At 45.8% G+C, this 1,104,837-nt stretch overlaps 6 protein-coding genes, 5 long non-coding RNA genes and 1 pseudogene across 22 annotated transcripts; 6 read left to right on the forward strand and 6 right to left on the reverse strand.

The window, feature by feature from the left end:
- Positions 1-419: 419 nt before the first annotated feature.
- PSMB7 (proteasome 20S subunit beta 7) lies at positions 420-58,841 on the forward strand. Its single transcript, XM_045790969.2, has 8 exons — positions 420-560; positions 1,003-1,096; positions 1,911-2,008; positions 3,230-3,370; positions 10,198-10,313; positions 29,893-29,951; positions 55,560-55,711; positions 58,557-58,841. The coding sequence occupies exons 1-8, from the start codon at positions 499-501 to the stop codon at positions 58,666-58,668; spliced, it is 834 nt and encodes a 277-aa protein (XP_045646925.2). The 5' UTR covers positions 420-498; the 3' UTR covers positions 58,669-58,841.
- Positions 29,958-54,402, forward strand: LOC148108555 (uncharacterized). Its single transcript, XR_015727310.1, has 2 exons — positions 29,958-31,202; positions 32,467-54,402. It is a non-coding gene; the product is annotated as an uncharacterized LOC148108555 (long non-coding RNA).
- A 1,033-nt stretch (positions 58,842-59,874) lies between the features above and the next one.
- On the reverse strand, positions 59,875-143,117 carry NEK6 (NIMA related kinase 6). Of its 2 annotated transcripts, none has more exons than XM_045790970.2 (10): positions 142,981-143,117; positions 104,044-104,161; positions 93,679-93,819; positions 92,679-92,741; positions 87,815-87,925; positions 83,498-83,606; positions 83,092-83,199; positions 72,820-72,914; positions 64,625-64,738; positions 59,875-61,493 (listed from the first exon to the last, which is right to left on the reverse strand). In XM_045790970.2, the coding sequence occupies exons 2-10, from the start codon at positions 104,131-104,133 to the stop codon at positions 61,383-61,385; spliced, it is 942 nt and encodes a 313-aa protein (XP_045646926.2). In that variant the 5' UTR covers positions 104,134-104,161; positions 142,981-143,117; the 3' UTR covers positions 59,875-61,382. The 2 variants fall into 2 exon arrangements, with proteins under 2 accessions (XP_045646926.2, XP_045646927.2); XM_045790971.2 differs by lacking the exon at positions 142,981-143,117 and adding an exon at positions 113,231-113,309.
- On the forward strand, positions 96,011-96,755 carry LOC123787985 (uncharacterized). The gene is made up of 3 exons (XR_006778384.2): positions 96,011-96,094; positions 96,405-96,451; positions 96,622-96,755. It is a non-coding gene; the product is annotated as an uncharacterized LOC123787985 (long non-coding RNA).
- Positions 143,118-270,039: 126,922 nt separating the features above from the next.
- On the reverse strand, positions 270,040-274,822 carry LOC148108556 (uncharacterized). The gene is made up of 3 exons (XR_015727544.1): positions 274,570-274,822; positions 273,966-274,048; positions 270,040-270,297 (listed from the first exon to the last, which is right to left on the reverse strand). It is a non-coding gene; the product is annotated as an uncharacterized LOC148108556 (long non-coding RNA).
- A 10,724-nt stretch (positions 274,823-285,546) lies between these two features.
- LHX2 (LIM homeobox 2) lies at positions 285,547-304,843 on the reverse strand. The gene is made up of 5 exons (XM_045791172.2): positions 304,580-304,843; positions 302,878-303,080; positions 301,541-301,944; positions 295,685-295,890; positions 285,547-286,669 (listed from the first exon to the last, which is right to left on the reverse strand). Exons 1-5 carry the CDS (start codon positions 304,697-304,699, stop codon positions 286,382-286,384), a joined length of 1,221 nt encoding a protein of 406 aa, XP_045647128.1. The 5' UTR covers positions 304,700-304,843; the 3' UTR covers positions 285,547-286,381.
- A 65,957-nt stretch (positions 304,844-370,800) lies between these two features.
- Positions 370,801-859,916, forward strand: DENND1A (DENN domain containing 1A). Of its 7 annotated transcripts, XM_045790973.2 has the most exons (24): positions 370,801-371,033; positions 408,018-408,088; positions 491,528-491,571; positions 515,244-515,293; positions 525,912-526,031; positions 596,020-596,089; positions 601,555-601,635; positions 606,196-606,249; positions 621,622-621,732; positions 641,367-641,467; positions 658,037-658,082; positions 681,383-681,484; positions 705,854-705,979; positions 793,995-794,099; positions 794,330-794,417; positions 796,337-796,377; positions 798,508-798,579; positions 799,831-799,887; positions 808,412-808,543; positions 832,637-832,693; positions 839,387-839,475; positions 852,755-852,883; positions 855,536-855,791; positions 856,797-859,916. In XM_045790973.2, exons 1-24 carry the CDS (start codon positions 371,017-371,019, stop codon positions 857,997-857,999), a joined length of 3,222 nt encoding a protein of 1,073 aa, XP_045646929.2. In that variant the 5' UTR covers positions 370,801-371,016; the 3' UTR covers positions 858,000-859,916. The 7 variants fall into 7 exon arrangements, with proteins under 7 accessions (XP_045646929.2, XP_045646934.2, XP_045646932.2 ...); XM_045790978.2 differs by lacking the exon at positions 852,755-852,883 and having other exon boundaries at positions 370,802-371,033; XM_045790976.2 differs by lacking the exon at positions 832,637-832,693 and having other exon boundaries at positions 370,802-371,033.
- On the reverse strand, positions 396,442-396,663 carry LOC123787988 (small ribosomal subunit protein uS14 pseudogene; annotated as a pseudogene).
- A 46-nt stretch (positions 859,917-859,962) lies between the features above and the next one.
- On the reverse strand, positions 859,963-883,724 carry CRB2 (crumbs cell polarity complex component 2). Its single transcript, XM_045790972.2, has 13 exons — positions 883,569-883,724; positions 875,971-876,294; positions 873,370-873,565; positions 873,096-873,235; positions 872,502-872,687; positions 872,180-872,293; positions 868,607-869,482; positions 868,007-868,515; positions 867,290-867,455; positions 865,680-866,466; positions 864,739-864,852; positions 864,034-864,151; positions 859,963-862,375 (listed from the first exon to the last, which is right to left on the reverse strand). The coding sequence occupies exons 1-13, from the start codon at positions 883,663-883,665 to the stop codon at positions 862,151-862,153; spliced, it is 3,852 nt and encodes a 1,283-aa protein (XP_045646928.2). The 5' UTR covers positions 883,666-883,724; the 3' UTR covers positions 859,963-862,150.
- Positions 883,725-1,006,596: 122,872 nt separating this feature from the next.
- On the forward strand, positions 1,006,597-1,101,595 carry STRBP (spermatid perinuclear RNA binding protein). Of its 5 annotated transcripts, none has more exons than XR_015727311.1 (19): positions 1,006,600-1,007,574; positions 1,031,122-1,031,290; positions 1,034,561-1,034,781; positions 1,039,612-1,039,777; positions 1,043,495-1,043,639; positions 1,051,105-1,051,196; positions 1,051,735-1,051,830; positions 1,052,941-1,053,052; positions 1,053,722-1,053,819; positions 1,054,037-1,054,148; positions 1,066,624-1,066,716; positions 1,067,148-1,067,347; positions 1,072,172-1,072,330; positions 1,075,659-1,075,793; positions 1,075,996-1,076,136; positions 1,078,741-1,078,864; positions 1,083,396-1,083,440; positions 1,089,360-1,089,493; positions 1,090,768-1,101,595. XR_015727311.1 is itself a non-coding variant. In XM_087869388.1 (18 exons), exons 2-18 carry the CDS (start codon positions 1,031,288-1,031,290, stop codon positions 1,088,586-1,088,588), a joined length of 2,037 nt encoding a protein of 678 aa, XP_087725514.1. In that variant the 5' UTR covers positions 1,006,597-1,007,574; positions 1,031,122-1,031,287; the 3' UTR covers positions 1,088,589-1,101,595. The 5 variants fall into 5 exon arrangements, 3 of the variants coding, with proteins under 3 accessions (XP_087725514.1, XP_045646952.1, XP_045646948.1); XR_015727312.1 differs by having other exon boundaries at positions 1,090,834-1,101,595; XM_087869388.1 differs by having other exon boundaries at positions 1,006,597-1,007,574; positions 1,088,494-1,101,595.
- LOC148108557 (uncharacterized) lies at positions 1,057,669-1,064,559 on the forward strand. Its single transcript, XR_015727313.1, has 2 exons — positions 1,057,669-1,059,971; positions 1,060,193-1,064,559. It is a non-coding gene; the product is annotated as an uncharacterized LOC148108557 (long non-coding RNA).
- Positions 1,097,204-1,103,316, reverse strand: LOC148108558 (uncharacterized). The gene is made up of 2 exons (XR_015727314.1): positions 1,102,667-1,103,316; positions 1,097,204-1,102,572 (listed from the first exon to the last, which is right to left on the reverse strand). It is a non-coding gene; the product is annotated as an uncharacterized LOC148108558 (long non-coding RNA).
- Between the last annotated feature and the right edge of the window lie 1,521 nt (positions 1,103,317-1,104,837).

Genomic DNA, 1,104,837 nt, shown 5'->3' on the forward strand with positions numbered 1-1,104,837 from the left:
TGCACTTCCCTAAGGACTAATGATGTTGAGCATCTTCTCACGTGCTTCTTGTTCTTTTCTCAGCAGCCTTTTGAGGTAGCTCTTATCTCCATCTGGCAGCAGGGAGGAGAGATTCAGAGTTGAGAGTCCTTGCTCAGTGCAAGGAGGCAGTGGGGCTGTGCCTGGAACTTGGGCGCGTCTGTCTCCTAAGCCCCATGGAGTCTAATTAACAGTAGAAACAGTTCTGGTCTGGTCCACAGGAGTCTGGTCGCCCAGGCGACCAACTTGGATAAGTCCTTTCCCCGGCTCCGGGCGTTAGTTACTCCTCCGCTCCACTTGGGGCGAAATACGCCAAGCACGTGCGGGCTCCTCTAGGAGCTCGTAACTCTAAGATCAATGACTGGCCCTGGCGCGGAGTTTGCCCCGCCCCTCCAGCCCCCGTCGCCGCAGGCGCCGGAAGTGCTCGGCTCTCTTTGCTTGCTTCTGCCGGCGCTCCGGCGGAAATACTTTCTCGGAAAGATGGCGGCTGTGTCAGTCTATGAGCGGCCGGTTGGAGGTTTCTCTTTTGATAACTGTCGCAGGTGCGGCCATGCCCGGGGCCAGGTTCCGGGCGGGAGTGGGAGTGCGGTGCCGGGGTCGGAGCTAGGCCGCGGTCTGATCTGGGAAGTACAAACGAAGGGTGAACGGCGGGGCCTGCGGCCTGTGCTCCGCGGCCCGTGTGACTCAGGGGAATGAGGGCCTGAGAGTGGGTTTCCCTGGAGGCCGAGCGCGCGCCCTTCCTCTTGCCCAGCGCACTCGGCCAGTCTCCGTCTCCGTCTCCTTAGGCGAGATGTGGCCCCTCCGACGCTCTGCACGCCGAAAAATGCGACAGTAGTCCTGATGTTGGGGGGATTCAGTGGATGGATGGGCTTGAAAGCGAATAGTAGCTTTTCTTTTCCTGAGTTCCCTATTAGACACTCTTGGTGCCAGTGCGGCGCGATGTGGTCCTGCCCTTCGACGCTATATTCTCTCCTTTTCTTTCAGAAATGTCGTCTTGGAAGCCGATTTTGCGAAGAAAGGGTACAAGCTTCCAGCGGCCCGGAAAACAGGCACGACCATCGCGGGGGTGGTCTATAAGGTAAGCCGGCACAGGCCAGGAGCAGCAGGGACTGAACCGATTACAGGAACCAGGCCACTTGGCCTCCTTTAACCCCTCCGGGCTCTGTCAGGAAGGGCTCATGTTTCAGAGAACGTCAGGAAAAGGTCCTTCAGGATTTGTCAGGAGGTCTTGTGTGCTTATCAACAGTTTGTATGCTTTCCTCACTTTTTAGAGTTTTTGACAGGAGACCAGTACTTTCCTGTCTTAAAATACTACTTTGGGAAACAGGGTATAGACTGGGAAAACACAAGATTTCGGATCAGACAGGTCTGTCTAGCCATTTAACTTTCATGCTGCTTCCAACTTTGGGCGAGTCACTGTCCTTCTCACAGCCACACTTCACCATCCATCAAATGGACACAATAACTCCTGCCTCAAGTTGTTGAAAGATTCGAAAGAGATAATGGTTACTGTCGTTAAAGATGAGTGATGTACTTTAAAAAGAAATCGACGGAGGTGGCTGTTCTAATGGAAGGATTTCTGCATCTTAATCCGGACTTTAACGCACATTAGGTCTGTGATTTGTAAGGAATTCACTAAATCTGTGAGCCTCATTTGAAAACAGAAATGATAATTCCCACCACCTACTCAGGATTCAGCTGATAACATTAATTAACAAGGCTTTTCTTGAATTCTGAAAGTATAGCACAATATTTTTGGTTGGAGTTTCAGTGGGAGGTGGAGGTTTGGGGAAAACGGGAGGGCCAACATTGTTTTTCCTAAACTAGAGTAGAGAGCTGTGGTTTATATATGTGAGATTGTTTTCAAATGTATGTATGTTTTTTAAAAATAGGATGGCATAGTTCTTGGAGCAGATACGAGGGCAACCGAAGGGATGGTTGTTGCAGACAAGAACTGTTCAAAAATACACTTCATATCTCCTAACATTTAGTAAGTATCCTTTAGTTTGAATAGCTCTTGTATTTTCAAACATGTCAGGGCTAAAATTGAATTTACTTTGTTCCTCACTAAAACCTGTTGTTTAATCTTGTTTTTTCTTTTTTATCTCCCTTAAATGGTATTTTCATCTGCCTGTCACCTAAGCTGGCCATCCGCAAGTTCTCTCTTTGCTTTAGTCTTTCATCCGCTTGGTCCCCAGTTCTGCTTCCTGTGTGCCTCTTGAAACCACTCCCTCCGCTAAGGCCTTAGTTCACATTCTTGTTTCTCATCTGGACTGTTGCAATTGTCATTTAAGTAACCTCTCTGCCTTTGGTCTGTTTATTATCTGCCCTTTTGGCATATTTTGGTAAAACACGGATCTGATTATGTCCCTTTCCTCTTTAAAACTATTTCAAGAGAGTTTTCACGTTTCCACACTGCTTTCAGAATAAAATCAAAACTCTATAGCGTGATATTTAAGATCTTGCCCAGTGTCACAAAAATTTACCTTTTCACCTTATTTAGTTGCCATCACCCTGTGTCCCAGTTACACCCGGACTGTCCCTGTTCCCCTCATCTCCAAGCTCTTTCACCTTTGCTTTGCCAGTCCCTCTGCTTAAAATTGCCCTTTCCTCTTTCTTTATATGGTTTTATTTTACTCTTTCAAATCCAGCTCAGGTGAGACCTCTTCTCAAAGATCAGAATTAATCGCTGTCTCCTCCAGTTTCCCATAGCCTTGTGTGCCTGTGCTACTGTATCGTATTATACGAGGTGGTAGAATTTTTGCCTACTTTTGTCTCCTCCACTCAGCTTTGAAATCACGTGCTAGGATTGTGTCTTATTTTCTTTATTCTCAGCACTTTGTCATGACTGGTACCTGGTAGTAAATACTTGGTAAATGTTAAATTGCAAGTCTTTTAACATGCCTTGTTCTTTGGTACAACTTGGATATATTTTTAGGATTAGTAAAATGCACACGCTGTTACAAGCACAGAAACTAATGATTTGAAATGTTCTTTTGGGCCACAGAAAATATGTTTGCATAGAACTAGATGCATATACTCAGTTTCATGTTTATTTAAGATTGGTTAGACACAGTAGTTACAGTGCAGAATATACTCAAAAACATCTCTCTGTGTATCTGAACTTAGTGGAAGTTATCCAAGAAGCTCCACTTCTAATTGACCCCTTTGATAATAGAATTTCAGCTCAGTTTCTAATTGTATTTTTTAGTTGCTGTGGTGCTGGGACAGCTGCAGACACAGACATGACAACCCAGCTCATTTCTTCCAATTTGGAGCTCCACTCCCTCTCCACTGGCCGCCTTCCCAGGGTTGTGACGGCCAATCGGATGCTGAAGCAGATGCTTTTTCGGTAAGGTTCCAGGATGGGGATTTCTTTCTTTTTGTTTTTTTCCTTCTTAAATTTTATTTAAATTCAATTATCATATAGTGCATTATTAGTTTCAGAGGTAGAGTTCAGTGATTCATCATTTGCATATAACAGTGCTTATTACATCACGTGCCCTCCTTAATGCCCATCACCCAGTTGCTCCATCCCCCTACCCACCCCCATTACAGCAACCCTCAGTTTGTTTCCTAGAGTTAAGAGTCTCTTATGGTTTGTCTCCCTGTCTGATTTTGTCTTACTCTGTTTTTCCCTCCCTTGCCCTATGATCTCTGTTTTGTTTCTTAAATTCCACATGAGTGAAGTCATAATTGTCTTTCTCTGATTGACTTACTTCACTTAGCATAATACCCTCTAGTTCCATCCATGTCATTGCAAATGGTAAGATTTCATTTTTTTTTTTTGATGGCTGAGTAATATACCGTTGTATATATATATACCACATCTTTTTTATCCATTCATCTGCCGATGAACATCTGGGCTCTTTCCATAATTTGGCTATTGTGGACATTGCTGCTCTAAACATTGAGGTGCAGGTGCCCCTTTGGATGACTATGTTTATTCTGCTATGGGGATATCTGTAGCATCTTTTTCTCATATCTTAGATTTTCAGCTGAGGGGATCCTGGAAGCTAGAGAAAAAGTATTCAGAAATACACATTTTATTCTAGGAATCAGTTGTTAGCATTTTAATATCAGTTGTTACCATTTTAGTATCAGAAGACTTTTGATGATGTATTTGAATTTATGGGGTCTGGTTCCCCCCCCCCATGAATAAATCATATGCGACCAGCAGTCATTTCTGGAAGCATAGGGCATTACCGGATTTTTTTAAAAAAATCTTTATTTATATTAAAAAAGGTAAAACTAGAGAGAACCTTTGGTTCGTCTTGTGAACACACAGACAAAAGCAGTTGTTTTCTTTCTCCCTCTTTTAGGAGCAAAATAACAGTGAAATGAAAAATTGTATTTGTAGTTGACTGTGCGTGGGTATACTAACATTAATATTAACGCACATTTATTTTTCTCTTTGTGCCAGACCCTGTGCTTAGTGCTTTGTGCATGATCTCGTTTTACCCTTGGCCTCTGAGATCACTTTACATTTGTGTGGGTCTCTTCTTTTTCATATTCTAAGTCCGTTTTCTCATTTGCTCCTAATAGAAGAGGGGCAGTGTATTAGAGCAGAACTAGGGAATATCGTGGACATTCAGTCCTGGGTTAGAACATCAGTTTCTCCTTTCGGGACCTGCATTACCTTTAACAGATTCTCCCCTTTTCCTTCTTTGTAGATTTGTAGAATGTAGAATCATGGTGCTTTTTTTTTTTTTTTGAAGTTGATCGGAGACCTTTATTATTCTGATCCTCACCATTCATTAAGCAACCTACAGAAAGCATTTTCTTTATCTCTGCCCCGAGCAACAGCAGCTGCATCCAGGCCTGTGAGATTAGAGGGAAGCAGGAATAGAAAGCCAAGATTGTAAACTGGCAGCACACAGGCCATATTCAGCTGTAGAGAAATTGTATTTGGGCTACATAGTGTTTTTTTAAAAAAAATAGTGGCCAATAATTATAAATTGGAAGATTGGAATAAAAAAATCTGGATTTCTGGCTTTAAAATTTTTTTAAAAATTAATTATTTCCTGGCTTCATTTGAAAAAATTCATAAGGAGGGTGGAATAATAGGTGGCAGTAATCTTCTGGAACTGAGTGGCAGTTGTTGCCTTTAGAAGGGGGACCATGTGCTCCGGTCTGTCAGTTCCTGCCTGGTTTGACTGCTGCCTGCCTGGCTCTTGCCTTTCTGTGAACTTGCTGGTCTTCATCTATGTCTAGCATGGCCCTGGGCTCTCAGCAAGTGGATATGAGGCTCAGTGTAGCAAGGCCCGTAGCATAGTTCCCATTTTACAGCTGAGAAGACCAGGACTTAGGAGTCTATGGGCAGGAAGCCTAGTCGTATCTACTAACGTGCGCTCTGGCTGTACTGCGCCCTTATGTGGGTGATTTCCATGTATTTATGTGCATGGTCAGCATCCTAATCCTGGAGAATTATTGCTGTTGAACAAATTCTCCCAGTACAGTGTGAGAACTTATGAGAGCACATCTGTTGTCAAGATTTCTGAAGATATTTGTGAATTTGATTTTAAATTTAAAGCTCCCTCTGGTGGTTTTTGTGGTGCATTACATTTAAAACAATTTTTAAACTTGCAAAATTGCAGTAAATAGCAAATCTTCAAGATTTCTTCCAATGTCATTTAAAGCATCTAGCTAAATCTAGCATCTGTTCCTGTTAATCTCTTCTTTAGAATGTTTTAGGAATTCTAGATTCACTTTTTTCAGTGTTTTATTATTTTTAGTTTAACATACTTTATAAAAATTAAATTTTATCACCGTTTTGAGAGGAACATTTTAAAATTTAACCAGGATGATTGTGGTTCATTATGTGTCTTCTGACATTTTTGTTGAGTTACATAAAATGTAAAAGTGGTATAAGGGAAAAAAGCATAGGATTTCACTTTATTATTTTTTTCTCTTTTTTAAGATTTTATTTATTTATTTGAGAGATGGAGGGAGAGAGTGTGAGCACGAGCACAGTAAGGGGCCAAGGGAGAAACAGACTCTCCGCTGAGCAGGGAGCCTAATGGGGGTTTGATCCCAGGACCCTGGAATCATGACCTGAGCAAAAGGCAGACGCTTACCCAACTGAGCCGCCTGGGCGTCCCAGGGTTTCGCTTTAGAAGTTTAGTTCATGTCTCATCTAAAGCGCTTAGAGTTGTGTGACCTTGGGCAGTTCACCTTACCTTTCTTAGCCTCAGTTTCTTCCTCAATAAGGTGAGGATAATAGTTTCTGACTCTCCGACTTCTGAGGAGGAGATGAATAAAGAAGCAAGGCTTACAACAACGCCCGGTACAGGGCCTCATGCATGGTTAGATCCCCATCAAATTCAGAGGCTGAAAGAGAGAGCAAGATGTCTTCTTGTTGCTGTTATTGTTCCATTTTCCCCGAATAACCCATTTCCGTGTCTGTGAATCAGTAAGTAAAGGGGGTTGGTAATCAGAAGCGGACATCTTTTCCTTTACGTGAGCAGTACTTCTGTTTTACCTGTGTGATGGCTGGATGTGGAAGGCGCTAGGAGTTGCTTGTTCTGAGTGTGAGCCTCCTAGTCTCGTCTAATAGAAAGCTTTGTGGTCTCTTGTTCTGTATTCCAGAAACTCCTTGAATATAGAGAGCCTCTTTTATTTATTATATTAATTGTGCTTTTTTTTTTCCTATGAAAGTAGTATGTATTCATTGTAAAAAATTTGGAAAATACTGAAAAGCCCAAAGAAAAAAATAAAAATTTTATAATTCAGGGAAAATCACGTTTTGGTTGGGTGTATGTACTTCCAGTCTTTTAAGTTGTTTGTTCGCTCATTCGTTGGATCCTTCTTTGCTTCCTTCCTTATTACTGGTACATGTTCTCGGTAAAACCTAAGATAGAAGATAGGGGTAAACTAAAAAGAATACAAAAACTATCTGAGTTCCCACCACCCGTAAGCAGTTGGTGCTAGCAGGTTACTATATGCTTTTCAAGCTTTTTTCCATTTAGTAATATGCAGTTTGTTCTGTAAAAATGGATCATAGTTGTACATTCTGTCCTAGAACACAACCTCATCTTTTCATCTACCTGTGTGTGTTGTATAGTTCCCGTTTGGAGCGTTTCAAAATGAAAATCACCTTTAATTTTTATTATTTTTATTTTTTAAAGATTTTATTTATTTGACAGAGGGAGGCAGCCAGAGAGGGAACACAAGCAGAGGGAGTGGGAGAGGGAGAAGCAGGCTCCCAGCGCAGCAGGGAGCCCAATGCGGGGCTCAATCCCAGAACACCAGAATCATGACCTGAGCCGAAGGCAGACGCTTAACGACTGAGCCACCCAGGTGCCCCTGAAAGTCACCTTTTTTTTTTTTTTTTAAAATAAAGATTTTATTTATTTATTTGACAGAGAGAGACAGCCAGCAAGAGAGGGAACACAAGCAGGGGGAGTGGGAGAGGAAGAAGCAGGCTCCTAGCGGAGGAGCCCAATGTGGGGCTCGATCCCAGACCGCCGGGATCACACCCTGAGCCGAAGGCAGATGCTTAATGACTGCGCCACCCAGGCGCCCCTGAAAATCACCTTTTAAAAAATTATTGTGAAATTAGTGTGTGATCATTAAATTTCCAACACCGTGGGAGTATGAAAAGAAGGAAGTAAATGTCACCTGATGTTTTGTCACTTAGACATGTACATTGTAAATCTTTGAGAACTATTTTTCCAGACCTTTTATACTATGACATTTGCTCATTTATGTATTCACGATAGGGGAATTCTGTGTGTTGTTTTGTAAGTGACGCTGTTCCCACTGTAGCATATCGTGAATGTTGTTCGCATTAGTAGAAGAGCTCAGCATCTAGAGTTTCTACTTTGAGCTCATAGAGGAGTTCTGGAGACCTGTGACCCTCCTGACATAGTAAAAAACCTGTATGTACGCTTGTTATGAATCAGGGTTCCACAGTGTTAATCAGTTTTTTGAAAGGGTCCGTGACCTGTAAAAGTTAAAGAACCACTGATCATCATAAATTTTTGGTGGTATGACAGTCTTCCATTCTCTAGAGGTACCATAATTTAACCAATTTTGAACTTTAACAGTATTGCTAGTTTTAAGGTATCATAAGGTATCCCATGAACCCTTTGGAACATAGAACCTTGAGGTACTTACTTGTGTGATTAATTCCTTAGGCTGTATTCTAAAATGAATTCCTAGAAGTGGAGTTACTGAGTCAAAGGTATGCACATTTAACATTTTGATACATATTTTGAAACTCACCCTTGAGCACAAGGTCGTACTGAGTCGTGCTGCCATCAGTGGTGTATGAGAAAATACCACACGATCTGGGTGATGTGGAGCATAGCTATGTCCGTTTATTTAACTAGTTCTCGGTTTCTACTTTTTTGTTGTCATAAACAGTATTGCAGTAAACATTCTTGTGCGTTCATTTCTGCATATTTGTCTGATTATATCCTTAGAATTTGATTCCTGGAAGTAGAGTTTTGGATCCGTTTTTAAGGAATACAATAAGTTGCCAAAATATCTTAGATTCTTTTAAAGGCATCGAACAGAGGTTATGTTTTAGCTTGGAAGGAAACTAGCTGATTATTAATTGACTTTATTTAAACAGCCTGTCTGGTAGGCAGTTGGTGTAGTGGGTCAGGCACTGGCCTGGGGTGGGAGTGGTGGGTTGGCGAGTCCCAGTCCTCATTCCAGAGCCCTGTGAGCTAGTCTTGACCCCGCTGCTACCTCTCGTGGCTTAGGACCTCTTTCTGGGCCTCTGTTTTCTTTTGAGACTGTTTCTAAAATCCTTTCCTGCTCTTAAATTTTTCACTTATAACTGGGAAATTCTTTCTTTTTTTTTTTTTAAGATTTTATTTTTTTAAAGTAATTTCTGTGCCCAGCGTGGGGCTCAAAGCCACAACCCCGAGATCAAGAGTTGCATGCCCTGCTGACTGAGCCAGCCAGGCACTCTTGGAATATTCTTTGTGAAAGAGCAGTTTGGTGGTCACGGGTGGGGGAAATAATTGGACTTGACTATTCTGGTTACCAAGAGTGCTTCCTGATGAGTAGTTAAATGTCTCAGACAGTCTACAGTTAGGACTTTGATTGGTTCTTGTGTTTATTTTATCAATTTTAATGATTGTATCATTAGGCAAATTTAGTATGTGTTGGTTTCATTTTTCTACCCAAAGAGCTAAAGGCTCGTGGTGGACTTTAAATCCAGCATATTTATTTAGCATAGCAATTCTAATGGTAGGAAGTGGAACCAACTACAGGGAAAGCATCTGTAGAAGCAGAAAACCAACTAGTGGAGGATCCAAAGAACAGAGACACGCACGATTAAACAGAGGTAGGCTGGGGTGGAAAACGTGTTCCCATCCGTGTTCCTGAAGAGGCATGGCCTCACCCTGTGGGCAGTAGCCGTGGGGTATTTCATCATTCACTTCCCTGCGTGATGAAATATTTTTCTTTTACTCAATAAGAACTCACATCAATGATTATAATTTTGTGAATTTATTCAAAAGAGAAGGTGTTTTGACACGAGCCATTTTCTTGTGAGGCTGTGGTGAGGTGAGGTTGAGAATTTGAACAGCTTGAGTTTAGCGGCTCCTCAGGGTTCACGTTGAAAGCGGTTGATTTGCCGATCACTGAGAGGTGTGATCGGAAGGGTGCTGATACATTTTGGAGTAAGCCAAGCTCGGCCGTGAGAGAATCAGGCTGGCACTTAATGTCTTTGGGTTGGTTTTCTCTAAAGTGAGAATCGTCCTCTTTTTTTTTTTTTTTTTAAAGATTTATTTATTTATTTATTTGAGAGAGAGAGAGAGAATTTGAAGCAGATTCTGCACTGAGCATGGAGCCTAATGCGGGATTAGATCTCATGAGCCTGAGATCATAACCTGAACCGAATCCAGGAGTCGGCCATTTAACCGACTGTGCCACCCAGGTGCCCCAAGAACGATCCTCTTTTAAAGGGAGCTGTACGACTGAGGAAATAGGCATGTTGGGGGGCCTCACAGGATCGAGTGTTTGTGGGCTGATAGTGGATGTCCCACCTTAGGTTCCTTCTGGTCCCATTTTGTTTCCATCAAAACAGTAACCACTTCATGAAACAGTAGCAGTGTAAGAAAAGCCTTCTATTTAACTTCTCATACAGCTTTTGGTTAAGTTACAGTGATGCAATGTAGACTCATTTTTTTTTTTTTTTCTTATACATACTCTGATCACCAGGTATCAAGGTTACATTGGTGCAGCCCTAGTTTTGGGGGGAGTAGATGTTACTGGACCTCACCTCTACAGCATCTATCCTCATGGATCAACTGATAAGTTGCCTTATGTCACCATGGGTGAGTGTAAAATTTCCCTGATGTTTCAGAATTCTCTTATTTACCAAGGTGGTCTCTTAAAGAGCTATTTCCTATTAGAGGAGCCAGGGCAGTATAGTGCTTTGATTCATTCTGTGTGTATTTATTGATTTCCTCCTACGGATTAGGCCCTGTTATAGGTGCTTGGGATATAGCAGTGAACAAAATTTAGAGCTTCTTGCCTGCAAGGAGTTTGTATTTTAGTGAGCGTAGACAGATAATAGCAACAACTATTATAAATATATTAATGTTAGAAAGTGATAAATAGTAGGAGAAAAAAGTAATGCAGGTGATACTACAGTTATGCAAGATACTATTTGGGGAAAACTGGGTCATGGGTATACAGAAACTCAGTGTATTATTTCTTGCATCTGCATGTGAATTTACCATTAAAACAAAAAGAAAAATTAATGCAGGGTAAGAGACGTCGGAGTGTTGGGGTGGAAGGCAGATTGATGTGAAGCAGGATGGTCAAGGTGTAGGTCTCAAGGTGAGGAGTCAGTGGAGGGAAACTAGAGTGGAGGCCTCATAGCGGGAATATGCCTAGGGTGTGCATGGAATTTTTTTTTTTTTTAAAGCTAGAGTGACTGGGGCCCCTCTTAATTTCTGAGAGATCAAAGGCATTTAATTCCTTTCTAAACTTTGATTTCCTCCCCTCTGGAATGGTGTCAGTAATATTTACTGTATATGCCAGGTTGTAATGATTAAAAATAATGTATATAAAGAAACTGGCCCTGTGTCTGGCCTCTAATGGTGGCTACTCTTTTCAGACCAGCTTTTTACATTGGTACTTGAGCTCTCAATGCTTGACGAGGATTTTTTTAAAAAATATTTTATTTATTTATTTGAGAGAGAGCTAAAGTGCATGTGAGAGTGCACGAGCAGTGGGTTGGGGGAGAAGCAGGCTCTCCGCTAAGCTGGGAGCCTGACGAGGGCCTCGACAAGGGTCTTTTTTTTTTTTTTTTTAAAAAGATTTTATTTATTTATTCGACAGAGATAGAGACAGCCAGTGAGAGAGGGAACACAAGCAGGGGGAGCGGGAGAGGAAGAAGCAGGCTCGTAGCGGAGGAGCCTGATGTGGGGCTCGATCCCATCACGCCGGGATCACGCCCTGAGCCGAAGGCAGACGCTTAACCGCTGTGCCACCCAGGCGCCCCCTCGACAAGGGTCTTGATCCCAGGACGCTTAATTGACTGAGCCACCCAGGCACCCCAAGAGTACTTTTTTTTTTAAATGACCACCAAAAAAGGAAGTGAGAAAGTGGAGATTTTCAAATTCTAACTTTTATGTTAAATTTCTGAGTCCAATTGTGTAGGTACAGAAATGTGAACAGGTCATGCATGGCTGGTATTTTTCCAGCTGTTGTTTACCTCGTATATTTTTTGTCTTGGTATCCTGGCTCTGAAGAGCTAGGAAACTGCTGCCTTTAGTTTGGAAATTGCCAGTTTGAGACCTTGCTGTTCCGTCATGTCATCTAGCCTCTTAGAAGGTTTTTATACAACAGATGTTCCCTGTTTGTTGGGGAGAATGATTTACCCCCAGATACCATATGGATGAGTCTTTGTAATTATTTTAAAATGAAGATACTTACAGTAATTTTAGAATTGTTCTGAACTGCTTTATTCAAATATATTTGTTATCTCCATCAGAGTACTGTTTTTATTTCTCCCTGTCTGATTGATGCCTTTAAATGGTGAGAAAGGTGAAATAGCTTTTTCTATTTAGTGGTTTTTCTTTCTTTTTTTTTTTTTAACTGAAAAAAATTTTACACTTGCAGAAAAGTAATGGTAATGTGCAATGAACAGTTATATATACTTTTTACTCATGTTTGTCAGTGAACATCTTACCACTCTTGCTCTCGCTTGCTCATACATTATTATTGTTCTTAATCTTAATTTTTTGTGTGGAATCATTTGAGAGTAAGTAGTAAGGAGCAGACACCATTATCCTCTACCTCTAAATCCTTTATGAATTTCTCTTACGTTACCTTGATACAATCATCACATTCAGGAAACAGTGCTGTTACAAAGCAGGTTAATTTTTAAGATGGGAAAATTGGATTGGTTTCTTTTGCTTTTGAACTGCGGTAATATGTCTTCTGAGCACAATTCTGAATTTAGGAAAAGTTGTTGACAGCGAGCCGTCAGGCAACCCCACACTGTGCTCTCTCCTGGCCAACAGCAGTCTTGCCGTTCCAAGTCTAGTGTGAGCCCACGGTGATGGTTCCACAGCCTTGAGTTCATAGCACGCTTGTGTTTAGAAATCCTTGCCCTACACAGTCTGGTTTTGTTATCATAAAAGACCGGATTAAGGAGGAGGTATCCATAACATTTGATTTTAATACACGAGTCAATAATTATTCTGAGCTTTGGTTTGTTCATCTGTTCACTTATTTATCGACTGTTGCATGCCTTCTGTGTCTCGGCACTGTGGCAGGCCCCACAGATAGAGAAGGGTGCGTGGATCCCTGCGCTCCATATCCTCACACTGTAGTGAGGGAGACAGATGTACAGACTGACAAGGGCAGTACGTACAGAGGCCGGTGGAGGCCCAGGGGAAAAAGCATCGCATTGAAATGGGAGGATTTCAGGCAAATCTTCACCTCACATGAACTGAGTCTTAAAAGAAGCATAAGTTACTTCTGTTCATTTATCAGATACTTATTAGTTAGCGTTCACTATGGGCTAGGCACTGTGCTGGGTGCTGGGAACACAGTGGTCAGCACAGCACCTGCCCTCAGAACTTAGAGCCGCATGTGGGAGACAGGAAGTAAAGTAAGTACACATTCATCTGGAAGAATGCAGTGTGCTAAGGGCCCAGGAGAAAAAGAACAGTAATAAGAGAGAGGAACAGGAAGGACTGTGTGGATAATGGCTGTTTGGGACATCCTTACTGAGCAAGTGACATTAAAACATTTTCTAATGAGGGTAATTTATGAACATGACAAAACATTCAAGTGGGAATATTACATGAAAAATAAGTGTGTTTCATATCCCTCCTCCAAAGTAACCACTCTGAAGAGTTTATTGTGTTTTTTCCAGAAAATGTTTTATGAAATACCGTCATAGAGCTCTGGCGGTCTGTGGCTGCTGAAGGTACACAAATGAAGTCATACTGTACACACTTGTCCTTTATTGTTAACTTGTTTTGAAGACGTTCTTTATCAGCGTGTGTGGATCTGTCTTGTAATAACAGTGACATAGAAATGCGTTATATGGCTGTATTGTGATTTACTGACCTATTCTGTTGATGGATATTTTGGTTATCGGATTTTTGCAACGAATGAATCTTGGTTTACTTAGGTAAGTACAGGCTTCAGATAAATTCCTAGTGGAATTTCAGGAGTAGGGTATGTGTGCGTATTGCTCCGAATGCTCTGTTAGAAAGCGGTAGAATTCCTGAATGATTTAAGAAGAGAAGACTGTGTTGTAGCGGATGGTAGGTGGCTCACGGAATAGCCGGGAGGGCAGGCGCTGGCTTTGGGGCCCAGAGCGGTGTCAGAAACCGTGCGCAGAGGAGGCCCCGGCAGGCGAGTGCTGCAGGCTGCACTCCTGCCCCAGCCGGGAGGGCTCACTGCTGGGGTGCTGGGGCCTGGTGCTGGGGCCTGGCTCACTGAGTGCTCAGCCTCCCTGACGGTTTCGGGAATCCATCCTTTTCCTTCAGGAAAGCCATCCCTTTCACCACTGCCAGAGCGTTCCTTATAGGGGAGGGTGATTGGTGAGGCTCAGTCATCCATTCCTAAAGTGCTGGGATTCCCCAGACGTAGGAAGGAGGTCATACTATACATACTGCCGCTGGTCAGCCCAGCACCGTGACGAGGGCCGTATAGTGCATTCTGCTTTTTGAGAGCTGTTGCCAAATTGCCCTCCAAAAAGATTGTACTGGCTTATATTTCTACCAAGAGAATAGGAAAATGCCTTTCTCTTCATGACTTTGCCAACACTGGGTATTTGTGCCAGTCTGATGGGTGAAAGGTGGGAAGAGGGACCACGTAAGCTGAGACCTGAACGGTAGGTAGGAATTAGCCAGGAATTCCGAGGCCCTGCTCCCTGTCCCCAAGGAAAGACTTCAGGCCCTACGTGCATGAGGGTCTGGTGTGGTGGAGGAATTGACGGGCTGGAGTTCGCGGGTTGGGTGCGGCGAGTGCAGCGGGTAGGGGAGTGCTCAGTGCCGGCGGTGCTGCCGAAGCAGAGGCGCTCTGGAGGGTGGAGCAGAGGTGTGACTAGAAAGCAAGGCTGGAGGGGGTTCCACTGATACAGGCCCAGTTTGGATTTTGTCCTTGAGGTTCCCATCTAAAGTTTTCCTGCCAGAGAAGGATGGAATGAGATTTGCTTGTTAGAGAGAGCAGTCTTACGGTTACAGGAAGAAGGATTGGCATGGGGGAGTCTGGAGGCAGAGGGAGATGGCATCTGGCCAGAAATACTGAGGGTGTGGCTGGGTCCGGTGGCAATAGGGATGGCCCTGTCATTATAGAGAGCACTCAGAAATGAGCCAGCCATTAGGCCAGATCCCAGGTGTCTGACTTCCGTCCTCTCCTGACTTCTCAGTATCAGTCCCTTCCTGGGTCTTGACTACAGAGGCACAGTTAACTCCTTCACCTTGGCACTTCCCTTCCAGCTGGGCTCTAGGCCCCTTTCCCTGTTTTGTTTTCTGTTCCTCCCCTAGGCCTTTGTGGCAGCAGAGGCACCCGTACCTCTCCCCCTCCCCTGGGCAGGCTCCTACACCCCACTGTTTCAGGGCCGCCCTCCTTCAGAAAGGCCTTTTCTGCCCCGAGCGTTCCTGCTCCTCAGCTGGGGTCCAGCCCGGGAGCCATTCCCTGATGCCTGTCCCAGGCTGAGTTGGCAAGTTGCTCTCCGGGCATCGGTGTGAAACATGATTCCGGGGGTCCCGCCTTCTCTGTACTCCACTTGCCCCAGCTCTTGTCCCTGCGCACGTGTGAACATTTGCAATCTCGGAGAACAGAATCTGTCTTACCTCCAGTCTCACAGAGTCCTGTGTGACTTGGTGAATATTTGATAGTGAAATAATTTTCTGGTTTGCTAAGTTGCTTGTGTCAAAGAGTATCTGAAACTTAGCGTTAGAGACTTTAGCTACTGGTTATTTTTGGTGACCTAACCGGTGACAGTACCCTTGGAATAGAGTTGGTTTAGATGGTGTTCCGTTTGGGGGGAATAGCACAGAGCGCTGTGTATGCGGTAGGGCTTTCTCTTTTTCTGGAAAGCTAAGTATTGTTTCAGATTGAAAGCATATTATGGAACATCTCTGTGCCGGAGTCTGCTAGTGCTGTGACGTTATTTTCGGTTAAAACTCTTTGTAAGGGATGCGATGGTTGCTATTTTATTGATACGAGAAACCTGAAATTAGAGAAATTTATAGTAACTTGCTCGTTTTTGCTCTGCCTGTAAATGGCAAAGCTGGGATCTGAACTCTTCCAGCTCAGGCGAGCCCCCGTATAACACAGCTGCTTTGATTTCTCGTCTTACAGATGTTACTTCATTAAGCTATTAAGCCTTGCTTCTGAATACTGAAAATATTTATACAAATTCCCAAAGGGCATTTATTTGTTTTGCATATTTTTGACTGCCTATGCGCAGATTTTCTATCCTGCATATTAAAAACAGTATTTACTGAAACAGCTTTGTAGTATCAAAGGAAAAATTTAAAAATTATACAGTTTTACCATCTAAGACAACATGATTTTTACTTTTTGATTTTTTCCAATCCAAGTCCATTGTGCAGAGGAGCACTTCACCAGAGGATGTAAAATATAATGCGGGTTTTATACTGCCCTAGTTCTGTGTGTGTCATTTTTTAAGTTTCTTTTAGTCACTGTTGACTTTTGAGCAGGACTTGCGTGCATCTCTCCCTGGGCAGTGGCTGTGCAGGGCCGCCTTCTTCCTAACCCGGAGGTTCTTCTGGCTTCCCGTTGCTGCTTTCTTCCTTCTTTCTCTCCTGCCTTCCTTCCCTCCCTCCCTTGGTTCCTTTTTTTTTTTTTTTTTTTTTGTGGGAATAGGGAGCTGTATGTCGAGGGAGAACTCCACAATTACCATTTGGTGGATTTTGTTTTAATTCATGTTATAGTTGACCCTTGAATAGCAGGGGCAAGAGGTGGGTTAGGGGTACTGACCCCCTGCGCAGTTGAAAAATTCACATGTAACTTTTGACTCTCCAAAAACTTAAGTATTAATAGCCTACTGGTAACCGGAAGCCTTACTGATAACATGAACATTCCGTTGGCGTGTATTTTATGTGTTCTATGTATTATATACTGTGTTCTTACAATAAAGTAAGCTGGAGAACATTAAGAAAATTGTAAAGAAGAGAAAATACATTTATAGTACTGTGCTGTCTAGAAAAAAATGCATGTATAAGTGGATCTGTGCAGTTCAAACCTGTTGTTATTTTGGGTAAGCTTATAAACCAAACTTAAAACTGCAGCTAGAATAGGAGCCTTTCCTAAACGAAACTTTCCCATGGAGCATTAGCATTCACTGTGGGATTGAGGCTTTCCATAAGTGTAGCTTAAGTGAGAAAATGAATATTTCATGTAAATTCTCATGTTTTAGTTAAAGTACGAGTTTTTTATTACGAGAAATAACAAAACTTTGTAATTAATCTTTTTTTTTTTTCTGAGTGATTTGACAGTGAGAGCTGGAAGCTACAAATTACTCGTAAGACAACGGTGTCTAAATTTTGTCTACCCATGGGCCCATATTGGCGACTAGCCAGGTGCCTGAAGGCTACTCTCAATTTACATTGAATAGAAGACACCTGTCTTGTCTTGTGCATCTTTAACATGCTGGCACAGCTCATTGAGCACAGGGTCCAGGAGCCTCCTCCTCTCTGTGGGCTTGCCTGCCTCAGGATTTACTTGGGCGAAGAATGTATCAAATTCCTTGTGGTGTGGCCTTTGGACACCTTCTGTCCTAATTCCTTTTTTGTGGACATGGTGTTGACCGTAGTGATAGCAACATTCATTCAGCAGCTTTCTATTCTAGCTGCAGTGCCAGCAGCTGTTGTGAGATCCTTTACTGATTTAATCTTTGCAACATTGCGATGTGGGTACTATCATCTCTGTCTTACAGATGTGGAAATTGAGGCTCCGAGAGGTGTGCTGAGGTCGTACAGCCAGGGCATGCGCGAGCTGGTATGGGAACGGCGGCCTCTCTGACTTCCTCCCTCGGCAGTGTTATTGGTGTGAATGGTGTGTGGCATGTGACCAGACCATATACGATTTGGTCCATTCTCAAAAAAGAAGAAAGGGCCCCTTAGGTTTTATTTACGTATTTCTTTTTTAAGAGAGTAATTTGCAAGAGACTGCAGGTGATTGATTAGTGTGATTGTTGAAAGCCGGGCAGGATTCTTTGATTTTTCTTTATTAAGAAAGGGAAAAGGGCTTTGGTTGTATGTTTTATAGACAAAATGTGGGCTCTTTTAATTCTCAGATTAATTAGCTTATTCTTTTAACTTGCCAGCTTTTCTTTATTAGGCAAACTAAAGTAGTGTCAGGAGAAGCTTGGGGACCATCTTTTGCTGTTAGTTTGGCAGTGTTCCTTGTAGCAGCATTGGCAAGGTATATAAAATTTTTATTTTTGCCCACTTATTCACATAAGAATTAATATGAATAAAATTTCAAGCATGACATTCCTGGAAATGAGGCCCTTGGACAATTTAGGAATACCAACTTAAGGAATAAACATTGGTATGCATCATCAGGGAAGACTTGGGGTCACTACCAGGGCCATCCAGGTAAAATTTGATCTCCAAATAAACTGGTTGTACGTTTTCCTAATTACTGGAATATACCTCTTAAGCCCCAGTTTACAGAGCCTCCCAGCAATTAAAAAGATTTGGGACAGAGTAGTAAACATACTGGATGTCTCACCTTGTGGGCAAAAAAAGAGTCTTGAAATTAAGTTGGAACATCGGTAGGGAATTCAGACTTGCCATTTTCTCCATATTTTTACACTAAAGTGCAACCTTTGTGCAGGCATTTTAATATCTCCACATGATTTGATTTTGAAAATTTTCTTGCTCTGGATCAAATCAGTGCACTACAAGATGACAGATGTTTCTTCCACGTTCGTTTTCAACTCTGACATCAGCTGTGAACTCAGCATTACTGTATGTGGTTCATAGGCCTACATAAAAGCCTTCTCGGAGGGCGTGTGGACTTCGTGGCTCTAGCATCGCTGGAAATTCTTTTTCCTGATAGTGTGGGCCGCATGACTGTGCAGGAGTTCCGCAAGCATGGGTCTCTGTCAGTAGTAGAGTGATGCTCAGAGCCTTTTTTCTGTGGGTCAGGGGCTGTGCAATGGAGGATACACTGTTCTGCTGGGGGCTTTGTCCAGACTGCTAGTGACTACTCAGAGTGGGGTCTGTAATCGCCTGAGGCATAACTTAGAATCCTAGAAAAAGATGGAAAGCTCTGGCCCAGTCCTAGTCCTCCTTGACCAGGCCTGGTCACCTACCTAAGCTTTCTGAACCTCAAATCCCTCATTTTGAAAAACAGATTATTACTATTATTATTTTTTTGACTTGGGAAGGTCCCAGAGTTATTGGAGTGCTGCAGTGTGATGTTGTGTGTGAACACACTGTAAAAAACCATGTGCTTTTCCGTGCGTTAGTTGCTCTTGACGTCATTTTTCCAGGTAGTGTGGCATAGTAAAAAGAGCTGGTCTTTGGGGTCCAACTGGGTTCAGATCTGAGTCCAGTATTTATTAGCTTTGATCACAAGCACTGATTTTCATCCGTAGAATGGGGCTTAGAGGAGCTCTTCCATGGGAAACCATACATAAAAAATTCTTTGTAACACAGCAAAGATGTTTAGTGCATGGTATTTTGATCATTTTAGGGCTAGTACCTTTCCTGTGTGCGGTTCTACATACTAAGATTTCCCTGCAATGTGCAATGCATGGGTTTTATATTTTAACATTTACTGTGCTGTGGAATGCCGGGAAATGAAATAACTGGAAACCAAAAATCCATGAAAGTCGGATTATGCATCTTGATTCCTGGTTGCTGTGAAGGTGGTACTAAGCCAATAGATGGTGCCGTTATGTTAGAAAATGAGAAAATATTTACTTATAAAATTCATCATGGTGTTGCAGGGAATGTAATCTAGCCAGCCCTCACCAGTTCTTAATCTGTTCTGATTAGAGTGACTTTGTTCTTGAATTCGTGTAAATAAAATTTAATGGCTCTTGTAGGTAAAATTGAATTAGTGTTTAGGGTGCTATTCTTCCTGTATTTTCTGCTTTGAGATTTTACCATGAAGTCTTTTCTGACTTGAGTTCAGTCCTTAGTCTACAACTAGGTAAAACGCCCTTGCCAGACATAATTTCTAGAACAGTTAAATGCAGTCCTTGCAGTTTTAAGTTCTTTGCTTTAGACCCCACTGCAGAGAGAGGGAGGCTAACTGATTGATCTCTGCCTGCTCTTGTTCTAGAATTGGGCCAGAATTGGCCCTGCTACAGAAAGGTGTCTTCATACTTTTAGAACCTATGTTCGATTTTGACTTGCTTATTAGACGGACTAAGTGGAAAGTCATTTTATGCATCAGAAGACTTTTCACTGTGGAGTTCATAGAGTGAGGGATTTGCTCTCAGCCGTAACTGCCATGACTAACTGTGTGACTCTGGGTAGGTTTCTTCACTTGTCTGAACTTAGTTTTTTTCCATCTATAAAATGAAGATAATACCACCTAGTGAGAAAATCTATATACCAGTGCTTTGCACATTTTTTTCAGTATGTAGGATTTCCTGTCGTTTGCACACAGGTCTATGGACAAGATAAGTCTTACTGGTGATTAAGGCTGGGTGTGTTTTATAAATTATTAAACTCTCTGGTTTGTTCTTGAGGGTTCTGAGAGGCATGAAGCTTGAGAAAGGCCTGCAAAGTGGAATAAACTGCAGTTTGGGAAGTTACTTTGAAATGTGGACCAGAGCAAAGGATGCCTTTGAAAGACCTGTCAGTTCAGACGGCCTTGTGCTCCTGCAGCAGGAGGGAGAAGTGTGTGCAGTGCTGAGTGTTGGGGTCCCAGAGGAGCCTAGTGATGTGGGAGACTGATGAAGAGAGGTCTATTTTAAGGTAATTCTCATCCTCTGTCTTATCCCCTAAGCATAGGGTTAGGTGACTCTTCTGTTGGAAGGAGAATAATTTTCTGTCCTCATACCTTGTGGAGTTTCTTAAAAATTCATTAGTAAAACAAAACTTTCACTTTTAAGGCCTGGATGCGCTGATTGGTTAGTCTTTGCTTAAGAGTAAGTGTTTATAACCTGTCAGGTCAATGAGACATTGCAGTTGCAATTATAAGAAAAACTCCAGGGTGCCTGGGTGGCTCAGTGGGGTAGGTGTTTGAGGTTAGGTCTGACTTAGGCTCAGGTCCTGATCCTCAGGGTTGTGGGATCGAGCCTGCCAGGAGTTTGCGGCTCCCTCTCTTGATGCCCCCCCCCCCATGCTCTCTTTGTCTCTCTCTGAAATAGATAACATCTTTAAAAAAAAAAAAAGAAAAATCCCTGTTTCCTTCAGGTGGTGTTTTAGATTATATTTGAGGAAAATTTAACTCCTTTTTGCCTATATTTAGAAAATGAACTGCATTTTTTTTTTGGAAATTAGTTTTTGAGTGAAAATGTCATTGGATACTTTAAAATCTATTTCTAAGCATATTAAATGAAATAATGTTTTTTTTATTCATTGGGAATAAAAGGTAGACTCTGACATTGAGGTACATTTGCTGATGAAGAGGAAGCATTCTTCCCCCTCGCGAGGGGTTTAAATGTAATACTCAGTGCTTACTCAGGAGTGAAAACATCAAATTAAACTGTTTATGCTGACAAAGGACAAATCTGGATTTCAGCAACCCATGCAAGATTGTCTGATTGCTTGGCCTGCCTCGCCTTGAAGCTTTTGGCCAGGACTTATAATGAAATGCATGCATACAATTAAACCATTTTAAGTCGGTGTCGGAGTCTTCCCCGAGTGGTAAGAGGTGCTCCACTGCTCTCTAGTGGCTGAACGTGGTCCCCTGGCACCCACATTGCTTTGTATTCCTAAAGCAGTTCTTCACACATTGGCAGCGTGGGCCTCCAGAGCAAGCACCAACGCCACGTAGACAGGAACGGAGTGAAAAATGATTCCAACCCATGGGTCTCTGGAAGGCACCAGATTTTACCCAGGATGTGTGGCCGGTTGACTAACAATGAGCAAGTGTGAGTAAGCACTCTGTCAGGGAGAGCTGACACTGATGGATTAGAATGTTCTGGGTGTTACTCTCTTATCGCTGCATACATCTTACACCTTGGCAGGCCACAGTGGCAAACAGGTCCTCGGGTACTTAAAACGGACCGCTCCTTAGCAGAAGGAGCAGCTTTTTTCCTGAAAAGATCTGGTTAAATTGATTGGGGGAAAAGCAATAGAAATGCATTTCCTGCTGCCTGTCAGAACTTCGCGACTTTGAGAAAAGAAATTTTGAAGACCTCCGTGTCCATTAAAACTGCCAGCCGTGGACCTTGTTGAGAATGATCATGTAAAATGTCCTGGAGGACAGGGACTTTGTCTTCGAGTAATTACAGTAGCCAGCTTTTATTCAGCTTTTACTCCGTGCCAGACTCTGCTTTCCGAGCGTCCTGTCCTTCAAGTTGCCCGGCCACCCCGTGAGGAAGGTGCATTCTGTCGTCGTCCCCGTTGTACCAGGGAGGAAGCCGAGGCTAGCGCGTGGGCTGCTGTAGTGCAGCTTCCCGGGGACAGTCGCCTTGCGCTTGAGGTGGCGGTGCCTCCTGGAGCAGTTTGCGGGGCTCGGAGCACCTCTGTGATGCGTGCCCAGAGCCTGCCGCCTGCCGGGCTCCTGGGATGGTTGGGCGGAAGGAATGAGTGGGGAGTTGCCCTTCTAAAGCGTGGGGCGGCAGGATCTCGGTGTGAATCTGGGCTTCGCTTCTTGCTGCCTGTGCCGCGTTTACTAGCTGAGCGCCCGTTTCCTTGTCTGTAAAATGAGGAGATAGCTACATCAGTTGAGTTCAGGGCCTGGGACCCGAAAGGCTCCCAATAAATGCTTTCCCCTTTTCCAGTCTGGGAGTTGGTGAGCATAGACCTTATTGGAAAAAGCAGATTTCTACCTGCTGGCTTTCAGTTCTTTTTAGGTGTTTGACTTAGAGTAGTGGGCTTTAGAAAATTGTTTTAGTCTTTTATTGTTTCTTTAGCATGTGTGAAAACATAGATTCTAGAATTGCTAAGTTTGGTTTAGTACCTGAGTGAACACTATAAAAATAACATGGTTCATGTTTGGTTTTTTATAAAACTCTTCTGCCCTCAAGCTGTATTAATGCAGTTGTTTTTGAATATATGGAACAGGTAAAAATGGTATCTTAGATGGTAAAAATTTCTTGATACATTTCAGATTTTGTCCTGAGTTGGGTTGTTCTCTCCAAAAAAGTTAAGTTCAAACTGAACTACTAGTGCTGAGAAGCTAAGATCAGAAGTACCTTCAGGGGTTTTAGAAAATGGAGACTAATTTCAGCGTTCTTTTTTATCAAAAAAAATTTTTTGAATGGGACTATTTTAAAATAAATACTCAGAACAGATAGTTGAGTGGTAATGCTAAACATTGAATGACATCTGTTTAACCATTTAGAACATTTAACTAAAATCCCAATCTCATTTGAATTTCTGAGCAAAAACAACACAAATTAACCATACCCAGATGCGTGCTAATCATTCTCCTGAAATTTGAAGAAAAAGCAATTTAGAAAGCACGCTTTTTTTCTTTGTGGTGGGGAGCTAAGTAAACATGTTTCCATGTGTACTTGTTAATCTTGATTTCATGCATTTGACCTTGCTTCTTAGGCAACACGGTGGAATGGAAGGAACATTAGGCGCTTTAAATTCAGAATGATCTGGGTTCACAATCTCAGATTTGCTAATCATTGGTTATGTGATCTGGGCAAGTTCCTTACCTCCGAGACTGTCTCCCCTTTTGTAAGAATGGGACTTCTCGGACCTGCCATGTCTGAAGAGCAGACAAAACCAGTGGGACTCTGCCTTGACTTTTCTTGAACGCCATGTGTACTGTGTTCGTGGTGGTCTCTTTAGAAATTTGTGTGCCATGGCGTCGACTTCTGGAGAAGTGGGATCTGGCTTGGGGCTGATCTGCTCAAAGGACTTCATTATTAAGATGCTTTTACCTTTCGGACCGTCCTAAGGAAGCCCTCCTAAGGACAGTGGGAGAGAGACATGGTGTGTGTATTTGTTTGTGATGATTGATTGCTGTCGTTCCTTGGAACTATTGACTCGTGCATGGATTGACCTTCAGGCCCCTGTGTACAAATTTCAGGAATAAGCTGCGTGTTGCTGCCGTTAACAGCACGACTGTGACGGCTGGCAAGGTCTTGGGTCTTTTGCTTTTTCTTTTTAATGTTTTCATCCCTGTACCATGTCAGGTTCTTATTTCCTCCAAGTCTGTGCTTTAAAAAATTGCAGGTAATGCATGGTCTTTTGAAGACAAATAAGAAAATACGAGTAAACAAAATAGTACCACCCAGATAGAAGCATAATATTTTGACTTATGGTTTTTCCAGATTTGTAGAATCTGTATCTTCTATGCTTAGGTGTTAACATTGCTTTGGAACATGCTTTTCCCCTATTGAGTATTTTAACATGAATATCTTCTCATTGCCGAAGAAGTATTGTCATGTTTAATGACCGTATATATAATATTTTGTTGTTTTTTTTTCCCTGTCGTCTGATTGTTGGACCTTTACATTTACATCTAGTTGTTTTCTTCTTTCTTTCTTTCTTTCTTTCTTTCTTTCTTTCTTTCTTTCTTTCTTTCTTTCTTTCTTTCTTTCTTTCTTATCTAAACAGTGATCTTTTTATATACATAATTTGGGTACTTAACCATTTATTTCTTTAAAATGACTCTCTAGCAGTGGAATTGCTGGGGGGGATGTATACTATACCTTTATGCTTTCTGATTGATGTTTCTAAATTGCCCGTTAGAAAAGTTCTATTCATTTTTGCTTCTACAAGTGTGTTAGATTGCCCTTTTCACTATACCTTTGTCAGCCCTGGGTATTATTCTTCTTAATCTTTGTTAATGTAAAAAGCAAAAAAATGGTTATTTAATTTAAATTCATATTTCTTTGATGACTAGTGACCTTGAACAGCATTTCTAAATGTGTACAGGCCGGTGCCTTTTTTCCTTTTTGTCAACTGCTGTGTCCTTTTTTCTGTTGCCAGATTGGCGTATCTGTGACTCTTTTTAGTTATTAATGTCCTACATGCTGCACATATTTTTCTGAGTTTCAGGGCTTATATTTTACATTGTTTACAGGAGTCAGTCTCTCCCCACCCCCCCTTAAGCCAGTGGCCTGCTATTAATAAGAGCAGATACTTCCTTGTAAAAGATTGAGTGGAGCTGTGGCCCCTTGTGGCATTTTTGCCTGGGACCCCCTTCTTCTGGACGGTAGCAGTGTGCACGGCCCCCACTGGCATCTTGAAGTGAGTCAGGCCCTGACAGTCAGAGATGGGGCGCAGACCTGCTTTCTGGGACCCCACAGGGCATGTGTTGTGGGAGGAATTCTTTGAATGACCACCAGACAGGAGCAGCCAGGCCGAGGTGGTGCCCAGCTGGTGGCCCCCTCGGGTGGAAGAGGCCTGAGTTGTGTCTCCTTCCCCCATCCCTGTCTCTGCACAGCCCGGCTGCTGTAGGGTTTGGGAGCCCGGAGTGGCTGTGGGTAGGCGGTGAGCTGGGGAGGGACGGTGGGTGCGGGAGGTGAGCGGGTGGATGGCTACATAGACACCCCTGCGTCACCCGTACCGTCATCTTCCTAAATGCTGGTCACTGATGGCATCTCGTTTTTCTGTTTGAAAGAGCTTTGTTCCGGGGGCGCCTGGGTGGCACAGCGGTTGGGCGTCTGCCTTCGGCTCAGGGCGTGATCCCAGCGTTCTGGGATCGAGCCCCACATCAGGCTCTTCCGCTATGAGCCTGCTTCTTCCTCTCCCACTCCCCCTGCTTGTGTTCCCTCTCTTGCTGGCTGTCTCTCTCTCTGTCGAATAAATAAATAAAATCTTTAAAAAAAAAAAAAAAAGAAAAGAAAAAAGAAAGAGCTTTGTTCCGGAGGCAACACCGGCTACTCAGCAACTGTGAGTGGGCTGGAAAAGGCGGACTTGGTGGAGGTTGCTCAGCAGCTGCATGGGAACTACTGATGAGACGAGGTTGTGGTGGTGAAGTGCGGGACCCACGGAGGGCATTTCCTCCTGTGGTATCACCGAGGTTTGGACCGGACTAGGACACATAACATGACATGGTTTGGGGGGTTTAAAGCCTTTTTTTTCTTTTTGAACATTGAACTTGCTTCATACTTGAGTTTGTCTTATATTCGTTCCAGTACGGTAAATTAGGCAATAAATGTTCTTTTCCACTTTATCAAGGCATTTACCGCTACCATCACTCCTTCAGGGCCAGCTCAGAGTTTTCCCCAGCTCCTTCATTTGGACAGTTGTCCTGAAATCAGTGCAGCTTAATTCAGCAGCTTCTCTTTAGTGCTCGCTGTGTGCCCGAGACTGCAGATACGGAAGGATGGACATGTTGCAGAGAGGAGAGGGATAAACTCGCCATGGGGGTGTTGGTCAGGGAAGGCTTGTGGGAAGAAGTAATCTCTCAGCTGGGGTTTGAAGGGTGGCTAGGAGTCCTGTGGACTGTCAAGGGGGTAAAGGGCATAGCCTGTGCTGAGGTGGGATTGGCTTGAAATGGTGTAATTTAGGAAATTATTGTCAGTTTTATGTTGGTGGGGTGGCAAGTGGGGGGGGGTCGAGGGAGACAGAGACCGGGTCATGGAAGGTCATGCATGTCTGCTCTGAAGTCTTGTGGCAGGAGAGAGTGACTGTCTCCAGTCACACCTGAGTCAGGACTCCTGCCCTGCACTTCTTAGTTCTGTAATGCCAGACAAGAAGCTTTATCTCCTCAGTGGGATGACTAGATGGCCTAACGTGACCTACGGCGCGTAGTGAGTGCTCAGCAGAACGCTCTGGTTTCTTCCTCCTCGACTGCTGTCTCCTCCCTACCATTAGATAAGCTTTTTGAGGGCAGGCCTCACACCCCTTGTTCCTAGAGCCCGTCTTTATTTGTGGAAAGCATATGCCTTCTGCCATCCGTTTCCTTCACCTGACATGCCTGCTGTCTGAGCAGAGGCCCTTGTACACTGGCTCCTGGCTCTGCTGTTCATTTATTCCTTAATGGGAAACCAGGGAGTTCTGATGAATTATCTAAGGTGACTTTGTTTTTGGAATAGAGAATCAGGGTAAATGTTCCTTCAGAAGATTTTTTGCCTTGGTTTTGGGTTCGAGAGTGCTAGGTTGGTTTAAGTCAATGCTGAAATCAGAGAGTGTCTCAGGGCACTATTGTGGCTTAGAAATGGGAGATAATATCGGAATGTTTTGTAGGTCCCCTCTGCTATGCTAGCGTGGCATGAGTCAGCTGGCGTACTGTATACAGTTTTAAATGGCACGGAAACAAAGTCTAGGAAACCTGTGTGAACTGATTAAAGAATACTGGTCTCGTCGAGTTTACCTTCCTTTTTTCTCTCTAACGGCCAGCTCCTTGTTCCTTCCCCCAGTTGCGTTGCCCTGAAATTATGTGAGGATTTGTGTCTTGTTCTTTTGCCACTTTGGGCAATTGCAGTCATATTTGAAATTCTGACTTCAGTGTTGTAAATAGACACACGTTCAGGGTTTCCTGGAAACCTGTTGACAAGTCCGTGCTGCGCCATCTCCTAGCACTTCCACGTATGTCTGAGAAGGGGGCGCCAGAGTCCTCCTTTCCTAAAAAGCTAGGCGCGGGAGCTAATTTGCAAGTGATTTAAAAATTGTTTTTAATGTTGAATGTCCCTTTCTTTTCAAGTTTATTTGGAGTCTGCTTATCTTTGATCTCAGGATCAGGCAGTTTAGCAAGCTTCTGCTTTCCAGAATCAGGCAGTTCAGCAAGCTTCTGCTTTCCAGAAAACTTCTCAACACCGTGCACGTGCTGTATAGGTTGGAGTGTGCGTACTGGGGGCTAGTGGGAAAGGGGAGGCAGAAATACAGTAATAAAGACCCTGGTGTCCTTCTCTGTTTACCTGGCTTGCACCTTCCAGCTCTTAAAAAAAAAAAATCAGTCTCTGATAGTGTGAGAAACATCCCTGCAGAGACCCTTTTTGTCCCAAGAGTTTAGATTTAGTACATAATTTCCACTTACAGAAATTTTGTCTGTAGCATTGTTTCTAAGCAGGAAAAAAAAATTTTTTTTGATAAAGGAGGAATTATTGGGAGGAGAATATTTTTCATTCCTTAAAATATTGGATGAAGCTAAGCAGAAGCAAATATATGTGCCCAGGAAAAATAAGAGTAAAATTAACTTACTTATGGTGAACTGCCAAAGAAAGGATGGCCCCAGAGAAAAGAACAGGGCTGCTAATTTTTAAGGAAAAATGGTAAAGCTTTATGGTAAGCTTGGTTTTCTCTTTTAAAAAAATTCATTACAGTTTTCCACAAAGTTGTTAGCTCTTAGGTTACCCTCCCTCCCGTCTTTTTTAATGTTTATTTCAGGCCTCTGGTACATTTACCCTTGGCTCTTCAGAGGGAGATCCTTGGGCCAGATTGGATAAGGCAAGCCTGCTGTTGGGCTCTCTGCAGGAGCATTTTGTGTCTAGAAGTATTTTTTTCTGAGCTTTGCCTTATTTGCAGTGTTCTTGTTTCTTCATGACAGGTGTCCTTTGTTTTCCACACAAAACCGGCTTGTTTTTTTACTAAGTCCGAGACTACTACTCACCTGTGCCTTAGAACAGAAACTTGGGTTACTTTTTCCTCTTGATCCCTGAATCTCAGAGTAAATGTGTGACTCACAAAATGTTGGTGGACTTTGACTCTATTTTCAGATTTTCAAGGACACATGTGTTAACGAAAATTCAAAGGTTTGGCTTTGGCGAATTTGCTCTTATGTGCTGGTTTTATTTGGGTTCACACTGGTTTTATTATAGCTGTTTAATTTCTATCTTTTTTCCAAAGGGTTTTTAATATCTCTAGATTCCCCCCCCCCTTTTTTAAAGGAGAAAAAATGGTAAGAGGGGAAAATGGGGTTGCCTTTTGCCCCCAAGCCTAAATGAATAGTCATTGCTTGTAATACCGGCCTACACTTGGCGCTTCCCACTGCTTTAGATGGGACGTATCCGGCGCTGTGAGGGTAATGACCCTCAACCACAGCAATATTCCGTAACAGGAGTATCTGTCATATTCATCGGGATTACCATGTTCATTGATTTGTGTCTGTAAATCTGCTGTTTCTACCCTTTAAATTTGATCTATAATTGGGCCTCCTTAAATGGTTCAGATAAGGTAGTCTGTATTTTCTCAATGCAGCGTGGCTGTCAGCTTCTCCTTTTTCATTATACATTCAGCAGACTTGATAAAATCAGCAGGACACCTCATTTGAAACTGTTTAATCGCTGCCTTTTTCCTTTGCTAAAACCATTGAGGTGGTCAAGCGATGTACACAAATCATTTTAAATAGAAAATATGGTTTTCTCTGTGACCCAGCTAAATAGATAGTGTTATGCAAAACAAGTTAAAAAGTAATAAATGCCAAAAAAATCTTCTAATTGGAGTAAAAAATTGTGGGCATCTCTATCCTCTCTCCAAAAGTAGAGTATCCTGAAATATTGCCAGGACCCTGTAAAGACAAGATGATGGTTTTCTAAAGATTCTCTGGTTTCTGAACAAAGCAAGTTTAAATTTTCAAATAGTGCTGAGCTGCCTTTTACATCCATTCAAAGGGAGCCCACACTTATTTGTAACGCCTTTCTATCCTACTTTTGTAGGGAGAAATCTGCTGTCTGTTAATATCTGTGCAGCATAACCTTTCAGCTATTTGCTATTGTGATAATAAATTTTTGTTTCTTTGTCTGTCATTTTGTCTACTCAGCTGTTACTCTTCAGAGTACGAACTAAAAATAATAGCTCCAAATAAATGCCACATAATAAAGTGTTTTACAGTTGAAGCTGGAGTAACCTGGTGGCTGCAGCTCGCGGCCCTATTACTGTCGCCGGTGCTGTAGTTTCTTCCCCGTGTGTCAAGGTGACTCTCCCAGGGCCGGCTCATTAAAACAATCTATTCTTTCTAACTGGCTTGGTATTTAGCGCTATACCCAGCAGCCTGCCAAGGCACAGTTGTGGAGCACAGGACTCACGGCATAGCATGTATGAAATTATGTGGCATTCACTTTTTGAAAAAAATACGAATTCTCCATAACCTCATTTTCCTGCTTCGGCATTTTATTGTGAATAATTTACAATTACCCTTGTCAGTAGTGAAAGTAGGGCCAGTTGCAGGTTTCCCCGAGACAGTGGTAAGTGTGACTTCAGGCTTTTGGGGAGCTTTGTGGACCTGGTTTATATGGCCCCACAGGATTGATATTTACACTGCGCTCGAGTGGGACGCTGGGCGTGTTTTGCCATTTTTGCTGCCCTGAAGTTAACTTGAGAGGGAGAAGCTGGGAGTTGGTAAATACACTAAAAATGCATCTTCTTCTTTCAGGTTCTGGCTCCTTGGCAGCAATGGCCGTGTTTGAAGATAAGTTTAGGCCAGATATGGAGGTATGTAAGTCCCTGCAGTTTTATTCTCTGCCACATGTTTTTCCAGCGGTATGTCGGACATTCACGAAGTGATTGCCGATTCTTCCAAAGCTTGTACAGCACTCTTGTTAGTTGGAATGCTCTTTGGCACAGGTAACCGCGTTTGCTGAGAAGACCGGTTGGTTGGGAAAGCTTCATTTTGGAGTGGGCCCTGCTGTGCCCTCCCCCAGGCTTGGGGAGCCAGCACTGTTCAGCTTTTTGCTCTGGCCCGTGGGCTGTCTGGGAATCTTCTTGGCCATAGATGCTGCTGCAACGTGGAATGTTTTCTTGTGCGCTCAGCTTTCTGTGTCACGGTATCTCAAAATGACGAGTTTTTTTTTCTTCTTCTTCTTACTGAGAGTAGAGAAACTACGAATGTCTTTGCATGTCACACAGACCTGGTCTGAAAATGGGGGCAGCTTAAAAAGCCCCTATAGATTGTTCTGCATCTGAAAGAAGATGGGGACAAGATCTTATGTGTAGTGGACTGTTTTCAGAGGGTGACGGGTCGAGTGTCTCAAATATATTTTTAAGTGATCCTTTATTATATTTTCTTTGGTGGTAGGGGAGGGTGGTACCTTCTGAATGGCATTCCACCTGTCTGCTTTAGTGATCGATGTGCACTCCCCCCCCCCCCCCAATTAAGCAACCTCCCCACCCGCCAGATCTCTAAGAACAAACCCACAGGTCTTCCATTGTCACTTTGGAAGGAGTGCTTAGTATGCTCGGGTACTTCATTTTACCACATTATTCCTCTTCTGTGCTTTATCCCTGCCGCTCAGAGTTTGTGGGCACAGAGGGCCTGAAGTCAGCCTTCATTATCTGCTCTTGGTTTTTTGATAGTTGTTAATTTTGTGATGGTGCGTAGCAACTTGTTTTCAACAATTAGTAGGCTTTTATGAGTGGTTTACCCTATTCTGTAATATGTAGGCATCTGCTGTTTCTGCCTTTGCAGTATTGTTTTGTTTAGATACCAGAGGATGTCTCTGGGAATTAGTTTTTGACAATGCTTTATGCCTAATCATCTTTGGGGGAGATTGCATATTTAAACATTTTTGTTCTTCCACCAGCTCATTGTCTTCGGAGCACCAGCTGCCGTTGGAACTCCGAAGCTCTCTCTGCCCTTTAGGTTTGGGCCAAGTGCCCTGAGAGCCAGAGGATATAGGGTTGTGGATGCTGCCCAACCAGGACAGGGGTCTCCTGCCAGAAACCTCCCTGCCCTTGGTACATGAGGTTAGCACACATAAGTGACTCGGTCACGATGGCTAGATTGCTCTTTCCTTGGACATCTGCCAGAATTAAAACCTATGACTGAAGATAGGAGTTAGCTAGGTGTTTGCAGTAAAAATAATAGTGTCTTGCTCCAATTAAGAATAGTAAACAGGTCCAAGTATCAACTATAAGTGAGATTAGGAGTCTGTTCTCATTTCTCAGTGTGAAAATTTACTCCCATATCAGCATTATTTTCTGTTCGGGGTTCTTAAGTATAGAGAAAAAAAAAGATGTACTAGGTCACTTAAAAAGGAGAAGAAAAAAAGGTCTCCCAGTTTTCAGACTAAAGGGGAGAAGTTCCTGAGGCTTCACGAATCCATTAGAACTAACAAAGGTATGGGGAGAAAGACTCTTGACGATTTTTGTTTAGAAAATCGCCTCAGTAATGTCAAGCCCTCCTTTAAACCACATTAATCTTTTCAAATTTTCTTGAAAGCTTTGTCTATTTCCAATTGATTGGAACCTCCATATGTTAGAGAAAAATGAGAATTGCAGAAAAAGTTGAAAGCATGAGGTATATTAAAAGTGACTTAACACTCTGCTAAAGTAATTTTACATTATTCAGAGTTTGGATTTGAAGTGATTCAAAGGCCATGAATTTAATATTGATGTGATCTGAGGAAGTGAAGGGAAATGTATTCATCCCTTCAATAAAATTTGTGGTATCATCTGTCTGAAGAATGTGTTCCTTAGATCGATTTTATATGCAGCTCAGACCACTTGATGTCCTGTATCAGCTGTGAGACCTTGAAATAGCCTGGCGAAATTCCCATATCAGATTGATTAATTAATTTTACAATGTCACGTGACTGGTTTTGGTCACGGAAGTCGTTGAAACTTGGCGCAGACTGACAGTGAACAAAATCACTTTATTATAAAGAAGGGAGTACTTCTTCGGTGAAGTGACTTTAAATGTAAATAGAAGGCGAATAATAGTATAACAACTGTTGGGAGATAATACTTAAAAAATCTAAAGGGTCGTTAATAGATTCCAAAAGAATTTATTGTAAAGACCACGGAGCTAACCACTGTCCACCTTGTTTTTTTGGGGGGGGGGAGATGAAATGAAGTGCTTTCCGTGGGAGACTGAGACTGGCCAGCAAAGTTGAGACGATGAGTTTGAATGACTTCTTTGTTGTGAAGGAGAATTCGGCTCTGCGTTTGCATCGAACTTGTGGAGACATTTTGGTTTCAGATTTCCCAACTTTATTTTCTTTCTTTCCAGGAAGGCTTTCTGTCTTTCTGTGACGAGAGGCCCTCCATGACTTTTCTTTCTGGCCTCTTTCGAGACTGCAAGGTTGGATGGCTGAATCTGCTTATTCCTTCCAGTATGAGAAATTCTGGACATGTCTCACACAGAAACCCAGGAGGGCATTGCTGCCTCTCACATCTTGTGTGCATCGCCAGGACAGTAGCTCCTGCACACTGCACAGAGGATTGCATGAGGAAGGGGCGGTTTTAGGCTATCATAATTATGTATTCTTTGCCAAACAGTAATTTTTAGGCCAGACTCATTAAACAAACTCTTGGCTTTATTGTTAAAACAAATCAATTAGAGGTAGCTCATAGTACCCCCCCCCCCCCCACAAACCTGTGCCTTGGAAGTACCGGTCCTAGACTGCAGTGTTTATGGAATGAAAGTCCCCGTCTCCTTAAAAACCTTTACTGTGTTTTCATTATCTTTAGCTTCATAGTCCAGTATGGTAGCCAGCAACCACGTGTAGCTATTAAGCATTTGAAATGTGTCTAGTCTGACTTGAGAGTGCTGTAAGTAGAAAACGCACACCACATTTTAAAGACTTAGAACAAAAAAATTTAAAAATATATTTCATTGGGGCACCTGGGTAGCACGGTCGGTTAAATGTCCAACTCTTGATTTCGGCTCGGGTCATGATCTCAGGATTGTGAGATCGAGCCTTGCATTGGGCTCTGTGCTCAGCGGGGTGTCTGCTTGGGATTCTCTCTCCCTCTCCCTCTGCCCCTCCCTTGCATGGGCACACAGTCACCCTCTCTCTAAAATAAATAAATCTTTAGGAAATATGTGTATATTTTCATTAATATATTTATATTATATATATTTTTATTATAAATATATTTATATTAATATATTTCATTAATATATGTATATATTTTCATTAATAATGTATGTATTCATTATATATTGAAACAATACTGCTTTACATGTATTGGGTTAAATAACAAATTATTAAAATTTAATTGCACCTAATGTTTATTTATTTATTTAGCATTCTACTTATTCACTTGTGAGAGAGCATGCATGAGGACAAGTAGGAGGAGGGGCAGAGGGAGAGGAGAGAGAGAATCTCTTGCAGACTCCGCACTGAGTACAGGGCCTGACGTGGGCTTGATCTCACAACCGGAGCTGAAACCAAGAGTCAGACGCTTAACTGAGCCACCCAGGCACCCCTATTTTTACTTTTTCAAATGTAGCTACTAGAAAATTTAAAACTACGTATGTGGTTCACATATTTCTATTGGACAGGGCTAGGATAGCATTGTTTCTTGAACTTGTCATTTGCACATCACATTTAAGGTTTCTGCTGTATCCAGGTGACGCCTGGACTGTTACTTTTCTTGAGAAATTTTTAAAAAATTAATTCACTGTTTTATAAGTTGAGATATCATTTACGTGTAATGAAATGCACAAACTTAACTGTACAGTTAGATAGGTCTTGGCATTTGTAATTCTTTTGTCAGTTCCTTCTCTCTTCTTCCCTACAACCACTTCCGTTCACCTTTTTAAGTTAAATTTAGTTTTTAAATATAGTTTATATCTCTGAAATCCCGGGTTTGATGTGTTGGTTATCTTTTTCCTTGAGACACCTGAAAGTGAGCACACACTATTAGTATAAATAAGAAATGTATTCATGTATCACCCATCTTGTGCAAGCCCAGGGGTATGAGCATTAAACTTTGGGAAACCTAGGGCTACATCCCGCCCCCCACAGCCCTTCTTGCCAGCTTGCTGTTGTTTGGATACAGGGTGTACTTGCTTGTCATTGACTCCTCACTGCTGGTGTCGGCTGGCAGTGCCCTCAGTTGCTTCTTCATTTATCTGTGTCCTTGTCCTCCATTGTACACATGTGTCCCATTGTTTTATGGCTGTTTTGGGGGGCATCTCCCTCACTTGCCCTTGTTAGCGGGAGACCCTTGAGGGCGGAGACCATGAAATCATCTCTGTTCCTCAGCTCATGTTCAGTATGTGTTTGTTGAGACGAGACAGGATAACCCTGCACTAAAGCAAAATCTGAGTCATCAAAAACCACCTGGGAAGTGGAGGGGACTTTCTCTTCTTCCGGTCTGGAAAGTGCTGGATGTTTTTCTGAGACAACAGAGGAAGGTAACTACTACACTTCTCAAGTAATATACAGCGTTGGGGCAGAGTCAACAGAGCCGACACCCCATTAAGGACACAGGCAACACAAAGATGGAGCAAAGGGCAAGTGCTCGTTGGGAAATTATAGGCCAAAAAGCAAAAGAGTGAAACGCAGCTGGGATTCATGAATGGCTAAGACCAGCCTCTGCTGTTTCAGGTTATCCGAGCCAATGACTTGCCTCAGGTCAAAGCTCTGGTTCAGAGTTGCAGAGAAACTGCCAGCTAACCATGTGAGTTTGACACCTTACAGTCTTTACAAATCCTCACCCGGTTGTGACCCTGACAGTGCCTTCAGTGGTCTTGGAATTTTCATTTTGTCGTTTCTCTCCTTACTGTTAGCCTGGAAGTCCTCCGAGGGCCGGAACTGTGCTGCTCCCTTCCTCCTTCCTTACCCCTCGCGTGCTAACTCTGCGCAGGAGACATTCAGCCAGTATTTGTTGAGCGAGTGGATGAAAAGGTGTCAAAAGCAACTTTACTTACTCGTTCAAGATTAACCCTCCTTTGGTGCAATTTGATAGCTTTACCCTTACTGTTGATAATACTCAGGTGTGATAGAAATGAAGGCATAAAAATTTGTATTCTGATAAATCTCCCGCTTTATTTTTATCAGCAAAGGTACTAATTTGTTATGTATTAGCAGAAGAGTGGATTTGGAGATGTGTGAGTTGACCTAATGACAAGGGGTCAGTTATATTAGAGGGTTTTTTCTGGTGATGCTGGATTGCAGGGAGCCATTCCCCCAGATTTTGTTTTCCCCCTGTTGTTAAAGCTGGTATAAGAATTAAGCCCCTGGGGACTCCTGGGTGGCACAGCGGTTAAGCGTCTGCCTTCGGCTCAGGGTGTGATCCCGGCATTCTGGGATCGAGCCCCACATCAGGCTTCTCTGCTAGGAGCCTGCTTCTTCCTCTCCCACTCCCCCTGCTTCTGTTCCCTGTCTTGCTGTCTATCTCTCTCTATGTCAAATAAATAAATAAAATCTTAAAAAGAAAAGAAAAAGAAGCCCCTGATCTTGGTTATTACCCACAGGCTAGCTAGACAGAAAACTAGTGATAACCACACTGTGGCCTTCTGAGTTCATTTTCCAGTTAAGTATAAGGAATTTGACCAAAATACCTGGAAACATGGTGTTAGCTTTGTTGAGGGTATCTCGAAAATTGCTAAAATGACTCACATAAAAACAGATTTGATTTTAGGGCAGGGAGGGAGTTAAGGGACGCCATCAGAGGACTTCAGTTAGTCTTCCTTCCATCCCGTTTCTTTGTAAGAAGGAATGTTTTCATTTGGCCCAGTGAGAAATTTAAACTCTTGAAGATTATAATTCATTAAAACGGGTAGAAGATTAATATTTAGTCTGTCAAGATCAATACTGTCCCCTCTTTGCACTAATTGTCAGAATAGCGTGCGAGGGCCGCTGAAGGGTAGTGGTGTGCGGCAGGACCCTCACATCACAGGGAGACGATTCAAAGGCAAACTGTCCTGCACCCTCTGGTATCGACTTGCAAATTAGCATCTGGAATCTAATTAAACAAGCTTAATGAAAGTAGCAGCTGAATGCTGCTGGAAAAGACAATCAGCTTTTTTCCCCCTCTCTGATACATACTCTGTACTATTGAAGTTGGTCACCAAACACATCGTGTGAGCACAGTTAAAAAAAATTAGCATTTATTTGAAGAATAGAAACTGTTTTTCATTCTGTTATGCATTTGGCATGCTCTGGCGTCCCATGAGAGCCATGCCACAGCAGATAGTGCACAATATTTATAAATCCATGACAGGCAATAATAGCAACTTGAAAAATTCTTTTGCTAGAATCTCAAGTTGAGAGCTGCCAAAAGCGGAGAGGATCAGATCTGCAGTGGCAGCTGCTGTGCCCTACAGTTAGAATTCTAGACTTTGAAGATGCTCAACTTAAAGAAATGAAGACTGCAGGCTTAGCCAATTTTTGCAGGTTTCTAGAGCTCTGGCTCTCTGCCTTTTGAAGATGAGTTGCTGAAGCTTCTACCACTGCCTGAGGCGTGCTAACACCAGCAGGATCTTTTTCCCCCCCTAGTCTTAGTGTGTCTTCAGTTTTAAGTAGCACATGCTTAGTCAGTGCCAACTGCGCTGGTCCTTTCTCTGGTCACAATACCGAGGGACGAGCTCTTACCCTCTACCCTTCAGAGAGAAGCCACGAAGATAGATGGTGACGTATACAAGTGCCACCTCAGCCGTCTGATTTATGGAGTCATATTTCATCGCTCGGCAAGTGCCGGCCTCTAGAGAAGCCCTTATAGATTGCTAAAGATGTGAGCAGCTCTCGCCCTAAAGGCTTGTGGTTACCTCACAGACGTGATGCCAAACACCTAGCTGCCGGAGAAGCAGAATTAATCTGTCATCGCAGGCAGCTATAGATCCACTTTAAATAATGAAAGCGTTCATAGCAATATGGTGTCCTGACAGCAAGTCTTCAAGTAGCTGTACTGGGTTGTTTTTGTTTTTAAAGTCTGGTAGTAGCAAGACACAGAAGTTACAGACTCATTTCTGCCTTGTGAGATGGTCATAGTGTAAGAGGGGTGCATTATTTTGATTAAAAAGAAGACTTTGTTCAGCTTGGCACAGAGACTGGTCCCAAAGGAAAATACAGAGCATGGGTTCGGTGTGTGGTCGGGTGGAAAGGGGAACGGGAGCTCAGGAGCTAGGGGATCGAGCTGTGAGTCTGTTTCCACTGTCCTCGTGGTCTGACTCCGGGCAAGCCACGGCCCAAGACTGTCCGTCCAGAAGATGGGGATCCAGAGACCTGCCTGGAGGTTGCTGTCAGGATTAGATGTGGTCTGTAAAACACCTTGTGTGGTGGCTCACACAAAATTGGCTCTGAAATATGGCAGCTGCTTCTGTTTTTCAGTTATTCAGTAGCAGGATACAAACATCCCGTAGCAACGACTAACACGATCATTCGTACTTGCATCAGGCCTGGAAATGAGAGCATACTATAGATAGATAGGACTCTTCTTTTCCATCTGAAAGCCTAAAATCTGAGACCGACTTATGTAAGAGGTCATAATGACAGGAGAGGAAGCCTGTTTACCACATACCGGAGGCCACGGGAGCATTTGCCTTTTTGCTAGGATGGGGGGTGTTGAAGATACAGTCATCACGGTAGCTGGTGCTGGCTGAGTGCTGGTACACCGCGCCACGCTCTGTTCTGACAGCTTTCTTGGCATTCTCTCCTTTACTCTTCAGTAACTGTGCGGGGTCTGTACTTTGTGAGCCCCATTTTGTGGAGAAGAACAGGAGGCTGTGGGGAGGTCAGATACCTTGCCCCAGGTCACACAGCTGGTCAGCGATAGAGTCACCGTTTGAATCCTGGTCGGTCTGGCTTCAGAGCCCTCCGGTGTGGGCCATCACGGTGCCATGCCGCCTCTTTGCTAGGCCCCCGATTCTCTGACCATGGAGTGGGGAAGACATCTTACTCTGGGTGAGCTGAGGTCTGGGCTGCTTGGGCTGTTCCTTTTCTCTGATGAGGTCTAGTGAAGATGGCAGGAAGCCAGACAACTGTCCGTGGTGGTGCACAGACCTCTGCGGTGAGCCCGGTGATTGGAAGGCGCCCAGGAAGTTAGAAATACAGAGATGTTGGGAGATAGAAAAAAGTCACTTGGCTCTGAAAATTATTTTTTTCTTCTCTTTGAATTCATCAGACTTTTTCCTTTTAACCGTCCCTCACCCCACATACCTTTTGATTGGTTCCCCCCCAAAGTTTCTAGATACTCACAAGAGAGCTGTTTTCTGTCTATAGCTAATGTTCAGATGGCATAGATCTCTTCACATTTAGTAATGAGACCAGGAATTCCTTAAATATTGGTGAATGGCATTTGTCCATTTGAGGCAAATCATGAATAACTTGAACAAAAATAAATAAAAATAAGCAAGACTATCATATTTGAATAATGAGGTGCTTTTTTTTTTCCCAACTGCCAAAACTTTTTAATCTTCGTCAACAATTGTTCTGTCCTCCGTCTTATTTAGGTTGCATCTGTGCGACTCTGAGCTCAGGAGCCCTGACAAGCGGCATATGAATTCTGTATTCATTAGTGATCTTGATCCAAATGCCTCTGTCCCTGCCACGGGGGCTCAGGTGTGGAAGCTGCTGGCTAATCCCACCAGCTGACATTCAGAGGTTTAATGACTCCATAGGAAGGTGACCACTCGCTGGGAGGGTTGCTGGCGGAACCCACACAGCAGACAATGGAGATCAAGGAGGACTATCAGTGTTGAGCCGAAGCACCTTCCTGTGCGACTTGAACCCTGTTGGCATCAAACGGAGTTTTAAGTAAATGCAAAATTAAAAAAAAAAAACAAAACCTGACCTTTGATAGCTCTCATAAACAATGGTTTTTCTGTCTGTATTGATATTGATGGTGTTTAAGACTGTTTTTCTTGTTGCACTTTAATGGGTGTCAGCTTAATGAGCTGAACTTGACGCACTTTTCCAGATTTTTAGATTTTAAGGTTATGTTTGTCTGGTTGCTACATCTGTTTAGGTATCTTACATATGTCTGGGAAAAAATACATAGTTAGAGGCCAGATTCTTTCTTATTAAATGGCTTTGAGGGTCTGTGCTGACGTTTTTGCTTACTGTGATCTCTAGCTTTGAAAAAATACTATTAGAATGTGAGTTCTTTGACTTGTGACATGTCATAGGACGTTTTGACTCCTCTAGTCTAAAAATGTTGGATGCCTTTTTTTAAATAGTAGCTTCATCGAGGTACAATTTATATCCGTACAGCTCAGCTACTCTGAATGTACAGGTCAGTGGTTTTTAGTATATTCTCAGAGGTGCACAACTATCACCACAGTCAATTTTGGAACATTTTCGTTACCCTCAAAAGAAACCCCGTACCTGTTAGCAGTCACTCCCCATCTACCCTCAACCTTCCCAGCCCTTGGCAACAGCTCGTCTCCCTTTGTCTCCATAGACTTGCCTTTTCTGGACATATCATAGAATAGGAATCACAACAATACGTGGTCTTTTGTGATCAGCTCCTTTATTAACGTATAATATTTTCATAATATTTCATCCATGTTGTAGCATGTATTGTTACTTCATTCCTTTTTATGATTTAATAATATTCCATGTGTGGACATACCACATTTTATTTACCCATTCATTAGTTGATGGACCTTTGGATTGTTTTCACTCTGGCTATGATGAATAACGATGCTGTGAACATTTGTGTACAAGTTTTTGTGTGGACATACATTGTCATTTCCCTTGTCAATCCCTTGGAGCGGGATTGCCGGGTCATATGGTAACTCTGTGTTTAACCTTTTGAGGAACCATCAGTCTGGTTTCCAAAGGGCCCGGGTCACTAGATGTGCATTAGATGTAGTAAGTTGTGTCTATATTGTTCAGCCAAAAAATGTATTACCTTTCCTCAATAATTTTCTCTTTGGTTGTATTTAATGTAAAGCAGTAGTGTTTGTTTTTTTTTTTAAGATTTTATTTATTTGTTTATTTATTAGAGAGAGAGACCGTGCATGTGCAGACACGAGCGTGAGCAGGGGGAAGAGCAGAGGGAGGGGGACAAACAGATTCCATGCTCAGTTCGATCCCACAACCCTGAGATCAAGATTCAGCCTGAGCCGAAATCAAGAGTCAGACACTTAACTAACTGAGCCACCCATGTGCCCCAGAGTTAGTTTTTTTTTTTTTTAGAGATGTCAGAACCCGAAAATATAACCCTGGGGGCCCAGTGTAAGATTATTCGTAAGTAGTGATTTCCAGTGGAGTTAAACAGTTAATTTTAGAAATGAACAGATACTGAAGTTGGTGTTATGATTCCGTGGGTGATTCAGAGAATCACTTTTAACCTTTAGAACAGATGGTGATGAGAAGACCCTGTTGATGGGTAGGGCTTCTCACCAGACCCAATATTTTGAGTTGTCCCCCGTTTACAAAGTGAGTTTGTTCTCCTGAGTTGGAGCCCACTAGTGAGCCAACTTTGGGGAGGCAGGAAAGGACTTCTTGAGTTAAGAAGATCTTTTCCTTTTGCGATGTTTTGTAAGGCAGATTGGAAGTTTTCTTTGGTCTTTCTCCTGATGATTCAAGAGCAGGACTTTGCTCCCTCTATACAGAGCTTGGATTTTCCCAAGTATTTGCTTCTCTCCACCTGATTCTGTAGGATTCCTTCATCTTCCTGACTTAGGAATGGCCACTTCAGTGTCCATTTGTCTGCTGAGTCTGTGTGTCTTCCTCATCTCTGTCTTCAGACCACAGTTAGTGGTGTTGGCTGGCTGTCATTTCCACCCTTGCCATTTTATTCTGTCTCTGATACAAGTTGAAGTTCAAAGTGGGGTATTTTGGGGAAGGGGCAAAGGAAATTTTGGAAAGTCTCTTAATTCTTCCCATTTAGTTTCAGGAAATAAAAGGGGATTAGGTGGGAGGAGGCCCAGCAAGAAAGGAAGAGTTGACCAAAATCTCCAGTGAGCTAGGAATGGATTCCTCTGGGGGCCAGGCCTCTAGAATTCAAGAGTCGGCAGATCTGAGGGAAGTGACCCTGTGTAAGATTCGAAGTCCTGTGCCGCCAGGTCTTTGAGGCCTGCCGGAAGTACTTGCAGTAGCAGTGTTAGGCTGCTGTAGTTACTGACTCGGAGAATTCTTTGTTGATCTTTCTGCCAAAAATCTTTCTGTGCGGAATTTTTTTCACACTCTGCTGTGTACACACTGAATTTCATTTTCCTGTAAAGTCAATATGTCATCCATCAGCAGGTACTTATTGGGCACCAGCTGAATGCGAGGCATTACACTATACACGGCACTGCGATCCGCGGTGGTGTTGCAGGCGGCCGTTCTGTGTGACGCTGGAAATTCCTTATACAGCTGTGGGCAAAGGAGACTGAAAAGGAGGGATTATTTTACTCTGTGGTAGATAGGTAATTATTTATGATGCATTTCTTTGGAGCAGGTGTTCCCATTTGAAATGTTTTCACTTTACATATTTCCTATAACTGAGAAAGGCAGGGGGAGATACTCCATATAGGAGAAATATTTCACCAAGTACATTGCTTGCTGCACCTGTGGCAAAGATCCAGCAGGCAGAATGTGACTGCTCTGTGACCAGCAACTCTTTAGTCAGAGGGAGGCAAGAGCTAGAGTCCAGTATTGAAATAAATGTTTGGTGACTTTCAACTGTGTGGGTAGAATTAAAAGGAAGTTAGTTTTGTTAATATAATATTCTACTTCATGATGTCAAACAGAAAATGAACTTCTTTATCCATCTCTTACCACATTGGTCATAGTGGTAAGGGTCTCGGGGACATAATTTAAGACACTAAAAATGTCCCCTTTATCTGGGGTCTTTTTCTGTTGCCCAGGCAAGCCAGGCCAAGACTGGTCTGCCACAGCTCCTTGGGAAAAGAAATAAAAGAAACTCTTTTATTATTCACTGATTTCATTCCATCGTGGAACTCTTATTTGTAAACATTTTGAATTATAACCACTTTTTGAACAGTGGCTTTCAGGAGAATAGGGGAAAAGCCCCCTGGATTCCACTGTCAGAAGTAAGGCTCTGTGTCAGGAATCCAAGAGGTCGTCTGTGGTTAGAGGCTGGCAGCTCTTAAACAATGGATTTCCACTTTTCTCGTATATGGGTTAGCGAAATCGAAGAAATGAAATATAGGACTGAGTGTCATTGGATGGTAGCTTAGAATCTTATAAGTTTTGCCTTGGCAGGTAATTTGGCATAAATTGTTAATGTAAATCTGGGTTAGTGGTGAAGATGTTATTTTAGTAAAAAAGATAAACTGCTGATTAATTCAGCATAGAACTCAATTACAAATTGAAAGTGTCTCTGCGGGACTCCCGGGCCCTAAAGACAGCAGATGTTGAATTGATACTCCGGCATATTTCGCAGTGGTAGGAAATATTAACATGGTTTATTATACTTGTGTGGTGTGTGATATCAGAAAGGGGGAGGTGGTGGGCATGTGGGTGTGCAAAAAGCAGCCACACGTTACACATTTGCTAATACACACTCAAGTGTGATGAAGAATTGTAGGAAAGTTCCTTTTTTAAAAAAGAAATAGCTCTGTGTTAAAACTAAGTGTAAAATAACACTTGAGGCTCAATAGTTAAATGCAGTGCCCGTGTACGTTTATGTTATACCTGTGAATGCACGTAAAATAAAACTGGTGAACTTACATAAGATCTTTAAATGTTAAATGGGACCACTGCTGCAGGAGAAGGGGGAACTCGAGCACTTGATCGGTATTTCAGTAACTGTCAGCTTTCAAGGGCTGGGAAGTTTTCTTGGGCTGCTGTACTATTTTTACCTTCTGATCTAGAACATATGGCAATTTAATAATGCCCCTGTAATTTGCACAGGCAGAGAAGTTTTGTTTCACAGTTTTCATAGATCTGTATCAACTCAAGGGGGGAAAAGTCGGCAAATAAGATGTATCAGAAGATCTGAATAAATGGAACTGCCAATGTTTGAAGGGATTAGCAATTTTTAAGAGGCGTGAGAGTAAAGTTGGCTTCGATGAGATATTTCAAAGCCATTACTACAATTATGACAGGTTTTTTTTTCTTCTTTGCATCACAGTCTAGTCTAGATTTTGCTAGCTGAAGTAAAAACTGTTCCAAAAATAGCCAAATGATTATGGTCAGAACGAACGTAGCCTGGATACCTTCTGCTGTTATAAAGGCCTTAAAAGGGGGCGCCTGGGTGGCTCAGTCGTTAAGTGTCTGCCTTCGGCTCAGGGCGTGATCCTAGCGTTCTGGGATCGAGCCCCACATCGGGCTCCCTGCTCTGCTGGGAGCCTGCTTCTTCCTCTCCCTCTCCCCCTGCTTGTGTTCCCTCTCTCGCTGGTTGTCTCGCTCTGTCTGTCAAATAAATAAATAAAATCTTTAAAATAAATAAATAAATAAATAAATAAATAAATAAATAAATAAATGTTTTAAAAAATGGTGCTTTCTCAAAAACCTCAAAATCGGCAAAGGCAGAAGGGTAGTGGGCGAAGAAACCAGAAGTTTCTTGGTACCTGCATCACCAGAAGAACATCTTTTATATCCCCATTGCGTCTCCATGAGAGCCTTTATAAACTGTTGAGAGGTGGTGATCATTCAGAGACGTGAAGGGTGGCCTTATGTTCCGCTCACCTAAGTTGTACTGATCTCCAGCTGGGTGCCAAGGTCTGTGCCTGGTTATGAGCCATGGTCCCTCCCTTAGTGACATTTACAACTTAGTGGGGTGGGCTGGCCTACAAGCATGTATTGAAAGTGCGGTGTGAAAAGCACAAGAAGGGTCCATCTGGGGCGGGGTGCAGAGGTAACACAGACCGGAATTGGTGGAATCCGTCTGGGGACTTTCGGATGGCCTCAAAGCGCATGTGACTCCTCGCTTGAATTTTTTTTTTTTTTTTTTTTGTATTGGGGTTTGAGGCAGGGGTGGGACAGGGACGCTGCAGAAAAGGAGAGACCCGGGGCCTCACATCATTCATGGTGCAGGGCTGGGGTGGGAGGGAGCTCCTGCTCTTTTTCTCAGTTGTGTAGCCCTGGAAGTTTGGACAGCTGAACGTATTTGGAAATAGGAAAACAAAACTCCAGACAGTGTCCAGAGTCGTCTGGGTGGTCATTTCCTGAGTCGGTGTGGCCTTTTAATTAGCGTCCGCTCGTCAGTGTGGGATAAGGCCGAGCTTAGCATCCCTGTCCCTGCGTGTGAATATTTAGTTTAGAAAGCTGCCACGTTCCATTAGACGTGGTTGTGTCTCGGCACTGGGTGCGGGAGCTGTGTACACTTTTCAAATGTCCTTTGAGATTTCCGTTGCAGTGTAATTGGGAGATGCTGGTACTTACTGTGTTGTGCATGGCGGAATGTGGGCTTACCTGCTGTAATGAGACCCCAGCAGCATACCTCGGGAAGGGAGTTCAAGTTTTAACCTTAACAGATAATGTTACTTGTGGGTTTCTGTGAGGTAATTTGTACTACTCTCCCCTACCCCTGAAATGGTGTAGAAACAAAAATAAGAAAATGATACGAAGTTGTGCTAAATTGACATTTTAAAATTCCACCCAGTAGTGTATAGATTTTGGAAACTGTCTGCAGCGGACAGCGGACAGAGCACAGTCACACCTGGAGTCGTTGTCGCCCTGTTATAATGTCGGAATCTAGTTTTTCTAAACTTGGAACTGTGACGATACCAGGGGGTCGAAAAGATTTAAGGGCACATTAACTTTGATTCCTTGACAAACACATTGGTTTCTTTTAACTCAGATAAATTGAATTGGGGTGCAGAGCAGCAAAACCAGGGCCTGATGGAAAGTGCGTGCGTGGGCTTTGAAGAGGTCTGGGCGTGAAGATTGATTTTTGCCTCTGGGGTAACCCCTGTAGCCCCAGTTTTTAAAACCTAAACCTCATTCGCAACATGGGCTTAAGTCAGTACTTGAGGAGATAATTAGTAAACGGCACTCAGGCCTAACAAAAGTTTGTTCTCTTACTCTGACTACTCCTTGCCCCAAAATGTCAGAAGAAAATTAAAGCGCACTTGCCTTTCTTGGTCATTTTTGGTGAAGATTTACAATTATGGCCTGATGGAAAAATTCAGTGAAGTGTGGTATCTTTTTTATTGATATACAGGGTGGTCGAAAAACGACTGGACGCGTTCTGTTTGCTGAGCGGTTTTAGCCGTGTGTTGTAGGGAAATGCAAGCGTTTGAACGTAGTGCCGCTGCAGTGACTTGATAGGCTCTCGCTTTGGGGTTTGCTGAATGTACACGGTATTAGATTCATCAGGATGTCCTTAGTTTACCAAGTGTTAACACGCATGCTGAATCGGTGGGACGATTGAGTAGCGTTACGTAAGCACTGTATTTGCAACTTGGAAGAATTTTAGAGGTCAGCTCTTTTAGAAAGGTAAACCCGTGAGTGGGTTCATCAGTTACGCCGAAGGACCAGACGAGCATCATTAGCGATTTTGGAGACTAGTTGTATGGAAGTTCTGCTGTCTTGAGTGAAAAAACAAAAAACCACGGGTTTGTGAGTCAGACAAAATTCTGTAGAATCTCAGACTTTCCGGGTGTTGGCCACGTGCCTGTGGGTTAGTCATTTTCCTCTCTGAGCCTTTGTTTCCTGGATTTGTAAAATGGACATACAGGTCGTTCCTACCTTAAAGGGTTATTTGGAGTAGTGAGTGGAAGAAGTGGAAGAATGTGGGCCTGCACACAGTAATGGAAGTTCTTTTTCTGCCTTCTTGTAGGATATCATTTCTAATGAAATATAATAAGTGAAAATGTGCCACTTAGTACCATTCTTACTGGCATGGCAGTGAGTTCTGTATGGAACGTGTGCGTGTGAACACAGGGTTTTATGGCCTCATTTTGAATTTCATTTTTAGGACAGGGGCTACTCTCGTGATTGATTTACTTTGAATTGGGGGTTGAAAAAACAGTACTGAGTTATGACCAGTCGCCCCTTGTGCTGGTAGTTCTGCAAGAGTTAGCCTTTTGGTAACGCTGTTTGTGAGCTGTGAGCATCAGAGAAAGGGGAGAGGATCGGATTCGCACCCATTGTGGATTTCCCGCGTACCCGCGCTGTGCTAGCAGTTTCTGAGGTGCATGGAGTGCTTTGTTTAATCCTCATGGCCACCCCAGTGCTAGATGGTTCCAGGCCTCTTCAGATGAGGAAATTGGGATTTACAGATGTTGACTTTACCACCAGGGTCACAGAGTTACTAAGTAACAGGACTTGGATCTCCTGGGTCTTCATCCTCCCCCCGGCCCCACCACTGCAGTCATATTGTGAATACATCCATCAGCTCCAGAAGTTTCTTTATGCCCCTTTGGGAGGCTCCCCCCTTCTTCCCAAGAACCTTAAGTAACTGAGAGGGCATCTGAAGGCTGTGTGTGTGCCTGGGATCCTGGGAAGAGGTGATCAGCTTGGGGCCTCATGGAGAAGTGGCCGAGTTGGTAGCACCTCACGATCTCCACGCCCCTCTTTGCCCCTCTCCCCTCATCTGCTCTCTGCTTGTCTGCTTTACTAGGTCTGTTCACTTCTGCTTTCTCATAACTTTCCTTTGCACATGGCCAAACCCTCATGACCACGATTTTCCCCTAGAACTTCCTTACATTCTTTTGGCTCTTGCCCCCAGAGTTAACCAACCCCTTAGACTCTTTCTACCATACCACAGAGGCCAGACAGGCTAGGTTGAGAGCCCCTGCCACCAATGAAATGGCATTTACAAGTTGGCGAATGTTCTGGGTTTTTCCGCAACAACAGCTTCCGCTGGCTCTGCCTTTATCTTGTCCCTTTTTGGTGACGCCCGTGAGAGTGCCTCCCGCAGAAGCTTACCAGTGTGTGGGATATATAATTAAGTTAATCATCGTCTCCTATCAGCCTACCAGAAAAACAGCTGCCAAGAAGTTATAAAAGGCCTTTCTGTGATGGCGGAGTTTGTTGAGAGTTGGGTCAGTGCCGGGACTGATGCTGGATGTCCAGGCGGCGCCCTCCGCTTCCTGACCCCTGCACTCGCACCTGACCCTCGCTTCCTTTTTGCTGCAACGGCCTCCCGGTCCTGTTGATGGTCCGCCCTGCCGGCCAACCACCCACCATCTCATTGCGAACGTTGTAATCCCCTGCTCTCCTCTCCTGCCTCCAGGTTGCGGTTTCATGAAGCACAAATCTAACTACATCATTGGCCAGCTTCAGATTCTCCACTTCCTCCCACCGCCTCGCATGCAGGGCCGGCTCCCCGTGTGGCCCATGAGGTTCTCTGGTATTCAGCCACACCTTTCTCTCCCCACGGTTCTACAGCTTCTGTCACTTCGGCCCCTTGGCGTGGCTACCATTTACTTGTACGTCAAGATTCAGCCTCGTCTTCGTTGCCTGTGTCCCATGAGACCCCTGTACCCCTGTAGTTCTACCATCAGGCCTGCCTCGTAAGACCTCTTGCCACATTGTCGTGAGTTCCTCTTCCTCTTTCCTTCTGGGCTCCACTCTCTTCGGGGCAAGGTCTTTGTTCGGACCTTACTCCAGTGCTTAGCACAGTGTCTGCAGAGCACGTAGGATCGGCGCATCAGGACATGTTTGCCGAACTAAGCTGACCGGTACGTTTCTTTCAGGGGTTTTCTGTCATGTGAAACTTGCCTCATGTCTGGTCTTTAAACTTCCTCAGACAAAGGTGCTGTGTGCTTCCAGGGCTCTCCTAGTCCGTTCTGACCCTCGTGGGGCTGTAGAAGCAGGATCGTGCAGTGAAACCTAGTCCCGGCAGTAACCTTCCCCCGCGCGCCCTGCCCTCTGCCCTGCCTTCCGTCCTCCACGTGGGAGTGTGGCTCTTCTTTCTCGTCTCTGTTGTGACCCGGGAGCACATACACTTCACTCCCCCCCCCCCCCCCGTGTTCATCTCCGGAATTTATTGGCAGAGCTCACTGTCCGCCGGAGAGAGAGGATATTACGAAGATCTCACTACTACCTGGGGCAGCTTGGCTTTCAGTTGGAGGATTGTTGAGCATATTTCTTACTTTCTTTAAACCTAGTCTTGTTTTTTTTCTCTGATTATATTTGATTCACTGCAGCCTTGGAAATATATATTTGTATACACATATGCTGCGAACGCTGATTTCTTCTTCTTGTGGAAAGCAATATGTTCCTGTCTCTCTTGGTCCTTTTCCCTCTGGAAGCTTAGGTGTTTTTCCTTCCATTCGATGTCCCAGAATTCAGCAAGACCTCTTGCCCACCAAGAGGTCTTCCTGTGGGGGGGGGGGTACAAAGACGGGCTTCAGCGAGGCGAGGCACTACCCCGGCACTGATCCCCGGCTCCCACTCACACCCAGCCGTGCGCCCTCAGCGCGTCAGCCAGCCGTTCTAGAGCCTGGGCGTCCTCTGCTCACAGGTGGAGAGGAGGGTTAAGTAAGTAACATAAACGTTTGGCACAGACCCAGTGGATGTGGTTGGGTGTCTCCTGTTCTCTCTCACCCTGGTTTCTTTCCTTCTGCCGTAGAACTTGCTCACAATTCTGTTCGTAAAGTCCGTGTGTCAGGGACATTCCCGTCCCCTTATTCCTCCTAACAGCCCCCGGACAGAGGCATTGTCCCTGGTCTTCCAGCGGGCAGCCTGTGGGCCCCGGAGCTCAGCGCTGTGTCCTCAGTGCCCCAGCTGTGCTGCTCTTTTCTTTTTCTGTGGCAGCTGTTTGTGGCCCGTTGTGGCTCTGCAGCCTCAGACGTCTCGTCTCCTGGCCCTGAGTTGTGATCAGCCGTTCGCATCCTTCCGTGATCTGGCACAGGCCAAGTTGGCAGTGGCGTGGTCGGCAGTCCCTTGAACGCGAACACCCTGTCCCATCCCTGCTGAAAACCCCTTAGATCACTCTGACGCACAGCCCGTGTGCCCTTCCGTGTTTGCATCACCCAGATCCTGGGTGGCCGCACCCCCTAGACCTTGAAGACACAGTCACTGCCTCACTCCCCACTCTGGGCGCACTCAGCACCGGCTGCACCCCAGTTACACCCAACAGTCCCAGGTGTTCACACAGGCGGCCGTGTTTACCCGAACAGCTCAAGCCAAAACCAAAACTCAGACACCTTTGCTTTTGTCACATAGCCCAGTCTGAAAAAATACTAAATTAACCTTTTCCACTGTAAAATATGTGGCCACACGTGGGATACATTATGTCTGACAGAGTGCAGGAAGCATTCTGCTTGCGGGGGGACTGTTTTAAACACTTTTTGAGCTCTTTAAATTTTATTCAACCATCAGCCATGAATGACTCCTTCAGGCCGCATCAGTGGCATCGGCAGAACCTCAGCGTGTCCACAGGCCACTACGGGACACTGTGTTTAAACTCTTCCTCGCACGTGTTTACCTGTCTTGGAGCGTTCTTGGTCCCTGGTCCCCAGTTGGGGCTGGGGCGCTTTTGGAACTTCCCCTCGTAACTCATTTCACCTTTACGTTTGGCAAAGCCAAGAATGCATTTGAAGTTGATGTGTCATGTTTTCATTTGTGGACGTGCATGCCAAGCCCCGTGCTAGGCGCCCGGGGTACCGGCGGAGAGACGGGGTGGTTTGGTTCCTCTGGTTAGAGCCCAGACTGTTCGCCACACCCGGGCTTCTGAGCTGCCCCGCTGCCGAACATCAGAGCAGTAGCAGTTTTTGCTATTTTAAATCAAAGTGACAAAAGATATTGCGGGCTTTCCAAGATGAATTTGAACTGCTTCTGTTCTCATTGGCTAAAATTCTTAGTTTTTAGTAAAGGAGCACACTGTTGTGAATTAAATGGTCCTTGCAGATTTCATAGCAACTGGGAAAACTGATGGGAGCTGTGAGAGGGTCCGGCTGTGACGCCCCCATCTCTCTTTCCCTGGAGCAGAGGTAGGAGAGCCACTGCCCCCCGACTCCCGGCGTGACGGTGGGACGGAAGGCAAAGGGGTGCATCTGCAGTGCCCCAGAGGACAGTAGGGCCAGCAGAGCTCTGTCCTTCGTGACAAAGGCTGTTTCTTCTGTCTTCAGTTCCTTTAATGTCAGCACCTCAGCTGCATAAATGGGCTATATTTTCCAGCCAATAACCAGTTTTCTTTCTTTTTAAATTCTTTAAAAATTTTTAGGTACAGGTCGGTTGTTTTAAATCACTTGCCATGCACACGTAGTTTCACATTCCAAAGCTGTATCTAAAATAGTGTGTGAGGTTTTCCATCAAATGCATATTTAATGTTTCGTCTGCCCCTAATGTAAGCAAAACGCTGTACAGAACGCATAACCGACTGGTGGAGCGGAGAGGGCTTATTTGAAGAGTATTGATTTGATGCTGAGCTGTCCGGGGTGCCCGCTGGCTAGGGCACCTGCATTTTACTCTGGTGACACCCCCATCTAGAAATCACTTACGTGAGAAGAGAAATTCGATCGTAGCTGTAGACAAGAACAATGTGGAAAGTTTCTGTGCAGTACTCTTCCGGATCTGCACCATAGTGGGCGCGGGTAATCTATCAGTTGTGAGTGTCTACAAAATGCAACTCTCCAGATAACAGGTTTAAAGTAAAGATTTAATACAGTCTCCATCTCCTATGATGTTGCAGTGACAGTTTAAAACTCATTCTCTAAATCTCAGCAGACTTTATAGCTAGCAGTGGGCCAATATAAAGTTTAATAGCATTGCAGCACATAAATCATCTTTTAAAGATGCTACCAGTAGCTCCAATATTAAATGCAGACAATCGCCTGTGTTATAAATAATTTATCAAACACCACTTCAGATTAGCCTTCCATGCTGAGTTATTTATTTTAGCCTTTTCTGTACGATTCCTAAGGCACTTTTTGAAAGATCCATTACTGGTCAGTTTAATGAACTTGGGGGTCTGTTTTGTCCCCTCAAGCACTCGGGTACAGCTGTGGTGACCATTACATGGCCGACGTGGACCTCTTTGTGCCTTTTACAAGCGCTGCCCATTTGTCATGTAGCGGTAAATGGAGCTGCACATTGGAGTCCAGGGACACATTGCGCGACGCGGTGATGGAGACAAACAGATAGCTCTATAAACTGCTGCCTGTCGCAGCTGACTTGTGCTCCCCTGCATCACTCTTACTGTGATCTCATCTAAGAAGCAGGGGTGGCCCGGGGGACTGATATTCCCAGTTAGTTTGGTCTTTGCAGCCATAAAGCAGGAAGTGCTCCTTTTATATTCTCTGAACTTTTAGGGAGTGTGCTTTTTGCTTGGATTAATTATTACAGGAACTTCTTGTGCAGATTGTTAGCAGGTTTTGTTTGGACCTTCTCCTGGCCTGGGGTTTGGTCCGGGCAGTCACTCCTTCCAGATAAATTTTGTCTCAGTGTTTCCAGAAGCCCTCTGGCTTGTTTTCTTAAGTAAGTTACTTTTTATTAAGCAACAGCTGTGTGCCAGACACCGTAATAGGTGCTTTCTGTACCTTATTTCTAATTCTTGCAGCAGTCCTTTGGTAAAGCCTAATTTATCGTCACTATACGACAAGGGAGGAGAGGTGGAGTGACTTGCCCAAGGTTGCACAGCAGTAAGTAGGACACGGGATTCAGCCCCAGTCTGCCTCTGCATCTGCCAGATGAACCTTTAATCACCAGGTGGTGCTATTGTGGCCCAGTGTCTCACAGTAAAAGGAAGCAGCCATTGGGCCGGAGGGCCGTTTTTCTGGTAGCCAAGATGAGTTCTGCTGGTCCGTGTGCATACTGAATCCAAGTTCCCTTGTGACTCGCAGTGTAAATCCATGAGCAGCTGGCCGGGGGAGGACGCCGGCCTGGCAGTGGGCAACAGCATGGCACCTGGGTCTGCTCAGCTGGGGCCATGGGCTCTGCAGGGCCCTCGTCAGAGCCCCTCGGTAGCAGCTGTCCCCGGGCAGATGCTGCTCAGAACTCGGGTCACCCTGCAGCTTCCAGAAAAGGGAGGTGCAATTTCCCTAGGAAGAAGGAATCCTAAAGGGAGGAACAATGCTTCCTGCATTTATTGTGGGCCAGAGACAGATAAAAATGTGGTGTTTTCCCCACCTCTTGCTTTCAGATGGTGGTTCTTCTCAATGGTTTTCTTGAATATTTGGGAGAACGTGTTAAAGACAAGAGTTGTTTAATTGTGAAACTCCACTATAAAGAAAACACAGTATGAATATGCCCGGTAGCATATTTGCATATGTGTCTAGAATTCTGAGTATGGAGATATGGTGGTAAAAGACAGTGTTTGACATACGAAGCGTTTTCTGGAACATAGTAGGTGTCTCTAAATATTTGTTGAAGACATTAACTGTGTAAGTAAGGGGTAGACAATAGAGCCTTGGTGAATTTTCACCCTGTTTGCCTTTTGAGGGTTTTTGCTCGGGGTGGGGAAATGTGAAATAAGACATGGGTTCTTTTTCTTTTTTAAGATTTATTTATTTATTTGAGAGGGAGAGAGAGAGTGCTAGCGGGGGGAGGAGCAGAGGGAGAGGGAGAGAGAATCTCAGGCAGACGCCCTGCTGAGTGCAGAGCCCGGCGCCGGGTTTGATCTCATGACCTGAACTGACTGAACCACCCAGGTGCCCCAGCACATGGCTTTTGAATATTGATCTCTGTCATATTACATCGTAGAGATGTTTAAGTGCTGTCTGTGGGCAGTTTGGGAAACACACTGCTCCCCCGCCTCTGTTAAAGAAATGACAGTCGGAGGAACTGCCTGTTGGCCCAAAGACGAATTGGCAACCACCGTCTACTTGCCCAGGTTCTGAAGATCCTAGGTGATTGAGGAGTGACATACCCTGAATCAGGGAACTGCTGTCCACTGTCCCCAACTCACAAGGAGCCCCCAGCCGAGACCGGTTATGTGTGAGCTGGTATGGTGCTGTGCATTCTGGCTCTGGAGCCCCGGGGACCTGTTCTGCTGTGTACTAGCTTGGTGTCCCTGGGCAGGTCAGTGACTCTCTCAGCCGGTTTCTGACAGTGCTAACTTCCGGAGATGGGTGAGGGCGGAGGTGGGAATGCTGGTCGTCAGCATGCCCGCCTCGGTACTTGGCACATTGTGGTGGGTGCTCAGTAAGGGTCATTTCATTTCATCGCATTCAGTCCTGCGGATGTGAAATGAGGGTAGGATTGGAAAAAAGATCAGAGACTTGTGAGATTTTCTTCCTTAAGGAAGTGGTGGGGAGGAAAGGAATTTAAAAGGTGTATTTTCCCAATTTCTAAAAGTCTTTTACACTTAAATAACAGCACATAATGATAATTTTATGAATAAGTCAAGCTATATAAAATACTTTTTGCACAGTTTTAATTTTTATAAGTTCATTTATTCACATTACAGAATATTTGCAAAATAGTGGAAGATTGGCCTGTGATCTGTGCACTTTCGGCGTTCTGGTATCTGTGTGCCCAGTTTCAGTGACAGACATTAGATATGCGTGCCTGATATCATGTGTATACCTCCGTTTCCTTGGAGTCTTCCCCCATCCCCATCCCCGAACACACAGTGATTTGGGGAATTGAAATCCGCAGTCCTAAGTGCAGCCAGCAGGTCTGTGACCTCCATGAGGTGCTGTTGGAGGGCTCGGCACCGGCAGCAGTGAGAGAAAGATGGTGATGTCAAAGCAAAGAAAATCATCAGAGAAGAGAAAGGAAGAGGGGATGGTACGTGGGGAGCAGGGGAAGAAGGAAGGTGCCCTACATACACGTATGCACACACGCACGCGCGCAGATCTAGAATCTTTTAATAAGAGAAACAAGTTGGAATGAGGCTGAGTTCGTTAAGGTATTGGTTGGGTTTTGCTGTCTGTATGGTTGCGGCCATCTCCTCTAAGATGGTTTCTTTGCTTCCACCTTCACTGGCTTTTGGCCTCTTGGGAGCGTCAGGGGAGAATTGCTGATTGGAGGAGCCTGTGTGAATGCGTTCTCACGGGGCTGTGTATGCACAAGAGAATAACCAGCTTCGTTGGCCCAATGTAGGTGCCACTCGGGAAGTGAAAAAACCTGGTGGGATAAAGATTAGAATAACCCCCTGGCCCCTACTGCTGGGTTGCTGAGGATCCCACTTCCAGCAGAGCCTTCTCGATCCTTCTCCGAGTCTGTAGAGGGCGCTCCTATCACTGGAATCCCACTCTCTGGCTTAGGGCAGGCAGAGGAGCAGGAACCCTGAGTGGCTTAGCTCTTCTCACAACAGAAAGTCAGCAAATCTGCCCTTGGATGATCTCAGGCTGGACTTTGGGGCAGGGAGTCAGGTTTCTCAGAGTGGTACTTAGATGAGCTCTTTAGTTCAGGGCTGTAAAGCCCTGGCGGATAGGGAAGGGGCGGCACAAGTTAGAGACCCTTCCTTGGGAGAATGGTTCATTTTTTTTCCTTGTTGCCTAAAGAGCCTGTGCTCTGTGTTCCCCAGGTCCGGCATTGCTGCCTCCGCTACCTGCCTGCGGCTTTACTGCCCTGCTTGTGCGTGCCTGGTGCATAGCCTGTCTTGCAGCCCACTCCCTGAAGTGTTGCTGATTCAGCCCGTGTTTCCACAGCTCCTTCTCAGTTATCCGTTAGCCCATATCACACTGCATTGTAGTTACTTGGGTCTGATACCCCTGCCGACTGTAAAACCCTATAGGGGAGAGACCTTGGGGCCTCATCTCTCTCTGTAGCTCTGCCTCCTAGCATAGGACCCGACATATGAGAGACCTTCTTGAATAAGAAATGAATTAATCCACCTTTTCACAAGTAACTTTTGGTGACTTAGACTTGCTTCTAAAAGGAGAAGTAGAAGTGAGAATGATTCAAAGAAAGGAATCACTTTAGGTGAACACGTAGACCCTTTAGTAAAAGGCAAGAGACTCTCTTGGGCAAGAGGTCCCACCCTTGGCTTTGCCACCATTTTGCTAGAACTATAATGTTTTGGTGTTAGTCCCCCCCCCCAAATATTGACTTCTTCATTATGTTACCTGGAAACAGGTTCCAACCATTACTGAACATTTTTGATCAGGGATTAGCAAACTATAACCCACGGGCCAAATCTGGCTCTCCATCTGTTTTTGTTAATAAAGTTTTTTTGGCACACAGCCACACACATTTGTTTATATATTGTCTATGGCTATTTTGTGCTACTGTGACTGAGTTGAGTAGTCATGACAGAGACAGTGTATCTACTAGGCCTAAAATATTTAGTACCTGGCCCTTCCCAAGAAAAGTTTCTGACCCCTGCGTTAGAGGATACATTGCTGTCAGCCCACAGCCCTCAGTCACACAGTAATTATTTGATGGGAAGCAGCATTTTGAAGAAGGGGTGCATGCATAAAGGGTTTAAAAGACCTGGTTCCTGCACTTCCTAGCTGAGGCACCTTCGGCAGGTCGTTCTGGTACTTTGAGACCTTTTCTTCATCTATAAAACGGGCACTAAAAATGTCTACCTCACTGGGGATTCTGCACACGGCTTGTGAGAGCACTTCGTGCATGTCAGAGCGGCCCTCACAGCGACTGTGGACGTGATCGCTGCCATCCTTTTTCCTAGGAGGAGGAAGCCAAGAAGCTGGTGAGTGAAGCCATTGCAGCCGGCATCTTCAACGACCTGGGGTCTGGAAGTAACATTGATCTCTGTGTTATCAGCAAGAGCAAGCTGGACTTCCTCCGCCCGTACTCAGTGCCCAACAAGAAGGGGACTAGGTAGGTGAAGGAGACGGAATTCTGCCTGTGTCCCCCGACTCCCACGGCTGCTCCTGATCTCGCCATGGCATTTGGACAGGGTTTTCTTGGTTATTAACCCCCGTGAAGTAAGTCCAGTGTCCCCAAGCCGGCTTTACGCACAGACCTTTGAGTCCTTATTTGCTTTACGATTTGGATTGCTGTCAGGTGTGGAAGAGGGATTTAATTTGTAAAACGTTGATGGGAGAGGTAGAGCAGGGCACAGTAGGGTCCTAGCCTGGGGGTTGCAGGGAGCGGTTCGAGTATCACCTGCTGCTCTTTCTCTAGTCTCTTAAAGAATCCCCTGAATTCCGAATAAAATTCCACGAGAAGCATTTTTCAGGGCAAACAGCCCGTGGCTTTTCTCAGAGTGGCCTAGGAGTGCGAAGCAGTTACAAACCACGGGTTAGAGTCTTGAAAGTTAGCCTGGGGAGCTCCCTGGTGCCTCCTGCTCTCCCGGAGAGCAGGCCCCTGTGTCTCAGAGGCGTGGCCCGGGCTCGGAGTCGGGGCAGGGTTCTAGCCGGTATGCTGACTAGAACTGGAAGGTTTCCAGCCCTTGTGGCTGGTGCGTGCAGATGAGCTGCTCGTTTGCAGTCTCGCACGGTTGTCCAGCTGTGCGGCCATCCTCTGGCTCCTGACCTCTTCCATGGGCCTGACAGCTCAAGATGGGGCTCCCGAGATCTGCGTCCGGCTGCACTCATGGGACCGCTTGCCACGCAGCCCCATAGCTAGGCCAGAGTGTAGCAAGCACGTCGCCTTCTGGAATGCTTCCTTTAACTCTCACTACACATACCCAAATTCCAACTCAGGAGTAATTCCAAGGGGAGAGTAGAACACTGAGAACCAGCACTGCGCCAGCACAGTGGGAATCCTCTGTGCTCGCAGCAGGTAGCGTGGCTCAGCAGCAGAGAGTTCCAGCTCAGGGCCTGGGGAGAGGTCACTGCCCGGCATGGTGACTTTGGGCCCGTCAGTCTCCCAGCCTTTGAAATGATGGAGCTAGGTAGGTGAACCATCCCTGGAGGACCTGGGCTTTGAGCTGGAAAGGAAACCACCTTCCAGGCCTGGGGCTGTGCTCGGGGAGCAGACTTTGCCGAGCTCCCTGACCTGCGTCCCCCGTTATATGCAAGATGCCGCAGGAGCTGAGAGTTCAGGGAGGGGGACATGGTTACGCTCCATCCAGATAGAACAGTGTCCTGGGTGAGGATTCTGGAGGCCACGTTCGAGCAACTGAAAAGTAGTATTTGTGCAGGACGAGGAACCTGTGCTTAGCAGTGGCACATCTTAATTCTGTGGGACGTCGTCACTCATCTGTAAAGGAGACTAAACCCACAAGAACAGACACAAAACGACCCTGTTGGCTAGTTGTGAAGATTCAGTGAGCTGGTAGGAGAGGGGCTCGGCCCATGGTGGGGGTGCGCCACCTGCCCTCTGGACAGAGCCACGCGCTCCTCGGTGCCTGGGCACGGTGGGCCCCGCGGCCGCACTGTGCACTCTGGAATCCCACCGTCCTCTTTTCTGCCAGTGGCCAACTGGTGGGACGCTGCCGGGGGTGGGGGAACCTTTCCCAGAGTGGGAAGTCCAGGTGGGTCTGCCTGGCCAGGTGCGGACCCAGCTCTGCACCTTCCTCTTGGCTCCCCTGCTGCCAGCCCTCTGCAGCCCTGCTTTGGAGAAGGGCTCCCTGCCTGCCGACACCCCCCAGGATGGTGAGGGGGCTCTTGCCTGTCTGAGCCTCCCACAGACTTGGCGGTTCAGATGAGTCGGGCACACGGGAGCCGCGTGGGGTGCGGCTCCAAGGCGACAAGCTGCCACGGGTCCAGGCCGAGGGAAGGAGCCAGAGCTTCACGCCTGCAGGGGAGGGGCGGGGCACATCTTGAGGAGGTGCTGCTGCCCCCCGATCCTTTGAAGAGAGTGTGGTGGGGACTGATGGCTGAGCAGAAATGAGGCCAGCCGTTGGCTGCATGAGCTCCTGGATTTCTGCAGCGCTCTGCTGTTGCCCTCTTTTTCCTGCTTTCTGCTCCCTGTTTGAGCACCAGTGCCCATTTGAGGGGATGATTTTCAAGGAGCACGTGGTCACGGCATAGCTAGCAGCCTTCTGTGAGTCCAGCCAGATTGACGGAAATAACGTCCCAGCTGGGGAAAGGCCAGAGGAACAGCTGGATTCGTACTGCTGTTTGACGATAGTGTAATTCCGGGCCCCAGTGTGAGAGTTAGCAGCTCAAATGTGGCTCTTACGGACTGCTTGTGCTCGGAGAAACCGCTGTCGAGAGAGTCACTCCGAGAGAAGTTGTGGCGCGTGACGTGGTGACCCGCCATGCCGCCGCAGGGAGCAGCTGACCCTGCTCGAGGCTCGAGAGTGTGGTCTAGAGTGACAAGCCGAGCCCGGGTGCGGGTCATTTTTATGCTGTTTTTCTTCCACATGTTTTTAGTGTTTAAGGTAATAAGTCATCCTTGTTTCTACGCAAGAGAAGGGTGATGACAGCCTAACAAAAGGGTCCACTTCCTGCTGATACTGAAAGGTGCTTTTGGGGGTTGCAGCTCGAAGGCAAATGACCAAGTGCTTTCCAGCATCTTCTGGGGAGGGTGAGGTGGAGAAGGAAATGTGAGGGCCAGTTAAGTGCCAGGTGCTCTATCTGGAGCCCTGGAGCACTGGGGACAGTGAGCCTGGGGGCAGTTGGAACCCTCCAAGGTTACAGAGCTGGGAATCCAGAGAGCCAGGCTCTGAGTCCAGTCCCGCCTGCTGCCTTGCCTGAGTACTTGTCCCTCTCTCCAGCCCTCTCTTGGGCTCCTTGAGGGGATCCTAACTCTGCTTTTGTTTTTCTCCCACTAGGTTTGGGCGGTACCGGTGTGAGAAAGGGACCACTGCTGTCCTCACTGAAAAAGTCACAGCCCTGGAAATCGAGGTGCTGGAAGAAACAGTTCAAACAATGGACACTTCCTGAATGGTGTCCGTGGAGTACCTGGGCTTTGAGCAGGAAAGGAATCACGCTGATGGGGTGATTACTGCTCTACAAGATGGGGGGTGGGGGGCAGTGGAGGCTCCCCTGTAAGACCTTCATTTGGCACAGTGTCTGCTGAATGAGACCCAATAAAAATGAAAACCGGATTGAATGGCTGAGGTCTGGAGGTTTTGTGGTTCTTTGGCCACTAAGGCTCATTGACCTGCTCCCCCCCCCCCCCCCCCCCCCCCGCCCAGGATAGTAATCCCTCCGCCAGCGTCCGTCTGTGTTCACACAGGCTAAGAGTAACGGAACCCTCCTCCTAAAAGCAGGAGAGGCCTTATCTGTCGCTGAAGTCAGATGAACCTTTCTACCCACCACCCCTTGTACTAACTTTTTCTCTTGTTCAGGTGGTCCCAAGTTTTCTTGTTTTGCTTTTTAGAGTGAGGGCGGCGCAGCCTTTTACCTCAGCAGCCAAGTAGGAAAAAAGTAGAGCCATCAGTTCTAGGTACCAAGAAAAAGCAGGTAGGTGGACAGTTGGCTTCGCCGTAGCTGCGTAAAACTGGGTGAACTGCTGTTGCCCAGTTTCACAGAAGTCGGTGGAATGCTTTGGGGCTTACGGTTTGTAATAATTAGGATACCATCATCTCACAAGCACTCAGACCTGGTGAGTGGTTGAGATTTCACACTTCCAGAGGGTCCTGGTGGGCAGGGTTGCTCTCACGGTGTTGAATGCAGATGGCGGGCAGAAAGCAAGTTCATCCGAGTCTGCGGCCGACTCTGCCACGGGTGACGCAGTAGAGGCTCTGGGAGCCGTAAGCAGAGTATGTGCAAAACAGTCTGTGGAATCAGAAGAACTTTTAGTGGCAGGTGCTAGGCAGGAGATAGGGCCTCGACTCTCCCCCAGAGATAGCGTGGCCGGGGTACGCGGGGAAGAGTCCCAGCACCATGGTCTTCCAGAGTGAACCCACTCTTGGGGCAGCCTCCCTTGTTAAAACTGCAAGGAGTGGGGTAGGGAGAACAATGGAATTATTTAGGGCAGCGACTTGGCTGACAATTATCAAAATTATCTGGGGAGTTAAAAAAATTCCAAGATTACTCAGAATGTCTGGGGCCTGAGAAATTCTGTTTTTAAAGGCGGCTGGGAAAATTGTGCTGTAACATGAAGCTGTTTTAAAGTTATCCGTGAATCGTACTCAGTCACAGAAGTGACCCCTGTTACCCCATTTTATTTCAAATGTGGAGAACGAAGTACAAAGCAAAGGCTGCATCTGAAGAAAATGTCTCAAACCCAACAGGGTTACAGTAGAACAGAGTTCACACATGGGAACAGAGCGGTGGCCCAGCCCAAGTCCTTTATCCCCAGGGAGGCCTGGGCCCTGGTCAGCAAGTGCGCTGCAATCAGAGCACCTGACCAGAACGCTGACGGAGCGGGCGGGCATGTCTCTATCTGGAGGGCTGAACGGTCACCACGTCGACGGGTGACAACTTAGACCATTTGAGGATTAACTTGAGTAGAAAAGCAAAATTCAAACTATTTCCTTCAGAGCTTGAGTTTTCCTTAAGTTCACATTTATAAATTAGTCTTCACAGTTAATCCTATCTGGGAACAAGAAATAAATGAACATAGTTCTGGTTTCCTACGCATAATACAGTTGTACGTTAACTCTTGACTTACATGGTCCCTGGACTTCAGGTTTTTGAAGGGGTGGCGGAGTGGCTACCATTTTTGGGTCATCTCCAATGTGCTAGGTAACTTAGGGCCTATTTTATTTCCAATTCTGCCAGCGAGGCTGAAGGTGGATACTATTAGTCCCATTTTACAGAGGAGGAAACTAAGGCTCAGAGAGGCTACGAGGGTTGCTCAGGGGCATGGTAGGCAGTTGCAGAACCAGAACGCGTACAGAGAACAGCCTGAGGGCCTGTTTTCTATTTCTGTTTTTTGTATCCTGTGCTTCCTTCCCACAGAGGGGAACGCTTAACACTGATCGTTAAATGAACTGCCGGCCCTCCGGCGGGAGATGGAGGGAGCGCCTGAGGTGCCTGGCCCGGGGCAGGTGTCAGGAGAGGAGGGCTGAGCCGGCCGCACGGAAGACACACACGGCTCTCAAAATACTGTTTGCCTTCTGAAACTCTGCCAGATGCTGGGTTCTCATCGTCATTCATCAAGTTATAAACGTAGATAGAAATATTAGGAAAATCTCCGCTCTACTTTAAAAAATTATTTCCATTTTATCCTTTACAACAGAGCAAGCACACAGCTTGATTTTTGTTTGAAAAGATTCTAAGAGCTAAACTGAACTTGCTACTAACCATTTTGAAAGGCTCACTACAAATCACACAGTCTCCTGCAATTCTCCTGTTCTTAGAAACCTTGACAGGTCACTGAAGGAATTATCCTAAAGATTCACATTACAATCCAGATACAAGGGGTGCGCCGGTGGCCCGCCGAACCACCCACCCTTGGCAACAACCCAGCTGAGATTGTCCACAAACAGTTTAAAGAAAGGACTTTCGAACGCGACCACCAGCGGACCCGTGAGCAGTGCCCCTCCCCCTGCTGCTCTGCACTCGGCATCCGCCGGGAGGCCCGCGCCCTCCGGGAGCCCGCCGAACCCGCTGGTCTTAGTGGGTCCAGGTACCGGGCGGCCGCTGTGGACAGAAGACTCAGGTGAGGCAGAGTGCCGCGGCTCCGAGAAGGCGCGCTGCGTCCGCGTTCAGGTGCTGGACGTCCACACGTGCATCTGTTTGGCCACCTGGTGCACGTATCCGATGTCGGGCCTCTGGTTGGGGTCGGGGTAGATGCACATGCTGACCAGCTCCCGTAACTGTAGGGGGACAGCGGCAGTTACTTCCGGGAGACAGCCTCGCCCGCGGGAACGCAGCCCTCCCAGCTTCTGGAAGGGCGGGCCTGGCACTCGGGTGAGCGACGGGTGTGCAGCCACAGGCGCCGCGGAGAGCCAGACCTAAGGCCACACTGTGAGACCCCGCGAGTGGCTCTGTCCAAACAATTGTGAACTTCCAACCACCCACACTACTCTGTGTGTGTGTGTGTGTGCGCGCGCGCGCGTGCGCCTGCCTGCTGTCAGTCAAGCAGATACCCAAACCAGAGGACAAAATTCAAGGCAAGGGCTTATTGATCATAATAAAGGCATTAACATGCAGCAGGGCTGCAGTCTGCCCACCCCCTGGCCTCTTTATTGTGCTCATGAAAGACGGAGCTTTTAATTATACAGACACTGAAGGCTGCTCCCGCCTCGGGGTGGGGGAGGGGCGCCTTGAGCCTCTGATCGCCTCCGTTCTTCTGATAGCCAGAGTGCCAATTATTTTAATGGTAATTAAAATAATGACCTTAAAAAGCCTACATCTTAACTTGGATCACTGGGCTCACTGCAATTTTTTCATTTAAAGACCTGGTGCTGGAGGGCCTGGCTGGCCCTGCAGGGTCGGGGGCAGCGGCAGAGAGAGGGCTGGTCCTGAATAAGAGGGCTCGCGTGGACTCGGTGGCCACGCTCGGAGTCTGGGGAGGTTGGAGGGGTCAGGCGGGGGCCCCGGGGCTAGTGTACAGGTTCCATGTTTCAGGATGCAAACGAGCTTTCCCTGGGTCAGGCACTAGGACCTTCGCTCCAACCTGCGTGCCGCCTTTTTGGGATTCCGGGCTTTAGCAACACTGGGAAGCCCCTGGACAGGCAGCTGTGGCTGGGCCGGTGGCCGGCCCGAACACTCCTGAAGTCTGAGGTTGTGCATGATGAGACAATACTTCTAGGAACCTTACAGAACCTTCCAGTATTCAGGGAAAGGCAGCAGTAGTTGGCCTCGGACAAGTTCATGTACCCAAGAAAAACGGATGAAGGTAAAGTCATTGTGACTCCCAATTACTCAGTGGGGAGACTACGAAGTTGGCAGTAAGAGCATGCTGGAAAACTTCAGAAACCAAGAGGAAAACAATGAAGTGTCCTTTATACCCCTTAGAGGTGATGTGAGCTTCAAAAGTGAGGTGTGCTGAGCAGCTTGAGCGCGAGGAAGCGCCTCTCGCTTCCTAGCACACAGCCTAGAAATGCGGGCCGAGACTGGGAGAGCGGATGCTCGGGGGAGTACGACGTCCCGAGCTGCAGTGACTGACTCGGGAGAGACGGGGGCAGGGGGGCTTTGTACAGATTCACTTCGTTTCAGCTTCTCTGTAAGGCAGAGATTACGGTTCCCATTTATAAGTGGGAAATGGGCACAGAGAAGTTTTGATTTGCTCCAAGTTCCAAGTCTAACCTTCTTCAAAACAGTACAGATTTCCACATTTAAAAAGGTGAGAAAAGAAAAACCAAATGCATTAACTTGGTTAAGAAATCTATTAACTCGACCCCTCCTGCCAGCTTCCGCTCCAGAGCCCAAGTACGTCCTTCAAGGAGACGTAGCAGAACTTCGTAAGCCACTGAGGCAAAAGCCATGACAGTGCGTGCACTGCACGAACCCCCTAGGACTGTCCTCCCGACCCTCCCTCGCTGTCCTCTGGGAGTCCGCAAAGCCAGTGAGCATGGCGTGAAGTCTGAAAGCTGCCCAGAGACGGGTGGCCGATGACCCTTTTGGTTGGCCTGCCCGGACACAGCGTGAGGGCACCCTGGGAGACCCAGTGGACAAGGGCTGCCCCTTCCAGAGCCTTCGGGATTGGGGCTGCAGCAAGCTGCACAGGCAGCACCTCAGCCCAGCTAGCCCACTGGCTACGGAAGACGTGTACCATCAGGAAACAGGCCGGCGCAGTGGCTGGATCGCTGGGGTCAAATCCTGCCTTCGCCACTTGGGAGTCACGTGACCTTGGGCAAGTGACGTTAACTGTGTCTCCCTTTCCTCAGTAAAATGGGAGGTGGGGGAGGACTCAATGGTGAGTCATCAATGTGAGCTGTTAATCCTGACACGAGAGCCTGCGGTCCTGCAGGGTGGGCCCAGGGAGGCCGCAGAGTCCCCTTCACGTCCGCTAGTGTGGCCCTTGACAGGCAGAACCACGATAGTTGGCGCAGAGCGTTTACCTGGATCCAGGCCCTTTGTTACAACTGGTGGCTCCTTTTAGTGGCGTTGGGGTCAGTGTCAGCCTGGTGCTAAGCTGAGCACGTCACATGCATGACTTAATCCCTACACTGACCGCGGGAGGCAGCCTCTAGGATTATCCCCATGCTACAGATGAGGAGACTGAGGCTCCGACAAGTTCAGTGACTCGCCCAAGAACAGGAAAGGGAGTACACTAAATCCACACATCTCTCCACGCCCTTAGCCACGCTGTGTTTAAAACCTGCACATTTTATTCACAGAGGTGAAACAGGAGCCCTCTTTTCCAGAAGGTGGCACCGAGGAAGGGATATGCGAACACAGCTAGTAGCTGGCACAGACCCAAAACCAGACCTGTCCGTCTGTGTCCAGAGCCCTTGCACCCAGAGTAGAACCTTGCAAATCAGAGTCCAAGGTGTCACTTAGGTCCGTGACAGCAAGGAGACTGATCTGCTTGCCGTGGTTTCCTGTCATGGGTGTGGAGTGGCCGCCAGCCGGGGGACGGGGCAGGCCAAGGCCCCGCCACCTCCTGCCTCCGCGCCTGGTTCCTGCTGGCTGACACCACGTAGAGCCCGTCTCCGGGACCTGCGGCCAGCCTCACACTCAAGCACCGGCCTGGGAGCCAAACGGGCAGAAGGGTGCCAGCGGGGCCTCACTGGCCATCTCCTGCTGGTTTCTAGGCCGAGGCAGGGGCGTGGACTGCTGTTGGGGGCCCACACTGCTGTCTGTGAAGCCTCTTTAGTACCATTAATCCACTTCCCTCCACCCCCCCTCCTGACCCCGGGTCACTGTCCCAGAAATCTTCCCTTCTCCACCCAGTTTAGCGAACTGAGGTTCAAGGCCACAGCCGTGGCATTTTGAAACGCCTCTCCTCTCAAGCCACTGCTGGCCATTAAGCTCCCAGGTCTGGGGGCAGCAAGCTCACCTTCTCAGAGTAATGCTCTCCAGGGAGAGGCGGGTAGTCACATTGCTCGATCTTCTGGCAGAGCGAGAAGAGGTTCATTTTATCTCCATAGAAGGGGCTCTGGAGAGCTGCCATCTGTGGGGGGGGGGGGGGAGGTGAGAAACATGAGTTTGCAGCCTTGAGGTCCAGGGGCAAAGGGGACCGTTCCAGATTGGGGTGTGGTCCTCCTCTGGTCCTTGTCGAGACAGTCCAGCAGGGTTTCCTCAGAACCTTGAGGGAGCTGGGATGCAGCAAAGTAGCAGTGTTAGCATGACCCTCGTCATACAAGCAAATTAAATGGCAGGAGGTTTCAGTGACAAAACCTGAAAGGCAACAAGGAAGGGGGGGAGCTGAGGATGGACGGCCAGCCGCGTGCAGGCACGCCCGCCTCACACCCCGGCGCTCCGGGACTGAGTCTGGTCGTGTGCACACGGCAGATGGGGAGACAGGCTCTGCTCCCTGGGATTCGTGCCTGGGCCCAGCAGGCTCGCTCTGGTGCATTGTCTTTGATTTCTAAGAAGTGATTCCGAAGACACCCGTGGGAGGATGTCTAAGTAATGCACTGAAGAAATTACTTACCCAAGCTCTAGCATTTTGGGGGCAGTGGGGAGGTGAGGCATTTCATTTTTGGTTTTGGTTTTCATTCTGGCTGTTTTCGCTAGCCCAGCAGAGCTGCTGTCTGAAGGCCTGGAGTCTGGGGCAGTGGCTGGTGCTCTCTAGAAGCCGGACAGCCAGGCATCGGGGAGGGCGGGCGAGAGGAAGACGACCGGCTGGCTGGCTGCCCCGGAGGCGGGAGCCTGGGAGCCTGGGAGCCTGGGACCCTGTGCGTCGCAGAAGCTCCAGGGCGGAGGGGCAGCCATTGCCCAGTTCATCAGCCCGGCCAGCTACCTGAGTCCCAGGTCCGCACGCTCTGGCCGTGTCTGGCCTCAGGTTTCTTGGTGTCTTAGTTCGTGAAACGGAAAAGGGTCCACCTGCAGGGCTCTGGGGAGGCTCGGCCGGCACAGGAGGCGCCACCCCTGATGAGGCCGGTGTGTGATGGAGGCCCAGTGGGGTCTCCCCCAGTCGGGGAACTACCGGCTGCCCCCCTCTGGAGGGCATCCGGACTCCCCGCCCCGTCCTTTGGGGCACTGCCCGGGGTGCACGGGAGCTCCGGGGCGGCTGCGGCAGGCAGCCCAGCGCAGTGCCCGCCGGCCCCATCTGCCAATTAATCCATAATGGGATTCAAGTGCTTCTTGTCACTCCCGCTCACTGCTGCCTGCCGCCCAGAGACGGCCCAACGCCTCCTGCTAATGAAAGTGTCGTCGGGTAATCGTGCCTGCCTGTCCGTTTGGCCTTGGTTTCCCTTCGAGGAGCCAGGCTGCCGAGGCCACTCTGCAGACTCCTTGGCCAGGGGCTCCCGGGCTCTGGCTGTAATGGGGCGTCGGGTTGCCTGAGGAATCCGCACTTGTCCTCGGGCCCCGGAGGGCCGGCCAGGGAGCCCTAACTCAGGGCAGGGAGAAGGCCGTGGGTGTTGGGTTTGCGGGTGCCCACCAGCTTCAGTGTCCCAGTCTGCCCCCGTCCTCTGTTCACCCCTGTGGACAGGTCTGGTGGCCCCGGGAGCAGGGCCTGCCTCCTTCCGGAGGGCCCAGGGAGCTTCTGAGCCCAGGTGGCGTCCTTGGGTTTACAGAAGGACTTTGGGGAGGCAGCACAGTGCGGCCTGGAGACTTTGGGGCTTCCTCTGACCCAGGCCCAGGAGTCGGCCCGGGGAAGCCCCTGTGGGCCCAGGTGCCTGGGCCATGCTGAGTGATTTCAGGTGGGCATTCAGGACCAACCTCACCTCTCCTCCTCTCCTGTCCTCCCGCGACCAGGGGCTCCAACCCCCTGGAGGAGGGCTGCAAAACCCCCCCTTGCAGGAAGGCTACGGCGAGGGGCCCTGGCACTTGGCCGGGAGGGAGGGGTGTGTGGAGGCCCTGCCCACCGCACGAGCCTGCCAGGGAGTCGGCTCTACCACTGAGTGTGCAAAATGGCATCGCTCGGGTGATGCATTTCCAATAGTTAAAATGAGAGCCGCGGGTGCAAAGGGTTAATTGGGCAGTCTCAAAAGGACATCTGTTGCCACGGCAGAGAGCAGCTGAGGCTCCGGGGCGGTCACTCGGGGTGAGCTGGGTGCCCTCCGAGTTGTGGCTGGATGATTAAGATGGATTTTCCTGGAAAGTGTTTCTGTTCAGAGTAGAAAGAACATTTAAAATGTTGGCCCACTAACACAGGCCCTGGCTTTTTATGTGTTGGACCTGGGAGGGAGACTGGCTCATCCTTTCAACAGCCCGATCTGATTTGCGCAAACCTTGCTGTTCAGGATTCTAAAAGGGTCCCCAAAACTGGTGAGGGGCGAGCCCCAAACCAGCATCCACTTTAGAGCATTCCTCCCTCCCGTGCGGGATGCTCCCACACTGTCCTGAGCGGGGCCAGCAGAGGGCTCCCCCGCAGAGGCCGAGACAGTGGCTTTTCCGTCCGCGAAGGCAGATTCTAGTGACAGCAGCATCCCACCTGCTGCCCCTCCAGCTGCCGGCCAGGGGCCTTCCACCCAGATCAGGGCACTGGGCTGTGAAGGAAGCTCTGGGGCTGCTCGAGGGGCTGGGATTAGAACGATTACCCCGAATGAGGAGATCCTGGCACCGGCGACCAGGCGACCGCCCACCCCTGTCCGGTTGACGTGGTGGCAGACCCCGCTGTTTGGGGGGCCGGTCCCGTTGGCCTCGTCAGACCTGCAAGAGCCGTGGCTCTCAGCGCCGCTCCTCAGATGCAGAACTTTTCCTCTCTGGCGTCATCGCGATGACACGCAGCCAGGGGAGCGGGAGAGTGTGGCCGCTCGCCCCCGCCGGGAGGGCTCGGAGGAACTGGTGTGCGATCCGAGATGTCAGAGGGAGAAGGGGCCTCTGACTTCAGAGGTGACAGCAAGTGCCTTTGACTCCTGCCCTGTCAGGGCCTCAGACACCCATCTTGTCACCTAGGATCTCCCAAGCACATCCCGGAGTGAAGGCAGCACCCAGAGGCCAATCGCCAAGTGGTCTGCAGCCCTGCTCCCCCACGAGCCAAAGGGCACCCAGACTCTTCTCTGGGTCCAACCACAATTCCAAACAGGATTCTGTACAAGGGGCAGCCGACCCTTAGTCTGTTTCCCCCCGCTGCTTTCTTGCTGGGTGTCAGTCCCCCGAGGCTGCTGTGAGCAGGTCCCCTGCCGAGGATACTGGGGCTGGCGCCGGACGAGCCAATTCCTTCAGCTCCGTGCTCAGAGCTGAGCTCGCGTGTAAATAAATAAATTCCGCAGAGTCCGTGCTGTCGGCAGGGCGCCTCCACGGGGCGTGTTGGGTAATGAAAACAAAGCCCTGGGCCTTCTCGCACGGCGGCGGAGCGCCAGCATCTCTGCTGGGGGCTCCCGCCACAGAGTGGGGGCCGTTGCAATCGCCTGGGGCTCCTCACAGCCTCGCCTTCCTCTCCCAGGGACTCTGGGCCGAGGCCCACGGTCGCACCCACCCCAGTGTGGACTCGCTGGGGAGAAGCGGATCGGCCCCAGCTCAGGAAGGCCCGAGCGTCCTGCCCTGCTTCTGGCCAGGGCCTGGCTCCTGTCCACAGGGGGGTGGGCTCTGCCAGGCAGCCTGGGGACCAGTGCCCATCTTGGCCACTTCCTTGCCGTGTGACGCTGGGGAGTCTCTCCAGCTCCCTGAGCCCGTTTCCTCCCTTTTAACGAGACTGGGATGGGCCTCGTGATTCTCGTGGTTCACTCGAACGTTCAGGGCTGTGCTGCTCCCAGCTGCCGAGCCGTCTGGCCTGTTTCTCCTCATGCTGACCTCTTCAAGACGGGGCCCAGTTGGCACCCACCCCCGGGGGGCACGAGCCGGGTGAGTGCTTTGGGGCAGCTCCTCACTAGCCATGGTCAACTTCAGGTGAGCTCAGGAGGTCCTCAGGGGTGCCTGGCTGCCCAGGTGAGAGGGACTACGGGGGGCTGAGTAGAGGCCCCCAGAGATGTCTGCGTCTTCATCCTGGACGCCTGTGAATGTGTTACCTTCGATGGCAAAAGGGGTACAGCAGGTGTGATCCATTTAAGGACCCCAGGTGGGAAATGATTCTAGGTGGTCCAGGTGGGTCTTACATGTAATCACAGGCGTCCCTGTAAGCTGGAGGCCAGGGAGACTGACTACGGAGGAGAAGGGGTGCTGTCGGAGTGGCATGAGGACGGGGTCACGAGCCCAGGAATGCAGGTAACCTCTCCATTTTCCACGGAAGAGGCAAGGACGTGGATTCTCCCTAGAACCCACAGAAAGAACCAGCCCCGCCAACGCCTGGTCTTTTGTCTGCTGAAACGGATTTTGGACTTCGGCCCTCAGAACGGTAAGCAAATAATTTTATGTCGTGCGAAGCCATCAGCTTTGTGATAACGGGTCACAGCGGCCAGAGGAAACTAACACGGGGGCTTCTGAGACTTCCCGGCCAGGCAGGGGCTTGGGGAAGGGCAGGCCTCGGCGCCTGGGGCAGGTCTTCTCTGGCTCTGCGCCATCCCCTCCGGCCACCCTGGCTTGGGTGGCTTCCTCCAGGGCGCGCTGAATACGCGGAGGCCGTCTGGAGGGGGTGTGTGGGTGGGGAGCCTCTGTGACAGCTTCTCAGGCTTGCGCTCCTGGAACACATCACAGGCTGTGTAGCGGGAGCGCCAGTCGTGGCTTCGGGATGTTTCCTCCCAATTACCAAGCCCTGGGCCCAGATGAACCTCCCTCCCTGTCTGCTGGGGAAACATCCGCTTCCCGCAGGGCTGGCGGAGCGGGGAGAGGGGTGGTGGCCAGCGGCCGAGCCCCTGCTCCCTGACATCCTCCAAGGGGCTGGCTGGGGTAGCCACGCGCGCTCTCTTCTGTGGGCGGCCCAGGGCCCTCGGGGTTGAGATCCGGGGCCACTGTCCCCGAGGACGACCGTGCCCGAAGGACTTGATGGATTTCAGTGACTTCCCGCTGCCAAGACGTCCCTCCCTGGCTGCGAGCTGCAGGGCCCCACTGCTGCCAACCAATAAATCAGCTCAACTGAGCTAGAGCTTGATGCCGGGGAGCCATGGACACAGACGCTGCTTGGTTAGACACGTGTTCAGGGGCCACAGCAGAGACGCGCAGGACCGCCTCCCAGGCATCCACGAGCCGGGCGCTGCGGGCCTGGGCGGGCATCTGCCTCCGGGACCAGACAAAGGCTGCGGCAGGGAGCAGGGCGGCTCTGTGCCGAAGGCTTGGCACGAGTGCAGGGAGCCAGCTGCCATCCTCCGGCCCCCGGGAGGAGAGCAAGGCCGCCTGGCACACCCAGGTCTCACACCCTGCTCGGCCCGCGAGTCTGTTTGTGTTTGGAGACCCTCCGGGTTCACCGAGGCAGGAAGCGGCTTCCAGAAATCCCCAACCCAGAATGGAAAAATGAGAGGAACCAACCATCTGGCCCGGGGACAACATCCGTGGGGGCAGGAGGACAAAGCCGAGTCCTCCACGGAAACGGAGGCCAAGCTGCACTTCAGTTTCCCGCTGGCCAGAGCAAAAAGGGAAATGTGGCCAGTTGTGGGGTCCTCACTGCCAGAGGCAGGCGGCAGGTGCCAGCCGCCCGGCCTGCCCTGCGTCAGTGGCTCCCAGCAGCGAGGGGGTAGTCGTGGGCGCCTGTGACCTGCCGGCCATCACCCAAGGGCCTTCTCTGAGCCAGGCTCTGCTCGTGCGAACAGGGTGGCGGCGGGGGGGGGGGGGGGGGAGGCAAGGGAAGCTCCCGGAGGCAGAGGCTGACTGGCCCCAGGGCCTTCAGGGCATGAGAGGGGAGCAGAGCTTTGAACTCAGGTCCTTCCAACCAAAGTGGGCCCACACCAGGACCCCGCATTCTCTCACCCGAATTCCCGCAGCCGTGCGAGTCCGCTGCGTGCACACGGGCGCACACACGGTGATTCAAAATCGCACCCCCTGGGCCCCTGCCACGCTGAGGGCATCTGCCTGAGGGCACCTCCCCTGAGCACTGACACCCAGGTGGACAATCCCAGTTATTGGGGGTCGGAATCCCCTCCTCAGACCCCAGGCCTGGACAGGGGGGCAGGGCTGCTGAAGCTGAAGCACGAGCCTGGCAGGGCTGGGTTGGATGTGACCTGCGCTCGGCTTTGTCCCTGACCTCAGCAGCCCCGGTAGCCGTGGTGTTCACCTGTACTTGGAGAGATGGCTGGAGAGACCCCGAAGTCATGATTCATCTGGGGTGACAGACCCCAGTACCAGAGGTTCTATGTGACTCTGGAGGTTTGCCCACCTGGTTTTAATTTCCTCTCGGCAAAACCAAACCAGCCCCCTGGGGCTATTACGAATGTGCAGGCACGTGGGACGCCGACTACAAGCAGGTTTCTTTCCTGTCATCCTGGCTGAGGACCGTGCTGACTTTATCCCTTTTCTCTTGTTGCCAAAGATCCTGATCTCCCTCCAGATTCCCTCCCGCACCCACCGTCCCTCCCCAGCTCCCCGCCTACCCACAGCCACTCCGGGCTCCCAAACCCCACAGCAGCCGGGCTGTGCAGAGGGACAGGGACAGGGGAAGGAGACACAACTCAGCCCTCTTCCATCCGAGGGGGCCACCAGCTGGGCACCACCTCGGCCTGGCCGCTCCTGTCCGGTGGTCATTCAAAGAATTCCTCCCACAACACATGCCCTGTGGGGTCCCAGAAAGCAGGTCTGCGCCCCATCTCTGACCATCAGGGCCTGACTCACTTTAAGATGAGTGTGGGGGACCTCCACACTGCTGGAGAAGGGGGCCCCAGCCACAGATGCCACCTGGCTTCCTCCATAAGCATAGGCCACTTCTTTAAAACGAAATGTCTGCTCTTACAACAGAGATGCTGCGAACTTTAAACCTTGCGAAGGGATCAGTTCTGACCTCAGAGTCTCACTGCCAAAGACCCCGGCCACAGGAGCCACCACAGTCCCTACGTGGATCAGCAGTGGGCAGCTTATTCCTTCAGTTTATACCCAAGCACTGTGAGCTCAATTCCCAGAGTCCACAGTTTCAAGGAAGCAAAGAAGCCAGTCTCTGTGACCCCCAAACGCCCCCGGGGGCCCCTCGGCACCATCTTGAGCGTCGCGCGCCTGGCAGTCACAGGCCACATCAGCTCGATAAGCCTCTTTAGCTTATCCGCTCCAAACCAGACCCCACACACGCTCAAGTCAGCTCCGGGGAAAGCAGAAAAATAATCAAGGTTCCAATTTTCAAAGCAAACCGTGCTTGGTGTCTCATGGCCCTTGGAGAATTTTTCAAAGCCTTTCATGTCTGTTCTTTCATTTATCCAGACGGGGACGGTACGGAATGGGGACTATCCCCATTTTACAGATGGGGAGGCAGGCTCAGCAAGGTGGACAGAATCCCAGAGCTGCCCAGCACTAGGCGGTCCGGGCCAGGGTGCTGGAGGCTGTGGCCACCAGCTCGAAGACCCTGGAGGGCTCGGGCCTCCCTCCCTCCCCTGGCGGCTGCAACAGCTTCTTGGCATAGAAATGGCCTGTGTTCCCAGACCTCCAGGGTGGCCGGTCACAACTTGCTCATGTCATCTCCTGTCTGAGCCTTCCAAGACTCAGAAATATTCCTGTCCCTCCATGCAGACTGGCCACCAGATCTGGAAATGGCCATCTGGTGGCCCCATTTCACTGCTTAGGGAAGGGGACAGTGGTCTTTCGGGAGGTCTGTGTTGCTGAGCCTGGGAGAGCGTGGACACCCTCTGTGAGGAGCACGTCAGAAGCACGGGCCACAGCTGACCCCTTCTGTCCCCAGGGCCCTGCATGAGGCCTGATGCATGGGTAAGGGAGGACAGTGGATGAGTGCACCCTGGTTACCAGGGAAACGGGGGCCGCCAGACCCCCTGCCTATGGCCCCTCCGTCACAGACCCTGTTTCTCACCCGTCTCCCTTTGCAGAGCGGAGCTGCCCAAGGGTGACACGGCACCCAGTCTGCCACTGGCCACGCCTCTAACAAGCTCCTCCAGCCCGACGCTGTGGATCAGGCAGACGAGTGGGGCGAAGGCCAGGACCCAGACGGAGCCGATGCCACAGGTGGATGGACGTCACCTCTCCCTGCGGTCCCACCTGGAGCTGGTGGACTGAGCCGCACCCCGGCTGGACCCAGGCCATGCGTGTCCCACTGAAGCCATGGACCCGCGAGCCACTCACCTCATACAGCAGACAGCCCAGAGACCAGATGTCAGACTTGAAGTTGTAGCCGTTCTCGTGGATCCTCTCCGGTGACATGTAGTAAGGTGTCCCCACTGAAACACAGGACGGGGGTAGGTGGGTGCTTACGCTCTTCTGTGCAGGGAAGGATGTGAGGGGGAGGGGAAGGTGTGGGGGTTGGGGAGACCGGGCCTCGGGCTCCCTCTCCTCCGGTCCCCTGCTCAGTCAGATGGGAGCACTAGGCCAGACTGGAGCTCCCACACTGGGTAGGGCACTAAAAGCCCCTGGGGACAGGGTGCGCCCCCGACCTGAGACTCGGTCTGGGGGCTGGGCAGCTGGGGATACGAGTTTCTGCCAAGTGTCCAGGGGAGTGGGATGCAGGGGCCAGGCTCTGGGCGGTAAGTGATCAACTGTCCTTTCAGGTGATTGCCTGACTCCTAGAAGAGTCCAGAAAAGGGTCTCAACAGTGGAAAAAACTCACCCCCTTTAACACTGACCAAAGCGCATCCCACGTGTTAGCTCATTCGTGTTCCTAACAGTCCCCCAGCGAGCCATACCCACTTTACAGATGGGGAAACAGAGGCCCAGAAAAACGGCAGGACTGAGGTTCAAACCCACATCTTTAGGCTCCAGAGAGTGAGCTCTTAGCCACCCCCCTTGGCTGGCACCGATTGGCATGTCTAGACTTGGAGATGGCCAAGATTTCCTACATCAAACCAAGGACAGAAAAGTAGTAACCATAAACGAAAAGACTGAGAAATTGGGACTTCATTAAAGCTAGGAACTTCAATTCCCCCAAAAGACCTTTCAGAGAGTCGAGAGGCAAGCCACGGGCTGGGAGAAAATAGTCTCCATACGTATACCCAACCATGGCCCCATACGCAGCACATATTTTTAAAAATTTCTGTAAATCATTAAGAAAAGACAAACAACCCCCACCCCCAAATTTGCAAAAGACTCAAGGGCACTTCACAAAGGAGGACATCCACGTGCCAGCAAGCACATGAAACGACGTCATTAGTCGTCAGGGCAACGAAGCTAACAGCACAGGAGTTACCCACCCACCTGAATGGTCAAAGTTGAAAACGCTGATGTAAACCAAGCTTAGCGATGCGTGGAGAGACGGGAACCCTCACGTGTTGCTGATGGGGACCAAAACTGGTACACCCACCTTGGAGAACCGTCTACCACAGCATCTACGACAGCCAAAAACATTGCCGACACCATAACCCGGCAGGTCCGCTCCCAGGGAAATGCCCAAGAAAAACGAGAGCTTCCGTCCGTCAAGAGACACGATCGAGAATGGGCAAAGTGGCTTCACTCATAATAGCCAGAAACTGTTAACAAATGCCCATCAGCAGGAGAATGGATGACTTGCTAACGCGGCCCTAGTCACACGCTGGAATACTACACAGCAGCAAACCGGGACGGGCCTCAGGCGCACGCCGCCACACGGATCGATCGCACAGACACGCTGCTGAGTGACAGCCACGCACAGAAGAGCACACACTACCTGATCCATTTTTATCAAGAACAGGACATGTGTGTATGCCCCAGCTCAGTTACAAAGCAGAGGGGGCACGCTTTTGGTGATCTGGAACTGTACAGAGAGGAGAGGGCTTCCTGACAGGAGGTGAGCTCCCCGTCACCAGAGGCATGCACACTGCAGCAGAGGGGCTGCTTTGGCAGGTGGGGGGGCAGAGTCTGGATCTGTCAACAGATCTACAGTCTGAGACTCAGATCTCAGTCTATTTGGAGGGTGATTGTTCTGATACTAGGACCAGACTCTGAAGGCTGCTACACAGAGCGTTTTCACAGGCCTGCAGGTGCCACACGGATGTCATGGTGGCCGCTGCTGGTCCAAAGTGCACGTCAGGAGCCACAGCCCAGCTTGGCAGAGGCTGAGTCCGAGATGTGGCTTATGACCTAGGACGGAGGGAAGTCCTGCACCGTGAAACACACGGGACCCTGGGGGAGAAGGCCTTTCAATGAGCTGGAAAGCAACAGGCACCCCAAAGCAGGGGTCGGGCTTCAGAAGTTCGTAGGCCAAAGACGTCTCAGGGCAACTTCAGTTCCGCCGAGTAAGGTGTAAGTCCAAACCCCCAACTCCCATTTAATGGTGTCACTATTATTTTTAAAAGACGGTTGAACACCAGAATACGTGGAAAAACTCATAATCTCAAACTCAAGGACAGTCCTTTGCATTGAAAAGTTTAGCTGTTTGAAAATTTGATTACCTTCCCGTGTGTCTCAACTCATCAGAGACGGGTGAGGAGTGGTTACGGCCAACTTGTAGGGGCTGTGAACGGAGGTGGGAAGCCCTGCTCTGGGCTTGAGCTCCCTGGGGCAGGACCTTGTTACCTAAGGGTCCCAGTGCCCTGGCCAGGACCAGGTCACAGGGGGAACCTTCCAAGCACTGAGTCGATGAATCTTCCCGCATCTCATCGCTGTTAACACCACTTCTCGCAGCCTAATGCACCATCTACTCAGTGTACTTCCCCAGACGGACTCCCGGATTGTTGCTCTATGCGGACACCAACCACCCTTTGATGGCAGTAATCCCCAACAAGGACAGCAGCCATCACTTAAATATATGTTGGAAAGATGTGTCATCCTATCAGCGGGCTAACTGCTATTCAGCGGAAAGAGCTGTCAGTCAACATGTGAATCCTTTTGGGATTCTGTGAACAAACTGCACCTTCAAATAGCAACCCTTGTATATTCTGGTCATGAGGGAGCAAAATGAATGGACAAGTACGAAATGGATGACTTGTTACGTGGAAACCACAGGACAGAATCCAAACAGCTCTCAGTCAGCAGCTCTTGACCAAACTGCACGTGACTCTGGCACCCAGGATGCTGTGGCTGGAGGTCAGAGGTCCCATCCTCAGCGAAGGACAGCAGCGTCCACCGCTGGCCACCCTGCACCCCTACCCCTGGCCCAGCCCCTCAGGACTGGGAGCACAGCTGGCCCTGACACCTCTCACCACCCTCAGTCTTGTCCTCTGCTCATTTTAGACCCACCTGGGCCTCCAGAGGAGGAACTTAGGGACAGATGACCTGCGGAGTGGCCAGGCCCACCTGATAGAGAAGATGGCGAGTGCCTGGCCCCTGCTCGAGTCCCTCACACGGCTACCCCGGCCCAACCCCACCTGCTCTTCAGTTCACCTCTGTGTCTTTGCACCTGCTGGTCCCCTTGCCTCCCAGGGGGCTCCTCTGTGGCCCAATTCAGCTGCCCACCCCCGCCCCCCGCCAGCGAGAGCCGGCTGCTCAGTGAGGCCTGGACATTTGGTTTATTCCTCTGTTTTGCCACCACTTTCTCCCTCTGCTAGGGCTCCAGATCCCTCCTCAGGCCTGGGTGTGCTGAAAGCCTTGGGGAACACAGGGTAAGAAGGGTCAGGGAGCCCCCTCTGCTTCTCCTCCATGCTCCCCCCAACCTTCAACTTCTCCATGGCTCTTTCTGCTTTTACCGTTTCCACAGTGCAAGGGAAAGGCAAACACCCAAAGGTGATGTGGAACTTCTCCTAAGATGCCAGCACTGCGGGTGCCATCCATCCATCCCTCTATCCATCCATCCCTCTGTCCATCCATCCATCCCTCTCTCCATCCATCCACCCAAACATCATCACCCCTCTATTGTCTGGTTATCTATCCATCCATCAGTCTGTCCATCCATCCACCTGTCTATCTGTTTATCCGTCCTTCTGCATCCAGTGCTAACTGAGCCTTGATGTTGTGCTGGGCCCTCCCAGGAATGGGCCCGTCAGGAAGGAGTGAGTTGCCAGTCCCCGGAAGCATCCAGAAGGACAGAGAGAGAGGCTGGACTGACCCAGAGCTGCAGCTGAATCACTTGGAGGAGGCTGCTGAGAATCTGGACCCTGGCCCACTCCCAGACCTGTGGGCTCAGCATCTCCAGGGCTGGCATTCAGACACCACCTTTCTCGTGAGCTCCCGGGAGGTGCTGACGCGTGTCACGGTCTGCGGAGCTGGGCAAGGCCCCCCGCCCCCCACATGCTTTCAGACGCTTGGACACCTGTGGAGCAAAGGAACTTACGAAATGTTAACGGAGGGAAATCTGGCCTGTCCCTGCCGGGCACTGGGCCCTCGTGTTCCCACCCTTAGGCAGATTCTCCAGGCCCCTGGACCCCGTCTGCGAGCCTTAAAGTTGGGGTGCTTGGCGTTCGCCAGTTATTCCTGGGAATCAGTCTGTAAAACCCGCTTTCCATCCCGACAACAGGTACTCAAACATTATGAAGCATAATGCACAACTTGCGTGAGTTTTCAAGATAAAATGAGACACTTCAAAGAAATTCCAGGCTTGCAGCAGGCCCCCAAGGATGTATCCCCAAGCCCCCAGGGGAGCAGCGATTCTTGGGAAGAGTGGGAGAAGCTGACAAGAGGAGGGGCCCCACTCCTGCCCCAGGGGCCCCGGGGCGCTGCCCAGCCAAGCAACAGCAGACTCCGGAGATTCTCAGGCGGTCTGAGCCCCTTCTCACAGCCTCCGCACTGGATCCTTGGACCCGCCAGCTCCTGGCCAGCCCCCACCCTCAGTCCCCGCAGCGGAGGATGGAACTGGCATATGAAACAGAAGGCTAACAAACCCCGACCTTCCCCGCGCTTCTTTGCCTAGAACTCCCGGATTTCAAACCGGGCGGATATCAGAGGAGGACGTGGGACCTCAAAGCGGAGGCTGATTAAAGGGGCCGCATCCCGGAGACGCGCCACTCCTGTCAAAACAAACTTTGCTGCGTCTAGAGATGCTCGCCGTGTTTGAAACATGTTCATTAGATATGAAAAAGGCAGAGATTTCGCATGAAGGAGAGGCTGGTGTCTGTCGGCTGCACTTCTTCCCCATTTGGCGGTCTTGGAAATAGCTGGAGGAACGTGGGGACCCCGACCAACACCCCCTACCCCAGGTGTGCCTGGGGGCTGGGACCCGGTGTGCGATCCGAGCGGCACAGGCGGGGCGCGCGGACTGGGGGCTGCACGCACTTCCGCCACTCAGTAGGAGAGCACTGAAATCCTCTCCCAGCCTCGGTTTCCCCATTGGTGCAACAGAGGGGTTGCACTCGAGGGTCCCCAGAGTCCTCCCCTTCACCCTCTGGAGCCTTGGTTTCCCTCCCTGGAAAACGGGGACAGTGCAACTGACCCCACATTGTGCAGGGGGAAGGGCTCTGGGAAGGCCCCGCAGAGCCCCGGAGGGAGAGGTGGGCTGCAGACAGGGGGGCTGAGGTGGCAAAGGGAGCAGGGGGACAATGCTGGAGGGAGAGAAGACCAGATTCTGGAACCTGAGCGGCTGCCTCTGGGCTGGGCCCTGGGATCTGCATTTTTGCCTGTGATCTGTCCTATGAAACTTCCCACCCCCAACATCCAACCAGGCCCGTCATCCTGAGGGTGCTCCCCTCCTCTCTGCCCCCAGCTGCTACCCCCACCTCACTGGCCTGGACCACAGACCAGCTTTGGCCTCCGTGTCCTGCCCTTCCCCCACCCTTCCTCTGGCCCCCACACCAGACTGGCTCATCTCCCAAAAGAGAAAGGTCGGGTCCTCAGCTTGGCATGTGAGGCCTCTCCAGACTGGCCCTGCACCCGCCCCCCCCCCCACTGGCTCTTCGGGCAGACACACATATTAACACCCCCTACCAGGGTCACCTGTGTCACCATGCATGGGCCGCCCCTCCTCAAACCACCAGCCAACCCTATGCTGGGCTACACGCAGCCCTCTAGGAAACTGCGCCCTTGAGAAAACACCGTGCTTTCCTCGGCGGGCACGTGATTTCAGCTTGCTGACGTCGGTACAGTATCTACCTGCGTCTAGTTCCCACGCCGAGGGTCACCAGCGGAGGCGCACATTGGGTCACACAATGCTGCAACTCTGTGCAGGACCTCGTTATCCACGTATCAGGGTCTCTCCCAAGATGGCCCGGGGGGGGGGGTCTCGGAAGGGAAAGTGCGGGGCTCTGGCTGGAGCACCCTGTGGGGCATCGCTCAGCAAAGGTGCCCACCTCGCGGCGCCCGGGGGCCTGCTCCTCTGTGAAGTGACGGGTGAGCCCCACCCCCAGCGCGGCTGCAGCACTAGTCGCCATAGCACCTGCGGCGTGACTCTAAGAATCCTGCTAGGCTGGTGGTGAAGCCTGGAAACGGATTCCCCCCCAGACCGTAAGTTCCAGAGAGCAGGGGCCTTCCTGGGGAGCGGCCTGGGGCCTGGCACGAGCCCCGCTAAGTGGAAGAGTGGACACACGGGTGAGCCGCAGTTTGTTTCCTGGCCAGGATCCATTCTTCATCTGCTGGCCCCAGAGACCCTCTCCTTCCCTCTCTGGTGTCACCTCATCTAGGATCAGTCTGTGCCCTGAAAATGCCCGGGGTGTGGCAGACAAGCCAGGTGCCCCTCGCCAGCCAGGTGCGACCTCCCAGGACCTCTACCAGGTCAGCACTCCTGGATCTATCTGGTCAAGCAGGTTTTCTGTTCTGGGCCGCTGGGATGGGCAGGCGTAGGCTCAGGGAACCCATCTGCATGGAGCTCTGTGCCCCCACTGATGGGATCCCCTGGGGCGTGTGGCTGTGGGGACCGTGTGCCCACTCAGCAAATGTTCCCCAGGGCCCACCCAGTGCCGAGCGTGGGCATGCTCCCAGGAATGCCGCTGTGGCAAGGATGGGAGGCTCCATCCTCCTTCCCTGCTGCCCAGGACAAGCCCCCGAGTCCCAGGTGGCCCCTGGTGGGAGGGTAGATGGGCTCCCCCCAACCCCACTTACTGGCTGGGCCCCCAGCGAGCTCATCAGGATCCAAGCCCACCTCCCAGCACAACGTGGCTGTGCCCGGAGGGGAGCTGACACCCCAAGGGGCTCTTGTCCCTGCTAGCCAGGTGACCACGGGGATGTGGTATCCCTCCCTCTGGGTCTCAGTGTCCTCATCTGTCAAACGGCGATCAGAAACCTTGTTGGGATGACTTTTTAAAAAGCAAAATGTTTTCCCAGCACCTTTTAAGCCTTGTCTTCTTTGCTAAGTCACCTCTTTGGTGAGCTGAGTGACCACAGAAGACCGAACGAAAGGGCAGCCCTGGGAGGGGCAGATGCAGCCCCAGGCCCCCAGCAGGTCCCGGCAGAGCATGGTTTACAGACAGGGAGCCCAGCACCGCGCCTGTGCGTAGCGGGCCCTCGGGAGACGGTTCTGCCCACGCCCTTACTAGGCCACCCTGAGACTGACTGTCCCTGTCCCCTGACCAGTCTGGGGGCCTCCTGAAAGCAGGGAAGGTTGCATAATCTCATCCCTAGTGCCCAGCCCAGGGCCGGGGCGGTCGGCTCGGGGAAAGGAGAAGGAAGGAAGTTATGCCCCGTGGTCAGGCCAGGGGTTGACAGCCTGGGAAAGCCAGCGTGCTCTGACTGCTGTACCCGATGGGGCTGCCCCCAATCAGACCTGTTCCCCAGCCCCCGAGAGGTGGGGTGAGGCCCGGCACTGCCCACCCCTGAGCCCAGCCTGCGGCTGCCCTGTCACTACTCCCGAACAAGCAGGGCCTGCTCCCCCAGCCCTACCATTTGTCTTGCAGCTGCTGCCGTTGCTCGGAGCGAGACACTTGCTTGTAGCTTGTGAGCTGTGTGTAGGCAAATCTTTCATTTTTCTTTCATTACGCCGGCGTGTACTGTCACTTAATTTTTATGTATGCAATCCTTCCTGACAAATATGATCTGCTGCCTGGTAATTCGTCTGACGCTCATTCTGTTCCGCGCTCTAATTACGGCTCCTACTCCTGACACCGAGGCAGCCGCTCTGCCACCGCTGGGTACCGCACCTGTCAGCCCGGCCATGGCATGACTAATGCCCTTTCATGCCAGCCTCGTGTTCGCAAATACAGAGGCGGGGAGGGGGCTGGGGGAGGGAGAGGCAGGAGGCGCTGGGATTTGCATAAGCCTTGCTGGGGGTCAGCGGCCTGGCCTCAGGGGAGGAGGTGGTTGCTGGGGCAACGCGGCTGCCACCCCAGCATCCCCACATAGTAGGTGCACAGACTCAGCGGATGCATAATTCATGCCCACGCGCGGGGTACGACGGAGCCCCGACCCCGAGTCCTTTCTGAGTCACAACGCAATGGCAATTAGTGCAATCTCTTGCCCGACTGAATGTGTGCAGAGGACTTAGCCGGCTGTTTGCAGACCCTCACAGTGGAGAGGGGGCCTTTCTCCTGCGTCTGGGGGACTCGGGTCCTGGGTTTCAGCTCTGTGCTGTGCCCGTGGTGGAACCCGGGCTGCGGTTCCGAGAGCAGGTCCTGGGAGCAGGGCCTCGCCGCGCCCCCCACAGCCGCTCGGCTCGGGGGTGTCTCCTGGACGCGGGCACAAGGCCCCCCAGGAGGGCTCCTTTCATCCATCACTCAGCCCGGCCGCCGCTCAGAGGCCTCAGGAAGAGCCCGGCCTAGTGAGCAGCCTTTTCCCAAGTTCCAGTTCCTTCTCATTAATATAATAAGTGCACCAGTCCGAGTCGATAAACTCAGCTTGTCGGACGAACCCGTATTTCTGCCAATTCCTAATGATGTGATCCTAACCGGCTCTGACCAGCGCCGCAGTCTTCTCGGTGGAGGGACAGAGAAGAGGGGCCTGAGTGACGGGACAGAGCCAGTGGCCCGAACTCTTCTCTTTGACAGTTGCCCTTGAATTTCTGACCTTTCGAAGCTCTTAAACCGGAGAGGTCAACGGGCCCAAACTCACCAAAACACTTTGATTTTCCTAAGGAAGGATCTGAGGGGCCGGGGGAAGCCCAGGCTTCCTCACAGCGTGGCCGGCTCGGGGCTGTGGAGGGACAGCTGGCACTGCCTTCCAGGGCCCAGCCCCAGTCTTCTGGAGGAAGTGTGGGCTCCAGAGGAGAGGCCCGTGTTCGAGTCCTGGCTCTGCCGCTACGTAACTCAGAAGAATCCCTCAAGCTCCCCAGGTTCCAGAGTCCTCGTTCGCACAGAGGATCCGATGGACCCTCGTGGCTACGGGAGGTGTGAGTAAAGTGTCATAAACTCAGGGGATGGCACGTCCTGCACGTCCTTTCAAACCCCACCTCACACACTCGTGTGCACAGACGCCCGCACACTCAGACACACGCACACTCGTGCGCGCGCACACACTCACTCCAGCAAGCGGCTCGGAGCTGTCGATTCCCAGGTAGTGCGTTTCCCCTGATTGTGTGCTTGACCCCGAGAGCCTCTAAGCCATCGGGACCTGTATGAACAGTGACAGATTCCACCAGGAAAGTGTCTTCTGGAAAGCACCTCTGCTCTCACCAGAAGCGGCTGTTTGTACTCACGGCACGCCTCAGGCACTCGGGGACAGCGTGGGGGACACATGGGCCGGGGCCGCGGAGGGCGGCAGAGACCACGGAGGACCGAGTGGTTTCAAGGGAGGCGCTCAGCCTTCGCACGGGCAGGGGAGCCTCAGGAGCACCTGCCCCAGCCCACGCCACCCCCGAGAGCTGAGAGCGCGCGTGGGGGGTGCAGGACGGACGCCCCTGCCGTGAATGAGTCCTTCCCACCAGGCCCTGGTTAAATGCGGATATGCCCCGTTGTCACGCACGGGGGACCCTACTTGCACGTTCCACTGGGGGCTCTGCTGGCTTCTGTGTTCTAATCAAATGCAAACTCCTCATCCTCCACCCTTCCACGAGTCACACCCGGTGATGTCCCGGTGTATGGAGTCTGAACTGGGCATTGCTTCCGTAATCCGAAACCCACACCTGCCCAAGCGTGTTCCCAAGTCCAACCCTCAGGTGCTCCCGAGCCCGGAACGGTGCCAGCCCCCCCCCCACCTGCAGCACCCCTGCACGCCCTGCCCTCCAGCTCACGGGTTCCCCATTCTCTGCCCTACGAGCTCCCCTGCACTCTGTCCCCTCCTACTGGGTGAGAACCTCATCCCTGCAGCTTCAAAACTGCCTGTTTAAAAGCCAAAAACTGGAAATAGCTCCAATGTCCCCCACCAGGAGGAGCGGACTGAGTCCCACGTGGGGGAACACGACACCGCATGAGAAGGATGGCCGCCTTGTACGACAACAGAGCCGCACAAGATGGGCTCCGCCATCCTTTCTGGAAGGGGTGTAGAGCAGTGTGAGGATGCAGGGAAACCCTCTCAGGGCCTCAGTTTACCCCCCCTCTGGGTCACTGTCGTGAAGAGGTAAGTAAGGTCTGGGGTTCAAGAAGGCATTTTCCTGCATTAATGAACCAAAGGCTCTGTGGGGAGAATATTCATGTCTCCCCACGTGGTCCCCGGGACCTCTAGCAGCTGCTGGGACATGTGGACAGGCCTCCTTACCTAGGGAGTGGGCTGCGGTGGTCTCGGAGCTGAAGAAGCGACCCAGGCCGAGGTCACCAAGCTTCACGACACCCGTGGCCGTGATGAACACGTTGGCAGGCTTGATGTCTGCCGAGGAAGGAGACGGCAGTTGGTGTGGGGCTAGGAGGTCAGGATGGGTGGGGCGGGACAGGCGGCATCGAGCGTCATGCCCGTCCTCCGGGAATCCGAGAGTGGGCACGCGTGTGAGGCCCTCAGCTGGGCAAGATGCTCGACACCCACCTGGCTGGGTCACATGACGTGGCTGGACCTCCTCATGGACGTCCCCGGGGCCAGAGAGAGCGGAGGCCACGGGACTTCTGGGCCCCAGGGGCGCCCGGCCTCGCGCTGGCTCTGGGCCCCGCAGCCCGGGAGGCCCGGCACGTACCTCGGTGCATGACGCGGCGGGAGTGCATGTGCTCCACGGCGCTGCACAGCTGGGCGAAGTACTTCCACACCGTCCTCTCGGGGATGAGCCGCTTCTGCTTCTTGAAGTACTGGGGGGGAGACACGCAGGCCTGGGTGATGGGCCACAGGCAGGACCCCTGTCCTGTCCCCAGGGGTAGCCGGCACCCGGCACGGGGTGGGCGGGGAGGCCGCTGAATGAACAGTAAATTTGGAACAAAGGGTGCCGTGTTCCCATCTGTGCTTCAGCCCAAACTGCCCTGCGGGGTCCCCCGTCTGCCCCCCCGCCCCGCGCCGACCTCCCCGAGGGAGGGGCAGGCTGCGCCCAGAGCGTGTGTCCCGGATGGCTCTGCTGAATGGAGGCCTAGACTGCCCCCTGAAGGCTGCTCTCAATCACACGGGCCCAGGCGTTTTCTGGACGCACGCCTGTCTCCTCCCCCCGCCCGATGGGGAGCTCCTTGCAGGAGTGGGCTGGCCCGAGCCCCAGTCTGGCCCAGAAGGCGGGCACCGATGCCTGGTGGTGACGTCACAGCGGCCCCGCCCCTGGGAACCTGCAAATCTCAGGGCACGTGATGGTTCACAAAGACAGCAGGGACCTCAGAGGAATGGCTTGACATTCTTCTATGGACCCCCCAGTTTCCACAGGCATTAATCAGCTTCATTACCCGCAAAAAACGTATTTAATGCTCCAGAAAACAAAACCAAACCCCAAAAACCACCCGAGCTGTGCTGAGTGCGCTGTAAGTACCCAAAGGTCCTGCAAGGAGCAACCACAGAACAGGTCATCGTCCATGTCCCTCCGGGGAGTCTCCGGTGTGCCGGGCCCGAGGGCGGTGGGGACAATGACACGTGCATACCAGGAATGTGAGGACCAGGCTGTTGTCCAGAACAACCACTGTTTCCAAAGCAGCCAGTGGCAAAGCCGTGGGCCCACTGCTCTGGTGCGTGAAAGACGGACTGACCCAGGACACACGCCCAGCCCGGGGAACGGAGGGTGGTGTGGAACACACGATCTGGGGTAACGTCTGCTGAGCACCTGCCTCGTGCAGCCACCTTGCTGGGCCCTCAGCAGGGTGAGGGCACCCATCTTACAAAGGAGGAAACCAAGGGCCACTCAGGAGCTGGTTAGGGCCGTCACAGCCCCAACCCGGGCCTTCTGCCTACAAAGGCCAAGCTCTTAACCCTAATGAACTATGAATGACACCAGTAACCAGATGAGGGACTGAGCTCAGAGAGGTTCAGGAACTTGCCCAAGGTCACCCAGCAGGAGCGCCAGAGCTGGGACTGGATCTGGGCACCTCCAACAACAGGACAGTCCTAGCCGGAAGCCCGTGGCCTGGCGGGAAAGCCCCATGAGGCTCTCCCGAGGCTCCATTCTGGGAGGGGGACCTCACAGGTGAGCTGGCCAGGCTACAGCCCAGGCGGCTAGCACGGGACCCCACTCCCCCCCAAGCCACCCCAGGCCTCCGTGGTGGGCTGGGCTGCAGTGTTATTTACGCTGTGATGTTGGTTAATCCTCATTACAGCTTTTAAGCTCGGCTGTGAATGGTGATTTTCTAAATGTCACGTCCTGTAAGCGCCGTGTGACATTTAGCGGGAAGGCCCAGAGTCTCTGGTGGGTTTTGGGGTGGCGGCGCTCTCAGCTTCACCGTCCATCATAAATAACGCTGGCACCATGGCGGCGGTGGCATCGCTGGGCCTGAGGTTGCAGGCCCTTGGGACGCAGGGTCTACTGGTCAGCAGCCTCCAGGCTAGCCCAGTGGGGCGACCACGGTGCAGCCGCAGCCCGGGACCCTAGCAAGGCCCTCACTTCCCCCTAAAAACCCAGAGGCACCCAGAGAGGTAGAAAGGCCAGGGAAACTGAGCTCCTACCCAGCTCCAGGCATTGTGTAGAGTGTATTACAGAGGGGAAACTGAGGCAGAGGGACCTGCCCAAGGGAGGAGGGTCGAGCAGGTGTGTCTGACTCCAGACCGAGGGTCTCTCTCCTGCCCTGCCCTGCCTCTCCTGCTTGCTGGGGGCAGCACCCAGCCAGGCCCTGCAGGTGAAGGGAAGAGGAAGAGAGGCAGGAGTCAGGAAGGGGCAAGGGCCCCATGACCGTGGGAGAGGAGGCACTGTGCCAGGAGAAGAGCTCCTGACATAGGGCCAGGAAGCCAGGATGCTGCCCCAGAAACCTGATGGGTGAGCAACTGACTTGAACCCTGGGCTGGTGTGGGCCCCAAGGAGGCCAGGGAAGTACAGAGAAGGGGAGGGAAGCTGGGGAGGGGGCACCGCACCCCAGGCCAGGCATAAGGTGCTGGACACCTATGCGTCTCCCTCCTCTCTTTTCCCCGGAAGGAGCCTGCACCCAGCCCTGTAGCTCCCACAGTCCCCAGTGCATCCCCAAGACAGAGATGGAAGCTGAGTTTTGTGGGCAAGGGGTTGATTTGCCCAGTTACCCCTACCCCTCACTGTCTGACCTCAGCCCCACTCTGTGGACTGAGAGGCAACAAGGAGTCTGGGCTCTGGGGGGGCTTTATGGGACAGCACCCTCGCCATGGGCCACACTCCAGGGCCCTTCTGTCTCCCCTCCACCTCCCCTCCACTGCCTCCATTCACACCCCTCCTCTGCTGAGCATCTAGCCTTTCTTCTAGAACACAATGCTGACCGTGTCTACTCCCCACCGTGAGTCCTAGGAAGCTCCTTGCTGACCTTGGGGCAAGGTCTCGAATCCTGGGACTGGACGGTGAGGCCCTGGGTGACCTGACTACCGTGCTTCCACCTCGCCCAGGGCTTTGTGGACCGTGGACTGTTTATCCCACTGGGCTCTTGCACAAGCTGTTCTGCCACTAGACTGCCACTCTCCTTACAGGTGTCAGCTCAGGTGTCACCTCCTCCAGGAAGCCTTCCCAGGCTCCCATAAGGCCCTGAACTTGGCTCGCTCACACTGGCTTGTGACTGTCAGTTTATGCGTTGGCCCTCCTGTTAGAAGGCGAGCTCCCTGCGGGCAGTGCCCACGCCGAGGTCTCAGCACGGGGGCTGGCGCACAGCGCGTGCGGCATGCATGCATGTTCAGCAAGAGAACAACGTGAAGGAGGATGGCGGCGGGGATGGGGGGGAGAAGGAGGAACTGAGACATGATGGAGCACATCTGTTCCCACCAGGGATCTGTGTGGAGATTAACATCCCTGCAAACACATTAATATGTCAGCGAAAATATAAAAGCAGGTGATAACAGCTCAAGTAATGCCGCTTCCCAACGACGCCCCAATTCCTAGGAGCCAAATTTCAGAAGAGCAAGTACAGAGAAATTGCTCAATTCCTAGTGCCCGGTGGGAAAGATGGAGAATCCATGTCTGGCCCCGTCTGCAAGTGTTGCTGGGAGCAAGGTGGGGGCTTGGGCGTAGCTGGCCTCGCTCAGAAGCAGACAGTCCGGCCGGGGAAGGGAGGCAGTGGGGGCCCACAATGGCCAGCATGCAGACTGGTCAAGCCAGCGGGGAGTGGGGTCTTGGGCTTGGGGGGCCCACACGGAGGCTGTGCAGCCTCAGGCAGGTGACTAAACCTCTCTGGGCTTTGCTTTCTGAGGACAGTGTGCACTTAGTGAATGATGTGTGCACATGGCTGTGGCTCACAGCGGGCGCTCCATCAATGCAGCTGTGATGGTTCCTGAGTCCAGACTCACGGTGGGCCTGGTCCTGGGAGGGGCACTGGGGGCAGGGGGGTTGCCATGGGATACAGGGCAAGTACGAGACCTGGCAAGTCCCTCAGCCTCTCCGAGACACTTGGCCTTGGCCATCCCACGGGGATGAAGGTGTCCCTCAGGCACTGGAGGGGCCCCGGGGAGATCATTCGGGTACTGACGTCTGGAGGGTCCCAGGCTGGGAAAAAGAGCTGGCCCACACGGACGTGGCTCTGTCGCCCACGTTGCTGGGCATCCTCGGGTAAGTCTCTTGGCCTTTCTGCGCTCCGTTTTCCCTTTGGGAAGCGGGATGCACAACACATTTTCCCAGATTCTGTGAGCTGGGGTTCCGACCTAACACGGGGCTCCGTCCCCGTTCCTTCCGTGAGGCAGGAGTGATAGCCTGTGCGCAGCTGGGGCAGTGGGGACGCCAGAGGGGTGCTTTCTGTCCATGGCTGGACCTCTCCCAGAGAATGGGGACGGACCTCAAGGGGGCACTCGCCAGGCCATGGCCGAGGCCTGTGGCGCAGCGTGGAGGGAGGCTGAGTGACCCCCCGAGGCCACGGCAGCAAAGAGACCAGGCCGAGGGGCTGCCTGGGTCCTCGCAGCCCCCAGAACCGGCCTGCCTGCCGGGCACGCTCACCTTGATCATCTGTGAGAGGTCCCCCGCGTCGGCCAGCTCCAGTACGATGTTCAGCTCGTTGTCCTCAATAAACGAGTCCAAATACTTGATGATGTTGGGATGGTTCAGTTGCTGTCCAACGAGAAAGAGAGAGGCCGAAGCAGTGAGGGACAGCTCAGCCCTGTGCCTGCCGCGTGCCGGCTCCCAGCTGGACCCCGTTAGCAGAGCCCTGGCTTTGCTGCGTTGGGCAGTGTCACCTGGGAGTCAGGCACACCGGGAAAGCCCTTCCGTATCTCCGAGTCTCAGCGTCCTCATCTGCACAATGGGCGTAATGCTCTACAGGGCCGCAGTGAGGACGAGATGGGCCGAGACCTCTGAAATGTCGAACACGCTGACTGGCCTGAGCTGAGACTCCGGGGACGCTTCTAGAAAGGATCCTGTTCCTCCTGCCCCTCACCAGCCACGACCCTCGACCCTCGAGGGTAGGGCCAGGCCCCCACCGCTCTAGGGCTGTGCGCAGCAGGCCTGCAGCTGGTGCTCCCCAGCGTGTCCTCTCCCTTCTCCCTCCCCACCCTCAATCTGACACACCCTTGTGAAATCTGGAAAAAACCCAACCATTCCTGGCACGAGAGCCGCCCTGAGCGCTCTGCTCCGCGCTGAAGCCCGGCCTCTGGCCCGACCACCCCGGCGCGTGTGTTTGCCAGACGGGACAGCACCCCACCGGCTGGAAGTCAGCCCCCGCCTGGCTGAGAGGGGACGGACCCTGGCAACTGTTTATAACGCAAACTGACGGTTTCCACCAAAATGATTCCAGGGTCTGGGAAAGCAGGGGGGACTCAAACATTCTGCCAGAGCTTGGTCAGCCAAGTCCACAGGGGCGCCCGTCAGCCGACAAGCAGAGGCCACTTCAGTGCACATTTTCTAGAAGGCCTGGAAGTTGCTGTGAGAGGGCCGTGTGTTTATGCTGTGTGCTGACCTACACCTGTCTTTGGATTCTAAAATGAGGGGGGCCCTTGGCAGAGATCACATGACCATCCCATCCCCCGTTTATTCTTTTCCCGAGCCAGCTCTGGATGGCAGGCATCCCTCAGTCAGACCCCCAGGAGCCACAGATGGCCTCAGTCATGGGCCGCGTGTCTCCTTCAGCTCTGCTCTACCTGCCTGAGTCCTCAGGCCCCTGCTCTGGGCCAACCCCTGGCCCCCGTGTGGGTGTGCTGGCGTCCACCCCCGCAGCCAGCACCAGCCCATCTTGAAGGGCTGTCCTGCTGGGCTGCCCAGCAAACATTATAATTCTAGCTTCAGCTTCTACATTTAGGTCTATGATCCATTTCAAATACATTTTTACATACAGTGTGAGGTAGGGGTCAAGGCTCCCTTCCGTCCATTTGGACATCCAGTTTTCCCAGCACCTGGGACTGAAAGTCTTTCTTTCATCCACTGAATTGTTTTGGTGTCTTTGTCAAAAAAATCACCTTACCCAGGTTTTGTTTTGAGGTCTCCCTGGAGCTAACACTGTCCATCACACCAGCTGCCCTCAGCACACATCACATTCCAGATGTATTTTTCATTTACAACAAAATATCGAAGCGAATGGAATGCCCGCACTTCATAAAGTTGAAAATGCTTCACAATCATGAATGCACGTTATGAAGTGCCAGTGTTGTTGCTGTTACACACGAGTCCTCCCCCCACCCCGCCCCCTTGGCAGCTCTTTCTCCCCCTCCTGGACCTCACACCTCATGCAAAGGCTCTCTCGAATACCCTACCCGGCTTGGGTTCAAAGGCCTGTGCCTGGGGCAAAAAGGGACCCCGGAGGTGAGCTGGCGGAAATCCCTGAGGCCTGGAGAGGGAAGGGGTTGACTCTGGGACCAAGCTGGGCCCAGAGCCTGGTCCAGTAACCATGGACTGCTGTCCACCCAGAGTCCCCTTCTCAGCCTGTAGCCTGTTGGTGAACCCAAGTGTGTCTTTTTTTTTTTTTTTTTTTTAAGATTTACTTGTTTGAGCAAGAGAGAGTTGAGAGCGCATGCACAAGCAGGAGGGGCAGGGGAGAGAGAGAATCTCAAGCAGACTCCACGCTAAGCACAGAGCCTGACGCAGGGCTTGATCTCAGGACCCTGAGATCCCGACCTGAGCTGAAATCAAGAGTTGGACGCTTAACCAACTGAGCCACCCAGGCGCCGCTCAGGTGTGTCTTAAAGTGGACGCGCTTGGGCCAAAGTAAGAAGTGCTCCAAAGATGCGAGTGGCTGGCTTCTGTGGCTTGTGAGGGGGGAGGGGTGGTGGCTTTGGCTTCGTGTATCTGGGGTTCAGGTGAGTCAACCTCTGGATTCATCTCCAGTGCAGCTCCTCCTGGCAGCATCGGCCACCCTCTCTCTCTCCTGCGTCCCCACGGTCCACACCCATCCCTCTCTCCCACACCCCCAGCTCCACAGGCTGGGGCTGTCCCTGAAGCCCCGGGCCAGGCCTGGCAGTGGTGGCGGCTGCCGAGGGCTGGACAGTGGCCAGAGGAAAGGAAGGTGGAGGTGATGGTAACGGGCTCAGGTTCCCTCTTCGAATCTCTGTGCCACTTGTGGCCCCTCTGGGACCTGCTACCAGGGTCTGTCTAGGATGTGTCTTCCCTACTGGCTGCATCCTTGCGTCCAGCCCTCGGGGGCTCACAACGGTGCTGTGTGAATACAAGATCTCTGCCTGTCTTCCGACAGGGCCCACCGCCCTGCCCCATGTCTGGTGGCCTCTACACTGGGAGGTTTTGGGGTTCGGGTCCTGGCGTGAATGATGTGAACGATGTCGTCTTGTGGCCCCTCCAAGAACTGTGTTTCCCTTTGTTTTGCAGGAAACAACTCGTGCCCGGGGAACATCCTGTTGACTTCCCGCAGGCAGGCTGGGGAGCTGGGAAAGGGCTGGTGTCGGGCGGCAGACGTTATAACCGTGATGACAAGGGCTGCCTGTGACCGAGCCCTGATCACACGCCAGATGCGACACGGAGCCCTTCCAACCCGACTTCCCACCAATTGCCCCGACAGATGAGGACAGTACGGATATCATCACCCCCTTTTATGGACGAGGAAACTGAGGCCCTGCGTGGTGAACAGCCTGCCCACAGCCACACAGCTAGTGAGTGAGGAGTGCGCCCACCTCTCAAGCCACGGTCAACGACACGTGGCTACATGGCAGCCCGAGGAGGGACAGAGCCCCCCCAGCCCAGCAGGCCCAGGTCACACCAAGCCTGGTGCCCTTCACCAGAGACCAGAGACCCGGAACAAACTGGCTCAGTACGTGCACACACGTAATTCCTTCCTCACTGTGTGTGCTCTTGGCCACAAGAGGGGAGAGAGGGTGGGTGACTGGGACAGCCAGTGTCCAGGGCTGTGTAACCAGTCAGAGTCCTGAGATCACAGCTGGGGCCCAAAGTTGACCATCATGTAAAATTTTAAAAATGTTATTTGAAGGGAATTTTTGGACCTGGTATAGTTGGAGTTGAGGACACCTCCCGATAAGCCTTCCTGCGCCCCTGCATTGCCAGGGTCCCCTCCCGGCAAGTGCTCACAGGTCACATGGGGCCCCATTCCCCTGCTCTCAGCCACTTCAGGGGCTCCCCTGCTGTTCCCACGTTCAAGTCTCACCTCCTGAGTGTGGCGTCTGAGGCAGCCACCACCGGGTCCCCCAGTTCCCCACCGTCAGGATCCCTGCATCCCTGCAGCAGGCTCCTGGCAGCCTTCTGGACTCTGGGATGGGCCCCTGGCCTGTGCAGGGCTTCTCCTGCTCTCCCTGGGCCCGGGCCAACCAGCCTCACTCCCACAGTCACCCAGGCTGGGCTGCCGGCCTGCTCCCCACCGCCTGGGAGTCACTGCGGGCGGGGACCGGGCCTGACAGCCCAGGGCGGACCCGCCAGCGCAAACCGCTAATCTGGAAACCTGCAGCGGGTCATCGGGGCATCGTGTCCTTGCGGCCAGCAGCCCCCCTGTGGAGCCCGCCCTCTACCTCGTGGGAAGGGCGAACACCGAGTGAGTGCCTGCTGGGTCCTCTACTGTCTCGGGCCTTCTTCAGACACTATTTAATCCTCTCTAACGGCCAATTTCCCGTGAGGTAGGTACTCTCACCACTGAGCAGACGGGCAAACGGAGGCTCCGGGAAGCTCAGTCACTTGCTTAATGTCACACAGCTTGTCAATGAAGATGTGAGGATTTGAACTCAGGCTCCTTGGCCTCATACCATTCCTCCTCCTCCATCACCTCTGAGACCCCACGCGGAAGCCTAAGCCTGGGGAACAGGGAGGGCTCTCCAGTAGAGAGCAGCCCTAGGCTGGGGCCATGGCTAGTCCAGAAAGTTCTGTTGTCTCTGACTCTGGGGAGACCAGTGAGAAAGCCAGTGGGGGGGGGGGGAAGGAAAGACCACTGCTCCCCACCCCTAGGTGCCCTGGTATGTTTGTCCTCCATACAACCCACCTCCAGCTGTGTATCCTGCCTCCTCTTTTGGGAGGCTTGGGAAGAGCCCACAGGATGACAACCGGGTCCCTCCGGCACCAGGAACCCTGGGCCACACACCTGGCCGTGCATTCTCTCCCTCGTCCCAGGCTGGCCTTGCTGAGTCACCCAGCGGGGAGCAGTGACTTGGTGCCCTTGGGGGAAGGACTTTGGTGCCAGGCACTGCCATCCACAAGCACAATCAATGTGGGGCAAGGACAGAAAGTCAGGGGGCGCCATGAGGGCTGGACAGGGGTGAGGTGGGGTCCACGCCCACCCAACCTGGAGAAAACAAACTGCCCTCAAAAGGCCGTTATTTCTGAACCTAACAGGCTCCGGGTGTGATGGCCATAAGGGGATCCAGTCTGAGGACCGGGCCGCCTCCAGAAAGCGAGGGGCTCCTGCTCGGTCCGGGGCGCTCACCTTCAAGAGGCCAATCTCCTTGACGCAGTCCTGCCTGGCTTTGGCGTCCATCATCTCAAATATCTTGGGCGAGAGGAAAAAGAGAAAGAGTGGTTAAACCCCAGCTCCCAGAGCCCCCACTGGGAGCCATAAGGACCGGAACCCCCAAAACCCATCATGGCACCAAAATGCAGGACGAAGAGAGCCAGGTGAGCCCCCCCTTAAAGACAAATGGGCCCTCTCCCAGCAGAGGGGCCCGGCTCTCCTCCAATGACTCGGAGCTGCCCGTGCGGTCTGCAGACCAGCAAGGAAACCATCGCACGGGTCCGGGGCCTGGCTCCCCACCCGTGGCTGCGTCTGAGTCACCTTCTCTCTCCCGGGCCTCCTTGGCCCAGGCTGTTCATCTCATTCTTAGAGGACAAATGAGCAAACTGAGGTCTCGGGAAGCTCTGTGGGAGGATTTAAACTACTTCCCGAGGCAAAGCCCTGTTCCAACGGGCCCAGTGGTTCTCGCTGGAACGCATCCTGGCTGGACTCTGCGGCTGGCGACTCACCTGCTTGAGCCCCTTCCTCCACTGAGGAAGAACACAGAGGCCAGGAAAGGGTCTCAAGCCCAGAGGTGACCAGCAAGGGTAGGGCCCAGGGTGAGTCGGTGCGGGTCTAAGTCTGAGCTCCCCCTCAGCTCGCTCTGTGGGCCTGATGAGATAGACACTCACACCCCTGCAGCTTTCCTGGTCTGAAAAATGAAGTGACCGCCCTCGCCCACAGGACCATTCTCAAGGCACGACCCAGTATACAGCGGTGCTCAACACATGCTCATTTTCCTTTTCCCTTATGGCTTGCAATGAGCTTTCATCATCAGGAGCCCACCTAATCCTTCCCATGGCCCAGAGAGTTGGGTCCTGATTGCAGAGGACAGGGAGGAGAAGGAAGGGGCCCGAACTGGCCCAAGGCCACGATGTGTAGACACAGAAGCCAGTTCCTGTGATGCAGCTTTGACCCCATGGGAGAGCTGGCTCACCTGCACCTTCTTCAGAGCCACCGTCTTCCTGTCAAGCAGGCAGGTGGCCTTGTACACCTCGCTGAACTGTCCTCGGCCTATCTTCTTCTCGATCTGGAAGTCGGCCAGCGAGCAGCGAAAAGACAGGGTATTTGGGTGCCTCTGGAGGAGAGGGACAGAGGGCATCAGGGGCCAGCCAGGCTGCAGGGAGGGGCCAGGACCTGGGCAGCCAGAACCCGGCAACCCCAACGGCGCTCCTCCAAGATGAGGGAGGGACTGTGACTGCCAACCTATCAGAGACTCCACTGCCCCCCCGGGCGCTGTCCACATCACAACACCCCACTCTACAGAGGGGAAACTGAGGCTGCAGGTTTCCACCATTCCTCGTTACCTGATCGTTCATTCCTCTGCCTGTTTCTATCTCCTGCTCCCAGAAAGGTGGCTCCCCGGGGCCAGAGCCTTGCCCACCTCGTTCACTCCTGAATCCCTTGAGCCCAGGTCAGAGCCAGGAAGCAGAGCAGGTGCAATTAAGGGGTGGAAGAAGTCACGCAGCGAGGGGGAGGCCCTGCTGGGTCTCCCCAGCCCCATGGCCTTCCCTGTGTAAGCCCCAACCCTCCCCCTGCAAGTCATCGTCAGATGTGGCAACTTCCCCTCCTGGTGTGGCCGCTCTTGTCTCAGACGTGAGAAAACCGAGCTTCCATCTGCAGCCTTACCATTCTGAGGCCTTGCTGGATAAAGAGCCCCCCTCACAGTGACATGAGGAATCCAGACACTTCACACTGACTCTCCAGGGGCCAGCACTGAAACCCACCACGGAGCAGCAGGACCTGCCCCGGAGACAGAGCTGTCCAGTGAGGTACCCCCTTATCATTCCCGCAATACACGTGCAACGTGCTCTGGGGAGAAGGAGAGGGGCCTGGGACGTGGGGGAGGAGGGGAGGGTGCCATGGCTCTGGTCTGCCCCGCGTTAGCCTGGCAAGATGGGCCCTCCTCCAGCTACAGCCCCACTCCCCACTCCGGGGCAGGGATCGCTGCTGCAGGGACCCTCGGGGCTGGGTGCCAGTGCGAGGACAGGGTCTCATATGCGGAAGGGGTACAGAGACAGCTGCAGCGTTCATTTGGGGAAGTGGGGGTGGGACAAGAAACACGGAGGGTCCCACTGAAGCAGGAACAAGTCTGAATTTCCCGACGGGAAAACGCCTCTTCCAGACGTGGGCCAGAAGCGCCCACGGGGTCTGGAAGATCAGGTATTTCATCGGGCTGCGTTCTGGAACTCCCCTTCACCTGAATACCAATCTGTAGACGAAGAAGCCCTGGCGGGAGCCTGGGGAGCCCCATGTGACTGGCATCGTACTCAGGACGTCTGTTCTTAATCAACTTCTGTGTTTCTCTTCTTTGTCTTCACTACGCGAATGTGTTCAGTTTAAACCGTGAAACAGGCGAAGATGAGGGAATTGCACGCCTTCACGGTAAAGGTCAGTCAAGTGAGAAACCCGGTAACTAAAAGTCCTCACCCCACGACCACCCACGAAGCCTTTAAGACCCCATGTGATCCGCCCACCCAGGCTCCTCGCACCCCTGCGATCCTGCTGCGTTATTACCTCCCCCTGCTCACTTTGCTCCTTCCACATTGACCATCCTCTTTTGCTCTCACTGGGCCTTCCGCCTAGAACGTTCCTCGGAAGCCTCACCGTTTCTGTCCCTCCCACACTTCAGCTCGTCTTGCTTCTTCAGTGCTCCCTTCCGGCACTCCAAATACCGCACTCTTGGTACCTTGTCCGTCTCCCGGCCACTGGCCGGTGCGCCCGGAAGCACGGAGCCTCGTATGCGGTAGGCACTCAATGGACATTTGTAGGATGGACAAATATTCACAGACATGGAGGTGGCGTACTTTTTAAACACCCAGAATCGTGCGAACACGTTACTCTAAGACTTGCTTTTCCTTCTCTCAGTAACTGATGGATATCGTCGATTGACAGGGATTTCAGTAACTGTAGACTATATGCCACAGTAAGCTCGTTTCCAATCTGTTGTCACTATACATAGTGTTGCAATAAGCATTCTTCTATGTATCTCCTTATGCGTATTTCCTGGGTCCCTGGCTGGTGGTCTGGGGCAGTCACCCAAGCCCTCTGCCCCAGTTTCCTGTCTGCAAGCAGAGGTGGAGAAGCACGACTGTCTCACAGGGGTCGCTGTGAGGATCGCGTGAGATCGCTGAGCTTCCCCCCCCCAACACACACACAGTAGGTGCTCAGTGGTCCTTATGACTGACAGGCGGGGGGGCGGGGCAGGAGAAAGGGGCCCTGAGCAGCTACTCCTCACTCCCACTCTCGGCCTTTCTGAACCTGCCCAGACCCAGCTCGGTGCCAAAGGAACCGCCCCGCCAGTTGTGAGTGATGAAGTCTGAGCCCCACAGCTGCCTCCTTCCCTCAGCAAGGTAAAGCTTGGGCCAACCTTGACTCTGAAGTCTTGAGGCATAATTACCTCCCCTGCGGAGGGATGTGAAGCCACTCCCTACTGGGGGCTGAGCAGGAGGGAGGGCTGGTGGGGGAGGAAGACCACGTTCTTACCCACCTCGTGCCAGCGTCTGTCAAGCAAGTTCCTTAGTAACAGCAATTAACCTACCGATATACTAAGCACCCATGTAAGAAGAGCGAGCATTTATTGAGCACTTACTGTGTGCTGAGCACCATGCAGAATGCTTCCCATGACCCTGTGAGTAGGGATCACTATTACCCCCATTTCAGGAAACCAAGGCTCCGAGGGGCGGCAGTGACCGGCTCCAGACCACACAGTGAGTAACAGGAGGGATCCGAACCGGGGACTGGGCACTCTGCCGTCTCCACCCGCTGAGCTCTACCAGGTGAGGTGGACTCCCAACTCAGATTCTTCCTCTGCTTTCCCTCAAGACCCCGTGACTAGCCAGGTCCATGCTTCCTGATTCAGCTGCCTTCTTTCTTCCAGGCGCCTGAGCCCCCGTCCCCAGGCATGGGCCTCTCCCGTCCCTGTGCCCTGAGCAGAGGCTCTGACCTGTCCAGGGCAAGAGCTCGGGGCGTGTTTGTCAAATGACGCAAAGGAACGTGCTCCGAACAGCCTGGTGCCCTGTGGCCTTTGGGACGCAGTCGCGGTCACTTCTGAGTGCGGCCGGAAGCCCACGCCCTCAGAAAAAGGCAACTTCCTCCCACCTGCGGGATGGCACGTGCCCGTGAAGCCTACAGCACGTAGGTGTGTTAGGCACCGGCCACGCAGCAGTTACCGTGCTAGCTGCTTACGCAGATTTTGTGACTGAAATCCCCTAACAGACTGGTAAAGCAAGGCTTTTTCACGCCATGTCATAAAGAAGGGAACTGAGGCACACAGCTGGTCCGTGGGGAGCTGCAACCCGAACTCCCTGATGATCTCGAGCCAGCTGCGCTGAGAGAAGGACATGGGCAGGGCCCCTCCCCTCTCTGGGTCTCAGTTTCCCCCCGAGACAGTGAAGCGTTTGGAGGACATGATCTCCTAGGGTCCCTGCTGTGCAGACACTGGGCTTTTCACTGTCACTAGTGGCTGCAGTCCCCAGCACGCTCTTGTCCACCCCAGAGATGTGCCCCCAAAGGCCACGCTGCCCCTGAGGAAACTCCCAGAGGTTGGGGGGGGCGACATCCCAGCTGGCATCCTGAGACTCCAGTTGCACATCTGCATATGCGATGACCCAGATTTGCATTTCCTGTCACAACCCATTCGACCTAATTAGAGGAATGAGCTCCCATGCGGGGGCAGGGGGCAGGTTCCTCAGGCAGCAGCACCACGTGGGAGGGGGACAGTCTGGGCAGGCTCGGGGACACCAGCACCCTCCCAGGGGTCGGGATGGGGTCCTGTCCCCCCAGTGCCCTCTGTTCAGGTGGGGGCAGTGCAGGACACAGGGCACAGTGCCTGAGCCAGTAGGGCCCTGACTCCCACGTAACTCAGGGGCTGTGAGTGGAAGAGGACAAGGTGAACGGAGCTCTTGGTCCGGAAGGCCAGGCCTCTCTCCGCTGCCACATCCAACGGCTTCCTCCCCTCCTGGGCCAGCCCTCAGCGAGCTCCACTCTGGCCCCTGCAGCCCAGTGAGTCTATCCACGACAGGGGGATGTCAGATTTCTCTGAGGATTCCAGGAGCTGATGGTGGTGCCAAGGGTCCAGGGAGCTCTGACTGCCAGGCAAACTCAGGCTGGCCCCGAGCAGCTCCCCTCCACTGGCTCACGGTAGTAATCCTGATGGCCTTTCTGAAAACGGCTCATCTCATAGTCCTCACTGGTCCCTGTTCCGTCTGGAACCCAATGCTGGCTCCTGGGGAAATACACACCAGCCCGGGGGGCACAGGCTGGCGGAAGGGTGACCGCCGCTCTGGCTCCCTCAGCTGACACTGACACTGGGGTGCAGAGGCCTGGGTTTAAATCCCAGATGTGCCACGTCCTGGCTGGGGGCTGTGCACAAGCACTCTGGGCCTCAGTCTCCTCATGTGTACAATGAGGGTGATCACAGTGCCTCCTCCCGAGGGTTGCTGGGGGGCACGTAAGTTTCTAAATGAAGGCACCTCGGAGACGCTATATGGCTGTTACTGTCATAGGGGTATTGGCATGGCTCAGTCTGTGGAACGTGGACCAGGGCTGCACCTGCCTCCCAGGGGGTGGGGACCGGCCGAGGCAGGGAGTTCACAGCGGCTGTACCACCATCCCCACCATCCCCACCCCAACGAGGGTCTGCACTGGGGCTATTTCCAGCTCTGGCTCTTTGGCTTGAAAACTAAAATGAATTCTGAAATCTAAGAATAAGATCAATGACACCCATGATGTCAGACATCATACTGGGGGTTTAAGGTATTCCATCTCACTTAGTCTTGACGGCCCCATTTTACAGATGAGGAAGCAGAGGCTCAGAGAGGTCATTTACCCATCGTCACCTGACTGCAGTAAAGCAGTGAGGCGGACGTGCCCCTGTAGTCTTCTGGCGTCACTGTCCCCTGCACGGGTCCCCTAGAACTGTTTGCCAAGGGACCGTGCGAGGAAACAGGCTTGCCTTGCCTCCCTTTCTAGGGCTATGCTGTGGGCCACTCGCAGGGCAAATGCCGCCAGAAGCCATTTCTGACTCCTCACCCCCTTTCCCAGGGTGGGAGCCCCTCAGGTCTCCCCCAGAGGAGGAGCAGATGGGTGGAGAGGCTGGGAGGAGGCGGCAGGGATGCGGACCACACTCTGTTGCCAGCCACAGTGGGCCGGAAGGAGGGGGTCCGCACCGCCCTGGGGGAAATGCCACCTCAGACAGAGGAGTGGCTCGGGGAGCAACTCCCTGGACAGCAGGAGGCTCAGCAGAACCAGGAGCCAAGGAGAGGGCCACGGTCCCCAGGTCATCTCTAGCCCCAATCCCACCCCACCCCCAAGAAATACTGCCAGTCTTCTCAAGTCAAGGCTAGACATGGGGGTGCTGGTGAACCACCCCAGAACACCCCCACCCCAGAAAGCTCGGAGAAAGCCAGGCTCTCTTCTCCAAGTCAAATCAAATTAGGCCACAAACACCTCCCACCCTGTGCTAATTTGAGTTTAAAATGTTTGAACCACAATAAGCCTCACCATCGACAAATCCCTTTAAAAAAAAAAACAAAACAGGAGCATAAAATTACATGTTAAAAGAATAAAAATGCATTCGCCCAATTAATTTTCTGAAATCTCATTAAAAAATTTAGCCTGACTAAGTCAGACTTCTGACCTGAATTTTAATCATCTTTACACTGAATGGGTCTTTTTCTCCCTGATATTTGCAATGCATCATTAATTTTAAGGCAACTGTTTCTGTGATTTTAAAAAGCATACTTCATCAGAATGACATTTCCTGTAAACGAATTTCACCTTTAAAGACATCTGACACCGCGTGTAGGGGGTTCTAATGGAGTCGGTATATGTGTACACGGCGACGTGTTTTAAATCTGGTTTACACAAAAGAAGGCAGGGTTTACAGGGAGTCCATATTGTCGGGCTCTTTACGAGGCCGACCCCGCGCAGCTCTCCACAATCTGGCTTATTTCAAACCCAAAGCTCATCTTCCTGTTCGCAGACCTGGTGGCAGGAAGGGGTGCCGTGGGGCCACACAACAGCCAGACTCCTGGCTCTGCCCCTCCAGAGCAAACGTCCACGGTATTTATCTCCGTTTCCTCCCCTGCAAAATCGAGTTCTAAATAAAACCTAGTTCCCAGTTGCTAGGAGGACAGGTGAGGTAAGTGCCAGATATCGCACCGTTGGCACGACCACCACCGTGACTGTCCCCACCTGGAAGTCTACACTCAGCTCCCAGGGACATCCTCGCATGGGAATAGTGAGCAAGATACCCAAAACACGGGAGTCACTGGACAAGAAAGCCTAGAATCACCTCCGTAGCCGTGGGTCCCTCAGGACAATTCCCGCTGACTGGGCTCAGAGAGAGCTGAGATTAAACACACATAAGAGAATCTGGAACCAGCTCCAATGACGCGCAGGCCAAGACTTGAAAGGTGAAAGCCGTAAAGAGCATCAGCCATCCCGCCAGAAGTCTGGGTACAGCGTCCACTCGGCTCTCCCTCATCCTGTCAGTTACCAACTGTAGGTGGTTTTCTCCCTGTAAGTCTCTGGAATCTTCTTTCCCCATGTCCAGCTGTTTAAGACGTATCATCATCTCCTATTTTCACCCTACTTGTGCCTTGAGCGCCAGCAACCAGTGATCTCTCTAAAACACAAGCTCCCTTGTCCACCTAAAACAGTGGGCTCGCCCTACACTCGCTATAGACTCGATTCCAGACCAGCCACTCCCCCATCCAAGCGCTGGTGTTTAAACACTTGCCTAACCTGACTGGTCCTGCGCCTTCAGGCCTGGCTCCTTCCTCTTGCTGGGACATCCTCCTCTCCCCGTCCTCCCCCAAATCATCGCCAGCCCACCTGTCATCTCTCCAGAGCTTTCCCTGTCCCGCCCCACCCTCTGGGGCTCCCTCGGCATCCGCCCACCCCTCTGTGGGGCCTTCCACCTCGCGCGCGGTCTGTACTTACTTCCGTGTGGGGCTCCTTAGCAGACCCAAGGCAGAAACGAGACAAGCATTTGCTGAATTTACAACACGTCAGCAAACACTTCTTCAATTTTAATAGCTGTTAATATTTGGTCATTAAATCTTACCTAACTACCAACATTGCTTTGGGAAGATTTTCATAAAGATTTTGGCTTGTGTGATTCAGATCTGGAAGCAGCCGTCCCATCCCCTGAAAAGCGAGGCACATTCCTCTTTCTCTGAATAGGGCCCAATATAACTGAACTTGGCGCATCCCAAGCAGGTTTGCAAAGACTTTCCAGATGGAGGACACATTAACCAGGGCTTTCTCAGACAAGAGCACCTTTCTCCTTCTTGGAAATTCACGTGGTTCTTAGTGGGTCAGCTCTGTTTCATTCCTGCTGAAAACGCTCTGCCAGCGAACTGGTAAAATCACAAAGCATGGGGCATGAGAGCTTCTCTCAATTGCATGCATGCATTCATTCATTCATTCATTGGAAACCTCGATAATTTCACATGGGATTCTTTTTTTTTTTTTTTTTTTAAGATTTTATTTATTTGAGAGAGAGAGAGACAGCCAGCGAGAGAGGGAGCACAAGCAGGGGGAGTGGGAGAGGAAGAAGCAGGCTCATAGCGGAGGAGCCTGATGTGGGGCTCGATCCCATAACGCCGGGATCACGCCCTGAGCCGAAGGCAGATGCTCAATGACTGAGCCACCCAGGCGCCCCTTCACATGGGATTCTACCGGGTTCAGCAAACGTATTTTAATAAGTGGACAGCTCTCACAGCTAGAAGGCTCCCTGAAATGATAAACCACTAGCCTTGGGCACAGAAAGTTAACAGAACCAGTTTGAGTGGTTGCTAAGTTGTTCCCTCTACACTGTGGGCATTTCAGGTCTGGGCTCCTGAGCCATGAACATGAAAATGAAGGTTAAAAGAGAAGAATGGAATAAATCACACATTTCCTTAACACCCACGATGTCAGACGCCACGCTGGGGGTTTAAAGTATTCCGTCTCACTTAGTCTTCGCGGCCCCATTTTACAGATGAGGAGACAGCGGCTCAGCTCATTTACCCACCGTCACCTGGCTGGTGAGGGATGGAGTTGGGATCCGAGCCCCGCCTGGTCTGAACACACTATTCTCGCCATCGCGGGCCCTGGCTCCTTCTTTAAGGATGATTTCAGGGAAACAGCAGGGCCTCCTGCCATCAAGGAAAATGCCTCCGCTGTCAATGTGAGGTGTTTCTATGTCCCGAAACAGGCAAGATTTCGGGCCGAGATGTCTCCCCAGACGGTGTTTAAATACCAGCGCGTCATGAGTGGAGGAGAGAGGAAGCGCCTGCCTGGCCTCATTCCCGCCCCGACCTGCGGTGGTGCTGGTGTCTACGCGGCTGTGCGCCCGGGTTCGGCAACCCCAGCCAGATGCTGGCCGGATGGACGGCCCGTTTGCCGACGGCCGCTGCCCAACAACCAGTAATTGTGTCTAATTCCACTTAACCATGTCATTACCCACTCCAACATGTGCGACCAGACGCCCGGACGCCGCCGCCTCGCCTGTTCGTGAAATAATTACAGGGCTCTCTCCTCTGCCAAATGAGGCTGTAATTAACCCTAATTGCTCAAAATGCAACTGGCTAATTCTGGGAGATTAATCAAGGGGGACTCAATGGTTAGTGAATGACTTAATATGACAAATTGCTACATTATCCGAGGAGGCCCCACTGCCCCCAGCCATCAGGGAGCTGTCCTGGTGGACTCGGCACCAGGAGTGTCCGCGGGCCTGTGGGCTTTCTGGGATCTGCCTCCCCAAACTCCACCTGGGAAATGGGCCCATGTCCCATCCAGTAACGGGACTGGAGAGCGCAAATACCACAGATGCCCTAGGGCACTCTGTGCATGTGTGCGTGTGTGCACGTGCGTGCACGCACACACACACACTCGTAAACACTGTGTCTACTAGTTCACATGTCTCACGTCTGTGTGAATCTATAAAATTGCTCCTTCCCTTGGGCTGATGGAGGCCCACACAGGGAGCGTGGCTTGATGAAAAGTCAGGTGTAGGAGAAGGATCTCAGCCTCATCTGCCTTCTTGGCCAGGCACCTCTGTGCAGTGGACACCTGCACAACTGCACACGGCAGCCCTGGCCAAACGGGTCAAACACTGCCCACCTGATGTCCTCCAATAGGAAGCAGGTACTTAGAGGCTGCAACGAGCCTTCTGGGCTCGAGAAGTTAGCTATCTCCCCCTGACTCGGGTCTTGTAGCTTTGGGGAAAAAGCCAACCCTGGACATGATTTTTCATCATATCAAGCTGTCCACAACGCCTTGCAGGACCTGGCCCTGGCTGACCTGCCCCAGCCTGCGCCCTCCAGGCCTCTGCGTGCCAATTCCTCGAGGAGACCTCTCTGGCCATCTAGGTTGAATCATGTGCCTTCTGGACCTCTATCGGCCCCCGAGTTCCTTCTGCCCTGTTTCTTATCTTTCTCTCCCATGAGGCTGTATGCTTTCTGAGAGCAGACCTGGGTCTATCTCACACACAGCCATGTCGGGGTGCAGTTCACTAACTCAGCCAGCGTTGAGGGGCTCCTCTGGGCCTGGCCTAGGACAATGGGACCGGTAAAGCCCCATTCGCTGATCTTCTGGTTAGGGAGGTAGACTTGGGAACCAGGTTCCCCAGACGGATGCCATGGCCAGAGCCCAGTGCCTGGGCCGCACAGGGGAGGGAGTGGGGTGGGACAGGAAGGCTCCCTAGAAGTGGCAGCATTTGGCCTGGAGGCCTGGAGGAGGAGTGAGAGAGGGCACTCCAGGCCCAGGGAACAGCACATTCAAAAGGCACAGAGTATGCGGGGAGCTGGGAACCCCAGAAGCCACCTTCAGAAAAGCTGCGGGAGGCTGCCTGGCTCTCAGAGGATCTGCATAGAGGGAGGCAGGTGTGAGGAAACCAGTGTTCTGAGGGGCTGCTGGTTCTGGATAAAGAGGCCGAAAGGGCCAGGACACAGCTAAAACCAAAAAGGGAGGCCAACTTTAGCTGAGTGTAAGGAAGTACTTTCTGACCCCACACGCAGGTTGCCCGTTCCCCCAGGGCTCCTCCCTCTCTCCTCTCACGTGGCCTTTCTAACCAGCCCTGATCCCGCTGAGATAAAGCTGTTCCATTCACACAGAAACCCTGGAGTCCAGCACAGAAGGCTTCTCTGGGTGCTGCTGAGTGAAGTCAGGCCTGACCAGGTTGGCAGTGAGCCCCACTCCCATCCCCGGAAGCATTCGAGAAGTGACTCCAGTGGCTGGGATGAGGCAGCCTCAGGGAGCCGGGCTCCTGGCTGGATCCCCAGTGCTCTGCAGACAAAGGCAAAGGGCTCACCTGTGGGTCAGGGGGTTGTGCAGGCCCTGGGGTGTGGCAGAGGCTGTTCGGGCTCCCTCCATGGGGCATGTGGCTGGGCTGTCCGGCCATCCTGCATGCCAGCCTCACGGGGCACGGGCTGCAAAAGAAAACGCGGGCTTTCTTACACACATGCCTGTTCACCTTCTCCCCTTGACGGCACCGGGCTGGGGGACTTCCATTTACACCATCTTAGAGCAGGGGTGTGGAGCGGCCACCCAGCTCAGAGGCCGCAGGGCTAGGACTTGATACCCCACACGGCACACTTCCCCTCCATTACCCTGTCCAACAAGGTTGCTGGGATTACCCCCAGTAGATAGAGGGGGAAACAGGCTCTGTGCAGGGAAAAGTCTAAAGGTGGCCCCCAGCCAGCACAGGAGGTGCCGGATTCGACTCCACAAGTGCTAGGCTCCAAAGTCTTATTCTTTCCACATTATTGTCCTCCATGCCTCCTGGGGACAGTTACAAAGCCCTGTCCCCCATGATCACCCCCACAAAAGCCCAGGTTGACCACCTGGGTGGTCAGGAGAGAGACCTTGAGTCAGACTGCATGCAGCAGCTGCAGGAAGGACCCAACATCTCCATCCTCGCCAGGCCCTGGTGCACCAAACACGGGAAGGCCAAGGCCATGGGTCCCCCTCACAGTGCTGTATAAATCTCCGAGCAGGCACGGAGCCCTCTGCACAAGGGAGCAGTTCCCTGTACCCCCGGGGTTTGGGCTGCCATGTCAGAGGCCCCTAGGAGAGTCAAGGATGCTAGCCACCAGTTGCCACGGTAACCACAGCAGCGGTCCCTGATTAAGCACCCACTATGTGCCCGGGCCTGAGCTAAATGTCATCTGAGAATTACTTCCAATACCACTTCCCCTGGTGTCACAGGCAGCCTCTGCCAGCCTCCCTAGCAGCCGGAGGGGAGAACTGGCGCCTGGCCACCGTGACCCACCCCGACGCAAGAGGAGAAGCCCTCCTCCTTGGGAGGAAAGCCTTTCCTGCAGCCACAAGCATTTCTTCAGCACCTGCTGGGGCCAGGGCCAGGCTGGGGTCCCACAGGGCTGCTGGGAATGAAAGGGACTGATACCCAGGGGGTCCCTGTCATAGTGCAGGCATGAGGTGAGGGCCCCTGAATCGGGCTGCTGCTACTTCTGCCAGACCCTGCCCTGGCTGTCCCACGGACTCGACATACCCCAAACAGAGCCCCTTAGGACTGGCCCAGGCTACTGGAGCAGCTTTGTCTACACCCTCTGGAGAGCCAGAGTCCCTAGGAATTGGTGGTCCCCTGACAACCATTAGTCAATGACCAAGGGGTCCAGTACGGAAGTGCCCTTGCCTGGGCCAGGACACTCGGACTCTGAGGTGTGACTCACGCTCCAGAGCCCTGGGTGGAGCCAGTGGGTTGGGTGAGATCACACCCTGGCTTGTCTGCCTCCCCCACTCCTTTATGGTTTTCTCACTCTCAGGGTCTGCTTCTGGAGAACCGACCTAAGATACCACTTTCTCGCTAGACCAACCCTGCCTCTCTGTCTTTAACCTGGTCGTCTACACCCACCAGCCACACCCCAGACTGAGAGCCCGCCCCCGGCCCAGTGGCTCAGTGAGGCCCACTGCACACACCTCCCAAGTCAACACACTTCCCCGCTAACACAGCGGTGTCCGGGGGATGGGAGAGGGAGGAATCCCTTCCTTTCTCCCCACTGTAGGTTTTCCCAGCTACAGGGGGTGGCATCCAGCCCTCCCAGGCTCAGGGATGTCTGGAATGCCTTTTGATCTATCAAAGGATGTCCACCAAGCCCTCAATGACCCACAGAGCTTGACTCTCCAGTTCTGCCTCCCTAGCTCTGCCCTCGAAGGGACCCCAAGCCTCTCTAGAACCTGCACGCTGGCCTACAGGGGTCCAGCGCCCCTTCTTCCTCTGTGCCCTCAGGACAGGCCCAGCTCCTCCCTCACACGCCCTTCATCTGCTGAGGGGTTAGAGCGGCTCTCCAGCACACAGCAGACCGCAGAAAGTGAGGCCACGGGACTCCGGCCAGCAGGGGAGGCCTTGGCAGCAGGGAGTGTGTGCAGGGCGAGGGCCGGGTCCTGCCAAGCACGGCCCGTGCTGTCCCCTGCCTGTAAAGCTGCCAACACTGAGCCAGGTTCAACCCACAAACATGGCACTTTACGTATAGATTTCTTGCTTTTTTCTCTCATCTTGAATTGGCGGCAGGAGGAGGGCGCTAGGGTATGTGTGTGTGTGTGTCTGTACTTCTGAGGCCTCTCCCCCCTCCACCCCCCTGACTCTGTCCCAGTGTGGGACTCACCTCCCACCTGGGCTCCTGGGTCTTCAGTGACCGTGCCCTCCTCGCCAAGCCCTCCTCCCCGTGGGCCACCGAGGCTTCCTGAAACGCAGATGGGACCACAGCCCCCGCAGCATCTCGCCACCATCTGTGCCTGAGCTCCCACACCAGAGCACACCCCCCCAGGGTGACACAGTGAGGACCGGCAGGAAAAGCCCCAGGATAAACACACAAACAGGAGGAGCGGCTTCCCGAGGCAGCCCTGTTACTCAGGGGGGAGATGTGTGCTCTGATAAACCGGATTCGAGCGAACAGAATGTAAAGTGCACATGCATTGGAAGATAAAGCCAGAGACTCCTGCAGGCTCTGTAGCTGCTGCGGGCTGCACCCCCAGACTCCTCGGGGGGACATGTTCACCGTCCTCAGCCCTTAGGGAGACCTCCAGGGAGAGGCTGGAGAAGAACTGTCTTCAGCAAGAAGGTTCCGTCTTTATCTCTGCAAGTGCCAGAGCGGCCTAGAGGCCAGGCCCACACAGGCACCCGCACACCTGCCCACCTGCCCACAGACTTCATGCAGACTGCTGACCACGCCATGTATGTCTCTAGATCTCCCTCCCTCATCCAACCCCACCTTTTGGGGCCGGTGGGCCTGGGTTTGCATCTTGGCCCTGTCCCTCACCGGCTGGGAGCCTGGGCAAGTCACACTGGGCAGAGGCTTAGCAGGTGTCTGCCAAGGTCGTCCCCACTTGCCCTGTGTGGTATTAGTGGCACCCTCCCAACATCTGCGCCTGGAGGCAGCAGACTGCACACTGAGGAGCCCACCCCAGACCTCACACACGGCTCCAGGAGCACTGCGTGGGGTCCCTGGCCTCATCAGCAGTAGCAGCAATAATAAGTCAACAGTTGAGGGCCCTGTTTCCGCTAGGCCTTGCTCTGTACACTTCACCTCTTAGCCCATCCCACTTAATAGACCCTATCTTTCATGGGATAGGGTCTATTATCGTCCCATTTTACAGAAGAGAAAACTGAGGCGCAAGGAGGGTAAGCGATTGCCCAGATCCGTGGCAGTGGAAGCAGGACTCAAACCCCTGGTGGCATCTTTGCCCGAACCCACCACACTGCACTCCTCACAGGCTCTCAGTGGCGATTCATCATCTTCCTTTCCTTACATACAAGGTGGAGAACTTCCTCCCTTCCTCCCTACACGAACAAGCCCCTCCCCTCAAAAACAGGGCCTGCGCTGAGTGAGCTGAGGTGATCCCAAGGCTGGAGGGCCACGAGTGGCCACTTTCCACTACAGGGGCCCCACGGACAGGAGCCCGCAGAGTCCGTGGCCTTTAGGACAGCGCCCTGGTGATGCAGCCCTGCTGTCCATGGTACCTTTTCCGCCAACGCCCTGGAGATTTGGTAAATTACTGTTCCTAAGGGCTGTTCCAGCCAGAACCTAATGGAAGGGCTACACCATGTCCTTCCCGATGAGGAAGAGGGGTCTTTGTTCCAGGAAAGAAGCAGCCAAGGAGGATTCTGCAAGTCACAGCCTCCTGAGTGTCAGAGAGCGACACTGCAAAGGGGAAGGAGGAAGGAGGGGAATGGGGAGGGGAGAGGAAGGGTGGAGAGAAGGAGGCAGGAGGAGGGAGAGGGTGGAGGGAAGGAGCATGGTGGGAGGGAGGGAGGGAGGCAGAAAGGGAAGGGGGGATGGTTGGGAGGAAGGCAGTGAAGGTTCTCTGAACATTACCAGTGGGCCAGATCTTTCCCATGCATCCTGGGGCTCTTGATAGACCCATTTTATAGATAAGGAAACAGGCTGAGAGAGGGGAAGCTCAAGGTCATGGGGCTAGTAAGCTGTACAGGGGAGACTAGCTCTCACTGACACCAAAGCCCCTCCTGGGTCCAAGATAGCCCCTGCCTCTCGCTCTCCGGGGGTGCTGCATTTTCAGAGACTTTGCATTCTGTCTGTCTAAACCTCAGTGGAAGCCCAACCTGTTTACTGGAGATTCCCGCCCCAAACCGCTTCTTAGGGGGTGTAGATGCAGAAAGACCAAGGCAGAGGTCCAGACTGACAGACATAGAGCGCAGGGAAAGCCTTCAGCACACGTGTGCAAACCCGGGTAGCACAGGGAGCTGGCGGCCTGTGCCTGGCGGCTCCTGCCAAGTCGCAGACAATGAGGCCCAGGCTGCCAAGCCCATGTCAGGGGCCAAAAACGCATGGAATGTGAGACCCGGGCACAGGCCACACTGAGGGCCACCTAGAAGAGGGCCTTTCTTCGGCTGGGAGCAAAAGCCCTGCCTTTCTGAGGCATCGTGGGTACAGAGTGCGGCTCCCAGCCCGGGTTCCCCACACGTGCGTGTCCACCAGGTGCCCAGGGACCAAATCAGGATGTGCCTAAGGGTTCAGCGAGGCCTGCCGGGGAGCCCAGGTGCCTCGGTTCAAATCCTGGCCTGGCTTCCTTTAACCATGCAGTGACTCAGTTTCCTCATCTGGAAAATGGGGCTAACAGTGAGATGTTCCTCTTAGGGTCACTGAGAGGACAATGTGTTTACAGAGGAAAGCTCCTACAGCAGAGCCTGATTCATGTGAAGACCCTCAGAGACTCTGTCGTTAGTGCTAAGCCTCACTGGGCAGTGGACAAGGGGCAGACACGGACACTGGTGCTCAGGGAAGGGTGGGGACTTGCCCAGGTCACATAGCTGGTAAGCGACAGAGCTGGGGCTGTTGGCCCCCAGATCATGCTCTAGCTGCCCCACAGCATGTCCTCTCTGGGACCACTCGGGAACAAATGCCTTCATCGCTATGGGAACTGTGGCTACCTCTGCAAAGCCCCCGACACTCTCCTCCGGGCCTGGCCTTCAGCTCCTGCTCACGCGGGGCTTGGGTTTCATCCGAGCACTCCCTCCAAGGGACTGGCTCCTGGGCTGGGCCGGGCAAGGAGGTTTCTCCAGTGGCCTTTCTGTCCCCTGGACAGACTGTCACCTGGCCCTTGCTTCCCAATTTCTGGAAACTTCCTCTAGAGGAGTCGTGTCCCTCCTTTCCCTACTGCCAAATGACACATCTCGTGGAGGCTGGCAGCCCATGGAGGCCCTGACCCTTCTCCTGAAAGATGACTCAAGACCCCAGGAAGGCTCAGGGCAAGGACCTGGCCTGGGGGCGGGTTTCGGGGGTCTATGCATGTGAGGCTGTGTATGTTGGGGGTCTCATGGTGGTGCATTTGTATACTGTGGGGGGGCAAGCATTTGTTCATGTCTCACTGTGTTCTCAGACCCTGAGGTGGAACCAGCGTGTCCTGCCTGCCCTTTTCTAGATGTGTGCATGCACGCGTGCGTGTGGTCAGGGTTCTCCCGACAGCCACAAAGCTTTGAGCCCAACCACATTCTCGCTCCGTCAACTGAGGCAGCCTTGTCATGGCCCGTGTCTCCATTGGACGCCCCACCCCAGGCCAGTTTCCCTGAGGAAGGCCCCTTCTCCGTCTGTCCAGTGCAGTGAACAGCTTTATGGGTTGTTTGCCCAAAGCAGGAAACTAGCTCGGTGACTTTACACCGCCCCCCCACGGTTCTCTGTCCTCCCTAAGTGACCCCACACTGGCATCGGGTGTGGGCACCAGGGGCTGTTTCCGTTTGTCCAGCAGGCCCCTGGTGGCAGAAGCCTAGGACCGGTGCCTGCTGCCGGAGGAGAGGTGCCACAGGCCAGCCCTGCCCACCCCACCCCTTCAGGCCCCTTCGCATGTGGAGATCTGAGGCCCAGCAAGGAGACGCCGCGGCTCCTGGTGCCCGGCCCCGGTGGGGTCAAGGCTGGACCAGCTTCGGCCTCACACAACATCCACCCCAGGCCTCCCCTGAGCTGAGTGATCGGAGTGTCTCCCAAGCAGTCCAGGAGGTGCCATCACTCCCATTTTGCAGCTGAGGAAAGAGGCTGTGAGGAGAAACGGCATTTGCCAGAGTCCACACATCGGAGAACGCTGCCATTCAAACCCGCTTCCCGGACCAGCAAGGCCGTGCGCAACTGAAGACGCTCCTCCGACTTCGTGTCCTGGTGCCAGGGCCTGGGCCGGAAGGAACGTCCTGCCCCCGCGGCCAGGCTGGTGGGGGGACGTGGTAACAGCCCCCCACTGACGCTGCACGCCGTGTATACAGCAGGTACGAGCCGGGTGCTGGGCATAGCTTCGGACTCCCCCGGCCCACACTGCCTTGGAAGAGTGAATGAATGAACGAATTCTGGCCCGGAGGTTTGGCTCTGGCTGCTGTGTCCTCCCCCCAGCCCGGCCCCACTTCTCTTCTGGTCTCGGGATAAGCAGACGTTACCCATTCATCATTTGACAGGAAGCAGCCAGATCTCAGGCCAGAGTCATGGGGGCCTGGGAGCCATAGGGGATGAGCTGCAGATGGTGTCTGGTTTCCTGACGGGTCCTCCGTGCCCTCACTCCACACCCCAGCGCCACACGTGCTGTTCAGATTCCTCAGCTTCAGGACCCGTCGGAGCCTGTCTTCTCTAAGACACGGGACCACGACCAGCCCCGTCCTTCCAGGGCATCGGGGCCTCTTCACAGGGCGGGCCTGCAGAACCTAGGGGCCGGCAGCTGATCTCCTGCTTGATAACCCAACCTCCAGCCCACGGCAGGAAGTCTCCCCCCCAGCCCCGAACACCCAAATCCCAATCTGCCGCTCCCAGCTCAAGGCGCCCCAGCACGAGGCCCCTGCGTCTACACAAGGCAGTCCAAGTTCCGCCCAGCTGGCAGGGGCCTGCCCTCCTGCATTTCCTGACTCCTCCATCCCACCCCAGGCCCCGGAGCAGAGGGGCCTCCCCTTCCCAACCACACACACCCACGGGGATCCTAGGACTGTCATAAGGACTTCACAGGCAAAGTAACACACATACATCAGGACCAGATCCTGGGTCCTACTCAGGCTCGACGCTTCCTGTGGGGTCCTCAGCAAGTCCCGCCTGGGCCGTCTCCACCCATAAAGAAGAAACAGTCGGACCCCGAAGAGCGGGTGTGCAGGGGCAGTCGGGCAGTACCCAGGGTCCCCTTCCGCATCTGCTGGTGTCCACACAGCGGGGTTCTTCCTGAAGCCCACCATTTGGGCACCCACTGCTTCCTAGGTCACCTTCTCTTCCTCCTGTGTGGGCCTTCTGAGCAGGAGCCCATCTCTGCTGTCATCTCTAAACCGTCGGTGTCTAGCCCGGGGCCTGGCGGGGGGAGCTGGCTGCATAAACTTCTGACCAGTCAGGGGTAGAGGGCCGGTGGTTCCTCGCCTGCGCCTGGAGCCCCCAGCAAGAAACGCACACCCTCACGTGCAGGGTTCCCACGGGCTCAGCTCAGGCAGAAATCACCGAGCCATTCGAAACACACCTCCCCTCCCACTGCACCGCTGCCCAGAGCCTTTATAAAATCGAGAAGGTTCCTAAGCACCTTTCATTTCCTCCTGCTCAGATAATAAAACTCAATTCTGGAAGAAAAAAAATGCAGGAGCTGTAAACCTCTCATCTTTCAGGTAAAGGAGCAACGAGGCCGTTGGTTTCTGTCCAGGAAGGTCTCTGGCTCCGGGACCAGGTGAAGGCCACGCTTCATCCCACCCACTTGGAAGAGGAAGATATCTGGCATCCCCTCTGTGCCAAGGAGTGAAATGCAGCACCTCGGCACACCCCTGCCGGGATGTCTGCAATGACCCCGTTTTACGGAAGAAGAAACCGAGGCACAGATAAGTGACCCACCAAGCCCCTGGCTCTAGTAGACGGCAAGCCCTGTGTTTGAATCCAGATCTAACTCTTTCCAAAGTCTGGGTTTGAATCTCATGTGCATGGGGCAAGCCTTGGAGACTGGAGCCGGAGGAAGCTGGGATCTCACCCCGCTGGGAGCTTCAGACCCTTAGGCAGTCCCACCATGCCGAGGACCCCTACCCCTCAGATAAATGAGCTCATTCTCTCCTCAAGGCCTTAGCAGACTCCACTCCCCTTCCCCGGAATGAAGTGCCTCCAGGCAAACCTGGCTCCTCCTTCAGAGCCCAACCTGGGGTACCTCCTCCAAGCAGTCCTCCTGGATTCCCCCTGTCAGTGACTCCCTGGCATCACGGTATTTGTCCCTGTGTTGTCACTGCCTGCTCATGTTTTTCTCTCCTCAGCTGGAGATTTCCTTGAAGGCAGAGACCAAACCACTCACCTCTGTGGCCCCAGCAGGCCACAAAGGGGGGGCCAGGTAAATGGCTGCTGACCCAGTCTGTAAACACCAGAGGCCAGGAAGAAGAAGCCTGGGGTCCCCAGGCCAGCTCATTCCAGGGGCCACAGGGAATGGACAGTGTTAGGGAGAAATTCCTCTACCCCATATCCTGTCCCAGACCAAGGCCACAGCCCTGATAACAAGTAACAGAGGGAGGAAACCCAGTGGAGCAGCCCCCAGCTTGAGTGTTCATAGAAAGTTTGCCCCAGGCCCCAGGAGAATGACCATAATCCCAGGGATAGCTATTCCTGGTGAGAGAAAATACTGTGCAGAACTCACTGCTCAGACATCAGAAATGAGCCCAGGCAGCCCAACTTCATCCCAGAGGGGGGAAAAGATTGCTTTTTCTGCTTCCCTTCCAACCTCAGGAGTTCTGGCAAAGCCCGTGATCACTCAGTGTGAAACCCGTTGTTGGCAATGGCCCTCACCCCCGACCTGGGTGGCGACAAAGGTCATGCCAGGCTGACGGTGCTGACTCGCTGGCAGCCCCCACCAGGCAGACAATTGAGCGGGCAGCGGTGGCAGACGCACAGGCAGGTCAGGTGCCCCGGGAGCCCAGGCCCCAGACACCTCTCGTGCCGGCCTCCCTGCCACTTGCCGGGCACACCCTTGGGGCAAAGGTGGCGGCCCCAGGCGGCAGGAAAGAGTGAGGGGTTCCCTGCAGCTGGAGGCAGGGCAAAGGCCAGTACCTTGCAAAGTGGCTCCTGAGAGGCTCGGGAGAAGGGCTGCTCAGCTCGGGGTAGAGGGTGGATGTGCGGTGCAGGGGCCTCTGGGGACCTGGGTGGCCTCCCTGTGCCAGGGCGGGTGAAGGAAGAGGGGCCGGCCCTGTCTCGGTATGGGACTTCCCCTGCCCAAGACTCCCATCCCCAGTCGCTGCCAAAAGGAAACTCCCCCACCACGCGCTGCTCCAAAAATAGCTCCACTGCCACCTCCATGGTGACTGGAACTTGTCACAGCCACCAGGGAGCCCTGTGCTCACCAGAGACGGGAATCTGACGGCAGCGGCCACCAGTCTAGGAGAAAACACAGGTGTGCCCCACACCAGCGGGCTTGGAACGCCATCAGAATCCACTCTGGGATGGCCCAGTCCTGCTCCCCCATTCTACCTTCCAGGAAACTGAGGCTGGAGGACCAGAGACTTGCTAGGGCCGTGAGCATAGCCGTGGCAGCATCTGGCCCAGACCCAGCCTCCCTAATGCATCCCATACCCCACGCTGCTCAGGCAAAGGGGTTTGCTGTTCAGGCTCTTTACGAACCCCTCACCCCCAACCCGGAAGCAGGCACCCTGACGGCGGCAGGCAGGATTAAACCAGCCTGGGCTTTGGGAGCGCCAAGGTATCCTCCCTGTGTCCCTTGTGCTCCATCCCCGCCCATCCCTACTGGGGCCCCTGCAAGTGCTAAGAAGTATAAAATTTCTTGCTGTCTCTTTAAAAGCCTAACCCTTTCTAGTCTCTTCCTTTGTAAGCTGAGCCAAAAATACTTGTTGCCTGACCAATGAGAGCTCTGGTAGGTGGCAGCCATGGGTTCGAGTCCTGGCTCTGCCATGTCCCAGCTGCCTGAGCCGCGGTGTTACCACCCTAGACTGCTGGACGGGGCTGTGACATCACATGAATCGAAAGTACAAAACCGTGGGCCTGGCACATAACAGACACCCAACCAGTGGAGTTACTGTTATTCTTACATCCTATTCAGGCCCGACACTCTCCAAATGAGACCACAGATCCAGGAACTAAGACTTGGGGTGTTCCTACCTTCCCTTCCTTCCATAGGGCTTCCCAGCTGCTCTCTGTGCAGGGCCTGGGCTGATGGCCGCTAACCCTGAGATGACTCAGACAAAACCCCCTTGCTCTTCTCGTCTCCACAGGAGAGAACCTCCGAACACAGATTCAGATACAGAAACCAGAAAAGAACGTGAAACGTGCCCGCGGGAAAAGGACTGACGGATTCTCACTTTGGGCCAGGCAAGGTCCCAGCCAGCTTCTTACAACACGTAGAGGCTGAGATGGCCCACGCCGACGGGCAGGTTTAGGAGTAGAGGGGACGGGAACTCTGGCAGGTGACACAGTGGGATCAAAGCCGGGGAGGCCTGCAGACCTGTGCGTACATGGGAGGAAGTCGGGAAGGCTCCAGGCTGGCCCCAGCCCTCGGTCTCTGAAAAACACCCCCGTGGCCAGCACCTGCGTCCTCCTCCAGAACAAGAGCCACCTCTACCCTAGGCAAACCGCCCCCCTCCAATGCCCCGTCTGCAGCCCGAGCCCCAGGACTGACACAGGCATATGGCAGCTGAGGCCCCAGAGGACACACCGAGCCAGATCCTGGCACTGCGGCTCGGCCACCTGCCAGCATACCTTCCCCGCCGGCCGGGCCCAACTGTCGGGCATATGCCAGGTGCTGGCCCCCTGGGTGGCTGCCGCTGGGCCCAGGCCAGCCTTCCCCGGGCCTGCGCGGTGGACTCCCATCCAGGCCCTGGTGCGTGCAGCACGCCTCGAGGACTGTCCTCTGTGACCTGGCTAGGTCGGTGCCATCAGCCTTGACTCACAGAGGAAGCTCCAGATCGGCCGGGTCAGGCCCCCGAGTTGGGCACCTTCTGTCTAAACCTTGTTTTTCTTCTGCTTCTGAGCTCCTGTCTGCTGGAGAGGAATTCTCCCCAGGGCAGAGACCTGCCTCTGGGGGCTCGTGTGCTCCTGTCCCTCAGGACGCAGCACAGCACCCAGGGAAAACAGATTCACACTGGGTGAGCCAACCCTAGGGAGCCTTCCTCTTCCTCCTGGGCCTGGGCGGGAGGAGGGGCAAGAAACTTCCAGAAGTCTAAGTCCACTCTGCTCAGCCTCCACGCCCTCCAGCACTCACGGTCACTGCTGGTCACTGCCCGCCTGTCCACCCTGGATGTGGGCGAGAGGGCAGAGTGGCGCAGAGGGGACAGACAGGCACACCCGCCCCTCCTTCTGCGGCAGGGCTCTCGGGGCCTCCAGAGCCAGCACGCGCCTCCAGCACCATCTCCACGAGGCCGAGCACCACTTCTCCATCCAGTCCTGCCTCCTGGCAGCTTCTGGGGCCACACCATGGCAGTGTTTGTATCTTCCTGCGTTGTGATCCCCCCCCCCCCCAGATCCTCGCTGACCCACGCAGGGCCTGGGAAGTGCAAGGCCATTTGTAACTGCTGCGGGAGATTTCTGCTCTGAGCTGTGGCGTGTGGCGTGGTGGCTTGAAGGGGGGAGGGGGTCTCAGGGCCCTTCAGGGACTCTCACGGGACTGCTCGACCCTGGGGAAATCACAACCTGTGTCTGGGCCTCAGTTTCCCACCTACAGCACAGCAGGTCAGCTCCACAGTCGGGGGGGGGGGGCTTTTTCTGTGCTGACGTTTTGTAGGAGGCTGATGGAGAACTTGCTGGGGCCCGCAGCTGAGCTCAGGCATCCCATATCTAATCACGTGAGCATTCCTGGGAGGAAAACCAGATCTTCTGGGTCTGGAATTGCAGAGGGGACACTGTCTGGCTTTAGCAGACCTTCAGAAGCCCCCTGAACACTGCCTGTGCCATTCACAACAGGCCACAGCATATGGGGGCGTGGCTCAGAGGCCTCCCAGCTTCCAGACCCACAACCACGGAGGCGAGGTATGTATGTGCAGGGTCACACACAGAGTACCCCAAAGTGCCCGGTGCTGGGCCAGATCCCTCGGGAGCGTTGGCAGCTTGTGCGCTCATCAGGCGACCCTGTGAAGCAGACAGTGCCTCCATTTGACAGTTGAGAAGACTGAGGCTCAGAGGCCTGAGACTTGCCGGAGTCCCAGCTGGAGGGGGGCAGACCCTGGATGAAAACGCAGGCCTGAGTTCTCGCTCACCTAGATGTCCTCTGCGGTGCACACACTGGGTTCCTGCCCTCAGGGAAAAAGCAAATGTGGTGGAGATGCGGGGTGGGGGGGGCAGAGCAAATCAAGGGGGCTTCAGAGAGGTGGTGGCACTGGGTCCCCCTGGGACCAGATGGCCAGGCAATAAGGAGGCGGAGAGGCACAGGCTCTGCAGTCAGAGAGCCCAAAGTTCAAATCCTGTACTGCCTCTGCCTGGCCACACGAGCTCAGGCCAGTCCCGAAGTCACCTCTGCTGTTCCCTCTTCTGTAAACAGGGGTCCAGGGAGGACCCACCTCTTAGGGTTGTTAAGCGAGGACTTGCAGGCAAAATACCAGCCTAGGACTATCGGGACCCAGGTACACACAAGAGCTCAATAAATGTGGCCACAGCTACTATGATGATTACCATTATCATCGTAAAAACAGTGCTCATTCAATGGCAAGTATTTCCGGCAGCCCACTCTGCAAACCAACTGTTCACAATAATGCCGGGGGACTCCCGTCTCAGGGCCAACTGGGTCCCTGGGCCTGCGGATGTGGCAGGAGGCTCCCATGGCCTCTGGGGGATCCCCCCTTTCAGAAGGATGGGAGAGGCCACACTGGCTCCTGCAGCACTCTCTAGAAGCTGGGAAGTGATGGCAAAGCATTTCACAAAGTTACTGGGACCATGAACCTGAGCCGTCCCCCTCCCCCAGCTGTTTCAATAAAATAAATCTTGGCCCGCGGCTGGTGAGAGACCCTACATATTTACATGACGATCGTGCCTCATGATCACAAGACTCGTGGTACCGGCAGGCGGCGTGTGGCAGGGACGCCGGTGGTCCTAGGAGACTCACTATTTTCCAGCGACTTTTATTGTCCATTATATCCCGGCGTTTACAGGGCTCTGCTCCGGGCCTGGCAGGAATATCGCACACGGGGGGGCTGGTAGGCCTTAACATTCCAGGCGCCGTACGGCACGTGTCTCCGGGTCCATCCGTCCTGCCCGAGTCTGTGTGTGACACGGAGAACCCAAGGAGCTCCAGGGACACTAGTAGAACAGGGCTGGGGATGTGTTCGGAGGCCCATGTATCCCCACCCAAACCATTTGCTTGGTTCTAGTCTGCTGTCCCGGGCGGGGGCCACTGCTAATGCTGTGGCCTTCCTTGGGCTTGCAAAGGTTTGGGGGGGGAGGGGTGTGCACTGGAGCTGCTACTGGCTCCGGAGAGCTGCTTGCTACATTCGCAGGGATTTTGTGAGACAGTTGGTATCACTTTGGTTGCATGAAATCAAACATGGAATTTGGCAAATACTACAAGTCAGGGCTTTGGACAAGTCCCTCCCTCCACCTTCGCTCAGGGAACCCTTTGTTAAAGACCTAGCAGCATACCCGGGGAGGGGGGGACCCATGAACGTCAGAGCCAGGTGTGAATTCTAACTTTCTCAACCACTGGCCATGTGACCTTAGGTAAGTTATTTCACGTTTTGAGCCTCAGTTTTCTTATCTGTAAAATGGGGACATATCTATATTCCCAGGGCTGCTGTGATGCTCAGAGCACCTTATGGAAAATTCCCTGTGTGGGGCCTGAAATGTATCAGGTGCTTAATAAATAGTAACTTTTGTCACCTATTCATTCAACACTTGCTTGTCCCCCTCCCCCCCCCCCCGGCTCGCATGGGCCAGCACCTACTCTGTATCTGACACTGTCTGAGAGAAAGGGATCTATAAATGCCCCAGTGGGTGACAAATATTAAATTCTTCCCATCTGGATAGTTCTTCAACGTCTGCAGAAGAATTTATACCTGTACCATATCATGAAGCTGCATGACAAATTTCAGAGGTGGGCAGAGCAGCATTTTTGGGGCTCAGGGGTGGACATTACTAGCCCAAGGCCCCTGTTAGGGGGTAGCAAGATGGGGCTCAGCCCTGAATCCCCTACTTCCTGCTCTAGGCCCACTATGGCACCCATCTCTGAATTCCCAGGCCAAGACAGACTGGGCCCCTGAGGGTGCAAGGCTGACCTCAGAGTGGGCCCACACATAGAGGACAGGAGGACTAGGGGGTGAAGCAACACCCCACAGTCTAGCAACCTGGCTGCTCGTCTTGGCTCCACGGCCTCCTTGCTCCAGGCCCTCCCCTTCTGGGCCCCAGGCTCCCCCTCAAAAGGCCGGGAGGGCTGCAGTCAGGATGCTAGACTGCATCTGTCTCCAGGCATCCTAGCTTGGCCAAGTATCCCTCTGCTGTCCACAGCCAGAGAGGACTCAGGCATATCAACACCTCCTGTGCTCCAGCTGGGTTCCAGGTAAGCCAGGGCCTTGTGAGTGGGAAGGAAGAGGGGAATGAGAGGGGGCAGGACCCCAATTCAGCTATACTGGGCTTGCGATCTCATTTCACAGATGAGGAGAGTGAAGTTCAGAGGGCTGACCCTACACTGGTGGCATCCAGGGCCCGTGGCTGGGGTCCCCAGCAGAGCTCAGGAAGCCATCAAGCCCCTCAGTTCTGACACCCTGGAGGCCCAAAGATGGGCTGCTCCTGGCCACCCTGGGCTCAACCCAGAGGGGCTGGGGAGCATTTTGCTGAAACAGGAGAGTGAGAAAAATGCAAGCAACTCTGATGATTCAAGTAACCTTTGAAACTAGGAGGTGGGCGGAAGTGGGAGGCATTTCTGGTGGATTTCACCTCACTTCCTAGAAGGATGCGTCACCAGCATTTGCTTAGTCAGTGCTCACACGACCGACAGCGTGGTGGCACCAGGGTGGCACCTCCTGGCTCGCTTGTCCCTGGAGCCATCACAGGATGGCAGGTGGGGGCCGTCCACCTGTCAGGGGAGGGAACCTTTCCATTTCACAGCGGGGGAAACTGAGGCCCGGGGTGGGTGGGTTGGTTCAGGGACACACAGTAGGGATCTAAGACTTCAAACTCCTTCACCAAAAGCTTAATTTTTCTATTTGGGGAGACAGGAAAGGAGAAACCCTCTGGAGCTTTAAAAGAAAAAAAAAGGGGGGGGGGAGAAAAGAACTCACAGCTGAACAGAATTGCAGCAAGGCTCTCAGCCAGCCCAAAGAGGTTTCCGAAATTCTGTGCAGTCTGAATTTTTGCGGGCTGAAGGGTCACGCGATTTCCTTTGCAAAAGGCAGAGTTGAAAGAGTCTGACTGAGGGTGAAGGGGGAGGAGGGACATGTCCACGAGACTAGAAGTCATGAGCTTCAGCCTGGCTGCCCCAGTGACTTGCTGGGTGACCACAGACTAGTCCTTTGCTCTCTCTGGGCCTCAGTTTACCCTGATTTATTTGTCAAGCCTTGTTCTAATGCACTTAAGTGATGTCAATCTCCTCACCCCTCATAGTACATTATCATCTCTACTTACAGAAGGGGGAAACTGAGGCATAAAAAGATCAGGCCCGCTGTGCTGGTGGAAGAGCTGGGATCTGGGGTTAGGTAGTGTGGTTCCAGAGCCCACACTCCTCACCACATGGCCCTCCCTCTAGCCTGCTGTGTGCTCATCTCCAGCAACCATCCTACTTTGAGGGGCTTTGCTGCCAGCAGGCCTGTTTCTGGAGACACCGGGCCGCCCTCCTCGATCTCGGCTGCCACTCTGAGTGGCTGTCTTTTCTGTGATCTCTGATTTCTTCCATTTGCTCAGCAGCCTCAACAGCCACAGCCTGGGGCCTCAGGAGGCTCCCAGGTCACTGCAGCCATCGACCCACTTCTTTGAGCCTCTCTGGGTGCTGGGAGTCCGAGTAGGAGTGGAAGGCCCCGCTCTGATGTCCATTTTGGAGTTTTCCAAGCAGGTCGGCCTGTGGGACTGCGGGAGGGAGACTGCCATTCAGGCATCCAAGGAAGAGGGAAAAACATCTCTTCATAGCCAGACAGAGCCCGCTCTGTGGAAACGACGCTACCGACGCGACGGGCAGCCCAGCTGTGTAAGAGATTCCCGAAAAGCCTGACCTAGGAACATCCACGTGGAAGGCTCAATGGCTTGGGTGGTCACCAAGCTTATAAAAAATGCCTGCATGCTCAACCGTGAAATTCCTGAGGGAATAAGGTTCTGACCCAAAACCTGTCTTCTAAAACTAAATTCTTCAGACAACAGACATTTTCTGGCTCCAGCAAGCAGGCTGCTGATTGGTTTTGTCCCGATCTCTGGAATGAGGAATACTCACGCCGAGAACAGCCACCGTATCACGTGCTCCCGCCCCAAGCCACACGCGGGGCCACCTATTTGCGTCCGCTTGTTCATTCCCACGAGGGATGACTGTCTGAATTTTGCAGATCAGCAGACTGAGGCTCAGAGAGGCAAGTCTGCACAGCTGGGTGATAACAGGGGTGGAGGTTTGAAATCCGGTGCCAGCCTGGAGGGCAGAAAGCGGGGGACAGACCCCAGCAGAGCCCGCTGTATGCCTCGTCAGGAGGAGCCCGGGCCAGACACGGAAGTGCAGGGACAGAGCTGTGAGTGCAGGGGCAGGTGCACACATCCTTTCCTCCACTGGCCTGGGGACAATTCCCGCAGAGGGACAGGTGGGGAAGGGTTGGCCCGACTGCAGTTAAAATCACTCCATCGAGGCTGCCTCGGTCCTGCCTTTTCAAAGACAGCAGAATCCACTAACTGGGAACGTTGTGCTGAGCACCCGGAACCCCCCCCCCCCACGCTCCATGCACATTTTGCACCGTGCGTAGTGTGGCCATTTGGCACACGTGTGCAGTTGGTGTCGTGTTCCCGTTCTGTTCCTGGGAGCAGGAGGAACTCTGAAGCCACTCATTTAAGGGTGACTGTCTCACCAGAGACCTCAGAAAGGCCCCAGGGAGCCCACCAGTCCACATCCTATATCTTAGAGACAGGAAACCGAGGACGGGAGCAGAGAAGTGGTATGTCAAGGACATTCAATCGTCTGTTCACTCAATTTTCAAACACATACTAGGGCCAGCCTCTGTCCTCAATGGGGCTCCTTGTTTAGACACAGGAGTCTCAAACCAGCACCTACAACCCAGTGCGATCACCACTTTGCACGCCTAGGGTGTGGAAACATAGCGAAAGGGATGTGCAATCCGTCTGTCCTGTCTCAGAACAGGAAGCGGCTCTGAGCAGAGGAGCAGGGGGAGGGCACGCCAGGCAGAGGGTACAGCAGGTGCCCAGGCCGGAGGGCCGGCACAGCCAGCATCGGTTGTGGGACAGAGGCCCAAACGACAGCAGTGGCCCCAGGTCTGCAGCAGACAGGGAGGCTGGGCAGCACTGATGAGGGGCAGTGAGCATCTGCACACGGGGCTGTCAGGGCTGCCGAGCCAGACTCCCCCTCCAGTGCTCTTCTGCACACCGCTCTGCCTCCCATGGTGCCAAGCCCAGGTCTAATTTTGCTAAATGCATCATGGCAGCAATTAGAGCCCCAGATGTAGCATCTTTCCTCCGTCAAAGCTACCTGCACCACACTTGACCTCTCCACGTCTGCCCCAGTCAGCTCAGGTAACTGTGTCAACACTCAGAAGGAAGGAAATGCCTACACAACCTCTACACTGGGACCGTGTCTCAAGAGTGCTCTGAAGTTTACGCTCCAAGCTCCAAGATACTCGCTCTTACCCGGCTTGTATTTATTGAGCACCTACTGTGCGCCAGGCTCCGTGCTAGGCACTGGAACGATTCACAAAAGGGCGTTACAACCTCTAAGCCACACAGCCGTCTGCTCATCTTTCTGGGCTAGAATCACTATTCCGATTTCACAGGAGGGGAGCCGCAGGGCTCAGAGAGGCCCTGGGACTTGCTTGAGCCAAATCACTGGCTAGGAGGTGTCGGAGCTGGGATGCTAACCCAGAAATGTCTGACCACAGAGCCTTCTTGCCAAAATAGATAAGGGTCCCTGGAGGAAGAGAAGAGCCTAGGTCCTTCCTTCCTGCCACACAGGCAGGCAGCCTGTTATCCACAAAGCAGGCGGAGGCTGCGCTGGCGGTACTGCCCAGAACGGCGGGGGCCCTGTCATTACTGGGAGGGGCTACACTCCAGGCCAAAGGAGCGCAGCCAGGGCTGGGGGCTCGTGCAGGACACTGAGGGGCTCTCGGCTCTAAGGAGTCCTAGCCAGTGCCACCAAAAGACTAAATGCTGATGGCCTGTCTTTCAAAAAGGTCAAGTGGGCTGATCCACTCATCTCTGGCACTTGTATTAAAGGATATTAAACAGGTCTAGGACGCCGAGCACAGACTCTGGAGTCAGAGTGAAGGGTGGCAAGGTCGCCTCCCCTGCGTCACATGACCTGGCCCAGGCTCTGGTGACGGCTCTCCCTCCCTGGACCTGGGTCCTTGCATGAATCTGTCTCCTCCAGCAGGAATGTCAGCGGGGACCTTGGGGCCATCTGGGCCCTGCAGTCACAGGCGGCCACAGCAGCCCCTGTTGGGAACCCTATTTTAACTCAGACAGCTGCAGACACTCCAAAGTACTACACTTGGCCATGTCCGAGGCAGACAGGCCTTCCTCCCCCCACCGCTTTCAGGTCCCTGGTCCAGTGTCCCCACAAAACTCATGTCTACCTGGAACCTGGAATTGTGGCCTTATTGGGGACTCGGGTCTCTGCAAATGTAATCAAGTGAAGATGAGACCACGCAGGATTCGGGTGACCCAAATCTTAATGACTGGTGTCTTCATAAGAAGAAAGACACACGGGGAGAAGGTCCTGTGATGACAGAGGCAGAGACTGGAGTCCTGCGTCTGTAACCGAGGAACGCCAAGCCTTGCCGGACGCCAAGCCTTCCAGCTGCCAAGCGAGGAGAGAGACATGAAGCAGCCCCTCCCTCGGAGCCTCCAGAAGGAACGGACCCTGCCGACACCTTGATTTTAGACTTCTGGCTCCAGGACCGTGAGAGAGTGAACCGCTGTCGTAAGTCAGCCGGTTTGTGGGAACGAACACGCTCCCACCCCACCCCACGTGCGGTCAGCACGCACATGCCGCCAGCGTCCCGGGTTCCCCAGGCACGGCGGGCTTCATCGAAGGCTCCAGGCTCAACTTGTGCTTCTCACACTGCAGAGGAAGTAAACCAGAGGTTCCCAGGTCTGGGGATTTCACAGGCCTGTAACGTTTCCCTAAATTCTGAAGATGGACGTAAGGGCGCCAACTTTTTCTGGCATCTACGGTAAAATTTCCATCTATTATCACCATCCTGCATGAAAGAGGACACCTGACGTAAGAAAGTAGTTGATGCCAGGCCTGTCCTTAAATTTTCTCATTTCACCAGGGACGGGTCAGAGTCTCACCTAGCCCTGGGCCTGGCCTGGATCTGGCATGCGGGAACCAGCAAACTCAAGCCACTGCACCCTGCTGGGTGATCTTTTTTTTCCCCCAGTCCTGGCGGAGGAGAAGGGAGGCTGGCCTCCCCCGCGCTATGTGTACGAAAAAGGTTTTCTCCCTCTCAGAAATGTACCCAGTCTATTCTGGTTAACCTGTGCGTAATTCCAGCTAAACCCCTCCGAGGACTGGGTGGGATCTCCCCACCCCAGGGAGGACGCCTTCCAGGCCAGTCAATGAGGGACGGTCACGGAGGGAGGTCACCGGGAAAAGAAAATACAAGCGCAAAGCACGGGAAGGAGAGAGAAGCGCAGACCCTTCTCTTGAAAAGGAAACCAAATCGTGGAATGACTGGATGTACAGACTTCACGGGCCGGGTGACTCCAGCTCTCTTCAAAGACACCTCGTAAACCCACGCCCGGCCTCGGAGGGAGCGGCCAGATGCCAGGCGCTCCAGAGGCGCGTTCGAAACATCTGGCCCTGGCTGCTTGATGACCTACCGGAAGCCCGTCACCCTGGGCTTCGTGAAGCTTGCCCCCACGTTGCCCCCCAGTCTGCCACGTGGTAACCAGTGAGGTGTGCTGAGAGAGCCGTCCAGGGGATAAAACTCTGCCTGAGCGTGAGGAAGGCTTCTTTTCCAGTAAGTCTAGAGCGCCACCCCCCCCCCCCACCAGAGGAAGCCCCAGACACTGGGGAAGCTTTTGCCTGGAGCTCTAGGGTTAATGGTTGTGCCGGGGTGGCCTCGCCGGGACATTCTCGGGCACAGGGCAGCCAGCCTCAGAGGGACGATAAGGTCTGATGCTGTCGCTTTCCGGGCGGGAGTCCATCTCTCCCTCCCTCCCACTCTGTACGCCCAGGCCAGGGGCAGGGTGGGCCCCAGTTCTCAGGAAGCCAGGAAACACACTCTTTTCTGGGCGAAAGGCCCAGATTCCTTGAGCAGTCACAGGACACGCTTTTTCAGAGCTGATCCAAAGCCACAGGCGCAGGCTGGAAGTTTCTTCGGGCAGTGTGAACCTACAGGGACACAGACAGGCACACCTGGAGTTCCGGGCTGAGAGCCGGTCCGTGAGCAAGGCCCCCGCTGGCACCGGATGGGCCAGAGCTCTGCCTGCCACCTCGGTTTCCTCTTCACCCCATCATCATTCATCAAATATTTTTTGAGAGGCTCACAAAGCCCAGCGCTGTCCGAGGCACAAGGCGGAGGAGGTCCTCCCCACCCAGAGGTGTTGAGCGGTCGAGAGGTGGATACAGACATTGGACAGCAATAAGTGCTGGGAGGGACATGCGGCTGAGCAGGCCGTGCAGATAAGCAGATCCGGCTTCCCACGGTCATTGGGACAATTAGCTCAGACTGTGTAGCGAGCTGCTCAGCACATACTCGACACTCGGGGAAGTCAGGTCCTCCTGTCCTCCTGTCCTCCCACTGCCCAGGTGGAGCAACCAAAGCCAGAAAGAGAAGGGCTGGGGTGGCCGTGCAGGGACTGAGTGGGTTTGGGGCCCAATCTAGCCCCATATTTCCTGGGGAACCAAGGTGCTGCCCCCCCCCCCCCCGACAATCCTGGCAGACTCCCTGCCTTTTCCGCGTGGGAAAGCCCTGCCTCCAGCCTCATGCCCCTGATAACGGGTCCCAGCCACCTGCTCTCCGGCCAGCAAGTGACTGGCCTTCCTGAATTTGAATCTGGGCTGCTTCCATTACTTGCTGGGAAACCCTGGCCGAGTTTCACTCATCTCTCTGAGCCTTGCTTTCGTGATCTGAACATGGGGAGAAGACCTACGTAAAGGCTTGCTTGTTCAATGAGGTTGTATAGGCCAAGTGCCCGGCACACAGGAGGCACACCTGCTCCATCTCGGCCCAGCTCTGAGGGGAGCGGGGGCTCTGGAGGAGGGATCAGCCCTGGGGCAGGCGCAGGAGTGCCCACCTGGGCTGGACAGGCCACGTCCAGGCCTGGGGGAGCTTAGCGCCGAGAAGGAAAGGTCAGGCGGAAGGACCAGAGCGCTAATAGGAGTGGAAGGTCACACACTTGTGCAGACCAGCCAAGGCTTCTCTGCTGGGTGTCTTGGCCACAATCCTCACCTCTCTGAATCTCGGGTCTCCCCAGCGGAAATATGGGTTCTGGTGATGATAAAAATGAGACGCCAGATACATGAAGTCACCCAGCCAGTATGGGACTCATTTACCTCCTTACTCTCATCCGTCCATCCAACATAAGAATATCCGGGCTGCAGCCCCAGCAGGTGCTAGGCCCTGTGGTGGGCAGGGGGCTGAGCCCCTTAATGGCGGGCCCCCCATCTGCTTTAGAACCACCTGGCTCTATGGGAGGGTGCACAGCAGTTCCTGGGCCGGCCTGGGCTCACCCTCCTGCAACTCTTGTCTCCATGGAAAAGTTGGGCTGCACAGATCCTGGGAACAGCCGGCTCATCCGCCACATGCACCTTTGGTGCCACATTGCCCCACACCAAACCCGAGGCTTCGAGCCCCCCTCACGGCATGGCTAAGGTCAGCTGCTGGAGGTGCCGACTCCTGCTGGGCGGGGGAAGCTCTGACCCCAGCCCACCCCCCCAACACACGCAACGGGCCACAGACATACATTAGAACTCAGAGTTGGTCGCTTTCACGGCTTTGCCTCTGATTCTGCCAGATCAATCAATCAATCAATTATTCAAGGGAGAATCCGAACTCAATCACAGTGACAACACAATTCAATCCCTGGCAAGTGTGTTAGAACCAGGGCTCCTACAGATTAGTGAAATGGCCTGAAAATTAGGAAATGAAGGTATCTGGCAACAGACACCTTGAACAGGCCAGGCCTTGGCTGATGCACTCCCATTAACTCCGACTTCTCTCACCCCCAGCGATCAAAACAGCTTCTCTGACAGGGAGGAAAGAAATGACAAGCAGAAATCGGATTTAGGGAAAATAACACATCCATGGCACCTTCCCCACCTTCCCAAAGCAGCACTGCAAGCTTTCCATATTTTATCATTTATTCTCACATTGTCCCCAGCAAGTCATAGGCACATGTTGGCCTTGCTTTTCACAAGAAAGCTGTGAGGGAAGCTGGGGTTCAGAGGTGAGGGGCCTCCCGCCAGACGCCCAGCAGGAAGGGCTGGGGTGGGGGTGGGAGAGTTGGGAGGGGGGTGTAGAGCCAAAGGCCCTTTCTGGTGGAATTGCAGCCTCAGGCAGCTGAGAGGCTCCGAGACAGTTCACACTGTGACACGTCCACACTGGCACGTCCCCACCAGCCTCTCTGAACCATCTTCCACACGTGCCACCAGAAACACGGCCCCTCCCATGTCAGCCTTCAAAGCTCCCGGATCAAGTCATCACTCCAGAGCTGAGTATCCAAGGCCTCCTCACCTGCCTGACCCCAATCCCAGGTGACACCTGTCATTCACATCAGCTCCAGAGGGCCTCTTCTGGTGTCCTACAACCCCTGCTTCTCATCTCCAGTGCTCCGCCCAGCACGGCCCCTCCACCTGGCTCTCTCCTGCGGGTCCTTACAGGTACCAGAGCAGGGGCTTCCAAGGGGAGACGGATCTGGGTTCAAATCATGGCTGGGTGACCCTGGATAAGTCACTTTACTTCTCTGAGTCTGGGATTCACGTATAAAATGAAGCTGTTTCAAAGTGAAGACTAGCTGATGCTGGCATATGTAAACCCCTCACCCCTGATGAAAAAGTACTCATAGCAATGAGAGGAGGAGCTGTTTCTAAAAAGATAGTGGATAATTCTATATAAAGAATAACACTGTTAAGAGAACTGGCATTGATGGAGGAGGTGCTGGGCACACGGTGGGGAGCCTCCAGCCCCGGGGCGGTGGACGTCTAGACTCAGGACTTTTCCTTCGGAACCCACCCCAGCGACAGAGCCACTGGGGAGTCAGGGATGCTTCCATATGCTGCAGGAAGTCATTCCTGCTTGTGATTCTTCTCGCTCTCCCTCCTGCCGACCCTCTGGCTTCTGTGGGCCTTGGCCTCACTCCAAAGCCAGGTATCGAGGGCCAACCAAGGACAGAGAGGGCAGAAAGCTCATGGTCCCTCCCTTACTGATGAGGACAGAGAGACTGGGCCCACCCCATGCCACCTCCCAGCTGCCCATCAGGAAGTCACTCCCGACATCCTGACGCAGTTCCAGCCAAAGCAGAAACATCGTAACCCTGCAGCCCCACCTTCTTCGCTCCCTGACACGGGGGTGTCCAGGTAGGATTCCAGATTGCCGGTGCCAGGCCCCACCCCTCGTGTGGTCGGCTCTCCTCTGAGAGGTGTTAGGCACTTCCTGCCTGGGAATGTGAGCAGGAAGCAGGGCGGCACCGCCCTGCGGCCCCTTTCCTCCCAGGCCCAGGCTCTTCAGACCCAAGGAGCCATCCATTTGTGAGAGTTAGTTTTTTTTTCTCTTTTCCTTTCCTTTCCCCTCTAAGCAAAACTGCATGGCGGCTGCTCCTGCCTCTGTCCCCAAGGCAGTTCCAAAGGGCCCATCTTGTCCTTGCAAAAGTGATGGTGGTAATTCTGTTAATGGGAAGCAAGACGGATGGTGCGCGGTGCCCAAAGTGCAGGAGGCAAGCCGAATCAGGCCCCCCCCGGGGGTGGGGTGGGGGGGGAGAGGGAAAGTGTTGCCGGAACACACCCTCCTTTGGGGCCTTATTAGGTCTTGAAAGAGCTGCCGCGCTCGCTAAAACCTGCTTTTGCCAGCAGAAGCCTCATTTTACAAATATACAACAACAAAAAAACCTGTAAATGGGAAGAAAACCCTGAAGATGAGGCTCCCCTGCTACAGCGAAGCGCTGTGCCCGCTCGGAGCTGAAGTCTTTAGCCCGGCCGACTCTGGGTTTAAATAAATAGGTCTGATCGCCAGCTCACCATTTTGTGAACACGGAATACGGTGGTTTCCTTGCTGTTTAAGGACTGTTTGCTAATGGTGGGATGGGACAGCTCTGGAAACATTTTCTTTTATTTATTTATTTTTTTTATTATTATTATTTTTTAAAGATTTTATTTATTTATGTGACAGAGAGACAGCCAGCGAGAGAAGGAACACAGCAGGGGAGTGGGAGAGGAAGAAGCAGGCTCCCAGCGGAGGAGCCCGATGTGGGACTCGATCCCGGAACGCCGGGATCACGCCCTGAGCCGAAGGCAGACGCCCAACGACTGCGCTACCCAGGCGCCCCCTAGAAACATTTTCTTTTAAACGGCTTGTCTGTGCACCTTCCCCCCCGGCCACGTCAGGAAACCCTATCGCCCTGGTGTCAGTCCGGGGAGGAACCCTTGACCTGGCTCCCTTCCCCAGTCCCACACCCACAGGCCCTCACTGCCCACTGTAGTTCCTCTGGTCTTCTGCCCTGAGAATCAGTGGCATCTCAAAAGCAATTTCACCGTGGAAAGGATGTCCATTTCCAAAATTATACAAAGGGCTCACCCCTTTCCAGTTTGGAGTCAAGCCACTGAACTGTTCTTTGGGCTTCGGTTGGTCCAAGTACGAAGTGAGAGTGGAGGGTGAAGCTGGCCCGAGACAGCCATGGTTGATGACAGGCTGTCTGGTGCTGTGTGACCCTGCAAGCTGTGGAACCTCTCTGGGCCTCAGCCCCCTCATCCCTAACATGGAGCCAACCCTACCCCCTCTTCACAGCCCTGGAGGTAAAGAGTAAATGCAATTAGCTCTCAGGCCAATCTGAGCATTCTTCTCCACCACCCCCTCCTGCAGCGCCCAGCACTGTCCAGACACATAGTAGGTGCTTCCTGAGCGGGCTGCTCCTTTGAGCAGAACACGTGGCTTCTGCTGATGCCTGGAAAAACAGAAACATCCGTCCACACTAGGACAGAATGGTTTAGGATGTGCGCTCTGAGAGCCAAAGGCCTGGGTTCGAATCCTGACTCAGCCAAACCCTACTGTGTGCCCTTGGGCCACCAACTCAGCTTCACTCAGCCTCCCTTTCCTTGTCTGTAAAATGGGGCTAAAGAACTGGCTCACAGGGTCACCAGGAGCCGTCAGTGCAAGAATACGTGGCCGGGACCTGCCCAGGTTGGCCCTGGTAACCAGCAGCCCTGAGAACAAGCAGTTCAAAGTCTTGGGAGAGCCTGAGGGAAAATTCCCACATTCCAGCTGGGAAAGCCACTTTCTCAAAGACAGTTGAGGCAAAGCCAGCCCCGTGTTGCCATCCCAGGTCCCCTGGGGGAGCTGGAGTCGAGAACAACAGGCAGTATGTGAAGTCTCAGGAGGCTAGGGGAGCATCACCCCAGGAGGGAGCCCCACACCACAACTCCCCTGCGTCTGTCTCCGACACCCGGACCAGTAACACTGGACATACTTTACTCCTGTCTCGTTTATGCTGGCCTCCCCAACCAGAAGGCCAGCTCCGTTTTGTCTCTCCTGCTCATTATGCCTCTTAGAACCGTGCCTGGCTCTGTGGGGTCCACGAATGACCAAACAAAGCAAGGAAGGGAAGAGTCCCGGGGGCAGCTCTGGGCTGAGTGACTGCGAGTGTCCCAGTGTGGACAGGAGCACCTGAGCGTCACAGGCGCCCCCAAGCTGCAGGCCTCATCCCACACGTGTCATCGTCAGTATGACAGCAATAGGTCACCACCTATTGCTGAATGGCTGCTATGCACGTGCTTACCTCCCCGGGTCACGAAAACTCCCCCAGAGACAGAAACTGAGATTTCCCCTCACTTTGCAAGTGAGAAAACGGAGGCCCCCAGTGGGAAGCAGCAAGCCAAGGAGAGTGGTGAGCAGAAGCTAGAGGCGTGGCCGGCATGCAGGGTGTCCGGGTTAACCCACCACCTCCCCACTCCCCATCTTGGCCTGAGACTGGCCATAGGGCTGGCTGGTCTGGCGGGGGGCGGGGGGGTGCCGGAGCTAGAGCCTCGGGACCTGCTCCCTGCCAAGGAGGGTGTTTGCTCCGAGGCAGGGGTCGACAAGCAGCAGCGGCTGAGGTCTGGCTCCTGTCCCGTCCCCACACACGTGCAACGGATAGTGGAGGCAGCCAGGCACTGGCCCCAGCACTGGCTTTGGGGGTTGGCGAGGCCTGGGTTCAAATCTCAGTTTCCAAACCATGTGGCTTATGGCTTCCATCTCTAAACCTGTTATCCTCATCTGAAAAATGGGGCCAGCCCAAAGTTGTTGTGAGGACTGACTAAGGCCACACAGAGAAAGCACTTGGCCACATCGCTGGCACACAGTAGGTGCTAAGTAAGAAGCACGAGCTAACTTTCCTGAGCCTCCCTCATTCATGTTTTTGAGAGTCGCCAGATGGCCGCATCCTGTGGCTGCCAGGCACCGCCCCCCCCCCCCCCCCCGTTTCAGGGCTAGGAACAGCGTGGGAAGCTGGTGGAATCTGAGCTCCCCGCCCTCTCTGATCCCTAGGGCACCACCTGCTTGGCATTCTTCCCGAGTGAGTGGGGCAGCAGCCTCATCCTTTGATTTCTGACCCTTGTCACCCAAGGACGAGAAGTCGGAAGGGATGGGTTTGTTGATGCAATAACATCGGGCAACTACGTGAGGAATGAAATCAGGGGGGCACTTCCAAGGAGACCCACGTCCACGGTGTGTCCTTGGCACAAGAGGCCCGGGGTGAGAGGGGAGACCAGCTGGCCAGCTGACGGCTCTCACAGCCCAGGCTGGTGATCTGTAGAGAGTGCCTCACGGTGGAACTTTTCCCCCAGTAAGATCTGCCCCAAGCTCTCTGCAATGTGCGCATTGGTGGGAGGAGGCTAGAGCCCTCCCATCAGGGCCAGCTTCACGCGCATGTGACCAGTACAGTTTCGTCCTCGCCCTGCCCTGCCCTCCGGAAGGAGCCCCATGCTTGGGGCTTCATGCTCTGTGTCCACTGTCTTAAAGTCTTCATTTTATCTCTGAATTTGTGCCACCTAAGTGAAGTGAGTGGGACGATGGTGCATGTGCTGGGGGCTTGGAGTCCTGCTCCTGCCCCCCTACCCCAGGGAACTCTGCCACCCTCCACCCTTGGCAGGGGCCTGGGTGCAGTCACGGCGGCAGGTGTGCCACCCACTAACTGTGAGGGTCTGTACTCACCCCGTGAGTGTCCCTGTGCCCAAGAAAGCATGGCATTCAATTGCTAAGAAAAGCCACCATGACAAGTAGAAAGTGATGGTGAAAGAAAAAGCTTTTTTCCTGCTTTTAAAACAAGGGGACCTGCATTTTCACTTTGTGCTGGGCTGTACAAATTGCACAGCTGGCCCTACCTGCCGTTTATATGACCTTCTGACCCCCATCCCCTGGCCTAGAGTCCCCAGGGGACCTCCCTAGGCCTCTGCAGAACTAGAAGGTACCATCGGTCTGAGATGGTCACTGGCCGAAAAACATCTCAGAACTCAGCGCCCCCTTCAACCCCTGTCCATGGAGCTTCTTTTTTGAACCCCTACTGCTGGTCACTTATTGTCGTCTCGTGGACCAGGCCCTGTTTCCGGTGCTGGGGATGTGCTGATCAGCGGGACACTGAGCAGTGATGAAACAGGCAGGACTGACGGCGGCAGCGGTGGCACAGCCAGTGGGGGGAGGCTGACCCAGCAGAGCCTCCGGGAAGGCATGGAAGGAATGGCTCCCCACACGGAAGGAGTGGGCTCTGGGAGTCCGCAGGAGCCCCTCATCTGTAAGGTGGAGACATGGGGGCCTCCTTGCAGGGCTATCAGGGGCTGGGGGGCTACCCCATCTGCGCTCTGTGGGTTCGCACTGCGGGGAGAGAGGAAGGCGCATGCAAAGGTCAGGGCCCTGGGCACTAACTCAGGGACAGTTTGCAGACAGCTCCCAAACGAACACAAAACCAGCAGGGAAAAGAATGGCCGAGGGGTAGAAGTGCCACTTCCAGAGCCCCCACCACGTGGCAGGCATGTGGCGTGGAGGTGCACAGTCGCCCCTCCTGGGTTAGAGATTTGTTCCTATGGTTCCTATGCCTGCCCGACGTTTCACAGACGTCACCTTTCTTTCCGTGATTTAGAAAGTCCAGTTAGTACCAGGTGGCGGCAGCAGGTTTCCGATAGAACTGGTCATGGACTGAGCAGAACACACGATGACTACAAGCTCAGACTGCAGCTGACCTGGTTCTGACCATGGGCCACTCCAGCTGTGCAGTCTGGGGCCGATCTGACCTGCCCTGGGCCTCAGCGTCCCCTCTGTCACTTGGGATATTAGAAGTCGCATCCTCTCGGGGTGGCTATGAGGATTAGACAAAATGACATCGGTGAAGGGCACGGCTCGCAGCAAGCGCTCAACAAATGTTGGCCGTTGCTATCGTCATGAAACTCCAAAACCTCAAATCCAAAACCTGAGCGTCCCATGGCACTTCCCAGGATCGCGTGGGTCTGCTCCCTCCTTTCCAGCATCTGCCCCGACTCTGCTCCAAGTCTCCCCTCTCCCCCCATTGTCATGGCGCATCAGTCCATAAATATTTAAACAACATGTCATCGGATTATTATAACATATGATCTATAGCACTGATGTGCTGCAGTTCTGCGCATTTGGGCTTCGTTTTCAGAATATCGAGACATAAAATATTTATGTATTTAGCCAACCACGAGATCTCACATTCTGTCTCAAAATGCTGGGTGGCGGCGAGATGCGGAGCTGAGACGCAACGTGTGAAGGGGATGCCTTATTCTCACGTCGGTTCCTGGGGCATCTGGATTGTTTCTGGTTCATTCCAGGGCCTGTGAACGGTGGCTGGCGGGGTTTGCCACAGCAAGCAGAGGACCGGGACCAAAAGACGCCATCAAAATGCAGGGAGAGTTCAAACCACAAGGCACTGTGTCATTTTCATTTGGTGTCTCACAGGCCCACACGTAGTAGGTGCTCAGTAAACGTCCACAGGGAAATGAAGTCACCTGTAGCCCACAGCACCACCGGATGGGCTGGCACCCAGCGGGATTCAGTAATATCTGCTCTTCTGTTTCATTCTATCCCCAGTGTCCAGCACCAGCCCAGGCACAGAGTAGGACCCAGCAAATGTTGCCGGTGAACAGCAATGGAAGGAATAAACGCATGACCAGAGAAATCACTTAATTAGCTAATAAATTAATGAGGGATAATGACTCCCTGTCTGCTGGTCCGGATTACACAGTGTGAGACCTTCCTCCTGAGAAATACAGGCTCTCCAGTAACCCGTAGTGGATAGGCAAAGGGGTTTTTCTGGGTAATTAAATATCTCGATTGCTAACATTAGCACATCACAGTGACCATATGTCCCAGAATTTTCAGCACTGTGCAATTTCAAAGATGCCGCCCCGTAAGCCATTCGAGCATCCAGGAACTTCTTACATACTAGCGACCAAACGGCATCTTCCAAACAGCCTCTCCTGTCCCCAAATGTCACTAAAATGCTTTTACAGACCACAGCCCTTTTGAAAGTTTGGAAATTGTGGTCATCACATACCTAACTGATAGATGGGTGATATCTGAAGGCCTGGGATATCATAAAAGCATATGCAAACAAAAGTTGCTAGCTTGGAGTAAAAGTATTTTCTTTGCATAGTTCCCAAATGCCGTGCTGCCACCATCAAGAGTGGGCAGCTCTCACCCCTGTCCCCAGCCTCTGCACAGACAAAAATCCAGTCCTCGTTTCCTCTTGGGTGAGCTGAGAAGGCTGGCATTTAAATCAAACACAAAAGGCCGCTAAAATTCCTGGGGGAGATGAACAAAGGAAATGCACACACACTGACTCAGGCGCACCAAGCCCACACTTGAGATCCTGGTGTAACTAATTCGACTGGACTCGGCAGGACCCGCCAAACGAATGGGTGGGCTCCCTGTCTGTCTGCCATGTGGTCCCCAATGGTCCCGCCATCTGGGCACCCACCCTGGTAGCCCGTCAAGGCCACACCAGCTAGGGATCACTTCCGCTTTCAACCCACAACTCCTCATTTTCTAGGCTGGGTGGATTCTGGGGTCACTTGGGAGAGTTAAACACCTCCTTTTCCCTAAGCAACCCTCAAAAGATACACCCTCTAAAAAAAAAAAAAAGTACGCTTGATAGAAAATGTAACTTGAAGACATGTACCCACCCCTTCCACCCAAAGCCACTCCTATCCAGGCATCAGGAGCCCCCCTCTGCAGGAAAGGAGCAAAGGAAGGGAGCTTGATAACGCTGGGAGGTACAAGCCCTTCTATAAGCCTAGGCTCCTCCCTTAGAATAATTTGAGTCTGTCTCTAAGAAACCTTCTCTGGACAGAGAAAGGGCAGGTGGGCGCAACTCAGCCCTTCACTGCCCACTGGGAGAAGCAATGTTTGCTAACAGATTCAGTAAGTTCACACAGACATTCTTCAAGGATCCTGCCCCTTGCCCACTTGAAACTTTCCGTTCATTCAGTAAATATTAACTGAGCACCTACTATGTGCCAGGCACCGTGCTCGGCACTGAGGACCCAGCGGTGGTCCGCAGACAAGTCTTATCCTCACGGAGCTTAAGTTCTAGTCCGGGAGGGAGATAACAAACATACGGAATCAGGAAGAGGTAAGGGTCCTGAAGAAAAGTAAGGCCAAGGCAGGGAATGGGGAGTGAACGAGTGAGGGACTAATTTCAATAGGATGGCGATAACAGGGCCTCTTTGGAGAAGTGACTTTTGTGGTGTCCTGAATGAAGGCTGGGGGCAAGTCATGGGAACAGTTGGGGGGGGGGATTTCAGGAAGAGGGGACAGAGGGGAGTATATGCTTGACATGTCTGAGGAAAGGTAAGGAGGTCACATGGCTGGAGCGGAGTAAGCAAGAGAAAGACTATTAAGAAGTGAGGTGCGGAGTAGCAGGAGCCCCTCTGTTCTTGCAAGAAAGACCAAATCTCCCCCAGATCCCCGCAGGCCTGGGCAGCCTCTTCTCCCACCATTTGCTCCTTGGTACATGCTGTTCCTTCCAGCTGCCTGGGAGGCCCTCGCCCAGGCCCTGCGCCTGGGCACCAGCTCACAGCCCATACGATAGGCATTTCCAGACAGCAGCCTCTGCCCTCCTACCCTACAGACCAGACCCCGATGTGGCGGCAATTAATTATGCAGCATACATCCTAGATTCTCTGAGTCTGTTTCTTTGTCCATGAAATGGGCATAATGATACCTGCATCAGGGAACTTCTGGGAGGATGAAGGGAGCTAATCCACGTGAGGGGTTAGAACGGAATGTAATACACGTAAGTGCCTGGTACAAAGAATCCACTGAAGGGGTCAAAAGCTGAGGAAGTGGCAGAAGTTCCCGGCTTCACACTGCTGGGGGGCTGCCCACTGCCCAGGACCCCAGTCTTGCTCCCAGCTCCCCATCCCGCAGCCCCACCCACCCACTCACCCGGTGGTCCACTGGCCTTTCACCCCAGCCCTCTCTGACCTCCCGGCCTCCCAACGCCCAGCGTGCTGGGCAAACGTCGTGCTTCCCTCAAGGCCTGCTCAGAGGCCCCTCCCTCCTGGAAAGCTCTCCTGCTCCCCCGGGGAGTGAGTCCCAGGAGACGTCTACTGGAAGCACCCACAGGGGTTTGTGACACAACTCCTGTCCTCACCAAGTGGTGAGAGGCTGTGGGGTGGGGCCCTGAGAGGGTCTCTGGGCCAGCTCCCAGAATAACACCTGACCCACAAGGCTGGGAGGTATTTCTCCAACGAATGAGTGAACGGCTGGCCGCATACCGGCCAGCGCGGGCGTATCTGGTTAACCAAACAGAGTCCACTCCACCCACACAACTGTGAACGGGTCTGTGTTTCTGCATCGGACTGTGCACGCAGCCCAGGCCCGCGCTCCGTGACCAGAGACTTGGCCTGACAGGTGGGAGAGGGTCCTGATCAGCAAGGACCTTGGAAGCTGGTCACAGCCTCCCCAGGCCTCAGTCTCCCCATCTGTAAAGTGAGAGGTTTTCCTGCCTATATTTTTAAGCATCAGAACTTTGTAAAAATTTTTTCCTCATGACGTAAAATTAACCATTTTAGCGTGAGCCATTCGGTGGCGTTTAGCACATTCACAAAATTTTCATCACCTGAAGGGAAACCCCGTACCCATGAAACGGTTGCCCCTCATGCCTCCCTCAGCCCCTGGTAACCACCAGGCTGTTTTCTGTCTCCACAGACTTACAGATGATGGATATTTCATATCAGAACCTTTTCTTAAAATGACTCCCGTGCAAACCCTCCGTCTGTAAAACACGTAACAGGCTTAGTGCTGTGGGAAGACAGGGTTAGGTCCGCCCTGTCCCCAGCTAGCGTCCCTCACTCTTGGTGACCTTCCAGGGAAGGCTTTCATCCCAGGCCCCTTCCTTTTGACAATTCTAGTCCTAAAGTTGGGTTTCTAAGGCAAATCACGCCCCCCCAAACAGTGTCCAAGAATCAAGGGCCTCGAGCCTGGTGCTACTGGCCCGTTTTCCAGGTGAGGGAGTAGAGGGGCTGGATTCCAAGGGGGCTCCAGCGCCCGCTGATGCTCCCCTCTCACCACACACACCACGGTGGGGTCTCAGGCGTGAGGAGCTGGGCAAATGCCCACAGAAGCTGCCTCAGGAAGGGCGGCCACTTCCGTGGGACCTCGCCTCTCCCTCAGGGACAACAAGCCAGCCTGACAGAACCCCACCGGCTTAGGAGGGAGCGCCGACTGGGCAGGGCCGACCCTCCAGAAGGACTCTGCCTGCCTGCTTCTCCCCGAGAACTACCTGCCCCCAGGCCCGGGTCTGTGACAGCCGCTTCTGTCAGCACAGACCTCGGATGGGGCCGAGGCTGTGTAAATAATTAACAAAACATCTGCCTCGCTTAGTAACACACTGTGGCTGACACCGCTCTCGGGGCCTCCCGAGACCCTCCAGCTCCAAGAGGACGCGTCCGAACCTTAGAAGGCTCCCTTTCCGAGCCGCGGGGGGCGCGGGTGGAGTGGAGCACAAAACACTGATTTCTAAATGGTTTCCTGAGCCGCCCAGGGCACCCTGACTTACATCCCGCCTTGTTCTACCAAAAGGCCGTGTCTCTTCCCAGAGCTGTTTTGAGGGTCCCGGTCCCAGGACTGAGCTGTAGTGGCACCTGGAAGAGATCCTAACACTGCTTTCAGCCCGATTTAGGGCCTCAATATGCTGGGGCGCCGAAAATGCTCTCGGCAGGGGAACGACCTTTCGGGCCCGGTAACCCTGGGCAGGTCCTTAATAATCACACAGTTTCTTCACCTCCCATAAAATCCCAGGCAGTGAGCACCAAGCACTTCCGGGGGGCTACCCATGTGCGGAGGGTTTTATACCCATTATTTCCTGTAGTTCTTCCCTCAAACATTTGAGGTCACAATATTGTCTGTTTTCCAGATGGGGAAACTGAGGCTCGGAGAGGTGAATGACTTGCTCTGAGACGCCCACCTCACTCCATCTGGTGCCAAAGCTCAAGTTCTTAATGTGATTGTGGGTTAGCGCCTTCCTCTCCACGGGCCTCAGTTTCCATTCTGTAAACTGGGCGTGTGGCTCTTCTCTGGATGGTGAGCCTACTGGATTTCTCAGGGGCAGCGTGGACTCATCAGAGCTGAAGGTCATTTGCAGGGTAACCTGCTGCAGATCTCCTCCTGACAACTCCCCAGTTTCAAAGACTTTGGGGACAACAAGGAACGAGAGAGGGCCGGCCTTGGGAAGAGGGGTCGTGGACAAATTCCAACTCAGCCACTCACCTGCAGGGAGGGACTCACCCCATTTCCTCAACTACAACTTGGGGACTTTGGGGAGTTCTCTTCTAAGGCGCCAGCTCTGTTAGCCAAGGTCAAGCACTGCCCCTCCCCCAGCCTAATTTTGAAGTGTGAGGCTTAAACAACTCAAGGAAATGCAGCATGGCAGGCTCTCAATGGCAGCTTCCCTCCCCCTTCCCTCGCAGAAATTCCTTCACACTCTATGGAATTCCTACATAAAGCCCCTTTTTCTTTTCTATGAGGTCACCATCACGCAGATGTCGAAGAGAAAGAAAGAAAGGCTCCATGTGGATCAAGGCCCTTGGAACTGAATGCATTTTAGATCCTGGCTGCGTCACCTTTCAATTCTGCAGGCCCCTCACTCGCCTGCCCCCAGAGCCCAGCCAAAGTGCTGGTCGGGTTTGGGGTGCGGCGATCCTGCTGGTGGATGCCAAGAGGCCTGGCCAGAAGACTGGGCCTTTGCCACCAGACCACCCGAGCAGTCGTCTGTGGAAAAATCCAGAATTGGAGACAACACAGCAGAGGCTGTGTATGTGGGTCTGTTTCCACACAAGCAAGTCTGTTAGAGGGACAGATGTCAAAATGCTAGATCACACTCCACGGTCAAGTTCCCAAATTGAACGTCACAGGAAATTACACCACCAACTGATTTGCCCCAATGTCCACTCCTGTCTGGAAGCTGAGTCTGAGAAGGCTGTTGCTTTAGTTCAGTTTGGGGCCAAAGGAAGGGGCTATGAGTATGTCACCCAGCTCAGACAGGAATGGGTGAAGCCACTGACTGACCTGATTTTTTCTTTTTAAAATAAAACATTTTTGGGGCACCTGGCTGGCTCAGTCGGTGGGGCACCTGACTCTTGATCTTGGGGTCATGAGTTCAAGCCCCACAGTGGGCACTGAGGTCACTTAAAATAAAGACATAAATAAAAGGCTAAAAAAATAAGTAAATAAAAAATAAAACGTTTTCCCGGAAGGCCATCTTGTCACTACCCGAGAGTCAGACATAAGATGGCCAATACCAAAAACTCCACCGAGGATCTTCAGCCAATCCTGGTCATCTACCACCCACCCGTTTTGAAGCAATGTCACAGACACCCAGTGGGAGACCACTCCGGATGACCTTCCCACAAATACTCCAGGAGCACCCTTGCTCCCCAAAGCTGCACGTTCCGGTCGCCAGCATTCTGGCAACCATCCGAAGTGATAGTCAAGGCAAGGTCCACGGGTTATGTGCCCACCGCTTCCTAAGAATGACATCAGCAAAAAATAAATAAATAAATAAATAAATAAATAAATAAATAAAGATAAAAATGTAGAAACAAGGACTATTTTTACCTCCCCAAATCACAGGCCAGACGGGAGAGAAATCCATTGATGCCAGAAATGTGGCTGAGCCTTTACACGAGATCTATTATTTCACACCTTAAATTAACGCATCTCGAAGCAATTTGCAAATGTTCATCAATTTGCAGAGCATACTCGGGAGGGAGAGAAATACCTTTTCCTTCCAACATCAAAGGACCCTTGCAGGGGCGCAGCACACCCCCAAACCACACCGGTCCTCACACACAACATTCCTTTCAAGAACCACGTTGTAGAAACCGTGATAAGAATGGAAATGAACGAGTTAGAGAGACAGGCACGGGGCTGAAACGGCAAGTGACAAGAAGCCTATGTAGAGATGATCCTGTTGTCAGATACTCCGAATGGGGAGTCTGGGCCCTGGAGGTAACTCGCCATCACCAGGGGTCGGAACAGGGGCTCTTCGTGAGGGCAGCGCCCCAGAGGGCTTCCTCCTCACACAAGCCTGGAGATGCCAACCCGCATTTAATCTTGGATGACTTACCAGGGTCTTCCACTCTCCCCCCTCTAACTCGCTTGCTTGGTCTGACCCGGGAAGAGGAAGGGGATAGTCTTCTCTTTTTGACAATTGTTTTGACACTTCCCTTCTGAAACCAATCTTTGGCACTTCATGAGGAAAGAAAAAAATGTGAACTGCGAGCCCTTTCTATCTGACCGTCCTGGCCCTGGGCGTGGGTCCTCCACAGCAGAGGGGCAGGAGCGGACAAGGAAGGAGGGCAACCCCTTCAGGAAGGCCTCTGCTGGAAGCCTGCTGAGGAACCCAGCCCCAAAGGACCTGGAATACAGTGACCATGACTTTCCAGGTCCAGTGGGAAGACGGCAGGCTCTGCTCAGACAGGCCTGAGTTGAACCCCAGGGTCAACCGCATAGCAGTCCGTAGTCCTTGGTACATGATTTCATCTCTCCGTGTCTCCAGTCTCCTCACCTATAAAATGGGCGCCATGATAGCTCCCGTCTGCGCGTTGCTGAGTGGACTGAGTGAATGCAGGCACTTAAAAGCTTCTGGTACCACGCCTGGCACGTAGTATACTCTCAATAAATGGTGGCCATTAGTTGTGGCGCTACTTTCATAAAATAATGCCTGGCATTTCATTTCTCTGAGCCTCAGTTATGTCATCTGTAAAATGGAGATGACAACCCCCTACCTCGTGGGGTAGATGAAAGGAGCAGATGTGTGTGACAGCACTGAGCACCCTGTCTGTGCACCTTCAGAAGTGTCACACACACACACACACACACACACACACCCCGCTGCAGAGCACAGGCTTGAAGTCAAGCATGTGACAGGATTCTGCCTCAACCTCCTCACAGCAGTCCCAGGACACAGGCTGGATGTCCCTGTCTCTCAGCACAGGAGGTGCTCCCTAAACATGCCTTCCCTTCCCTTTCCCTGCTCCCTCCTTGCTCAGAGCCACTGGAAATGCCACCTGGCAAAGCCAGGAGCTTCGATTCTTGAAACCTGAACAATCTAAATGGCCCAAAGCCCAGACCAACCTGGGCCATTGCTTCAGTCTGAGACTTTTATTTTCTGAAGACAGAAACTACTTTTTAGTCATTTCCGAAGCAGACGGGACGGCAGAGGCTGACAAACCACAGGGACCATTTTAAATCCTGGGCCTTTTCTTCTGGGAAGTTAGGCAAGAACCTTCCCAAATGTTTGCCCGTGGGGCTCTCTGCCAGGGAGTGACTCATCCACAGCTCCCCACAGGCATATTTTATTTGGGGGTGGGGGATGGAGGGAGGGCCTGGCCTTGAGGGGAGAAGGAGAGGCAGCATTTCCAGCAAACCCAGAAGGTGTTTTTTTTTTTTTCCTTCATTTTTTTAGGACAAAAAAGAAAAAGAATGTGGATCTTTTTTGTTTCCTTCCAGGTTTTGTTTGCTGAAAGAAGACGTCCAAAGTTCACTCGGTAAGCTGCTGCATCGGGAACTGGCGCTTCCAGCCGGCTCCGCATCCCTTTCAATGAAATTCTTCTTCCATTAACACCACGATTTTTAAATGTGCCTCCAAGATTTGCCTGCGCACGACATTTTCCCCTCAGAAAGGCAAGTTGAGTTTTGAAAATTCAGGGGGAACGAGGGAGCTCAGTGTTTCTAAAGTTGGCCTTAAAGCAATTAAGACTTTTGACGGCATAGATTGTCAACATTTATAAAGCCCCCCCCAAAAAACCCTCCATCAAAGCTGCAGGACAGACCTTGGAAACCAGTGTCCCAAGCCTGCTGTGATCAATTTGTTACTGTCTTGGGGGCTCATGCTTGGAGCCCAGGCTCAACAAATGAATAAGCCAGATGAATATCTGTCTACTTAGCAGAGCAGGCAGAGAGAGACCCTCAGATACACAGACAAGTGTCCTGGGACCCCTGGCCTTCCCAGGGTCAGCCTCCCCCTTTCCCCCCTGGCCTGGGGGAAAGGTTATAATCTGCCAGGGCCACACAGGGACAGGAACGAAGCCAAGAGACCCAGAGGGGTATTGACGAAGAACTGAACACGAGTCCTGTACTACCAGGCGAAGGCCCACCAGAGCCGCAGCCCAGCCTGAGCATCCTGGAGCCCCTCAAAGGGTCCTGCCAGCGGGCCCCACCAAGGCCTGGCTCGGAGGCCTCCCCCTCTGCCAGGCCCAGCCTGGCTCTGCGGGGCTGACCTCAGCCCTCAGTCACCACACAAGGTCCAGGACCCACCGGGTGCCCACCCCTGGCCTACTTCTCTCCATGGGCTCCCTGGCATCCGGGCCAGGGGCGGACACATCATACAAGATCCCTGGTGGGTGCAAGGGGGACCCTCCGCCACCGTAATAAACACACTCACGCTCCTGGACACAAAACACTCTTTTGCAGGAGTACAAGTACACTTTTGTCCTCGAAGACTCCGAGATACACAGTTTGTCCTGTGAACACTCACCCACGTGCGCACACATAGTCCCTGAACCCGCACAACTCCTAGAGAAAAATGGGATCCCACGTGAAGCGCTTGGCACACTCCCTGGCAAATAGTAAACAATAAATGGATACAATAAACGGATACACGGGAGCCATGCCCGTGTCCCCCGCACTCACTCACCGCAAACCACACAACCCAGACCCTCCGACGTGCACACGCACCGCGTCCGCCACAGCACGCACACACTCGGGCGCAACCCCGCGGGACACACAGACACACGCCGCCCACGCACGCTCGGACGCACGGCCGCCGACACACGGAGACTCGCTGGTTCACTCGCGCCCCGGCCTCCCGCGTACACCCTCGCCCGCGGTCCCCCGCCGAGTCGCAGACGCGCGCGCGGGCACGCGCACCCCCTCGGCCCGGCTGTGGGTGACGGCCCCGCCGCCCGGCCCCCGCCCCTTCCCCGGCCCGGTCCTGCCAGGCCCCGGCCCCAGGCCACTCACCGGCGCGCGGGCGGCTCGGCTGCCGGCGGGAGGAGCGGCGCGCGGCCCGGCGGGCGGCCGGCCGGAGAGGAGGGTCCCACACGAGTCGGCGGCGCCGCGGCCGCACGCCCGTCCGTTCGGTTCCGCCGCCGCCTGCGCGGGCCCGCGCGCGCTCCCGCCCCTCCCCACCGCGGGGCCGCGCCGCCCCCTGCGCTCGTGCGCGCTGCCGCCACGCTGGCCTGGGGGGCGCCCGGCGGCTACCGCCTGGCGCCCGCACCCCTCCGCGCGCCGGAGCCCCTCAGACCGCGAGTGATCCGCCCAGCCGAGCTCCCCCCCCCCCGATTTCAAAGATGGGGAAACTGAGGCCCAAACTCTCACAGAGAGTGTGGCCCAGCAAACTCCCCCATACCCCTTCTCGGGTTCTAGACACTTAGGATTAGGGTCCGAAGTCAGCGAACTCGTGGACCCCTCCCCCGCATCCTTGGGGACCCATCTACTAACATTGCTCCCTTCACGGCCCCGGTCATACTGGCCAATCAGCGCTTATTGTGTGCCTACTGAATGCAGGCACATATTCAGAAGTAGGCTCCAAGGGTATCTCCATATGGTGAAAGTGCTGCTCCCTGCCCTCAAAGTGCCAGAATCTCCTCATTTGGAGCTCCCCAAATCCTGTGGACCCCAAGATATTAAGAGTCAATGTGCAGAGGTTTCTGGAAGGCTCTACTAATGAATGCTTAATACTCCCTCTAAGGAAAGAGTCTCCATGGGGCCCCAAAGGCTGCAGCTCAGTTCCCTGCCTCACTTCCTAAGGGAACCCGCACCCCCCCCCTCCCAAGAAGGGACGCACTTGGCTCACACAGTTCCTGTTTCCACACTGGCTGCTTCTCCTCCACAGGCAGAACTGTGCCGTGTTCCCCCAGGAAGACTGGACCAGGGACTGACACTGACCACCTGCCAGCTGTCCAGCTTGGTCACAGCACTGTGCTGGGCATAGAGAGGTTACCCCAGCACTCCACCTGGCTGTGATCTATAACGATAATGACACCAATTGAATACCCACTGTGTGCCGGACTCACAACCGCACAGCCATTCTCTGAAGGAGGCATTATGCCACTTCCATGCCCATTTTACAGGTGTGACAAATGAGGCTTAGAACAGAAGCTGAGAGAAAAATTCTCTTGCTCGAAGTCACCCAGATGATAAGTGGTTGAGTAGGTAGCTGGACCACAGACTGTCTAATTCCAGTGCCTGTGTGCCTAATCTAGGCAGCCCTACCTCATGAACGCATAGCTCTGGGCTGCTGCTATAAGAGGGGACAGGTGGGGAAGCAGCTGGCCCTGAGGACCCAGCCCAGTCCCAGCCCTTCCACAAACCAACAGGGATAGAATGGGTCATTCCGCACATCGGTTAGCTGTTCAGTTGGGGACCCACTTACAGTCTCACTTCACGTGAACATGCATCGCAATAAATATCAGATAGATTGAAGAGCTAACTATAAGAAATAAGCATTGCAAAAAGCAATAGAAATAAATAGAAGTTCTGGGACAGTGTGTTGCAGTGTTACTAGCAGATCAGGGATATTGACCATATCAATGCAGCAAACATTAGTTTCTTCATTCAATCACCCGACACACATCTGTGAGCACCTTATATGGGTCACGTACTATTCTAGGCACTGGGATATGGTTGTGAACGAAATAGAGCCCTGACTCTCTTGGGGCTTCAATCTGGGGGTGGGGTGTGTGGGGAAGCAATTGCAAATATCTGGCACGGTTGAGGTTAATAAGTTTGATGCAGAAAATAAAACAAGGAAGGGATAGGAGAGCCCAGGGGTGCTTTTTCATAGAGGGTGCTGGAAGAAGGCCTCTCTGATGAGGTGATATTTGAGCAGAGGAGAAGTGATGAGAGGTCTTCTGTATGTAGGACAGGTCCCAGGTTCCAAGAACAGTCCTGGTAAGCTGCAGAGCAAGAACTTGAAATTCCCCTTTGAAGGAAATTTTAAGAGCAGTGCCAGACCACCAGGAAGACAAGCACTGGGACCACTGCAGTTTGCAAAGCCCTACCCCAGCGTCATGGAACCCCTTTAACATGTACTTCTAATATCCTCATTTTCCAGTGAGGAAACTGAGGCTCAGAGAGGTCAAGCAACTTGCCCCAGGTCACACAGTACACCTCTTTGCAATCAGCAGAGATAGGTCGGACTACAGGCAAGCTGACACTAAGGCTGAGTGTTGGGGAATAAAGAAGGCTCGTGGACCCCTCCTTCCTGCCCTCTTGGACTCTAATTCAGGAGCTGGCAGGGTGGACCATTCACTGCTTTCCTGGCCTTTCTCCTCCTCACCCACTTCCTTCCCTCTGGCCTGGTCCCAGCCCCAGGTGATATGCAGGGGGAAATAAGTCAGGTCAAGCTCAGCCCAGAGACCCTGCAAATTCCCTGCACTACCCCCACTACCCAGGCCAGGGTAGGGGGTAGAGGGAAAAGGGTGCAACCTGAGCCCCATTCAACTTTTGTTTTTAACTCAAAGGATTTTTCAGCGAGTCCCCAAATGAGTCACCATGAAGAGGTGCTTCACGAAATGACTCCCAGAATTAGAATCAACATCTCCCTGAGCACGCGGCCTGACACTTCCTCCCACAGTGGCACTTGTGAATCTAGTCTGGGAGAAAGGCTCTCTCTGTTCACCCCCAAGAGTTTCAGGATTAAGCCCGTGTCGTTTCATTATTTCTCTGCATTAGGGGAAGAGAAGCTACTATTGGCGGCACCTTCCCTGCACCCAGCTCTGCATGAGGCATTTCATTCTCCCAGCATCCCTCGAGATGGGGGTCATGTTTCTGTTTTACAGTTGAAGCAGCTGAGGGTCAGAGTAGTCAAGTAGTTTGAACACAGCTAGGATTTGAACCTGGGTTTGCCGTTGTCGTTGTCATCAGTATTGGGGGAGGGAGCAGTGGGGCACGAGAGGAGGCATGAAAGACTAGAATCAGACCAGGCCCTTTGGACAAAACGTCGTCTTGCCTGCTTCCCGATGATGGGTTTTTTTTTGTGGGGGGATGGTCTCAGTTTTCCCAGGAAGTCTCATTTCTGCTTATTGTCTGGGCGGGTTTGTTATTAACAACATCCCTTTTCAGTCCAAAAGTATCCTGGTCCGGGTGATCAACTTTAGGGTCACCCTGGCTGTGTGCAAAGGTCGCTGTATTAGGGTTTCAATTTTTACATTATATTCAATACAAAATGGGGGCCTCTTGTCTGAGAGGCCTTCTCCACGTCCTGATGGCTGTGTATCCAACTGAGCGTTTATGGAGCTTTCCAAGATCAGCAAACCCAGCTGGCTGGGGAAAGAGTCAGGGCTGTGTGTCAGGACTCCCTCCCTCCCACCCCAGCTCTGCCATGTACTCCCTATGTGACCCTGGGCCAGTTCCCCAGCTGGCAAAGTGAGGATCTCAAAGCCCTGTCAACTTTGACCTTCTAGGGTTTCCCATTGCCCAATGAATGCTGGGAAATCAACTAACCATTTCGGTGAGGACCAGGAATGCAGGGAGCCTCCCTCCCCTCCACTCCATCGTATGGTTCACTTTTTTAAACAGCATACCTCATTTTGAGCTATTTTAACTTTTAAAACATTTATTTATTTTTTGAACAGCTGATACGCACAGCTCAAAATTCAAAAGTTGCCAGAAAGATATGTGGGGAAAAGTTTCCTTTCTTCCTTTCCCCTCCAGCTACCTCCTTCTTTTCCCTTGAGGGAACCAAAATTGCCAAACACACTGTTCCCAGTGTTTTCTATGAGGGTAAATATATATATATGTGTGTGTGTGTGTGTGTGTGTGTTTTCTCATTTTTTTGTACAAATGATGGTAACTGGTCCACACTGCTCTATACCTGGTATTTTCTTCACTGCTTGGCCTCCACCTCCTACCACTTCATTAAGAGCTGCTTCCTTTTTTATGACTGCATAGTATTCTAAAATATTTGCATTTAATCCCCATTAAGTGGCACTTGCTCTGTGTACCAATCTAAACACTGTGGGAAATAACAGAAGTTTCAGCCATGGCTCCGGCTCTCAGGAACTTACAGTCTGGTTGAGAGACAAGCAAAACAGAAAATACTGGAGGTACAAAGAAGAACAATTTCTCTACTGGCCCCCAAGTTCATTTGTGAGGTGTGCCTTTGGGGCTAATTTTTTTCCAGCTCCAGGTATCTTTAGGGGCTGTTGAAGGAACCCAGGCATGGGTTCTTTTGAGACTTGAAAACTCAGCAGTGCAAGTTCAGGCTATCTACTTCTTCCTTCTGGGCCTCAGTTTGCTCACCTGTAAAATGCAGGCAGTCGACCTCTGCAGGATTGTGGTAGTCACAGGAGATCGTGTTTCTGAGAAGGCTTGGTGAAGAGTAAAACGCCATGCTTTGGGGCCAGAAGGTCTGGGGAGGCTAAGATGTCGCTGTAAGGAACCATATACTAGGTGCAGGGTATCATGGCTCTTTCTGCCCAGAGAGAAGCATCTTGTAAGCCTTTTGTGCTTTGCTGACCCCTGATAGGAGCGGTTACATAGTTATCTCCTTCCATCTTTGGCAGTGACAGTCACCAACTCTGGGTGTGCTGTGGGCTTGTCATGGTGGACCCCTCACCCAGAAGAGGCCTCGGAATGTGCAAACAGCGTAAGCTAACCATCTGAAATGAAGGCGCAGAGGGCCATTGGGGATTTTCAGTCCTACTTTCCATTACAGGTGGAACTGGTTCACAGCCAGCCCAGCCAGAGGCAGCGAGGCACGCAGTGATGTTGCCCCACCCCTGCACCTCCCTGGGTTCCCTCCACCACCCTCCGGTACTTGCCGTTTCCACGAACAAATTCAAGCGCCACTGACTCCTGATGAGTGCCAGGCATCCCAGCATCATTAATAACAGTGTCCCCTTTTGGTTCTCCAAAGTGACTTAGATCGGACAATCGATGATAAGGCCACCCCGTTAGTCATGTCAAATGGAAGAGTTATGGTCCGGGTGAAGAAGTCGATCATCGCCTCTGCCGGGGACTGGGTCGGGACCTTGTGTAATCCACGCAGCCGCTCTGTGACGTAGGCACCTCTGTCCCCGATGAGCACGCTTACAGATGAGGAAACGGATGCAGGTGGAAGTTAACCAGTTTGTCTAAAACAAAATTTAAGGAACCATCTGATGGGTCCACAGTCTGTGTTCCAGCTCACCGTGCTCAGAACTCAGTCGGCTGGGTCCTAGGCTGGCCATATTGCTCCCCCAGGCAGCCAGGCGTCCACTTGGCTTTGGGGGCCAAGGGAGGGGCCCCAACTGCCCTTCTGAAACTCCTAGAGCATGTGGCTAAGGTGAGCCACCTCTGGGCCTGAGCCCCCCCCCCCCCGCCCCCGCACGTCTGGCGGTGCTGGCCGCTCTCAGAGCAGAGGGAGGCAAGGGGCCCTCTGGATTTAGGGCCCATGACACCCTCCATCCGTCAAGACGTGAAAGGAGTGCTCCAAAGGAGGAGATGGGTATTTGGTTGTCGCATTTCTCAGCCCTGCCCCCGGTTTTCTGGGAACAGGTGTAATTTTTCCAGGCATCAGGACATGCCAGGCTGGTCTTGGGGACAAGAAGAGGAGGAACCAGATGGAGCCTGGAGACTGGCAAACGAGAATGGGAGCAAGGAGGAAGAGGGCAGGGGCAGGGAGCCAGAAAAGGGTTGATTATGTTTATTTGAGAAGATGCTTGCCAGGGTCCAGGCACAGCTACTCCCTCCCCCCTCCTCAAACCAGCCCTCTGTAGCAGGGATGGGAGCAGCAAGGGGCCAACCCATCACTGGGAAAGAAAATCCATTTTCCCTCATTGATAATATTCTGAGGGACCTGGTTCCAGGGTGGCCATTGCTGTTTTGGGGTGATTCCCTGAGGCAGGATGCACGGGGCGGGGGAGGAGCATGCCAGAGGAGAGGCAGTGAGTCTGGGAATTCCAACCCCCCCCCCCCAAGAAAGAGGCATGTGTGGGCACTGCTTGGCTCAAAACTGCAGGCTTTGGGCTTGGAGTTGAGTTGCTTTCATAGACCCCTGGGATAGGCCACCATGTTGACCCCATGCCTTCTGCCCAAAGCCAGTTGCCGAATACACAACCTGTCCCCCACACTCAGCCCCCCAGAGCTGGACTGGGGCCAAGGGGCTTGGCAGAAACCCAGCCTTGGAGCCAATCAGACCAGGGTTCAAAGCCTGGCTTGCCACCTACTAGCCATATGGCCATGAACCAGGGTCCCCGTTTCCTCAGTGGGCAATTGCAAGTGATGACATCTTTCTCACCGGCTCATGATTAGGTGAGGAGCCCAAGTCATCACCTGGCTGAAAATAATAGTCATATCAATTGTTAATCAGACTCAAAACCTAGCGCTTTACCTTTTGCATGTGTTGTTTCATTTCAGGATCCCAGCAAGCCCATGGAGCGGGTGCTGGTGTTATCCCCTTTCACAGATACCGATGCAGCTGACTATTTACTCAGTTTCTATACCTGACCGAAAAAGGCTCAGAGAAGTGAAGTGACTGGCCCAAGGTCACGCAGCTGGGGAGGGGGGGGATAGTGAAGCTGCAATTTATAATAGATATATGCAGATATATTGAGCGGGCACTGCTAGCCCCAGACTCTCATCGATACAATGAGCATATGATATCATGAGTCAGTTCCCACTTCTGGCAAATCCCATACGATATGCTTTTACCTAGAAAACAAAACAAAACAAAACCCCGATTTGTAGTGTTTGCCAATTTCCATGGTGTAAAGTACTCCCACCATGGCTGATATAAAACTACCGACAACAGTCTTCGCAATTCCCAAATATTTAACAACAAGCTCTTAAGAATCAGCTAGCGCCAGCCAGTGCGAACCTGGCTAGCACATCGCTGGCTCAATCCATCCCCCTCCCCAGGTTCTATAAAGGGGGGCTCTAGTCTCAGTGCCTTAAGACTCAATTTTCCTTTGCTAGGGAAGAAGGAAGGCAGCCAGTCTGCACTGAGTGCCTACTGTGTGCTAGGAACTATGCCACTGCACCCAAACCCAGGACCTCCTTTCGTCTTTCCAGCAACCCCTCAATGAAGGTATCAGGATCCCCGTTTAATAGGCGAGAAGAGTGAGGTCCCCCCAAAAGTAACATCCACTGGTCAAGGTCACCCAGAAAATAGATGGCAGAATCAAGATTCAAGCCTAGTCAGATCCTCCCTCCCTCCTTCCCTTCCCTTCCCTTCCCTTCCCTTCCCTTCCCTTCCTCTTTCCTTCCTTCCTTCCTTCCTTCCTTCCTTCCTTCCTTCCTTCCTTCCTTCCCTCCCTCCCTCCCCCCTTTCTTTCTTCCTCCCTTCCTTCCTTCCTCTCTCCCTCCCTTCTTCCCCTTCCTTCCCTCCTTTCTCTCTTTCTTTCTTGTCTCTTTCTTTCTTTCTTTTTTTCTTTCTTTCTTTCTTTCTCTCATTCTTTCCAAATTCTTTCCACTGAAGCAGGCTGTATCCAAGGAGGTCTGGGTCTGACATGAGCAAGTCCTGGTCCTTTTCTGAGTCTTCCTTATTCCATCCATAAGGAGAAGGAATTGGACAAATCAATATCTAATAATTGTTTCAGGCTTAAATGAATCACAATTTTAAGATTCCAAGTGGGTTCTTAGTGCAGATGGGGTGGGAGCTCACATGGATGGAATGAATGTGCCCCTGAAAGAAAGAACGGCCTGTGTTGACCAGGGACAGAGGCGGCAGGAAGGCCGTGCTGCCAGTCGTACCTGGGACACATGTACTCGCAGTCAGTGTGGTTGTGCATCCAACTTGGATTTGAACCCCAACCCCTCCACTTCCTGGGCTCACAGCTTCACCTCTGGTTGTTTTGGGTCCTGCTAGTAGTCTGCCCTGTTGTTCTGGAAGCCTAAAGGGGCAACAGAGGGTCCCCAGTGTGGAAACCTTTGCAGCAGGTAGAAGTGGCAAACTACCTCTTTCTTTACAAACTACCATGGCTCCTTTTCTCTAGCCCGCATCTCCCCAAGTGGATTTTAGCAAAAGCCAGAGCTCTTTGCTCCCTGGCCTGGAAACCCAGAGCAGCTGAAAGTGGAGGGGAAGGCCTGAGGTTTCTGTTTCCAGTGCAGGCCGAGCCAAGTCCCTCCTCCTCCCCAACCCCGCCCGTCTGGGCCCACCTCCCTCCGGCCCTCACCGGCTGGCGGGTCTTCTCAGGTTTCTGAAAGCCTGTGTTCCCAGAGGAGGCATTAAGGATGGAGGAATGCAGACCCGGGTGTGACGGTTGAGGGGCTGTGCAGAGAAGCAGTCTGGGGAGAGCCCCCCCACTCGGCCAGCTGCGCCCCAGCCCAGCCCCCACCGGGGAGGAGGAGAAAGGAAGCGGACAGGAAGCCTATCCTGCAGGCTCTCCGAGGAGTTCCTGTGCTCTGAGTTAAGAATTCTGGTGTGGGGAGGGGGTGGGGGGACTCCGGGAGGGCTCAGACCACTTGCAGGGAATGAAGGAACTGGTTAGTCTGGGGGCTCAAGACAACCGAGAACAGAGTCCTGGTCAAAGGTGCTTGTTGGCGACCGTGAGAGGGAATGCATGTTTACTGAGCAGCTATTGCTTTCCAGGCAGAGGACAGGCCTCTTCTTCACCCGCAGTGCCCAGCCCAGGACCCATCTCAGGGAGTCACATCCAAGGGAAAAACGAAGCAAGCAACCAGCCAGCAAATGCATGGGATTAAAAAAAGATGATCCGACCCAAACCCAGCTCCCAAACGGCTGCAAGGCAAAGCAGCTCTTGACCGAGCCCTTCCGGAACACCGGATATGGAGACGACCCTCAGCCAGTCCTGCAGGAAAACTTCCTGAAGCCAGCTCCAGAGGAGGCGGCAAGCCCCTTCTCCAAAGGTTGCTTCCCAGAGCTCCGTGGGGGGCCTCTCTCTTCACCTCTGTCTCTCCTTGATTTCTGCGTGGCCTCTAGTAACCAGGGGGTCATGGATTCTGCTTGCCTCGGGTCGCCCTGGTTTCCCGTGCATATCACTAACAGCGCCCCCTTGCATGCTCAAGAGGGTCCAGGGAGGCCAGTAAATAATAAGGCTTTCCTCCACACTCTTTGCTGACCTCCAGCTTCAGCCAAGGCCCTGTGGCCGGCCGAGCAGACTTGCAAGCACAGGACACCCTTGGAAGGCGAGGAAGGGAGCACTTTTATTGTCTTGTGCACCACAGAGTCTTCTCGTTTGTTCCATACAGTATTGACCTCACGGATCAGTCTACTTTCTCTCGATGAGAAAATGAAGGCCCAGAGCTTAATACTTGCTCAAGGTCAAACACCCAGTATATCCCAAAGTGGAGACTCAAACTCAGCTCTGCCTGAGTTCAAACCCTATATGTTTCCCACGACACTGAATAGAGTGACCAGCAGGAGAGGATCAGCTTGGCACACCCTTAATTTCCAACAGAGGAATGAAGAAGCTCCCTCATGCTACATACAGAGACTCAAAGGCCCAGAGAGTGTTGGGGCCTTCCTCAAGATCACCCAGCGCATAAGCAGCAGAGCTTGGGCTAGAACTAGGCCTCTTAATCCCAAAACATCCCCGAGATCTTCCTGAGCCGACAAGAAGGCTTGGTGCTACTCTGGGAGAAAGCCTGGGTCACCAGTGTTTCCACCTCTTCCTGTGTTGGTCCCACCCGTACCACTAAGTGTCTGTCTTAGTTTCCTTGTCCAACAGACTCTAGAGGCCCCGAGGGAGCTCTTCTCCTGGCCTGCCCTTGCTGGCCCCTCTCCCAGAGAAAGGAGCGTGCATCCAGACCTCAAGCAACCCCACGGCCCCAAGGAGGTGTCATAGGCCTGAAGTGGGAGTAGTATTCAGACCCTGGGAGCTCTCGCTGCAGTGCCCACATGTCAGAGTCTCCAGTGTGGAATGCCATATCAGAGGTGTTCTGACCATGTCACCCAAACTTAGTTTGGTATTTAAGACCCTCTCTTTTCCATCCTCTCCCCCGTACGTATCCCATGTTCTAGCCATCCGGTTCTAAGCGTACCCTGCTTTTTCTAGTCATCAGGCCTTCACACATGCTGTTCCCTCTGCCTGGAGTGCCCTTTCTCCACCTGGCTGAAGAACTCTTATTCATCTGTCAGGATCCACATCAAATGCCCCTTCCCAGGGCATTAATAATCACACTGATGGGTCCTATGGATTACTTACAACAAGTGTCCCTTCTGATTGGCCAGTGACAAGCAGGTTTTTAAAGATTTAGATTCTCCCCCAGCCTATCCCTCTGTAAAGTCTTCCCTGGCCCTAAACAGGGTCATCCTTCTGTCTCCCAGGGTCCCTGTACGTCCCTCTGCTGCAGCCCTTCTCCCACTGGCCTGCATGGTTCTGCGTCCTCCCTAGATGGCAAGTTCCTGGAGGGCAGGACCCCTGACTGGTCTTCGTGGCATCCCCAGAGCTACACCAGGGCCCAAGTGGCCATGCTCGCACTTCGGGTACAAGTGTTGATCCTTGGTGGTGACTGCTGGGAGCTGGAGGTACACCAGGACACCTCGAATAGCCCCTATTTCTGATAGGAGGTGAATCCTATGAGCTCTCACATCCGGTGTGCTCTCACAGCAGCTCACCCCTTCTAGCTGACAAGTATTGGTCCCACTTTACAGATGGAGAAACCAAAGAATTTCAAGCCTCCTTGCATGCTGTTGAGCATGCAAGGGGGCTTACTTACTAAGCCCCCTTGTAAGTAAGTGATGAGTAAGTTAAGTGATGAGCCTGAGATTTTTACCTTGGTCTCAGCCAAAGCGCTGCTCTTGCCCTGCAGTCTCTGAATCCCAAGCAACCTTGCTTGGGCGAGAGCAGTCTCAGCCTTGGGGATTCTCCCCAGCCTGCCAGACCCACGTGCAGAATAGCAGGGAGCTGATGAGCACAGACTCGCTCACCCCACCTGCAGTGGCCCCAGGCTAGGGGGGCCACATAAGTGGGACAGACCCTTTGCCCTGAGCCCCCCTTTACAAGCCTCTAGGTCAAGCCTGGCCTTTGGCTGCCCTTGGCATAAAGTCCAGATAAGGATTCTAGGAAGCAGTTCTACAAAAGATGCGGGGCTTTCCAGGATGAACCAAAGAGACAAGACACAAATGACCCTCCCTCAGGGTCACATTTGCACTGACTACTTAGAAAATCCTTTCTGTCCCAGATGCCACCCACATGTCCAACTCTCTCTGTTGCTCTCAAGCGGACTTCAAGGTGGCTTGGTGGAACCAGCCCCAAGCCTTGAGCCATGAGATCTGGCTTCAAATCCTGACCCCAGTGTTTAACTTGCCCTATGACCTTGGCAAGCCACTTTAGCTTTCTGACCCTTGCTGGCTTTAAAAGTCAAAGGGTTGTTGGGAAAACTAAATGGGGTAATTAGTACCGAGTGCCTGGCATGGGGCTGAAGTTTCCTCTACAAATGGGGATTGACTAGGAGCGGCAAATATCCCTGTCCTTCCAGAGAAAGTCCCTGGTCTCCTTCCCTGCCAGTCTCAGTAATCTACAAATTCCCCAGGTAAGATCACCACGCCCCCTTCCTTAACATAACCTGGTTTGACCTTCAGGCTCGTGGGTGGGGAAAGCACAGTCTATTCTTTCTTCCTCTGTCCAGAACTCTCTCTTTTGAGGCCCACGTGGGAGGCCCTGGGTCTCTTTTAGTTGAGATTTTGCTTGGGAGAAAGTCCCTGTACTCCGAGAAACAGAAAGCAGAGTCCTGCCACCTCCATGTGATTTGGACAAACTTTTCAGAATTTGGCTGAGCTGCAAACCCGGTATATGAAAATTCCAATTTATTGAACACAAGAGTCACACCTGGGGATCCACTGCTGGGTTCATACAAGTAGCCTGCCCCCCATTTATATTGTAAATGGGTCTCCCTTGATAGAATTTCAAAGCACACACAACTTCTCAGATGCCTCCGTAGAGTCAAACAGTCGTCCTCCTGAAGTTCTACCATGTTCTGGAAGCTACCGGAGATGGCATTTCAAGCGGAAGTTTCTACCCTGAGCTTCACAGATCACAAAGCCTGCTCACACCCAGCATCTCACCTAGAACTCACAGGAGAAGCGTGTTATGCCCATTTTCCACTCTGAGAAACTGAAGCTCACACAGTGGGAGTATCTCCCCTCGACTCCCACACGGAGCTGGGACAAAACAGGACTAGAGTGACCTCACCCCTTTCCCTGTGAACTCGTATCTTAAGGCAGAGTTTGCAACCTTTCCTTCAGCTCACATAGAGTTCCCCCAGTGGTTTCTTTTCTCTGTGGTCCCTGCAACCAACAGTGTGAAGTCCCAGCTCCTGAGAATGACCACCTGGTGTCTCTGACATCTACCGACTTCTCCAGCCCCATGGCTGCTGGCATTCCCCGTGTGCCCCAGCTTCACAGGACATCCTTCCCGGCCCCCAAGTGTGACTTAGAATTGTTACCCATGTCAACCCCTCTGCTTCAAACCTGCTAATGTGGATGGGGACAGTAGTGACGTGGGGATGAAAGTCATAGACGGGTGAGTGTGCACCCGGGCTAGACTAGGATAAAGCAATGTAGACGCCCACGGTGCAAAGAGTAAGGAAATGGTTTGTCGATAAGTTAAACATAAAGTTAGCATTTGACCCAACAATTCCACTCCTAGGTATATACTCCAAAGAACTGAAAACCAGTGTCCACAGCAGCTCTGGTCACAATAGCCAAAAGGTGGTAATAGTTTAAAAGTCCATCAACAGATGAGTGGATAAAACACAATGTGGTGCAGCCATCCAACGGAATATTCTATGGCCATAAAAAGGAAGGAAGTACTGACCCCTGCTACAAGATGGTCAAACCTTGAAAACATTCTGTTAAATGAAAAAAGCAGTCACAAATGACCACACACTGTCTGATGTCCAGAAGAGGCAAATCCGTAGAGACAAAAAGCAAATGAATGGTTGCCAGGGGCCATGGCAGGGGGAGATGGGGGCTTCCCTTTGGAATGATGAAAACGTTCTGGAACTAGATAGTGGTGATTGTTCTACACCTTGTGAATGTAGTAAAAAGCACTGCATTGTAGACTTTAAAATAGATTCAGTAGCAAATTTTATGTTGTATGTATTTCACTGCAAAAAAAAAGAAAAATGGAAGGAAGCAGTCACTCTTGGGTGCCGACCTGTGCTTGGGCACCCTGACCCTACGTGCCTACTCCCACTTTGTGCCCTGGGTGCCTCAGCCACCCACCCTCACCCTGGCCCTGGTGTCCACAGCCTCCTCCATGGAAGAGAGAATTCTGCATTTGCTCTGTCGCTTCTGTGCCCACCACCGCCCTGGAGAATCCTTCCTTGGGCCGTCCAGCTCACGGGCTGACATGAATATAAAAACATTTAGTAAAAAAGAGGAAGAGATAGGGAATTAGAATCAGGAGTTGCTTGGGAACAGCCAAGAAATACTTATTGAAGAGAAGACAATCTATGCAGAGAGAACACGGAAAGGGTGGGGAAAGAGAGAATTGCCAGGCTCAGTTCTTAAAACAGCTTTATTGAGATCTAATTCACCTACCATACAACTCACCCAAAGTGTACCCTCAATAGTTTTGAGTATACAAAGGGCACACACTGCCAGTTATAAGCTGAGTAAGTTCTGGGGATCTAAACTGCAGCCTGGTGACTATAATTGATAAGACTCTATTGTGTACTTGAAAGTCACTGAGAGAGTAGATCTTAAAAGTTTGTACTGAGTGTGCACATGTGTGCGCGCGTGCACACACACACACACACACACACACACGGTAGCCGGGTGAGGTGATGGATGTCCTAACTCGAACTGTCGTCCTCATTTTGCAATACATGCTTCCATCCAATCTTCACCTTGTACCTTAAACTTACACAATGTCGTGCGTCAATTGTATGTCAAGACAGCTGGAAACAAAACAAATTTTAATACGGTTCTTAGTACAGTCACAGTGATGGGCACTATCACCAGTCAATTTGGGGATATTTTTATGACCGAAAGAGAAACCATCCTCCTCCCCTCCTTCAGCCCTTGGACGTTGCTTCAGAGAGTCAGGGTCAATGTCTGTGCCTTTGGGGATGGGGAATCTCTGGAAGGAGGGGCTGAGGCCAGAACCAGGATGGAGGGTGGCAGCAAAAGGTCCTGAGCAGTCACGAGGTAGACGGGTGTTTGGTTCCACCACTGAGGGGAGCCACCTTACGATCGCTAGCAAAGGCGAAGATTCAAATGCTGAAAGACCCAGCCATTCCGCTCCTGGTTTAAGCCCTTGCGAGACTTTTGCCTTCGTGCAAGAGAACAAAGTAAGGGTGCTGGTTGTAACAGTCTGTGATGGGGAAGAAAAGGAAACAACCAAAGTGTCTGTCCTTCAGCAGGGAAAACAACCCGTATGTTGTGGAACGTGCACACGGGGGGCTGTTGAATGACAGAGAAAATGAATGATTCCCCGTGCATGTACCAACAGGGGCGCCTTTCAAAAACATGGTGTCCTGTGGAAAAAATCAAGTTCTGGAAGCCTTATGTAGTCTAATACCACACGGCAACATTTTATCATATGTAAGTAACCACATATAATTTTTAACTTTTTATTTTGAAACAATTTCAGACTTAGAGAAAAGTTGCGAAATAGAACAAAAAATGTCTCCATACTTTCAGATTCCCCAAGTTTTTTCAAAGATGTTTATTTATTTATTTGAGAGAGAGACAGAGAGAGAGAGAGAGAGAAAGCACAAGCAGGGTGGAGGGGTAGAGGACGAGGGAGAAGCCGACTCCCTGCTGAGCAGAGAGCCTGATGTGGGGCTGGTTCCCAGGACCCTGAGATCATGACCTGAACAGAAGGCAGACGCTTAACTGACTGAGCCACCCAGGCGCCCCAAGATTCTCCAAATGTTAACATTTTGCCATGTTTGCTTTATCAATGTCTTCTCCTATATGTAAACACATGTATGTGCTTCCTCATTCTTGCCTGTCTAATCTCTATAGATGTATAGATGCAAATACAAATATAGATAATCTGACACATACGTACATATAAACATGTGCATTGGGAGGCACGTTTGGGTGTGCACAAATATACATATATATGTATTCTTTTTCTCTGAATTATTTATGCTTTTTTTTGTTTTTTAAAGATTTTATTTTGGGGGCACCTGGATGGCTCAGTTGGTTAAGCGTCTGACTCTTGATTTCAGCTCAGGTCATGATCTTAGGGTCATGAGCTCCAGCCCCACATTGGCTCCACTCTGAGCATAGCTCCTGCTTAAGATTCTCTCCCTCCCTCTCTGCCCCTTCCTACCCCCTCACATGCACTCTCTCTCTAAAAAATAAAGAAAGAGGGGCATCTGGGTGCCTCAGTTGGTTAAGTGGCTGCCCTCGGCTCAGGTCCTGATCTCAGGGTTCTGGGATAAAGCCCCGCTTCAGGCTCCCTGCTCAGCAGCGAGTCTGCTTCTCCCTCTCCCTCTGTGATCTCTCTCGCTCTCACTCTCTCTCAAATAAATAAAGTCTTTTTAAAAATGTTTTAAAAAATTAAAAAAAGGAAAGAAAGATTTTATTTTTTTAGGATTTTTATTTATTTGAGAGAGAGAGAGAGGGTGTGGGTGGATAGAGGGGTAGAGGGAGAAGGAAAGGGAGAGAGAGAATCCCAAGCAGACTCCCCACTGAGTATAGAGCCTGACAAAGGACTCAATCCCACCACCCTGAGATCATGACCTGCACCGAAACCAAGGGTCGGATGCTTAACCAACTGAGTCACCCAGGTGCCTCTAAAGATTTTATTTTTTTAAGTAATCTTTACACTTGAATTTACAACCCCAAGATCAAGAGTCACAACCTCTACTGACTGAGCCAGCCACACACCCCTTCTCTGAGCTATTTGAATGTCAGGTTTATTGACACATAATTTACATTTGATAAACGTGTCCCTTCTAAGGGTAGGGTTTGATAAGTCTTGAAAATAGAGCAGGAGGGAGGGAGAGAGAAAACATTGCGCAGACTCTGTGCTGAGCACAGAGCTGTATGTGGGGTTTGATCTCACGACCCTGAGGTTATGACCTGAGTCAAAACCAAGAGTCTGACACTTACTTGACTGAGCCACCCAGGCGCCCCTGTCTGGCTAGAGGTTTATCAATTTTCTTGACATTTTCAAAGAGCCAGTTTATGGTTTCATTTATTTTCTCTATTGTTATTCTGCTTTCTATTCCCTGATTTCTACTCTTAGCTTTACTATTTCCTTCTTTTTGCTTGCTTTGATTTTAATTTGCTCTGCTCTGTGTGGTTTCTTAAGATCAAAGCTTAGATCATTGATTTTGGAACTTTCATCTTTTCGACTATATTCATTATTAATACTATAACTTTCCCTCTATTATGCTGCTTTAGCTGCATTCCACAGACTTTGATGTGTTGTGTTTCAGCTGTTGTTCAGTTCACAATATTTTCTAATTTCCTTTGTGATTTCTTTCCACTTATTATTTGCGGATGCATACAGGTATATTAAAAGTTAAAACAAAATCCGGAGATGAAAATGATACCTAACAACCTCCAGATGGGGCTTATCCCTGGGAGTGAGGGACAGATGGAAACGGGATGGACAGAGTGGTAGATATTAACAATGCTCACCGACATTTCCGTTCTCTTCATCTTCTGAGCTTGGGAGATGATCACTGACCCTTTGAAGTTGTACAGGCACATACGACTTGCTCTAGGCAATGAAACGTGAGCAGAAGTGACATATGCCACTTCCAAATGGAAACATCTAAGAGCGGATGTGTGAATCATCGTGCTCCCTTCCCTGCATGGTTAGCCCTGAAGTCTCGTGTTGAGATCACAGCATCACAAAATGAGGGAGCAGCCATCAGCCTGGGGTCCTGGGAGACTACAATAAATACAGCTCTCTCTAGTCAATCCTCATCGGATATAGAGAATGAGAGAAAAACAGACCTTTGTTATTTAAAGCTACTGAGGTTTGGGGATTGTTTGCATAACCTAGCTTTTCCTGACTAATAAAGGAGCTTTGACTGGGTAGTTGGGACAGGAGTGTTTGTCATATAATTTTCTATGATTTCTGTACATTTTAAATATTTAGTTTTTTCAAGGAAAGCAATATTAGAGGAGGAGAGGAGGCAGAAGAGGAAGGAGGAGGAGGCGACTGGGGTGTTGGGCTCCTTTGTTCTACCACACAAGGTGTTTCTCCATCTAGCCTTTAGGTTTGGGCAAGTCAGGGGAGAGGGGCTTGACTTTCTCCAGCCAGATCATCACCTGGGGACAGGTGCTCCCCCTCCCCCTACGTCTTCAGACTTGTCACCTTCTGATACATTCTATATTTGTTTGCATGTTTATTGTCTCTTACCTCGTGGAAAGTGTAGTCCTCAAGACCAGGGACTTTATTTATAATGCCAGTGCCTAGAACAGTGTCTGGCACACAGAAACAACTCAGTATTTGTTTATTAAATGAACAAATGCAGAAGGTTACTTCCACCAGTCGTCTCTGCCCAGAGAGGAGAGGGACTCCATCTTCTCCCTGCTCCACATTCCTTCTCCTTTGCCTGTCCCCCAAAGCAAACACACAATGGAGTTGATGAAAACATAAGCAGCTCTCTATCAAGGGCTCGGATATAAATTCCAAAGCCATGGTTCCATGGAGCGTGTGTCTCTGTGCCTGCATTTGTCTGTCTGCTTGGGGATGGGATGAAGGCATTGGGGGCTGTGTTCCTCCTGTAGACATCTTTTTTTTTTTTTTAAGATTTTTATTCATTTATTTGAGAGAGAGAGAGAGAGAGCAGGAGCAGTGGAGAGGGGCAGAGGGAGAGGGAGATGCAGGCTCCCCGCTGAGCAGGGAGCCTGATGTAGGACCAGACGCCAAGACCCTGGGATTATGACCTGAGCCGAAGGCAGACACCTAACCGACTGAACCACCCCCGTGCCCTGTAGACTTCTTCTGCTCCATTCCTGCCCAGGTGGGAGTCTGGTGGAGAAGGTCCAGAGAGGCATAGACAGATAGCATCTCCACACCAGAGCCTTCCCCACAGCCTCAGGTAGGAGCCTGGAGCTTGGCTTTCTCCAGCAGATGCAGGGAACATGGGCCTTGCTACCAAGGCTGTTGAGGGGGCCTTTGGCCACCCCTGCCTCACGACTCAGCTGAAGAAGTTACCCGGCCACTTGGGCATGGAGACGCTCTGGCTCCACCAGCCCACGCAGAAGCCTGAACTCGTGTAATTAGATGTAATGACACATGGCGGGAGCTTCCAGCATCTCAGGCTCTAATGACACATTCGCCTCCCAGCCCATTTCAGGGGCCAGAGAGGCTCTAATTAGGTCTGGCGTCAGCAGGTGGGAGAGCCAAGGGACGAAGGAGCAGGGACAGAAACTTGGCCTTGGAGTTCATCAACCAGTGTGCCAAGTCCAGTTTGGTTAGTTTTTGACTATGAGACTCTGGGCAAAGCCAGTTCATTTTCCCAAGCTTTCATGTTCTCATCTGTAAAATGGGGCTATAAATTTACACCACACAGGGCTGTTGTGAGGAGTGTGAGTCCTCTCCAGGGATGCTGTTGGTGGGACTGGGGCTGGACTGGGGCTGGAGTGGGGTGGGAATGACCTGCTTCTTGGGGAGGGTCTAGGTGCAAAGGAAACCACCAAACCTCCAAAGGCCAACTTGACCAAAGCGAAGGGTCATAAGACATGTACTCTTCTAGTGCATTTATTCTTCTTTTCAAATAATATCCTAGAATATTTTTTTCATTGTATCGCATGGGAAATTTTCATTTTAGACTGATTTTTTACAAATCCCTGAAAAAGTCCTTTTCTGTCTTCTCAGCACTTCAGTATTTGGGGGATTCTTTTGCAGATTTTGCTAAATAGGCAACTCCACAAATTGTCCAAATTTGTTGCTTTCCTCAAGATGCATTTCTTTTAATTATATTTTCGGTTTTGATTTGAATTTTTATTAAAATTCTACATGCATTCCGTTCTGCAAGACTTACAATGTAGCGTCCTATCTAATCTCTTTGCCCTCAATTCCCAGCCGCCAGAGACAACTGCTTTCAACAAGACACAGCAGTTTCTTTGTCATTTACTTTTGTGCTCCCAAATAACATGCTCATACTGTTTTTTTTAAATTTTATTTAAATTCCTTGTTTATTGTTGAAAAACTCTTTCTTGAATAAAATGTATAAAATATCAATGTATATACAAAGAGATTTATTATATAATATATACAATCATCTTTAAGAAGGCAGGATGCAAATCATAATAATGAGTTCTTTCCATCCCCTGTTATTTCTTTTTTTTAATACTTTGTTTGTTTGTTTAAGAAAACTCTACGCCCAAAGTGGGGCTCGAACTCGCGCCTCCGAGATCAAGAGTTGCACGCTTTGCTGACTGAGCCAGCCAGCCGCCTCTGTCTCCTTTTATTTCTCGATTTTCACTTTTAGATTTAATCTGCTGCCTTCCTACTTCGGAAAAGAAGAGTTTCCTTCCCGTACAATCCCCCCTCCTTGCCTCTCCTGGTAACATCTTCCTTAGACGATCACATCCTAATTTTGGGTTAGATAAATAGTGAGGGTTTATTCTGTGACCACATAAATGTTACTGACAGGCCAGATACATGGAGTACTATGATTACATTTGCTTTCTTTTTTTATATTTGTATTTTTTAAGGTTTTATTTATGTATTTGAGAGAGAGGGAGAGAGAGAGAGATAGCGAGAGAGAGCATGAGCAGGGAGGAGAGGGAGCTCTCCTCGGGGCTCGATCCCAGGCCCCTGAGATCATGACCTGAGCCACAGACAGATGCTTAACCGACTGAGCCACCCAGGTGCGCCTGCATTTACTTTCTTGTATGGGTTTCTCTACTTCCTGGAATTATTTATCTTCCTTTTTTTTTTTGCTCACTTATATTTGGTGCCACCTGATTAACCCCAAAACCTATACCAGGAGATGAGGTCATCAGGCAACCCTCGGCTTCCTCTTTTTCTTAGAGATAAACAACAGCAGTCTCCTTTAACATCTTTACAAAATTGTGCTGCATGGGATTAAAAAATGATTTTAAGATACTTCAAATTGAAGGAAATACCCAAGAATGGTGTGAAGAGCTCCATTTGCCCTGCATCCAGACACCCCATCCACGTTTCACCTGCTGCTGCCATGATGTCACCAACAGAAAGTGACCCAGCTCAGTACCCTGCGTCCTTCCTCTCCAGTTGCTCCGTCCTGCCTTGAGTGTCACAAATTTGATATTTTAAAGAGAGCGGGGCAGTCATTTTGCAAAACTTTGCTTGTTTTGGGTTTATCTGTGTTTCCTGGTAATTATGCCTGGATCATGAGTTTTGAGGGCAGGGACATCACAGCAGAGACACTGTCCTCTCTCTCTGCCCCTCTCAGGTCCCACTCAACGTCAGCTTGTTGACACGGGTGGTGTTAACTTCGATCCATTCACCCGGTTTCTCCACCGTCAAGGTCTTGCGTTACTATTGTACGAACGAGTTTCCAGGTGGAGATATTTTAACACTATGTAAAAATTCCATTCCTTATTTCACTTAGGCCCCTAGTTTTAGCATTCCTCGATGTCGCCTACCTGAAATCATTCTCATCGTCGCGGTTGCCAAGAGGTGATTTTCTTCTTCCCTATTATTTGGCATTCTGCTGTAAGGAAAAGCATTCTCTTCGTTTGTTCACAGCGGTGTGGACCCGTGGATCCCTATTTTATCTGATGGGCTATGATCCACTCGTTTGGGCTCATTTATTTTGACATTTAAATTACACCAGGTTTGGCCAGAAGAAGCCCCTGCCGGCTTCACCCTGTGACACCAGGCTCATCTTGTACTTTCTCTGGCCCCGCCTGGGAGCCAGCCATTCCTCCAAAGAGCTTGGTATCTGTCTAGGGGGAGGACGATATCTTGAAAATAAGATCTCGGTGTTAGGTGTGCTTGTTGCTACTGGTGTGTTGCAGTTCCCAGAACTTCCTGGTGAGCAGAGCTGGAGAAAACACACACACACACACACACACACACACACACACACACACACACACTTTAAACCACACATTCTCGCTGACAGCTCCAATTTCAGCCCAGCACCACGGGGTTCTTCAGCGTCCTCCTTTCAGTATTAGTGCCTCCTTTGTCAGAGAGAAATCTGCCTCCTTTCATCCACTGTGGATGATGCAACTTCTCCACCCCTGCACACATCCGTCCTCTAACCCCCCAGGCTGCGTCCCACCCAACTTTAACTCTGGCCTCACAAGGGCCATCACATGGCCCGCCCGGCACCTGCCCGGTGACCTTCAGCTGCACGAACCGAACCGAGAAAGGAAGGCAGGCAGAGGGAAGAAAGGAAAGAGGGGAACGTGGGGGATGGGAAGATGAAGGGAAAGCAAGAGAAAATAGGCCGATAGGCATGGGATGGTTTTTATAGCTTTAGAAGATTTCTGGGATTTTCAGGAATGCTCCCGTTGTCTCTATCCCACCTCCCTGATGTAGCCGCTGGAGGGAACTGGAACGAAGACTCCAGGGAGAATGGGCTGCACCCCAGTCTGAGCTGCAGATCCCAGAGGTGGAGGGGTCGGAGGCCCCCTCCGACCCTGGCTTCCCTTGGTCCTATGAGGGCCTTGTCGATTCATCTCCTGCATATTGTTAAAGACTTTACAGATTTAAAGAAATTTGTTTAAGTCAGGGTGAAAGTGGTTAGCTCTGTGAGTTGGTGATTGGGCAAACTGGTTCTCTGCTCAACTAAGTCATGGCGAGGGCTGGGGGGGGAGGTGGGCACGACTCACAGATGCTCGGGTCCCCTCCCCCTCCCCCTGAGTATGTCTGCTCATCTGTGAACTACTGGGCCTCACCGTGATCTTCTTGGGTTTAGAAAGAAACTGGAGCCTGGCTACAAGCCCCGCTGGGCCTCCGGCTTGCTGGGTGACCCTGGGCAGGCCCCCCGTGCCTTCCCTGGGCTTCAGCTTCCCCTTGGAGAAAGGCGAGGTTGGCTTCTAATTCTGTGCACCTCGACCTTACGCGGTGGCACCCACAGCGGGGGACCGGTGGAGTCCTCTTTGGCCACCAGTTCCCAAGGCAAGGGACAGAGGAGCCAAGCTTCCCTTCCTCCGCCAGAGGAGTAGATCGGCTGGCTGGGCCTGGGCCTGCAGCCAAGGGGAAACACTGACAATACGCTGGAGTCGCCCTGACCGCCTGGGACAGGTTGTGCAACTTCCGCCCCCGGGGCCTGCAAATAAGACAGTGGCCCCTGGACTTTGAGCTCTGGGCAGCCCTCTCGCCTCCCCCAGGGCCCAGGCCCTCCCGCTTAGGGGACAAGGTGGGGGGCAGTGGACAGGGTCCTTTCTTAGTCCCAAGGGCAGCCAGGTGGCTCTGGGTTCTGTGAGGAGGGTCTCACAAAGAGGGGTCAGAACCTATGCCGTGGGAGCCGGCAGCAGAGGCTGGCCAAGGGGAGGCTCCGTGTGAAGGTGTGTGTGCCCGTGTCTGCGCGGAGGCAGCAGCACGAGTGAGCTGGGTGGGAGGCTGTGCCTGTGGCACGGCCATCCCCACGGTCACGGTCGGCAGGAGAGTGATACCGGAGGGTTGTCTGGACGCTGCTCTGAGCCCGTGGAGGCCCATGGGAGCGAACGCACCCGTCTGCCTGGGAAGTCAGTCCAGGTGTTCAAGGGCGCAGGGTGAGCAGCTGTGCGTGTTAGCCGTTCGCCTGCAGCCCATTGTGGGACATGGTGCGGATTGCATATATGGGAGATCGTGGCCATGGGTGCATTTCATGGAGCCACGTGTGGCTTGTGTGGCTCTGAGCGTGTCCTGATGAATGCACATGGGAGTATATGTGTGCGCATTGGGGGTGCTTGTGTCTGCCCACTGTGGGTACAAATGGGTGCATGTGCTTATGCCTGTGTGAGCCCCTGGTTGCTGAGCCTGTGGTCTCCGTGGGGGTGTGATGGTTCGTAGACACATGTGGCCTCTGGTACAGGTGAGTGCACACAAAGTGTGGATGCTGGTGCAAGTGCTGGTGTAGGACATGTGTCCTTGGGGACTTGGTCCAGCTCATCACATGCTTCACCCCATCGCTCCCCACAAACCTGCCAAGGATTCTGCATGCTTCCAGTAAGTCTGCATTCTGAGCCGCAGTTTCCCCACCTCTACCGTGGAGGGTGAGGTTGGACAGGAGGAGTTATCAGCCTCCTCTGACCTTGGTGGGGACTCATGTAAGTATGTGTAATATGAGGCAATTGAGAGCCCAGACATCCTAGCATCTATCTTGGCCCCTGGGTGAGGGGCAGGAGGCTTTCAAGTAAGAGGGGAAGCCAGGAACCCAGAGCCTGGGATGGGCTACACCCAGAAAGGGCCTGAGGAACCTGCTGGAGCCTCTCATCTGACCAGGCCCTACTGTGGCCTAGAGGAAGGGGGCTTCCTGGAGTGACCGCTACCCAGGGCTCTGGAAAGGGAGAAGGGGGGGGTCACAGCCAGGGGACCTCTGTGAGCAGCCACCAACAAGAGTCTCAGAAGCACTGGTTGGGAGGCAGGCCAACACCTCTCTACTCACTCAAAGGATTCGGTCCTGGCTTCTTTACTCCTTAACCAGTGGGGCCTTGGGTGGCTGTCCTATCATGGAGGAGCCTTCATTCCCCTCAGGGCTGGTTTGAAAATTCCAAGGCTCTGGCCTGAGTCCCAGCGATGATCCTGAAGCTGGAGGAAAAGATACACTTGCTGAATGCCTGCTCTGCTCAGGCCCTCTGCAGCATGGGGGGGCAGGACGGGGTGCTCTTTGCCACCTTCGCCGCCTTCTTCTCTACCCCAACGCCGAGCAGATCCTCCCAGCCGCGGTGCAGTGTGGAAGCAAGACAACATGGAAGCACCACATACATTCCATCGTGTCTGCAAAGGGCAGTGTTAACACTAGAAAGTTCTGTTTGCCAGGAGCGGGTTCACTGCAAAGAGCTTGAAGGAGCTAGAGCCCTTTTGGCCCTGGTGTGATGTGCCCACGGGGCTTGGGTTGTGACCCCAAACACCAGGGCAAGGACTCTGGGCTTAGAGAAGAGGGAGGAGATTCCAGGGGAAGGAAAGTCCTAGGTGTCTCCTGCAAAAGTCAGGGCCAGCGTGAGCCAGAGACCTAGGTATTTCGAACAGACGACGTTTAATATTGGGGATCGGTTACGTGGGAGAGGAAATGGCCGAAAAGCCAAAGAGCAGATGGTAAGACAGTCTAGCTAGGGAGAAGCTACTGCCACTCCAGGCGGGGGCAGCCCACAGGGGTGGTGATGATCCTGCCTGGTGGTGGCTGAATCATGGCCGGGGCCACTGCGGGGCTGAACCACCGAGGAGTGGGTGGCTCTGTAGGAGCCAAAGACAAGAAGACAGTAGTCAGTGCTGGAAAAAGGACACCCTGCCCCCACTAAGCAGAGGGACAGGGGGAGAAATACCCTGGTTTCTCCCATCCCCCAGCCCCCTTCCAGCACTTCCCATCGGCCCGCCCAGTGAGAAGCCAGTTGGCAAAGGAGCCTGGGAAGAGCAGTTTGCAGGAGCTGGGCAGCCACATGTGAAAGCAAGTGGGCAATGCCCCGCACTTCCCCATGTCGCATTCTGCAGGCGCTGAGAACTCGGGAAAAGCAAAGAAAGACTTGGCACCATCCCCGGGACTGTGGATATGACGAAGTTTTGATAAGAGTTGAATGGGCTGCACATACACACCTTTCCTGGTTCCGCATGCTCCCTGAGTCCCCACCACAGCCCAGGGAACTCAGGACAAGGCCCTTGTGCCGTAGTCGAGGAAACGGAGGCTTTCGGAAGGGAAGTGGCTTCTCTCAGGCCCCACAGCTGGAAAACGGCAGAGCCAGGGCTCACAGCCACCTCAGTGTGACTCCAGGGACCCTGGGCCTGGGAGACAAGCAGAAAGTCGGCTGTCAGGTCCTACTGTTGGAGCAGCTGCTGATTATCAATCTGGGTTGGAGGCGCTGGGTAAAATGGTCCGAAGAAGAGAGGCCTTGGACGGGGTGAGGCCGGCTGGGGAGAGAGCCGCAGATGGCAGATTGGGGAGCAGAGTGTAGGGTAAAGAGCAGGACTTGGGGGCCCCACAGCCTGGGTCAAATCTGCTCTGCCACATACCAGTGGTGCAACTGGATCTCTGTGCCTCAATTTCTTATCTGTGAAATGGGCATACTAGTGAGACTAGTCCCTGCTTCACAGGGCTGTGTGAGAACTGAAAGTTGGGTACGTGTTTGCCGCTATTACGTGTTATTCTTATTTCTGTTTTATAGGTGCGGAATTGAAGCTCTGAGAGGTAGAGCAGATAAAGGAAGACGCACCACTCGGAAGCAGATGATTGAGTCTGTGCCGACCCTGTGGCGCTCCCTCCCACCCTTTCCTTCTCTATCTGGTCCCCCAGACTCCTTCTTTACCTCTGTGGCCCACGCAACCCATCCCCGCTGTGATGTGTCGTTGCCCTTCTCATTGCATCTCCCCTCTGATAAGTCACCTCCTCCTGTCAGCCTCCAGGCTTGGGGATGCCACCAGCTTCCCCCACTGGGTTTCTCAGCTCTTCTAATCCCTCCAGCCGGCCCTGTATTTACTCCCCTCTCTTGGAAACCTAGTGTTTCAGTGCTCCTGCTGAGACCCCACCTGGTACAATAGTCACCATTGATTCTGGGATTCCTTGGACCAGGAACTCTGCCCTGTGCCTCTCCTGTTAAGTTAATGTACAGGTTAGGAACCCTCATGCCACTTGGCAGAAGCGGAAGTAGGGCATCTGGAGAGGAGAAGCCATTCAGTCACACAGCTCGCGAGGGGCAGGGCTGGGGCTCCGAGTCTGGAGGTGGAAATCCAGAGCCCGCGCCCTGCCCACCGCCTCACCTGCCATTGGTCATCCTAACTGCCAGGTGACCACCTAGGCGCCAGAGCCCTGCCCCGATGGTGGCCTCCGTGACTTCTCCGTCCGGCCGCTCTGCCCCACGACAGCCCTCAGGGACACGACTGTGCAAGGCATCTCTGCACGTTCTCTCCAGCTGAAGACCCCCGTGTCTGCCGAGGGGCCAGCACGTTCTGTGGTCCAGCTGAAGACCCCGGCGTCTGCCGAGGAGCCAGCACGTTCCGTGGCCTCCCAGCTCTTCCCCCTCGCTCCCGCTTCTCTTCCTGCCAGCCTCTTCCCCCCCTCCCCTCCCCTGCTGGCATGCCACTCCATGCCAGGACCTTCGATGACTCACCCACACAGAGCTTTCACTTCCTGCTTCTCGTCAGAGGCGCTTGACCTGCTGCAGCTGCGGAAACGAGGTGCCTCCTCGGGAGCTCAAAGGCAGGGGCGGCAGCAGGGGCCCACACCTGAAGGGCTGGAGTGCTGTCCCTGCGGAGCGCAGGGCGGCAGGAGGGCTCCTGGGATCCCCGCCAGATGCGGGCCTGGGCTGAACTCTCTCCAAATGGCCACTCGTCTCCACAGGCTGGCATACCGGGAGCTCGGCCTAGAAATTTCAAGCTGGAATTGTGCCTGGCATTGGAGGGACCCATCTTCCTTCATTAACTCATTCATTCATTCATTCATTCATTCATTCACTCTTTCATTCATTTGTTTGTTCGTATATTCTATCATGGATGCATTCATGCCTCCCTCCCTTCATTCCCTCATTGAACAAATCTGTCCTGGCCTCCTTTGTACCAAGTAGTTCCCAGTGGACCAAGAAACCAGGTTCATTCTCTGCCCATGAGGAGCTCCCAGTGGAGGGGCTGGAAAGTGGGGTTGAGGGACAGATCTGTAAACAGAAAGCCCAAGTAGGATTAAAGAAAACCCAACACAGTAGAGAAGCCTTGGAGATACTTCTGAGATCTCTTTACGCGGTTTACTGCTCTGTGTACACAGAAATGCTTCCTCATTACAACCTGGTTTCTCTCCCTTTAGAGCACTCCATAGCTCCCAGCTGCTCCAGGGAGCGGGCAAGTCTTCACTAAGCCTCCTCCGTGCAGGTGTGTCATACAACTTCCTAGTCTAAGAGGATGGCACCTGGTTAAATGACCCTGCTGTGGAGTCAGACCTGGGTTCCACTGCCGATCGTTTTTTGACCACGTGACCTTAAGGAAGTTGGTCATCTCTGAGCCTTGGTTTACTCATCTGTAAAATGAAGCTATTGATAACCTCAGTGTCGTGTTTTGCAAGAATTGAATGAGCTCCTCCATGCAGAGTGCTCTGTAAAAACTGAAACGCTCAGTAAACGCCAGCTGTCACAGTGAATACTACTGTTTACTGTGAGGCCCTATGGGTTCCTGATCCTGCCCGTGTGTATGTGTGTGTGTATGTGTCTGTCTAGGGGCGGTCAGGGAAGGCTTCCCAGAAGAGGTGACTTTTTTTTTTTTTAAGATTTATTTATTTATTTATTTGACAGAGACAGCCACCGAGAGGGAACACAAGCAGGGGGAGTGGGAGAGGAAGAAGCAGGATCCTAGCAGAGGAGCCTGACGTGGGACTCGATCCCAGAACGCCAGGATCACGCCCTGAGCCGAAGGCAGACGCTTAACGACTGCGCCACCCAGGCGCCCCCCCAGAAGAGGTATCTTAAAGGAGAAAGTGGGGAGAAAGCATTCCAGGTAAAGGGAAAGGCCAGATGCGGTCAGGGCGTGGGGAGGGCTTTGGGGCAGACGAAGGGACCGGGCCAAGAGTGGCCTGGAGGAGTGTGCCGGGGCTCCTCAGGCCTCAACGCTGCAGCCGGGCTGTTGGATCTGGGTGGGCGGGGGCTGCCCCAGCTTGGTATCTGAGATGCTGGCAGCTCTCACCCCCTCTGCCCCCTCCCGTTTCTGAGCCTCCACTTCCTTCCCCTGCACAGACCACAGAGGCGTTTCAGAGGAAGCTGCTTCTTATTTTAGCAGTGATCCCTGGACACCCCCACCCACAGCTGCCCCTGCCCCTCTGGGCCCCCGAAATGGCACCAGGCCATTCTTCTGAGTCACAGCCCAAAGCACTTATGGGTGAGGGCCCGATCCTTCCCTGCAGCAAACCAAGCCCAGTCTCAACACTGGAAAACACGGGTTCAAGCCCAGCGCTGGTGCTAAGTTACTGGACGACATCCCAGTCCCTTCACCTTCCAAGCCCTGGGTCTCCGCTGGGGCTCTGGGACCTGCTGCTGGGCAGGCCCTGACCTCTGGGCAGAAAGTGCCGTGGGGGTGGGTATGTTGCCACACTCCCCTGTTGTCTGGTTGGAAGAACAAGAGACAGAGTCTCGGGCAGATTGGGTTGGGGGTGGGGGGCCGAAGCTCACACTTGGGAGGTCTGTCTTTAGGAAAGACAGAATCACCAGTACAGATTTACTTATGAAAGTAAATTTCTATTTAGAAGGGACCTGTGCAAATGAGGAGCCCTGGAACTTTTTTTCCCTGGCATCCTACAAATCTGCTTTTGGAGAGCGTCCCCCAAATCCTCAGGAGAAAGTGGGGAAACTGAGGCAAAGAGCAAGGATGTCACTGGCTCTACAAGGTCACACAGCTGGGGACTGGAAGGCTAGGGTTTGAAGCCAGATTTGTCAGAAATCAATCCCCACATTTTATCCCCTACCCTCGCTAGCCCCTCATAGCCCCTCATAGCCCCTCATAGCCCCACTGGGGTGAGGAGGGCATGAGGGAGGAAGGGAGGGAGACTGAGAGCCAGGGTAGCGTAGTGCTGGTGAGAGCACAGGACTGTGGCCAAACAGACTCACCCGAGTCCCAGCTCTGCCCTCTTCTAGCTGAGTGACCGCTCTGGAGCCTCAGGGGCCTCATCTGTAAAATGGGGTGATGGAGAGCAGTTGTGGGCTCTCTGTACCAGCCAGGAGGCATGTGGCAGTTCTCTTTCTGCCTGCACCCGGATCTTCTAGGCTCCCCCTGACCCACGATGATAAGGCTGACCTTTGTCTAGCGCGTTCATGGTGACAGGCATGGCTCTAAGGACAGCTACAGAAACATTCAACTTCTAATCCTCACAATAGCGTGATGGGATAGGGGCTCCCACGTTCCAGACCAGGAAGGGGAGGCGCTGCACCCACGCCAGGCTCTGGGCTGACACAGGAGAGGCAGTTGTGACAGGGCGATGGTCTTTGGTCCTGCGGATCCCAAAGCTGGTGGGGACAGAGGAGTCAGCACCCTCACTATTAGAACCCCAGAAGGATGCCCTGAAGTGTAATACTTAGGGTCTGAGGGAAGTCTCAAGGGAACAGAAGGGAAGGAGCCATTCCTTCTGACCAGAGGCTTCGTGCAGGATGTGGCATTTGGAGCAGAGCCCTATGGACTCCTAAAGGAATTTTCCAAGTTGATCAGAGTGGAAGGGTATTCCAGGCAGAGGGAACAGCACATGCAAAGTCAAGAGGCAGAGGATGCTTGTGCGGAAGGGGAAGGAACCAGGAGTTAGTGGATTTGGGGGAGTCTGTGGGCCTGGAGTAGTACAGAGAAGGCTGAATATTTGCTCCCTGGTCTCTGTTTTCCTTCTTGGGTTGCAAGCCCCAAGCAGCGGCTTCAGTCCTGCGGGAGAAGTGTCTGTGAGGGACAGGTCTGCTTGCGTGCAGGCAAGTGTAGCACGCAGAACCTCAGTCAGAGGCAGTCCTGACTTCAGTCCTAAGTTGGGAAGCCTGTGGGAAGGTCCCAGCAGACCCTTTGCTGCCTCCCCTCCTGCTTTCCTAGCTTTGACGGTTCAGAAGCCTTCCCCAGTGAGGTGAAGCAGGGGAAGATGCGGGCCGTAGGGTCACCTACTGACCAGCTTCTCGCTCCTCAACTGACCGACCCCCTGTCCACCCTTCTGTCCATCCACAAGTCGATACATGCAATGCTTACCCGGAGCAGAACTGTTCATGCGTTGCCCATATCCCCTCAGTCCACCCCTGAGGTCCCCTGCTCTGCAGGAGGGGACACCCCCTATCTCACACTCAGCCCCCATGTCTCCACATCCCCACCTGGAACTTTCTCTGGTACCACAGAAGCCAACTTCCCACAGGGCACCCCAAAATGCTAGGGCTGGAATGTCCACAAGGGCCACCCTCACCCACTGATGGATTGTGGATGGTGACCAAACACCCCAGCTTGCCAGTGGCTGTGGAGGGCGACTCTAGGCACATTGTGCACTGTCGCTCTGTGGACCCCCAGTGGGATGGAGGCCCAGTGTCCAGAGAGTAACCTCTCATGGGTACCCCTTATTGGATTTTCTCCCTTCCCTGTCATACCTTCCCACTCCCTCACCCCTATTTCCCTAGCTTATCGCCTCCCAGAGAAGCCACCTGCTCCCATCGTCCTCCCCATATCCCCTCCCATTCACCTCTTCATGAGTGTGTTCAGACGGCAAATATTCATGGTACCCATTCTACTGGCCCCTTGCGGATGAGGGGGGCACAGCCTTGCCCTCAAGAGCCCATTAACTTGTGTAGGTGGACGTGGGCTCCTGGGGGACACTATTGAGCCCTCAGCCTCCGCCAGGGGGGCTGGGGCAAGAGGAGGTAAGTGTTGGGTTAAGCCACTTCCTCATCCAGTCATGGTTCCCCACCCTTGGCTCTCTCCTGTGTGTAACTTTCCAAGGAAGCTTCTAGCAGCCTGTGTTGTGTCTGGCAGGAAGGAAAGAAGAACAATAGTTAACACCTGTGCTCACTTCACTGGCGCTGCTTTACACATATTAAGCCCATTCATCTTCCCAGCAGCCCTAGGAGGGAGGGCTGCTCTTAATATGAACTCCATTTTACAGATGGGGAAAGTGAGGTACCAAGAATCTTGCCCGAGGTGGTATAAGCAATAAGAAGCAGAGCTGAGATGTGGTTTAGCTTCTGTGCTTTGCAGTTTGCAGAAGGAGGGAAGGCGGGAGGGGAGTTGGCTTGATGCAGAAGAAAGGATTCAAATGCATGGGAGGGTCTGGGCAGAGAAGACAGATCCCCACCAAAAAAAAAAAGAGAGAGAGAAAGCCTGGAAACATACTTCCACACTAGTGTGATCTAGCACGCACGAATCCACGAACGCCGTGTGCACACGAAGGCAAGCTTACACAAAAATGTGTTTGGCTAAATGCATATGTATCCATGTAGGTGTGCAAATACATGCATGCCCCACACGCTCAGAGATCTGCACGCATCTGGACATCCAAAGGCCGGCACACACACACACACGTTTGCACACGTAAGCAGGCATTGCCACGCATGCATAGTCACAGATGCACACACACATGCACATTACATGTTTATTTGCACCCATGCGCGTGCCTCACACACATGGGCACACACCAATACAAATTGGTGGTTGGTTCGAATTCTTTGCTTAAAGAAAACTTGTGACTGTATTAAAAATGTAGGACACATTGGCCAAATAATTAAAGTGAGGAGCGAGGCAGTGGGACTTCTCGCCGCTCTCTCGGGGCCGCCTATGCTGGGCTGTGCTCAGCGTGGCCGCGTCCTATATATTTGAGGAAGAGGCACTTTATTACAGTAATTTATCACCCCCATAAATGTGGCTCCTCTGTAACGCGGAATAATTTGGGAAGAAATATGTTTTAAAAATTAAAAATGCAGTCGGCATGCGCCCCGGTGGGTCTGCAGGGAGACATCGCCGCACCTCCAATAACTGCCCGTGTAGCTCTAATACCTACAACTTCCATTATTTAAAGTGTGATTATATTTTTCCTGCTTGGAGCTTTGTCAGCTATAAATAAAAGATAAGGGTGAATAGTTGCGGGGCCTAGTAAGCACTTCCATTATTGGTACTTAAGGGGGCTTGGGGATGGAGGCAACGGGCAGGGGGTGGGGAAGGAAGGGAGGCCATCCGGGGGGTACGGACTGGGCCCGGAAGCCAAGCTGTGGGCATGGGTGGGCCCGGTCCTTTCCCTGCTGGAGTTTTCACCTGGATCCAGGGCGACATGACCCCACGAACCTGGGTTTTATTGTCCACCACCGACCACAGTGAAAGCCACGCACAGAGGTTGCTCTCTGCCCTGGCTCCCTCCATGACGACCCTCTCCCGCTCTCCCCAGGGATGCTGCAATCATGGAACACCAGGGGAAAGGGGGCCTATAAGAGAAAGGGATTCACCCACTTGAAGATGTTTGGTTTTTCATAACCAAGAGTTGTTGCTTTGAAGCGAGTCCAGACTGTGGCTGCCTGAGAAAGGATTCACAAGGGAGTGTGTGTGTGTGTTGGGGGGAGAGAAGTGCTTTTATGAGCCAAGGCAGGTCCTTAGCTTCTGAGCCAGAGAGTGATTCTAATTAAACAGAGAGTAACTGGAAGGAAGGATCCCCCTCTCACAATGACCAGATCGGAAAACAAACGCATTTGCTTTGTCACAAGGAGGAAAGGAGAGAAGCAAAGCTGAATGGAAAAGAAAACTAGAAAATCATTGGGGCGCCTGGGTGGCACAGCGGTTAAGCGTCTGCCTTGGCTCAGGGCGTGATCCCGGCGTTGTGGGATCGAGCCCCACATCAGGCTCCTCCGCTATGAGCCTGCTTCTTCTTCTCCCACTTCCCCTGCTTGTATTCCCTCTCTCGCTGGCTGTCTCTATCTCTGTCAAATAAATAAATAAATAATCTTAAAAAAAAAAAATAGAAAATCGTCTCTTTGCCCAGTCTCCCCACGTCTGGCGTGTTTCTCTAAAGTTTTTTTTCGCGTCCTTGAGCCTCAGCTTGCTCGTCTGTAAATCAGGGGTGAGAGCGCCCATTTCCAGAGTTATCAGAGCAATTAAATAAGATAACATCTGAACAGCACTGGGACTGGCTGTCGCCATACCCCATACCCCAGGTACTTGATAACGTTGCTGAAACCAAGCCAGGCAGAGATTCAGCAATCACGCTCCTTGCTCTTTACCCAGACGCACTGAACACTTAGGTGCACACAAAAGTTTATAGCAGCTTTGCTCATGATTGCCCAAACTTGGAAGCAACCAAGATGTCCTTCGGTAGGGGAATGGATGCACAAACCATGGTGTAACTAGACAGTGCACTATTATTCAGTGATAAAAAGAAATGAGCTAGAGGAATGGGGAGTTATTGTTTAATGGGTGCAGAGTTTCAGTTTGGGGAAGTCCAACAGTTCTGGAGACGGGCAGCGATGTTGCCTGCCCAACAGCGTAAATGTACTAAATGACCACCGCAGTGGATGCTTCACCCTGCTTAAAATGGAAACTTTTTATGTTATTTATATTTTACCACCAACAAAAAAAAAAAAAAAAAAAGGAAAAAAAAGAAATGAGCTATCAGGCTATGAAAAGACAAGGAGGAATCTTAAATGCATGTTACTACATGAAAAGAAGCCAGGCTGAGAAGGCTACATACGGTACGATTCCAGCTGTAGAATGTTCTGGAAAAGGCAAAATGGCGGAGACAGTAAAAAGATCAGTGGTTCCCCGGGGTTTGGGGTGGGGAGGAGAGGGAGGGATGAACAGACTCAACTCAGAGGATTTTAGGGCAGTGAGGCCGTCCTGCATGATTCTGTAATGGTGGATACGTGCCATTACACATTTGCCAAAACCCACAGCATGCACATCACAAAGAATGAGTCCTAACGTGACGAACTCTGGACTTCGGTCGGTAATAATAGTGCATCGATACAGGCTCCTCAGGCGTAAGCACATGTACCAAGTGGCAAGATGTTAATAATAGGGAAATGAGTGGGGGATTCAATGAGAACTCTGTACTTTCTGCTTTTTAAACCCACAACTGTTCTGAAAATCAACATCTAAAAATTTCAAATTCAAATGAAAAAGAAAAACTTAGGATTAAAATTAAAGCTCTAAAATTTAATTTAAAATGGGGCACCTGGGTGGCTCAGTCGTTAAGCATTTGCCTTTGGCTCAGGGCGTGATCCCAGCGTTCTGGGATCCAGCCCTGCATCGGGCTCCCTGCTCCGCTGGGAGCCTGCTTCTTCCTCTCCCACTCCCCCTGCTTGTGTTCCCTCTCTCGCTGGCTGTCTCTCTCTCTCTGTCAAATACATAAATAAAATCTTTAAAAAAATTTTTAATTTAAAAAATTGGACAGAAGTCAACACTGGCCTTTCCTTAGTACTTGTTATCACAGAGAGCAGGCAATCATTCCACCCAGTGATTTCCAAATGCTTTGTTTCTTTTTCCAAGCAAAAATGTATGGGCTCCCCCAATACACTTTCAAAGCTCATACTATGACCAGAGCAAACCGGATGGGACCAGCAAACAGGTTTGGACTGGCTCAGGCTACATCCTGCCCGCGGGGGCTCTCTGACCGTACCTGTCCACCACTCCCCGGCTTGGCCTGCGTTAGCCAGGCTGGATCAGCAGAATTTGTCTGAGCTTCATAAACTGAAGCAGCTGATTCAGACCTTTTGGAGCTGGTCCTGGCTGGTTGCATTTGTCCGGAACCCAGCTCAGACCACCTGCAGTTGGCTGAAATTAGCCCCAATCCTAGAGTCAAGGGGTACGCCCCCACATGGAGCCCCAAAAGGCAGAGAAGCTGAGATTCCACTTGGGGTGATCAGACAGGGAGTCGGGGCACAGCTCAAGTTGGATCAGACCCATTGGGACTGATGAGCACGTTGCTGCCGAGGTTGGAGGGAGAGGCTCGGACAGGCACACACCTCCTCGCCTCCTGCCTCTAGGCCTGAAGCACCTCCCTGGGTGACTGGCTCAGAGGAACAGAAGCCATTTGGGTTGGGCTGGGGAGAGGCTCAGGCAGGTGAGAGGAAGAGACTCTTCTGAGAAGTTGGGGGGAGATGGGGTATGGTGAGGCCCAAGGGAGGGTTTTGTAAACAAGCAAGACCCTGGAGCTCATCTGCAAGCTGATGGGCAAGGACCTGAAGGGAGGGAGGGGAAAGGGACAGAATGAGGAGTTCAAGTCCTTGAAAAGGTAAGAAACAACAGGACCCAGGGCACAAGAGGCAAGATCAGCCTCTGAGAGGAGAAGGGTCGCGGCCTTTGGGTATCAGGAGAGAGGCAGCGAAGACCGAAGCAGATACCATAGGTCCACAGGGTTGGGGGAGACTAGGTAAGCAGTCACATCTCTTGAAGCCTGTTCTTCTAATGACATTTAGGGCAAGGTCAGCTACTGAGAGCAAGGCAGGTGGCAAGGGGGTGGCGAGTTTGAAAAGAGAGAAGATAGGGCATGGACCTTTCATTCCCAAAGCCGGAGGGCAGGCTGCGCCGAACATGAGACCCAAATCTGATTGAAAGAGTAGAGAAGGAGCATAGGAGGCTAAATTCTCAGCCTCAGCGAGCCTTCTGTGTTGAAGCCGGAGAGCTGGTAGAGAAACGCCAGGGCTCTGGGACCTGGAATATTTGTGCAGATGTGCTTGATAAACCGAAGCCTCTGGACTGGTAGGAGTGGGCCCTCCTCCTTGCTAGAGCTTCCCCTGGGTGGGAGACCATGCAGAGGCCTCATCCGAGCCGGATGCCTCTCAAGATGATGGACTTCTCCACCACACCCCCTGCTTCTCCTACTTGCCATCCAGACCGACAGCTAAAGTCAGGTGTCAACGTGGTCTGAGAGGGTTAGTATTGCTTCTTTAGTAGGAGGAAATGGATTCTCTACCAAAAAGAGGGGCAGGGCCTGGCTGTGTCCTGGCCGGAAGTAGGAGAACACTGCCTGGGAGTGGGTCTTGAAGGTCCTGTATCAGGGCAGGGAGGATAGAAGGCTGAATGGGGAAATTATTGATCTGGGGAGCGCTCTGCTGTGACTCAGAGCATGAGCTCATCTCCCAGTGCTGTTGGAATGGCTTCCAAAGGCTTCGATATGAAGTCAATGTAGAGTAAGTGTGGGGCAGATCACAAAACTGCCTTGGCAGAGCACGGAGGGAGGGACCTAAGGCTCAGAGAGGTGGACTGGTTCCAACGGACATATTATGGAAGACCAGAGAACTCACCAACGTGCTATACTTGGGGTACACAGGCAAAAAACGGAGCGCTGGCGGAAGTACATCTCGGGGGGGGGGGGGGCGTCTGGGATCCGCAGACCCACCCGTGGTCATTCCTCCAGCCCCGAGTGGGTAATTGGGATGGACATGCTCCGCAGCGGGCAGAACCCCCCATTTGGTTCCTTACGCGGTGGTGTAGAGGCCTCCTCAGAGGGAAGGGGGAGCGGAGGCCCCTAAAACTGCCCCCACCCCGGGCGAGATAGTAGATCAGAGCCACGGCACAGGCTGGGAGGCTAGCGGAGATTCGAGCCCCTCTCAAGGACGTGAAGAATGCAGGAGCGCTGGTTCCTATCAGATCCTCATCTGGTTCAGCAGCGGAGTCCCTGTAAAACCGGAAAGGTCATCGCAGACGGTGGTGAATTAGCACAATCTCCACGAAGTGGGAGCTTCAGTCTCACTGCTGGGCCTGGTCACCGTAGCCTCTGGCGCTTAGTATGTGCCTACGGAATTGCACAATGTTATCTTCCATTCCCCACCCCCAGAAGGAGGGGCAGAAGGACGTCATATTCACCCGGAGCAGAGCGCACTGTCCCTTCCCTGTCTTAGCCCTGCTCTCCCTGTCACCGAGCTCATGTTAACTCTCCTGCTCTATCACAATGTAATCTGAAGCGATCTTGATCCTCTGAACTGGGCTGGCTTTGCACCAGGTTAACCTAACTAAGGAGAAACTACATTTCCCAGAATTCCCTTTCCCGCTCAGCTCCGGGGTAGCGTAGGGCGCAGGACACGTTGAGGGAGACTTAGTAAGATGGCACTGAAGCCGCAGACGTGTTCGTTTTACACCGGGAAGGTGGGTGCACGGCGCGAGGCGCCGTGGCAGCCCTGGCCTGTGGTTACTTTAATGGGGGGCAGCCGCAGTGTCGCTAGCGTGTCCACCTGCGGCCGCTACGCGTGCCACGCACTGTTCCAGGGGCTGAGGCTGGGGCCAGAAGGGACACGTTCCTGCTCTCCCCGAGCTTATATTCTCCTGGAGGTCAGTGAGGGGGAGAGAAAGTGCTTCAAAAACCGGTTCTCCGAGCAAGCCTGGGCTCTCAGCCCTCCCGGGTCCTAAACCACGTCCCGGGACAGTACGATCCCACTGCCGTGGTGACGATGACCAATGACCGATGCCGTCCCGGCCTTTCCCTCCCTCTATTTCTATCTTTCTCTGCCTTCTGGGGATGCATCTTTGAAGACAAGAGTACGCGAAGACGCGCTCTGAACCATCAGCCGTGGTTAGCTCTGAGAAGTGAAATTGGGAAGGAGGGTTTTCCTGCTTCTTTCACACACAACTGAGGCAACGAGAGATTACATCATGTGCCCACGATCACGTAGCCGGTAATGCCGTCGCAGAGCGGAGGCTTGTCCCCCTGCCTGCTTCCTACATCCCGTTTCCTCCCATGACGAGGACCAGCCCCTGCCCCTCTCATACCTTTCACGACCCAGCCTCCAGAATTCCAACTCAGACTTTCCCCTGAAATCCCCTGGTGCCCTCACTGCCTTCGCCACAGCTCTGTGGTAGAAGGACGGCATCAGAACTTGCCTCTGGTGGGAGGCGGTGGCAATGGCTGCAGAGGAGAAGTGACTTTCAATTTCTAGGAATTGACTTTGACAATCAGATCAGGCGAGGGGCTGAGTCACTGGCAGGCCCCTCTGGCTGGGTTTTAATCAGGTCAGATGGTGCAGCGTGTGGGGGCGGGTGGGGGTGCGGAGGGCTCGGTTCCACTTCCTCCCGTGGAGGCCCAGGCCCTTCAATGCAGTTTCTGTCTCATTGATGGGGAGGATGCACCCAGCAGGTGTCAATTCAGGCCACCTGGGTGGGCTAAATTTAGGTCTTAAGATGTCAAAGCTGCAAAGACCCAGTATATTGTTTCGCAGAGGAGCAAAGTGAGATGGAGAGCGTTCAAGAGACTTGCCCGGGTCACAGAGCTGGGGTCACAGCTGGGACTCAAACCCAGGCCTCTCCAAAAATCACCACACTAACTCCAGAACAGGTGCTCTTTCCAAACAACCCCACCTCCCCCCGCCAACTCGGGCCACCTTCCTGAGGTCTGCCCCCTGCCCCCTGTGGTTGAGGGTAGGGAATGGGACTCTGCTCTGTGTCTAATACCAAACATTGGTTTTGGAGGCAGACATCTAGCTTCTAGTTCTGACCCCACAACTTACTGTATGACCTTAGGCGATGACTTCATTTCTCTTTAAAGTGGGCCTAAAGGATGTCGTTGGATTCAGGACACAAATGTAACACAATTACTTAGGACTTAGGAGATAGTCAATAAATGTGAGTTCTTTTTTCTTTATATAATGATTTCCTAACTGACTTTGGTGGAACCCTGTGCTCATTGACCATATCTCAGGAGTCTTGGGTGGGTGGGAGTGAAGAAGACCAAAAAAAGGGACTTGGAGCTCCTCACCATCTTTCTTCCCCACTCCCACTGCCACGCATACATATCTCCCATAAACCAGAGTATATCTCTCTTTACCTGACTTATAGTTTGAGTTCTGCCTGAATTTTTTTTTTTACCGGGCCTGCTACTAAAAATCTGGCATCCACCACTGCCTAACGTTTGCAAACTCAGAGAGGACCTCCTGGAATCACAGAGAAATAAGAATCACAGTGCTATTTTAACATTTCTGCCTTTGATACCTGCACTAGGAAATATTACATTAGATTGTTGGTTTCCTGGGGCAACAGGAGTCTGTGGCCGCCTTGTGGGTTCCCACTCAAGTGCTATGGCCCACTTCCTTTGATGCAGATAGAACCCACATTTCAGTTGACCACTGGGTGCCCCTATGATTCATGGAACCCCTTCCCCACCGCAAGGAGGGAGGAAACATTCACTAATGTGAACAAATCACAGTGGTTCCATCCTTCTTGCCGGTGATCAATTAGGGCACGGGTGACAGGCCTGTGACAAGACTCTGCCCATGAGACTGGAGGAGATGTTTATGGGGGAGGAGGCTTCTGGAAAAGTATGTCCCTTTTGATTAAAAACAAAAAGCTACATGGAGGAAAGCTGTCCCCTTCGCCTGCCTGTCCATATGGCTGCCACCTTGCAGCACCCGTCTAAGACCTGGGGACAAAGTGAGCCCCGAGAGCACCTGCACTAATCAGCTATTGCTATAATAGTGTCATGACACAACCACTCCCCAAACTCAGTGACGGACAACAGGCATGTCTTCGCGTGCGCTCACGTCACGGGTCAGCAGGTTGACCGTGGTTCAGCTAATTTAGGCTGAGCTGGGCTGGGCCACTCTGCTTCAGGCTGTGGGTTGGGTTCCAGTCTGTTCCACATGTGTTTATTCTGGGGCTCAGGCCGAAGGGGCCTCCTGGCAACCAGGGAGAGGTCTTCCCCTGGCAGATCACAGGAGCTCAAGGTCTAACCAACTGTCACAAGCACGTTGAAGGCCTTGGCTCAAGTCATGCCTGCGACATTCCGATGGCTAAAGAAAGCCACAGGCTGGGCCCAACATAGCAGGCTGAGATGTACGTTCGGCCCAGGAGAGAGAAGGCCGGTAAACATCCGCTGACCGATTCTACTGCTCCGGCCTATCACGGGGGCATGAACCCGAAGATGGCCCTGCCTACCGCCGCGGCCTCATGCGTGACACAGGCAATTCTGCCCGGTGTTCTGTTACCTGCCACCGAGAACGGCCCATGGAAGCCCAGGTGCAGGGACGGACTGCATGGGCTCCTAGGGAGAATTAATTGTCAGAAAATGTGGATTCGGAGTAGGCCGCAGGGCCTGAGCACAAAGGAGAGTCCCACATGCCAGGCAGTGGCTGGAAACCGAAAGTCCCCTAACGCCACTGTCCTTGTGAGGTACGTGCCACATCCAAGGGAGAAAGCCATAATGTGGTTTTGAACCAAAAGAATAACATCATTGGGTCACCTCGCTGGTTTAGTCGGTAGAACGTGTGACTCTTGATCTTGGGGGTGGCGAGTTCAAGCCCCATGCTGGGGGTGCAGCTGACTTAAAAAAAAAAAAAAAAGATCATCTCACTCTCCAGAAAAGACCAGCTTCTTCAACTTAGGCCTCACATGAGGGCGTAAGCACCTCCCCTGCCGGGACTTCCCTGCAGACTGCAGACTGACCCTAGCGCGCTTTGTCACAGACCCAGGAGCTGCCTGGGCCTCGGGCACTGGAGCCCCCAGTAAGGGTCTGAGGCCCGGCTGAGGCTGAGGCAGCATCTGGGTGGAGAGAGGACAGCCACGGTGCCCAGCAGGTCCCGAGAGGGCCACCGCACAAGCCGAGGGGCAGAGGCCAGCAGAAGCAGCCCAGTCACACTCACGTGCCCACGGGAGGCCCCGTTCGAGGACAACCGAAACTATCTTGCGGAGGCGGAAGGGGGGAGTTTGTGGTGGACTGAGGTTCTGGGCAAGGAGCTGGGCCTGGGGTGCTGGGTGTGATCTCTTTGCACCCGTAGGCTGGCGAGATCCGGACAGCCTCAGGTCATGCGCTGAGGTTCCCAAGGGCAGGACCCACGTCTGCTGTGTCTCTAAAGCCGGGCGCCCAGCCCCCCCCCCCCGTCAGAAGAGAATAGGGGGTGCGGATGTTTGCTCGGTGGACGGGCAAATGAGAACACTAACAACAAGAAACATAACAACAACAGCTGCTTCTGTCCACAGGATGTAGATGCTGTCCCAGGAGACCCTAAAAGATACCTGGAGCAGTTGATGTCTGACAGGCCACGGTGAGGCCCTGCCTCTCTCCCGGTGCGGCCTGGTGTGCCCCAGCTGATGTCAGGCGGGGCGCTGGGGGAGTGGCTGGGCCACAGGCAGCTCAGCCAGGCTGACCAGGAGCCTCAGTGACCGAGAGAGTGGTCAAGTTCGTGGTTCCAACGGCCGATCACAGGCACTTGGGTGCGTGTCCCATATTAGTGAGATGTGTGTGGCAGTGTGATGGGGGGGGTCTCACTGAGTGTGACCACAGGCACCCAGGGGCCACCTGGGCAGTGGGGAAGTATGGCGGTGATAAGACAAGAGGGGAGGAGGGTGGTGGCCGGTGAGGAGCAGGGGAACTTCGGGGACTTTAGGGAAGTCAGATGTGTCATGGTGACACAATAGGTGACCAGCTGGGCCTTGGGCACTCTGCCCACGTGATCTCATGGAGGATCTTACAGCAGCCCTGCTTTGCAGGTTGCCAATGTTTCACGGACGAGGAAGCTGAGACTCCCAGGAGAGAAGCGGCATGGGCTAGAGTGCAGAGTAGAGATCAGCCAGGCATGCAAATGATCATGGCCATAGGGACAGGGGTCCAAGCTGATCTCTGAGAGGGTCCCGCTGCGCAGGCAGGTCTGCTGGGCCCCCTCTGTAGTCCTCCAGCCTCTGGCTCTTTTTCTGAGACCTGCCCCTCCCCCCAGGGTGGGGACCCACAGGCCCTATGGGTACCCCAGCTCTCTGCCACCCTGACAACACGAGGGGTGGGCCAATCAGCTTCTCTCTCGTGACTTAGCACTGAGGGTCAGTGATGCTGGGCTGCCTTTTTGGCTGGTTTTTTTAAATGAAACGTAAAGCGGGGTCAACTAGCTGTATTTGGGCCGCATGTTCGTAAAATGGCAGAGAAAAGACACGATCATAGAGAATCTGAAATGTGCTTAGGGGAGAGAAGGGAGGTGGGTGGGGGTACCCAAAAGAAAGGAGCCAGGCAAGCTGGGACCAGCGTCCGGATGGAGCTGCCGTAAGCCTAGAATCCAGAGGGGTGCTGGAAACCAGCCCTTTCTTGACAACAGCCCAAAGCCCTAATCTGTAGCATTTGCCAATGTCCATGGTGTAAATATTCCCACCATGGCTGATTTCAAGGTACCAACAGATGTCCCTGGGAAGAGACCGAGCTGGGAAGAGAGCCAACTCCCTCCAGCACAGCCAACCGGGAGACAGGGATGAGGAGTAGCAGATGGAGGCCTTGACAGGTGGTCTGGAGAGACCTTGGGGGCAGAGGGGTCAAGGCAATACCCCCGAAGTATCACTAGAGGGACATGGCATGGGTGGGCAGCTCCCTTTAAAGGAGCCAGGAGAGACAAGTCTCTGGTCTGCTCTGGGCCTGTGTTTGTGCCCCCAGGGGCACATATTAGTGACCATATTAGTGAGGCTTCCATCTGGGAAACAAGGGAATAGCCCATTTCTCAGAATTCTGGCCTGAGGGGCGCCTGGGTGGCTCAGTCTTTAGGTGTCTGCCTTCAGCTCAGGGCATAATCCCGCGGTCCTGGGATTGAGCCCCGCATTGGGCTCCTCCGCTGGGAGCCTGCTTCTTCCTCTCCCACTCCCCCTGCTTGTGTTCCCTCTCTTGCTGGCTGTCTCTCTGTCAAATAAATAAATAAAATCTTAAAAAAAAAAAAAAAAGAACTCTGGCCTGAGAGCAGGGCTAGACAAGCAGCAAAGGTGGGGGAGGTTTTATTCATTCCTTCATTCACTCATTCAACAAGCAGTTAATGAGCTTGATGTGCCAGGCACTGACGTTGCAACAGAGAGCAAGACAAACCATGCTTTTCCCTTCCCTCTGGGAAACTGGAGTCAGATAGAGGATGTGGACATAGACACAGGCAGAGAAGGGCTGAATGGTGTGGGTGGGGTGCACAGGGACCTGGGGAGCTCAAAGAAGGACCATCTAACCCCCCATTGAGGAGGTAGCATCAAGGAAGACTGCCCAGGGGAAGGGTCTGTAAGCTGAGGGCTGCAGGAAGCATGGAGGAAGGGGCGTGGGGTGGGGGTAGGGAGAAGGGTCTAGGTGCCAAGACCCCAGAGGTGGAGGACTGAGGGTCCTTCAGTCTGGTGGGAGGGTGGGAAGAAAATGAGAGAGTCGACAGGGGAGTAGTAATTGGAAGCCATCAGAGGCTTTCAAGCTGAGGGACGCTGTGATCAGATTACCCACCCACCCCAGAGATCATTCTGGCTGCTCTGGAGATGAAAGAGGGTCAGGAGACCAGTTACAAATGTCCCAGCAAGAGTCAAGTGGGGCTTGAGCTGAAGAGAAGGGAGACTGATTCGAAACGTATTTCAGAGGTGGATGGATAAATGTAGGGGATGAGAAACAAGGATCAGGGACCATCAAGGATCATGGCAAGATGGTTGGTCTGAAAAACGGATGGTGGCTCCATTTACCGAGGTGGGGGCGGGGCTTGGGAGAGGAACGAGTTGGGGTGAGGGAAGCTTATTGTGGGGGCTGCTTTACCATTTTTTTTAAAAAAGATTATTTATTTATTTATTCTACAGAGATAGAGACAGCCACCGAGAGAGGGAACACAAGCAGGGGGAGTGGGAGAGGAAGAAGCAGGCTCATAGCAGAGGAGCCTGATGTGGGGCTCGATCCCATAACGCCAGGATTACGCCCTGAGCCGAAGGCAGACGCTTAACCGCTGTGCCACCCAGGCGCCCCTGCTTTACCATTTTTGACCCTAAGCTTTTTTGTTCCTTTGGGGAGCTGCCCACCTCGAGAGTCTTGGTAGGAATAGAGGGCAAAGCCCACTGCAAAATGCAAATGCAGAGCCCCTTGCTCAAAAATTATTATGAATTTCAAGACGTGAGAACAGAGCATTAAACCAAGCACAGAGCTGTCTAGGCCACATGTCCTTGGAATTGAGCTGATAGAGGCACGGATTTTCCCAGCACCACTTGCAGCTCAGGAACCATACGGATGAAATTTCAATAGGTGGTTTTAGATAAACCATGGAATCAGGTGAGGACACCTAGGGATAGAAGGCAACAGAGGACCCAACACAGCCCTGGGCATTCAAACCTTCAGAGGTCAATGGAGAAGGATCCAGGAAAAAGTTAGAAGGAAATATAGAACAGAAGAACATGGTATGATGGAAGGCAATGGAGGAGAGCGTTTTTCAAGCCCGAACTGTTCAACAGTGTTGAGTGGTGCTGAGAGGTGGAGGGGTGCAACCATTGGGCAAGTGGTGAGCTGGGGCAAAGAGGATGAGGTTCTTGGGGGCACTGTATCAGATTTTAATGTGCATAAACTCACCTACGGGTCTTGTCAAAATGTAAATTCTGAAACCTCAGGTCCAGGGTGGGACCCAAGGAGATTCCACATTTCTAACAGGCTCGCAGGGGCTGCTGCTGCTGGTCCGTGGACCACACTTTGAGTAGCAAGTCATTAGGGTAGCAGTTTGGCAATGGTAGCAATAGTAGCATTACCTAAGGAGCTTGACCAGCTTGGAGGACACCCTAGACTAAGTGAATCCAAATCTCCAGGGGTGGGGCCAAGGCACTAGGAATCCCTAAAGTCCCACAGATGATTCTAATGTGTAGCTGGAGTTAAGGACTCATACTAAGGAGTTCAGAGCATATGGCAGCATTTGTGGCTGTAGATAGCCATTCTTATTGAATCCTTCCAAGTATATTATTATATATTTATATTATGTATCTGATTATTATCATTATTATAATTTAATACTACTGTTCTTAAAATTACCATTTGCAACTCATTGAGCTGGGCACTTTGCATTCAGTATCAACATCATCATTATTGCTGTTATTTTAAAAATAAGAAGAGCTAATGTTTATTGAAGGCCTGTACTAGACCAGACACTGTGCTAAGTGATTTGCATACATTATCTTATTTCACAAATAAAGAAACTGAAGTTCAGAGCAGTTAAAAAACTTTCCTATGGGGCGCCTGGGTGGCACAGCGGTTAAGCGTCTGCCTTCAGCTCCGGGCGTGATCCCGGCATTATGGGATCGAGCCCATCAGGCTCCTCCGCTATGAGCCTGCTTCTTCCTCTCCCACTCCCCCTGTTTGTGTTCCCTCTCTCGCTGGCTATCTCTATCTCTGTCAAATAAATAAATAAAATCTTAAAAAAAAAAACTTTCCTATGATTATACAGCTCATACATGGTAGAGAGAATTCATAATCTCAGCTCTGTCTGAATCAAGCCTATGATATTATCCATTATTTTATAAAACTATTTCTCAAATATTCCTAATAATAAAGATGATCATCTGACATTTGTTAAAAAATAGAGATTTCCAGGACCCTCCCTTAGAGAACCTGGTTCAGTAGCTCTGAATTAGGATTCAGGTCTCTATATTTTGATCCTGGAAGATTTTATTGTCAGGCAGGCTTGGGAAGCACTGCTATAATACCTAGTGATAGGATTGTGGTGAATTCTTTTGTTATTGACAATTATTCGCTCCCTTCCTTGTAAGAGGATCATACAGCCACACCATTGCCCTACGTCCTGGCAGGCAGGGGTATAGTTCTCAGCACCGCCGCCAGGCCTAGCAGCGTGAATCTCTCTGACTGTTGGAAAGTGAGTGACGTGACAATCCAAATGTCCAGCACAAGCTTTGAACACAGGGCCATAGTTCAGCTTGCTCTCTTACACTCCTGCCCTCTGCCATGAAGACAACATGTCCCAGAGAAGGGGCTGTTTCTTCAGCCTTGGTTCCAGAACAAGAAGTCATGTGAGGCAGTGCTAACTTGCAGTCCTTGTGAGAAATAAAGATTCCCTGTTGTAAGCCTGTGAGATTTGGAGAAGCGGTTTGTTACACAGCACAGCTGACAACAATATTTGTTTATAATAGTATATAATAACAGTGACATCTATTGAGGACTTTTTATGTGTGAAGCATTTTATTTATTTATTTTCTAAAGATTTATTTATTTGACAGAGAGAGAGAGAGAGACAGCCAGCGAGACAGGGAACACAAGCAGGGGGAGTGGGAGAGGAAGAAGCAGGCTTCCAGCAGAGGAGCCTGACGTGGGGCTCGATTCCAGAACGCCAGGATCACGCCCTGAGCCAAAGGCAGACGCTTAACGACTGTGCCACCCAGGCGCCCCGTGAAGCATTTTATTTATATATTTTGTCTCTAATCATAGCGAAAATAAATTGGAAGCTAAGAATTATTATCTCCATTTTAGACACCAGGAAACTAAAGCTCAAAGAGGTGAAGGTAACTTGTTTAAAGTCACATTTCCAGGAGCAGCAGAGCCACTGTCTGCTTCCAAAGATCTTCACCCAGGAGTGAACCTTCTTGCCCCCTCCCCCCCCTCCTCTTTCCCACCTCTCCCCTCTGCTTTCTGCTACCATCAGTGTCAAATGCGACCTGTTGGCAGAAACAGACGTATGCAATATTTAATTCACTTTAATTAAAATATATTTTAGTGGATTTTTTTTTCTGGAACATAACTCATTTTGATGGGAACCCATTGGATTTAATGGGAAACCTATTAGAGGAACATATTGTGATCTTTAATGAAGCTGAGCTGTGTGGAGAACCACCTACAGGTAATTAGAAACCCATCAGGCCCTTGGGGAATAAGGTGAGATGAACTTCGGTTTGTTTAAGACAATTAATGCAGACAATGATCTAGGAACGAATTAAATGGTCCTTGATTAGGAGCAGCTGTGCAGGTGGCGTCCTCAGGAAAATGGGACATGCAAGTGGGACTTTTAAGAAAGAGTGATTATTAATGCTTATCTGTTTATATTGGCAGCCAGCACTTCACCAGGCTGTCGGTTTGATCAAGTGGCTCCTTTTCCCCACCCCAGCTCTTCTTGCTACCTTTCCTCATTGATAACTTCTGGATCTGCCAGGTGTCTCAAGGGATCTGCTTGCCTCTGATAGCGGATGGGTGCCTCCACGTTGGCAGGCTGGGAGCCCTCCCCCCCACTCCCACCAGTAGATGCTTCCAGTTTGATGGGCACTTCTGCACTGGTGGGATTGGGAACCTCTGTATTCTCAAATATGGCTGTTCCTACAGTAGTTCGAATGGGAACGTCTATGCTTTTTCACATGCATGCTCTGTATTTACAGCTCTAAGAGCCATTCTACTCCTAAAAGGAGGCATCACCCCTAGTCTGGGATGGGCTTATCCCCGCTGGAATACTGAGGAAATCCACATTGAAAGAAATAATAAACAGTGCACTGACCATAAGTACACTTGTACCACAGAGATGAGCATATTTCTGCTTTGCCTTGATTGAGGGCCTCTGCACATGCAGGGGGGATGCATCTTCACTAGAAAAATGGGAGGGCTGCCTGGAAGAAGAGACATCTAAATTGGGTCCTGGTGGGAGTTAGCAAGAGGTCACTTCTATATTGACGGGAATGGCGCTCACAGCTGTGGGTGCTTCTACATCTATTAGAACGAAAGCATCTGCAGTGGTTGGGCTGGGAATGTCCCCAGGGACAGGAATGGGTGTGATTATCTTGAAAGAAAGAAATGATGAGTCTATATGGCAGGGAAGGTGCTTCATGCAGGTAAAGATGGGGCGCTTCTACACTCACATGAATCGGGATCCTTGCATTTGCTAGAATAAGCGCTCTATAGATGGGCATGTCTACATTAGCAAGGATGGGCACTTCTATGCTGGCAGGGTTAATTCCTAGAAGAGAATGGAGCTTTTGCACTGAAAGAAATGGTTGTCTCTTCATTGGTGAAGGTGGGCACTTCTACACTGATCTCTGACATTTCCTGAGTCCTGACCAGTAAAACCAGAGTGATTCCACTGACTTTTCCAAAATCCCAGACCATTCCCTCAACTCATAGCCTAGGGCTACTTTGTCCAGGGGTGGGGGAGGCAGTCACACTGTGGGTGGCATGGGGCAGGGAGAGACAATGGAGAAAGGAAGCAGGACCACTGGTTACCTACCTGCCCAGGAGTGGATTAGGAAGGAAAGAGCCCAGAGTATGTTCCAAGCAACTTTCTGGTACTCAGAACCAGTGAGGCTGGGGAGGGTGGCAGCCAGGACCCCCCACCAACACCAGGCAGCCCTGAGCCCCTTCCCCAGTCCCCTCACAGCTCAAGCTTCTGGCAGGGGCTGCTGTGAGATTCCCCATGCAACCCTGACACGGGGCTGTAGCTAAAACATTGGTCTGGCAGTTTTCCCTCTTTAAGTTGAAGTGTGATGTTGGCAGGCAGTGAGCTGTGGTGGCAGGCTGCCAGAGGGAGCATGTGTTGGAAATCCTTGTTCCACGTTGCAGCAATCTGGGGCTCCCCCACCCACAAACTGCTCCAGAGCCAGCCAGCCTTGGGGGCCAGAGCCTCCCACTGATGGGGAGCAGCCATCCAGAATGGGGAATGATGAGGAACAGAGGCTTAGAGAAACCAGGGATAGAGGAAAACATGAACAGAAATGGAGCCACAGAGAGACATAGACGCAGAACCAGAGCCAGAGACACAGAGAGACCCATGGAGACCCAAGGTCAGAGAGATCCAAGGAAGATGGAATTGAAAGAAATTAAGAAGCATGGGAGATTGGATAAAAATGACAGACTGGGCCTAGTCCTCTCTTCCCAAATCTCCAGTTATAACAGAAAAAAAATATATTGATCTAAGTGTATATACTATTTTAACAGTTGTACAAAACAAGAAAGTTCTCAGTGGATCAGAAACTTTGTGGAATTCCTGAAAGATGGAAAGTAGACAGGTCTGACTTGACAGAGGAGCCCATAGCCCAAAATATACAAGGAGAACATCGCTGTGCAAGATGGGGCTGGTTCCAGGAATGCTCTAAGCTCAGAGTCAACAGGACCACAGGATACCCAGAGCAGCAGGGGGACCAGTGCAATCATGAGAGTGAGCAATTGAGACGCTGCATTTGGAGCAGCCAGGCTGGCCTATTCCTGACCAACTGCCCCCCCTCACCCCCCACCCCCCCATTGCTCATGCTGAGCAGCTGACAGCAGGGGAGTTTACCCATAAGCCAGAGCACTGAGTGGACATATTTAGGTCTGAGAGTCAGGGACATGCCCTGGGGAATCTAGTGACACACTGGGAAGTGGAAGAAGACCAGCTTCCATCACATACCACTGACAACACTACTCCACAGCGATGACCAGAGACAAGCTCTTGTGATCAAAACCATCCTTCAGAGACAGGCGGATAGAGCAAATCACCATAGAAAACCAAGAATGCCGAAGCATTTCAGGAAAATCAACACTGTGAAAGAGAGGAATCGACTTAACATACAGAAGACCTAGGACTCAAGGGAATAAATGTAAGGGGGCAAACACAAACCAAAAGAAGACTTTAAAGTAGTATAATTACCATCCCTAGGGAGATTGGAGAAGATTTCATATCCATAAATTGAGAACAGGCTGTTACTAAAACGAATCACTAAGAGATCTTGAAAATTTAAAATAATTGTTCAAATTTAAAACTCAGTAGGTTGGCTGAAGAGTACAAAATATAGCTAAAGGGAAAGTTGGAATAAATTTAAAGATATGCAGCCCCTATGCCACGTCTAGGTGTAAGCTTAGAGAAACTTTTACATGTGTGTAAGGAATTATGCGACCGTTCGCTGCAAAATTGTTTGTATTAGCAAAAAACTGGAAACAACCCATAAGCTAACAGAGAATGGATTTTAAAAAATAGTGGTTTGGTCACATTACAAAATCCTACGCAACAGGTAAAATAAATTACCTACAGCTACATGTATCCACAGGGATCGATTTCAAAAATATAATGCTGAGTGAATAAAAGGCAATTGCAGAATAATAGGTTGGTACAATATCTATTATATAAAGTTAAAACATGGAAACAATAGTATATAACTTTACTATGCATTCAGTATAACATTGATGGTTATATTTCAAGAAAATTTACATTAAAATTGGAAAAAGGGTATCTAAAATATATAAAAAACTGTTGCAATGTGATAATAAGGCAAACAATCCAATAATAATGGGGAAAAGATTTGAACAAAATTCCACAAAGGAAGATATATGAATGCAATAATCCCATTAAAAATCCCCAGCTTTATTAGTCACTAGAGAAATACAAAGGAAAATAATAATGACGTACCACCATACACTAAAGTTAAAAAGACTGGCAATACCAAGTGTTGGCAAGGATATGGAGAAACTGGAACTCTCATAGGTTGCTGGTGGGAGTGAAAAATAGCACAGCTAATTTGGAAAACAGTATGTTAACATCTTATGAAGTTAAGAACACACTTACCCTATAATGTAGCAATTTTACTTTCACGTATTTACCCAAGAGAAATTAAAGCATATGTCCACGCAAAGATCTGAATACAAATGTTCATAGTTGCATTATTCAGAATAGCCCCAAACTGGAAGTAACTTGAATGTTCATCAACTGGTGAATGGATAAATGAATTGTTGTATATCCATTCCTGGGAGTACTACTCGGGAATAAAAAGTAATTAAACATCGATAATGCATGCAAAAACATGGCTGAATCTCAAGAATATTATGCTAAGTGAAATAAACCAAACATAAAAGAATATGCACGATCTGATCCCATATATGAAATTCTAAAAAAGGCAAAGTTATAGGACAGAAAGTGGTTGTTGTCTAGGGACAGGGTAGAAGCAGGTGATCAACTACCAAGGGGCACATGAAAACTTTTTTGGGTGATGGAATTCTTTTATATCTTGACTGTGATGGTGGTTACACAATTTCATACAAATATCAAAATTCATCAAATGGCACACTTAAAAATAAGTGAATTATATAGTATACAAATAGTACCTTAATAAAAAGGTAATTTAAAAATCATAAAGACCAGGGGCGCCTGGGTGGCTCAGTCGTTAAGCGTCTGCCTTTGGCTCAGGTCATGATCCCAGGGTCCTGGGATCGAGCCCCGCATTGGGCTCCCTGCTTGGCGGGAAGCCTGCTTCTCCCTCTCCCACTCCCCCTGCTTGTGTTCCCTCTCTTGCTGTGTCTCTTTCTGCCAATAAATAAAATATTTAAAAAAAATAATAAAAATCATAAAGACCAAATTCAACATAGTTTTTACCTATGGACAGAAAAGAAGGGGAATGGAGCTGGGAAGAGAACACAAAGAGCTTCAACTTCATTGACAATATTTATTTGCTTAAATATAGAAATATAAAGCAAATATGGCAAAATGTTAAAGTTGGGTAGTGTGTACTAGCGTGCTTGTTATATTATTTATTCTATATACTTTTTTATATATTTTATGTTGAAATGTTTCTAAATTGTTTTTGAAATAATGAATTAGTGAATTAAAAATAAGCTAAGGGATGGGGCGCCTGGGTGGCTCAGTCGTTAAGCGTCTGCCTTCGGCTCAGGGCGTGATCCCAGAACGCTGGGATCGAGCCCCACATCAGGCTCCTCGCTGGCAGCCTGCTTTTCCCTCTCCCACTCCCCCTGCTTGTCTTTCCTCTCTCGCTGGCTGTCTCTCTCTCTGTCAGATAAATAAATAAAATCTTTAAAAAAAAATAAGCTGAGGGATGGGGCAGTTGGCTGGATGGCTCTGTTGGGTGGCTCAGTTGATTAAGTGTCTGATTCTTGGCTTCGGCTCATGTAGTGATCTCATGGGTCATGAGATCAAGTCCTGTGGTGAGCTCTGTGCTCTGCAGGTGGGCTCTGCAGGAAATCTTCTTGAGGATTGTTTCCCTCTGCCCCTCCCCCCACTCGTGAGCATGATCTCTCTCTCTCCCTCTCTCTCCAAAATAAACAAATAAATCTTTAAAAAAAAATAAGGTGAGGGATTCTCTTAGACTGTGGTGTAAAATGACTGAGAGATATGGAGAATGAAAAAACAGTTAAATGATATAGAAACTAGATACAGAAATTTCAACATTTTTCTAGTCCTTAGTAAGAGTTTCATAAGCAGAAGATGAGGGGAGAAAGAATCAATCAATCAATAGGAGAACATTTCCCCAAACTGAAGACAGGCAAGAGTCTTAAAGTTGAGAGGCTCAATCAAAAGCTAAGCAACATAAATGGAGGGAGAAAGATTCATTCCTGACACACAGTGGTAAAATTTCAGAAGGAAAGCTCTCAAAAGGCAGAGAGGGGGTGGCGCTGCTTATTCTCAGAGGAATAAGATTCAGATTGGCAAATGATTTCTATTTGGCAACACTGGAAAACAATGGAAAAAAGAGCTTCCAATTTCTGGGGAAAAAATTGTTTTGATCCTAAGATCCTGTGCATAACTCAACTAGCCTTCAGGAGTGAGTGGGGGGATCAAAGATATTTTGGACAGAATCTCTCTGAACGAATATATTATTCACAGACTCTCTAAAAGAATGACTTGAGAATGTACTGCCATAAAAGAAAAAGAAAATGAATACAAGACCGAAAAAGACATGGGGGTATGGGAAATAGTGATTAAAAAAACAAACAGTAAAACTTTGTTGTTAGTCTAATTTTGAATGCATCATCCAGCAGCAGCAGCAGCAACAGCAATGACAACAGTAACAACCCAGGAACTCACACCCCAGGTCATCTCAATGCGGAATGTATTCAGGAGTGGGGATGGGGAGTGAGAGTGTTTTTAACTTGTTCAAGGAGAGGATATAGATCCTAAGGAACTCTAGACATATAAAGTGCAAGTTTAAATATGTGTTAAAAGAAGGAGATTTTCTCTTTCTGAGTAGGATATAGTGGCTATGGCAGGCAAGCATCTTACTACATTAACTAGGGAAAAAAAGAGATAAATTATAAAATCATATTATTAAAAACTCCTCATGAGGAGTAGATGAGCTAAAATCCAGAGCAGGAGGAGCCCTTCCTAGAGGGTTTGGTGATCGGTCTTGGGAGCATTTCCCAATTCTAGGCTTGGCCTGAGGATCTTGTTTGGTTCAAGCTGACAGTCACTACCAAAGCATAGAGAACACAGCAAAGCTTTTGCTGGTCTTGTAGGACCAGTGTGATGGGTGGAAACTGTAGAAGTTCACAATGCAATGTCCCCACAGAAGAGTTTTTGAGGTGTGGGCTGTGTGGGAGGCTGACTGGCTGAACCAGAAACTTCTAAAAAATTATGTGAAATCTGTGGTTTCACAGTACTTGGTCCCACTAGAGTGAGGAGATGACCTCAAACACTGGAGATTTCTCCATCAAGAGGTCAAACCTCCAAAGAGAGGAATGGGATCTCTCAGTCACTTAGGGATAAGGAGACAGAGACCTTCCAGTCTCTCAATCAAAAGCCTAGAAGGGCCTTATCCAAAAAACATGAATAAATCAGAGATAGGCTGAGACTTACTAAAACTGCAACTCAGCCCTCATCCAACTCAAGTCCTCACTGTATTGAACTGATCAGCTTCCATCTTATTTGTCTAACAGAGGAGTGGGTAAACCTTCATCTGGAGTATCGATGATTCTTTTATACATAGCGTGTGTCATAACATTTTTAAAAAATTGCTAAACATGTTTAGGGGCAGGGAAATCTGGCCAATAATCAATAGGAAAAAATAAACAATAGAAGAAAAACCACAGATTGATAAAATACTGGGATTATAAGACAAGGAATTATTAACTATGATTAATGTTTTAAATTAAATAATTGAAAAAAAGGACAAGATGAATGAAAAGATAAAGAATTTCAAGATATTTGAAATTTATAAAAATAATCAAATGAACATTCTAAAATAAAAGTATGGGGACACCTAGATGGCAGTGTCGGTTGAGCATCTGATTCTTGATTTGGGCTCAGGTCGTGATCTCGGGGTCATGAGATCAAGCCCCACATGCTTGGTATAGAGTCAGCTTGTCCCTCTCCCTCTGCTCCTCCCCTTGCTCACACACACTCTCTCTCTTTATTTTGAGAGATAAAATAAATAAATAAATAAATAAATAAATAAATAAATAAATAAAATAAAAATATGAAAACTGAAATTTAAAACTCATTAAATGGGCTTAGTAGAAGTTTAGACACATTCAAAGAGTTAATTAGTGAAGCAGAAAATAGGTCAGAAGAAAATATTCAAATAGAAGCATGGAGAGAGGGAAAGAATGCAACACACAGAAAAGAGACAAAGACATCTGAGATACAATAGAAACAGGGAGTCTCTCTCCCTTTTCTCTATTATAATTGTGTAATTATAGTTCAAGAAGGAGAGAAAAGAGGAAATGAGGCAGAAAAGATATTCGGAGAAATGATGCCTGAGAACTTTTCAAAAATGGAAAGGCAGTAACCCCTGAATACAGGAAGTTCAGCACACTACAAGGAGATTAAAACAAGGAAAACCATGTCTAAGGGCATAGCGATCATCTTAAAAAGGAAAGAGACACAGAAGGGGAAGAGACACATTACCACATTTCCATCAAAGAATTATAGTAAGACAGCTGACTTTTCAATGGAAACCACAGAAGCCAGAGGACAATGGAAAAAAATCTTTAAAGCATAGAAGGGAAAAAAAACCTGCCAATATAGAATGCTATACACAACAAGAATAGCCTTTAGAACTGACATTTAAAACAAATAAAAGTTGAAAAATTCATTGCCAGAACATTTGCACTATAAGAACCACTAAAGAAAAATCTTCAGTCTAAGGAAAGCTTTCTCAGATCAGAAAAATGAGCCCAGATGGGTCCATGGAACTGCAGGAAAACAATGAAGAATGAAGAAAATAGATAAGCATAGGGCTAAAAACTGCTTGTAACAACCATAAGGGAAATATGTTGTGAGTTTATAAACTATGTAAAAGTAAAATATATGACAACAATACCAAAAAGATCATAAAGTGGTAAATGGTGTTAAACTGCTATAATATTCTTACATCTTTCAGAAAGTGGCAAAAGGACTAACTTAAGACCTGAAACTGAGGGACACTATCAAATGGTCTAATACATATATAACTGGAATTCCAGAAGTAAAAGAGAGAGGAAACCAGGTCAGAAGAAATATTTGAAATGATAACAACTGAGAATTTCCCAAAATTAATAAAACACACCAAACCACAGATCCAAGAAGCTCAGAACACACCAAGGAGGATAACATTTTACATTTTTTTAAAGTGAAAGTTACATAATATTCAAATTGATGAAAATTAAAGATGAATAGAAAAACCTTAAATCTTATAGGCAGCCAGAGAAACACGACACATTACATTACAAAAGAACAAATATGGGAATATAGCAGACTTCTCCTCAAAACTACATAAGCCAGTCATCATTCAAGTTTTGAAAGAAAAATAACTATCAAGTTGGAATTATCTACCTAGTGAAAATATCTTTCAAATATTCAGGAGAAATTAAAACTATCTCTCTTTCGATGTGCCTGGGTGGTGCAGTAAGTTAAGCACCTGACTCTTGGTTTCAGCTCAGGTCATGATCTCAGGGTCATGAGATCAAATCCCACGTCAGGTTCTGTACTCAGTACAGAGTCAGCTTAAGATTCTCTCCCTCTCCCTCTGCCCCTCCCAAATAAAGAAATAAATCTTAAAAAAAAAAAAAAAAACTAAACCTCTTTGAAGATAATAAAAGTAGAAAATCCAAGAGGAATACTATGAAAAACTATTATAAACTAATAAGAGAATTTAGTAAAGAGGCAGTTATAAGAACAACATACAAAAATCAATAGCTTTCTGAGCCATTGGTACCAACCAATTACAAAATTTCAGAGGGAAAATCCTACTCATGATAGTATCAAAAAGTAAAAGCGCCCAGGAATAAATTTAACAAGAAATGTGTTTGCATCTATGAAGAAAAGTACACAATTTTATTGATGTAAATAAAGGAAGACTTAAAGAAAGATACACAGCATTCCAAAAGGGGAAGACATTATATCACACACACAAAAAATGCATTTTCCCCAAATCAGTTTATAAATTCAATGCAATCCCAATTAAAATTCTAACGGAATTTTGGGGTGCCTTGATGGCTCAGTCAGTTTAGCGTCTGATTCTGGATTTTATCTCAGGTCATTATCTCAGGGTTGTGAGATTGAGCCCCCCATTTGCCTCCACGCTGGGCATGGAGCCTGCTTAAGATTCTCTTTTTCCCTCTCCCTCTGCCCCTCCCCCACCTCTCCCTCTTTTAAAAAATTCTTTTTTTAAAAAAATATTTTATTTATTTGACAGAGTGAGAGAGAGCACAAGCAGGGGGAGCAGCAGGCAGAGAGAGAGAGGGAGCAGCAGGCTCCCCACTGAGCAAGGAGCCCAATGTGGGGCTTAATCCCAGGACTCTGGCCTGATGACCTGAGCCAAAGGCAGACACTTAACCAACTGAGCCCTCCAGATGCTCCTAAAAAAAAATGCTAATGGAATTTTTCCAGCTGATTCTAAAGTTTCTTGGAGGAGGAAACATGTACAAGGATAGCCAAGAAACTATAAAGAGAACAATGGAGATTTTAACTATAAGCTATCCAAATACAAAGTTATAGTTATTAAAACATTATGGTATTGATGAGGAAAGATATGTATGGACCAATGAAACACATAGGATTTTGAAAATAATTAGAAGTTTTAGAAGAAAAAGTAAAAGAATATTTTCATAATCTCATGGCAGGAAAGCCTTCATTAAAAAAACAAATAACGCTCCCCCCAAAACAACAAAGAGTAAACCTAAAAGGAAAAGACAGATATAGAAAAACATATATAAAATTTCTGTATGTATCCTAAAGGCTAGACTGGCTGGAATTGGCAAATAGCAAACATCTTATGCTTACTGATTTTCTACCTGTGGCAGACATCATTAATCAATCTCGGAACAATTTCCTGCTGAACCTATACAAGTTTTCACAGTTCTCTCCAATAGGGTACTTTGGACAGCCACAACCAGTTCATTATATGCTTAACATAAAAAAAAATGAAACCTTCTGACACCCCAGGGATATACAATTCTTCCCTGTGGCTATGACCTTAGGGGTATTCAAGAACTTCTCAGGGTAAAAGGTTTTTGTCGGCACATCCTCCTGGAGTACAGCTTCCTCAGAGCTCTCCTTGGTGCTGAAAATTAGTCTGCATTTCCCTGTAGGTCCCTGGATCTTGCCACTTCCCACCCTGCCACCATTGTTCACATGAACCAAATTTCCCTTAGCTGCCAGAGATGCACCTTGTAAATAAACAGGACCCAGGCTATGCTAAGGATGAGAAAAGAACAGTTTGGAAGTAACTAAATCTGAAAGGGAAGTGTTAGAATTTGTTATGAGGTATGATCTAACAAAGCAAGAACCCAGGTAATTGTGGGAGTCAGAATCAGAGAAGATGTGGTGAACATTAGAGCATCTTGCAAACCATGAGTGAAGGTGTGGCGGTGGGAAGTTAGAATTTAATGTTTTCAACCTGAAGCACACCTGAGACAGAGTGAAGATGAAGCAGATCTCAGAGACAGGAAATCACAACCAAATTCAGGCACTGGAAAGAATGAGTGACAAAGAATTATATGGACCTCCATTAAATTCAATTGAAAAGATCCTTGCCAGCTAATGGATAATTCTTTGTCATGTGGCCCAAAGCCCCAACCCTCTGATCATATGGCTTGACTTTCTGGAATGGTCAGTCTCCATCCCGAGTCATCTCATTAGCATAAACTTTCTTGGGGTCTACCACAAGTCACCTAATTAGCATAAACCATCAAGTGTGGTCTGAGAGGCCTATCATGAATAACAAAGACACTCCTATTACCCAGAAAATTCCAAGGATTTGGTGGTCACCTCCCAGGAAGCAGGGACAAAGGCCAGCCAAACTCTTTATTGCACTTGGTCGGTACCTTTGTAATTGTCCTTATATTTAGCTCTCCTTAATTTACCCAATTTGAGGGTGCTATCTCTTCTCCACTGTGACCCTGGTACCCTGACTAGTACAACAAATGAAACTAAAATTAAACACATCCTTTCTAGCACTTCCATTGGCAAGAACTTAGAGACATGGCCATACCTGGCTGCAAAGGAGCCTGGGAAATGTAGTCCATAGCTGTGTGTCCATGTGCCCACTTAAAACTCTGCTACAATGGCAGAAAGAAAGGATGTGTTTGAGGGACTAAATAGTAGTCTGTCACACTGCCTAGGCATTTTTTTTAATTTATTATTTTTTAAGAAGATGTTATTTATTTATTTATTTGAGAGAGAGCATGAGTGTGGGTAGGGACAGAGGGAGAGGGAGAGAGAAATTCTCAGGCAGACTCCACGCTGAGCATGAGGCCTGATGTGGGGCTCTATCCCATGACCCTGAGATCATGACCTGAGTCAAAATTGAGAGTCAGTTGCTCAACAAACTGAGCTACCCAGGTGTCCCTAGGCATTTCAAACATCTTAAAATCTTTGCCAGCTTGAGAGGCAAAAGGTAGTACTTTGTCATTTTAATTTGCATTTTTTGTTTACTAGAAAGGAAGAACAGGTTTTCATTTCCTGTTTACCATTTGTTTTTATTGTACTGTGATTTGTTTTTCAGGTCTTTGGTCCATTTTTCCATTGATTTTTTAGAGAGTTTTATTGATCAAATGAGTTCTTTTAGGCTTGAAGATAACTTTTTTTTTGTCAAAGAACTTAAAAAATAAAACCCTTGTTCAAAACTGAAATGAAGAAAGTAATAGAAAAATCACAAAAAAGACAAACTTCACTGAGCCTCACTCATGTAAGGTAACTCTTCACTGGTGACTTATTCCTGGTGGATTCACAGGCACTTTGCCCTGGTCTCTTTCTGCTAGTTCGGGTCTCTGCATGGCCATTCTATGTGCCATCACCTGGGAGCAGGCAAATTATTTTTTTTTAAAGATTTTATTTATTTATTTATTTGACAGAGACAGCCAGCGAGAGAGGGAACACAAGCAGGGGGAGTGGGAGAGGAAGGAGCAGGCTCCTAGCAGAGGAGCCCGATGTGGGACTCGATCCCAGAATGCTGGGATCACGCCCTGAGCCGAAGGCAGAGGCTTAACGACTGCACCAACCAGGCGACCCAGAGGGAGCATGCAAATTAAACATAGTGTTATGTTTTCTTCTTTCCAGAAGGTTCAAATCTGTTCAGGTTGGAAGAAGTTGGACACCTAATTTGTAGTCTGTTTCCCAAGCACAGGAGGTCATCTTCACTCTAGAGGTCCAGTGAGCATTGGCTCTTTTGGTGGGGTTTCTCAAGCTGACCACTTCTGGAGAATTCTTGTTAGCCCAGTCACCAGACTGTGACTTCACAAAATATGATTCTAATGTCTTAGTTTGTGTCCCCTCCAAAATAGAGCCCAAGTCGAGGACTTGGAGATGAGTTTCATGGTGAGGTAATACCACAAAACTGGAGCAAGGGAGAAGGGGGAAAGAGACGGGGGGAGGAAATGCCAGGGAAGGGTGTGTATTGGACTGGGCAAGCGGCAGGCAGTCTGCTGGGAAATCTCTAAGGAAATGTATGGAATACACCTGAAACTTGTCTCTCTAAAGGACAGTAGACAAAGATATTTGTCCCCTGGCTCCCCTCCCTCTATTGGCAGAAGCTGACCACAGGACTGTTAACTCCCCTAGACCTCCCAGCTGCTTTGGAAAATCCCTAAGTGGCCAGCATAGCTGCAGGTGAACTTAGAGGTGGGTCGAGCGGATATGGTGTGAGCCACAAATAGCATGGCTATGTTGCATTTTTTCAATATGTAAATACCTCAACCACATACTAAGAAAAATACACATGTTGTATTTTGGGTAGGCCCATTCCAAAAGCTGCTGGGACTTGAGCAATATGGGCTGGTGGGGAAAGGCTAACAGCTTGACCACATGGAAAGGGTCTCCAGGTGGCACAGAGTGGATCAAACTCAGATGGGGAGTAGGACACGGGGTATGAGGACATGGAGCTCCAGGCTCCAGGTTTGACAGGTTGCAGCCCTGCCTACAGGTGGACTGAGGCTGCTGATACAGCACTCAAGGGCTGCACAGGCTGACCCCAAGGTGAGACCACTGTTTCCAGCCATGCCCCATCAGAACAAAGTATCCACAAGCAGGCAAAGGGGTAGATGCGAGGATGTTCATCTTAGCGGTGTTTGTTATAGCAATTTGAAAAAAACAAGTTGGGCAATCAGAAGGCATCGGTTACAAATTATAATACAACCATTAAAAGCAAAGCCAATTTGCATGAATTGCAGAACACAAAGGACAAATTGAACTGCACTGGACAAAATCCAGACTGTGGGAAACTCTACAGGCCAAATACCCAGCATTCCTCAAAAGACAGATTTTAAGGAAAAGAACAGGGAGGAGGGGAATCTGTAGATGAAAAGCATTTATTTTTTTCAAAGATTTATTTATTTATTTTAGAGAGAGCATACTTGGGTGGGGGGTGTTGTGGGGGAAGGGGCAGAAAGAATTGGAAAGAGAATCTCAAGCAGACTCCCTGCTGAGCGTGTAGCGTGATGTCAGGGCTCAAACTCAAGACCCTGAGATCATGACCTGAGCTGAAATAAAAAGTGAGACACTTAACTGACTGAGCCATCCAGGTGTCCTGATTAAAAGCTCTTAAATGACATATGAAATTTTTAAAAAATAGCCAACTGAACTATAATGTCTAAGTATTTCCACTGGAGTGACAAAACCACGGAGAAATGCAAAGGAGTGATTGACATAAAAATAAGGATAGTGGTTATTTTGGGGTGTAAGGCAGCAGTTGTGGCCCGGTGGCGTGCAGGGAGGCATTAGGGAGGCTGGCCAAGCTCTGCCTTGAGCCAGGTGGTGGTCACAATGATGCTTATTATAATTCATTAAGCTATACATTTGTCTTGCTGTGGCTTCTGTCTCTGTGTTTTATTTTATAATAAAAAGGTGGGCTTTTTCTGAACTTTGTTTCCTTTTACCTTTCTGTATTGTCTGAATCTTACACAGTGAATCTTTTTGTTTCCAATGAATCATTTCAATAACTAGTACTTTTAATTCTTTAAAGGCAATTTTACTTTGGGGGAGAAAAAAGAATAAAGCACATACAGTCACCATGCCAACCCCATACCACCTGTCCCCAAGTCCCAACCAGCCCTGCCCTCCTGCCCTCGTCTCAGCTGTGTGGTTCTGACGGGCACATCCTCACCCCCAGTACTTCATAGTGGCCCATGTTCATGGAACACTCACTCAGGGCCTCCCCCTCTGGCACTGGCTTCTCTGCTCTTCAAGTCTACACTGACAGGAGCTTCAGGGCGTTGGGAGGGTGGCATGTCTAGAGCATGGAAGCCATGTGCCACCTCCATCCCATACCTGCGAACACCAGCAAAGTATTTTCCTGGCAGGGGTTATAGGCACACTCAGTATGGATTTCGTCCAGGAGTCCAGCCGTGACCAGGAGAGTCTCTGAGGCTGGACCAAGGACTCTGGATCCAGTGGGGGCAATAGCCTCTGGCCGGCCTTGGTGAGAGCCGGCTAGCTCCCTAGATTCTGTCAGGCATGCGGAGCTCTCCCTGGAGACTCAGCTCAGAGTAAGCCTTTATCTGAGTGAGGGTCAAGGCCGGGAGGAAGCCCCTGGGTCTCCTCCCAGGCTGCAGAGGCCCCTGGGGCTTGGAGGCTGGAGTTGGGGCCGAGGGGCTCTCACAGGAGCCTCAGACTCATTATCCTCCCCAAACCTGCTCAGCCTCCAGGTTCCCCAAATGAGTGGGCAGAATTGCCACCCTCCCAGGCTCTGCCCCCACCAGGACAGAGTAAGGACACATCTTTGACTCTTCCTTCCCCATCCACCCCCTCCCAGGTACCACCCATTCCACCACCTAAATCTCCCAAGTTCCCCATGTCTCTCCACCCCTGAGCCGCTTCCTCTGCTCAGCCCATGGTTCACTGCTATGACTCCACGATGGCTGGCACGTGTTCTGCCCCTACACTGACACAGTGAGAGTGCGTGGCCTGCGGGCGCCTTGCCAAACACTTCGTTCTCACACCCCCATGAGGTGGATGCTATTCTTAACCCCACTTTGCAGATGAGGACACTGAGGCCCAGACCTCTCACGTCAGTTGCCACATTAAGGCAGCGGTCACATGCTGCGGTGAGGATGGGGTTCGAACCCAGGCAGCCTGGATCCAGACGTGGTTGGCATCTCCCAGATTCTTACCTAGAATCTTCCAGCTAAGCTGGAATCTTATCCAGGAGCTTGCAGGCTGTGTGACCTGAGGAAATTCACATGTCTCCCGAGTCCTAGTTTTTCCATCTGTAAAATGGAGATGCGGACCTTCCCTCGGGTTGTGCAGAAGGTAGGGTGAAGTAATGCACTTAAAGTTTAATGGAGGGTAGCCACTATCTCATTGCCTTCAACACTTCCTGCTTCCAATCTTTCCTCCCCAATCCCACCCACCACCCAGCAGGCTGAGTAATTTTTCTTTAAAAAAAAAATCAGTTCTTTGGGGGAAAAAATGCCATCTTGATCCCATTATTCCCTGGCTAAAATATTCCACATGGCTCCAAGTCTCCTCGTTGCTACAGGATAAATCCTCTGTCTTTACCCCAGAATTCAAGGCCTCCCTGATATGGCCTCTCATGTTCTGTCCCCCCCCCCCCCCCCCGCCATCTCCTCTGCCTCTCCTGCCCTGGATTCTCCCTCTCACGTCCCACACTTCATTCCCTGGCCTTTTCCCTTACCTCCCAGGCTCCTCACACACCCTGTCCTCTGCGCACGCACTTCCTGCCTCCTGGACCACAGCTCTCCCACTGGTCCGCTTGGCACTCTCCTCCAGCTCTGACCTTAAGACTCAAGCTGAATGTCGCCACCTGTGTGGCTCCCCTTCTCTGCTAAGGTGAATTAGAGGTGATTAGCCTACACTCTCCCCTCCACCCTTGCCTTGCAATGCCTTTATTGTTATTCTTACAATGCAACGTGGAGTTATGGCTTCGGTCTCCTCGACTAGAATATGAGCTCTTTGAGGCAGAGACCTACGTAAATGAGCCACCCCCAGTTTGAGGGTGGGAGTCCCAAGTGACCCTGAGATCTTCAGCCTTTTCATCTGCCTCCCTAGAGGACAGAGAAGCACCTGCCGAGGGAGGAAGCCCTGGCACAAAAGGTCAGGAGTGCCCCTCGTTGGAACGTGGCTTTTGGAGGGATCTGCCCAGGTCACAATGGCTCTTTTCTCCAGACTGCTCTCCTGTCCAGTGGAGGACCAGCTTCCTTGGACACAGCCGATCGGACTATAGGTGGTAGCCCCAAATGGTCCAGTCTCAGTGCAGAATCAGATTCAAAGACACAAAATACAGCCATCAAATAGGGAATTAAAAAGAACTCCAAGGGCACCTGGCTGGCTCAGGCAGAAGAGCATGTGACCCTTGACCTCAGGGTCGTGAGTTTAAGTCCCACATTTGGTGTAGAGATTACTTAATTAATAAACTTAAAAAAAAATTCCAGCCTTTACCTGAATTTTAAGAACAATGAAGGAATCCAGGCTAGAGTTCACAGCAGCACTCCTTGCCTGTCCTTCTCTCCTCCCCACCCCCACTGGTAGCTTCTCCACCTGACCTTTCACACACCAAATCCCTTTTTCTCTCCTCCCTTCCTCCCAGTTCTTTATCATGTAGATTCTCTTCACCTCTCACCTTTCCTTCTCTCTGCTCCCATCCCCTATACCCATTCTTCTGATTCTTCAAACTTGGATCACTTGGAACCAGGTTGGCAAATGGCAGTTGGAGAGCAGGAGCAGGGGTGGGGAATGTACCTGACATTAGCACATCAATAAATACTAGCCCCAACATGTGCACAGCGGACCTGGTACTTTCTTCTGTCATTCTTTTCTTCCGGACACAGGTCTCAGGCACAATTTGCATATCATGACCACATTTACCCTCAGGTGTTGCAGCAGTGCTGTCACACCTGTCTTTTCCCCTGCCTGGCCCGCCTTTTACAGTTCACAAAACCCTTCTATATTCCCTGTCTCACTGGAACTTCATGATAACCCTGGGAAGGTGGAGAATAGTATCGTCCCCACTTTACAGGTAGAAAAACTGAAAGAAGCTAAATCACTTGCCCAAGGCGTCCCAGGCAGGATTTGAATCCAGATCTTCCTGAGTCTACGAACAGCTCTTAAACACTACTCTCCTTGTCTGAAACTAAAGCTTCCTTCGGCTGATGCCGAGGCCACCATGTTCATATTAAGATACACACATATACGCACACACAATCGCACCCATCCACATAGAAACATACCTAGATTCATACACATCTATACACTCCCAACATGCAGGATTACCTGTGGACACCAACGGTGCGTGCTTACCCAGGGGCAAGCACAACACCCGGGCACACGTGTCCACACACGGAAACAGAGTCTCCAGCAACACGTGCGTGTGTGTGCACCACTAGAAAATTAATATGGACAAGAGTGAGGCTAACCCCACTGCTCCGCCTGTGGTCCTCCATGGCCCTGAACTCCCCCCAGACCCCCCAGTCACCATGGCCTGTCCCTGCCTGAGCCCCTCCACCCCCTTTTCCTCCTGCACATTTTTTCATTGTGCCCTTTCCTGAACTCAGCTCTGCCACCAGGCTCTGCTGGGACCTCGTTATTTTTACAGCTGCAGGGAGCAAACTCTCAGAGAGAAGAAGGCTTTGCTAAGAGGGTGGATGCCTAATGTTCAGAGTCACTGCCAGCCCAGCCTAGAGGGGCAAAGTTTCCCCTGTCCAGCTGAGATGATGGCTGTGGTCAGCCTGGACCAGCTCCGAGGCCTGCCGGAGGGATCTTCCCTGGCAAGCTGGCCCAGCACCGCTGCCAACTCTCCCCTCAGGGCTGGGGACACTGGGTTGGCTCTGGGCTTTGCGCCCAGTAAGGTCTCTAGCCCATAGCCAGGAGAAGGGGATTGCGCATCAGTGAGGATGTGGGCAGAGCCCTGGAATTCTCCCTGTTTCACTTCCCCTTACAGGGCAGGGAGCTCCAGGGCTCAGTTCGTCTGTGCGGGTCAGAGGACCTGTAGGATGGTTCGCAGCACTGGGAGACAGGAGGGAGGGCTAGTTTGGGGAATCTTTACATGAGGGAAGAAGTGTGTTGGGGGAGAGAGGAAGGGAGAGGCTTAGGGACCCAAGGAGGGAAGCAGAGAGCATCTTACTATGGGTAGAGTCTTCTGTTGAATATACAGCCAAGGGAAGACCATCTACTGAAGACCCTTTCATCTTGCCATCTTGCTCCCATCTCCATAAACCTGCCAAGACAGCAGAAGGACTCCGGATTCCTGCTGCTAACTTCCATCCCAGGCGCTGCAATCAGCTGAACTAGAGTGACATCTCTCCTGCCTCACATCTGGCTGTAAAGACCCAGCGTGACATTAGATGTTCTCCTTCTGAGGTCCCCCTCTTGCTGCCCTGCCTCTCAGATCCACACCCAGCCTCCTAGGCCCCAGGGCCTCTACCAAGAGTTGTCCACCAGACTGGACACCTCTGAGTCCCTGGCTCTGCAAGGAGTGGCCCCTGGGATAGCCTGAAGGCACTGTTGTGGCATAGGGTCAGGGAGAGGTCTCTGGGGGGCTCCCCCAGCACATCCACCCTCTCTCTGTGCAGAGCAAGGGCATTGTTGATTTTAGCAAAGTTTAGCAAAGAACTCATTATTTCGTTTTCCAGCCCAGAATGCCCCACTTGTGGAGTTAATTCCCCATCCTGACATAGGGCTAGTGCCAGCCAGAATCAAGTCTTGCTGAATACCCACTGGACACCACTGTTTCCATCACAGGGTTAATTAGTCCCCACGAGCCTCGGCCAAGGGAGGCTGCTGGGGCTGGGAGTCCAGAGACCTGGATGTCGATTCTGCAACTGCCAATGACTGTCTAGGTGAGCTCTATTAGACAAGGCCCTTTCCCTCTCTGGGCCTCAGTTTTCCTATCTGCAAAATGAGCAGCTGAACCCGGACAATTCCCAAAGTCCTTTCCAGCTGGCTCAAACTCTCCATGACATTCTGTGATGCGAACATTTCTATAGCAGCCAACCAGGGTTGAGAATGACGTTCTAAGTCATTCCATGACATTTACAGCCATCTACAGCATTCTGTGATGACATGGAAGGTTGGTCCTTGACATTCGATGACTTAACAACCATCTACAGCATTCTATGACATCTCTTGACATTTACAACAATCTATGACATTTACAAGAATTCACGATAGCCTGTGACATTGACATACCAGAGCATTTTACGACATTCCTTGACATTCAACAGCACTCTATGGCATTCTAGCCATGATATTCTGTGGCATTCTGTGACATTCTTGATTTATACCATGTCCGTTTGTCTCTCTTCGGAGGGTTCTCCCTGACGTAGCCAGAGAAGCCATATCCCCCCTCAAGATCCTCCCCCAAATCTCATCTTACCCAAGGTGCATGACCCCTCTGTGGCCAGAGGTCATTGAACTTGGGCCTCTAGAGCCATCTGGCCATAATTTTGACATGGGCTTTGGAGATGGGGGCGGGGGGCCAATCTCTTCAGCAACAGTCGTCTCCTCGGGAGATTTTGCTCCCAAAGAGATCCTCCTCTCACCCCACCACCAGGATGTTCCAATTAATGGCTCCTTCCTTCAGGATAAGGGAATCTCCTTGGCATAACATTAAGCTTAAGCATACCAGATATTTGAAAAACTTTGACCTATGGGAATGGCAATTTTATATGGTTCAACCTAATGCAACAGAAAGAATGTGGTTTTGGGAATCAGTCCTGGGACAAACACCCGGGCTGCTGCTGTTGCTTAGCTGTGAAACCCAGGCAACCTTATCAGGCCTCACTTTCCTCATCCATAAATACAAATAAGCACTTTTTATTCAAGGGGTTGGTGGAGGATTCAATGGAATAATGCAGGTATAGAGTAAGGCCAAGAGCTAGAGCAGAACAGGAAGCCCTCAGAGATCATCTTCCTTCTCCTTTGTCTCCTTCTCCTGAAACAATAGGAAAAGAATTCATGCGTGAGGTGGCACAAGTCGAAAAAAAAGACCTATTTTTTGGTCTTGACCCAGCTACCTCCTCACTGTGTACCCTTGCGACAGTGATTCTGTTCTGTGGACCTCAGCTTTCCCATCTGTAAAATGGGGTGGGAAACAGATCAACTTGAAGACCTTCTGGCTCTGATGGCCTGGGCTTCTCTGGCTGAGGAGGGGAGGGTGATAGGCCAAGGAATGCTGAAGTCTGGTGGGACAAGCATTGGGGAGGGGTCACCATAGTCTATGAGGACAGGACCCTGGCAAATGGGAGGAGCGAGGCAGACCCGAAGGAAGAAATGTTTCTAAGCATTGTGAGATGACAGGCTTGGTCGTAATGCTGTTTCTCCAGTGTTTTAGGAGAATGGTCCCACAATCTCCACCTGAGGGAGAGGACAGGTACCCCACTTAGCGGGTGGTAACTTCTCCAGCCCTGCAGGCCCCCCCGAGTGGCAGGAAGGACTGAGGGCTGTTGTTGAAACCTTAAGAGACTGTGCCCCCTGGTGGCCAGACTTTGTCATTGCAGCACAGGGCTCCAGGTCCCGGAGGCTGACTCCCCCGCTGACCAGTGGCTTGATCCTAGGAGGGCAAATTTCTTTTTGAGAGGACGTTGGGAGAGGGGCTTGGAAAGAGGTGACTCAAGTTGGGGCAAGCCTATAGGGCGGAAGACTGGTAAAGACCCTTAGTAACCTTTTCAACAAAGTTTAGTGAGCACCTACTGTGTGCCAGGCAGAGTGTTGGGCTCTCCGGCTTAGTGCTGAACAAGACAAGACCCTTCCTCTATGAAGAGCTTACACAGTCCAGGGCTCCTGGGCTGATTGAGGACCTACTCTGAACCCAGTTCTTATCTCTGGACTCTTCCCAGTAATCCTGGGAGGTGAGAATTAATCGTGCCCATTTTACAGGTAAGGAAACTGAGGCCGGAGGCCACATAGCTGTAGGGGGCAGAGCTGGGATTCATTCTTAGATCTAGATGATTCCAAAGCTTCCCACCACATGAGGTTTGTGTAGTAGGAAGAGCCCATCCCAGGCAAGCCTCTCATCCTAGGTAGCCTTCTTTGGGAAACAGGGCCTGGGAGGTGCCAGTGGGTTCGGCAGGGGAGGAAGTGTCCGGACGCCCATTCCCTGCGTCCAATGGGACTGCCTTCCAGAGTGGGGGCTGCTCCAGGGAAGCGGGCGTCCGGGAGCCTGGGCATTGTTCTCATTGTCTTGGCCTTCTCTTTGTCTGAAGACCATCCAGGGCTCGCTCCTCCCCTGGCGGAGATGGGGGCCAGCTGCCCGGAGAGTCTGCCACGGCTCATTAGAGCCCTCACAAACGCCTCTCTCACGGGACTCCCCACCCCAGGGTCTGAGGGAGAGTTTGACACGAATCTAAAAATAGCTGCTGTTTTGTTCCTTTGTTGGAGGGGAGGGGCTGGCAGAGGGGCTCCGGCTCCCCTTAATGACCTGCCCACAAAGAACAAAGCCTTTTCTCTGGATTTGCTCTGCTTCCGCAGCGACCCGGCCTCCCCAGCTCCTGGAGTTGGGCGGTGAATGGTGGTCCTGCTGGCAGAGGCAGGGCCAGGGCCCAGGCCGCTGAGCCAGACAACTGAGGCCCCGAAAGCACACAATGTGCAGGGAGACCTGTGGGCAGGGCTTGGTGGGGGGGAGGGGTCTGCACGTGTCATGTGACATCGTGCATGACGTCACACCCCATGGCACAGCTGATAGAGGATGGGACAACAAATCACTGTGTGTGGTTTATTGTAGGCAGGTGACTCTGTGGGATTGTGTGTGACTGAGCCGGAGACTGTGGCAGGTGGCAGGTGATGACTCTGAAGGTGACACGTTGTGTGACTCTGTGACTGCCTTGGTGACACTGGGAGGTGGGGCGAACTGTGCAGGTGACATTGACTAACCCAATGTCAGGAAGCCATAGCAGCCCGTATAGCCCATTGCAAGCCTGGCCCAGCTTCTAACTCCCTGTCTCTGTGGGCAGCTCGTGGGGCCTCCTTCTTTGGGTTTCTCTTGCCCATGCTTCCTGTTCTCTTCCTCTTACCTCCTGCTGCCTTGCTCCCCAGGCATCTCTGCATCCTTGCCTGCGGTGGCATGCTGGACTCTTGGGGTTTCCACAGATGTGGTCGCCCACCACCCAACGCTGGGAGAAAAGCTGGACCAAAAGTAAGCACACCACACTCCTGCTGAGTCCCGCCTGGGGAAAGGAGGCAGACGTGGGACTTGGGGACCAGCCAGGGGGCTCTCAGCTTCACCTTCAATGTTTGGGTTCACTTCTCAAAGGGAGAACACATGCATATATTTAATAGCAGAGTTTTAAAAAGAATTGAAGCAGACATGACCTAAAAGTTACTTGTTGATCTAGCTGGTGTGATTTTGAGTGATTATTATGCTATTCTTTTGACTTCTCCGAATTTTCAATCCCTCAAAATAATTAAACAAAAGCAATACATGCACGTAATAGAGTTTGTTACACACAAAGGTTAACATTGACATCAGTCATTGCGCTGAGTGCTTTCTGCGGATTATCTTGCTGAATGTTTCCCACAATCCTAGGAAGGGGTTATTATTAGTATCCCCCATTTTATAGATGGGGAAACTGAGGCTCAGAGGCCCTGTGGCAGGTCTGCTGGCTTTTAGCCCAAATTCCACACTGCCTGGGAGCTCAGGAAAGCCTTGAGTTTCCCCTTTGCTGGATCACAAGGCACTGAGGGGCTGAGGCCTGTGTCCTTTGTATTAGTTATCTATTCTGTGCAATAAATCATCCCCAGATACAATGCTTTAAGGTGACAGTAATCATTTAATATCTCTTACTGTTTCTCTGAGTCAGGAATCTAGGGGCAAGCAGGGCTGGGCAGTCCTGCTTAGTGATTCGGAGTTTTCAGTAAGATGTTGAGGGGCTGCACTCATCTGAAGGTTGGACCGGGACAGGAGGGTCCACTTGCAAGTTGGCTAACTCACATTCTGACAAGCTGGTGAGACCTGTCAGTCCATCTTTATGCGGGCCTCTCCTCAAGGCATCTGGAGCTTCTTCACAGCATGGGGACTAGGACCCAAGAGTGAGGACCCCAGGAGAACCAGGCAGAAGCTATATTGTCTTTTATGACTTGGTCTTGAACTTCCATAACATCACTTCCACAGTATTCTACTGGCCAAAAGGGTCAGCTCTGATTCAGTGTAGGGAAGGACTGTCAAGAATTGTGCAGGGTCTGAGATTTTACCCTAACTGCATGCTAAGAAGTTGGCCTGCCTCTGCTTCTTGGATGTTGGCAGAAGACATGAGACAGACCAGAGGATGTTTGTTACTCACAGCCATAGCAGTAGCCAGAATTATAATAGCAGAGCCCCGGTTGCCACCGATCGGCATGAAGAGGGTTAGAAATCACCTGCACACGGTCTGGGTTGTGTTATAGGAGAGCCACTCTGATTAGGGGACCCAAATCTCTTATCAGGGGCAGTAGCATGCCTACTCTTCGCCCTGGAGGGGGGACACTATGTCTGTCTTCCAGGGGGTTTGCCACACAAACACCCATGACAAGGGAGCCCAGAACAAAGGACAGTCAATGCCTTGCTCACGAATCATGGCAAAATGTGAGAGCTCTGTCTTAGTCAGCTGTGGCCTCCATCACACAATACCATAGACTGGCTGGCTTAAATAACAGAACTTGATTTCTCACAGTTTCAGAGACTGGAAAGTCCAAGATCAAGGTGTTGGCCAATTTGGTTCCTGGTGAGAGTTCTCCCATTGGCTTGAAGATGGCCACTTTCCACTGGGTCCTCACAGCAGAGAGAGAGAGAGGAGGAGAGAGGGAAATCTCTTACAAGGCCATTGGTCCTACAGCATTAGGGCCCCACCCTTATGACCTCCTTTAACCCAGATTAACTCCCCAAAGCCCTATCTCCAAATATAGTCATATTGGAAGTTGGGGCTCTAATATACAAATTTTGGAGGCACGCAATTCAGTCCACAACTAGCTCCAGGAGAACTGTCTCCCAAAAGGGACTACCCAAGAAGGAGAACGGCCCTCTTGGAGGCTGACTACCGCAGCTCAAGTTTTGTAGTGGCATCCTCAAGTGATCTCTTCCTGAGGCAAAAAATGGGGAGTGGAGAGGCTACCCTCTTTGTGATTAGTGATAACATCCTTTAACAAACACCCTTAACTAACTGACACCCCTCCTCCAAACCAGGTCCCAAAAGATAGGAACTGGGACCCTCATCTCTCACTGTCTCTCTGCTTTCCCTGCCTTTCTCTCCCACCTCCATCTCTGGGGCAAGCCTTCCCTAATGTCACATCACTCCTCCCTGATCTAGCCATGTGCCTATATCTTTAATGGATAAATAGGAATGACAGGAAGTTGACTATTGTGTGGCTGTGAAATCCTATTTTTGAAAGTCTGAAGCTGAATTTGTCTTTCTCTTTTTATTTCTTCTGGAACATTCCTAATTCCCCCAACGCAGATGGATGTTCCCTGACCAACCATTGCCAAGATCAGAAAATTTTTAAAAAGTGGGCGCCTGGGTGGTGCAGTTGGTTAAGCGTCTGACTGTTGGTTTCGTCCCAGATCCCGATCTTAGGATCGTGAGACTGAGCTCCTACTTGAGCCCCATGTCTGGCTCCATGCTCAGTGCCAAGTCTGCTTGGGATTCTCTCTCCCTCTCCTTCTCCCTCTGTCCCTCCCCCATCCACCCACCCTGTGCTCTTGCTCACTCTCTTTCTCAAATAAATAAATCTTAAAAAAAGAAATTTTTTAAACAGCACATTGATAATTTTCAAACCACTAAGCCAGTTTATACACAGAATTGTTCAAAAACACAAGTGGGATTATCTAATACATATTGTTTTAAATTTTGCTTTTGATATTAGAGAATATATTATAGATTCTGTATTAGTAATACAGATCTACTTTCTCTCTCTCTCTCTTTTTTTTCATTCAATTTTTTTTCAGAATTTTTTTTTTATGTTCAGTTAGCCAGATCTACTTTTTCAACAGTGTTACGGTATTCCTGAGTATAGATATACCACAACTTATTCAAGCATAATTCTTCTGATGACATTTAAGTTGTTTTTAAATATTTCTGTATGACTGTAGTGCTTTGGGGAATAACCTTACAAATATATTTTTGCATGTATGTGCTAGTAATTTTGCAGGATGGATTTTTACAAGTGGAATTTCTGGGATGTAGAATTCACACACTTCATAGTTTCATAGATACGTGAATGTGGTCATTTCCCCACACCCACTGCATCATTGAATAGCATCTGCTTTTTAGTTTGGTAAATCTGTTGGGCAAAAAGTGGTTTCCTCACATGTTTTAATTTTCATTGCTTTTAGTGCGCTTAAGCTTTCTTCATCATTTACTGGCCATTTGTACTACTTCTTTCTGAAATACTTGACCATGTATCTAGCCCATTTTACTACCAGATTGTTTTTTTTCTTATTGGTTTGCAGCAACTCTTTATATGTCATAGACATTACTCTTTGTCTACAATACAAATTTTAGATACTGATTTCCAGTCCACTTGTTGGTCTTTTAAATTTCTTTGATCCCTTTCATTGCACAAAAATTTTTTATTTTTATAGAGTGGGATCTGTTTATCATTTGCTTTATAACTTCTGGGTTTCATGCTTTTCTTGCACAAAGCCTTTATGGGATGAGGATATTCGCCCTTTCAGTAAGCCTGGGTCTTGCTGTCTGAACATTGTCTGAGGCTACATGTGACCTGAGGTACTAAGGCTGCAGCCAAAAGAGGTCACCTCCCCCCTCCCACCAGCCTGACACCAGAGGGTCATGATGGAGGCAGCGAGGGCCCTCCAGTGATATTTGTTAAACAAAACAAGCTGAACTCCCAGGAGCAGGTCTCTTTGGAAGGGCGAAGGTTCTTAAGAGGCCCCAGGGGGAGCCTGGGAGGAGCCACTCTGGATCATTGGCTGCCGGGAGCCTGCACCTGCAGCTATCAGGCCTTCTCTCTGTTGTGTCTCTGCCAGCACACACTCATAGACACAGTCAGTGCCACCCCAAACCTCCAAACACACCCATGGACATGCAGAAACGATAAAAACTACACGTGTGTGCCTACCTCCATGGACATACCTGCCCTGTGTCCCCGTTCGTAAATGGTACCGTGCGCACACATAAGGATGCCTACATGTACAGAGCACAGGTCCATGTGTGCACAAATACATAGAAATGTGCACGCGGGTCCTTCCAGGTACAGCTCTACCAAGAGACGCAGTACGCGCATGCGCACACATACCCACACGTATGCACCTGCCGTCTCAGTCAGAATCCCAGCAAGAAGCAGCTGGCACACTCAAACAAGACGAGCAAAATGTAATAAAGGGGCCATTCACAAAGGCGAGGGTAGGGTAAAGGGAAACCCAAGTAATAGTGATGCACGTGGGGGCTAGCAATAGCAGGGAGCCAGGTTGCCAACCCTGGGCCTGAAGAGTCGGGGGACAGGGCCCTGTGAGAGTTGGTGAGAGCCGTAGCTTTGCAGAGGTTTGCCCAAAAGAAATTGCGGCGGTCAGATCATCCGACCACAGCGACGACTGAGCCGCAGCCTAGTGGGGAAGGAGCCAAGCTGTCCAGCCCCCTGCCCTCTCATGTGCTGGCCAAGCTTCCCATTGGCGGAACCCATGTCTGGCTGATGTGCTCCCAGGGTCAGGGTTCTTGGGGGGCATGAAGCAGGGTGGGGAGCAAATCCAGAGGGACAGAGTATGTCTAACATCTGTGCCCACACGCAGGGCACGCACACACAAAGATCCGCAATGCACACGTGTTCACATGTACACTTAACCGCCCTGTGCACAGAAGCCCAAACAGCCACAGACCCACACAGGCCTGAGAAGAAGGCTGAAAGCAACATCCTGGGCCCGGCCTAGGCCCGAAGCGAGCTCCTCCCCGTTCCTCTCCCCCTCCCCCTCCTTCTCTACCCCTCACTCCAAGCCCAGAGCCAGCTCTTTGCTGAGCTCTTTGTTACTCTTGGCAAAGACCGAATCCCAGTGGGACAATGGGCCAGCCCGGCCTGCACAAATCACCAGCTCTTTGGGGGCCTTTCAAGGCCTGGCCTGCCTGAGTGACAGCTGAATTGGGTCCAGCTTGGGCAGGGGGGAGGCACTCCTGGAGGCAGGCCCTACAGCCAATGAGCAGGGCGGTCTCCAGGCCCCCGCCTGACTCCCAACCCCCCCGGTTGGCTCCCCCTTTCTACCACTGACTCCTGTACAGGGGCATCTGGCCCAAGCCAGGGAAACTAGGGCCCCTCACTTCTCTCAAAGCCTTACTCTCCACCCACATCTAGCCCACCCCCAAATCCTACCCATTTTACCTCCTAAGCCCCACCATTGCTAACACCCCAGTCCTAGTCCTAGTCTCCTCATCCTTGGCCTGGATGCCTGCCCAGGAGCTCCCTGCCTCCAGGGAGCTGCTACTCCCAGCCAGAGGAACTTTTTTGAAATGTAAATCAAATAGTTTCCCTCTCTTGCTTAAGATCCTTCAATGGCTCTCATACCCCTCCCCCCCCCAGATAAAGTGCCAGCTCTGCCTCCTCATCTTACGCCATCTGGTCCCTGACCCCATTCCCAGCCTCATGGCTCACTATCCGCCCCCTCCCCAACCCCATGCGCCCAGTTCTCTGGGTGTGCTGAGCCCTCTTCTTCCCCTGGGCCTTTGCACATGCTGTCCTCTCTGCCAGGAAGCCTTTACCCCAAGCACTTCATTGCCTGAACCCTCCCAGAGGAAAGCTCCTCAAACTAACCATGGGATAGGATCAAGTTGGGGTTTTTCCCCTTCAGCCCATCATGGAGAGATGCATTTGTAAAATACAAGAAATATGAGCCATCACAAAAGACAAAATTAGAAAACAAAGTGAGGAATAACCAACTTGGGAAATAATAGTTTCTTGTGAAGTTAAATATGCACTTACCATGGGACCCAGCAATCCCCACTCCCCACTATGCACCCAAGAGAAATGAAAACAGATGTCCACACAAAACCTGTATGAGAGTATTTATGGTGTTTTATTTACAATCACGCCAAACTGGAAACAACTCCAATGCCCCTCAATGGTGACTGGATAAGTCAACTGTGGTACGTCTACGCACTGGAATACTAGTCTGCAACTAACAGAGAAAAACCACTGATACCCACAGCATGGATGAATTTCAGATGCATTATGCGAAGTGAAAGAAACCAAGCTCAAAAGACCGTATTCTGTACGATCCCATCTATATGACATTCTGGAAAAAACAAACTGTAGTGATGGAAAACTCATCAGTGGCTGCCAGGGCTGGGTTTTGGGGAGGTGGGCACTGATGACAAAGAAGCATGAAGGAAAGTTGGGGGATGAAGGAAATGTCCTGTATCTTGATTGTGGTGGTAGTTTCAGGATGATACCTATTTGTCAAAATTCACAGAACAATGCAGTCGAAAGGGTAGGTTTCACCGTTTGTACATGAACTCCAATAGATCTGACTTTTAAAAAATGCAAACTCAAACTCCATTTTTCTTATTGTGGTAAAATCTACATAATGTAAAATTGACCACTTTAACCCTTTTTGAGTATACAGTGGTGCTCGAGTTCATTCACACGTACGACCGTGTCACACAACCATCACCACCTTCTATCTCTAGAACTTTTCTCATCTTGCAAAACTGAACTCTGTCCCCATGAAACAACAACTCCCCATTCCCTCTCCCTCAGTCCCTGGAAACCACCATTCTGTTTCTGTCTCTACGAATCTAGCTATTCTAGGTGCTTCACATAAGTGGAAGCCTACAGTATTTTTCCTCTTACATCTGGCCTATTCTACTCGGCACAATGTCCTCAAGGTACATCCATGCTATGGCAGGTGTCAGAATTTCTTTCCTTTTTAAGGCTGTATAATATTCCATTGTGTGTATACACCACATTTTGTGTGTCCATTCACCCATCAATGGACATTTGGATTGTTTCCACCCTTTGGCTATTGTGAATAATGCTATTATGAACATTGGTGTACAAATACAAGGCTTATTCAAAAAATTATTAGATTCAACAGACATAAAACTACTTTGTCCATTTGCTAAGTACTTACTCTCGATTTTGTTATCCATCTCCCTAGTCTGTCTCGTGAGTAGCAAAGTAGGCCTGGTCCCTGGGCAGGCTGGACTCTACTCTCCCTGAGCCTCCAGTGATCCCCCATAACTCCCTGGCTGTGTCACACACACTGGGGTGGCCTATTTGAGATGTGGGGCTTCCTGAGGTAGGACTAGGTAGGAGTCTTTTTTTTTTTTAAGATTATTTATTTATTTATTTGAGAGAGAGAGAGAGCACGAGCAGGGGGAAGGCAGAGGGACAAGCAGACTCCCCGTAAGGCTTGCTCCCGGGACCCTGAGATCATGACCTGAACTGAAGGCAGATGCTTAACCCACTGAGCCACCCAGGTACCCCGGTTTGAGTCTTGTGATTGCAGCCTCTAACTACCCCCGAACTGGGGTTGGGGTCAGGTCCAGGAAAGGGACTCAGAGAAACTATGGCCAAGTGCAATCCTGTCTGGGGGCCACTGGGGGAGCAGGGGCTTGAGCCCACATCTGTCTGGCTCCAGGTTTGTGTTCTCTGCTGTAAGGTACACAGAGTGACAACAGCCCTGAGTTAGAGGCGGAACTCAAGGAATGCCGCTCTCTAGCTGTCACGCTCAGGATTTTTTGGCTTGAGGAGACTTCCACTCATTTCCAAGGTCAAGATGGGGTCATTCAGTCAAGAAATACTAAGTTGTCGCTTTGCATAGGTGTTACCCGGAGCTGGGTTCTCCTGGTGGGTGTTGAGCCAAAAGACACAACCAAACCAAAGAACAGGAAAAGGAAGCATTTTACTTGCAACAAGTAAAGGAGAACACTAGGGATATTTCCCAAACAGGGAATTCTGCAGGGAACTGGGGCAAAAGTCATCTGAAGGTGACAGAGTCCGGGTCAGTTCTCTGGCTTTAGTTGGTCCGGCACCTGAGTGCTCTGAGGGTTTAGATCCTGCAAAGATAAGTCAAGAATGTGCGCCAGGTCAATCCTTACTTTTGAACCAGCACTGGGCGCTTTACCACTGGTTTATTGTCCCTGATATGACGAGGTTATCTCCTGGCCTGATGGTGTGGCTGTTTGTTCTTACATTCTTCTGTTCCTTTAAAATCATTATCTACTGAGGTCTATTCTTCTGCAATTTCAGCATATCCCGGGACGTTCTGCAAGAAATGTGCTTTGGGCTAGTAGTGCTGGTCAGGCAGAGATACCAAGATGGCCAGGGGTCCCACATGACTTTTCTTATGTCACATCCTTCTTTTTCTGGGGATCACTAACTTTTTCTGCTTACCTTGGCTCCTGGGCTACGGGCTGGGATATACAGGTAAGCCGTGGACGATCATGGATGCTAATACGTGTTTGTGCACAGATGCGCACATAAACCCGGAGACAACCACATACCCATAGGGACACACATAAAACAAATAGTAATTGCCAGTATTCATTAAGTGTTTCCTATAATCCAGGCGTGGTGCTAAGCACTTTACATTCACAGCTTTACCTAATCCCTTTGTAAAAATCAACCAATATGGGCATTATAATGTTCATCCCCATTTTACAGATGAGGAAAATAAAGCTCAGAAAAATGAAGTGAGTCTCACTTCACTTCCTAAGGTCACAGAGCTAGGAAGTGGCTGAGTCACTGAGTCAGTGAGTGAAAGTCTGAAACCAGAGTGCATAATCATTAGACTATTTGCGAACACAACCGCATACATCACATATTCATGAATTCACACAGATCACATGTACTGACACCTTGATTCACACCTGTGGGCACACATATGCACAGGGACCCCCACATATGGCATACTTGTGCCCAGAGACACACATACACATACAAGCATAGAGTCAGATACCAGCAGACTCACAGCCACATATTTTTTGAAGATTTTATTTATTTATTTATTTATTTATTTATTTATTTATTTATTTATTTCAGAGAGAGAGAGAGCACGTGTGCATGAGAGAGCACAAGGAGGGGGTCGGAGAGGCAGAGAGAGAGGGAGAAGCAGTCTCCCCGCTAAACAGGGAGCCCCTACACGGGGCTTGATTCCAGTACCCTGAGATCATGACCTGAGCCGAAGGCAGACGCTTAAACCACTGAGCCACCCAGGCATCCCAGCCACATACGCTAGTGTAGACTGCCTGTAGTCACATACACCGAGCTTACTGACGTGCGTTTGCACAGAGCTAAGTCTAAGACTTAGATCTAGGTTCTGGCATAGACTTCCCACCCCTCCTTGCCTGCCCCACCCCCTCTTCACAGATAAGTGCTTGGGGGTTGGGCAGTGCTGCATGGAGCCCTGCCAATTGGTGGCTCAGATCCTCTGGGGACAGGCTCCTGCCTCCTGCCTCCTGCTCCCATCTACCGGGTAAGCAGAGCCACCCTTGGGGCCAGCATCACAAAGCACACACCTGGGCCCCACCCAGGAGAGGCTGAACTCAGGGAACCTTCCAGGTGGCCGCCACAGTGGCGCTCCCCAGCCCCAGCCCGCAGCTCCCACTGCTTCCAACTCCCTCTCCAGCTACAGGTGTGGATTATGGAGGCAATGACCCCCATCTCTCCTGACTCACCTTCCATTCATGCCCCCAAGACACTGCACAGCCCAATGCACGTGGGGTCTCTGGGAACACAGAGCAGCAATACCTACCCAGGCTGGACATCAAGGAAAGCTCCTTAAAGGAAGAGGTATCTAAGCTGAGTTCTTAACCTGAAGGGGAATGGGAATTAATGGGTGAGTCAGAGCAGGGGAGAGCTTCAGCCAGAGGGCTGCAAAGTCCCAGAAGTGAGAGAAAATAACACCTTCAGGGACTTGCAATTGATTCATCACGACTGAAGGGGAATGAAAAGGATTGCAGAGTGATCAAAAGCCTTGGTGAGAGGATGTTTTGTGCACTGGGAGGCTGAGACTCCCTTGGGGAGGGGGCAGAGGTGAGCTCAGGACTACAAAGGCCTTGGGCATCTGCTAGAGTGGCCACTAATTCAGGCCTCCCTTCCGTGGCTACCAGACCATGGAGTGTAGCCATGAATGCTTTTGGGCCCAGAGCACTGGCTCACAGTCCTAGGGCCACCTGGTAGCCCAGGACTTGCTCAGATCATTTAATGGCCACGTCTCACACTCATGAGCCAAGCTAGTGACACTTCTGGGTGGGTATTACTAGTCGCATTTTACAAGTGAGGAAACAGTCTTTGCAGAGGTGACTTTGTAAAGCAAGAGAATGATCTGTCCAGAGCTAGCCACAAGGAGAAAGATCCCTCTGGGCATAGTTGGGAAAGCAGTCGGGGAGGCCTATGCTGTTATCTGGGTGGGGTGAGGGTGAGGGGGATGGGTAAGAGAGAGTTAGTGGGGCTGAGGGGCCTAGGGAAAGGGGCTTCAGAGACCGAGTTTGGGTGGGACTTTCTGGGTGGGAGTGGGTCTTCCGTCTTTGGAGTGACCTCAAAGCCACTTCTTTGCTTTGCTTCGTGCCACACCCAGCTTCAGCCCACTCTCTGAGAGTCCAGAGACTCCCCACCTACAAAGTCCATGTAGACAGTCTTAAATAAGTCTTTCTAAGAATCCTAGAAAATTCCATTAATTTGTATGTCCCAAGTAATTTCCCTGTAAGTGGGATTTATGGCTGTAACTGTGGTGATTACACTCCTAATGAGACAGACCCTGCCCAGCCTCCAGCTCAGCCTTCACCTGAGCCAGGCCCTTGGCCCACAGGGGGTCAATGACCCCTGGCCAAGAGATGGTGAGTGTAGGACTAGGAGCTACACAGATCAGAGTTTTCATCCTGGTTCTTCCCCAGAACCATCTCTGTGACCTCAGACAAGTCCCTTCCCCTCTCTGGGCCTTTAGTTTCATTACCTGTAGGAACGAGGATGATTGTAACTATCTCAAGGTAGTTCTTTACAAGATTGTAGTGAAGATTTAATGAGAAAATGTATGGAAATGGCCAAGCATCATGCCTGGCTCTTCGTAGTCTCTAAAAATGGATGGTGTTTTTTTAGGGGGCTCCATATTTTCCAGGGGAAACAATCTAAATTCTGTTGGTCATAATTCAAAACTCTTCTAGAGCAGACCTCAGCCCAGTTCTTCAGCCTTATCTTTCCCACAGGACATGGCAGGGCTCAGCAGTGGGGCTTAGGGAGCAGGAGGTGCTAGACACCAATGGGGCAGCATCCACTGGGGGAGGGTGCTAATGCAGTTGCAACCTCTATTAGTCTGAAAGGGCTCTGGGATGGGAGAGCTGAGCCTGGGTGGAGATCTGTGTGCCTTCTTCTTAGGGGACCTGCATAACACCTCACCCCTTTATCGATTAGAGCTACCCCCATCTCCCCCGACCAAAACCTTGACTCTGATTGAAAGACAGGGGTGACTGGGAGTGAATAGAACACTCCATTTCCCAGATGCCCTGCTCCCAGCACAAAAAGACTCACAAATCAGCCCCTTACCAGCCTAGGCCCAAGGTCACCTGTGTTTGATGATTTCCCTAGAGAGATTCAGGATGGACTCCCCACCCTGTGAGAATGGGGAATCGGAGGTCTCTGAGATCTGTGGAAGCAGCATGAAAGAGGGACTGCATCACTAGGCAGATCATTGTAGATTCAAATCCCAGTTCTATTCCTTGCTGTGTACATGAGGACAAGATACTCTTCATCACTGATCTTCAGTCTTTGTACCTGCAAAATGGGGGAAATGACATCTATATCTCAAGTCCATTGGGAATACTAAATGAGATGACATATGTGCAGCATTGGAATGGTGCCTGGCACGTAGTGGACTTGATAAATGTCCTCTTCTCCCAGTTGTTAGCACTAGTACCCAGGACAGCTCCCCACCCTTGCCTGCTTGGCTGCTGTCCACGGTTCTGATAAAAAATTATACTCTGCTATTCTTTCCTCCTTGAGCCACATCATTGACCTCTCTAACATTCTCAGAGGTCTTGCAGATCAACACTTGAAAAATTATTGCCTCCTCTTCTTCTTTTCCAGTCCTGATAATCTGTAGGGAAAAGTACCTGGGCTCCTGAATCTCTCAGTTCCTACCCATTACGGCAGCCAGTGATGTAGTCAAAGCCTTGATTCTCAGCACATTGTCCAGCAAGATGAGTCAAGTGCACACACAGCAGGAAAAGAGGATAAGATCTGGACTCAGCCAGACCTGGGTTTGAGTCCTAGCTCTGTCACTCACTAGCTCTATGACTTTGGCAACTTCTCTGACCCACAGTTCTCTCATCTATAAAATGAAGTGAGTAACTGCACCTCCTCCATAGGGCTATTGGGAAGACCAAAGGAGATGTTGTTTCTAAAATGATTAGTAATGTCTCAATAAATGTTCCATTAATTGGTTGCTATCACTACTTCAGACATCTGACTCTGAGTCTCTCAAAGGGGCAACACCAGTCACCATGTGTCCTTTCCAGTAAAGTGAGATGCAGATTCCTTAATGTTGGGAGCTGTCATGGAGGCCAGGCTTTCCTCCTACTCCCATGGGCTGTTGTACCTCCCAGGACACCAGTTCCTTTCTCTTTCTTTTTCTCTTCAGTATAACACCTGTCCACCACCCCCTACTCCATGTGCTTATCAATTTGTGTTTGGTTCAAGTCCACCTCTTCTGAATCCCATACAGAGTTTGGTTAATATCTATTTGAGCAGACAGGCAACCCTGGGTTTGAATCCTGGCTCAGCACCTGCTAGCTGTGGCACTTCAGGAAGATCACTTGGGCTCCCTAGCCTCAGCTTCCCCATCTGTAAAATGGTGATGGTAATATTCCCTTCCTCACGAGATTGTTGCAAGGAGCAAAGGGAAAAAATGCATTAAGCTCTTAGCACAGATGCACATGGCAAATGCACAATACCTATTAGTCCTCACAGTTGTTCTTGACTTTCTGATTTTTGTGTCCACCACTCTTTTCCAGGGATGCTCTGCCTCCTCTCTGACAAGCTGGAGAGTAGAGAATCATATCTCAAGCTGCTTTCTTCTTTTCAGAAGCAGAGTGATCACCTGTATTTGGATCTCATCTAGTGTACTCTCATCTCTGGGAGAGAGACATGCATGGAGCACACCCTCAGTCCTCTGGGACCCTTTATCTCTTACCTAGGGTTGGGATCCTAAGGGGAATGTTCAGCCTTTGCGATTGTCTTTGTTTTGGGGTGTGTGTGCGCAAAGACACACACACATAAGATTATGTGTATGTATATCTGAGTGTAGGGATGGGTGTGTCATGTGATTGTGGGTGACTTTTATGGAAGTACACATGTGATTGGGGATGTAAGAACATGTGCAAATGAGAAATGGTAGTGTGTATGAGGTTGTGTATATGTGTGTGGTGGGAGTGCAGCTGTTGGACAGAATGCCAGCTCTTTAGCCATCTGCTGGCTTGAGGGATCCTGGGCAATTCACGAGGTTGATGGTTGCCGGCGCCTGCCACTCTGAGCAGCATTCCCAGCCTGTCGTTTTGGGAACAGCCATGTTTCACTGACTCACAATCCTGCTTACTCAGAATTTTTCATAATCTGACCCAGGCAAGGGATTATGGAAAGATTTGCCGAGCACACAAGTGGTACTGGAAAGATGGTTAGCTTTTTAAAGAAAAAGTTCCCCAGTACATCTAAAACCACTCAGGTTGAAACCCCTTGTTTACAGTGAGTGCTTAATTACCCGTGATTCTTATCTGTTCATTAAAGCAACTCTCCTAAGGGACCTTTTCTTGACAATACAGGGTTAGTCATTCATTCGCATTAATTTAAAAGTAATAAAAATTTTGCAAAGCTCCATAATTCAGACTTATCACTAATTCACCAGCACCCTCCCTCCAATTATCCCAAATCAGGAAAGTTCTATTATTTAACAGCAATATATCCGATACTCAAGGGAAATAATTTCTATGTCACCACCTAGACTCCAACAGCAATAACGTAACTATATAATCCCTTCATCTGGACAGGGCTGAAATTTTTCAAAACACTTAACCACCCATTATTTTCTCTGATTCGCATAACATGTCAGGAGGTATGATGCCTGTTTATCAGGGAACTGAGCTCACAGTGGGTGAAGTGAGCTGCAACCCAGGCTCATAAAACCGGTTAGTGCAGCAGTCAGAACTGGATCCAAGGGATCTCAGTGACTCCAGGTTCCTAAACCACAGTTGCCCCTAAAGAAGGGCAGATGGAACTCTCCCCCTTGGCCGTGTCTCAGGTAAGACGTAGTCTTTGGCACTTTGTCACTTCATCTGCTCCAGGGTATTGTTTCAGGAGATAGTAAGAAGCAGAGAGATTTTAGCAACAGGAAGAAATTCCTCAAAAACCTGTTTTTTCCCTCCCTTCCTCCCTCCACTTCAGGCTGAGACGCATCCAAAATACCCACCGTGCACTAGAGCCAAAGACTGCCTTCTTCGTGGGCCTATTAGCTGAACCCCAGGAACCCGAGGTCTGAAAAGGGGAGATGGAAATAGAAAAACTATTTCAGCCCAGCATGACCTGCGGGGGCAGGGTGGGCAGTGCAAGGGACCGTGGGAGTGCACAGAAGGGTGGTCAATGCACCCTGTGGGGTGGGGAGTCAGGGAAGGGGAGTAACCTAGAGTTGAGTCAGCCAGGCAAGGTATTAGGGGCTCAGTGGGGTCCACCAGGAATTCATATTAAGGTCCTCACCCCCAGCAGCTCAGAATGTGACTGTATTTGGAGGTAGGGTCTTCGAGTAGGTAATTAAGGTAAAATGAGGTCCTATGAGCAGACCTTAATCCAATATGACTGGTGTCCTTATAAAGAGGAAATTAGGACACAGCCACTTATAGAGGGAAGATGATGTGAAGACAGAGGGAGAAGATGGCCATTTACCCGCCAGGGAAAGAGAACATATCCTTCAACATTGCTAACACCATGATCCTGGACTTCTAGCCGCCTGAACTGTAAGAAACTAAATCTCTGTGACTAAGCCGTCCAGTCTGAGGTATTATGTAACCGCAGCCCGAGGCACATGTGGGGAGTTGCAAGTGCTTGGCAGCTGTGGGCTACCCTGGTGGGGGTAGGGGCAAGACCAGAGAGGGAACCAGCATCAGAAGATGGGGGGCTGGGCATCCCAGCTCAAGGTTTTGGATTTTTCCTAAAGGCCATGCAGTGCCATGGAAATTTATAAGGGAGAGAGAAACAGGTCTCTAACTACAGGTACCCAAAAGGAAAGTGGAAAAAAAAACCTAACAAGACCATGACAGAACAAACAAATCTTAGAAGTGGCCCCCTGAGGCCTCTGGCTCATGGAAACAGGCCATGCGGCAGACCATGCGGCAGAGAAAGGCACACACGCTTTGAAGTCAAACAGATCTGGGTTTGAATTTTAGCTCCGCTGTTTTGCTCATGCCTTCATCAATCCACTCGGCTAGCAAATATTTCCTGAGCACCTACTATGTGTTTTAGGCACTGGGAATACATCCGTGACCCAAATATGAAGCCTATCTTCTCCCAGGGCTGCCATTCTGCCATATACAATAAACACATACATCACTAAATGTGAACAGGTGGTGATAAGAGTTGTGGACAGAAGTAAAGCAGGGAAAAGGACACAGATGGAGAAAGGGACACTTTTTTAGATCAGGTGGTTAGGTAAATGACATTGAAGCAGACACCTGGAGGAAGGAGGGGATTGAGTCAAGCAAAAATCTGGGCAAGTGCACTGTAAGTGGGGGGGGATGCAGAGGCAAAGGCTCAGCAGGTGTGGCAGATAGACTTAGAGAGCTGCTTCCCGAGCCCTTCCAGAGGGCGGACGCCACAGATCCAGCAGCCACAGTTCCTGGACTTTGGTTTCTTGACCCGAGTGTCCTCAGAAGTGGTAGGGATGAAGGTCTGACCCGGTTGGCTGAGGAGTGGATGGGAGAGGAAATGGGGAGCACAGCTCCAGCAGCTCTTGCAAGAATTTTTCTCCCAAGGAGATCAGATGAATCGGGTGGAGGGAATGTAGAGTCACAGGAAGGTTCCTTCTGGGAATATCAAACGTGTGATAATGTGATGGAGTGAGTGGAGGGGGATATTGATGGTGCAGGAAGGGGAGGTAGTAACTGCAGAGGTCAGATCCTTGCTGGTGAGAGGGGAGGGTTCTGGGGCTGTCCCGGCCTCACCAAGGGGCAAGGAAGGTGGAGAACAAGTGAATACACTGGCGAATACAGGGCGGGGGGCCTGCGGCGTGTCCATCCAGGCCCGTGGAGCGCTGGTGCCGACTCAGGAGAGCAGATGGTTAAATCTAAGGCATTTTGCGTGTGTGTGTGAGCTGGTTATTAAATCATCAGCCGCTTGAAATAGGCTATAGTGGGAATATTTACACCACTTTGAAATTGGCAAGTGCTACAAATCAGGGCCTTCTTATCCAAACAGCCGGTTGCTGACCATTTCCCAACACATCCAATCCAAAGAGGCAGTAGTTTTCTGATTGTCTCATGCTCTCAGTGAAACAAGAAGGTGAGGTGGTGGAAAAGGAGCAGGAGGAGGGGTAAAGGGAGCTAGATATCTGAGGAGAAAGATAAAGATAGGCAACAGTCATCTTGGAGTCATAAAATGGTCATCTCACCCAGGAACCTTCCCGGACTGCGCAGCAGTGCTGAGAGCCCCTTCCTGGCCATGCGCCCCTGGGCACTTGGCTTGGCCACTTCGAGCCTCATTTTGCACATCTGTAAATGTGAAGTCTCCATTCCAAGGTTATTGGGAGCATGAAGTGGGGTAAGGCACATAACGCATTTGCCCGGGAGAAGGGGACAGTTGGCCAGCTGAATGGCCCATGATCTGGGTCTTGGGTTTGCAGAGGAAGGATAAGTTCTTGCTTTTGGCTACCCCAGGAGGAGGCTGACATCCCCTGCCCACCCCTAGCCAACCTCCTCTGTGGACTGGGATGGATGGAGTCCAGTTTCAGGCTTGGAACATATTACCCCAACTTCCCCTGATCTACATATTTATCACAATACAGCAACTGCATAATTTAAAGTGGGTGTTAAAAAATATTCCAATGTGTTATGTGATTTTGCATTCCTGGGTGAAGAAAAATTGCTGTAAGAAGGTGGTTAATTATTTCAAAAGACAAATTCCATGCAACAAAATAAAAATAGACTCCCTGTCCAGAGGGAAAGTGAGAAAAAAAAGGGGGAGACATGAGGAATGGTCCTCTCTAAATAGAATGTGGATGTTTCCTCAAGTAGTGAGTGAGTACATGGGACAGAGGCGGGCTCTGGGCACCTGTCACGGGGCCAGGAGAGGCGAGGACAAAGGGCAGTGGAGAGACCAATGAGGAGGCTCTGATTGCTCGGGATGTGGGGGCGCCCTAGACAAGGGGCGGGGTTGATGGTGATGGACCAAAGTGGTAAGGTCTGAGAGAAAGTGTTGACAGGTGTTGGTTAAATATGGGGCACGGAGGTGAGGACTTTTTATTTAAGCAAAGGGTGGATGGTGGTGCCTCTTGCTGGAGTTCTTGATGAAGTCCGATAAAGAGTCACTCTCTTCTCCATCGGAGTCCTGACCAATTGAAGAAATAGGGCCAAGGCTGATGAAGGCCAAATGTCACCTTAGCTCCTGATGAAGGCCAGGTGAGGGGGCATAGCTTTGGGTGGGAGCCAAATAGGCCTGTAAGCTGAACCCCAAAATAAGGCCCCTTGGGAAGTGCTGAACTGGGGAGTCTGCCCAGAAGGTGCTGGTGCCCTAGAGGAGCAGAGCAGAATCCCCGCTCCCTATGGGCAGCTCGCTCCCAGGGATTAAAGGCAAGCACCAAGCCCAGTTCATTCTACCTACAGGAATCAATCAGAACAGTCGCCTCCTCTGTGACAGAAGAGGGGAGGGAGGCAGAGAGCCTGGAGTTCCTCCCACTAAGCCATGTGAAAGGTGGCATCAGGCATTACCCTGAAACCCCTGCCCAGAAATGGGGCAGCAGAGGACAATCAGGCTTCGGGGAGAGTGATGGCCTCAGGGACCCCAAGACATTGGTGTCCAGGGTAGTGAGTTTCCCCTCACTGGTCTTCTCATGTGATTTCTTAGCAGGAGAGGAAAAAGGGGCTTTAGGACAAGTGCCAGGAACTTTGTAGAAATCCTGCTTGCTCAGTCTGCACACGTCTGTGAAGCCTGCTGGGTCCCCGCAGCTGTCTCCTCCATGCCTCGTGGCCCTGAGTTTGGCTGTGCGCTGCTGGCCCACCAGCTCCAGGCTTCTGGCTCTTCTCTGGCCCCCTCTCTCGGCACAGAGGACTCTCTGAGGCTGTGCTGAATGCAGGAAGTGAGTGGACTGTCAGCGGAGAGGGAGAGGTGAGCCCTTCTCTCTAGGGCGGCATGAATTTTCCTTCCTTGTAGGTCGGGGTGTGGGTTCATGCCCATTTCTTCTCGAGCTCCTGACATAGCCTCAGTCAGGTGAGGTGTGGCCTCAGCCAGGTGGCTTCGCTCCGCATTTCTTCACGGCATGAGGGTTGTGTGGCGTGTGGCAAGTCGTGTGTGCTGATTTAATGAGTCCGGAGAAACTGTTTTTATGAGAGATGGTAGTAGCTGTGAGCCAGCTGGCCTGGGAGGGTGCGGAGCCCTTCGTGGGGAGCGCGGCTCCCTTATTAAGGAAAACACCCTCGCAGGCCCGTGTGGTCAGGTAGGGAAGAGTCAGTGGCTCTGCCCATCAGGAGGGAGTTCCTGACTGCCCGTGGGCACTGAGAGGGAGGGAGGGGTCCTGGAAGAGAAGAGTCCAGAGAGGGGACGGTGGTGACCCAGGAGGCTGGAGAGAGCGTAGTTGTGAGCAATCGCCCCACGGTGGGAGGGTCTGATGCCTGCCGGCAGGGCCCGTCCCTGACTTCCATGCAGAGCTGCTTGCTGTTGTGTGGGTAGTTCTTTGGGGGATGAGAAGGGGAGACGGCAGTACCAGGGTGCCGTGCTGTGCCCACAGCCTAGAGAGTGGTGGCCTGAGTGGGAGCTGGGCGTCAGAGGAATAGGCTGTGGTGTGGCCTTGAGACAACCCCTTCCCGCAAATAAAGAAAGTGACAAGGTAACCTTTAGGGACAGGGCTAATGTGGCAGCATGGCAAGAAGGGGACTAGGTCCTGCTATTCATGGGATGAGGGTGGTCATTCTGTTTCAAGACTGAGGTCAAGGGCGACCCAGGGTTGGGAGGCCTTGGAGGTCCAGGGGCAGCACTAACAGTGAGTTACACACTTGACGGTGTAGGGCCATCTCCATGATGGTATCACTCCTGCTCTCTGGCCTTCTGTTGGATTTTTTTTTTTTATTTGACAGAGATACAGCCAGCGAGAGAGGGAACACAGGCAGGGGGAGTAGGAGAGGAAGAAGCAGGCTCCCAGCCGAGGAGCCTGATGTGGGGCTCGATCTCAGAACACCGGGATCACACCCTGAGCCAAAGGCAGACGCTTAACGACTACGCTACCCAGGCCCCTCTGTTGGATTTCTTGAGTGGGAGAGAAAGGGTGGGCGTTTCAGCCCGTGCCTGCACGTGCGGGGGAGTGGGCGAGTGACTCCCATGAATGTCACATGTCACATTTGTGACATTGGAAAAGACGTCCTATCTCGCTGGCACGGGTATAGATACAGGGCTGGGTGGATACAACGGGCAGGGTCAGCCGTCTCTGGGGCCGAGTGGCACTGCCTTCTCCAGCCCCTGTAGACCGGCCACTGTGAGAGCCACAAAAGCTCACTTGGCCCCACCGTGGGCCTCTGCGGGCTGCACACCATGGGCCCACGAAGAAGCAAACACAGCCTCTGCCCTCAGCAAGTGGGTCGACGGGGTGCGGATCCGTGGGGAATTTGCATGGTCTGTATTAAGAATGGTACGATGTCAGCCGGTGGGGAGTTGGGAGCTCGCGATCACGTATGGACACACACAGTTCATCACGCCGGGGCTTAGCTCGAGCAGCGGGGTATCTGCTGTGAGGGGGGTTGTGGTGTATTTGTGTTTGAAGGTGAGTGGGTGTAGGTGGCGGATACCCCTCTGTGCTTGAAGGTATACCTTTGCCTGTGTACTCGTGTGTGCGTGTGCGTGAGCGGCTGTCAGTGCACGTGAGCGCCAATGGGGGGGGCAAATGTGCATGAGTATCTGCAAGTGTGAGCACGTGGAGTGTAAGGAGCATGCAGACATATGCACGTGTGTGTGTGTGTGTGTGTGCGTGCGTGCATGCTCAAGTCCCTGGTGACCGTGCATTACTCACCATGAGACCTCGGGCAAGTTCCTTAACCCCTCGGTGCCTTAGTTTCCTCACGGGTAAAATGGGGATCCTTCGTACCCACTTCACAGGTTGTGGTGAGGATCCCACGAGGTCACTGATACATGCCTAGGAGAGAGCCTGGCACGTGCTAAGTGATCTGTGTTCGCTATTGTTATTCCTAAAGTGTGAGTGTTCATATGTGAGTGTGTGTGTCACACCCTTGTGCAGGGGTGGGAGGCCCAGGTCTCAGGTAGGTGATTCCTGGCACAAGGAAATCGGAGACAGATGGACGGGAGGCCCGAGGCCTGCGGAAGGGCATGAAGCCAAAACCCGAGGCTAGACCCAGGCCCGGCTCCTCCCCCAAAAGCACCGAGCCTCTTCCCTCTGTCTCCTGGGAAGATCGAGGATCCGAGCCAGACCGGGGTTCACAGGGCCCTCCTGCCCTCCTGCCCCTGTTGCCGGCCCGAAGAGCTGACAGAAGGCGGGGGCTGGGGACAGACCAGCTGAGGGACCGATCCCTCCCTCTCTGCAACCTGACAGCTGTGGCCCAATTAAAATCAACAGTTCACAGGTGTTCCTGGTAATGACTCACGCACAGAAAGCTCCGCTCCCTTTAGGGCTCTTCTAAAAAAATTTAGAGCTCTTTAAATTTTATTCACCCACAACATCAAACCCGGGGAGGAAGTAATAAAAGAGGATGGGGGAGGGGGCACTGCACACACGTGTGCACACGCACACGCTTACTCACAGAGACATACACGACCTAGCACACGCAGGCAGACCCCTTTGGCGTGTCCACACGTACCCTCACACACACACCCGAACAGCCACGCTCCCAGACACGTGCTCACACACACACACACTTGAAGACATGCCATCCAAGTCCACACCCCGAGTGACCCGCAGCTGACGCACACAGATGCCCCAGCGGCGTTGGTGCTCTCTGACCACAAACAGTGGCGTAAAGCAACACATACTTACTACGTCGCAGTTTCCCTGGGTCAGGAGTCTGGCATGGCCTGGCTGGGTCCTCTGCTCCGGGTCTCACCTGCTGCCGTCAAGGCGGCTGCCAGGCTGCATTCTTACCTGGAGCTCAACGGGGGGAACATCCCCTTCCACACTCATTCAGGTTGTCGGCAGAATGAATTTTTGGCCTAGGACTGAGGGCCTGGCTGTTTGCTGGCTGCTGGCTGAAGGCTGCCTGCGGCCCTTGTCCTGTCGTCATCCTCAGCATGGCCAGTTACTTCATCCAGCCAGCGAGGAGAATTTCTCTAACCTGTGCTGGCCAGCCAAGGCCGTGAGTGCGTGTGCGGTGCGTGTATGGTCCCTAATCCCAGGCGCGATATTGCGTCACCTTTGCCATGTTCTGTTGGTTAGAGGGAAGTCAGAAGTGCCAGCACACTCAATGGGAGGGGATCGTACCGATGTGAATGTTGGCCACCCTCGGGTCTCTCCACACCTGCTCTCGTGCTTTTAACCACCCCTGGATGCACACATTCACAGATTACACACCATGTGAGTCCGTTCACCAACCCTTTGGCCGATCCTTGTACACAGACTCCAATGTCTTCAGGCCACCTGGAAGGTTCTGCAGAGCCTGGTCAGATAGGTGAGCACTGGAACTAAAATCACTCTGGTAGCCAGACACCCTCAGAGACTGGAAGCGAACTCATAGCGAGTTCGCACTTGTCCCCAGTGTCTGCCTCTTGTGGCCTTTCCTGATTTCCCAGCACTGGGCCCCACTCGGTCCTACCTCTCCTCCTCATGTCCATATTCCCAGCATCAACGGGCTTGGTCCCTGGACTCCACCCTCGGATCCTGGCTGGGGTTGAACATCTGCCACACCTTCCCCAGCCTTGATCTTGCCATAGCCTGGACCCCACCTGCTGTGACTGGCAACTCCTTTTAAAGTGAAACCCATGGGGGCGCCTGGGTGGCACAGCGGTTAAGCGTCTGCCTTCGGCTCAGGGTGTGATCCCAGCGTTATGGGATCGAGCCCCACATCAGGCTCCTCCGCTATGAGCCTGCTTCTTCATCTCCCACTCCCCCTGCTGTGTTCCCTCTCTCGCTGGCTGTCTCTATCTCTGTTGAATAAATAAATAAAATCTTTTAAAAAAAAATAAAGTGAAACCCATGACACTTTTTAAAGTCCCAGCACTCACACCCTCCCAGCTTCAAGTCAGCGCAGATTGGTTTTTTGGGTGTCTTTGACCAGTTTATTCAATTGTCTGAAAATGTAGATTAACAATGCAGAGCCCTATGGCACAGCACTGGAGACCTCTCCGAAGGCTGGTACTGTGCGAGGACATGGCGGAGGTTTCGGGGCCCAGGAGCCAGGGCAGATCGCTTCTTCTCTGAGTCTCCATCGTCTTGTTTATAAAATGTGAATGAGAATTTTTCCTAATCAGGATCAACTAGAGCTAAACCTATGCCTGTCCTATGACCAATAACTCTACTCCTAAGTATACACCACAGAAATGCGTAAGCACGTCCATCAAAGCACAATTATAGAATGTTCATTGCAGAGCTATTCATAACAGCCCCAAAATGGAAACTACACAAATGTTCATCAGAATAGAATGGATTCTCTCTGTCTCTCTCTCCTCTTTCTTCTCTCTCTCTCAATGTATGTACACACATACACACACACACATTTTTGTTTAATGCAAGGACATTCTCTTACATACTTTCTTCCTACTCAAGAAATCTAACCCTGATTGAACGTGGACTGTAGCGTAGAGGGGGGGGGAAAAGGAAGAAAAGAATAGAGCGGATACACACATTGTATGTACGCGAAACTGCAATGAAAACGAACAGACCACAGCCGCATGCACCAGCACGCGCGAATCTCACAATACCGAGCAGAGGAAGCCGGACACAAAGGGGAGCATACTTTGTGATCCCACTTGTAGGAAGTTCAACAAGGAGCCAAACCAATGTGCGGTGTTAGAAGTCAGGCCAGTGGCTGCCCCTGGAGGGAGCTGGTATCTGGCAAGGGGACACGAGAGGTGCAGGTTATGTGGGTGAAAAGCCGCTGAGCGGTACACTTCTTATTCTGTGTGTGTTTTCTCAAGAAAAAACCGTAAAATAACAGAAGACTGCCTAATGCCTGATTTGCACCTGGTACGTAATAGCCACTCTATGAAGACTAGTTCTTCCTTCTCCTTTCTGAAGAGTGTTCTCCTTCCTTGGGGGGGAGGGGGCAGAAAGAAAACCAGAACGTTCTGTCTTCGATTAGCATTACATTCATACCAAGCAGCGAGTCTCCATCTTGGGTCTCTTGCCCCAGATACACCCCTGAAGCACCTTCGGTGTGTTAAACATGTTTCACGAGCTTTGACTTTTCCCCAGCCTTCAAACCTTCAAACCCTCATTCCTACCCTCTCGCGCTCCTCTGGATCCTTCTTAATTGCACTCCTCCTTCCGTCCCGGCTGAGCTAGGTAGTGCACCCGGGGTGTTCGCACTGATGTCTCCTGCTGTGCCTCCCTCCCTGGTGGGCCCCTCACGGTTGGATTGTCAGAATTTCCTCTCTGCTCTCTCATTCTGCAACTTAATAACCAGCCTCAGCCTTCCCGCGAATTGCTTGACATCCCCTCTCCAAAGGAAGTGGAAGCCCACGGAGCAGTCTGATCCAGGTGCTGCCAGGATGCTGGGACAGCGGGAACACCTGAGCACCCCATTTGCATCAGGACTCACCAGGCCTCCAGGGATCGCACCTGGTTAATGACTTTGGAACTGACAGGTGGGCCCAGGTAAATCAGGACTCACACTTTTGAATTTAAAACGGAGATTTTAATCTGTTAATCTCAGAGGCTGTCCGAGTCCCCCTCTGGAAGAGGAGATTGGTCCCTGATTTCTGGGGCTTGGTGACAATGGGAGTGTAAAGAAGCTAGGGTCAACTTGATGTGGGACAGGAGCCAGAAAACTTTCTCTACAGAAAGGGGATCCCTCCTACATTGTTGGTGGGAATGCAAGTTGGTACAGCCACTCTGGAAAACCGTGTGGAGGTCCCTTAAAAAGTTAAAAATTGAGCTACCCTATGATCCAGCCATTGCACTACTGGGTGTTTACCCCAAAGATACAGACATAGTGAAGAGAAGGGCCATATGCAGCCCAATGTTCATAGCAGCAATGTCCACAATAGCTAAATCGTGGAAGGAGCCGAGATGCCCTGCAACAGATGACTGGATTAAGAAGTTGTGGTCCATATATACAATGGAATACTACTCAGCAATCAGAAAGAATGAGTTCTCAACATTTGCTACAACATGGACGGCACTGGAGGAGATAATGCTTAGTGAAATAAGTCAAGCAGAGAAAGACAACTATCATATGATTTCTCTCATCTATGGAACATAAGAACTAGAATGATCAGTAGGGGAAGAAAGGGATAAAGAAAGGGAGGGTAATCAGAAGGGGGAATGAAACATGAGAGACTATGGACTATGAGAAACAAACTGAGGGCTACAGAGGGGAGGGGGGTGGGGGAATGGGATAGACCGGTGATGGGTAGTAAGGAGGGCACATATTGCATGGTGCACTGGGTGTTATACACAACTAATGAATCATCGAGCCTTACATCGAAAACCGGGGATGTACTGTATGGTGACTAACATAATATAATAAAAAATCATTATTAAAAAAAAAAAAAAAGAAAACTTTCTCTACAGAGGGCAAAATGGTCAATATTTTAGGCTTTGCAGGCAAAACAATACATGAACGAGCGGGTTGTGTTCAAATAAACTATATTTACAAGACAGGCATACTTTGCAGGCCCCTGATATAGAAAGAAGATTGTCTACCCTTTGAGAAGTTCCTTGAGCCTCTTGGCAAAGGTAGCTGTGCAAACATCAGGCTCGGGGTCCCTTTGAGAGATTAACAGAATCATACCAACTGCTCTGAAATGAGAATTGATCGCAGGCCCTCTCCTCTCTTCAGCCAGGGACTCAGGTGAATTCCAAGTGTGAAGACTTCATTCCCATCACCCTCCACAGTGATGAATGGGCCCCACACCGCCAGGACCACAGACCGGATTTGTCCCAACAGCTTTCTGTCACTCATTCCGCACTGTGTGTCCTCATCCCGCACCTCTTCTGCCTGCTTTGTTACCCTGAATGCCGGTCCCCATCCCGTCCCTCCTGGAAAACTGTGGTGATCTCCACTGGTCTCCCTGTCTCCTCCTTTCTTCCTCCACATCACTAGGAGAATAGTCTCTCCGAACTCTGATATGCTGAGCCTCCAAAACCTTCCATGGCCTCCCATGGCCTGTTTACAAAGCCCACATTCCTTAACGTAGTGTAGTGGACACTTACTATTTGGCCGCCAAGCCTCTTCCCATTTCTGGGGCTCCTGTCCTTTTTCTGGAAAGTTCTTAATCCCCCATCCCCAACACGCATGTGCATGCGCTCCGTCCACAGGATTCCGGCATGAGCAGCCATATTAGTCAACACAACCCTTCCCTGAGCCGCAATCGATTGGACAAGTGACTCAAGTTGGATCAATCAGAGGCCTTGCCTGGGATTTTGGACCTGGAGCTGAAATGGAGGGTCAGGCTCTTTGGATGTAAGCCTAAGAGCCTTGTGGGCCGTGCCCTGCCATGACCCAGGAGAAGAAAAGGCCAGGCGTCAGAGGGAAGAAAGCAGACAGAAACATAGAGGGAAGTGGGGCCTGAGACAAAGAGCATTTCTTGGGCTGGCTATCGGAGATGTCAGGCACCCAACCTTTGCCCGCAGGGAGCCAGCTGGGCCCTACAACTCTCCCTCTCTTGGTTCTGAGTCTCCTAGAGGTGGCCTCTGCTACTGGCAGCCAAGAGTGAGCTTCCAAATATCACAACGGGGCCCTGTGACCTTGACTATCAGGGGCATTGGCCCTGGAGCACATTTCCCAAGGTCTTCTAGGATTCAGGACATTCACCTTGCAATTGCTTGAGAATGGAGAGATCCAGCAGTTCCAGGGAAGAGCCAGGGTGGCCTGGTATCAGGGCAGGGGGCGGGGTAGGGGCTGCTGTGCAGGGATTTGGACCAGCAGCTATTTACTAACCAAAGACAAGTGTTATAATAGCTAAGGAAGACACCTGTTGAAAATAAACCATGGCTGCCTTCAGGCCTGACTCTTCACACTCAGACTCCACCCGTCTTGGCCAGCTCAGGTGGCCACCCAGAAATGTCTTTTCTTGTGGTTTTGGAGTCTGGGATCAAGGTGCCAGTTGATTCAGTCCCTGGCGAGAGTTCTTTTCCTGGCTTATAGTTGGCTTCCTCCTGTGTCCTCGCATGTTTGGGGAGAGAAAGAGACTGCAAGCTCGTTGGGGGTCTCCTTATAAGGGCACGGATCCCATCATGAGGGCCTTACCCTCAAGACCTCCTATAATCCTAATCATCTCCCAAAGCCCCACCTCCAAATACCACACTGGGGCTTAGGGGTCCAACATGTGGATGTTGAGAGGACATGAACATTCAGTCCATAGCACCACCTTACCATCAACAGTCACTCGACAAACATTTATGGAATATGCCAGCTCTCTGCCAGGTGCTGGGGATCAGTAGTGTTGAAGACAGTGCTGGGTCGGCCCTCTTACTCCCTAAGAGGTTATGCTAGTCTAGGAGGTGCTGTTCTCCCAGGGTACCTTTTGTCATTCCTTCTGGAATCCCCGCGCCCTTCCTCTGTGACCTCATACTAGCCCCCAACCATCCTCTTCTTCATAGAAGCCCTCTCAAAACCTCCAGTCTACATGGGCTCCCTTCCTCTGACCCCTTTTTCTGAGCTCTCTTCGTGCTGCTCTCCTGAATCTCTTGGAATCCACCCCATGTTCCTATTCTTTCTGTCGATCTCCCACCAGCCCACACCCCCAAACACACAATGGTCGAGGGCTTTCAGAGGACAGGAACCAGGTCAGAGTTATCACACGTTGCCCAGCAGCAGCTAACCCTGAGCTCTGCACATAGTAGGGGCTTTAACTGCCCTTCTCACTGATTGCTGATAATCCGGTTTTCTTCTGCAGGTAGGCTCTGCTGATGGAGCCTGGTGAGAAGGAGTGAATGGAATGCCAAGAATTCCCCAAGGCAACATGGATTACACCTCTCTCCCCTCTCTGAGCTTTTCAGCACTTTCCCCCATCCACTTCCTTTTGGACAAAGGTCAAGCCCCTTAACATGAGGGCTGGTAACTTTCTACCTGCTCTGGGCCCTGCTTACAGCTCCAGCTCACCGAACTCAATGACCCCAAACCACTAGCCCTTGCTCTCCTCTCTTGCTCCTGGGCTTTTGCACATGCTATTCTGTCTGCGTATATCCATACCCCCAGTACCCCTCCCCTTTCTCTTGGCTAACACTTAGCTTGCTCCAGGAAGTCATTCCTGATCCCTCCACCCCGACTCCCAGAGCCTGGTCCAATGGTCCCCGACACACTCTCATTGGACCCTGTCCTTTCCTTGTCGTAACATTCATCATTGTCATTACCTGTTAAATGGTTTGTACCCCTCGTGAGCTCTATGTGGGCAGTAACTACCCCTGCCCAGCCTAACTGAGAGCCAAGGACCTAACAGAGTGCCTAGAACCTTGCTTTTCAAAGTGTGGTTCTCAGATCAACAGCATCACATGACATCACCATCACCCAGGCGCTTGTTAGAAATGCAGCTCCAGCGGCTCCTGGGTGGTTCAGTTGGTTAAGTGTCCATCTCTTGATTTCAGCTCAGGGATATGATCTCAGGGTCATGAGATCGAGCCCCGAGTCTGGCTGTACGTTGAGTGTAGAGTCCGCTTAAGATTCTCTCTCTCCCTCTCCTTATGTGGGTGCTCTCTTTCTCTCTCTCTCTCTCTCTAGGAAAGAAAGAAAGAAAGAAAGAAAGAAAGAAAGAAAGAAAGAAAGAAAGAAAGAAAGAAAGAAAGAAAGAAAAGAAAGAAAGAAAGAAAGAAAGAAAGAAAGAAAGAAAGAAAGAAAGAAAGAAAGAAAGAAATGCAATTCTAGCACCCCTGCCCCACCCCCTGACCTCGCCAACCATGCTCTGTATTTTAACAAACCCTAGGGAACTCGTGTGCACATACAAGTCTGGGAAGCACTTATCAGGTCAGCAGTTCTCAAACACTGGTAACTCCTGGGGGATTGTTTAAACCACTGAGGCCTGCTCCCTCTCACCCTGAGAGTCAGAGATACGGGCTCTGAGGTGCAGCGTGCACACCTGGAGGGGCTAAAGGCTCCCCGAGATCCTGATATACAGCAGAGCTTGAGAAGCCCTGGTCTGCTCGGTGAATACCACCTGAACGAATGAACCAACATCTACTGAGCATTTCATACAATCCTCACAACACCCCTGTGAGGTAGGAAATAATACTATCCCCATTTCACAGATGAGGAAGGTGAGGCTCCAGCAGGAGAAGAATGACCAAAAGTAGTGGCGGATTCCAAAGCCCCCGATCTTTGCCCTGCTCCAAGCGATCTCGGGGGACAAGGACAAGGACAGTCCTCCGGCATGAAACTTGGCTCCATCCCCGCTCTTCCTCCATGAGCAGGCAGCAGCCCCTGTAGGCACATGGGAAAACAAGCCCCTTGGGGCACAAGGAGGCAAAAACACACATAAATAAAACTTGAACCCCAGTGCCCGCTGCGAAGATTAGGCATATATTTATAAAAATCACCAGAGCCACTGTTCCTCGGTTTCGTGTTTCATTTACGGCGAACACAAATAGCTTCAGCACGAATATCTGGGATCAAAACAGAGCCGCACGTTCCGGAGCATCTGCCATAGGAGGTGCTGTGTGCACTGAGATAATTTTAGCCAAATGTGTTATAAACAAGATCTGCAGAACGGCGCGGCGGGCTGAGTTTTGAAAACTTAGGATTCTAAATGTATAAATTGTTTGGAACATTTAACATCTAGTCATTAAGCAGTCACCCCCTTGCCCTCCGTTTTCAGCGAGAAACTTGCGGCAGGGCAAGCAGCCTCCAGCTGACACCCCCTTCCTGAGTATTAAATAGGGACCACTAGGCTGTGAGGCACACACACACACACACACACACATGCACAGACACGCGCACGCAGGCACACGCGCGCACACACACCAGCTGGTCCAGACCGTTCCTTGGAAGGCAGAAGCAGCACCGAGGCAAAAACATCCATTCACCGCTGTGCTGCAAAGACCGTTTCTCAGACACGGAGGCCTTTTTTTTTTTTTCTGTTGAATTTTTAAAACCAGTCTTACACCTCGGGTTCCAAGCAGCCCCCCAGGAGAGGGGGAGGGAGGCAGAGAGGCAGGGAGGGAAGAAGGAAGGCGCTGGGATGTTTACCCCTCCTCCTGTAGTCTGTACTGCTTTGACCAGGGAAGGATATTGTCCCCTCTTTACAAGGGACAAAACTGAGGCTGAGAGAAGGGACATGCCCCAGTCAGAGAGCTGTCGGGAAGCAAAGCTGGCATTTCAACAGAAGGGGAAATTGTCTGAATGGCAGCCATATGGCAGACAGGGAGTCTTGATACCCACTTGAGTTGTTTCCTTTAGAATACCTGAAATCCTTCTTTCCCCTATTAAACAATCCCTTTTGAATCATGGCACGATGTGTATATAGCAACAAATTGAATGGTACAGAAAAGGTTGGGTTCAAAAGCAAGTCTTCCACTCCTTCCTACCCTCACCCCCATCTATTCTAACCCACCTGGAAAACACAATTAAAAAATAGAGTTTGTCTTTCTAACTCTCTCATGAGTAACTCTGAATCTCTAGCTAGTTTGTTTTTCTTTCTATTTCTTGGTTTATCATCTTTGTACAATAGCAACTCCATGAACTGAAAGATGGGAATTTAGCTCATGGAGTCTACCTCTTTTCTTCTTCTTCTCCCAACATGTGACGCTTAAAAAATTATTTTTAAATATCCTATTTGTTTCCTTTGAAACTTTAAATGGTATGTGAATAATTTACTTAAATCCATTGTTTCTTTTTCACAACTCTTAAATTACTTTTTAAAAAAATATTTCTTGACCCCTCACTCCGAAAGTGAGGATTTCGCACTCCTACCCTTTGGTTCTCCTTTCTGCCAGCTACAATTTTATTTTCCCATTGTCACTAGCTATTTTCACTAGCATTTATCAACCACAACAAATGCCTCTGTGCTTGTTCCACAGTTTGACTTTGAGTTGAAAGCAAGAAATGGCATTTACTTTATTAAGACTGTGTGAGTATTACTTATTAATGAGTCAAGTAATAACTTAGGATTTCACTTCTCTTAAAATCAAATATCAGGACCCTTGGGTCACTTAGTAGGAGACTTTTCCTAACATCACAGTCAAATTGATTCTCTTTTCTTATGATCTATCAAACACTAAAAACATTGCCACATATTAGTTTACTCTGTATTTGGACCAGGACTTTCTTACAAATGTTTGCTTTTCCTGGAGTTTCTAATTGCCTTTCTTTTCTTTTTTACACCTTCAATTTTTTTTTTCAAATTTTCTATTACTCCACTAGTCTGTTGAATGCCCACTTCCTCAAAAACTTCTCTTTCTAACCCACCCATTCTCTTCCTCCCTTCTGGACAGGTTGCTTTCTAAACCTACAGCCTCACTATCATCCTTCTCTTTTGGGATTGGACTCACTGTTCCTAAATCTCATGCCTTTTTCTTTCTGGGCTTATTTCCCTGTTATTACTAGAATACATCTTCAAATAACCTCCTAAAAGGGAGTGTATGGAAAGTAAATTTTATGAATCATTGCATCTCTAAAAATATTCTCTCCCTCACATTTGACTGATAATAAAGATGGGCATTACATCTAAGTTGAAAATCATTTTCTTTCAGAATGTTAAAAATATTTCTTTTTTATCTTTTAGGACCCAGTGTTGCTGATGGGAGGGATAGTGGTAGTCTGATTCTATTCTTTTGTTGGTGGACTGCTTCTCATCTCTGAAAATTTTTAGGATTTCTTCTTTACCTTAATATTTCACAAAGATGTGCCTAGGTGTGGGTGTTTTATCCATTGTGCTGGGTATGTAGTGGGTCCTTTCAATGTAAAGATTGTGAAATTCTCTGCTGCTATTTCTTTGGCTATTTCCAACCCCCTCTCTGCTTTCTGTTCACTCTTTAAAAGGCTCAAAATGGTCCATATAGAACTCGTCCTTATAATACGTACGTACCTATGTGTTCCAGGGTCTCTGGTGAAATTTTTATTATAATTTTAATCCTTCAGAGTTATTTTTTATCCTCTGATTGTTCATTTTTCTCATGACAACGTGTCTTGGTTTTAAGGCTATTATACTTTATACCCTGAGTATATTAATTAGAGGATATTTAAAAATTCTCTTCTGTTTTCTGAATTAGTTCTATTTCCTCTCAGGTCAATTTTTCTGTTTAGCTTGAAATTTTTAGAAAATTTCATGATGCTGGTTCTCTTCATATGCTTGCTGTTCCTTGGGTGTCTGTTAATATTTTTAAAAGGACTGTGGGTTTCCTCTGCTGTTTTGTAAGAAGAGTAGTTTTCTACTAGGCCTCCTGCCAGCTGAAGATTTTGTGTGCTCCACATAGGATAGAAGGGAGCATGCAACTGGCAAGGCTTTGTTTTAAGGCAAGTATGCCAAGAGTCAGCCCCTAAATGTTAGAATGAAGAAACCTTCACTCTAGGTCACTGAAATGCACACTAGGAGCCTTAGATTTCCCAGACACTTTCTTAGTTTCTTTATAAAAGAGTCTTCTGGGTGTTGGCCTGGGGTAAATGCTGCAGCCTGCTTTCTACACAAGGTAAAAGACAGGGCTGGAGAGACAAACATGTAATCCCACGTGCAGACCTGCAGGTAATGTGTTGCCCTCAGCCCCCTCTTCTCTTTTACCCTCCACGAAAGCTGCTGACTCTAGGACAGAATATTACAATGTGGACCTTCTCTGTGACTCTCTAGGAGTGTATTGTAGGCTGGGCCCACTCCATCCATCAACCCTCTCCTATCTGTTTTCTTTCTTTTACACATTTGCTGAATCTGTTGTTCTAAGAGAAAGTTGTTGGTGAACCTCCCCAACCCCAACATTGGCTATTGTGGACTTACTCTTTCTTTAACTTAACTTTTCTTCTTTTATTTTGGTGGTGGGTCAGCATAGGAGATAGAGACAAAAGGGTGGGGCCAGCAGTACGTCTTGAACTGGAAGTGCTGAATGCCTAGATTCTGCTAGGAATGACCAATGGGTACCACATTTTATAGGTTCTAAACAGTAACGGTAATGACTCTGCATTAAATAAAGTAATTTTGTGTAATAATACAATTTAATATTATACCATTTACATTAAGTAAACAACTGTCAACCAAATGATAATGCTTTTTCAAATGTGAAGTAAATTTAAAGTGGATTCTGATTGCAATGGCTCTTGGGGCTACATTTACGAGAGGGCTTTCATTTCCTCACCATGTCCATTTCTCTCAATGACCCAGTGAAATAGACATTGCCCACCCTTTGCGGGTACAGAAACTGAATCTCAGAGAGGTGGAGTTGCTTGCTCAAGGTTACAGAGTCAAAAAGGAGCATGTCCCATGTAAGTTTCTGGGACTTAGTAGAGCTGAGATCAGAGTGGAATCTGGAAGAAGAGACTCCAGCTTAAGACAGAAGGAACTCATAAATGGGAGGAAATATTTGCAAATCATATATCTGATAAAGGATTCGTATCCAGAAGATACAAAGAATGCTTACAACTCAACAATAAATAGACAAATAACCCAATTACAATTTGGGCAAAGGATCTGAATAGACCTTCTTCAAAGAATTTATACAATGGCCTAGGTGTGAATTTTATCTCAATAGAGTTGTTTAAAAAAGGAAGGAGAAGACAGATGGGAAATAAAGGAGGAATGAAACTGTAATATCATCTTTTCATTCACGGTAGGGTGACAGGATGGAGCAGGGAGGACCCAGGCTGAAGTAGGGGTGGGGAACAAGTCGGACCTTATCAATAATACAGAGGTGGGTGGCACAAGCAGGAGACTAGCCAAAAAGAGCATGTCAGTAAGATCTTTTAACAGTTACCCCTAACTCTTTGGGTGGCTGCACCTGTCTTAAAGTGACACTTGCGTTATAATGACACTCCCAACTCCCTCAGCTGGAGCAGGGTGTGGTCCTCTCATGGAAAAGCTCCTCCTACCCTCACCCGTTTCCACCCCACCCCTGCCTTCCAAGAACAGGCTTCACTTATAATAATAGCTACATTAGTGGCAGACAATTAGGATAAACTCTTTAAAAACATTTTTTTTTACTACAGAAGTTTTCAAACAAGTACAAAAATAGGATGGTATAATGAACCCCCACGTACACATGCCTTAGTTTCAACGGCTATTGATGTTTTGTTAATCTTGTTTCATTTATGCACCCCACCACCACCATATGCTAAACTCTATGCTTACACATATATTATCTTGTTGAATCCTCTCAACAAGCCCATGAGGTAGGTCCTCTGATTATCGTCATTTTTCAAACTAAGGGCCAGAGAGGTGACGTTATTCGCCCAAGGAAGTGGCAATGCTGGAATTCGAACCCAGGACCATTGGATTTCAGGCCCTGTGTCTTTATGCTATCCCTAGCTGTGTGCAACAGAGGGCTAGAGAAGGATATTCCCATCCCCCCACCGGCAACCCTCAATCTCAACACCTGCCATCTTGGACCCACCTTGCAATAAGCGTTGACCCAGGGAGGCTGAGTGCTGTCCATGCCAGGGGGAAGTAGAAGAGTCAGAAGCAAGAGCTCTGCCACAGCTGATCCTATGACCTTGGGTAAGTCACTGTCTCTCTCTTAACTTCAGGTTCCTCATGTGTCCAATAGGAATAAGACTCCCTACTTAACAGAACAGTTGTCAGGTTTTAAAGACACAAACAGGGGCACCTGGGTGGCACAGTCAATTAAGAGAATCACTCTTGGTTTCAGCTCAGGTCATGATCTCAGGGTCGGGAGACTGAGACCTGGGTCAGGCTCCATGCCCAGTGTGGAGTCTGCTTGGGATTCTCTCTCCTTCTCCCTGTGCTCCTCCCTTCCAGGCTTGCTCTTTCTCTCTCTTTCTCTCAAATAAATAAATAAATCTTAAAAAAAAAAAGACACAAACGATCAAAGCGCCTAGCACATAGTAAGCACTCTACACATGCAGTGGTATCTATGGGCTAATCTAAGATGGGGAGCTGGGATGGGGCAGGTAGAGGAGAAAGGGACAAACCCATCTTGGGGGACCCCGTTTGATTGGAGTGGAGCCTCTTTGTCTCTCTAGTGCCTCAGTGGTATAAAATCCTAATACTAGGAGTTCAGGGTGGGCCTGTTCCAGACTCCATTCAGGTCCTGACACTGGAATAGTAAGGACTTTAAACAATGACTGCCATCACTAGGCCTCACCATGTGCCTGATGCCTATATGAGGACACTGAGGCTCAGAGAGTGGAAGGGATGTGCTTCCCCTCCCCCTTTCCACTTGAACAATAAGCCAGAAGCTTGCACAGGTAGACATCAGGATTATACCTGGTTCTCAAATCCTTAATGACACCGTTCCTCGGCAGTCAAAGTTAAGCTCCCTGTGAGAGGAATGTGAAAACTGTGGCAGATCTCAAAGGAAAGACATTCACATTGGGTGGGGGCATTAAACACTTGGCATATGCTCGCTCCATCTTGAGAGGGAAGTGGTTATCCTTTTTTTTTTTAAGATTTTTTATTTATTCATTTGAGAGAGAGAGAGACAGCCAGAGAGAGAGGGAACACAAGCAGGGGAGTGGGAGAGGAAGAAGCAGGCTCCCCGCAGAGGAGCCTGATGTGGGGCTCGATCCCAGAACTCCAGGATCACGCCCTGAGCTGAAGGCAGACGCTTAACGACTGAGCCACCCTGGCGCCCCGGGAAGTGGTTATCTTTATGACATAGATTGTGTCTCCAAAGGGGGCCACAATGATATCTTCCATCCCCACACTCTTGAAATGTTACCTCGTCACTCACTCATCAAGAGGTCTATTTCCCTCCCCTTGACTCTGACCTGGCCCTGTGACTTCCTTGGACTAACAGAGTGCAGCAGAAGTGACACTGTGATTTCCTAGGCTAAGCTTTAAGAGGTCTGCAGCTTCCACCTTCCCCCTCTTGACATGCTCCTTTTTGGAACCCGGCCACCATGCTGTGAGAGAACCCAAGCAGCCACAGGAAGAGGGCCTGGTGGAGGAAGACAGAGCTCCCTGAGCGACAGCCTGGGTGGAGTTTCCAGTCAGCATTCACTGCCGGCTCTGTGAGGGAGGCAATGTCGGATCTTCCATGCCTTCCAGAGCTTCAGTTTACACGTGTGGGGCAGAATTACTGCCTGGTCAACACATAGTGTTATGAGAATAATAAGTAGCTGCTGTTGCAACTGCACTCCTAAGGATTTACCCCAAAGATACAAATGCAGTGATCCGAAGGGGCACCTGCACCCCCGTGTTTAGAGCAGCCGTGTTCACAATAGCCAAGCTATGGAAAGAGCCCAGATGTCCATCGACAGATGAATGGATAAAGAAGAGGTGGTATATGTATACAAGGGAATATTATGCAGCCATCAAAAATGAAATCTTGCCATTGGCAATGACCTGGATGGACTTAGAGGTTATTACGCTGAGCAAAATAAGTCAATCAGAGAAAGACAATTATATGGTTTCACTCATATGTGGAATTTAAGAAATGAGACAGGAGCATAGGGAAAGGGAGGGAAAATAAAACAAGATGAAACCAGAGAGGGAGACAAACCATAAGATACTCTTAACCATAGGAAACAAACTGAGGGTTTACTGGATGGGAGAGGGGTAGTGTGATGGGGTAACTGGGTGATGGGCGTTAAGGAGGGCATGTAATGTAATGAGCACTGGGTATTACATAAGACTGATGAATCACTGGCCTCTACCTCTGAAACTAATAATAAGCTATATGGTAACTAATTGAATTCAAATTAAATTTAATTTAATTTAAAAAACTTATAAGAACAAAAATAGCTGCTGTTGTAAGCCATAAACTTTTGGGAGTGGTTGTTACGCAGGAATGGGCATCAAAAAAATCTCATTTTTTTCCAGTTTTATCGAGATATAACAGACAAATAACATTGTGTAAGTTTCAGGTGTACAACACGATGATTCCATAGACGTATACATGGTTAAGTTTGTGATTGTGTGTGGTGAGAACTTTTAAGATCTACTCCCTTAGCAACTTTCAAGTGTACAATACAGTCTTATTAACTATAGTCACCATACTGTACATTAGATTCCCAGAATTTTTGATTTTATAACTGGAAGTATGTACTCTTTGACCACTTTCATTCATTTCTCCCAAACCCCTACCCCTGGCAACCACCCATCTACTTCTGTTTCTATGAGTTCAGGCTTTTAGGTTCCACATGTAAGCGAGATGATACAGTATTTGTCCTTCTCTATCTGACTTATTTCACTGAGCATAATATACTCAAGTTTCAACCACATTGTTGCAAATAGTAAGATTTTTCTTTTTTATGGCTAACTAATACTCCATCATATATGTAATGTATGTATATACGCATATATACCACATTTTCTTATATTTTATATATATATTTATATATAAATAAATATATATAATATAATAAATAAATAAATATATAAATATATATATATAAAATAAATATATATATTTATCACATATTGTCTTTATTGGCTCATCCCCCAATGGACACTGACGTTGTTTCCACGTCTTGGCTGTTGTAAATAATGCTGCAATGGACATGGGGATGCAGATATCTCTTAGAGATAGTAATTTCATTTCTTTTGGGTCTATGCATAGAAGTTGGATTGTGGGATCATGTGGTAGTTTTATTTTTAATTTTTTGAGGACTCGCCATACTGTTTTCCACAGTAGCTGCACCAATTTACTCTCCCACCAAGAGTGCCCAAAGGTTTCCTTTTCTCCACATCCTCACCAACACTTGTTATCTTTTATCTTTTTATGATAGCCATGCTAACAGGTGTGAGGTGATTTCTCATTGTGGTTCGGTTTGCGTTTCCCTGATGATTAATGATGGTGAGCACCTTTCAGTGTTCCTCTTGGTCATTTGTATGTCTTCTTCAGAAAAATGACTGTTTAGGTCCTTTGCCCAAATTGAAATTGGATTATTTGTTTTATTGCTGTTGAGTTGTATATTTTGGACATTAACATCTTATCAGATATATGGTTTGCAAATACTTTCTGTCATTCCATAGGTTGCCCTTTCATTCTGTTGATTGTTTCTTTTGCAGTGCAAAGCCTTTTAGACTTGATGTTGACCCACTTGCTTATTTTTGCTTTTGTTGCTGGTGTTTTTCATGTCATATCCAAAAGGTCACTGCCAAGACCAACGTCAAGGAGGTTTCCCCTATTTTTTTCTAGCAGTTTTGTGGTTCCAGGTCTTTAATGTATTTCAAGTTAATTTTTGGGATTGGTATAAGGTGGGAGTCCAGTTTCATTCTTTTGCGTGTGAACATCCATTTTTCCCAACACCATTTATGGAAGAGACTATCCTTTCCCCATTGAGTACTCCTGGCTCCCTTGTCAAATATTAGCTGACCATATATTGATGGGTTTATCTCTGGGCTCTCAACTCTGTTCCATTCGTCTGTCTACTTCTATGCCAGCACCATATTGTTTTGATGATTGCTTTGTAGCACAGTTTGAAATCAGGCAGTGTGAGGCCTCCAGCTTTGCTCTTCTTTCTCAAGATTGCTTTTGGGTATTCAGGGTCTTTCGCAGTTCCACATGAATATTAGGATTATTTTTTCTATTTCTGTAAAAAATGCTGTTAGAATCTTATTAGGGACTGCATTGTATCTATAGAGTGCTTTGGGTAGTATAGACATTTTAATAATATTAATTCTTCCATTTCATGAACACGGGATATCTTTCCATTTATTTGTGTCTTCTTTGATTTCTTTCACCAATGTCTTACAGTTTTTATTGTACAGATCTTTCATCTCCTTGGTTAAATTTATTCTCAGTGTTTTATTGTTTTTAATGTTATTATGAGTGGGATTATTTCCTTTCTTTCTTTTTCAGATAGTTCGTTGTAGTGTATAGAAAGGCAACTGATGTTTGTGTGTCGTTTTTGTATCCAACAACTTTACTGGACTTGTTCATTCTAACAGGTTTTTTGTGTTGTTTTTTGTTTGTTTGTTTGCTGGAGACTTTATGGCTTTCGGGGCATCCCATTTTCTAAAACATCCCGTGTTAACGATGCAGAGACTGAGACTCCGAGTAGTTAAATAACACACCCAGGGTCGCAGTTAAAATTCACAGTCTGGACTCCATGCAAAGTCTGCCTTCCTCACCCAAGATACTCCTTGTGCTGTTAAGCCCTTGAAACAACCCTAAGCGCTGGAGGGTACAACACCTCTTAGAGAAGAAACAGAGAAGAAAAAGAAAGATCTGGGTATGCACTTCGGCGCCTGTAGCTTCTTCTCCACTTTGACTGCTAAGCCCCTACCTGAGCGTAGTGGGACGTGCGGCTGTGTGTAGAGAGGCTGGAGTCGTCGCGAGCATCTGCACGTGCCTCTGGGTGTTGGTGTATCTGTGAACACGTGGTGCCTGTGTGTATGTTGTCATCGTGGCATGTGTTGATATGTTTGCCCGACATGTGTGTGGGTGGGGGAGTGCGTGTCGTGTGTGGCATGTGGGGGGGGTGTTCGTGAGGGGGTGTGGTGTACATGGAGATCTGTTTGCGCGGGGTGGGGTGGGTTTGCGGGGCATGGCGTGTGCTGTGTGTCTGTGGAAGGGCGGAAGGGGGGTGCGTGGAGTGTGGCGTGGCATGTGTTCCGGGAGAGGAGATCCAGGGACTGGTCTCGGGTGTGTTTTCCCTCCTCGAGCATCCCAGCATTTGCTGACACTGATCTGGGTCTGAGAACGTCTTTCCTGAATAAACATGATGTCATTTCCATTCCATTCAGCCTGCGCCGGGACAGCTGCTGTCAGCATCACTGAGGGAAATGCCACCTCGGCCCTGACAGCTGCCACTTGGCACACTTTGTAGAGAGCTTCTCCGGGAAGAAAAAACCCAGCCAGTCATGCAGATGCTATTTAAAGTATGTTGCATCTTGATGAGAAATGTAGAGGAAGCTAAAGTGTGCTGGAGGGATGGCTCAGGACCCTGGGCTGGGGGGAGGGGGAGACTCGGGTGTCTGTCGCGCGGGCTCCATGTATCTTGAGCTAAGTCTAGTCTTACCTCCCATTTTACAGATGCTGAAACTGAGGTCGAGAAAGGGGAAGGGGCTTGTCTGAGATCGAAGAGCAAGTCAGGGTCACAGAACATGAGAGCCAGGAGCCACAGTCAAAATTTTTCAAATCTAACCCCTACAATGTACCAGTGGGGAAACGCTGGCCCAGAAAAGAAGCAATTTGCCCCAGTTCATGCAGCAAATCAGTGGCAGAGCTGAGACTCGAGCCCCAGTCTCAGGCGTGCGTATTTGACCTTTGGCTTGAACTCACTGAGTGAGCGTCTCTGTCTTGCATACAGTAGGAGCTAAAAAATATTTGTTAAATGAGACTTGCTTTGCTTTGGATGACTTGGAAATGCATTGAATTGTCCTTATCCCATCCCTGCCTTTCACAGTCAGGAATACCATGTGCCCGCCCCGTCCAGCTGCCTCTGGAGCTTCCAACGTCCTGGAATTTATTCTCCTCCAGCAGGGAAGATGTGCGATGTGCCTGGTCAGGGTGGGGAACTTCTTGCTCTTAACTTGATGCAATGCAAACCCTGGCTTGAGTTTGACCCCACCTGGCTGACTTCTCCTGTTCCAATTCCTTACAAGGGCATTCAAGGTTTTTCATTACCTGGTCTATTTCCACGTTCATCTTCACCTCTTCCCATTAACCAAAGATCCTATCATTTCTCGTTCTCCCAGCGTAAACTGTGTTCTTTCACATTTCCATATGCATTTGCGTATGCTTTTGCCTAAGAAGGACCTTTCTCTGCCTGTCAAACTCCTACTCATCCTTCAAGAGCCCACTCTAATATCATGGAACGGGTAGAGTATCTGTGCTTGGGCTCATCGCCTCATGGACATCCCTTGGTCATAAACCTTGCCACAATAAGTTAAATTTTATGATGTGACTCCCCCAAAAGATCAAGAGCCATCGGGCTGACACAGAAGCTGAGCAGTGTCCGTATCCCCAGCACCCAACTCAGAGCCCGAAGTGGGAAGTTCCTGAAGAAACGTTTATTGAATGAACGTCCTGCATGATGAATTACTGATGGGCCGTGGCAGAAACTCTGGCCCTGGAGAAGTGAAAGGAAAGAATGGTACCAACATGGCATTGAATTCCAGGTCAATAAGAGGCCAACCGCTAGCAATTCATTCAGCCAACTGTGTCTTTAAGATCTTACTGCTTCCCTTTCTGGGTCCCTGACTGACAACTTCGTTCTCATACTCATCTTGCCACCTGACTGATACCTAAAGCATTCACTAGGCTAATTGTCTCTCGATGGCCCAAGGCTCTAAAGAGACTTCTCATTTCTCCCTTAACTTCCAGAAAAATTCCATTACTCTCATTGAGATGGATTGTCTTGGATGTTGGGAAAGCAATCCGATTTATAATTCAAATATAACACAATAGAAATAGAGTACAATAAAAACTTGAGCAATCAAGTGAAAACTGAGTTTGACAGCTTCCTTTTACGTAAAGACTAATGAGATGTGGTCAAGCATAATTTTCTGATATTGTATATTAGGGTGTGTCAACATCTGGAAGGTCTGCACAATACAGTCAACCAATATTTTCTAAAAGACAATACACTATATTATAAAAGCATGCAAAAGATCCATTCAAAGTGTAAGATATCAACTATACTCAAATTTTTTAAATTAAAATTAAAAGAAATGTATTTTATTTTAAAAATGCCAAAAGATCAATGAATTTTTATGAAATAGAATATGAAAAGGTCACTGCTATGATTCAGAGTGCAAATTGCAACTAGCCTCTTAAAAACTACTACTTCTCAAGTTTTAGTACAGTATCAAAGAATAATATCCATAATTATCTGAAAAAAAGTATTAAAATTCTCCTCCTTTTTCCAACTACATATTTGAATGAGATCCGATTTTTTCATATACTTCAACCAAAACATATCACAACAGATTGAATGCCAAAACAAATGTAAGCATCCAGTGTTCTTCTATTAAGCCAAACATTTAAGAGATTTGCAAAATGTAAAAGAATGCCATGCTCCTCTCTAAACTTTTGTTTTGGAAAATACAACTATTTTTCATAAAAACCATGGTATTGATGTTAACAGGTAATGGGTTTATTATTGTTCTTTTTCAGTTACTTACTTACTTAATTAATATTTTTACAATTTTATTTTTAATGTTAGTATGGTAAATGTCAGTAAATATAAATAACAAATAAAAACTCTAATCTTCAATAATTTTTAAGAGTATAAGAGAGTCCAGGGGCACCTGGCTGGCTCAGTTGTTAGAACATGTGACTCTTAATCTCAGGGTTGTGAATTTGAGCCCCGTATTGGGCATAGAGATTACGTAATAAAAAAAATTTTTTTTTAAGTATAAGGGAGTCCAGAGACCAAAATGTCTCCAATGCCTAGAGTCATTAACTCCACTACAGGAGAGGAAACTGAGGGCCGGAAAGGCAAAGGGACTTCTCATCAGTCCTCCAACCACTAGGTGATAAACCCAGACTTGAGCTCATCTGTTTTGATTCCAAAGCCCGCAGTCCTCACCACTGCTCTCTGCTTCATCACCTTGACATTCAACAATCATTGCAACACGTACAGGAATTTCGCTTTGCTGCTTTCAAAGAGCTTTTACTTCCATTATCTGCTCTTATTATCCAACAGTTCGGGAAGGTTGGGATTATTTACATTTTATCTGAACAGATAGGGATACTGAGTCTCAGATGTAGTGTCTTTGCCCAAGGCCCCAGCTGGAAGGTGCAGAGCTGGGATTTGAGCCAGGCTTATCCAGCTGTAGAATTTGCCTTCTTTCTACCCCTCCCCGGTGAGCCAGTGTATGTGTCCATGCACACGGATCCTCATACAATCACTTGTTGGAATTGCTTTATTTGTTTCAAGTCTCCCTGAGATATTTACTTGAAACGCACTTTATAATCTGGAGTGAGGCTTGTTTAGATTTCTTAGATACAGAATAATTCTAGTGCATTTAGAGTGTGGGGAAATTATAAATGCCAGGATAAAGTACCATAACTGTTTTTGTTCCCTAGAACAATGGACTGATTTGTAAGTACTTAAATAAATTAGCTTTCTTACATCGAGTGATTCATTTGCTGAAAAACGAAATTTTCGCATCACTTATCTTAGTTTGGATTTGGGTGCAAATAGTTTATTTGGGAGATGGTCCCGGAAAACATGGTGAAGGAGCAGGGAGGTGGGTCAGGGAAAGGAACAAAGCCGATAGAGGCGCATTACTGCAGCGGTGACCATGTGGGCAGCCAGGGCTTAGACCCACCGGGGATCTTCAAGCAACTGCATGGAACGTGCCTCAAAGTGTCAGCTGAGGGGCAAGGAGCTGGCGTATTTCCTAGTTCCCTCCCCTCGTTGCTGAGGATTGCTGCTAGGGCAGATACTCTCCAGCACTTCCCACTGCCCACGGGCGGGCTGAGCACAACCAGAGAACACCCTTAGGTGGAGAAAGACAGCAGGCTTCCAGTTTGTAGGGAATTGTCTGCCTGTGACTTTGGGATAACCTGAAGGGACATGGGTAGGGTGCTGACACCCTGTGCCCAGCGGCCACACCTTTCATTCCTCTATTCAACAAATCCTTACAAGAGCCTCCTGTGTTCCGGGCCCTGTGTTGGGCCCTGGAGCTGCAGAGACGAACAACCCAGACAAGCCCTGCGCTCAAGAAGTTACCCATGGGCTGGCCTTCACAACCGCACTTGGCTGATGCAGAAGACAAGATCATGAAGCTTTCACAGTAGCAACAGATACAGGGTCAATGGGTAGACAACAAGCCTTCAGAAGCAGAAAGACTCTTGCTTGCTTTCTTGCTTTCTTCCGATGCCTCCATGAGTCTCTGCCTGGCATATGAAAGACACTTGCCAAGAATTAAAGTTTTGGGGCCCCTGGGTGGCTCAACGCCTGACTCTTGATTTCGGCTCAGGTCATGATCTCAGGGTTGTGAGATCAAGCCCTGCTTGGGCTCCTCGCTGGGCAGGGAGCCTGCTTGAGATTCTCTCTCTCTCCCTCCCCCCTGCCCCTCTCCCCACCCCATTCGTATGTGCACACATGCTCACGTGCTCGTTCATTCCCCCTCTCTCTCTCTAAAAAAAAAAAAAAAAACGAAAGAAAGAAAAAAAATTAAAGGTTCAATTGAAAAAGAAGAAGAAGAAAGTCTCCAGGGGAAGGGTAGAAGGATTGCATAGAGCATGTCATGATATGAATAACAGCTCTTTTTTTTTTTTGATAGTCACTGCAATATTTTTTATAAATGTAAGAAAAGCTGATGATCCCGGCGATGGGTATTAAGGAGGGCACATATTGCATGGAGCTCTGGGTGTTACACGCAAACAATGAATCATGGAACACTACATCAAAAACTAAGGATGTACTGTATGGTGACTAACCTAACATAATAAAAAATTATTTAAAAAAATACTACATAAAAAAAAGAAAAGCTGATGATGGCAATAGTATGGATAAAAGCAATGACTACCGTTTTTGCTGTCCCTGTAAATGGGACACTTTGCCCATATTCTGTCATTTAATTCACACAACAACCCTGATGGTTAGGAACTATGAACTCCGTTTTACAGATGGGAAACTGAGGCTCAGAGAGATACAGTGACTTTATCAACGATATGGCAGCTTAAAACCAAGTCAATATAAATCCAAAATCCTGGCTCTTTCCTCCAGCCATGTGGTGGAAGGGAAGAGAGAAGCGGGAAAAAGTGGGCAGGAGTTGGGGGGGCGGTGAGGAATGGGAGGAAAGCAAGAAGAAGGAAAGGAGAAACATGGGCAGGAGAGTGAGAGCCTGTGGAGACAGAGCTACCTGCCTCTTAACAGATGTCCTCGTTCAAACCAGGGAAAGGCACCCCCTGAGCCATCACAGCCCTACAAGCTTGGCTGCAAGGAACACATTGTGTGGAAAGAAAAAGATGTCCCTTCCTACTGATGGATGATGACGCTTACCGGGCATGTGGTTTGGCGAGCAGAATGGGGGCTGGATTCAGGTCTTCTTTCTCCTGCGCTTGGTCACACTGAGCAGGAAGGTGAATCAGAAGAGAAAAAAGTCCAGTTTACACTGGTTCAAGAGAAGTAGGAGAGCTCCCAACAGGGGTTCTCTCTGGAGGTCCCACAAGCAGAATTGTGAAGGCACTGGGTGTCTAGAGGTGACAGGAGAGCATCTGACAGAGAGAAACCTGACTTCCTCCTACCGTTCAGACTTCCGTCTTTCCGGCCTTTGTCCAGCTCATCTACCCGGCCGTCCACCATCTACCACTCCTTCACACCTCTACCTCCTTCCAACCGTCCGCACGTCCATCCACTCGTTGGTTCAGTCACTCCAAAAACCCTTTGAACCCACTCGGTACAAAAGTCTCTGTTGCATTCTGGGCCCCCAGAGGTGACTAGTCAAGATAGACTTGACTACCTCAGACAGGGCGGTGGGGGAGGAAGAGGGAGAGGAGGGAGAAAGGGAAAGAGGGAAAGGGAAAGAGGGACAGGTCACAGTCTAAGAGGAATTGTGTGGAGACAGGAAGACAGGGGGAAACTACGTGGGGGAGGTAAGTGGTCTGGGCTTTGGAGACCGGGTAGGATTCAAGAGGGAAATGCAAATAATCAAAACCACAACGAGATACCACCTCACACCCATCCCACTGTGATAGCTACTATGAACAGAAAGGAAAAAAAAAGAAGAGAAAAGAAAAGAACAGAACAAGTGTTGGAGATGATGTGAAGAAATTGGAACCCTCTGGCACTGTTTGCAGGAATGTAAAATGGTACAGTTGCAATGGAAAACAGTATGGAGGGTCCTCAAAAAATTAAAAATGAAATTACCATATGATCCAGCAATCCCACTTCTGGATATGTACTGCCAAATAATTGAAAGCAGGGTCTCAAAAAGAGAGTTTTACACTCATGCTCATAGCAGCGTTACTGACAAGAGCCAAAAGGTAGAAGCAACCCGAGTGTCCGCCGATGGATGAAGAGATGAAGAAAATGTGTCTTGTACCTAGAGCGAAATATGACGCAGCTTCAGGAAGGAAGGAAACTGACACCTGCTACGACATGGGTGAAGCTTAAGGACATTATGCTAAGTGAGATAATCCAATCACAGAAACAGATACTGGGTGATTACTTAATCTATTGTACCTGCAGCAAATTCTTAGAGACACGAAGTGGAGTGGTGGTTGCCAGGGGCTGTGGGGGAGAGAGGAATGATGAGTTATTGTTTAATGAGTGGAGGGCTGGGGATGAACAAGATGAAAAGAGTTCTGGAGCTTGGCGGCACAGCGACAAGAACGGATTTGACCCCGCTGAATTGTACACGTAACAATGGCTGAGACAGGAGCTAAGGGAGCGGGAAGGGCACCGGCAGCACAGGACGGCTGCTCCTCCCTCGAGGGGCTGACAAATGACCATGTGGCACCTGGAACTGAAGGATGTGTTCCCCGCACTTGCCAGTCCTCCCATCCCTGGGGACAAACCAAACGAGTGGAGAGGCCGATGGCACGGCTGAAGTCTTGCAAGCGACTAGGCAGAGACTAGGACCAGATGGAGCTTGGGGACGAACGTCAATGAGGTGGCCTTTGTATGTATAGACTAGTGAAGTCCGAGGTGGCCAGGCTGTCGCTAGAGTTCTACTCCAAATATAACTATTAAAATAAAAAATTCCTAGGTTCTCTGACCCAGCAGTGCCACTTTTAGATATTAACCTGCAGAAATACAACAGAGACCAAACCTACGTGCTTATAAGGATGTTCATTGCAGTGTTGCTTATAGCTTGGCAAGATTAGAAACAATTTAAACGCCCCTCAGTAGGGGGTTAAATTTATTCTGAGACATCGGTACTGTGGAATACCGTGCAGCAATTTTGCTTAAATGAGGTTGTTACTGATACGGTACAATGATCATGGCATATCTTTACATGAAAACAAGAAAGTTGCACAGTAGTGTGCGTAGCATGGTGATGCCATTTTTGAAGAAGTTGTTACTACCGCAGATCTTAATTATGCATAGGAAAAAATGTCTGGAAGTTCAGACAGCAAAATATTCTCAGAGATTCTCTTGCAGGGCAAAACCATGGGGAAACATTCGCTTACTCTATCAGTGTCCGTAGGCAGTCTATACAGTCGGTAAGAGAAGCAGCACTCCAGTCCCACTGCCCAGGTTGGGATGGTGCCCATTTAGTGCCACCAACAAGCAGAGTGACCTCCCTAAACCATTTGCCATTCATCTGCCTCCATCCCCTCCTCTGTAAAAGGGAAGTGATGGTCCTTATCTTAGTGAAGGGCAAGGATTACATGAGCTGAAGTTCAACATTGAAGGACTGGGCCAGGCAGACCCAATAGGTTGGGCCCCCTGTTCCACCACTCGGCAGCCTTGGGCAAGTCACTTAACCTCTGTCCCTTGGCTTTCTCATCCATCAAATAAGAATTAATTACCTTAGTATCACTGCCTATTAATACAACGACCTTATAAATTACGGTGCCTGGCATAGAGTAAGTACCCAACATACGTTGGTTGGTATATGGTCTGTGATATTTGCATTTTTATTATGAACATGTATTTTACTTTTTTTAAATGGTCCCCACACTGGGCATGGAGCCCAATGTGGGGCTTGAACTCACGACACTGAGATCAAGACCTGAGCTGAGCTCAAGAGTCGGATGCCCAACCAACTGGGCCACCTAGGCGCCCCCGCATTTTATCTTTTTAAACACCTTTATTGAGATGTATTTCACATATAATAAAACCCACACATTTCAAGTATATAATTCAATAATTTTTAGCAACTATACCAATCTGTGCAAACATCACCATAAATCGGTTTTCAGACAATTTCATTCTCCATGACGTCCTTCCCGTCTAATTACTGCCGATCCCCATTCTCAGCCTTCCCAGCCACAGACATCCACTAATTTTTCTGTCTCTATATTTTTGCCCTTTCTGGACGTTTCATACAAATGGAATCATACAATACATGGTCTCTTGTATCTGGTGTCTTTCACTTAGCACCATGTTTTCAAGGTTTGTCCATAATACAGTATGTGTCCATCAATTAATGTCTCCTGTAACTGATGAGTAATACCCCACTGTAAGGATAGACCACATTTTGTCTGTCCATTTACCAGTTGATGAGCATTTAGACTGGCTACAATTTGTAACTATTGTGAATAATGCTGCTATGAACATTCATGTACAAGTCTTTCCATGGACATCACACGTTTTCACTTACCTCGGACAGAAGATGCCTGGGTGTGGATTTGCTGGATCTTATGGTAGGTGCACGTTTAACTTTTTGAGAAGCTGCCGAACTATTTTCCAAAGTGGCTGCCCCACTTTACATTCCCACCAGCAGGGTATGAGGGTTCCTGCTGCTCCACGTCCTCACCGACACTGGCGACGATCTGTTTTGTTTATTCTAGCCATTCTAGTAGGTGAGAAGTGGCATCTCATCATGGTTTTAATTGGCATTTCCCTAATGACTAACGGTATTGTGCATGTTTTAATGTAATTATCAACTGCATTTTACTTTTGTAATCAGAAAAAAAGGGTTCAGATGAGTGACCATTCCTCTGTGGCGAGTGAAGGCTCTACTGCCCTTTCCCTGCCTCTCCCATCCCTGTCCCACCTCAACAAGGGCAAACACCCCCATCTACCTGGGGGAGGAGGCCAGAGAGGACCAAAGATATCAGCACCTGTTCTCCGATGGAGGAACCCTGGCAGCTAGGCTGCTGAGTATAATGGGACCCTCTGTCCTACCCCGGACTATCTCCTCCCACTGGGTACCTACCTAGGCTGACCCAGTTGGGAGCCTAGGACGTGCCATCTTAGAAGGCCACTGGAAAGGCAGGAATTGCTGGGACTACCCTGGGTGCCCAGATGAAGGGTTTGGCCTACCTGCCTCCTTCCCTTCACTCAGAGCCAGGAGCATAGCTCTAGACGTTCTGTTCAGCCCACCGCCACCTGGGCTCAGCCTGGGCTGCAGGACCCTTCGCAGGGCACTCACAAGGGACCTGGAAACTGAGTGTTAAAGGCAGGGTCCTTAGGGCGCCTGCGTGGCTCAGTCAAGCGTCTGCATTTGGCTCAGGTCATGATCCCAGGGTCCTGGGATGGAGTCTCCCCTGCTTAGCGGGGAGCCTGCTTCTCCCTTTCCTTCTGCCCCTCTCCCTGCATGTCTTCTCTCTCTAGTGCTCTCTCTCAAATAAATGGATAAAATCTTAAAAAAAAAAAAAAAGGCAGGGTCCTTCCCTGATTTCCAGCAGGATGCCTGCGTGGGGCAGTGCCGCTGTGTCTTAGCACAGAGGCGCGTGTGCAGTGTACCGTTCAGTGGGAAAGGGCACAGGCTTTGAAACCAGACACCGTATCAAACCCCGGCTCTGAGGAGACAGAGAAGAAGGAGATCCTGCCTTCAAGAAGCCCCCACAGTGAAAGGAGTCAGTCACTGACTCTCCAAGCCCGGGTGACAAGTGATAGGATGTGCCAGGGGTCTTGGGGGTGCAGGGCAGCAGCCGGGACAACAGTTCACTGAGGGCCCCCATGTGCTGGGCAGATGCCTGCACGATCTGCCCCGCAGCCAGGCGACGTGCGCCAGGAAGAAGGTAGTGAACCTGATCCGCATTGAACCGATTTGCTGAACTCACGGCTACCCTCCCGTCCACGGTTCAAACGTCCTGACACTGTCCACCCAGGCTCACGGCTCCCACCTCTGCAGCCTCCCTCGCCCTGCCCGAGCTCGGCTCCCATCAGCGGAGCTGTGAGCGGCCAGAATCAGGAGCGTGTGTCCCCAAAAAGCTTTGGCCGGTTTGTGTGGATTGTTATAATTATGTAATTGAGCTAAATAAAACAAAGAGTGAAATCTGATTGCGTGTGTGAGAGAGAGAGGAAGTAATGTTTTGAGAAAAATGAAGTCCGATGCTTTGGAAATATGCAATAAAGACAAATTGCTAAAAATAGATCTGTTGCCGTAGTTTTGGGGAAGATTTGGGGTGGGAGGGGATAGTAACAATGCAGAATTCCAAATTCAGATCGCCTCACAAGAGTTCCAACGATCCATTTAAAAAGAAAAAGGAACTGGAAATTTTAGCAAAGCTCTGTGGGTGCAGGCGAACAAAGTGGAACTCCAACCAGAGAACCTGAACTTGAAGTAGAAATGTTGGCCCACAATGATGATCTTCAGGGAGAATAAAGTGTTTAAAGTATTTATGAATCCTTTCTCACGACTGTCTTCCTCAGCCGACAGTTTTTGTAAATTTAAATTCAGTTAATTAACATATAATGTATTTTTAGTTTCAGAGATAGAGGTCGGTGGTTCATCAGTCTTATATAACACCCAGTGCTCGTTACATCCCGTGCCCTCCTTAATGCCCGTCACCCAGTTACCCATCCCCCCACCTCCCTCCCCTGCAGCAACCCTCGGTTTGTTTCCTGTGATTAAGAGTCTCTTATGGTTTGTCTGCCTCTCTGATATCGTCTTGTATTATTTTTTCCCCTCTTCCCCCATGATCCTCTGTTTTGTTTCTTAAATTCTACATATGAGTGAGATCATATAATTGTCTTTCTCTGATTGACTTATTTCATTTAGCATATAATACCCTCTAGTTCCATCCACGATGTTGCAAATGGCAAGATTTCATTTTTTTTGATGGCTGAGTGATATTCCATTATATAACACACACACACACACACACACACACACACACACACACACACACACACACTACCTCTTCTTTATCCATTCATCTGTCAATGGACATCTGGGCTCTTTCCATAGCTTGGTTATTGTGGACATTGCTGCTCTAAACATTGAGGTGCAGGTGCCCCTTCAGATCACTACATTTGTATTTTGGGGGTAAATACCCAGTAGTGCAATTGCTGGGTCATAGGGTAGCTCTATTTTCAACTTTTTGAGGAACCTCCATGCTGTTTTCCAGAGTGGCTGCTGCAGTCTGCAGTCCCACCAACAGTGTAAGAGGGTTCCCCTTTCTCCGACTCCTCGCCAACATGTGTCGTTTCCTGAGTGGTTAATTTTAGCCGTTCTGACTGGTGTGAGGTGGTTATCTCATTGTGGTATTGATTTGTGTTTCCCTGATGCCAGGTGATATGTAGCATTTTTTCATGTGTCTGTTGGCCACCTGGATGTCTTCTTTGGAGAAATGTCTGTTCATGTCTTCTGCCCATTTCTTGATTGGATTATTTGTTCTTTGGGTGCTGAGGTTGATAAGTTCTTTATAGATTTTAGATACTAGCCCTTTATCTGATAAGACATTGGCAAAGATCTTCTCCCATTCTGTCGGTTGTCTTTTGGTTTTATTGACTGTTTCCTTTGCTGTGCAGAAGCTTTTTATCTTGACGAAGTCCCAATAGTTCATTTTTGCCCTTGCTTCCCTTGCCTTTGGAGACGTGTCTAGCAAGAAGTTGCTGCAGCCGAGGTCACAGAGGCTGCTGCCTGTGTTCTCCTCTAGGATTTTGAAGGATTCCTGTCTCACACTGAGGTCTTTCATCCATGTTGAGTCTATTTCTGTGTGTGGTATAAGGAAATGGCCCAGCTTCATTCTTCTGCATGTGGCTCCCAGCCAGCCTTTTGATTACCTGATCAACTACTTGGACCAAACAGGTTAGCTGAGAGGTTTCTAGTGGATTATTATGCCCATTTCACATATGAGGAGAATAAAGTAGGAGAGGCAAAGTACCTTGTTCAAGGTCACACAGCCAAGAAGTTCTGGTAGACGAAACTGGGTGTTAGCGGCTCCTGAGCCAAGATCCTGCCCCACGCAGGCCTCCCGTGGGTGGGTATAGTGAGTGTGAGCTGGAGACTATGTCAGAGTGTGGGTGTGAGAATGAGTGTGTGGAGGGTGGTGTGGTGAGAGTGTCTGTGGGTGATGGTGTCAGAGCGTAAGTCCTGGGCGGATGTGGATGTGTATATGAGTGTGTGTGTGCATGCGTGTGTGTGTGTGTGTGTGTGCGTGCACGCATGCATACATGTTCCTGAGATGGTCCTGGTGCTAGCCTGGCCCAGCTCCTCAAGTTTCCTCTGATAACTGCGCTCAGAAGCCAGTCCCGGTCCCAGCAGTGTGGCCTCCATAGGGGCACCCACTCCATGCAGACACGTCTACATAACCCTGGCCTGGGGACCCTCAGGGATCTGGGACCCAAGGAGGAGGCTTGTACAGAAGCCATCAGGGCACACCCCAGAAATGGCGCCACTCATCTGCCTTCCTGGCCCGACAGGTCAGAAGGTGGGCAGCCCTGCCAACTCCTACACCCCAAGGAGCGCCCAGCTACAGTGGCGATCTCAAGCCCTGCCCCTCCTCAGCCCCAAAGAGACCTCCTGCATGGGCCCACCAGGGACCTCCACCCTTCCCGGTGGCGTCCTCACCTTTTCCCAGGGAGCAGTGGGTCTGGCTTCCGTGTGGGATACCTGCAGGCTCAAAGGACTGCAATTCAGAGGCCCTGCACTCTGCTATTTTTCCTGAGGGCCTGCAGGTTCCAGAGCAAATCAGGATGGTGCAGGAGCAAAGCCAGGCAGGCTGGGTCGAAATCTCAGCTGCTCACTCGGAGGCCTGGGCAACGAGAGCCCCTCCTCTCCGCAGCTCGTTCGCCTCATCTGTTAAATGGGGGTGGTGGCATCCACCTTACAGAAGGCAGGAAGGGCTCACACTCAGGACTGCAGAGCTCTGAGCTCTTGCTCTGACGCTTGCTAGGGCAAATGTCTTGACTACCCTGTGCTTCGGTTTTTCTCATGTATAACATGGGGACCATAATAGTACTGGGTAGTTATGAAGGTAAAATGAATTAATATATGTAAAAACTTAGAATAAGCTTGTGAGACACAGAAAGCTATCACCGTTCGCTATTACATTTATCACTACAATAATTATTTTTAACACTACAGGGTTTAGGTGAGCATGAAATTAAACGCACGCAGCACAGCGCCCATAGGCGTCCAGGACAGCTTGGCTGCCCCTCCCAGCCTGGGGAGAAGGTGGGGAAAGACACATGAGGAGAGACCTGGGACCAGGCCCCATACCAGCCTCCCCTGTACTTTCTAGGGCATGAACGTCCTTCCCGCGTGCTCAGTACTGTCTGCAATGAGCATATCTCAGATCTCCTACCTCGTTTAGGCTCCTAGCAGACAGACCCCAGTGGGGTCCTCGGCCCCATTTGCCAGATGAGGTAACTGAGAAAGTTTCCGGGGTGTTTTACTGCCACCCAGAGGTTGGAATCCCAGAACAGTCAAGTCAGAAAGACCCTCAGGGCTCCCTGACCCCAGGAGTGGTCTCATCTCGCATGCAGCTGGGGCCGACTGGTCCTGGAGACTGACTGGTCCTGGAGGCCTGCTTGAGAAGGATTTTGAGGCGACATGGGACCTCGGACAGAAAACATGCTGTGATTGATCAACAATGTCTTCCATGAATGCAGATGTATCATGTGGTGACATGTGTCACTGGTCATCCTGTTCTCACCCACCCCCCTTACTTAGTCTTCGAGATGGGAGTCACTTGCCCACGGTCTCAAAGGAGATGGTGCATGGTGGAGACAGACACTGCCCAGGCCAGTCTCCTCCCCCACCTGGCGCTGGATCATTTCTGATTTTTGGGGGACAAATTCACTTGGTGCTTCTACCATCTGTAGTCCTGGCTTCTAGGAATCAAGCTATTCAGAGTGGACTGAGGAGCTTGTGGAAAGCAGCCCCTGCCTCTGCCCCGGGTCCCACCAGGTCCAGATGAACCTCATGCCCCTGTCGCCTACCACCCTGGGGCTGTTGGTTACCCGGAATACTCAGGAGCTGCCCCCCAAGGAGAGGCGCGAAGGCATGATCTGATACATCATCAAGCTGTACTCCTCACCCAGGGTCCCTGGGGTGGAGCCCAGCAAGGCTGTTCCCACCGTGCACAGGAATGTGTACAGCAGGAGATGCCAGCGAGGCAGCCAGCGCAGCTAGGAACACTCCCTTAAGCAAAGATTTGAAATTCACATATGTACCTGATACATACATGGTCACAGCTACACGCTCAGTTATAACAGAGAACCCAGAGAACAGAGCGGAACAAACACCCACACACGCCTACGACCTCGAGTTAACACATGTATGCAGTTAATCATCTTTGCTTTAGACATTTTTTATGAAAGAAACAAGATGTTGAAGATTTTTAAATTGAAGTCCTTTTCATACCCCTCCCCAGTTCCACTTCCCTTCCTCACGCAGAGACAACTACCATCAGGAATCTGGCGTGTATCGGGGCGCCTGGGGGGCTCAGTCAGTTGAGCATCCAACTCCTGAATTTTGGTTCAGGCCGTGATCTCACGGTTGCAGGACTGAGCCCCGCGTCTGGCTCCATGCTCAGCGCAGAGCCTGCTTGAGATGCCCTCTCCTCTCCCTCTTGCCATCCCCCTGCTCATTCTCTCTTAAATTAATAAATAATAAATAAATAAAATCTTTTTTGAAAATTAAAAAAAAATTTGGTATGTATCCTCCCAGTCCATTTTTTAAAATCCACAAACAATACATAGTATTGTTGTGTGTGTTTTAAAATTTTACATAAAAAAAAAATTTTTACACTTAGCATTTTTCAACTTATCTTATGTATTCGTTTCCTTGGGTTGCGATACACAAAGAACCACAAACGAGGTGTCTTAAAACAATGGAAATTTTTTCTCTCATGGTTTTAGAGGCTAGAAGCCTGAGATCAAGGTTTTGGCAGGGCCGTGCTCCATCTGAGGTTATGGCCTCTTCTGACTCCCAGTGGCGGCTGTCAGTCCTTGGCGTTCCTGGCTTACAGCTGCTGTGCTCCAACCTTGCTTTTGTCGTTACATGGTCTTCTCCCTCTGTGTCTCTACCTTCACCTGACATTCTTCTTTCTGAGCATGTCTGTGTTCAAATATCCCTCTTCTTATAAGGACACCAGTCAGGGGCGCCTGGGTGGCTCAGTCGGTTAAGTGTCTGCCTTCAGCTCATGCCATCATCCCAAGGGCCTGGGATCGAGCCCCCCACTGTGCCCCCCATTGTGCTCCCCATCTAGTCCTGCCCCATGCGCCCACATCCTGAACCATTCTTGAGTAACGTGATGGACATCAAGTGCTATAGACTGGATGTGTCCTGCCCCAAAAATACATATGTTGAAATCCTAACCCCCAGTGTGATGATGGTATTTGAAAATGGGGCCTAACATCATGAATATTAGTGCCCTTATAAAAGAGATCCCAGGGGGCGCCTGGGTAGTGCAGTCATTAGGCGTCTGCCTTCGGCTCAGGGCGTGATCCTGGCGTTCTGGGATCAAGTCCCACATCGGGCTCCTCTGCTGGGAGCCTGCTTCTTCCTCTCCCACTCCCCCTGCTTGTGTTCCCTCTCTCGCTGGCTGTCTCTCTCTGTCAAATAAATAAATAAAAATTCTTAAAAAAAAAAAAGAGATCCCAGAGAGCTCCCTCACCCCTTCCTCCGTGTGAGGACACAGCAAGAAGTTGGCTGTCTATGACCTGGGAAGATGTCCTCATCAGACACGCAATCTTCCAGCTCTTTGATCTTGGACTTCTGGGTCTCCGGAACTATAAGAAATAAATTTCTGTTGTGTATTAGCTCCCCAACCTATGGTATTTTTGTTATAGCAGCCTGAACAAAGTAAGACACTGAGCCAGACCATCCCAAATATACCTTCCAAATAATTCATGTGGCTACTTCTTCATAATGTGGAAAGACATAAACGGGCAGACAGAGTAATAACAATTATACTGATATTAGTAGAAGAATCACTACAATTCCGCATACACTATCATGCGCTGTGTACGCAGGGCTCAAATCCAACAGCTCTGAAGTCAGAGCCCAGAAAAAAACTGGACAGTGGCAGTTGTTGATAAAGGAGGAATGGCTCTGGGTATGACTCAGGACTTCCTAAACCACAGTCAAAGGAGAACCAGAAAGTACACCCAAAAAGGACCCTGAACGGTCACATAATGTTTCAAGCTGTGGGTAACACTCAGGTGTCTTGTTCAAAGGAGCCATCCCTGACCAAGACTCCACCTCTAGGACTGCCCCCCCCCCCAGAGGGCTATGGGAAATGCAACAGTAGGATCTGGTGCATAGAGTAGGCCCTCCGTAAACATTGCTGATGACACCGTGTGCGTCAAGCCTAAGAGAAACACTTCATAGAATACGATTTCACGTAATTCTCCCCACAAACCACAAAGGGAGCGAATATCCCCCCAGAGGAAGTAGAGCTCAGGAAGGAGCAGGGCCAGGAGGTGAACGCAGAGCCCTTCTGAGGGTTTTAGTTTAGTTTTTGTTGCTCTCCCAGTGGGCGAGCGCCTGTGGACTGCTAGGTACTACTCCAGGTTTAGCGAGTGTCCTCAGCCGCCCTGTGAGCAGTGTCCCTGGGCTATGGGGTCGGTTCAATGCGCTGCGGAGTATTTTCGCCCGGCCGAGGAGTACACGATTGCACTGGTAAGGACTTCACTCAGCTGCCGCGTATGGGTGCAAGTCCTAAGTTCATCTGAAGGTGACCTGACCGCCCGGCCATGGCCAGGGCCCTGGCTCTAGCACCTCCCTCAGGGCCCCCCCTGGCAGATCAACAACTTCCCAAACTGCACAGCAGCTGCTCGACTTCATGGAAATGGCTGAGGCTGGCCCACCTCACCCCTTCTCCCCCTGAGTTCCCAGGGAGCCCAAGGCACAGCTGGGGCCAGGTTGGGGGGAGGAGGAAGCCTCCGGGGCTCTGATCACAGGGTTCACCGTGGCAGAAGCTTGAGGGCCCAGGGACATTCCCCCAGCCCTGAAAACCTGCTGGAGTCAGCACTGCCACAGATAGCAGCCAAGGGGGGCAGAGGGAGGGGCTAAAAGAGAAGACTCCCAGGCAGATGCCCAAAGACCTAAAAGCATCAGAAGTCACTGAGTGCACCACTTCCCAGCCCACTGCGCAGGTGGGGAGAGTGAGGCCCCAAATCAGACTCTACAGGAATGCCTATGAGGTCTGCCCTTGGAGACAACGTATAGGCAGACCCTGTCCTGCCGTCCTCTCCCTGCCCACCCTCCATGCCTGCACTTGACTTTTCCTCTGGAATCCAAGCCACATACCCAGAAGCTGGAACTGGGGCCCCAGAAAGCTCTGGGCTCACCTCCCATATGACACTCCCTCTGTGCTCCTTCTAAAGTGATATTAAATCGCTTGTCGGCTTTTCCAAATTTCTCTTATAACAAAGGTAGTACGTACTTTGCTAAATAAATACACACCCACCCTATGACCCAGCAATTCCACTCCTAGGTATATACCCAGACGTGAGCGCATATGGCCACTGAAAGACCGGACCCATGTGTTCCCTGCAGCCTTGTTCACAATGGCTCCAAACCGGAAACCACTGAATGCCATCAACGGAGACTGGATGAATGAGCTGGGTATTTCTACGATGGGGTACTACACAGCAGTAAGAAGGTGATGAACCACCAGGACGTGCGGCCTCATGGATGAATCACACCTTTATTACATTGAACCAAGGAAGCCAGACACAAAAGACCACTTACTGTACTATGCCATGTGTACGAAGTTCAAGAACAGGCAGAACTATTCAAGACAATAGAAGACAGGATAGCGCTTACCTCTGGGGGCAGATGCAGACTGGGTAGGTGCACTTTCTGGGGTGCTAGAGATGCCTACCCTTGACCTGGGTGGTTACGTGGGTATACACACATACGTAAAAAATTACCAAACCATACGCTTATACACACATTTTACTGCATGTTATGATGCCACATTAAAAAATAACAATGCTTGAAGCTTATGTGAGCTAAAAAACAAATTACATGGGGGCGCCTGGCTGGCTCAGTCAGGAGAGCATGTGACTCTTGATCTCAGGATTGTGAATTCGAGGCCCATGTTGAGTGTAGAGATGATTTAAAGAAAAAAAAAGTACATGGTCATTGATAGGAGTTGACAAATGCAGAAGTCTTTAAAGGAAGTCTAGCTCTCCTGCCTCCAACACCAACCACTTTTCCCTGCTGCGTCTGAGATTCATTCTGAGTCCTGGAGACCCTCTGGAGGAACATTCCCGAGACAGGGAGGGGAGCCAAGTGGACTTCCCTGCTCCCAGAAACTCACCATTCTTCTGATGGAGGCAGGAGACAGAAGTTCCAGTCCACCTCCTTACCCCCAGTTTTCTCGGATTTCTGTCCGCTATCCTGGGGCCCTTTTTCCAGGTGGGCTGTTAGGAAGAAGGGCCGCTGGGATTGGCAGGAGCGCCATTAGCCACATGACACATAGGTCAAGTGTGCCCACCAACGCTCTTTCTAAGCCATCCAGAGGAGCATTCAGCTACCAAGCAGTTAGCAACTGAGCCTTTACCCTGTTTCTGTCCTCTCCACGGACCCTGGAGCTTGGAACAAAGCAGGACCCCACCCCCACCCCAAGATAAGATCACTGAAGAATCCCAAAGAGCTAGGGGGAGAGATGGGAAAGTAAAGGAGTCTCCTCCTGCTTTCACATCTCCAATGATGGGGAGCTTACTACCTCCCAAGGCTGCCTCTCCTCTCCCTAGCGGGTCCTAACAAAACAAGTCCTTGCTCTCTTATGGCTCCATCACTAGGGTGACCAACTTGCCCCAGTTTGGCCTGGATTTCCCCAATTTGGGTGCTGCAAATCCAGTATCCCACAAAACCCCTCAATCCAGAACAAACCAGGAGGTTAGTCACCCGTTCCTAGCTCCACCCTCTGGGCCAGTTAGGAGACATTCTCAGGGCTCCTCTCCCTGGGTACCATATCCACTCCCAGCCACCCCCACAGGCCTGGTAGTGTAGTATTTTTTCATTCCTACATTTACTTATAGCCTTCCAGAATGGTCTAAAGACTTAGGGCCTGGGCACTGCATCTGAACAAACCTGGGTTCACGTTCTGCCTGTGTGACTTTGCACTTGTTACTTAACCTCTCTGAGCTTCTATTTGATCTTTTCAAAGTGGAGCTAATAGGCATCTATGTCACAGGATTTTTGTACATATTAAATGAGATCATGAATGTGAAATATTTAGCATAAGGCCTGGCACCTAGTAACTACTCACACATTGTTAGCTTTTATTCTAGTATTCATGCATCCAAAAACCACTTACTGTGTATTTAGTCTGTTTGGGTCCTAGTTTAGACACTAAAGTCACACAAATAAATCAGACATGCTACCCTACACACACCAAGCTGCTTACAGGCTAGTATGGAAAGCAGAGGAGGACACAGGCAGCGATAGTCCACCAGGAAACAGGCTGGAAGGAGACAAGACAGAGGGAAAGAACTGGGAAGGTTTCCAGAGGTGATGACTTTGTTCTGGGCCTTGTCCCAGAGAAGCCAGGGGGAAGGGCATTTTATGAAGAGGGACTGGTTTGGGGCAAGGGCTAGAAAGCACGAAACAACAGAGTTGCTCAAGGAATAACAAGTCATTCTGTACTGCAGATTTTAGGCTGTATGTGGAGGGAGCCAGAGAAGGAGGCAGTCTAGAAAGAATTTGTTTTTCTTGATAAAATAGGAAAATACTTAAGTTCAATAGAGTATATTTATTTTAACCCAAAAGCCAGTATCATGCTTTAAGGGAAATTCTTAAAAGCATTTCCATTTTGATGAAAAATAGGAAAAATGTGTCTATATTCAACACCATTATTTAAAATAGTTCTGGAGGTGGGATGCCTGGGTGGCTCAGTCAGTTAGGTGTCTGCCTTCAGCTCAGGTCATGATCGCAGTGTTCTGGGGTCGAGCCCGCATCAGGCTCCTTGCTCAGCAGGCAGCCTGCTTCTCCTTCTTCCTGCCACTCCTCTTTCTTGTGCACATGCTCTCTCTCTGACAAGGAAATAAATAAAATCTTTTAAAAAAATAAATAACAAATAAGTAAATAAAATAATTATGGAGGTACTAGCCCTCATGATCAGACAAGAAAAAGAAATTAGAAGTATAAAAATCAGAAAGGAGGAAAATCGATCATTCCATACAGAATCATCTGAAAAAACATTATAAATAATAGGGGAACTCAGCAAGGTGTCTGGGGGCAAAATTAATATACTGAATTAATAGTCTTCATAAATATAAAATACCCAGTTAGAAGAGATAATGAAAGAGAAGTCCCTGTTTATGATAGAATATTTAGAAACAAATTTAACAAAAATAAAATATAAAGATTATTAGAAATGTACTTTACACCTGAAACTAATATAACATTGCATATTAACTTTACTGGAACTAAAATTAAAGAACCTGAATCACTGGATTCCACTCCTGAAACCAATATTGTACTGTATAGTAATTAACTAGAATTTAAATAAAAATTTGAAAAAAATAAAAATAAAAATAAACCTATTAAAAAGAAAAAAAGAGGGGTACCTGGGTGGTGCAGTTGGTTAAGCATCCGACTCTTGGTTTTGGCTCAGGTTGTGATCTCAAGGTCGTGAGATCAAGTCCCAGGTCAGGTTCTATGCTCAGCACAGAGTCTGCTGGAGATTCTCTCTCCCTCTCCCTCTGCCCCTCCCCCTGACACATGGGCACACTCTCTCTCTCAAATAAATAAATAAATAAATAAATAAATAAATAAATAAATAATTTTTTAAAAAGATTTTATTTATTTATTTGACAGAGATAGAGACAGCCAGCGAGAGAGGGAACGCAAGCAGGGGGAGTGGGAGAGGAAGAAGCAGGCTCCCAGCGGAGGAGTCTGATGTGGGGCTCGATCCCAGAACGCCGGGACCACGCCCCAAGCCGAAGGCAGATGCTCAACGACTGAGCCACCTGGGTGCCCCTAAATAAATAAATCTTTTAAAAAACAAAAAAGACGTGAGCTTTAACAAACAGCTGAGGGGCATAAAAGGAGGCCTGAACATGTAGAATGGTTTTAGATCAGATGACTCAACATTATAAATACACCAAATCTCTCCTAGTTTACATATTATATATTTATACATAATATATATATGTGTATATATATATTCTGAATATATGTGTTATGTTCTGAATATATATAACATGTATATTCTGGTAAAATACCAATAGGAAGCTGATTCTAAAGTCCTTATGGCAATGTATTAAAAGGAATTTTCTTTTCTTTTCTTTTTATTTAAAAATTTTATTTATTTATTTAACAGAGAGAGAGACAGCCAGTGAGAGAGGGAACACAAGCAGGAGGGGTGGGAGAGGAAGAAGCAGGCTCCCAGCAGAGCAGGGAGCCCAATGTGGGGCTCGATCCCAGGACTCTGGGATCACACCCTGAGCCAAAGTCAGATGCTTAACAACTGAGCCACCCAGGTGCCCCAGTAAAAGGAATTTCTAAAAAATTCTGAAAAGAAAGAATAAGGAGTGAAGACCAGTCTTAGATATTAGAACATAGTTTAAAACTACAATATTTTAAACAGGGTGCTAATCTTCAATAGATGGATCAGTAAAGCAGAATAGAAAATTTGAAAGCATACCTGTAGTGGATAAAATGTGTCCCCCAAAAAGATACGATCAAGTCTTAACCTAGTGAATATAACCTCCTTGGGAATGGCATCTTTGCAGATGTAATCAAGTTAAGATGAGGCCATACTGAATTCAAGTCATATTGGATTAGACCCTAATCTAATGGCTAGTGTCCTTGGAAGAAGAGGGAAATTTGGAACTGACATAAACTCTGAGAGGAGAGGCCATGTGTAAGACCAAGGCAGAGAATGGAGTTATAATGCCACAACCCAAGCAATGGTTCTTGGAAGCCACCAGAAACTAGAACAGTCCAATTGCATGGTTTGACCCACCAGAGTTACCAGAGGGAGCCTGGCCCTGCTGACATCTTGATTTCAGACTTCTAGCCTCCAGAACTTTGAGAGAATACATGTCTGTTGTCACAAGCTACCCGGTTTGTGCTAATTTCTTACAACAACCCTGGAAAATTAATATGGTAGCTAAATACCTATAGGAATTTAGTATAGAACAAAAGTAACACTGCTAATCAATATCAAAAAGATGGATTATTCAATAAATACGTTGCGACAACTAGCTAGCCAACCAAAGAAACAGCTGAACCCCTACCTCACACCTTACACCAAAACAAATTCTAGAGTGAATAAAACTTGGCAGTAATTTCAAAAAAGTATTCTTAGACTAAGGAAGGCCTTATTAAATTAAAAATTTTTTAATGAATCCATAAATGAAAAGATTGATAAATTTGTCTACACGAAATTATTTTTAATTCTTTATGAAAAAATAATATAAACAAAGTCAAAAGGCACATATTATAGACATAGCACATATTACCAGCAAAGGGCTGTTATCCTTGCTATTTTAAGAGCTCCTACATAATCAGGAAGAAAAAAAAACAACCTAATTAAAAGATAGGCAAAGGATATAAACAAACAGTTCTCAGGAAAGGAAATGTAAATGATTCTTAGTCATATGAATACATGGTCAACCTCCCTTGTAGCAGGAGAAATGAAATTACGGCTACGAGATATCATTTTATATCTAACAGATTGACAAAGATCAAAAAGTTTGATAACATGCTGTGTTGGCAAGGCTGTGGGAAACAGGCTCTGTCATTCATTGCAAGTGGGAGGGTAAATTGGTACAACCTCCCTGAAGTGTGATTTGGCAATATCTAAGCAAATTAAAAATCCACATACCCTTTAGCCCAGCAATTCCATTTCTAGGAATTTACCATACAGAATACACGCACATGGCAAGTTGACTATGGATGTAGATATTTACTGAAGCTTGGAATAACAGTAGATTGGAAATAGCCTAACTTCCCATCAGTAGGGGACTGGTGAAATTAATTATAGAACATTCATTCTGTGGAATACTGTGGAATGTTTTCAAAAGAATGGAGCAGTTTTATATTTCCAAAGTGGAAACAAAATCTCTGATATGTAGTTAAAAGCAGGGGGGAAGCAAAGCTCAGAACATGGACAGTACAGTACCATTTGCGTAAAAACGATTTTATCGAGGGGCACCAGGTGGCTCAGTCGGTTGAGTGGCTGACTCTTGATTTCCACCTGGCCCTTGATCTCAGGGTTGTGGGTTTGAGGCCCGTGCTGAACAAGGAGCCTGCTTAAATTAAAAAACAAAACCAAAAACTATTTTATGGATATGTTTTCATAGGTATAGAATGTGTCTGCAAAGGTACACAAGAAAGGAGTAACAGAGACCGCCTTTAATTGCTGGAGTAAGGTAACTGCATATTTAGCACCTTCATATATTATGTGCGGGTACTCATCATTCAAAAAGAAATCAAATATATTAAATTTTAAAAAAAGAAAGAAAGCCAAAAAGTAAAAGTTTTCATCTGAGATCTGAGTTTAAATGTTAGCTCTGCCACTTTCTTGGACACGTTTTTTCTGCTCTCAAACCTTAGTTTCCCCATCTGTAAAGTGGGAATAATATTACCCACCTCAAGGCAGGGGGGGCGGGGGGGGATGGCACGGAAGTGGCAAAGGTTAACTGGTCAATATAGGAAGGCTCTACAAGAGTTCATTGCATTATTGTCTTACCGCCTTTTCTGTAATTCTGAAATTTTTTCCAAGTAAAGTTTTGTTTTGTTTTTCAATTGTTGAGTCCTGTGTCCCCGCCAGACCTGTTAAGTCAGAACCTCTGGAGGTGAGGCTGGCAAACCAACTTTTTCTCCCAAGCACCACTGGACCAGCACAAAGCTGGGGTGAGGAGCCAAGTGACTGAGCCTGGGGACTGGCCCACCCCAGCTTGTCACTGCAGGCCGCTTCCCTCCCTCCGTGGGGCGCAGGCAGGCACCTGCAGGACAGAGAACTGGGAACAGGGGTACGGGGACAGAGACTGGCTGTCGTGGGGGGAAAGGGACCCTGCACTTTCTGCCCCGGGATTGGAAGAGAGAAGCAGAGCCCGGAGCGCCAAACCCCGCCCCCCACCCACCGCCAGGGCTCCCTTCGCGGGGCCTGTGCTGGGACACGCAGGGAACCCCGGCCCTGGCCGAGCCCCCATCAGATAAGGCCGCCTCCCCCGCGCTGGCAGCCCTCGGAGCCGGCGAGGAGTTTACGTAAGCCTGTTGTTGATGGAAAAACAAATGCACCAGCAGGCGTTTCCTGGCCTGCTTGGAGCCGCGGGCCCCAGACGCTGGCTCACCCCAGAGAGGCTCCGTCCCGACAGCTCCCCGGGGGGCTCGGGCGAAACTCTGGGGGTCCCATGTGCTGGAAGACTGGCTCTCAGGGGGACGCCCAGAGCCCCACCCCTAAGCCCAGGCCACCCTGCACTTGAGCCCGGCATGCAGGAGGCGGTTAATCGGTGTTGGTCTTAACCCCTTTCCCGCCGGCCCCGCGCACCAGCCTGGGCCTCCCGGGGAGCCCGCGCTGGCCCCATCCCGCCCCAGCCTGGAGCCCAGGAGGGGCCGCTCCGGGCTTCCGTCAGCACGGCTTCACCGAGCGCTCGCTGCGTGCCCGGCCCTGCTCCGGCGGCGCGGGTGCTGGAGGGATGGGAACCAGGAAAGAACTGAGGATGGGCCTGGGCTAGGAGGAAATCGGCCGCGAATCTCCGCTGCCCACGGTGCCTTCTGTCTTGCTTTTAAAACTGAAGGAGAGCTGAGGCAGACCTTCACCGAGCTGTTGAGGGCAGAAAGGAGCCGCCGAGGGGCATGTGACCCCTCCCCAGCCCATACCCGCTCCTTACCAGGAGGCAGGCAGAGGACCAGGGATCAGATCCCAGATCTGCCAGCTGCCCGACCTCCTCAGCTTATGCCCAAGTCTCTTTATCTATAAAACGAAGCTAATTCTTGTACCACCCTCAAGTTTCGAGAAGACAATGAGCCAATTTGAGGATTAAATGTGATACTGAATATAAAACCCTTAAAGCACACCTATCATCAGGTCTGGCATAAAATGGCACCCAGGAACATGTCACCATCAGTGTAAATACATTGAACCCACCTGCCTTTCCATCCTAGCGCAGACATCTGCCTTTTAGGGTGGCCTTTTCTGACCCTGGGCCATAGGTCAGGTGCCCCAGTTACATTCGTTCCCAAGTCTCCCTCCACTACTCCCTGCAGCGCTCCTCACCCATGTAACCACTCCAGACCATGTGTCTTCTCCATCAGACTGTGCACTCGCTGTGTGCCAGGCTTCATGCTGGCCCCGGGCACACAGGTATAAATCACATTCTGGCCCTGTGCTCTGGGGGGTCCTAGCCTGGTGGGGTAGACATAGATGTGTCTACAGAGCAAGGGACAATGAAGAAAACCAATGGATTTGGAAATCACTCAGGATGTTATAGGAATTACAAAGGATCACATGGCCACAATGCTGGCAGGCAGCCGGACACACAGTAGGTACACCCCAAAACCTTAATTACATAACATGATGCTATTTAATTGTGGAAAGACCTGGAATCCAATGGTGGCTGTGCCACTTACTTGCTGTGTAAGCTTCAGCAAAGCACTCTTTCTCGGGGCCTCAATTTCTCCAATTATCAAGGGAGATGCTATTATTAAAGACCCATCGTAAGGCTCTGGCGAGATTCAAACAAGTCGATGCCTTGTGGAAGCACTTTCTAGAGTCTCAGAGGGTTAATCCTATCAGCTACAAACTATCCCATCAATGCCAGTGGGAGGAATAGGGCCTTGGACAAAGCTTTGGTATCAGGCCGGGTCTCAGGACCCCGCCTGGGCACCGTTCTGTTTTGTGACCTCTGGCTAATGGTTCAGCCTCAGTTTCCTCATCTGTAAAGTGGGGGTAAAAATACCTACCTCCTAGGGTAGTGTGAAGAGCCAAGAAAGTCCCGGTAAGAGTTAGCACTTATTGCACATTTGTTCAATGCCAGACGGGGTTTTTAAGTGATTTTTACATATTAATTCATCCACTGTTATTTTACAGCTGGGGAAACTGAGGCAAAGAGATTTTAAGCAACTTCCCCAAGGTCACACATCAGGGAAGTGTTGCCAGGAAGTAATCCTGGGGGTCTGACTGGCACTGGAGTCCAAGGTCCTGACCCCCCTGCATTGCTACCTCCCCAAAACCTGCAGAAAGCACTTAGAAATGGCAGAGTCCAGCCTCAGCAAACAGGAGCCGTTATTATGATACTTATTAATTTATGTGTTGATATCATCGTGATCTTAATTACTCATCAATCCCTTCTCAGAGCAGGGCAAGCTCAAGCTCTTCGGCCCTGGGCGGCTGCCAGCTGGGAGCGGGTGCCAGGAGCCCAAAATGTGGGCAAAGTTTCATTTCCTGGTCACACCCAATGAGAGTCAGCCCATGGGATGGTGGGCCTAGTGGGTCCAACGCTGGGCTGGCCCCCAAGTGAGCGTGGATGTCACAAGCGGCCATCTTCACCCAGTCTGTCACTGGACACCCACCTGGCTCCTGAAGCAGGGCAGGGCCAGGAAGGGGAGGCAGGGGCAGACACTGGGCCTTTTGTGTCCTGCTCCCCACGCGGCCCAGCCCCGAAACCCATCCCCACCCCCGCCCCAGGCTGGGCCAAGGGTGTGCAGTGCCCTCCTGGGAGAGGACAAAATTCAGGCTGCCGTCAGGAGTCGGACCAGTGCCCTGGCTCCACGGCTTTCTGGTGGAGCGTCCGGGCACCTGGTTTCCTCATCTCTAAGATGAGGCGTAGAGAGCTGGACTCAGGCACAGGTGGGGGCTAGGGAAGGCAGACCAAAGAAAATAGTAGTCCCGAGGGGCCCAGTAAAGGGACAGGGCAGGGGCCTGGCCGGCCCTCTGCTGGGTGGAAACGTGGTTGGGCTTTCTTACTGCCTCCATGGACAGGCCCAGATCACCCTTCAGCCCCAACGCACACTCAGCCTGCAGCACACAGACACCAGCTTGAACACCTGAGTACACCCGAACACACCGATGCACACACACGCACACCCCTGAACACAGACACACATCTGATCTCACACACACACACCTGAACACAGACACACACCTGATCTCACTCACACACATGCACCTGAACACAGACACACACCTGATCTCACACACACACACAGCTGAACACAGAAACACACCTGATCTCACTCACACACACGCACCTGAACACAGACACACACCTGATCTCACACACACACAGACACACACCTGAACAGACACACACCTGATCTCTCACACACACACACCTGAACACAGACACACACCTGATCTCACACACACACACACAGCTGAACACACACACCTGATCTTGCACACACACCTGAACACAGACACACACCTGATCTCGCGCACACACACACCTGAACAGACACACACCTGATCTCACACACAGACACACCTGAACAGACACACACCTGATCTCACACACACAAACACACACACACCTGAACAGACACACACCTGATCTCACTCACACACGCACACCCGATCTCACACACACGCACACACGCACCTGAACACAGACACACACCTGATCTCACACACACAAGCACACGCACCTGAACACAGACACACACCTGATCTCACACACACAAGCACACACACCTGAACACAGACACACACCTGATTTCACACACACACCCTTGATCACAGACACACATAGGCACATATGGACACACACTCCCAGTCGTAGACACACATGGACCCATCCCTAAATACCGACACACACAAACACACATAACCGATCACAGACACACACATCTCAACAAATACATAGACACCCGGAAATGAACATCCACACCAGGCCACACACATAGCTATACCGACACCAGAACGCACCCCCCCTTACATCCATCGCACCTCAGTGCCACTACAGCTCCCCCCACCCCATCACATACCACTCAAGCTCCAATGCTCACGGAGGCCACTGGGGGGCAGAGCGAGCCCCTCGGGGAGCCCAGGATGAGAGCCTGGAACTGCACCACCCCATACCTTCCCATGCTTGGGGAGCCCCTCAGGCTTGAGCCCAACACCGCTGCCCATAGGACAGCAGGAATAAGCCCAAAAGAGGGCATTTGGCGGGGGGGAGACCTACTGTGTGCCAGTCTCTGTGCTGTGTGCTGCCGTGCTGTCCCAGCTCCTAGACCTGACATACGTTAGGAACTCAAATTATCCCTTCCGTTTTGAAACTGAGGAAAGTGTCCAGAGCCTGGAATAGATCTCGGGTCTCTGACTCCTTTCCCCGAAGTTTCTTTAGTTTCTTTAGCCCCCCAACGTGGGCCAGGAAGAAGGGTGGGAAACTATGCCACGGTGCACCGCTAGGGGGCGCCCTCCGCCCGGGCCCTACGGGGGCTCCGTCGCCTTGCGCTCGGCGTCCCTCTTGTCGCGGGACCGGGGCCTCTCCCCTGGGAGCTTCCCTAGGTCCCGGCGGGCGCCCCCGCAGGATGTCTCGGCTCCCCACCCCGCCGGATCCGACCTCGGCTCCGGCTTCCGCCCCCTCCCCGGTCCCCAGGGACCATCTCCGACAGCTCCAGGCCCGCAGCCACCCCCTCTGCCCGGAACCGCCCCAAGCCACCCCCAGCCCAGGCTCTGAGAACCCCGGAGGCCATCCCCAGGGGAGCCGCCTGCCTCGCCTCTTCTCCTGGCGCAGAGACTCTAGGTGCCTGCAGTGAGAGCCGGCACTGACTAACAGCCAAGGCTCGCACCAACAGGGCATCCCTCCCTGCCGGCCCCTCCGCTCAGCGCTGGGGCTGCGTGAGTTCTGCCACTCAGGCTTCACGAAACTCCGTGAAGCGGGTGTTCCCATTACCCCCATTTTACAGATTCAAAATGCTAGAAGCTCCGAGGGTAAGTCCTTTGCCCAGGATCTTAGGATCATTAAATGGCAGAACAGGGGTCTAGGGCCAAAGCGCTAAGGATTAGACCCTCAACCACAGTGATTGCCTATACTGACATTCGCTCCAGGATTTAGAAAATATTTGTTAAGGACCCACCGCCTACCTGCCAGGCATTGTCTGGGTGTACCCTGAAGACAGAGACACTGAGTCACGGAGCTTACAGTAGCAGGAAAAACAGTAAAATCGTCCCAGAATATGCACGGACGGTTCATCACGAATTGGCTCGCTTAGTACAGATGTGTGACGAGGACATCTGTGCTGGTCCTTGGCAGGAACAAGACAGCCCAGTGGCCCTGCTGCCGGGTGGAGGTGAGGGCACTTGTGGGGATGCAGGGACCATTCCAGACCTGGGTGGTGAGAGGGGTAGAGTTCCAGCAGCGGCAGGAAGGGAGAAGGCTCACTCAGGGAAGTCTCCAGAAAGGATGGGCATTTGAGCAGGAGTTTTTGAGGGGTTGGACCCCCAGGCAGAGAGGGGCCCACCCAGCGTGTAAAGCTTAGATGAGTTTGGGGCACTTGACTGGCTTTAAGCCCAGAGATAGGTGGGTAGGGACAAGCTTGGGACCCAGTCTCAAACACCAGCTTAAGGACCAACTTGCTCAGGAGGGATGGGAGACTCAAAGAAGAGAAGCAATGGGTTAATGCCCCAGGGCCTGTTCATGCCTGTCTCCTGTGGCTTGGAGCCCCCAAAGGGAAGAACCGGCCAGACTTTGATGTCTTCAGTCATCAAAAATTCAACAAGCTCCAACCCCAAATCCCTAATCATTTCCCCCCATCCTCTTCCCGGTGACTTTTCCCATTACGGTGAAGGGCCCCACCGTCTACCCAGTTGTGACTCTGCCTCTGCTTCCCACCCCCCATAGCCAGTCTGCCTCCTTTGCCTGTACCCTGTCAGGTGCCCCAACATCTGACTGACCTCAAGAGCCCCCTCTCATCCATAGTTGTCCCCTTCTGCCTGGATTCATCATTCCCAGCTCCCTGGTGCTCTTGGAGTGAATACCCAAGCCCACTGCCCGGAAAACCCGTGGCTGTGTCTTCAGCCCTGCCTCCCACCATTCTGGCCCTTGCTCTGAGAGTCCCAGCCACACTGGAGGGGCAGACCTTTTAATGCCTTGGACCAACTTGGCTCAGGGCCTTTGCACACACTGTTACTCCTTTTTCTCCACCTTCCCATCCCACTTGCTGAGTTAATTGCCACTCACTTCCCTGATTTCTCAGTGATACCTTTCTCCAGGAAGCTGTCCTTTCCCTTACCCGTGTATGTGCTGACATGGTCCCACATATGCCTTCTCACAGACATCATTAGGAAGTTACTTTTGAGGCTGTTTGATATTTGTATCCCCCACTAGTCTCTGAGTTCCGGGGGGGCAGGGACCGTCTTACTCACTGGCATCCCCAGTGACCAACACAGGGCCTGGCACTCAGTAAGGGTCCTTATGCAGGATAAACCCAGCTCTGCTGCTTCCTGGCTGGGTACCCTTGGCCAAGTCCCTTCCCCTCTGTGAGCTTACCCTGCTCTTCCCTAAAATGAAGGGGTCAGATGGGCAGTCCCCGACTCAGGCTGCCTATCGGAATCCCTAAGGAACTTTTCCAAACCCCACAGGTGACCCTCCTCCTCCTCATCACTGGATTGGGAGTGGCCAGCAGGTGGAGGTACAGATGTAATAAGAATCAGTGAATGTTGATAATGATAGAAAGTGGACAATGAGGACACAGGGTTCGTTAGACTCTTCTGTTTATTTTGAGTATGTTTGAAATTTTTCATAATAAAAAGCTGTTTATAAGATAGATACACCAGCCAGGGCTCCTCCCCAGTGAGTGGTGGAGAGCCAGGAAGGGTATTTGGGGAAAGCCGCTGGAGTGGGTCTAAAGCACAGCTCTGGCTAGAGGCTCTCTGAGGCTGCTTCCATCTCTCAAAGTTGGCAGCGATTCTCTCCTGCCCACGTGAGTGATGTTCGCTGGTGGAAAAATACCACACCCTGAGCTGTACTTCTGTCCTCTCCCGTAATCCCCCTGTGGCCCCGAACACCCCCAGGTCAGTTGCCCGATTTTCCAACTCACAAAGTCCCCCAAACCTCAATCTCTTCTAGTAGCCTCTTCTGGGCTCCCTCTGCATCTCGAACCCCCAGTCCCAGCTACTCTCCTAGCTGGTCTGCTTCTGCAAGACCCTAGGATGACCGGAATTGTCCAGGTGTCCCCAGCCACAGTGCCTGGCATGGCAGAGGAATTGATGTGTGCCAACTGGATTGGTTGAATTGCAATGAAGGTATCTCTGTGGCCCCCAAACTCTGTGATCCTGAGCAAAACACTTCTCCTTGGCTTCTTTCTCAGTGAAATGGAATGATAATCCTTGCCTCATAATGCTGTGGGAAGGACTCAGTGAGATCATGACTATAAAGGTTTGGCAAGTTGGGTGGGACATTCACCCCCTGCAGAGACAGCCTCTCCCTCCAGGGGCGGCGGGGGGGGGGGGGGCTCCCGTAAGCCCCTGGGATTCCCTCATGTTGGGCAGTGGCTGGCTCTTGGCACATCTGTCTCCCAGACAGCCCCGGGGGCCAGAGGGAGGGGCTGTTGGCCAAATCATCTCCATGCTCCCATTGCCCAGCACTGAGCCAAAGAGAAAGGGAGGGGCAGAGCCAGGGAAAGATGGAAACGAAGGTAGGAAGGGCTTGCTGGCACTCCTAGAGTCCCCAGGAGCCAGAGGGTCCAGGGCAGCCCTCCCCGGGGCCTCAGCTGACAGATGAAGCCTGGTGGGGTCCACTCTTGCAGCAGGACCCACCCGTCACAATGGCAAACACTTCCTCTCCAGAAAGGAGGTTCTGCCAGGACTACAACCTGAGTGCAGGTGGGAAAGGGGCTGCTTCATCCTGCAGCCTAAGAAAGAAGGGGGATGTCAGAGGCAGCTCACCCACAACCCCCAGGATGAAGTTCCAGTTGGTGTTCGAGGCTGTCTGTGAGCTGCACTTCCCCCACCTGTCCAGGGGCAGCCCCACCATGAAATTACTCTCCACTCCCAGATGTGCCGTGTGCCCTCTTGCCTGGGTCCTGGCTGTTTCCTCAGCCGGGGATGCTCCCCTGCTCCCCTCTTCCACCCAGTCACCTTTGGTTTATCGGAGATCCCAGCTCAAATATGTCTCCTCCTTGGAGTCCCTCCCCACTTCTCAGGACACTTCCTCACATCACTGTGGCTCCCCTCGTATTTGGTCGAACCATGAATACAGCATTGCACACTCTCTCAGGGGTCCTGATGGTACCCCCTGTAAGCTGGATACCGTTGGCCCCATTTTACAGATGAAAACACTGGGGTTCAGAGCAGCTAAGTACCTTGCCAAAATTCTTTCAAGGCAGAGAAGACAGTGGAAGATCTACCCCAGACCTTCCCACTCGGGGGAAAAGGAGACTTGGTGGGGTGGGACCGGATGGGGGGAAAGTCATGGCCGAGACTTCAGTTCCTGCAGATTGCCTAGTGCCAGGCCTGGGTGTGGGGGTCCAAGAACCAGGAGACTCCCCACATTCACAGCATGTCGGAGCAGAGGGTCTCCGAGCTGGCGCCTTGGTCTCCTCTGCAGCAGCACGCAGGGAGGGGGGCACAATGCCCCGCAGCCAGAGGCAGCAGTGGTGAGAACACCTACTCCCTCGGTCCCGTCACAGGTGGACCGAGCTGGGCTGGCAGCCTCAGCCCCTTCCCCACCAAGCACGTACCTTCCTTTGCCCGCCTCTCCCTCAGCCTGAGACTCTATTTCTGTCTCCCTTCTCGGTCTCTGAGAGTCTCCCTTTATCAGCCTCAAAGTGCCCATCGCTCTTTTCTCCAGCTCTGGCTCTCTGCCTGGACCTCTCTCGGCCTCTGAATCTGTCGCAGGGTCTCCCTTGATCTCTGAGGCCTCTCTTCTCAATCTCTGTCCGTCTTTGTCTTGTCATCTCTCCCCTGTGCTTGGACACCCTTAAGCTTGGCCCCCACCTTTGTCTGTCTCTCCACTTCTTCACTACTCTGTTGCTGTCTCTTTTTAAAAGTCTGTCTGTTGGGGCACCTGGGTGGCTCAGTCATTAAGCATCTGCCTTCGGCTCAGGGCGTGATCCTGGCGTTCTGGGATCGAGCCCCACATCGGGCTTCTCTGCTGGGAGCCTGCTTCTTCCTCTCCCACTCCCCCTGCTTGTGTTCCCTCTCTCACTGGCTGTCTCTCTCTCTGTCAAATAAATAAATAAAATCTTTAAAAAAAAAAAGTCTGTCTGTTTTGATCCGTTTGTCTCTCTGCCTCCTGCCCCCTGCATCTTTGTCCCTGTCCCTTTCTGTCTCTGTGTCCCACTCTCTCTCTGTCTCCCAGACCTGGTACTATCTCTGCCACGCTCCCTGTCTCCCTGCCTCTATCACTATCTTTCTGAGTCTCTCACTCAGCGTGTGTGTCTCTCTCTGTCTCTGACTCTGGGGCAAGCCATGTCTCTTCCACAGTGCCCCCATCCCCAGCCTAACAGCAGGCCCTGCTTCTAAAGTGTAGGGGGTGGGGGACCCCCGGGCATCATTCCAGGGTCTGCTCCGTCTGGGTGGCAGTGCTGACAGGCGAGATAGGGATCGGACTTGGCTCTGTCCGGGCCTGAGCAAGGGGGCGCAACCAGGCTATGCGGGGGCGTCTGGGTGCCTGCAAATGTTTGCATGTGTGCACGTCTGGGTGTGTGTGCGGGTCTCCCTGTGTGGGGTGGTCTGGGTGTCTGTCTAGATGTACTTGTGAGTGTCTGGGCCTGTTTATGTCTGTCTGCGAGTATTTGTGTGTGTGTGTCTTTGTGTGGGGCTGTCTGGGTGGAAGCACCTTAGCCTGTGGGTCTCTCTATCCAATGGTGTCTTGACAGTGTACGTGTGTGTCTGTGGGCACGTATGTAAGTCCCTGGGAGTACCTGGCGTTGACTTTGTGTGCTTATCCCCGGGCCAGGCCCTCTGTTCCCATTCCCTCCTGCAGCCATTGGTGAGGTACGGATCCTATTACGCTAGCTGACAGGACTCGGGGTCTGGAGACAGACCTGGTTCAGTGCTGGCTTCCTCACCACTAAGCTGCCTGACCTCAGGCAAGTTGGCTAATCTTGAGCAATCCTGAGTTCATTCAGCAGAAATGTATGGATCGAAAACAGATAAAACTAATCCACGGCGCTAGAAGTCAGCACTGGAGCCACCCTGGGAGGGGCTGATGGGGGGAAGCCCAAGGGAGCCTTTTGGGCGCTGTCAGTGTCCTATTATCTTGATTTGGGTGGTGTTTACATGGTTGTTGTTCATTTCAGATGTGTGCACTTTACACACCTTAGAGAAAAATAGAGAAGTTTACAAAAACTTTATTGAGCTCCTACCATTTTCCAGGCATTAAATAACAGTAACAATAGTAGTGGTTGTGAGTGTGTGTTTTTAACATTTCGTCCAGGCTTTAAGCACTCCCAGCTCATTCCTCCCCAACCCTATCCCAACCATGATGGCACAGGGAGGCGGGGAAAAAGACCGCAGTCCTAGGCTGGATTGTTCCCCCGCCCAATCTCTCCTGGCTGTTTTCTCATCAAGGAAACTATGATTTTCCCTCCGGATTTTCAGATTGGCCGGCCACTGAGGGACATTTTGCTAGGTAACTGCTGGCATTCAATGAAGCCGGTAACACAGTGCTCTACAGCAGGATTCAGAGAAAGAAATCAGGGGTATGGGCTGCCCAGGGGACAACCACACCTGCTTGATGCATTCAGCATCCGGGCGATGCCTGGATACACGCATTCCTGCTCTCCACCTGCAATGCCCTTATGAGTCATCTGTCTGTGACTCAGTTAGACATGGTGAGCCTCCACTATGTGCCAGGCCTTCCAGTAGGCCCTTCAACACACCTTGCCTCATCCTCACTAGAACTGTCTGTAAAGGCCATTATCTTCATCTTCCAGTTCAGGAAACGGAGGCTCACAGAAAGAAAATGTCTTCCCTCAGTTCACACTGCAACAGTAGAGATTCCGACCTCATTCTGCCGGCCTCTGATCCTCTGTCCTCCCTGGATGGGTCCTTTCTGTGGGTTTCTGAAATTGCCTGAAGTCATAGTAAAGAAGCCAAATTTAGTTGCTTTTGCCCTCTTGGGAGATTATTTTTTTTTAATGCATTAGGAAAATTGGAGTTTAAGCTGCCCTTTGGTGACAGCATTCATTCCTTATAGGAGTAGGCTTTCCTCATTGCCTGACACACCCTTCCAGCCCCAGAAGAGCAGAAAATGCAGGTGTGATAAGCTTTTACCTCTATCACAAGTATTCAGCAGGACATACTTAATTTAATATTTGAAAGAACAAATGAATGAATGAATGAATGAATGAATGGTACTATGTTGACATACTCTCCACTTGGCACATGTCACACCATGTTAAGATTATCTCTTCTGTCCCTGCCTCCTGGATGGCAAGGAATCTCTGGATTTCGACAAGCAGCCCAAAGCCTGGCACAGAAGGGAGGGGGGCCACACATATTATAAATAAATATTACAGATAAATAAGAGAAGACCCTGGAATTTATGTCTGGGCTTCAGTAAGACCCTTAAGTCCTGTGAATTTCACACCCCACTAAACACCAGCAGCACCCACTAGTTTCAATAAGTGGTTTTATTACTGGTTAGATTTTACAAATTCTGATATTCGAACAGACTTCCACCTTAAAATTCTAAAACAACAAAGCGACCGTTGGAGGGGGTTTGATTTTTCTTTTTTTTTTTTTTTTTCTTTTTTCTTTTTAGGACTATTCAAAGTAACAAACTTTTTTTTTTTTTTTTTTTTTTTTTTTTTACATTTTTGCTCTGGTCATAAATATACAGAGAGAAAAAGGGGGAGAGAAAAATGAACAAGTCATCCAAAGTATGGAGATAAAACAGTATTCCTAAGGCACGTGGCAGTCTTTGAAAATACAGAAGCTCTAGCCAACTTAAATTATTTGTTGTTTTTCCTCGCTCAGTCCACAAAACTGTACAGTGACACAAATGTTGTGTTGCAGATAGATTTTCCAAGTAATTCCTCAGTCCACACCGCTGCATTAGCCGGACGCGCAATTATTTTCTTCCTCTGTTTCCAGGCGAGATCCTAAAATGTGGTTAGTTAGTTGCTCAAAGCCTCTATTTTAAAATACACTTGGAATTCAACTAAAGATAATTTCTTTTTTAAAGAAATTGTGGGGGGGGAGGGCGTGAGTCACTAGAAAAGGTTGGTGAGAGTCGTTTGTGAGGGGCTGTGAGGCTCGTGGCCCTCCAGGTTGCCAGGCACAGAAGTTAAGACGGACGTCACAGTTGGCAGAGCGGGGCTGGTCAAGTCTGTGAGGGTGGTGGGCGTGCTGGAGGGGCTGAGCGAGGCGTTGGAGAGCTCCGACGCCGGTCCCGACGGCGTCCCCGTCTGCAACGCGGCCTCTGTGGACTTGTCCACACCCGTGTTTTCCTGCCGTAAGAGGTTGCGCCTGAACTTGGCCCTAGCGTTCTGAAACCAGACCTGCGTGGGGCAAGAGAGAGAGAGAAGGGCTGGTTAGGAGAAGGGAGGCAGGATGTGGAAGCAGCAGAACATTTCCCCCCAGAGATGCTAATCTGGGTTTGGCGGAGAGGGGGATTAAAACGTTGGGCTGGCAATTTTTGCTCTTCATAAAATAAAAATTTCCTTTTGTCTAGTGGCTGGTACTGGGTTTCCCTTTCTGTTAGAAGGTTCCAGAGCTGAGCAGCACTCTCCAGTATGGTAGCCACTAGCCATACTGGCTACTGAGCACTTGAAATGGGACCAGCCACAAAGTGGCTCCTTTGTAGGGGAAAACACAGAAATAGATTTGAAGACTCGGTATGAAAAAAAGGTAGGATATCTCAATACTAATGTTTATGCTGGTTCCATGTTGAAAAGATAATATTTTAGACATACTGGGCTAAACAAAACAGAGCCTTAAAATGAATTCTACTGGTTTCTTTTTGTGTTTTGAATGTGGCTGCTAAAGTATTTAAAATGGAAAACCACACATGTGGCGCACGTTTCATGCACGTTTCATTTCTACTGGACAGCGCTGTTCTAGAAGATGGGCACACACCCATCATTTTTCACAACGGTTAAGAGATTCTTCTTGTCCCCTGCTCCTTGGCAGTTGCCTTTAAGCAGGCAATAGATCCCACAAGTGCTCGTTGGTACAATTTTTAAAGTGATTCCTGGTCCGTAAGTGGGAAATACCAGAGTGGTGTAAAGAACACAAAGGAAGCCGTCAATAAAGAGTTACTGTGAGGAAGAAAAAGCCAGCAGTCCTACTCCCCACCGCCATCAGGTGCAGAAGCTACTGGCTCTCCCGGACCCCCGGTGTTTTAGGGGTCAGGGTGGGGTGGGCAGAGCTGCTGGATTAAAGCCAGTCCAGGGAGGTGGTGACCTGCGGATTCCTCCACCGAATCCACCACGCCCCCGTGTCACTGGTGAGGGAGGTGGGGTGCGTTGTGCAGTGAGACCTGAGCTTGGTATGCAAAGAACACCAAAGAGAGAGAGGAAGCGTTTACTTTCATTTTTCCTTGGGCACAGACACGCACATCCATCGACGCCCACACCTTTGCACGCAAGGCGTACGCACTCGGGAAGACATGCGCAGAAACTCATCTTCAGAGCACAACCCCCCCAACTATTGACCGCCGGTCTAACTGCACAGAGAGATCTGGCTGTGCGCAGAGGTCCTCAAAGTACTTTGAGGGAGGCCTAGGAAATCCGGTGGGTGGGTGTGGGGCAGGGGCGGGGAGGGAGTTATATCTCCCCAAGAAAAAAAAGCCTGAAAGGCAGGGCCCCTTCACTTCCCTTTGCATGAGAAAAACACCCGCCAGAAGCCTCCCCATAAAACAAAGGGCCTTAGAGAATTCTACAGATTCTAGGGTGTCCAGTTGCATATTTCCAGATGTGCCTGCATCTGCCTGTCTTCCCAGTGTCTCAGGCATGGGTGGGAAGGGCTAACTCCTGGCCCCACCCTCCCCTGGGGACCACCCCCCCTACGGGGGCCTGTGGCATCAAACAAGCCTGATAAGATTTGGGCTCAATTAAAAAGCACATCCGCAAGAATCCTGGGGTAAGGAGAGACTCAGACCCCGTGAAGTCAGGAAACAAAGCTGTTTCCCCGGCTCGCTGGGTCTTCCAGGAAGAAAGCGCATTTTCCCTGGCCTGCTGCCCGAAGCAAGCCCATCACCTCTTCTTGGAGGCTTGCAGATAAGTGCAGGGCTTCTCAGACCACCGTCAACGTGCTCTTCTTAGGGAAGGGAGTCCTTCCCTGCCTGGCCTGCAGAAATATCTGCAGGGGTGAGGCTCTGTCCATCTGGCCCAGGGAGTGGCTGATGGCAAAAATCGATAGGGAACGTCTCCAGGGGCCCTCCGAGAGAGGAGGCGGCTTCCCCAAAGTCTCACGTCGGGTCTGACACGGAAGGCCGGAGCCTCGGTGTCACCCTTTGCTGCTGTCCTGGCCTGTGTGTGTCTCTCCAAGCAGTAGCTGGAGCAGGGAGCCCCGGGGGTGGCGCGCGGCTCCTAGGTCCAGGGCTCCAAGCCCTCGGGAAGGGCTGGAACCAGTTAGCTGCCAGCTGTTTGCTATTTCTCCTGCCGTTGCCCCTAACAGTGATTTGTAAACAATGACACCATCTTCCACAATCTGAGGCACTGGGAATCTGGGGGATGAAGATCAACAACTCAACCAAAAGCCGGGCTGCTGTGGGGTTTCGTGTTGGGTTGGTTTTCACCTTCCGCAGGGCTTCACCTGAGTTCTCTCCCAAAAGTCCCCACCCAAGGGGCTGTTGGGGCAGGGCCCCCGTCTAAGTCATCGTCATGTCCCTGGGACATGGTACAGGGACTGGCAAAGGTGAAGAATGAGTAAGGTGTGTTGACTTTGTAGTAGTAACGATAGATGCCACTTATGGACTGTCTGCGCCAGGCGCCACCACATAACATGCGGTGTCACCGATCAGCTCCAGGAGAAGCCAAGTAGGGGCTTCTATCGTTGTCCCCACTTTATATAGATTTAAAACCAGAGAGGCTCAGCGAGGTGAAGTCACTTGCCCAAGGTCACACAGGGGCCGAGCTGAGACCGGAATCCAGGAACACCTGCCATTAAAAGTCCATGCTGTCCCCACCACATGATCCTGACTGCGGCAGCGAAGAAATGAATGAATGAGTGAATAAACACAACAGTGACTAGGGTGCACTGGAAAAAGCACCCGATACAGCTTCCAGTTCTAGTTCTGCTACTGACCAGCCCAGGGACCTTGTACTGGTCCCTCCCCTCCGGGTCTGCCTCAGTTTCCCTACCCGCACACCAAGAGGGTCGGACACAGCACACCATCTCTGTGGCCTCTCGGGGTTCTGACAGGTTGAGATTCTAGGGCAGGTGCAAGAAGATGATATGCTCCACCCACCCATCTTCTTCAACTGACAGCCCCCTTTCTTCATCTGTGGGGAGAGCCGTAGCCTGGTACCCAGGGGATCCCCAGTAAGCCCTGGGTGGATGAAGAAGCCCACACTACCTCCGACACCACCTGGCCCTGAGGCTGTGTTTTGCCTCACAAATTCCCTTCCCTAGGATTCTTTCATCAAGGGGACCCAGAGGGCCAGTGGGAAACCCACCTTGCCTCACAAATCCCCTCCCGGGTCACTAAGGAAATCAGCCCAAACATAAAAGCTTTGTACCCAAAGATGTCTGTTCTGGCATTCTTTAAAAAGATGTATTTTGGGAGGTGCCTGGGTGGCTCAGTCGGTTGAGCATCCGACTCTTGGTTTCAGCTCAGATCATGATCTCAGGGTCTTGGGATCGAGCCTCGTGGGGGGTGCTCTGCACTCAGCAGGGAGTCTGCTGGAGATTCTCTTCCTCTCCTTCTCCTCCCCCCCCCCACGTGTGCACGCACACTCTCTCTCTCTAAAATAAAGAAATACATCTTTTTTAAAAATAAAAATAAAAAGATTTTATTTTTAAGTAGTCTCTACACCCAACATGGGGCTCAAACCTACAACCCTGAGATCAAGAGTCACGTGCTCTACTGACTGAGCCAGCCAGCATGCACCCCTTCCTTTTTTTTTTTTTTAAGATTTCATTTTTACATTGTGGCATTTTTAATAACATCAAACTGATGGCTGCATGCAAAGTGTCCAACCCGACAGGGCAGGTGGAAGTCACGACACAGACACTCCAGGCATTGTGAGGCTAATGTCCGGTGATGAATGTGATGTGAGGAAAAGAGAATAAAAAGAACATGTCCTGGGGCACCCGGCTGGCTCAGTCGGTGGAGTGCGTGCCTCTTGATCTCGGGGCTGTGGATTGAAGCCCCACGTTGGGTGTAGAGATCACTTAAAAATAAAATCTTAAAAAAAAAAAAAAAAAGAATATGTCCTCTGGTACAGCAACTTCATAAAGTCGTAACAACCAAATATTATTCACTAAGTTCCAGGCATGGTCTGAGGAAGGTTCTAAGCATCTTGTACACAGTAACTCATTAGCGCCTTACAAGGTAAGCACTAACGTTATTGCCATTTGTAACTATTTGTTGCACATCTGTCTTCCTTCTGGATCCTAGCTCCAGCGGGTCCCACTCACTGTCTGGGTCACGCCCCACCAGAATAAGGCAGAAGATGAGTGTATCTGTTGAATAAATGAGTGAACAGAGGAAAGCTAGCATTCTCAGTTCCTGTGTGCTCACACAAGTTAGTGATAACTAACCAGTTATCTGGAGAATGTTTGTAAACTGCTGGTGGTTAAAATGTATTTTCTTTCCAAGTCACACCAGGAAACCCTAAGGAGACTTTCACCCTTCCAGATCAATCAGCTCCCCCACCCTGTCCCCAAGCCCAGGGCCTGTTCTGCCTTCCTGACCCTTCTCCAGGAAGGAAGAGAGGCACCTCGGAGGGGCATCTATGTGCCGAGGAATGGTCTCCAAGCATCTGCAAAGCCTAACGTCTTCACAGACCTCTGTTGAAGGGGCCATTCTCTCTCCCAGTCACCCTGCCCATGGGTAGAAAGTGAGCACTGTAGTGGCCATGCTGTTGCTGCTGATAATTTTGAGGACTTTTTTTTTTTTTTAAAGATTTTATTTATTTATTTGACAGAGAGAGACAGCCAGCGAGAGAGGGAACACAAGCAGGGGGAGCGGGAGAGGAAGAAGCAGGCTCATAGCAGAGGAGCCTGACGTGGGGCTCGATCCAACAACGCCGGGATCACGCCCTGAGCCGAAGGCAGACGCTCAACCACTGTGCCACCCAGGCGCCCCAATTTTGAGGACTTTTTATGCGCTTATGGCTCTACAACTGGATTCCTGCTCTGCTCCCGTGGCATCTATGACCCACTCCTTCTTTTCTCTCCATCTGTACTGCTGCTTTCTATAGCTGGACCCAAGGCAGGAGGGTCCCAGTCCCTACACTGTGCTATACGGGAAAGAGCTGTGGAAGCAGACAGATCTGGGCTTGATTCCTGGCTTCATCATTTACTAGCCGTGGGACTGAGGGCAAGGGTCCTAGTCTCCCTGAACCTCAGTTTCTTCATCTGTAAAATAAAGATAATTAAATTTTTTTAATGAGTGCAAGAGAGGTCGGTTGACTGAACCCTACTGTGTAAATGTGTGTGAAGTTCATGTGCATTGAGCCCCGAATCTATACTTTATAAATTACACTTGAAGTCATCTCCTTGCAAACACCTAATGAATATTATGATCGTCCCCATGTTACAGTTGAGGCCCCTGGGGCTCAGAGAGGTTAAGTCACTTGCTCACTATTGCTCAGAGAGTAAGTGGGAGAGCTGAGCGTGGACCTCACATCAGCTGACTCCAAATTCCGGCAGGGTTACTGCAGCACAGGCCTACCATATTGGTCCGTACTTATGCATAGCAGATTCAGGAACAGCCCAGAACGCCCTCCCTGCACTGCCCCCACCCCCATCACCTTTGGGATCACAGCCTCAACCTCAACCGGCCCCTGCATATAGACCCTCTCTGAAGGGTTGAGTGGACCACAACCTGCAGGGGGCACCCAAGGCCTAGTGCCACTGAGCTGGTGTAGACAAGTGATGGGGAACCATTTCCTGGGTACCTACTGTATACCAGGCAGGACTGTGCTGGAGGCTTCCTCCAGTCATTGTCTCAATGCTCAGGAATTCTCAAAATGCAAACTAGCATTATGTTTGTTCCACAGATAAGGAATAAGGCTCAAAGAGATGGTAAGTGCCCAAATCGCACTACTGGTAAGTCCAAAGGACCTGAACCAGTCTGTTACCTTCCAAAGCCCCACCACCACCTGCCTGGCCCCAAACGACTCCCATCCCACCTCCCCGAGCTGGTCCATCAGTGGTCAGAACCCCTGGGAGAGAGTCCCACCCCCCCAGTGCCTGGCTCCTGTAACCTCCAGAAAATCACTTCATCTTACTAATTCTTAAGTTTCTCATCTGTAAAATGGGCAGGAAAATATTAAGGTAAGGCAGGTGAGTGGCTGGAAAAATAATGCTTTGCAAACTGCTGTATAATCATGAGCGGTTGTGCTGTTAGGGGATATTAAGAAGCAGTGCGTGAGATTTGGAGGTCTGAGAAGAGGGAGAACAGTGGTTCTGTGTGCCTTATGGGTATGACCACCGCCACCCCCAACAACATACAGGCTCTCCACGATACACTCGGAGGCAGTCACTGCTGGGGTGGCTTAGTGGAGAAAGAGCCACGTCCATTGACCAGAGACAGGCTTGGGTTTGGATCCAGCTCTGCTACTTACTAGCAAAGTGTGACTTGGGACGAGGGGAAATCATTTGGGCCTCAATGTTCTCATCCGTACAGCACGGGGGAGGTTATCATGATGCCTGACAGTGAGAACTCAGTGAGCAAACATGTTTCACAGGCCTTTCAAAGTGCCTGGCACACAGTAGTGCACCCCAACATTTACTGATTAGGAGACACTATAACTGTCAGGGCTTTTCTGCCTCAACTAGTTCCTTGCCTCTGGCTTTTCTGAGTCCCCATGGTGGAGGGGGCACACAGGCGTGAGCAGGCCTGGCTCAGGATTCTAGGGGAGGAAGGCGCAGGGCAAGCATTCACCCAGGTCCCTCAGGTGAACCTTTCCTTACACGAAGAACAGTCAGTTCTTCTTCTGGTCTCCCACAGAAGCCCCCTCTCCCAACTGATCACACTACAGGGAAACTGAATGTAGGTCTGTTTCTACAGTTAAGAGGGTGAATTTCTTCAGAGCTAGGACTGTGGTTCATTCATCTCTGTGTCCCCAGGGCCTGGTGCCAATAGATATTTGGTCAGATGAAAGAATGAGAGACAACTAAACTGGAAACCTGATTTGTTCCTAAATCAGAGAACCAAGCCTCCTGCCTCCAAGGCCAACAGTGAGGCTCTCATCCAGATTGGGACTCAGCTACGAGGCTTTACTTGTTATCATTTAACCGCGTAACAGGGACCGGTAAATAATGGTGCCCATTTTACAGGTGAGAAAGCTGTGGCTCAGAGAGGATAACTGATCTGTTCAGGAGCCACAGCCTGGGAGTAGAGGGACAGAACCGAACCCAGGTCCTCCTGAGCTGAGCTCTGCTTCACTCCAAATCCCTGCTCCTGCCCTGGCCTGCTCCCAGGGGTTGGTTCACTGAATGGCCCTCACCAGCTTGCCCTAAGGGGTTCTAAATACGGGAAGGGACAAAGTATCCTACTACCCAGAGAAGAGGCGGATGACCAAATTCGCTCAGAGCGGAGGAACAGCAGGGGTGCCAAGGAGGGTCCCGAGACCTAACCTAAGAAGGTAAAGTCCGAGGGAAACGGACAAAGGGGATCCGTGACCCCGTTGGGCGCAGCAGTGTCCTCCCCCCCCCCTTCTCAAGCCCAGGACAAAGGGACCCGCAGGCCAAAGGGACCCAAACGGGAGGGGCGGGGCCCACGCGGAGCAGGGGGCGGGCCCAGAGCGGCGCATCGGGGTCCCATTGGCCAGCCCTCGCCTCCTCCGGCTATGTCACTGAGCCCGCCCGAGACCAAGCTGCCCCAGAACCCTACGCGTTGTGCAGGGGTGCAGGCAGCAGGGCCAACCCGGCTTCGGGCCAGGAACTCCCGGATCCCCGGGGACCTACCGATCAGCGCCGGAGTCACAGTCCCATCCCGCCACCGCCATCACACCCAAAATGCTCTCCCCCCCACACACACTCGCAGGAAATCTAGGGCGGTTGCGCAGGTCTTGGTATGCGTCATCGTCACCCTCACCCCCTCATTGTCCCGGTCCCCCAGCCCTCAATCCCCAGTGACCTGGGGCTGGAGGGTAAATCAGACCGGCCTGGACTCGAATCCCAGCACCTCCCCTCCTGCCGTGTGACCTCGTTCAGATCTTCGTCTCTTGATTTTCTTACCCCAAAATGTGCTTTGCTATCCCTATGACCACATGTTCTAAGGAATAAACTGGTTAAACTGTTCTATAGAAGAAGATATTCTCCCCCCACCTTATGGCTGTACAGATAGGATAACTGAAGTCCAGTGACCAGAATAATCATTCATACTAGTTAACACCAGTTCGTTTATTAATCTGGTTAATGTTATTCTTAGCTACCATCCACTGCACAGTTAAGGGTCAGCTACTGTGGTGGACCCTTATATTATCCCAATGGCTCCTCCAATAAGCCTGCAGTGTAATCTCTGGTGTCTCTTTTACATATGGGCAAACTGGGACTCAGAGGAGTGAAATGACTTGCCCAGGACCACGAAATGAGTAAGAGGAGGACCTGAAGATCTGAAAAGTGGTGGCCCAAATCTCTGCCACGAATTCGGGTCATGCAGGAGCCTGGGACTCCCCAAACTGGGTTTCTTAACATCTTTGGGGTATGGACAGACCCTTCAAAAATCTGGCGAAAGCTCTGGAGCCTCTCTGTGCAGAAAGCACCCTAACCAGTGCAGTTCTGCTGGGTTTCAGAGGTGCCCATCTGCTTCCAGCTCCCCGCAGGCAGATGAGCCTCAGGGGATCAGCCCACATCCCCCCTCCAAAAACTTGCTTCTGGGAGAGTCTAAGAAATAACAAAGAGACAGAAGAAAAATCTAGAGAGAGAAAGAGGAACTAGAGAGGACGAGTGAGGAGCAAGAAGCAAAAGGAGCAAACAGCTCATGCAAATGTCCTGGCCCGGGCATCCTGAGATGTTCTGGATTTATCCAAAATGCTTGAAACTTTCACTACACGAACACTTTGAGTGTCACGTGAGTAATAAAGAGCAACGAGGAGCTGTTTATAAAACAGAAAAGAGGCTAGGAGTGGAGACAAAGAGGGCAGAGGGACACACATACACAAAATAGAAAAGTTGAGAGACAAACATTGAGAGAAGCGGTAAAGTGAGGAGGGGACCCACAACGCTGAAACGCAGCTAGAGACTGAAAAGATGGAGAAAGAGCACAGAATGACAAAGAGAAGGGCAGACAGGGGGTGGAAGGTCCTTCCGAGGTCCACGGCAGTTGTGGGGTTCCGCTCCAGGCCCTGGAGGCCCCCGGTGCCCCCCCCCTCAGCCCCTGCCCCGGCCCAGCTGACCTGGAGGACCCGCTTGGTGAGGCCCGTCTTTTGCGCGAGCTGCTTCAAGTCCTTGGCGTCGGGGTTGTGGTTAATGGCAAAGTAAGACTTCATGGTCCGAAGCTGGTGGTGCTTGAAGGAGGTGCGCATGCGCTTTGTTTTCTGGCTGCTCGGGTAGGGCTGGTCGCGGTCCAGGTGCTCCGCGTCGTTCTCGTTGCAGCTCAGCGCTGGGGAGGGGACACGCAGAGGCGGCAGGTGAACCTCCTGACCTGCCCCCCTACACTGCCTAGTCCACCCCTGCCCTACCTGCCACCAAAAGTTTCTAGCTTCAGGACCAAGCCACATGCTTGGTCTCACCACGCTGAGATGAAAATATTATCCCCATTTTGTAGATTTATAGGAGAATTTGAGGCTCACAGAGAGCCACGTGCCCAGGGTCTCTCGGCTAGTAAATGCCGGATTCAAACCCAGCTCTAAGAGAGTCCAAAAACCATTCTGAGCCATCCTGTTAGAGTAAGAACAACCACAGCTACAACTTGTTGATGGCTTAAGGACTCCAGGCGATGAGCTTAAAGGCCTTACATACTTTCATTGAGTCCTTAAAACAACCCTATGAGTCTGGCATCTCCTCCTTTTTACAGATGTTGAAACTGAGGCTCAGAAAGGGAAGTCACTTGACTGAGGACGGAGCAGTGCACAGGGCTCCAGGGCCCACGCTCCTCCTGTTTCCCCTTGCACTCCCTAAGGAGGGAGGCTGTCCCCAGTCTCTCCCCCCACCCAAGCCTGGGGCGGGCACCTGAAAGTTGATGACTGACCTCTCTCCACTCACTTTGCTTTCACCTTCATCGGCTCCCCAGCCCCAAAGTTCTGGCTGACCCTGGGCCAAGGGCAGTGGGCCAAGGTGGGAAACTGTATTTTGTAGTTTATTTTCTCCCCCTGCCCCGGGAAGCCCTTGCTTCCCAGTTATACAGACTGGCTGAAGGAGACAGAGAGGCGAAGCGATCTCTAGAAATCTCACAGAGTGGCAGAATTCTAGCCGAAAGAGAAGGAAGTTGGAGGAAGAAATTAACATGTATCTGACACCCAGGGTATGCTTTTGGCTTTACACGCATCATGGGGCCTTCACTGCTGCTCCAAGAGGTGGCTACTGCTACTCATCTCATTTGTGAGATGAGGAAACGAATGCTAAGGGAAATGAGGCCATGTGTACGTAGCCTCACCACTGGTAAGGGCTGAGCCTGGATTCAGCACTGCAGTCCTTGCCGGGTTCCTTCCACTACGCCACAAAAGCAGGTAAAGATGAGCATGACTCTTTGGGGAGCCAGTCCCCATCCAGAAGGGGCCTAGCTGGGGCCTGGCTGCCAATGCCTGGAAGGCAATGGGGGTGAGGAACAGGGGCGGAAACCTAAGGTCTCAGAAAGTTAGTTGGCAACCTGGTGCCTGGTGGGGACAGGAACAACTCCTCTCCAAGATTCCTTCATCACATCCCGAGCCATCCTACATGTAAGGTCTTACTTTGGGGGAAACCTCATAGGAGATTAATTCAGTCCCTCTAAAGCGGACAACTGGGAACGTGTCTTGTGCCCCATCATATGCCCATAATAAAACTGCCAAGTTTAGCAAATAAAAATGCAGGTTGTCCAGTTAAATCTGAATTTCAGATGAACAACGAAAAATTTCTTAGTATAAGTATGCCTCTAATTTTGCATGGGACATACCTATGCTGAAAACTGATTTGTTGTTTACCTAAGATTCAAATATTGCGGTGGATATGCTTACACTAAAAAATTATTTGTTGTTTATTTAAAATTCAAATATTGCATTGGGTACACTTACGCTAAATATTTATTTGTTGTTTACTTGTAATTCAAATTTAACTGGGCATCCTGCATTTTATCTGGCAAAACCACTTCAGAAGTACTCCTGATTTCCTGGTGACCTACTCCACCCACTGCTTAGGTGGGAAGCAGTCCCTTACAGAAAGAATTTGCAAGATGCTGGTCTTGTCACTAACCTCGAAACTGTCAGCAAGCGGCTGCTAAGGGTCCCTTTGCACATGCACCCAGGCACCCAAGTCCCCCACCAGGGCTGTACTCCCACAGAAAGCACTCAGAGTGAAGAACGGGGTCCAGCAATGTAAAAGGGATCAGAAAATGACTCCAAACGGAATCCATGGAAACTGCCCTGCCCCCACTGCAGGGAGCGACCCTCATCTTGCCCCCGTCCCCAGCTCCACGGGGGTGGGGCAGGCCTCCCCACAGGGGATCTCTGGGCCCATCCCTCTGCCCAGTCCCTGCCTGGGCCTTGCTACTGTTAATGAGCTCCGTGGGGACCCCGGCGCCCCACGCACCCAAGGGACGTGCCCCAAGTGCGGCCTAGATCTAGGGGGGAGGTGGTTTGGGGGAGGGAGAGAGAAAGGGCACAGAAAGGGGAGAAAGAGATGGAGGTAGAAAGAGAGAAGGGAGAGAGGGTAAAGAAGAGGGGGTAGGGAGGCAAGATGGACAGAGCCAGGAAAAAAGAGGGGCGAGACAGAGGAAAGGGAAGCAGTGGAGATGTGGAGAACGGGTGAGAGAGAGCTACAAAGACAGAAAGAAATCAGGAGAGACACAGAGAGAGCCTGAGGGGACAGCGAGGCCTGGAAAAAGAGGGGACTGTATGGTGGGGGGTCCAGGTTAAGGAACTGAATCCCGGGTCTCCTGCGGGAAAGCCTATTCCGAAGCCGTTACTGGCTGGGGAGTGGCGAAACGGGGAGAGAGGGGAAAGGAAGGGCGGACTCAAAAGGAGCTGGCCCAAGATTGGGAGGCCGAGTAGGCCAGCGGCCGGGGCGGGGGGCTGCGCCGGGGAAGTGAGGGCGGCCTGGAAGCGGCCGTTGGGCCCAGATTTGTCCGGTACCCCAGGCGCCCTCACTCCCGCCCCCCACGCCCCGGCCGGGTCGAGATTCCCCAAGATCGGATCCGGGGAGGAGCGAGGGGCCGAGGGGAGGGGGAGGACCGGGCTTTCTCTCTCCCTTTTTTTTTTTTTTTCCTCTCAATTAGGCCGATTCAATGGAGCTAAAGAGCTCGTAAAATCATGAATAATTTACTCGTGATCTGTTATTAACCCATCGGGTTTCGAGCTCTTGTCGCTGGGACTGAACCTGTAATCAAATCTGACTTCGCCTCATTTTACTAAAGACGAGATTGTAGGTTCAATTGTCTAAATAATGGATTGGAATCAAATCAGTAATTACGCCGCCAGGCACACACACAAAAAGCTGGGGCTGGGGGAGGCCCGGGCGTCCGGCTGGTCCGCGCGGGACTCCCGCGGCCGTGGCGTACAAACCCCGGTGCAAAGTGCGCGGCCCGGGCCCCTCGCGGGCTCCGAGCGCCTCGTCTGCGCCCCAGGCCGGCGGGCGGCCCCGCTCCGGGGTGGGGGAAGCTTTCAGTTCTGCGTCTGGGACCGGGGCTGCGCTCTCGCCCCGGAGGGGCAGCCTGAGGAGGGCTGCCGTGGCCACCGCCCCGGAAGGACTTTCCGACCCTGCGGCCCCGCCGCTCCGGCTGCCCTGCTCTCAGCGGCGGGCTGCGCGCACCGACGGCGCCCCAGCCCATTCTGCCCGAGCCCACCGCCCTGGGAGAAGGTGCCGCCGCCCGCCACCGGACTGGCCCACCGAGCCCGGGGGTTTCGCAAGGAGGGGCCGGGCCGGGCTGGCTGGGCCCCTGGGCGTGGGACACTCACACCCACCAGCTCTTGTGCTCACACTCAGAACCACGCACACACGCACACAGACTCTTGCTTAGACACACCACCGGCGGTCGCACCCTCCACGGCCCCCTTTCCAGTCCTGGCGGCCCCACGGCCCACACTGAGGCCATTTCTCTCCTGCCAGGGCCGGGAGGGAAGGGAGGAGAACCGGAGCCAGATCTGGGGAGGCCTGGCCGGGCCCGGCGCGGCCAGGAAGGCGACCCGTTTCCCCAGCCTGGTCCCGGGAGCCCCGAATAAGCGAGCGGCACGGCCACCGCCGGCGCGCCGTGCGTGGTTTCCACCGCCAGAGCCAAGGCTGGAGACGCGCAAGCCGGCAGAGAAAAAAAGACCCGAACAGAGAAACCGAGACACGAACACACAGAAGGACAGAGAGAGACAGAGAGAAAGGGGGATCGAGAGAGTCGAAAGGAAAAAAAGGGAGAGGGACGCAGAAAAAAACGAGGAGCTGGCGTGGGAGGGGGGTGTCTTGTAGAGGTGCCAGCTCCCTTGAAACTCAGCCTCCAGCCACATCTTCCTGCTCGGTGCCGCCGGACCTCGCCAGGGAAGGCGGCAAAGCAACAAAAAACACAGATATATTTCTGCACTCTTCTACCTTTCTATTCCCAACCCGGTTGCTAACCTGCCTACCAGAAAAGCAGGATCCCACTCACCATGCGCCCCGTGGCGGAGGCCGCCTGCTGCTAGCTACTGGGGGCCGGCCCCATTTGATAAATAGACACGGCTTTGTTTTGGGGGACCTGGCCCGGACTCGGCTTAGTCTATTTTCAGGGTGGTGAGAGATGAGGGGTAGAAGTTTTAGAGAGCTGGCATCTCCGGTAAAACCTTCAACAAATCTTTAATCTGCTGCCACGGACCTGCCTGCCGCCACGGCACCACCTACCAGACTGGGGGCTGCATTTTCCTCCCAGCTCCACATACCGAGACACCTATGTCCATCCATCTTCCAACAAGCAACTTCGTTGGAGCGAACAGGGGACCCCCCCACACCCGCTGAATTTTCTTCCCCCAGCCAGCTCCGATTTTTAAAGATCAAAATAACCCTGACTTCTTCCCCGCGGCTGCCCTCTCCCCACAGTCCTGGGGTTTTGTTTTGTTTTGTTTTCCACTTGTGCATTAGACTAAGGGGAAAAGGAGGAAGAAAACAAATATCTCCGAATCCAATTCTGCCGCAAACGAAAGAAAGAAAATAATTGCAAATAAACTCTATCTAGTTCAGAAGCCCGGGGAGTCATAAACCTTTCCCGGCCTTGCAGACGTCGGGCAGATGTTGATGGTTCAATTTGCCGGGCCCCAGAACCTCCGCAGCTGTCCTGAGCCGGAGGGGCGCAGGAGGGGGCAGAGCCTCTCCTGGAACTGCCCGGGGTTCAAAGATGCCGGAAATGCGAAACAAGCCCTCCACCCTACTGGGCGCGTGAGGCTAGGCCTACTCCGGTCTCATCCCCAGGCGCCGGCTTCCGAGGGCTGCGAATCTCAAACCAGCGCCCGGAACTTGGAGGCAGGAGCCCGGGGAAAACCGAGACCTGGCGGAGCAAGGGGATCGGGCCGGGCTCAGCGAGCCGCTCTCGTTCATAAGGGTCCGGGCCCCAGTTTCCCGAGCCTGCTGCCCTCAGGACATTTCATAGGACCGGGCCAAATGCCAGGCCGAGCTCGCGGCCCCCTCCCCCGGCCACCGCCAGTCCTTTCTCTTGGGACCCTCGCTTCCCTGCCTCGTCCTTCATCCATCGCCCCAGCTCCCATCCTCAGCCGCGCCAACCCAGAGCCAGTTTGGTGTCGGCTCTACCTTGCTTTCTCTGTCCTTGTACTTTCCCACCAGCAAAGCAGAGGGGGAAAGGCCCAAACCAAAAAGCTGCCTCTGAAAAATTTCTCAGAGACGGGGCTCTGCACCGGGGTCAGCGAGACTCAAATGCACCTTCTCCTCCCACTCCCTCCGAGCGCGCTTGGGCTGGAGCTGAGGAGCCTAATGTCCCTTCTGCCAGGTGGTCCGGTGCTTAGGGACTGGGGAATCTAAGGACTAGAGTATGCAGAGTAATCAAGATGTATATCCATGTCACACTGAGATTCACTCCATCTCCACACAGGCGACGCCACGCACTTTCCCCCAACCCGACGGGGGCGCTCCGTGCGCCTCGCACTCACCAGCGTTGTAGGCCGCCAGATCCGCCCCGGGGCCGGGGCTCTTGCGCTTCCTCGGCCGCCCCTTCTGCACCGTGCCCACGCCATTGTAGTAGGGAAGACCCAGCGGGTTGGCCCCGGCCGCGCCCAGCCCGGCGCTCTTGGCCGCGGCTGCTGCAGCTGCCGCCGCCGCCACGTCGGCGTGGTTGAAGTGCGCGGGGTACTCGCCCTGCAGCAGCGCCTCGAAGTGCAAGCGGCAGTAGACCAGGCTGTCCTTCATGCCGAAGTGGTCACCCGTGGTCAGCATCTTGTTACACGTGGTGCATGTGAAACAGTTGAGGTGATAAACCAAGTCCCGAGCACGCATCACCATCTCCGAGGCTGAGATGCCCAGGTGGCAGCGGGCACAGCGCTGCACAGAGAACCGCCTGTAGGGACCATGGAGGGAGGGACTGTGGGGACACACGGTTGGTACCCCCCGTATCCCTCCTCCAGGTGCCGCTGCTGCCACTGGGGGAAATCTCTCCGGTAAGATGGGAACCAGTCTTAAGCTGGAGGATGGGGGAAGAGGGAACTAGATTTTGGCCCAGGTCTTGTCCTACCCTAAAATATAGTTTCCCTTAACCATACTCCTGTCCACAAGGCTTCTACTTTACCCAGAGCCTGGGCAACCCCCAGGAAAGCCTTTGCTTGGGAACCAGGGAGGGAGGGCTGCCCACTTACCCTTTCTCATCCTTTACCCCTGCCCTCCACACCAGCGCCTGAGAATCCTACAGAGCTTTGTAATTTGGAAGAAACACAGAGATGGGGAAAGAGAGAGGGAGGGAGGGAGAGAGAGAGAAAGGGAATATAAACAGACCCTAACCCTAAACCAAAGAGGAGAAACAAGAAACTTGGAGCCTGTTCGTGACTCTGGCTCTTTAACCCTACAGGCGGCTTTCAATCCCAGATCCACGAAAGACCCAGGAATGCACCCAACTGATCCTCCAGCTCTCTCTCCAACTTTGTCCCACACCAGCCCAGGCTGCCTAGGTTTGGGGGGGGGGGGTAATGCCTATTTCTTTTCCATCTGCTTGACTCCAGAAACGTCAAAGGGAGAGGGGTGCAAGGATCCTGCACCCAAGCTTATTTCTGTGTCTGAGCTCAGAAGAGGCTCCTTTTCTCTGGGTCCCTATACTTCTCGGACCTTTCCAAGAGTTCCCTCAAATTGCTGCTTAGAAAGGTTGTCACCCAATTTGTACTGGCTTGGAGAAGAGGGGGGCTAGGTAGGGAACTCCCCCTTGGGACTGGAGGGAAGGGAGCCGGGAGCAGATCGTGTGTGAGGGTCCTGAGGGGCAGGAGGTCCCCAGGTGGGGGGCTACCTGTAGTAGTCTTCCTTGCAGTAGATGCTTCCGTCCTTGCTGAAACAGGTGAGCTCCGACTCCAGGTTGAGCTTGCACTCGCAACACTTGAGGCAGCGCATGTGCCACTGCTTGTCCACCGCCAGCAGGTAGTAGCGGTCGGAGATCTTGCCCCCGCAGCCGGCGCACAGCGCAGCGCGGTCACTGCTGATGGACGGCATGGTCTGCGGAGGGAGGGAGGCGGGAGACCGAGGCGCCTGCGTCAGCCTGCGACTTCGCCACCACCGCCGCTGCCGCGGGGAAACGGGCACCCGCAGCTCCCTCCGATGCTCCGGCCAGCCCTAAACGCAAAGAGGGCCGCCAGGGTGTGCGGCGTGCCTCCTCCACTCCAAAAGGCCCATATTCAGGAGGCTCAGAACCGAGGCCCGCCCACACAGCCCAAGCCGGCCACAGGCCCAGGCCTGGCTGCTGGCCTGGCTGGATCTCCCTCCTTAGTTCTCCCCCTTCCTGCCCCCTCTGCCCTTTTCCCAGAAAGGCTTGGGCTGTTTTGAGGGCTGGGGCAGCAGAGGCTACTCCAGTCAAGCCCTCCAAAAGCTCCCTTAAAACTGTTTCCTAAAAGAGCCACTCTGCTGGGCCCCAGGAAAAGGGGTAAGATGACCATTAAAAGTCACCCTCTACACAGACTCCTCTGGGGAGACGCACAGAGTTCCTGGCCCCGAGCCCCAGTGATCTCTGGATCCTTACGCCAAAGGTTTAAGCCAGGACAGGTCGCAGCCACCCCTGCCCCTCCACCACCTTGGCCACACTGGCTGGGGCCCTCTTGGGTCCTGGGAGATGGTGAGCTGAGTGCAGAAGCACCCTCAAAGTCTCTGAGTGCAGGACAGGCTGAGAGTTCAATCCGGAAAGAAGAGCTCAGAAGCCGGGGCACTGGGGCTGCTGCTCTTGCCTTCCAAGTGGAGAAGCTTCGCCTGGGCTCCCTACCTCCTCAGCCTCTAAAGGTCACTTCTGGGCCCAGCTTGGATAAGCGACTGCGCGCCTGGCCCCCTGGGAGGTCTGAGGTGAGGAACTGGCTATTTGGGGCTGGGCTGGCAAAGCCAGGTGTGGAGATTCAGAAGAACTCTCCTTCCGCAAGAGCCAGGCCAGAGCCTGAACTGCGAGCCCTGGCCTGGCCAGGTCGGATGGCCAGGAGGCCAGGGACGTGATCAACGAAAAGCACCGGACCAGAAGACCTGGACCCCTGAAATTGTGCTGGAGAGAGAACGTGGATTGCCAGGAGGCGGGACGGGAGCGGCCCACGCCGGCTGAAGCCCTAGTGCTCCCATTTGGTTCGCCTTTCCCCGCGCCGCAGGCGGCGCCGCCAGCAGCTACAGCCGAGTGGTGGAGGGGAACGCGGAGCTGGCGACCAGAGGGCCCGGTGTAGTGAGAAGAGAGCCATTCCGGGACGCGGGTAGGACTTCGCTCCCACTTCGGGAGAAATGCTCTCTTGCACCCTTGGGGTCTGAAATTTCGGTTTAAACCTTGTTTCCCTCCTCCTCCCCAACAGCCGGGTTTCCCCCGAGCCGGGAGCTGCGGGCCTTGCATCCTGTCCGCGGATCCCCTGCGCCCAGTCCCGTGCGGCACGAAGGACGCTCCCCAAAGTGCCCCCAAACTTCGGAGAGCAGAAGCGCGGACCGACCCGGCCCCGTCCCAGCTTTCAGCCCCGACCCCGCAGCCGTGCGCCTACCGTCTCCGTGTCGCCGCGGTCGATGGCGGAGCTGATGGCGGGAGCCTCGCTCTTGGCCCTGCGGTCCATCTCGTCGATGACCCCGTGCACCTCGGGGCCCGACAGACTGTGGAACAGCATCGCGGCGGGACCGGCGGGGCCGGGGGCGCGGCTCCTCCGCGGGAGGGCTTGCCCCCCGCCTCAGCTGCCTGGCGCTCCCGGCGCTAACGGGCCCGGTGCATCGCCACCGCGGCCCCGGCCCCGCCCGAGCTCGGCTGCGCCCCCAGGCCGGGCTCCGGGCCCCGGGCGCCCGCGGGCCAGGACGCCTCCCGCCGAGGCTCAGGGGCAGCTACATCGCGGGGCGCCTGGGCGGCGGCGCCAAAGCCAGGGTCACAAGGGCACGGGGCGGGGGGGGGGGGACGGGAAGGGGGAAGACGAGGGCAGAGGTCGGCGCCCGCCGCGGGCGCTTTCACGCCGCGGGCATCGCCCGCCCGGCTTCAGCGCCCCGGGCGCAAAGCAGGAGCGCAAACTCTGCCCGAGGCGGCGACGGCTGCGGTCGGGGCTCACTCGGGAACGGCTAGGTGCCCGCGGCGGCCCAGCTGCTTGGACCTCTCCCCTCCCTGGGGTGCGCCCCCAGCCCTAGGCGACCCGCTTGGGCGCTGGGTCGGCGACTGTAGTACGGGTTTCTCCGAAGCCAGCGAGCCGAGCCGAGACACCGAGAGAATTGAAGAGGAGGAGGAGGAAGAGGAGGAGGAGGAGGAGGTGGAGGAGGAGGAGGTGGAGGAGGAGGAGGAGGAGGAGGTGGAGGAGGAGGAGAAAAAGGAGGAGGAGCAGAGTGGGAGGAGGAGCCGCCGGCCGCGGGCCCAGCCGCGCGCAATGCTCTCCAAGAGCGCGCCGAGCCCAGCCCCGGCTCTGCAGTCCGCGCCAGCCAAGCGTCCGCGCCTTTTCTACAGCCGCGCCTTACATCACGTCCTGCCGCCGCGCCATTGGCCGCCCAGCACCCCGGGCCCTGGCAGCGCGTGCTCCGGGAAGGCGGGAGACCCGAGAGGGAGGGGAGAAGCAGGAGGAGGAGAAGAGCGACGAGATGGTGGGAGCTGGTGGGCAAGGCTGGAGGGAGGGGGCGGGAGGAAAGGAAGGAGGAGGGAGAGCGCGGGGTTTGGAGTTTTTAAGCTACGAACAGTTTCCTGCGATTTCTTTGGGATGGAAAATCAAACCCTCTCTCCCCGCCGTCTCCATCCTAAGAAGGCGCAGCCAGAGGATGCTTGAGGAGCTCTCACTCCAGTTTCCCCTCGGCCCAGAGCTGCCGCCTCGGGCACCGGCTGGGGAGGCCTGGGAAGGCAGGCCTGGGGCAGAGCTGCGAGAGCCGTCAGCTGCTTCCCGCGGAGCTCGGCCTTCGGCCCAGGCTCCGTTCTGTGGGCTGCGGGCGGCCGCCTAGGCCTCCTGAGGACCCGGCTGAGCCAGAGAGGCTAGAGCCGGCGGGAGCTGTAAGACTCCGGGGGCGGAGGGGGGGGGGGGAGAGGGCCAACCAGCCTAGCCACGCTCCAAGCAACCTAGGGCCCACTTTATGGGAGGGTGCAGCTCCTTCTTGCCCTTCTTGGTCCCTCTACAGCCCGGAGGAGTGGATGTGAGCATGGCTTTGGGCACTAGGAAAGAAGAGGTTCGAATCCCAGTTCTGCCATTTACATGCAATGTAACCTCAGGCAAGTGACTGAACTCCCTTTAGACTGTTTTTGATCTTTTCACCAAGGGGCGAGAAGGGCCCCTCCACACATGTAATGAACAGAAGAGATCATGGACGTTAAAGTACCTGGAACATAGTAGGCACTAACCAAATTCTTTCATCACTCCCTCTTTTCCCTCTCCATCTCCTATTAAAACTTTCCCACTCCGACATACATTGGGCATCACGAGGTCCTTAAAGACCACAGGCCCATCCTCTGCTGTCTGCATCATGCCACAGACCCAGCTGTTGACAGACGTCCCCCCCTGCCGCCTGGCTGCACCACTTCTCCAAGGATCAACAACCTGGCCTGTGGGTAAATCCCAACTGCCACCCCAGCTCCCAGACTTCAGGCTTAACCTAGAGTCTCTTGGGGACACAAGCATGATACCTAGGTGTGTGGCAAAGCTGGATTTAGGAAATAAAAAGTGACTGTGGAGAAAAACTGATTGAGCCAAGTCAGGAACAGAGTCCCATTTCCTGGGTTTGCTTTGGAGGTGGCTCAGTCTGAAGTGACTGGCTTGCCAAAAGGAGGCAAGGGGCTAGCCAGGATCTGTGCAAGTTATCTTACAGGGCAGAGTTGAGGCGGCACCAAATAACCCCTTCTACATACTGTGCATAACTTTCAAACATAAACATATGTATGTTTGTAATGCCCAAGCAGATGCATTCGTGTTCATGTGTGCAAACGCACATGTTCATCCCTGTTGGCAAAAACACGGCCAGCAGGAGTGTAGGACTAGGATCTACACAGGCACATCAGGAATAAGTGTCCCGTGCCAGGCAGGAGGATGCATTTGTAAAGGGGTAAATTGCATGTTGTACGTACAATTGCATGTTCAGACAATACTACCTAAATCCCTGCGTGCGCGTCTCCGAGGCCATGTTTTGCGTATTTGAAAAACTCTTGAAGTTACAAGTACACACTGCACAGGCACGCGAGGGAAGGACCATCAACCCAAAGACGCGCGCGTGCGCGTGTGTGCACACAGACGTGTGCTTTGGCGCCTGCACACGGCCCGCGCCCAGGCACGCAGACGCCTACACGTATACACAGGCGTGTTTTACTGACGCATCTGGGGCACTTTCTTTCAAAGAAAGTAAGGAATGAAAATCTAATCTGGGAGTCACCGGGGTTCATCTGGAGGTCGCCCAAAGGGTAGAAAAAAATTGTAACAACGCTGGAGAGTTTGTCCTTGGTGCAGCTCCGCGCCTAGGCTAGATGAATACAGTACGTTTTCGGGAACTCGAGGGCCTGCTTTAGGAGGTGGGGGCAGGTGGGGGAGGGGGAGCCCACGGCAACTCGTGCCGCGGGTTTCTCAAGAAACACGGAAACACACCCTGCGGCTCTCCACTCCCCCCACATATGTAAGTACACGATTTCGTCGCCACTCTGACCTGTAGTCCACGCCCATCACTGACCGACCCCAAATTCCCTGGCAGGCACGATTCCCGCCGGGTGCGCCCGCCTATGTAGCCCTCGGTGTCAGGCTGGGACGCGCCCGGGTCTACAAGACGCTGCAACGCGTCTCCCGCCGCGGGGCGGGATCTGGGTGCCCTGGCCCTGGGCTCGGAGGCGGATAACTTTGCTAATCTTCCCCAGAGGCGGGGGGACGTCGCACAACCGCTGAGCCCTGTCCGCGAAGACTAAACAAGGAAAGGAACAGGCTGTAAACACACATCCTGACGCGTGAGTGACATTTACACGGTGCGAGAAGCCGCAGCCGAGGGGAAGGCAGGGGGTTGGGGGAGCAGACACCCGCAGGTAAAAGTAATATTCCGAGGCGTCGGAAACGGCTGCCCCTCGACGCCCCTCCCCCAGATAAGGAAAAAGAATCCCGAAGTCCCTAGAACCTGCCTTTTGTGGGAGGTGACAGGTGAACGGAATTCAGGTCTGGCTACTCTCGCCGCTGCCTACCTCCCCACCATCTGCTTCCTCGCAGACAAGCAGACCCGGCGCATAATGAGGTAGCAGCCTCCAGCCGGCCACCGTGACTAACTCAGAACAAAAGCGCTCCCTCCACGCCTCTTCCAACAAAGGGGCCACCAGCCCCGGCGCTCCCCGAAGGCTGCGGGGCTCCCGGCTGCCGGCTGCGGAGCTGCCGCGCGCAAACTTCCCGGGGCTCCCGGGGCTGCCGGCGCCACGGAGCCTGGGCCGCGGAGGGAGGAAGCACATGCGGCCCCGAGAAAGTGAGGCCGGGTGGGGCGGGGGACGAGGGGGCGGGAGCCGGGGAGCCGCGGAAGGAGGGTGATTGATCAGTGCGCCGTTCCCGGCGCTCTGTCCCGTTATTAGAGGCGGCCAAAGCAGGGCCACGCAATAACCTCCGAATCGCCAACTAATTGACGCTGCAGGCAACTACTTCATTGTGCGCGCTGGTTTTATGTCTTCATAGCCGGTGATTGACAAGGTGTAATTAGTCATCTCACTCGGTGATAAACATGGGCACCCTCCTCCCGCGGCATCAGGCCGTGTGTACCAGCAGAGGAAGCGATAGTTGACGCTGATATACCATTAAATCAAAATGAAGACGTTCAGAAGTGTGTGTTTGCTGTGACGCTCTGATGGTTTATTTCTCAAATACGGCACCAACAGATTTACTTGATTTGCAAGTTAACTACAACATTAACTGGTTTTATTTATTTTGCCTCTTCCTTCCTCTTCCTAGGCAGGGATGTTGCTCTTGGAGAATGTGAAGACAGTTTGCTTCTTGACAAGCGAGCGAGCGGGCGCCCAGATTTTTGCAGCCTCTCCGAGTCTCCCCCGAGGGAAAGGCGGGCAGAGAAAACGCCGGATTTGGGAGTCACTAGGGAAGGATTCCGCGCAGAGGGAGCCGCCCTCTTTGGCCCCGGACCGGCCGCCTAGGGCCCCCGCTTTGGGCACTGCCACTGGATGACCTGAAACTCTGAGGATGATGTTGGGGATTGGGGTCGGGGAAGCCTCTCGGATAATAACTGCAAATAAAAAAAGAGGCAAAAACAATTTCTTCTCTGCCTTGAAGCAGAAAGGACTGCGTTCTCGAAGCTGCTGGTTGCAGTCACAGGGCCAGTTGCCTGCCTCCGTTGCCTGTGTAAAGTGTAACGTTGCCCTGTTCTTCCAGTAGCACCACGCAGCATTATATTCCTTGCTCCCCAAAGTGGGTCCTGCTTAGGGAAGTGTGTATGCATGTGTGTGTGTGTGTGTGTGTGTCCCTCCACAGTGAGACTGCTACTAGAAGTACTGGCCACTCCTTCCAGAAAGCTGAAGGTTTAGATTTTAAAAGGAGAGGGAGCATTGCTGGTTGGGCTCCCTGGGATTGCTACAGTGTGTCTTGACCCTAATTCTGGTGAGAGAATGGCAGGGACTGAACAAAGCCACCAACATCTGAAAGTCCACTTCGAGGATCTCACACTGGCCCCCGGGAGCCCCCCAGTGGGGTAGGCTTCCTGCACTTTTCCCTTCTCTCTAACCTCTGCCTCTTGTTGGTATGGCAAAGGAATGGTGATTCCTTGCTACTGCGCAGGAATGTGGGTTGTAGACATCTTCAATTAAAAATGGGGTGAGGCCAAGCCGCAGGGATGGCAGAAAAGCCTCCGTATCTTCAACAAGGATCCCCCCCCTTCCCAGGCCCGTGGGCCTCCTTCAGCAAACAGGGGGAGTGTTTTAAATTGATGTGAGAGGCTGTCAGTCAGCAGCAAATCAGCTCAGGCATGGCTACCTCTTTATGAAATCAGCTCATTGCCTTGGTCACACCTTACAGAAAATCTGGTGGTCGCCACTATCGATAATAAAAATTAGTGGGGCCTTAGCTGTTTCCAAGAAGAAGCCCATGGCTGTGGATAGATAAATGCCCGTCTCAGGCAGAGCAAAGCCCAATTCCTCCTCCCCTTCTCCCTGCAGCGATCTGAACAATTCCGAAACCGCCTCCCTGGGCGTCAGCGGAGCTGGTTGGGGAACTAACCAGGGCCCTCTCTCTAGGGCCCTGTTAAATGCACAGAACTTAAAATGAAACACGAAGTGTGAATTTCAGGTTTGAACATGATGCATCAGGAACCGTGGAGGTTGGCAGCCCTTTTCCTCCCTCCTGCATTTCGGTAGGCAGGTATTAATATTGTATTAAATGTTATGAGGAAGTAAGGGCTGCGGAGAGAAATATGCTCAGATGCAATTTTGTCAAGGTTTTTATCTGTGATTATGATTCCAGATGTAGAAACTCCCAGAGGAGGGAAATGAGGGGCTGCTGGCGTGTGACATGTGTTTTAAGGTGTTTGGCAGTGTTTCTCAAAGTGGTGACAAAATGTTCAATTTTATTGCAGCGAATCGGTAAAAGAAATATGAATACTAGGTCAGAGATTGTTCACCTCAGCAAAAGGATTTACCATTAGTGATTTGGGTGGGGAAAGTTTGTATCTGGGTCCTACTTAAATCACATCGTCAAGAATGCAAATCTGTCATATCAGACTATTCTTAAAGAACAATTGTAACAAAATACACAATAGCTGATTGTATCTCCCCCACCTACTAATTTCCATGCAAAGATGTAAATTGCCTTGGAAGCACGGGCGTGTGTGCCCGCACATGCGCGCGTGCACACGTGCGCGTGAGCGCGCGCGCGTGCACACACACACACACACACACACACACATACAGACACGGTAAATATTGCAACAAGATGGTCAATTTTTTTTTCCAGCCGGTATAACTACAGCCATTCCTTGAGGGTAATTTCTTTTTAATCTAACCCAGAATACTACCCGGTCCTACAAGGGCCATTTTGCTAATCTCGCTGCCTTTTAGGTTGAAGCACAAATAACAGCGATAAATTTCTTCACACAGGGAAACCACATTTTGCTGAAAGGAAAATCAAGATGATTTTGTGTGAAAAAAGGGGGGATGGGGGAGAAAGCAGCTGAACTCTTGACTAGCTGACAACTCCTGGGTCTACGTGCTCTGGAGACTGGAAATATTTCCTACCACAATTTTTCTGTATTTAGAGGCATCCCTGCCACCCTTCTCTGACAGCAGGACACCCCTCCACTCTTTCTAAGCAAAGGTTTCCTCATAAACCTTTACGAGCTTCACACACACTAACCCACATGAGTGCCCAGCCCGCGCTGACCATACTGGGACGGGTTTGGTAAACATTTCCACAGAACAAAAAGGGGGGGCAGTTTGGGCTAAAGATGCTGGACTTGGCTTGTCCTTGAGTCCCCAGTCATAGGATGAGAGTCTCTACACACTCTCTGTAGGCATTGCTGTATAGATCACCCCATATCTAGCCGACCGGGTACATTTCTCAGCCCAGTTCATGAAGAAACTCACACATATTCAGCCCCCAGCCTTTCCTTAATTCAGGCTAAAGAATGCTGATTTTGGTTTTCCAGCCACTGGCACTACTTTACCATCACAGAACATACTAGGCTCCTAGCACAAAATGCACCTTTCTTGGAAGTAAGAAGGTTCCTCTCCTATGATATGATGTAGGACATGACACATTTCTGAGGGGAACAGTGAGGTTGCAGGGAAGGGAAAATGCTCATCGTGGCCACCTCCAGCAGGACCCTTCCCCTACCCTAGCCCAACTTTCCATTGGCCCCATTAGCAAATCTCTTGCTATTTGGGAAGCTGGCATTGTCTCTTTAGGTGAGGAACAGTCATTTCCCACATATGTTTCAGCTGAAGTCCAACCCCTCATGCCCCCCCATTTTTTCTTCTTCCATTAATTAAAATAACTAATGTCCCATCGATTATCTTTGCATGAATGAAAATCATTATGGGCCCTTGCAGGTATATGGGAAATTCTGTTTGCTTAAGTATTCACACTTTGATTTCCAATAGACTCATTTTTCAGGCATAAAGAAATTCAAACAAAACAAAATAAAACAAAAACAAAAACAAAATCTCCTGACACTTTGCAATAAAGCACGAAGACTGGTAGTAATGAGCTTGTGCCGATCTCTCGCAAGAAGTGTTCAGATGGCCCTGTTTTAGAGCTGAATTATACTATCTGGTAAAGAATTCTAGACTGTTAAGACAAACATTGATAGGTCACCAGACCCAGGTTTTGAATTTATGCTTGCGTCGAGTTAGATGAGCTCACCCAAATTTACTTTTAACACTACCCGTGTCAGTCTTCGAAAGTAAAAAAGGCAGGGGACAATCAGCTCTATTTGGAATTTCCCAGCTAGTTGGCCATTTCAGCTTGCATCTCCATTTCTGGGGGCTGCCATAATTAGAGCAATCTATTTTGCATTTACTTCTCTTTGCAAGCACTACATTATTCACTCTTTCCTGTGCTTATTAAACAGTGCCACCTGCACCAAATTCAACAAAGCTCTTCCATCAGTCAACCCAGCTAAGGATCCCGGACCATATATTATCATTAATTGAAGCTCAATTGAATAGTTGACGATAGAGGCATGAGAAAAAGCAACACATTTTCTAGGACCTGTTTATAAAAATGTTTTAAGCAACCCCTCCCCAACCCCCCCAAAAAACGCTCACACATTTATTCCCCAAATTGTCATCTTTTACAAACTCATTTCATTCTCTCTGTACAGTAATTCAAGTAGCAATTAGCAAGTCTTTTAATTAATGAACTATTCCCTGTAAGTCACCAAGGTGCCTCCAGTACAAATGTCTTCCTTCATAAGGTACTAGCAAATGCAGTCAATATTTTGTCACCCAAAGCCTTCGAAGCTGACCACCTCGATTGTCCTAATGCTATAAAAAGGATCCGAAGAGCCAGAGACCAGGCTGGGAAGCAGAAGACAATTTTCAGTAAACTAGCCATGGATAGATAGTCTGAATCCAGAGAGAGGGAGTGGCAGAAGGAAGGGGACCATCAGAGAGAGGAGAGGCAGAAAATGAATGTAGGTAGGTATCAGTGGTTAAAGAAAAGCACAGAAAGTTTCTAGCAAAGAGAGGACCACCTTGGCTCCAGCTATGTTATAACAAACTCTCCATCTAAATGCTGATGATTTACACATTTTTAAGAGCCTCAAACCTCACTGGGTCTTGTTCTTTAAAAAGCTTCCTGCTTTGTTCAAAATACTGCTTATCTTTGGCATTGTCAACAGCTCTGCATCTGGGAGAGATTAATTAAGTGATAGGTCAGACACAATGAGGTGAAAGGGCATGTCCACCCAATCAGGACTGATTCATCCATTTCTTGGTGGATCAACTTTTTTTGAGGGATGCCAATTTCAGTTCTATTTCTAGAGAGAATTTATCAATAGGAATGCCTGAGCTCCCCCACTGAGGGGCTCTTAACTAGAAAAGATTTTTCTGCAGATAGAAAAATCTAAAATCTACACTCTGTCTTTTTAAGATGTGAAACCAAAACATAACTATAAATTGTATGCTTAAGTTTCACCGATCTGGGTGAAGGCTGATTTTCTTGAACATGATCCTTCTATAAAATAGCTAATTGGATGATTACAAATAAGATTGCCAAGCAACTCAATAAAAAAAAAAATTAAAGTCTACTCCCTCTCCTCCCCCTTTCCCAACTATTTCTTATTACCCTTTTCTTCCAAAGTCCACTTTTAATTTCTAGGAGGCAAAATGAGAGAAAGAGATGTGAAAAACAGTAGGAGAGGAGGAGAAGGAGGGGAGGGAAAGAATGAAAGAAAAAGAGGTTTTCTAGGTGTCGACTGAATTTTTCCAGGCCAATTAGAGGTTATCTTTAAATCTCCACCCCCCCCACACACACACTCCCTCCACACCTTTCTAAATAGATCTTTAGATTAGCGAGAAATTAGTTAATTGGGAAAGGCCTTGTGGTCAGTTCACCCAGTTCCTAACCAGAAAGGTTTTAAGGACCTTAAACTCCACTCCCAGAAATGACATTCTCCCCATCTCTTTAGTAGCACATCAGTCTGGGGCAAAATTGTGGCTGCCTCTGTGTGTGTGTGTGTGTGTGTGTGTGTGTGTGTGTGTGTGACAGAGAGAGAGAGACAGACAGAGAGACAGAGAGAGACAGAGACAGAGAGGGAAGTAAACTCCCAGTCTGTGAATAAGGCTCAAATAAAGTGACTGTTTTGGGCAGACCCCAAAGAAAACACTTGGAATGTTTTTACCTTATTTGTGAACACACTTCCAAATGAAGTTCACATTTTCCAAGGTATTGGGGAGGGGAGAATAAACAATGGTTTGTGTTTTTTGTAACTGACTACCTATTTCTCTTTCTCCAAAGAAACGTAGAATGCCAGTTTCTTAACTATCCAATTCTTTAAATCATCTGGGATCCATCTATATTTATAAAACTGAGCAGAAATACTTAACAGCCTGATCAATAGCCATTGACCGTCAGTGCACCTCACATCCTAACATGCACAGCTTGATCATGTATATTTGATCATCAAAAAATTCAAAGCATCTTGCAGCAGTGTATCAAGCTTCCCATAAAATAGCCTGCCTTTTTCTGTGCTCTTGAAAAGAGTGTGAGCTTCTCTCTCTTCTGCATTTATCTATCCATCCATCTATTTACACACACACACACACACACACACTCACTCACACACACCTCCCTTCTGGAGAATTTATTGCTCATATATTTGATGAAGAACAAGGTAATTAACTGCAAGGCTGTACATCTGGGCAGCACTTCATATCCATTGCAATAATAAAACACTTTTTTCCCATTTTAGCAGAAGAAAGGCTAGTCCTGCCCACAGATTCAGAGGACCCCAGAGTCTCTGTCTGCAAAGCCTCCTTGTTATAAATCCTGCCTCGCTCTTAAGTGATGGCACGCACAATTGCACCAAGGGGCACTAAGTTTATCTGTGCAAAAGCCTCATTGGAAAAGCTTGCCCCTTCTCAAAGCTTCAGCATCAGCTTGTCAGGATTTGAAATAGACATGGCTGGCTCCTCTGTCCTCAGTCTGCTTGGCAGCAAACAGGGACAAAAGTCCAAAGGGGTTGTCCTGCGAAGGGCCACAAGTAGAGAAGGTGTATTTTGGGATCTCAAGGGCTGAGGTCCTGAGCATGTGCCACTAAGCACCAGTACCCCCCAAAAGACCTGGTTCTGCAGACTTTTCTGATATTCAGAAGGCTGGTTCAAGTTTCTCCATAAGGTATGCCAGATCTGTCCAAACTGCTCCAAGGGTCCAGTCAAGGAATACCAGCTGGCAAGCCTGCTCCAAGCCCCAGCACAGTCATTCTAACCCCAAACTCCACAGATCACCCTCACCTGCCCCCCAACCAGTGAAACAAATTACCTGCAGAACCTCCCATTTCGGGAGTCCCCTGCTCTGTATTCCGAACAGTGCCCAGGACCAATTTCTCGGGGCCCTTCCTTCTAAAAGCAGCAGCATCTGGGCTGAGGCTCCCTCCTTTATATGGGGGGGGGAGACTTCATATGATAATACGTGTAATATGATATGGAATGACAGAATGCATGACAGTTGCCCATAATACGGAGAAGTCAGTCAAAGGACAGAGGGGACATTTGGATAATTACCATCCATTGGCTAGTCAATCACGCGAACAGAGAGAAACTGCACAAAACCCACAATGGAGTTGGGAAACAAAAGAGACCCGAGCCAGACTCAGGATTAACCGGTCTAAAGCGATCTAAATGCTTTTGTATCTGAAGAACTGAGGCTCCCCAGTTGCCCCCCCCTTCCCAATCCCAGGGAACTAATTGCGGGGATCAGAGTTAAAGCTCTCTCTCTCCTTTCCCCATTCTCTTTGTAGACTGCTCACCACGCAGAAAAAAAAATGATTTCTCTCTCTGTGTTCATTAAACTATTTTAAAGTTAAAGCGATGGGGGAGGGAGGCTCAGTGTGGCCCCTCAGCCCAAAAGCTGGGATTCTTCAGCCTTCGAAGGGGCTGGGACAGTCTCCTTTCCCTTCAATTCTTTGTTCTGGGGTAAAGTCTTCCCTCCTTGCCCCTGGAAACAAATGCCCCATCCACCTGGAAAGCTGCCCTTTGCCTGGAGGCTAAGATGGATTGCTGGTACCCCGCTTTGGGTGATGAGTCTCCATAAATGGCCCCTGCATCAGGAAAAACACAAGGTCCACTCCCTCCTTGGAACCTCAAATTGAGTCTGCACACTCAATTAAGTGGGGTAAAGAGGTGACAGAGAAGGGGGTCTAGCCTCCAAAATGGGAGAGTGAGACAGACGATGGTTGTAAATTGTGAGAAGAGAGAACTTCCTTCTACACTGGGGAGGGAGAAAGAGGAAGAAAATCCTTCTAAATTGGACCAGGGAAAGAATACGCTTAATTGGGGCAAGAGATGAGAAGAGGCTCTTTCTGCCCGAGAGGCAGAGAGTTGAGTTCTCAAAAGAGACACAGGAAAATGGTCCCATAAATTTCTGGGAGACTCAGAGATGAAGGCGAGAGAGGAAGGGAATTCCTTAAAAGATGAACGACAAGGACAGAAATCTACGTCCCTGAGAGCAAGACCCCCTGGTCCCAGGACCGACAGACGGGTAACTACCTCACCCACTTTCCACCAGGTCCTCCCTAGGCAATGCTAACTCTCCCCAAACCCTCCCGGCCCCGGCGGGGCTCTCTCGCGTCTCCGGCTCGGTGGCAGCGGCGGTTCCCGGTCCGAGTCCGCGGGTGCCCAGCGGGCCCCTGCGCGCGCGCCCCCCGCGCAGCCCCCAGGCCCCTCGGGCGAGCCTCGGCGCCTCCTTACCTTTCCGAGTCCTCCGCAGCGGGTGTGGCCGGCTCTGCGGGCGGCCCCGAGCCGGGGCCGGGGGGCGGGGGGCGGGAGCGTCGGGCTAGGGGGGAGCGGCAGGGTGAGGGCTGGGGGGGCTGGCACGGTGCCCGGGGGGGCTCGGGGGCAGTTGGCAGCCCCGGGGCCTGGGGACGAGCCCGGCCCAGCCGGAGGAGGTGCGAGATGGGAGGGGGGAGCCCGGGGAGGGGCGCCGGGGCCCGGGCCGGGGGGCGGGGGGCTCCCTCCTCGGGCCGGCGGGGCGCTCCAGCCTGTGGGACCGGCCTGGGAGCCGGCCGAGGTGCCGGGAGGGAGGCCCGGCGCCCGGGCAGCCGAGGACCGGGCGCGCGGATCAGAGGGTCTGTTTTGTCGCCTCGGCTGACAAATCAATCAGGGCCCGCCGAGCCGGGGGGGACTGCCACCGTCTCTGCGGCGCTCGCGGCTCCCCGGCCGGCCCCGCGCCGCCAGCTGCCGGCCGCCTCGAGTCGGCGCGGGCCGCGCGTCTCCGGCTGGGTTGCGGTCATTAGGCTGCGGGCGCGTGCGGCCGAGGGCGGGGGCGGCGGCGCCTGGAGGAGGCGGCCCCGCGGCGCACCTCCCGGGCCTCCCCCACCCCCGCCCGCCGCCGTCCCGCGCCCGCTCCGCGCGCCCTTCGCCCCCCGCGCCCGGTCACTGTCACTAGCTCTGGCTGTCGGATCCGTCCGTCTCTGCCGGTCTCCCTCTGTCTCTCTTCATCTCCCGGTCTCTGCCGCGTTTCTCTGTCTGCTCTCCTCTCTCGGGCTTTCACTGGGTCCCCGGCTCTCTTGCTCACTGCGCCTCTTTTTCTCTTTGGATCCTGGTGGTGCCTGTCTTTCTTACCCCTCTCTCCTCGGTCGCTCTCACCATCTTCTCCCTCTCTTATTTCTTCCTATCTCCCCTCACTCTCCACCCCTTTCTCCCTTTGCTAAGGAGGACTCGCTGTCCCTCCCTCTATCCCTTCTTGGAAGGGCAGCCCGGGAATGGAGCTTAAGTCATTTCTCCGCTGAGACCTCGGACAAGTCACTTCCTCCCTGCTGGCGTTTCCTTATCTCTAAAACGCGTTAAGCGGCTCTTGGTGGAGAGGTTGGGAGGGGCACTGGTGGGGGGCACGCAGGAGGTGCTCAATGACTCTGGTTTCCCTTCTTGGAGTTCATACTTACTCGAAGGCAGCAGCCACTGTGGTAGCTGCTTGGAACCAGGGCTCCCTGGGTGTGTGACGCCGTAAAACCCTTGTCGCCAGCCTTGGGGGCCAAGACAAGTACCAGAAAGCCAGTTCAGCGGGGAAAGTCAAGGGCTGTCTGGGGTCCCCAAAACCCCTTCTGAGAAGCGTCTGTGCCACCTCCCTGGACCTCCCCAGAGCTGGATCCGACATCTCAGGAATCTGCTTGTTCCTCCCTCACTGACATCAAGCAGAGGGACAGCGAGCGTTCTCCCCTGTCCTTAGACCTAAGCAGGAGAAAGCCTATTCCTGCCCCCTTCACACACACACACACACACACACACACACACACACACACACACACACGAATGGCTTATATGCTTCAAAGATGCTTCCTGGATGGAGTGTGGCTTCAGGGTCAGACAGATGCGGGTCAAGACCACTTACCTAGTGCATGGCCTTGGGCTAGCCAGCACCTATCTAAGCTTCAGTGTCCTCATATGTAAATGGGAACAATAACCACCTCCTTTTTAGGATTATTTTAGGATTATCCATGGTATGCACGAAGTGCCCAGCCTATAGAAGGTTATGCATTCTGTTCAGCTTTTATTCAACAAATACTTATTAAGTGTTTTTGCTTGGCACTGAGAATACAGCAATTCACAAGGCAGGCGTGGTCTCTGCCTTCATGCAATTTGCAGTCTAGCTGGGGAGACAGACTGTGAACAGCAATTCCATAATTATTTCATGACAGCTGTACAAGTGCCATGGGAGAATAGAGAGTGCAGTGAGACCTAAGATCCAGGGAAACTGGCCTGGGCTGGGGGTTCAGGAAGGGCTTTCTCAAGGTGACATAGAAGCTGAGACCTGGGGGCGCCTGGGTGGCTCAGTCCTTAAGTGTCTGCCTTGGGCTCAGGGCGTGATCCTGGAGTCCTGGGATTGAGCCCCACATCAGGTTCTTCTGCTGGGAGCCTGCTTCTTCCTCTCCCACTCCCTCTGTCTGTGTTCCCTCTCTCGCTGGCTGTCTCTCTCTCTGTCAAATAAATAAAATCTTAAAAAAAAAAAAAAAAAGAAGAAGAAGAAGAAGCTGAGGCCTGAAGTTAGGGGTAGGGTCAGGGTTGCAGTTGGCCGGAAGTGGGAAGGAGCTGCGAAAGGGAGACTGTTCTTGGCAGAGTGACCAACATGTACTGGGGCTGGGAGGCAGCAGGGAGCCTGGCCAGTAGGAAGGCCAGCGTGGGTGGACCAGGAAGAAGGGGGGGATGGGGCTGGCAGAGTGGGCAGGGCCAGGCATGGCGGGTGAGGGGTTTGTGGACTGAGGAGGGGTCTGGACCTCAGTATATGGAAACCCCATGAGTCCTGATTTCTCCTTTGCTTAAGTAGAAGGAAAATTGAAGCTAGATTCAGCTCCCATGTAAGTCCTTTGCCTTTGGTCCTTTTTGGGGGTTGTCACCTCTTGTTGCCTCCTCTGCTCTGTCCCAGCACTGTCCATTCCACAGTGTCATTGCCTGCTTTGGCATCTGTGTCCCTGCCTGAACTGAGAGCACGCACCCAGGCTTGGTTCCTCTCTGGGCCCTTACAGTCAGCCCCACAGGAGGGGTCCACGGGCCCGCATTTGGTGTGCAATTGAACAATCAGTAGCCATTGAGGGCCTGATGTGTACCAGGCAGGTTCTGTGCTGGGTGTTGCCCCTGCCATCACAAAGGGCTCATTCTGTGGGGAGGACACTTTGGGACCCGCAGGCCTGGGATGACCATTAGGAAGGAGTCCCACAGGGACTCGGGGCGTGGGATTGGAGGCTCTTTGAGGGCAGGCCCATCCCTGGATTACTCAGATCTGGGATCGTCTAAAGGTGGGGCACAGGTGGGTACTCGGTGACATGGGTGGAGAGGATGAAAAGGAAGAGTAAAGTTGGAATGCAGAAGGATGAAGGACAAGCTGAAGTTAAGCGAGCCAAGTGAGGATGACGAGACTTGCCCATGAAGGTCTAGTTAGTAGCAATACAGACAGAACGAGCCAGGAGGGTGTGTAGGCAAAGACGGAGATAATGCTTCCTGAGCGCCTTCCCTGGGCCAGGCCGGTTCTGGGCACTTTTGTGTGGTTACTTTGGCTAACCTTCACAGCACCCATGCCTCATCAGCCCTACTGCCCTTGCTTTTCTGAGTAAGTGCTGAGGCCCAGAGGGGTTAAGTCACTGGCCTGAGGTCACACAGCCAGTAAGAGTAGTAAGAGACTGCATATGCATTTGAACCCAGGTCTCCCTGCTCTTCTTCACTAAAGAAGGAGAAACAGCGGAGGAAAAAGCAGAGGAAAGAGACAATTGAGAACAAAAGAAGAGCGGTGGCAAAGGAGTGAGCTCCACGAGTAATTTTTCCTCTTAAAAACAATTCCCATTTCCCAGCCCTGCAGAGGCTGGCGCAGCGGATCTGAGGCGAGGCCGGCCCTCTGACTCGCAGGAGCCTGCCAAGGGGCCCGGCATGAGCTTCAAAGCCAGCGTCCTCAGCACAAGCGCTTTTAAACTTCACACGGGAAACTTTCCAGGGCTGACTTTTTGCACTTTGTTTCCAAATCAAGAGATGGGGAAGTCCCTCTCAGCCCAGTGGGGAGGAGATCGCACTGAGAGACTTGCCCTGGGGGTCTGGGCTTGGCACCGGGCTCCCCCCACCTCCCAAAGCAACCTCGGTGTGGGGGGGGAGCATACCCCCTGCCCTAAGTGAGTTCCCAGGGAGAATTCAGGGTGTGGGCTTGGCAGTTCCTCCTGGAAGGATAAGGCCTCTCTTCCTGTGTCCTCCCAAGCCTGGTTTCTACCTGGGTTCCTGGTGGCATCCGCTGACAAGGTGCGACTGTCTCCCAAGGCTCGTAATATGTACCTTGCTCTTCTCTGCACAGGGCTTCAAAAGCAAACCATACTGTCTGTCATCTCGTGATCACCATTTCGAGTGGCGGCGAGGGTCTTCCTAACCCTCAGCTCCCTCTGATTTTTGGAATTCAGAGTTGGATTTTGGATGCACATCAAGAGGCTGCCTCCATGCATTTTAATTAAGCTGTCTTTTTTCATTTATTACTAATACACTCCTCTTAACTATGATTTATTTGTTAAACAAAGCACCATAAGCCGTCACTTATTCATCTTAATTTCAACAAAATTAAAGTAGTCGCTGTTAGATTGCACCTAATTGCTCTTGCAATGAAAAGAACGGAGATGTTAATCAAAATAAATTGAAGATAAACAATAAAATCATTACATCTTTGCGGCGGTAAGTGTAACTAATCAGTTTTGACTCGAAGCGACCAAACAGGAATAATGAATGTGTCACTGAAGGCGTGCTCATTAAGGGAAGCCGCTGCGACCTGGGTCCTCAGGGCAGCAGACGGCCACCCTGCCCATGTGGCCTGGAGGGTTCCTGCCTCTTGGGTTGGGCAGAGGGGCCTAGAGGAACGGAGAGCACGGGGAGGAGGCTCATAGAATGGGAGAGAGTCCTGAATGAGGGACCCTGAGGCTGCCCTGCTACAGAGGGGGGGTCTCTCACTCTGATGAGAAAGCAAGAAGTCCCAGGCCTGTTTCTGGACATCCCAACTAGCCAAGGGGTGGGGAGAGAGAGGCCAGGGGGGAAACAGGCAGATATCCAGGGGACACAGAGAGCCAGAAACACACTGGGGGACACAGTATAGAAGATTCCAACAGAAAGAGACAAGGAGAAAGAGACACAGACAGGCAGAAAGAGACCGGGACAAGAGACAAAGGAAAAAGGACAGAGCATGGACAGGGATGGAGGGTCACACAGGACAGACAGCCTGTGAGGAGGGTGGTGGAGGAGGCCTGGAGAATGAGCCCAGTAGGGAGAGGGAGACTAAAGAGAGAGAAGCAGGTGGGTGCACAGAGGTGGAGGCTTGCTGGTCTTGATTAAAGAATCTCTCCCGTGAGGACACATTTTCATTTCGAGCCAGTTAAACCTCAGGAGGTTTCAGGTTAGGATTCTGGAGACAAAAGTCATCCTCACGAGTCTGTTGAGGTAAGTGACCATCAGGGTGGGGACCCCAGGACGGTGCTCTTGGAACACAGAGGGGTAAGGGGCACTGAAGTGGGGGAGGCAGAAGACTCTCCCCTCCCCGGGGGTCTCCTGGGCTCATTCTCTAATTACAGGGATTTCATGGGCCTAAAGGAGCCAGGCTGGGGTCCCTTCCACATATCACAGGCTTCGGTGGCAGCCCTTGGGTCGCTAGCCTGGACACTGGATGCGGAACCACACGGATGCCAGCTCAGGCCGCTCGGGCGGAGGCTGCCTCAGCAACGCCCCTTGCCAGGCTGGGAAGACGGAGAGTGTGGGCAACTTGGGGAAATGGGAAAATCTGAGGATGTGGCCATCGTGGTAAGATTCATTAGCAGTCAAGTTCACTCCAGGGGGGCAAGGGTCAGTACAGATGCACTTCAGAATGCTTTGGGGGTCCAGAGTGGAGCGGTTGAGCAGCCCTGAAAGAGGAGTAGGAATTAGAAGAGTGTGGAGAAGGGGAAAAGAGTCTTCTGCATAAAGGGGACCATGTGAACAACAGCGTGTCGGCAAGACATGGCAGGATTCACCTGGGGACATCGAGTGGCTTGGAGCTGAGGTTAGGCTGCATACCAGGGACTCAGATCTCCATGTGTCTTGGCAGGAACCACTGAAGAGCACCTGGGTGGACATTTAACTGTTTGTTTCTTTGTTTTAGCTGCTCATCATGCATTTGCTATCCTTGGAGTGGGATTTTTCTTTTGGGATTGTGTTTCCCTGCCTTTTTTCCCTTTTTCCTTTCCAGTGCACCTGGTTCTGGTAAGAGGTAACTCCCCACCAGGACGCCTGCGGAGGGGGCATGTGACCTAGACCTAAGCCAATCAGCGCATTCCATTCCTGTGGCCACAGTGATTGGTTGAGGGACGGACAATCAAGCCCAATGGGAGCCGCCCCAGGGTTCTGCCTGGAGGACTTGGGGGAGGTCTTTGACTCTTTCTGCTGGTCTCTAATCTAACAGGATGTAGGGGCTGGGGCTGCTGCCACCATCTCACTGCCACGCAGAGCCTGACACCAAAGCCAACAGAGCAGAAGGCGGCAGGGCACAGCAAAACGAGTTCCAGTGACATTGTTTGGCCCTCAAATCCAGCCGAGATGAAGCTAGCCCTAGCCCCTGGTCTCTGGTTTCAGGAGCCAATAAATTCCTTTTTGTGTAAGCCAGTTTGGGTTGGGTTTTCTGTCACTTGGAACAGATCATTCTAGCTGATAAGCTTTAAACAGGAATGCGACGCCGCTGTGTATTTTAGTAACATCACACTGGCAGTCACCGTGTAGCGGAGGGCTGAAGGGGGTGAGCTTGGAGGCAAGGAGGCCAGAGGGGAAGCTAATGTGGGCATCCCAAAGACAGCTTATGATGAAGAGCAGGCAAAGCCAGGGGCTTTGGTCTCCACCAGTGCATTAATTTCTCACTGCTGTTGTAACAGATCACCACCAGCTGGGATGGCTTAAAACAAGGAAGATGTATTCTCTCACTGTTCTGGAGGCGGGAAGTCTGAAATTCAGGTGTTGGCAGGGTCGAACTCCCTCTGAAGGCTGTAGGGGAGAATTCTTTTCCTCTTCCGGCTTTGGCTGGCTCCTGATGTTCCTTGGTTGGTGGCTGCATATTTCCCATGTCTAATTCTCTCTTCTGTCTCCTAGAAGGACACCTGTCATTGGATTTAGCGCGCACCTGTGTAATACAAGATGATCTCATCCCAAGACCCCTAACTTAATTACGACTCAAAAGACGCCCTTTTCCAAATACGTTCACATTCATAGGTTCCAGGAAATGGACATATCTTTTTGGAGGTCATCAGCCAACCCACTACAACCAGCAAGGAAAATGAACACCAGACCCAAAAAGACCTGAATGAATATTGCTGAATGGAAACAGGAGGCCAGGAGAGATGAGGCAGTGGGGACAGGGCACAGGGCACGGGGGACGGGGTGCACAGAAGTTAAAATCTCAAAGCCAGGAGGAGTTCATTCCAGGGCAAGAAGAGAATTTGCACACAGGATTGCCGAGCCACTGTCCTAGTTTCCCAGGGAATCCTTGCTATCCTTGAAACATACCCTAAGTATCCTTGAAAGAACCTAAGAAATGGACAAGGGTGGTTTGCATTTTCAAAATCTGGAAGCCAAGAGATTCCACAAACACAGTGGTGGTGAGCTTAACGTCAGTCTGAGCAGTATTCCAGAAAACCCGGGGCTTGTGAGAGCACCTAAAAGAGAAAGCAGTGATTCTCAGGACTGATTCCCTAACAATGAGTCATGCCAGATCAGCCCCATTTCTTTCTTTGTCAGGGTCACTGGGTGGGTAGATCTGGAGGGGTGTGATGGACAGAGTGAGCCCAGCCTCTGAGAAATGTACGATGGATTCAAAGACGATTAGGAAGTTGACTACCTATAATGAAAGGATTATGACAGATCTCTGTTTCATGGAAAAAGACCTCTAGGGGAGTATCCTAGCTCCTCTATACCGGTTCCTGTTCTGTCCATCCAAGTCACACGTGATGATGCCAAACATTGGACAGCCGGCTTGTCCCACTGGCAGATGGTTCGAGAAAGGAAGAACCAGAGACTGTGTTGAATGATAAAACTCTTTTTTTTTTTTTTTTTTTTTTGCGGGGGAGAAGGGGGTGCCTACTGTGCCAGGAACTGAACTAGGCTCTGGCAGAACAATGGAGAATCAGACAGAGACAGACAGGTACCTGTCCTCCGAGAGCTTATTGTTCAGTGGAGGAATCAGACAAGCACATTTAGTGTAATAAGCATCCAAAATGATCTCAGCAGGATGGGGTTTACAAGATGAGAGGAGGAAACGATAAACTCGTGTCCCTGGTTCAGCTCAGCAGGGAGACGTGGCCAACGGCAGCCCAAGTGAAGCAGAGAGGGCAGTGATGTGGGAGGGGGACCTATGGCCCCGCCACGTTTGGAGGGCTGACCTGCTCTCTAACTTCATGTGGAGCCTTTCTGCTTATATGAAGTAGCATAGAAGAGGGTTTGAAAGTGGGGACAAGCTGTGGTAAAGACTCTAAGGACAATTGGAGGCAAGAATAGGAAGTTTCAGAATCATTCTGTTTATCATCGTGGAAACCGGAAAGCTGCAGGTTGGAGCAGGGAGAGCTGGGAGGGAGGCACCCCAGGTCAAGATGCAGCTGACTGCGACTTAGGAGCTCTAGGAGCCACCCCAGAGCAGCCTGTGGGGGCAAGGAGAGGGGGAGGTGCAGAGCCCCTGACTCTTTTGGGAAACTTTTCTACTCCTAGGCCAAGGACAGAAGAAATCCTACAACATGGGAGGGAGGGAGAAGCTGCTCCCAAGTGTCCTCAACTGAGACCCCGAGGACCCTGCTCAGAAGTGCCTCACTGTCCCAGCTCCCCTCCATCTGGAAGCCCCTCCTCCTTCAGTCTAATGCCTGACCAGGGGATGACCCTGGTCACGAAAGTTCCATTTAGGGTACCAGGCAGAGGGCTCAAGGATTTCAATGCAGTAGCTCAATTTCTGTATTAACAGAGTCTATTACTGTCCCCTTTTAGAGATGAGGAAACTGAGTCCCAGAGGGAGAAGTGACTTTCTCAAGGTCACACGGCCAGCAGCTGCCAGAACTATGTGTCCAGCCCAAATTTGTCCGGTCCCAAAGCCCATGATCATAACTAGGACACTGACCTGCGTGGGTGCAAACTCTGGAGGGCCAGCGGGGCTGGGAAGACAAGGAGGCCCTGGGCGTGGAGTCCCCTGGGGTGCAAGCGGGAGGAGGTAATCCTCCCAGTTGGTGGTGCTTTAAGGCAGTGGGGCAGCGTGGTGGCTATGCTTCAGCTTCATCTATGGTTTCCATGAAACCAGGAGGTGGCTCCTAACTTCCTCCCTGAAGTGAGAGCAAGAGGCCGGAGCTACCCGACAAGGGCTGGTGCTGTGTGACAGTGGAGGGCCAGGAACATCCCAGCTACACCGTCACCGTGGAGGTCGGCATGGCCCACAGGAACCTGGGGTTGGGTGCTAAAGCCTGGTGCTGGGCAGAGCCTGTATTCACTCTGTGTTGGGCACGGAGAGGGTAGAGAAGGAGCTCCCATTTGGCCATGAAGTCCCTGTTGACACAAGAAATGGAGACTTGAAAACACACAACATAAAAATGAGACATAGAATCACCATGTGAGCCAGCAATTCCACTGCTAGGCTCACGCCCAAAAGAATTGAAAGCAGAGGCTCAGACAGTTAACTGTACCCCCATGTTCATAGCAGCATTATTGACAATAGCCAAATGATAAAAGCAACTCAAGTGTCCATTGACAAGTGAAAGGATAAGCAAAATGTGGTCTTTACATGCAGAGAAATACTATTCAGCCTTAAAAAGGAGGGATCTTCTGACACCTGCTGCGACATGGATGAGCCTTAAGGACACTGTGCTGAGTGACGCAAGCCATCACACGAAAGGACAAATACTGTATGATTCCACTTACAGAAGGTACCTCGAATGGGCAGATTCCTAGAGATGAAAAACAGAATGGTGGTCACCAAGGATTGGGGGGCTGGGAAATGGGGAGTTACTGCCTCACGTGAACAGAGCTTAAGATTGGGAAGATGAAAAAGTGAACACGGTTGGTGGTGAGGGTTGCACAACAGTATGAATGTGCTTGATATCGCTGAACTGTACACTTAAAATGGTTAAAATAATACATTTTACATTATGCATGTTTTAGCCCCATTAAAAAAACCCAAAGCTGATGTTACTCCTATCTTTTTAAAAAAGATTTTACTTACTTATATATTTTAAGATTTGTTTATTTATTTGAGAGAGAGAGAAAGAGAGAAAGATTTTTTAAAAAATAGTTTATTTATTTATTTGACGGAGAGAGAGACCTCCAGCGAGAGAGGGAACACAAACAGGGGGAGAGGGAGAGGAAGGACCAGACTCCCAGCAGAGCAGGGAGCCCAATGTGGGACTCTGGGATCACGCCCTGAGCCGAAGGCAGACGCTTAACGACTGAGCCACCCAGGCGCCCACACCCCCCCATTTCTAATCGAAAGTCTCCCTAGACAAAAAGGCAAAGGCGGAAAAGCAAAAACAACGTGCCCCGTAACCTTCCTCGAGTGCTCGCCATGTGCTGGGTGCTATGCTAACTGCACTCCATCCATCATCTACTTAATCCTTTGCAACCAACACAGTGGTAATTATTTCTCCCATTTTTCACGTGAAGAAACTGAGTCTCACAGAGACACACCCCAGGCCTCACAGTTAGGAAGTGGCTTGCGCCCACGCTCCTCACTGCTGTGCACACGCAAGTGTCTTGCCCTGCAGAGCAGCCTAAGTGGCAGAGTACCCCTTGTCAGACTCCTTTTGGTGCAGAGCCAGAGTGAAAATGCCAAAGCCCTTGGCAGACCTGACCTCTGGGCAGGGTGGAGAGGCAGCCCAGAGGCTGGCAGAGAGAGTCTAAGAGGCCGGTAGGGAGCCCATCCTTCTGGCGGACACCCTTTTATCTTAGAAAGTCCCTGGGACAGCTTCTCCTCCCTGTGTTTTACTGCCTGCTGGGAGTTGCGAGGAATCAGAGCATGTCCAATAAATGTTTTATTCTATCCTGAGCTGGCCCTCTTGGGCAAAATAACCTCCTTTCTCCAGGAGGAAATAAAGGGGCAAGCATTTCTAGGGCACCTACATGGGGATTTGTCTATTTCACATGGAATAACTTTTGGCTCAAAGAGGTAAAGCAGCTTGCCTAGACCCCACAGCAGATCCTTTCCCAAGGTCCAAACCCAACTTCTGGCTTCTGGCCTAAGACCCAGCATACACTCCCCTCTGCTTTGGAGCTTTCTGAGAGCTGGGGCTGCTTCCCTCCCAGCCTCTGCATGCCCCCTCTTTGGTCTTCCAGTAAAGGAACACGCAGCAGGGCTGTAGGCACAGGAAATCCTTTTGGCATTGAACCGGCGGAAATCCTCTGCCCTGCTCTGTAGGGCACTGAACTGATTAAGTTAGTAAAAACCTATGAAGATGACTTTTCTTGGGATGGTCCTCCATGCTCAGACCCCTGCCTCCTTCTGCAGCCTCATGTCTCAGCAGCCTCTACCCTCTTTCTTCCCCCATTCCCCCAAGTCACTGTGCTCTTTCTCTCCCCAGGGCTTCACCTCTCCTGCTCCCCTCCCAGAGATGCCTCCAGGCCCTATCTTTGCTGACCAAATCGCTACTTATTCCTAGGTCTCAGCTTACACATCACTTCTTCCAGGAAGCCCTCCCTGATTCTCGCCCTGGGCACCACCTGCAACCTGCACCACACATACACTCCTCGATACTCATACATATATACTCATTCTTACACACACATTCACACACTCATACACACACTCACAGTCACACAGACCTTATCTAGTGTTTGTGGTTGTGTCCCCAGTGCCTCAAACAACCCTTGGCCCAGAGCAGGCCCTCAGTGAATTTTGAATGACTGAATAAATATTGAAAGGAATACCTTCAGACTTAGTTAACAATCTGGGATTTGCCACTAAGCAGCGGGAGAGGCCTTAGGCGAGATGCTCAAGCTGTCCGGGACTCAGTTTTCTCATGGGTAAAATGGGCATAATAAAAAGCTCTTCCTCACAAGGTGTGTGGAATCAATGACAGACTCTACGGAAAGGGATTGGCACAGCACCTGGGTCCTAGAGGGGCCTTAGTAGGTGCCGTGCTCCTGGGTAAATGTGGCCTCACCATAGCCCCCAAGCCTCCTTTGTTGAGGGGTAAAATGATATGTGCAGAGATGAATGTCTGCTTAAGAAATCTGTGAGCTCTTGGGGCGCCTGGGTAGCGCAGTCGTTAAGCGTCTGCCTTCGGCTCAGGGCATGATCCCGGCGTTCCGGGATCGAGTCCCACATCGGGCTCCTCTGCTGGGAGCCTGCTTCTTCCTCTCCCACTCCCCTGCTGTGTTCCCTCTCTCGCTGGCTGTCTCTCTGTCACATAAATAAATAAAATCTTTAAAAAAAAAAAATCTGTGAGCTCTGGAACCAGAAGTTTGAGGCCTTGAAAGACTTTATGGCCCCATGGGGGAGAAAAGCCCCTAATAGACAATGACAGACCTGGGGTTGGGGGGTCCTGGTGGAGGCCCCAAGGATGGCTTCCCAGACAAGGTGATGCTGGAGCTTCACCAGGAGAGAAAAGGTGGAGATGTAGGTGGAGGGACGTGCCTCAGGCAGAGGGAGAAGCAGGGGCAAAGGCATGGGGGCCCCGCTGAGGAATGGTGAATCCCTCGGAAGGACTGGGCACCGCTGGGGGCTGGAGGAGGCCGGGGGAGGGTGGGCGCTGGCCAGCAAAGGGTGTGGGGAGCCAGCATCCTAAGGAAGCTTTGAGCTGTAGGCCAAGGGGGCCATGGCAAGGTTCTCAGCAGACGGAAGGTGAGGACGAGAAGGTGACGTTACTCTCTGGGAAGAGCATGGATGGGACTGACCTTGACAGAGGAGATCCCCCAGAAGTCATGTAAGACATGATCCCCCTAAGTTCCTAGAAATGTCACTGGGTTTGGGGTCAGGTTGGCCTTGCCCCCCCTCTAGCTCTTCTCCTTGGAGCTGTGTGACAGGTGGCTGACCCTTTCTGAGCCTTGAGTTCTCACTATAAGTCAGGGACAAGGAGACTGACCTGCAAGGATGCTGAGGGGCTTGGGTGAGATTCTGGGTGTGGAAGCACCCACACATGGTAGGCACGCACCAAGGCCAGCTCCTTCCTCTTTGGGCCTTAGGGAAAAATGTATCCCAATTAGCCAAAGGACTTGGGTGTGACCAAAGCTCCAAGTCTGTTTTGTGCTCACATTAACCAGTCTCATTCCAGAAGCAGCCTTCAGGACTTTCTGGAACATACCCAGCATCTCCCACACCGCTTATTAAAGACATCCTCCAGCACGGGTGGGGTGTCATCACTTACGCACTCCTGGCCATCTCAGGGAGGGGCAGGTGGACCTTTGTAGCTGCACATCAGAGCTGCGCATCCCCGGTCCCAGAGTTTATAGCCAGAGTGACACAGACACAAGATCTTGTGCTCAGGGAGATGTCCCTGATGCAGACCTTCCATCCACATCACTAGTCTGCACATCGCTACACCAGTCCCAAAAGTTTACAAAATAGCCAGGAATATGTAACATTCCCTCCCTCTCAGCTCTGCACACACATTAAATATCACTCTTGTCCCCCACGGTGTCACGCTTTGTTAATAAGAATCACATCTACCATGTGTTGACCCTTACTGTATGCCAGGCAACTTGCTAAGTTCTTTCCTTGGACTATTTGTCTTTACAGCACCAAGAGATAGATACAGTTGTCAGTCCCGCATCACAGATGAAGACATTGAGGCTCATAGAGGTTACTTCACTTGCCAAAGTCATCTAGCTGGAAACTGGTCGACTAGGGCTTGAATCTGGGTCTGTGGGCTCTAGAGCCTTTATTCACAGCTGTCAAGATTTTCTGTTGGTTTAAAAAGCCCCTGTCTAGATAAGGGGAGGGGAGCAAAGATCCTATCAGCTGGGCAAAGGCTGGGCTTTGTTGTAATCTGAAAGGCAGGTAGTGGGGTCTGCAGGAGGTCACTGAGTCTCTTGCAGGAGAGACTGGAGACACTGCAGGGACTGGTCTCTTTGGGGCTGCACTGCCAGAGACCAAGGTGGAAAGAGGAGGCTGGGGGACCCCCAGCAGGTACTTCTCACAGCCACGCTCAGCTCCCACCCGGTCCCTTGGCCCAAAGACCTTTGCTGGCTCCCCACTGATGCTAGCATAAAGTCCAAATCCTTGCCTGGCATGCAAGGCTTTTCCCAAGCTCTCCATGCTTCACCCTCCACCCCCCATTCCCACCCCCTGCCACCCAGCCCCACTGGAGAGCCTCACTGCTCTTCCATAGCCCTGCGCCATTGCGTGCATGCTGATCCAGCTGCCTGAGATACCCTTCCTGCTTTTTTCCTATTTGGTGAACTCTGACCCATTCTTCAGTACTTAGTTTAGATCATCAGGGAAGCCAATTCAATCTCTCCTGCTGGAACACCTTCTCTCTCTCTCTCTCTCCTCCTGCCTCTATCTCTCATCTCTACCTGTATCTCTACTACATCTTTATCTCTCTGTCCCTAGCACAGGGTCTAGTACAGACTAGGTCACAAGAAACGCTTGGAAAAGAACAAATGACCCAAAAGGATGGGCAAAGGCCACAAATGTGGTCATGGAAGGCTCAATATGTCCTGGGAAAGAAGAGAAGCAAAAGGCTGCGGGAGAGGGCAGCATGGCCAGAGGGAGATTCCAGTTCCCTCTGATTGGCTAAATTAAGAGCGAGGCCCCAAGATTCTTTTTCAAGAAATATTTTTTTTTAAAGATTTTATTTATTTATTTGACAGAGACAGCCAGCGAGAGAGGGAACACAAGCAGGGGGAGTGGGAGAGGAAGAAGCAGGCTCCCAGCAGAGGAGCCCGATGTGGGGCTCGATCCCAGAACGCCGGGATCATGCCCTGAGCCGAAGGCAGACGCTTAACGACTGCGCCACCCAGGCGCCCCTCAAGAAATATTTTTAATGGGCTTCAGGACGAGTCATTCTTTGACAGCTTCATCCCACTCATAACTTCTGAAGGGACCTCGTGCCCCTGTCTGAACTCAGAAACCTTCCCTTAGCTCCGCTCCACTTCCTTATTGATTCCAGAAGTCAGGAGAGTATGGGTTCTGCTGCGATAACAACCACTCCTGATTTTCAGTGACTCCTGTGTGCCCACTGCAGGATGGCTGGGGACCTCTTCTCGACATTGTTCTCCCTCAGGGAACCAAGCTGAGGAAGGCTCCTTCTCTGTGCTTCTATGATTGCTGAGGCAGAGAAAAGCCAACACCGCAAATTGCTCGCTAGCTCTTAAAGCTTCTGTTCAGAGGTGACTCACATCATTTCTGCTCATATTTCAGGGGCCAAGACAAGTCACATAACCATACCTAATTTTACATATTGGCAAGGAAGGGTGATCCTAGCATGTGCCTTGAAGGCTGAGAGAGGGAAATATTTAGCAAGTAGCATTAAATACCACCACACCCATCAACATTTACTGTGCACCTACTATGTGGCATGCATGGTAGGAGTTCCAGAACAGGGGGTGGGAAGTGCTCTGCCCCCAGGTTACCTCTGAGGTGTCCCTGGGGACTCCTAGCAGGCTCAATTCCTCCTTCTTCACACTGTTATGTTGCCAAAAGTCTGCACACACAGTTCCTTCTGCCCTTTCTCTCTTTAGCACTTGGCAAATTCCTATCCTTCCTTCTTCCCTCTCTTCCTCCCTCCCTTTCCTTCTTTCATTTCCTAAATGTATACTGAGCACCTCCATGTGCCAGCATAGTGCTTGGTGTTTCAAGATTCAGCTCAAATATATCATGTGTTCTTGGAGATTTTCCCTGATCCCCCCACTTCAAAGATAAATGCTCCCTGCTCCGGGTTCCCAGCACCTTGAATATTCCTCTGCTTATCCTTTTGGCCTGTAAGTACCTGTGTCCACACTGTATTCGCCCACTAGGCCATAAGCTTTGCAAGGGCTAGGACTGTCTCTCATTCATCTCTATATCCTCATTCCCTGTGCTTGTCTTCAGAAAAGGATCGTTAACTGACTGGCCAACTGACTAATTGAATGAATGAGTAAAGGAGTCAATGTCTAATAATAAGTTGCATACAGGGTAGGAAATGACTTCCCACCGCATTTAAAATAAAATAAAATCCAAGGGTGCCTGGCTGGCTCAGTCAGTAGAGCACACAACTCTTGATCTCGGGGTCACAACCCCGACAGTTCAAGCCCCACCTTGGGTGTAGAGATTACTTAACAATAAAATCTTTAAAAAAATAAAAGAAAATCCAAACCCCTTTCCCCAGCCTACCAGGCCCTGCCTGATCTGACCCTGACCCACCATGTCCGGTTCTGTTCATCTTTCAGACAACCAAAGCAGCAAGTTCACTGGGCTTTGGCACCTGTCATGCCCTCCTTCTGGAGCACTGTATTTCCAGTTCATCCCTGGGCTGGTTCCCTCTCCTCATTCTAGCCCCAGCTCAAATGCTACCTCTTCCAGGAAGACTTCCCTGACCACCTAGTCCAAAGGAACTCTCCACTGCTCTCTTTAGAGCACTCTGTGTTTTATTCTGTTTAAACCCTTTGCATCTGATATTATTTAGCTCATTGATTTGTTGATGCTCCTATGGTCTGCTCCTTCCTTCTAAAATACAGAGTTCACAAGAGCAGGGGCCTTATCTGGCCTAATCCTGAGTGCTGTTACCGGAGCCCTGAATCGTGCCTGGTACATAATAGGTGCTCAATTCATATCTGCCGAATGAACGAGGGAAGGGTAAAATGTGACACCTTATCTAAGACTGGTGCAGCCTGAAGGAGGAGGGCATTCGGCTGCTTCCTGCCTGCCATCCAAGCCGCGGGCCTTGACCCTCCTTAGAGGTTGGGGGTGTGTGCTGGGCAGAGCAGGCCATGAGATGTCTGCACACCTGGGACGATGATATTCTCAACACGCACGCTCACAAAACCCCACGGAGCCATCCCTGAGGTCAGAAGAAAGTCTGGCACTGAGCAGTGAAGTCCAGCGGGCCGTGTCCTGACTCACCTCACCCCTGGCTCCAGGCTGTGCTGCTGCTGGAGCTCCCAGCCCCGTGCAGCTGTGGCATAATCCCCAGTATTAAAGCAAGACTGGGTGTTGCCCCTGTTGTTCCTCTGAGGAGAGGGCGCGGGGCAGCCGTACCAAAGCTGGCAGGATGGTCACAGAACTTCAAAGGCCACTTCTTTCACTGTTGGCTGCCAGGCAGCTGGAGGCCAAGGGGCTGCTGGCAGGGTGGTGAGCGGGGCTGCACGTGCGGGGGTCCGGGAGGGGGATGACTCCCTGACGGGGGCCGAGAAGCTTCATACTTGCTTTCTTCTCTCAGGTGAGAGCTGCACAAGGGTAGCATGGGGAAGATTCGTCCCTGGCTTCCCCATACCCTGAATGCGACTAAGTGGAACAGACTAGACTCCCATATCCCCCCAAAAGTGTCTTCCTTGCGTTGTGGAACGAACTCTCTCGTTCCCTCGCATTGGTTCAGTTTTTCCAGAGGAAAACTTTGCAGCCTATAAACATGCTTTGAAAGTGCATATCCTGTGACCTTAGGAGTGTGGCCGGCAGAAGCCAACGCAAGTGTGCATTGATCCAAACAGGAAGTCGCTCCTTTGCTTGTTTCTACCGCATGAACTATTGAGGTCCTACTATGGGCAAGGCACGGAACTAGGCGCTGAGGATATTTTCATGAACACACAGTCATGATCCCTTAGGATGCCTTAAAAGTCTCAGAGCTTAGTTGGGGAGAGAAATGTTGAATAGCCATTCACAGAAATCCTTAGTTGAGAGGATACCAAGTACCTTCCGTGAGCAGCGCAAGGCACGGCGGGTCAAGGTGCAAGCAACGATTTTGTGAACGAAGAAAGGCAGCCGTCCAAATCTCTGTCCACAGGGTCGTGGGAGGGGAACTCTGCTCCATCTGTGCTTTGGATTCTCGTGCACCCATGTCTTAGTCCGTTAGGGCTGCTGTAACAAAAATACCACAGACTGAGTGACTTATAAACAACAGACATTTCTTTCTCACAGTTCTGGGCGCTGGTACATTTGGTGTCTGGTGAAGGCCCACTTTCAGGTTCGCAGAGGACTGTCTTCTTGCTGTGTCTGGACATGGCAGAGAGGGTGAGGGAGCTCTCTGGGGTCCCTTTTATAGGGGCACGAGTCCCATTTATTAGAGCCCCAACCTCATGCCTTCATTACCTCTCAAAGGTTCACCTCACAACGGGGATTAGGCTTCCACCCTATGAATTTGGGGGGGGGCACAAACATAGAGTCCACAGCAATCTAGTAAAAAGAATGAGGCATATTAAGTGAGCCGACAGTGAAAGGTGTCCTCGGTATGGTGTTAAATTTTTTTAAAAGGTGTATGCTATACTTAATTTCTGTAATACTAACAATTATTATGTTATTTGTGTGTGTTATTAATATTTGCAAGGGGAAGAGACTGGGAGAATATGTTCCATATTGTTAACAGCTGTTATTTGGGGGGAGGGGAATACCTGTGACTTTCACTTTTTAAACATTCCGATAATGTTTGAATTGTTAAAAATAGACACGCATTACCTTGGTAAAAAGCAAAAATAAAGAATTGGGCGGGGGGAATCTGATGCTGGTCATTCTTGAGACTCCCCAGCCATCCAGAATCAAGGCTTATTCAGAGAGTGGAATCTTTCTTCTGGAAGGCACAATTTCCTTCTCCCTGAGCCTAGCAGCACAGTAATTAGGGAGAGGAGAGGTCCATGAAGTTCAGTATGGTACAGTGAATGGAATGTGAACTTCAACATTGGGGAGAAGTGGGTTCTAATCCTGCCTCTGCTATTCTGTAGCCGGAGGCCTGCGTGGATCATTGGGTCTCAGTTTCCTCTTCTGTGGGAAGGATATAATCATCTCTCCCTCACAGGGTCGTTTGCAGATTAGGTGAAATGCTACATTAGAATTTTCTTGGAAAGCTCTACTTGGTGGTTCTAAATAGGGGGAATGCTTTTGCCAGACCTGGAAGCCTCATATGGAATTGTTGGAAGAGGAGACACAGCTTTGCTCTTGGCTCTTCTCACCAGGAAGTGGAGTTTGCTTACACCATCCACCTAGGAAAATCCGATAACATGTCTGTGTGTTGATAAGCAGCGGTAATTTCCGTGTGCTTCCCTCGGCATCTGCCTCCACCCCAGAGAAAGTATCGAGTTTGCTGATTGAATAAATGAGTGACCTACTCCAACCTAGAAGTGACTCATGGCTGTCACCCAGTGTGAAAATCAGCTGAACAATTCACCGAACAAAATCCCCATCTCACTCCCCAGATAGTCTTGATTGTGAAACGTCGTAGGCGTAATCCCGCCAGGCACGCTTCCATATCCATACTTTGTTGGAGTATATGGAGGCCAAGGGCTGCTTGCACTCAAACTGGGTCTCAGGGCACTATTCAACGGGTTTTGGTTTCCGTAGCCAGCTTCAAACCAGACGACAAATACAATTCGTGTGAGAAACGCTCAAGTAGGAAGATAATATTGTGAGTTTATTATATACCAGGCACTATTGTAAGCCCTTCGCCTGGGTTAACTCGTAAGCCCCTACAATACATAATATCACTACCCAGGTCCTTCTGTGGTCTGAATCCAGACGTTGAGGTGTTCCCTCCAAGCTGACTCTCAGCCAGCAGGTGGGTGGGTAAGAGGGGAGCCGAGGGGGCACCTGGGGCCTCAGAGCTTCCCCCAGGTGCATGGGTATCAGAGGGGCCAGACTGCTCCTGGGCCCCACCTGCCCAAGGGGCAGGGCTGCTGTGCCCCTCCCCCACCGCCCACGCTGGTCAAGACAAGTCCGGAAGCCTAGTGGGTTGTGGGCTGGGCCTTGAAGGCCAATGAGCTTGTCTCTGGCACACAAGCCTGAGGTAGAAGCAGAGGCTGATGGAGGGGGGCCCACGGTCCCCACTGGAGGGCCAGGGGCACCAGAGAGAGGCAGAAGCTCCCCCTCTCTGCTCCCCCTGCTTCCCCTTTCCCTCCCATTCCTCCTGTCCCCTGAAGCCATGGGGATCTTTTGAAACACAGACCTGACTCTACCACTCTCTCTTAATGGCCTTTGGAATAAAGTCGTGGCTGTTTAGCCTGGCATTCCAGGTCCTCTGACCTGGCCCTTGCCTTCCTGTCCAGACTCATTTCCTACCATATCCTCCACCCCCACTCCAAACACACACACACACACACACACACACACACACACACACACACCCCACTGCCATTCTGAACAGTTTCCTGGAAGCTCTCTTAAGCTTCTATGACTTTCCATCTGCTGTTTCTTTTGCCTAGAATGTTCTGTCTCCCTTCCTCACCCAGCTAGCTGCTACTTCTCCTTCACATTGACCTCCACATCTCAGCTCTGGCAACATCTCCTCCAGCAAGGCTCACTGACCCAGAAACTGGGTCAGGTGCCCCCCTTGGTGTCTAGTGCCTCCTCCTTCCTCCATTGCCGTGTGTATCAGGCTGGATTTGAACTCTTTTTCTGTGTGTCTCCCTCCTTAGCCTATGAGCTGCTCTCAGGCTGGGCTGAGCCTGTTTCACCTCTGCCTCCCCTGAGCCCAGCCAGGCCCTGCGGAAGGCAGGGGAGGGTTTGGTCAGTGGTTGCTGAGTGAATGAGTGGATAAATAAATGGGGGGGCCCCTCAAAGGCTCTCCCATACTCTCCTCCCTTCTGTCTCTTTTTCTCCAAGACTGTGCGACTGGCAGCAAGAGGGTTAAAGCATGGAGATGCTCCAACATGTTAGCAGCGTGAGGACCAGGTGAAAACAAATGGTTACCAGGCTGCCACGCCACATCCGCCAGGCTCTACTTGTTCCTGGCACCACATATGGTCTGCACGCCTGCCCGCCTGCCCGGGAGAAGGGCTGAGCCGGGAGGGCTCTGGGGGCCGCAGGGCTCAATGCGCGCGTGTGTGAGTGTGTGTGTCTGGTGGGGGGAGGAGGAGGAGAGCAGAGGAGAAGCAGGACAGATAAATGAGGAGGGAAAGAAAGGAGAAGAGAGAGAGAGTGATGGAGAATAAAAGAAGAAAAAGAAGGTGGGATGGAGAGAAGGGGAAGGGAGGGAAGTAGGCAACATTTACCCCAAGGAGAAACAGAAATAAGGCCATGACTTCTTAGGAGCTAGAAAGCAAGGAGCCCAAGAATTCAGCTGGACAATGGGACTTTCGGGTGACACAGAATCCAGGGGAAAGTAAGCAGGAGAGAGAAACTGAACTGTGAAGCTTTGATCAGCAAAAGCCTACTGGGGTACCCTGATCGCCCTCTGGTGTGATGGTACCCAGAACTGTCCCTGGACTCTCCTCTGTGGCTGTCCTCAGCAGGTCCCCATGCTTTGGAATGCCTTGACATTTTCTAAGCCCCCTTCTGGTGGCTGACACTGGCTAGATTGGCTGTGTCATCTGCCTGGGATACCCTGAGCTCAGGCTAGAATCTGTGGACCATGGAATCCATTTCTCCCCCTTAATCAGAGGCCTGAAGAGATCTGGGACTTGTGCCTACGTGGGCTGGACAGACTGCGGTTCCAGGAAGGCGGCCTAGCAAGCAAATGATTCCTGGTGGCTAATGTGAAATTTTGCAGAGTCTTGAGATTAGGCTGCCAAAATGATGCTGATTTGATGATTTATTGATTTTGAGTGACTCAAACTGTTTATATAGCACCTGCAAAAAATATGTGCCCAGTGCTCTGCACACCGTAGGGGGATCCACTGGGTTGGAGTGGGAAAGGAGCATCTCTTTGAGAAAGAGCAGCCTTGGTTTCCCCGCTGAGAAGTTCGTAGCCTAAAATGGGCTGCAGACACAGCGGGTACAGCTATAGTGGTCACCAGCCCAGCCAGCAGCTCCCTCCCCACTTTGTTCAGAAGCCTGGGTCCTGAGTTTCTTTGCTGACCTGAAGAGGAGGACATCCTCTCTTTCCTCCTCCATCACCCAGGACAGGGAAAGGACGGGGGGGGGGGTGATGGAGCATACTGAGGGGAAAGTGAGGGAAGCTGGGCACAGAAATGCCAGAAAATTCACAGAGGAAAGGAGCTTTTATTCAGATCTAAATGTGAAAGATAAAACACTGAAGCTTCTACAAGAAAACAAAGGAGACTATCTCCATGACCTTGGGTTAGCAAAGATTTTTTAAAGAGGACGCAAAAACTTTCACCATACAGAAAAATATTGATAAATTGAATGTCACTAAAATGCGGAACTTCTGTTCATCAAAACACATCACAAAGAAAGTAAAAGGCAAGCCACAAACTGAGAGTACTTGTAATGCATTTATCTAATGAAGAACTTCTATCTAGTATATATAAAGAGCTCTACAAATCAATATGAAAAAGACAGATAATCCAATAGAAAATTGGGCCAAAACCTTAACAGGACACTTAACAAAAGTAGAAATCCAAATGGCCAATAAACGTATGACAAGGTACTCAGCATCATTAAAAATCACCGGGGGGGGGGGGCACCTGACCGGCTCAGTCGGTGAAGCATGCAACTCTTGATCTTGGGGTTGTGAGTTTGAGCCCCACATTAGGCATAGAGATTAGTTAAAAATTTTTTAAAAAAATCTTAAAACAAAAAAAGAAATCATGGAGGTGGAAATCACCATCATAGCGAGATGCCATCCCACACCCATCTGAATGGCTAAGATTTAAAAATCTAGGGGCGCCTGGGTAGCACAGTCGTTAAGCATCTCAGGGTGTGATCCCGGCATTCTGGGATCGAGCCCCACATCAGGCTTCTCTGCTGGAAGCCTGCTTCTTCCTCTCCCACTCCCCCTGCTTGTGTTCCCTCTCTCGCTGGCTGTCTCTCTGTCAAATAAATAAATAAAATCTTTAAAAAATAAACAAATAAAATAAAATAAAAATCTAACACTGTTGGGGCACCAGGTGGCTCAGTCAGTTAAGCATCTGACTCTTGATTTTGGCTGGGGTCATGATCTCAGGGTCCTGGAATCGAGCCCTGTGTTGGGCTCTGGGCTCAGTGTGGAGTCTGCTTGAGATTCTCTCCTTCTATCCCTCCTTCCCCACAACAGGTGCATTGTCTCTCTCCTCTAAAATAAATAAATAAATATATTTTTAAAAAGATTTTATTTATTTATTTGAGAGAGAGAGTGCATGAGTGGCAGAGAGAGGCAGAGGGAGAGGGAGACGCAGACTCCCCAATGAGCAGGAAGCCCGATGTGGGGCTTGATCCCAGGACCCTGAAATCATGACCTGAGCCAAAGGCAGACACTTAACCGACTGAGCCACCCAGGCGCCCCAGTATATCAATCTGTTTAAAAAGATCTGACACTGTCAAGTCTTGGTGAGGATGTGGAGCAATGAGCTCTCGTATTCTGCCGGTGGGAGTATAAGTTGGCACAACCATTTTGGAAAACTATTTGGCATTATCTTCGAAAGCTGATCACATGTACACTTAACATAGCCATTATTAAGTATTTAGTAATAGAAAGGTGGGCACATATGCACCAAAATATATGTACAAGAATGTTAGACTCAGAGACATGAAGTAGAATAATGATTACAGGAGACTGGGAAGGTGAGAGTGAGGAGTTATTATTTAATGGGCACAGAGTTTCAGTTTGGGAAGAAAAAAAATTCTGGAAATGAATAATATGATGGTTGTGCAACTATGCGAATGTACTTAATGACCCAAACTGTAGGCTTAAACGTGGCAAAAATGGTAAATATGTCCATTATGCCACCATAAAAGAAAAGTCATAGCAACTTTTTTCGTATTTGACCAACTAGAAATGACCCAAATATCCGTTAAGAATTGAATGGGTAAGTAGATTGTGAAAGCTCTGTATAAGGAACTACTATAGACCAACAAGAAAGAATACATCGTTGCTTCAAGCAAAACATGAATAAATCTTACAAACAGAATGTTGAGTGAAGGAAGCCAGATTCCATCTGTGTCAAGTTCGAAAACAAGCGAAATGAATCTATAGTGTTAGAGGTCAGGAAAATGGTTGTCTTGGGGGGGCAGGTAGGGAGTCAGCCAAAGCTGGTTCGGATCGGCAGAACTGCTCAGCTGACCCATAGACTCAAGAGCTAAAGAAATTGTTTTAGTCACTAAGGTTTGGGATAGTTTGTTAGGCAAAAGTAGCTAATGGATACATCCGTGAGGCCCTCTGGGATCCCCAGTGGGATTGGCTCTCCACCCTTGAGTTCCCAATGGGATGTTTTTCTTACCTTAATCTCATGTTACAGGGGCACAGAGATGTGTCCTGTCTCTCCTCTTAGACTGTGAACACCCTGACGGCAGAGTCCGGACTCCAGCTTGACTTTGTCTGACTCCAGGGCCCTGAGCAGTCAGGTGTGCAAACATGGTTGGTGCATGCATTTCTCATTCACACGCGACACAGCCAGCCAAGGGAGTCCTAGCAAGCTCCCCGCATTTCACCATCCTGTGCATAGGAATTGCATTCATTCATTCATTCACAGCAGAGAGGGATCAGCTCCAGTCCCCTCACTTGAGGAACTCCCAGCCAAGTTGGAGAGAGAAACCCATAAAGAATGAACTGCAGCAAAAGGAGATAAAAGTACCCTGAAAGGGCAGCAACGAACTGCAGTTCTAGGTGGGGCTGAGAGTGTGTGCTGTGGCATCAGAAAGTCTGCGAGTTCAAGTCCAGCCCTTCCACTTACTAGGGCGGGTTGGGCAGCCTCTCCCATACTCATGGTGGCAGAAGGATGAGATCACTTGTGTCAGTTGTTTTGCATAATTCTTAGTGAATATCAAGTGCTTGTATTAGTCCTAAAGATCGTTGTTTTTACATCAGGGGAACAAGAGATGGAACCATCATCACTCTCATCGTCATCATCATCATTATCCGGGCCCACGATTCCAAAATCCTAAATGCCCCGAAAATCAACAGCAACAGGCCAGCATTTTCTTCCAGAAGTTTAGTGGCAAAACCTTACCTCACCTGACATGAAGCTATTTATAGTTCTTCATTTAGTGTGTGACTATTCATGCAGTTCCTGCAGAAACATGAATGAGTTTTGTTGTGGGGACCTGCTCCGTACTCTGCTCAAGCTCTTCTATAAACTATGGTGTCTGAGCTTTATATATATTTTACAAAATCTGAAAAATTCTGAATTTCAGGGCACATCCAGCCCAAATGCTTACTGTGCTAAGCATTTCATATGAAGTAACTGATTGAGTTGAGGTGTCAATTCTTGATTGGGTGGAGCAGGAGAAGGGGAGAGGTCTGGGAAGAAAATGTTGTGGGGAAGCAGCACTTCCGCTGAGCCAGAAGCAGAGGGTAGGTGACCCATGGGAACAAGGCAGGGAAGGGCAGCGTCCCGTTCCCAGGGCGAGGGGGGTGGGGCAGTGGTGGCCTGGGTGAGATCCTGGAGGAAGGGGAGTGAGGAGGCACTGTGGAACTGCAATGCATCAGTACGGTTGGGAAAGAGAGGGCCGGGGAGAACACCAGGCTAGGAGGCTGCCAAGTGTGGTAGAGACCAGATCATCGAAGGCCTAACATGCACAGCTGAGGAGTTCCCAATCTGTCCAATGGGCAATGTGGAGTTGTAGGTTCTGGCGGAGGAGGGCCAGGTCAGACTTGTGTTTTAGGGAGGTCCAGGTAGGCGAGACAGTCGTCCAAGAGGCTTGCTGGGATCCGGAAGCACTCTGCCTACAGCCTCCCCCAATCCACCCCGACCACACATTGAAATGAGGCTGCTTTGGCATGGTTTGCCTGGCACAACTCAACTTCTAGAAAACATATCTGTAAGAATCGATCATGTCGTGGCAGGAACCCAACAAGGAAGCAGGCAAGTGTGGCTTTGAGAAGTCGATAAGCAAGGTTCTGTGGGCACCCTCCAACCACGATTTCCCCCTGCTGCCCCCTGGCTTCGGTGGCATCGTGGCTGACCTGGCCCGCGGGATGGGCCCAGCCGCAGAAGGGCTCACAGCTCAGCTGCTACTGGTCTCTGCTCCATGACGGCTGTCACACACACCCGACAGCACCCACTTGCAGCCCAAACAGACACTGTTCACTTCTTGAGTTGGTTTTAAATTTTGCTCTTTTTGTTCCTGTTTTTCATTTAGATTTTTGGCTGGTTCAAGTTCGACAGGCAATTGCAACACTGAGATTGAGGGGAGAGAATATAGCCTGTAAAAGAGCAGACAGTGTGTGTATCTTGTGATGTTATTGGTTTTCGAGAGACCCTAAAAGGGTACATACGGGAATTGAGTCTGTTCCGTCAGGTGCTTTGATTTATGGCAGCCCACTGTCTTTGTCTAGGATGACTCCCACCGCTACCCTTCATTCATGACCCTGCCCCTCTCCCCGAGGCACCCACCTTTGTGTATCTGGCCTGTGTTCTTTCAGGCCGTCTTCTGTATCTTTATTCACATGTATGTAAATATATAGTGTTGCTCTGAGTGTGCTTCTAAAATTCTATGGAAGTGATATCATTGTACATCTAATCCTGCTTCTTACTTTCTTCTTTTGACATTATCCGTAAGGAGATGGAAGTCATTCCCTTTGGTGTAATATTTTCATCTCAAGCATTTCCCACAATTTACGTATCCATTTTCCTTACCGATGGACATACAGATTGTTCCCAGTTCTTTGCCATTTGAAGCCATACTGTGATGAGCATCTTTGTACTTGGTTAGAACAGAAGCAACGCAGTCAATCGAACCTGTACTGAGTTCAACTTCTACCACCCACTCAGTGTATGAACTTAAGCCTTAGTTTTATCATCTGTTAAAAAGAAAGAGGGGTAGGAGAAATAACAGCAACCCTCCCTTGTAGGGCTGCTTGTACTCCTGCACACCCAATGGGGGCAGGCCTCCCTACTCCATCCCCAGGCCTCTCAGAGCCTGGCACAAAGTAGGTACTCAATAAATGTGTGTTCACTGAAATGACTGTTGTAAGGATCACTCGGGATACTGCACATGAAAGGCCCTTGGAAATGCTGAATATACATATACAAATAGGAGTTACTATTACCCATGGTTATTTAAATGAAATTAACCAGCAGTGTATTATCCCAATAAAAAGAAACATATTTAAATGACAACAACACCAGGGCTTACATTCTGCATGTGTCCCTCTTCTTCCTACCCACCTTTCTTCACATCAGGAAACATTTTCTGAAGATTAATCAAGTGGGCCTGGTTTGGGATTGGGAAATCTGAGGCTGGCCTGCCAGACCATCCAAAGGCCTCCCCTGGGCCACCTTGGCCTATAAAACCCGGGTAATGCCATGCACCCACCTCACTAAGGTGTTGTGAAGATTAATTATGGCTTGTAAAGGGCTTTGAAGATGAAACGTGCTTGTTATGGAAATAAATGGCTTGAGACGCAAAGCTTTCTTCAAGTCTTCCTTCGTGCCCTTCTCTCTTGCTGTTCTTGCCTTTAAAGAGCCCCGGATGAGTTCAGAGGTGAGGGTGACCTCCCCACGACTCCTGTGGGAAGCCAGGGTTGAAAGCAGACTTCCATGAACAACATATAGATGTGACCCTTCGTTGCTACTTTCAAATTTAAACCCCTGCTCCATTTCCTTACCAGCCGAGCTAAGCTGGTTCAAAATACATTAAACAGATTCAGCAATGGGGTGGTGAAATGTATTTCCGATACTGAGCTTTCTGCTGCCAAATTTAATTATTCAAATCGGTAATAAAAAAAAATGGCTTTCTTCCCCCACCCTCACCCCCCCACCCCCGTGTCTCCCCAGATTTAGAGGTATTAGAAGTGGGGGAAATGTGAGCCAAATGTCTTCCAGTGGTGAAGTGGAGAAAGCATGTGTGTTAGCGTCTGATAGACCTGAGTTCAGATCCCAGCTCAGCTCCTCACCTGCTACGACCAAGTGATGTAACTAACCTCTTTGAACTTCAGTTTCCTAATGTGTCAAATGGGGATGATAACAAACATAATAGAGTTATTGTCAGTGTTAATTGAGTGGATGCAGGAAATGTACATAAAGGGTCCTCAATAGATGTTAGCCATTCATAATAATACAACCAAACCTGGTGGGAAAGATGGTACCATTCCCACTTCGCAAATAAGGAATCTGAGCTCAGGGGGTGATGTGTCTTGCCATCATCTTGCAGAGGGAAAGTGGGGTGCCAGAATTCAAACCTTGATCTTCCTGACTCCAAAACCCTGGGGTCACCCACACGCGACCTCAACTCTGCATGGAAGCTTGTTTTCTAGAGCTGGAACCTGCAGTAACCGCCAATACAAGCAGAGAGAGAAAGAGGGAGCCCAACAGAGTGTTGGAGCCTGGAGGGTGGCTGTTCCCGTGCCACTGAGTTGTTTAATCCCACGTTTCTGTATTACATTGGCATTCCATATGTTCACTTCTCATTTCTCACTTCTCATGTTAACCCTTACTTACCCAAGAAGGGAGTGCTGGCTAGAAGCATGTTTTCTTATGCACCATGGTGGGGCCAAGAATGTCCTGTGGCTTTGAGGGCTTCTGATCCCTGAGGGGTGCTTCTGCAGTGAAGATTCTAGAGCTGCTCAGCCTTTTTCTGGGTCTCAGCCCATGGGCTTCATCTTAGCTCCTGTGGAATTCAGCTTGGCCAGATCCCTCGTGGAAGCCAGGACCTTTGCTCACATTCATTCGAGTGCATGCGATGCTCTTTGTTCTATTTCTCAACAGACATTAACAGAACTTCTACTGTTTCTGAACACTACTTAATTACCATGGTCCTATTTAATATTTCCCATCTGTCAGGCCCTGCACTTTCTAGGCATCATCTCGTGTAAACCTTACAAGAGTGCTTTGAGGTAAATATTGATATCTTCATCATTTTGCAATTGAAGACAAAAAACTCAGGGCACAAATGAATGCCAGAATAAGGGACAGACCCAGGTGTTTCTGACTCTACTGTTTGTGCTCTTAGCCACGACAACATACTTCCTCCTTGAGGGCATGATGGCATCTCATTCATTTCTTCTCTCCAGCTCCCCAGCACCATTTACAGTAGGTGCTCAATAAATGTTTGCTGTTGAGTAAATAAGTAAAGTGCTGGGTAATCACTAACATGTGTGCAGTGCTCTATAGGGTTTGCAGAATGCTTTTCACAGATGCCTGTCTTTTGCGTTAGACAGAGGAGGTAGGTTTCATGATCCTACGTCACAGATGAAGTTCGCAAGGTAAATAACTTGATCGGGGCTGTGGAAAGAATAAGAAGCTGGAGCTTGGGTGAGACTCTAAAAATAAACTCACAGTGAAGATACAACATCCAGTGGAGCTGCAGAGCAGAGAAGTAACTGTCTGGTTGAAAAATATGGATGTTACTAAGCACTAGAACTTAAGCCAGAATCATATGCCCAGCACATGTTTTCTGAAAATATTCGCATCATTTACATGGTTGGTGTGAGGTTTCAGATATTAAAATTATGAAAGAGCAAAGCAAGATGTGAAAGGCCGAGATGGAAAGAGAACAAAGTAAAATTCAGCCTTGTCACCACCTTCCAGAAATTTCTCAAGGATCCAAGTTTCGACCCAAATTCACCTTGAATGATATAGCTTGTGGATAGGAACCAGGCTATAAATAGACAGATTTGAAGATTTGAAGCCAGGTTCAAGTCCAGACTCAGCTACTTTCCAGCTGTGTGACCTTGGACAAGTGTCCTTGACCTCCATGTCTGAGTCTGTAAAATGGAGATAAATCCCAGCTTGTTAGGATAATGACATGTTTTGTAAATTACTATGAATGCTCTTTTTTTTACTTCCCTTTTAGAATTGTAGGAAGTAAAAATTATAATAGTAATTTAATATAATAGCTATACAGGTCAGAATAAGCTAGGGTTTGCTACGACAATAAGGAACCCTAAAACTCAGTGGCTTTAACACAACAAATGTTTATTTCTCACTCATGCTCCATGTTCCTCATGGGCAACATGAGGATGCTGTTCACTGTGGCCACAAAGGGACTCAGGATAAGGCAGCAGGCGCCATCTTGTTTATAATTATTGTGTCCAAGGGGAAAAAGGGATTTGGAGGGTCTCCTAGGGTTAATTAACTGTTCCGGTCTGGAAGTGACACATGCCACTTTTTATTCACAATTCATTGGCCAGAACATGTCACATGGCCCACCTAATCACCAGGGGGCCAAGGTGAGCCTATTGTGTGCCTGTAAGGGGAGAGAATCAGGAATATTTGTCAAATGGCATCTACCATTTATTGAGCACCTATCACGTGCCCAGCATTATGCCGAGGGTTTTTCAGATATATCCCCTAATGCACTCAACAATCCTCAGAAGCAGGGATGGTTGTCTTCAGTTAATACTTGAGCAACCTGACGCTCAGAGAGATATGAAAGTAGCTCGTTCCACGCTGCACAGTGAGTAAGGAGCCGAGTCAGAGTTGACAGCCAGGTAAGAGCCCCTGTTCCTTCCCCTGATGTGCTCCTACAGCGAGGCAGTCGTCTGAGGCAGGTGGTCAAGTATTTTCTTGTTCCAAGAGCTGATATTAACAGAGCTCCTCCTATGTATTAGTCCCTGTAGGACCCTCTCAGTTAGACCTGAGAGTTTCATTGCCATGTTAAGGAGAAAGGATCGGAGGCTCAGAGAGACAAAACGGCTTGCCTAGGTGAGGTAGCTCTTGAACTTCAGGCTTTCTGGGTCTAAAATCTGTGCTTGTTTTACACCCGCTCTTCCCCGCTCATTAGTATTTATCATCGCTTACTGCAGTGATGACGGCCCGGTGGAGCGGGAGGCAGAGAGGGTAAGAGCATGGGTGGGAGAGCTACACTGTGGCTGCGCTTACATTTGGGCTCTGCCACTTCCTGGCTGTGTGACCTTGGGTAAGGATCTCATCTCTCTGGGTTTCCAAGTCCACAACGTGGGCTGATGATCATCGTACCTGCCTCACAGGGCTGCCGTGAGGAATAAGTGAGACGGTCATCATGGGGATGGTAACAACTCATACTTTTCAAGAACGTACTGGGTCCAGGTGCTGTGCTCAGGGCTTTATCTGCAACGCTTTTTAACTTTTCATTTGCTTTTAAACAATTTTGGATTGACAGAAAAGTTGCGAGGACAGTACCAAGCGCTCCCGCGTTGCCTTCGTTCGGCTTTCTCCTCATGTTCACATCTTACATAACTAAAGCACATTTGTCAAAATAAGCTAATATTGGCATGACACTGTTAAGTAACCTACAGGTTTTATTCAGATTTCATCAGTTGTCCTACGAATGTCACAGTTTGATCTGGGACACGACATCACACTTAGTCGTGTCGCCTTAGTCTCGCGTGCTTTTATTCTCGTTTTCTGTTGAGGAAACGGAGGGTCTGGTAATGGAGTCAGCGGCCAAGGTCACAGAGCGGTAGGGGGTGGAGTTAGAATTCCACCCCGTGTCCGTCTCACGCAAAGCCCTGTCTTTACCATTTATAAAGAAATTATTGGAAAGAAATCCAATGTTGCGAATCAGATCAGCACACAGAGAAGAAGCTCAGAGGGAGAAGAAAGACGAAAGCATAGAGAACTGGCTTTACAGCTTTAGAAAACTAACTCAGCACGATCTACTCAAAACACAGCCCAAGTCCAGGTAATCTGCTCCGTGAGGAAGAGACTCAAGCTGGTGAGTGTGCACCTTGGGAGTCATGAGAAGGCATCAAGCTAAGCTCTGGCTCAGCCACTAGCAGAGGGGGTTCTCCAAAGGGCCAGGCGGCTCACTTCCTGTCAGCAAAGCCTGTTCCAGAGCACCCTGGTAGAGGCAGGACGTCAGCAGGTTGAGGCCCAAAGACAGGACCACAGAGTTCATTTAATAGGCGTTCCCAGTGGCTCCTCCTGCCGCCCAGAGCACACGACGGAGTGACGGCAACCAAAGCGCGTCCCGCAAATCTGGCCTGATTCATTGCTACTATAAATCATCTCTGCTTGCCTGGCATTCCGGGGGAGGGGGGGGAGACAAGAAGAGGGTCCTGGCATTCTGTTTCTTCAAGGAAAGAGAAGGGATCTGGTGGATCAGCCAGTCAGTGCATGGGAAGCCAAGGGAGGGCCCCCAATTCTTCCTGGACCCCTAAACCCTTGATGTTGAGCCCAGGTGTGTCTGCTCTAGCACAGAGCTGGGCAAAGAGCAGGTACCAGTGACTCCCTCTTGAGTGTGTGAGCAAGTGAATTAATGAATTTCCATGTACTCCAGCACCAGGCACAAAGCATGGCGCCTACTAGGAACTCAAGAAAAGAGGAAATAAATCAACTAAACTATTTAGATCTCTGCCGACACGCAGGGCCCTGGCTGGCACTTAGGAAGGCTTTAAATATTTGTTGACCCAGTTGGTGGGCCGTGGCTAGGGTCTCCAGGGAGGGACAGTTCTAGTCTGCGGATTGTAATCCATTAGCACAGAGACACAGTATGCCAGAGTGGCTGAGAATCTGGGGCAGGGCTCCTTAGGTTGGAGTCTTAGGTCTGCTACCTACTGATTGTCTGACCTTGGACAGGTCACTTAACCTTATCTGTACAGTGGGGCTGAAGACGGTGCTGATATGATCTACTTCAGAGAGCTGATGTGAGGATAGTTAAAACACACACATACACATAAACATGAATATATGTATACGTGTGTTTTAATCTGTTCATGTGTAATTTAGCTCAATTTTAGTACCTGCCCCGTAGTAAGCACCCCCCCAGGGTTAGGTATTAGAAGAAAACTTCCCAGCCTCTCTCTCCTGCAGCCCCGATTCTGATTTAAACTCTTAAGTCTGACTGACATGTAATCTATTACAGAATCTATTGAAATTATCTAATATTGTGCAATCAGTATTTTTTAATGCCAAATAAAACAGAAGTTATCGCGTACCACACAGAACAGGGAAAAGCCCTGTTTCGTGTTTCTATTATAATACATGTGCATGCGTGTGCTCAGGGTCGCAATGTTAAAGAAATTTCTTCCAGTGGGTCGCAGTAAAAAGCCAGTGCTTCCAGAGGGAAACGCTGAATGGCTATCCTCAGCAGAGGGAAGGGCAGGCTAGCCCCCAAATGAGCTTTGCTGCCTAGCTCGTCTTCTGGCCTCTGTTGCCAAATGACCTCTGGAAAGACACCCCACCTGTGCTCGCACAGGCCTGTATAGTTCTCTGGTTTCTACAGAGAACTTGCTGAGCATTGCACGGGGCCTTTCACACACCTTAGCTCACAGAATCGGCCCCATCAGGCCATGAAAGTGGCTCTCCAAGTGTGGTCTCCTAAGAGCATCAGAACTCCCTGTGAGCTCATTAGAAATGCAAATTCAGAGCCCTTGGGTGCCTCCGTGGGCTGAGCGGCAGACTCTTGGTTTTGGCTCAGGTCATGATCTCAGGATCCTGGGATTGAGCCCCATTTCTGGCTCTGCACTCAGCAGGGAGTCTACTTGGGATTCTTGCCCTCTCCCTCCACCCCTCCCCATGCTCGCACTCTTGCACCCTCTCTCTCTCTCTCAAATAAATAAATCTTTTAATAATGATTTTTTTATTATATTATGTTAGTCACCATACAGTACATCCCCGGTTTTCGATGTAAGGCTCGATGATTCATTAGTTGTGTATAACACCCAGTGCACCATGCAATATGTGCCCTCCTTACTACCCATCACCGGTCTATCCCATTCCCCCACCCCCCTCCCCTCTGTAGCCCTCAGTTTGTTTCTCATAGTCCATAGTCTCTCATGTTTCATTCCCCCTTCTGATTACCCCCCCTTTCTTTATCCCTTTCTTCCCCTACTGATCATTCTAGTTCTTATGTTCCATAGATGAGTCTCTCTCAAATAAATAAATCTTAAAAAAAAAAAAAAAGCAAATTCAAGCCTCAGCCCAGATCTACTGAATCAGAAACTCCCAGGGCTTAGCAACCTGTGCTTTACCTCCAAGTGATTCCAATGTAATCTAAGGTTGGCAAGCCACTGCCCTTTGAGGAAACTGTTTTCTTTTGGGGAAACTGAGGCTCAGAAAGAGGAAGCGACATCCCCAAGACTGGTTAGGGAGGAAACAACAGAGCCAGGATTCTAACGCAGTTATCACACAGTAGTGCAATTGCTTGAGTGCCTATCCCTCCACTGGAGAGTAGGTCCTTCCCAGCAGAGACCAATGCTGATGTGTTTCTATTTTCCAGTCTTTATATATGAATGAGTCTGATATACTAGTGCTCTACGGCCTCTGATGGCTGGGTAAAAAACCACACACATCCTATAAAAGTCAGCTGGGGTGAAGGCTCTCATTGCACTCAAAAGGGCATAACCACCCCAGATTAGAAAAGAAGATACACGTGGGATGAGGAGCTCTCAATTAGCAAAGTTCCCGAGAGCCCCTCATGCAAGTCAAGGCCCGGAGCCAAGTCATGCTCAACGTTGACTCCACTCTCGAAAGGGTATCAGTTCCAAGTGGAGGTGTGTGTCAGGAGGAAGTGATGGGAGCCAGAAAATGATTAACAGTTTGATGAAGTTTTAAAAAAAAAAGATCCTCTACTGGTTGTGAGACTTTCCAATAATGAGAAGTCAACACAATTAGACAAGGCACTAAATTTTTGTGCAGAATGCCAGCTGTCACTCTTCTTGACTAGCTTAGATCAAAGAAACGCATTTTGTCTCCTAAGTTATTAGACATGATGGGGCCATTAAGTGGAGATACTGTCATAAGAAATGTAAGAACATAAGAAATATGTTGCTTGCTTTGAAAATAAACATCTCACCTTTGCTTCTTTTTCCCTGTGAAAAGCTGAGAGCCATCAAGCTATTAACTTGGGCCTTTCCAGCAAGCTTGCATCCTGCCATCTTTTCCAGCAACCAGATTTGGGGTTTCAGTCCTCCCTCTCCTTCCCTCACGTCTGTGTATTGAAACTATGGCACTGAGAAGGCCGCAGAGGTGCCTGTTAGATAAAGTCCACCCCACTTCCACCAGTCATAACAAAGCCTACTGCTGTTCCAGAGCTCTGCTTGCTTTGGAAGGAGCTCATCCTTAGATGTCTTTCCAAGTATCTATCCTTAGCCTTTCTTCATCTCTAACTTGGACCTGAAAGAGCTCACTCTTCATTTCTATAAGCAACACGGCCACTTGTCTGGGCCAAGAATGGGCCTGGAGTTGGTGCTGTTGTTTACTTACATTCCCTGATTGCATGGGAGATGAGGGGCTCCAGGGTAAAGACTCTGTATCACTCAGGGGCAGGGATGGAGAGAGGGGACACGTTCCAGAGGGAATGCTTTGAAAGAGTTCAGTGTGAAGGGACTATTTCCAAGGGTGGGCAGGGTTAAGTGATGGTGACGCACATCAGGATTACCCACACCAGGGAGTCATTACTATCCTTTGTGTGAAGAGGTGAGGAGAAGGGACATTACTGGAATTTGATGAGAGTCATAGCTGAGGACAGATGTCACCAATAGGACCCGTGGCCATGGAGACAAGAGGCAGCGTCTGCCAAACCACAGTGCAGAAGGGAGTCATGCCCCATCCCCCTCCCCTCCTGCCCTCCAGTCTTCTGCTGGTCTTCTACATTCCTGGACCTGACTGGAAGCCCGAGGGTAAGGGAGCCCGATGGACATCATCTATATGCTCAGCCTCCTGGGCATAGAAGAGAGTGGCAGAGTGGAGAGTGGATCTGGGGAGTAGATGGAAAACACCCAGCATGCACTGAACCCCACACACCCCAGAGATTTGGACATACAGGGCTGGGTGCTGGAGATCCTGCAAAAGCTACCCTGAAGGGTGAGAGCCCGAGAGAATTTAACATCCAGTTGTTTGGCATAATGAGTGAGACTTTACAAGGAAGGTGAACCCGGGCACTAATGAAACTCATCCCATTGTGTGCCCCAGGGAGCAAAGGGCTTTGTTCCTGAAGTGAAAGAACTTAAATACCTCATTGGCTTCTGTGACACTCAGGGCTCAAACAGCCTTTGTCTGGGGACCCACCCTCACCCACTGAGCACACAGGGGGAATGTGCTCCTTGCCTCACAAGGGTGATAAGGGGGGCTTCCAGCTTTCCAGCCCCCTGGTCCCAAGATGGTAGCTTAAGCGTAGGCCCAGAGGCACCTGAAGTGCCCCGCTGTGCAGGTGTGGGTCCCTGCTCGTCCTAGTCCGTCTAGGTGATATGGTGAGCAACCTCCAGGTCTGTAATGTGGACACATGTAGCCATGCTGGGAATCCCAGAACTTCGTTGCAACTGTGAAAGACAAAACTTGAGTGTACTAATACGTTGTCCTCAAGGCCAGCGAAGCCTAGGGCCTTTTCCCGTCCTTGTGGCTGATCTTCAAGGTAGGAATTCTGGTCCCATTTTTAGAAATGAGGATTCAGGGGCATCTGGGTGTCTCAGTCGGTTAAGCATCCGACTCTTGATTTCAGCTCAGGTCATTACCTCAGGGTCGTAGGATCCAGTCCTCCGTGGGGCTCTGCACTCAGTATGGTGTCTGCTGGAGATTCTCTCTCTCATTCTCCCTCTGCCCCTTCCCCTGCTCCCATGTGCACACATGTGTGCGGCACCCCGCCCAAATAAATAAATAAATAAATAAATAAATAAAATCTTTAGTAGGAAAAAAAAAGAAAGAAATGAGGATTTGGTCTAGAGAAGACAGCCCAGGCAGGCCTGCTCCTTCTGTTTCCACCGCAGTAGTCTCCTTGCTTGGCTAGGACTTTACAAGCTCATCCTAGTTCTGGCACATTTGTCCCTGCCCTTCCCCCTGCCTGGAAACTTCTTCACCCCAGATATCCACATCCTCCACTCCTTCATTTAAATCTTTGTTAAATGTCACCTCTTCAGAAAGCCTGAGCATGTGACCTAAAGTACCCCCTTCCCATCCGGGTTTTTCTGTCTCCTTACCCTGCTCTAGTGTTATCACACATCGCCATCCTCTTGTTTTTGTTTTGTTTTGTTTACTTATTTGCTGACAGCCTGCCCCAGGCTCCAGGGAGGCCGAGATTTGTCTCATTCTTAGAACAAGCGCCTAAATGCCTAAACCCCTAAAAATCACATAAGGATTTTATTTTTTGAGGTGAAATTCACATGACATAAAATTAACCATTTTAAAATGTACCATCCAGTGGCATTCAGTGCATTCGCAGTGTTATGCAACCTTCACCTTTATCCAGTTCCAAGACATTTTTTTATCACCCCAAAAGGGAACCCCATACCCACTAAGTAGTTGCTCCCCATTCCCTCCTCCCTTCAGCCCCTGGCAACCACCAGTCTATTTTCTGTCTCCATGGATTTGCCTATTCTAGACATTTCATAAGAGATGTGGCCTTTGATGACTGGTTTCTCTCAGTTAGTATAATGTTTTCAAGGTTCTTCATGTTGTAGCAGGTGTCGATTCTTCACACCTGTATATGGCAGAGAAATACTCCATTGTACGGATACACCACAATACATCTATCCATTTGCCCTATGACGGATATTTTCGTTGCTTCCACCTTTTGGCTATTATGAATAATGCTGTAAGAACATGCACAGCTATTTGCTCAAATACCTGTTTTCAATTAGTTTAGTTACGTACTGGGGGTAGAATTGCTCGGTCGAATGGTGATTCTATGTCTACATACAGGGGTTTTTCATAAATATGTGTGGAATGAATAAATAAACAAGTGATTGGAAGAAAGAAAGAATGAATAAAAAAAATCCAGGTTTTTGCAAAATTCCCAGGCTCCCTCTAATCTCCCACATCACCTTCCCGAGGAAGGAAGGGGACTGAATGACCCTGGGTATCCCAAGGTCTAATTGACCTTAGGACAGTGTCATGCACTGATTGGCATAGAGTAGGTGCTCAATAAAAAATTGAGACATAAAATAAGAAATGCTCCAGTGACCAGTTCTGTGCATTTATTTGGTCTATAGCTTTGATCGTGAATGTCAGATAGATTCTGAGAGGGAAAATCACTGTATCAAAGAACATTAACTTTCAAACATCTTTTTTTTTTTTTAAGATTTTATTTATTTATTTATTTGACACAGAGAGACAGCTAGCGAGAGAGGGAACACAAGCAGGGGGAAGGAATGGGAGAGGAAGAAGCAGGCTCCCAGTGGAGGAGCCTGATGTGGGGCTCGATCCCAGAATGCCGGGATCACACCCTGAGCCGAAGGCAGACGTTTAACGACTGCGCCACCCAGGCGCCCCGCCCCTCAAACAACTTTTGACACATACTCCAAACTGCTTTCTGAAAAGGCTGAAAACTTTTCATTGCCAGTCTTAAGAATGTTTAGGCTCATTGAGATTGCTCTACCTGGTGGCTGATTGCCTCCCGTTGGAGAAGACTTTTCTGGAACTGTCTCTACCATCCTCTCCAGCTAGGTAAACAGTGGCTAGGCTGATTGTTACTGTTGCTTTGTTTTTCCATACAGTTTTCCCACCTGTATGATGCACTCGAGCCATTGTCTACTTCTTGGAATTGATGGTCTTCTTCTCTTGAACACTGGCCTCACTTGAGCCCAGGATACACCCAGCCAGTTGGAATTTCTGTACTTAGAAACCTCAGGAATGCAGCCTGCTGGAAATGAGGCTAAATTAGTTCTTCCAAAGAAAATGCCCATTTGGAAAATGACTTCCCATGTCTGTGCAGCCATGGGCTTGCCCTTCCAGGGAGACATGTCAGAATGCGTTGTGCTTGGGGGTAAATGAAAGCTGAGTGGTTTATTACCACTATTAGTGATTATTTGTATGGGGCTGTAGGCGTACACAGCACCTTACAATGCCCAGAGGAAACGGGCACAGAGGGCAATGTTTCTGCCCTCAGGGGACATCCTGCCTTGGCTGATGGTGAGAAAGGGTGCCCATAGGAACTGGATGGACTGGCACAAACAAGGACTGTCTGAATGACTGGGAAGAACAAGCTGGGAGAAGGAGCAAAGAAGGATTTCTCAAACGCCTCTGTGTGCCCAGTATTTAAGAGACATGATCTCGTTTAATCTGCTAAATGATCCTAGGATTTAGGGATTTTTATTTCCATTTTCAAGTGAAGGGATTGAAGTTGAGGCTGGATGCTCTTTCTCCCACATTTTCTTTCTTTCTTTCTTTCTTTCTTTCTTTCTTTCTTTCTTTCTTTCTTTCTTTCTTTCTTTCTTTCTTTCAAGATTTTATTTATTTATTTGACAGAGAGAGAGACAGCCAGTGAGAGATGGAACACAAACAGAGGGAGTGGGAGAGGAAGAAGCAGGCTCCCAGCAGAGCAGGGAGCCCGATGCAGGACTCGATCCCAGGACCCTGGGATCACGCCCTGGGCCGAAGGGCTTAACGACTGAGCCACCCAGGCGCCCCGTCTCCCACATTTTCTTAGCATTTCCCAACTGTGTGAAGGGTGAAGATACCACTGTGGGTACATTACCTGGGTGAGAATTGCAGGAGACAGTAGAATGGGCAAAAGTGGGGGGGGGCTAGAAAGAAGGGACTGAGATGTTTTTTATGGATTCTGTGCTCTTTGCACTAGAATCCTGCCTGACTTGGGAGTTGGGGCGAGCACCTGTGGTTTGGAATTCAGCAGACCTGCGTTCAGGATCTTCTCTAACCCGGGAGCCTGGGATGAGTCATTTTTCTTTCCCTCTGCACATGCGGGAAAGATCCACTGCCCACTTGGTGGTTCATGTGGGGATTAAAGGAGACAACACACGTGCATCGGCTGGTGCACAGGTGTTGATAATTGTTGACCCCCCACCAGAAACAGTTGAGCAGGAATATGGGGTGGGGGAGGTATGATGGGGGCTATCATCCATAAGGAGGATTAAAACAGTTAATACAAGTAACACACTTAGAACAGTGCATGCTGCAGGGTAAGCTCTCCATACATCTCTGCTGTTTATTATCTTCTTCCTCTTGACTTTAGGTTGGAGCAGGAGACCATATAAAATGAATCAGTCATTTGTTAGGAGGGTAGGGAAAGTCAAGGTCACAATGAGGAATGCTTGATCCCTTAGCAAGGAGGGGAAAGACCCAGTGTTTTCTGTTCTACCTCTGGGCACAGGGGTCTGGTCGGATGACTGGCCTTGCCCGTTCTTGAGATAAGAGCTGTGTTAAGAACCTGGTCTGCCAAGGTGGGGAGTGGGCATGAGTGACTTGTGACTTATCATCATGGAAGAATGGAAGAACCCTGAATTTAGGGTTTCCCTAGCTGTGACGATGGTACCTTAACCTCACTGAGATGTTGTGAGGTTGAACTCTGATTTTATATATATATATATATATGTATATATATATATATATATGAATATATATATATGAATATATATATATACACATATATATGAAGGTACATGTTAAATAGTATTATTTATTGGCTTATTATTAACATTCACAGCAGAGACGAGGGGTGGGCACATATTGAGCCTTTGTATATGCTGTTTCGCTGCATAGAATCCCCAAACCCCACCCCAGCCCCTGCTATTTTCTTTTTCAGTTAACAAATATGTATGTATGTGTACTATACGCCAGAGACCATGGTGTTGACTGGATCCTTGCCTCCTAGAGTTTACCTCAAATAGTAAGGCGGGTACCATCTACTTCCCAGGTTCTGTGTAAGCTTTCCCTTAGACAGGAGAGGAACCCAAAGACTTTCTTTGGGGTCTTGATGAAATCTGAAACCGAACACATAGGTCCATTGCCCCTTGCCAGTCCTTGGCTAGATAACTTCTCCTATTAACTGGAGTGTCAGCTTAAAGCTCACTTTTTCAGGAAGATGCCATTGATGGTCTCTGCCAGAGGTCAGGTCCCCTGTTTCCTTAACATCCTGGACTTCTCCCTCTTCCAACTCATTGTAATTTGCAATTATTTGTCATGTAATTTAATATCACTCCCTCCACTAAATTGCCAAGTCCGAGAGGGCAGGAGCTGTGTCTTTTCTGACTTCCATATCCCTTGGGAACAATTGCATAGCAATCAGTGAGGCCTCAATAGAACCTGATTGAATGAGGAAATGAACAGAAAAGAAAGCATTCTGAGGGCAATCATTTGAAATAAATGAACACACACATTAAAAACCTCGTCTTTCTTCCTGCTTGAGCGCTCGACTCGAGAAAGTAGTGCTTTGGCAAACCAGGTTGAACTCAGCCTTTTGGGGCCAAACCAAGAAGAGGGATAATTATTTTTTATTTTTCTCATCCGCTTCTTGTTGCTGGAGGTCCAAAGGCAGCCGAACTGTGGGCTTTGCTGAGTCCACAAGGGAAGCCCCTGAGGGTCTCTCGGCTGGAGGCCCGGCCTCCCCCCTGCCAGATCTGTACCTTTGCCTGGGGTTTTATCCACTCTTTCATGTCTGGCTCCTCCCCCTGACTTGAAAAATCTCTCTCTCCTTGTTTTCTGGAAAGTGCCTGGTTTCTCCCAGGAGGCCCAGAGCTGTCCTCTCTCAGGGGCTGGAGACCTTGGGCTGGACTTGCCAGCGGGCCCCAGCCAGGCCCCCTGCCCCCCTTCACCCCAGACCCCAGCCAGGCCCCCTGCCCCCCTCACCCCAGACCCCAGCATGGCCTCGATTTCTTTCCTCAGAAGCTGCGCTGGCTGGGCTGGGTGGGATCCGGCGACGGTTCCCACCAAACTCCCAAGCTGACTGCAGACATTTGTGCTGTCAACAGAATTGCAAAAAATGCAATTCGTGTTGTTAATGAGCAGCTTGTTTGGGTAAACAAACCAGGTGAGGTGAAAAAAGCGATGCTCTCCAGTAGGAAACACAAGTGAACATTAGCCAGATGGAGAGCCGTGCTTCCACACGCTTCCTTTTCGGTAAGGCTCTGGGCGGCTGGAAGGGACGCTGCCTGCGCTGCATGGTAGCTGGGGCTCTGCATGGCTCCTGCCTGGCCTGGATTTCCTTCCGAGGGAGAAGAGCCACCTTGTCCCCAGCTCTACCCCGAGCCTGGCATCGTACCTCATGCCAGGCCTTTATCTGCTTCATTATTCGTTCTCAAGCACCATGGAAGATGGCTGTTATGAAACCCATTTCACAACTGGGGAAACTGAGGCTCCAACATGAGGAAGAGACTTGCCCAAAGTCAGGGTGGCAGATTTGAACCCAGGTCACCCTGACTCTTCAAATCTCTGATCTCCCCACTCTCTCACATACTTCTCCTTGCCCTCATCCCTGCCCGCCCAGCCCTTCAGTCTAATGGAGGTGTCCGTGGCTCCTCCCTTAGACTGTGAAGCTAAAGAAAGTTTTAACTTCCCACAGTGAGGGGCCCCCATCTGTCTAGTCAGGATGGCATTGCTTTCTGAAATTTGTGCAGGTGAATCTTGGACCAGCTTTCCCATGACAACAAAGTATGTGTGTGTGTGTGTGTGTGTGTGTGTGTGTGTGTGTGTAGGAATGTGTACATTTACCCATCCATTCCAAGAGGAACTGGCTTGCCCTTGGAAAAATCAATAACTGAGGGGCATTCACAGTGTTGTCTTTATAAACTGACTGCATATTCTATTTTGTTAGCTTCAGATCATTCAGGAAAACACACACACACACACACACACACACACACACACACACACACACAGATATGGCTGTATTTTACAAATACGAATGATCTGGGTGATAGCAATGGCTAAATCTTTCCCCCGTGTAGACAGGGCCAGGAAGAGGGAGGTTCAGGGTACAGACTCAAGTCCACATATGTTTCTGAATTTCTCTCTACATTGCTCAAGAAAAAAAAACCCCATATTACATTCATATGTTATAATGCCATGAGTTATTTTCTCCTTAGCATTCAAGGGTAAAGAGTCCATTAAGCTGTCATCGGCCACATTACCAGCAGGAGAAGTCGGGGCAGACAGTTTGGCTTTAGCTGCCCGGAGCACACGTGCTCCGCCCCAGGATGAACACTCTGTGGTGTCCGTGTGTGCGTTGCCCTAGAAGCAGAAATCAATTACTTCCACTGCTATTAGAGAGATGATCTGGTTGGGGAGGCTTGCTGTGAATGCAGCCACTGTTCATTATTGAGCTCTTTATATGTATTATATCTTTTTTACTCCAGGACAACCAAGGCTTGGGGAGAGAAAGAAACTGTCAGAGAACCAGAGCGTGGTACATGCTGGGGTCTGATCCATCACCCGCCTGGCTGTAAAACCGATGCACTTAATCACTAGGCTATCCTGCCTCTCCTGCCAATGTTGGTGATTTACTCCATACATACAGCCTATGTCATGGAAGCTCCCAGCTTTTGAGGGGCCACATATTACATGCCAGGCTGCATGGGTTATCTCATTTAATCTTCACCAGAACTCTGTAAGGCAAGCGCTTCTGTGAGCTCAGTGTAACAGCCCAGGAGACTGGCTCTCGGGAAATGGGAAGGGACTTGCCCAAAGTCACCTAGCTCAAATGTGGCAGGAGTATGTGGATGAAGGGAGTTTGTTTTCTGCTCTGTTGTGCTGCCATCCAACAGGGACACAAGCCTGGAAGCAGAGCGGTTACAACAGCTCCCTTTTCTGAATTCAGATGAGTTTTCACCGAAGGAAAGGAGCAGCTCAGCTCTTTCCTTCATGTAGGTGGGAGCCTTTTCTTTGAATGAACTGATTACGTTCAAAAAAGCAAAAAAAAGGGGTGCCTGGGTGGCTCAGTCATTAAGTGTCTGCCTTCAGCTCAGGGCGTGATCCCGGCGTTATGGGATCGAGCCCCACATCAGGCTCCACTGCTGGGAGCCTGCTTCTTCCTCTCCCACTCCCCCTGCTTGTGTTCCCTCTCTTGCTGGCTGTCTCTCTCTCTGTCGAATAAATAAATAAAACCTTTTTTTAAAAAAAGCAAAAAAAATGTATGCATATTAGCTGATGAGGATGCCGTTCTGGGTATTTTTAGCGGAGCTGAGAGAGAGAGAGAGGAGGAGAAAATGGAGCGTTGTAGATGTTGTCTTGGAAGAAGAGGCAGTTTGGGAATCAGATGGCCATTTAGCTCCACTATCAGATCTCATTGCTTTTGGCTGGGAGACTGTGGGCAAATCACCTTCCCTCTTAGAAAATGTGTATTCATAGTACCAACCTTTCTGGGGTGTTATAAAGATTGGGGATAACGTGGTCAGTGGTCACCAACTGTCCCTATGATAATTATTCATTTATCAAATGGTTATTGTCACTGGGTCCTGAATGTTTACGGATGTAATAAGGTTATCCTCATCACCATATCATGAAGCAAGTACTAACAGTATTTTCACTCTCCAGATGAGGAAACTAAGTGAAGGTTACGTAATTTGTGCTAACAGGGCCAGGATGTAACCCCTGGCGACGTGTGCCCTAACCACCACATGATGTCTCCTCTATCGTTTCTTTTCTTTCTTTCTTTCTTTCTTTCTTTCTTTCTTTCTTTCTTTCTTTCTTTCTTTCTTTTTTTATTTGACACAGACAGAGAGAACACAAGCAGTGGAAGTGGCAGGCAGAGGGAGAGGGAGAAGCAGGCTCCCTGCTGAGGCAGGAGCCCAATGTGGGGCTTGATCCCAGGACCCTGGGATCATGACCTGAGCCGAAGGTAGATGCTTTGCCGACTGAGCCACCCAGGCACCCCTCCCTCTATCATTCCTAAAGAGACTGGACTTTCACTCCTGGAAGCAGAGATCACAGGAGGGTCATTGTTTTTAGGAGGTAGAATCTTCTTTGAGGCCCTCAGAAAGCTATCTACAAATTAAAATCAACACCGTTATTGAACTGGGTCAAAGGATCTCCTCTTCAATGTCATGGCCGCTCTGACCAGCGAAAACTCTGCTCAGGCCAAGAGGTTAGAAAACTGTTTTTTTTTTTTTTGGTAAAGATTTTATTTATTCACTTGACAGGGAGAGAGCAGGAGAGCACAGGCAGGGGGAGCAGTAGAGGGAGAGGGAGAAGCAAGCTCCCCACTGAGCAGGGAGCCTGATACAGGACTAGATCCCAGGCCTCTGGAGAAGGCAGTTCACCCAACCAACTGAACCACCCAGACACCCAGAAAATGGGATCTTAATTTCCACTCAGATGCTAGGCAGGTCATCACTATCACTCATTTTGTGTGTCCTGATCTGGGGAATGGGAGGTATGCTGGGGTTGAAGCTTAAGAATTCAACTGATTTTCTGGGGCGCCTGGGTGGCACAGCGGTTAGGCATCTGCCTTCAGCTCAGGGCGTGATCCCGGCGTTATGGGATCGAGCCCAGCATCAGGCTCCTCCGCTGGGAGCCTGCTTCTTCCTCTCCCACTCCCCCTGCTTGTGTTCCCTCTCTTGCTGGCTGTCTCTATCTCTGTCGAATGAATAAATAAATAAAATCTTAAAAAAAAAAAAAGAATTCAACTGATTTTCTGCTCACAACCAAAACACTAAAATGGTTAGGCGAGGTATTAGTTTAGGAGAAAGGGTAGTTGAAATAAATAGGGAAAAATACTATATAATACATATAGTAATAATATATGTAAATGCACAGGGGAAAAAAGTGTAAAATAAAGGAAAATGATAAGAGAGTCCAAGAGTACAATGGGGCAGAGTCCTGCAAACTCTCCGGCTCACTTTGGAAAGGGGAGGTACATAATTACCATCTTCAACATGGGAGAGAGGCACAGGGCTGCGCCTTTGCAGTTTAGGCCTGAGTCTTGCCTAGAAGACTGGGTCAATCAGGTGGAAACTGGAGCAGCCCTAGGACAAGGGGTCCTAGAAGTCCTGACAAGTAGGATTAACACCCAAGCTGACTTGAGGAGCACCAAGGTCAGGGCCGGGAAGACAACATATGTATCAGATCCTCAAGTTGTAGAGAGGAGGGGTGTAGAAGAACACATTGCAAGGTAGTGAGCTAGAGAGCCGAGAGATCAGAGGACCAGGGGCAAGGCAAGGGTCTTAGAAGCAAGTTCAAGATCACAGAGGTGCTTTTGCGGGTGTCCAGCATGAGACTTCAGGAGTAGGCAGGTGGCTGAGGGGACCACACCAGGCTGGACTCTGTACTGTGTCTAATCTACTGTCTCATTTATAGCTGTATCCTTAGCACAGGCATGGGGGCCAAGAGCACAGTAAGCTCACTAGGAATGTTTGCTGAATGCTACACCACAGGGGTGGAGGAGAGGGATGGGTCTCAGCTGGGCGCAAGAAGCAGTCCTCAGCACAGGACCTGGCACGTAGGAGGAATTTGGTACATGAGCGAATGGTTTGTTGATGACACTTCCCTTGGGTCTCCAAGGACTAACAAAGCTCTGCCAAACGCACTGACTGTCTCAGGAAGCCAGCAGGTGGAATGCAGGATCCAGAGCTGGAGGCTGGTGAATCTTGGGAGAGGAGCAGGTGGCCTGCTGAGGCTCTGTCGGTATTAATGGGAATTCAATTCTTATTGGCATTTGGGTGAGGCTGAAATCAGTAGTTCCCTACCTGGTTGTGGGTCTGCATCACTTGTGGAACTTGTTAAAACACAGAGCATCTGATCTTGCTTCTGAATGAGAATTTCCTGGACCAGAACTCTGGACTCTGTATCACAAACAAGCATCACAGGTGGTGCTGATGCACGTAACTAATTACAGGAACCAAAGCCTTAAGTCATCAATTCTCATTGGCCGTTCTTAGAATTTGTCTTTTATTGGTGATTTGTTGTTAAGAAGACAACTATATAACAGCACACACTGAGCCATTACTAAATGCAAGGCTCATCTATGTACTTCACATGTATTAACACATTCAGTTCTCACAATGACCCTAGGAGGAAGGTACCGTTATCCCATTTTACAGATGAGGAAACTGAGTCTGAGAGAGGTTAGTGACTTGACAGTGACTAGCTCCAGAGCCTATGTTCTTAGCTTTGACAAGAAAAGACTTAAGTACATCATTTCAAATCCACGTAGAGCTAGGAAAGGCCTAGAAAGGGATTATGTGTGCTATTTATTCTTGTTCTTTTTTTAAACTCTAAACAATGTCAAGTTATTAATATCACTAAGAAAAATAATATTTGATGAATTAATGAATGAATCAATGAAGGCAAACCATGACAAGATAAAACACTGTATCTTAGGGAACAGATACACCCACAAGTGGGAGCTAGGGCAACTGGGCTGAGTCCTGGCTCCCCTTTCTAGCTGTTTGATCTCAGGGAAGTCACTTACGGCAGCTGTGTATCAGCAAGCAAGGACAACGGTTCTCCCTGATTACTGAGCAGTTGGGAAAATACTAACTATTAAGTATTTACAAAGTTGTATTATTAAACAATATAATCAGAGAGCAGGTGAGCATTCTGGCTGGGGTTACTAATATGGAAAGGGCTCAGGCAATTTTAGCCCTCAAAAGAAGATAAAGACCGTAGGACACCTGGGTGGCTCAGGGGGTTAACCATCCGACTCTTGATCTTGACGCAGGTCATGATCTTAGGATTGTGAGATCGAGCCCTCTGTCAGGCTCCATGCTTAAGATTCTCTTTCTCCCTCTCCCTCTGTCCCCCCACTGCTCATATGGGTGCTTGCTCTGTCTCTCTCTCTCAAAAAATAAGATAAATTTTCTAAAAAAAAAAAAAAGGTAAAGAACTTTACCTTACATCATATACAAAAATTAACTCAAAATGGATCAAAGACCTAGATGTTAAGAACTGAAACTATAAAACTCATAGAAAAAAGCATAAGAGAAAACTTTGTGACATTGGCTTTGGCAAATAAGTTCTCAGATATGACACCAAAGCCACATGCAACAAAAGGAAAAATAGATAAATTGGACTACATCAAATTTAAAACTTTTCTGCATCAAAAGACGCTATCAACAGAGTGAAAAGGCAATTCACAGAATGGGAGAATATATTTGTAAGTCATATATCTGACAAGAGGTTAAAATCCATAATATATAAATAACTCCTGTAACTCAACAATAGCAACGCAACAAACAGCTGATTAAAAAGATAAGCAAAGACTTGAATCAACATTTCTCCAAAGAAGACACACACATGGCCAGTGCATAAAAAAATGTTCAGCATCGCTATCTTTAAGAAAATTATGCAAATTAAAACCATAATGAAGGGCGCCTGGGAAAGCGTCTGCCTTCAGCTCAGGTCATGATCCCAGGGTCCTGGGATTGAGTCCTGGAGGGGCTCCCTGCTCAGCGGGGAGCTTGCTTCTCCCTCTCCCCTTGCTCCTCCCTCTCCCCTTGCTCCTCCCCCTGCTCATGCTCTCCCTGTCAACTAAATAAACAAAATCTTAAAAAAAAAACAACATAATGAGATACCACCTCACACTCATTAGGATGGCTACTATGGAGAAATAGAAACAGCAGGTGTTGGTGAGGATGTGGAGAAATTGGAACTCTCCTGCCTTGCTGGTGGAAGGTAAAACAGCACAGCCCCAGTGGAAAACAATATGGCGTTTCCTCAGAAAATTAAAAATAGAACTACCCTATGACCTGGCGATTCTACTTCTGGGTATATACCCCAAAGAACCGAAAGCGGGGACTCAAGAGATATTTATATATCTATGTTCATAGCAGCATTATTCACAATAGCCAAAAAGGTGGAAGCAACGCACTGTGGACAGATGAACACATAAACAAAATGTAGTGCATACATACAGTGGAAAGGAAGGAAGTTCGGACACATACTTCAACACCTGGCTGGCTCAGTCAGTAGAGCGTGGATTCTTGATCTCAGGGTCCTGAGTTCAAGCCCTACGTTAGGCATGGAACCTACTTAAACAAAAGAAAAATAAATAAAACATGGACGGACCTTGAGGGCATTATGCCAGACAAAGTAAACCAGTAAAAAAGGGTAAATACTGTATGATTCCACTTACACGAGGTTCCTTAAGTAGTCAGATTCATAGAGACAGAAAGTCTCTGGTGGTTGCCAAGGACTGGCAGAGGGAGGCATGGGGAGTTACTGCTTAATGGGTACAGAGTTTCAGTTTGGGGAGATTTTTTTTTTTCCCAAAGATTTTATTTATTTATTTGACAGAGAGAGAGACAGCCAGCCAGCGAGACGGGGCACAGGCAGGGGGAGTGGGAGAGGAAGAAGCAGGCTCCCATCGGAGGAGCCTGATGTGGGGCTCGATCCCAGGACCCCGGGATCATGCCCCGAGCCGAAGGCAGACGCCCAACGACTGAGCCACCCAGGCGCCCCTCAGTTTGGGGAGATTTTGAAAAAAGTTCTGGAGATGGAGGGTGGTGATGGTAGAAAAATATTCTGAATATATTTCATGCCATTGAATGTGTATTTAAACATGGCAAAAGGGGTAAATTTTACGTTATGTGTGTTTTATCACAATTTGAAAAAGAAAATATAAAAACTAGAAGGTAAAGACATGTATGAATTTAAAACACTAAGTTCAAATTTAAGGAAGAAAGCATTTCCCAAACCTCGTTCTGTGGCTTATTTCTTTTCTTAAAGATTTTATTTGTTCTTTTTAAATATTTTTATTTTTAAGTAATCTCTACACCCAACGTGGGGCTCAAACTCACAACTCTGAGATCGAGTTGCAGGCTCCACCGACTGAGCCAGCCAGGCACCCCATGTTCTGTGGCTTATTATTTCCAAGAGAGGAGCCTCAAAATGAGGGTTTTGAGGTCATTTATTTATGTATTCAATAAATGTTTATTGGTCACTGCATGCATGCCAGGCTCTGTACTAGATGTTGAGGTCTAGGGATGGACAAGTCTGATGTAGTTTCTGTCTTTATCAATCTTACAGTTTAGCACAATAATGTTTCCATTTATTGAATACCAAGTGTATATAGCAAGAATCCTACATTCTTTATTTCATTTCATCTTCTTGAGGTGGGTATTATCATCCCCTTATTAAAAGTGAGAAAACTGAGGCTCAGAGAGTTTAAGTAACTTTCTCCAAATTCACTCAAGGAGCACCTTGGATCTGCTTTATTCCAGTGTGTATTCTTTTACTACTAGGAAGGCCTGTGTTCCCCTCTAAGGAGATTCACAGTGCACTTTGCTACATGAATGTCCATGAGATGTTCAGGAAAAAAAAAAACACACTTATTTAACTTGATATGATTTTGCATATCCCAAACTTATCTCATTACATAAGTCCTCCTTTTTTGGGGTGAGGGGAGCAGCACCCCTATTACTGAGCTGTGGATTCTTTCCAAAGAATATAACCACAACACCCAAGAGAATTATAAACGTACGTCCGCACACAAACTTGTACGTGAATATTCATCATTGCCAAAAAGTGGAAACAACCAAAATGTCCATCAACAACAAAACATGGTCCAACCATACAATCGAATATTATATGGCAATCAAAAAGAATGATGTACTGACAGGCGGTACGGCATGGATAAACTTTGAAAACATTATGGTAAGTGAAAGAAACCAGGCAGAATGGCCACATTATTATGTGATTCCTTTTATATGAAATATCTAGAATAGACAATTGCATAGGGACAGAAAGATTCATGGTTGCCAGGGGCCAGGGGGTGGGCAGGAAAGGTGAGTGAGCACTAGTGGATGCAGGGTTTCTTTTTGGGATGATAAAATGTGACAAAGTTAGGCAGTGGTGATAGTTGTCCAACTTTGTGACTATACTAACAAGCATTGACTTGTACATGTTATAATGGTGAATTTTATGGCATGTGAATTTTATCCCAATTTTAAAAATATATGTATAATCACGACTAAGTGGACTGAAAACAACGTACCACTGGCCCTTTGGTCCTGCTGTTCCATACTGTATCGTTAATAAGGTATTAGAGATCTTTGGGGTTGCTATCCTTCCCTCAATAGATACAGCTCTCAAAATCCTAACAGAAAAACCCAAACAGGAACAGAGAGTGAGGACAAGCTTGGAAACAGGAGCATCAAAGTGTCTGCGCGGGTGGTATCACACGCATTGTTGGACTATTTATCTGCTAAGTATGCTTAGCCTATTTTGACAACAGGCCTGAAGGCAAAGTTCCTAAACCCCTTCTCATCACCGGAAGGTTTCAATTCCAACAATTGATTATGCATGTACTTGGCAGGGAAGCCTCCTTTTATTTGAATAACATCAGATTCACCTAGGTTTGTAAAACTGAATTATACGATTTTAGAACTGAAAAGGGCTTTTTAAAAAAAGATTGTATTTATTTATTTGAGAGAGAGAGAGAGCAAGAGGGAGGGGAGAGGCAGAAGCAGATTCCCCACTGAGTAGGGAGCCCGATGCAGGCTCGATCCTAGGACCCTGGGATCATGACCTGAGCCAAAGGGAGATGCTTAACCTACTGAGCCACCCAGGTGCCCCTGAAAAGGGATTTGAAGAGAGATCATCTGGCCTAATTCTCTTACTTTGGGTATAGGGAAACTGAGGCCCAGAGAAATACAGTGACTTGCCCAATGTCATATAGCCAAGCATGGCTTGGCTGAGACTGCCAGTTGTCTTGCAATATCTTTTCTCCCTTTCTTCCCTGGAAATGAACCCCTTCAGCTGTGACATGATTTTCTGAAAAAAGGGCTATATTTGCTAATGAGATGTGGTTGTCTAACTAAGTTTCGGCCAAGGCCAATAGAATGTAAATGGAAGTGGTGTGAGGAACTCCAGGGAAGTGTATTTAAAGATTAGGGGTTAGAATTGGGCATGACCTTCTTTCCTTCTGCTGGCTGGGTTGCAGATTAGATGGCTTGAGTTCAAGCAGCTCTTCTGGATCACAGGGTGGAAGCTCATTGGGAGAACAGGGGCACAATAAGATAGAATTCTGGGCCACCAACCTCAAAGAGTCTGACAGAAACAGAAGACAGGTATACAGGCGAATGCAGAATAAACACCACCACAAGGCCAAATCAGCTGCCCTGTCTTGTTTCTATGCCTTCAATCTCAGAGAATGCTTTATAGAACTGCCATACCAGCTCTGGAATGTTCATCCCCAGACCTTATGTGAAAGAGAAACTCTTTTTTTCCCCGGTTACTGTTATTTCAGTCTTCTATCATTTACAGCTGAACTAAATTCTGACTTGGAATGTAAACAATTACATTCTGGGTTGGAAACTCAGGTCTCCTGAATCCAAGTACAGGACTATTTACTATGAAGATTATTCCTATTAATAATAAAAGCAAAACTGTGCTGAGTTGTGCATATAATAGTTGCTGATAATTTTTGTATGCTTTTTATAAACTGGTCACTGTTTAAATACTGTATAAGTATCACATACTCATTTAATTCTCATGTCAACTCGGTAAGATCTACGACCATAATTTCCATTTTACAGACAGAGAAAATGAGGCACAGAGAGGGTGAATAACTTACCCAAGGGCACACATTTAGTAAGAGGTAGAGTTGAGATTTGAACCCACAAAGTATGGCTCCAGATCCGGGGCTCTTAGCTCCTACACTATACTCTCTCTTACGATGTGAGCTCCTCCTCATCTCTCTAGCCATTTTACTGAGGAGGAAACTGAAGCAGGCAATTTTCTAGTCATTTGCTTTAAATTGCTCTGCTAGACAGTGGTGCAGCTAGCGTTAGAAGCCAGAATCCTAACTCCCAGTTCAACACTCTCTCCCCAGACCACCCTGCAGTCTCAGAGGCCACCTGGACAGATACATAACCCCCTAAGCCCACCTCCAGTCTCCCACTCCAACACACACACACACACACACACACACACACACACACACGCACCACCCAGCAGGCACCCAGACATTTTTGTGGCCAGGATGGCTACAACCTCCTTTGAAAAGGAGCCAGCTTTGCCCTCCACCAAATATCTTTGTTTTATTTATAGTCTCCTGCTCAGAGCTTTTGAACTGGCTGCTCATTCCGGGGAAGATCTTGATAACAACTGTTCTTTGGAGAGGGTTCATAGGAAACAAGGTGAATAAACACCACAGAGGCCCTGCCTGTCTAGCAGAGCTTTGCTCCTAGGGGTGTTTATAACTCAGTGTTGGTGTCTGGGTGCAAAAGACTTTGAATTCAAAATGGCGGTTTGGATTTTCAGTTTTTTTGCTTTAATTCAAAAAAGTTCATTCTTTGCTTTCAACAATCTCAAGGCATAGGCAAAAGAGAGAAATTACCTTTATACAGAATATAACTGTGAAAGAGGTAGTTCTTGTTTTCTTTGCTCCCTGCTTGGCTGGGACCTAGGACCAGCTACTGTAGTGATTGAGGGGTGGGGAGACGTCTAAGGAATTTACAAAAGCTAAAATGGCAGAAGGAATGAATGGCATTTTAGAGCAGAAAATTGTAAAAGAAGAAGAGGAGGAAGAAGGAGAAGAAAAGATTAATTTCAGAAGTGAACAATGAACCTACTATGTCTTCTGACTTGTGGCCAAAGGTGCCATCCTAAAGCATAACCATGTCACATGTGTTTGGAATTATTCAGCCTGGATGCTAATCTCCGCTCCACCAGTTGCAAGTTATGTAACCTTTCCTCTTTGTGAAATGGATGTGTGTGTGTGTGTGTGGGGGGGGGGGTAAACTCACAAGATTATTGTGAGGATTGGTGCTAACCATGTAGGGGAGATAGTAGAGAACCAGTAGTGCCTTGTTCAGGGAGAACACTCACTCACCCACTCAGTGAACGGTGGGTACTAAGGGCAGCTGTCTTTATTGCTTCCTTTGTGATCTCCCCAGCCTTAGAGGCAATGATATTGAGGTGTTCATGAAAGTGAGCCCCAAGGAGGAGAGGAGGCAGTAACGCGTTGGTGTTTGACTCAAATACGTTCATTTGTATTGATTTACTATTCTCTATCAGGGACTATTACGGTGACATGACCTGTCTGTATTGGAGCCCCCAAAATGGCTTATAAAGGGAGGCAGAAGTTCTCAGGGGCAGGGCAGAGCAGAGCCACTAAATGGGTAGTACGAAGCCCCCGGTAGTGTTCTTGTGGGTATGATAGGTCTCCTTAAAGATCTAAGGGGTCCATCAATGACCACGTTGGGGAAGTGGATAGCGTGATAGAGAAGAGGGTCTGTGGCCCCCTTACGTAACTTACTGGAAAGTATGGCATTTAAAAAAGGGAAAACTTGTGTTTTCCCGGAGACCTGAGTGGGAGACATTATCTCAACGCCAAAGCTACTGGCGGAAGAACTCATAATATTGGAATGGGCGAAGGTTTCTTCAGGTGAGCTCGGGGGTCTCTATAGGATTAGGGTATATTCAGGGGACTGTAGGTGGAGGTTTCAATGGGAACATGGTGGGTGGAAGCCTTTGGGGGGCCTCGGGGAAACCGCGCGCCCGGCTCCGCAAGTGCCGCGGGCTGATGAGCAGCTCCCGCCTCCCCCAGCCCTCAGGCGGCCCCGCCTCCCGCGAGCGGACTACACTTCCCGGCAGCCCCCGCGGGTGGCGGCGGCGGCGGCGGCGGCGGCGCGGACAGGAGGAGGTGGCTGTGTGAGAAGCGGAGGGGGCGGTGCGCGCCGGGTACGCGCGCCGGCGACCATGGCGTTCGCCGGGCTGGAGCGAGTACATTAACCCCGGGAGGCGGCGGCGGCGACGAGGGAGCGAGCTTCGAGCGGGCGGGCCCAGCCTGAGGGAAGGGAGGAAGGGGCGGGGAGAGCGCCGGAGGGAGGCCGGTCGGCCGCGGGCGGGCGGGCAGCGCAGCGCCGAGCGGGGCCCGTGGGCCCATGAGGAGGCCCGGGGACCATGGGCTCCAGGATCAAGTGAGTGCCGGGCCGGGCGTGGGGCGGCGAGGCCGGGAGAGGGCTGCAGGCCGCGGGCGGCGCGGGGGACTTGTTGCCGGGGCCTGAGGGGCGCCCCGCGTGCCGGCGTCACGCGGGGAGGGGGACGGTTGCCATGGCGATCCTGGGAGGCGCGGGGGCGGGGTGCGTGCGGGGTGGAACGGCTCCGGTGGTCAGGTGTCCCCTCCTCACCTGAGGGCGGGAGTCGCAGAGATTACAAGGTGGCCCCCTCCCCGGGGTAATAGAACCTCTGAAAATGCTCATAAAACTGTTGGGGGGAGGGCGAGAAATCTCCGGAAGCAACTCCCCTAATGGGTGAGTTTGGGGCGCCCCTGAGAGTTGGGCAGGTCCTGAGAGATCTGCTTATGGCCTGCGATCCCCACAAAAAGTCGCCTAAGGTGCTCCTAGGGACCACTCATGGACTTAAGGTCTGGGTGGCCTGAGGAGGAAGGCCCTTTTCCCTTTCCTCCTTTACCTCTCTTATCTGTGTTAAGTCTCCACACAGCAAGGGCCAAAGGCTATGAAGGAAGATGCCTCTGTGTCGTAATTGAGTATCTGATCTTGAATACTGGTTGGAAAGGCTTTGTAATCCACTGTGGCAAATTCCCTCATTCATTCACCTGGGGTCCTCGGTGGGGGATTAGTTTTCTGGGGATATTGTTGATAACATCAAACTTCAGAACCCATTGAAACATTGTTGCCTTGCTTCTAGACCTAGAAGTTGACTTTGGAAAGTGCAACTTTTATGCAGTCCAATTTGGGTGTGTTGCTTTAGACTCTATCTCCTCTCCCCGTCAGGTCCTTTTTCGGCCTCTCCCTTCCTCAACTCCAGAACTTGAGATGCCTTATCTCTAATCACTAACAAATGTTCATTTTTCTCTATGAGTAATAGAATTGTTTAAGGGTGCTTAAAAACAAAGTTGACAGCATAGGCTTTTCCTTAAACGGCTTTCATAGGACACTTTAAACCTGCTTACAAGAAAGTCTGAGGAATGTGTTTATTTCAGCACTTTGAGAATAATGCTTGGGAAGTTTGAAAAGGGAAGGGCCTTGAGGACGAACTCTAATAATTATTCAAATGTTGTCTCTCATGTCCAGTTGATGTCCATGCAGTGTGACCCTTGCCCATCCTCGTAGTCCCTTGACTGGCTTAGGCTTCCCATTCGCTAAATGCCTCATACGTGCTGCAGCAGTCCTGAGACATCTGCTAAATGAAGCTAGAAAAGTTTTCTTATGATAATGAAAATGGAACAGGCGGATGGATGAGCACACTGTTCATTCTTGATTTTGTGGAAACAAGGGGAGAAAGCTAGAAGTTTGCTCCAAACAACAGCTTAAGAGGTTTGGGAGGTAAAAAGACGTGGTTTGTAAAGCACTGGGATTAAGGAGGTACTCCAGGTTTAGCTCCTGCCTCTAAGAAAGAGTTGTAAACTTGAATTTCAATAGCACTTGGCAACTGTAAGGTGGCTTTTGGAAAGTGTTTCTGAGTACACTTGTGAGGATGCTTCCCTTTGTTATGGAGAGGTTCAGAAACTTGCCTGACATGAGGCTGTCAGTGTCAGAACCAGCATGAAAATCCAACCAGTGGAAGGTCAGATGACTAGACTTCAAATCTCTGTCTTGCTCTTGAAGGTTGCAGGTTAACATACATTTCTCAAGTGTGTTTTGTGGAACCCGTTACTGTTATATCTAAGCCCTTGAGTGAGGGAACTTACTAAGGTGTGAAATTAGTGTAAAGAATAGCTTTTTTGATCTTGAAACTAGACTGCTCTGGGGTAAAAGCTTAGGCTTGGGAAATATGTTTGCTTTACTTGTGGTGAGACTGAAAGAATATGAAGAGAAGTTATGAAAAATAGTTTGATTTATGGTGACTATTGACTAAGCAACTTCTGTCTGCAGCTAGGAATGGGGATGGACAGGTGGCTAGGGACCGTCTATGTAGATGCTGCCCTAGTCTTTGGAGGAAACAGAGCTTTGGTCACTAACTGTTCTACCTTGGAATTAGCTCAAGGTGTTGAGCTGCCTGAGTTGACATCTAAGTGTGCAGGCTCTGTTGTGTAGGGACAGTTGTGTGTGTGTGTGTGTGTGTGTGTGTGTGTATGTGTATGTGTGTTGGGGTGGGGGTGGAACACAGCACTCTGGGGCCCCTCAACACAGCACTATGGCCGCCAGTGTTTCCTCTTATCTCTGATGCTATGTGGCTCAGTCAGGCTGATGATGTGGAATCAGATCTGGTTCAAATTCCAGCTCTTTTGTCTAACTGACTATGAAACTTCGCACAAGCTACCTCTTTCACCCTCAGTTTCCCTGAGGGTGTAATGGGGAATACTATATGTTGCAGAGTCATAATGAGCAATAAATGCTTTATGAACATGATTGCTGGGCCTGTATTAAAAATTCAGCAGTTCTCTTTTATACCTTCTTTATCAAAAAACTAAGAAAAACCATATATTTTATGCCAGAAATGTCAGAAATGAAATGAAGAAAGTTTTGATCAAGGAATTAGACTGTTAATGTGAAGAACAGGACTTAACGTTCTCTTATTAAAAAATAAAAGTTGATTAAAAACAATATTGTGTAATTGTACAGCTGGTGTCTGTTGTATGATTAGTAGTAAAGCAGGTGTGTTGCTAGGCACAGGTGTTGAGATTTAGTGCTTGATCAGACTTCAAGCTAAGGCTGGTTGAGCACAATCTCTGTGTCAGGCATGGTGGTATTGCTTTATGTGAACCATTTCATCAAGTTCCCACAACTGTCCAATGATGTAGGTACTACTAACCACATTTTCATATGAGAGAATGGGAGTTTATTTGCCGAAGATTAGATGCTATCCCCAGGGAAGCCTGCCCTGATACCGGTTCTGCACCCTCAGCCCCCTCCCAGCCTTGGCCAGCTGCCCTCATCTGTGCAACCACTCCCTAGCCTAGGCCAGGTGCCTCTCATCTGTGCATCTTCTCTTCAGCCTAGGACAGGTGACCCTTATCTGTGCACTCCTTCCCCAGCCTAGTCCAGGTACCCCTTGTGTGTTTCTGTGGCCCCTTGTGTTTATCACTGTTCTAGCACCAAATTCAGTTCCTTGACTGTCTTCCGCATTAAACTAGAGATAAACTTCTTGAAAGCAGGACTGTCTTATTTGTCTTTGAGTTCCCTGTGTCAGACCCGGTACCTGACATAGAAAGTTGTTTAGGAAGAGTTTATGGAATGATATAAGAAGTACGGTAGGATCTGAATTAAGATCCTGACTAAGGCTCCAGGTTGAGTGTACATAGAGTTAAAAGAACAATTTGCTACCTGAACTCTTGAGGACAAAGAGTTTTTGTTTTTAAGTTAATTGCCCTGGTCTATGCAGAGAATTACTTACTTTTTTCTAAAGAGTGTTTTTTTAGTTCATGTTCATCTAAATGAACATTGTCTAGCTTCAAACCAAACATCTACTTGGCCAGGGAAAGAAAAGGTCACCAGTATGCAGGTAGCACCCTGGAAAGTTCCTGAACTTTAAACCTGAGCAGACCTTTATCTAGAGGGATGAAAGGAGCAGTGGAAACTGGCAATCTTCGACAGGTAGGTTTAAATCTTATTTAGTGTTTGAGTGATCCCAGTGGACTAGAATGTGGTTAATATGAAGCAATTTAACTGATAATGCAGACATACAGCAGGAAACTTTTGGCAGTTTAATATTGCTTGTGGTGACATCCTAGAAATTGTTTCCAGGCACCACGGGCAGGAAGTGGATTGTAAGTAATCGAAGGAAGTATTCTAAGTGAGTTTGAGGAAACCTGACATTTATGGATGCAGAGAAAAGCATACTCTGATTTGAAGGCATAAGGACAGAACAGGGCAGCTCATTTGGCCTTGTGGTGGTATTTATTCTGCATTAGCCAGCATACCTGTCTTCTGTCCCTGTCAGACTGTGACCTCAAAGGTTTGTGACCAAAAAGAGTATCCATTTATTCATTCACTCACTCACTATAGAACTAAGGGTGTGAAGCACATATTGAGCACTGAAAAAATGTTAGTCATTGTTGGTATTGACATGATTAGTAGTACTATATCATGTGCCTGGTAGTGGGCTAAGTGCTAGGGACACAACAATGAAAAGGTTTTTCTTCACTTTAAGGTTTTCCAAGGTAGTAGTGAGGCAGAAATGCAAAACAAAACAAACTTCCTCCAGGCCCCCTCCCCCCCGAACCCCCCCCTCCCCACTATGATACATTCCGATCAATGCTATGGTGGAGACGCAGCCAGTCCTGAATAGGTAAGAAAATGGAGAGACTGTTTTCCCAGGACAGCTCAAGGAAGGAAAGCAGGCTTCATCAAGAAGGTGTTTTAGCTGAGACAGGAAAGATAGTAAAGGTGTGAAAAGGGCAAGAGTGGTAGCACAGGGGAGTGGTGATGATGGTGGCAGTAGTCTCAATAGAGGGAGCAACAGTATGTGTGAAGACGTGGCATATTAGAAAAAAAAAAGTTAATTACCATTTTTAGGCACATGCCAGGAATTGTGTTAGACATTGAGAATTATGCTGAATAATACATATTCTATTCCTGCTCTCATGGAGCTTAGAGTCTGGGGGACCCAACAGGTTAAAAATAACAGATCAATTCTCATAAAGCCATGTGGATGTGCTAGAAAGGGAATGAGCTGCTGAGGGAGACTGCAGGGGCGGCTGTCCTGTTTTAGAGCAGTGAGGGAAGGTTTACTCTAGGGCTGACATTTGGGCTGAGACTTTAAGCATGAGAAATCATTAGTCCTGAAAGTGACTGGGCAAGACTTTTCATTCCAGGTGGAGTTGAGCGTATACAAAGGCCTCGAGGCAAGAAAACCCTAGACCCATTTCAGGAACTGTTAGAAGGCCAGAGGTTTGGGTAGTGACTAATGGGACAGAACCTTGCGGTAAGGTCAGAGATTCAGACTTGGGGCTGAGTAGGGGCTTGTAGGCCATGGCAGTTAGAAAACAACTTAAGACGTAATAAACACACTATAAGATTTATTTTTTAAATGTGTAATCAAATGATTTTTAGCATACTCACAAAAGTGTGGTCAATCACTACTATACAATTTAAGAACGTTTCATCATCACAGAAAGTAACCTTGTGCCTATTAGCTTTCACTTCCCATTCCCCCAAACCCTCTGAGCCCTGAGCAATCACTAATCTACTTGTAGTTGCTGTAGATTTATTCTGGGCATTTCATATAAATGGAATCATACAATATATAATCCTTTGTCTTTCACTTAATATTATGGTCCCAAAGTTTATTTCATTATAGCATATAGATATTTCATTACTTCTTAATTGTTGAATAATATTTCATTGTATAGGTAAACCACATTTTATTCATCTGTTCATCAGTTGTTAGGTATTTGGGTTGTTTCCACTTTTTCACTGTTATGAATAATGTTGCTGTGAACATTTTGTGTGGACATATGTTTTCCATTTCTCTTGGGTATATACCTAGGAGTGGAATTGCTGGATCATATGGTAACTCTGCTTAAGAAACCGTTAAACTGTTTTCCAAAGCAATTGTACCACTTTGTGTAAAGTGGTATCTCATCGTGGTTTTGATTTGGCCCAAATGAGTCGTGTAGAAAACAAAAAATCGGAGTAGACAGAAGAGGTTGAAACTTGAACTGAAAGAAAGGTGAGACTTGATTAAGGGAGGAGGCATTTCCAGAGGGAGAACGGTGGAAGTTTTATGACTTGGGAGTGGGATAACCCCTTCTAATTGTTTTTTGGTACAGTGAACAGCTTTGGCTTCTTAGGATAGCTCTGTTTCACTCTTGATTTTGGACTGCTTATCATAGGATCCCATTACCAAAATGCACAACAGACTTGCTTCTGTTGTGAGGCCTGTTGTGTAGCAGAGCTGACCTGTTTTCCCTACTGTGGGATGAGACCAGAAGTTGAAATGTGATGTCCTTCATATTTCTGGCTCTTCTCTAAGACCTACTGCCTCTTCTCTAGGACTTGGGGTGGTGGAATGAGAGTCTTGCAGGAGACTGAACTCCCCATTATTAGTGCCCAAAGTCAGTCACTTGAATTTTCATGACTTTTCTGGACAGTGTATTGGTGCAACTCCATCATTCTAATCTTAGCCTTTGCAGTCAATGTGGAGGGCTTTGCACAGCAGCTAGGAAGTTGAAACAGGGAAGGTAAAACCTGGAGTGTTGTAGAAAAATGTGTGTCAGGCTGTTACCTCTGTGTGTAAGCTCCTAGCTAGAATTCTCACTGTGGGTTGCAAAGGTTCAGCCTTTTTCCTGGCCCTGGGGGAACTAATCTCTGGATTTACAACATCCTTTTTGCTTAAAAGGATTTTGTTGGGAAATGGAAAGATAAACAAGGAAGAAAAATAAACCAAAGAAAGCAAAAACGAAGTTGGTCTCCTTGACTTTTATTGGAATCCATACCCATTCTTTCCAAGTATTTAGGACTTGAAAAGGAGCCATATAAAGGATGTAACAAAAGGTATGGTCAAAATATTTAACTTCCTATAAAAAAGATAGGTTATATTCCCAAAGTTAATTTGTAAATTGGTTACAGTATTTAGAATGTATTTTTTTCTTAGAGATACTGTTAACGTATAAATCCGCGGCTGTCAAAGATAAAGACTTTGTAGGCAGAGGGAACTGTGTAAAAGACAGGTATGGCAGAAATACAGGACGTGTGAATAAGGGCTAGAGGAGATGGAGTTGAAGATGTAAGCGGATGCCCCTGGAACATGATGCCACCGAAAGATTTGAGTTGGGAATGTAATATGATCAGATTTGGGTTTTTAGGAAGATGACTCTGGCAGCAGCAGTATAGAACTGTGATATCTCTGGCCTGTACAGGATGATCCACTGGGGTGTGAAAAAAATGTTAGAACTTACGTTCGTTTTTATATCAGTCTTCAAAATTTCTGTTTTTGTGTGTTCGAATCTATATATTTGTATAGTAAGACATTCTCATAATTTATAAATATATGTGTATCAGATGTATGCTCAAATTTTTTGACAGGAAGGAGTCCACGGAAAAAAATCGGAGACCATTGGTTTATGGAACTATGTTTATGCTGTAGAAGATCAAGGCCTGAAGTGAGGTTTTGGTTGTTCAAAGAAAAAGGACAGATGTGAGAAAGATTTTAGGTAGAATTGACAGGACTTGGTGACAAATTACATGTAAGGGGCAAGAGGAGAATCAAAGATGACTTGCCAAGGTTAGCAAGTTACATTATAAATGAGCGTTTGGAAGGTGAGGGCCAGTTATGTAACGTGTTTGCTTTTCTGAGGAGAAGTGGAGAGTTATAATTGGGAGAAGGCGTTGTAGTCTGCAGTGAGAAAGGAGATCTTTAAGAGCTCCATAGTGAATGTGTGTACTTCATTCGATGAGTAAGACTTGAAGTGGGCTGAGCCAAGTTGCTGAAGGGAAATCCATCCATGGTAGATTTAGAGAGAGAAAAAATAAACTTTCGAACTCATTTGAGCCTCAGAAAAGGTTTCAGGGATGTTTTATTGACCTAGCCTAGTCTGTTTGAATAAATAGGAGGAAGGAAACCAATCTAGAGAAAGATGCTGTTTGACTCCAAGCAAACAGTTCTTGTGCTCCAGGGTGTGAGAGGAGCTGGGGGATGTGGGCCTCAGAGACATATGCAGTCCCCATCCGAGTCCCAAGTTTCTCAGCCTCAGTTTTTTTTTTTTTTTTTTTAATTTGTAGAAGGAAGCTAATAAATTTACCTGTAGGATGGTTGTGAGGATTAGAAGCGATCTTGTATCTCACCTTCAGCAGAGAAACGATTGTTGAGTAAATGGCAGCTATCATTAATATTGCTTGGAGAGGATGGGCACACTTATCTGAACCCCCTGGAGTTAACGTCAAAGCAAGTGTTCCATTTAATATATATATATATATTTTTGTTAAGCCACAGACAAAGTATTTGCTTCCTCTCTGTGAGTATGTTAGGAATGATGTGTTGTATATTTTACTGAATATGTTTGGAGGACTGTGAGCCTCAAATATGCAAAGCACTATTGCTTTTACTGGCTGGGAGGAAAGCAGCTTAAAGTCCACTTAGATAAGATAAACATGTGAATAATTAGAACAATAGTATTTAACATTTTATGCCTCTCCTCTCAAATGATATTTGAAAATTTTATTCAGTTCTACATAAGATTTACACCATTTATATTTATCTTTGTTTAGCTGGTAGTACTGTTCACTTCTAATTTTTTTTTAAAAGATTTTATTAGAGAGAGAGGGAATCTGAAGCAGACTCCCACACTGAGCACTGAGCCCGACGTGGGGCTCGATCCCACAACCCTGAGATCATGACCTGGGCTGAAACCAAGAGCCAGATACTCAACTGACTGAGCCACCCAGGCATCCCCATTTCTAGTCTTTTAAATCTAACTTCTCCTTTCTTTTTCCTGGGTGCTTAAAATTACTGTTCTTAAAATTTTTTAAGGGAAATTTTAAACATTTACGAAAATAGAATAGTACAATGAACCCTCAAATGGCCATCACTGTTAAAACACTTAACTAATATATGGCTTATTTAGTTCCATTTATAGATAATGGACTATAACTTCTCCTGTCCTCTAGACCTGGATATTTTGAAGCAAATCCCGACTGTCCTATCTCATTCTTTTTTTGTTTCTGTTTTTAGAGAGAAGAAGAGGGAGAATCTTAAGCAGTGCAGAGCCCGATGTGGGGCTCCTTCTCATTATCCTGAGATCAGTGACCTGAGCTGAAACCAAGAGTTGGTTGCTCAGTGGACTGCACCACCCAGGCGTCCCTGTCCTATCTTATTAAATATTTCTGTATGCGTCTCTAAAAGATAGACCTTCTTTTTTAAAAAACATAACAATGACATCACACCTAAAAAAAATTCCTTTGTATCATCAAATATCTAGTCAGAGTTGAAGTTTTCTAGTTATATATATTTTTAGTGTTGATTTGTTTAAATCAAGTAAGATCATACTTTGCAGTTGGTTGATGAGTATCTTGTCTTTTTCCCCCTTGCAGTTTACTTATTGAGGAAGTGTGTTGTTTGACCTATGTAGTTTACATTGCATCCTGTTTAATATGTCCTGTCCCCTTTATTTCCTACAAATTGGTAGTTAGATTTAGTTACTTGATCAGATTCAAGTTCATTTTCTTGGCAAGAATACTTAAAATGTGGTGATAGGTGCTTCCATCAGGAGGCACATTATGTCTGATTATCTTTCTTTTTGGTCTACGTATCAAGGGCTGTAAAATGGTGATATTTTGCATCTATCATTTCTTCATATTACCTACAATACTTCTATATAGAAAAACTTACCCATATCCACTATTTGGTTACCCTGAGTTCATCTAGGAAAAGCAGGATAAATATTTGATTCCCTTCATTTTTCAAACTGAGTTTGCTGGTGTTTTCCAAAGGTGACTCTTTTTTTTCTCCCAAATGTTACTAACACACATAGATTTAAACCTGTTTACTATATTTGAATCTGCTGTAGTTCTCCTCACTGATGTTTAATTTGTCCTATCTTTGGTGACAGCTTCTTCATGTTAGCTTCTAGAATCCTTTTGACAGTATTGTGGTAGTTTTTAATAGCTCCCTTGCCTTTTGGTAGGACAAGATGTTCTGAGCTTATCTTCTATTTTTCCTACTCCAGACCTGTATTCTTCTGTTTCTCTAAGGAATCTTGCTTCCTTTTGGTGAGAAATGGTATTAGAGATTATAGTTTGGGTTTCGGGACTCTTTTTGTTTTGTTTTTTTGCTACTAGGTCAGCCGTTATTCTAGCTTTTCTAGGGGTCAGCACTAGGAAGTAAGTGCGTGTGTGTGTGTGTGTGTGTGTGTGTGTTAAAGGTAAACTGTTCATATTGATATTTCCAATTCAAGGCTATAGCATTTTTATTTAACCTCGTCACCCTTGTATCTGAATCTCTTATCTCTCATACCAAAAATGCTGATATCCAGTGACACCAACATAAGTACTTTTGCTTTATCCACAACACCCACACAACTCAGCAGCAATAGGATGGCTGAAAACAGGTTGGTTTTGTTTGTTTTTTTAATTTGGCAGGTTTTGGTTGTTTTTTGTTTTTGTCTTTAGATTATATCCCACTAAGAAGGTATAGTCAAGTTACTGTTTTAAAACCATTAGAAATAGTTTTTTTCTGTGGTTGTGTCACCAACTTACTATGTAGTTTTTTTTTCTTTTAATCTTTTGGGAGTGCGTTTTAAAAATAATTTTTGTTTTGTAATCACATAAAATACTTATGGTTTCAAAGCCAAATCTACAATAGAGGTATGTAATATGCAAAAGAGGTATAGTCAGAGAAGTTTAACTTCTGTTCCTCTCTCGTCACTCTGTTCTTTTCCTCCTTCATAGGTAATTTTTAAAAATGTGCATTTGTCATTTCATTAGAAAAATAAAGGTAAATACATATGTGTATTCACATTTTCTCCCACCAGCTCCTCAGGTAAATGGTAGCATTCTTTTTTTAAAAGATTTTATTTATTTATTTGACAGAGAGAGACAGCGAGAGAGGGAGCACAAGCAAGGGGAGTATGGAGGGAGAAGCTGACTTCCCGCCGAACAGGGAGCCCGATGCGGGGCTTGATCCCAGGACCCTGGGATCATGACCTGAGCTGAAGGCAGATGCTTAACAGCTGAGCCACCCAGGTGTCCCAAATGGTAGCATTCTGAATGCACTTTTCTCTCCTTTTTTCTCATTTTGTACCTTGTAAAGAGATCACTTCTAGCAGTGTCTGGGATCATCCTCATTTCTCTATAGGAACAGCATAGTTAGTACTCCATTGGATGGATGGATTATGGATTATTCAACTGATCTTATACTGATGGCCACTTAGATTGCTTCCAGTGTTGCTATTACAAATGGTGTTGTAATGAATATTCTTATGCATGTGCCTTTCTGTATTTTTACCATTATACCATTGGGATAGATTTTTAGAAGTGGAATTGCTGGGTCAGAGAGTAAATTTAGATGTAATTTTGTTAAATGGTGTCCGATTCCCCTCCACAGGGGTTGTGCCAGTTCACATTCCCGCATGTGAGAGTGCCTGTTACCTTACACCTTCACCAATGGAATGTGTTTGTCAAACTTTAAAAATTATTTTAATCGAAGTTATAATGCACATCGTAAAATAGTTTGTAAGCACTCGTGATGGAGAGCATTGATTCTGTACTCTATCCCCCCAAGAACCTGTATTAACAATTTTACTTCCAGTTCTTCTGATGGTTAACCCATAATCCCTAGGTAAATCTTCACTTAATTTAATCTTAGGCAGTATTTGTTGACTCCCTGAAGTGAAAGATGAGTACCTTTATAGTAATTCTCTCTTCCTCTTCCAGTATTTTATGTGTTTATATTATTTCTAATTTTTTAAAAAGATTTTATTTATTTGAGAGAGGGAGAACACAATCAGGGAGGAGGGGCAGAGGGTGAGGGAGAAGCAGGCTCCCCACTGAGCAGGGAGCCTGATTCGGGGCACGATCCCAGGACCCTGGGATCATGAGCTGAGCCGAAGACAGATGCTTAACCAACTAAGCCACCCAGGCACCCCTATTATTTCTAATTCTTATAGTGGTTTTATTTTGATATTGCTACTTAACCCTTCTTATTCCATTAACTTTCAACAGTGTCTCTTTCATAGTTCTCCACTCTCTAGGAAGGATACCTCTTGTTTCTAGTTTCTCTAAGCTGTACTTTTACTTTTATGTGGTTATTTTAGTTCTGATCCATGGCCAGAACCAAGTCTTTTATTATTTATCCTTAAGTCTGAAAATTAAATATTATGAGTGTTTAAATAAAAATGTTATTACGAGTATTTAAATACTATTCAACATAGGCCAGGTAGGGTGCTGGAAATCCTTTTCTTTTTGGTGCATTGCCATCGCATTTGAAGGAGAATGTTTTTAACATCAGGGTTATATAAATGTTTTTTTCTTACAATCCATCCAGACTTAAAAGTTATACTCTATATGCTAATACATAGATTAGTTTTCCATTTATTTGCACAAAAAGCACAGGGGGACACCCACCCTGTATAGATAGCAGTCCAGGGTGTCACATGGATCCTTCCATCCTCATGTTGGCAGACAGAAGCCTCTACTTTGCAGTCTTTGTGGGGGTGGGGTACTTTTGTGAGCATGAGACTCGGCTTTGACTTTTACCTTGTTGGTAGCCTCAGAGCAGCAGGGCAGTGTGGTAATAAGCATGTCTCTCCAAAAAAAAGGGGGGGGGCATGTCTCTCAAACTTGCGACTGATGCCTTTCAGGACCTTGAATTTGCCAAAAGCCTCAATGGTTTCATTTTATTGGTCTACATCTTCTTTAAATCTTTCCTGTGTTTCTTGACAAAAGTTTAAAGTTCTTACGAACTTAGGTTAAGGAGGTAGAATCTATCTTTATGATTAGGGCTTACTGATACCATTCTGTGCCATTTTGGAACTGTGTGGACTTGCAGTCTTAAGGTTTTCTTTCTTTTTTTTTTTCTTCTTGATGGTTTCTTCCTACTTTCCTGTTCTGATCTGTGCAAAGTTAGCTACATTGTTGTAATCCTGGAATGTCCCTTCACCATGTTGCTATTTCATTGTTTCCTGGCCCCTGTGTTCTTTTGTTTCATTTGCCAGAGTACATATTCAAGTTCTTATAGGAGACAGCGACAGCAGTGGACTTGCAGAAAGGGTGCATTTGAGTTTTTGCATGTCTGAAAAATGTCTACTTTCTCACACCTGATTGATAATTTGTATGGTGCTAGAGTTCTAGGCTAAAAAAATTGCCCCCAGAACTTTGAAGAAAATTTCCTCCTGTTTTTAGCTGGCTTCCTCTGACATTGCTTCAGTAGGGGAAGGGAGCACCTTGCCTTCTTATTGCCAATTGTGGTATATATGTAGGGTCCCTGTTCAGGCTTCCTTAACACCAGGGTGGGAAGTTCCCTTTTACTAGGTGGTAGGTGGGAGTTCTGATTCTCTAAGAGGCCTCCACTGATACCTCTCTAGCTGGGTAGAGTAGTGGCTTTTTTTTTTTAATTGATTTATTTTAGAGCACATGTGTGCATGCACATGGGTGGAGGGAAGGGGCAGGGAGAGAGGGAGAGAGGGAATCCTCAAGCAGACTCACCTCTGAGCACAGAGCCCAGTGCGGGGCTCGATCCAATACCCTGAGATCATGACCTGAGCTGAAATCAAGAGTCAGCTGCTTGACTGACTGAGCCACGGAGGCACCCCTAGAGTAGTGCATTTTTGCTGCTCTCACCACAGTTTCAGTTACTGCCACAGGAGAGTGGAAGTCCGCATTATCCACATTCTCCACTGAAACCACATTGAGGGGGTCCTCGTTACTGCTGGGGATGATGGAAGTCCCACCCCCTACTTGACTTTGTTGGCAGTGGTGGGTGGATGGGATTCTTCGTTACAGCCTGGCCAAGGTAGAAATTTGGTTTCCTCCCTGCTTGTCCTTTGCTGGCTTGAGTGGAGGTGAAACCACACAGGTTTTTCTGTGGTGTTTGGCTGATGCTTGGTGTTTTTTTTCCCTGTTTCTGACTTGTCAGGCTGTCCCTTTTCTGGCCCTTTGGCTGACTTTTGTTAGAGGTTTTTTAGGTCTGCATCAATTGGTATTTATGGGTTGCCAGTTTTAGTCATGAATGGTGGTTGAATTTTATCAAATACTTTTTCTACATCTATTGAGATGATATGATTTTTCCCATTAATGTAAGTGACATTTATTTTCAAGCGTTAAACTAACTTTGCATCCCTGGAATAAACCCATTTGGTCATGATATATGATCCTTTTTATACATATTGATGGATTCAGTTTCCTGATATTTATTTTATGGTCACATCTATATTCATAGGAGATTTTTGGCTGTAATTTTCTTTTCTTGTAATGTTCTTGATTTTGGTGTCAAGGTCATGCTGGCCTCATAAAAAGGAAAGAGGATTGTATTTTAAAAAAATAGAAGTGGTGTGGTTTTTAGTATAAAAAGTTATCAGTGACTGCAGCTTTTTGGATGAGCATTGAATTTAGGAAAATTAAGTATTACTCATAAGCAATGGGAATAGGGAAATGCTTATCTGTGTTTCCCTATAATAAGGAATAGGTAATCTCTCTCTACCCCCCTCCCCCCATTATATACACATATTTATTTTATTTTGGCTGAATAATCCCATGTCAAGTTAAGGCCATCATGGTATTTTATTTGCATTATTTCCTAAGAACAACTGTATTCTTATATATATATATATATATATAAAATGAGGATACTTTCATCATCATCAAGAAATTTCATGTTCATACAACATTATCTAATAAACAATCCATATTTAAATTTCCCCAGTTCCAATAATGTCCTTTGTAGCTGTTTGCTTTTGAGCCTGGGTCCAATTAGGGATCATATGTCACATTTAGTTGTCATGTCTCTTGTTCCCTTTTATCTAGAACAGTTCTTCTGCCCCCCGCATTTTGGTTCTGACATTGACTTATTAAAGTATCCAAACCAGTTGTTTTATAGAATGTCCCACATTTAGAATTTGTTTCATTGTTCCCTCATGCTGAAGTTCATGTTTAAAACATTTTGGCAACAATACCATAGGTAATGTGTCTAATGCCATGCATTTTTATTCTCCTTGGAGTTACTCTTTTTTTCTTCCATCCTTTTTTAAAAGGCTTTTATTTGTTGTCTTTCTTATCCTCTTGTAGCTTTCTGTTCCTGTTTTGTAAAAGTCATGTTTTTTTTGTTCTATTTAAGGATACCAGTTTCCTGAAACATATTTCTTAATCGTTTTCAGAGATACATTCTTCTAAGAGATGATGTTCTCTTTCCTCCATTTGCAGTATTTTTAAAAGGTCTTTTATTTTCTGTAGGCCCTTGAGCAAGGTGAGCTCTATCGAGATTTGTTGTTTGCCATAGGGGGGGTGAGTGGATTACCATGGGCACTGTTCTTTGTGCCCTAGGTGGCTGTCAGGTCCCCTTCTCAGATCTTGTATCTGAAGAACTGGTTCATATTCACTGTTCCAGTTGAATTCCTAGTGACTAGCAGGTATTTGTGCTACTGAGGTAAAATTTTATTCCCTCACTGCCTGATACTCTCCTATTCTGAACTAAAGACCTATAGAAAAAACTAAAACTCTGAGTATACTCTATTAGAGTTGTTCTTATCTTTGTTCTCAGTGTCCTTTTTGTGTGTAATTATTTTAACCAATAGAACTCATTTTAAAAGTAACTCGAGATTAAGTGGCTCCCCTACCTATTAAAAGTGTGAGTGTCTGATCCACGAGTGTAACCAGGATTGAAGGGCACAGTGACTGAAGGTGGGGAGACCACTTAACCTATTATAATAGAAGAGGGGTAATGAGGATTGCTATTTGGATATTTCCTTTTGGTTTGCATCACAGTATCTTTTAAGAGTCCAGTTATCAGTGATAGTTGTTAAGAAGTGTAGGTATCAGAAGATTAGAAAGTCTTCACAACCAGATAGATGATGACTGTAGGGTTTGTAGCCTGGGTGACAGAAAAAGGTGGCAGAGCTAGCATTAAAAAGAAGGAAATTGAGATTTTCTGGGTTTGATTTTTTTTTTTCATTGCTTTGATTTGGGTTCTGTTGAGTGTGAGTTTTACCATCCATGGGGTGTTCTCCAGCGACAGTTGAAATTTTGGACCTGAAGGTCATTGGAGAGGTGGGAGCTAAAGATAGAGTTTGGTAGTCAATTACAGAGTGGTGAGTAGTGAGAACTAAACACATCTCATGAATCCTAAGTAGGCAGGTGGAAGGCAGGAGGGAGGGAAAGATCAGTAAGTTGTTGGAGACCTCTCACCTCCGAAATCCAAACATCAAGTCCTGTTGATTCATGTACTTGCCTCCTCCTCCACTGCTGTCCTCTTGGTCCAGGCCACCATACTTTCAGCATAATGGCTGTAATTCCTTCCGACTGGGTTCTTTACCACTCTTGCTTCTCTCCAGTCCTATCTCTACAGTATCCAGAGTGAGCCTTCCAAAGGAAAAATCTGATCAGGTCGGGTCACTGTTACTGTTCTTGTTTTTCCCATGGTCTATAAACTTCATGAAGTCAGGTACTATAAAAGCCTTGTTCACTATTAAACCTTGAGTGACTTGCACAGAATGAGGCATGTAGTAGGTACTCAGTTAATACATACTGAATAATTAAATGAATGTTTAATACAGTGTAGAAGTTTGGTGTTGGTTGGGTTTCATCTTAAAAGAGTATATTTAACTCACTATTTGTGATTGTTCCAAATAACTGATGATCCCCAAATCATGTGGTTTTGACAGATCCCTTTGGGATTATAAATATTTATATTTATTTTTCTGAGGCTAATGTTATGCTTTATTCCTGGAGTAAATACTGATAATCAGCAGAGAAAGTCCAGAATGTGTTGATTTAAGTGGAGGATGCAGCCTGGATGTGCCTCACTTGTGGTGACTACAATATAAAGTCATTTATCCTTATACTGATCACTGAAAGTTGTTTCTCCTCTACCTATGAGATAGTTATTCTCTTTGGTGCCAGAGGATGGGTAGTCACAGCCTGGAATTAAAAAGGAAGAAATTTATAGTGTTCTGATGGCCTACTTCTTAACGTTTTCTCTGGCAAATTGGCCTCACCTTTCCTACCTTGGTCTGACTTCCTCATTGGAAAAGTTTCATATTGCGTAGGAAAGAACAATTTAGCAGGAATATGAGTTGCACATTATTAGCTCAGTGCTGCTCAAACATGTTCAGGTGATGGAGTACCTAAAAGTCATGGTATTGTGTGGAATACTCTGAAATATTTATACATTAAATGTCAAACTACATTTTCCCCCCAAATCAGATATTTTATATTATATTTTAGAATAGACAGAATAGGAGTGAGAAGGGCTTAAGAAAAATTTATGGTAGGAAAACTTAAAGTAGATTATGTTATTTTTTCATGCAAATTGGGAAGTAGCCATTTTTGGCCCTTCAGTCTAGTTCCTAAACCTGCAGTGATTTAAGTAGCATAACTGGAGAACTGTTAAATTAATTGAATATGGGGGAGAGAAGAGGAACTAAAGTAAAAGGTGACGATATCAAGGTTTTCAATTTGGGAGCATCAAAACCTCATGGACAGAAACTGGTGAGTCAGGAGGGGGAACTGGCAGGGAGGTCAAGAAGAATGACTTTGTTTGACTGTAAACTAATGATAGGGCTGAGGAGAAGAACACAACAGGCAGTTAGAAGGTGGGCTTAGTGCCTGTCATATAGTAAGGCCGTGAGTAAATATTGGATGCCACTGTTATTAGGAAGAGAGCATAGAGATTTGGAAATCATTGGCACGGAGGAAGAAAATGAAGCTATGAGAGTTGTTTTCAGGCTGAGTATAGCAAAGCACAGTTCAAGGTTTGAACCTAGGGGGAAAGAAGAGACTTAGATAAGCAGTGGAGAATGCTGTGGGGCTGTCAGTAGAAATGGGAATCCAGAGGAGACAATGTGGTTTAACAGTGAGTTGTGGATGTCCTTTGAGAAAATGGTTTTGGTATGATATGCATTAATTCATTCATGCAAGGCAGGAATCTAGGTGTTCTCTTCAATATCTGCCATATTACTTGTCCCTTCAGTATTATGATAAAGTGCTGTCAAATTTACCTTCCTAAGTAGGACACAAAAGTGAAACTATACAAGAGTAATTGATACATTAGACTATCAAAATGAAAATCTTTTGCTCATCCAAAGAGACACTCTTTAGGGAAATGACAAGTCACTGAGTTCTAAAAACTCAATTTATAAACTCTTACAACTCAGTAAGACAAACAGTCCGATAAAGAAAAATGGGCAAAAGATTTGAACACTTTATCAAAGAAGATCTACAGATGGCAAATAAGCTTATGAAAAGATGCTTAACATCATTAGTCATTGGGAAAATGCAAATTAAAACTACCTTGAGAAAGCTCTGACACATCCAGTAGAATGGCTAAAATTAAAGAGACTTACATTATGAAGTGTTAGTAAAAATGTGGAGCACCTGGCACCCTCATGCTTTCCTGATAGACTCAGAGATGGGCCTTGGTGTTCAAAACCAACTTTATGGGGTCATCTTCCTGAGCTTCCCTCCTGTTATCTCCCTAGTTCCCTGGGGCTCCCCGTTAGTTCTGTTGGCCAGAAAACGGGGGCTTTATTTATCCTGTTCTGCTGTGCACTTCCCACGGCTACATCTGTAGTTCAGACCTGGCAGTGGGAGGACACAGAGGAAAGGAAAGTAATTGGGATTTGCCCCATTCTCTTAGGGTTAAATTACTGTTTGGAAAGGAAGGTTTTTTTTTTTTTTTTTTTTTTTTTTGAGGAAGGTTCTTCACTTACTGCTTTAGGTTTCCGTATGTTCTCCTGCTTTCCCATTCCTTGAGCCTGAACTAGAATGCTTTTCCTGGAACTCTGTCTATGCTGTTGTCAACTTCCAGTTTTTGTGCTGCCTTATGTCCATGCTGAGTGATACCAGACGAAAGAAAATGGTAAACGTATGGTTTATCACTGATTTGGTGAGATTTTGAATTCTAGTCTTTTTTTTTTTTTTTAAAGATTTTATTTATTTATTCGACAGAGATAGAGACAGCCAGCGAGAGAGGGAACACAAGCAGGGGGAGTGGGAGAGGAAGAAGCAAGCTCCCAGCGGAGGAGCCTGATGTGGGGCTCGATCCCATAACGCCGGGATCACGCCCTGAGCCGAAGGCAGATGCTTAACCGCCGTGTCACCCAGGTGCCCCTTGAATTCTAGTCTTCTATCCCAATCCGTCTACTATTGTTTACCTTTTTTGGTTCCTCACATAGGTGCTCCGTGAGTTCTACCCTGGTTGTATAGATGTATTTTATAGCTGTGAGAGACAAGGTGGAGTGTGCCTACTATATTTTACTTGGAAGCAGAACTTCCAGATTTCTTTTTATTTATCCTGCTCTGCATTCATTGGACTCCTTGAATGTGTGAATATGTAACCATTGTCAGTTTTGGAAAATTTTCAGTTCTTTTCATACCAAGAACTAAGTGAAGATGGGAATCCAAAAAGGTAAATAGAGCCTTAAAACCAGCTTGGGTTGTGCCCCATTCTCTTTACCTCTTCTGGAATATTGACTAGTCTTAGAATTTCTGGATCTTTGTCTTTTGCTTTTTTATAATTTCTGTCTCTAAACACTGTTCTGTATAATTTCTGTAAATTCACTAATTCACTTTGGTTGTGTCTCTAATTAACGTTGGTTGTGACATTTCTGCTCTTAGCCAACCATTGAGTTATTTTTTTCTTATTTTGATATATACTTTGTTCTTTTTCAATTTTGCTTGATCATGTTGTAGTTTTACTCTTTACTCATTTTCAATCCTTTTATTTCCTTAAGCTTATTGAACATTCCATGTCCTGTCTCTCATAATTCCAATATCTGAAGTCTTCAAAAGTCTGATTCTGCCATCTTTTATTTCTGAATTTCTTATTTATGGGCTTTGTTTCCCGGAGGGTTCTAATTTTTGCCCACAAACTATTTCTTGAAACTGTGTGTGTGTATGTGTGTGTGTATGTATGTATGTATGTTTAGGCCAAGGTTGAAGTGAATTTTTCCAGAGAAGGTTTACATATTTTTTTGCTAGTGTTCTGTGGCCACTTTCAGTTTGTGACCACTTCAACTTGCATTCCTGGGTTGAGGTTTTTGGCCATTCGGTAGCAGTCCCTTGTGAGGGCCAGCTTGTGGTTGAACTTGCAGGAAGATTGCCAAGGTTTGAGAGTAATTGTTTTCATTATAGTTCCTGAGAGGTGTATGTGTGTGGATGGGTTTCTATCTTGATCACCTTTGTAGTCCCAGTTTAAATGATGAAGGAGGAGCATATATTATACTTTCTCCCTCAGGCTGGATGTTACTTTTGCCTTGTATTCCTTGAGCGCCATTTAATCGGAAGAGTGAATCTTGCATTGGGCAATGTAAATGCCTTCAAGGGGAAAGCTAGTTTTTGTGTTTCGCTTTTTACCGTGTTGGGTTCTTAACTTCATTAAGTTCTTCATCTGAATCTTCCTTATTTCCTTCCAAGCTCGTCAGTGTATGTATTTGAGAAGATAAAAACATCCGTTATTTACAATTGTTTTTAGTAGAGGATCAGAAGTGTACTTAGCTTGTCATATTGCCAGAAGTGGAATTCACGGCTACAGTTTTTCCAAGTTTCAACCTGATTTAGTTACTCTTCTTCAGACTTTACACGAACACTTACACCTCTGTATTTTTATCAGGCCATTTCCCCTGCTTGAAATCTCCTGCCCCCCCCCCCCCTCCCCCGCCAAATCCTGTTCACTCTGCAGTGTTCACTTCACGTTCTCCCTGTTCAAGAGAAGCATCACAGAGTGTCCTAGCTCGGTAGTTCCCAAATGTTCGGAATGTTTGCATCAATAAAATCTTAAAAACAAGTTTTGTGGAACCAGAAAGAAGTGATTATCTCCCATCATCATTATTTTTGAAAAGAAATTATATTTTTATAGCAAAGAGCAGGAAGAACATGTCAGATTAAGGACGGTTTTAAAAACTGAATTAAATACTTTTGTGTGGGAAACACACTGTACTGCCCCTTGCTCTCCTCCTCATTTCGGTGTTGTCTGTAAAGAGCCTCATTGTAGACTGTCCACAGGTAGTCAGACCCATGGCCTTCGGCCAGGATGAGGGGTGCAAGTTGCAAGCCCACAGCGTTTTGTTTTACCAATTATGTGGCACCTAGTCATGTATTTCCTCATGGCAGCTCATGTTTGACTGTTTACCTTTGCATTTTATTATGTTTTATCTCCTTGACTAGGTTGTAAGCTCCTTAAGAGCCATTATATGTATGTATTTAGATTACTCATAAATATGTGTTGAATGAGTTAAATTTAGATGCCTCTGATGATAGTCGAAACCTAAAAATATTTATAGAGCACACATTTGAGTATATCACAGCTTTGAATGTTGTTTATTTCTTGAGGAAAAAGAAGTTTTAATATGAATCATGAGTCTCTTATTCATCTCACTTCTCCTCAGGGAAATTCATTCAATTAACAAACTTACTGACTGCTTGTTAAAAGCCAGGTCTTTTGTTAGAGGCTGAGAATACAAAGTTGAAGTGAAACAAGGTTCCAGTCCAGTGGGTAATGTGTACGTATAAGTAGAAAGCATGGAATACCTCCTGGGAAACCTTATAGGAGAGCTTTGAAACAAGTCTTGTGACAGCGTAGAGAGAGCCGCTGAGTTTCGTAAGGAAGTCAGAGAGGCCTCGAGAGGAGGAGGCATTTGTTCATTTATTCATTGATTTCAGCAAATATCTCCAGTGCCTCCTGTTTGCTAAGCACTGTTGTAGATACATCTTAAGTGAGTATGTTTGGTGAGAGAGCACATTTTAGGAAGGAAATCGTGATGAAGAACGTAACCTTTTGAAGTCACAACAGACCTGGGTTTGAGTTCATACACAGCTACTTACTAGATAATTGTCCTTGGAGCAAGCTATTTAAGTTCTCCACGACTATTTTGTAAAGTCCGCAAACACTCCCTTACCTCACAGGATTGTCATGTAGATAAAATGAGGTGTGGTATATAAAATGCTCAGCACAGTTCCCAGCCCTTCCGAATTAGCTCAGTAAATGGTAAATATACATAAAAGGCGCAGGTGATTGAGGCCTGACGAGGTCAGTGTGACTGCAGTGCGGGAGGTACCGTGTTGTGTGTTGGTAGCTGGTGGTGGCAGAAGCTGACTGAAGGGTCTAGCTGAGGCTCAGTTGCAAACAACCTTGCTTGTCATGCTAATTAGTATCTTTATTTCCCAGTGCATTTGGGAGTCTTGGAGATTCGTGTTATATTTTTGTCTCTCTTTTCTGAACCGTGTTGCGGCATGTAGAACGTTAGCGTAGTAGTTAGGAGCATGGACTTTGGAACCAAAATGCCTGGGTTCTGGTCCCAGCTTCCTCATTTCCTGAGTGTGTGAGCTCAGACAAGTACTTCAACTGTCTGTACCTTAGTTTCTTCACTGGTGAACTGGATAATAAACATACCTATCGTATATGTTTGTTTTGTTTGCATATATGCTTTTTGAACTCTTTTTTTTTTTTTTGGTTAAGGTGTGGAACCCTGTGTCAGAGGAGCCTTCTTTAAAATTTAGACATAAAACAGTAAAAGTACAGGTGCCTGGGTGGCTCAGTAGGTTGAGCGTCCGAGTCTCGGTTTCGGCTCAGGTCATGATCTCACGTTTGCTGGATCAAGCCCAGAGTGGGGCTCTGCTGAGCGAGGAGTGTGCTTCTCTCCCTCTGCTCCTTCCCCTGCTCACATGCGTGTGCATGCATGCTCTCTCAAATAAATAAATAAGTAAATAAATCTTTAAAAAAAACCAGTGAAAGTAGATCGATGTGATGGGTCTCTTTCATTCCCCTTCCCTTTCCGCTAAGGCCTCCGATACACCTCGGCTCTACACTGAAAACCACTACCCTAGAAAAGTGAATGTTGGGGCGCCTGGGTGGCTCAGTCAGTTAAGCATCCAACTCTTGATTTCCGATCAGGTCATGATCTCAGGGTTGTAACATCCAGCCCCACATCAGGCTTCCTGCTCAGCAGGGAGTCTGCTTCTCTCCCTCTCCTTCTACCCCTTCCCCCCAAAATAAATAAATAAATCTTTAAAAAAAAGTGAGTGTCTTTCACTTAAGTATTTGTTGAATTGATATTCAGGACAAAGAACTTTTACAAGTTGTAAGCTAGCATTTGTATTAGTCTAAATCAATGTGTATATATATATGTTTAAAGGTTTACTTATTTTAGAGTGTGTGCCTGTAGGGGGAGGGGCAGAGGAAGAGAATCCTTCAAGCAGACTCCCTGCTGAGGTACGAGCGATGTGGGGCTCAATCCCGCGACCCAAGACCCATGAGATCTGGACCCGAGCCAAAACCAAGAGTCAGAGGCTCAACCGACTGAGCCAGCCAGGCACTCCTAAATCAATATTTTGATATAAAAATCATGAGCCTTCATATTAACAACTATAATATAACTTTGTGTTTTGCAAAAAAAAGATTTTTGCAAATATTTTTGATTTAAAATGCTAGAGCTACAAGGTGTCAGAACTGGAAGAGATCTTTTAGTGATCTGTTCATAGATGGGGAAATTGGATCCTACAGAGGGAGGTCTTTGAAGCTGTGCTACAGCCAGTCCCCACGTGCTCTTGTTTTAGACCTCCTGGCTCTCATTTCTTGCTCCAAGCTGCACAGCTAGTTCATTGCCAGAACCAGGGCAAGCAAGTAGTTTTCACCATTCTAGGACTCCTGCTTTTTATACCTCTTGCTGTTTTACAGTATGCATTCTTGGTGTTAATGTTGACTTTGCCCTGAGGTGTTACTTGGTGAGTCTATGGATTGTTTTGTTCCTCCATTTGTCATTGGAATTCTCAGAGAGTAACTAAGGGCCTGGACTTGGCTCATTAGGTATTCCAAGATGCCTTTCCTTATATTGATAAGTTTTAATGTCTGATTAATTACCATCTATCTGTAAGTCTAGAGAATAGGTAAACTATGAAAAATATGTCCTAAATTAAAAATGAATATTATTTACCTGGGTGAGTAAGCAGACACACCATGGCTGAAAATCATTAGGAAAATTAAAGTTGCTTTCCTCTCTGTTAATGCTCTTTATATTAAGGAGATGGCAGACATTTGAACGGGTGTCCATGGCTGGTCACACAGACCCTGCCCATTCCTGAACACTCACTCAGCTAATAAAGTACCATAATTAGGCCCTTAAAGCACTCCCGCAACCTTTAGGCTCTTCTAGTCTGTCAGGGACCCTACAGACTCTTGCACTGGATTTTCTGTCTCCCTCCTTTCAATTTTAAGCGCTGTTATTTAAGTGGGTCCTAAACCTGGCTGGCTATGCACCAGAATCACCTGGGGAACTTAAAAAATTTTTTTGGGACCCCACTCTAGACCCTCTGAACCAGAACCTCTGGGACCTGGGAATCTGTGTTTTCAAAAAGGTTCTTCAGGTGATTTTGTTGAAACAGGGAACGGACCTAAGTTCCAGAGCAAGTTGTATAAATGATGCCAGCTCTGAGAGTCAATTCTGGATTCTTAGGAGAGAGAATCTGACTCAGCTTGTTTTTAACCCTGGTCCCTTTATGTTCTAAGGGAATATTCCTCTGTTTTGCCTCTTCGTGATGGATGAATTTATAGCAGTTTTCAAGCCATGTTCCCATAGAACTTTGGTGTTACATGAGTTGCTGTTAAAATGGAATGATGCTGGATATTTTCCCGTAGGTCTCTCTCTCTCTCTCTCTCTCTCTCTCTCTCACACACACACACACACACACGTAAATGGACAAAATATTTCCATTTTAAGTAAAAATTTCCTTTTTTGAACAGAAATTCTTAATTTTCATGTAATCAAACCCATCAGTTTTTCACATTATGGTTTGTGCTTTTTAAAAGTTTATTATTTTTAGTAATCTCTACATCCCACGTGGGCTCAAACTCAAAAGCCCGAGTTCAAGAGTCACATGCTTTTCCAACTGAGCCAGCCAGATGCCCCTGGTTTGTGCTTTTGAAGTCTCATATCTGTAGCTATCCAAATCTATGGTTTTGCTTTTGAACACTATCAGAGAAGGAGTGCACAGAAAAAAGTCCTGAAAGGAGATTAGATGAAAATGGAAGAATTGTGGATAGAAGAGAATGAACTTATCTCAATTTCAATTCCAAATTTTTTTCTACATAGATGGTCATGTTGTCTGCAAATGGGAAAAAATTGATTTCTTCCTTTTCAGTCTGTATGCCTTTTATTTTTCTTGCCTTATTGCCCTGACTTAACTATTTAATGTAATGACAAGGTGGTGAGGGTGGATGGCCTTGCTTTATTTCTAATCTTAGAGGGAAGGTATTCAGCCTTTCACCATTAAGTATAATGTTAACTATAAGTTTTTCATAGAGGTCCTTTATTAGCTTGAGGAAGATCCCCTGTATCCCTAGTTTTCTGAATTTTTATTATGAATGTGTGTTGAATTTTATGAAGTGCTTTTTCTGCATCAATTGATATTATAATTTTGATTTTTCTTTTTTAGCCTATTAAGATGGCATAGACTGTATTGATTGATTTTCAGTATTAAGTCAGCCTTGCTTCCCTGGAATAAATTCACTTGTCATGGCGTATCTTGTTGAATTCTGTTTACTAATATTTTTGTAAGGATTTTTGTGGCTAAAAGGATATCGATCTATAGTGTGTGTGGTGTGTGTCTAGAATTTATATTTTTGGTACTGTCTTTGCCTGGTTTTGGTATTAGAGTAATACTGGCCTTGTAAAATGAATTGAAGTGTTTCATCTTGTTTTCTGGAAGATACTGTATAGAATTGGTATTTTTTTTTAATTGAAATATTTTTATTTTATGTGCAGTGAGTTAACATTAGGGTAGGTATCTTGGGTATCTGCAGTAGGTAGGTCTCTTGGATGACCCATTCAAGGAAGTTCATTTAATCCAACTTAATGAAGCCTGTATCCCTTGAGTACTGACAGAAACCCTGGGGGCACATATTGAGGCCGTATATCAGGATCAGACCATGCAAGTTTGAACAGATGCAACAAGAACGCTGGCCAGATTTCCTCAGATGGCTCCAGTAGAACTGCTGGTGACCCATCTTTCCCTCTTAGATGCAACAAGGCAGAAGGTAGAATTGGTATTAATTCTTTAAGTGTTTAGTAGAATTCTCCAGTGAAACCATCTTCATCTGTTGAGATGATCATTTGACTTATTTAGTTCATGTAGTTACCATATCTGATGCTCTTTATTTCTTGGTATAGGTCCATATTTCCATCTGGCATCATTTCTTTTTGTCTGAAGGATTTCTAACATTTCTTGTAGTACAGGTCTGCTGCTGATGAATTCTTTCAGCATTTGTAATGTCTGAAAAATCTTTATTTTGTCTTCACTTTTGAAATATTCTCTGGGAATAGAATTCAAGGTTGTCAGTTTCTTTTAGTACTTAAAAGATGCTGCTCCACTGTTCACTCATTTGCCTAGTTTCTGACAAGAAATCTGTCATTCTAATCTTTCTTCCTGTGAATGTAACCTGTGTTTCTTGTTCTGCTTTTAAGATTTTCTCTTTAATACTGATTTTGAGCAATTTGATTATTATGTGCCTTAGATTTCTTCCTGTTTCTTGTGCTTGGGGTTTGTTGAGATTTCTGCATTTGTGCATTGTTTTAATCAGATTTAGAAAGTTTTTGATCATTAGTTTTTCTGCCTCCTGCCCCCCTTTGGGGATTCCAATTACTTATGTATTTAGGCTGTGTGAAGTTGTTCCGTAGGTCAGTGATGCTTTGAATTTGTTTGAATTTTTCCCCTTTGTGTGTTTCATCTTGGATAATTTCTAGAACAATGTCTTCAAGTTCACTAATCTTTTCTTCAGTGTTTAGTCTGCAGTTAATCCTATTTGGTGGATTTTTCATTGTTTTTATCTCTAGAAATTCAGTTGGGTCTTTTTTGAATCTCCTATGTCTCTTAATTTTGTGAACACTTGGAATACAGTTAGAACAACTGTTTGAATAACCTGTCTTCTAATTCTAACATCTATGTAAGTTCTAGGTTGGCTTTTCTTGTTATGGGTTGTATTTTCCTAATTCTTTGCGTGCCTGGTAATCTTTTTATTGACTGCCAGACACTGTGTATTTAATTTTGTTGGGTGTGGGGTATTTTTGTGTTCTTATGAATATTCTTGGACTTATGGCAGTGATCTGAGGCAATCGAATGTTTTCCATCTCTGAAGAGATTGCTGTGCTTTGCTGCCTGATATTTTGAAAACCATTGTTTCATATATTTCATAAGTTGAGTATGAAAGAGTTTGATCCTCTGGGTTTTAATTTTAAGATTTGTTAGGTGGGATTGAAGCAGTACTCAGCCTAGAACTAATTATTCCCCATTACTAAGGTAATAAATACCCTATTCTATCCAATGCACTGTGAATAATATAAAGAACTTAACAAAACAATTTCAAGGGAGGTGCTGATCTGATGCTTCATCACCCCTGAATACTTCAGTGGGCTTTTCCTACAAACAAGGACATTCTCCTATAAAACCACAATCTAACCATCAAAATCAGGAAATTAACATTGATGCATTACTACATTTAATCCTTAGACCCATTCAAATTTCAGTGGTTTCAGTAATATTTATTTATTTATTTATTTATTTATTTATTTATTTATTTATTTATTAATTATAGCAGAAAGATCCAGTTCAGAATCATACATTGTGTACAGTTGTCATGTCTCTTTGGTTTCCTTCATCTGGAAGAGCTCTTTAGTCTTTCCTTGATTTCTGTGACCTGACACTTTTAAAGTTTACAGACCAGATATTTTTTAGAAGACCCATCAATTTGAATTTATCTGATAGTCTGATGTTTCTTAAGATTAGATTCTGGTGAAGCATCCTTGACAGGAATGTCATGGAAATGATGCTGTTTTCCCACTGCATTCTAACAGTTTGTCTCATTACTTATGTTGATCACTTTAATGAGTTGATTAAGGTAGTTTTTGCTAAACTTCTACACTAAAAAGTTACTCTTCTCCCTCTTGCAATTAGTAGGTGGGAAGTTACTTTGAAACTGTAAATGGTCCATTTCTCATTCAGTTTTCAATTCACTTATTTATATCAATGTGGACTTATGGTTTCCTGTTTTATTTGGTGGGTTAATAATCTGTTAATGTCATTGTTGAATTTGACGCTGAAATTACCCCAGATCTGGCCAGTGGGAGCCTTTTCAAGCTGGTCTTTTGATAGTTGCCATCATTCTTTGAGGACTTCTTTGCTTTCTGACACAATAAGATGTTCCAGCTCATTTTGTACTTTCTCTGCCCCAGCCCTGGAATCAGCTATTTCCCCAAGGAGTTCTGGTTCCTGTTAGAGAAGAGTTGTATTTAGAACTCAACGTCTGGGTACTAGATATACTCATTGCTATTGGGGTGTTGCTGCTGTGAGCCCTTGTCAGTGGACAGAGCCGGGAAATATATGAGAGTTTAAAAGTCAGGTTACATTTACACTTTATTTCCTGATCTATATATTTATTGAACACCTTGAGTTCACACTAATACCTCCAATTCAAATCCAACTCTATAGAATTCATTCTAGTTTCTTGTTAACTTCATTTGTGAGAAAGCAGGCCCTTCTTACTGCTCTTGGGCCCCTTCATCTCTACCCCATATGGATGTTCTCCTCTTTCACCTTGCTTTCCTAGGATTATTGTACCTACTCCGGTGGTTTGATGTGCCCCTGCCCTCCCCACTGCCCTGTGGGTACCTTGCTTGGACTCTGACTCCCCATCATGCTGATCAAGCCTGCCCCAAACCCACATGGCCAAACTCTTCATACCTACCCAGGCTTCCACACCCCACTGTAGGGTGTGCCCTTGTGCTTGGACGTGCTCCTCACCCCCTTGGGCTCTCACACCCTTGTACCTCTGTGGGGCACATTCCTCACTCCACTTATGTTTCAGGCCTGGCCATCCCTGTGTTTGAACACATTTCTCACTCTATACGAGTTCTGGCTCCCCATACCAGGCTGCTCCCCCTGAGCGAATGCCTTCCTTTCTACTTGGATTTGGCATTGTATTGCCAGGCCACCCCTTAGCATGGATAGCCTCCTACCCGGCTCATGTTCTGACATCCCTTGTCAGGGTCCTTGAGGGACATTTTCCTCACCCTGCTCAGGCTCTGACACCCCACACTGGGCCATTGCCCACATGGACATCTACCTTGCTTTGCCTATGTAATAACTTTAGGACTAAATTGTTCAGGAAGAACAGAGGAAAAGTTAGGGAAAGGAAGGCTTTTAAATATTTTTTAAGGACAAAAATGTTAACGCAATCGATACATCTTCGCAAATGTTATTAATATGATTGAAAAGTCTATATTTTACACTGCTTAGCACGGTGGAGAATTTCTTATAACAGTACGGAGAATTGGGGCACTCGGGTAGCTCAGTTGGTTGGGCGTTGGACTCTTGATTGTGCTGAGGTTATGATCTCAGGGTCTTGCCCTCTGTCAGGCTCTGTGCTCAGAGGGAAGTCTCAGAGTCTCTCTCCCTCTCCCATCGCCCCTCCCCCTGCTCTCACAGCACACATTCTCTCTCTAAAATAAATAAATACATCTTTAAAAAAATGTATGGAGTATTGCACATTGCTGAGTGTGCAGACACTGTTTCTCTTCTTGGAACTCAACTAAATTTCTTCCATTACCTTGCTTTGTGCAGGGTGGCACGAGAATCTTTCCATAGGCGTATATGGAAAGGTGAAATGTTGCAACTCCTCGCAGAGCAGGATCTGTGTATCTTTATTAATCTGATCCTGAGAGCATTATTAGAAATGAAAAGTTAAGTGTAAAATCTTGAAACGACTTGTTTGTATAATTACTCAACTAAGTTAATCATTTTCTAACAAGTCTCAACAATGACTGCATTCTTCTATGGAGGTGTTAACTTGTTACGGGTTAGAAAGCACCCTTTGATACAGCATTTTCAGCCTGGAAAAACGGCTTTAATTTCAGAGTTCACTGAAACAAATGGAGACTTGTTGGAAATATTAACACTACCCTTTTGCTTGTTTGTCTGGCTTAAAGGAATCAATGTTTAGTAGGTGATGTTTGCTAGCATGTTCTGAAGTGTTGTCAACTTTAAGACGGTTCAACTGGTATGAAGTTTGAAATTTACCTCAGCTCCCTTAGCATCTAAGTTTGTAACTAAAGAAACAGTGTGGTGAAGTCAGATCATTATAGAGAATAGGTTGCTATTTTGCTTGATAGATATTAGCTGGTTTGAAGATTTGATGGCTGTGAAATGAGTAAGGGGTCCTAACACTGTGTGTGTTTCAATTTGTAGCTCTAAATAGCACTTAAAGGGATGAGGGCCTACATTACAACGTGGTTACCATATGCAGCAAAGATTCATTTTTATGAGGAGTTAGTGTTATATTTTTCTCCTAATCTCATAATATGTTGTAATTGAAGAAAAGTAGATCCTAATTGAAAGCTGATGATCCAGCAGAGTGATCAATAGCATGATACTCTAAAACAACAACAACAACAAAAAAACCCATTAAGCTTTCCTGCTGCCTGAATATTGTCAAAGCCTTTGTCTGTTTCATGACTTCAAGCTGAGTGTACTTAATCATTTTGAGAACATGGCCCTGAGCACTGAGCATGGCCCTTCCAGTGAATCACTGAGAATTGTGTTCAGAAGAGTGGTATTGAATAGAAATGCTCTTTTGGCTTACTTTCAGGCTTCATTCTCCCAGAAGCAAGAACTGAACAGACCTCCGTTCTTTCAAGCACATTTTAGCTGTTCGTGTGTCATTTTTCTGTATTTAAGAGCCAAGGCTGTTGTCAGCAGGTGTAACTTATTGATACCTTTGACTCTAAAGGAAAGTATCTTTGAAGAGTAACAGTCATGTGTAAGCAGTGTGTATCCAGTAAATTACCTCTTGTCAGAGAGAGAGAAGCAGTTACTGGGAGCTGGAAACCACACGTCAGGTGTTGGAGGAAGACTCATTCATCAAACACTTAACTATGCCAGGTGTCAGACCAGGGTTATGAGAAGACAGTCGGTGCCCTCAAGAAGCTGCCAGTCTAGAGGGGGAAGGTGGATATTTAATCAGAGGTATATGGGTGGTTCTCCACTGGCTGCACATTGGAATAAGTTAGGGGAGCTTTAAACAAATACTGGTGCCTGGAGATTCTGATTTAATTGTTCTGGGGTGTGGCCTGGGCATTAGGACTTTTAAAAGCCCCCCGGGTAATTGTAATTGCGTCAGGGTTGAATGTGGTAAGAGCAGCAAGAGTGGGGGAAGCACAGGGTGCACTGGGAATGTAGAGGAGGGGCACTTAACCCCGTCTGTGCTTTGGGTATGTGGGATTGAGAAAGGCTTCCCAGAAAGGAGGAAATGCCTGAGCTGAGGCTTGATGAATGAATTTGTCAAGTGCAAAAGACTGGAAAGACTGTTCCTTGTAGAAGCGCATCTGAATAATGTCAATAATGTCAAATGGTAAAGTGGTTAGGGTTTTTGGATGATTCATGTTGATTCTGCTACTCCTTTGCTTTGACTTTGGCTAGTTTATCCTGAATTTCAGTGTCGTCCTCTTTTTTTTTTTTTTTTTAAGTTATAGCCTTTTTAAAAAAGATTTTATTTATTTATTTGTCAGAGCACAAGCAGGGGGAGCTGCAGGCAGAGGGAGAAGCAGGCTCCCTGCTGAGGGAGGAGCCTGATTCAGGCCTTCATCCCAGGACCCTGGGATCATGACCTGAGTTGAAGGCAGACGCTTAACTGAGCCACTCGGGTGTCCCAGTGTCCTCTTTAAATTGGGCAAACACATATAGGGTAGTTGAAGATTAACTGAGATAATGCATGTAAGGTGCTTCGCATCATGCCTGGCACATAGAAACAGTCAGTAGTGGAAGTAGTACAGTTAGTGGTGCTCCTAGTGAACCAGAGATGGTTTGTGGAGCGGGCTACAAGTAGTTCTGTACAGCTGGATGCTGGGGTATAGGACTGCAGGAGGTGAAGGTGGGTGGCAAAAAAAAGTTGCTTGGCAGGTAGGCAGGGTTCCAGATCATTGAGGTATAGAAATGTAAGGCAATTAATAGTGGGATATCATGGCAGAACCAGGACATTTCCATGGTAATATGTTAAGCTATATCATAAAGTGTTCTGGGAAAACTTGGGTCCATATTGGAAAATTGGCTCTGAATATGGTATTCTCAGCATCATTACATGTACTGAATTAGCAGTGAGTGTTAATAGGACAGAAATAGGTTTTTCGGTTCCTTTAGCCAAGTAGTTAAAAATATTGAGCATCTTGAAGAGTAATGGAGGAAATAAGCAGTTTCAAGGTAGTCTCAGAGACTCTCTGGAAATTGTTAGTCTTAGTTGTTTATAGACTTAATGAAAATATTAAGAGTCTCTTGGCCATTTGCATTTAGAAGAGACACTTTTAAATTTATTTTTTGATTTGCAGAGAAATAGAAAATGCTTCCATCTGCATTGGCTTCACTGGCCCTTAAAATAACTTATGTATATTTGTTGGTATGTTATATAACTTGTCACAACATTAGTCACCACTTCTTCCATAAGGCAACATGTAAGTGATCATGGATAAGCATGACTATAACTTATAATTATAGTCCAATTTGTTCTTACTGTTTTAGTTAGCTTTTGCCTTTTTTTTTTTTTTTTTAAAGAAACTGTCATAATCTTTGGCTCCATGTAATAGAACTCTGGCAACTATTTGAACTGAGTGAAAAACTTAGGTAGTTTTATTATTACTCATTAGGATGAGGCAGTAACTATGGATAGCAACAGAAGAGGAGTAAGCTTCAGTGCTTCTACAAATGCTATTTTTCTCTGAAATCTGTTTTATTGCAAAAGCACTGTTGATTATTAAGGTATACCTTAAGTTTATTTTGTTTTATGTACTAAATTATTTGGAAGAAGAATTCCATTTAACTTGATCAGTGGTTCATTCTTAAAGTGTGATCGCTAGTCCAACAGCATCAGTATTACCTGTTAGTAAACAAGTATTTGGCTACTTATTAGAAATGCTGATTCTTGGGCTTCCCCGCCCCTGCCAGACTCTGGATTAGCTCTGGAAAACTCTCTTTTCACATGCTGAAGGTTGAGAATCACGGAAGCATATAATCACTCCTATCATTTGTTGAAGTCTTTCAGACCCTAGGAAAGGCTGGTCTGTACTTCCTGTCTTCCTTCTACTCAGTGGCTATGTCCCAGGCACTGTTTAGGTACCTGGGAAACACTAGTGGGTATGATTGACAAAATCCTTCACTTGCAGTTTACATTCATAGGAGAGAAACTGACAATGACCAAGACTGTAATAGGTATGCTGTGGAAAATTAAAATTAGATGGTAGAGAGTGTATTGGGGAAGGCCTTTCTGAGGAGGTGAAATAGAAGCTGAGTTTTGAATGACAGGAAGGGCTACCTAAATGAAGATCAATGCAAAGGGCCGTTAGATAGGAATGAGTTTGGTGTGTTTGAGGAGCTGAAGGAAGGACAGTGTGCCTGGAGTGCTGTGAGCAGGGGGAAAAAGGTATGAAATGAAGTTGGAGAGAGAGGAAGAGGCCAGATCATGTAGACCCTATAAGGACTTCTGCCCCCTCAGTTTTTGTTTTTCTTTTTGTTTTTTTAATTATAAAATACGTGTGAAATTTACCATCTTAGCCATATTTGTAGTGTTCAGTTCAGTGGTATTAAAGGTGTGCATACTGTCATGCAACCATCCCCATCATCCATCTCTAGAATTAAGACTTTGACTCGGAGTAATAGGGGGTACTTTAGGGAGGTTTTAGGCAGAGGACTGACCTAAACTGACCTTTACAATAAAAGGATTACTGACGACTAAGTTGAAATCTGATCAAAGGAGGGCAAGAGAGGAAGCAGCAAGATCAGTTAGAGTGTTGCAGTCATCGAGGTGAGATGGTGATCTGGCAAGGGTAGTAGGGTTGGGGATGCTGAGAAGCATTCGGATTCTGGATATATGTTGATGATCAAATCAATAGAATTTGCTGATTGTGACATGTAAATGATTGTGGCATATATATAAAAGAGGAGTCAAAGATGATACCAAGTATTTTTTTGGTCTGAATAATTGGTGGAATTCAAGCGACACAGGTTTGAGGAAGAAAAGCACCATTCGTTAAATTAGAAATGCTTCTTGAATACCCAAGTGGGGATGTTGAGTAGGCAGTGGATAAGGGAATCTGGAGACGGGGAAGAAGTCAGGTTGGAGACATGATTTTGGGGCTTGTCAGCATTTGCGTGGTAATTAAAGCCATGAGGCTGAATGAGATCATCTAAGTAATGAGTAGAGAGAGGGAGAGGTCCAGGACTAAATTCAAGGGTAGGAGAGTTACATGAGGAGGATTTAACAAAGGAGCAGCCAGTAAGGTAGGACAGCCAATAAAGAGTGATATCCTGGAAGGCAAGAGAAGAAAGTGTCTCAAGGCGGGAAAATCTATCAACTGTCAAATGCTGATGTCTTACGTCGAGTAAGACAAACCCTGAGAATTGGCCATTTTAGCACATTTTGGCAATGTGGCCATTGGTAATCGTGACAAGTTGTTTTGGTGCTGTGGTGGGTTCAGAAGCCTGGTTGAAGTGTGTTAGAGAAAGGGAGATGAAGCAGAGGCAGTGAGTATAGACAATGTCAGGCCAGTCTTCACTTAGAGACATAGCAGGTCTGTACAAAATGCCTTAACCTAATGGCACAGGTTAATGTATCAGAGCTCCAGTGTTAAAAAATTTATGTAACATCTTTATATGGGCGTGTTTGTTACTTCAATTTTCCAAATGAAATTTTGAGGTGAAATTCAGCCAGTTGCAAAATCAGCTTAAGAAAGCTGTTTATTGAAAAAGTTTTTTTTTTTTTAATTTTTAAAAATTTTATTTACTTGTCAGAGAGAGAGAGAGAGAACAAACAGGGGGTGTGGCAGGCAGAGGGAGAAGCAGGCTCCCAGCTAAGCAAGGAGCCTGACGTGGGACTCGATTCCAAGACCCTGGGATCATGACCTGAGCTGAAGGCAGATGCTTAACCAACTAAGCCACCCAGGTGTCCCAAAGTTTTTTTCTTTTAAAGATTGCTTTATTTTAGAGTGTACAAGTGCAATTTTGGGGGAAGGGGCAGAGGGAGAAAGAGTCCTAAGCAGACTGTGCTCAGCTCAGAGCCCAACGTGGGGCTCGATCCCACAACCCTGAAATTACAACCTGAGCTGAAACCAAGAGTTGGGCACGCTGACTAAACCGACTGTGCCACCCAGGCACCGCAAGAAGGCTATGTTTAGGTTTTAGGACTCTTCCTGATGCTCTTTAAACAGCCTTAGAACATTCCTTTCTTTAGTCAAGCACTCTACTTTGAGATCATTTGAATGAAAGGGATATTTCCATAAGACATTTTCCACAGTGTTTGGTGGCCAAACGATGCTGACTTGGTAGACCTTTTTGTATCCTTCCACAGGGAAAACACACAAAAATTGTAAGGCTCTCTTAAAACTTCAGTTTACTTTGTTTTATTTAGACTATTAAGTAAAATACTCTGCTTTACTGTCTGATTTTTAAGATTATACATGACAAGGTATATTTAAATACCTTGAACTTTAGAGCAGCCAACTCTTTTTCGCTGTAGGTACTTGTTTAAAGCAAAAGCTTAAGTTTCTCTTCATTGAAGGAATGGTGATCCTTCACAAGAGAAATAGATTCCTGATTGACAAAACACACTTTTCTACTTCTAAGGAAGTAGAGAGAATTTTTTTTTTTTTTAAAGATTTTATTTATTTGACAGAGACAGCCAGCGAAAGAGGGAACACAAGCAGGGGGAGTGGGAGAGGAAGAAGCAGCCTCATAGCAGAGGAGCCTGATGTGGGGCTCGATCCCAGAACGCCAGGATCACACCCTGAGCCGAAGGCAGACGCCCAACGGCTGCACCACCCAGGCACCCCGGAAGTAGAGGGAATATTAACATATTTTATTGAATCTAAGAGCCATTATTTGTAAAATGCACCATTATATGTATTACTAAGAAAGAAAAAAAAATACTGCATCTAGCATTGTAAGATGCAATAGGTTGTAAGAGATGTGGGAATGTGGGGGAAAAAGTTCATCTTAGAATCAATGAAGCACAGAATTTGAGCTCCAGGAGGGTGAATTCTGGTTCTGGCTGTGTTTCTAACTAGCTGTGGGATCATCGACAAGTTACATAGAATCTCTTTGCCTCAGGTTCCTCACCTGTATGGTGAGAATAATAACTGATCCACCTGTCCTCATAGGATTGTAATGAGGTGGAAATGAATGAATGAGAGTTATTTTGAGAAGTGGAATCTACTGGGCAGATTCAAGGTATTTATTTGATTGAAATTCACCGTTAGATCTGATCAGGTGACTCAAAAGTTTCTGAGCCTTCTTGTTAGGTTTAAAATAGAATTCAGTTATAAACATTTGGAAGTATAACATTTTCTTCTAAACCATTTTCAGTCAATCTGGAAATATCTTTTTTATTGTAGTTTCAGAATCAAAGAGAAAACTCAAAGCTAATATAACCCGATGTTCTTATCATTCAGAATTAACAACTGTTAATATTCTGTTAGTGCTGTGATCTTTTTCAGGCTTATTATGAAATATTTATAACCTAAAGAGGTAAAAGGATATAATAATGAACATTCATATACTTGCTGTTGCCAATAGGTGAAGCCCCCTGTGTGGAAACAGTATCTTATATTTAGATTAGAATCCTGTCTTTGTAATAGTCTAGTGATTTAGGATACTGTTTCTCATTTCAGTCTTTAACACCTATAAATAAGCAAGTTAACTGCATCATATGTGTTTTATCCTGGAATAGGTGGGAGAAGGTACTTTGTGCTAGTGTTGCCTTGGTTTCAGTTTCCTCAAAATTCTACCTATGGCTTTGGAGATACAGCTGTGTAAATTCAAAATATGACACCTGTGAAATCGTAATCACAGCTAGCCTATTATTTGTCAGGCATTGTACCTAGACACTTCCTGTGTGTGTTCTTTAGTTTCACAATAATTCTTCTGGTTAGGTGTTTTCATTATTTTTTTTAAAGATTTTTATTTATTTGAGAGAAGAGAGAGAGCACAAGTGGCAGGGGTGGGGTGGGGTGTACAGGCAGTGGGAGAGGGAGAAGAAGACTCCCCACTGAGCAGGGAGCCAGACTTGGGGCTCCATCCCAGGACCCTGAGATCATGACCTGAGCTGAAGACAGATGCTTAACCGACTGAGCCACCCAGGCGCCCCAGGTGTTTTCATTTTCTAGGTTAGGAAGGTATGGCTCAGAAGCTGAGTAACTTGGCCAAAGCTCCACAGCTATTAAGTTGTGGAGCTAATGATTTTAAGTAAGGTCTGCCTTGATACCACAGCCCACATGTTCTATACCATGCTGCCTTAATTCTTGTCAGTAATCATAATCTGTTCTTTTGTAGGCAGAACCCAGAGACCACGTTTGAAGTCTATGTTGAAGTGGCCTATCCTAGGACGGGTAGCACTCTTTCAGGTATTTGCATGTTTGATTATGATACGTGTTTATTGTATGAAATAGCTGTGCAGGACATCACTTCTCGGCCTTTTGGCTGAGATCAGGTGGAGATAGCTGTGCACGTGGGATATGTGAATATTCTGAACTGTGATTTATCTTTAAATATATTTAATTGTCTTTCCCTTTTATTCCACATCATCCTAAGGAATGGAGCATAAGCACAGTGTCACTGCTATAACAGGCTTGAAGTATGGTTTTATTCATTGTAATCATTGGGTTTTGGTTTGTATCTTTCACAGATGCCTGGAAGTCAGCTGCTTAGTATGAAATATTGTCATCTTGCTAATGAGGAAGGCTTAGAATTAGGTTACAAAATAATATAATGGGAAATCTCTGCCACTGAACGGGAAGGAGATGTTTGAAATGGATTTAGTGTAGTAAATTTTATGTCTGCTGGTAAAAGTTGGAAATTAGTTGAAGGAAACATCTCCTTTGGCTTTAGCTTTTGGACTAATTTGGACGTGTATTCCTGGACAACAGGGTCTTAGATAAGTTTAGAGTATCTTGCAAAGACTGAGTATATTCTCAACTAAAATCCTTCTTGGTTAATGAGAAAAAAAATAACCCTGTAACCTAGTGTTCTTTTTCTTAGTAACTAAGAGAGTGATGAATTTGCCAGAGGTATGTCAGGGAGTAGCTCTTGGTCCACACACACAAACAGTTGTGTGTATTACTTGGTGTTTAGGGACAGTGAATTGACTTGGATTCAAAACTTGGAGAAATCAAGATTCCACTTAATTGACTATGCAATATTTTCTATTTCATTTTGTTAGACTGTAATACTTATAAATTAGCTGCCTTTTATTGAGTATCTGTTCTGTTGTCCTATGTGCTTGACATTTTATCCTTACAATACAACCCTTTAAAGATAGTTGGGTGGCATTGCATTATACCTATGAGAAAATAGAATCTCCGGTCAAATAATTTGCCAAGATCACACAGGTACTGTGTGGAATAACCAGGATTTTTGATTCAAGTCTTCTTTATTCTGCTAAGTTGCCTTCTTGAGGGCCGTAACAGTGTTGGGCACATCTCCCCATGTCCTCTGCAGGGCTTTGCATAATGTCGCTGATATTTGTTAAGATGAATGAATTTCTCTTAATAGCCGAAGTGAGATAACTGTGTGTTCCACTTTCTGGATTATCTAATGAAGGTTACAAATTCTAAAAGTAGAATGTTAGCATCCATGTTAAGTTATCCCTCTTATTCTGCAAACCATTGCATTGGGAAGCATCTGTTATTAGGTACATATCTGCAGCAGCACCTCTGTGGGCCTACTTTGCAGAGTAACCATTTGATGATGGCTATGATTTGACAGATAAACCTGGGGACAGAATGTTTCTTATTTTACAGTTGCTAATGTTTCCTCTTTCAGTGTTCTATGATTTTTTTCCTCCCAAAGTTAAAGTGAATTTTTTGGGAAAAAGAACAAGATCAGAAAAGTGCAAATAAGATGGAGGAATGAACAAAATGCCAGGTCTTTCTCTTATCGCAGTCATCTAATTCCTCTGCCCCATAGACAACTTCTTTGTTTAACCCTTCTAGTATATTTTAAAAACTTTTTTATTTTGAAAATATTTTCAAAGATGAACGTTATAAGAATGGTTGAGTGCATATGCCCTTTCCTTAGGCTCATCAGTTATTACCCATTTTTGCCATACTTGCTTTATCCCTCTATATGTATATGTAATTTTTGCTGAGCCGTCTGAGAATAAGTTGCAGACATAGTGACCCTTTACCCCTACATTCTTCAGAATATATCTCCTAAGAATTTTCTTACATAATTCTAGTACAGTTATTGAAATAAGAAAATTTAATGTTGATATAATGTGGAGTTATTGAACAGTTATTGAAATAAGAAAATTTAATGTTGATATAATGTCAGTTGTCCATGTTTAAATTTAATCAGTTGTGCCAATAGTATCCTTTAGAGTATTTTCCTTTCTGATCCAGAATCTAATTATTCAGGATCATGCAGTCCATTCAGCTTCATATGTATTTAGCTTCTTTCAGTAAGGAATAGTTTTGCAGCCTTTCTTTACCTTTTATCACAGACACGTTTTGAAGAATTTAGGTCTGTTGTTTTGCAGAAGGTCTCTAGATTTGAATCTGATCATATCCTCATGATTAGATTCGGGTTATGAATTTTTGGCAGGGGTCACTGTGTGTTAACTGCATATCATATCAGCCAGCATGTGATGTCTGTTCTTTATTTGTGGGGAAAAAAGTACATGGAACTTACATGTACACTTTAGCAAATAATTATCAAGTGCCCATGTTACTGCTCTCCAGGCTAAGAAATGTAATGTTGCCTGGGTATAAGGAAATACTGTTACTGCAGGAGGGCTGCCAGCCCCGGCCCTGTGCTTTAGTGGGCCCTGCTTTGGCCCTCTTCCATGGGACAGAGTCTGTAGGGCCTGTGGGACATGCCTGCTTAGAACCTGAACCTTTCCATGGTAGACCATACGTTAAGGACCTAGGAACTCAGAACTTCTTGCCCAAATGGCCCAGAGCCTGTGTGAGTCCCTTTCCTAGGATCCATGCTTCTGAGGGTGGGCTGGGCTGCTGATGTATACAAGGGATGGTCTAAGTGTGGCTGTGGGTGGAGAGTAGGGTAGGGGATGGAGCTTGGAGTTGTGAGTGGAGGTGACTGCATGCTTGTGTGCGAGGTCCTTGGCTGTGTGGGATGGAGAAGAGGTCAATGGGTGGCGGACCAGTGGCCAGTTCTCCTTGGACCATCATGTTTCCTCATGGAAACCTGGGGAATCCCAAAATTCTCTGTATGAATCTGGCTTTCCAGGCAGTTATGAAGGTATATTTGTCATGCTAGGAGGTTAGAACATATTTTATTTAATATTTTGTAAGCTTGTTTCATATCTGTTAAATATTAACACATATGGTATGAGGGCCTCCATTTGTACTCTTGCCGAGGCCCTGTAAGTGTTGGAGGTGGGTTTGGTTGGCACCCCAGAGGTCCCTCCTTTCCTTTCTCCAGAGGTAACTACTTTCTTGACTTTTATGATAATCATTTGTTTTTCTTTATAGTTTTATGGCCTAAGTATACCTCCTTGAAAAATATAATGTAGTGCTTGCTTCTGAATTTTATAGAAACAGAATTATTCTTTGTGTAGTTTTGCTGCTTTTTTTTTTGCTCAACATTATGTTAGTAAGGGTTCTTCATGTTGTGTGTAGCTACAGTCATTCATTTTCATTGCTGTGTAATACACTGTAGGATTATATAACAATTTATCCATTCTGTTGAAAACACTTGAAGTTGTTTGCAGTTTTGGGCTATTACAAGCAATGTTGCTGTACTCTTTCTGTATACATGAATCCTGGCGCACTTAAAAGTACATTTCCTTAGGATAGATACTATACTTGATTACTGGATCATGCTAACCTGTTTTTCGAAATTGACCGTACTAGTCTGCACTCCCTCCAGCAGTGTTTGATAGTCCTTATTGCTCTACAACTTCATCAGTCCTTGGCACAATTAGATGTGTTGATTTTTGGCAACCTGATGGTTTTACAGCAGTATCTCCTTGTTGTTTTTACTTGCATTTTCCTGATGACTACCTTCTGCTTATCGGCCTCTTGAATAGCTTGTTTTTTAGAGTGCCTGTTCAAGTCTCTTGCTAATTTTTCTTATTTTCTACCTTTTCCTCATTGATTTATAAGATTATCTTTATGTTATGGATACTAATTATCTTGTTGAATGTATTACAAATATCTTCTTCCACTCTATGGTTTGTCTTTCACTCTCTTTATGTTAACTTTGATCATAACTTCTTGATTTTAATGTAGTACAATTGACCAATATTTTCCTACCCCACAGTTATGAAGATATTTTCCTGTAAGAAATTTATGGTTTTGCCTTTTGCATTTAGGTCTTTAATCTACTAAGGATTTTAGTTTTCTATTAGATGATTAGCTAATTTAAAAATTGGGAAACTAATTAGGGGCTCCTGACTGGCTCAGTCAGTAGAGCATGCAACTCTCGATGTCAGGGTTGTGAGTTCAAGCCCTACATTGAGTGTGGCGCCTACTTGAAAAAACCAAAACCCAAACCAAAAAAATATTGGGAAACTAAATCTGAATTACTGGGATCTGCTGTTCCTTTACTTAAAACATTTTTATAAAATGATCAGGTACTTCTAGGGGCACCTGGCTGGGTCAGTTGGTAGAGTGTGTGACTCCTCATCTCGGGGTTGTAAGTTCAAGCCCCATATTGGGTGTAGAGGTTACTTAAAAAATAAAGTCTTAAAAAAAAAATCAGGTACTTCTAAATCATACCCGCCCCCCCCCCAAGAAAACACCTCACAAAAAGATGACAGATGTGAGAAAGGCCAGTAAGAAATATTACTAGACTTTAGGGGCGCCAGGGTGGCTCTGTTGGTTAAGGGTCTGCCTTCAGCTTGGGTCATGATCTCTGGGTCCTGGGATCGAGCCCCCGCATCTGGCTCCCTGCTCAGTGGGGAGCCTGCTTCTCCCTCTCCCTCTGTTCCTACCCCTGCTTGTGCTGTCTAGTTCTCTCTCAAATAAATAAAAATCTTAAAAAAATACTACTAGGCTTTAGAAACAGTTCTTTTTTCCTCAGTTACTTTCAATGTTGCCATTCCTGAAGACATGTGTTGTCAGTACTCTGTACTGTACTCTGAAGAGCCTTCCATGACCACCACGGAAGGGACATGTGATCTGTCAGCTCCGCTTAGTGCATCAAGACCTTGTACACTGCATGGGACACTTTGGAAACATCGTGCCAGTAAGATTTGGGTACGCACGCTAAACTGGTGCCTCTTGCTTGCTTTGGGAGTTTGTGAGAATTCCTAGTTGCTATTACCAGGGAATAAGCTGTCACTTAGTATTTGATTTTAGGTACCTTTTGTCTACTTCTACAACTTTCTTGTTTTTAATAAAATTTATTGTATTTGCCTTTTTTGATATTATTGAATGCATTATTTTTGTCTTTTTAAATGATTGCAAGGAATCTGCCGTAAGATTAGTCTTTGTTCCTTGGATCTGCATCTCTGATCTCTGCCAAAGTATCTGAGCAAACTTAGGTATAAACCTTACACTATACAGTACTAGTGTCTGGGCATAATCTTCTCTTTGAAGTTTGTTTGCATCCCCCCGAGGGATTAATTCCCTGCTGTGAGAAGGTGGGTTAGAAAGCACTGAAACTACTTTACGGGTCTTTAATTGGAGGATTTAGTATACATTTTGTTCTATAAACTTCTGTGGGAGTTTCATTCTTACAGTTTTTCTTATACTGTGGTATGTTATATCTCATTGTAAATTAAAAACAACTAAAAATTTTCTCAAGTTATTTGAGTACATATTGACAGATTATCCTGGTTTGTGTTTTTTTTTTCCTGTTTAAATTTTTAGTTGCTTGTTTTCGAATTAGTTTTTGAGTATGTATACAATTTAAAAATTTTCTAAAAATTACGAAGAGAAAAAGCATCACTCGGTGATAAACACGATTAATGTTTTGGTATATTTATTTCCTTGTAGTCTTTTGCGTGTGAATGTGTGGAAATAAAGCATATATATAAATATATTTATTTGTAAATATAAACATACATATAAACTTTTTCCCTGAACTTCTGCTATATGTGTGTATTCCTTGCTCATCTCCTCCAAATCATTAAGCTTTTCCTAAAATTATTATTATTTTTTTTTAATGATTTTTTATTATATTATGTTAGTCACCATACAGTACATCCCCGGTTTCCGATGTAAGGCTCGATGATTCATTAGTTGTGTATAACACCCAGTGCACCATGCAATACGTGCCCTCCTTACTACCCATCACCGGTCTATCCCATTCTCCCACCCCCCTCCCCTCTGAGGTCCTCAGTTTGTTTCTCATAGTCCATAGTCTCTCATGTTTCATTCCCCCTTCTGATTACCCCCCCTTTCTTTATCCCTTTCTTCCCCTACCGATCATCCTAGTTCTTATGTTCCTAAAATTATTAATATAGCTTTGTGAAAGTAATTTCATTTGCTATGAATTACTATATTACATCATGTTTATGAGTAATATTTACTTAGAATTAGATCTTTAGATAGTTTTCAGAGTTCTCCTATTGTAAATAATGCCGGCAAACATCTCTGTGTATGGTGCTTGTTACTTAGGTATGTGATTTTTAAAAAAAGTTGGAACATTTCGAGTAGATATTTGACCTACTTTGTTCTTAACTGCTTTTTTGGTCACATTCCATTTTGTGTACTCTGATTTATGTATTTGTTCAAGAACCCACCTTTACTTGGGGCTCTCAGAAAACCAATAGTCTCAAGTTGTGAAAGCTCCCAGAGCTGAGTTTAGCCTGTCTGCCTGAAGGTCTCGGAAGAGGGTGCTCTTGTAAGAGGGATGAGCCTGCCAGTCCCATGATCAGATGGTACTGGCCATGCTGAAACTCTGGAGTGCATTTCCAACACAAGTGTCTCATTACAGCGGGCGTCTTGGAGCCTGCCGCGGGCACCCTGCTTGGGTAGCTGCGTCGCACTGGGAGAGTGGCAGCAACATCAGGTTCTCGAGGCTGTTCTGCTCACCCGCTGCCTCCAGTGTCAGCTCCCCGCCCAGTGTTTTACTGCAGTAACCCAGTGGCCACTTGGTAGCAAAAAGTGGATAGTCCAGTGAAGAAACTGTTGCGAGAGCTCTGGAAGGAATGCTTATGACGTGATGCTTTGGTTAGCTGAGGTTTTCAGCTGTAATCCGTAACTTAAGCTAACACGCAAACACCCTGGCTTTCAAATCTCTCTTAAATAGCTGTTCACATTTCTGGTTCAGGAGTATCATGAAGAAAACCGAGTCTTAGCCAATGGACGAATTGAGAGCCAGATTTGTTATATTCTGAATTTGAGCTTTCACTTTGCAGGACTCTAATTCTACGAACTTTGCTCAGATCTGTGACCACAGTGGATGCTCAACATGACTAAATATTTTTTTATTAGATATTTTTAAAAAATTGATATAAGTAAAAACAGGGCACCTGTGTGGTTCAGTCAGTTAAGTGGCTGCCTTTGGCTCAGGTCATGATCTCAGTCCCTGCTCAGTGGGGAGTCTGCTTCTCCCTCTGCCCTTCCCCCCTGCTTGTGCTCCCTCAAACTCTCTCTCTCTCTCAAATAAAATCTTAAAAAAAAAAAATTTTATGCTGTTTCTTTAGAGGTGGGATGAAGGGGAAAAAAGCCCTTTGAGAGTTGTTTTACTTCAGATTAAAATATTAGAGATATTAACTAAATTTATTATCTTCTTTTCAATAAGATAATGAATCACAGCAAACTTTTGAAGAATGGTGATAAATGGTGATAAAGAATTGACTTTTATTGAGTCCTTATTATGTCTCAGTCACTTTTCTTAATATTGTGATATTTTTCTTAATATTCTGATATTGTTAATATACCCCTTTAAGATGGGTCATATTTTTGAGGAAACTGAGGCTCAAAAAGGTTAATTTGTTTGCCCAGATGGGACAGCCATCGAGATGTAGATTCAAGATTTTAACTTCATTCCTGTGGCATTGTCCCAAAAAGTACTGGCTAATATTACCTGCACATGTAGTAGTTAGAAAAATCAGATATTGTGAGGGAAGAAAAGTCAGGCTTATATAGAAAATCAGGGGAGAGGCAGTTTTCGGTCATGAACTGCACAAGGATTTCTTATAGTTTTTTTTTTTCTTTCTTTTAAATGAGTCAGCATGATTACTTTAGCTTTTCTCTTGAATTTTTCAGTGAAAGTGAATCCGCTTTATGGAGTATTAAGATATGAACCACAATTTGTAGTAATGTAGGGACAAGTTACTACTCACTCAAAAGACATGGATTACTTAAAAAATTTTATGATTTTTCCTGCACTAAGTACTTGACATGCCCATTTGAAAATAACTTATTTGGAATAGAGGCGTGGAACCTCATCCCACTGTACTTGTTTTTTTTTTTTTATTTTTAAAGATTTTATTTATTTGAGAAAGAGTGCACATGAGCAGGGCCAGGGGGAAGGGCAGAGGGAGAAGGGCAAGCAGACTCCCTGCTGAACGTGGAGCCTGACAAGGGGCTTGATCCCAGGACCCCGAGATCATGACCTGAGCTGAAGTTAGATGCTTAATGACTGAGCCACCCAGGCCCCCCTCACTGTACATTTTAAGCTGATTTTGAAAAGGGGTGTTTTTTTTAGGATTTTGAAAAGGGGTGCCTGTTTTAGGATTGTTAGAGTATTTCTTTAAAGTGTAGTTGAGCCTAGGGGAAGCTCATTGTAATAAAGCTTTTGCCCACCACCTTATGAAGTAAGAAGTATCAGCTCAGTTATATAGGTAACGAAAATAGGGTTCCATGAGGACAGAAATGACCTCTTTCTTGTACCTGAAATTCCAACAGCTAGAACAGTACCTGGCATATTGCAGGCCTGTCAGTAAGTATTGAGTGATCAAAGCTTAGAGATAGGGAGCAACTTGTCCAAAGGATAGAGTTGGGACTTGAAGTCTGCTCTGTATTCTTTAAACCAGTTTATGAAAACTGTAACACAAATTATATGTATATGCACAGCTTAAAGAATAAACAAAAATGCATGTACCTACCACTCAACTTAGGAAATAGAACATTTTATAACTTTGAAGTCCCTCTGTATTCCTACTGAGATCACATTTTGATTTTTACCAAAATTGTGTATCCTTGCTGGAAGCTTGTGCTTTTTATTACACTATGCTGATGCTCTAAATTGGTTATGTAGAATGACTTTGACTTGCTGTTCTTAAAAAGTAACAGAAAGTGAGCCATATATTTTCTTAATTTTTAGTTATTTGAAACTGATTCCAGATTTCTTCCTAAAGTGTGCAATTTAGGGGCCATCTGGGTATAAATTACAATATAGCAGAATCTCATGATTTTTGGTAATTCATGGCAGTGTTGTGGTTCTTGCTGTATTTGTGGTTCACAGTGTAAGGCCCTGAGCCCTCTATGTGGACCAGCAATTCACTGATATAACCCTTAAAATCCACGTGAGCAGTAAATTTGTTGATCTCTATTTTAGTTCCCTCAAAATGACAGTTTGAATCTCGTTTTGTCAACTATAAAATGGAGGCCGTAATAATACCTGCTTCATTGAGTTGAAAGATTAAATGGTAATGCAGAGTGCATGGGAAATGGAAAGTTCTTAAATGGGAGCTGTTACTTGTCATTTGTTTTAAAAGATACTATTTTAGAGAAGGTTTAGGTTTACAGCAAAGTAGAGAGGAAGATACAGAGATTTCCCGTATACCCCTGCCCCAGGCATGTACAGCCTCACCCAGTGTCAGCACGCCCCACCAGAGCGGCACATTTGTTACCATCGGTGACCCTGTGCTGACACATCATAACCCCACAAAGTCCATTGTTTACGTCAGGGTGTTGTGTATTCTTTGGTTTTAGACAAATGTGTGATAGCATGTATCCATTTATAGTATCATACAGAATATTTTTAGTGCTCTAAAGATCCTCTGTCTTCTGCCTGTTTATTCCTTCATGCACCCTGACCCCTAGCAACCACTGTTCTTTTTATTGTCTCCATGATTTTGCCTTTTCTAGAATGTCATGTAGCTGATATCATACAGTATGTAGCCTTCTCAGATGGGCTTTTTTCTCTCAGTAGTATGTATTTATGGGTGCCTGTGTGTGTGTGTGTGTGTGTGTGTGTGTGTGTGTGTGTATGGTTATTCCTTGTCTTTTCATGGCTTCATGGCTCATTTCTTTCTGGTGTTTAATCATATTGCATTATCTGGATGTGCTACAGTTTATCCATTCATCTACTGAAAGACTTGGTTCCTTCCAGGGTTTGGTAATTATGAATAAAGCTGCTCTAAACATCCATGTGCAGGTGTTTGTGTGGACATAAATTTTCAACTCCTTTGGGTAAACACCAAGGTGATTGCTGGATGGCAAGAGTATGTTTAGTTTTTTGAGAAACGGCCAGCTGTCTTCCAAAGTAGCTCTCCCATTTCATATTCCTGCCAGCAGTGAACGAGAGTTCCTACTGCCCCATATCCTCACCAGCATTTGGTGTTATCAGCGTTTCGGATTTCGGTCATTCTAATATATGTGTAGTGGTGTCTCGTTTTAATTTGCGTCTTCCTGTGACATATGTGGAACATTTTTTTCATACTCTGATTTGCCATCTGTATATCTTGTTTGGGGAGGTGTCTATTAAGGTCTTTGGCCCATTTTTAAAAATTGGGTGGTTTTCTTACTGAGCTTTAAGAGTTTTTTGTATATTTTGGATAATAGTCCTTTATCAAATGTGTCTTTTGCAAATATTTGCTCCCAGTTTGTGGCCTGTCCTCTCATTCTCCTGGCATTGTCTTTGGTAGAACAGAAGTTTGTTTTTATTTATTTACTTATTTATTTTTTAAAGATTTTATTTATTTATTTGACCGAGTAGAGTGTGTGAGCACAAGCAGGGGGAACAGCAGACTCCTCGTTGAGCAAGGAGCCTGATGCGGGGTTTGATCCCAGAACCCTGGGATCAAGACCTGAGCTGAAGGCAGATGCTTAACTGACTGAGCCACCCAGGTGCCCCACTTTGGAAGTTTTTATTTTATTTTTTAATTTTTTTTAATTTTTAAAAATTTTCAATTTTTTTAAAAAAAGATTTTATTTATTTGACAGAGAAAGAGACAGCCAGCGAGAGAGGGAACACAAGCAGGGGTAGTGGGAGAGGAAGAATCAGGCTCTCATTGTGGAGCATGGAGCCCGACACGGGGCTCGATCCCAGGACCCTGGGATCACGCCCTGAGCTGAAGGCAGATGCTTAACGACAGAGCCACCCAGGCACCCCTGCAAGTTTTTATTTATTTATTTATTTTATTTTTATTTTTTTAAAAAGATTTTATTTATTTATTTGACAGAGATAGAGACAGCCAGCAAGAGAGGGAACACAAGCAGGGGGAGTGGGAGAGGAAGAAGCAGGCTCCCAGCAGAGGAGCCTGATGTGGGGCCCGATCCCATAACGCCAGGATCACGCCCTGAGCCGAAGGCAGACGCTTAACCGCTGTGCCACCCAGGCGCCCCGGAAGTTTTTATTTTTAATAGAAGTCCAAATTATCAATTATTTCTTTCATGGATCATGTGTTTCGTGGTATATCTAAAGGCATTGCCACACCCAGGGTCATCTAGGTTTTCTCCTATGTTATCGCTTAGAGTTTTATACTTTTGTGTTTTATATTTTGATCTATGACCCATTTTGAGTTTTGTGAAGGGTGTAAGGAAGGTCTGTGCGTAGATTCACTTGATTGCATGTGGATGTTCAGTTCTAGCATCATTGTTGCATAGACTATCTTGCTCCTTGGGCAGAGATCAGTTACTATGTAGGGCTCTATTTCTGAGTTCTCTTTTGATCTGTCTTTTCTTTCACCAGTACCATCCCGTGTTGGTTACTGTAGCTTTATACTAAGTCTCAAAGTCAGTTAGTGTCAGTCTTCCAAAATTTGTTGTTCTTCCTAGTATTGTGTTCACTCTTCTAGGTCTTTTGCCTTTCCATATACTTTAGAATCAGTTTGTCAATATCCACAAAATAACTTGCTGATATTTTGATTGTGATTGAATTGTACCTATAGATCCAATTACAAAGAACTGTCATCTTGACATTATTGAGTGTTCTTATTCATGAACATTACTATTTCTCCATTTTTTTTTAAGATTATTATTTTAGAGACAGAGCGAGTGAGAACATGAGCATGATGGGTAGAGGGAGAGGGAGAGAGTATCTCAAGCAGACTTCATACTGAGCACGGAGCCTGATGTGGAGCTCGATTTCATGACCCTGAGATCACAATCTGAGATGAAACCAAGAGTTGGACGCTCAACCGACTGTGCCACCCAATGCCTCTATATTTCTCCCTTTATTTAGTTCTTTGTGGGTTTTTTTTGTTTGTTTGTTTGTTTTAAGATTTATTTATTTGAGAGAGAGAGTGAGAGAGAGAGAGTACGAATGGAGTGAGGGGCAGAGGGAGAAGCAGACTCCCTGCTCAGCAGGGAGGCTGATGCAGAGCTCGATCCCGTGGGTCCTGGATCATGACCTGAGCCGAAGGGAGACGCTCAACTGACTGAGCCACCCAGGTGCCCCTTATTTAGTTCTTTGACTTCATTTATCAGAGTTTTGTAACTTTCCTCATGTAGTTCTTGTACATTTTTTTGGTTAGATTTGTACCTAAGTAGCTGTTATTTAAAATTATTATATTATTTTTGTTTAAGTCAAGAGTTCATGTCTGTATAGAACTCTGCTATTCAGCAATTGTTACCGTGCTAACACAGCTGAAAAATGGGAAGTAAAAGTAGCCAAAGTAGATTTCTCAGAATCCATGCATTTAAACTTACATCTTTCATTCATGGGAAAGCCCTTTGCTTATGCCCTACATGCTTTGGTTTACTCTGAGGATTTTTTTGTATTACATTGCTCTGCACAGTTAGCGATCATGTTGGTGACATTATTGTATTAGTCAGGATTCTTTTTGTCCTAAGTGGCAGAAACCCAGTGAAACATGGCTTGAGCAAAAGAGGGGATTTATTGCTTCTCGATACTGAGAAGTATAGTGGTAAAACTGGCTTTTGGTTTTGCTGGATCTAGGTGTTCTACTTACGTTTTCAGAGATTTGTCATCTCATTATCTCTTGGTTTTCTGTCTCCTGTGTTGGGTTCATTTCTGGGCAACTTGCTTCCTATACGATGGCAACAGTGGCTACTGGCAAATCCAAGTTTATAGTCTACCAATTTAGTCACCCAAAGGGAAAAAGACACCCAAAAAATTATTTTGAGTCGTAGTCTCAGGGCTGATTGCACTAGGCCCAGTTTGGGTCATAGGCTGATCTATGAACCTATCACCAAGATTTTTGGAGGGAGGGGTTACCCTGAGATGTTGATTGGGTGATGAAGGAGTATGAATGTGTGTGCGGGCCTGTTCAGTGCCACCTGGATTCTATAGCCTGGGAGTGGGGCAGGGTAGTTTTGCAGAGAAAATCTGGTGCTGTTAGCAGAAGAAGGGAGAATGGATGCTAGGCAGCCAAAACAGATGTCCATTGCAGTCATCAAGATAATGTTTTATTCAAAATATTCTTTTCAAAAAAGCAGTGAGATGTATAATCTAGCTTGGAAAGATTTACAACCAAAATGTTTCAGTGCTTAAAAGTATAGGTCTTCAGCTTCCTCAAAAATTGCCATATAAGCCTGATTTCCCCAGGAGTCTGTGACTGAGATCTTATTATCATACATCTAATTTTTAGACTTCCTTAATCACTTATTCTTTGAGCATTTGCATTAGGTTCAACACTGTGCTAGACTCTCTGGAAAGTGGAGTGTAAGCTCTGTAAAACGGGAACAAGACCTCCTATTTTAAATGCTTAGGAGACTTTTTTTTTTTTTTAACCTTTAGGAAATTGTATTCTAGCTTTTGAACTTCTTTTGGTATTATTTCACAACACATTTTGCATTTCCTTCTTTATGTTACATTGAAAGCATGCAGTGTGCTCAGAGGCTTTCATTAGAAAAAGAAAGCTTTACTGAAGATTTCACTATGAGCTTGCTTTGCCCAGCAGGAAACTGTAATAACTTGCTTGATTTAAAGACAGTTTTCTTACCTTTAATGTGTTCATAGGCATTAGAATTTTATGCTATCACAAAGCCTTATTTGAAGAGAAAATAGATGCAGATGAGTTGCTGTCTAGATTATAACAATGTCATTAAGTATCTTCATGGATAATTTGTAATAAAAACAACCTAATGGAAAGACTGTAGGCTTTGAAATCAGATTTCTTCTGCCACTCACTAATTGTTTGACCTTGGGGAAGTTATTAAACTGAATTCTAACTTGGCCATTGTTTAAATGGGACTTATATCTATTTGGCCGGTTGTTTTGTAAATGAGAGACAGTATGTATTTACATGCCTAACACAGAAACTGGTACAAATTAGACTTTCTTGTGGTGACTTAATTCAACATTATCCTTAAGTGGAAAACAAAAATTCAAACTCCAAAACAAAACCTAACAACAAAACTTCTTGCAATTGTGATTTTGTTAAGAGATTAAATCTTCCTTCTGATAGAATTAAATTCCTTTTTGAAAGGGTCCAAATACTAGAATTATAGTGGAATGAAGATTGAAACTTGATGAAAAGAAGACTGTCTGAACGATCAATTTTCTCTTCTAGAAACTGTAGTATTAGTTCTGTGTTTCCAGAAAAGCATACTTTGGATACATGGATAATTTCAAATGATCAACTTATATATATGTTTTTCTTCCACTTACATGTTACAGTTAAACTTTAACAAAAACAAGGATCAATCCTCAGTTACCAGAGTTTTTTATTTAAACTGTCTTCTTGTGAGAAGAGCCAGATGCCAAGAAAATAAACTGGTATCAGGGACTTATTAAAGCAGCCCATTTCTGAAATATGGTGTATAGTTAGTGTATATGTAACACAGTTCTCTGTCCTCAGCAGTAATCATCACTGATACTCAGAATGATGGAATTGGTTTCTAAAACATGAAAGAGTTTTATTAGTTTGTTAGATTGTATTTATATGAAAGGAAAATTGACAAAAGTATTTGGGAAAGATTTTCTACAAAGACTGAAATGAAAAATCTTTTCATCATGGCTGACAATGAAATAGAAAATCAGCTAAGCAAAACATTTAACTTATTCTCTCTTCGTACTAAATATTTTGGTTAATTGAAGTTCCTCCCCCGTCTCCCCCACCAAATTTCAAGCATATAATTAGCAAAATCTAGCTTAGAGTTGTGGTTTCTAGAATCAGATCTTCTGGATTTACATTTCATCTCTACCACTTATGACTTCTATCCCTGTGTGATTTGGGGCAAATTACTTAAACTCTCTCTTGTTTTAGTTTCTTTTAAACCATAAAATGGGGTGACGATAATAGTATCTCAATGTTATTGTACAGATTAAATGAGAAAAAAGAAATAAATTCAACATGGGACATGGCAGAGTACCTTTCAGTTTGAACTTTCATTAAAGAAAAATAAGTTGAATTTGTTTTGATTCTTCACACTAGAAGTTGAGCATCACTGGGAGTCTGAACTGGGGTAATGTCACCTGTTCCTGTTGTAGGTTCTTTGTTCTGTGTGCTTAATAGCAGGGCATTAGGACAAGGTTTAAGGTAGTCCTAGGCCCAGGGCCTTTGGGAGGCTTGAGGTTTGGGAGGTTTCTTTCTTGCCTCAAGCAGCCCTGGCAAGTCTGGTGTAGGTTTTTAAAAAGTTTTTAATCCCTGGGGTGGACCCTGGAACAAGCTGACCTAATTTCTCTTGTGTTTGTGAAATGGAGATTGAGTTGACTCAGGTTTTATTTGGGCTTCTCTGGATCTGATGCAGCATAAAAGCTCGGGTCTAGACCAATTTAAATTGAGATTTTAGGGCAGACCACTGCTATGTTTCCTCCTTTTTGTTTAGGGAGATATTTTTATATCACCCTTCATCCCTCTGGCAATATTTATTATAAGCCTGCTGTGTGATAGGTGCTTGGGGGGAGCGGGGAGGGGATTCCAGACAGAAGGCAAAGCATTTGCAAAGCTTTGGAGGAATACCCTTTTTTTTTTTAATAAAAAATATGATTTTTAGTCAGATTATGATCAGTTTGAGGGGATCCTGTACAATCATGCTCAGCCTGACAGTTCTGCAAGGGCAGAGGTCTTTGTTTACTTGGTTCACGGATCTGTCCCTAGCACCTAAAACAGCGAGTGGTGCATGGTAGTAAATATATTTGTTGGACATATTTGTTGGACAAATGAATTGACACAATTCTAATTGATTGCAATGAACCTTGATATCTTGATTAGTCTCTGCAGTTCTTGTAGACTAATAGCTCACTTCCAGTAGGTTAATGGCTGTTCATTTCACTATATTCTGTTTTTAAATGGAAATTCTTGGATAGAAGTGGGGGGGGGGAGCGTTTATGTTAGAAGCCAGAAGTATCTTACGGTTTCCTCCAGCAATTTTTCTGGAAGAGCTTTCTCTGCCTTTCTGTGAGCAGATGTGCTCAGGATGAAAAGTTTAAAGGAGGGCTCACTCACATTTGGCTCACTAGGCGAGGAATGCCTTTTCCTCTTCATTTAGTAAGTGTCCATCAGACTTCCCAGAGTACAATGAGGCATTTACCCAAGGCCTCAGCAGCAGCCCATACTTTTTGCATTTTAGGCTTTTTCTGCCACCCCTGGGAAACTGCCTGGTGGTCTGGCATCATGGGAATTTGTGTCACTAAAAGCTCTTTCCCCACCCTTTCCTTCTGGAGAAGCAGTGGGTCTAGTGGCAGGAGCTCTGGTCTTGGTGTCTGAATTTTGGCCACAACTAATAGCAATCTGGCCTTCGGGAAGTTCTTCATCCTTTTTGCTGAGTTTTCTCAGTTGCAAATCTGAGTTTGATAATGTGTAGGGTTGCTGTGAAGACTAAATAAAATACTAGCAACAAAATCATTAACAGTGCCTTGTTAGTTTTCTTTCTTCTGTCACATCAGATCATTGTTTTCCATTCTTAGCCTCCCGACACAAAAGGACACGCATGTTATTTTTCATAGCTCTGAGAACTATAGAGTCTTTGGTAATGGTTTTCTGTGTGTGTGTGTGTGTGTGTGTGTGTGTGTGTGTGTGTTTATTTGTATTTTTAAAAACATGGAAAAGCTACATTAAAAAAAAAAAAAACAAAAAACCCAGACAACTCAAACTTAATTTAAAAGTTTTCCAGAATATGACCTTTAAGGTAAGGATCTTCCAAGACTGTTCCTGTGCCCATACTCTGCTTCCCATAGAGGGCATAGCATGTTTTTGTGTTTACATGTTGGTGAGTGAGTGAGTGAGCGTGTGTATGTAAAAGAGAAAGAAAGAATGAAAATATGTGTGGTGGAAGAGATATTTTAGCCTGCTTTTGTAACTTTAGCTTTCTGTGCAATGTGCCAAAAGTTATTTCTCCCTAGGGAGTGTCTCTTTCAACAGTTTTTGAAGGCAGCATAAATTCTCACTTGGTGTTCAAGGAAGATGGTAATACAATTTAGTACAGCCAGAGTATTTTCTTTAACTTGTTAGAAACCAAAATGTGATTGCAGTGGCAAAGTTGTCAGCGCACTCAAGTTTAACAAGTGTTCGAAGGATTAGTAAAGGAAATGTAGTTTACTCTGCAGCTTTTATGACAAAGAATTTAAAAGGTTTTGCTTTAAGCCTCTCCATGTGTTTCTTCCTTTTCTCCAAAACATACCTCTAAATTGAAAAGAGAGATGAATCTCTTAGGGAGAAACTATTAACTCTGAGGGAGTTTATCATTGTTTGAGAGGAAGCAGAACATTTACATTTGAATCAGCTCTGAGTGTAGCTTGTGCCCTAATCTCGTTCCTCCTAGAAGTTGGTGAAGAGTTTAAGTACTTCCTACTTTGTGTTCTGGTCCTTGTAGTGCCATCCTAATTTTCTCCGGGATCATAAATTTCCTAATTCAAAGTAAGCAAACTCCTGAGACAATGTGCGTTGGCTTTGCTTGGAAATGCTTTGTGCAGTTGTCACCGTCCTCTGAGCAGGGCCACTGGCCAGAATTGTCTCGTTTTCACAGCACTGATTACCGTACAAAAAAATAGTTTAAAAAAGAAAATAGAAAGTGTGAAATAGAGCAGGTAAAATCACCTCTGTCACAATCCCACTTTAAAGTTTTGAATATTCCCATTTGGTATAGTTGTGATTGGTGTGTAGTTTTGAATGAGAAAGTAACACCATGTTTGCCATAAACGTTTCGATCAGTTTTTGAAGTCTCTATCAAAGTCTTACAGTTTGATTAACCCATTCCCTATTGTTATACATACAAATTCAGCCTCTTTTAAAATAAGACCATAGTCCTCTCAAGTCTATGAACTACTTTTGTGACCAAATCTTTGGTATTGCCTTCTTCTTCTTCTTCTTCTTTTTTTTTTCTTTTTCTTTTTTGGGCTGTGGGGAACAGGAAGGGTTGAGGAGTGGAGAGGCAGGTAGAGGAACAGAGAAGGCTGGGCAAGGCTAAAATAAACTGTTACAGATGGAAATGTTTTTCTAAGTCTACGTTTTTTAAAAAAAGATTTTACCCATTTCTATTATTTGAGAGAGAGAGAGAGCGAGCAAGAGACAGCACGAGTGGGGTGAAGGGCAGAGGGAGAAGCAGCCTCCCCGGTGAGCAGGGAGCCGGATGCAGGACTCGATCCACTGGACTCAGGGATCATGACCCAGCGGAAGGCAGATGCTCAACCGACTGAGCTACCCAGGTGCCCTTAAGTCTACAGTTTGTAAGAAGCCTTAAATTGAGCCATTTTCTGAGATTACAAAAAAGTGTTGTTAGTGTTTTGCTCTATCATGAATTAAAATATGATGTCTTTAAAAAAATTAGATTTTAGGGATTCTTGGGTTGTTCTTAATGTGTGCTTCTGTCATTGATTTTACTTTCTTATCTTGAGAGCCATTGATGGATTTAGGTCATTTTAGCTTAAAGAGAAACCATCTACCCAAAAGACTGGTTGGTGGGAGAAATTCTTTGTATTTTGCTTTTCTGTGTTGCTAAGACAGCTGTGTCCTGGACTGGAGTTAGCTTTTGTAGCAGCTGTGAAGTCCTCACCTTACAGAAAATGTTCCCAATGAATGTTTCTGTGACTTGGGACTGTCATTCAAACCCACGCCAAAGAAACAGTATGTACAGTACTTCATGGGTGTCAGATGAAGAAATCTTGATGAAACTATGGTTTAATCAAACCCGATAGCTTATTTTATTTTATTTATTTATTTTCTTAAAGGAATTAGTAAGTTAGGATTTGGGGAGGTGTAGCCTGTGTTCATTCCTTAGAGATTGGGACAAGAATTTTGCCTTTGCAGAAAGAGCTTGTGTAGTTAGGGACTTGCCTGAAAATGCTTTGCCTGGCATTTGCACTGGGCATATTTGGAAGGGAAAGCCTCTTTGCATTGTGCATTTAGAAAAGTGTCTGTAAGCGTGCTTAGAAAATGGCAGCTTTTGCTGCTCTGGGCTGTCAATGCCTTGCTGCTACTGACTGTGTTTAACCAGAAAGGGAAACTCAGAGTAGAAAAAGTCTCACTCCCAAGACTTTACAAGAAAACCCCTCTTTGTTGATTTATATATATATATTTTAAAGGAGCTTGACATCTTCATCAAGTTCACAGTGGGCTTGCTTTGTTTGCTTTCTCTTGAATGCTTGATAAGATTTTTCTTCTATTGTTTTGTGCAGCAAGAACAGATCTTTCCATGGCTGGGGTGGGTTTTTTGTAAATCCACAATATGGTCATTGTCTGGTGGTGAATAATTGTGGCTGCTTTTTGTACAACCAGAACTAAGGCTTTGGCTGTGAACAGATTCCTTCTTAGCGTGAAAAGGGACTAATCCATGTAAATACAGCCCCAAAATAAAGCTTTACAGAAAAAGGGGAAGGCCGCTAAGCAGGAGGGCACAGGTCAGCAATTTAACCTTTAACCTAACAAATAAGAAGCATGAAAGTTCCAGAATTGGTTTACAAAAGAAAGCTCCTGTGATCTGTCAGTTTTTCTTTTCAGGAGGGAGCTGGGTGAGAGATCTGACTGACAGCTAGTGCCTTTTAACTGCAGACTGAAATTAACTGCCAAATCGAAACTTGAATATGTGAAGGAGATTTTTTTTCTTAAATAAATTGAGGTGGCAGAATAGGCTACGTCAGCATTGGTCAGGCAGGGTCTTGCATGAGGTTTCTACCCTTGAAGCGGGGGCATAGGCATTTGACTGGACTACCTTTTAAGATCCCTTCCAAGTTTAAAAAAGAGTCTGGGGCCTGACTGTTACCAAAGTAGACATGAACTTAGTAGTTTAAGGCCAGATGAAACTCCTTCCTCCTTTGTTACTATCACTGATACCCTTTGTAGACTTTTCATGGTTCCATAAATTAATTGCAGCCTTTACTAAAGATTCGTTAAGAGCTTTCTGTAAATATAATTAATGCGTTTGCCACAAAATAGGCATCTAGCGATTTCATAATATGTACAACTTTTATGACCTGATGCACTATTAGAAACTCTGTTGTGCCACGTGAGCACTGTAAAGCAGAGGACACAGGCTTTCTTTCATGTGCTGCTGCTTTGTTCAACATGCTTAGGCATTATTAGTAGATACAATTGAGAAAGTTAAAGCTGCAGAGAGTGAAATAGAGGTGTTTATTAGGCAATGCAGTAGGGGAAATGGGAAGCTGTGAAAAATGAGGGATTGCCCTGTTTCCTACATGTGCTTGAAGAGTTAACAAAATAAGGTCTGTGCTAAGTGGGAAGTTTTACTTTTATGCTGTTGTACTCATTTACAAACTTTGTAAACAGTTTGTATTTATTTAATCACAACAGGTAATCTTGTTAATGAGTGTTAGTTTTTGCTTAAAGCATAATACATCTGAAGTCAGCTGTTCTATTTCACTATAGAGAATTCTGTAACTGATAAAAACTTTAATTAATGAGAATCATTCAGATTAAAAAGAAACAATGAACTAATGACTTTAAAGTAGGCTCCCTGTAGATTAATAAGAATAGTAATTATACTGCGTAACTCCATTGTGGAAACCAAGTCCCAGGGACGATTGTTTTAGTTTTTCAGGTGTCCATAGTATGATTGTATAAGTTGTTTAAAACTTACTCTTTCTAAGGGCCTAGCGGCCTGCCTCAGTTTCCCCAAGGGCTTTAGAGACCAGAGATAAAGTAATGCTTCAGACTAAAATTAGCATAAAGTTAAGTGGACACCTTCAGTTGTTAGCTTAGGCATCTGTTCCCTTTTCCTAGCTGATGACAGTAGCCTCCTCGCTGAGTTTATGCTTTCTCTCATGTTTAGTGCTGTGATCTGAGGGGTCTTTCAGAAGTGCAGCTGAGACCACAGAACTCCCCTTCGTACACCTTTCTGTGTCCTCTTACCCCCACCCCCAAGCTAAGTCAGGCTCATTAGCAGGGCCGACGAGGTTTTCTGTGATCTGTCCCCTGCCTATCCCAGCATCATCATAGCCAGCTCAGTCCCTCCTAAGTATGCATTTTCCAGTATGTCCCAACTGAAGTGCATGCATGTTGTCTATTTCCATATCCTATCTGGCTTCCCGGAAATGTAAGAGAAGGCTGGTATCTTTAAAAGGGGGATCTAACACTGATGTTTTGAAAAAAGCTAACGTGTGTATAGGCTTCACACTGTAAACGGTTCCGTGCTCTTCTATTTGATCTTCACAGCACCAGTACAGAACGGGCCATGTTTTCTGAGAGGTACTTAGTATTTGAATGGATGGATGAAGAAATGAATGAGTGAACTGTGGAGTCAGAAAACAGGAGTTACAGTCTAAATTCTTCTAGTTATTAGGCATGTAATTTTAGATAAGTAACTTAACCTCTCAACCTACTTGCTAACCCGTAAAATTAGGTCTGCACTAGCCTTGCTTGTCACGTTAGATGGTGTGAAGACTGAGTGAAGTAATGTACAGTAAATAAAAATGCTTTTCAAACTGTAAACCCCCATGCAAATGTTGGTTTCTGCTGTGAATATTCTTAATGTATTCCAGGTCCTATAAATGAAGAGAAAGCATTCATGGATATAGATAGATTTGTGTTTTAATGACTGAAAGAACATCAGAACTGTTTTATTCATATCATGTTAAAATATAAGCCCATTTTGATAGCAAACAGAAAATAGTATACCCTTGTTTTCTTTCATAAAGAAAATGTCAGGTTTATACTGTTAGTAAATGCTAACATAGGAGGCACATACTGTATGGTAAATGGGTGTTCAGATGCAGTGTTTAGAGGGTTGTCTTTGCTGTGCATTCTCCTTAGGTTGCCTCTCAAGAACGTAGAGCCATATTTGCCTGCTAGCTCTGTGAACTATATACAACTTTTTCAGTAAGCTATTATTTTTGTATGGATTTTTTTGGTATTCATTTTTGTATGCTATTATTATCTCTGGCTTTATTTGTCCTCCTTTTATTTTCCTTTTATTCTCCTTATACTCAGTTTACATGTGTATTTTTTATCCTTTGAACTATATATGTTTCTGTAAGACATCTCAAACTGTTACTGGAATGTGGTAGAGTGTGAACTCTTCCAGTGTGATCTTAGCCGTACCATGGTTTCTCCTATTACCTACAGACTGATAGTTCCTCAGTCTGTATCTTTGGCTCAGACAGACTCCCGAGTGCCAGGCTTGGATCCCCTGCCAGTGCTGCTTCTGGATGTGCCACAGTTCCCCAAATTGAATTTAACACCCCCCGTAACACAGACACATCTGTTTCTCCAGTCTCCACCCCATGTCCCCCATTGCTGGCAACCCAGCAAAACAAAACTGAGAAGAACCAGTCCTAAACTATTCCTTCTATTCCAGGGTACTGTTGAATAGCCTTAGTACCCATTCACTTGCTCGTGCCAGAAACCTGAAAGTAAGTCATCCTGGATTCACCCCACCTCCAATTAAACTTCATTATTTCTTTCCATGTTTTTAAAAAGCTTTAAAAAATATTTTAAACCGTCTCAGAGTTACAGAACAGTTGTAATTACACTGCAAGGAATTTGTTTTCCCCTGCACCATTTGTGAATAAGTTGCAGACTTCCCCTTCAAGTAATTGAGTATTTGCTGCAAACAAGGAGATTCTCCTGCATTACCACAATACACCCATCAAAATGAGGAAATTAATATTGATACAGTACTGACATCTAATTCTCAGTTTCGCCAGTTGTCCCAGTGACGTTCTGTAAAGCAGAAGGACTCTGTTCAGGACCACATACTGCATTTAGTTTTATGTCTCTTTAGTCTGCCTCAGTCTTCTGAGGCACACTTCTCAGGCTTTCTTTGACTTTCACAACCTTGACATCTGAAGATTGCAGGCCTCCATTTTTGTTGGTCTGATGTTTCCTTGTGGTTAGACATAGGTTAAGCATCTTCGGCAGGAAAATCATAGAAGTGATGCTCTGCTGTTCTCATTATATCCTATCAGATAATGCACAATTTCAACTTGTCCCTTTCCTGATTATGATCACATGATCACCTGATTAAGATAGTATTTGCCAGGCTTCTTTGTTGAAGAATTACTCTTTACCACTTTTTTTTTTTTTGAAGATTTTATTTATTTGAGAGAGAGCGAGCACCCGCGCACGCAGGGGGCAAGGAGAGGGAGAAGCAGGCTCCCCACTGAGCAGGGAGCCTGATGCGGGGCTTGATCCCAGAACCCTGGGATCATGACCTGAGCCGAAGGCAGATGCTTAACCAACTGAGCCACCAGGCATCCCACCACTTTGTAATTAACAAATGTTTTGGGAGAGTACTTTGAAATTATACAAATATTCCATTACACTTTCAATTTGTTTATTTGGCTTTGGACTCACCATTTCCTTTTTCATTGAAGGCTATTATTGAATTACTCAGATTATTATGTGACTAAATTGCATTATTCAGTCTGTTCCAGCTTTGATCAGTAGGAGCCAGCTTGAAGGAGCTCTTATGCTCTTTTGACATGTCCTCCTCACTCTCTGAGGTCTTCTTTGCTTTCTGGCTCAATATGTTCCATGCTCATCTTTTACTTTTCTTTGGCCTAACAGCTGCCATTTCTCCATGAGTCCTGGTTCCTCCTAGTGGAGAGTGCTATTTAAAATCTGGATGGTGGGTGTGCTCATTGCTGTTTGGTTGTTGCTGTCTCTAGGCCTTCCTAGCGGACAGAGCTTGAGAGTATGTGCTATGCGTGTGCACACACATTTACATCTGTATGTATTTCTGCATGCATCTGTATATATTGAAAAGCGAGAGTTCACGCCAGTATTTCCAGTTTCAGTCTAACACCACAGGAGTCATTCTAGTTTTCTCCCTTGCATATTTGTAACTTCCTTTTTTGGCAGCAAGCAGCCGGGTTCCCATTACACTTAATACATCTACTTATTAATCTCTGGTATATGACCATTCTCTCATCATGGCTGCCACTGCTACCTTCCTAGCATGGATGCCCTTCCCCACTAGGGTTCTGACACCATATGCCACTCTGCCTCGGCTACTTGGATGCCCGCCTCATGCAGCTTGGGATTTGACAACCCATGACAGGCTGGTCCTTCATTATGCATGCTTTCTTCTTCTTGGGTTTTGACACCCCTGCATGACTGCCACTTCCCTCCATGTTGTCCTCATCCTGCTTGGGATTTGACACCCTGTATTAAGTGGCCTGTGCATGGATATCCCTTTAGTCTCTCAGGTGTTCTGACCTCTCACATCAGGCAGCTGCTCCCTGTGGATGCTCTCTTCTCCCTGCTTGTGCTCTGACTTCTAACACTGGACAGCTCCCCCTGTGTGGACACCCTCGTTACTCTTCTTGGATTCTGACACCCTATGCTGGATTGCCCCTTACAGCATGGAAAGCCTCTTCATATTGCTTGGACTCTGTCTTTCCATGTTGGGCGACTTCCTTTGCAGGTACCATCCTTTACCTGTTCTAGACCACCGTGCCTACTTCTTGCTAAGTGTGAACATGTTCCTTGGCGTTAAAATTAAATTGTTAACTAGGAAGAGGAGAAGAGAAAGAGGAAGTTAATTTAATTTAATTTAATTAATTTATTTTTAAAAATATTTTATTTATTTATTTGACAGAAAGACAGCCAGCGAGAGAGGGAACACAAGCAGGGGGGAGGAGTGGGAGAGGAAGAAGCAGGCTCCCAGTGGAGGAGCCTGATGTGGGGCTTGATCCCTTAACGCTGGGATCACGCCCTGAGCCAAAGGCAGACGCTTAAGGACTGAGCCACCCAGGCACCCCAAGAGAAAGAGGAAGTTTAATTTCTTGATCTCTTTCCTATCTTCTTTTTTTCGTTATCCAATTCCATTGTCTGTCTTAGTTCAGGCCCTCCTTATTCTTCCTTGGATTATTGCCACTTAGTTGGTTTTCTTGGCTGGAGTCTTTCCCCTTCCTATCTATTTTCCATCCTGCTGTCAGTGAGATATGTGTATTAAATAGATGTATGTGATCATGCCTGTCCCTTGCTTAAACTCTGTAATGCCTTTCCATTACCTATAGGGTAATACTCAAATCCTGGGCATGACTTGATTGACCTCTCTTCCCTCATCTCTTACCAACCCCTGTCATTGACCTTGTGCTCTAGCTAAATCACTTTAATCTCTTCTGCTTCCATGCCTTAGCACTTGGTCTTTCTCCTTTCTGTACCATCCTCTTTCTCCTTATTTTCCTGGTATACTTGCATTGTCCTTTAGGACTCAATTCTGGTACCCCCTCTTCTAGAAAGCTGCCTTTAATCTTCCCTTTTCTCTGTCCACTGTTACTTCCCCCTCTCCCTTACGCCATGCAGACTTGGTAAGATGACTTTCCTCTTGGTACCCTGTATATTGTATTGTAACGGTCTTTTCCTATTATACTTGAGGGCAGGAACCGTGTTGCCTACATTTTTTGCCAAAGGATTACCCTATTCAGTAGGTAGCTTGCTAAATGAAGAGACATTTAAAAATATTTCTATTTTTAGGGGTGCCTGGGTGGCTCAGTCGTTAAGTGTCTGCCTTCGGCTCAGGTCATGATCCCGGGGTCCTGGGATCGAGCCCCTCATTGGGCTCCCTGCTCAGTGGGAAGCCTGCTTCTCCCTCTCCCACTACCCCTGTTTGTGTTTCCTCTCTCGCTACCTCTCTCTCTGTCAAATAAATAAATAAAATCTTCAGAAAAAAAATATTTCTGTTTTAGAGTATTTCTCAGTTAGTGGGATTTGTTTTGTCCAGATAAGCAAGGCTTTATTAGTATTAGTTGTTTGTGAGGCTTTTGAAATAGCCCCATTTACATAGGACTGGACGTTATAATTATATATTTTTTTAGACTGGGATTTTACCTATAGTTATATTTACTTCTAGAATATCTCCAGGGATTTATCCTTGTTTCTCCTTGCAGGGTGAAAAAGAGATTTAGAGTGTATCAAGGATTGGTTCATTATCTTCTCTTTCATGTACTGCACCTGTTACCGCTATGCCTGCAGTAGGCTACTATCTCGGTAGCTGATAAAGATACGCTTGACGGAGAGACACGAGATGGGAGACAGACTTCACATGGATTGTTAACCATTTGCCTAATTGATGCAATCACTCAATTCATTTGTTATTTTGGTTCACTTTTCTTTCTGGATCAGTTGGAATTGAATTTTTTGATCAGAGGCAAAGTTGAGCCTCAAGGGTCCTATAACATGCAGTTGTTCTTTAGAAAGGTTGTGATCGAGGTCAAGAAATAGTCTCAGGTTCCTGAACAGGGGAGCCAGCCCAGGGCTGGAATGAAGGTTCGCTACTTACCATTTTTTGTTAAGAGAGACCGGGAGGCCTGATTACAGAGGGAAAGTACTGAGCATGATCAGGCTTAAAATGAGATAATGTAACAAATTCAAAACTGATTTGTAAATACTTCCATCTTGCCCCAGCTGTTGCTGCCCGATACTTGTGTTACCCAGGGTTTCCCTTTTCCTGCAAACTGTATGCTCAGATAGTACAGTGAAGGTAAAGATATATACTTTTATTTTGGAAGTAGGTCATTTAGGTGTATTGTAATAAAGTATCTAAAAGAGGCGCTTCTTAATCTGAGAAATTTTCCAGCCCAGTGAGAGGAACAGTAGCCTTGTGGAGAAGCAGAAAGCTGTCTCTGAGGGCTGCCCTGGAGTGATACTGAGTGGTCTCTTTACTCTGTCATTGAGCCCTTCTTGTGTCAAAAAAGGAATCTCTTAGAAACCCTTACAGAAGGATTTGTTCCCCAAAACCTGAATGTTAGCAGAGTAAACTAGCTAAAACTCATAATTTCAGTGTCTTCCATTCAGAGCCTTTTACGAAGGTGTTGTTTTAAATGAAATATTTTCTCCTTCCACCCCTCTCTCCTCTTCTTTTACACAACAGCTGGGGAGCCAACTCTATCCTGCCCCTGTGCATGACCTATCACTGGTTATTTACAGTCAAATTTAAAATGAAGAAAATCATCTTTGGGAGGTTTTTTTTCCTTAACCAGTTGTACTCTGATTAGACAATGCTTTTGAGTATGTTAGGCTATTAAAGTACGGTTTATAGGGCAATGTTTTGGGGATGTTCTCAAGATTCAGTCCTACTTTTCAATATTCCATATGCTGTTGTTGTCCATAAAGTGACCATTCTTGTTTGTTTTGTTTGTTTTAGAGAGAGAGAGAGAGAGTGAGCCGGGGAAGGAAGGGGAGAGGCAGAGGGGGAGAGGATCCCAAGCGGGTTCCACACCCAGCGCAGAGCCTGATACAGGGCTCAATCTCATGACCCTGAGATCATGACCTGAGCCAAAATCAAGAGTTGGATGCTCAATCGACTGAGCCACCCAGGCACTCCTGACTATTCTTGCTTTGAATTGCTTAGTGAACCTACGTGTTTCGGTGGGGACTCACAAGTGCACCCGCAGTGTGGTGTCATCAGCATGGATCTGCATGGTCGGACTCCCTGACAGCCTGGGCTTTCTTCACATACTGACTCATGAATTCAAACAGGCATTCGAGGGACCAATAAGTGCAGAGGATATAAATAAAACACTTTGTTTTTAAGGAGTTTAAATCTGATGAGGAAAATAAACACTAAACTAGTAACACTAGTTAATAAATAAACACTAAACTAGTATAGATATGTGGGATAAGTATATTTGAAATAGGCCGGAGTGCTGTGGGAGCTCAGTAGAGGGAGCAGGGAACAGTTAGTTGTGTACACAGTTGCGATGGAATTATATGTATGCCCAGTCTCTCCCAAGCTCCACCCCTCAAAGTTTCATCCCATTATAGCATCAGCTCAGACCCCATTATCATCCCCTGAACTGTATCAGGTCTAGGTGGGGATGAGGCACCTTAGATATAGTTCCTTAAGTACAGCTTCTGAAGCCCAGGCCCTTCTAATTTGTAAACTAAGAGAAGTTACCTGTCCCCCCACCCCCACCACATATAATGGCTGGATAGTCTTAAGACGACTGCTGTAGACACCTTTCTTCTAAAAGGAGGAAAGCACATAGGAGCACACAGAAGGCCCTGCTCCACAGCAGTTCTGAAATAAGGCTGGGCAAATGTCAGAAGTTTCTTGATGGACTCAGTCCTACTCCTGAGAATGATTCTCCATGGCTCTTAGTTCCACCTTCTAGGCTTTTGGATTCTGAGTTCTCTTTTTATTTTATTTTTTAAAAATAAAAGGTAATGTTTTTTTTAACTTAGTAGTTTTTGCAGCCTGCTTCTGGCCTGTAGAGTTTGGTGTTTCCATGCCTGTTTTTTGTTTTTTAATTTTGTTTGTTCTTCGTTTTGTCTCTGTCATTTTTAGCTGCTAGTGTTTTTCCCAGCACCGGTCTGTAAAGTCCTTGCTTCTCCTGTGGATCTTTTGGAATTTGCTCCTTCACATTATATTGATATCCACAAATGTCTTTGAGATTAGCCCCTTTCTACTTTGGGTTTCTGATGAGGCCACTGAGGGAATTATACTCAAGCTTATTAAAAGCCCTGTTGTTTGAATGGTTCTCCAAAATACCACCTTGGATCTTTTACTGGTCTTACAAAGACTTTTAAAATTATACTTTCAGCTTCATCTTTAGACAGTGTTATCCTAGGAATGGTCTGGATTTGATCTTTACCCAGAGGCCATTTCTTAATTTTAACGTCATTTGACATCTGGAGAGGCTAGAAATGGATAAAGAAATCCAGGTACATGCATATGATAGAATACTAGTAAGCAATAAAAAGGAACAAAGTATTGATACACTTATCAAGATGGTTGGATCTCAACATGGTAATGCTGAGTGCAAGAAGCCAGACCAAAAAAAAAAAAAAAAGAGTACATACTGCCTGATTGCATTTATATAACCTTGTAGAAAGTGCAAACGAACCTATAGTGATGGAAACCACATCAGTGGTCTCCTAGGGATGGATGGTGGGGAGTGGAAGGGAGGGGTAGATTACAAAGGAGCAGGAGGAAATTTTGGGGAGGGAGTGATTATGGCCATGGTTTCATCAGTGAAAAAATAGGTAAAAACTCATCAAATTGTACAGTTCCATCCTTTTATTTTCCTTTTTTTTTTCCATCTTAGGTTGAAATGTGTCCCTTATAAGTTACATTTAGCTGGATCTTCTAAAATCCAGTCTGAATATCTGTATCTTTCCCTGGGATTGCTTTTTATGTGCTTTTTCATATTTTCTTCCTTTTTGCTTTCTTTTGGATTAATCAGGCATTTTTATTGTTTCATTTATTTTCTCTTATAATTTGAACTTAAGTAGTATTTCTATATTTTTTAATAGTTACACTAAAAATAATAGTGGCTATGACTTAATGTAGGGTTTGTTATGTACTGGTTACTGTTCTACATGCTTTACATATAGCTCATTTAATCCTCCCCAAAACCCTGTGAGATAGATGCTATTATTGTCTCAGTTTGACAGGTGGGGAAACAGGTGGCATGGAGAGGTTATGTAATCTGCACAGTGCCACACAGCTATCAAGTAGTAGATCTGCTCTAGTCCTACATTACCCACGTGGTGCGCCTTTAGAATCCATGATGTTAACTAGAACAAATATGTAGTCTCTGAGAACCTGCTTATGTAACTTAGCAAGTTAACTGGCCTAATTACCGTCCTGAAAAGTATAAGGACCTTATGTTGTTTAAACTTTGACCACTCCTCTCCCAGCTTGTATCCTTTTATTGTTGTGTGTTTTACTTTAAACCTATATGATATTAATTTTTAGATAGCCAGTTATTTAGATTAACCTACCTATTTTCTGTTTTCTTTTTTCTTCATGCCTTCTTGCATCTCAAGACTTCTCCTGCCTGGGATAATTTTATTATATCCCTTTGTTGCTGGCCAATCTCTTCTGATTTTGTTTGTCTGAAAAGTTTGTTGTGTTTTTCTTTCCCTCCTGGATTGATAGTTACTTTCTTTAAGCACATGGAGCTATCTTTAAGTGTCTCTGGCTTCTTTTGGTGCTGTTGAAGTCACCTTGCATCCTAGGTATCATTTTTATGTGGAAAATCTGTCTTGTTCTCCGGTTTAGCAATCACATATGTTTAGCAGTGGTTTTTTCCTGTGTATCATGATTAAGATTCAGCTCTGTGAATGTGAGGATTGGGATCTTTCTTCTTTATATCTCTAATTCTCATTTCTTCCCCCAACTCTCTCCTTCTCACTTTTTCCTTCACAATTTTAAACCATATTATTTTGTGTTTTCAATCTGTTTCTCTTGCTGCATTTCAATCACTTCAAGTCTTTTTTTCCAGTTTCCTAGTTCTCTTTGCAGCTGTGTCTGATTGCTGTTAAGGCCATCAATTTTGTGATTGATTGATTAATTGATTGATTTAAGTAGTCTCAGTGCCTCACAGATCCCAATCTGGGGCTTGACTCATGACCCTGAGATCAAGACCTGAGCTGAAATCAAAAGTTGGACGTTTAACTGACTGAGCCACTCAGGTGCCCCTAATTTTAATTATTTTTTAACAGCTTTATTTGGACATATAATTCACATACTATTCAGTTCTCCCATTTAGAGAGTACAGTTCGATATTTGGTTTATTACATTAATTTATTTAAATTGTGGCAATATGTACATATTATAAAATTTGTCATGTCAACCATCTTAAGGGTACAATTGAGTGGCATTAATTGCATTCACATTACTGTGCAACCATCTCCAGAATCTATTACAAAATCACACCAAACAGAGACTCTGTAACCATTCAGCAATAACTCCCCATTTTCCCTCTGAGCAGCCCCTGGTAACCTCTGATCTACTTCCTGTCTCTGAATTTGCTTATTTCAGGTTATTCATGTGAGGGGACTCACACAGTATTTATCCTTTGTGGCTGGCTTATTTCACTTTTGAGTTTTCAAGTTTTTTCTGTGTTGTAGCAGGTATTGGATCTTCAATTTTTTATGGCTGAGTAATATTCCATTGTATATATGGACCACATGTTGTTTATCCATTCATTTGTTGATGGACACGTGGGTTGTTTCTACCTTTTGGCAGTTGTGAGTCATGCAGCAGTGAACAATGACATATAGGTATTTGTTTGAGTTCCTGCTTTCAATTCCTTTGAGTACATACCTAGAAGTGGAATTGCTGGTTTATATGGTAATTCTATTCTTCACCTTTTGAGGAACTGCAACCCTTTTTTCAAAAGCAGACGCACCATTTTGCATTCTGTGAAATAATAAGAAATAATGTATATTGGTTTTGCCTCTGGTACCTGACATGGGGCTCCTAAAATCTTTGTAAGTAGAGGTGCTAGGAGAATCTTTTGTTCTAACATTTAGTCTTTTTTTTTTTTTTTTTAAGATTTTATTTATCTGAGAGAGGAGAGAGCGAGCGTGCGCGTGCGCATGAATGGGATAGAGGGGCAGAAGGAGAGGGAGAAGCAGACTGCCTCCCCGCTGAGCAGGAGCCCAGTGCAGGCTCAATCCCAGGACCGTGAGATCATCTAACACTTAGTCTTTGACCACAGTTCTCAGCACAGACCTCCTACAACCTTTCTAATTTCCTAAGTCATAAGAGCACTAGGAGCATTTTTGTTCTAATATTTGGATTTGATCGTAGTTCCTGACACTGGGCTTTTAAAATCCCTTGGAATTTCCTAGGGGGTAGGAGTGTCTTTTATTTTAATGAGGTGACTCTGAGTGGGCTCCTCGATGGCTCCTGGATGGGGGCTGGTCTCCAGAAAGACTGAGCCATTATTAGAAGCTTAGAATTTTCAGTCCCAGCCTCCATTCTCTAGAGAGGAGAAAGAGGCTGGAAATGGAGTTAATAATTGATTAAGCCGACATGGTGAAACCTCTGTAAAAATAGTATGGGAGCCTCCAAGTTTATGAAGACATCCATGTACTGGCCTGTTACATACCCTGACTCCATGGGGATAGAAGGTCCTGTGCTTGGGACTCCCTCAGACCTTGCCCTGTGTTATCTTTTTGTTTTGCTGTTCATCTGTATCCTTTATCATCTCTCTCTCTCTCTCTCTCTTTTTTAAGATTTTATTTATTTGTCACAGAGAGAGACAGAGGCAGGCAGAGGGAGAAGCAAGCTCCCTGCCGAGCAAGGAGCCCTATGCAGGACTCAATCCCAGGTGTCTGGGATCATGACCTGAATTGAAGGCAAATGCTTAACAGACTGAGCCACCCAGGTGTCCACTTTATCATATCTTTTATCATATAATAAATTGGTAAACGTAAGTGTTTTCCTGAGTTCTGTGAGCTGTTCTAGCAGATAAACTAGTCCAAGGGGGAAGAGGTCAAGGGAACCTCTGCTTTGTTTTTGTTTTTGTGTTTTTGTTTTTGTTTTTGAACCTCTGCTTTGTAGCCAAACCAGACAGAAGTTATGGGTAACCTGGGAACTACTTTTTTCCCCCCATCCCCCATCTACCTCCTGTCTGGTAACCATTAGTTTGTTCTCCATAGAGAAGAGTCTGTCTCTTGGCTTGTCTCTCTCTCTCTTTTTCCCTTTTGTTTGTTAAGTTTTGTTTCTTAAAGTTCACATATGAGTGAAATCATATGGTATTTGTCTATATCTGACTTATTTCATTTAGTATTATACTCTCTAGCTCCATCCATGTTGTTGCAAATGACAAGGTTTCATTCTTTATGACTGAGTAAATTCCTCTGTGTGTGCGTGTGTGAGTGTGTGTGTGTGTGTACACGTATATACATACATATATATGCCCATATATATATATACACATACACACACACACATATATATACACACACACACACACACACATATATCTTTCTGGATATATATATATATATATATATATATATATATATACACATACATATATATATATATGTATCTCACATGTTCTTTATCCATTCATCTATTGAAGTACTTGGGCTGTTTTCATAATTTGGCTATTGCAAATCATGCTGCAGTAAACCAACAGAGGGTGCATATATCCTTTCAAATTAGTGTTTTTGTGCTCTTTGGGTAAATACCCAGGAGTGTGATTACTGGATCATAGAGTAGTTCTACTTTTAATTTTTTGAGGAACTTCCATATTGTTTTCCAGAGTGGCTGCACCAGTTTGCATTCCCACCAGCAGTGCAAGAGGGTTCCCTTTCTCTGCATCCTTGCCAACACCTATTGTTTCTTCTGTTTTTGATACTAGCCATTCTGATAGGTGTGAGGTGATATCTCATTGTGGTTTTGATTTGTGTTTCTGTGATGATGAGTGATGTTGAGTATCTTTTCATGTGTCTGTTGGCCATCTGTATGTCATCTTTGGAGAAATGCCTGTTCATGTCTTCTGCCCATTTTTAATTGGATTATTTGTTTTTTGGAATTTGAGTTGTATATCTTCTTTATATATTTTGGATACTAACCCTTTATCACATATGTCACTTGCCAAGAAGTTGCAGGTAACCTGGGGACTACTACTTTTTTTTTTTTTTTTTTTTTTTAAAGATTTTATTTATTTATTTGACAGAGAGAGAGACAGCCAGCGAGAGAGGGAACACAAGCAGGGGGAGTGGGAGAGGAAGAAGCAGGCTCATAGCAGAAGAGCCTGATGTGGGGCTCGATCCCAGATCACCGGGATCACGCCCTGAGCCAAAGGCAGACGCTTAACCGCTGTGCCACCCAGGCGCCCCTGGGGACTACTACTTTTGATTGGCATCTGAAGTGGGGGCAATCTTGTGGGACTGAGCCCTTAAGCTGTCAGATCTGACACTGTCTCCAGGTAGGTAGGAGGAGACCCAGCTGAAAAAACCCTTACACATCTGGTTGAGAAGTATTGTGAGTATGGTAGTAGTGTGAGAGTAAAGGATAGACACATAGGAAGAGTGGGTTGTTACTAAACATATTCCCACAGCAATGTACAAGAGTTTCAATTTCTTTATATTCTTGTCAACACTTGTGTTTGTTCATCATCTTTTTATAACCATCCTAGTGTGTGTGAAGTAGTATCTTATTGTGGTTTTGCTTTGTGTTTGTCTAATGACTGATGATGAACATCTTTTTATTTGCTTATTGGGCATTTGTATATCTTCTTTAGAGATAGATATTCAGGTCCTTTGTCTGTTTATTAATTGGGTTATTTATCCTTTTAGTATTGAGTTGTAAGAGTTCTTTATATATTCTAGATACAAGTCCCTTATCAGATGTATGATTTGCAAGTACTGTCTTTCATTTTGGAGATTTAACTTTCCCTTTCTTGATAGTGTCCTTGGAAGCACCAAAGTTTTGAATTTTCGTGAAGTCTTATTTATTTATTTTTTATTTTATTGTTTGTGCTTTGGTGTTGTATCTAGGAAATCATTTTCCATCTTAAGGTTACAAAGATTTATTCCAATGTTTTCTTCTATAATTTTTATAGTTACATTTCTTGTATTTGAGTCTGTAATCCATTTCGAGTTGATTTTTGTATATGGTGTAAGGAGCAAGTCTAACTTCATTCTTTTGCATGTGGATATGCAGTTGTCCCAGAGCTATTTGTTGAAAAGACTGTTATTTCCTCTATTAAATTGTCTTGGCTCCTTTGTTAAAAATTGACAATTGTAAATATTTATTTTTAGACTTTTCACGTCCTTATGCAAATATCACACTATCTTGATATCCCTATCTTTGGAGTAAATTTTGAAATTGAGAAGTGTGAATCTTCCAAGTTTGTTCTTTTCCAAGTTTGTTTTGGCTATTCTGGGTTCTCTGCATTTCCATGTGCATTTTAGGGTCAGTTTATCAATTTCTGCAAAACAAACAAACAAACAAACAAAAAAGAACCCAAAAAAACCTAGCTGAGTTTTTGATAGGGATTAAGTTGAATCTGTAGATCCATTTGGTGAGCATCACCATCTCAACCTCAAGTCTTTCAATCCATGAACATGGAATGTCTTTCAGTTTATTTTGGTAATCTTGCTGCAGTTTTGCTGAACTAGTCTACTAGTTCTAATAGTTTTTGTTGGATTTCTTAGGATTTTCTTTATATAAGATCCTGTTATCTGCAAATAGAGATGATTTTACTTTTTGCTTTCCAATCTTGATGGCGTCTATTTCTTTTTCTTCCCTAATTGCCCTGGCTAAAACCTCTAATACAGTGTTGAATAGAAGTTGCAGGATTGAATATCCTTGTCTTTTTTTTTTTTTTAATTTTTTTTTTTTTAATCTTAAAGGGAAACATTCAGTCTTTCACCCTAAAGTATGATATTAACTGTAGGTTTTTTGGGAGATGCCCTTTATCAGGTTAACCCCAATGAAGATCTGGCCCCCTTCTAGTGAGCAACAGTTTTTTTTTTTTTTTTTAATCCAGTTATACAGGCTGGAAACCTACTAGCTTTGTCTTCATCGCTTACCTTCTCACTTACCCTCCATATTCAATATATCAGAAAAATTTGATTGATTTACCTAAATGTCTTTAAAAACTAGGTATTTCTATCTCAACTATCATTATCTTGAAATTCTTACCTTTTTTTTTTTTCTCTCACGAGGTAACTCCCATTCCCTTAGATCATACTTCATACATTATATCTTAAGAGAAACCTTTACAGATCACCAAAGTAAACTTGTTCCTTACACTGTATGCTCTTGTAGCACTTACCATAGCTTGCAATTAAGTTAGCTACAAGTCTGTGAGGGTAGGATTACCTGCTGTTTTCTTTACTGCTGTATGGCCAGTGCTCAGTACTAAAAAAATTTAATAAATATTTATGGAATGAATGAGCCAGTGAAAATGGGATAATTTATGTGGAAATGCTTTTAAAATGAAAATTGCTAGAGAAACATTATTTTGATGATCTCAACATTTAGAATAACTGTGATTAGTTTATTGCATTTACAATTTCTTTGCTTGGGTGTAGAAAAATTCTAAGTTCTGGTGGTATTTAAGGGTGGATCATCTTGCATAGACTCACTTATTACTGATTAGGTTTTGTTTACTTGGATTATGGAATTAGTATAACAATAACAAAGTGTATGGTAAGATCGCTCTAGAAAGCACTGTGATCCTTCCTAAGTGACACCTTCTTGGTAATTATCACATTTGGTTTAAGATTTCACTTAGCACAAAACCGGCTGCAGAAAGCCAAACCCTCGTATATATTCAAGTAAAGGTGATGACTTTCTTCACAATAGAGCAGAGATGAAATAGCTCCCACATTTGTTATTCTGAATGGAGCCTTGGGATGAAATTCCAAGCAGCAGAATGCCACTTAACATTCTGCATGCTAGTTTGCTCTTTAGTAGTATAATTGTAAAATGAGGCAATAAAACCAGAGAGGATATAATATTTATACCTGTGCAGGCACTTCACATGATAAAATGTCACACGGGACTGTTTACTCCATGCTGGTTATTTGGATAATGCCCCACCTGCCTAGTGACAGGAGGTGCTGAGTCTTGCATAAATCTTGAAAAGAAGGTTAGGGTTAATATAGTGAATTTTTCAGCAGGAAAAAAGAATATATCATGTGGGATAATAGTAATGGCTACTCTTTGAGCACTGTTTTTGTGTCAGCACTGTACTGGGTCCTTGGGGACAAGAGAGGGACAAAAGAGGAGAGAATTAATAACAGTGAGTACCTTCCATGTGTCAGTTACTCTGCTACACACTGTACTTATATATCTAAACCTTATAACAACTCTGCCAGGTAGGTGGTGTTATCCCCATGTGTATGTGACGCACTCTTGTTTATCTCATAAAAAAATATTCTAATGATCTCATTGGAGTTCTGTTATAATTATCATGTTTAAACTTTGTGTGTGTATAAATTTTTTTTTTAGTTTAAATAGCCTTTTTTTTTGAGACAAAAAAAATTAATGAGAAGAGACAAAGAAACATCAAAGAGCTTTTTCCTCTGATTGCTGTGTTAGAACTTTTGCCTGAAAATAGGTTACATTCCTTCTGTTTTCAGCTGAATCCTCATTAACTTTACATTTTAATGATGTCCAGGGCAAATTACACCATTTATGGTCAGTGCCTTAAAGGGATGCTTAAAGGGGACTTAAATTTTTTTTCTTAAAATGGTGGACGCATTTCCCCCAGAAATATAAATTGATGTGGAATTCTTTAAAAAATAAATAACAAAAAACTCTTGAAACGTGGGGTTGGATTTCCATTTCCAGCTATTATAACAACTTAATTCAGAGGAAATTATTTTCAGCTTAAAGTAAATCATTGAAGAGAGTTTTTATAATATTTGGAAGTATGTAACTGAAACCAACGTCCTACATTTATGTTTGAAAATAGTTTCAGTTTCTCATTTACTTGGATTTAAATTCAATTTTACTGCTTAGCTTTAGAAATAATTCATAGGTAGTAGATGCTCAATAGGAATAAATGAAGACAGCTTCTCCCAGTTATGAAAAAAGCAAGGGTGATTGAAATGCTAATATGTTGATAGACAGATTGTATTTGCACAAGAATGAGGGAATATGCTGTAAGGTGGAACTCTTCACAGGATTCCAAATTATTCAATTTAAAAGAACAATATGAACTACAGAGCTGTGCTTTCATTGTAAGCTTTGAATGCTTAATTATTATTAGATGATAAATTAGAATAAAGTGTCATGTTGTGTCAAATACTGTTTATTTCCTTCACAATTATTTGGTAAGTGGATTAAGGGAAATTGGCCTATCCGTTGAGAGAACTGTAATTATAGGAATGCCCATCGAACATCAGGTATTTTGTAAGGTTTGTGCTCCTGTTTTTAAAATGTGTTTAATTGAATCCCTTCTGTGTGCTAGGCAATGGGCTAATGTCCTTGTTAAGGCTTTTTTGAATGCAAGGAGAGGAATTTCACCAGAACTAGCTCATGAAGGGCAGGGATGGAAGTGGAGAGATCTGTTGTGGAGGGAAGAACAGGAAGCAGAATGCAACTGGGTTTCCTGAGGACAAACTAGAAATGAAAAGTCATGGATCCTGTGACTCTGTCTCTTTCATCGTGGCTTTGCTCATCCCCCCGCCCCCTCCCGGCGCACCCGCGCTTCCTTGGTTCACTACTTATCTTGATACGTTTCAAATTGATGTATTCAGCCTATATGATCTTTCAAACCTGGATTCCCCTGGCTAACAGACATTTTTGTGTTTGTTAACAGTATAAAGCATTGGCTCAGCCCAGGCCTTGGATGATCCCTGCGGTCACCCAGGTGTTAGGTTGCACTGCCTTTTCTGGGCACCGAGGGTGAGTGGAGAGTGGAATGTAACCAGATGGATAAGACATGGCCTTTGCCTGTGTGTAGCCTTTTGTGAAGATAATGCACATTAAAAACGACAATTTCTACTTCATGTGCGGAGGACTTCCCCGTAAATAAAAATGTCGGAACTATCTTAGTCATCCGGAGTGTTTGGAAACTGAGGAAATGGAGAGAGGGTTTGGGGAATACCATTGAGGACAGAAGTCATGATTTTCTTTTGGAGTGATATTTCTGAGGTAGGACTCCCCAGGGGTCCAAATCATTAGTTGGGTCCTGCTTGCAAATATGCAAGGAAACCGGGTTTACAAAGAAAAATAAAACCTCTTAGTGTGCAGCATTGAATGATCGGCAGAAATATTTAATATAGTTTAAGGAAGTTTTGCAATGTTTGAGTTTGGTTCATTGTGGCTAATGACCCTTGCTTGTCAACATTTCAATTTTCTAGTGACCTCATTGAAATACTAGTGTATTCTGCATTTGCCCCTCAACTCTATCATCATCATCATCATCTTGCTGCTTTTATAAGTGAGCACCGAAATGGAGCAAACTCCAGGGGTAGATAAGAGTGTGGATAGGACATCTGTTGAGTTTCTGCTTGCTTTATATATACACACACATACATATGTATGCATGTGTGTGTGTATTTTATTCTTCCTAGAGCCCATAAGATATGAATTATCGTCTCCCTTTTACAGCTGTTGCAACCCAAGGCACAGAGAGATGAAGTGACTTGCCCTAAGGTGATAGAGCTACTAAGTAGTGGATCAGTGATTCGATTCTGGCCTATTTCTTACCACTGTACCATGCTACCTCCAAGTATACACCTATGTTTGTGCTGACTCTGTTCAAGGATCATGGTTCACTTGTGTTCTGGAATGTTCATCTTCTCTGATAGAGCAAGGTTTTGTTTCAGTATGGTTATAAAAGCGTAAGTGTAGTTCAGGTATATCCATTTATAAGCTGTATGGTGATAGGCTGTGTGAATTAGCTCTTTATTTTTTAATTCATAAAATGAGATTATTAATGGGGCTTATCCTAGTGGCTTGGAATGAAGAATAAAGAAGCTAGTACAGTTTTTGTCACGTGTGTTTCTGTAATGCAAATTCACTCCTAGCCAATTGGTAATGAGAAGAATGGTGTCAAATAATGTAGAAGTTGCATTGGTTTGTATATTTTATACCCCTAAGTTACATTAGGTGAATTCAAAGTAGATTAGGACTGTTTTTCTTGGTACCTTTGAATAGATTTTCAGCTTTAAGTTCTGCCTTTTTTGGGGAGGTCCTTAGGAAGAGAGGTTTTGATCTTGAGGTTTGGGTTGAGATTGGCATTGATAGGGTAAGGACTCCTGAATTCTTGTAGCCTTTTGTTTAGAAATTACATATTTTGAAAAATAATTTAAAACTAGTGTAGTATTTCAATTTTCAGAAAAGCTATATATATATATATATATATATATATATATATATGTATGTATGTATGTATGTTTTTCTCCATATTTTAACCCCTAGATAGGAGAAGCTTCTGGGTTGTGGTGATCCAAAAAGACTATTTTGAAGTTGTGTTTTCTCCTCCTTTAACTTGACCTGGGTTTGTTGAAAAATGCTCAGTCCTTTTAGAAGCAAGGGAGGGGGCCTAGTTGTGGAATATCTTTGTTGAGTGATGAGACACTGGTGTCTGAATGCATTGGGGTAGTGTATCACTTTGATTATTTGAATTACAGAAAATGTAGTAATATGGGGAGAAAACAGCATGCATAATATAAGAACTACATGCTCTATACTCAGTTTGGAGTTAAATCCTGGCCCTTCAATGGCCAGTAAACGGACTTGAGGAAGGAGGTAATCTTTTTGGATCTCTGTTTTCTCACCAATAATGCAGAATTATCCCCCATCTGCCTCACAGGGTTCTTTTGAGAATTTGATGGCATTAGAAATTTAATGATATGAAGTATTCAGAGTGCCTCACTCGGTAGGTTTTTAATAAATGTTTACTAAGGGAGCTGGAGAAGATCACAGAAATGCAGTTGTAACCCGTTTTGTGCAGCTTTCCAAATAATTTTATATTGTTACTATTTTTTAAAAGATAGATTTATTTATCTTAGAGCGCGAGCAGAAGGGGCAGAGGGAGAGGGTGAGAGAATCCCAAGCAGACTCCATGCTGTGCCACCCAGGTGCCCTTTATATTGGTACTGTTTTTGTAATAAGTCACTGTCAAACGAAACAGAAATGCAACTTCTTCTAAAAAAAGTCTGGTGGATTTTGTAATGTGAATAACTACTTGTAAGACAGCATTAAAAATTATTTTTAAAAAAGCAGTGTACACCTGTATAAAAATTTGTTATAATGCAGTAGTATTTTAATATTTTCTCAAATTTGAAATGAATACCCTGTTAATATTAAGTCAGTTCAAAAAAATCCTATAATATGAAATACTTAAACTTAGACCAAAAGTATAATATATTTTACCTGCCTACTTAGCTTTTGGGCCACTTTTCTTTGGAAATTGTATTTGATATCCTCTCCTTTTAATTGAAAAAAAAACCTATTAGCTTTTTTTTTAAAACTGTATTTTTCCTCTTTATAATTTTATTTGAAAAAATAAATTTGGTTACTTTTTTTTTTCTTCTCCTCTCACAGGCGGCCAGGACGAGGGAGTAAAACACCCATAGTCAGCTAATTTGCATGAGCTTGGTTACACTGTTAACTCCCGGATTTCCTTCAGTCCTGTTAATTCATATGTGAACCCAGGGGTATTATTGCCCATTAGCCTTTCCTCACAGTTATTTTGTGAAAGTCAGAATTGATGTGGGAGTGTTGTGCACTCTTTGGAGACACAGAGCCTTGGACATACTGGGGTAAATTTTGTTCACAATTGGCATGTAACAAAGTACCATAATCTGCCAGTGCCTTATTTATGTAATTGTCAGTAAAATTTCTGGTTCAGCAAATACTTTTTTATTATCCTTGAAACTTAACCTACAATGTGCCAAGAGTCGGGAAGAAATAATAGTAAATGCTACACACCTACTGTGTGTCAGACACACTGCTGGATACTTTATAAATAGGATCTGTAATCCTCATAACTCTGCAAAATGGAGCATATTAGTCATTTGATGAAGGCTAAGAAAACTGCCCCAATCACACTGCTTTTGCCAGGCTTCATAGCTGGAGCTCTCCCCACTTTTATAGTCTATATTCATAGTGACCCCAGTGGATCTACTGGAAATCGGAATGTATTTTGATAGAAAGTTAGTGATTCCCTTCCCTTTTTCCCCCCCACTGAAATAAATGAAGTGTGTTGTGGAGGATCGGCAGAAAGATGCTTAGATTTAATGTTTTATGGCAATTAAGAGGAAAATTCAGACCTATCCATGACAAAGAGTGAGGGTAGTTAATAGTGTGTGGGCAGAGTTTAGGCTAACCAGATTTCTGGAAGGACCACTGGATTTTTGAGTTTATTATTGTGATTGGATATTTGTGTGTGGTGTGGGTGGGGGAGTGGTGATGTGTGTGCTAGGCCCTCATAAAACTAGAGGGACAACAGATTTTCCCCCCTCCATGACTGTATAGTTGAAAGCTTTCTTTTATCATTTTGCTGCCATATGTGTTTGTGAAAATCAGTAGCGTTGTAAAAATTCTTACTTCCTGGAAACCAGAAACCCATTCAGTAAGTGTCCCTGCCTTGACCACTTCCTCTTCGTTATTTCTAAATGATAGTGCTGCTCTTGTAGCATTCCAGACGTTCATCTAGCTAGGATTCCTTTTTCACATTTGCTCTTTGGTGCATTTTCTCCTGTTTTATTTTGTTTCTTTGTCCTGATTAGTTCACCAAGTATAATAGAGGAGACATTTGCTTTGTTTTTTTTTCTCTCCAAAGCAAGTTATTTTAGAGGGAGAGTTTACTAGTGATAAGAGCTGTTTATGTCCTGAGCGATTGATTTGTAATTAATGTTGCCTGGGCTCTCACATGTTGGCAGAATTGGTAACAGCTTGCAGAATTTTTTTAATTCACTTTTCTTTTTGGTATTTTGACAATGTCATTCATATCTCATGAAAAAGTACCTCAGACAGGTTAAATGTGTTAAAACATGGAATGAAAAGGATGGAAGGAGACCCAGTGCTGCCTAGAAACCTTGATCTTTTGCCAAAGTATTTAAACAATTTAGTGTTTTGGTTTCCTAGCTCCAAGCTGCTTCTCAAATCCCTTGCTAATTAATCCAGTTAATGCTTTGTAGACTTACTATATGCAGTGCTTTGGCTTGCTCGTCTATCATTGAGAAGTCCGTTTTGTTTCTTGGGGCAAACCTAAGCTCTGTTCGGGTGCAGCGATACACAGGGGACTTGCCGACGTAAGTATACTTTTTCATCTTTAAAACACATTGTTTGTGTGACTGTATGTACATATATGTGCAGGTTCCCTGCTCTACATAGTACTTAGGCTTAAAATTTCAAGATAAAAAACTGACACAAAATAGAAAACATAAATAGAAAACAACGTTTATACCAAACTAAAGAACTGATTGTGTGATTGATGCAAATTATCCAACTTCTATAAGACTCAGTTTTCTCATCTGTAAAATGGGGAAAATAATCTTTCTTGCAGTATTGTTGTTACCATAAAACAAATACCTTAAATGCTTAGCAAGTGCCCAGCACTTGGTAAAACTCAGGAAATGATGACTTGCTTTTTTGTGTTATGACGTTGAATAAATTCTTTGGGTGCTTGCTAAAATTTGGAGGAGGTAGATTCCTTTCATCAGTTTTGCTTTTGGCAAAGGAATTTCTAACGTCTTAATTTCTGTCCAGGATATCAAAGTCAAGCACTCATTCTTTTAACAGGAATAGTAAGAAACACACAACTGTATTCTGCTTCAGACTGTGGTTCTAAGACCCATTGATGTGAGTTTTCAATAGAGGTTATGTTTTTTTTAAAAAGGTGAAAGGTAAATGTCTCTCATTTGCTCACTTGAAAGCTTAGGTACCAAAAAAAAAAAAAAAGGGCTATCCACCTGGCCCTCTCCACCCCGCCCTGCCAGTTAAATCAAACATGGATGCAAATTCAGGAAATCGTCACTCCTGGTGAAACTGATGTTGACTTTTTTGCTACTCCATTTCTGAAATCATATATTACACCTTTTAACCTCTGAGTGTGTCCTAGTGATTCAGAATTAATAGGGTCCTCATTTGATCATTAGTGGAAATATCACCACCCCCCCCCCCCCGGCCCAAGGATTTCCGAGAAGAAAATTCGGAGAAGAAAATTGGCATGTTACATTCTAATTTTTCCCCCTATATACGTTAACAACTTGATGAACTATCACAGAATTAAAACATCCATGTAACTCCCACCCACGTCAAGAAATGGAACATTACTAGTATCTTATAAACCGTTCTTACGTGTCTTTCCAATGATCATCTCCTCCATTTTCCCTAAAGAGAACCATTATCTTCTAACAGTATCGATCATTTTTGCCCATTTTTTGAAACACATATAAGCAGAATCATATAAATTTAGTCATGAGTGTGTTTTGGTTTCTTTTGCTAAACATTAAATTTATGAGGTTATCTTTTCTGTGTGGTCCTGTGATTTGCTTGTTTCATTCATTGTTATATGGTGTTCCATTACCCGAATATGACATAATTGATCTAATGTCAGTAGACATTAATGTTTCCCCCTTGTTTGGGCTATTTCAAGTGATGCAGCCATATGTCATTATTGTGACTCTATCTGGTGCTTATGTATTCACATTTCTGTTCTGTTAATATAATTAGGAGTGAAATTGCTAGGTCACAGTGTATGTTTAATGTTAGCATAGGATGCCAAGCAGTTTTCCGGTGTGGTTGAACCATCACTGTGTGAGAGATTCTGTTGTTCCATGTCTTCACCAGCACTTAATATAAAATGTCTTCGATTTCAGCCTTTCTGGGTGATTGGATAGAATATTTCATTTGGGTTGTAACTTGTGTTTTCCTGATTACTAATGAAGTTGAACATCTTTTAATATATTTATTGGTTATTTGGTTATCTTGGGTTTTGTTTTGTTTTTTGTTTTTAGTTTGTGTATTTAAAGCCCTTTGGTGGTCACAGTTAATCTTCTATCTTCTCTTCAGTGGTTTATCTTTCCACTTTGATGGAGTCTTCTGCTGAACAGAAATTTTTACTTTTCGTGTAGTCCAATTTATTAATAATTTTCTTTATGCTTAGTGCTTTTTGTGTCCTATTTTTTTAAAAAAAGATTTTCTGTTTATTTATTTGACAGAGAGAGAGACAGCCAGCGAGAGAGGGAACACAAGCAGAGGGAGTGGGAGAGGAAGAAGCAGGCTCCTAGTGGAGGAGCCTGATGTGGGGCTCGATCCCAGAACGCTGGGATCACGCCCTCAGCTGAAGGCAGACGCTTAACCACTGCGCCACCCAGGCGCCCCTGTCCTATTTTAAAACTCTTTCCCTATTCCAGGGATTTAAAAGATTTTTTCTCCTAAATTCTAGAGGTTTTAACATTTAATTTTGCCTTTTACATATAGTGCAATTCACCTGGAATTGATTTTTTTTTTTTTTTTTTTTTGGCTATGCTGTGAGGTGTAGGGTGGCAGTGGCAAAGAAAAATGTTGCTAACTCCCTGCTGTATATGATTTTAATTCTATGAAATTTGTTGGGACTTGGTTTTCAGCCCAGAATTTGGTCAATTTTTGTAAATGTTCCACGTGTACTTTAAAATAAGTATATTGTGTGGTTGTGGTTACAGTGTTCTATGTCAGGTTGATTTTTTTTTTTTTCCCATTCATCTATGCCCTTACCATATTTTTGGTCTTATTCTTTCACTTGCAGAAGAAATGTATATTAAAATCTCATTCTATGATTGTGGTTGTTTTTTCATTTATCCTTGTAGTTCTGTCAACTTTTGTTTTTTATATTTTATGTGGCTTTATTATGGTCACATACTAATTTAGAATGATTTTTTCCTAGTAAATTGAACCTTTTATTGTGAAATGACTTTTTATATTTAGTAATGATTTTTGTCTTAAAGCTTGCCTCCTCTGATATTTTAAAAATTTGAGATATAATTTATATACCATTAAATTCACCATTTTAAAGTGTGCTAGTCAGTGGTTTTGTAGTATATTCACATAGTTGTACAGTCACCACCACTACCTAATTCTAGAACATTTTTATCCATAAAAAGAAATCCCATGCCCATTAGCTGTTTCTACCCTTTCTCTTTCTCTTCATCCCTTGGCAACCATTAATCTACTTTGTCTTTATAGATTTGCCTATTCTGGACATTTCATATGAATGGAATCATATAATATGTGGCCTTTTATGTTTGTCTACTTTCATGTAGCATAATGTTTTTGAGGTTCATCCATGTTATAGCATGTATTACTACTGCATTCCTTCTTATGGCTGAATAATATTTCATATGGCCCACCCTAATCTCAACTCCTTTCTTTCTTAAAAGAATCAGTATCCTAACTTTATAGTGATCACTTTTTATGTTTCTTTATCATTTATTACTCAGATGTGCCTCCTAGGCAGCATAGTTTAGTCTTGCCCATTTAAAGATTTTTAATGTGTCACTTTAAATTATTTATTTTCAAGATTTTATTTTATTTTTAGAGAGAGAGCATGAGCAGGGAGAGGGGCAGAGGGGGAGGGAGAGAATCTCAGGCAGACTCCACTGAGTGCAAAGCCCAAAGCCGGGGTTGATCCTGCTATCCTGAGATTATGACCTGAACCAAAACCAAGAGCTGGACGCTTAACCAACAGCCACCCAGGTGCCCCTAAATTTCTTTTAAATTAGAAGCTTACCTTCCATCACTTTCTTTTCATTGAAATTTATCTGTTGAAGAACACCAGGCATGTGACTTGTAGAGGTTCCCATAGTCCATATTTTGCTGATTGGGTACTCAGGGTGCACTTTAACATGTCCCTCTCTCCTTTGTATTTTCCACAAATTGGCTGTTGGGTCCAAAGGCTTGATTGGAATCATGTTTGATCTCTTTGTCAGGACATAGGTGGTGGTATGTTTTTTCATGTGGAGACATCTAATGTCTAGTTACCTCTGTTTTTATGTTAAAGCTCTTGTTGCTCACTGTCTAGATCTGTTTATTAGTAGGACTACTTTTACAAGGAGACACTATCCCTTGTTTACTATTTGGTAAATGTGTTACTGGTCTAGGATAAAGGCAGGATAAATGGTTGTTTCTTTCCCTTTATTTACCAGTTTTCAGGATAATGAATTAGTTTGTATTTTTTTGCTTCTTTGCATGCCTGGTAATCTTTAATTGGATGCCAGAAATAGTGAATTTACCTTGTTGGGTGCTGGATATTTTTGTATTCCTATAAATATTAGTGAGCTTTGTTCTGGGACACAGTTAATTTACTTGGAAACAATTTATCCTTTTGGGTTGTGCTTTTAAGATTTGTTAGGGCCAAGGCAGCATTTAATCTGGGACTAATTATTCCCTACTACTGAGGCCAGACCCTTCTTTGTACTCTACCTGGTGCCCAGTGAATCATGAGTGTTTTTCCAGTCTAGCTGGAAGGAACAGTCACTATTCTTGGCCATATATGAGTGTGGGCACTGTTCCCTCCAATTCTCTTGGATGTTTCTTTCCTCATCCTTGGGTAGTTTCCTCACATGCACGTGCAGATCAGCACTGTCCTGAATCAGTTCGAGGGAGCCTCTGAAGATTTCCAGAGTTCTCTGTGCAGCTGTTTCCTTTTTGGTATTCTTCCCTGCTAACTCCCTTTACCCCCTTAGCTGTGTCTCTTCAATTCAGCGAGTCTGATGGGATCCTCCTGGCTTCACCCTCCTGTGCTTTGGCCTGGAGACTTGCTGTAGGCAGTAAGCTGGTGCAGTTGTAGGCTTACTTCATTTGTTTCCCATTCTCAGGGACCACTATTGTTCATTTCCTGATGTCCAGTGTCTTGAAAACTCTTTGTTTCATATTTTTGTTTTTCTGTTGTTGTTCAGGTCGGAGGTAAATCCTATCTCTGTTATTATTCCATTTTGACCCAAAGCCAGGTAATTTTACTAGACTATGTGATGGTTGGATATTCTAGGTCAGTATTCTCAGGTGCTAGGTGTACTTTTTTTAGTATGTGATTTGAAGTCTTTTTTTTTTTTAATTTTGAAAGTTTTCTTGAATTATTTTAGTATTTCCTTGCCTTTGTTTTTTTCTCTTTGTCTTTTCTTATGCATCTGTTTGATTTTCTTTGCCTTTCTTCAATATTTGCTACTTTACTTAGATATATTTTTATCTATTTCCTCACTTCTTTTGGAAATGACTCCCTCCCCCTTTCTGTTTCTCTTCAGGCATTATCTGTTGTGTTTGGTTTTTGTGTTTTCTCTAATGAGTTTTCATATCCTTTTTTTCCTCTTAATTCAGATTCTTCCCTGAGTTCTTTACCTCATTTGTACATTTTTATAAATCTGTCTTCTGTTCTTTCATGTCTATACAATTTTCTTAATGTATTTTAACTATTTTGAAATAGAAAGTTATAGTTTTTATTATGTGGTCCTGTCTTTCTGGCTGTAGGGATATTAGTCTGAATCTTATTCTGATTTGTCTTATTGTAACTTCCTATGGGATTTTCTTTTTTTTTTTTAAATTATATTTATTTAGAGAGGAAGAAAGAGAGGGAGGGGGCAGAGGGAGGGCAAGAGAGAATCTTTTTTTAAGAAGATACATATTTTTTTTTTCTGAGAGAGCTCATGCGAGCAGGAGGAAGAGTAGAGGTGGGGAGGGTGGGGAAGCAGGGAAGAATCTCAAGCAGATTCAACACTGAGCACAGAGCCTGATTCGGGGCTCAATCTCATGACCCTGAGATCATGACCTGAGCCAAAACCAAGAGTCGAATGCTTAACCACCCAGCCACCCAGGCATCCTGGCACCTCACATCCTGGCACCCCAAGGAGAGAGAATCTTAAGCAGGCTCCATGTCTAGTGCAGGGCTCAGTCTCATAGCCCTGATATCATGACCTGAGCCGAACCTGTGGGATTTTCTCTTAACACGTTTTTGTTGCTCATTTATATGTGAAATTAATTTTCCTGTAATGTTAGGAGGAGGAGCAGTGAGGTGGTTTTATAACTTCACTGGACTGTCTTCTGTTATTTCATGTGGTGGTTAAAAGTATATAATGGTTTGCTGTGTAATTTCCCTGGCTCTGTCTTCTTCTCCTGCTTGAATCTGAAACTTCTCTTTGCTTCATCTCTATTTTCTCTGTTCAGTTTTGGTTCTACTCCCAGCAGTTTTTTAGTGGAGGCCCTTATCCCTTACATGAGGATTTGGAGTTGTAAAAACTGTGCTGCTGTCTACCAGCTTCCTCCCCAGGATATCCTCTTCATCTTTGATATTTTCATTGGGTATAAAAATCTAGTTATCTGCAGTTATTTTTCCCCCCAGATCTTAAAACTATTATCTCATTGTCTTCTAGCTTTGGAAAGTCAGCCATAAGTCTTATTGTTACTCCTTCATTGGTAATTTTCTTTCTTTTTTTCTGTGTGCTTTGAAGGTGTTCCTCTTCATCTTTTGTTTTCAACAGTTGTACTATGTTGTGTTGCTTTGTATTTGTCCTGCTTAAGTCTGGAGTACTTCTTGAATCTAGGATTTGATTTTTATCATTAATTTTGGATAATTTACCATTATTTACCTAACTATTGCTTGTAATCCTAGTCCTCCCCACCCTTAAGCAATGTTATTTTAGTGTCTGTGTCTTTTAACACTATTACTTGACCCTCTTCTGGGTCTGTTTTTCTTGCCTGTGGGACCCTCTAGTTTTCAGTAACTTTACTTTTGTTCTTGTTTTCTTGGTGGGTTTTCTTTCTTTCTTTCTTTCTTTCTTTCTTTCTTTCTTTCTTTCTTTCTCTCTCTCTCTCTCTCTCTCTCTCTCTCTCTCTCTCTCTCTTCCTTCCTTCCTTCCTTCCTTTCTCTTTCTTTCTTTCTTTCTTTCTTTCTTTCTTTCTTTCTTTCTTTCTTTCTTTCTTTCTTTCTTTCTTTCTTTCCTTCCTTCCTTCCTTCCTTCCTTCCTTCCTTCCTTCCTTCCTTCCTTCCTTTTTGAGTGCCAGTTATATATTCAAAACTGTAGATTTATTTTAAGGCCTAGAGTAAGAATTTACACTTATTTTTGGCATTTGGGCTAGGAGCACTAGCAGTCTCCCATCCTGTTACCCCATCCTTCCTTCTCTCCCAGTCAAGGATTTAGATGATTTGAAGATGTGCTTCAGTCTCTGTGAGGATTCATCTATTTCCTTTTCATTTTTCTCGTGAGTAGTTCTAATTATCTGGGGTCCCAACCGAAAGTCCGAGGTGCTTCCTGGTACCTCCTCCCTTTTATAGGCTCTGAATTCCAGGTTTGTCCTCTTAACCTGTTGGTGATTTGAAAACTCTGATCAGCTTTTAGCCTCTTTCTTGCTTCTCCTGGAATCAGTCCATGTCTTTAGGAGAAATGTGGCCTCAAATGCTAGAATAATTTTTTTTTGAAGATTTTTTCTCCTGGATCTTGGCTCAGTGTAATTTGATACTTTTTTGGTAATTCTTTGATGCCTTTGAACAGTTGCTCTTTTTTATATTTTATTCATCTGTTCTATTTTTTCTGAATAGGAACATTGATCTAAATCCTAATTCACCTTAACTGGAGTGGAAATCCAGCTAGCTTTTTAAAAAAGAGCCCTTTATTCAGGCAGTGGTTTAAATTTGTTATAGTGTATCCTAATCCTAATATTTGTTCTTTGAGGCAGGTGGTATCATCCCCATTTTCCTTATGAAGAAACTGATGCCTAACTAGGTTAATGAAGTTGTTAAGGTCACAACAAAATCTTTACCTTAAGACACTAAAGAATTCCGTTCTAGGTGACCTTCTCTTTTAGACTTTGGACTTGAGGATAGCAAGTACCTTGATATTGTAGGTACACAGGAAATCTAAGTGATAGAGAAACGAGTCCAAAGAGGATGAGTGTTATGTGGGTGTATATATATGGAATGTAGACTGTAGAAAAACCTATAATTATTTTTGTGTGCATGAATAATTGGGTGTGAATCCTCCCACACAATCAGTTAAGTTGTATTTAGCTATTTTTCAATGTAAAAATCATCTTCCAAGTATTTGTCATACATTACAAGCTTTGATTTCTTGTTGAATCTCTGTCTATGTATAATTTTCCATCCATATTGTGTGATTAATCATGGGTTTGTTAGAATTACAGAAATTATTTTCCAGCTTTAAGTTGCATTTAAATTATTTCTAGAGTTGTACTTTATACTTTGTGCTCTGTTTCCATACTGCTTGGGATCATATTCAGTTTGAGAGAGGAGTTTTGTAAAGTACTTTATGGAAGATCTCCAACTAAGAGAATCTAGTTGTTGTTTGAACCTTAGGTCTGATGCAAAGTCACCTGTGTTCATATTTCTTTGGCCACTACTTCCATGGAGAGGGCCATTGCAAGCCATGTGGCAATAGGCAGGGATGTAGAATTCTTTTCAGAGGGAGTAGTAAAAAATTGGGTACAAAATTACAATCAACCACATCTTCCTTTCCAGATGAGACTTGCATGTGATAAGTGTATATAATCTTGTAGAATTTGAGCTAGTTTACCTTATCGATTCTAGGACATATTTTCTCCCACATTTTAATGTCTGAAGTCATGATGCATCTACAATAGATGGGATCTTATAATCACTGCAAGCCATGCAGCTGTTGTGATGTCATTGCCTAGGCATGGAAGAACTTGGCTGGGAGTCCTGGTGGTATGATGGGACACCTGCAACTATTGACATTTCAGGATCATTTGAGAAAGTAATATGAGGCATGATTTTAATCTGAAAACTTTCTGTCGACCTCTTCTTGCAAGATCGGCATCTATTATAGAATGGGTGTCAGCAGCTTGAGAAGAAGTCTCAGAGGCAGTAGCAAAACATTTAATTTTGTTTTGGAAAAGCTGCATTATTAAGTGCTCCTCCTAGCACAGTGGGTGATATTGTGTGGAAAACCTGGATTGAGGACTTTGAGCTGAAAAGTAATACAGAAGAGTTGCTTTCTGATGTGAAAAAGTTTTAGGAATACTTTGACTAATTTATTGTGCTTGTATTTTATGTTTTATGTATGCACAGTGGTGTCAGATTAAAAAAAAATAAGTTAATTTTATATAAGAGACCATTGTACCATAATTTAATTTTCTCTCCTTTTTTGGGGATAGTAATAGACTGGTGCATCTTACTCTTAGTGGTTTCTTAGATTCTATGAAGTACAATAACTTGCTTCTTGCATACTTAAAAGATGTTCAGTATTTTTTGGGTAAACGGAGCCACGGTTTCTTAGAAGGCCTTCTTACAGTGCACGCCTTGAGATTAATTTTGAACTAAGTTTGTGCATTCTAGTTTTAAATAAGATTTCTAAAAGATGGGTTAGTAATACTAGTGTTCTTGAACTGAAATTTCATGCCATTGTTTGGTACCACACAGTGAGGTTCACCTTTTTCTCTCAAAGGGTAATCTTTTGTTAAGGAGATGAGTTTTGTTTTGTTTTCTTAGTTTAATTTTATATTGGAGTAGACGGCTAAAACCTTCTCTTTTGAAACAGCAACAGTTTACAATAGTAGATTGGGAGGTATGCTGGTGTCAGAGAACAGCGGAATGATATATGTAAGAACACATCTGGAAGAATATTTTTGACATCTTTTTTTTTTTTTAAGATTTTGTTTATTTATTTGAGAGAGAGAGAGGGAGAGCACAGAGAGAGAAGCAGACTCCCCGTTGAACAAGGAGCCTGATGTGGTACTCAGTCCCAGAACCCTGAGACCATGACCTGGGCCAAAGGCAGATACTTAACCGACTGAGCCACCCAGGCACCCTTGACATCTTTTTTTCTTTCACTTTGTGGCCCTCTCAGTTTTGAAGTTATTTATGTGATTTTTTTTTTTTTTTAAAGATTTTATTTACCTATTTGAGAGAGCAAAAGAGAGAGCACTGGAGAGAGAGAGCATGACCCGGGGTTGGGGCAGAGGGAGAGGAACAAGCAGACTCCTTGCTGAACAGGGAGCCTGATGTGGGGCTTGATCCCAGGACCCTGAGATCATAAGCTGAGCTGAAGGCAAATGCTTAACCGACTAAGCCAAACAGGTGCCCTGAAGTTACCAATGTGTTTTGAATTTAAATTATATTTATTATAAAAAAAAAGTTAATGATATGCAGTCTATAGGTGATTTTCCAAATCTTTTTTTTTTTTTTTAAAGATTTTATTTATTTATTTGACAGAGAGAGACAGCCAGCGAGAGAGGGAACACAAGCAGGGGGAGTGGGAGAGGAAGAAGCAGGCTCCTAGCAGAGGAGCCTGATGTGGGGCTTGATCCCAGACCGCCGGGATCACACCCTGAGCCGAAGGCAGACGCTTAACCGCTGTGCCACCCAGGCGCCCCTGATTTTCCAAATCTAAACCTTGTTAATAGCAAATTGAGAACATGCCTTCTTCACATTAATGATGCATTGTGGTAGAATTTACAGAGAGGAGTTGAACACTGCTCTGCCTTCAGAGAACTTTAAATCTCTTGTTGGCAGGTGGTTGGGAATTAAAGGTATTGGTATCCCCACTCTGGATTTAAGTGGCATTGTGGTTTAGAGCTCAATAGCGTAACTTTTGGAGTGTGTCTAGATCTGAGTTTGAATGCTGATGTTCTCCTTTGTCAACTTCTGCAAAGGTACTTTCCCTCTCCAAGTGCAGCTTCTTCAGGAAGGTGGTGGTTGTGAGCACCTAGCCCATTGTAGAAGTTCAGTAACTGTTAGTTGATGCTGTATCGTATTCCTCATTCTCACCATCATAACTCTAATCTGCAGTTCAGTGTCGTGAAAGAACTTTGATGTCAAATAGACCTGGCAGGATTCCAGTCTTTCTCTGACATTTATTAGGTGTGTGGTATCACACTGTCTACTTGAAGGCTCCTCTCAAATTTCTCCTTGTGGATATCGTAGACTGAACTTAGGCTCTTGCCCTCAAACTTGGCTCCTTCTACAGCTTTCCCATCTTAGAGTTGTTTGTATCAGAAACCTGGGAGTCATTCACTGTCTTCGTTTCTCCTCTCACTCATTCATCTTTCATGTCCAGTTCTGTCTCTTGTCTCAAGTCTGCTAACTTCTCTTCCGTTGCCATCACCTGCAACGAAGCCTGTATCATTTCTCACTCAGACTGTTGCTGGGGCTGCCTAACTAAACTTACATTCAGCTTTGCCTAATTACAGTCCATTCTCCGCGGAACAGCTTGAGTAATCTTTGGAAAACGTATCTGATCCTCTTCCCTCCCTCCCACTCCTTCTTGTTCAGAACTTTTCAGTGGCTTCCTTTTACACCTGAATGAAGTCCAAAGTCCTTCATGTGCCCCGTGAGACCCGACATGGCTTGGCACCAGAGTCTTCTGGCTTTATTTCCCTTGTGTTCAGTGATTGTTACACTGGCCTGCTTTTATTTCTTCTTTTGACCCAAATTCCTTCCTGTCTCAAGCGTGCTTCTAGTCAATGCTGTTCTTGCTCTCCACCCATACCACTTTTCCCTACTTTTGTCTAATTCCTTTGCATCCTTGAAGTCTGTGCTCATGTGATACTTCTTTTGGAAACCTTTAAAAATCTCTCAAAGTTGGATCTCTCTGTTATGTGCTGTCATAGCATGCCGTGCTTTTTCTCTGTAGCACTTACCTCCCATTTAAGATCTTCTTTCCATGGAATCTAGTTTTTTGAGGACATAGAGTGTATGGGTTTTGTTCACTGCTCAGTTATTCCCAGAGTTTTAGCACTGGTACCTAACACATAATAAGCACTCAGTCAACATTTGCTGCAAGGATGGTATTTTTATTGAAATAAATGAACGTTACCTGCCTAATAGGGTTGGTGTAAGAATGAGGACACAAATGGTATCTCATTGCATGTTATGTGGCACATAGTGGGTCTGTGATATTATTCTTTTTTCCCTTCAGCCTAAGGATTAAGAAAGGCCTACTGGTTTTCAAACGATATGTTGTGTCCCCCTTGTGGGTAATGAAATCAATTCAGTGGGTCTTAAAGTGAATTAAAAAAATAAATGGAATAGCAATTATTAGAGAAAATAATATATAGTAAGAAAAAGTATTGTTTCCTGCAACTTTTGTTCTGTGGGTGTAATGTATGTACCAGTGAAGATAGAACCTATTTCTTAATGCGGGTAATTAATGGGTAAAAGAAATTTGAAAGCCACTATTGTAGCTATAACACAGTATATAGTATAGTACAACACAGTATTGTTGCTTCTAAGCAACGAGGTGTTTAAGTTAGGGCAGCTAAATGCGGATATATCCAGTTCTTAAATGTAATTCCATATACCCTCACTGACTTATTATATTATTCTAAGACCCTAGAATCTTTTTTAGGCATCAATGTCATCACCAAAACTTGTGAATCACTAGTTTTCTCTTTTAAATAGAGCCTGTAACTATCCATTTCTAACCTGTGTATTTTTTGAAAGTAACTTTTACCTCTGTACAGTGTGTACCATGGTCTTTTCTAGGGTATTGAAAAGATAGCTCCAATATTGTTAGTATTTATTATGGTGACATCTGTCTTGTATAAACTATATAGTGATGATGTTAACATTATGTTATAATGGCATTCTCTAATAGCTCAAAGTACTGCTCTTATTAAATTTTATTGCCCTGGTGACTTTATAGGCTAGTATTATTAGTTTGATAAAATCAAGTGCTACACAGATATATAAAAACTCAGATTATATGTATGTAGGGTCATAGAAAGACCCAGACAAAAGGAAACCAAAGCATTTAAGGATTAAGACCATGATAGTTATGATTGTGGTGGCTTGGTAAGTGATTTCATTTTTCAATGAATTTTTAAAATACAGGTTTGATAAGCATTTGTGTAACTGAACTATGATTTTCTTCTTTAAGGCCAGTGGTCACTTCCAAACCTTTGATGCTGTTGACTTCCTCAGCATTAATCATTGTTTTATACTCCAGTCTCCAAGGATGCATAAATTATGGTAATGGAAGCAAGAGGAGGGCTGGAGCTTGTGGTTGCTGCTGCATTATTGTGTCCACTGGGATGGTATTTTGTGTGCTTGTCCTCTGCAAATTGTTGGGCTGAGAACTGGATCCCGTTCCCTGCAAAGCTAGAGACAGCAATGAATTTTAAAAGGCATGAGAGCAGTCCTGTTAAGTGGTCTGATTGGAACTGTTACAGATTTGATGGAACAAAATTATTCTGGGGATCTTATGAAATCTCATGCAAGCATAGATCATCTTCTTCATAGTCAGTCTGTTTTGTGGGTATTAGTGGCAAATGCTCAAATAATTCAAATTGTTACCTCCAACCCACCATAAGCAAAGATTGCGGTCAAGTCACAGAGTTTAGTTTTCAGGTTTTCTCATGACTGATTTCTGTCAGCCATTGCAGACTGGTGAGCTAGATGCTGTCTCATTCTTAGAGCAGGAGCTAAACAATGGTTCCTTGTTTATTCTTTACATTCTTTTTCATTTTAGAAGTGCGACACTTATTGTGGAAAATTCGGGAAATAAAATGTTTAAAATGCAATATAAAAATTGCCCAACACTCAGGTAAATTCCTGTTATTTTATTATGTATACTTTTCAGTCTATTGTCTGTTTACATATAATACTGAGTATATTTTTTTTCTGATGAATTTGAGAGGAAATGAATATTTTTAGGGAAAATACATTACTAAAGTAGATGAAGAAGAGGTAGAACACTCACCTGGAATGATGTTCATAGAGGAATTTGATAAAGTTGTCAAAACACTACTCATAAAAAGTTGCTAGTTCCAGATGGTTTAGCTAGTCAGTATTCACATCTTTGTAGACGATGCCTGTGCTACTTAAACTGTTCCAGAATACGTTTTTCAATGTCACGCTTCTTCATTTTGCTAAGTTGTTGTAACCCAAATACACAAGTGCTGGACAAAAAGATACGGTTGGTCTGTGCTTTTCTTTTTTGTCTTATTTATGACAAGGAAACTGACGTTGGATAATCAGCGATCGTGCTGTTTCTCGAGCCATTTTTTTGAAATCCTATAAGAAAGTAAGGTGTATGTATTGAATATAAAATGCTATTACATTATTCACTTTAGATATAAAAATTTAAAATTAAAACTTTGATCCTACAAAAGATTTATCATATAGAAGATATTGAAAATAGCAATAAAAATTTATTTTCAGTTCTCTATCACTGCCTATAAAAATCACCTCAGAACTTAAGGCAGTACTGATTTATTATTTCTCATGCTTCTGTGGATTAGCTGGGCTCACCTTGGCGGTTCTGCTCCTAGTTGTTGTCTGAGCCATTCGTTCAGCTTGGATCTCAAATGTCCGAGATGGCTTCACTCATGTGTTCCACGTTTCACCTGGGTGGCTGGAACAGCTGGGTCCTGCCTGGGTCTTTCTCTGTCTCTGTGGCCCCTCTTCATTCAGAAGTTCAACCTGAGATACATGGCAGCCAGATCCCAAAAGGATGAAAGCAGAGCTGCCAGGCTTCCAAAGGCCTAGGTCCAGAAGCGGCTCAGTGTACTCTGTGCTGCATTCTGTGGTTCAAAGCAAGTCACTAAGTCAGCCTGATTGAAGAAGGGGAAACAGAACCCGCGGCTTGGTGAGAGAAGTGGCATGTGCCAGAGGCGCTGTCTTTGAAGACAGTCTCCCGTATAAACAGAACATTGCTAAGGCCTTAGAGCCCTCTGTGTGCCCTACTTCTGTCCCTTACACCCATTCCCGGATAACCACTGCCCCTTCCCCCATTTTTTTTTTTTTAATTTTCTTTATTTTTCATGATCATTTTACCATATATGTAGGTATCTCTAAATAATGTATTATTTAGTTTGCATGATATGTATTTATTTCTTAAAATATTATCTCTTAAATTTCAATTTAGGATACTACCTGAAAATTATTTACAAAATTCAGAAATGCAAAAAGAAAAAAAAGAACTAAAATAGCTACTCTCCTAATAATTAGGTAAAATCATTGGTAACATTCTGGTGTATGTTAACACATGTGCACATTCCCCAGTTTATATTCACTATCTCTTATTCTCAGAATCTGTTTCTTGAGTTTGAGTGGTAAGGGCTCCGCTTTATCTGATTCTGTAATAATTGGTTCCTGAATTTTGGATGACAAATGGCAAGAACTTGGATTTGTAAGATTAATTTAAACATTATTTGACTCTGTTAGGATGGTTAGAGTTTGCATACTGAAGGATAGATACGTGTGTGTGTGTGTGTGTGTGTGTGTGTACACATATGTATACTAAGTGATAATTCTGTTGGCCCAGGGACCAAACTTTGAGAACTTCTGTTCTATAATGTGATTTTTAATGGATATATTAGAGCTCATCACATAAATGGTCAATCCCTTATAAGTCAGGTTGTCTAGCGTTGTTATTATAAGCAATATGATAATGATTGTCATGTACATTTATTAGCATTTTCTTTTAATATATTTCTAGAAGTTGAATTATCTGGTCAAAAGGTTGGCACATTCTTAAGGCCTTTAGTATGTGATGCCTAATCACATTCCAGAAGACTGTATTCATTATATTCCCAACTAGGAAAATATGAGAAAGTTAAATGAACATTCCAAAGTCTCTGAGGGAAGTTTCCAAAGGGGACTCTCAAAATAATTTAACATTGAAATAAGTGTATTGCCTCTGTAAGGTTATTATTTTGTGAGGGTGATACTCCTTCGGATGTAGAAATTCTGATATATTAAAAAAATCGATCAGTTTATATGACTGTTATACCTTGCACATGGGTGATTAGCATTTTTAAGTGTATGTCTTCAGATAAAGGGGTCTCTTCTTCCTCAAACCTCCCAACATGTGGACCAACATGCTGTTTATTGTTTATAATCTCCTACAATGAAATCTCTGTAATTTTGTATTTCCTATTGTAATTTGGCATAAAGATGAGTTATCTTTCAAAACACTTCTAGGGAAGGTAATAATTTTTAATATCTTGAAGGCCAGAGATTGGGTCTGAATCTTGTGTCTGCCACTTACTTTGTGACCTCATTAATAATCTAAGCTCTAATTGTCATTTCTGAAATGATAGTAACACCTGGACTTGTTTATGTAGAGAGATTGGGTATTTCTGGAGACAGGGCAGTATTCTCTTGCTCTAGCCCATGGAGTTCTGCCCAGAGTGACCTCCTTGCTTGAGCCTTGGGGGATGGTCACAAGTGAGAGACCAGTTCTAGTGGACTACTGCACTTTCCATCCTGGTGGCCGTGTTTTTGCCTTGAGAAGGTGTGGGGTTAGAGTTAGCTAAGGACTGATGAGTACTCTCGTCTGTGTTTAGAATACCTCTGTTTATTTTCCTCTTTAAGTACCCACTATATTCTTTAACTTTTTCACTGGATTGTTTTGATGATTTTATGGATGCTAAAGCATGTGAAAGCTCTTTGAAACTGCATAGTCTTTTTTGAACTCAAAGTAACATGATGTTTGGCTCTATTCAGAGACTACTGAAATGAATCACTCAGTGGCCCTCAAGGGTAGTTAGTATTTATATTCCTCTAAATTGTTTTCTGATATTTGTCATAGATTTTTGTTACAGGTATTTGTCATGGATTTTTGGTGTATCAAATACTCCCAATTTAAGAGGGGTTCATTTAAATAAGTTTGTATAATACTTATTTGGAATTATAGATCTCCTTAGGCACAACTTCATCTATAGCATTTTTCTCAGGCTAGTCTATAAATTGTGTTTCATCCTCCTTTGTGTGTGTGTGTGTGCGTGTGTGTGTGTGTGTGTGTGTGTGTGTGTGTAGAACTTGGTGTAGATGATTGTTTGGACTTTGGAGTCTTACAGACTTTAGGCTAAATCTTAGCGTTGTCCCTTAGTAGCTTCGTCACCTTGGGGAGATCAGTTAATGTCTTTGAGATTTGCATTCTTCTGTAAAGGATAATTGTGCTTATTTCATAGGATGGCTGTGAAGATTAAAAAAGAAAATGTGAAGTCAGTTTGAGGCCCATTGGCAAACAGGTCCTCAGTAATTGTTTCCTTTCTCCTTACCTTCTGAGTATATTGCTGTAGGTTTCCCTATTCTTTTGAGTTACTCCACTAGTTTTGTTTTGTTTTTGTACAGATTGCTAGATTGTCCTGAAAGACTAAATTATAGATATGTTTTTGCCTCTTTGTATTGTTAGATGTTATGTCATAAAGGAGAATAATAAAGTCAGTGTGGAAAATCAAATAGGTCATAATAATGTGTATCTTTAGGAATTCTCTTAGAAAACACGCTTTTAATAAAGTAATACAATTCCCCCATTTTAGGTATTAGAAGTTATTCCTGATCTGCAGCACAGTGGCTGTTTGCAGTAATTGACTTTTTGATGCTTTTTGAATTAGATTTGTTCAATATGTGCAGTTGTTTATAGCGTGAATTTATTGAAGCAGTTCTGTGGTTAAATGTGTATTGGGGGGGTGTCAGACTTTACACATTTGCTGATTATCTAGTTAGGAATACTGCTTATGCTGGTCAGTGGTTCCTGCTGATTTAAAAACAGAAGGTGCATCTGTAGACAGTGCTTAGATTGTATAAAATTGGTTGCATTAGCATCTGACACTGCAGGAGAGCAAATTATATCTTGAACGAATAATTTTAAAGAATACAGCTGTTTTTGATATCTTTGTAATGAAGGTACCATTTTATCTCCATCATCTTAATTTCGATACGATCTAATTTCCTACCTAACCACATCTCTTCTTTTCTAGTGGGATTTAGTCTTTATAGGTTGAATCGTTTTTAGTTTTATATTTTTAATGAAGAAGATTGTCAGCATTAGGATTTCCTGTAAGGAATTTTAATTCATTTGTTTTCAGCCGAAGTTGGAATCATTGCTAAACTCAGGAAAATATCATTCAGTGAATAAGATCTTAATTGATCAGTTGTAAAAGTATTGTATAAGTATTAATATTATTCCAGTTATTGCAGCTTCAGATTTTCTTGTTTAAATATTTTTTAGGTAGCATCACTTGGGCACAGGAAACTAATGTGCATTGTTCTATTAATAAAGAAGTGGTTGTTCTCTGATTTGATTGTTTGAATTGTGTGAATTGGAGAGTAATGTTTTTTTAGCATGACACTTTGGGAACTGCTACTTGGTTAGGATACTTTTGTTCCAAGGTCTCTTTGAGTCAGTTCCTATTAAAAGTGAAATGTGACAACCTGTATAACAATGAGAATATTTGAACAATACAAACTTGTATTATTATTGTATGGCTCTGAGGAAAACCTCATACTGTGTCTAATTGAATTTATTATGCTTAATGAATATTTAACCAAAGAGTGCCTTTTTTGTTTCCTTGACCACAGAGTTTACATTTTTAAGTATATGTAAAATATACTATAAAGTACGTAGAATGCTGAAAATTTGCAGCCTAAGAGATAATTATATAGCAGTTGCATTATAACATTTCCAAAGAAATAGTGTTAAAAAAATTGTATTCTCAATAAGTTCTAATAGATGGCAGAAGAAGGAGGGGTAAAAAATATTAAATTAACATTTGCTCTCATTAATAGTTCCTGTGAATTTTTATAAAGGAATTGATCACAGTGAATTTATTTGGTAAATTATCAATCTCCATATTACATACCTTCTTAAGAATGCCTTGGAGTATCATATTCAGAAACATATCATTAACTTAAAATGGTGTTCTTTCCCTTTTTCAAGAGAACAAGGAATTCACATTTAACTGCTTGATACTAGCTATATTATGTAAATTATTATGGTAAGTGTAATATTATGTAAAAACCTCCCAAGTAGTTACGAAGTAGTAGTAGTTATATGAGGATTTATATCCGGTGAAATAATTTTTGTTAGTTTATTCAAGAATATCACTATGAATGAAGTTTAGTGATGATTACAGCAGTATCAAGTATGGCATTTCTCTTAACATTGTAAATATTAAGATACATTACCTTAGCGACCATTTTCTAAATTTAAACTTTGGAAAGGAGAGAGAAGGCGTGAGAGTGTGGATTTTGAAGGCTACATAAAAGTTTGGATTTGTGTCCCCATGAAACTCTTAAAACATTTTGTGACTTTAAAAGAACGCTGGTAGGAATGCCTGACCACTTTGCTATTGCCCAGTATTTTCACTTGCTAGAGGTTTAGTATCTGTTTGGATTCATTATGCTTTTGTTGGATAAAACTGGGTGGGTCTTTTTCCTTGAGTCTAAGAAAAATTGACCCAGTATATTCTGGTTTATTCTGTCCTACCAGATAGCATTAGCTATGACTTGTTATATTTAAGGGATATTAGGAAATATCAAATCCTTTCCTTAAAGATTTTTTTGGATGAGGAAGACTTTGCCCGCTGCCCTTAGGAGTTAGGAGTCAATGGCTGTGTCAGGCAGTTCTGCTATTTTGACAGACAGTTGACTGTCCTCTTAAACAGTTGCCTGCTCACAGCATTCATAAAAATAAATTTCAGCTGGATTGAAGACCTACATTAAAAAGTAAAAGTTCATAATATTTGAAGAAAATGTGAGAATATTTTTAGAGTTCTAGATAGGAAAGAATTTCTTGAATAAGCTATGAGAAAGCACAAACCCTGATGGAAAGGACTTGATTTAACTACACTAAAATTTAAAATTTTGGTATGGCAAAAGAAACTATAAACAAAATAAAATTTTCAGATTGAAGGGCAGTTTTTGCAAGCTTGGGATCCAAATACATAAGGAACATGAAAGAAAGAAACAGGAAAACAGACAAAAAAGTATTAAACAGGCAGGTCACAAAAGACGAGATTCAAAGGGTTGATAATCATATAAAAATTACATCATTAAAAATCAAGGAAATGCAAATCAAAGCTATGAGATACTACTTACATGAGAGTGGTAGAAAATTTTAGAAGTTGAATAATATGAAGTATTGGTGAAATTGTGAGGCCACAAAAACTCAACTCTTTTGGCAATACCTAGTAAAGAGGAAGGTGATCATACCCTGGGAACCAACAGTTTCACTTTTAGGTAAATGATGTAGAGAAATTCTCACATGTGCACAAGGAGGTATAATCAAGAATGTTCATAGCATCATTTTTTTTGTAATAGAGAAATATTGAAAACTTAAATGACATCAGTAAAGGAAATGGATACATTAGGGCTTATTTATAATTGGAGAATTTTATAGCAATTGAAAGGAATGAATCCAATCTACTTAAAACTAATTGGGCAAATCTCAAAAATAGAATTGTGAGTAAAAAAAGCATGTTGAAAAAGCAATATACAGATATGTAAATGTTAAAATTACAAAACTTTTATCATGTGTGCCTTCATATGTATTAACAGTATAAAAACATGAAGGGGAAGGCTGCACACTAACCTCAAGACAATGGTGATTTTCTGGAAGGAGGAGAAGAATGAGATGAGGGTAGGAGGTGGTGCTTTAGCTATATTTGTAAATAGAAATGTTGCAGAAGTTAATATTTCTGCCCATCAATTGGTGAATTAATAGACGAAATGTGGTAGATCCATATAATGGAAAACTATTCAGCTATAAAAAGAAACTACTGATATATGCCATGATGTGGATGCACTTCAAAAACATTACGCTAAGTGAAAGAAGCAAGACACAGACACCACATATTGTATGATCACACTTATTGAATGGCCAGGAAAAGCAAATCTAGAGGGATAGAGTAGATTAATGGTTGCTTGGAACCGGGGTAGGAAAATAGATTAACAGGAAAGGGGCATGAGGAATTTCACTGGGATGATGAGAATGTTCTAAAACTGATTTATGGGGATGGTTGCACAAGTCGGTAAATTTACTAATAATCATTGAAGTATACAGTTGAAATGGGTGAATTATGCAATATGTAAAATGTACCAAAATGAAGTTGTAAAAATTAATATTAGTTAGGGGCGCCTGGGTGGCACAGCGGTTAAGCGTCTGCCTTCGGCTCAGGGCATGATCCCGGCGTTCTGGGATCGAGCCCCACATCAGGCTCCTCTGCTTTGAGCCTGCTTCTTCCTCTCCCACTCCCCCTGCTTGTGTTCCCTCTCTCACTGGGTGTCTCTGTCAAATAAATAAATAAAATCTTTAAAAAAATATTAATATTAGTTAAATCTGTATGGCAGTCAATATAAAAGTATTTCAGGGGTCCAGTTAAAAATTATTAAAGAGGATGCCTTTTCTTGTCATTTATGGTTCCAAATCCCCTTATTATTTTTAACAATGTATCGAGGGGTGCCTGGGTGGTGCAGTTGTTAAGCGTCTGCCTTCGGCTCAGGGCGTGATCCCGGTGTTCTGGGATCGAGCCCCACATCAGGCTCTTCCGCTGGGAGCCTGCTTCTTCCTCTCCCACTCCCCCTGCTTGTGTTCCCTCTCTCGCTGGCTGTCTCTCTCTGTCAAATAAATAAATAAAAATCTTAAAAATAAATAAATAAAATAAAAATGTATTGAGATTTAGAAAGAGATAAATCCACAAAGTGTGTAGCTTCACGAATGTATGTAGTTGTGTAACCCTTACCCAGATCAAGATCATTTGATTATAGTTGATCTTGTGATTATAGTTAACAATGCTGAATTGTATACTTGAAATTTGCCAAGAGGGTACATCTTAAATAAGTGTTCTCACCACACAGGAACAAGGTAACTGTGTGACATGATGGGTGTATTATGTAGCTGGCTTGTGGTGACTATTTAACAGTGTATATCAAAACATCAAGTTGTACACCTTAAATTACACCTAAATAAAGCTGGGGTGAAACATCCTATGTGGCACCCCAGAAGGCTCTGCTGTGTTTCCTTAGCATCCTCCCTTCTCCTGCCTCCAAAGGCAACTACTGCTCTTTTATCATTATGTATTAGTCTTGTTTTTGAACTTCATAGAAGTGGGATTGTCTAGCTTCTTTTGTTCAAAAATATGTCTGAGATTTATCCATGTTGTTGCATATAGTTCATTCTTTCTTAAAGTTTATTTATTTTAGAGAGCAAGTATGTGAGTGGGGGGAGAGGCAGAGGGAGAGAATCTCAAGCCGACTCCCAGCTGAGCATGGAGCCTGACACGGGGCTTGATCTCACGACTCTGAGATCATGACCTGAGCCAGAATCACCAGTCGGATACTTAACCGACTGAGCCACCTAGGTGCCCCTAGTTCATTCTTTCTAATCGCTGTACAGTCTTCCACTGTAAATATACCACAATTTGTTCATCCTTCCATTGATCGACACTTTTGTTTTACTATTAGCAATAAAGCTACAATGAATATTCTTGTACATTTGGTAAACATATACACTTGTTTCTTTTGGGTATCTATCAAAGAGTAGAATTACTGGGTTATGAGTTGGGTGTATGTTGAGTTTCGCTAAATATTGTCAAATTTCTAAAGTAGTTGTGTCAATTTATTCTCCCTCTAGCAGTATATGAGAGTTCCAGTTGCTCCACAACCGCCTAAATGGCTCTATGGCATGGGATTACTATACTTTATTTACCCATTGCCCTCTTGATTGATATTTAGGTGGTTTCATATTTTCAGTACTTTTAATAAAACTCTCATGAACTTTTTTGTAGAAGGCAGTGCTTCAGTGAGTTCTATAAATGCTTTCCTAGAAATAAAATCGGTTATTTAAAAAGCATGGACATTTAAAATTGATTCTATTTGTGTTGCTGAAAAGTTATACTAAATTGCTTTCCATCCAACCACATTCTCAATTACCAAGTGTATGAGGGTGCTTGTTTCTCCAGATGCTTCAGTCTGCAGATGTTTCGCATACTTTTAACCTTTGCCAAACTGATGAGGGGAAGAAAACGACAGGATTTAGGGGACCATAAAACTTCAGTACCACTTTGCAACCCTTTTCTGGCATCTTTCAGGGTGGTAAGGAATGGGGTTTGGTGTCCCATCTCCTTTGGAAATGCTTTCAATTTTGAAGGCTACGAGGGGAAGGAGAGGCCAGGTTGGTTACTTAATGGCATCTAGTCAAGGCTTCATGCAAGAAGGATGAAAGAATTCAAGCTCAAATCAAAACGTTGGCTACCCTAGGTAACTCCCAGACTACATTGGTAAGTGATAGAGGAGAAGATACAATTCTTTGGCAGAAGCTACTGCCTTTTTTTTACCTCATTTGATTAGGTATGAGAGTCCTTAATTTACATGTTCACCATTCCTTTCAAAACTGTCCTAATTTCTGTTGTACCTGAACAACTTCAGGAGAGTATTCATTACCTCTTATGAGGGAGAGACCACAGATCATGTCTCCTGATGCCCACTTCGTGCCTAACATGCTACTAGTAGTGGGCATGTAAATTCAGTGCATGACCCACTGTTCACTGGACTCCTTCCCCCCGCCCCCTTCACTTTGGAAGGGAAATGTCAGAATAGTATGACAATGTCCTGTTACTGCTCGTCAAGACTGGACCTTCCCGGAGAGGGCCATGGAGAGGAACTAAGGATAAGGACTGTCTAGGATCCCAGCATGAGTTAGTAAGGGCTCCTCTCTTGCCTAACCAGGATAACAGGACAAATGTGAAAGATCAAGGGTCTCATGGGGCAAGGGAGGAGAGCAACAGGACAGCAGCACTTACGAGGAAAGGCCAGGATCTTTAAGTCCAGCTCAGAAATAGAGCTGTGGTGAGGACTCCGATTATACGTTAGCAAAGGCTCACAGAGAGGAACAGAAGCACTGGTTACTGCGTGTTTTCCTATGCCTTCTACATAATGGTGGCTTTGGGAGGAAACAGAGTGTTAAGCATTTGCTGGGTGCCAGCTACCTTTCAAAGTGCTTCACTTCCATTATTTACTTAATGCTGAAAATTCTGTGAGGCAGACATTATTATGCCCGATTTACAGATCAGGGCACAGGGCCTCAGGAAAACTGATTTGTCCAGGATCACACAGCTGATAAGTAGTTGAATTGAGATTCTAATTTAGGAATGACTTCAGTGCTGGGGCGCCTTGGGGGGCTTGGTTGTGTGGCTGCCTTTGGCTCAGGTCCCAGGGTCCTGGGATTGAGCCCTGCATTGGGCTTCCCGCTCAGCGGGAGCTTGCTTCTCCCTCTCCCACTGCAGCTCCCCTTCTTGTACTCTTTTACTCGCTTTCTCTCAAATAAGTACATAAAATCTTTAAAAGAGAAAAAAGGAATGACTTCAGTGCTCATTCTCTTCACTTGCCACATTATTATGAAAAATAATATTAAAAGTGATAGTAATGTCTAAAATATGCTGATAGCTTACCATACGCCAGTCATTAATTCAACTGCTTTAAGTGCATTATTTCATTTCATACTCTATACTATAGATGCTATCTTAATCCCCACTTTACAGATGAGGAAACTAAGGAGAGAAAGGTTTAATAACCATCACTAGGTCACACAGCTTATTACTAGAAGAGTCCATATTGAAATCTAGTCCACACCAGCTTCTCTGAAGTGATCTTGCCCAAATGGTTTCTAAGCAACTTCATTAGCCTTGAGAATCTTCAGCTTTCTCCTCTCAGGCACAGGGATCACCTTACTGTTTACTGTTTGTATAATCCTGCAGGTGCCAGAGAGTTCCAGAAGGCATATAACTAGATTTGGCTGTGTGTGTTAAGCTACTGTGGCAGCATATGGTTTGTCTACCATCAGGTGAGATACTGGGGGTAGCAGTGCTACTTGGATTACATAGTCCTAGGGTAGGGCCAGGGTCCCATGCAGCGGGGTCCAGAGTAGGTTTGTCCTGACAAGGATGCATAGAGGGAAGGGCCTGATCAGTGTCCTGAGACAGCACTCCATAATCTGAGTTTGCTGCATCCTGTGAATTCAGTTGCCCATCCCTGCCCCCAGTTGCAGCTGGGAAGAACCAACCCAGACAAAGTCCCATTCGTATTCTCAGGGATGAGTTGCTCATTTATTCAAAGATAATCTATGTGAGGGACTGTGTGAGCAAGTCTGAGAGGAACCATAAGAAGACCATCTTTGCCAAACCTTTATCTCAGTGCTCCCTGAGCACAGACTAATTCTCTGAGAATCCTAGTTTATTCTGTCTTGAAGGGCTTGAAGTTGTTGGAAGTTTGACAGTGGTCAGCTTTAGAGGCACTGTAGGGTTTGGATTGTTTTTCTTTGTGTGTCTTGTGTACCAGCTTTCTGCTATCCTCTTAACTGGTCCCCTCTATGCCCCCAACAGCCCGCATTTCCTGTGTGTCCTGTTTCTCAAGCCCTGGCTCCTCACCTGGGTCCATGGAACCTGCCCTCACTTGTCCGTTGGCATGGATGCAGAGTCCAGAGGCTGGGGAAACCTTGCTGATTTTCACCCAGGGGAGAGTTGTGTTTTTAAGACTGTTGAAGAAACGCAAATTGAGGAGGAGAGCTCTCATAGCATTATTCCAAGCTAAAAATCCTTCTGTTATTTCCTATAAATAAGGTTTTATTGGTTGAAATGGAGGCTGGGCCTTTATGGAATGCAGGTTTTATCGTAATGGCAGGAGGGAGGAAACCCCTCCAGATAATGAAGCGAACCCATGGAAGTAAAGTCATGGAGCCAAGCGGAGAGGACAGAGGACGAAAGGAGGCTTTAAACTTCTCATTGTTATGTCAAGTGTATCGGTCTAGTTTAGGACAATTACTGAGTTAATTGCTTCTTAATGGAAAATACATATTTCAGTGTTCAGACTTCCTATATCCTTAATTAAAAAAAGGCATATATAGAATGGTATTTAAGTATTGGCCACTGCTACTTAGACTTAGAATTTTACTTTGTTGAAAGGACTTTGTTTTGTTTTCTTTTAGGAGAGTCTTAACTCTGTAGGATGGTTGGCCACAGGGAAAACCTGAAAGAAGTGCTTTCCTCAGGGCTATTTTCCTTTAAAGGATACTTGTAGACATGGACATTTTACCAAAGCTGTGAGCTGTCTGAGGATTTTTAGATCATAGAATGACAGAATTTTAGAATCCGAAAAATTCTTTTAGTCAACACTTTCAGTTTATATTTGAGAGAATTCATATTCAAAGACTTACTTATGATCACATAGTGGCAGAATCTAGGCCTGCTGATTCCCAGTCTGACACTTTAATATTCATGCTAAATCTTTCTCATGTTATAGTGGTTATTGTGATTGTCCGAAAGCTTACTGAAGATGATTGTGTGTTAAGAGTCAGATATTGTTCAGGTGTAGGAGACACAAAGATAAATAAAAGGCTAGGGCTAGGTAGGGAAGGTCAGCAAGCAGATGGAAGATAGTCCAGTGTGACAAGTATAGGAAAGATGTATGCACAAGGTGTGTATCAGTCAAGGTCTAGTTGAAGATAAGAGAGACCACTCCATCAAAATAGGAGTAATTACAGAGAATTCAGTCTTACAGCATCATTGCAAAGAGTAGAGGAATATGCTTTAGGCTCAATCTCCAGGAATGACTTTCAGAGGCACACTGCAGAAGTAGCACACCAAAAGAATGACTACTCCTGCCATGTCAGGAAGCCTGGGGATTCTGGAAGCTACTACCCCAGATGTCAGTCCCAGGGTATTCCCACCTTTTTCCACTTGGGCTTAGGAAGTCTCCATCAAATTTGTTGCCTCCAGAGCCATCATGCCATTCCTGCTAGTTCCGCATCAGAAAATATGCTCTTCATGTTACCTCCTGGCTCTCTTCTTGCCTGTGCTCTGATTTCAGGTCTCACCAAGTGGATCTGATTGGCAGAACCAAAATCATACCTGGTATCCTAGTTGCAGGGGTCTTTGAGAGATAGTTTTCGTCTTTCCAGCCTTTATAATACTAGAGGACCCACAGAAGATTATAATAGGCGTCTTAATATAATAGTAGTGTTAATAGTAGTATATATACATATAATAATGTAGAACATGTGATTTATATAATACATTACACACAAATGTAATAGTAACACAATGCTCAAAGGAGTGAGCCAGTCTAGAATCTTTGGGATCAGTGCATAAGAGGGGCAGTCGACCTGCTGGTGGTGGGGAGGAAAGGTCAGAGAATTTAAACTGAAGAGTGGTTCCTGAGCTGAGACTCAAAGATGAAATTGCAGATGTCACAGCTTTTCTAAGGAACTTGAACCTATTGCTGTTTTTTGTCAAGTCTGTAAAATAGTTATTCACAAAGTATAGTCCTCAGATGAGTAACATCAGTATGACCTTGGAACTTGTTAGAAATGGAAATTTTGTGTGCCACCCAGACCTACTGAGACAGAAACTGAATGAAGCCCTTCAGGTGATTTTGATGCGTGCCAAAGTTTGATAAACTCTGCTTTGTAAGCATAATGACTAAGACCTATCTATCGTCAGGTGTAGATTCCTGGGAGAGGCTGATGGAGACATAGTAAGCTATATAAGCACAATGATTAAAACCAGTAGTTTCTTGAGTTAAACCTCTGAGTTCGAATTTTGGCTTTTACATTTACTCATCTGTGTGATGATGAGCTGGTGGTATTGGCTCTTCTGGTCTTCTGGGGTAACAGTACTTCCCTTATAGAATTGTCAAGCTTAAGTGACATGACAGGAAATATGCCTCTCACAGTATGTGACACAGTATAGACATTTTGTAAAGTCTTTTGGAGGAGACTTGACTAGAAGCACCCCTAAATTAATCTTTCTTGGAAAATGTTACAAAGGCATTTCAGAGTAGAGTTCAATTCAGAAAGCATTTACGGAAGGCAGTCTGCTCTGTGCTTAGCACTGTGCTTGAATGCTGCGGTGCCTTGATTCTTGGGAAGAGTACAGATGGTAGGGAGATATGGGTCCTGGCCTTGGGAGCTGCTTGTTTTATTTATTATTCGTACTGTACTTCGGGAAGTAACAGTCTAAGATAGTAAATGATTAGGTGTACAATCAGGTGTTAATAATTTGATGCTACCAAAACAGTAAATATTACAGAAGCTCAGAGGAAATCAGTCAATGTGGGCTAAAGTAGTCAGGGGTAGGTTCCTGGAAGAGGTAGATGGGGACATTATATGCTGTTGTGGGCCATTTAAATCAAATTTCTCAGCATATTTCTTTATTTGCAAAAGTTTTTTTGTTTGTTTTAGTTTTTAATTATGAACCTTGTTTAAAGACGTGGAAAATTAAGGAAATAAGGGGGAAAAACCCTATAATTTCACAACTCAGGCACTCATAACTAGACATAGAGTTTTGGTGGGTTTCTGTTTAGTGTCTTTTGAAAAACTTTTTAAAAAATAGTAATTGCTGTTACAGTGTGATAAACCTTTGTATGCTGAGTTAATTCTTCATAATGCAGTGATGTTAGCATTTCCTCATGTTATTACAGATATAACCTAATTTTAACGGTGGCATAGGTGTTGGGTCACTTGAGCTTATTAATACTCCCAATTTTTGAAATGATGTTTGAAACAAACATAAAAGCAATTACTTATATTTCCAATTATTTCCTTGGGATAGATTCTGAGAAAGTGGTATTAGGGTATGGATGGTGGACACTCTTAGTGCTTTGGAAACATATTGCCAAATTATTTGCTGGAAGGAGTGGTTGAATTTATGCTCCCTTTCTTCCTTCATTCTTTTTGACTCATTCAGTATTTATGTGCTAGGCCCTATTCCAGGTTCTGGGGATATAGTAGTGAACAAAACAGGCAAAAATCCCTGCCATCGAAAAGCCATATATGCTTGTAGGGGAAAACAGATAATAAGAAAGAATGTGTAGTATGTTGGATGATAAAATGTGCTAAGGAGAAACACAGGAAAAGAGAATAAGGAATGGTGGGGGTAGGGAAATTATAATTTTAAATAAGGTGATTGGGGAAGGCAGCACTAGGAAAGTAACGTTCGAAGGAAGACAGACAGCACATGCCTCATTCCTTCATATTTATCCCACGGAATGAACAGCAAGGGAAAGGGCCATGAAGTGGAAGCATGGCTTGCATGTTTGAGGAATAGCAAGTAGACCTGTGTGGCTGGAACAGAGAGTCAGGGGAGCAGAGTAATAGGAAGTGAGGTCAGAGAGTTGCTGGTAAAGGAGGACCTGACTTAAGTAACGGGATTGCTCTGGCTGCTGTTTTGAGAACAGTCTGTAGGGAATCAGAGGCAGGAGCATAGACACCTGTTAAGTGACTGTTATAGTGGAAATGATGGTGACTTAGACCAGGGTGGTGGTGTGGAGATGGAGAGAAATGGTCAGAACTTGAATTTATTTTGAAGATTTAGTTGACAGGATTGGCTGACAGATTGGATCTGAAATGTGGGAAAAGGATCAGGAGTTCAGTTTTGGACATGTTAAATATGAGATGTCTGCTAGGCATCCAAGTGGAGATGTTGAGTAGACAGTTAGATAAATGAGTCTGGAGTTGGAAGAAATAAATGTAAATTTGACAGTGCATATTTGTATTTGAAGTGATGAGACTGAAAGAGACCAGCAAATGAGGATATCAAGAAAGAAAAATTAGTCCAAGGACTGAGGTCTGGGGCTCTTCCATGGGAAGAGGTCTGCAAGGAGCTTAAGGAGAATCAGTGAGGCAGGGGAGTGGGACACTGTGGAAGCCACATAAACAGGGAAAGTGGAACCCATCAAGGATGTCAAATGGTGTTTATAGGTAAGTAAGATGAGGACTGAGGATTGATAATGGTTGTTAGGAGTAAGAAGTGAGTTGGTGTGGTCATTGGTACGTGAGCAGTTTCACAGCAGTGGTGGGGTAGAAGCTTGATTGGCATGGGTTCAAGAAAGTGAGAAGAGAGGACCAGGTATGGTGGGTACAGACATTCTTTTGAAGTACATAGCTTTAAAGACTGTGAAAGAAATGGGGTGGTAGCTGTGGGGGGCTTGACCTTTTAAAAAAGATTTGCAGAAATAACGGTATGTTTGCATGCTGATGGGAAGGCTCCAGTAGAGACGTAAAATTAACATGGGAAAATAGGTAGAGCAATGTCTGAGTTGGTGAGAGGGGATGGGATCCTAGTTCACAAGTGGAGGAAGGGCCTTTGCAAGGGGGCACGGACAGTTCTTCATGGTAGTAGGATGAAGGCAGCATCTGTGGGTCAGTGATAATAAATGGTAGAAGTAGTGGTAGAGGCTTGTGGGAGTTCTCTTCTGATTGATTTTCTCAGGGAAGGGGCAATTGAGGTAATTAGCATTTGAGGGTGGAGAAGGTTTGAAGGGAGAGAAGAAAGTATGAAATAGTCATGGAGGAGAGTGAGAGAATAAATGAATTAAGGAAAATGTGGTATAATTACTCAAGCTCACTTACAGTAAATAATCCAAATTTAAAGCTAGTTATTTTAAGCATTGTAGGGTGCTTTTCTCCAGCTGGTACAGGATTGCAGGTGGATCACTGGATTTAACAAGGATCGATGGATTTGCCAGGTGACGTTGACAAACTTAGAGAGACACAAAGATGTCGAAGATATATGGAAAGGAATGGTTATAAATAGAATTTAAGCTGGGTGAGGAGGAGGATAGTGTGGACCTGAGGTGGATCAAGGGCACTAAAAATGTTGGTGGAGTGTCCCTGTGGGATTGAAGAATGAAGACAGAATACTATAGGGACTGAACTAGAAGGGCAGGAGTTAGGTCATGGTTGGAGGCTGAGGTGCTTGAAACTGATTGTTGAGGGAGTTTCAGTTATTGGTAACTGTAGAGTTTGGGTATGAGTAGCTGAGATTGGGTAGAAAACCTTGGCAGGGAGGAGGCCAAGGAATCAAGAATTCCGGGATTTGAAAGGATTGGCCGTGTGCATACTGAAATCGCTAAGACTGTGGTAGGAGTGCTGGTAGAGTGAGGGGCAGTGCACCAGGATCCATGTGACTCAGGAATGAGGAGTAACCCTAGGATTAGTAGATGACGGCAGGGCAGGATGGGAGTGGGGAGTGTAGTCTGGCGAGCTCAGGTTAAAATCTGAGATTTTGGAAAATGAGGGAGAAAGGTCTAGAAGTGGAAACGAGGAACAGAGGCTGCCTGCCCTGTCTCCAGGCCAGTGGAGGGATGGAGAGGAAACACTGACCAGTTGAGAGGGCTACAGAGGAAGCCAGCATGAGGTCAGAGGAAGAATGTGAGAATGGGAAGGGAGCTTAGCGTGAAGAGATTGAGAATTGTGCTGATCGGTGACCAGGAGTGCCAGAAGGAGTTTCAGCGTGTGCCAGTTTTGTTGTTCCTTTGCCAGCTACACTTAAAATTCACTGTACTTGTGATGGACAACATCGTTCTTTGTCTTTTTAATTTTTTAAAGTGCTAGTGTAATTGAATGTTAATTCATATAGGAATAGACAATTGGCCACGTTTATAAATTGTGATGCCTAAGAGCATGTTTTGGAAGGGTCCAATTCGGATGTGGGAAGAGGAGAAAGATGAGCAAAGCATGTCAAGTTTTGTGGGAAAGTGGATTGATCAGCCTGGCTAGATTTAGGGATTCATTTTTAAGAAATAGATGAAATTGGGTGGTTTAGCCCTTTTTCTTTTTTCTTTTCTTTTTTTTAAGATTCATTAGAGAGAGCATGCACGCGTGCATGGTGGGGAGGGGCAGAGAGAGAAACTTTATCAGACTTCTACACTGAACGTGAGCCAGATGCGGGGTTCGATCCCAGGACCCCAAGATCACAATCTGAGCTGAAACCAAGAATTGGGTGCTTAACTGACTGCACCACCCAGGCACCCCAGGTGTTTGGTCTTGATGGCCAGGCTAAGGATTCTAGGCGGTTCTACCTTTATAACATAAAGGTCTTGAAACATGTTAAAAGTAGTAGAGTCCTCAAAAAAATTAAACGTAGTATTGCCATATGATCCAGCAATTCCAATTCTGGACATATGTCCCGAAGAGGTGAAAACAGGATATTTTGCACAAATATTTGTGTACTCATGTTCATAGCAGTATTTTTTTTTTAAGATTTTATTTATTTGAGATAGAGAGCGAACAAGGGAGCAGGAGCAGGGGGGCAAAGGGAGAGGAAGAAGCAGGTCCCTGCTGAGTAGGGAGCCTGACATGGGCTTCAATCCCAGGACCCCAGGATCATGACCTGAGCCAAAGGCAGACACTTAGCTGACTGAGCCACCTAGGCAGCCCTAATAGCAGCATTATGTGTGATATCCACAGATAGAAGAAACTCAGGTGTCCATAGACAGATGAATGGATAAATAAAATGTGGTATTATCACAGTGGAGTATTATTCAGCTTTAAAAAGGAGGGACGTTCTGACACAGTTTACAACATGGATGAGCCTTGAAGACATTGTGCTAAGTGAAATAAGCCAGGCATACAAGGACAGATACTGCATGATTCCATTTATATGAGGTACCTAGAGTAGTTAAATTCATAGAGACAGAAGGTAGGATGGTGGTTGCCAGGGGCTGTGGGGGGAGGGAAAACTGGGAGTTATTTAATGGGTTCAGAGTTTTAGTTGGAGAAGTTTTGGAGATGATAGTGATGGTTGTACAATAATGTGCATGGACTTAGTGCTACTGAATTGTATACTTAAAAATGTTAAAATGGCAAATTTTATGTATATTTTACTCCCTGCCCCCCTCCCCACCCCCCACCCCCAAAGTAGTATTGGATACATTGGTACCAGATAGGATATATGGTATAGATAAGAACTAGGCAGCAATGGCTTGTTTCCAGGGGAAGAGAGGCAGAATTTGGTTGACAAGAAAGTCTTCTGGTTGACAGACATAGTATCTTTCCTTTGCTGGGGTGTCAGCTTTATGTATACCGTGTGCGGTAGTTCGGCCTCAGCATTGGGGTTCTCAGTATGGTTTAGGGGTACTTGGGAAACACATCTTCCAAGTAGGAGAACATTTCTCTACATTCTTATTCATTCTGTTTAGCAAATAATATTTTTTTCATAGATTAGCCAAGGATACCCTCTAGTCTTCAAAATTTTCTAAGTTGTGAACAGGAATTCATCTTTTCATTGTCATGGTTCCTAGTTGAATTGAGCGCTAGTTACTTCGCAGTCATTTTATTTATATCCTGAACTTGGCAAAGGAGTTTAAAGAGAGAAATTGGAAAGCTCTCATTCATAATCTGCTGAGGCCTATTTCATGACAACATGTTTTGGTTATTTGTCCAGATGTATTCTTATTGTTGAGTCACAATAATAACTAGAAAAGACAGATCCACAGGCGGACATACATAAATAAAGCCAAAAAAGAAAGCCACTGTTGGATTCTTGGGAGTCTGATGCATCCAGGCTGAATCCCAGCTCTGTTGCTTGACTGAATTTGTTCTTAGTGAGCCTCACTCTTATTTATAAAACAGGGACACATCTACTTACCTGGCAGCGTTGTTGTTATGATTAAGATAATAAAATAAACCACCTATGGCAACTACCGGTACACACAGGCATTCAGTAAACGGTAGCTGGTAGTATTCTAATTATTACTGCAAAAATGTTTAATGGAACTCTGTTTCTGAAACCCAGAATGCAAACTTAGAAAGCAAAGAAATTAGCAGAAAGGTCCTTCAATTTATACAGAGATTCACCTCAGGGTTTCTGTAAATCTGGGAGAGTCCCTGGTGCATTTGATGTTTACAGATCATTAGCAAACAGATGCCAGGAGGCAAATAAACTGTAGCTTAAGGATTTTCGAACCACTGACGATGAAGAGAAAATCAGTTTCTGATAAAGTTATAACATTTCTAAGTAAGTAATGGCAGGCAATGGGAAAATTTTAATTGGGTTTATTAAAGTTTATTTCAGGAACACATGTATTTCCAATTCGAGGCATACCTATACCTCTGTAGCCGTCTAATTTATAGTCCTTGCTTATTTCTCCACTGGGGTTAATAATAAAACAACAACTAATATTTATTGTGTGCTTACTTATATGCCAGTGTGTCTTTAGGAAAGAAGCCCATAGCATTCAGAGGCTTGTTTTCAATTGGATGTTTTGAAATTGGCCTTTTATCCATTTAGAGAGAGAGGGTATTTAATGAGTTTATTCTGTTTATTCTGTTAGGCCAAAATATTTGTTAAGCATTTGTAACAGAGAAGACCTTCTGAAGGAGACAAAACTTAGTAGAACATGGGCACTGCCCTCAACAAATACTGACTCACTCTCCCCTAGACTGTTCAGCAGGGGGCTGTGGTAGCATAAGATGAACCACGGTCTAGTCCTAGATTCCACATTTGGCCACTTCTTCCCTGAAGCTTTTTCTGTCCTGATCAGAAGGAGGTTTGATGCCCTTTTGCTAATCCTAGCACAGCACTTTGTCAGACTCTGGTTAATTAATTCTGTGGATTCTCCATTAGGGTTACACCGTAAACTCCTTGAGAGCAAGGACTGGCTTTTTCATCACCTGGGCCAGTCACATTGGCGTATTTGTGCCATGAATAAACACTCATTTTCTAATTTTGGACAAGTGGTAGCCTATTGCTTTCTTTAATGATGTTGTACTTATGATAGTCCCAATATCACAGCTTTGTCATGAAGATTAAATTAGAAATTATATATAAAATGCCTGTCCCGGTGCCTGACACATAGTGGGTATGCAATCAGTAGTTGTATTTGAGTAAATAATGAAGTTATCTCTTGCCACCAGATTTGACAGATGTGATATATCTATTTATGAAGACCGTATGCAGTGATGTCACGTCTGTAGTACATAAAGGGCACAGCTGTCATTTAGGTTAGTCTGAAGTAATTATTCACATTGGGATAAAAATTGGACACTTATGGTGCTCATTCAAAAAGAAGGGCTAAAACGAATCTTAACTCAGGGAAATTAAATGGAAACCTGTGATTATAACCATTAAAAAAGGGGGGGTCTTCATCAATATTTATCAATTTGATAGATTTTAGGAATTAGTTCCAAACTTTGAACTAATTTTTAAAAACCTAAATATTTAAATAATAATGAAAGTTGAAAACTAGGATATTCAGCAGGCAAAAAGGGAAGTATAAGTGAACATATTCTCTGGACTTTTTTCTTCTCTCCAGCACACACTCTCTTTCCATTTTAAAGCTCCCTTTGGAATTTGACTTATGTTTGATTTTTGGGTTTACGTGGCATACGTTTGGTTGAGAATCAGATTTATATACCTTTTGTAGATAGAATTAGTTATGAAAAATATCTCAAATTACTGGTAAGTAGTGGCATTTGCTGGTCAAAGTCTATCACCATTCTCTAGAAAGAGAGATGAAACTCCCAAGATTTTACTGCATAATGTCAGTGGACTCATTATTTGTAGAACAGCTGATGCATTTAGGACTTGTTGATTCACTTAATTGGTAACTGTACTACATTCATAACTCCAACAACTGAAAACAATAGGTCAGTGTCTGCTGTTTATGCATAAATAGTCACATCAGAGCAGGATATGTCTGAAAGGCAGAATCTGTTAGTTTGAGGAGGAATCTGGCACGTGAATGGTTCCATTGCTTGCCATACTGAGGTGGGTTGTGCTCTCCTTCCCTGAATAATGCTGTTTGGGTTTTTATTATAGGTATAGATGGTGAACTGGTCCTGTGTTATCAGGCCGGCTGCTGTGAAGTATAATATTTGAATGTGTTTTAAATGCCAGTGTTGAAGGAAAAGGCTAGAATAGAAACATAGTTTTGAAATGATGACTAAAGTTTTTATGTCTTATGGTGTTCATGTTTTAGAGCAAAAAGTTAATACCTGGAATAATTTTTAAGAAATTCCAGTTGTACATGGAAACCAAATGTTCATTTAAAAGTACTTTGAAATGACTTTTTTTTTTTTAATTAGTGAAGTATACTCTTATAATTTCAGGATGAAATCTGCATTGTGAAATGAGCAATTTTTGTCTGAAGCAAGTAAATTTTAATTTAAATACATTTTTAAAGGAAAGACAACATAAACTATTGTTTCATTGTTAAGGAAAAGGAAATCGTGTTGATGTTTTTTTTTTTCCTATGTAAAACATTCGAAACATTCCCTTCAAAAATATATTTTTAATTAAATTTTAACTATCATGAATGGAATAGTTTACTAGAATAATTGTATTTAGTTAAAATGCTAAACTAATGATTCAGGTATTTTATAATATAAAGTGAGTGAAGCTGACTATAGCAGCAATGAGTTTAATAGGGAGTGTCCTTAAAGCTCCTTTTTTGTGGAGTCCAACTTGTAATCATAGTGTCAAGAAACTTTTAAATTCTACATTATAGAAAAAAATGAACTTTTTTTCTTGAAGATGAAAAAAAAAAGCTTATTTCTGACTGTGTTTTAGGGAAGATTGAGCTCGTCCTCAAAATGTATAACTTCTCAGACTACTTTCTGAGCATGACCATTTTCAGTGTATAAAATTTGAACATGTCATTAGGGAAAGAGCAGTGTAATGGACTATCCCCTATTTGCAGCATATTCCCATCTTCTCATCTGGAAAATTAAATCTGATTACAGCTTGGATTAACATTTATGGTTGTGGGGGAGAGGAAGATACTATCTTAAACTACATGAAATTGAACAATGAGATTATATCGTTCACGGCTAATGTTTAAGTCTTGTTTTTAAAGGGAAGATTTTTATAATTGTAAGCTTTAAATATGTTCAATATTTTGTTTCTTACTGACTGAAATATCCTAGGGATAATGACTGGATAAATTTTAGTGGGCATTAAATGTAATTTTTTCTGCCTTGATACCTGCCCTGTTAAAAGTGAAAGCAGTGTAGATTCCCGTATTAGCGGCTACATTTGCTTGCAGTCTCTCTTAAATTTCCTAAAAGAGCTCTAGTTATGGAAGGATTGTAACATTTGGTTCGTGTGCAGTTGTCACACATTTCATAAAAATGAAGTCAGTGTATTTTTCAATAATCAGTTAAAGCATCATGCCTTGACCCTTCAAATGGAGTCATTGGTGTGACAGAGAAAAACAGGAAAATAATTTGGTAAGGTGTGTGTGTGTGTGTGTGTGTGTGTGTGTGTGTACACATACTAGTTACTGATCTACAAATGAGCCCTCATACATAACCACAGTACTTTTATGAATTATTTTGCATTTCTGTTGTAAAAGATCTGTCTACCACGTTTTCTAGGAACTTTAAGCCTAAGGCAGAACTCAAGGTTTTGGAGCCTGTGTAAAATAATTTATAGCACCGTTCCAGCAAGTCTTGCCCAAACTCTAATTCTATTAATTAAACATCCTGTGGCAATCTGGTATATCTTAAAGATTTAAAGTATGTTACGCTAGAAGATTAGAAAACACGAACAATTGAGGTCAAAGAAAATTAACCTTTCTTAAAAAAAAAAAAAAAAATCGAGACGTAGTTGTTATGAGACTTTTTTCCTCCCCTGTGAGGACCTAGCCTCTTAAGCATGGTCATGTTCTGTGCCTGAATCAGATTGTGCTGTTGGGAGTCTATGCTGTGAAATGTCTGTGTTAAGTATAGAAATGCTTCTAGTGGCCTCCAGGGGAAGTGGTGGTGCACATGTGTCTTTGTGGAGACCTCCTCTTTGCGTGGCCTTGGTGCTGGAAGAAGGTAGTGGCCTATCATGTTGATACGATGCAAAGCCGTGTTCCAGACCCAACTACCTCTTTTAGGCTTACATGGTTAAGAGGTATATGGACTCTACCATACCATACCTCTTGTGGCAAGATATTTTAAGTATGGTATTTTAGGTTGAAAAGTATTTTCCTTGGAGATGATGAGATTTTTAATTTTAAGAATCTACTACTTAAATCTGGAGAAAGTTGCTGAGAGAGAAGGAAAAGGAATGTTCTTAATTTTCTGTCAGAGGGACAATTCTTCGAGAAAAAGCTTGACATATGCCCATGACTCTGTTCTTACTGCCAATTGCCTAAGCAAATTGTTGCTTTTTTCCTTGGTAGTTCTCTGATCTGCAGATTTTTGTGTTGAAAGTTAGCTGTTTGGTGACACTGCATTTGGCGGTGAGGGTATGAATGTGAGAAGGTGTTTTGGAACATTAGCAATTATAGTATTGGATGGTGGATAAAGAAATAGATACATAAATATTAGACCGATGCACACTTTTCCAGTGTATGTTATTTTCCATATAAAGATATAGAACATTTCATAAAATATTCCCAGACCATTTAAAACTCAAAGAAATGCAGCTGATGCAATGAAATACATAGAGTACTTGTAAAAACATACAGACACGCAAGTGGATTGCTGCCAGACAGAAAATTTAAAGGCGGTTTGCTTAACTGCAGGGTGCTAGGTTTTGTACATGTGCCATGCTGAAACTGTTAGTAAGGCGGGTGTTGTGTTGCTTGAGAAAAGCAGATTGTATTTGGACCTTTTAAACTCAGATGTTTCCAATGTCGATATTTTGGTGACATTATGGCATTGTGATCGACTCAAAGTGAAAAAAGATGATTTCAACCCACTGTGCAAAATAGACATTTTAAGAAAACTCAAATTATTTTCATTTTTTTTGTTAGTTTTTACAAAATGGCTTTCATAGTTATAAACTATCAGATTGGATCTTTGAGCTAGTGAGTGGAACTTTGTAGGTTGGGATTTGGTTTTTAAAAAGCATTGCCCTCCCCCCTTTAAAAAAAAATTGCCTTAGAGAGTGTTAAGAACCCATGAAGTTTGCTTTTGTAAACCTCAGGGCCTTTTTAAAGGAAATCACAAGGGGCGCCTGGGTGGCACAGCGGTTAAGCGTCTGCCTTCGGCTCAGGGCGTGATCTCGGCGTTATGGGATCGAGCCCCACATCAGGCTTCTCTGCTATGAGCCTGCTTCTTCCTCTCCCACTCCCCCTGCTTGTGTTCCCTCTCTCGCTGGCTGTCTCTATCTCTGTCGAATAAATAAATAAAAATCTTAAAAAAAAAAATAAAGGAAATCACAAGCTTTATGCTTGAATCATAGTAAATAATAATCCACGTATTATCTTAGAACATGATTCTGTAAAAGTCTGGGAATCTCACTCTGGGCCAAGTCTTGGGACAGTTGAACGAATTTGGTTGATGATGTTTGTTGAGCCTGCCACTGAGGTAGTGTTTAGGGTAGTATGATTTGCATGACTCCCATCTTGGCATTCCATGGTCATCTTTACCGTCGGTATATTAAAATAAGTGGATTTTTTCCATCCATATTTCCTTTTCTTTTTAAAATTCTGCTATGTTGTATATATGAATAAAATACATTTAAAAAATAAGTTAATAATTAATATAGTTTCTTATTAACATAGTTGACTAAAGATGTAAAAACCTTCCTTCTCCCACAAGGGAGTTCTCCCACAAAAGTTCCATAAACAAGGAACTTTTTTAAATTGAAGAATATATCGTAAATTTTGGTTTCTGACATTCATCTCCTCACAAAACGGTGATAAAAAAATTAGCCTTTGGTTTTATTCCATCTTGATTTCCATCAGTATTTGTGGTTCCTGAGAAGCACAAACTGCTGCAAGAAGACATGATATTAAAGATTTATATGTGAGTCATTTTTACATGAAGTTTTCTGGTTGAAGAGTAGGTGTTAACCACGTGACAGTTGGAAGAAAAAGAATAAGCCTTATTTTGTGGCTTTCCCAGCTTCTGTTTTACTGTGTCCCTCAGTGACTTACAAGTGCATTTTTTTCTTTTTCAGTCTTGGGACCAAATCTTAAATCCTAAAATACCAGTTTTTTCTGTACCAGCATGATTTACCTATGTTTTAGGAATTATAACCGCTGCCCTCTTACTTAGGTTCCCCCCATCTCCAACCCAACAGCAAGCACACTTTAGAGGTGTGTTAGGCATCTTGTTGTCCCTGTGTATCCTGCTAATTCTTCCCTGTAGTCCTAGTGCTTTTCAGGCCACGCCATTAGCGCCCTCTGGCCTCCTGTCTCAAGTGGGCCAAGTCCTTGTGTGATTTCAGCCCTTCCAGCCAGAGAGAAGCAACAGCTTCTTCTTCGGGCACACTGAGGCAGCCCTGCACAGAGGGAATCACTCCGGCATTCTGCTGGTCACCGGCTAGACATGTCCTTTGTCCCATCGAGTGTTTGCAGATGAGGGTCAGGAAAGAAATTGAGCCCCAGTTTTTAAGTTGACCAGAAGATACTCAAGAGCTGAAATGGTCTACAGATAGTTTCCCCTTTTTTGCACCACCCATTTTTGGAAGCTCTGAGTTTTTGGTATGACCTTTTAAATGCTCCTGCTTTTGTTATTAGCCTTGGGTTTTGAAAAAGAACATCCATTGACTTTAATGACTTGAAAACTGGTATTTCTAGGATTTAAATGTAGTATGTGAATAGGCCCTTAGTTTTTTCCCTTTTTGATTATTCACTGCAGAAAGATTAACTGTATTTTTGTGTTGTGATTTGGAGGGTTTTAACTTTTCTGTGGATTCACTTTCACAGAGAAGTAAATTGATATTTTAAAAGATAGCTAAGAGAACTGAGTAGTATATTTGGTGATCAGTGTGTGAGGGAACCCTCAAATACTGTGCTTTTCCATAAGCCTTTTGCATTGAAACGTGATTTCTCAAATACATATTATTTTTATCACTCCCCATAATGTGTCTCTGAGGAACCAAATCTCTTTCTCTTTTTAGAAAAGATTGAATGTTTTCCTAATCAATAGCAAATGGAGTGCTAATAGCATTTAATTAGTACACTTCTGTATTGACTTACAGACGATGGCATTGGATTATCTTGCAATTATGATTGAAGAATCAAGTGACCCCTTTAGTAGTTCCATTTTAAACAGATGGTCATCAAAGGTGTTTTCACCTATGTATTTTTATAGTTACTGAGCAAGTCTAATTATGTTAGGTAGAACATAATATCTCATTTCATGACACTTTGTACTGACAAGCCGAAAGTGTATCGTTTGGTTCTGTTTTGGAGAAAACTTCATCTGGTTTTATCTGTATTTTCAGGAGTTCATAAGTATTTTGGTAAGGATACATTTTATTTTTAAAAGCAAAGAGTTTTGTATTTGTTCCTTGACAGAACTCTTCTCTCACTCCCTGCCACCTTGCCAGCACACGCGCGCGCGCGCACACACACACACACACACACACACACACACACACAATCTGAAACTGGTGTTTAAGGTGGTTTATCAAGCCCACATCTGTAACTATGAAAAGGAGGCTTCTGATTAGAGAAAAAAAAAGTCAAGCCAGGTTTAGGACTCATTTTCTCTGGAAAAATATATTGAGGGCAATTTGCAGCTGGCAAGATTTTTGCATTAGGTAATAGTCTAAAGTTAACAGTAGCATCAGGTCTTCAAAATTTTTCTTTTTTATATTTCTGGAGGAGGGTAATGGGAGTGCCTTGCCGAGTCCTTCCTTGTGCTCATCAACATAGCAGCCTCAGCTGCCCCCCTTGGATCCCCTGCCAGGGCTGCTATCATCTTCTGATCAAATATTAATGTGTGATCCTCTGCTTGCTCACTAATCCAAAGCCAATTAATATTATCTGTCAATTATTTACAGATCCTGAGGTGCAGAGGCAATTCCCGGAGGACTACAGTGACCAGGTTCGGAATGCGTAATTAATTTTTTACATGACAAAATTTATTTCAGAGTTGTTCAACATATTATTACTGTTCTTTTTACTGAAAGAGATAAATGAATTTTTAGGGGGAAGAGAAATAGCAATTAGGAACCCAAGACAAAAAATAAAAACATATTGAGGTCGGATTGAAAATATTGTGCTAGATTTGGGGTGTTACCTTCAGGGGAAAAATGCACAGAAAGTAAGGAAGAAAATCTATCACACATTCTACTTTTTATTTTGAGGTATTCTATAGTCTGCAATTCTTTAGGAAATCCTTTATGGATTGCCTGTGAGTTTTCTTTTTCTTTTTTTAAATGCCATTTAAGCAGTCAAGAACCAGTGTAACAAAAAAGAAAGAGGAGAGAAGTTTATAACATTTCCTGGAATTTGAAATAGATTATGAAATTGTGTGTTATGGTAGTATTTCAAGGAGAAGATTCCCATTCAGGAATGGTCTTCTGGGTGAGGTTCTAATGATGGTAGCGAAAGTTGAGGTTGGCTGGTTGGCCCTGCCATCTCGAATTTCCTGTATCCTACAAGCATGGAATGGAGTGGAAGGAACTATTTTAATCACAAAATAGTGCTGAAGTTCTGATGATGTTCTTGAAAATTAGATTCAGGTTATACATTCTGGATTCCAGTGTCTATCTTAAGAAATATTAGAGATGTTTTATAGCTTTTTGGGGGACATCTTACATTTTTAGTTCAAATATGCAATTTGCTATGCTTTTTAAAAGCAGTTTCAAGATAAAAGTATCCTTGATTACACTGAATAAAACAACTTTATAAAGCCATCTATCGAATTTTGTCTGTTAAAAAAATATGCTTGAATGGAATAGAAATATCCAATACAATAGTAGTTACACCTTTGCAATGTGGCCTGTTGTATGAGGGCAGGGTATCTGAGACATCTTTATGAATACAGGGGACATAATGTGACCAGGAATATAACTGGATAATCAGTATAATGAGATGCTTTGTAATGAGATTTTATTGTACAAGAACCCAAGAGAACTGGTATGGTTTGCTTTGTGTGTGATCTCAAGACTTTTAAATGAGATTTAAAAAATACTAATCTTCTCTAACCCTTACTTCATCTTCCAACAGGAGAGTTAAATTTTTATCTTGCCTTAAATTGCTGTGTGATTGAGCCCATTGGATTTAAACTACACAATGCAAAGATTTAGGACCTCTTTATTAATAATCTTTTTTCTCATTAAACAGTGTCTAGAGGGTGGAAATTTTAAAGTGTTGTTTTGAATAGACTTGAGGCCATAGCTCTTAGGAAAATCATTATTCTAAAGTTTTATGGCTAGATAAATAATCCTTCTGGTCCCAGATTCTGAATCACCCAACAAGAGAAAATTTGGTAGGACAAAACTGAAAATAACATGGTTAACATCTGGATCTATTCCTACAAATATAGTTTCTGACTATATCAGAACCTTTTTGATCAACATGATTTTTTTGTGTAAATTACACAGTAATCACATGGGTAATATGTTCATGACAAAATATTTGGAAATATAGATAAATCAGAAATAAATTTAAAAAACAATGCAAATAAAGAAAATACAAATCATCTATAATTTTATTACTCAGAGATAACCACTATGACAGTTTGGTGTTTATCTTTTAATGTTTATTTTATGTGAATATGTTTGTGTTTGGGGGGGAATATGTGTGTATTTATATATGGGTACTATGCATACATATGTATATATAGTATGTGTGTATATATATGTAGAGAGAAATAGACTATTATCCATTCTGATGTTTCGTATGGAACCCTGTTTACAGATTAAATATTATGTTATGAACTTAGCCCTCTTTACTTGCGTTAATGGATGATATTATAACTATTTCACATGTTGAAGTTGGAATAATTTAAAATTACAGTAAGAACCTAAAAAATGATGTCTTCCAGCTACTTTAAAGTGCTCACAGGATGGTTACTTGTTTTCTTTATTTAGATCAGTGACATAGTTTTAAAATTTGGAGGATGATACCCATGGCTAGAGGGGGACTTTGAGAGTCTTATTTAGCATCTCTTCTCACTTGGCGAAGGTAGTTTCCCTTCCTTATCACATGTAGCTTAAGAATGATGGATGAATGAAAGGTCTCCTTTGTTTTTGGAGAAGTTACCTCCAGAGTCCCAGAAATTGATTTGACATTTGATCTGTTGGTAAAGGGAATGAGACCTGCGTATTTTTTATTTACCTTTTTACCATTTGGGTTCTGATCTTAGGGTTTTTTTCCTCTTCTCAGCATTTGTTGGTTTAAACCAAATTACTTTTCCCCTCGGTTGTACTATTTTAAGGAATTCTTAGAAATATTTCTATTATGTGCAAACTGCAAATGTTGAATATGTGCTTAATCTAGACAACATTTCTAGTATTAAAACATTTATGATGTAATCCATAAGGAATATTTGAGCTAATTCACCACAAAGTATAGCACTTGTTACTACACACACACACATATTCCCCCCTCCAGTTTTCCTCCTCATTCGCCTAAACTACCAGTGCTTGTTTTTACATATAGTGTATTTCCCATGTACCAGCACACTTGATCAGAGACACTTGCTGCTGCTAGATGTTTTATTCTGTGTGTTCTTTGTACCTTACAGTAAAAGAATCTGTCACAAATTATTGTGGCTCACTGCTTTAGAAACTGAGAAAAAAGGGAGGTTAGATTGACATCTGTGACTGAATAATGATGACCAGCCTTTTGGCTCTCCTTGAGCCACAAAGCTAGCACTGCCTTTAGAGTGGAAAAAGAAGTAAGAAGAAAGGGGAGGGATAAAAGAGAGTTACAAATCTGTGGTCCCGGAGATGTATTACTGTTGGGCCAGTTGTCTGCGTGGTATGATAATCCATTTTGATCTTCTCTGTCTTAATTGTCTGCTAAAGACAAATGGGCAGTAAAAGTTCATCAGTTTCATCTTTTTGCTTCTCGTTTAGAAGCAGAATAAATGATCCATCACTACAGAAGTAGCCTTTCTTTCTGATACGGAAGTAATGCAGACCCAACACGTTTTATTAAAATGTTTTCCCCTCATTATTTCGCTCCTCTCAGCTCTGATAGATCTTACTGTTTCATAAAAAATGTAATCTGAAATGTAAATAAGGGTCTTGATTCAGAAGGAAGAAGTAATGAGCAGCCTGAGCCACATCTTAGGACTCTTGATTGTAATTACTGACAAAGTGATTTCTCTGTGCCCCGTTTTTTTTTCTTCCTTAAGTTGTCTGTGACACCCTCAGACCGCAACGACATCTATGGTTTAAAACCATTAAATCACTGTAGCACTCAATATTTCATGTAAAATCTGGTAAGCCTGCTATCTTTAAACCTGCAAGTATAGGCTTTGTTAATTCCTGAAAGACATGCAATGCCTGTATTTTTGAAAACAGAGAAACAAACCAAAAAGGCAGTAGCAAGGGCTTTTCAGAGTTCACATTATTTATTCATCTCCTTTTTGTTTAATGCTTAGCTAGTTTAAATACTAAAACATCAACATTCATAGGGTCCTGACTTGAATCCTGCATTTAAAAAAAATCTTCTAACAACTTACATAAGAAATTTAAAAAAATTGTGTGTCCACTAGGCATAATAGGAAGTCTAAAAAAAATTTTTTTTTGGGAGGGTTTGAAAATTCAAAATTATAGATACAATTTTTGAGTTACTTTGGTTTTGGTAGCGTAAGCCAGGTTCTTTTCAAAATCTCGCTACAAGTTTAGAGAATGGATTTCTTACTAAAGCCTGTACAATAGAAAATTTTTGTTAAAAAGCAGAATCACAACAAGGTTTTTTTTTTTTTTTTCATTTCTAGAAATGGTTCTCAAAGATATCAGCATGTCAATCTGGCATTAAAAATAAAATATAAAACATGAATATCTTTTTCTGCTGGAAATAGCCTGTAGTTAATTAAGTAGATTTATAATTATTCTGTTTACTGTATTCATTCATAATTATGGAAATAATTGGTAAAACTTTACTCATTGTGATTAGTGCAGTTTTAATGAATGCTAATTGAATTAAGGGAGAAAAGGATAGTTAAATTAACATGTTAGCAAATTATGGTCACCATTCTCATCAAAATCCCATCTTTGGTTTCAAAACATTATATGATTTTTCAGATTAAAAAGAGCCGTTAGTAATTATAACGTACTGTGGGATAATTTGGAATAAAGCTATGGTAACCTATCAGAGAGAAGATTTCCGTAAATAGCCTGTAATATGTCAAGTATAATAGGCATTACACATACCATTTTAAAACATATTAGTTATAATACGATTACCTCTTGTACTAAAACATGTAGAATTAATAATTTGTTCTCACAATTGCACTTTTTATAGCCTGTTTGTTCCAGGAGTGGTGCTTAGGGGTGAGTGTCCTAGAAGTTACTTCTCCAGAGTGCTCATGTATATTTTGGTGAAATATAGCCAGTGTCTTAGAGCTTTTTGAATAGAGGTCTGAGCACACTTACTTACCCTGTATATGTAGTTCGCTGTTTAGAGTTGCAGGTAATTTTTCTTTCCACTGGCACTGAAACAGAGGTTATAATGAAACCAACAATCTTTATGCATTTATAGAAACTATAAAATTTTATGGAAATCTTTATATAGAAACTAACAGTGTTGCTTGTACAAGCTCTATAAGCAATGTAGAAACATGGTACATTGGGAAAAATAAAAAGGTACCCTTTCTTTTATGGTTTTATATGGTCTGTGTGATTTTAAAATTTCACTATAGGCAGTTAAGCAAATTATAAAAACATACATCACCTATATACTAAAAAGGAACAAAAATATGTTGCATAACTTAGGCTAATTGTGATGGAAATTGGCATTTGTGAGTTGCGTGTAATTGCTTAAATATGGAGTTTTCATCTGTTCATACTTCAGGTATGCTCTAAAGAAAACATTTCTTAAGCTCACAATTATTCATAGTTTAACCTATGTAAATGAATTGGAAGATTCTGATTAGAAAGACAACAGAGATCGTATTTAATCAAGACTTGCTACTTGTATGTTGGTGATTGCCTCGTTCTTTTGGTGAGCTCTTGTGTTTGAAAACTTTCACGGTATTTTCTTCTAAATCTTGATAAGCCGGAGACTAAACATTTCTATTCAAAACTTGTTCATGCCCTGATTCATTGAAAGGAAACTAATAAGAAAATAACAGATAAAATCCATAGCTCCTAAAATTTCTGTTATTGTGAAAGGAAGTCTCATACTGACATTGTATAATTTGACATACATGTGTAATATTCACGCAGAATTTAAAACAAATGATAAAATTTGATTTTTCTCATTGTTATTAGACAGAGAACCAGCAGTGTACCTGGTTTGTATAAAATGTGACATTGATTCCAGAAAAATTCTGCTAGTCTTTCTATAGTGACTTGTTTAAGCTGTAGAATCTTCAAGTTGGAATTGAGACTTTGGGTTTGTGGTCCTTTGGGCTTTGCATTCTCAAAGCTCACAAAGGATGGAATCAGACCTGGGTGTATCCCATTTCTCTTAGGAACACTTGAACTTTCTTTTTTTCCATCATTCTTCTCCGAAGTGTGGATGCTGTCATGCTTCCAATCTGCTCATACAAACTGCTCAGATTTGATCCACTTTAAATGGTGAGGTCAAGTTTAGTCCTGGAAACTTTTTATGACACCATATACATGGAACAGAATTTATCGATTCATTTCAATCTCATTGAGAGATTCATGAGAGGATTCACTTATAAAAGGATCAAGTGGATCACACTTTAAAATGGTTTTACAACCTGACCTTAAAAAGACTAACTTGTAAGTGGCTGCATTTTCTGATTTTTTTCCCCCTTTGTGTCTGTTTTTGGTGGGAGACTAGATTTGATTTTATGCATTAAATGAATGAGAGACTGATGAGTGTAGTGTCTGCAGAATGTGAGCCAGGCACCATACTAGGCAAGGAGGAGGAGAGAAGAAGTGGATTCTACCCTTCCGCTAAAGGACCTTACTGTCTAGTAGGCTACAAGGGTAATGCACATTCAGATCATTTTGTTGGTTTGTAGAACAGTGGCATGACCAGAAATTGGGGATGTCTCTGAAAACTAAGACCTTTGGGTAGTGATGCCACCATGTAATCACATTCCTACAATTTCTTGTCCTTTGTATTATGAAGCCATAGAAGATAGTAGAGTTAACAAGAGTGGTATAGAGCGACTCAAGCGGGAAGGTTGTGAAGCTGCTCTTAAAGAAGATCATTTTTTAAGTTTGTTTTAGATGTGGGTTTTTTTTAAGAGTCACCGTTGATTTTTGGATTTTTCCACCTCTTGCTCAAAAAGGTCAATTTCCATGTTTCTTAGTAACTTGGCAGTCTGGGATTAAAGATAGAAACATAATTTTCTCATCCACGGATGCAAACTCTCAATCTCTTCAGACCCTAGGAGCTGATTGTTTGGCATAATAGCAACAAAACACCCTGCTGAAGCACCTTTCTTCAAGACATGTGTCAGTATCCACAAATGCCATGAAATGTAGCCACTTTGATGGACCACATTATAGATTTCGAAAAGACTCATTGATAGAATGCAGATGTATAAATGCATCCCAGATTAAACATCTGCTTCCTTGTATATGTTTAAAAGTGTCCTGTTCTTGGTGATTGGCTTGGTTTTAATGTTTTTTCAAGTATAGGTTCATGGATGGTTGAACAGTAATCCTAAAAAATCTGTCACGTGTTGCTTCTTATTTCTCCCTGTGTCGTTACAAGTCAAATTTATCACCTTGGACAAATGTCAAAATTCATGCTTTTTAAAGTGTTTGCTGAAGAAAATCCACCTTGTATATAAGGGCTGCTATTCTGCCATATCTGTATCATGAGTCTCCCCCACCCCCATTTCCAGAAAAGGGTGAATTTAAGAATGGGATAGGGTTGGACTGGCTTCTTAATGAAAACTATATTTCAAAACCTTAAACATTTAGCTAAACTCAATTGAAAAATTGATACATTTTCTGACTTAAGCCTTTTCTTTTAAGTTGAAGATTTCTTCCCAATTTGGTCACTCCCCAGCTGTTACAGTTATATAGAAAGAACTCATTAAAAAGACAAATTCTTTTTGAGCTATTCTTTCTGAAAGCACGCCAAGCTATGCAGCTACGTTGTACTACTACTTACTTGAATCTAACGCCAGGAAATGGTAATTATGCAATCCTTACTTACACATTCTTATTAGAAGTGTTCTCCTGGTTTTATTCTGGCTCCAAAAAACCTCCACTAGATTTTAGACATCTGTGAATACTATTGGATGGTCTTGTTTCTTGTGAGTTACTCAGTGGTTATAACTAAGTGGAGTGTGGCTGTTTTTGAGCACTGTAGCCTGAGTCTTAACTTTAGTCTCACGTAACCATTGTCTGTTGTTCATTGGGCAAGTGTGTAGTCATTAAGTGTTGTTTGTTATCCCTCCTAAGTTGCTCCCCAGTCTGCTCTTTCCCTCTGCATTCAACTCTTAGTTTCTCTCCTGTGGACTCTTCCTAATGGCCTACAACTCAGTGACCTTTTAATCACTTCTCTCTACAAGATGGCCAGAGATAGCTTTCTAAAACCTATTTCAAATTACACCATTTCTCTTTAGTCATAACTCTCGTTTGTTCCCTGGTGCCTTCAAGATTGACTCCAAATTTCTTAAAACTTGGATTTTAGACCCTTCACAGTCTGACCTTGACTCAACCTCCAGCCTGGTTTCCTACCACTTTTTGCTTTTAACCAGACACAGAACACCTCACCATTTCCGAGCATGGTTTGCTTTCTCCCACCTTTGTTTTTTCCCAAGCTGTTTTTTTTTTTTTTTAAAGATTTTATTTATTTATTCGACAGAGATAGAGACAGCCAGCGAGAGAGGGAACACAAGCAGGGGGAGTGGGAGAGGAAGAAGCAGGCTCACAGCAGAAGAGCCCGATGTGGGGCTTGATCCCAGATCGCCAGGATCATGCCCTGAGCCGAAGGCAGACGCTTAACCGCTGTGCCACCCAGGCGCCCCCCCCAAGCTGTTTTTATGGTTGAGATCCTTCCTCAAGCTCCCTCCTGCTCCCCAGGTGTACTTCTGTTCAGCATTAATTGCCTTGCTTGTATCACTTCCTCTGTGAAACTGGCCCTGACTGAATTAGTCACTCTATCTCAGCACTTGGAACATTGACTCCTTACGTTGTATTATTTGTCTGTCAGTCTGAACTCTTCAAGTATAGGAATGACTGTAGTCAGTGTTAGAAGCTCTTCTCAGCAGCTAGGATAAATTATGGGCTAGTGAATAATTGTGAATATGAAAGTACGTAATACACAGACATAATTGTTAAGGAGTTCAGATTCCAGAAAGCAGAGTACAGACGCATGAATGACAGTGGTGATGAAGAGCATGAACTTTGGAGCCAGACTGCTTGGGTGTGGATCCCGGCTCTGTCATTTACTGGACGTACCTCTTTGGGATTTCCTTTCTGCATTTATAAACTAGAGATAATCATAGTAAAGACTTCCTAGGGCCTTTGTGGGGGTTAAGTGATGTGAAATGTGTAAGAGTGCTCAGAATCATACCTGGCATCTAATAACTAATAATTATATAGTGCCTCCCCTGTCTAGGGACAGATTTAAGGTAGCAGGGTAACCTGGTTTGGGTGCTTTTGTTTTGTTGGGTATTAGGGTTATGTGTGATAACCTTTGCCTCCAGAATTTGACAGATCCTAAGAATCCTGGAAAACCTTTCCTTTCTAAGCCCATGCTGTTCCAGAACAAAATTTAGAGAAGTCACAAAAGGAAGAGAGAGTATTTTGTCAAGTAAAGATGAAGAGATACAATCAGAAATAGTTCCTGAGTATGTTCGAAAATGTACTGAAAATATGGAAACTCTTTAAATGGTGATGAAGGGGTTTCAGATAACCAATTATTTTTTATTTATTTCAGTTATGAAATATGTATATTGAGACTTTGCATGTTTTAAAACCTCAGAAATTTAGTAATGTGTCCCACTGTCCTTGTAAATTAGCCCTTTTGGTCGCATATAGTGCTTTGTACTATTGTGTTAGCTTTTGTTTTTTTTGAACACTTAAACGCAGTGGAGTTAAGAGTCCTATGGCTACCGTAATTGCGAACTGTCTAATTTTGGTCAATTTCAGATTTCAAATGTGAACTAGGATGAAACCCAGACTGTGGACTGGTCCGTATGGTGTGTACGTGTGTATATAGCAGGTGGGGGTTGGTGGATAGAAGTGAACAGGTATTTATGAAAGAATTAAGATGGTCTTTTAAAGAACGTTGAGCTTAACAAAGCTCATTTACTTATATATCAACCTTGTGACATATGTGATATAATACTGTTTCATGTTGCTTTTATTCCTAGAATATTCTTATCCAGCAATTTGTCTAGTAAATACTCATCTCTCAAAAGTCAGGTCACATGTCACCACCTCTGAGGGGTCTTTCACATCCCCTTGGTAGAACTGACATTACCTTCCTTTTTCCTTGACCATTCTTTTGTCAGAAAACCTAAAACACTTTATCGCATGTGGTTGTTTATGTATCCTCCCCCTCCCCTAGGCAGGAGGTCAGGGATTCTTTCTGGCTTCATGTCCGTATCTCTAGCACCTGGTACTATGCATGGATATTAGTAGGCCATATGTTTGATATGTAATAACAAATGATTATTTGAATAGCATTCACACTGTCATCTCTGGGCTCAGAATTTGAATGAGGTAGGACAAACCAAGACGTACATTTACTAAATCCTATCTTACCTACCAGAGGCTTTTAAAATTCTTGCTTTTGAATGTATTTCAAACATGATGCCTCTTTGGTAACATCTGATTTTAGAAGTGTAAACTCTAAATTGTTGAGAACATTATTTTTATCAGAGTACTCTTCCAACCTTCCAGATACTTATCATTTCTAGAGATCTAAACTGCTGGTAAGTTGAGAAGTATTTCTGAATTTCTAAAATATATCTGTTATAATAAACAGATTTAATGGCAGCTAAAATCTTTGCATTATTCATGTCTTACTTGTTTCTTAACAGTTATCATCCCCCCTACAAATTTTAAGTGATTTTCTTTCTTCTTCTTCTTCTTTGTATGTTTGGCCTAAAGAAAAATAGAAGGTAAGTATCCCCATGTTATAGGAGATCTGGCTTTGGAAAGGTCCCTTTGGGCAAAGGCTTTACTTTCTCAGCCTCATTTTTTTAAATCTGTAAAACAGGAAGTAATACTAATTTTGTAGAACTGGCAAGAGAAGTGGGTGTGATATATACACAATACCCAAGTTAGTCTAGTTCGATAAATGTTTTCTGATGTACCATGAAGAAAATGAAGCAAAGAGAAGATTTTGCTGTTCCCATGTAATTCATGATGTGTCTGGTATTGCATTAAGTCCTAGAATGCAGGTAAGTCTTCAATGTGGATAAAGAGCCTGAATTCATGTGATAAAAGCTATTCTAACATCACTCTCCAATTTCCCATCACAAGGCAGATAGAACAGCTATATGTTCTTTCAGAACCCTTCAGACAAGCCATGGGTTTCCCTCTAAGATTCTGAGGACCATAGCATTCAATCTAGGACACTTTGGAGAGTGAAATGGGTACCATGGTTGCACAGAAACAGTGAGCAAACCAGAATGTCCTGGGCAGGCGGGCACATTAGGCCCCCTAATCTAAGATCCGGTGACACAACACCACAAATCTTGCACTCCACTGCTGCAACTGGAAAGTGAGGTAGGAGAGAGGTGTTAGCTTTCTTCAGCATGGAGGGCTACCACTGCAAAGTTGTAGCTGTATGAATGTTTGTAACTGTGGAGACAGAATCCTAATCAAGTAGGAACCAAGAATGAGACTCTCATTTGTAGTCAACAAAGCAGCAAGCTGAGGATTGTGGGAAGAGCTTAAGCTCCAGGGACAGATGAACTTGGGTTTGAATGTTAGCTTTTCCATTCACTGTCTACTTCCAGTTAGGCAAGTTACTTCACTGCTCTACCTGAAACTAGGCTTACTCCACTTTTAAGGTTCAGTTCACGCATGAGAGGTTGATAATCTTTACAATAATAAGATTACTGGAAGGATCATTGAGCATATGTAGAACTTCTAGCACAGGACATGATGTGTATTAGCTGCTTTCAGTCTCCTTCTGCTTGTCACTGTACCCTCCTCCAGAGAGCGGATGACCATTGGTATATGAGGAACATAATAAAGGCTGAATCAGAAGAAGCTTATGTAGGTCAATTAGATACTTTAAATTATATACATAATTCTTATGCTAAAGGCATAAATAGTAAATTTTTGACAGAAATGACTGATACCGCATTTATACAGACTTTAATAGTTTCTTCCATTCCTTTCATTTTCTGTATCAAAAATAAATATTGGGGCACCCTGGCTGGCTCATTTGGGAAAGATGTGATTTCTTGGTTGTGAGTTCAAGCCCCACGTTGGGTGTGGAGCCTACTTAGAAGAAAAAAAAAAAAAAAAGAAGTAGTATTAATTCTTGGAAAAATTCAGGTCTTCTTTGGCCTATGTGGTCTCACTGTTTCCTATGAAGATTAAACAAGAAGACCTGTGGACTGTTAGCATGGTGCTTGGCAATAGTAAGTGCTCCTTTTTTTTTTTTTTTTTTGCTTCTCAATCTCCAGATTATCATCCGGCCATTTTTCATTCACTGGATGTTTCCTCTGTGCTGGGTACTCCACCGGACACCGGCAGTGGATATAATTCCCACCATTCTTAACTCAGTCAAGTGGGAAAGACAGATCTGTAAATAAATATATTCCATCAGTTTTTCACATTTTAACATCTCTGAAATTGGGATGCATCTTACAGTCGATGGTATATCATTTGTAGCATTTCCCCCCCTAGTAGTACTGAAAAATAATAGTCTTACAACCAGTGCCGCCTTAAATGGAATGATACATAACAGATTACCGCAGTAAAAAGTCATGCTTTCTTTGTATACAGGAAAATGGACTTTAGATCTCAGAAGAAATAACAGATTATTAGGAGCATGTTCTGAAGAGAGATTTAAGCCACTCCTGTTCAAATTTGTTACACTTCCTTTGTTGTTCTCTTCAACCATAATCCCTTTCCATGCTGCTGGGTTATTACTAAGGTCCCTGTGTGAGGTTCCTCTTCCTTCTCAGAAGAATCGGAGGCCTGATAGGGACCCAGATGTGTGTCTTTACTCTCCTGTGGTCCTGAGATCATGGTCGGTTTAATATTAGGAATGATAGCAGCAGGATTGGGGTGGAAGCCCAGGTGAAGAGCTCACCGAGAATAGCCTCTGAATCCCTTGCAGTCTGGAAGTCTTGGGGGTTATGGCAAAGTTAGAAAGTGAGATGCAAATGTGATGTAAAGGACTCAAACCTTGCTAGAGACATCAGTGTGCTAGAATAAAGTCCTGGCTCCTTAACATGCCCTGTAAGGCCCCTTATGATTTGGCCCCTGCCACGCTATCTAACCTCATCTTTAAAACACACACACACCCACCCCCACACACACAAAACCCAAAATGTTTATTTATTTATTTATTTATTTATTTATTTATTTATTTATTTATTTATTTATTTAACAGAGTGAACGAGAGAGCACAAGCAGGGGGAGCAGCAGAGGGAGAGGGTGAAGCACGCTCCCTGCTGACTAGGGAGCCCCATGCAAGACTTGATCCTAGGACCCTGGGATCATGACCTCAGCCGAAGGCAGACGCTTAACTGACTGAGCCACCCAGGCGCCCCCCAGTCTCATCTTCTTGCACTCCTCTGCTTCAGCATGCCAGGCTGATTTCAGTTCTTTGAATGTACCAAGGGTTCTTCTTCAGTGGCTCTTGCTCCTGCTCTTACTTTTTTTTTTTTTTGCCTTTCTCTCCTTATTCCTCTTCCAGTCTTTGGTGAACCCTTACTCATTCCCAAAGTCTCAGCTCAAGATGCCACTTCCTGAGATGTCTAATTTTAGGCCCCCATCATTTTGTCAGAGCATTCTCTTCTTTCACAGCTCCTGTCTTGTCGAATTCTACATTCATGAATTCACTTGCAAAGCACCCGTCTTTCCAACTAGATCAGAAGTTCCATGCAGACAGGGTCCTTTGCACGTTGGTTCTAAAATGTTATCTCAGGGAAATATATCCATTTCCTTTTTTATTTTATTTTATTTTTTTTACTTAAAGATTTTATTTATTTATTAGAGAGACAGCCAGCCAGCAAGAGAGGGAACACAAGCAGGGGGAGTGGGAGAGGAAGAAGCAGGCTCCCAGTGGAGGGGCCTGATGTGGGGCTCGATCCCAGAACGCCAGGATCACGCCCTGAGCTGAAGGCAGACGCTTAACGACTGAGCCACCCAGGCGCCCCTCCATTTCCTTTTTTAAGATGACTGAAATACGCTTCATTCCAGGGGCTCCCTTCTGTGTGCTTTCTTGTTTTATTAACTTTTGGGAAGCTTTTAAGGAATCAGAAGCTTTTCTTCACAGAGTTATTTTAAAATTCAACAGCCAATTGGCAAATACCTGAATCTAAGTTGACAAATGGATCGTCTCTCCCCCAGCAAGTAATAGTGGTTGTCTGAGCTCCTTTCTTGATGGGGTGAAAGAGCATAACGAGCAACAGTGTTCTAGGAACCTAGATGATGCATCTGGATTTTCAACATGCTAAGCTTGAAGTACTTATGGGACACAAGGCAGAAATGTCCAAAAGGCAGTTGGAATAGAGCCTGGTGTTAGACATACTCTAGAAGCGAAGATTTGCATTTGAGACTTTTACATAATGATAATTAAAGTGTAAATAGACTATTATCAGAAGAAAATGCGGAGTGGGAAAAAGGAAGGTAAAATCCTAGGAAACACACTTTAGGGGAAGAGGTTGAAAGAAGGGCCAGAAAATGAATAGTGAGAAAGCCCTTCTATGTTCTACATCTAACAGAACGTTGGGTACGTAATGTCTGTTGTTTGTGTGAGTGGTGAGTAAAGCACTAGAAAAGGCTTTCTTCTTTAATACTTTTTATGATATTATGAACAAAATAACTCCCTATTGAAGAGCTGTCAATGATCCGAAGAGCATCAATCTATTTATCTGTTAAGAAAACCCCTGAACCTTACCTGTGGTAGTAGTGAACTGTTAAGAAGGATTGTTTCTCTGAAGAGTTTATGCTACAAAACAGTTGTGAATTTTGAGTGGTAGAAATATGTTTGATTTGTAATTCTTTGTTTTTGTTTTTTTTTTTTGTATTTTAAATAATTTTCCAAAAAGAGAACATGTTTGTATGCAGTAAGACAATTAGCCATTTAGCGATAACCATGTGTGAATTGTTGGATCACCATAGAGCCAATGTGATTGGCATGGTCATTTTACCTTTCAGAAATTTCTGAATTTGAGTCTTGGTGAGTTTGGGTTATGTTGTATGACGAGGCTCTTGACACTGTAGATCAGGGGCTGTCAAATTATAGTCAGCTGGCCAAGTACTGCCCAGTGGTGGTTTATGTGTGACCTTTGAGTTAAGGTGGTTTTTACCTTTACGAAGAGTTATTTGAAAAAAACCAACCCAGAAGAATCTGTGACAGAGTTCATAAGTGTCCTGCAAAGTCTAAAATATTTACTATCTGGTCCTTTAGAGAAAAAGTTTGCTGACTCCTTTAGTTTGTAAGTTGTAAGTGAAATGAACCAACAATTCCATAGGAAAACCTCAAATTGATGACTGCCATTCCAGAATGTCTTGCATGTCATTAAGCTTTTCTTTTAAATAGTGACTTAGCTGTTCAATTATGAGAACATTTTCGTTGGTGATCAACTCTTGATTGATTGATAACTGCCTTGTGTGACTTGATAGTGTGGTCAGAGGGTAGAAGGCTTTCAGGACTGTTTGGTATCTCATAGAATAGTTCTGGAAAGTGTTGCCATCTATTCTGATACTACTGTTGTATTTATAGTTTATCCCAGCCTCAGGTAAACATTGGCATGTACCCATTAGAGCAACGTATGTAAAGTACAATAGAAACATACATGTGGAATTGAATTATTTTCTTTGTTTACAGTTTGCTGGCCCTCTGAAGAGACATTTTCTAGTTGCAAAAGAGTGAAATCCTTGAGTATTAGATTTTGGAAAACTATTTGCATTGTATAATTTTTAAAATATCAATACTGTTTCGTATCACCTGCCTTCTGTCTTTATAATGAGATGTCATTGATCTGTTCTGAGTATAAATTTCCTCAGTTCTTGAGTCCTCCTGATATCGTTTTATTAGAATCTGCAAGTTGTGGGGAAATAAAAGTTGATTTGAAACAGTTCTGTAATTGGAGATGACTGTTCAGTGGGGCCCTGTCTAATCAATTGCTAAAGAATTCTCTCTCAAAAGCAGATTTGATATTTACATTTTGATCTTCATAGTCAGTTCCCAGTGTTTGTTGATGGTGTCTGACATCTCCTGCCACTGGATAAATAAAGCCTATTATTTCCTTTTCAACATTTTAAGTGATTGCTCTCATACAAGAGCTGAGAAGCAGAAGGTTAGACATATTATCAAACTATGATCCTGTCTATCCGAAGAAGCTGGGAACCTTGATTAATATGCCTTGTTAACTGATGATTTCAGTTCCATACTGGTAGTGCTAGAATAATTTGTATAAACCAAGCAGTACAGATTCCTTATTTTAGCACTAAGACTTACAAAGGCTTCTTTTAGCAGCCTTTAATTTTGTACTTATGTATGTGACATAGCCTGTGGCTGTGATAGCTACTGTGAATCTCCAGTTGTTTGGGGATGAAAGGAGGAGGCAGCTGGAAACTCGGTAGCTACATCTAGCTGTCTACCTAGAGAAGGCCTTGATTTCAAGTTTATCTAAACAAGCTCGACTAATCCCAACTATCTAGGGGGATCCACTGTCAAAACAAGCAGCGTGGCCCTGAGGCAAACACAGCTATACAGAAATGAAGGCTGGGGCTTCCAATACTCCGATGACTGCATACTGGAGGCTTTTTTTCCCCCCTGAAAGAGGGTAAGAGAGGTAGAATTTGCATAATGCCTTTTCATTGGAAACTTTTGGAAAGCTGACAGACCTCCAGCTTATAGATCTGTAGCCACAATACAGAGTCTATAGGAGAATCCTTGAATGACCTAACCATATTGAAAGAAAATATAAAAGCGTCCAAGTATAGCCAAGTGAGAGAGGGAAAGAGGCTGATGCATTGTCTAACATCTGCTGTACTTCTCGTTAGTTTTGTTCTTTGCTATTCTGTGTGGACTTTGGAGAAGCCTAAGACAGCCTAACATGAATCCTATAATCTTCCTTCTGAATATTTATGTAGTGTGCCAGCTTCTAAGCTGTCCTTTGCGTTTTCCTACTTCCCCCTCATTTTCATGCTCTCAAATGAGGCCAACATTTCAAAAGCTAAATAAATGTTTGTGAATGTTTATAAAAGATTTGCATAAATTTGTCCTTGTCTGACAAAGATCACTTTTTTCTTATGCCAGTTCTGAAAAAAATTTTTTTAAGGTTTTGGTGCTTGTCTTGACAACAAAGTCCTGCATCCCAGAACAATGATTGCTGATTAAGTGGGTATGCAATTGTGACTGAATAGGCTTTCAAGATACTGGGTAAAAAGGCCTATCATCTGAAGGCTGAATTATAGAATTTAGAAAATGTTATCAGAAGTACACATTTAAATCTATTTTTTGGTACCATATCATTAGGTGAGACAAAGAGTTCTTACAAGTTAAAAGTATAACCACCCACGGTTTTAAAAATTCTTCTGTATAAATTTTAATAATTAGAATGTTTCAGTAACTCAGAATATCACTTTTCTTTCCTGTGATTGAACATATTTAAAAATAATTTTTAGACCTGTAGGCACTCTTTGGAAACTCTAAGTCTACCAGTTGTGCGTATTAATATGGTTACTGGGGTAGTGATCAGAGGGAATAAACCAGGCACTCCTTCAGGACCTCGAATGCACAATCATACCTTGAGAAAATCTACACGAAATGTGTGTTAGGACTTAATTATAGGACACACACACACACACATACACACATACAGCCCAGACACTTGTGCCACCGATGTGTTTGCTGAATTCATTTATCTTTTAAAATTAGAATGGATTTTGTGGGGTGGCAGGGGATGTTGTGGGTAGAGGTGCTAATTCAGTTCAGAGATATTCAAAGATTGGCAGGAGAGAGAGGTAACAGCCAGTTCTGTTAGTCCTTTGGTTGTATTGGTTTAGAGGCTTAAGTTGTCATTAAGGCACAAACTAGAGCCACTTCTCTGACACAGTTTTTATCACATCTGCTAGGCTTGTGTCCCAAGAGGAGACGTGGAGAGCAGTGAATTCAGCATGGGCCCATTATCGACTGCTTTTTCGTGTGTTGTAAAAGGAGTGAGACCTCAGGGAGGCTTGGAGCCTCCTCCCGTGTAATGTCCAAGTCAGATTTGAAGGACTGGTGGCAGGAAAGCTTTGGCCTTTGGGTGTGAATTCTAAGAAATAGAGGCACAATTAAGTTTAAAAAATTCAAGGACTTTGAGCTTGATAATGAAAGATTTTTTTCCTAGACTAATGTGAGCAGAAAAGTTGCCCATCTGTGCACATTTTTGTGTGCATTTAAAATATTTAAAAGCTGACAGCTTTTAATATGCTTACAAAATACGATTTCTATCAGTGCTCTTTTTTTTTTTTTTTTTTTAAATAGTATCTTCCTGAGGGCAAGTTGCTTCTTCAGTGAAATCATGTTTGCAGTTTTACTGTTGGGACCCTGTTCCTTTGGTATGTGCTGACTTGTGTTTCCCCCTCCCCCATTTTCCCCAATCTTTCTTCCTTTTAGGTTATATTGGTAATATAAATGTTCAGATAACAGGACTTAAAATGTTTAAGGAAATGAACAAGGCAAAGTATTTTACAGTAATAATATTAAGTCCAAGGAATTCTATTACTGATGCCACCAAATGCTAGTTGTAAGAGAATCTAACCAAATCATTTGTTCATTTTGTAAGTATTTGAAACAAGTGTCAACAAGTTTATTGACCTTAAAAATATAGCTCTCTCATTTTCACCTCTTTGCTATAAGCTTTCAAGTTAATAAAATGAAATCTCAGAATAGAGGATGTGATAGTACTGTAATTTGGGAATGACTTTGTTTTGAGTGATTTTTTGAAGATACAGAGGGATACAAAAGGAAAAAGTGATTTTAAATTTTTTTCTACAAGATCCAGTATTTTCACTTTGGACTTCAAAGGTCATCAAGATCTATACTTAAAAGTAGTTTTAGAGGTGGCTCTTCAGCTGTTGTAAGCATTCCACAAAGGTACTTAATTTAGATATAAAATTTATATGATACATGATATAGAATATGATGAATTTCTATAGTTTTTTGTAATTTTATCTTTGAATTACAGCATTGAATGTGTATATTAGGCATTATACAAATTAGTATAATGATAACATATATATGACTCAAAATTAACATTTGTAAGGGGAAAAAAAAGTAAACTGGGAGTAAATATTGAAATATTACCAAAGAAAGGAATCAGATTCTGTAGCATTTGAGCAGCATTGTTAGAAATCTGACCCGGGTTTTATGCTTAGGTGTTGAAAGGCCTTTCTGTAAAATCTTATTCAAAGATTTTTCTCACTGGAATTTTTTTTTTTTTAAAGTTTGGCTGTAACTATAGTATGGATCTTGAATTTAATTTGACATTTATAGAGAAAGAGAAAAAATTGTGTTTCCTATTTTCATATTTAGAAATTTCTGATCAACATTCTTGAACTTGGTGCTAATTAAGCTTCTAAAAACTTCTTACAATTCTGTTTTACCCTTCTTAATCATAAGCATTAAAACCTCTGGTAGCTTTCACTTGGGGTCTCTGGTTTTAACTTGAAATGGCTTAGAGTAGAAATTTTGTTAGCTTTTTGTGTGTTTGGATTTTGTGTATGTTCTGTTTTTAACTTTCAACTTGAGTTTTAAGATCATCAATCAAAGGCTTTTCTTTCATGTCAGTGGCACTGATCTCAATTGCAGGACTTAGACGGTCAGCATTTCCCTCATTCTATTAAAAAAAAAATTTAAGCATTGAAATAGAGTATTTTAGGAATTTGTGCTCCACTGATCTTTTAATCACACATCTACATTTTGAAATGAACAAATAAATTAGATATAAAAAAACTCAGGAAATGTTCTCCCACTGTTTCCCCGTCTCTCCCTCCTTCACTCTTTTTGGACAAAGGTAAATTATCGACTGCTGTACTAGCTTTCAACAAGCTACAAAGAGGCTGATTATAGCTCTATGTATTTTAAAATACATTCATTTACCCAGGCTATCTCTTTCCTTTATTTAAATGTTTTCCTGCAAACATTTTCTTTTTGCTTTTGAACTATTGAAAATGGGTCTCATCTCCCAACATTCTATAACCCCAGTGGACATTATAATCAACCTGTGCTTTTGTCTTTCAGATAGCATTTATTTGTGGGGTGTGTATGTCGGTGTCTGACTGTCGGTTGTTTTCATCTGCTGAATGCAACTAATTTTTGTTTATGGGTTTCAGTGAAGCAATGAAAACAAAGTATTGACATCCAAACTGATGGCTGTTGCAGGATCTTGTACACCTCCCTACCCGCACCCCAAATTTAGAGCAACTTGGTTTAGCCTTGTTATTAATAATCTGCTGACTGCATCAAATTGAGTCTTCGAAGTTTTGCTTCCAGATAGGATTCTATGATGGATCATGTAAATTTAAAACTTTACCAGGTTTTTAAGAGAACGCTTCAGCAGGACAAAATCCACTTTCTCCAGATTGGAGCAAGTCCCCTTGATGGACCTTCTGACCAGAGGAGAATTCACATTGGATGAAATGAATGTTGAGTTCATTTCTCATTTTCATTTGCAAGTGAATCCCGTGTTAGGTGTGTGGATTTCATGTTTGGTTCGAACTCGGAGGCTTGGTATCTCCTTGTGGGCAGAGCTTTGTAGACGTTGTTGCTTTTCTACTACACTGTGCAATCTGCTGTTTGATATATGCATGAGTGAAAGGTTTGTGCAACTGCCTATCCTCCACGCATCCTCCCACCCCCTCTGCTCTTATTTCTTCCCACATGAAGTATCGTTGATTTTGTTAGGAAGAAAAGCCCTTTTAGAAATTGCCTATTTCATAAATTGTCTAGTGACACAAGGGGTTGAATGCTGAATTCTTGTCTCATTTATTTTGAAAACTTTGCTACTGAACTCACCTTAATCAATGAGCTCAGTGCTGTCTCCAATAAGTTATGTGTTGGATATATTGATTGGGAAGGATTTTAGAAAACCCGTCTGGGGTTTATAATGTCAGCAGTGTTTTGATTATGAAAAGAGTTGGAACCTGGGGACATGGAACCAGGTGGCGAATGTCCTAAAGCCAGTGGTGACATGGTGGACTGGTTCCCTCCTGGGATCTAGTTCATGCCCTGCACTTTAACTGTGGTGACTGGCTACTATAGATTCACTTTTTGCTCATTAAAATGTTAAAAAATCAAACTGTACATAAAAAGATTTGTGAAAATATAAACTTGGGAATTGATCTGGAGAGCTGGCACAATTTTCCCCACCCCCTGCCTTAGCAATGAGGTCATTTACATTTCATCAGCCGTACTGCATCTTGAAGATCTGATTTATGTGGCAGTAGTTGAGGTTGTACTGAGGCTGGTTGTCTGAAAGAGCTTGTGTAGGCAAGAGGAAGAGGGGAGAAAACAGGAAAATTACCATTTACAAAGAAGATTCCCTAGCCAAAGACACAGATCCTAGAGAGAAAAAAGGGGTTGCTAACTGCTTAGTGACTTTTTCCAGTAAAGTTAATATTGAAAGACACTCTGCCGTAAATATAATGCTCAAATTATATTGAAATCAGTGTTTTGAAGTCCCTTCTCTTGGGGAGTGGTACTTTTCATATTCAGGTAATTGTATTTTTCTTTGGAAATAGAGGAAAAGGTAGTTAAATGTGTATATATAGGCAAAAATCAGTATTAAGAAAATTGTTTTGTCTCAGCAGTTTTTATTTAGAAGAAACATTGCTTGTTGTTTTTTCCCTGTCTTCTGCTTATCAAACTAAGAAGATTTTTCAGTTCTGATTGAGATAATGTGTGAATATGCCTAACACAGAGTAGATGTTCATTTCTGTTTTCTCCTCTGACAGCACACCACTGGCTTGTTTGACTTAAATTGGAATATCAAGCTCTTGTAATATCACAAACATGAAGAAACATATTGTGAGGCACAAACATGTGCCTACATTTGCCTATATTCCCTTCCCTCCTCCCCTCCTCCTGCCCCATTGCTTAATTAGACTTATCACTGCTTTCTTGGGTAAAAGGAAAGCTCTTGGGAGGTGGGCTATACCCAGCCTACATTGGGTATTTTGATATTTGTTCTAATATTATCTGACAGACAAGTTCACGGTTGGTTATTACTCTTGACATTAGAAAGTGGTAAGTAGTTTCTATATTGTAGTGAGTAGTAAGTTGGGCATATTGGATTCCTTTGACTCTGCTGTAGAGCACAATGCTTCCTTGGAGCCATGGGGGTCCTTTCTTTCAAAAATCTTGAGGCCTTTTGGCAGCTCCACTCCAGCATAGAGTAGAGAAGCACTTCTGCACCTGTCACTTCTGAGGGTAAAGGATAACTGTCTTTGTAGCTGATGTTGGCAGTGAGTGAGCACTGGGTACTGAGTTTTAAACGGTGCTCAGTACATACACTGAAGTCGGGAGATGCTTTGTGGTATCTGAAACTTGATGTGAAAGGAAATTTGTAAGGATTTTTTTTTTTTTTGCATGTAAATCATAAGAGTTTGGTATATGTGGGTTAGACTGTTTTAGACTGCAGGCATTAAAATGATTTCTATTACCTTTCCCCTAATATTTGCCTGATACTAACATTATGCACTGAGAAATGGCTCATTTTTCTGATTCTAAATTAGCTTTGGCAATTTATTTAAACATAATTAGTTTTAAAACAATATATACAAACTTCTGGATGCCACATTATGGAATTAACTGATGTATCAATAATGCCTCATAGAATGTGCTGAAGTATTTTTACCCACTCTTTTTCATTTTTTAGTTTCCTTTGCCTTTACTTTTTCATGACATTCCTTAACAGTGCTGTGATATACATAGTACCAGTCCAAGATGATATTAAAAAATAGGATATGCTCAATTGAATTATGTAGGCGGAACATGCTCTGGCAGAGCAAGTCAATGTGCTTTCTGCTTCATTGAGTGGGTTATTAGATTGATGTGGTTTATTTCTTGAATGATAGAACTGGTTTTAAAAATAAATGAAGCGAGAAGCATCAATTCAGTTAGCATTGATAATTCATTATTATTGGTTAGAAAAGTGCTACATTTGTAAACTGATCTATAATTTATCACTTGGATTAGGATTTGCAATGGGCAGGTTTGTTTTAATTTGAACCAGCTTCTCAATGACTGAACAATGTGTTCTTCATTTTGTCTTGAAGTTGGGATTTTAAATAGTTAAAAAGGAAATCAAATGCATGAAAGGAATACTTTTTCAAAATTTATAACGTTGGTCTGTGAACTTACGATAAGCACCAACTGTGGGCTGTCCAAATTTGCAGTTAAATTAAGTCAAGCTAGAGAAAATTTTATGAAGGAAGTAAAAATTAATTACTTGTATGTGTGTTTAGCTACATGTATACATGCCGTATACGTGGAAATGTGTCTCTTGGGAAAAGTGTCTCACACACACACACACACACACACACACACATACATGCACGCACACACACACAGGCACACGCATGCATGCACACACGCACGTACCCACTGTGTATTGTGTCTCATACAGTCGTATTCTTAATGCAAGAAGCTTCTCTTTCATGAATAAGTCTTTGAAATGTTGCTCTGCTTTTTGTTTCCTTTTTGTACGCTTCCCCTGAATAATGCATTTAGTCTTATTACCTACATATTTGTAAAAAGATATTTAATCTGATAGTTCGCTTCGGATTTTCACAAATTACAAGCAGGTAAGTGTGCCCACTTACAATGACATTTACTGAAAATAGTGCATACTTAAAATTATTATTGTTTGATTATGAAATAAATTTATGCCAGAGATGGCAACTTCTTTATAAAGTAAGGAAATGAAGTTTTCAACTCTAAAAAATGTAGTTGACAACATTCAGGGACAATTATCTTCAAGTTGGCTTTCTATTCTGCTTGTGATTTGGCCTATTGATGTAGGGAAGCGTTGTCTAATCCCGGCCCCCTCTGTTCCTAGGTAACAGGCAAAAACGGTGCCAGCAACAGCGGCCCTGCCAGGCCAAACCCATGTGGCTCGGTGTTATTCACTCTGATCCATATGGTCAGGCTGGAGATGGTCCCTGGAGGGGTGTTAACACTCAGCAACCCAACCGCCTCCCTCCCTTCAGAGCTTTCCTGCGTGGCTCCTGCTGCTTGCCCATGTGTGATTCTTGATTAATTTTTCATTTTTAATGAAGTTTGATCATGTTTATTATTTCTCATGATTGACTGCCTGTACTCCTCCCATGTAATTGATAAAGCCCATATTTCTTCATCTGTCTCCTCTTTCTTTAGGGTAAAGTTGCTAGATTGTGTGCCGTGGTTAATGTTAGATTTATTGGTCCCATTAGATGTATAAATTATCTCTCTTTCTCTCCACAGGAAGTTCTACAGACTTTGACCAAGTTTTGTTTCCCCTTCTATGTGGACAGGTAGTGTCAGATTTTCAAACTTTACTAGAAAAAAAGTGTCAATAAACCTGCTATGGAAAATAAAAACCATACCATTCTTAATCCGTCTGTTTAACCAAGATTTAAAACGTCTATGTTTGAAGGGGAGTTGTAGTATTCTCCTTTCCTGGGGATTTTATTGACACTATCCAAAAGTTTAAAGCTTAGAGCTTTGCGTTGGTTGGTCTGTGAGGTGTATTTCGCATGACATTAAATTTTTGATTTTGGTTATCAGACTTGAACCGTGATTAAGAATGGTTGGTATTTATTCCAATGCTATTTCGTTTCTATTTACATATGAACATATTTAACTTAAGTAATGTTGCATTATTCCATGGCCTTATGAGTATTATATGGACTTCGTTTTTCTTTAATTCAACCTAAAATTTAAATTACCACAGGCTTATCTTGTTTAAAGGAGTTCAGCTATTTAAAACGCATGTTGCTTAATAGTGTCTTGCATTTTAGGTGGCTAAGAATGGTATCTCTGGGGAAACTAAGCATTTTCTTCAGGTTCTATACAAAAATATAAAATCATCTGAACATTTCCTTAGATTTTGCATTATGGTAAGCTCTTGGAAAGGTATCAATATAAAAACTCCAAGATAGTTAAAATACTCTGGCGGATTAAAAAAAAAAAAAGGCACTGGTTAATGGTAACAGTTTTGGAAGAGCTTTTTTTCTTTTTAAACTGTAGAAAACTATAATTTGCTAACAATATTAAGAAAATGTCAAAACAGTCCTCTAAGTCTTATTTTCAAGAAATGTGGAGTCTACTGTGTGTTTCATTACATTTTAAGCATTATTTTAAAAGCCATTTGTCCACTTGTTTACACTTTTTAATTTTCTCTTAGAGCATTGAACTTGAACTGTGCCTACATTATGTCTTAAAAAGTCCACTTTTAGTGACAGAAGTTTTAGAAAATATCATAAGTAATAACTGCCGTAATATGTTCTAAGAAAGCTATAAAATGGCCCATCTTCAGGAAGATTTTATGTTGTATTTTAGTGTACCCAAACCTGGCAGGCCTGAAGGATTTTAGTGGTTTCAAGTGCACGTGGGTAGTGTGCTGCTTCGTCTTTTCTGCACTTTTGTAGGAGTGGTGTCCTGCTTTGTTTGGCAGAAACCTAAAAATGGTGTGAGATGAGAATTGGTAGCCAAAGGAGTTTAAAAGAGTACTAAAAAGCAAAAAGAGTACTGAAAAGCAGCACTGGAATGTTGCCAGCCACTTATAATCACTGTTTTCCCTGGTTCTAACATGTTATTTTTAAGCCAATCAGCCATTGTAGTATTTCCAGACTTGGGCCTTTTTAAATCCTGGTACCAGGCTTGTTTTAGTAGTTAGTGGGTTGATGCTCAAAACAGAATAGTCTTAATTTTAAGAGGGTCAGTCTTTGTAATGAGAGTACTCTTATCTCTTCTTTATCCTATTCCTTCTAAAAATAGCAAGGACGTAGGGTTTTGTTTAGAGAGGTTTAATGCAAACTTCACATTTATATGTATGAATTAGCGATGCATGAAATTTCCTCCAGTCACTTATAAAATGTATTACAAATTATGGCAAGGGCATATCTATATAAATTAATAAAGCTGAAATGTTTTTAAAATGTGATCAGGTATCTAACAATGAAAAATTAAAATACATTTTTACATGACTTCTTGTAAGAGTGGTGATCTGTTTTGGGTAGGTATTCCTTAATTAACTTTGTAAACTAATATTGAAAGAAATGCACAATGAGATTAAATCCACCCCAACACACACACACACCCCTCTCTTCCTCTCACACCAACCACACTGCTCTACTTCCCTACCTGTCTTGGTGATTACATTCTTAAATGGAAAAAAAGTAGAGTCCCTAAATAATTCTAAAATCTTTTTTGTCAGCAATGTCCTGATGCATTTTCATTGTTGTTAGAAGAACATTTTTCTTCTAAAAACGCTTCTCTCTAGATCACCCTCCCCTAATCATGTTTCTCATATTTTTTCACAAAACGATTTGGGACAGAAATGTCCCTTTATGGACCTATTTTAATCCTTGCCTTGTACAGTGGTTCTTTCTTACATTTCATTATGTTCTACACCCTATAGGTGTCGATAACTTTTATTGATACAAAAAGACTCCACTTTATTTGAGAGCTGTATTTTTTTCTTCTCTTTCTCCACTTCTAACCTTTGCAGACTTTCATGTAGAAGAGAGAATAATAATGACATTTACTTACAATAAACTAAAGTCTTAATGTTACTATTTTTTTTTTTTATTATTACTTTGCAGTTAGCACTGTCAAATGGCTATGCCCAGATTCTGGGGCCCACAGAGCCCCCCCCAGATGTATTTTTGATATTGTCTGCCTTAAAAAATATGTCAGCATGGGAGATGAGTAATGCCCTAGGTGATTACGTTCAAAAAAGAAAGCTTCCTAATCTTTTCAGTATCTGTGCTTTTCTACCCCAAGGAACAGTAATACAACTTTCTGACATTTCTAGTCTATATCAAGAGTGGGATTTTCACAGTCATCATCAAATCACCCGTTAACATTGACATCTTACTGTCTCTTGTGTTGTTTTAAGATTTTTCTTTCTGAAACTAGGACTTATGAAAAATAATAATGCCAGTAGCTCTTCAAAAGAAAGTGCTTTCTCATGTATCACCTCCCTTTATCCTCCTATCCTAAGAGATGAGAACAGGTGCTGTTATCTTCATTTGAAAAAAGTCTAAGCTGCGGAGAAATTAGAATTGCCCTAGGTCCCCTTAGGCTGCTAGCACAACGTAGATGTCCATCTCCCAAATGAATACATTTTTCCGTAGAACATGTGGTGGGAAGATCAGTCACCAAATAGAGCAGAAAGAAAGGAAATTTATATTTGAGTTCCTAATTGATTCTAGTCTGCGTGCTGGCCATTTTCACATTAGTACTTCCATTTGTTTTTCCCTGCAACTCTCAAAGATAGATGATGGTGGTAGCTCTTTTACAAAAGAGCAAAGGAAGGTTCCAAATGTGTAGCATTATGTTGGGTGATATGGAAATGGTATTAGACTTGGAGTTCTGCCCTCCATGTGTTTCTCAGTCTAGTTCAGGAAGTATTATAAATACACATTACACAGTATCTCTCCAAAAGGATAGTGAGGTTAGGGAAGACTGAAATGGTCAGAGAAAACTTCTCACAGTGGGGGAGACTTGTGTTGAGTCTGCAAGGACTGTGAGAAGAGGGTAAGTGGAAGGGAGAGCCTAACACCCCATCTGCGCTGAAGAGCAAAGCAGAGGAGAAACCATGAGTGAGCCTAGAGGTTGTTCCGCCAGAGCAGATGGAGCCTGCTGGGGAGAGGGTGACGTGTGCCGTGCTAGCTTTCGCTCCGGCTACAGGAGGCCTTGAAAATGCGTGCGAGTGAGATGAAATTCATCTGGTTCAAACGTCCCATTTTACAGAAGGGAAACCAAGGTTTGTAGAGGTGAAATGATCTGCTTGTGGTCACAACTAAGTAATAACAGAGCTGGTAAAGAAACACCTGCCCTTATTCCCAGTGCAGAGTTACTTCTACCTTGTGCTGTCCTTGAGGCTCTTGGTGGAGAGGACTCTTGAAATAACAGTGCTGAGAGATCCCTGTTATCACTCTCAAAAACTTATCCTTATTGACGAAAGCTGTTTCTTTAAAAAAAAAAAGAAAGAAAGAAAGAAAAGGAAAAGAAAGGAAGAAAAAGAGATTTGTGTACCATTTCGTACTGTGGTCTACTTGCCTGCACTTGGTAGCTGGCAGCCTGCTTCAGTCAGAGCACTCGAGACTCACTGGAGGACGGCAAAGCTCTTCCTTTCCAGGTTTGTGCTTACCCTCTTTCGGAACCCAGCGAGTTAGCTACCATTCAGTGCCTCTGTACATCATCCTGTATTCCAGTACACACAAATGACACGAGCACAAAATGAAATGACATCATCTTTTAAGGGTCAAAGGAAGGCATAGTTTAGTGATTTAGGATGTAACCACAGATGCAAACGTGATTCACACGCTATTTACCATTTTATTATGTCTGTTATGTGCCAGGCATTGTGCTGTGTTCTCCTCTTGCACTAAAAATTTACACACTAGCAAGCTTACCATTACCATAATGCCATATATGGGGAAACAGACTCAGAGGTTCAATAACTTGCCCAAGGCCCCACTCCTAGTAAGTGGTAGAGCTGCTTTTGGAACCCCCATTTATCTGACTTCCAGTTCCATCTTCCTTTTTCTACTTTATCATACTGCCTCCATTATATCCATTAGACCATAACTAAAGTAACCAAAAGAACTTTCAGTTTCTCTTTTTTAATAAGATTTTATTAATTTGAGAGAGCAAGAGAGCGCACGAGTGAGGGGGAGGAGCAGAGGGAGAGAGAGAAGCCGACTCCCCGCTGACCTGGGGCTCCATCCCAGGGCCCTGAGGTCATAACCTGAGCCAAAGGCAGTTGCCTAACCAACTGAGCCACCCGGCGCCCCTCGAAATTTTTTTCAAAAGCAATGTATATTTATTGCAGAAAAGTAGCAAATTCTGATAACTGAGGAGGAAACCTACACAGAAAATGAAAGTCATGTACGTGATTAGTGTGCTAGTCTGTATCTGCTCAGACCTTTGCTCTTGTTCCACGTCTACATGTTCATCCTCTCTGCTTTGCAAAACTGAATTCCTTTGGCCCACTTTCATCCCTTGTGTTTCATCCTTCATTTAGTCCCTTGGTTTGGTCCCATGTGCCCTGTGATCATTTTCTACAACATTTGATAACAACGAAGTACATGGGCCTCAGTGGACGGAACTTTGGGAGTAGCAGCCTGGAGGACCAGGTTTTCGTTTTTGTTCTGCCACTGACTTGCTCTGTGCTGTGAAGCAAGTGATATCTCCTCTAAGGGCCTTAGTTTCTTCATGGGTTAAATGAGGGGATCGGATTAGCTCTCTGCTGTTCCTTCTGGTTTTGCTACTTCTTGGTTTCCTAGTTATGATTCATTTTTGCTTTGTCAGGCTCATGTAGACGAGGGAATGGAGAGATCTCTCCGAATTCTCTGGTGAGTTTCTCAAGCAGATAGGTGTTGCCCTGTAGCTGGCAGTGTATGACCTACTCTTGGTCCCCAGACATTTTGGGTCAATGTCATTCTTGCCACTTGGATCTTTGAGCTTGGAATGTGAGAAACTTGAGTCTTGGGCAGATGAAAGGGTTATGAAAGGAAGCTTTGAGGCTCATGTAACTTAAGGTTGAGATGTGGTAGTTTGATAAAACTTGAGTCCTGCCTGATGTCCTGTATGCACAGATGGAAAGGAAAAGCAGCTCTTAGGGGTGCCCTGCAGTAGTGCTCAACAGGTAATGGTTAGTAAGCTATACTAAATCAAGGATGACAGGATGTTTGAGTTCCATCTCTCAAATTTTATAATTTCAGAACAGTAATTTTCACCTTGTATCCATTATATGCTTCTTTGTGTACGTTATTTATAATTCTCAAAACTGCCCTGCAAAGTATTATTTTCATTTTGTAGGTGAGGCTCAGAGAAGCACAAAATAGCTTGCTGGTGCTCACATAGCTGACGAGTGGCATATCTGGGATTCGAATTTGAATCTAAAGACCTTACTGTTTCTTCTCTCTCCTGCATCCTGAATCTCTGCCTTTGTGGAATCCATCTCCAGCAGCCTGAAAACTCTCTCCTTTTCATTCCCATTCAATGACTGCCTCATCGTCTCTTCTTGGAAGAGTTTAGCTGCACACTTCAGTTTATCCCTCAGCCCTCTCCAGTCTGTCTTCTGCTTCTGCCATTCAACTAGAGCTTTTCTTATCGAGGTCATCTGCAACCTCGATATTGCTCAGTTCACTGCACATTTTTTTCTCTCTCATCGTGACTCGTGGGTACAGTTGACCAGTCCCTCCTCCTTGTTCTCCATTTTTCTTTGATGGTCTTTTTTCCCTGCATTCTCTAGTTCTGTAGGATCTCATCTTAGATCCTCTTTTGTTTTTCTGAATGCTCCTCCTAAGGGATCTTGTTCTTCACCATGGTGTTAAAATATGTCTGTGTGTAGATGACTTCAATTTATAGCTCCAGCCCAAACTTTTCCTCTGATTTCCTAAGTAGTATGTTCAACCATGTACTTGACATTTCTATTTTAAGGTTTCTCAGACTTAACATATCCCAAATGGAACTCTTAGATCTCCCCCCAAACTTGTCTTTTCTATCATAAAATGGTAATTTGCTGTCTTTTTACTCTCAGACATCTGCAAGCCTGTCATTTATACCAGCTAGCTATAACTTGGAACTGTCCACCCAGATCCGTTTTCACTTTCCCTACATGACTTGGGCCTCCATCTAGTCTCACCTGGACTTGTACACTAGCCTCCTGATTACTTTCTCTGCTTCTATTTCTTCCTTCTTCCAAACCGTTCTCCATAGAACAGCTACCATTGTACACTAGGCTGTTTTTCTCTTGATGAAAACCATTCAGTGGCTTTCCATCACCTTTACAAAAACATCCTAAATCTTTGCCATGATTTCTTTATAATCTTTGAGGCTTTCTTTATAATCTGGCGCTTGCTTTATCTAGCAACTTCATATCGTGCCACTTTCCATTTAGCTCCTGCATGATAGCTGTGCTCATGTCCTTTGAGTTCCTTGAACATGCCTAGCTCTTTCCTCTGCCTGAAACACCCAGGCCCTGCTTCTGAAGGGGTTGCTGCAACTCATCCTTCGGGGTTGGGATCGTTGTCACGTTTGAGAAGCTGTCTCTAATCTCCTTCTCTGAGTAGGGCCTTGCCTTCTCTTCCATTTGCTTCTATCTTTGTTCTTGCTTTCGTTTCATAAACCACTGGTACATGCAGCTGTGAGCTGTGTGGTACGCTTGTTTATTATTCCTCTCCAGCTGGTGGGAAGTCTCCAAAGCAGGACGGATGGCGGGCACTTGTTATGGTGCCCAGTGGAGCAGTTGCTCAGTTTACAAGATGGACAACTAAACTAAAAGGCTAATATGGAAAATCCCATCTCTCACTGGAAAGATTGGAATTACAGTGTCTGTTGACATGCTTCATGCCATTTATACACTCAATCTGTAAATAACTCAAGATTAAGCAAAATGCTGCTGGAGGAGCCTTGAATGGCTCACCGGCATTTAAAAGTCAGCATGAATGTTAAAGTCTGGTTTGAATATTTGTTGCTTTTCTCCCTTGTTTTCTATATTCATCTAGGCCTGGAAAGCACAGCTAAAGGATGGTCTGGGCCCTGGCCTCCTGGGCATATTTCTGGAAATACTCAAATTTGGTTTCTCTTGCTTGGTGGGAAGTGGTGTGTTTGATAAGACAATTATCTGGATTCCTCACATGCTTGAGTTCCTTTAACAGAGTTGCAAACTGCAGGTGAGGAAGGGTTTCCTTGTGCCGAGTATAGCCTGGCAGAATGGAGAGGACGTTGAACCGGAATTGGGCTTGGGATTTTGTTTTAGTCCTGATACTTTGGAAAAAACAAACAAAATCAAAAAACCAACCCTGTGCCTCACTTTTCCTTTCTTAAAGTGAGAGGCTTTCTGCAGTTCCTCCCAATTTTAATCATCATGAAATCTCTGATTCCTATTAAAAAGTTATGGATTCTAATACTGGAGGTGAACACGAAGCCTGCAGCCTTTAACGAAAGCAGACCCTTTCCAAAGTCATTTTTATGGAGAAAGCGCGAACACTGTCCCAGAGCACGGCAGCAAGCAGAGAGGGAATGACAGATTTCTTGGAGGCTCAGAAGCCTTCAAGTTAACCTCTCACCGCCCTTGCCTGACTTGTAGTTGATTGGAAATTGTCCAAGGAGAAAAGATTTTGGAGTTTGATGGTTTGGGGCCTCCTTTGTTTATTTGTTTGTTTAAATGGCTTGTGCTTCACCCCGTTAGGAATTAAAAAGGTGAATCAACTGAGAATAATAAGTACTCTCTCGTAAGCTATGACCCCCCCGCCCCCCAAAAAATCTTGTTCACTTTACTGAGAGCATGAACAGCTCACTTGGTCACTCAGAGGACTGTCCTTTACTGAAAAGATGCAACAGAGAAGAGAGAAAGGCAAACTTCCTTTCTCCACTCATATAAGGATTACAAAAATGAGCCAGTGGGGAAGATTCTGAGTAAATGTATGATTTTAATATGAATTTTTGTTTTCCTTTAGATGGTAACTTAACAACTTGCATCTCTTTTATTAATTGTGTTTATTATGGACTGGCCTTTATGGTAAATGCTTATCTCACTTATTCCCAAAACCTCCTTTGGGTTGGGTGGTAGTTTCTCATTGTTACGCCAGGTAAAGAGACTGAGGTGCTTAGAGGTTGAGTAACTTGCTAAATGAAGGCCCAGTTAGCAAGTGATTGAGTTGGGATTTGAACCAAGTAAATGAGTAATGAATCTTTCTTTGAGCCTAGGATGTCGCTAAAAGCATTTTCAGCATTTTTAATGGTAGTGAAAAGATAATGGGGAAATTAATGACACTCAATTCACAAACGAGTTGTGTTCATTCCGTGTCCTTTTCCTAGAGGTCCTGGGTGTTTTCTTTTCATTCAGTCCTATCAATACCCTTTCCTTCAAGGATGTTTCATTTTAAACATTGTAGAAGGGAAATCACACTCTGAGTTAAAATAATGAACAGTCATATTTTGTATGATCACATAATAGTATTTCACAAAAGCATGACCTTATTTGTAACTTAGAATCATCGTGACCTGTTGCTTTAAATATTTTAATAATTCAGGTTTTTCTCCTCCCCCGGTGAGGCCCACTTTTCTCCCCAATCACTTTAATTATGTGAGCTAGAATCCTGTTTCTCACACATCTTCAGTTCTCAACCTTGTTAAAATTAATCATATAATCCCCCTTTAAAACATAGTATTAAATCACCATAGTAACACAGTATCCAAGCTTTATTGATAAAACATAACAGCCATAAGAAGGTAGAGTTTGGTGTCCCCTGGACAGCTCTATAACTTTTATAGAAATGTGTTCCTTCTTCTGGCTTGTGTAAGGTGGAGGGATAGCATTACTTACACCTGTTTTATTACCACACTGCTTTTAAATTGCCACCTTGTTTTCGCTCACCTTCCTAGTTAAAAAAGGAGAGTGGAACACTTTCTTTTCTTTCCAAATTATTTTCTTGTACTCTTTAACCACTCTCTAGGGGATGGAATTGTTTCCTTAACATGACCAGGTAGGGTTCATTGACCTTTTTTGTACTGGGATACTTTGAACGTCTCTTAATTTTCATTTGCTTATGTGGTTTGTATTAAGGGAATTTTAGAAAGGAAGGCTATCCATATTTGAAAAACTAATTCGTATCCTATCCAAAGACTCAATAAGTCTGCCTTTGGAAAAGGCCTGGTGAATGATTTTCATTTCTGCTGGCAGCTTATAAAGTAAATTATAGGTGAGAACACTGATTTAAATATTTTGTCAATTTGAGTGTATTTTGTAAAATACAATGTATGTAAAATACAATATAGATTAATGAGTTCCTTTGAATAATTCAACGTCAAATTCCAAAATATTATGTTAGCATAAATTTATGTATTAGGATTTGGAATATTTAAGTTTTTAAAAAGGAATCCAAGCTAAGTGGTAAACTGATTTTTGGGTTTTTTTTGTAAACTGATTTTAGAAAGTGGTCTTTAAAACATTTGCAACAGCAAAAAAAGTTTCTAGATTAATCTGATTAGTAATATGCTTTTTAATTGTTTGAAAGGTATTATTTTATGTCACTTTTATGTGTGGTTTACTGAATTTTGCGTTGATGTGGGAATTTTTAGCTTTTTTCCCCTTTATTCTTTCTTTAAAGCCTGTTTCCGTTTCTTAGCACCTCGCATTGTTAAGGCATTGGATATTTCTGTCCTGTAAAATATATGTTCCTCATAAACTCAAACTTCTGAAAGATGCAGGAATGTAGTAGCTAACCTTGCTCTCTTGAATTCAGCAACTCCCCTTCGAGGCTCCCTGGACATGATTCAGTTACCTACCTGTTCAGTCCTTCCGTTCCCTTTCTGTAAAATGGGAACATCGTCTAAATTCCAGGGTTGGTATGAGTAAGTGAGATGCTGTATATCAAGTGTCTGACTTGATGCCTGGCACAGAGTGGCACTGAAATTCTGTTGCCTTTACCATTTTCCCAACTAGGGGAACAGTCAGGTGTGCGTTGTTAACAGCAAGCTGGCAGAGTAGGCTTTGGCGTCATAAAGGCCTGGGTTTAAAACCCAGCTTTTTGCAGCGTACCTGCTGGCACCTTAGGCAATGCTGCTCTAGGCTGTTTCCTCATCTATAAAATGAGGTTAATCGAATGCTCCTTTCAGGATTTGGTGGGATGATTAACAGGGCTACCTGCCTGAACTCAGTAAGTGGAAGGTTTGGTAGCTACTTTGGCAGTGAGGTGGTCACTAGAATGGGCTGCTTGCTGTCTTTTTTTTTTTTTTTTTTTACTAGCTCACAGTCTGTTCCCTTGACGTGTGTAAATTTTGAGTTCATTTATAAAGCGTTCCACTGAGAAAGGAAATGTTACAGGTTCAACGACTTGTCATGATTAGATACTTTATCAAGAAACTTACTGCACATTCATTTTTTCCCCCTTTGTTCTGTCTTTGCTGCAGCCTCACAGTTAGCCAAGTTGGCCAGAACTTCACGTTCGTGCTCACTGACATTGACAGCAAACAGAGATTCGGGTTCTGCCGCTTATCTTCAGGAGCGAAGAGCTGCTTCTGTATCTTAAGGTAAGGGAGAGTGGCTTTGGCTCTTGGCTAGTTCTGCGAAACAATGTCAGCCTTTGCGTTGTTCCTCTGTAATTAAATTTTCCAGCTGTTCTTTTTATTTTCCTATCTGTTTCCCACAAGTCACTGCACTTGGGGAGAAGGACTTCACAGTGTTGTTCTTGCACTTTAAGTTCTGCAGATAATTGTATTTATTTATTTGCATCACATCCCTTGGGTGGGAAAGGGATCCTTGCTTCTGTGCAGTGTGGGGAAGCTGGGGAGTCAGCATGGCTTCAGTTCCTCCTGCTGTTATCTGGAGCTGTCAGAAATTAGCCTGTTAGGCTTTCTCTTGGACATTTTGTGTATGTAAGATTATTAATAAAGTCTGTGTCTGTGGCTCAGGACGTCTTGCAGACACTGATTGCGTCCTCCTCAAAGTAACACCCTTGCCCTCTTTGGGTCAGGAGGGAGGAACTGGTTCCCAACTTGGCTACTTCTCTAGAGGGTTGGAAAAAGTGCAGAATCCTGGAAGAAGGCTCCTTTAGGTCTTCTAAAGCCCCTTCATATACCAGAGCCACACTTGCTTAATGCTCTGTTTCCTCCTGCCAGAGGGGCAAGGTGTGTTCTGGGGTGGGAGGATGTGTGGAAATCCGATTTCGGAGCTGCTGGCTCTGTGGGCTCCTGCTGGGCGCCTCCTAAGGGAGAAGTAAAGGCATCCCACACACTCTCCTCTCCATCTGCCTCGGTTAAGTAGGTGTCAGAGGGGCCTGCCTCCTGTCTCTCTCTGCTCATGTGGAGCAGCCCAGGGCAGGACAGCGGGGAGGCGCCCCTGACAAAACCCGGGTCCCCAGTCTTGGGCTTGCGCCCAGGGATAAAAGGCCAGACTCTCTGAATTCCAGAAAGAGTGGTTCTCTGGTACATTAGTTTTTGCACTTTCTTCTTCTCCTCACCAAGAAAAGACCCTCCACCCCAGCCCCCCAAATACACACCCTCATACCACGGGAGAAGGAGGGGCTGACTTTTGAAGTGCCTTTGCTCAATAACTGTCAGTCTGGACCACTATGTATGCATTTCTCTACACAAATATTATCGTTAATCAGCAAAGTCACCTCTCTTCTTCACCAAGCTTGACATCTGTAATTCGGGCACTAGAGGGCAACTGCTGGAAAGACCACAGGAAGGAGGTACAACCCAGATGCTCTGTGAGATTAAATGTGTACCGCTGCTCTCAAGCTTGCCTCCGTAGCCCCGGCCCAAGGGTTACCTGCCTAGGGCTACCTGCCTAGGGTATTAGAGTCTGATGTAAATGATTATTTACTTTTTGATTCAACAATGTTGGTTTTTTTTTTTTTTTCTTTTTAAACAAAATTTTCTCTTCCATTTTGCCTAATGTTCTGTTTCAGCCTTGGCCAGGGCACTGTGTTTATTTATATAGTCATTTAGAGGAGATGAGGGTTTAAGACAAGTTCTTAAAGTTTTGCAGAAAGGTTTTTGTTTGTTTGTTTTTGTTTTTTTGAATATTTTGGTTTATAGTGTTTCTTCCTTTCAAAGCTGGGATGTACATGTTTGGGGGGCGGGGTGGGCCTCTGAACTGACACTATCACATTCACTCAGCAAATTTTTGAGACTGGAAAACTGTTTACTTAAAAATTGAAATTTAAAAATTGCTCTCCTCTGATTCTAGTATTTGACTTTGTGTGTCTGTAGGTAGGGTCACGGATGTCATGCTTACAGAAAGCTAGTTGATTAGCCTTCGTGTTGCCATCATTTAGAATGAAAAATAGCAGCAATTGGTGTGTTTTCTATCCATTATGCTAGCTTGGAACTGTGGGGAAAAATGGGTGGGTTAATTCATTCATTTGTTTGTCAGCCCTTAATTGAGTGCCCACTATTAGCTAGTCCCTGCCCTTGAGGAGTTCCCAAGACTAATGGGGGAGATGGATGATCGTGCTGCAGAATGCTATATATAAGGCATAGGACAATTCCATGGCATGGTGTCTTCTAACTATTGATATTCTAGTGCCAGAGGATAGTGACTGTGGTTAAAGATAGAGTCTAGATGAATTCTGGGCCATGGGTTTCATGGGTATTCAACACGGGGGGGGGGCGGGGAACTCACTTTATCTCATCCAGCTTGTGTGTTGGTGGAAGGCACACACAGTGGCACTTCCCCTGTGGCTTGGTTTGGAGACATTGCTGAATTGAGACTGGCAAATGAATGGAAGGGTCTGCTGTTAACCTTGGGTGACTAGTTGGCAGCATGTTCACTGGAGAGGTCTGCCGGGAGAACGCAGGTGCAGTTTGGGTCTGGGTACTATTAGCACTGTTGGTCTCCTTGCCTTTTGGAGATGCTTGGTCTCTTTGCTTTTTTTTTCAGATGCTTTCCCATTAGTTAACCAGTGCCTTGAGGTCCAGTCACTATTCTTAGTGTGCCCAGTACTCCAGCTTGTCTATTCATAAGCCACCTCTACTTTTGCTTTCCATTTCTTCCCATGAGAGGCGTAACTTCCGGTGATGATGTCTGTGCAGACGTAGCCTCCCCTGTTCCAGGATTTAGCTTTTTAGGATCACTTCCTCTCTGACTGCTCCCCTAGGCTCCTATGCTTCCTGGCCCATATGAGTTGCTAGACTTTTCTGCCTTCATACATTTATCCATCCACCCAGAGCAGCGTTCTTCAGGCAGAGGAAATCATCCTCTCCTCTGGGTGTACCCAGCATGCTATGCATACGTCAGTTACACACTCATAAACCTTGAGCTTCCTTTTACCTCTTCCTCCTGTTACTCTGAAATTAACTCTTTAAGGGTAAAGATTGTGTCTTACACAACTTTGTATCTCCAGCACTTAGTGCAGCGCTTGGCCAAGATATTGTGTGCATGGCTTTCAGAGACAGGTGTATTCTGTTTGAATGGAAGAACAGGACACTGTGTTCTGAGTGAGAAGATGGACCTCGTGGGACACCAGTTCAAGAGAAAATGTGAAATACAGTTATTTGTAGAGAGATGTGGTTCATATTCCTAAACTTATTTCTGTTAGTTGTAAGAGGTGTACCTTTGAATCTCACCAGGGACATCTAGTTGTTGAGTGACAGACATTGTGTCCAGAAAGGACTAGGCCATCAGTATTAGAAAATTTAAACTTCATTTCACAATGAAAGGTTCTTAGACATCCTTTATACAGTATAAGTTATTGGGTTCATTGTTATAAGCATTGTCTGTTCCTCCCCCTAGAATGTAAGTTCCATGAAGCCTGGGAAGTTTTATCTGTTTTGTCCACAAATATACTCAAAGTATATTGAGGAATGGCTATGCCTTGTAAGCTCTTAGTAATACTTGTTTTATGAAGGAAAGAATTCCTGATCAGTAAGCCCTGTGTTTATTTTGAAACATTTTTTAAAAATTGGTTTAAGTTCTATCTCCAGCTAACTTTGACAGAAATGTAGTTGTGCTAGAGTATAAACAATTCTCATTAACACAGATACCATGGTATGTAAAGTCAAATGCATTATTTCTTCCCACAGTTGACTAGTTCTTTCTCTTAAAGCATTTTACTTTTCCTTGAGATTTGCCATAATATTATTCAACTCTTTGCTGGATGGTAGTCAATACTGGATTAAAAGCACAGCTAGGAGAACAATAGTTATTGGTAAGTCCTTCCTCATAAACCCAGGAATGTGAGAGTGTGTGGTAGCATTTTCCAGTAGCACCAGCTGAGTCTGGTGTGTGGTTTAAGCATTTACCTCTGAAATCTTTCAAATAGCATAAAGTGACCTAGAACCATAATTTTTTTACAGCTTCTGATTTGTCTGAATGACACATGTTCCATCAAGGCTAAAACTGTAATATGTTACTTATAGCCAACTTATGGTTTTGGAGGAACAGAAAGAGCCTAAGAGTTCAAAGCCATAACTGTGTTGTTTGTGGGGGTGGCCTATGGGAGAGATGTCACACAATAATTAAATTTCTTTACTCTTTATAAAGGAACTTTAAAAAGAATAATGTTCTACAATTTTCTCCTTTATGTATAGGAATCTTATTTAAGTCTTGAGAAAGTTTGAGTAACTGTCTTTATATCCATATAAAACTGTTCAGAACCTATTATATATTTTGAGAAGGAATAACTTGTTTCATCAAGACAGTATCTAAGATTTTTTTAGTTTAACGTTTAAATTGTTATTCAATTAGTAGGTATCTTAGTACATAGTATATACCAGGAGTGAGCAGTGTGTAGCATTTGGTCTTTGGCTTTTATTTACCCGAAAACAGGCAAAAAGATCTCCCCCCAGCGTCCCCTATGAGAACCTTTCAGATACCCTGATCATTCAAGATTTTGATGAGCTGAACTTTTTAAACTTCGTCTTACACACTGAAAGCATTGCGTACTTTTGGTCCTTTACCAAATTTAAAATTTAATGTGCTTCTGGGTGCACTGTTCCCGGGCCACCTCTGATTTTGATACCCATCTCCTGTTTCACTTTGGCTATCCTTACTGTCTCAGGAGCCACTCAATCTTTCGGAAGGGACTATGTAAACAAGTAAAATATACTGTGATAAGTGCTATTTAAAAAAAATATGTATGTGTAAGTTTCTTTGGGGTCACTGATTAGGCAGTGCCCATCTCTGGCTTGAAGAATCAGGGAAAGTGTTGCTGATGGTTTCCAGTTAAACTGGGTCTTAAAGAATCACTGAGGGCTTGCCTGGAGGAGAATTGGAGAACTTTGTAGGCAGTGAGAACCGGCATGTTATGGCCCAGAGAAATGAAAGGTACAGCAAGATGGAGCACTGCTATGACAATGGTGGTGGCAGGAGATGATGCCATAAATGTCTTGGAGCCAGGTTGGGAAAGCCCTTGTGGGACATGCTCAAGAATCTGGATTTACCCCGTAGCAAATGGAGCATCATCAGATGATAGGGCAGGCATTAGGAACATTGATGTTTGTAGACTAAAGGGAAAATGGCTTTTTGTACCTGAAATTGCTATTTGCACATGCTTGGGATTTTCTGGCTATTGTTAGAGGGATGCTGACCTCACTTTGGGGTAGCACTCTGACTTAGATTGGAATTTTCAAGCCTCAACTTTAGGTTTGTTTGTTGTCATTGTCGTTTTAACTATAACAATGAAATATGTTCTTGGGACCTTGTTGGGGAATTCTCGTCCTCCTTTCCATGCAAGTTGGCATATGGGCTTGTGTTTAGACATTAATTGTGTTAAGTGATAACCATCTTCCTTCTGGAACACTTTCTGACTTAATGGCAGACACAACTATTGCGTCCTTTTTCATCCGCTTGGTACTCATTTCTACTATAAACACAGAAATCTCAGTTTTCACAGAGAAAAAAAGAAGCTAGAAGTAATAATAAAAGAGTCTGGTTTTAAGAACTTTGCTTTCTCTAACTGTTTCAGTGTTTTTAAAACAACACGTACAGTTCAGGAGAAAAATCAAAGGGCTCTTTCCTTAGGCAGGTGCGGTGGCAGAAGCCCTTTTGGATGGATTGTGTGTTAGCTGCTTTGGTTTAAAATAAGTGTATGGGGGATGGGGAAGGGAGTTGGGAAGGAAGGCTGTGGGGACAGCTCCCAGATTTTTACCTTGAAAGCAGGTGCTGCTGAAATATTCCAGAAACAGATGGAATCTCCTATTCTTGTTTTAAGCTATTTATGGTTGTCTCGCCTGAGGGTACCCTGCCATACAAAACTGCACAGCCTGATGTTTGAGGGCAGTTTGGGCATCAAAGCTGGGGCCCCTCTGGGAGAAATCAGCTTTTCTTCCCCAATGCCTTAAATACCATTTGGAAAACCTGGATCTTTCATATTATTTAATGGAAGACTTTCCTCTGCTTTTTGAGTATTTCCATCTCTCTGGAGCTGTTTGATTTCTTCTTAATTCCTCCCTGTAAAAGTATGGTGGGTACAGTGTCATCTTCTGAATGGTCAGCTGGGAGAAGGCCCAGTTGCTATGATGGATTATAATTCTACCCATCGTGGATCTGTCCGCAGCTGAACCCCTGGCACGGGTCCTGTGGAGGCTCTGGCTTAGTAGCCCTCGGACCCTTCCTGAGATCTTCAGTGTTTTGAAAGGCTTGCATGGCAAATGTGCTCATCACATCACTTTGTGGGAGGTGATAACTTTTTTTTTCTTAATTAAAAAAAATGTACTGGTTGGGGAATGTTGCATGTTTTATTGCCACACAGATGCCTTCATGCTTAGAAACGTCTAATCCTCTGGGGAGCCACAACTCACCAATAGTAACAAGCTGTACAGTTTTTTTAAAAAAATCACCTTTGAAGAGAAGAAAGGGAAATAAATGAAACTGCCCTCGCTCTCCTCGTGGCCTGCTGTTTGAGGACTGGGAGGCTGGACAGTTGGAAAGACAGGTGTGGCTTCTGTAGCCGCAGCCAGCCTCAGGGCTGTCTGCTGGGGGAGGAAGCTGCTTTTCTCCTCCTGGTCCTTTTCAAAGGACACCAGCCCCTAGCTCAGCCTTTCCTCAAGCCACCTGAGCCCAGCATTATGGGTAATTGAAACTTCAAGACTTCAGCTAAAAGAAATTTTTCATTTTGAGACCGAATGAGTTGGAGATTACAAGAGACCGTGATATTTTCTCGATCTGTTTTGAAAGCAGAGCATTTCCTTGTTTTAATGCTCGTGAAGCTCACTACAGAGCAACAAGTGAAACCTCCCTAGGAACTCCAGGAGTGCACTTTGGTTCTTGTAGTGTCTGTTGTCCCCCCACCATATACCACTCATCTTGCTACCTCTAGCAACTCCTGCTGATGCTTAATGTCGTTAGACCATTTTGTAGATGGGTAGACTAAGTCAGGACAGCTCACTACAGAGGATTTGGAAAGGAGGGGTAATGATCATTTGTTAGTCTTTATTTGACATACCATGGCTTACATAATTCTCATTTATTCTTATTGCAACCTTATGAAATTATCTCCATTATAGAGAAGTAGGAGTTGAGACTGAGGGAGATACAGTGACTTGCCTAAGATCTCACCAGGAGTAAGAGGAAATTTGGTTTGGAACCCCAAATCCAAGCCAAAGCTCATGCTTTCAGTGGCTTTGGGCATATTTCTAGTAACTTACTTTTGGCCCTGATTCAGAACTCAAATTTTATTTTCTTGCCAACAAAGCAGCCATTATGAGATTCAAAAGTTTTTTCATCTCTCTGCTTGTATTTAGTTAAAGGAGCCTTGATGGGTAGTTTGCCACTGCACAATCATTTCAGAGGTGAGCTGTCAAAAAGAGTTCTTAGAAATAATATGCTACAGCCCACCCTCATTTTATAAATCATGAAATTGAGACCTGAAAAGAGATTTTTGTCCCATATTCTTTAGCTGGCTAATAGCAGTCTTTTTGACCCCCCAGTCCAGAGTTTGTCCAGGGTATGGCAATGATTCTTCCAGCTCCGGAGAATAAGGCCAAGGCCACCGGGATCTAAGGCTTTTCTAGACTCAGTGACCTCCAATTAGCATCAAGGCCAGCATCATTGCAGTCTGTGGGAACTATCCAACCGTATGATTATAAAGAAAATGATCAGTTCTGTTTAAATCTGAAGCAAAGTATGTTTGAATGAAAAACCAGTAAAACCGAGCCTGCCTTCTGAAAGAGTCTTAAGAATTCCACACGAGGAACCCTTTTTTGGGAGACGGAAAACATTCTACAGGAGAAGCCAGTCGATGCTTTTTAGTGGAGTTTGAGTGTCAGCAAATTTTTTTGGACCCCCCCCCCCCCTTACCCCAAGCCAACCACTTTCCTATAACAGCAACAACAAGCAGAAGGCATTTATTTGAGCCTTATCTTTCCTTTTCACTGGGCAGGAGGTAGAAAGGAAAATAACTCAGTATGCTTCACACCTAAAATTGCCCTTTGGATCTAAGCTGCACTCTTATTTTAAGAGCAAGTTAGATTTGTGAATACAAAGAGGAGTCTGAATTTAGGTTGTCTGGCCCTTCCAGTGATCAGTTTAGAAGCAGTGGGAAGCCTAGCATTTGTCCCTCATGGAGAAGCTCCAGGAGACTGAGGTAATTGTGTACCTCTTTACATCATGTCAAACAGAAAAATCATTATGCCATCTAACGTTTGAAGATCCTAGAATTCTCATAATCAATTATGAGCCACTTATTTTTAGGATGTCATTTTAAGAGATTATGAAGATATACTTTCTCGTTAGAAGAATTTAGAAAACTTAAGAGAAGCGATCTAACATCCCACGACTCTCATAGTGACTTGAGGAGTTTTCTTCGTTGAATGGGATCATGCTGTAGGTAGAGTTTTGTATCTAGCCTTTTCACTTAGTATAGTGTAAGCATCTTTGCATATCATTAATATTCTTTCCTGAGAATGTTTTTGACTATGTACTTTGTGTGAGATTGATTTAAAAGGGAAGAAAGCTCTTAGGAAAATCTGAGAAAGTATTTTTTGCTGAGACTTAGCTTCTTTTAAAAAATGCATTTGCTGGAGTGACTTTGTCATTTGGCTAATTACTTTCGTAATTTTGTTAAAAAAACAAACAAACCCACAAAAAACCGAAACCCCTCAACTACTTTTTATCTTAACGTGTGAGCTATTACTAGATTCTTGACAAGGAGGAATAGTTATTAACTTCTGAAAACAATGAACATAAAATATGGAAATAGTATCCAAAGTCTTCATTAAATCAAGTGGTAAATAAAGTACTTAGTTTACTTTTCCTCTCCATATTTCACTTTGTACATTTACATCTTTAATCCTTTTCATCAAAATGAGTTGTATTGTGAATGGCAAAAACAGTAATGTAGCATAGAGGGAATACTTTAAAAGTTAGGTAGCAATATAAATTTTGAATTTTGATTAATTGCATTCTGAATGAGAACAGATTACACATATCTTAAAACTTTATGTAGAAATGTACAGAATTTTTAAACATTGTAGGTAAAATTCTGTCTTACAGTATGCAGTGGAAATTGAGTAGGTTTTTATTTCTTATTCATGGGACAGGAAACTACCAGTAATCTTCAACACAACCAAGGGCAGTTGCCCTTTAACTCAGTTCACAGGTGTTAGGCTGCCACTGTGGAGATTTTTAAATCCCTTATCTATAACACAAAGCAACATTTATTATAAAATTAATTCTGAGAGGCATCATTTATGGTTTCTAATCCATTCTATTTCAAATGCCTTTGAAGTAAAGTGGGTGGAGCTTTGTATGTGGGGTTAATTGTCTCATTGTTCATTTATTCAGTCTGGTATTTTAACTAGCTCTTTATGTGTAGTAATGAGCCCAAAATGCAGCAAAAAATCCTTGGCTCTAAAAAACTTAACATTAAGGAAGAAAACTTATTTTAAACTGTGGTGGAAAACGAAGTTGGGTGAAATCTAGTGCCCTGTACTTTTTTTTGCCTGAGCTCTTAATGACTGGTTTCCTTTTTTTTTTTTTATTTTTTATTTTAGTCCCATAGGAAAGTAAGAAGTTTTGGGGGGACTAAAAAACAAAAAGCCACTGCAAACAAAAACAATTCCAAGCCAAAAGACTTAAGGAGGTATATTTGCTAGGGTTTAGTTTTCTGCTCAGTTAGAATTTTTATGGTCACCTCTGTTAAAAAAAAAAAAAACAATTCTAATTTTGGATACCAATTTTAGAGAAATTTTTAGTTTGTACTTTTTCCTTTTTTATTAGTATATGAAAGTATACTAAATGTTGCTCATCCTTGTTAAAAGATAACCAATGTTTCCTGACCACTGGAGACAATAACTTGTTTTTATATCTTTTCTTTTTTCTTTTTCTTCTTCTTCTTCTTTTTTTTTTTTTTTTTTACTTTTCATTAAAATTCCCCAGAGATTGTAATTCTAGATCTTTTTATTTGAAGAGATAGTTAACTTTCGTATAGTGGAGCTCCTCCCTGAACTCGTCCTTTCCTCACATTCAGTACTTGTCTTGTAATAGAAAGAACACTTGTGCTATATTTGATTTTTTTAAAAAATCTTAAAAATTGCCTTTATAATAAAAATGTTTTCCCTTACCCATCATTTGTCTTTGTCTCAGTTACTTCAGCGGTGGATTGATGATGATACTAATTCAGAATATTGTGGTGAAGATTAAATAAAACAGTGGAGACTTGATAAAGTTCTTTGATTATTCTATCTGCTATGTAAATGTTTAATTACAACCCTGTGCCTGCTTTTTGCAAATTGTGAGATAAAATCTGCAAATAGAAAAGTGCATGGAGTTTAACCACACACACACGTAAGTATACATAAGTATATAAATATTTATCTATATGTACACACATAAGCAAACCTAAGTACACACTAATAATTATAAAGCAAATACCTGTGTAATCACCACCTAAGAAATCTCCTGCTCCGCAGAATAATTTTTGTCACCTATATATGCATCCCTAAATAATGTGGTATAGTTTTCTCTGGTTTTGAACTCTGTATGAACTGAATTATACAATTTGGAATTGTTAAGTCTTATTTCTTTTGCCGAACGCCTGAGATTCAACCATGCTGTTGCTTATAGTTGTAGTTTGTTTTCGTTGCTCTGTAACATTCCACATTGTATGACTATACTATAATTTGTTGAAGCCTTTGACTGTAGGTGGCTGTTGGGCTGTTCCTAGTTCCTGGCTTTTATGAACATTTTCGAACAGATAGCCTGGTTTTTTGGTGTATAAACCTAGGAGATGAACAGCTATGTCATAGGATTCATTTCTCTTCAATTTTATTGCATAATGCCAAATTGCTGTCTAATGTGGCAGTGGCATTTTATGGTTCTGCCACCTGTGTGCAAGCATTGCCATAGTCACATGCTGCTACTTCTTACTCCTTGCTTAAAGAAGACAGGCAACCTGCTTTTCTTTCTCAAAGCCCATGAGATGTGGGTATTGTCCTTCACTGGCCTTATTAACTAAAGAGGCATTGCTAGGGAAAGTGGCAGCCCATGGGGAGGTGGGAGGAAAGCCGATCATCCCTGAAAGGTGAAATGAACTATGAGGTGGCATGGCCTGGGGAGCATGGTCAGGAGTGCACGCAGGGCTTGACTCCTAGTGCTGCCAGTGTGGACATGTGCTTTTGGGTGCTTCATTTATTCTTTTTGAGCCTTAATTTTCTCATATCTACTTTTTTGGTGAGGATTAGAGATAATGTAAGCAAAGATCCTGGCAGGGTAGTCGTTGGCACCTTACAACATTACACAGTGCTAGAGTTACTACTAGAAGGACAGACCAATTGGTAACATCACGTCCTTGTCAGAGGTATGATTTGTGTGGGCATGTACATAACCAAGTCTTCATGAACCTGGTCATGTCAACTTCAAAGGTGACTCTTGGTGGCCACAAGGTGGGCATTTACACACTGTTGGTAAGGGAGGGTATAAAATGGTCCAACGTTCCTAGAAAACAATTGGCAATATATATTAAAAACCCTTAAATTATTCCCACTTTTAGGAATCTGTTCTAAGGAAAACTTAGGAATATATGTACAGTACATGTATGAAGATGTTTATTGTAGCATATGGAATGAAAAATTAGAAGCCATTCATGGAGGGGGAGAGCTAAACTCTGATACAGCATTGCCATTAAAATGATGTTTTTGGTGATCCTTCAACGATACTGAACATTTAGGACATAATGTTATGCAGAAGAAGCAAGAGATGAATTATGATATGATCTGTATTTTGTAAGAAATTCATAGAAAAATGGTGGGTTGATTGGATAACAAAGTATTAACAATAAGAATAATTAGGTAATGGAATTACGGGTGTTTCTAATTTTCTTCTTTTTATGTCTATAATAAGTAGTTCTGGCAGTTTTATCTTGTCATGAACAACCCAAATATTCATTGCACCACAGTTTATGTATTTTTTAATTTGGAAAAATGATATCTACCTTCATATAGCACATGATTCCAAATATATAGAAGTTATAAACAACATGCTTTAACTACCAAAGTGATGACTGATGCTCTAGCGGGTTTGTGTCGTTCCTCCCCCACTCCCACCCCCCGCCCAATTTGTGGTATAGATTTGAGCTCTGGGAAGATCTGTGTTTTGAGCCCTGGGAAGATCTGCGTTCAAATTTTGATTCTACCACTTACTAGCTGTAGGAATGTAAGCAAGTCATATCACCCTTCTGAGCCTGTTTCCTCATCCATAAAACAGAAGATATTTCCCATGGTAGCCAGGAGGACTAAGTGAGGTTCTTGATGCTCAGCTCAAAGTCATTATTTCCGTGTGGCCTTGCAAGATTTAAAGTAACACCATCAGTCGTGAAATGCACCATTGATGTGAAAATGGCTTTTCAGGGGGGAAAAAGAGGGCTGTATTAAGGTTTCAGATTGATTTCAAGAAGCGTCTTGATTTTGAAAATGTTAAAAGTGAGTTAGAGTTCATCTTAATTGAGAAATGATCGTATTAATTTCACAGTGGGCTATTTAGCATCTGTCCTGTAGATTATAGCTGTTCTCCACTCACCTAGGTGACCTTTTAATTTCTTCAGAAATTTCTATCTTATTTGTGTAAGGGGACTAGGAACCTATTCCCAATGCGTGCCTCAAACCTGCTTTTTATGGCCTCAGGATCTCTGTCATAACCCGTTTTATTCTTTCACAAACTGAGCCCCTGGGGAGCTGTCTGCACTTTTCAGTGTGATCCAGCTGAATTCCTTCCCTTCCCCACTCGAGCCCTTTGATTTGCCAGGTTTTTGTTCATCTACCCTAAGGATGGACTGAGATCGCGGAGCTCGGCCTCTCTTGTGGTGCAAAGTGAGAATTGTTTTTAATTGGGCAGAAACATGTGGAAGGATCAGGAATATCTCAAGGGATTACAGAGAAATTCCAAATTTGTACTACTTACAGCTTGTGTTTAGAACAGGGTCTGCTGGGAATAAATGTTAGTTAGTGTGGCCTGTGACCTTAAAAACTGTTGACATGGACTTCAGCCAGAAACTAGCCACAGACCTCCTTTGTTAAACTCATTCATAGCTCCTTGAAAACTCTAGTCAGTGAAAGTTGCCAGCTCCAATCTAAGCAGAGCGCTTTTTTTTTTTTTCCCATGCTTTGGAAACAGAGGACGCCCCTTAACCAGCAAGGCTTCTTTAATAGGACTACATGGCCTTAAACGCAATTGGAATTGACAACTTCCTGGCTTGGGTTTGCCAACTGGCAGGGCTCTGAGGCCGAGGGGACAAACAGCGTTGGGGCGCTGTGTGCTTGTGTTTGTGTATGTGCGGGGGGGAGTGAACTCCAGAGCATTGCGATACCCCTTCACTTCAAAAGCCACACTCTGGCCTGAATTGGACATGTCTTCCTAGTGTTCTGGCTGGGACAATTCAGAATTATCTCTTAATATAAGGTTGGGGGGGGGGGGAAGCTGCCCTTTCTTTTCAGTGGTGTTGAGCCTAGCCTTTCCCTTCTCGCCTCAAAACCCTTGATTTAATCTTTTCATTGGTGTTGTGTTGGCTCAAATATAGAGTAAGAACTTGCAACTGAGATTGGGGAATTGTTGGTTTTGAATGGTACTCGGCACCCACCCACTCAGGAGCTTTATGCAACAAGGTTTAGTTTCTGTCAAGCTGAAGGGGCAGCCAGGATAGCTCTTCATTTTACTTATCGAGGAAACTGAGGCATGATGAAGTGAAGCAGTTTCTTATCCCCTCTTATCAAAAAGAATCCTAAGAAAAGGCCTTGCATGATTTGCTGCCTCTGTAAACCAGCATCTTAACTGAGATAAGAAACTAATATTTTCCCTCATTCTTGTCTTTAATCCAAAGACTACATTATCTGAATTTAAAGTCAGGGAGACAAATAGAATATTTTGAAAAATGAATAAGTTAATCATACTAAAAAGAGGAAGCAGCTATTCTGCTTACAGAATTTATTTATTTTAATACTATAACATGTTGATGGTGGGTAGGGAATCTATCTTAGTTATCAGCTGTCATCCCGAGATACGGTCATATCTGTCCATCTCCCTCTACTTAACCATTTGTTAAATTTTTGTTGTTGGAAAATAATATTTATTTCCAGTTATGCTGTTGAAGTTATTATTTTTATCATAAATACTCTAGTAAAGCCATCACTTCTAAAAGCTGCTGAGGGTTGGCGTGATTTCATCCAGGCATGTGTGAGGGGAAAAAAAGGAATGTCACATTGGCCTAGGAATCAATGGCACATAGGCCTTAGGAACATGGAAACTCTGGAAAGAGAAATTATATAATCTCCTAGAGGCTTTACAAGAATTTAGATGTAATTAAGAGAGAAAACCTATGAGTACCTGATCTGTGGGTGCTCCGTAAGTATTTGTTGAATGAATAAAATTGGTGAAGTAGCTTCTTTCCGAGTCCCAATTTGCCTTCCTCGGCACCCTTACCTTAGAGCATTTATTCCTCTCACAGAAGGTAGATGATGCCCTCATGCTGAGTCACCTAAAGTTCTAAAGTAAATCTTTTAGATTTAGTCAGAACTAGATTCAAGTTCTGACTTATTAGCCATGGGACAAATCAAAACACTTAGACTTTTCTGATCCTCATTTCCCACATCTATGAAATAATGAGACCTACTTTGTGAAGTTGTTAATATACAGGTAAAAATGTTATATAAAACATCTAATTTGGGACTTAGTAACAGAATTTTTTTTTTCCAGAAAGGAACTTATATTTTTCCTCATATACTTCTCTTTTCCTTCTATCAAAGGGAATCATATGAAAAGGTCTCAAATGCTTTGCTGCCTGTATGACTCTCCCTGCTCATTCAGGGAATGTAGTTACTCTGCAGACCAGCTAAGAGGGATTGAAAATGTCCCAGACTCTACATAGAAAATCTATATAGAGCCCCTTTTCACTACCAATTGAATCTTTGTCTGTGTTTAATACTTTGTACTGGAAATTTTAAATGCTGCAGATTTGTGTAGATTTTAATGCCAAAGACAGAAGTAAACATTTTTCCCCATAGACTTTCTTTTTTTTTTTTTTTTTTTTAAAGATTTTATTTATTTGATAGAGACAGCCAGCAAGAGAGGGAACAGAAGCAGGGGGAGTGGGAGAGGAAGAAGCAGGCTCCCAGCAGAGGAGCCTGATGTGGGGCTCGATCCCAGGACTCCGGGATCACGCCCTGAGCCGAAGGCAGACGCTTAACGACTGAGCCACCCAGGCGCCCCTCCCCATAGACTTTCTTGCCTTATATAGCCGTTGTGTAATATGGTGAATTAGAGTGGTATTTCACTTTGTGATATTTTATAAATATGTCAATATGGTTAATAGTTACTATTTGCACTAAATTAAAAAAAAAACTTTAGTGGACTATGGAAATTGTTTAATGGTTTTCTGTACACTGTACTAAGAACAGATTGTTAGAAAATATATTTAGGTAGATTAAATAGGTGATTAAGAAAGCCAGATTCTCCTTTTGCTTGCTTTTTGACAAAAAGGAAATGCTTGTAATCTCCGAACATTAAGCAGTACAGAGAATTATGTAGAATTCTTCGAACTTGTGTTAAGAGTTCCCCTTTGTACAGGATTTCACGATAAGTTCTCTCCTTCTTAAACACACTTAAAGGTGGTTTTTATAAGAATTAATTCTAAAACTCCTCCATAGGAGCTGATGAATCGTTGGGCTGATGAGCTGTTGGGTTTTGTAACCTTTGTATTTATTGTGTGTCTCACCCTTGGTGTTTAGTGCGAATAGCAAATTATAGGAAGCCCATTTTCTGTCTCCTACATACCTGGGGATTAAGAACGTGCTCTGGGGGCTCCTGGGTAGCGCAGTCGTTAAAGTGTCTGCCTTCAGCTCAGGGCGTGATCCCGGCGTTCCGGGATCGAGTCCCACATCGGGCTCCTCTGCTGGGAGCCTGCTTCTTCCTCTCCCACTCCCCCTGCTTGTGTTCCCTCTCTCGCTGGCTGTCTCTGTCAAATAAATAAATAAAATCTTTAAAAAAAAAAAAAAAAAGAACGTGCTCTGGACAAGGTGAAGGAGGGTGAAGAATTCTGGTGTGTAGAGAAGGGAAGATTATTTGTCAGATTTCATTTTACTGGACTGTTTTCCCCTCAGAGTTCACAAGATGAGAGCATGTCATCTTTTTTCCTAAAGATCTCCCCCTCTAATGATACCTCGTTTTCTAAACTTTCATTAATAGCTCTTTGCAGCTGAAGCAAATATTTTAGATCTTTCTTGTACTCTCCTCCAGCTGGGGTGTCTTTCACACATCAAAGGCAGATATGAGCCTCTCATTAAAAATGATAGTATGAGTTCATCATCTCAGAAGAGTAGGACCTGAAAACTTGAGCTGACTTTCAGCTACAAGTCAGATCTAAGCCGGACTGAGATTTTTCTGTGGGTTACCACATTTCTTTTCTCAATTTGTCACTCCAGATGCTGTAAAGTCTGCCTTTTCCCCTTAGTTTTATTATATCTGAAGATTATAGTTATTTGGAATAGGAAGTTAGTTGTAGAGCTTAGAAGAGATAAATGCTTGAAAATGCATTCTTAATAAGAAAATAAGGAATGCTGAAGCCTAGGAAGAAAGCCCAGGGTGTGTTTGTTCTTGTCCCTCCCTCCTCTCCTATACACGTTCTCTACTAGGCCTTCTTACTCCCTAACTGCACTGCCTGGTCTAGTATCTATAAGATATTTATTTAAAACTTCTGAAGTCAGCTCTGAAAATTCACAAATTCCTTTTTTTCCTACCTTTTGCTAATGGAAAGCAACACTGAAATTGGAGTAGTTGAACAGATTTTTTGAGAGTATGGGAGGACAACTGGTTATGTTCTTCAGATTTTATTTTTGAAAACAGTTGTAGATTGGGGTGAAGGCTGGATTGTTATATTCTAGCTGAAAGCCACATTAAATATCTTTAGCTGCTTTTATATGTGCGTGTGCGCATGCAGGTGCGCGTGCGCACACACACACACGAATGTGTTATGACAAAGTATTATGGGTTCCATCATTTGAGTAATAGCTACAGCAAATCCACATTAACTCTTTTCCGTAGTATTTACTGTCCTTACTTTGGTCAATTTCAAGCTCTGTGTTAGTATTTTCTAGCCAAAGGTGAAGGTTGTCCCCAGATAAATATTAGGATGGCTTGCCAGCCAAATCCCAGGCAACCCACTGAATTGCTCTCTTTGATGGTAGAAGGGTCCGGTTCAAGTTGCTCTGAATGGCATTTAACTATAAAACAATAGCCTTAACAAAAGTTACTGGTGTTCTTCAAATGGTTTCTGTACTAGTAGCCAGTTCTTTTGGCATTTTAGCATATGAGGCTTGTTCCATAATAATTTAGAGTGCAAGTTCAGAGCATTACGTAGCCAATGAATGGGGGCAGGGTGGGGGTGTGAGGGAGAGAAAAGTACATAGACGTATTACAAATGCATGAAGTAAAAAATGAAAAGCCAGCGAACAAAAACATCACCCCCCCAACACACACACACGCACACGCAAACCCAGAAGCTGTTGACTCGGCAGTTTTTCATTCTTTATGGCTCTAGGGACAGGTTTAAATTGAGAAAAAATTTTTTATTCTCTTGCGCTGTGTTGAACAGAAATGCAGTGTTTGATGTAATCTGGCCCAGATGTCAGCAGTGTGCAGCTTTGTGATGATTATTTATCTTCAGGTTTTTACTTTGTAAAAGGAGAATCAGCAAACAGTTGTTTAGGGTTGTAAGTTATATTTAGTGACTATTTTTGAGATCCTGTGTGTGTAACAAACATACATATAGATTAGTTTATATATGTATTAAATTTCATTTCATTTTAGCTATTAATCTTAAAATCCTCTTTAACAAATGCTGTTACGAGTCCCCTGATAAATGTTAATATGTTCAGCGCCTTTCATTCTGGGTATTGTTCCTCTTATTTCCATTTTTCATTCTTATAGGAAGTTTTCTCAGCTAAGATCATTAAACTAGTGGGCCCTTTTATATGGTCTTCGAAAGAATTTTCTCATGTAAATTTCCCGGAAGGATATTTGTGTTTTTTGGTTACAGTAATAATAGCTTAGAATGTAAATGGCAGATTTCAATAACAGTTGCCAAATGGCAGTCCATTTACGTACTTGTAATTGAGGTGTATTTGTTTTAAGAGTATTGTTTTCAAAGTATTTTCAGAGAATGGGAGTTGTTCATAATTTACACCAATCCATTGTTTGTCCCCTTTGAACTGCCCTGGATGGCTGCTAAGTCCCCCAAAGAGAATGGAGTTAGAAATTTCTTTTCAGAGGTGGGAGAGGGGGTGTCCTGTTGTCATGTAATCCTATTTTAGAGATCAAGGGATGCACACAAAAATCTTTGCTTCTGTTAACGTTTCTTCCAGACACAACTAGATTTTCTTAGTAAATTTAATTCAGACTGCTCAGTTATATGGTGAGCTGCCCTGTCAGGACCAAGTTCAATTCAAAGTTAAATTTAAAAATGTTTGAGTGTTTTCCATATTATATGCCAACAGTGATTCTAACCTAATATAATTATAATCCTAACTCAGGTAGTATTAACTACTATACTCCTTTAGCTCACCTCATTGGATTTAATGAAATTGTCCTAAAAATGATGAATAAATTGCATTGACATTCTGTAGCTTTAAGTGTCAATGTGAGGTTACTGATCTTAATCAATTAAGGCAGTCTTCATTGGCAGCAATGTAGTATATATAGAAAAGATTAGTTTTAGGATCCAGGTTCAAGTTTCATACATGTACCCCTAATAGGCCAGGTGACATCGGACCAGGTGCCTGACATGGATCATCCTCAGCTGTAAAATGAGGGAATTGAACTAGATAGTTGTCGTCATCCCTTAAAGCTCAAATATCCTGTGATTTTTTTAAAAATCATACCATCTTATTAAGTTCCAGTGAGCTCAGTAGGGCTTTATTGCTATGATTCATGTTTCCTGGATGATTTTTTCCCTTATTCCCGTGAATGTGTTTGAGATGCGTGATCAGAGGGATTATAGAAGTTTTAGTACAGTCTTGTGAATGCATGGCAGTATTTAAACATTTTTTAAAAATTGCATTTGGTTATTAGCATTTTTGTCACTTTTAGATGGAAAACAGTAAATATGCGACCTCATCCATTTTTTTGAAGTAGGTAGGGACAGTGACTCTACGCGGTTGTCATCTTTTTCCCCTGACAGCTCTGCCTGGGGAAACAAAGACAGACAGCAAGGGACTTTTTCCTTGCAACATGATAACATGACCTAGCCTGGAACCCTGATGTAGTAAGAGAAGAACCTTTGGATTAGGACAGCAAAGACCTTTGATCTTGACTCTGCTTAGACTTATGGGCTGTATGACTTTGGGTAAGATGCTGGCTTTTTTCTTCCCTCTGTAAAATGGAAATGATCGTATTAGCTCTTCCAAACTCAGAGTGTGTCTCTTGTAGGTCATCTGTTCGCAAACACTTCTGAAGACCTTTTTTTTTTTTCATTTGTTTGTGCTTTTAGCCTCAATTAAGACAAAATTGCTATTAGTGTGTATAATTATTGTGAGGAATTTTGCTTCTCATCAGAAGTGCATTTCTAGATAGTACCTATAGAGAAGGTGCAGTCTAACTGTCTTCAGTAATTTTTCTAAAAAGGTAGATGGTGCTTTGGCAATTCTGAATTCTTGGTTAATAATAAAAACTTCCTAAAAGGAAATACATCTCAACACGTACTATTTTGAAAGGATAATTTCTAGATGTTCAGGTGAATACTGAGCGCTATGTATGTAGTGAGGGTAATATGAGGAAATCATGAAGCTGGCTTCTTTGGAAATTTAAAAATCCTAGGAGCATCATAAAGCTTCTGGAAGTGAGCACTGTGGTATAGTGGGAAGAGCAGGAGCTTTGGGATAAGACAGGTTTGGGTTCAGCTCCCCACTTGCCAGCTTATGATCTTTGTTATCTAAATTGAAACGATTTTTCCCCCATGTCTGAAATTCAGACATAAGGATTTGCCTCAAGGTGGTGGTGTTTGAGACAGTATTTGCAAATCAGCAGGGTGCCTGGTAAATAGTAGGGACTCTGAAGGGTCATTATGCACTCCTCTTCGGATGGACAGGTTTAGAGCATTTAGAAGTGATCATAGTAGAAAATGGAGTATTTTGATGTTCATCAACTGGTTAATACTCAGGAGGTCACTGAGCCTTTAGATGTCTGTGTCCTTTGATTTGTTCCTTGATCCTCTTGGGGTGGGGGGAGCCCAGAATATAAACTCAGAAGGTTCAAGTCCCAGCTTTTTTGATTTGTTTTGTTTTGTTTGGTTTTGTTTTTTGTTTTTTTGTTTTTAAATCTACATCTCCATAAGCATGTCTTCACTCTTCTGGGCTTCTTTTCCCCATCTATATAATGAGGACAGTCATAAGTCCTTCAAAGGATTGTTATGAGTATCAAAAAATAACATGATGCTACTTGGTAGTATTGATCCCTGTACAAGTTTTACCGGGTGACCAACTGGAACTCTAATATGGCTTTTAATTTTTATTATTTTTGAAATTTTCCGCTCTTGGGAAATGTGTTAATATGGAGAACGAGACAGGAATTTGCCATGGTAGAAGCCATTTGTTCAGGGAGCTGAGTGTCGGTACATTCACATACATTATCCCATTCAGTCTTCACAACAGTCCGGCCAGGGAGACGTTGTTTTCATTTTATGGAAAAAGAAAAGGAGCCTTGGACATTAGTTATTAGCTAATAAGTTAATATTAGTTATTAACTAATATTGTCATCTGATTCTAAAACCCATATGCTTTCCACTCTTTTCTGCTGCCCCTCCCATACTTTCTGCCTTGTCTAACTTAGCTTAAGGAGACAATTACTGGGTGTCTATAGTTCTGGATATTCCACTGTAGGCACTGGGGATGCAGCAATAGAAGACGTACATATTCCCCATCTTCACATGACCCACGAGTCTAAAGGCAGATGAATAACTAAACAATCAGTTGTAATATTGAACCCTTCTAAGAAGAGCACAGGATATTAGCTAACTGTGTAAATGGTTAGTCATCTGTATATTTTAAACAATTTCCCCTGAAGAGTTGACTTCTGTTGATTTCAGGTATCACATTATAATCTTATATTACAGTCTTGAAGTAGTTCTGGTTTTTGAGTGAATGTAATGTCCTTTATTTCCATAACTTAAAAAAACTTGCTAAAATATGCATAAAAATTCAATAACAGCTCATATTTATTAAATACTTACTATTTGCTGAATGCTTTCCATGTGCTTTCCATTTCTCATTTAATCCTCACAATGACCTTAGGAGAGGGCACTGTGGTCCCCATTGTATAGATGAAGAAACTGAGGATTGGAGAGATGAAGTGGCTTGCCTAAAGTGATACAACTAAAAAATGACAGGATTCTTCTGATTCCAGAGCCTGCATTTCTAAACAGATTCGATCAAGTAAGTGCATTAGAGAAGTAAAATTTATTCCTTTTTTCAAAATTAAGAGATACTATGACTTTTTAATTATTTTTCAATTTTCAGTTTGCATACAATAAAATTCAGTTTTGTAATGTTCAGTTTTGAATTTTGATAGAAGCGTGGTCCTATATCTACTACTGCAACCAAGATAAGGACAGTTCCATAACTCTCCCCAAATTTCCTTGTGCTGCTGGTTGTAGCCAAACCCTCCTCCTGTTGCTAACTAGCCCCTGACAATGACTGGTCTGTTCTCCATCCCGAGTTTTGCCTTTTCTGAAGTGCCATTATAATGTAATCATATCTGTTTCTTTGGGGGACTGGTTTCTTTCACACAGCAAAATGCTTTTGAGATCCATCTGTGTTGTATGTATCAATGACTCATTCCTTTATATTGTGGAGTAGGTATTCTGTCGTATACATGCAACCACAGCTTGTTTATCCCTTCATTATTGTAGGACATTTGGGTTGTTTCTAGTTTTTGTGATTATGAGTAAGACTGTTGTAAACATTTGCATACAGATTTTTGTGTAAACACAAGTTTTTGTCTCTGGTAAATATCTGGGAGTGGGATCTCTGGGTCATATGCTGGGTATACATTCAATTTGGCAGGAAACTGCCAAACTGTTTCCCAAAATGGCTGTATCATTTTGCATTTCTGTCAGCAATGTATGAGAGTTCTAGTTGCTCCACGTCTTCACCAGCATTTGGTAATGTCACCATTTTCATAGTTTTTATTCTGTTAGATGTTAGTGGGATCTGATGTTTCAACTCAGGAAACTTCATTTCCTTAATGACTAGTGATTTTTAGCATCAGTTCATGGCCTATCTGCCATCTGTGTTTCATCTTTGGTAGTGTCTATTCAGATCTTTTACCCATTCAAAAAAATTGGTTTGTTCATTTATTGTTGAGTTTTAAGAGTTTTTTTTTAAAGATTTGTTTACTTATTTGAGAGCGAGCATGAGCCGGGGGTGGGGGCAGAAGGGAAAGAAGCAGACTCTCTGCTGAGCATGGAGCCCCACACTGGGCATGATCTGATGATCCTGAGATCATGATCTGAGCTGAAATCCAGAGCTGGACACTCAACCAACTGAGCCACCCAGGCACACCAAGTTTTAAGAGTTTTTGAAGTATTCGTGATACAAATCCTTTGTCAGTTATGCTTTGCAGATATTTTCTCCCTGTCTATGGCTTGTCTATTCATTCTGTTAGCAGTGTTTTTTCACAAAGCAAAAGGTTATAATTTTGATAAAGTTTAATATGTTATTTATGGATCATGCTTTTAGGGTTATATCTAAGAACTGTTTACCTAACTCCAAGGCCACAACATTTTCTCCTATGTTTTCTTTTGGAAGTTTCATATTTTATATTTAGGTCTGTGATCCATTTTGAGTTAAATTTTTTTTAAGGTACGAGGTTGAAAGTTATTTTTTTCTTTGCATGTCGATGTCTAGTTGTTCCAGCACCATTTGTTGAAAAGGCCCATCTTTTCTCTATTGGTTACCTTTGCACCTTTTCCAAAAATTGATTGTATTTGGTTGGGTCTGTTTTTGGACTCCATTCTGTTTCGCTGGTCTGTGTGTCTATCAATACCATACTGTCTTGATTACTGTAGCTTTACAGTAAGTCTTGAAATCAGATAGCGTGATTCTTCTAGCTGTGTTCTTTTCAAAATTGTGCTTGCTATTCTAGTTCCTTTGCCTTACTGCATAAAATCTACTGGGATTTGGATTGAGTTGAATATATAAATCAGGTGGAGAAGTTGACATTTTAACAATTTTGAATCTTCCAATCCATGAACACGGTATATCTCTCCCATCTATTTAGGACTTCCCTAATTTCTTTGTTTGGTGTTTTGAGGTTTTCAGCATCCAACTCTTATACTTACTTTCTTAGATTTAGACCTAAATGTATCTTTCCTGTTTTTGTTGTTGTCGTTGGATTTTTTGAGGGAGGAGGTGCTAATGGTACAGTTAGAAAAATTAAATGCTAATTTTTCATTAATTTCACTCTAACTTATAACCTTTGTTTTCTGAAGGTATTTACCTATCATTTAAGGTCTTTAGCAAGTAAAAGATTGTTTCTTGGTGTTTGTTCTTTGAGTCTTCATCTGTTTGTGATCTCGTGGCCCTTATACCATTTTGTAATTATGATGTCAAAACAGATAGCCTCAAAAGATACATCTGGGAGGATCTGCAAGGGTTCTTCATACAGGTGGATAAGTTTTGAGACAGAATCCATGTTTTCTTCTTTCAGTTGGTGTCATGGGCATTTTTGAATTTCTTTTGTTTTGCTGTGCATATGAGAATACAGTTCAATTTCTTTTACCTCAAAATCTAGTCTAAAGTATGAATATTAACTCTTAGCTTGATTTAAAAGAGACTTTGTAGTATATACTCTGGAAAAAAAGAGGATGTTTTCTGGGTTTTTACTCTTTTTTTTTTTTTTAAAGATTTTATTTATTTATTTGACAGAGATAGAGACAGCCAGTGAGAGAGGGAACACAAGCAGGGGGAGTGGGAGAGGAAGAAGCAGGCTCATAGCAGAGGAGCCTGATGTGGGGCTCAATCCCGGAACTCCAGGATCACGCCCTGAGCCGAAGGCAGACACTTTAACTGCTGTGCCACCCAGGCGCCCCTGGGTTTTTACTCTTAATTGACTAAATGAGAAAAGTTTCAGGGAAAATCACAGCAGCTGTCACCTTCATTATATTTCCTTCAGTGGTTCTATACCATCTCCTGTTCATGGTTTATTGTTGTATACTATACACACTTGGCGTGCAGCTGGTAGAGAGAGGGTATCATGCCTTAATACCCCCCCCCATTTTTTAAGATTTATTTATTTGTTTGAGAGAGAGAGAGAGAATCTGAAGCAGATTCTGCATTGAGCACAAAACCTGACACGGGGCTTGATCTCACAACCCTGAGATCTAGGCCTGAGCCGAAATCAAGAGTTGGATGCTTATCTGACCGAGCCACCCAGGTGCCACCATGCCTTAATACTTTTAACATTCACCATCCAATTTAGTTCTTGGGACAATGATGTAAATTATAGATGATAGCACTGTCTTTCAGAGTGATAGTGACCTGACCAATGTTGAGTGGCTGCTCGGAGAGTATGACTCAAATACAGGCCCCCCCGACCACCAGAATCCCTGGTCTTTCCCACTCTGCTCTCCCATATAGTCTTCTTCAATTTTAATACTTCATGGAGCTGACCTTTTGGGTTATGGGAATCTTTTGAAAATCTGTTGAAAGCTCCAGGAACTATCTCCAGAAAAGTGTTTTTGGATGTTCTTCTAAAGTTTTCCAGGTTTTCTCAGACCCCCTTCTATGCTCTCTGGATCCTAGGATAAAAATCCACATTCAAGATTTCTTCTTTATGCACTGATTTATTTTTTCCAGTTATCAAGAACTACCCAACTGCTATATTCTCTCCGATGACACTTGGATGCTAATTCAGTGCTGCCTATCATGGGTGCTTGCATACGGGTAAGGGGGGGAAAGCCTGAGGCTCTACTTTCAACTCTCTCCACTTCTTTCTACTCTCTCCATTCATTTTTTTTTTTTTTCATTCGTTCATGCTCTGCGCTGGGTCCTGGGGATTTAGCTGTGAATAAAACTCTATCCCTGTCCTCAAGGGCTTCATGGTCTAGTGCACTTCGGAAATAGTCATGGTTGGAATAACTAAAGTTTGTTCAAATGATGTGGAGAGGCAGCATGGAGGAGTGGAAGAATCCTTTTGTAGTTAGCCCTGGATTAAGTTTTAGGCAAGTTATTATTAAATATTCTAGGCCGTTGTGTAAAGGGAATATTGATGATGTCACTTACCTTATATCATTTCTAAATGAGAGCTTTTTTGGTTAAAAAAAAAAAAGACTTTTTCCAAAAATTTAATACACCTAAGTCTTCAGAAGAATGCCTGTTGGAAACTAAGCCTTTAATAATGTTCAACCATTATTAGCAATTAAAACTTTTTATTCAAAATATATTTGGGGTGAGTCAATACTGTGAATTAGGACCTGTTACTAGAGATGAGTGTATGAAGAGATGTCCTAGTGCAACACAAATTTAATATTTAAGATCTGTATTTGCTAATATCCAGCAAGGTTTTACTGAAAATAGGTTTAAGTAGTGAGTAGAAGTTATATTTGGCTGTGCAGTTTTTCTTACTGGCTAAAAGCTGCATTTGGTTTTTCTTTTGTCGTTTGCTGTTTACCTGTGAGAATCCAGTTTTTAAGTGACCACATAGGTATTTCCTCAGGAGGAAAACGGTCTCAAGATTTCCATGGCATAATTTGTGACAGGATTAAGTTATGCTACCTTTGAAGTCAGTCACAGCCTGAGAGCACAAGAAGTTGTTTACAAAGGAACCCATCGATTCTCCCTCTTTCTCTGGAAGCATCCGAGCAGTGAGACTCGCACAGTCTGTTTGGCACAGTGGCCGCTCTCAGCTGGCCTGGGGCCCTCCTGCTGCTGGGCGGAGAGGGGATGCGCCAGAGTTATGCGTGTAGCTGAGCAGAGCCCGCCTGCAGGTCTGCTCTCCGCTTAACTGGGGCCTTGCAACTGTGGACTACGGCCTGCTGCTTTCGTTGCAGTATCTTTTCCTTAATATTTTCCATCTGGCCAACAATGACTTATAAAGACAGACACAAACCAGGATTTGAATTATGGGGAGTGTGATGCGAAAATGCTTCCAAATCACACTCTAGAACCTATAGTCATGGGCGGCTGCCTTTGCATACTGGAGAGAAGGAAACTTTCCTCAAGTTGGTTTGCAAAGCATTCAGTCACATCAAAGACCTGAGCCATTCAGCTTTTAAGTGTCTTAAAAGGCTTTGTAAAATCTGTCTCTGAATGTCACTGGATTTTAGCATGTAACTCACAATTACGCACTGATATTGAAACTTTCTGAGCAAAAATATAATGAGGGTCATGAGTGAGTTTCATATGCAGCTTCTAAATTTCTAGCTATATCCATCCAAAGCTTTAACAATTAGTGAGGCTTGGGACAGAATTGGTATCATTGCACCCTGAATGGCATTACAATTGCAGGGATGGTGTGCTATAAACTTAGAACTCATTGAAAATGAGATTTCAGAAATGAATAAGAGTTGCCTTTGAGTGTCGTTTTGCTAAGAAATTTCCCGAAGATGCATTTGTTAATGGCTTTTGAGCCGGATTGAAATAGTCAACAATAAAGCCAGTTTCATGTTTTTGAGCCATTAGAAACCAAATTAGAATATTAGTCTAAATTAAAACACAAGTTCACAATTTTTCACAATTTTGTATCTACTGTCCAAACACTTAAGGATAATTTGTGTATACAGCTTGATTCTTTTAGCAATTGCCAGTCGTCTTAGTCGTTTTATTCTTAGACCATCCTGTAGACTAACAAAGGTGAGCTGCTCGTCCTGTGGTCAGAAAGGGTATGGTCCGGCCTCTGTGGCCAAGCCTGGAAGGAAAGGCCGAGGAGGCCCGGCCAGGCATTTCGATGCTCAGCCCTCAAGTCCATGCTGCCACCTCCTGTCTGCATCCTAGTGTTCATTTTAAATCAACCCGGCTTTTCTTCTGAAGTTTACTCGATGAATATTTTTGCCATTTTGTGCTCCTCTGTCTTCTCTTCACTTTCTCTCTTCTTCTCCCCTCTCCTCCCCCTCACTCCAGGTGGTTAACTCTCAGTGCCAAAGTTGAAGACAGATTTGGCCTGGAGCCAGCATTGAGAATGCAGTGTTTATTTTTCAGTACCACTAAAGGATGAAATTCATACTAAAGTCTTAGGAGGAAAGTTTAGGTATGTGTGGTTTTAGAAGTTAGATACTCCACATGTGTGACCTGGACCCTCGCTCTCTTCAGTCTCCTCTGATGAGTGGTGCTTGTTTTATAGTGTGGCGCTCAGTTTCCAACTCTAAGGTTTGGGATGAGAAATGCAGGTTAATTGGAGCAGCTCAATTGACTTTAAAAATGGGAGTGAGCACTAACTGCTGAGACTACAAAGGTTAGACTAGTTCAGTGCCTTTGAGAAGAAGAAGGAAGGAAGGCAGATTTGGAATTTGCTTTTTTAACAATCAGGGCAGCAAGCAAAGACTGTACCAGAATATGGTTAGTGTTAGGTATAGTCCATTCCTTCATTCAGTAGACATTTACTGTGTTCTACACAAGGCAGCAATGCACAGGTGAGGTGTTCTTATGGGAGAATGTAGGCAAGCCAACAGTTTCAACGTGGTTAAGTGTGTGAAGAAGGAGAGCCGGGGGGGGGGGGGGCGGGGGGAGGTAGGAAGTAAAATGAGACTGACCGGGCAAGTGAGAGTGTTAACCCAGGGAGCTGGGGAGCTGGGGTGTAGGAATGGGGAATAGAAAGAGCATTACAGGCAGGTTGAATCACACAGGCAGAGGCCCAACAGCAAGGCATCACGGTTCTTCTGCCTAGTGGCAAGGCCTTTACTGTGCCCAGAGCAGAGTGCCTCCGGTGGGGAGAGCCTGAGAGCAAGGACCTCACATGCCATGTTGTGGCTTTTGGACTTAACGTAAAGTCCAAGAAGAGTGACCTGGAGAATCTTAAGGAAGGGAGTGACATAATCAGATTTGTGTGTGAGCATATCATTTTCGCTCCATTGTGGAGGAGCTGCTGTGGGTCCCAAGCCTCTCCTGACCAGTGTTAGGGCAGAAGAGTAGAGGAGGAGTTGAGGTGGGTGGGTAGTGAACAAGCGAGGAATCTTGCCATGTAAGGCAAGAGACAGGCCCTCACTTACGTACTTGGAAGGAATATCATTTGTGATCCAGAAGTCTTATAATTGAAAAGTCCTGGTTTTTATACTTGAATTTCTAGCATCTTGTCTTTTAAATGCTTATGGGATGTTTGTTGAATGAGTGAATGCCAGGTAGAGGTGGCTGATTTAGTCTTCTCATTCCATTTTGCTTAAACTCTCATTTTTTTGTGTATCCCACATGTACGCTCACAAACCACACATAAACTGGGTCGCAGCAGGAAGCCCGTCTTGGATTTTGAAACTTGCCAGTGATAAGAGCCAGTTGTAAATACTCATGGACCAAGCCATAAGAAAATGATCAAGTTAATTCTGCTAAGATGAGTCTGAAAATAGTTTGAATGTATTTTGAATAGCCCTGATAGTCAGGTGAACATTTGTACTTAGTTGCTGGGCCTAGTAAAAAGACTGTATTTTGCTGAATGAAACGATCGGAGGGGATGATTCTTCTGATCTTTTGCTAGACTGTGCTGGGTCCTCTACTTTGATGACATTTGAAGTTGCAGGCCCATTAATGAGAACACTTTAGCTGGTCTCAGACCAATCTTTCTTCCTCTTCTCTTTACCTTTGTTCATTTGCACCCCCCCCCCCCCTTAGCCCGTCAGCATGGACAGACCTTCTTCCATTAAAGAATAAGAGCAGTTCCCCTTGGAACTCAGGCCATCTGAGACAGCTGCCTCCTCTCTCCCCCAGCCCCTCTTGTTTTCTGTTTTCTTTAAGACTTAGCTGAGGGTTGGGGTGAAGAAAACCTTTTTTTCCTCTTTTGCCAATCCATTATACTGCTCTTGGGGACCTTCCCCTATTTGAATACATGGTGACTTTGAGCTACATTTTGATGTAGAAGGTCCAGTCTGTAAAGAAAAGTTCACATATTTAATTGATGATCATGGTGTGAGGGAACAGAGTAATTGAGTATATTGTTCATTTTCAGGATGGAAATTAACTTAGAGCCAGCCTTTAATTAAGAGTGACTGAGGCAGGGCAGCACAGTGAAAAGGGGGAAGGCTTTGAATCCACAGACTTGAGTTCAAGTGTTGGTTTCCTCATTGACCAGATTTGTCACTTTGGGCAAATACTTAACTGGGCTTCATTTTCCTTCTCTTTAAAATGGGATTTAATAACACCAGCGAAATCTCTGTTGTTAAAAGGATGAAGGTGAAATAAAATAATAAATATTGAGTACCAGCTCTGTTTTTGCTCTCTGGAGGGCAGTTGTCATCATGATTGTCATTCACAGCAGTGGCAGAACGGTGCCTTGTAGAGAGAATGGACCTGGGAGTCGGGACAGGGTGTCCGCCCTAACCCAGAAGCCACGTTCTAGCAGTACGTGTGATGCCAGGCAGGGTACTTGGCCTCTCAGAGTTTTAGCTTGTGCAGTGAGGGCGGTGATTCCTACCTTATAGGGCTGTGGAGACTGAGATGGTGAATGCAAAGCACTGGTACAGACCTTGGCAAGTCATGGGTACCCCAAACGTCGGCCTTCGTTGATGTCATCTGGGCTCTCCTTCGAAAACAATTTTTTTCAAAGCCCCTAGTTCCAGTTCAGTTTTGGCCTCAAATTTTGATTGCTCTTAATGTTGCTGCAACAAAAGAATGCCCAGAAAATAATCATTCCAGTGTTCCTCTGGACCTGGAATGTATGAGGAATCGAATGCAAACATATAATCCTCGATGTGAATCTTTGTAGGAGACTCTTGTTTCAACTGCCTTGAGAAATTGCACTGAGTATGGAAAGGATGTCAGAACTTTAGCCAGAGCTGCAACTATAATCACATTATTTTGCCGCTGCTCAGTGGAGCTAAGAAAGCTTAAGAGTATTACCATCTGGGCAAAGCCAACCAATGGTGAACTGTGAACTGCTTACCAACTTAACAGAAACTCTTGCTACCTCATTCATTAATTAGGCCTTTATGGCACACCTTCTCTTGGTTGCCTGGCAACCATAATAGCAGTCATTAAATTCTGTCATTTTGTATTAACCCTTTGGCCCTGGGTGGATTGGGAGCCCCCACCTTAACACTAATGCATTTTACATTAGTACATCTACCTGGGAAATCCCATTCCCTTGACACATAAGCTATAAAGAGCAAATAGCCAGAGTCCAAAAACAGAAAAATTTCCTTTTTTCCTTCACATTAGTGTATGTGCTTTTAAGGCTTTACAAAATGTATCTGTCAGGATGGAGGCCATTTCCCAATTTGCTGACAGACAGACATAACATACACCCAGCAAGATGAAAAGACTGCTAGTTTCCCAGAAAACAGGAGCTGACGGTGACTTCTGTGGGCTTATGGAGGAAGGAGCCCGTGTGAAAACCAGATGGGAGAGCTGTTAAGAGTTGTATGTTTCCAAAATTGCCTTTGTAGCTGCTTTACAAAAATTTGGACCGTGCATGCTGGAGGGATAGGGGCCATTCCAACAACACACTGCTTGGCATCTCAGAAATGGATTAGAATGGCAGGGAATAAACTATGTACTCTGGCAAAAGCTGTGAGGAAAAGGAGTAGCTAACAGGCAACCTCTAGGAGCCCATCAAGGGCTCCTGCAATGCTCCGTCCACTATTACTCGAAATTCCATACATGGAAACAAGCTGTGAAAGCCCTAAATTAAAATAGGTTTTGGAATTAAAAATGCTATATTCTCTTTTCTTGAATGGACTAAAATGATTTGGGACATGTGCGGTGTACATAAAATAATTCAGTTTCAAAGAAATATTTATTTTTCTCTTAGCAAAATGGGTTAGGTTTTGGTGTTAGGCAAACCTAGGTTCAAATCCCCGCTCCACCCAGTAGCTGTGTGATCTTGTACAGCTGGCTTGCTTTCTTCTTGAACTCGCTTTCCCTGTCTGAAGTGGGGAAAATCCTTTCTCTCACAGGACTTTTGCAGGGGTTAAATAAATTACACTGTATATATCTCTGGTCAGAACTTGGCCCATGATATGTACCCCATGCATTTTTTCAACAAACAAGTATTGGGACTACAATGGTGAGCATGACACTCTGCATTTCTGAGGAAATTTACAGCCACATTTGGTATCTGATCCCCTTTGTTCCTCAGTTTACCAGGAAGGCCCAGAGGAGGGGTTAGCTGCCAAGATTATTTGGCCAGATTTGAGAGTAGTATCTGGATCACCCGCCTAATCCAGTGGCTTCTCAATTAATTTTGTAAAAAGTAAAAAGTAGCCGCATTCATTCACTCACCAACTCAAAGTTCTTTTATCAGACTTAAAAACTAGATCACGCATTTGCATTTGTGGTTCATATGATGACAGTAAGGTGGCCCTGGCTTAAAATCATTGGTGGTGTTTATTGAGAAGTTTACCTAAAAATGTATTCCTCATGCCTCCATCCCACCAAGAATGTTCCCGATACCAAGAGCATCTGGGATTCTAAGTGGCTACTGTTTGTTAACAAAGCAGTAACTTCCCTGAAGGAGTTTTGCGAGTTGGGAGAACTCACAAAGGCAATTAATTTTGTTCTTCGGAGCAGTGCCTCCACTGCATTCGCTAGCACTTCATGCAAGCTTAAATTATAACCCAGGAGCCAGTCGTACCATGATCCAATTTGATATTTAGTTTTGATTTTATTAGTAGTTGTCTTTAATAGATGTCTTGTCATGTAGGTTTCCTGATTATTAGTAATTTAAATTGACTCTGAGAATGAAAGGAAACCGCAGGCAAGAAACTGATGGGCTGTGACCACAGCAGTCCTCCAGCTCTCACGGCAGCTGTGACGCCTCGACAACCCCTCCCCCCCACACCCCCTTTAAGGCTTTGAACAGTCTTTCGGCTAATGCTGAAAATGAGAGCTTAATACCGTTACTGTATGGGAACCTGTAAAAGCAAATGGGCATCGTAAATGTTCTTTTCCTCTTTGAAGGTAAGTGTTGTCCATGGGTCCCCTCTCTACTTGATCAGATCTAATTTGACCCAGGAGTAGCGATCTGGGAGGATGCTAACTGAAAAACAATGATTGCAGGAGAGGTAATTTCCCTTGTTCTTATGCAGTGCCTTTCCACCGTGCTCTGGAATTGCTCACAGTGTCTTTGTGAAGGGAGTGGATGAACATTTGCTGTTCTCGGCTGTGCTTTAGGTAGTGGCCAAATTCACATATATCCTCAAAGAGGCTATTCCCTGGAGTGGTCCAGGGCAGTGCAAGTCATGCTGTTCAGGGGCGTTTCTCGTGCTTCGGCACTGATTGCCCTGAGCCCCGGTCCTGCAGTTGATGACCCTGGAACCTGGTACCTTAGGTTATATTTAGCTTAATTTCAATGCAGAGATTTGAAAACCAACTCTAGGTCATTTGCTAAATAATTCTTACTCATTAACCAAGTGTGTATTAAGTACCTACTTATTCAGGCATTTACATGAAGGAAGGAGGGAAGGAAGTTCTTTGGATGGGTGAATGAATGAATGAGTTGTACTTTCTGTCTTCAGGTAGCTCCCAGTCCTTTAGAGGATGGTCTGACCAAGGCAGTTTTTATACGAGTTTTAGAACCTCATGCTGATGGGATATGCTCCCAACCCAGGGTCTGTAAGCCACAGTTACTTTTTGCGACAATTTTGTATTCTCATTTCTCTGGCTAATCCAGAAAAGTTAAATTGTGAACAAAATATATTTTAGATGTGAGTGAAAAAAGAATTTTTAGGAAGTCAGTAAAATCTGTTGCTGAGAAATGTTTGTTCCTGGCAACCAACCTGAAGACTTTTATTATGGAGAGAGAGCCTAGGAGGGAATCCATTATTGATTTATCTGTCGTTCCCCACCCCCCAGCCCAGTTCTCACCATTTTTATAGTTGTGGTAACGTATAGGCAAAGTGGCAGTATATGAGATCGTGTTGCTTTTCTCATGCCACAGCACTCATGGCTCTCTCTCTCCAAGAAGGGCTGGCTCTGAGAGGTTTTGTCCTCCCAACCTGGTGGTAGCCAAGGTAGCCTGGGGGCGGCATCTGCACAGCCTCCTACACTACTGGGCCTCATGTCTGTGACTGAAGCAGGCTCAGCCAAAATTTAAGAGGCCAACCCAGGCCCATCCCACCAGGATGACTTTTTTGGAGTGTTCGAGGGTGAGCACTGGTTACTACCACCCAGGCTGATCCAGCTGGCTGTACCTTCTCCAGCAGGTCATAATGCCGCTACTTTGTCTTTTCTCCACTTGATCAATTCTAACATGCCCGCTAGGCAAGACTGCTTCTAATTATATACACTAGTTTTAAAGTAATTTCAGAAGTGAATTCCAGGTAGGTAGCTTTTGTGTGTAAGCCATTGGTGTAGCTTTAAAGAGGGACATCATTTTAGGATTTATTTTTAACCTCCTCTGCCTGTATGAAAACATAGAATGGCAAAGTCCTGTCTTAGAGTCAAATCTCAGCTAATCTTTTATGAAATGTATGTCCCTGGGCAAAATAGTTCACTTCCAAACTTCAGTTTAGAGATAATAACATTAATCAATCAATCAATCACCAAATTACTATCCTCTCGTTATTGCTAGAATTAAATATAATATATATAGGAATTATTGGCAGATTGTAATGCTTTAGGATAGGCTTTTCATGTTTTCACTCTTTCTCTTTAGCTTAAATTTTAAAATTTATCCATTGTATTTACTGCGATTTGCGAGAAAACTGTATAGTTTGAAATGCCATAATAAGGAGTTTGTGCAAAGCTATGATGAAAAGCCCGAAGTCCCATTGCCCTACTCCTATGAACAGTTGCTGTGAAGAAATGGAAATGTTATTCTGAATTGACCTAAACCAGTGGTCCTGCGCTCTAATCTCTGATTCCCAGATGATAACAGATGTCTCTTAAGTGATTCCAGGTGTTCTGAACATAGTGAAATCTCTTATCTGCCACCTCCACAGTTACTCCTTAAAGTTCTTTTATATTGCCTCTTTAATAGTATTTGAAGGATCGGGGTTCCTTGACAGCTGTTGGAACTCTAACTCCCTACTTGAAGGGACGCTGCTTTTAGTCCTCAGGTGATCTCCAGACTTTCATGCTGTACTGTTTGATTCAAGCCCACATGCCAAATAGTTTTAATATGTTCTCCTTTTTTATTAAACAGATTTTGTCATGTCCAGGAGATTTCCTGCTGGTAGCAGCTCTAACTTTTTCTCACCATCAAGGCTTTCCCTGCCCCTTGTTAACTCTCGGCCAGGGATTTTCTGCATACTTCTGTTCACAGTGTTCCCGTTGGCATCCTATAGGCTAGGAAACCTTCCCTGACCACCTTCAGAATTCAGTACTCCCTCTTCCATAATTTAGAGTGTTTTATGCATACTTGTAGGTTCAGGCCTTTCAAAGCCCACATTTAACTTTGGGGGAAGTTCTCACATGTCAAATCTGAGCTTCACTTCTGTAGCAGAAGTTGAGGTTTTTCAGTAGAACATTCTGTCAAATACGATGGAAATTCGGAAGGCAGAATGATGTAGTTACAGAGCTGGACTTGATGTCTAAGTTCAGCTCTGCATTTTAACAGCTTTTTGACCTTGGGCTCATACTTTGCCTTTCGAGTCTTCTTACATTAGGCTGTATTGGTTTTGTTTTTATTCTCTCTTTAACCCAGTTAAAAGAAGGAAAGTGGAAGTATTGGCTTGAGATGAAGGAGATATAGACATTTCCTATGTTTCAGTAGAAGGGGAGGAGGAAGAGATGGGCATACATTTTTGTGTACATCCAGTGTCTGGTCATGTAGTCATGGTGGTAGTAATGGCTGGTATTTATGGCATGCTTACTCTGTGCCATGCACCATTCTAAATACTCCATATATTTTATTTAACTTTCATACAATCCTGTGAGGTTGGTGCCACTCTTATCCCTAATTTAGAAATGAATAAATAGAAGCACAAAGAGGTTAAGTAACTCACTCAAAGGACAAAGTGAGAATAAGGACATAAGCGATCTGGTTCCAGAGCCCAGCCATCCAGTGGTGTTTAATTTTTATTGAATGAATGTGTTTTTGGAAAGTTGAGGCAATTCCTGTCTGTTAGCTTCTATTTTCTTGATGAAGTAGGTGGTGAGATCAGACACTGAGAAGGAAGAAGAGCATGTGTGGAGATGAGATGTTTGAGTGGAGAATGGAGAAGATGTAAAATAGTTATGTAGGCTGACTAGTGAAAACAGAATTGCTGGATGGTGTTGAAGGCTTAGTTGATGCTGTAGATTCTATAAATGTAGAATTTTTAGAGATACAATATGTTTGGGGGGAATTCTTTTCCCAGCCATGCTTATCAGCCTAAATGTAGGCACAAAGAAGGTAAATAGTTGTATGCATTCAGGGATTAGGTGTTTTCCATGCATATGTGTTGAAAGGGAAAGAAACATCGGCCTTTCATCATGGACCACAGAACTAAGCTAGATAAGGCAGCAGTGAAGAATGAAGGGTCTAAAAAAACGGGGAGGTATGGTAGGAGTTGTGAGATGAGCAACACCAAGTATAGGAAACTAGTTTCAAAAGTGGGGATTCTGAATTATGATTTCGGAGGCAGAGCAGGTTTGGCAGTGGTAAGGCCAAGGAGAGACTAAATAAAGCCAAACTTATATGATGCTGAATTTTTTTTTTTTTTTTTTTTTTTTTTTTTTTTTTTTTTTTGGATAAGCCACCTTTAGATGATTCAACAGCACAGCTGCACTTTCAGGGTATCTCTGGCTGGTGAGTGACCAGAAAGGATTCCTTGGAGTGATAGTATTGTTGAAATCAGGCTTGCAAATTTGGCATTCAAACTCTGATAGTGACTTTCCAGTTGTTGCCTGTAACTGAACAAAAGACCCTCAAAACTCATAATGCATGTGCCTTGTTACAGAATTTGGTTGGTGCTATAAAAAAATAGAATAAAACAAGCCAAAATCTCTTGCATCAAAATGGTCTGTAATTACTTTATCTTAGTCTTTATAAGTTTAAATGCATGCTTTTTAATTAGCAAAGATAAATGTTTATGACTCTGAGTATTATTTACATAGGTAAGGAACTGGGAAGTGCTTTGGTATCTCATAAATATGTAAGTTTGGCTGTCAGCATGGTTTGATGAAAAAAGCATTAATCTGAAATCAGAAAGACCTGAGTTCAAAACTTGTTCTACCAAGTGCTCCCAATTCTCCATCTGTAGCAGTAATTTTTTTTTTTTTTTTGAGAGCACATGAGCAGAGTGGGGGAGCAACAGGGGGAAAGGGAGAGAGAGAATCTTAAGCAGTCTCCACACCCCGTGTGGAGCCTGACGCAGAACTTGATCTCAACACGAGATCATGACCGGAGCCAAAATCAAGAGTCGGTCCCTTAACTGACTGAGCCACCCAGGTGCCCTCCTGTAGTGGTAATTCTTAATTCATTGAGTTGTGGCAAGGATTAAATAGCTTGTTAGGTAAATGTCTGGCACATAGTAGCTGCTGAACAAATGTTAATTTTCCCTTTCTAAGATCCCATTTCCCACCACTCCAGTTAATTTTAGATCATTGGCTTGAGGAAACCTTGGTTTTTCAAGTTCATTAGAAATTCTAAGTGGAAAGTTTGTCATACATTTTCCAGCTTTCATCAGTGTGGCCAAAGTTTAGGAGAGGTAGGTACTATCGGAAATATAGTTCATAATGTAGATATATTTGCCAGTATTGGCCCCTACGGAGGTTGGCATATATGGGTGGATAGTAGCCATTGTTGAGCAGGCCATGCACCAAGGAGGTAGTAAGCCTTGATGCTAGGGGAAGGTGGGTATTTGCAGAATACTTAATAACAGGATATGGGGAAGTGCCCAGGGGGGTGCAGGGAGTAAGACACCTCCGATATTTGTTCTCTGAGGTCAAGTTCAGAAGTAGCAAAGCAGAATCAGTGCCAGGCCAAGCATAGAGAACCAAGGGAAATCACTTTGGGGAGAATAAGACAGGGAAGGCTTTAGAGCAGAGTTGATCCCAATGTGAGTCAGTTCTTGATCATTACAATTCCATCCAAAAGGCATGAGAACAAAGAACATACCTTCTCACCTGGAAACTGGGGCACTGGTGCTCAGAGAGGGGCCAGAGGCGGGGACAGGGTTGGGAAAGAGAAGTCCTTGGAATTAAGGAGACCTCATACAGAGGGGCCGCTGAGCTGACAGGAGACTTGTCTACTTCACTTAGGCCTCCTCTCTGATAGGGTTGCATAATGCTTGGCATCTCCACTTTTAGACAGAGAACAGACCTGACCATTTTCCATCCTGCTGTGTTGTGGAGCGACAGCTCTTGATATGCTGACCAGCTGCCTCAAGGTTGATTCCAGAGGAACAGTAGGAAACTCACTGATAGCCAAAAGGGGCTGAGGCAGAAGTAGTTATCCCAAAACTGTAAATGAAATTCAAGTCATGTGTTTAACCCAGGGTCACCTATTTATTATGTAATACCTGAAAATAAAGTGTCAACACCAATGACATCACAAAGAAATCAAGTGATCATTTATTAAGAGATTAGAATCCAGTTAAAAACAAAATTCAGTTTTGGGAATGTTAAAAGAGGTGGAAAGCCAAAAGCTCTAGGAGTTTCGTTTTTATTTTACTCCCAATTATATAATCAATACATGCTCATTGCTCATCCTACTCCCCTACCAAACTGAAGGTGATGTAAGAAGATAGGAGAAGGGGCACCTGGGCGGCGTAGTCGGTTGAGTGTCTAACTCGGTTTTGGCTCAGGTCGTGGTCTCCGGGTCGTGGGACTGAGCCCCGTGGGGGTGGGGTTCAGCGCTGAGAGTAGAGTCTGCTTTGGGATTCTCTCTCTCCTTCTCCTTCTGCTCCTCCCCCTGCTGCGTGTTCTCTCTCTCTCTCTTAAATAAATATTTTTAAAAAAAAAAGGAAATAGAAGAAGAAAGAAACCCATACAACCCTACCATCTGCGTGCAACAGTTATGACATATTCTTCTAGTGTTTTTCATATACTTAAAATATTTTATATATAGTTATTTAAAATTTACTTAGTCATGAATATATTTAGGCTCTATCGTAAATGTACAGCACATCAGAATTGAAGAAAATGACCCATAATGCCATCTACCCTGAGAACTTAGGTGTCTAAAATACTATGCAAGTGGTGCACTGGGTGTTATACGCAACTAATGAATCATCGAGCCTTACATCGGAAACCGGGGATGTACTGTATGGTGACTGACATAATATAATAAAAAATCATTAAAAAAAAAAATACTATGCAAGCACTGTATCAACATTTTCTTTGTAAATAGTTAATATATAAATATGTAATTATTATAGATATAATGTAAGGGTACAATTCACCATCCTTCAATTCCAGTTCTCTATCCATGTTATCACTTTTATGCATAAATAGTTATTACCTATGTTATCTGATGCATATGAAGTAACATATGTAAAGGTCTGATAAAATGAATATTTGAGAATCAACTGCCCTACGAAAGAACATGACCAAGGACATTAAAACTATTCCTGTTGGATACATGGACTGTTTCTAGTTGTATTTCATTTTTTCTTTGTTGTTTTGCTGTAACAAACACCACTATTAATGAACAACCAGAAGTGAAATTTTGTAAGCTGCTACTACCACATCCTCTGACCCACCTGCAAGTTCGTCCATATATTCTACTTTTTCTCCTGTTGGTTGTCATAGATGTACTGTCCAGATTCTTAGCAAGAGAAAAACCCTTCATCTGTGCACTAGATTCCATCCTCTCTCACGGACTCAAGATGTGATTCCAGCAACTCTCCCCTTTCTATTCAGGATTATCATTTCCCTGTCTCTCTCTTTCTCTCTTTCCCCTCATTGTACAGGCATGTAGCTATTTTTCCTATCTTAGACCCCTATTTTCCTGTTTTCTTGCTACCTCCCAGGCTTTTCTGTCTCCTTTGCTGATTCTTGTATGGCCCCCCCAAATCTTTTAACAATTATGTGCCCCAGGACTCAGTCCTTCGACAGACTGACTTTTCTCCTTTAAATATATTTAATCCCTTGATTACATTTAGCATCATGTGATGGCTATAAGTACCATGTGACAGCTCTTAAAATTAAACATCCATCTCAACCCTGGACTTTGCTGTGAACTCCAGCTGTCTACAGCTTTGCTTGGCTGTCTAATAGGCAGTTTTATATAACATATTCAAAATGCAGCTTCTGATTTTCTCAGTCTTCCCCATTTCAGTTAATAGTAATACCATCTTTCCGTGTGATCATGCCAGACACCTTGGAGGTGTCCTTGACTTCTCTCTTCGGCTCACACATTCCATATCTAATCCACTGGCAAATTTGGCTTTAGCTTTGGGATTCAAGTATATCTAGGATGTGAGCACTTCTCTCCATCTTACTTTGAAAGCCACCACCATTTCTTTCTGGATTACTATAACTGGTTTCCTGGTTTTCAGTCTTAACCTCTGAGATGCAGCTTTTCTCAAACAGCATTCCTCATCTGATCCCCGAATGCAGAAAAGGGTTTAAATGACTATTTTTTCTGTTCTCTCAGTGAGGGAACATAAATAGTATCATTCTTGATAGACAGAAGAGTAGTTAACCCATTACCTACAAAGGAATACCGAAGGCATTAAGTACTGTCTACTCTCCCTCCCCCCAGGTTTATTGAGATATAATTGGCATACGACATTGTATTAAGGTATACAGTGTAATGATTTGATACATGCACATATTGTAAAATGATTAACAAAATTCATTAAGGCTTAAGTCTTTCCTTAGAACTTTGAGAAGAGAATGACACTGTTTATAATTAGCACAACTCCTAGAGGGATTTTTTTTTTTTTTTAAATTGTCAGATCAGACCACTCCTTGGCCCCAAGTTCTCCAATAGTTTCCTTTTGGAGGAAAAGTCTTTACAGTACAAGGCTCAAGGTGATGTGGCCCCCTATTTACCTCTCCTTATTTCATTTCCATTACTTTTCCTCTCACTCCCTCTGCTCCAACCATACTGGCACCTGTGTTGTTTCATCTGGTCGATGTTCTTCCAGATAATGACATGATTTTCTCTCACCTCTTCTTCACTTCTTTATTCAAGTGTCACCTTCTTAGGCCTTCTCTGACCCCTCTATTTAAAATCACCCTCACATCCCCCTTCCTTGATTTATTTGTTTCATGCTATTCCAGTTCTTTTTCTCATCCTTCCATTTGCTCTCATTATCCTAGGAAATTTGATTTCCGTGTTATCACTTCCCTCTTCATTTTGTGCTTTTTTCTTCAATATTTAACATTCATATATTCATCACCTAGATTTTAAAATTAACATTTTACTATACTTGCTCTACCACATGTCTATCTATCCATCAATACATCTTTTTTATGGATTTCAAAGTAAGTTGCAGACATTAGTACACTTCACCTCTAAACACTTCTGCTTATGTATTATTAACTAGCATTCAGTATTTATCATTCTTGCCCCCCCTTCCTAGAGAAAAGTTATGTACAATGAAATGTATAAATCTTAGGTAAACTATTTGGTGAGTTTAGACAAATGCGTACACCTGTGTGGTCCAAGCATTGATCAAAATGTGGAACATTACCATCACTCCAGAAAGTTCCCTCGTAGTTTTTCACAGTCAGATCCTGTGCCTGTCCCTCAAAGGAAGCTACTTTTAATATTTTCTTCCATAGGAGAGTTTTCCCTGTTCTAGAACTTCATATAAGTGAAATCATATATGCTCTTCTGTGTAAGGGCTTCTTTCACTCAGCGTGATGTTTTTGATATTCATGGGTGGGGTTGCTTTATCGGGAGTTCTTTGCTTTCTGTTGCTGAATATTTGTCCGTTGTATATTTATATTACAGTTTGTTCTTTCTCCTGTTGATGGACAGCTGGGCCATTCCGGTGTTTGGCTATTACAAACAAAATTGCTGTGAACATTCTTAAGTCTTTCTATGATCACATATTTTCATGTCCCTTGGGAAATACAGATGTAAAAGTGTTGGGTCATAGGATAGTTGTATATTTAGTTTCATAAGAAATCACCAGCCCTTTTCTCAAAGCGGTTGTACCATTTTGCATTGCCACCAACAAAGTATGAGAGTTCCAGTTCTGCATCTGTACCAGTATTTTGTGTTGTCAGTCTCTATTTTTAGTCATTCTGGTGGGTGTATCTCATTGTGGTTTTAATTTGCATTTCCCTGGTGACTAATATGCACTTAATATGTTTATTGGCACATGAAGAAAATAGTTAAATATTTGACTTTTTCTTTACTGAGTTGTAGGAATTCTTTATATATTTTAATACCAATCCTTTGTCAGATACATGTATTGTGCAGATATTTTCTCCCATTCTAGAGCTTGCCTGTGCATTTTTTTAATAGTCTCTTTTGACAAGCAGGTTTTTTATGTTGATGAAGTTTATTCCCTTTATGATTTATGTTTTCTCTGCTCTAAGAAACTTCTGCTTACCCCCGAGACATGCTGTTATGTTTTCTTTTATGTTCTCATCTAGAAACTTTATAATTTTAACTTTTGCGTTTAAATCCATCATCCGTCTTAAATTGATTTTTCTACCTGGAATGAGGTAGGGGTTCAGTGTTCATTGTTTTTTCTTCCCATCTGTTTATCCGGTCTTTCAACATTGTTTGTCGTGAAGACTATTTTCCCTGTTGGATTACTTTGGTGCCTTTGCAGTGATTGTGTAAGTGTGAGTCTCTTCTGTGCCATTGTATTTATTTATCTTTATGCCATACTGTCTTGACTACTGTAGCTTTGGAGTGAATATTGAAGATTGGTAGTATATATGCTCTAACTGTGATCTTTTTCTAGATTGCTTTATGTTTGCATTTCTGTGTATATTTTAGAATCAGCTTGCCAGTTTCTACAAAAACATCTGATTGGAATTGTATTGAATTGATAGCTCAATTTAGAGAGAAGATAACATAACAATATTGAATCTTTTAATCCATGAATATGGCATATTTCTCCATTTATATGTCTTTAATTTCTCTCAGCACTATTTTTACTTTTCAGTTTAGAGGTCTTACGTGTCTTTTGCTACATTTATTCCTAGGTATATATATTTTTTTCTTCTTTTTTTTTTTTTACAATGCTATAAACAGAATTGGTTGTTTATTTATTGTATTTGCCAATTGTTTGCTATATAAATATATATACACAATTGATTTTTTTTATGTTGACACTGTATCCTGTGACCTTGTTAATTTCAGTTATTAGCTGTAAGAGTACTTTATTAGATTCTCTAGGTAATATAAACAATCATGTCCTCTGCATATAGACAGTTTTACTTCTTCCTTTTGGATTTTTATGGCTTTCATTTCTCTTTCCTTCCACATGGCACTGGGTGGGACCTCCAGTGCCATGTAGAATGTTGAACACAAGAGTTGAGAGCGAATATATCTGTCTTGTTTTCAGTGTTTTACTGTAAAGCATAATAAGAACTGTAGATTCTTTAGAGATGCCCTTAAAGTGAGGAAGTTTCCTTCTATTCTTAGTTAACTGAGAGGTGGTTTTTTTTTTTTTATCATGGATGGGTGTTGAATTTTGTTGTTTATTTTGCATCTATTGCTATGAACATCTGGCTTTCTCCTATATTCTTTCAAAATGATAAATTATAATCAGTTTATTTTAACTGTTCTACCAACCCACTTGGTAATGATATTTTATCCTTTTTATATTTTATTGGACTTTGTTGGATATTTAGTGTAGAATTTTTGTCTGTGTCCCTGAGTGATATTAGGTTATATGTATTATTATGTCTTCAGTATTGTTATTGGGTTATTTTTCTTCTAGATGTTTGAAGTTTCTGCCTTTCACATTTACATTTTTAATCTACCTGAAATTGTTCTTCATGGATATTATACAGTTAGGTTCCAATTTTATTTTATTCCCTCCATTTGGAAATCCAGTTGCCCCTTTAACATGTTTTGAATATCCATTCTTCCCTGTAGGGATTTGCAGTGCTGACCCTGTCATATATCAAGTTTTCCTATATCTTCAGGTCTTATTTCTGGCTTTTCATTCTCTTCTATTAGCTAATTTGTATATCTCTATGCTAATGTTTTGTTGCATTGATTACGATAGTCTTAATATCTGTCAGTAAAGTTTCCTTACCTTCTCTTCTTAAAAAATGTCTTAACTTTTCTTGGTTCTCTATCCTTCCAAATAAATTTTAGACTTGTATTATAAAGTTTCATCAAAACCACGTTGAGCCTTTGATTAGATTTCATTGAATATATGGACAGGTCTGTGGTGAATTGTCATCTTTATGTTAACAAGTCTTTACAACTTTGAACATGATGTCAGTTTATTTCGGTCTTACTTTAATATCTTTTAATAACATTTTTAAATATCTTCCATAATGGTCCTGTGCATCTTTGGATCATTTTTTTCCCTAAGAACTTATTTTTTTGTGGGTTTATAAAAGGTATGTATCTTTAATTTTCTGTTCTGTTGTTTAGCAGTTCATTTATTAAAATATTGAACTTTTGCCCATGTATCTAATTAATTCCAGTAATTTATTATATGTTCTTTTGTGTTTCAGATACAAGATCATGTAATTTATAAAAGACTGTTTTGTCTTTTTTCCCTTTTCTTTATATCCTTTATTTCCTTTCCTTGTCCAGTTGTGCTGCCCTATATCTCCAGTACAATGTTGAGTAGAATTAAAGATAATGAATTTTTTTTATTGTGTCTGATTTTAAAGAGTATTTTAACAGTCCTCCTATAAGATAGGTCTCAATTAGTTATTATCTATCAAAGAGGTTCTTTTGTGTTTCTAATTTGCTTTTACTTGTTTATTTACTTGCCACAAATGAGTGTGTCTAATTGTTGCTCTTAAATGAATTCACTTATCTGTCTTCCTGTTTTGTCTTTGGAGTTGTGCAATTTCACAATGCTTTGTCTCTGATATAGATTTCTTATATTTATCTTGCTTGGAATTTCTGGATCAGCAATTCTGGAATGTTATTAGCCATTATTTCTTTGTTGACTCTTCTCAATTCTTTTTTTTTTTTTTAATTTTTAAAAAAGATTTTATTTATTTATTTGACAGTACAAACCAGGGGAGCGGCAGGCAGAGGGAGAGGGAGAAGCAGGCTCCCCGCTGAGTACCCTGGGATCATGACCTGAGCTGAGGGCAGACACTTAGCCACCCAGGACCCCTCCATTCTTTCTATTACATTCTTTCAGAAATCTGATTAGAATGTGTTAGACTTTTTCACTGTCTCTTTTATGTTGCTTATCTTTTTCCAATTAGAAGAGGGGTGGTATGACTGTAGACTGTCTTCTTTTTCATATGTATTTTTTCTATTTAGACCAAAGTATGGATAGATAATGTATCTGGGTTTACTTTTCAGTTCACTAATTTTACTTTTATATGTGTCTAATCTTTTCATTTTGTGACGTTCCATTTAATTCTTTTATGGATCTGCTTGGTTACTTATAGACTTTTGTTTTCTGCTCATTTTTAATCTATATTTTTTAAACATATTGAATAGTCTTTTATTTTCCATTTCTGATTAGTTTTCTATAAAGCTGTATTTGTAGGAAATTTTTGAGGCCTTGGTTACATTTTAAGTCCCTCTACATAAGATCTGTATTTCATTTATGCTTCTGGCTATCACTAGAGGTATTGATAATTATGCTGTTCTGTAAACTATCGGTTTGCCATTTTATCAGACCATAGTAGGTAAATTTGGATTACAAATCTATGCGAGAGCATACTTTTAGTTAGAAATCGTCAGTGGAGATGTTTGTTTCCACCCTGCAGTAGCATCCAGAATAGAACATTTCTGCTGGCAGAATTTATGCAGATTTAAAATTTTTTACACTAAAGATGTAGTCCTGAAGCACCTAAATTTAGGTTGTAGTATACTTAGGAGGTTTCTAGGCTTTACCTCCTTTCACTTCTGCCTTCTATCTCCACCATTTGGGAATTCAAAGAGCCTGTAGTTTGGCAAAGAGCTTCAGGGTAAAAGCTAGCTTTATTGCTAATTTACCTTTCTGAGTTCCAGTTTCCATTTCATCTTCTGCTTTCTGAAGTATTTACTTTTTGCCGAATGAGCAATATGTTTTTCAAAGTATCTAATCGTCCGGTATCCCAGAATGGCAGATCTAGTGATACACACACACACAAACACACACACTCACCAATTTTAAGTGTACAAGTTAGCAAATTTGACAAATGTATACAGATGGGTAACTACCATAGTCAAGATGTACAACACTTCTGTTACCCCTAAAAGTTCCTTGCTTCTCTTCTCGGTCACCCCTTGGCAGCCTTGGCCCTAGGCAACTGCGGATCTGTTTTCCTTCACTACAGATTAGCTTTGTCTTTCCTAGGATTTCGCATAAATGGAATCATCTTTATGTACTCTTTTATGTCTGTCTTCTTTTGTTCAGCGTAACGTTTTTATGGTTCATCCATGTTGTTATGTGTACGAATAGTTCCTTTTTATTGCTGAGTAGTATTCTGTTGTATGGGTGTATCCCAGTTTATTCCCTTGTTGATGGACATCTGGGTTATTTCTAGGTTTTGGTTACCGTAAATAAAACGGTATGAACATTCATGTTTAAACTTTTGTATGGACCTGTGATTGCTGGGTCTTGTGCTATAATTACTTTATAGGAAACTGCAGAGTTTTCCACAAGATATGATCCAGCTGCTCTTCATCTTCACCAACTGCTGATTGTGTCTTCTTCATTTTAGTCATTCTGTGAAAATCGTGGTAATGTCTCATTGTAGTTTTAACTTGCATTTTCCTAATGACTTAAAATGTTGAAAATCTTTTCATGTGCTCATTTATTAGAAGAAACGGTATTACATATCTCCTTTGGTGAAATGTCTATTCAGATCTATTGACCATTTATTAATTGGGTTCTTTGTCTTATTATTACTAAATTGTAGGGGTTCTTTATATATTTCAGATACAAATCTTTTATTAGATATGTGCTTTGCAAATATTTTGTCCCCATCTGTGGCTTGACTTCTCATTTTCTTAACAGTGTCTTTGCATATCATGATGTTTTTACTTCAGAGTCCAGTTTTTCAATTTTTTCTTTAAATGGGTCATGTTTTTTGTGTTTCATGAAATCTTTGCATAACCCAAGAGCACAAAGATTTTTCTCCTATATTGTAGACATTTCATAGATTTTTTTTCTTATATTTAGGGATCCATTTCGATTACTTTTATATATGATGTGAGTAAGGAAATTGAGAGTAAAATAATAAATTGAAATTAATGAAACAGTTTTATAATAGCATTAAAATATGAAATACTTACACCTAAAACTAATATTCTCTGTCAACTGCACTTCAGTTTAATAAAATGAAATACTTAGAGATAAATTGATCAAAATATTTTATTACCTAGACACTGAAAAGTGTAAAACATTTCTGAGAAATGTTAAAAGAAGATCTAAGTGAAATAAGCCATGCTCATGGATTCAAGAACTCAATGATATAAGGATGTTTTGATGGTTAATTGTACGTGTCAATGGGGCTATGCTGTGGTGCCCAGTTGTTGGGTCAAACATTAGTCTAGGTTCTGCTGTGATTAACATTTATAATCCATTCACTTGAAATAAAGGAGATAACCCTCCAGTGCATGGTTGGGCTTCATCCAGTTAAAGTCCTTAAGAGCAAAAACCGAGCTTTCTATGAGAAGGAAGAATTTTGCCTCAGGACTCTAACATAGAAATCCTGTCTGAGTTTCCAGCCTGCTGGCCTACCCTACGGATTTTGGGCTCAAGAATGCAATATCACCTCTTCCCTGAGTTTCCAGCCTGCTGCCTGCCCTATAGATTTTGTACTTGCTCAAACCAATTCCTTAGAATAAATCTCTCCCTCAGTGTGTCTGTTTGTGTACGTACATATCCCCTACTGTTTTACTGACAAAGATGTCAGTTTTCCCAGACTGACCTATGGAGTACAATGCAATACCACTAGGCTTTTTTCTAGAATTCAGTAAGCTGATTTTAAAATTTGTATAGAGGGCCACCTGGATGGCTCAGTCGTTAAGTATCTGCCTTCGGCTCAGGGCATGATCCCGGCGTTCTGGGATCGAGCCCCGCATCAGGCTTCTCCGCTGGGAGCCTGCTTCTTCCTCTCCCACTGCCCCTGCTTGTGTTCCCTCTCTCGCTGGCTGTCTCTCTCTGTCAAATAAATAAAATCTTAAAAAAAAATAAAAATAAAAAAATAAAATAAAATTTGTATAGAGATTTATATGGCAGAGGACTTAGCTAAAATAACTTTGAAAAAGAAGAATGAGGTTGGAGGAAACACATTACCTGCTTTTAGGTCTTAATGTAAAGATATAGTAATCAAGACATTGTGGTATTGGCACAAGGATGGACATATGGATCAGTGAAACAGAATCAATCAGGTTTTTTTGACAAAGGTGCCAGGGTTGTTCATGGCGGGGGAGGGGAATGGATAGTCTATTAAAAAAATGTTGATGAAACATGGATATCCACAGAGAAAAAAATGAAACGGACTTTTGAATGAATATATATTTTTTAATACAGAAGAAAAAATAATTATCTTTAACACCATCCCAAACCAGAAATTGTAGTGTATGGCCTTTATTCCTTTGCTAATACTATATGTAATATACATATAGTACATATGCACATATTTTACAGTTCACATACTTAAGATCACGTACCTTTTTTAACTGAATCACTGTCTTTTTGCATATTTTTATAACATTAAAATGTCCTTCAGAGAACCACAAAATGTTAAATCATGAAGGTGTTCCATACCTTGCCTAATGATCCTTTACTGTTGGAATTAATAATAGTAATAGTAGCTGCCATTTATTCATTACTTTCTACCTAGGAACTATTGAGCACGTTACGTGAATTATGCTATTGAATCCTTAACAACAACTTTGAGATGTTTAGCTACGTTTTAAAGAAAAGGAAACCAAGGGTTAAAGAACTTGCCTATCTCTAATGTGTGAAGCTTGGGTTTATAATCAAATGTCTTTTATTCTAGTCCCTGAGAAAAATAGACTGCCAATTTTTAGCCTCTTTACCGTTTTTTGCTATCATAAGAAGCTCTGAGCTGGATACATTTGCGTATAAATCGTTGTCTACATTTCAGACATCTGAACTTCTTTTCCTCGGCTAGTCCTTCATGTATTTTATCCATCCTCGTCTAAAGAAATCTTTTCAGAGCCAGCGTGGTTCTCCAGCATAGCGTGGAGGGCAAAGCAGTGCACAAACTGCGGAGCTGCCCCTCTTGGTTCAGGAAAGCCTGGGCCAAATAAGTAGCAGCCAGGGCAGGCGTTTCTGTAGGAGTCCAGGTCTGCAGAGGAACCAATCTAAGGGAATTCTATGGAGCTAACTATTCAGTGATGACTCATAATCTTAGTAGTCTGTCCCCTCGGACATTGGGTCCCACTTTTCTGTATTATTAAGGTTTTAATTTTAATCCCAGTGTAGTTAACATACAGTGTTGCGTTAGTTTCAGGTGTGCAACATGGTGACCCAGCAGTACTGTACATTACTCAGTGCTCATCGTGATAAGTGTACCATTGAGTCCTGCTTTTAAAATGGAATTATGTAATGTTGGTCAGGTCATTTAACTCTTCTCTGCCTTGTTTTCTTCATCTAGGGAAGGTCACTAAGTTAGAGCCTTATGGCCAAGTGAAATGTCTTAAGAAGGCAGTGTTTCCCAGTGAGCAGAATCTTATCTATTCATGATTTGGAAGACACTAGGGAGGCAACATGGTGTGTGGCTTCGGATCCAGAGAGACCTGGGTTCAAATATAGCTCTAACATTTATCAGGTGATCTCACACACATTTCCCGAGGCTTTTTGAGCCCCTTTTCTAATTTCTAAGAATGTAGAACAAACACACACTGATCTTTTAAGCAAAAGGATCTCAAGAGTCCTTGGTTTGTTTTCCAGTATGCACACTGCTGCCCCCCCTGCCCCCCCCCCCCATTAGGGTATAAGAAGCAGGGTAATCCACCCACTTTCATTCATGTGACCCAAGTCTTCCTTCCTCTAAGGAGTTCCTCAGTTCAGTCTCTTCTGTAATGACGTGGTAATAGTAGAGTTAAATCTTCTTGGTCCTTGACTTCTATTATCTGCAGTTCTGCCTATCCTTTGCATTCTCTTAACCTGTTGTTTGAGAGCACAGATGACCTAAGTGAGATATGAGGTCATGTCTAAGTTTGTGGAAAAATTGTTTTTAAGCAGCCTAAAGATTGTGTTTACATTTAGAACATCCTTTTCTTTCTGTTTCCAAGTTTAAGCCTTAAGTACGCTTGGTGTTAGGGGAAGAAAGATAAGACAGCTTTAACAGTCTCTCCATTACACCCAATGTCAGTTTATAACTCCTTCCAGGGTTCCTGCTTTTTGCACTGAGGCTCCAGGAATCCTGGTAACCCACCACAGAAGAGGAGGAGGAGGAGAAAGACTGATAAAAGTTGAAGAAAGCTAGCTAGTGGGTAGAATAATGCCCGTTCACTTGTACTCACCTCTACTGATGGTATTGAGAGAGACAGTGATTTCTGCTTAGAGAAACCTTTGTTAAAAATGATTGTTTTTAAGTATAAGAAAAAGAGGAATATGGAACTTAGGTGAAGACAAAATAAATATGCATGTGTGCATCTTTATAAATATGCCTACTTTTTCCCTTTTCTCAAAATGGCAAGAGGAATATCTGGGGAGCAGAATGTACTCTACAAGCAGATCTTCACCTTGTTGGAATTTGGGGATTCCTCTTAATGCAAAAGGCATGCCTCTTTCATTGTTTGTATAGCTCTGATTTAAATTTAACAGGGATTAGTTAAGTTGGGGTAGTGGCAGGTATTGGTGAGACATAGCTGTTACATATCATCTTCAAAAGTGTTGAGAGTGAGCCACAGAGGGTCCTAGTGAGCTTTGTGTTTCTTATTTCTTGTTTTTATATGCCTTAAGTAACCTAAAGAGGACATGATATGGATAAAATAGCCATCATAATTTAGAAAGGAACATGCTCGATCCCTGTCTCTTCTCTGTCTAATGAGTTCATGTAAAAAATATATCAAAAGAAATACTCATAGCAGAATCCTCACATTTCAAAGGGGAGTATATTTATTATAAGAACTGCTGATTCATTAGGAATGCTTCCTAATTCGAACAGCAACAGCTGCTTCTGGTTAGGATAAACTCTGTCTCTTTTGTGCCGTGTCTCTCCAAGGGGATGTGAAATTTTGGGTTAAGATTTTTCTCCTGCTTCAGCTTTTTCTCTCGCCCTTCCTCGCTCTTTCCTCAATTAGGACACTTTAGTGCTCACACGATTTGGACAACCCACCGTACTCACCCCCACCTTTAGAAATGACTTTGTTAAGCTTACAAATGCTAACGAAACTCCTGGTAATGTGTTTTGTTTGCCTTCACAGTGGCAGGGGAGTGTATTGTGCAGCAGTTAAGAAAAAAGTTGAGACACGTTGTAGTCATGAATTCTAAGTGCAATAATTTAAAATACAGGGAGCATTTGAGAAACCGCCATTGTCCATTAAATGAAACCACTGTATTAACGTATCATAGCATGCTGTTCTAATCACTTTTCTCCAAATACCAGCTTTTGAAAGAAACATGGCTGTATTTTTTATACAAAATCTGAAATCGTGTAATTGAATGGCTTGGCAGAATAGGTAAATGAATGTAGCAACATGCATTCAAATATGTCTCTTTGGTTTGTAATGAGCTGATTGAAGTTCACTGTTGTAAGACTTGCCATTTTATTTCCTGATTTTACATTCTGGACCCAGACAAAGGTGCCAGTTTTTTGTATTAACAGAAAAAGGAAGAAGAAGAAAATTGTTCATAAGAATCAAGTAAGCTCTTTTTGGGAATCGCTATTGGATTCTGTGCTCCAGGAGCTTTTACTCAACTGTCCTTCTGTAAAATAAAGAATCTTCTAATGTGACCATTTCTATTTAATTTTAGAATTATTAACAACCCCTTTTAGGGCATAAAGAAATTCTGTCACATCTGATGGAGTTGGTCGCCTGCCACGTGTGTGCATGCTCGTGTGAGAGAGATAATTGGTGCCTGTGCATACTTCTCTCATAGCGCTTATCTTAGTAATTACACTTGTTGATTTATGCATCTGATTCCCCCTCTGGACACTGAGCTCCTTAAAATTAGAGACTGTGCCTGATTCACCTGTTAGCCCCGGGACCCAGCAAAGAGCCTCCTAGTCAGTAAATGTCTGACCAAATGAACCACAGAATACTAAAGCCAAATGGGTGTCAGAGTAGATATCAAAATACACAGGAAGATCATCAAGTTTGGAGCTACACGGACATTATATTAAATCCTGGTTGGTAAGGGACTATGGTAATTCCATGTGGAATCCAGTTACAATTTTGATGTTTCAGGACAATTTCGAGTATTGAAGACCACAACTATTCTACGTTCTCTCAGGCAAGAGAATCCATGTTTTTTTGCACCCTACTTGGTAGGAGGCACAGCAGAAAAAGAGAGTAATACTGAGGGATTGCAGAGCCATTGATGGGACAGATACCTACTTCTGGGTTTGTCAGGATGTCCTTTTGGCTGTGCAAATGCATGGCTCTGCGTCAGTTTCTTCCACTGTTTCCACTCCCATGCCTTCTACAAAAGAAGAGGGTTGAACAGTTTAGAGCAGCTGGCTGCTCTTACACCTCCTTTGGCTCACCTGGGTGGGCCAGGTGGCAGAGAACTTGGGTTCTGCTTTTTCTGGTCATGGAGCAACCTCTTGCCACTGCCCATAGTTATGGTCAAACCTCTGGGCTGGGCATAGTTTCTTAACTAGGAGAAAGCATGCTATAATACAGAGGTATAATACACTACAACCCCGTGTAGACAGACTGGTTTATCTCGTTCACCTGTAAGGTGCATCTCAAGTACTCTGTTAATGTTAAATTACATAGCTAATGAAGCTATGTGAAGGATACACTATTTAAGTATGTTAGGTGGACTGAAGATATTCCTTTAATATTCCCTCACTTGGGATAGAGTGACAACTAGCACCATGGAATTGTGATACATGGGACTGCCCACAGGGATATGTTGCTATTAAAATGTGTCCTTCACTGGTCAGCATTGGGGAAAAGGCTAAAATACATGGTATGGCTTACGAGGTCATATATAGAATCATAGAATGGTCTACCCAGGTGAATTTTAATTGATATTAAAAAGATGTGAATTTTAAAAAGGTAGATGATGGGAAGAACAGGTGGTAAACAGATTATTTTAACACAGTGTGGTAGGAACTAGGATACATTAATAGACACCTCATAAGGGGTGAGGGAAATTGACTTAGGGCACAAGGGAGCATTTGGGGGTCCTGAAAATGTTATATGTATTGATTGTGGTGGTGGTTACACAGCTCTCTGCAGTTATCAGAACCCCTCTAAGGGCACACATGGAATGATGGGTTTTATTGTATGTATACCATAATTCAAAGTTGATTTATTAAAAAAGGATCATGAGCTCTGGAACAAGAAGACCTTCAAATCCTGATTGCCACTTCACTAGCTTGGTGATGGCCACACATTTTTGAACCTCCATTTCTTCATCTGTCAGTTATAGCTGAAGATAACCCATGTCATGTAGCTGAGGTGAGGAGAAATAATGGCCTTGAACTGCTTGGTCCGATGCCTAACATAGCTGAGGTGTACTAGATATTTTCATTCCCATCCCACTAATGGCTCAGTGTGCCGAACTGGTCTTTAGCTGAAGCTGCTCTATTTTAGACCCATAAAAGTTAAGTTCAAACATTTGTGAAAGGTAAAAATGTTAGCATCCGTATGTTTGTTTAATGATAGCTGTTAGAGCCTTATTACGGTTGCTATCTTTTATATCACTATAGCACATTAAATCTTCTAGAGTTAGATCTTATTTAATTAGTTAAGAACAATATAGGAAAGCACAAGGAATTATTTGCAGTGTTATTTTGAAAAAAGTCATTCTTGAAGAATGTTTGAAAAAAAAATACTGGTGGTACATTTATGATTCCTATTTTTTTTTCCTTTGCTTTCATTCTGTCTTTGAAATGAAATCTTTATCTTGTGTCAAGTGGAGAAATAGTAATAAAATCCCTATTCACCCTAGCCCACTCTTTTGTGACAAATACAATCTTAAAAGTAACTGTAAGGGATATACATATGCTTGCGGCTTTTAGCATTTTTAGAGACACTTAAAATAATCCAGAATATGGCATAGAACCACTCTGTCGCCTGAGAGATCAAGTAGACCTTTTCTAACAATTGTAAGAGCGGCTGTTTTTGAGTACTTGATATAATCTGTGAGCTGTAGCGGCCACTTGGTATTATTTGCATTAAACTATTACTGAATTGCTTAATTTGTTCTGGACCATGGTCTTATTGGGTCAATAGGAAGTGGTGTCCTTTTGCAGAGAAAGTAGACTTGGAGTGGTGAAGCAGTAGCTCAGGAGGAGCCCTTTGGTAAGGTGGGATAGATCACACCTGTTGCTCCTGGCTGTCCAACTCAACCTTCTCTCCCACCGTGTCACACAGCGATGCTGCTTCTGAAGGGAGCTCACTCTTCAGACCATCCTTTGCCTAATAAGAGCTCATTTTTTTTAAGCTCTTCTCTTTTTAATTGCATTCAGTATTTTAAGTAATTACAGGGGCACTGACAAAAGCCTTCACTTTTAGAATCTCCTTCCTTGAGGACTTAGGCCAGCTATATGGGTCTTAAGACCTTTGAATTTATCTGCTTCCTTCTTCCTCTTTCAATTCATCTTCCACTCTGTTAAAGTGAGTGGTATTCTAAAAAGGTAAGTCTGATTAAATCCCTCCTCTGCTTAAAACTCTGCTTTCAGGAGAAGAGCTAAACTCCTAGTCTTGTACATAAAACTCACAGGCTGGTCACTTTGGACTTTTCTGGACCATCTTCTGCCAGGATTTCCCTTCCCCTGTCTTCCTCTCCACAAAACATTACATAGAGAAACATCTTGCCCCACCTTTAGGTGGGATCCAACCATCTCAAGCCATTATTGTTCCTTGTCTCTCTGGCTCTGGAAAATTTTGTTGTCTCCAGATGGAAGTGCTCTTTTATTTCATCTAACTTCTCTTCCTCATTTAGCTGACACCCTGGTCTAGTCAAGATCCTCTCTCCTTCCGTGTTCCCATAGTGCTTGGTGCCCGCCCTTATCACAGCATCCTCCTGTTGCACTGTGAAGAGCTGTTTATGTGTCTTCTTCCCCCAAGAGATCTAGGTTCCTTGAGCTCAGGCAGCACAGTGTCTTGTTCATGTGTTTATCCCGGCTGTCAAGCACAGGGCTGGTGTGTGTTGGTGCTTACTATATGTTTGTGTAAATGACCCAGGCTTAACTATTTGGCCTCAAAACCTAACAAGAAAAAAGAGATTGACTCTTTCTTTCCTCTCTCAACTTAGGGTGGCTTTGGATTAGTGAGGGTGTCTCATTTTCTGAGGCCCACTAGAGCTTATTGAGGCTGACTGTTTCCACGTTAAGGAAGGTCACTGAAAACCTTATTAGCCAACCACCCTTGCCCTTGAATTGAGATCCATGATAAGCATGGTATAACAGAAAGAGCATGAGACTCTGGCATGACCAGTTTGTTAAAGAGTGCTAACTTCCATTTCATCCAGAGACCCTGTTGGGGAACTGGGTCACACAGTTATTAAGCACACTTAAGGAAACAAGAAGGTAGGCTTTAGATTCCATTCTCCCTGATCATGAATCCTCCCTGCCACCAAGCAAGATGACTTGGAAGTTGGTAGGCAGGGAGGAATTACACGTGTGGCTATTTTGAGTTTATAAGTTAAAGTATATGTATTGATTGTAGAAAGTTTGGAGAATATAGGAAAACACAATGAAAATTATTTGTACATATTATAGAGCCTGCTTTATTTTTTTTAAAGATGTATTTATTTGAGAGAGAGAGAGGGCTCATACATGTGGGGAGAGGGTGGGAAGAGGCAGTAAGAGAGGGAGAGAATCTCAAGCAGGCTTTACACTGAGCGAGGGGCCTGACGTGAGGCTCCATCTCACAACCCTGAGGTCACGACCTGAGCCAAAATTAAGAGTTGGACACTTAATGGACTGAGACACCCAGGCGCCCCTAGAGCCTGCCTTTTTTTTTTTTTTTTTTTAAGATTTTATTTATTTGAGAGAGGGGGAGAGAGCATGAACATGAGTGGGGGGAGGGGCAGAGGGAGAGGGAGAAGCAGACTCCCTGCTGAGCTTGAGGCCCCACTCAGGGCTTGATCCCAGAACCCCAAGATCATGACCTGAGCTGAAGTCTGACACTTAACTCACTGAACCACCTAGGCACTTCCCCAGAGCCTGCTTTTATATCTAAATATATTATAAGTATTTTTCTATGTTAAAATATTTTTCCATAGTCTGATTTTGATGAATATATAATACTCCATCATTCTGGTAGTTCTTAATTTATTGTGAACTATTGTACATTTAGCTTGCTTCCAAGTATTTGCACTTAATGAACAACACAGAGTACTTAAAAGACAGAAAAACTTTTTCGAATTTTTAAGACACTTCATGCTCAGTACATAAGCCATAGAAAATGCAGAAAAGAATGTAAAAGGAAACAAAGATTATCTACAAAACCCATAACCTAGAAATAACCACTATTAATTTTTTATCTTCTAGTCTTCTTATGAGTGTATATGATTGCCTATGATACATAGCTGTGAACATTGCTTCTTTTCAATTTATATCCTTTCATGGACATTTTCCTATATCATTAAAAATATTTTAAAACCTAAGTTTCTATTTCCCGGAGTTATCATAATTTATTTAACCATTCTCTTAGCACATGTTTAGGTGTGTGTATGTATGTTTTGCTATTATACATAATAAAGAACTACCATTTAAATTATATTCCCCCCCAAAATAGTCACAGCATTTAATGCTGGTGAAAACATAGTAAAAATAATTAATGCATATGTTTTCTGACCTTCATTTTAATGTTCTGCTTTTAGTAGTTACTCATTGGAAGACAACTTTCCTGCTGTCTGTCATACTATGTAAATTTAAGAATTTATACCAGAGACACCTATTTCTGCCAGGTTTGCTGTTTGAGTCTCCTTTCTCTAAAGATTAGTTTTTAGGGTTTCTTTTGAGGGAAACACACAAGTGGTAACGTCACTGGGGATTTAAGACTAATGGTTTATTTAATCAAATACTTCACCTTCCTCTAAACTACCGTATTTTGAGGGAGTTTAGTAACGCCAGTTTTGGGCTTTTGTAACAGTGTAGACTGCTTTTTTAGGTTTATAATAAAGCAATAAGCTGTAAGTACAAATATTATTTAAAAAATAAGGAGTGACTGAGAGGTGTAGTGGTTTGGTTTTGTGTTGTTTTGTTTTAAATCAGGGCAGCAAAACAGGGAGTGACTCATGACAAGCTGTTTCAGCTTGATCTCCCTGTTAGTGGATCCCCAGCTCCTCCATTGCTCAGGATTGGGCCCGCCCTTCCTGTTAAAGGGCTCACTTGAGGAAACCGTTTCATCCTGTGGCTGTGTTATGTGGTTACGGTACAGAGGGAATGCAGACCTTGCCTCCTCTCCGGAGGCCCAGCTGCTCCTTCTCATATTTTTCAAGTTGTGTTTTTATTGCCTCTATCGGATCATTCCTAATGCCATAGTGGTTTCACATACAAATCTAAACCAGGGACCTACTTTTGTGGAAGGTATGCCTTATTCACCTCTACCCAGTGCTTGGCTTACATCGGGCCATGAATGCATGAGAGCTAGCTACAAAACAAATGAGTTTAATGGTGGTTCTGTTTTGACAATTTGGAAACACTGAATCAAATGTAAAGTGTGTGTGCTAACTAATGTGCACTTCATTGATACCATTCCTTGAGATGTTTTTCAGAGAAGAGTCTATCGGTGTAGTTAGTCACATAGACCTGAAATTAACCCTGGGCTACTTTGTGGCTGTGTGACTCTGAGCAAGTGACTTACCCTGTCTGTGCTTCAGTTTCCCCATTTGTTATCTGGGGATACGATGGTACCTATTTAACAGAATTATGATGAGGGGTGAATAAACAAATGCATATAAAGTTCCTGACATGTGGTAATTCCAGAATAGATGGTGGTCTCTACTGTTGTTAGGTTCATGTTTGGTGCATGATGAGCAGCACAGCGGTAAAGGAACTTGGATCTAGGTGGGTCTTGCAGTTGGACAGATTATACTGTCCTGTTCAGCAGGGTGGCTGTGTCTGTGTGATTAATTTTGTACAAAGAAATCTGCTTCCCTCAGCCTGGCCCAGGTGTGCTGCAAAATGAGATAGCAGTAGAGGTATTCTCCAGGGTGGGAGAATCTGGTGGGCAAGACAGATGCCTGTGGCAGAATGAAGCAGGGGAGGGGCTGCTGGACTTGTGCAAATTCCTGTTTTTCCTTCCCTCAGAACCTTCAGTCTCCTTTCCAAGAGCATTTTGGGAGAAACCTCTTGGTGAGAGAGTTGCTCTGTCACAAAAGGTAACTTGAGAGCGGTTTCCTGTCTGTCCTTATTGCCAGCTCTTAGTAAGGTCCTGCTTTGTACCCAGAGGAGGCTTTGAACATCAGCTGTCTCGAACAATCTCTAGTCTTATCACTTATTTTAATGTTCCTTGCACAGGTCACTCTTGGATGTGGTGCTCTGGGCAATCTCACACCAGAATGCTTCCCTTCCTTTATTTAACCTCTGACCTGTGAAAACAAGAGTTAATCAAGAGTTCTAAGGTAGCTAAGAGGAAGGGGAAGTGTTTGGTTACAAATTAAATATGAACAAGTCATAAGTCATAAATCCCCAGTAGTGCTACCAGTTGTGTGTCTCGAGTTGCATATGGTACAGGGTGTTTGGGTTATAAATTCAAGTTCAGGGCTCTGTGATTGCTTGGAGTTAGGTGCTAGGTTAGTTTTCTTTTGGTCTAAAAACTCTTTGCCTTTTAAAACATTACTTTTATTGGACCAGCTACCTTCATATCCTACTTTCTCTCTTTGTGCCTGTCTGTCCTTCTTCCCTGCTTTACCTGCCTGCCTGCTTGTGGTGATTGGTGTGCTGTTCTGTGAATTGAGACAGAACTGCTTCCCTGAAAGAAGTTAAGCATATGGAAAAAGTTGCCAAGGAAAGGCATTGAAGCATAGAGCGTAAATGGGTTTAAGAGACAGCCAGACACTTTTATAGAGAGATTTGCGATTGAATGATATAGCATTCGAGCAGAGATCTGGGGTGGAAATGAACTTAAATGAGTGCTATTCGTGGAAAACTGATGCCCTGTCTAATCTAGCATTTCCTTAATTGTCACCATAAGCATACATTTAAAGCTTTATATTTTAAATTCAAGAAGGCAGCATAGTCTGTTTAAGAATCTCCGACACAGGCTATGATTTTTCTAGATAAGTTCTTAAAAATACACATCTAATGTAGCAGAGGCATTGGGTCTTGATATGAAGCACTGGAAACTTAAAAACTTAAAAAACATCAAACATTTTAAATCAAGCTATTTATATCTGCGTTTCTGAATCGAACATGTACGCTAATACCTAGAGCAATAAAGAGTGGACACATGACTCGTGTCCCTGGGGCTGGCAAAGTAAGAAAACACGCCGAATGGTTGGGAGGCAGCCAGAGCTGGATTGCTCCGAACGCTTGGAGCAGAGGGACTTTTGGAGGCAAGCTTTCATTTATCAGGGCATTACGGTGAGAACCACAAGGTAAGAATTTCAAATCCTAATTTCAGGATTGATCATTACACTTGATCGTGTTGTGCAACTAGTGTGTTGCAGGGAGCGAGGAGGATAGAAATGGTACAGGACTAGTTTTGTGTCTGAGCTGTGCTTTTGGTAGTTGTGTTGGCCCAGGTACATCACTTTACTTCTCCAAGACTCGGTTTTCTCACCTATAAAATGGGATGATGATTCATCTTCTAGAGTTGTAAAGAATAATATTTCAGAGCACCGGAAACTTGGTAAATGTTTTTCCCCTTCCTCCATTAGCTTTCATTTCTTAGCTCTAAAATGAGAATAGCATCAAATGGTGTCTCAGTGGGTTCATTAATTTTGTTGTTTACTCCTGAAAGTAGGACAGGATTTCTTGTGTAGCCGTTTCTTCCCCTTGTTGTGGTTTTTTCAACAGAGACAATGTATTTCTCTTTTAGTCTATGAAAGATTCTGTAAGGTGGGCCTTAGTTAGAACCTCACTAACCCATTATATTATATTACAGTAGTAATTTAAACCATAGAATAAGATGCTCTGAATGGGGAGAAAACTTGCAGGTGTGTGAATACAGGAGTGGGCAGCATCATAAACTCTCTTAGGAAAATGTTGAAAGGCCTTATGTGCTCACCCTCTCTGGGCTCAATGGAAAATATCTGAGAATTACACTCAATTGTCAGTGCAGGTGTCATTACTCCAAAGATCTTCTGTTACCAACACTTCACCGGTGATAACAGAAAAGTGCCTCTGTGCTTTCCTCCTGAGCAATCTCCCTCAATCACAGTAACGCTGTCATAGAAAAGAAGACGGCAGATCTGCTCTCTAAAAGCAACAATTATTGAATACCCATCAAGAGAGAAAAGAGCCTTGTTACCAAAATCAAATCCAAGTGTGTGTTTGGGTAGATTTATATAAGCACAGATGTTTTATGGGAACTTTCTGTGTTTTTTTCCTAATGCAAATTAATATTTCTACTCATTCAGTACATGCAATACATTTTCCTGCATAGATGTAATAGGTATCACAATGGGATGCTAATTATGGACATAAATCAGAGATTTTTGAGCTTAACTGGCTACCATAATAAATTTACAAGTTGAGATCAGCAGCTGTGAGCAAAGCAGAATGCTCAGATTGAGTGAGACTGACTTTGGTCTCCCAAAGGGGGTTGTTTGTTCTCCTACTTAGGCTCCTCTGACTTTTGCTCTGACTAGCACCAAGAGTGTGATCTTACCAGGCAAAAACCATGTTTACTCTGTTCCAGGCACAGTGGTTGGTGCACTCACATAGGGCACCTTCACAATTGTGTGAGAGGGGGTAGTGTATCCCCATTTCATGCACGGAGGAGGGCTCAGGCCACAGGTTGGGATAGAACTGATACTCCAACCAGGTGGGTCTTCTGACTGCACTCTGTGTAAGGTTGATCAATACAGTGCCATTTATTTTTATTTTTATTTTTTTATTTTATTTTATTTATTTGACAGAGAGGGAGACAGCCAGTGAGAGAGGGAACACAGGCAGGGGGAGTGGGAGAGGAAGAAGCAGGCTCCCAGCGGAGGAGCCTGATGTGGGGCTCGATCCTAGAACACCAGGATCACTCCCTGAGCCGAAGGCAGACGCTTAACGACTGAGCCACCCAGGCGCCCCAACACAGTGCCATTTTTGTGGGAAGACTTTCAGAACCTCTCTGTTCCTTTTATGCACCTCTATTATAACAGAGACCCTGTGTTGCAGACATTGTCTGCCCGTGTGTCTGCTTCCCTCGTTAGACTATGAGCTCCCCAAATACTAGGACCCTGGTCTCATTCCCCACGTACCTCACACAATGCCAGGCATATACTGGATGGGTCTTAATAAGTGTGGAGAAATATGTGGTTTGATGAATGATTGACTGCAACATTTGTGGAACGAATGATCTAGAAACGTGTGATGTTTGGACTGTAAACGTCACTTCAATTTTAAGTTCCGGAAAGCGTTTATTGAAGCTTAATGTGGTTAGCTCAGGAGGATGTGGTGTGCTTTTCTTACAAGGAGGAACGTGTATACCTTGGTGCTAAGGCTGTAGTTTGAAAACTGTGGACCAGCCCACATGGGTGGTTTTGTTGTGCTTACAGACGGGAGTGCTCATTGGCTGAGGATAATAGGGGAGAAGATATGTCTTATAGAAGGCAGTGTGGTTGGGATCTAGGGTCTTCTCTACTTCCCACCACCAGTTAGGAGGGAAGGGGGAAGGCATGAGAAGTCTAGGACTGGAAGAGAGGAAAACGCATGGTAGAACTTTTCTCTTCTGGAAGTTTGGAGACAAGAATATCTTCTGAAGAGCAGGAGAATTAGGTTGCAGATGGGAGAAGAAGAAAAAGTTTGGAGCAGACTCTCTGGGGAACTTGGCCTGATGCACTAACAGAGGATTCTTGAGCAATTTTAAAGACTCACCTGTGCTTGAAAAATTAAGTTGCCAAATTAAAATAATCAGCTTGGTTTTGTGACATTTTTCCATAGTACTTGAAATAAGAATACGAAAAGTAGGGGCGCCTGGGTGGCACAGCGGTTAAGCGTCTGCCTTCGGCTCAGGGCGTGATCCTGGCGTTCTGGGATCGAGTCCCACATCAGGCTCTTCTGCTATGAGCCTGCTTCTTCCTCTCCCACTCCCCCTGCTTGTGTTCCCTCTCTCGCTGGCTGTCTCTATCTCTGCCGAATAAATAAATAAAATCTTTAAAAAAAAAAAAAAGAATACGAAAAGTAGATAGTGATGTTTACTTGTATTGGAGGGATAGGCCAGGGGCAAGAAACCTTAACTTTGTGCGTCCTTCATGATCGACCTTGACTGTTTACGCACTCTATTCTAATAATTTGTCACAGACTCCAGCAGTCCCTTGGCAGGGGTCATTTTTGGTTCTGGATCATTTTCCTACCAAAATGCCCTGCCTTCCAATAAGATTAGTTGACTGTTACTCCAGTGGCAGTGGACTTAGTAGAAACTACAGGCATGAGTTACAACTGTCAAGGGAACTTACTGAATGTCTAACTTGTGCCAGGCACACATTAGAGACTAAACAGTCAGCCATGATCCCTGCTCTCATGGTGTTGACACTACTGGAGAAGACAAAGAAAAGAATCTTGCATTATAAACTATGGTGAGTCTGCATGGAGGGTCAGCCCAGAAGGGCCTCACATTCTGGGAGTAAAATGTGTCTATTGAAATGGGGACCAAATTTTTATAGTAAAAATGAGGGGAAACTTTATTTAGGATTTTTATCTAGAAAAAGAAATGAAACTCAAATTTTAAAAATAAATTGGTTTCAACAAAAAACTAGCTTTTATTCCAATAATGCATTCCTTCTGGGATAGAATAAATCATGAGACAATAATGATTTTTTAGGGGAGAGGTTATGGTTTTTCTGACATAGTAACACTTTATGTTTGACTTTCTCAGCATAATCATTAAAAGAGTAATTATTCCAAAAGTATTTGAGGACTTCATCAATTTCTCTCAGGCCTCTCTGAATCCTTTGATATTGAATTCATTTTCTTTTGTGACTGTTGTGCCAGTGTCCTTGTTTGTTTTTTGAGTTTTCTCTTTGTCCCTTGTTACCTGGTCTGATGCTGCCAGGTCTTCGTTTGTTGGCCAGTTTGCCGCAAACCTGAGCGGGTGTCCATCATCTCAAACAAGGGCTTCATGAAATCCTGCATCCTTTGCAATGGTTGTAGTTTTATTTCCTTTTGTTGTAGACGTTTGACCAACAAGACACTGACAGAGGAGCAGGGAGAGATACTAGGTCAAACCAGAAGGGCTGAGTGGGAACTTACTGGTTTAAGTGGACACAGCATTCGTGAGTATTTTCCTCTTGTAAGGGCTGATGCTTTCCTATTCACTCTGGTGACTGCAGGGCATGAGGACTTCCTGGACCGAGTTCTAAAGACACGTCTGACCCAGACAGAACCAAAAAGAGCTTCCCAAAGCTGAGATCGGCCGGAATGTTAGGCAGAGAGGGGCGGGAAGAGTATCCCAGGCACCAGCCTGGGTGTGTCTGCATACCTCACTTACATTAGTTAGGTGGTGAATCTCTTTCAGAAGAGGAAGCCCCGTCTTAGAGAGATTGTGTTCCTGAGGTGTCACAGCTAGAGAGTATCAGAACTGAGATTCCCCCAGGGTTCTTTGACGCAAATCTGTGTTGTCTCCAGCATATGCCATGCTGCTTTGCCTTTTTTTTTTTTTTTTTTTAATTGGGGGGAGGATTGTTTTTTGAAAACTTTAAATACTGAATGCCAAATAGCCTTAACCAGGGGATGCTTTGTCATCCGATGAATCTCAGCAAAATCTGACAGGAAATGAGAAGAGAAAGGATACCTCTCTTGGAGTACCCAAGGTGGAGTTTTAAGAGCTCCTCAGGGAGTGGAAATCACTGAGAAAAATTGAAAGACCTTTTTCTATGTCACTCTTCTTAGCTTTAAACTCATTCCAGACCTAAGTTAAAAGCAGCTCTACGGTACCCAGGGAGGTACCACTTCATTATATCGCTAATAGTATGGTGTCTGAGTGTTTAAATGTTAAAATTTTATTATGAAGTACTTTTCTTTTTATTATTTATATTAGAACCAGAACTTACATTGATCTTTTTAAAAATTATGTATAAACTAGATTATCTAAGATTTTCTTTTTAGGGTAACAAAGTGGACATGTTCTGGTAAGGCTGAGATCTGCTGGACTGTGCCGAGGGGGGAATAATCACTTTTTACCTAGTTCTAAATACTCATCCTCAGAATGTTACTTCTCTTTAACCAGCCCTTTGGTCCCCCGGTAATTACAGAATAAAGGGGAGGCCCATCAGTTTGGCATATGACAGGCCCCTGGAATCTGGCTTTTTTGACCCCTACCTTGCCGTCTGTCCTGAAGCCTGCCTACCCTTCTCTCTGGCTATTACAGCTGTTCACAGTTCTTGAGTCAGGCCCAGTGGGTCAAACCTGCAAGTCATTGCTCATGAGATTTTTTTTTTCTATCTTTAATGCACTCTATCCCCACCCCTTCCAGCCTTCCTCCCATACACTGAGAACAACCTCTTTGAAGACTTCACTGATGCTCAGTCTTCTCTGTGCATGGGGTATTGACTCCCACAGTTGCAACCAGACATTCTCTCTCTTACCTGCCTCTCCCTTTAGCCATGGTTTAAAATTTAAAATTTTATTTTCCCAGCTCATATTATTCTCTATACTCTAATTGGTCTACTTATGCTATTTTTTTTTATTATGTTATGTTAGTCACCATACAGTACATCATTAGTTTTTGAGTAGTGTTCCATGATTCATTGTTTGTGTATAACACCCAGTGCTCCATGCAATACGTGCCCTCCTTAATACCCATCACCGGGCCAGCCCATCCCCCAACCCCCTCCCCTCTGAAGCCCTCTGTTTCCCGTAGTCCATAGTTTCTCATGGTTCGTCTCCCCCTTGGATTTCCCCCCCTTCATTTTTCCCTTCCTTCTCCTAATGTCTTCCATGATGTTCCTTATGTTCCACATATAAGTGAATATTTTTGATAAAATGAAAGATCCTTTAGATTCTCCCTCTCCCATTTTATTTCAGTTTTGAAACAATAACGAACATATAAAAGGGGCGTCTGAGTGGCTCAGTTGGTTAAGCGTCTACCTTCAGCTCAGGTCATGATCCCGGGGTCCTGGGATCAAGCCCCGCATCAGTCCTGGGATCAAGCAGCGGGGAGTCTGCTTCTTCTCCCTCCGCCCGTCCCCCTGCTCATGCTCTCTTTTTCTCAAATAAATAAAATTTTTAAAAAAATATAGAGAGAAGATTTGTGAGTACAATACAAATGCCCATTTGGGAGATGTTGCCAAAATAATACCCACTAACCCCCAAATACTTTAGTGTGTATTTTTTTTTTTTTTTTAAAGGAAGCATTGTTGGGGCACCTGCCTGGCTCAGTTGGGAGAGCAGGTGACTCTCAATCTTAGAGTCTTGAGCTGAAACCACCATGTTGAGCATGGAGCCTACTTTAAAAAAAACAAAATACCTTTTTTTTCATAGCTACATTACAATAATCAAAATCAGAAAATTAGTTTTGACACAGTACTACCATATAATACTTGGACCCCCTATGTATGAGGGGCAAGCTGTAGTTTAGAATCACATGTTGCATTTAGTTGTCTTGTCTCTTTTGTCATCTTATTCTGGAATAGATCCTCAACATTTCCTACACTTCTATGAACTTGACATTGGCTGTTAATTTGTAGAAAGTCCCTCATCCTCAGAATTGGGTTCTGCTAGAATATGATGGAAGTCTTCGGTATTGTTTCACTGCATTCTGTCAGTTGGCACACTTCCAGTTTGTCGCAGTGCTTAAGGTTGTGTCTCCCAGGCTTCTCCCTTCTTTTTCCCTTACAATTAAAAAGTGTATTCTGAATATCCTCATCTTATCCTCGTCAGACTTCCGATCATTTATATTAGTACAGACTCATGATTTTCTATTTTATTTATTATTACATAATCTCTTTTTATCATTATTTGGTTTGATGCTCAGATTGTCATAGATTTTGTCGGTAGGAGCCCCTCCACACTGGCTTTTGTGTCCTGTTGGCATGTCCTGATCTTATGTGTTGAACACTGCCTTTTCTCTAGCACAACAAGATATTTCCCAGCCTCCGCTCTGGAATCAGACATTTCTTCAAGGAGCTCTGGTTCCTTTTAGTGAAGAAGGGTCCTTAGAAATCAGGATCTGGACACTAAGCATGCTCATTATAATTGGGGTGTCTTTGCTTCCAGGGCCCCTCAGTGGCTATAGCTAGAGAATCTATGTATGTATAATGTACATATACACATATGTATGCACATACATACATTTGTGTTTCTGTTTCTTTTATTTGTCTCCATGATTTCACACAGTTACATCCAATTCCAATACGACACCATAGATTCATTCCTGTTCTCTCCTGGTCCGTATTTGTAACTCTCTTCTCTGATAGTAGTAATGGTTGTCATTACATATTTACATGCTTGATCAGTCTCGATCAGACTCTCACTGCTGTAGCTACTTTCCTCCATGGCTGCCCTTCTCACCACACTTGGACTCTGACCTCTTAGGCACTGCAGCCTCCTCCTACCCTCTCAACTGCTTGGGCTCTGCCTCACCACCCTTCCTGGAAGCCCTCCTACCCATTTAGGCTTTGATATCCCACACTGAGCTGCCTTCCAGATGCTCTTTTTATTCCTCTTAGGTTCCAAAACCGGTCTAGTCAGCCTCTTTCTCCTGACATAGATGCTTTCTTACCCAGTGCCAGGCCTTTCCCCTACTTAAACACTGCTTCCCCCCCTCTTGAGTTCTGATGTTCCAAGCCACGCCTCCTTCTGGGTTTCTACTCTCATGACCTTGCTGGAGCCCTGACTTTCCCTCACGAGGAAATCCTCCTCACCCCCCTCAGACTGTAGCACTCTGGGCCTGGTGGCCCCTAGAGGAGGATTTTCTCCTCCCCGTGCTTGAACTCTGACACCCTGCTCACAGCTGCTATTCTCTCAAGTGACCACCTTCCTCGGGTTGGTCAGTGTCTGCCTCCATTGCTCCCCATCACACACACCCCTGCTTTGCTTGGGCTCATCTGATGGCTTTGAACTCAACTATTAGCAAGAGATGTGGGAGAGCTTTTTAACTTTTGTAATGGTTTTCTATCTAAATACTTATGACACTGGAGTGGGATCCCATCATACATACACTTATACAAGGTCACTTAGACACATGCGTATATACACAAAACAGTGGGAATGATTATCCTGACAGTCCATTCAGTGGAGCAAGATTAGAAATGTAAGTCATCTGTCCTCAGTCGGACTCAGTTCCTGAGTTCAGCTGGAGGGTAAGCAGCTCACCAAGCTGACAGATTGGAACATAGACAGTTTTCATTCAGTATGTCCTCCCAAGCTCAGGCCAGCTACTTTGTGTCTACAAAACCATGTCTGCTCTATGTTGGGGACAACTTAAAGGCCTTTTACAGGTGATTTTTACCATGGGCCATTTGACTCTAAGCACTATCTCTCGAACCTGCCCCTGCACATCTCACAAAGACCTGTGATAGCCCACGTCAGTGAAGCCATGTGTGTAGGAATACTTGGATGCTGCCTGAGTTCTTCTCAAGTTTATGACTTCGTATTGCCTCACACAAAACAAAACCCCTCCATTTGACTGTTAGGCCAGGGAGCGATGGCAGAGCCTGGGACAAAGTTCCCAAGCCACGGATCGTGGCCAGTGCCTGGGAAGCAGGCTTGTCCATTTTGGCTTTTCCCCATCAAGGAAGGCTCTTTTGATTGGCCATGATCATTTTATAACTTGATCCAAAGTCTGAGCTAAATAAAGCCCTTGGAAAAGAGTTCCAGCTTCCCTCACACAAACTGTTTTGTTGTATATGTCTCTTTTCCCCACTAGGACCGTGGCCTTCCTGAATGCAGGGACTGTTTGTTGTTTGTCTTTTGGGCCCTAGCCTTGGACTGAGCGCACTACACGATGGTGCTCTGCATTGCGGGCTCCAGTGGTTGCATAGAGGTGGCAAGTGGAGCAGGCCCAGAGGTGTTTGGAACTCCTTTAGATGTCCAGGGACGAGCAGTGTAATGGAGTGTTTGTTTCCTGTCTCTGGATGGGGAAGTAGTGTTTACTCCATGATGACAGACACGCACAAAATGGAGCGGAGGGTCTCCATATCCTCACCTGCAACCTCGCAGGCAGGGCAGAGCTGTCGTGCCAGCGCTAATGAAGCAGTACAGGAAACGCCACTGGATAAGGTTCAGCTGTGAACCCTGGCCTCCCAACAGGGGAAAAGAGGGATCCTTTGAAGAAGAAGACAGCTGGGTTTTGGTTTCAAGACCTTAACACTGCCATCACTGGATATTCATCTGTCAGTGCACAGGGGACAACATGTGGGGAACAGTTGCGTCCGGTCAGGCCACAGGGAGAAAGAAATGGCCGATCTCCAGGGTAACCACGAAACGTCCCATGGCTGAGGGTTCTGCTTAGTATAGGCAAAAAGAATTGATTTGGTGAGGTTGAGGCTGTGTGTGAGAAGCTGGGCACTCTGGTGTGGGCCGGGCGGCCCTACCACGTCACCCTCCCTCAGTCCCCTAGCAGCTTGTGGGCCAGTTGAACCTCGTGGCAACAACCACTTTCGTGTGTACCACAGTCCTGAATTATCAGAGACCCCAGCCTGCCCCACGTCACTTCATCAAGAATTCCTAAAATGACTTCGGCTTTTTTCTCATTTTTTTGAGGCCATGATTTCCTTGCAAGAAAATATTTTCTCTTCTTCCTCCCCTCGCCCCCTTCCTGACTTTGAGTTGCTGGATTTAACTAGTGGTATTTTCTCTTTCAGGGGGGATAAATTTGTAATCCTTGGTTGAATTTGTTTACTAAGAGTCCTCTAATCTGGGCAAGAGTTTTCGTCTGAGGGGATTTATTGTTCCCACTATAATGGCTTTTAACTCAGCCGAGGTTTATTTAACAGAATAGGAAGGGAGAAACTTATCTCCTCCCTAATCCCTCTCGAATGTTTACATTGCTCTGCCAAAGTAAATGCTGTGGAAAGTGGCAGCACTCATTTGCTGTGTAATAGTCAATATGCAGCTGCCAGAGCTGATTGAAACATATTAACATAAGTGATAATACTGTCATAGAAGTGAAAAGTTAAGTTGCTTATCAGTATATTTTGATAAGCTACTTAAATTTTACAGTAGCATGTGCTGGCTTCAGACAGACGTTAATGATGGAGAACTGTGCACTTTATCTGTCCTCTGGATTGCCTCTCACTTCATCTATTACCCTCGCCAGTACAGCTGGTAATCTGTACGGGGTGCTGAGTTCCCTGCGCCTGGTGGGATCCGCGCTCCGCTGCGCGTCCAGCTCTATCAGAAAGGGACCCCGTGCGCTCAGCAGGGCAGACGCGAGCAGGACTGCAGGAGCTTGGTACGACACCCTCCTCGCTTGACTATATGTCACTTTGGAAAAGTTTCTTAATGGAGAATAAAGCCATTTAAATTAAGTGACGAAACTTCTGGGCGGCGGGGGTGGGGGTGGGAGATGGTTCACCAACAATTCTATAACATTAACATGCCTTTGCTCTCAGTCTTTGTTTAGTTGTGTTTGGTCAGTCAACACTGAGCACTGATGGTATGCCAGGCTCCATGCCTGGCCCCAGGAAGACAAAGTGAAGAAAGATGAGATCCTTCCTTCTCTGTGCACAGTCTGTTAGCAAAACAGACACACCATTGAGTGCCGCATGGTGTATGGAATGTTCTAACGGGAGTATGCATGTCACCAGGGCAGCGCAGAGAAGAGGGAATTAGGGCGTGAGGGGCGGGGATGGGGAGCGTGTGGAGGACCGTTAGGAGGGTGAGTGGAAATCAGCTAGCCTAGACCATGAAGGTCAGAGGGAGAAAGGGGCCAAGTGTATGCACGCTTGTGCAGGCTTGAGGCTGTCTGGCCATTCTGGGATGGAGGCTGCAGTGAGAGAGGAATGCATGTGGGGAAGTCGAGCGGGCAGCCAGTCAGGGACCTGACAACGGAGAGCCTCCAATGCCATCCTAAGAAGTCCAGTAGTGAGGGGGCACCACTGAGGAACGGGATCTGTGGGCCACTTAGATGTGCATTTTAGAAAGATTATTCTTGAAGCCCCACAGAGGATAGAGTGAAGTCAGGACCAGACTGTCCTCGGAGTGAAGGGGCACCGTGGTCAGGACCCAGTAGAGGGCAGTGGGGACAGAGTGTTAGAGCTCGTCCTGCAGTAAGTCTGGAAGGGGTACGGTACAGGTAGGATGTTTGATGCTACAGTATGACTGGTTTCAGGCTCGTGGGGCCTTTGGGACACCTTGCAGACAGCAGCAGGGGGAGTGCTGTATGTATGTGTGGTGTGTGTGTCCAATCATGCGAAACTTGCACAGAAGCTTCCTGGAAAGGGTGGGTGTGGTGGGAGAGGCCTGGGGGGCTATTCAGAGATGGTTCCTGATTGCAGAGTCTGCTTTGAATTTCTTCCCTGTGAACCTGTTCTAGCTCTGAGGCGTGGGAATAATTTATAATGGACATTCAGTCCTCCACCTTACAACAGGCAGTTTTTTTAAATCCCAGAAATAATTAGCAGTCTACCAGTCTGGGTTTTCAGCAGCCTATAACGGGAAGACTCTTCAGGTTGTAGAGGAAAAACTGAAATGTACCAGTCTCGAATTAGCTCCTGGTTGAAGTTTTTGACCTGCATACTAATATTTCATGCTTCTCCTCTTCTTTCCCCAGCTATCTTCCCTGGTTCGAAGTATTTTATAAGCTGCTTAACATCTTGGCGGATTACACGACAAAGGGCCAGGTATTTATCTTGTATTTGATTCTTTTTAGCAAGTAACTTCAACTTTTTTGATTATTAAAGTAATACATGCCTTGTATTTCACCAAAATGTTTACCAAAAAAGTAATGCATGTCTTATAGAAAGTTTGGGAATTTTGGAAATAGGAAGGAAGAGAAAAATCACTCCTGATATGTTTCCCCTTCCCCCTTCCCAAAAATAACAATCACTAGTATTTCGGGATGTTTCCTTCCTTTACTTTTTGAGTTAAAGGAATAATAATAATAATAAATAGACCCTTAGCATTCAGAGTTAATATTCTGATATCGGATAGCTGATATTCCCAAGCAGCCCTGGAAGTTCATGACATCTGTTAAATTATAATTTTGCTGAGGCACAAATTTGAATTGCTCGTGTCATGCTGCAAAGCTCAATTTGTGAGTAAAACACTTAACTGACAAGTGACCTAGCCACATGTCTCAAGTTCACCTTCCAGTAAGGCTTTGTTGTGCTCTTTCAGTAAGTTTTTTAAGGGTCTGAAAAATTACTTAAAAAGTTAGCTCTACTTTACTGTACTTTTGGAAGAAATGATTTGCTGAAGTGTCTTCCATGGATGTCAAAGGCCAACTGGGCCTATATTTAGACTTTCATAGCTCATATTTTTCAGGTGCTATAGTTACAGAAGCATTTCTCCAGGCTAGTAAAAACACATTTTTCATGGGTGCATAGCATTTTATTATGGACCTTGGAAACATTTCCCTATTGTTGGAAGTTGTTTTTTGTTTTTTAAGATTTATTTATTTTAGAGAGCGTGTGCACAGGCATGCACACACAAAGTGGGGGAGGGGCAGAGGGAAAGAGAGAGAGGGAGAGAAGCAGACTCCCCGCCAAGCGTGGAGCTTGACATAAGGCTCAATCTCATGGCCCTGAGACCATGACCTGAGCCGAAATCAAGAGTTGGACACTTAACTGACAGTGCCACCAAGGCGCCCCGATTGGGAGTTTTTATTATTTGGGATTTTTTTTTTCCACTGTAAGTATAGCTCTTAGCATCTTTGAACATAAAGCGTTTTCTTCATTTTGGATTATTCCCTTAAGAGGAGACTCTCGGAGGGGCCATTTATAGGGCAGTGAACATAAACATTTAAAAAAAAATTTGCAAAACTGTTTCCCAAAAGAATTGTACTGTTTTCTTAAAAGATGCCCTTTACTAGGAATGTATGGAGTGCCTGGCTCACCATACTCTCGCATATCATTTGTTGAATTTGTTATTTATTTGACAAATGAACAGTCTCATTGTTTTAATTGCATTTTTTTTATTATTAGTGAGTTGAATATTTGTCCATATATCTAACTTCTTAAATTTTCCTTTTTGTAAATGGCCTAAGATTTTTAATTGGTGATACATTATTATTAAATGTTACAGAAATTTTTTTCTCCTCATACTTTCTACAGAACATTAGATCCATTTACAAAAAAAAAAAAGGTGCCCTGGTTCAGTAATACTGGGGTTGGATAGAGGGAAAGCTGTGTTTCATTTTTGTGTCTTTAAGATTCATGCCCTGGTGGCTCTGAGAAGGTCCTGCTGTGGAGAAACGTGTGTTACTCAGTACTTCCCATCTTGTTTGGTCCCAGACCCTTTTTATTCCATGAAAAATATTAATATTCTGAGATATTGATGTTTCCTAGAACATACTTGAGGAAATGCTGCTTTGGAGAAAAAGTGGAAAATGTGTGTATAATGGAGAAATCTTTCCTTCAAGTAAGATTTACTCACCAGCAGTGTATTCCAGAGGCCACAGTAAAGGGAAGGAATAACTAATAGAAATGGCTTCCTAGGTCACTACACTCACCCTGAAAGGATGGTTATGTATCAGGAAATTTTGTCATGAGGGAAGTGATTTATTCTTTGAAGTGATTTATTCTTTGATGAATGAATTCAGAGGCTACCTTGGGCCTGTTCATCGATTTATGTTCACAATTCACTTCAGTCAAACATTGAGGTTTTCACTCAAATTTGAGAGATATCATTAGTAAATAGAATTGTATCACATGTAGGCTCTTAACAGTCTTAGAATTGGAGATTGACTCACATATTTTTTTTCTTCCATATTTATGCTTCAGTCAAAAGACAGTAGACTTTTAAAAACATGTCCTGTGGTACAGAAAAAGTTGGGTTTGGGGGCGCCTGGGTGACTCAGTTGTTAAGCGTCTGCCTTCGGCTCAGGGCGTGATCCCAGGGTCCTGGGATCAAGCCCCACATCAGGCTCCTCCGCTGGGAGCCTGCTTCTTCCTCTCCCACTCCCCCTGCTTGTGTTCCCTCTCTCGCTGGCTGTCTCTCTCTCTGTCAAATAAATAAATAAAGTCTTAAAAAAAAATAAGTGTTTACATCCTCTCTCCTGTTATACATGTGACTTGCTTCCATTAGCCTCCATCAGCAGCCATTCAATGTCCCTGGTATCCAAAGATGGGTTTCCTTTCATTGCAATAATAATTAAAAGAAAAGAAAAGGTTGGGTTTGTACAACCTGTGCATAGGGGAGATAGGATTATTACCCCGTAGAATTAATGCACCAGTTCTCTGGGCCGTTGCCCCAGGAAGGACCCTGCCTCTTGGAGAGTTGAGTTGTGATCAGTGATGTGTTTTAGTGGAGTCTGTTTCCCCCGTACCCAGTACTCTATTAATTTTTTTTCTGGTTAAAGGAATTATGACACAGATGATAGGAAATCTGTCTACAACTGGCTTGTTGGCAAGATGTGGGTCATCGGATTAAAACAGGAGAAAAGAGCTTTTATTAAAAAAACAGAATCGCCTCCCCAAGTCCAAAAGTCTTTGGGCATGGTAGGCTTCAACTGGGGGGTGTGGGGGTGGGTAGTGACCATGACGGCTCAGAGCGGAGTGTTGGAGCCTAAGATATATGGTGAAGGTATCTGTCTGGGTCATTGATCCACCATGGTTATCAGACCCTGGATGGGGCATTGAAGGCATCCCTGTGGAAGAATTGGCAGGGGCTGAAGAGGGTATCTGAGCTGGAGAGCAGCCTGGCTAAGAGTGTTGAGAGTCTGAAGGATGAAGCGGTTGTTTATGCGTGTGCAATAGTAGTGGCAGTGGCTTGGCACCAGGTATCAGAACTCTAGGAGGATCTAGAAGGATCCACAAGGGAAAGGGGGCAGCAGTGGTCCAGCACTGGGATGTTGGAGCCTAGGGTGGGGAGGGCATTCTTGTTGGGGAGGAGTGGACAGTAGCAGCCTAGCATTGGATGTCTCTATTCAGGCAGGGCAAGGAGGGCCTCTGGGTGGATAGGGTCAGTCATAAAAGATTGGTTACATACAAATAAGTAAATATATTAAGAAAATAGGATTGATTCTTCATTTCTATAGAATTCAGTTACAAATATGAAAAGGAAGGAAACCAGAAGGATTCCTATGTAGGATTGGAATTAGAGCCGTTAGTGTGAACTGATGGCTTTCAATATATGTGATATAGAAATCAATAAAGATGCATATATTGTGGGTCTCTGTGTGCATAGTATATTTTCTGGTTCTAACCACTAAAAGAGTCTGGGGATAGCAACACCCAGGTAGCAATGAGTACACCTAGTATGCAAATCGTTTTTTCTAAATAACATTTTCCACTAAAAGGAGCCAGGGCTCTCTGAGGAAATGTCTAATTCTAGAGCCAGAGCAGGGAAAGTAAAAAATGAGCCTGGAATATCTTTTTGTGCCAAAAAGTGCTCAAAGGAATTGTTCAAAGCATGATGCGGACATGTCAGAAAGACACAGAAGTGAGCTTGAAATGAATAAGGGGTTCCCACTAGTCCAGTCTGGGACAATTTGAGCATTAAAACAAATAACAATAGAAAAGAGTTGTAGCCATTGAATAAAACAGGAAACCACGTATGCTTACAAAATAAATAAGTAAATAGATAAGTTAAAGTTTGCCGAGGAAGGGGATGTTTACATAAAGTATCACTCCACAGAATGCTTGCTAAGCACAAAGGGAGAATGAGTGCCTTCACAGTGGAGACTTCAGAGAATTAATCAAGTGATCAAAGTGAACATCATGAGTAGTGGAATGAATTGAAGTCTGAATCAGTAGGAAACATCAGGTAATTGAGAATTATTCCACAAAATGGCTGGTCTCACTGTCAAGTGCCTGCAAATCTAGGAAAGACGCAGGACCTGTTCCAGACTGATGAAGACCAGAGAATCATAACTAAAGGCAACATGTGATTCTGAGCTGGATTATTTTGCTATCCAAGGACATTATGGGCACAGTTGATAAAACTTGAAGGGAATCTGAGGATTTGATGGTAATGTTCTATCCATGTTAATTTCCTGATTTTGACGATTAGTTGTGGTTGTACCAGAGAATTTCCTGTGTATTTGTAGGTGATGAAACATAATGTCAGCAACTCACTTTCAAGTAGTTCAGGAAATAAAAAATTGCTGTCCTATAATTGTGTAAATTCGAGGTTGTTTCAGAGCAAAATTAAACATGTGTGCATGTGTACACACATTCATTTCTCTGTGAGACACTTGAATGATCAGAGTTCAGATTGAAGCAGCTTTTTAATCTGGGCTCATCCTCTTTTTCCCTCTCCTTAAAATTCACTACCCAAGACTGCTGTGAAGCAGTGGAGAGGTCTCTGGGCTCGAACACAGTAGCTCCTGGTCGTGCAACTTACTAACTGGCTGATCTGAGCCACGTTGTTTCACCTTTCAGAGCCTCAGTTTTCAATCTGTGAAGTGGGGTAGTTGTGAGGATCAAACAGATAACAAATGGAAACACACGTAAGCTTAATACTATTGTATTAGAACAGACAATTCCACAGGGTGGGAGAAATGGCTTTTGCATAATTCTGTAAGCAGCGTTCTTTTGAGCATTTAGAAGTGAATCTGTTTTCAATCGAATAATTTGTACTGCTTTGTATTTCATTCTGTGGCTCAATTTCACTAATTAAAATGCACAGCCACCATACTATATTGCATGCTGTTGTATGTAGTTCATTTTAACTTTCCATAATTGGATGCTGCTGTGTGTATCCAGTGAACACTCAATAAAATTAATTGAGGGTAATGATGATGAAGACAAGATCTATAGTGTCATCGTTATTTCTCCCAACCACCCCCGCCCTGTACGCTAAGGTTGTTTGCATTTAAAAGTTGTTGCTATGGAGTTGAGAGGATAGGTTTGCTGAGAGCTTATGGTATATGATCCATAAAAGGCGGTCATGGTAGGTGTCTCACTCAGTAGAAAATGTCAAACTTGGTGTGGGAGGATCTATTTGGCTCTTATATTGAGCTATAAGCAGTGTCTTTTGTCCAACCCTACTTGAATATCAAGCCTATTTCTGTCCTGGGGCCAGCACCTCCCCAGCCCCCTCAGTCATGAGGGCCTCCAGCTCACTATGTGCCCAGACCTCCCTGCAGGCCTCTGACTAAGGGCTCAGCCTTGCTTTTGTCACTTAGGCCTTTTCTTTCTTTCAGGAGAATCAGTGGAATGAGCTTCTTGAAACTCTGCACAAACTTCCTATTCCTGACCCAGGAGTGTCTGTTCATCTCAGCGTGGTAAGTGGGGGCAGAAAATTAGCCATCACTGAGAAACCATTTCATTATTAATAGTGAGGTGGAGTTAGCTGAACAAGATCGTCTTTTGTTGTCTGCACCTTCCCCAGCCCTACCTCCAAATACTCTGAAACCTCTGGACTCAAGACAGGCCAAGGAGCTCAGTTATCTTCCTTTCTCTGGGATTCTATAAGGAATGGGTCGCAATTGTCCCCAGGCTTCTCTCCTCCCGGTTGTCATCCCATCACTAGCATCTCCTAGATGGTAGGTGCTGGGCTTGGAATGGCCCCTACCTGCCTCCTCAGCCCCCATCGTGGGGCTCCCTGCCTCATGCTTTGCCTTGCAGCACTGCTGTGCATGCCTCTTTGCCCATCCTGTCACCCCTGAACCTTCAATACCGCATCTCTCCTCTTTACCAAGCTGGCCTACATTCATCCTTCAAAACTCACCTTGGATATTATTTCCAGAGAAATCCTCTCCTTAACTCCCGTCCCCAAGGTTTAGTCAAGGTTTTCTTCTTTGCCTCAAGCATCTTGTACACTTTGCAGTGCTTAGTCATACCACATCTGTTCTCCTATCTTGGCCACTGGGCTGTATACCCCTCAAGGACAGGAATGGAGATAGCCTAGCATAGTTCTGGCCTACAGTAATAATTGTTTCTTTAAACTCTTTTAAATACATGCTACGTGATATGTAGTACGCTGGGTGGAAAACCCTCTGAACTGGGAAGTTGCAGTCCTAGCTGGAGTTTTGCCAGTGACCTGAGTGATCTTAATTAAAACCTTTAACCTTGTGGACCTTGAGTTCCTCATTGATTGGATAAGGCATCAAAAGAGGTGTAGGGGATCTTTTTCATATTTCAGTTACTGGAATTCTCTAATTCTCTAGGTCAAGCCCTTGTCACCACCTTCATCAGAATTCTCAGATGGACACCCTTAGGCCAGCTCTTGATTAACCAGGGGCTATTTTCCCTATGTTGTGGGATCTGAATGTTTAAAAAAGTTTTTTTGTTTTTTTAAAGATTTATTTCTTTTGAGAGAGAGAGAGAGAGAGAGACTCTGTGAGCACAGGGTGGCAGGTGAAGGGCAGAGGGAGAGGGAGAGAGAGAGAGAATCTCAAGCAGACTCCATGCTGAGCATGGAGCCCAGTAGGGCTTGATCTCAAGACCCTGCGATCGTGACCTGAGCCAAGATCAAGAGTCGGACGCTTAACTGACTAAGCCACCCAGGCTCCCTTGAATGTTTAAAAAGTTTTATTGGATGTGAGGGCGATCTGGCTATGACATCTGTCACCCCCTTAATCTAGCTGATCTGGCTACCTAGACAGGTGTCCCCTTCCTCCCTCACCACTCCACATGCATCCCTCCTGAATTTGTGTGCTTGGTCAAAGAGGACAACCATCTCCGATAAAGGAGGACCGTTCTTCAGTCAAGGGTATATGAGTAGCTGCTCTCCCCTCCTAGAACTACTCGAGGTCTAGTTGTAGGAGAATGTAGGGTACAAGCTTCCAAAACTCTAGACACATCCAAATGAGGTGTTGGCATGTGGCAGTCTGCCTTTCAATAGAAAGATTGATTGATTGATTGATTTTTAAAATAATAGAAACTTTTGTCTTTCATCTTCACTAGAACCAGGTACAATGTTGCTATTTAGTGGTTAGTATCTTGGTATTTGCCCTCATAAAGAAAATGATCATATCTTACAGGTTTTTTTTTTATGATGAGCAAGTTGAAAGCAGTATTACTACCAATAACTAATAATAGATCTTCTGTTTTTAAAGTTCTTAATTTCTGCCAAGTGTGCATCCCTAATGCTCAAAACAACTCTACAAAACAGAAAGTAGTGTTCTCATCTTACAGATGAGGCTTAGAGAGGAAAAAGGTACTTGCTCACCCAATGCTGTGTGGTTAATAAGTGAGAAGTTTGGGGTTCTCAAACCGAGGGCTAACTTCTAAGCCTATGTTCCTTCCACTAGGCCATGGGTGTTGAAAGAAAGGGAGCAAGGAAGGACGTGGTAGAGGTGTTTGCTCATTTTAATAGGGCATAGGAGAAGGAAAAGAATCTTGTTAGAGAAATTCTCGTAGGGAGGACTGCTAGAAGAGATGAAGAAACGAGCTTTAAACCTGCCCAGGTCATTGCCAGATAGCTAAACAACCTTGCCTTTGTCTCTGTCCCTTTTCCTAAACCAGCTTGATCTCTCTGCTTCAGTCTGTAATGACATCCGACAGGTAGCTGTGGAGTAGCCTGGCTGGGTCACCAGCTGCTGGGGAGGAAGGGCCACTCCTTCCCCTGAGTGGCTGCCAGGCCTCAAGGACAAGCCATCCCAGGGGCAGGAGAAGAAACTGTTGGGGGGAGGAGGTGCAGCTGTTTCGTGCCAGTGGTTCCTAGGAATGTTTCTGACCTCCTCTGGTCCCAGCATTTCATGGGTGATGGAGCAAGACAGAATCTCAAAGGACAGCCTGGGGACGACTTGGTTTTGGAATTGCGATGCCTCACTATTTACAACCCATTGCATCTGTAAAGGCAGATATTTGTTTCTTTCCTGTTCATGAGGAATTCTTCTCTCCATGTTGCGTTTCTGATTTTGAAGGGTGAGTCTCATCTAGTTTATAAAGCCTGAAATGTGGAAAAATGGCCGTCCTTGCCTTTGTGTCTTCAGAACAGAATACTTGTGTGTGTCTGATATAGGTGATTGAGAAAAACAGAAATGTAAACATGCAGTAATAACTTTCTATTAAAATATGCATGGAATGCTAGGCACTTCACATATGTTAACATTTATTCTTCGTAACAGTTTTAAAGTAAATATTTATGATTCCCATTTACAGGTTCAAAAACTGAGGTTCTGAGCTGTTTAATGAGGTTGCCTGAGATCACCTAGCTAAGACGTGGTGACTCTGTGGTCTTTGTGTTTTCTCCCTCACTCTGCCGGCCGTTATGTTGTCACTGCATCACCCACGCATGTCCATTACCGAACATTTCCTGGGACTCCCTTCTAACCATTTCATATAGAAGTTGGCTTCTCATGGCATCACATTTAATCTTGTATTTTACTTTTGCTATTTTAATCCTCACTGTTAAATTGAATCAATTGTTAACTACTTTTCATGCTACATAATCTCTACTGTAGTACTTGATGGGTAATATTTTGGCACAGACGTGCAGCTTTTAGAATGATGCTTTGCAGAGTTTTTTTTTAAAGTGGTCTTTTCATAATTTTTTTTAAATTTTTACTTTTTAGTTTATTTCAGTTCAAGTGGCTTTGGCTATAATTTGTTCATAAAAAGCATAGGTATCCCAACTTATTACAGTGGGAAGAGCATAGCTGTAGTGCTATAGGCCTGGTTTCAGTTCCTGTCACCTGCTAGCTGTGTGAACTTACTACCCTAAGCCTTAATTTACCCATTTGTAATATGGAGATAATATGTATCTTAAAATTTGTTAGGGAAATTATTTGTAATATTGATACAAATACCTGGCATAAAGCCTTCCATGTAGCGGGTCGATAACTGTTGAATATTAGGCAAGTAGCTCATGCTATTATTGTTGTTGTTGTCATTACTGCAGTTGTCCCTCGGCCTTTCATTTCAGAAGTCTATACAACTCATTCTTCTTGAGACCTACTTATTTTGCAATTATCTAAGAATGGAGGGGAGGGACTTCCTGAAATGTCACTTGGGGGTCCAGGTTTGAACTTAGGCCCTGGCTAAGCTGACCTTCTCTCTGCGACCTTTCCTGCCCATTGTACAATCCCATCTTTAATTGGCCAGCACCAGACTCTCCTTTCCTGCTTGCCATTGTCCTCCCAGTCTTTAGTAGCTCAGAGGAGGTGTCATCAGTCCAGCCTGTTGTCATTTAACTCAGGGACATATGCTTGTTACATACATGGGGATGCCTCCTTGAAAGTTCTTTGAATAGGTCAGGTTTTCAGCTCCATTGAGTCTCCCGCTCACTTCACTTGAGATTACACTGGAAGTCAGGAGGCTTCTTTGCAGAGCATGCTTAGGGGACAGAATTCTCCACACTTAGCCATCTGTAATGGTCTCAGTGCAGCAGTCCTTCAGCTGGAGCTGTCCTTAACATCATTTGGGCCTTTGGGGCAGATTTTGCCCACAGCTTGTATATGGATATAATCTCAGATGCTAAAATGAAATGGCAGGTTTGGTTGGTAAGACCATTGCTGAGTGAACCTAGTGATACTTGGTCCCTTGAGTCCACTTGCCTCATTGAACAATAAATTATGAAGCCTGCAGCTTTCATGTGTTCAGAAATGTGCAAACATTGTAGGGAAATTTAGCCTTTAACCTCTTTGAGCTGTTCATTTTTATTTCCCAAAGAAGTTCATCTCTCGTAGAAAAGAATTCCATCTACCAAACTGGTGATTTAATGTGTGTGGCTATAACCCGGCATTATCCAAAGAAAATACTCTGTAGTCATTTCCTGTGAGTAAAACTGTTTCCTCACCTGAGTGAGGAACTACCTTCAGATCATTTACCTGATTTCTGAGTAATGGGCTTATTGCTTATTGTTGCAAAAGTAAATAGCATTTGCTTTTCTTTTCCAGCATTCTTATTTTACTGTGCCTGATACTAGAGAACTTCCCAGCATACCTGAGAATGTGAGTACTTGCTGGGGGGAGAATTAAATTTTTATTTTTCTTTGTCTTTTATTTACTTTTAAAAGAAAATAAAAGGATATATTTTCCCGTTATAAAAATAATGCGTTACAAAAGCAAAAACAAATAGAGAATATTTGAAAAGTAGAGACAGTATAAAGATAAAGAGGGATCATTACTCATACTTCTCAAAGGTAATCACCTATTAACGTGTTGATGTCTCATTTTAGTCTTTTTAGGATGTATTTTTTACATATTTAAAATCACTGATTGCATATGCATTTTTCCATCTCATTCATAGAATCCTACTTGTTGGCTGTGTAATATTCCATTTACTATGTAGTTTACTTAGCTCTCCCTTCACTACTGTGCATTTAGGTGGTTTTTAGTTTTTGCTGTTGTAAATAAAATGTTTCTATATAAAGAACTTTCCTATAAAGATTTCTTTATTAGGATAGATTTACTCAAGTAGAATTGTATTACATTTCTGTATCCACTTTTAAGAGAGTAAAAGAAAGTATTTGTGGGTGTAAGTGTGAGTACACCCGCCCACACACACACTTCTTAAAGATTTAGGAGAGGTGAACGTGAGTCTGGGGAGCAGAGGTATTTAATAATGTTTGCCCTCTGAACAAGCTGAATTATGTGTCTAGCCGTAAGACATATTTTCAGAATGTTTTACTCCAATTATAAGTAGTACTATGTAGAATTAATATAGATTCACCACCATGTAGGCACTTGATTACTTTTTAAAAATTGTGGCAAAATATATATAACATCGAATTTACCATTTTAACCATCTTTAAATGTACATTTTGTTGGTGTAAATATATTCACATTGTTGTGCAGTCATCAGCAACATTCATCTGCAGGACTTTTTCATCTTTCCCAACTGAAACTCTGTCCCCATTAAAAAACAACTCCCCATTTTCCCCCTCCTCTCATCCCCTGGCAACCACTATTCTTTCAGAGTCTGTCTTTATGAATTTGTTTCGGTACCTAATATAAGTAGAACCACACGATATTTATCCTGTGTGTCCTGCTTATTTAATTTAGCATCATGCCTTTGTCGTTCCTCCATGTTATAGCATGCGTCAGAATTTCCTTCCTTTTTAAGACGTAATAATATTCCATTGTATGTATATAGCATACTCCATTTTGTTTATCCACTGACACGTGAGTTGTTTCTACATTTTGGCCGTCGTGAATAACGCTGCTATGAACATTGGTGTACAAACATCTGTTCAAGTCCTTGCTTTTAATTCTTTTGGGTATATACCTGATTATTTTTTTAAAGTACTGGAGTAAGTGGTATATTTCTTTGTAACCATTACAGACTCACAGAAAGGAAATTCTTTTATGTGTTGTGTATAGAGCAGACAGATTTTAAATGTCACGTAATCATGTGTTATTAATGAAGTTAGACGATAGAGTTGTTAGATAACTATCTTAGTTGGGATTGTCAAATATATCCATAATGTTTAAGATCAGGCTCTGGTGGAAACACTGCTTCCTTTTTGTTTACATTAAGTAATAAAAACTTTGGAGCATAGTTCCCATTTCAGCAACAATACCTAATGTTACTATGTACTACTGCTTGTCAGATGATGGATTCAGTGAGTACCTGCATTTTCTCACTTAGCTCTTTTAACAAGCTTAGGTGGCAACTATTGTAATTATTATTTTATATCTAGAAACAGAGGCCCTAAGAATTTAAGTAGCATATTCAAGGTCCTATAGCAAAGAAGTGGTAGAATTAGAATTCAGACATTGGTCTTTCTGATTTTAGAGACTGAGCTCTCACGTAACTATGCTATACTTCGAGCCCATTATTTTGCCCTTCATCTCCAAAAAATTCCATGGACATGACAAAAGAACTATAAAATTAGGGAGAAGAATGTCCATGTAATTCCAAAAGGAGCTGCCATGAGCCAGAAAATTTGAGGAGTTTCCACAACATAAAGGAGATGATTACCGGGGCGCCTGGGTAGCGCAGTCGTTAAGTGTCTTCCTTCGGCTCAGGGCGTGATCCCGGTGTTCCGGGATCGAGTCCCACATCGGGCTCCTCCGCTGGGAGCCTGCTTCTTCCTCTCCCTCTCCCCTGCTGTGTTCCCTCTCTCGCTGGTTGTCTCTCTGTCACATAAATAAATAAAATCTTTAAAAAAAAAAAAAGGAGACGATTACCAATACTTAGCAATCAATAAGGAGTAGATAATGGAGGAACCCAAAAAGAATTAGAAAAATTCTGTGAGATGGGGCACCTGAGTGGCTCAGTCGTTAAGCATCTGCCTTCGGCTCAGGGCGTGATCCCGGAGTTCTGGGATCGAGCCTCACATCGGGCTCTTCCGCTGGGAGCCTGCTTCTTCCTCTCCCACTCCCCCTGCTTGTGTACCCTCTCTCGCTGGCTGTCTCTCTGTCAAATAAATAAATAAAATCTTAAAAAAAAAAAAAAGAAAAGAAAAAGAAAAATCCTGTGAGAGAGCAGAAGTAGGGGCATATCACGGACAAACAGCAAAAGGCTATTTGCTAAAGGATTATTTTCAAATGCCCTGGAACAATTATAAAAATTGGCTATGTACCAGATCACACTGAAAATTTTAAAATAGAAAAACTCCAGGTCTTACAGGTCAGTCTCTTCATGACAACGAAATAAGACTAGAAATTAATGATAAAGATTTTAAAAATATTCATCTACTTGAAATAGTGCTTGGGTCAAAGGGGATTAAACATTGAAATTGTGTATTGTTTAGATATTAATGACAAGAACACTAAACAACAAAAACCTGAGGGATGCGGCCAAAAGTACCCTCGGGGAAACTGATAGCTTCTAATGCATTTATTATAAATAAGAAACTGAGAAGATAATGAACTTGACTTTCAGTTCAAGAAGCTGGAAAATGAGGGGTGCCTGGGTGGCTCAGTTGGTGAAACATCTGACTCTTGATTTCAGCTCACGTCATGATCTCAGGATCGTGGGTTTGAGCCCCGTGTCAGGCTTCAAGCTCAGTGTGGGGTCTGCTTGGGATTCTCTCTCCCTCTCCTTCTGCCCCTTCCCCAACTCATATGCTCTCTGTCTCTAAATAAATAAATAAAATCTTAAAAAAAAAAAACTTGGGGGGCGCCTGGGTGGCTCAGTCCTTAAGCGTCTGCCTTCAGCTCAGGGCGTGATCCCGGCGTTCTGGAATTGAGCCCCACATCAGGCTCCTCTGCTGGAAGCCTGCTTCTTCCTCTCCCACTCCCCCTGCTTGTGTTCTCTCTCGCTGGCTGTCTATCTCTGTCAAATAAATAAATAAAATCTTTAAAAAAAAAACACTGAATTTTTGAAAATAATAAAATAATCTTAAAATTATGCAGTATATTTGATAGAGATAAGATAAAATTTTCCAGAAAAATATAAATGGTTCAAGTCAACCTAAGAAATAGGAAATATAAATATAGAAGCATAACTTGAAAAGATTAATGAAGCTTTTTTGGCCATCTCTACACCTTGTTGCTACTAGTATGTGAGGTTTTAGGTGATTATATAGGCATATAAAGGAACAGATTATTATGTAAACTGTTCCAAATTATAGAAAAGGTATGTGTGTATATGTATTAAAAGCAAGAGAAAAGTCCCTTGTTATCCCATATCTCAGAGAAAGTCACACTCCAAGCTTTTCTTTCCCCTTTATGATAGTAGTAGTTTCTACACTATGCTGCCTGAAGCCCTGAGGTTGCTGTAGGACCCTGGGCAGCCTGGGGGAAATGGCTGGCTGGCTGACAAGAGCACTGGGTCTCTGCTCCTGCTTTATTCATTGCAGGTTCATTCCTGCCGCTTAAATTGGGAATTAGGTAATATTTTATTTGAGATAAAGGAGTCCGTTTGATTAAAATAAAAACAATTTTAGAAGCTACATTTTAAAAAACAATGGAGATCATACGAAATACATACTTTTCTATCTCAGTGCTTTTTTTATGACAACATATTGTGGATGTTTACCTGTGTCATTAAAATTCATGACAAGATATCTTTGTTGTAAAAAACATTAAATAAGAAGTACATATAGAAAAAAGTGAATTACCGTCGTCCCTCCCCAACCCCAGTCCCATTCCCCCTCCTGTTTGCGTGTCCTTCCAGACCTTTCAGACCTTTCTCTATGTATTTATAATGTTATATGTGTGAGTACCTGTGTATGTTGTAGACATTTCTGAAACATAAATGTGATACTATTCATATTGTTTTGCAACTCACTTTTTAACATGTGTGCTAAAACCTGTTCATGTTGGTTTGCTTTATCCTTTTTTAATGATTTTTTAATGGTATTACTATTCTTATGAAAGTGAGACATATTAATGGCTTATAAAATCATATAGTACCACATAATTGTTGATGAAAATTTCAGATTCTCCTTACTTTCCACTTCCCAGAGACAGCTACTTTCAAGATTTTAGCAGTTGTAGTATTTCTGTCCATGTTTTAAACTAATTAGGCACATATTGCTGTGTCTTAATTTTTCTTTTTCAGATATCACATTGATTTTCCTGTGGAAGTTGAGAGTTTAGATCTTTTACCACCTCTGAACCTCTCTTCCCACAAAAGATAACTTCTTCTCACTCACATGTTTTCCTTCCCCCATTTTCCCTCTATCTTCAGAAAAAATTTTAACTCCATAATGTCTACAATTCAGTGAACATGCAGAATGAGACAATCAATTATGATTGCATTTTCTTTCTTGTACAACTTTTTGTCAAATAGGAGTTCCTGTATTTCACATCTTCTTGTTTATTCCCTTATTCTGGTGAAAATTCTCCAGTAGTTTCCTGAGAAAGTATAGTGTTGGAGGTAACATGGTCAGACCTTGCATCACTGAAAATGACTATTCTACTCTGGATAGGATTAGAAATTGCCTTAGGAAATTTGAAGACATAGCTCTGTTGACTTCTAATTTTCCTGTTGCAGCTTGGACGTTGTAAGCCATTCTGATTCCTGACTGATTTTTTTAGGATCCTTTATTTGTCTCTGGTGTTCTGAAATTGTTCTTTTCATCTGCTGTGCTGGGCACTTGGTAGCTCATTCAGTCTAGAAACTCATGTCCTTTAGAGCTGGGAAATGGTGTCACATTATTTCTTTGAAAAGATTCTTCTTTATTTTTCTCCTTTCTCTGGGGCCTCAATAGTAGGATGTTATACTTCCTGTGTTGATCCAATAACTTTCTTTTCTATTTTCCGTCTCTCTCTTTCAGCCTTCTTACTACTTTCCTCACAAATCATTCCACCCTTTTGAATTTCTTCTATCATTGTTTATATCTAAGAGCTTTTTGGTGTTGTTCAAGAAATTATTCATTGTTTAATGGCATCTTGTTTCATGAGTGCAATATTTTTCTCTTCGAGACTCATTCATAGGTCTAAAAAATTGTTCTTTCTGCATGTTTTCTTCCTTAATGTTTTGTCTCTTTTTTGTTTCACTCTGTATCTTTGATTGTAGAGGCTTTCCTCAAGCGCTTGTCCGGCCCTATTTAAGATGGAGGCACTAAAAAGCTAGTGGAAGCTCTGTGTTCGTGAATGGGGCTTGTTACTTGGTGGCCTTTATTGTAGTTGATGGATCAGAGGCCTGGTTACTTAGGGGGTGTGTGTGGGGGGGACTCTCAGATGTCAGTATCAGAATCTTGTTTTTGGAGCTAGTCAGTTTGTGTGCGTGTGTGTGTGTCTTATTTTTTGTTTTGTTTTTGCCAGTAAGCATAAGCTTCAATTACTATCATGCTGGCAGCTAAATGGGGATGGTGAGTTATGGGATATCAACATTTAGCATGTATTCTTTAAGCCCCCTCCCATTTTTTACGTAATGCTTTATCCCCTATCCTTAGCTATACCTGGTGTCCCCACGCCTTTCTGGTTCAGTTCCTCTAGAAAGTAAACACTTCTTTTGCTGGAGGAGTATCGGAAGGCCAGTTGACTAGTGAGCTGGGAGAGAAGAATCTTATTTTTATTGGCACCCTTTCTGCAGCCTTCAAAGGTTCTGGGTGTCTCCACTTTCTGAACCTTTTTGGAGTTGTGTGGTATGAGTTGGGCTCGAGCCTGTGTGCTATCCCTTTGTCCTTAGTGTTCAGCCCTTTGTGGGGTGCCAAGTCATCCTCCTTTAGTTTCTCAACCTCAGTTGGCACTGCTGACATGTTGGGCCAGATCATTCTTTGTTGTGTGGGACTGTCTTGTACGTTGTGGGATGTTAGCAGCATTCCTGAGATCCACTCACTACATGATGGTAGCATTATCGCCTTCCAGCTGTGACAACCCAAAATGTCTCCAGACCTTGCCACATGTCCCCTGGGGGTGAATGGCCCAGGTTGAGAACCATTTCTTTAGTAACTTCTGCTTTCTGGCTTCTAAAAATTTGAATGTCTTTTCGTACCAATAATGTCTTTTCTCCTGTTCTTTGGGGTTTATGTCTTTTAAAATTCTTTCACTGTGACTTTCCCTGGGGGGTTGTTGGGGAGGGACGGTATCAGAGAGAAAAGACAAATATGTGTGTTTAATCTACCATATTTTACTAGAAATCCCTACAGTGTTTTAACTGTGTATCGGAAGATTATTTCTAATGTTTTGCTATTATAAATAATGTCATAACAACTATTGCCTAGGTTAGGTTCACGATTTTAATTTTTTCTAATTTGAAGGACCGAGAATTCCTTAAGAACTTAAAATGAGGTACCTGAAAGTTCTGATACTTTCTTAATTTTCAACACTGCCATAATGGAGGTTAGAAATAATTTGGGAGGGAAAAAAACAAAACAAAACTGTCTTCTTCATAACCCCAGCTCCAGTTCCTGTCTGCACTGCCCCCACCATTTAAAAAAAAAAAAATTTGCATTCCCTCTGCTGGTTTTGCCACTAATGAACCAATTCCCTGTGTATGACCCATTGTCCCCTAAATCCTCCTTTGCAAATCGGTAAAAGGCTGGCCTTGTTTGTTTCTAAGCGGGAATAATAAAAACAATCTGCCAGACTCCTAACATACATGGTTCCATTTAAATCCTTACAGCTCCTCTGTGAGAGGTAGACGTGAGCCCCATTTTATATATGGGGACCCAGGGCTCACAGACCTGAGGTTACCAGCCCAAAGTCTACACCTAAGTGGGGTGTAGTGACTCAGGTTGGTAAGGAACCAAAGCATTTTGTTTTCATTATACCCGCCTGCCTCCCTGCAGTTGACTTTTGATATTCATGAGGAAAGAGGAAAAAATTGTTTTTCATATCTCAAATATGAAGTGAAGCAGGAAAGCTTTTCCTCTAAGGAGAATCTGAACTTTTGTAGGACCAATTTGTGTGATTTTTGACATAGAATCAGTATTGAGCTCTAGCCATGTTGAAATTTGCATTTTAATCTCTTGGTGATTTTTCAAGGATTAATTTAAAATGACTAAATTGCTGCATTGCAAATTGAAACAAGCAATAACCATGGGGTTGTTAATATGATAGAGTCTGCTGTAGTGGAAAGAACATGAGTTTTGGAGACAGCCAGACACTGGGCTCTACCACTCGGGGACCTTGGATTCTCTGAGCCTCAGTGTCCTTATGTAATAAAGAGAAATATGGGAAACAAATGAAGAATTAAATGTAAAGTTCCAAGTTCAGTGCTTGGTACAAGAGAGATGCTGCTATGGTGGTCCTTTTCTTTACCTTCTTCTCTTGTCTTTCCTGCAAGTCTAGTCTTAACCTCTTTTGAGGTCTGAGTTGTGACTCAGGGCTAGGGTACGTTACTTCTTGGAACTTGTCTTTCCTGGGTTTTTGCTAACATTCTTGGTTGTGAAGATGTATTTGTCCTTTCAGGGAGTGTATGTTTGACCCCACAAGCCTCTTAGCAGGTGCCATCGACACCAGAATTTCCGAAGCTTAGAAATGGTGCAGGGAACGGAGTCCAGGACTCCGGTGCCTGTCATATGGGAGGTTCTGTAAACATTTATTGATGATCTTCTCTAAGGTACATGTTAAGAGAATGAGCAAAGAAAAGGGTAAAAGGACTTTGGTACATGGAACTTCATTCTGGCACCAGAGAGTCAGATGGTTCTGTACAGCTTCGGAGAATGGTTGACAGAGGAAAAAGAGAAAGGAGCTAGTATAGACTCAGCACCTACCATGAATCAGATCAAGCACGATTTGTTACATCATAGGATCTTCACAGCAGCCTTACGGTGTGGTTGTGATCCCTGCTCTGAAGAGGAAACGAAACCCAGAGACCTGAAGTAACTTGCCCCGAGCCAGCTAGCTAGCAAGTAAACGCGAAAACCAGGAGTCACGCTCAGGTCAGTCTGATCCCAGCACCGAGATGCTGCTGGGTCCTGGGCCTCAGGCTCCATGGCTCCCCACACCCTTCTAAGAAATTGCTCATCGTCGATTTAAGTTCTATAATTAATTTTGTGAATGTGTTTAATGTCATTTCTCCTTCTATAATGAGAGGGATTAGTATTTTTTCATCACTGCATCTCTGTAATTAGCATTATACCCAGAACATAGTAGATTGTCAATATATATTTATGGAGTGACTGAATGATTGGGTGAATGAATGACTGAGCAATGCAGTCACCCCCAGGAAAAGGGAAAATAACAATTCTTTTCAGTTGGCTTTCGAGCCAGTGTGTCTGCAAGACATTAATGAAAAGCAAATGTAGAAAATTCTTTCCACTTTCAGATGGCTGTTGAAGTTAATTCTCATTATTTTTACAATTTTTGTGTAGAAATATTTTCTTCCTTTTCACTGAAAAACTATCACTATGTAATTGTTCATCAGGGTTTTCTCTCTCTATCAAGATAACACATGTAGGAGTGAATTTTATATGGGCAATAGTTAAATGAGCATAAATCTTTATAAATTTTAAACAGTTGACCTGCATTAAAAAGAAATCACAGACCAAGAACAGATATGTAGTAGTAATTACATTGTAAACTGGTTGTAGAAGGGGTTCTTTTTTTTTAACAGCCAGGTTTTGAGGTTTACTTTTGATTAATGGATAATCATATAGACCTTCATTTGGAATATTAAACAAACCTGTCTTAATTATCTGGTCAGTGTCATACCAAGTGGTTAATGATGCACGGAAAGCATTTAGAATGGACAGTTACATACAACATTGCCCAGACTCCACTTTGTCAAAAGATGTACCATGATATAGAAAAGATTTATGAACTCATCGTGACTTTCAAAAATAAACAAAGTTGAGGTGGTAGTAGAAGACCTATTATCAAGTACTGAGATTGTAGAGAATTCCATTGTTGCTCTTAAGAGTTGTCAGGTAATTGTTTATTCTAATGGTTTTTCCATTCACACGGAGGGATAAAAGTTGACCTCTGGGTAAACCCTGCCTTCTTTCCTATAATATACTTCTCTGATGTGATTGCTTAAGTGAGTTTGTGGAATTCTTTTCTCAGATTATTTTAGAATGCAAATTTATAATTCCCTTTTAAGAATCCCACACAACTAAAGTAACCTAAATTCTTTAAAAAAAAATCAATTGACGATTTTAAAGGTTTACATTATGGTAAAATAATCTAAGCAGGAGTGATTTCAGGAAACAAGACCCATTGGCAAAACCAAGCCTCCTGCCTTAGAAGCCTCCTCCAGACACAGTACAGTAAGGCTTTATCATCTGTACTGTGTATGAAGCTGAAAGTCACAAAGACTAATAAAATGACAGACCGTGGGGCGGACTAGCATCTGTTTCGAAGGCTCCAAGGAGTACCCAGCTTAGAGTCGGTTCTTTGGTTTGGGGATTATCTCATTTCCCTAAGGTATTGAACCTAAGACGCTTTTTCTCTAAGCCCCACTATATCCCCTCCCATCCTTGGCCCATCCCCCCCAACCCCCACCTGCTTCCTTACCCCGGGCGTCGATCACAGTGAGCCCGAAGTCCCCAGCCACCTGGATCGGCACAGGAGCCCGCAGGGACAGCTAGAAGCGAGCAGCCATCATGGGGCTTCTCCTGGGGGAAATGAGGCTTGCCAGGTGCCTTCCCTTCCTCTTTGTCTGGATTTAGAACCACAGAGGGTCAGAGCTGGATGGGACCTTCACCGTCATTTCTTTGTAGAGATGAGAAATGGGAGCCTAGAGGGGCTAGGGAGCTTGTGTAGCACATGCCTCGTCCAAAACTCAAACTTCCAGGCTGTCCCGACCCCGTTAACTAGAGTCCTTCCTTGGACCTGAGCCCTTTCCAGCCTGAGTAGTGGTCAGCTTCATATCCCTGCTACCCAGCCCTACAGAGTGAGCCCGTAATGAATACTAGGCAAATAGGAGAATGCTCACGGGCACATAATTGATATGTAACTGAAAGAATGCTTGAGCTCTATGAATAGAAATGGAATGTCCTTAAGCCTAAAAACGTGCTGGCACTGAGAAAACTGAACCCTTTTGAGCATGGACACTGGAAATAGTCTCTCTAAGCAAGATATTCCTTCCCAGTAGGTGAGTCACACAGAGAAGTAATTGTCAGGGAACGAAGGGGATGGTGATTTAGACTTAGCCGTGGTGGCCTTATAATCCAGGACACTAGGCCGAAGACTAGGTGAGCAGCGACGCCATGCTTGACAGGATTGATGGTTCTTTAGAAGGAGGACTGATTCCCTCATGAAATGAGTAGACTTCATTTAGAAAAACCTGGGCAAGTGGACAGGTGTGGTGCCCAGTAGTAACTGGAAGTCCGGGTGTTGTCTGAGATTCTTCTTCCCTTCATTCATTATCAGATCCTGTGATTTCACTTTACAGAGATCTGTCCCACCCTTATTCAAAGCTTCCATCTCCGTAGTTTATTCGTTGTAATCACTCTATCCCAGAATATGGCAGTAGCCCATTGACTGATTGCCCTACGTCCTGCTTGCCCTCTCCTGGGCATCCTCCTTAGGACCTCTAGGAAGATCTTTGTGAAACACACATGTGACTGTATCATGATCCTTCAGCAGCTCCCTCTTACCCACGGGGAAAGTTTAAGCTCCCACAGATTCTGAACCTAGCTCCCCTGCCCCAGCATGTCCCCCGCCCTGCACCCTCCTCTTCACTGTACGGACCCGCTGGAGCTCCTCTCTCCTCCCTGCTTCTCCCTCTGTCCATTGAGTGAAGCCCTGTTGGGAGGCCCAGACCGGCTGTCTTCTCCTCTGTCAAGCCTTCCCCAGCCTTGCCCCCATATCCATCCAGCAAAGTTGAATCTGCCCATCTCGGGCAGCCCTGGAGTGTGTGTAGCCTGGACCATGGTACTTTGTACACTATACTGATGCCAGTCCCATCCCCAGGCTACGGTCCTGGAAAATGGGATCATCTTTACTTAATCTGTGCAGGCCTAGCTCCCAGGATGTTACTAAACACATAGTAGGAGTTAAATAAGTGTTTGTTGATTGGCTGTTTACAGGAGACAGAAATGGGAGGTTGAAGACTTAGTCCCACTGAAGCGAAGTGCTAGGAGAGTGGTATACCTTGTGTCTCTTAGATATATAAGCTTATAGTATGTTCTGGCTGCAATCTTGATCTAGGACAACGTGCCATGGAGCCCCTCTCTGCTCCTTATTCCCAAATTTCCTATACTCTTGTCTTATCCATAGGACCTATGATGACCTGACTTGTGAAATGAATATCTGCTTCTGTATGCAGCCCCCTCCCGATTACCTGATGAACAAACCACCTATTTCTTTATACTTTTATTTTTTTAGAGAGAGCTCAGGCCTTGGGCGGGGAGGGGAGGGGCGGAGGCAGAGGGAGAGGTCGAGGGGGAGGGAGAGGCAGAAGCGGGGAGGGGGAGGGAAAACCCCAAGCAGGCTGTGTGCCCAGCGCGGAGACCGACACAGGGCTTGATCCCATGCCCCTGAGATCATGACCTGAGCCGAAATCAAAAGTCGGATGCCCAACTGACTGAGCCAGCTGGGTGCCCCTTCTTTACACTTTTAATAAATGTGCCACAAATACCTTAAACAGCAGTCCCCTCCCCAACCCCCAGCTATTTTACCTGACATTGTGAGTTGCCAGTGTCAGTTCTTTTTCCATGAGCCGTTCACCATTACTAAGTAATCGATCACTTCACCCAGGTTTTCTGATGTCAGATGCTGTGTTCTTCCTAATACACTACGTTGTGTTTCAAGCTGGTGTATTTCTCTTAGGCTATGCTGCTCAAACTCCAGCTAAGGAGCTGAGGTCTTCAGTCATTGCTTTCTTAACTTATTGATTCATTCCTTTATCAAACTGCTAGATGATGGGATATGTCATTGTATCCAGAGGGACCTCAGTCTAGTGACAAAAAACATACTTGTAACCTAGTGGTTATAAGATAGAGATAAAACAGCATGCCAGCACAAAGTGTAGGAGCTTGACAAATGCGGAATCGAAGAAGCCTTCCAGGAGGAGGTGACATTTCACCTGGGTCTTGAAAAGTGAGTGAGTGTCCTCAAGGAAGAGAAGAGCGTTCTAGGAGGAGGGAACAACAGAAGTAAAGGCCTGAGGGTATGAAAAGGTATGGCAGGTTTGAGAAATTGAGGGTTGGTGTAGCTTAAGCCACTGGATGCTTTAAAGAACAGAGGAGGAGATCCCTCTCTCCAAGGGGTTTTCTTCAGAGATGAATCTTGGTGGAAACTGTAATTGCTCCCTACAGCTGCTCCCGAGGACCCCCTCTGCCCCACAGGTGCTCCCACGGCTGAGTGAAGTTCCCAGGGCTGTCGCCACTCCCACCCACTCCCACCCGCCTAGGCGGGTGGCATCCCAGAAGGAAAGAGGCAGGGGAGGAAGCAGATAAGAAAGACAGCTTCTGTTTAGACACAAATATCTTGGTAATCAGCACAGATGGGATGAGAAATACCAAAAAAAGTACATGACAGTTTAGAGAGAATTTGGCTAAATGTTACATATTTTTAACATACCTGTATAGAGTTTTTGGAACAAGCACCTGAATCTCTCAGAACCTGATTGGGCCTGGGGGTTATGCCTCAACCAAGTGGTGTGTTGATTTCAGGAATGTTTCCTTCCCCATCCACAAAAGTATCCTTACGATTTTTTTTTTTTCTCCCACCAAAATAAGGTGCAGGATTTGTCTCTGACGCTGTGTCTCCTTATTTGGACGGCAAGCTGTGTAACATATTTCTACCCAGCGTGAAGCTTCTTGGCAGACTCTTGAGGCCACGTTTTGGTGGCTTCAGAGTTATCTTTGGATCTGTCAAAAGTGCTAATGGGCTTTCTGGCCTTCTTTAAGCTCCTCATTTCTATTTTCTTTTTACTTCCATCCTCTCCTAAAAGAAAAATTTATGTAATTCATCAGCAGTTAAGCATTTTACTGAAATGCTCAGCTGAGGGCCTTGTATTTTTGTTTGCGAGAATAGCTCTGCCATGTCACGGTCTTCAGAATGAACCGCACCCTGACATCATTAGCTCAGCACTCCTCAGTCCACTGGGCAAGAGATCCACTTGTTGACTAATTCAGACGGCCTTGCTTGTTTGTTTTGTTTTGTTTTTCAAGTTTGTTAGGAGGCAAGTTGGTGTGGGGGTTAGAGCAAGGGCTCCAGATTCAGGAGACCTGGTTTTGAAACTGGGCTCTGCCCTTTCTAGCTGGGTGACCTTTGGAGCCTACTTACCCTTCTTGGGCCTCAGTTTCTTCATCCATGAGAGGGAAATGATAAGGCCTTTTTCAGGGTTGTTGAGAAGATTGGAGAGAACACAGGTAAAGTACCTATTGTCTAGCACAGAAGGATTACTCGATAAATGGGATAACAATTCTTAACAACACTTTTTCTCTTTCAGTAGGCGTACTTTGATCCTGCTTTGTTCCAACGCTATGCTTTCTTTCCTGAATACAGCTTCGACCTACTAGTTGTACTGATACAAAGAGCACAGGTTTAGAGACAAACTCAGCCAAGACTGAAGATCCACATAGTGTATAACCCTGGTCTTATTACTTCATTTTCTCTGTTGCCTCTGTTTTCCTATCTGTAGAGATGATAATATGTGTTCAAGGAGTGGTTTCAGGATGAAATGAAATAATGTATGTAAAGCTTTGGATATTGTAGATGTTTAAAAATACTTAAGTGGGACAATGTAATGTAAGGGGAAGTGTATGGGCTCTGGAGTTGGATCTGAGTCCAAATTCTGACTCTACCAGTTACTGACTCTCTCCCAGACTGACTTTATCTGGATACTGGGGGGGAAATGCCTCCTTGGAGTTTCGTGAGAACTGCATAAGATTACACATACGAAGTACCTGATATGGTACCTGGCACTTGGTAGGTAGTCAGTATATGGAGCTGTTAATTCACTCACTATTTATAAAGGTCGATGGTTAACCTGGTATTCTAGTCTAATAACAATAAATCATAAGATAAGTGCCCATTCTTATTCCCAACCCATAATATTGTTGAAAAGCACTTATGCTATTTTGCATGTAAAATCCACCTGGTTTACTTGAATTTATGGGTTTATAGCTCTTTCATCATTATAAACCGCAACCCCTGGCAAGTAGTGTTCCTTTCCTCCCTGACCCCCTTCATTTTCAGAGGATTATATTGTGTGGCATTGAAAACCTGTAACATTGAAGAAATTAACATATTCATGTGTATTATTAAAGTCAGGTGGGTATAGAAAGGGTTGCAGAAATGAAACACATTATGTTTTTTCTGAAAACCGAAGAGTACCAATCTATAGTACTAATTAAAGAAATGAAGCCCTGGCTACAGACAAAAGCTAGTTAAAACACTGCTTTGTCACCACTTCCTGCTGCTTGTCTGCAGTTTTTTTCCCCCTTTTGAGTAAAATACCTGGAAATTGTAAATCTTCAAAATTGCTCTAATTCCAGCCGAGTCCTTTTAGAGAATGTCAGCGATGGAGGAGGGGGACACCGGCAGTGATGACAAGAGAGGAGCTTGCCCAGCCTTCGTGGGTGGGATCTGTTGGACAGAAACAGCCTCTGTGCCAAAAACATTTTGGTCGCTGGGTCCTTTCTCTTGCCTAGACTATGGTACGGCACATTGGGAAAGTACCAGGGTCCGGGGTCAGAAGATCTGAGCTTCAGTCCTGTCTTTATTGCTTATGAGACTTTTTGGCCTTGGCATCCCTCTCTGAGGCTTGGTTTCCTCATTTGTAAGATTGCAGACTTCCTGTCCTGCTCACCTTTTGGAACTGATAGGCCCAGCAGTGTGTTGCTGCCCGTGACGTCATGTAAACTGTAATCACCACACAGAAGTGCTTCATCTCTGAGGTCTTTTCCAACTTCGCATTTCGTGATTTTACACAAGAGCAGAATTCAGTCTCCCAGGTGGAAAGAATAGGACAGGGGAAGAGGAGAGCATGCTTTCTGGTTATCTTCTGTTTCTCATATTTTTTTAGATATCGCTTGTAATAAGAACAAATGAAATAAGCCACAAATCCCCCCTTCTTGTTTCTCCTAGAGAAATCTGACAGAATATTTTGTGGCCGTGGATGTAAACAACATGTTACATCTGTATGCCAGTATGCTGTATGAACGCCGGATTCTCATCGTCTGCAGCAAACTCAGCACTGTGAGTAGACAGTCTTGAGATGGGCTTTTTAATTATTTTATTTTAATTGAAAGATGTATCAGGAAGATGAAAGACAATTTTAGAAAAAGAAATCAGCCACAATCCCCTCAACATGTCATTTTCATTAATTATTCATGTTTCTTTACAGTGCCAGTGCACGTTTCATTGATTCTTATCGCTTCACAATCAATTATAAATAGTTTTCCATTTGGTCTTGTTATGAACACTTTGCATATTTTCACATACTCTTCCATCATTGTCATTTTTTACATGTCTGTATCATGACAGTACATTCCATTGTACTGATACGTCATTATTTACTAAACCTTTTCTTCTCTTGATGGCCATTTCGGTTGTTCGTAGTTTCATCCTTTGGTAGATAATACTGCAGTGAACATCTTTTGGCTGCTTTTGATGGATGTGGCTCGTAGTCTAACGAGTAGGACCATCAGGTCAAAGGACTTGCTGAGCACTGTGACTTAGGGACTGCCAGACTGCTTCCCAGACACACTGTGCTTGTTTATAGCGAATGCTGCCAGCCATATATGAGTTTCCATTTTTACTGCAGCCTTGCCAGAATTGTGTGTGTATTCAGGCATATGTGTTTTAATTTCGCTAATAAAATAGGCATAAAATGGTATGGCAGGTTTGCTTTATTTTTCTTTGGTTAGAGGTTACTGAATATTTTCCGTGGGTTTATTTCCCATTTATATTTTGTTAATGTCTTTTCCCATTTATCTTATGGGACTCTGGTTTTTTTGTTTGCTCTTTGATAAATTGGAATGAGGTCTTTTATATTGTAATAACTATTGCTATATGGATAATATAAATATTTTTCATATTCTTTTTATTTTAGTTTTTTTTAACTTGCCAGGTATACAAGTTTATATCTTTCCCTATATTCTATTATGAAAATTCTGAAACACAGAAAGTTGAAATCATTTTACAGTAAACACCCATATAACACGATCTAGATTTTGCCATGAATACTTGACTGCTTTTCCCACATGCTATCCATCAATCCATCGTATTTTTTGATGTATTTTAAAGTAAATCACAGACATCAGTATATTTCCCCCTAAATAATTGGTGTATGCATATTATTAACTGAAATTCAGTATCTGCTTATAGTATTATTTTTCTTTTGAGGTTAACCTTGCATACAGAAATTGACTGGGAGTGGAGTGCCTAACAGGTACCTCTCTGTTAGAGAAGGTAGAAAGACCTTCTTATAGTGAGAATTTCCCTAATGAAGGGTCTATGGATAAAATCAGTTGTGCGTTTACCCACGAATACAGGTGCCTAATAATGAAAACTTTGTGAGGCTGATAGTTTTTCTTTATGGTTTTCACCATAACTTCATTATTTTATTATTTCTTTGGTATTGTTTGCTTGTCAAGAACTCACAGTTTTTGATTGTGCCAGGCTCATACACATAATAGGTGATAAAAGCATGGCCCTTGCCCTCGAGCGGAAAACATCCCAGAGTAGACTTCTTGCTTTGTTTTGTCATTTTATTTTAAACTAGAAGTATAGTTCATAATCTCAGGGCTTGAACACCCAGAGAGTTTGAGAATGAGAAGATTGCCATCTAGATTTATTGCTGCATCTTTATGAGGCCAGTTAGAATAAAAGTACAGTTGAGGAGCACCTGGCTGGCTCAGTCAGAGGGGCATGTGACTTCTGCTCTCAGGATTTTGAGTTCGAGCCCCATATTCAGTGTAGAGATTACCTAAATAAATAAAACTTTAAAAAATAAAAGTCCAGTTGAAGGAGTCTAGTCTACAACCAGTTACTGTTGCATTGGAGTATTAAACTTCAGTAGAACAAAAAAAGGACATCATATTAGTGTAATTTAAATGCCCTATAATATAATCATGGTATTTTTGAGCTCTTAATATGTGCTGGGCATTGTGCTAAGCACTTGGCATCTATTAACTCATTTAACCTTCACTGTATCAGTGTGTAATAGGTTCTGTTATTACCTCCTTCTTATAGATACGGAGGAATGTACCTTCTGTGTAATTTTTTGTTTAGATATAGTGGATTAAACACACGAAGTTATTTCTGCTCTTTCCCCAAACTAAAATGAACTAAAGAATAAATCAACAAGCACAAAGAGCAGTTGCAGCAGAGATTTTTTTTTTTTTGCAGCAGAGATTTTTAAAAATAGTAAGAAAAATACTATTATCAATGTTATGCCAGTATTTAAAAACTTAGATGAAATGGACAGTAAAATATAACTTACCAAAATTGAATCAAAAGGAGAAAAATCAAATAGGTCATTTAATTTATAGAAATTAAATCAATACATAAAGTTTTTTCCCCAAAAGACTCAGCTCAGATGGTTTTACAGGTATGTTTTATCAAAGGATCTCAAGGAACAGATCATTTCAATCTTAGACAAACTTCTTCTTGAGAGTCTAGGAAGAAAAGGGAATACACTCCAGCTTTTCTTGTGATAATTGTATAATCTTGACATTCAACCACACAAGAAGGAGACATTACAAGAAAGTTTCTCAGCCAATCTTGCTCATAAGCATTGATGTAAAAGTTTTAAACAAAATAGTAGCAAACGTATTAAAAAATATGATTCATAACCACTAAGTTGGATTTATTCCAGAAATGTATGGTTGCTAATACTAGAAAAATCTATTAATATAACTTACCACATTAACATATTAAAAGGGAAAATTCATGAGACACCTGGATGACTTGGTCACTTGAATGTCTGATTCTTGGTTTCAGCTCAGGTGGTGATCTCAGGGTCCCGAGATTGAGCCTGGTTTTGGGCTCTGTGCTCAGTGGGGAGTCTGCTTGAGATTCTCTCTCTCCCTCTGTCCCTCCCCCTGCTTGCTCTTGCACGCTCTCTCTTTCTCTCTCTTCCTCTAAAATAAATAAATAGGGGTGCCTGGGTGGTGCAGTCGTTAAGCGTCTGCCTTCTGTTCAGGGCGTGATCCCAGCGTTCTGGGATCGAGCCCCACATTAGGCTCCTCCTCTGAGAGCCTGCTTCTTCCTCTCCCATTCCCCCTGCTTGTGTTCCCTCTCTCACTGGCTGTCTCTCTTTGTCAAATAAATAAATAAAATCTTTAAAAAATAAAATAAATAAATAAATAAATAAATCTTTAAAAATAAATAAATAAAAGGGAAAATTTATATGGTTACCAGTAGATGGAGAAAAAGCATGACTATGTTCATGAACAGGAAGACTCAATGTATTGAAGATGTTCTTTCACTCTAAAATGATCTATAGATTGCATGCAATTCCATTCAAAATCCCATTAGGATTTTACACAGTACTTGGCAAACTGATTCTAAAATTAATGCAGAAAAGTCCAAGGAAGAGCCAAGACATACTTGAAGAAAAAGAATGGGTTGTGGAAGCTTGCTTTACCAGAATCAAAACTTTTTATAGAGCTGTAGTAATTAAAATGCTAGTAATGGCACAGGAATACACAAATAGTCTTGATAGAACAGGACAGACATTGCAGAAACAGGCCGCGTGGGAGGCTCTTTATATACAACAGAGGTGGCATTGTAAAATCTGGGAGAATGGATGGATTTTTCAATAATTGATTATCTACATGGGGAAGAAAAGGGAGGCAATTTCTATCTTACACCATATGAAAACTGAATTCCAAATGGATCAAGGACGTAAATGTGAAAGCCAAAATTTTAAAACTTTGGGAAAACAAAATAGAATACTCTCTGTAATCTCAGAGTAGGGAAGGATTTAATCAAATAATCCGAAATATACATTGTATATAGGAAAAGATTAAAATTGCAAACATTTGTTCATTAAAAAATACCATTCAGAGAATGAAAAGACATGTCCCAAGCTGGAGTTGAGATATTTGTCATATGTAAAACCAACAGAGGATTAATATCTGAAATATATGAAGAACTACTGCAGTTAAAAAGGAGAAGACAAATCTATCAATAGAAACATTGGCCAAAAGCACAAATAGGCATTTGACAGAAAACACAAATGGCTAATAAATATGTGGAAAGATGCTCAACTACATTAATAATCCTAGACAAACAAATTAAAACTACAATGATTAAAACTCTAGGTTTGCAAAAATTTGATATCTAATAAATTCAAGTGTTATATTGAATTGTACTGGAGAATTCATGTACTACGCTGAAAAGTATGTGGTACAAAACTATTTGTACACACTCAAACCTCAGCAATCCCATCCCTGGATAGAATTGTGTGTGCACGCCTGCTTGTGTGCACACATACACATACCTACACACAGTCATTGGTCATTTGTAGTGGGATATATGTACAAGCATGTTCATAACAACATTGGTTTTTTTGCTTTTGTTTTTTAAACCTGGACAGAGCCTGCATGTCTACCAACAGAGAACCCCTAAATTATGGTATAGTCATCCAATGGAATACTATATCAGTAAAAAAGAACTAACCCACCAACATGATTAGGGCTCTAGTGAAAGAAGCTATAGAAGACTGTACAGTATGATTTCATTCACATAACATTCAAGTAAGAAAAATTAAATGGAATATTATTTAGGGATACATAGAAACTGCAAGGGGGATGAAAAGAAATGATTAACATTGGGGCACCTGGGTGGCTCAGTCGTTAAGCCTTTGCCTTCGGCTCAGGGCGTGATCCCAGCGTTCTGGGATCAAGCCCCACATTGGGCTACTCCACTAGGAGCCTGCTTCTTCCTCTCCCACTCCCCCTGCTTGTGTTCCCTCTCTTGCTGGCTGTCTCTCTCTCTGTCAAATAAATAAATAAATCTTTAAAAAAAAATGATTAACATAAAATTCAGGTAGTAGGTTCCTCAAAGGGAGTGAAAACAGTATAGTTGGGAAGAGGCATATAGGGGACATCAAAAATACTGTTTTCTGTCTTGAGGTTGGTAGGGAATCAGCAAACTACTCTGTAAAGGGTCCAGTAGTAAATATGGCTTCATAAGCCATATAGTCTTGTAATTACTGGACTGCAACTTGTAGTTTACGATCCATAAACTAGTGGGTGTGGCTGTGTTCCAACAAAACTCTATTTACAAAAATAGGCAGGCCAGACTTGGCCTTCGGGCTGTAGTTTGCCAACCATGAAGTTAGGGTGCTGGGCTTGGGATTCTTGAGGTTTTTTTCTTTTAAAGGTTGATTATATAATATACATACTTTCATGTGTATATATATTTCAAAATTTTTAAAAAGTTAAAAAAGAAGATACCAAGCCCCTTCATGGTGATATTTTACAACACAGGGATAGAGACAAAGCAGTTCTTGTACAAAGGTTAAGAATTGAAATTGCACGAGATTTGGCAATGGCAGTTCTTGAAACCAGAAGACGGTGAAACAACATCTTGAACTTCTAGGGGAAAATGATATTTTTCACCTGAAATTCCGTACATATCTAGTGGAAGCCCTTACCATACCTGTCAGCCTCCTGAGGTCTCTATTCTTCTACTCGGCTTCTCTATTGTGGATACACTGTCCGTCCTCTCGAGGGCCAACCACTCTGCTTATCCACCTGACTTCTTTCAACCAGTACTTGTCATGGCACTATCTTAGGTACTGGGGATACAACAGTGAACAAAATAGGCAAAAATCCCTGTTCTCCCAAAGCTTACATTCTAATTCTAGTAGGTAGACCTTCAGTAAACTAGATAAGTTAAATACATAGCACAGTAGCTAATGATGAGTACTAAGGAGTGTTAATAGAAGAAAGAAGCGGGGGCGCCTGGGTAGCGCAGTCGTTAAGCGTCTGCCTTTGGCTCAGGGTGTCATCCCGGCGTTCTGGGATCGAGCCCCACATCGGGCTCCTCTGCTGGGAGCCTGCTTCTTCCTCTCCCACTCCCCCTGCTGTGTTCCCTTTCTCAAAAAAAAAAAAAAAATAGAAGAAAGAAGGAGGCTGGGGAGGGCGAGGTGGCAGGCATTGCGGTTTTAGATAGATGGTCAAGGAATGCCTTACTGAGAAGGTGACACTTAAGTTTCCTTCTTGCTACCATCAGGGAGTTCCTCCAGCACTGAGCTCCTCTCTGCTTCATCAGTGTTTTCTTCTCTACTGGCCCTTCTTAAGAGTTTGCTTACATGGTATAGTATCTCCCAGACTTAAAAACAAAACTTCCCCTTTATCCCATTTTTATTCTCCCTTTTAGAACAAAATGTCTTGAGAGTTATTTCTATTTACTGTCTAATTCCTCTCCCCAGTCTTCTGTCCAGATTTAGCCCCGTCCTCTCCACTGAAACAGCTTTTGTTCAAGTCACCGATGACCTCATATCAAGTAAAATTAAAATGAGTTAGTACTTACAAAACTCTTAGAACAGAGTCTGGCATAGTGTGTGTGTGTGTGTGTGTGTGTGTGTGTGTGTGTGTGTGTGTGTGTGGTAAGTTACTCACATCTATAATGGGAAGTCAAATATTTTTTACTATTTAAAATCAAGAAATTGTTATTTAGAAATAAGGAGATAAGTACTGTGTTGAATGTGATTACTATGAATTAAGGTTAAGGACTGCTGCTTTTCAGTATAAGCCTTTTGTACTTTTGTCTTATTTTTAAGGCTATACACATGTATCACTTTGACTTTTTTTAACAAACAGTTGATTTTTAACTGTGTTCTAAAATTTACTGATTGTTGGTAGAACCTTTATGGGGGAGGGGATCACCTTATATCTCACATGTGATCAGCATCCCGATGTGTAATTTCTCTGGGGATTAAGTAGCTGAGCAGACATCAGTTTTATCCAAGCCTCTGGACCTCTCCAATTTCAGAATTGAAAGTTTTCTAATTGTTGCCTTTTATTTCCTCAATAGTGGCTTTTTATTATCTTTTCAATGAGCGGGGGGAACGCAAAGGTTATTTTAATAGTCTGAGCTTTCTGATGAACCTCTCTTAACGAACCCAGATGTGGCCTGTCATACTTTGGCAAACCCCATTTTTCTCAATTTTCTTTGATAAGATGTAAGCTTGACGCTCCTCAGGACCATCAGGCATCTGCAAGATAAAAGCTGTCAAACACTCCAGAGTGCCATTTTCTATAAAGATGGCTATGTCAATAGAGACAAGCCCAGCAACATTTAGTTCAGAGTCAGGTAATATTCATTTCAGGCTTTCTTGGTCAATAATATGATACTCTGTGTAAGAAAAATGTGAGTTTTTGTTCTCTTTGCTCAGTTAATGTATATTGATTGTTTTTCCTTTGTAAATGATAAATAGGGAAGGCTTAACTAAATCTTGTTCTCTAATGTAAATACTTCACTGTGATCTCTTCTAGCACAAAAGCCGCATTTTTCTTCCAGATTTTTATATCTGAGTTTAACTCGTGTTGCTTTTTGGTAACTCTTATGGATAGCAGGGGGGTCTAAAAATAAGACCTTTATGGAGATGATATCATATAATTCTAACAGCAGCCCTAGAAGAGCAGTATTATTCCCATTTTGCAGAATGGCTCATCCACTTGGAGAGATGGAGTAAGCTGACCAAGGTCATGTCCTAGGTGGGAGAGACAGACACACGGATGGGTCATTGTGATGCAATGTGGGTTCAGGAAGAAATAACTGGGAGAATTACACATACAGATGAAGCATCGCCCCTTCAAAGTGCTTGCCTTGAGGATCAGGTTCTGTGTATTGGGTGTCACCTCCAACTCTTGTCAGAACCCTTGCGTGGGAACTGACAGAGGCAGGAGCCAGAGGCACATTGTTAAGAATATCCATCCCACTGAGGGAATTTGAGAAGTCTCCTAGAGAGCCAAAAAGAGTGTCTGAGCTAAGTCTGGAGGATAAGGTGGCTGATGGAGCTGAGTGATACTGGTGTGGGTAAAAACAATCAGTCCTGATTGTATAGTAATTAGAGGAGCTTCTTGTGTAGCTTGTAAATAGTTCCAAGACTTGCCAAAGAGGCATGTTGACTGCATCTGTGGACAAAGTATGTGGAACACCCTTGTTTCGATTCATAGCCTGTATTTTATGCAGGATGTCCCGAGTTCTCCCTCACACCCTGTTAAAATTCTTTTAAGTTAACCTTTTTGAACTACCTACTCTGTGCCCGACATTGTGCTAATCATGTGTGTAGGTGTTCATTAGTGCTTGCGGCAACCCTGGGAGCTACTAGTTGGTTTTATTCTCCTTTTGTAGAGGAGACTATTTGGCCCTGGGAGAGTTGAAGTGCCTTGTCTAAGATGGGATTTAAACCCATTGCCTTTGAATGCACATTCAAAGCTTTTTTATTTTGGATTTTGTGAGCACGTACTCTGTGCCTGGCACTACTCGGCACAGGGAAACAGAAGGCTGATATGTGAATTTCTCACTGACACACTCACCCTATTAGGCAAAGCCCCGTTTCCATGAACACTGCTCAGATTCAGCGCACTCTGTCTGCGGGTGGTTAGGTTCGCTCCTCCACCAGCCTCACCCCTGCCATTCCCCTGCCATGAGCACAGCCTTAGTGGGTCCCTGGGGCTTATCTTCCCCAACTCATTGTGGCTTCAGGGCTCATGTACTGCAGTTCCTTCCAGCCCTTGGAACATCTTGGCCCTAATCGCTCCTTCTCTAATTTAGGGGTAGCGTAAGAAGCTTTGTAAACTGAGAATATTCAGTAAATGATGACAAAGGCATATTTACTTTCCAGAGGAATGTATATTTGTTTTATTCAGCAGATGCTTTTTAAAAAAAAACATGTTCTGAGGAAGGAAGCACAGTTTAGTGGCAAGACCACTACCTAATTAATTGAGCTTCCAAACCTAATTATTGATGTAGTACCCATAACTATGACAAGAACTGTGACTTTTCTGATAGTACCTCATTTAGGGAAGAAAAAAACCCAACTAATACCTTCTCCCTGTCAGTTTCTTCCTAGGTATTAGTCCCAGAGAACATGGGTGATACTTAGTGTAGGTGTGAAGGAGGGGGATGGGTACCCTCCCAACCTTGCCCCAGTCCTGTCCCACCCACTCCCACTAAGAGCCTCCATTATCTCAGCACCACCTGGTCTTGTCACCTAAGACGGGCCAGGTTGTGCACTATGTGGGTTTTCAGATTTGGCTTCATTTTCACTTTTTTCCTGATGAACTCCACCTGTTCATGCCTATGCCAGCCTGTGTCATGGGATGTGCACCCGAAAGACGTGTGTCAAGCTTTCCTAGCTCTTCTGGACTAGAAATAACTAATCCCGTGTGCTTATCTGCTACTCTTAAAGCAGAGATGAGAGTGGCAGTTTAAGAAGGTTGGAAATACTGGACCAGAGCCAGGGCCTCTTTGCCTGCACACTCCACTCTGCATGTTCCAGCCGTAGGAACAAACTGCATTATTTTGTTTCAAACTGTGCTCAAGGGAAGCCAAGACCTTGTAACTGGAAACTTACCAAACAGAGAATTCTAAGACTAAATTTAGTGTTCTATTTAAAAAATAAAATAAATCGAACATTTTGTTTGTTCATCTTTTATATGTTAAAAAAGAGAGATTAACCTAGTTCACACTAACAACCTAAGAAGAGTATTCAAAGAAGTGAGAAGAAAACTAATCCTCTTGGTGAAGAGGGAAATCCTCAACGAAATGTAATGAAGGGGCGTGAAATACAGACTCTGCAGCCAAACTTTCAAATAGTGCAGCCTCTCTAATCTTCATCACATAAAATTTTATTGTGGCTCAGAGAATATTAAAAACTTATAAAGAAATGAAAGGAACTTCCATTGGGAGGAAGTAGGAGAAAAGGTAGGTTTTATTTATGTGGTTTTTCTCTGGTTTTGAAATGTAAATACAATTAACTGACTTTTGAACAATGTTCTTCATTTAATTACATGTGAGTTTGTTTTCTCTTGTTCATGTTGAACTGTATGTAGAATGAAGAACCTCAAGATGTTATAGAGACTCTGTAATATAGAGAGGATCAACAGGTTAATTTGCGATACTTTAAAAATGGCTGTGATTTCAACCAGTCAAGGTATCCCTAACTAGTTCCTGCTCTTCCTCTCCTGTTTCTTCTCCCATTGCTTCAGTAAGCATTAAGCACCTGCTTGGGACTAGACATAGGATTCAGATTGCTAGTGATCCCCAAATGCCAATAACCCCAAATGGGTTATTTGTCTCAGAATGACCCAGAGAACATGTTAAAAATCCCGGTTGGGGGGGCACCACCTCTGGACATTCTGGTTCAAAAGGTCTAGCATGAAACCACAAAAAGTCTATTTTTTTTTAAGGTTCCTTAAATGATTGATACACAGCCAGATTCAGAAACAGTAAATAGACCATTCTCTAAGACAAAAACAATATTTATTCTTTGATTACTGTTATTTTGCATCATTAGACTAATTTTCATTTTGAGACTACATAATGGAGCCTGATTAAGTTTGTTTAGAAGACGTGAGTACAGACTAGCACTAAAAAATTCTTTGTTTCCATGTTTCTCTTTAGGAGAGCTTTGATTTTGGCACTGGCTAGTCTAGGATCGGACAGAGCTAAGTATAATCTATGTAAGCTGTCAATAGTGTTGGTTGCCGATGCAGTCCACCATTGTAATTTGGGGTGCATGTGTATAAAGAGATAGAGGTGAGAGTTCTTTTAGCCAGTGCATTGAGAACATGGCCAAGAATCTTATTTATTATTTTAGTGGTGTGGTCAATTTGTGAAATAGTATATTCTTTAGGTTATAGAACTGATTATAGCTTATTTTTTATATGACTCTTATGAATCAGATCTCTACCAAAAAGCACTAATGGGTAATATTCAAGTCACCGATATCTTAATATGCTTGAGAAACCCTAAATGGCACCCATGTTGGCAGATGTCATGCGGACTTTATTAAAGAAACTTGAGCACCTACTAGGTGCTAAGTCAGCAAGAATAAGAACTCATGATTTCCTGTGGTTTCTGTAGGCTGAAAGTGTGGTCACTTTGGCGAGCCATAGTGTGATGTGAGATTAGACTGTGCTCTTAGGTTGGTACAGATCTTATGAAAACTCACATTTTTGTCTCTTTTGCTATCTTGATAGCTATGTAGTCTGCCAGCTAGATGATTCAGCCAGCCATGCTGGTGATCTTTTCCCAAGAAAAAGGACGACAAGGCTGCATAAGGAGTACCAGACTTCAAGTCAGGATGCTTTTGTTTAATTCCTACCTGTGTACTTAATCCTCCCTAACCGTATGGCTCTAGGCAACTTACTTGATTTTTCTGAATCTTTTTGTCCTTCTGTGTAAAAATGGGGATAGTATTAATACCCACTTTAGGGGTGTTGAAAGAATTAAATGGTTGTAGATGTGAAAGGACGTGGCGCAGTGCTGGCCACATACTGCTCAGTCAGCAGAGGTTAGTTGACTCTAAAGGGCAGTCAACCCTGATTTGACCTTCAGAAGCAAAGAGGGCTGTAGAGATCCTGGAAGTGTTGTGAAGTTTTAATTAGTATAACTGGTGATAGTAGATGGTGAATGAATCCAAGCAACAAAGAATAGTCATGGCAACTCATATGAGGTTTACCACATCCACCCACTTCTCATTAGTCACTTAGTCATTGACTAAATTGTCATTTCTTGTTCAAATCTCCACAGTCATGACTGCATAGAGGTTGAGTGGCCTAAGAGGTTGCTGTGTGTACTTGACCCAGGGTTACCACCTGACCACGCTCCCAGAGAGGAAGACTAGCAGCTTCCTGTCTTCATCCTTCCAGACTCTGATCTGATGTCTGTCTTGCTCGCTCTAGGAAGCAGGCCTGATTCTTGCCCCAGGCAGAATTAATGATTCCTTCTTTATGTGCTAACACACTTGAACCTCTTTTATGCCACCTCTTGTATAATGCCTTTGTGTTGAAGTTGATTGTTTGCATTTTGATCTTTCTCTCGCTATTTTAAATTGCTTGAGGGCATGGCTTGTACACGTAGTGGATTCTCAGTAATAGTCGGATTAATACAGATCCTAGCACAGAGGCAGTTTCCTGTGAGCTAAGAGCACAGACTCCAGAGCTAGACTCCCTACGTTCATCTCCTAGCTCTGCCACTAGCTCTGTGACCTTGCACAAGGTCCTTAAATATGTAGTCACCTTGGTTTCCTCATCTGTGGAGTGGGGACAGTAGTGTCACCTACCTTACAGGGCTGTTAAAAAGATGAGATTAGTAAACACATAGAAGCACTTGGAATGGTGCTTGCAGTAGTAAATGCAGAGGAAGTGAAGTGGTCATGGTGGTAGCTATATTACAGCTTCAATCTTCCTGAGTTTACTAGTATTTTCTAAGGTCGGATTTGCCTGAAAAAATGCTATAGGGAAGATATTTTCCCCCCATGCCTTCAAATCTAGTGACTCCTACTGCCTGAGGTTTCCTGCTTCTTCATGTATGGATACCTGATAGGTAGGTACTCATGATTCCATGTTCGGTTACACTACTTTTTTTTTTAAGATTTTTTTTTTTAGAGAGAATGTGCACGTGGGGTTGGGGGGCGAGGCAGAAGAGAGAGAGAATCTTAAGCAGACTCCATGCTGAGCGAAGAGCCCAGCACGGGGCTCAATTTCATGACCTCATGACCTGAGCTAATGCTGAGAGTCGGGTACTTAACCGACTGCGCCACCCAGGTGCCCCTGTGTTTTCTTTCTTTTTAAAAAATGTGATTCTTTATTAAAGCAGCAGTGTAAATTAGGTAAACATAAATTATGATCTTAGAAATATTTTCCGAGAACCATTAATATTCACTTATACGAAACTTGAGGTGGCTGATAGATTCCTTTTGACTGCCAACTTGGATCCATTGACAATGGTTATGTGTTTGGAGGAATCTTCAGGCCATGTCCTAACTCCACAGTTAGTAATGTCTGTCACAGGCACAGAATGGAGGAGGGACAGCACCTTGCTGTCCCTGTATTAAAATGAATTATCAATCTCAATGTAACTTTGCCTTTTTCTCTTTCATCTTAAAGAAACGGCTTCACTCCCCTCACTCTTGGTGCTATGGGCTTGTTTACATTATAGTGGGCCATACCATTGTTTCTGCCTCTGCTTTGGAAGCTAAAGCTTTTCTCTGGCAATTCTAGTTGCTTTCGTATTTTGCAGGGTCCGATCTTGGCACAAAAGCTTATTGCCCTGGCTAATAACTTATTCTAATTACTTTACCTAGTAGATCCCTTTTTAAAAAAGGAAAGAGAGAAGTGATTAAGCAGGCGACTGGATGACTGGATGATCTCGCTCTTAGAGGAAGGCCCTCCCCTCGACTCTGTGTTGGTGTGTTGGATTTTTTTTTCCCCCTTCTCTTTCCCCAGAAGATAGTGGAGAAGCAAGAGGTAGGATGTATTCCATCCAACTAAGTGAAACTACTGGAAAAAAGATTGCCCCCACCCCCTGCAAAAAAAAAAAAAAAAATTAAGGAAGCATTACATTTTGGCTTCTAAGAAAAGCAGGACATTCTTTGCTCTTTTCCTTCTTTCCACGCACGTGTCTGGCATCTGTCTAGACCAGCTGAAGGTCTTTGATTTCTAAGGCTTTATAAATTGTCTTTCTGTTAAAGCATCTTTGATAGTTTCTTAAAAGCCAACTCTTCCCTCACTAAATATAGTAAACACAATTTGATCATAGCTGAACCGTTTATAATGAAAGGTTTTCCTCATACCCTTGGAAGGGTTGAGTAGATTAACTTTCATAGTCCCTACAAAAAAACTTTTTGTTGATATCATAATGGGTTTTCTATTTGAGAATAAATAAAAATCAAAAACAAAATCAGCAACACTGTTTGAATCATGGTACCGTTTATTTCTTGATGACTACAAAGATGGCTTATAATTAAATAAAGGAATCTGGTTCTCAAACTGAGGGAGCTAACAATTTCTACGAGACACATAACGTTTTCTGCAACTGTTTTACTTAAGATGATTCGTAGTTGAAATGAGTAGACTTAAAAATGACCTATCTTTAAAGCTAGCTTTCTGGTATTCTTTCTGTACTCTTTGTTTTTATCAATTTCCTGGTGTTTGGCTTCAGAGGGAAATCGAAATTCTGCCTCCAACTAACCCTGTGATGAAGCAGGTGTCAGTTTGATCTTTTCAGCTTCCTGAGTTCTAGGATGTGAAGAATGACTGTGACCATCTGATTTTTTCCTCTGTCTGCCTTTAGAACTTGGAATCTCAATACCTTTTAGAAATGTGCAGCTTCTAATTGTGATCTCTTTTTTTTTTTTATTTTTTGATGTAAAGTTCGATGATTCATTGGTTGCATATAACACCCAGTGCACCATGCAATACGTGCCCTCCTTACTACCCATTGTGATCTCTTAAGCAGTTACAATTTGTTAAATGTCTGGTAATCTTGCCTACCATTCCTCATGGTGTTAAGCTGGAGGCATCCTTACATTCCCCAACAACTGCCCAGCACCTGCTCTGTGTCAAGCATAGTGAGATAGGGAGGGGAAATCAAATGGTCTCCGTCCTTGAGGAGCTCACATCTTTAGTTTCATGCCCCCTGGTCTTCTAAGATCATCTGAGATACCCAGAGTGTCGGGGGCCAAGCACAGGGGAAGGCTGTGCCCTCCACAGCCACGTTTTAGGGCTGCAGTGGCTGAAAGGTGGTAGTTCCAAGATAGCACAGGAATTCTAGGTGGGCCCCTGTTTTACTTATACTTCGTATAGCTGAAGAAGGTGAGCTGGGGCAGAGGAGGCACATTCTTCAGGTCAAAGGATGGTAATTCCTCTAGATTGGAAATTGTCAAAGCTGGAAGAGGGCACAGAGATGATGGAGTCCAACTTCTCGTTTTCCCTATAGGTGAAATTGAGACCCAGGAGTGGAAGCGGCTTGCTCAGATCAAAAAGAGAGTTAATGGCAGCTCCATGCAAGTATATGAAAGGAAACATGACAGAAAACCAGACTTTGAAATAGGTGTGCCAGATTGGGGTGTAAGCCTATCCGTTTGACCAACAATCATTATGCCATTGTCTAGAATTTCCAGTGGATAAAAGACAATACAACACTCTAGTTAAGTGTAACTAATCCTAGGAAATTATCAGATCTGTGTCTGTTTTAAAAATGATTATTTTCTGTTAATTGGTATTTTACCCCAGATATTTGGTCATCTAACAGCAAGGCAAACGTATTTCTACATAATTTGGCCATGCCGATAGGAGTGGTGTCTCACCTAGTTCAGGCTCCTCAGCACGGTGTGTAGGCACAGGGTAGGCAATCAAAAATCTTTTTAGTTAATTTATGCATTGTGGAAACACAGTGGCCGTTACAGTCTGACAGACCTGGATGTGAGTCCCGGTTCTGTCACTTACGAGCTGTGTGGCTTTGGGCAAGTTATTTCACCTCTGAAGCTGTTTCTGCATCTGTGAAATATGGTGATGAGCGTATATGTATGTAAACATGCACGCTTCTAAAACAATACTCTTCGGTATCCTAAACCCCTAACCTGGTGGCTGGCACATATACTGTGGGGATTCCTTGGCTGTTTGTTTGTTTGTTTGTTTGTTTGTTTGTTTGTTTTTAAGGGGAGAGTCTTACTTTTGTTTCATGTTAAACTGCACAGCTACCATTAGGAATCAGCCAAGGAACTAAAATCTAAGACTGTGGCTACCTGGGCATTATATCTGAGAAATACCTTAAACTAAGGGGGAAAAAATTATATATATACATATATATCTCCAATAGATATATATATCCACACACACCCACACATATACATAATGTCTTCCTGATTTTTCCAGCTCTATCATTGATCACTCTCCCTGTCCTATCCCTGTTGCCTTCTTTCTTTCTCTCCCTTTGCCTCAAAGGAAACTAATGGAGCCATACAGAAAGCTCCAAGATAGAACTGACCTTGTGCACCTTTAATTGAGGACAGAATTTGCTAAAAGTGCGTCTAGAAACCCACCAGTGGTTTACTTTACAATCTGTGTCCTGGCTAGACTGGCTGTTGGCTGTATAATTTGTCTAGTTTTGTCTGGAGTCTTAGACTATTCAGCTGCTTCAGGGCAAAATCTTTTGGGGTGTCATTAAATGGGATTGATAATTGGCTTCTGATGAATATTCATTGTGACTAATGACTTTGGGCAAATTTTACACATACTATCTTTCTATTCTCCCACTGAGTGAGATTTTGATAGGATCATTTTCTTCAACTTGGACTTCAATTTAATATTCACAATACCCCTTTTTGACTATAATCCAAATTGTGTACTTTCATTACCTTAAAATTTTGTGTTCTGTAAGGAATGAGCATAGGCCTTTAGCAGCCTTATTTTTGCAAATGGAGTTGGCCTTAGAGTTGTTTTTAAAATAAGTGGCTAATGGTAATTTATGGGATATAATATTATTTCTGATTAAGCACAGATAAATCATAACACTTTTCTTGTGGTTGACTCACCACTATTCCTAAGTAACAATGTACATTATTTTGCCACTTTGCATTTTGGAAAAGAGCCAAACACTCCTCTTTTTTTGTTTGTTTGTTTGTTTTCTTAACCAAATGGGTAAATACATTTTACTCCAATTACAGAGATTTGGCTTCTAGAAAACCCCCAATGAGGATGATGATCAAGGACCTTTAAAGTTCGATTTTTATGAGGGATAGGTAATTTTGAAATCTTGACATTTAGCTTCTAGGTCTTCTTGAGGGAAAGGAGACATGAAAAAGAACATTGTCTGAAGATAAGATCTCTGCCACTTTATTGCTTGAAATAGGATTTTGACTCAAACCAATTCAAGCTAAAAAGAGGGAAGTAATCAAGTTCTATCTCAACCAGGAATATTCTATTGAATGACTTTCCCAAAGAGAATTACAAATGAATTCATGTGATGAGAACGTCTTATATTTGTACAGCACCTTAGAGATTTTAAAGTGCTTTTACTTATTTATTTGATGTGTTGTAGAGTTGTAGAGTAAGCATATTATTAAAAGAATGAATGAATGAATGAATCCATTGACACGATTTCCCGAAAGTGGCATATTTGTGTGTCTAAGCTTGCCATTTCTGTTTTGGAATTTGAGTCATATACCCCACTCTGTGAGATTCAGGAAAATGTTGGTCCAATAGTTAAAAGCCAGGCCACTAACTGTCTTTATATTGTGAATATATTTTAAGTAGGAATTGTTTTCTATTTATGGAGGAAACATTGCCTTGACTTGCACTTACATAGACGCTGTGCCACTGAGAACATGGAAAGGAAGAGAGGCAGGGTCTTTCTGTACTTCCCACTGAGAGGACAAACGTGCAGACAGGTATAGTCCCATTAATAATGGGGGCTTATGGCCAGAAGAGCCATGCGAGGAAAGTAGTGCTTTCGCAGAGACCCAGAGGAGGAGGTGTTTGTGAGGGGCACAGTTCCGGGAAAGCAGTACATAGCTACTCCTAAGTCTGAAATGATTTATTCAAAGGAGAAACTTGGAGAAGGCAGTCGAGACTGTGGCTGGAGAAGCTGCTCTACAGGTAGACCGGAAGCTGGTGGAGACACGCCTGCCCCAGACGTGCCCCCAAAGCCTTCTGAGGAGGATGTGACATGACTGGACCTGCACTTTAGTCTGAGTCCTTTGGCAGCTGGTTAAAGGATGGGCAGGAGGAACTGGGGCCCAAAGCCAGGGTAACCCTCCAGCCTGACTTCAGGGTGCAGTTGGAGTGAAGTTTGTTCATTTTCTCCTCGTTCAACACCAGCAAAGATTTTTTCATGTCTTCTAACCCTGAAGAGATGAGTCATGTAAAATATGACAGCCTTCTTTATATGGACTCCTACTGAAATGGGTTGAGAAGGGATGGGTTAAACCTACAGGCCTTGGCAGAGTAGCTGGGAACAACTCTTGTGAGCTTGCTGGATCAGCTCCTGTTCATGACATGTACCTGATTTAAAGAACAGGGTCTGGAGGGAGCAGGAGGGGGAAGAAAGTAGCAGCGGTGGATTTAATACACAGCCCTCACAACTGGGAAACATCAGCAGAATATCCAATTTAAAGCTGTTCATGTTACACTAACCTCTGGGATTCTTTTAACTGGGCCTTGGCACGTCACTCTTTCGCCACGTAAATGTCCTTCTGTCAGCAAAGGCCAGTTAACAGCTTCCAAAAGAAGCAAAGTCCTCATGGGAACAGGCTTCCCAGAAACCAAAGAAACATTAAAGAAAAAAGGCAGAAAGAAACATGTGTTGTTGGCTTTTGTCACTTCATAGCCATATCTCCAAAGGTGTTGGGTTTTTTCCCTTCTTTCACTATATTGAATTTTGTAGCAATTTTATTCCATTATATCTCTGTCCCTAATTTTTTAATTATATCAAATCCTGATATGGTGTGTCTAGCTCTTAAGAAAAAGAAGGAATATGAAATAGCGGCAGGTCAAAAGAAGAGGGAGAGGAAGGATTAGTCAATAAACAGTGCTGGGGCAATTGATTAACTATGTGGAAAAAATAAATTCTCACCTCTGTCCTTAAACCTAAATTAATTCCAGATGGATTAAAGAGTTAAATGCTGGGGAAGAATTTGGGAGGACTTTCGTAGTACAACAGCAGTAGAAACCATCATGAAGGAAAAAATTTGTCTGTGAAATTATTTAAACCTTCTCCCCCACCCCCGCCAAATTCAAAGTAAATTATAGAAGGATAAATTATTTTCAGAAACATTATAAGGCATTAGTATCCTTTGTATATCCAGTGTTCACTTATAAATCACTTTTAAAAAATACTAATACTTATTAGTGACTAAGAATATGAACAGACCTTTTTTTTTTTTAAGATTTTATTTATGTATTCGACAGAGATAGAGACAGCCAGCGAGAGAGGGAACACAAGCAGGGGGAGTGGGAGAGGAAGAAGCAGGCTCATAGCGGAAGAGCCTGATGTGGGGCTCGATCCCATAACGCCAGGATCACGCCCTGAGCCGAAGGCAGACGCTTAACCACTGTGCCACCCAGGCACCCCATGAACAGACCTTTTACCTATGAAATATAACCAAGAAATATGACAAGACATTAAGCCTTAGATATGATCAGAGGAATAAAAATAAAATCCAGATAGATACACTTTCAAAGCTGCTAACTTGACTACCTTTCTTAGCACTGGTGAGGTATGGAGAGGACATTCTAATGCATGGCTTGCAGGAGTGTAAAGAGCCTCCATCCTTTATTTATTATATTAATACATTTATTATATTTAAACTATAGTTAGTGTCTCTGAATCTTACATCTAGGAACCATGTGAAAAAATTATTGACATGATCTGATTATATAACGTAATGGCAGGAAAGTGGTTATAGTGTGGGAAATTCATTGAGTGTCATTAAAAGATATGTTTTCTAGGAATATTTAAGGATGTGAGAAAATGCAAGCAAATAAACATAAACTTTAAAAGAAGGCAACTGAGCACTGTGTTTACAGGAACCCTAATTTTATTAGAATGGGGAGTAAAAGTGCTTTGTTTGTAATACCCCAAGTTATTTGCAGATGGTGAAAGACTTTTATTTTCTTTTGCCCCTTTTTCCATTTTCTAAAATTGTTACTGTCGTTATGCGTTAGCTTCATGATCAGGGTGGGGAGGAAGATATCTTATGAAAAGCAAGCTCTCACTACATTTGAATTCAAGTGGTTGAGTTAACTTACAATTTTAAGTATGTCGAGAAGTAGGCATTGAATTGCATCGCTCACCTCCAGCGACAGCGTCTCCTCACGCGGATTTCTTAGCTCTGAGGCTCTGATGTGCTTGTGTTGCAGCTGACTGCCTGCATCCACGGGTCCGCCGCCATGCTGTACCCCATGTTCTGGCAGCACGTGTACATCCCCGTCCTGCCTCCGCATCTCCTGGACTACTGCTGGTAAGGCCGCTGCTCACCCCGTCCCCTGCTTTTCCTCCTCCAGCACCTGACCGGGATGTTAGGGCTGTCACTTGTAATGCCGCTGGTGACTAAACTAAAACTACGAACTTCAAAACGATGTGAATTTTAGGCCAGGTGATAGCTTGGCCCTTTTGTTTCCAAACAGCTTTCAGCTGTGCCGTGGCGTTCTTCCGAGTTCAAGGCAGTGGGTCTTTCCCCATTTCTCATTTGGAGAGACCAAAGCACCAAGTAGTGGTGTGATATTTTTTTTTTCTTTTTCCCCCAAGATGGATTGGAGACTGGTGAGAGGAACAGTTGGGGTCCCCAGGGTCTTCAAGTTTCAGCCATACCCTGGCACGTTCTGTGGGACTCATTTGCAGCTGTGGTTTGGGTGCACAAGCCAGACTTCAAAACCCTCTGCAGTTTTTTGATGGGAGTTTGACTGTTCAGGGAAATGTGTTTTAGTGGAAGGAAGGGAGGCTTTAGAGTCAGTCAGCTCTACCATCTTGGGCAAGTCACTTGGCTTAAGACTTTGTTTCCTCATCTGTAAAATGAAGTTATTCCATATGTAATATATAAAGATAAATGATCCAGCAGATGAAGGGACACAATGTAGAAAAGCTGGCTAATGGTGGGGGCTCAGTAAACGTTTCCGCAGATATATTGTCACTGTCTGCCCTCGACAGATTACCGAGAAAGACTGTGTAACAGATTTGGATCTCTTTTCCTTCTGAATAATTTCTTTCTCCAGCATAATGTGATTAAAGACATTGTCTCCTGGGGCGCCTGGGTGGCACAGCGGTTAAGCGTCTGCCTTCAGCTCAGGGCGTGATCCCGGCGGTATGGATCGAGCCCCACATCAGGCTCCTCCACTATGAGCCTGCTTCTTCCTCTCCCACTCCCCCTGCTTGTGTTCCCTCTCTCGCTGGCTGTCTCTATCTCTGTCAAATAAATAAATAAAATCTTTTAAATAAATAAATAAAGACATTGTCTCCAGACAGCTCAAGTCAGCAGACGTTGATAAGGGAGCACTGTATGTATGTAGGAAAAGGTACTGCCTGCCAGAAATTAAGAGCTTCAGGAGAAAGTGACCCATTGAGGGGTCACAGCCCCATCACTTAAAAACAGATGATTTTAGGACATATACCATCAGGTCAGTCATAATTTTTGCTGGGTTCTTCCAGCCCATTTTGCAGTCCTGTCACTGAAAGGGTTCACTGAAGTAGCCAGATTGTCCTGGGAGTATTCTACAGGACTTCTAATTTGAATGTGTTGGGCTCACTCTCATCCCAAGAAGCCATGTGTACAACCAAGATGTAGCACAGGGCCATCAGTGGCCCTCTCCAGTGCATAGCACTAGGTGAATCGGCTCATTTCTCTCTCAGTTATATATCTTTCTTATCAAGGTAGCTGTTTTTATCTGTGCCTTTCTCCCACTTCTTATGAAATTAAGGGACTGTTTCTCTGCTTAGACTTGTTGCTTCCTTTTGAGGTCCTAAACCAACTGTCTTGGTTTTTTCCATACTGCCATGTGTCTCAAAGGAGAGGACCATGTTTGCTATCCAGTAGTGTTTGTTGTTTGAATGAAAGACTGGGGGGCTGGGCGGAAGAGGACACTGACATTCAGACAGGAAGAAAGATATAGGGGAATGAGAGGGGGAAAGAGGACAAAGGTGGAGTAGGATAGTGAGAGGAATAGATGGGAAATGTAGAAAGGGGGCATAATGTTCCTAAGATAGACTCACACAGTCCCCTTAGCACATGGAAGCCTTCTGCCACCCCCCCCCAATGTAGAAGACTCTCATAGGCACCTACCGCCACCCAGACACGTGGCCCCCATACTCACACACACATACACACACACACACACACACACACACACACACACACACACACACTGACACAGGTCCCTTCCCTGCACACATGTCTCTGATCCCCCCACAGAGATCACCCCAGACATGTGCTGTAAGAGGAAAGAGTTCTCCCTGGAGGAGACTCACCTATGTGTCTTGATGCTGAGCTTCAGATGGCAGCACAAATGGGCTTCTGTGTGCAGGTATTGGTAGGACCTGGCAGAGGCATTGTATTTCCTCTGCCTCCCAAATAGTACAACTTTATTTTACTATTATTTCGAAAGCTTTGGTTGCTAAATTGCTAAATTGCTAAAAAGCCGGCTTAGAACTAGCAGCTTACATTCCTAGAACTGTGCAGAGAAAAAGTCTTTGTCAGTTACAGTGGTAACAGTAGCTGCCAGTGTTGAACATCTCCTATGCCCCAGTCTGTGATCTCACTTAATTCTTCTAGCAACCCTGCGAGGCGGGTATTATTAGCTCCATTTCACAGCTTGGGAAACCAAGGCCCCAAGAGGTTTAGTAACTTGTTCCAGTATAGATGCCATGTACTGTATGATTCCGTTTTTACAAAAACAAACATTTCATGTGTCTATGAAACACAAAAATGTGTGTGAAGATGTGTGTATACATATGTAGATGTATCTGTATGTATATATGTAGACACACACACAGGCAGAGATCTAAGAGGAAACACACCACGGTGTCAGCAGGGATTTGTGATGGGGAGGAGGGAGAGGAACTCGGTGTGATTTTTGTTTTGTGTTGTGTTATTCTGTTTCTACAATGAAAAGGTATGGTTTCTATACTTGAAAAGTTTCACTTTAAAAAAAAATCAGTATTTCTTCTAGCCAGTTGTTCTTTGCAGCCCTCCTTTCTTGTTTGCTTAAAGGATTTATTGGCTGTGTTGCTCTTTCCTGTGGAAGGTGATCCGAGATCCTCTTTCTAACTTCCTTTCTAATGCCAGCCCTCTTGTGAACTGTGTCACCAGCTTGGCTGAGAGTGATGATGCTGGCGGGTAGACTTAGAAGGGAAGACTTGACAATGAAGGCTACTAAGCCCTTGTCAACCCCAACTTCCACTCCAAAAAAATCAGAGCTAAGACTTGTATTTTTCAGAGCCTGAGTGGGTTTTGTGATTAGGCTCCGTCTTGGAGGTTCCTGTGTATATGATAGCAGTCCCTCTCCTGGTCTCTTGTTTTCACGAAAGAACTTTTTTGACATTTGACCAAAGGATGATTACAGGCCAGCAGGGATTGGTATCTGTTTATTAACTACGAGATATTAAGAACGTGGTAATAAAAGGCCCCAAGAGAAAAAACAGATCTTCCATTCAAGGCTTGATTTGATCACCTTTAGCCTGCTACCAACTGCTTTGGTCAGAAACTACAAATGTCATGAAATTTGAGTCAATGCTAATAACTTTATTCTATTGTGCTCGGTGACTTTCACCACTGTTGAGTTTAATCCTTGGTGGTAAGAGCCAGCAGGGATAACTAGCATTTTAAGTAAAGTGCTAGGAGCTTGAAACATGTAAATTTGAAGGAGGTTTGTTCCTCTGCAGATGATTTAAATGTTAAGTACGTCCCCATGCAGGGGATACACGAAATGGAATCTGAAAACTATTATCTCCTGTAGAAATGAACTCTCAATTTACTCACTGCACAGGAAGGGCAGATTCTAGTCATTTTCACTGCCAGCAGGTGCCCTTTCTATGCATAATAGACTTCGAAAGTGTAATTAACACATGAGGACCACTGCTGCCAGTTTTTCTTCAGGTACATGCTGCTAGGGGTTTTCAGGACAACAGTGTAGGCTGTGAGAGCTTTTTACATTGCACTTGAAGATGAGGTGTTCATTGACTTCTGGACAAAGACATGTTAAATGGGGCTGAGTCCAGATCCTGCTGTTGGTATCACAAGTCATGGTCCTTGGGCCCAGAGACGCCAAGAGCTATAATGCAGCCTTGGGTAGAACAGAGGCCAGTAGAGCAAAGCTCTGGGATGCGGTGAATAAATGGAAAGTATGATGCCGAAAACCCCACAATTATGTGGAAGACTCTAATTGCACATTCACAAATACAGCAACCAATTATCTGAGTTAACTTTAATTAGAGGTATAATCACAGATTTTAATTATCTGAATAAATCAGTTTAGTACAAATGGTCTGCCTTAAATATTTCCCAAATTAAAATTTTCAAATCCCTTCCCATTTTTGGAGAGAGTGGTAGAGAAAGTGCCTCGGCTTTGGATTCAGACAGACCTGGATTCAAATCTCAATTTCACCTCTTATTAGCTGTGTCACCATTAAAAATCTATTTTGTCTCTTTGCCTTGCAGTATCTTTTTCTGTAAAGTGGGTTTAATTTACCTACTTTGAAGAGTGGCTTTAGAATTAGAGATACTGGTCATCAGGTAGCACAGAGGGGCCATGTAGGAAATGGTGGTTGCTCTTATCATGGTTATTATAAACATGGGACATGGATTTTGGTTTCCAGAAGGTTTAACTCACATCAAGCATTCTTACTTCTGCTGCTCTGTGAGCTCAGGGGAAAACTTTATAATTCATCTTTTCTTTTTACCCCTCAGATTGTTTTTATTTTGATTTTTTTTTTTTATTTAACTTGAGTTATTGTATGGTTGTTTTCATTTGCAGCTGTGGCATAAGAATGAAAAGAAAAGAAACAAAAGCAGATGGCAGAGAAAACGAAAGGAGTAAGACATTTCCAGCCCTTATGAATATTTAAAAACATGTGTTGCTGGTTCCTTTCTACTTTAGATATGTACCATTTTCTTGACTTTGAAAGTGAAAATGAGAATGTTCCCTACCTTGGCTGACGGCAGCCCTGACCTTGGCCAGTGTTGGGAGGGCCTTCCTATTTCTGGGACAAAGGGATTAACTTGCTGCATTTCCCTTCATTGTAATAATCACCATCTATTGAGTAGTGTGTGTGTCACACTCTTTATAAACATTATTGCAGATCTTCAAATCAAGCCATAAATAATAATTCATAATTAGCTCCATTGTATGGATTAGGAAATCGAAGCTCAGGGAGGTTTAGTGACTTAAACCACTGTCACACAGCTAAGAAATGGTAGAGCCTGCACTTGAAATGTAAGGCCATCGGATATTACAGCTTTCCTTACTAATGTCCTCCAGAGTTTTAGAGAATAAGTTGTACCCATCACCAAGATTTTGTGAAAAAATTTTTCATGTAGGCTTCTTGGTGACTTGCTAATTATAGTCTTATGTTTTTCATTCAGAAAATATTTGTAGAGCACTTACTATGTACCGGGCACTATGATAATTAAATGTTGCTAATAAAAGGTCCCAGCAGAAACCATATGGTATTTCCCATGTAAATTCCTTTTTCTGCCTTACTCTTTCAGAAGTAGTCCTAAATAAGGACTACAAGTCAGCTCCCAAATTGAATTGTATATTTGGGTTATTCTGGACACTTGTTAACATGCCTTTGTGACAAAATATTTTCCAGAGCAGATCAGGGCAAGTTCATGTTGTCCCCCAGAGGCCAGCCAGATCAAGAGCCGAGTCAGTAGCTAACTCCTGGTGCTCTTGAGGACATGGTTGAACCAAAAATTATATTCTGTGTGAACAATTAAGGTTTGAATTTTGCAGGTGTCTTTGTAAAATGCATTGTATCTCCTGACTCTGGAAACCATTCTTCCACCAGAGTGGACATGCTCAGATTCTGTGTGAGAGATACTAGTTCTAGATTCTTTATCCATGCTGCCTGTTGGGTTCTGAATCAGTTCCCACATGCTGCATCATGTATTCCATGGAGAATTTTTAGCAAGCAGGCTGAAATGTGCCTGATCATGTGGTGAAGGGGCATCAGTCTGAACACAGCTATGAAGTGACTTCTGGATGACTGGAGCTGGGTCCAGTCCAATCTGTCTTTTCATCGATGCCATGAGATTTTGCATAGGGAAACAGTTGATGCTAAAATTAGTGAGATTGTTGATATTCTTAGTGACAGAAATAGAAATCAATGAAGTGTGGTGTGGTGGAAACAGAAAAACCTGGCTTTGGTTCTGGCTTCCCCATTTACTAGCTTTGAGGTCAATGAACCTCTCTGAGCCTCCTTTCTCTTCTGTCAGACATGAATAGTAATTACTACTGACACAAAACAGGTGTTCCATAAATAGTAGGTGCTATTTTTATAATTAATAACTACATATATATGTGTTTATAGTCTGTTAATGCAAATATATATAAATGACCCAGCAAAATCCAGTTGAAATACACAACACCCAGGTAAAATGGAAGTAGATTAGGTAGACGGGTGTGGCTAAAATTCTCCTGTATATACTGAAGTCTGGGCTATGTAGGTGTTGTTAAAGATTGGATTCCAAGTGAGCAAAAGCTGTCATTTCCATTTTGTAGCAAGTATTTATGAGTGCCTCCTATATCCCTGGCATTGGGCACAGGAAGGTAGGAGCTTATTTATAGATGGTTCTGGAACTGATAAAACACTCCTTCACAAGAGAATTCAGGTGTCCAAGCGAGAGTAGGAGGACAGTTTTTTTTCAGCTAAGAAGCAGCAAGGGACCAGGTCCAATGCTCGGGGTGGAACCACAGCGACAGGAGCTCCTTTGGGAGCAGTAGGAGAGGATAAGGACCAGGATTTCAGTTTCCAACAGAAAAAAGAGGGAAGTTGGGTCTGCAGTGGGCCTGATAGGCAGGAAGTGTATGATGTATGTTGGTTGAACAAAGGGAAATTCTAGATTTCCAGGTAAATCCCTCAATAAGATTTGGCTAAACATGACCCCGAGGTTTAAACAAAGAAGCTGAGTAGTAGACGAGTTAAGTTTCGGGTCCAAATCCTGGCTCTGGTCTCACTGAATACATGTCTTTGGGTGAATCACATCACCTCTCCCAGCCTCCCGTTTCCTCATCCAGAAGAGTGTAGCTAAAAATATGTTTTCCATGAAAAGCCTGGCAATCTAAAAACTTGTTTGGTGTTGACAGTCACTACATTTAAATGCCCTCCATTTCCTTCAGCAGCACCCAAGACTGAGAATGCCAAGAGCCTTTGAAGGAAGTTTTGGACAATTTATGACTAAACTGTCTTCCTGGTGGAAAAATGGCAGAGAGAAGAGACTGGGAGCTCTTTGCATTATCTGTGCTGTAGAGTCTATAGGAATCTATATTGATACTGTACATTCTATAGGTTCCAGTTTTCCATTTTTTTTTATTCAAATGTAATTCATATATTGCAACACTTAACGACCTTTTTAAAAGTGTACAATTCTGTGGGTTTTTTGTATATTCACCAGGTTGTGCAACCATCACCACTAATTCCAGATCCATTAGATTTTTAATACAATCTTTATTGTTAGTAAGGTAATTCATCCTTATTTAAAAATAGACATTTTTTAACCTTCCAAAAGCATATATAGCAGAAAGCAAATGTTCTGTGAAAATGAGTAGCCCGTGTAGGTGGTTGGTCCCTCCAAGGTGCCCCTGATGGCACAGATGCTAGGTGTGCAGTGAGACAGCTGTCGTCCAGCCTCAGCATCGCATGCCCACAGTGGTGCAGAGACTTGCAGGGTTAGAGAAGACACAGTGCCCCTCTGCCACGGGAATGGCCCTTCCCCGGTTGGGAATGGTGGTTGTCGGCTCACCGACCCGCCCTTTGGGGGCTCTCCTGGTGGCAGCTTACCCACCCTGTGGGCCCACCACCTCCTCTCCTGCTGCATCTACATCTGAGCATCGGAACCTGCCCTGCCGGTCCCTCCTTGCCAGGCCCAGTCCTGCTGTCTGACGGAGCAAGGGGCAGCGCAGCTCGCCTCCCTTGTCTCGTCTCTGACCAGCCTGCGTGGGGTATAGCTGGCCCTGACCTCTGCTTACACAACCAAGCCTTGGCCTGGCTTTCCATTTCTTGAGATACATTCAGTATGTAATTCCTCATTCCTCCCTGACCTGGAGCCTGTTGGACCCAATACTTAGAAAACCGTGGAATTTCTCCAGCACAGTATGGTGGTCTCTATGGCAAAAACATTCTAGATGCGCTCCTCGTCACCCATAGAGCAGGAGCCACAGACCATGTATTGCCATCATGCAGTTGACGGGCCTCGCCGCATGGTAGGACTTTTGGGGTAAGCATCCCTGCCTCTCAGTTGTTGGGCCAAGGGAGAGTTCATGAAGCCACCAGCACAGCGCTAGGCTCAGAGCGATCTCGCAACAAAATGGGTTTGTTCTTACCCTTAAACATTTGAAAGACTGAGAGGCTAGGCTAAGAAGTAATTAGATGCTCTGCACTTGGCATGTGACATATCTTAGTCCTAGAAAAACAAAAGAACTCCTTCCCTCTTTTGACATTTTTACATTTGCAGGGGTTTACTTTCTTTTGATTTATCCATAAATCTCTTTTTTTTTTCTCTCTCTCCCTCTCCTCATTTCTTTTACCCCTTATTCATTCCTGCATTTCTGTGAGAGTCTCCTGGGCGGCTTGTGGCTCACAACTCGAGACTTCCCTTTGCAGCTGGCTTTGGCCGTTATGGTTCTCATTGAACTCTCTGGGGCAATAGAGAGCCCTGTCTCCTGACCTTTTCTCTGTGATTAACTTCTCCTGCTACAGTGGTCTTAGCCACGGAGCCCTTCCTGATGTTTTCCAAGTATGTCTCCTTCCGGTAGACTGAGGAGGCACAAAAGGGCGGACCACTTAAGGCTTTGATGTTGACCTTTCCAGGTTTTCATCCAGGCCTTATCTTTGTAGCTCATGTGTTCATTTAGGTTGGGTTTGGGGGCTTGGGGCTCTGGAAGGCATCTCCCCCCAAGATCCAGGGTTACCCCAGGAAGCCACAGGGCCCACACTGAGAAGGGCACTGTCCCCTGTTCCCCCCCTCCCCCTTCACACTTCAGCTGTAGTGATAGACATGCGTTGCATTAGCAAACCATCTCCAGTGCCCGACCCCGTGTACTTCCCACTGGCCCACAGTTGCGAGCTCTATATGCTGGCTCTCGACGGCACACATGGAAGCTGGGCGATCTATGCCTCCTCCCCCAACTAGAATTGCTCTTGTCCTCTTATGGGTCCTCATCCCAGGCTATTGCTCATAAATCAGGGAGGGCTGGGTAGAAACCAGGCGCAAAGTTAAATACCTTTTCCCCTAAGAAAATTGTAAGTAACTCACGGCATTTGTACCCCTTCTGCTTTTCAAGCCGTATTTTCTGCCTCTCACCAGCTGTGACCTTTGTCGAGTCACTTAACCTGTTTGAGCCATAGATGCCTCTGTAAATTATGGAGCTCGGCCTTTCAAGACTGCTGCCACGATGGAATGAGGTCACCTCAGGTCCGCCCCACAGCACCTTGTATGTTTCCTTTGCTTCTGTTCACACACATACACTAAGACGCTTATTTCGCGTCTGCTGTTAGCTGTAAGCTCCGAACAGGCAGGGACCGGAATTGTTTTCTCTGTCCTGTATCCCCAGCCCAACGTGTTGCCTGACACACAGTCATATTTGCTGGTTGCCCCACCAGCATATGGAAGACACGGAGCACATAATAAATATACCGTAAGATGTTCGTTTTCTCATTCCCCTCCCCAGTTGCCTTTTTCAAATTCAGGCTCCTGAATAGTTTATTTCTCTATGGACACCATGAAGCCTGTTATAATCCTGTTTCCCTCTTTGGGTGTTGGCAGCTGGAGCGCTCAGAGCCAAATTTGTGGCCCTCCCAGAAGGTGTGCAAAAAAACCTCACAGCACACAACCGGGGCACCAATTCACCCCGGCTTGCGTTTTTTTCCCTTTGCCCCTATTTCTTTTCCTGCTTTTATTGCTGTATTAAATTGCTTTAAATCTTATTTAGAACAAAAAAATACCAATTCATTTAAGCTAGTAAGGCAAACAGTTTTCTATGAAGTATCAACTTGCTGTTTTCTTTTTCAGTTACAGTTGTCAAATAACTGGGTTTTTTTTTTTTCTTAAGTTAACATAATGGTTAAGAGAATATTAAGCAAGAGTAGTATAAGAGACTTTGAAGTAGAAGGATTTGAGCTCGAATCACCATTAACTGTGACCATGGGCAGGTTTCTGGGAATCCTTTTTTTAATCTATAAAATGGATGGTATAAATAGGATTATTTGGGGATTAAATGAGATAAGGTGGCTAAAGCCTGCTGCACGGCCCTTGGTGTCTGGTGCACACTCTGTGTAGCAGCTCCGCTGTCGCTGTTCTTCCGTGCTAGGCACGTGGTAGACTCTGCAAACAGGAAACCGTTCAGTTCTCCTGTGACTGACAATCTAGAATAACCGTGCAAATGAACATGTGCTTTATGCCAAATGGGCAACCCACACAAAAGCCTCTAAAAAGGGAAGTGTTCACAACCACTGGGGTTCCGTGAGAAGTGGTGCTCGGATGGGCAACAGAGATTCAATAGGACTTGAAGGAGGAGGGGTTGGGGCCCAGGGACACTGTCTGAGGAAGGGCTCAGAGACAAATTTAGGACAAGAGGATTCCTATGGCGAGGGGAGGCGGGGAGCTGGGTGCTTGGACATGATGTGACGGGGCCTGTGACTTGGCACAGCTGCTGGCCGGCCCTCAGAAAGCAGATTAGGGACGACCTCATCTCCTTTCCCTCCTCCTTCCGCCAGCTGGGCTTCTGGGAAACAGTCTGCTCGTTTTGGCTCAGCAGAATGGACTTGGGTTCTAGTCTGTTCTGCCATTGACGAGTTGTATGACCTGCATGACCTTCATTTCTTCATCTGTACAGTGCTGGTAGCAATAGTGCCTACCTCATGCTGTTGTCGTGAGGGTCCACTGAGAAAATGCCTGTTGAGCCCTTAGCCCAGGGCTGTCCCTTGTCCGGTGTGCAGTAGACAGTGGCTGCTGGGACCGACTCCCTGTGCACAGCAGCCAGGATATTGGCCTGTACGCCACCCATCTGGTCACCCTCGGTGAGACCAGAACCATGATTATGAGTGCTTTCTGACAAGATGTGCTGTGAGGTCTTTGTTGGTGCTCTTTCTCCCACCTCCTGTCCTTTAACCTCTACCCATGCCAAGCCTCCTTATTTCAGAGCAGAATCTGAAAGTGTAGGACAAGCTGTGTTTATACTTTTGTTTCTTTTCCCAAAAAAAGAAAGAAAAGCTCAAATGAAGAAGACTTCTTTCAGAGTTTCCTTTCCTTTAAAAGTAGTGAACTGAGGAAACTTAGGGGCTCCCCTTTGCCAGTCGGGATATGTGATTAAGGAGGTGTGTGCCTCTGAGAGGTGGAGTGGGTCCTGCAATGTGTGAACTGTAATGCTGACTGTGCATTTTTATGGGGGAAAGAAAAGCAACACAGTGGACCTTCCAAGTCCCTGGGCAGCTCTTAGCTAATTCCTTTCTGGGGTCAAAGAGGTGTTGCTCACCTGGGGGTGGGGGCCCTCCCACCTCTCCGCAGGTCCTCCCCCGCTCCTCCCCCTTTGTCCTGGGAAGCTGTGTTTTATGTATTTGAGCAGCCTGTGTTCTTTTATTTCACCTGACTCTTTTCCAATTAGTAGCCACTCACCTCAGGGGAACATAATTAAGAGGGCTCTAGTTGTCTGGGGAAAGGAATTAAACAAATTGTGAATGTGCAGTAATAATGAACGGGGCTGCAAGACCATTAATAAGTCTGCGGGAGCCACATTCATGAGGGGAATGAGCTCGTGTGTAGAACTTACCTGTAAGAAAGTTCTCTACGTCGCGGGCCTGAGTTCGTAGGAGGAGTGGGTGAGTAGCCCCCTTGGTGTACCAGCATGTCTTTTGGCTTAAGTACCGAGCGTGTGCCATGGGCACAGCCTTCTGACAGCCCTGGGTTTGAATTACAGCGTCCCTATTTACTAGCTGTGTGACCTTGGGCAAGTTACTTCACCTTTCTGAGCCTGTTTCCTAGTCTGAAAATGTGGATAATAGCCCTACCTTGCAGAGTTGTCTTGAGAATTATGTGTAAATAACGTATAAAAGCAGCTGGGTTATAGTAGCTCGATAAATATTATAATGCTTCTTTCCCCTTAATAGGATTCAAATTAAACATACCTTTCAGGTAAAGGTCATTATGTTGTCACTACCTTGACAACAGCAACAGACCCTCTTTCCTTCACAGGGAGGAAGGAAGGAAGAACAGTTTTTACTCTTCCAGAATATAACTGATGAAGTCAGATAGTGCAATAATTCCCCGAGAACAAGGGCCTAATAGGGATATGCTCTATTCTGCTCCTCAGAGATGCACAGTGGCATCCCATAGTTGCTGTCGGCCACAGGGCAGTTGTGACACAGTTGTCGTGGCCCGCCTATATATGAACTTGGTCATAGCTGTTAATATGACCACCGCTTTAATTATGTGCACTATTGGTGCCACACGTGTCCAATTGCCATTTAAAATGTCTCCAAAAGCTCACTGCGAATCAGCATTGAAATGTAAAGTCACTGTGAATGCTGAAAGGCCCCCAGAGCAGAGAAGCATGGTGTTCGTTTGCTATTAGTTAAACAGATATTTGCGTTGCTGTGTACTTGAGAAGCAACAAACAGGTTCTTTGGGGGACCTAATAAAGGACAGTAGCGTCTAGAGGAAGTTGGATTATGTCTTGTTACTGAGATACCCTTGGAAAAATACGCACATTGATGACTGAATCACAAAATGATGCAGAGTGATCGAACTCCGAATGTTGAAGGAGTGTTTTAGGAATAGTTTAAACAAACGTATTTTGCTGTATTTTCCTTTTAAGGTATGCTCAAGAGTGATAAGTGGTTTTTAAATTTTGTCATTCTAAGTGGTGAGGAAGTAACAAATTACAGTTTACTTGTGGACTTTACATTCTTGGTGGTATATAAAACCAAGAGTAAAGTTGCCTTCCAAAGAAAGTGTTAAGCAACCTACTGAACTCAGCGAGTAGAACAGTGACAAAAGTGTGCTTGGTGTCAGCGGCCCACGTGGCGGACGGTGCATAGCAAGCCCCTCACACTCATAATGGAGTCTCGACTATCCTCACCAGGGCTTTGCCAGGTGTCCTTCCGAACCAGGGCAGGAATAAGAAACCATCCTTTGGGTGCTAAGAGAATGCGTCCAGTGGGACCAGCCATGTCAGGGCCTTGGAGGGAACTCATCTGGACATGGTGAGTTACTGAGCCTACCGTGTGCTGTTCCTGTAACAGGCACTTCGTGGGTTATCTCCAACCCTTGCAACAGTCCTGAAAGATTTCCAGTGGGACAGGTCCTGCCCTTTTAGAAAGCACCTTGCCAAAAAATAACTAAAGATGTAGAAGGGAGGGAGGAAGGGAGGGAGGGAGGAAGGAAGAAAGGAAAGGAAAGGAAAGGAAAGGAAAGGAAAGGAAAGGAAAGGAAAGGAAAGGAAAGGAAAGAAAAACCCAAAAGAACAACAACCCAGCCCTCTTGATTTAGTAATTCCATGATTGGGAATTCATGCCCATGAAGTTGTTCATTTTCATTATTGCATGACTTACAGTGAAAAGTTAGAAGCGACTTAATGTCTAACTCTGGAAATAGGGTGCAATAAATTAAGGCACATCCATACCTGCTGGAATATTGCACAGTCTTTAATCACAAAAATTGTAGTCTAATATGAGAGATGCTAATGTGGCCAATGAGCAAACAGTAAAATATGTATGCAGTATCTAATTTCAAAGATACAAATATGTTTGTTAACGTGGGCCAATATTGGATGAGAAAAGTGTGAAAATAAAAGTAGCGTTAAGGTGATGTGATCCCCCCTCCTGCAAATTTCTCTTTACAACAAAGAGCCAAAGAAAAGAGGTTTCCAGAGAAAACAAGTCAGTAGCTGCAATAACTATTGAGGTTTACTGAGAATAGAAATTTTCAGAACACACCTAGAATTACCCAGTTACATATTTGCTACATTGAGATGTAAAGGAGACTCTGGGTTTCCTTTTTTCCCCCATTTTCCTCTCCCCACTTGGAATTTGTAATTAGTGTCTTTGCAGAGCAAAAATGCAGTCAATTCAGGGAGGTATTTGAGGCTTTGTAAGCAAATGATGACAGTGTAAAAGGTATTTGTCTAAATTTGCATTTATACAAAACATGGAGCTGCTGTGATTTCAGAGTAAATGTGCTTTCAATATTTTCTAAATACAGAGCTGTTGCAGCCCTAACAATACTTGGCTACGAAATTGCACTTCTGTGATAGGCCATAATTACTCTTTGGGAAATTATTGGGCTTTAAAAAAATGCCTACCTAATGATACCTGAAGGGTGAGGCCCACTTTGTCCCATTTTGCATCTGTAGTCACTTCTGCAAGACTCCTTTTCCTCTCTTTTCAGAGTATCATTGATTTTTATTGCAGGACAAAAGGCATGGCATTAAAACCTACATATTTAAAATTCTAGAAAACATTTCTTTTTCAGGTAAGAGCCTTTAGTTATACAGAGACTTTTGCAGTATTTATTTTCACCTTTTTCTCACAGTTGTTTGAATGGTCTTTTTCTGTACATTAACTCATTTGCTGGAATTTCAGTTCTGAAATTCTAATTAAAACATAGCGCCCTTTGTCATTTGCATGATTAAACGTAGGAGCTGGAAAAGTTGATAAGATTTGGTTAAATATTATGGATTGGAGTTTTTCTCCCTTCGATGTGTTAGGCTGTGCTTCTGGACAAATTAATAAGTGGCCATTTTTCTGGAATTCTGCACTCTTCCTGCTTCCTTTCATTACATTAGGCAAGGTTCCACTAGATGAGACATTTGCAGTCTTAAGACTTCCTGCCAGGGTTCAGACTTTGTATTTTTGACATTGAAGCTGTCGTGTTCCTGAAGCTACTTAATTAGAAACACATTCATTTCAGTGTACACTGGAAAAAGCTTGGACAGAAGAGCCCAGCACACTGGGAAGTTTGCGCATTCGTGTAGCTGGCAGCTAAACTAATGGTTTACAGTTTAAGCAAAAAAAATATCAGAGGGCATTTCCTTGCCCCTAGAAGCGAAGAGAAGCTGAATGTGCACAGCAGATACCTTTTTTAAAAAGGGAGAGAGGAAGAAGAAGAAAGCAAAGACAAGACAACTCCACTTTCACTGCAGTTGTGTGTATAATTCTTTCTTTGGCTATTATCAAATACAAAAGTCTTCTAGAAGAATAGTTCCCAAACTGTGCTGCTAATATTCAAGTGTGTTTTACAGGCTCCCAAGATATATCACTGCTGAGCTCTGTAGTAAGGAGGACATTTTATATTCTGGGGAAGGATTTTTGCTTGAAGAATTTTATTTGTTGAATGGTGATGAGGGAATTGTGCCCTCTCTTATTTTTAAATGTTTGAGCAATTTTAAAATGCACATTTGATGTTTAAAAAACCTTCATTCCCTATCCAGTGCTTTCAGGATAAAGCCTAAACTCCTTAGTATTCAAGTGAAAGCACATCTCTGCGTTCTCCCTTCTTACCTCTCTGGTTTCCCCAACCCTGTTCCCAAGAAAAGCCACCTTTGTAGATCCACTCGCAGTCTCCTGGCTGCCCCAGAGGAAAGGTGCCTGGTCACCTTGATCAGAGCCAGGTATCTCTGCTCTAGGCTCACAAAATACTCTTGCACCTTTCATAGGATGTGTTACATATTGGAGAGACATGGGGAAAAGCTGCCCATTCGATCTCTTCCTCCTGCTTCTTGACCTCTCTGTCCTACCGTCCCCAAGAAACACACTGATGGGAGGTGAGCCCAGGGATTTTAGGTTCAGTGTTATGAAGTCAGCGTGGCCCAGAAGAAGAAACCCCAGAGTCCTCCCAGGTTGGTTGTTTCCTTTGTTTTATGGCATTAGAGAAGGGACTTAAGCTCTTTGGGGCTATTCTCTCCTCTGTAAAATGGGGATAATGCCTGCCTTGTGCCATTGTTGTGTGGATTAGGAAAGATGAATTTGAAGTTCCCCGTATAATGCTTAGCCCATTTATTATTGGTAAGTAGCATCATAAATGATAATTTGTGTAAACACGTTTGCGCGTGCGCGCGCGCTCTCTCTCTCCCTCCCCCTCCCCTGAAACCAAAGGAAATCAGTCCATAATGCCCAGGTTTTAAGAGCTTTGGAGTTGGGTTCTCTGCTCCTGCTCAGTCACTGACTTAGGGAACCAATTCCTCCCTGTGAATGAAGCAGTTGAAAGGAGCTTTGTGAATTGTGGTGTCATTGGATGGCATGTGTGCGGTTGGCGGGGGAAAGCTTGCTCAAAGTTCCCCGTGTGCTTAGGTCAGTCAGAATGGATGGTTAGATCACATCTCTGGATGGCAGAAGGAAACAGCAAATAAAAAGAAAAATCATTCTTCGCTGAAACACATCATGCCTTCCACTCAACCTTGTTAACTGCTTTTTCTGTTGTAATTGTGGCGATAATAGTTTCCATTTGTGCCAGAAACTATACTAATCACTTGATGTGTGTTCTCTCTCGTTCTGATCACGAGCTGCCAGTTTGATTCCAGTATCCCATTTTAAAGATAAGGCAACTGAGGCTGTGTAGTCACAGAGCTGCTACTGAGGGATTAACGCCAAGGTCGGTGCTCTTCCCTCCACCCAAGCTGCTTCTCATGCTGCCCACATTTTGAAATTCTTCAGAAGTTTCTAGGCTTGGGAACAAAATGTCACATTAGGATTTTTGTTGTGAAAGGAAATGTAACTGTGCATACGTTTATTAAAACAGTTTTTCTCCAAATAGTGAACCATCTGTAATTTTCTGTCGGAAGCAACAGACATTAAAGCAGCTGTGTGTCTCTGTTTCTCTTCACAGTGCTCCCATGCCCTACCTCATAGGAATCCATTTAAGTTTAATGGAGGTAAGTTGGCGCCTTTCCTCCCCAGATCTCTCTACTTGCGGCTTTGTTTTGCTCTGTGGCAGTGGAAAAGACACAGTCTCTGGATTCACAGCTCTGCACATGGGAGCATGTCGAAGCAACACTTCACGCACAGCCCCCTCCCAGGTGCACAGAGCTGAGCATTCAGCGGAGACCCTTTCCACTGGGCTCTGGTTTCCAGTGTTTTTCCACTTTGCTTGGAGATTGTCAATTTTCATGGGTGAGGGAGTGAGGTTCAAAGAGGCAGGAGGAAGGGGTTCTTCAAGGGTTCGAACGAGGGAAGGGAACTTGCTTGCTTTTCAAAATGATATTTATTCTAAATCACTATAACAGTATTACGTTTTTCGTTGTAGAGAATGTGGTATAAGGAAGTATAAAGAAGAAAGTTAAAATTATCCCCAGTACCATTATTCCAGATTGAACTACTGTTAGCATTTCATTATTCTTCCTCCTAGTCTATATTCTATGAATATATGTTTTGTATGAATGTGCATAACTGATGTGTGTGTGTATATAATTTTACGTCTGTTTCACTTAACATTATGGCATGGGATTTCTACACGTTTTTAATCCACTCTCAGTAATAATAATTTTTAATTTGTTGCCTGTCATTCCAGTGTTTGGATATACCACAACTTAACCATTTTCCTATTATTGTTGGGCACTTAGGTTGTTTATCATTCTTCACCATCATAAATAGCATTTCAGTGAACATCTTTATGCATATGGCTTTCTCTGCGTTTTGACTTATTTCCTTAGCACAGAACCCCCAAAGTAGAAATGCTTGGTCAAAGCTCTGAATCTGATGCCAGATTGCTTTCTGCGTGGCTGTACCAATTAGATAGCAGTTCTTTTAAAGGACTTTTCTGTGCTTTTGTAAGTGCCATTGGTTCGTAGACATGAACCTTAAGCTTTTCCCTCCTCAAGAGAGAGCTTAAATTTGTACTAGAGCAAAACGGGGTGGGAGGTGGGGGGCTTGCCTGTTTTGCACAGGAGATACGCTCTCAGAGGGAAAATCTAGAGCCATGTCCGTCTGTGATGATGCTTTGCATGTCTTAAAGGAAGTGCTACTTCTCTTCTTCTGTTCCCTTCACTTCACGTCGACGAGGACCACCTGCTTCTTCACTAACTGTTGCACACTGTGCTATTGTGCTTACGAAAATGAAACAAGTTGGTTATCGAAAAACCTGTTTGTTTGACATTGAGAATCTTGATCAAAATAGACCACAGAAATCTGCTCAAATTTCTAATTTGACAGGACGGCCATGTGGCTCCTACATTCTGTTAACAGTTCCTCCTTGTCATCACCCAGCCCTGAGCACATACAGTACACAGTTTATGGACTATCTTGGATGGTGTATTTAGATCAGATTGAAGAGATTTCTTCTGTGTTTTACCTTTGTTTGTCAAGTTTAGGGGTGTATTCAAAGCTCCTGTGTGAGAAATTAAAAGTGAATCCTTTCTCATCGACCTTTCATGCCAGTTGTTGCAGAGTTTGAAACACGAATCTAAAGACCATTTGGTCTGTCAGAGTCCACAGCTCTTTCCTGCCCCTCCTCCTGCCTTCCAGACTGTTCCAGCACAGGCTTTTTCAGACTCCTTTTCATGTGCCTTTACCTTCAGCATTGTCCACGTTTCTAGTCTCAGCTCGCTTTTCTTCTCCACATGCCCTCTAGTCATCTCGCGTAAGGCCTTTTGCTTCAGCTACCACGGTAATGGCAGTGACTCTCGGCTGTGATTCTAACACTGGCGTCCCTTTCTGTGAACTTCAGATGCAAAGTTTCAAGTGCCAGTTGACTGTCACCTAATGTACTACAGATGGCTCCAACTCAGACTTCCCCAAACAATGCATTATCTACACACACACACACACACACACACACACACACAGCCTTCCCGTGTTCCGGATCCCTGTGAGTGGCACCACTGCCTGCAAAGGCACCGAAAAAAAAAAGCTGAGTGCTCCTCTTCCTCATTCTTTCTCTCTAAGTAGTCACCACATCTCTGACCCATCTTTCACCCTGTTCCTTCCTCACTGCCTTCATTGACCTTTTTCTTTGCTCTCTTGGATTCTTGTGAAGCCTTACTCATTCATTTGATAAGCAAAATGAAGGCCTCTGTGCTCTAATAAACCTTTGCCAGCCTGTGGAGGGATAAGATGGAGATAAAATTCATGGCATAGTCCCGACATTTGGTGGAGTACCTTCTGCTTGGTCCCATACCTCTGCGGCCCACCTCTCTCTGCCCTCACCATGTTCTGCTCGGTCTCCACCGCTGTCACGCCTCGTGTCCTCTCACTATCCTGCGCTCTCAGTGATTTCTAAACACACCTACTGCCCACCGCGGCTAAGCCTGCCCTTCTCTAGCTCTTCCCAGAAGTCCCCCGGTTGTCATCTTTCACTTCCTGTCCCTCTTGCTCTGGATGATAGTTGTCTGCTTCTCTGTCCTCTCTGTCACCTCTAGGAGTATGAGTTCTTAGAGAACAAACATTGTGCTTCATTCGTGGGTGTTCTCAGCACCTAGCAGGACGCCGAACAGGTGCTTTCTGAAAAGAAGGATTGAAAATCCTTCCAAAGGATTGGTACACTGGAATTCGTAACACATTTAGGGCCTCCAGTAGGCATCACTGTTTCCAGGGAACCCAGCACTATAATTTTACTTAAAGATAGAGTAATTTTTTTTTTTTTACTTTTTATATGATTAGAAGGAATTTTTGAAAAGGTCTTTGGTAGTAAAACATTCAGTGCAAAATATACCTAAATTTTGGAGCTAAAATCCGAGACAGTTGCATTTAGGTGAATGGGTGCAAGTCTACTCTCCTCAGCCTCTGAAGGGTTTTAAGTGAGAAGGTTCAGGAAGCACCAGGCAAGATAAATCTTAGACCTGTTTGAAGTTGGGGAGAGGTTTGCCATGCTGAGCTCCAGTGTGGTCAGCACTAAAAGAAAAACAGAAATAGTCGTCGCCCCGTTCTTGAGGCCAGCTAAGCCGCTTTCCAGACAAAGTCATGTTTCCTGGGTGTGTTGGGCAGCCACAAACTACCCAATCACGGAATTAAGTCTGTCTCCTTGAGTGAATTTCAGCTCAGCCTCCATGTGCTCTCGTCATTCCTTTTGATTGGGTTTATCTGGTTCTATTATACCCTTCGAGGCAGAGAAATGGTTTCCTGAGATTTCTTCCAGGAACTATGGGCTGTAATGCTTGGGGAGGAGCTCCTATACCTGGGGCCAAAGGAAAGCTCTTTAAGGAAGGGGCTCGGGAAGGCCCATCCCCTCTCGCACACTAGTTTTCTTACTGGCAATTCAGCAAAAGGCTTATTTTTGACTGTCTTGTTATTTTTTCTTGAAAGCTATAGGCACCTTATTATGCCTTTGCATATGTGCCAGAATTTTTTAAACTTCAAATGAATGTGGCAGATGTTCATAAAAGTTTAGAAAAAGCTACCATAGGAAGACTTTTTAACCATTTTTATGACACTCAAATTTGTTGCACAAAAGGAAATATAAATTATAACCTAGTGTTCTCATTTGAAAAAAGGTTATTTTGGGGAAAGACCTCATTCTGGTCTTCTCCTCTACCAGGGTGCCCTTGCTGTGTGTTAAATGGTAACCTCGTCTCCTTAAAGAGTCTGCCTTCCTTCTAAAGTGACAAGTTTATAGTTGATCGTGATTACCCCTCCTTCTGCCTTTTTATATTCTTTCTCTCATTTAAGCAAACATTAATTTGAGGCTAGTGGTAAGTTAGCAGGATAGCCAAGGCTATTGGCATAGACCTAGTTTCTTCTTGGAGAGAATGATCTTGTTAGCTGGCAGCTAGGAAGTACCGAAACGTGGCCAGATTACACAGTGGCTGTTCCCTTTCATTCTCTCAACCTCAGTTCAGTTCAGGAGACGTTCCTGCTGCCCCTCTTCTGTGCCATGTCTGGCAGCAGGTGCCAGGTCACATCTGGTCGATGGTGCTTCTCCTATTTGATAAATGAAGACTTTCCTTTCCAAGCCTCACAAACAATGCTTTGTGCCTGGGCCACAGAGCGACATGAGGGATGAATGCGGGATATCATGTATGTATTGTTCCTGGTGGCAGAATGCTCAGGAAGGAGGAAGGAAAGGCGATAGCCCTGGCGCAGTTCCAGACAGAGGCTCAGGTTAGCCCGTAGATGCTGCTCCAGCAGTACACGGAGGCAGTGAAGTATAATGGTTAGAATGTGGGCTCTGGATGCTGGCTCCCCTACTTCCTGCTTATGCCATCTTGGGAACGGTAATTGACCTCTTAACCTCTGTCATCTTATGTATCAAGTGAGGGCAATGGCAGTATCTCCCTCAGAGGACTGGTGGAGGATCCAGTAAGATAATGCTAATTGGGTGCCTCGCACAGTGCCTGGCACACAGAGTTCAACAGAGATCAACAACCATTGCTGTTTTTATTTCCTCAATACCCTTAAAGCCATTTACATTGTTAAGTTGATGGCTTTGAATTCTCTTTCAGAGACACTTAAGTTACCAGGCTCCTCATCCTCATCACCTGGGGAAGGAAAGTGTCAACAAAACTGGTTTGTGCTCGCCCTGTTGCCTCCTGGTTTGCAGTGCTAGAGAGACTATGTCAGGGACAAGAGCAGCACTTCTGTAGAATTTGAATGCACTGTCAGTCCCTTGCTGGACCACTCCCCTGCTGTAGGAATTGCAGGCATGACACTTTGTCTCTCTGTATCTTACTTTCTTCATCTGTAATAGGGGTTAGTACCCATCTTTTAGGATTGTGGTAAGGATTAAATAAGGGAGTCCTGTATGTGTCCAGCATGTCCCAGGGCCTGGCCTGTGGTAAGCATGCAGTCTACATCCCCTTCTACAAGAGTGTTTCGAGAGCCTTCTGCGTACCCAGGCACTGCATCATGTGAGGAGTTCTGTATGAAATGGCGAATGTCACATAATCCTTGCCTTTACACGGTTTTGTCTGGAGCAGATGCAGACAAATGGAAAGTAATTGCAGTGAATTTGGGATGCCATGGGTCTGGTAGGGCAGACACCACATCTAGCCTTGAGGGCTGTGCTTCTGAGAGGAAGGGACCACCTAAACTGAAACCAGGAAAACCGGGAACGGCATCAACAAAGACTTAAAATGAACACTATGGAGTTTTCCAGAAAGTATGAGTAGTTCAGTATCTGACAGGAGCACAGAGCTGAAGGGAGAGAGGAGAGCTGAGGTAGGCAGGCAAGGGCCAGGCCATCCAGGGCCTTGTAAGCCTTGTTAAAGAGTTTGAACTTTATAGGGCAATGGAGAGCCATTGAAGTGTGTAAATAGGGGAGGGACATGGTTAGGCCTTCTCCTTCTGGGCCATTAGAAACACAGTCCTTGCATATAAAATGCTTGGAAACTGCTTAACCATGTTAATAAAGTAAATTGATATTTATAAAGATCAAGGTAATTCTTAAGTAAATTACACACCACGACCATATATATATAATTCAGATGTGTTAGCATCCCAAGCCCAAGCTTCTGAATGGCTGCCTTGCTACCGTGCCGTGGCAGAGGTGTTTGTGGTGATGACTTTCTTCAAGGGTTTAAGCACCGCTTTTACTAGATTTTGTCTTTTCCTCCCTGTTTCCAAGTACTTTTTATGAATTAGATATTCTTTCTGCAGCCCAGTTGAGGAATATAAATTTAAATTGTGTACTAAGTGATAGTTCAGGTGGTAAGAACAGGGGGAGCGAGACCCAGAAACCAGACTCACAGGCCCCTCGCCACCTCTCCCAGCACTGCAATGTCAAGAGGCATGTGTTAGGTACATGAGGGCGAGCGGCCAAGTTCACAGCATCCCTTTCTCTTTCGCACCGACCTTTACCTGGGGAGGCTCGTCGGGAGCTCCTTGGAGCCTGGTTTTGCAGATGCACCAGGTGCTTGGCGCAGCACTGGCCACCACATCCAGGGACCCAGTCAGACTCCTTTTGGTCTGTGGGAGCCAGAGGCAGCATTTGTGTCTGCAGTGGGGCTCCTGGTGTAACTGGCGGGTTTTCACACAAAATCACAGGATTTACTTATTTACAGAAAAGAAAAATAACCCTTTTTCCTTTGCATCTCAAAGAACCTGAATTTCTGTCAAATGAGTTGGCACAATTTTAACTCGTTTTTTCTTTTCACTTTTCCCTCGGCATAGAAAGTCTTTAATCCTTTGTTCGCTTTTTTATATATATATATGAATTTATTTTTACACCATTTCATAGTGGAGAAGAGTGTTTCCTGTTTACCGTTGTGCCATTCTGCTTCTTCGCAGGACTCCGCAGGTAGATGGTAATAAGATGTAGTTCACACTTGTTGATGCTGAGATTGATGCAAAACTCTGAGCCGTAATTATATTCAGATGTAAGTGGTGACTTGTATATGTATCCTCACAGGAATTGAGAAATTCCACGTGAGATTTATTTGTTAGTGCTAAGTAATCCCGTTCTTGCTTTATAAGAAGGTGATACTTTCATGAAAAATTCCACCTGGTAGTTTTAGTCACAGGCTCCCGGGGAGAGCTTTGGCAAGAAGGGGAGAGGGTTGGGACACCTTCTGAATCCTTACACAGTACCAGACGCTGTGCCAGGTACTTTACCCATTTTCATCTTCCAGCATTCCTCTGAATCTCCCTGCCAGGTCAGGGGGGTATCCATATTTGCAAATTGGGGAAGCTGAGGCTCAGGTAAAGTAAGTTCTGTCAAGTCCCTCTGCTGCGACGGGTTTGTGAGCACCCAGCGCCTCTGCTCTGTGCACCGTCTCATCAGGCCTCGCCCTGTCCCTGTGCTGGGCAGAGGCCCCAGCTTTGCCTGAGCTTTTCCTTCTCAGGGCAGCCCCCACACCACGCACTGGGGATTGTGGTGAGGGGATCGGGGAGGCGCGTGTGGCAGCCTCACGTGCCTCCAGAGAAGAGATCTGAGGACACTTGTATCTAGGGCTGGGTTACTTAGCCTCTCCACGACTTCATTCTCTCCTCAGTAAAATTAAGATTATATTATCTATCTCAAGGAGTGGTGAGGTTTTAGTGATACAATGATGTGAAGAGCTTTTTAAAAACACCATACCAGACATTATTCTTTGCAGTGAGGAGCAAAGTTTAGATCACTTGCTGGCGCTTGCTTTATCATATAAAGAAGAAAGGAGTTGGACAGTAGCTTGGTTTTGCTGGAATTTCCTTAGCATACTATTCGTTATCACGCAGAGTATCACATGTGAGTCTCTGTCACATGCACAGCGTTCAGAGTGACAGTTCAGCAGCTCTGTTCAACTTAGGGCCTGAAGGAGCTCCTGCATTTCGCCTGTTGGGTTTCCCCTGGAAGCGCTCTCCTCCTCGCATGGCATCTACTTTTAAAATGAGTGTGATTCTTAAATGTCACTTATCCTAATGTTGGAATTAGTTAATATAAAACAATTTAAAGCTCTAGTAGTAATTTATGTAATCAAAGGAAACAAGTACTTCTGGCTGATTTAAGTATCTCTTGCAGTCAGTACATTTTCAGTCTAATTTGTTGTGACTGGAATGTTCTCTTGTGAGATGAGATAAGCCTCTGTTATAGATTAGAAAAACTGAGTAATTTATGAGGGAGAATCCCAGTAGAAAATGTGAAACCATCATTGATGCTCTTGTTTGCCAATTTTCCTATCATCACTTAGCCAGTCATTATATGTAAGCTCCGCTTAGCAATGTGAAAACTGACTTCAAAGAAAATTTAGTTTATAAACTGTTACTAAGAGAAGCTTGAACTAATCAAAATCCTGTCAGATTAAGAAAAGGAGCAGCACGCGGGGAGGCTGTGTAGCAGAGTGGAAAGAACTCTTGGGCTCTTGAGTTAGGTGGCCTTGGATTCAAATTCTAGCCCGAGTTAATGTCTAGTTAAAGTCAAGGTGACTTAAAACAAGCTCCTTTGTTGAACCAAGAGGTCAGTTTGGCAAGGGGGGTGTGGGGGTATTATTGCTTCACATAGTTAGACTACTCTGTACAAAAGGATTCTTGTGTTATCTTCCTAAGAGATGCCTATTCAAGGGGTCCTGGGTGGCTCAGTCGGTTAAGCGTCTGACTCTTGATTTTGGTTTTATGGTCTCAGGATCCTGAGATCGAGCTTGCACTCAGCGGGGAGTCTGCTTAAGGATTCTCTCTCTCTCTCTCCCTCTGCCCCTCCCTGCCCCTTGCTCTCGTGCTCTCACTCTCTCTCTAAAATAAATAAATAAATCTTTTTTAAAAAAGAGAGAGAGATGCCTATTGGAAATACTTTATGATATCAACCATGGAACGAGGGTCTACCAGTATACATGGCACTTGAGCCATACCATTTCTCATTGTCACCCTGTGAGGGGAGTGTAGATTTTGCAGAGGGGATGTTATGGTTTCTCTTTGAGCCTCAGACACCCCGCTTTTACATGGGTAGATTCCCCACTTCATAGGAGTTTTTAATGAGGAATAAATGAGGGAATTGGTACCTGACACATGGTAGGCGCCAAATAAATGGAAGTGACTGTACATATATCAATATTATATAGTTAAAAGACATCTACCTGAGATTGACTTTCCCCTCTTTCTCAGCCTCCTTCTGTATTTTTTAGTGAGTGACTTTTTCTAAATTGACATTAACTCAAAGGAACTTTTAACTGAGCACAGCCGCATGGGACTGGTGACTTCTTTTCATAAAGTCCTTGCAAGTGATTAGGGGCGGGGTCATTGTGGGAGCCCAGAGACCAGCAGTGTGATGATTGAAGAGCCATACCCTTGGCCTAGGCAGATCCCACTTGGAATCCGGGCGCATGTGGTTTTGTTTAACACCATGCTCCGCAGACTCATGGTCCGGGTTTGTGACCATCAGGCATTTGTTGTTGATAGGTGAGGTCACCACAGTAGGGGTGTTTGTCAACCAAATTAAACTTCCTCTTAATGACCTAAAAGAATTGATTCGGAAGGCCTTTAAATGGGCCATGGCAATGTGTAAGCAGGCTGAAGTCGGGTATTTTCTGCACAGATTATCGCATGTTATTGTTTTGTTTCTTGGGGGAAGATATGGATGGACCATGGGCTTTTCGGGCAGGCGGTGAGTCGAAGTTTGAATCCCAGCTCCAACATTTGTCTGTGTGGGGTGCAGGTGAGTCCCTGAACTCCTGTGCGTGTGTGCCTTACCATCTGTGAAATGGGGCACCTGCCTTCAAGTGATGACGGTTAGAAATAATGTGACTAGAATTCCATGTGCATTAGTTGACCTTCACTCAATGGTAGAGATTATTGTTAATAAAGTATTTCCACTAGGCATCTCTGAAGAAGATAGCTTAGTAATAATTCTGTACAAAATGGTCAAACTCTGATGTAGTAACCGTACCTTTTTTTTTCCCCTGCTAAACTGATTTCTCCATAAACTGCTTTCTGTACTAAACTTAAACACCCATAGAGAAAAGTATGACTAAAATTGGAGTCTGTAAACCTCTCTTTACATATTGTTTGATTCTCAGCTGATTTCAAAATGAATTTAAAGTTGAGTATTTAAGATCTATGCCATATAGGCTACAAGAGGAGTGAGTTTTTCCTTAGCCTTTGGATTCAGACATTAATGACCTGAGCCCTGGCCTTTGCAGGTAGAGTGGGGCCACCATTGTTATGTTTGTTAGAAATAAAGGCATTGAATCAGGGCTTTTCCTAAGGTTGATCAACAGTGGCACTAAAGTTTGCTTTTGTGTTTGGAAGTTATCAGTATCCCACAGAGTGGTTTATGTGTCCTGCCTAAAATCGTTTCCTCCATAAACCCAAATATCTGACAAAAACTAAGAGCTGCAGGCTGGGGCTGCCTAGGGTTCTGGACATGTCTTTAACCAAATATAATATCTGTTAAACCTTGGCATCAATTGCTTTTTAATGATTTACTGGTAATAAATTTATATCCTGCCTCTTCAGCTTTTTATTGCAAATATTTTGTACTGACCGAATGGGTTAAATTATGAAGCTTGATAAGTACATATGCACATTACCCATCCCTAGCTTTAAAAGAAAAAAAAGGAAGAAAAAGATAGCTATGAGTTTGGAAGTCATCCCAATTTTTAAAAATAAGAGAATTTGGACATTTTGGCATATGGGGCTTTTTAAATGAAATTTCATGGAACTGAAAACAGTCAATTTTAGGTTTCCAAAAATTGTTTTGATTTTCATTGGTATAAATTTGCTGCACATGGTTTTAGGGAAGTTCTGAGAGATGCATTTGGGACTTCGGGGTTGATTTTTTTTTTTTTTTTTGAGATTTGTGATTTATTTTTAAAAGGTGATTTTTTCCCCCCCAGCTCAAAGTATAAATCGGAGGAGACAGAGTTCCATTTCTAGGACAGCTTTTTTGTAATGACATCGTTAAGCATTGCCAAACAACTGGACTTGGGGCTGAATTATTGAGCATCATTTCAGCACCGTTTGGACACTGCACGGCAGACTCCTCTTCTCCCATCTCGGAGTTAGAATCTTGAGGCCAAGTGATTTGGGCCATTCCATTAGCAGCAGCTGCTGGTGATAAGCACCGCAAGAGTCACCTGTGTAGGGTCAGGCTTATTGCACATCAAGGTTCGGCAGTGTCGGAAGAGAGGGAAGATGCCCAGGAGGGGGCTCCAGGCCACCTGCTGTGTGAGGATCAAAGGGTTGAAAGGTCAGAGGGCGCAGCTCCCTTAACCATATCTGTCTGTGCAATAGCTATTTCAGATTGTAAATCTTGGCGATTTCATTAAGTCCTCCTGGCTGCTACTGGGGCATTGAAATAATAAAATTTTATATCTGTTGCCTTTCCTGCCTCTGGCAGCCAGGCTGATACATTCTCTGCAAAATGGGGCGTCTTTATGAAAACCTTTCCTGGAATGATCAGAGCAGCCCTAATGAAGCTTCAGGTTGGGAAGTTGGGGTTCACAGAACCTCATCCTCTGGAATAGTTAAAAAAAAATGCACACAAACCATTTAGCAGCCTTTGTGATTTATGTAACACCTCTTTTCTGAAAAGCAGGTCACCAAAATATTACGTATTGCTAAATGCTTAATCTTACACATAGGAGGAAAGGTGTGCTTTCTCGGTGCTGCTGCTTTATTAAATAGCCCGTTCTGATGACGCCAGGGTCCATCTTGGGCCGCCCCAAGTCACTCTACAGATATTACTTCCCACTCGGCAGACCTTTTGGGTGTTTTTAGAGACATGTCTCCTGAATATGATTTTCCAAACACTTTTCCTAGATCTTAAAGTTGTTATGGACCTTTAGGGCTCCTTGGCTCTTGGGCAAGACAAATCACAGTAATGGCTGCCCCTTTACTGCCCATATGTTTAAGACCCCCTGTAGTTTGTTTGAAAAGTTAAGAGATTTTCACAGTGAAGGTGCCATTTCTGAAATTTAAAGTGTTCCTTTTCACCCGGAGATAAGTTCACTCTGATTAAGTCCGTAATTCTCACTAAGCCATGTTTATGGGGGCAATAAACAATGTTTCAGCGTGCTTGTTAAATTGGGTTTCCAACCTCTCCACTCTTTAAAAATTGACATTTCAAATAAAAGGCAGGTGGAGATGGGAGTTCGGGGTTTCTGTGCTTAGTGATGAATGAATGATGGCAAGTGGCAGTTGTGTGGGAGGAATGAGGCCCTATTTTATGGAGGGTGACCCCAAACCATTTTGGGACTAGGGAATCGACATCCCCTTATACCCCCAGTGCAACTCTTAAATTCAAGTTTCACCGTTTCAAATTGGATGGATACTGTTTCTGAAATCCTGCCAGCCACATTACACACATTATTTAATTTTCACAACAAGCCTGTGCCCCGGTAGTGGTGGCCCTGTTTTACAGATGATGAAAATTGGGCACAGGGAGGTTAAGTAACTTGTCCAAAATCATATAGCTAATAATTACAGGACCAGAATTGAAACCGAGTCATTTCATTGTGTGAAGTATTTCGTTAGTGTATACAAAAGAAAAATATGGTACTGGTCCAGGTTTAGGGTCTGTTTGTTGTTCTGTGTCTAGCCTCTGGTAAGTCTATCCAGAGGTTACAAAATAAATCTGTGATCTAGTCACTGTCCTTAATATTTGCTAAGCTGGAAAAGTAGAGGGGCTACACAGGAGAAGGAGACCACCAGTTTTCAGGGTCGGGCAGTCCCAAACTCGGGTCCTAGCTCTGTTGTTACATGGGGACCTGGTGCAAGCGCTTCAGTCTTCTCTTCTGTAAAATGGGAATAATAATGCCTGTTGTGTGAGGTTGCTTTGAGGATCAGATGAAATAATGTATTTTAAAATAATAGCATTTAAAAACCCTGCAGTACTTTATAGATGACATTAGTGTTATTGCAATATCTGTGAAGATGGTAAGATTAAAATGGTTATTTTAAAGGAAAAGTGACAGAGATACATGAAACAGTTGGAAACATCACTAAATAGGTGGGGGTTTTTTTGTTTTTTGGGGTTTTTTTTGAGGGCCCAATCCTATATGGTCCGCTGTGCTTGGCACTTAGGACTTCGAGAAGGCAACTTGCCGTGGGGCAGGAGTAATTAGTAAGGTTTTACAGAAGAGCATGTCTGGGTGGGGTGGAGGTAATCACGGTGACCTAGGTCTGGGCCATCTTCACATCTCCCCAAGAGCTCCGCCGCTTCATCTCTCACTTGTGCTTTACAACAGACCTTCCTCAACTTCTTGTTGGTCGCACGTGAGGAAGCTGAGTCTCCAGCATGGGGAAGGTGCTTCAGTTTGAGGCAAAACACCACCACCACAGGGGTGGACCTGGATGGTGAGCGGCCAGGAGAGCTGGCAGAACCGGGCTCTCGCGGAGGCCGTTGGCACTGACTGATGTGCCGTGTAGCTGGCCCGCTCGGAAACACAGACCCTACTTAAGCTTTCATCTTCTCAACAGTCCTGCAGGTAAGGACGGTGGCTCCCATCTCATAGAGAAGGCAGCTGATGCCTGAGAAGGTAAAGCTCCTTGCGTGAAACTACCTGGCTAGTGAGTGAAAGAGCCAGGACACCAGCCTTGGGATTTTCTGACCTTGGGCCCTGGATCATCCAGCAGAGGGAATCAAGCAAGTTCCGTGTGAATGGAGATGTTCTCGTCCACCGTACATTCCTGTGCCTTTTCTTCGGCCAGTTGGTTATAGTTGACCCCACCGCTCCCTCTCTGTGCCCTCCCCATAAGGAGGCTGAGCGAGGACTTCTTCAGTTCAGAGATCACATTTTATTATCTGGCTGGCTGTCCTTAAAACCTAGACACAAGACTGACTGAGTGGGTGAATGAATGAATGAATGTCCCATAGATGGACGGTCAGGAAAGGAAAAATAGCCCATCGGAGAAATAACTCCATGCTGACCTGCGTTGAAAATCCCTGGACTTGTTAATGAGAGTCAGTGCTTATTACCTTGTGAGGAGTGGATTTGGCCTGACCTGTGAGGGGCTTGCACCACTTCCCTCCCTTGTCAAGCTTCTGTTTCTGTTTAAAGCACACTGGGAAATTCCAGCGGTGTTTTCAGGGGTCCTCTGAACTGTCGGGCTTAGATTTTTAATTTTGCGGAGCAGGAAGGAGCAAATCAGTGACTTCTGGCTCCAAAGAAAAACCACTACGTTTATCAACTGCTTGGCAGCTCGGTGACCTTTGGGGCCTGAGGAAGGGAAGGAAAATGTCACTCTTCCCTCTGCGTGTATCCAAGATTTCAGGAGGGAATACAGAGTTTAGAATACCTGAAGATTTGCCTTTCCTCTTCTTGTCCTTTCCACTTTTCCTCTTATTTCTCTTTCCTTTCTTCCCAGGAGGCCACCGGCTCCCATGCTGTTCTTTGTCATGTGCTCATATATATGCGCATGCATTTGAGCACATTTTAGATGTGCCGTATAGTGGAGAGAACATTGGCACGTGGAGCCCAGATTCAAATCCTTTCTCTGACAATACCGATTATAAGAGCACGGGCAGACTATTTAATCTCTTTAGCCTCAGTTTCTTCATCCATCAAATGGGTATGATATTCTGTAGAAAACCCTCTCCCCTGGGAATTTTAATGGGATCTGGGCCAACCATCAAGCTACTGCAGGGCTTGATTCTTTCAGTATGTGTTTAACAAACATCTGTTAAATTACAGTTGCTCAGTATGTTTGTTGATTGAAACAACGTGTCAGAACTATTAATAAGATGCATTGGGTAATTGGGTGTTGGTGTTCAACTGCGTGTAGCTTGTAGCTCCACTGCTTCTAAGCCAGAGGACTTTGGACAAGCTGTTTTACCTCCATGAGCCTCAATTTCGTTCTCTCCACGGGAGTGTCGTGGGGATTACATTATGGGGTACTCATAAAGAGTTGGGTGTGGGAAGAACACGCGAGCTAGTAGCTATCACGTTGTTGTTGTAAGAGTCTGTAAGATGATGGATTGAGAGCATGTACCCCAGTCCCTGGCCCATGCAGGCCCCCTGTCCACCTTATGGTGGCTTGGCCCATCAGGAGCAGAATTAGCCTAAGAGGGGACTGCATCAGCAGTCATTTAGCATAAAATTTGAATTAACACACTATTAAGATGTAAGAGCCATATTCTCCATCTTTCAAAATTAAAACAGCTGCTAAAAAGTCAGACTTAAGGGAGACCTAATGTCAGGAGCCATATCACTTTGCCTCTTTCACAGAGGAACAGAGACTAGATTTTCTTTGAGCCACAGCAAAGCATTTTGTGGGTGTGATAATGCTCTGATTCGGGAACATGCTGTGTCCTCTTGAAACAAGGCGTCTTTGCCGGAAGTTGGTCTGGACCTGTCCCTGCCCCCTTTCCTTGGTGGTCTAGTTGCTGGTCTCAGAGGTGCTGCCTCAGCCAGGGAGGGGAGACTAGGCTTGCAGGTCTCAGGGGTCACTCCAGAAGGAAGAAGGCCTGCCTGTGGTCAAGGCCAGTGCTCTGGGCAGATGGGAGGGAACATGGCCACATAGATGCCAAGTAAATATTTCTGTTTGGTTTTTTTTCTCATTACTTAATCTTCTCATAACACTATGTAGTATGTGGTGATGGCCCCATTATATAGACGAAGAAACTGAGGTTCAGCTAGATTTAATAACCTGCCCTGGGTCCTATGAGTAAGAATTAAAGAAGATAAAACCCAAAGCCCAGTCCATCTGACTTAACGCTCCTTCTACACACTCCTGCTGCTCCCCCAAACCCAGCTGATACTGCAAGGGTCTCTCAGAAGGTACCCAGATAATGTTGCTATTTGGATCTTCACTGGAGAGGCAAAAGGCCAGGTTGAAGAAATAACATGTGCCCTGGAGGTGTCTACCTTTGCAGATAGATTTTTCTGACATGAAATACATTCTAGAGTGAAACCTTTTTATCAAAATAATTATCCTTACATTGTTTTTCATAATAATAATGAATACCCAGTGTTTATAGCAAACATTATCCTAAGTACTTATAGATATTTTAATTCATTTAATCACCATAACAATCCAGTGCAGTCCATGCTCTTTACTGTTCGTATACCTACTATTGAAGGATGAGATTTCTAGGGCGAAGTGCACTCATCCTAAATGCACGGCAGGATTAGTCACCCATGTGACCACCACCAGATCGAGAAACGAAATATTACCAGTCCCCGCAAGCGCCTCTTGTATCCTCTTGTAGTTATTCGCCCTCTGGCCCAAAGGTAACCATTATCCTAGGGGTCAGTACTATTTTAATCTCATCCAACAGATGAGGAAACTGAGGCACAGGGAGGTTAAAGGGTTTGCACAAAGCAGCACAGTTGTAAGTGGCAGAGTTGGGAATTCAGACTTGTGCAGTCTGGTTCCACAGAATGTGCTCATGTCCCTGAGACATAGCTAGGGAAAGAACACTGGATTGGTGGTGGTTTCAGTTTTAATAGCACAAAATCATCATAGTGGAGTCTTCATAGCTTCTACGTTTAGTCTGAAAATCAGTTTAAATTCTTACAGTCTTGGAACTATAATCCATTTTAGTGGCATCACTTTCAAATTGCAAGGATAGAAACTCACTTTCTATAGGCTTCCTCCCCCCCCCCATTTATTGCTCACTTACTGCAATCAGGTACTGTATTAAATTCTGTCCACGCGTTCTGTCACGTAATGCTCACAACACAGCTGTGCAGTAGGTAGTATTATCCCCATTTTATAGATAAGAAAACTGAGGCTCAGAAGTAAAGAGCTTGCTGGAGGTTACACAGTCACAGAGGCAAGGCTTGAATCTGGCTGTCTCATCCCAGAGCTCACAGTTTTAACTACCATGTTAACTCCTATCTTATTTTCCTTGTCAACTGTGAATTAATTCTACACTAATTAATCATGATGATTTCACATGATTATTAAAATATCATTGCCATCATTATTCTTATTCCCATTGCACATCCTTGAGCAAACTCCATTTTGCTTACTTTGGGCTTCCGTTGTCCATTTGGGCTTACACTGACATCTGCTTCCAGGCCTGCCTCCCAGCAGAGTAGATCCAGCCACAATCTTCCATTCATTGTCTAGTTCATAAGCGTTTGCTCCGTGTCAGGCGCCGTGCTGGGCACTGGAGAGGCAGAGACAAACATGCCCCAGCCCTGCCCTGATGATCGTCTTACTGGAAGGACAAGAGAAAAGATGCGCTGCATGCCGCTCGTTTACTCCGTGCGTGCTGCCCCACTGACCCCCATCCTAGATAGGGAGCCCGACGCTTAGCTGAGGAAGCCACGTGGAACTAGGCCCCTGCTCCGCAAGGTCTAGGACCAGCTCTCCTCTGCCTCTAAGCTCCCAGCTTCCTCAGCCAGGGGAGCATCACATGCTTCTTTTTTTTTTTTTTTTAAGATTTTATTTATTTATTTGACAGAGATAGAGACAGCCAGCAAGAGAGGGAACACAAGCAGGGGGAGTGGGAGAGGAAGAAGCAGGCTCATAGCGGAGGAGCCTGATGTGGGGCTCGATCCCATAACGCCAGGATCACGCCCTGAGCCGAAGGCAGACACTTAACCGCTGTGCCACCCAGGCGCCCCGCATCACATGCTTCTGACTGCTCTTTGAATCCCCTAGATTACACTGCCAGTGCAAACCCTTGCTCTTCATCTTATGGGCTGGTTCTGAGTCCTACTAGCTGCCCAGTCCCCTCCCTGGACAGGCAGGATCACTTCCATCTGTTGGGGGGGTTGTAATTGGTGTGGTTTGAACTAGTGTCACTATTTTATATGGTAGGGAAGGAAATCCATTGTTTTCATATGACCAGTTTTAGAAAGTAAGGCTCAATAAAGTCTTGGTTACAGGGGAAACACCAAAGGTAGAGTGATTCTCAAACAGACTCCACTTTTGTGTAGGGAAGTGTATCAGCATCTCTCATCGGATTTTTATGTTTATCCTAAGAGGGCATGAGCAGAAAAGCAAAGTTAAAAAAAAATCCTGGGCTAAATAAAAGAAAGGAAAGAAGCAGGGAGCCAAACTCAGTTACAAGTCTAATGTACCAGGAACAAATTACCTTGTCATGTGGCATTCATTCACCATTCATGTGTGGTTAATTTTTTACCATCTATTGTGATTCCATGTTCTGGACGTAGTACTAATGTGTTTATCAACTTCTTTGGGATACAATTTATGTACAAACCATCCGTTTAAAGCATACAATTTAATGAATCATGATAGTTTCATACATTCATGAAACCACCGCCACCACAATGTATAGAATATTCCCACCACCCTCAAAAGATTGTTCTTTTTTAATTTAACAAAATCTCACTTATCTTGAGCTTCTCATGTGCCGGGCACCACTGTACTACTTTAAAAATGTTAACCCATTTAATCCTCATCACAAGCCTGTGAAGGAGGCACGTTGTCATCCCCACTATATAAAGGACAACACTGGGCCACAGAGAGGTTGAGTGAAATGCCCAAGTTTGACAGCTGGCGAGTGTTAGAACTCACAGACTGGCTTCCAGATCCTGTGCTCTTCACCTCTCAGCTCTACTGTCATTCATTCATTCATTCATTCATTCAGAAATTGCCTACTGTGGGCCAAGTGTTGGGGTAGGAGCTGACAGTACAGAGATAGGTCTTATTACCCCCAAGAAGCCCACAGACTAGGGGAGGAATCAAATACCTCTATAAATAACTCTAGGTTGGCGTGTTATCTGGTTGTGGGAATGACCTCAGGGGAACACAGGGAAAGGCAGGCTTACTGCTACCTGAGGCCCTCTGAAGTGAGATTGGCCAGGCTTGGCCGAGTTCTCAGGAACTATCGAAGGAAAGGGGACAGACGGACAGGAGAGCCACTGTTGGTTGAATGCCTGGTAGGGTGTCCTGGGAATCAGGCTGACTCCTTTACATACACTTATCTAACCCTCACAGCAACTCTGTGTCTTGATCCCCATTTCATAGATGAAAACCTGGAGGATTTAGGGGGTTGAGTGAATTGCCTTAAGGCAGTCCTCAAGGTAGAGGTGTGATCCTTACGTGAAGCCTGTGTTTGAGCCCATAACCTCTCAGCTGCCCTGACCACCTCCTGTACGATGATGTTTCCTTCCCTGTCCTGAAAGGCTGGGGTCAGGCTAAGTCTGTCTGTGACAAAGCATAAAGAGAAAGACATTTTTGATTAACAATATTTATGGGAAGATGCCATTTTTGTGTGTTTCTCTGTGCAAGAAATGCCATTTGGAAAGTCGGTGTGCATGTCAGTATTTTTTTTTTCATTCTGAGAAAAAGCCTATAGAGTCTGGTGGGGGGAGGGTTTGCAGCTGGCAGGAGCTTTGGCATATGTTGTAACTAAAAAGAGAGGGAATGTGTTGGTGGGACAAGCTACCGGAGAGCTGTCTCGGTGCGCTGCGGTACTAGTAAGTGTTTTAATTGGGTAGGGTTTTTGGAGGACTATTTTGACATCTGCTCGTGTCTTTGCTGATTTTTCTTCACTTAGAGTAGGAAACACAAGCTGTGGATAAAATGACTTTAAAATAATTGGAAGTAAAGATATCTCCCTCAAAGTCGAATTTGAGAGGGACACTTTTTAAGAAGTGGAAAGTAAATTCCACTTCTAGGAATCCATCCTAAAGCACAAGGCTTTATGCCTACAAATTTCACGACAATATCATATAAAAAATTTCTGAAAAACTGGAAATAACAGCGAACAGGAGAGGCTTGGTTGAGTTTGTTTCCATGAAGTGGAACATTTTTGGCAATTAGTAATGATCTTTACAAAGTTTTAAATGAAATGGAGCATTTGTGTAATTGTAATAAATGAAAAAATCAGAAAGAAATATTAAGAATTATTTTAACTGTATTTTTTAAAGTAGGGATTGGGTTGAAGGGTTATGGAAAGAGGCATCAAAACATTATCTCCAAACAGAGGAACGAGGGTAACTTCTTTGACTTTTTTGTCCATCCCTTTTTTATTTTTAACAGGCATATGTGATTTTTATGGTACAAAATGCAAATGTTATTTTGTGTCCGAGAAAGCTGGCCCCCGAGAGTGTTCCTATAACTTCATGCCCTACAGGTACTTGTTCTGAGGTCTGAGCAACTGGATTTGGGATGTCTTCAGAGATAGTTAGGCTTTTGAGTCGGAGTGGGTTCAAAAGTCAGCTCTGCCACGCACTAGTGGTGTGATTTGGGGCAGTTTATTTGACATCTCCAAGCCTCATTTTCCCATCCCTACCATGGAGATGGTCCTGTCTCCCTCATAACATGGTTGGGATTAAATGAGCTGGCACCCAGGCATGGTCTGGCTTCCTCCTCCACCAGCACTTCCCACTGCCACCCCCAGTTTTTGAAGGTTTTTGTGGGGTTGGGTTTTTGTTTGGTGTGGGGGGGAGCGGTTGGCCTTTCTTCATTGCTCTTGTTTCCTTGAGCCTTTCAGGGATAAGGCACCATCCGGCCGAGCTGGCCTCAGATTCTCTCCTTGGGAACACTGAGCTTCAGGAAGGCCTTGAGTCTCCGCCAGCTCCTTTGGAAGAGGCCTTGCTGCCGGGAGGGCAGCATTGTCCTGTAAGAGGAAACTGTGCCGACCCAGCTCCTGCCTGGAGCCTGGTGCTTGGGCATTTTGGTTACTAAGGGGACCCTGGCCTGCTAAGTCAGAAAAAGGGGCCAGGTTTTTTCCTCTTCTTCAGCCTGCTGCCATTGTTGAAAAAGTAAACACTCCACACAGCATAACCGGCAAGCCCTCCAGCCAGGAGTGGGAAGAAATCAAAAGCCTGTTCCAACCCAGGCCATGAAGAGCCCACAAGGGCTGGTCTGTGCTGCTGGGGCCTTGCTGGGAACACAGAAACAACACCCGATTCTGGTCCAGAATCAACATCCCTCTTGCTGGGCCTTTCAGCCTCTGAGGCTTCTCTCCAGTGGCCAAGCCCCCTGCCCCCTTCTGTTTGGGGGCTATTTAGAAGGTCAGATGAAGCAGAATAGGCAACTCTGGGGTGCAGTGGCCGTCCAGGCCTGGAGTCCCCTGCTGAGTTACAGAGTTCCTTGTGGCCCCTTCTCCAATTCCGTTTCTGGTGTCTCAGCTTTTGCGGTGACAGCCCATTAGCTACTGAGAAGGGGCCAGCAGGTTTTCGTCCTTAGGCCGTTGGCACTACAGCTTTCAGACTTGCCAGGGCTGGTGTGTGAATTTCAAGAGTAATAATCATAGGGGGTGCCTGGGTGGCACAGCAGTTGAGCGTCTGCCTTCGGCTCAGGGCGTGATCCCGGCGTTGTGGGATCGAGCCCCACATCAGGCTCCTCCGCTATGAGCCTGCTTCTTCCTCTCCCACTCCCCCTGCTTGTGTACCCTCTCTCGCTGGCTGTCTCTCTCTCTGTCGAATAAATAAATAAAATCTTAAAAAAAAAAAAGTAATAATCATAGCTGCTGTTTATCAATCCTGTGTGCCTAACACTGTGTGGATATTGCCTCTCATCCTCACAGCAGCCCAGGGGGAAGGAGGTGTGGACAGTGGTCACAGTTATCTTACCAATTTTATAGACAAAGTAGCCAAATAGTAGCCACATAACCTGGGGCAAGGCCCTTCATCTCTCTGAGCCTCTTTCTTTGTCTCCCGCTAAGTTGTCACATCTGAAAGGATCTGTGTGAGCTCTGACAGGTGATAGGAGTGAAAAGGATAGTTGTGGAGGCTGTTTGTGTAACTTCCTGCCAGCACACTGCTAGGTGTTTAACCTACTGGACTGAAAAATGAGGCCGCCACGGGGCCCTGGACAGCTTACCGCGAGTCTTAATGTTCATCTGAAAAGTAGGGATAGCTTTTTACCCTGTAAGCAAAGCAGTCAACTAATGTGAGTGTTGATGTTTGGAGGGCAGAATAAACTTGTAAGGAGGCAATCTCGTCCCTTCTCTGTGGTTCTCAGCCCATAGTGAGCACTTACGAAATGTTGGTGAGTAGATTGAGAGGTTTGTGGGCTAGCCCCTGGTGGCTTGGAAAACTCAATAGCAAAAGGAGTTTGAGGCTTCTAGGTATGTTCAGTGGGGGGGACCCAGGATGCTGCCACCTGAGACCATTTTCAACCGTTGGAGTCTTCTAACCAGCTCAACTCCTCCCTCCTGCTGGGAGGAATCTTAAAACGTTTACTAAAGTACCAGATTCTGTCCTAGAGACTGCTGTTTGAGAGAACAAGCATCAACTAGTATTACTAAGCGCTTACCAGGTGCCAATCATTTTGTTGGGTGCTGGTCATCATGCGGTGGTGAGCCAAATGGATGAGCCCCTGAAGGGGCCTGCACCCCAGTAGAGGAAGGCAGGCAGGCAGAGGGGTGCTGGGGCTCCGTGACAAGGGCTCTGTGGAGGTCTCACCGAGGGTGTCTGATGACAAGGAGGCTGACAGTGTAGTGCCATGGGAACATGGCTGTGGACACGGCCAGTGCTGTTCCCTCTGCCCCTTACCTCACCTCTCTGAGCCTCTTTTTCTCCAGGTACATTAAATGAGGGTAATAACATGCACTTTGCAGAGTTTGGTAAGAGTTAAATGAGATAAAGTATAAAACACCAGTAGGCTTCTGGTTTATATTCTATTATTATATATTCTATATTATAATTGTCCATTTCTAAGATGTTAGTAGACTCTGGCTTTAGCAGCCATCGGGATGGTCCAGCCCCAACACTAGGCTATGCAGTTCTCTTGGATGAATTAGGAAAAGGCATCTCCTTCCTCCCACCGCCACCACCTCTGACCCAGGCATGTGGCTTAACAGATTTGAGCCCCAGCTGGCTGGCTGGGTGTCCTTGGGCAGTGCACATCTGCACGATCATATGCAGTGCCTCAGAGGGCAGCTAATAAGTTGATCCCTTATATATGTCTTTTGCCCTGGAATAATATGTTGTCCTTCACCCCATAAGTATTCCAGTTTTGACCACAAATTGTAAGGTCTTTCTAATTAACCGAGGCCAGGTGCGATAAAGACAACAGTTCTGAGGTTCTAGACTCTAAGGGGATGAGCTTTGATATTTGAGAGGAGAAGAGGGTTGAATAAGATTGGGAGTGGTGGGTGAGCAGGAGAAAAATGGAGGGGGATTCCAGTAATGGGTAAATAACATGATTAAAAATTAAAAACTCAGGCTACACATAATCTCATACTTCTACAGTCTTTGGAGAGTTGCTCCCAGATGGTGGACTTTTCCTTTCTCTATATTTACCTATCCCTTCTTCCCCATACAGACATGCGCACCCAGTTAAGCACGCCCCCCTTACCCTCTCCATTACTGTGCTAGTGGAATAATGATGTATGGCCAGAGTCTCTGAGCCTTGACTCACTAACTGGGTTTCTATGGGAAATGGGACCCAACCAAAAGTGTGACCTTTCTACTTAATATTTAAGGGAAATGTTCACATGTTAACACTTGGCCATACACCATATTCCATACCCAAGAATGACAAGGTCCAAAAGAGAGATGGGCAAGTAGCTTTTGGAAAATGAAAGGGGATGGATTGAATATGAGTGTCGTAAGGGCCTAGCTGTACATTAGAGTACCTGGGGGCCAGAGCTTTAGACTGCAGCTTCTACTGTTTAAAAAAAGAAAAGAAAAGAAAATATAAGAAAAAAAAATAATGTTGGAGTGTAAAGATCTCTCTTCCTAGCTATGTGACCTGAGCGTGTTAACTTATAGCTTCATCTCTGTGAAACCCTTCCACTCCTGGGACTTGGGGATGACTGTAAAGCTCATAGAGTTTTTGTGACAGTTAAAAGGCCTCAGAAATGTGAACCACCTAGCACTGGGCCTGCCACAAAATGAGCCTTTGTCAAAGCCTTTGTCACTGTTCTTCCTCATGCCCCTTCCCCAGACAGGGCCAGTGGAAGTCTCTGTGTCCTCGTGGTGCTTCAATGATTTTTTTTCTCTTGGAATTTTTTTATTTGCAGAAAGTCAGAAACATGGCCCTAGATGATGTCGTGATCCTCAATGTGGACACCAACACCCTGGAAACTCCTTTTGATGACCTCCAGAGCCTCCCGAATGATGTGGTGGGTAATGAACTCTTGAGGTCCGACTCCTGCGAGTTGGGGGAGGGGATGTGGATGTGACTTTAGAGAAAGGAAAGAAGGGGAGACCACTGTGGTTGTCCTGTGGCCTAAGAACTGCGGTTTGTATTTCTGCTGTCTCTGCCACCTTTGTCTCAGTGGAGAAAGTTGGAGGATAGTTCATTTCTTTAGTCTTGCTTTGCTCTCATAACTTGCATCTGGAGGGCTGTGAAGTGATCCGTGGGTCTAGTCAGCTCCTCTTTCTGTGGGAGTCTGGGGGTCTTGCCATCCCTCTCCAGCACATTGCCATGTCCAGAGAATCAGACAGCTTCCCCTGGACAACCCCACTGAAGGGGGTCCAGAGGGCTTTCCATGTGAGCGATATGGGGCACTTCAAGTCTGTATTTCTCTCCTGGACCATCATCAAGCAGCCGTTTTCCCATGTAGAAGGTATCTGCTGACAGTGCTCTGAATGTGGCTCCATGTCCCATAAATCTTTGTTACCTTTGGTCTAGACAGATAGCGAGCTCACTTTAGCAAAAACAACTGGCTGTCACATTTGCCACGCTAACACCAGACCACACACCAGTCTCACTGTTGCTACTCGGGCTGCCTCATGGGCAGCTGTTGGAAGTAGTAGACCCAGTCTCCCCCTTGTCCATATGAATGAAGAGGATTGGGGCTCCCTGGGAAATATGGTTTTGATGTTTCTGGTTTGACCTCTGTGGCTCTGTCTGCTAGAAGATCTATAAAGTTATTCTGGCTTCCAGACTGAAAGGAGTAGATGTTCCTGGCCACGTGTGCTGATGTGGAATTGGGTTTGTGTTGCTGGGTTTATGTCATGACAGGTGGAACTCCATTATTGCCAGGAGTCCCAATGGCACTTTGGGGTTAGCTTTCTGGAAGAGATTGCTGTTTGTTGATGAATGGCTTGCAACATGGTTTCCAATTCCTCCACTCTTAACTCAGTGTAACTTTTGGGGGAGTCATTTGTGCTATATAAAGATGTTCCATTTGTAGCCTAATTAAACAATGGCTGCCATTAACTGACTTCCTCTGAGCTGAGCACTGTGCTAAGAGCTCATTATTGGCCTCTCATTTCCCTTTCACACTGCTCTGAGGAAGGTATTTGCCTTATTCCCACTTTACTCACAGAGCTAGAAAGAGGAGGAGCCAGGAGGCCAACCCAACTCCATCGCTCCTGAGAGCCACTGGGCCCCCACTGCCTCTCTTAGGGGCCTGCTGCATTCAGGATCGCATTCAGTTAGCATCAGAGCCCAATGGAGGAGGTGTTCTCTCTCCTTTTCACAGGGGAAAAGAGCTTCAGAGAGCACATGCCTTGCCTGAGGTCATCCGGCTGGCTGGGGCAGAGCTGAGATTCAGCAACACCAAAGCCCACGCTGCCTCCTCTCCTTGTACACTGCCACCCTTCTGCAGCAGAGAGATGGCAAAAGCAGGAAAAAATGAAAGCATCAGACACTGTGAAGTTTGCTATTCATGTCAGGATAGGGTATGTGCTTGGGATCTTAGGGTCTCCTGACCGTAGTTGGAGTTCTGTTGGTCCAGAGAATATGTGGTTTCCACCCTGATCCCTTTCAGTGGAAGAGCTTTTCTTTTTTTTTTTTTTTTTGAAAATATTTTTTTAAATTTTTTAATTTTTTAATTTTATTTATTTATTTATTTATTTATTTATTTATTTATTTATTTATTTATATTATGTTAGTCACCATACAGTACATCCCTAGTTTTGGGTGCCAGAGGTATGGACCTTGCAGCTCCTGAGTGAATATGGTAAGTGAGCCCAGGAATGACCAGGAGCCCAGGGACAGCCCAGAATCAGTGACTGGTGGTTAAGAAACCATGCAGTAGATGGACTGGTCCCATCTGCAGTGCTCTGACCCAGTGCTGGGCATTAAGCAGCAAAGATAAAACAGATCTAGTCCTTTCTTTCAAAGAGGAAAGTAGGGAAAAACAAATATGTAAATTACATCTGTATCACGATATAGCATAATAGGGGCCACAAGGGAAATAGGAAATCAGGCACAGAAGGGCCCTGGGGATGACAAAATTTGGGAGACAGGTAATAGAGGCTTCCTAAAGGTGGCACATTTCACCTGCTTTGTTTGTTTGTTTGTTTGTTTAGAGAGAGAGAGCATTCATCTAAGCACGTGTGTGCTAGAGCATACGCAAGTGGGGGGGGGGGAGAAAGAATCTTAAGCTGGCTGCATGCCCGGCATGGAGCCTGATGTGGGGCTCAATCTCACGACCCTGAGATCCTGACCTGAGCCCAGATCAAGTGTGAAACACTGAACTGACTGAGCCACCCAAGTGTCCCCCTCAAGATGCTTTTTAAATGATCAGTGAAGTGATCTCAGGGACCAAAGGAATGTGAGCAAGTTATTTTTTGTCTCTGAGCTTAGTCTCCCATCTTGGAAAGAGGAGTGTGAACCCTGTAGTTAGGATTGCTGTAACAAATAAACGAGATGGTTATGTTCCTCAGATGTTTAGGACAGTGCTCACACATTGTCAGTGTTCAATAAAAGGGACCTGCATTTGTTTTTCATAAAATTGTTGTTAGTAGTTACAGCCAGAGTTAGAGGACAGTTAGTTCCATAACAGTCCGCAGCCTACATGAAAAGGGCCTCTTCATTTGCAGGTTGGTTTTTGGCAGGGTGGGGAATGATCTACAATGTTCCAGCACAGGGCTCTAGACCCATTAAAGACTCTAAAGATAAGGTAATGCGGAGGGCATGTGGTCTGTAAGGTATTTGTGCTTCAGGGCAGTGCGCAGGTGTGATCCTATAAGGGTTTGTGAGCTATCAAATCCTGGAGAGGAGAAATTTCATCCTGTGCATCTGTGTGTCCCCTGCATTGAGCACAGGGCCGGGTACTTTTAGGGTATGCATCTGACACATTCTGCTTCTTAAACTATTTGTCAGATCCTCTTCTCTGGCTCTCCCTACAGCACGTAATCCAAGTCCCAATCTTAATTTCTCTCCTGCGCTATCATCGGCAGCCTCCGAACTTGGTCTTCAGACTGCAGCCCTTCCTCCTCTTGCACCAGAGCGACCTTTCCAAAAATTAATCTAACTATATTTCCCCCTTAAACCTCTCCATCAATGAACATAATTAAAAAACTTAAAAAAAAAAAAAACTTTGAAAGACAAAATATCCTCCCCGAACTTCCCAGTGCCTATAGCTTAGAGGCAAATTCCTTGTGTTGGCTTTGAAATCAGACAGATTGTATGTTTAAATCCTGGCTTCTTCGCTTATTAGCCATGTGATTTCAGTCAAAATTCCTTAAGCTCTCTGAGCCTTAGTTTCCTCATAGGTTGTTGTGGGAATTGAATGTAATGTATATAATATGTGTAAAACATATATCCTACGAGTACGATAGATGGTAGTTAGTGGTAATGATTTATGGATGTAAATGATGATGAACATGGCATTCAGGGTCCTCCTTCAGGTTCTGACCCTCCTGTTTTTTTCCATAGCTTTAGCTCACTCCCCTCCCTGCTCCAAACCCTATATTATTGGTATTTGGAACTGATACTAGTTCTCCAAGTTATTTTATAACTTCAAACTTTGCATACAGAAGTTTCTTTTTCCCAAATGTCCTATGCCACCTGTCAATCTCTTACTCATTCTTCAAGACTTACTCTAAATGTGAGGCTATAGAAACCTTCCCCAGGCACCTGGCTGGCTCAGTCAGTAGAGCATGTGACTCTTAATCTCAGCGTCGTGAGTTCAAGCCCCATGTTGGGTGTGAAGCCTACTTTAAAAATAAATAAAGATAGATAGATAGGTAGAAAAAAAAACCTTCCCTGACCTCTCCAAGTAATTTGTACCTTTCTCTGTGTCGTCAGAGCTCCTTGTATTGATTGTGTAATTATACTTGTCACCCAGCAATATAATTTATTATACATTTCTGGCTTTCCCTTTTAATTGTCAGGTCTGTGAGGGCAGGGATTAAGTTTTATTCATCTTTGTTTCGCAGAGATGTAGCAGACACTGAATAGATAGATGGAAGGGTGGAAGGGACATATGGATTAGGTTATTTTGGTAGATGAAATCTTGCAAAACATGGCACCCATGCTGGAAATTTTATTAAAAGAGGCCTTTGTTCTGCTTCTAGCCATGATGGAATAATTGGAACTGGCTTTATCCTCCCACCATTAACAACTAGAACTCTGGACAAATATAAAAACAACAGTTTTCACATGTTAGACAACAGGCAGTTCAGGACTTTGATTCCTGAGAGAAAGGAAGCAAGTGAGGGGAGGCCTACCATCTCCCCTGGCTTTTCTCAAGGCATTTCTGAACCATGGTGCCAGGAGGGGGGTCCCCAGCAAAGCACAACAGTCTTGCTGAGTTAATAGGTCAGAGATCTGAGGGAGAGGTGGTTTACATTTGTGGGTCAGAGTACCAGCCTGGAAGCCACTCATCAAAAGAGCTCCAGAAATCGGAATCAGGTCCTCTGGACTAATGTGCTGAAGACTGGCCTGCCCATGTGTAGGGTGGAGCTCACACAGACTAGGAGACATTGAAATTCTGACTAGCCAGAGTAAAGACATCTTCTTGATCACTCAGGGCAATTGTTAGAGACTGCAGGAGGCCATGCCTTTATACTCTAAATTAGCTCTAGAGTAAAGATTATTTTAGCCTTGCCCTAACAAAGCTTAAAAGCAAGCTTTGAGGAGCTCAAGAGAGGGCTTCAGGGATGCTGGCAATATGCTGGGGTTTTGTTGTTGTTGTTGTTTTTTAATCTGAGTACCAGTTACTGGTATTAGGCAATAATTCATAAAGCTGAACACCAATGTTATGTGTACTTTATGTTTTTAAACTTCAATAAAAGTTTTAAGCAAAACTATTTCTTTAAAAAGAAAAGGCCTGATATGCAAGAAATTTAACTTTCTGTCAAAATAAACTTCAACCCTCTTTAAAAGAAGACAAATAGAGGTGCCTGGCTGACTCACTCAGTGGAGCATGTGACTCTTAATCTCGGGGTTGTGAGTTTGAGCCCCACATTGGGTGCAGAGATCACTTAAAAAAATTAAAAATCTTAAAAAAAAAAAATCCACACCCAACAGTGTAACATTCGCAGTATCTGCCATCCTATTGTAAAAGTATGAGAAACGTTGAGAATTAGAAAAATGTAACCCATAACCAAGAGAAAAACTAGTTAATACAAACAAGCTTGGAAATGACAGATATGGTGGAATTAGCAGACAAAGATCTTAAGATACAAAGATTATAAATATGCTCATGAATTTAGAGGAAGACCCAAACTAAATGAGAAGAAAAATAGGAAATACAAAAAGACTGAAAAGGAACCTGTAAAGGTGGAAAATATCATACCTGAAATGAATATTTCACTGAGGTTTAAGAGGATATTAGACACCACCACATAAAAGATCAGTGAACTTGAAAACATAGCAATGAAAATCAGCCAGTATGAACAGAAAGGGAAAAGACAGGAAAAGGTTAATGGAACCTCAAGGACCCATAGCACAATCTCAAGAGGACTAAAACACTTATCATCCTAGAAGGAAAAGAAAGTAGGGAAAGACAGAAAAAAATGTTTTAAAGATTATAGCTTTTTTTTTTTTTTTTTTTACTTATGATGAAAATTGTAAACTCAGGGTTCAAAGAAGCTCAACAAACAGCAAGCATAGTAGATCCAAACAAAACCACACAGAAGCCTCGAATGATAATTACTCAAGACCAGTAATAAATAAGAAAGGCTTGAAATAAGCTGGAGAAAAAAGACACGTTATATAAAAGAAAGAAGTAATGACTGAAGGCTTCTTATAAGAAGCCACATAAGCCAGGAGATAATGGAATGACATTTTAAGAGTAATGAAGGAAAATTTTTGTCAACCTGTAAATCTATATCGTTCAACAGGATGAAAATATCCTTTAAGAAAAAGGCAAAATTAAGACCTGTTCAGACAAAAAAAAAGTGAGAGAAAATCATTGTCAGCAGACACTATAATAAATGTTAAAGACGTTCTTCAGATAGAAGAAAAATGAAACCATAGAGAAACTCGAACAGTAAGGGAGGGAAGAGTGCCAGAAATAGTTAGTACGTAGGTAAATATAATAGACTTCTTTTCTCATTTTTAGTTTCTCTAAAAGGCAACTGAGTATTTAAAGTAAAAATAGTACCAGTGTATTGTGTGTTGTAACATGGGTAGAAGTAAAATGTATGTCAACGGTAGCACAGAGGACAGGGTGGGGATGGAGAAAGGAAGTATACTGTCTTAAGGTTCTTAAATTCTTTGAAAACTGATATAACATTATTTGAAGCTAGATTATTAAGTTAAAGCTGTATATTGTAACTCTTACAGGAGTCACTAAGGGAAAAAAACATGCAGCTAGTAAGCCAATATTAAAGATCCAAAACATCTGTGGGAGGGGAAAGGATAAAGGAACCAAACACAGATGGAGTAGAAAAGTTAGCAAGATGATAGATTTACCCAACTATATATTGATTATTACATTAAACATATGTTGTATAAATACTCTAATTAAAGGAGAGTAATAAATTACATAAATAATCAGGACCCAATTGTATGCTGTCCACAAGAATTTCATTTTAAAGAGTCAGATAGATGAAAAGTAAAAGGATGGAGAAGATCCACTGTGCATACACCAATCAAAAGAGAATGGATGGAGGACAAGAGGCAAATCTTCCTTATAAAGGAATTCCAAGTAATATCTGTAGATACCCTCCTCTCTAGGAGAAGGAGCTTAATCCCCCTCATCCCACCCCCTGCAACACACACACACACTCGAGCATGGGCTGGACTTTAGTGACTCACTTCCAAGAAATGGAGCCGGGAAAGGGAAAAAGTGTAACTTGAGTGGACAAATGTCAAACGCTACTTCAACATAGCGATCAAGTTTAACGTCACCGGTGATGTCGTGTGGCTATCATGTAACCTTGATACAGTGAGGATACATGACCTCTCTGATATTCTTTCCAAAAACCCAATCAAATAATGACAAAAACTTCAGTTAAACTCAAATTGAGGGACATTCTATAACATACCTGCTGATTCTTTTTCAAAACTGTCAAGGTCCTAAGAAAAAACATAGGAAAGACTAAGGTACTGTCACAGGCCAGAGGAGACTAAAGAGAAATGACAAGCTGAACACAAGGTGGAACTCTGGATTAGATACTGGGATAGGAAAAGGACATTAATGGAAAAATCGGTGAAATCACGATAAAGTTTGGAGGTGAGTTAATAATGTGCCAGTGTTGGCTTCTTAGTTTTGACAAATGTGCTGCGGTAGCATAAGACCTATCAGGTTAAACTGAAACTGAGTGTGGAGTATATGGGCACTGTCTGTAGTATCTTTGCAACTTTTCTGGAAGTCTAAAAATATTCCAAAATAAATAGGATATTTTTTAAAAGGAAAGAGAAAAGCAAATAAGAGAATAATTATAAAGAACTTGGTGCCTATAATTTTGGTAAATTAGGTAAAATAAACAAACTCTTTGAAATATACAAATTACGAAAGTTACAGAAAAAGAAAATAGAAAAATAGCACTATTTCTATTAAGTAAATTTGAATTTGTAATTAAAAGTCCTACAGAAGAAATTCCAGTTCCAGATAGTTTAATTAATTCTATCATGCACTGAAGGAAGAACAGATACCATCTTACACTAACTTTTTGAAAAAATAAAGGGGAAAAAAGACAAAACAAAGGGGAAAAGAACACTTCCCACCTTACTTTATGAAGTTAGCATTACCCTGACATGAAAACCAAATGAAGAATTTACAAGAAAACAAAACTTACTGGCCAATATACCTCATAAATATAAATGTAAAAATCTTTAATAAAGGGGCGCCTGGGTGGCACAGCGGTTAAGCGTCTGCCTTCAGCTCAGGGCGTGATCCTGGCGTTATGGGATCGAGCCCCACAACAGGCTCCTCCACTATGAGCCTGCTTCTTCCTCTCCCCACTCCCCCTGCTTGTGTTCCCTCTCTCACTGGCTGTCTCTATCTCTGTCAAAAAAAAAAAAAGCTTAAAAAAAATCTTTAATAAAATATTAACAAATTGAATCCAGTATATAAAGAGGCTAATATATCGTGACCAAATGAATACAGATTGGCTAAATATTTGAAAATCAACCTGGTTGACCATATCAAAAGACTAAAAAAGAAAAACAATTATCGAAACATACAAATTATTTTAGGAAAAACTCAGCACCTATCATGATTAAGAGATCTTCACAAACTAGGTATCCTCATTGTGATCAAGAGCATCTAGAAGAAACCTACAGCTAGCGTCTTACTTAACGGTGAAAGAATAGAGTGCTTTTCCTCTCAGAATGAGAACCAAAAAAGGGATGTCTGCTCTTCCCATTTCTATCTGGCTTGTACGGGCAGTTCTAACCAGTTCGCTGAGACAAGGAAAAGAAAAACCCTAAATATTAGAAAGGAGGAAGTAAAATCGTCTTCATTCAGACATGATCATGTATATGGAAAATCCTAAGGAGTGTCATAAATGAGTTTAGCAAGCATGCAGGATAAGGTCAGTATATAAGTCAAATATATTTCTATATACCAGTAATAAGCAGTTGGAAAATGAAAAATTTAAAGTGCCAGTTAAAATAGCATATAAAACACAAAATATTTAGGAATACATGTAACAAAATATATGTAAGGTTTGTATACCAAAAGCTATAAAATATTTCTAAGAAAAAATTTAAAAGACCTAAACAAATGGAGAGATATTCCATGTTTTGGATTGGAAGACTCAACATTTTAAAGATGTTAATTTTCCCTGAATTGATCTATAGATTCAATATATTCCCAACCCAAATTCCAGATGGCTTACAAAAAAAAAACTTGACAAGCTAATTCTGAAATGTATATGAATATGCGAAAGATCTGGAATAGCCAAAACAATGTTGAAAAGGAACAAAGTTGTAGGACTTGTATTACCTACTTTCAAGACTTACTATGAAGTTATAATAAATGTACATAGTATAGATATATAGTTCAATAGAACAGAACAAATATTTCAGAATTAGGCCTACACATAAATGGCTAATTGATCTCCAACAAATATGCCAAAGTGATTCAGTGGAGAAATGATAGGTTTTTTTTTTTTCAATAAATGCTACTGGAACAACTGGATGTCCATATAAAAAACAAAATGAATCTCGACTTTTACCTCATGTAAATATTAGCTCAAAACAGATTATGGACCAAAACCTAGAAGCAGAAACTATAAAATAAGTAAAAGAAAATAGAGAAGAAAATCTTCATGAACTTGGGGTAGGTGAAGATTTCTTAGGTTAGACACAAAAGACACACATCATAAAAGAAAAAGTGATCAGTTAAACCTCATAAAAATAAAAGCTTGTCTTCTTCAAAAGACACCATTGAAAAAATGAAGAAGCAGGCCATAGACTGAGATATTCTCCATATGTATATATGAAAAAGGGTTTTCTTCCAGAATATACAAAGAACCCTTAAACTCAGTAATGAGACACACCAATTAAAAAGTACTGAGAGATTGAAGACACACCTAACAGCTTAAGATACTCAACTGGCCAGTGAACACATGAAAGCATGGTCCTTGAAGGAGCAGATCAGTAACACCGTGAGCGTACAGCCGTATACGTACTGGTATGACTAAAATAAAATGACTGCATTTCTTTTTTTTTTTAATGTTTTTTTATTATATTATGTTAGTCACCATACAATTCATCCCCGGTTTCCGATGTAAAGTTCGATGATTCATTAGTTGCGTATAACACCCAGTGCACCATGCAATACGTGCCCTCCTTACTACCCATCACCAGTCTATCCCATTCCCCCACCCCCCTCCCCTCTGAGGCCCTCAGTTTGTTTCTCATAGTCCATAGTCTCTCATGCTGCATTCCCCCTTCTGATTACCCCCCTTTCTTTATCCCTTTCTTCCCCTACCAATCTTCCTAGTTCTTATGTTCCATAGATGAGAGAAACCATATGATAATTGTCTTTCTCTGCTTGACTTATTTCACTTAGCATTATCTCCTCCAGTGCCGTCCATGTTGCAGCAAATGTTGAGAACTCGTTCTTTCTGATGGCTGAGTAATATTCCATTGTATATAAGGACCACAACTTCTTAATCCAGTCATCTGTTGAAGGGCATCTCGGATCCTTCCACGATTTGGCTATTGTGGACAATGCTGCTATGAACATTGGGGTGCATATGGCCCTTCTCTTCACTACGAAAATGACTGCATTTCTTATAAATGTATATCTTAAACATATGTTTACTCTTTGACAAAAGTATTTCGCTCCTGGGTATCCACCCAAGAAAATTAAAACTTACGTGCACACAAATACATGTATGTAAATGTTTTTAGCAGGTTTTTTCATAATCACCAAAAGCTGGAAGCAACCCAAGTGTCCTTCAGCTGGTGAATGTATAAACAAAGGAATACTACTCAGCAACAGAAAGAAACAACTGACCTGTCCAACAGCATGGGTGAATCTGAAATACCTTACACTGAGCAAAAGAAGCCAGACATAAGAGAATGTACTGTAAGACTTTATTTATGTAAAATTCTAGAAGAGAGAAAGCTGGTCTTTGGTGGATGAAAGCAGATCCGTGGTTGCCTTGGGCTGGGATGGGGAAGACAGGGAATGACTGACAAGGGTGACAAGGGCAGCAAGGAACATTTTGGGGTGAAGGAAGCATTCTGTTTCTTGATTGTGGCAGTGGTTACACAGGTGCCATACATTTGTCAGAACTCCTCAAACTGTGTTTTGTAACCATTCTATCATATATCAGTTATGACTCAAGTCAATTTTTAAGAAGAAGAGGACTTGGAAATGAATCTTAAAAGGAGGCTCCAATATTGAGTAACTTTCAGAATAGCGCTGTTGATTTTCATGTGATTTATGAACATGGGTAAAGGGGTGACTTTGGACATAGGTGGTCTGGCTTTCTACTAGATACCTAAACAGTTTGGTTTCAACTTCTGTAATCTTAATCTCAGTCATCTTTTTCTACCTTAAAAAAACAAAACAAAGCAGATGGACAAGGTTAATACTGTTGTATTTTGTTGGGTTCCATGAGACTTGCAGATGTAACATTTTTTACTGACAATATTGTTCCTCGGCTGTGGATTTTGGAGGAGGAATGTTGCAAGAATAGTCCATCTCTGATTGATCTCTATGCCTGTGAATAGACTTCATGTTTATCTTAAGGCCACGTGGATGCAGAGAACAACAACATAACGTCCCCTCCCTCCACAGCCCTTTAACTAAGCATTCTTCACCGGTTTCTCTCCTAAGTTTTAAATAACATCTCTTATTCCTTCAAGAGTATTAGGTGTAGGGGCACCTGGGTGGCTCAGTCAATTAAGCGTCCTACTCTTGATTTCAGCTCAGGTCATGATCTCAGGGTCGTGAGATCAAACATGCTTCAGGTGCTTAAGATTCTCTTTCTCCCTCTCTCTCTGCTCCTACTCGCCCCCTTATAATAATAATAATAATAATAATAATAATAATAATAATAATATAATAAATTCTTATTTAAAAAGGAGTATTAAGTGTAAGCTGCTTGGCCAGTACACAGATTGTAGGGCTTTTAAAAAGCTCGATAAAAGGAAGCTCAAACTCTTACAGGCTTCCAGTGATGTGGACATACCACATGTTATTACTGGGGAACAAGATTTCCCATGGCTCAGTTAGGGTCCTTTTTAATATTCGTTGGCCTGGAATTGGTAGGCTTTTGTGTATGCACGTATATGTGGAAGCCTTTACTGTCTGCTTACTCTTTGCTTTTCTTACTTCATGCTTTCTATAGGCTGCGTGGTGCTCTTTTATAACACACTTTCTTATGTGAGGATATATGTAATGGGACTTTCAGTTTATTCTTTTTTGGCCCAATAATTTGACTTCTAAGATTTTTTTTTCTGGCAAATGCTTCTAGATGGAGAAAGCCACCTAACCAGATAGCATTGTTTATGTTACGTTAACAGAGATCGGAAGCAGCCTTAATATCTAAAATTAAGGGGAGTAGTTAAGGTAATCTAACTTATTGCTATTCAGTGTACCCTACAGTCATTAAAAATGATGGTTATGAAGATTATGGGCAACACAGGAAATGCCAAAGATACAATTTAGTGAGGAAAGCAGAATATTAAGTGATACATCCACTATGAGAATAATGAAGAAAAACAGCCAGATACACAGAAGTAAAAGATTTTTAAAATACCTTCCAAATTGCTAGCAGTAGTGTATTAAGATAGTAAGGTTATGGGTTAGCATTTTTTCTCATATTTTCCAAATTTTCTATAATATGACTATTACCAGTTTTGTGATGGAAAAATCATCTTTCCTCCTGTCATCTGAACCACTGGAATGCTTTGGCTTTGGGCTTCGTGGTTTGTATGTCTTCAGGTGTCTACCTGTCACCAGTCATTTATTCCTCATACTTTGAAGTAATTGTAGGTCTCTGTTCTGTGTTAGCCACTCTCCCTGACAGTGTCCACTCCGTAACTTGTACATTTCATGCAGAGAGAGAAGGAGCATCGTGATCCAGTGGGCCTTGCCCCGAGTGTGTGTATATGATTTGTCAACAATCAAGTATTTTATGGGAGTTTATGGGACTTCATTAAAGATGCTGGAGCAGGAGCACTGTGGGACATCAGAAGAGACCTCAGCAATAAACCGCAACTCCAAGCTTTGGAATGCAGTAAATGTTTAAGAGACTTCCTTCCTTTCATTACTGAATTTTACTTTACTTTTATACCAGTAAAGAGTTGTGTTTTATTGGTTGAAATTTCTTGATTCCGTTTCCCCAGGTCTGTTTAAAAGCTACATTTTATCTTTGAGGATGTTTGGCTCGTGGTAGAGGAAGTGCTGCCAGCGAATTCAATTAACTGGCAGAGCTCACAGATATTGTACACGGATTTCTTTTTTTCTTCTTTTTCACAACTGCTACATAAACACAGCTGGGTTTAATATTTGTCGTAACAAAGATTTAACTTGAATCATTTTACTCCGGGTAATTAATGCTTGGAATCTCGGCTACTTTTTCGTCCGTCCGCTTGTAATCCTCTGCATTTCTTTACTCTGGCTATCTAGATAATGAAGTGTGCTCCTCTAGGTCTTTGCCCTGCCTTAAAACTGCTTAATATTTGGCCGTTCCCACTAGAGAGCAGATGCTTTTCTTTGCAAGAATTGAATTTCTGTCAGCTCTTTTATGCATCATGTGTTTGGAACTGTAAGTGGATCAAGTTGTTCATCACAGCAGGGACACTGTGAAACACATCTATTATACACACTTCCCACCCCCCCTTCCTGTTTTTTTCTCCCCCGAGGAGGTGGAGATGCCCAGATCCCGTTGGGAGATATCTCACTCTGTGTAGCTGTATCCATGTGATCCTCCGTGGATCCGGCCTGGCTGCATCCCTAAGCATGGAAATCTATATCCATTCAGCCCAGGATTGTTGCTGAGACAAATCCCGCTTTTATCTTTGTAAACACCACGCACTTCATTAACTCCCAAATACACACCGAGTTTGGGTGACTAAATAAACCCACCAGGCTTAGCATAATGAGTGACATTTCAGTAATTGATGCCCTAGAAAATGTTAATTGTGAGTCCATTATTCTTTTTTATGCTACAATAATGGCTAGGGTAGTTTTGGCTTTGGACTTGAGTTGTGTGGAAGAATAGTCACCATCTATTAGGCTCCTACTATGTGCCAGGCACTGTGCTAGAGGCTTTGAAAATCTTGACATTTAATCTACATAACAATTCTGAAACAAATGTCTTGAGGGGTTGGTACCTTACCCCATTTTTTTATAGATGAAGAGAAGAGGTTAAGTAACTTGCCTAAATGCCTCCAGCAAATAGGCAGCCTCTGAGGCAGAATTTGAACCCAGACTAAATCAACACACTTCTGGGTATTGTACCTTCATGTCCAGGGTTTGCTAGACATACGTTCATTCGTTGGTCAGTCAATACACTGATTCATTCCACATGTATGTTACATGCTGCCATCGCTCCATTTGAGGTGAAGTCCCAGGCCATTTGGCTTTTTCCAGCACCTCTGTATCCATCTAAATCTAAACTGCTGGTGATATTTGGACTTGTTTATTTAGTTTTGTTCTTTCTATCAGAGCTCAGTGTGAATATAATCCAACTTCCCCGAGCAACCTACCGTGTTCTTACAGTTTTCATTTTGCGAGTTTCAGTCCCTAGATTTAGCTTTGAGCTGATGGCTAAAAATTCCAAATCTGAGTAGTTTAGTTTGTCAACATCGCTTTGAAAAGCTGGAGTCTTGATGATGTTCCTGCTGTGACACGCTCGTCTTTTAGGTCTCAGTTAGTGGTGCTGAGGGCAAAAGTGCATTTTGGTGCATTTTTAATAGATATCATTCAGTTTGCAGGAGTCATTCTGGGACATTCACATTCTGACTGAAATAACCGCTGATCTATAGAATTAATTATAGTTAAATAGATAGATGGCTTTTGCCCATAAAGAACGTCATTAATCTCTTGATAAACATTTTTAGTTACGATTAACTTTAGTCTTTCTGTAAATACTTTTCATTAAAACCAGGCATTAGTGTCCTGGTTCATTAGAAATAGACCAACCCCTTTTATTTTTGATTGGTAGTCCATTTTGTTGAAAGAGGTTGGCATTAAAAAAAAAAATTGGCGGAGGATATATTGTAAAAAAACAACAACAAAACATGTATAACTTCCCTCTTGCAAGTGCGTATCTGTTTTTTCAAAGGTAACTTACATTTGTATTTTGTGCCTTGTGTTTGCAAGAGAATGGTTCTTGGTTTATTCATGTTGACAACTGAAAAGCCTTAGACCTAATTAAAAGAATTTCCACGAGCACCTTTACTGAACCATTTCATTACGCGGCACTGCACAGATTGCATTGTGAAACATGGTGATAGTTTAAATCTGACCTTTAAACCTAAACTGCCAGAAGTATGGGGGAGAAAACCCTTCTTTGAAAATACTCCCGAGATATATATGTATATATATATAGGCATACATGTATGCACATATTTGGTTAGAAATAATCCTTTTATTGAATGACCACCTGATAATATAAATACACATTTATTCTGAGCTCGGATCTTGCTTGTAGCCTCCTTGAGCTTGGGCAGGATTTTCAGCTGCATTAATCGTGTGTGTGTGTGTGTGTGTGTGTGTGTGTGTGTGTGTGTGTTGTGTAGTGTTAAAGCTAAATTGTTTTCTAGGGAAAACAAAGAAAATTTCACTTCTTCTGGGCAAAAAAAAAAAAAAACGCTTGGAGGAAGAAGAGTATTACAAATAGGTAGAAAGATACAAAAGTTGTTGCTTCTGTGTTTCAGTTTCAAATGCCGAGATGCTTGGATTGAACACGCGGGGAGGGGCTGGAGTGCTTTAGTGAGTGCAAGACTCCTCCTGAGCTTTGTTTGGCAGAGAGTGGAAATGGGCCTTTTTGTTTTAAAATTGTACTTTTTTACTCGAAGAATGTCATCCTAAGGACTTGATAGTTTGTTCTTAAGATGCTCAACAAAGCCATTATGGCATATAGTGAAGTAGCCATTCACATAATGAAAATTGATCCTTTTGTCTAACAAAAACTGCTTGGATTGTAAGGCTTGCCTCTAACTTTCTGACTTAATGCTCAACCAGTGAGATGTCAGGAGAGACAGAGGGAGCAGAAACCTGGGCCCCTAGGGTCATAGCCAGCTCCAGCTTGGAGCTCCACATAACTAGCACAGTCCCCACTCCCCCATGGAGAACCAGGATCTTTGAGGGGAAAATGGGATGCAGAAGAAGCAATTAAAGCCAACTGAGGTCAAGGTACAACCATGTTCTCAAGAAAGAAACAGAAAAGCAAGAAATGAAAGGAAGCAATAATGGAGATATATTAAGTTGGGGAAGAAATAAACCAGTATCAAGGACAGATCTAATTTGCTGGTTTTAAGAAATCCTGGCAACAGTGAGAATCGATGAAATAGCACAGACTTTGGAGTAAGACAGACTTGGGCTTGACTTTGGCCTCTGCCCTTTGCTGTACTAGCTGTGTGACATGGGGCTGAGGCTCACTTTCCTTACCTGTATAGTGGGGATAATCATGCCTGTCTAGCCCAGTTCTGAATTTTAATACAACTGGGTATGAAAACACCTCCCATGACATTTGGTATCTAGTAGGGGGGTTGATAAGTACCAGTTCCTCCTCCTTTCTCCTAACGAATTCCTGGTTTTCCCAGAAACTGTTACTGTGAAAGACAGGGGGGTGGGATTGCCTTCACACATCAAGACTTTTTGCTTCAAACGGGAGGCAAGAACTAAGGGATTGGTAGATACACTGCCGTTTTTCACTGCCCTGTGAAGGTAGCAGAGGGAACCAATGTATACGTGTCCCTGGAAATGGGAAAACAAGGCAATAGTTTGTTCTCCGCTCTCCAGACCCAGACGTTCCCCAGGAGATCTTATAACAAAGCCTTGATATCTAGTTTATTCAGGAAAGGAAGAAGCACTTTGCCTTAGTCGTTACAGGCCATTTTTAAAGGGGGAAAGAAAGTATGATTCTCTTGCCTCCTCCCAGCTGCTGCTGGGTGACCGATTGGTCAAAAAAAATCTTTTAACTTCATTCCTGACACTGACCAGTTAATGCAAAAAGTGGGGTCCCCTGCACAGTCTAACTTGAATCAGACTTTTAAAAGAACTCTCTACTTGAGGTGTTTTGCCAGCGCTGAGGATGGTCATGGTTCCTGCCTTCCTAGAACATACAGTGTAATAGAAAAGAGATGTTTATGGGATTGTTGCCACACACGCCATCACACATTGCTGTGTGTCTCTGAAGGAGAGGTACCAGGAGAGTATACAACAGGGAACCTTGGTCTATTCTGAGGGGTCAGAGCCAGGAAGTGATTGTATTTGAGCCAAGACCTGGAGAGTGAGTAGTCGTTGTCCAGTATGGTAGCCACTATTCACATATGGCTATTTAAATTTTAATTGATTAAAATGGAATAAAATTAAACATTCAGTTCCTCGGTCACACTAGGTACATTTCCAGCGCTCACATGCAGCTGCCACAGCAGACAACACAGGTGATTAAATTATTGGCAGGAAGGCCTGTTGGACAGCACTGGGTTGCAGGCAAGGGGGTGATGGTGCTGGGAATGCTCCAGAGGAGTAGGCCTACCAGAGGTCTCAGGGTGCGAGGGAGGCCAGTGTGACGGGAGCCCAGATAGCGTGGCTAATGCCGTGGAGGGGATACAGAGCCTCAAATCTGAAAGAACCCAAGGCTGATCATTCGGGGCCTTGCAGGCCAGGCTGGGACTTTAGTCTCTTTCGTCCCAGCAGTGGGGAGGCTGCACAAAGATCCTAACAATCAGAAGGGCACAGAACAGAAAGTGAAAGCATCCCTGCAGGGCCCGTGCTTTTCATGCTTGATCCATGGCATTTTAGATTTTTAGTGCACGTATAAACTTATAAGATAGATGAGTTTTTTAGTGATTCATGTGGTTTGTATTGCTCAGCAGCTAGCATTTTTGCCCCGGTCTGGCAATACTTTGTGGACATCTTTTCCTGTCAGAGGTGGATAGGTGAATAGCGGGCCGTCTTTCTCTCCACCTTCCCCCCACCCGCCACAAGTTGCAACCAAGTAATAAAGAAAGAAACCTCTATTGAGCACCAATAGTTGATCTTCATGCTTGTGGGGAGGAAGATACGTAAATACTGGTTATACAAAAAGCTAAATAGTAGGATGGTGATATATACCACTTGAGAGCCCCTTCTGAAGTAGTAACTATCTACCTTGTGGCTGGTCTGGGGGAGCCTAGTTGCAAGCTCTCCTGTGCTGGGTCCTGGTCATCCGCGGCTGTTCCCAACACGTTTCCAGCATGGGGCCGGCAAAGATTAGGCATCAACGGAAGGAATAAGCTAACGTGCCCTGAGAAAGAGCTATTTGTTCTGACAGAGGGCATCACAGAAAGAGGCTTTTGGCTTGCTTTTTTTTTTTTTTTTTTTTTTGGATAGAAGGATTTTGTTCAAGAGGGGGTAGTAAACAACATTTCAGGCTTTTAGGGATGGTTTGGAGGCCTCTGAAACTCAGAGGACAACATTGGAAATGGCGCTTGAACCGGGCCTCGAATGTTGTGCTAAGGAATTTGGACTTTATCATGTTAGCACTGCGGAGCCCCTGAAAATCTGGGGGGGCTGGAGTGATAGGATGCAGCCTCTTGTTTTAGAAAGACAAGTTCATGCAAAAGACAGATTAGACCAGGATGAAAATAGAAGAGCCGCCAGTTGAAAGATGGTTGCAGTAGTCTAGGGATAAGAGGAAACGTGAACGTCAAAGAACCAGGCAGCCCACTGCCTCCACTGTCCAGTTTACATCCATTGTATTTAATCCTCACAACGAACGGATGTTGCAGATACCAGAAGCTCAGGAAGGTTAAGAAAGTAGGTGGGCCAGGTTTCCGATCCTAGACTTAGGTGATTCAGTCTCTACCCTCCGCCACCTGCGGAGCGCATGGGGACAGGGAAGCGGGTGAAGTCAAGAGACTTTCAGTGAGCAGGTAAAACAGGAATGTGGGGCGGGGAATACTGCTTTTTTCGTTGCACCTGTTATGTTTGCACTTTTAACATGGGGCTAGTTGTCCGCTTTCACTGAGAGGTTTGTTTTCCTTGCAACTTTGGTTGCATCTAAGTGGTGGCTTTTTGCAGAAGGGGAACGGATGAGTATCAGTTTCTCTCCCCCACCCCCCATCCTTCCCAGCGGAGACCAGATTCTTCTAATGATCAGTCACGAAAGAACGTGATTCTAGACTTTCCTCCAAGCCGACAGGCTCAGCCGCTGGAAATGGCTCTCAGGATATCAGAACGTTCACTTGCCCATTCTTTCGTTTAGCAGCAAGTGCTGAATGGTTACACCAGCCAAGCCCTGTTGGCCCTTCTTGGAGCTCAGTCTAGCAGGAGAGGTGACAGCTGTAGCAGCTCACCAAAGACTCACCTAAATAGGCCACCGGGCCCCAACAGGGTGTCATTAACCCTGCCTTAGGGGTCGGGAAGCCTTGGTAGATGAGGGGACATCTGGATTCCCTCTCTCTCTTAACCCAAGGTAATCTTTAATTTGACTATTAAGGAAAAATACCTCGTTTAAATTCTTTATTATAAAAGGAACATGTGCATTTTAGTAAAGGATAATCAAAACAATCAAAAGTGCATAAAATAGAAAGTGAAAGCATCCCTGCATGGTAAAACTTTGATCCATGACATTTTAGATTTTTACTACATATATAAACACATATATATACACACACACACACACATGTACATATAAATTTTTAAATGATTCATGCTGTATAGCTCTGTAACTTGCATTTTTCCTCCCATTTGGCATTATTTTGTGGACATCTTTTCATGTCAGTTCAAGTACTGTCAGATACTTTTTCGCAGCTATGCAATATTTCATTGTGAGGGTGTAGTATAATTTACTTAATTGGCCCCCATTGATGGACACTTGGATGGTCTTTTGAAGGGTGAATAGATCTTCCACAAATAGAACAGGAAGGGACAAGAGATAAGGCTTTGCGAGTTGTTGGCCTGTGTATGGCTGGAGAGTAGTGTATGCTTCTAAATAGTAATTCACTGTCAGTCCAACATACGTTAAGTGGGGCTGAGGGAAGTGAGGCCAGTTGAGCAGAGCATCACCAGCTGCTCTGAGAGGTTGGGATGTTTTTCTGCAGGTGGTGATGGCTAAGGGTGGGGGCATTTATATGGTGGAGGGATTGAAATGACCAGATTCATATGTTTCTGAGATTACTGGGACAGTTATGAGTGGGTGGCATTGAGGGAACACTTAAGACAGCCTGTCTAGGAAGCTACTCCACCAATCTGGGCTAGAGAGGAGGGATGTAGCTGCATGGCACAGTGCCAAGGTCATGGGCACTGAGAGGGGAGGGTGGATTTGGGGCGGTGCTGATAAGATGTGGAGAATGGTGGTGGGTAGGGAAAGAGGATTATGGAACCTGACCTCCGAATCTGGCCTAGGAGATGAGCTGGGTGATGCTGCAGTGGCCAAGATGGGACACAGAAGAGGAGGCGGGGAGGATTCGAGAGAGGCTGGTGCATTCGGTACAGCATCCTTTTCCCTTTGTTTTCTGTCTTCCTCCTGATACCTCATTAAAGGAGGAAGCCATCTTCATCAGCATTTCTGTCGCCCCCAGATTATGCCTGATGAACCCCAATGTTAATGATTTGACCAGAAGCCCCACGAGTACTCCTGGCAAGTTCAGTTTTTAGATGTATGACTGTGGGTTATTTTAAGCCTCCGATTTTCATCCCTCACTTTTATTTAAAGGACAAAATGCTATCACCAGTTATCAGATGCGCATACTGGAAGTTTCAAAGTTTGAAGTGCTGACAAAAGCTTCTCCATGTTGCAGGGTGAGGAGAGGTCTTCAGAAGTCTTGGCCTAAGTGGTCACAGGGGCGCCAAGAGCCCAGGATCACTTGGCTGGTTTCAGACCAGCTGGGGCGGGCAGGAAGGCACACACTCCTATTTGCTCAGTTACAATCAGCAACGACTTCTTTGTGTAAAATGATAATGAGGCCATTAGGAGAGGCTCACCTGAAGTGCAGCGTTGTGAATCCAAGGTAATTAAACACCTCCCGAATGAAAGGGAAAGGCCAGGGAAGGTTAAGTGAGGAATAATCTGCAGCACAGGTGGCCCAAGGCCTTTGAGGAGCTAGAAGAGTGACAGTGGCTTGCACCATTTCTAAGGATGGAAATGTCACCCTAGTCCCTGGGAGAGGCAGGACTTCTATTATTGGGAGGGTGGGAAGTGGGCAATATTTTTAACATTTTAATAAAGCATGTTTTGTGTTGTTTTTTTCACATTGCTATTCCAAGTTGAAAGCCCATGGCAGAGTCTGCCTGGGTGCTGAGTGGCCTGCACTGCTCTTCATGGGTTCTCACCACTGTGGCCCTGGGGCTCCTGTGTCCCAGAACGGGGAAGTCACAATCAACGGGATACTGACACCCAGGTGTTGAGATATAGACAAAACTGCTTCTAGAGGACGGTGGTTTTCCTTGGCCCACCTCCGAGCACAGATAGGGTAGCCACCCCCTCCGTGCATATTCCCATCACTTGGGACTTGCCAGAGAAGGACATCAGCCTGGCCCTACCTTCGCGCAGTTCACTGTTGACGCACATAGCACACCCCCTTAGCAAAAGCACAGAAGTGTTCCCTCTGCTCGGTAAAGGCTTCATAGTGACTTACTAGGTGCCCAGCGCTGTGCCCCACAACTTCATGTGTCCTTTCGGCTTATCTTTATAAGCTCTGGCAACAGGATTTTCACCATTCAGTTTCTGGCCTCAAAATCTCTGCTGTCTCGGGGCGCCTGGGTGGCGCAGTTGTTAAGCGTCTGCCTTCGGCTCAGGGCGTGATCCCTGCATTCTGGGATCGAGCCCCACATCAGGCTCCTCCGCTGGGAGCCTGCTTCTTCCTCTCTCACTCCCCCTGCTTGTGTTCCCTCTCTCACTGGCTGTCTCTATCTCTGTCAAATAAATAAGTAAAATCTTTTAAAAAAAAAAAAAATCTCTGCTGTCTCCACATAAAAGTTCCTACATGAATGTTCATAGCAACGTTGTTCATAATAGCCAAAATGTGGAAACAGCCCAGACACCCGCCAACTAGATAAATACGTAGGGTAAATAAAATGTGGAATAAGCCATACAATGGAATGTTATTCAGCTTGTGAAAAAGAGTGAAGTACTGATAAGCACCACAACATGGAGTAACCTTGTTCATAATGAGCATGATGCTAAGGGGAAGAAGCCAGTCACAAAAGACCTCTTATTGTATGATTCCATTTATATGAAATGTCCAAAATAGGTAAATCCATAGAGACAGAAGGTGGATTAGTGGTTACCTAGGACAGGGTGCAGGAGGAGGGGAGGAAGATTGATGGGGAATGAGAAGTAACTGACAATAAGATGGGCTTTTTGGGGTGATACAAGTATTTGGGGATTAGATAATAGTGATCTACAACCTTATTATACTAAAAACCACTAAACTATATACTTCAAATGAGTGAATTTTATGGTATATAAAATATATCTTAATAAGCTATTTAAAAATCCCCGGGGTACCCGGATGGCTCAGTCAGTTAAGCGTCTGCCTTTGGCTTACGTCCTGATCCCGGGGTCCTGGAATCAAGCCCTGCGTAGGGCTCCCTGCTCAGCGGGGAGTCTGCTTCTCCCTCTCCCTCCTCCCCTCCTTCCTGCTTGTGCTCTCTCTCTCAAATAAGTAAAATTTTTTAAATAAGAAATAAAAATCTCTTATCAGAAGCTTGTTAATAAGAAATAATGTCCATGGAGCATTTCTCTCTCTTTTTTTTTTTTTTTTTTAAGATTTATTTATTTATTTATTTGAGAAAGCATGTGCAAGCAGGGGGTGGGCGGTAGCGCAGAGCGAGAGACTAAGCAGAGCCTGATGCAGGGCTCGATCTCATGACCCGTGAGATCACGACCTGAGCTGAAACCGAGTCAGACATTCAATCAGCTGAGCCACCCAGGTGCCCCCAAGGAGCATTTTTAAAGTTTATGTAATCTATCCCAGACCAGCGATCCTTAATATTTTTAGGTTCACGGGTACGTTTAGGGATCTGAGGAAAACTGTGGAGCGTATACCCAGAAAAATGATCATCACTCATTCATATTAAAAGCTTGTAGGTGATTCATGGACTGCCTGAATCTTATTTTTCTATTTTATCCTTAAATAATGTCAGGCCATCAGATAATCTTACATTGAAGCCCATACAGATTCCTGAAATGTGCTCTTGATACGTCACCTGCATGCTTGAAAACGGTCGTTAGGTTTACATTTCCCTCAAGACGAAGGGAAAAAAACTCCTTACCATACTCGCAGCCCTTACGACCCATGCCTTTTCCTCTAGCCTCATTTCAGGCCATGTTCTCCATCATCCTTTCTATTCTCCGAACTCCTTCTCACCACAGGCTTTTTTCCCTGTGCCTGGGACACTGTTCCTTCCCCTCTTTGCCAGGGTCTACTTCGGCTCATCCTCCAGATATCCATTCAAGCCTGATTGCCTTCAGGAAGCCTTGTTGACTTCCTCAGTGAGCTCTAGCATAGGCTCATCACAGCAACGTCTCATGGATTTGGTATTTTCCTCACCGTAATGTAAGCTTCACATGGGTAGGGCCCATGTCTGGTTTTCCTCACTGTTGGATCACCGTTGACTCAAGGCTACCACATGGCCAAGTTCCAGGGGTACTTTTCACGTGGAACAAACACAGAAGTTGTGCAGTGTAGCATCCTGAGATGGACGAAAAGCATGTTAGAAGCAGACCAGGAAACTTGATGTTCTCTCTTGATGTGGAGGGCAAGAGCCATCATGTCACATGTGAGGATTTCCTACGCTGAGGATTCATAGGAGAGATCTCTTTAAGTTCTCACTCTCAGGAAAATTTGTTTTCATTTGTGCAAGTGGTTGGTTTGTATGACATGGACCCAAAGAATCTCACGACTTGAGTTTCTCATTTTGCTTTGACCACTAGGAGGCCCCTAGGTCAAATCTGCAGGCCAGTTCTAGCTGCCATGTAAGACCTTACAGCTTACATTTATATACTAAATATTTCTGGCTTCTTTTCCCAGTGCCATGGCTTTCTTGCCTATTTTTCTCAATCTCCTGAGTACATATCTATAAGCTGCCACAATTCCTTTAGAGTATGAAAGATATAAGAATATGTATTATACATCTATTTACTTGATATGTAATAAACATATATATAATTTATAATATATTCAATCTATATCACATGCATTTACTTTATATGATTAACATATGTCTATGATATGAGGTGTGAGGTATATAATATATGTTATAATTAAGCCATTCATTTCTAATATTTGTAAATAATTTGAAGAGGGGGTAGAATTAGAACTAAAACAATTTGTGTCATTTGGGCTCAGATTATAAGACTTCTTGGCCACTTCTCGCATTTGTCCCTAGGCATGTAATCTAACCTCTCTGCAACTGTTTCACCCTTGTAAGACAGGAACACTGATCCCTTCCTTGCAAGATTGTGGAAAGAATTAAATTAGAAAATGTACGTGAACGCACATACCTGGCACACTGAAACTCTTAAAAAGTCGCTTTGTTTTTGTTCTTATTCGACACGCTCTATTCAGTTTCAGAAACCTGCCCTAATACTGAATGCAGTTTAGTTCTCCAGCAGCTGAGGTATTAAATCCATGCCCCTCCCAGGGAATTTCTAGAGCTCTGTATGTATGTGTCAGGCTTAGCCAACCATCCTCCCACCCTGCCCTCAACCCGTGTCTCCTTTTTGTCTGTCACCAGATCTCTTCACTGAAAAACCGGCTGAAGAAGGTCTCCACAACTACTGGCGATGGTGTGGCCAGGGCCTTCCTCAAGGCGCAGGCTGCTTTCTTCGGCAGCTACCGAAATGCTCTGAAAATTGAGCCGGTGAGTAGCTTCTTGGCATTTACAAATCTGTGTTTGGTCAGGGCTGAGAAATGTATCTCAGTGGTTACAGGAAATCAACTCTTTATCTGGTTGTTGAATTCACCCAGAAGGGGTTGTGCATCTGTGTTGTGAGGGGCCAGGGGCGTGCCCTCCCCTTGACCTTCCTCTTAGCACGAGGAAGCCATGCTGCTATGTGTGCGCTCACTGCTCCTGTGAATGTTAAAACCCATCCCTTCCCTGGACACTAGCACCAGCTGCGTGTTAAGACAGTTGCCCAGATCTCTGACACACCTGCTTTGTGAGAATCCTTTCCACTTGACAAATGGGGAAACTGAGGCTCAGAAGAGACATGACTTGCTAACCAGTGGAAGAGCTGAGTAGTCCCAAAGGCGATGCTTTCCCTCTGTGTCTCAATGTCCTTTTCCTGTACAGGGTCCTCTCTTCTCCAAACCTGAGAAAGCAAGGTGTCCTGGGGATTCACTTCTTAGGTGCTCCCAAAGTGCTCTTGGTGTATTGACTACACAGCGTGCTGCGAACTGGGGAATAATGTTATCCCCTCCGTGGCCTTTCAGCCTTCCTAAGCCTCAGTAGCCTCATCCATTCCCCTGCCTGCCCTGTGAGGTGGGAAGTTACTGTGAAGATACGAAGGTATTGGGTCAACCCTAAAACCAAAGAAAGTACTAACTGTCCCGGCTTCCATGAGAAGCTTTCACTCGATAACTGCCTGCTCCACGTACTCCTGGCCTCTTGGCCACAGAGAATGGAGAACTTAGCCTGGGGGCCTGGGTCACTGTATGTAGGAGGGAACACTGGACGGCGACCTTGCCAACAGCCCTTTTCTCTCAGGAGCACAGAGCTCCCTTCATCCTGAGCCGGCGGGTGATGGCCGCCGCATCCCGCCTGGTCGGAGTGGGTATAAGGAACCAGCATAGGTCGCACTGCCTATAGGCCACGGCTGTTTGTTTCTGTCTTGGTTTTAACCCATAGCATTTTATTATATTAAATGACAAGAGGTGAGCTGTATGTCAGGCAGCGCATTTTATGTGCAGACTCTGACAGTGAATCTTGGTTATGTTTCCCCATGAGCCACAGTTATACATTGTTAAGATTTTTTTTTTTTTTTACCACTATGACTCCGTCATGTGTCTGAGTGAGACCTAGAGTACTAGTAAACACCTTGTTTTCCCTTCACCCAGGGCATACTCTCTGCCAAGTGGGGAGCTCAGGAAGCAGCAGCCTAATGCCACCATCCTCCTTGTTTCTTGTCTCCCGTCCAGCACTTAGGCCTGACTTTCTAAGCTGCCTCAGCTTCAGGCAATGTCACGGTCACATAACAGAAGGGTTACGCTTCCTTAGAACTACTTCCCTGAGGTCCTCTAAAGCCCTTCGTTAAAGCAAGTTCCCCATGTCCTGCTTGTCTCCAAGTGAGGCAGCCCTGATTCTTTGTCCTGACCTTGGGCCCAGCCAAACCAGTCAGGTCTAGTGCTAATTTGAGAGCTAGTATAATTCAAGAAAAATACTGATGTCTTTCCATCTCTAAAAGGAGAATGGGATAAGTGGCCCAGTCCTTCCCTTGCGTTGCTGGGAGCTGACAGACATGAGGTATTTCCACTCTTAAGATGATCTCATTATTATTGTATATGTGTCTAGAATCCAGAGATTGTTGCATCTTGGTAGGGATTGCTGGATATGTGATCTGGGTGCAAGTTGCGTCTCAGAAGAAGTTACGGTTGTACTTGCACTTGGCTCTAAAAGGCACTGGGTTTAAGGACGGAAGCCCTGGAGTTCAAAGCCAGGCGCTGCACTTCTAAGCTATACGACCTTGAACAAGCCACTTAATCTCTTTAAGCTTCAGTTTCTTCACCTGTGAAATGAGCCTAAGAATACCTATCATTCTGCATCTCCAGATGGTTATAAGTGTCAAATGAGCCATAAAACATTTCCTAGGGAAGGTGAAACTTGACCTGGGTCTGATGGCTTAGGTTTGGAAAAAGAAAGAGCATCCCTTCGTGTGGTGAGTGTGGAATTAACTGAGTGAGCAAAGGCTTGGAGGCAGTACCCCTCATGGCCACTTTGTCTGGAGTCATGGGTTTGGGTAGGGAGAGGTGGCTGCAGGAGAGTTTGGAGCCAAATCTGACAGAGCCTGGGATGCTAGGCTAGAAGTGTGAACTTCACCCTGTAGGGAATGTCCATTTTTGAGCAGAGATGTGGTGAGACTGAAGTCATGTTTGACCAGTAGTACAGCGGTAGTCTGATAGGGGAGTTGGAAGCAGAGGCCAGGGAACTCAGAAGAGAGCCCTCTGGTGGTGACACCAGGAAGAGGTACCATGAAGAAGGAATGACTAGATGAGTCTGCAAAGATGTAAAGTATGGGACACAAGGGACAAGAGATGTCAAAATGTCTCCCAAGATTTGGACCTAGGAGAAAGTGATGATGCCCATAAGTAGAAAAAGTGAAAACTTAATGCAAAGGTGTTGTCAGTGGCAGTATTGATAATGGTAAAAGCATGGAACAGACTTAAGTGTCCATAATAGGCAACTGGTTGAAGAAATTTAAATATATCCATATGGTAGAATATTATGTAGTCATTAAAAGTAGCATTTTGAGGATAGGATGATGAGTTTGGTTGTAAACATGATACATTTCATTAAGTCTAAGCTATCATTCAGTCATAAGGTATACCATTACTCTAGGTACCATTACAAATCAGGAAAGGGTGCTGCCAATCACAGCTGGATGCCATCAGTTGTAAGACACATCCAGATTTCAGAGATGTTATAGTGTGAAGAAATCTGCATCTTAGAATCAATGAAATATGGCAGATTTGTCATGCTTTCAGTCCCATTCATCTCCCAAATAGCTTTTTTTCTGGAAGGCCAGGAGGGAAGCCAGAGGGCCTGAAATTTTCTGGCCAAGCATCATCACCATGTTACCTTGATGGTTTTTAAACCATAATTTCAATTCTAGGCATTTGTCCTTATCCGAAAGATGAGCTAACCATACTTCCCATGCAAGATTGTTTGGGGAATTAATTAAAATAATTGACTGCAAAGTAGATGTGAACTCCAGAAGGGATGAGGGTTGGTGGGCACTGGCCACATGGGGGTAGCATAGGTAATAGTACCTTGGGTGAGCTTGTTTGGGTGGCAGTAAGCACAGTGCTGAGAGGTTAGGGTGCCCTCCCCAGGGCCACTTGTCTTTTAGTAGTTTTTCTGGTTATAAAAATAGCACCTGCTCTTGGTTAAAAAAAAAAAAAAATATATATATATATATATATATATATATATATATATATATATATATATATATATATATATATATATATATATAAAGTAACAGAGGACTAGAAATGAGAAAATACCCATAATCCTATCATCTAGAGTTAAGACAACATGTTAGCATGTTTCTGCCTAGGGTTTTGGAGTTGTTTTTGTTTCATTTCGGTTTCAGTTTTTGGTTTTTGGTTTTTGTCTTAAAGACAGTTGAGATATTCCTGGCAAAGCAATCCAGTTCCCAGTTATTTGGTTTTGCCTTTTAGTATGTTGTAAGCATTTTTTCACCTTATATACAAACTCTCCTTAAACATCATTTATGATGGCAGCACATATGCCATCAAGTGACCCCAGTGGTTCTCAGCCCTGGTGTGGATCAGAATCACTGGTGGGGCTCTCAAAACGGCAAGTGTCTGAGATTTTTATCAAGTTCCCACCACATTATCCTAACGCTGGTTCTCTTGATTGTCGGCAACCTCTCACCATTTTAAATCACACTGTGATGAACATCTTTATAGAAATCTTCATGCGTGGTCTGAATTATTTCCTCGGGTGGAATCCCGGACGTGGATTTCCTCAGTCAAAGGATCCGAGGACAAGGGAGCCTTTGCTCTAGAAGGTGAGGGAGGAAGCTGGTGGCCAGAAGCAGGTGGTAGCCTGGAGGGGAGGCAGATCGCAGGGCAGTGCCCAAGCAGCAGCCTTGCGTGTGGCGAACGGTCCGCGGCTGATGGCAGAGGGAACCTGCAGGGTGGAGGGCCCGGCGACGCGTGCGTGGGTGTGGAGGGCCCTGCAGACACGGAGAGCTCCCGGGGTTCGTCCGCTCCGGCCGCTCTGTCGCATGCCACAGCGTTCGCCACGCTGCTGCGCTGTGGCGGCTTCCCACCCTGGGCCAGCGGGTGCAGTCCTGGGACTCAGGTCACTGCGAAGTCACAGAGTTTGGATTTTTTACAACATGAAACGTGACAGACTAGACAGTGCCCTTTTCTACTCGGCTTGGCGGCCAGCTCCTGCTGTGCCCCTCAGTGCCCCGCCCGGCTCTGGAAGGGGGGGAGCCCCAGCCGGAGGGGGCAGGATGCATGCGCCGCTCCTCCTCCGCGGCCCAGGGCTCACTGGAGACTTTTAACTCTTTGGCCTTTTTTTTTCCTCCCCTTTCCTACTGGAAAAATTTCAAAATGCAGCTGGCTGGGGAATCTGGAGCTTCATTTTCTTTCCCCTGCCTGGGAGGGAAGGGGAAGGCAGCCCCCTGCTGAGGCCGGCCACATACCAGAACTGCCCTGCTCCCTGTCCCTGCCTTGTTCCATGCCTGTGCCAGGGCAGAAGGGCCTGCGTTGGCTGGCTGGCAGTGTCTCTTCAGGGCCTGGTGAATTATTTCTCCCAAGGGCCAGAGAGTGGGATACAGGGGTGTCCAGTTACAGCCCAGTCTACCTGCTTGGGGGCCTCCCACAAGCCTGGATGGAGCTCAGTCCATCTTCCGAGCGGCTCCGCGTCCGTGATCTCAATCCCCTGCGACTGCCCGCTTCCTATCCACGTTCCAGGTGGGGAATAAAGGCTGAGATTGCTGGTGACTTCCTGGTGAGTGGGAGAGCCAGGAGGCAGACTCAGGTCGGCCTGACTCCAAAACTCAGGTTCCTTCCACCACACCCTCTTGCCTGTCTTTGTTCTGGTTTCCTCAAGCTCCATGTTAACAACTCTGTCTGCATTTCCAGCGCCAGGCCCGGGTCATGGCAGGGTCCAGGCGTCAGTGAGTAAATTTTGCACCAGCAGGTGGAAGGATGGGTAAGAGAAAGTAAGGAACAGAAAAGTGCGTGAGGCCGGGGTTGTGTTCAGTGTGTTCAACGCAAACACATTGCATCCTGCCTTGTCTTTAGGCTTCGGAGATTGGTGCTACCTGGCAGAGGGGAGAGTGTCTGCAAATCACAAGGGCATGTGACCCATTTTTCAGTCACCCAGAGAATATAAGGTGCAAAGCCCAAGATATTTAACAATATCGGCCACACCAAATTGTTCTTCTCCACTTAAATAACAAAACCACAAGCAGCCAGGCAGCCCCATTCGGAAAAACCCCCTTTATCCATGTCAAGCAGCAGCCCAGGCTCCAGCTCATTTATTTAGGCCTTTCTTGCTCTCTGACACGCCTCCTAGCAGTTGCCAGGCAACTCTGGGAGTAGCAGTGTGTGTTAGGGATTAACTAGTTAGGGCTGGGGTCCTTTTTGGCAAGAAGGGGATAAAAGACAAATGATTTTAATTGCTAGGCCAAGGATCCTTTCTGTGCTTGGTGGAGGATTGCAACTTTTGGAGGATATGTATAGCAGTGTGGTTCTTGAATTTGCCTTGAATGTTCCCCTTTCTCCCTCTCAGGGAGAACGAATGGATTTTTTAAAGAATCTTACTTTTACCACACTCCTTTGTTTAAAATTATATCATCGTGAAATCTGAATAAGACTAACCTACCACCCTCTTTTTGGAAGACAGCACCGTGGCCTCAGTTTTAAAGAACTTTCAAAAATAGAATCGTGTGCTTTAATTTCATGCCTTTTTCTGTTCATAGTTTCTCATAAGCTCATACGTGGAATCATCTCAAGACAGTACATTTGAAGGTACTTGTTCCCATGTCTGGCCCACTGCAGATCTTGGTAAATGTTAAATCAAAGAGCAAAACTGATGGATATTGGTGCTTTAGGACTCATCCTGTTCTGTGCCAGGATCTGCGGAAAGGCCAGGATAGATGGAGTACCGTGAGAGTTGTTGATTCAACAAGCCAGTGTGGCTGTCTCTGGGCCAGCCTGCTAGCTGGGCCTCCCCAGGAGGAATGGAGCACAGCCCCTGGCCTCAGGGAGCTAGTGCTGGGGTGCGGGCAGTGAACAGACAGTCGCTATCGTGTGCTCCGAAGTAGGCCGTGCAGGCAGCATCTAGCTCTGTAGTCCTACTCGCTTAGTCGATCCCAAGAGGCCCGGCTTCCAGATTCAGCTGTGGGTACGCTGGCATCATCCACCTTACAGCCCCTGATTTTGCACATGATTCTGCTGAGTCATATTTATCCACCTAAAAAACCCCTTAAAGACAGAGAAGTTAAGATAAAAGCAAATTGATAGCCTGGCTTTCAAGCATGAACGGACGAGGCTGTGTTGGAACAGGTCGGAAAAACACCACATATGTCTGTTTCCTGGTTGAGTAACGCCATTGATCTCATGGCTTCAAAAGACACAACTATATTTATATGCGTTTTTAGTGTAACAGAACAGAAGAATATTTAGAAACTAGAAACATTAAAACATCACAAAAGTCCCACTGAACTAACACAGCTACCTTAACTACCTTTTGTATACTGTCTTTAATAATTTTTCATTTTGCCAAGTGTTTCCGTAGCTGCTATCAAATCTAAGTTAAAAGTTTGTTTCTCTTCTATTTAATGTTACATCATAACGCGTTTTTGTATAGCTGCCGAACATTCCATCAAGTACAGCTACCATAATTTCTGTAACTACTCACAGTGGACCTTGAGATCGTTTCCAGTCTTTTAATAGTATAATTAATACCGCACCAAACACCTTTGTGAGTGACACTCCGAAACGCTGTATTCTGAAGGCTTCGGAATAGAAGAAATACGAGTCAGGATGCAGGAGCCTGACTTGGGGTGCCAACTTGTCACAGCGTGGTAAGGAGCAGATTTGTGTGGACTCGGTCTAACCACAGCTCAAAATGGAAAGCATGAAGAACCCTTCATGGTGTGTGCTCCCTGCTCTCTACACAGGCAGGCAGAGGAAAGCCCAGAACGTATATAAGGGATGTCCCTAATTTGTGCCTCTGTCTTGTGCAAAAGAAAAGGTTGAGGAAGCTTAAAACAATGTGTACAGGAAGACAAGAGATAGGAGGTAAGGGAAGCAGGGGAAAGGAGAAAGCCTGGAAGAGGCCTGCGTGTGCACCTCTGTGCTGGCTCTGAGATTCTCTGCACTGCTTGGGAGCACAGAGCTGGAAATCAAACCCACGTGTGTCTTCTGAGCCCATGCTTTTTTTCTTTTCTCCTCCCCCTTTTTTTTATGGTAAAACATATATAACATAACTTTTCCATTTTAACCATCGCTCAGTATAAAATTCAGTGGCATTAATTACAGTCACAATACCATACGGCCACCATCACTGTATTTTCAAAATTTTCATTATCCCAAACAGAAACTCTGAGCCCATTAACCAATAACTCCCCACTCCCCCATCCCACCAGTGCTTGGTAACCTCTAATCTATTCTCTATTAATGTCCCTATTCTAGATATTTCGTCTAAGAGAACTTATTATTTGTCCTCCTGAGTATGGCTACTTTCACTGAGCATAACATTTTCAGGCTCATCCACACTGAATGCAGCCAGTGTCAGCACTTCATCCCTTTTTAAGGCTGAGTAATATTCCACTGTATGTATGTATCTACCACTTTTTTTTTTTTTTATTCGACAGAGATAGAGACAGCCAGCGAGAGAGGGAACACAAGCAGGGGGAGTGGGAGAGGAAGAAGCAGGCTCATAGCGGAGGAGCCTGATGTGGGGCTCGATCCCACAATGCCGGGATTACGCCCTGAGCCGAAGGCAGGCGCTTAACCGCTGTGCCACCCAGGCGCCCCCACTTTTTGCTAATCCATTCTTCTCTTGATGGACACTTGGGCTCCCACCTTTCGGCTATGATGAATACTGCTGTGAACTTCCTGTGCACCTATCTGTTAGAGTCCCTGTTTTCGGTTCTTTTGTGTATACCTAGGAATGGAATTATTGGGATATGTTCCCGTGAATATTCTGTAGGAAAAGTTGGTGAAAGATTTTCTTATTTTTCCAGTTTATTTTAGGCAAGCAGATAGGGAATTATAGCCAAAACCTACAGTCCTCATCTAAACAGATGCATTGACAGCAGGAGTCTATACTAGACTGGAGAAGGGGCTAGTAACTTACTGGTTGCCATTTTTCTCCTATTAGTGTTCATCCCAAATCAAGATCATAGCCCTGCGGATGAAGCAGGGGTAAGGGGAGGTACCACCACTGTACCTCTGTGGCTCTAAACATCCAAGGAGGCAGAGTGGGATTGGAAAGAGTAGATTTGGAGTCACTTGGGTTTTTGTCCTGGTTCTGGAAGTCACTTAACTTCTCTGAGCATCAGTTTTCTCATCTACAAAATGCAAATAATGCCTACCTTATAAGACTACTGATAAAAATAGCAATAATGTATGTAAAACACCAGCACAGTATTTTTGCTGACAGTAGATATTAACTAAATGATAGTAACCGTTCTTGGGTCAAGAAAGTAAAGGAGAAAGTGGGGAATGAGACTGCCACATTCTAGAACAATGGTGGCCAAATATTCTTGTTCAAGTGTCAGATTACCTGAAACCATTCACAACACAAATGAGGTTTTGGCCTATTTATTCCTATCTCATGAAGTAATTGAGGGTTTGGCTTTTATTTCAAGTGATACGTAAAGGATTTGTAAGAAAACACATAATATCAAATAAATATTGATAGAAATAATTATTCGTTCATGTTACTGCTCACCAGCACTTACAGACAAATATGAGAGTGGCAGGTACCAAGGGTTTAAAATTAAGAAATGCATTAGAGTCAATTTTTTATAATGCACAAGGGGAAATATAATTAAGAATATTTTGTTCTAGTTCATCAAAATATTTTGTGCCTCTTGGGAGAAGATGACCATCGTTCGATATTGACCCCAAACCTCTATAGTCTTCCACCCAGGGTGGGACACTGATGTTGCTCATGAACATAGTTTGGGAGTCCTGGCATCTTGGAGCCACACCATAAATGCTTCCTGAACTGAGAACCATTGTTCTAGAAGTAGACTGCCCAAGTAAAAAGCAGATCCTTGAGTGAGCGAAGATGAGAACTGGCAGGAGATGCACTCAAACATGATGTTCAGGCTTACCTGAATGATTTCAAAGAGCATCGCTGAGTATGACCAAAATGAAGTTCCCGTATGTTCTAAAATACTTGAAAAATAAACCATAGCTAGTGGTATCTTAGACTATCCAGGGAGGGAATTGTATACTTTCACCTGATCTCTGTCATAATCCTGCCTCCTTTCATCATCACTTTTGTTCCTATAGGACGGGACCACATTTTGTATTCCTTGGTGTTTCTCACATACTCTGATATTTAGTAGGTGCTCATTAAATATTTGTTGAATTTGTGGATGAACAAATGAATGCATGATACCTGTTTTCCCATGCTATGCATCAGAAAGACTAGTGGCCATATTTCAGTGTTGCACAATGCAGAAACTTAGTTTAAGAAGAAGAAAAGAAAGAACACAACAACCACCCAGCTCCATTAGAGTGAGAAGACATACAATGTATACAAGTAAAACAAAGACACAACCCAGCAGCTACCTGGTAGCTAACCAGAGGCAGTTGGAGCAGATCACCCTCTGTGGGATCACCATGTGCAATAAATACTCAGGTCTAGTTAGGAAGGCCCAATAGATGAGTATATTAACAGAGCAAACTCACTTTTACATACTGTATCTTTGTGGAAGCAATGGCAAAGAGAAATGGTTGCTATTATTGGAGTTTTAAGTCAAATGATCTCACTTTGGGGTCTTTTACTTTTTCATGAAGACTCTGAAAAAGAGACCTTTCTGATCCACTTTCAAGCAGTGATAACATTTGACAATTTCAAGCCTAAAACAGTGATCTATGACTCCATGTACTAGCTAGACTGTGAACTTAAGAACAGGATTCTGTCTTATTCTTTCTTCTACCCCCAGCACATACATAGTAGCAGCTCAGTAACCTGAAACGGTATGATGGTGGATTTGTTCTGTGGAGGACATTATGGTATGCGTAGTGATTAGAGGATAAAATTGTAGATTTCTTTCCCTCTGCCCACCCTCCCAGACATGAATCCACACTGATTTTCTATGGGATGTGGATACAGTCTCAGAAATACACAACTGCATCACATTCAGTCTTGTGCTACCCTTTCAAAAAGAAATGGAAACCCACTCTGGAAGGTGGTGGAGTGTCATGATGACTCATGTATCCCTGGCACAGAGCCTGATACTTAGAAGGGGCTCAATAATTATCTGGGGAATGAATGAAATTATAATAGTTCTTACCTATAATATCCTTAGTTGTTTGGGAGCTGAACATAGTTTTGTTAAATGAATCATTAAGACTTGAATCTTAAGGAAAAGAAAATAATAATATGAAGCATTTGTTATATGCTAGATTCTGCATATAGTCCATTACTTGATTTTTACAGTCCTCTTATGGAGAAAGTAGTGTATCCCCATTTTACTGATGAGAAACCAAGGCTAAGAAAGGTTATGTTACTTTTTAAAGAAGTGGCAGAGCCAGGATTCGGACCCTCCATCTGCCTGAATCTAGCAACCACGCTCTTTCCTCTGACCGCTCGCCACAATGGTGATTACCATATGGTCCATGTTACATACAATTTGAGGGCATATCAGAAGCAAACTGAGCTGGTTTCCTCTTAGGAGTCAATGTCTCCAATCTGTGCAAATGTTTCTCGAAAAATGCAGGTTAAACTAACACCATTTATAAACTATTTTGCAAAGGGGAAATGTCAAAATTTTAGATATCTTTTAAAAAACATTCGTTTAATAGATAATTTTAATTGCCTAATATTTTGTTGTTTAAATATTTGATATTTATGGTGATAATTGGATGGAAAAAAGTAAACCACTTGCAAGGGCAGCCCTCGTCTTTTCCTGGGCTGACACCTAGTGGCAAGTTTTGTCATGGCACTGTTAATCTGGGTGTTAAACTTTCTTGATGGTAGTTGTTTGTCAATTGATTTTAGGATTTTTTTAAAAATCAGTTATTTTCATCTTAATAAAAATAGCTGCATTCATATAAGGTTCACTTATTAGGGCTCATCATAACAATGGAACTTTGATTTAACATGAAATATAAATTATAATCAAGCCTTGCTAATAGAAAATGATGTATTTAAAATCTTGGAGTACTTGGAGTGTCTGGCTGGCTCGGTCAGTAGAGCATGTGACTCTGGATCTCAGGTTCATTAGTTTGAGCCCTGCATTGGGCATAGCGATCATTTAAATTTTTTTAAAAAAGGAAATATAAAATCTTGGGGTGCTTGTTATATTCCCCCCCCCCCGAACCTGACTGGTAACCGTGGTAACCACCCAGCCCTGGGCACTGGCTCGCACACACTGACAACTAAGACTCGATCGCGGCACTTAAAGATAGTGCAGGGCAGAGACAGAGTTGCCCTGAGGTAGGGTAACTGCTGTAGTAGAATGTTGTACAAGGTAGCAGACATCCAAATGCAGGACGAGTCGCTGCACCTGGGTGCCAAGAGGAAGTTTCCCAGGGACAGATGCACATGGGTGGCATCTTACAGGAGGAATAGCCATTCCCCAGGAGCAGGGGCAGAGAGTAGCTCACACAAAGGCAAGGGGCGTCGGAACTACACGGCATGATCGGTCCCGGTGGTGGTCGCCTGGCTGGAGCATGGACAGGAGAGTAACCAAGGGTAAAGTGGGAAGGGCCCAGCTCCAGGCCATGAAAGACCCAGATGGCCACAAAAGGGTTTCAGCACCAATACCATAAACCAGCGTTTCTAGAACAGTGTTCCTGGAATTATTAGATCCACAAGATGTTATGTTTTCTGATCACATAAGATTTGGGATTGTCGCACATTGCAACTTTTTTTTTTTTAAGATATTTACTGTGCATGTTACTAAAACCTGGCCATAAAGAAATCTGATTAACTTTGTTTAACCTAGCATTTTTCCAAAAACCCTTTCCCCCACAAAATACCTATTAACATTCCATGCATCTACTACTCCTCACCACAGTTGGGGAAACACTTCTGTAGCTAATGATTGATGATGAATTTTCCTCACTCTAAGGCCATGGAATTAGGATACCAACTGGGGTCATTTTACCCCCCTTCTCATTGCTATGAACCTCAGAAAGAGAAAAGCATGTGCCTTTTCCAAAGGCTTTCTCGTCTGGCCAGACAGAGGTTTGTGGCCAACCTGTGGTCTTGAGAGACAGAACCCGAGCCGTCACTCGACTCTCAGTTCAGGATCACAAGCTGCCACTTGGTTCCCTCGGTCTAGCAACTTGATCAACATCTCAGTTAGGATCTAACTAGGACAACAAAAACCCCTTCAAGTGTTTATAAGAGGAAAAGTTGATCAAGGAAATGGGTATCCCAACTGAGAGAGACGCTGAGACTCAAAAGGGGGCAGAGAGGTAATCCAGAGATCAGTAACAGCTGGGGTGGTGTACCCAAGGCCAGGGCCAGGGTCAGGGTCACCTGACTAAAGCTGGATCCTGTGGGTCTGTGCGGTGGGCGCCTGAGTCAGGAGGCGAACCACCACTGGATGAGCCACCCAGGCAGAGAGAGAGGAGAAAACCTCAGCTTCTTCCTCCCGTTATCATCATCCTCTTCCCTCACTAGTCCCTCACGTGGGCCCAACCAGGCAGGTGGCCAGCTGACCTGGGAGCCCAGGGGATTCAGCCTGCCTTCTACACAGAATAGAGCAGAAGAGTCTCCACTCTTCTGTGGTAGATTCCAAATATTAAGCTATTTAGTGATGTACCCCCCCCACACCCCAGGCAAATAATAAACAACATGGTGAATTTAAAAGCCCCCTAATTTCTAGTTAGACATAGAGCCAACCTAGACTCTGCCTCTTCTCCACTGTGTGACCCTAGGCAAGTTACTATACCTTTCTGAACCTTAGTTCCTCAATTGTGAAATAGGAAAAAGTCTCTACTTAAATGATACCTTTATAGGGCCTCCTTGACATATTCGTGGCTGGTTCCTGTTTTATAATGAAACAAGAACAAGGTATTTACAACTTTTTGAGCTTAGGGTAGAGCTAATAGCGTTAGCACCCCGTGTGTGTTGGTCAACCACTCTAAACTTCAGTGAATTGGCTGAAGTTTTGTTAACTAGCAATCATCATCTAGGAGATGTCTAATTTCTTAATATATTCCTATCCTGGGGACTTTGGAGTGGGAGAAAGCTTGTAAAATGGGCAATGGAATGTTCAGTGTTGGAGAGCTTCTCTGTGTGTGTTATTGTTACCAGTTCAGTACAAGGTAAAGAAAATTGAGATTCCAAGAGAGCTGCCGCTTAAGAGATGTTAAACCTTGGGAATGACTTCCTCCTGGAACCACAGGTTTTTCTTATTTTATGGGGAGAAAATGCTATCCTCATAAAATTATTTTAAGAATTAAAGGAGGTGGCAGGTGTAACGTACTTGCTGTCCACTCGTCTTCTCTGCCCTCCACAACAAACTGGAAGCAGCTTCCCTTTACTCTGTGAATGCCCAGCTCACCAGCAGCCACATTCCATGCTGGTGTGGCAGGATTTTTGGAAAGCCTTAACGGGAGATTATTTATGTTTGGTTTGCTGGTCCCTGTTAGTGATGTGACCTGGCAGGCCTCCACTCACCCTGTTCTCGTCAGTCACAGCTCACTGGCATTATTCATAAGCCATTTGCTTGAGACTTTCTTTGCCCATATTCCCACTGTGATGCATTTTTAGTCTCCTCTTCACAACATGAAAAATGGTCTGTAGGTTTTGAGGGTATCCTGAGCAAGTCAGTTGTCAGCTTAAAAGGTCATTATCCTTTGAAGGGGAACTTTTATCCTGAGTTCATTAGTTTTATCCTCGTTTGATGAGTGTTAGGCAAAAAAGGGGGGGAGGGGAGCCCATCTGTTGAACACATACTTCTTGCCCTTCATTTCTGTTTTCTTGGTTAAATGCGCATGGTATTATGCCCAATTGATAGGTAAGGGACTTAAAGCAAAGAGACTTGAAATAATTTAAATCAGCAACTTGGAACAGACGTTTCCCAAGACCTACTTTGCCTGACATGGTTCTAGATGCTTAGAGATAAGGCAGTGAACAAAATAAAGTCCCAGCCCTTGAATCCCTTCTGTTGCAGGCAGACGCAGGAAACAAAGATGAAAGTCAGTATGTAATGTGTCAGGTGGTGATAAGTGTGCATAAAAAGAAAGCTGAGGAAGGGGATAGAGATGAGATAGGTGTTGGTAAGAGATGAAGCTGGATAGGAGGCCAGGTCTGTCTGCCTGTAGAATTCATGTTTGTCCCCACTTGTCCCAGTCTGCTTCTGGTCCTCTTTTGGTGATGGTTTCCAGGAACTAGTGAAGCAACATGAACTTTGACATTTTATTTCTTACTCTGGAGGTGACAGTTCAGTGTGTCAGGGTGGTGACATTGCATTCCTAGCGTCCAGAAGACATTTTTGCTGCACTCCCTGCTGTCAGCAGCACGTAGCTGTTTGCTTCGTCTCTCTGGTTTCCCAAACACATTTAATCTTGATGCAGAAAGCATCTTGCCAGCTTGGACTCAAGCCCTAGCACTGAGGAGGCCAGACTGTCCTAGAGGAGGGTCCCTGTGACTGTTGGCTCGAAGGAACTCAGTGCCTCTGTTCTCTCTGCTTCCAAAAAGTGATGTCATGGGTAGTAGCTTAGGTAGTCTTAATTTCTATTTCCTGATCTTTAGTATTCAGTAAGGCAATTTGATCCCAGGAGTATTGGGCACGAAGAAATGGATCAAATATGGAACCTGCCCACAGGAGTCAGCTGGACCTGGGTTCCGTTTTTCCACTGAAGTAATTTTGAGCAAGTTAGTTCAGCCCTTTGTGCTTCAGTCTCCTCCTCTGTAAAAGGGGAGAATAAGTGTAATCTGCCTATAGGATTATGGTGAAGATCAAATGAAATATAGAGCATGGTCCCTGGCATATGGAAGGAACTTAATATTAGGTAGGCTTTTTTTAAAAAAAATAAACTTTATATTTTAGAGCAGTTCTGAGTTCACAGAAAAATTAAGTGGAAGGTACAGAGATTTCCCATAGACCTCCTGTTCCCACTCATGCCTATAGCTTCCTCTATTAATAATGTTCATTTTTAAATATATAAAAATAACTTTATAGCTGAACTTTCTCTACACCCTATCCTATGAGGAAACAGTGGAGTAGAAATGAAGTTTTCTTTTCCATAGTGAAGACAATATATGCATTTTAATGAAAACGATAGGGAGAATTCTCATCCTGATAATATGTTGATATTCGATCTTTACAATACTTCCCACTGGATAGATATTGTTATATGTTTAAAAATATTTTTATCGTAAAGTAACTTGTAAAGTAGATCAAGAAAACTGCCTTAATCACATGAACAGCTTAACCAGTTGTTATAAGACCAACACTGCCTGGGACAAGAAAAAAGGCTTTACTCTACCCATCACAGAAACCGCCTTCCATGAAAACCCTTTCCCTTTTGCCCAAAGTAACCACCATCCTAACTTTTCTATTTAAAAAAAATAGTTTTATTACCCAAATGTGTATTCTTAGATGCTGTAGTTTAGTATTGGCTGTTTAAAAAAATTGATAATGGTTTTCAATTCTCTTCTATATGTTTCCCTCCACCCCTTTCGTTTCATTACAATTTATCTGTTGAAGAACCCAGACCTAAAGTTTTCCACAGTGTGGATTTTGCTGATTGCACAATCATGGTGCTGTTCACCGTGTTCCTCTGTCTTCTGTATGTCCTCCTAATTGGCAGCTGGATCCTAAGATGGGATAGACTGTGGCTCAATCCCTTTGGCAAGATGATAGGAGGCATGTCAAGGCTGGTTGTGTCTCTTCTGGTGATTTTTAGTAGCCAGTAATGCTTAGTTTCTATATCTGTGTATTCACTGGGAGTTGCAAAATGGTGATTGATGTTCTAAGTTTATCATTTATTTTTCATTTGTTGGCTGGAACATTTTTATGAAGAGATACTTTCCCTCAATTACTATTTCATTACCCAGTGACACAGTTCATATGGCAAAGATAAGATAAATGCTTGGTTCTTTCCCTTTATTTGCCAGTTTTTAATATAATGAATTAGTTCCCTAACATCCTCAAAATGTGACACTTCTTTTGTATATGTAGATTATGGCCCAGTGGATTTAAACATTTGATAGTTTGGTTCTCTTGCAATTATTATTGTTAACGAAATTCAAACTGTTCCAACTTCTTCACTTTGGTGCCTGAGTACTTTTTCTTTAAACACAATGCTAGTAGTCTTGGATAGCTCCCTTGTTATCTGATATTGCAAGATACTCCAGGTTCATCTTAGACATTTCCTACCCCCAAACCTGGAATCACACATTTCTTCAGGCAGCACTGTTTTTTGTTGTTGTTGTTGTTTTGGGGGTTTTTTTAGTGAGGAAAAAATATCTCAAGACTAAAACCTGGGTGCTAAGTATACTCACTGCTCCTGGTCAGTTTCCAGGCCTTTTCAGTGGACAGAGCTAGAATACACACACACACACACACACACACACACACACACACACACACGTACATGTGTATATACATATCGATGCTTCCAGTTCAAATTCAAGACTAGAGCTTTTGCCTAACCTCTTCTCTGTTACATTTGTATTTGCTTCCTTCCATACTGAGAATTCTGGTTCTCAAAAGGGCACAGGGGATAATAGAATTAGAATATCCCATAATTACTCATTTGTTTTCACACACAGCAGCCTCAGTGAACAATACTAACACTAGCACTAGCATGATTACAGAAAACCTTTTAACCCTTGTTTGCATATTCTCTCCCTATTCTCCCCAGCTTTTGTTTAGTCTCACTGCTTCCACTGCTGGAACATTCAGCTTTTACCCACCTGCTCTCTCCCTCTCTGCCCTCCTGGTCTTAGTCTTCGGGTCACAGTAACGAGTTCGAATGGTGATGTCTCTTCAGTCACTTTTGGTTGTCTGAGGCTTGCTCTCTGGTACATTTCTCAGGAGGGGCTCATAGGAACAATACTCCCTCTTGTTATTAAAGGTTGATCATTTTCCTGTGCCCTTTCGACATGAGTCAGTTTGGCTGGATATAAAATCCTTGGCTCATACCTTCTTGCCTCGAGTATCTTAAATCTGTTACTCCATTTTCTTCTGGCAGAAAGCATTGCTGTCAAAGTCTGATGGTAATCTTAATTTTCTTTAATAAGTCACATGTTCTCTTTTACTAGATGCCAGGGATATTTTTTTTCTCTTTTAAAAGTCCAGTAATTTTATTGCACTGTTGTGGATGGTCATTCTGGGTCTGTAGTCCCAGGTATATAATGTGGTCTCACAATGTATGTGATGCATACAGTTTCGAGTCTTTTTTTTTTTTCTTTTTAATTTCAAGAAAATGTTCTCAGTGGGTTTCAGCTTCAGTTCTGTTGCTTTATTTTTCTTCTTCAGGGGCTCTAATTGTTCTTCTATTTGATCTTATTTTTCATTTTCTTCAAAATCTTTCTCTCTTTTTTTTAACTTATTACTGAGATAGAATTCCTCTTTGATTTTTAACATTTTTTCTATTTCTTTTGTTAAAGCATCATCTTTCTGGTTGATTTGCTTTTACATCCCCTCTAGTTTGTTTCTAATTCTTGCCGGCGTTCTATCCCCTCATTTCTAAGTTTTTATAACTCAGATATGTGTTGTCCTTTCATGCTTTGTATATTTTCTTGATGTCTTTAGCACATTTGACACCATAGATTTCAGTTTTAATCTGCTTTGTAGACATACACTCAGGATGTATTTTTGTGGACATTTCTTTCCTTTTTTTCTTATAACTTTGCATAGGATTTGACCTCAGTGCCATATTAATTTTTATGTGAACTTAGTTACCTGACTTGGGAATGAAATGGAGTTCAGGAAAGAGTTCCTCACTTCATAGAGCTCCCTCTTCTGTCGTCTTTGGTAGTGTTCAAAAATTCCACAGCTGCTTTCCGAACTTCTGTAGCTGTGTTCTCTTCTCCTACTTTGATGGAGATCTTCTTTTCCCTTCCTCTCTCATGTGTCTGTCCTGCTCAGTCTTGCTCATTCTTGATTCCACTCCCAGAGGCTTCTTCTCATTGTGGATCCCTTTCTCGAAAGGGGGTCCTGACACATTCTGTCAAGAGTCCATAGGGGGCTCCTAGGGCTTGTCAGGGCAGACCCTTCCAGCCCCTCGGTCCTTCTTCCTGTTGGCCCCTTGTGCTTACTGCTGTTGCAGAGGTCAGAACCAGTTTCACCTGCTTTTCTTAAATAGGCCCACCCAGCTTTCTGCAGGACCCTGTCCGCTGTGTCGAGATTCACTCTTCTCACATCCGTCTGTGAGCGCAGATGCCGGCACCAAGCTGGTCTGTTGGTGATTTGCAGTGTTGGAGGTTTGCACTCAGCTGCTTGCATTTGGGGGTCCATTGTTCATCTAGTTTTGTTGTCAGTGATGCACATTTGAGGTTTTGCTACCTGGTTGTTCTACCTTTTTTATGTGAGGATTTGAAGATATAACCTTCACCAAATTTCCCGAATTCCCCTTTCCTGTTTCCCATTTCTTCCTGAGAAATCCAGGAAGAGGTAACCTGTCTCCCACAAGCATGGGATGTGCCCTTGTGGAACTTACATCATCCTGGAGGAAGACCAGTAGTGAAAATGAACCAAATATGGAAGCAGGTGGTCTCAGACAGCGGCAAGTGCTATGACGAAAAGAAAACACAGTAAGCAGTAGTGAGTGATAAGTTTGAGGGAAGTGGGGGAAGTACTTTGCATTTTGGTGCTCTTTTCCAAGGAGCTGGCATCTGAGCTAGAACGTGAATGATGAGAAGTAACGGGTGTACAGGTACCCGGGATGAGAGCATTCTAGGCAGAATGGACAGCAAGGTATGAATGGGTTTGAGGCTCAGAATGCAAGGTTCGTTTGAGGCTCAGAATGCAAGGCAGTGTGGCTGACACAGGGCAAACACAGGCAGAGTCATGGAGACAAAGTCTGAGAGGTAGGCAGGGTGGATGGTGAAGGACCTTGCGGGCCCAGAAAAGAATTTGGATTTTAATCTAGGTACAGTGGAAGCCAGTTGAGGGACTTTAAGCAGAAATGAAGCATGAGCAGTTCAAGTTCCCAGAAGCTTGTTTTGGCTGCTGTGGGGGCTGCAGAGAACTCAGGGAACGGTGGAGGGGATGGGGGAGAAACCTGTGGCCAAGTAGAGATGGAGAAAAGTGGTCAGATTTTGGGTATAATCTGGTGACTGGACTTGTGTTGATGAGGGTAAGAGGAAAATCGAGGATTCTTCTGGGTTCTTGGTCTACCTCCAGTTTTTTGTTTTTGTTTTTGTTTTTGTCTTTTTGAAGCTTATTTCTCAGAGAAGGTCAGACAGAACTTTGCTCCTGAACAAACAAATAGGTAATACTATAAAGCCAGTGAAAAATAACAGGCCACAGACTGAAGGAAGATATTTGCAATGGAACAGAGTCTTGGTTTCTACAGTCTATAAAGAATGTCTGTGAACCAGTAAGAATTAAAACAGGGAAAAGATGTGAGCAGATATTACACTGGAGAGGTAACATCAGTGGTTCCTAAACTTACAGAAAATACACTCAACTTCACTAATAAATTAAAGAAACTGAAATTAAGACCAAGGCATCATTACTTTTTGCACCTATCAAATTGGCAAAAATTAGGAAATACGTGACTACGTGGAGAACAGGAGGGTTTATTTTGCTGGTTAAAGCATGAAATTGGTACCTCCGTTGTACAAAACAGTTTTGTCATTTTATAAAATTGAAACTCTAGCCCATTTAGGCTAGGAGACATGCACAAAAATTGTCACAGCAACAACAACAACAACAACAAACTAGGAACAATTCAAATACCATTGAAGGGTAATAGATTAATTATAGTATATTTCTATGACGCGGTATTATACCGCCATGAAAATCAGTGAATTAGTGAAGCAACAACGTGGATGAATCTTAGCAACATACAGTGTGATATCAATTTTTAAGGCTCAATAGTAAGTAAAACTAAATATTATTTAGGCCATATAATGTGTGCAAAAAAATTTTTTTTGAATGGGAATGAGAAACATAGACTTGAAGATAGGTATTAGTGGGGCCTGGGGAAAGGGACAGGAGGAGGCAGTAGAGGGAATACCAAGACAATGCAGTGATATCTGTTTTCTTAAGTTCGGGGGTAGGTTTACAGTTGTTCATTTCATTTTTATGCTACACAACTCAATACAGGTTGCATATAGTCTTTTTTGTATAAATATAAATTATATGATCAATAAAATGCAATGGAATTACAAAATAGGTAGAGTATTAATAATTTCCAAATCCCATAATTTTATAACAGTATGTTTAAAATCCAGCTCAGAGTCTGCAAGGTCTGGGCCCTTCTAGTGTAACATATTTCAAACCTCCTAAGGATCTTGAAATGTGGCTTGACCCAGTATTTCGAGGTTCTGGATTCCCTTAGTGGCTGTGAAAGAGAGGGGGTGGCTCAACTTGAATGTAAGTCAACATTCTTTCACAGGTTTTTGGTAACTAAACACAGAAAAGCCAAAAGGAAGAAAGAACCCAGAAACTCTTTTGGACAAATAAATTGCTCCCTGCAGCTTTGAACAGAGAGTCTCAGAATATCTGATGGGTCCCTCTCAGTAGTGGCCGCATCGGGTACCCTATTCTAAAACCTACCTGACTCGTTGAGGACTCTTCTCCTCCAGTTTCCAATGCTTCAGACACCCCACAGGATGGGTACATGCAAATCACAGTTACGAGCCCCAAAACAAGAAATTTGTCACTCTGAACCCCATTTCTAGCACAGAGTATGGCAAGTCAGCTTTGGAATCTGAGAAAGTCAGACACCAGTGTGTTCCCATTTCTTGCTCTATTAGTTAGAGAAATTATGAGGAATTCTCTCTCATTTAGAGTAGTAATGGTATTATTATCCCATTTCTCTATATCTCTTATTTAAAACCGTCCTCTTCTAAATCCCAGCATGCCACAGGATAGATTGTTCTTAGCCTTGTTCTTGGAGCGCTAAGGAGAGTGAATGAATTAGTGAATGGACAGATGGGTGGATGAATTTATGCCATTTTCTTTTTAGTCAAGATAAGAATCCAATTGGGGGAAACCCCACCACTAAAATGAGTAAAAATGTTTTTTACAACATATTTTGAGCACCTACTATGTGCTTGACGCAGAGCTCAGGACTCTACAACCCCATGGCAAATGAGTGGTAGATTTATGATCCAGCTACAGGGCTTGGTGCTATAGAAAGTGTGTTTTTCCTTTTGCAGAAGAAATCTTTCAAGAGCAGAAACTGAGGAAGCCAAAATGAGATAATGCATCCAAATGGGAACTTGTAACCCTGCAGTTTGTACATAAAATGTCCTAGAGCTGCTCGTGTGGGGGACTGTTGTTTGTGAGCTCTAACTCCGGGTGAAGCCGCTCTCCACTTATTTATCCGTATCTGACGTGTGGCTTCTTTGATTCATGCTCCGCCCTGGACTGCAGCCTTATTGGGTCCTTTTTTGTTGATTCATACGCACAAGAACCCTTGCAATTCTTAGAAGATACGGTGAGAAAGACTAAGATTTGGAGCAAGGCAGGCAGGAGTTCATACCCCGGCTCAGTTTCCTTATCTATAAAATTTAGAACTTTAACAGTAATTTCAGAAGCTGCTATGAGGATGAAGCACATGTTACCACAGTAGGTCTGATCACCGCATTGCAGATGCTCAGGAAATGTTACTTCCCAGTCTTCCTCCCCCAGTCGCCACAGCCTTCCTGTGATATTAATCTGACTGTCAGACTTTGGAAAATGGCCAGTGAGTGGCATGGACTTCCTACATTTTGGGTGATGGTCATCCAGTTACTTTCCATTGTGGACAGGTTTTCTGTGTGTCTTACAGTTTTTAATTCACTTAGAAGAAAGGACTTTTATTTTAAGGGCAGTTATTTTATTTTAGCTGCTATCTTGTAGGTTTTCAGTGCAGATTTCACTTGAGTTTTCAAAGGGAGCTAGGATAGAAGCTACACACCCTACACACACACACCCCCCCCCTGCATTTGAATTACATTCAGAAGATTTCAGGCTTTAATAGTACTTTAGCCAACAGTAATAGTTTGAGGTAAGAGTAGAGGGTTTGACCTGAATTAAGGAACGTTCTACAAAGTAGCTGGCCTGTACTCTTCAAAAATGTTAATGTCTTGTGACAAAGAAAGACCCAGAATTATTCTAGATTAAAGGGAACTAAGAGGACAGCTGCTTGCAATATATGATCCAGGATTTTCTTTTGCTATAAAAAGACATTATTGGAGCAATTGGTGACTTCCGCATGAAGTCTGTAGGTGAAATTTTTATTTTATCAATGCTAATTTCCTGATTTTGATCATTATACTGTGGTTATGTTCTTAATTTTAGAAAATACAGTCATTTCCTATAATGCCTGTTTTAACAACACAAGATTGTTCTAACGCAACTGAGAGATTTGGGAGCAATTTCAGTGTAATGCGAAGTTCATGTTTGACTATGCATGATATCATCTGTGAGAAATACTAGGTGAATATAGAAAACTGCACCCAGATTAGCCAAGATATGTAGGGATACACAGAATGCACACATGCATGTAGCCCTCACATCTGCCACCTACCTCAGTTCACTGCATGTGTTACAAGCCACACGTCCTGTCCATAACAGTGTTACAACGCTCCATCCTTCTGCCACCACATCACAGTCTGGCCATATGCTGCAGTCTTCCTGACGCACACTTCCACAGCAAACTTCAGGCCTTTTTCAAGGTAAAATGACATATTTATTGTTGTATTTATTTCTTACCCATCAAACATGTATAAAACAGTGCTACTGTTTTTATTAGGTTTTTATCTTATTTCTAACGTGTCACTGATGAAGTTTGTGAGCATTAGGCCCCTAAGCATGGTGATTTTCAGAAGCATATATGTCACATTATTGCATAACTGACTATACTTAAGAATGCAGGGGGTAAAAGGACATGAGGTCTTAAATTTATTCTCAAATGGTTCAGAAAAACACTTTATACAGATAAAGCATTTATAATATATAATGTGTATATGTTTGCGCACATACATGTGCAAAGGGAAAGAGAAGGGATAAAGCCATTGTGGAAAGACGTTAACATTTGGAGAATCTGGGTGAAAGGTAAGTGAGAATTCTTTGTACTATTCTTACAACTTCTCTGTAAATCTGAAATTGTGTCAAAATAGAAGGTTAAAGGGGGAAAAAGAGTGGAGTATTGGGGAACTTTTTTTTTTTTTATTGAAGTTCAGATGTGAAAAGGAAGGAAATTAAAAGGGAAGGGAAAATGACTCATCTGGGAAAAAGAGCAAAGCAGATGGGGGGAGAGGATCCTAAACACACCTTCCACAGAGTAGATTAAAACATGAGCTGAGTTTGAGGCAAGCATTTATAAAATATTATAGGAAGAGTACATCTACAAAATGGAAAAGAGAGACATTTTGCTTTTCCAGGAAATTTCTTTTTGGGAGTCTAGCCCAGAATACTGAAAAACAGAATAAACTTACATATATGGAAATCACATAAATTAACAATTCTAAATTAGTATCTTTATTCTCTTCCTAAATAATACAAGGGTTTTAATATACTTATTGGACACCCCCATGTACAAATCTTATCATTATTAGAATATTAGTTTCACTTTTTAAAAGAGCACTAACAGTAAAACTGTAATTAGTTTTACAGTGTATCAATGTGTGTGTCCTACTGTTTCTGTGTGGGGTCACTTTTGTCTTTGTATGTCTGGAAGTATCTTTATTTTCCTATGACTTTTGAAGGATAGTTTATCTGGGTATGAAACTGTATATTGACATTTTTCCTTCTGCCCTTTGAAGATTTATCTTTTCTCACCTGTTTTTACTGGTAAAAAATCTGCTATCCAACTGTTTTTTGTTTTTTGTTTTTTTAATAAAAACCCATCTTGGGGTGCCCAGGTGGCTCAGTTGGTTGAGCATCCGATTCTTGGACTTTTGGTTTCAGCTCAGGGCCTGGTCTCATAGGTCATGAGATCAAACACCGCATCCAGCTCCGTGCTCAGTGGGAGTCTTCTTGGATATTCTCTTCCTTTGCCCCTTCCCCTGCTGTGCATGCTGTCTCTCAAATAAATAAATCTTTTAAAAAAACAAACAAACAAACATCTTTTCTCTCTAGGAACTTTTCACCTTCTGTTCTGCAATTTTGCTATAATGTATCTAGGAATGGGTTTATTTTTTTTTTAAGATTTTATTTATTTATTCGACAGAGATAGAGACAGCCAGCGAAAGAGGGAACACAGGCAGGGGGAGTGGGAGAGGAAGAAGCAGGCTCACAGCAGAGGAGCCTGATGTGGGGCTTGATCCCATAACGCCGGGATCACGCCCTGAGCCGAAGGCAGACGCTCAACCGCTGTGCCACCCAGGCGCCCCAGGAATGGGTTTATTTTTATTCTCCTTGGGTACTAATAGTGTCTTTTCAATATGAGATATTTATTTTCTCAGTTCTGGAATAATCTTTGCCATTATCTCTTCAAATATTACTTCTCTTCCAAAGCTTAGGGTTTCTTTGTTTTTGTGTTTTATTCTGAACACTCCTATATAAATAGTTCAAACTTCCCAACCTATTAGCCACGCCCTCACACGTTCTCCTTTTACCCTTGATCTCTCTCTGCTTTGTTCTGCTGAACTCTTCAGTATAATCTTCCAGAATAGGTGATAATTTTCAAATTTTATGGCTTAAAAAAAGAACTGAGATTATATTTTACCCAAAGTGAAATTGCTAGTAAGATAGCCTGGGTTTGACCCCAGATCTGCTTAACTTCTGACCTGGGTTCTATCATTTGTGAATTAATAAGTTCATCCCCAAAGTTAAAACCCCAGAACAGTGAAATAGCTTCAGATCACTGCATTATCCTGTCATGTGGGTGGATGTAATTGGGAGGATGAATGTGACTTCAGCCCAGACTGAGCAAGATGCCATGTGCTGGAAGACCTGAGAGGTGTCAAGAGTTATATTTGGCCTCTTTTCCATTTTCACCCTGAGTTGTTTCTGAGAACGAGAACTTTAGTTCCTTTTTGTCTTTAATGGTGCACAAAATTTCCATCTTTCCCATTCTTTTGGCTGTCTAAATAAACTGTTTACCAAGGTTTGTTTGTATACCACTTGTCTCTTCTCAGTAGCAGAATTTTGGTTTTGTTTTATTGGGCAGATGTTGTTAAACTTAGAATTTTTCAACCACAGGGAAGTGATGAAATGTTTACAATGTTATTCTATAAATATAAAAGAGTCTATTGTTGTTATTATTCAACATTTGTTAATCACCCACAGAGTGCTGGGTGTTGAATATCACTATGGGGGGGGAGGAAGGGTCCAAGCTCACAAATTTTTTTCTATGTAAATCACGTCCCTTATAATTTCTTTGTAATATTATATCTATTGTTTATCTCAAGTAGTTCAGTAACATTTTGTGGGAGCTCACACCACCCAGCTTGGGCATTACAGCCAGAGATGAGATGAGGGTGACACATATATTATTTTGTCACTCATTCATTTAAAATATATTGATCATCTGTTACTTGACAGGGGAACTCACGGACACATAAGGAAAACAAACACAAAAAGCTGTTGCAATGCAGTGTGATGAAGGAGAGTGCTAGAGAAGAGCGACGTGAAAGAGGGTGTGGTGAGCTCTGCTGGGGTAGGTTAGGGGCGCTTCCCAAAGGAGGAGATACTCACTTGAAATGGGTCTTGAAGGAGTTTTCCAGAAAGCAGGATCTTACTTTAAATAAGGGAACAGCAAAGCTAACCCTTTAAAAAACTCAAGTTGTTCTGTGTGGCTGGATTATAAGGGTCTCTTTGAAGGGCATCGTCGAGAAGAAGGGGCCGGTTTGTGGAATTCTTTGCTTCACAAGAAGTTTGTGTACCCTTCTGTCATCAGGGGAGGATTTTAAGCAGGGAGTGTTCACATTTCTGGATGCATGGAGGAAGCTGGTTGGAAGGAGGTGAGACCCCAGCAGAGACCAGTGGGAAGGTTGTTGTAATAGTTCTGGAAAGACAAACCAAACCCAGAACGCTAAAGCTGTGGAAATGGAGCAAAGAGAACACATCTGAGGAGAGAGAGCAGAGATGAAGTCAATCGGTCAAAAATGGGGGACTGGCTAGAAAGGGAGTGGGCTAGGATGACTTCAAGGATTCCGGCTTGGGGGCCCACGGTGGAGACATTTTCACACCATTAGGCTCCAGCAGTAAATATGGCAAATATTTCTTTGCAGTCTTGGTTCCTGTCAAGTGACCCCTTGGTCCTGGAGGAAACCAACAATACTGCTTTCCTGCAAGGACAGTGTACTAGAGAAACGGCCCAAGGAAAAAATGGCCTCGCTTTCTCAGCTGCTTGCGAGGAAAGTAATGAGAACAACGTGTGGAAACTTAGTTCTTGTGATTTAACGTCTTTGGAGGAATCCTCTCCTTTACACAGAATAGCTTTGATATTGAGTTCGTGACTCCTGCCTTTAGCTTGCTTTCATCATTGCAGATGGAGCGCCGGTCATGTGTCTTACCAGCCAGCTCTATTCTCATGTGCCTCAAAATGTTCTTTTTGAATAATTAGACTTTTTCACTTAATTTTTTTAAAAAAACATTTCTGATGCCTGTTATGCACCGTGCGTGGTGGCAGGAGCTTTCACGTGGCATCTCATTTAATACTCACAGCGACCTGAGACATAAGCAGTGCACCAGTGTTACAGATGAGGAACTGAGATGCCAGGACATTAAACAATCAATCCCAGGTCACAAAGTCAATCAGTTGCAGAGTCAAGGACAGAAGCTGATTCATACCACAAATCTGGTGTTTTTTTCTCCCATTGTATGGCTGTCCACTCATGCAGCTTGAACTTTTTTTCTTTAACAAATGCATCTTTCTTTGAGATTTCTCTCACTCATCCATTCATTGTTGCAAGCCCAAATGGCCCCTCTTACGTGTCAGTAAGCAGATTGGGTGCTGGGTTGGCCACAAGGAGGGAGACAGACCGGTGGAGAGAAAGACAAGCAAATAGGCCATTATAATCCAGTTTAATGAGGGCTCGAGAGGGGAAGTAGGGGAGGAGATGGGAGACCTTCGGAGGGGCGCCTGATCACAAGCTGGGGCTCAGGGAAGGTGCCCCAGAGAAAGTGATACCCAGGCTGAGATTTGAGGCGTAAGAGGTAGCCAGGAGAAGAGGGAGGAGAGCAGGCCCCAGGCACAGGGAGGGCATGGCCAGGGATGAAATTTAAAGGTAGATTTGGGTCAGGTCAGGGAGGACCATATAAGCCAAATTGGGAAGCTTAAAATGAACTCCGATGTCAGTGGGGGCGGCTCTGGGCGAGTTTGTAAGCAGGAAAGTTACACGAGCACGCAGGCATTTTCGGAGGTGGCTGTGGTAGTCGTGTGCGAAGACGAATGATTCACGGGAAGACAAGCACGGAGGCAGAGGCCACCCGCAGGCAGCTACCGTGAGGGGAGAGCGGAGGGTGACGTGGCCTGCGGAAGCGACCACAGGCATGGCGAGAAGTGGGTGGGCTTCAGAGATGTGAGGGTGGAATCCATAGGTCTCGGTGACTAAAGGAAGGAGAAGAAGAGAGAAAAGTAAAGCAAGACTGACCCTTGTGACTAGGGGGAGCCGTTCACTGGGATGAAGAAGGAAGAAGTGGTTTGGGAAGGAAAATGAGTTCAGTTTTATTCAGGTTGAGTGTGTCCGTGGACATCCGACCAAGAAACGCCCAGTTAGGCAGCTTTGAATATGAATCCGTGAGGTCAGGAGAGGGGGGTGGGATGGAGACATAGATTTGAGAGATGTCAGTATATGGATGATAAGTAATTAACCAGGGAAAGTATATCAAGTAGGAAGTAAAGAGAGCGTAAGCCAGAGAACATCTGTATTTACCAAAGAAAGAGGAACCAGTGAAGGAGCCCGAGAAGGTGCATCCAGTGAGAGGGGTTAAAACCAGGATAACACACTGAAGCCAGGGATGAGAGTGCTTCCGCGTGTCTAGCCGCTGAAGAGAGGTTAATTAGATAAAGACAGAGAATCTCCTGTGGGCTTTAGCTGCAAGAAGGTCTTGGGAACCTTGGGTGGAATTGGGCCGCTCCTCTGGGCAGCTTGACTGGTAGGAGGCAGAGAGAAAGAAGGATGACAGCCACATGGTTTCACAGGGATAAGGAAAATAGGGGGGTTATAGTGTGTGCTGTTTTAACATTGTAAGAAACTCAAGCACATTGAAACGCTGATGAGAAAGAACCAAAGGCCCTGAGATGGAAGGGTTTGGGCAAAGCAGGGTGAGTGGGTTGGCCTTGGAGCAGGGGACAGGCCCTGTGCCCTTCTGCCTGAGTATCACTGGGGAAGGAAGCCTGAGGGGTGGCGTTGCAGGGAGGGTGTGTGTGTGTGTGTGTGTGTGTGTGTGTGTCGGGCAGTGGTTAGGGACTAAGAGGATGGGTCAGCAGCTCCCAACTCCCAGCAGATGGGAGAATGGAGGTTTGAATAGAGAATGGTGGAGAGTGCTAACTGAGTGAACCTGGAAGGTTTATGATTTTCTTTGACCTAATGCTGGGGGATTTACCCAATTGTGAAGAGAAAGTGGACTTTCCATGGTCTGCCTTCTTTGGTGCTGTTTGCAGTGTGTTCTTAAATTTTTTTCCCCTGTGGCTCCTGTTGAGAAAGGTCATAATGCCAGATGATCATTGTTCAGTGAGTTATCGATCAGAGAGGGAAGGATCCAGTTAAAGCAGTCTTCTCTCTGCCCTCTGGCGTGTGGCATTTGCCTGCCACCTACGTTAGTACACAAGTGATTGAGGCGAACTCCCACATAGTGTCTTCTCTCTTGGATTTTAGGTGGTTAGGACATGTATCAGGGATGCCCTTGAAACGGGAGGCCAGGATTCTTGCTCTGCTCCTTCCTTCAGTTATCTTCCCACTCCCTGCAGCAAGGGTCAGTTTCACCCAGCAGGCCAGGTTGTACCTAATGGCAGGTCCTGAGAGTGGGGGCAAGAGCCCTTTCCACAAGAGAACTCTCTATGAAGAGGGCTGCTTTGCGGGTCTGGGTTCCTGCACCAACATCCCCAGCCTCCCCATAGAAATAAAAGGCATGTTTAGAAGGAAGCCTTGCCTAATTTCAGATCCTGGCTCTGCTGCTCATTCACAGTGTGACCTTGAACGTGTCTCCCCCTTTCCTGAGTCTCAGTATTATCATCTTTAAAATGGAGCAATGATAACTACTTTTCAGAGCGCTTTAGAGGTGTTCCTGACTCCTCCCTGTCCTTTCCCCACTTTGGCTTTCCAGGGCTGGGCCCCCATCCATGGCCAGTCTGAGACATTAATTGCAGAGGCATTTTTGATGGTAAGACTGGTGTCGTCCATCCGTTCCTCTCTCAGAAGTCAGAACTGGCTCTCCCCGGTGGGCCAGATTCAACAAACCCAGCCCTTATATGTGATAGTTTGTCAAGGGGTGTTTTAACCTTTTTTTGGTGGAGGGGGATTGCTTTCAAATACTGGAAGACATGGAGACAGGGCGTGCCTGCTGTTTACACTGCTTGCGGTTGTCTTACACCTGCTCTGTCACTCATCTCATTTATATTCCTATGGATCCGTGAGGGCATTGGAGTTTGCAGCCTTTATTTCTAGATCCACTCTAGCCTTGAGTCCTGAAGTAAGCCTGACCATTAACCCCACAGATATCACTGAAAGAGTTTGGAGAATCCACTTACTGTTTTTGCGGAAGCACATCGTTGAGGATGTTGTTCGCTTATTTGTTCAAAGTCCATTTATTGAATGCCTACTTATGTGCCAAATATTGTATGTGCCCTATTGTCAGTATCTCTGTGCCTTCTGTTGGAAACCCCCCAGAAGTGGCCGCTATCAGGTATCAGCAAGCAGCAATGTTTCCCCCTTGGGTAATTACAGAAAAGACACCATTCATTGCCAAGTCAACTCTGCCATTTACATACATTTTCATCCCCAAGATGCCACTGGATCCTTCTCTCTTTTTCATTCAGAGTCAATGCTCAGATGACCCTTTCTATCACCATGCTCTTTCTGCAAGGTACGAAGGGCCTACTCTGTTGTTTCTTTAGTTTTTAGGGAGTCTCAGGCCCCTGCTTTTATCACCTCTTAAAGACTCCAGCTTCTGGCCCCAAATTCTAACGGCAAGGTTGATTCGAAAGAGAAGACCCAGACAGTTCTTCGTGTATCCCATACACTGAAGTACTTCCAGGTAAATTCATTCTAAAATCTGACCCTGGAATCAAGTTCTCCTTCCCAAGACAAGGCAGGCTGAGGAGCAGAGCCCTTTGTGCCGAGCCGCCGAGCACCTCTGGCATGAGAGCTCTTCCTCTGGGTCATTAGTTGCCACTCTTTTTTTTTCTTCCCCCACTTAACTAGTCCTCCTTTTCATTAGAAGTAGGTTAATTTAACGGTATGAGGTGTCTTTCAGTTTCACCTCAACTATTCCAAGAACAAGCTGTGAACTTTTCTACAAGTTGACATCCCCATCTGAATCTATTCAGCACACCAGATAAACACGACGAGTGTTTTCCCAGGATGGCTTGGGTTCACATCTGTGACTCTGTACCTTATTAGCTGTACAATCCTAAAAGCAGGCCATACCCTCCTTGAGCTTTGGTTCCACATCCTATCATACACATGGAATACGAACTACCACTTCCCGAGGTTCTTGTGAGGAAGGCCTCGGCAGGGTGAGGATGAGCAGACCATGTGGCACGCAGTTGGGGATTAGCCTACTGTTGCTGTAACAAGTAAGGGCGTTATAGTGTGGTCCTGGAATCTGTTTTGTTTTGTCAACGAAATACCGATGTGGTCTCCTAACTGCACATGTTAGCAATTAGATGTGACCTCACATTGATGCTTTACCTCCATGTTTCTTCCCCTCCCCGCCCCCCCCCCCACGTTATACTGTGAGCTTTTTGAAGGAAAAGAAAGTTTCTTTTCTTTTTTTTTTTTTTTAATTTTACTTATTTATTTGACAGAAAAAAGAGACAGCCAGCGAGAGAGGGAACACAAGCAGGGGGAGTGGGAGAGGAAGAAGCAGGCCACCAGCAGAGGAGCCTGGTATGGGGCTCAATCCCAGAACGCGGGGATCATGCCCTGAGCTGAAGGCAGACGCTTAACGACTGAGCCACCCAGGCGCCCCGGTAAAGGAAGTTTCTTAGTCGTCTCAGTGGGTGCCCACTGAACGTTCACTCAAGACCTGGCTCAGGTGCTGCCCCTTGCCATAAGCAGATTTGTTTATGACTCCCTCTCACTAGACTTCAGGCTTCTTGCAGGTGGGGACAGTGTCCCAGCACGTCTCATGTCCCCAGGGCAGATACAGTTGGCACTCAGTAGATGCCAGCTGATGGAAGGAAGGGAAGTTTTCATCAGTCCAAGGCCCAGGCCATAGTAGGAGCTCATTAAAAGGTAGCTGCTGTTATCATTATCAGGACCAAAAAAAAAAAAAAAAAAAGAGGGAGGAAAGAAGAAGGAGGAAAAGAAGATAGGCATCTAGTCACCCACTTTGGCATGAAGTGTGGACATTGATTGCAAGACTATTTTAGAGAAACAAAATGGCCCTTTATTCGCTTTGGGGAGGGGAGGAGGGTTAACAAGAGAGTCTTTTTCAAGTGTTTGCTCCATCTTGCTGCCACTTTACTATGTGTGGCTGCTGTTGCTATGGCAATTCTTTAAGCAATTGAATAGAACAGCACTGAGTTGTTGCAAACCGGCTCTAATTGCTCCCATGCACCAGGCCTGCCCACACGACCACTCTCTGCACAGCAATCCCTTTTTCAGATGCATATTTTCATAAATCTCTGGGCATTGTGCAGCTCCCTTGCTCTTGTGACATTGCCATCCTCGGGCAGAGGGCACAAGAAGCAGCTCTGAGTGGGGGAGAGGGGTCTGCCAATTTTCTCTGTGTGAGTGAGCCGTGCAGACCCCCATGTTCAAGGGGGTTGCGGGATGCAGGCACAGCAGGGCCTTAAAACCAAATAAAACATTTGTGGGTTAGGTTTATTATATGTATTTGCCATTGTTGAGCAATTTAGTCATCTTTTTAAAGGCAGCTGTACCATTCCTGTGCCCTCCTGCCAGGGGACCCAGTTCATTGTGTAGTGAGAACTTCTGGTTTTAACCTGAACGTGATTGGGAAGAAGTGAGAAAGGGAGTTGGCACGGACTGTGGCCCTCCTGTGTGCCAGGCACTGTCCCAGACACGCTCCGTGTACTCTGTTACTCAGTCCACAGAAACATTGGGCTGGGGGTGGGGGTAGCATGATCCCTGTTGCAGACAAAAAAACCGAAGAGCAGAGATTTAGTGTCAAACCCCAGGTCACAGCCATCGAGTGCAAGCTGTGATTAGACCCCAACTCTGACTGATTCCGAGGCCTGTGCCCTTCTCACTGGGCCACACTGGCTCCCAGGAAGGAGGCCAGCTTTTGGCAGCACTGGGAATCCAGATCTCCCCTGACCTGTGGCACATGACATTTTGCTAACTCCCATGTCCTTCAGCATGTGAGGCCCTTCTTTAAAGAATCATGACATTTTTAGGAATTACTGTAGGAACAACTTCACCATAATTATAGCTTTTTTTTGAGGATTAACAATATACCAAGCTCAGTACCATATGACCACCACAGCTGATGGTACTACTACCCAAAAAGTCTATGAACTTGATATTGTTACCCTTTTATAGATGCACAAGCCGAGGCTCAGGGAAGGGAAGTGACTTACCCAGAGTCACAGCAGCTAGGGGTGACAGAGCCAGGATTCAAATCCAGCTCAGACTGCAAAGCCTTTTAACCACTAGGCTGCCTCCCTTGGGGCCTATTTGGAAATGGGTGCTCCATATACACTTAAAACTTGTCCTGTGAATATTCCGGGAAGCTCGATCACCAATGGGAAATTTTTCCTCCTATTCCTGAGCTGTTTGTAAAGCTACTTTAAACTTACACTGCATTAGTACCATAAAGCCACAGCATCGCTTTGGAGAGCAGGGGGACTTGCTGAGGCACTTGGGAAACTGCATTTCTGTCAGCTGCCTCAGTGCATCGGGTCTGTGTTTACAGTAAGAACCTTCACTTTAACAGCTCAGTTTTGCACTACATCAGAATGGTGGAATTGTGTCTAAAATTTTTTTCTTTTTTTTTTTTTCCTTTTTTCTTTTAGTGTAGTTTGTGTAACAAAAAGGAGGGGACAAAAACTGTGAATACTTTTCTCCTAGAAATGGTACGACTCCTACTTTTAGCAGCAAGATTTTTTTTTTTTCTTAATACTTTACAACGAACACTCTGATTCATTCATTCAGATAAGTTTTATTGAGCCTACTATGTGTAAGACACTGTCCCGGATGGGAGGAACAGAATAGTGTACCAGGAAGCTTTCAGCTGCAGGTGACAGCAGTCTGGCTAAAATAATACAGACTTTATTATCGATTGAAGGAGGGTCAGAGAGTGGCTAATTTAGCAATTGGCTGATAATATCAAGAACCCCATTCTTCTATTCTTGAGTCTGTTAACCTCAGCCTGTCAGCTATGCCATCAGGCGGGCTTCCTTCTTGGTCTCAAGATGACTATGTCACTTCCATGCATTACATCCTCACAACAATCTTTCAAGTCAGGAAAGGGACCTTCCCTTCCTGGTGACTTCTCATGCGTCATTGACCAGAATTGAGTCACATGCCCATGCCCTAACCAATCACTGGTAAGGAAATGGGATTGGCTCAGATGTGAGGACCCACACCCTGCCTCTGGGATGGGACCTGAATCACTTGTCCTCACAGAGGAGGTTGGGGGCATGAACAAGTTGGGGTTGTATTGGGAAAGAGAAAGGAGAGAATGAGGGTTGAGTAGGCAGCCAACAGTAGGGACTAGAAACATTACATTCCAGTAAAATAGGCATAGAAAACAAGGAGACAGACCTTTTATTTGAAATGTGTCGTCTGAGTTATCCTGCCATGCTTCTACTTCAGATGGAGTGGTCAAGGAAGCTCTTCTTGGAGCTAACATTTCACCTGAGAAGCGAAGGATGAGAATTCATCCAGCCAGACTGGGTGAGGGGACAAAATGTTCCAGGCAGAGGGAAGGAGGTAACACAGCATCTTAGAAGAAACAAAGGGAACTGGGGAGCCCAGGATGTAGTGAGCAAGGAAGCAAGTGGCATGCGTTGAAGTTAGAGAGTTCGGCGGGGCTGGATGACACCAGGTCATTCAGGCCACAGGAAGTTTGGATTTTATTCTAAGTCAGTGGAAAGCCATGAGGGTTTTTCAAACAGGTGTAACACAATCAATTTTATGTTTTTTGTTTGTGTTTTGTTTGTTTTAATCACGCTGGCTGCTAGGAGGCAGGGGCCTTCATGGAAGCACAGAGAGCAATTATCCAGGCAGGAGATGAGGGTACCTGGACTGTCATGGCAAGAGTGGGAACAGAGGGGAAAGTTCTTTGGGAGATGGGGTTGATAGGACTTGGCAGGGGCTATGCCTCTCTTGTCCAGTCTTCTCTCTGCTCTTAGACAGAATTTTCTTTTTGTAAAGTAAATTATCATGCCCACTTTACAAATAAGAAAGTTCCAAGAAGTGGCCTGCACTGGGTCGTGGCATTCAGACCAAGCCAGAAGAGAGGAGCTGGATTCCAGGAGAGGTAGGCAGGACCACTCAATCAGTATTGCACTGGGGTTGTTTTCCTAGGCGAAGCTTTTGTTTTCAAGGGAGTTATTTTGAGAACTACTGTCTCCGTGGGAATATCTCCGTTGTGTACAGCAGAGCCATCTCTGCGTCTACGTTTTCTTGTTTAGCACATGGCTGTCTTTATAATGAATGCCTTCTTTTATGGGGTTATCAGAGTAACTCTGAATCTATTTTACAACTAAATTAATGATATCCAGGAAACATTTATTTGGCTCCTTTTCTATTTATAATATTGTTACCAACTAATTGCCTTTGAATGTTCCTGCTTACAGGGTCCTTTGTGCTAGTTAAAATCCATCCCACATAGGTGAATCCCTAATGCCACTCAGGGCTACCCAGTCACTTGTGAAGTTTACCTTCTTGTTGTAATAACAGGAGCAATCATAAAAATTTACACCAAGGCAAAGGTCCAGGTTGGGACAACATCTGAAAAATAATAATGTGTATTGTTTTTTCGGATTATTAAAGTATATGTTTTCATTGTAGAAATTTTAAAAAGACGGAGAAGCATATGAGAAAAGGTCACTTACGTTCCCACTACCCTGGGGCAACCAGCATTAAATTTTGGTGCATCTTTTCAAATGTTTTTGTGTCTTTTTACAAAATTGGGCTTATAGAGGCAATACTATTTGTTGCTTCTCTTTTCATGTGACCTTCATCATACAGATTTTCCTCACACCATGACAATAGTGTCTTTATAAATAGTTCTGTAATTCCTTTGATTAGTGTTGCCACAGTTTACCTAATTGTGCCCCTCCTGAGGAAAATTTAAGGTTTTGTTGTTGTTTCTGACGTGAACAGTTTTATACATAGATACTCATTGGCATTTGAGTTTTTTTCCTTAAGCTAAATTCCCAGGAATTCCAATATTAGACTAAAAGATGGACATATTTTTTTTTAAGATTTTATCTGTTTATTTGAGAGAGAGAGAACACAAAAGAGCAGGAGCAGGGGGAGAGGCAGAGGGAGAAGCAGACTCCCTGCTGAGCAGGGAGCCCCACACAGAGTTCCATCCCGGAACCCCAGGATCATGACTTGAGCCGAAGGCAGACGCTTAACCGAATAAACCACCCAGGTGCCCCAAGATATGCATATTTTTAAGGTTCTTGGTGTACTTACCAAATGACTTTTCATAAATGTTGTACTGTTGTCCATTCTTATCTACATTCCATTTACTGTCACCCTGGGCTATAACTAGGAGTCTTTATTTTTTTTTAAGATTTATTTATTTATTAGACAGAGAGAGACAGCCAGTGAGAGAGGGAACACAAGCAGGGGGAGTGGGAGAGGAAGAAGCAGGCTCCTAGTGGAGGAGCCTGATGTGGGGCTCGATCCCGGAACGCCAGGATCACGCCCTGAGCCGAAGGCAGACACTTAACGACTGAGCCACCCAGGCGCCCCAGGAGTCTTTATTTTTTATCTTTGTTCATTTAATATGTGAAAAAAATTCTGTCTTAATTTTCGTTTCTTTGATTACCAGTGACATTGAACTTTTCATGTTTATGAGCCAGGTATTTATTTTTGTGTTGTGTCTTTTGCCCATTTACCTTCTGGGCTCTCTGTGTTTTTTGTTTTTAGTTACATGAGCTCTTTATATGTTTTGGATAATAAAAGGCTTACACATTCATAGCAAATAACTTTTTCTGAACCAGGACTTTATTTTATTCTTTTTATTACAAGGATTTCCAAATATACACAAAAGTGCAGAGTACAGATCCCCTACCTCTCCATCACACAGCTTCTACCGTCAACATTCTTTATTTCTTATCCCACCCTCTCCATATTTTTTTTCCTGAAGTCTTTTAAGGCAAATCCAAGTATTTCATTTTACCCTTAAGCTAGTAAGCATCTTTTAAAAATAAGAATTTAACATTTTCTTTTTTGTTCAACTTTTTTATTTAAAAAAATTCAAACCTATGGAAAAGTTGCAAGAACAATACAATGAGCACCCATTCACCTAAGTTCATTGACAATTAATGTTCTATACATTTGCATTGTCTCTCTAAATATGTATACACACTGCATTTGTTCTGTTTGCTGAACCAACTTGAAAGTTGCAGGTATCATGACCCTTCGTTCCTAAATATTGTAGCCTCAGTCTCCTAAGAATCGGAGCATTCTCTACCATAACCAAAAAAGCCACCATCACTCTCAAGAAGTTTGACATTGATACAATAATATTGTCTAACTTACCATGTATATTCAGTTTTCAAGTTCGTTCCAATCTTTTTTTTTTTAATTTATTTACTAAAAGAGAGCACATGCAAGCAGGGGAAGGGGCAGAGGAGGAAGAGAGAGAATATCAAGCAGACTCCCCGAGGAGTGTGGAGCCCTACTCCAGGCTTGATCTCACATCTCACGACCCTGAGATCATAACCTGAACTGAAACCAAGAGTTAGACGCTCAACCCACTGAGCCACACAGGTGCCCTGGTTCCAAAATCGTTATAATTGCCTTTTTCAAAATACCTGACCTCAGATCAAGGATGACACATTGCATTTGGTTGTTATTATCTCTTAAATAACCTTTAATCTAGAACAACCCCCTTGCTTCTTGTTTTGGTTTGGTCTTTCATGACACTGACATTTTTTAAGAGTTCAGGCCAGTTGTCTTATAGAATGTCCCGCAATGTAGATTATCTGATCGTTAACTCATATATTCCAGAATGACAAGAGGCTTCCAGTTCATTTTGTACATTTCCTACCCCAGATCTGGAATCAGCCTTTCAACGAGCCCTGGTTCCTTTCAGTAAGAAATGGTCTTTAGAGACCATTTTCTGAATACAGGCAGTGGTCATTGCTACTGGTCTCTTATTACTTATAGAGATTTTCAGTGGACAGAATTCAAATGTCTTTTTTTAAAAAAAGAAAAAGAACAATAATGAATTAATTCATATTGCTATTTTCTCTTCAAATTTAAAATTTCAGAATTTATACTTTCTTGATTTTATACTTCTGCATTTATTCTATCTTGAAATTCTTGGTTCCTAAAAATGTTAATGGATATAATTATTTTATCATACAATATATACATAATCTTTTTTTTAAAGATTTTATTTATTTGATAGAAAGAGAGAGACAGCGAGAGAGGGAACACAAACAGGGGGAGTGGGAGAGGGAGAAGCAGGTTTCCCGCTGAGCAGGGAGCCTGATGCGGGGCTCTATCCTAGGACCCCCTGGGATCATGACCTGAGCTGAAGGCAGATGCTTAACGACTGAGCCACCCAGGCGCCCCTGTTTTTAAATTTAAAAATCAACTTTATTGCTGCCAGTAATTCTCAAATTATGTTTATTTTTTTTATTTTTTTTTAAGATTTTATTTATTTATTTGACAGAGAGAGAGACAGCCAGCGAGAGAGGGAACACAAGCAGGGGGAGTGGGAGAGGAAGAAGCAGGCTCATAGCGGAGGAGCCTGATGTGGGGCTCGATCCCATAACGCTGGGATCACGCCCTGAGCCGAAGGCAGACGCTTAACCGCTGTGCCAACCAGGCGCCCCAGTGTTGTTTTTTTTTTTTTTTTAAGATTTTTGTTTATTTGAAAGAGAATGAGTGAGAGAGAGAGAAGAGCGGGGGGGGGGCGCAGAGGGAGAGGGAGAAGCAGACTCTCTTCTGAGCAGGGAGCCCTACATGGGCCCCAGGATCATGACCTGAGCCACCCAGCCACCCCTTTATTGTTGTTCTTATTGTCCTTAAAGAATACCCCTGAGCATAAATAGTTAGAATACTGTCTTTAGGGTTTATTGCAAAAATTCTTTTCTTCAAGTGGATATGTCACCAATGAAATATATAATTAGGTTCATCTGTTTCAGTATCTTCTCAATTTTTAGGAATTATTTAAAATTTAATTTTTTTTTGATCTTGTGAACTCTTTACATGCATGATTTTAAATATAATATAGCAAGGTTCATTTGGAGAAACCCTCTACCTCAGTTCTTACCTCCCTCCTAATGCCTCTCCATTACTTTAAAAAAAAAAGAAAGAAAGAAAAAGGAAGGTAACTGCTACATTCATTGTTGTATATCTTACTTTTTTTCACTTAATCTATCCTGGAAATCAGTCTAGAACAGTGTAGAGAAATCTTTATCATTTTTCACAGCTGCGCATTACAGCATAGTATGGATGTCACAGTTTTTGCAACCAGTACTATGTTGATTTTTTTTTTTTTTTTAAGATTTTATCTACTCATTTGACAGAGAGAGACAGGGAAAAAGGCAACACAAGCAGGAGTGGGAGAGGGAGAAGCAGGCTCCCCGCCGAGCAGGGAGCCCAACGCAGGGCTCGATCCCAGGACCCTGAGATCATGACCTCAGCCAAAGGCAGATGCCTAACAACTGAGCCACCCAGGCGCCCCTATGTTGATGTTCTTAGACTTTTGCTATTAGAAGTAATGTCATGACAAATAACTTTAATCATATAATCATTTTCTGTTTTCCTAAGTATATCTTTGGGATAGGTCTTGTAGGTCAGATTGCTGGGTCATGAAATGTTGCTGGACGTTGCCAAATTCCCCTCCATAGGAGTTGTATCATTTTTCATTCCTGTCCTGTTATCCCATGGCTTTATCAATAGAGTGTGTTGCTAAATTTATGGGTTATTTCCAATCTGATGGGTGAGAAGGGATATCTCAGTGAAATTTTATAAAAATCTCTATTACTGCAAGTTAGATTAAATATCTTTTCTTACATGTAAGGGTAATTTGTGGCTCTTGTTATGTAAACTATATGATTCCCTTGTCCATTTTTCTATTGGGTATTCTTTTTCTTGATTTTTAGGATTTTTTTTATGTTTCAGGTTAATACCCCCTTTGTTTATGATATAGATTACAAATATTTTTTTCAGACTGAGAATTCTCAAAACGATTGTTGATATTTAGTTCCTTGAGTACTATGTATATAGCTTCTATTTGTCCCCAGCTGTTTCCTTCCTATCTTTTCCATGCTAGAGAATAGAGGCTTTGGGGATAAGTATTGGGCAAGGCTGCAGTGAGGAAGTGAGGAAGGTTTTGAGTTCTCATCTAAGATACATGTCAAGCAGACACCCTAGTGGGCAGTGCAGGAAATCATTAGCAGGGCTGTGTGTCACTATTCTTTTTTTTTTTTTTTTTTAAGATTTATTTATTTCTTTATTTTGACAGAGAGAGACAGCCAGCGAGAGAGGGAACACAAGCAGGGGGAGTGGGAGAGGAAGAAGCAGGCTCCCAGCGGAGGAGCCCGATGTGGGACTTGATCCTGGAACGCCAGGATCACGCCCTGAGCCGAAGGCAGCCGCCTAACGACTGCGCTACCCAGGCGCCCCTGTGTGTCACTATTCTGCACAGTCATTTGCCTTCCAGGCTGCAGTAAGCCCAGCTGTATGGACCAGCCCTTCCTGTCCATGAAGCAGCCAGCTAGCCCCTTCTTACCAGTGGTCAAGGGCAAGTCTCTGTATGTTGACTTTAGAGGCAGATCAGGGCAGCACCAACCCCAAGCAGTACTTCCAGTTCCTTGTATAACCTGGGGGCAAATTGCCTAACCCTTTTGGGCTTCAGTTTCTCCAACAGTAAAAGGAAGAGATGGGCTCAATGAAATCCAGAGACTCTTCCAGCTCTGATATCCTTAGACCTGGGCCTTAGTTGGCTTCCTAGCAACCAAGGAAAGAGGTAGAGATCTTGACTGAGAAAATGACAGTGTAGCACTGGGGTCTGTAGAGAATCTTCTAGTTGTATCAGTTTTGTTGGATCTCACCTGTCCATTGGGATGCATCCTAAGAAAAAACGTATTTCCTGCTTGAAATTTCTGGTACCGCCTGCAAACAATTTGTACAGAGAAACTGCTTTTACCACATCAAGCAAGTAGTAGCTTTGGACTTCTAACCAGAGTTGCTGACCACAAAGCCTGAGCTCCTTCCCCTGTGCCAGGCTGACTGTCATTGTGGCTGTGGGGTCAACAAGGAGGCCTGGGCTGCACTGAGAATCGGAGTCAACAGAGAAACTTGCCCTGAGCTCTTCCACCCGGAATTCAGTCCAGGGCCGACTCACAGGGTGCTGGAAAAGAACGGCCAAAAGGTAAACAGACCTCAGAATGACATTTCAATAGTAATAAACTTGAACGATCCAAGTTCCTGCAGCCCATTCAGACAAGAGCCACAGGTTATGTAGCTCATTCTCTAGTTTCCAGAAATACCAGAGATGTTTTAAAATATGGCAGCATGACTTCTTCAGATTCTCTCAATTGCACAGCCGTGAGGCAGACCCACTGCCAGGCATCTTCCCATCTCATTTAACTTAACCCTCACAGCACCCCTTACGGTGTGTGTTTTCCAGTTTAGGAAGCTGAGACTCGGAGAGATGAGGTAATTTGGCCAAGATCACATAACCATTAATGGCAAGACTGGTACTAGAACCAACATCCGCTGGCTCCAAACTGACTCCTCCTTACGCTGTTCCAGGCTGCCCACAGTTCTTTATTGTTGCCAACCCAATTTATAGACACCCTTTCTGGGGCCACCCTGCAGATTTGGGAGCCTTCCAGTTGCATCACTTCTGGTAAGTTTCTGGCTCCTGCTTTGTTGAGCTCTGTGGCACTCTGTCATCGCCGGCTGCTGGAACAGCCAGGGGGCCCATTGCAGCAAGGAAGGACACAGAAAAGAAGAGCGAAGGAACTCTAGTCCCCGTGATGCTGAGAAGGACACTCACCTTTCCTCATTTGAATCTGTAAGTCCACGTCCCAGGATGCTGTTCTTGCCCGAGATCTGTGTCTATAGAGGCCTCTGAGCTTTCAAGTGAAGTGAGCCAAGTGCCAGCCCATTCACTCGCACCCCACTCCCGTGGCCAGGGGCCACGCTCCCCCCCGAAGCCAGCACAAGGCGAGGTCCTCCTGGGGCCTGGCCCTCGGTGTTCACAGAGGAAAAATGAAAGTTGCTTTATTCCCCGGCCTCTTCATAGCTCCCATTATGACGAGAGGGCTCCACAGTGAGGAGCCAGGGCTGTGATATTTCTGCTTCAGCATGAGAGATTCATATGTTTGACTAATCAATTCTTTGGCACTGACTTCCCGGCCTGCATTTTGTTCTCCTGCTTTTGATCGTCTGTTTGCCTTTTTGCCATTCTGCTGGTTCTTGTTTGGAGCTTTTATTTTCCAGGAACACTTTGACCTACTCGATCCTCTATACTCTTCTCTCTCTCTCCCTTTGTCATTTTCCTCTCTGATTTTGGTTTCCCGTGTGATTGACCGCACACAGCTTCCACATACAAGCGAAGTGGAGACCCTCAAGTCACGAGGCGCTGATAACTGCAGGGTTTTGTTTTGAGAGCCCAGGGACCCTGGACTGCAGCCAGCCCCCGGCCTCCCAGCCAGGCTGGGCGGTAGCTCTTCCGTCCCCTTCCCAGCCTCGCCCTGCAACACGCAGTCGCTGATGTCGCTCGGCGCTCTGGGGTTCACAAAGGCCCCTAGAGCACACACAGCAAACTGTGAGGGAGGAGGTGCAAACAACTCATTTTGGGTCCCATTTCTCAGTGGAAGGAACGGGGCGTTGGAACTAGGAGGTGACTTTCCCAATGTCCCGAGCTAGTGAGCGGCCAGTCGAGCACCAGCCCTGGGGCTGCTTCTGTTCTCGGCCGGCACTGGCCTCGCAGCTGTTTTGTCCTCAGCCCGGGCTTGTCCGGTGACACTGGCGATGGCGGTGCAGCTGCCGCTTCCTGAGCACTTGCTCTGGCCCGGGCACAGTGCCGAGTTCTTGGCCTGTGTTAGTGCTGGGACCCTCGCGGGAACCTGGGCTCGGAGCCCTGAAGGCACTCTGCTGAGGTCACCCTTCCAATGCCATGGCTAGAACTGCGGCCAGCCCTGACTGCCTCGGACATCTGCACTCTGAGCTGAAGAGGCATGTACACTGCGCTTTGGAAGCAGAGCAGAGGGATCCTTACCTCATGAGGGAGTCTGGGAAGGCTTTCTGGAGGCAGGAGTATGGGAACGGGGCCTCTGGGATGAGTGTCAGAGGAGGGCTGTCGCAGGCCTTCTTTGCAGCCTGCTTCCTGACCCGTGCTGGGTGCACATTGTTTTCCAAATCTGTATTTTCCATCTGAGGATCTCAAGGCCAGAAGGATTTGTGGTTTCATCACCTGTTCCATGCTTGAGTCTCTTTCCCAGCATTCCCCCACCCCCACCCCACCGTGAGGCTTTCTAGCCTCTGCTGCACACCTCCAGTGCCAGGGAACGTGCTTTCTTCTGAAGCAACCTATTCCATCTTTCAAATGCTCCTATGGTGGGGCTCCTGGTCAGTTAAGCAGCCGGCTCGTGATTTTGGCTCAGGGCATGATTTCAGGGTCCTGGGATTGAGCCCCGCATCGGGCTCCCTGCTCAGCATGGAGTCTGCTTGAGATTCTCTCCCCATCTGCCCCTCCCCTTGCTTGCGCACGCTCTTTCATTCTCTCACTCTCTCTCTCTCAAATAAACGGGGGGGGCAGGGTTGGGAAAGAGCAGAGGGAGAGAGACAAGCAGACTCTTTGCTGGGTGCAGAGGCCAATTCGGGGCTTGATCTCATGACCCTGAGATCATGACCTGAGCCAAATCAAGAGTTGGATGCCTAACTAACTGAGCCACCCAGGCACCCTGGGAATCTTTTCTTATTTTAGTGAAAAGTTCCCCTCTGTGCCCACCACCCCTCCAGGTTGGGGAATGCCACAGGGCCACAACACTCGTCCTTGGGAGCAGTTGATAGCAGTGGCTGGAATGTGAGCCAGAAGTGAGGTTTCTGCACGGCTGTTTGCGGAGAGGGGCTTGGTATGTGGAAAGGCCAGTGGTGTGGAGTCCAGAAGCCCTTGGTTACATCTCACTCGACCAGTTTTGCTCTGTGATCTCATATGAGTTACTCTCCTCCCCTTAACTTCCTCATCTGTGAAATGGGAATAGCAGTCCCCACTCTACCCATCTCAAGTGGCTGCTGTCCACAAAACATCACAGGCGCGCTCATATGCGCTCGTACTGAATAGCCGCAGAAACCTCGCCGTCCGTCTATACTCCATTGCGATGGTGCACGTTTGGAGTTTGTCCGTGTGAGCTCGCTCCGGTTATTTCATGCAGTGTTCTTTATCAGTTTAGTGTACAGGTGTGCGTGATGCGTACAAAGTTGTGATCCACAGACTTCACCCACGTTCCTGGGTAGCCGTTATTGTCCTGGGTCTGGAGTAGATGCAGGGAACAGGAAGGTTCCTAAGACACAGCCTCTGCCTTTGAGGGGCTCTCAGGGTGGCAGGAGAGACAAGAGTGAAACCCTGAGAGGCTCAGGGCCTCGGGCAGTGCTGCCGGGGCTGTGGGGAAGACGGCAGCAGTGGGCACCTTTATCTGGACTTGTGAGCTGTCTTTGAAGAGGGCAACTCTGCTGACCCAGGAAGGGAAGGAAAAGGAGGGAGGAGGCAGGGACAGCCGGCTATAGGCACTTTACAGGTGGTTTCATCTGAAGTAGGTGGCTTCTCAGAAGCGGAGGAGGAGGAGGAGAGACGGAGCAGTTGGAGACGGAGCAGTTGAGCGCAGAACCCGACGAGTGAGTGAGTGGAGGTTTCTTGGCCGAGGTCCGAAATGCCGCAGGCTGATGGCAGGGCAGAGACTTCAGAGTTGAGGTGTCGGGTTTGAGATCCACGTGGGTCATCCTAGGGGAGGCTGCCAGTGTGTTGTTGGAGAGACAGGTCTTGGAGTTTCGGTGGAAAGTCTGGCCTGGAGATGGAGAATTGGAAGGCTTTCCTCTCTTGTCAGTTCATCTAAAATTGTAGAGGCCTGTTTGGTGCCACCCAAGAGTATGGAAGACACCCTCGTGCACTCACTGGGCGTGTGCCGTCCATTGCCGCCTGGAGCAAAGGCTGAAAAGAAGGTCATGAAGGTGGGACAGTCACTGCTAGGTCCCTTTGTTGAGCACCACCTGGGTATTAACACGCTGGCTGCAGTGTCCCTAATCCTCCCACCAGCCCTCCCAGTGAGTATTGGTATCCTCACTTTAATGAGAAGGAAACTGAGGTTCACACGAGTTTAAGTAGGTGACTGGCGCCAGTGGAGAAGACACACCCCCCTGACTCCCAGCCCCCTGGTGTGGTTGTATACTTTCCCATGTGCTGTCTAGTGGTGAGCACCTTCAACAGACTGAAGCTTCGGCTAGTGGCCTGGCTGCTTTGCCCTCCAAGCCAAGCCCATTCGTGATTAGATGTGTATATTCATTATCCATCAGGCATCTGATTTTTGCAAATTATCTACATGTGCTGGTGTGTGTTTGAGTGTGATGAGCAGGGGACGAACCGTCCCCTGCTCACCTTTGAAACAGTGTCCCTACGACCCCGTCCAACAGATGCAAAAGAGTCTTGTCTCATCTCTTTCCTTCATTCCTAGTTTCCTGTCCAGTTCCTTCACTGTGCCTTTTGGGGGCTAATGGTATATCGTGATGTGAATATGCATTATGTAAGTCGTAATTTTACTTTATGTTTAAATAAACTATGTGCACGCAGAGTGTAAGATGTATGCAGGACACAGCCGGGGGTACTCTGCTCTGAATTCCTCTGGCTTCTATGTTTTTTTTCAAGTTTGAAAATGTGTTAGGAAGAAGGTAACATTATGATAATTGGAAGTTCAGTATATCTGTCTTTTTCCTCTATTCTTTTATACTTTTTTAGATACAATTAACACTTCACACTTCACTGGTCCCTCCTCGGTTACCTTTGACACTTCCTTGATATTTATTTAGATGTTCATGGCACCTTCGCTTTGAACTCTGGTTAAGAAAATCAATAACTTTAACATAAGCATTTTTTCCTCACTGAAGATATGCAATTAGTGAATTACATACATGTGGACATCCACTTACCTTTTTTTTTTTAACGTGTCAAAAGATCATGACACAATTATGTGAAAATAATAAAGAAAAGTGATTTACTATCAAATCTGTGTACCTGCTGTGAAGTTGCAGAAACAGCTCATTTTATTACATTTTCCAGAACAGAGCATTTCACAGAAGATGGGAAAACGTATAGGGAGAACTTCATGGGTGTCGTCTCGGAATTTACGAACCATGCATGACGCATTTATTTTGAAATGGCTGTGTTTTCCGTAAGCATTTGTCTGAATGCAAATTTCAAGGCGCACTAGAATTTGACTCCCTTCTATCAGGTGCAGACAACACGATCTATTGTCCTCACCGAGAACGAAAGTAAAAAATGTGCCTTTTGCCAAAACTTTTGCTACTTTCCCAGTTTCACTTTAGGAGTCTTGTCTTGTGTAACATTGGTTCTGGACTTGCCAAGTGTAGCTGAGGCAATATTTCCTTGATTAGTTCCATCCCTCTTTGCCTATGCTGTTTGGGAGCTGTCAGATAATGTCATCATTAACCCATTGCCGACGTGCTTGAAAAAGAATCCTGAAACTCTAGATGGATTATGATGCTAGAACTTGAAAGATAAAAAGAAAGTTGTTTTCTGAGTGAATACATTTTAAGGGCAACTGAACAAGGCTGAATGAAATTTCACAGTAGAAATGGAAAACTATCTTTTGAGTCTCTGAACACTAGTTATTTTAAGACCAAAAAAAAAATTGTTTTTCTGTGTTAATATTTCCCTGGCTTTCATCCATTTGGGAGAGAAAAGTCCTAATCTCACATATCCACTTGAATGGCTCTCAGCCTAGAGCCTTGCCCATAAACGCACAATGAATGAGTTAACCCTCTTAATCGTAACTCTTGTGATCCTCAGTTATAATAAAGATGCCAGTTTTTGTGTTTGGATCATTTGCTACATCAGATGACTTAGGTCATCTTTTTGTAGATAATAAAATCTATTGGAATTTCCTTTTGGACAGAAGTTGTGGGTCTCGTAAGAGAAAATGGTGGTGATTACACTTAATTTTCCTCCCACTTACCCAGACAAAAATATAAGTTTTTTTTTTTTTTTTCAGCGTATGTGGAAATTTTGAGCCATGGTTGGGTTCTGAAGTTTAAATAAGTGTTGATTCTGTTTTATCCTGGAAGCAACATCTCTTAGTGAAGAGAGCCTGAACTTAAGACAAACCTGGGCTGAAAGGACCACATGACCCGGAACAAATAACGCCCCCTCTCGGAGCCTGTTTTCTCATTTGTGAAAGGGCCTTACTTACCCTTACCTCAGTAAACTGTTGTAAGGACAAATGTGGAAATATTTATTAATAATAATAATAATAATAGCGCTGACTCGGTGACAGGTACTCTTTAAAGCACTTGACACATTACGCATTTATCTTCACACCAACGCTGTGGATACTGTTCTCTTTCCTATTGTGTAGATGAGAGAACTAAAGCACAGAAAGTTAAGTGACTTGCCCAAGGTCACACAGATAGTAAGCATTAGGGTTGTGACTCTAATGCAGAGGGTCTAGCTCCAGAGTCCCTGCTCTGAATCACCATCCTGTGTTGTCCTTCAGAGCGTGGCATGTAGGAGGTGTTTGATAAATGCTTGTCATATCTGGAACCTTTCAGCTCAGGTGGATGAAGGGGGCAGACTCATGCCCGCTGAGGAGCAGTGGCACCATAGATGGCATTCCTAGCCTCCTCTTCTTGATCACAAGGTTCTTGTCTAAGGGAAGCCGCGTTGCTGGATAGAAGAAAGAGCACCTCTGACCCAAGGCTACCTGGGATCATCATGTCACTGAGGAATCTTTAAATATGCTATTTCTAAATTTCAAAGCTAGTTTGAGCTATATTTACAGCATTTAGCATATGAAAAATCGTTAGGAAAGTGGGCTTTTAAGTGGAACGGTTGTGTAATGGAATATTTCACGTTCCGGTTCAGCCATAAAGCTCAGGGCTGATAAACAAAGCATCTGAAGCCAAATGGCTCCTCATCTGACCCCAATTAAAATAAAGATTTCATTCCATTCTGTCCTGACAGAGAGGAACATATTGTTGCCTTTAAGGGAGTTTGGTTTAGTTAATGAAAGAATTTTATTTCGTTTTTCCCCCCAAATACAATATCTAATTAAATAAGATTCAATTTGTTAGGACTTCTGGTAGGGATATGTTAACTCTTTTAAGGCTGTGTTGCCTACGTGCCTTAAGATGGAGAGGGCACTTGTAAGTCCCTCTTCACACTCTATTGTTTAAAGAAGAAATAAGCTCAAGTCATCTTAAAGACAAACATCTTCTTCAAGGCGTCTCTGTTGATACAGCCATTACAGCAACCTGTGTATGTAGGTAGCGTGATTCTGTATAAAATATCACATATTTACATAATGCCCTGTTTCCTAGAAGCATTTGTACTTGTACATATTGTAATTTACCAATCACCATAGATCTGTCCGTATAGAATATCTCACACAGGGAGCTGTAGCTGCTAAAATATGTTAGGTAACATAAGTTGGATATTGATGCCAAATTATCACGGAGTTCCTTCGGAGTTATCTTGAAGAAATATGTGACTGTCTAAAGAATTCATCATTTAACATTAAGAGTGAACACCAGCCAACTCTTATGAGAGGTGGGGGGGGGGGTTCTGGTGTCATGCTGTCACTGCTTTCTTGTAGCCTTTTCTGTACGTGCCATGGCTCATCATGACTGCTGAGTTCATAATTACCAAGCAGAACATTTTGGTGTCATTGTGGAGAAGTTCTCTTCCACCCAGCGAGGCATGAGGAGGTGGCTGGCTTGCAGGACCCTGGTCGGTCACCTCCACGCCTCTGAGGACTTGCCATTGTAGTCCGTGAAGCTGCAGGGAAAGAAGGTGGCCTGGGCATCAGGGCACCTGCCTCCAGGCAAGCCCCTCCCTTCTCTGGGCTTCAGTTTCTTTGTCTTTAAAATGACTGAGCAGGGTCAGTGGCTCTCCGAAATCCCCTTGGCTCTGCGCCGCTCAGATTCTGCATTCAGTAGAGCAGAAAGTACATGATGCTTTTAAATCCACTAAGAATTTATAGTCAGATGCTGAGGATTTATGTTCTAAGAAATAAAAAGTCTTTAAGACTATAAAACCTAAGGCATTTAAACCACATTAAAAAAAATTCTGTGAGTTTGCGTGCAGTGGCTCCTTCTGACATTCAGGGAGCGCTGACTCAGCATAATGAGCACCTATTCTATGCAGGCCCAGTGCCAGGTGTACAGAGACATAGTATTCATGGCCCTGCCTTCCAGGAACTTATCTCCTGGGCCGAGGGCAGGTAGTCAAAAAGCAAGTAAAGAGGCCAGCCCTTTATTAAAACTGTACTCTGGGGCAGGGGGAGAGATGGGATGAGGGGCACGGGTCACAGAGGAGAGCATGTTTTGGCTGGACTTTGAAAGGCGAGCGCATTCACCAGTTGGAGAAGGGGAACTAGGCAGAGACACACGGGAATGAGGGGGGCAAAGCAATGAGTTCTGCACTGTTGGAACCTGGGGTGGGCTGAGGGAGGAATGAAACTAGAAAAGAAGGCTTGTGAAAAAATCTTAGACCCTTATAAGTTCTAGGGTAAGGTGTGTGCCCCATGTTTTTCCGAATGGTAGGAGTGGGTATTCTTTGAATATATAGGGTTCTGTAGCCAAGAGATTCTGGGAATACAGGTGAATCGGTTCCCCTCTTAGAAGTACACAGTGTCTAAAAAATGCTCTATGTACACCTCAGCAATTATCTGTACTGAACTTGATTGAACCCAGTGTTTCTCAAACTTCTGACCGTTGAACCTCTCTGAGACAGAAGACTTATTTGATACCGTGGGACCAACTAGGACAGAGAGCTTGAGATGGGGAGTTCCACTGGAGAGCTATGGTCTGTGGAAATACAAGATCCAATCCGCATTTTAGAAAGATCATTCTGTCCTGGGAGGAACAGGAGCTGGGGGAGGCAGGGAGAACGTCACCAGCATCAGAAAGGTAATTAGACACCTGGTTACACTTGGAGCTGTTTGAGGTGCATTTCCAGGAGAACCCCATCCCCCCGCCCGCCACCTACAATCCATGCCTTTACGCGCTTATGTGAGCCTTGAGAGAGCCCTACAAACGGGCTCTCCAGATGCTGACATTGAAAGTCATCTGCCTGGCAGCCTTTCAAGAGCTCACAGATAACATTGGTGGTTGACCGAGGAATGAACTTGGTGTTAGGAGGTTGGGAGCCGGAGATGAAGACTGATGCTGAGGGCCTCCTGTGGGTGGGGACTGTGCTAGGCACTTTTACATTCGCTCCCAGCTATTCCTTGAAATCTCCTCAAGGCATTGCTGTTGTGCCACTTTGAAATGTAAGGAGAAAGAGGCGTAGAGAGGGTAGGTGACTCTCCCAGTGTTCCATGGCTGGTAGGCCTCACACCCATCTGACTCCTCAGCCCACGGCCGTACCACTGACCTGTCTGGCCTGCCCCAGAGAGCCTCCCTTTAAAAGCACTGACCATCTGCCAGGCCTTGTGCGAAACACGTGCATTCTTGAACGTACTCTGCCCAGCAGCCCTATAAGATAAGTGGTTTATCCCTGCCTAACCCGTGGGCAAACTAAGGCTTTGTTAAGTAGCCAAGGTCACAGCTGGACATTGTAAAGCCGGGAATTGAACTTCAGTCTGGCTGCACACTACTCCCCCTAAATAATTCTGAGGAGGTTGTTCAAGAAATTGCTCAGAAATGTTTTTCTATAGAAATGCTAGGAAATTAGTGGGCTTTATTTTTGATGCAATAATACTCCAGCTCTGGGCTAAGAGTTGAGCCCAGTGGTTCGATCCTTGCCTTGATGTTGGCCATGCAAAACTCGGATTTGAGTGAAGAGGTTATTGCAATAAATTCGTCATGTGTCCTCAGGCCCCTACTCTAGTCCTTTCCCTGGGCTCAGAGCTTGAGCAGAACACTGTCTTTGCTCTCACTATCGAGTAGGGTACCCGTTTAGAGAGCTCGCAATGCAGCGTGTTAAGTATGATTACCGAAGCCTGTTGAGGGGCGCCTGGGTGGCTCAGTCATTGAGCGTCTGCCTTCGTCTCAGGGCGTGATCCCGGAGTCCTGGGATAGAGCCCCACATCAGGCTCCCTGCTCCGCTGGGAGCCTGCTTCTTCCTCTCCCACTCCCCCTGCTTGTGTTCCCTCTCTCACTGTGTCTCTCTCTGTCAAATAAATAAATAAAATCTTTAAAAAAAAAAAAAAAGCCTGTTGAAGTAACCCAGAAGAAGGGGAGATTAACTGTATTTGAGAAACTAGTGCAGGCTTCCCAGGACGTGGTCTGCAGTGGGTTTTAAAGGATAAATAGGAGTTTGCCAAACAGTGAAGGCAAAAATGTCTGAGCTTATTTTTCTCTCTTGGATTGAATGTTGATGATCCACTAAGAACAGTAACGGAATTCATGTAGAGCTTGAATTTGTGCCCTTGTTGCCTTGGTTTGCTTTTAAGAAAAATCTAATCCCACCCTGTCTGCCAAGCTGACATGATTGGAATCCTGAGATGTGGTGACCCATGGAGGCCTTTTACGTCTGTCTTCTCTGAGCAGCATTAAAAATGTTTGTTTACTTAGAGACCATGATGTATCCAGGTGACATGCTTCATTTAAAATCATTCAAATGATGAAACCTGGGGAAAAATAAGCAAATGATTAGACTTGGGCTTTGTAATTAAACCCACCCGCCCTCCTCACCCTGTGTAGGCTGACTGGCTGGAATGAGCCCAGTTGTGAAGGAATCGAACGCTTCCTTGTTCACCAATTCATTTGTCAGTGGCAGGGTACTTGCTGTGTGCTGGGCGCTGAGGGTTCGAAGAGGAAGGACACGGGTGCTGTTTGCCAAGTGCTCACAGATGAGTAGAGGAGTCAGAGGTGTTTGATGTGGGCAAGGAGTGCCCTGGGAGCAGCCAGCAGAGCCAGAGAGAGGAGAGATTGCTTTAGCAGCACTTTCCCGAAGAGGTGCTGAGCCGAGCCTTGAAGGATGGATTACCACCATCGCCATGAACTTGTAAGCAGGAAGAGGCGGTGGGGAAGCATGTGGGCTCTAGACGCCAACTGCAGGGTCCCCACACCTGTTCCAAGTGTCCTGGGCAAGTCCTTAATTTCTCTGTGCATTGTCTCCTCATCTATAAGATGTGAATCATTAATAGGCTTCCCATCTTGGGGTTGTTGTGACCATTAATTGAGTCATTTGCAAAGAGATTAGAACGCTGCCTGGTGCATTTGTGAGGGCAGTAAACGTCCATTACCTTGTACCAGACACTGGATTATAATACTTCAGCTCCTCCCCACAAGACTTTACGGTATGTGATTTTATGCCCATAATTCAGATGAGGAAACGAAGTGTTGAAAGTGCCTAGTGATTTACCTAAAGCCACGAGTCTAGTACGTGACTGAGCCACGAGCTGGACGCCAACCTCCCGGGCTCCAAAGCCCCAGCCGCCCTCTATTACACCCATGCTCACAGCTTTACTGTGCACCTTCTTCCAAGCCCTGGGATTTTTTGAATAGTGTTTTTGCTTTAATGGTAGCTAAAGCTTTTTTCATAAGAGAAAAATTTTTAACCTATGTAAAGTATGGTATACGGGTAAAGGATGGGCTGAATTTCAAATCCCAGCTCCACTTCTGCCCAGCACACTGGTGATCTCGGGCAAGCTCCGCTCTTGACCTGTGCACTGGTGACCTGACATCAGTTACCTTCCTTCCTGAGCCCCCTCAGTAAGACAGGGATACTAATTCCCACCTCCCAGAAATGGTCGTGGAGACGGAGGAGAGGTGTGTGTAAAGCTAGTACGTGCCAAGTGCACAGAGTAAGGAAACTGCAAAGTCAAGTGTCCCTTCGTTTGTCCCCACCCTTCCGTGATGTACCAAATCTCTTCTTCAGAATTCCCCAGCCGTTCTTTCAGCCAAGGCTTTACGTATTTAGACCATCTCTTAGTTGTCAGCTTGTAAATTCCTCTACTGGAAGTGTCTTTCTGACACGGACCCTAGAATTGCGCACATCTTTTTTAGAGCCTGTACGTACGTGCCCACGTCCACTCTTCGGGCTCCTTCGCACAGTGATTACGAACTTTTCCCTCTCCTCACGTGGGGTCTGGCTTGAGGAGGCAACTGCCACTTTTGTGGTTCTGCTTGTAAAATCAGTGTCCCGTTTCCCAAGGTTTGGGACGTAACTTGAGGAGTGGAGTTGGGTTTTTTGGGGTTTTTTTGTTTTTTGGGGGTTTTTTTAGATGGCAGGGAGATGGGTCTGTGGAAATGTCACAACAGCCAGTATTTCTATGGCTAGCCATAGAAGCTGGATTCAGCACGCTCAATTTGGACCGTGGGAGTAATACCCCAGGCCCTCTTCTAGAGGAGCAAGGTAGCAGTTCACATCAAGAGCTTCAAGAACGTTCATGCTCTGTCAGATTCAGCAAGCTTCTCTTGAGTCACTGCCACATGCCAGGCCCAGCGTTAGGCAGTTGTTCCTCGGCTCTGGCTGCGCACAGTTGAGGAAAGGAAGTCAGCAAGTCAGCCGTGGGAACAGAAGCTTCCAAAGCAGTATGGGTAGGTGCTGTGATAAAGGGAAGCACCAGAGCCATGAGTCCCACAGAAAGCCTGCCGAACCCAGCCCGAGAAAGGCATGAGGCGGCTCAGTGTTGAATGTTGTCACCCCAGGAAAATCTGTAAGGGGACCTGTCATGGAGGAGCGCTGTCCTGGTAGCCACGTAGCTAGAACGTACCAGAAGGGGTGGGGGAGTGGTGGGAGACTGCACAGGACAAGCAAACAGGGTCCAGATCCCGGGAAACCAAGGAACACACATTCTGGTCCTCTACCCAAAAGGAGTTTGATTTCAGCACAGTGTGAGCAGCCCCCCCAAAACGGTTCCCACCAGAGGCACCAGCAATACGTACGCTGAAGTTTTATCTCGATGTGCCCCTGCAGAGGAATAGCAGTGTTCTAATAGCAGCTTCTAATTAAATCTTGTCCTGGTCCTGAGAGCACCACTGACCTGCGCACTCTTCCAAGTGGGTCTGATTCATAGGACGTTTGTCCCGTTCTGCAGTTTTGAGGAGGAATGTGTTCTCATTTTTTTGCCTCCGCAGTCCGGCAGAAGTTCTAATTTGTGGAAGGCAGTTTGGGTAATTAACGAAGTGTGTTCTGTGGAATGAGGCAGGAAAACTCAGAACTGGGCCGTCTTGCTCTGTGTGTTTATGTGCTTAGTTGTAAATACCAGTGAAATCCTTAAAATGAAGACCTGTTTGTGTTAAAAATAAAAAAGAACCCACGCCAAACATGTCCTGTTCAAAATCACTTGATGAAGCTGAGTTTTTTGAACTCTGACTAGTACTTAATTTTAGCTACTTTTTTGTTTAAAAGCACCAGGGAAAGCAGTGAGGCTTTCAGATCTTTGAATTTCCTTTTTTGGGAGAGATGACAGTGCTCCTCTAAAGTTTGCTTCTTACCTTTCCACCTTTGAACAATTGATTTTGATTAGAAACATTACACCCAGCATTTACTTTGACATCCCTGAGTACAAACAGTCATTTTAATGGTTTTTTTAAAAACAAAATCATGACGGGGACATCAATCCTTTGCCTGGTGTATGAAGGCCTGGTATATTAATTGGCTGTCAGATTCTGAAGAAATAATGGATTAATGTGCTTGATCGTAACGCTGTGTTCAGAGACTGAAGTTTGATCCTGATGTCCCCAGTCTCTCTGCTTAATGCAATTACAGATATGCATTCAGGACATTTGAGTGGATTGCATTTCATTAATATGATTTGAGCGGACAACATTAGGCTGCTGTCGGGTCCTCTCTGACAGCTAATTACTAGAATGAAGCGTGTATACCGCTAAGGAACAATGGTGCCCTTATTGGGGCCATTAAAACAATAGAAAAATAGTGCTTTAAAACACTCAGAGTTACTTTCCATACTTGTCATGGGCCATGAAGGTCGCTCAGAGGGGAAAGTTAGGAAGAAAGAGATGGACAAACACTGGCGGAGTCTCTAAGAACAGGACTCTTTCTTATCTTTGAAAGAATCCAAAATTCGAACCAATAGGTGAGGTCCTTCTGAAGGAATTGGGCATCACTTGCTCAGTATTGATCTGGGGGTTCTTTCAGGAAGTATGATCTCGGACCATACAGCCCTGACATTTTGCCTCCTCCCCACCTACCCCACCCCGAAGAGGTCTTTCATACTGGAGAAGGTGTCCATTTGGAACATCCATGGTTTATTACATTTTTCCTTTGAGGAGAAAAAGTGTCCTTTGTCTGGTGGTGTTATAACTGGGCCATATGGGCCACTCGAGTGTCTACCTATGGAGGGAAGAGGTGTGGGGGATTCGTGAAAGTTCATCGTCCTGGGGGTGTTTCTAGCTCCCAGAACCACCTCCCACCAAGTCTTAGGAAAACCATGCATTCAAGAAGCATTCATCTGACTCCCACTGTGTATCTAGCACTGCTGGTAACGTGATAAAAAGATGAATAAGGTGGGGCACCTGGATGGCTTAGTCAGTTGAGCGTCCGACTCTTGATTTCAGCTCAGGTCATGATCTCACGATCGTGGGGTCGAGCCCCATGTCAGGTTCATGCTCAGCAGGGAGTCTGCTTGAGATTCTCTCTCTCCCTCTGCCTCTTCCCTAACTCATGCATGCACACTATCCCTCTCTCTCAAATAAGTAAATAAATCCTTTAAAAAAAAAAAAAGATATGAATAAGATGCAACCCCTTGTTCCAGAGCTCCTCAAGTCCCGTGAGGGACAGACATTTAACAAAACAAAACAAAACAAAACAAAAAAAGCATTTGCAACCATGTGGCTGGAGCTAGAGTGTATTATGCTAAGTAAAATAACCAGAGAAAGACAATTATATGATTTCACTCATGTGTGGAATTTAAGAAACAAAACAGAGGATCATAGGGGAAGGGAGGGAAAAATAAGATAAGAAATCAGAGAGGGAGACAAACCATAAGAGACTCTTAACTATAGGAAACAAACCGAGGGTTGCTGGAGGAGAGGTGGGTGTGGGGATGGGGTAACTGGGTGACGGGCATTAAGGAGGGCACGTGATGTAATGAGCAGTGGGTGTTATATACAACTGATGAATCACTGAACTCTACCTCTGAAACTAATAATATACTATGTGTTAATTAATTGAATTTAAATTAAATTTAAAAAAATGAACGAGACAATGCTGGATTAGAACAGATGGATATATAAGAGAAGTATAGAGAAGGGAGAAGCCTGAAGCCTTCTCAGAAGAGAAGGTAACATATGAGGCTGATCTTAAAAGATGAGTAGGAGTTGGCTGCAAAGTTAGGAGGTGAGCTGGGCCTATGTGCAGAGGCTGGGAAATGGGGCGGTCGGACTGTGTGTCCTTAACAGGGAGCAGCTGGCTTAGTGATCCATCTAGGACTAAACTAGAATATTCTTAGCTGCACTCGTGAGGGTGTGTTCTGCAGCCTTGAGCCACCGTTGGCCAATGCTCCCCAGAGGCTATGGAAAAATCTTGAACTCCGTGTCAGGGTTTCTGGATTCTAGCCCTAGATTTACTCCCTAAAAGCCATGTAAATCCCCCCAAAGTCATCTGGCCTGTTTTCCCATCTACGAAATGGAGGTAGCACCCACTCTGCCAGCCTCACGATGGAGCAGGTTTGACTTAAGAGGATGCAATTGTTATGTGTGCCCCGGATCCCCTGGCAGCTGCTGAGTGCCAGAATCCAGAGTTAAACTCAAGTTAGGCCCACTTCAGGGCCTATACGCCACCTTGCTCTAGGTTCCTGTGGAGAGCCAGTGTAAAAAGTTGGGATTATTAGCTAAGTGGTAGGCTCGTCTTCAGAACCTCCTTTAGCAACACAAGGTGACATGAAAATTCCTGCCACTGAAGCAGCCATCAGTTGACAGACACGCAGATGCGCCCCACCCCTCTACCAGGAAATGTGAGGAGCCTCTGGCCACCTGCCCATTCTGTGTCCCCAGGATGTCACAGCCCCGGTGGAGGGCATTTCCCCAGAAACCAGGGCAGTCTGTTCTTCGAGTCCTAGACAGGTCATCACCCCCCACTTCCCCCTAAGATGTCTGCTTTTTATCCAAACTGCCATCAGGAGACAGAACCACAAGCTGTTGGTGAAGAATGGTGGTACAAGGCGTCACCCTCTGTCTCCTGCATCGTTCATACCCTGTCCACTCTCACCTGTAACTCAGCTCCTCATCCCCTGGCAGCACTTCTCAGATGCCCCATAGGCAGAGTGTCTAACTTTGACCCCCAGGAATCAGTTCCGTGGCCAAGCTCAATTTCTTTAAACGTGCATACCCCAGTTAGAAACGCCAGACCAGACGGTACCTTTTAGGGCTGTGATTACTCATCTCTGTTCTCTAGCTCCTGGCCTAGGAGGGGCACCCCAGGAAACTCTTGGATGAGGGGGTGTCTGGAGCCTGAGAGAGTTGCTGGTGTGGCGGCACCCCTCCCTGGGTAACCCCCGTTTGCCATAATGGCATTTCCTAGCCCTCGGTTTTCATTTCGACTAGTGAGTCACCTCTCTGCTTCCACTCTCAAAATCCTGAATGATTGCTAGGACAAGAGGAACCTGGTTTAAGTGGAGTAGGAGGGAATGGATGCGGGGATGATGAGGCCTGCCCGGCCTCCCTCGAGGCTCGAGTTCCACCACCTCAGGGAGTGTGAGCTTCGGGAGTCGGCACACGTGTCGGGCGCATCACCCGGTGCCGGGAGGGTGGTCCAGGGGTGCAGGGCCAGCTCTGGGTATCACGGCCCAGCCTGGGAAGGACGCCATGCTCGCCCAAAGCCTGTCACAGAATGTTGGACGCGTGTGCTGCCTCATCCGGGGTTCCTCACGTGGGAGCCACGGGTGCCATTATTCCCCGGGAGCCTCACCGGGTGAGCTCAGAAGCCCCTGCTTTCTTCTCTGAATTGTATTTGCTAATTTCTCCACGGGCAACACAGCCCTGCCAAGACCTGTTTCCCTCCTATTACCTGGCTGGCATTTTTCTAATGGTTTCCTTCCTAATGATCCTCCAACAAAGAGACGATGGCGGAGGGTAATGCATCACTCCTGCCTCTCACTCCCTGGTCATTCTTGCTAACAGGCTTAGCCGCGCTTCACAGTCATTATCACATGTCGCACTGTCTTTGGGATGCAGAGATGATTTGCCAGCTCCATAATGCTTCATTTTTACTAAAATGAAGGCAGGACCAAAAAAAAAAAAAAAAAGATTCTTATAATAAAAAAGTGTGTACTCACTCCTGACAGATCTGATCTCAAAACCCTCCTGTGTCCCCTAGTCCATGCAGGATAGTGTCTCCACTCCTTGGCCGGGCATCCAAGATCTTCACGATCTGGTCAGGGATCTCTTTTCACTTCACCGACTCTTCTCGTCACCCTGAGTCCCCTTGTGGAGACGCTTGTTCCCACGGGCCCCAGCTACTCCGCTCTCTGTTCCTGCTCATCTCTCTGCCCGAGACGCCCTCCGGGGTCCCCGAATGAGGCTTCCAAAGCTCAGTACATGCGCCACCACCCTGTGTTCCTCTGTGACACTCTTCCTGGTAGCCCAGGCAGGGTCAGCCCCTCCTTCTCAGCCTCCTTGATACTGAGGCAAGCCTCTACCTACCACCCAAGCCCTTCCGTGCCCTTATTCACGTGCCAGGCTCTCCTGGGAGGCCGCCAGTTCCTCAGTCACAGGAGCTCCATCTGAGTCCTTGGTGGCCTCTGGGGCCCAGCACAGAGCCTGGCACACAGGAAACCCTATGAACGTCTGGCAAAGGAAAGGAAGTCCTCCCCCAAGAGGCCTTCCAGGCTTCCCCAAGTGAGATTTGTCTCTGTCTTCCTCTGCTACTCCAAAGGAGCTCCTTGAAAGCCCTCTACTTTTGCCATTTTTCTTTTTATTATTTTCATGTACCTCTCCCACTAGGTTGTGAGATCCAGTACCCAGGTCAGAGAGAGCCACCTGGCTCAATAGTGAACTCCCCCAAATCTGGGGTCACAGAGGAACAGGGTGATGGATGGAGTAGGGGATAAGGAGCTGAGTCTGGAACATATAACTGTTGAGGTGTTCATGGCACATTCAGGCAGAGATGACGGATGGGTAGTGAGACATTCAAAGCAGAGCCTTGAGCTTCCCAGGATCTTTCATGGGCCTGAGGCCCCACTAGCCTTGAAATTCATTTTAGGGCACCTGGGTGGGCTCAGTTGGTTAAGCGTCTGCCTTCAGCTCAGGTCATGATCCCGGAGTCCTGGGATCGAGCCCCACATCAGGCTGCCTGCTCAGTGGGGAGTCTGCTTCTCCCTCCGCCCCTCCCCCCACTCTCTCTCTCTCAAATAAATAAAATCTTTTTAAAAAATTCATTTTAAATGATGTGTCTCTTGGAAGAGCTGTTATTTTTTTTTTAAGATTTTTTAAATTATTATTCATTTATTTGACAGAAAGAGAGAGCACAAACAGGCAGAACGTCAGGCGGAGGGAGAGGGAAAAGCAGACTCCCCACTAAGCAGAAAGCCCAACATGGGGCTCAGTCCCAGGACCCTGAGATCATGACCTGAGCCGAAGGCAGACGCTTAACCAACTGAGCCACCCAGGTGCCCCTAAAGATTTCTTTATTTATTTTAGAGCAAGAGACAGAGCAGCAGGAAGAGGCAGAGGAGAAAGCATCTTAAGCAGACTCCACGCTGAGCGCAGAGTCCAGCTTAGGGCTCAGTCTCACAACCGTGAGATCGTGACCTGAGCTGAAACCAAGAGTCGGATGCTGAAGCGACTGAGCCACCCAGGCGCCCCCAGCCTTGAAATCAATCCATGAGGGCAAGTGGAAGCGTTCCTTTTCTATGAGAGGGCAAGAGGAGCACTCACACACAGTCTTAAGAGGGGAGGCCTCAAAGACCTTTCTGATAGTACTTCCTGCCACTCTAGTCAGCCAAGAGCCAGCAAGTTGACAACATTACTCGAGGAATGTTCACTGCAGACACTCACCAACTTGTTGAGCGCTGGAACTGTACAAAGCCAGACCCTACAATCCCTGTTTCTCACAACCAGAATGACACAAGCAGCCTGTGAGGGTTGGCCAGAATACGCCTGTTCCCTCCCAAGAAGACTACTTGAAGGAGAAACATCTCTGTGTGTGTACATTCCGGTTTGTCCGGTAGTCCTTTTACTTCATGGTCCTTTTTAGTGTCTCCAAGCCTTGAATCGCAGAGTTGATAGGGAACTCAATGCATATATCCTCTTTTGCAGGCCAGCTGGCTTCTGCTTACACACCTCCAATGTCAGGGAAATTTACTCTTTAAGAGCCAAAACCTTACTGCAGTTTTCATCCTCTAGCCCTTAGCTTTATGCTTGGTAGTCCCATAATGCTAGTATCATTTATGACTTTTCTACCTGTACTAGAAGAACGCGGTCCTCTCACCCTGAGCCTTCTCATCCCAGTCTTTCAGCCAGCCTTTGGAGGGCTACAGTTTGTCACCGTCCATCCTCAGATGTCCAAAACACCTGATATTCTGGATGTGGTCTGATGAGAACAGAACTTAGTGGGCCTGCCCTCCCCCTTCCGTTAGCCATACAGTGTCCAATACAGAGGCCGCTGGCTGTGTGTGGCCTCTGAGCCCTTGAAATGTGGCTCATCCAAGTGGAGAGGTGCTGTGAGGGTAAAACATACACTGGATTTCTAAGGCTTAGCGGAGTCAAAGAATGTAAAACTCACTACTAATTTCCTGTATAGATTACGGGTTAAAATTGCAATTTTTGTATATACTGGGTAAAATATAATCCATTAGAATTTCCCATGTTTCTTGTTTCTTTTCAAATGTGCTACTAGTAAACTTAAAATTACATATGGGACTCGCGTAATTGTTCCATTTTAGACTGCTGCACTTGAATGCAGCTTGAGATCTTCTACTTATGTGAGTATAGCGGGTGGCAGTATTCTTTTTTTGAACTGTATCACACTGTCGGCCATTGCTGAACTTGTACCGAACATAAAATTTTGCCTGTTTTACACCTGCCATATAAATTGCTTTTAAAACAGGTCAGCCTTGACTAGTACATCTAGAGTTGATTTTTTTGAACCTAAGTGTAAGAATTTACATTTGTCCCAAATACATCTCAACTTGTTAGTTTCAGCCCATTGTTCCAGTCGCCTGAGAATTTTTTTTTAATCCTTGCTGTCACCAGCTCCTTTACAGATCTGATCAGCATTTTCCCATGTTTCTATCTGAGTCACTGTCGATGTTGGTTGAGCTCAGAACAAAGTAGAGAGTCTGCGCACCAAGCACATTGGCCAGCAGTTTTAACAACAGCTACAAACCCATTATTCAGCTGTGGCTGTTCAGCCCATGTTTTACCATTTTGCCCACATGGAGACTGAGTTTTTCCAGATGTCTCGCTAACACCAGCCTATGTTATGTCTAAAGCAGCCTTCTCTTCTCCTATCCAGTCTCACCCCAAGCTGACTTACCACCCAAACAAACAAGAAATATGGTGTGACTTCTGGTTTTAGACACCAAATGGATGGACTCATTTTCACTAAAGTGTTAATGACTGGTAAGGTCTGAACTTCACCTTAGTATTAAAAAAAACAAAAATACTGAGGCTTTCAGTACCACAGACAGATGGAGAACTTTATTTGGAGTTCATGCCACTAAGGCAGAATCGAAGGGAAGAAGTCGTCTTGGGACTTAGTTGAGGAGGGATAAAGGGCCTTGTGCAGCCCCCTCAAGTCTTTCCTATAGTTGGTGATGAAGACCCAGTCAGCATGATCTAGCAGGTGCCAGGATTCGTACATGGAAGCATCTCCTTTGTATACCTACTGCTGTTCTGGTTGTGCACTTCTGCCCACACTCTCTCTTAACCTCCTTTAGTCCTTGTAATTTCTGGAACTAGGAACTGAACCTCTGACTTTAGATCACGTGCTTTTGGCATGACCTTCATCTGTGGCCTCAAACCCAGTCCCCTCCTTTTGAGCTAGGTGTGTAGTTTTGGTTCTCTTCTGCAGCTCTGTGGGGGGTGTGTGTGTGTGTGTGTGTGTGTGTGTGTGTGTGTGGTGGAGGGAACAGAAAGATATTCTCTCAGCTGGCATAGGGCAGAGGGAAAATCTTTTTCCCCTTTTTACCTTTGAAGCCTTCACTATAGGAAATGTTTCGAGTGTGGGAGGGCAGAGGGGAGCATTTGCAGACCTCCTGCCTGGCCGAATTGTAAGCATGAGCTGTTTTTCCTGGGTGGCTCAGCAGGCCCTTTCTCCCTTTCTTTGGGGCTGATAGAAGGCGGCAGACACCACACGAAGGTGCCTGTTTTCAAGTGCACTGCGTGAGGGATGCTCACTTTATTTCTAGTTTATGAAGCACCCCCTCCCCCGCCCAAGAGGCCAGAGCTCACTTTGTGTAATGTTAGCATCTTGCTGTAGTACTGACTCTTTAGGAGCACCGCGTCCTCTGCTTTACAGATTTGGAGGTTCCTGCCAAGAGGGTCACTGGCCCAGCACCATCGGGTGGCAAGGCCTCTCAGGGACCACAGGGAGTGTCTCTTACAGAACTGAAGCTGCAGCGGGGTGGGGATGATCCCTTGGCCACAGATTTAGTAGGGGATGGAGCGCCTTATGGATATCTTGCCCATCAAGAAGAGAATGATTTCTTGAGTCGAACCAAACAATTCTGGTCCACTCTTCAAACTGCTGCAGACCAGACTCCTTGCTTGGGGCCTGCCTCTCACAGGATGTGGTGTCCTTTGCATTTAGAATTAACTGGATGTAATGAATTCTGGGTTTTACATATTTATTACCATTGTCCGTGCTCCCTCTGGTCTTGTAACCACTTCTGCTACCCAGCCTGACTCCCTCCAGGGAGAACAAGAGGGAGGCTCAGAGGTGCTGGCAGTCACGGAAGCAGCTGGGGGAGAGGAAGCTCTAGCCGGCTTACAGTTGAACACACAGGGCTCATCACGACTCCATCATCCGTTTTTCTCCTCCAGCAAACATTCACTGCAGCCCTGCCCTGGGCCAAGCCCTGTGCTGCTGGATAGAATGTGGAGAGGAATGAAAACCAGTCTCTGCCTTGAGATGCTGTCTAATGGTAGAGGCCCACCTGTAGCCCGCAGGAGGGTTAGCCTGTGGTAATTGCCAGATGGAGGCTTTAGTTCACATGGGAGAAAATACTTGAGCTAGGCCTTGAGGGGGGAGGAGGAGGCATTTGCCAAGCAGTGTGATAAAAAGTAGCTTGTTTAGGGATGCCTGGGTGCCTCAGTCGGTTGAGCATCTGACTCTTGGTTTTGGCTCAGGTCATGATCTCAGGGTCCTGGGATCAAGCCCCACATGGGGCTCCACACTTGGCATGCCCCTTCCCCCCGCTCTATGCGTGCATGCTCTCTCTCTCAAATAAATAAAATCTTTAAAAAAAAAAAAAAGGAACTTCTTTAACCCTCTTTGAGTCTCTGTAAAAAGGGGGTTGGAATCCATCCAGTAAAGCTTAAAGCCTACGGACATATCAGCATCCCCTTTCAGAGTGCTTCATACTGTTCACTGGGGCGGGTCTTTGGTTCCCCTTCCCCCCCTTTACCCCAATTATTTTAAAGCTTTTGATTTTATAGGACATTGTATATATTTATGTTTTTGCGATTTTTGTTGTTCAGACCAAGAAAATGGTGGAAAACATTCTAAGTGATCTCAGAAAAAAAAAAAAAAACCTTTGAGAAATTAACAGGGGCCTTTATAAGGAGGATGTGGGGCCAGAAAGAGTCCACAGGACAAGTGCATCCAGGGGAGTCATTTGGGGGCCACAGGCATTGATCTGAAAGCAGCCTTGGGTCCTGCCATGTCTTTGTTCGCCTCATATCAAGAACTATGACTTTGGCTCATAACTAAAAGACAGGAGGGGGAGAAATGAGTATGGAGACTGTTCTAGTTTGGATGGTAACAGCAGTAATATTGGGGAGGAAAAAAAAAACAGACCTGCGGCCTGACTGAAATGGCCCTAGACTTGGTTAAACGCTGGCTTGGTCTCTCTCAGTTGTAGATGGTAGAAGCTCAGCTAACTTGGGCAGAAAAGGTAGGAGGGAGAATTTCTTGGCTCATATAACTGAGAAATCCAAGGCTTCTCTTGCTCCAGGCAGGACTGGACTCAGGAGCTCAAGTGATGTTGGCTAGTCTCTCACTGACCACTGTTTGGCTTTTCTTTTCTTTGCCTGTCAGTTATTACTTTCAGACATTCTCTTGCTTTGTGATAGAGGCATAAGGGTCTGTGTGGTCCTTAGAGCTTGAGGTGAGGCATGCACATTCACAGGAGGCTGCTTGGCCTAGCTTGGCCACATCTGGGCTCCCCTGAACCAATCACTGTGACCAAAGGATGGGGTCCTCCGGTTGGTCAGGCCAGAGTCACATGCACACGCATTGCCTGGGTGCAGGTTAGCAAGATCAGCCCCAGTGGGAAAAGGGAATTTTGCTACTTTACATTCACATTGAAATGGAAGAGACAAACATAGGAACAAATAATCCCGATAGTGGGTCAGTGGTGGGGTGGGGGGACTACAGAATATTGGGGGATGAAGGGGGGTTATCACGGAGGGCTTCACCACAGTGCTCATGTTGGAGCTGAGCCTCAGGGTTGGTTAGCTGGACACTTGTGGCTCAGCTGTAGTAACTTTCTGAGAACTCCTGTTGGCCGTGGCTGCAGGTATAGAAAATCAGAGGGGTGTGCTCTCTGAAGTGGGTCTCATGGGGGAGACAAGTTGCCAAGCTTCTTCCTTCCCTGCCTCCCAGAAGTCTCTGAGGGCATGTTGCTGAGATGGAAAGCCTCGTGGGCGGGCTGGTAAAGCCACAGTGAGTGAGCTCTGTAAACAGTGCAGACTTTCCCCGGCACCAGCATCCGAGAGCCCCGTTTTCCAGGTGCAAGTCTCTCTGCTCCCATGGCCTTGCCCAGGGAGGCCTTGCCCTTTGGCTAACTCAAGCCCTGGGTGGGGGCTTATCCTGCAATTATTTTTCCCCCTTCTCTGATGATCCACCCCTCTCTCCTTTTACTGAAATGTTAAAAACAAGATAATTATAAGTGAACTACTTTTATAAATGTGGTTGTTTTGTTTTTTTGTTTTTTTTAATGCTCTTGAGCCCATGATTTTATTCTCCTTTTACAGATGAGGAAATTAGGGCTCGGCTGTGACTTGACCAAAGCCACAGAGCTGAGAAAAGTGGCAGGGCCCAAATCCATCCATCTCTTCTCTCCCCATCACCCTCCACGCATCCGGTGTATGGATGAAACCTTGGGATGCCTGTCATGGAAGATCCCGGGGGAGTCATTCCCCTGTCCACAGGTCACTGAGCTCACAGACCAAGGAGAAGATGGATCCAGAAAGAGAAATGTGCCCAGTGCTAGCTAAAGATTAGTGGTGTTTAGAAAATCTGGAAATGTAGGCATGAGAGTTTTATCTTCCACATGTGGAGGCCAGAAGGAGATTCTTTGATCCATTCCTTATGCCCAGGAAAGCTTGTTGTAAAACCCATTGCACAGCTTCGCAGTACATGCTCCTCCAAGTTGAGTGAACACTGAGAGGAAAGCATCTTCTTGGATGGCCTGGCTCCTTTCCCTGGAAGCTGACCCCGTGCTGTGTGTGTGTGTGTGGTGTCTCCTGGCGGAACGTGGCAGGGGGAGAGGTAAGGCCCTTCAGCCTCTCCAAAGCCTGTGGTCAGGTACTCAGGTGTGGGAGCCCTGCTCACAGCCCCTGAGCCTGATCTGCTTGTGTTCAGTGGAGATTACAGAGCTTAATGATTAGCTCCTCCACGCTGCAGCTGATGCCAGCCTCTACCCCCTTTACACCTAATTAGTCTCATTAATGAGCTCCTCTGCTCTCCATAGAGAGAGTTTCCTCTTTGGAATAAGAGGCAAAAATACCTTGCCCAGGTAGATTGCTGAAGCCTTTAATTATTGCCCACACCTGCTAAGCCTTGTGACTCACACCCAGTGATAGTGCTGAGCTGAAATGGGGCTTGTTTATAAGCAGGAGCAGATTTTAACTCTTTCAACACCAAAAAGGCTTTTGATTTAAAGAGACATATTTCCCCAAGACTTCACACCTGCTCATTTCAAGCACACCGGGCTCCACGGCTCATGTGGGTCATCCTGCGGTGGCAGAGGCACAGCTGTTGCCCTCAGGGAGCTCAGAGTCTAGTTAGAGTGATGGGCAAGAAACTACATAGACAATTGTAATGGCTGCCATTTACCACATCCCTACCGTGAGTGTCCTGTAATCTCCAAAGTAAGACTTTGAGGCAGACGTTAGTACCTCTGTGTTATAGAGAGGACACTGGGCACAGAGAGGTGATGTCACCTGCCCCAGGTGCCGCAGGTGGGAAGAGTATGGAACTGAGTGGAACCAGGTATTCTGGCCTCCATAACCAGTGTATTCCCCACTCTTGCCCAGGGCCTCCCTTTCATGCCATACCGCACAGTGAGGACCGTGGTGGAGGTGAGCTCATGCTGTGAGGCCGGGAGTGAGCAGCAGTCACAGGCAGGCAGAGGGATGACATGAACAAGGACCATCCAAGCAGAAAGAACCTGAGCAAGACTCAGAAGAGTACGTGCCCTGTGCATTCACAGACCTGCATGTCCTTACTATGGCTTGAGTCCGGGAGGGGGGTGGCTAAGGGGCAGTGGAGCAGGAAGGGTAGACAGGGACCAGAGCAGGAGGCCCTGAAATGCCGGGTGAAGATTTTGGACTTCCTCCCCAGTACCTTGTCCCAACCCCGCTTTGTACCCTCTGTACCCTCCCCAGTACCTAGCATAGCTTTTAAGGTAGGTTTTTGGTCAGTGTCGGTGAGTGTTTGGGACAGTACCACAGGGCAGACTCTACACCTTCGCCATGTGTGCTGCTAGAGGGAGGCTCCCTGACTGGCTGGGAGCAGAGGGAGTCTCCTGGCGTGGGCTCCTTGGCTCCTGAGTACGACACTTCGGGATAGGCACACAGGCTTCCCAGAAACCAGAGCAGCCAACTCAACAGAACCGAGTCACTCTGACCAATTTAGACGAACTTTAAAATGAGTAAATGTAACACCTAGCAGCTTACATTCAATGACCACATTTACTAGGAGTCACTAACCAGTTTGCTACGTAGTCCTAGAAGAGAGAGGATGCATTAGGGGGGGAAAAAAGCCCTGTCTCAAGGACAGTAGTAATAGCTCCCGACCACAGCCTTACATGCCTGGCCCTGAGTCGCACTTTATATAAAATCTGTCCCTCATGACAGCTCTGTGAGGTAGGTTGTATTATTCCCATTTGACAAATGACGGAGTCTGGGGAAGCTAAAAACTCCCATACTCACGTGGAGAGTTGAATGACAGACGTTCTCAGCCCAGCCTGTCCCACTCCAGAGCCCGAGCCACCCCAGAACACACTCAGCCATCCAGAATGTGACACCTGTCAACACAGGGCATTTCCTTCATGAGAGATGGAATGCAGGACAGACTGGCAAACTGAGTGTGTGAGTGTTGGGTCAGCCAGGAGCTGGGGAACCCAGCAGCACCCCCAAGCCTGGGCTGAGAATCCTGTGCTTTTCAGACAGAGATGGTCTGCACACAGAGGCAAGCATCCAAGGCACATGCTCTGCTCTGCTTGGACTTGTTTCCGGGGTTCTTGGAGGCTGCCCTGGGGGGGTCATCAGGCGGCCAGGTGGAAGAGCTGAGCTGGTAGCCTCGGCGTGGCTCCCTAGGCCCTGGTCCATATACTCACCAATGTCTGGAGCACTTTCTGTGTGCCAGGCCCTGTTCTCAGGGTTGGGGATTTCTTGGTGGGCAAGATGCAGTCCCTAGTCAGGGCCTCTGCTGGACTCGTAGGAAGGAAGGGCACTGGGGAGTCCCAACTGGTCCTACCTGCCTCTCCAGGGCGCTCCGCTTGGTAGGGGGATGGTCAGTCTGCCAGATCTAGGCCATGGCAGTCTTACCTCCAAAAATAGCTCTTGAATCCCTCCCTTTACATTCCTGCCCCCTCACTTCCGTCATCTCTCACCTGCATTCCCCTGGCAGCACCTCGGTGGGATTCCTGCTTCCACTGTGCCTCTTAGGCAGACATATTCTGGAGGCCAGAGTGATCCAAAGCACAAATACCTCCCTTCCCCCCCCCCCCCCAAGCTTCAGGGCTTCCCTGTTGCTTTAAAACATCTTGGTCTACAAGGGCCTGCAAGATCTGGGCCCAGCCTTCTCCCCACCCTTGACTCACGCCCTTGCCCCATCACTCTCCGTAACCCAGCCAGTTTGGCCTTCTCTGGGTTCCTTTGCGCTCCCCCATCCCCTCCCACCCCCACCCCAAGGCCGGGAGAGCTCCTGCTTCCCTTTCTCTTTCAGCATACCTGTTACTTCCCCGGAGTACTTTCTGCTGCCTCCCGGCCAGACCAGACCTTAGCACCCTGCTAGATGCTCTGCCAGCAGCAGGACCTTCTCTAAAGCCATGCTCCCAGGTGGGATACAATGTGAGGTTGCTCGACTCCCCCCTGGTAGCTGCCATGATAGCCCCGCAGGATCCCAGCCATTACGGGCTGAATTGAAGAATGAAAGGCAGGGACCAGCCCTCCTTGCAAACTTGGGCAAGGCTTCTTGAAGGCAGAGTCCTTTGAGTTGGGGCCTGAAGGAGGAGTACATATTTGCCAGACCAAGGGAATGATCTACAATGTGAATAATGCATTAAAAGAGAAAACGTACAGACTGAGTTCCTACCGCACGCCAGTGCTTTCGGTCCCCGCAGTAACCCCCGTGAGGTTGGCCGCAAAGGCTCCGGTTTCTCGGGGAGGTGGCTAGGCTCAGCCCGGCCAAACTCGTGTGGCTCCTAGGCGCAAGAACCAGGATGCAGCGTGCCTCCTGCTCTGGCTCCGCAGGGACCCAGAATCTGTCACGAGGACAGGTGTGCAAAACCTCATGACCCCAGGGTGGGGGTCTGCTCACGAGGCTTTGCTGAGGTCAGTTCTTTTCTGACCGGGGACAAAGACGCATAATCAGATTCCATTCAAGTGGTCCTCCTCCAGGAGGCCTTCTTGATCACCCCACATATGGCAAATAGCAGGGACCATGATGCCTACTGCAAACCCTGTCTTCGTCACTCGCTGCTGGCAGCATGGCTGATAGAACCTGACCTGACCTACCATTTCCTTATTCGGGTTTCTTCATCTCTCAGACCTGCAGCGTCTCCACCTGTACAATCGGGATAGAGGAATCTCCTGGGCAAAGGCTGAATGAGTGAAGCCATCTCGCACAGTACCTGGCACAGATGGGCGCCTGCCTCCTGTTGCTTGGACTTTTCCCCAGCGTTTCATTGCCCCACTCCATTCTTCCCTGTTGCCACTTTGTTTCTGCGCATCCTCAGTGCTCCCCTGGCTTTCTAGGTAGCTGCCCTCCGCCTTCTCCATCTCTACCAACTACTAGCTGCTCTTTAGCTCGCCCGTGCATATTTTACCCTCATAACTTCTTCTCCTGAATCAGCCTCTGCAGATTCTAATCACCTCGCTTTCTCTTCCCTGAATTCCCTCCAATTTGGAGATTCAAAAGAGGCGCTTCTCTGCATGAACATGCTGTGATTCAATTTGAAAATAAATTTCTCCTGGCAGCAGCCATCTCTCTGAAAAGTGACATTTAAGACTGACAGTGGACAAGATTGTAAACAGGTTTCCAATAAGAAAAAAAGTCAGTGTTAAGTGCATTCTATGAATTTTTTTAAACAATGTGTGCGTGTGTGTGCACACGTCTATAATTGCAGCCTTGCTGTGACACCGTCTGCTTCAGGAAGAATTCTGGGATAGTGCAGGTCTGTTTCGAACTATCTTGGTATTCTTTTACTTCTCAGAAATCAACTTCATTTCATGGGACTCACTCCCACGCAGGATTGTAGATGCTTAGTTCATTCAGTCATTCGACCCACAGGTGTTCAGTGCCACTGTGGATGAGGCCGTGTGCTCAGTAAGGGTACCGCGACCTGATGAGACCATTCATTCTCTATCTGTGAAGAGCTCCCGTCCTCAAGAGGGAGGCTGGTGGGTAAGCCCACTGGTACCTATATGTAATATGGCGTAGAGGTATGCTTGGGTTTCATGAGAGCCCAGAGGACGTTCCACAGAGGGGAGGCCATGGGAACAGGGATGGCTTCCTGGAGGCCATGACACCTGAGCTTTTGCCTGGTAAGATGAGTGGGGGCTAGCCTGCTGACGGGAGGAAGGGGCATTCCAGGCAAAAGGAGAAGCAGGGAGGTCTGAAACAGTGTTCCGTACGGGAAGCAGTAGGCAGTGTGCAGTGACTGAGACTTCAGCGTGCAGGGGAAGGTGTCAGGAAGCATGGCTGGAGAGGGGGGCTTTGCGGGGCTCACAGGCCAACCGAGAGTCTTGGAGCCACTGCAAAGGCAGCAAGGAGTAGTACGGCGCTTTAAACATGAGCGATGGGATCAGATGGTCAGAGGGGCCCTTTGGGAAGATCCCTCGGGGGCAATGTTGCAGCAACATTGGGTAGAGAAAGCCTAGAAGCAGAGCCCAGGGGAGGTGAGGAGACCCCGAAGCAACCAGGGCAGCCTAACAGGGTCAGAGGGAGGGCTCAGGGGATGAGGCATTTAGAAGGTAAACAAGGTAGTTCTATAGCAGAAAATCTCTTATGTTGCATTTCTCTTAAAACAACTTTGTTCCTAATACCAAAGTTACCAGCTGGTTTTTCGTGTTGTGTTGTGTTATGTTGTGTTGGTCTGCCCTGACACAGGGAATGAATTGCTAGTAAAAGGAATTCAGTTGACGCTTGCCTTCACCATTCATTATTACTAAATGAATCTCTTTCCAAGGCTTCTTGGAATGTCTTTTGACAGTCCCCCTGGCCAGACCACAGATTACCCTGCAGTTACTTTCCAAAGGAAGCAAGAAGTGGGAGGCTTCCAATGTACCAGCAGAGCAAGAGGGAGAATTATTTGGTCCCTGTAGAAAGGTTATTGGCAAGAGGCCTTTGGGGTCCTGGTGGGGCAGACAGACCCAGTGGGCACTGAAGGGCCTGGAACTGTCGGTCAGACTGTCATCCAGATGCTGTCTGGGCAGCTTCTCTTTTCTTCCTGCCAGCCCCCATGGGCTCTGGAGCCCTGGGGCAGAGGGAAGTGGAGGCCTGAGCAGGCAGTCTGTAACGGGTCAAACGGGCTGTGAACTCCAGGAATTCCAGAGTCATCTCTCAGGGTCATGTGAGGATTAAATGAGGTAATGATTGGGAAGCCACCTTAAAAACTCAAGGTTTCCCAAGTGAAAAGAATTGAAACTTTTGGTTGCTGGTGTGCTGGGACTCAGTCTGATGAGGGGCAAGGTGGAAAAGAAGGACTAGAATGAAACTTGGAAGCGACCTGGGGATGTCACTTTTTCGTGTAGCTCCTGTCATCAGGAGCAGATGAGATCTGATGACGGTAGTGACCTTTTGAAAGGTGGCAGGCAACAGAGTGAAGAATGCAGACCTTGGACTCAAGACATGCCTAGATGTGAACCCCCACCCGCCACCTACTCGTTACGTGGTCGTGGGCAAGTCACTTGACCTTTCAGGGCTTTGTTTCCGGATCTGTAAAAAGAGGGTAGATGTCTTCATATGCTTGTCACATATATATTTGTGTGTGCATGCACACCTGAGAGAGAGAGAGAGAGAATACCTCCCCACCTCTTTTAGGAGAGGGTCCCTGACTGGTTTAGCAATTACTATCCCGGTGCTTAAACAGTGCCTGGCTCATAGTAGATGTACAATAAATCGTTTGTTTTTCATTTATAACTCACCTTTAATAGCTCCCTGTCACTAGATCAGCAGTAAATTGGATAACAATCCCCTTAAGACTAGCTGATTGCAGAACAGCACATCCTACACCGTCCTGTCCCTCCAAAGTCTGGTATTGCCTGTCCCCTTGTGAGAATTTGACACTGAACACTCTCATACCTACCACCTAGCTTGTAGTACCATTAACATTTTACTATGCTTACTTTGTCACACATCTATCCTATCCATTGATCACTGCCTCTTGCTTTTAATGCATTTTAAAGTAAGTTCAGACATCAGCACTTTCCCCTAAACAATTCAACACATATATCTCTACCTATAATAAATACTTTTTGTGAATAGCAGGCACTCAGTAAGTGCTCGCTGCTATCATCATCTTCACCATCACCATTAAGGAGAGGAGGACAGTCATCACCATGATATTCCAAAAGATAAGTCACCTGCATGCCTTGGTGTTAGGAGGAGCCTGCCATTTCCTGGGAACCAAACTGTCCTTACTTCGTGGACTAGCCTCAGGCAGGGGAATGGCTGGGAGTCACGACTACTGTGGTGCCCCCAGGCACAGACTTCAGCCCGTCCCCTGGACACTCATCCCCTTGACAACCTCCCGAAGCCTTTGGAAGACTTAATAATGCCACTGTAAAATGAAGGTTGGGATTTTCACAATGGATTTCTGCAGAATGAGGTTGGGTTTGGTTATCTGGTCTTAGTCTCTCTCAAGTCTTGCTGGGTTAGAGACAGTCCCACCCTCCTCTCTCGACACCATCTATCACAGAAGAGACTTGGGGCACAGAGATCAGGAGCTGAAAGGTCATGAATCCAGGTCCTAGAAAGTCAGAATCTGGGGCCCTGACCAGTGGCCTTGTCCTCACCTAGGACTGTTACTGTCCACATGTCCTAGTGAAAGAGCCCAGGGTATGAAAGACTCCTCTGAGAACCTCCTCTTTTCCAAGAACCGTGTGGGGTCATAATTGCAATTGGTATGTTTACATTCAGTCAACAAATGTTCATTGAGCCCCTCATCTCTGAAGATAACCACCTTGGGAGAAACTGAGGCAGTCAGTCAGAAGGGTTTAATAAGCAATTTCGTTTATAAAAACATCTTACATCCATTTAATCCTTACTTCCATCTCCTGGAACCAGGAATTTGCTCTCATGTCCCACTAGGCTGTGGTAGGAGATGAAGGAGTGAGCCAGGCTTGGCCTCAAACCCCGGTCTCGTCCTCACTGGGAAATGGCCTGAAGTGGTTCAGTGTACTGTCCAGCCCTCGAGTCCATCTGAAAATGGATCCCAGCTTCCTTGGGATAGTGTGTGATACAGCCTGTGTAAAAGTGTATAAGTGTTTAATGAACATGTCCATCACCTACTCCAGAAGCTTCTGCCCTGGGCTTGGGGATATGGTGATGAAAAAGAGAAGCAGAGCCACTGTCTTCTTGGCACCACAGTCTGTCAGACCAGAGCCAGATCACCTGGGTCAAATCCTGCTTGTGTGAGCTCAGGGAAGTTGCCTTACTGTTTGTGTGCCTCAGTTTCCCATTTGTAACGTGGGACAGCAGCAGTATCTAGTTCATGGAGTTGTTGTGAAGATTAAGTGAGTGGGTATATGTAAAACCCTTAGGTACCTCGCACAGGGAAAGCACATGGGTTTGTTACTCTTGTTACTACTATACTACCACCCCCACAACCCCTGTCTCCACCCCAGCCAACCTCCAGGTTCCCAAAGGCATTAGAATCATCTAAGCAGTTGTGCAAAGGTCTGAGCCATGGCCCAGGAATCCGCATTAAAACCCTCCCTAGGTGAGTCTCCTTGGGATACCAGTTGTAGGAACCACTGATCAAAGTTGGCTTCCCGTACAGGTGCAGACACTGAGACTCAGGGAGGGAAGCAGCACGCCCAAGGGGACACGGCTAGCCAGCGCTAGACCCAGAACACCATCTCAGACTGCTGACCCCACATCTGGGCCCTCGGGCAGATGCTTGCCCAAGATCAGCCAGCCAGTACGCTGGGCCTTGAACCAAATCTGGGCTCTCCATACTGTTGAGTGCCCTTTACTCATGTAAAGGGTCCTGCAGAACTGAGTCAGCTATTTGGTCTGGAGAAGCTCATCTCTCAAATAAGGAAATCCCTCTATCATGTGTATCAAGACACTGCCCAGATAGTTTAACCAGGAATTCCCCAAATATTGAGAGTCCACAGCCAGGAAATAACTCCCTGGAAGAGGTGTGTATAAGAAGTTGTCTCCCCAAATGGTCTCTTCATCTACATATGTAGATGTGGGAATAGTTACGCCACTCCAGCGCTCTATCTGGGTGACTCTTATAATTAATATTTACTTAAAACAATCATTAGTCTCTGCTGGGCGACATTAAACCCACGTTAGCAGTATTTTTAGCTGGGCCTTCCCCACACCTGTGATGGCAGGCGAGCGTGCGGCAGCGGGAAGTCCTGCGTGCTTTATAAATAAGCCTCCTTGCACCTGGACGAGCCTGCTGCATTGCCACTCAGGCAGCAGGCCAGGGGTCCTGGGCGGACAGCTGTCCGGATGTGTGCCTGGAGCCGCCCCCAGCTTGGGGTCCTCACTTCGCATTACTTGCCCAACATCAAGAATGAAATTCATGTCTCTTGAGACAGTGTGGCCTCTGTGCCCCGGGCTGGACCCACAGAGAAGTCATGATTTTTCCCAAAACAGTTGAGGATTTCTCCAGTAAGGGTAAGGAGGACCCTAGTAATAACCATTTATTGGATGCTAATGGCTTTTTGTTCATTGTTCCCTTTAAACCACACCACAACATGACAAGGTAGGTCGTATTCCCCTCCTCTTCTGGAAGAGGACACAGATGCTCGGAAAAGAGGAGTGCTTCCCCAAGGCCACACAGCCAGTAGGTGGGATCCCAACATGCTCTGACCAAGCCCATGCTGTCCTATACTTTCTCAAGCTGTCTTACCTGATTCTGTTAAACCAGTAGGAAAAAGAGTAGCGGAACGTCATTTATTGAGTACCTACTATGTGCTAGGCAGTTTGCATATATTGTCTTAATTAATTCTCACAAGAGGAATTTGTTTACAGGAGATAAGAAGTATTATTCCCATTTTACAGATGAAGAAACTGAGGCTCTGGAGAGTTTTAAGCTACATGCTCAAGATCACATGGCTAAGCAAGCATCAGAGCCAGAACTCAAGCCCAACTCGATTCTCCAACACTAGATGTTTTCCCACCTCACCAAAGGCCTTAAAGAGAGACATTTGCCATTCATGTGGGGAAAGAAGAATAGTTTCCTACAGAGCCTAAGATTCTGTCGTTTTTCTTCTATTCTGCTTACATCTTTCTACTTAAAATTGTTAGGTTTCTAAAGAACCTGTATCCCAGTACAAAATTTATGTAGAGTTTTATAATTTTCAGGGATCTTCTATAATAATTTAATCCTTATAATAAGCTTGTGGAAGTAGGTGTTACAAAGCCCATTTTACAGAGAAGTAAATTGAGTTCAGAGGGACCGAGTAGATGCCCAAGGCGGGTCCCCTGGCCTGCAGGTGCTCAGCCTCAGAGCCTGTATTTTCCCCACACGCACACAGCGTTGCTCCCAGTCCTGGATCTGTTCAGTAAGGCCCAAGGAGTGAGGAATTCAAACGCTATTCACCGAGAAAGAGATGGGGGTGGGGGGGGGGCCTGCAGCCGTGGAGCCCAGCCTTCGAGGACCCCTTCATTGAAGGTGGTGACATTCCCTCACCCGAAGGAGCAGGCCGGAAGTTGTGATGGTCAGGGAACTACAAAAATAGCAGCTTTCACACTGATTCCTACATGGGAGGAACTGGTGGTTCCAGGGCAGATAAGAATGACTTTACAAGATGAAAATGATCAGTGAGGGCACGCAGGTCTGGAGGGGAGCGGAGTTGGCATTTTTTGGCCCTGCAAATAGCTGCCCATCTGCTCTCTGTCAGAATATGTTAGGAGTGCATCTGGATTGCTGCCCCTGAGTCTCAGCTCCAGGCTGGTCATGTGGTTGTCTCCACGACAACTCCAGGAGCGGTGTAAACTGCTGTGCTTTGAGCCAGATGCTGCTCTGCACATGTGGTCTAATTAGACGGCGTTCCGGCCTCCCGCCTCCCTCCTCGGCCCCTCCAAGCACACATACCACGTTCTCTTTTTCCTTCCTCCCTTCCGCTCACCCTCCTCTTCACGTCCTCAGTCTGTCTGTCTTGCTCTCCACCATGTTGGCCTCTTTCGCAGAAATGTTCCTGTTGCCTTGTCTGCAGTGAATAATTCATTCGACAAGCATGGGGGTGTCTGCACTGACCTAGGTCCTGTGCTAGCAACTGGAGACGCAGAGACAAATACGACGCTGCCCATACCCTCGAGCCATCTAGCGAGGGGACCCAAGGGCAGCCGGGCTGTGCAGAAATGGCAGCCAGCGCTGTGGTGGATGGGAGCACAGGGGCAGAGCAGGGACACCTAACCCCACCCAAGGCAGGAAGGAGGTGCGGGGAAGCCTTCCAGGGGAGCTGTCCCCATGTTAATTCTTAAAGGCGCGGGGGGACTTCTGTAGCCTGAGAAAGCAGGAGTGGACCTCCTGGCAGAGGGTACAGCTCCTGCAAAGGCAGGAGCCTGCGGACCAGTCTGGAGAACTGTGGCCGGCTGTGTGTCATGGGAACACGGGGTGTTTGGGGAAGCAGGGAGTTGTGGTTGGCAAGATGCATGGGGTCACACCTTGGAGGGCTTTTCGCCAGCTCCGCTCTCCACTTGGATCTGCAGGCTCTGGGAGCTGGGGAAGGGGAGTGACACTCGCTGTTAGGACAGCCCGGCCTATAGGGGGTGGTTTCAGGGGTGAGGCTCTGAGTATACGAAGCCCTTTCGGTATTTGTCCCTGTGGATAAAGTCTGCTTCTTGGACCCAGGAGGCTCTGCTCAGGGCTAGGTGGGTTGCTCTGGAGCAAGCAATCGTGTGTTCCAGGGCCCGGCGTCCACTGCTTCTCAGAGCGCTCGCTCTCAGGGAGATTGCCCCCAAGTAAAGAAGGAGAGCATCAGCATCTCACCCCACCCGTGACATGCCCCTGGAGCCCGAGGGACACCAGCTCCTCACTGCACCATGTCAGCAGGGCCTTGTCAGAGCTCCGCTCCTCTGCTCATGCTGTCCTCTGCTTTTCCATCTAGTGAGTCCCTGCTTCTTGGTTTTTATAGCACCTCTTCCCCCTCTCGGCCTTTCTTGGGCCCCAGCCACCTCAACAAAGTCACCTGGCAGTGCTCCCAGTCACAGGTTCTCACACAAAATATAACACCCAGCTCTCAAAGGGCATCTGAAAGAGCTGTTAGGACTTTAAACCTCCATTGAGCCCCTCTGTGTGCTACTCAGTATTGGCACCTTGACAAATCGTGTATCATTTTAGACCTCTCAGTATGAAGTAAGTAACATCCCCAGTTTACAGATGAGGAAACTGAGGCTCACAGAGGCTCATTTGCTTCCCCATTCATGGAGCTCTGGGCTGTACTAAGCCTCTTTTGAGTCCCCAGGTGATACATAATCCCCACCTAGAGACTCTGGACCCCTCTGACTGGGGCTGTGGTGTGTGGAAAAGGACAGTTTTGTGTGGGAAATCATCTGTAGCTTGAAATCCCCAGAAGCCCAGAGGGGGGAAAAATGTGTGTGGGCAGCTCACATGCTCAGAGTGCCTTGGGATGTTGTGGGAAGAGCGTGCCTGGGCTTTGGGGTCAGACAGAATTGACTTCAAGTGCAGCTCTGGCTTTTCCCAGCTCTGTGGCCTTGGGCAAGTCACGTCCCCTCTCTCTCTGTGTAAGATGAGGATAAAAGAGCCTCTCCTAATAGGGTTATTATGCAGGTCCATGCCTCAACCACAGTTAGCGTGTGTCTGCTGTGCTCAGTCCATGGCAGAAGGCAGCTTCGGTGCCTTCTTTTTTGGGGCAGAAGACTGGTCAGTGTTGAGCCCCTCTAGAGGTCAAGCCCTGATCTAAGCACTTTATATGAATCACCTGCTGATCCCATGAAGCCCTGTGAGGAAGTACTCCTCCATGTTATGAATGAGAAAATGGGACTCAGAGGGTTCAGGCCACACACCACATTCCATATGCAGTAACTAGCAGAGCTGTCCTCCCTCAAGTGTGTCCTCTGTTCCCAACTCTGCACCAGGAGCTGTGCATCATGACCTGACCCGTTTCTCTGTGCGGGATGGTGGGTGACCTCATAGAGAAAGGCCCTTTCCATGTCTTCCAGCATTGCACCTTCCCATTTTACAGATAAAGAAACCGAGGCCTGTACAAGGAAAAGGAGTCAAGACCTGAATTGGGTGTTTTGACTCTTCCTGTGCTCTTTCCCCTTCACAATGCCGCCGTCTGTTCCTGACTAAAAGCTTGCTGCCGAGGCCTCGTGGGCACAAGCCCCCACCAAGCACCAGAGATGGGCCCTGAACAAGTGATGTCCGGGAGAGGGGTGATCGTAAGCAAGTGAGCCAGCGAGGGAGCCCGATAACTCAGTGTGTGGACAGTGCTGCGGAGGACCACGCTGAGGGCTATGTCATCAAGCCTGGCAGGCAGCGCTGAATTCAGTCAGAGGGGTGGGATTTTTCCTTCCTACAGACTGATCTGTGCCTCCAGTTTTAGCTCTGTGTCCTTTAGCCTTCTGACCCATGAGTCCCATATTCCTATGGCTACGACTAATGTTCATTTTCCTGTCTGTCACTCTCAGGCTCATTGACTTCTCTCCCAGGGGCCCACCAGGCCCTCCAAGCCACCCTCTGTTCAGCACATTCCCTGACGCCGTCTTCTCCTCACTCTCAGGAAACTGAAGGCCTCTTCTCGAATCCATTTAGGACCTCCTTTCTTGGGACTTAGGGATACAGCAGTCATTGTGTTAAACCCAGAATCTGGCTCTCGGTGACAGGCAAGCTCTGGTGTGGCCAAGATGGCGGAGCCAGCAGGAGTTTGACATTGAGATCTCAGTGTGTCCTGCCTGGTATCTTTTTTTTTTTTTTTTTAATAATAATTTTTTATTATGTTAGTCACCATACAGTATATCCCTAGTTTTTGATGTAAAGTCCGCCTGGTTTCTGTACTGAGGAGGGGAGCTGTCCCTCTTCTGCTGCGTGGGGGTGGTCACCAGCTTTCTCTCACCTCCAGCCAGGCACTGTTGCTTGGAGCTACCGACATCATGGTACTGGACAGTTAGAGCACGTGGTAGGTGTTATTGCCAGGATATCAGGAAGCAGACGGAGGCTCCAAGTAACGAGATGGCTCCTGTAAGCACACAGTGCCTTTCCCAAGTCTCCTCTGCTCATCACTGCCTTCTAATCCATCTCTGTGAACTGCTGGAGCAGCCCTGGGCAGCTGATAGGTCAGATACCATCGCGTGTTGCATGAGCCCAGGACCAGACTTCGCCTCTCTGAGCCTCAGTATCCTTATCTGTAAAATGGATATCATAACACCGCCTACCTCACAGGGTGGTGGGGCAGAGTAAGTGAGGTAATGCATGGAAAACCACCTAGCACAGGGCCGGTGCTCAGTAAGCGGGAGCTGTTTTAATCACTGCACCTGCTTTCCTAGTAGAGCCAATTCCCATCTGCATTTCTTATGGAAAGAAAATCTTGAGCTAGTATGCATGAAGACCCTCTTCATTGTGTCTCCTCAGCTTCCACAGGCCTCCCCGCTCATCTGCCGTTCCTGCGCTAATCAGAATTTCCTGACTTCTCCCTGTTTGTCTCGGTTAATGCAGAAGGAAGGGGCTGCTGGCACAGAGGAGCCAGGCGTGGGCCGACGCGCCTGTGATTTGAATGTCTTTACTGTAATCTAGCGAGTATGTGTGGGGGCTTCTGTCAATACTGGAGCGGCTGGCCAGAACGGGCAGATACTGTCTTCCCAGCAGCCCCGGCCCGTGAAAATTATCAGAGTAGCTCTTGTTGGACACCCACCTTCCCCTTGACTTAAATCATCCGAACAGTGAGCCGGCTTCCCAATGGCACATCGATTCTTTGTTTAGGGCTTGTTACGGTGATGGGGGCCCAGGCTGGGAGGCTGCCCCCGGCGTGCCTGGGCTACCCTACAAATGGTTCAGAAAGCTGTCTTGGGCCAGCCCAGCCCAGCCCGAGCCTTCCGACTGCAGCCATGCGACACCCGCCTTCCCAGGTCCACCTTGGTGAGGGGAGAATGTCTGTGGACCTGGGAGTCATTCAGACCCTCCAGCTCTGGGACCTTAGGCAGAAACACTTGACCTGCATGGATGTCCTTTCCGCATCTGTAAAATGGGAGTTATTTATGAACATTTCTGAGCTCTGGTGAGGATTCAGTGAGGGGAAGGGTCAGGCTGGGCCATAGCAAGTGCTCAGCTGACATTGGCTCCCTTCTCCCTCGACTCATGCCTGCTGTGGCTAACCTGAAATTCCTGTAATCTAACCCAGCTGTCCCACTCCCTCCCTCCCTCCTCTGCCTCCAGTAAGGATTTTGCATTCTCTACGCCAGACACCGTGCTAAACCTTTTCTGTGTTGGCTGGGCGTTCACCCTGCTTCCTTGGCAGCCACCACAGCCGATCCTGTGAGGAGCAGCCCCTGGGCAGGGGGCTCAGCATGGGGTTTCCGCATGGGCTGTGGGGCAGAATTAGCTAGTCGGCAGGGGCTAGAGAAGCCCCCTTCAGACTTCAGAACAGGGCTCCTGGCTGTGCTGCACTTTAGCCAGTGACTGGGTATTTTATTAGGAATTTGGAGATATTTAGGGGCGCCTGGGTGGCCCAGTCGTTAAGCGTCTGCCTTCAGCTCAGGACATGGTCCTGGAGTCCTGGGTCCTGGGATCAAGCCCCACGTCGGGCTCCTCTGCTGGGAGCCTGCTTCTTCCTCTCCCACTCTCCCTGCTTGTGTTCCCTCTCTCGCTGGCTGTCTCTCTCTGTCAAATAAATAAATAAAATCTTTAATAAAAAAAAAAAGGAATTTGGAGGTATTTAAACAAAATGCAACCAGGTTGGGACTGCTGGTGATAAATAGGGCCAGATTTTCCAACTCTCTTCATTCTTAAATGTAAAAAATGAATGTTGATTAGTAGAGGTGCTGTGCCAGTCTCTTGTACCTACACCAGAGATTATCAGCTTTGGGTATACTGGAATCCTGGGGAGTTTTAGAAACTGTGGCCCTGGCATTGGGGATTTGAAAAGTACCCCTGGTGATGCTAATGCGTGGAAGGTTGAGCACTACTGACCACTCCAGCGAGTCCTTCCCAGGGTAACCCCCTGCAGTCCTTTGAGGCAGGTGGGAGAACGAGGACCTGAGAGGTGCTGTCATTTGTACACACAGGCAGAGCTGGGACCGGAACCCAGCTCCATATTGCACTCCCCCGCCTGCCTCTTCCTGCAGTGGGCTGGGGGCACTGGCTGGGCACAGGTGGTGGTGGTGTGGAGTCATCGAGGTGGAACTGGGGGCTTCTCTTCACCTGAAGTCATCAGATGAGGTTCTCAGAGGAGGTAACTTGAAGAAGGAAGCCAAAGGGAAGCGTATGCCAGGAGAGGTTGGCTGTGGTGGACAGCCCAGAGTCTCTGGAGCAGGAGATGAGTGTGTGGCTGAGGTAGATGGGATGTCGTAGCAGGAAAATTCAGCTGGGGAAGGTCACAAGTAGCCTTGAGTGTCCTGCTCAGGAGTTTAGACACCGCACTTACCTGGACCCACAACCTTGCTTGTGCTACCGCCACTAAGTTAGATGGCAAACAGAGTCAACCTCCAGAGCCCCTACTGACTATCCCACAAGGGGAGAGGGGGCAGGGAGGGTGTGGGGCCTGTTGCCTGGTTCAGTGCTCCACTGCCACATCTTGAAATTCCTCATCATTTCCCCTTGAAAAGCAGTTTTGCGGGACCATGGAGCATGTGCGTGTGCAGAGGGGGTCTACACCGATGTCCTCCCTGGAGTCTTGCCCTCCCAGCCCCCATAGAACTTCTCGGTGCTCCATGCACAGAGTTGCAGTGGACCCACAGTGCATGGGGTTCAGCAAGACTCAAAGCGCTTACAAGGTAAAGCTGTAAGGTTCACCGCTGAGGCTGTGGGGCACCGACAGCCCCAAGAGGCCACTCTTTGTGTTAGAACTAGAACTTGCTTCGGTGCGGACAGAAGGCAGTGCTGTTCTAAGACCACGTAAATGATGACATTTCTCTTTCACGTTACTTCCCCGTATTAGCCTGCTACTACCTGTTGTGACAGTGATGACCTAGAAGGAGAGGAAAAGGTGGAGCAGCTTTAGTTCATTTTCCGTTCTCATCAGTAAGCCGAAGGCAGAGAGTGTTAGTAGAATGTGTGTATATCAAGAATTGAAATAAAAACAGTTGAGTTTTGTGCAGCATTTCCACTGTCTGATAAGAACAAAATACAAATGTGTTTGTGAGTTACGAAATACGATTCCACATATGTTAGCATTTAAAACTGGCATTGCACGGTATAAAGTTGAGCAATAAGATTCATGCTAATAATTTAAATTTTTATTTTTTCTTTACATAGAATGACATTAAATAGTAAATTTGAAAAGCACCATTATAGGCCTAGAAAGAAACCATGAAAGAAAGAAAAAGCTTTCTATTTTAGCATGGCACTTAGAGACTTAACAGCACTTCCTTTCCCGCACATCCATTTTGCCCTGTGTTGCACAAATTATGTCACCCACTCTGGAAAAACCCAATCTCTGCCCTCAAGAAAATGGTTATTTGTGAAAAATCTACTTGCTGTACTTCGCCATAATCTTCCAAGCAACGCTGTGAAATGGACCGGCCTTGAATAAGTGTCGTAGGTGAGGAATGACAAGTCACCTGAGAGCACACAGCTAGTGTGGTCACAGTTCAAGACCAGGTCTTTCTGACTCCAAGACATATTCTTTCTCCACCGTGTTGTGTTACCTTAACTGAATCCATTTTTTTTTTTTTAATTTTAAGGGTTTTTTGGGGGGCACCTGGGTGGCTCAGTCGTTGAGCGTCTGCCTTTGGCTCAGGGCGTGGCCCCAGCGTTCTGGGATGGAGCCCCACATCAGGATCCTCTGCTAGGAGCCTGCTTCTTCCTCTCCCACTCCCCCTGCTTGTGTTCACTCTCTCACTGGCTGTCTTTCTCTCTGTCAAATAAATAAATAAAATTAAAAAAATTTTTTTTAAGGTTTTTTTTTTTTAAAGGTGCCTTTACCCCAAAAAAATTTAAGAATAAAAATAACCAGCCCCCTGGTGTGCCAGTTTTCACACTGTATTGTGGTTATTTGTTCCCTGAACTAGACAGGATTCCTTGATAATAGGAGCTTTTCTTTTAGACTTTCTATTATGGAAAATTTCAAATGAAATTTGAAATGAAGTAAATGAGCTCCCACATACCCATTGCCCAGCTTCCACAATTATAAACATTCTGTCATTTTTTTAGATTCAAAAAAATTTTTAAATTATAGTAAAATACACATAACATCAAGTTTACCCCTATAGCCATTTTTAAGTGTTCAGTGGCATTAAGTACATTCACATTGTTGCACAACCATCACCACCACCCGTTTCTAGAACTTTTTTCATCCTTCAAAATGGAAAGTCTGTACCCACTGAACAACTCCCCATCCCTCCCCATCCAGCCTCTGGCAACCACCATGCTACTTTTTGTCCCTAAGAAGTTGACTCCTCTAGATATAAGTGGAATCAGGCAGTATTTGTCCTTTTGTTAATGGCTTATCACTTAACATGATGTCTTCAAGTTTCATCCATGTTGTAGCATGTGCCAGAAATTCTCTCCCTTTTAAAGCTGAATAATATTTCATTGTATGTATATTTTGTTGATCCATTCATCTGTAGACACTTGGATTGCTTCCATCTTTTGGCTGCTGTGAGGAATGCTGCTATAAACGTAACATCTTGCCATTCTTGTATCTATACCTTGGTCTACTCCCCACCCTCAATTGAGTATTAGTATTACCTAGAGGAACTGTATTTTATTCATCTTTGTATTCCCCTAATGCAGAATCTGGCACATAGTAGGTGATTTTAAAATGTGTGAATGGATGAAGCTTCCAAAATTATTGTTTTTAAAATTTTAAGTGAGGGCCATAAAGAATGAACGCCTTTTTTTCTTAGAATTGCAGAGTAAATGTGCACATAACATTTTGATAAATTTGTGAAGGAAAATAAGAGTTTTGTACTGTTAGTATGGATCAGCAGAACAAGGAAAGTTGTCCCTTCAGAAGACTCTGAGAGGAGATTTTATTTTTATGCCAGTATCCACAGTGCCATGGATAAAAGCCATTTATTTCTGGAAGTATCAAAAACGTTTGGAGTCACCAACTTCACCTGTTAACAAAAATGGATTCATTAGTAATGGAATTTTCAACTGATTCCATATGTCAAGAAGATAATCCGAGACTAAAACTTGTCTGTGTAACAAAATCCTTGATAGGGTTAAGCAGCAGTGTTTAACTGTCCTCCGGGTCATAGAAGGAAAACTCTACTAATGTGATCCAAGCTTGAACGCTCACGGCCTGGCTTGCCTGCGTTCACGGAACTGTCAGCCAGTAGTCCCATTGCTGAGTGTCGCCTAAGAAGACAAAAGATTTAATCACCTTAACAGCAGAACTAAATCAGCAATTCTTACAAAGGAGGGGTGAACGAAACACCTGGCCTCGCTCCTCTCCACTGCAGAGAGTGGAACGGGGTGGCCATTTCAACTACAGGAGGCGGAACAGAGTAGCTGGGGCAAATGGCTCAGCATCTTTGATATGGACGGGCCTGTGGCAGAAGGAGCTTTCGCAATGGCTTGCTTACTGCCAGGAGTGTTCACCTCTGAGGCGCTGGTGCTTTAAGTATCCATCTTCCAGGAGAACCTGAAGGGTCCCAGCCTGTAAGAACTCACCTGCTCTCTTGCAGGTGTTCACGGACACCTCAGTTAGAACTGAGGCCTCAAGAGAAGCCCTGGGCTGGGGGTGGACCACGTTTATGACCGCTGCGCTTGGGAGGCCAGGGCATATAAAATCCTGACTCTGCCATTTATGGGTCTCGGGAGCTTGGGCAAGTGACCCTACCTGTTATTCTGCAAAGATTAGGTGAACTGTGGTTGTTGTCATTTCCTCAGAAAGTGAGTAGCTCCAGGGGAATGAGCCCTCCTCGCCTGTGGCCAGTCAGGCCTTTATCCATGACAATGGGTGGCAATGTTGCTGTTTTTCACTAGGATTAGGATAACACAGTCGCTCTGAACTGATGGGATTTGCTTACCTAACTCCTATTCCCCCTTTTAGACCCCTCCTGAATGTGCCTGCTTCCTCTCACGATTCCTGACCTGCTGCCCCGGGCGGGTTAGCCTTTTCCTGTCCTGTGGACACTTCGCCACCCACCCCACTCCAGCAGCGCTACACTCTGTGGTGGTACCCATTCCCGTGTCTGACGGACACTGCTGATGTTGTTCTTGAAGCTTTTTGCAGAAAAAGCCCCCACTGTCACATTTGCCCTTCATCTTTTCCATCCATGCCTGTGTCCTTTTGTCCATTTTATGGCACAGACATCTGATCCAGGGGGGATGTCACCTCCAGTAAGTAGACAGCAGGCCCAAAATGTTCATGTCTCCCCAAAGCTGAGATTCTTTCTGCTCTCCTACAGCTAAATCCTGCCTCAGGCTACCCTTACATACAAATCTGGTTGCAAACTCTCTCGAATTTATTGGTCCCTGAGCAGACCACTTCCTGGCAATGCTGGGCCACAGCTCTAGGAGTGAATGCTAACAACTCCAATGAGCATTTCCTCCAAGGAACTCTAAACTCCCTGGACACAAGTGTCACTCACCTGGCATCGTGCTCGGAGACTTCTTTACTGTCAGGCCAAGTGGTATCTCAGCCACAGCGAGACTCCTGGGCTCCTGGGGCAGGAACCGGGGTCAAGCTCATCCTGTGGTTCTTTAGCCAACATCCCTGAGCTTCTAACTCGGGGGGGTGGGCTCTGCATTATCCCTGGGCAATGTAGCGAGGAGTCTGTCAGGGCCTCTGCCTGCCCTCTTGAGCTCCTGGTCACAGGGGACACAAGTAAAGATTATCAGCACCCGGGGTTACGCCAGGCAGAGTGGGAGCTCTGACCAAGAATGAGTGACTACCATACAGAGGCCTGTATTTAAGAGTAGAATAGTCTAGGGGCGCCTGGGTGGCTTAGTTGGTTAAGCGTCTGCCTTTGGCTCAAGTCATGATCTCACGGTCCTGGGATCGAGTCCCGCATCAGGCTCTGCACTCAGCAGGGAGTTGGCTTGAGATTCTCTCTCTCCCCATCTCTCTGCCCCTCCTCCCCCTTGTGTGCTTGTGAGTGCTCTCTATCTCTCTCAAATAAATACATAAAATCTTTAGAAAAGGGAGGGAGCGAAGGAAGGAAGACAGGAAGGAGGGAGGATAGTCCAGGTGTAAGGAACAGCACTGGAAAAAGTGGGAAAGCAAGTGGTAAAGGACATGGCATATGATCAGGAGATGCATTTGGAGCAGAAGGTACCTGGAGGAGCAGAGGAAAAGGGACACAAAAGGACTCTGGAAGAGAAAGCTGGGCTCAGCTCAGGAAGGGTTCGTTTGCCCAACTAGGGAGCTAGGACTTTTTCCTCTCCTCTCCCACACAGGACCCTGTGTACGTGATACACATTGCTGCGTGTATGGTGTTGAGGGAAGCAGGTGCCATTCCTGCTCACATGAAGCTTACAGTCAGTAGAAGAAGTGAACATAAATCAAATAATCACCCAGCATAATGCCTCTGCAGTCAAGGTTCCTTGGTAGGATAGTAGCGTGATCCAATGTGCATTTTAGAAATCTTGAAGAATTGGAGTAGACGGAGGGAGGCAACTGGAAGGGACATAGAATTGAATCTCCACCATGGCGGGCAGTGGGTGTTGATCAGGGACAAACTTGATTCCTTTCACTGGCAAAGCAAGGAGGACTTGGACAGTGTGATAAGTCCATGGGGAGCTATGATAATGCCAACTTAAGAAAGAAACAGATGTGGGGTACAGTCCAGGGGGACTAATAATTGGGAGTGTGGGCCATTTTGGGTTTGAGGTGCGAATGGGCCATCCAGAAAGGGATTGAGACATATGGTTTGGGAGCGAAGGAGGTCTGAGCTACGATTTTATCACAGGTCATCAGTGTAGAGGTGACACCACTCATGGATGAGATGGCCTGGAGAGGGACATAATTGCCCTGCTGTGCTTCCCAGGATGGAAACAGAATTGCAGGCCACATGGATAGGACATAGGTAGGCTAGCCCATCTCCCAGCTGTTCAGCAAGAAAGATGTAAATCCATGCCAAAATAGTCAATGTCATGGAAAGTTCTTTTTCCTGAGGAGCCAGTTATGCTTCTTGTCCTCACAGACAACATAAAGTTTGCATGTTTCCCTTCTTGCTTTTGCAGCCAGGAGGCTCAGAGCTAATTTTGAAACTTTGTTTTAGAAACCACATAGGACCTGCATATCCAGATACTGTTTTCCCAAGTAAACACATTTCATATATTTATGTATTCTTAAACTCTGATTTTTTTTTCTTTCTTTTGGGTGCTTGGGTAGGCTATCTCAGATCCTTTGTAAAATTAGGTGGGGCTTTACCTGTATAAAAACAAGCCCTCCCCCGACCCTAATTTTTTTGCACCTTTTGTGTAATGTCTGCCCCATTGCTGAGCTAACATTGGCCAGATTTAAGCAGGAGGAACCCTTGGAATTCACAGCAGCCAGACAGTAAATTTAACACTCACGTAACTCATTAAAACAGGATAAAAGTACAGCTTCAAACAGCTCTGTGTTTGCCACCAAGTCTGTGAAGGGAGGGGTACCTTTAATTCAGTTCAAGGTGTAAAAGGCTGATCTTTCAGAATTGAGGATACACCACCGAAATTAAAGACTTGTCTGAGGAGATGAGCGCTCCAGATCCCTTCAAAGAAGGATGGAGGTGTTGACTATGAGGATGGGATGTGTCTTCAGCTTAGGCTGTTATTTTCTTCACTCACAAAGCGTAGTTTGGTAAAAGCACGCTTCCTCATCAAACAGCATAAGGACGCAGTTGACTGGATGGTAAATCTTATTTTTGGTTAGCCCTGCTTTTTAATATAAATAGTCATTTTAATTGTAATTAATTATAATTTGCTGTTGGCCGAGATCACTGTATAAATGGTTTTCAGACTGTGTTCCATGGCCGGTACCTCAGGGACTGCAAAGGTGCTGGGGTGAGGGAGGAGGCTGCCCAGCCACCAACCCTGCCCCCCCACACCCCCCCACCCCCACTTCCCGAGGAGCAGCCAGGCAGTTTTATGTAGCAGGGCTCCTTCTGCATAAGGTGCTTCTTGGATTCCCTTCAAAGTGAAAAGAAAAGTCTGGAAGTGATCACATTGGAAGGCACATCCCACTAACTTGCAGTTGGGATATGACTGCCTCCTACGGAAGGGGCCAGGGGTGGGGTTCAGAATCTCGGCCTCCTACCAGCCCTGGGACTTCGGGGGATGACTTTTCCCCTCCGAAACCACCTCCTCTTCCACAGAACAGAATGTCTTTGATGACAGTAGCCACTTCAAGTAAATGAGGATTGAATAAAGTAGATGTAGAAGTGCCATCTAACCGAATTTAAGAACTGACCGCCCTCACGCTGCTCCTCCAACCCTCTTCTTCCATCTCTGTTTCCCAGGAGGAGCCAATCACCTTCTGTGAAGAGGCCTTCGTGTCCCACTATCGCTCGGGAGCCATGAGGCAGTTCCTGCAGAACGCCACCCAGCTGCAGCTCTTCAAACAGGTACCCAGCCCTCCCCGTGGAGGGGGGCCTGTCTGGACCCCCGATGGGGATTTCTGCAGCAGTCTTACTGTAAGCCCTGAGGCTGCGGGCATGCTGGGACCCAGGCCCAAACAGAAGGGGCTCAGGGTCTGGGGAGGGGGATGGGTGCAGAGGGTGGTCAGCCATTCAGTGGTACAAGTTACTGTAAATGCGCAGCCAGTGTTTTAAAAACTTGTTCTTTCTTTATATAGTTTATAGATGGTAGACTGGACCTTCTCAATTCTGGCGAAGGTTTCAGTGACGTTTTTGAAGAGGAGATCAGCATGGGCGAGTATGCTGGTGAGATACAGTCCATTTTCCCTTCTGTGCTGTGGGCTGTCATGTGGGACTAGGGTGTGCGTGGCAGGGAGTGGCAGTGGCTTCTTTTTTCCTTCAGTGGGGGGTTGGAGAGAGACTCACTTCACCCTTGGCCTTGAAACATGTGAGGAATCCCTCTTCATTTTCTGATGAAACAGGTGCATGTTGGCCTGTCTGAGATCCTCTGTCCTGGGGTCAGTCGCTTCCCCTGGGTGGCCAAAGTCTAGTGGAACGTAGTGAGCAGCATGCTGACGCACAAAGCACTCGAGGCGCTGAGGTAGGAGAGCTGGCTTCACATCAGGGCCCCACCTCCAGTAAGGCCATGAGAACTTGCTCAGGCCATGTCACCTCTTCAGCTGAAGTGTCCCATCTCTGCACTGAGGAGATCGGCACCCACGTCACAGGCATCCTGTGGAGACTGACTCAGAGTCCATGAGGACAGATGCTGGCACAGGATCGCTGCTAAGTGAGTGTTTCTTTAAAAGGTGAAAATCATCAGTGCCCAGTCTCCACAGACCATTAGACCTGGAGGGGTCATCCTCTCATTATTCAGAGGAGGCTTCTGAGGCCCTGAGAGGTGTTCGTGGTGGACTCTGCCTCCTGAATCCCAATCTGGCCTTCTTTCCAGGTCCCGAAGCCTTAAGCTGTGGCAGCAAAGTCAAAACCAAATGCAAAGTAATAATAATCATGCTGTGGGCCCCCTCTTACTGCTGGGCACGTGCCTGGTCTGGACTAAGCTCCTATGACACAACTGGTGGTCCATAAATTCATAAAGTCAGGCCTAATCTCATCTGCAAAAGCCCGTTCACAGGCCTGACCAGCCTGGGCTACACAGAGCGCTCACGTGACCAATGAAACCAGTCTGTGGACAATGACAGTGAGTCAGTGATAGGTGTTTCCCAAACTCCTGCCACGTCCAGAGCCCCATAGAGCAAGAAACAGAGGATGGGGTTTTGCCCTCAAGGAGCTTTTTTACTAGTAGGAGAAAGAGATGCATAAGTAAAGGCAAATACAGATTAAACCAGTGCAGGAAAAGGAGCAGAAATAGGCTTTTATGCAGTTAGAATAGGACTCCACCAGTCCTCCCTCTGTAATGCGAGAGCCTCACAAAGGAGGCAGCTCCTCTCAGAGTCAAATATGAGTTCTGAGGAGAAGACGAGCTTTATGTGTTGTTAAACTAACTCAAGTCATTCGGAGCTTCTAGAAAAGCTGTCCAATGGTAAGAGCTTCTTATCCCACCAGATAAAATGAACAAGTTCCCCAGCAACGTCTCCTTTTTCTTTCGCTATCACTCCTCAAGTGTCTTGGGGCTGAGTGTGTGTCCGGCAGTGTGGGGATGCGCAGCCCTGTGGTTCCTTCCCTGGGGTGGCTCACAGAACTTCAGAGAATGTGGACTTTTGAGTGGGAGTTACCTGTTTTCAAGGACTGTTTGGAGGAAGGGGTGGGAGAAACTTACAGAGGAAATGACGCCTGAGCCGTTGCTTGAGTGTCCTCAGCGGAGAGAGTAGGGAATGGTGGCCGGCAAGGGGAACAGCGTTTGTGAGGGAATGGAGGGTGGCGGGGATGGACGTACAGGATGGAAAGGCCGAGGGTGGGTGGGACCAAGACAAGACTGGAGAAGCGAGTCTGGAGTGGTAAGGAGTCCGACCCGACCTCTCTCCAGTAGGCAATGAGGAAGGAGGATTTGGGTGGTACTCACGGCACTGATAGGATCGGAAATCTGTTTGAGGAGGAAAACTTGTGGCAACAACTCACTGCTGCCTCCTGCGGGGAGCGGAGCATCGGCGCCTCCATGTGATTCTCCAGATTTTTTAAACTTTCCAAATCCTGCTTGCTCAGCAACTCAAGGAACTCCTGAGAGCACAGAATTTTAACCGCTTCTCTGACTCCTCTTTCCCCAGGCAGCGATAAACTTTACCATCAGTGGCTCTCCACAGTCCGGGTAAGTGTGCACCCCCACAGAGCCCCTGGGCCCCCCTTGCAGCTCAAGATGGTTCTGCTTGTAAAGCCAGGCCATCTAGTGCCCTCTGGAGGCTTGCGAGATGAGACTGTCTAAAGCCTCCCTCGGTGAGGGCAGGGAGAGCCAGGAGAAGCATCCCCATCTCAGGAAGCTGGCCAAGGCATGTTGAGTGGATGTTGTTATCCTAGAGCATGTCTGGGGGTCTCCTTCTAGACCAGTGCAATTGGGAGATTTTTATAGGAAAACCAAAAATGTGTCCCTCTTGCTGCTCTGCAATGTTTGTTACAGCAAAGGCTCCTAGGAAGATGGAGAACACATGACTGAGTTTTTCCCCCCGTCGCTGTTGTTATGAACAACGTCTTGTGTTGGAAGCTAGGTCTTCAGAAGCCCCTAAAGCCTCCGCATGGGTTTGTCAGTGTGTGTGGCCTCCTATGGACTGGGCACCATACTGGGGATACAGTAGGGAGCAAGAGGACACAGTCCCTGCCCTGGGGCAGCTCCCTGTCTTCTTGGGGTTGCCCACGTAAACAGGCAACTCCAGCATAATGTGATAAGTGTTCTCTTCTGCTTGTGGGCCGAGTGCACTGCTGGCAAGGCAGGTCCCTTGGAAGTGGCTGCAGTTGGCCGAGAGTAAGCAATTCCTCAATGAAAGACCTCTTTTGTTCTTCTTGTATGGCCAAACACTGCGCTTGGCAAATCATAGACAAGCAATAAGGACTTGTTGATTGATTGATAAAAGGAGTGTTAATACTCCAAAGGGCCATTGAAATAGGATACTGAGTAATTTTGGAAAGCAGTATGGAATAAATGAGTGGGTAAAAATTTCATATTGTCCTACAACATAGAATACTTTCTAGGTCAAACTGCAATGTTTTTAATTAAAGCTCAAAATTTCTAATGTGGGCTGTTACCAAAAATTGTACTAAGAGTTAATCCCCGTAATTACATTACTGTATTTTATTCTTTTCTATACCCACTTGATCCCATCTCTTTGTTCAAATCAGAATTATCTTTCCAAACCACCACAAATCTGATTTTTGATGCATCTGATTAAAAATCCTCTGGAGTATAGACTCCATATCCTGGCCCCTCATGAGCTGGCCCCATCTGGCCTCAGCCCCACGTGCCACTCCTCCCGTGATATGCTGACCACTTGCTAGGAACACACCAGGGCTTTCCAGTGTCTGCACTGTTTTAATGTGCAATTCTCTATCCCTAGAATGTCCTTACCCTTCCTGTCCCCCACATGAACTCTTCATCCTTCCCGTTTCGTCCTCTGACGCTTTCTCTGACCATGCGAAGTGTGAGCTGTGTCCACACACCTTGTGCACACAGCCAGTGCAGCTGTCCCGACCTTCAGCTGCAGCTGTTTACCCTGGGGCGCCCCCCAGACTGGAGGCCCTTGAGAGCGAAGGCCAGCCTCCCTGGGACTTAGTACCCTCCCAGGCTAACACAGGGTGTCTCTGCAGTGAACCCTCACAAAATGTCTAGAGCCTGTGCTCTTCACATCCATTCGTTGCCTCCTTTGTGTACTGGGGAAGCCACCCCTCCTCCTCCTCTCCCCTGTTCTCCCAAAGAAACTGCACCAAGAAATTGGTATGTTGGATTTGTACGAAAGCCATGATTCACGTTGATGGCTACTCATTCTTTCCTTCCCTCAAGATATCGATGTTAAGGAAGGCAGCCTACCAGAGTGATTAAAAATAACAACACAGAAACCCAAGGTGAGGAAAGGAAGGCACGTGACCGACGGTAGCCAAATAAACTAGAATTTCTTGAGAAGCCACAGATTACTATGGGGAAGCCTTGCCTCAGAGAGCCTGCGAAGAGCTTTTCTTCCAGCCAGCAGACAGGTGCCAAGCAAAACACTGAGTCCCCCTGCAGCTAGTTATCCCTATCCTCGTCCTCACCCCGCTTTCCCAGTACCCACCCATAGCGATGCTGCCACGGCCATAACTAATTGCCCAGGACCGGTTACCACCTAGGCCTGTTTCTCTAATTAAATTACACCCTCTTGGAATGTTGCTTAACTTGTTTAAAGAGAAGAGGTTTTTGTTGGTGTTGGCCCACTCTGCCTTGAGTCCCAACAGCTAATTGACGTTTCTATTACAGAAAGGAAGCGGAGCAATTCTGAATACTGTAAAAACGAAAGCGAACCCGGCTATGAAGACTGTCTATAAATTTGTGAGTACTGGTCTTGATCTCAGGACCCGAGCAGATCTGTCCCTCAGCCTGATGAAACTCTTCAACCTACCTGACCCTATACTGCAGAGAGGATTCAGGGGCTGCTGTGCTGTTTCCTAAAGCTTCCCAGGCTCTTAGAATTACTTAGTGTTGATTATTTGGTGACCAGGTCAGTGATGTTTTTCATGTTAAACTGTTTCTGCTCACAGCTGCTGCAGTCAAGAAATGGGAAGCCACTGGTTTTAGCTTTTAATAAAATGCAGACCAGGAGGCTGAAATGCTGGCTGCTCCGCGCCTCTGTCCCTGAGACCCAGAGACGTGGTCTACCGGGTGTTCTGGTAAAACCTTTGCTACGGGGATCCCCATTATCGTGTCGAAATGAAGCAGCCCCTTTGCTGGTTACTGAAGAGTGTTCATGGTGGGACGCACTCCCCAATTGTGGTCCCAAATTCTTCATCGTCTCTCTCGCCACTGCCCTATAGGACGTGCATTGTTTGTGAGACTTATGCCCACAGCAGAGAGAAAATAGGAGAACACGTCAGCTCCCGATCCGATGTTCCATCTCTTACAAGCCTCAAGTATTTTTTTTTCTCATGGTTTCTCTTGCTTGCTAATTTGACTGTGAGCCACTTAACTGGGGTGGTTTTGTTTTATTTCCATTTTTAATTTTGTTAGTCCTTTCTGTGCTTAAATTGTAGTTATTTTAGCTGGGCGGGTGGCTGCCAGCAGAACCACACAGGTCTGAAATGACAGAAAATAAAAGCCAGGGCGTGTGCCGAAATGAGATTTAAGAAATGGCACCAGGGGAACCCAGCGATGTGTCTGCTCAGGCCAGTCAGCCCAGGCAGAAAATTGGTCCTGAGGCCCTGCCCCGGTCAAATGTACTAGATATTCGGATTCTTGCAGCCGCAAAAGCTGCTGCTTCATCCACACGTCCTGGTAGCTGTCACCAGGCTGCTGATGATAAATAATTATAGAGAGCAGAAGAAGGCCTTCGGAAGGGGGGAGAAAAAAAAATACTCAGTGCCATCAAAATGCAGAAAATAAAATCTCTGTCACCTCTTTAAGGGATTTTTTTAACCTCTTAACATTGTATTTGTTTTCATAGCCATTATGTTTTCGACTTGATGATCCCATTTTTCCTTCTTTTTTCTAGTAATCAGAGAAGGTGATTCGCGATGGATTGAAATCAAGCATAGTCCCTGCTGGAAACAGAGAGGGAATCTTAACTTAAATTAATTTTTCATGCAGGCAAAAGATCATGCAAAAATGGGAATAAAAGAGGTGAAAAACCGCTTGAAGCAAAAGGTACTTGAAGTTCTTATTCAAAATGTATAAGCACCATGTATGAAATGCGTGGCCACAAAAAAGTACGATGTGATCAATAGAGGGCTGTTTGATACAGTGTTGTTAGCACACTTCAAAATGCATTACCAGCTGTCCGGGAGTTTTCACACTGTTATAAATATTCACAGACAAAAAACTGTCTTCAAATAACATTAAGACTGGCTTAAACCCACAAAGGCAAGCAAGTTCAGAGTTACCACTGTCGGTCTGCCCCTTGCCCACCCCACCGGGCCTGGGGTTCATGGGGCTGTGTAGAAACTGGCTTGGCCTCCCCATCTGGGCACCTCTTCATCCCACAGCTGACCTCTGCCCTGGGGCTGCCGGTAACCAAAACCAAGAAGCATCTCCAGGGAAATGACATTTGTGGTTTGGGCATGCATGTGGCCACCACACAGACACAGGGCGCACAAAGGGTGGGTTTCAGGAGGACGCTGTGGGCTCTCCTCACAGTGCTGGCCAGACCAAGAGGAGCCCAGCAGTTCCTGTTGGAGCCTCTTGAGCAACAGGGAGAAGACTCTGATGGTCTTCATGGACCATCAGTAAAATGGTATGAAATCCTACAGGCTCCATGCTGACCAAGAGTCCCCTGCCTGATTCTCTAGCCTTGTACAGGGAGGTTAATACAGCAGAGGGCATTTTTATGTGATAACGAATGTCATCATTTTCACAGTTGCCGCCCTTCGATAACCACTTACTGAGGATGGTCCAGGCTGGGAGCTTTCACAGTTAAGCCTTAGAACAACCCTGGGGGGTATGATTCCCGTTTCCTGTGTAGAGTGCCTAGACTATGGTTCAAAGGTGAAGGAATTTGTGCAAGGTCACTGTTGGAATCTAGGGAGCCCTGATCAGGTTCCAGACCCATCCATTTCCAGTGTCCGTGCTCTTACCACGACAGCGTTTCATACTACCCTCCTGAAACAAGTGTTTGCTTTCCAAAAAATGTTTGGGAGCACTTCTTTCATTATCCCACACCCCCAAATGTGCAACTCTAACAAGGGCCTTTGTCTATCTCGGCAGTTTTTTAAAAATTGAAAGCAGTTTTAATTTTATGAAGTCAGAAAGGACCTCTAATTAACTTGAAATGGTCCAAGGAATTGATTCCTTTCTTTTAATTGCAAAATAATTTGTTCCAACTAAGTATTTAAATTCCTAGTTTCAGCTGAGAGGGAATTTTCTTTTTTTTTTTTTTTTAAGATTTTATTTATTTATTCGACAGACATAGAGACAGCCAGCGAGAGAGGGAACACAAGCAGGGGGAGTGGGAGAGGAAGAAACAGGCTCATAGCAGAGGAGCCTGATGTGGGGCTCGATCCCATAATGCCGGGATCACGCCCTGAGCCGGAGGCAGACGCTTAACCGCTGTGCCACCCAGGCGCCCCTGAGAGGGAATTTTTAACACCTGAGATTCGAGTCCCAAAATAAAGATCCTGTCCTGTAAATCCAGGCAGACCCTAACCGTGGTCTGTTGTGCCCTGCCAGAGGCTGGCAGGTGGAATTCTTTCCTTGGATGTTAAGTCCGATCTATACTTTTTGTTATCTCCTATCTCAGTCGCATGGAACTGAGTTGGATAAAATATAGAGTGGCAGGGAGGGGGTATTTCTCTCACCAAATTTTCCCTCCTTGATGACCTGATCGTAGGCTCAGCTGGTGTTAGAATACTCCTTGAAATAAGTAAAGAAAGGGGGTCCCTCCTCAGGCAGAGGACAGATATTCCTCATTGGTCAGATCTGCTCTCTGCCGGCCTTCGCCTCCCTACCAGTACGCGGAAGCCTTGGGCCTGACGAAAATCCCCTTTTTCTGATACGTAACATTTCTGCAAATAACCAGTTAAGCCCCAGTTTTTTGATGTTGTTGTTCAAAGCTTCACTTAAACAATCTAGATCACCCTCCTTCCACGCCACCTCCCCTTCCTTTCCTTGATAGTATCTAAAGCAGATTTTTTTTCCCTCCCCTTCTCCTCTTCCCCCTGCCAGTCTTTTCAAGAATAGCTTCAGGAGATAATGTTCTATAGAAAGTGTCAGTACATTTCAGGTGACACAAATGGTGAAGGCATTTTATAGAAATGTGGCTTGTCACCATCGGACTGTTGACAGATCTATTAGTGCACCTTTTTCAATTTTCACTTTTCCCCCCTTCGGTCTTACAGATTTCTACAGACTTGATATTTTGCAGTTGTTCTTGGAAGAGCTATTTTGTAATTGAAACTCTAGCATTGTTCAGTGCAGACAGGACTTGGGCTTCAGCGGTGCTCTCCTGTTCCCTTTCTTGAGCTAATTTAGGATTTGGCTCCATCTGACCTCTCTCACTGCAGTAGAAAATATTTCCTTGGCTTTTTTGTTTCCCTCCCCTCTGCCCCCTCCCCTTCACATGGCAACATATCTGTGTGGCTCCCCAGATGTGTCTAATACAGACATCTCAAGTTTGGTTTCTGCTATGAAATTGAGGCAGTTCCCAACAAAGATCCAATTTTCAAATGTACTGGGTTGCCACCTGGCCTCCTCTAACTCTGCATAGTGATGGTGACCTCGCAGATATAATCAAGAACCCAGTCTTGCCCTCTGCGCTCTCGCCTTGGGTTTGAATTGCAAATAGAAAATGTGGGGCCGACCTGCGGAGAGGTCACCATGGTGTGTGGAGGGTCCATCTCTAATATGACTGAGCGGGGCCCCTTTTCCATCCCTTGTTCATTTGTGCTGCGGATTTTCAAAGCATCTGAAAGAGGAGCTTTCAGGGTATCCGTGTGACCATTGGCAAATAATTGTTAATAGATACTATAGTGTGGCTTTATTCCGTACCTGCTCTGCTTCAGCCCAACAACAAAAAAAGAAGGATGGATAACATATTTCTCTGGATAAATGCAGCAAGGTGGTCAAGTTCTTCTGTAGCTTGGCCTCCTTTGAAGTCTGACTTGCTCAAAATTAGGAAGAAGAAGAAATGGCCAAGATGCTACCCGGCTGCCGCTTTCTAAAGGGAGGATGTGGTGCTCTCCTCCAGAGCGTCTCCCCGCCAGGCCTGACGTGCAGGAGAACGCCGCATGGCTGGGCTCCTGCCTGTCAACACACTGGATTCTCTGGCGGCACCACGCAAGGCTGGCATCAGAGGGCCCTGTCTGAAAGATGATGGCCACACACGTGCTCCTTCTCGCCCGCAGGGAACGTGAAGATACTCACATGAGGATGTTATTTTTTTTGTACATTGGGAAACCCCTGAAAAATGATCTTTTTTTCCTCTGTATCAGAATAATTGAGTCAAATGGGCCCATTTCACAGCCCTTTTGAAAGTTTCTACATCTTTGATCTTGGAAAGATAAATCGAGCTTGTCGGTGTAAGAGTTTGTGACGGAGAGGAGCGAATTCACAGTTAGGTCAGCGAAGCCTTGAGTCTGGCCAAATATTTCCTAGTGTATTGAAGGGAGGAAGCATGTGTGGGGCAGGAAGATCTAGGTAGACTCTCGTAGAACAGACATTTTCACACCTTATCACACAACTGTCAGCTCCCTGTCTCCAACACATTAAAATACGCTGCAGCCTCAATCATAGAAATTCCAACTTTGGATATTGTTTTGATATCAATATTCATATTTTAATTTGCATTCGCTGTGGTGTGAAGTAGACTGCAAGAGAAGGGCACTGCACAAATCTGAAAATGGAGACCAGCAATCTGAGTCAGAGATGTGAAGGGCTCTGCCTCACGCCCACCAGGGCCTTTGAACCCCTGACGCCACCGCCACCGTGTGGTGTTTGGGCTTCTGAGGTAGATAAGCTGGGTTTAGTGCTGGTTGTGTAGGATATTAACTGTGTGACCTTGAGTAACTTAGTAGACCTCTCTGAACCTGTTTTTTTTCTCATGTAACTAGGGGAAGGATCAATTTTCACTGGATTGTTGTAAGGATTAGAAGAGGTAATGGCTTTCAACAGCAACAGCTAGGAGCCACTCATTAGATGGGAATTTCCATCCTGTTTATTTCCTCATGTCTCACATCCAGAGCAGCTGATCTGTCCAGAAACCCATGTGTACATACCCTGAGAGCATGGCTGGCATGGGATCACCTCCCTTTTGGTCATCCACATGGCCACCAGAGCAATTTTTCTAGAACGCAGCCCTGACTGAGTCACTCTCTTGATTAAAACCTTTCACACCTTTCAAACCTTCCTCCACCCCAGCCTGGGGGGCTCTTAGAATGCCCCAGCTGCTGAGCCGCTTGCCCTTCCTTAACCAGGCAGTGCTGTCTGCGTACCCCCGGCCAGGAAGGCTCTACCTGCATCTCTGCCTCAGGAAGTCATATCCTCGGCTCCATCCTGGTCCAGCCCCCTCCCCAGCTCCTACCCAAGGCCACTCAGACCCCTTCTTGCCCTGGGTTTCTGCCTCCTAACTTCTCAGAGGTCCTCTGTCCAGCGACGTCCTGCACACTGTCCCTCCCTCCTCCACAGACAGGTGGACGGTAGACCCCAGTCAGGATTTTTGATTCCAGAAAACTCTTAGGAAAGTGACGGGAACTGAATTATTTTCTGACTCCTTTACTTTACCGAGAGGTGTGAACTGGTTGGGGCTCAGGGCTCCTGGTAAGAGATTTGTCACCCTGTGGTGACCTCTGACCTGCAGCTCTGTCTAGTGCCTTCCTCCTATGTGACCCTTTGGGAAGGAACAGATTTACCCCTCCTGTCAGCTTCTTGGTTTTGCACTTCCAAAATGACATTTCAACAGTTTTTTTTTTGTTGTTTCTGTTTACAAACAAAAAACGTGTTTATTGGAGACAATTCAACAAATCAGATGAGCAAAAAGAAAATGATCTTGTTTTATAACCTGCATTTTCATTTACTGTATTCTGAGCATTTCCCAGACCACTAAATGTTTCTTCTGCATGTCATTGTTTTAAGTGGCTACAGAAAATTTTATCTGATGGGCATATATACATTAATCGGCCCTTTTGTGGATACTTAAGTTAGGTCCAGTTTTTTTTCTAGGCCAGGTATTCTCGTAGGTAAAACATTGTGGAAATTCTTAATTATTTCATTAGGATAAATTTCTAGGAATATAATTAATGGGCCAAAGGGCATGCACCTCTTTTAGGGTTTGATATAAATTGCCAATTTGTATTCCCTCCAGAAGGGCATGAAAGTGCCTATTTTCCCAAACCCTTTGCCGACAGACAGCTCCTCAGCTCATTCTGAGACCACAGGTTCTTTAATCACAGGATCTCGACTGTGTATGAGATCTCTGCTAGTAGATACAGTAGAAGATATGAGTTGGCCATCTTTCTTTCTTGACTAGGGCTCCTCCCACTCTGCTGTCTATGAGAGGAAGCCATTGTCCTTCTCCAGCTATAGGAAATAGGGAAGAAGTGAATAAATTGGCAGGGTGAGCCCCACAGAACTTTGTAAGAAGTCTTTTGCACTTTGGGATCTTCTAACTGAAGAAAATTAATGTGCAGCACTGTTTTTTGATGCACAAGCACATTTGTATATCGGACACATTTGCCTTCCAAATGTTCAACTCAATTTACAAAGATTTGTCGGAGAGCGTGTGCTATATATTCAAGGCTCTGGGGCAGAGAACCCAAACCCCAAGGAATTGACCGTCTTTAGGGATAAGAAGTTAGTGCAAAGAGAGCATAAGGGGTGGCAGCAGAGGGTCAGTGTAACAGAAGGGGAGATCACACCTGATGGTCCGTTGAGCACCTCCTCAACTCAGAATACCTTCACGTATGCTGCTGTTACGGGTCGATATCGGTACAAATGCCAGAAATCACATAGCTCTTGGTTCCTCCACTTTCTAGCTGTGTGGCTTTGGGTGAGTTGCCCTCTTTGAGCCTTGTTTCCTCACCTACAAAAGAGCGATAATCCTGTTTACCTTGTGGTTGCTGTGGAAACTAAGTGTGCTAGTGAAGGTCAAGGGTCTGGAGAAGTGCCTGCCAGTAGTAGGCGCTCAGCACGGCCAAGGGAAGCTCTTTGTCGCTGGTGCTCTTTCCATTTTGCAGGGGATACGGAGCTAACGTTTAGTTTGCACAGGACTGGAACATTTTTCAGGTTCCCTCACATTTCATCTCCTTTAATTCATTCTCCCCGTAGCTTTGAAGTTCACCAAGCAGGTGGTGGTCTCCCTGTTGTAAAAATAAATAGGTGCAAAAAGGTCAAAAAGATGAGCTAGTCAATGGTAAAAACAAATCTAGAAGACAGTGTTTACTTATAAGTTTAAACTAAGACACCTTTCCCAAAACTACCACATACATTTTTTTAAATATCTATCATCTTATAGTTTTTATTACTATCAATATTTTCTTACCATGTAACCTTACTGCGCCATTTATTTTTTTTTCAGCCAGTCACTCACAAACACTTGCAGTATTTTTCCTGAACTAAAAATGGATTATTTTTCTTTTTTTTCTTTTTCTTTTCTTTCTTCTTTTTCTTTTTTCCTTTTCTTTTTCTTTTCTTTCTTTTCTTTTTTTTTTTTTTTTACTGTTTGGCTTTACTCAACCTTTGTGTCTGTCTTCTCAGTAACCCCACCTGGATCCAGAATGCCCCTTTTGCCCTTTGTTACTTTCTGGCGCAGATGGAGCCCCTCCCCTTCTTTGTTCCACTTGACCTGAGCACCTTAGGGCAGCCCCTTTTCTAAAAGAGCCATTTCTAATTGGCTGTCGGCAGCCTCTCATCACACAGCCTCAGCCAGGCTAAGACTTGGGGGCCACTTACTGCACACCCTCCCTGCAAAACCAAGAGGCCATCACCTCCCTGTGTTGTTACCAAGCAGGGCTAGAGGCTGCAGCTGGGTGTATGGGTTTGAAGGTAGCAAGATCCCTACAGTTTATTATAATAAAGTCTATACCTTATTAGTAGGTATTCCGTTACTATGAAGTGCTATACATAGTACATTATCAAATCATAATGTTCTAGACACATTTATGTCACTTTATTTCCTTTACTCCTCACAGCTACCATATCCCCATTTTACAGATGAGGAGACAGATTCACAAATGTTCTCATGTGTTTCTTCCTTAATGCATTATTATCCAATAAGGGACCAATTTCCTCCATTTGCCACCATTCTCTTTATTTGGCTAAGTTAAAAGCAACCCGTTGTCAAGTCTTGTGTGTGCAGAATTTAATGAGTACTAAAGGTGTGTGTCTTGTTGACCAAAATATGTCTTTGTTTTTGCAATGAAAAGAATTGGGATTTTTCTTTATTACTTCATTCTGACTGGGAGTATTTTTACTTGGTTAAAAAAAATCATTATTTAGATGTTTTTTATTTGAACATTTATTCTCTGCCTTACTCCAATGAAGATCTAAGTAACTTTCACAACTTGGGTAAAACGTGTGGTCCGTACAACACAAGTGGGCACCATGGCCCCCCCCCCCCCCGCCCGCAAAGAACCAAAGGAAGCATTACCTGCCTTTTGCACATTGGGGTTTTTCTTTTCTTTATACTTTGACTTCATTCAACAGAAGCCCAGATTAAATGTAAATTTCTGAATTTCAGAGTATTACTTTGGTTCTCTAAATGTTCTCCACATCATAAAATCCGAACTCAGACTTGGGTCTCCGCGTTCTCTGCCAGAAAGACTAAGTAAGGCGAGGAAAGGGGGGAGGCCAAACACCTCGTTTCCACAGACAGTAACGTCATCAGTAAGCAAGCATGGAGAAAGTGTCCACACTCACAAATAACAAAGTATGCAAATTAAAACAACAATGAGGTCTAATTTTGCACCTCTTAAATTAGCAATACATTTTTAAAATGATAAGGCTAACAAGTACTATGAAACTGATAACTCATCCATTGTCAGTGGTTGGTGTAAATTGGAAAGCAGTTTGGTAGAATGAATAAAAAGGCTTAAAGTGTTTACATCTTTTGACCTAGTAATTTCATTCCTAGGTATTTCTGTAAGAGAAATAATCCAAAAGAAAGAAAACTTCACTGTTTATCACTATGGTGTTTAGGAAGAAAAAACAAAAAAAAAAAGAAGAAGAAAAAAGGAATAACCTAAATGCTCAATAATAGTAGAGTGGTTTATTAAATTATTACATAGCCACTCAGTGAAATATTATGTATCTATTAAAATTATCATTAAAATGGCTGTAGCACCATGGAGATGCTTATAATATAGTAGGAAAAAATAGAATGTAAAATTATGCATGAGCTGTGATTGCAAGTAATTTTTAAATGTCTGCATGTGGACAAAGTGAATATGTAAAAATGGAAATAGCTGTGTAAGGTAGTAGGACAAAAAGATTCTCCCCCCCCGCTATTATGAATTATTATATTGTCTTTGTAACTTAACGTGTATGATTTTGATTTCTCCTGTCCTTAAAAGTCAAAGAGCCAAGTTACCCTTCTGCTCCCTCCATCTCCAGCAGGAGGAGAGGCTCTGAACATCCCAGAGGGAGTGTTCTGTGGCAAGCCCCTGAGCTGGGGGGTTGGAGGGGGCACCTGCTTGTGGCAGGTGCCGTGACCCCAACACCAACCCCGCCTGGCTTCTCCCCGCAGGACATCACCGAGAATGGCTGCGCCCCCACCATGGAAGACCAGCTGCCAAAGACGGTGCCATCCCCGCTGGTGGAGGTCAAGGACCCGAAGCTCCGAGAAGACCGGAGGCCAATCACAGTCCACTTCGGACAGGTATGTACCCTGGCCCTTGGACTGGTCTTGTTTTGTTTTTTTTAGCAGAAGCTAGAACACTGCAGCAGACAGGCTTTCCATTTCCGCTCTCTTTGGCAAAACCACTCCATGGAGCTGTGCACATCTTTGAATGTTTATTTGGTACAAACGTGGTTTGAAGGGGAATTTTTCAAAAATTTTGAGGAGACAGCATGGCTCTGGTCATAAATGAGCTCAACTCTTGAATGAAGTCATTAAATGCGGCTGCCACCTCCCCCACTCCAAGGCACTCTGTTGAAGTCGCCTCCGTTAGCTAAGCATCTCATTAGAACACTTTAGCATCCCAGGCCCTTCTTTGCACCTTCAAATAAAAGGCAACAAGCGAAGTCTTAAAAAAAAAAAAAAATCAATTAGGAGTTCTTTATTAATGTACTTCCTGAAAATCAATACCGGGAGTCGTGCTTCTCGGAGTAAACACCCACGCTACTATTCTAGAGATCTGATTCTCTCACCAACAATTTTTGATGACCTGAGCATTTGAAAAATTGTCTATTTGTTTGATTCCCCCCTTAAGTAAAACATCGTATTCCTTATAGAAACTGAATTTTTAAATCTATGTCCAAGCAGTGGTTATATTTTTAGCTGAAAAGGATTGTGCACTCTCCCCTTTCTCTTGAACTGACTCTCTTGATGAGCAAAAGTCATAATTATTTGGTTTGTGAAACATGGCCGTCAGCAAGATGAGACTATGACAAGAATTTGCACGGTTACTTACTTTTAAATCACTTGATTCTTGAGCCATTTATTAGATGGAGCATGATTAAAATCGTCTTTATGATTTTATCTTAAATATGATTGCTTTTTTTTATCACATAATGGATCTAGAAACATACCTTTTAAACACTCTGTTTTTGACACTTATCAAGTACCTACTGTGTACCGGCATTAAGCTATTTAGAAATGAAGAGAATTAATGAAATGGTTGCTCTGGGTTATTATGGTTAGGGGTGAGTTTGTTGACACGTAAGAATCTTCCTCTGTAATCAGTATTTTCAGATAATACATTCGTACAATTTAAAACTTGGGGAGGTTCATCCCTTTTTCGGATTTTACACTTAAAAAGGACGTTATAAAAATTAAAATGTAGTGCAAGAAAGGAGCATTCCCGGGGCAGTGCTCACTTGGTTAATGCTTCTCTTCAGATGGTGGTGTGTTTCCACCCCTGAAGAGTGGCCTCTTCGGGGCTCAGGCCCTGTTGGAGAAATCTGCACCCCAGTTTCCTGGCGGAGTTTGCTAAAAGCACAGCCCCCGTTGTAACCAGCATGGCATTCCAGAGCCAGCTTCCTGCTTTCCTTTGTCCTCATTCCTGCACACACTAACCTTCCCATGAAAAGAGCCCCTCGCTGGAGTTTGAAGCCCATTACAGAGAAAGAGGGGGCGGGGAAGAGGGATTTCATGGTGTTAAACATTCCATTTTCGAAACACAAAAAAGGAGGCCCTATTTGAAATGGAGAAAAACCTTCTTTCCATTTCAGCAAGAAGTAGAGATGCTTTAATGTCATTCCCAGCTAAATGCAGCATAAGAGTGTGTGTGTGCGCGCGGGTGGGGGATAAACAATTAAAAAAGCCACCCCAAACTCTGTTGAAATAAGAGCTGTCTGTGCCTTCACAGGTCTGTAAACTGGAGAGGATGAAAGTGGCTTTTTCTCCCCATTTGTCACTTCCCTCACGTGGCTGCCAGCATTATGCAAGTGTACAGGAAGGCAGGATTTTTTTTTAATGCATGCATGCGGATTAAGGTCAAGCCCCAAGTATCAGCCATGCAGCGGGCTCTCCCTCACAGCTGCAGCCGCAGAGCCTACCCACAGCCGCGAGATGCCTTAATTGAGACGTGCTGTCAAAGTGACAAACACATTTGCATACAGTCTACACTCTATTTATTTTCTCTGGAAAGGTCTACAGTCTGCTGTTGGTTGAACATTCTTAATCAGTTTGCTGTAAGTGAACTGCCAGCTAGCTCACTTGTGCCGGCCGCTTCTTCATTAGGTGACAGATTAGCTGCAGGGGGGATGGGCCAGGGAAACTGCAGACCCCTTTCTTTTAACCCTTTCTGGCTTCGCCCCTGGGCTAGGTTGTCCTTCCGTGCTTTTTCCTCCAGCGCCGGCGCCCGGTTTGATGGGCCTGTGACCGGAACCAGCAGTGTTTCTAGAGCACCTACTACTGGCAAGGATGAGTTTTAGGGACTTTCTCTTCTCCTCAAAGAACAGTCTTTTGAGTTCCATTTCAAAAAATTTTTGCCACACCCTCCTACCATCTGTGCTATTCTTTTCCTTGCTGTTTTTCTTTAAATAGACCCAGACCTGACATCCGTACCAGCTTTAGCCTCATCTTAAGTAATGACGTTGACAAAATCACAGGTCTGACGTCCTAGTCCAGTTTTTTTCTAAGGCATATCAAAAAAATCTTTTAAGTGTCAGTCCATGTATCGCCTGCACCACTCATGTGGCCCCAGCAGTGTGCCTTCTGTTTGGGGGAAGCCTGTCATCTCTGCCCCAACCCTTTGAGGAAGGGACTATTAGCCACATATGCGGGACCCAGAGGTAGAGCCCAGGGACCTGAAGGGACCCAGCCAGGGCCACAGTGCTAGCACAAAAACCTAGGACAGCCCACCCGCAGAGCCCCCTCCAGCTCCCTCACCAAGCAGGCATTTCAGCTCTTTGATGTCTGGTAAAGCCAACGCGTCCCAGCAAAATAATTTAAACTAGCCAGACGGTGACGCTAACCTCAGAAAGATTTTGCCTTGGGTTTGCATTTCTGTGGATCTCATTCTTGAAGAACGCTTAGCTTTCCAGCGGGGACAGAGACTGTTGAGCTGGTTACTACATCCGGTAGCACTCGCGTAGCCAGCCAGGGGACCTTCGTGGGGATGCGGGGCGCGGTGGCAGGGAGGGGCAGCGGCCTTCGTGGAGCCCTCAGGCGCAGCTGTGCGGGCGCTGGCCAGCGCTGCCTCTGCCAGGGGAGGGAAGGTGCTCTCCTGCCTCTCTGCCTCACTGCAGCTTCCTCCTTTGAGGCTAGGACCATCCCTCCGTTTAATTATGCATCTGTTCATCCATGTATTGAGACCTACCATGTGTTAAATAAAAAAAAAGTCCTTGTGGGGCATAATGAGGGAGACAGACTAGCAAATGGACAGTCCAACCCAGAGTGATGAGAACAGAAGTGAGGTGAGCTCGGGGCACTCAGGGCCCCCAGAGGCCACCTCTTTACCCCCAGGACCGCTCTCCGGAGTCCCAGGTTGAGCCCTCTAATTAAAAAATATTTTGTCAACAAACTGAACTCACGAACAACTCGTTTGTTTTCTAAAGCAGGCACAAGTATCCCCACTCAGCGCTCGAGATGAGCCCTGTTGATGGTTCCAGACAAGAGCGAAGTAAATGGACTTTTAGTGAGCCTCTGCGTCCTTAGCCTGTACGGTTTCTTTAAAGCGTTCAAAAATCTCAGAATACACAACTAATGAATCATCGAGCCTTACATCGAAAACCGGGGATGTACTGTATGGTGACTAACATAATATAATAAAAAATCATTATTAATGAAAAAAAAAAAAAATCTCAGATACCTTGAGAATGCCTGTTCCTACCTCGGAAAGTATTTAGGTTTAGAGAGCCTTTAAATAACTCTTTTTTTCCCCTCCCAAGTTCGGAATAGTTGAGAAATAAGGCCCGGGAGATAGTCAAATGAAATAAAAATGCCAGCTTTTTTACTGATAAGGCTGAAAGGAGAATACTGTTTTAGACCTGAGGCCAGATGGGCTTGCTAAAACTTCACTTCAGAATTAAAAAGACTGCGCTCCTGCACACAGGAGAAGGGGACAATGGCAGGCAGCACCCAGCAGTGCCTGTGGACTGACTGCTCCACAGAGGGAGCCGCAAGGGTGCGCGGAGCCCGGAGCATGCTCAGTTCTTCTCCCAAACCCCAAGGGAAGCACGCCTCTTCTCCCTGGCAGGAGTGAGCAAGAGGGTGCAGAGAGAAGCTAAGCATCCCCCCGTGGTTTTCTCTCCTGGGAAGGGGAGTGGACATTCCCTCGTCTCTGTAGGTGTGGAGAGGTGAAGAAGCAGGGTCCTCCACTCACCCCTCAGCCAGGACATCTTGCCTTGACCCCTTCTTCAGGAAAATCAGCAGAGGTAGCACCTCCATGGAAACTGCTTTGCTCCCTGCGTCTAATAAGGTGGACAGGCCACTAGGTGCTTTCACATCTGTGCTCATTTCGCTGAGTCTTTACCAGCTGATAAGGAAGAAAGCACAATACCCGTTGTACAAACAAGGAAACAGGCGTGGAAGACGTGTGCTTGAACTAGTAGCTAATTGACACTGCACAGCCAGCAGCACCTCTGCTTCTCGGCCCTCCACCCTGGCCAGGGGCACCCGACTAACCGTGGGAGCCTCATGGCCCAGTGACTGAGCTCTGGTCCTGCCTACATGCTGGCAGTGCTGTGTGCCTGGCCAGGGGCCAGGCCTTCTCGGTAAGTGGGAGGACAGGGCTCCCCCGAGAACATCAGGCATCAGGGTAAATCCACAGGGCCCCCTTCATGTGTTCCCTCCAAATGATTGATCCTGCAAATGAAATAATTGGCTGCCTTCCAATCTGGTAGCTTCCAAAAAGTACATTCTCCCAATTGAGCCAAGGTTTCTAAGTCTCTTTAACAGGAAGTTTGAAAAGCCAGTTAAACTGAAGCCCAAACTAAGCACTGTCATGTCTTCCAGAGATCTGGGACAGAGGGGTTTGGATACACCCCCAGGAACAGCTCTTGGAATATGGTTGCCTGCTTGTCTGTGCATATGGAGAGCTCTGGCTTGACAAAGCACGAGCTGGGTCATTTTGTGCCAATCTCGCACTAGGCTGGAAAAGCTGCCCAGCCAGTGAACGCCTTCTCAGCACCCTTGGCTCCGAGTGCCCTGAGAAACCCCTTCTGCCCCGTTGAGCTTGGAAGTCACACACGATTCCCTTCAATTTAGCCATTGCATCCCAAACATCTCCAACAGATGTTCTGGTGTTCCCCAGACACCTCAAGCCACAAGCCTCCAGTCCGAACATACACTCCCCGACAGACTCTCTCCTCATCCGCCATCTCCACCTCAGTGAATGGCACCACTGTCTCTCCAGAAGCCTGAGTACACTCACTGTCGCCTCATGGCCTCTCCCTTCCGCCTCCTGGGCACTGCTCAGTTCCTCTCCTCCCCACGGCCTCCCTCACAGCTTTGGTTCAAGCTGTGTTGTCACTCAGCTGGGCGGTTCCACAGTCTCCTAACTGGCCTCTGGCCTTCAGACTTACCCCCACTACACACCCCACATGGCCTTGCAGGGTCCACTTGAGGCATCCACAAGTGGCCTTGTCACCTCCCTCTCCTTCCCACCCCCAAACATTCCCTCTTCATCTTTGGCTTGGCACATGAGGCCCTCCGTGGTCTACCTGTCTGCCCTCAGAGCAGGTCCCTTTTGTAAATCCCCCGACTCCCCTGGGAAGAGTTAGCTGCTCCCGTCTTTATGCTGCCCTTAGAACTTGGCACATGCAGAGCGTCTCGCACAGCCTCGTAATTATTTCTTTAATGCTTGTCCTCCCCTGTGAGAATATGAGCCTCTGGAAAGTCTACCACAAGCCCTGGCGCTGAACTGGCAGGCAGTAAACGTCTTAAGGTTTTATTATTGATGTGGATTTTTAAGTTGATTAATAATTGATTGATTATTGTTTAAGTACTTGCTGTTTGTCCGGCCAGTTATTTGGTTTTATTTCAGTTGCTATGCTTATAATTCTGTTCATGTGAAGAAGAAAAATGAATATTCCATTAGTGGCCAAAAACTACTTCCAAATCACTTTCCATAAATAAGGGTTTTATTTCCAAGTAGAAACAGCTTTGTATTATAGAAATTTAGATCCTCTTAGTTCGTGTTTTTATGAACTCCCAAGGTCTAGTCCTGTATGCCTCAGGAAAGAGGGGTAAAAAGCAGAGTACTGGAATCCCCACCCCCACCCCCGTCCCCAGGATGGGTTGACCTAGGGAGCAGGGGAGCAAGGGAGAGAGCCGGCAAGGGAAGGAAAAGCCTGGTGTCCCTTGAATTATATCATATAAAGCAAAGATTTTGTCTATAAGAGACGAAGCTGCATGACCAAATGCAAAGTATGAATTTAACTTGGGTTATGGTGGGTATTTTTTTTTTAAGCTTTAAAGACATTCCCAGGGAAGTTGGCAGATTTGAAGATGGACTAGGATGTTAGTCGATACGATGGAATTATTGTTAATAATCATGGTTGGGGGGGTTCTTCCTAGGAAATGCACACTGAATCATTTAGGGGCAAAGTACCAGGAAGTCTGAAACTTGCTCTCGAGTGGTGTAGTCAAAATATTATGCGGGTGCGCACACACGTACATACCACCTGTTCACGGAAACAGAAAATGCAAATACAGCCCCCATCCCCCACAAAAACGTAACTACTGAAAAGGCAGATGCTGATCGGTTGCTGGGGGACAACGTGGGAGAGAGGACAAAGCACAAAGCATCAGGCAGCTGTGGAATTAAATTTCGGCTCTGTTACTATCTAGCTGTTACTAACCTCAGTGAAATCAGTTTCCCCATCTTGGGAGTGGGGATAATAGTCCCCATGTCATAAGTTGTTGTAATGATTCAGTGAGTCTCTTCAACTAAGTGCTGCACTTAGGCCCTCAGTAAATATGTGTATTTCTCCGGGGTGGGGGGGTTGCGGAGAAGGGCCAGCTGTCAGTCACCCCCTGACTCAGCGGCAGCCTGCCTGCCTGTACACCCTGGTGACTGACCTGTGTCCCCACCGCTCTGGTGGGAAAACCAGCACCTCAACGGAAGAGGGCTTGCATCATGGAGCAGAGGGTGAGGGGCTCACAGGATGGCCAGGAGATGGCGCTGGCGGGAGCAGATCCCGAGCTTCTGGCTGGCTAGGAGAGTGAGCACAAGAGGCCATGGGGCACGTTGGGGCACCAGATGTGAGGAGCTGGCAAGCATCGTGGTCCGTGGTCCAAAGTCATTTTCTTGGCCTAACTCATCAGCCATGCTTTCGCAGTCCACAAAGCAGAGTCCCGGCCTGCTGGTCTTTAAACCCTGTTCCTTCCAAATCCTAGTTCCCCTTTTCTGTCACCCCCTTCCTGCTGTCTCAGCCGTGTGTGCACATGACGGCAGGTGCTACCGTAGTGGTCCCCCAGTCCAGCCCCTCTGGCTCCAGTCCAGCTTTTGTGCCAACTGCAGCGAGACTGCAGACCATCCTGCCTCCAGTCCTAGTGGGGTGGCTATCCCAAGTTGTTTTGACTCATTCACTGCCGTTCCAAAAGCAGCAAGGGCCCTAACTGCTGGTGGGTTTTTTAAGGTTTAAAAAGGTTTAAGGTTAAAAAAGACCCTTGTCAGGTCTGCCCGGGGAGGGTGACCCTAGGCCTCTCTTTCCATGTGGACTCACTTTTTCAGAGCCCAGGCTACCCCAGAGACAGCTTTCCATTGGAAGGTTAACAAGGCCAGGGTTTGCTCCTCTGAGCACACATGTTCGATTTGGGAGGGAACACTTGCCAATCAAAGAGAGAGCTCAGATTCTGGAAATTCATAACAAGTGGAAAATTCTAGAGAATTCTGGTTAAGCCTTCTCAGAAACTATTCCTGTCATCCCTGGGAGCTTGAGAAGGCCGGAGAGTTCAGCACGGGGGGGGGGGGGGGGAGTGGATTTCCTGACGCACGGTGGAAGGGCTGGGAGGTGTCAGCGGCCAGGAAAAAATCCAGGTTCACGAGCAATGTGCTGCCTGAGCTACAGCCCCCGGGCCCCATTCAGCACAGGTGAGGATGGCTGCAGACCAGGGGCCGGGGTCAGCTCCCTCCCTGACCGCCCCTGCCCCAGGACTTCTGAGCACTTTAACAACAGTCTGAGCACCTATTCTATGCAAGGCATTGGACGGTCTGAGGGCCCTCGTGGGAGGAGTGTGAGCAGGACTTGTTCACTGCGTGCCAGGCACTACCCCGAGACCCAGAGAAACGTATTCCAGCTCCGGGTGTCGTGCTAGGCAGTTCCCACAGGTTAGCCCACTTAGTCCTTTCAGCCCCCCAAGGGATCCTCAGGTAGCGTCTCCCCTTGCAGAGGGGGAGACAGGCCAGAGACAGGGACGATGGAGACTTGCTACAGCTTAGAAGCAACGGTCAGGATTCAAAGCCATGTTGCTTATGACTGGAGCTCAGGCTTGTACCCCAGCTCTGTGCTGAGAGCACGGCACCTTTGTTCTGGTGGCCCCAGTATCCGCTTCTAACTCATTCCTGTTTCATGAGCTTCTCTCACTGCCGTGTCTTAGTCTGTCGTTGACCTCCCCCAGAGGTGCCCCACCCCACTTCTGCCAGGACGTCAGTCCACTGCACCCCTACATCTCTCTCTTTCCAGGGTCACATGTTGCTCTCCTCAACTGGTCTGTGAGGCACAGGGGTCTCAGAAAACATCAGCGAGCACTGAGATAGGCCAGCTCTTTGGTCCTGCCAAGTGTGCGACTGTCCCCAGGATTCTCTCCCCTATCACAGATTCGCCTGGTGGTCAGAGAACTTACCCAAATATTAGGGCCCTGCCAGAGTCACCCCCACCCAAGACCCCCTACCCACACCCAAGACCCCCTACCCACACCCCTTTTGGGCTGGAGGCACTTGCCATCCTCCAAGGCCAGTGCTTGTCACCTTGCAAGACCCTGCTAAGTGCCCCCCCACCCCCCGGACAGAGTCCCATCCTTTTGTCCTCAACACACAATTTGTACTCATTCATTGCACTGCTCTTCGTGGGTATCTGCTCCAGGCCAGACCGCATGCTGGGCGCTGGGGACTGTGGGGCAGGGGTGGGGGGGCTCCATTAATCAACTCCTACCCTATCCGCTGCCAGGAATATCCTTCCTCTTCTGTTCCTCCTGACAAAAGCCCATCAACCTGTCAGGCCACCTCAAGAGCCCCTTCCCGCAGAAGCCCTCCCTGCCGCCTCCGAGCAGAGCTGTCCCCTCCCTGCCCTGGGTCAGCACCATCCCCTTGCATTGGCACCCTGTCCCGAGACAGGGACCGTATCAGCCTCAGCTCCGTGACCTTGGCAGCCTCACAGGGCCTGGTGCAGATGACTTGCCCAGGGAGAGTTTGGGGAATGACCAAGTGGTGAGTGAGTGAATACATGAAAGGTGGCGAGTCACAGGAAGAGGTGGGGGAAGTTCGTGCACTCCTTGAGCCCTTGAGCAGCCAGTCAGTTCAGCAGAGAGGGAGGAACCAAAAGCAGGGGTGGCTGGTGTTCCGCAGTGCTTGTGTTCCCTTTACAGCCCCACGTGTGGTGCCGCACCTGAGCGACAGGCCTCCTGCGTTCCCTGAGTCTGTACACGCTCAGCAGCGTGACAGCGGGGCCTCTTTGCCAGAGGACTGACCAGAGCCTAAAAACAGCATTTCTTTTAAGGTCTGTGCTGGAGCAGCTCCGAATCCAGCTCCCTGCCAGGGAGATATTGAGCCCAGCAGGACAAGAGCAGGAAACCTGATTCAGCGAGACCAGAGGAGGCATTTTCTCAGATTAGAATTCTCTGTGCCAAAGGTGGGGAGTTTATCACAGTAGGGAAGGGGAAATAAAACATAAAATATTGAAAATAAATTATATCCCACAAGCAAGATCCTCTGAGAGAATCGACTCGGTGTCAGGGGCCGTGCAGGGAGTCCCCACCCCATGGCTACAGGAGTGCTGTGCCAGGAGCTGCCTGTCCCGTTTGGCCCCCATCGGTTCCTAAGCACATGTGTGAACTAGGTAAATTATTAACCTGGCCGTGCCCAGAGGGAAAGGATGACGGGGACTAACGGAGCGGTGGCACTGGAAGGAGGGGTCAGATGGATTGGGTTGGTTTTCATTATAACGTGGACGGACGGTGTGGGACTCAGGCCTCTGACAGGCATCACCTCACTTAACCTTCTCAACAATCCTTTAAGATTGTGCAGTTGCTATTATCTCCGGAAAGCCAATGCTCAGAGAAGTTAAGCAACTTTCCCAAGGTCACACAGTAAGTGGCAGAGCAAAAATTCCAAACCAGGTCTATCTGATGCTGGAGACTGGGCTCTCCCTCAGTCTGCCCCTCTCGTCAGACCCTCATCATCATTTACACCTGGTTCCTGAGGCATCTGGTGGTAGCTGCCGGTGGTTTGGGACTTGCTTAGACTCCAGCAGTGTGGCATAGGATGGCCGTGGAGATCACTGTCACTTTGTTCTGGCTCTCCCTCACTCCTGGCTAAAGCTCACGGCCACTGCCTGGATTTGGGACTTGGCTTTCTCCCCGAAATAAACCTACAGAGTCCCAGATTCCTTAACACCATTAAGGGGCAGTGGGGGGGGGGGTTGCAAAAGCAGCAGCAATGCTGCCCTCCTGGTGTCTGCCAGGTGTTGGGCAGGGTGCCCAGTAGGTGTTTGCATTGTTTCACAAGGTCTTACCCAGACTGGGGCACTAAGGTCTAGAGTGCGCCGCTTTTCAGGAGGGGCAAGGGCCTCACTCTAATCCCCTGGCCGGTTGGCTGGATTCGGATTCAAAGCCCTGGCTTCTCCTACCTGACCTCCAGCCCCCCTGACCGGGAGGCAGCTTGGCAGCAAAAGCTGCACGCCAGCCTCCTGCACACTCGATCTGAGATCGTGCTGAACGTGTCCCTGATTTAGGTTATTGTTTTGCCCGCGTTAGTTTTATTGTCAGTCGGCTTCGTTCCATATCTTCTGGAATATTGTATCACATTTGTTTGTTTATACTGCAGAGAATTTTAAAATGTAATAAAAGTACGAAAACAGAATATATAAAAGGGACTTCTCCCAGGGGATTGTTGATTATATCCCACTTGAAATGCAAAGTGTGGTAGGGGATTAACATTGCCTGGAAGCAGTTGAAACTGAATTTCTGAGAATTTGCTGCGCATCAGCCATATGGTTCCATGGTTACAGCTACCTCCTTGGCCCTCCCTGGCGTGCCCCAGTCCCAAACTCCTTCTAGGTGGATCCCTGTTTGCACTTTCCAGAGAAGTAGACAATAAAATGTTTGCAGAGGGACAGTGGGTTGGATCTTGGCAAAACGGTGCCTTGAGAGGCCAGGTGGGATAAAGTAGTCAGCAGAAGCCAGGAGATGGGGACTAACCAGGGGATGGTTCTCTCCACAGATTGGAGGGTGGAGGTGGGGAAGGGGCAAGAGGGAAGCTTCTGCCCCAGGGCTGTCTTCCAACACTTTTATTTGCCCAAACCATGATGACCAGCTAAGAATTCTTCCCCTGCTGCCCTCCTGTCTTTGTGACTAAAATTCCTGAAGTTTTTTGCCAGGCAGAACTCTGAGTTATTCTTTTATGCCCTCTTTAATTCCTTCCTTCACTTATTCAACATATAATGAGCAGCATGCGGCTGCCAAGCCCTGCCCAAGGCCTCCGGGTCACAGAGGAATAAGAAGTTGTCCTGCCTTCATGGCACTCGTTGTCTGGGAGAGACAGCAAACCATACGGAAAGAGCAACGCTAATGGACATAAGGGTACTGGCGGGAGAGGGGCCCTAAGATGTCTGGGGGAACCAGGGCAGACTTCTCAGAGGAGGTGACATTGCTGCTGGATATTAGGTGGAGCCAGAGGAGGAGGGCATTCCAGGTAAAGAGAGTGACATACGTAAAGGACAGGAGAAGCTGGCTCTTCAGAGAAGAGGGGGGCTAATGTGGGGAAGCAAGAGGCCAGGAGGCAACCGGCAAGGGCTGGGAGCCAAACTGCAGAGGTGGGCAGTGCCCGGGTCTTGGGGGAGTTTGAAATGTATCTTGTGGGTGTCCAGGAGCCAGTGAGGGTTGTATCTGAGGGAATGGCATCTGGGAAGATTTACGCTGGGCCGCCATGGGAACGGGGGAAGTAGGGAAACTGCTAATGAGGCTGCTAACTCACAGTCAAGAGCTAGTGGGAGTCTGACCCGGGACCCCATTACGGGTGTGAAGAGGAGGGAAAGATTTGAGAGAGACCTGGGAGACAGACAGAACTTGGTGATCTGCAGGATGCTGTCCGTGGGAGCTGTTGGCGCTCTCCCTTAGAATGATACAAGGCTGGACGCAGGCTGCATTTCTCTTCCTCCAGCCAACACGCTCTAATGAGATCTGAGGCACGGCCCATGACAACAGGAACGTCTGTTGGGGTGTGCAGGGCCAGTGGCCATCCGCCTCTGTAGCCCGGGGTTCTGCTGAGGGACAGGATGGGCAGCTTGGAGGAAGTAGGATACAGTGACCTCTACCCTCTCTGTCCCGCTTTTGCCCCAAGGCCATCTACCAACCCCCTTCCTTTTTCTACTCTCTCGGGGACCTGGAACCAGGGTACCCATAGCTTCTTCCAGCCTTCCAGCCTCTCTCCCATCCCAGGGTGTGGAGTGTTATGGCTCCTGCTCTCTGGGTTGCCAGCTCTCCGGTGTCCCGGGTCATCTCCGCCAAGGATGATGTACAGTATTATGCTAAACCCACTTTATGGGCAGCCCCTTAAAATGCAGCCTCTGCCCGTGATGGATGGAGAGCATCCGGTTGTTTAGCCAGCCACTTACGGTTTGTCGCAAACCTGCAAGAACCACACTCAGGCGTCTTGTTAGGCCTGTTGCGACAAGGACCCCATAAATAAATAGCAGAGCGTGTCTTGGTGCATCAGGGCTGGGGTATGGAAATAGAGGCACTGTATAAATAATACATATTTACAAAATAAATATATCAGTACGTTAGCGTATGCAGCCATAACCAAATCACCCAGCGTAACAACCCGAAAGGCTCCGAGGGTCGGCCACGTGATTGGCTCCCATCCATCAGTGTGCATCAGCATTAGAAATGACCGCCGAAGGGAGGGGGTCCTCCTCCTGCCTGCTGACCTCGAGGCCTTTGAATTGAGACAAGTGGTGCGGTTGCAGGTGGGCATCCTGACACACAGCTTTCCTGCCAGGGTTTGAAGCCTACCGCGGCCGTGTGTTCCTACAGATGTCTTAAGGTCTGCCGCCAAACAGAAGGCTGATTAGCACCAAGTTGCAGGATGTAATGGGGTGCACCTCCAGGAAGATGGCTAGCTGGCGGCGGGGGGGGGGGGGGGGGGCGGAACGGATTTTCAAATCGTGCAGATTTGCTTTAGCTTACGAGGAGAACCCGTGGCTTGACTTTCCTGGTGACTCTTACCAGAGGCCTGTAACTTTCAGCCTTTCACCCTGAAGGTAGCGCTGCGTTTTCAGAAAGGCGGTTCCCTGTCTCTGCCGCCCCTTTCTGAGCCGTGAGCCCCACTGGACATCTGGCTCTAGCATCTGGAGTTCCGAAGCAGCAGCTGACAGAATGGCCACTGGAGTGGGCGCCCCTCCCCTTGCTCGTAATGGCACAATGCTGGATTTCAGTATTTTAAATGAAAAATATATGCAGTTAGCTGTGCGCTGACAATGTCCTTGAGGATTTGACAGTGAGATTTTCCAGCAGTTGGTCTTCGTTAGGATCCTGGCGGTGTTTAATAAGGCAGTCGAACTGCTGGCACCTTGGGTTCCTGTTTGTTCTCCGAGGGCTCTGGGGCTGCTGCGGTAAGCACATCGACCAGAGCTGATCATTACAAGGGCGTACGCCACCATGAATAAAAATGTCACACGTTTTCCCATCTCACAGCGGTACAAAATGTCAGTCCTGTCAAACACACATTGCGGGGAGCTGTGTGCAGTCCGTACAAATTGGAGAGCTGCATATTCCCCCAGCCTTCTGATATTCTTCATTTGAAGCTGAAGAAAAACAGTTGTTAACCTATTAGCTAGGATTTTAAACTCTGCTGAGGCGGTGGAGGGGTAGACTTTGACACAGATAGAAATGTATTCCAGGGTCCAGGAATTTTAAAACCCGGTTCTCCATCCATTTGTTACAAGGGAAGAAAAAAACCCCTCTGTCGAGTGAACCTGACTGTCTTTCTTTAACAGACACACTGGGGAAATTTGGGGATGTTTCACATCTAAGCTTCCTAGTGCTTCCCGCTTTTGCATTCCACTCAAAAAGTCTCCTGCTTTTTGGGATGGCCCTGGGGCGCAACCTGTTGGACCAGGATACCTCTAGGTTGGGAGTTTTTCCTCATCAAAAGCCTGCCAGAAATGTTGCCAGCCTTGCAGACTGAGTGACTGGAGTCCAGGGACAATGACTGGTTGGTCCGGGTCCGTCGAATGCTGGGCGATGGCCTGCCTGATCATTTCGTAGCCAGTCCCACGGTCTTGGGCAAGCGTGTACTTTGCACGTAACCATGTGCGGGCCTTGTGCCCGGAGCCAGGGGTCCAGGTGTGAACTAGACACAGCACCACCTTTGAGGGGCCCGCTGTCATCAGGGGAGGGACAGAAGAAAGAAACCCGACTCTGTCAAGCCAGGAAGAGAGAGGTGGCTTCCAGGGAAGGGAGAGACCTGAGGGATGAGCAGGACCCATCAGGAAGGCGAGCACGAGAAGGGCACAGGACAAGCACGTGATCACAAAGAGCGGGAGCATGTGAGGGACAGGGCCGGGTCTGTATCGGGCTAGCCGGAAGGGGCCGCTTGTGGTAGGGTGCGTCATGGGGCGGGTGGGGGCAGGGCTGGCCTGCCAAGGACAGTGTGTGGGGCTGTGACCAGCTTCCCGGGCTGCAGGTGGATGGGAGGATGGGGGAGAACAGCAGGGAGAGCAGTGTGGAGGCCGTTGTGACATCAGACTCTCTGTCCAGAGGCTGCAGTGCAGTCCTATCTGTACCACTGCAAAATCAGGCGAAGATTTTTATTTTAATTTGCTGGTGGTGTACTGCTTGGGGTGGACATCATTCTGGAGATGATAAATTAGCCTCGGTTTTGCTGAGCTGGCCCCGGCCCTTAAATGCACTGAGCAAACCCTCACTGAGTCAGGACACAGGCCTGGTGAAATGCAGGTGGTGGCAAAGATGGACCCTTCTGTGTGGTCAGAACAGACAGAGCAGGACAAAAAGCTCAAAGGATATTGGAGGAGAACTCCCAGGGAAAGGGGAGCACCCTCAGTCTTGAGGGGATACATTTCAGCACCTTCCTTCTGCTGTGTATATCGGGTGTGATGGAAGGAGTGTGGGCTCCTTTGGGGCCAGACATAGCTGGGCTTGGATCCTGGCTCTGCCACCTGTTAGCTGTGAGGCCTAGCCTGGACAGGTCACTGAGCCATGTAGCCTGTTTCTTCATCTGCCAAATGGGGATTTTACCTTCTCTGCAGGGTTGTTGAGGTCATTAGAGACCTTACGTGTCGAGCTCCTAGCACAGGACCTGGTATGTAGCAAGTGCCAAAACACAGTAGCCTGTGCTGGTACCTGGGGGCTTTTCTCTCCCAACATCTGGAAGCCCCTCCTCCTATCCCCCCACCTCCTGGGAATGTCACCCAGGCACCCACCTCCAGCTTCTTTCTGGGCAGAGAATGGCACGTATCAGCAGAGCTCCCTGCCCAGCCCCGGCCGCATCTGGTGCCCGACCTCCAGCCTCCAATGGGATGCCCCCTATTCAATGGCTAGCAGCTGCACCTGACTAAAAACAAAAGGCTCCCCTCCCCCGCCCCACTTCTGGCCCTCCTCCCTACCTCCCCGCCTCTGTCCCCCAAGCGGCTGGGGTCACCCGGCCCCCTCACAGCCTTCCTCACAGCTGCCTTGCCGCTTTTGTTCAGCATGTGAACTTCCCCATCAGCCAAGCTCCTTGCACGGGAAGTAATCAGGGATCTTGACAAGGCTTCAAACCACAAATGCCACTACAAATTAACCAGCACCACTACAAAATACTACTCCTGTCAACATCAGGGAGGAACGCAGTGCTCTTCAGGACCAGGCTGAGATGTCTTTCAGCTCCGCACTCACTCACTGTGGAGAAAGTGCCTAGGACCAGCCTGAGAGAATGGCCTCGCCAGGTGACTTGTTGCGGGGACTGAACCCTAAGCACACCCTCTCCAGAGACGATGGCTGACAGACCCAGTGGCAGGTGCTGTGGCTTTTCTCGAAGGGCCACTGTCAGTCCCGAATGTCCCCTCACAGATGGTGCCTCTGGATGGCGAGTCACAGGGCATATTGAGACCTTCCTCTGGAGCCCAACAGCCACAGACTGAAGACCAGCGCCACCAGCTCCCTAACTATGTCGTGTGAAGTTCAGCAAGAGGCTTCTGTTTCCCCATCTAGAGAATGGGGATCATGATAGAGCCTCTATCCAGAGTTTTAGAACTGACTGGGATATTCAGAGTAACACTGGCCCATCCAGGGTGCTCCAGGATGAAACACCACTACCCCCCCCCCGCCCCCGCCGCCCCAGTCCCCTTTCATATGAAGAAGCACCTCCTTGTCACCTGGTATGGGCCGGTTGAAAACTTCTTCCTCAGCCATGATAGAAAAGTCCACCCTGGGCCACATCTTTTAAGAGATTATAGCCTGGAGCTTAGAGTTACCTCTGCAGGTGCTCAGGGCCCGAAGATGCCAGGACCCCATCGAGGGGCCCCAGGCCCTGCCCCACGCTGCTGGCACAGAGCGAGTGCCACAGGACACCAGCGCCCAGCCTCTCCAGCCATCCTCGCTGAAACTCTGAAGACGAGGCAGGCATTTGATCCTCGCACCAAGCAGGACCAGCTCTCTCAAGGGTGGACGAGAGGACCGCAGGTAATGACAGGAGCTGGGGGACAGGTAGGAGCTGTGCCTAAGAGAGCTGGTTGGGCATTTCAAAGGAGACACTCCACACAAATATAGCTTTAATACACTCCTTTTTGGAGGCATATCAAAAGGAGCCCTCTTTTATTTCCATATCTTGCATAATAGCGACTTTCCAGTCCCAAGGAGTAGAGGAGCCCTGCTCTCAGCCCAGAGGCCCTTTGTAAAGCCACGGAAAGCTTTGTCTTCCTCTCCCTACCGGGGCCGTTTCATGCATAGGTCAGAGCATTGATGTGGCTACTAGCCAGGAAAATTAACCAGGTGAACTCTCTCCTCGTTAAGCAGTGACAGAGTTTAATTGTGAATTTTCTCTTTCTCCTTCTCTCTTCCTGGGAGCGTTATCGGGTTGGGTCATGTCCCTAGGACAGAGAAATCCCAGGCATCTGTCCAGCCTCCCCTTTGGGGACACCAGGGCCTCCTCCTTGTGGACTAGACAGTCTAATGGGGAAGAGACAACTCACCACCATACAGACACAGGACCTGAGACCCCCTTTTGGGCCTGGGAGGCCAGCTCTCAACCTGCAGCTGCCATCAGGCACCTTCTCCAGCCCTTGAAAAGAGGAAGTGTGGGGGCCCTGGCTGGCTCCCTAAGCAGGTTGCCTCCCTACCCCCAGCTTTGCATGCACAGCCTTCTGCCTTCAGCAAAGCTGGTTGGTCCCTATGGCCTCAGGCATCTGTGTTCTACTTCCTTCCCCATGCCACCAGGCTTTGGTTGGCATCTGGCCTGTCTCCCCACCGACTTTGACATTTCACCTTCTGTGTGGCCTTAGGTAGCACCTGTTCCTCTACCCCCTCCCTGCACCTGGTTTCACAGAAGCCAAATGGGGATGCTGATGGTGACGTTGAAGGGATGATCGGATGATCCAAGGTGTGTCCTCCATGGGGACTGAGTAAATCCATGCTTCGCTTCCTAAACAGTCAGCCCCTCCCACGTACATCACAGGACCCCTGCCCCAGCCCACAGTTAACTTGAGATGAGCTCTTTGACCCTCTTCTGGAGGCCTGTCATCCACTGCTCTATGTGACCCTGGGAAAGTCCTTGCCTCCCCCTCATCTGTGAAATGGGGTGATGACCCTCATTCCTGTCCAGAGGATTCCCCTGGCTAGTGAGTGAGCTGGTTAGTGGTTAGGCACTGTGCAGGCTGACCCTCCCCCCCCCAAAAAACACACACACTGCACTCTCTGCCCCAGGTCCGTGCTGCCAGTCAAGCATTCTCCACCTCGTAGCCCTGTGCAGGGCACCCGCTCATCCATGCTGCCCGGGTAATTAAGTTGATATTCCAACACTGCTTCCCCTCCTGACCTTTTGGAAACAATGTGTTCTGCTGCATCAACAAATTAACTGCAAATCAGATGCTGTCTTCATAAATGTGGGTTTCATATCCAATGAGCATACTCACCTGGCCCACACGGCTGACTGATGCAAATGCCAAGGGCCGGGCAGAGGCCAAAAGTTCCTCTTCTCTTTGGGACTTCGGTGTCAATCATACTTCCGAGCTTACCCTCTCACGTTTACATCTTGCCGTAGTTGGGTGGCCAGGGCTGGTGAGTTCACAACACGGAGGCCTAGGCAGGACCCTGTGGCTGGGGGGGAAGGTCTGTCCTTAGAAGCCCACCCATCCTCCTCCCATCCATCTTCTACACCAGGGACACCAGGGCCTCTGATATGTCCCTCCCTGCCTAAATCCCTCCCATCTGCTCTCAAAAGAAAAGTCACATTTCTTAGCCTGATATTCAAGGCCCTATTATGTGACACCACCCGCCCCCCCACCGGCCCATCCAAGGTCCTGGCCTGCCTTGTCCTCATATTCATCCTTGCTCTATTCGTGTTGGGCCACTGTGGTTCCCCATACCATGCAATTGAACTCCCTACCACGCCCATCCAGGAAGAAGCTCTTCCTCTGTACCTCCACAGACTTCTGCAACTCTCTGTCCCTGCTGTGTTGTAACCCCTTCGATCAGAGAGGGAGCCTTAGAGGACAGGACCATATCCTGCTCACTGAGGTGCAGCATATACACCACTGTTTGTTAAATGAATGAACAAATGAATCATGTGCCTCCTTTGGAATGCCCTGGAAAGAACTGCTCGAATAAAGAAGGAAGGGGAAGATGTGAGTCACTCTCACGAGCCTCTTCTCTTAGACACAGATCTCTAACAACAGATTCTAACTTCAAATGGATCAGAAAAACCATATCAGAAAGGATTCCAGATGACTTTAGAAATTTGGGTTGACAAGGGTAGTACAGTATACTAAGAATACCTGCTTGTCTTAGTTCCTGCCACTAGCTATGTGACCTCCTGCTAGTCCCTTAACCTCTCTGGGCCTCCTGTTTCCTGCCACTATCGCAGGGAAATAATCCTTCTCTAACTTACCTCACCAGGGGATGTGAGGCTCAAAGGAAGGAAGAGAAGCAGAAACCCGTTGAAAGGAAAACACATCATATAAATAAGAGAGATTATTATTAAAATCCAGTACCTTCAACAGTGCCTTGCTGACAACACACTTCCTTGGAAAACCAAGGTCTTCCCATCCACAGGACTTTTCTGGGAAGACTTGTGAATCCAGCGGGGGAACAGAGGATCGGCTGGTACCGCGCATCGCCGGGGGCTGGGCCAGAGCCCCACAGCCATGATTGCGCCCCAGCAACATCCTCACATGGGTGCCTGCGACTCAGGCGTTACTTCAGACAAGTGAACTGGGACTTAGGTTTATAAACTCACCCAAGCGGCCGAGCTGGTATTGAACTCAACTAGAAAACGACGGAGTCAAGACATGAGCCCACATCTTTCTAAGCCAAAGTATATTTCTGGGGGTTTTAGCCCAAATACTCTTTGTACTGTAAGAAAGATTTTTTCCGTGATGTAGGTCAGATGCCACCAGACCATACATTTCTTAAGGACAAGAACTTTATCTTTTTTCTGAATCTGTGGGCCCTGGCTCCAAGCAGTTGTTCCATAAACACACATAGGAGGAATCTTTCCACTCTGTGGGAATGAATCTGCTTCCGCAATTGGACATGACCTTCGGGAAAACAGGTGCATGTGTTCATTATCAAAACCTCCAGCCCCACTATCCTCCCCCACTCCCCGCCGCCCCAGCCCAGCTCAGGAAGTGCCAGATGAACTGTTGAATGGAACTCTTCTAGCAGAAGATTGCCAAAGGCCCAGGCTTTTGAATTCACTCAAGAAACAGCAGTCAGTGTAGCCACGTTTTGATCTAGTCAGGGAATCGGGGATCTCATACAACGTGATTTCTGTGCAAAGGTTCCTGGCCCTGGCCCTCTCAGTTCTCTGCTCCTTCTGATTTAAGGGGCTCCGGGGTTTGCCTCCACCTACTCCAGAGGCGGGAAGAGCCCTGGAAGCACAGTTGAGGCCTGAGACCCACTTGCAGCAACACTCCCCGTTACCAGCTGGGGGCCGTGAGTGGTCACTTTCCCTCTCTGCGGTCTGTTTCTTTGCCCACAGATGACGTGCTCCTTGCTGCTAGGGCCATGGGAAGACATGAGCAAGCTGCTCCCAGCCCTGGACTGCGGGCTGAGGTTCAGAGAAGAGTGAGAATAGATCTGCACCCTCAGGGAGTAGGGGGGCGTGGGGGGTGCTCCTGGCTCACCTGAAAGACTTTTTTTTTTTTTAAGATTTTATTTATTTATTTGACAGAGAGAGACAGCCAGTGAGAGAGGGAACACAAGCAGGGGGAGTGGGAGAGGAAGAAGCAGGCTCCTAGCAGAGGAACCTGATGTGGGGCTCGATCCCAGAACGCCGGGATCACTCCCTGAGCCGAAGGCAGACGCCCAACGACTGCGCCACCCAGGCACCCCACGCCTGAAAGACTTTCAGTGTGTCCTGGCCAGATCCACAGCCTCCCCTGGCCCCGCTCACACCGTCGTAGCCCCCACTTTCACTTAGTCCCCGATTCAGCTTCCAAGCTCTGGGGCCATGATCTGGAAAATGATGTGTCGAGTTGATCCTTCCCTGGCTTCTTTCTTCACTCTCTCTTCCCACCCAGATCACTACCAGTCACCCCTGTGGCCTCTTCTAATTGTCCCCAGAGTCCTCGGCTCTCTCCAGCCTGCGTCCCCAGCTGTCATCCCACCCCAGCAGGCTTGGGAAACTCTCCGAGTGTTGTGTTCACTGGCACCTGGCCCTGTTTACCCCGGCAGTGGGGCCCTCACAGACATACCGCATTACCCTTTCATAGTGTCTTTAAATCCCCTTGACTTACTCTGCTCGCTTCTAGATCGGGTGTGACCAAGAGTCTGCCTTCTTCCCACCATTTATAAATTCAGTTGCAGAATAACCAGCACTTCCTGGTGACAAAGGAAAAGAAGTTAATTTTGAAATCTGGAGAACTAACTTTTTTTGACTCTGTACGTGTGCCAGGAAGTTAAAGCCAAAAATCATTTGCTGAGCACCTATTATGTACCAGTCCTATGCTGGCCCCCAGGATAAACAGATGAGACGACGAGGCTAGGAACGACAGCCTGTGTGCTGTGAATACACATTGGCAGGGGAGGGTAGGGAGGGCCTCTTGGGGGAGGTGGTGCTTGAGCCCGACACCCAAAGGACAAATAAGAGGCACCCAGGGTGAGACAAAAGGAAATGGAAGGGTATTGCAGGCAAAGGGGCCAGCATGGAAGCACAAGAACATGTGAAGCACTGGGGGGGGAGCTGGAGGGAGAGCTGGGTCGGATGGCGGTGGTGTGGGGCCCAGGGGAGATGGGGGGAAGCACCAGAGATGAGACAGCAGAGGTCTGTGGGTGGGGCCCAGCGTCTGGAGGGCTTTGAACACTTCGGGTGGCATTTTCCAGGGGCTATTAACGCCTAGTATAGGGAAAGGGAGTCTGGGTTCAAATAAATTGGAGAAATAGGACGTAAAAGAAGAAAAGTTAATAGGGTTTTGCCTGTTTAAGGTGGGTTTTTTATTGCAAGACTTGGCAGCCTTTGCTGTGCTAACTGGCATTGTGAATCTCCAAAAGGAGCAAGGCAGTAGACAGCATTTCCCAGACTCATCTGGCTGGGGAACCCCCTTTTCTTCCTTCGTACAATGCATCTCCCGGGATGCACTGGGAGACGCTGGCCTTCCACTGAGATGATTTAAGCTAGCGAGCGACACGACTGGGCGTGTATTTTTTTTAAGTCCCCTCTGGAGCAAGCATGGAGATGGATGGGGAGGGGAGAGGCTGGAGGGGGGGATCCTGCTAACAGTTAATAGTTGCTAACGTGTACTGACGGCCCTGTGGGAAGATCGTGGCCAACATGGTCTCTCTGAGTCTTCCGGACAGCCCCCTCAGGTGGGTGGGGCAGTTACCTGCATTTGCAGGTGAGGAACGGAAGGCTTAGTTGGTTAAATCATGGGCCTGTAGAAATCCAAAGGGTAGAAGGGTGCTAGGGTTCAGTCCAAGACTGTCTGACCCCAGGGCCGCCCCAGGAGCGCTCTGCCACCCCCACCAGCAGGGGTGGAAATAGCTCGGTCAGAGGCAATGAGCCCTGAGGACTGGGCTGGAGAATGGATCACCCAGCGGCAGGCAGAGTGGCCAAAAACAAGTGGCCAGTGGCGGGGAGGTGGGGAGGGTTGCGGGGAGTCGTGTGACGGGTATGGACAAGGCAGCAGCCTATGCCTATGGGACTGTGCAGGCGGCTCCCTCTCCCTGTCCTTTTACTTTCCGCTGCGGAGCAGTGGGAGCTGAGGGGCTCCATTCCCTTGTGCCCCAGACTTTTCCTGTAAACATGAAAGAGAAGAAATAGGGCTTAGTGGGTTGCCATGCTCATCTCACTGGGTGGCGTCCCCACCCCCCAGGTGGCCTCCAGCTGAAGACAGGTCTGTGAGCATAGTGTGGCCCACACTGCCAGCTAACAGCACAGGACCTGGGAAGCCACAGTGTACCTCCCTCCAGACGTGCTCTGAATGTGCTGTGAGGGACCCCAATCTGGTACCGAGTCCCTCTGCCAGCTCTCCCACAGGCCCTGTCCTGGGCAGCAGGGACCCAGGGACGCCTGAGACATGGCCCCTACTCTCCAGGAGTTGGGTACAGAGAGTGAGTCCCAAGGCAGGTCTGGTATCTGAAGAATCACTCCAACCCAGTGAGGCTCTAAAGCGCTGTCCAAGAGAAACGTAGCAGGAGCCTCGATGCAAGTCACATGGGGAATTCAAAATGTTTTGGTAGCCACATTAAAACCTAAAAAGAAATATGAAATTAACAATATTTAACCAAATGGCCAAAATAGTTTTTATTCCAACATGTAATCAATATAAAAAAATATTGAGATGTTTTACATACTTGTTTCAGACTAAGTCTTTGAAATCCAGTGTGTATTTTATGCTTAGAGCGCATCTTAATTCAGACTCATCATATGTGGCCACTGGCTGCTGAAGTGGGCAGTACAGGGCTTGACTTGGTCAAATAATGACATACCTTTGTGAACGGAGTGGCTGAATGGGAGGAACCAACTGGAAGCCTCGCGGGGTTTGCAGAGGGTCCGTGGTCTTGGTCTGTCGCGGGTACTTACTTTCCTTTCTCTGCCTGTCCATCTTCCACACCTGTTCAGGGCATCAACATGGGCAGGCGGTTGAAAGGACAAAGCTTGACTTTCAAAATAAAGGGTTGGTGAATACAGCCAAGAAGCCTGTGCTCTCTTGGTTTTTATTCAAATCCTGATTTCAAAAGCCAAGTGTTTTGTACAATTTTATTTGTTCATCAGACATTTATTTTGCAGATATTTTTTCCCAAGGAATAAGGATGAGTCCCTCAAGGAAATGAACATTTGAAAGATAGTGCAGGGTGCTGGTGGGAGGGAGCCACTGGGCGATAAGTCCCACACAGCAGGGGACATGGGGCAATGGGAGCATTGAAGACTTCATCGGACCCACTATCCTGAATAACAAGTAGACATTTACCAGGCAGATTGGGATGGGATAGGTCATTCCACCCTGAGGGGCAGGCAGAAAACAAGGCACGAGAGCCAAGGACCAGTTGAGGGCCTGCCCAAGGATGAAGGTTAGGAGGGGTCTGTGTGGGGAACGATAGAGCCCAGGTCTCGGAAGACTTGGAATGCCAGCCCAGAGCCTTGTTGCACTGTCACCCAAGGAGGCAGGGAGGACAGCAGAGGTCTCGAGGCTGGGGTGCAACAGGGTCACGTTGCATTTTAGAAGCTTCCCCTGGCCTGTGTGGAGAATGGCTGGAGGAGATCCAGACGGGAACCCTGCTGAGAAATGATTACAGAGATCCAGGCCTCAGAAATGCACGTGCAGGACCCGGTGACCAGTTGACACGGGGGTGAGAGAGCGGGAGGCATCGAGGACGTTCCTCGGGGTCTGGCTTGGGTAACTGGATGCTTCCTCTCATGTGCCATGTGTGCAAATGCATCCCGCCATCTCCACGTGTACTGATGTTTTAAGTTTCGCTTTAATGCAGCCACAAAGACTCCGTCCCACTCGCCCGCCGCCTCCCAAGATACAGCGCTCGAGGCCCGTGAGTAGCCGGTGGTTCTGCCCTCCCACCTAACACTGCCTGAGCCGTTCTCCCCGCCTGACTAAACCTCGGGAGTTTGAACTCAGCTGCCTTGCAAAACCGAACCGGGAATTGGGTTTTTCAGCTTCCCTTTCTGCGTGGCATGAACCCGAACTTGCATTTTTCTGGGCTTGTCTCTCCTTTTTCCTGAGCCAGTTTGGCGGCTTGCAGGTCGGAGCTGTAGGTAGCCGCGAGCCACGTGTGGTGTGTCTGCCGTGTGTACGTCGTTTGAGCACGTCTCCTAGGTTGAGTCCTGTTCTAGCCAACGAGCTTTAAAGTGTAGCTCCAACTGCCTCTTCCTCAGCAAAGGAAGCAGAAGTCTGGCAGCAGGGGTCTCGTTCCTGCCAGAGCTGGGTTTGGAAATGCATTTGATGTCCGTTCTGCGAGGGCAGAGGCTACGCCCAGAGAATCTCGAGCTGCCCCAGGCGGAGATCGGCCTCACATAGAGCCCCACCTTCCCCAGTGAAGTGCCAAGCCGGGGGGGGGGGGGGCAGGACGACATGGGACAAACCCCCCAACACCTGGGAACGGGGTAGGCAAGGCAGCAAGACCCATCTGAGGTTTTTCAAGATAAATGCCGTGGAAAAATATGGGGTATGGGGCCCCCTTTTCCTTGGAAGCTCAGACTTCGGCCATGCCAAGGCATAACCACTGTAACAGGATCCCTTAAAGTAGAAAACTTGCCGGGACCATTTGACAAGGGCTGTTTACCAGGAGAAGAGTCGCTCGGTCTCATTCAAAGCAGCCACCACTCCCGCAGCCGGGCAAAAGGGGTCAGGTTCCCGGCCAGCTGTGACCAGAGGTCCCGCAAACCCATGTCCCAACCCCCGCCCTCCTCCTTACAAGCGCACATGTCCACCTCCATCCTGTGACACGTGGCAGCCAAGGAGTGCAGGTGGCCTGGCCCAACGGTGTCTGTTTTTAATCCTCCGTGCACACGCCCGGCATCACTTGGGTGGCTGCTATCTGCATGGATGTTGGAAAATTCTGTGGCGCTGTTTTCCTTCCCTTCCCTTCCCTACCATGTGTGGGAGTTAGAGGGCAGGGGTGGAGGTTGGCGGGGATTTAGATCCTTTACCTGCAGCAGTCATGAGTCTGCAGTCCCAGCCACATGTGACGGATCCCTCCTCGACCCAGTCAAACCATGATTAGCCCAAACCCGGTCCACACGGCTCTGGAGGGGCCGGCTGGAATGTTTCTGCTCACTGTCATTGGAAGGAAGGCACAAACAGCAAGAAGAATCTGCTTTGTGGAAGTCTCTTGTGGGCTCAAACTCATGTGGCTCAGTGAGAGCTTCAGGACAAGCATTAGTGTGATGGTTTGGGGGGTAGGCAGAGCTGAGCTCGGGGACCCAGGCTCTGTGACCTGTGGACAGTACTGAAGCTCTGAGGCTCACCTCTCTCTCCCTTGAACACACGTCCTCTGTCTCTCACGTGCCCTCATCCTTAGAGGCTTTGCCAGAGTGAGCGGAGATGGCCCTTGTACAGCACGGTGCCTGGCACACAGCAGTGGTCCTTACTCTTCTAAACGGGTTTGTAAACCTTACAACTTCTGAGGAATGACTCGGTTTCTTAGTGAGTATCGTTTGCCTAGGACTTTTTAAAGTCAGCAAGTCATCCCCAGCTGGGCCTCACAGTAACCCTATGAAGTACGCATCATCTCCGCCCATCTTAGAGATGAGAAAACTGATGCTTGGGAACTTAACCCAAGTCCCTCAAGTGCAGACAGGGGGTCACCAGACTCGAGAACCCACAGTCTTTCCGGCATACCCATCTCCTGGGACCCTCCGTCTACATTTCCATGGAGTCCGTCATAGTATAAAATACTGGGGCAGGAGGGCACCTGGGTGGCTCAGTCAGTTAAATGTCCGACTCTTGATTTTGGCTCTGGTCATCACCTCGGGGTTGTGAAATTGAGCCCTACGTAGGGCTCTGTGCTGGGCATGGAGCCCGCTTTCGATTCTCTCTCTCTCCCTCTGCTCCTCCCCCTTCCCTCCCTTCCTCCCCTCTCCCTCTCTCTCTCTAAAAAAGAAAAAAATAATTTCTCTCTCTCTCAAAATAAATAAATTTTTTAGAAGGCGGGGACGCCTGGGGGGCTCATTCGGTTAAGCGTCCAACTCTTGATTTCAGCTCAGGTCATGATCTCAGGGTTCTGAGATTTAGCCCCGCATCTGGCTCCACACTCCATGGGGAGTCTGCTTGAGATTCTCTCTCCTTCTGCCCCTCCACCACGCATGCATGCGTGCGTGCGCACTCTCTCTTTCCAAAATAAATAAAATTTTTAAAAATAATAATAAATGTTTTAAAACTTTGGCTTTTTAAAAAATAATAAAAATAATAATGAGCCGCAGCCAGCTGGGCTTCTTATGGAATCTCTAGGGTAGTGTTGGGGCTTGGCAAGGGTACAGAGGTTTATTTACTGGGCACCTTTTCTGCACCTAGGACTGTGCCGGGCACTTGTACAATTATGGTCTCAGTTGTCCCTCCAGCCGGAGGAGGCAGAGGCTATCTCCCCAGCTTGCAGCCAAGACCACAGAGATAAGAGGCTAGGCTGGCCTTGGAACCCAGGCCTGCCTCTCCTTAACCCAGCCATCCAGAGGGTTGCTCTCAGAATTTCTTGTAGGGACCTAGGACCCAAGGCAGGCAGGGACTCTCTTGCAAAGCATGACCTGGGGCAGGAGAGGTATTGGAGACCACTCCCGTAGACTCCATGCTGTCTTACCCGTGGGGGGACTTGTGCAGCCTGGGGGAGGCCCAGCCATACCCACTGGCAGCTCAGTACTTGGGAAGACACACGTAACCCTGAGAACAGCCCAGGTAGCTTTCGCCTCAGCCACTGCACTGGTGCAGGAGGCAACTAGCCTGGTACTTGGTGCTGTACCGGCCCTGGGTTATGGTACGCTAACGAGGCAGGGTGCCTAGCGGAACCAGTTCTCCTGGGCTTGGAAGTCAGAGATGCCTGCCCTGATTTGAATCACAGGTTGGCAATTCCTGGCTGTATGACTTTGGGCAAGGCATTTAATTTCTCTGAATCTTAGTTTCATCATCTGTAAAATGGGTTTAGCAGCACCTGCCTGGTGAGAGTAGTGAAGTCACGTGTGTACAGTGCCTAGCACAGTCCCTGGCATGAAGTGGACCCCACGTATACCCCACTGTGTCACCCCAGGTACCTTCCGCCAAACAGGGTCACTGTGGAACTAAGCTGGGAGTCCTGGAATTTTGTGCTTTCTGGGCCCAGCAGTACCCTGTGCCCCAGAGTCTGTTCACTCTGTGTGCACTCACGTAAGCCTCTCTAGTGGGCACCACTGTCCACTAGGGGTGAACCAGGGAGACATGGGGTGTGGAACCCCTCAAGGGCCTTGAAAAGAATGGCCTGACCAGCGCTCATGTCAGGAGCTTCTGGCCCCCAGCTGGGCTTTATCGGGTACTTATCCGCAAATGTCTGGGCAGGAGTGGGGCCATTGGCCCAGGGTGGCAGGAACATGGGGGCTAGCCATTCAGCCTTTCTGGAAGGAGCTTTGTAGCCTGGCACCTGTGGCTGGAGTTCAGATGTTACCACAGGATTTAGATTTTCTTTTTTAAAAAGAAGAAAAAGGAAAGAGCAGAAGAAAGCTTTGCCAGCGTCTGGTGGGCTAAAGGGAGTGGGTTGGGGCGTGCAGGGGAGAGGCAGGCCGTGGTCGGCCGCATGTGAAGCGCTTTATAAGCTCTGTATTTATTATTTCTTGCTCACCATTAAAATCAAATGTACTCGGTGCTTTTGTATTCAATACACATTTAACCCTGCCGACTTAGATTTCTCAAGTTTTAAATCCAGTGGGGAATTGGCTGGTTTCCCAACTTTCCCCACAAGTCCCCCTTGAACAGAGCTCAAAATCCCTGTTTAGCATTTTCTCCCCTGGCGCTGCTGGGATCCCAGCACCAGCAGGGCCAGTCACCGTTGTGTGTGTTGTGTGTGCATGCGGTTTCTTCCCCCCTCCCAAGCCCCCAGCCCTCCTCAGCACCCCCGAAAGACGGATGTGCTCGCTGAAATATGACGGGCCAGTCGTCGGCACTGTCTTGTGATTTGGGCTTCATTAAGCCATTTTGTCTGTGTGTGTCAGTGCCTGGTTGTGGCTGTGTGTGTGTGTGTGTGTGTGTGTGTGTGTGTGTGTGTGATTCGTGCACGTACCTTCGACTCCTGTGCGTGCCTCTGTGAATGTGTAGTTGTGAGACTGTGAATGTCGGCGCCTCGAGGCCTCTGTGCATGTCTCTGGATGGCTGGCTGTGAGTATAATTTTGTGTCTGGCTTTGTCCACACCAGTCAGGTGTGTGTGACTCTGGGTGTGTCTGTAGCTGTGCAGGTGACCGTCTCCAGGTCTGTTGTGCCTTCCTCTCTCCCCCGCCTCACTGCCTCCCTGCTCCCCTCCCCCACCCCCTTCTCCCTGCTCTGTCTGTTTTATCATCCCTAATGAAGCAGTCTTCTCCATCGATCCTGCTGATTGCCAACCCATTCCTTTTGTTTGTTGGCGCTGAGCCATTCGGCGGCACTCTGACAGCTCAGCTCGTCTAATTAGCTCTGTTGTTCTTTTTCCCCATGTTTCACCACGTTGCAAGTTCAGTTGAAGTTGCCACAAACTTAATCCCCCCATTTCAAGCCACAAGTTCACATTCCTCACCCGCCTTTATTGTAGCGAGGAGCGGCCATGTGCAAGGACAGGGTAACAGGCCTTCATATCTGACCTTTCCTGAAACCCCCACCCCAGGACCTCCAGGGCAGGGCAGAACGGCTCCGCCACCCCACACTGCACATCCGCCTCTGTGAGGAAAAGTCTGGGGGAGCATTCCAACCCGGTGAGCCTGTTGAGCAGCAGCGAGAGGGAGAGGAGTCTGGCTGTGGTCAGGGAAACCGGTTCAGGGTTTGAATGGGTGGGGGATCTAGCCATCCATTTGTTCAGCAGTGGTGACTGGATGTCTGCGTTGTAGCAGGCCATGCTCTAATACGCTGATAATAACAGCAACGTTCTTGTGCACTTCTTAGATTCCAAGCAGCCATGTCCATTTGTTCCTGAAAGTCTTGCTGGGTGACCGCCGTAACACCAGGCACTGAGCAGGAAGCTAGGGAAGGGTCAGGTCATCTCAGATGGCATCTTCTAAATTCAGAAATGCCCTATCCCCATCTCCTTTGTGTGGTTGATAAGGTCACAGAGAAGCCACCGTGTGTGCCAGACTCCTAGCTGGCGCTTTCCCTGCACCATCTCATTGGATCTTCATTCAGAGGAACCCTGTGGAAGAAGACAAGTTTGGTGGAATGCATTTGGCGGTTACCGCATCTCTGATTTGCCAAACAAGGCTGAGATCAGGCTGGCCACTCCGCAGGAAAAACTTTGGTTAGATCAGACATGCGGAGACCCGAAAGCTTGATGAGACTCTGCAAAGACTTGTCTTTCGTGCAGCCAACTTCTGTAATCTGTGTTCTCCAGCCGTTATGCTGTGTCGCCCATAAATTGCTGGGGGGGGGGGGCGGGGACAGGGCCTCAGGTAAGAGGGCAGGCAGTAAATGGTGTGCGTGTGTACTCTCCTTCCCTGTCTTGTCTGAGAACCTCAGCGGTTGTGGCATTTCATCTACCTTGTTCCCTCATCTGCAGAGAGAGAGCAAACCCCCTGCACTGGGGTGTCCACGCATTTTTATTGGCAACAAAAGTCACAGACAGACTTTCTTGGTTTAGCTGTCTCCAGTCCCTCTCTGGCATTGGAAATGCTCCGAGATGATGGTGCCAAATTTAAAGCCATGTAATGCTGATCGGCCCAGATGAGGATCCTTCTAAGGGCACCTACAAATTCTTAGCCTAACTCCCAGCACAGACCCTGGCGGGGGAGGAGGTGTCTTTTTCTGTGGGCCCCCATCTTGGCTTTCAGAGGCAGCAGATCAGGAAAAACAAAAAACCAAAAACAAAACATCTTGTTGCAACAGGCCAGCTATGGATTAGGAAGCCGTGTACTTCACTGTGAAATACACCCACCACTGCCGAGCCTCAAGCCGGGTCCACGTGAATGCAGGAGCTCCGTGGGGCGTGCGCTGTGCAGGCTGAGCCCTGCTCAGGAGGACTGCCCAGAGATGGCCTGGGGAACAGAAAGATGATTTTTATTGACACTTTGTAATGCTATCATCTGCTTTATTCCCCCCTCCTACTCAGAGGGGCAAATAAGCATCCTATGATTCAGTTGTAAAAAGAATGAAATAAGTACGTGTACCCTAGACATAAAGCCCAAGTGAAACCTTTTTGTTCTACTGAACCAGTTTCAGGGTTCTGGAAAAAGGTGAGCGGGGACTTATCGTTAAGTGAGGGCCTCCGTGTTTTGGGTCCTGTATGGGCACTGTCTCGTTGAACTCCCACGGCAGCCCTGCAAGGAGGCAGGTGGCGCTGTCCCCTACTTGCAGATGAGAAGACCAGGCTCTTCAGAAGACCCTTTCCCACTTGAGTAGGCCATGGAATTCTAGTTCTTACGTCTGCTGCAAATTCAGTGGCAATGTTCTTGCAATAAGCAGAGCTTTTGTAGCCTGTACCATGCAGATGCCTCAACGTTTATTTGGGGGCTGCTTATCTAGATCTGCAGAATGTTCCTGTATGGCTTTTCCAACTCACTCCTTGGGGCCTTTCCCCTGTGCCCGTTCTAGGTGCGCCCTCCCCGCCCACATGTCGTGAAGAGACCGAAGAGCAACATCACAGTGGAAGGCCGGAGGACTTCTATCTCAAGTCCTGAGCAGTGAGTACCCCGTTTCTCCCCTCCCCTCTGTCTGCCAGAGCCCAGGGGGCCAGGCCTTTGTGGGGTCCGTTGCTGCAGCTCTGGCCTTTGAAAGACTCCCTGGAGCCCTGAGCAGGTATTTCAACAAAGAGGTCAGTCGGGGAGCTGGGCTTGATCTTCCATGTCGGCTTTTGCTAGCAGTTGTCATATCTACAGGAGGCCCCAGAGGCCAGGGAGGCAGGCCTCTAGGCTGGGTTTTGAGTGGTGACACCCAAAGTGTACTCAAACAGGCTCAGAAGAAGGTTCCAGGCCCAGGTCAGCAGGGGAGAGCTAGGAACCTGGTCGAGGAGGCAATCTATTTAACAAGGACCATCACTCTCCTAAGCCTGGGGTGCTCAAGGGCTCTAGAGCTTGGATTTATACCCAGAGCTGTCCTTATCTACCGCCCCACCCTCACCAGTACCTTTGCTCCCCTGTGCCATGGCAATCATTTTATTAGGGCCTGGCTTTTCCACCTCCCCTCAGGCCCAGGGCTCTGTGGGCAGGCACTGGGTGTTCTGCCCAGAAGCTAGCACAGGGCCTGGCTCGGAGTCACATGCAGGATGGATGCCGGATAGAGGAGGTTAATAACGAGGCGGGTGGACAAGCGATGCCTGGAGATGGAGCTGCCCACGTGGCAGAAGACTTAGAGCTGCACACAGCCCCAAGTCCAGAACCGTCTGGAGTGCTGCCCTTTGTCCCTGAGGCCCACAGCCCTGGGGCTCTGCCCAGACAACTCAGCAGCTACACACTGGCTTCCTGTGATGCTTTGAAAAAGTACACGAAACCATCTCAGTCTGGGGTTTGTTAAGGGAACCAAAACAGTTGCCCCAGGGACCCTGAAGTCCCTTGGGCGAAGAGAGGAATTCTCCTCCTGTCTGCTCTACTTTCAGAAAAGTTGTCAGGGAAAGGAGCTAAGGGAAATGGCAGGCCCTAGCCAGGAAAGGAGCCAGAAGGAAGAAACAATTCTGAAATGTCAAGCCGTGTCCTAATACAGGTTGCAATATCCTTCAGCTCTTCTAGGGTTCTCTGGTTTACAGTCTGGTGTTGCTTGAGATCACTGTGTTGTTACAGAACCAGCCTACCGAGGCCTGCTTACACCTTGCCCAGAGAGCTATGGGAGACTCTGTGTGTGTGTGTGTGTGTGTGTGTGTGTGTGTGTGTGTGTGTGTACGCGTGCGCACTAGCAAAATCAAGATGCTTGATTATGCAAAATTTAGAAGAGAGGACTCCAGAAGTTGGTGTAGGCATAACTTCTCTGCACAATAGGACGGTGGGAGTAAGGAATAGTTCCCTGGCCGCCACTGTCATGGATTATCATTGCCCCCTTGTGGAGAAAGTGCCACATAGCTTCAGAGTTCCTCAGACCCTAAAGATTTCTCCTTAGGGAGGGATGAAATTAGTTACTTTTCTTTAAAACCATGTCTTTAAAACTGGGCTAAATCTTTTAGACACTGTGCAGCGATACAGAGTCTTGGGGCTGGGGATATTGAAATGCAAACCCAGAGTGTCCTTGCATTGCCCAAGAGCACGCCAGACCAGCAACGCTCCACATTTTACTGAAAAGCATTTCCCATGCTGTGTCCGGGTCACTGATTAGAGGTCGGAATTCCTAATTATGTTTATTTATGCCGTTGCTCTCCCAGCCCCGTGATAGGGGATGCCTCTTCAGTACGTGCCAAAGAGCCAGTGTCCAGTAATCCCATCCTCCTGGGTGTTAGCAGAACTGTGCCCTTATCACTTTTTATTTCTTTTTGCAATATGCCTTGTTTTAGATGTCTATTCAGGAAACATTTGGGGTTGAAGTGAACCAGTGGGAACATGGGAGCTAGTTCAGTTGGTTGGCAAACTGGCAGCGATCGAAAACAAATGAGAGCTTCTCTGTGGCCAGAGCTCACAGCAGCTCCAGCCCTCCAGGTGATCAGGATGCACATCTGGGGATATTATTCCAAGAGTTTCTGTTCACATTTTTTAAGGGGGGGAGGCATGCTGCTCTCCCATAATACCGGTGACATTTATGGTGCAACTGGGGTATTTTCCTGCATCTCTTCCCATGCTGCCTCCCCACCCCCACCCCCCCGTCGTGCTCCTCCATCTCCAAATGCCATGTCACAACAGCACTTGGATGTGTTTTTCTCAACTGTCATCAGCTCCAGCTGGCAAGACCAAGTTCTTGAAACACAGGAAGCATCCAGCGGAAAATATTTTAATAAAACAGACTCCTCATAAAATATTGTTCTGGGGGGGAAAGAAACCAGCTCCACCAATCTGTCAGCATTGTGCTGGGAGACACGAGAAGACAAGCCGGCAGGCAGGAGCCAGATCCTAATGGGCCTTTGTTGCGGGTGGTTCCGTGTGGGGCACATGGACTCCGTGCCTGGCCCTTTAATCTGGCCTGGATTTTCTGGACTCACGGATCATTGTCTGTCCCGGGAATATCGCAGTACATCGCCAACTTGAGGGTTTGGCCGGCAGAGAGATACACAAGATCTTTGAAGTGGAGGGAGAGGTTCGGTCCTCCCGACTTCTCGCCCCAACTCTCACTTCCAAATAGCACATTAAATAATTAACTTCGTGGACAGCAAGATGGAGCTGATTAACAATAAGACGGTCTCCACGGCCTCCCGCAGCAGCTCAGCGTCTGGAATTCATCAAGGCCCAGTAGCGTCGGCTGCCAGCTCTGTGGCCACAGATCCCGTTCTTCCTTTCCAGATGATGTCCATCTGTCCATTCATGTATCCATTCATTCAGCAGATAGTTTCAAAAACCTACCAGGTGTGAGCGATTTGGGATTTTTAAGAGGGGGCCTTTAAAGAGAATCCCCATGCTGACTCTTTTGTGACTTGCATTTTCCCGAAACGAAATTTCTCGTATGTCAAATGTCTTTTCCGAATCAAAGGTGGGTGTCCTCACCCCTTAAAGCCATCCAATGACAACTGGAAGAACACTTCAGAAAGATTTCTGAGGAAAACATTCCCTCTGTTTTTCAGCTAACACTAGCTGATTAATATTCAGTGACTATTTCTCCTCAAGAAGTACTAGCTACTCGCATTATTATTCAGAACAGGCTGATGGGATGCCCTGAGGATTCCCTAGGGTGAGAGCTAGGGCTCGGAGGGGTCAGGCAGCGCGGGCTGTGGGTCAGGGGCCACCCGACAGCAAGTACAATCGAGCACCTCTTGTGTTCTAGGCCCTCTTCGGCTGGTGTTTGTTTCTTCTTCCACCGAATGGGAACTCAGGCTCAGAAAATATGTGACCAGTGTTCCTGGGTCACGCGGTTAGAAGGTGGAAGGGCCAGGACTCCAGATGCTGCTTGATTTCATTCTCTCCGATACACTCTGCTACCCGCAGGGGTCCCTTGTCAGTTGGCTTTGCCTAGAGAGACGGTTCTGGGTCCTGTGTCCTAAGATGACTTGTCCCACATGCCGCCCTTCTTCTCTGGTTCCTGGAAGTCAGGAACTGGAGCTGTTCAGTCCTCTTCCTGGCACAGAAACAGTGTCCCCCTGGTGCCTGAGTGTTTCTACCTGGGGAAGGAAAGACAAGCAACAGGATGTTTTTGTGAAGGGTAGGTGGTGTCTTTCCCATCTAACAGGGAAACTGAGGCTCAAAGGGAGACTTTCTAATGGAACTAGCCCAGGGTCTGAGGGCTAGAAACTGGTAGGATCAGCTGTCTGCTGACACAGCCCTCACCCCTTCTTCTGCACCATCCGGCCTTTTCGTTGAGAACCTAAGTATGACCCTGAGCTACTCGGAGTGATGGGGACAGTGGTGGCTGCAGGGGGCATGGTGAGGTTCACATCTCCCACCTGTTAATTGTCATTTCAGCCGCAGTGTGTGGCTGTCCGGCCCCACCTTCCGTTCCCCTCATCCTGCCAGGTGTAAGAGAATTTCCCATTGAACGTGATGCTTAGAAGGAGCCGACAGCAAACTCTAGAAGGCAGCACTGTGCTCAGTACTCCCCACCCTTCAGGACCACGCCCAGCATGCAGACAGAGGCCAAGGCAGGGAGTCCCCTGCTGGTCCTCAGGCTGCCTGTCCTTTGTTCCCCACAACAGGGGGCCGGGCAGTAGCCCTCTCAGGGTTGTGGAGGGTACTGACTGCCATGGTCAGACAGCCTCCACCTTGTTTAACCTTAACAGCCCTGAAGGGTGGGGCTGTCTTCTGAGTCTTAGTGGCCAAGAGGCTGGCAGTCAGTAGAGCTCAGAGACGCACCCAGGGCTGACCAGCTGCACAGCCTGAACTTTGACTGCACACCTCCGTCTCCCTCCAGCGGGTGAGCCCCACAACCCCCTCTCGGGAGTCCTGACTGGCTGCAGGCTGGTACTTTGAAGGTTCATTGTACTAAGTAGGAGTGGTCCGGATTCAGGCACCAGGAGCCCACAGGCCATTTCCCTGCTCACCTGGCTGGCCAGATTTGTACCAAATCTGCTCTTTTCAAACAGTTTCGTTTGTCTGTAAAAATGACCCCAGAACCTTATAATCCGGAGGTTTGGGGAAAGAGACAAGTTCATTCTGAACCTCCGTCCTTAGTGTTTCTGCGGCCTCTCCTCCAGGGCTCATCCTAAATATAGTTTGCAGCGCTGCATCCTCCTTGCAATAGTCCGTCCTCCGGACTTGCCCCGTGTCCTTGCAACCCCTGCTGCTCACAGCTGTGGCGGCGTCCCGCTTCGTGAGCATGCGTGGTCTGCCTCGCCATACCCCTCCTACTGGATTTGTAGATTGTTCCAGGTGTTCACTAACATGAAATGCCAGAAGAAATGCCCTTGTTCTTAAAGCTTTTCTCATCTGATATCATCCTAAGGAATGGAATGATGAACAGCTACCATTAGCCAAGAACGGCCTGCTAAGCACTTTGCATACACCATTTCATTTAATCCTCACAAGAAATCTGGGGGAGTAGGTATCATGAGCTCGATTTTGTAGACGTAATTGAGACCCTGAGAGGTTGTCCCTGACCCGTACCCCCAGTCCTAGAGGCAGATTTCTGTTCCATGTTGCTAAACAGCTTGCTAAAAGAATTGTACCACTTTATGCTCCAACCAAAACTCTGGACTCCCTGTGAATCTGGGTCTGGGGGACCCAGAGGAACATGTGTTAGAAATCCTTCTGACCAAGGAGAAATCCTGCGGGTTGCACTTGGCTAGACAGGCAGTCTGTGCACCAAACTGCCGGCCCACGCCGCTTAGGGATGGCAGAGTCTCACCATCCAGCTTGCACCACGTGACCCCAGCACCCAAAGCCCCAGAAGATTAAAATAAGATCAGAAGAAGCTGCCAGAAGCATTTAGTGAGAGCTCTGCGCAAAGACGAGGTCTCGGGACATTGCAGCTGTATCTCTTCGAGCCAGTTGCACACGTGCTCAGGCAAAAGATGATGTGCCGCTCCCCGCCGTCTGCTCAAGACCTGGACTCAGCGCGGACTCAGTGGTGCTGGTCGTGGATCACAACAGGGGTAGAGCTCCTCTCTCTCCTCCCCAGGCCCAGAGCTGCCCCAGCGGCATGGTTGGTGAACTGCTGCCACGATGGGGAGTTGGTGCATGGACAGGGCTCTGGGACCCCACAGACCTGGGTCAGCCTCCTGCCCGTCAGCTGCCAGCCAGAGACGCTGGGCGAGACTCTGCCCTCTTTTTTCTCAACACAGTGTCTGTTCACATCCCGAAGAGCACGATTTGGGAAGCTGCCCGTAGGAGCCGCACTAGCATCCTGAGGTGGCAGGGTGCACTAGTCTCCCCCCACCTGCAGCAACACTGCTGTCAGTGGTCTAATGCTCACTCTGTTGCCTCCCCATGAGTTGCACCCTCCCCTCCCCATGCCCACAGTCCCCTGACTTCCCCTGATACAGTGCTGACCTTCCATATTGTAGTATTCTCTTTACATCATGCACACGCATACACACACACACACACACACACACACACACACACACACACACACACCGGGAGCCTGGGAGCTCCTCCAAGGCAGGGTGACCATGTGCCCTTCAGCTTCGACTCCTCAACTCCTGGACCAGAGCCCAGCCCAGACCTCTGCTCAGGGATGTGTACTGAATGAAAGAACAAGGGAATCAGCGAAGGCAGCCCGAATCTTATAGCCCAGTACTCTGGAGATGGGGAAGGGATGAGTGTTAACCATAAATGTGTGAAGAGCACCTACTGCGTGCCAGGTGGGATTGGGATGGGACTATGAGGCTGCCAGCACCTCTCCTGCCCGGGGCCATCTAAGAGCCAGAAACTGCCATCAGCCCCAGGAGCAAGTGTCCAAGATGCCAGCTGGCCCTGGGCCCCAGGGGTGGGGACAGCTATCTAGGTCCTACTCACTGGCAGCCTGCCAGGATCCACTCCCTGAGCAGCCAGGAGTCCAAACACCAGAGCAGAAGGTCCCAGACCCAATTAGGAATGTGAGAGGCCCCTGACCCAACTCGGTCCCCCCATCCCCTCTCCAACAGTGGGTTTTGAGCCCTGGAGACAAAGCCACGCCAGGAGCCAGACGTGAAGTCTGAACCCAGACTGGAAAAGCAGGAACTGCCAAGGAGTCCCCAGGAATGTGCAGCAGCCCAGGAAAATCCAGGTCTCCCTGTCCCCAGCCCCTTTTGCCTGACGCTCGAAGGGAAGGACCTCTCCCAGGAGCAGTCACAACAGGAGGCGTTAGTGCCAGCTGAGACACCAAGCCTTCAGCATGCCCTGAGAGAGGGTGCCCCACCCTCCAGACTTGCTGGTTTCAGCCTCCCCTGAAAGCTTGGCCACCTCACCTGAGTCCCTCCCTCTTCCAGGCGTCATGCCACCATTTCTCATGCCTGTTTCAGGCCCGGCACTTCACGGGTCACCTTGGTTCACTTCCCCAACGCCCCGAAAGTCTTCACGGTGCAGGTGTCTTAGCCTGTTCAGCCATGAAGGAACCAAGGCTCTAGCAGGTGGAATGACCTGCCTTGGACCCAGAATGTGCACCCACACCCACGTCCACTGCTTTCTCACCAGACACCCTGCCCTCCACCACTGCTCCCATGGTGCCCGCAGAAGACTCGGGCTCGTGGCAGGCAAAGGCCATCTTCGGGGAGAGGGACAGTTCTTCACAATCTACACAATTTCTCTTCCGGAGAGAAAAAGCATGGACAGTGTCCCCAGGTGTCCCTATCCCCCATCTTCCCTCTACCAATGAGCCTGAAGAGTGGCACAGTGGAGTGAAGCCCCTGTCCCGTGTTTGGGCCTCTCTGCCTAGGAGAGTGTCCCCCCAGTGGCCTGGGAAGGACTTCTCAGGGTGTCTGGGGCATGGGTGTGGACATGTGAAATTGACACTAGTGATTTTTTGAAAGAAGGAGTGAATGAATGAGCCTACAGGTTGATAAATAGTCAAACAGATGGACTAATGAAGATCGTAAATGCAAAGGGCATTACCAATCAGAGAGAGAGAGAGATGGGGCCAAGCCAAGAAGGCCCCCTGCTGCCTCCCAGCCATCCCATCACCCCCTAACCTCTCATGTCACCTCAGTCCTCGTGCAGGTTCAAGACCCCCCACCACCTGGTCCCTGCCAACCCTGTCAGCCTCTTTTCTTGAAACTCCCACCCTGACCTCAAGCCCCTTGTGCCCACTCCTTCCTGGGACACCTCCAGGCCATCCTGCAGCCTCCTCCATATTCATGATTGAAAGCCCAGCTCCTACCTCACCTCCCAAGTGGAGCCTCATCCAAGAGCCCCTGAGCCAGGTATACCCCCACCACTGCCCTCTGGCAGAGCAAGTCCCCATGGGGTGAGATGAACCTGATGTCACACCCACCCGTCCCCATAAGAGCAGGTCCCCTGACAGGAGGAACACTCTCACTGGTGACCATGACTCATGACAGCAGTGATTCTCTCTTATTGTTTTAGAGACTCACATACAACAGAGTGGAAAGATCCAGTGTCCAGCAGGTTCCGTGTCTGTCTCCTCTTCCTCCCTGAGAATGATCTTACCCGTTAGCCTGGGTCACACAGAGGATAGCCCCGGTGAAGCTCCAGTTTCCCCCTGTGGGTCTTGCGGCTGGTTTCCCCCAGAGACCAGCCTGACTTGCTTCAGAGCCCTGTTCTGTTGTTTTCACCTGGTGCATGCTCAGGCATGGTCTGGAGTCCTGGCCCTGTTACGGTGATGGAGAGATGGTATAGCCAGATCCCCGGACGGGTTCTCTCGGTGGTTCTGATGTGCTAGGATAGGCCCAGCTGGGGACCACTAACCTTGACCTGGAAGGGCTTTGAAGGCAGGACCCACCTTATATTCATCCTTGAACACCTAGGGAAGACCCTGCACGGGATGAAAATGCCCAGAATCTATTTGTTGGCAGGCGAACGTGGTGTGTGGGTAGTAATTGAATATGTACTGCGTGCTGGGCATTAGGCAGAGCCCTTTCTGAATAATTTCACTCAACTTTGTGATAACACTGTCAAGAGGGCTGTAGAAGCCCCATCTTAGAGCTAAGAAATTGAGGTGCAGAAAGGTATAAAATGACTTTCCCGAGGTCATCTGGCTGGGAAGTGGGGGATGGTTGGAAAGCTGGATGGACTGGCGTCCACTGGGCCAGCAGGACTGGCCTTGTCCTGGGGCCTGTCCCCACTCATCAGCCCAACGGGAGCCTCATCTTTAAAGGATGCCAGAGCAGCCAAGACATTTACCAAGTAAAGATCCTTTGTGCTGGAGTGAAATGATCCTTTAAAAATGATCACCAGCTCCCCTCGTTACCTCCGGAGACCAAGTCCTTGCTGATATTTCCCTTCTTTATCTCAAGTACATTTAAATGTCAATTAAATTTGAAATATCTACATTTGTCAGCATTTCATTTTGGGCCAGCGTGATGTGCTGCTGATTTGTCCACGCGATGTGACACATGAAAAAAACTCTCGAGATGCAGATCTTCCTCATTAAAAAATAAGCCCATGCGATCCCGGCACGGCGGAGAGCCACAGAGCACGTCCCTGCTTCCTGACGCCGTGTCTCTGACATGGTATTTAAAAAGGAACAGCCGCGCCTGTCACCACTGTCACATGCGCGCGCTAACCGGCGACACGTTAAACCAAACATTAGAAAGGGTTCGGGAAGTCATCTGCATGGGAACTCCGAGCCGAGATGAGGTGGGCAGAGGCGGGAGCAGCCGTGGGAGACGATGGGGTCTGAATGGTGATGGACAGCGGGCCTTTCTTCCTCGCCAAGACTCTGGCAGCCCTCGCTGGGTAGCCAGGTTCACCACGACCTGCCTTTTCACAGACAGCTCTTTGTGTGTAAGAAAATCCAGGCGAGTGGTGGGTGGCAGACTGCAGGGTAGTAGCTGAATTGGGTTAATGAGGGAAGAGGTACACTTTTTTTTTTTCCCTCATATTCTGCCTTAAGCTAATAAAAAATTTAAACCTGGACATTTTCAACGATTCATCCTTTATCTCTGACAAATATCTGACTGTATGTTTCATAGGAGGACATGAGCAGCTGAATTTAAATAAGCTTATTTTGAAATCTCACTTTTTATTAAAAGTAGAAGGGGGAACACCCTACCCCTTATTTCATTGTTTCGGATCCACAGAACTGAAGAGGCAGGACCACAAAGTGGTTTCAAGTCAGGCAGATCCAGGTTCCTGGCCCTGCCGATGCCTTCTGTGTGACACTGGGCGACTGACTACCCCTCTCGGAGCCTTGGCTTCTCTATCTGCAAAGGGAGGACGGGATAAGGAATTAATGAGAAACGGTACAGGTCGCACTTAGCCGAACACTTGTAAGTACTGCTGGTATCATCATCGTCGTCCATGTGACCCAATGCCTGAAAAACCGCTGAGCTGACCAGACCACCCGGCAAGGTTCACTGTCATTCTCAAGAGACCCCGGGCTTCTTGAAGCCACCGCCCAACCCGCCTGGCCTGGCCAGGAGAGCTGACCCGAGAGAGAGAGTGGTTTGTGAGCTCTTAGGTGAGGTTCCCTCCTCCCCCTCTCGCCCCCCAGGCCGTCACACCAGCGTGGTCAGGCACTGGATTTGACAGGGCTGCAGACCACAGCAGCCTGGTTTGAGGAAGCCAAGGTCCAGTCCAGCACAAAGGCTCTTTGCTCTTGCGTGAATCCAGACATTCCCAGCAGGTTTAGTGGCGTTCAGCTGCTGTGCCGAGCTGTGATCTCTGCTTCCTCGTCAAAGCCAGAGGAGGAGAGCATGCTGCTTGCAGGGGTGTCGGAAGGGCGTTCAAGATGGATTCAAGGGACACCAAAGAGCTTCATGGAGTTTGACTCAAGCAGGGGTGCGCATCCCCCTCGTGCACGTCTACCACCAGCCCGGCTAACAGGAAAGCGAGGGCCCTGGCCTGGAATCCCTGCTTGTCGCTTCCTGGCCAGGGCATATGGTCACATCTCTCTCCCTCACGGTGATTCCCGGGGCTCGGCCAGCACTGGTCTGCTCCCAACAAGCACCTCTCGCTCGGGAGTGTGGATGGATGGACAGATGGATGGATGGACTAATGACAGGCTCATTCTCTGTGAAGTCAGTGCAGGGAAGCCTTCAGCTGGGCTGTTGGGAGGGGTGGAAGTCACCTGTGTGAAGCCCCTGGCACAGCGGATGTTACTTCAAACGTTTTCCCCGAGACTCCTGCCTGTTCCTCTACACCTAACACCCTCACCCCCAGATGTGGTCCTGTTCTACGGTCTCAGCACCTCGGAGGACACTTTCGTACTGCAGCCAGAAGCTGACGGAAGGGACAGGTGCCGTGCTGGGGCTCCAGAAAGATGGGTGCGACGGGTGGGGCTTGCCCCGTCTCCCCCACACACTGGCTTCCCTTCCCGTGACTGCAAACCCCCATTGCACTAATGTTGTGCCACAGGTGGGGATAAAGAGAAGGATGAGCCAGGCCCCTGCCCTCGAGGAGCTGCACTCAGAACTGCAAGAGGTAAATGATATCGATGAAGTGCTACAACACGCAGCCCAAGGGGAAGCGGACTCCCTCTAGGGGGAGCACTCCCGCCGGGAATTCCAGGAAGGCTTTCTAGAGCGCCAAGTGAGCCAGTCTTCAGACCGGAGAGCAGTCAGTGCCTGAGGCGGAGACGACCGGAGGTCTGTAGGGTGTGTCGGGGAGGGCAGGAGGAGGCTACAGAGGTGGACAGCGCTAGGCGTACAGCACGGTGTCTACCCTGCATGGAGCTTGGACCTGGCACTGCCTCTCCGCAGCCTTCACCCCTGCCCACCCAGCATATTCCACAAGCTCCCCAGAGGGGAGTCTGAGGCCAGGGTACCTGTCCACTCCTCCACCCCTCCTCACCTCCTCACCTGCCCAGGAGAGCCGTCCAGTGCTCGAAGTGAGTGCATCCCCCTAACTTTTAAGCAGTTGAGTAAATCATTCTGTGAATGTCTGAACATTATTGTTCCTAACACTTAATGGGTACTCACCACACAGCCAACTCCGTCGACATCGCTATTTGGAGCCGTGGATGTGCAGGGAGAGTGACAAGGTTGGGTCTGTGATTCTCAGCAGGGTTCCAGTGGCTGTGCAGAGGGGCCCTTCGGCTGCGCCGTGTTTTCTGTCCCAGGGGGTGTGGCAGGAGCCTGGCGGCCCTGTTCTGTGAGTCATGTTTTCCTGCCCTCTCTCCTGAGTCCGGAGGAGACCACTCCACCTAAGCCGATGCTCTCTGTGGTCCAGGAAGAGCCCAGGCCCTACCATCAAGGTAGGCGGCCTGGGCAAGGAGAGGAGCCCAGTGACCTGCCTCCTCCCTATGCCTGTGTGCGACCCTGGCCAAGTGGCTTCCCACTCTGAGCCTCGGTCTCCACTTCAGTATTATGAGGACAAAGCTCTTAGCCTGCCTACCTTCCAGGGATGACACAGGAATGAAGGGTCTAGGCTGGCATGTGCCAGGGAGCTCCGCAGCGCTGGGAGCCAGCCCTGGTTCTACTTATAAAAGACTAGCATATTCCTGGCGACAGCTGGCTTAGCACCCGTGATGGCAGATGACAGCACAGCCCACTCTCCTGGTCCCTCACCACCCTCCAGTGTGGTTGCCATTCACTCTTTCAGACATGGTGGCCTTTCATGACATGAAACCTGGATGGAATCGCGTCGGAAAGCAGAGAAAGGAGCCCGCTCTGCCTGGGGGTGGTGAGAGAGGAGACTGCCCCCCACTTGGGCACCCCTACACTTCCTGCCCCATCCTCTCACGAACTTCACCACTGCCCCCGGCGGATCCTTGGGGCCTGCCCAGCCCGGTGTGCGGGCCCAAACAGTGGGGGGCCAGATGTGACCCGAGCTTGCCGGTCCGGCGCCCCTCTCCCAAGCCCGCGCCGCTCAGGGGCCCTGGCCGGTGTATAATTCATGGCGGCCGCGCGGACTTTCTCGGGGCTGCGCGGTGTTTGTTTATAGAGGTAGAGCTCACAGGTGGCTGACAAGGGAGATGTATTTTTTATAACAATGAATATTTAATTTCCACATCACAGATGAAAAAGACTCTCTGAAGAGGCGTGTGAGAGAGACTCCAGAGAGCAGCCGCTAATCAGAAGAGGGCCTTCTAGCCAGAGCCCCTCCACGGGGCTCACTTTCTTCTTTAACTTTCTATTTTTATGTTTTCCTGATTATTGAAGTCCATATGCACATTGTAGAAAGTGTAGAAGACACAGAAAAATGAGAAGGGGCAGAGTGGGGGGAAGTCACCCCTAAGCCCGCTAGCTTTTGTCGACATGTATGTACAGCCCTTTCCAGTCTTTTTTCTCTGCTTTTTCCCACAAGTAGGGGAGAGAGAATGGAGTATAATTACAGTTCTGCGTCCTGGTGTTGAGATTTTTCTCTTTTATAAACGTCGTAGTTAATGGGCGGCTACTTCAGTCAAGTGAACTGTCATTCACCAGCCTCCTAGTGCTGGAAATGTAGCATGTGCCATGTTTTCATATTATAAACATAGCAGCGATGAACATCTTCGTGCATCATTCTTTGCTGTGTTTAGGGTTATCTAAAGGGAAGTGGAAGGTAGGAGGTCATAGGTGACTGGATCACACGTTATCTAAAGGGAAGTGGAAGGTAGGAGGTCATAGGTGACTGGATCACACGTTTAAGGCTCTCGACACCTACGGCACTCTCGGTTTCTTTCCTGTTTGGGACCAGCTGCCTCACCTCGGGGCCCGTCAGGCCTCGCAGGCCCTCTGGCCTTCTCCAGGGAGCCTATACCTCAGGGTGGCCGAGGGAGGCCAGGGCCAGGTGCTGAGCCCAGAGGCCCCCCTCCCACCCCGTCACGTGGAGTTCCGAGGGTGCCTCCTAACTGCCTCTTCTCTCTTGTCTTCCTCTGCCCCAGCCTAGTAAAGCCCTTGCGACACTATGCGGTCTTCCTGTCCGAAGACTCCTCTGACGATGAATGCCAGCGGGAAGAGGGCCCGAGCTCTGGCTTCACCGAAAGCTTTTTCTTCTCCGCCCCCTTTGAATGGTCTCTCCTTCCTTCTTCCATTTCTCTGAGCTCAGCTTGGTGATTCTCCTGGGCCGCGTGGGGGAGGGGGGCCGTTGCTGCTTGCCCTTGTGCGTGGGGAGGGCTGTCTGGAGCTGCTGCCTTCCGGTGCCCCATGCCAGCTCTTGGGGTGAGTGCCCAGGACGTTCATTCTGCCAGGCCCCGCAGGCTCTGTGGTGAGGAGTAAAGGGACGGGAGTGGCAGGGCCTACAGGTGTGAGATGGGAGTGTGCATCCCTGTCCCTTACCCAGGAGAGTGCACCTGACTGTTAAAGGAAGTGGTTGTTGATGCCCGAGTCCTCTTATTTCAGCACATCTCCAAAAACTATGGAGATGGAGGGTCAGATTTTAAGCTTTAAAAAAAAAAAAAGTATTGATATGGAACGTGTCTATTATTGCTGACAGATCCAGGTGTTTTCCTTATCTGCCTGACCGTAAGGTAATTTTTATTATTGTTTAGAGCCTGAGCCTCATACTAATTAAAAAGAAGGTTCATCCACAACCCAGTACCCCCCCCCCCCCAGTGTTAAGCTTTATCAGTTTCCCTTCCTTCACCAGTTCTCGCCCCTCCACCCACAAGTTTTTCGGGGCTGGGGTTGAGTGAAGGGACCACTTTTGTCCGTGGTTATTAACAAAGCTGAAGTGTCTCTGATGGGAGCCTTTGAGGGAAGAGCGCTGCCCTTTGCTGAACACCCACGGGGCCCACAACCACCATCTCCTAGAAGAGGGGCTTCTTCCCTCCATCCCCCTCCCAGTTCCCCTCCCTTGGCCTGGGCCTCTGGGTTCCTCAGGGCACCTGATAACCCGCCCCCCAGCTCTGCTCCTGCCATTGCCCCCCAGGGGTAGGAGGGTTCTGGCCCTTTCTGCCACCAGCTCACCTAAGAGCCCAGGCGTCAGCCCTCTCCTGATCTCCTCACTTAGAAAGTGGTGGCCTAAGTCAGTGGTGCCCGAGTTCACATGCCACCTTCTCTGTACATTGAATCTTCCTTTAAAATTTTTCTGTTAAAACTTCAATAAGTTAACTTTGTCCTAAGTAATAATATCTCGATATTATTGGCCTAATGTATCAATTATCATTTCTACTATTAGTTAAAATAAAGGTAGAATCATTGGAATAAGAAATGTTCATCCATGTGTCAACTCAAAATCACCTTGTGGGTAAAAACGCTCTGCCCCGGTGACATCCAAGGACTCCCCATCAGAGTCCAGGGGGTCTCCTCACTCTTTTTTTTAATTCATTGAGGCCTTAATTATTTAAATAGTGAATAACGCTCACTCCCTTAGCCAGGCCCTATGAAAAGTATAGGCTTTTGTGTGCGTGTGATTAAAAAGGAAGTGGCCCATATGTTAACTATACTAGAGTCAAATAAAAACAAATTACACAGGAAAAGCAAAAAAAAAAAAAAAAAACCAAAAAAAAAAAACCCCACCCATCTTAAGTCAAAATAAAATGGTTTCTTTTTAAAGAATACATTTCCTTCCTTAAGTGTAAGGAGCACACTGACTTTTCTTTATCCCCTTCATTGTGTTCATACTTGGTTCAAAGGTCTTTAATTCCTTGGTCAGATGGCTTAGAGGAAGTGGGGACTTTTGAAGTCTCTCATACTTGGTGTCCATGGCTACCTTTTGCTGTGTGGCATAGGGTGAGTTACTTAGCCTCTCTGAACTTGAGTGAGATAATGAAGGCTGATGGAGTCCTTACCAAGGTCCGGTCTGGGTCTGTTCGCTGCGCCCTCCACTCTGTTGGGTGTTCCCTGTCCTGGTTCCTGCACGTGGGCCTTTGGGACCAGCAGGGGGCGCCCTTCCCCCACTTTACCAGAGGCATGGTCAGTCTGCTGGGACATGGGCTGAGCCAACCCCAACCTTTACTAGAGTCAGGGTTGATCCAGGCACCATTCTCCACGTACCCAGTGGTGCCCTGGGGCTCAGGCTTGTGAGAAAGGAGAGTAAGAGAAACCTTTTATCACCCATGCCTGGGTCAAAGGTACAGAATGCTGTTGACAGCTTCTGTTAGTCGGGTCACATAATTACCACCCCCACCTGCAAGGGAGGTGCACTCTGGAATGGCGGAGAGGCTGAGGTTCAGAGAGGTTAAGAGACTTTCCCAAGTCCCATAGCAAGAGATGGTAAGACCAGAGCTAGAACAGGTGAGCGCAGGCTGAGACCCTCACAGTTCCCACTGGGGGTCCTGAGCCACCCGGGGCAGTTGCCCTGGCGAGACTTTCCCCAGCTCAGTTCCCTATGAGCCACAGGATGGTGGGAGTACAGAACGGGCTCCAGAATGAGCTGCCTCCTCCCTTTTCAGTCATGTCCTGTTCCTCATGCCTTGTCTGGATGGCCTGCAAGTCCACTAGCCAGTTATATGGTGTGTCCTGTGGTTTTTGGGGGAACTAAGTGGATCCCCCAGTGCAAATCAGTCCCACAGTGAGCAGTAGAACCCACATTCAGCCTCAGGTCTGGCAGAGTGCCACTGCCCAGACTCCAGCACTCGCAGGGACCCCAGGACACTGTCCTATCCCCAAGGCTCGTAGGCGTACTCCTCAAGGCCTGGAAGTTCCGGGGGTGGGGGTTGCTTGCGCGTCCTGTGGAGGCTCCGGGTGGGAGAATCAGCCTGCTCTGCCCCTCCCCGCCCCAGGCCTCAGCCGTACCGGACACTCAAGGAGTCAGACAGCGCAGGCGACGAGGCAGAGAGTCCAGAACAGCGAGTGCGGGAGCCCACGGGCCCTGCCCCCGCTCCGCCTGACCGGGCTGCCAGCATCGATCTTCTGGAAGACGTCTTCAGCAACCTGGACATGGAGGTCCCACTGCAACCACTGGGCCAGGCCAAGAGCCTGGAGGACCTTCGGACCCCCAAAGACCTGAGGGAGCAACCGGGAACCTTCGACTATCAGGTATGATGCCAGCAGGGGCGGGTACCTGCCAGGGCTGCTACTGTCCACACGAGGCAGGTACCCCCATGTGACAGTGAAGGAGACCGGGGGAGAAGCAGCGACTTTCCCAGGGTCTTCAGCCCATGCTCGGGGTCGTTCTGCCTGTAAACCCACCGGGCAGGCCAGCGCCAGTGATCACTTAGGAATGTTACACCTGGCGGAAATCGGCCCCTCACTTCCGTGTGCGTGTCAGACAGAGGCGTGCTGCTGCTCCGCCCCCCCCCCCCCAGGACCAAGTCTCCTCGGACAGCCTCGGCCTCAAAATTCCTGGGTTCTGGATTATTTGCGTGGGACCACTGATCCGTTGCGACTTGCAATCTGTCACATTCCTTCTCTGTGCCTGTTTCCCCACTTGCAAGTGGAGGCTGCTGACGGAGTCGCGGGGTCTGTGGGATTCCCAAAGCTCCCGTGGGCACCGTGATTCATGTGATTCTTGCGCGCCCTCCCGCTGGGAGTTAGCGTTCCCTGCTGCTGACGCCCAGGTTGCGTCGCTTGTGAGTGGCAGAGCCGGACAGGAACCCAGTCCTGTTTCCCTGCCAGGGGAACCCATGCCTCACTCGTCCTTGAGCTCACAGGTGATTAAAAGTGCCCACATGCTTTGAAGAGTGAAAAAGGCCTGGCCAATAGATGGTCAATAATGGAGGCATTTTCCTAAAACTGCTTGGCAACACCGACGTAAAAGGACAAGGGCTTTTTCTGGAATCCCTCTGCACAGTGAGAAAAAAGCCCGGCATGGAGTCTGGAAAGTGAGGAAAATAGTGAAGAGAGCCTGGGCTTGGCATCTGGACAGACCCGGGCTCTCTGCCGGTGACCTGGGCCCAGCCCCCAGCTGCCCTGAGTCCCAGGGAACCGATCAGCCACACGCCCGGAGTCCAGCAACGGGAGGGGCCTGGGGCCGGGGACTTGCTGCCTTCGAGTCTGTGCGGGTCAGTCTCTGGTCACTGCCTCCCTCGTTCTCTCCCACAGAGGCTGGACCTGAGCAGGAGCGACAGGAGCCGCGGGATGCCGGTGGCCTTGAAGCTCACCCACCCTTACAACAAGCTCTGGAGCCTGGGCCAGGACGACATGGCCATCCCCAGCAAGCCCCTGGCCGCCTCCCCCGAGAAGCCCTCAGCCCTGCTTGGGAACTCCTTGGCTCTGCCCCGCATGCTGCCAACCCAGGACAGCATCCTGAACCCCAGTGACAAGGAGGAGGCGCCTACCCCCACTCCAGGGAGCATCACCATTCCCCGGCCCCAGGGCAGGAAGACCCCAGAGCTGGGCATCGTGCCTCCGCCCCCCACCGCCCGCCCGGCCAAACTTCAGGCTGCCAATGCTGCGGCCCTCGGGGACTTCTCAGAGCAGCTACAGGCTGAGCGGGAAAGGCGAGCTCCCCTGAGCCCAGCCCCGTTCCCTGGGCTCCTCCCCAGTGCTGCCCCCCAAGGACCCACCGAACTGCTCCAGCCGCTCAGCCTGGCCCCCGGGGCCACAAGCACAGGCAGTGATGCCCTACTAGCCCTCCTGGACCCACTTAACACAGCCTGGTCAGGCAGCGCTCTTCCACCGGGCCCTTCAGCCCCAAATGTAGCCGCTTCATTCACTCCCCAGTTCAGCTTCCCCCCAGCAGGGACCTCCACCCCATTTCCACAGCCATCACTCAATCCCTTCATCTCATCTGTGCCCGCAGCACTGCCTGCCATGCCCCTGGTCTCCGCACCAGCCGGGCCTTTTGGGGCCCCTCCTGCTTCCCTGGGGCCAGCTTTTGCCCCCAGCCTCCTGCTGTCCAATTCTGGCTTCTGTGTCCCACACAGATCTCAGCCCAACCTGTCTGCCCTCTCCATGCCTAACCTCTTTGGCCAGATGCCCATGGGGGCCCACACGAGTCCCTTGCAGCCCCTGGGCCCCCCAATGGTCGCCCCTTCAAGGATCCGAACGTTGCCCCTGGCCCGCTCAAGTGCCAGGGCTGCTGAGGCCAAGCAGGGGCTGGCCCTGAGGCCCGGAGACCCCCCGCTCCTTCCTCCCAGACCCCCACAGGGCCTGGAGCCCGCGCTGCAGCCCTCTGCTCCTCGAGAGGCCAGAGACCCCTTTGAGGATTTGTTACGGAAAACCAAGCAAGATGTGAGCCCGGCCCCGGCCCCAGCCCCAGGCTCAGTAGAGCAGCTCAGGAAGCAGTGGGAGACCTTTGAGTGAGCCAGGCGCTGAGAGCGAGGGTGAGCGGGGCCAAGCGCTGCGCCTCCAGCCACTGTGCTCCCAGGCTAGCCGGCCCTGCTTCCCCTGCTGCTGTTTCTGCCCAGGTTCTGCTGGTGGGAAGGGATGGGACCCCTGTCTGCCGCCCCTCCTCCCCTACACACCACCCATCTCTGAGGTCTGGCTGCTAGAGAATGGTGCCAATTCTGGCCTGGGAATGGTCCCAGCCCCTGGGCACCCACCCCACCCTGCCACCACCCCCCTCCCCTGCACCCCTCATTAGGTTTTGCACTAAAGAGGTCAGCTGGGCGAATGATTGCCCCAGACCCAGCCCTATCCGCCTTCCCCCTGGAAACCTCCCACCAGGAGCCCCGAGGCTCCACAAGGCCTCTCCTCCCTAGCCCTGTTCTCTTGGCCCAACTGCAAGGTGGCCCTGCGCACCCCACCGGGACCAGCACAGGCATCCGTGGTAGCCTTGGCGTGAGCGCATCTGCACCAGACCCATGTGTGGAGGAGTTCAGAGTAAGGAGAACCTACCTGGCGGGGCATTTCCAACCCCTCTCTAGCAATACACACACTCGTTCTTTCTTTCGTCAGGCTTCACCCCAGCCCTCAACCTTCAGTTGTTTCTGGCTTGGTAGGGATTTGGGGCTGGGAAGTCCTTGGGAACCCTCTGATAGGCAAACACAGCCCCAGTCAGCCCTGTGTGGGGGCTGGGAGCACCAGCACTCTTGATTTGTAAAAGAAGAACAGCAACAGGTAAATCGAGTGCACTAGGAGGAGTCAAGCCAGCGTCCTGTGCTCTCCCTCTGGTCGCCGGGTTTCTCCAGGTCTCCAGTGTTACTCAGATGGGGCTCAGCCTCTTGTCGCCTGGGACTTGCAGGGGCAGAGCTGAGAAGCAGGCACCCAGATTTCCAACTGGGAAGACAAGCTAAATGCCACAGGCTGATACAGGAGGCCCAGCTGCCCAGGCTCCCTGGGTCAGGAGCGGGCAGGGGCGCTGAGCCCTTCTCCAGGTCTTGGCGGAGTGGACAAACTTGGCTTCTCGCAGCTTGGAGAGGGGAGAAGGGCCAGTAGCCACCCCCTCCCCTGCCCACGTAGCATAGAAATTCCTGAGGCCAACGTCACCAAAGCTCAGTTGAAATGTTTTGTTATTGTTTCTTTTATCTATCTTTTCCTTTTTACTTTATTGATTTGATGAATCTTAAAATTGACTAGTTTCAATAAACCGAGTTAAAATATGGCCCATTTAAGAAAACAACCCTCTGAGACATGCAGGAAATTGTGAGCATTTTGACCTGATTTCTCATTTCCTATTTGTGAGTGGTCAGACACACAGTCTCAGAGGTGTCTGACAGGGCAAGGGGGCTCCCGGAGGCCCCTCGAACCCCAGGGAGCTTTGTCCCTGTCTGAGGGACCTGTGTGGGTCTGTGAGGCCTGGAGGGCGGGCCCTGAGGTTCTCCGATGAGGGGTGTGAAGAGCTGCTGACCCAGCACAGCGCCCCTTCCCAAGTCAGTCACGGCCCCTTGGGCAAGTGGCTCGCAATCTTCAGAGTGCTCTCTGGCTGCTGGAGGGGAGGGGGGAACCACGTGATGTCTGGGCACATGGGCACCCCCAGGCCTCTCAGGGGTTTCCATACTGGTTCCAGATCCACCCACCCATCCTGGGCAGACCCCTAAGCCCCGTCGGGAAAGGGCAACCTCCCCTCCCCACCCCCGTAGGCAGGGTATGAGATGAGAGGTACGGGTGGGGCCCCGGGGAAGCAGAGCCCACCCCGTGGTCTGTCTCCCCGGCTGGGCTGGGGCTGGTGGCGAGCCCTCCATGTTCCCAGGAGCATTGTTGTCTCTTCACTTGCTGGACTGAATTTGCACCCAAGGATGAATGTTGCGTGTGCATTCAATAAAATCTTCTTGGGGAGAAGGTCGGTATCCCTGTGTCCTGAGGAAGCTCTGGGGGAAGGGGAGGGCTCAGAGCAGTCAGGGAAGGATTTGACCCCCAGCCCACACCCCAGCTCCTTCCTTTTGAGCCTCTGAGCCCAGGCCCTTCCCCGTCCCAAGCAGGGCGGGGGAGGCGGGAGCTGGTTGCAGGCATGCACAGGCTTGGCCGGTCCGTGCAGCAGGGCTGCCGGTCACCAGTGGTGTTGAGTGTGCCCAGACTCCAGGGAACAGTTCAAGAGAACAGCAGGAAATTCAGCGCCATAGATCTCTCATTAGCAAGGGCAGAGCCTCAGAACCAGCAGCTCTGTTGGGTGTTCGCGTTGGGATATCTGGACCAAGCACCCAGAGGTGGTGGTAAACACACCTGGTTGCCCATCATCTGGTCATGCCCCCCCTCCCCTGAAAAAGGACAGGCGCCAGAGCCCTTAGGAGCAAGAGAGGACAACGTAGGGCTCCCCCCAAAAAGTGGCACTGTTTTTATTTATTGGGGTTTCATGTGTCTTAGAAGAGTCTGCAAGAATACAGGTTTGCCAAATCCCTGATTTAATGAAATAACCAAGGTACTAGCTGTGGTTAAGTCGCTGGTACCAGATGTCCCCTCCCCCACTTTCCCAGGAGTCATGATGGAGAAAGTTGGGGGAAAAGTACCATCTTCTACAGGTTAAGAACGAAGAAAGCCCCTTACCCTAGTCCTGTCCCAGCCTTGGCTGAACCCCTCGGTCTCAGCCACCCACCTGCTCCCTTATCACATGGTTCTACTTCAGATTTGACGCCTGTGCCTCTGGAAGCTGGTGAGACCCTGAGGGGAGCCGGGTAAAGTCAACCACCAAGCTCAAAGTGGAAAGGGGTCTCCTGGTCTTGGCACAGGAGGCACTGGCCTAGGAAATGGGAAGGACGGAAGGGCATGTCTCCAGATCCGGGACAAAGGGACTTCATGAAACTAGGAGGAGGCCAGGCACTCGGGGGGTGGGGGGGGTGGGGAGGTGCCCCTCTAGGATTGGTGTGTTGGCATTGCCAGGGAAGGGACTGGAAGCAAAGCAAATTCCTCCTTGGCATCTGTGTGTGTCTGCAGGACCAGCCCCGACACAAAGGGGCAGTGCCAACATTTGCTGAGTTCAGCAAACAACTCTGAGGGCTTCCTGCGAGTCCTGAATCCTACCTCCCACCCCAACACATCACACAGCCATTTAGAGAGGTGACCCGTCTGTGGGTGAAGGAGTGGCTTCCCCAGGCAGCTGTGACAGGAGTGCAGGTGCTGGGGAAGGAGGTGGTCAGCAGCGCGCTGGGGGCACTGGGAGCGGGGCAGAAGGTTTGCTCCTTCATCCTCTGGCCTTCTTGCCACCCCCGGGAAAGCCCCTTCCCCCACTTTCTCTCAGCCCCAGGCTGACAACCCTTCCTGAAACCTACAAGGGTGACCCAGAGAGCTCAGCAGCAGTTAAGGCCCAGAGCTCTCTCCCCGTGGTCGTTGCCGATGTCCCCACAAGAGCCCTGGGAGGTGGGGAGAGGCTGCTTCCCCTGGCAAGATGCTCTGCTCCCGCAGCTCTGCCCTGGGCGCGGCGTGTTCCCAAGCGTCCTGTCTCTGGCACAGGGCAGACACCTCTGCCTGCAGGGGCATTTGTTCTGGGAGCCGGGGGCCGCGGGCTCATGGCGCCCCCCCACCCCACAGTTTCCCGCAGCCTCCAGAGCTGGAGAAGATGCCAGAGCTCGGGGGCCTCGGTCCTGGGGCTGGCCCCAGCCCGGCCACCTGGAGGACAGGTACTGCCCCATGCCCCCCAGCCCAGCCACCCCTCCGGAGGATCGCCTGCACCCACGACCCTGTCACGTGCACACACAGCAGAGGCACGGACATGCCCCCGAGCCCCACGCAGAACACCACACACTGGTCTCTGCAGGTCAGCAGCCCCCCAGGGACGCGCTCACACATGCTCCTGAACATGCTATGTGTGCCCACGTGCGCTTCTCCCCGGCTCAGCTGCGTGCTTGCCGAGGCAAGAGCCGGCAGGCCCGGGGGCCAAGTCCACGGCCTTGCCAGGCCCCGGTCTGCTTCCCTGAGTGCTCCCCTCTCCTGTCCGCAGCGGGGCAGAGGCGGGGGTGGCCAGTAGGTATCCTGGGCCCCGCGGCTGCGGGAAGAGGCCGGCCACTGGTCGCGGCCTCCTGGGGTCCTCAGGTAGAAATCACGTGGGACCTCGTCGGTGCTGGAGCCGGCAGCCGGCAGGCCTAGATGAGTCTCTCCTCCGGCGGCACCTTGAGGACACTGTCCATCTCCAGCCGGGCTCCGGCCACCTCCTGCTGGCTGGGGCTGTAGGTGCCCTCTGATTGGCGGCGCTTCCTGGCTGCCAGGATCCCTGAGAGAAGGCCCAGGAGGAGGACGAGGAGGCAGGCGCAGGCCGCGGGCACGGCCACCTCCAGCAGCGGGAAGGGCAGGGGCAGCGGCAGGCCCTTCTGCAAGAGATGCGGTAATGAGGGCTGGGGGCGCGGGCTCCGTGCCTGTGCAGGGTGGGGGGGGAGGTACCTAAACTTCACAATGGTCTAATGAAGGGGGTGGGGATACTCCCTCACTCCTGGGAGGACAGGAATCTGTGCTTTATTTTGTTTACCAGTGAATTCCAAGTGCCCAGAACAGGGCCTGCCTGGTAGCACTGGGTAAGCAGTAAAGGAGAAAACAGAGGCTTTGCCCAGATTCCCCAGACACGTGAACAGCAAGCCAGGACTGGCAGTCAACTCCGTCTGCCCCCAGGGTCCATGCCATGCCCACACCACCATCCTTCAGCCTTGAATTCCAGCTGCAGGCCCTTCCTTTCCTGGCCAAAGTGGGCCCTGCCACCCAGCCTCCCCACTCGGCTTCCCCTCCCTGCAGTAAACTCATCCAGTCTGCGGCGCTGGGGACTCGAATCCGCCCCATCCCAAAGGGTGGTCTGGTTTTTTAGTGTCTGTGGAGACCATGCTTATCCCAAGTGGGAGACCTCTCAGGCAGGAGTAGGAGAGGCTCCCTGGCCAGGTGGCCCGTGCAGGGCAGGAGCGGAGGCAGGCCCGCCTAGCTGACAGTGAGCTCAGCATCCGCCAGGGTCTGCCCGGCCAGGGAGACTGAGACCAGGCTTCAGGGAGCCCAGGAAACCTCTCCAGCTCCCGTCACAGAACCAGGATGCCCCCATTGAAGATTCTATAGGCCTGGAACTGCGAAGCCCCCACATCACAGAATTCCTAGATTCCAGAGCCCAAGGGTCTCAGATTCACCCGCCCGCCCTCTGTTCTGTGAAGCCTCTCAGGCCACTGGGACCGGGGTCCCAAGTGCCGGTACCCAGCCCTGAATGAGGAAAGGTACCCAGGGCTGGAGAGAGACATTCATACCAGCCCGGAATGGGCCATCCCCAGCCTCCACCCCTGGGTACTTCTGGGAGAGCTGTAAAGCCATTTCCTCCCTTGGCCCTGCGAGGAGGGCAGGTAGGGGAGCCAGAGGCTGTAAAGTTCAACTTGAAAGGAAACATTCCCCAGAACCAGAGGGGATTTGCGGGTTTATGACGGGGGCTGCCAGCAGCCTGCGGAGATCAAGGCTCCTCTCCAGGCTTCCCTGCCTACATCTCTCCCAGCAGCACCCACTGTGGGCTCGCTGCTCACTGGGCCTGTGGCGCTGGTTCCGCCCCTTGGTGGGAAGGGGGCTTGGGGGAGGTTCCCGCTCAAGCTACCTGCTGGCCCCCACCTACTGGGCCCCTCCTCAGCTGAGCCTCCCTGGCTGCTCTGGCTCAGATCCTGGGCTCTCCAAATCTTCCTACTCTAGAATCCTGGCACACAGACCACTGGAGATTACAGGCTCTTGTATCCACCAACCGAAATCCCAGAATTCCAAGATCCCGTGGGTCCTGAATCCTGGTCCCAGAGAGGAATTGCCAGAGCCCAACTGTTTCGCTGCCAGTCCCCAGAGGGATGGTGGGGCCTCCAAGGCTCTCCCTGAGTCTCCTTCCCTACTACTCCCCGCCCCACCACAGGCCTGGTTCAGGAACAGCGCCACGACCGGGTAGGTGCCCGCCCCCCCCCCCCCCCGCCAAATCATCTCACTAAAGTCCAAAACAGGGCTCTCGCCAAGCCCCTGTGGCATCACTCACCACCACTTCACAGAACTGGCCCGAGAACCTCGCACTGCAGATACATTCGTACAGCCCTCCAGCCGCCCGGCAGGTGCCCCCGTTCAAGCAGGGGTTGGCCTCACAGGGGAGCTGACACCTGGGAAGCAGAGAAGGCGAGGCTCTGAAAGCTGCTCCCTCCTGTGCGGCCTCTCGTTCCCTGATCTGCTTCAGCTTCTCGAGCCCCCTCCCCCAATACGCAGGTGTCCATCCACTGTTGCCATGCAGTCCCCGCCTGGCAGGGCCCTGCCGAGTGACAGAGGCCGACTGTGACCTCCACAACCACCCCCCTTGGCCCCAGCATTCACGACAGAGCATGACCCGCCTGGTCAGAAGCGCCAGGGAGCCTGTGGGAGGGCAGCTCCCGAGGGATGCGGGCGCCTTCTCTCTGCAGTGGGCCCAGAACCTGCGCGGTCACGGTCTCCCCCGGGCAGTCCTGACGCAGTGGGCTGAGGAGGAGGCCCTGAGAACCACCACCAGGCCGCTACATCCCCAGGGGACGGCATAACACAGGATGGCCTCGGGAACCCCAGGAGGAAAGAACTCAAGTGACAGAGGCGGGCCGTCTGGCCCGGTGGTCACTGTGAGGGTTGAGAAGGTGAGCAAGGATCCACGCCCCATTCTGCCGGCCCTGACTGGAAGGGATCCCAGGCCCCACCCTGCCCGGCCCCCAGCACCCAGGCCCACCTCTGGCCAGCAAAGCCCTCCTGGCAGCTGCAGTTGGCCCCCGGGAGCCCCCCCTCACAGGGGCCGCTGAGGCAGGTGAGGTTCAGCCCACATTCCTCTGGCAGGACGGGCCACCTGGGGAGAAGCACAGAGGCTGCACTGGGGGCAGCTCGCTGGGGCCCCGGCCCAGCCCCCAGCCCCTGAGGTCACCACAGGCCACCACAGGCCCCCTGAGCCTCTGCGTCCTGAGCTGTGGCATTCAGGGCCCAACTGCTATAGACCCTGATATCGATCGTGGAAGTGGCACCTGAGGGGGAAGGGATGGGGCACCGGGCTGTCTTCCTGCGGCTCCAGCCCCACCCCCAACAAGGTGTGCAACCTCCAGACCCTGGATGGGAACGTCCCTCCCCCCGGTTCGTTCGGAGTCCTTGGAGAAGCTGATGAATGTCAGGGCTCTCCTTGGAACAAAAGCACGTTGCTAAACGTAAACCTTGGGCCTGACATTCCCTCTGGCGGAGGGGGAAGTCACGCCTCTGCCTGACAACCTCCATAAGCTTGGCTCCAAAGGGGGGGGGGGTCAAACCCAGACAGAAGAGGGGAAGCATCGAAGCCTCCAGCCGCCTCACTCTGCTCCTGCCATCCTCGCAGGGCTAATGGGGATGAAGGTCCGTCGATGGTGGGTGGCCAAGCAGAGAGGCTCCAAGCTGTCTTCCCAAATCTAGCTCTGGGTTCCCCCATCCCCGACCCCCCACCCCCCGACAAGAACGTCATTTGTCTCAAATTCAAACTTATCTGGGTTCCATCTGGCAATGCTAGGGACTGCCGTTCCCATCGCACAGACCAGGGCACGGGTGCTCAGAGAAGGGAAGGGGCTGGTCCACAGAACCAGAGCCGCGGCTGCGGCGCCCGCGGGCTTCGGTGCCCCGCCCCCACCCCGCCCAGGGAACCCCCGCCGTCCGCACCTGCAGCGCGGGCCCACGAAGCCAGGCGGGCAGCGGCACTCGAAGCGGCCGTCCGGGCGCGAGTGGCAGCGGCCGCGAACGCAGGGTGCCGAGCGACACGGGTCGGCGCGGGCCTCGCAGCGCGGGCCCTCCCAGCCCGGGCCGCAGGCGCAGGCGAAGGCGTCGAAGAGGTCGCGGCAGCCGCCGCCGTGCAGGCAGGGAGAGGGGACGCACACGCGCGCGCCGTGGCAGCCGAGGCGTGGGGCCGGTGCCCCGGGCCAGGCCGAGAAGTGCTCCCGGGAGCCGTTGGCTGCGCCGGGTCGCGGGCGCGCCAGGGGCAGCGGGAGGCCGCCGACGGCCACGCGACCCAGGCAGCCCGTGAAGTTCTCGGCCAGCAGCAGGCGGGCGGCGCCGGGGCCGCGGAGGAAGCCCAGGTCGCCGGCCAGGCCGCGCAGCGCCACGGGCACCGACGCCCCGTCCAGCCACAGCAGCCACCGCGACGCGCCGGCCACTGGGCGCTCCATGGCCAGGCGCACGCGGTGCCAGGCGCCGTCGGCCACACGCGGACCGGACGCCGGCAGCACCGCCCCGGGCAGGCCAGGGCCGCTGCGCACGCCGGCCGCCAGCGAGCCGTTGCGCACGGCCAGCCAGATGGCTTCCTGGCTGCCCGCGGAGGCGCGCAGCAGCCCGGCCTCGAAGTCGCGCGTGCGGAAGGCCAGCGACAGGCCACTGAGCGACAGCCCCGACGATGCGTTCTGCCCGCTGAAGGCAGCCACGGGGCCCTCGCGGAACGTGGCTTCGGCCACACCTGCAAGGAGAGGGAGCGTCGGGGAAGGGCCCACGTGCAGCCATCTCCGGCCCAAGCCCGAGGGTGACACACCTGCCGCCCCCACGGCCCCCCGCCCATCTCGAGGGGGGCACACCCACCCACCATCCAATCCTGGGAACCATCGCCCCCACCACTGTGGCTTCCACCCCTCCGAATTCCCTACCTCGGAGAACCAGCTTCAGGCCGTGCTGGGGAGACTGACCCTACCCAGCGGTGCCTCCCCTCCCCTCCAGGTCACAGACCAGGCAATGATGCCTCTGCCCCCTTCCGTCTTCAGCAGAGTTGCTCAGTCTCATCACTGAGGCTCACTATTCACTGCAGTCATCTTTTTTAAATGCAGATTTTTAAAATGCCAATCATGCATTTTAATAAAAATGCAGCCATCTTTCTAAAATGCTGACCATGTCCCTCTCCTGCCTAAAAGCATCCTGTGGCTTCCCACTGCCCTTGGGAGAAAGTTCTGAGCTGCCGGGCCTAGCTTTCAAGGCTCCCCCCGCAACATCTCCACCCCAACACCTGTAACTGTGTTTTAGTTGTTCTTATAAACCCCAGGGCCTTTGCACATGTTGTTGCCCCTCTCTAAAATGTCCTCCCCTATGCCCAGAGTCTTACTTGCCCTTGGAAACCTGGTGAATGCTGTCTTCCTCCAGAAAACCTGTCCCTATGGATGCAGTGGCCTAACCACACTGGGGGCTGTTGGCATCCTGGTCCACTGCCTATGAGCCCTCAGGGTAAGGGTGGGCTCTAACCCAGCCTGGGTGTCCAGAACCCAGCACGGGGGCTGCCCAGAGCACATACTCACAGACAAAGCCATCAGGGACCTCCTCACAGGTGGCAGGCGGGAGGCAGGGCTGGCCAGGACACCACAGCTGCTGGGCACATGTTGGCCCCGTGAAGTTAACAGGGCAGGTGCAGTGGAAGTCATTCCAGGTGATGAGACAAATTCCACCATTGAGACAGGGGTCGGGCTGCAGAAAAATCAGGGCAGGGATTGGCTCAGGCCGGGCGAGCATCATCCCACCAAAACCATCACTGCAGTGGCTCTTCCTTGAGCGGCTATTGTAAAACCCAGAGAGGAAGTCACTATTGTCCCCATTTTGCAGATAAAGAAACTGAGACTCAGAAAGGAGAAGCCACCTGCCTGGCTCATCCAGGCAGTACATAGAGGAGCTAGAGTTCACACTCAGGCCATTCCAATGCCAAGGCCGGTGCTTTGTCCATGGACCCAAGGACGTCCCTGTCCCCAGGCAGCTCCTACAGAAAGGCTCAGGCAGCCCTCTGCCTGGGTCAGGGTGTCTGTCTCCCACCAAGACTGGGGAGGGAGGTATGGGGCCCACCAGAGGGCAAGAGCAGCTCGGCCAGAGAGACTACTGTGAACCCTGCACTGCTGCTCTCTAGCAGTGGGAACTTGGGCAGTGCTGCACCTCCCACCATTGTCCTTGCCAGAAAGATGTGCTAACCCCCCGAGATGCAGGACAGACCTGAGAAAGGGACCCAGCCCTCTTCCCGGGGAACTTACACTGCATGTGTCCTCGGAGACGCAGCCCAGGGTGAGGTTCCAGGACTGCCTGCTGCCCAGCTCGCCGGGCTGGCTTGAGTTCCCCAGCAGCAGCGGAAAGAACGGGAGGTGGAGGTCATTGAGTCTCAGGTCCTGGAGGCAGCCTCGGAAGGGCCCACCCCAGGGCTGGGCGTCAGCAGGGAGGAGCCTCCCACCCACGTGCACCTGCTGCCCCAAGCCCTGCAGCTGGTCGGGCCCGAAGCTGAGCGTCACCAGGTGGCGGAGCCCATCGTCCCAGCGCCCAGGAAGCACCAGCGTAGGATGGCCCAGCACCTCAGCCTGGACCTGGCCGTTGCTCAGGAAGACCGTTAGCCCAGCTGCTGAGTCGTTGGCAAGCTGGAGCAGCAGGCCAGAAGGTTCCCGAGTACGGAGGAGAAAGGACACGGTGAGGTTGGGGCCTGGCAGCTGGTGGAGCAAGAAGGAGGCAGAGCTCAGAGTGCCCCCCAAGCCAAAGGTGGCCGCAGGAACCTCTGCAGGGAGAGAGGGTGTGGGGGGTGAGGCCTGTGGGCCAGGGGCAGGCACACTCTCTGCCCCGGGGGGCCCACCTGCCTTGCTCCTCACCATCAGCACAGGTAGGACCGCTATAGGGCCGGATGCATCTGCAGTGGAAGTGAGTCCACATGTCCACGCAGGCCCCTCCGTGGGCACAGGGTGGAGGCTGACACTGCTCTCGGCGCTCGCAGCCCAAGAGGACATTCTCGCCGAGGTCTTCGGGCAACACGAGGTGCCCGTCCACGTGCACATCCTGCAGGCAGCCTTCAAAGGCTCTGCCACCCAGCTGAACGGAGCAGAATCCGGCAGGCGTCGGTGCTTCGGAAGCCACAGGAGCTGGGGCCACAGGACCGGAGGCCACACAGAGCCCATTAGGACAGTCCTCGTGCCAGAGCCGCAGCTCCAGGACTGCCAGGTGCAGCGAAACCTCCACTTCGTGCCAGCGGCCATCATTTAAAGCCAGGTCCGACAGCTTCAGGGTAAGCACAGTGATGTTGCCATGGCCCCAGAGGGTTGCCTGAAGTGTGCCCCCCGCCAGTGCCAGCTCCAAGCTGTCCTGGGTGTCAGTGCGAGCGGCCAAGGCACCAGCAGGCAGTGTGGTGCGAAACCTCAGTGCCAGACCCCGGGCGCCGCCAGCCGGCACGGATGTCTGCACAGGGCTCCCGGCCACCACAGAGAAGGTGGTATTCTGGCCACAGAAAGGTCCACGGCTACCGGGTGGGCAGCGGCAGGCGTAACTGTGGATGCCGGCCTTGAAGATGGGGATGCAGGTGGCAGCCCGTGGGCAGGCGTGGCCCTGGCAGCCGGTGAGCCTCACGGAACAGTCATGTCCACCCCAGGCCTCCGGGCACCGGCAAACGTAGCCCGCCACGGTGTCGTCACACGTCCCACCGTGGAGGCAGGGCTCTGACAGGCATTCATCCACATCTTCCTGACATGCCAGGCCTTCGGGAGAGACCAGGCCAAGGCTCAGCACTCAAGGCAAGAACCAAGCACTCAAAGCAGAGCTTACATGCCTTTTGGGATGGGGATCTCTGCACCTAGCAACCGAACCAATTCCTAATCCCCAAAGGCTTGCTCATGGTCCCCTAAAGTCTCTGGAGGCTGGAATCCAAGATACCCCTTCCTTTCCCACGTCTGGCAGGTCTCCGGGCCCTGTGAGTTCTATCCCCTAAACACTCGCCAGTCTCCCCATTTCTCCCAGACCACCTCCCTGCCTCACCAGCTCGCAGGGCCATGGTCTAGTGCCCTCTACTTTGCCTGCCTTCAACCCCCTCTACCGTCCATCTCCCCAAGGAGCCAAAGGCCTATTTCTAAAGCATTGCCTGGCCAGAGTTCCCTGCTGCTTAAGGTCCCATCACTCACCCGGACACTCAACCCCCCTCAGGGGCTGGGCCCTACCCGGCCCTCAAGTCTCAACCCTGCTCCCTCCAAACCTTGAACTGCCCGTTCCTCCATGCATTTCCTGGAAAACATTTCCCTGGGGGCTTTGCTCATACTGTTTCCTCCGCTTGGAATGCCTTCTCCTCACTTATCCTGCTGGTCAAACTCCTACTCATCCTGCAAAGCCCAAATTCAAAGGGCCAGGCCCCCAGGAGGCTTTTTGTCTGATTCCCAGCCCCAAGCTTTTGCGTCACTCCCAACTCCCTGCCCACTCCCAGACACAGCTCCCCAGAACCCTGTACTGAGAGTATCTGTTTACTCAGCTGAGACCTCCTTTGGAGGCCTGAATGTGTCCTTGGTGCCCAGCTAAGGGCCTGGCATGGCTTTTGTGGACAGAGTGCCAGAATGGAGGTGGGAGTGGGGTGGATGTGTGCATCTAGGCTCCATCCCCCTAGCCCTCTGCCCCAGGACCCCATGCTGACTATGGAGGGGCCACCTCACCCTCCCCTCCAGGAGCGCCCACACCAGGTGCTCTGGCCCCAGCTTGCGTCAAGAGGCCACAGCCCAACCCCAGCTCAGCCAGAGCCTCCAGAAAACAACCAAGGCCAGCCCTTCCCACCATCCCCCAGCTGGAGGAGCCCAGGCCCAGAGAAGCCACCAGGATTTGAATCCTGGCCCCAGTCAGCCCCCAAACCCCACAGCCTCCTTTTGGGAACCGCCAGCCACACCTCATCCTGCCTAAGGCCCCAGCCCTGCATACCTGCCAGGAGCCACAGGCCGCCCAGGAAAGTCCACAGAGCCCGCGGCCCCATCGCGTTTCCCCATGGATGGCCAAGAGTGGCGGGCGGGTCGTGGGCCGGGGGAGCAGAGCTCCCTGCCTGACCAGCAGCCTCCTTCAGAGCTGACTCGGGTATGCCAGGCACCGGCCTCCCCCAGGCCAGCACGACCCAAAGGGAGGATGGGGGTGGACAGCGGTAAGGAGCCCAACCCTACGGTCGGGGCTCCCCCTCCCAGGCCCTGACCTCAGATCTGACCTCCCTGTCACCCGTCAGCTGAGCTCAGCTTGGGGAGGAGCTGGGCTCTGGCTGACACTGGTGAACCGCAGGAATGACACCCCCTCTCTCAAGCCTCCGTTACTTCATCTGTAAGAACCCTACCTCGTGGGGGTGTGATGAGGAGGGAACGAAATGCACAGAAATGCTCTTCAGGGGCAGTGCACGCCGTGGGGGGCCCGCCTGGTGCCTGCAAGGCCACTGCTCCCAGGCAGGACTCAGGGAGTCTCTGCCCACAGGGGCAGACGATGTGCTTCCAGGGCGGCCACCCAGGGGTGGGGGACACTGAGCCCAGGATCTTTGGGCAGCTGAGGTAGGAAGGAGGGCGGTGATCACCGCCTCCTTCCCCTGGGCGGGGGAGCCAGTGCCCAGGAAACCTGCCAGGGAGAGGAGGCCGTGTGCCCAAGCAGGAATGCAGGCGGGCGCGGGGGAAGTGTCGCAGGCATTCCAGAGGGGGCAGGGAGGAGTTCTCTGGGTTCACCAGCGTCCACGGAAGGGTATCTGCATGTCTACGCATCTGCTGTACCCAAGGCAGGGAGAGGCTTTCTGCACCCCAACTCCTGCCCAGTAGGCCCCAGCTTCCCAGAGGTCAGGCTCACCCTTCTATCTGTGATGCCCCCTTGACCTCTTCTGTCCTCTCCCTTAGGCCCCTCGGCCTCTGCCCGGCCCCTGGATGTCAGGTGCTTAGGGTTCTCTTTGCCCATCACTCCCCACGTTCTCCTGGACAGTCTTGGCCACCTGTGGCCCCCACTGCCAGGACTATACTCCTGAACCCCGGTGTCTGGTTTTTCCTGGGCCCCAGGCCCTGGGCCACCAGCCCCCACCCTGGCGCCTCCCTCTGGGTGCTCCGCAGACACTCAGACTCAGTATGGACAAGCAAGGACACCCGGTGTCACCCAGAGCAAAAGCAGCTGGCATCTCTGACACTCCCACTCATACCTGGACTAACCCCCAGGGCCTCCAGAGTGTCCCCCCTAAATAGTTCTCAACCCACTTAGTTCCCTCCATTTTCGTCTCCAAAGCCTGGGTCCCCACTCAGCCCCTCTTAGCTGTCACCTGGACCAGCACACACATGTCCTTTCTCCTCTCCTTGTCCCCGTCAATACAGCCTCCATGCATCAGCCAGAGGAAGCGTCTCACCCCAGGCCGTGACTCCACCCTGGCCCTGCTCCGCCCCCCCCCCCCCGTGTCCATCCGCCCCCGGCACCTGTGTAGCCATCCGGACAGTGGCACTGGAAGCCGTTGGGCAGGTCCTGGCAGCGGCCTCCATTGAGGCACGGCCGTGAGGCACACTCGTCCACATCCACGCCACATTCGTCCCCTGCAAGAAGGCCAGCGCCCTCAGAACCAGACTGGAGCTGGAAGGACCCGTTTTAGAGCTATGGAGACCGAGGCCCAGGGAGAAGGGCTGACTCAGGCAGACGGCACATACGGGGCAGGGCCAGGCCTCGAGCGGAACCCTGGCATCCCTCCCCCCGCATCCACACACGGGCGGACCTGCTCCCCCGGAAGGGTGGAAGGGGACTCACCCTCAAAGCCCGGAGCGCAGCGGCACAGGAAGCCGGCAGCGTGGCGGAAGCTGAAGGCGCCGGGGAAGGTGGCCTGGACGCCTCCGTAGAGCGCCGGGTCTGAGCGCTGCAGGCACTGCCCCCCGTGCTGGCAGGGGCCCGACTCGCACTCGTCCTCATCCACCTCGCACCGCGGGCCGCTGTAGCCTGGGGACACACGCGCGTGGGCCGGTCACACGGGGTCACCGGGCAGCACCCCTCCACGGCTCACGACCGCTCAGAATATGCTCGCCACCATGGGGAGGGAAGGACGCGGTGAGCACGGTGGGAATGACCATGGCAGCCTTCATCAGTGCCCTGTTACTGTTCTCTCTAGTACTGTACTGGGCACTTTGCACGATGCCAGGGCTTCACGGCCATCACACCTTTACCCGCCTCGCAACGATGCCAGGAGCAGGGGCTACATTAGCCCTATTTGGCAGATGCCCGCAAAAGTGAAGTTCAGAGAAGCGGCCGTCACATGCCCACACGCCGAGGGCAGGTGAGCGCAGGCGCACACCTCCCGGCCGCCCCAGGGCGGCGCACGCGCACGCGCACGCGCACGCACACACACACCTGGCCAGCAGAGGCAGCGGAAGCTCCCGAGGCCCTCGACGCAGGACGCGTTGTTCGCGCAGGGCGCCGACGCGCACTCCAGCACCTCCTGCTCGCAGCGTGCGCCCTCGTAGCCCGTGTCCGCGCAGTCGCACTGGAACCTGAAGCGGGGCGCGGGCCGGCTGAGCACGCCCCAGCCTCCGGCCCACCGGCCTCCACCTGGCCCTCCTCCCGCGTGCAGCCCCCCCCCCCCCCGCCGCCCTCGGGGCGCCGGCCGCCCGCTCACCCTGCTCACCCGTTGACCAGGTCGCGGCACAGGCCCCCGTGTGCGCACGGCTGGCTGTGGCACTCGTCCAGGTCCAGCTGGCAGCTGGCGCCCCCATAGCCCGGCGCGCACACGCAGCGGTAGGAGCCCACGCCGTCCAGGCACGAGCCCCCGTGCAGACAGGGCGCCGAGGCACACTCGTCTACCTCCGCCTCGCATGTCACCCCTGGACAGGACCGGAGACACAGAGACAGATGGACACCCAGAGGGAAGTCGCAAGAGGCCCAGGCGGGCCGACCTGAAACCAGCTTCAGACAGTTACAAGGAGCGGAAACCTGAGGATCCAGGGAGAATCCGCTGGTCCATTCGCCCAGAGCAGGTATTTCTTGAAACGGCAGTGGCAATGGGGTCGAAACAAGACAGCCGTCCCTGCCTCCCTGAGCTCCCAGCAGTGTAGCCGGGGAAACGGGGATTAGGTCAATATTACTTAGATGTGGGCGGATTTTTAATTGTGGTAAGCTCAGCAATGAGAGCTCCTGGATCCCCTAAAAGCAAGACCCAGGGTTCTGGCCTGGGGAATTAGAGTCAGGGAAGGCTTCTTGGAAGAAGAGCCTTTTGAAAGATGAGTAAGCATTCACTGGATTGGGACGGCGCTTTGCCAGCATTTGGATTCCAGGCTCGGGGACTGGTCCAGAGCAGCTGGGGGCAGGAGCATGATGCCCTCAGAAAGGGGAGCATGGAGGGTCAGGAGCAAAGGAGAGAGCAGAGGAGGTGAGGCAGGGCTAGGGGCTGTGGTGGCCTCGGGGGTCCCAATCTGGGCTCATTCTAAAAGCTGCTGAGTTACATGATTCTGTCTACACCGTGGAGGGCTCACTCTGCCGGCTTTCAAGGGAGTGTAGAGAGGGACTCCATGGGAGAGGGACAGGCCTCAGCGAGAAATGCTGGGGTGACCAGCTCATCCTGGTTTCCCCCACACCTTCTTGCTTCTAAAACCTCAAGTCTGGGGAAGCCTCTCAGCCCTGGGCACAACTGAGACAGTTGGGCGGCCGTCAGGGGAGGAGATGTGCGGAGACGAAGGGAGACAGAGAATCTCAGCGTTTGGGGATGTACGGCTGAGTTCACCTCAGGGCTCACATGTCACGATGGACTCCAGAGGCCCTGCCCCTGCGTGGGGTTGGTCCTGGGGGGCCAGGGACCCAGCCCGCTCCAGCTGGAACCTTCCCCCTTCCCAGCTCAGTGAGCACAAAACACAGCCCCTCCCTCCTATGACCCCTCACTCCTCCCACCCCAGTCCCACTCCCACCCTTTGTGCCAGGGGGAGCCAGGCCCTGGCTGCTGGAATCCCAACCTCCCCCGCCTGGCTCTGAATGGAAGGAGGAGGAGAGAAATGAGTCATGGCAGACTCTGCCCCCGCTCACATCCGCAACTCACCCAGAAAGTGTTACCCAGAGCACCCAGGGACATCTGGTGCACACACCTGCTGGCACTCACTCACCTCCGTCCCCATGGGTGCACACAGGGAGCCCAGACACCCACAGATAACAGACACACACTTCGCATGACCTCCCTCACACATACACAACTAACACTCCAGACACCGAGACTCTCACATGGTGAGAAGGATACGTGGGACCCGTTTCCGAGTCCATTTCAAAGTGCCAAGAGCCATCTCTGCACTATAACCTCCCTCCCTGGGACCCAGCCCCCCCTCAGTGTGCACCCCTTGCTTTGAGGTGACCTCAAACTGCCTTCTGCCTTCAGAGCAGAGTTGTCTGAATTCAGGGTTGAAATAGAACCAGGAGTGTCTATACTGCAGGCTCCCCACTGCCCTGGACATAGCCTGTCCCAGACCTGTGCCCAGCTGCCCCCTCCTTCCTGGCTTCTAGACGGTCACTCCGGAATGCTCCTGCTCACAGCGTGGAAGGGACTGGGGCAGGGCCATACCCTGGAGGCGAGGACCCACGTGTATGCATGCCAGTCCGTGTTCTGAGCCCTTGAGAGCCTCGTATATACATTACCCGCCCGCTTGAGACAGCGGGGACCCCCGGGGCTCACTCACATTACATTACACTCACTCACATTAGTTTGAACAAGACCACCAGTCTCCCTGAACAAGCTTCAGGGGCTACCCAGAGGGGAAGAGGGTCCACATTACAACCTGAACCATACCAGGAGTCTCCATACTCTAGAACCATCAGATGAGCCAGATGGTGTCTACACTACAGTCTGACACAGGTCTGAAGTGAGTAGATGCTAGAAAGACTCTCTAGACTTGTCCTCATTAAAGCCAAACCAGCCATACCTGCCCTCTGGTCCCACCAGAGATGCCTGGGGGTGTCTCCACCCCCAGCACCAAACTGAACTCCAGAAGGGACTGAAATAACCTTTGTCCAGTGTCTGTGAAGTGTCAGGCACCAGGCGCACTCACACGTTCCTACTGCCATCCAGAGCTGCCAGGTTAGCTCGAGAAGCATCCGTTCCATAGCAAGACCCAGAGCAGAAGGCCCTGGAGCGCCCACGATGCCTGGGGGTGTCTCTGCACTAAAGTCGAAGCTGAACGTGTGATTTTCCATCCCGAGCCACTGACGGGATGGACATTGCGGACCTCCTCCCAGGATGTGAGCCCATTACCTTCGTAGCCAAGGGGACAGCGGCACTCATAGCGATCAGCCAGGTTGTGGCAGGTGGCCCCGTGGTGGCAGGGCCGGGACGCACACTCGTCGATGTCCAGCTCACAGCGCGGGCCCTGGAACCCGGGCACGCAGTAGCAGCGGAAGCCGTCGGGGTCTGGACCCTGGGGCACGCACAGAGCGCCGTGGTGGCACGGCTGGGTGGCACAGCCACGGGGCTCCATGGGCGCACAGGAGTAGCTACCATTCTCCGTATCCTGGCACTCGGTCCCTGGAGCGCACGGGGCTGAGGCACAGACACTTGGGGGCTCGGAAGCCACCATTCCTGTAAAGAGAGAAAATGGGCTGGGTGGGGTGGACCAGGGCGTTCCCCTCCCCACGCTCGGGCCCAGCCCGGACCCCAGAGCCAGAAAGCTTGGGACCGTCTGTATTCAGGAGGCTAGAGGGAGGGCCAGGGGTTCTAGAAGCCATATCCCCACAGCCCATGCACAACTACGGGCAGAGCTGAGACTGGCTCAGGAGGGTCTCCATGAAGAGAAATGGGACCCGGATGTTTGCCCCCACCTCAGCCCCAGCGGGATTAGAGGGCAGACACTCTCTGACCCTGGGAGCTTTGTGCTCTGCTGTCTCACCCTCCCTGCAGCACCCCTTTGGGGCAGGCACCGTCGTGCCCATTTTACAAGAGAGCAAATTGAGACTCAGTGAGAAGGTGAAGACTCTTTTTTTTTTAAAGATTTATTTATTTATTTGACAGTGAGAGAGAGAGCGCATAAGCAGGGGGAGTGGGAGAGGGAGAAGCAGGCTTCCCACTGAACAGAGACTCCATGCGGGGCTCAATCCCAGGACCCTGAGATCATGACCTGAGCGGAAGGCAGACGCTTAACTCACTGAGCCACCCAGGGGCCCCGAAAGTGAAGACTCTTGCCTGAGGTCTCTCAGCAAGTTAGCACTGGGACAACCTTCAAGCCTATCACGTGTTTCAGCCCCCCCCCCCCACCCGCCCAGAGTGGGGTCTCCTCTGGGTCTCCCCTTCTGCAACTCTGTCTCCTCCCCGGGGGGGTGCTCCTCCCACCGTCCCCCCCACCTCTTCTGGCAGCTACATCCCCAGGGGGAAATGGGAGATGGAGGACTTCAAAGGCAGGGACTGTGAGCTGGGCCCCCCTCCTTGTCCCTCCTTCCAGCTCACTGCTCGGGCCTAGAAACCTCTCCTGGGATCCCTGGCCCTCACTGGATCCCCCACCTCAGCAAATGGCTGACCAGCTGGCCTGGCCAAGGTCACAGGGTACAGGGCAGGGGTTGAGACCTGCTGACTGACAGCTGGCTCAGGCCACTGCTGCCTCCACCACGCTAGAGGGTCACCTGCTAGTCTGGAAGCCAAGCCACTGGCAGGACCAGCCCCCTACCCTCCTGAGAGCCTGTGGCTCTGGTTAAGAACTAGGCTTTGAGGTAGAACTGCCCTGGGCCCAGATCCCAGCTCAGTTACGAGCTCTGAGACCTTGAGCAGGTCCTTTCTGCTCCCGAGCCTGACTCACACTGGAAGGGGGATGAAAACAGGGCATGCCTCACAGCACGTGGTGGGAGGATTCAAAGCCTCAGGTACTGCCGTGGGCCACGTGCAGGACCTCAGTAAGGGGTGGGGGAGGGGAACCACCCACAGGCACCCCCAAGCCGGGACTCTGCGAGCCACCCCTCCCCTGCCCAGGTTGTCATCCAGACACTAACCAGGCCTGGAACCGCTTCAGGCCCTGCACCTCCCTTCCCCCACCTTGGTGAAGACCCCCCAGATAAGGCTCAGCGTCATCCACATTCCACCAGGCAGGGCCGTCCACTGGCCGACCCCCACCCTCCCCAGCCGGGGCCCAGCAGGTCAGGGGACAGGGATATGGAGACACAGACCCCAGCACCCGGGAGAGAAGCTGGCTGTCACCGCCGAGTGTCCAGAGCACCTGGTACAGCTCAGCACACGCTCACTCCCTCCCCGACCGGGACCCCAGCACCCACCCGGGGCGAGACACATTGCAAGGGGACAGAGGGTCTGCAACACTGTCAGGCCAAGATGACCCTGTAGGGCTCTAGTGTCCACACCGCTCTCTGACCACAGTTCCCTCCCCAGCCCCCTCTCCCAAGCCTGGCCACGTAGGCGAGGGCCGGGGTGTCTGGGCCTCTCTCGGAGGGGCTTCTGGGCAGCTCATCTTTCTTTCCCACCCCAGCCACTGTGGCTCATCCATTTAGAGCCATGTCCTTTAGGGCTAGATGGCCAGATGAGGGTGGGAAGATAGTCTGATGGGGGTGGAGTGGATAGAGCTCCCTTAGGAAAGGACAGAGGTTTGGGCATCAGGCAAGCCTGACTTCTGGGGTTCAAATAGTGCCACCTCATGGGGTGCTGTGAGGAGCCACTGAGGGGACAGGAGTGAAGGCCTGGTACCCAGTGAACCTTCATGAAGGGCTGTGGCCATTTTGATCAGGGCTCCTCAACCCAGCACAGCTCAGGACCAGGAGACAGTGACCATAGCCCCCCGCTCTGGGGGGGCCCGGCTGCTGGGTCCTGCAGCAGCAGCCCTTCATTCAATGCCAACGGGGCGCTGCTCCTCACCTGTGTGGCCTGAGACCCCCACCCAAATCTGGAGCTTTGCCCCCAGTTCAGAGCCTTCCATTTCTTCCCACCCAGGTGGGACCAGGCTGGGGAGACAGGGCGTGGGGGAAATGCGCCAGGCACTACATGGCCATGGGAGCGGGTGGCCCGTGACCCTATATGACGGCGCCCCACGGAGTCCAGGCACAGGGGAGGAAGGAGCTCCTCCAGCCAGAGCCAGGAGGAGAGGGAGGGAGCTGCCTATCCCACAAGGCATGCTTAGCCCCAAAAGCCTGGATGGGAGACACAACCCTCTTTCTTGTGTACTGCCAGTTATCTTCATGTTTACCTTAGGAGACAGATAGTGCTATTATTCCTGCTCTAAGCTGAAGGAAGCGAGGCTCAGAGAGGAAGGGACTTCACTGTCCCACAGCCTGTGAGGGGCTGGAACCCAAACCCAGGTCTCACTACTCCAGAGCCTTCATCCCTGGGGTTCCTGAACCCCCGGCCTGTATTAAGAATACAGATTTCTGGGACACCTGGGGGGCACAGCTGGTTGAGGGTCCAAATCTTGGTTTCAGCTCAGGTCATGATCTTAGGGTCGTGAGATCGAGCCCCACGTTGTCGGGCTCTGTGCTCAGGGGGAGTCTGCTTAAGATTCCTCCTCCTCTCTAAAATAAATAAATAAATCTTAAAAAAAAAGAGAGAGAGGGGCGCCTGGGTGGCTCAGTCGTTAAGCGTGATCCTGGCATTCTGGGATCGAGCCCCACATCAGGCTCCTCTTCTGGGAGCCTGCTTCTTCCTCTCCCACTCCCCCTGCTTGTGTTCCCTCTCTCACTGGCTGTCTCTCTCTCTGTCAAATAAATAAAATAAAATCTTTAAAAAAAAAAAAAAAAGAGTGAGAAAGGAAGATAGATAGATACAGATTTCTGGCCCCCCAACTCCAGACCTAGAGATTCAGAGCTGTTGGGCCTGGGCACTGCAGTGTGGTCCCTGGGGAATCCTTTGCACACTGAGACACGAGAAGCGCTGGCCTCCGCTCTCTGTGTCGCAGGAGTGAGACCAGAAGGCCAGGCTAGCCCTGGGCTGAGAGGCAGAAAGGTGAGGGCAGCGGGGCAGAGGGGGGCCGGCCCTGGGCCAGGCTGGGGGCGTGGCCTGTTGCCAGGGCGACGAGGGGCCTGTGCTTATCTTTACAAATCCCTCCTGACCTCTCAGGCAGCCTGGGAAGACCTGGCAGGGGAGGGATTAATTGACACACGCCCCTCCCCTTCGACCTGCTGCCCTGTGCCCCGGAAGGCCCAGATCCCACCGCCAGGAAGGGAATTCTCTCCCCAGAGGGGACGATTGTACTGTGATAACGGCAACCGTTTACTGAGTGCCTACTATGGGCTCCAGGCCGTGCTACACGTCTTGCATCTACAATTGCGTGATTACATTTGATTCAAACCAGGAAAGGTGGGTGCTGTTAAGAAAACTTCGATTTTCTAACTCAGTGAGGCTACAAACTTGCCCCAAGTCAACCCTCAAAAAATGAAGAAGCAGATTATCTCCAGACTTCTGAAAGGCTCACATCTCCCAAAGCATGTGAAATTCCCACTTTGCAAACTCTAGTCCCCACCATGCATTGTCACCGTAGTGTATTCCCGCCCAGCCTTCCCCAGGCACTGGGGAAAGTCTCTAGAGGTTGGCACAAGCGTGGGGGTTCCAGGACGGGCCTGGGGGGTGGTCAGTCTTCCCTCTTTAACCACACCGGGGCTGTTGGCAGTCGCACTGGGCTTCGGGCCTCACTCAGTGCCTAGTAACTCCTATGTTATGTGCACTTAGAACAGGCGTCATGATAACTGCTAACAACGGATGGGCAGTGTCCACTGAGGGTGAACAAGAAGCTTCTTGTCTTGACATGGCGAGAAAGAGGATATTTCCAAGAAGTGGCCCGAGATCTCGTAAGATGTGGAAGCTTCTGACATGGGCAAATGCCATTCAGCTCACTGGGCCCCAAGGACAGGAGAGAATACCCCCTGCCTCAGAGCCACCAGGAAGGGGCTAAGTTACTCTAACAAGACGGGAAAGTTTGGGATACTCTTTCACAAAAATGTTTATGCCCCCCCAAAGCTAAAAGGGGGGCGACAATATTTATAATTTTGGTAACAGTAGCGGTGACAACGGCTGTCACGATTCACCGCCCACCTGTGCCTGGCACTGGCATATCCCAGTGTTTGCAGGCTTCAGTCTCAGAGCCCAAGACCGTGGAGACGCTTCCCCGTGTGAGGGCAAGGCAGACCTGGCAAGACTATGCCACCCAAACAGGCCACTTTTATTCGTGGTCTCCTGTCTAAAATGTCCTTGGAAACTGCAGCTTCCAGGCCAAGCCCGAGTTGGAGAAGCCCCGTGTTTTTCCATCAAGTTCTCGGGCCGGCCCGCAGTTAGCTGCTTGGTGCCCTAAAGGGGCACAGGCACAGAGAAGGGACGTGGCTTTACTGGGCTGGTACTGAACACACCAGCTCTGCGGCTCTGGGCAAGTTCCTGACCCTCTCTGGGCCTCGTTTCCTCCTCTGTAAACTGGGGGTGTTAAAGCCGACCTCACAGGGCTGTGGGGAGATTCACAGTCCGTCACGTGGGGCGCCTGGCAGGCTCAGTGGTAGAGCCTGTGACTTTTGATCTCGGAGTTGCAAGTTCAAGCACTGTGTCGGGTGTAGAGATTACTTAAAAATGATAAATAAATTTTAAAAATCTTTAAAAAAAATTTTTTTTAAAGATTTTATTTATTTATTAGCCAGCGAGAGAGGGAACACAAGCAGGGGGAGTGGGAGAGGAAGAAGCAGGCTCCCAGTGGAGGAGCCCGATGCGGGGCTCGATCCCATAACGCCAGGATCACACCCTGAGCCAAAGGCAGATGCCCAATGACTGAGCCACCCAAGCGCCCCTAAAAATCTTTAATTAAAACAACAACAACAGCAAAAACTAAAGTCCATCACATTAGTTCGTTAGCATAGAATCTTCCGGGGGGTGGCTGGTGGTGCTATCTCTTCATTGGCCAACAAACGTTTACTTGGAGCAGACGCCGTCTAGCTAACCAGTCCTGATGCTGGTTCACATGTGTGTGGCTCCGCGCTCCGTCCCTGCCTCCCTGCCTCCCTGCTTCCATCCCACAGCCTCCCCCCCCCCCCAAGCGCTGGTGGGAGGAGGGGCCAGACATGGGGACTGGACTGCTGCCCTTTGTCGGCCAGGCTCCCGGGGTGTGCAGGCGGTGGGGTGGGCTGTGAGAGCCCGGCAAGCCCCATTGTACTCCAAGATGCTTGGTCCTCTCCACAGCAACCAGCCAGGCTTTTGTGGCAGAGTGGGCCCAGGATGGAGGGGCTCAGCTCAGGGCCTGGCAGGCCTGAGCAGCAGAGCCAGGGGCCCAAGGCTTCCAGAAACCGCATCCCCTCGGGGAGGGAAATTACTTTTCAAGGGACACCGTCCCCAGCCCCTCTCCTCCTGGCAGCCAGGCCACGGGTGCTGGTATCCAGAAGTGCTCGTGCCCACGGTGCTCTCACCCCAGCTTTTGAGGATCCCCAGGGAGGGGGCTCCCTGCACAGAAATCATAGTGAGAAAGGCTGCCCCTGGGCACCCAGTGGGGTTGGACGGGGGTGAGCATGTCCCTCAGCGGCCACGTTTTCTGTGGCCTCCATCTCCTTTGTGTTCACTCTGCCTCACAGTTCACGGTTCACGTACATGCACGCTGGTGTGCAGGCACCCGTCACGTACCTGCTGGGGCGCGTGTGTATGCGTGTGAGGGCACGTGTCTGTGGACAACTCATGTGGTGGTGGGCTGTGCCCTTGCGCGTGCCACACTGGAGTGCAGGTGTGTGTGTCTGCAGGTGTGAGGAGGGCAGGGGGCAGACAGCAGGTCCACACCCCAGAATTTCACGCCCCTCGTGTGCAGAGAGCAAAGAGCAGGCCCTCGGTTCCTCTCCTGAGCTCCAGATCTGCGTCAGGAGCCCAGCTCCTGAGCCCCCATCCCTGCCTGAGCCTTAGGTCCTCCACTACAAAATGGGGTCCTCTTCCTCCCTGGGGGCCCTACAGAGAGGAGATGAAGGCAAGCAGCATTGTGAGCCATGAATGGGGAGGAGGGCCCCAGGTAGGGGCCTGAGAGTCTTGACCTACCCCCCTGGGAGTCTGAGGGGTGGGGCTCCCCCTGGCCGGCTGTGAAGTCCAGGACCCCCTCCCTGGCTGGCTCCCTCCTCCAGCAGCGGAGGCGGGGTCAGGGGACTTCCCAGGCCTGGCCCCGTAGCTATAGTGACCAAGACAAAGCGTCCCCCAGACCCCCCAGGAAGAAGTCCAGGCTCGGGCGCACACGTGAATCCTCTGGGACAAAAGCAAAGCCGTTTGGCGAATGGGGTCTGGCTTCAGGAAGCCCTTTCAGCTGGGTCTGGGAGTGCCGGGGAGGGGGCAGCGGCGGACACACGTGCTCCCGAGTGCCTGGCCACCCCCAGGGGCCCCAGAGCACCCCCAGCCCCCAGGGCAGGCAGGTAACACACCCGTGAAGGAGATGCAGGTAGACCCCAGCTCCCCGGCCTCCTTCTCCCTCCCCACCACCATCCCCTGAGCTGGGGTCTGCTGCCCCCACCCCGGGTCCCCCTGCGCAGCGCTAAGACACAGTTCAACCCACTTGACAACTTATATCCCACAACTTGTGCTAGGACGCAGCCCACCACTCCCAGAAAGCCTCAGACGACGACCCGCGGCTCAGCCGGGTCAGCTCACAACTTTCACACACCCACAGTCAGCACCCCACAGCCCCACGCACACTCACAACAGACCCAGGCCCCTCTGCCACACAGCAACGCCCCAAGGCCCGACACGCTCCCCTCCACACAAGGTGGCCTGCAGAGCGCACCCCTCTGAACCCACATCTTGGCCTGTGCCCAGCCCCACAGCCGGGCCTGGCACCCACACAGACAGCCCCGGGGCCAGGGTATCTGCTTCGGGAGACAGACCCTGCCCCAGTCCCCCACCCCCACCCCAAGGCTCGTGTCCCAACTCACCACCCAGCAGGGAGAGGACAGGAGCCAAGAGCAGAAGCCGCAGCAGGAGGGAGGCCAGGGGCCTGGAGGCCGGGGTCCCAGGCCCGGCCAGCGCCATGGCAGCGCGCTCAGCTCCCGGCTGTGGGAACAGGCGGCCTGGCTGGCTCCGCACCCCCCTCTCCCTCCAACCAGCACTAATGCCATGGACAGAGGCCCGGCCCCTCCCTCCCCCCCCTCCCGCCTCCTCCCCCGCCCCAGGCCCGCCCAGGCTGCTCCACCGGGAACAGATTCTAGAGGAGGGGTCTGACCGACCCCATCTCCCCAAGCCCCAGGGCTCCAGACAGGCCTCGGGGGCCCCTGCGGGTCTGACCTGATCATCGTGCACCCCCCGCTCCGACCTCTCAGGTCCTGCTGCCTCAGCCTCCTGGCTGAGGAGGATTTCTATTCTTTTTCCCCTGATGATGCCAGCTACTCCCAAGTCCTGGGTTATCCCACCCTGCTGGACACGCCCCCATCTCTTCTCAGCCTGGACCCCCCTCCCCAGCCCAGGCCTGAGCAGCCAGCAGCCTCGAGACCTCCTCTCTGCTCAGAAGCCCCAGCCCTTCCCACCCAGCTTGTTCCCTCACGGTGCTCCCCACCTGAACAAGGTATCCCCACCCTGCAGCCAAAGCCCCCTTCCCCTCCCCACACTCAGCCCACCAGCTCCTGGTGGCTCTTCCTTCTCACTGTCTCTTAATTCCATCCCTCCCCTGGACCTATGCTAACAAACGGCCTCTCCCACCGTGACCCTCAGGATAAGGCCCCTGGCTCCCTCCACCCTCACCACTACTTTACCAGCCAAACTGAACTTTTTCCATTTCTCCCCTTTGGCCTAAATCTTTGCCTCTGCCATTTGCAACTCTGGAAAGCTCCCTGCAACCCAAGGCAGCCCATTCTATGGAATGGCAGTTCCAACTAAGCAAATTTTCTCGCTCCCCTGCTGGGAAGTCCTTCTTGTTGTCTAACCTTACAGTCTCCTGCTGCATTTGATGTCTGCTTGCGGCAGGCTGGAAAAGGAATGTTGTTTGCATGGTTTGGGGGGAACCTGGACCCAGGAATCCAAGCCATCTCAAAGGCACTACAACATCAAAAAGCAGCCCATTTTCTCCTCCCCTGTGCTCAGCTCCAGGGGAGGAAGAAACTCTTGCTGAAAGGACTAGCCACTGGCCTCTGCCAGTGCACCCCATTTGGTTCCATTCAGTGACCACAGACTCGGGTCAGCCGGAACCTGTGCTGGGCTCTGGGATGTGCCCTGACACCCGGAGGGCACAGTCTGGAGAGACAGACCCGAGCCACGAGTGAGGGAGCTCAGGCTGTGCTGGCAGCTGGGAGACAGAAGAGCAGGGAGAAGGGCAGTGGGTATCACACAGCGCATGGGTGGCCCATAGCCACGCTGGTCCTTCAACCCTGGCGAAGTGCCCAGAAAGGGAGCCAAAGCCCTGGGGGGACCCCTCATCCACATCCCACGCCGTCCCCACCTGGAGTCTGTTTCCTCTGGGGCGGGAGGTGCTCCTCAGTTTCTGGGACCTTCCTCACTCCCAAACCACCTTTAATTCCCTGCCTCTCAGGTACCAGGATCTCCCCCCTTCCCCCCCCCCCCCCCGCCCACCAAGCCCGTCTCCACGCTATGAGAAAAGCACAGACCCCACAGCTAAACAGATCCCAGTTTGAGCATAGCTCTACCACTGATTGTCCCAGCCCTCTCAGCGCGTGACTTCCTTCCCTGGGCCTCAGTTTCCTCATCTGTATAATGGAAATAACAGTTCCCATCTTGTAAAGCGTTAATGAGCTGAAGAGGCAGTGCAACTTCCGTCTGTTCTGCGTCTCAGAGGTTCCCGAGAGGTCCAAGCTGCCGGGGAGCGGCGGACAGGAGGACGGGGCCTCAGGACACAGACACAGACATGGGCACTTTTACACTGAGCCCTGAGGTCAGAAGGACGCCAGTGCGAACTCCCGCCCGCACCCCTCCCCTGTCCTGCCGCCGCTGGGCGCCACCTTGTGGCCAGACCCGGGACTGTCCTGCGAGGTCTGGGGGGCACTGGACGGGCAGAGGCCGACACGGAGGGAAGGACGTAGAAACTCCACCGCGCGGGCAGGGGTGCCCACGTGAGCGAGAAGGAAGAGGCCGAGGTCAGATGGAGCAGGCCGTCCTGACACACGCCCTGTGCGGGTCTGGACAAGAGACAGGGAGAGTGGGCCAGCCCCGGTGCGGAGATGGTCCCTTAGGAAAGTCTGAGTGCCCGTTTCCCCATCCTCCCCACTTGGGGGGCAGGGGTGAGGAAGGGGAAAGGGGACCTTTTGTTACCCCGTCAGCAACACTGCAAGGTCAGCGTTGTCCCCATTTTACAGATGGGGAAACGGAGGCTGGGGGAGGTGGGATTGGCGGCTGGGCTCCCACAGCTGGGCAGTGCAGGGGCGCGGTCTAACACCAGCCCTTTCCGCTCCTTGAATCTTTGACTCCAGGTTGAGTAGGTGCGCTCCACTCTGCTCAGGAGCTGTTTGCCGACCTCTCCCTGGTCGAGGGCACCCAGCACCCCTGGAGCCGAGGGAGATGTGACAGGAAAGCTGAGTGGCCCCTGCTTTGGCATCAGCCTCACTTCGTAGAATCGGGATTCTGCTCTCTGCCCTTAGGCAAGCTTTGTCGGTGTTTTACGTCTCTGGACCCTCGTTTCTCCATGTGTAAGTTGGGAAAACAGCATCCACGTCACCGTACTCTGAGGAGTGGCTGCTGCCACCAGGCACTGGTTGGGGGGAGGGGAAGGCGGCCTGGGGTTGCTCCCCACTGAGATCTCCAGGAGGGATGCCTCTGGACCCTTCCAAGCGATGCCTGCCCTGGATCCCCCGACCAGGGGCCTGCACCTCCCCCTCTCCACACGGACCCCTCCCGCCTCTCCCTCCCTCCCACTGATCCCCAAGGACATCCTTCCCTCCGGAAGTGGCCTGTGGAGGCACAGCAGGAGAGGTGAGGGAAGGAGAAGGGGGAGGCCGGGGTCTTTCCTCCCCCTCTGGCTCCCTGCGCCTGGCCTGAGCACTGCTGACTACAGCTCCAACCAGAGGCCCCTCTGTTGCTTCAGTTCTCACCAGCTCAGGTAACTCCGTTCCCTTTGTGGCCAAGTGGGGCCACCTTCAGCCCTGACCTCCCCGATGTCTCAGAGGCCTTCCCCACTGTCACCCACTCCCTCCTTGGAACCTGTTCTCCTGGCTTCCCTCCTACCTTCCTGGCTGTCCCTTGCTCTCTTTCCTCCCCAAGTGTTGGGGTGCATGGGGGTCTGCTCCCATCCCCCTTTTCATATCATACCTCCCTCCCTGGGTGAGCCCTTTGATGCCTGTGAGCTCTTCTTAACCATTTCAGTTCCCCCTTGACAGATATCTTGTATCACCCTTTATTCCCCTGAAATGAAAGGGCATATACGTATGCATGTAATTCCCAGAGAGAACCATCCAAGCGTCCTCACTGAGATACCAGAATGAGCCATTATAGGCTAATGGTGAAGTGCACGAACACTGGTTCAAATCCTGGCTTCTGCACTTTCCAGCTGTGTGACCTTGGCTTAGTCCCTTAACCTCTCTGTGCCTCAGCTCTCCGGTAAAAAGAGAGATTTTTTTCCCCTCTATGTAGCACTTTGCCGCATAGAGTTGTTACGAGGATGAAGTGAGTAATTATTCACGAAACATTTAGAACAGTGCCTGGCACATGCTAAGAGCTAAGCGAGTTCTGATTAAACTAATAAGGAAAGTAATTTAAGAGGTTGTGTATTTCAAGCTGTAAATACTTTTATTTAAAAGATTTTATTTATTTGAGAGAGAGACAGAGATAGCGAGAGAGAACACGAGTGGGGAGGAGAGGGAGAAGCAGGGAGCCCAACATGGGCCTGGATCCCAGGACCCTGGGATCATGACCAACCGAGCCACCCAGGTGTCCCTCAAGTTGTAAATGCTTTTACCAACTATGCTAGAAGACATGGTAAAACAACAAGACACTTGTGCCTGTACATACAGGACCCTGAACATGACAGCCCCAAATGTGGACGGGTGGCAGGATTGTCACATTGGTGTCTCAGGTACCACAAGTAGTGTTTGACATTAAGTATGTACTTTTCCAAAATGGTGACAACTCTGGGTAAGGTTCTGAACAAGATAAAAAGCAGTCTTCCTTCAATTTACATGGAAGCTGTATTTCTGGCAATTTCCTTGTATGTCAAAATTCAGAGCATTCATACAAAAATGCTCTGTATTTATGTGCAAGACTTGGGCTCTTGCTCAGACAGAAACAGGTGTTTTTTCCTCTACTTTGATGTCTGGTAGAACATTCCAAGTCAGACGGCATATGGGACATTCTTTGTGGTTTGGGCTGTTCTGCACATCGCAGGGTGTCCAGAACCCCAGGCCCCACCACTAAATGCCAGCCATGGCCCCCAGTCATCGTGAAAATAGATAGCACCCCCTAAAATTCCCCCCAAGAAGCATCCAGAAGGCCCCTGCGTTCTATACCCACTCCAGACTTTTCTGAATCCCGAATTGTGTCTCCTGCTTGTTGACTTCCAGTTAGCCTCAGGCCAAGTTCAAGTTCCTGAGCCTGATGCCCAAAGTCCTCATAATTCAGCTCCCTGGTTACCTTCCCACAGGTGCAGATGCTGCTCCGCGTCTGCCCCCGCCCCACTCCCAACTAAAACACACACACACACACACACACACACACACACACACACACACACCAGGTTGTTTTTTGCTTCCCTCCCGGGTCTACTCCCTGGAAAGCCCACCGCTCCTCCCTCCACCTGTCTGAATGCTGTGAAGATAACCTCGCCAATCCTTTAAGACCTGATTCTGGCATTCCCCCCCCCCCAGGCTTGGCTGGGGCCTCCCCTGTGCCCCCCAGACCTGTGGGCTTCCCTGAATGACCTCAGCACTGAGCGTGCCCCGTTGCGGTTGCCAGTCTCCGTCTTAGGGCGTCGGCACCATCCTAAGGCAGAACACGTAGCAGGTGAGAGCCGTTCAGCCCTTGGCCTTCGGAAGCTCCCATCTAGCGGAAAGACAGACACATGGACAATGCTGGGAGACGCTTGCTCAGAGCCTGGCGGGAGCCCCAAGGACAGAGAGACCAGTCGCCAGAGGGCAATTTCCCGGAGGAGGTGGACCCTTGGAGTGCGAATAGTTTTCCAGGGAGAGAGAGAGGAGGCAGAAGGCTTCCCTGGCTGAAGACTCAGCGTGGGCAAAGGTCAGTTGTCTGCAGGCTGGTGAGTGTGGCCTGCGGTCAGGATGTGGAGGGGCCGCGATCTGAGGTGAGGCTGGTGCTTCCGCAGAGAAGAGCTCATGCAGAAGGTGCCAAGGAGGTGGGGCTTTGTCCTGGGGGCACTGGGGAGCCATGGGAGGGACTGAATCACCGAAGCAACGGGAATGATACTTTCGGCTTGCATGTGGGGAGTGCCCTCTGGGAGGAGTGTGGAAGATGCGCTGTAGGAGGGCAGGAGTAGAAATAATCCAGGGAAAGGTCACGAAGCCTATTTAGGACAGGGATGAGGGTAGAGAGAAGGGTGGGCATTTGTGTGGCTGAAACAACAGAGCTTGATGTCTGCCGGGGCTGAGAAAGAGGGCGAAGGCCAGTGTGCTGCTCTGGTGAGGCATCCCAGCTTGGTGAACCCCCCCAGTGATGAGGGTGGACACAGGAGCAGTCAGGGTGGCTTGGGGTGGGGTGGTCCCCACAAACCCCGTCCTCCCCAGTCCACAGGACAGGCTGCAGGCCCCTCTTGAGTCACTAGGGGGAGCTCCAGGATAGGCCAGGCTCCCTTCTCCCACCGGCGGCGCCTCCACCCCCTCCCTGAGGGGATAGGACCCACCACTGCTCAGATGTGGGCTTTGGGGGTCCTGCCAGGACCTGGCCCTAGTGCAGCTGCTCACAGACTTGGGCCACCTCGTCCCCCAGCCACTGGGCTTGCTGGGGGCGGGGGGCATCTCTTGAGCTGACAGCAGGTGGGGGCAGGGGTTGGGGACCGCCGCAAGCAGCGCAGACAGCCTGTTCTGTCTTACCTTGCACCTCACCCTCTGCTCCCACCAGGAGAGGGGGAGCAATCCGCTCAAGGTCACCTCACTGTCAGAGGCGACACCAGAGCCAGCCAGAACTGCTGTCCCCAGCTGGGGATGGAAATGGACCAGCGCTCCCAAGTCAGAGCAGCTCTTGAACCAGAACAGTGCAAGCAGCCTTGGCAAGACCCCCTGAACTGTCCTACAAAAACCTGGGGTGGGGGCACATTTCCTTGAGCCACCTCCCTGCGTCCCCCAGACTTGGGGGAGATAGCTTTCCAGGCAGAGGGGTCACCGGTCCCTAGGCAAAGGCCTGGAGGCAGGGAGAGGCAGGCAGTTTCAAGGAATGGGGCAGAGGGCAGGTTGGCCAGAGTGCTGACAGCTGCTGGGGGGGGGGGGGGCGCATTAGGGAGTCTGGGGGCCCCCTGAGAGCAGGGGGGCTTCCGCAGGCCTCCTCCGTAGGAGGAAATGCCGGGAGAGCCCAACGCCAGGACAGCCTGGCCGCTGCAAAGGATCCCTCCAGCTGCAGACTGGGGAGGGGCAGGATTAGAATTTTTGGAAAAGTGATTGGCCTCTCTACTTGAGTCTAAATGGCACAGTCTTTTAAATTTTAATGAAAAAAAAAAATGAATAACGAATGGAGACCCAGAAAGAGGAAATCCATTTCCTTTTGAGTCTGATAGAGCAAATCCAATCCCCAAATAATGCTGGGAGGATTGTATCTTGGTAACAAAAGGTGTGATCCCCGCAGAGCTCACTGCAAGCTGCCTCAGCCGAGTCTGAAGTCGCTTTCAGCTACTGGGCTCTGGCTGCCCCCGCCTGAGGTTGAGGTGGGGGCAGGGACTAACCCAAGGTCATAAGGCAAAGTTGGAACTGGAACGAAGGCTCCTCGCTCTCAAGCTTGGGTCTCCTCTCTGTACACGCCTGCTTGTCTGCACACACTGCAAACACACACACACACACACACACACACACACCCCACACAGGAAATGCTTTCCCAACTCAGATATGCAAATACCTGCATCACACTCACATTTGCTCACCTAGCCACACATATACTTGCCTGGCTGGGGGTGGGTGGACGTCCACGTGGTACCCCCGGACCCCCAAATACATAGACAAACGTGCTTGCGTTCACACACACGGGGGCTCATACACACAGATACCGGATCCGGCCAAATCTAAATAGTCCGGTACACGCAGATACCGACACAGGGCACACGCGTGCGAGTATCTACACACGAGAGTCAAACACATCCCTCGGTTCGCATCTACGAACACCCCACTCTCACAGCAGCCGCACAGACTCCTGAGCGTTCACGGGCACGCTCCTGCGAACAGCACACACACACACACACACACACACACACACACACCCCGGCCAACACTCGGGCTAAACAGCCATGTCCTCTGGCTCACCCCCAGGCCGTGCTTGCACTGAGGTCAGCGGGGAGTGTCCCCGAGACCTTGCCACGCCTCTGTAAGGGCCTGGGGATCTCAGATGGCAAGTGCTGCCTCCTGCGGGAGCCCAAGGACACCACCACGCCCGGGGCAAAGAGCACGTGCCCAGGCAGCTGGGGCGGAAGCCGCCCCCAGACCCAGCCTAGCTCAGCCCCACGCTCCCCCCCAACCGTAGGAGTGTGAGAGTGGGTGGGTTCCAGTGTGTGTCCTATTATGGGGGGGCAGGGGCAAAGTCAAGATGGAGGAGTTCAGCTACTACCTGGCTTTAGGATTCCTTCTTTCATTCATTCCTCTGATACTTAATAACATTTTGTGAATCAGGCAAAACAAAGACAAACAGAGGCTAGGAGTGCAGTCTGGGAGGCAAGCAGGCATGCCCAGAGCCCGGCTCTTGTATTACACATTGTGACAATTACACAGAACCCAGGAGGCCTCAGAGAGACCTGAGCTGCAGCTGGGCTGTGGGACTGAGCAATTCACATTCTTCTCTGAGCCTCAGTTTCCTTCATCTGAGAAGTAGGGACCACGATCTCCCTGACCACCTGTTGGGTTTGTTGTTAGAATCAAATCTGATGACGGATGGGACAGTGCTTGTGTGGGGGGGGGTAGTTTTAGTAAAATAAGAGTCAGACATTTATTAGGCACCAGCTGTGTGCCAGATCCATGGTATGGGAATGTGGATAGGTTCATGGGCCGTGGAGTCAGAAGCCTGGCTGGGTTCTAATCCCTGCTTTGCCAAGACTAGCTGTGTGAGCTTGAGCAAGTTACTTAACCTCTCTGAGCTTCTACTTTCTCACCTGGAATAGGGGTGTAATCCTCACTGTATATGAGTGCTGTGGGGGAGTGCACCGCAGGGCCTGCCGCAGAGCAGGTGTGCAAGTCAGTTCCCATTATTATGTATAAGCTTTCGTGTATTCATTCAGCAAACAGTTGCTGAGCAGCTACGAGGAACCAGCCATGATTCTAAGGGCTCTCCAAATTCCGACTCATTTAATCCTTTAATAACGCTATCGTGGTTTACACTGAGGAAACTGAGGCACAGAGAGGTCCCATCACTTACTCGAGGTCATGCAGCTGCTAGAAAGCAGAGCAGGAATTGGAAGCCAGGTCTGTCAGCCTCTCTAAACCCATAGAGAAGACATGTGTTTCCCTCTTAGGGTTCAAAGTCCTCCCCTCTCCCCAGGAGCGGCCCCTGTTAAATAAATCATCCAGTAACGGTTTCTAATTCCCAGACTTGGTTGCAAATGAATTATTCACATTGTAGGGCCTGCGAACGGCTGGCTGGGCCTCATTACCCGAGAAGGGCTGCCCGCCCGCAAGATGCCACTCCCTCCCCTGGGCATGGGTCCTGGTGGGCCAGCCAGAGGCTGCCAGAGTTGGCGGGTGCCAGGCTGCTCCCGGAACTGGGAGGAGGGGCTTTCCTCCTCCCATTCCCAGCCTTTGCTTTCTAATAAGCTCATAGCCTGGCGTTGTCAAGACAGCATAAGCTCTGGATCCAGGCAGTCCTGGGTTCCAATCCTGGCTCTGCCCTGAGCAGCTGTGTGACCTCAGGTAGGTGGCCTACCCTCTCTGAGTCTCTGGGGAGGCTGACTGGCCCAGCCTACTTCACACTCTCTTCTTGCTCCATTTGTGGGCTGAGGCTTATGCCGCCCAGCCAGGCCCTGTGCTGGAAGCTGGGGACAAAGATCCTGTCCTGGGGGGACATTCAATCTCAGGGTCTCATCTTCTACTTCCAGCTTCTGGCTGAAACCCATTGTCTGAGCCAGAGCCCTGGGGCTGGTTGTAGGAGATACCGGCTGCTCCAGAGCCCCCACCCAGGGCCAGTTACCAACCCCCGCTGATTGCTCACGAGGTCATGCCCGCTGCCAGGGGCAGCAGGGGCCAGTGCCTGACCCATGCAGCGCTACAAAGGTCCAGCCCCCTTGCCTCAACTGGGACAACCCTGAAGGGCTGTCACAGCCCCAGGGGCCTCTGCAGGGGCCTCAGCTGCAGCCTCATTGGGGGTCAGCTTCTCTATCTGCCCAGTCCTGCCTTCCTGCCTCCTTCCAGGTGTACCTTCCGAGGGCATGCCTCAACCAATCTGCGTGTAATCCTTCAGCTCAGGGTGTCTCCAGGAACCCATCTATGTGCTTGTCACAGACAAGGCCCGATCTCAGCAGTAAAGGGCACCCAGTGCAGGTCAGCAGTACTGAATACTGCTTTTCTGTATTCATTGTAGGCTCAGCCTACCTTCTGCCCTAGTCCAAGCCCTGCTCCTTCCTCCCAGGCTGAGCCCAGTTATCCCATGGGAGGCAGAACTAGGGGACAATCAGTGGGAGGTAGAAGGGGATTGGAGTCTGGCTTAGACGGAGAACAGGACCAAAGCCAACCTCATTGGAGAAGATGAACTGATGACCCAGGGCAGCCAGGAGGTCAAGGTCACGGACTCTCACTTCACAGGGAGGTCTTTTTCAAAAACAACTAAACAGGATCTTCTTCATGGAAAAACCAAATCTGAACCAAGAATGATAAGATTACTCATAACAGTTGCCATTTCTGGAGTGAGGAGTACGTCCTGGGCACCGTGCCTCATGCCCCTACCGTCTCCTCAGAACAACCTCATGGGCTTATCTTCTCACCCATTTTACAGATGAGGAAGCCAAGGCTGGGAGGGCTGCAATGACTTGTGCCTCAGCCGTGGCAGAACCAGCATTCAAATCCCGGACCATTCTGTGCTTCTGTGGGATCTAGGCTCAAGCAGAGACCGGCGTCCCGAAGAAAGTCCCCTAAGGGAAAGCCCCGTGGGTCATCCAGACTAGCTGTTCCCCGAGTGCCTGTGACTGCCCAGGGCAGCAGGGGAGTCAGGAAAAGAGTGGTGGGCAGTCCGTGAGTCTGTGTCCCTGTGACACAGTCCTAGTCTCAGGGGGGCCACTGTTCCTCTCAGGACTCTCCAGTTCATATATTTGATGCCAACACCCATCTGCATGGCACAGAAGAGGAAACTGAGGCCCAGAGAGAAGACACTGCTTGCCCAGGCTTGCAGAGCTGGGACTCAAGAATTCCTGACACTTGATCTCCTGTCCTCTGTTCAACATATGGAAGAACCAAGACCACTGCTAACCGACCGAGTGTTTGCGGCCCTCCAAGATTCAGATGCTGAAACCTAGCCGCCAGTGTGATGGGTATTTGGAGGTGAGGCCTTTGGGAGGTGATTAGGTCATAAGAGTGGAGCCCTCGTGAATGGAACTAATGCCCTTTATGAAAGAGGCCCCAGAGGGATCCCTGGCCCCTTCTGCCCTGTGAAGTTAGAGCAGAAAGACATCTGTCTGTGAAGCAGGAAGCGGGCTCTCACCAGACACTGAATCAGCCGTTACCTTGATCTTGGACTTTCCAGCCTCCGGAACTGTGAGAAATAAATTTCTGTTGTTTATACCCAGTCTATGGTATTTCGTGATAGCAGCCCAAATGGACTAAAGCAGCCACTTTCCCCATCTGTTCCACACTGTTGATTCTTCCTCCCATGCGTCCATGCAAACCTCCATCCGCGCACGCATCCCTGCGTGCATGCCTCCCCGTGTTCACCCACCCGTGCCTCCATGCATTTAGCCAGCCACAGCTGTGCGCCCAGCGGCCTCTGTGCACAGGTCCGGGCTGGGTGTTAGGGCCAGAGCCGGCAGAGCCTCCCCTCGTGGAGTGCACAGGCCGGCAGAGGAGCCGCGTCTTAAACAGCCCACAAAGCCCAAGTGCATCACCATTGTGCTCAGTGCTGGGGCGGGGCAGCGCAGGGTGGTGTGAGTGGGTGTAACAAGGACCGGCTCTCTCCGGAGTGTTCTCTGTGCCCCAGGGAGCTGGTGGGCAAGAAACCTGCTGAGACAGCCCCATGGGCTTGGCCTCAGGGGACAGAAGCTATGAGAAAACCGTGAATAATGTCCTAGTGGAGCCAACTGGCTTGGCGAGGCCGCAGCCAGCCCACCTGGCCCTTGCCGCCCGTGGGCTTCTGTGGCTGCAGCTGGAGGTAAGTCAGGAGGTAAGTGGGGGAGGGGGTCTTTTGAAAATCTCCCTCCAGATTTGCTTTGTGAGCCATCCCAGCTGGAGCCTGAAGCCTCTGAGAACTGGATCAGAGCTTTAGGAAACACAAGAGAAGTTATTTCAGGAGAAGGGAACAGCATGAGCATACGTGTGGAGGTGGGGATAGTAGACAGACCCGGGAAGGTGGAGCGAGGAGAGAAAAGGGAGGAGAAACTGAGTCCTGGTCCCCAGGGACTTCACCAGCAGTCGGGGGGCTCAGCTCCCGCCACACGCCAGTAGCAAGAATTCCCGTGAAAAGCTGAACTATGTGCCCAAAGAGGGCCAGGCGCAATCCCCAGTTCATCCTGCCTGGATCCAGTAAGAGCGTTACTGCTGGATCCCATTTTACAGACACAAAAACCAAAGTCGGGGGAGGTTGAATGTGTCACCCGTGAGCACAGAGTTAGCAAGTGAAGGGTCCGGGTACAACCCCAGCCCAAGTTCTTAACACTCCCCTGGTGTGCTCAGCAAACGGGGAGGAAATCTGAACACGTGAGGGGCACTTGCTGGCTCCATCGTGGTCTCCTCGGTCCCTCCCACCACACTGAGAGTTTATTTACCTCTGTCACCACATGACACTAGGTACAGAGCTGGTGCTTAGAAAATCGGTGAATAAATAGCCATCCTAAGAGCAGACACTCAGAAAGTGTTCACCGTGGGCTCTGCCACCACAGCCCCATGAGGGCATAACGTTATTTCTCCCATTTCACAGGGCTAATAAGTGGAAAGGCCCCGATCCACTAGGCAGCAAGCTAATAACTAAGTCAGCAAACTCTAAGCATGAGTAATGACCAGTGAATGCATGAGACCAAAGGTGAGTCAATAAAAGGTGCGGAGTTGAAGGAAGGACAGAGGGAGCCAAGGTGAGATGTGGGGCTCAGCAGAGTGCGGGGAGAGGGGAAGGCCGCTGCACTTGTCCCGCCTCCGGTTCCCAGGAAAAGGGCCTTTTCTCGTCCAGGGGTGGCTGGAGTGCTTGCCAGGCTGTTGCCTAGCAACAGGGCCCTCACCCTGGCCCCGCCCCCTGAAGCCGGCCAGAGCGGGGCACGTGCAGCCAGCCCCAAGCTCCCCGCCCCCTCCCCCCGGAGGGACCCTGGGCTCTCAGGCTGGGGGGAAGAAGGCCCGGGCCAGAGAGGTGGGCCTGGCTGGGCTCCCCCGCTGAGAGAAGAGCCCTAAGACCTGCGTGGGGGAAGGGCCGCTTGGACCAGCCATCTATTCTGAAGGCTGTCTGCCTGGCACAGGGGAGAGGAGGAGCTCGCAACTGCCCAGAGCAGTGACCACGGAGCGCCCTGGGTTGGGGAAGATCTTAGATAACTCACTTCCCTTCCTGAATGCATTTCATCATGGGTAGAATGGGGCCACGTGCCCCCTCGCCAGCGGGTCCGTGTGGGGATAGAGCGGGGCCAGGGGCGGCTTTACTCTGGGAGAGTGCAGAGGAGAAAGACCTGGGGCAAAGGCCTCTCAGTCCCCTCCAAGGGAGGACGGAGTGCCCTGTGTGGAAGCACGGGGCCTAGGGGCTTCCCGAGGAGGTGAGCTGGTGGGACTTCCCTCCGCGGGGTGGCTGGGGAGTAGAAGAACTGGCAGAGGAAGCAAACGTCCTTTCGAAGGCCCGGAGGCCTGAGACGGGTGCCCACTCAGCAACAGCGGCTCTGCTCCCGCCCGCCTTTTGCATTTAGTCCTGAGTGCATCTCTGGAGGGAGCTGGGAAGCCGAGATCCGGCGCACAGGAAACGAAACATGGGCTCAGAAAGGTAAAGACACTTGATCAGGTCACACAGCTTGCGAGGGGCAGAGCTACGTCTAGCCCCCTTCCCCTGCACAGACGGCTGGAGCCAAGAGGAAAGGGCATTTTTGCCGCTGTGGAGTGTGCAGGCGCCCCTCCAGGCACCTCCAGGGGGTCTGGACTTGGTGCGGAGGGCAGTGGGGAGCCACGGATGGTTTCTGAGCTGGGGGAGAAACGCCCTAGGCTGGGCCCTCAGGTCCTTAGGTGCTGTCCCGGGCCATCTGTCTCCGCCTCCCACACCTGCCACCCTCTGAATCCAGCCACCCCCGCCGCTTTTCAACCACACCCGAGAAACCATGTGTGACGGAGGAGAATGTAAAAATATATATATGTAACTGAAAAACAACGTGCTGACAGAACACAGCTATAAATACTCTGACGGGTGCAGAACCATTCCTCGGATCCTGCTTCCTGCTGCCTGAGGAGCGGGGGCACGGGGTTTGACAGGTGGGGTGGGAACTCGGGAGGGAAAGGAAAGGGGGCAACCACTTGTAGACCTACTTTGTGCCAAAAGCTTTACAAGCAGTATGTCTCGGAGTCTTCCCAAATCCCTCTTGGAGAATCACTACTGTCTCATCTCCAGTTCACAGATGAGAAAACTCAAATTCAGAGAGGTAGGTCATCTGGTCAAGGTCACACAGCGAGGAGGCAGCGGAGCTGGGATTCCAGCAAGCCCTGTCATGGGCCAGCTGTCCAAAGAACAGCCAGTGGGCTTCAGGCTTTTCTTCCCTCACTCCTTGTCCAGGGCCAGAGAGAGCTTCAGGCTTCCAGGTGTTCCCCTGCTTCCATGCCTTCCATGGCTCCCTAGTGCCCTCCAGATAAAGACCAAACTCAGTGAGGCCCTTAAGGCCCTGTGCTCTGGCCTCCGGCCACCGCCTGAGCCCACCTCCTACCATGTCCTGATCTCTGAGACACAGAGACCTTCTGCGAGGTCCTCTTCAGGACCAAGTGCTCTTGGCCTCCGTACCTACTGTTCCCTTTGCCAGGCATGCTGTTCCTCTCTCCTTACATCCATCTACATTGGGGCCTCAGCTTAAGTGCCACCTCTTCCCAGGCCTCCACCCCTGCTCAGAGCCTCCTCTGCTTTCCCGACACACCCTGAAGCGCAGCTGTAGCCCGTGGGTCATCACGGTGATGGGCCGCAGCTGGTGAGCACAGACCCAGGGCCGCTGCCTGCCGCATGGCCACACAGTGGGCGCCCCCGAGTGCTTGGCTGTTCAGGACGTGCCATGTCACGTGAATGCCCCTCTCGATGCATGGCGGTGGGGGGGGAGCAGGCGATGACCGCACAGGGTAAAGCGGCCTTCAGGCTGTCAGACACCCCGGGGTGGTGTGACACAGAGCTGGAGCTGGCTTCAGGGCTCCGGGGGAGAAGGAAGGAAAAGGAAGAGAAAGAGAGGCCAAGGGGGCTCCCGGGGCCCCCGCAAAGGGCACTGGATACCCATGGAGAAGACCCGGGAATAAGCTGGCCCCATCTCGCGGACCCTCGCTGGATCGGCACGAGCCTCCCGCACGGGGTCTGGCCGGGAGCGGCGCACAGGTAAGACTTCGAGCGTCACGTGTCCGTCCTCTGCCCTTCCCGCTCCCCTCCTCCCCCCCCCCCCCCCCGCAGGCCAGCGCTGCCCCCTGCAAGCGTGAGCCCCCTAGGGCATCTTTACTTTTCATTTTCTGTTAGCTACTTTTTTTTAAAAAAATAAGAAGCCGCTGATGTTAATTTTAATGTTTTGTTTAACCCAGTATACTCCCGTAACATATCATGTAATCCAGATGAAAAAAATCATTGAGTTTTTTTAAACATTTTTTTCTTACGAAGTTCAAAATCCAGTGTGTCTTATATACATACAAAACATCTCGGTTTGGACTAGACACATTTCGGGGGCTCACCAGCCACACTCGGCTACTATATTGGGCAGCAGTGCTCTAGACTGTGCCTTGATGAGAACCAGGCCCATGCTTGGATCCACAACTATCTCCATGGTCTGGCGTGTGATGGAGACTCAGGGGATGTTTGTTGAATGACTGGCTGACTGACTGGATGAATGCATGAATGAACAAACGATCTGAGACCTTGTTAGATCAAAAGCCAGATTCCCAGCGCGGGCCATGGGAAGAGCCTAGAAATAAATTCTCATCCCACTTCTGCTTCCAAGCCTTCGCAGCCTTTGCATGACCAGAAGTGAATCCGTCTCCTCTCTGGGCCTCGGTTTCCCCATCTGTACAATGGGTTGGACTGCATGATGTTTTTCTGGGCTCTCACTAGAGGTTCTCAAGGGACGCCTGCCCTCCTCTCTGCAGCTCCCTTCCCTAAGTCAGGCCGCCCAGGGAAGTCCCCCACACCCCCGGCCACCCCACTCCCTCCTGTCCTGTGTGTGAGACAGGAGGTCTCAGGAGAGACCTCCAGGCGACCTTCTGTGCAGAGCAGAGCCAGGCCCCAGACGACTCCTCCACACAGTAGCCGCGGTGCAGGAAACGAGGCCAAAGCGTGTCCTCGGGCTTGGCCCTCCTCCTTGGTCACCTCCGTATCTCACATCTGTTCCGAACTAAGAAGACAGCAGGGCAGAGCTTGTCCCTTTGATTCTGTAGAGGAGGAAAAGGGAGGGCCGAGAGATGTGCCAAGGCCAGTCTGAGGCTGCACAGTGAACATGGCAGAACCAGGCCTCTGCTTTCCTCACCTGAAAAATGGGCACAAAACCTGCCTCCCTCCCATTGAACATCAGCGCCTCAAATCCGGGCTCTGCTGCTTCCAGCCCTGTGATCTCGGGCAAGAGGCTGTACCTCACTGAGCCCCTGGAAGTGCTGATTTTTCTAAGTGGGGATGGTAAAAATACCAACCTCATCACTTGCTGAGCCAGTGAAATGTGTTAACATACGTAAGGCGCTTATACGAGTGATATTATTATTAGCCTTCACTAGGGAGCTATTCTGCAGTTCAGATGAGGCAAGGGGTGTGACTGGGGTTTACACACCGTAAAGTCCTCTCTTGAGAGGCGAGCGTTTTTTGGCCTCAAAGGAGTTGCAAACTGTAATCCGCATTGTGACTTGCAAACTGTTTTGTAAACGTTGCCGCATGAAGGAGGTTATTGTAGATTAGCTTTTTATATCGGAAAGGCACTTCAAAATCATAAATCACTTTGGAGACCGTAGAGCTCTTTGTAAGGGCTTTCTAGACTGTCGAGTGCTGTGCAAGTCTGAAACAAGTGGCCTTTCACAGCCGTGGGCCAGAAGCAGGGTGGGAGTGGGCAGAGAACCAGAGGATCGAAGCAGCGGCCCGTTTGCCCTCTGATCACGGCCCCGTCGCTGCGCGTGCCAGCCAGTGCGGAGAAATTCCAGCGTAGCTGCAGATCCCTGCGATTCTGCTCTGAGGCCAGGCCGGCCTGGCTGCATCGCTGACTCAGCCAAACGGGATGAGTTCAGCAGGAATCCGCCCCATCTTCCTCGCACTTGTGCCTGTCTTTTTTTTTTTTTTCTACCACAAAGGCAATAAACCTGACACCATTTAAAGATTTCTCTGTGGGCTGGGGAGGTGGCGAGCTCCTGGGCTGCCCAATGACCTTGCTCTGCCTGCTACTTTCTTACCTATGACCTTGGGCAAGTTCCCTTACGCCAAGTCGGGAGTCCCTCCGCTCTAACAGACTGGTAATGCGCGTTTGGGTGTAGGCATTGGGTGGCCTGGTGTGCCTGCAAATTCTGTCCCTTCTGCTCTCCGTAGACCCGGGAGCCTTCCAGTCAGGGAGAGACAGAAGGTGGGGCAGCTTCTAGAGCTTTGGGGTTATGAGCATGGGATTTCAAGTCATAGACACCTGGATTCAAATCTTGGCTCTGCGCCATACAACTGTGTGTCTTTAGGCAAGTCACATCACTTCTCTGAGCCTTCATTTCCTCAGCTATAAAATGGGCATAATAATGTCGCTACCCTGTAAAAAGTTGGTGAGGATTTGGAGATGTGTATATGGCACGTGTGGCATCTAGTGATTACACTCCGCCAAGCCCCGAGCCATTCTGGGAGCCCTGACATGCTCCCTAAGGCCATGCAATTCCCCTTCCTGTGCCTTCTCACATTGGCGATTACTTGATCAAAAGCCTGCCTTACCATGTGACCCAGATGACTGCCGGACCCTGGGCCCTCTGGATCCAGCTTGAGCCGCCCACCCCTGGAGTTTCTGCAGAAACCTTTTTTTCCAGCCCCATCTCCTCGTGGTCCCTGGGCTGCTTGATGTTGACCCCCAAGCAGAAACTTCTCTGAACTCCTTACACAAACTGTGTGTGAGCAATGCACCCTTCGCTGTAGATGTCTCAGGCAAAGGAGGGTCTGCTGATACCTACTTCAGAGCCCTCTTCCTGCCCTTGGAGCTCATCCCAGGCTTTCCCTGCCTGCTGGCATCTGTCTCTCTCCCTCCTGCCCTGCCTTCCTCTCTCCCTCTCCTACCTTTTCAGAAGCAAGGCATCGCATTTTTCCTCTTGCCTCCTGCAGCGTACCTCATTTTTCTGAGCAAAGCCAGACTCTTCCTAGGGTTGTGATGAATGCAAGTTTTCTTCATCTGGTTGCATCCGCGGGTGTGACCTTTCAGGGCCAGGACTGTGTTCCTGTTCGCTGCCATATGCTGCCCCCCTGCCAGCCCAGCATTCGGCCCCCCAGCAGGCAGCTGGGAAATACGTGGTGAGTGAAGGAATAAATGAGTAGGACAGGGGCTACTGGGGCAGGGGGACCAGAGAAGCTGCCCTCTGTGGTTGTCTAGGACCCTCTGCTCTTTGAGGTCAGTTTCGTGGCAAAGGGACTAATTCAGGAAGAGGCTGAAGCTAATACGTGTCTGTCTCAGGCCCCAGACACAACCGAGTACTAATGCATTCTTGGCTCCTTCGAGGGCCATGTAAACATTAGCACTTGGGGGTCCTTCTTTAGGGTCTGACCTTTCCCCATCAGCGACTGCCTCCCCGGAGGGCTACTAAGGGTGGCAGAGAAACAGGGCAGTGGTTCTCAGGTGGGCTGCACCTCTGACTCCCCTGGAAAGTATTGAACCACCAGAGCCCCATGGGCCTCACACCTCCTCCCCCCTCCTCCCCCAGGATCCGATTCAAATGTCTGATGTGGGGCCTGATGACTGATCCGTTAAAAATCCTGTTGATTCCAATATACACCCCTGAATCAGAGAATGGGGCTGGTGTTTTGTTTTTTGGGTTTTTTTTTTAAACTAATGTGTCTGTGATGCCTGCGGGGTTTCCACACGAGGCCCTCTGAGGCAGTCTGAAGGCTGGTGGTCCAGGCTGGGGGCCTGGCCAGACGGTAGAGGGGAAGGTATGTGGGCTTGGCAGGCATTGGAGACCTGGGTTTGAATCCCTGTCTTACGATATCCAGCTCTGTGGCCTTGGGCAAGTCACTTCACCTGTCTGCACGTCAGTCTCCTCTCCTGTGAGTGGGCAATCAGGATTCCTACTGCACAGGTCGGCTGGGATCCATCACCAGGCACGGGGTCCAGCCTAGAGTCGGTGCTCCAGAAAGTACAGTTCTGCTGCCTTCCTGAACAAGCTTCAGGGTGGGAGCGGAGGTCAAGTGTGGCCTCAACCCTGGCTCAGTACCTGACGGGAAGAACGCTGGCCCATCGTGATATGCGACCTTGGCCAAGCCACTCCCATCTCTGGACCTCAGTGTCCCCTTTCAGCTCCAACCTGGGCGACAGTTAAGGGCTGCCATTTAAGGGGGTAGACAGACCAGTTTCAGCCAGTTCTCTGGGGCAAGTCACTCAGCCTCTCTGAGCCTCAGTTTCCTTATCTGTAAATAGAGATCCAGCGGTGTGCACATCTCATCAGAACCCTGTGTTTAGTGATGTCGTGTCACTAGCTTGAAATGGGCCATAGCAGCAGTTCAACACCAAACGAATTGGCAAACGTTACAAATTAGGATTCCCCCCTTCTTCCCCTTCCATGCCCCCTCCCCCTCCCGACATCAGTTTACCAGCATGCCAGCCACTGGGACTCAGGTAAGAAAACTTTCACAGTGGTTGTTGGGAGATTCAGAGAACTATTGGCTGTTAAGCATTTAGCACAGCACCTGGGACTTAGCACAGCACCTGAGACTTAGCACAGCACCTAGACACTAATATGTGTTAGTTAAACACACTTAACATTTATCAGCCATCACTTTGTCTCTAGCCTGGTGTACAGTGATCACATCCGTCATCTCCTATAGCTTTAAGAACCCTGGGAAACTTCTAGAAAAGGAAATTCAGGCTCACACAGGCTCGCTGACTTCAAATGCAATTACACTTCACAGGCCTACTATGTGCCGAGTTTATTTTTATATACCCATCTCCGGTCAACCACACAACCCCCTTTTTCTCACTACAGTTGAGGAACCAAAGGCCCTGAGTGGGCAAGTGACCCGCCCCAGCTCCCACATTGAGCGTGGGGCCCTGTATCTATCTTGAACCTGCGTGTGCGCTGGCCTCCTCTTCCGTCAGACTCCCTCCCCGCCACATCCAGCTGCATCCTCTCCTAGATCGGGGCAGGCTTTGCTGATCTGATCTCTCTGGCCCTCTCCAGCTCTGACACCCTCAGTATTTAAATCAGCACATGAATATTTCACAAGCATCCCCGGCGAAAATAACCCCCCGCCTGGTTATGTCAGGCTGAGGCCCCAGTCGCTGCCGGGGGATCGGGCTGTTTGCGAGGCCTGCAATTCCACGAGGCCTCCCGGCGGCAGCCGAGGAATCGATAGCCTTTAAATAAGTAATTAGAGGAGCTGAAGACGTCGGCACAGCCAGGAGTGAGCAGGGGAATATAAACTCATAACTCTCCCAGGCTCGCTGTGCAGGGCCGCGTTGTTTCTCGGTCAGGAGATGTGGCAGGGCCTGGGGTAGGGCGAGAGGGGGGGAGTGTGAGGAAGCGGAAGAGGAACACAACCCTACTTGGCGTTTGCTGAGCCCTCTCCGTGTGCCAGGCTTTCTCTCATCGTTGCCATACCTAATGTTCTAAGGACATTGAGGCTCAGAGAGGGGAAGGCAGTTGCCCAGGGCCACACAGCCAGGAAGTGGCAGGGGCTGCAGGCCTGACTTCAGTACACGGTTTCTCGGCTTGGGTGCCATTGACATCTTGTTGGCCGGGTAATTCTTTGTTTTTGGGGTGGGGGGCTGTCCTGGGCCATTGTAGGATGTTTTTGCCCTGGCCTCGACCCTCTAGATGCTGGTGGGGCATCCTCCCCACTTGACGACCAAAAGTGCCTCTGGGCATTGTCAGATGTCCCCTGGGGGGGAGGCAAATCACCCCAGGAGAGACCCGCTGCTCTAGAGTCTGTGTTTATTTGGCTATTCCTTTTCTCTGCTGCTGGTGGCTTTTAGGATAAGGATCGAAATCTTTCTCCCGACCTAGAGAAAGAGCTCTAGAACCAAAGCTGGCCAGGTGAGAATACACCGGCTGTGTGACCTTGGGCAAGTTCTCAACCTCTCTGTGCCCCAGTTTCCCTATCTATAAAATAAGCGCCTCCCCCCACCCCCCAAAAAAAGGTTATCATGAGGTTGAAATGAGTTAGCATATGCAAAGCATTTAGAGCAGCGCCTGGCACATGCAGTCCAAGGGCCTGTGAGACCACGTCCCGGCCCAAGACTGCAGCCTCACTGGTACTGTTCCTTCCCTAAGAAAGGGGAGAAGGGCCCTAGGAGGAGCTGGGAAGAAATCATCTCTGACAACTTCTGCTGTTTCCACCCTCTTCGCGCTGCACTCCCCCTCCTGCCAGCCCTGGGTGAGCTGGAGAAACAGCAGCAAGGACGGCCACATAGTCCCACAGGACCACAAGGTACTAAGAACAGAAGCTGCCACTTCTCCCCTGCAGTGCTGGCTGCACACAGAGAGGAATGTGGAGGGGCTGCGCCCGGATTTACAAGAGCATCCGATTAGAATACAATTCCTTTTATTATCCAGGAAGCCATAAAAATACATATAAACAAACACGTTTTATCACTGGAGTTGGTCATCCCATTTTACTGGTCGATGGCGTGTGTGTTTTTGTTATGCTGATGTCTGTTAGAAACAAGTTTCCAGAATGCTGTCCTCATTTGGGTGCTTGGGAGAAATAGTATCCAGGAAGGCACTGCAGGGCATCCTTGCAGAAACAGCCCCCACTGTAGGAACACACACGCTTGCCGTGTAAATCTTCCCTTTTCCCACAGAGGGATGGGTCCCTAGGGGTCACCTGGTCCAGCCTCCTCCCAGTGCGGGAGTCTGAGGCCCAGGACACACCGTGCTTTGTCCGGGAGCACAGAACAACTTGGCTCAGCAACTGTTTCCTGAGTGTATTAGGGAACCCCAGGTGCTGTGATAGATAGGCCCCTGATCTCAGGGCACAATGGAGTTTTGTCTTTCTCACTCACGTGGCAGGTGTTCTGGATGGAGGGCGAGCCTTCCCCAGGGTGACTCGTGGACCCAGGCTTCTTCCTTGTGGCTGCGCCCTCCCCTAGGGCCTCAGAATCCTCTGCTTTCCGCTGGGTGGGGAAGGAATTCAGAGGATTGCAGGGTTTTGTGGATTTTTACAGAGGTTTTTTTTAGGTCAGGCTGGGGAGTGGCCCATGTTGCTTCTATGCACGTTCCATTGGCCCATTCCTACGTCACATTCCACACGGAGCTACACAGGGCGTTGGGAGATGTAACCTGGCCGTGTGCTCAGGAGGCAGAAGAGACAGGTTGCTGAACAGCGAGCTGACCGGGTCTCAGGGTCTGGCTCGGGGCTGGAAGCGGCCTGGGCAGGGATGACTAAGAAGGCCGACCTGCCCTCTTGAAGCTCCTGACTCGTGGGGGAGGGGAAGCTGCAGCAGGTGCGGGCAGCGGATGTTCCCAGCTTGAAGTTCAGAATGAGGACTTGTCTTTTTGAGCCCCACCCCCCATTGATCACTGGAAGTCCATTTACTTCTCTCCAGAGAGACCCTCCCCACCCCGATCCCACCTTAAATCCAAGACTCCCAGTGTCCTTGCCAATTCAGCCCAAAAGGAGTCAGCAATCCTTGTTTCTAAAAGGTTGCAGATGGGGCCCCTGGGTGGCTCAGTCGGTTGAGCATCTGAGTCTTGATCTGAGGATCATGAGTTTAAGCCCTGTGTTGGGCTCCACGTGGGGTGTGGAGCCTATTAAAAATTAAAAAAAAAAAAAAAAAAAAGAAAGAAAAGTTTGCAGAGAAGACACTGGAAGGCCTGGTTCACTTCATGAAAGGCCCTATTCTCTGTAGTATTTCCTTTTCCGGGGAGAAAGAGGGAGCCTTTCTGCCCAGGGTTACCTGTCGCTTCACACTGTCACCAGCCAGGGCCTGGACTCTCAACAGAACAGTTCTGGAAAGATGGCCTGGCTCTTCAGTTTACCTGCACCTGGGTGCACGCACGCGCGTGGACCCACACACCCCTCAGAACCAGCCATTGCAGACATTGGCCACTTGGGTTAACTAGTATCTATTTGGGGGATCCCAAGGTGGTGAGAGGACCTCCCAATACAGAAGCTGACTGGGGCAGATATTCTGCACCCCAGCACCTAGAATTCAGACATGCGGCCCAAAGTGTGGCCCATGGGACACGCCCTCCCAGGACTTTGAATCTTAAGAGTGACCCAGGCACAGGGCCAGTAGGACTGTAAAGACCACTGTAGCAGAATGGATCCAGTGACGTGTGATGCGTCATCTCTGTGGCCCATGGTGCCAGCAGGAGGCACGGTGACCGCTGGCAGGTGGCCCCTTGGCTGGGCCTGAACTCCGGGTTCCTGTTAAGCCTGTTTCTTCAGTCCCCTGTCCATTGTATTCGCCACTTGACGCTCTTCCAGAAAACTCCTTTAGGTTAACCAGAGCCAGTCTTTACTAACGACAGCCAGGAACCCTCCTTCTGTAGCCTGGGTGGCAGGCTACACCACATTCCCGCCAGGATTTCCTTGGCTGCCAGCTCCACCCAGGCCTTCCCAGACACTCCCCCCCACCCCTGCAGGTCTAACAGCTTCCGCCCTCAAGGGAGACACCGAGGCTCCCGTCTCTTTTCCTCCAGGAGATTCTGAGCAAATCTCTAATTAACCTGTCTGTTCACACTCCTTCTACATTCAAAGTCCTCGAGAGGGCCGGCCGTGGGCAGAACCAACATAACTGGTTTTCTTTGTGATCCTATGTATTTTATGCATTTCAAGCCGCTATTCTGAGAAGAGGTCCGCTGTCTTCACTTGATGCCAAGGGGGTCCGGGGCACCAAAAAGGTGAGGATCCCTCTGGACCGTAGCCTCGGGACTGCTTGTAACAGGATTCCCTCCTCCATGACACATGAGGCCCCTTTGCCTTATGAGACCTCTACTGGTTGGAGGACCACCCCATCCTCCTGGCACCATTACTTCTGGAAAGAGATCCCTCTTTCCTTCTGCGGCCAGCTCCTCTCCCTGCTCTAGATAGAAGGAGGTGGTCCCAGCAGAGGTTGCCATGTTGTCACATGACCTCACTCTCCAGCTCCAGCTGACTGGTTAGGGAGGGGCGGGCTCCTGACGCCAGCCAGGCCCACCGGTCCTTCTCTGCAGCTGCTTTTCTGAACGGGAACTGGGGGGTACCAGTTCTTCTCTTCCCTGGTGGGGACTCGGAGCTAAGAGCAGCCAAGGTTCCTCCAAAGTAGGGGAAGCCAATTTGAGTAGTTCAGGGAAGCCGAAGGGAGAGAGACTGAGACAGAGATAGAGAGATGGAGAGAGGAGAAGAGAGGAAGAAAGAGAAGGGGGTGAGGGGCAGAAAGGGGAGAGGGAAGGGGGAGGGGAGGGAGCTGGCCGCATCCTGGCCTACTTCTAGCTGTGACCTGCTGGTTTGCTGTTCTTTTTGCTTTGGTTACTCATTGCTTCCTTCAGTTCCCCACTTTCAGCCTCAGCTCCTTAGAAATGGAGTTTGTCACTGTCTGACTTATTCCCACCGAATCCCCAGGGTCTGCTCAGAGCCCAGCCCAAAGGAGGTGTGCACTCGACATCTGTGAATGAACAAATGAAAGAATGAACAAGGTACAGAGAGAGTGATTGCACGGGGAGAGGTCAGGAACCGCCTGGGGCGGGGGTGATATTCAAAGTGGGATTTAAAGGGAGAGTAAGAGTTTTCCGGATGACGGTTGTGGGAGAAGAGTCTAGAAAAGACGGGAGGGACTAGGTTGAAAAAGGCTTAACTATCAGACTAAAAATTAGGATTTTTACAAGTCGTGGCTGATCTAGGTGTAAATTCCTGCAGGTGCCCCAGCTCCATCCGTGTAAGTGAGTGTGCGGGGGCCCTTGAGCTCCCCTCACATCCCTGCTTCCAGAGACCCTGCTAAAAGGAAAATCGGGTTCTCCTCCCACCCCACCCAACACCCCTCCCCAAACTGCCCCCACAGGGGTCCCCGCTAGGCCTTATTGGGTCTCCATCCAGCAGGTCCTGAACCTCCCCAAACTCGGGCAGCCTTCCCCATTCGGACTTTGACCCACACCGCCTCTCCCCAACGGCGCCCTCTCTGTGCCTCTTGGGCTCTCCTCTTTCCGGGCCCACAGCCATTCCTTCAATATCCGTGGCCTTCAGGGCCTGTGCTCGTTCTTCCCTTCGCTCTGCACCCACCCTGCCCTGCCCCTTCCTCTCCCGTGGCTGGCTTCGGGAACCACTCGGAGTGGCGCATTCCCAGCAGCAAGGGACCCGACTATCCAGAGGCTGGCCCCTCTCCTCCAGGCTATGCTGTGGGCCCTTTGGACTCAAAGGCATCCCAAATCAGACATCATCTTCCCCTCCTGCCTGCTGTTTGCACCCTCCTTCTGATGTACGTAATGCCTTCTGTTCTCCCAGCCTGGGAGCAGAGGGAAGGAAACAGGCTTGGAGGAGGGCAGGGTTCTGCCTGACTCCAGTCACACTGCCTGATGAGGACTCTGGATGGGGCGCTGTTTCTCACCTCTGACCCCCAGGCCTCCCGGGGCCAGGCCAGAACATGTTGACCAGATTGATTTCCACCGTGTTGGGAAGTCAGCGGTCAGCTGCTGACCACACTGTCAATTATTCAAGCTCCCTGGGCTTCCACCAAGAGCAAGGGTTTAACTAAAGCATGGCTCCATTGTCCTCACACCCCCACCTTTCCTCCAGAGGCCTGGGCAGGGAAGGCCACCTCCCCATGCGGCCAAGCGGGCATCTGGCCCAGCCCCCACTCCCACCCCCCAACCCGTACATCCGTCCAGGACCCGAGAGCCTCTTCGTCCTCAGGTCTCTTGGAGGTGCTCCTGGGCTGAGGGGGGCTGAGGACTTGAAGGCAGAGCTGCGGCCAGGGGCCGGAAGTGACCTGAGGCTCGCTGTTATGGCAGCTCCCAGGCTCAGCAGGTAGGAGCCAGATGGCAGCAGACTACCACCCAGGGGGAGAGCTACTTCAGGGAGATGCGGCTGTCAAGGACAGATAACGATCATTTGAAGTGTCATCTAAATTTGCAAACTCTTTGTGACGTTCCTACGTCATCATGTGGCCTCAAGTCTTTTTTTGGAACCAGGTGATACATAAATAAAAACACATTCATTTGCTAGCTGTTTATTGAGCAAGCCAAGCACTTTGCTAAGGTGCTAGGGGATGAGCTAAGAGCATCAGTGTGGCCGAGCCCTTGGGGAATACTAGTCCTAACGCTAATAATAAGGGGCATTACGACGTGTCAGGGAAGGTTCTAAACACTCGACCCACTTCAAGGCCCTCTACCCTCGTAATGACCCAGTGAGGCGGCAGCTGGAACTGTCTCCATTTTATAGGCGAGGCAAGATTTTGTAGGTGAGGCACAGAGAGGTACAAAACGTGCCCAAGGTCACACAGCCTGTGTAAACGATGGAGCTGGAATTTGAACCCAGGTGCTTGATGTCTAGTCCCTGCTCTCAGCCTCTCTGATCCCAGTTGTGTGAGGGGGTTTGGTTGAGGTCAGATAGGCGATCACCTAAGTAGTGATCTAGCAACAGAGCTGTGCAGGAGAGATCAGAACTAATCCATCCAGGTGGGGGGAGGGGGTGCCAAATCAGAGAACTTTCTAGAAGTGTCCTTTAAGCCGAGAACTTCTGGAAGAGGTGTGTGTGGGGGGGAAGGGTCCAGGGAAGGAGGAGCATTGGGAGCGGGTGGCGGCCAACTAGACAGCCCTGCAGCCCCCAGGCTCTCGGAGGAACCCCTCCGGGCCCGGGGAGAGAGGAGCCTGCAGGCAGGCCGGTGGCCGCGCCTCAGCCTCCCCCTCGCTGTGCCCACTTCCTCTCTGTCTGCCGGCTGTATTTTTAGATCTCTTACTTTCCGATGACTGGTGGGCTGGCAGTATCTGGGCCTTCCTCGGGACTTTTATAGTCTCCTACCACGGGTGTCTCCGTCACAGCCCTCCCCTTGGAGACCTGAGCTGCAGGGCTGTTTGGAAGCACCCCCAAAGCCCTGGCTGCTTCCCATATGCCCTCGGGCCAAGGGGCCCACACTTGATTGCCAGCTGACACCGGCCACCTCTCTCCCTTCTGTCTGCTTTCTCTCTTTCTTCCTCCGGATTCAATCTGCTCTGCCCCATGGTCCCGATCTGCGCCGGACACTGCGCTGGACACGGACAGATAAACTGACCACGGACCTGAGTGCCCTTAGCAGCGCACGTGCTGGAGGCTGGGTGGGCGTATACGATTCGTATCCCAAACTGGGACGTGTGTGAAAGCCAAGGGGTGCTGTTAGCAATTCTGCTGGGAGCACAGTGTCAATCCAAGCAAGCTGAGATACAAGTTCAAGTTCACCCCAGTTCAACAGACGGATGGACAAGTGAGGAGAGACTTGACAGGGGGAGGACAGGTAGAAGGGAGTGTCGGGGAGGGTAATGGCATGTGCAAGGATGTGGCAAGTTTGGGGTAAGTGGAGAGTTTATGGTGGCAATAACCTGGTACCTGGACCATGGAGAAGGGGTGGAAGGAGAGCCCAGGGTGGACTCCGGGTGGAAAAAGATGGACAGTTTGGTACAAGTAGAATAGAGTGTCAAAAACTTGTGGCTCTGCCTCCCCTGGGCCCATAGCAGGCATCACTAATCGATCACAGCACTCTCCTTCCCATGAATTCAACTTGCCGGCCCTCAACTCAATGCTGGGGCCAGTCACTTCCAGTTGTCAGGCTATGCCCTGGAGGAAACCTATTTGCCACCAGGGACTCAGCAATGGCTATAGGGAGTACTTAGCTGGAGAGGAGGCGGGAGTTCAAATTGAGAGAGACCCAGAATGCGGAACTATGGAGCTGGAATCTTCTCCGGGTGTTAGGGAGCCATCAGAGAATGTTGGGGGGAGGGACATACCGAAGACTAACATTTCAGGAGTTTTAGGAAGACAGGGAAACCAGTGAGGGGGTGCCGATGTCCAGGTGAGAGAGGAAGGCCCCGCTCCACTGAACTGGGAGCACAGAAGGGAGCCTGATGACCGAGCAGATGCTGTGGGGCAGGAAAAGAAGAGGAAGGCGTTGAGGAGGACTCCCAGGCTTCTGGGTGCCTGACCCGGAGTCTGGGAGCACGCTGTCTGCCAGGCAGACGTGCCCACACGGTGGGAGGTCCTGATGGGAATCTTTGCTCCAGAGGTCACCGAACAATGCAAGATCACCAAGGAGAGGGCCACCCTGGGACTCCGTGCAACCCCCCGGGGGTGGGGGTGGAGCAAACTGGTTTGGCAGGTGTTAGAGCCTGGAGAAATAAGCCTTTTGAGGGAAATGAACAATCACAAAGATCTCATCCCTGCCCCTCGGACTACAGAGAAAAAGAGGGGCCTGCGGTGGTTCCTGTCCCTTCTCTGAGAAATGGGAGCCCCAGGGAGCTGCTTGCAAAGTTTGGGGGTGACTGTGGCAAGGGGGAACGGACACGTCATTCCCTGGTTGGATATCTGCTTAGTCATGGGCTGCTACCTGCCTCTGGGCCACCAGCGTGGGACATGGAGGCCCAGGGCCAGGGGAAGGCCCTTTGGGGTCTGGTTTCTGAGAGGCCAGGGACTGAGCTAGGAGAGTCTGTGGAGGGCCAAGGGGAGTGGAGGCTGCAGGCAAGCTGGCCCCCTCTCAGCACCGGGGCATGTGGCTGAGGTGTCAGCTGAAGGTTACCTGGGAGGCGCAGTTTTGTCCGGAGAGGGACCGCTAGTGCCTGGGGGAGGGTCCAGGAATTCGGTCCCTGGTCAGTGGGATCTTCGGGGGCCCCCCACCCATTATCACCAGAAGCGTAGGCTTTGAGCTAAGTCCACTGCAGCCCTGACTCACAAGGGCTCCACTGCCCGGCCACGTGTCGCTAGAGGGGCGGCTGCTTCCCTCTTCATTCTCCCCCAAACCCAACCCTAGGGGTGAGCCCAGAGAAGGGGCTTGTGCGTGCGTGTGTGTGTGTATGTGTGTGACAGAGACCACGCTGCCCTTCCCAGCACTCCCCAAAGTGCATGCACTCATGTACGCGTGCACACACACACACACACACGCACACACACCTCGAGCCTCACCTTGTGGAGGAAGAAGCAAGTTTGGGGTCAAATCTGAGCCTGAAGTTTTAAAATGACCAGGTCTTAGGCAGAATGAAACTGCTTTTATAACCAAAAGTGTCTACAAGTCAGAAACTGGACCAAAGTGCTGTGGAAAGTGCGTGTCTGCCAACTGCTAGGAGGGTTCACGGGGCCCTGCGGTTCGTCATTGTTAGAAAAATAATTGTAACTGTAACCTAAGGAGCTGAAAGTCTTTAATAAGCTGTTGACAAAGGGAACCCAAAAAGGGGATCGGATTTGAAAGGACGAAGAGGGTTAGACATAAGGACGGACTGAGGTGTTGTTGAATGAACTAGGCAGGGGACCAGGAAGGTCTCACACCTGCCTCTGCACTCACGCCCCCACAAGGTCTGGGGGGAGCCGTATGTACAGGAAACATGGCTGGGCTTCTGCCCCAACCTTACTCCGAGCCCTCCCCAGGTTGGCTTCCTCCAAAGTCAGACCCGAATCTCGGGATCCCTTCACACTAAGTGGGCCAGGTGGGCCAGGTCGGAGGCGGCGGGGGTCATGCAAATGACCTTCCAGCTGGGAGCGCGTCTCTGGCCCTCAGCCCACTACTGCTACAGCATGGCTGGGGAGGTCTCAGAGGCCGCGCACGGGGCGATGCAGAAGGAGGGGGAGAACCCCAGTACAAGGCACGGAGACCTCGGGTTCCTCCTGGCACCCACCCGCTGGCTCAGGAAGCTCGTGAAGGGTAAGAGGTCAGGGGCTCTCAGGAGAGAACGAGGGTAGAAGACAGGAATCCCGGAGTCATCGGGGAGGGGGGATGCCACAGGCCTCGGTGTAAAAAGGAGAGCAGGAGAAGAGGCATCCAGGAGAAGGGAGCCTTGGAGAAGCCAGCTTTTGAAAACGGGAGGAAGGAAGGGCCGCAGGAACTCGCAGAAGAGCCGCCTGGCCACCCTCCGGGCCAGACCCTCTCTGGCAGCCGCCAAGGTGCATCTCTGCGGCTCTGGGAAACCGAATGGCCTGCGTCTGCCCAGGTGGGCAGCGGGACAAGTTCACCCCCCCCCTACTTCCTGCCCTCCCCCCTTCCAGCCTGGGCTACTGCTCTGGGCGGCTGCTGAGGCAGCAACCCCAGGCCAGCCAGCCCTGCCCTCCCCCTGGGGCCCAGCGTTCCAGACTTTCTCCTCATCAGTTTACCAGCCTGGTCTCATTCCCTCTCCCGATCCTCTCGCCAAGTTCTGCCTGGCTCCCTGCCCCTGTCTTCTCCTCTCCTTAGAGCAGGAGCCAGTTGGGGCCCGTCTGCAGATGCAGCCGCGTGCCAGGCCTGGGGACCCCTCCCGCCCCAGGCAGCAGAGCTCAAGCTCTCACCCTTTCAGGCTCGTCTGTGTCTGTCCTCACGCCCCATTCTGGCAAGGGGGTTTAGGCTCCACGTCTGAGACCGAGCCCCAAGGACCGGTGGGTCACATATGCCCACCCCGGGCACTGCAAACTGGCCTCAGGATCTTCCCACCCCAGCCTGCCTGCAGCCAAGGGGGTACAGCCGGGAGCTGCTACTCTCAGGGTCCGCGGCCTCCCTTAGCCTCCATCGCTGGCCATCTGTAGGCGACCCATTTGTCAGCTGGGGCCGCCAGCCCCGGACGGTTTCAAAAATATCAGTTCAAATCCATATTCCACAGCCTGTGGAAATGCAAAAATATCCTTAATATCCTTTGGAGGGTTCTGGAATGGTTTGCTTTTTCACACTCCCCTCTGCATCAGAGCTGTGGCTTCTGCTCAATGCGTTTAGTGTCTGGATTGGGCCGCTGCCCCAGGCCTGCTGTTTCGTTTTCACACAGCTCTGGCGGAGATGGGGAGTGCAGCGGGCACCTTCCGCTCTGTCCACCAGACACCCACCAAGGAAGGCATTTATGTGTGTGTGGAACGCAGGCAGGCCGAGGGAGATTTAGGGAAGTTGGGGGGATGGTTTCAAGTGCTACAATTTAATCAACTTCAAACAGAACATTGGACATCCTGTTCTTAAAAGTTCTTGGGTCATCCCACCGCTGGGAAGTTTCATGGGCCCTTTGACCTCACTCAGTTCCCCAGCCTTGTCCTGGCTCTCTGTGTTCCTTATTTGCTTCTCTCTTCCCTGAAAAGCAAAATAGTACAAGGGCCTGGCTCTGTGAGCTTGGCTCTGCATCTTATCAGCTGTGTGATCAAAGGAGAATTACCTAACCTCTCTGAACCTCAAGCTTATCTTTTATGAGGATTATACAAGTTGAAGATAATACGATTTATGGTGAGTATTTCATAAAGCAATCCATGGGAAGCACTTAGCATAGTGTTGGCTCAAGGATGTTTTTACTATTATTACTATTAACCCCTCCAAACTCTCTTCTTATTCTCCTACTCAGAACAATTCAACCTTCTCGGCGTTATCTCAAATACCGCACATCTTTACATATTTAAGCACAGAAAGTCTTGTTCTTTGAACAGGATTGACCCTCCTTTGAAAGGGGTCAGCTGAAGCTGTGAGTGGGCCTAACAGTGACCTCACATTGGTAAATACTAAACAAATGTATGCCCTCCCTTCCTCTTTCTCTCTCCCCGTACCTGGCTCCGCCATCGGGCTGAAAGTATACAGCTGTGACCAGCAGTGGCCGATCTTGGCCTCTCAGGAATCAGCTCGACTTCACTGAGTTATTGAGAAAGAGGTGCCCTTTTTCAGGGGTTCGTACACAGCCTGGAGTTGCTGCAACCATTTTTCCTAACTCCTGGGAAAACCTAAGAATGAAGCCAACATAAACAAAAAGACAGCTTCTCCGTGATGTCATTTGAGCTCCTATTATCCTACCACACGTGGATTCAGTCTGAGTTTTCCCATCACGAGCCCAGAAATCCCCCTTTTCTTGTTTAAGCCGGTTTGATTTGAGCTTCTGTCATGTAAAATCAAATGAACCTTGACGAAAGATTCTTGAATCTCGAATGTCAACTACAAATGGGGTATATTACAAAACAAGGGCGCATATCACAGAATCCCCTGCAGGAAGTATAACCAGAAATCAGGGGAATGGAAAGGCTGCCTCTGACTCCATTTCTCTGTCTCTCAGGCCACACAGTCTCCCGTTTCTGCTTTCTGTCTGCAGATCTGTTTTTTGTTTTTTAGCTTTGCTAACCGGCGTTTTTGCTGGCTCTTCTAGGATAAGGTCCCAGGGCTGACGTTCATTGGCTCAGATCAGGTCACATGACCACCCCGAACCATTCGTTGTGATTGGCCAAACAGTGAGCCCATTACCTCTGGATCTGAGGATTATGGTTGGTCCCACCTCAACCAAATAGACTGAGAGGTGATGAATGGTTAAAAAAAAAAAAATGCAAAATATTCTTTTCAGACCAATGGGGAATGAATGCCAAATACACACACGCACAGGCACGCACGCGCGCACACACACACACGCACGCACGTGCACACATACACCCTGCCTCTCTAACATGGAGTTAAGTGCATTTCTGTTTTACAAACCAGTCAAGCCCTGAATAAGCTCAGGGCCAGCCTCTTGTCCCAGAGGAGCATCTCTGATGGAAACTTCCAAACTTCCACCTGTGACAGCAGCTTCCAGAAATCTGGTGTTGCTTGGGCTTTCCTTAATCTCTTTTCAGATCACACCACATGCCAGAGGGGAGCTGGTTCTGGCTCTGCCCCCACCCCCATGAGGCCCGTGTATGGCACCATTTGAATTATAAATGTCCCATTCCATGGAATCATGATGGGGACGTGGGGAGCTCCAAGAAGAGAAGCCAGGGAGTAAGGAAGGGAGCACTGAAGAGGGAGCCTCTGAGTGAGGACTTCAAGGATGGGCAGTAAGAACTCAGGGCTATAATCAAGAAGACAAATGATCACAAGTCTGAGTGAAGGCGTAGAGAACTTGGAGCCCTCACACTCTACTGATGGGAATGCAAAACGGCACTGCCGCTTTGGAAAACGGTCTGGCAGGTCCTCAAAAAGTTGAACCCAGAGCTACTGTATGACCCAGCAATTCCACTCTTGGCTATAAACCCAGGAGAAATGAAGACACATGTCCACACAAAAACTTGTACATCAATCTTCATAGCGGCATTAGTCATAATTGCCCCAAAGTAGGAAAAACCCAAACGTCCATCAACTGATGAATGGATAAGTAAAATGTGGTACATCCGTGCCTCAGAACATGGCTCCACCTCGAGAGAGAATGAGGTCCTGGTGCCTGTCGTCACAGGGCTGGACTCGAGAATCTGTTTCCTGCCCTCCTTTTTTCTTCCTTCTTCCTCTTCCTTCCTTCCTTCCTCTTTCTTCCTTCCTTCCTTTCTTTCTTTTTCTTTCTTTCTTTCTTTCTTTCTTTCTTTCTTTCTTTCTTTCTTTCTTTCTTTCTTTCTTTCTTTCTCTCTCTCTCTCTCTCCCTCTCTCTCTCTCTCTTTCTTTCTTTCTTTCTCTCTCAGATCATCAAACCTTTTATATTTTAAAGCCAGAAGGACTCAGGGATTGGCAAACTATGGCCCACAGGTCAAACTGGCTTGCTTCCTGTTTTAGTAAATTTAGTTTTTTTAAAAACTGATTTGTTTTTTACATTCCAGTGTAATTAATGTATAGGGTTACATTAGTTTCAGGTGTGCTCTTAATCCTCTTCACCTGTCTCACCCGTCCCCCACCCACCTCCCCTCTGGTAACCATCAGTTTGTTCTCTATAGTTAAAAATCTGTGGTTTCTCATTGTTTGTCTTTTTTTCCTTTTGTTTTGTTTCTTAAATTCCACATATGAGTGAGATCATATGGTATTTGTCTTTCTCTGGCTGACTTCACTTATTTCACCTTCTAGATCCATCCATGTTGCTGCAAATGGCAAGATTTCATTTTTTATGGCTGAGCAATATTCCAGTGTGTGTGTGTGTGTGTGTGTGTGTGTGTGTGTGTACACATACATACATGTACATACACACCACGTCTTTATCCATCCGTTATCAGTGCACACTTGGGTTGCTTCCACAGTGTGTCTATTGTAAATATGCTGGAATAAACATAGGGGTGCATATATCTTTTCAAATTAGCATTTTCATATTCTTTGGGTAAATTTCCCTCTAGTGGAATTACTGGATCATATGGTAGTTCTATTTTTAATTTTTTGAGGGCCCTCCATATTGTCTTCCACGATGGCTGCCCCAGTTTACAACCCCGCCAGCAGTGCACAAGGATTCCTTTTTCTCCACATCCTCGCCACCACTTGTTGTTTCTTGTGGTTTTGATTTTAGCCATTCGGACAGGTGCGAGGTGATAACTTATGGCATTTCCCTGATGATGAGCGATGTTGAACATTTCTCCATCTGTCTGTTGGCCAGGACCTTGAAAATCTTAAGTGAAAGAAGTCAATCATAAAACATCACGTGTTATGTGATTCCACTTGAATGAAATGTCCAGCAGAGGCAGATGTATAGAGACAGAACGTACAGGAGGGTCGCCTACAGCTGGGGGGAGGTATTAAGGGGAAAAAGCAATGGCGCTAATGGGGACTGGGCGGGCGGGTGTTGAAAACTGATTGTTGGGAACACACAAAAAACATTGAATTGTATTGTGTGGTATGTGAATTATATCTCAGTAAAGCTATTACCAAAGAAGGGAAGTAGGAGAAGAGGGGCCTAAGCTGCATCTCAGCCTGGGAACGCAGGGACACTAGGGCCAACTGTCTGATAAGCTACCCCCTCCCCACCCTTCATTCCTCAGATTCCGCAGTAAGTGAAGGGAATTTTGGGCCTGAGAGTCCAGCCCTGCGGCATAAAGGAAAAATTCTCAAATTAAAAAGGGAGAGAGAGGAGGGGCGCCTGGGTGGCTCAGTTAGTTAAGCGTCTACCTTCAGCTCAGGTCATGATCCCAGGGTCCTGGGATTGAGCCCCACATGGGGCTCCGTGCTCGGTGGGAAGCCGGCTTCTCCCTCTCCTCTGCCCCTCGTCCTGGCTCATTCTCTCTCTCTCTCAAAAAAATAAATCAAATCTTTAAAAAAGATAAATCTCAGGGTCCTGCGATCAAGCCTCACATCAGGCTCTCTGCTCAGCAGGGAGTCTGCTTCTCCCTCTGCCCATCCCCCCCATGCTCTCTCTCACTTTCTCTCTCCAATAAAAATAAAATTTTTTTTAAAAAGATAAATTATAAATAAAAGGAATGAATAAATAAGTGAAAAGGGGAGAGAGGAAAGACTGCCTCTGAGGACCAGAGGTGGGCAGGAAGCCCCACAGGGAAGCAGGGTATCAAGTGAATTGACTCCAGCGTGGGTCGCTGGTCCAAATGCTGGGGGCCATCTGGTGGCACAGCACAGCCTCTGATGCATGCAGTTGCCTTGGTGTGGAGGACCCGTAGTTGGTACCATTAGTGGTGTCTGCTTGGCTCTCAACAACCTGCTCGGCCGTTGCCCGCTCTCTGGCCATAGAGGTGTGTTTGTACCACGTGGCCCTTGGCTCTAGCAGATGGTCCGACATGGACCTCTGACCCAAGCTGAATCAGTCCAGGTCCCTTCTCTGGAATTCAGGATCTTGACGGAGGCAGAGGCCTTCTCTCCAAAGGGCTAGAATATGTGAACTAGGGGGCTTTAAGACAGCCACACCACCTCCCCACCAAGTCCCTGTGGGCAGGGCTGAAAAGACTAGGAAGCTGATTCCCCAGCCAGCTGGAACGTTCGAAGTCTTCAGTGGAAGTAGCTCTAAAGTGAAAGCACCTGGGGACCCATTGGGAGCCTGAAGGAGGTCTGTGAGCCCTGAGTGGCCAGAGCAGCAGCAGGGAAGCAGGAGGCGGGTAAGGAGGATTCTAGATGAAGCAGCACTAATGGGAGAAGGCGGGAAGGGGCTGGGTGTCCCAGCAACTTCCCCAGAGAGGGTTTGGGAATCAAGGACCATGGCCATTGGTAACCACGGCCCTTGGCCAACAAGTTCCAGGGAAGCAAAACTTCTGCAAATAGCGACCTAATGGCCTTGTTAATGTCATCAATAATTAATATTTTGTGCCAGTACAGCCCATTATGCTTTTCAAAAGCGTATCCCCTCCACAATCTTGTTTGCTCCTTCTCCATCTAACCTGGAGAGAGATGTATTATGCTCTGAGAGTTTCCGTGCCCACCGTCCCTTCTAGAATAAAGCTACCTGTGTGACCCACCCCTTGCATACTGGATTAAGGTTTGCACCTGACGTAAATGTAGCTGCTCCCATCCCCCCCACGCCAGGCCAGGGCTTTGGAGGCGGGAGGCAGGAGACCAGTCTGAGGCACAGAGAACAGTGACCGATGGAGCCAACATAGTCTCTCTCTCTCTCTGTCTCTCAGGGCTTGAGAGTGGGCAGGGCTCTGTTTTTGCAAGGGCAGAAGCCAAGAGACACAGAGAAGGAGCCAAGAATCAGGAAGAAGTGGCAGTGGCAGCCAGAAGATGAGATGAAGGTATGGAGAGACGTTTGTGGGAGGGGGAAGGCACGGGATGGCTGAGGAGCCAATGGAGGGGCCCTAGGACAGAGAACAGCTTTGGCAGATGGTACCCCAAAGTCTGGACACTGGAACAGCACATGACCCTGAAGTGTGTTCCTCTCCACAGAACGTGGTCAGGTGGCTTAGATTCCTGGCTTCCTTATCCTCACAGGTATCCTTAATGGGAGGCCTAAACAGGAATCAGTTATCTCTATTCCTTAAAGCAGCCACACACCCCCTTTAATCCCCGGCCCCCCAGGAGGAAGTGATTTCTGACCAGTGTCAGCACATCTCAGCAGGGGCCTTCCTCTTGCCTGCTTTTGAACCCTCTCTTCCCCAGAGGGGTCCCTGTCAGGGGCAGAGTACAGGAAGGACCCTGCTGTGACGTGGTAACATCAGTCAGGATGTCACCTGCCTTCAGCCTGGACAGTTCAGGGATATATCTCATCAGAGGTGACCAAGTCCTTGATTAGTTGCTGGCCAAATTAAAGCAAGGCCTGATAAAGGAACCCTTCCTTCTTTCCTCCCTCCCTCCCTCCCATTCTCCCTCATTCTCTCCTTCACTCTCTCTCTCCCTGCCATTCTCCCTGCCATTCTCCCTCACTCCCTCCCCCCCTCGGTTTCCTCAAGCAAACTTGACCCTCAAATGCATCTCTTGCCGCCTGGAGCACCCAGCAGAGTCTGACTGGTGTCTGCCCCAATTCTAAATTCAGTCTGGCCCAGTTTGGGTCAGGTGACCATTTCTGGTCCAATCAACTATGGCCCAGGGAACGGGGTTATGGAGCGTTCAACCGACTGCTGCCGCCCAGCCCTCCTGCTGCAGCTTCCCTGGGGGAAAAGGGAGCACGACGCAGACTAAGACCTAAACTGTGTGCACTAAACAAAACTAAAATCAGGGGACAGGAATTAACATTTTCAAAACTTGACGTATTAAGTGTTTCAGAAACAGTACGTATGTTTTTAAATAGATTCCAATTCTCACAGCTCTGTGAAATGAGCCTTAATCATCTTATTTTGCAAATGAGGGAAGTTAAGGCACTTGCACAAGACATGGGGTTTAGTAAGGGTGCAGCTGGATGAGGATCCAGGGCTGTCTAACTCCAGGGATTATGTTCTTTCCTCTAGCACACTGCCTGGCATCGACCTGAAATGGTGTTTCTGCCCTTGCTTTGCTAAAGGCTCAAACTCCACCGACTCAGTCTCGTGGAAGGGCCTTTGAAGCTTTCTAGGTCACAGTCATCAACATATAGGCGAGGAAGTAGAGTACAGAGAGGGTTAGTGACTAGCCTATGGTCACACAGGAATTCAAAGAAAGGGGACAAGCACCCAGGTCTCCCAAATCCCAGGCTGGGGCTCTCCCCTGAACAGCATGCTTCCCTGTAGCTGTCCTGACAGTCTGTTCCCTGGCTGCTTTTCTCCCTGCAGAGTTATGGGGTGAGGGTACCCCATGCTGCTTCCTGTTCTACCCCTCTGACTCTGCTTCCTTCTCTGGTTCCTCTGTTCTTCTCTTAAATGTAACATTGGTCCCTCTCCTCTGAAGTCCCCTAGGACTCCACAACTGGCCCCTTTGCTCTGCCCTTGGGACTTTCTCTCCAAATAGACTGCAAACTCCCCGAGGGGAATGTCTTCTCTGACATTCCCTAAATTCCTAACATGACCCAACATCCAGGAAGTGCTCCATAAGGACTGAGATAAGTGCGGGATAAGATCATTGGATTATGTGTCCCTGTGTGGCCCCTGTCCACCCATCCACCTGTCCATCCATCTATCCATTCACCTATCTACCATAGTCATGTATCAAACCTCGGATCTGGGCAGACTGGCCTTAGTAGGAGAGCTCTGGGAATGCCATGCTTATTCACCCTAGCATGGCTTTATCCATGCTGTTCCCTCTGCGTGCAACGCCCTTGCCATCTTCCGTCCCCTGGCACTCCTCTTCCAGCTATGGCCATAGCATCGTCTCTGCTAAAGAGCCTTTCCCAAAGCCCATCCTTGACGAAGAGACCTTTTCTGTGTCCCCAAGTGCCTTTTATACTTATCCCATTTTTGAAAGTAACAGTTTTAGTAAGATATAATTCATACAGCACAAAATTCACTCTTTTGAAGTATACAATTCAGTGGTATATTCAGAGCTGTGCGGCTATCGCCACTATCCAATTTCAGAATATTTTTCAACCTGCCCCCCAAAGAAACCCTGTGCCCATTAGCAGTCCCTCGCCATTTTCCCCCAACTCCTCCAGCCCCTGCAATCAGGAATCCCGTCTCTACAGGTTCGCTTATTCTGTAGGTTTCGTTTAAACGGAATCATACACTATGTGGCTTTTTGTGACTGGCTTCTTTCACTTGGCATGTTTTAAGGCTCGTGCATGTTGTTGCATGTATTGGGACACTTACCACATTTGTAAAGGGTTGTGGAGCCTGTGAACCCGGAGCCCCAGTTGGTAGCTTTGGCCCTTTTTGGTCCTAGGGTGAGCTGAATGAAAAAGAGACCTATAGTCTGAGAGTCCCAGCACTTCTCTGGTTCAGATCCAAAGTGGTCATCCTAGAGAGGTTGTTAATAACAAAAGACAAAGAACAGAACTTCCCCATTCCAACTGTTCATAATCCCTCCTCCCCAAAACTCAGCTCCTCCTCCAAATTGTAACAACATCTAATGACAGGTGGCACCTGTCAGCTGTCCACTGTATCTTTGCCCTGAACTCAGAGTTGTTTATCCTGACATGGAGCTATACCTTCTACTCACGAATATGAAAGAATCCAGACTCCATAGACATCTCTGTCAGGTACAGGGGCTGTCCCCAGAGTCCCTCCCCATGTCGCTCACCAACGGAGGAGGCAATCACCAAAATCTCTTATGTGCTGGATATCAACCAGTGGGGGAGAGGAGGCAAAACACGGATTTTGTTGTAAGTTGTCTTTGGCAAGACTGTTTAAAGAATAAGGTGGTGTAAGAGTCCTGGAGAAAAACAGGTGAAATTATTAGCTAGGGTAGCTTTGATGGCGGCCATGGGAACTCAGCACATTCTCCTTCTACTAAGAGGCCCCTCAGCTGAAAAGATTTATACCTATGCCTGTCACCCTACCCACACCCTGAGCTCCCTGTAGTAGGCAGAATAATGGCCTGCAAAGACGTTAACGTCCTAACGCCGGAACCAGTGAATATATTACGTTACATGGCAGAGGAGAATTCAGGTAGTAGATGGAATTAAGTTTGCTAATCAACTGATTTTAAGAGAGAGAGACTATTCCCGATTATCTGGGTGCACCCAATGGAACCAGAAGGGTCATTATAAATGAACAAAAGAGGTGTGAGAGAAGGTCAAAGTGAAACATGGGAGAAAGACTCAAGCAGCCATTGCTGGCTTTAAAGATGGAGGAAAGAGCCATGGGCAGAGGAATACTCTAGAGGCTGGAGAAGATGAGAAAGTGGATTTTCCCCCAGAGCCTCCAAGAAAGAATGAGGCCCTGCTGACATCTTTATCTTAGCTTGCTAAGGCCCAGGGGAGACTCTGACCTCCAGAACTATAAGATAATAAATCTGTGTTGTTTTAAGCCTCTGTTTGTGTTAACTTGTTACAGCAGTAATAGGAGACTAATGCAGATTATGGTATCGAGAAGTGGGGTTCAGAACTGTCCCTACCCCAGCTCAGAAGCAGAGGGAAGCCCTGCATACCAATTATGCATTTGGATTCTGCCTCAGACAATCCAGGATTTATATTCCAAGATTTGCATGCTGTGTGTCTTGAGCTGGTGACTTGTCCTTTCTATAGAATTCCCTCATCGGTAAAACAGGAATAACTGTATTTCCCTCATGAGATTGCTGCAGAAGTTAGCAAAGAGCATATGCGTAAGTGCTTAGCACAGTGCCAGGCCCATGGGAAGCACTGAGCAAATAAATGTCGCCCAATATTATCATCATCACCATGCATCATTAGCTGTTTTTTGAAACAACCCAAATCAGAGCTAATTCCTCCTTCCTCTGTGGTATCTAAAAGGACAGTACCCAAAGGGTACATGGTCTCAGTGGGGGCTGGACTCTGTAGCCAAGCCTGAGGCTCCAGAGAGCAGCCATGTTCTTCATGCAGGTGGCCTGGTTCTAGACGTTTGTCTGGTTTGGAGTGGGACAAGGAGAAGGGCACAAAGAGACAAAGGAGTCTGGATATATAGAAGGTGGGGGATGGAACCAGGGAAAAGACGTGGGATGCCAGGTGGAAGCAAAGTACGAAGTCTAGGGACTAAGATGGGCCAGGATGGTGAAGGATGGGCCACAGGGAAGCTGGGTGGACTCCTGGACCCAGAATTTATAGCAGACCCGACAGTTAATATTAAGTGTTCCCCCAACCAGGATGGCTGAAACAAAGAAGGCAGCAAATGCCAAGTGTTGAGAATGTGAAGAAATTAGAACCCTCCCACGTTGCTGGTGGGAATGTAAAATGCTACAACTGCTTTTGAAGTTTGGCATTTCCTTGGGTAGTTAAATACACAGTTGCCATATGACTCAGCAATTCTTTTACTAGTATATACCCATGTCCACATGTGTGTCCACACAGATGCTTGCGCATGAATAGTCACAGAAGCATTTTTCATGACAGCCCCAAAACAGAAACAACCCAAACATCCATCAAATGAGGAATGGACACACAACATGTGACATATGGAATGGGATGGAATATCATTTGGCAATGAAAAGGAATGAATGACTAGAACACAGATGAACCTTGACAACACGGTGCTACTGAAGCCAGACATGAAAGACCACATGCTGTATGATTCTCCTTCTATGAAATGTCCAGAACTGGCAAATCTTAGAGACAGAAAGCCAAGCCATGGTTACCAGGGATTGGGGGGAAGGGTGGCAAGGGAGAGACTGCTGATGGGTACAGGGTTTTTGCAGGGGTGATGAAAATGTTTTGAAAATAGATAATAGTGGTGGTTGCACGACTCTGAAGAGATCACCAAATTGTACGCTTTAAAGGGGTGAATTTTACGGTATGAGAATTACAATCTCAACAAAGCTGTTATTAAGAAAATTAAGTACTACCAGGCTTTGAGCGCCTGCAGCGTGCCAGCCCGCGAGCTGAGTGCATGCCTGAGCTTGTTGCCGGGTGGTGGGGACAGGGCCGATCTGCCCGTGGTGAGCCTGAGCCTGGTGGTGAGCCTGAGCCTGATGGTGAGTGGGCAGGAATTCATGGAGGAAGGCGAGGAAGAAAGAGGACAGGGAGCCCAGCTCTGCTGACGGGTACTCCAAGATGGCTCCCGGGATCTCTCAGCCAAGGGGGTGATGCTGAAATCAGGGGAGTGAGCAGGCCTGAGACAGGAGGTGACCTGGAGACAGGTGAGATCACCTAAGTCAGAGAGGGGGTCCATCTGTGGTTGCCTGCTGTCAGGTGCCCAAGAACAGGGAGCCTGAATGTCTCTCACCATACGACCCTCTACACCCCACAGGAAGCCTTTCAGACTTTAAGCAGGAGAATGACATGCCCCGTTTGTGGGAAATGGTACAGGAAGAGGGGAAAGGAGAACCAGACAGACGACGTAGGAGGCTGGAGGCATCATCAGGAAGCGAGGTGAGTGGGAGAGCTTGCACTTCAGTAGGGAGATGGGCAATGTGTCAGAGTTCTCCAGAGAAACAGAACCAACAGGATCTATCTATACCGATATTTATATCTATATCTGTATCTGTGTATCTATATCAAGAGATTTATTCTAAGGAATTAGCTCATGCGCTTATGGAGGCTAAGAAGTCCCAGGATCTGCGTTTGGCAAGCTGGAAACCCGGGAAAGCCAGTGATACAATCCCAGCTTGAGTCCAAAGACCTGAAGAGCAGGAGAACCCATGGGGCCAACTACAGTTTGAGGGCAGGAGGAATCCAGTGTCCCAGCTCAACAGCCAGGAAGGAAAAGTTCCCTCTTCTTCAGTCCTTTCGTTCGACTCAGCTCTTTAATGATTGGATGCGGGCCACCGGCATTAGGGAGAGCAATCTGCTTTACTCTGTCTATCGATTCAGATGTTAATCTCATCCAAATACACTCTCACAGACACACCCGGAAGAACGTTTGACCAAATGTCTAGCCCCTTTATAGCCCCATTCAGGCTGACACGTGAAATTCACCATCACAGGCAATAAGCAAGTCAACAATATACCTACATCTGTTCAGGTAGCAGTAAGGAAGTAAGGGGGGAAATGAAGCAGGATAAGGGACTAGAGAACAGCAGGGACAGAATGACAGGCACGGAGTGTCAAAAATAATACTTGTTGCCTGCACGGCTGAATCTTGCACTTCTATAAAAGCGACTTTTTTTTTTCTTTCTGTCCCAAATTACTTTACCTTCCATGAGGTTTCAATTGTAGTGAATGCTATTGTTGCCGGGGACAAGGTATTTTCTCTTTCTTTAAAAAAGAAACAGCACCTTGAAAGATACCATGTTCACACATTCTTAAGGAACGTCATATTTGATATGGCCACTGGACATGCTTGACTTCTTCTTTGTTTATGATTGCTGGCACTTTTCCTTCGAGGCCGCTCAGAATAACTTCTGATCCTGCTCGCTCACAGACACGGTGAAATCAAATCTTCCTGCACTAACCCCGTCGTCAGGGTCTCCGCTTACAAAAGCTTCCCCCGCCCTCAGTGGGTAACTGGATGGTTAGAACAGGTTTCAAACGTGCCTCTCTTCACATAAACATCTTTGACTTGTGTACTATGCTTCTGGTAAAGTGCATTTGTTTCCAGAAATCTCATCGCAATCAATAGAAGTTGTGTGCACGCTTCTGAAGGCCAAGTTCGGGCCATTTGCTGTTCACCGATCTCTTCGTACCTCTCTTAAATGTTTTTTTGGTCTAACCCTCGGTGATATTCAAATCAATGTTCTCCCTTATTTATTCTTTGGAAGTCTCATTTCTCTCCCTCGGCATCATGCCACGTCTGTTTGATTGCTTTGGCTGGACTTCTGCATGCTGGTCAAAGCAGCAGGCTCAAACAATACACCTTGTACACCACGATGCATTTATGCAGGAACGTCTTTGCACAAATGTGAGTGTGTGTAGCCTAATATAGTTGAAAGAGCTCTGATTTGGACTCAAACACATCCAGGTTAGAGGGACAGCTCTTCCATGTTCCAGCTAGTAACTTCGGGCAAGTCACCTCATGGGGCCTGCTTCCATATCTGTAAAACAGAAAGGTAGGTATATAACCAAGAGAAATGAAAATAGATGTCCACACAAAACCTTGTACGTGAATGTTCACAGCAGCATTTTTTTTCATAATGGGAAATGACCCCCAAAAGTCCCTCAACTGATGAATGGACAGATAAAATGTGGTATATGTCTACAATAGAATGCACATCGTGGAGGATTCTTTGGCGGTCCGAAGGTAATGAAGTATTACCTACTACAGCATGGGAAGAAGCCGGTCACAAAAGGCCACGTGTGTTTGTTTGCCCTAACACAGCACCGCAGTCTGGCTGGCTTCGATAACGGAAATGTATTGTCTCGTGGTTCTGGAGGCTGCAAGTCCAAGATCAAGGTGTCAGCAGCGTTGATTTCTTCTCAGGGCCGTGAGGGAGAACCTGTTGGCTGCCCCTCGCCTAGCTTCTGGTGGTTTGCTGGCAATCTTTGGCATTCCTTGGCTTGTAGAAGCATCCCCTGGTCCCTACCCTCATCTTACATGGCGCTCCCCCGTGTCCAAATTTCCCCTTTTTATAAGGACATCAGTCGTGTTGGATTAAGGCCTACGCTAACGACCTCAGCCTAACTAATTGCACCTTCAAGGACCCTATTTCCAAATAAGGTCACATTCTGAGGTGCTGGGGGTTCACACTTCAACATGTAAATTTTGAGGGGACACAGTTCTACCCATAGCATCCCATATTATAGTAGTCCGTTTATATGAAATATCTAGAATACATAAATACATAGAGACAGACAATAGATTAGTGGTTGTCAGGAACTAGGGAAAAGAAGGACTTTGAATTGACTGCTAATGGGTGCAGGGTTTATTTTCAAAAATGCTCTGGAATTCGATAGTGGTGATGTTTGCACAACTCTGTGAATACACGGAAAACCAATGGATTGTACACTTCAAATGGGTGAGCTGTATGGTATGCGAATCACAGCTCAAAAAAGCTATTTTTAAGAATAAAAAGTGTAATGCTGGCTACTCTTCTGCCGTATTCGGTTATGCAGATCATGCGATATTATAGAAATTGAGTGGGTTCGGAAAATTCTGTAAAGACAGAAAATAATTGCAACTTTCGGTGTTTAATTTTTAAACACCTTTGGCTTTTGTTACGTTCATTCCACCCTAACTCACGGTGGATTCCCTACCGATCCCAAAGTTTTCTAATGTAATAAAGAGAGTTCTAGCATTTCTTAAAGGCCGACTTTGTTTCTCAAAGCTCACTCTATTACTTAGGAAAATGTCTTCTCTAAACCTGCCCTGTGATTCCCATGAAATGTTCATCCTTTCTAGACGGATGTCTCTTTTACCGTTGACTTTCCCTCAGCGCAATCTCCAGAAAGCACTGTCAAGCCTTTGCATTTTAAGGGCTGAGTTTTTTCCCTGCATCTATGCTTTTGCCCTTGGTAGATCACAGTGACTTCTCTCCCCAGAGGCCAAACAAAATTTCACAAAACAGTCGGGATTTCGGTAGCTCACAAAATCATTTCTTGTCCTCTGAGATGCCTTTGTTAGTCTCTGCCCTTCCCTCACCCCCAGGGGAATGTGCACAGAGCTTTAGGGACCCCTGAGTTTATGGCCAGTCCTTGCAGCTGCCTCTGGCCACAGGACCAATGGGCATAACCGTCTCACACGTGACCATGGCTGGGTGCCTCGTGCCTGCTGTAAGGGGATCTGTGTGGTTGCTGGTCTCCTGTTCACCGGTGTGAGGGATCTCTGGTATGACTGCCTGTGGGTCCGCAAACTGTAGGTTAACAGTGCAGTGTCAAATCCAACTTGGTGGAACCCAGTCTACAACCCCTCTCTACAAATCCAGTCTACAATGCCGTCTTCTCCCATCTACCCACTAGACTTTGTGCCTTGGGGCCTAATCATATTGGGTCCCCATCTTCACTCTCCAATTGCTTGCTCTGTGTCTTTGGCAGAATTGCTTGACCTCTCTGGGCCTCCGTTTCTTCAATGGTGAAAGGGGAGCAATTATTCTTTTGTCCTAAGGCTGGGATGAGAAAGGACTGAGACTTTTCTGATATGGACAGAGAGCCCGACTTCTTGTGGGTACTCTGTCTCCCTACCTCTCCCCCCAGCCATCAAGGAAAGTCTGGTCTCCCAGGTCCGTCTTGACTGAGAACTAAGAGACAGTGGAAAGAGCAGGGTCAGACACACCTCATTTGAAGTGCCAGCTCTGGCTGTGACCTTGGGCAGACTCCTCTAACCTAGCCTCTTCCATGTCAATGGGGTTGGGGTGAGGTGAGGAGCACATGGGAAGGAAAGACGTTGGAAGCCTGGAGGGGGCTGTGTGGCTGCGAGCAGCCCTTGTTGCCGCTGCCGTCTGACCTGACTCCCTCACAGCCTGACCCCAGCTGCTCCTGAGGGGACCCCACATGCTGTCCCTCTGCAGTTCACTCATTCAAGACATGGTCCGGTTTCCCGGCTCCAGGCCCCTCTCTGCAGTCCTGTGTGTTTTCCTGCTCACCATCCTCCCAGCAGACCTTTTCTTAGCCTGGGGCAGCTTCCAGGAGCCCTGGGCCAACTGCCAGTCTCCAGTTCTGGCCTCGCTCCTGGTGGGTGTTGAGCGGCCGATGGACCGGGGATGGGCCCCTCAGTCATTCCTCGCTCGGCTCCCAGAGCTGTGGGGCTCTGGGCCAGTTCCTCAAGTCCTCTGTGATTTAGGCGCCTTCTCTGTAAGACGGTGATGGTAACAGCACCTCCCTCTAGGGTAGGTGGCTGTGTAGACTAAATAAGTCATCCCGAGGGAAGAATTTAGATCCGAGTCTGGCACGTAGTAAGCACCCAGTAACTGTTTGATATTATTGTTGCTTCTTCCCTCGATTATTCACTCACTGCTGGGTACTAGGGGCACAGACGAGACCCTGGCCTCCGGGGTTCCCAGTCCAGAGGGTCAGGGGGGCAGGACCACAGGCCATCCCTGTACAGGGTGATAACAGAGGGTCGGTGCCGTGGGAGTCGGGAGGAGAGAGGTGCTGACTCCTCCGGGATGGCTCAGAAGAAGCCTCCTGGAGAGAGACCATCTGGCTGGGCCGTGAAGGAGGTGCAGGAGTGCCCCTGCTGGGAGAGAAGAGGCCCAGAAGAGGGCTGTCCAGCGATGGGAACAGCACAAGCCCAGGCACAGAGACTGGGAGAGATGGGCCCACATATGAGAAGAAGACTGGCACAGCTAGAAGGCCCTGTGGCTGTCCCCTCCATCCCCTCCCACTCGTCTGGAGCCTGTCCGTGAGGCTCTGCGGTGGGCAGCCGTGACTCCGGAAGCCGCCCACGGGAGCCCGGGAGTAAACACGCCAGGAAGTACCCTCACCTCAGACAAATGGAAGACGGCAGGTAAATACCCCAGCGTCCTTGGCCCTTAGGGTGAACAACGCTAAGCCATGTTTCACCCCATTTCCCAGAAGTCCCCAGGGAGATGGAGCCCAAGGTGCTTGGAATGATGCCTGCTCTTGAAAGCACCCTATCCTGGTGCTCACCTCCCAAGTGCCCCATTTGGACCCCAATCGTTTTCTCAGGGTCTGCTTGCTAGGGTACCCAACCTAATGCATCAAGCTACGTAAGAGCCAACCGGACAGGTTAATTGTCCAGAATCCTGTTATCCACTGTTCTGTTCTGGTGGCTTCGTTAGTTCTTGCAGCAATTATGGAGTTTTGGTCCATGGCCAGCACTGGGCTAGACCCTAAGGGGGACGCAGAGAAGTGGAGAAAAGAGTCCCTCAAGGAACTATTTCAGGAGGCAAGACATATTTGAGAAAGAGAAAATACAAAAAAGTGGAAAAGGCCGAGTTCATTTAAGGACGAGCAAGAAGTTTGGTGCCCTAGATCCTAGGGTGGCACCGCAGAGCGAGGTGGGAATGGAAGCGGAAAAGACATGGAACGTGGGGCCAGCGTGTGGACACACAAGCCTGAAAGGCCTTGTATGGAGGGGTCTTTAAACTACAGGCAGTGGGGAGTCATGGAAGGGTTTTGAGCAGTGGACGGATGGGGCAATCTGTGTTAGAAGGATACCTCGGGCTCAAATGCGGGGTGACGGGGAGGGGGCAAGGCTGGAATCAGGGAGGCCCAGGTAGAGGCTACGGGAGTGGTCTCAGCTGGACCTGCCTGTGGTTCCGACCCCAGCTCAGGAGGCCCAGGCTCCTAAGGGCCTCCCCCCAAAACTCAGAAAGGCAATCTTTTCATAAAAGTGCAGAAAACTTCCTGCCTTCCCACCCTTCCTTTTAGACCTGCTTCCTGCTTGGCCTCCAAACCTGTTCCCATTCCTACCTTCTCCCATTATCTCTGACTTCAGAATGTTTGCTTTGGCTCCCACTGTCTCCCGTCTGCTCTCTCCTGCGGTCAGAGCTAGATGCTCAGCGAAAATCCCTCCTTCCTGCAAGCCGGCCCAGACTCCTGGGGCAGGAATTGTCTTCTCTCCACTTTGAGTAAACGGAATTGGAGCAACCTTGGCCTTGGAAGACAGGCTGTGTCTTCTAACGACTTTCCTCCAAAACCACAAATGCCTTTTGTCTCGATTTGAGGTGGTTCTAGCCTCTGTCTCAGCAACCTCAGGGTGAGCGTGAAGCGGGATCTGGCAGCCTTAAGATTTCAGAGCGGATGCTGTGCGTTTGTGAGAAGTCAATTTCTCGCAAACCAGCCGAGAGGGCAAAGACAGCACCCTGCTCCGTCCATTCAGGAAATGTCTGTGAGCCAGGCCTTGAGCTGGGAGTCAGCAGAGAAGACATCTGCTCCCCAGGCCCCCATGGACAGTGAGACTGGTCACGTGAAGAGGTACAAAGTGCCACGTGTGGGCTCTCAGAGGTGGCGCGTGCCGTCCGCACTGCACAACCTCTGACAAGTTATCAACCTCCCTCTGCTTCGTTTCCTCGTCTACAGGGTTAGGGAGAAGAGCGTTCCCTTACAGTCTTGGTGTGAGGAATAAATCAAGTAAAACAGGACGACCTCGGCACAGAGCGTGGAGGGATAAGCCCCGAGTAAATGCTAGCTGTTCTTCTGTTTTTGTTTTTGTTTTTTTAATTCTCATACCAGCCAGTTCTCCCTTTGAAAGTGTACAATTCAGTGGGTTTTAGTACATTCACAAGGTTGTGCACCCATCACCACAACTTTCAGAACATTTTTATCACCCAGAGAAACTCGGTGCCCCTTAGCCGTCACTCTCCCCAGCTTCCCCCCCCCCCCCCCCGCAATCATGAATCTACTTTCCGTCTCTAGGGATTCGCCTGTTGTGGACATTTCGTAGACACGTCGTCATACATACGGGTGTGGCCTTTTGTGCCTGGCTCCTTTCACTGAGCGTGATGTTTTCCATGTTGTAGCACGGAAGCCGTACTTGATTCTTTGATTTAAGGCTGGATCGTATTCTTCTCTGGTACAGAGATTTTGTTCATTCGTTCGTCAGCTGATGGACCTTAGAGTTCTTTCTGCTTTGGGGCTGTTACGAGCATACCGTCATGAACATTCGGATCCATGCTTTTGTGCGAACGTACATGTTGATTTCTTTTTTTTTTTTTTTAAGATTTTATTTATTTATTTGAGAGAGAGAGAGAGTGAGAGAGAGAGAGAGAGAGCATGAGAGGGGTGCAGTCAGAGGGAGAAGCAGGCTCCAGCTGAGCAGGGAGCCTGATGCGGGGCTTGATCCCAGGACCCTGGGATCATGACCTGAGCTGAAGGCAGACGCTTCACCGACTGAGCCACCCAGGCGCCCACGTGTTCGTTTCTTTGGGTATCTACCTAGGAGTGTCATTGCTGGGTCATGTGGGAACTCTGTGTGTCACTGTTTGAGGAAGCGCCAGACTGTTTTCTAAAGTGGCCACACTAGCTATTCTTGACTGGAGTTCTCAAAACACTTTCCTACACACATCAGTGCCCAGCCCCACGGGGAGCTATCACAGCACCAGGAGGGAAAGTGATATGCCAAAGTCCCAGGGACGGTTAGTGGCAGAGCCAGGACCTGAGCCAAGAACTTTGGGGCCCAGATTCGTCATGTCACCTGAGGCACCCAGGATCAGTCACCTGGGTTTTACGTTGTGCCCCCGACGGCCGAGAAGTGGTGTGAGGCATTGCCTCCACTCGCGGCAGCTCACAGTCTAGCAGGTGTACAGTGAGAGCCCTAGCTTATTCAACCCCCCCACCCCAGACACGAGAAGGCCCTGAGCCCCGCACCTCCACCCTTCTCGGCAGACACAGCCCCACCTGGTTCCTGAGCCCAAGGCCCAGGGGAACAGTGGCAGGTATGATCTAGGAACGGTTGTGCCGTGCCAGACAGGGGCGGGTGTTTCTGGGTGGGCAGGAGCCTGGGAAGCTTCTGTTCCCAGCTTTCACGTCTCCTGCCTTGATTGGAGCTCAGTGCTAGGTCTCTGCCTTGCCAGTGGGGACCCTAACCCCATTCCTCACCCACGCCAGACTATTCCCTTTTGTGACCCTCTCGTTCATCCAGTGCCTTCCCCCGACCAGCATCTGCTTACAGCTGAGTTCCCAGGCCTCTCTGACACGCTGCAGAAATGACCTTGAACTATGACTTACCTGTGCCCAAACTCAGTTTTCTCATCTCTCACACCTATTCCATAGGGTGGTGTGGGAGCAGCTCAGGGTACTGGCGAAGGGGATGAAGTTGGCACTCAGACAAGGGCTTTTAGGCACCCAATTACCTGCTGTGTAAGCAGCCAGATCTATTTAAAGGACCAGGGACTGAGCAGTTGCTTTGGAGATGCTTTAAGCTTCCTAGGCTGATGATCCACGTCCCAGCATGCTTTGTCCCATGACACTTCCATTCCCTGCAAGTGGGACAGAAAGCCGAGCGTGAGCTCGGGAGCCCAGAAGCCCACTGGAATCACGGCAGGCTTCCTGGAGGACCAGGCCTTGCAGAATGGGCAGGATTTGCAGGGCATAGAGAGGACAGGGATCTGGGAAGGAGAGGGGCACAAAGGCAGGACCACAAATGTCGCTTCAGGGGAAAGAGCAAGGAGACAAATCTCCTTTTTAGAATGTAATACAATTTTGTCGTGTGCAAAGCAGTGCACTCTGGTTGTAAGACATTTAGCAAGGGGGGAATTGTGAAAATACAATTAAGAAAAGGAGGTAATCTTGGGTATTCTCCCTCCCCAGAGGTAACTAGCACTAACATTTTGGTGTGCTCCCTTCCCCCCTTCCTTTTTCTACACAAATATATCCTATATGTTCTCTTTTCTTTTCTAAAAAAGCAGAAATGGACTCATGTGCTGCATGCTGTCTGTGACCTACTTTTAAAAACGCATCATGAACTGTATTCCCTGTCATTAAATATTCTTCTTCACCCCTCTTTAATGACTTCACAGTATTCTCTCATATGAATGGAACATAATTTATTTAAGTAATTTTCTATTCTTGGATATTTAAGTGGTTTCCAATTTTTCAATATCATAAGCATCTTCTAAATGAACATCCTCGTGGCTGAAACTGTGTGCACATCCTTAATTATGTCCTTGGGATACGTTTCTAGTAAAGGAAGTGCTAGGATAAAGGGATGCAGATTTTAAAGAATGCTAGCAGATATTGTCAAATTGCTCCCCAGAAGACTTGCGCCTATCTACATTCCTACTAGCAGAATATAGGGTGCCCGTTTTCTAGTGTTCCCACTAACATGGGGTATGATTTTCTTCCTTGTGAATTTTACAAATTCAAAACCAGAAGTCATGCATTCAAGTTTCCTGAGAAGGAAATGAAGATGGTAATAGTGGTATCGGTCATGGATTGGTGGCGACCATCAAAACACACAGTGGGTATGGTATGCTTTAAAACACACCCACAGGGTGCCTGATGGTGCAGTGGGTTGGGCCACCGACTCTCAGTTTCGGCTCGGGTCCTGATCTCAAGGTTGTGAGATTGAGCCCCATGTCAGGCTCGGTGCTTAGTGAGGCGTCTTCTTGAGTTTCTCTCTTCCTCTCCCTCTGCTCCTCCCTCCACTCCTGCGTGCTCTCTCCTTTTCTCTCTCTCTCTCAAATAAATACATACATCTTTAAAAAAAAATACAAGAATAAAAACACACACAATTTGGGGCACCTGGCTGGCTCAGTCAGTGGAGCCTGAAACTCTTGATCTTGGGGCCTTGGGTTCGAGCCCCATGTTGGGTATAGAGATTACTTAGAAATAAAATCACACACACACACACACACACACACACACACACACACACACAATTTACAGTTGCTAGTAATTACCTTGATCATCCCTGGAATGAGGAAGCCCTGGGAGTCAAGGTTGAAAAGATAGTTGGAAACCAGCTTTGAAAAGGGCTTTGTTTAACTTCCTTTTAACTACAAAATTAATATATGCTTGTAAAAATGGAAATAACCCACGGCTTTGACAGTAGAAAGTGAAAGCACTCCTTCATCTCCCCATGGTTCTCCCCCAAGAGATTAGATGGGTATCCTGCCAGATCTTCTCTCCTACCTTTACAAATCGTGTGTGTGTCTCTGTGTGTATACGTCCATGTACGTAATTTATTGTTGCTGTTGTTTGTGGAATGGAATCCTATATAGGATTTTGCTGCCATCTCATAACAAAAGACCTACCTTATTCTTTTGAACATCTGCTGGGATGCTAGGACTGGATAAGGCATAATTCGCTCATTCTTTCCCTAAACAGCACAGTAACAACTCATCCTCAGATGCAGACCCTGACGGCATTTCTCTAGTTTGGGTTCCTCACAGTGGGGTGGGAGATCAGAGTGGTTAGACATTGTCACACTGTCAACTTGAGATCGTACCAATTAATTTCTCCTCCCGCCATCCTTCCAGGAGTGTGTGGAGGGCTGGGGGTGCCAGACTCAGGGGAATTAGGGCAGTCCTTCCGGGGCTTGGTCTGGGTTAGAAACAGCACCTGGCTCCCCGCAACTCCTTTAACTCTAAAAGTTCTGAGGGCAACCAGAAGAGGGCCGAGATCTGTCTCCAGCAGGAGTTTCTTGCTATCCTTGGCTGTGAGGCAAACCACAAAGGAATCTTTTTCTTGTTAATTAACTAGGGTTTTATTAAACACCTTAGCAGCTAGCCAACTGCTCTGACCCAGCTGTTCCTAGGAGACATTTTGATGAGAAGTTTTGTGTTTTAATTTATACATCTTCAATGACGGTTTTTATGTCAGAGCGGGTGCTCTATAATCAAATATTAAATTAGGTAAGAGACATAGTATGAAGCCCTTACTCTGTGCCTGGCACTAGTCTGGGCACCGGGGAGGTAGACGTGAGCACAAAGGTGTAGAGTGGAGTCAGGAGTTAAGAGCAACAAGGTATGAACATTGTGTTATGAGGGCACAGGGTGGGGAATCCAAGCTCTCTCTTTGGGAAATCAGGCATGTGGACATTTCTCTGGGTCTCAAAGGCCGGGAGATCTTTGTCAGTTGAAGAAGGGAGAAAGGATTCCAAGCAAGGGGAACAGTATGGGTAATACATCTAAATGGGAAATAGCCAGTTGGAGTCTGGTGTGGCTAAGAGATTAGTTGCAGGGTCAGGGAGGTGCGGTCTGGGCGATGATATACGAAGGAGATGAGGCTGGAAAGGGAGGTTGAGGCAAAACCAGGAAGGCCCTCTAATGTCAGGCCAAGGGGCTTGGACTTTATCCTCTAGGTGATAGTGAGCCATGGAAGGTTTTAGACAGAGGTGTGACACAATCAGCGTTTTAGAAAGTTCACTCATGATATGTGGAGAGTGACTTCTAAGAGGGCAAAACCGGAGGCAGAAAAGACTAGTAGGTTTTTAAATAAAACAATTAATATTACTAAAAGTATTTAAAAATTCGAATTAAATAAGAAACATGGTTTAAAAACATTGTGCGTGGGGCGCCTGGGTGTTACAGCGGTTGAGCGTCTGCCTTCGGCTCAGGGCGTGATCCTGGCGTTCTGGGATCGAGCCCCACATCAGGCTCCTCTGCTATGAGCTTGCTTCTTCGTCTCCCACTCCCCCTGCTTGTGTTCCCTCTCTCGCTGGCTGTCTCTATCTCTGTCAAATAAATAAATAAAATCTTTAAAACAAAAACAAAAACAAAAACATTGTGCCTGGCTTTATGGCAAGTGGCAGAGGAAAATACTGAGCAGAGAGAAAGAAAGTACTTCTTCCGCTCCATCACCACCAGCTGGATTGAAGTAAGAGAGGTGATCAGTTCATTTCTCAAGCTCATTTTTTTAAATTATTATTATTTTTTTTATCATGAGAGGTGTACTCTTCAATCCCCAGCCCCTCTTTCACTCATCCCTCATCCCCCAACCCTCTGGTAACTTCCTGTTTGTTCTCTATAGTTAAGAGTCTGTTTCTTGTTTTGTCTCTCTCTGGCTCTTTTTTTTTTTTTCCTTTGCTCATTTGTGTTTCTTGAATTCCGCATATGAGTGAGATCATATGGTATTTGTCTTCCTCTGACTTATTTCACTTAGAATTACTCTCTCTAGTTCAATCCATGTTGTTGCAAATGGCAAACTGCATTGTTTTTATGGCTGAATAATATTCCGTCGTATATATACCACATCTTCTTTATCCATTGATCAATCGATGGACACGTGGGCTGCTACCCAAGGCGGCTGTTGTAAACACTGCTGCAGTAAACATAGAGGTGCATGTGTCCCTTTGAATTAGTGTTTTTGTATTTTTGGGTAAATATCTGGTAGTGGAATTACTGGATCATATGGTAATTCTATTTCTAATTTTTTTAAGGACCCTCCATACTGTTTTCCACAGTGGCTGCATGAGTCTGCATTCCTACCAACAGTGTAAGAGGGCTCCTTTTTCTCCACATCCTTGCCAATACTTGTTGTTTCTTGTGTTTTTGATTTTAGCTATTCTGACAAGCGTGGTATCTCATGTAGTTTTGATTTGTGTTTCCTTGATGATTGATGCTGTTGAGCATATTTCCATGTGTCTGTTGGCCATCTGGATGTCTTCTTTGGAAAAATGTCTGTTCATGTCTTTTGCCCATTTTCTAATTGGACTTTTTTTTTTTTTTTGGTGTTGAGTTGTTAAGTTCTTTATATATTTTGAATACTAAACCTTTATCATATATACCATTTGGAAATATCTTCTTCCATTCCATAGGTTGCCTTTTAGTTTTGTTGATTGTTTCCTTCACTGTGCAGAAGTTTTTTATTTTGGGGCACCTGGGTGGCTCAGTCGTTAAGCATCTGCCTTCGGCTCAGGGCGTGATCCCAGCGTTCTGGGATCGAGCCCCACATCAGGCTCATACGCCGGGAGCCTGCTTTTTCGTCTCCCACTCCCCCTGCTTGTGTTCCCTCTCTCGCTGGCTGTCTCTCTCTCTCTGTCAAATAAATAAAATCTTTAAAAAAATGTTCTTTATTTTATGTAGGCCCAATAGTTTATTTTTGCTTTTATTTCCCTTACCTCAGGAGACATATCTTGAAAAATGTTGTTATGACCAATGTGAATATGGTCATATGACCGCCTGTGCTCTCTTCAAGGATTTTTATGGTTTTAGATCTCACATTTAGGTCTTTAATCCATTTTGAGTATATTTTTGTGTGTGGTGTAAGGAAGTGGTCTGGGGGCACCTGGGTAGCGCAGTCGTTAGGCGTCTGCCTTTGGCTCAGGGCGTGATCCCAGCGATCTGGGATCGAGCCCCACATCAGGCTCCTCCGCTGGGAGCCTGCTCCTTCCTCTCCCACTCCCCCTGCTTGTGTTTCCTCTCTCGCTGGCTGTCTCTCTGTCAAATAAATAAATAAAATCTTTAAAAAAAAAAAAGAAAAGAAAAAAAAGAAAGTGGTCTGGTTTCATTCTTTCGCATGTTGCTGTCCAGTTTTCCCAACACCATTTGTTGAAGAGACTGTCTTTTTCCTATTGTATATTCATTCCTCTTTTGTTGAAGATTAATTGTGGGTTTATTTCTGGGTTTTCTATCCTATTCCATTGACCTGTGTTTCTATTTTTATGCCAGTACCATACAGTTTTAATTACTACTGCTTTGTAATATAATTTAAAATCTGGGATTGTGATACCTTCACTTTTGTTTTTCTTTTCCAAGATTGCTTTTGCCATTTCAGGTCTTTTGTGGCTGTCTACAAATTTTAGGATTGTTTGTTCTAGTTCTGTGAAGAATGCTGTTAGTATTTTGATAGGGATTGCATTAAATCTATAGATTGCTTTGGGTAGCATAGACATTTTAACAATATTTGTCCTTCCCACCCATGAACATGAAATGTCTTTCCATTTCTTTGTTTTGTCTTGAATTTCTTCTTCTTCTTTTCTCTCTTTCTTTCTTTTTTTTTTTTTTTTAAAGATTTTATGTATTTATTTGACAGAGAGCACAAGCAGGGGGAGTGGCAGGCAGAGGGAGAGGGAGAAGCAGGCTTCCCCACATGGGGCTCCATCCCAGGACCTTGGGATCATGACCTGAACTGAAGGCAGATGTTTAATGACTGAGCCAGCCGCACGCCCCACCTTGAATTTCTTTCATCGGTGTTTTATAGTTTTCAGAGTACAGGTCTTCCACCTCTTTGGTTAAGTATATTTCTAGATATTTTATTGTTTTTGGTGCAATTGTGAATGGGATTGTTTTCTTGATCTCACTTTCTGCTGCTTCATGATTAGTGTATAGAAATGCAACAGATTTTTGCATATTGATTTTGTATCCTACAACTTTGCTGAATTCATTTATCAGTTCTAGTATTTTTTTGGTGAAGGCTTTAGGGTTTTCTATATATAGTATCATGTCATCTGCAAATAGTGAAAGTGTTACTTCTTCCCTACCAATCTGGATGTCTTTTATTTCTTTATGTTGTCTTATTACTGTGGCTAGGACTTCCGTACTATCTTGAATAAAGTGGAGTCTTGTCTTGTTTCTCTCTGTCTCATTTCTAATTAAAGAATGAAACTGAAGTTAACAATGAGACAGCTTATTTCACCTAATAGTTTGATACCCAGTTTGGAAAGAGTGTAAACAGGCACTATTTTATACAGTAATGGCAGTGTGCTTTGGAACAGAGTTTGACAATATGTATTGGAAAACCTTTAAAAAATTATTTGTCTTTTTATCTAAAAATTTATGTTAAAGACAAAAAATGAAGAAAACTTCAGGATAAAGATGTTTATTACTCTTATTTATGAAAGTAAAAAAGTGGAAGGAACTAAATGTCTAAATTAAGGCAGTTATTAAGTTAATTATGGTAGAACTACATTTTTGCACATATTAAATCATGTTTTTATTTTATTTTTAAATTTATTTTATTTTATTTTATTTCTTTAGAGAAAGAGAGGGAGGAGGGGCAGAGAGAGAGAGGCGAGAGAGAGTCTTAAGCAGGCTCCATGCCCAGAGTGGAGCCTGAGACACAGGGCTCGATCTCATGACCCTGGGATCCTGGCCTGAGCCCAAATCAAGAGTTTGACACTTAACCAACTGAGCCACCCAGGCAGCCCTAAATCATGTTTTAATTTTTATTTTTTATTTTTTAAAGATTTTATTTATTCATTTGACGCAAAGAGAGAGGACAAGCAGGGGGAGTGGCAGGCAGAGGGAGAGGGAGAAGCAGGCTCCTTGCTGAGCAGGGAACCCAATGTGGGGCTCGATCCTAGGACTCTAGGATCATGACCTGAGCCAAAGGAAGACACTTAACCAACTGAGCCACCCAAGCGCCCTTTATTTTTATTTTTTGGTATTATTTATTTACTTGAGAGAGAGCAAGAGAGAGAGATTGGGAGAGAGCAGGAGCTGGGGGAGGGAAGGGCAGAAGCTTAACTGACTGAGCCACCCAGGCGCCCCTAAATCATGTTTTTAAAATAATATCCAATAACATAGGAAAAGTACTGTTGCACAATAACATTCGAAAGCAGTATATGATGCTATACAGAACTTGAGCCTGTTTTGGTTTTCTAAATATGTGATCTGTTTCTAACCCTCTCTATCCAGAAAAAAATCCACAATACGGTTAACTGTGGCTATCTGACTAAATTTTCTTTTCTTCTTGGTATTTGTTATTCTCTAAATTGTCTGAAGTAAGGATGTAGTGCTTTAATAATTAGAAAGAGCAATGAAATTACTTTTTGTGTTAAAAAAAAGGCAAAGGAAATCCATGAAAATGGAAATAATACAACTAATAAACATGAAAAATGCTCAACCTTGCTAATTCTTAAAAATGTAAATTAAAGCAGCATTGTGATCCTATTTTAATGGACCAACTTTAGAAGAAAAACCTGCTAGTACACAGAATGTAGTATTGGCAACAGTGTGAAGAGAAGCACTTGTATACTGCAGATCTGGGTATAATTTGGTTCAGGCTTTCGAAAAGCAATTTGGCAATATATCTCAAAATCCTTCAAAATGTGTAATTTCTCTTTAAAGTTGGTTTTAAAGCCGTGTAATTGTATTCCTTGGATATCTTAAAGAAATAATTAAGGAACCGTGTATAGGGACGCCTGGGTGGCTCAGTGAGTTGAGCATCCGGCTATCGGTTTTCGCTCAGGTGGTGACCTTGGGATTGTGAAATCGAGCCCTCCCCACCGCCACATGGTGCCGTGCTCAGTGGGGAGTTTGCTTCCCCTCTGCCTTTCCCTCTGCCCCTCCCCCCCAATGAATAAATAAATCTTTCAGAAAAAAAGGAATTGTGTACAGGCGTATGAGCAAGAAAGCCCGTCACAACATTTTTTTTTTTTTTTTTGGAAACAGTAGTAAAGAGTTGTTTGAAATAATGTATAGACTATATTTATGGGATGTAGAAATGTGATTATATATTTTAAAATTTTTAAGATATAGATAAAAACCTGCCCTTGGTGTGATCCCTTAAAAAAACCAATATATACATACATATATATATGTATGTATATATTGGTGGGTGGGATTATGGTTCTTTTAAAATATCTTCAAAATCATGTTTTCCAAAACCAATTTAAAGATCTTTACGGATTTTGAAATACAGATTAATGTGTATTAAAACCCACCAGTTAACAGGTAGGCTGAGGGCTCAGAGCTGAGAGCGAGCACTACCACGGGTCCTGCAGGGTTAGCACCAGGAAATAGGCTACTGGAGCAAGAACCTGCTCGCTTGTCCATGGAGGAAATGCTTCCAGTTCGCCTTCATCCTGGGGACCAGCCTGACCTGTATGTAGCAGGTCGGGGAGGCTGGAGAAGCCTAGACCGCAAGGGTGGGACCCAGCAGCGCAGGCTTACTCTCATCTGACCCCTGGAACTGTTTCCTGGCCCCTTTTGTCTGACTTGCTTACCCTCCCCTTCCCCCACTGCACTCTAGCAATTCAGATTTTCTTTTATTCTCTCACCTGAAACTTGCTTTTTCTTTCCATAGAAACTTAGCTGGAGGGGTCCCTTCTCCCTGAAATATTTTTCTTCCCCACTCCTCTGTCACCTGGGCGACTTCTGCTTCATGTTTTATCCTAAGAGTCACTTTCTACTTTTGGAGATGAGGGGTAGATTTATTAGTTTGATTGTGGTGATGGTGTATGGGTATAATATATATCAAAATGCATCAAAGTGTATATTTTCTTTTTTTAAACAAAGATTTTATGTATTTGAGAGAGAGAGAATACGAGTGGGGGAGGAGCAGAGGGGCAAGCAGACTCCCTGCTGATCTCTCCAAAATTGTGACCTGAGCAGAAGTCAGACACTTAACTGACCGAGCCACCCAGGTGCCCCCAAATTGTATATTTTTAATATATGTGCAGTTTATTGCATATTAATTATGCTTCAATAAAGCTATTTTAAAAAAAGGCACTTCGTCAATGAGACAGGTCCTGAACATGCCCCCATCCCCACCTCCAACTCTCCAAGCTCTATTAGCCTTCTGTGGTATATACAATGAGTATGAGTGAGTGATTCACGATCTGCATGGTGATGGATGAATGAGCAAGGGCACAGGTCCAGCCTGTGTTCAGAGAGCAATGGAACGGCAGGGACTCCAGGAGTGAGGAAGGAGCCAGGGGGTCTGGAGATGGCATCTGAACAAGTCCAGAGAGGTACTCAGAAGTTGGAAGTCAAGCCAGAAGCCGGGTGGGGCAGGTACTCTCTCAGTTTGTTCAGGCTGAGAATTGAAGAGAATAATAATCATATTAATAACTATCCTATTATTGCTGCAGACTATCTTTGTCAAGGATTAAATGAGTTAATCCACATGCAGGGTTTAGAACAATGCCTGACTCCATTGGAGAAGCTAAGTGTTCATATCAAGTTTTATTGGTTGTGAACAGCTATCAGTAAGGCTGGGAGCCCCTAAACAAACCTTTGATTGATTTGGAGTCATGTTAATGGTGGGTGACTTCAGGGGTTGTCTCCTGTCCCTAAAAGACCCATTTTATCCTCTGTCCCCTTTCACCCAGCTGCCGGGCAACCTGCCTCCATTCAACCTTCCCTGCAGTACTTGGAAACCCTGTCAGTTTCTCCACCTTATTTTTGCAAAGCTGTGTTTCTGAAGCCTCCTCTTTCCAAACGACAGGGGGGCACACATATGTTGCAGCTTATGCTTCTATTTAGAGTTGGGGATTTGAAAAGAGAGCGTATGCACACGTGGACAAGCATTTGTGTGCATGCTCGTGTGGGCTTGTAGGTGTGAACGTGCTCCTGCCTGTGCATGTGCTTGCACAAACTCACATGGTTGTGCACTTACTCATGTTCATAGGCATGTGAGCTTCTGAATGACTGAATGCCTGAGCACGTAGATGGGTATGTGCTTGGAGTATGTTCGCATGCATGTGTGCCCATGACTGTGTGTGTGTGTGGGGGGGTGGTAGGATATATTTCATGTGCGTCTCGGTTTGTGTGCATGTTTGCACATGTGTGCTTTTGTGTATCTGTGTGCATATGGTGTAAGCTTGCCTCTCGTCATGCCCCCCAGGAGGCACCAAGGCAAGTGCAAACCACAAGGAACAAAGGAATAATCTGCATAATTTAGCCTTTGATCTCAGGCTACCCTCAATCTTCCCTTGCTTTCACTCCAGCTGCCAAGCTACTTCCCCAGTCCTGTGGAGTCCATCTTTGAGCTTTGTCTTATGGAAGCCTCAGCCTCTCCTCGCCACGGCACCAGAGCAACAGGGCTAGACGAGGGTAATGATCATTTATTGAGTACCTGTGGTGCCCCAGGCACCTGTACCAGATGCTTCACGTACGTTCTCAAATCTGTGCAGCAATCCCACAGAGTATAGCAATTGTTCCCATTTGATGTTTGCGGAAGGTGAGGATCAGGGGGATTAAACCATTTGTCTAAGTGGTGGAGTCAGGATTCAAACTCAAGACTGTATAGGCCAAGAGCCTACACTCTTTCCCCTTCACAAAGTTGTCTTCTGGGAGCATGCCCATCCCCCCCACAGAGAAGATAAAGTGCAGCCCGAGCTCCTGGGGAGGGAATGTCCTGGGAGACACAGATGTGAGGGGAAAGGGTGTGCAAGCAGGAATCAGCAGGGGGTGCAAAGGCTGCACTTCCTTCGGTGAGCAGGCTGGAGAAATCCCAGGTGTGCAAATGGTCCACAGATGGGAGCGGGGAGAGCAAGGGATGGCCCAAGAGCAGAAACAGCCAAGATGAGAAAAAACATCATCTCTGCCACCCCTAGCTTCAGGATCCTAACTAGGCTACATCACATCTCTCCATTTTCTCAACTGGGAAATATGTCTGGGAGATGGCTTTTAGAGGGTTTGTATCAGCTCTTGCTAAAACTAGCATTTGTTCATCTACCGTGCTAAGTCAGGCAGCCCCACAATCAATTTGTAAAATAGTTACTATTGTTGTTCCCATTTTATAGATGAGGATACCAAGGCTTTGAGAGGATACATTGCTTGCCCAAGTGGCAGAGCAGGACACAAACTTGGGGGCTGTCTGACCCCAAAACCCTACTAGACTTCCCTGTTTTAAAGTTTAGAAAAAATAGTAGATAACAGGGGCGCCTGGGTGGCGCAGTCGTTAAGCGTCTGCCTTCGGCTCAGGGCGTGATCCCAGCGTTCTGGGATCGAGCCCCGCATCAGGCTCCTCCGCTAGGAGCCTGCTTCTTCCTCTCCCACTCCCCCTGCTTGTGTTCCCTCTCTCGCTGGCTGTCTCTGTTAAATAAATAAATAAAATCTTAAAAAAAAAAATAGTAGATAACATACCAGAGACATAGTAGGCACTCAACAAAGGGTAGCTATTAATAATTATGATGATGAAGAAGGAGGAGGAGGAGGGAGAAGAAGAAAGGGTGTTTTGCTGAGAGTTGAGGTGGCATTCAATTCCTCAGGTGTCAAAATTCCTTGAAAATCCCACACTATTAGTGATCATCTTCAGAATATAAAGTTGCTTCCCTTAGAGAGGGCAGTGATATCTGTTCCTGTGGCAGCCAGGCCAGACTCAAAGCCCAGCCACCACTTTGCAGCTCTGTGGCCCTGAGTACCCTAACCTCTCTAGCCATTATTTCCTTATCTATAATGTGAGGATAATAATAGCCCTGCCTCGTTCCTCAACGAGGAACTAAAGCTAGTAAGTAATTGACCCAGTACTCCCACTCCTAGGTGTTTATCCAAGAGAAAGGAAAACAGATGTCCACACAAAAACTTGTACACAAATGTTTTCAGTGGCATTATTCATTAACAGCTAAAAAGTGGAAACCCAAATCTCCACCAGCCAGTGAAAGGAGGAGGGAAATGTGATTTACCCATATAATGGGCTAGTATTCAGCAGTAAAAAGGAGTGAAGTACCAATATGAGCTATGACGTCAGTGCAACGTGAATGATCCTTGGACACATAATTCCTAGTGGAAGAAACCAGTCACAAAAGACCACATAGTGTCTGATTCCCCTCACGTGAGATGTCCAGAAGAGGTAGACCCATAGGGATGGTAAGTAGGTAGGTGATCACTAGAGGGAAGATGGAGAATGGCTGCTAATGAGTAGTGGGATGTCTTTTTAGGGGTGACGAAAACGTTCTGGAATTAGAGAGTGGTGATGAGCGCACAACTTTGTGAATATAGCAAAAACCACGGAATCGTATACTTCAGAAGAACAAATTTTGTGACATGTGGATTACATCTCAATGAAAAACATAATTTGATTTTTTTGTGAGGCTTAAATGAGATCATTTAGGTAAATCCCCTAGCACAGAGCCTGCCTCCAGTAAGCACTTAGCTACTGTGACCGGTATTTTCATTACGAGACTGGCTGGTGATTTAACTCCTTAGCATCCCAGAGCTTCAGACTCCTCATCTGCAAACAGGAGTAATAACACTTCAATTAGTGAAGGTTTCTTAGTCTAGGCAACAGACACCTCCTTGGGCTCATGAGTAAAAAAGGAATTTATTGGAAGGCCGCCGTGCTTAGAGGAAAGGACAAAGAACCAGGCTCCGAGGGCCAGAATCTAAAGAAGACTAGCTGAGAGGCCATGGACTTCCTGGTGAAGCGTGCGCTCCAGGTTTAGGCTACTGGGGTTCGAACCTAGCTCTGCCCAGAAAGCTTTGTGTGGCTTTGCTTTGTTGCCTCCTCTGCTAGACAGGGAAGATAGGGAGTGTACTGAGGATTAAATGCATTAATGTCTATACAGCTATCAGAGTGCCTTGCGCTCAGAACAATAATATTATTCTTGACAGGGCCTTTTTGCTGGGAGGATTCAACTTAACGCAGTCTCTCTGACCCTGCATGGCTCTGTCCAAGGTTCAGATCCCTAGGGGGTATGGTGGGTCTAGCTAGAGTCACTTACCTACTCCCTTACTCCAGGGGAGGCTGGAGCATCTTGATTGACAGCCCCGCTGAGACTACCAAACTATGGGGCAGAGTTGGTGCCCACCGGAGAATCCAGCAGAAAGGGGAGGGAGCGCTTAGCAGCAAAACCAACCCAGGCTTCCTGCGAATACCCTCACATGAGGTCCTTAGGAGGATCAGAGATAAGAAGTGCAAAGTGCCTGGCACACAGTGGGCCCTTAACTACTGGATTCTTCTCAGCTGCTGGCTATTCTCTACCTGGGGCCTCTGGATTTTTCATTACCGTTGCAATATGGATATGGGACAGATTGTAAAAAGCCTTGAATGTCGTGTTTAAGTCATCTGTACTTTATTCTGAGAAACAAGCAGAGTGCACCATCTCCTGAAAGCCCCATGGCATTTTCAGAGTCCCTGTGGACAATAGTCCACATTCCCCAAGCCTCCCAGCTGTGTGACCATGGGCCTCAGCTTCCCTGTGCATAAAAGGGGGTCACATTTTAGGTTCTGCGGGGCTTAAATGAAATAGTATTTGCAAAGTGCTTAGAACAGTGTCTGGCCCAAGGTAAACGCTCAATAAATTGTAGCAGTTATAATAAATACAATGAAATTCAAGAGCCCCCCCTCATGATGTTGATAGGAGAATCAATTGAAATCAAAGAGGTCGTAGCACTTTGCACAGGACATGAGGCGGTGTCCCAGAAAGAGGTGTCCTTGATTGTAATCACCGCTGGCAATAAGACACACCTTTCGTCTAAGTCTTACCGTTTTCTGTGAAATAAAGTAACATTACAGGTACACATTAATAATAAGATGGAGCCTGACCTCAGAAACATTTAAATATGAAAAGGGTGTGTCTTCGAATTTGAGGAAATAAAGTATTGATAATTTAATGTTTCACATAATTAAAGAATGTTCTCACAGAGTCTATTACCAATTTCCCAAAACTTAGAACACAATATTGCTTACTTGATGCTAAAACGGCACTGAGCATAATTTAATCTTTCCTTGAAGCTTTTGAATTTCCTTGAAGGCAAGATCAGCAATTTCAAAATACACTTTTAGATCCTCCAGCTCGATGGTTCTCAACCCTGACTACACATTAGCATCCCCCTGAGAGCTTTTAAAAAATACTGTTGCCTGGGTCCCATTTCAGACCAATTAAATCTGAATCTCTGGGGGAGGAGCCTGAGCACTAGAATTTTTGAAGTTCCCCAAGTAATTCTGATGTCCAGAGAGGCTAAGAACGATTCCTGCCAGCAGCCGCTGAGCCCCCGGAGCGTATTCGCAGATGAGCGGATCTGTATTTGCAGATGAGGCCGAAGAGGTCTACAGAGCTGGGTCGTGGAGGGTTTCATACACATGTAACAAAACAGCCCACAAATCGAGGAGTTTGAGGCAATGATTTCTTATTTCTCCTGATTCTGTGGGTTGGTGGGGCCCCTCTTCTGCAGGCCTCCTCCATGCTAGCCTCACGCAGCTGTATACATTTGGCGGGTCGGCTGGAGGCTGGCCTAGCTGGAACAGCTGGACCTCTTTCAACGTGGTCTTTCATCCTTGATTTCTTCTCTGTGTGGTGCTCTTGGGATGGTATTCTAAGAGGATGGGGGTAGAAGCTGCCAGATCTTTTAAGGTCTAGCCTTGGGAGTCATGTAATGTTACTTCTGTCTCCATTCATTGGCCAGAGCAATTCACAAGGCCAGCACAGATTCGAGCACTGGGACAAATAGGCTCTGCTGCCCCTTCATAGGAGGCATGGCCAAATCACATTGCAAAGAAGTTTACATTCGATAGGATGGATTTGTGGTCATATTTTGCAGTCTACCGCACAGATGGAAGATGCTGAAACCTGGCCTAAAGCAGGGGCCATAGAAAGAAGTGAATGCATTCATTCATTCAGTCAGGTAGTCCTTCATTCAATAAATATTTATGGAATACCACCTGTCTACCAGGCACTTTTCTAGGCATCGGGGAGACAGCTGTAACTGAAAATGGCAGAGTACTGTTCTTGTGGAGCTTACGATCTAGGCAGAGAGGCATACAATAAAACAAATCAGTGTACCATATAATGTGAAATTCAAAAGTGCTGTGAAGAAACATAAAGCAGGATAAGGGATTAGAGAGGGCTATTCTAGATGGAATGATTAAGGAAGGCTTCTTTGGATAAGTGAAAGCAGCGGAGACCTGAATGAAGTGAATCATACAGACGTTTAGTGATTGGGAGGAAAACAATAAGTGCAAAGGCCCTGAGGCAGCAACATGCTTCATGTTTGAGAAACAGCAAGAAGTCCAATGTCACTGGGGCACAGTGGATGAGGGAGAGGGTGAAAGATGTTGAGGTGGGAGAGGTAGGCAGGTAGGCAGGGCCCAGGGTGTGTGGGACTTTGCAGAGTATGATAAGGACTTGGGATTTTTATTTCAACTGTAGAGGAAGAAGCCATTGGGAGATTGTGTGCAAGATTGAGCTTTGTTTCCAAAGGCTCCTTCTGGTTACTGGTTGATAGAGATTGAAAGTGGGGTGGGGGTGGGTGGGTACTGAGAAGTTATTGCTTGGCCAGTAGTTGGAGTGGGGAAAGTGGTGTATTTTGAAGGCACAGCCAATAGAATTTCCTGAAATATTGGATATGGGTGTGGGAGGAGAGATTAAGGAGAAGTCCAAAGCCATTGGCTTGAGCAACTGGGTGAATTGTGGTGCTCTTTACTGAGATAAGGACGAATCAAATGTTTGGTTTTAGATATGTTAAGTTTGAGATGCCTTTTAGACCTGAGTAGGCAGTTAGCCATTGAGTCTGGAGTCCAGGTTGGAGTTCCCGATAGAAATCCACGTGTTATCAAGGGCTATATCAAATCTTGAGACTGGATGGATCACTTAGGGAAAGAGTTTGACAGTGAGGAGATCTGAAGACTGAGCCCTGGGGCACTGCAACATTCAGAGGTTGGGCTAAGGGGGAGGATCCAGCCCAAGAGACCAAGAAAGAGTGGCCAGTGAGGTCAGTAAGGTGGAAGATAAGGGGTTGTGGAATCCTGGAAGCCTAGGACGAGAACGCTTCTAGAAGAGAGTGGGATCAAGTGTTGAGTGCTGCTGAGGAGACAGGTAAGCTGAGGCAGGGAAAGAACTCACCATTTGGATTTGGCAACATGGAAGCCGCTGGTGATATTAAGATTAAATGGAGCAGAGTGGAGGGGGTTGAGCAGGGAATTAGGATAATTGCAGAGAAATGAGGCTGTGTGTGTGTGCATTTAGCTGAAAGTACAGAGTATTTCTCTGTTGTGGAAATAATTTACTAGAAAGGGAAAATTCTCAATGATGCGGGAGAAAGGGGGACAATGGCAGGATCAAAGGGCATGTGATTCAGGGGACCCAGGGAGGAGCTGGCCTCAGGGAGCAAGGAGGACAGTTGTTCATTGTGCGAGGAGTGGAAGCTGAGCACGTGGACTCCGATGCAGGTGGATGGGATGGCTTGGCAGTAGGGTGTGGAGAGAGTCAGGAGGCATTTGGAAAGCAGAACAGGAATGAAAGCAGTCCCTTCAGGATTTAATGCATCTCCCGGTGAGACCGGCTCTTATCAACAGCCTCTCCCAACATCCCATCTGCGCAGGCCTGGAGCCAGGCGGAGGGGCTTGGGGATGACTCACCCATTGCCCCTGCTGATGAGAAATTCACAGTTTGAGAAGGGAGACAGACCTGTAAACCGACAACTTCAATACAATGTGCTAATAATAAAGACGTGTACAAAGTGGTTTGAGAACAAAGAGGGAGTGAGTAACTCTGCCTGGAGGGGTCAGAAAAGTCTTCACAGAGGTGAAATTTAAATGAGGCGCCCAGGAGGAGGAGAACATTCAGCCTGGCTGGAAGAGGAAGGTCTTTCAGGGTGGAAAGAATGGCATGCGAAAGCCTCAGAGATGAGAAGGATCTGTTCCCGCTTCTCTCGTTTTCCACCTGTCTCTTTTCTTCCCGCCCCTCCCCTCCCCATTCCCGAGCTGTTGAGCTGCCGTCTCTCAGGCTTGCTTAGTTCAAGAGGAAATTTTTCTTTTTGGGAAGTTTAATAAACTTCCGTTCAGCCTGTACTGAGTCATGACAAAGGTGTGTTTCACACTTAAACAAACGTCTCAGATGTTATTTTTTGCACTTGAAGAACAGGCTATTTTTAAAGAAATCCAAACTCACTGGGACTCAGCAAGGACGAATTCTGTGACCTGTTTTTAAGAAGTGAGCTTTGGAAAGAAACATAGTGACCAGTACTGGCAGGAGCAGGGGACCTGGCAATTCTTCCCTCTAAATGTTTCAGTGAGCCAGTGAGTAGTTTCACCTTACTAAGTTGCTCATTTTATCTTGGCTCTCTGGTTTTCTAGAAAGTTCTTGGGGAGCATGCAACAATTACCCAATAACAGAATGAGGGAAGAGGAGGTCAGCACTCTCTCAGAGGTGGGCTGAGATAGTGGTGGAGAGGACAGAGAGAAGGGGGTGGGTTTGAGAGGGGCTTAAACTGTGCAGTGAACAAGGGGAAAAGGCATTTCCTCATGCTCCAGAAGTGTTGCTGTACCCATCTATGTAGCTCGCCTCCTCCCCGGGTGGGCCATCAGTTCCTTCCCTCCCAGAACATGCACTGCATCCCCCCTTTGAGTCTGTTCCCCGCTCCCTTGAATCAGATCTGGCCTGTGACTACTCTGACCAACTTAACACAGGGGAAGTGACACTGGACCAGTCCTAGGACTAATCTTTAATAGTCTAGAAGAGCTATTGCTGTGAGAAGCCCAAGATATATGAAGAGGCTACATATGAGTAGTCCAGCCAACATTTCAGCTGAGCTCCCTGGGCAATAACCGTGTCCGTTGACAAGTACGTGAGTGCGCCATCTTGCATGTTCAGCCTTCAGGTGACTCCAGCCCCAGCTGACATTTGAGTACAATCGTGTGAGTGACCCCAAGTGAGACTGGCCCGGCTGAGCCCAGTCAACCCACAGGACCATGAGAGACAATAATAAATTGTTGTTTCAAGCCAGTAAATTTTAGGGTGGTTTGTTACACAGAAAGAGCTAACCAGAGTATCCTATATTTTCATCAGTCTTTGGTAACACTAGGCACTGTGCGAGATGCTTTTCGTTTTAATGCTCATGACAACCTGGAGATAAGTATTATTATCCTCCTTTTGGAACATGAAACGATGCTCAGAGATGTTTCAGAACCAGCTACATACCGCTCCAGCAGGTGTCCCATAGGTGCTATAGCTGGACACTTCCGTATTATGTACATCGTTTCATTTCTCCCAACTCTGCCCCTCTTCTTGAGTACGTTAGCTCAGACAGGGTTGCTAGACCACCCAGGCTTTCAGCCCGAAACACCTGGTACTGCCTTTGTCCACTTGGTGGAAATGGAAACAGCTTGGATCTTTGAGTCAGGAGACATGAACCTGAGTCCCAGCTCTGCTTCTCAGTTGTTGTTTTACTTCAGGCAAATCACTTCCCCTCTTTGGGCTTTCATTTCCTTTTCTGAGATAAGGGGACTGGGCTAGAATAGGGCTGCTTCTAAAACCTGAGTAACATGTTAATTCCTCCATGGGGCGCCTGGGTGGCTCAGGTGGTCAATTGCCTGCCTGCTGCTTAGGTCATGATCCCAGGGTCCTGGGATCAAGCCCCACTGCAGGCTCAGTGGCGAGTCTGCTTCTCCCTCCTCCCTATGTGATCTTTCTCACTCTCACTCTCAAATAAATAAATAAACAAACCTTTAAAAAATATATTAATTCTTCCATTTAAAAAACTTTTTTAAATAAAAATTTCCAAACATATCCAGATGCAGAGAGCACAGTGAACCTTCATGGACCCTTCATCTAGTTTCAACAGTCATTTCCATTTTGCCATACTGTGTTTAATTCGTGGCCCCACCTTTTTTTCCCCTTCCTGGAACATGACGTCGTATCCTCTCACCCCTAAATCAGGGTTGCCAGACTTAGTAAATGACAATACAGGACACTCAGTTAAATTGGATAACAATAAATAATTTTTCAGTGTATGTTTTATGCAACTTTGTATTTTACCTTGCAACCCTCCTTAAATGCTCCAGTTTGCTGTTTCAAAAAGGAAGATTTGATTACACAACTACAAGGCCATGATAACACCTGAAAAAAACAACAATAATTCCTTAATGGCATTTAATATATAGTATATATCCAAATTTCCGTGTTTGTCTGGAAGATGTCTTTTCACTGGTAGTTTGTTCAAATGAAGCTATAAAGGAGGTCCATCATCGTATTTGGTTCTTAAAGCTCTTCTTTTTTTTTTTAAAGATTTATTTATTTATTTATTTATTTGACAGAGATAGAGACAGCCAGCAAGAGAGGGAACACAAGCAGGGGGAGTGGGAGAGGAAGAAGCAGGCTCCTAGCAGAGGAGCCTGAAGTGGGGCTCGATCCCAGAACGCCGGGATCACGCCCTGAGCCGAAGGCAGACGCCCAACCGCTGTGCCACCCAGGCGCCCCAAAGCTCTTCTTTTTTTTAAAGATTTTTTTTTTTTTTTAAGTAATCTCTACACCAGACGTGGGGCTTGAATTTACAACCCTGAGATCAACAGTTGTATGCTCCACTGACTGAGCCAGCCAGGTGCCCCTGTTGTTAAAACTCTTTAAGTCACTTGTAATCTAGAGCAATCCCTTCTTCCTCCCCTTCCTAACCCCCAGATTTTTTTTTCACGTTATTCACTTTTTTGAAGTAACTGCTGTCTTGTAGAAGTTTACATGTTCTGATTTTTGCCGGCTGTTTCTTTATGGTGTGTCGTTTACTTGTTCCTTTTGCCCCTTACTTCCTGTGGATAAGTTTTATTTAAACGCTTCATCGGATTCAGGCTAAAAGCACAAGTAGAGATGCCGTGTATTTTAGAGTGCGTCTCACCAGGAGGCACAGAATGTACATTCATGTAACTTTTAGTGATGCTAACGTTTATCGGTGGATTCAGGTAGTGACACACTTATTTCTTCATTGTAATTTAATTGTAATGTACCCTATCAATCCTTGGCTCAAAAGTTTTACCATCTATTGATGACCATTACATAAATCGGGTGTATTACTAGGGTTTGCAAAATAGTGATGATCTAATTTTAGCATTCCTTGTGACTTATTAGCTGAAGTTCTTTTGTATAGAACTTTTTCTTATGCTCTGGGGGTATTTAGTTACTTGAAATTTAGTCCATAATAAAAGGCAGAATACACGCTCAGCTTTTTTTTAAACAGAACCCTCCAGTTTTTATGAAATTTCCAAGAGAAAATTGAATAGCAATGCTGAGATTTCCAAATGAAATGCAAGATTTTCAGTTTTTTTTACTTAACTTCTTTGATATCATATTTGTATAACTTTTGTCCTAAAAACTTTGGATCTTAACAGCATTGATGTTATTGCTAATACGTTTTAACCCATGATAGACATTTTTTCAAGTAGCAATACTAATATCATTACTAAGACTATTGAGAGTTTAAGATTTCTTTGTTGTTTTCTCCCCCTTTATCCTTAGCGTATAGCTCATTAACGATAGATAGTCAAAAATAAGGTCAATTGGAATGATTCTTTTTTCCAGTGTGGTCATGTTATCAAGTTGGTATAAAGTTATGTTCATACTTCAGCTTGTTTTTCATTTTAGGGATTATTAAAAAATTTATATGATTTAATGATTTGAATATTTACATGAATCATTTATGAGATATCAAAGTCAAAGGTATCTAAGAAGGCTCATTCAGAGAAGCCTTGCTTCCAGTCTCTTCCCTTCCTTTCTCCCCTATAGAAACCCCTCTGTTCGCTTTCTCCCCTATAGAAACCCTTTTAAAGCTTTCTCCACCCCAGGCTGATGATCCTTTGGTATGGGGGGGATAATCCTGTGTATTGAAGGATATCTGGCAGCATCCCTGGTCCCTACTTACTAGATGCCAGTTGTTACAACTAAAAATGCCTCTAGACCTTGCTAAATGTGTATGTGTGTGTAGGGGCCAAAATTACACCTCGTTGAGAATCACCATTTATTTTATTTTTTTAAAAGATTTTTTATTTATTTATTGGACAGAGAGAGAGAGACAGCCAGCGAGAGAGGGAACATAAGCAGGGGGAGTGGGAGAGGAAGAAGCAGGCTCCCAGCAGAGGAGTCCGATGCGGGGCTCAATCCCAGGACCCTGGGATCAGGACCTGAGCCGAAGGCAGACGCTTAACGACTGAGCCACCCAGGCGCCCCGAGAATCACCATTTTAAAGGAGACAGTCTCTTGCCGGCTTGAGAATCTGACCCCTGATCTAAGATATCTGCATTTAGCATTAAACTTGTCACTTTAGGCGATCACTTTTGCACCCATATGAGCACTAAATTTGGGGTGCCAGGAATCATTTACAAGGCGGCTGTCCCAGTGATCCAGAATATACTTATTATTATTTGTTGATTGTAATTGAAACCAAGACACACGTTTAGAAACTTCTCTTATAACTTGTGACCCCTGAAAATGTGTCCACCAAGAGAACCAGACACCTCCGTACTTTCCCTGCTTTGCAAAATTCTGGGGCTGGGTGATTTCTTAGGGCTTTCCTGCTATCTGAAAGCTTTTGCTTTAAAAGCCCAGAAGCTTGCTTTTCAAACTGGGGTGGACAGGATAGTAACTGAGAGCACTGAGTTGAATCCCAGGTCTCCAACTTATCGGCTCTGTGATGTAGTGCCAGTGACTTACCTTCTTGGAGCCTTAGTCTCTCCAATGATAAATGAAGACGAAAATTGTACCTACTTCATGGGATTGTTGCAAGGATTAGAGACATAGTGCATAGTAAGTACTTAATATACTGCCTGGTGTATAATAAGTGCTTAATAAATGTTGGCTGTTAGTATAATTACCACCAGGGCTAGGTGGTGTGTGCCGGGAAATACTCAGAGCCACAGGACAAATCAGGAGCATCTTCCTGGAGTGTGAATTTCTACTTGAGGAGTTGGAAAATAGGCTTTGACTTTTTCTCCTAAAGGGAAATAATCAAAACATTATTTTCATGTTAAAACAAACATGGGAATAGAAGGTAAAGTTTGCATGGATTTTTAAGATAAAACATGAGACTTCAAAGAAATTTTGTGCTTGACTTGAGGCTGATGAATTTGGGCCTCATCCCCAGACCTTCAGGGAGGCTGTCTCCATCTGCCCTGCTGTGAGACAGCTTTGGTGGGGAAGTTTCAGCTGTAGCTCTGGGCTGTTGAGCATCTTCGGCTGATGAAAGTATCAGGGTATTAGAAGAAATCCTGTAAGAAGTGGGAACTTCCTGACCAGGAAGCTCTGCTACCTTCTTGTCTTCTTTGGAGTTTGTTCCCTGAGGAAGGGGAATGGGAAAATTTTCTGGGTATTCATTCAGTAAATATTTATTAAGTGACTACTATGTGCCCGGCACGATTCGAAGGCGTACAAATAGAACAAATCAAACAGCTTGAAACCTTCAGCTTACTGATCATTCAATATCAGTAGCTACCATAGCCTTGATAAAGGAACTGAAATGGGGGACAGTAGGGGGCAGTGGGTTTGAGGTTTAGGGGAGAGATCTGGCAGTTATGGACAGTCCAGTAGCATGTGAGACATCCAGGTAGAGACCCTGAGTAGGCTGTTGAATGAGAGTCTAGAGCCATAATTCTCCTTTTAGACATTCGTGGTGGAGTTTGGGTAGTCATAATGGCATTTACTGGGGGGGGGGGGAGCCAGTAATGCCAGATGTCCCTCCCTGCATGGACAGTACTGCATGACCTTTGAATGTCGCACTGGACATTTACGTAGGTGAAAGTCTTCTGTGCAATGATCTGAGCCTAATGACTAACTCCATTTTTCATATAGAGACAAAGTATATTCTAGTGTGATTTTAATATTCCAGGGAGGCAAATACTATGCAAAGTGAATGAAGATTGTACCTTGTTGTGCTCCAGACTCTACCAAGAGTTATTCACCATTTCCGAAAGTCAGGTCAGCAGTAGTGATTCTGCTGTGGTATTCCAGTCTTCAATTGCTATCTGTAGCTATTGATTTTGGGTCAATGCTTCTCAGCTGTAAGGTGCATGGGATCACCTGGGAATCTTCTTTCCTCCCTCCCTCCCTTTTTTCCTCTCTTAGAATGGAAAAGATTATTTGGGCAGTAGAATCTGAAGAATCCAGTAGGGAAGGAGGGGCTGACACAACAGAGAGTGGTGGATTAAAGAGTAAACTTCCCTAGAGGGTAGGGCAGGGCATCCAGGCCCAGGAAGAGGACCTGGTCTTTGGTGAGAGGGCTGGTTTTTGTGAAAGGTGGGAAGGAGGGAATGGCTGGAGATGTATGGCTGGATTTAGAAACATGGTGGCAAGAAGATGAAGGATGTCACATCCCCTGTTTCCTACCCCTCATCCACAGCATGACTAGCTACATTTCTGTCTTCGGCTTCTTTCTGCAGCGCTGGCCTACGGTAGGGAGAGCGGCAGGGAAATAAAGGATAGGGAGACCAGACTGACCTGGTCTCCCTATTATATGGAAATTAATATACAAGTAAGGTATTATTACTATTACTACTACTATAATATTGTTATTATCCTCGAGATCAGCGCTAACTAATGGGACTTTCTGCAATGACAGAAATGTTTTATTCATATTTTCAATTTAGTTAAAAAATTTAAAAAAATATTTTGTTTTTAAGTAATCTCTCCACCCAATGTGGGGCTCCAACACTGAGATCAAGAGGTACATGCTTGGGGGCCTGGGTGGCTCAGTCGGTTGAGCATCTGACTTCAGCTCAGGAGCCCCACGCAGGCTCTGTGCTCAGTGGGGGGTCTATTTGTCCCTTTCCTTCTGCCCTTCCCCCCGCCCCCATGCGCTCTCTCTCAAAAAAATAAATAAAATCTTAAAAAGAAAAAAAGAATTGCATGCTCTACTGACTGAGTGAGCCAGGTACCCCTATTTAATTTTAATTTATTTAAATATAAATAGCCTCATGTGGCTAGTATCTGTTGTATCAGAGAGTACAGTGTTGAGTGTTTTCTGCCTCTATCTCAATGTGGTTCTTCAAAGATGAAAACCCTCTACAGAGGGCAAGTAGCATTGGGGACCAAAAGCACTGGGCTAGGAGTCAGACCAGAGTTCCCGTTCAGCTGTGACCTTTCCTGGCTTGGTGACTCTGGGCAATTCATTTCCTTATCTAGGCTTTGGTTTGCTCTGTTTCCTTCTTTTCAATGGGGAGATGTGAGGGTCCAAAGAGCTAAGGGTGGCAAGGCACCGGGAACTATGAAGGGCTGCCCACTGCTCTCTCAGGTTACCAATCTACCTTCCTTTACTGAGCACCTTTTTTCTTTCTTTCTTTTTTTAAAGAAAGATTTTATTTATTTGTTTGACAGAGAGAGAGCACAAGCAGGCTCCACGCTGAGTAGAGAGCCCAACGCAGGGCTCGATGCCAGGACCCTGGGATCATGACCTAAGCTGAAGGCAGACACTTAACCAGCTGAGCCACCAAGGCACCCCTACCAAGCACCTTTTATAAAAATGGCAGCGTGCTGTGCCAAGTGTATGTTCCAAAGATGCTTCTTCAGTGAGCCTTTGAGAACCTCATCTATCCCCCTCTGTTGGCTGCTCCCGTCTCTGTGGGCCATTCAGTGTTATTTGAGTATTGTACATTGGTCTCTAGGGCCACAGGGGTAGGGCAGTGTAGCTGTTTTCTTGCTTTTGTATCTCTAGGTACTAGCATGTAGTAGGTTCTCAGTAAATATTTGTACAATGAATGGATGAAACAACAAGTGCTAGTATTTGAATTTAGGTGTGATTTTAAAGCTCATCAAGTTCTATAACTTTACAATATCTATTACCTTACCTTGTTTATAACTGGAGATACTGGAAAAAGACCCAAATACCCAACATAGGGGCTTGGTTTAATTAATTAAATGATTCTTAAGATATGTTACGCAAGAGAGAGTTCAGTGACATAAAAAGAGGTGTATTTAATTTATATTGTTAAGTGAAAAAATCAAAACTGAAGGTATACTGTAATCTCACTTTGTAAAAGTTATATATGTACAGGGCAAGTTTGGAACAATAGACATAAGTATTAATAAAATATAATTAATATAAATATGATTACTACCCCTAGGTGGGATTAAGAAGTGAAGACACTTTTTTTCTAAAACATCTATTTGGTTTGTTTGTTTATTTATTTATAAAGATTTTATTTATTTATTTGACAGAGAGAGACACAGCGGGAGAGGGAACACAAGCAGGGGGAGTGGGAAAGGGTGAAGCAGGCTTCCTGCTGAGCAGGGAGCCCGATGTGGGGGCTCAATTCCAGAACCCTGGGATCCCGACCTGAGCCGAAGGCAGATGCTTAATGATTGTGCCGCCCAGGCGCCCCCATCTATTTGGTTTAAAAAATGTATCTAGTATATCCAGAAAAAGCAAAAATATAGAGACAGAGTAGATTAGTGGTTGCCTGTGGCTGGGAGTGGGAATGGGATTAACAGTAAATGGGTCTGAAGGATTTTATGGGGAATCTGTAAATGTTCTAAACTGACATAATGATGTTGTATCACTTGGTAACATTACTAAAAATCCTTGATCTGTGCTCTTGAAATGCATGAGTTTTAGGATATGTAAATATAACTCAATAACATTTAAAAATGTGTCTCATATATATATTTTTATTCATTTTGGTTACATATATGTATTCTTTAAAAAATTAAAGCAATGCAGAAGCATTCAAAGTGACCTATCCCTACCCCTAGCTCTACTTTGGACGCATAACAGTAGTAGTTGGTGTTTAACCCTTTCTAGTCTTTTTCTGCTGCAGAATCCAAGTGTAACATACACATCATAGACATGTAATTTTTTGCAACTTTCTTCTCTCTCTGGACATATACTGTAGGACATGAAAAAATTAATGGTAACTGCCCTGGGACATGGGATTAGGGGTAGAGGGAGTAGAGTTGGGGTGGGAAAGGAGAGGCACACTTGAAATTTTTAGTTTCTTTACTTTTATATCATTTGCATGTTTTTTTTGGTCAGGAATGTTTGGAGTTATAAACCCAATAAAGATATTGTAATAAGTGACACAATTGAATGCTTAATGCTGTGCAGTCCACCTATTTAAAATAATTTAGAAACTGACCTAATGCCAGGCACTATACTGAGTGCCTGAGATACACTGTCTCATCGAACTCTTATAATGATTTTACGAGGTATGCAATACTATGGTCTCACTTGACAGATGAGTTAACTAAAGACCCAGAGAGACTGATTTTCCAAGGTCACACAGCTAGTGTGCACAGAACGCAGACCTTTATACTGCAGCGGCTCTTCTCTTCCAAGCAGATTCATGTTCTTCTTGGAAAGCCCAGCTTTAATGACCTCATTGTATGTACATGTGCAGTCCTCCCTAACCCACTCAAGTCCTCAAGGTGCTTACAGTCCAGGGAGGTGACAAACAATCACAATCTGGTGCTGTAAGAATACATGGTTTAATGAGCTGTGTGCAAAGCAAAGGAATCTAGACAACGGGTCTGAAGCAGCCAAAGGGCATCGAGAGAATACATTCTGAGTTGACTAAGAATAACAAGGAGACTTCCAGGACAGTAAAGAAAGGTGTGGGCGACTGGAGGTGGGGACAGGGTGTAGAAAGGGATTTGGGGCCCAGGGTCTGGCTCAGGCGGCTCAGAAGTGTTACAGACTCTGGCAATTACAGTGCTTAAGTTCAGTGCGGCTGGAGGGTCAAGTTGGCCTGAACGAGGGGCAATGGGAAGGGCATGCACCTTGAAACTTAAGGCCAGATCACCAAAACTTTTTAAGTTGAGTTAGAGTATTTATACTTTATCTCAGGAATGAAGCACAGCTGTTAAAACATTTGAATCTGGCATGTTACAAAGATGGGAAGAGGCCCAGAAGGGGCTGTTATGGGCGATCCGTCCTGGACCCCCAGCTCTCCAAATCCTGTTGCTGGGTGCTCAGGTCATTTCCACCCCAGGCTGGGAATTCCTTTAGGGTAAGGACCTTGTCTCATTCACTTGTGCATCCTAACACTCAGCACAGCACCTGGCATGCAGCAGGTACTCAGTAAGTGGGGCCTAACTGGCTGGCAGAATGCTGTACCAAAGAAATGCCCAGGAGTAACTCTGTAAAATAAAAAGTAAAACTTCATTTCTTCCTTAGCACTGCCCACATAGGTGTCCAACCAAAGTCTGACCCAACAATTAGGAGGTCAGAGAAGTCCTGGCCTCAAACTCAATCCCAGGTAGGTCCATTGGGTGGGAAAAGGAGAGGTGGTTGCTGACTAAGCTGCAACTTCTGTGTGCTGAGAATTCACACCTATTGTCTTTTTCCGTCTCTCCAACAGCTTCTAAATCGGAATTGTCCTAGTTTCCCTACCATAAAACTGACAATCAGAATGGTTCTCTAATTTGGTCAAGGTCACACAGCTGGTAAGTGTAGCGGGGCGGAGGCTGGCAGAGGACCTCTTACCAAGTCGAAGTCCACTGGCCTCCTCGTCCTCCACCTGGGGAGGCGTTGCGTAGTCTACTCCGCTGCTTAGCCTCTGGGGTTGGGGGGCACCCGCCACCGGGGCGCGGAGCCGGAGAGGCCGGCTCGCAGAGGCATCCGGGAGCCGCTCCCAGATTCGGAAGTTACGAAGTTTCCGTGCATTTCGCTTGCCTCCCTGCGCAGCTCGTCCCCGCTCCACAGCAGTTACGCCGCTAGCGCAGCGAGGCTCAGGTGCTGCAGCGGGCGGGGGCCTGGCGCCGGGAGAAAGGCGGGGACGCAGCTTACGTAAGCGTCGTCTCGCAGGTGCATGCGGCCTCCACCAGCTTGTGGTTCCTGCGCGCTCCCAGGTGCGCAGTTGGCGCAGGCGGCGGCGCGGCACGGCGCCGGCGGGCGCTGGCCGGCGCTCTCAGGTACGACAGAGTGCGCGTGGAGGGGGCGCGCGGCGAGCGAGGGGGCGGGCTTTCCGTTCCCCAGCAGCCGCGGGCCCGCCCCCCGGATGGGCCAATGGGCGCGCTGGGCGGTGTCACGTGCTCGCCGCCGCCGCCGCCGAAGCGGAGACCGGAGCCGCGAGCGCCACCAGGGCAGCAGCCGCCGCAGCCGCCGCCGCTGGGCTGAGGAGCCAGAGACGCGGGCGGACGAGGTGGCGGCGGCGGCGGAGCGGGAGCGGGGACCGGGCGCGGGCAGAGCGCGGCGGCGCGGGTAGGCTGCGGCGGCGGGGTAGGCGCCTGCGCGGCGGGCCGTCCCGGGCGGGCGGCGGTTAAGGCGGCGGTTGAGGCGGTTGGCGGAGCCGGCCCGGGCCCCGCATTGTTTGTTGTGCGTCCTTAGCAGCGGCGGCGGCGGCCGCGGCGGCCCGGGCGGAGAGCAGGGAGCAATCCCGGCCCCCCTGGCTCTGGCATTGTGGCCGCCGCTGCGGTGCCCCGGCCGCTTTGGGCAAGGGCAGCGGGCCGCCTTCCTCACCTTCGGGGGGACGGGGTCCCGGCCCCGAGTGAGGGGAGGGCGTCGGCAGTGTGGGGGACCCGGCGCCAGGGGTCTCGATAGGATGGAGGGTGAGGGGCTCCGAGCAGGTGTTGGAGGACATTGGGGGCAGGGGCCGGGAGCGAGGCTTGGGGGGCTGGCGGAGGGTGTGGGCAGACTTAGGGGAGAATGAAGGGTGGAGGGATCCGGCCCATAGGGGCGGGAGGGCCTGCGGGCAGATTCGGGGGCCCGTGGGGTCAGGGCGAGTGCGAGAGAGACGGAGAACATTCAGGAGGGTGGGGGGGGCAGTCCGTGGGGGTTCGGGAGGGTGTGAGGGAGGCTTTGGGGAGGGTAGGGGCGAGCGTGATGGGAATGGAAGGAGGAAATTAGGGACTCGAGGGAGGAGTGGAAGAAGCGGATGTCCCGGTCGGGGCTGCGTGTGAGGGGCAGGGAGTGGGGGCAGATTTAAGGAAGGCCACCGGACAAATGTGACTGGAAATGTGGAGGAAGGTGTGCAGGTAGAGGGAAGTGGGGGGGGGGGAGGGACGGGGTGTCTAGGGGTCTCTGGAGTGATGGTGAGGGAAATGGAGGTTTGCAGGGAGGAGGTGTGTGTGAGGGTAGGCCCAGAGGCTTCGGGAGACCTGTGAGGGATGTGAGGACTGTGTCTGCCCAGGAGGTGTGTAGGGAAGACGAGGAGGCAAGAGTGTTGAGGCTGGACAGGTGGGACATGCCAAGGGAGGGCATGTTGGAGGAGAAGACAGGTGTCTCACTGGTGAGTGGTGCTCAGGGGAGAACGGTATTGGGTGGAGGAGGAAGGTGATTGGAGCAGGGCCAGAATTGGAGAGAAGTGAGTTCAGTGGAGTAGGGCGATGGGGACGGACAGGAGGTGTGCAGGGTATTTAGCGGGCAGCAGAAGTGAGTGAAATGGAGAGTGTTCTTGTGGGAAGTATAGATGTAGGTGGGGGAAGTATAGATGTAGGTGGGGGAGCAGCAAGAGAGGAAACTTTGGGGTCGGGGAGACATTGCGGGGGACAGGTGGAGTGAAGTATGTGTGAGGTAGAGGGCCAAAGGTATAGAGGGTGAGGGAAGTGTTCTTGGAGTGACAGCTGAGGTATGAAAACAGATGGAAGGAAATGTTTTGGGGGCAGGAAGTGTGGAAGGAAGTTAGGGAGACAAGGGGGGGTGGTATGTGTGTGAAGGGAAATCAGTAGAGAGAGGTAGTAGGGGGTGGATTGGAAGGGGAGGGATGCAGGCCTGGAGTACATACAGTATGTAGAGGGAGAGAAGCATAGCTTGGGGGTGCTAGATTTTGTCTGGTAGACGGGGATAGGCAAGGAAGAGAGGGAAGAATGGGGGCAGACAGGATATTTTTGGGTAGAGGACGTAGAAGAATGCATAGTATGTAATGGGGTAAAAGAAGGGCAAAGTAGGGAGGTGTGTGTATGTGTCTGTGACTAGAAAGGGATAAGTTGTGTATTGGACTGGGGTGGTGGTAGGGGAAGCAGGTTGTCCAGGTTTAGGGGCAGGAAATGACTATTCAGGTTGGAGAGAGTTAGGAAAACAAGTTGCTTAAAAGAGAATGGAAGGAGCAGGGTGCTGAAGAGTGGGGAGAGATTGGAAAACTGAGAGATTAAGGGGTTCAAAAATTTTAGGTCACTGGAAATAAAAGGCAGGGTTCAGAAGTTGAAAAAACAAAAACCAAAACAAAAGAGAGAGGATTACATTCTGGACGTAGAAGAACTGAAGAGTGTGTGTGGTGTTTGTGTGTGGATCCTGGAATGATATTAATGAAAAATGGAGGACATTAAACCTTGTACGTATTTGAAGGTTCATGCCTCTAGGATCAGAAAAATCAAGAAGCTCGATTTTAGTTCCGGAACCCTGTGAATGGGGAAGGGATAAGGGAGAGCTGAGTAGTATATACTCCCAAGTTTGGAGGAGGTATGTGGTGGGATATTGTCCTAGTGCATTGCGCTGACAAGTGTGAAGATAGAAGAGCCATACAGGGTTGTGTGGAGTGCACCACGAATGGATAGAAATAGGATTGCAGCAGGTGCAGGGCAGATGCCTTTGTGAAGATACTGCAAGAGAGCAGGGCCCAGTGTCCGTAGCATTCGAAGGCTGTGTATCAGGGAGGAAGGGATACCTTGGTGCTGTGTCTCAGCTACCCTGATGCTTTCTGGGTAATGGGGCAGTTTTCAGGCTTTGAGTGGTGTAATATCTGAGTCCCATGTTAGAGGCAGACAGAGGTAATGTCCATCCATCTCCTAAAAGTGTCAGGAATGGAGATCTGCGATTCTGTAACTCTCTTTCAGGGTGCAAATAACTGATCTTGGCTTTTCCTCCAAAATAGTTCAAGTAAAATTTGGTTGGAAGCTTTTGGATTTTCTGGTATTTTAATTTGAGTTAGGGAGTGTAGTGTTAGCTTTATTGAGGAAAGACTTTTGGGGTTGTGTGGACATACAGCCAGCCAGTCAGCTTGCCAGACACATAGGAAATAACCTTCAGGGGTTTGAGCACAGGTATTTCAGTGCAGGTCTCATTCAGTGTTCTGTGGCTTGTGTTAGATTCTTTGGGATTTGGAAGGATTAAGGAAGCTGCTTTGAGACTGCCTTAGTAAGCAGAGTTTTCTAGAATCTTGGAAAACGACTTCCCTCTTGACAGTTGAAAATTCAGTCTTGTCAGATTTTGCAAAAAAATTATTTCATCATGTTGCAGAAATAACTTAAATTACTGCTTTGTGGGCTTCATGTAGTATGTAATGTAGTACCTGGTGTGATTTCAAATAAAAGGTCTGGTTTGATACTTAGGGAGGCTTTCTGGTTTGATTAGTTTTCTCTTTTTGTCAATTTAGGAAGTATCTTAATGCAGCCATTGTAAGTTTTAGATAAGTGTGAGTGGAAGTGGGAATCTTGCCTAAACATAATGAGGGCTGAGCAGAAAACACGTTTTAAGTAATCTGAATCTGTAAATATTTAAAAAATAAACTGGGAGCTAATCATTTTTAAAATCCAAATTTAAAGTGCATCATGAAGGCAACAAAATAATGTTCTGAAGACATTGCTGTAAGATTTTATTTTTGGAGGGAAAGGTTTTTAAAGCATAATATGCCTTTCATTGAAATTCTTGCAGTATTTTGAGATTTGATAAATGTGTAGGATATGATTATAAGGAGCATGTTTGGCCCCTTTGGCTCCCAGGCAGAGAATTTGAGCAGTAGGATATAAGATGAATAGAGTGACCTTTGAAAATTCTCTCCTATATGGCTATTGTTTCCTCCTTGAATTTTTTAAGTCCATTGTGTTAGTTCATTTTATTGATTTGGGGCAAGCAGTATTTTCTTGCTCAGAATACTCAATTCTGGCTCAGTGTTCTGATTATATGTATTGTTTCATGAAATTCTATGGTTTGGGATAGTTTGTAGGCACTTGAAAATACTGTTCTAAGTTTATGAACCAAGGAAAGCAGGTTATTTAGACTTTGTAGGCTAAATAATTGGGTCTGGTTTTATTTTCACTGGTGACTTGCTGGACAAGATACTTAATCCCTTTGTGCTTGTTTCTTCTCCAGAAACCTGACTCTGTCTACCTCCCATGAGAATTGAGATGGTTTATATAAAACAAATATAAGTCTTTCAGGAAGATTAGAACTATTTAAATATGGGGATAGGTGTTGTTTCCTTAGCTCCTTTTTTCTTTTTATCTTGGTCAAATAATAATTGGTGCTTCAAAATTTGGCATTAGGTGGGTTAATTTGTAGTGTGAAATTTGAATAGAGATGAAACTTCTCTGAATGTCAGAGATGTCTGCAAATTGAAGTTTGTTCATTCTTTGCTCTACTGTCTCCTTATCTTTTCTGGCTCATTGCTGTAGTTGAGTCGTTGGTGCCGATTTGAATTCTTGAGTATGAGCAGAAGATTGTGAGAGACATTCTGCATTGTGGCTGTAGCCTGAGATTGCTTCTAAGCATGAATTTCCAGAGATGAGCACTTCTCTTTCACTCAGTGAATTCACTTCCTAAGTCAGGAATAATAAATACAATACATTTTCCTGTGTATTTTGCAGAAAATCAACTAATTCTAAGTGACTTGAACAGAAAAATAGAGCTATCCCTCTTCTAGTGGTATTAAACCTCCTCCTTTAGATTTATTGAATACTTTTTCCTTTTTAAAATTTTAGTTTTCAAATACCCACCCTTTTGACATTTCCAAGCCTATTGACAGGTTATGCTCTATTTGAGGAGGAATGATATTTAAATGCTTTTAGAATGTTTATTAGTTGTAAAAAGCCTCCAGATGCTGGTTAGGATTGACGTTGCAAAAATGTAAATAGTAAGTTGCTTTTTAGACATTAATTTGCTTGAGCTTGGTTAATACCCGGTCCTGATAGTAGTCTTTTGTGCTAGGTGACCTTTTTTTAAAAAAATATTTTATTTTATTTTAAAGATTTATTTATTTATTTTAGAGAGAGACGGGGGGGGGGGGGGGAGAACGAGGGAGCAGGGGGAAGGGCAGAAGGAAAGGGAGAGAGAATCTCAGACTCCCTGCTGTGTGTGAAGCCTGACATGGGGTTAGATCTCAGGACCCTGAGATCATGACCTGAGCCGAAACCAAGTGTTGGATGCCCAACGGACTGAGCCACTCAGGCGCCCCTTTAAAGATTAATCTCCACACCCAGTTTGGGGCTTGAACCCACAAACCTGAGATCAAGAGCCACTCCCTCCACCAGCTGCGCCAGCCAGGTGCCCTGCTGATCTGTTCTTAATAGTTTACTCTCTTATATAAGGTGTTTGGACCTCCATTACCCATCTTGCTGCTCTTTCTGTTTTCATTTGTTTTACATAGATCTTCTTATTGGAAAATTGGTTGTTTTTAAAAATTTGTTCAGCTGTAGAAAACCTGTTTCTGACAGGTAATTATGAGAGGCTTCATAATCCAGTCTAATTTTAGAAAACTTTATTGAGAAATGTAAGTTAAATTTATATGTCAATTAAAACAGAAAAGAATAAGGTGATGAGGCCAGATTAGTGGTGATATAAATGTTTATTTATTTATTTATTTATTTATTTATTTAAAAGATTTTATTTATTTATTCGACAGAGACAGAGACAGCCAGCGAGAGAGGGAACACAAGCAGGGGAAGTGGGAGAGGAAGAAGCAGGCTCATAGCGGAGGAGCCTGATGTGGGGCTCCATCCCATAACGCCGGGATCATGCCCTGAGCCGAAGGCAGACGCTTAACCGCTGTGCCACCCAGGCGCCCCGATGATATAAATATTTAAATGGTTTAAGCCTGAAAGATCTGCAAGTCCAACTTTTAGCTCTTGCATTGAATAGTGAGGTCACCACATGACCTGATTTGTCACTTTCATGCCTAATTTGATGTGTTTCTTGTTTTAAGGGTCCTTGAAGTGCATCATTTTTGAGAAGTACGGTATCTGTCTCACAAAAGACATTCCATATATGTGTGTTGCTGAGTGAATGAATGCCATCCTAAATTTTAGTTATTTGATATTAAAATTCTCTTAACTTCTGACATAACTAACACTGTGTCGAACATCTGCTTTCTTGAGTTAACTTTAGCACAACTCGAAAGGGTATAGTTGATTATATCAATAATAAAATCACAGCCTTGCATTGTGTGACTTCATGGTTCATTTCCATTTGAAGAGTGAGAATTTTGCAGGAGGTTGTGTAATAAATTCTGAGGCGTTTCTGGGTCATGGATAAGATGTAGTTTCTTACTGCACCTGCAGAATTTCCTGTCTTTGCAGTTTTCCAGGTACCAGGACTTTTCATGATCTCCTATTAGGCAAATCAGCATTTTGTTTATAAATTGAATTTAACCATATTAATACTATTGATATAAATCAAGTGTGAATTTAACCATATTCATACTATTGACATAAAGCATAGTAATTATCCTGAAAGACTGTTTAGATTTTTATTTTTATGTTTTTAATTATGCTTACCTGTTCTACCAGTTTAATTCAACAAACATGCATTGACTTTCGGCTCAAAGGCACATTTTTTGCCAGACCTAAGATTTTTTAGTAGGGCTCTATAGTACTGTTTTGAGTAAAGAATAGATCCTTCCCTAGATAGATTGGCCTTTAATGTGCCAGTGGAGTCTATAACTTTGGTTACCTAGGTAGTGACCTGGTAAAGAGTTGGTTTTTTTTTTTTTTTTTTTAAAGATTTTATTTATTTATTTGACAGCCAGTGAGAGACGGAACACAGGGGGAGTGGGAGAGGAAGAAGCAGGCTCCCAGCGGAGGAGCCTGATGCGGGGCTCGATCCCAGGGACCACCCAGGTGCCCCAGAGTTGGTTTGTTTCTAATAGTTAAGATGGAGGCAGTTTATTCTTAAGATGTTTATAATTCCAAGTAAATCTAAAACGCCTCAAACATTGCATCTAATCATAGGCTTTTGTACAACTTAAGCAACCTACATTTTAACCTAATGAAGTATAGGGTACTGGATAGCTCTTGTCTTAACTCTGGACAATTCAGTTTTAGTTAACAAAGCTAGTGAACTAGAGAGAAAAGATGTTACAATTTTGATAATGTAGGTTAGCAGCTGGAGGGAATAACATTTGGAGCCCTTGGTATGCATATTTTCAGTTGTTTTTGAAGTAAGCTGTAAATAAGCTTTTAATGTCAAGGTTAGTATGGAAGAACAGATATCAAACGTATTAGTGATGAGGCCTTTAAAAAGATGGTATGGGTATTTTGAAGATAAGTATTAACTGCTCTTTGATATGCCAGCTTTGTGGTATATGTTGTGGAGTTATACAAAACTGGCTTTTGAGAGGCAACTGGCTGGCTTAGTGGATAGAGCATGTGACTCTTGATCTTAGGGTTAAGTTCCAGCCCCATGTTGGGTGTAGAGATTACTTATAAAATCTTCAAAATTGGCTTTTGGTCAGTATTATTGTTCGGTAGTGTTCTTTGTAGTGCCGAGGGTTTGCATACCTGGACTTTGGTCCTGTGAGCACTATATAATGTAGGTGAACAGGAGAGTTTCAGAACACCCTTTCAGAGGTTCCTTCTGGTTCCCAAATTTGGCCAGGAAGGTTGATGGCTGGGCAAATTTGAAATCTGCCTCTTTTAGTCAAGCCTTTGAGTGCAAGTCTTTTCAAGGACTGCCTGCAGTAATGCGTGGCCTTACGAGGAAATTTGGGGCCCCAGGATTATGCAGTAGTAGTAAATCTGAAGAAAAGCTAGCACTTGGGTGGACTCTCCTTTTAGGTTATTCCTAGAGATGATCCTGTGTTCAACCTTGACTGCTCTATTGGGTAGTAGAATGTTGTTGACACCAGAAGACTTGGCTTTGAGGTCTGATCCTGTTATTTACTAGTTGTAGATCTGTCTCCTCATATATAAAATTGGAATAAAACCCCTAAAGTACAGTTATAGTGAGGATTAAAGAAGAAAAGAAAGCTGTTTGTAAGCTCGAAGCGCACACTCTGAAGTAATGAGAAACATTTGACTCAGAAGGACCTGGATTTTTATTTTTTTATCATGGCATGTTCAAATGTACATGAAAGAGAACAGTTAGTGAATTTTCACATGCCTGTCAACTAGCTTCAACAATTACTAGCATTTTGCTGCTTTTGTTTCATCTATCCCACACTCACAATTATTTTCTGTTGTTTTTGTTGGAATATTTACATTAAATCTTAGACATCATTTACTTTCATCCATAAATAAATACTTCAGTATGTATTTCTAACAGGAACCTAAAAAAAGATATAACCACAAAACTTTTAACTGTCTAAATTAACTATAATTCCTTATCTAATGCCCAGGAGGAGATGGATTTGAAACATAGCTCTACCTCTCACCAGCTTTGTGTGTTAATCAAATTACTTGCTCTTTCCGAGCTTCTGGTTCCTTATCTGTAACATAAAGATGATACCTCATGAAGTTATTTTGAGCTTAAATGAAATAACATATAAAAGGCCTAACATGAATGTTCTCCGTAAATGGCCCAGCCTCTCTTCTGAGCTTCCTATGGCCTGTGAATTAGGATTATGCGCTGCCCTCCTTCCTTCTTTAGTATCACAAAGAGTAACAGTACTCTGGAATTACTGCCTACTAAGCTAGTGAAATTACTCTTCATTGGGCTGTTTGACTCTTTTAGGGAAATTCTATAGCAGTTAAAATCGTGTCCGTTCTCCCCCTCTCTCCTGCAATATTATTATTCTCCTGTCTAGTGACTCATTCTAGTCAGCATACACATGCTGTTATTTCACCTATTTTTTTTTAAACAACCCTTTCTTGACCACGCTGTTTCTTGTAGATGCAATCCAATTTCTCAACTTCTTAAAAAAGTTGTTTCTACGCATCTTCAGTTCTTCTGTTCTCTCCTGAACCTACAATAATGAGACTTTAAACCTAATTACTGAAACTGCTCTTGTTGAAACCACCAAGTTTAATTCTTACTTGACCCATTAGCAACATTTGGTGCAATGGATGTCTCCTTCCTTGAAATACTTTCTGCTCTGGTTTCTGGGTTATCATATTCTGCTGGTTTTCCTCCTGCCTCCTTGGAGAAGTCTTATAACTTCCTTATAACTACTACCTCTTAATATTGGACCACCTGGGATCTTTGCTTTTTATTCTCATTCCCCTGTGATCTCATCCAATCTCATGGCTTTAATACTGTGTATATGCTGATGATTCTCAAATTCTTATCTCTGAAACTCCAGACTTGTATGTCTTACTGCCTGTGTTGACACCTCCACTTACATTATTTTATTGGCATTTCAAACTAAACTTGTTCCAAACTGAACTCCTAATCTTTACCCTGTCCCTCTTGTAGTATTCCATGCTTTGGTAAACAGCAACTTCCTCCATCTTTCTAGTTGCTCAGGCCAAAAGAGTTGTCCTTGACTCTCTCTCACACACTACATCTGACCCATCAGGAAATCTTGCCACTTCTACCTTCAAAATATATCCAGAGTCTGGCCATTTTTCATCCTCTACTGCCTTAAGTTTACATCAGTTCTTTTGAATTATTGCAGTAGCCCTTTTTTGCTCTTGTCCCTTCATATTCTGTTCTCAATACTATAGTAAGAATGATCCTTTTTAAAAGGTAAGTCAGATTTTGTCTCTTTCTGGTCAGGAGATTCCCTATCTTACTCAGAATAAAAAGCTAAGTCCTGTCAAGGTCTTATGTGATCAGATACCCTTTTCTTTCCTCTCTGACCTCATCTCCTCTTGCTTTTTGCTTATTTCATTCTGGCCACAGTGGCCTTCTTGCAGTTTCTTTAATGTGCTAGGCGTATAGTTTGCCCGGCCTGGAATGCTGTTATTCACATATATGATTGCTCCATCTTTTTCAGGTCTTTGTGCCCTTTCTGGTGAGGCCTTCCCTTTCTACCCTATTAAAATGGTAGTTCCTCCATTTCTGGCCCTCCCCAGCCTTCCTTTTCCACCTTCTTTTTCTCATTCCCTCTTAAACCATTTAACTTATATTTTGCTTATTTGTGTATTGCCCTTTTACCTTTACTAGAGTATAAGCTCCATAAAGGTAAGGATTAATGTTGGTTTTGTATTCTCTAGATTCTAAGCACTTAGAACAGTGCCTGGCACAGAGTAGGTCATTGACTATTTGTTGAATGAATTATTCTTTTATTTGTTGTAGTCTGCTACTTGGTAAAGATGTTATAGTGCTAACGTTTTAGTTGGAATTTCAGTTTTTCCTATGGAATACTATGTACCTTGAAGTCTTTATGATGTGTTTTTCTTCTTAATGAGTATCCTTTCATAAGACTGTTGTTGGTTTTATTGTTAATTCATAATTTTGAATATTATGCACTATGCTGGTTGGATGGGGGATACAAGAATAAAGTACACATAGACCCTGACCTTTAAGAGCTTACAGTCTATTAGGATAGATGATGGTTTGTGTATTTGTGTATGTACATGTATATATGTGTGTATATACGTGTGTGTGTGTATGTATTTTTTTTTTTTTAAGGTAAGACTTTAGATAAAATGGTCCAGGAATTCAGAAGAGCAAGAAATTATTTCTAGCTAAGGGGAATAAGGGAGAGACTTCAGAGAGGATGTGATATGTACATCTGTACTGAGCCATGGAAAACAAGTAGGATTAGATAGTGAGAAAATAGGGAAGAGAATTGCATATGGAGGAAATTGCATTAGCAAAATAAGAATGCTCAAGATTAATTTGAGAAAGAATAAGTGGCTCAATAGTAAAAGGTGAGGGAATATCAAAGGAATTGGTAAGAGCGTAAGTTTGGAGAGGAATGTTGGAGCCACTGATGGAAGGCCTTGAATGCAAGGATGAGGAACTCAGACTTTGTGGACAGTGAGGCTTCAGTGAAAGGTTTTTGAGCAAGAGTGGAGGGATGGTATTATTTTGGCTATATTTATGAATTTGATAATGTGAAAAGAGAGGCTGAAGTGCATACACTAAGATGCTGTTGTACTAGTTTGAAGACAAAAAGTGATAAAAGTAGTGGAAACGGATATAGAAGGGATGCCTTAGAACTGGTGGAACTTGGTAACTGGATGTGAGGGCTGAGTGACAAGTCTACAGGTTTCAGGCCCGCTTGATTGGGCAGGCTAGCGTGCCCTGAAGAGAAGTAGGGAATCCAACAGAAGTGGCACCAGGAGGCAAGTTTAGTTTAGGTGTTCAGGAGTTTGCAAGTGTGGTGGTGACATTCAGGTGATGATTGTTTTGTTAAAAAGAAAATTAGGAATGATTAGAAAGGATGTGCATCTGTGGCTTTATGCCAGAAAGAGAAGACTTGATTGCTGAATCTGTTACTGAGGTCTGAATCTAGATAATTGATTTGGAAAACATCTGATAAGGCATCCAGACTTTTCTTTTGATTTGTAAGTGTCTCCACTTGTTTCACTAAGTTTGTTAGATAAGTTGCTCTAGGTTGTAGAGAACTTTATGAATATGAATATACTCATATTCATGAATATGAATATGGGAATATGTAGGGCATATTCTCAGCAGTTTGTTACAACTTAGATGTCATCCTTTGAGCTTTCCTTTCCTGCTTCATGGGCTATGGATATCTAAACTGTGTCTGTCCCACCCTTTTTGAAACAATAGATGAGGGCACCTGGGTGGCTCAGTCGGTTAAGCATCTGCTTTTGGCTCAGATAATGATCCCAGAGTCTTGGGATCCAGCCCCACATCTGGCTTACTACTCAGTTAGGAGCCTACTTCTCCCTCTCCTTCTGCCCCAGCCCCCACTTGTGTGCTCTGTCTTGCTCTGCCGTCCCTCGCTCTGCTCTCTCTCAAATAAATAAAATATTAAAAAACAAAACAAAACAACAGATTAGAGTTTCCAACTAGTCACCTCCATCACTTTGTTGAGATCCTGTTGAGTTAACAGGTTTGCATGATCGTGCCAAACCCCCTCTCCTTCCCCTAAGGATTTAGAAGCACATTGGAGGAAGACAAGCCTTCTACCCTAATTAATGGTAGTTAAGGTGTTAGTTGCCAAAGCATGTCTTTAACAACCTACACTTAACAAAATACCAGAAGATACCAGAGGATTTAGCTTCCCTTCCAGGCATATTCAAGAACAGAATAAGATTCCTTTAGATTTATAACCTTTTCAGAGTCTTGTAGCAGGAGGAGTTTTTAATCCGAAGGTCATTTATAGGAAAAAAGACATATTTGCAAAATAATGTTGGTTAATTTATACAGTTTTTATTTATAGGCTATCCAGTGATGCATTATATTTTTATACTTAATGCATTTTTAATAGTTGCATAAAAAGACATCCTTGAGTTTATTAGTTAAAAACCTGTAGTTCACCAGCTTGGTTTATAATGGTGACCTTGAGCTTACCACATTAGTCATCTCTGAATTAAGTCTTTTCTTTTGTGCTTAGATCATAATGTCAGTGAATATGATTTTGGCACTGTCATAGGATCTGTTTTTGTTTTCCAGTAAATAGGAGTCAGTCGGACCCAATTACCCTGAAATGAGAAGATTTTCCTATATAGGATAACACATTTTCAGCTCAGTGGATGTGTGGTGGCTTTTAGTTTGTCAGATTTAGCGTGTATTGTAGTTAAACTTTTTTTTTTTTTCAATCTAGGTAATTTTATTTCGCATAATTGGTTTGCCAGGAATATAAAGGATAGCATCTTGTGAGAAACCTTTGAGGTTCTTTTAGCCCTGCTTTGTTCTTTGACAGATGAAGAATTCAGGATATATTCTGAGTGGTTAAGGGACTTTTGCAAAATCGCACACATAGCTAGTGGCATAGTTGGGGTGAGAGGTGGATTTCTCAACCTCCAGGCTTGGGCTCCTTCCACTTAGTCAGGCTGCTTCTTTAGAAATGTGGACCAGAGAACCTCGAATAAATCCAGTTTAACCGGTCACATTGCTGGCATCTAATGATGTTCAGTAGGAATAATTATGGTATTTTTTCCTCATTCCCCCTGAAAATTAATTTTTTTAAAATTAACCATTTTAAACTGAGCAGTTCAGTGGCATTTAGTACATTCACATTGTCTAACAACCAACGACCACCCTCTCTAGTTCCAAAGCATTTCCATCACTCCAAAGTGAAACCCCTGACCTGTTAAGCAGTTTGAAAATTTTTTAAGCAATTAAAATGAAAATCTTTAAACAGTTAAAATAAAAGTCTTTACTATGATGAGGTTGACAGTAACAGGTTTCGTGTTAGTGGTCACTCCTAGTGCTTTGCTGTCTCTGGTTTGCTAGTAAGAAGTAAAGTGAATCCTCTTTATGTTAATTAGAAGTGGATGTATTACACTTACAAACAATTGCAACATTAAAAAAGAAAGTGTTAGACACATAGTGATTAACAATACCAGCAGTAGGTATGCATTATGCATATTATCTCTAATCTTCATACTAGCCTTTTAAAGTGGTTGCTTTAGTTCAAAAAAGAAAATGGGGGCTTGTTGAATAAGTTCAGAATCACTTACTTGGTAAGTTTTGGACTTGGGATTCAAATCCATGTTTATTTGGTTCCAAGAGTTGGGTGTTCTCTTCACTAAATTTGGGAGTAGACAGGCAAAAAGCAACAAATGGAAGGGATCGTCTTGTATGGGGGACCTGCTATTGTTTTAGCAGGACAGTGTGTGAAGGAAGGGGGATTGAGTTTGCTGGCTGAAGTAGTAGCCACTTTCTCCTGACCACTTGTGATCTATATTCCATATGAGAAAAGCAAAATATGAAATAACCTTTGGAACCTCTAATGGACATTATAAGCAATTAGAAGAAATTGTAGCTTCTGAGATTTTGTTTTTAGAAATTCTTTCTTTCCCTGCTCATTATTTTAAAATCGTAAATTGATTTGCTGAATAGTTAATGATTAGTCTTAACAGTATTGGAACTCTATTGATTTCACATTTTAAGATACTTTTAAAAAAGTGTTAGATAAGAAACTTCACTTTAATGAAGAATAACTCAAATTGTGTGTGTCGAAGGATTTTGTAATTGTACTTTTGCCCCAATTAAGAATACCCTTCCTTTTGAACTACCCTATGATCCAGCAATTGCACTACTGGGTATCTACCCCAAAGATAACAGACGTAGTGAAGAGAAGGGCCATATGCACCCCAATGTTCATAGCAGCATTGTCCACAATAGCTAAATTGTGGAAGGAGCAAGATGCCCTTCAACAGATGACTGGATTAAGAAGATGTGGTCCATATATACAATGGAATATTACTCAGCTATCAAAAAGAACGATTTCTCAACATTTGCTGCAACATGGACAGCACTGGAGGAGATAATGCTAAGTGAAATAAGTCAAGCAGAGAAAGACAATTATCATATGGTTTCTCTCACCTATGGAACATAAGAACTAGGAAGATCGGTAGGGGAAGAAAGGGATAAAGAAAGGGGGGTAATCAGAAGGGGGAATGAAGCATGAGAGACTGTGGACTCTGAGAAACAAACTGAGGGCTTCAGAGGGGAGGGGGGTGGGGGATTGGGATAGGCTGGTGATGGGTAGTAAGGAGGGCACGTATTGCATGGTGCACTGGGTGTTATACACAACTAATGAATCATCGAACTTTACATCAGAAACCAGGGATGTGGGGCGCCTGGGTGGCACAGCGGTTAAGCGTCTGCCTTCGGCTCAGGGCGTGATCCCGACGTTGCGGGATCGAGTCCCACATCAGGCTCTTCTGCTATGAGCCTGCTTCTTCCTCTCCCACTCCCCCTGCTTGTGTTCCCTCTCTCGCTGGCTGTCTCTCTCTGTCAAATAAATAAATAAAATCTTTAAAAAAAAAAAAAAAAAAAAAAGAAAGAAACCAGGGATGTACTGTATGGTGACTAACATAATATAATAAAAAATATTATTAAAAAAAAAGAAAACCCTTCCTTTTAGCTTTTTTAAAGTTTGAAAGAACTTTAATATGCCAGTTTTCAGTTATTCTTCTTAAAGTGGCTAGTAAGTCACCTAGTAAACCTTGTCATTTTTCTTTTTTCCTCCTGTTTTTTATTTTTTGAGATTTAATTTTTTAAGTAATCGCTACACCCAACCTGGGGCTTGAACCCACAACCCTGAGATTAAGAGACACATGCTCTACCGACTGAGCCAGTCAGGTGCCACCCTTACCATTTTTCTCCTGTGTTTTGAATGACATGACTTCTCTTCTCCTGTAGTAATTTGCTTCACTATGCTGAGTTTAGGCTAACGTAAAAGATAGCTTCCTGGCTACTTAGGCAAAAGAAATTTTTTTTAGGTTATGTGAGCATAGCAGGGATATAAGCTATAGCAACAGCAGCCATCTGAAATGTCCTGAGTTTAAGTGTACTGATAGTTATCCAAAGAAGTATAGATTTTTGACAGTGACCTTGTGACTTTTGCCAATATCTAAATAGTAGGGTACTTCCATAAATGGATTTCAAGCTTTTAAAAACTTTATTTAAAAATGTTAAAATGCCCATATAACTTGGCTCAAACATTACACATTATTTTTCTGTTTTGACCTAGAGATGAGGTTTTATTCACTCTGGAACCAGCCAAAATATGTTGTAAAGAACACAGGCCTTGGAGTTAGTCAGATTTATTTTCAAATCCATTCTCTGCCACTTACTATCTGTAAGACCTTTTTTTCACCTTTTAAAATGAATATAATATCTTACAATGGTGTAGAATAGGATTAGAGGGTGATGTCTCAGAGGGGCTCAGCACAGTGTCTGGCACATACTAAGTTGTGTTCAGTTTGTAGCTGTTGCAGGAAGAAGTCTTAAATTTTGGTAGCCTAGACAAATATCAGTGTATGCAAATAGGGTAAAACTTCATCTCCTAATGTACACTGTCCTGCAATCAATACATTCTTCTTGGATTTTTTGTTTCTTCTTCTGAAAGATTTTATTTATTTGACAGAGAGAGAGAACACAAGCAGGGGGAGGGTCAGGGAGAGGGAGAAGCAGGCTCCCTGCTGAGCAGAGAGCCCGAGCCCAATGTGGGGCTCGGTCTCAGGATCATGACCTGAGCTGAAGGCAGACGCTTAACTGACTGAGCTACCCAGGCACCCTGGATTTTTTGTTTGTGTGTGTTGAAGTGCCATGTGTCAGTTTTCACTAGTTCCTGTAGCTTACCCTCCTTTTCTCAGAAATGCTTGGCAAATATCTCCATTGATTATTGTATAATTTGCCTCAAAGAATAGATGGTGCTTCCTATAGAGGTTAATGATGAGGCATTTGCTTCCCATAGCAATCCTTCAGTTAGGTGTTCCTGTGTTGCATGCTAACAGGTTCTTACCACCTTCGGAGATGTCTGCTGGCAGAATGCCCAAGCTTTTGTCAAAGAAGGAAGCTCTGGTTGCCTGGAATGAAAGGAGTACAGAGGGCCCGCTTAGTGTTTATAGTGTATTTTATGATAATTATTAATGTTAAAGCATGAAGAGCTATATCCTGGTCTATAAATTTTACTCATTACTTCCCCATTATTTGTATCACTTCTCTTACGCTGTTCAGAAAAGGATACAGAGGACCTTTTACTCTAAAACTGTAGGGTTGAAGTTGCGATGAATCATAATCCAAGAATATTAGCTATGGAGGGGACTTTGGAGATCAGCTAGACTAACGAGAAAACTGGCTGAGAGACGTTGTGACTTGCTCAAGGACACAGACAGGTCTGATTTTCCAGCCTAGGGTTGTGAAGTTAACCAGGTAGAGTGGAAAGAGCACTGGACTTTGGAGTCACACAGTCCTGGTTCTGAGTCCCGATTCCACCATTTATTAACTGTGACCTTTGACAAGTACATCTGAGTCTCTTTGCTGCTCTGTTGTATGTTGTTTGCAGGGTTGTGAGGATTTGAGATAATGTAAGTAAAGTATAGTGCCTGGCTTATGTTATGGGCTCAATAAATGCTGTCTGTTATGTTCTGTTTTTCTTGATTACTTTAAACAGGTCATATGGCTAAGTGATTATTCTTTATGAAATGGGAATCAATGAGAACGGTTGATGTTTTTGCCAAAGCCTTTCACTGAAAATCTTAAGTAGTTGTTCATTGTAGGAGGACTGCTTACTGCAAAACAAGTGCAAAACATTCATCAAGAGCTTAGTGAACACTGCTCCAAGTTGTACAGTGTTGACATGATTCTTTTCTGGGAAATTTTTGCATTTCTTAAGTGAAATGGACCTAGTGTGAGGAACACCCAAATCAAGCATACATTTTATTTAGTTAGGCCAGCCCAACTCAGTAGTTTTAAATTCCGTAGTTACTTTATACTCTTCAAAAATTATTGAGGACTCCAAAGATCCCTTGTTTATGTGTTGTATGTGTTGCTATATGGATTATTAGAAGTTATATCAGATAAAATTTACATATTTATCCATTTAAAAATAGTAACCATTGTATGTTAATACAAATTATATATAAATATGTGTATAAATATATATTTTAAAATTTTAGGTTTCTAATTTTTTGTTTCAAATTATAAAAGTAGTACATAAAAATTATTAAAATAACATAGAATCAAAGTAAAAATGAAATTATTTCATTCCTGTCATATATACATTCCACCCCTGCAGTCAAGAACTTAGCATGTATTAATACATAAAAAAAGCATAACTATTTTTATGCAATTATAAATTCTCTCTTTCATACTACAGATGTTGTTTGGTGACCTACTTTTTAAAAAAATTGTATATATTTTGGATGTACAACATGATGTTTTGATATACACACACCTAGTGAATGGTTATTGCAGTCAACCTAATTAACATCTCTATTTCTCATATAGTTTCGTGTGTGTGTGTGTGTGTGTGTGTGTGTGTGTGTGTGTGTGGTGGGGGGGTGAGAGCACCTATAACCTACTCTGAGCAAATTTCCAGTGTCCAATACAGTTTTATTAGCTATAGCTATCACGCTTTACATTAGATCTCTAGACTTACTCATGCTACATAAGTACAACTGTGCACCCATTGGCCAATATCTGTAGACCCATTTCACCCACTTCCTACAAATGATATGTTTTTAATGTAAAATAACTTCAACAACAAAAAAAAATTAGTGAGATGAGTGACATTGCTTTACATTTTTGCAAATCTCATTAATGTGTAGCCTAATAGAAGACAGCTGGGTTCTGATAGCTGCTGCTGCATTTAGCGTGTTGTGTTATGTTGTTCTGGTTTAAATATAAAAGAAGAAAATTAGGCTTCGCAATATTTGAAATTGGAAAAGGGGAGGAGTATTTTGATAGCCTTTTCAGATAATTGTGGATATTCTTCTTTGATACTATACCAAAACTTGACAAATCGTAGTTTTTTGTAGGAATCTGAAGCCAGATCAGTGAACTTTTCATATTCTGTTACATTAAAATCCAGTCTGTTGCATTTTGAATGGATCTTTTATCTGTACATGATTTCATAATATCGTGTGTTGGTCATTTGGAAAGTGTTGGTTCACTGAATTATGTTGAACTTCCAAGTATGACGCATTTCATTATGTATCTCCACACATTATGTAGTCTCTGGAAAGCTACATTCATGAGAGGGAGTTAAAAAGGCACATTATGCCTTACTACTACTTTGAAAATATTTTTGGCTTAGTACACCCCTAAAGGGGTCCCGAATACCTCTAGAGGGCCTGGTGAACTGTGGAGTTAGATTAACTAAAGGTTAACTAAAGGTAGTGACCAGGCTTGCAGACTGCAGCTTTAATAATGGATAATCTGGAAATTATAATGGAATGGATTGTTGTACAAGCCCTAGTCTTTGAAACCATTTTATTCTTAAAGGTAGTCTAATTTTGAAATGCAGTGAATTGGTCATTGAACATTTGAGTGCTTTTTATAGACAAGACATTATGTTGAGGTGCTACCAAAGATAGGCATTATGAAAAAGGATTCCTTTTCAGTAGTTTACAGTCTAGCTGGAGAGGTAAGACATAATTTCATGAAAAGATAACTAGTACAGTGTTCTCTGGTAACAAGTGAGACATACAGTGCTGGGTAGAATGATTTTAAATAGGTGGAGAGAGGAGGCCTTTGTCTTTATGGAAGAAAACTGCAGTGCTTGCTCATATAGTCATTACATCAGTTAGGCTAGACTGAAAATTCATATAAAATAATTAATCTAGGCTTGCAAAATTAAGTTGCAGTTTATATTTTTATTCTTACATTGTTGTCCTGTTTTTGTAGGATTGTATAGTTTCCAGTATTTTTTATAGATTCTTATTTGCTTGCTTTTTTAGACTAATTCACTGTGTTGTGGGTAGGATAGATCTATCAAACATCTATCAAAATGTTACCACTATTTGGTAGATAAGAAAACAAGATTAAGTAAAATCTGCCAAGAACACATACATATGAGTAATATGTTATTTGCGCATATTAGAATATATGTATATATGCTCAGAATAGAATAAAAAATATCCAGATCCCTTTCTTTAGGGAAAAATATATATGAATATATATACAGAGTATAAGTATCTCCACTCAAGACTTTGTAGAAATATTTAATTTTTTTTTTTAAAGATTTTATTTATTTGAAGGGGGTGCACATGAGTGGGGAGGAGGGGCAGAGAGAGAGGGAGAAGCAGTCTCCCCATTGAGTGGGGAGCCCAATGCCGGGCTTGATCTCAGGGCCCCGGGATCATGACTTGAGCTGAAGGCAGCCACCTAACTGACTGAACCACCCAGGCCCCCAAGACTTTGTAGAAATATTTTAATCCTCCCTAAAGTACCTGTGTATACCTTGTGCTTGGTTGTTCCCTTATTGGATTGTTATAAAGATTATTTTTTAAAGATTTTATTTATTTATTTGAGAGAGAGAGAGCACAGGCAGAGGGAATGGCAGAGGGAGAGGGAGAAACAGGCTCCTGCACAGCAGGGAGTCCGATGTGGGGCTCAATTCCAGGGCCCTGAGATCATGACCTGAACTGAAGGCAGATGCCCAACCAACTGAGCCACCCAGGTGCCCCTGTTATAAAGATTTTTAAAAAATGTATGAAGTCCCTAGTGCTAGCTATTGTTATTGTTTTTGCTGTTGTTAAAGCCGGTTCAACTCGGAGTTATCTCTCATGTACCAGTTTGATAAGACATTTAACTTCTCAGTCCATTTCTGACATCCATTTGTTGAATGGTAGTAATTCAACTGTTTTGGTCTCTGTGTGTGGAGTGCCTATTGTGTTTCAGGCACTGTGCTAGGTGCTTTACATGCATTGCCTTTTAGATCTTCGCAACAGTTTCACTATGAGGTGAGTAATGTTTCCATTTTATAATGGGAAAAGTGAGGCTGGCAGTGGTTAGTTGCTCAAGGTTCTTACTAGTTAAGTTGTATAGCTGGGATTTGAACCCTCATCTGTCTCCAAGGTGTTATCTTTTACCTTTCCATTTGAGCAGTAAAGTTGGAGAAAGTATTTTTGGAATGTAGTGGGGATTTAGCTTCTATTCAAAGGACAGGGTGTGTGTGTGTGTGTGTGTGTGTGTGTGTGTGTGTGTGTGTGGCTGAGGGGAGTTGGGTGGTGGTTATTCTACCTTTTTATATGTATTGGTTTGTGTTTGGATTCCAGAGGGTTGGGTTTTTTGTTGTTGTTGTTGTTGTTTGTTAATGATTTAGTCATTTGATTACTTAATTGCTTGATGAAATCATGGTAAAATAGAAATGAATTAAGAATTTCCAGATCTCTTTTTTTTTCAAAGTGACATTTTAATATATTGGTGAAGAGCAGTTTGTGGGCTTTTACAGCTTGTTTAAGGCCAAGAATTGACTTACCTTTACTGTCTAATACGTTACTCTTTGATTGAATAATATGGCTATAGTCACTTTTGAAAGAGTATTGTGGCTTACAAAGCTTGTGTGAGGAAAAAAATTCATTTGTACTGGCAGTCAGCCAGTATTTTATAAGCTACAATTTTCTTTTGAATAGCTGGTGGTTTGTAGCTCCATAATTTGTGGTTCTTCTGAACTTGTAAAAAGATTACACATATTTAAAAATGACCTTATCACTTTAATGTTTTAAGCAACTTAAACTGTCGAATTCTCTTATTTTATAGTGTTCTTGTTTTCTTACTTAATTTTTCTGGGCTGAGAATGTTGTGAATTAATAATTTATATAGTATAATTACCTTCCCCCTTCTAAATAAACTTCCAAACAAACCTAAAACCAAAAACTACTTTGGTAATGTAACAGGCATGGTTAATGGCAAAGAAAATATGAAATCTCTTCACATCAGCCTGCCAAATCCTTGCAGTATCCATGCTATTCTGTTCCTTAGCCACTGCTGCCCGGATATGTTGAATTATGTGGTATGTGGGTTTGTTTGGGTGTGTTTAGTGTTCCTGCATGACATTTAGTTTTAAACCAGTTTTTGTGATGTTGCCACTGCTGCTTTTTCACATCCAGGTGGAAAGGAGCACTTCATTTGAAATGCTTCATGTTCTGTACCTTGTTCTTACGGTTTATGCGTAGGTAGTTAAATTTGTGGAAGTCATGAGATTGTTTATTATCCTCCTTTTTGATTTTAGGTTAAATCCTAGATGGAATATGGTAAACTTTTGGTTTGAAAGATTTTAGAAAGCCAGATTAATTAGTTCTGTTTTTTTATTTATAGACATTTCACAGATAAAAACAAACCTAGTATTCAACTTCTGACTTAAACTCCACTGCCAAGATAGGGACATTATTTAAAAACAAACTGTTGTGAACTATTGTCTTTCCTGAGCTAATTTTTTGAGTCTTTTATTTCTGGAAGGTGGGCGAGATTTGGGTTAAAGTTTCCATTTATCAGTGAAATGATTTTTGTAGCTAAGATTTTATCAACTCTTTAATGGTCACATCACATCCTTAACACTTCTTAATAATCGTGGCATGCGAATAACAGGTTGCTTTTAAAAAGACTTTTGCTCTGGGGGATACTGATTCTCAATGTTGATTGCACATTGTAATCACTTGAGAGCCTAAAAAATACAGATGCCTGGGTTTCACCTTGAAGGTCTCTAGTTGAGTTGATTTAGGATGCTTCCTAAGCATGAGGGTTTTTAGAGGTGATTCTTATGTGTATTTGAAGCTGAGACCCCACTGTTTTGCAAAATTTGTCAGCCCACCCAAGGGGAAATATTTGACTTTAAAGAGCAAGTGTATCTTTATCTTTGGTGCTTAAAAAACTTATTTTGAGGTAATTATAGGATCACTTGCTATTGTAAGAAATATCCAATAATAATTTTTCTATAATTTTGTCATTTCAGAATGTTATAAATGGAATCATATAATATGTGAACTTTTAAGATTGGCTTTTTCCACTTAGCATAACTCCATTGAGATATCCAAGTTGTTGCATGTATCAATAGTTTTTTCCTTTTTGTAGCTGAATAGTATTCCATGGTAGGTTGGTATGTCACAGTTTGTTTAATCATCATCTGTTGAAGGATATTTGGATTGTTTTCAGTTTTTGGCTATTACCAACAAAGCTGATGGGAACATTAGCATACAGGCTTTTGTGTGGTCATAAATTTTCATATTTCTGGGATTAATGCCCCAGAGTGCAATTGCTCGATTGAATGGTAAGTGCCTTTTTAGTTTTCTAAGTCACTGCTGTACTTTTTCAGAGAGGTTGTAGCATTTTACATCTCACACCAGCAGTGTATGAGTGGTTCAGTTTCTCCACACCTTCACCAGCATTTGTGTTATCACTGTTTTTTAAGAAAAAATAATAAACTTTATTATTTAGAGCAGTTTTAGATATATAGAAAATTGAACAGATAATACAGAGTTCCCATAAAGACCTTCCTCTTTTACTGGTTTGCCCTTTTATTGACATCTTGTGTTAATATGGTAAATTTGTTAAAATTGATGGATCAATACTGATACATTGTTATTTGCTAACTCCGTAGTTTAGATTTCACTCTTTGTGTTGTATATTCTGTGGGTTTTGACAAGTGCGTATGTATCCACTATTATGGTATCATATGGAACAGTTTCACTGCCCTAAAAAATCTCCTGTACTCCACCTGTTTATCCCATCCCAGCCCATGGCAACCACTAATCTTTTCCTGAATGTCATATAATTGGAATTATACATATGTACCCTTTTCAGGTTGGCTTCTTTTGCTTAACAGTATGCATTTAGGGGTGCCTGGGTGGCTCAGTCATTAAGTGTCTGCCTTCGGCTCAGGTCATGATCCCAGGGTCCTGGGATTGCCCACATTGGCTCCCTGCTCAGTGGGAAGCCTCATTCTCCCTCTCCCACTCCCCCTGCCTGTGTTCCCTCTCTCGCTGTCTCTCTGTCAAGTTAATAAATAAAATCCTTAAAAAAAAATATGCATCTAAAGTTCCTCCATGTTTTTTGATAGTTCGATGGCTCTTTTTTTCTTTTCTTTTGATGGCTCATTTTAAAATTGCTGAATAATATTTCACTGTATGGATGGATGTATTGCAGTTTATTCACTTATTGAAAGACATCTTGGTTGCTTCCAGTTTTGAGAAATTATGAATAAAGCTGCAATAAACATTTGTGTGCAGGTATTTATGTGGACATAAGTCTTGAACTCATTTGAGTAAATACCTAGGACTGCGATTCTTGGGTTGTATGGTAAGACTATGCTTAGCTTTGTAAGAAACTGCCAGATGGTTTTCTTATATAGCTGTACTATTTTGCATTCCCTCCAGCAATGAATTATTTTTTATTTTAGCCATTTAGATCAATATGTAGTGGTATCTCGTTGTGGTTTTAATTTGTATTTCTCTGATAGCCAGTGATACTGAATATCTTTTCATGTGCTTATTATCTATATGTCCTTTCCAGTGAAATGTTTGTTCACATCTTTGCCTACTTTCTAATTGGATTGCTTGTTTTTTTTTTTACTGTTGATTTTTGAGAGTTCTTTATATATTCTAGATAGAAGTCTTATTGGATATTTGATTTGCAGATATTCTCCTAGTCTTTAGCTTCTCCCTTTTTAATAATAATAATAATAATAATAATAATAATAATAATAATTCTTGTTCTTGTTCTTCTTGTTCTTGTTCTTCTTCTTCTTCAAGACTTATTTATTTTAGAGAGAGGGAGAGATATGCGAGTGGGGGGGAGGGCCAGGAGAGAGGGAGAGCGAATCTCAAGCAGACTCCATGCTGAGCACGAAGCCCAACACAGGGCTTGATCTCATAACCCTGATATCATGACCTGAGCTGAAATCAAGAGTCAGACACTTAACGGAATGAGCTACCCAGGCACCCCTAGCTTGTCCTTTTATCTTTTATTTATTTATTTATTTATTTATTTATTTATTTATTTATTTATTTATTTATTTGACAGAGATAGAGACAGCCAGCGAGAGAGGGAACACAAGCAGGGGGAGTGGGAGAGGAAGAAGCAGGCTCATAGCAGAGGAGCCTGATGTGGGGCTCGATCCCATAACGCTGAAATCATGCCTTGAGCCGAAAGCAGACGCTTCACCGCTGTGCCACCCAGGCGCCCCTGTCCTTTTATCTTCTTAACTGGGTGTTTCATAGATCAGAAGTTTTAAATTTTGATGAGGTCCAGTTGATCAGGTTTTCCTTTTATGGATATTGCTTTTTGTGTCAACTCCAAGACATTTTGACCTAGCTCTATGTCCTGAAGATTTTCTCCTATGATTTTTTCCTAAAAGTTTTTATACTTTTAAGTCTGTGATCCATTTGACTCAGGCTTTTTTTTTTTGGTATAAGATGTGAGGTTTAGATCAAAGTTTTTTTGTTCTTTTTTTTTTCTTTTGGCCTTTGGATGTCCAATTCCTGCAGCGTCATTTGTTGTATAGGCTATCCTTCCTCCATTGAATTGCTTCCTCAATTGAATTGCTTTTGCACCTTCGTCAAAACCCAATTGGGCATGTTTGTGTGGATATGTTTCTGGGTTTTCTACTCTGTTCCATTGATTTATGTGTATTACTGTAGCTTATAATAAGTCTTTAAATTGGGTGGGGTGACTCCTTCCCTTTTGTTCTTTTTCAAAATTGTTTTAGCAATTCTAGGACTTGTGCCTTTCCATATTGTAGAATATTCCAAATTTTGGAGTAAGTTTGTATCTAAAAATAACTTTGATAGGCATTTCATTAGATCTGTGGATCAGTTTGGGGAGAATTGACAGCTTTACTATGGTTATCTTTACCATGGATTTTAATAGATTGGAATGAGATTAGAGAGAAGTAGTTCTGTAGAGAAAGTACTCAAACTACTTAAATTGGACAGAGAGATTTGTTTATAACTAACAATAACAAAAACTAACAAAGTGTTAATTTTTTAAGTCCCACTCCCCTTTGGTGCTATAAAAACACCATTAACAGAGCAAAGGAAGTAGAAGCAGTTGTTCATTTATTCACAGTTATATTCACTCAGCATTCTGTGAGTTATCTGTTGTAGCCTAGGTAGTTCTAGGCATTGGAATACAGTGGTAAATGAGATAGACAGGGTCCCTACTCTCATTGACTTTATGTTCCTGTGGGGAAATGGTAGGCAAATAATCAAGAAATACATCAGTTAAATGCTATGTGGAGAATTAAAATGGACTGATATTAAAATAGAGTGATAGGGTGGCTACTTGACTGGATGATCAGGGAAAGCCTCTGAAGAGATGTCATTTATGGTTAGATCTGAATGTTAAGAAAGAGTCAGCCTTAGGAAGAAAAGGGAGAAGACTATTCCAGTCAGAGGGAACAGCTAGTGCAGTGCAGGGACACAATTGGTACGTGGGAGGAACTAAAAAGAGGGATGGGAGTTTAATGAGTAAGAGGGAGAGAGAAGAGGGTGGGTGGAGAGAGAGGGAGAGGTACAGATACAGATGAATTTGGTGAGGTAGGCAGGGGCCAGATCAGCTAGCACTTTGTAAGTCACGGTGAGGAGCAGGATTTTTATTCTGAGAATGATGACAAGACGTTGGAAGATTTTGAATAGGGCAATGAAAAGGTTTGATGTTTTAAATGACGACTCAATTGTACAGAGAAAGTATTGTATATAGGGGCCAGAATAAAAACAGGAAGACGAATTAGGAGGTTATTCCAGTTTAGGTGAAAGATGATGCTGAGAAGGGATTCAGGATGTATTTTAGAGGTACAATTGGTAGGATATATTGACAGTCTGTATGGCAGGACTATGTATATATATATAATACATATATATATTTAACATATTTTTTTTTTTAAAGATTTTTTATTTATTTATTTGACAGAGATAGAGACAGCCAGCGAGAGAGGGAACACAAGCAGGGGGAGTGGGAGAGGAAGAAGCAGGCTCCCAGAGGAGGAGCCTGATGTGGGGCTCGATCCCGGAACGCCAGGATCACGCCCTGAGCTGAAGGCAGGCACTTAACCGCTGTGCCACCCAGGCGCCCCTAACATATTTTTTTTTAAAGATTATTTATTTATTTATTTGACAGAGATAGAGACAGCCAGCGAGAGAGGGAACACAAGCAGGGGAAGTGGGAGAGGAAGAAGCAGGCTCCTAGCAGAGGAGCCTGATGTGGGGCTCGATCCCATAACGCCAGGATCACGCCCTGAGCCGAAGGCAGATGCTTAACCGCTGTGCCACCCAGGCGCCCCTATATTTAACATATTTTTAATGTAATCTATATATTTAAATATATATATGTATATTTTAGAGTTTGGGTGGAAGGTTATTGGTATTCAATGAGACAGGTGAGACTTGGGAGAGGAGTAGGTTTTGGGGAAATTTTTCATAGTCCTCTTTTGATCACTTTGTTTTCGGTGATGTCAGTCGTCAATTGGTAGAGGCCAGGATTATAAGTATAGTATGGTGATCTGTTTATTGGCATTATTTAGAGTCATGGACCTGGAATAGGCCAAAAGAGAGTATGATGTAGATGACGGGACCTAGGACAGAACCTTGGAACACTGGAACATTTTAAGGTCTGGAAGAGGTGGAGGTAGAGCCAGCAAAGCGTTAGAAGGTTTAGCCTTTGGTGCCTGCCTCTTTTTAGTTTGCCCCCTTGAATCCATTAACTTGATAACATTAAAGAAAAGGCAGTATCCATAGATTTCAGTGTGGTAGGCAGACAGTACTTAGGATTTTTATATGGTAGAAGGGAGTGGTTTCATCAAGAAAGCATACACATGCACGTGTTGTGATGAGCCCTGGGTGTTTTACACAACTAATGAATCGTTGAACACTACATTAAAAACTAATGGTGTACTACATGTTTGCTAACTGAACATAATAATTTTAAAAAAGCATATACATAGTAAGCAATTGAGTAACTACTTGGGTCTAGCATAATGCTAAACTTGGGGGAGACAACAAAAGAAGTGTGAAATATAGACCTTGCTTTCATTGAACTTTGATGGAAAGAGAGGCAAAAAAGAATACTAATGGGTAAGCGATGGTAGCCAAAGAGGATTTCTTGGAGGAGTTGGGGCTTGAAGAGTAAGTAGGACTTAAGTAGACAGGGGAGAAGAACAAATCCAGGTCATAGAATAAGGTATAATAGAAAGACAATGAGCTTTTTATTCAAAAGACCTGGTTTGAATGTGGGCTCTGTCACTTAATAGCCTTGTGAACTTGGTTGAGTCCCTTTGAACCTATATCCCCCCTGCTTGCCTCACAGGGCTACTATAAAGATGAAGACTAGGGTTGCTTCATCTCTAATGACAATATACTTGTTCTCATATGGGATTGCTGATACTCATTTATTGCAGATACTCATTAACATGCTTCATAAATTTAAATGTCTCATTTAGTAATTTGTATTTATCATATATTCCATAAGTTTCCATTAAAATTATTTATGCATAGTGCCTAGGTCAGTGTGAGGGATTCAGTAAATTGTAGCTGATAATCATTATTATTACTCTGCTCCAGCTATAAGAATAGCATAGCAAAAGGAAATGACAGTCTCTTTCCTTCAGGAGTTTTTCTCTTGGTGATAAGTCATACTCATGTGAATGCAAGGTAGAGACCAAAAGTCTCTGCCCTGGTGCCTAAATTTTTGGTACACATACAAATAAAGAGGACAGGCGAGGCATCTTCATTGGGCCTTATGGTGGCAATGAGACTAAATGTGGCCCAGAAAAAAGAGGTAAGATTTGGATAGTCAGGGAGGGCAAAATATGCATTCCATACTAAGAGGGCTTTTGTTTTGTTTTGTTTTATTTATTTTATTTTATGTACAGTTTATTTTTAGGAATAACAAAGCATAAATGTTACTGCCAGTGCTGAGGAAATCATTAGTAACACTTAAAAGATTCTCATTTTGGAACTTCTGTAATGTTATAATGAAATTTACTTTTTTCTCTTTTGTGCCTGCTCTCCAGATGGCGTTATAGGGTAGAATTTATTTTTGGAATGTCTTTTTTTAAAATATGGAATTGCTCTTATGATATACCTAGGTCTGAATGTCTGTTAGGGGGTTTCTTTTTTATGTGTATAAATAACAAAGCCCTCTCTGTTTTATGCTGTAAGATTTATTGTTAGAAAGGGAGGGCAAATTTCTGAAAATTCCTTGGGTCATCTCTCTTCATGTCTTTAGATTTTTTGAATCTAAACTATTTATAAATTTGTGTGCGTATGTGGGATGCTAGGATGACTCTTTTTGTTTTGGAAAACAGTGCCATCAGAGTCCCTGTACAGCCTGTGCTGAAATTGGGTTGACTTAATACAATGCACTGTTCTCTCTCGATCACTGTAATGGTTTGTAAATAGCCAGACCCTAGGTCATGCTTCTTTTATGCAGCTGTCTTTCTTGGTTACTGGAAGTTAGATGCTCTTAATTTGCCTTTAAGGGAATCTAGTTTAATTGCATATCTACTTGAATGCTTTGTACCACCAACTAGGCTACAGAGCATTTTTGATAACATTCCAGTAGCTTTTCTTATTGATACATGATCAGCTCAATGAAATTGTGCAATAGCTTGATGAATGTTGTAATTTTAATAATAAAAGTTGACATTTACTTAGTGCACTTATTCCATGCACTCTGCCAAGCAGATTTAAACTTGCTTATAGAATATTTTTCATTTAAACATCACAACAACTCCAGTGAGTATTGCTTTTATTCCCACTTTAAGTGTGAGACAGAGGTTAATTTTCTTTTTTTTTTTTTTTAAAGATTTTATTTATTTATTCGACAGACATAGAGACAGCCAGCGAGAGAGGGAACACAAGCAGGGGGAGTGGGAGAGGAAGAAGCAGGCTCATAGCGGAGGAGCCTGATGTGGGGCTCGATCCCAGAACGCCGGGATCACGCCCTGAGCCGAAGGCAGACGCTTAACCGCTGCGCCACCCAGGCGCCCCCAGAGGTTAATTTTCTGTCCCAAGGTTGCCACTTACTAAGTGGTAGAGCAAGGATTTGAACCCAGGCAGACTGATTTCAGGGCCCATTTTCTTATCCGCTATGCTTTATAGTCTTGTCAGATAATGTCTTTCTGGGAAACTGTCATATTGGGAATTTAATTTTACCTTTTATGTGTTACTTTGTATGCAGGCATTGTAAGCTTGTTAATAAGTTCCTCTTAGGGATTTTATAGTTGTACCCATGACCTTATGTGAGGGGTTGGTCATTGTATTAGTTAAGTAACCCTAACTGCTGATCTAGAGCCCTGAAATACATTGCCTTAAAGCATCAAAATACAGTGCCTAATAGTCCAGAGCAGGTGTCCGCATCAGCATGTGGCTCTCTTTTATATAGCATTTAGGGATCTCAGGCATTAGGGCTGGTGGGGATTCTTTTTTTTTTTTTTTTTTTTTAAGATTTTATTTATTTATTTGACAGAGAGACAGCCAGAGAGAGAGGGAACACAAGCAGGGGGAGTGGGAGAGGAAGAAGCAGGCTCCTAGAGAAGCAGGGAGCCCGATGTGGGGCTCGATCCCAGGACCCTGGGATCTTACTCTGAGCCGAAGGCAGACGCTTAATGACTGAGCCTCCCAGAGGCCCAGGCTGGTGGGGATTCTGCCATCTTTAATGTGTGGCTTCCAAGGTGGTTCTTAGAAGTATAGGGCAAGAGCTTTTCTCTGGAGCAGGTGAGGTGAAAGGTGCAAATACAGTTTCTGCTCACTTCCATTGCTAAGGGTTTAGTCTCATTGTGTTGTCTAGCTGCAGAGGAATTTGGAAATGTGATGTCCTTTCTCCTTGCTGACCCTAGGAGGTTAGGTGCCATTCTTTAGTATTTTGAGTATTTCATCAGTGTTGAAGTAGTCTTGGTGAAGTACATTTTCATTGGCAGAGTTTGTGGTAATTTGATTAAAGGATTGGAAACTATGGACTATGGCAGAATGTTAATATATTTGTACAGATTGGTTATTAATCAGAAAGTAAAAGACATCTACACATTCCCATTTTAATATTACAAAGGCAGCAAGCTCATTCTGGTTGACTTATTTTTCTTGGAACTCTGTCTTGTTAAGTGCTTTATTCCTGTTATCTCAGAAGAGGTGACTTTAGTACAGATGAATTTTAATAGTTGAAAGTAGCATGATCTAAATTTATTTCCCATATCACAGACTACCCTTTTGACATTCCTTACATCTTTAATTTTCCATGATTGGGACAAAGATCAGACAAAGAAATACCATTCTGTTTGTGTTTGGTTGGTGACCTGTACCTCTCTGGGATGACAGTGTGTTTTGCTGAGGTTTTACCTTAAATGATTCAGTCTTATATTTCCTGGTGTGTGACAGGATATCAATAAAAATATAGTGGTTGCATCATAAATTCACTGAAGCCTAATTGAGGTCCTCATATAATAAGACTAGCATTCTTTGAATGCTTTTGTAATAAAAACACACTGATGCAGATCTTCTATAATCTTTTATTTTAACATATACAGTCTGAATAAAAAGTCTAAAAAATAGACTGAATTAAAAAAAAAAGTTTATCCTCCAGCTTTTATAGCTTTGAGTTACGCACTTTTTGGAAGAGTACATGTAAACTTTTGGCCCTCTACCACAGACTAGGAATGCAGGCATGTGTACTGCTAAAATTCTTTCAGGGCCTCTTTGTCTGCCTAAAATGGGACGGGACTTTCAGGATGTTTTATGAAGTTCAGTTACAGTGAATTATAAGGTATGTTATTTGAATCCTGGTTATAATGTGATTCTTGTCTTCACTTATAACCTGAATGCCTAATCCAAAAAAGATTAAACCAGTTGGACAAATACAAAATATTTAAGCTGAAATGAGGCATTTCATGTGATATTACTCTTTAAAAAAAGAAAAGGGTCTAAAACTAGAAAGGAGGATGGAAAGAGCACTGGACTTTTAGTCATGAGTCCAGGGTTTGATTGAGTCTGAGCTTTGCTAAAAAGTTGTTTGGTGACTTTGGGCAAAGTACTTCATCTCTTTGGGTCTTAGTTTTCTCTTTGAGAAGTAAGGGTCTGGTATTGTTAGTCTCTTTGACAGTTCTAGCAGTCTGTGATTCTGATTATCTCCTAATTCGTGTGTGTGTGTGTGTGTGTGTGTGTGTGTGTGTCTTATGAAGAGTAAGTTAACAATATAAGGTTTTCTTTTGTTTTGGTGAAAGGTGCTGATAATAGAAAACATTTGAGTTATCCTAACTTTAATATGTCTCCTAAAATTTGTTTTAAAAAAGGCATAAAATTAGAAGTATTTTGTTATGCATTTTAGAAGTCTACTGTGTTGTCCATTGCACCACAGAGCCAGGTTGGTTATACATTTTGATTGTGCCTCACGGCTGTCACTGTGAAACAAGCATGTGAACTGGACAAACAAAACACTTTGAAAACCTTCTAACAGGTACCTCTTACACCTATTAAAGTCTTTTGAATTTCCGTTTTTTAGGCATAGGGCAATAAAATCAGTTAATGTGAGTATGTGCAAATGTATTGTTAGTGTGAATGTATTGCATTACATTTTTCTATAAGCATTTTATTTAAAAAGTTTAAACATGCAAAAAGTTTGAAAGAATTGTGCAGTGAACACCTATGTATTCTATAATTAGCTCAACCTCAATAATTAGCATTTTCTTTTATTTGCTTTATCACTTATTTATTCCACTACCCATCTATCAATCCATCTTTTTTTTAAAGATTTTATTTTATTTTTTAAAATATTTCATTTATTGGGGTGCCTGGACAGCTCAGTTAAGTGTTTGACTTTGGCTCAGGTCATGATCTCAGGGTCCTGAGATAGAGCCCCATGTTGGGCTCTGTGCTCAGCAGGGAATCCGCTGCTCCCTGTCCCTCTGCCCTTACCTGCCGTGCCCCCTTCCCCTTGTGTGCTTGTGCTTTTTCTCCCTCTCTCTCTCAAATAAGTAATACAATCTTAAAAAAAAATTATTGGGGGGGGTGTGCTGTGGGGGAGGGGCAGAGGGCAAGAATCTTCAAGCAGACTCCCCGCTGAGTGTGGAGCCTAACAGGGAGCTTGATCCCATAACCCATGAGATAATGATCTGAGCCTCAGCCAGGAGTCGGATACTTAACCAACTGAGCCACCCAGGCACCCCTTAAGATTTTATTTTTAAGTAATCTCTACACCCAACATAGGGTTTGAAGCCACAACCCCAAGATTGAGTCACATGCTCTACTGACTGAGCCAGCCTGGTGCCCCAAGTCTTATTTTTGTTGTATTTTAGAATGAGTTGCAGACATCCTTACAGTTTACCACTAAACTCTTGGATATGCATATAATTAGCTAGCATTCAATAGTTGTTTATGCTTTTTTGAAGTTAAAATTTACATATGTAAAATATACAACTCTTAAGTGTGCCATGGATGTCAGTCATTGTTGAGCACCTGACGTTTTCTAGGGTCTGTGCTAGTCTGGGAAATGGATGAAGAAGTCATAGCTTTTGCCTTCATGGTGCTAGTAGGATAAATAGGAGAAAGCTGTGTAAAAATAAACTCAGTATTATACTGAATTGAAAGAGACAGGTCTTGCTTTCGGAAGCCAAGAGCAAGAATTCACAGGGGCTTTTGGAGGGACTGAAACGAAGACCTGGCCTACCCACACGACTGTCTTGTCTTTTTTTTTTTAAGATTTTATTTACTTATTTGACAGAGAGACAGCAAGAGAGGGGACACAAGCAGGGGGAGTTGGAGAGGGAGAAGCAGACTTCCTGCTGGGCAGGGAGCCTGATGTGGGGCTCAATCCCAGGAGCCTGGGATCACGACCTGAGCCAAAGGCAGATGCTTAATGACTGAACCACCCAAGTGCCCCCGACTGTCTTGTCTTAACCTCTGTTTCACTTTGCCCATCTGTTCATTCTTTTCTCTTTGAAGATCTGCTTTCTCTTCTTTGTAGTACATATGGTAGAATATGGCTGCCCCCACAGCCTTTCTTTTAAAACTAACAGTTTCAGCCACACAGACACCAATTTTCTATTTTAATTTCAATTCCAAATTCCTGGGAGTTAGAATCTGATTGGCTCAGTCCTGCTTTGGTTTGGTTGAGGGCAGGGTTTTGAAGTACTTAACGTCCTATCGGAATTCTCCCTTTGTGGATGGAGTGAAGTAGGGGAGAGAGAAGAGACCCTTCTCAGAGCAAGTAGGGAGCTATTGTAAGTGAGGACGCTGACACTGAAAAAGGCTTCTAACTACAATGTGATAAATAATTCTATAGACAAGAACAGGGTACAGAAATAGCATAGAGGGTAAATGAATCACTATTTAGGGATGGGGGGTCAGGGACAGCTTCCTGGAGAAATTGGTGGTTGAGCTGGGTTTTGAAAGCTACTCAAGTACAGCAGTGGGAAGGAAAGATGTGCCCTACAGAAGAGCAGCAATAGAAAAATAACAAATGGCATAGTGTGTTTTGGTAGTTGTAAGCACGTTAGTGGTATAATTTTTGAGGTAGGGCAGGTTTGTTAGTGGCTAGAGAGAGGGGTTCATGGAGAAACCTTATCTTGCTAAGATAAGGGAAGCCAAAAAGAGTAGGTGACAATCAGATTTGTTTCCTTATGAGATCATTTCATAGGATGAACTGCAGGATTTCATAGGTAGGTTCATCCTCTTGAGAAGAGGAGCAGTGAAAGAGAAGAGGGGAGATACTGGGGCATCTGGGTGGCTCAGTTCGTTAAGCTTCTGACTCTTTTGGTTCAGGTCATGATCTCAGGGTTGTGGGATCAAGCCCCACATCTGGCTCTGCGCTCTGCGGCAAGTCAGCTTGAGATTCTCCTTCCCTCTCTGCCTCTCCTCCCGCTTGCACACGCCCTCTCTCTAAACAAATAAATAGAATCTTAAAAAAAAAAAAAAAAGACGGGGAGATGTTTAGGCAGTAAAATCTTCAGTACTTGGGACTTATTAGATGTAGGGGGAGAAGGATAATTTTTTTAAAAAGATTTATTTGAGGGGGGAGCACACCTACAAGCAGGGTGAGAGGGAGAGGGGGAAGCAGACTCCCCACTGAGCAGGGAGCCCAATGTGGCACTCGATCCCAGGACCCTGAAATCATGACCTGAGCCGAAAGCAGACACTTAACTGACTGAGCCACCCAGGTGCCCCGAGAAGGATAATTCTTTTTTTTTTTTTCCTTTTTATTTTTTTATTTATTTATTTTTTATAATGATTTTTTATTATATTATGTTAGTCACCATACAGTACATCCCCGGTTTTCGATGTAAGGCTCGATGATTCATTAGTTGTGTATAACACCCAGTGCACCATGCAATATGTGCCCTCCTTACTACCCATCACTGGCCTATCCCATTCCCCCACCCCCCTCCCCTCTGTAGCCCTCAGTTTGTTTCTCACAGTCCATAGTCTCTCATGAGAAGGATAATTCTTAAGATGATGCCCCCTTATCTTCTTACCTGATTGACTAGATGAATTGGGATACCATCTAAGATAAGAGGTAGGAGACTTAGGTGTTGTGGGTGGTATAATTCTTGATCTGACTGATAATTACAAGGGCACTTTAAATTGTGCTTCTATGTTTTATGCATTTTTCTGCATTTAAGTTATATTTTACAATCTAAAGTGTTCAACAAAAACAACAAAAACAGGAGAAAATACAATTTGGGGTAAAAGATGCTGACTTTAGGGTTGCAGTTGGCATTTGGGGTGTCCATGCGACCCTCTCAATGGAGGTGTTTAGAAGGCAGTTAGATATGAAATCTGAAGTACAGAAGGATGGACTGCCAATACAGATGAAAGGATTAGATTAGATTAGGTCTGTAGTTCTCAAGCCTGGCTGTATGTTGAAATCTTCTGGAGAGTTTTAAAAAAGTACTGATAACCTAGATCCCACCCCAGGCCGATTAAATTGGTTTCTGGGGGTATGAGAATACAACACCTAGCTTAAATAGCTTCCTGTGCTTCTAATGCACAGAGATGAGAACCACTGGGTTACAGGAAGATCACTTATTCCCTACATTCTGTGACAGAGGGAGAGTTGCGCAAAGAGGATTTTGTAATTGCTTTAGAACTCAGTATAGGTTTATTCTTTTTTGGGGACATAATTCATATGCCTTGTGCTTTCCCCCCATTAATACCAGAGATTTAAAAAAGTATGCTCCTTGTTAAAACAGTGATGCATATGTGTTCTTAAAGAAAAATATGTGGAAGATACAGCTATTTTAGATAAAACAGTTTTGAAACAGAAGCTTTCCCTTATTGAAATGACCATGTCTTCTCTAATTTCAATTACTAATAGTGTATAGTCTTTGCAGCCAAACATAGAAAATTGCCTCATCAGCTGCAGTGTCTTTGAATAGTAAATATGAAGGACAATGATTGGTAAATGAATTGTGTGTATAATGTAGTCTGAAAGGCAGACAGCTGTAAATGGTGAGAGATTGTCTCTGATATTTGTGATATGGAAAGGACAGTTGCTCACTCATCGTTCTTTCATTCCCTCCCTGCGTGGCTTTATAACTCAGCAGGGTCCTGTATCCATCAATATGTATTAATAGCACCTGGACTGCCCAGGAGTATATTGGGAAATTATGTAAGTTACTAAACAAATAGATAAAAATGCATGGGACTTGCATTAGGCATGCCAGGGTTTGAGTTGAGGGCATGTAAATGACAGTTAAATGCAAAATTATTTGGTAACTATAAGAATCCAGAAACTAGAATGATTTATTGGGTTTGAGCATTTAGGGATGACTTAACACATAGCTGATTCTTCTAACACACTGGCCTCTGGTTCCTTGATCTCTTCTTCTCTAGTGATGTTGTTTACCATGGATGTCAGTCAGATCATGGACTTCAGATCCATTGATCCTACCATTTTTTCATTGTCTTTTATCTTTTTGATGTTCACACTTCCTTCCTCAACCAGCTTAAATTCCATAGTCATACAAACTTCTTAATATCCTCAACTCCTGTGCCCTTCTTGCTTTATCGCTCACTTGGCAACACCTACAACCCTGGCTAAACTGACTCCCTACTCAGTATGTGCACCCAGGCATCTGAACTTAATGGAAAACAGGCATTGCACGCATGTGCACTCACAGACTCCCACACCCATGCCAACTGATCTTGTTTTTAAAATCATGACCTTGGACCTTGAGTGGGTCCTTAATGCTGCCAGGCAATCATATGTCCCTAATCCATTCATTTTGTCACTCTCCTAGACAGCTCTTTTACACCATCCACTTTCTCTTTAAACCCATAACACCTCTCCCATTCAAGCAAGATGACCTTGCCTTCTGCTTCACTAAGAAAACTTAAGCACTCTGTATTTATGCATTTTGCCCTCATTCCTGTTACTGTAGATGAACTGTCTGTGTAGGTATCAGGTAGTCTCCTTTACTTGTCTGCTGGATAGCATCCCCTCTCAACTACTCAAAAATATTGCTCCAAGAATCCCCCCACCTCCAGTTTTCCCACATTACTATTTTCATTTCTGTTGGATCATTTGTAGCATATAAACATGTTATTTTTCCCACTTTAAAAATACTTTCTCTTAATCCCGCTTTCCTGCCAGGTACTATCCCATTTATTTGTGCTCCTTTTTTTTTTTTTTTTTAAATATTTTATTTATTTATTCGACAGAGATAGAGACAGCCAGCGAGAGAGGGAACACAAGCAGGGGGAGTGGGAGAGGAAGAAGCAGGCTCATAGCGGAAGACCCTGAGGTGGGGCTCGATCCCATAACGCCGAGATCACACCCTGAGCCGAAGGCTGATGCTTAACCGCTGTGCCACCCAGGTGCCCCTATTTGTGCTCCTTTGTAGCAAAAGTTCCAGAAAGAGTTCTCACCTCAACTGTTTTGAATTTCTTTCTTCCTATTCTCTCTCTCCTGTATTATTTTTTATTGAGATATAATTCACATACCATAAAATTCATCATTTTGAGTGTATAATTCAGTGGTTTTTAGTACATTCACAAAATTGTTTATCTATCACCACTAATTCCAGAATATTTTCATCATCCCACAAGAAACATCATTCTTAGTAGTCTCTCACTGTTTCTTCCTTGCCACAAGTCTTTGGCAACTACTAATCTACTTTTTGTCTCTATGGACCTGCCTATTCTGGATATTTCACATAAATGGAATCATACAATATGTGACCATTTGTGTCTGGCTTCTTGGTAATGTTTTCAAGGTTCACCCACGTTGTGACATGTATCTGTGCTTCATTCCTTTTCATGGCTGTATAATACTCCATTGTATGGATGTGTACCTACAACATTTTGTTTATCCATCTGTTGAAGGACATTTGGGTTGTTTCCACTTATTGACTGTTGTGGAATACACTACTATGAACTTTCATATTTAGGTTCTTGTGTGAATGTGTGTTCAGTCCTCTTGGGTGCATACCTCGGCGTTGCATTGCTGGGTCATATTGGTAACCTTACGTTTAACACTTTGAGGAACTATTAAATTCTTATGAAAGAACTGCATTTTATATTACCATCAGCAATGTATGTAAATTCCAGTTTCTCCATCTCATTCTTTCCTAAGCCAACTTTAATCAGGCTTTTTTCCTCCTTCTCAGTTGAAACTGCCCTTGATAGGTCATTACTAACATCAAAGTACCTAAATTCACAGTCAATTCTCAGTTCTCATTGTGTTTGACCTATAAACAGCATTTGACATAGTTGATTCCTCATTTCTCCTTTTTTCACTTTTGGCTTCCAGAACACCACACATTTTTGCCCCCCCCCCCCCCCGCCCTTATTGATCAGTTCTTGTCAGTTTCCTTTGTTGTTTCTTCCTTTCTCCTCTTTAAAATTGGAGTTCTCATTGGGGATCTTATGTATATTTACACACCTTTTAATACTATTTGTATGCCGGCTCCCAAGTTGATATCTCAGATCTCTTTCTTGTAGAGCCATATATCCAACTGCCTGCCTGCTTAACAACCTCACCAGGTTGTCTAATAGACATCTGGAATGGAAAATGTCTAAAACCAAACCCCTTTTCTTCTCTTCATAATATGTTCCACTCATAGGTCTCCCCATCTCTAATGAAGAGAATTCCGTCCTCTGGTTGTTCGGGCCAAAAACCTTGGTGTTAACTTTCACTCCTTCTTTCTCACATCCCATATCCGATCTTCTAGGAAGTCTTTGATGGCTTTACCTTCAAAGTATACAGTCAGATCGCTTCTTGCCGCCTCTACCTTTGCTATCATCTTGGTCTGGTCATCATCTTCTACCTGGATCTTTGTAAAAAATTCCTAGTCAGATCCCCTGCTAAGGTACCTTTGCCTCTAGCAGTCTAGCTCAATACAATAACTGGAATAATCCTTGAGGAGTATGTCATATCCTATTCATTTTCTGCTCACTCCTGCATTGGCTTTCCATTTCACTCAGTAATAGCCAAACAAGGCCCTGTTTCATCTGACAGTATTCCTTTTCTGACCTCATCTACTGTTATTCTGCCTGGTTTACTCCATTGGCCTCTTTGCTATTTTTCTTTTCTTTTCTTTTTTTTTTTTTTAAGATTGATTTATTGTAGAGAGAGAGTGTGTGTGTGTGTATGTGCATATGTGAATTGAGGGAGGGGCAGAGGGAGAAATCTTCAAGCAGACTCCCTGCTGAGTGCAGAGCCCCACACAGGGCTCGATCCCATGACCCATGAGATCACCACCTGAGCCCAGACCACTAGTCAGACGCCTAACTGACTGAACTACCCAGGCACCCCACCCCTTGCTATTTTTCAAACAGGTCAGGCATGCTTTAGACTCAGTGCCTTTGCATTTGCTGTTCCTTTTGCTTGAAATTTTCTTCACCTCTTTTAAAATCTACTCTAAACTTGTGAATTAAGCTTACTCTAACTTTTAATTCTGCAACTTGTTTTTTCCCTACTCGGTTCCTCTTACTCTGCTCTCTTATTTTTACATGACACTTGAGTTATTGATTGGCTGCATTATTGACTTATTTATGATGTTTATGATGTATGGCTCTCCTTCCAAACCCCTCTGCTAGGCTGAAGCTCCATGAGGGTAGGGATATTTGTTTTATTTACTGGTGTGTCCTAAATGTTTAGGGACAGTGATGGTACATATTAGCCACTCAACAAATATTTGTGGAATGAGCAAATAAATGGATAGCTATGTGGGGGAGGTGGGGTCTGAGGCAGATCTTGAAATATTTTGATAAGCAGAAGTTTTGGGGAGAAAAGAACAGCTTGGAATCTATTTTCTTTCCTACTCTTCTCTGTGCCTTTCACAAAATCACCTATCCTTCAAGGGATGGGCATATGAATTAGGACGGAGTTTGAATCTGCTTCTTACTGTGTATATGACCCTGAGCAAGATTTGTGGCCACTCTTGAGGCTTTTTTTAAAAAGTCATTTTTTTAAAGACCCAGGAAGCTTGCTTTTTTTTTTTTTTTTCTTTCTTTCTTTTTTTTTTTCTTTTGAGAGAGAGCATGTGAGAGCGAGCAGGGGTAGAGGGAGTGGAAGAGAGAATCTTAGGCTCTACGCCTAGTGCAGAGCCCAACGCAGGGCTCAGTCTCATGACCCCGAGATTGTGACCTGAGCTGAAGTCAGGGGTCAGATGCTTAACGGATTGAGCCACCCAGGCATTCCAAAAAAGTAATTTTTATTAAGGTGTATACTTTACATTTAGTAAAGCTCACCCTTTTCGGGTATACAGTTGTTTTGAAGTTTGCTAGATTTTCTCAATTGTGTAACTGCCACAATCAAGATATAAAATATTTTCATCACTTCAGGAAGTTCCTTTGGGTCCCTTTGTAGTCAGTCACCTCCCTTTATCTCCCATCCCTGGCAACCACTGATCTAATTCCTTTCCCTATAGTTTTACTTTTTCCAGGATGTCATACACATGTAGTCACTAGGTCTGACTCCTTTTGAGTCAGACCTCTTTCATTTAGCCTAGTGCTTTTGAGATTCATACATGTTATTACATGTATCAGGAGTTGATACCTTTTTATTGCTGAGTAGTATTCCAGTGTATGGATATACTAACAATTTGTTTTTTCATTTATCAGTTGATGTATTTTTGGGCTGTTAATAGTTTTTAACATTTATGAGTAAAGGTGTTATATATTTTTATGTATCATATATACATTAAAAAGTATTTTTTGGAGAGTGGACCTGTGTTTTCATTTCTTGTGGGTAAATACCTAGGAGTGGGATTGTATGGTAAGTGAATTTCACTTTATAAAAAACTGCCAAACTGTTCTTCAGAGTGGTGAGTCTTTTTCACATTTATCAAATGGGCTGTTAGTTAGGAGCCCATAGTTGGAAGCAACAAAAATGGACTCTGGCAAGGGAACTTAGGAATAAGATACTATGTGGTGGCTCACAGAATCCCTTGGAGGTGCCCCAAATGTAGAAAAGGGGTTTCAGATATAGGGCTACTAAAAGGAAATGACCTGTATGTACCTCATCTACCTCCAGGGGTGGTTGTGAGTAGAAAAAATAATTTCCATGTAATGTCTAGAACTTATTAGGTGCTTTCTACTTAGTAGGGTATAAATGCTTGTTTACTTACCTGTCTACTTCTTTCTTGTCTGTCTTTTTAAAGTAAATTTCATTGAAGTATAATGAAACAGTGCATAAATCCCAAGTATATACAGCTTGATGGATTTTCATGAAGTGAATTCATCCTTTTAAGCAGTACCCAGAAGAAGAAATAGAATATTACTAACATCACAGAAGCCTCTCTCATGTCCCCTACTAGAAACTCCCCACTTTCTGCTGCACTAGGTAATAGGTATCTTGACATGAGTAGTTTTGCCTCTTGCCAACTTTATATAACCAAAGCTGTATGTTACATTTGGTGTGTATGATTTCTTTCAACACTCAGGCTCATTTGCGAGCTTCACCCATGTTTTTGTGTGTGGTAAGAGTTGATTTCATATTCTGTTGTATGAATGTAAAACCGTCCATTCTATTGATGGAAATATGGGTTATTTCCAGTTTTGACTAATGCAAGTAAGTGTTGTTATGAATATGCTTGCATGTCTTTTGGTTTACACACACACACACACACACACACGTTTCTGTGGGTATGTAACATGGAGTGGAATGACTGGGTCATGGATTCTGCCATGTGTAGCTTTAGGAGAGAGTGCCAAGAAGTTTTCTAAAGTAGTTTTTCCACTTTATACTCCTGTCAGTAGTACATGCAGGTTCCGGTTGGTTACATCTCTTTTGACGTCTTTGTCCTTTCAGTAAGACTTTGTACCCAGGATAACACTTGCTTGATTCTACCTAATCAGTTCCATGTGTCTATTATATTAAGTCTTTGATTTTTTAAAAAAAATCTCTGTCCTCAGTATCAAGTACAGAATATAGGATGTATATGGTAAATAAATGCTCAGTGGAAGTTGCATGAAAAAAATAAAGACTGTAGGCTGGGTAATCTTGGCATTTTTTTGGGAGAGAGAACTTTGTGATCTGACTGAATTAGAAGTGGATGGTATGTTGGAAACGGTGAAAGGGTTGAATTAAGTCAGATGGAATCTGATTGGATTCTGTAAGTAATAGATAGCTCTTTTTTGTTTTCGGAACTGGGAGAGAGTTCATGAAAGCTATTTTGTTCTGTGAATGAAGAATCTCATTTTTGTTTAAAAGTGTGCCCAGCTCTTAGGAAACAGTAACAAAAAAAGATTTGGGCTGATGATTGGACACAGATTAGACAAGGCATGGGCTGGTGTCTATTTGGTCGGCTTTATCTCTTCTTAGTTTCTTCATAAATGGAGCTCACATCTCTTTGTCAAGATTAGAACTAATATAAAAATGTGAGTAGGTTTTTTTTTCTTTTTCTCGGCAGATTTTATTCTGTGGCAATCCAAGATTCAGAACTTTAAAATGTATGTTGCAGAGTATAATTTATGGAAGAAAGGAAGTTCAGCTTCTTCCAGTGTCAATCCATGTGGAATTTTGACTAGCTAACTGTAGTATTTCCAAAGTGGCTTGCCTACCTTCTCTTCTGCTTTGTTGTTCTACTCTAGCACCTTTGTTCTGTTTGTGTCATAATCAAAAATAAGATTTTTACAAAGTGGCATGAAGTTCATTTCATAGTTTTTGTTAATTAAAAAGCACATAAATATGGGGGCATGGGTGGCTCAGTTGGTTAAGTGTCTTTCTTCAGCTCAGGTCATGATCCCAGGATCCTGGGATCTTGCCCTACATCGGGCTCCCTGATCAGTGGGGAGCCTGCTTCTCCCTCTCCCTTTGCCTGCCGCTCTCCCTGCTTATACTCTCTCTCTTTCTGTCTGTCAAATAAATAAGTAAAATCTTGGGGCACCTGGGTGGCTCAGTCGTTAAGCATCTGCCTTCGGCTCAGGGCATGATCCCAGGGTTCCGGGATCGAGCCCCACATAGGGCTACCTGCTCCGCTGGGAAGCCTGCTTCTTCCTCTCCCACTCTCCCTGCTTGTGTTCCCTCTCTGGCTGGCTGTCTCTCTCTTCGTCAAGTAAATAAAACCTTTATAAATAAACAAACAAATAAAATATTAAAAAAACAACAACACAAAAATATAATGTTTTTTAGAATCAGATTTTAGTAGAAGAGAATAAAACCAAGAAGAAAAAACCTTGTAATGTTAAATCTGCATTGGAAATATCAATATGAACTTATGATTTAAAAAATAAGTATATTTACTTGCCCTATCCACTGAAAGGACCTATCAGCAATGACATCCAGTGGAGAAGAGCATACCTAGTGCCCAAATAACTTAATTTTCAGTGCCATTTCCCACTAAAAGAAACCTTGGAGAAATGTTCCTTGGAGCTGGTTCTAGATGTGGGGCAGGAAAAGTGCTAGCTGAGTCTGGGACATCTTGTGTCAAAAAGCAAGGGAGCTGGGGTGCCTGGGTGGCTTAGTGGGTTAAGTATCTAACTCTTGGTTTTGGTTCAGGTCATGATCTCATGGGTCATGGGATCCAGCCTAGCATCAGACTCCACGCTCAGTGGGGAGTCTGTTTGAAGATTCTTTTCCTCTGCCCCTCACTCTCACGTGCTTTCTCTCTCTCTCAAATAAATACATCTTAAAAAAAAAAAAAAGCAAGGTTGCTGTCAAAGACCAGCAGTTCATGTCCAGAGGACCCAGGAACTCACTTGTAAAGCCTACCCCAGATTTGAGACAACTTGTGTATGCATGATGAAGAACTATGGCAATGGACATTGAATTTTAAGAATATTCTATTAGTTCATAGGGAGTTGGGGTGGGGGGAGAGGAGGGTGAGGGGTGTGGAGAGAAAGGTAGAGCTCTTCTTTGCATAAGATCACCAGAGAATAAATGAAAAAGGAATGATATAATTAGAAAATCATCTTTTTGTATACCCCAGTGTAATAATTTAGTTCAGGCAAGGATCATTGGCGGATGCAAAAACTGCTAAGTTGTTAGGGAAAAAGGATATTCACACAGTATTAAAGTATCACGTCACAGATTACTTACTACTTACAAAAGGGAAAATAATTTTATAATGTGGAGATCTGGCGTTTATCACCTTAACCAAGTGATTAATCTTAGGATCACCAAGGTGACATCAAGTACTCCCTGACTTGATGCAGTAAGAACTATGTAACATTACCTCTGGTTATATTATTGCCAGAAATGAGGAAATAATCAGAGAAATCATAATGTGGGGCATTCCATATGACAGTTGCCCTAGACTCCTAAAAAAGGCACTGACATGAAAAATGAAAACAAAGGTAAGGAGACTGGGGTATTTTTTAATAACCTTTTTCTCCTTGATTACTTTGGAAGGTATATAGTCTTTTTCAGTTCTTTTGATGGATTTTTTTTAAAGAAAATTTGTCATGCATCTTTGACTTACTAGAGTCTGTTTTTACTTGATACTGTTACCCTTTATCTTGACAATGTATGCATCTTAGAACACTTTAACTTCTTTACCCGCATCTCAGCTTAGTTGTTATAGTTGTGTACTTTATATATTTAAACCTCACAAGTCAATATTGTTATATTTTGTAACATTTGAACTGTTAGTATTAATTTGAATTTATCTGTTTACAGTTGACTCTTGAACAACACAGGTTTGAACTGCATGGGTCCACTTGTACATGGATTTTTTTCCGTATAGTATAGTACTGTAAATGTATTTTCTCTTCCTTATGATTTTGTTTTCTTTCTTTCTTTCTTTTTTTTTTTTTAGATTTTGTTTATTTGAGAGAGAGTGAGGGCGAGAAAGAGAAAGAACTCACAAGGAGGGAGAGGGAGAGAGAGAAGCAGACTCCTCATTGAGCCCGGAGTCTGATGAGGGGCTCAATTCCAGGACCCTGGGATCATGACCTGAGCTGAAGGCAGACCCTTAACCAACTGAGCCACCAAGGCACTCCTTATGATTTTCTTACTAACATTTTCTCTAGCATACATTATTGTAGGAGTACAGTATATAATACCTATGACATACAAAATATGTGTTGAGTGTTTATGTTATCAGTGAGGTTTCAGGGCAGCAGTAGGCTATTAGTAGTGAAGTTTTGGTGGAGTCAAAAGTTATATGCAGATTTTGTGCATGGGGAGGGGTCAGCACCCCTAACGTCTTATGTTGGTCAAGGGTCAACTGTATTTATCTATTTCTTTGCTCCTCTTCTGTCTGAACTCTGATCTTTTATCTGTGATAATTTTCTTTCTGTTGGAAGAACAGCCTTCAGAATTTTTTTATTTTAATAAATATTTTATTTATTTGACAGAGAGAGACACGGCGAGAGAGGGAACACAAGCAGGGGGAGTGGGAGAGGGAGAAGCAGGCTTCCCGCCAAGCAGGGAGCCCGATGCGGGGCTCAATCCCAGGACCTTGGGATCATGACCTGAGTGGAAGGCAGACGCTTAATGACTGAGCCACCCAGGTGCCCCTAGAATTTCTTTTAGTATAGGTCTTCTGGTGGTGAACTCTCTTTTCTCCCCCCACCCTCCCCGAAAGTGCATTCATTCCTGAAGGACATATTCCCTGGATATAGAATTCTGTATTGCAAATTACTTTCTTTAAGCACATTGAAGATAACCATTCCTCTTCTGGCTTCCATTGTAAATATCGAGAGCTGTCAGTCTGCCTCTCCTTTGAGGGTAATTTGTCTTTTTGCTCTCACTTACATTTTATAACAACCTTGTGGGATGTAGGTTTTATTTTTGTTTGTGCAGGTGCGAATAGAAACTCAGGACAACTTGCCAGCCAAACAGTTAGCAAATGGTAGATTAAAATCCAGGTCTATTGGACATCAACTCCTGTACTTTCCCCACTTTGCCTTACTGCCTCTCACTAAAGAAAAGTATATACTCATCTCTTCAACAGTATTTATTCAGCTCCCGTTATATGTATAACACTGCTGCAGACTGAGGTGGATACCAGATTTTGAGGCATAATGCTGACCCTCAGTTTTATGGTTTAGAGAAAAACATGCCAAAAACATTAGAGTTGCAATGAGGCAGTATATGGCTAATAGCTAAAATGGTGATAGCTTGCAGTAATTAAAGAGTTTATGCAAAGGGAATTTCACATTTGTCTGGAAGTGCCAAAGATTGCCCTGGAAAGAAGGTGGAATGTTGTCTGAACCCCGGGCAGATTTGTTGAGGGTGGAAATTGTAGAGGCTGTTTTAGGCAGGGGCAAATCATTTGAAGAAAGGCACGGAGGGCTAAATGATGGATTTGGGGGATGGCAGCACCGTTGATTTGGCTCTAGCTGAAGGTTGTAAATGTTGTTGGAGATAAGATTGTATGTGAGGTGATGCCTCATTATGGAGAGCCATATATTCCTATTCTCTATCTTCTAGGTGGCAGGGAGCCCTTGAAGAGTTGTTTGGGGTGGAGTGATACAATGAAAGCAGAAAGTATTACTTGGAGGGTAAGAGCTTGTCCTGATTCCATATTCCAACCTAAATTTCAAATTATGGCTGTATCACTTCCTCACTAATACTGTAAGTTAGTTATCTTTTCAAAGCCTCAGTTTCCTCATTTGTGAATTTGAAATAATTATAGTACTTCATAGTTGTTGTGAGGATTAACTAAGTTAATATGTGCAATGTACTTAGAACAATGGCTGGAACAGAGTAAGCACAATTCAAGTATTTGGCATCATTTTATTATTATTACTAAATGAGATGATACATATTAGTAACCAGTGTCTGGCACATGGTTAATCACAATTCTGGTTACCAATAGAATGTGTATAGGATAAATATTATTATTATTTTTTTTTTAAAGATTTTTTTTTTTTTTATTTATTTATGTGACAGAGAGACAGCCAGCGAGAGAGGGGAACACAAGCAGGGAGAGTGGGAGAGGAAGAAGCAGGCTCCTAGCCGAGGAGCCTGATGTGGGACTCGATCCCGGAACGCCGGGAACACGCCCTGAGCCGAAGGCAGACGCTTAACGACTGTGCTACCCAGGCGCCCCAGGATAAATATTATTAACCAAATTATCTTTTCATACCGTTGCACCTGGGTATAGGGAATGTAAAACCTTTGAAGTCGTGTTAATGTATGGATAAGCTATGTGATTCACTGAGGTCATGTCCCCATTGCATCATTTTTGTGATTACGTATTACATATCATTCCTAATCTCCTCAGTTAATTCATTTTATCAGTAACAATAATAGTGAAGAAAACATCCCATGTTAAGACTCTGTCGTCAGGGGGTGCCTAGATGGCACAGTCAGTTAAGTGACTCTTGGTTTCAGGTCAGGTCTGTTGGGCTCCACACTCAGTGCAGAATCTGCTAAAGTTTCTCTCTCCCTCTCCCTTTGCTCCCTGCCTCCCCCTGCCCTCCCAGGCATGCACGCTCGCTCTTTCTCTCCCAAATAAATAAAGAACTCTTTAAAAAAACCAGACTCTGTAGTCATAAGAGAGAGAAGGAGGTAGTTAAATCTGTGATGAAACTTGTGTCATAGGAGGAAGCTGTAAATATGCCGTAGGAAAGATGTAGGAATTGTGCTGGTTCCTGAATTTAGAAACATCATCTCTGGGTTCTATTTAACATTGTTTCTTCAGGAAATGGTGTGTAACCTGAGGATGCTAACTAAGCTTCTGCCATAGGTATGAAGAATAAAAAACCGCTTTCTCTGTTAACATTTTTTCCAAGGGAAATTGTATAGAGTCATTGAAGCTACAGGACTGACGGACTAGGAATGCATTTAAGTGAGGGCTCATTAATCTTTTAAGAAGTAGAAAAGCAAACATATGTCAGAGAAGCAGTGTGGATTTACAGTATTAAAATGCCAGTATCTTCAAATATTGTCACAAAGGAGAATGGGAAATGATTTAAGAATGGATACCACTTATGTATTTCTTTTAAGGTTGAATAATTCAGCATAAAACCAGATGACTTTACTGACAATATCTGACAAGCAGCTAATTGTAATTTTAAGTGAGGTTTAACTTATTTAACTTATTGGAATGATTTTGCTAGAGAAATTTCCTTTCAGTTAATGTACTCTTTAAGTCTAGAGGGACTAAACACATGGTGCTGTTTTTTAGATTGTATGTCAGATATTCTGTGGTCTCTAATTACTAATGATTTGAACATTTTTGTTTTAATTGGCAGTTTTTTTTAAAAAAAGAAAATTCCTGTAAATACTTCCACATTTTTCCTATTTTCTATATTCTTTGTGCTTTCTATAAATTGGCAAGGGAAGAACTTTGCATATGGTCTGTTTTTCTTGGAATAAGGTTTTTTTGTGTCTTCTTTTCTTTCTGGTCTGCTTTCCTAACCTTTGACCACTCTGTTAACAGATGATCAATTTATCCTTGTATTCATCATTTTGATTAACTGTTTCGAAAAAGCTCAAGTTCTAACAGTGACTTAAGTTTTCTCATGACAGCATCCTTTAGGATTGTATAACTCATTTCATTATGACAGTTTCGATTCTTGAAGCTCCTTTTATCTTTTGAGTTTTTATCTGTGTAATGCTGAATGGAAGGCCTAACCTTAACATTTTAAGTTACTGGATGATTGTTTCTTTCTGACCCCTTAAGCTGAATTTTTAGTTAGTTGGCTATACCTTATGAAGTAGACAAGGCAGGTATCTTTTACTTGAAGACACTTTAGTGTAGCGATCCACAGGTTTTGGCACCTAACAGATTTGGGTTCAAATTGTACATTTGCCCTTGTGGTGAGTCTCAGCTCCTCAAATGAGGAGCCTTAAAATGGAGACTGATCATGGGCTGATGTAAACATTAAGTTAGATTATTAATGTAAAGTGTCTTGTACACACTGTGGTACATGGGGGATCAAAAATGAAGTAACTGCCAAGGTGATGATTTTACAAGATTGGTCGTGATGTGGTAGCAGTGTTTGCTGTTTATATGAGCAGTTTCCTCAAATGAATTATCTGGGAATAAAGCACCTTTAGAATGAATTGTAGTCAGCATCTCAGTTGAAACACACTCTTATACACTTGAATTTTCTTCCCAGCAAGCAAAGGGTGCACAGTAACTGTGCTCATAGCATCTGCTTGCTTACAGCCTAGTAGAGATACGGCCCTAGGGCAAGATTGTCTAAGTTATGAGTCATATGCCTCCCACGAAAATACCAAGACAGACACCTTTGCTTGGTGGCTCAGTCCATTAAGCATCTGACTTGATTTTGGCTCAGGTCCTGATTTCAGGGTTATGAGATCAAGCCCTGAGTTGGGCTCAGTGCTCGGTGTGGAGCCTGCTTAAGATTCTCTCTCTCTCTCTTTCTCTCTCTCCCTCCCTCCCCCCATTTCCCTGCTCACATGTGCGCGCGCTCTCTCTCAAAAAAATACCAAGACAGTCATAATTGGGTCATTAGTCATTTTTTCATTTGTTTATTTTTTTGACAAATATTTGAGAGCTTACTCTCCAGGTACTGTGATATATACAAAGAGTACGGCAGAGAACAAAACATAATATCTGCCTTTAAGGAACATGTAGTTATAGAACTGTTCAGTGGTGCAACATAAGGCAAAGCTAGTACAGAGGGAGCATGTGGGAGGGCTAATTTATTCAGTCCTGGCTGGGAATGGGCCGAGGTAGAGGTCAAGATCAGGGAAGGCTGCTGGGGAAGGTGCTGTCTAAGCTGAGGGCATAATGAGGGTAAAAGGTCTAAGAAGTTAAGGGTGGTATTTTGAAATTTTTATTCTAAGAGTTGAGCATCTTATTTCTGAGAATAGGTTACTGAGGAAGCATGCTCACGTCTAATTTCCAGCAGAAGTGGGAAATCAGATTTTAGAAATGCTTTCTTTTTCTCGTTGTTGGGGATAGGGAGGGAGTGGGCCTAACTTTGTGATCTGGAAAAACTAGAGTCCGGAATCTCACTTGGAAGCTGGAGTTTTAAACATTACCAACGATGTCTTTATTTAGTTTCTGTAATTTTGTTACAATAAATGTTGACTCAGTAGCAAAAGGGATTAGCATGGTTCTGGTCCCTACCCCACCTCCATCCTTAAGAATTAAGATCTGAGAGGCTAAATGATTGGGTGAGCAGTGCAGATAGTACTAAGAACACTGGGCTTTGGAATCAGGCAGCTGATTTAGTACATGAATCATAAATAAACATAAATAACATGAATACATAAACAAACGAATTCATATCTTGGCTCTGTCATTCACCCTATGGTATTGGGCAAATAATGTCTCTGTTAAGAAGGTTGAAAGACATTCTTGTTTAGTTTCAAAATGGGTCTTGTTAATGTAGATGGTTCTTCAGGGATGAGGAACCCAAGACTCAGGTAAGTTACATGCTTGCTCTTCTGTACACATATATGTATGTATATATGTGTGTGTTTGTGTGCATGTATATATGTGTATATGTCAAGATTCATAAAGATGTTAATAGATTTTTATGTTTGTTCTTTCATAACTGTATAAGATAGGTAGATAGAGGTGTAACCGCAGAAGAAATGAAGTGGTGCTTTGAAGGGAGAATTGGTTTTAGACTTGAGTTGGGATGAAGGAAGGCTTCCTGGAGAGGTAGCCTTTGAGAGATGAGTGGGCTTTTTTGGCAGATGCTTTATAGCAGAGTGAGTCATAAGGAGCTCCAGTTCTGTAGACAGGTTATCTGGTTTGAATCCTGGCTTTGCCATTGACTAGCTGTTTGATCTCAGATAAATTACTCTTCTAGACTATTGTTTCTTCTGTAAAATTGATATAATGACATCTTCCACAGAGGGTTTTTGAGGATTAAATGAAGTAATGCATGTAAAATGCTTACCCAACTGCTTGGTGTACAGCAAACATTGCTGTTATTGCTGTGGCATCATCATTATTACTGATAGGGATTGGGGAGGCCTTTTTAGGCAAGAGAGAATTTATTCTGCTCTGTCTTGATAAACTGTCGTTTTTGGTTTGTTTGTTTTTTAAGATTTTATTTATTAGAGAGAGGGAGCACACAAGCAGGGGGAGCAGGAGAGGGAGAAGCAGGCTTCCCACTGAGCAGAGATCCCGACGCAGGGCTCTATCCCTGGGCCCTGGGATCATGACCAGAGCCGAAGGCAGACGCCCAACTGAGTGAGCCACCCGGGTGCCCCTAAACTATCAAATTTTGATAAATAATCTAGTGGTTGTATTTTTCCGTTTATGAATCACACACTGAATAATTGAGATTTAGTCCAGATTCTTCTTGAACTGCAGAATTTGTTGCAGACTGAAAAAAACACCAGTCACAAGCTCATGGTGTATTGTGTTGCTGTCCCTTGAGTTCAGGACTCGCTGTCATTGGTTAGGTTGGAAGGGTCATCTTCTCTGTTTATATAACACTGTACTTTCTAAAATACTTGCCCAACTGTTACTCCGTGATCCTCACAGTAGCCTTGTGAAGCACATAGAGTGGGAAGTCTTATTTTTTTCCAGAAGCAAAATCCACAGGGCCAGGGGAAAGGTCTCTGTGGCTGTTAGGGCCATTCCAACATTATATAGCCCTGGTCTTCTGACTTACATTCCATTTTTTTCCTTTACTTTTTTGTGCATTGAAGTCTGTCAGTAAACCTGAGTTTGCATTTAATTGCTGCCATTTACTAGTTGAGTGATCTTGTAAGAGTTCTTTATGAGTCTGTTTTTCCATCTGTCAGATGATGAGACCTTGAATCACACAGGATTGTCTGTGATGCTGAATTTGTGTAATGCTTTGTAGGAATTGCTTTGTATAATGTTGTAGGTAGTGTGTATTAAGACACAGTTTATTCACTAATTGCTGTCTTATCTGCCTAATGATAATGCAGGTGGGAAATAGTCCTATTTCAATACTGCCTCTAATGTTTTTATCCTACTTACTTGAGGGTAAGATCTTTGATAGTGATGTGAAGGCTCTATCTTGGGAAAACCTAGGTGATCTGGGAGTGTTTGACAGGAGAATAATAATACTTCACAAAATAACAATCTATTTTTCACATCATTACTTGTGTTGCTTGTTCTTTCCCCTTTGTCTTTCTCTTGCTCTCTCCCTTTTTTGGTTTAGTATTACCCAGGTGGTTAAACAATTTAAAGCTTTCCAGCTAATAAATACATTATTTTAGAAGTTTGAAGTTTCTTTCCCACGGGAAATTCAGACAACGGGATTTCTTTTACATATGAAGATCATTTTTCATGTGTGTTTATCAGTTATTTATATACTGTTTTCCTCATGAACCTCTGTCAGAGGTAGGTGAATATATAGTTCTATAAATACCATATTAACTGGAATTACAAAATGTACAAATTGAATAGAACAAATTATTTCTATAATCTTATTTTTTGTTGAATGTTAAATATATACATGGGCACTTATTTATTAAGTGGTTGAGTTATTGTTATGAAAACCCTAATCTTAAGTTTTCTAATAGCTGAGAAAATTTGCAGTAAGGAAGAATTTTTGCATTTGACTTGTTCTTTTTCTGAACAGAGGTTGTGAAAAAACACTGAGGTTGACTTGGAAGTGTCATTTATGAGTTATGAGACTCTTGAGTTGGCATCTACGTTTTAAGGGTTGGGCAAGAAACAAGTTTTAAAATACAAGGATATTTTCTATGGACATGGAAGTTTTTGTTCCCTTTCCAGTATGTAGCAAGCTATGAGTACTTATTAAATTGCAGTTTCATGAATACTGTTGTATTGAGTATGCCAGGAGTCCAATTATAGTTTGTGACATAGACATAATAACTGGCCTAATAACTTAGGATACCATGTCAGCAATTCATATTTTTGAAGTTATCCACATTAGGAAAAATAGTATAACAGCTGTTTACAGCTGAGTAGATTTGACTTTAATTAAAAAAGTTATACTCCAGGGGCCCCCGGGTGGCTCACTTGTTAAGCGTCTGCCTTCAGCTCAGGGCATGATCCCAGGGGCCTGGGATCGAGCCCCACATTGGGCTCTCTGCTCTGCTGGGAAGCCTGCTTCTTCCTCTCCCACTCCCCCTGCTTGTGTTCCCTCTCTCGCTGGTTGTCTCTCTCTCTGTCAAATAAATAAATAAAATCTTAAAAAAAAAAAAAAAGTCATACTCCAGTCAAGAAGACCAAACTCAGTTTAGTCAACATAGGCTTTAGTTAACATAGGGTTAGAAGCTTTTAAAAAAATTGTATAGAGAGACACCTGGATGGCTCAGTCCCTAAGTTACTCATAGTGATCAAGTCCCACGTTGGGCTTCCTGCTCAGCGGGGAGTCTGCTTCTCCCTCTCCCTCTGCCTGCTGTTACCTCTGCTTGTGCTCTTTCTCTCTCTCTTTCAGACAAATAAATAAATAAAATCTTTAAAAAAATTGGATATAATGTGGATGGAATTAGATCATGGATTAGCTGTAATCCTTGTTTAAGGCATGCTGTCATTGGCTCTCACATAGCCTTGTTTTTGTTTTATTTTATTTATTTTAAAAGATTATTTATTTTAGAGAGAGAGAGAGAGAGAGCATGCACATGGGGGGGGCACAGAGGGAAAGAATCTCAAATGGACTCCTCACTGAACATAGAGCCTGATGCGGGGCTCCATCCCAGGACCCTGAGATCACGACTGGAGCCGAAATCAAGAGTTGGACACCCAACCGACTGAGCCATCCAGGCTTATTCTCTTTTTAGAATTTAAGAAGCCCCTGTAAACCCACCACCAGAACAAAAGGATAGGTCCTTAATAATCTACGTCTGACTTTTTTTAGGTTCTCCCACCCTTATGCTTCTCCCCTCCCCCCAGAATTTACAACCTGAATTCTGTGTTCCTCATTCTCTAGTTTTCCAGTTTTGTATAGCTTCATGACATCTTTATGGATTCATAGAAAGTATATCTTTTTGTTTTGGGTTTAATTTTACAAAAAAGACATTCTATATGTAATCATTTGAGACTTACTATTTTTATTTAATATTGTATTGCTAAGATTTATCCGTGTTGTTGTGTGTTACTGTAGTAGTTGCATACACTTTGCTGAGTAATAATCCATTATATCAAAGTAACATAGTTTATTCATTCATTCTCCTGTGAATGGGTATTTTCCATGTTTTCTAGGTTTTTTTGCTACCGTGAATAATTTTGCTGTGATCATTTTAATACATGTCTCTTGTACATGTAAGTTTCTCTTCATACATACCTAGGAGTAAAACCCCTGGGTAATAGAGTATGGGGTTATTCAATTTGTGGAAATTATGCCAGGCATTTTTTCCCATTGTCAATCTGTAAAAGACCCTACAGACATATCCCTTCTAACAGTTGGAATTGTCAGACTAAATTTTTGTACCTTGAATGGGTATAAATGGTATTACATTTTCATTGGTTTTGTGTTTTTTGTTTTTTTTCCTGTGAAATGCTTGTTTGTGACCTCTTTTTTTTTTTCCCCCTCACCTGGGTTTTTTGTGCTTTTCCTTTGGATTTCAAGTCGTCTTTATGTAGTTTTGATACTTTTGTTAGATGTACATATTCTAAAAGTCTTTTCAGTTTGACTTTTCACATTCTTTAAGGTGTTTTTGATAACCAAAAGTTCTAGATTTTAATATACTTGAATATATTTTATAGCCAGCACTTCTGTGTCTTTAAGGAATTGTTTTTCTTTTTCTTATTTTATATGCCAGTATCTGTTCATGTTACAGATGACATTTATTTAAAGGTCTGAGGTTGCAGTGGTAGGACAACAGAGGGGACAGAATGTAGCTTAAGATGTGAATAACACTCATTTCTCCTCCCCAGCCCCAAAAAGAAAATAAACCCTTGTTAAAAGCTGGATTCATATTTGTGCTTTAAACCTGAGTGGAGGTCACTGGTCTGCTATCATGATTTTTCCCTAACCTCTTACCAGCCTATATGTCTCCTGAATGATTTACCCTTTCTCTGGACCTTACTGTATGGTTAAAAAAAAGTTTTTTTTTATAATGACCAACAGGTGAGAAAATGATTATGACCTTCCTGATCCATTTAGACAAACATTAAAAGGATGTTACATGAATATATGTTTATATTAGAAGTTACTTTTATTCTTGAATGTTAAAATAGTTGGAATAACGTCTTTGGTTATTCCCCTGGATAAATCTATGTAGGAGTATGTCTCATTCCATTAAATACATACACACACACACACACACACACACACACACACACTTTTTAGTCTTCTTTGATGGAACTTTCTTGTATCTTCTTTCCAACATCAGTATTTAGTTTAAACTGAAAAATTTCGTAATCCCCAAAGGCTAAGAGCTAAAATAATTTTCTGCTTAAGAGGACCAAGGTTCAGGGCGCCTGGGTGGCTCAGTCATTAAGCATCTGCCTTCGGCTCAGGTCATGATCCCAGCGTCCTGGGATCGAACCCTGCGTCAGACTCCCTGCTCAGTGGGAAGCCTGCTTCTCCCTCTCTAGCTCCCACCTGCTTGTGTACTCTCACTTGCTGTCTCTCTGTCAAATAAATAAATAAAATCTTTAAAAAAAAAAAAAAAAAGAGGACCAAGGTTCCTTTTTGTTTCTGAATATTTTACACATGTGGGCATAATTTTAAAAACATTTTGAAATTATAAATTGTATTGGGCATATATACAAAATGGAATATAATAAATAATGTGTACTCACCACACACAACTTTTTCACAAGCTAGCATTTTGCCAAATTTGCTTTGTTTTCTTAAGAAGTAGTACTCACATACGTACCATGTGTGTATCCCTCCTTATGCTGTTCTATTCCTTTTCCTTGTGATAACCACTCCTGACTTTTTTGTCATTACCTTGAATGATTTTTGCACTAAAATAATTATCCATAAATTATATATAACATTGTTTTATGCATTTTCAAACTCTTTATAAAAGGAATCACTTTGTACGAATTATTCTGCAACTAGTTTTTCCACCCAGCATTGTTGTGGGTTTAGAAATGATGAGATGTATCACTGTAATTCATTACACAATTTATATCTTCATTCTCATTGATGGACATTTAGGTTTCCAGTGTTTTGTGATTATAAAAAGTGCTGCAGTAAGCATTGTTTTTAACCTGTCTTACTGTGTTTGTGTTAGAGTTTCTCTACATAATGTAACCAGAAATAGTATTGTTGCTGTAGGATATCCACACCTTTGATTATTATTTATTACTAAATTGCTTCCCAAGATGGTTTTATAGTTTTGGTTTTGTGCAGTTAATATAAGGGATTCTTTAAAGCAGACATATTGTGCCTGAAGAAAATATGACATGAAAATCTCATTTTACTACAGGTAAATTGAATATTGGCTGTTTTAAATTTGTTCCTGTTTAAAAGCCTTCTTATAGAAATAATCAAACATATACAAGTAGAGAGAGCACCTGTGAACCATGGAGAACCCCTATCTGTTTGCAATAGTTATCAACTTAAGTCCAGTCTCATTTCACTATCCCGCAACCCCCAACTACATTATTTTAAAGAAAGTCTCAGATTTATATATAATTTCATCTGTAAATAGTATGTATCTCTCAGATTAGATATCAACACCCGCACCAAGAGAAACCCACACAATACTGTTATCACCCTCTAGAGATAATTCCATAATTTTATCAAATTATTCTGTATTCAAATTTCCCCAACTATCTAGTTTTAGTTTTATCTACAATATTTACAATTACATTTAAAAAACATAGAGTTTTAAGGATTAAATTTAATATGTCTCATATAAAATGTACTTGTAGATTTCTGGTTAATTACAGAATCATGTTTAAACAGACAGTACCTAAAAAGTAATCTGGGTGTAGTCTAAGCCTTTTACTTTATAAATGAGGGAATTGAGACTCTGAGAGGTTGAGATTTGTTCAAAATTGGCTAGTTCATCAGTAGCAGAGCTGGAATTAGAAGGCAGATCTTCTGACCCTAAACCCATTGCTCTTACATTAATTACATTGTATTGGCTACCTTGTATTTTTTTTTTTTAGTCCATTACCTCTATCCATTTTTTTAAAGTTTACTTATTTACTTTTTAGTAATCTGTATCCCCAAGGTGGAGCTCAAACTCATGACCTGTTTCAGTTTTATAAATCTAGCATGTGTTTTTTCCAGTGGCTTTTCTTAAATATTAGACTACTGCACTGTCTGTGAAGTACTAATCTTGTGATTTACATCATAGTGTATTTAAAAAGGAATTTGTGAAAGGATTGAATTATACTATCAACTACTTGTGCCAAAGATATTGAGCTGTTCTGAAAAGCTACTTGTCTTTTCTGACCTAGATACACAGTTTCCAACTGTGGCAGAGGATGCCAGAAACAGGAGAATGAGTGTTGGCAAGAGTCTGGAAATTAAATTATTATATTACTGAAGGATCTAATCTGTCTCTTAATATTTAGTACTGTTACATATGAAGAATTTTTCTGCATTGACGTCATACTTAGTGCATTTATGGATTTTTTGAGTCAAAACCAATTTTTTATTTTTTGCCTAGGTGAAGAGTACTTCTATTTGACTTAAAATTGGTGATTTTTAACATTACTGCTTTTTTATAACTAGATTTCAGGTTTTGAGATTGTTTTGCAAACAACTAATTAAGAAAAATTATCATGTCCGTTCTCTCCAGATAGTTTTTTTTGCCATGCTCTCTTCTGTAGAATGGCAACAAAAAGTCTTTTGAGAACCAGAGACACCCTTTGAAACTTGTTTACCAAGGTGCTGGTTTACCCCTTCAGTGTTAAGTGTGCTGCAGAGGGTACAGGAAGACAGAGAATATTTGAATAGTTAACTATTTCTTGGCACATTCATTATTCCTTTTTCCTTTTGACCAGAATTGTTACAAGATCTGTAAATTTCGAAGATAGTCTGATGCCCTCTATCACAGCCTTTTAGTGAAAAGAAAATAAACAGCTACTGAGGCATGTGCAGTTCAGGTGCTACTTCTTGTTTGATTGCGATATAAAGGAGTAGATTTCAGTTTAGACTTTTAAAGATCACTGTGCAAAATTAAATACACACCTGCTCTTTGATTTACTCATGGGCACAGTGATGTGAATTGGAAAAGATGCACCCCAGTTCTAAGGATGGCTCTGCTGATGTGTGATCATAGATAAATCATTGCACATTTTTGTGTATTTGTACTTTCATATTTTAAAAGATTATAAAATGTACGCCATTTATTCTGTTTTTCACTTTTTTTTCAGGGGATTGTGAACATTGAATGTGATACTTTATGGGAAAATATTTTGAGAAATTCATTTGAGTTTCTCCTTTTGTGCCAAGCATGTTCTAGGTGTGCAAAACAAAGAGTAGACAAAGATATCATATGCCAGTGGTAAATCCTATGGAGAGAGAGAAGCAAGTCAGAGATGTGCTGGAGGAGGGGTTGCTATTTTATATAGGATGATCAGGGATAGGCTCATGATAAGGACATTTGAAAAGACACCTGAAAAAGTAAGAGAAGGAGGTATGTGCATATCTGAGGCAATAAATAGCAAATGTGAAGGCTCCGAGGAGGGGGAGGTGTGAATTGTTTGAGAAATAGCAAGGATACCAGCGTGGATGGAACACAGTCAGTGAAGAGGGGAGCAGTGGGGGATGAGGTCAAGAAGTTAAGGGGAATCAGATTGATTTATAGGCCATTATATGAGGTGTTTACTCAGAGACCAGAAACCGTTGAACAAAGGGTGACACGACCTATAGCCAAATTATGGAAAGAGCTCAAAATCAAATGTCCATCAACTGATGAATGGATAATAAGATGTGGTATAGACACACACACACACACACACACACTACTCAGCCATCAAAAGAATGAAATCTTGCCATTTGCAATGGTGTGGATGGGCTAGAGTGTATTATGCTAGGCAAAATAAGTCAGTCAGAGGACAAATACTGTATGATTTCATTCCTATATGAAATTTAAGAAACAAAAGAGGTGAACATAGGGGAAGGGATTAAAAAAGAAGAGGCAAACAGTAAGAGACTCTTAACTATAGAGAACAAACAGGGTTGCTGGAGGGGAGGTGAATGGGGGATGGGCTAAATGGGTGATGGGCATTAAGGAGGGCACTTGTGATGTAAGTGATGAATTATTAAATGCTCCTGAAACTAATATTATACTATATGTTAACTAGAATTTAAATAAAAACTTAAAAAAAAAAAAAAAGGATGTGACCTAATTTAAATTTTAAAGGGAACACTCTGGATGCTATTGTTTTATGTAAAGAGAACAGGTTAAAGGTGAAAGATTTGGTAATGGATTAGATGTGGGGTGTGATAGGAAGAGAGCTGTCAAAGATGACTTTTTGTCATAAGCTATTGGAGAAAAGAGTAGTTGCCTTTTGAGCAAGGGAACACTGGAAGGAGCAGAGTTTGTTTTTTTGGGGGAGCAGATCATGAATTGATCTGGTGCACATTTTAAGATGTTTATTAGACATCCAGGTAGATATGTTGATTATGTATTTGAGTGTGAATCTGGAACTCAGGGTGATACAAATTTGGTGGTTCTCAGTGTATAGGTGGTATTTAAAGCCTCAAGCCGGAGTGAGATTGTCAAGTGAGTCCATGTACAATGGTGAGGGGATTCAGTGTGAGGGCTGAGTCTCGAGGCATTCTAGCATTTAGAGGCTCTGAAGATAAGAAAGAAAGGAGCCAGCAGAGCAATTTATGAAGTAGGAAGAGAACTAAGAGTGGAATACTGGATGGAAGCCAGGGGAAGTAAAATGTTTCAAGTAGGGAGCAGTCAACTGTGTCACCTATTGCTGAGAGAGGTCAGCTAAGGTGAGGACTGAGAATTGTTCACAGTATTTAAACACCATGGGTCCTAGGGGACCTTGGCAAGAGCTGTTCCAGTAGAGCATTGGGGCGAGAGGCTGATTGGGGTGAATTTAAGAGAATGGGAGGAGAGGAAATGGAAACCAAAAATGTAAACTCAAAGAATGATGCTCTGAAAGAGGCAGAGAATTGGGGGTGGGGAGCTAGAGGTTAAAGTTCTGCAGGAGAGAGCAGAGGAAGTGATTACTGGAGCCATATTCTTGAGTAGACAAAAGGGAATGGGATTTAGCAGGATTTGAGTTGAGTGCTCTCCACTAAAAAGGAATAGAAACAATTCATTCATAGTAAAAAGGAGGAAGAATGTATGGGAAAAGATGCAGCAGGGTTGGTATTTTGAATGAAATAGAAAGCAGGATGAGTAGTCAATTGCCAGGATATGGGAGGGAGGTATAGGTGTTTGAAAGAGAAGATGTGAAAGAATCATTAAGAAAGTGAATGACTTTTTTCTTTTTTAAAAAAGACTTTGAGAGAGGTAGAAACAAACGCATGTGCATGAGCACAGGAGGGGGCAGAGGGAAAGGGACAAGTGACTCCCCACTGAGTGGGAAGCCTGACACGGGTCTCACATGGGGCTTGGTTCAAGGACCCTGAAATCATGAGCTGAAGTGAGATGCTTAACTGACTGAGCCACCCAGGTGCCCCTGAATTTATCCCCCCCCCCCCCAGTGGGGCTTCTTGGACATTGAAGAATGTTTAGCATCCTGGGATACTAAATGTTAGGATTATTCACCTAGTCATTATGACAACCAAGAAACTGTACCTCACATTTTCAAATCCCCCAGGGTTGCAGTACTGTTTGAGAACTCTTGATTATTGGACCTTTTGAGGATAGACCATGAATTTAGGAGAAAGACCAATAAGCACAATTGTGTGTGTTTTTTTCCCCATCTCTGAAGTTGCATCCAACTGTCCAGGGTTATTGGTGTGGCGTAGCCAAGAAGGTTGGATTTAAGCAAGTTTGGAGTTTTGCCAGGAGGGGATAACAGAGGGAGTTGCTCGTGTAAATGAATGACAAATGATGTATAATTTCAGTCAGATAAGGACAGAGTGAGGGTGTGAAAAGGGTGAAGGATTGTGAAAGGTGGTCAGATAGGGGGTTAGGAGCCTTGGTGGGGAGTGGGTGTCTAAAGTAGGAAAGAAGATGAAAACATCGGAGGAAAGAAATATAAGGAATGGAGAGCCCAGAATTTTAGAAGGATCATCTCTGTTGTTACTGAAATTGCTTAGAATTATGCCAGGAGTAGAAATTGAATGTGTTTCAGTGAGCTAAGTAGTAAAGTCCTAAAGGAATGGGAGAGGGTTTGAGGGATTAATCCAAGATGGGTGAAATAAGTCAAATAAATAATGGAATTTGTGTTTATGGAGGAAGAGTCAATAATTCCCTGTAAGTCACTGTGATGATGACTGCCATGGAAATATATGGGAAGAGATGGTGACCTTTCAGATAGAACCTTCTTGGATTCTGCAGTTAGGTGCTCTCTAAAGGTTGAATTCAGATTTTTATTGAGCCTCCCTGAGTGCAGGTCATTGTATGAGGTGCTTTGGAGATAAAGTAAATTGTTTCATTAAGGCGCTTATGATAAAAATAACTGAAGCCAGGTATTAGGAAGTTGAAAAAATGCTGGATGGCTCAAAGAAGGAAGAAATTATATTGATCTCAAGCACTTGGTAAAGCTTCATGGAGAGGTAGATTTGCGATGGACAGTAAATGAATGAATAATGACAGATCATGGTGGAGTAGAGGTTGCAGTCCAGGTAAGGGAAACATTTAATTTAAAGCTTAGCAGTAGGGGCACCTCGGTGGCTCAGTCGGTTAAGCATCTGCCTTTGGCTCAGGTCATGATCCCGGGGTGCTAGGATTGAGCCCCACATTGGGCTCCCTGCTCACTGGGGAGTCTGCTTCTCCCTCTCCCTCTGCTGCTCCCCCTGCTTATACACTCACACACTCTCTAATAAATAAATAAAATCTAAAAAATAAAAAAAAAAAGGCTTAGCAGTGCGTTGCAAGGTGTTCTGGGGAAGAGTCATTATTCTTGTTTTGTGCGGCACTATAGCCGTGAGAGAAAGAACAGGGAGAGATTTACATTAGTGTTGTATTATGGAGGACCTTGGTGACACACTGAGTGGATGAATGCAATGCTGGTTGCTTACGTAATGATTAGTCGTTGAAGGTTTTGAAGAGGAACATGACATTCTCAAGGTTAAGTTTCCCCCAGATGAAGGTCTGGGGTGGGGGAGAGAATAGTGTAGACGAAGGGTAAGTTCCTCTAAATAGTAAAACATGGCAAAACTGGACATTGTCATGTATGATTTCGAAATACAGGTATCTTTGATTCGGAAACATCCTTTGTAGTAAAACAAGGAGCAAAACTGAGGATTTCCATTCTCACGCTGTATCCCTTTTCTTGTTTTTAATTCAAGGAGCTTGCCTTATTTACAAGTTTTCCATACTTGGTGTTCAGAACACCACAGTCTTACTTTATTTTCCTCCTGCCTCTTAGGCCACCCCGTCTCTGACTGTAGTGCCTCTTCCGCTTTCTCCCATTCATTGGTATACCTACCTACTTCCTTGGTGATCTTGTGGCTTTATATGCTACCTTTATGCTGAAAAGTACCAAATGTGTATTCTAATGCACACCTTTCTTCTAAACTATAGGTTCATATTCAGTTGCCTACTTAAAATATTTAATCAGCATGTACAGAGCTGAATTTCTAATCTTAATCCCCCAAACCTGCTCTCCTTTTACCTTACGTAACTCATCTGCTCAGACCAAAAACTTTGAAGTTAATCCTGATGCTTCCAGTTCCCTCATACTCATTCAGTTTGTTAGGAAATCCTGTCATCTTTACTTTCAGAATATATGCAAAATCTGATCACTAAACCTCCCAGTGGTCTCCTTCCTTCCACTCTTGCCTTCCCTATTATGTATTTCAACATGGCAATCATAGTGACCTTTTAAAGATATGAGTCCGATATTATCCCTTCTCTGCTTAAAACCTTGTAAGGGCTTCCCATCTCACTCAGCGTGAAAGCCAGTCTTTAAAGTGACTGGAAGGATCCCCAGTATTAGGAGCTGACACACTTTGGTCCATGGACCAAATTTGGCCCACTGTTTTTGTATCACCTGCAGGCTAAGAGTGGTTTTTATATTTTAAAATGGTTAAAAAAATTAAAAATTGATATATTGTGATGTGAACATTATATGAAATCAAGATTTCTGTGCCTGTAAATAAAGTTTTATTGGGACACAGCCACTCCCATTTGTTCACATCTTGTCTATGGCTACATTTGTACAGTAAAGGCAGAGTTGAGTAGTAAAGTCCTCATAGCTCGAAAAGCCTAAGCTATTTAATATCTGGTCATTTAAAGAAAAAATTTACCAACCTCTGCCCTTAGTGATCTGGTCCTTCACTGTCACCCCTCTGTACTTGCTGACCTTTTCTCCCTGTACTCACCCTTCTCTAGCCATCCAGCCACACTGGCCTCCTTGTTCCTCCACCTCACCAAGCACATTCCTCCTTCCCCTGCCAGGAATGCTCATTCCACAGATATCTGACTCCCTTACCTCATCAGTTCTTTGCTTGGGTGTCACCTTCTCAGTAAGGGCTGACCATCTGTGTAAAATTGCATTCCCCTCCTGGTACTGCCTCACTGCCCCTCTTCTCTTTTCCCTATCACTTCACACGTTCTAACATACTGTTTAATTTACTTATTTTTGCATTTATGGCTTTGTTGTTTTTCCCTCTCTGCTCTTAAACAACAAAGGCAGGGATTTTTGTCTGTCTTGTTCACTCATGCATCCTAAGTGCCTAGAATTGTGGCTGGCATATTATAGGTGCTCAATAAAAACTTGTTGAGATACATTGAATTATTGGTTCTTTCACCAAATGGGCCATCGAACTGGGTGGTATTTCTGTCACGTAACTATTCTGTCAAGGATTGGGAAGGACTGGTGTCCGTTTATTTCAGTGAGGAGGTACATTTTCCTATTACCACTTCCTTCGGCTGGTTTCTTGCTAACATCTTTTCCATCTTGCTCAGGGACAATCAGTAAGTATTCAGAAAGTGTTCTGGCTCAACTTAGCTGGCTCCTATAGCCCATTCTATGTTAGGATTGTAGCCATGGGTATACCACTCTTGTTTAACTGTTAATTGATAAAGGACCTTTTGACCCGATCCCAGTATTAGAAGGCTTCAAATGATATGGAGAGATTGAGCTTTTCCATCATTCTGGGTGTTTGGGGTAGGGATGAATAGCTAGATTTTTGGAGTAGGCATATGTGATTTATAGGTTTTTCAGTTTAGCTTTCCCCTATGTCCCTTCTTTATGTAGAAAATGAAAGGAAATTTCCAGAGGAAAATACTGAAAGTCAGTGTTCATGTGGATATTATACACAAACTCAATGATACCATGTAGAGAAAGTTTATTTGAAGGGATTTGGGGGAAGAGTGTTCTTTGTGTGTCTGAGTTGATTCATCCCCTGTTGTATTCCCTGTACTACCAAGAATAGTGCCAGGTACACAATAGACAGTTAATATATATTTGCTCATAAATCTCATATAATTTATCTTAAAATGATATTCTTGGAGTATCAGTGAGGTCTTTTTCTAATTTTATCTTGCCCATTTTTAATATAGTGGACATGTGATTGTTTCATAATGGAGAAATAGAACCCAGATATTTTATTTATACATAGCTTCTTTTGGAGAGGTTGCATGTATTAGTATTAACAAATAACAAAAAGTTTTCTACTCAGCTATGATTTTGAGAGTAATAAGTAATTTCCTGGATTTCAGTGTCATACTGTTTGCAAGACATTACTTGGAATTTCTTAAGAAAGTAAGTATACTGCAATAATTATTTGCCTTAATATTTAGTATTTTCTCTTAATTGCTTTTCAGAAAAATGCCTAAATATTTGGCTAAGTTTTGTAGTTTAAATATAGAGAGATAGTCATTCTTCAGTTTTGAGGTTTGCTTGTAGGAAAAGGGTCTAATATTCGTACATATAAAAACCTAGCTTTGTGGGCTGGGTAGCCTGACATAGAAAGCCTTTCACCTTTAAAGGTCAGTTAAAAAAGAGAGAGCACCACCAAGAGGGTGACCGTGAAAGAAAAAGTTGATGAGCTGGACTTCATACAACTAAAAACTTATGCTCAATGAAAGACACTGTTAAGAGGATGAAAAGACAGGGGTGCCTGGGTGGCGCAGTCGTTAAGTGTCTGCCTTCGGCTCAGGGCGTGATCATGGCGTTATGGGATCGAGCCCCACATCAGGCTCCTCCGCTAGGAGACTGCTTCTTCCTCTCCCACTCCCCTGGCTTGTGTCCCCTCTCTCACTGCCTGTCTCTCTCTGTCAAATAAATAAATAAAATCTTAAAAAAAAAAAAAAAAGAGGATGAAAAGACAAGTCACAAAGTGAGAATCTTTGCAAAACACATATCTGACAAAGGATTGCTATCCAGAATATATAAGAACTCTTAAAACTAAACACCAAGAAAACAGACAACCCCATTAAAAATTAGGTAGATCTGAACAGACACCTCACGAAGGTGATGTACAGATGGCAAATAATCACATGAAAAGATACGCAACATCATATGTCATCAGGGAATTCCAAATTAAGCAAAAGTGAGATACCACTACACACCTATTGGAATGGCTCAAGTCCAAAATCTTGACAACACCAAATACTGACGAAATGGACCAACAGGAACTCTCATTTATTGCTGGTGGGAATGTAAAATGGTACAGCCATACTGGATGAGGGAGGTTGGAAGTCCGTCCCTTCCTCCCTCCCTCCCTCCCTCCCTCCCTCCCTCCCTCCCTCCCTTCCATCCTCCCTTCCTTCCTTCCTTCCTTCCTTCCTTCCTTCCTTCCTTCCTTCCTTCCTTCCTTCCTTTATTTATTTATTTGAGAGAGAGAGAGAGGAGCGAGTGTGGATGGGGGGAGGGGCAGAGGGGGAGAAGCAGACTCCCCACTGAGCAGGTCAGGGCCTGATCCCAGGACCCCGAGACCACAACCTGAGCCAAAGGCAGACACCCAACTGACTGAGCCACCCAGGTACCCCTTGAAGTGTCTTACAAAGCTAAATTAAACATTGTCTTACCATATGATCCCATTATCATGCTCCTTGGTATTTACTCAAATAGGTTGAAAACCTATGTCCGCACAAAAACCTGCACGTGAATACAGCAGCTTTGTTCATAATTGCTAGAACTAGGAAGCAACCAGGATATCTTAAAGTAGGTGAATGAATAAACTGTGGTGCATCCAGGTATTGGAATACTATTCAGTGATAAAAAGAATTGTCATGGAAGAATCTTAAATGCATAATTCTAAATGAAAAAGGCCAATCTGAAAGACTATATACTGTATGATTTTAACTGTATGACATTTGGAAGAGGGAGGGTTGGGTAGGTGGAGCATGGGATTTTTAGGGTAGTGAAACTGTCCTGCATGATTCTGTAATGGTGGATGCATGTCATTATACATTTGTCAAAACTTGTAGAATGCACAACACAGAACCCTAATGTAAACTGTGGACTTTAGTTAATAATATTGTATAAACATTGGTGCTTCGTCAGTTGTAACAATGTACCACATTGATGTAAGATGTTAATAGTAGGGGAATCTGTGTGATAGGGAGAAGGCGTATATGGATTTTCTCTACTTTCCACTCAATTTTTCTATAAACATAAAACTTTAAAAAAATCCATTAATTGGGGGCGCCTGGGTGGCTCAGTCGGTTAAGCATCTGCCTTCGTCTCAGGTCATGATCCCAGGGTCCTGGGATCCAGTTCCGCATTGGGCTCCCTGCTGGGGGTGGGGGGAGTCTGCGTCTCCCTCTGCCTCTCCCCCTGCTTGTGCTCCTGTACTCACTCACTCTCAAAAATAAATAAAATCTTTAAAAAAATCCATTAATTGAAAAAACAGTGCTTGATTAAAAAAAGTGATACACATTCACCTACATGCCTACATTCTACCTGTTGCACAAAGCTATTCTTATTTATTAATAAGTAGAGCACACCTAATATTTTCCTAGGCTCTGTTTTTAAAGGTACACATATCTGATGTATAAACACATTTTGTTTGATATTTGAGGGTTTGATATTTGAGGGTTTTTTCCCCTTCTGAAGCCATTTATTGAGTGTATACTTTTTGGAAGAAATTTTTCATTTAGTTTGAAGTAGATACTGTTTACCCTATTGCACAGATGAAAAAGCTCTGACTCGGAGAAATGAAGTGGCAAGGCTGGTGCTTGAATCTAGGCCTGTTGGGCTTTAAAACCTGTGTAATTTACAAAGTCATATTTTTTGAAATTGCTAAAGTTTATCCCCTAATGTAAGTGTAAGTGCCTTTAGAGCGAAAATATCATTGAAAGACATTGTCTAGGTTTGAATCTTGGCTTTACTGTCTACTTTTGCCTTGTGTTTTTAATTAGGCTATATTACCTCTTTATGCTCTAGTTTCCTTATGTGTTGAATGGAGATTGTAATTGAAATTGTGAGGATTAAATGAGTTAATGTATGAAAAGCTTTTAGAACAGTGCCTGGTACAGAATATGAGTTACATAAATGTTAGCTATTAATTAGTAGTGGAATATTTCTTCATTTCATAGATAAAAGAAACTGAGAACCAAAGACATTAAATGATTATCTGAGTCTTTATAACTTTCTAAAGTCACCTGGCTATTAAATGGCAAAGTTGAGTTTTATTTCAAGGCCAGAATTTTATCCACTGTTAATGTGTTTTTTTTTTTCTTTTCTTTTTTTTTAAAGAGCTCTTTAAAAATGTGTTGCATTTTCTCCCTATCTGCTTACAGTTTACCAAATATAATTTAAATATATATATATATATTTATATATATATTTTTCCTCAATCAGGTTAGTAGGGAAAAAGCATTGGGCTGTGACTTAGGCTCTGGATCAAGAGGCCTGAGTCGTCCCTGGATTAGTTAGTTGTGTGACTTCCGTGTCTCTTTAGTTCATTTGTAAACTGAAGGGTGGGTGGAGTTGGGCCAGCAGATTTCTAAGTTGCTTTTATAGCACCAACAATGTGATTTTGAGATACACTGCTTTTATCATGAGTTATGGCACTATGCTATAAAACCCTGAAGTTCCCAGAGCTGCTTGATTTATGCATAGAGTGGTTACTTTCTATGCTAAATGACTGAAGAATGCTGTATTTTGATATTGGTGATCCATAATTTCTCCACTACAGCAGCTTTTTTCTTAGCTTCTTCCCTGCTTTCTTTCTTTTTCTTTTTTTAAAATTTTATTTATTTTATTTGAGAGAGAGAGAGAGCACAAGGCAGGGCAGGTGGAGGGGGGCAGAAAGGGAAAAGCAGACTCCTTGCCTGATGTGGGGCTGGATCCCAGGACCGTGGGATCATGACCTGAGCCAAAGGCAGACACTTAACTGACTAAGCCACCCAGGTGCCCCCTCTTCCCTTCTTTCACTTTACTTTCTTGATATGGTTGAATTTTTGACTTTACCTATTTACAAACTGAAGCACATGAACTTTGCTGTCAGTTCTCAAATGAACACGTAACAGTCTTTTTTGGCTGCAGGATTCACAGCTAAATACTGAATGGCTGAATCCCGTAGAATGGTGAAGTGGGGTTGGGAATGGGAAATGCTGAAGACTTCTTTGTGTAGTACCATCTTTATACAAGAGGATCTTTGAGATGGGTCTTACCATGGGATCATGTTTTAGAGTGTTTCTTAACTTTGTTGTATGAAACGACTCTATGAATTGCAGCATGTGTGTGTTTCCATCCTACCTTCGTGTGATATGTGTACTAAAGTAAGTCTGATTACTTCAGTTTTGTGATTATTATTATTTTTTTTAAAATCAAGTTTCACTAGCTTATTTCAGGTGGATTTTGTAGAGTCAGGGAAGTTGGTGACAGGATATGAATAGTTTTGCATGTAGGTCATAGCTGAGTATCATTTGTGGCTCTTTTTTTTCATGTGCGGTATTGGGGAACATTAAATGTAAGTTTTTTGGTTTCAAAAACTCAAAAAGAATTTAAAAATTTTTTTTTAGATTTATTAATTTGAGAGAGTGCGTGTGAGTGGAGAGGGGGAGGGGCACAGGGAGAAGGGAGAGTCTTAAGCAGACTCTGTGCTGAGCGTGGAGCCTGATGTGGGGCTTCCGATCTAACAACCCTGAGGTCATGACCTTGGTGGAAACCAAGAGTCAGATGCTTAACTGACTGTGCCACCCAGGCGCCCCAAGGATTTTTTTTTCTCTTTAAGAGAGCAACTGATAGTATTAGGAAACTTACAGACAAAAGTATAGGGGGTTTCCTTATTTAAAGGAAAGATACTGAGATGAAGAGGGAGCTATTTTTTTGTGAGTTTATATATCTGTGGTGTGTAAATAACTTCTGATATCCACCCAGCTAAGCATGTATTCTTGTTTGATGGTTGCTTTCTAGTTTTTTTTTTTTTTTTAACATCTTGGCTTATAATTTTATAAGGATTTCATCAGTGCTCAGAAGAGTTTACTTTTACCCTACCTGGAATAAAATCTCATAAAGATGGAGCAAAGGGGTAATAGAATAGTGATTAGGCCTCAGGGCAGAAATATGCAGTGGGATATTTGGTGAGAGTCATCCATAGGTAATGAAGTCAGGATCTAGTGAATATTTAGGTGTTTGTCATAGTAGCACATGTAAGTTGAAGTCAGGAGGCAGGGTCTCTCAATAGTTAGGGGAACAGAACCAAAAAAGCATTCTGAATTTTAGGCCTGAAAATAATTAAAGAAGAAACATTGTGCCAGCATGTACTGGCAATATCAAATGGAAAAGCTTCACGGTCTCAAATCAATGGTGGTATGTTTTCAGGTATATTATCTACTTTTTGGATAGGTCTGGCTAATGCCAATTTCTAATTGAAAATCGAAAATCTCGTGGTTAATTGCAGTGTTGCCACAGATAGTAGTATCACTTTTTCAGGTAGTAGCACTTCTTTACTGAATCTGTGTCTCTATCTCTTTGAGTGCAAGTCAGCCAGCAGCCACATTGTGACTACAAGGAGTGTTATTTTTTGGCCTTATCACTTAGGCTCTTGGCCCCAGGCCTTCAGAAGATACACTAGCTTTTTGTTTGAAATGAGGTCTTTTCCTCTATAAAGATTATTTCTTTTTAGTCAATAACATGTTTATGGGCTCCACACTCAATATGAAACTAATTGTAAATAATCATTTTTGAAAAGCTGTTCTTCTTTTTTCTCTTGCAGGTGTATTCCAGAGAATAAGTCTTCAAACATCTTTGCTATATTGACTCTGAGTTGTCAGGGGACTCAGGCTTATGAGGAGGTACTGTCACAAAAAACAGTGTCTAGTGAAGACGACAAGAAAGTGGGGAAAGGATTGGAAAAAGAAGCTAAAACACTATAGAAAACCATGGTAGGTATTATTTGTGTTTCCTTAATTAGTTATAAAAGATTCTAGTAGTTTAAAATTAGAAATGTTAATAGTGAGGGCAAGTGAAAGACAATGGTGTTAATTTTTGGCTCTAGTGTATCAGATAAAGATGGCACTCTACTATTTAAGCAGAGCCGATGAGTTCAGATTTATTATGAGCCCTTTAAACCACAAGATGGAGCCCCATGAGCCCTCAGGCCATAAATTATTAAATACAAAGGAGGGAAGGCTCGTAAATAATATTTTTTAATAAAACTGGCATTAGCAAACTGATACAAGGATGTCTTAGGTGACCTTGAACTTGAAATTATGTAATTTTTCTCTAGTCTTCTACTTGAAGTTCAGTTTTTTTCAATGGAAATTAAAATTTTGAACCAATCCTTTATTGAGTGATGTGAATGGTATAGAAGTTTATGAAATGTTTGAGTATTGAACTCAAAAAGTTACCTTTTTCCACATGGTTTCAAAATAACAGGGTCAAGTGTTCAGTGTACTAGGGGCACTGAACCGAACCTCAAGGAAATCTTGTTTTTTTTTTTGGAAAGTTCATACTCAAATTGGATGAGATGTTAGATGAGATCATAATCTCTGGTGCCTAGTGTTTCAGTTGGTAAAATGTGTTGATTTTTTTCTTCTAGTATTTTGGTTCTGGAGGGTGTTGTGTGAATTTTTCCCTAAGTATAAGTGAGAAAAGGCTTAAAAAAGATGTTATAAGTGGGAGAAAAAGCACAAAAATATTAATCATCAGTATGTTTGAAATATGTTGTTTAGCAAGTCTGATGGTATTTAAGTGTTAGTTGATTTCTTAAAAAATTTGTTCTAGGGATTATAACTTAGTTGACTTGCTCTTAGAGAAGAAATTCTGCAAATATTTTCGTTCTGGATGGTGGGGAAAAATGTTCGTTAACTTGGAACTTTTTTCCTGTCATTTAGTTTTCTGTGAGGTGTAAGAAAGGACACTGTGACTTGTGTTTCCTCGAATATGAATTATATGCCTCTTCAACTTATTTATTTATTATAGTCTTGATTTTCTTACAATTTAAATGCTTTTTAATATTTGTTATAGTTGATAAAAATTCCTTTCCTAATTTATTCATTTTAAATTTAGCTTAGATTTTCTGGTGTTTACATAATTTTGTGTTTACATAATTTAATTCGTTGGTAGATATTTTCCAATTTCTCCTGTTGCTTTACTTCTTAGATCTTAGATTTGAATGATAACTTTCTGTTTCTGCATAGTTATTTCTAATTTAATTTTTAAAATCTTTAAATAAATCCATTTGGACCTTGGGCTAAATAAGATAGCCCTCCCCAATTTTTTTTCTTTTTTCTTTTTTTTGTAATACTGCTTATTCTTCCTTTCACCATTGTTTCATGATGCTTGTCCTGTCACAAACAGTAGAGTCTTGGATTTAACATTCTTGGATTTAACATTGGCAGTCTGTTATTTGTGAGAGAAACACCAAAGGTTTGTGGTATGTAGCAATATGTCATTTTGTTAAGGTAAGGCCAGTGTGCAGGACTGAGTAATTTAGCTAACTAACTAACTTAGCAACTCACCATAAAACTAAATGACAGAGAAGATCCCAAGTTAGCACTTTTTCCTCCACCATCCAGAACTAAAAAGTAAGTAAATTTCTTCTTCTCTAAAGAGCAAGTCAAGTAATTTAATAATTTATCCCTAGAACAGCCTGGCATTTCCAGTTTGCTCTATGGCTTTTTTCTTTTCTTGTTCCTTATTTTGGGATATGTGAGTAAATTTCAAGAAGTGATTAAAAAGTTTGTTTCTTTGTGGCAAAAGACTCCAGTTAGAAAACTGATTGTGGACTGCGAGCAAGGAAGAAATCTAGACAGAAAAGGCTTTTATCTAGAAAAAAGGAAAGCTTTGTGATTGATTTTAGTCCTTTTATTATGTAATAATTGAAGGTTTCAAGGGTTTACTTACCTTTTTCATTATAGTTTGCTTCATTTTATAGGTGATAGTAATACTGTAGTATTAATTTACTAGTGTCCAAATTAGTATGATTTTTAAACATTAATATTCAAACAGAAACAACAAAAGAGGACTGATCAAGAATTGAGAATATTTTAGTTTGTGGTAGACTTTAGAACAAAATATTTACCATCTACTAGCATATAAGTTCATATAAGTAAAGACACTGTAGCCACCCTTTAAATGGAATACTTTGGGCTTTATGGAAACTCACCAACTTATCCCTGTTCATTTGCAGTGTACTGGTACAAGTTCTTCATGGTATTTGTAAAATTGGAAATATTCAAAAGTTTTTGGAAATGTGACTCATGAGTGTGAAGGATCTACTCTATTAAATTTTCATGAAATTCATTCTATTTCTAGGCTCTAATCTGCTCCACTGATTTCTGGGCCAGCGTGTCATTTTAATTATTGCTTTTTAAATTTTTGATATTTTGTTTTAGTGTAATGGTACCACTCATCCATCTTTGTAGAATATTTCTTGATACTTTCATTGATTTTTTTTTTCTCCAAATGAGCCTTAAAATGATTTTTGTTGAGTATTAAGTAAAGCTATCTTGAGGGGATTTTGATTGAGAATATAATACATTTGTAAATTACTTTGGGAAGTTGATTCTTTTGTAGTATGTATTTTCCCCATTTTGGAGTTCGGAATGTCTTCTGCTAATCCATTTTAAAAATTAAGGCCTTGCACCAAGGGTTTGAATGCCAAATGGTACATAGAGTTCTGCTGTGATCCATAGTTTTTCTATAGTGTTGACACATACCTTTGTATTTTATATTATTACTGTATTAAGAAATCTCAATTTTTCAAGGTGCAGAAGTCTTCAACAGTTTGAAAGGAGTGACTGGGTATCATGAGTCACCATCATGCATTTCTAGATACTTTGTCAAAGCTAGGAAGTATCTGTTTCTTGCCGATGATTTGTGATACAGATGACCTTTTTTGAAGTGGTATTCAGAATACTAGATTCAGCTAAAAGGTAGCAAGTACATGATACCAGGAGTGACCTGGGTGAATCTTACCAAATCATGAATGAAAGATACCTAATTTTCTAGTGTGGAGTTCAGTAGAATGAGGTTTACTTTCTATTCTGTGCAATTTTTTATTGTCTCAACATTAATTGTTTCACAGTGGTTTGACAATGCTCTGACTTGACTTAAATATATTTGTTTGTTTGTTTTTTAATATATTTGTATATCATACTTTTCAGGTAGCATTACTTTTATTGAAGTAATTGTTTTCTTTCTTCTGACAGAGATCTATTAGATCTTTTGCCAATGATGATCGCCATGTTATGGTGAAACATTCAACAATCTATCCATCTCCAGAGGAACTCGAAGCTGTTCAGAATATGGTGTCTACTGTTGAATGTGCTCTTAAACATGTCTCGGATTGGCTTGATGAAACAAATAAAGGCACAAAAACAGAGGGTGAGGCAGACGTGAAGAAGGATGAGGCCGCAGACGCCTATTCCAAGTGAGTGTGGCCTGAGCTTTGTGGCGCTTTACTGCAGTGCCCAGAAAAACTCAGAGCCCTGTCCCACTGGGTTTCATTTGGTATATGGTGTTCTTTAGGTTTTCTCATTTACATGATGTAAACAAGGAAGTAAATTTGTGGAATTTTTCCGAGTTACATTTGAAAGGAAGGCAAGAAAGGAATAATAATTAGAGCCAGGGAAAGAAGATGAACTTGTTCAGGATGCCTTTTGAGAGTGCACCAAGACCTTTCAAATTGTCATTTTTGGAGATTATGAAATGTCACTTTTTTCATGTGTTGGTTCAGCCTTCTAAATTCAGAAATAAATAGTAGTGTTTTTTGGTCTCTGTGGAAATGATAAAATGTCATTTTTTTTTAGGTATTTAAAAATCCTGGTGGAGAAGAAAGAGTGCAGGAAAATGTGTTCTAAATGTATTTTTGACCATATCTACCTTGTTGATTCCCAGAATTCAGCATTGTCTGGCATGTAGTAAAGGCTCATTGGATATTTGTGGAATGAATGAAGGACTAACAGGAGCCAAACCCTTCAGCAATTATAGCAGAGTATTCTCAGTGCTGTAACAATAGTAAGAGATGAGTGAGTTGCAGCTTCATGATAACTGGAGTTAGATCATGAAACTCTGTATGCCATACTAAGCTTACTGTTTTGAGCAATGTCACCATAATTGGAATAAGTATGATTTACTTTGAAAGAAGCTCATTTGATTATATTCTATTTATATAGGACTAAGAGGATTATTTTGGCTAGAACTTACAAATTAAAGATAGAGGTTACAGAATTTTTTTCCAACTTTCAATTCTAAATGTGATAAATAGATAAAGAATTAGTGGGGAAGTATTGATGAATTGATTTTCTTCACTGAGAGATAGTGTAACTTTTTAGAGGCAAGATAATCAGTATTAGTTTTCAGATGAAGAACATAATTCCTTGAATTTGTTAACTGTTTACAGGTGATATCTACATTGTATATAGTTCCAGCTTTGTCAGCTTGGAGGTTCTTGGCGATAATTCAGGTTTTCTTGCATATGGTGGCTTTAAAATAGATACCTGTCAAATTTTGAGGTTTATGTTAATTAGTAGTAATATCCAGTAATCTAGTTCTATATATCCCAGTCCTTGTGCAAGTTAAATAGTTGTGCACTCCATATTTAAATTGTACTTTGGAACGTGTTTATGCCCTTTCAAAAACTTTTTTTTTTTTTTAAAGATTTTATTTATTTATGTGACAGAGAGACAGCCAGCGAGAGAGGGAACACAGCAGGGGGAGTGGGAGAGGAAGAAGCAGGCTCCCAGCCAAGGAGCCCGATGTGGGGCTCGATCCCGGAACGCCGGGATCACGCCCTGAGCCGAAGGCAGGTGCCCAACGACTGCGCTACCCAGGCGCCCCCCTTTCAAAAACTTTTTAAAAAATTTTGATGAAATATGTATAACATAAAACTTACCATTTTTAAGTGGAATTTCATTTATCGTTGGAATTCAGGCCTTCTTAATACTTCTTCTATTGTTTGTTTTTAAGGCTGAGCGGACTTTTGAAAAGTGCTCCAGCAAACTTTTGCTTAACTGGATCAGGTCACTGTATTTTAAAGGTTTTTAAAAGATAATGTGCTCCACACTTTCATTTGGACTTGCAAATATAGCTCTGTGTGTGGGTGCTCTAGACCATCTTTGTGAACAGTCCCAGGTGGAGCATTTGTCTTGATTCCTCCCATGTATTGGAACTCAAGGAGGGCAGAATGTTTGGTTCCTTATTTTGTATAAAACCAAGGCAGGCACATCTTCCAAGAACAGAGCTGTTTTCCAGTAATAGACATGGGTTGAGCTCCTGATCTATGCTAAGTACTACAGAGGGCACCGAGATGGGTGAAGGCTAGCTTCTATTTATTAAGCACCTTCTATTGCCAGGCACTGATAGGCAGCTTTTACCCATGTGCTCTTATTTTACCTTTTTACAAACTGACTCAAAAGTCAAAGAAAGTTCCCACTATTTGTATTATTAGGAATACTAGGGTTTGCTATATTCAAATTCATTATTCACATTCAGGACTGAAGTAGGAGTTTTTTTCTGCTCAGTCATGCTGTCATCTCCATAAGACCAAGTATATCCTAATTGTGACATAGAATTTAATAAGTAATAATGGCTCGTTAATAATAGTTATCATTTATTGAATGCCATTTACTGTGGCAGACCATTTTTCACATTATCTTACAACAAACCTGCTAGTCTAGGTTGTTATCATTTCCCTCCTCTGCCCCCATTTTACCTATGAAATTTCTACTGCTTCAAATTTGCACATGAAAGGAGTGACTCAGAATCATTAACAAACTTTAACTTGCTTTAGGTCAGTGAATGAGTATGTGTGGTGGGTAGGATTCATATTCATAAATTGGACTCCAGATCCAATTTTCTTAGCGTCTTTGCCTCAAATTCCTGTGACTGAAATGTGAAAGTATAGAGCAGGGAGAGATTATATGCTGGTTCTGGGAATCAGAAAAAACTTTATGAAGGAAAGTAGCATTTGCAGTAAGCTCAGAGGATGGGAAGGCTTTTGGCAGGCAGTTCAAAGTGGAAGAAAAAATAAATCTCAGCAAAGTTCTAGGTATGAGAAAGCATAGGGACCACTTAGGGGATAAATAGCTATTGTTCATTGGGCTATTAATGTATGCCAGCATCTGCGCTAAGTTCATTACTTACATGATATTCTTAGGACCACTTTGTAAGAAAGGTATTTCTTTCTTTTTTACAAATGAGAAAGTAAGCTCAAAAGAGTCAGGTAATTTGTAATTTACCCAGTGTCACAATAGCGAGTGGCAGAACCCGAATTTGAACAACGAAGTCATGTTGTCTTCTCAATTGCCTCCCTGTATGCTAAGTGCCTAAGTGTTCAGTGGGACACCAGGAAAGTAATAGGCAAAGTGCCATCCATGCAGTGCTTTTGGAAGATTATTCTGGTAGTGTTGGAATGGCAGAAGTTACTCATTAAAGCCAATGAAGAGATGGTTATTGAGGTAGTCTAGGTGAGACGTAATAAGAGCCTGAACAGAAACTAGTTTGAAGGCATTTGTTCGAAGGTGAAGGTGATTGTGGAGGGAGATTTATCATCTATTACTAGATTTGCGAGAATGAGAAGGTGAGAGGACAGGGATACAGAAGAAGAAAGAATCAAAGGTGATAGACTCTCTTCTTAATATCAGATAATTTCCTATTTGGGTCACTTGCTTTAAAACCCTTCTTCTGTCTATACTTATACCACCCTTTATAGTTTTTCATTGATTTAATGTTTATTGAATTTCTAAGGTGTGCCAGCTGCTTAACCAGAGTCTGGATTATTTATAACTTCCTGTCTTGTTTCTACTGCCACAATGTTTCTCTCCCTTATCCTTTCTCTAGTTCATTCTCCACTCTGCTGATTCTTTATCCCAGCTAGAATGACCTTTATTCTCTCTAACCATATCAAGACTTTTGAAGCCAGACTTTGAAGTTGCTTGCTTGACCTCTCTAATTTTGACCTCTCCTTCTCCCGAACTTGGAAAGCAACCGTAATAATGTAAAGAACCTGATCTTTGTGATCACACTAACCTGAGTTTGAATCCCGGCTTTGTGTTTTACTCTCTCTGTGAACTTGAACAATTAATTAGCTTTTCTGAGGTTGACATTCCTTGTCTTTTAATTGCAAGCTTGTAGTGAGGTTTATTTTGTTATTTTTAAAAATTTTTAAAAGATTTTATATACTTTTGAGAGAGAACACAGGCACGCATGAGCAGGCGGGGTGGAGGGGCAGAGGTAGAAGCGGACTCCTTGCTGAGCAGGGAGCCCAATGCTGGACTCCATCCCAGGACCCCAGGATCATGACCTGAGCCGAAGGCAGACATTTAACTGAGTGAGCCACCCAGGTGCCCTCGTTGTGAGGTTTAAATGGAGTTTGTGTCATGCAGTTTGTTCTCATATGTTACTTTTTCTCTTCCCCTTTTAAGCAGGTTACTTTTTGTACTTGACTGTACTGTGAGCCTTAGGAGCAGGAGAGGCTGGATCTCCTCTAGTGTACTTCCTGTACTCAGATGCTTGCTTACTTGTTGAGTGACTGCTAAGATTAAGTTACATTTTCACTTGTGATAAGGGAAATGAACCGATAAGAAATTTTTAGTATTCAAATCAAGGGTAGATGTTAACATTATTATTATTCATGACTTGATGTTCTTTGAATGTTTGTTCTTTTAGCCACAACTGGATTTAGAATGCATATACTGGCAGATTATCTTTGGTCTGTTCCTTCTTTGCTCAGCTCTTTAGTTTTATCACATTGTTCTGCTTTCCCCATAAACTTTTGTGGATTCCTGGAATGATACAGCTAGAAGGGAGGAGCAGCTGTTTTGCAGTTACGGGTAATGAGCCAGCAGGCACCAGTAAGAGTAGAGTTCAGGTCTTTTAGATTTCCACCCTGATCTCTTTTTCAGTATACTTTGGTGTTCAGGTTTCTCACAAATTTCTTTAATTACTAATAAAAAGATAAAAGGAGGAAGTTTAAAAATATTTTTAAAAATGTTAAAGGGGATATAGTACATATAGACTTTCCTAACAAGCACTGTAGGTGTAATAAAGAATTAAAAGACTTGTAGTATGAAATATGTTCTTTATTGATTCCTTGGGGAAGATAGATACTTTATTAGTCTTAAATTTGAGACTTAATATTTGATGTCTGGATTTATGTACTCCTTATCAGTTCATATGGATATCCAGGAAGCCAAGTGATGATTAAGTTATAGTTTGGGAAATAGGTTGTAAAAGTAATCATTTAGACTTTTATTTTTAGGGATCAAGGTGGTCGGACATTGTGTGGTGTAATGAGGATTGGCCTGGTTGCAAAAGGCTTGCTGATTAAAGATGATATGGACTTGGAGCTGGTTTTAATGTGCAAAGACAAACCCACAGAGACCCTGTTAAATACAGTCAAAGATAATCTTCCTATTCAGATTCAGGTGAGTACAGTTTAATTGCACCTCTAGGAGAATTTGTAAAAAGGTGAAAATAGGTAGTAACCTTGATGAAATTAATAAAAAGAAATTGGTAATAGTAAAGGGTAGGTGCACACAAAGGGAATACTGCTACTCTGGGTCAGTGACTCATCCCTCACATTTTAAAACAAACTTCTGATGATTAGTGCTCAGGATATATTTACTAGATTAAGATGGCTCTTAAGGTACAGTTTTCAGTTTTCAGATATATCTTGCTGAGAGGCTTCTTGTTTTTCAGGCTAGGTCTCTCAGTTTTATAAACTTCCTAGAAGGTTTGGTATAATGCAGAAAAGATCAAAAAGAGCCTATACAACTAGAGATGGTCATAGGTGATAATAAAAATCGAAAACTCCGTTAATTTGACAGTCACTGTTCATTCTGTTAATAGAAAGTCACTATTAATTTCTTGTTCCAAACCTTTTTACAATTGGATGCTTTTAGAAAATTTTGATGTTGGCATGCTTTTTGGAGAATGCTGTGAAGGTGGAAGGTTCTTCAGGGCTGAAGAACATGGGTTGGTCTGGGGCTGTGGCCGCCCTAGGACCTGCTCTGCCAGTCTGCTCCAAGGGCCAGCTGTATTACTAATTGGGAAGCTGTGATCATCTTTCAGTTTCACATGTGTTGTCTGTGGTGTAATCCGATTATAGCTTTTTGATGATTTCATATTGGTTAGTCCTTGTATCCATGTCACATAAATAGATACCAGCCCTCAGAGTCCCACAAAGTCCTTTGAGTGGAATGCTCTCTTCTGTTTAGTTTGTTTCCTTTATTTGTATTTCTTCTAAAAAGGTTTTTTTTCCCCCCAAGTTATATGAATTCTAAATTTTTTTTTATTAGCTTTGTTATTGGATGCTTTTCTTTCACACTTACAAGTTGATCTTCGAAACCATCTTCCTGACTTTTTTATCTATTATTCTTGATACTCAAATTTGTGTTACTTGTTGACATATTTCCCTATATTAATTTTTGGAGCACCATTTTTTCATTTTGCCTTAGATCTCAAGATATGGTTTTCTGAGTGACTAAACATATATTTGGCTTTTCCATTTTCAGTTCTTATGAAGAAATGTTTTTGGTCTTTCATAGGGTTAAATTGATTTCTTCTAAAAAATATTTTAAGTCCTTTTGTTATGATTTGGTGAGGGAGAGTGGTGAGCAATATGGAGTACGGTAATAGAGCTTTTTTTTTTTTTAGAGACAGTGTGGGGGGGTGGGGAATATGGGTTGGGGGGTAGAGGGAGAGTGAGGGAGAGAATCTTAAGTGCAGGGCTCGATGTGGGGGTCAGTGCCATGACCCTGAGATCATGACCTGAGCCGAAATCAAGAGTTGGATGCTTAACCGACTGAGCCACCCAGGCAACCTAATAGAGCTTTTAAAAAACAGTGAGCTCAGTAACAGGAAGTTTCCGGCTAGCTATACTTTTTGTTATTAGAATGTTAATAAAATTCCTCATTTCTATTTTTTATATTGTTTTAAAATGTAATCTGTATTCCTGCTTTTAGTACAGTGAACACTGTTACTCTGAAATCTAGGATAAAGTAATAATCCGTGGAGGCTTTTCACCATCTCACCCTGTAGTGTTTCTGCTCCCTGTAGTGAATCCTGTTTCTTATGAGAGTGGTCCTATTCCTTAGCTATATCAGGGTGGAAAAGGAGTTGAGAACCAGGGCTATAAATAACTGAAGTTCTTATTCTGAAAATCTGTCACCTTTCTCTAGTATTGATATGGGAGATTGGGCCAAATTTCAGTCTGCATTAATAGAGCTTTCTTTGTGCAGATCACAACTGTGTAAACTCTACATATTTTGTCTCCTCGGTGAGTGAGGGTCTTTACTTCTGGGCACCACAGTTTTAAATGTTCTTGTCGAGCTAGCCAAGTAAGTGTTCAAGGGAAGGACCCAGAAGAAAGTGCAATCTGTGTAAACCATTTTAAATTTGAACAGACTGGGGCTTTTTAGTCAAGAGAAGACAAAAAAAGACACATATCTCTTGGTCTTTGAAGGGCTTCTTAGAGAAGTTAAAAGGGGCCTGAACTCTTAAGACCAGTGGTAGACGTTAAGAGAAAAGTGTTTCCCTTTATCATAGCCAATAGAGTTATCCAGCCCTGAAACCAGCTGCTTTGTGTGATGGTTAGATCTGTTACTATAGGCGTTTGGGTAGAGGTATCCAAGTAAAATGGGGACATAATTGTATACCCATCTCAGATTAAATTGTATACGTGTGCACATATATGCCTACATACATACAACATATTTCAGAAAATCATTTTAAGCATGATTTCTACCTTTACTCCCTGCCTTCCTTTTGTTTTCTTTGTGTTTGTATGGAAAACCAATTTCTGATATGATACGCTCTTATTTTCTTGTGAATTAAAAATCTCTTTCCCGAGCACTTACCATAGCAAAACTTTTAGTAATCTAAGTACCTTAATTAATTGTGGTTGTACCATACCTTTTCTCTATGTATTCTTTTCTAGGTCGATTTTAGAACTTCCTTGAGCAGGGGATAAGGGTGACCAAAACCAGGAATCACTTTTATTTAGCCCAAAACTTTTACCATGGTGATCTGCATGCATAGTTGAAAATTAAGTTTGACTAATTCTCTTCTGGATGTCTTTAATGTTATTATAGTGTCAGTATAAACAGGTTTCTGTTTTTTCTCTATATTCTAGTTCTGGTTTTTCCAGTGACTGTGTGGCCTTTCCCTTCCTTGGTTTCCTTTATTCAAAATTAGGATAATGAATTTTCTATTCATCTTTTTTGATATGAATGTTTAATGGTAAAATGCTATTTTAAAGCACACTGATACGCAAAGACCTAGTAGTGTTTCCATTCAGCTATTGATGTCAGGTTATGGATATAAATTTCACCAATAAGAAAGACCTTGTGTAACTTATTAAACTATATGTTGAATGTATAATAATATATTAAATATAACTTAATATGTGATTCTCATTGGTGATTATTTTGTGGAAGGCCCTTAAATTATATGTGTATAATTATATGCTAAAAAAAAAGCCCTGTATGTTTCCCTGTGGATGTCAGGTGATTTGTCCCATAACGATAGGTCTCATTGGAGTGATCTCTGAGACCTACCTGTCCTTTGGGAAAGGAAGTTACTTGTTTATACTAATTTTTTTGCTGGTGAGTAACAGTGCAGAGATCCTTTCTTACTCTTTCTTACTTGATTCTCTTTAAAAATGTACATAATCTTATATAAAAATTGATTAATCTTATATTTGTAAGTCCTTAAGAAGTAGGAGTTCCTTTTGAGAACAGTCCCGTCAAAAAGGATTTGGTTTAGAGAGCATTCTCAGCAATTTATTATTCTACAGTAGTTTTCTGTAAGAATTTTAAGAACAGCACTTTACCCATTATCGTATAATGATGCTGTTGGTATTTTACTTTCAAATATTAGAAAGAATGGTTTTAAAGATTGTTTAATAATTGTATAGATGGTTGACATTGTGGTTGCATTTTGAGGTGTGGAGAAGGAAGATCTGTTGTGGTAAGTTGGGAGAAGAGAGAAATATTATCCTTAAACTGAAGAACTAGTTTAAGACTTTACTCTTTCAGCCCAGTATTACTAATAGTTAATAACATTTGAAAATTAAGGGGCATTCATTTTTTGAGATTTTAATCTAATTAATTGGGTGTTTTTGAAATGTTGGTGACTTTCAGAAACTCACAGAAGAGAAATATCAAGTGGAACAATGTGTAGATGAGGCTTCTATTGTAATTCGGAATACAAAAGAGCCCACGCTAACTTTGAAGGTGATACTTACTTCCCCTCTAATTAGGGACGAATTGGAGAAGAAGGATGGAGGTACACATGTATATATTTTTGTTTTGTTCACATAAGACCTCTCTTGAATGCTCTGTTAAGTGTGCTTAATGGATTTAAGAAATAACTGTCTTCGTTTTTGGCATAAAAAGCTTTATTTCTACATAATTGCCATATTTTGCAAAAATGTATACATTTGAAATATATGTTAATTCAAAAACCTGTTGATTATCATGTTGCTTTAATTTTTATACTAGTACGGTGTTGTTTTACTTTGTTATTACATTGTTATTGGGATCAGCCAACCTATTCTATGTAGTCTGATTTTAGGATTAAATGTGGTTCAGAACAATATTGTTTTCACATTTACTCACTGTTTCAAGTTACTCATTTGCCCGTTGCTGTTGACTTCTAATAACTATTACAACTTTGTAAGATTTATGCTTTACCTAATTGTCCATGTGTAAATATGTTTTATAATATAAGATATAAATTGGGGGATTATTTTCTAAAAATTAATCTTTAGTAAATTTTTTTCTAGGAGATTTGTGATCCTGTTAACATTTCATATATGATATATGTGGGAATTATGCCTTAAACTAACTTTTTTCTGAAGTTAAAAAGAATTCTTGTGTGGCAGTATCTTCCTTATAAAAGTAGAGTAAGCAATCTGTATTCAGCTTTGAGAAAGAACGATGGAGCCTAGACTTCTTTATCTGATGTTTTTATCCTGTCAAGTTAGCTTGTTTCTGCCTCTCAGTCCTAACCCTAGAAACACTTGCCGTGTGATATTTGTCCTGTGTCAGACCTTTGACCAACTGGCCCTTCTCTGTCATGACAATTTAGAGGCAGTGTGGCTTATCTGGGCCAGTGGGGACTCCCTTTTGCTGTTTTTCATCACTAGACATTTAGCAAGTCCCGTTGCTTTCTCCCCTACCTGAAATACCAGTGCAGTAAGAAATATTGGTCAGTTTCTTAATTTATGTCAAATTGATGGTAAAGGTGTAGTAAAAGACACATTAGTGATATTAGGATTTAGAAATTTAAAATTTTGACAGGGATGTCTCATAGAATCTCTTAAAGTAAAAGTGATACACTCCTTTTAAAAACAGTTTTTTGGGATAAGTAAAATCAGCTATACCATACCCAACAGATAAAAAGTAGACACATTATGAGTCAAGTTTTAAAATCAAAGTGCATCCAATCTGTAATTGGGTTTTTGCCAGTACTTTTTTTTTTCTTTTCTGTATATAGTATCTCTAATACCTCTGAAGAACCAATCCTAAGCAGCTTAATTTCTTTAACAGCTTTACAGTTCACCATTAACTATAGAACTATAAAATGATTTCTGAAGTGTCAAGATAATTCTGTTAATTCTGGTAAGCTGTGTTCTGCTTGACCCTCTAGTGTAAAGCCAACCACTTCTAAGAATAGTTGTAATTATAGGTATTATTAACAATTATTTGAGTATAGAGAGATGAGAAAAAGACTGAAATCACCAAAGACTAGATTAATTCTATATCTGCTTGTAGTGGTAGGCATCTCTTCAGTTATTTCTTTGAAAATATTAAGGGAACATCAGGCTTCTTTTTTCCCCGCCATAGTTTTGTATACTTATGTGGGATTAGGTAATAGTTTACTGTAATACCCTTAAGCTTGGTCTATTGCCTCTATAACTTTAATTTCTGTTCACAGAAGCTGGAAACATTCTTACTGTACTGCACCCTTACTAGAAGACTAGTTACTGTAGAATCATCTCTGTTGAGGGTGTTTGGGTTACTAAAGGATCCCAAGACCTCTTTTTGAGCTGAGTCTGTGATCAGCTGATGTTAACTGTATTGTGTGGGATCAGATAAGGTGAAAGAATCTGCCTGGAGCTAATGTGTAAAACACATTACTTCCTCCCCCTTTGAATGGCGGAAAGATTTGCTTTGCAAATATTGTCCTTAACCTCTCAGCCCGGTTGAGTCACTGTTACCTCTTATAATTTGTGCATTTTGTCTTACCCGGGCTTTTTCAAAATGCTTTTTGATCTGCATGCAGTTTTGCATTTTCCTGGACAACTTTTAGGATCCAGCATAACTGAACATTTGAGACCTGGGCCTCCTACTTTGATGCAGTTATTTTCAGTTGCATGGGATGAATGTAAAGGATTCATTTGGCTTCCAGGAATTTCTAAGACTGGGAGATATTCCCCCTTTCAAAATCGCCACTCCTTTTCTTTCTCAGTGCTTAAAAAAAAATATGCATTGTAACTCTCTTTAAGGAAACATTTTCCTATAGAATCTCAACAGCTCCCCTTCCCACAAAACAAACCAACTTTTCACAGTATCTGTACACTCACATCTTTCTCTTCCCCTCTCGTCACTTGCTGTACATTTGGGTAAAATCTAAAAAAGGGAAAAAAGTGTGGTTGCAAGCAGGGAGAAACAGAGGACTGGGGCAGGTGAGAACATCACACTTAACTCCTTAGGGTTGTCTCTGCAGAAATAGGTCTTAACTATTCATTCAGATTGCCACTTAAATTTTCAGTGGCCAAAGTGTATAGTGAATCTCTTTGGTATTGCTTACTCTTTCACAGGTAAGATTCCTCCCATGCTGTCAGTCTTCTTGCCATCTTCTAACCCTTTACTTGAAGGCCTTGTAGAATAACCATTCCCCATCACATATGCTTCCTGCTGAAGAAGGCATAGGAGAAGAAGCACTTAGTGCCTGGCAGTTAGGTATTCGATTCTTAACTCTATTAGGTATTCTTGCTGTGTGATCTTGGACAGGTTTCTTCACTTTAAACTGTGGATAAGAAACACTTTAGAAAGTTGTTTGAGGTCAAACGACAGAATTTATGTAATGTGACCTGTACGATACCTACACAAAGTATTTGCTCAATTAATAGTGGTAGTTACACTTACTCAGCTTATACTAAAAAGACTCCCAGTGCAAACTCACATACTCAAACTGCCTTCAGTTCACAGTGAGAATAATGTATACTTGATAGGTCTGAGGAACTGAACCTAAACACAGGTAAACTCTTAAACATCCACTGAAGTGTAGTATTAGAACCACTATACTGTATTTGCTGCAGTGCTAATAATGAACTGATTTGTTGTATAGCTTATGATTTATCAAGAGATGGCTATGTTTTTCCCTACCCATGCCCTTTATCCCTAGTGCCCAGAATGGTACCTAATACATTGTGGGTGTGCTGCACCCCTGCCCCCGGAAAAAAATACGTTAAATGAATTTTTGTAGCCAGCCCATTACCTCATTAAATAGGACTGTCCGGTGTGTAAGAAGCATTAACAATGAGCATCTTGATATTTAAGCAATGTATATTGAAGATTTAGCTGTGTTAAAGTATTTTATAACTTTATGTGTTAGAAGCGTTTTTTCATATATGATTTAACCTTCACAACAGCCATTGCCTTGTTTGATAAATGAGGAAAGTCTCAGGTTTCACCCAGCTCCTCCCTCTCTAAGTCCAGTGTGCTGCATGCTCCCATCACTCGCTAGGATGAGTGTAAGAGCCTCTCAGCTCTTGCAGTTATTCTCAGCCTCACAGGGTCTCAGCTTCTTCTGGTGCTTGTGATTTTAAGAAGTACATTTGCTGTGAGGGTGGTAAGTTAGCTGTTTATTATATTTACAGTGCAATTTGAAACCAGGTGGCTAGGGAACCTCCAGCAACTATTATGGCTGAGGCTAAGATGAACCTCTGTCCTCAGTATTGGGGTAGAGTTTTAGGGGGTCACAGAGAAGCTGCCCAAAAGTCCCTTTTCACATATTGGTAGCAGTATGAACCTCTGATGCACCTTGGCAGTTCATTAGCATGAGTCCTGCTAAATGGAAGGCATTAGGTTCTCACAGTCCAGAGATCACAACTGGGATTATAACGATGCAGTAGGCTTTATTTTCCTGCCTTCTCTAGCTGCTAGACCCACACTATCCAGTGCAGGTCTGTAGCCATTATCTTTCCAGTGGCCGGCTGCCTACTGAAGCATTGAAGAAAAGTCATATCAAGTGATGTTTCTACCATACATTAGGAAAACAGTGCTCTCTCTGTTCTACCTTCGTGCTACATTTACGTGTCCACATCTTTGTGGCCTGATGTTTTGCATGGACAGTGGCGTGGAGCCTGGTATCTGCTCTTCACAAAGCCTCAAGGAATTGAGAGAAGGGGCTGCCAGGGTAACTTCAGGTTAACTAGAAAATTCTGTCAGCATGAATTCAGTAGCTCATCTACATCCAGATTGTCAACAAGGCCTTTATGATAAGCCAGCTCAATTATTTTACCTTTCAAGAGCCCAGGTTCCTCACAAATAACTTCCATTTAACACAGTCCTGTTCTGGCTTTTCCCCACCGCATCTCCAGGCTGCTGTTTTGTTAGCAGAGTGCCAGCTTGCATGTAAAGGGATCGAGAGAAACTGACCAACATTTTGTGCAGTACTGTGTTTCTGGTCATGATCTAACCTCTAACCAAATAAGCAAAGTTAGGCATGGTAGCCTTGTCTTCCAGTGCTTCCATTGTTCAGAATGTTTTATGTGCCTTCATGCCCTGATGCCAAGTTACTGAGCAATAAATTTTTAAAAGCTGTTTTTCTTTGCTTTGGGCATTTTTGTCACTCCCCAAGCCCATCCCCTCTGCTGTTTCTCATCTGTTTTACTGGTTACTGTAGGAAAATGAAATAGCGCACAGTTCCATTGTTTCTAATTTAAAGACTCCAAATACCTTTTTATCAGAAAAGTTTTGCTTCTCCACAAAACTGAAACACCTGTGTTAAAGTTCACACAGAAACGTTAAGCTTGAGGTTTTACTACAAGAAGTAGCGTTGTTTTTCCAACAGCAAGTCTGTACTTGCCACATTATTTTTCTTAATGAATGAAAAAATAGAAAACTATTACTATTTTTTAAAGTTTTTATTTATTAATTTGAGATAGAGCTAGTGAAAGAGAGAGCATGAGCAGGGGGGAGAGAGGGAGAAGCAGGCTCCCCACTGAGCAGGCAGCCCCACATGGTGCTCAGTCACAGGACCCTGGGATCATGACTGGAGCCGAAGGCAGATGCTTAACCAACTGAGCCACCCAGGTGCCCCTAAAACTATTATTTTTATATAAAGCAAGTAGGCAAGCAGGGCTTATAAGTAGCACTGCAGTGCCGTATGAATTTATATTGTTTTAAAATAAGAAACCTCGAAGAAGATAAAATGAGATGAGTTACTACATTTCCTCTGCTGTTTCCTACCTCATGAATATTGAAACATTCTGGATCTTTGGACTTTTTGACTATGAGAGCATGAAGAAACATGGCCATTCTAGTGGTGATGTAAAGGGAGTCCAGTGCAAGCCTTCCGTTCACTGCCTGTGCCTTTCATCTCTTTTTAGCAGAATCTATTGCCTCCAAATGTTGACTGTCTGTAACAAGATGATTTTATTTTATTTTTTAATAAGAGTTTGTGACTAAAATCTGACCTTGGGGATGAAAGAATTTATCTAAATATTTTTGCCATTGTCCCCCTTTAAAAATATGTGTGCTGCAATGAGCTTAAGATGCTATTTACAAGCTGTGACCACTGGACAAAAGTACCAGGAAGGTCAAAAAAAGCTTTGGTTTGCTTGTCTTTTCCTATGCAAACTTCCTCTGACTCACTGTCTTCCACTGACCCCTTTTCCAACACTCATACTAAGATGATCCAATAAAACTTAGCTTGCCTTACTTTTAACTCGAAGACTAAAGTCTTAAAAAATAAGTACATTCCATGTTTTTTTTTGAGATTACATTACTTAGCAGTCAGTCAACTTTTGTCACATCTAACTTTTAAGGATTCTAATCGTTGATTTATAGTAGTTTGTTTTATCTGGTACATGAGCTTTACACAGATGCCTGTATTGACCACAGCTCAGCATTTTGATATAAAAACATTAGAATGAGTTAATTGTATGTTTTCTGTTATAAGAAGGACTGATTTAAGCAAATCCAGGAACTAGATCATCTGTGAGTTAAATACCCATAGGATATGGCTACATATTCATAGTATATGTGTCCATGTTTATAAATTACATTAATAGGTTTTTGGTTTTTTTTTTTTTTTTTTTTGAGGCTTCCCATTTTATGAGTAAAAAGGGGCAGTGAAATGAGACCCTCTGTTGTGAATTTGTTGGCAGAGGTTAATGTGAAACAATGCAAATATCTGCTGTAGAGCTCACCTGTCAGAAAATAAGTGTGTAGCACTTCAGCCTTTGGAGCGTTACAGCCAGTAGAGAGAGAGCCACAGTTTGTTCTTTCATAACTTTGTTTTCTGTTGGGCATTATGCCTTTGGTTTTAGTTAATGGCATTCTGTCAATTAGAATATTACAGTACAGTTGCCTTAACAATATTAAATAACTGAGGAATCAAAAAAGTATCAGGGATCTTGTCTCCCATTTAAAAATATTACTGTGTATCCCTTGGCTCACATAAACATACTACCTTCTGTGACTGTTAGGATGATACTAGGAAGACGTGTTGGGTAGACTCTCCTACATCTAAGAGTTCTTACAGGAGAATGGTGAATCTGACTTAAATGGATTAGACAAAGAATTATTCCTCAGGAAATACTTGTATGTTATGCATTATAAATATTGCACCAAATAATTGCTTTAAAAACCTACTTCATAGGAGTTTAGAGGAGACATAAATTTGGCGATCCAACCTTGAATTTAGTATCCTGTGACATCTTCTCAGATAAGGATATTTATCATTAATCACATGTTTGAATTCTTTTGCTGCTCTGGGCCATCTAATCCAACTTTAAAATGTTAAGGCAAGTCAGATAATTGTAATTAGATAGTATTCTTTGCTACCTTTCAAAAAAAAAAAAAAGATAAAACTTGAAATGTTCCAATGTACTTCATTTTTGTAGTTATAATTTTGTTTTAGAAAAGAAAATGAGAAAATTTAAGGTGACGCTTGAAGAGTTTTCATCCGTGGAGCAAAGTTTCTATTAAGGGTTATTTTGTTGGATGAGTTTATTTAGTTGTAAAAAATATATATATATTCAGTGTATTCTTAGTAAATCTCAAATTATTTACATAAAAGAGCCCCAGTTTCCCTCAAGAACTGATTAGCAATTCTTCTGTGAAGGAAAGTCGTTATTGCTCCTGGTCCCAGATTTGTGCTCTTTGTGCCCCGCCAAAGGCAAAAGTGCTATGTACTTATTTTGTGCCCCGTAATGTTATACATATGCTTAATAAGATCCCAGATTGTATGTAGCAGTTGTCATGTATTTGTTTACTGAATGAATGCTTTTGTGCTCCTGTCGTAACTGTGCACAGAATGGCTCTGATGACTGTTTACTTAATCATCATGCACGTAATTTAAGAAGAAAGTAACAAAACAAAGCCAAGTCTCGAAATCTTCTGGGAGTCTTATTAGTTCACTCAGATGCTGCTCTTCGTTTTATTTTTATTGTTTGGTAATTTGACAGGAACCCCTTGGTCAAATTGTATCTTTCTTTATCCCGTTTTCCTATTAGAAAAGGTTGCGATGAAAGATCCTCCGGACTTATTGGACAGGCAGAAATGCCTGAACGCCTTGGCGTCTCTTCGACATGCCAAATGGTTTCAGGTTGGCTCTTTGTTATTATTTTTTTGTTACTGTAGCCTTGTGCAGGTTTCGTTTGGAACACCTGCCACTTAATGATTTCTGTGCACGTGATGTATAAAATGGGGCGCTTTCTACCTTATAGGGTTATTGTAGGAGCAAATGAGTTAATTTAGGTAAGGTACAAAGTATAGTTTCTACTACAGCTAATGATGTTTAATTATCATATAATCATTTTTGGCTTAGTACTCTGATTTTCAAATGATGGCTTATAAAATACAAACCGGGCTGAGAAAAGCCGAAAGATAGATAGATGGTTGCCCAGAATGGGATTGCCATGAGGCTATAAAAGCTATTTTAATAATATGCATCCTTTACTTTAAAATCTGCCTTTCTAAACTACAGTTTTACTGCTTTTAATAACTTAATTTTTTGGTTTGCTTGACAACTGATGAATGAGTGGCTAATTATTATTCACATTAAAGAACCTATCCATGATCCATGTGCTTAAAATGAAGACTGGATTTCAACCGGGATATTGGAATCATTTTGTTTGTTTTAGGCAAGGGCAAACGGATTAAAATCATGTGTAATTGTCCTCCGCATTCTGCGCGATTTGTGCAACAGAGTTCCCACATGGGCACCATTAAAAGGATGGGTAAGTATTTATGGTTAAAAGCAAATTCTGTAGCCGTAGTCAGAGGAAATCCTGTAGAAATGGCTACATTCTGAGTTAGGTGTGCATCATCTATTCTCTAGAAAAAATTGTACATCTTTTTATATACTTTTTTTTACACATATAACCTGTTTTTTCTACCGTATCATATTCGTATTACAGAGTCTGAGATATTTTTCTGACAAAAAGGTTCTATATCTGTTAGAAGTGACTGTCTTCTTGCACTTCACTCTGTACTGATGGTTGATTACTAGTCACCTACTGCCCGTGAAAGCCTCCTTGACACTGGCACATTTCTCTTTCAGGGCTACATCCATTTAAAATAAGAATTACCTGATATGCCTGTATATGGCTCCCGTATCCTCTTTTTCTTTCTCTTTGAGTGTAGACACTTAAATATAAGTTCGTTTTAGTAAGTAAAGTCGGGCAAATAGTACACGTAACACAATTGTGGACATAGTTTATAATGTGTATTGCAAAACTTATTTCATTTGGAAATGATTATGCTTGGCCCAATCAAGACCACAGTGAAGAACGTTATAAAACAAATAAAGCTATAAAGGGTCATTTTAGAGTAATCTAACAATTATTACTTTGATATAGTACATGAGTTTTTCGTTTATTAACTGGAGATTTGGTCTTTCGTTTATTCTTACTGTAGTACTTGGGGCAGGCTGTCTGAAGAGAAGTTGTAGGTGGTTTGAGTGCTTCCTAGGTTGAATAGGAGACAGGTGGGCTGGGTTTGAACATTGATTAGTTATTAGCTATTACTAGCTTAGACGAAATCTTGTTAAATCTTTGTTAAATCAATTAGGTGACCGCAGTTTCTTAAGTGATCCTTTCAGGGTAACCAAAAACAAAGTTTTTGTAACATAATGTCTTCTGAATATGTTATCTCAAAAATGATTGATTTAAAAACTCTGGCTGGGATAAAAGTTGATAGTCAAGCAGGAAAAGTTTAATTGGGCCCTAAATATTAAATTGACTTTCACCTTTTTGGCCTCCATTATAGATAGAAATGTCAGCTCACATTTAACTGGAATCCTTTTAACACTTGGTGCATGTACTAATTTGTAATTTAATATCTTCTAGCCACTAGAGCTTATATGTGAAAAGTCTATAGGTACTTGTAATAGACCTTTGGGCGCTGGGGAGGCCTTGAGACGAGTAATGGAGTGTTTGGCATCTGGAATACTACTTCCTGGTAAGGGTTTCAAACTCTGGAGGCAGAAGAATCAGAAACATTTCGTTTTAGTTTATTTTTCTAAATATGTGCTAAATTTGTCCACTGCACAGGAAAATGATGCGTAGGTGTTGTTTTGCTTGGAATGTTAGCAGCTAGAATGTTTGAATGTTGGAAAAGTGCTATAAAACTCTCTCTTTCAATAACTATAATTTATGTTTTATACGTACTAACATAAAAGGTACTAATAAGATATTGTGTCTGCTATGAATTTGCTTTACCTAGAGCTTTGAATTTGAAAATGTAGATGTTTGGTTAAAATGTATGAAGTTCATTCTGTTCGCAGTCTGGTGTTTAATTTGGAAAAATTAAATTTGGTCTTATTTTACATATGTAATCCCTTTAAAGATCTGGGATGGTTCATCATGCTGTTTCTAAATTCTCAGAGTAAGACCGAATTTTGTCCTTAGATACGCAAGTGACTTCCAATAAAATAAGGACATTTAAGTGTTACCATATTGAAAATGAGAGAGTGTCCTTTTTATTCCATTTAATTGAGCAGACTTTTAACCTAGTTCCTCAGTTTTTTTTTTCTTTTTCTCTCCATTCTTTTCTCTTTTTGTGTTAGTTTATGGAATTCTAAACTCAGTTCTAAGTGGTGCTTGTGTTTTTCTTTTGCCTTTGCCTCAGGGGGTCCTGGTCTGCATGATCCTTGTGAGCGAGACCCAACGGATGCTCTCAGCTATATGACCATCCAGCAAAAGGAAGATATTACCCACAGCGCTCAGGTAAAAGATGGGGCATGTCCATTTAGATGTATTTAGAGAGAGATCATAACTTTATTTTCTGAATCATTCTATTTAAACACTTTTTTCTTGTTGGCTATTGGGGACTTTTGCTATCATAAGGATAGCACTTAATGATTGTCTTTTTAGTTACATGTACTTTGAAAGGCTTTATGAATGGCCATTGAAATTTGAATAAATATTATCTTTTGTTCTTTAGCATGCACTCAGACTATCAGCCTTTGGCCAGATTTATAAAGTGCTGGAGATGGACCCCCTTCCATCTAGTAAGCCTTTTCAGAAATATTCGTGGTCAGTTACTGATAAAGAAGGTGAGTGTTTTATTGGGGTGGATGTGGGCAGTGGTGGAAATGGTCATGGACTACATCTCTCATTGGAGTGGAAGGAACTTAATTGTTAATCCAAGTCATGTCTTGCTTTTATTCCTGACTTTCTTCTCTTCTGTCCCATCAGTAACATCAGCTTATATCGTTTATTCTTAGTAGTGACAAACTCACTTAGCTATGTTGTCCAGATTCCAATCTATCCAGTTTACTGCACAGACTTAGGGACCACACCTTGAGAACCAGTGGTCGAAGGGGAAAAGATGAGCCATAAGCTGAAGAGGAGATGTTATCATGGTCACTGACCAATTAGATCTTTGTCATGCTTGAAAGTGTTATGTAACTAAGAAAGAGAAAGATCTAAAGGAGAAGAAAATTCAAACATATTCCATTTGACCTAGTCTGTCTGAACTCACAGTTTCAACAGACAGAGCACAGGCTTTGGGGCCAGTATGACCTTGGTTGGTTCCAGTCAAAGCTCCACTACCTGCTAGCTTTAGGCCTTGAGCGATGGGTTCATCTCTCTCTGTGGGGATATTACCCCCACTTTATTGGCTGATGTCAGATTAAAATGCCCAGCCCAGGGCCTGGATTACAGCAGATACTCAGCCGTGAATCACTTACTCACCTCATTGTGCACAATACATGTTTTCCCCCCTTCCCTTATCTCCTGTTATGCTAGAAAGTGGGATATTTAACACGAGTTATTCTTTACCTGGGACTCAGCCCATCTCCCACAATGGATATTATTCTAATAATTTTTATATGACAACAATAGTGTGATGGCTCAATCTATTTATTTAGACAACAGAATTCCAGTGGGTTAAAATACTTTTCAGGGAGTCCACAAAACCAAAACTGTTTCGTTATAATACTGTAGCTTTTTTTTTTTTTTTTTTTTGGTCTTTTCCGTGTTTTGTCCCATGAGTGTACAGTTTTCCAGAGGCTGCATGTGACATGTGACAACATCATTACTCTGGCTAATGGAATGTTTTTTTGTGTAATCCTATATTAAAACTTTTAATTTCTAATATGCTAAATATTAATAGATATTACCCAAAAAACAAAGCTCTTTGAGTGTTCGGTAATCTTTTAAGAGGATAAAGTGGTCCTGAGATTTACTTCTCAGAGGTAAGGAATTCTCTAGATCCTACTATATAACTTAAACACTGATGCTCAAGAAGTATTTGTGTAGTGAAAGCCACCTTCTTCTAGAGGGTGCTCCACAGCAGCAAAGATTTTTTTTAGGGGGGGGTGGCAAAGATTTTTTGAAAAGGATTCACATAGCCATGTGACATTAAGCACTGTGGATTGAATAAAATTTTCAAATATTTATAGAGATTCTTGTGATTAGTATAGAAAATTTTGTTTGAATTCATAGCAGTTCTTTTGGTTTTGTGTTTTTTTTCTTTGACTACATAGTAAAAGTATATTTACTGTTGTGTGGCTTAGTGTTTTTGTTTTTTAACTTTAAAGGTCTTTCTCAAAAGTTTGGAAACTGTTGATCTGTCAATTTATAGCTTAAAATAGAACCAGACTGTCAGTGTTTCCATTCAAGCACTATCAGTTATTGGCTGCATGAGCTGGGCAAGTCACTTAACCAGTCTGTGCCTTAGCTCTCGGAAGAGGGGACGCTGGCCATTGCCTGCAGACCCTTACGGCAGTTTTCTTCAAATCTTCATGTTTTTAACACCTAGCTTCCTGACATTGGCATTTAGACTTCATTATTGTAATTCTTGGTGATTTCACTATGTGCACTCAGACAATTTTTTCCCCAAAATTTTGACTTCTTAATTGCTTGACTTCCTCTTCCACAAATATTTTGTCTTCTGTCCTACCTTAGTTACCCATACTGTGGACGTACCCTAGAACTGTCTTCAGTAACTGTACTCTCTCCATAATCTTATTTTTAAGAATCCCACTCCTCATTGCCTCTTGTCACCATTCTCGCTAGTACCCTTACTCCAGTTCTTGAGCCTCACCACCGATTCTCTTACCTTTTCATAGTCTCTCACCTTTCTCATGTTCTCTCTTCTGTCCCTTCTCTGCTTCTATTCCGTGGTCCATCATTATGAGCACTCTCTAGCACATGCCTACACTTCCTTGATCCTCTCTTCCTGGCACAATTCTAACTCTGGGAAAATCCAACTCTGTGCCTAGACCAGGCTATTGAACATTGTTGGAGGGAAAAATACAGTCACCTTGACTTTTCCCTTTAGGTCTCAGATGTAAATAACCTTAAGTAGACCATCTGTGTTGACTGGCAATCCCCCTGTAAGTTCTAGAGTTCTCCAGTTTTCCTAGCTAGATAGCTGTTCGACACCTTTTCTCATTTCATACTTCCTCTTCCAATACTTTGCTCTCGTCTGATGATCTTGTTTGCTTAAAGGACTCGTGTATTTGGATAAACTCCCATGACTCTGATAGACTACCCAGGCTCTAAAGACCAATCTTTCTGCTTGTCTACAAGTGGACGTTATTGCAGCAGTTCTCTCTTTTCTCACCAGCATTAACTCCTCCCTTTCTAAGGGATCATTGTCATCAGCATAAAAACCTGCTGTAATGCCTCCCATTTGAAAGATGAAACCAGGGGCGCCTAGGTGGCTCAGTTGATTAAGTGTGTGCCTTCAGCTGAGGTCATGACCCTAGGGTCTTGGGAATCGAGCCCTGTGTCGGGCTCCCTGCTCACTGGCAGTCTGCTTTTCCCTCTCCCTCCCTGGCTCATGCTCTCTCTCCCACCCCCCTCAAATAAATAAAGAAAATCTTAAAAAAAAAAAAAATTAAAAGATGAAACCAACCCCCCGCCCCCAATTCTGCCGTTCCCTCCAACAGAGTCCCATTCTCTGCTCCCCTTTATAAGCAGTACTTTTGGGAAGAGTGGCCTATTCTTTCTCCTTTTCTTCACTTTAAAAAAAAGACTTATTCTTTTTTTTTTTTTTTTTTTTTATTAATAACGATTTTTTATTATATTATGTTAGTCACCATACAGTACATCCCCGGTTTTCGATGTAAGGCTCGATGATTCATTAGTTGTGTATAACACCCAGTGCACCATGCAATATGTGCCCTCCTTACTACCCATCACCGGTCTATCCCATTCCCCCACCCCCCTCCCCTCTGTAGCCCTCAGTTTGTTTCTCATAGTCCATAGTCTCTCATGTTTCATTCCCCCTTCTGATTACCCCCCCTTTCTTTATCCCTTTCTTCCCCTACTGATCATTCTAGTTCTTATGTTCCATAGATGAGAGAAATCATATGATAGTTGTCTTTCTCTGCTTGACTTATTTCACTAAGCATTATCTCCTCCAGTGCTGTCCATGTTGTAGCAAATGTTGAGAACTCATTCTTTCTGATTGCTGAGTAATATTCCATTGTATATATGGACCACAACTTCTTAATCCAGTCATCTGTTGCAGGGCATCTCGGCTCCTTCCACGATTTAGCTATTGTGGACATTGCTGCTATGAACATTGGGGTGCATATGGCCCTTCTCTTCACTACGAAAAAAAAGACTTATTCTAATCAGGCTTTCTTCCTCACCACCCTACCAGAGTCTTTGTTGTGACCTTCATGTTACTGCACTCAGCAGTTAGTTTTCAGTCCCCATCTTAGCCGACATTTTAGCCACATTTGACAATGTGGCAGATGAACACTTTTTTTTCTCCCCAATTTTGTTACGATATAGTATGTATACAGACGTATAAAATGTATCATTTAGAAAATGATTTAAAAATTACATGCAGTCACTACCCTTTTTAAGAAACAACATTGTTAGCTTCTCAGAAAGTATCTGTTTATCTCTCCACATCACCTCCCCACCCCATAACTACTAACCATTCCTGACTTGTTGATCATCATTTCCTTGATTTTCTTTTTATCTTTCCCACCTGTGTATGCTTTCCTAAACAATTTGATATTGCCTAGAATTTTATAGAAAGGGAATCAAACTAAGTTTAATCTTCTGTGATTGGCTTCTTTCTCTCCAGCATTGTTTGGGGGAATACATTCATATTGCTGCATATAGCTAATGTTTATTCATTTTAGTAGCTACATAGTTTCCATTATGAATGTACTACAACTTATCCATCTACTTTTGCAGGATATTTGGAGTCTTTTCATTTTTTAGCATCCACCTGTAATATTGCTGTGAGCATTTTTATATGTGCCTCCTGGGGTGTATATCCAGGATTCACTGTGGGCTAGTATATGATCTAGTAAATAGTTATATATATCGGTTTATACTTTGACCAGCAGTGTATGAAAGTTCCTGGTGCCCTATATTCCTCAGCAGCATTTGTCATTGTCACACACTTTTTCTGACATGAAATACTGCTTCTCATTTGACTTGTAGGTCATTACTTTCTCTTGTTTTTTCTAGCCACATGGTCCTCTCCTAAGCTTTGTTGGCTTTCCCCCATCTTCCTGATTTCTGAATAGAGTGTCCCAGGGTGCAATCCTCAGACTATTTATTTTTATTTACACCCACTCTTTAGGTGACTTCATCTAGTCCCTTGTCATGAAATATATATATATATATCTACTGCCAGCACTAGCTATCAGCCTCTGACTGCAGACCTAGATATCCAAAGACCTCCGCAGTGTCTCCACATGGATGTCTAAGAGACACCTCAAACCTTAGATGTCTAAAATCCAAATTCCTGTCCTTTAACCCTCCCTCTGATCTGCTCCTTCCATAGTTTTATCCCTGTCCCAGTAGTTGGAAACTGTGTGCTCAGGTCAGACGCCTTCACCCTTGAGTCCTCTCACTCTGATACAGACCAACAGCAAATCCTGTCTGTTTTACTTTCAAAATATGTCCAGAACTCAGCTATTTCCTTAGCTCCTTCACTGCTGTCATCCTGGCCTACACTGTCATCTACTCTTACCTGGATTATTGCAGTTGTCTTTCCTATCTGGTCTTCCTACTTCTGCCCTTGCCCCTGTTGTCTGTTCTCAGCAAAGCTGTAGTTCTTTTTTTTTTTTTTTCTTCTTAACTTTTTATCTGGAAGTAATTATAGATTCACAGGAAGTTGCAGAGATAGTACAGAAAGGTCGCATGTTCCCTTCACCCAGTTTCTCCCAGGTTACATCTTATGTAACTATAGTACACTATCAAAACCAAGAAATTGATATTGATACATTTTTTGCCATTTTTATCACATGTGTAGATTTGTGTAACCAGCGTCATAATCAAGATGCAGAACTATTTCATTACCACCAAGATCTTTCTCGTTTTGCCCCTTTAGCCAAACCCACTCCACTCCCTAGAGCCATACCTAAGCCCTGGAGATCATGCATTTTTCTCCATCTCTATGATTTTGTTATTTCAAGGATTTTATATAAATGGAGTTACACTGCATGTGATCTTTTGAGAGTCATCCCTCCCGTCCACCCCCCCCCCCCCCAGCCCAGCATAATTCCCTTGTGGTCTGTCCAGGTTGTTGTGTGTGTCAGTAGTTCATTCCTTTTTATTCTTGAGTAGTATTCTATGGCATGGATGAGCCAGAATTGGTTTAACCCTGCACCTATTGTAGGACATCTTGTTTGTTTCCAGTTTTGGGCTATTACAAATAAAGCTGCTACAATCAGTCTTGTGTAGGTTTTTGTGAACAGTACACGAATCCTTTGTTGTAATGTTTTGTCAAGTTTTGGCTCTAAGATTATGCTGGCCTTATAAAGTGAGCTGGAAAGTGTCCCTTCTTTTTCTGCTCCTTGGAAGAATTTGTGTAAAATTGATGCTATTTCTTCCTTAAATATTTGGAAGAATTTATCAGCAAAGCCTTTTGGGCATGTGGTTTTCTTTATGGGAAGGTTTTATTTATTTTTTTTTTTTAAAGATTTTATTTATTTATCTGACAGAGATAGAGACAGCCAGCGAGAGAGGGAACACAAGCAGGGGGAGTGGGAGAGGAAGAAGCAGGCTCATAGCGGAGGAGCCCGATGTGGGACTCGATCCCGGAACGCCGGGATCACGCCCTGAGCTGAAGGCAGACGCTTAACCGCTGTGCCACCCAGGCGCCCCCTATGGGAAGGTTTTAAATTATGTATCTAATTTCCTTAATTGGGAAAGGGGTGTTATCTTGCCAGAGTTTTGGTAAATTATGTTTTCTTAGGAATTTGTGCCTTTTTTTTTTTTTTTTTTTAAAGATTTTATTTATTTATTTGACAGAGATGGAGACAGCCAGCGAGAGAGGGAACACAGCAGGGGGAGTGGGAGAGGAAGAAGCAGGCTCACAGCGGAGGAGCCTGATGTGGGACTCGATCCCGGTACGCCGGGATCACGCCCTGAGCCGAAGGCAGACGCTTTAACGACTGCGCTACCCAGGCGCCCCGGAATTTGTGCCTTTTACCCAAATTTAAAAACAGTTTATAAGATCTTATTTTTTTTATTGTCTGCAGTATCTTTAGTGATGTGCTCTTGTGTACATTTTGTACTTCCTTTTTTCCCTGATCACTCTCGTTAGAGGTTTATCAGTTTTATGAGTCTTTTCAAAAAAATCAACTTTGGGGGCACCTGGGTGGCTCAGTCGGCTGAGCATCTGACTCTTGGTTTCGGCTCAGGTCGTGATCTCCAGGTTGTGAGATCAAGCCCCAGTCAGGCTCTGTGCTCAGTATGGTATCTCCTTGAGATTCTCTCCCTCTCCCCCTCCCTCTGCTTTGCACCCATATACACTCTCTAAAATAAATAAATAAATCTTTTTAAAAACTCAACTTTGGCTTTGCTGATCGCTGATCGTCTTCTAGTATATGCTTATATTCTATTTCATTGATCTGTGCTCCTATCCTTTGTTTTTCCTCAAGACCTTCTTTGGGTTTAATTTGCTGTTTTTTTTTTTTTTTTTCTTTTTTTAACTTTTTGAGGTAGCTGAATACATTATTAATCTCTTTTGGTCTCTTATTATATATACTACTGAGGCTATAAATTTTCCATTTTAAGCCCAGATTTATGTGCATTACACTCTTTTTTTTTTTTTAGATTTATTTATTTTAGAGTGTGTGAGAGTGTAGGGGGAGGGGCAGAGGGAGAGAGAGAATCTCAAGCAGACTCCCCACTGAGTACAGAGCAGATGCAGGGCTTGATCTCAAGACCCTGAGATCTTGACCTGAGCAGAAATCAAGAGTCGGAAACTTAACCAACTGAGCCACCCAGGTGCCCCACATTACACTTTTTTTTTTTCCAAGATTATTTACTTGAGAGAGTGAGAGCGAAGAGAGAGCACAGAGGGAAAAGGAGAAGCAGACTCCTCACTGAGCATGGAGCCTGATGTGGGGCTTCATTCCAGGACCCCAAGATCATGATCTGAGCTGAAGGCAGATGCCCAACCGACTGAGCCATCCAGGCGCCCATACACTCTTTTGACTTGAGTATTTTCATTCTTGCTTAGTTAAAACTAGTTTTTGTTTTCCCTTTCTAATCAGCTCTTTGACACATGAGCCATTTAGATGTCACCGCTTCATTTCCAGACGAATGAGGATTATCATCTCTTTATTTTTGAGTTCTTGCTTATTCTGAGATCTGAGAACATACTTTATATGATTTCTGTCCTTTGATATTTCTTGAGACTTATAACCCTCTACGTGGTTTTTGTAAATGATTCATACTCTGAAAAAAATATGTATATTCTACAGTTGGTGGTCAGAATGCTCTTTATATGCCAAGCCACGTTTGTTTATTGTGTTGTTCAAATCTTATATACCTGTACTGTATTTTTTGTTTACTTGTACGTCACTTCCTCTCTATCGTGGATTGTCTGTTTCTGCTTGGAGGTCTGCCAGTTTTTAATTTATACTGTGCTTTTTCATTTCTAGAATTTTGGCTCTTTTATAGTTTCAGATTTTCTGCCAGAAATTCTTCTTGTCTTTTTATTTTTTAAGCATTCTAATCATTCTTTCTAATAAAGTGTGTTTTTGAAAGCTGAATCATTTGGGTCCCTTTTGGGTCTATTTCTGTTGTCTGCTCTATCCCTTGATTTTTGATCACAATATTGTTTTCTTATGTACTTAGTTATTTATGAGTGCTGGAGACTTTAAATGAACAGTTGTAGAGAATTTAAAACCTAGAGTAATGATATCTTTGGAGGATTTACATTTGTTTCTGGGCAGTGGATTTGGTGATCCTGGATCATTTGAATGCAGTTAAGCATTAAGATGGGCTTGAGTCCCTGTGAGATCCAGACTGTTTCTAGTTTATTTACTTCTAGTATATGACATTGCAGAGGCCCAGCCCCCAGTGTGGGGGACTCAACAGGCCTTCTTTGCTTGGTGAACTTAAGATTTTGACCCCTGAGTCCTGAGTGCCTGCTAGAAGTTACTCTGTCCAGTTCTTAGTGGCTTCTCCTGGATTTGGAAGATGAACCTATGGGAAATAGGGCCTCTAGTGTAGGGTTTCCATTATCTCCCAGATATTGACTCCACGGTTCTTTAGTGTCCAGGAATAGATATTTTTTCTACATTTTGCCCAGCTTTTCTAATTGCTTTTCTCAGGAAGGCTTTTTGAATTTGCTTACTTTCTTATACTGGATAGTGAGACTTAAATATTATGTAAAAGTTCCTCTGGTGAACTGGTGGCAGCTAGGGTTGGCAGATACTGCCCCTCCTCATCTTCTATAATTATTCCCCTTCTTGTTTAGGCTACTCCAACCACTCAGGCCTTTATGGTGTTTTTTTAGCATGTTCCTATCTTAAGACCTTTGTATTTGCTGTTTTCTCTGCCTGGGGTTCTTCCCCAAATTGCTGAATGGCTCACTCTGTTATTTTCATCAGGTCTTTATCAGCGGGTCACCTTATCTGTGATACCTCTCTGACCCTGCCGATGAGCACCACATGTAAAATAGCAACACCTCCACCCCCTCAAGCCTCTTACTTTTCTCCCATTTTGCTGACCATCGTATGACATATAATTAGTTTCCACCACTATGCGTAAACTCTTTGAGACATTGTTTTGTTCCATTACATGTCCAGCACCTAAAATTGTCCCACTCAATTAGGGGCACCTGGGTGGCTCAGTTGGTTGAGTGTGTCTGACTCTTGATTTGGGCTCAGGTCATGATCTCAGGGTCATGAGATCAAGCCCTTCACTGGGCTCTGCGCTGGGAGTGGGGCCTGCTTAAGATTCTCTCTCTCTCTCTCCCTTTCTCCCTCCCTCCCCACTTGCTCACTGTCTTAGAACAACAACAAAAAATAATAATAAAATAAAATGCTTAATTAATATATTCCTGAATGAATATGAGAATGAAGTTATGACAAAACTATAGGCTTCATAGGAACTTGTGAGGATTAAATAAGTTAATACATTTAAGTGAAGACATTTACAGTTAAGGTATTAAGCACAGTGCCAGGCATATGGTAAACACTCACATATTGTTTTTCAAAATTGTTGCCTCTCCAATGATCACTTCTCATTTCTAGATATTATAGAGATTGAAAACGACTTGCTTTTTTTTCTCGCCTTACCATTACGACTAACACCAGATTTTACAACCCTGGGGCTGGGATGGTAGAATGAAGCTTAATCCATGGAACCCTCTTTATGTAGATGCAGGATTTAGAGAATAGATCTGTGTTTAAGCCAGCTTGTGATTTGCAGGCAATCAGGAAGCAGCTTTTAATGTAACTTAATGAGTTGGAGAGTGATTGAATAGACATCATTCCTTTTTAACTTTTATACTTTTATCTCCTAAGAACTCCATTCTGGGAGACTGGCACACTCACAGTTTTATGTAATGCAAGTGAAATACGATACTAAGCAGATATAAGCAAATACTGTTTTTGTTGAAGAGAACATCAAAATTGATTGACCTGAGTGGTAAGTATTGACTCAAGCAAATGCTGAAGTCAGTGTTTACCACAAGGGACAGTAAATCTTGATGATCAGAGAATATATAGTTATCTCAGTATTATTACAGAGTTTCACTAGAAGTATCCGGAAATCTTGTGGAATGAATCTCTTGAGTATAACTTTCCTTTTGGAAAAACCCAAGAACGAACTTTTAAGTTGAAGACACAAAGTTCTTTGAAGTCCTTACACATCTTGATGAGCTTTTCCCTGATTGTTTTTAACTTGGACAGCCAAGTTCCTCCCTTGTGCCTGCCAGTGTTATTAGCTAGCTGCTGTATTCAAGAAATTGATAATCAGTTCAGTTAGTTTTTGTTCCATACCCATTATATCGTTTATAAGTCTTATGTTAGATAGTTTATAAGATACAAGTCAAGGGGAAAGTATCTTTGATGTTCATCAAGTTTAGTAGAAGTACAAGATCTCTATATTTGAAATAGGCAATGGCACAAGACTACACATGATACTTTGTTTCCGATAACATAGAAATTCTTTTAGAAAGTTGAGATGAGAGAAGAGGAAAGTTGAAGAAGATGAACTGTAAATAAGCTCTTTTTTTTTTAAGTTTTTATTTTAATTCCAGTTAGTTAATTTACAGTGTTGTCTTAGGTATAAAGTATAATGATTCAGCAAGTGGTGCTCGTCATGACAAGTGCACTCCTTAATCCCCATCATATATTTACTCAACCCCTCATCCCCCCCAACCCTTTCTGGTAACCATCAGTTTGTTCCCTATAATTAAGAGTCTATTTCTTAATCTGTCTCTCTCTTTTTTTCCCCCTTTGCTCGTTTGTTTTCTTTCTTAAATTCCACATAAGAGTGAAATCATATGGTATTTGTCTTTCTCTGACTTATTTCACTTAGCATTATACTTTCTAGCTCCACCCATGTCACTGCAAATGGCAAGACATCATTCTTTTTTATGACTGAATAATATTCCAAAATATATTTATAATAAAGAATGAGTATATGTATATATATTCACACACATATGCACACCACATCTTTATCCATTCATCTATTGATGGACACTTGGGTTGCTTCCATATCTTGGCTGTTGTAAATAATGCTGCTGTGAACATCAGGGTGCATGTATCCCTTTGAATTAATGTTTCTGTATTCTTTGGGTAACCCAAGTAGCATGCCTGCTGGATCATAGGGTAGTTCTACATTTATAACTTTTTGAAGAACCTCCATACTGTTTTCCATAGTGGCTGCATGAGTTTGTATTCCCACCAGTGTTGCAGAGGGTTCCTTTTTCTCCACATCCTTACCAACACTTGTTGCTTCTTGTGTTTTTGATTTTAGCCATACTGGTAGGTGTGTGGTGATATCTCATTGTGGTTTTGATTTACATTTCCCTGATGTTGCGTGATGTTGAGAATCTTTTCATATGTCTGTTGGCCATGTATGTCTTCTTTGGAGAAATATCTTCTTTCCTTTTTTTTTTTTTTAAGTAATCTCTACACCCAACATGGGGCTTGAACTCACAACCCTGAGATCGAGTCGCATGCTCCACCGGCTGAGCTAATAGGCACCCCTGCCCATATTTAAATTGGATTATTTGGTTTTTGGGTGTTGAGTTGTGTTAGTTCTATATATATTTTGGATACTAACCCTTTATCGGATGTGTCATTTGCAAATATCTTCTCCCATTCCATAGGTTGCCTTTTAGTTTTGTTGATTGTTTCCTTTGCTGTGCAGAAGCTTTTTATTTTAGTGTAGTCCCAATATTTTGTTTTTGTTTCCCTTGCCTCAGGAGACATATCTAGAAAAAAGTTGCTATGGCTGATGTCAAAGAGGTTATTGCCTGTGTTCTCGTTTAGGGTTTTTGTGGCTTAAAGTCTCACATTTAGGTCTTTGATCCATTTTGAATTTATTTTTATGTATAGTGTAAGAAAGTGGTTCGTTTCTTTCTTTTGCATGTGGCTGTTCAGTTTTCCCAACACCATTTGTTGAAGAGACTGTCCTTTTCCCATTGTATATTCTTTCCTGCTTTGTTGAAGATTAATTGACCATATAGTTGTGGGTTTATTTCCGGGTTTTCTATTCTGTTCCATTGATCTGTGTGTTTATTTTTGTGCCAGTACCACATTATTTTGATTATGTAAATAAAATCTTGAGTAGTATTTGAGTAGGCAGACAAAAGAATGGTTTGTAGTATGAGAAGTAGAGTTCCAAAAGCATAAGAATTTAATATGTGGGCTTAAAAAATTTATACAAATAATAAATGTTAAATTATAGACATATCTGAAAAGACAAAAATAAATCCTTGCCACAGAGATAACTACCTTTAACATTTTGATATATATCTTTGTAGACTTTTTCCTGTTCATGTGTATAGAGCTGAGAAAAATGCAGAGATATTTGTGCAAATGTTTTTCAGTGCATATGAATAAATAGGAAAATAAATATTGATATAAAGGGATAGTATTAAATTGTTTCATAAAGAGTCATTTAAAAATTTTTGATATTTTAAGATTATATATATGGTAATTTAATTGATCAGAGAAAGTACTATGGTCTTTGTGATTCCTAAGATTTTCCTTCCTGAACATATTAGATACATTTGGTAGAATAGGTAGACACATTGTTTTGACTAATAATGAATCTCTTAAATTTTTTTAGGTGCTGGGTCTTCAGCTCTGAAGAGGCCATTTGAGGATGGATTAGGGGATGATAAAGATCCCAATAAGAAGATGAAACGAAACTTAAGGAAAAGTATATAAAATCTTTATTCTTAGAGATGAGATTTGTAGTCTCAGGAAAATAAAAATTACAAAGTGTGATGAATTTGGTTGATCTGAATTGGAGTTTTAAGAATATATGTTAACGGAGAAATGGATGATTGGATAGCTTTCTTTTGTTTTTCGTCTTCATTGCTTCAGATATGTTAGTGTTGACAAGCTAAAATTGATGCTGTACATCTAGTACTTCATATCCCTGGTACAGCGATGTTGTATAGTTAAAGTGATTTTAGAATTACTTATGAAGTAAAATTAATTTGTATATGTGTTTTCAAATTCTTGTTTTTTTTAAAACCTGGTGAATTTATAGTGGTCACTCAGAAGCTACAGCTGCATAGATTAAGAGCAAAATGGTTTAATTTCTGATCTCATTGTTTTGTTTTGTTTTGTTTTTGTTTTAAACAGTTCTGGATAGTAAAGCAATAGACCTTATGAATGCACTAATGAGGCTAAATCAGATCAGGCCTGGGCTTCAGTATAAGCTCTTGTCTCAGTCTGGCCCTGTCCACGCCCCAGTCTTCACAATGTCTGTAGATGTGGATGGTACAACATATGAAGCCTCAGGGCCATCCAAGAAAACAGCAAAACTTCATGTAGCAGTGAAGGTACAGTATTGCTTTTATTTAATTTAACAGGGCTTTGTTATTTTATGTTGTAAATAAGGTGCTTATTTTTCTAAAATAAATTAACAGAACTTTTTAAGATTTTAATGACAGTGACGCAAAAATTTTTGTCACCTCTGGATTACAGAATTTTTCCTTTTTGGTTATAAAATAATATGTGTTGATTATACAAAATTTGGAAAATGCAGAGAAAAGTAAAGACATAAAAAATATGGGGCAGATTAATAATTATATGTAGTATGTTTGTTTAGGTTGAGCTCATAGGGTATATGTAATTTATCCTTTTTTTTTCATTTACTATGTCATCAGTGTTTTCTCATGTTATTAAAATCTTCACAAATAATTTTTAATTGCTGTATGATTAACGTGACATGGATATACTATTATTTGTTTAGACTTTTTACTATCATTGAATATTTTGCTATTTGCAAATTTTTCGGTCATAAATAAATTTAGTTATTATCTTTGTGCATATGGTGCCTTTTCTGTATTCAAGAGTATTTCTATAGGGAATAAGGTCCAGGATTGAACCAACCAATCATGCATGTAGTTTTGTAGAAAGTCCCTAAATCCTGGAATTTTTCCATGAGTACATTTGCCCTCTTGTAGACAAATGCGAAAATCTCAAAGATCATGTAGAATAAAGATCAATTTTAATTTAAGAAAAGTTCTGTTATGTAACAGTATGGCATAAGACAGAATTGGTTTGTTTTCATGATCTTTCCATTTTGCAAATATTAATAATATAGATGTAAACATTATCCTAGACTCTGAGTATATAGCAGGGAACAAAACAAAGCCCTTAGCCTCCTGGAGCCTATATTCTAGTGTAGAAAAGATTAGAGCCAGACAACAAATATACAAATGAATAAATTATAAGGCAGGTAGTAATAAGCACAATGTAGGAAAATAATAACAACTGTAAACATATGAAACATTTATGTTGTGTCTCGTTTACAAAAGGGGTACCTCAAGTATGATGAAGTAGTATGAGTTAAAATGAGGCAGAAAATTGAAGAGCGAGGGGAAGAAATCCATGTTTAAAGCTAAAAATACAGTTCAATAACTTAGCTGTAATGTATGCTGAGGATGAGTCACAGATTTAGATCTCAGTTCTCTAGCATCTGACTCAAGAAGCTTGTGAAATATCCCTTCACTGTGACGTAAGAACAGACCGTCGATTTTAAGAGTCATAGTTGTTTTGGTATAGAGGTCAAGTGGGCATTCTCCTTGAGTGGGTCTTCATAAAAAAGGATCACAGTGACATCCTTTAACATCATGTGTGATGCAGTGACAGTTTGTGGGTTGTTACAATTGCCTTTAACACAAACTAGTGGCCTCATAGCAACTTGTAATTCAGTAAAATTTGGGGAGTAAGAACAGTGGCAGATTTTGTAATATGACAGGATTTAGATGCTATTTGTTCTCATAATTACTGTTATCATTTTGGTATGTAGTTTTCCAAGCCTTTTTTTTTTTTTTAGACCTGCAATTCCAAAATCCAGAAAACACTAAAAATGAAAAATATTTCCCGAAGTTTGATGCAGACTCACTTGATGGGAAAACCTGAATTGATGTAGAACTACGTTTAGTCTTTATTATTCCATTTAGTGTGAATATTTTATATGTTTCTTTGCACAAGCATGGGGTAGCCCCTGAACTCACCTAGGGGTTTGGAAAATATATAGTAAATATTTTGTATTAGCTTTCTAAATTCTGAAAAACTATGAATTCTCAAAATAATCTGGCCCCAAGCATTTTAGATAAGGAATGGTGGGACCTACTTAGTGGGTATACAAAATATATAATTAAAACAAGTATTATTTTTGTTCATCCAAGAATATGAGTTTTTTTTTATAGTTATCACAAAGATGGTTCTCCTTTTTAGTGATGGCCTAATGTTTTTTTATTATCAATCTACTGTAATGTAACTGATCCTTTTAGATGTAGATGCTTCCATTTGGTTGCTTTACATCTTTTTTTTTTTTTTTTTTAAAGATTTTTATTTATTTATTTGACAGAGAGAGACAGCCAGCGAGAGAGGGAACACAAGCAGGGGGAGTGGGAGAGGAAGAAGCAGGCTCCCAGCAGAGGAGCCTGATGTGGGGCTCGATCCCAGATCGCCGGGATCACGCCCTGAGCCGAAGGCAGACGCTTAACCGCTGTGCCACCCAGGCGCCCCTGCTTTACATCTTTTTAAACTAGTCTAATTATCCCTTAAGATATATTCTAGGGGCACCTGGCTGGCTCTGTTGGTAGAACGTACGACTCTTGATCTTGGGGTCCTGAGTTCAAGCCCCATGTTGGATGTAGAGCTTACATTAAAAAAACAACAGAAAAAAGTGAAGATATATTCTAGAGATGATATTTCTAGATCAAGAAAAGGGCACATTTGAATGATCCATTAATTCATTAAATATGTATTGGGCCTCCTGTTATATGCCAGGCATATATATATATATATATATATATATATATATATATATATATATAGCCAAATTGACATCTATATACAACAAGTTTCAGGTTCTGTTTTACAAATGAATTTGAGAGTGTTTTATATCTAACCTGTGTTGATGAAAGTAAGTCCCACTAGATAAAAGTCCTTAGATTCCTTACTCAGTAGCTTGGTAGGAGTCTGTACCTGTTAAAACACATCACACCAGAGAATCAAATCAAAACAAAATATGAAAAAGCGGTTCCTGCCACAGGAGCCCGGCCAGCCAGCAGCAGGCACCCTAAAGTGATGGAGATCAATTGCCAATCTTTTCTTTCCTTTTCCAGCTCTTTTTCCTGACAGTCCCTCACAAAGAACATAATCAGCCATATTCCATGAAAAGAATCTTAGTCATTGTGGGGAAAAGGTCAGCTAGAAGAGAGAGGACAGGGAGTGAAGGCTCTTTGGAGAGTTCTTGCAGCCATCAGCTCTCCACCATCCGTAAGCCATGGATAAGACTTTCTTTTGAGTGGAGAGCTATAGAGTAGAGTATGTTTTCATGTGTTTTCTTTTCACTTTTGTCCTGTCGTCTTTGAGGTTATCCGCTTTCCCAGCCTCAACTGCCTTCTGGGGGGAAGAAAAAGTAATGGTTACATTGAATTTCCCAGTCACCTTGTTTCCAGGAATAATCTTGTGATTTTTCAGCCCAGTTGATGTGTTTATTAGATTTGATTTATTTGCCAAACACTTGAGACTCACTTTTTTGGTGTATCAATTTTTTGGCTTCAATATTGATTCCAAGCAAACTTTGGTTCTAGAGGTCTGAGAACTCATTACCTTTTTTTTTTTTTTTAACTTTTATAGCATATACTAGTTAATCTCATGTGTTCATAGGAAAATGACTTAATTTGACATTTTTTTGTTAGTTGGGCTGTATTGCAAATACACTATATCCTTTGAGATTATCAGTTTTATAAAGTATAGTATAGTGAAATATGTTGCTATAATAACAAGTAAATAAATGAATATGATATGTGAGAAAAGCACAGAGAGAAATGGTGTTAAATAATTCACACCAGACTTATTTTGTCTATGTTAAATTGGGAAATGCTGCGTGTCTTTAGTTTTTATTGGAATAAATCAAATTTATTTGTGACTCTTGACTTTTGACTTGAAGCCTGTATTAGCTAGTGTTCATTCCAGACTGATAACTGTTTTCTCAGAGATGAGATTTTTCAGGGAGAGCATATTTACAGGACTCAAACAGTAGAGAAGGTGTTTTCTTTATAAAATATTGACAAGGATAAACCAAGTGATGTAACATACTTAGTCTTACAGTACTACCTGAGAACTTCTAAAACCTAAGATATTGAAAAGAGGTTCTTGGCTTTCTTCCAGGGATTACAAAGAATTAATTTATGATTTGAAATGTTCAACAGAATGCCAGTTTCCATATGAATTGGGTGAATTAATTTCAAATTCTCTTGGTACAGAGTTATACTTATGTCCATCCAGTGTTTCAGATGTACTATTTTATTTATATTGGCAGAATCCATTATAGACGATGCCATTGGGCTGCCTGGTCTCTCATTCGTGGGACTATCATAACGGTTTTTTGAGACACCTATTAAGTATAGTTGGGATCGTAAAGAAATATGGCATTGCTTTTACGCTCCAGCAACCTAATGCATTAGTCAAAAGCTGAAACAAATATAGAGATGTTTAGGAACCTATCTCCATATATTTTGATATAAACCTTTAAATTAGTAGATGACAGTGCAACATTAGCCTGTTTGGAAAGAGGCTTATAAAAATGCCAGTGAATATATTTTCTTATAAACATCTAAAATGCAGTATAAGCTGGCAGGAGATAGTAAAAGCCATGCTTGTATGTGTGTATGCTCATGGGCACGTGCAAGCCCCCAAAGACACACACACACACACACACACACACACACACACACACACACACGCTGTTCAGAAAACTTTATTTTAAAAAAGATAGGAAATGCTAGGCATTGAATGGTAATATAGGAAGAATGGACATCGGAGGAAGCCATAACATAACTATGCCTTGAGGGGCAGGGACAGATATATATTTCTTCAAATTAAATGTATTTCTTTCATCCTTTATTTAAACCTAAATACTTTGAGGATGTTTTTCCCATTCTCCGTGGTGAAAGAAACTCTAGTAGTTAACTTAGTTTAACCAAGGATTTGATATGTAGGTTTTAGCACCCTCTTGCTCTTCCAGCAAGGTGTTTCATGGATTCAGATGTTATGGATTTGAAACTTGTTTTCAGTATTTCATCTCTTCTCTGTGGTCTCTGATGTTTGAATAAAACTGAATCTTAATGTAATTTGTACAGGTATTACAAGCAATGGGATACCCAACGGGCTTTGATGCAGATATTGAATGTATGAGTTCCGATGAAAAATCAGATAATGAGGGCAAAAACGAAACAGTGTCTTCAAACTCAAGCAATAATACTGGAAATTCTACAACTGAAACCTCCAGTACCTTAGAGGTATATTTATATACTTTTTTTCCTTAGAGAAAAAGGACTGCATGTAGATTGTAGAAAATTTGAGAGATGTGGAAAAGTATAAATAAGAAAATCTTAAGCATATACAAATGTATATATTCCACAGGCAGCCATTATTAATATTTTGGTTTATTTCCATCCAGTCTTTTTTCTGGCAGTCATATTTTCATGCAGTTTTGCCACTTGTTTTTTTTCACTTAAAAAAAAAACCCTGTAAACATAACTGTATAATGCACAACACATGTATGTATCCTAATTTAATTAGCATTTTCCTTTTGCTGGCCATAGAAGTTCCTTCCTGTATTTCACAGTTAAAATAATATCAACAACATCAGCTAAACTAAAGAGTGAAAAACCAGAAGGTCTCGCAGAGGAAATTTAGATTATTTGAAGTTTGTGCTGAGCTGTGGGAGGCAGTGGGTCATCATGGAGCCAGTCTAGCCTTGAGGAAGGTATAGCTTGATCTAGTATGTTCCTCAGACTCTGAATAAGTCCTAACGTATGAGCTTATTGCCACAGATAATAGAATGGGACAGAAATCTAAGTACTGAGTGTACACAGTGTTTTTGGGAATTCATGGGGCCCTTTTTTTTTTTATTGCATTCTGTGTAAGGAAAATGGGCTCTAAAGTAACAGCAAGAGGTTACATTAAGTTTTTAAAATTTTTTTTTCATTTGTGGGAAATGACTATTTATCAAAGACTTAGTGGACCATAATTTTTTCAGTCTATAAACCTTTTGTAGTGCCTGCTTACTGCCAGATGCTGCAGACATTGTGTCCAGAGCCTCAAAATGTTCTCAGGCTAGAAGCACAAAAGACATATCCATAACTAATTATAATGTAATGTGATCAGTACCAAGATGGCAAAGTGAACATAATATTGTAAAGTCTCAAAAGAGGAAGTGATTAGGAAACTTAGACACCTGTAAAATCAAAGACAGTAAAATGTGAGTGAAGTTTCAGGTGATGAGTAAGATTTTGCTATGTGGAGAAGAGGTGGAAAGGAGGCATTTTGGATCAAAGGACTAAGAGGTATAATGACCTAGAGTCGTGAAAGTACATGTTTGAGAGGTGCCAGGTGGGCCAGTGTGGAGGGACAGATGGAGGCTGAGGCCTGTGGAAGCCTCGTCTGACTCTTCGTTTGGTACTGTGGGAGCCTGGCACCTGGCTTTTCAGAGGACCACTCATTCATAGGTGATAGTCACAGGCAGGGCAAGATGTTTTGCTGGTGGTGGTATAAATACTTAGAGAAGAAAGAGCTCATTAATTATGAGACTCCGACTGTTAGGTTCAGGGGAATTAGGGAGAGAGAGCGGTGTGGGCTGTACTAATAGCAGCCACATGCGTGTGTGGTGCTTTTGGTAGGAATACGTCTATGCTTTGTTTCTATGTAATGTAGTAATGGCATGGGGGAAGGGGGAAGACAGCCCTTATTCTTCATTTAAAATTAAAATATTAAGATACAAATATTTGAGTGTCTTGACTCATTTTTATAAAAGTGATTTCAGATTTGGAAAGCAGAGCATGATTACCATAGACCTAGTTTCACAAAGTACTCATTACCTTTTAAAGATGGAAACTGGAGATTCGCTTTGAAATTTTAAAAAATGTAGATTACAAAAACTTCAGGAAGTGAGTTTTTTTTTTTTTTTATTGCAGAAGACCCAGGCATGTTTTATTAAACTTGTCTTGAAAAGTCCAATGTTTCATTTTTTTCCTACAGCATTAACCACTTACCAAATCATCATAGAATAGTTTGTTAAGAGAATCTTGCTGTTGCTGTCCATTGGGTTTGTATACATAATAGTTGTTTGGGGCATTCATTTCTTCTTCTTTTTTTTAAAGATTTTATTTATATATTTGCGGGGCTGGGTGGGGGAGAGAGAGAGAGAGCGCCCGCGCCTGAGCAGGGGGGAGGGGCAGAGGGAGACAGAAGCTGACTTACAGCTGAGCATAGAGCTCCATCCCAGGAGCCGGGGATCCTGACCAGAGCTGAAGGCAGACACTTAACCTACTGAGCCACCCAGGTGCCCCTGGGGCATTCATTTCTTTGTTCGGCATTTCTTGAGCAATTGCTATGGTAGAATTACAGCCATGATCTCTAACGTCAAAAAGTGCTCGATCTTTGGGTCTGTCCTTTCTCAAAAATTATAGGTGCAGTATTTTGTGGTTTGTTTTATTTTTGGTGCCGCACTCTCTCTTCATTTGAGGCTTCACACTCTTACATGAATTATTTTTTTTCTTACTCTAGTCTTAATCCTTCCTTGAGTCAGTTCTTTCTGCCACTCCTGGCATGATTTTTCTACAACACAAGTCTAATCATGAGTTTTCTAGATTAAAGTCTCTCCGTGGCTTCCTGTAGTTCCTGATAGAGTCAAAGCTCATTTGCATGGCATGCAAAGTCCTTTATGAATTGGCGCCATCAAGGGCGTTCCTAGTCAGGGCCTGCCTTCCTGTGCTCACTCCCTTATACAGCCAAACTGCCCTTCTCGCCATTTCCCAAACAGATGTTCTTTGCTTCTCTTGGACCTTTCCGTGGCTGTTTCCTCTGTCTCAAATGCCCTTCTCCTTTGTTTCCACCTTATCATGATCTGGTGCTTACCTCTCTAAGGTTTAAGGTCAGGTTCACATGTCACTTGCAGGAAAACTCTCCTGATTGCCCTAGAAAACAGTTGCTTCTTCTGTATTTCCATAACATACATCTGTTCTATAATATGTACTGTTTTACAGTGATTATGTCTATCCCTGCCACTATACTCTAGCTCTTTTGAGCAGGGAGTGACTGCTTTTATTCTTATTTTTAAATTTCAGAATCCATAGTCTGTAGCCTACTGTTTTTACCTTAGGTGCCCTAAGTCTCTTCAGAGAGAACTGAGAGCTGTGTAGGAACATTTTCTTCCCATCTCCCTAATTGCAAATTATTTCTTCCTAACCCTAAAGAGGTGTCATGTGAATCTCAACTGTTCTGTCCACTTTGTTAGTCATTTAAAGTATTATTCTTAGATCATGAACACCGCAGAGCAGACCCTAGAGGGCCATGTAATGACAAGGCCACATTGCTCTTGAACAGTGCTGAGACAGCCCTACTTCAGGGGCAGGCTAGCTAGATGACTGACTGCCATGTTTATTGTTTATAGAGTTTCTATATCTCTGAAGATATTTTGTCATTTGTATATAGAGGTGATCACATCCTAGCCCCTAAATGCTTTGAAGTATAATTTTTGAGACTCTTTTCAATAGAAACGTAGTATAATTGTATTAATAAGAAATTTAATACTCTAAAATCTTACTTGGTTGAACCTCCTTTTAGGTAAGAACTCAGGGCCCTATCCTCACAGCAAGTGGCAAAAATCCCGTAATGGAGCTCAATGAAAAAAGAAGAGGTCTTAAGTATGAACTCATCTCGGAGACTGGTGGAAGCCATGACAAACGCTTTGTAATGGAGGTGTGTACCCAGATTCAAGCCAACCTTGCTTTCCTCTCAAAGACATAGGCTGTCCTGAGCTTATATGTAAAAAAGTTTTAGATTGAGTTAATTCTCGTGGCACTATTTGACTTCTGGTGTTTTCTGTGTTGTGATACATTTAAAGTAACACTACATAGAGGAATTGCATTGGATAATTGCAGAGTGTTGTTCTTGATTTTAGGTAGAAGTAGATGGACAGAAATTCAGAGGTGCAGGTCCAAATAAGAAAGTGGCAAAGGCAAGTGCAGCTTTAGCTGCCCTGGAGAAGCTGTTTTCTGGACCCAATGCAGCAAATAATAAGAAAAAGAAGATTATCCCTCAGGTATGAGTTAAGCATTAAACCTTTGTAATACTTTTGAAAAATATTACCAAAATTAAATTTCCTTTTCTGTCTTGGTGCCACTTTAGCTTTTTCTGAAGTCGTTTCTTTTTCTTGCATTTAGCATCCTTTTCTTTGGGTTAGATCATAAATACTGTAATATTCCCTGTTCTGGGGTCTTGGTAGGCAAATTATATATGAGAAAGAGGCTATTAGCATTATTTGGGGTCTTTCAGTCACTCTTGATGAGGTAGAGCGTTGAGGGATCTGAACTTTAATGAGATGTTAGCATATGTTTAGGGAAGCTGCCAAGAGGATAGGGGCTTACTTTCATCAGAGTCTGCAGAGGCACTTCCATTTCTTTTCCGGTTTTGTCCTTTTGCATTATTTTGTGTTTTCCTTTGGGGAAGGCACAGTAGAACTTGACCCTGTATTGCTTCTGTTCATTCCTGACAATGGGCATGTCAGTCCTGCTGAAGGCCCAGGACTGTAGCAAGGTCTTTAGAAAAGATGGCCTTCTAATTACATGCTTTTGGATAACAGATCCTTCTATCCATTCATTAATGCATTCAAATATATTTTCTAGTCATATACTACGTGCATGATTGAGGGGGCAAAAGAGAAACATTATTAAATATAAGACAGTTCTTTCCCTGGTGGAGAGTGCTGGTGCAGTAATGTCTGAATAGATTACGTGATAGAAACAAGTCAGTTAAAAACGTTTAGACTAATAGAAGGAAGCTTAGATTACTTAAGATTCTGAATGAAACAGTTTGTTTAGTTTCTTTTACATACACTGAGTACACTGGCAGAGGTAGAGTTGATCTTGTTTTATAGACGAGGAAACAAGACCCGAAGAGATACAGACAGTGCCCTGAGTACCGCAGCCAACTGATGGTAGGGTCTCTTTCAGCTAGGTTCTTCTCCTTCCAAAGACCGTGGGCATTCCATTGCATATTATAGCCATCATAGAAATTTGTCTTGTCTTGTACTTATTGTAATAAACATTGCTTACATTCTAGGATTCAGAATATAACCAAGGAAAACTTTTACTGAAATGAAATACAAATAAGGCGTTTAAATTGCACTGGTACACATGCGGAGAGAGAAGTGGCTTTATTTCCCTAAAACCTTCCAGAAAATGTGCTAAATTAGTAGAGAGATAATTGTCACCTTGTTTGTTTTGGTGCGTTTTTACCATGAGTTACATCTTGTATTGGGTCAGTTAATTTTAGTGTTAAAAAAGCGAGTACAGCTACTTATTAGGTAGTTAAGTTTGGTTCTAGTAGACATGAGCTCGATCTGTGTGGAGTCACTCTGCTGCCGCCAGATTGTTACTTCCTGACTACTTGGACTAAACTGTGTTAAAAAATTAAAAAAAAAAAAAAAAAGATGTCTACATGAGGTTCACCCATTTTTAGAAGTTTTCCATACTAGAGGATCTAAAACTCGTGTGTTCAATATGCTTGACAGCCAGGAGGCAGTCTATTTTGGATGTGTGGGTTGCCTTTTTTTTCAGCCAAATAGAAAATGCCTGTTCCCTGTGCATGATACATTTGACCTTGAAACTGTCTTCTCTCCAGTTATGCTAGTGGTAGAGGTACTCCCGTGAGGAATAAAAGATGATGGCTTTTCAGTGTGAGATAAATGCTCTGAATGTTTAAGCTGTTTGAGATATTGTTGACTTTATTCCACTGTGAGCTTTGAGGCTCTGCACCTTGGTTATAGGAGGGAATTCTGGTAGTTTTTAGTTTGAGTTTTTGTTGTGTCTTTATATTAGAAAAATGAGTGTAATGTTTCATTTAAAACTAGATATTCTTGATTTTCTTAAAATTTCAGTTTTGGAAAGAGATGTTCTGTTCATCCTTATCTAGTCTACTTTTCAGAGTTTGCTGTTCTCTCTACTGCTCTTTCTCCTCTGGAGTAAAACAAAGTGGTTATCATTATCCTTATTGTATAATTATTGTCTGTAGACATAGAGATTTGTGATTTTACCAGAGTCCCACAGTATTTTAGGGCAAGAGGGGACTTTAGAGGTATATTTATTTAATGATTGGTACACGTGTACACATACTCATATGGCAGAAGATATAGACTCAAAAGAAATCACGTGACCTTTCTGGAGTTCTCATTTTTGGTCTTCCTTCCTAGTTCTGTTTTTTGTTTTGTTTTGTTTTTTTAAACTCCACTCAGATTCACAGGTAATTATTGGTGGTTTGTTGGGTAGTTTTTGTCTGTGGGCGGAGAATTCAGTGGATTTCGAACCTAGGTATCAAGTGACTATAATTACTTTAGTCAGGCCGAAGATGTAATGGATGTAATTTGACTACTGAAATTTGTGTGTAGAAAATGAACTCTTTCTGAGTAACCCTCAAGTGAAAAGAAGAAGTTATTTGCATACTTTTATGTGCCCGAATATTCTTCAGAACAGCTTTGTAAGGTAGGTGTCATTTTTATTTTACAGATGATAAATGAAAGGTTCAAGGTCATAGACGACTCATTGACTCATCTACAGGCTCAAGTTTCTCACAGAGGTTGTGCATTAGAGAGATGATGGGATGTTAGTTCTTATTTCTTTCAGTAACGAAAATGTGTTATTTTTAACAGGCAAAGGGTGTTGTGAATACAGCTGTGTCTGCAGCAGTGCAAGCTGTTCGGGGCAGAGGAAGAGGAACTCTAACAAGGGGAGCTTTTGTTGGGGCTACAGCTGCTCCTGGCTACATAGCTCCAGGTAGAGTATAGCCTGTGAGAGGTCTGCCGCCTCTTCTGGGCCAGACTTTGAAGAACAGCATCTCCTTTATTTTCCAGGGTTATACACGGTCCCTGGAAACATAACACAGGTGTAAGATGGGTGTGCACAGAAATTCAAAAGAAGAGAATCTACAGAATGTCATAGGTTTTTTCCTGGAATGTGCTGAGTGACTGGGGGCGTCCTGGAGGGAGGTGACAGATGAGGAATATTGCACTTGGTGGAGGGGACATATTTTGACAATGAGGAAGCTAACAAATACTCCACAGTTCGAGAAGTGCGGACATGTGAGCAGGGTGCATTCAGCGGGGACATAGAGGGTGGTTGGGTCTAACAGGAGAGGAAAACTGCTGGTAAGAGACTCCCTCGTTTGGGTGAAGCCTAGCATTGGTAGCGTTTCTTTAAGTCAGTGTTTGGGATCCAGCAAAGGTCTACAGAAGTACAGAAAGAGGGAAAAAAAGGAAAACTTATTTATCCAGAGCTTACTATACAACAGATACTTTGGCATAAATGATTTCACTTAATTGTTTTTTAATCTTTACAGTGTTTCCTCAAGTAGAAATTATTTCCATTTCCTGGGTGAGAGAACTAAGGTTTCGCGGGAGAAGGCAACTAGCTCAGTCTGAGACATGTAGCAAACAGCAGAGCAGAAATTTGAATGTAGGTGTTTGCAGTTCTAGAGTTTATATTCTTTTCATTTCACCACATGGCTTGACGGAGATGGGAAAAGATGCCCTCCCTCTGCCTTCTGTTCTAATACTTACATCATTTCAGCAGTAGATGTAGAGCTGTCTCATTAAAGTTAAGTCGTCTGCCATGTTGAACGTATGGAACTTTTCACTTAGCAAGTAGACTGCTTATAATTGTTGATCGAGATGAAATTGTCATAAGGATTGGATCTTATCCCATCATTATTTTTTGTAATATTGCTAAGAAATTCACTCAGATGGTGTGTATGTGTGTGTTTCCTCCCTCCCTCCCTCCCTCCCTCCCTCTCTCTCTTTCTTTTTTAGGAAAGAGTTAGAATAGGCTATTTGGGAAGTTCTGTGGATGATGTGGTTTTGGAATTATACTTGTAGGAGTTGATCCTAGTAGGGGCAGAGCTCAAAGATGTGTTATATAATGAATATATTCTCTCATTGAAATAAGATGGGCTTGCTTTGGGATTTTACTGTCATGCAGCTTATGATCTAAAGGTGAGACAGGCTGATCAGATAGTCACGATTATCAACTGAGAAGGTTGTGATGAAGGACAAGGGTATGTTCTGTGAGAGAATGTAACAGAGAAACTGGGTCTCAGCTTTGGGGCCTGAAGGCCTCCCTCAAAGAAGTGACACTTGACATGAGCTTTAGAGAGTGAGGAGGCGTTAACTGGGAGAAGACTGGGGTGGAAGAGTGTTGTACACAGAGGGAACAGCATGTGCAGAGACCCTGTGCTGCTGGGCCAGGGAACTTGGCTGGTGAGGAGGATTAGAGGAGGCCAGATGTCTATAGTGTGGAGAGCACTGTGTGTGTTGGATGGGGGCTAGTGGGGAGAGACATGACAGGGACAGGGAGTGATTTGAGCTAAAGCTAGACATTCAGTCCCAGTCCTCGAGGCCAAGGTGTGGATTTTGGCCTTAGAATGCTAAGTGCAGTGGGAAGTCGTGAAGGGTTCTAAGGAGAGAAGTGGCATCATCAGACTTTTCTGTAAAGATCATCGTCTACAGTGTGAAGAATAGATTGTAGGTACAGAAGTGGATGTGAAAAGACAAGTTAGAAAGTTCTGGTAAACTCATAGCTCAGGCCAGAGACAGTGCAGGTACCTCCAGTGGGTGCAGGGAAGCAGATGGGCGGCAAGAAGCGACCAGATTGAAGACGTACTGCAGAATCACAATTAATGGATTTAATGTGGAGAGTGAAAAGGAGGGAGGTTTCAAGGATTTCTCCCAGCGTTTTTAATGAGAGGAACTGGGTCAGTGACTGTGCGGTTTAAGACGGAGAATGTTGAAGGATGAGGGGGAGGGTGGGAGATGGGAGAGGAAAAGGTTCATTGTGGTTTGATTCCGTTTATAGGTCCCACGTTAAGACACTCCTCTGTGCATCTCACTGTTTCTACTGATATTTAATATTCTTTTGCCTCATTCAATCATTATTTAAAGAAAGCAGCTTTTATTAATAATAGGCAAGTTATTGAGATGAACTTTCTTACCTTTGATTACATGTTCAGTAGGGGCTTCGTCCGTCTGGGAGCGTCTGCGGTCACGTGGTCATGGACGCTTACCTCCCGCCCATCAGCTAGTGGCAGTCATTGTGAGACGCATCGTGTGTGTCTGCTTGGTGCCAGGCTCATTCGCTCTATAGTAGCTTTCCTCTTATGTCATCGCATTGACCTCTGTGAAAGGCCTGTCTCGTGAAGCTTTTAAAAATGAAGTTCTTTTATAGCCCAGAGAAGATTCAGATTAGGTCAATTAGATTATGAATAGGTTATATGCCATTTGCAGAGTGTATTCTGTGCAGCAGGGACTGTAGTAAGTATTTTTACATACATTATTTAATTACATTCCCCTGCCAACTCAATTACTGTAGAAGACGGTGAGGCTCAGAGCGGTGAAATAACAGGCCCAAAGTCACCTTGCTAGTGAAAGGGAAGTCAGGGTTCAAACCCCATAGCCTGATCTGTGGCTAGCTTAGTAGTTGTAGTTTTATCTCTCTTTAAGGTTTTTGTAAAACCCTTGAAACTGTAGCCTTAGTCATTCAGTTAGCTACTTTGTCCCGGAATAGATTTGATATGCAAACTTTTTAAAGTATTAATTTCTCTTTTGGCCTCAGTTCCTAGTGCATATTTCCTGCTGCTTCTTTCAGTTACATTGTATCCTCTTGAAATCTAGGATTTAGGGAGCCCTAAAGACTACAATTAAGACTAAAGACTAAGGCTACGTTGTGCTATCCCCAGTTTTATGTGACTTAAGTATAGACTAAAAAGTAAAAATTTCCATCTCTCAGGAAATGTTTCTGTTAGTCCCTAAAAGCAGTTTACTTATTCAGCATACATTTGAGTGTTTTGTTTCAAGCAAGGGATTTGGACCTGGGCATTCGAAGATGACTACATCTGCCCCAGTGAATGCTCGGAAGGTCATGTGGGGCAGAACAAACGCTTGCATAAACACTGTGCACCCTGATGCAAGCTGTGACATTGAGGGGTGTGCAAAGGAGCAAACAGCAAACCCAGGAGACTTCACAGAGGAGGTGATATTTGGTCCTGATCTACAGGATGCATTGCGGTTGGGCAGCTGGAGAAGGAGAAAAAAAAATGACGATTATAGAAAAAGGTCTTGTAATGTTAAAAAGGCTTGATTTATTTTAGGTACAGTTTGAAGGGCCCATGTAGATTTTGTTCTATTTTATTTATTTATTTTTTTAAAGATTTTATTTATTTATTCGACAGAGATAGAGACAGCCAGCGAGAGAGGGAACACAAGCAGGGGGAGTGGGAGAGGAAGAAGCAGGCTCACAGCGGAGGAGCCTGATGTGGGGCTCGATCCCATAACGCCGGGATCACGCCCTGAGCCGAAGGCAGACGCTTAACAGCTGTGCCACCCAGGCGCTCCTGTTCTATTTTTAGAACCCAGTTTTCCCTAAAGATTTATCTGCAATTTAGTATTTATATTTTTAAAGTTGTTTTATTGAAAGATTTAAGATTGTGGATTCTGTTAGCACAGTATTTCTAATCCCTACAACACTATTATAAAGTAGCTTGGAAGGTTTCTCATATTACAGGCATGAAAAGGCAACCCAGAAGTTAAACGTTTAAGGACGTATGAGAAACCAGTGCCAGAACAAATTAGCTCAAATACTTCTCTGTTCTTCAGACTTGTTTTTATTGACAATATGAGCCTTTTTTCACAGGCACCAGAGGCTCGTGTCAGTCTTGCCAACACATACTGGGCCGGGAATTCAGATACCAGGAGACCTGGACCTTGTCCCGAGCCCACAGCCCATCCACACGCCCACTTGAGCAGCACTTGAGGCTTCAGCCTGTCCTATCACTGCTTTCTGAAGAGACCTGGAAAGTTCTGCTTTCCAGCTTTAAAGAAATTGGTAACTTGAGCGATTCTAAGTTTAGGGAGAGGAGACAAATTTGTTCAACAAATTATATTCAGTGAGTGGTTACTATGTGCCAGACCTTCTGCCAAGTTGAGGTGATACAAAAAATGTCTAAGACTTGGTGTCTGTCACTCTAGTAGGGGACACAGACAAGGAGTCGATAATTGTAATACAGTGTTGTTAAGTGCACGGAGAAAGACAGGATATTCTGGTGGGTCAGGAGAACCTTGTAGGTCATGGGGAAAAGCTTCCATGCTAAGCAGGAATGGAAGGTTCGACCATTCTGGGAATAGTTCTCATTTGTCCAGCATCTGAAAGAAGTCCTCAGGGCCCAAGGTGCTGGGTCAGGCAGTACTTGTGAATTGGACCAGTACCGATTGGTCGCCCTTTGTTCTGGACTGATCTGCTTTCTTCTTCTTTGCGCTAGGCTATGGAGCTCCGTATGGTTACAGCACAGCTGCCCCTGCCTATGGTATGTACACCATCTTTCTGATCTCTCCTCTTAGCAATGCTGTCACAGCAAACTAAAGCACAGTTTGTATCCAGGGTTTCTTTAAATGAATTGGAGGATCTCAGACCTATTCATTCTAGTGACCCAACTTAAATTCCCTTTGAAAACGCCACAACCTTGTGGTTCTTGGTTTGGTTGGAGTTGCTCTTCTCTCTGCTTTGCCTGGTTGAAGGACTGCTTGTTCTAATTGCCTGTTTCTGACCATATTGAAATTAAATATAAGTAGTTCTTCTTACAGCCAACTTATACTCCATTCAAAGGCTACTGAAGGGCCATACCCGGTTTCCAGCTTGACTGCTCGCCGGTTACATGGCTGCATTGAAGTTTCTGGCTTGAAACCGTCTGGTGACTTGAGTTAGGGTTAGGAAATGTTCACTTCAAATTTGTAGCCATCATCCTTTTCCATAAATTTTGCTTTAGAGGTGGGATAAATGGGCCCTCGCGTGGTGATGGGGTGTCACCGGCAGTGTCACTGAAGTGCTTCCCACAGAAAGTCTGCGGTACATGTTAAAAAATCATAGGAGTGTCTCCTCTCCCTCCAAAAATAAAAAATAAAAGCATATGCAGAAATGAACCTCAGTGGCCCTTTGGATAACTTTTGAATGAGGTTTATGTGGCAATGGAGGCAGTAGGTTTGGAGTCAGTGATATGCTCTCTTAGACATTTTCCCTAACTCAGGCGCTACATGTTACAGGTCAGCCTCTACGGGATGTTTGCCATTGAGAGAAGAAGAGAGCGTGTGTGTGCACGAGAGTGAGCGTGTGCGTGTGCCTGTGCGAGTGCGTATCAGTGCGACCCTGGGCTGGGCGCGCACGTGCACAGTGGGGAAGGACCTTGAATGTCCCGCTGCTTGTGGTGTAAGTCCTCCACACAAGCCTCGGGACCCTTCATTATGCTTTCTCTCTTCATGCATCAGCTTTTCCATTTTTGTTCAGATGAAAATGACGGGTCCTTAAGACACCGCTAAGTGGAAGCTTCACTTGATTTCATAACTGTTAAAAATAAGTAGAAAATGAACAGTTTGACCACTCTCCCCATTAAGATAGACTGGAAAGATGTGGAGAAGCTGCAAGGGTCAAACATTTGGGGTGAGTCTTCTCCACGGGCAAAGTGCCAAGTCTGGGGTTTCATCCTTGACTGAATGTCTCCTCTGGAACGCTCAGGTTTGGTCAGGGCTTCCCCAGATTCCCCAGATCCTCAGATGTGGGGTGATGAGGAATTGAGAACTCATTTGAGAGAATGTTTTCACCCAGAATTTCTTCTAAATTCGAATTCTCTAGCTCCTTTTGTTTTGGCTGTTTGCTTTTACCATGCAGCCAACTTCTGGATATCCTGACCACCTCATCCCTCCTGTGAATTAGGTCTGGGCAGTTGATCCAAATACCTTTTGACTCACTAGTCCCATTGTGGTGTGTCCTGTGTGAGCGCCAGAGCATCTGCCTGCTGGGGCAGGTGGTTAATTCTGGGTCTTTCTTTTAGACACTGTAAGTCTCACGTTCTTTAGTACAGGTTTTCTAGAGCTGAATTTTTCTCTTTAAAACACGGGTATGTCTAGGCTTTAAGCTGCATTCATGTTTTTCCTCAGTCTTTTTAATTTTCTCTCTTGTTCCTCCCTTTCCTCTAACATTATCCTTTCACCCCGCGGCCTCTGAGCCCCCACTTCAGAAGGCTCCTCTCCTCCATGTGCCATATAACTGACTTCCAAAGCTGGTGAAATTTGATGCCCCCATTTTTCACATAAAAGATTTGGTTTTTAAATGTTACTGTGATGCCACCCTACTAAAACAATGCTTTATTTTGGCTGTAAGGTAAATATGTCTTTTGGCCTTTGTAAAGCTGTTGCATGTGGGGTAAATTCCCTCTGATCATCGGGTGCTCTTGAATACCTGCTGTTGCTGCTTTGTGATTTCTCCGTAGGTTAAATACTAGAATAGAGATAGGAGCAGATTTCAAATCACGCTTGAGTATGCAGAAGTTTGTGAGGCCACAAGAACTCATTTATTACAAAATTAAGAAAGGAGTTAATCTTTCCAGATTTGCCATGCCAATACCGGCCGTAGCTGTGAAGAAGATAAACACCTGGTCATGACTCCAGTTGGAGCTGTCTTTCTGGGGAGCTGAGGCCTGCACAGAAAGCTGTGCTTTGAGTCTTGACAGTCATCCCTGTTTCTCCTACAATATGCGATGTGCCAAATTGAGAACGATTATGGATTTCTAGAATCCCTTTAGAATATTAATAGCATTGCTTTTGATCTTTAGAATTCATGGCCGCTCACACAAATGAAATTGCTTTCTGAATATCATTCTTCCTGTGATACAGCCATCTTAATTTTGAGTGGAAAATACTAATTATCAAAATATTAGCAATTTCAAAATAGGAGATCTGTGAGAGGTTTGTGGGTCTCCTCCAAAATGGTTCATGTTGACTGACTAATCTGGAAAAGGTTAATGATCATTACTGTAAGATATTTTTTTACCTGAAATTTTTATTGGATTATTAAACTTATTTGGAGTCCTCTCCGTTTCTTTTCTCTGTAGGTTTACCCAAGAGAATGGTTCTGTTGCCCGTTATGAAATTCCCAACATATCCTGTTCCCCACTACTCATTCTTTTAGCAAATGACAGAAGCTAATTCCTATTGAACAACAAATACAGTACAATACAGAATGTTAGAGAAAAAGCCTTTTTATCCTGCTTTCTTTGAACACATACTTGATCAAAATTATTTGTAAAGAACATCTTTCCTACTTTTTGATTTTAACAAATGCAAATTTAGTTCTCTAAAACTTGAAAACAAACAAAAAAGAAACTAGTTCTGTGAAACGGTACCTCATTTCCGGAAAATAACTTATACCAGCCCTTCTGTTCTAGGGAAATAAGTCTAGCAGTTCAAAGTTTAAGAGGAGTATCAGATTATGTAAAATTAAATTTGTGAAGGATGTATAGAGTCTCAAACACTGACCACAAATAAACCGCTTTGCTGTAACACAGAGTGCTGCCTGGTTCCTGATGCAGTCACTGAGTCTTAGCTCTGATTGATATGTATTCGCCCCAGGGCACTTGAATTCGGGCTGTAGTTATTTTTTTTAATACAGTAGAGACTTTTCATTTAAACTTTAACTTTGTAAATACTGAAGTGTGTAATTAAAGCCAATAAAATATGGGTTTGAATATTGTTTTAGCTTATTATTTTTGATATGTTTTGGTATCAAATTACAAGGAATTGAAAACTAATAATAACTTAGCCCTAGAAACCCATTCATTTGTAAGGAAATTGCTAAAACAAAGCAAAGGCAATTGTTAGTTTGAGCCAGTCTACTTACTTTGTAAGCCCTTTGTACTGCTGGACAAGGGCATCCCCATGAAAAAGGTATATTCTGTTATCCGAGCATTGCTTCTTAAAATGATGGCACTACCCAGCGATGGGGAAGGAGGAATGTGATTATTTTAGTTTCCTAATTTCCAAGTTTTAAAAGAGAATAAATTAATCGATCAATCACCCTCTCTTGTTCTTGTGGCCTTCTTCACTCTGTAAGATACTGTGTTCACTTCCCTGGCTTTTTTCATGCAGATAGAAGATTAGCGATTTTTCTGGGATTCATTGAAAGGTCTCTTTTCCTCTTCAATTACATCAGAATCTAAAGCAGCAACAGGGTCCCCATAAAAACTTGCTCTTCGATTGTCCCAGTTCTTGTTGAGTGCTGCTGTGAAAAGTGACAGGTTTCAGCCATGGGTCAGCATTTATTTTTAAGTTTTTCTTAAAATTTATCTGAGTAAGCTGGTGAAAAATGATCAGTCGGTAACATTGTGCTGTCCTGTAAAGGGTGCAGACTTGAGCCTTCCCCTGCATTCTCGCCTTGTTTGGAGAGCCTATGATGTTACTAGAAGGTAATGGTTTCATTAAGGTACTCACCCCCATGAAGGCACCAGTGTGGTCCTGTGCTGAGATTTCTAAGTTGCTGTGTCTTAAAAATGTCTGTTTTTAGTACGAATTAGCTTCCCTCTTCCCTCTTAAATTCTGTTTCTCAGAGCCCAGTAGTGCCCATCGTTGAGAATGGGCTTCGCAAAATATAGCAAATTTATGTACCAGATTTCCTTGGGACCACTAAATGAGAATGAGATGGGCAATTTAAAACAAACGTTAGTGTCTCTTCTTAGATGTGGCTTTATTACACAGTAGCTTGTTCCTTCTGCTCCTTGACCTTTAGTCTTTATTAGTGGTGGGTGATACTTTAATAAAACCTCGTCACTTGCTAGAAATAGCTGTGAACTTACCATTCTCATCCTGTGCATTAGTGGCTAGACATAAACCCGAGGGCCCATTGCAGCTGGGAGTTTTCATGTTTCATTGATTCATTTTGCTGACCTATGGATGAAACAGAGCCATCACTGAGAAGAAAAAGCATGGCTAGTAGTGTCCAGTTCTTATTAATTCAATATTTACAATAGTCCTCTCTGTGTTTGGAATACTATTAATTGGCAGCTGCAGCCGGATTGTTATTTGAAATTGATGGTCAAATTTGCATTCCAAGTTGGAATCTCTCTGGAGATTTCTCTTTAGAAAATTATTTTGAAGTAGCTGACTCAGCTTCATAATTTAACCCCTCTATGATGGTGAAAAGGGAGCTGTGCTGTTTTCCAACATGATGGCAGTCATTTCAAATGGTTTCTACCAAGTCTTTTTTTTTTTTAATTTTGTTGTTTGTTGGAAGTTACTAACCATGTTGTAAACCCGCCCAGTTGCTGCAAACTTTTACATTTCTCTGCTTTACTTAAAATAATTGAGCTGTCAGTCCTTTGTTAGAAGTGGTAACCATGCAAGTTCAACTGTTGAAATTTTGTAATGAATTAAGTGTCCCCCTCCCCCCCTTCTGCCTTCCCCACCCCTCCATTTTGTAATGAAAATTCCACTTACAGCTGAAAGAGCAGAGAAATATAAATGAAGCTCTTGGCTTCACCAAATTCTGTGACATTAACACCAAGTGTTGCTTCTCTGCTCTTTTCTCCACTGTAGGCGGTTTTTTCATTGACAGCCCCTATTGCCAGCCTCTGAGCGTCGCGCCACTTATTATTCACTTGGGCCCTCAAGATTTCTTCTCTGACTTCTAGAACCATCAGGTTGTCTGGCTTGAAATGGCAATTTCTGTCTTGGTCTTAAGAGCATTGTGACCCCCTGAGGCTTTCCAGCTTTCAGATACACCACTCTGACACCTTCTTTTGGAAAGCAATGACTGAGCATTTTAAAGAAGAGCAATACTTTATTCAAAGCCACGGTGTCTGTTTTAAAACTTTTCCTTTGGAAATCTAGCAATATCTGTACTTAAGCCCTCCTAGCGTAGTCTCTCGTCAGGGAGTTTACAGACCAGTGTAGAACTTCGACTCCGTGTGAGCTGTGCTGTCTCCTGACAGTTTTTAAACTCATGTGGCACCTAATTTGGGTAGTTGCATTTCCGACTGCGTCAGCGCTATCATAATTTCTCAGAGATAGGGGTCCTCCTTGAAGCCATATTCTTTGCATGGGGGCTGGTGCCCAGCCGGGGATGTGGCCTGCAGCCCCGGTCCTCTTCCGGCTGCAGGAGCACCCCCTCTCTTGTGCAAGGTCATTGGTCCAGTAGATTCCCACCATACCTCATGCTGACTGATGCAGCGCACGGTGCCTGCAGCGAGGAGTCCCGAGGCGCTTGTAGTCTCTCTGAAACCGCTAACCTGGGAACAAACCACTGATAGATTTTTCTGCTATTAGCTTTTCCTTCTTTTTTTAAAATTCGGGTGAATGTGTGAAAATCATGAATCAGTCAGTCACCGTTATTAATTGAAGAGCTGGGAATACCTCGTTAATGTATTTTTTAAAACTGGTGTTGGACCCTCTGTGTATTTCAGGTTAATACTTTTAAGCAGTTTTCAGCACGTTTATCTCACTTTATTCTCGTTCTCCTCGGACCTTCGTAGCCATATCACTTGTATAAAATAGGCTGAGATCTAGTGACTGTAAGCTGTGGTCTCAGTAAACAAAGGTAAGCTCTTTTATTTTCTGATTAAAGAGAAAAATAAAAGTCAATGAACACAACGTGCATATATGACAATCATACAGGATGTATTTGATCTCTTAGGTCTTATGTCATCATATTACCTTTAAAATTTTTATGATCTAAATGTAAAATAGTTATTTTCAGCATTTGTTTTAATACCCTTGTAATTACTTTTTATTCAAAAGAGACATTTCACTTTTACGAGTTAAATGTGTATATGTGTGTAGAAACTTATGATATTACATATATGTGAATTACACACACGGACCTGTTTTAATAAAAGAATTTGGTGGTGGGACGAGTTCACCTAAAAAGACTTTAACGTCAGGGCACCCTTTTGGCCAAAGTGCTGGAATTTCATAAGCAGCAAGATTGGTAACAATGCCGGTAGGATCCATTTCTATGTAGCCGTTGCACAAACAGAGGATCAAAGTGCCAATTTCTCAAGGAGAGAAACTTCTCTGAGAAATGAAAATCTCTGATCTGTGTTGTATGCCCTAATACAACAGCAGCAAGAAGCCATAAAAAGAAAAAGCAATAGAAAATGAAAAAAACCAAACCAAAATACTGAGGTAACTATGGAAAAATATGTAGTTGACTGAGTTAAGCTAACTATTTGCAGAACCAACTTTGGCAAGACTCAGAATGGTAAATATCCAGTCTGCAGAGACCAAATAGACTTAAGGCAATTCATGTCTTTTCCAGGTTAGTAGCTAGATGACTGATTTCCACCTTACTCAGCCATCATGGAGTTGGTGTAGAAGATGTGAGGGTTAGGCTCCGTTTAGTGTGTCCCATAAATACATTTCATGTGTGCTAGATGGTTTTTGCTGAGGCCGTATTTGATATATAGAGATTAAAATGAATTTTATGTTTTACATGTCTCTAAGTAGCAGTTTTCTTGTTATTACTAACTTTGAAGGTTGCTGGAACAACGTTTTTTCCCATACAGAATCTGTGTGTACGTCGAATGTGGCTTTGGCATCTATAGAAGGTTGTATGAGGTCTAGCGGACTAGTACTACGTACATGCCAGTCCTCGTCGAGCAGCCGAGTGCCCATTACGTGCCAGGCCCTTCTCTGGGTACTAGCAAAACAGAGGCTCTGCCCAGTGAAAACGTTTCAAGTCGGAGAGTCTCCTTGTTGGTGGAATGGGGCTGATTATCAGTCTCCTAGGTTGGGAGACAGATGATGCATTGGCAGTGTCAAAACATAATTAACTTGGTTAGTAGTTTATTTATAAATTATTTAATACTGTAGGCCCTCCGACATCACTGAACTGGTCATCATTTGGAAATTCACTCATTTTAAATGTTTCCCTGGCAGTTTTGAGCGCCTGAAACCAGAGTTGTTCATGGACTTCTCTCCAAGTAAGTGAATGGAATGAGGTGAAGAACAAACAGTCCGATCATTTTTAAGCAGTTTTTATAGTACAGCAAAGACCAGAGTGGTTGCTTTAAACACTGACCACATTTTTTCGATGACAAGTGAGGGGAATTTTACCCTTATAATCAATCATTCATTATAACTTAACCTTTTTATTAGATTTCTTTAATAACTGCTGTGGAGGCAAATCTTCAGGAGTGAGTTAAGGGAATGAACGAAGATTTGCAGATGCGGCCCCCCGCTGCTGCCCTCAGCAGTTAGACTTCTAGCCATCTGGAGCCCTAGGAACTAGGCATGAGAGCAGTTAAAGCTGAAAACAACCTGCTCTGTGAATGGACCTCCTAGACCTCCCACTCAGCACTGGCCGGTGCGTGGCAGTGGGGGACGGGGTCTCTGAACTCTCAGAGCAAGAGAGGTTCTGCTGTATTGTACTTGCAAGCTAGAAGGATCTGATACCCAGTGACCATAGGTTTCACAGTGTTACTAGGAGGCCTGGAAGGGAGGTAGGTGGTAAATGAGTAACAAGCGCAGAGTCAAGAAACTGCCTACCGCTGAGATGAGTTTCAGTACTGATGTTTCTCTCTAGCAGTAACTTACAGCGCAGAAACTAGTACTTCTTATGTAAGAATCAGTCTCTTCCCTTTCTCATCCCATCTTCCAGAAAGACTGTTAAGTCAAGAATTCAAGTTGAGTTAGTTGTAAGAATAGCTATCCTTTCCTACATTATCATTTTAGGTGGGAGCTAACAGCTTCCATTGATACTTGATGCAGTGATCTTTGGAGATTTTAAAAAATAGCTCCATAGTGCAAATTAGGTTATGTAAGCTTTACAGCACAGCTAGAAATAGGGATAGAAACCATGTGGGAGTCTGGGCCGAAGTAGTTCTCTCGCTCCAGCAAATTCCCGTGAGGCTTGGGAGTTTGATGAGTTAATACACGTAAAGTGCTGGGAATAGTACCTGGTGCACAGTAAGTGTTGCCGGTTCCTACTGGGTTGGGTGAAGGTGTGTGAGGGAGGCAGCAAGGCTGTGCTGGCAGGTAGTGGAGAAGCGGGCGCATGGCCTGCTCGGGGGGCTGCATTGGTTTCTTGGTATTTTCAGGTTTGGGATGCTCCCGCACTTTGAGAGAGGACTCCTGGCATCTGGGGACTAAACAGGAAGCATAAAGCAAATACTTAGTGAGAGAGGTAGTGTGGGGAGGTCGCTGCAGATCCATGCTGACTGAAAATGCTCGTGTTTCTGCTGTGGTGGTGAAATCACCAGCCGCTCTGCTGCCAGGGATTCGTAAATACTTGCTTGGGGGTTTAAGTGTGCTTAGAACTTCAAAAGGGCTGAGCTTAGGATATCAGCCTGCTGATTCCAACTTTCCTCCCAGTGCATTAATAAGAAAAAGGAGGTGTGTGATTACAGCTAGGCCTGGAATCCAACATCCAGAGCTCACCAGTGTTTGGCAGGTAGAAAGCAAGTTATTATAAACCACAGAAAGAGGAGCCTGGGTGGCGTGCTTAGAAGGCCACGGACTCTGATGCTTCTCTGCATAGCATTCCTGCAGCTTCTCTCTCCCAGTTTGCTTTGACACTTCGGAGCAAATCGGAGCTCATCACCACATGAGGCCTCCCCTGTGTGTGAATCTTAGAAAAAACACATCTGCCTGTCCATCCACCTTTTTCTCTTTTCAGCAAAAGGAAAGCTGGGTAGATAGTGAGACGGGCGCCGTTGGTTGAATATACAGCTTCCCGTCTCTGCGCTGGCTTCTGTTGTGCTGAGAAAGGGTGGGCAGGTGCGCGCTTCCGTGTCTGTCAGCGGGTGGGACCTCGCTGGGGATTACAGATTGAGCTCTCTCTCTTTTTTTAGGTTGAATTTTGTGATGCTCTAAGTTTATAAAAACTGTGTAGATGGGGACTGAGCATTACCTTTAAAGGCACATAAGATTGCATGATAGTCTAGGCTTTTTTTTTCTTTTAATGGTACCGGCAGTCTTTATTGTTTGCAACGGGAAGTGAAAGAGGAGGAGACGCAGCAGCCCCAGCTCCAGGGGAAACTCCAAAGACCTCCTCCCTCGCTGTCGCCCCAAAGCAAGAGGCTTTTCTTCAATCCAAGAGATTTGTATAATGTCCTGGCAGAAGTCACCCCATTCCACAGATGTGGCTGTTGGGTGGGATCATTGCCGTATTGAGCCAAGGCTGAGGGAGGGCCTTTCTTTTCTTTTTTCTACCCCCCCACCCCCACCTCTTGCCTCAACCAGTTTTAACATCTTAATTCCTTGGTCCTTCTAAGGAGGGTCTTGGTGTTTCTTGGGAGAACTTTGCCGTTGCTGTTCCTGCGAACTGTGCTGCCTTTGCTGGGGGTGCCATGAAGTCGGCCGCCATCCGCGCAGGCAGCCGAAGGGGGACGGATCAGCATGTCCCAGCTGTGAGACGTGTGGTCACACCTCTTTGCTGCTTCTGGGCACAGGAGGTGACAGTAGCCTGGCTGCTGTGCGGACATTCTCTTAGCGCTGCCCGGAGGCCCAGTCTCTCGGGCTTGGTCTGGTTTCACCTGCCTTGATCCTCTGTGAGGTTGGGATGAATGGTCTCCGCATTTACCTGTCGGCTAAATGTTTTCAGGTGGTGAAGTCAATAGTAGCCTTCAGTTTAAGTTATTTTGGGCTGTGGGCAGCAGTAGATTGAAGGAACAGAAGAAAGAAAAGGAGGAAATGCTCAAATTGCTCTCTTGTGTGGGCCAGGCACTTGGACATTCTTCTCCAGCAACCTTCTCAGAGGTGATACTCTTATTTCACAAGATGAGAGACTGAGGCTCAGAGTTAAGCACCAGAGTTAGGAATGAAACGCCCCTCTTCAGTGCCGAAGCCTCTTTCCACCACACCGTGCAGGCTGTGGGTGCCGTGGGGCAGGAAGGAGGTGTGCAGGCAGTGGGCTGGGTGCAGCGGGCCCCTTCCGTCATCGGCTCCTGTGCTGGAAGCCAGGCTCTCTGACTTGAGGTTGTTCTGGACCACATATCCTGGCCTTTTAAAAATAGGGCTGTTTTCTGTTAGGCCAATTGGATAAGGTTGTTTAACAAACTGGAAAGATAGGCTAGGAGACCAAGGTGTGGCTGCATAAACAAAGGAAGCTCTTGTATTTCAAGCTTGTTTTTCTGTTTGAATATCAATGAGAACTTGAGGTCTGTGTTTGCGTTTAGCAAATGCTTTCTGAGGCGAGGCGAGGCTCTGTCTGGCCTGAGATCCCTGACAGGGATGACTTAGAAGATTTGAGCCAGACTCTAAAGCCTGGCGAGGCGTTGACCCCCAGGGGTAAAAAGAAGAGGGGCCTGGAGGGCCACAGCCCAGGTTTGGGGGGTGCTGGGGGATGTCCCTGTGCGGCTGGGGGAGTGGCAGGTTGCCGTGGCCTGTTCTGATCAGCAGGACTTTCCCCGGACGTGGCTTCAGGAAGCCTGGAGGAGGTAGCGGGCACCCTCTAGGTTGGGCCGGGCTTGGTGAGCCCCTCCGGGGTGGCTTGGCGGTCTCGCCAGCCACTCTGCTGCCCTTGCCCACGGCTCCCCCGCCCATGATTGGCACCTGGGTCCCTGCCCGCGGACGGAGGCAGAGTCCTCTCCAGGACAGAACGGCCCTCCCTCACCTCAAGGCTTGGTCCTTGGCAGTTGGCCGTTTCTCTGTGCCACCTGCCATGATGCTGGAGGGGAGCAGGAAGAAGGAACTGTTTTCAGCTCAGGTTGCTCGAGTACCAGAACAGTGACTTGTGTGTGAGGAGAGTGAGTACCTGGCAGACACTCCCTTAGCAGCTGTTCTTTCCCAGGGGCCACTCCATGTCCTGCGCTGCCCCTACGGTTTGGAGGCATCACAGCATGTGCACTGTTGTTCCCACTGTGCAGACAGGGACGTGGAAGCCCACAGACCTCGCCAGACTTACCCAGCTTGTTTGTGGCAAGATACTGTGGCTCCTAATAAGTGAGTTTTTAACCACACAGAAGAAATAACATGTCTTCACTGTTTTTGGAGTTAACAGAAGCCCTTTCTTAGGGATGAGATTTGAATTACACCACAACTGTGGGACCTAGAAATGATCTCCTTTTACAGATGAGGAAATGGAGGTTTAGCCACAATGACTTGCCCCAAATTATACAGCCAGTCACCGGCTGGGCCCCCCGGCCTGACAGCACTTGCTGTGCACAGTGGTTCCCTGCCCTGGACTGCTGCCCGCCCCATTTCCCAAACCGCCTGGCTCCGGGTTCTCCTCCTTGCTGTGATGCATTCCGTGGACCTATCCTCCACGCTTCGGGGGTAGATTCTTTGTGGTTTGAAACAAAATAAGCAAAAACCTACACTTGCCCTCCCTCCCTTCCCCCCTGCCACATGGGAAAAAGAATCCAGGCTTCAGGCTTACTCTTTCTCTGGTTCCTTTTGGAGAGCTGTTTGTGAGCTCGCCCCCAGGCCAGGGGACTAACTGGTTCGCGTCAGCTCATTCTGTTTCCACACCATCTTTTTGCGCTGTACTGAACTCTGAGATCATGTGCAAACCGGGGACTGCTACCGAAGAGACCCCCAAGGGCGGTGGGGGGTGTGGTGGGCCGTTAGAAGTGTGCTTTTTATATACAGCTTCACATTGTGGCTGTCTTCTGTTGCTGTCCCTGCCTGGGCCTTCAGTGTGTGCTCCAACCAAAAGGGCCACCCTCACGGTGACACATTGCCCGAGTGCTCTGATACTGGGATCTCGTTGGACCCTTCCATTATGGACATGATGTCAGAAGTTGCTCAGCTTTCTAACACCCCTCATGTCCTTAGAGGCTACATAAGGAAAATATTGTGGATATCTAGGAGGTGAGAAACCTCTGGAAGGTGGCACCTGGGGAACTCCGGAAAGCTGAAAGCCCCTCAAAATGGGCTTCATTGAGGCTGGGGAAGCTATTTTAAAGGGTTGTATTTACTTGTATGTGACTCCAGAAGGGTAAGGATGGTTATAGGAAGCCATTTGGGCAATTTGGGCTGATGTGTGCCTCCCACGATGACAGGGCTGCCCTGGGAGATTAGGTGTGGTGAGAAATGAGCCCCATGGTACCCGGAATGTTTAAACAAGCTAACTGTTTGCATAGTGCAGAGGAATCTCTTCCATGAGATACCTAGTATGGACGAACATTGATGTGTTTGGGGACACTGCCCAGACCACTTCTCCCCTCTTGGGCATTTGGATTCATTGAGAAACCTTCACTGTCACCTACTGCTTTTTACCAGGCTCTGTGGTGGGGCAGAAGGAACAGCTGGAGAAAATGTCAGGATTTTCGGCTTAGACAACAGAGTAGAAGGTGAAACCACTGACCAAGATGGGGTGCACAGGAGGAGGGAGGGGTGCCCAGGGGCTTGAACAGATCAGAGCCATCTTCTGTGGGTGGGAAAACTCTGGCAGGCCTTCCACTCAGTGCAGGAGCCAGGCCCGTGAGGAGGCTGAGGACCCAAGTGGCTGTGACCGGAGTGCCAAAGTCTTCCCCCGAGACGGGCATCCGAGCTGGGTGGGAGTCTGCCAGGAGGGTTGTGAGGAGAGCTTTCAAGAACGGGGAGGGGGGGTGGCGGCAGCACATGGTACACAAAGAAAGGGCATGGCCTTCTGGAGCAGCACGAAGTTACTTGCTGATGGGAACTGGGATGGTCAGAAGGGTGAGGTGCCAGATGGGATGTGTAATTTGGAGTCACTTGGGGGAAGGTCCTGGGTACTGTGCTCTTCAGTGATTATCTCCAAAATGGTGAGAGAATTCTGGAGGGTTGATTTGGACAGTTGGATGGGAAAGGACTGGAGGCGGGAGGCAGAGGCTGCCACAGATGCAAGAATGGAGTCTCTTCATAACGCAGGCTACTCGCCTGGACTGAGCAGGAGGTCGGAGCTGATGGCACCCAGGAGGGGGCCAGGGAACCACAACATCCATTAAGAGTGTGTGGGGGGGGTCTCCCCAAGCACTTCTCCTGGGCCTCTGTTCAGTAGGTCACCAAGAGGACAGTGGTACTTGGGGCCAAGATGGGGAAGGGAGGGGAGGGAGGAAGGTGTTGGTAGGGCAGGAGGGGGTGACAGGGGAGGGGTAGCAGTGTGGCAAGGGACGTCTCCTTTGGGCTGGGAAATGGGAGTTTGGCGGGCCCAAGTCCTCATTGGTGTGAGCTGTGAGCCCTCTTGTGCTCTCAGGGAAGCATCTCTTTGGCAGCGGATAGAAAAGTTTGCAGGCTGGTCAGTCAGCGTCTTACCCTCTCCCTGAGTTTTCGCACATGTCTGCTCTGCTGGGGAGACATGGGAGAGATGAGTACGGGTGTTCATTCGTACATCGCCCTGATGTTTTGTTTTTTTTTTTTAAAGTAATGTTTTGGTTTCTTTACCTGGGCAACGTGTGGAGCTCACTGGATTCAACATCTATAGAACATGGTCTTTAGCTAGTAGGAAGTTGCAAACTGGCTTTACAGAGGACTTTAAAGAGGCGAAAAACACCATGTAAGATTTTGGTGTCTAGCTCAGGCCTGCCGCCTGTGGTTCCTCCTGGACAGGTGGCATGCAGAATGGAGGGGTTGGTGGGTTTCTGCACCTCTGGTATTCCTATAGCTCTGTTGGGGATTAAGGCTAAAGAGGCAGCTACAGTTTTGAACCTTCAGGTCAGAGCTATGAAAGGTTACAGGTACCCCGAGACACTGATCCCTTCAGCCTTTGGGGTGGCCAGGACCCCAGGGCCACGTGTCTCTAACTACAAGCGGCCTTGTCTTTTTACCTCAGTGGGCCACCTTAATATCACCTGTATGTGTCATAATGAGGAAATATGTAGGAGCACTGCCTTAGCCCTGGTGTTGGCCAACTTTCTGGAAGGGGCCAAACGGTCTTTCAGGCTCTGTGGACCATTCACTCTCGTGGCTACTCACGGGAGCACAAGAGCAGCCAGAGACAGTGCGTAAACATAGCACAGCTGTGGTCCAACAAACTTTAAGATAAACCCCAACAGATAGTGGGCCATATTTTGCCGACCTGTCTTAGACCTTAGAGACTGCTCACCCTTTGGCTCATTCATGATTGGAAACTTCTTCCATCTGCTGCCTGGCCTATCCATCTTCCCACAAGGGCTTCCCGAGAGCATCTGTCCTGTGTGAGCGCTGAGGAAGGGGTGGTCCTGGCCTGTCAGGACCACAGGTTTTGAGTGTGTTGGGGGGGGTTTTGCATTGATAGGTGAGAGCAAACTATGGATCAGAATGGGGCTCAGGGAAGTCCAAGGTGACAGGGGCCCCGGGGAGAGAAGGGCTGCTCTGGAGAGGAGGGGAGGGAGAGTGTGTGTGGAACACCAGAGTCACGCAGGCACGTTGGGCCCAGCCTGGGAAGGGCGCTGAGTGCCAGGCCAAAGAGCGTGATGCAGTTTAGAAACATCACTCTGGTCGAAGACCAGATCTGTGGTTACAAATGGTGTTTCGGTTTGTCTGGACTTGTTAGGCAAGACTTTGGTTAGAGTTGGTATTCACGTGGGAAGAAGTCCAGAGAGTGTCTTTCTAGCCATTGGCTGTAGGGGGCAGGGAGCACACCTCTTTGACTTGGCAGGGCTTGATAAAACCCTCCATGTCCAGGCTTTCTCTTTTGCTGTCCTAAAAGCCATTTAAAACGGAAGACAGATTAAACATTCAGTCTCACACCAGAATTAGATTGTGGCCAGGGGCCTTGGCATGTGAGGGTAAAAATGAGCTCCCCCTCGCTTCAGAATTGAGTTCATGGCAGGAGAGCTTCATGCAGCGGCCTCCCTTCCTGTCTGCGTGCAGCCAGCTCCCAGAACAGGCCTTCCGAGAAGCAGACGGTGGTCGGGACGCTCAGGAAGCCTACAGACTACTGAGGCAAGGTGTGTGTGTCACAGGCTGAAGCCAGCCCTGTTCGGGTGAGTCACAAACAGCCTGAGGCCAGGCCTTCGCTGGGTGCAGGGAGATGGAGGTGAGTCACGGGGCTTGCCCCAAGGTGCTCGGTGTAGCTGGGCAATGAGAACAACTGTGGATGGACGGAGTGCTTTCTGCTTTCCGCTTTCCGGCTCCGCGCCCTCCGCCGCTGCGTCTGGGCAGGCGCCGGGAGCTGCTGTAGATGGAGCACGGGTGAGGTGCTAGCCCGCGGGGGCCGGGAGGAGAGGGCCACGGGCTTCCTGTGCAGTGACAGGAGCTGCCCAGCAGGCCTGTGGCAGGAGGGGCGGCTCCAGCGCTGGCGGCACTGGCCTTATTGGGAGGAGCTTTGTGTGAGGTCTGCCCGTACCCTGGTCCTCCGGAGACCCCGTCAGGAGGTGAGGGCTTGGGGGCTGCTCTGGGCAGGTGGGCCTGGCTCCCCGGGGGAGGACTTGGGAGGGCGGTAGGAGGTGGTGCTAGCAAACCACGGACAGCCTAGGGAGCACTGCGCACTGCCTGCCGAGCGAAGCTGTGTCGTCATTGCTGGGAACCAGCTGAGGGTCACAGGAGGAAGTCATGGTCCAAGCTGTGCCTCCAAGGCCTGTTGGATGCCAGCCTGGGGCTTGTCAGGCTCCCTTTTGTGGAGGGCATGCCTCTCGGACTTTGGTCCCTCGTCTTGCGGGGGCGGGGGGGGGGCTCTCATGTTCTGATAGTAGGCAGGTGACTTCTGAGGAGCAGTAGTGTTTTCCAGAGGCATTTCTGGGCTCGTGGAAGGGAAAAGACAAAAAGGGGGTCTTGGCTGTGATGCCGGGTGTGGCCTTTCCTCAGGCAGCTCAGGCCTCAGAGGGAGACTCTTGTCGTTCGGGCACATAGTCCCCTCCGGAGCTGGAGCCTGGCCCAGGCCCTTGCCCTCTCCTAGCCCACGAGCATAGGCTTGATGCCATTTTCCTGCTTAGGGACACAGATGGTCAGAAAGCCTTTTTTTTTTTTTTGGACTAACCAAAGTATTTTTTGCTGTTCTGTCAAGTCAGATTTTTTTGTTGCTTGTGGAAATTCAGGGTAGGAACAGATAGGAGCTTTAGATCGCTCAGAAGACCCTCCAAGAGGTCCCTTCTCCACGTGATTTGTTAAGTGTCCAGCCTCTTTCCCCCTCTTCTCTGGGCTGAGCGCTGCTCCCCACTTTGGGCTTAGGAGTTTGGGTTTGGTGTGTCTGTGGCAAAACGTTGCTCCACATGGGCTCCTTCCTTGTTACGTGTCATGGCGTTAGCCCCGGAGTGCATCATCTGCGGCACTGAGCCCTGGGCTCGTGGGGACAGCCACACGAGCTGCGACTGGAATTTCGCCGATTCCCCAAATACCTCTTCTCTCCCGTCGTGTCAGAGGTGCTGCCATTAGATGCCTCCCTTTCCCTGACCAGGACGGCATCTCACGCTCAGACCAGCCCTGGGCGGTCGGGTGGGGTTCGCACTGCACCCCTCCTTCATGGAGGGAACACCTAGAGCCGCCTGTCCCCTTGCTCACTTACTGCAGTGGTTTCTCAGCAGTGGGACCTGCCCCTTCTTGCTCCCTTTCTTGGAGAGGAAGGCTTGTGTTTAGCTTAGCTGGGGAGATGAATTACGGGCAACCTCAAGGCCCCTGACTCAGGGGCCTTATTTTCAGCACCTCCCAGGAATCTCAGGCGGCTCTGGCCGCCTTGTGTGCTGTCTCCCACCCTCAGATGCACTTCCTTCCCAGGGGCTTACGGAAGCAAAGGGAACGCTTGCTTGAGGTGGGCGTCCTCTGCCTTTGTCTCTCTTGTCTTCTGGGGGAGCTGCTAGTGAGGCATGAGCGAGCACCTTCACTGGGCAGATTTCATCTACTTCAGCCCTCAGCAGTGCTTACCTCTGAGCTCAGGCCTTTCACCAGGGAGCAGTCTGCTGGTCTAAGTGGCCGGTGGGGGCCCAGCCCCACCTTCAGGACGACAGGAGAGGACACTCTCCTGAGGTAGCCCTAATTAGGGTGAGGGCACTTCTAGGAGCAGTGGGGCTGACGGGCCCAGCTCAGCCCGTTCGCTGCACAGCCCCCACACCCTGGTCTGCGAGCCGTGGAGCACTCGCAGAGAGGGGCCTGCAGGACTCGTTACCCACTCCGAGCAGAGTGGGCAGGGCAGCACGGTCTGGGGAGGAGGCAGCTAGTTGAGAACTGAAGCCCAGGGCTGTTCAAGGAGGGGCTTCCCTCATAAAGGAGTAAGGTGGCCCTGCTCAGCCTCAGCCCCAGGGTGGGGAGTTCAGGAGGCACGGAGAAGGCTGAGTGTAGTTGTGGGTAGAAAACCTTTCCCCACTGCACGGTTACACACATGACATTGGACTCCTGGCTACAGCTTACTCTCACTCTGGTCCAGTGATGGCCAAGGTAGTTTTTAGATATTAATTTAAAATATCTATTTACTGTTTTTTTCCTGAATACGCAAGTGTAAATAGTATAATTTGCAGTGCAAAGTCCTTGGCAATAACTTTATGTTGTGTATTATGTTGAAAACCATTGGCAAACGCGACCACCACGGACTGTCCTTCCCCTCTGGGGCAATGACGACATGTAGGACTCTGAACTGTAAACCTTCGGCGTGGTTGAAGCAGCAGCTGCATGTGTGGACTGTCACCAGTGCCTCGCCCAGAGATGCCTGGCCTTTCTCCAAAGGGACTCTCTGCCACCCCAGCGCCCACACTGTGGCTCCTTCGCACTGACTGTCGGACTGCGCCATAGACTGACCCTCTCGGCCGCTGCGGTCTGTAATGCCCTGATATGTTGCATTCTCCCCATTTGGATGAGTACAAATAAAAGCTTCTGTCTTAAAACAGCAATGGACCCACTCTGGTTAAATGAAGACTGTCACTTTGATGAAATGGTCAAGTGCAGGACCATTTTCCTGGCCCTCCCAACTCTCTGCTGCGTCTCTGCCACTGGCGCAGAAAGTTCACTGACCCTGAAACTTAAACCTCAAACCTGGTGCCCTGACCTGGCAAGTGGTAAGGTGTGGGTGCCGAGCAAGGGCCGAATTCTAACCCTCAGAATTCACACACCTCCCTCTTAATGCTCACACCCGTTCCCCGGGGCTGGCAGTACCCACACATGCCAGACGAGGACACTAAGGCTCACAGGTAAAAGGATAGAACTTCTAAATGGCAGCATCCATCCGTATCCAAAGCTGACGCGCTTCCCCCTTGGGAGGCTCCTGCCGTGGAGCTACCCCAGTGACGCTGAGCCCCAGGTAAGTGCAACCACTGGGTGTCCCCTTCTCCCTGCACGCCACCAAGCCCACCAAGCCGGAGTCACGAGCGCACTGGCTGTGGCCGGCCCAGGCCCGCTGCCGCTCCCCTGCGCACGACTGGCACGGATGCCCACCTGCAGAGCTGAAACGGGGGTGGGGAGGGGAAAGCACGGGCCAGGCTCGGGACCCTGGAAGAGGAGGAGGAGGTGTGGCGGCTCCTGGTAGAAAAGGCTGAAATGGCAGATCTTGTGATCACAGGCAGCAAGCCTCCCACCTTTACTTCCAAATTTGAGAAGCACATCTCGGAACAACTAGGGGGCAGCACGCGCGAGGGGGATCAAGAGCTGACGGCAGCCCAACCACCCCAAGGACACAGGGAGAAGAGCTCAGAAAGGTTATGTGACTTCCCGAAGTGAGAGGTGCATCCGAGGCCACGGCCCGGAACTCAGGGCGCAGGTGTGCCTGTGCAGTGACGTGCTAGGACTTTACGGCCGCCCTGCTGGTCATGGTGAGTTAGAGATGTGGGGCCTGGGCCGGGAACCTCTCTGTGTGTCCCATTTCTTCACCTAGAAAACAGAGAAAGGGCAGACACTTCGTGCTTAGGCCGCTGGCTCTGGGAGCCACTGCCCCAGCCATTTGCTGTGGTCCTCGTCTTCATACCTATTTCGTCTTCCCGACCTCGCTTCCCCCCAGATGTTTTGTAGGACAGGAGTCGTCCCAATGTCAGAATCGGGCTGATGTGAGCAAGTGAAGCACTTGAACAATACACATCCGTCAGACGAGGCTAGAACTCTTCTAGGTCACGAGGGGTCCACGTCATCGGCTTCCTCCCCGCCGCGTAGACTCGGATTTTCACAACTGTTGGGTTCGTCAGAGCCGGGAGTGGTGTTCTCGGCTTATTTTTAGCTCCTGTGGATTTTCTTTTCTTCACTTGTGCCACGGGGACTTGGAATTCAGAGCAGACGGGGTGGCCGCGCTCCTGGGAGACTAAGATGCCTCCTCCCCCCGGGACTCTGGAGATAAGAGGCTCTTGGGTTCAATGCGGCCTGCTAGACAGTCCACCCAGCCCATCGTGTATGTTCACTGACCTTTCCAGCAACCCCGAGAGGGCACAGTCTGGGAGGAAATGTGGAGGTGGTCAGCACCAGGATTGAGTTTTCCAGCACAAAGCCTCATGCTCTTTGCTCTTCCTGCCAACTATCCACCTTTCCCTCCCTCCCTTCTCGGCCAGGCTTCCTAAAATCTACACCTGCCTGTCCACTTCGTCCCCTCCCACCCCTCAACTGGCTGCAAGCTGGCCCTTGGCTATACCCCACCCACCTCTGAGTCTGCTCCCACCCTGGGCACCAGCAACCTCCCTGTCGCCAAATCCAGCGAGCCTTTTCTGGTCCTGTCCTCACTGATGAGTGATGAGCTCCTTTTCCTCCCGATGGCCACAGCCTTACTCTATGGCCCCTCTTTCTCCTCCAGCGGCACTTCCTAGGCCTGCAGTGAGCCCTTGCTCGCTCTGCACATTCAGAACAGTCTCAGCCCCTCCCCTGGCTTCACCTCACCTGCCAGAGCAGGCCTTCTCCACAAGGGGTGACTGTTCCACCCAGGGATGTGAAGACATTTTTGGCTGTGACAACGGGAGGGTGGTGGCGGTGGGGAGGGGGTGAGAGTAAGGGCAGGGCAGCGCCCCCCACCAAAGCACTGTCAGTACTGTTGAGGCTCCGGAACACTATGGCAAAGACGCCCGTACAACCCCAGAGCGTCTGCCGGCTCTGGTCGCCTCCCAGCGGTGTTTCCTGGACTCTCTCAAGTCCGCACGCCAGGAGCTCTGTTTCTCTCCCTGTGTGTCCCCCTGCCCCTTTCTCTCACCAGATTCGGTGTGACTCTCCAGGAACTGTCTCCAATCTGGCCTATATTATCACCTCTCTTTAGACTCTAAATCTCTCCACCAACTTTTCTTCCTAAAGGACAGGACACTTCGTCATTTTTTAAGTTGGCTTAAAACTCTCCAGTGATTCCCTTGGCCTTCAAACTGCTTGGCCTGGGTGGCCTCATAATCCAGTCCCTCCGGCCCACGCTCAGACCACGGTGCTAACTACCGACTGTTCCCTCCAGCTGAAGGTCTTGTTGCCTCTCTCTCCCGCAAACCCCTCAGTGCAGAAAACAGTCCCTGCCGCTTCATCTCCCTCGCCATTACACATCCCTCCCTGTCCCCACAGGGCCCTGTACACCTGTGTCAGCACTCAGTGTTCTCAGTCTGGGTCTCAACACCACTAGGGGACCTCCCTGAAGCAGGGCCCATCGGAGTCACCTGAGGCCTGCCGTGCCCAGGCTGACTGCCGGATGGACTTTCTCTCCTTTCCCAGCTGCGACATGCGGATTTCTGCCACGTCCCTACACTCCCGAACACCAGGACCCTTGGGATTGGAAGAGCCTAGGGCAAGCTGCCTTTCTGGATACCCGCCCCAGCTGGCCAGGAATGTGGATCCCAGAAATAGGTTCTCCAGCCTGTGACTGGCAAAGGGATCCCAGATGTGCTCTGGAGCCACTGTTCTGGCCGCTGTCGAGCACCTGCCACGGCCCAGGCCCCTCCGGGTGCTTGCCGGGCTTCAGTGCAGTGGACAGCAGACAGGGCAGGGGCTTCACTTACCGCCTTTCCTTCTTTGCGGCCTGCAGCTCAGCCCACTTCCATCCGAGGCCAGGTGTAGAAGGGTCCTGGAGGGCAGGTCACACGGGGAGAACCGCAGGTTGGGGAGATTGCTCTTCTTCCTGCTGCAGAGAAGGGGCGAGGTGGTAAAGAGGGCCAGCTGGTGGCCTGTGCGTCCTTACGGGGCAGGGTG

This window comes from Ursus americanus, chromosome 18 (assembly GCF_024610735.1).
Source record: "Ursus americanus isolate L20-20 chromosome 18, mUrsAme1.1.p, whole genome shotgun sequence".
Taxonomy (NCBI): domain Eukaryota; kingdom Metazoa; phylum Chordata; class Mammalia; order Carnivora; family Ursidae; genus Ursus; species Ursus americanus.

Bases quoted from the DNA above. Each gene is read 5' to 3' on its own strand.
- PSMB7 (XM_045790969.2), top strand. From the start codon at position 499: ATGGCGGCTGTGTCAGTCTATGAGCGGCCGGTTGGAGGTTTCTCTTTT. The intron at 561-1,002 runs GTGCGGCCATGC...CTTTTCTTTCAG, and splicing joins TCTTTTGATAACTGTCGCAG to AAATGTCGTCTTGGAAGCCG. The intron at 10,314-29,892 runs GTGAGTGTAAAA...TTCTTCTTTCAG, and splicing joins GTTGCCTTATGTCACCATGG to GTTCTGGCTCCTTGGCAGCA.
- NEK6 (XM_045790970.2), bottom strand. From the start codon at position 104,133: ATGGCCGGACAGCCCAGCCACATGCCCCATGGAGGGAGCCCGAACAGC. The intron at 87,926-92,678 runs GTGAGCGCCCCG...CTCGTTGGACAG, and splicing joins AGGAGATTGGCCTCTTGAAG to CAACTGAACCATCCCAACAT. The intron at 64,739-72,819 runs GTGAGTGGCTCG...CCCCCCCCACAG, and splicing joins TGGGCTGTCTGCTGTATGAG to ATGGCAGCTCTCCAGAGCCC.
- LHX2 (XM_045791172.2), bottom strand. From the start codon at position 304,699: ATGCTGTTCCACAGTCTGTCGGGCCCCGAGGTGCACGGGGTCATCGAC. The intron at 303,081-304,579 runs GTAGGCGCACGG...CTCCCTCCGCAG, and splicing joins ACCGCGGCGACACGGAGACG to ACCATGCCGTCCATCAGCAG. The intron at 301,945-302,877 runs GTAGCCCCCCAC...TGGTCCCTACAG, and splicing joins TGCAAGGAAGACTACTACAG to GCGGTTCTCTGTGCAGCGCT.
- DENND1A (XM_045790973.2), top strand. The intron at 606,250-621,621 runs GTGAGTACTTGC...TGTTTCTCCTAG, and splicing joins TTCCCAGCATACCTGAGAAT to AGAAATCTGACAGAATATTT. The intron at 832,694-839,386 runs GTGAGTAGCCGG...TGCCCGTTCTAG, and splicing joins AGATACAGCGCTCGAGGCCC to GTGCGCCCTCCCCGCCCACA.
- CRB2 (XM_045790972.2), bottom strand. From the start codon at position 883,665: ATGGCGCTGGCCGGGCCTGGGACCCCGGCCTCCAGGCCCCTGGCCTCC. The intron at 873,566-875,970 runs GTAATGGGCTCA...GGTCCTGTCCAG, and splicing joins CTGTCCCCTTGGCTACGAAG to GGGTGACATGCGAGGCGGAG. The intron at 873,236-873,369 runs GTGAGCAGGGTG...GCCCCGCTTCAG, and splicing joins TGCCGCGACCTGGTCAACGG to GTTCCAGTGCGACTGCGCGG.
- STRBP (XM_087869388.1), top strand. The intron at 1,039,778-1,043,494 runs GTGAGTACAGTT...GGTGACTTTCAG, and splicing joins ATCTTCCTATTCAGATTCAG to AAACTCACAGAAGAGAAATA. The intron at 1,075,794-1,075,995 runs GTGTGTACCCAG...TCTTGATTTTAG, and splicing joins ACAAACGCTTTGTAATGGAG to GTAGAAGTAGATGGACAGAA.